Source organism: Tursiops truncatus, chromosome 5 (assembly GCF_011762595.2).
Source record: "Tursiops truncatus isolate mTurTru1 chromosome 5, mTurTru1.mat.Y, whole genome shotgun sequence".
Taxonomy (NCBI): Eukaryota; Metazoa; Chordata; class Mammalia; order Artiodactyla; family Delphinidae; genus Tursiops; species Tursiops truncatus.
Window position 1 is genome coordinate 114,800,175 of NC_047038.1, and position 895,961 is coordinate 115,696,135.

General features: G+C 38.0%; 1 protein-coding gene and 1 pseudogene across 14 annotated transcripts; both read left to right on the forward strand.

Moving 5' to 3' along the window:
* Nucleotides 1-99,301: 99,301 nt before the first annotated feature.
* Nucleotides 99,302-816,575, forward strand: INPP4B (inositol polyphosphate-4-phosphatase type II B). 14 transcript variants are annotated; one of them, XM_073805532.1, is made up of 27 exons: nucleotides 99,302-99,475; nucleotides 231,657-231,719; nucleotides 433,568-433,633; nucleotides 457,801-458,012; nucleotides 460,242-460,286; nucleotides 487,028-487,146; nucleotides 489,228-489,344; nucleotides 564,121-564,171; nucleotides 573,924-574,003; nucleotides 590,985-591,050; nucleotides 602,051-602,162; nucleotides 612,446-612,518; nucleotides 624,652-624,799; nucleotides 645,327-645,457; nucleotides 645,855-645,959; nucleotides 658,312-658,420; nucleotides 675,954-676,131; nucleotides 686,615-686,818; nucleotides 703,773-703,932; nucleotides 728,588-728,760; nucleotides 730,072-730,195; nucleotides 731,687-731,804; nucleotides 735,068-735,208; nucleotides 739,816-739,913; nucleotides 769,564-769,676; nucleotides 773,436-773,590; nucleotides 777,513-777,797. In XM_073805532.1, the coding sequence occupies exons 4-27, from the start codon at nucleotides 457,922-457,924 to the stop codon at nucleotides 777,742-777,744; spliced, it is 2,943 nt and encodes a 980-aa protein (XP_073661633.1). In that variant the 5' UTR covers nucleotides 99,302-99,475; nucleotides 231,657-231,719; nucleotides 433,568-433,633; nucleotides 457,801-457,921; the 3' UTR covers nucleotides 777,745-777,797. The 14 variants fall into 14 exon arrangements, with proteins under 14 accessions (XP_073661633.1, XP_073661634.1, XP_033713231.1 ...); XM_073805533.1 differs by lacking the exon at nucleotides 99,302-99,475 and having other exon boundaries at nucleotides 231,607-231,719; XM_033857340.2 differs by lacking the exons at nucleotides 99,302-99,475; nucleotides 231,657-231,719; nucleotides 777,513-777,797 and adding exons at nucleotides 324,701-324,783; nucleotides 810,992-816,575.
* On the forward strand, nucleotides 586,452-587,856 carry LOC141278820 (large ribosomal subunit protein uL18 pseudogene; annotated as a pseudogene).
* Nucleotides 816,576-895,961: the final 79,386 nt, after the last annotated feature.

An 895,961-nucleotide genomic window follows, 5' to 3' on the forward strand; every position in this document is an offset into this window, starting at 1 on the left:
AAATCCTTTTTTTTCACAATAACATTCATAATAATGTCAGATGTTTCACCTTAAATAGAATGAAGTTTTTAAAGTTTCACTTTGATTCCATAAATTGTATGAAAAAAATCAAACATTATTAGAATTAACTTTTTCTATTTGAAGCATCTGATGACATAGATATGAAACTGGCATAATTAATAATTTGTTATTTGCTAATGCAGCTAACAAGTTAACACCTATCACTTCACTTTTTATTTACATAGAAGAAAATATGGAATAGAAAATTAGCTACATTAATATAAAAGCTGTGTCATTTGATCTAAATGAAAAGTCATGTTCACAGAATGATAAGTAATCGCACCTCTGTAGCTGCATTTTCTATTTTCATCTCTGGACACAGAGATGTTAAAATAAATACCTAAAGTAAAATAGATGCTGGAATTTCTTCAGAATTCTGACTACTGGTTTTTATATAGCTACTGGTGTCTCTACAATCCTCATGGCATGGTAGATAGTAAATATTTTAAATAAGGTATATATTTATTATCACCTTTTTGAGAGACAGAAATTTAGTACATGACTTTTCATTAAATAAATAAATACAGTTTTGAGGTCATAGCTGCTGAGAGCGTGTGTAAAGTAAGTGTTGCCAAATAAGCTAAATAGTTGTATACTTACATCATATAATAAATGGCTAAGCCACTGTAGCAATAATATTCAGGCTATTCTCTATATACTCTACAGAAGAAGTGCTCTGCTATTTCTTGCATATATTTCATGTGTACATAGCCGGTAAGTTCCCATGTTTCACACTGATCTATTCCTCTGACCCTGACTGGTGGTCTGATGGTCTCATGCATCTTACGGACCAGGACCTGGACCATGCACAACTAGCAGTTATACCAAATGACACACAGGGTAGCAGCACAGAATATTTTTTCTGATGCCTACCTGAGACTTGAAAGAGATGGTTGTCCTAATCATTTGCATCGAAAGACAGTCTATTTCATAAGCAAGAGCTGTCTGGAAGAGTGGTGTTTGCTGAGTCTGGAAATGCTCAGTGAAGAAAGGCAGGTTATCTCTGATTGTCCTTCAGATTTAACTACACATTAAGGTGAGAACTCCATTTAGTGCACATGAGTCTTGTAGTAGTATTAGTTAAAACCACGGCAGAAGTGGAAAGGTCAAAGTGGAGGTCTGCTAAATGCAGGCATCTTATTTTAATGCAACTGTTACAAATAAAACTTCATTAAAAGTGAATAATCAAGAAAAAAATTGTTAAATTGGACAGGATGCTGTGGAAAAAAGCCCCATAAACTAGGACTATCATGGGCAAACCAGAATATATGGTCAGCTTACTTACAATCCCAGAATCTCCAAAACTTCCTTGTATCATTTGCCTATGTCCTTCATTTTCCAATTTCCTATCCTTGGGGCAATTACTTTACATTTCTCAACTTCTTGGGCATTTATTTCTATATTTTTAAATATGTGCAAACTGTTCTCTTGATTCTTAACTTTTAAAACATTATCGCTTGACTTCCTGTTACAGTAGATGAGGATTTTTCTCTCTTTTTATCCTTTTCCTACTCCCCAATATAAAATCACAATATTTGGTTAAATCCATTTTTGCTGTTTTCATTGTGTGTGTGTGTGTGTGTGTGTATTCGCTGCTGAAGTCAACTATTATAACATGAAAACAGTTTGTTGTTAGACTTCCATCTGAAGTTGATAATTGCCTTATTTTTTTCCCATTTACTTAGTTTTCTTTAAAGTAAAAGCTGTCTTTCTATACTCTAACAATTCTGTAAAATATTTATGAATATAACATTCTAAGTAGTCAAACTTCTAAGAAAATCTGCCAGTAACTTCACCATCATCTCTTACTTACGTTTTGCTAAAAGCATCCTTTCTGGAACCTTCCATCTTCTGTTCCATGGTGGTGTGTGGTGTAGGCTACCTGCATGGCTCTCATCTTGGGACTTCCTTTTGACAAGTTCATACAAATTCCTTTCATCTCTTTCCTCTGTTGGATCCTTGTACTGGAATCCATATCTTGTTTTTGCCTATTTACTTAATTTTATTGTAATATATCCTTCAGTAGCTTCTTATAGAAAGGTACCTGGGAAGTTAAATTTTTCAGAGACTTCATTTTTCTTGTTAATTGTGCTCCATTGCTCCATTTTATTAGCATCCCATTTTCTATTTGGAAATCCAGTGCCATTCATATTTCTGAGTTGGTGAAAATTAATAATAAGAAGCATTTTAATTGCTATTGAACGTATACATGGTGATATGTGTGTACTCTAGGTATTGCCTGGTACTGTTATTAATGAAAAAAAGAACTATTTTTTGGTGTTCTTATATACAGTCGTATTCTTTTCAAGTGGCTCAATGGTTTGTAAAATGCTATCTTTACAAGTAGGTTTTTGATCAAAGTACCCTGGAATATACCCAATATACTACAATTATCAAATTAGATTTCATTTCATGATGATTGTACTTAACATTTTGTAGAAAGAATTAATGATTTCATTGCCTGTTTGTATCTTGAGTTTATTTAGAATCTTTTGCAAATAGAACATACACACCAGTAATGATCACCAAGGTATACATTGTGTCTTTTTATAAGATCTCTCAGTTCAGAACAAAAGTAAAATCATTAGAGATGACAAGATACTAATAAAATCTGACACAAAGAGTGAACTTTATTTAAATCATAAAACAATGAAAAACCAGTTGCACTGACATAAAGGCTCATAGGTGAAATATAACAGAAAGAAATGAACGATTTTTTTCTTCACATCAAGATGGCAGAGGTAGGGACTCCATGTGATTTCAAATTACTAGTATTAGAGTCAGTATTGTTTCAAAGAGCCTCAAATAAAGAAAGCTTGCAATGTTAGAGCACAGTTCCCCAAAACCTGACCTGGAAAATATTATGTCCCCAAGAACTGCTTGGGATAAATTTAACCTCAATGACATTACAAAAATATCTGAATACTGATTAATATCTTGTTTGTTAAGTTAACTTACCCTCAACAAAAATGCACATCGGTCTTAAATATTTTAAAAATAAAAATGTAGGTGTTCTGCTGAAAGTTTTGAAATGGTGTCATCATTTTAAGTGCAGTGATTGGTTTCATAGAGCAAGTGGCATAGAAATTTCTGTGTCTTAGTAAATATCTCATATAGACTCCTAGATAATGAAATACAGAATAATGGATAGAGAATAATGGCTTAACTACATGTACATTTATAGTGAGCAGATTAAGCATTTCTGTATGCATATTAATTTAACAGGAATTATGAGAAAATTACAGTTAACAATAATGACTCCTGCTTCTTGAAGTAGCAAAGGGCTTAGAATCTGAAGCCTGAGAAAGATATTTGAATTTTTTTTTTTATTTAGCAAGGGCAAGTAATATTACATTATTAAGTATAGGGGAATAAAGTCATTTCATTCCATAAATGAATGTTTACATGACTATCTGAGTCTCACTGCTGATTGCTACTTCTAGGAAGTACTGGAGAGGGTTTCAAAGAAATGATTTTAGTCTGTCATAACAACCCCTAACTAAAGTGGACAGATAGGATATTTCTTTCCCACTTGCTCTTCCACAGTAATCCTTTCAATATATTATACTTTATAATATTGCTGGTTGCAACACTTAGTTGCTGATAGTTAATGAATTTTCGATGCTTTCTTGTTTATAAACATAATGCCACTGTTAAAACTCTGGTTTTTCATTTGTTATAAGAAATATCAGGTGACTAAGAAATATTAAGTTCCTTTTATCCAAATTTGCCAAAGTGATTTCAGTACTTTTGTGCTTGGACTGGAAAGTATATAAACTTTATTGAGTCTATGGCTTTTTGCATTCTGGTGATCAGTTCTCCACTCATTTCTCCAAATGGGAACAAACAGACAACTTATTGGAGAACATTCTGCCCCATTTTTGTTTTTGCATTTGTTTCTTCAGCTAAGAATATCCCAGTACCTCATTTTCTTTCCTTTATTGCTCTTTTGCATGGGCTGATTGTTTCAGTGGTTTCTGCCACAGTAATAGTCACATCTTTTCCCTGTTCGCTGTGCTAGATGATTGTTCCATTTAGCACTTATTTGCTATCTTGATTTCTTGTTTCTGGACTAATTATTCTACTTTACAAGGGGCACTGGCAAATAGAACAGACCATTAGTCTAAACATTTACTATGGGTTCTATTATCTTCTCTTTCTATTTCACCAACAACAAATACAACATTTACTTAACAGCAACAAAATCTCGAAGTTGTCAAATCACATGGCATATTTTCATGCTTGGAACATTTTGAACTATCTCAATATTAAATAATTTTTTTACTCGTGGGATTGCTTGTCTCACTCACTGAGTGACCTTGGAGCATTCATACTTGCCTCCGGCCCCGCTGCAACACACACACACACACACACACACACACACACACACACACACACACACGCTAATTCAACCTACACAGTTATAGAGAGAAAAGCCACGTTAATATAACAGGACTGGCCTCCTGGCATACCTGTGCACCATGCTGGTCCAATCAGAACCTCTCTGAAATTAAGCTATTAAGTTTAGGTCTTACTCTGACTCGTCTTTTGAATTTTCAACACTAGATTTTTTTTTTTTTTTTGGCTGCGTTGAGTCTTTGTTGCTGCGCGTGGGCTTCCTCTAGTTGTGGTGAGCAGGGGCTACTCTTCGTTGCGGTGCACAGGCTTCTCATTGCGGTGGCTTCTCTTGTTGCGGAGCACGGGCTCTAGGCATGTGGGATTCAGTAGTTGTGGCTCACAGGCTCTAGAGCGCACGCTCAGTAGTTGTGGCACATGGGCTTAGTTGCTCCGCGGCATGTGAGATCTTCCTGGACCAGGGTTCGAACCCGTGTCCCCTGCATTGGCAGTCAGATTCTTAACCACTGTGCCACCAGGGAAATCCTTTTTTTTTTTTTTAATTGGCCATGTTTTCTGCCAAAAGGCAGAGAATGCCTGACTTGCCAAGATTTAAAAGAAGGCTGGAGCTGATTTTAACGAATAGCAGTGGTGAAAGAGGGAGAAAATCATGATTGAATTTAAACTCCTGGTTCCTGGTTGCCAGCTGCATCTGTCTTTGAGATACTCTTATGCTCTTACGATAAAGTTCCCTTTTAAAAATTTATGCTGCCCTGGTTTGGGTTTTCTTACTTGTTAACAAAAGCATTCTAAGAAATATATTTCTCAAGACCCAAGATATTTTACCTTTAGATTGTCTATACTTCTCTGTGTTATTGCAAAACAAAACGTAATATAAAAACAAAACATAAAAACACGATCTCTCACTTCTATCAGGCAATAAAGGAAAGGTTTCTGGGCTATGGTCCTTCTTAGATGATATCAAACGGCCCCAAACCCTTGGAATTTCATAACTGAGTGTCATCTCGGTGATGATATATCAGTGTTTTCCTGCAATATCAAAGATAATTTTACTTTATTCTGTAACAAACACTTTACATATTTTATTTATGCCTCAAAGACCGTATTCATATATTGGATCATATTTTCCTTTTGCTTTTCTTTATATTTTGGCTATCTTTTCTCAGGGGAAAAAAGTTAGCTTTATTGCTTTTGGATGTGTGTGTGTGTGTCTGCACATATACACATATGTATGTATATATGTATATAAGTATATATAGGTGTATTATCTATAACGCATATATACTCACATACATAAAGTTGTGTGTGTGTGTGTGTGTGTGTATATATATATATATGTAAAAAACTTGATCTTTGTCAAAGCATCTATTTAATTTTCCCCATTTACTCTCGTAAAGATTAGTCAAAGAACGTTTTAACCCACATTAAAAAGTGCATGTAAATTAAAGCAAAAACATTTCATTTTACTGTGAATCTTCATTTTCTTCATAGGTCACAGAAATTTAAGCAGGCATACTAACTACTTTCCTTCTTTCTTTAGAAAATTCTAATGGAAACAGTTATGTAAAAATACTTTTCAGAGGTTTCCAGGGACTGCAAGCCTTCTTAATTTGTAGTTAAACGTAAGTTTCAGGGTGATATCAGCAAGATGGCAGAATAGGAAGCCCCAGACCGTGTCAACAGAGACATCCACTCAACCATACATGGACCACTTCCCTTTGTAAGAAATTCAGAACCAGTTAAGAGGCATCTGCTCCCCGGGGGAGCAGTGAAACCAGCCAGCATCAAAGTCAGTAGGAAAATTTATGGCACCCACTCTGCCAGGCTGGATCGGGAGAAAACTCCCAGCTCTTGGCTTCTCTCTCTGGGGAGGGAAAGAGGAAACTGAAACATATATCCAACTGTTCAGACTTTTTTGAGGGTGTCAGCCTGAAGGACTGGTTTCTGTCATACCTGAAGCTAAGTACTGGCAGGAAATAGTGCCAGGTCCAGGGCAGCTGAGAATTAGGTGATGATTTGGACTAGTCCTTCCCTCTAGCTCAGTGCAGAGAAGACCCCCTAATCCTGGCTTCTCCCTGGGGAGGGAAAGAGTTGGAGCATGTGTCCAATGTTCAGTGTTTTTTAAAATTAATTTTTATTGGAGTCTAGTTGCTTTACAATGTTGTGTTCATTTCTACTGTACAGCAAAATGAATCAGCTGTACATATACATATATGCCCTCTTTCTTGGATTTCCTTCCCACTTAGGTCACCACAGTGCCTTAAGTAGAGTGCCCTGTGCTATACAGTAGCTTCTCATTAGTTGTCTATTTTATACATAGTATCAATAGGGTATATGTGTCAACAATGTTCAGTTTTTTGGGGGAGAAAGGAGTTCTCTCTTTCTTTACCTATAATTTTTCTTAGATTTTAAAATCATCTCTTTATTTTTCACTTCATGCTTTTTTTTTTATTATTGTGGCAAAAGAACATTAGGAGCGCAGCATGAGATCTACCCTCTTAACAGACTTTCACATATACAGTAAGAGTAATGTTAACTATAAGCATAGTGTAGAGGACATCTCTAGAACTTATTCATCTTGCATAACTGAAATTTTACACCCATTGAACAGCAAGTCCCCATAAGGCATGCTTGTCGAAGATCATTTGACTGTAAATGCCTCTATTCTTCTTTCTCAAGATTGTTTTGGGGACTTCCCTGGTGGTCCTGTGGTAAAGAATCTGCCTACCAATGCAGGGGACACGGGTTCAATCTCTGGTTGGGGAACTAAGATCCCACATGCCGTGGGGCAACTAAGCCCGTGCACCACAACTACAGAGCCCACACGCCCTGGAGCCCATATGCCACAACTAGATAGAGAACAACCCACAGGCCACAACTAGAGAGAAGCCTGCGTGCCGCAACAAAGAGCCCATGCCACACAACAAAGACCATGCGCTGCAATGGAAGATCCCACATGCCGCAACAAAGATCCCACGCACTGCAGCTAAGATCTGATGCAGCCAAATAAGTAAATAAATCGAAAGAGAATATTTCAAAAAAAATAAAAAGATTGTTTTGGCTATTCAGAGTTCTTTGTGGTTCCATATGAGCTTGTTTTTTTTTTTTTTTCTATTTCTGCAGGAAATACCATTGAGTTTTTGATAGGGATTGTACTGACTCTGTAGATTGCTTTGGGTACTGTGGACATTTAAAACTATTAAATCTTACAATCCATGAACACAAGATGTCTTTCCATGTATTTTTGTTTTCTTCAATTTCTTTCAGCAATGTTTTGCAGTTTTCAGTGTGCAAATCTTTCATTTCCTTGGTTAACATTATAATTATTTTATTATTTTTCATACTATTGTAAATGGGATTATTTTATCAATTTCTTTTACAGACTGTTTGTTGTTAGTATATAGAAACATAACTAGGTTTTGTATATTGACTTTCATATCCTACAACTTTACTGAATTCGTTTATCATTTCTAACAGTCTGTTGGTGGAGTCTGAGGTTTTCTAAATATAAGATCATGTCATCTGCAGACAGAGGCAGTTTTACTTCTTCCTTTCCTATTTGGATGCCTTTTATTTCTTCTTCTTGCCTTATTGCTCTGACTAGAACTTCCAGTACTATATTGAATAGGAGTGGTGAGTGAGAGTGAGCATCTTTACCTCGTTCCTTATCTTAGAGGAAAAGCTTTCAAGCTTTCACCACTGAGTATGATATTAACTGAGGGCTTGTCATGTGTAGCCTTTATTATGTTGAGATACATTCCTTCTATAACCAAGCCTTTTACCTCTATTCTCTGCACCTCTCAACCATCTAGAATATGCTGGGTCCTGGCAGTACTCAGTGACAGGCAAGACAGAAGTCAGTCCCTTGGGCAGCCCCCAGAAAAGGGGGGATGTTGGCTGCACAGTCCAACTCTTTCCTTTCCCGGGGAGAAGCTGGCATTTGGGGGTTTTCACCCATTTGCTCAAGGCTAAGTTACATGAATGTGTGCATGCTATTCTAAACTACTGCTGTTCTCAGCAGCTCCCAACCTGTGAACCTTTCAGTGCTCAGATTCAGGCAAGGCAGAAACAAGTTCCCCAGGCTGTCTCCAGAAATATCAGAACTTTGGGTGTATGGTCCAGTCCTTTCTTTCCTTCCCCAGGCTGAACCTGGGAGCTGCGGGTTTCCTCCTGATTGTGTGATGCTATGTCAGGGGGAGGGCTTATGGTGACAGGGAATCTCAAATTTTCCTACTGGCTTCAATAAGGCTATTTCACACTTGCTAGGAGCTTCTCAGTTGGTTTCTGGATTTCTCATAGAGAATTGGGCCATGTGTTGTTGTTGAATCATTGTGTCCCTGGCAGGAAGGAGAGTAGAGGCTTCTTATTCTGTCATCTTCTTGACATCATTCCTCTTTGCCTTAATTTTAAAAACATTTATTAATTTGCTTCTGCATGTTGGGAGTCTAAACTCTGGAGATTCTGAAGTTAAGTTTCATTTTACAGACTGCCATAGGTGCTTTGTTCTTGTAATTCTGATTTTCTTTCTTTCTTTCTTTGTTTTCAGAATAATGATTTGTTTCTTCATCTTCAAGCAGTGACCAGTTACTTCCTTTTCCTTTTGTTTCATAAAGCACTGAGGATTGGAAGATGTTTCAAACTGTTATAGTTAATATTCCTATTGATGCTCAATTTATTTCATGTGGGAACAGTGGTACCCTTTCAAGTTGGCCCTCGAATCCTTATGATACAACCCTAGTAGTAGTCTTTGATAATTTCTCATCTTACGGATAAGATGTTTCAAACTCATCTTGTACATTTCTTCCCTAGCCGTGCGATCAGCCATTTCTTCAAAGATCTCTGTTCTTTTTGGTGGGTAATTGGACTTAAAAATTAGTATGTTGGTGTTATTCCTTAGAATTTTAAATCTTTGATATAACATTCTCTCTTTTTCTTATTCTCATAGTTAAACTGTTCTGGTATCTATTGCTGTGAAACAACCCACCCTAAAGCTTGGTGGCTTAAAGCCACAATTTGTTGTTATCTCTCAAAATTTCATGGGTTGACTTGACTCATCTGGGCACTTATTCCTTAGGAAGTCTCATGGGGTTGCAGTTAGATGGTGCTCCAGCTGGAATCATTGGAGGCTTGCACGGGAATAGATGTACAAGATGGCCTCTTCACTCATATATGTCTGCCACCTCAGCTGGGAAGGCTGGAGAAGCTTGGGACCGGCCTGCCATCTATCTCTTTCTTCATGTAGTCTCTCTACAATGCTAGATCGAGCTTCCTCATAGCATGTGGATCTCAGAATTGTCAAGCATTTTGCTGTGGTGGCTGGCTTCCACCAAAATAAGTGTCCTAAAGCCCAAGGGAGAAACGGCAGGTTTTTTTCTGATCTAACCGCAGAAATCACACAGAATCGCTTCCACCACAGCCTCCTGGTTACAATAGCCAGCATATATTCAATGTAGAAGGACATTAGACTTGTCTAAAATGGATTCGTATGGTACAGAATGGCCGTACTTGGACATTATCTTCTAGGCATACCATCTCCGTTAATAGCATCATTTAAAAGCGTGCAGTGGTATTATATCAAATGTTTATTTTATTTACCTAACTATTCCTATTCTAGTATGCGCAAGGCACTATTCTAGGAGCTGAAGATACAGGTGCCAAAAAAGATACACACACACACTCAGAAATGTATTGACTGGTCTCAGTTTACATTTATGACCACCAACAATAAATTCAATATGGGGCAGAACTAGAGAAGGACATACGTACCGGGAGGCCTGGTTTATTGTGGGACTATATGTGTAGACTAGCTACCACATATACCAATAACATCACCCAGACACTGAGAATTATACAGTAGCGTTATATCAAATGGTCATTTTATGTACTCCTTTATTTTAGAATCAAACTTCCACATCACCTCTCCTCACTATTATTTTAGCAAAAGCTGATTAATACAACTTTTACAAGATCACTCGGGTTTCTGTGTTGAGAATTGACTGGAGGAGGGCAAAGAGAAAAGCAGGGAGACTGTTAAAAAACTGATTGCAAAGATCCAGGAAGAAGATGATAGTGGTTTGGACACGGACTTCTATGAGATTCTGACAATCTCCATTCCTCCCCTTTGAAGACATCTCTGTCAGGTCCCATGGCTTCCTAGTCATTCACAGATACAAGAACAAGTTCATTTTTGAAATATACTGTTCAGTCTAACTGTATCACAAAGTCAAAGCTCTTTCCCCTCTGACCACTGCCTTGAGCCCAATCCCAGGCATGGCCTGTGGCGGGAGACTAGTGGTGAGAGCCAAGGCAAGGTCTGATTTCATGCTGCCTCCTGTTTTCCCCTCTCCTTTTCCCCTTTCTGCTGCTCTTGGCTCCCACAGAGTTGGGATGGGATGTAGGGGGATTAGAGGAGGTAGCAAAAGTCTTAATGATTTAACTGTTATTGTCATTGATGTCTTTGTGGACTCAAGGATGCAGGGATTAGTCCTTTGGGACACTGTAGGGACTTCTTTGCCTCTCTACCAGCACACCCGAAGTCCTCAGGTTGCCCTTTTGCAGGACATCTTTAAGACCACAGTACCTACTGTAAACGGTGCAAGTGAAGGCTCTCCTTTGCTGTTCTCTCTCCTTGTCACATCAGCTCACGTTCACTAAAGGGGATATGTGTCAGGATCTCCCAAGAGCTCCCTTTCTTTAACCCACCTAGCACTGGCTGTACCAGGGTCTGTATATTCCACAGAGGTGAGGATGCCAATTTCCCCTTCTTCCAGGTACTCCTGATATCTATGACTGGTTCTCTTGGAGACTCTCAACTAGATCAAATTGGGGAAATTGTGGGGAAAACCCACAATACTCTTCTCTCTAGGCTGACAGCTCACATCTCAAGATAATTCTCTAGTACAACAACTTTCTTTAGCATTGCCTTCCCTTTAAATCAGCTTGAGGTGGATATATAGGGGTGAAGGAATCACATCTGATTTTGATTTCTTTTAATAAGCCCCAGAGTGGATATTTGGCAGCTCCTGGGTGTTCTCTTTAAAGTGAAGTTTCTTTGAACATTTATCCAATATTCTCAGACCATAGAAAAGTCTAATTCAAAACCTTATTTAAGTTTTCTGTTTCTTGATTTAATTTTTAAAAACAATAGTTTTCTTATAAAATCATATATCTTCTGGGGTTTTTCTTTGTTTCATAGTCATGTTCCATAATTATTTAGTAAATTTAATATATTTTGGTTTCAGCTCTTCACAATTGGCCCCTAAGAGCCATGATATAAGAATCTTGAATTTTGCTGAAATAAGAATGAGGACTGAGCCAGGCTGGGTCTGAGTGCAGCACTGATATCTCTGTGTGGCTTTGTTGTTCTCTACTTGTCAACAGTAACTCTGTAAGTGATGAAATGTGTGCTTCTTTGTGTAAAATGGCTATTAGGTGAGAGAAAACTTTAGCACAGGTGGAAAAGCCTGCTAAGTTGCTGGATAAGTATGTGTTAGGAATCGCATGACTTTTTATTGAGGTGCAATGTAGAGGAAAGCCAAACAAATTTTAATTGGTCACATATACACTCAACTAGAGATTTTAGTTCCTAATCTCCCTGTAGCTAAGTGAGGCCACATCACTAAGTTTTGCTCAGTTGGATGTATGCAAAGTTATGTGTGCAAATGCCAGATTAATTTTGTGTAAGGAAATGACTTGCTTTCCACATCTTCTGTTTCCCATTTTCCATTGCCTAGAACATGCACACAACTGTCCTCGCCAGCTTTAACCATGTACATGAGGACAACACTCTAGGAGATGGCAGAAGAAGATAGAAGGGATCTGGGTCTGCATATGACATAATAGACTGTTTTCCTGCCTACCAGGGGCTGCATTTCCCATCTGTACTCTTATAAGACAGAGAAGTAAACTGCAGTCTTATGTGAGCCACTGCATTTTGGAAGTCTTTTGTTCTAGTTTCTTAAACTCTTCCCTAACTAATACATCATATTTTCAGGTTTTCATATTTTAAATTGCTTGACGTAGTCCTTTTATATTTCTAGTTTCTCATGCTTACTTTTTAATTTTTCTCTTAATACAATGCAGACACTTTTGTGTTTAATTTTTCAAGTAGATATAGATGGACAGTATATTCCTTAAACCATTTCATCATGTTATCTTGTCTGGGTATAAAATAATTGCCACATCATTTTTCTCCCCAAATTCTGAAGACAGTTCTAGTTTTCTGGGTTCAATGGGGAGACAGGCCTGACTATTTTTGATTCTTCAAAAGTAATCTATTTCTGCCTGAATTTAAAAAAAAATCTTATTTTGGAATTTAAAATTTTGTTTAGTTTATACTTAGCCTATTTTATATCAATTTTGCCTGGAATTTGACCTATCAGTGTCAAACTTTTTGACCTATCAATGTCTATGCTTTTTTATTTTTCGACTTCAGGATATTACTATTTTTTCCTTCTAATAAATCTTGACAATTGCTTCTGTTTCTTTTCCCAGTGGTAGTGACTGTTTAAATGTTGAATTTTCTCTTTCACTGTAGCTGTCATTTTCTTAGAGAAAGGTTGTTTCTCTAGGTTGTTACTGCTTAGATTTTATGCAGTCTTAATTCTGTACTTTACATGTTCCAGTGCATATTTTAATTATTTCATATTTTATTGTGCTTTGTTGAGGGCTTCTTTGCACTTTAATTTTTCTCTGCCAGCTCCATATTCATTTGTGTCATATCTCATTTCACTGAGTCCATGATTTCTTGTATTTCATTGAGATTAGAAAAAGAAACAATATAAACTTTCCTTTTATTTCTTGGATGAATATTATTTAGAGGTAGACATCTGTATATATTTTTAAGGTAATAGCTAAAGTTCTTTCTTATAGATCACAGAGGGCTTTTATTTTAAAGCTCCCCTGTTTCCCATTTCTTTCTGATTTTTTTAAACTTGAATGAGGAATTACTTCTCTGGGCCTAGTATTTGTCAAGTAATGTGATAGTTTCATTCCTTTTGAGTTAATATATTATCCACACCTTTATTGCTAGAATTCCCCATCAGCTCTTAAGCTGACAACCAACGTCATGAACATAACCTCCGGCAAGTTTCTGGTGTAGAGCAGACGTTCACTTAGGATGGCTTTGTTTGAGAGACCGAGAAATTTCTTCTGCTCTTAGTTTTTGATTCTGAAATTGTGAGGAAGTAAATTTACTTTGGGAATTAAAAAATATTTTGAATTTGGTTAATTTGTTATAGATAATACATGACGGGTATAATCTCTGGATGACATTCTTCACTCTGCTCTAACTGAAACCTTCATTTATCACCAAAGGGAAAACACCGCCCTCCATCTTTCACTAAGGGTTTGGCACAAGACATTGATGCTTCCTGAATGGATATAGAGAGAGGTAAAGAAAAGCATGCTGGGAGATCTGCAGTGTTAAGTAAACTGGTATGTGAGGACCTTTTCCAATCCATTCCTGTAAAACTGAATAGCTGTTTCAGAGGTCTTGTCAATGATTATTTTACAATCTATTGAAGCTATAATTAGGGGTAAATCATTAATCAATAATTGATTTTTTACATGTTTCTTTTGCTCTTACAACTCTCATCACTTCTTTTTCATTTATGGGAAGATAAGGAAATGTGTGTCAGTTTCCATTAGTCAGCATCATCATGACCTAAATGTTGTAATATTTCACCTCAGTGTTGTTTGAAGCCTCTTTATGCTTTGGGGAGAAAAGTTCTTATTTTTGAGCTAAACAAAACATGAATAGATGTAAACTTCAAGCTCAAAATTGTGTAGAACTGTCGTTGGCCTTCCCAAAGGTGCATAATTGCCTGTGGGAAAGATTTGTTTTGTATGAAAATCCTCTGAATGTTCATGAACATTTATAGAAGTCAATTTTGCATCTCACTCTGGGTAGTGGGACTGTTTTTTAGGTCTCCCCAGAAGTAAGTAATGTGTGGAAATGGTCACTTAGAGAGTCTTTATAGAAATAGTCCTACAAAGGCAAAATTGCACTAGAAGCTTATGACAAATACAAACATTTCTAGCAAGCGGCTTAATCATAATGCATATCCACTCTCTTCCTCAAACTTTTAAATGCTTCTCTCACAAAAGCACTTATAGGCTTTGCAGAACCTCTTACAGGCTTTGCAGAAGATTCCCAGGAATTGAGAGGGTCTGTTCACCTGGCTTTGAATGCCTCCTAACCATATTCTTCATCTAATCAGATTAATCCATTTAGCATTTTTCAAATGTGAATTACCTTCTTTTTTTTTTTTTTTTTTTTTTTTTTGGATACGCGGGCCTCTCACTGTTGTGGCCTCTCCCGTTGCGGAGCACAGGCTCCGGAAGCGCAGGCTCAGTGGCCATGGCTCACGGGCCCTGCCGCTCCACGGCATGTGGGATCCTCCCGGACCGGGGCACGAACCCGCGTCCCCTGCATCGGCAGGCGAACTCTCAACCACTGCGCCACCAGGCAAGCCCTACCTTCTGTTTTTAGGCCCTGGACTGTCACATTGTGGCACTGGCTTTTATTCTAGCAGAACTTCCCTCATTGCTCTGCTTCTAGTTCTCTCTTCCCCATCTTGATCCTTCGTACTCTCATAGGTCCTTGTTCTTGATGCAATGACTTGTTCTAATCTTTGGCACCTGTGTTCTCTCCAATCCTGATTTTGATCTCTAGTTCCAAGTTGGTTATCAATTTCTGGCCTTTTCGAGTACCTGACCTCTAAATTTTGTCCAAGCTGTACCTTTGGTTATCTGAATTTGGTTCCACTCTTAACTCTGTGGTCTCAACTGTGGAAAGTCTTGGAATAAAAAACCACTGGCAAATTCATATTTAATATACGTGTGTGTGTGATTATAACACAATTTAACAAAATGTAGATATTACAAAACATCCTAAACTGTGTCCAAAAAATAACAACTATTCAAATTAAAAAAAAAACCCAGATACAGATGTACTTTTCCATCATGCCCTCCTTTTTCTGACTTCCCCAAACTCTAAATTCTTTAAAAACATCAGTATTGCAGAAATAGAAGACTCTGCATTTCCAGCTGCTTGGGTTCCTCAGGATCTAAAATTAGACCACATGGTCATGCATCTCCTTCCTCAAGTTAGGGGTTATTTAAGAATATTTCATCCTTGTTATATTACACCCTCCACTGCCTGAGAAGTAATAAAACTACCAAATAAAAAATATCATCAGGTAGAGGAAAAGGGGGTAGGAAGGAAGAGGATTGGAAGGTATTATATTTATTATTGGGAAACTGATGTATTAAAGAAATTCAATTCTTACTTTGATAAACTTATTTCCCCCCTTTTTAAGGTAAGGGCATTATCTCAGCTTAGATGGTCTCTGGTGACTTGAGGACAGGATTCTTTTTAGATAACTTACTAGTAATTACTATCCTCATAACATTTTTCACTCCCGTGAAAAATACATAAAAATCATTTTGTCCTTGCATGTTTCTTTTTTGGAATGTTGATAATATATTCTAGGGAGAAAATGAATCATGAAGGTGCAGGGGCATGACATTTAATAACTGATGACCTTCATCTTCAATAGTCAGCACTTATTACAAATATATAAGGGAAAAAGTGGAGTAGAAAACCTTAACCCAGGGAAGAGAAAGAGTGACTACTAGCTACTAGGTAACTAGTTACCTGGCTACTAGGTAACTATCACTGTGCTTTTAATTTAAATAAATCTTAACATATTTATAGGAGAATTTCAAAGTATTTTTCTGTATTTTGTTTTAAATAAAATTCAAAATCTTCCTTTCTTTGTGTGAATTTAAACACTTCTAATTTTGTTCTAAGTATTTCTCTGTATTTTGTTTTAAATAAAATTCAAAATCTTCCTTTCTTTGTGTGAATTTAAATACTTCTAATTTTGGCAGAAATATTATTCTTCCTGGTCTCATGTTTGAAACTCCTTGGTGTTAATATGTTGATAAGTTAGCTACTTTCTGTTGGATCAGCTGTTAGCTATTTACATTACAAATTTATCATTTTTTTGCCACAGGATGTTTTTCATTTGACTTTTGCTTAGTTTGTCCTTTTACTTTTCAATACTCCCTGTTGTCTCAGTTATCATGATTTTACTCATTTTAATTGATTTATCATTGATCTCACAACTTTTTTTCTGTCATTCATTATTAATGTAGTGCCAGAGACGTACCATGTGCTTTATAAGATTGTTGAATATGAATAAGATGGGTCACTGCTCGGGGTGGAGCTTTCTCAGTTAGGATACGATGTTTTCACAGTACCTGTGATACCAAAATCGCTATGACATTCCTAAGCGCGATTGTGATGAAGCCGCCATACCCCCCTGATGCCGCGGTGACAAGCACATTGAGGCTAGTATTAGCTTCTTATCATTTGTAGAGATGTGGATGGATCTAGAGACTGTCATACAGAGTGAAGTGAGTCAGAAAGAGAAAAACAAATATCGTATATTAACACATATATGTGGCACCTAGAAAAATGGTACAGATGAACCAGTTTGCAGTGCAGTAATTGAGACACAGATGTAGAGAACAAATGTATGGACACCAAGGGGGGAAAGTGGTGGTGGGGGGGGGGTGGGGGGATGGGATGAATCGGGAGATGGGGATTGACATGTATACACTGAGGTGTAAAAAATGGATGACTAATAAGAACCTGCTGTATAAAAAATAAATAAAATTCAAAAATTCAAAAAAAAAGAATAGGGCTTCCCTGGTGGTGCAGTGGTTAAGAAGCCGCCTGCCAATTCAGGGGACCCGGGTTCGAGTCCTGGTCCGGGAAAGATCCCACATGCTGAGGAGCAACTAAGCCCGTGTGCCACAACTACTGAGCCTGCGCTCTAGAGCTTGCGCGCCACAACTGCTGAGCATGTTGCCTAGAGCCTGTGCTCCGCAACAAGAGAAGCCACTGCAATGAGAAGCCTGCGCACTGCAACTAAGAGTAGCCCCCTCTCGCCGCAACTAGAGAAAGCCCGCGTGCAGCAACGAAGACCAAACGCAGCCAAAAATAATAAATTAAATAAATAAATTTATAAAAAAAAGAATAAAATAAAAACGCTAAAAAAAAAGTGATGTACCTTCTAATCCCTTCAAATTATATGTCAGTATGCATTGATAAACATAGGAAAATATATTTATAATCTCATATATTTCCTCACCAATTAATAGGGTAGTCGAAAGAAAAATCATTATAGCTCGAAACCCCAGGGGCAGCTAGCAGGGGAACATAAATATTTGATCTGCAGAAAAGCTTCCAAGCTTGCTTCTATGTACAGTAAAATGTTTTACTGAGCAAAGTAAGGATTAAGAAACATAAAATGAGATCGAATACATATTAAGATTCTAAAGATGTTCTTCAGCATACAACAGGATCAGACACAACCTAAATGATCTAAATTTATATTGCTATTTATAATTTGTTTGAAAAAATTAATTCAGTGTTTAGTTCCAGAATTGAATTAAGGTATCTATACATGGCTGCAGTCTAAGTAGTCTCCTGAGAGAGCAAATAAAGTCACAAAATAAACCCACGCTTTTAAACATATAGCCAAGCTGTCACCAAGCACTTTGGCTACAGTATTCACCTTCCTTAAGCAGCTGAAGCCCTTGTGATTTTAAATCCAAGATTAAAAAATAATGTTTTGGAACTCTTCCTACTGTGTGAAATTTCTTGATTCTCTCTCATTATCTTTGCCCAGTAACCCCACAGAGTTTTTTTTACTGTGTCCTTGGGTGTGTGGAAAGAGGAAACCATTAAATAAAGGTGTAATCATTGTCTAGTAATGGAGGCTGGTTCGGCAACTAGCTCAGTTCAGAAAGATCATCACATTAGCTTGCTAACAAACGATTTTTTTTTTAATCTGTCCTCAACATAATGGTTTTATATTTAATGTATCCAACTCATAGTCTCATTCAGGGCTGTGAATACAACATGGGTGTTTGTGGAGCCTGCATTAAACTCTGGTTTAATCAGAGTTTAACGGAAGGTCTTGCAGTTTTCTCTGCATTTTAACTCACTGTTGCAATGCTACCACTGCAGACCTGCTGGTACCTTTTCAGTATAGGGAGGGGGATGTTCTAGAGGTCTCTCCCCACAGTGTTAAGTCTATCTGTGGTCACATTACTATTCTCATTAGTGGGGCTACATTGATCAATAAGAAAGTTTTAAAGCAATAATAACTTCAAAAGAGATGAGGTCATGAACTCGATGTCCGTGTTTCCGGCAGGCTCTTTAATCTTAGCTCCTATGCAATTCTGGCCACACTTCCTCTGTGGAGAACAGCTTTCTACACCAAAGGACATTAGTAAGGGTGGCGTTTGTCTGTTCACCTAAATGTAATGCTGTACCCTTCCCCCAAGGCATGGTGTACCCACTTGCCTTGCATCTACATTACTAAGAAATCCACTCAATGAAAAAGATATGCTCCAAGTTTACGTATTTATTAAAAAGGAAATCCATGCACTGGATTCAAAATTCAGAAGGTCCCAGAGGGTTCATTTTGAAAAGCAAATTTTTGTCTCATCCTGTTTCCTGATCATCTAGTTCCTCTTTCTAGAGGTGTGTATATTCTTTAACGATACTATATACATATACATAAACACATGCTACCATCCTATACATATAATTCTATACTTTGAGTGGCATATATTCTATCATATGCATGCACTATGATTTATTTAGTCATCCTTCTATTAATAAACATTTAAGTTTGCCAATCTTTTGCTATTATAAACAATGCTGGAATGTATATCTTTTAAATATATCATTTAGCACAGTGTGTTTAACATTTCTATAGAACAAACTTCCAGTTGGGCAAGAGAGAATAATTAATAATTTGCAATTTTGTATTCATATCGCAAAATCCTTCTCCATAGTTGTTGAAGTAATTTACACTCACACACATTGTATGTGAGAGTGCTCGTTCTACCACATCTTTCCTGACGCTGTATGTTAACAGTTTTTTTAATCTTTGCTAACTTTTTGGTGAAAAATGAAATCTAATTATAGTATGTATTTATATTTCACTTAGTAGAAGTGAGGTTGAGCATTTTCACATATGTTTAAGACTCGTTTCTATTTCTTCTTCTGTTCTATTTTTTACTGTCTGTTCACAGCCTTTGTCCAGTTTTCCATTAAGTTATTGGTCATTTGCTGTTGGAGTTTAGGATCTCTCTCTCTCTCTTACACATATACTATAAAAGAAATTAATATTTTGTTTGTAATATGAATAACAACAAATACTTTTGCATCTTTATTTGTCTTTAACTGTTTTGGGAGGACACAGGGAGCTTTGTTTTCAGGATAATTAAATTTATCAGTCTGTATTTTCATGGCTTCTAAATTTTGTGTTCTATTTAGAAAGTCTTTTCCCACTCAGAGACTATGAGACTAACATTGTGCATCCCACTGCACATATGTCTGTAATCATCTGTAAGTAAGCCACCTGTTACTTTAGATGACATGAGTGAATTTCTGTTTCTTGTGACCTAAAAAAGAATAACTTAAACTTGCGAGACAGTCAGTAGAACAGAAAGAGAAATTTAAAGGTGCATTGAACCATGATTTCCAGCAATGATATAGTCAGCAGGCAGGTCAGCCTAGTGTGCAGGACTCAGAGAAGTAGCAACGCTTTTTTGAGCAAAGGTTTGAACTCAGACACTGAAGCTGAGACAGAGTCTCAAATAGTAATAGCTCAGAAGCACGGACTTATTTGTGGGAAAATAGATCTGGGAAACATTAAGGAAACATATATATTTTTTAAATTTATTTTTTATTGAAGTATAGTTGATTTACAGCATCCTGTTAGTTTCAGGTATACAGCACAGTGATTCAGATATATATTCTTTTTCAGATTCTTTTCCCTTGTAGGTTATTGCAAAATATTGAGTGTAGTCCCCTGTGCTATACAGTAGGTTCTTGTTGTCTATTTTATATATAGTAGTGTGTATATGTTAATCCCAAGCTCCTAATTTATCCCTCCCCCACCCTTCCCCCTTTGGTAACCATAGTTTGTTTTCTGTGTCTGTGAGTCTCTTTCTATTTTGTAAATAAGTACATTTAGGTTCCACATATAAGCAGTATCATAGATTTGTCTTTGTTTGGCTTACTTCACTTAGTATGATAATCTCTAGGTCCATCCATGTTGCTGCAAATGACATTATTTCATTCTATGTTTTGTTGCTGAGTAATATTCCATTGTATATATATAGCACATCTTCTTTATCCATTCATCTGTTGATGGACATTTAGGTTGCTTCCATGTCTTGGCTATTGTAAATAGTGCTGCAGTGAACATTGGGGACATGTATCTTTTCAAATTATAGTTTTCCCCAGATATATGCCCAGGAGTGGGATTGCAGGATCATATGGTAGCTCTATTTTTCATTTTTTAAGGAATCTCCATACTGTTTTCCATAGTAGTTGTACCAATTTACATTCCTATCAGCAGTGTAGGAGGGTTCCTTTTTCTCCATACCTTCTCCAGCATTTATATTTTGTAGACTTTTTCATGATGGCCATTCTAACTGGAGTGAGGTGATACTTCCTTATAATTTTGACTTGCATTTCTCTAATCATTAGCGATGTTGAACATCTTTTCAATTTGCTTGTTGGCCATCTATATGTCTTATTTGGAGTAATGTCTGTTTAGATCTTTTGTTTGGGTTGTTTGTTTTTTGGTATTGAGTTGTATGAGCTGCTTGTATATTTTGGAAATTAATCCCTTGTTGGTTGCATTGTTTTCTCCAATTCTGAGGGTTGTCTTCTTGTTTTGTTTATGGTGTCCTTTGCTGTGCAAAAGCTTTTAAGTTTAATTAGGTCCCATTTGTTTATTTTTATTTCCATTACTCTAGGAAATGGATCAGAAAAGATAAGCAAACATATTTAGAGTGTGGACAACAGCAACTCAGACACATTTAGGTTTAAAGTCTCTTTCCATCACATACTCCTGATTCATGTATCCAATAAATAATACATGTAATTTCTATGTAGATTAGTTTTTTAGGCATCAGAAAGTGTAAAGAATTAAATGCAGTTGTCCTTGACCTTTTGAAACTTGCAAGTTCATGTGAGAATTGATGAATCAAGAAAATACATATGTGTAAAACCAAGAAAGTATTTGTGAGGATATGTATCAGCTAAATCACTGAAAATTGTGTTTATAAATGTGTAGAGGTCAGTGAGTTTTTAAAAGTGGAAAGTAGATTAAAGAGCAAAAATCACTCTTTTTACAAAAACATTTATCATAGTTGAAAGTTTAGGAAACAGATAAGCAAAAAAAGAGAAAAACTTAACAGTACACCTGAGAGATCCACTTTGAGCATGTAGCGTTCCTTTCTTTTCTCTGACTCAAAGTATACATTATACATATTGTTTGGTAACCTTTTTTCACTTAACAATACACTCGGGACATCTGTCATTGCATGTTCATCTAAAACATTTGTGGTGTTCTACCATAGAGCTATACTGTACTTAACATTTGATATAACTATACCAAGCTATACCATTTTCATATTGTTGGAATTTTGAATGGCTTCTAAATGTTCAAGATGATTAACAATGGTGCTAAATGTTTGTGTGCATCTTTATTTTGTTCAGATACATTGAATAACTAGAATTGATGAATCAAGAGCACCTTTTTAAAAAGGGCCTTTGATATTTACTTATTCATTCATTCCCCATGCAGAAATATTATTCCAATTTATACTCCCACCATGGCCTCACCAATGCTAGATATCGTGATTTATAAAAATCTATGTTAATTTGATGTCCCCAAATAGTGATTCACTTTAATGTTAATTTTCCAAATTGCTAGTGAGACTAAACATCTTTTCACAAATATCTTTGCCTTATATATTTCTAGGGGCATCTTTTTAAGGGAGACAGTTCTTGAGTAAAGTGTTAGAGGAAAAATTGTAATTATTTTGGGATCACTAAATGATTAAAGTTTATCACATCAGTAAGTATGTTAAAGCCAGTTCTGATTTGCAATTTTTAGTCACATCACTTTTCTTCACTGGATAATCCCTATATGTTGCAATGTAATGGAAAATAAAAGAATAGCAAGAACAAATGTAGTTCTAGAAAATTTCAGTTAGAATTATATTTACTGGACATTGGTGACAAAAATAAAGCAGATTGGGTTTCAAATTTTAATCATTTTCACCATCTCCTTCCCCAACAATATCTCATAGAGATAGACAGCATGTAGTACAATTCTGATCATTGGCAGGTGGGGTGTGCTCCAGACCTACACACCCACGGACTTCCAGCGTGGAAAGAAAGCCCCTTGCTCTTATTCTGCTTGATAGCCTGAAAGAAAATTCAGGGAGAAAGGAGATTGTGCTGGATCCCCGTATTTATATCTTAAGAGTGAAAACACATCCCTGTTGAGTTTGGGATTACTCATTTTAGGTGAAAATTTTAGGGAGTCCATTTTGGTTTCAGATGTTTCTGAGAGACTGAATCAAAATACTCCTGGTCACTCCAGTCTATAGGACTAAAGGGACAATAAATTGAGCCAGGTTAGAAGGTAGGAAATGGGAAACTGAAGTCACCTGTGTCTGCCTGGAAAACGCCCTGAGAAAGAACTCTTATCTCCTTTATGTCTTTCATATTAAGGGTTGCTATGGACTGAATTATGTCCCCGCTACCTTTATATGTTGAAGCCTTAATCCCCAATGTTGTGGTATTTGGAGATGGGGCCTTTGGGAAGTAATTAGGGTTAGATGAGGTCATGAGGGTGGGGCCCTTATGATGGGATTAGTACCCTTATAAGAAGAGACACCAGAGAGCTTGTCCTCTCTTTCTTTCTTCCTGTGACTTCTCTGCAATCTAGGAAGAGAACTCCTCACCAGAGTTGGTGGCACTGACCATGCTGGCACTCTGATCTCAGACTTCCTGCCTTCAGAAGAACTGTGAGAAAATAACTTTTTGTTGTTTAAGCCACTCAGTCTATGGTATTTTGTTATGACAACCTTACTAGACTAAAACAAGGGTTGACTTCCTGGGTTCTACTCTGGAATGGACCCCCCTCATCTCCTGATACAAATTCACAATTCACCCTGTTATAGCTGAAGTCTAAATTGGCCTCTCAGTGAGCAGTAGGTAATCACTGCTTATTAAAAGACAGTAATGAGATAACAGAATGCTTCTGAATACATTTCAATTGCTCTTTTGATAGTGCAATTAACACCTCAGATCCTGAAAAGTTTAATAATTATAGGAGTTTTAAGGTTTAGAGCTTTCAAATTTAGTTAAGTTAGAGGTTCAAAAATGCGGGCATATTGTGGTCCAAAAACCATTGAACAAAAATGGGGGAAGACAATGGAATATAAAATAAATAAGAAATACCCATATTTCTCATATTTGAGAAGTAATAGATTTTTTAAAGTAAAAATACTCTTGGACCCTTAATGTTGGCCTAAATTATTAGGAGTATATTTCTTAGCTGAGTATATATTTAAATTTTATCAAAATGAAAATCTAAAAGTTTAAGTTTCTCTTGGAAAATCATTAGATTCACTGGAATACAGTCATTTATCCTCTGGTGTCTGTGGACTCCCACTTGAGAAATAGTGATATAAAATATAATAGAATGCTTGGATAAACTTGTAACAAGTGATATTTGACATAGCAAAAATTTTAAAAAATTGTCTTTCTCTACGAGAAATGAGTTAGAACTAACTTCACTGTCCATCGTGCTACTCTCCCCACACTTCCTCAAATGTGCTACCTTAGAAAAAAAAAATTTTTTTAAACATCTTTATTGGAGTATAATTGCTTTACAATGGTGTGTTAGTTTCTGCTTTATAACAAAGTGAATCAGCTATGCATATACATATATTCCCATATCTCCTCTCTCTCCCACCCCTCTAGGTGGTCACAAAGCACCCAGCTATGTGCTATGTAGCTGCTTCCCACTAGCTATCTATTTTACATTTGGTAGGGTATATATGTACATGCCACTCTCTCACTTTGTCCCAGCTTCCCCTTCCCCGTGTCCTCAAGTCCAGTCTCTATGTGTGTGTCTTTATTCCTGTCCTGCCCCTAGGTTCTTCATAACCATTTTTTTTTTTAGATTCCATATGTATGTGTTAGCATACGGTATTTGTTTTTCTCTTTCTGACTTACTTCAGTCTGTATGACAGAATCTAGGTCCATCCTCCTCACTACAAATAACTCAGTTTCATTTCTTTTTATGGCTGAGTAATATTCCATTGTCTATATGTGCCACATCTTCTTTATCTATTCATCTGTCGATGGACACTTAGGTGGCTTCCATTGCCTGGCTATTGTAAATAGAGCTGCAATGAACATTGTGGTACATGACTGTTTTTGAATTATGGTTTTCTCAGGGTATATGCCCAGCAGTGGGATTGCTGGGTCACATGGTAGTTCTCTTTTTAGTTTTTTAAGGACCCTCCATACTGTTCTCCATAGTGGCTGCACCAATTTACATTCCCACCAACAGTGCAAGAGTGTTCCCTTTTCTCCACACCCTCCAGCATTTATTGTTTGCAGATTTTTTGATGATGGCCATTCCTTAGAAAATTTTTGATATTTCTTGTCTCCTTTCTCTCTGCCCTCCTTCTCCTTTCATCTTTCTTCCCTCCCTCCTGCTCTCTCCTCTGCTTTCTCTCCTTCTCTCCCTTCTACCTCATTTTCTTCCCTCCTTCCTCTCACATACTATGTGCCTAAAGGAGCTTTCATGTTAGTGGAGTGAGTTTGACAATAAACCAGTGAACAAGCAAATAGTAAGGTGTCAGATGGTGATAATCAGTGAAGGAATATAAAGCAGGGTAAAGGGGAATAGAGAGTGCTGGGGTTGTTATCTTATAATTATGTATTTTGTATAGGATGGTCTGGGAGTGTCTTGGATAAGGTGACATTAGACCAGAGATACAACTAAAGAGAGTGAGCACTATACATATCTGGAAGAAGAGTATTCCAAGTGTAAGTTTAGTTGGGAGAGTACTTGGCATCTTTAAAGAACAGCAAGGATTACAGCATGGCTGGAGCTGAGTGAGCAAGAGGGAGAGTGGTAAGAATGAGGTCTAAGAGGCAGCAGGGTCATATCACATAGGGCCCTGTAGGCTGTTATAGGGAATTTGGCTTTTAGTCTAAATGAGATGCCAACCTTTTAGAGAGTTTTAAGCAGAGAAGTGATTGTCTCCATGGGTCCCTCACATTTCTGCATACCTTCAAATGTATTAACAGATAATTTGCTCTGAACTGTCTTTTTAAGGATGTTTGCATAGCAACCAGCCTTGGAAGACAGAGTTGTTTCCTTTCTTGTAAAGTTTTGCTTATATTGCAGAACAATAAAGGTAGAGATATCACTCTCTGGAGAGGAGGATAGGCAGGTTTACAGGAGCCAGGTATATAACATCAAAGCTTCCAGACTCCTGTAACCCAACCCACTGCATATACTGGCAATAACTGGTCCTCCTCATAACATCCTGTGAGAACTGGGGCTTATACAACAATGTTGCATTAACTGGTGTTATTACTGTAGGTAATGAATTGTCTTTTGTCTCTGATCCAGTAGTCTTGTGTCTTCTGCCAGTATCTACGAAACTGTAGCAGGCTACTTTATTAGCTTGCTAGTAGGTAAGAACTCAAAAACTTTCATAGTTCCTGTCCTGGCTGTGATATGATCTGACTTACATTTGAAAGCACAATTCTGGCCCCTGTGTGGAAAATGGAGTGTAGGAGACCAACAATAGAAGCAGGGAGACTGGTAGTAGGTTCTTGCAATAATCTTGGAGAGAAATAATGGTGAGTTGGACCAGGGGGTAGAAGTAGTGATGTATTGATAAATAAAATGTTAAGCAATAGTATTTGGTAAGGAATTGGATGAAGAGTGTGAGAGAAGGCAAAATGCCAGGGATGAGTCCAAAGTTCTTGGTCAGAGAAACAGGAAGAATAGCTGGGAAACACTGCAGAAATCTTGAGGTAGAGATGGAAGGGAACTAAAAAATTTATTTTAGTTGTTATGTTTATTTCATTTAAATTTTTTATTTCCCCCCACCTTTATTGAGATATAATTGACATATAACATCGTATAAGTTTAAGGTATAAATGTGATGATTTGATATAGGTAGTATTGTGAAATGATTACCACAATTAGGTTAGTTAACACATCTATCACCTCACATGACTATAGTTATTTTTGTGTGTATGATGAGAATACTTAAGATCTACACTCATAGCAACTTTAAAGTATATAATACAGTTAACTAACTAGAGTCACCATACTGTATATTAGATCCCCAGAACTTATTTTTTGGCTAGAAGTTTGTACCCTTTGACAATCATCTCTCCATTTTGACAACCTCCCAGTCCTTGGCAACCACCATTCTACTCTCTGTTTCTATGAGTTCCCATAGAACTCCCATTGTCTTTGTTTCTATGAGTTCAATTTTTTTCCTTTGATTTCACATATAAATGAGAGCATAGGGTATTTGTCTTTCTTTGTCTGACTTATTTCACTTAGCATAATACGCTCTAGATACATCTATTTTGTTGCAAATGGCAAGATTTCTTTTTTTATGGCTAATATTCCATTGTATATCTCTATATACCACAACTTCTTTATCCATTCATCTGTTGGTGGACACAAGTTGTTTCCATATCTTGGCTATTGTGAATAATGCTGCAATAAGTATGGGAGTGCAGACATCTTTTCAAGATAGTGGTTTCCTTTCCTTCGGGTATGTACTGAGAAGTGGAATTGCTGGATCATATGGTGGTTCTATTTTAATTTTTTGAGGAGCTTCCATACTGTTTCCTATAGTGGCTGCACCAATTTACATTCCCAGCAACAGTACACAAATGTTCCCTTTTTCCACGTCCTCACCAAGACTTATCACTTATCTTTCTGATAAAAGTCATTCTAACAGATGTGAGGTAATATCTCATTGCGGTTTTGATTTGCATTTTCCTGATGATTCATCATGTTGAGTATCTTTTCAGGTACCTGTTGGTTATCTGTATGTCTTCTTTGGAAAAATGTCTATTAAGGTCCTTTGTCCATTTTTAAATTGGATTATTAGAGGTTCTTCTTTTCTTTTATGCTATTGTGTTGTATAAATTCTTTATATATTTTGGATATTAACTCCTTATTTGCTATATGGTTTGCAAATATATTCTTCCATTCTATAGGTTTCTTCTTTATTTTGTCAATTGTTTCTTCTGCTGTACAGCAACTTTTTAGTTTGATGTCCACCTGTTGATGTTTGCTTTTGATGCTTATGCTTTTGATGTCATATTGAAAAATTGTTGCCAAGACTAATGTCAAGGAGCTTTTTTGCTATGTTTTATTCTAGGAGTTTTATAGTTTCATGTCTTACATTTATGTCTGTAATCTATTTCAAGTTAATTTTTGTGAGTGGTATTAGATAGGGGTCCAATTTAAGTGGTGAAAGCAAAAGACAGTGTGAACTAGATTAAAGAAAGAATGAAATTCAGGACAGAAAATTAAGTTTCTGAACAGTCTGGAGTAGAGAAAGGGGGCAATAACTGAAGAAGAGTATGGAGGCAAGTTTTTTTTTTTTTTTTTGTACGCGGGCCTCTCACTGCTGTGGCCTCTCCCGTTGCGGAGCACAGGCTCCGGACGCGCAGGCTCAGCGGCCATGGCTCACGGGCCCAGCCGCTCCGTGGCATGTGGGATCTTCCCAGACCGGGACACGAACCCGTGTCCCTGGCATCGGCAGGCGGACTCTCAACCACTGCGCCACCAGGGAAGCCCTGGAGGCAATTTTTTGAAGATGTTATGTTTGTATGCCAGTGGTGAAGTGAAGAAAAATGATCATGGAAAAGAGGGAGGAGGGATAGATGTTGGAGTGATGTCTTTGAGCAGGTAAGAGGAGATTGGCCCTAGAGACAAGAGGAGGGGTTGGAGAAGAGCATGGGTTGTTCATTTCTAGCATCAAGAAAAAGATGACGTAAAAGCAGGTATGGTGATAAGAGCTTGAAAATTTTCTCTTGTGATATCATCTGCCTTTTCAGAGAAATAGAAACAAGATCATCAGCTTGAGGGGAGATGGTGTTGGAGATTTGAGGACAGAGAGAAGGCATGGAATAATTATCTAAGTGTGTAGAAGAGTGAATGGAGCAGGAAGACAGATTGCTGGGCAAGGGTCCTCTTTAGGTTAGAGATTATGAAATAGAAGGGAGAAGGATAAGCATGGTTGTGTTTTTTTCTTCAGCTCCATTCAGATGTCCAGGTGCAAGGGTGAGGAGGGTGGGGCTTAATAAGCACTGGGATTTAGCCAGGTGAGTATCATGGAAAGGGTGGGGTAGGGAGTTGGGAGTGAAAGGGAGTGATTTTAATTATGAACAACTTTATTTAAATTGTGTAGGTAGTGTATATATGTCCATGCCACTCTCTCACTTTGTCACAGCTTACCCTTCCCCCTCCCCATATCCTCAAGTCCATGCTCTAGTACGTCTGTGTCTTTATTCCCATCTTACCCCTAGGTTCTTCATGACTATTTTTTTCCCTTAGATTCCATATATATGTGTTAGCTTACGGTATTTGTCTTTCTCTTTCTGACTTACTTCACGCTGCATGACAGACTCTAGGTCCATCCACCTCACTACAAATAACTCAATCTTGTTTCTTTTTATGGCTGAGTAATATCCCATTGTGTATATGTGCCACATCTTCTTTATCCATTCATCTGTTGATGGACACGTCAAATAGCTAGCTAGTGGGAAGCAGCCGCATAGCACAGGGAGATCAGCTCGGTGCTTTGTGACCACCTAGAGGGGTTGGATAGGGAGGGTGGGAGGGAGGGAGACGCAAGAGGGAAGAGATATGGGAACATATGTATATGTATAACTGATTCACTTTGTTATAAAGCGGAAACTAACACACCATTGTAAAGCAATTATACTCCAATAAAGATGTTAAAAAAGAAGAAATGTAAAAAAAATTGTGTAGATAGGGAAGCGAGAACATCATGGAGATGAGGGACAACGAAAAGGCTTATTGGGATCAACGGATTATAAGCAAAGGATTGATGGAATGTTTACTTGACGGCAGGACAATAAAAGATCAGAGGTTTTGGTTGAAGTGTTTATGGAAGGAAAGCAGATCTAAGTGCAGGTCCGTTTCATCTAATTCACTTTGAATTTTGTGTGTTGGTCTTTTTACATACATTACCCAATCTGGGTACTCACTTGCCTCATGTTCGAATTTTTTTTATCGCCTTCTCTGTTCTGTAAACTAACCTACTTACAGGAAGAAACATCTTTCTAAGAGTCATTTTGATCTTGCTGTTCAAATCCTTAGAAGTCTATAATAACTCCAGGCCATTTTAAAATCAAAAGTTGATGTTCTTAAAGGTAATATCCCCATAACATCTTACCGTGGCCCTTTCTACTCCATTATTATTATTTTTTTTTCATTTTGCCCATATGAACACAGCATATTTCCCAGCAGTTCTTTAAGTAAAAAAGGAAGTTTTCTCCCTTTATCTCCCACTGATTTCATTGTCTCATGAAAAAGGAGAAGCTTAGGTCTAAAGTTTCTCTTTTGGTGTTCTATGGCTCTTTATAGTACCTTTTCACCACCTCTCCAGAGTAATTGCACCACAATCCCAGACCTTGATCTCTAAATTTTGTTTTATTTCCTCCTGTGATATCTTATAGGCTCAAAGCATAGAGAGTTGGGTTGTTTTTTATCCAAATGTGTGGTAAGATGCAAAAACAGTCTTAAAACACAGAGTGGGCCTTGTCCTTCCTGGTCCCTCTGGCAGTCCATGCCTATGTGATTCTTTTTGATGTGTTATCAAGGAATTCCAGATGGAACCCTAACACTGTTTTTTTTTTTTTTTTTTTTTTTTGCTTTCACCACTGTACCTTGCTCCAGGCTCAGTTTTCTAATGGAGTTTCTTTCCTTTTAAAGGGACATGTATTAGGGCCTTAGGCTATTATTTTTTCTCTACTGATTGGTTATTCTGAGTGATTAGTTCTCATTCTCATTTGACTGACCTCTTCTGTAGAACTTTGGGACTAATGGCGCTTGGGTAATTTTTTATGTAATAGATCTTAAAGTGCTTTTTTTTTTTTTAACATCTTTATTGGGGTATAATTGCTTTACAATGGTGTGTTAGTTTCTGCTTTATAACAAAGTGAATCAGTTATACATATACATATGTTCCCATATCCCTTCCCTCTTGCGTCTCCCTCCTTCCCACCCTGCCTATCCCACCCCTCCAGGCGGTCACAAAGCACCGAGCTGATCTCCCTGTGCTATGCGGCTGCTTCCCACTAGCTATCTACCTTACGTTTGGTAGTGTATATATGTCCATGCCTCTCTCTCGCTTTGTCACAGCTCACCCTTCCCCCTCCCCGTATCCTCAAGTCCGTTCTCTAGTAGGTCTGTGGCTTTATTCCTGTCTTACTCCTAGGTTCTTCATGACATTTTTTTTTCTTAAATTCCATATATATGTGTTAGCATATGGTATTTGTCTTTCTTTTTCTGACTTACTTCACTCTGTATGACAGACTCTAGGTCCATCCACCTCATTACAAATAGCTCAATTTCATTTCTTTTTATGGCTGAGTAATATTCCATTGTATATATGTGCCACATCTTCTTTATCCATTCATCTGAAGGTGGGCACTTAGGTTGTTTCCATCTCCGGGCTGTTGTAAATAGAGCTGTAATGAACATTTTGGTACATGACTCTTTTTGAATTATGGTTTTCTCAGGGTATATGCCCAATAGTGGGATTGCTGGGTCATATGGTAATTCTATTTGTAGTTTTTTAAGGAACCTCCATACTGTTCTCCATAGTGGCTGTACCAATTCACATTCCCACCAGCAGTGCAAGAGTGTTCCCTTTTCTCCACACCCTCTCCAGCATTTATTGTTTCTAGATTCTTAAAGTGCTTTTTTCTCATGTCTGTTCCCCATCATATTTTCAGGGCTTTCAGATAAACCATACTCTGTTTACAATGACAATTTAAGAACTGATATTTTCTTCTTGATGTTTCTGGAGAGAGATTCAGGCTCAACAAAGCTAAGTTCTGGTAGAAAATGGAACTTTTGATTTTTAAATGATCCTTACGAGGTCTAATAGAGGAAGTACCTATTAGTCACGGGACTTAGCTCCTTATTTCTTTTTGGTGGGTATTATTAGTTTTCTAGGACTGCCATAAAAAAGCACCACAAACTAGGTGGCCTAAAACAACAGAAATTTAATCCCCCATGGTTCTGTAGGCTGGAAGTTCAAAATCAAGGTGTTAGCAGGGCCCTGTTTCCTCTGAAGCCCATAAGGAATGATTCTTTCGTGTTTCCTCCAGCTTCTGAGAGCCCCAGACATTCCTTGGCTTGAGGCAGCATAACTCCAAACTCTGCCTCTGCCTTCATATGTCTTCCTTCTGCGTCTGTGTCTGTGTCCAAATTTCCCTCTTTTTAGGGGGCACAAGTCATATTGATTAGGGTCCACCCTAATCCATTTCACAACCTAGCTTAACTAAGTACATCTGCAAGGACCTTATTTCCAAACAAGGTCACATTCTGAGGTTCTGGGTGGACATGAAGTTTTAGCAGACATCATTCTTGCCAGTACAGTGGATGTAGAATAAATCTGTGAAAATTGCATTATGATCATTCCTTTGGAAGGTGAGTGTTTCAGAATGGTGCTGTGCAATTTGGTATCCCTTCCGCCGCTACCAGCATTTATTCCTTTTATAAGCAGAGTTGATACTAAGGAGTGGAAATGACTGGAAATGACTCATTTCAGTCATTCAAGATGCTTTTCACCAAATGTTAGAAGAATGAATGCTTTGAGGAGAAAAGTGGATTTGGTAAAATATTATTAAGGTGGAAACAGTAATAAATAGTGCCTTTTACTGGATAAATTCACTTTACCTGTGAAAGAAAAAATAAACTGAAATCTTTAATTTTACCCATTTCACTGCCCCTCAGTAGTTCAGTAGTTGATTTAACCTACTGCTTTACTAAAAAGCCAGCTTAAAGGAGCCCTGTCACAGGCAGTGTTGCCTCAATGTCTTCATTTCTTCACCATCCCACCTGCTTTTTTCTCTCTTCCCTCCATGAGGAAAGTGCACCTCTCTTCCTCATCCTTGCACCTGGGCTCTTGATCTAACCTCTTTTGCTTCCTCTGAGATTTCATTCCTTCGATTTTTCTTTCTCCTTTGTCAATTTAATCTTTCTCTCTACCGGTTCTTTCCCACTTGTTGATAAACACGTTTCAGTCTCCATCTCCTGATAAGCTCCATTTTTTTTTTTTTTTTGCTCTGACACTCAAATCAATACTGTTTTTCTCAGATCGCAATTCTTTTTTTTCTTCCTTTTTTTTTTTTTTTTTTTTTTTTTTTGCGGTACGCGGGCCTCTCACTGTTGTGGCCTCTCCCGTTGCGGAGCACAGGCTCTGGACGCGCAGGCTCAGCGGCCATGGCTCACGGGCCCAGCCGCTCCGCGGCATGTGGGATCCTCCCGGACCGGGGCACGAACCCGTGTCCCCTGCATCGGCAGGCGGACTCTCAACCACTGCGCCACCAGGGAAGCCCCGCAATTCTTTTTTGTCCTCTAAGAAGCCTTTGACATGTTGACCATCCTCTCTTAGAGTTTTCTTTTCCCCCACCTCTCATTTCTTCTTACCTCACTGTTATTTCCTCCTCTGTCTCCTTCATTGACCCCCTTCTCTCCTACAGTGTCTTAGAATGGAGGTATTTCCCAAGGTTCTCCCATTAAAACTTTTTCTTTTTTTTTTGTTGTTGATGATTTCATCAACTCTTACATCTTCCATATATATACATATATGTGTGTGTGTATATATATATATATATATATCATGCACACACACACACACACACACAGAAGCCTTTCAAACCTATACCCTTTGCTCTCAGTTTTTCATAATGTCAGGAGAAAAAGCAGCAGCAATAGCAACAAGAATATTAGCTACCATTTAGTGAGTGCCTACAGTGTGCTATCTACAGTGCTATGGTGCCAGGTGCTATTTCTTTCCTTTCTAAAAAAAAATTATCTTATTTAATTCTCCAAACGAGTCTATGAGGGATGTTTTTATTCCTATTTTTCAGACAAAAAATTTGGAGACATTAAACTATTTTCTTGAAAAGGCACATAGTAAGTTATGGAACAGAGAAAGCAAACGTTCTCTGCACAAACTCTATCAACATCTCAATAAGCCCAGGGAACATCCTTGCCTCCTTTTCCTTGTTGTTGTTAATAACAATACCTAACTCCTTATTTTGTTAATTTCAGGGCTGAGATTCTAAACCTGAGCGTTATTCCCCCATTCCATTTTTCATAGGACTCTTCACATCACATAATTTCTTGCCAAGTTCTTCATAGTGTCTTGAGTCCAGCCCCTCTTTTCCAGGTTCAGTGTTGCCACACTAATTCAAGCCTTCATCTCTTGCCTCGTCTTTACAAATATATATATATATATATATATATATATATATTACATGTATATTCTCACAGCTCCCCTTGGCATCCTGTGCTGCACACTGCTACATGGTGAGTAGCCCTCCTGAAGCCCAGCTAGAGTGTCATCCACCTTCTCATACTTCTTCAAAATTTCCATTGCTTGCTGAATTAGGTACAAACTCCTCACACTAGAAGTGCTATATAAAAGATTAGAGTTTGTTTTGATGATCAGCTGAGAAAGTACACAGAGCACTTATAGAGCAATGTTTGTGTGTGGAAAGAGCCATAAAAATACATATTTTATAATAATTCAGTGCTCTTCACAATGTGGTTCTAAACTTACTCTTCTAGCTTACGTGTTCCGAAGCCCCTCAACCTCACCCTCCATTCTAATAGGACACGTGAACGTGTATGCACTTTTCTGCTGTAGTGCTTTTATTCATACTGTTTTTCTTTCTTAACATTATTTATCTCTGCTTTGGAGATCCTTTCAATTTTAGGTCCTCTCAAAGGCCATTTTCCTGAGGATTTTCCTGACTTGAGATTTCCTGGTGCAAGCTGATAGAATTGTTTCTTCCTGTAACCCCATGGCACCTTGTTTATAACTCTCAGGTGACAAGCAACACAGACTGTGTGGTAATGTAATTGTCTGGGTACTTGGCTCATCTTTTCTGGATTATAAAGTCTCCGAGGGCAGAACTTGCATGTAATGAATTCTGCATCTTTATAAAGCCTGACATAGTAATTTGTCCAACACTTGCCCTCAGTATAGGTTTGAATTTAATTTATATTATCTTTCTCTAAATTTATTAAGATAATACTAGGCTGCTACAACAAAAAGACTCCCAAGTGCTCTAGCTCGAATGAGATAGAAGTTAATTGCCTCGAGGGGAGGCATGGGCTCCAGGAGAGGTAGGGCACCCTGCTCCCTCCATGAGTTGACCTGGGGACCCAGTTTCCTCTGTCTTTTTGTTCCATTTCCTTGGTCGCCACCTCATCCGCATGGTAGAAGCTAGCTTACCTGCCTCATGTTCTCAATACAGCTTGTGGGGTGCTTGGGAGGAAGTGGAAGGCAAGCAGTTTTCCTATAAGGAAGCACCACATAAGTGATACAATAGATTCCATTGACATTCCAGTGAGAAGAGGTTAGTCACATGCTCACACCGAGCTGCAAGGGACATGAGGACATGTAGCCTCTAGATGAGTGGAGAGTCACGTCCCCACATACTCAGGACGTTTCTATGTCCGAAAGAGGACTCGGAGAAGGAAAGTTTCGGGGATAATTAGCTGTCTTTGCCACACCTCCTCATGAAATCACTTGCTACGTTATATTTTGATTGTATTCTCTCTGTATCTTCTTATAACAAGATCGCTTAGATTAAATCATTCTGAGTAACCAAGTGTTTTAGCTAGCTAAGTATGTATCTATTATGGCACTAAAATTTTTTATTTGACTTTTTTTGAGCAGAAATCTTTTGTATTACAGCTTCAAGGAAATTACTGAGCCTGTTTTAATCATTTCTTAAATACTCAGGGTTATCTTTATAAACATTAACTATTTTACTGAGCTGAAATAGAGGTCCTCGGACATGATGGTTCAGGCTCCTCTTCATAAACATTCACTACTCTATTGTGATGTGCTGCCCTTGGATACTCACCAGGCTTTTACTCCCATACTCAATGTCCCCAATTCTTACGTCTATTTTTAAGCAATAACCCCACCCCTTCCCTTTGCTACTAGACTTTAAGTTGATAATGCTTGATGGTGTCAGTGCAAATGCCCTCAGAAGCCCTTGTCTCTCTTCTTTCTGGCTGTTTATAATAGTTTATGGGCTTAGACATCAAACAAAAACTATGCCTGGCACAGTTCTAGGTGTTTTATATATTTTAATTAATTTCATCCTGTAACAACTCTGTAAAAAATACTGTTTTCCTCATCTTATCGGTGATCCAACAGAGCACTGAGTTTAAGTAATTTAAGGTCACAGAGTTAATAAACAGCAGAACCAGGATTCAGCTCAGACTATCTGACTTCAGCGTCTGTGCTCTTAATAATTACACTGTGCTGCCTTCAGGCTTCTTCAAATTCTATTCAAACTAAGAAGAAATAGATTCTGAAAGCGGGTGAGAGATACTCCTGTAAAAATAGCATTCTTGGTCACTAGGACATTCTCTCCTTGCTCTATTACATGCAGATGGAATTGAAAGGTAGACAAGTTCCAGAAAGGTGAGGTGATATGGCAGCTGTAGTTCGGGCAGTTGTGTCAGAAAGCAGCGAGAGAGCTTATTCCATACCGTGCAAAGTAAGTCAGTTATAAAGCAGGGATTCAGAGGTGAAATCCAGTGTTTCTTCCCTTCTACATGGACATCACTGTAACTAGAAGCCCATGGATCCTCTTTTTCAAATTGACCAAACAAGTTGCTGGCTCTTGACCTGTAATCCACGTGAGACTGCTCTTTTCACATACTGACCCTTCACGTCACCAGGATGTCAGAGGGAAGGTTTCAAAGGAAGGGAAAAAAAAAGTCTAGAGAATGTCCCCAGTGTTTTGCTTTGGTGCTTTAATATAAAAGTTAGTTTCCAAACATGACTGATTTAAAGAAAAAAAGATCCTCTCTTGGTCAAGGAAAAAAGTGTTTATCTTATGCGGAAAATTGGTACTTTGGAAGGAAATGTACATTTGAAAAATGCAATGTAAAGTATCTGGTCAGTGTTTTTAACGTAAAGTATAAGTGTCAGAGAGCATCTTAGAGTGAGGAGGAGATACTAGCTGGGAACAATGCCAATAACCAAGAATATTAGTGAAGTCAAAAAATGTTCTCTAAATACTGATGGTAGAGTAGGCACTATTTAAGATTGTTATAACCTCTACAAGATTTGATATTTTTTAATGACTTTGAGGCTTTTCTAATTTATTTTGATGACTAACAGTTTTTGGAGTGTTCCTTGGTTGTTTACTCATTTTTCTGCTTCAAAAACCACTGAGAGCATTTTCTTTTATAGCAGAGGTGACTTGACTGTCACTGATTGAAAAGTAAGAAGTCTCTTCTCTTAGATACGGCTGTGAATGGTTTTATTATGACAGCAGCGTGTTTCAGAGGCCTGCAATTTGGTTTATTACAAAACAAGTATGATAGTAGAATTTTCTACCATTTTGCACTCCTGTACCTCATTAGCCTGTCAAAATGAGTACATTCATTTTTTATATAACAATACATATATTTACAAGTTATAAAGCTCAGACTGCAGCGTATAAAGAAAATAAATTAGCCTATACAGCACCAAAACGAGTATGAAGGGTGTAGTGGTCCCATAGTAAGAAATTTTATATATTTTAACCTGATATTGGCAGACATAAATATTTCTACCTCAAACCATCAGACATTCCCATTTGCTTCTTCTATTCCCCATCTCACTCAGCTATAAGAACACAGGAATAGACTGATAAACACTGAACCCCTTTAAAATTAAAAAAAAAAAAAAAAAAAAAAAAAAAAGGAGTATATTGACAATGTTGGCCTACTGCCCAAGTGCCTGTTAGTTTATACAGATTTCCTTCAATTCAAGCAATAGGGGCCAGTGCCTATTTTCAAGGCTGTGCTAGCTTCAGGTATTTAAACCTCTTTAGGGATTATACCACTATGCTAGATGGGTATAGGAAGAATTAGTTGCCCAAGATCAAAGGTGAATTTCTTGAGTTCCTATTAGGATTTTAACCTGGTTTATTTAGCCTTGTCTCTGAATTTGGAATAGAGCAATGTCCTGTACTATCTTGAGCATTTAGTTTTATAACTTTGGTTTGATCTTTTGGATAGAATCATTTTCCATGTGATCTGATTCTTTGTATCAGATTCCCTGGAAGAGGCTGAGGTCACACTCCAGCTGCCACTTTCCTTTATGGCAAATCGAATTACTTTCACTGTAACGTGTGACTGTGAATGTAACCCCAGATCCGCTTGTTGCCCTGTCCTCTTGTTGCAGGAAGGGAAACCCCTTCCAGAGTGGGCTCTTGTCTAACACTTGGAAATGAAGTGTCCGAGGAGACACATGTGCAGACAAAGCAAAAGACTTAATTGGAAAGGGGTTCCCAGGGCAGAGACCAGTGGGGTAAGGGCAACCAGGAGAACTGCCCTGCCACGTGACTCACAGTCTCAGGTTTTATGGTGATGGGGTGAGTTTCTGGGTTGTCTCTGGTCAGTCATCTCACTTGGCCCGTGTTTGGTCTGACTCAGGGTCCTTCCTGGTGGTGCATGCATCTCTCAGCCAAGATGGATTCCAGCGTGAAGGATTCTGGGAGGTTGATAGGACGTATTATGGGCTGGCATCTCCTCCCTTTTTTTGGCTCCTCCTGAATTCTCCCAGTTAGTTTTCAGTGGCAGCACCATGTTCCTTATCCAGACCTCATGTTGTGAGACAGTTCATGCAAGTGGTTATCATCCCGCCTGGCCAAGGTGGGCAGTTTTGGTCAACAGTTCCCTAACGCTCTGGCTTCTGTGTCCATGAGTTTTGTCTCATTTTTATCCCATGTAAACGTAGATTCTAAATTCCATCATTTCACTGCACTGCAAGAATGAAAATATCCACTCACGCCAAGATTTTAATGCATCTCCTAGAACTGATCGAAGATTTGAAAGTCATGGTGGTGAGTGCACTGTCCTGGTTCTGTTTGTCTCATTTTTTCTCTCTGTGTCTCACTCTTGTTTTGCCTTGGAATTCTCCAGACTCTGTCTTTTTTTATTATGTAGAGTATTTCATATTCTCTCCAAGCTTTCATTGATTGATAAGTAGGCCCTGAGGGGCTTAACTTTTACTCCAAAAACCTTTCATAAGTCTTTCCAGCAAGAAAGAGCTGTCTGCCACAAAAGAATTACAGCCTCAGCTGTCAGCTGTTATAAACTTTATCCTATTATGAGTAATAGCTCAGTCATTTTATTAATTGCTTTCCTCCTTACATCTCTCTCGTCTCCTTTCATTTTCCTTTCATTATTCCTTTCTTCTCTTTCTCCCTCCTTTCCTTTCTTCTCTCCTTTTTTGTTTCTTACCTTCTACACCTGATATGTACTCGCTACTCTTCTAGGCACTGAGATAAGGAGGATGAATACAACAGGTCCTTACTTTCAAGAAGCATCACTTAGAAAGGGGAGACAAAAAAACAAAACAAAACAAAACAAACAAACTCACAATGTGAGTGGGAGGTTGAGAGGGAGGCGGAGGAACTTAAGGTCATTTCATTGTTGCTAATTTAGAGGATTGGTTTGATAAGAATGTCATTAATAGAAAATACAAGAAACGGAGGTTTTAGGCAGAAATGGTAAGTTTGGTTTTCAACATGATGAAGTTTTATGAACCCGCAAGATACCTGAGGAGAGGAAAATTCAGTGGAATTTAGGAAAGAGCTTGAAGTTGGAATATAATTTTAAGAGTCACCAGCATGTGTGGGTGAGATTACGCAGGAAGGAGAAAGAGAATAAAAAGAAAAAGGGGTCAAAAAAGGATGTAGTTTTAAATAACATCCACATTTTAGAGCCGTCAGAAGCAGAGCCACAAAAAGGAAAAGCAAAAGAACACAGTAAAAGTAAAAAATTATGTGAAGACTAACGCTGTCTATTTCCAAACTCTTGCCTTCTTTTTATGACCTTGAAACCTTGGAGACCATGGATACCAAAAGTGACTATCAAGGTAAGAGAAGAATAGAGTTGTACTTTAGGAAGGAGAGGAGACTCTTCATAAGGGAGGGAGCAACTGACAGTGTACAATGTCTCAGAAGAATAAGTTCACTAAAGACTGAAGACAGGCCACTGAGTGAGTCCTCTATCATCTTTAACCTATCGCTGTGGAGCATTCCATCTTATTCTGTTTCAGTGAAGCTGGAGGGCAGATGGTCACCATCTTTCTCACTTTTCTTGTCTACTGTTTTCTTCACTGTTTTCCATTAAGTTCCATTCTTTTAAGTTTTATTTTGTGAGCCTTCTCAGAAGTGTGTTCTAGTCTTTTTAATTTCTCTAAAGTCCTTATTGAATCTTTACCTTGAGTCGCACTAAATTGAGTTAGTGCTTCATTTGATTATGCTTTTATTAATTCATTCCTAGACAGCACTTGTTTATTTAGAAGTATGTTGAATTCCTGGTCATATTCAACCTGTATTGCCTGGTAATTTCTGGATTTCTTTTGTTTACGTTTTTGCATAGACAAAAGTTAGTAGACATTAGTATGCCATAATAGCAGCTGGTTTCAAAGGATATGGTTATAGGAAGCCTGAGTATTTTGTTTGTTTTGTTCTTTTGACTGGTGTGGATGGATATAGTCTGAGTAAACATAATGGAAAAGACAAGACAGAGACTATTATTAAAAAGGTTTTTCAGTTAACAGAATTCACACTGAAGATTCCTATAAGCATGGACAATGGTCAGTAGAGTTTTTTCAAATTGACAGTAATAAATGCCTTCGCAGGCCTGTAGGGACACAAGAAGCTGAACACATTAGATGCTTAAAGACAGCAGAAAGTTGTCTTAAGTCATACGTTTCCTTGGATTTGACATCTCACAAAAAAAAGTGATTTTATTCTGGTATTTCCTATAAATACGTGATTGGTTGTATGATCATTTTACATTATTTTATTACTTTTATAAGGTCCTTGCAGTAAATTTCAGTGTATTTTTTACAAGGAGAACAAAAAGATAAAATTGCAGTGGGGCTGAAATCATTGTTTCTTTTTATACCTAAACATTTGTAAACATGAGTTAAAACTTTGTGATCACAAGGGCAGTGAGTCTAAAGATCTATTTAGAAAGTATATTTCCAGTCAAAGTTGGATGCTAGGGTTCGTATGACCAAGACTTGAGTTCAACTCTTAAACAAGTCGTCAGAGATGGGAAAGAAGCTGCTGGAGGTCCTGGCCAGGAAGTCTGTCTTCAGGCTCATCCATCCTAACAAGATTCATTAATCACAAGGTTCACTGATCCAGAGGGGTTTTCTAATCAGACTTGGTGGGAGCTGAGATTCTCCTGGATGTTGCTAGTTAAAAATGAAATATATCAAAGAAAAGCAGTGTAACAAACACCTACCTTTTTGTAGCAATACCTACAATCTATGTTAATCATTTATTCATTCAACAAGTATTTACTGATGGCGTACCACGTGCCAGGCAGTGTTTTTGGGGTTAGTGGTACATCAGTGAACAAAACAGAAAACAAACTCCCACATAAAGTTTACATTTTGATGGGTGGAAACAAAAAATAAATCAACAATTATTTAATATGTTATGAGGTGATAAGTGCTATGGAGAAAAATAATGTATGTGGTGGGTGAAATATTAAAGGGATGGCCTCATTATGAAGAGAGCATTTGAGCAAAGATTTGAAAAACATAAGGGAATAGTAAACCATGTGGAAATCTGAAGTAAGATTGTCACAGGCAGAGAGACATGTGCTTATAGGAACAACCTGGAGACCAATGAGGTTGAAGTGAGGTGAACGGAATACAGATAGTAGATGAGAGCAGAAAGGCAGTGGAGGTCCAGGTCCTACAGGTGTCTTGTCCACTGTTATAAGGACTTCGGAGTTTATCCTCAGTGAGCTATTTATTCTGTCAGAGGAGTGACATGATTGGACATGTCCAAATGGATCACTCTGTCTCTTGGTTGGGAATAAATTGAAGGGGGGCAAGCATGTAAGGGGGGATATAATTTGAGCATGAGTAGAACCTTCTCTGTGACTGGAAGGTACAAGAATTTTGAGTGTAGTACAAATAGATTGGGCCAATAGGGAAACTACAATTGAAAAGATAACTGAGCATTTCTTTGTGAAAAGGCTATAGTGTGTTTGTGTCTGACTTGGTTGTTGGTGGTGTTTGCTGAGTCCGTAAGCTTTTTGTATGCTTATGGTGACTAAATCTGCAACTGCGAATTATCTTTGCCCCTTGAAATTCTGTTCTTTGCAGTTCTGTCTGTACTTCAAAAGTACTTCTTGCATCAGTTATACACGGTGGCTTATCTCAGTGAATATTTGCCCAACTGTCTCTGAAAAATATTATAACTCTACTCAAGGACAAAAGCTTCCCCAAAACAAATAATAATGAACCTGGGAAGGTATTATGTCAGGGTCTCCTCCAGGAGTAATGGACTGGACAATCTCAGGAGTGTAATATTTAGAAGAGTCTGAGGCAATAGAAATTAACTAAGTGTTTAAAATAGTAAATATTTTATGTCTAAGACAAATTGGATTTTAAAAGTCATCAAGACTGTAGAATTGAAGCAAATAATAAGGTAGTTCATTCTTTGCTACGAGATTCTAAGAAGAATATAAAATTTCAGGAAAAATGAAATAGTAGACAGAAAAATTACTCATCAGAGTTAGCTATTCCTGAATAGTGGTGTATGAATAATTAAAATGATCAAATCAATAGGTACGAAAGCTTAAAGTAATTATATATGTATTAATTTAATTTCCCACAAGTTTAGGAGTTCCAAAATAGAATTTTATTTTTCTACAGCTGAAATTAATTTCCATCCTATCCCATTCTGCCTAGTGGCACAAATGTAACCATTGTCACTTTAGTCAATTCAGTAATTTCTCAATCCATTCAAGATTTTCACCTTTCAATTATCCCTGAGAGAGTATATGTATATTCTGAGGGGCTTTCTCCAGAACCCAGCACCAGAGGGGCAGGACATCCATTCCTCAACCATCGATTGTCCTTGTCGGCATCCGTTACCACCTTCCAGTGGCTGTTGGCTGGCGGCCACCCTCAGGTCACAGAGGCCACTTGTAGTTCCTGGAGGCTGCCTGCAAGTTCACTGTCTTGTGGGCTTCTTCACGTGGCTGCTGACTTCATCAGGCCCTCAAGGACAGTCCCTCTATTAAAGGATTTCACCTGATTAAGTCAAATCCATATAGGATAATTCCTCTTTTGATAATAACTTTACATCAAATTATTTGAGACTTTAATCACATTGGAATACCTTGCACTTTGGCCATATTCTGTCAGTTAGAAGCAACTCACAGGTCCCATCCACCCTCAAAGGGGATGACATGGGAGCTACCCTAGGGTCTGTCCAACAGTCTGGAAGACTTTCTTAATGTTATCTTCTAGAAGTTTTACTATTTTACATTTCATATTTAATTTCACATTCTACTTGGAATTGAATTTTATGTGAGGTAAGTGTTAAGATTTATTATTATTTTATGTGGATAAACAAATGACCCAGTATAATTTATTTGTCATACATCAAATGAATATGTTTGCTTATTTTTCTAGACTCTTTGTTTCTGTTCATTGACCTATTTATCACTACTGCACCCAAACCATACTTTTTATTAATACTTCAGTTTATAATATCTTGATATCTCAGTAAGTGTAAATCCTCCAAATTTGTTCCTTATTTGTCTTAGCTATTCTTTGTTTTTTGTATTCCCATATAAATCATAGAATCAGCTTGTCAGTTTCTACCAAAATCTCTAGTGGGATTTTTATTGGTATGTCATTAAATTTATGAATCAATCTGGAAGGAATTAATAAGTTTAAAGATTGAGCCTTTCAATTAATGGAATCTCTGTCTCTCTCGCTCTATCTTTTAAAAATTATCTTAGTACTGTTTTATAGATTTCTGTATAGAGTATTGCATGTCTTTCATTAGGTTTGTTCCTCTAGGAAGGGAACCAGTAGTTCTCTATATGGTTGGAGATTTTCATTAATAGCAGAAGAGCAAGCATTTAAAAAAATATATTTATTTATTTATTTTGGCTGCACTGGGTCTTAAGCCTGCAGGATCTTTTAGTTGCAGCAGCATGTGGGATCTAGTTCCCTGGACCAGGGATTGAACCCAGGCCCCCTGCATTGGGAGCACGGAGTCTTACCCACTGGACCACCAGGGAAGTCCCAGATCAAGCATTTTTGAACCAAGAGGCAGGACTGAGAAAAGACATAGCTTCCCTAAATTCCTCAATCAGAGATTTAAAATATAATTTCATTAATAAAAATTCTGAATGATCAGAAAATTAGAGACCCCAATATTCAAATATATGGAGAAACTCAATTCCAAAACCAAATCTAACAGCAATTACACTGACAACAAGAGAATTAACCTGTTTTTTAAAAGTCTATACCAGGGGTTGACAAACTTTTTTTTCTGTAAAGGGCTAGATAGTAAATATTTTAGGCTTTATTGGCCATAAAGGACATTTTCTTAAAAGTACTCAACTCTGCCTTCATGGCATGAAAATGGTCATAGACATGGCTATGTTCCAATAAAACTTTACTTACAAAACAGGTGTTGGCTGGATTTTGCCCAAGGGCTATATTTTGCTAGCCTCCTGTTCTAGGGCATTGGTTAGAAATTATTGAAATATACATGTAGCTCATTTAATTATGGATATGGAATGGTTAAATGGCAAGCCTCTGAGTCATTGCAACAAGGAAGGATGTTTAATGTAATTTAAGAAGTATGAAAACATCTATATCTCTGCCCAAAGGGGCAAGCTGCTTCCTGACCTCATGGCGTTTGCAGACTAGTCTAAAGGAGAAAGAAATGCCAGAAAGAACAGAGGATAATTTCTTGACCATATTGCACTAAGGATTTTAAATGACTCCAATGAGGAGGGAAAGGAAAATCAGATCCCTAATGTATATTCATATTCATATGTAAATGTATGTGTATATTTGTACTTGCATTAATATACAAAAAATTATCTTACATATTACACATACTTTTATTTCATTTATGTAAACACATGGAGAGCTAATTCTTCTCTTTGAATATAACTCTAGAATATATTTATTATATTTAATTTGACTATTTGTGAGTATAAACACTATTCATCAGCATAAATAATTTGAATTATGGGAATTTTGCTGCACATTTTTTTGGTGTGCAGTGTTTTAGTATAATTACATCCAGAAGATACAAAGTTCTGAACTTGAAAGTTATTGATCTGAAGCTTTTAAACATAAGGAGGACAACTTTATTAATCATTTAAAACATTATAGATGTTTTAATAACTGATCATAAAAGAGGAGTAATAGGAAAGGGGGAAGGACTCCCCAAGCCCAGATACAGCTGAGGTAAATGAAATGTGAATCCAAATATCTGGAGAACAGGTGAGGATGAATAGGTAGGCTATTTTTCCCCAAGAATTTATAAAAATTTTCTGCTGCCATTTAGTCTAAGGAAACACATGGTGCAATCTATCTATGGTCTAGATTTATTTGGTTAACTAAGGAATCAGGGGTGCAATTTATAATTTCTATTTTTGGAACTAAGTATTTTAAATTTAGCAACATCCTTGACATGTTGATAAGCATTTTGCACAACATGAGCTGTTAACAGCTATCATGGAAAAAAAGGATTTGGGAACAAATCAATGTGGGATGCCCTGGATAATCTCTCTCTATGTTACAGATTCACCACCTGCATGAACATATGTTAAGGGCTTCAAGAAGTCTGGAAGTTACGAAACATGTTTGTGCTTAGCCTAGATTTCTCCCAAACTTTTTGGATGATGAAGCAGTTTGTTTCCCCTATAAAACAATTAAATTCTGAAGTACAAGTATTTTAAGGGAAAAACTTTGGGAAACAACTATTTTAATCCATAATTTATTTCCCCATTGTTTTTTGGAACCACTTCTCATTGTTTCTGACATTTCTAATCGAAATAGTTGTATTTATTTCTGTCATTTCGTATAGACTTCTAGAGTTGGCTAACTTGAGGATAACTTAGGGAGAGAATTTAATTTTTCTCTGCATGTTGATTCTTGCTTAGTTTGAGATATTAGAAGCAACATTATATTCTTTTTATGAGAAGTTTTTTTTTTCATCTTTATTGGAGTATAATTGCTTTACAATGGTGTGTTAGTTTCTGCTTTATAACAAAGTGAATCAGTTATACATATACATATGTTCCCATATCTCTTCCCTCTTGTGTCTTGCTCCCTCCCACCCTCCCTATCCCACCCCTCTAGGTGGTCACAAAGCACCAAGCTGATCTATGAGAAGTTTTAAGAAGCATGTTGACAGAGAAATTTACCAATCCAGTAAAAACACATTGATTATTAGTGGCTTAGTTAAGTACTGTGCAGTACTTTTCACTTTTGTTTAAAATTTACACAAATAATCCATGAAACTATACTTATTATTTAAAAAAATGAAACAATGCAGGAATTTTAGAGTAAAACATAAAAATTTCAAACTCATAAAGATGATTTTTGTAAACATTTTGGGTTCTTTGGGGGCCTTTTAAAAATGCATTTTATTTATTTATTTTTTAACATCTTTATTGGAGTATAATTGCTGTACAATGGTGTGTTAGTTTCTCCTTTATAACAAAGTGAATCAGCCATACATATACATATATCCCCATATCTTCTCCCTCTTGCATCTCCCTCCCACCCTCCCTATCCCTTCCCTCTAGGTGGTCACAAAGCACCGAGCTGATCTCCCTGAGCTACGTGGCTGCTTCCCACTAGCTATCTATTTTACATTTGGTAGGGTATATATGTCAATGCTACTCCCTCACTTCGTCCCAGCTTACCCTTCCCCTCCTGTGTCCTCAGGTCCATTCTCTACATCTGCGTCTTTATTCTTATCCTGCCCCTACGTTCTTCAGAACCATTTTTTTTTTTTTTTAGATTCCATACATATGTGTTGGTGTAGAGTATTTGTTTTTCTCTTTCTAACTTACTTCACTCTATGACAGTCTCTAGGTCCATCTTCCTTACTACAAATAACTCAATTTCATTTCTTTATATGGCTGAGTAATATTCCATTGTATATATGTGCCACATCTTTTTTATCTATTCATCTGTCAGTAGACACTTAGGTTGCTTCCATGTCCTGGCTATTGTAAGCAGAGCTGCAATGAACATTGTGGTACATGACTCTTTTTTTTTTTTTTTTTTTGCGGTACGTGGGCCTCTCACTGTTGTGGCCTCTCCCGTCGCGGAACACAGGCTCCGGACACGCAGGCTTAGCGGCCACGGCTCATGGGCCCAGCCGCTCTGCGGCATGTGGGATCTTCCCGGACCGGGGCACAAACCCGTGTCCCCTGCATCGGCAGGCGGACTCTCAACCACTGTGCCACCAGGGAAGCCCCCGACTCTTTTTGAATTATGGTTTTCTCAGGGTATATGCCCAGTAGTGGGATCACTGGGTCGTATGGTAGTTCTATTTTTAGTTTAAGGAACCTCTATACTGTTCTGCATAGTGGCTGTATCAATTTACATTCCCACCAGCAGTGCAAGAGGGTTTCCTTTTCTCCACACCCTCTCCAGCATTTATTGTTTGTACATTTTTTGATGATGGCTATTCTGACCAGTGTGAGGTGATAATTTCAATGTAGTTTTGACTTGCATTTCTCTAATGATTAGTGATGTTGAACATCCTTTCATGTGTTTGTTGGCAATCTGTATATCTTCTTTGCAGAAATGTCTATTTAAGTCTTCTGCCCATATTTGGATTGAGTTGTTTGTTTTTTTTGATATTGAGCTGCATGAGCTGATTGTAAATTTTGGAGATTAATCCTTTGTCAGTTGCTTCGTTTGCAAATATTTCCTCACAATCTGAGGGTTGACTTTCCGTCCTCTTTATGGTTTCCTTTGCTGTGTGAAAGCTTTTCAGTTTCATTAGGTCCCATTTGTTTATTTTTGTTTTTATTTCCATTTCTCTAGGAGGTGGGTCAAAAAGGATCTTGCTGTGATTTATGTCATAGAGTGTTCTGCCTATGTTTTCCTCTAAGACTTTTATAGTGTCTAGCCTTACATTTTGGTCTTTAATCCATTTTGAGCTTATTTTTATGTATGGTGTTAGGGAGTGTTCTAATTTCATGCTTTTACATGTAGCAGTCCAGTTTTCCCAGCACCACTTATTGAAGAGGCTGTCTTTTTCCAATGTTTATTCTTGCCTCCTTTATCAAAAATAAGGTGACCATATGTGCATGAGTTTATCTGTGGGCTTTCTGTCCTGTTCCATTGATCTATATTTCTATTTTTGTGCCAGTACCATACTGTCTTGATTATTGTAGCTTTGTAGTATAGTCTGAAGTCCAGGAGCCTGATTGCTCCAGCTCCATTTTTCTTTCTCAAGATTGCTTTAGCTATTCGGGGTCTTTTCTGTTTCCATACAAATTGTGAAATTTTTTGTTCTAGTTCTGTGAAAAATGCCATTGATAGTTTGATAAGGATTGCATTTAATCTGTTGATTGCTTTGGGTAGTGTAATCATTTTCACAATGTTGATTCTTCCAATCCTAGAACATGGTATATCTCTCCATCTGTTTGTATCATCTCTAATTTTTTTCATCAATGTCTTATAGTTTTCAGCATACAGGTCTTTTGTCTCCTTAGGTAGGGTTATACCTAGGTATTTGATCTTTTTGTTGCAGTGGTAAGTGGGAGTGTTTCCTTAATTTCTCTTTCAGATTATTCATCATTAGTGTATAGGAATGCAAGAGATTTCTGTGCATTAATTTTGTATCCTGCTACTTTACCAAATTCATTGATTAGCTCTAGTAGTTTTCTGGTAGCATCTTTAGGATTCTCTCCGTATAGTATCATGTTATCTGCAAACAGTGACAGCTTTACTTCTTCTCTTCCGATATGAATTGCTTTTATTTCTTTTTCTTCTGTGATGGCTCTGGCTAAAACTTCCAAAACTATGTTGAATAATAGTGGTGAGAGTGGGCAACCTTGTCTTGTTCCTGATCTTAGAGGAAATGGTTTCAGTTTTTCACCATTGAGACCGATATTGGCTATGGGTTTGTCATATATGGCCTTTATTATGTAGAGATAAGTTCCCTCTATGCCTACTTTCTGGAGGCTTTTTATAATAAATGGGTGTTGAATTTTGTCGAAAGCTTTTTCTGCATCTATTGAGATGATCATGTGGTTTTCATTCTTCAGTTTGTTAATATGGTGTATCACGTTGATTGATTTGCATATATTGAGGAATCCTTGCATTCCTGGGATAAACCCCAGTTGATCATGGTGTATGATCCTTTTAATGTGCTGTTGGATTTTGTTGAGGATTTTTGCATCGTTCATCAGGGATATTGGCCTGTAGTTTTCTTTCTTTGTGACATCTTTGTTTGGTTTTGGTATCAGGGTGATGGTGCCCTCAGAGAATGAGTTTGGGAGTGTTCCTCCCTCTGCTATATTTTGGAAGAGTTTGAGAAGGATAGGTGTTAGCTCTTCTCTAAATGTTTGATAGAATTCGCCTGTGAAGCCATCTGGTCCTGGGCTTTTGTTTGTTGGAAAATTTTTAATCACAGTCTCAATTTCAGTGCTTGTGATTGCTCTGTTTATATTATCTATTTCTTCCTGGTTCAGTCCCAGAAGGTTGTGCTTTTCTAAGAATTTGTCCATTTCTTCCAGGTTGTCCATTTTATTGCCATAGAGTTGCTTGTAGTAATCTCTCATGATCCTTTGTATTTCTTCAGGGTCAGTTGTTACTTCTCCTTCTTCATTTCCAATTCTATTGATTTGAGTCTTCTTTTTTTTCTTGATGTGTCAGGCTAATGGTTTATCAATTTTGTTTTCTGCACAAAGAAGCAGCCTTTAGTTTTATTGATCTTTGCTATTGTTTCCTTCATTTCTTTTTCTTTTATTTCTGATCTGATTTTTATGATTTCTTTCCTTCAGCTAACTTTGGGGGTTTTTTGTTCTTCTTTCTCTACTTGCTTTAGGTGTAAGGTAGGTTGTTTATTTGAGATGTTCTTGTTTCTTGAGGTAGGATTGTATTGCTGTAAACTTTCCTCTTAGAACTGCTTTTGCTGCATCCCATAGGTTTTGGGTTGTTGTGTTTTCATTGTCATTTGTTTCTAGGTATTTTTTGATTTCCTCAATCATCTCTTGGTTATTTAGTAGTGTATTGATTAGCCTCCAAGTGTTTGTATTTTTTACAGATTTTTTTCCTGTAATTGATATCTAGTCTCATAGTGTTGTGTTTGGAAAAGATACCTGATATGATTTCAGTTTTCTTAAATTTACCAAGGCTTGATTTGTGACCCAAGATATGATCTATCCTGGAGAATGTTCCATGAGCGCTTGAGAAGAAAGTGTATTCTGTTGTTATTGGATAGAATGTCCTATAAATATCAATTAAGTCCATCTTGTTTAATATATCAGTTAAAGCTTGTGTTTCCTTATTTATTTTCATTTTGGATGATCTGTCCATTGGTGAAATTGAGGTGTTAAAGCCCCCACTATGATTGTGTTACTGTCGATGACCCCTTTTATGGCTGTTAGCATTTCCCTTATGTATTGAGGTGCTCCTATGTTGGGTGCATAAATATTTACAATGGTTATATGTTCTTCTTGGATTGATCCCTTGATCATTATGTAGTGTCATTCTTAGTGTCTTGTAATAGTCTTTATTTTAAAGTCTATTTTGTCTGATATAAGAATCACTACTCCAGCTTTCTTTTGATTTCCATTTGCATGGAATATCTTTTTCCATCCCCTCACTTTCAGTCTGTGTGTGTTCCTGGGTCTGAAGTGGGTCTTTTTTAGGCAGCCTATATACAGGTCTTGGTTTTGTATCCATTCAGACAGTCTATGTTTTGGTTGGAGCATTTAATCCATTTACACTTAAGGTAATTATTGATATGTATGTTCCTATTACCATTTTCTTAATTGTTTTGGGTTTGTTATTGTAGGTCTTTTCCTTCTCTTGTGTTTCCTCCCTAGAAAAATTCCTTTAGCATTTGTTGTAAAAGTGGTTGGGTGGTGTTGAATTCTCATAACTTTTGCTTGTCTGTAAAGGTTTTAATTTCTCCGTCGAATCTAAATGAGATCCTTGTTGGGTAGAGTAATCTTTGTTGTAAGTTTTTCCCTTTCATCACTTTAGGTATGTTCTGCCACACCCTTCTGTCTTGCTGAGTTTCTGCTGAAAGATCAGCTGTTAACCTTATGGGGATTCCCTTGTGTGTTATTTGTTGTTTTTCCCTTGCTGCTTTTAATATTTTTTCTTTGTATTTAATTTTTGATAGTCTGATTATTACGTGTCTTGGCATATTTCTACTGGGATTTATCCTGTATGGGACTCTCTGTGCTTCCTGGACTTGATTGACTATTTCCTTTTCCATATTAGGGCAGATTTCAACTATAATCTCTTCAAATATTTTCTCAGATACTTTCTTTTTCTCTTCCTCTTCTGGGTCCCTTATAATTCGAATGTTGGTGCATTTAATGTTGTCCCATAGCTCTCTGAGACTGTCCTCAATTCTTTTCATTCTTTTTTCTTTATCCTGCTCTGCAGTAGTTATTTCCACTATTTTATCTTCCAGGTCACTTATCCGTTCTTCTGGCTCAGTTGTTCTGCTATTGATTCCTTCTAGAGAATTTTTAATTTCATTTATTGTATTGTTCATCATTGTTAGTTTGCTCTTTAGTTCTTCTAGGTCCTTATTAAATGTTTCTTGTATTTTCTCCATGGTATTTACAAGATTTTGGATCATCTTTGCTATCTTTCCTCTGAGTTCTTTTTCAGGTAGACTGCCTGTTTCCTCTTCATTTGTTTGGTCTGGTGGGTTTTTACTGTGCGCCTTCATCTGCTGTGTGTTTCTCTGTCTTTTCATTTTGCTTAACTTACTGTGTTTGGGGTCTCCTTTTCGCAGGCTGCAGGTTCATAGTTCCTGTTGGTTTTGGTGCCTGCCCCCAGTGGGTGAGGTTGGTTCTACTTACTCCTGTCTCCAAGATCTCATCCACCTTCACGTCTTCAACTTTCATCTCTTAGTGGGTGACTCACAAACCTTTATCTTCCACCTTAAGATCGGCATACATAAATCCCATCTGAATTGTCCCATAAACAGTATTAGAACAACTCACGATTCATTTGGGAAAAAATAAAAAAGTAAATGTAGATCCTATCTTCACAACATACAAAACGCAATTCTAGTTGAGTTAAAGAGACAAACATTAAAAAAATATTTTTAAGTATAGAGTAGTCATAAAGTTTGTAGATATATATAATATATACTTATTTATAATGTAATATAAATATATACTTACAAATTGAACTTCTTTGATGATGTCTTCTGAGATATGCTAAAGGTACAGACTTATTCAGTGAAAATCAGAGATACAAATCAATGCATCACAGATGCATGTGCAGCGACTTATGGAAATTTCATGTAATGTATCAAATTTGCCAACACTAATAAGGAACAACATGTTGAACATATCATGAATATTGCTGAACATATTTATTGCAACACAGTATCAATAAGGCATTTATTATGCATATTTACTTAGGCTTCCAGAACTTCTGGTCATCCTGTTTAAGGAGAAACTTTATGATTATTTTGTTTAAAATTATGGGTTAAGGGAGGCCTTTCTACACATGCAATAAACCTCAGAAGCCAAAAAGGAAATATTTTAAAATGCGTTTTTAGAGACCTTCAAGATGCTGGAGGAGTAAGATGTGGAGATCATCTTCCTCCCCACAAATACATTAGAAATACATCTACATGTGGAACTACTCCTACAGGACACCTACTGAAAGCTGGCAGAAGACCTCAGACATCCCAAAAGGCAAGAAACTCCCCACGTACCTGGGTATGGCAAAAGAAAAAGAAAAAAACAGAACCAAAAGAATAGGGATGGGACCTGCACCAGTGGGAGGGAGCTGTGAAGGCGGCAAGGTTTCCACACACTAGGAAGGCCCTTCGTGGGTGGAGACTGCGGGGGGCGGAGGGGGGAAGCTTTGGAGCCACGGAGGAGAGCACAGCCACAGGGGCGCGGGGGGCAAAGCGGAGAGGTTCCCGCACAGAGGATCGGTGCTGACCGGCACTCACCAGCCCGAGAGGCTTGTCTGCTCCCCAGCCGGGGTGGGTGGGGGGGCTGGGAGCTGAGGCTTGGGCTTCCCTCGGAGCGCAGGGAGAGGACTGGGGTTGGCGGCCTGAACACAGCCTGCAGGGGCTAGTGCACCACGGCTAGCCGGGGAGAGTCCGGGAAAAAGTCTGGACCTGCCTAGGAAGCAAGAGACCATTGTTTTGGGGTGCGCGAGGAGAGGGGATTCAGAGCGCCGCTTAAAGGAACTCCAGAGACTGGCGCGAGCCGTGGCGATCAGCGCGGACCCCAGAGACGGGCATGAGACGCTAAGGCTGCTGCTGCCGCTACCAAGAAGCCTGTGTGCGAGCACAGGTCACTATCCACACCCCCCTTCCAGGGAGCCTGTGCAGCCCGCCACTGTCAGGGTCCCGGGATCCAGGGTCAACTCCTCCGGGAGAACGCGCGGCGCGCCTCAGGCTGGTGCAACGTCACGCTGACCTCTGCCGCTGCAGGCTCGCCCCGCATCCCTAGCCCTCCCTCCCCCCGGCCTGAGTGAGCCAGAGCCCCCGAATCAGCTGCTCATTTAACCCCACCCTGTCTGAGCGAAGAACAGATGCCCTCAGGCGACTTAGACACGCAGAGGTGGGACCAAATCCAAAGCTGAACCCCGGGAGCTGTGCGAGCAAAGAAGAGAAAGGGAAATCTCTCCCAGCAGCCTCAGGGGCAGCGGATTAAATCTCCACAATCAACTTGATGTACCTGCATCTGTGGAATACCTGAATAGACAACGAATCATCCCAAATTGAGGAGGTGGACTTTGGGAGCAACTGTAGACTTGGGGTTTGCTTTCTGCAAATAATTTGTTTCTGGTTTTGTGTTTATCTTAGTTTAGTATTTAGAGTTTATTATCATTGGTAGATTTGTTTATTGATTTGGTTGCTCTCTTCCTTTTATATCTATCTATCTCTCTATCTATTTTTCCCTTTTTATCTTTTTGTGAGTATGTGTATGCTGCTTTGTATGAGTATCTCTATATAGCTTTCCTTTTAACATCCCAAACTTTAGGACACGTGCTTCTTTAAAGAGAGGAAGCAAAGGAGTTAACCAAGAGGTAGTGAAAGGACCCAGAGTGGTATCATGGAAGTTAGGGATTAGGGAAGTTTCAAGATAAGGAGAGGGCGGTACTAACCAGTGGGGAGCAAGAGTCTGTTGTGAATTGGGTGGAACAGAACATTTGATACATTTATGTAGTTAATTGAGTTCTGTGGTACGACTGGCTTTTGGATTATTTTGGATTATCTACAATTTATTCCATTGTTTCCATCCATGGACATGGATGATTGTGAGTTACTGTAAACATGGTCTGTTTGGGGGTAGTAAAGTGAAGTTTTCTAAACATATATATATACATATATATATATATATTATTTTTTTTTTGCGGTACGCGGGCCTCTCACTGTTGTGGCCTCTCCTGTTGCGGAGCACAGGCTCCGGACGCGCAGGCTCAGCGGCCATGGCTCACGGGCCCAGCCACTCCGCGGCATGTGGGATCCTCCCGGACCGGGTCATGAACCCGTGTCCCCTGCATCGGCAGGTGGACTCTCAACCACTGCGCCACCAGGGAAGCCCTCTAAACATATTTTAAAATATCGTTTTATGAAAATTTTATTTGTATGGTACATTTGAAAGATATTTACAATGAAAACTCAGAACATACAATGATATAATGTATGCAAAAGAACTTTTGACCTAAAGAAACCATGAAAATAAAAGATGTGGTTTGTATGTGTAGCATGTGGTGGTTATTCCTCATCCATCTGGTGAAAATGTGGAGTGCACTGGGCCAAGCCTCTTTGCATCCCCATGTTGTCTGTAGCCACAGTAATGCTGTAGAAGACAATTTAGGCCTCCTAATTCTTTGTTTTTATAAGCTAGTCATTTCTAATGCCTATGTGTGGCTCACTTTTCCCCGTTTCCCTCTTCAAAAAGAGGTGGAGAGAGGTAGAGAATTTGTTCCATTTAGTTTGGATATACTGTTTGATCAGCCTGTGACCGTGCCATAGGGATGATAATCGCTGTATAAATGCATAGCAACACAGTGTCCCACTAGCCTCTCCCAGCTGCCCTGGAAAGCAGCCAGTCTGCAAGCCCAGAAGCCGTGTGCGTCGCTCTGCTCGGCTGCGCCCTGGCTGAGGATGGATGGTGGCCGGATCTGGAGCAGTTGCTCTACAGCAGGACTCGTGGGGAGGAACCTCCATCCAGGCACTCACTGAGAAGCCCATCGGACTTGTTGGTGTGACACCAAGGGAGCTGCCATCAGCGATGAATGAGGGGTACAGACATGGCACACGGCAGTGTGACAGAGGGGGATCATTTTGATTCAAGGTATTGAGCAGCCTGTGAAGCTAGGAATATCCGCAAACAGCGACAGGCCCTGCGTTGGTGCCTGGAGTCAGAAGGCAGGGCTTGACCAGCTAAGCTTCTCTGTTTAGAGCAATTTGCAGGGTATTTTTTTTTAAAGCTATATCCATAAATATGGAAAGCAACATTACCAGCATCATTATCATCGTATATGAAGGAAGAAGATACACATCCATAAATCATACTAATGAATGCCAGCTAGTGGTGATGTGCTGAACACTGTCTTCCATAAAAGTCTCAAAGTCATTTTCTATCTGCTTATCCTGATTTATTTTCTTCACAGCCTTATTTTTGCCGGATATTTTATTATATATTTATTTATTTATAGATCATTTCCGTCTTAGCCTCTACTATATAGAAGTTACAGGGGGGTATGGCCTTTGCATGATCTTGTTTCCTGCTGTCTCCCCAGAGTCAAGAACAGTGCCTGTACATAGTGAACCCTCAAGATATATGTTTGCTGTAAAAAATGTAAAAATTCAGTCTAGTATATTTCTAGTGATTTCCCATAATATTGACAAGGCTCCAAACATCAATTTAGAATAAGAAATGTGCTCCTTAAGTGAACAGTAATTTTCTTCAAACTGATTCCTAAATAGCTGAGTTTTCCAGTATTCAAAACGTGTAATGCCATATTTCTGATGGGTTTATCAGTTAACATTAACAATATAGCTAGTAAACTCATTGTTTTGTGCTCATGCTGCAAAATAACGGGTTTTGACTAAGTTTCTCTCCTCCCCTTTCCATCCCTCCCATCTTGCCCTGGAGAGGATGTTGTCACTGCACAAATGTTACCTGCAACTCACTGTCAATACATTGATAAGAGGAATCAAATGATCTACTTCCTTTTGTAGACTGGGTGTGTCTGTGTGTAAAAGGAGGTGGAAAAATATGAGTTTCCTAGGTAGAGAAAACAGAATGTTTGCAGTTACTTTAGGTGGAAATGGTTTGGGCTGTTGGTTTGGAGTTGTTCCTAAACCAGCCTGGGCAGCAGGCTCATCTGAGAGCATTAATAAATAACAACTCAAAAACAAATAAACAAACACCAAGAACAAACAAACAGGCTGCAAGTCCCCATTCTGGAGGTACATCTGTGGAAATGCTGAATTCCATATTGAAAACAAGACAACTCGTCAGGTGATTCTCATGTACATAAAGGAACCATGTAAGGCTGGGATTCAAATTTCAGATAGAAAGTTGGAGCAGATCAGCCTTTCTCAAGTATCGCGCGAGCATTATTTGGTCAAGGCTTTTTTCACTGGGAATTCTATTTCACTTGTGCAGGGTTGGGACCTATAATCTTTTTCCAGTTTTTATTTAAATTTTAATAAGATTCCAGGTGGTTCTTGTATCATATGGTAGCTCTACTTTTAATTTTTTGAGGAAACTTCATACTGTTTTCTGTAGAGGCTGTACCAGTTTATATTCCCAGTCCTAGGTTTCCCTTTTCGCCACATCCTCAACATCACTTATTATTTGTTGTCTTTTTGATGATAGCCATTTTAACATGTGTGAAGTGATATTTCATGGTTTTGATTTGCATTTCGCTGATGATTAGTGATGTTGAGCATCTTTCCATATGCCTGTTGGCCATCAGTATGTCTTACTTGGAAAAGTGCCAAAGGGTACTCAGCTCATTTTATAATCTGGTACATATCCAAAGAAAATGAAAACACTAATTTGAAAAGATATATTCACCCCAATGTTCATAGTGGCATTATTTACAGTAGCCAAGATATAGAAACCACCTGAATATATTCAGGAGAATATACATCAACAGATGTATGAAGATGTATGTGTCCATCAAGAGATGGACACATTCATCAACAGATGAATGAAGATGTGTGTATATATGCATCTATATATATAATATAATATTACTCAGACATAAAAAAGAATGGAATTTTGCTATTTACAACAACATGGATGGACCTGGAGGGTATCATGCTAAGTTAAATAAGTCAGAGAGAGAAAGACATATACTGTATGTTTTCACTTATATGTTGAATCTAAAAAATAAAACAAATGAACGAATATAACAAAACAGAAACAGACTCAGAGATACAGAGAACAAGCTAGCGGTTACCAGTGGGGAGAGGGGTGAAGGGAAAGGCAAGATAGGTAAAAGGGATTAGAGGAACAAACTACTAGGTATAAAATAAATAAGATACAGGATGTAATATATAGCACAGGGAATATAGCCAATATTTTACTACTTTATGTGAAGTATAATCTATAAAAATATCAAATCACTGTTGTACACCTGAAACTAATATTGTAAGTCAACTATACATCAATTTAAAAAAGATCCCAGCTGATTTTTATTTTCAGCCACATTTGGGAATCATTATCTAGAAGACATTGAGGTACTCAGTCCTCAGATTCTATGGTTATTCAAATAATTTAATTCTCTACTTATCTGATGTAGATTCATTCTTTAAATGATTTTTTGGGGGGAGTTTAGGAGCCCTATAACTGAAATCATAGACAGTGGTTTATAAATTGGACGGTTTATGCCTGGCTTAAGAACGCATGAACAAATAAAGAGGCCTCATTTCATGCAAATTTCCCCTTGGAATGACATGCCCTCTGGATCACTGGGCCCAGTAACATTTTTCATTTGTTTGTGAGCACGCTTGATGGGCCTGCAAAGGTTAAACTCAACAGCTAGAAAAATGATGACAGTAACAAAGTTTAAATAACAAAAAAGCGTGGTGCATGAAAACCAATCTTCAAACCCTATAAAACTCCCAGTGCCAGTTCCTCATTATAGTTTTAACTACATAATGATTATACAACTTGAACTCTTCTGCAAGTTGAAAAACAAATAGGCAGGACTTAGGGTGGTATTACCCAACAATGGTTCTGCTTTGAATTTTCTTTTTGTTTATTTCTTTTTTTACTATATATTTCAAATGGATTAAATAGAGAATTTTAATTAAGAAAACAATGTTGGGGGCCCTATTTGCTTCTCAGATGCTGTACTCTATGATCTAGTAACTACTTTAATGAGTTGTAATGCTGCAAGATGTTTCTAGTTCCTTTACATCCTTAACGCCATCATCATATATTTCTGCCAGACTTACACAATGAATTCTATTTTCCCAAAATGCATAATTTTTAACAAAGAGCTTAGTGAAAGAATTTCTTCCTATTCTACTTTTTTGAAGTGACTAATTTAAGGTATAAGCTATTCTTAACCCCAAGTAGGATTGAACTAATTTTTTCCCTAGCGATCTTACACAGCTATTCACATGGCAGAAGTCTTCGGATAATTATTTTATCTTAATTTTAGGTCTCCAGATACTGCAGAGAATAATTACAGAAATTTAGAATGTTATCATTTGAAAGAACATTCAAGATAGTTTATGCTAATACTCTCAATTTTCAGATGTGAGGACTGAGACTCGAAAGGACTAACTGACTTGCTCACAGCCACTTAATTCAAAGAAAGCCAGCGCTTGCACCTGGGCATTCAGAAGCCAGATTCTACGTTCTTTCCAACCCATACATTGACTTCAAGTGCCCTCACCCTAACAAGACCGGTCAAATAGCTTAAAAGAATAATGCAGACCACGCTTGATAGCAAGAGTGAGAAGCTCCATAAGACTCCTAGCAGAACTTTAGCCACTGATTACAGCTCAGCATTGCTCAGGGTGGACCCTCAATGTTCATCCCAGTCTGGAAGGGGCAGTGCTCAACACGGAAAGACCTAAGGTTCTTCTTAGGAACTCATGAAATGGAAACATCCCCTGTTTGGTCTTGGCTATAAAGAAACAGCCGTTTCCTCAGAGGGTTTGGAAAACTCCATGGGGACTATTGAGATAAGTCACTGTGACCTCTCGAGTAGATCAAGGTGGACGAGTCCCTGGAAAAAGGTTGAAGGTGTCAGCATGGACCAGGTGATTGTGGAAGGGAAGGGGAAGGGCTAGCTGTGCCCGTGGCTCCTAAACAAGGTTTGACAGAGGATGCCACTCTCCACATCCTGGTCCCAAACCAAGGCCAGAAGAAGATCAGTGAAGAATGTCCCCAGAGAGACGCAAGGACTGAGAGACTTCTGTCTGCCTAGATCCGTATGCATTCTGCATGCGGTGCCAGGAAGAAATGCTCCCCTATACACTTCGGGCTGCTTTGCCTGTGATATACCATTCTGGGGGGCCCTGCCCTGAGTGCACATGAGCTTTGGATAGAAGACTAGGTTCCTATATTCTAGGAAAAGTCTACTGGAGAAGGACAGCCATCTTTGCAAGGGACTGCAGAGATTTTACTGGGAAGGTGAACCATGGAGTAGAGGGCGGGTATGATCCTTCCTAATTCTGGGACTGCGAAGGTTGGGCCTGGATTCCGCAGCCTGGACACACAAGGTGTCCCTGCTACATGCAGACAGTGAGAAATCCTGAAAGAGATTCTATAAACAAGATGGTTTTGAGGACCCTAGGCGGAACCACACCAGGAAGTAAGTTATACATTAATCTTTGGATTGGGCTCTTGGTCATCTCCATACTCTCTGTGGAGCCTTGTGAAAACTTACAGCTTGACTGAGCTGTGCTGTGGAGAAGGAGTGGAAATTCTCCTCCCCTAAGTGTAAGAGGTTGGTTGTGACAACAGCCGACCCCGGTGGTGGCTTGTGGGGCCCAGCAGAGTGGCCTCCGAGGAGGCTCACTGACCAGGTGCCACAGAACCCACTCCTAAGTGAGCACAGATGTTTGAGGGATAACAGGGGCGGAAGTCACGTGCGTTAGTACTATTGCTATTAGCACCTGCTGACCTGCTCTGCTGGTACATCCTAGGCCAAGCACCACCCACTATGCTAATCTATGCTAATTGCACAACAACTGTCACCACAGCACAGGCCAACAGAGCTTCTCTCTTAGCCACCCATGCGTGTCGGGCATGCAGGCCCACGCCCTGCCCACTCTGTCTTTTAAACGCCATAAGGATCCTTCTCACTCATCCCACAAGATGTCCTTGTCCCTGTTTCCTCGGCCATTTTCATTTCCTTATGGCCATTTTCTCTTGGTGTCCCCATAAAGCTCTGAATACTTCTCATCAGTCTGTTTCATGGACTCCCTGCCTCCCTCCAGTTCCAGTCTTTCAAATATTGGTGGCTCAGGGTTCTGTCCTCCTTCTAGCTCTCTTGTCCTGTCAGGTGATCTCAGTCAGTTACTGCCAGGATGCCCACACATCCCAGTTTTCTCTCTCTTCCCAGATCTTCTTCTTGCTCTGAGATGTATTGAGAGTTTTCTAAAAAAGATATCTGAGATGTGGTCTTTTTCCTTACAGATAGTTTAACTTATTTGCTATAAATGGCATATTTTATTTTATTTTATTTTGTGGTACGCGGGCCTCTCACTGTTGTGGCCTCTCCCGTTGCGGAGCACAGGCTCCGGACGTGCAGGCTCAGCGGCCATGGCTCACGGTCCCAGCCGCTCCATGGTATGTGGGATCTTCCTGGACCGGGGCACGAACCCGTGTCCCCTGCATCGGCAGACGGACTCTCAACCACTGCGCCACCAGGGAAGCCCAAATGGCATATTTTAAAAGGAAACAAATATTGTCCTTAGGTCTGTGTTTAACTATTCAAACTATTTTATAGATTTTTAGTTGAATTTAGAACATGCTAATAAAAATTTTGTAGTCTATTTAGGTCATAATTATATGTTAGATATGTAATATATACATTTAATTTTTATTGGTAATAAAAATCATACTGAAGTAAGGATTAATATAGAAATGTTCATGGCATCTTAGTACTTATAGTTAATAGAATTATTCTTTGAAATTACCTTGTCTCAAAAATTAAAGCATAAAATGAATTTATAGATACTCTGTTTTTAAAACACTTTTTTTTTTTTTAAATTACTGGGCTGCTGTTCTTTTTTTTTTTTTAATTTATTTATTTTATTTTTGACTGCGTTGCGTTTTTGTTGCTCCTTGCGGGCTTTCTCTTGTTGCGGTGAGCGGGGGCTACTCTTCATTGCGGTGTGTGGGCTTCTCATTGTGGTGGCTTCTATTGTTGCAGAGCACAGGGTCTAGGTGCGCGGGCTTCAGTAGTTGTGGCACGAGGGCTCCAGAGCGCAGGCTCAGTAGTTGTGGTGCACGGGCTCAGTTGCTCCGCGGCATGTGGGATCTTCCCAGATCAGGGCTCGAACCGTGTCCCCTGTATTGGCAGGCGGATTCTTAACCACTGCACCACCAGGGAAGCCCTAAAGCACTTTTATACTAGAAAAAAAGTTAGCCTTTTACATGGACACAAACGTTGCTTATGAAGAAAATGAATACTTCCTACATAGATAGCTGTTAAATATAGTCACCAATGGAAAATGGAGAACTGCATTTTCCTTAGTTTCTAGATACATCCAGAGAAATTTTTTTTAATATAGAAATGAGTTTATGCCCCTCAGAATTTTCTGACAATAGTTAACTCCTCTGAAGCTAGACCTCAGAGAAAAGTTAACTCTGGAATTACTTAGATAATTCAGGAAAATCATTTCCGTACTAAGTATTTAGTTTAAACCATCTAAGTTTGGGTTTCACTTTTTTTCAAAGGTTATGATCTTAAATTTTTTTTTTTTTAAGTTACCTGTGGATGACGTGGACATAGAAAACAAGTCCAGGGCAGGGCCCAGGACATAAGACAACCATTCTGGCTGTCTCCTGAAACTGTAAAATGACACATAATGAAACATTCAAATCACAAGCTATAGTGTCTCTATAAGTTACGATAAATAAGACAAACACTAAGCATAGTGCATATATGCAGAACACACTGTTCTGGGTTCTCAGAATCAGTGAGGCAAGTCTGTTTTGGCTCCTGGTGTCCACTTAAACACATTGATGGCCTTGTAAACAGATTGTGACGTGGCCAGAGCCATCTGCGATACTCTGCAGACCTGCCTGGAGTCCACCACAAGCAAGGAGCCAGAGCAGGTCCCTCGAGCCATCCACATATCCACAGCTAAGCTGTGCGCCTGCAGTTCAGGTTCAAGGGATATCTATCTGCACATGTGGATCCATTTTTCAGTTACCCCCATGGGAAAAAGAGTTCAGAGATACTTGGCTGGCTCAGCTGCCTGGGGCAGCTGTGAGCTCAGCGAGAACTGCAGTCTCAGAGCACGTGCATTTATTGCTGAGAAGAACCAGGACTTACAATGAAAGTAAGTGGAATTTGATTGGTTGGTTTGTTCACGGAAGCCATGTCCTCATTGGCTGGCAGGGCTGCTGGTTTGCCAAGGCTAGGAAAGGAAAGGTAAAGGAAGAATCAACCCTAGAAGAGGCAGGGGATGCTCCATAGACTCGAGCTAAGATGCCACGAAGCAGAGAGAAGAAATATTTCCCAAGCAGAGTTGTGAAGTGGTTATGAGCTGGGTATATTAAGCTATACTGCCTGGTTTCAAATTCTAGCTCTCATGACCTTGGGGAAGTTATTCACTCTCTCTTTACCTAAATTTCCCCATCTATGAAATGGGAGTAACAGTCTTCATCTCGGATGGTTGTTGTGAGATTATATGAGTTAATATAGATGAGGCACTTAGAACAGCATGAAACACTCAGTTAAAGCGCTCAGTGAGTTTGAGCCTTTATTAGTCACTGTGATGAATGTTCTTACATAGCGCCTGAATAGGTATGTATCAGTGCCTTCCCCTGACCCCCAGCTACGTAGCACACAAGCCATGGGCGCAGAGTTTGGGGACCTGCAATAGTCCTTGAGTGCATCTCTTTATTTGAGGAACTGCCAGACTAAGAGCAGATCACCTTCTAGAGAATGTGAAACTATTGGAGCCTTTAGTGCAAAGCTGTATAAATCTTGCACACTTTGGTAACATTTTAGGACATTTTTGTGGGAAATGCGTGCCTACGCGTGCACACAGACAGTGAGCTCTTACTACATGACACGTGTTCCGTTAAGCTCTTTACGTATATAGTTTCACCTACCCCTCACAACAGTTCTGTGAGGCAAGCCTAATTATTATCTTTATTTCAAAGATGAAAAATCTGAGGTTTGGGTCAGTTACAGTTACCTAGGATCCAACAGCTGATAAATAGTATAGCCAGAGTTTGGACCCATGTATTCCTGACTCCAAAACCAACACTTCTTTTTTTTTTTTCAATTAATTTTTGTTGGAGTATATTTGCTTTACAATGTTGTGTTAGTTTCTACTGTATAGCAAAGTGAATCAGTCATGCGTATACATATATCCCCTCTTTTTTAGATTTCCTTCCCTTTAGGTCACCACAGAGCACTGAGTAGATCTCCCTGTGTTATACAGTAGCTTCTCATTAGTTATCTGTTTTAAACATAATAGTGTATATATGTCAATCCCAATCTCCCAATTCATCCCACCCCCCTTCCTCCCTTGGTATCCATAAGTTTGTTCTCTATATCTGTGACTCTATGTCTGCTTTGCAAATAAATTCATCTCTACCATTTTTATGGATTCCACATATAAGTGATATTATACGATATTTGTTTTTCTCTTTCTGACTTACTTCACTCTGTATGACAATCTCTAGGTCCTTCCACGTCTCTGCAAGTGACACTATTTTGTTCCTTTTTATGGCTGAGTAATATTCCATTGTCTATATGTACCACATCTTCTTTATCCATTCCTCTGTAGATGGACATTTAGGTTGCTTCCATGTCCTGGCTATTGTAAATAGTGCTGCAATGAACATCAGGGTGCATGCATCCTTTCGAATTATGGTTTTGTCTGGATATATGCCTAGGAGAGGGATTGCTGGGTCATATGGTAGCTCTATTTTTAGTTTTTTAAGGAACCTTCATACTGTTCTCCATAGTGGCTGTACCAATTTACATTCCCACCAACAGTGTAGGGGGGTCCCCTTTTCTCCACATCCTTTCCAGCATTTATTGTTTGTAGAGTTTTTGATGATGGCCATTCTGACTGGTGTGAGGTGCTACCTGATTGCAGTTTTGATTTGCATTTCTCTAATAATTAGTGATGTTGAGCATCTTTTTATGTGTTTGCAATACCAACATGTCTTAACCGTTCTATGGGAAGGTGTACAGGACAGTGGTCAAAAGAAGGCCAGGGTGGTGAGCACACTGCTTGTCATGCTCTGGGGAGATTACCACATTTTCTGGAATATGTAAGCTGAAAAATTTTAAGCTATATTCTTCATGTTACATGGTCAAAATTTAACAGTCACAACAAATTAGCGTGTACAAAGAATAGGGCTTTCTTTCCTGTATCTGGGATCAACTGCTCCTTGGCCCTCATTGCTGCTCATGGTAGGGAAAGGCACACTCCTTGCATCTGCCATGTAAATCCCACCCGATACCTTCTGTTTTATACCAGTGAATATTCACTTGATTCAAAGTTCATTTCAGTATTCACTTGATTCAGAGATCAAACTTCCTAAAAAGGTTGCTTCCATCTTGTCAAAAGTATTCTCCCCCTTCTGCTTCCCAAGACGGGAAGCTTAGGTATCCTCGGGGCAGGGAGACAGCAGACTGATTCCTCTGATGAATGTGTCCGATAGGGTACTGAGGGGCTCTTCCTCTTAGCATCATCAGGGTCATTACTCTTTTCTTGCTGTCTGAGACACCTCCGTTGTCCTCTTGATGTGACCCACCCTCTGAGGCATGGTCAGGGGTGCTCCTTAACCCCATGACATTTGCCCTGGACATCTGCTCTCAGGTTGATTTATTTTTCAGAGGGACCACCCTCCACCCACTCCCCCTGCAGCAACTGTGCCAGTCAGCATCCGCAAGTGATTTTCCGTCTTCCTCAGGGGTGTAGAAAGTCATCCTCTACTCATCACTAGGAATATGGAGCCTTTGCAGGAAATTTCCCTCAGCCATTTCTACGCTTTGGCTTTTGAGTCATGTTGGGAGTATACCTCGAAGAAACTGGTTTCTCTGAGAGGCTTGCACAGCAGGGGGAGCAAAGATGCCTCCTGCTCTGAGATGCCCCACAACTTGTCTGCTTGTTTCAGTGCCCCTCCCTTCATCTGAGGGCTTCCTCTGCAGAGGTGGGTTTGGCGCCACTGGTAGGGGAGGGCAGGAAGCCCCTTTGGATTTATTTACTCTGCATTCCTCTCTCTTCTCTTCCTTTTCCTCAAAGAGAGGTTTAGCAGTTGAGTGGGAATTTTCTTTAGTACGTATCTGGACTGTTCTGTGTGATGATCTGCTACGTAGAAAATCTTCCACATTTCGTTTGCTCAAGTTTGAAGAGGTTTTGGAAATTAAGGGGTATGCGTGTATGGAGAGGGGGCGGTTCTCTTGCTCAAGGAAACCAGGCTTTCAAGACTGTTTCTCACTATGGTCTTTACAAATCTGATTTAACACTCAAATCTGAGCAATTCCTTTTCTGTAGGTATTATGGGCTCTTCCCCTCAAGCAATGAAAGCCCTTGGTTCAATGCCTGAGAGAGCCATAGGGAATTAAAAATTACATTATTTTCAAAATATTATAGCGATTACATATATATGTAGTTTAATGTTACTTTTTGTGTGAATATCTCTTGTGATCCACAAGTTTCATACAATTTTTATTTAACTGTGCCAGTGTGATTTCAGTTATAGTTAATTTTTTTTCTTTAACATCTTTATTGGAGTATAATTGCTTTACAATGGTGTGTTAATTTCTGCTGTATAAGAAGTGAGTCAGCTATACGTATACGTATATCCCCATATCCCCTCCCTCTTGCATCTCCCCCCACCCTCCCTATCCCATCCCATTACGAGGTCACAGAGCACCGAGCTGATCTCCTTGTGCCTTTCAGCTGCTTCCCACTAGCCATCTATTTTACATTTGGTAGTGTATATATGTCCATGCCACTCTCTCACTTCATACCAGCTTACCCTTCCCCCTCCCTGTGTCCTCAGGTCCATTCTATACATTTGCATCTTTACTGCTGTCCTGCCCCTAGGTTCTTCAGAACCTTTTTTTTTTTCTTTTTTAAGATTCCATATATATGTTAGCATATGGTTTTTGCTTTTCTCTTTCCAACTTACCTCACTCTGTATGACAGACTCTAGGTCCATCCACCTCACTACAAGTAACTCAATTTCATTTCTTTTTATGGCTGAGTAACATTGCATTGTATATATGTGTCACATCTTCTTTATCCATTCATCTGTCGATGAACACTTAGGTTGCTTCCATGTCCTGGCTATTGTAAATAGTGCTGCAATGAACATTGTGGTACATGACTCTTTTGGGGTTTTTTTTTGTTTTTTGCTTTTGCATCTTTATTGGAGTATAATTGCTTTACAATGGTGTGTTAGTTTCTGCTTTATAACAAAGTGAGTCAGTTATACATATACATATGTTCCCATATCTCTTCCCTCTTGCGTCTCCCTCCCTCCCACCCTCCCTATCTCACCCCTCTAGGTGGTCACAAAGCACCGAGCTGATCTCCCTGTGCTATGCGGCTGCTTCCCACTAGCTATCTATTCTATGTTTGGTAGTGTATATATGTCCATGCCACTCTCTCACTTTGTCACAGCTTACCCTTCCCCCCTCCCCATATCCTCAAGTCCATTCTCTAGTAGGTCTGCGTCTTTATTCCCGTCTTGCACCTAGGTTCTTCATGACCATTTTTTTTGTTTGTTTTTTAGATTCCATATATATGTGTTAGCATACGGTATTTGTCTTTCTCTTTCTGACTTACTTCACTCTGTATGACAGACTTTAGGTCCATCCACCTCACTTCAGTGATCTCTTGGTTATTTAGTAGTTTATTGTTTAGCCTCCATGTGTTTTTATTTTTTACAGTTTTTTTTCATGTAATTGATATCTAGTCTCATAGTGTTGTGGTCGGAAAACATACTTGATACAATTTCAATTTTAAATTTACTAAAGCTTGATTTGTGACCCAAGATATGATCTATCCAGGAGAATATTCCATGAGCACTTGAGAAAAGTGTATTCTGTTGTTTTTGGATGGAATGTCCTATAAATATCAGTTAAGTCCATCTTGTTTAATGTGTCATTTAAAGCTTGTGTTTCTGTATTTATTTTCATTTTGGATGATCTGTCCATTGGTGAAAGTGAGGTGTTAAAGTTCCCTACTATGATTGTGTTACTGTCGATGTCCCCTTTTATGGCTGTTAGCATTTGCCTATGTATTGAGGTGCTCCTATGTTGGGTGCATAAATATTTACAATTGTTATATGTTCTTCTTGGATTGATCCCTTGATCATTATGTACTGTCCTTCTTTGTGTCTTGTAATAGTCTTTATTTTGAAGTCTATTTTGTCTGATATGAGAATCGCTACTCCAGGTTTCTTTTGATTTTCATTTGCATGGAATATCTTTTTCCATCCCCTCACTTTCAGTCTGTATGTGTCCCTCCATCTGTATTGGGTCTCTTGTAGAAAGCATATATATGGGTCTTGTTTTTATTTCCATTCAGCCAGTCTATGTCTTTTGGTTGGAGCATTTAATCCATTTACATTTAAGGTAATTATCGATATGTATGTTCCTATTATCATTTTCTTAATTGTTTTGTGTTGTTATTGTAGGACTTTTCCTTCTCTTGTGTTTCCTGCCTAGAGAAATTCATTTAGCGTTTGTTGTAAAACTGGTTTGCTGGTACCGAGTATCCTTCACTTTTCTTTTCTGTAAAGGTTTTCATTTCTCCATTGAATCTGAATGAGATCCTTGCTGAGTAGAGTAATCTTGGCTGTAGGTTTTTCCCTTTCATCAGTTTAAATATGTCCTGCCACTCCCTTCTGGCTTGTAGAGTTCTGCTGTAAGGTCAGCTGTTAACCATATTGGGATTCCCTTGTATGTTATTTGTTGTTTTTCCCTTGCTGCTTTTAATATTTTTTCTTTGTATTTAATTTTTGATAGTTTGATTAATATGTGTCTTGGCATGTTTCTCCTTGGATTTATCCTGTGTGGGACTCTTTGCGCTTCCTGGACTTGACTGACTATTTCCTATACCACATTAGGGAAGTTTTCAGCTATAATCTCTTCAAATATTTTCTCAGTCCCTTTCTTTTTCTCTTCTTCTTCTGGAACCCCTATAATTCGAATGTTGGTGCGTTTAATGTTGTCCCAGAGGTCTCTGAGACTGACCTCAGTTCTTTTCATTCTTTTTTCTTTATTCTGCTCTGCGGTAGTTATTTCCACTATTTTATCTTCCAGGTCACTTATCTGTTCTTCTGCCTCAGTTATTCTGCTATTGATTCCTTCTAGAGAATTCTTAATTCATTTATTGTGTTGCTCATCATTGTTTGTTTGCTCTTTAGTTCTTCTAGATTCTTGTTAAACATTTCTTGTATTTTCTCCATTCTATTTCCAAGAGTTTTGGTCATCTTTACTATCATTACTTTGAATTCTTTTTCAGGTAGACTGCCTCTTTCCTCTTCATTTGTTTGGTCTGGTGGGTTTTTACCTTGCTCCTTCATCTGCTGCATATTTCTCTTTCTTCCCATTTTGCTTAACTTACTGTGTTTTGGATCTCCATCTCCCAGGCTGCAGGTTCATAGTTCCCGTCGATTTTGGTGTCTGCCCCCAGTGTCTAAGGTTGGTCAGCGCATTTTGTAGGCTTCCTGGTAGCAGGGACTGTTGACTGTATTCTGGTGGGTGGGGCTGGATCTTGTCTTTCTGGTGGGCAGGGCTGCATCTGGTGGTGTGTTTTGGGGTCTGTGAACTTAGTATGATTTTAGGCAGCTGTCTGCTAATGGGTGGGGTTGTGTTCCTGTCTTGCTAGTTGTTTGGCATGGGGTGTCCAGCACTGGAGCTTGCTGGCCGTTGGGTGGAGCTGGGTCTTAGGGTTGCGATGGTTATATCTGGGAGATCTCAGGCCAAGTGATATTATGTGGGGCTGGGAGGTCTCTGGTGGTCCAGTGTCCTCAACTTGGCTCTCCCACCTCAGAGGCTCAGGCCTGACACCAGGCTAGAGCACCAAGACCCTGTCAGCCACACAGCTCAGAATTGGGAGAAAAAAAGAAAGAAAAAAAAATTTTTTTAATAAATAAAATAATTAGAATAAATTTTTTTAAGTTATTAAAATAAAAATGGTAATAAAAAAAGAAGAGAGGAACCAAAACAATAAACAAATCCACCAGTTATAACAAGCGTTAAAAACTATACTACGATAAACATAAAAGTCAGAGACAAGTCAGTGGCAGACAACAAACCCCAAGTGTACAGTGGCTCCCAAAGTCCATCGCCTCAATTTTGGGTTGATTCGTTGTCTATTCAGGTGTTCCACAAATGCCGGGTACATCAAGTTGATTGTGGGAATTTAATCTGCAGCTCCTGCGGCCGCTCGGAGTAATTTCCCTTTCTCTTCTTTGTTCGCACAGCTCCTCAGGTTCAGCTTTGCTTTGGGCCCCGCCTCTGCGTGTAGGTTGCCCACAGGCTTCTGTTCCCACCCAGAGGGTACGGGGTTAAAGCAGCGGCTGATTAGGGAGCTCTGGCTCACTCAGGCCGGGGGGTGGGGGGGGAGGGTAGGGAGGGGTACGGAGTGCAGGGAGAGCCTGCGGCGGCAGAGGCCAGCATGATGTTGCAACAGCCTGAGAGGCGCGCTGTGTCTTCTCCTGGGGAAATTGTCCCTGGATCATGGGACCCTGGCAGTGGCGGGCTGCAGAGGTTCCCGTGTGTGAGGGGGGACTGTGGATAGTGACCCGTGCTCGCACACAGGCTTCTTGGTGGCGGCAGCAGCAGCCTTAGCATCTCATGCCCGTCTCGGGTCCGTGCTGATAGCTGCGGCTCGTGCCCGTCTCTGGAGCTCATTTAGGTGGTGTCCTGCCTTCTGTGTGCAGACAGGGAAGGAATCCCCTCTTCTCACGCACCCCGAAACAATGGTCTCTTGCCTCTTCAGCAGATCCAGACTTTTTCCCAGACTCCCTGCCGGCCAGCTGTGGTGCACTAGCCGCTTCAGGCTGTGTTCACGCCGCCAACCCCAGTCCTCTCTCTGCAATCCGACCTCTGAAGCCCGAGCCTCAGCTCCCAGCCCCCGCCCGCCCCGGCGGGTGAGCAGACAAGCCTCTCGGGCTGGTGAGTGCTGGTCAGCACCGATCCTCTGTGCGGGAATCTCTCTGCTTTGCTCCGCACCCCTGTTGCTGCGCTCTCCTCCGTGGCTCCGAAGCTTCCGCCCCCACCACCCGCAGTCTCCGCCCGCGAAGGGGCTTCCTAGTGTGTGGAAACCTTTCCTCCTTCACAGCTCCCTCCCACTGGTGCAGATCCCATCCCTATCCTTTTGCCTCTGGTTTTTCTTTTTTCTTTTGCCCTTTGCAGGTCCATGGGGAGTTTCTTGCCTTTTGGGAAGTCTGATGTCTTCTGCCGGCATTCAGTAGGTGTTCTGTAGAAGTTGTTCCACATGTAGATGTATTTCTGATGTATTTGTGGGGAGGAAGGTGTTCTCCACGTCTTACTCTAACTTTTAAAAATAATTAATTAATTAATTAAATTATTTTTGGCTGTGTTTGGTCTTCGTTGCTGCATGTGGGCTTTCTCTAGTTGCCGCGAGCAGGGGCTACTCTTGGTTGTGGTGCGCAGGTTTCTCATTGTGGTGGCTTTTCTTGTTGTGGAGCGTGGGCTCTAGGCACACAGCCTTCAGTAGTTGTGGCACACGGGCTCAGTGGTTGTGGCTTGCAGGCTCTAGAGCACAGGCTCTATAGTTGTGGCGCAAGGGCTTAGTTGCTCCACGGCACGTGGGATCTTCCCAGACCAGGGCTCGAACCCGGGTCCCCTGCATTGGCAGGTGGATTTTTAACCACTGCACCACCTGGGAAGTCCCTGTATGTTTTTTATAACCAGTGCTGATAAGCTGGCACTAGTTGCCCCTGGTCTGTCTTGGACCCTAGCTCAGTACTATATTCATCACTAATCAGTACATTTCATTCAAGTTTGACCATGACTCAGAGCGTGTCTGGAGATAATATAGGGTTGCAGCAGATCGGCTGAGAGTAACCCTGTTCTTATACCATCCACACCTGACCCTTGGTTGAGCTTTCCTAACTACAAATTGGTCATCATCATTCTTCTTTCTGCCTTTTATGATATTTATAGAACAGAAAAAGCAGAAAGATAAACACCAAACTACTAATCATTTGTAACATTCAGTGAGGGGTAGGTATTGCTTTAAGAAAAACACGCCGGCTTTTCAAATACTCCAGCACAAAATTGTTCATAATCACATACCAGCTTGACAACTCTTTCTTTTTTCCACTACCGAAAAACGATCATGAGAAGAATATGGTGATTGGGGAAGCAGAAAGAAGGTCTGGGTTAGGGATGCACAGAAAAATTCATGTGTGACTCTCCTAGTAGATGCGTGGAACACGGTGTCATGAAGTCTGAAAGAAGCAGTAGGTGGGAAATCAAAATTTGTTTGGCACAAGGGAGATGAGGACGCAGTTGGGGAAAGAACTCAACCATGGGACCATAGTTCAGGAGCATTGCTCATATTCCTGGGACCACTGCCAAGCAAGGCAAAACCTCAGAAACATCAGGCAATATCGATTCACTAATTTGAATTCAGTTACAAGAAGGGCGTGGTGCTTAGAGCTCAGCAAGGACACCAGAGAAGCCACTAGTTCATTCATTTATTTGTTCTTTAATTTTCCCTCTTTCAGGACATATTATTTATAGGGCACACACTATGTGGCAAAAATTAGGGCAGAATACACACAGGGTTAAGCAAGACAGAAAAATTCCCTGCTTTCAAACTTGATATTCTAATGAATGGCTAAGGAAAGCTTACCTTGATTTTAGGCTAATGATCTAATATAGAAATGCTGTAGTAGTTCCCAAATAGGAATTATACTGATTCCAGAGACTAGGGTAGGAAGACATGAAAGGAAAGGGCTTAGCATCCTTAGTTTTGGGCTTTAGAGAGATGTGCCAGGAGAAAGTCAAGCAGATTATTTCACTGCCTGCATCTTCACAATGGAAGGCTAAGAAATTACATAGTTTGTGTTGAAAATCTAAATCCATGCAGAAAATTAAATCTCCCAAGTCTTCTTTTATTGTCATGATAGAATTGTATCTTGATGTTCAACATTCCACTTGACTTTATTATAGATCTAGAGTAAAATGAAGCACAGACAGAAAATGTATCATATTTTGCTCCATCGATGGTTGTTTTTAACAGATGTTTAACAAAGGCTCTGCTCAAGCATTGAAGATCTGTTATGACAGTCAAACCTTCATATCGTCCTTTTGCCTCGTCACTCACTATAAGTACTTGCTTTAAACTTAAAGATTAAAAGATTCAAACTGAAAGATAAATATCTTCTATCAACTACTGAAATATAGCTTTCATGTTATCTCGCTTCCTGGAGCTTTGATAAGCTGACTTATTTATTCCACTTAATCTTATTTTTAATAATGAAATAGTGAGCAACCATAATTTGCCCATAATAGTGAGCAGATTATATAGCAGATGCCAAGGTTAATTACTGGACAGTTGACTCTACCAATGAATGGGGAATATTGTAATTAGATTACATGAAGAAAAATGTGAGTTTGCACTCTTCAGATGTGTAAAGTCATATCAGAAATGCATATGGCTACAAATACACAATGAGGAATAGAAAACTCTACCTCCAGATTCCTTAGCTGGGCTTGGCCTGCACCAGTTGTTTCTTAGGGAGAAAGCCTAGTTAGCATGTCTCAGTGCTGGATTGAGTCTACATTTAGGTGTGGACTCTCATTCCAAGGAGATTAGCATCCAGACAGTGAACAAGAGCCTACAATAGAAAGCACAACTTTACTGTAGAGAATACAAAGAAGTCTGGATTTGGAATCAAATGAAACTGGCTTACTTGTGTAGCCTTAGTTACACTGTACACATCTTCTGGACCTCAGTTTCTATAAAGTGGAAAAGTTGGATTCGATGATCTTTAAAAGTTTCCCTAACTCTAAATTTTGCAACTTGTTTTTATGATTATTCTTTAATATTTTTTTACCATTTTTATAAATTGTGATTATAATATAGTGTAATTGCAAACAAGATGGGAGACTAACAAATGTAAATGGTAAGAAGTAAATGCTGTGAAAACACATTAGAGAAAAGAGCTATACCTTGTTAACTAAACGTTAGCTGAGATGAACTGATCAGTTTTGTTCAGCCCAGACCTCAGAGCACATGTGCAGTGATGTTGGATCACGGCTCTGTAGCATTCATCTCTTACATTTCCAAATCATTGTTCAAAATCACAGTTCTGTGGCATTCATATCTTACATTTAAGCAAAATACATTTTTGCCTATTATATGTGCTGTTATATTTATCTCCATAATAACTAACTGCCTACTGGGGCTTCAATAAACAACCTGGACCCCTACAAACCACATTTTGAGGACTTTTACTCCAAGGAACTTAGACACTTTTCTCTTTGAGACTAAGGAAACTAGATCCGGGTAATTAGCCAAGTTCCTGCCCCGAGATCACACAGCTAAGTAATTGCAACTGGCAAGAGCTCCAGCCTCCTCAGCCCTCCGACTGCTGTGGCACTGGCCTCTGACTGCACCGTGTACTCACAGCCCCTGCACTGATTACCGGCAATCTGCCTGGATGGCAGGCGGTTCTCAAATGTTGGTGAGCCTTAGCAGAAACCAGAAGGCCTGTTAACACACAGGTTCCTGGGCCCCACCCCAGAGTTCCTGATTCCATACTTCTGTGGTAGGGCTAAGGATGTGCATTGCTAACAAGTTCCTAGATGATGTCACTGCTGGTAGAAGGCTATGGCCCTTGGAGAACCCCAAGTGTCTCACTCTTCTCTGATAGTTCTATAGGCATACAAATCACTTAGGGATCTTGTTAAAATGCAGATTCTGCCTTTCTAATGAATTCATATATAATGCCAGGGCTGCTTGGACCAGCCGTGCTTTGAGGAAAACTTCAAAACATGTTCAGCTACCAGGTAAACATCTGGGATGAAAAACAAGGAAGATGCAGGTTGGGCCAGAAAAATATAGAATTCTTCAAATATAGAATCACTTCCATGCAACTTGTTTTTATTACTTTTAACTTTAATTTAATTAATTAATTTATTTATGGCTGTGTTGGGTCTTCGTTGCTGTGCACAGGCAAGCGGGGGCTGTCTTTGTTGCGGTGAACTGACTTCTCACTGCAGTGGCTTCTCTTGTTTTTGAGCACAGGCTCTAGGCGCGTGGGCTTCAGGAGTTGTGGCGCACAGGCTTAATTGCTCTGCGGCGTGTGGGATCGTCCTGGACCGGGGCACGAACCCTCGTCCCCTGCATCAGCAGGCAGACTCTCAACCACTGCGCCACCAGGGAAGCCCCTATCTCAACTTTTGACATGCCTTCCTCACTAAGCTTAATCATTTCTAGCTTTTGTTTTAAAGTGAGAAATGTGTGACTCTTCTTTTCAATTGAACCGTTGGGGCCATTTGGTTAATGGCCTAACTTCAATGTTGTTGTGTCTCAGGGAATAGGGAGGCCCAAGGAGAGAGAGAGAGAGAGAGAGAGAGAGAGAGAGAGAGATGGGGAAATGGTCCTTCAGTGGAGCAGTCAGAACACATACAACACTTATTAAGTTCGCCATCTTACATGGGCATGGTTTGTGGTGCCCCAAAACAATGACAGTAGAGGCAGACCTTGGAGATATTGTGGGTTTGGTTCCAGATCATGGCAATAAAGTGAATGTTACAATAAAATGAATGCAAAGTTTTGGGGTTCACAGTGCATATAAAAGTTATATTTATGCTATAGTGTAGTATATTAACTGTGCAATAGCATTATGCCTAAAAAATGTACCTTCCTTAATTAAAAAATACAAAACAAATAATTATAATGGTAATATCAAAGGTCATTGATCACAGATCACTGAAACAAATATAATAATAATGAAAAAGTTTTAAAATATTGCAAGAATTGCCATAATGTGACACAGAAACACGAAGTGAGCAAATACTGTTGGAAAAATGGCAACCAATAGACTTGTTTGATGCAGATTTCCACAAACCTTCAATTTGTCAAAAAAAAAAAAAAACCCACAATATCTGTGAAGAGCAATAAAGCAAAGTGCAATAAAATGATGTATGCCCGTCTTTTGTAATGTTATCATCTACAATATATGGAAAACATCTTTATGCTATGAGAAAGATTAGGAAGCAACAAGAACATGACTGAATTGAGATTACTTCTGCCATAGCATTTCATATCCGTGTGTTTACCAGAAGTATTTTTTTACTGTTTTCTCAATGACATGGTACTAAATATATACGATTTTACAAAATAAAATATATCATGCTCACATATGGTCCTTCATGTACATTGCCATACCCCTATAGTTGCCAGTCTATCACTGTGCCTCAAAAATAAAGTTTGCTTTTTCTCATCTTTGCTGATATGTGAACAACACAGCACTCTGGTGACTTAAAAAACTGACAGATAAATGAAACTTTAAAAGCACTTATCTGTTTAATAACTAAATGTCAATGATAAGTAAGTGAAAAGATCCTGAATAGCCAAACAATTAAAAAAATTAAATTGAAGGGAGTTTATTCCTAATTTGAAAATTTACTATAAAGATACAGATATCAAGATAATGTGGTACTGGCATAAGAACAGACTGTAGAAAAATGGAACAGAATTAAGAGTCTCAAAATAAACCCTTCTGTTTGTGGTTAAACTGATATTCCACAGAGGTGCTAAGGCAATTCATTGGGGAAAAGGATAATCTTTTCAACACATTATGCTGGCACAATTGGATATACATGAAAAAGATGGAATTCGACCCTTACCTCACACCATACACAAAAATTTACTCAAAATGGATCAGGGTCATAAATGTAAGAGCTGAAAAAAATCTTTTAGAAGAAAATATAGGAGAAAATCTTGATAACTTGGGTTAGGCAAAGGTTTCTTGGGTATGATACCAAAAGCATGATCCATGAAAGTAAAGAATAATAAATTGGACCTCATCAAGTTCCCAAACTTTTGTATTTCAAAAGACACCATTATGAAAATGAAAAGACAAGCCAGAGGTGGGGAGAAAATGTTTATAAATCATATATCTGATAAAGGATGTGTATTCAGAAAATACAAATAATTCTTATACTTCAATAATTTTACAAAACAGCCCAACTAAAAATAGACAAAATATTTGGATAGACGTTCCACCAAAGAAAATATCTGAATGGCCAACAGCACATGAAAAGATTCTTAACATCATTAATCAGTAGAGAAATGCAAATTAAAACCATAGTGAGTACCATTTCATACCCACTAGAATGGCTATAATCAAAAAGACAAAAAGAAAAAAAAAGACAACAAATAATGTTGACAAGGATGTGGGGAGTTGGAAAACCTACATTCCTGGTGAAAATGTAAAATGATATGACTAAGTTAAAAACAGTTTGGCAGGTTTTTTTCAATAAAGTTAAACATAAATTTACCATACATTTCAGCAATTTCATGCCTAGATATCTATCCTGGGTGAATGAAAGCATATATCCATGTTTTAAAAAGTGCATGTAAATGTTCATAGCATCATTATCCACAACAGCCAAAAAGTGGAAACAGTGCAGATGTTCCTCAACTGGTGAATAAAGAAAATGTGGTATATTCATACAATGGATACTATTTAGCAATAAAAAGAAATGAAGCACTGTTATGTGATACGACATGAATGAATCTCATAAACATTATTCTAAGTGAAAGAAGTCATACTCCTAAATGTGTGATGATACAAAATAAGCACACACATATTACTGGTGTGATGAAAATATTCTAAAATTAGATTATAATGATGGTTGCACAACTTGGTAGATCTATTAAAAAATTATTGAATTGCACACTTAAAATGGGTGAATTATATGGTATGTATATCATACCTTCAGAAGTTTTTGGAAAATTATGTGAATGATTAAAACAATTAAAATCTAGGTGTATCTGTCATCTTGATATCCATGTGGCTTTATTATTGTTAGAACTTTCATGTAATCTTAATATTCCTACAGGTCCTGATGGTACCCCACCCTCCATCAGAATGCATCTCTCCTCAGCAATAAACTAGCTCTTTATTTACAGAATACAGCTGTGAGCCCAGGGCAGGTTATACCCTCTGCAGCCAAAAGCTGTATAGATCTTTTCTAAAACATAACTAATTATCATGTTCCAACTGTTGGTGGGCCTGAAATGCTCTATTCTCCTTATTCTGTCCTATTCATATTTCAGATTTCACCTCAAACCATATATCCTCAAGGAGTTCTACCTTCTTGATTATTCACCCTGGCCTGCCTTCACATTCATAAACTAATCCTTTTGTTTCACTGACCATCTGTTGTTTAGATTTTTGCTTTGTTCTGGCCAGTGATGCCATTTGTTACATTACTTTTAGCACAGTAATTCTCTGATATAGTGTGATTAAGAATTTATTAAATACTAATTATATGGGACCTTGCTAAAAATGTAGATTTCTGTGTCTTACCTATAGAACTTCTAGTGGGTGACTTAGAAATAAATAATTTTAATGAGCTCCAATGATACTTCTTTGTATGTAATATGTAGACCATGCACTGTTTTTGAGATACGTTGCTGAGGATGGAATCAATTAGAATATTTTTCAATGTAACTTTACTGAGGCATATATTACATATCACATAATTCACCTGTTTAAAGCATACAATCCTATGATTTTTTAATTGAAATAGAGTTGATTTACAACATTGTGTTAGTTTCATCTCATCAATTTCTGCCAAAAAAAAAAGACCTACTGGAATTTTAATAGATATTATCTTGAATCTATAGGGCAATTTGGGGACAATTGTCATCTTATGACTAATGAGTATTTCAATTAATGTAGATGGAACATCTTTCCAATCATTTAGATATTCCCTCAGCAATATTTATAATTTTTAGTGTACAAGTCTTGCACTACTGTTGTTAAATTTATTTCTATGTATTCTATAAGTTTTTAAATCTCACTGGAGTATTTGGGATCTCTCATGAGCAGAGACGGTTTTTGACTGTATACCCAGATATTAACAGTGGTTATGACTGATAATGTAATAACAAGTATAGTTTTATTTTTAAATTTTTGTCCATATTTTCCAAAATTTCCAGAAGTTTCATGAATCTTTTTTTAAAGTTAGTGATGCCCTCAAACATAATAAATCAATATATAAAAGGAAACATATGAAAGGGAAAACTTTAACAATAAAAAAGCTATTATATATTACACTTTTACTATATATGAGGAATTTTTCCTAAGCTTTTTAGGTGTATTACCTCATTTAATTGTCTCAATGACTTCATGAATTATCTCTATTATGCCCATTTTATTGACATGGAAACTGAGTCAAAAAGCAGTTAAGGTACTTGCCCAAAGTCTCAAGGCTTATAAATGCCAGAGTAGTAATTTGAACTGGCTCTAGATTCCATGCTCTTAACCACTGAATATTGCAATCAAATCCACCAAAATATTAATACTAAATATCTATGAGTAGATATTTTTAATTAAAATGCTTTTTGGAATTTTCTAGATGAGTGTTAATACTTCTGTAAGTAGAAATATTTGCAAGTACCATAAAAAAATTCAGTGGTGGACTCTATCCTGCAGAATACTTTTCCTTACCTGTTATATCATCCTGAAATTCACAGTCACCAGCGGTAACCCAATGAGTTTAAAAACATTTTATCTTTCTTTCTCTGTGAAATACCTAATCTATAACCGTAATCAGAATTTCACACTTAAATCTTGTATTACTTTACCCAAACCACAGGCCATTCCAGTAGCAATTTCTGTAAGTGTAACAAAAAGAAGTGCACATTCATGTATTTAAACAAATAAAACACAAATAAGGAAAGCAAACAAAATTAAGGTATTAAATTTTTCTGAAAAAGACATACAACTCATTTTCTTTCATTTGTGTACTGTTAAATGAATTCCTATGTAACATTTTAATTGACATTTTCACTCATGTCTCTCCTGCTTTTGTGTCTTGTTAGTGAACTGGCTTTTTAATGTCCCAAAGTCATAATAAGGTCTTTAGAAAAGCCTTGTATCCTATAATTAAAAATTGCTATTCCTTTAGCTGTTTTGCTTAGCAAAGGCATAGGGCACAGTGTCTTTTAGAGACATTGCTCCTGAGATGGGAATAAAAGATTTTGACCTTTTATTGCAGCATTCATGAGTCGGAAGCACTTCATTTATTTTAGGTAAAGAGCAAATGGAGCATTGCTTATTTTCAGTAATTCAAGAGCAGCTGAAGTCATCTACAACTTGCCAATCAATAGTCTTTTGTAATGTTTTCCTTTTAGAAAACTATTGTACTTGTCTTTAAAACATCAGTGGCTGTTCCTTAGCCATTTGAACACACACACACACACACACACACACACACACACACACACACACACACACACACACACACACACACACCCCTATATGACAACAGTCCAGTCACTGGTGAGCTATAGTTATAAAGGACACTACCCTCATGTCTGAAAATTTTCCTCCTCTTCCAGTTGAAAAGACTTATTCTTCAAAACCGAGAAATCACTCAAAAATTGACTCTTAAACGTGAGCTAATTAGAGCCTGGAGGCTCCATCTAGTTCAATGTTTTAATGTGAAAAAAAAAAAAGGCTTGGGCTTCCCTGGTGGCGCAGTGGTTGAGAGTCCGCCTGCTGATGCAGGGGACACGGTTCGTGCCCCGGTCCGGGAAGATCCCACATGCCGCGGAGCGGCTGCGCCTGTGAGCCATGGCTGCTGAGCCTGCGCGTCCGGAGCCTGTGCTCCGCAACGGGAGAGGCCACAACAGTGAGAGGTCCGCGTACCGGGGGAAAAAAAAAAAAAAAAGGCTTAAGGTCTATTTGATATTCAATCAACTCTATAAGCACAACGATATCGACTGACCCAGCTTGCTCATATATAAAATTAATGGCATGGATAATCTCTGCACTTACTTTTATTTTAAGAGGAAAAATTAGGATAATAATTGAAAAGTGGTAAGAAAAGTTTTGGTCACTTCCACCTTAGTCTATAAGTCCCACTTTAAAGCTATAAGTGCTAAGAAAGCTAAGTTCCCTATCTGGTTTGTTGAAACCACATGCAATTGTGGACACCTAAAAAATATGAAGGTTCACAAGGTGTATCTTTAGTCTGTATAGCCCGAGAAGAAGAAAATGTTGGTACGTCGAGTTTGGTTACTAGGATTCACCACTGCTGCTCTAAACAATCAATATAAATTGCTACATAATTAGCCCAGCTGCAATAATCCATGGATCACAGAGACAAGCTGCGGAGAACTGAAGCCATCGATTGTGCCCTCTGTGGCACACCTCAGTAACCACGTGCGTGTGGACCTGGTTGGAAACATATTTGTCACGTGGTTTGCTTTTGCCTTGAAAGAGTGCGGCAACAACTTAAAAAAGAATTCAGAACAAATAGAAATGTTTTTAAAGGTTTGAAAGTACATGGGGTGGGCTTGGGTGTCTGTTACTCCTGGTCAGAAAGACTGTCAATTAATGTGTCCCTTAAAAGAAAAAAGAATGACTTAGGGGTGGTGGTGATAGTGGGGGAGACAACGTGTTGATTTCTCAAACAGCATGGAAAGAGAAATTCTGAGTGATAATAACTTGTGAAAATTATGTAATTTCTGAAGGCTACCCTGGGAGCAATCCACAATTTATTTTTAGAATCAGACGTGTCAGACACACTTACACAAAACCAATTTCCTAACTCATCAAAGATAGAAACCTTGGAACTACACGCTGGATATGTAATCTCCAAGAAATAGATAATGACTGTTTTAGAACCAAATGTCTATTTTATTGGTGGTACAAGTAATAATTCAACAAAAATTTCGAATAGAAATAAAACAGAGCTCTCTCCTCAAACTATATTCAACGTGATATAAACTATAAACAAGATCAAGATTCTGTAATGGGCCAGTAATTAGGAAGATTCAACACAGTTGGACAAAGGTACCATTTCAATGAGCTCCTTTTAAATTCTGTTGTGACCAGTATAGAAAGGTCATTGGGTAGTGACGGTAAAGGTGATCTTTGTGTGATTCAGTGATAGAAAAAAACTTTATGAAATCTAACTATGTGCAAAAAGAAGCTACATAATTCATTTTGTACTAGATTCTTCACAAAAACTGTAAGTTCAAACATAAAGCCTCCAGAGTCAAGGGGTTTAGAAGAAATGAGATGAACTCATTAAGGTAAATCTGGTTACCAGCAGATGACAGATCAGCATAATTAATGTTCTTTTGGGAATGAGAGGAAATATTTGAATCAGAAAAAGTACACTGTCTTGTACATGGACCTGATTTAAAAGGAAGATGTAAGATATTATTTGGTTTCTAGATATGAACTTGATAAATGTTAATATTGCTGTTAGGCTGTTCCTAAGAGATGATATGGACCTCTTTGAGAATTTGGAATAGTAATCCAGAGTGATGCCGTTAAAAAGCCTTTATCAATATATCATGAGATTGGCTGCAACGTGTCCAAGTTGCCTGCATTGGATATGTTAGAGTCTTGGGTCCTTCTGTTCGGTGGGTGTAATGAAGAAGGAAGCAATAAGGGAAGGAAAGGTCAACCCGGTAAGCAATATACTGCGTGGAAAGAGTATGACAAGGAGAAGCAGATAATAATAGTCCAGGAAAGTAGTTCATATAGAGGAGGAGTTTTAATAGTAAATAGTTGGGGGGAGGGTATCTGTCTAATAGATGGACATGAACAATCTAGGAGCAGTCAATATACGGAATGTAGAGAGACAGGCAGGTGGGCATCAGGAGATCCCTTCGGCAGGTAGCAGAGCTCCAATCACGGGACACCCCCCCCCCGCCCCGCCACAACACACACACACACACCCGCCCCCGCCAGAAAAGTACTGCGATGGATATTGCAGACTGGCTTGTTCAAAACCAATTCCCACCTCTTTCTAGTGTGGCTTCCTATACTGCAGAGGCTGGTGAGCTAAAATCCACATTTCCCACATTTCTGGATGTGATTTATGTTCTGCCAACCAGATGCCTTTACATAAGACCAGAATCCAGAACTGAAATAAGAGTGGAGGGAATGTGGCATGAGGCTCCTATTTTTGCCAGTGCAGATTCAAGTGGAAGTGATTTGATCTTGAGCTAGCAGCTGTCATCATGACTTCTTGCTTCATCAGGCAGCTTCCTGATTATGGCCAGGGCAACAGCAGTTCTGCATCATGACTTAAGAGTTTTTTATCTGGAAGATCAGACTAAATTCTCTTCAGTTTATAAACAGTTTTATAAGCCATGTAATATCCTGTAAAACAGATTCCTTTCTGCTGACACAATCTGGAGTAGGTTTTGTTCTCTATAATTGAACCCTCGCAGGGTATTTACTGGCTACTGTGATCGTAAGCAACAGACTCTCAAAGAAATGAGACTCTAAGATTGGTTAGCTCACCAGTTTGAAATAAAGGCAGCTAAGATTCCACTAGTGTCATAAGATAGACACGGGCGCATACTGGTGATGTATTAACTTAAATCATCACCTGGGGTTGTATAGAACAGGAGACCTATCAATGACAAGGTTTTGGTGGCTTCAGTGATGCTGGTCATTACGGGAGGAAAAAGGATGTAAGGACCGTTGTGGGGATGTGGGGTGGATTTTTCTATCTGTTCCATAGAATGTAAAGGAAAAATGATAACATGAGATTTAAAGTGTTCTGATTAAGGTATGGTCAGAGAATCAGAGAACTTCCACGGCTGCCTGTAGGATTCTTCCCTGTCTTGTAGCTGTTGAACTGACAGAGCCAGAAGATAGAAACAGAGGCAGATCCTTTGAGTTTCTGAACCACAGTGTAGGGGGAATTCATAAACTTTGCATCTCTCATGTGGACAAGAGGGTATTTTGGGGAAAGAATGGGACCAGAAAACAAATAGGGAATTTGGTAGATTCTTATGTCTCCGAGTACCTTAAAAGCCCACATTCTACCCAGTATTCCTTGAAAGCAGAAGCAGACTTGCTTCCTGTTTCATGAGGCTGCTCCTTTCTTGCCAGAAGGCTCTGTGATGTCTTCACCTGAGGGAGTTCAGTCAGCAGGAATGCCAGCCCTCCCCCAGCCCTACACCCCAGCATTCCCTTCAGATCCATAGGCAGAATCAAAGCCCAGCCTGCTGGTGTGGTGGCAAACACAGTCAAAGCTGGAGGGAAAGCTTTATACAACAGAAAGAACCACAAGATTTTGCTCATTTGCAATGGCAAAAACCTGCAATATGTGTGGGAATGGATTCTAAGGGTGTCAGACCAAGAAGCTTAATTTTAGATCCGGTTGATTATTTTGCATTGGGTACACTTGCCAGATATTCTAAGTTTAATATGCTCACTTGAGCAGCTCAGAATGTTTGGTAGAAATGTGGGTATGGTAGCCAATAGCTATCATACCCATAGCCATACCAACAGCCATAGCCAATGCTTAAGCTATGATGCCAGAAATTTCGTGGGATAATGTAGAGAAATGGATGTAAAGATAAGGAAATATTGGGGTTTCTTTACGATGTGAAAAATCACTCATCTACACCTAGTCATGTCTCCCAAGAGAGATTAAAGGACCTTCCTTCAGTGAGGTACTACCTTCATCAAGAAATACCTTACAGGGAGATCAGCTAGGTGGTTGGTGACCACCTAGAGGGGTGGGATAGGGAGGATGGGAGGGAGGGAGACGCAAGAGGGAAGAGATATGGGAACATATGTATATGTATAACTGATTCACTTTGTTATAAAGCAGAAACTAACACACCATTGTAAAGCAATTATACTCCAATAAAGATATTGAAAAAAAAAAAGAAATACCTTGATACTATATATAATAGTTCGACTCTGCTAATCCCAAACTCCCATTCCTTCCCTCGCCTCCCCCTCCCCCTTGGCAACCACAAGTCTGTTCTCTATATCTGTGAGTCTGTTTTTGTTTTGTAGATATGTTGATTTATATCGTAATTTAGATTCCACAAATAAGTGATAGCATATGGTATTTGTCTTTCTCTTTCTGACATACTTTGCTTCATATGATAATCTCTAGCTCCATCCACGTTGCTGCAAATGATGGATAAACAACAAGGTCCTGCTGTATAGCACAGGGAACTATATTCAATATCTCGTGACAAACCATAATGGAAAAGAATATGAAAAAGAATATATATATGTATAACTGAGTCACTTTGCTGTACAGAAGAAATTAACACAACATTGTAAATCAACTATACCTCAATAAAATAAAAAAAATACCTTGAAAAGAGTCAGAGTGGCTGTCCTCTGACGGTAGGAGCTACTGTCAAAGAAAAGGGCTCCCTGATTTCTCTGGGGGTGATGGGGGTCCCAGGTGGCAAAGTTCAAGGGACAGCACAATGATAGGACCCAAGACAGAGGTGAAATGGGTGTGGTTACCATAACAGGCAGCAGGGCTGGACCAGTGATCACAGGTTTTGAATGTTAGGGATGTTTGACAGTGGTTAACTGTACAAGAGGTGCCTAGGACTGAAAGAAATATGCAGATCTATTATCATCCTCCTGGATCTGCATAAACTGACACTAAAACAAAAGCTCTAGGTGACCTGAGTAACTATAATTATGAGTGACAGCCCTTTACTGGTTCATAGACCCACAGCCCATAAGTGAATGTACCCTGTGATAGTGCCACAAGCACTGTTCATCTTCTTTGCATTCTCCTGAAAAGGACCTGCATTCATCTGTCAGGAAAACGGCTATGGCCAGGGGAGAGGAACCACCAAGATCTTTGTGGGATTATTGACATGAGCGGTAGCTAATATTCATTCCAGAGGACCCAGAAATGGCCAGTGTGGTTCCCTACTCAGAGGGGACTTATTGAGGTTAGGGAGTACAAATGGAAATTTGGTTTGCGTTTACCTCACAGTGGGTCAACATGGGTCTCCTGCTGATTCGTTCTGTGATTGCTTTCCCAGTTTCCATATGTACATGGTAGTTGGAATAGACTTACTCATCAGCATGTGTGTACTAGCTTCCCGTTGCATAGCATGAAGGCTCTGGATGGGCGAGAGAAAGCTTCTGTGCTAAGATGCTGCCCTAAGAGTTAACTTAAGCCATGGCACACACCTAGAGGGGTTGTAGAGATGAGTGTTAATATCAAACCCTTGAGACAGGCAGGGATAATAATCCCTATTACATTCCCAAATCCCCCCTCTCCCATCCTCATTAAGATCTCCTGTTTGACCAGTGAGAAGATTGATGGGTCTTGGGAACAATATCAATGGATTATCAGAAACTTAATGAGAGGGTGATTCCAACAGAAGCTGTTTATTTTCTGAAGCCAGGGCACACAGATCCTGACGCCTGATGTGGAATTGTCAAGTTGGCAAATTTTTGTTTGAAATTAAATACACCAAGAGACCACAGATGCACTTTCCTTTTAAGTAGCAGGGGGCAGCAGAGGACAACTGGCTATATCAACTCTCTGGCTCTGTGTGGTAATTTAGTTCAGGGATTGGCTAACTTTTCCTGTAAAGGGCCAAAGAGTAAACTTTTTAGGCTTTGTGGGCCACATATAATCTCTGTTGCATGTGCTTCTTCTTCCTTTTTTTTTTTTTTTTTTAACAACTCGACAAAGTAAAAACCACTCTTAGCGTGCAAGCTTTACGAAAACAGGCTGCAGGGGCGGATTTGACCTGCAGGCCATAGTTTGCTGGCTCCTGACTTGGCTCATGGGCGCCTTAGCCATCTCACCAGTCCACAGGATATCACGCTGCTCCATTACATTGATCGTGCTGTAATTACGAACCCGGGAAGCAGAAAGGAGTCCTGGATGTCCTGGGAAGACACACTGATGTCAAAAATGGAAGAGGAATCCTTTGAAAGTTCAGTGACCTGTTTCCAAGTCACAGAGCTAATTTCCAGAAAGTTGTTTTTAATTCTAGGTTTCAGAAACCAGGAAAACCCATCAGGAGCACTGTGCCCAAACTCTGAGATGGAGGAACAGTGAGTGTGTCTTGAAGCCGGCCCCTCCAGTGTGGGGTGGCTGTCCTCAAACTCTTCCCACCAAGGGCCTTTGGAACTGAGAAATGGCTGAGTCTACGCAAGGGTGTAAAACGGCGCCAAGTGCAAGGAGAGGAGAAGTGCCGTGGCCGGGAACCAGGGGCTTGATGAAATAGGTCCCTGCAATATTGACTGTGAGCCTCTTTCACCAGTAAGCCATTTTTATTGAGGGTATTGTCTGACGTTGGGATGGAAAGAAGTCAAAACTTGACTTTAATTTTATTCCTTAGATTCCCAGGGAAAAACAAAATCTACCTATACGTAATATAAAAATAGCTATGTTCCAAGGGAATTTGAAAGGAAGAAACATTCAGAGATTGCTGAAAACCATATAGTTGTGTAGTTGTGCAAGCAGAGATGACTTTTCTTCTTTATTCATTTTAAGCACAGTTTAAATTGGTTTGTGCATAATAAAAATTTAGCCTTTCATCAATATTTGGATAAATAAACTGCGGCCTCCCTGGAATATAGGTTATCAAGGGACAATCATACTGTGGTTTACTATTTCACGCAGTATGCTTTCTCTTTCAGAAGTAATAAAAACCACAACTGCATGCTTTATTATAAAAAGCAGAAGAAAAACTGGGCAGTGTTTTCCTTATTTCAGAAAGACAAAGCTCATCAATGAATCACATATTAGGACTTTGACCTGAACAGTAAGAGATTTGACTTTCTGGCTGCCACGCTGGCTTAATCCCATCTGTAAGCATGGTCGGTAGTGGTGACAGGTATTTGAACCTCTTTCTTTGATTTCATGACCTTTAGCAGAAACATATTTCACTGCATATGTGTATGTTTTCACCAAAGCCATTTTCTTAGGTATTTGAATGTGCATTTGTTTCTTTAAGGATTTTACCAGCCTGGTGCCCAATATCCCTAATTCACGATTCCCTGCTCTTGGAAACGATGCTAGGTTGCCCTTTATACTCTCCAGAGAAGTGTGGACACCTGATAGAAGAATAGCCTAACCGTACATCAGCAAGATATGACGTAGGCTGTTGCTCTCTCTTCTTAATAGGAGAGATTAATTGCCTCAATCTGATGCTATCCTTTGCAATTTGGACTGAGGAGAATGCAGAAGATCATTCAAGTAGTGGTAGGAGGACGAAGAGGAACCTCCAAAAAGAAGCATAGACAATGAAAGTTGCTGAGAAGTATTAATGCTCAAAGGGAAGGATTCAGATCAGAAGAGAGCAAAGCTGTGGTTCTGAATGGCGGTATCCCCCAAGTTTTTTTCATCCCTCCACTCCTAGCTGTTCAGTATAAGGTGGCCAGGATCCCAGTAGCAGTGATACCAGTGGCTTCTCTGGCAGAGAACAATGAGAGGTACAGAGAGGGGACCCAGCAGGCCAACACCACAGATTCCTAGTATTTCATGTCTGCCCAGTGTACCTCTGTTCCTTGTAACTATCACCCAAATGTGTGGCTTCTCCAACCTCTGGGGAATCACACCTCTCTGCAGTTAAGATATGTAGAATCTAAAAAATACAAAAAACAAGTGGATATGACAAAAAAGAAACAGACTCACAGATTTAGAGAGCACACTGTTGTTACTAGTGGGGCGAGGGAAGGGGGAGGGGCAATATAGAGAGAAGGGATTGAGAGGTACAAACCATTATGTATAAAATAAGCTACAAGGATATATTGTACAACACAGGGAATATAGTCAATATTTTATAATAACTATAACTGGCATATAACCTTTAAAAATTTTGAATCACTGTAATGTCTACCTGTAACATATAATATTATACATCAATTATACTTTGATAAAAAATTTAAAAGAAAAAAGAATAGTTTTAGCAATAAGAGTAGTACTATTAAAAAAAAAAGAATAGTTGGAGCTGGTATCCTATTTGATTTTTGGAAGTCCAGTATTTTTTTGATCCAAAGAATGCTTCTACCAGTTTATTCCAGTTTAGAGAGTCCCTTCAACCAGTCATCTTCTGGTTCTCCTCATGGTAACCCAAGTTCTTTCTCTGTATCTTCTGGCTTCTCCACACTGTTGCTGATTCACCCTGACAGGACAAAGCCACCAAGGCTCAGCTAAGACCCTGCTGTCGTGTTTAACGACACTTCACAGACAAATGATGGGCACAGAAAGGAATGACAGCAGAGGAAGAACAAGCAAAGAACAGGCGACTTCTTAGGGCTTCTTCTAAAGTGTAAGGGCCATGTCCTTCTATGAGGGCACCTGGGATGTGACGATAGGGACAGAATAGGGTGGAACGAGGATGTTACATGGTCTGCCAACATGGCGCAGGGAACACTTGGCGTCCTTGAACGAAAAGTGCCTTTGCTCATGGGCTTCCTGCCTGGAGTTTAGTTGCCCCAAAGTCTTTTGAGTCCAGTGAGAGACAGATCTATTTTCTCTCTCATCCACCACTCCTAACCTCCAGTTCAAAGGCTGCCTTCAGGAAACATAATCGTCTTCAGAGATACAGTAGGGCCTAGAATGAGGACAGACTTTTACATTGTTAGAAAGAGCTGTTTGCTTCCTAACTACTTTGAATATCCCATTGTAGAATAATATTCTTTTTGGTTTCACCATCACAAAAGACCCACCAAAGTCCCTTTTTCCCCCCCAAATCAAAAGCAATCTGACCATGTGGTTCAAGTTAATCTTCCATTTGGAGAACTTGATAGAATGTTCACAATATTAAAATAGTAGTGTTTCCCTGCCCCCTGCTCCCAGTCACCTCTGAGTACCCAGTCTTTCAAGGTTTTTTTTTTTTTTTTTTTTTTAAAGAAAATACTCAAGTCTACTCTCAGCTAGAGCTTTTGGTTACAAAACCAGAAAAGGCTAACTCAGATAGGGAGGTTTTTACTTTCATATTATAGAAAGCATAAAATGAGTCAATCATTTGTTTTCATTATAACTTTCAGGAAACTGAAATTCAGTCCTATAAAATGTTACTTCATTTTAGACCAAATAAAATAGTTGTCTTTTCACACTGATGAATTTCCTCAACCTTTTCCTAAGGTTTGCCCACTTTGCCCACAAGTGCTATGTTTCAAAGGAAGAACACTTTTAAGCTATCTATAATGATTTCTCAATTTTTACCTTACAGAATATTGCAATGCGTTCTGCGTGAGAAGCTTATATTCTATTTACAAAGAAAAAGATCTGTAACTTTATGCTTTGCTTGAATGTTATAGAAAACAATACTCGAGTGTACATGAAAATGTTACTCAGGAATTTCTAAAGCATTCCAAAAGTGATCACACACACACACATGCATGTGCATGTACACACTCACTCATCAATTTGTGTAACATGGGGTGAGGTTTTTGAAGTAACCCAGATGAATTTTCTCCTCCTGATAACTCAGATTCTTTCTCTGTATCTTCTCTGGCAGTATTGCTACGAGAAAATAAGTACAATTGCTGCCAGAAAAAGAGGAGGCTATGATGTAGGAGCCTTGGTAAACAGGGTAGGGAAGTAGAAAGTGTGGAGAGAAAGGGCAGGAAATGAAAAATGGGCAGAAATATAGATGTGATTGTCCTTCCCCCTTAGCGGTTAATCTTCAAGGGTTGGAGAGCAGATACACTGAGATACTTTCTGAAGAACCCCAAACATGGCATGTCTCAGAGAAGTTCCACACGCAGCCTAGGGGAGCATATTAGAGAGCCTTGACAGAAGAAGGGTCTAGATGGGTGGGCCCTGGCTTCCCATGACCTTTATGTGCCATGTGGCGGTCTAAAGTTCCTGATGACCTCGTGAGGAATGCAGAAGTGCTGAGAGAACTGTGGGTCAGAGATGCCCTGGGACTAGGTAAACCCCCTTCCAAGCAAATCCAGAGGAGGTGAAGCAGACCCTAAAAACTGATAGATTTTTCAGCAAGTGTGGTGAGAGGTTCAAGTTGGATATAAACTGGAAAAGTAAATGAATTTACTTTAAAAGTAAATGAATGGAAAATTTAAAAGTAAATGAATGGAAAATTCCCTAGGTTCCAAGTTCTCAGCATTTTCTGGAACTTTCGCATCCATTATAAAACATGGCTTTTCCTCTCAGGAGCTTGTGACCCAATGAAGGAGATACATGGGTAAACAAATCCAGTGCAATAAGTGATACAACGGAGGCAGGTTCACGGTGATGGGAAGCATGGACGAAGACTAAATGGACGGTCCCCTCAGAGTGGGTGAGGAGACCTGCTCTGATGGGTGAGAGTTTTCAACATCCACCATGTACACAGGCCTCCCTGTGGAATTTGTGCCAGTTACGTTCCCTGAAATCTTTCGCATATCAAACATCATCTCCTTCATGAAGATTTTTCTGATCCTTCCAACTAGATTTGATTTCTCTTGTCTCTTGATTTTCATGGCATGTCCGCTTAATCTCTCTCCTTGTTTTATACCTGTTTGTATACTTACCTTGTCCTGTCAACTACATTTTATGCTCATCCCTGTGTTGCCACATTCCTGTACCCGTGTACTAGATACTCAGTAAATGTGACGTTCCAGTGAACTGAGTAGTCAATAAATAAATGGAGAGGCTGGGTTTAGAAAAAATCAAGTCTAAGCCTACTAAATGATGTGCTCTCCGAAGACAAAGTTTATGCCTTCTTCACCTTTTTATTCCCATAATTTAGCACAATTCCTGGCAAACAGCAGGTGCTCAGTGAATGCTTGTTAGAACTGAATAGGAAAGTTGTAAAGATAAACAGAGTTAGAAGTGGTTCTGCAGAAGGTTTCTATTTGAAGCTTTCTGGAAAATTCTCCTTTCAGATGCCATAGACTTTAGTCAGATTCTTTAGAACTCTGTTACTCTTCACAGGTGCTGACCAATATCTCTGTGACAAATGTCAGGTTGTAGCGAGACTAGAACATATAAATTAGAAGGTTTAATGTTGAAACTCTGATTTTGCCCCTTCCCTGTCCTCCCTGTCCATCTTCTTCAGTCTTGGCAAGGGGATATTGGATACATGCATCGTGCAAGATGGATGCCATCTCATCTCGTGTACAGTAAGTGCCCTACCTACGCACCTTCAAGTTGTGAACTTTCAAAGATGCGAACGTGTGTTCTCATGTCCAAGCACGTAAGTTAGTTCACGTGTCTGGTGTACATTGTCACGTGCGTGCATCCTCTACAGGTGGTTGTGCCTTTGTGTACTGTACAGTACGGTATAGAGTACAGTAGTGCAGTATCTTTATTTTAAGCCCAGAACCTGTGCCATCGTCAGGCGTGAGTGAAATTGCAGCCTGCCCTCCGTCTCCTTTTACTGACGATCCTTCAGCTCTACCATCTCCCACCTCCTCTCCCTCCTCCAGTCATAACTTTTCTTGCCTGTTCACTCGATGCCAGACCCTGGATGCCAGCTGCTGTACTGTACTACTGTACTTTTCAAGGTACTGTACTGTACGATTAAAAGTGTTTATTTTTTGTGTTTGTTTGTTTTTCATATATTATTTGTGTGAAAAGTATTATAAACCTATTACAGTACATTACTATATAGCCGATTGTGTTAGTTGGGTACGTAGGCTAATTTTGTGCTCTCAGAACAGAACTTGTTCGTATGTAGGGGACTTACTGTACTTGTAGTGTCACGGGGTTCTCACAAGCTGTCTATGAGGTAGGTACTATTGTCCCCATTTTTCAGATAAAGAAAAAGACCCAGAAATTTTAAGGCACTCATCAAAGGTCACACAGCTGGTGAATGGGAGCATCATGATCGAGCCCTAATTTGTCTGATACCAAAGCACACATCTTGTCTTGATGAACAAATTAAGTCTTGATGGAGACATGTCTCTGGAGATACAGGTTTAATTGGGAGATACAGTTGGGTCCAATTCTTCTGACTTACTCTGGTGATCAAAATTGGTCTATTTCAGCCTAAATCAGGTCAGAAGGAGATGATAGAGCTCAATTATACCAAGGAAGAAGGGACCCAGGATGGTAAATTGACAGGAATATTGGATGTAGAGAAATCTTTGAAAATAGGGTGAGAAGGATCTATTTGCATGTTTAAGAGTGGAATGCAAGAGAGAGACACTGATGAATAAGATGTAAGAAAAGATTCAGGAATATCGCTACAGTCAATGGCCCTCATTAACACAAACATTCCCTACAAATATGTCTGATGTGTAAGTTTGTCCTTCATTTTATGCCACCAGTGACATAATTAGGTAATAAAGAAGTATTTGCTTGAAAATGGGGAGAAAGAAAAACAATTAACTCAGATGTTTTCATTTTGAAGACGTCTGTTAAAATAAAAAGTTTTATATTTCTCAAAGTAAAGCAGCATAATACTGTCACCTCTACTTGAATATAGCTATCTTTACCCAGTGATTGTCTATAATTTCTCCATTTACGATTCTATCCTTTCTCTGGCATTTACTAAACACAATCATGTGAGCTATTGTCTTTAACTTACAGATACTACTCTTAAAGAAAACAGAATTTCAAATAATATATTAGTGGAAAATTATATATATTAGCAGTTTTTTTTTTCAGTTAAAAAGATTCTTCATACAATCAGATTTAAAAAAGCAAGATACAGATGTAGAGAACGTACTTGAGGACACAGTGGGGGGAAGGGGAGGCTGGGATGTAGTGAGAGGGTAGCCTTTCCATATATACACTACCAAATATAAAATAGACAGCTAGTGGGAAACAGCCGCATAGCACAGGGAGATCAGCTTGGTGCTTTGTGACTACCTAGAGGGATGGGATACGGAGGGTGGGAGGGAGGCTCAAGAGGGAGGGGATATGGGGATATATGTATACATATAGCTGATTCACTTTGTTGTACAGCAGAAACTAATACAACATTGTAAAGCAATTATACTCCAATAAAGATGTATTAAAAAAAAACAGATCCCCTAGGGCAAATATTCTCAGTCTGGATTCATAAATGCTATTCCAGTAGATCTACGTACTTCTGAAAATGCATTAAAAATGTGAAGTGTAAAGGATGTATTTTTAAAAGTCAGTAGAGGGACTTCCCTGGTGGTGCAGTGGTTAAGAATCCTCCTGCCAATGCAGGGAACATGGGTTTGATCCCTGGTCCGGGAAGATCCCACATGCTGTGGAGCAACTAAGCCCGTGCGCCACAACTACTGAGCCTGCGCTCTAGAGCCCACAAGCCACAACTACTGAGCCCTCGTGCCACAACTACTGAAGCCTGTGTGCCTAGAGCCCATGCTCTGCGATGAGAGAAGCCACCGCAATGAGAAGCCTGCGCACTGAAATGAATAGTAGCCCCCGCTCGCCGCAACTAGAGAAAGCCCCCGCGCAACAACGAAGACCCAACACAGCCAAAAATAAATAAATAAATTTATATATAAAAAAGTCAATAGAGCCTTTAAATCTCAGGTACAAAAAATGGAACATAATTTTCCTATGGTAAAATTAACTTAGAAGCACCCATTTGTACTCAGAAACAGAAAACTTCAGTTAGTTTTCTTAGTCCTATCCAGTCACCTAAACCAAGTCTATCCTGGTTTAAAACTTACCCAGTTTAAGATACTGCTGCTCCCTCTCTTCCTTCTCTCTCACCTCTGGGGCAGCTTGTTAGTCCAGGGGAGACTTATGAAGCATCATGATATTGGGGGACATGTCTGGGTGTTGATGATCTCTCCTCTCATTTTCTGCAGAGGTGACTTGGCCTCTGTTCCCCAGGTGTGAGTGACACATGACATTGCTCTAGGGCACAGCCACTGACTATTCTGAGGTCATTGCTTTGGCCCCATGCCTGCTCTGTGCAATGCCACAGAATGGTAGCCATGTCCGTGCATACCAGTCAACAGGACACTCTTAGTCCTGTGTCTGTTTACCCTCCTCGGTGGCCTTTTCCATGTCCCGTTGGCTCTCTTTCCCACTAACTTCCAGCCCTCCTGCAGCTCACAGGCACCCATTCGTCACCACTCAGTCACCATGAGAAAGTCCAGGGGGCTGGAAAGGCTGTAACCCTCAGCCCTTAAGGATCTAGATAAGGCAGACTACCATTTACACTCCCACTTTACATCCTTGTGTTCTGGGTTCTTCTCAAGACTGAGATTTTCCAGATACGTCAATGGGAAAACTGGATACAAATTTCTTTACTCTTCGGCTCTCTTAACATAAAGGGGAAATCTCTATCTCACCTCCACCCCCAGACCCTTTCTGGAGTTTGATGCAGTGCATGTCTGTTAGGGGGTGTATGGTGTCCCCTGTCCCCTGCAAATTCATATGTTGAAGCCCTAACCCCAGTACCTCAGAATGTGACAGTCTATTTGGAGATAGGGTCTTTACAAAGGTGATCAGCTTAAAAGGAAGCTGTTAGGATGGGCTCTAACCCAGTCTGGAGGTGTCCTTCTAGGAGGAGGAAATTTAGACACAAAAAGAGACACCAGAAGTGCTGGCACACAGAGAAAAGGCCATGTGAGGACACAGAGGTAGGTGGTCATCGCCAAATTAAGGAGAGAGGCCTCAGGAGAAACCAGCTCCGCTAGCATCTTGATCTTGGGCTTCCAATCTCCAGAACTGTGAGAAATAAATTTCTGTTGTTTATGTCAGCTAGTCTGTAGTATTTTGTTGTGATAGTCCTAGCAAATGAATACAACATCCTTCTCCACATTGCAGCTTCTAACAGCTCTGTCTTCTTTCCTTACCTCTACCTCATTTGTATCTCATTCAGGGCAGGAATGGGGGGGGAGGGGAACTCTTTCCCCAAGTTCGCATAGGCTCCGGCACTCCCCACCCCAACTAATGTTTTGACTTAACTGGGCATTTTGAATCTTTTGTTGATGAATCTGGAGTCTTTGTTTCACTTGTTCAAATGGGGTTGATTGGAGGAAGCCAAAAGAAACATGTTTGAAGTTCCAGCTCTCAAATAAGCATGTCATATATCATCCCACTACAAATATGTGCGCATCCAAACACGTATATATAGGATGGATAAACAACAGGGTCCTACTGTAGAGCACAGGGAACTGTATTCAATATCCTGTGACAAACCATAATGGAAAAGAATATAAAAAAGAATATAACTGAGTCACTTTGATGTACAGCTGAAATTAATACAACATTGTAAATCAACTATATGTCAATAAAATTAAAAAAAAAAAGTGTGCATCTGCTCAAGATTTTTCTGGGGAAAGTCCACAGCTCTCTTCAAATTCTCAAAGGCGTTTCTGACCAGAAAAATGTTAAGATTCACCATCTGATTATATTTGAAATGTGATTCAATTTCAAGTACATGATTTATATACATTTTAGAAATAACTATTATGTAAATGAGAGAGCAGAATGTTTATCTTTGATAAATGTAAATGATATCACACTTATTTCCTTCAGTTAAAAAAATCTCTTATTTGCCATGAAAAAAGGAGCTAAAGTAAACTGTCTGTGAAATACTTGATTCCATCCTCATGCTCATCTAGTCCCAGGTCAAGAGATCATAAAATCATCCTGTTACTTTTACTGGGACCAGCATCTTAGGGCACCACCATCAGCAAGAGGCATTCTCCATCACTCAGGATTTAAACATGCATATGCATTCGCACACACAGATGTCATGGCACGTTATATTTCTCCTTCCCGCCTCCTTCTGCCTTTTGTGCCATTATTCACGGAACAACAAGGATTCAGAGATGATAGCAGTCAGGGGAGAGGATCAGGAACTCCTTCCCATGTTCTGGGAATTTTTCCTTCCCTTCCTGCCTCAGCCCACCAGTATTATCCATCTGATTGCTACAGTAGCTGCTATGGGAATGCAACTTGACCGTGATCCCCTCGCCGTGGTTGTCTGGACCGGAGTTTGACAGCCAATCGTGGTACTTCCTTGAGAATTTGGAACTGGCCCATAGGTCATGAAGTTCAAGACCTGTGAGTAACCACGTAACTCAGGGCACACCAGAGAAGCAGAGAAAGACGTGTATGCGGAGAGAAAGGGAAGGAGGAGAGAGAGAAAGGATGGAGCAGGTAGGGTAGTGGGAGAAAAAGGAGAGATAAAGTCCTTAATGCATGTCCCTGTTTCCAAGTTGTCACTGATGCCCAGTTGCATTCCTGTCCTCGAGTTCCATGGATAGCCAGGTATCTTTACACTAGTTCCCCCCTTTAACTTAAGTTGGGTACAATTCCTATTTCTAATAACATCTCCCATGAGTTTCATTACACACATACACATATGCACACCCAAGAGATGATCTTAGCGTAGGAATATCAAAACTTAACTCTCCCGATGTCAGGGGATATGGGTTCGATCCCTGGTCTGGGAGGATCCCGCATGCCGCGGAGTAACTAAGCCCGTGCACCACAACTACTGAGCCTGCGCTCTAGAGCCCCCGAGCCACAACTACTGAAGACCGCGTGCCTAGAGACTGTGCCCTGCAACAAGAGAAGCCACCGCAGTGAGAAGCACACGCACCGCAGCAAAGAGTAGCCCCCGCTCGCCACAGCTGGAGAAAGCCCGCGCGCAGCAACGCAGACCCAACGCAGCAAAAAACAAACAAAATTTATTAAAAAAAATTGGGAGGAAAACTGACTTAATCTACAAAGTTATCATTAATATAAATGAACAAATTTGGTAAACAAAAAACCACTATGCCATACTTGGTGCTATACTTTAGAAGAGATTTTTCATAGTGAAGGCTCACAAAAATGGAGAATCCTCCTTGTGCCATACCAGTCTCACCTGAAATAAAAATCTCCAGGAATAATGAATCTATACAAAGAAAAAGTATGAGCCACTCCACTGAAAAAGGGGGGTGCAGTGCCAGCCTTGCAGGTTCTGGCTTGATTTCATTGCTTTAGACAGCAAGGTAACTACCGAGAATCACCTTTGGTCTCTGGCCCTATAAAGATATATCAAAAGGAAAGGAAAAATATTTTGTCCTTCACTGGCAAATGGAGTTATGCTTTGGAGGCACAAGTGGCTAAAAGTTCAAGGTTTGTAAAAGTGGGTGCTGAATGAGTTTAATAAGCCATAGAAGAATCTGAACCTGCTAGGTTTATTCAAGGAAAACACCGCCAAATAACTGAAAAAGGTAAATATCAGGCTGATTGATGGGTTTTTAAAATGTCATGTGGTACATGTATTTGATTCATTCTCTCTCTCTCCAGAATTAAAACTTCCTAGATGATATGCATGGGTATGTCACAGGGCTGTCCCCAGCAGCCCTGTAAATGGTCTGTAAAAGGTCTTGGTCAGCATGAATGTCTGGGTTTTAATTATAAGAGGGTTTTCTGGGTATCTTACTTTAAGTGTTTTTTTCCACAAAGACAGTTGCTGCATCTGTTTTACAACCCTGTCTTTTAGAAGGAATGGTTTAGTGGTTCTGGCACTGTGGCAATCTTCATAAACACACACACACACACACACACACACACAACCCAAATCTCCGTTTAAAGTTAGACGGATATATCAAACATCTTTTCACTTTAGTGGCAAAGCTCTGGCACCCTGATGTTCTGATATTCTTTCCCTCTTTCTGTATTTTAAGGAAAGGCTGAAACTCTTGCCCAATGAGAAAGTTGTCTCATCTCTCCAGCAGATCTCTGCAAACAGGATTTATCCATTGCTTCAAGCCCCAAGTATGACACAGGTGTTTTATTTTGTTTTGTTTCCAAAAAACGGGTGTGTTCAGCACTGCCCCATGGAGGAGAAATTTAATTGTGTAATGGGCTCCTCAGGTGTGATCCACATCCTCGCAGGGCCTGCATGGACTGCTTGTCCATTTTGTTCCTCCATCCAGCTCACCTGTGATGGCGGCTGAGTGTAGCAGAAAGAGCTTGAAGAGAAGGAAAGGGAAGGGCTGCAGGGAGAGAATGGGCCAAGCACAGTTTCTGGCCCATAGTGCTTATTAATTCATTCTGTAAACATTTATGGAAGCTACAGCATGTTAAGTGTTGTTCCAAGTTCTGAGGAAGAGTGATGGGAAAAACAAAAAACCCAAACACCGAAGTCTCTGCTCTCATCGATAAAGCTTATAACCTAGTGGCAGTTAAATGCTTGCAGAGTGAAGGGATGCCTAGATGCAGGGAGCGACAGCAGGGGTGAGAGCTGGGGGCAGCTCCAACTGCCCACTCTGTGTAACTGTAAGTACTGACTTACCCAAATCGACTTCACCATCCCAACTTTGGGAGTCCCGTCTCCGCGGAGCAAACTGTAACCCGCGTGTACTAGCATTCTCACTCTTATTTAAACTGTAAATTTAAAGTGCCCGGAGGGAGGGGAAAGGCTGAGGGTGCCTGCCTGGACTGGCGCTCGCCCGGCCTTCCCAGCATCCCCATGACCTTTGAGCCGCTCAGTGGAAACCTCCCCAAGAGAACCACCAGGTGGCACCTGTCAGGCGCAGATAGGGAGAGTCATTCTCCCTACACCCCAGCCAACCGGAATAGCCAGGCTGTGCGCCTTCGCCAGTGGGCTTGTTGGCGAGGCAGAGGGGGAGTGTTAGCCTCGGTTCAGACTGCGCGATTACGTACCCTGTTTTCCCCACACCCCAAACACGCAGAGTGTAGACTTGTCCCCACGCGCCCGGGCTGCCAAAGGGGCATCATACGCTTGTTGGGAGCGGCTCGGCCTCAGTCACCGCGCCGCGACTTGGGGGCTGGAGGTGGGTGGCCGTGGGCTGCGCCACGTTGGAAGCCTCCCCAGTGCCCAGGTCTCCTCCGCCCGACCTCATCCCGGGCCAAGGCGGAGGAGTGGCACGAGAGACGGGACCCAGGGCGGTGGCAGGCAGAAGTCCGGTGACGCGGGACACCGCCTCCCCCTCTCCCCCCTCCACCTCCCGGGTCTGAGCCCGGGTCCGGGGCGCCTCCTCCCGCCGGTTAAAAACCGTGTGGTTTCCGCGGCCCCGGCCGCAGCCTGGCGGCCTCGGGTCACCTCTCCCCACCGCTCCGCAGCGGCGCTCCCAGCAGCCCAGGCTGGGGACCGTCCCCGTTGGCAGAGGGGCCCAGCAGAAGGTCGGGGTGCGGGGTGGCCGCACCCGGAGCAAGCTTGTTGGGGTCATTTCGGTTTGGGCGGCCGGGTCACCAACTCCACTCCATCGGTAGCGGAAAGCGAGCTGCGCCAGTTGCGCGACGGTCGCTGCCGTCGCCGCCTCTATTCGGCCGCCGGTGACATTGGGAGGAGACCGCTGGTAACGGGCGGAGGAGGAGGAGGAAGAGGAGCAGAGAAGGGTGGCGTGGGGGGACAGAAAGTAGCGATTATGCCAGGGGGCGTGTGAGCAGCCGGAGAGGCGGCCGCGCCGGTGACAAGTTCTCCGGGGCGCGCGCGGCGGGGCGGGGAGCGAGCGGGGAACGAGCGGTGAGCGCGGCGAGCGCCGGGAGCCGGAGGGAGGCGCGGGAGCCTCGGGGAGCCGCCTCCAGCGCCCCGCGCCCTGCGCCGCCGCCGCGCCGCCGGCTCGTCTCCTCCGGGTTCCCAGCCCCGGGTGCTGAGGCTCCGGTCTATAAATAGCAGGTTACAGCTCCCGCTGGCGCGCACAAGCTCACCCGCGAACGCCGGAAAGTCAGGCTCAAAGTGCTGCTGCCGCTGCCGCCCCCTACTCCGCCTCCGGGAGAGGTAATTACCCGCCGGGGCTCCGAGGGCTCGGCGGGGGCTTCGGCAGGGTGGCCTGGGGGACGGTGGGGGACTCGCGAGGCGTTCGAGCGGGTCTGAGAGCGCGGGGGCGGGCGGGGGGGGCGGGGAGCCGGTCTGTTTGGCATCAAGTTTCTCAGCCTGGCGGCCCCGATAGCCCCATGCAGCCCTCGCTCCTGAGAGGTGTGGTGTGCTGTCTCTCCCGGGCTGCCGGGGTTCCCCTGACACCCGTGGACCCTCTGGCCGGGCGCCCCTTGGCCGGGCCGCGCGCGGGTTCAGGTTCACCGTCACCCTCGCCCCCTCACGCTCACTCTGTGGGCCCCGCGTAACTCTGAGCTCTGGCCTCACTGACCTTACAAGGCGGCGCCCGCCCACCCTCGCGGTCCTTTTGGAGAGGCTGCGGTGGCCCGGGGGACTCGCTCTCCACCGCCTCCCGGCCGCTAACCTGCCGCCGCCGCCCGCCTCGGGAGAAGTCGTCTTCGAGGCGAGCGGGTGGGGGTGGGGTGGGAGTAAGGGAGATTGATACTGGGGTCTCCGTTGCCCCATGGTTCGGTGTTTCTAAGGAGCCCCCTCTCCATGGCCACCCCCAGCCCGCTCCCGGCAACTCATTCCGGCAGAGAAGCCCGGTGCGTCTCTTCCTGGCCACCGAGCACCTCTTGTCCTGCCCCAGAGAGGTCTCATTTTTAAAGGGGTTCGACAGCGAGGGGCCGTGGCTGGAGGGCGGTGGGGGGCCGTGGTCGTGGGGCTGGCGTGGGGAAGTCATTGTTTGGCGTCTGACAGCTGCGCTGCAGGGTCTGCGAGCTCTCTGGCACCTTTGGCAGGGAGGGCCCAGGCCGGGGATGTTAGGAGCCAGGGGCTGGTTCCTGAATGGACTTTGAGGCTTGTAGCTGGGACTAAGATCGGGATGCTGGAGCCCCACGTATCTGCTTTTGCCCCTCCCTATGCCTCTGAACTCGCCTCTCTTTTGGGGCTTGGTGTCTGCCCCTACACGGTGGAGAGGCACCGGCAGTTTCTGTTTGGGGACAAGAGGTTTATAAAGGTGAGGATGTGCATATTGCTTAGGTTGCTGCTGCTGCCGCCCCAAACTTACTGGAAAAACCCGAGAGGGTGTTTTCTATTACTCTTGTTTTAATGATGCAGATTAACTTTGCCTGTCTCCCCCCCAATCCCCTCCGCCCGGAACGAGGTTTCTTCCCTCTTTCTGAGGTGTGTTATTTGAGGTGTTTACATTTTATGACTCCAGGTGTTACATTTTACATATCTCCTTCCTCTCAGTGTGACAGAACGTGTTTGTAAAGGTGTGGCGCTATAAAATAAGTGAAAGCCTGGAAGACAGAGGGTAGATTGTCTTCTTCCCCTCGAGACGGGCGCTAGACAGCCCATTGGTGTAGGTGTAGGACTACGTTTCCAAGACCTTGGCTTGTCATAGGAGTTTTCTTAAGGGTTCTGGACCAGCAGTAGTAGTAATCTGACGATGCTAAGGCAGCATATAAGGTGCAAGGAACCACCGACAGGGCAGCTGGCTAGTGCAAGAAGTTGAGTAAAAAGAGGACTGGGTAAGTGGGCACTGTCTCACTTAATAGACAAAGAAACGCATGATCTTGTGTTCCTTTGTGATATACCCCAGTAGAGCATTGATGTGAAATCAGAGTAAATGATCAATGGCTTTGTAATACGTACTTGACCGTTAAAAATTGAACCTCTTGGATTTGTAGTAACGTAAAACGCGACGGCAATGGAATGCTTTTCCAATGTATTTCTCTAAAATGTGATTTAGAACATTGTCCTTGAAAGGTTATGGGAGTCTAGATCCTCAGTGTCTTTCAGAAACTTATGTGCTGCTTGAAATACTGCTCTTATTTTTGAAGAATATTCTCTGTGATTAGGCAAATCAACATTTGTGTTAAATTAATGACCAGTTAGGATGTACATATTTATAACGGTGTTTTGTTTTTGATCCGTTGATAAAGTATAAGAAAAACCAGATAGACCAAGTTTACTCTTGTTCCTCCAGCTGTTTAAAGAAGCACATGGTCAAAGTTATAGGCAGAAAGTACTTTCCAAATGTTGGGTTTGAGCTTCACTTTGGGGATGCAAATTGACTGAATGACTTCATTCCCCGTAAGATTTTTGTCAAAATACTCATAACACAGACTCATCAGTTAAATTTGATTATAAAATAATGCTATTATATTTGAGTGTTGTGAAATGGAAAACTCATTAAGCTTAGGGAAAAGCCAGATATTTGTTCTAAATTGTGCAGATTGAAAGCAGTTCATTTCCTTTCTGAGACCTGGGAGTTTCTTCTAGTACAAGTAATATTAATTCGCACATGGGTGACAGAGGCTACTTTCACTACTTTGAGGCAAAACCCAAGAGGGCAGTTCTCCTAAAGACAAAGAAAAAAGTGCAAACTGATCTCATATCTCTTAGCAACTGAACAGATGTCAGTTGTCAGGTAATACCTGACATCTGAGAATACAAAGTTAAAAAAGTTATGAAATAATTAGCGAGCAAAATGCTTACTGAATATCTGTTACATTTTCTTATTTCATAGTGCACAGACCCCGCCAGTACTAATATTAGAAATACAAATATCATAATTTTTGTAATCTGTGTGGAATAAATTCTTGTCTTTCATAACCATGGGGATTTTAATTGCTAGAAATGTGCTGTTTTAAATAATCTCAAGTTTAATGTTAATTTGAAAGCTGTATCTGTCTCTTCTGTATTCTGTACCTTAATTTTTCAATGTGTTCTATCTGTCTTTCTAAAGCCCTAGGGAATGTGCTTCATAGCCACTTTGTTACTACTTTTTAATATTGAGTTAGAAATCTTTGATCATAAAGCTCTTTAGGATACACAAATATACGTACTTTCGTATTCAGGCTAAGAAGTGAGGTTATTAGACAAATAATTTCAGTTTAAACATTTATTTTTAGATAAATCCGAATGATAATGCCATGATTGCATTTTAGTGTGCAAGATGTACATAGCTTTTGTTTTCCAAAACTTTAAATGCAGTATGTATTGATACCTAGAAACGCATTAAGATATGGGAGAAAATGTTAAGGAATCTTGAGAGTCCCAGGCATTATTATCATTTGAATCAAGCCTTGTTAGTTCACTTACTTTATATGTTTTCATGACCTTGTCGACCAGTAGGAGCATTTGAAAAGGCTTATGAAGTATTATTATTATAATTATCTCACTTGTATACCTGCAACTGCTGTGGGATTTTTCTTATATAAGGGACAGTTGTAACCACTATCTTATGTCCTAGAAGTATCTTGTTAGTACATGGTATAGCATAAGGCCAGTGGAATATCTAAGAGCTGCAACTTCAGACTTTGTTTTTCCAATTGACTTTGTAATTTTATCGAACACTGATAGATGTAATCCTAACACAGTGTGAAGAATTGGATTTCAATGTAATATGTGTTCTTAAATCATGTTTTCCAAACTGAGTTTCTTACATTGCAATATTTTGAGTAAGTTCTGTCTTCTGCATTGGCAGCCATGCCAACTAGGTGTCCTAATTGTGTGGAGAGGCCTCAAAATAGCTCTATGCAGAGCTAAGTGGAATAGACTTGGCAGTATTCATTTGGTTAAGCTGATTAAAGGAAGTAGTGAGAAGTTGTCTAGATCATGTGGCTGTGATCAGAGATTCCTTTGGGAATTATCCAAATTAATGATTTCAAGGGGATGGAGGCAACAGTTCCCTCAAAGGTGAACTCCCTCCTTCTCCCCCTCCCTCCCTCCCTCCCTCCCACCCTCCCTTCCTCCCTTCCTCCCTCCCTTCCTTCCTTCCTTTCCTTCCATCGATTTGTATCTTACCTATCTTTCTTTTTCTACCTGCCTTTCTGGTTGTTAAAATGAAGCACTGCAACAGGCTTGATGTAGAAATTACTGAGCTATGTGCTCTATTTTCGACATTGCAAAGGATGGAGAGAAGTTTGTGGGATATACAGGCGGCCTTAATACTCACTCTGAATTTGAATTATCGGAGTAATAACAACAATGAAAAATGTCTTCCAAGAGCAACATAAAATGTAGTTCTTTAAAATTTCCATATATGAGTTGTTTTAATATATCATGTATTTATAAATTATAAGTACTTTAAAAGGAGAAACAGATTTTTATGTGTCTCAAAACGGAGTGTGATTTTTAAAAAGTTAAGCAGCAATGATTTAAAGGGAATCCTCTGAGCATTTTTCATTATAACAAACTTAATTGACAGAAATATGAGTCTTTCACCTTGCACCTTAGTTCTTAAAATAGGTAGCTACAGTGCATTAAGTAGACCAAACTGGGGGCTACCACTGTAGAATACAGTGAAGCAAATAAAATGCACTCCCTTACCCATAGCAAAGTTCTCTATAGCAACCCTTTCTTTAATCCAGTCTTTCAAACCTTTCTCATTTCATTTTCTTGGGGCTTTACTCTTCTAGCCAAAAGATCAGAGATGAGCCTGAGCAATTAGCACAACCAAACCACAAAAATTATTCACCGCTGGGAAAATAAAGTAGAACTAAAAACCCGTGACATCTTAAATTGAAGTAATAACCTGTAGATGAGGGGAGATTATAGCTATGACCTTAAGAAAGCTTGAAAGTATCCTTAGTGATTATTTAACATCCTACAAAGCCCTTTTGAACATTTTCATATACCAAACTTGCTAGGTAACCACATATTCCACTTGGAGCACTGGCGTATATCACATTCATAATAGAATATGCTCCATACTTGCTGCACAGTATTAAAAAAAATCACCCTTTAAAAAAATTTCATGTCTTCATTAACAAAACCCATCACTTTTTATATTTACTAATCTAATCAGACCTTTTTTACCTAAATTTATGAGGCAGGGATGATTTTATGGGATGTGTAATTTCATTTCTCCCTAATAGCTTTCTTCTCTTGAAGCAGTTATGAATAAATATGTTCCAGAGCTATCTTTTTGGATAAATTTGCTTGAAAATACAGCGTTTCCACTTTCCTGAAGGCGTCCATTGTGCATTTGGAGTGAAAGAGACAGCACTAGGTGGCAGTGTGCAATGCTTAGTAGCCTTGGGTCTTTTCAATTGCAATATATTCATTATTAAAGCTATTCTTTTGCACAGAATTTATTTATGTCACGGGTGAGCTAATGAAATTAAAATCAACAGGCAGCTAAATCCTTAGTATATGTAGAAGACCTATTGTTTGTAATACTTTAAAGATTTAATTGTAATATTTAACACACACTGATTTTTTTTTTTTTTAATGTTATTTATTTATTTATTTTTGGCTGTGTTGGGTCTTCGTTTCTGTGCGAGGGCTTTCTGTAGTTGCGGCGAGCGGGGGCCACTCTTCATCGCTGTGCGCGGGCCTCTCACTATCGCGGCCTCTCTTGTTGTGGAGCACAAGCTCCAGACGCGCAGGTTCGGTAGTTGTGGCTCACGGGCCCAGCCGCTCCACGGCATGTGGGATCTTCCCAGACCAGGGCTCGAACCCGTGTCCCCTGCATCGGCAGGCAGATTCTCAACCACTGCACCACCAGGGAAGCCCCAACATGCTCTGCTTTTATGTGGGGTCTGCTCATGTGAGAAATTCTTAGCAATTAATTCAACTAAACGTGCCAGAATTCTGCTTATGACTGGGTAAGAAAAAGGTAAAGACAAAATTAAGTGAACATGTTAGAACTCCTCCCCACCCCATAGTCTTTCTAAAACAGACATTGTATTAACCATTTGCATTTTAATCCTAATCCTCTCATTACACAGGCTGAGCAAATTCTTTTTGCTAGGTGTTGAAGGCTATTATTCTTAATTTTTCCTCTATCTTATAGCCCTTGGGACAATGCAAAAAAAGAAAAAAAAGTGCAGGTTGTCTCCCTGACACTTCAGCAGTTCCCTAATGTCCTCTGTAATAGTGATGGTCTGGCCATCACAGTGACCAAATTGGATTAGCCGCGTAGCACTGTAATTTACTTTATTGTGACAACTGAGATTTATACAAACCATTTCTTCTTGGTTTATCTGGATGTCAGCATCCCTTTCTTTGGCTGAATGACTAAATCATGGGCCATGGCAGAATTAAAATTTATTCCATCCTCCGTGCACCAGAATGGGTCCCATGCATTGTGTAGCCACCTGATTGGAACCTCCTCAAGATCAACATGGTAGGTGTTTCAAACCATGTTCACTGGATGGGGCAGTTGTGGGAATGGAAGCCAAGGGAAAAATTAATCAACATAAGTTGGCATAATTAAGAAATACACTTCTTTTAAAAGACTTTTTAGTACTATGTAAAATTTTAAACATAATAAAAAATAGTACAGTGAACTCTTGTGTTCCCACCAGCCAACTTTAGTTAATTGTCAAATCATGGCCATTCTTGTTTCATCCTCAATCTCACTTGCTTTTCCCCTTTCTGCAGTTTTGGGAAGCAAATCCTAGAAATTATATCAAAGGAAATATACTTGTGAAGCAGTTATTTATAAAAATAGGTATCATATGAAGGGCAATTAAAAAGATTACTAAAGTAAGAACACTACATATTTCAACTAAAAAATTAGGAATCTTAGCATTAGTTAAATTATGCACAAATTATGAATGTTTCTGGAAAATATGGCAGACTATATAATTAAGGAATCGATTTCAACTTAGGTTCTATGTCGTATTTTTTTAATCAACAAAAGTGTGCAGTAATGTTCCTTGAACATGGTAGGTAGTACATGCTTGATAAACCAATGACTGCATTAGGTTTCTTAGACTAAAACAAATACTGACTGTCTGCATACCTCGTCACTACAGTTCTCTTATGTAACATTTTACTTCTAAAGCGGCAGACATTGTAGACAACAGCAGCCCCTTGGCATGCGAGAATTTAGTTTGCATGAGTCAAGATTTTACCAGCTGTCTTAAATTACTTACACGTAGTAATCTATAATTTTGCTGAAGTGTGAATTTAAATCACACAGTCCTGGAAACTGGCCCTGCAGTGAATGAGCCCAGCCAGTGGCCCAGTGGTCATACCTCCAGGTGATTTTATGCTCTAGGTAACATAGCACTTCACTTTCTAGAGCTAGTTATCCCTGGTGAGTGTGTTTGAGAATTTGGCAATCTGAGAAATCGTTTGGTCCTCCCCTTTGAAAATGTCATGAATCTCCTAAAATATACCTGTTAGATTTTGTGTTGAGTTGAAATTTTAAATGAGTAGGATTTTTTCAGATTTCAAAAAATTGACAGTAACCGTTGTGTATAAATCATTATGATATCATGTGTCTAAGAGAAAATATAATTCCATGGTAGGGAAAACACGTATTTTGTATCCAAAGGGTTTAAGCCATGCCATACTTTTCATATGTAAAAATTATATAGGGAACACAGGCCCTGTATAATTTTCTTAATACTAGACACATAATTTTTTTCACTTTTTTGAAATTTACTATAATGTTTTCTTTCCTGGGCTGTGTTTTAAAGACTGCCTCCCAATTTATTCATGCTATTCATATTCCGATTTCTCACTTTATATTTTGGGTGGGAGTGAAGAATGGTACATACTCAGAATAGTGTAACAAGAAATAATTGAGCCAGTTGGCTTCCAGTTGATTTTTTTTTCTACTCATTTTTTTTTCCAGATTATAAATGTAATAGATCTCCATTGAAAAAATTTTGGCAAGTAGAGAAAAGTCTAAAGAGGCAGAAAAAATCATCCAAGGATGTATTTTTAGTGTTTTATCATATTTCTTTCTAGAATCCTGTGATTCTTTCTAAATTTTGTGATTCTTCTACAAAAGTTGAGATCATAGTACGTGCATGCATGTGTGTGTGTGTGCGCGAAAATGTCTTGATGTTTTTTCCACTTAGAATTCTGTTGTTCAGTTCAGTTTAGAATTTGATTGAGCACCTACTATGTGCCAGGTACTATGCTAAACTCTTTTCTGGTTTACAGCAATGAATAAAAAAGAAAATCGCTTTTCCTGTGCTTGTAAACGCTGCTCTAACCTTTTCTTTTCTTTTTTTGTTTTTAATTGCCATCTGGTAGTTAGGCATACAAATCATTATCATTTGTTTAGCCATCCTTGCAACTTTGACTTTTTGGGCGTTTTTTTTGGCATTTTTCTCCTGTTAACATACTGTGATGAATCTTTTCTGTATGACCTCATTTTCTAATATCCCTTGTCTATCATTTTTACTATTAGGAATGATTCCTAGAAATAGGATTCTGGATAAAAAGTATAAACCTTTAAAAATTTCCTTATACAAATTGCCAAACTGCTTTTTAGAAAGACTGCACCCATTTTCATTCTCCCTGGAAGTACATAAGTCAAATCTCCATCCTCACCAGCACTGAGGGATATGATTATTTTTTATTAAGTTTGTTAATTGGAATGAGGAAGATGATTTTAACAACATCAACCACAACAAGAAAACTTATTGTGCACCTCATGCAGCCCATTCATCAAGCAAGACCTTTATCTATATTATCTCATTTAAACTTTGCAACAACTGTAGGAGGAGGACAATGTTACCATCCCATTTTAAAGGTTAGGAAAGTTATATTTTGAGAGGTTAAGTGGCTACCCCAAAGTCACACAGCTGGTAAGTGGTCGAATTGGGTCTTGGACCAAGACTGATTTTACTGGAAAGTCTAGGCTTTAAAGTACTGCATTCTTCTACTATTGTTTTTTTGTTTTGTTTTGTTTTGTTTTGTTTTTGCAGTACGCGGGCCTCTCACTGCTGTGGCCTCTCCCGTTGCGGAGCACAGGCTCCGGACGCGCGGCCACGGCTTATGGGCCTAGCCGCTCCACGGCATGTGGGATCTTCCCGGACCGGGGCACGAACCCGTGTCGCCTGCATTGGCAGGCGGACTCTCAACCACTACGCCACCAGGGAAGCCCTCTACTATTGTTTTATTAAGTGAGCCTGAACATTTTGTTGTTGTTGTTTCAAAACTCCAAATTTTTAAATTTGATTTATTTATATATATTTATTTTAATTGAATTATACTTGATTTACACTGTGTTAGTTTCAGGTTATGGCAAAGTGCTTCAGTTATACATATACATATATATATATATTCTTTTTCAGATTCTTTTCCATTATAGGTTATTACAAGATATTGAATAATGTTTCCTGTGCTATTGACTAGGTCCTTGACATTTGAGGCTGAACATTTTTGAAATGCTTATTTTCATTGGTACTTTATTTTAAATATTAATTTATATTTTTAGCTTTTTTGCATATTGGGACCTTGGTTTTCTTTTCATCAATTTTAGTGTCCTTTATGATACTGTCTTTTTGTCATTTATGTTATCTGTATTGCTTTTCTTTCTTTTAACATATGAAAGTTGAAAATGTGTGGGTTGTTAAGTTGAACGTCATATTTCTCCCATTTTTTTTTTTTGCTTAGATAATACTTTCTCATTTATAAAACAGATTAGCATTTACCTAAATTATTCTTCCCCTAAAACAATTTACCATCTAATTCTTTAATGATTTTTTTTATCACTTTTCCACCCAATGTTGTTTTGGTGTATGGTGTGAGATAAGAATTAAATTAATTTCCCTCCTAATAACATTTTTCTGCAGCAGTTTTTGAATAATGCATCCATTTCCCACTTATTTGTGATTCTATCACATCATGTTATCTAATTCTAGAGGTAAACACACACACACACACACACACACACACACACACACACACACACACTCCCACATAGTGGGTTTCTGGTTCTGGTATACTTACTTCATTCTAGTGTTCTGTCAGTATTTTTATTAATATTACACAGGTTTAGATGTTGTTATTTGCTTAATACCTGGTAGTATTGATACTCTCGTTTATTTTTCTGTAGCTTTTAAGACATTCTCACTGCTATTTCTTCTGGACTCTTTCTAGAATAACTTGGAAAAGTTACCCCCACATATTTTTAGATTTTAATTGAAATTTGAGTGTATAAATGGAATTGAGGAGAATTGGCAACTTAATGGGATTTAGTCTTCTTGTAAGCAACCTGGTGTGCCTCTCAGTACAGTTTTGATTTGGAGGGTTTTTCATGCTATATGTAAGAGCTTGTTTTAGACATCAGTCATTCTAAGTATTTTCCTTTTTCAGGATTCATTCTTCAAACTGACCAGGGAATTAGGCAGCATGCCCCACGCACCATGGGCCCACCTTAGCTTTGCCCATTCCTGTTCATGTGTTTGGCTTAATGGCATCTCACTGTCCAGGAAAGGGAGGGGCCCACGAGGCTCGAAAGCCTCTCTTTCCCGTTATTGGTCCACAGCCTTGCTCTAAACATATGTTTATTTAAAATTATTTTACTTAAATTAGCCTAAGAAGATACATTCAGTATAAATATTTAAAATATCAAAATGTGAGTTCTACTTCTTCAACAGCTCACCAAGGAAGTATCATAAAATTGTCCCAAAATTTGTAATACCTGTAACTCAAAAAAATATAATCTGGCAAACATTGCTCAGTTTGATATTTGGTTTCCAGTTGTCACATCTGGTGAAAGTACCTCGAAGATCATCAGTTTGGGCCCATTACAATGGAGCGGCAGTGTTGGGTCACTAGCCTGAAGCTATAGCTCATTTGTTTGGATCTGTGCTCCAGTTATAGAGCTTTTAAAAAAATGAATATCCAGAAAGAGTTTTGTACACACAATTTATGTCTTTTTAAAATGCTACAATAGCTATGTGCTCCATCTCTCTTCCATTGACCCTGGTGTCAATGGAAAAATAAAACAATTTGCTTATTGGAATCATGCAGAAGAGAAAGCCTTGCTTTTATGAACATGAGTCCTCCAGGTTTTCTTGAAGCTGAGACTTGTTTAGCTCAGGCTAATGGACCCCGTATCTGCTGGTGCCCTGTCTCAGGAAGCTGCAGATAGACAAGTGGGAGAAATATTGTGTGTGTGTAGGCATCTTCAGGCCTGCCCATGCATACCCCCAATTCAGTTATATTATTTTCAATGGCAGTTCTTCTGCATAGTGGAACTTGGCATGTAAGTTACATTCAAGTTACAAACATCAGATTGTGGTAAGAACCACGTTCATCTCTCTGTTTAAAACTGTGAGGACTTCCCCATGGATGGGTCACTAAGTCAGATCCTACTAACATCCACTTTCCATTTCATAGACTAGATCATTGAGCTCAACAAGTGAAAGCAAGTGAAAAGCTTATAATTTGCTTCTGTTAAGACTTTCTAATTTCCATGCTTAGGTTTCTGTATTTCTTTTCAGTTGAATGCTTGAAGCAACAATGCACTAGCAGTGATGAAAATCCTCTCAAAGCCTCAGGAGAGTTTTTCTCCCACTGGTTTACATTTCCCTGTCAAAATTTCTCAGGTAATGTGATACTGAGAAAGAGTGCGTGAGAGAGAAGAAGATCAACCATCATAGACAGGGCAGGACAAAGACATTGCAATGGGGTCGTAAATCATATGACACTTATCTTGGGATTCTAACCCATACAGATCTATATCTCCATAGTGTTTTCTGCATCCAGCACATAAACACTAATTGTAATTTTAAAAATGATTTAAAAAATCACTGAAAAATACTGTCTTAGTTCAAGAAGGCACCTCTAGTTTAACTGTTTCCCTGCACCATTTTAGGATGACCAAGGTTTTATTTATTTATTTGATTGAAGTATAGTTGATTTACAATGTTGTGTTAGTTTTTGCTGTACAGTAAGTGACTCAGGTATACATATATATATATATATATTCTTTTTAAAATATTCTTTTCCATTATGGTTTATCATAGGGTTTTGAATATAGTTCCCTGTGCTGTACTGTAGGACCTTGTTGTTTATCCATTCTATATATGATAGCTTACATCTGCTAACCCTGAACTCCCACTCCATCTCTCCCCTAACCCCCTCCCCCTTGGCAACCTGTTCTCTGTGAGGATGACCAATGTTTTGATATGCTCAGGGATGGTGGGTTTCAGTGCTGAAACCTGGAGAGACCTGGGCAAATGGGCTGGTTGGTCACCTTATCATCACAAACACGTTTAAAAAGTATAGAGAGATTAACAGGTAGAAGTTTTCAAATAATCTATTGTGCTCAGTAGAAAGGAGAGAGAGTTTTTGGTATGTGAAAGTGCTACTTGAACATTCTATGAATAATAATCACCCCAGGATGATACAAAATCTGGACTCAGGTTCTTTTCTGGCAGAAACTGGATATTTTTTATTTATGTACTTATTTATTCATAATTTATTCCCTGCACATTTCCAAAAATGATTTGAGATGGTTTACAGTAAAACAACATATAAAGATACTGAGTTTTTACAGCAGTTCAATACTAATGCAAACGATATATTTTGGAGCTTGACTAAAAGTACCACGCCTTAAAAATGAAATTTGATATTATGAATACTAACCAGTACGAGATCTGAGGTACTCTAGGTAGAAACACATATGGGGACTTTTAAAAATCACTACCCAAATCCCATGATTTTGGATAAAAATGTAGCAATTTTTTGAGCAATGATTTGATGTATAAGGTTCCCACCACACAGTCTGGGTGAGCTATTGTGGGGAGGGCCCAATAGACAAGAATTCTGAGCCCTCCAAACAGGACTGGCGGCTTTCTTTCACAGGCATGTTTTTGATTCTGTCTCCATACATTCTAGCTTTAGACACATTTGTGTTGCATTGAAAAGACGGTTGCATTTATTAAAAAGACCTACTATAAGACTTTGTTCCTCCAAATCTAGACTGTAGTGATTTGGGGAAAGTCATTGTAATCTACCTGAGCCTGTTTTCTCATCTGTTAAGTACAGATAATAATAACTATCTCAGATTTGAAGTGAGAATTAAGTGGGACTGTATACAAAAACTATAAATTACAATTTATAAAATATACTATAAAAGCATGGTATTAAATATATTGACAACCACTAACGTGATTATTATTCTGTTATAGCCTATACTCAGAATGATTATTTGGCATTCAGTTACAGCTTGACTTTAACCAAGAAAACTATATAGATTCAGTGTCCACTCTGATGAATTTTAAGCCATAGCCTCCTATCCTAATCTGTAAACTGGTTCATGAACACCCACCTTGCAAAGATGTTATGAGGATTAAATACAATAAGGGATGTGAAGCACACAGTGTCGGGCCACAGTAAGTCTTCAATGAGGAGTAAGTCTTCAAGCTATTTTATTACTGTGATTAATAGTTTTTATTTTATATGAATGAATGAGGAATTGAGATATTAGAGTTATCTGATACTGTATTTTCTAAACTTTTGACAGTAGAATTTTAAATGAAATCTAAAATCTCAGTGTAGAAAGTACACATACAAACAATGTTTTATTAGCATAGATGCATTTTGTAAGTTCACATTTTAAAAATATGCTTATTGATAAGGTCAATCAATGAAAACAAGGAGGTTCCTTTGCTGAACACAAATACGCAGACTTTGTGCTGATAGATAATATTTGAGCAATTACTTCTGCTCCATCATGAAATATATTTTTTTACTTGTTTTACTTGTTTTCTTTCCTTTTTAAAATTTGGTGTCTTTATTTGGTTTTGGTTTATTTGGTATTTTTATTTTGTGCCTTTGTTTGGTTTATACAGTTCCTTCCTCTAGATTGCAAATGTCTTTTTTTTTTGTATTTATATATATGATTTTTAAATATTTATTTATTTAAAAAATTAATATTTATTGGAGTATAGTTGCTTTACAATGTTGTGTTAGTTTCTGCTATACAGCAAAGTGAATCAGCTATACGTATACATGTATACGTATATCCCCTCTTTTTTGGATTTTCTTCCCATTAGGTCACCACAGAGCGTTGAGTAGAGTGCCCTGTGCTATATGGTAGGTTCTCATTAGTTATCTATTTTATACACAGTAGTGTATATATGTCAATCCCAATCTCCCAATTCATCCCACCCCTCCTTCCCCCCTTGGTATCCATATGCTTGTTCTCTACCTTTGTGTCTCTATTTCTGCTTTGCAAATAAGTTCATCTGTATCATTTTTCTAGATTCCACATACAAGTGATATCATACGACATTTGTTTTTCTCTTTCTGACTTACTTCACTCTGTATGACAGGCCACCCACATCTCTGCAAATGACACAGTTTTGTTCCTTTTTATGGCTGAGTAATATTCCAGTGTATATACGTACCACATCTTCTTTATCCATTCCTCTGTTGATGGATACAGATGAACTTCCATGTCCTGGCTATTGTAAATAGTGCTGCAATGAACATTGGGGTACCTGTGTCTTTTTGAATTATGGTTTTCTCTGGATATATGCCCAGGAGTGGGATTGCAGGATCATATGGTAGTTCTCTTTTTAGTTTCTTAAGGAACCTCCATACTGTTCTCCATAGTGGCTGTATCAATTTACATTACCACTAACAGTGTAAGAGGGTTCCCTTTTCTCCACATCCTCTCCAGCATTTATTAGATTGCAAATTTCTTAAGGATCTGGAGCATCTTCAGTTTTGTCTCTTGGACCCAATGGCCAGTAGAATGCATGGTCCGTGGTAGGCCTCAAAAACACTTTGTGGATGAATGAGTAATCAGCATAGTGAGGCTTACTCTACCTGAGAAAAATGATTGTGTTTTTATTGTGTGTGAGGGTATGAAAAGGACAGGAAGTGAAATATCAATTAATAACTGACTGATCTAAAAATAATGCCTTCTTGATGAAGGTCTAGAAGAACCTTAATCTATTAGTAGAGCGCTTGCTACACCAGGGAAGATTCTGGTCTTTGAAAAGTCTGTGTGTGTGTGTGTGTGTGTGTGTGTGTGTGTGTGTGTATGCATGCATATGTGTGCTCCTTCATGCATGTAGTTTTTTGAGAGTGATTGAGGGACAGAGTGGAGGACATTGGAAGGGAATGAACACTTGTGCAGGACCTGCCATGTGTCAGGCACTTGCCAAGTATGTTGCTTTGAATACGGTCTGTTCTTCTTGGGGATTTTTGCTGCATCAGAGCCTGCTGAAATGCACCCAGTGAAATGTTTATCACGCTTTGGCAGGTGGACTCTGGGAAACAGTTAGAAACTATTTGTAGAACTGTGGGGTCAACTGTTCTCTGTCTTTTTGAGGCTGAGTAATTTGTAGAGTTCTTTATCACCCTTGTCTTATCCATGAGAACCAGCAAGGAAAGGTCTAAGTAAATCAGAAAAAAATAAATCCTCATGGGAACTCACATATTTCCTCTATCCTGATAAAAATAACAATAGCTGCCATTTACTGAACACCATGAATGTTTTACTTACATTAACTCTTTTGCTCTCCACAATTATCTGAGCTAGGCACTGCCGTTACCCCCATTTTACAGGTGAGAACCGTGAGGACAGAGAGGAAATGTAATGTGCTGCAGTCTCGTATTTAGGAAATGGTAGATCCAGGATTCTGAGCAAACTCCTGAAGCACCCACCGCTCAGGGCCATACTCTTGCAATCTGACTCTTCGAATGTCAGCTGCAGAAGCTAAGAGGAAGCCTGATGTTCTTGCCAGTTCCGTGTCGGGGTTCTTCAAGTGAGCTTCACTTGATGGGAAAGGAAAATGTGCCCTTGAGGGTAGCTGGCAGCCATGGTGCCAGGGGCAAAGCGTGCTCTCTCTTTGTTGGGTCAGGAAAGGCGAAGGTGATTGTTCCAGTCCCAGAGGAGGGAGGCTGGCTAAAAACAATGTAGCTATCTGTAGGATCCTTCCCTTTGCCGTTTGTTTCTTCTAGTTGGGAAACATGGTTATTTAGTTCTAGTTGGATCCATCTGTTGAGCATATATATACACATAATATCTAGAGATGCTATGATGCTTATGAGCATAAAATTGCCCAGCGATTGGAAACCTTTAATCGTACACTTTGAACATTCTAGCCAACATTTTTGTGGCCTGAGAAATATCACAGGTGGAAGGAAACATCTGCTGTGTTTTTCATGAGAGCTGTGGAATCCAATCTGCTTCATTTACACAGTCATTTTATGTGCATTGGGCATACTTAAGAATTTTACACTGAGAACATTCCCCATGCATAGAAATAAATGTTAACCTCTGTAAAATCCACTGGTAAAAGCCATCTATAGAAGTTGGCAGCTCAAGGTATAAAAACCACTGTACAGGCTGGATTGTTTTTCCCTCCTGCTGTCTTAGAAGATATATCTTGAGCACAAAGTATATTTTATTTTTAGGAAGGATTTGTTTACGCCGTATGGTGCCAATGCTGCTAAGGTTTATTTGTGCCACGGGTACTTATCAACACTGTAAGAACAATATATTGGAAGAAAATGAGCACACCTTGGGTGACAGCTCTTCATTAAGATAAGCACGCTGTAAATCTCAGTCTATGAAGAATCTTCTATGCCTTAATGGAAGGTGGTATTGCGAGCTAGCGTTGCATGACCATTGCAGATTTGTTCGCTGGTCTCTATGGGGCGGCTCATTTGCAGATCACCCAACATAGAGGTTTAATCTTGGGAAGAAGAAGAATATGCTTTTTGAAAAACACTAGAGGAATTGGTGTTTTCAGCTTGATTGTAATTCACTGAAAGCATGAGGGGATCTGTGTGTGAACCATGTTCTTTAAATTAATGGGGATCGAGAAGTCTTTCTTCACCCTTGTGAATCCTTTTAGAAGACATTTGCAGAGAAATTACTGGAGCTGCTCCCCCGTGGGGTGATTAATGTTTTAATATGCAAAAGCAGACAACCCACAATTCCTTTGCGCCCTGGCACCCGGAGCTACACACTTTTATTGCTTTATTTTCCCCATATAGCTTGGCTGCCTGAAAACTCCTGTAGCGTCAAATAGAGCCACTAATGCCAAGTCATATCCTTGGCCTAGACTTGAGGACTCTGCTACGTGGCACCACCAAGCCGTTTGTGACCTCACTCTGGTGGAATAAATGTCTAGGTGAAGGTATTGAGATTTTCCTGCTCATCCACTTGAATTTCCTACCTACTTGATTTCCCAGCCTCAAAGTTAGGCACTGGAAAATGGTGTTAGGGGAGGGTGTGTTTTTAGGCTCTTTTACCGCTAATTTCCAGTAAAAGTCAAAGCCAACAAAAGCATGACCTTTAATAACCCACCACCTACCTACTTCACTCATGCATCTTATCACTATCCTTTCCTCCTTCCTGCTTGGATAAACTAAACCCTGCACCTCTGCAGTCAATCCTGTTTCCTTCTGGAATCTCAGGGATCTCTACATGGCCATCATTTCTTGTCTCCTGTATCTTCACTTCTCTGCTACCTTCCAATGAGCAGTGAACACACACAAGATTTTCATGTTTCACCCCTCTCTACTGCATACCCACTCCAGCTACGCTCATTTCTCTTCCAGGAGAGAGACAAGTGTCTTGGAGGAGATATTTAACGTTTCCTATACTTTCCAATTTCATTGTAGTCTGGACTTCATCCCCAAAGCTCCAGTGAAACTGCTTTGGCCAAGGTCACTTAGAGACTCTGTTATATTTCACAAGTGGTTCTCTGTCCTTGACCACTTGGCAATATCAGATCTATTCCTTTAAAAAATTCCTTCTGTTTTTCTTGATACTGAGTTCTCCTTTAATTTAATTCTTGAATATAAAATATCTTTGATTATATGTATGTATAAAATGTCTGGGACTTCCCTGGTGGTGCAGTGTTTAAGAATCCGCCTGCCAGTGCGAGGGACACAGGTTTGAGCCCTGGTCCGGGAAGATCCCACATGCTGTGGAGCAACGAAGCCCGTGTGCCACAACTACTGAGCCCACGCACCTAGAACCCATGCTCTGCAACAAAGAGAAGCCACCACAAGGAGAAGCCCATGCAGCAACGAAGAGTAGCCCCCGCTTGCCGCAACTAGAGAAAGCCCGTGCGCCGCAACTAGAGAAAGCCTGCGCACAGCAACAAAGACCCAATGCAGCCAAAAATAAAAATAAAATAAAATAAATAGTACTTAAAAAAAAGTCTGTATATTATAAGAAAAAGATAATCAGCATGCTGTACCCCTCTCTCCCAACTATATCCCTCTCTTTGATTGGAACTGCATTAAATCCTTAGGTCAACTTGGGTAGATTGGACTTCATAATATTGATTATAATCTTTGTATCCATGAACACAACGTATCTCTCTCTTCTTAAGAGTCTTTTAATACAGTTTAAACATTTGCTCCATAAATGTCCTCTACATCCTGTGTTAGTTTTATTTTTAGGTACCTCATTTTTATGGTAGTTATTTAAAGTGGTATCTCTTTTGAAATTACATTTTCTAACTATTTGTTAAGGGTGTATAGAAATATTATTGATTTTAATGTATTGATCTTATAATCAGCCACTTTACTAAACCCTTTTATTCTGACATTTTATTTTCTGCAGCTTTGCTGTTTTCTGAGTATATTTATTGCAATGAGTCCATTGCTAGTAAACGCTCTTGGTTGCGGTTTATCTTAAATTGCCTTTATTCGGGGCTTGCTATTAAATAATAGCACTATATAATTCCAAACCGACAGTTTTCCTCTCAGCACTTTGAAGATATTGTTCCACAGTTTTCTGGCTTCTATTGTTACGATCGAGAATTTTGCTGTCAGTCTAATTGCCATTTCTTTGTAGTGATCTAGCTTTCCTTTCTGATTAGGGTAAGGGGGAACCACAAGGAAGAATGTAGAAGCTCAGGAATGACAGCCACAGGGCTGTTGGAGAGGCAGAGGTTACTGGAAACTGGTAGAAGAGAGGGTTGTGTAGTACAGGAGCGGTAACCCTCTGTCAAGAGGTACAGCCAGTTTTGGGGGCCTCCCAGGGAAAGAGCCAACGCCAAGAACACTTGTACTCATTCCCCCTCCTCCCTCTGGTCTCCTGCCTGTGCTCTACATTAACTAAACCCAAGAAGAAGCCAAGGGCCATGGTAGGATTAACATGATGATAAATACAGGTCAGATAAATATAGGGGGCAGAGAGCTTGGTGGAAGAGGGTGGAGAGTGTGCTTCTGGAGGGTTCAACATGAGATATTTAGCCCATTGTATTTACTTTTCTCCTCACATCTGTCTAGTCATTTTCGATCATTTTTGTTGCTTTCTCAAATTTCAATCCCATCTTTTATTTCTTTAGGCATCTCATGCATAGTTGTTTATACTAGATCTGTTAGGTCTGGTATTTTGAGGTTCTATAGTTTTTGGTATTTCTGCTGACTCTTTTTTCTTGAGTTTATGTTCATTTTTAAAGTGAGCACATTTTGGCTAAAAATCTTTGTCATTCTTACGGAACCTGAGTAGAGGATCTTTTCTCCAAAGAGGAGTTGCATTTATTTCTGCAAGATACCATGGACCTCCACAGCCTACTCTATGAGCATGTCCTTTAAACCTCAGACTCTTGTGAAAGAATAATTATAAATACAGTTTTTCCGAGAAGAATATCCTTTTTTATTTTTATTTATTTATTTTTTTCTTCTGCTCAGAGCTGTGATTGAGGCAGATTTGCTCACCTCTTCCCTTTGTTGATGTGTGGAAGTTTTCCAGCCCATCATTTACAGAGAATTGCAGTTCTGTGTGGGGCTCAGGGTCATCCTCCACCTAGGATGCAGGTCCAAGGCCTTAACACCTGTTTCCTATACCACGACCTTGGATTTTCCAAGGTCTAGTTCCCAGGTGTTAACATCTGTCCTATCCCTTCTTGGTTTATTGCTTGTTTTAATTTGCCATTGAGGGCTTTCCTTTAATTTCTTGTGGACTCAGTATTGTAACTATCATTGCAGTTTATCTGACATCTAGGACTTTGGTGTGAAAGGAGATTTTCACTTCTCCTGGGTTTTTTTTTACTTCTTGTCTTGCCTTGTCATCCTTCCCAGTGTCATGTCCTTGCCTGTCCTTTAAACTCGAGGTACTTCAGAGTTCTGTCCAATTCTCTCTTCCCGTATCATCGTACATTTATGAATCAATTATTACTTTGATTCACAAGCTATTGTAATCTCTATGTGGGCAGGGATTGTGTAGATGTTTTTCACCAGTATCTCCCTAGTGTTTAGCATAATATGTAGCACAGTAGTAAGTGTCCGGGTTCATATTTGTTGAATGAATGAGTGAATGGAAGAACCATTAATGTGGTCTCACTAGAGGATGATTAGTTTGTTGTACTGTTGGTGGGAGGGGTTGGAAAAGTAAGGGTACTATAATGGATAAATACCTTCATTTTACTTCCGTTTCTTAAAGTTTGCACTTCTCTTGAGGAAATATATCTTGCCTTTGGATTTGCCTCTACCTTCATGCTGCAGGCAATGTTGAGTATTTTTACCCCTCCCTTAAATATATGTTTGTCCCTAATATACGTGGACATGTAGAACTCTAAACAGCTTTAGTCAGTAATGGGCTTTTTCCATCTGCTGAGGGGGATGTTATTACATCTAATGAATAGTAACAAATTATTATTGGCCTTTTTTCCAATTACTGTGAGGACCTTCTAGTTTGCCTGTGACTTTATTACATTTGATGATTGGGCTTGAAGACTTCTCTTCATGTGGAGCAGATAAAATGGCCTTCACTTCTGCTAATATTCAGAGCAGACAACACCTGAATGTATGGAAAAGCGCTTTAAGTGCAGAGAGGTAGCAGGCTAGGGTGAAATCTGTCTTTATCAATGTTGCACGGCTTTTATGCTAACAGCATGGGACTGGGTTGTGTCTATAAGATCCTTCCCACAGAGAAAAGTATGGAGAACAAGCTCCTGCTGGGTAGAGGCAAACCAAAGACTGACCCTTGACCTAAAGAGCTTCTGGTTTTTCCAAACAAGCGGTGACTGACCTTGAAAGCAAGTGACTATTAGAAGCAGTGACACAGGACCTGATTTGTGTTCTACAGCGAGCCTTGAAAACGGTGGTGGGGATGATGACTTTGGGAGTCATAGATCCTACAGAAAGGTACCGATAGGTCTGTGGACAAAGAGATGCTGCTACAGATTTCAGGAGCTGCAAAGATAAAGCTATTTCAACAACAGTGACAAGCTTCCAGGAGCTTTTAAAGATGAAAATGGTCATTGTACTTTATCTTGGCTATTTTGGAGAGCTTGCTGGGTTATTCATTTTTCCTGTATGTCAGAAGCTAGAGAGTTGAGTTTGTGAAGACTGTAGTGGAGAGAGCTCTTGGCAAACTGAATAGAAACACAGGCTTAGCTGGCTGAGAGTTTCCCCAGAGAAACCACATTTGAAAAGAACAGTATTAAAGATGAGGACACTGCAAACAAAATATCACAGAGTTAGAGCCTGTTCAGGAGAACAGATACTGTGCAATTTTAAGAGATGAGAGTGGGAAAGGGTTTCCGTTTGTTTTGTTTGTGTTTCAGCTTCAGAAAACAATTTAGCATTAGGAGAATGGAAAGGGGGATGGGGCTCAGGCTGGACTAGGAGAGAGGGCCTTGGGAACCGTAGGCAAAATCTCCAGGAGCAAACCCGAAGGACATCAACTTCTCAGGTAAAATGCCGGAAGCCGTGCTGTTCATTCTCTTGTGGCATTGTCCTGATGTATAAGAATATTCAAAATGAAAAATTCATTTTATGGAATTCAAGGGCCTATGAGCCTCATTCCCCTGCAGCCAAATACATTTATGAACTTAATCAACTAAATTTAGGGAGAGAATTTTACCATCCTGAAATTTTGGCTGGGAGACCTGGAAAGAGAAAAAAAAAGTGTGGTAATTGTTTCTCATACATACGTAGATTTCACAGATGAATTTGTTAACTTTCATTCCAGCTACTTGGATTGAAATGGTATTTGAGCCTGTTAATGGAAAATAGGCCACATAATCAAATTAAAAAGGAAGCTTAGTGTCTAGAAACAGGGTACATAAACAAAGCAACTGAAAAGAGGCTGTTATTTTCCACATCTGTAAAAACAAGAGCTTGAGCAAAGGGTCAGCTTGAGCATTATACAGCTCTGAGAATCTACGGTGTGCATTTTACTTCCTGTTTCTTCTTTGCTGTGCCCGACACTACCGGCAAGCAAGACAACTTGATCTTTCCCAAACATACCCCCTGCTTGTTCCTCCTTCCTCCTTTCAGAGCGCTCTTCCTTCCCACTTCTGTCTCTCAAAATTCTACTCGTATGTTAAGGTCCAACCCAGGTCATTTGTCACTCTTGCACAAAGCTGTCCCCTGTTTCTAGCTGAAAGTGACCTCTAGGCGCTGTGCCCCAAAGCACTCGTGGTTCTGCTATCATACTTTTCACATACTTCTTTGTATTATGCTTATTTGTTTTCATGCCCATCGACTAGATTATAAACTTCTTGAGGTCAGGGATTCCACTGTTAGATTCTCAATAATATACAGCATCGTGCTTTGCACATAACAGGCATTTTCTCTTTATACATTGTAAGTCGAGTAAGAAAACAATTTGCTGGTAGGTTAAAGTCAACTAGATAAAGTTACAGTAAAATCTTCAACTGACGTAATGCATTTAGTGAAATAATCAAATTTTATGATCTAGAGTCTAAAACAAGTAAATGGGAACTTTTTTTGACATCTCTATTTCCAGATGAGAAGTTGGATTATCAGTACTCACATTAAAGTAATTCTAGTAACCATATCCCCTCTTGGAAAAGTGCTAAGTCTTCTAGAAGTCAGAAGAAAGAAAATAAGGTATCACAGTCACAAAATGCAAATAACTCGCCCTTTAATATATGTCAAAAGGAACATGGCTCCTAGGAAAGTCTGACAGGAACTTTAGCTCATCAAAGAGACTAGCACACAAATCCAAGGTTGCAGTGCTATTACACAAAATTGCCATTGTTTTTCCCCCTCTGGTATATTTCCTAGCTTTAAATTCTCTGAAATGAAATGGAGATGACTTAAGAAAGTCGTCAACACTTTGTCAAGAAATCTGTCTCCAAACCCAAACACAAAGCTATCCATTTCAAACTCTTTCTAATTTATGTCATTAAAATTAAGGTATAATTTTTTTTTGGTTCTGAACTTTTTCCTTTAAACAAGGAAAGGATCCTACTTAAAAAAAATTGTTTGCATTGTCAACTGAAAAAAATGCACAAAGTGAGAGTTGTGCATTCAGTTTTATTTGGGGCAAAATGAAGACTATAGCCCAGGAGACAGCCTCTCAGATAGCTCTGAGGAACTGCTCGGAGGAGGTGGGAGGCAGGTCAGTATATATGCGATTTTGGTGAAGGGGGATACGTGTCATCAAGCACACATTTTGGCAGAAGGTTACTGCTGGTCACAAGAAGGTTGCTGCTAGCCACGAGGAGCAGATGTCTCTGTTAATGATTTTAGTGCTTTTCTAGATATGAGTCTATGCAAGGAATTGGGCTCATAAACTCTTCTCCTGAAAGTAACTATCTGAAGGCCTGTTTTTCCCAGAACACAGAGTGCCTCGTTCCTGATCTCTGCCCTGAACTCCTTTCAGGGTGTGTTGAAGGTCAGCGCCTGCAGTGGCTAGTGTCTTCATTCTTAAAGAACCAGACGGCGAGTGACAATTTTTCGTTGGCAGTATTTAGTTGAATAATGTTGAGGTGATCAAACTATCTTTTTGAGAGGCAGGCGTTGAAACTCTATATCTGAATAAAGGACTGGGGAAAATGAATTAGTGTGAGATTGCCATGACAGTTCATAACCAAAGAAATTTACTCTTCTGATATTGTGTAGAAAAAGCTTTTGGATTGTGTCTTTGGAGGTGCTGATTCACACCAGAGAAACTATAGCTCTTGGATTTGGAGTTAGGGTTAATTCTGAATTTCGAAGTAACCACTTATTTAATTGATTAGGTTCAAGACAACACTTAACAACCAACTGCTTTAGCCTGTTCTAGGGTCTATTAAGGCCAAGAGGGTTTAGAGGAAGGAAAAGGTGGTTTAGGGTAAGAGCCCAGAGGACTGTCTGCTCCTGCCTGGTGCAGCGTTTGCTTTCTCATTGGAAACTTTCAGAGAAGGGGACAGCTTTTATCCTAAAGCCCTGTCAGTCCAAATGAAACAACCCAAAGTCTATTGTGTCCCCAAGGCAGAATAGACATTTGTGAATTAGTGTTGAAGGCAGAGTCATTTGGAAGAGGAAATATTTAGTGATTTAGATGAGCTGCAAGCAACAATAAAGCACTTTAATGAAAAATGATATTCATTTAAAATGATCAAGATTGATAGAAATTCAGTCAATGCGTTTCAAAAGCCTATGTATTAAAACTGCGTCATTAGCTCTACTCCAGTGGATTGTTTCAGCAGTGGGTAGTTACTATCATGTTCTCGTAGTATTTTACGTCTTAATTGTTTTCTTATTCATGTTAGAAGAAACACTACACTTTCGGAAGAGGTATGAATACTGTGAAAGAGAACTGAAGGGGCAATACCCTCATGATATTGTGCTACCAAAGAAAGTTTCCTCTCTCATTAATTACTTGGGAAAAATATTTTGAGAAGCTGTGAGTTATTGTCAGCTTTTAAAAAAATTTTTAAATTTTAATTGTTTACTGAAGTATAGTTGATTTACAATATTGTGTTAGTTTCAGGGGTACAGCAATGTGATTCGGTTACACATATATATGTGTATATATCTATATTCTTTTAAAAAATTCTTTTCCATTATAGTTGATTGCAAGATATTGAATATAGTCCCCTATGCTGTACAGCAAAACTTTGTTGTTCATCTGTTCTATATATGGTAGTGTGCATCTGTTAATCCCATACTCCCAGTTTATCCCCCTACTCCCCCTTCCCCTTTGGTGGCCACAAGTCATCAGCTTCTGAATGAGAGAATACTTGAAAACTTTGTAGTGAAGATATGGTAATCATTAGTTTCCTTCACTAAATACCCCTCCCTGGCTCCCTGCTAAGCTAGCACAGGATTACACTTCCCTATCCCTTGTGTTTGGGTGGCCAAGTGATTAGTCTTACCAGGACCTCTGAGTAAAAATGGCCCTTGTGTCACTTCTTTACCTGAGCAATTAACTGTCAGCCCTGCCCCCTTCCGAGCTCTTTCTCCCTTTGCTATGGCCACCAACATATTTTGAGATGGTGGCTGCACCATCATCCCAGATCCAGTATTAGGAAATGTGAGGCAGGCAGGTCCCCGTGCCTACCCATGATGAGCATGTATAGTGAATGAGAAAACCTTTATAAAGAAGATGGGAAGACGTAGGGGTTGTTTGTTCATAGAGCACAACCTTGCATATTTTGACTGATGCGGAAGGAATTCTAAACCGTAGGACCAGGTTAGGAGACTATGTAAAAAAAAAAAAAAAAAAGATGGGATGTCCAACTACACTGGTATAATTGAGGGGACCTGAGTCAGGTTTACCATGTCACGGAAGGCAATATAACCTCAGGGGTGAGGGCTGCCAAGTCCCCTAAGGTAAAGAGGCTGAGTCACTATTTCCCCATCTACGAAATGGGAGTGATTATCTCAGTACTCACCCCCTGAGGTGGTTGTGAAGATTAAATAACATAATGCACTTGAAGTACCTCACACAGTGCCACATAATAAATATGCAGTGAGCTTTAGTTTTTATTGTTTTTTATTGTTTCAGTTGTAAGGAACCTAAATTCCTCTGGTCAAAGTTTTTCACCATTTGAGGTGAAAAAAAAAAATCACTTTTTTAATACCTCAGGTAGTTGTCCTGCTTTTACTTGAAGTCTCTAGTAACAGGGAACTCGCTGCCTTCCGAAACAAGCAGAAACCTCTCCTGGAAAGGCTGGAAACAAAAGCTAGCTTCCCATAGCGTCTACCTCTTGGTTCTCATCCTGGCCCTTAGGGACACTCAGGGCAAAATCTAATCTTCCTTCCACAGAATAGTGGCAGTTCCTTTAGTCAGTCTTTAGGTGTCGAGCCTTCCAGATGCCTTCACTTTTTCAGATGCACTTTGATGCATGGGGCAGCGACCCATTTATGCTGTGGGTCCAGACCTACACATAGGACAGCTGAACCAGTGACACCCCTGTCCCATAATTAGCCGAGCTAGCATTTAGTGAGTGCTTACTACCTGCCAGGCTGTGTCCTCCCCACAATTCTATGAGGTCATTTTTATTATTATCTCCCTCTTGTATTTAAGAAACTGAGAAAAGTAAAAATACATCATTCTACCTGTTCTTAAGACTGTTGACTACATAGGAGACTGTTTGTATATATAGTTATAACTGGCAACTCACAGAATAAACTATAAAAATAAAAAATACGTTAAGACTACCTGGTTGATGGCCATTTGAAAAAGAAAACATGAAAATAACCGTATATTAATATTAATCGGATAAACCAATAATGTAATGTAAGAAATGTGTATTATTATTAGGCAGAGTGGTAACTTCTTGGATTATTTTAAGCAACAAAGAAAGAACATTCTCTGCCAGAAAAAAGGTAGAGCCACCTCGTGGTGTCATTTTAATTAAGGCAGGGTGTATTTCTATCATAATGTGTGAAAATAGAAAACTGACTGAAATATAAATCTCACTGTTCCATGAGCAAGTAGTGTATAAATCAAATAAGTAAATGTACTCAAGAGAATTTAGGCTCAAGAGAATGTAATAAATGCTATATCTTCATTGAAGCTTTTAATGATATTATTACTAAAAATGTGAACTAAAAATAAAAAAGCAGTTGACCAAGTTCTCAAGAGGCATCATAATTCCTATGAGAGAAATAACTGACCAGAAGGAAGCAAGCCTACATATTGTGAAGATAATTCACACGGTTTGCTCATAAAATGCAGGAGGCAGATTAAATTCTTAACTGACTATAACCAATATAAAGTTATAATAGAAAGCATGAGATAGAGTCCTCTTAAAATCCATCAAATACACAAGACCAACTTCATAAAACAAACAAACAAAATTTAAATTAGAATCAGGGGACTCAGAGTTGGCTAAGTTATTTCAGAGTCAACTTTTCTACATTAAAAGATTAAAAACAAACGCACACTGCTATATATAAGATAGATAACTAATAAGGACCTACTGTATAGCATAGGGAACTCTACTCAGTACTCTGTAATGACCTATACGGGAAAAGAATCTAAAAAAGAGTGTAAATATGTATATGTATAACTGATTCACTTTGCTCTACAGCAGAAACTAACACAACATTGTAGATCAACTATACTCCAATAAAAATTCATTAAAAAATTAAAATTAAAAAAGAGGAGGTTTAAAAAAATAATGCACCTGTAAAAAACCATAATGGAAAATAATATGAAAAAGAATATGTATATATATGTATAACTGTATCACTTTGCTACACACCAGAAACGAACACAGCATTGTAAATCAACTATACTTAAATTAAAAATTTTTTTAAATGCAAAGAAAAACCAACCAACCAACTGTACGTGCAGAAAAGGAACAAAAGTTATAGTAAACCGGGTTATAGTACACTGCAGGCCTTCCCTGCAATTGGGCATGCTCAGCTTCCTACCCAATACTGTTACAGCATAAATGGGCAGTGAACTGGTCAGTTGCAATAGGGAAAGTTCCTCCTCTGCATACAGTATCATCATAGTTCTCTGAACTTACTCAGAATCTGATAAATTTAAGTGACCTTAAAATGAGGTAGGATTGACTCCAATTTATTCTAATTTAAACAATTCTAATTTTGGATTTGAAGTCAGTAGCTGACCCGGCCGTATACTGTTTTATGTTGGGTTTTCAGATGCAGAGCCCGAGACATGGATTCAGGTGCCATGATTTATTTAGAGGATGCTCTTCCGGAAGAGTCTCTAAGGGAGGAGGTGATGCAGGCGAGGGAAGGGAGAAGAATTGAGCAAAGAGGTGGTTTCAGGTAAATTTTAGTCTTGGCTCCATGTGGGGTAGATTCTACCTTTGGCTAGGTGTAAACTCACAGTGAGGGTGCAAGGAGAGAGGGTGCAGGCATAAACCACACCACACCTTGAATGGTCATCCAAGGATGCCAGTCGGTCATTGGCTGTGGGCTGTGTGTGTGTGTGTGTGTGTGTGTGTGTGTGTGTACCTGTAGGGTGTTGGGGGAAAGGCATGTGGCAGCTTCCCTGATGAGGTGGCTCTTGTCTACACTTTCCCAGTAAAGGGGCAGATATGCATATAGGGCATCAGCATAGCCTTTACCACATATACATTTGAATTTTGGTTTTACCAACTTGCGATGGTCTACAGAAATACCTTTTCCATATATCTTGCTGGAGGGAGAAGGAAAGCAGCTAGAATTTGCAGCCTACAAGTTATACTTGTGTCTCACCTGCATTGATAGATAGCTGTAGATTTGGATGTAGTGTGAAATCTTTATTTAACATTCTGCTTGATAATTCCCTGAGACTCACTTAGAATTTCTATTGCCATTTTAAGACATCCCCCTATGTAGGCTTAGTTTCTTTCCCCGTTGCTTGGTGAGGGACTCAAATGCTAACCAGACTCTATGTTCTGCCTCAGTGGGGTGTAAACCTTTACAAGTTGATTTGCAAGAAATGAATCAAACATCTCAGCACATTTTCCCCAGGCCATGTGATAAGATGAGGTGAGCCCTGGATGCAGCTCCTTAGGCCTCTTGGTGTTTGAAAGTGAAGTTGTTTATTCAAACTGCTAAATCTGTTTACTTTCATCAATGTATACTCCCTCCTCAATTCCTGATCTTTCTTCTACTCCAAAGCATTTGAGTCTAGGAAGCCAGGGAGCACAAGTGTCTGAGTCCCTCTTCCTTCTAGAGTAAATACTGCAAAGGTAGTCCCAGCACACAGTGCAGAGGTGAGAGGCATTCCTTCCTCGAGAAAGATTCATCGAGAGGAGCTTCCCTGGTGGTACAGTGGTTAAGAATCCATCTGCCAATGCAGGAAACATGGGTTCGAGCCCTGGTCTGGGAAGATCCCACATGCCGCGGAGCAACTAAGCCCGTGCACCACAACTACTGAGCCTGCGCTCTACAGTCCGCAACCCACAGCTACTGAAGCCCGCGTGCCTATGCTCTGCAACAAGAGAAGCCACCACAGTGAGATGTCCGCGCACCTCAACGAAGGGTAGTGCCTCTCGCCGCAACTAGAAAAAGCCCACGTGCAGCAACAAAGACCCAATGCAGCCAAAAATAAATAAATAAATAAATTTTAAAAAAAGAAAGATTCATCGAGAGCCTGTGAGAGCCAGGTGCTCTTCTAGGTGCTGAGTATGTGGCAAAGTCCCTGTTCTCATGGTATTCACTTGCTAGTAGACCAAAAACTCAAAAGCAAATATATCAGAGGGAGAGATACAGTGTGGATAAAAATAAAACCGGATGAAGAGTTAAGGAAAGTTGGGTGGTTGAGATTTTGTATAGACTAGCAAGGGGGAAGGAGTTCTCTAGTATAGGAACAATTGAGGGGCAACCAACAGAGCTACAAGGGTATAGGGAGGAGAGAGTTCCAAGCACTGGGCAGCACAGCACACGCAAGTATGGAGAGACACCTTCCTGGGAGAGTAACTGTGCTGCCAGGGTAGCATGGGGCCGGGGCAGCGCCCAGGAGCTCACCCAGCCTCAAAGTCTTTCTTTGGCCACGTAGCATGGCTTGTGTCTTGTGGGATCTTAGTTACCTGACCAGGGATTGAACCCAGGCCTTCAGCAGTGAAAGCGCCAAGTCCTAACCACTGGACCGCTGGGGAATTCCCACCCAAAGTCTCTTCTATTTCTAATGTCATCTTGATTTTTATTTTAATATCTTCATGCCACTTTTACAGTCAAGACTTTGAGGCATACAATTGACTTAAATTTTGGTTCCTACAGCAGTGGTAATTCTACTGAAATATAGATATCATTGGTAATACATACACACACGTGTGTATTTAAGTTGCTTTCCTTGTTTTGTAGAAAAACCAGGCCCTAGAATGGCCTCTGATGAGAAAAAGCCATGGAAATTTTACTTTGGCAGAAATGCCAATAATGGAATCAAAAGCTGGCCTCATGTTGTTTCTGGCAAAGCAGGCATTGCTCAGTGAAAGAATGATGGCCTTTGAAACTTGTGTGATGTCAGAGGGGAAGTGAAATGCTGGCAAGGAAAGGAGATTAGAGCAGACTCCCGGGCTGCATGCAGTTCTAGGGGCTTCTCTCCACTTTCACATGTATTGCCAGGAGGAGCTGCTTTTCATTCTTTAACATTATTGAAGTTTCATTTTCTTACAATTTTTGACTACTTGATTTTTTTTTTTCTATCATGTTGCTTTCTCGTTATTTAAGTGCTCTCTCTCGCTTTTTTTCCTCTCTCTCTCCCTTTTCCTCTCTCTTTCTGGAAAGCTTATTGTTTCTAATTCTAATGAAACCAAAAAACCACAAGGATAAGTTTATCTAAGAAGTTCTAATTTCCTGGTGTCTTTTGCTGTTATTTTCGTTTCCTTTTTATATCAGTATATAGCAGTCTTAAAGCGGGTTTAGATGTTTTAATTTTTTTTTTAAGTTCAAATACATCCGGAGTATAAATATGGCACAGATATGATGATGGAAGAGACCCAGGAAATGTTAACGTTAGCTTATTTAAAACGGATTTAGCTCTGCTTGAAAGCTGACTTCCTGGGTGATGTGCTGCAGGGCGTCTTAATCCCTGGCTCCATGGTTTCTGTGCGTTGGCACGCTAAGCATTTAATCAGTTAGTCATCGCTCTACCGAGGGCTTGTTGTGGCCCAAGCATTATTGTAGTCGGGCTGTCACCTCCCTGGATACGCCCCTTGGAATGGGGATGAATTGGTTGCATGAAAGGTGTATAAGGGCCAGGGAACCTCAGAAGCAGCTGCATAGTCAAAGATAAAAGTACTTCCTATGCAGTTTCACTTTGAAAGGACTAGATGATCAAGGGGAAAGTAAGGGGAATGAAGAGGCTTGTTGTAGGCAGCTTGCTTGTTTGGGAAACCTATCAGGTCTGTGACTGGTAATTTCATTTCACATGTCTTTAGTTTTATGTGTTTTTTTAGCCCTGGCTCGAAAGCTCCCGAAAAAACTTTTATCCTGTAATCAGAATGATCAACCGCCCTGTTGAATGCACGAGTGCAATGCAAGGTATAGGAAGAGGCCCATAAACAACCGAAAAAATAATGAAATCCCATTTCCTCCCAGATCCCCACCTTCATTGTTTGTGCTTTATAATTTTACATCGAGGACAGCCATTTTGATATGGGAGGCCTGGTGTGTATGAGCATTTCAAAGGGTGCTGTTGACACTGAATCCATGAAAACTAGCATATATAGGGTGGATAAACAACAAGGTCCTACTGTAGAGCACAGGGAATATATTCAGTATCCTGTGACAAACCATGATGGAAAAGAATATGAAAAAGAATATATATATGTATAACTGAATCACTTTGCTGTATCGCAGAAATTAACGCAACATCGTAAATCAGCTATACTTCAATAAAGTTTATTAAAAAACTAAACTGCATCCATTCTTATAGAAATTCTTATTTGTATATATATCTATCTGGCCCACCGTATTAGTTTTCTAGGGATACGGTAACAAAGTACCAGAAATTTGATGCTTTGAACAATAGAAATTTATTCTCTCACAGTTCTGGAGGCCAGAAGTCTGAAATCAAGGTGTTGGCAGGGCGACGCTCTCTCTGAAGGCTGTATAGGAGAGTCCTTCCTTGCCCTCATTGCTTCTGGTAGTTGCTGGCAATCCTTGGTGTCCTTGGTTTGTAGACGCATCACTGTAATCTCTGCCCCTACTGTCATTCTCATGGCATTCTCCCTGTGTGTGTTTTCTCTTCTTATAAGGTCAGCAGTCATGGATTAGGGCCCACCTTGATCTAATATGACTTCATCTTAATTTAAACTATTAAATCTGCAAAGACCCTATTTCCAAATAAGATCACATTGTGAGATTCAGGTAGACATGAACTTTCGGGGGACATTATTCAACGAGTAACCCCCATCCCACTAGATTATAAACCTTTTTTTTTTTTTTTGCGGTACGTGGGCCTCTCACTGTTGTGGCCTCTCCCATTGTGGAACACAGGCTCCGGATGCGCAGGCTCAGTGGCCATGGCTCACGGGCCCAGCCGCTCTGCAGCATGTGGGATCTTCCTGGACCGGGGCACGAACCCGTGTCCCCTGCATCGGCTGGCGGACTCTCAACCACTGCGCCACCAGGGAAGCCCCCAAATTGAGTTTTAATAGTCCATGACATTTCTTTCCCTCTTCATACGATAACTATATGAAATAATTTTGGAGAAGAGGACAGATTATTTGGCCATGGTATTAGTAGGTAACTTGACCAGATAGTAATATCTATTTTCTATCTTTGTTTTTATTTTTATCTTAGCATTTTATACCATCTAAGAAAAATAGACTTATATTTTGCGATTTATTTTAATATGTTTGTCAATTAATTCACACTCTAGTTAGGTTTTTTAACCTCTTGGGTGTTGGGGAAAAAGCTGGTGATGTAGATAGTGAAGGACCTCCAACCCCACTGCAATTCCCTCTTGTCTTCCACTGACATTTTGCTTTTGCTTGAAGATATTGTACTTAAAAGATGATCTCTTCCATAGAGAAAGAAAATGCATGGTCCTCCTCTATCGCCCTCACCTACTTTCTTGCCATTCCTCCCCTTTTGTTTTTTGCACAGTGATGGGGAAACACCCTGTTAGAGCAGAGATTATGTCCTGTTTTCCAGCCACTGCCCATTTGCTGTCCCTCCTCAACCTGCAGATGAAAGTGCTTGGCAGTCTGGCCACACCTGGGGGAAAGGTCCATACCTTTTTGTGTTTTTAGGGTTTATAGAGAAATTGGTATCATGATTTTTAAAGTAGTTACCACCATGTTTTATGCAGTATTAAAATTTCAATTCAGAATATAAATACTGCCCAAAGACACAAAATGCAACATAACAAAAGGAAGTGAGAGATAAGAGATGGAGTTCTTCCGTTACTTTGTTGTTTTTCGGTATGTAGGACACATATATTGTAAATCATTGATTTAGTATTCATTTATTTTGTTGTTGGCACTATGATCTTTGAAAATGAAACTTTTTATTAGCTTGGATCTATAATACGTGTCACTGGAAAGCATTTCCAACTTCTTTTGTGTGTTATTGTTTATTTCTTTATCCTTTTATTGGGAGTGACAAGGCACAGAGCAAAGCTCAACTGAGCACAAAACACCATTACATCGCTTAGTAACACGGGGGTGATGGAAAGACATGGAGAAGTTGATATTAGAGAACCTCTGTGTTATACTTACTGCATTAACCCAACTGGCTCCCACAAGTCTGGGTTCTGTTCATCGAGAGACTTTTAGCTCCATGTGATGATTTGTCAGGAGAGGTTTTTCCTAAGAGACCCATTAACATTTCTTTACCTTTTATCAAATGAATGGTGAGGAAAGACAGAGCAGGTTACTGTAAGAATGTTCAGAAAATGATGTTAATTTCCATTCTGAAATGACATAACGTTTATGGAAGCTTTATAAGGTTTCAAGGTAGTGTTATTTTTACTTATTATTAGCTTGGGACACGAATAGTGCATGAATCAGTCTCCTTGCTGGGTTTAAGAAAAAGGGCTTAGGCACTAGAGTTGGAGTGGAAGAAACTCCCTCCACAGTGAGGCTGTTTTGAAATTTCACTTTCAACATTTTTAGGAGTGAGATCACAAGCACACGAGGAGAAACTGGGGCAGGGTGTACGGCATTAAATATCTGGATGTACCTTATGTTATGAATATAAATTTGATGTTGCTCATAGTAAAGCCTTTCATTTTTTGGCATCTAAATGATAGATGAGAATCCTCCATCTGTGACTGGTGCGATGTTCCAGAAGGGTGTTCTTCTAATAATTATAAAGGATTGTCATGCTTTTACATATATAAAGCCTGTCAAATCCATATAGCTGAAGATGTTGGGAATAGTCTATGAATTCTAGAAGTCTTTACTGCTCAAAAATATTTTACTAAAATCAAGTGTTCTGATGTCTTTTTTCCCTTATTTTCTTATGAATGTGTATAAATAAGGCACCAACGAGGTAACAAAATTGTTTGTTTTCCTTCTCTGGTAGCCTAGTTATTGATTAAATCCTTTAAGCATCCATGTTGTTTGCTTCTCAAAATGAACAGCATGTGCTCACATCCATTTCCACACATTAGGCAAGAAGAGCAACATGTTCGCAAGAATGGGATCAAACGGAATTTAGTGGAATTAATAAAACATCTGTATTTATTAAAAATGCATAACATTATTTTCTAACTTTAAAGGAGGGAAAACAAAGCAAAGCCAAGACATTTGGTGATGAAGCAACTCTCACGGCTTAGAGAATCAGAAAGTGCAATATCTTCCCCATTGGAACCACAACTGAGGGGAGCAGGACTTCCGGGCAATGTAGGACAGGCACAATCCTGGAACGCCAAACCCTTTATCCACTGTCAAGGCTAACTCACCACAGGTGTGTGGCCACATGCATGCTGTTAGGTACATCATTTTTTGAAGAGTCCTGTGTCGTTAGAATGTGGAGTTCAGCAGAGAAGTGTGCTCTAAATGTTTGGGATTTTAATTTTTATCAAGAAACTCTGTCTCTCATTAGATTTTAAGTTTGTTTGAGAGCAGGGACCGGGTAATTCTTCATCTTCGTACCCTCCATAGAATTCCTAGAGTGCCTTACACTAGTAGGTTCTCAGTAATTTGTGTGTGTGTGTGTGCGTGTGCGTGTGCGTGTGTGTGTGAAATGGAATTGTTGACTTTGGTTTTAGGGGGACTTGGGAAATTATAATTGCTCGTTAAGTATATACTTATTCAATTATTTAATCATTCATTGGATAATATTTTGAGGCCTCTTACGCGCCAGCACCAAGTTTTCCTTTGGGGATATATTGGTCAACAAATGTAGATATAGGCCCTCATCCTTATGAAGCAGGGGGCGGGGGTGAGAGTTAAATGAAAAAATTAATATTCAAAATATTACTAACCAGATGGTCAGATGAATCAATCTATAAATCAAGGCACAAGAAAAAATTTAAATATAATTATTTTATTTTCTAACTTAACTGACATGTATCATAAGGCAGTTTCCCAAGTGTTACAAGTTATACTTTAAATTCTTTTAAACTTAACAAATCATTCCAACAATTTCCAAATCCTTGGTTGATTTTTAGATAGTAGTAACATAATAAATCACATCAAACTTTTCCAGTGACTTCCTCATTAGGTTTCCCCTAGCCAGCACGTCTATGCAGTTGGAGGGCAGCTGGCATGATGTCCTTGGGTCAAAGCAGGATACACAGCTGGATATCAAGCCATTTCCTTATGACCCAAACTCGGGGAAACGCTGGCTTGGTTCTGGCAACAGCGTGTCCACCAGTGCTGCTTGCCCCGCCATCCACACACCTGCCCTGCCTGCACTGTGCTACTCTGAGGCAGTGACAGCTATTGCCCATGATTGCACTGCCGTGGTCACCCTTGGTGTACTAGGCAGATGTATGGGTGGAGATAGGTGCCACATAGTCACCAACACTGCACCTGGCCCCATTCCCAGCCTCTACTGCCACTGCTCCATGGCAGTATCCTTAGGTAACTCCTGATACAGCAATATGTAGAACTCTACCACTGGATTCACAGTAGATTAATATTTTAACAAGCAGTGCAAAAAAAATGTCAGCATTATATACTGGTACCTGTACGATATCTTAAATTTTTAAATTGCTAGAAAAGAGCTCTTTTCTGTCCGGACATATATAATTAGTAAAATCAGGAGGAAATACTGTTAAACTAATGTATCTTTGTTGAATGACAATTTGTATGCAAGACAGTTTGGGGGAGGGTAGACAAGATGATTAGAAGTCTGATACAAGGATAAGTATAGGATACATATGATAACAACAAGATTTGGTCTTAGAAAATTTCCATAGTGACTTTGGGATCACAGTGTGGGGTCAATAGCAGCCTTACGTAGGAATATATCTATAGTATGAGTGTAAAGCTTACAAGTTAGTCAACCATATATTGAGATGACAATAAAAATGTCTGAGAGAGTCCTTTGTGCTGTATAGGAATTCAGTAGATGTTGGCTGAGCTGACTTTATGAAGCCACTGGTACAGCACTGAAAATATGATTGTATATACTAGCTGTGGTCCCATAACTGAAATGTTCATTTCAGTAGATTACTGCTCATATTTATGGCAGTAGAATATTCATATTCTGAATCAATGAATAAATAATGCTGATGGATCAACATGTAGTTCAGGGTTATGAGTAAAAGAAGCTAATACAATAGGAACAAAACTTTATGTGAGGATGTGTAGTAGAAAAATGTGAATTATATTATTTTATAATTAAATGCTATATGACAGCATTATTAATAAGTGTTTTGATGTTAAATTCTTTTTTTAATTTGTGGAACATATACATAACATAAAGTTTATCATTTTAACCATTTTTAAGTGTACAGTTCTGTGCCATTAAGTTCATTTACATTGTTGTACAATTTGATGATAAATTCTTATTAAGAGCAAGGTCATATTATATCCTACAGGGTTTTTTTTTTAATATGGGAAAACCAAATCTTTTCGAGTCACTGCGAAAAGTCGACCGCAGTCGCCTGTGGCTTGACTGAATCTTGTTGATCCAGGAACATCAGTGATAAGGAGTATACCCAAGAAGAATACAGATCATTTGGTGCAAACGTCACTACTTCGTAATAAATTCTAGTTTATATTCTAGGATGTTCGTACATTTTTTTTCTTTGCATCTGTGTCAGTAGTTTCTTCACATGATGACAAGTTATTACTAATAGTTTATAAATGGAAATTCAGCCTATGAATCCATCCTCAGTAATCTACATGAATATCAAGTGGGCAATGCCTGCTGCCTATTACTGTAGAGATACATGGAGATGGGTAAGAAGTGTATTAAAGGATCAAACATTTGTCCTGAATATAATGTTGTAGGTGTTAAAGACTAATGGAGTTCTGGAGCACTTCTTAGAACAGCTGGGTTTCTAGAAGACCTTTGTTTTTTCAGAGTGAAATGAACATTAATTATAGGTATTAAGGCAATATGCAAAGTCATGATTAAAATTTGGTACTGCTATTTAGTCCTATTAAATATCTTTTCTTATACTACATAAGTGGAAATTAAATATGAAGGAATATGTTTATGTTCTAGAATCTTAAAACTTTTATATCTTTTTCTCAAAATGAAAATGTTGGCCATTTTCCTTATGTTTTTTTTTTTTTTGACCTTGAAATTCTTTCAAAATGCACCGATTTCAGAACACATTTCATTGATAAAAATCTATTTACTGATAAGATTAAACTTTCCTTCTTTAGTAATAAGGTTTTCATCCAGGATGACTGGTAAAGTCACTTCTTATGCCAATATTTTTGAAAATAAAAAGATTAAAATTCCTGTGTCCTTTTCCCTCACCAATCTGAATATTTGAGTCTTAAGTTTTGAAAACTGTATTCTAATATTAACAAATCCACAAATATTTAGGATAACAATTTTTGAAAACTGTATTCTAATATTAACAAATCCACAAATATTTAGGATAACAATGTTAGCTGCTTAGGCACTGTGGTCTCATATTATCAATAAAAGATATCGATGATTTTCATTCTGGAGTTCTTGGGCTCTTCAAAATCTTCTTTATTTTCAATAGTGAGTTGTGTAAATAAATATTCTAACAGCATTAAAAAAGAAAGCATTCTGAAAAAAAATCTTATGTGACAATTTCTGTTGGTGTCCTGATCATGAATAGTTGGATAAATATACAGAATGAGAGGGATTTATGTTTGCATTGTCAAGGGCTATTTCCAAGCAAAAAATCTCTTTTAAGTTTTAGCTCCTCCATCATAACTATCCCTTAATGTATTCAGTTTATATTTTTATTAATTACTTATGCATATTATTCATCTAAAGTAGTCTTGTTACACTGAAAAAAGATGAGTACAGTTGAGATTAGGTTCTATTTCTAATTAAAGGTGGTATAATTTTTCTTCCTGATTGGATAATCCTTTGATTCTTAAAACAGGTATTTTATAAATCCTCTGAAAGACTTTTGGTATGTCATTTTCTTAAGTATCTTCATCTGACTTTCAATTTGGGAAGTCGTGATTTCTCTGCATTTTTATTAATAGTTTCCATTTAGAAACCTCCAAGCAAGAGTCCTAGGAAGTTTCACCTGTTGTGAAACCCTATTTGGTAATTCTTTTCAGCATTTGTTATTCAGTAGAATAAAACAAAAAAAAGAAAAACTACTCCCCCTGGAGGAAGAATCTAGTTGGCTTGTTTTCTGGTGTGTGATCATTTCCATCTCGCCTGAGAAGCAGGACTCCTTTATTGGGGAAACTCTAAGGTTCCCGTAAGGTCTTTTATTTTAGATGGATGATGGAACTTGGCAACTTAAGTATTTATAACAAAATTGAAAAATCAAAACACCATCTCTGGTATTCACAGAAGCCAGAGTCAAATGAATTTTGAATAACATATAAGATAAATCTTGATTTTCATGTAATTCTAGTATAAATGTTGACATATTTCGATAAAATGTTGTTCCAATATGCTAGAGCAGCTGAAGGTGTATTGATTCCTACACTGTTTTATTCTTCAAGCTTAGGTGTTGTCAGGGAAAAGTTGAATGATGTTGCAGACAGTGGCTATTGGGTGTCACCCTAGGAAATTTACTGTGCATGTTGTTGAGTAGGACACTGAGATGAATCTGAAGGAAATATCATTCTCATCATATCTCACTTTTCAGTTTTCCCCCTTCTAATTCATCTTCCATATTGCTTGCGTGGTGGGCACACGAGTCTGGTCCTGTGTTCTCCCTGCTGAAAGCTCTTCTGGCTCCATATCTTCCAAGGACAAAACCGAAACTGTGGCAATAAGCTGCTAAGGCGTTTGATAATTTGGTCATTGTTCTCTCTCCTACTTGTTTTCTTAAGATTTTATGCCAACATATGTTTTAGAGTCAGGTGTTTCTTTCCGTAAGAATGTATTTAAGTTTTTGAATCAATAATACTTACATAGAATCAAGTGTCAGAAAATATAAAATGAAGTATACTGTCAAATGTCTCAACTGTCTTTTCCATTTGTCCAGATCCATTGGCCCTAAGAGATAAAAATCATCCAGAGAAATTTTATGCTTGTATGAGCTAGTACACACGTATGTTTATATGTTATTTTTCCCCTCTATTTTTTCAGTTTTAATATTTGTTTACTGACGTATAGTTGATTTGCAATGTTGTGTTAATCTCTGCTGTACAGAAAAGTGATTCAGTTTTACATATATACATTCTTTTAAATATTCTTTTCCATTATGGTTTATCATGGGATATTGAATATAGTTCTCTGTGCTGTACAGGAGGACCTTGTTTAGTCATTCTATATATAAAAGCTTACATCTGCTGACCCCAACCTCCCACTCCATCCCTCCCCCAACCCCCTCTCCCTTGGCAGCCACCAGTCTGTTCTCTATGTCCCTGATTCTGTTTCTGTTTCACTGATAGGTTCATTTGTGTCATACTTTAGATTCCACATGTAAGTGATATCATATGGTGTTTGTCTTTCTCTTTCTGACTTACTTCACTGAGTACGATAATCTCTAGTTGTATCCATGTTGCTGCAAATGGCATTATTTCGTTCTTTTTTATGGCTGAGTAATATTCCATTGTATATATGTACCACATCTTCTTTATCCACTCATCTGTCAATGGATGTTTAGGTTGTTTCCATGTCTTGGCTATTGTGAATAGTCCTGCTATGAACATTCCCCTCTATTTTTAAGCAAAGTGTGGCATACTTGGTCACACTTTTCTGTACCTTGCTTTTTTCACCTGACAACATATATTGGAGAGTTTTCTACATGAGTGCATTGGCCAGGATAGGTTACTATGTTGATCCTAAAATCTCTGTGCCTTAAAATTACATAGATTGGTATCTCACTCTTACAATACGTGTCTATTGTGAGTCATCTGTAGCCCTTGTCCAGGTCATTATCTCTTGAGAGTTCAGGCTGATTGAGCAACATCTATATGGAACATTGCTAGGTTCACGACAGAGAGGAAAAAGGGCATGGAAAATCACATCTTGGCTCTTAAATCTTATGTCTGAAAGTGACCCATGACATATATGCCCACGTTTCATTGGACAAAGCAAGTCATACCTTTTCCCAAGTTCAACAGGGATGGGGATATATAATCCTCCTGCAGGGAGAAACATCCTAGTAGGGGAGTTGTGACTAACTGGTGAATGGTAACCCAGTCTGCCCCGATCAGTAATAAAGACCTCAGTGTCATTTTTACAGCTGCACTGCATTCCACTGAATGGATGCACCGTAATTTATTTAACTACTTTCTTATTAATAGACATTAGCTTGTTTTTAATCTTATTACAACAGTCCTGAAAGGCATCATTTCAGAAGCATGAGCACCTCTTTAGGGTAAATTCTGAGTAGTAGAATTACTGAATCAAAGATACATGTATTTGTAATGTTGATTGATATTAAGTTGCCCTCCAATTGACATCAGCAGCATGTGCGAGTGTATTTTTTTTATGCTTACCGATACAATGTGTTATCAAACCCGCTGGAACTTAACAGATTTGTGAGGTGTAAATGGTATCTTGGTGTAGTTTTATAAATTTTTAAATTTAATTTAATTTTTTAACATCTTTATTGGAGTGTAATTGCTTCACAATTGTGTGTTAGTTTCTGCTGATTCACTTTGTTATAAAGCTGGTATAGTTTTAATTGAAATTTTTTATAAGTGAGATTGAATATTGTTTAACATATTTGAGAGCCATTTGTATTTCTTTTTCTGAATTCACTGGACTTCTGTTTTGCTCCTTTGGTTGGCTGAGTCATGTGCCCAATACTTATTATTTTGATCACTGAGGTTTCATAGTATGTTTTAAAATCTGAACAATCTAGTCTTCTCTCACTGCTCTAAAGTTATAGAACTTTCCTCTTGTACTTACTTGTTTTTTCCATATTAACTGTAGAATCAGCTTATTTCCAGAAAAAAAATATGGTGAGATTTTATTGGTATAATTTTAAATGTATAAATTAATTTAGGGAGAATTGACACTTTGATAACATGTATTTTTTTTCAATTGTCATTTCTAATCATGTTTAGGTTTTCCTAATACAGTTTTGCACATTTATTTGAAAAATAATCCCTAAGTACTTTACCTATTATTTTGTGTTATTGTTTCTGTTGTAAATTTGACCTTCTGTTCCATTATAGGTATGATAACTGGTCATTGTTTGTACATATGCAGATTATTGCTTTCTATATACTAATTTTATGTTCTGATACCTCACTAAATCTTATGTTCATTTTGGTAGTTTTTTATTTGATTTTTTCCTCTAGGTGTATAATTCTCTCATCTCCAGGTAGTGAGTTTATTCTGCCTATTCCTTTTGTACTGATAATTTCTTTCTATTTCTAACTGAATCAGCTAATACATCCCATACAGTGTGAAGTATTAGTGGTAATAGTGAGCACCCTTTTACCTGATGGTAGTGGAGTGCACCCAGCGTTTTCCCACTAAGAGTATTCTTGAGGTAAATCTTAAGGATTTAGCCATAAATTTCTATTTTGCTGGGTATTTAGCAAGAATGTATATTTATTTGTCAAATGGTTTTTTAGTTTCGATAAAGAATACCATGTGACTTTTCTTCAGATATACTAAATAATCATTCCGTCATTTATTAAAAAAATCAATTGAATGCTAACTATGTGTCAGGTACTATTGTAGGCATGTGGAATGCAGTGGTGAACAAAACAGAGTCCTGGCTCTTTTAGAGTTTGTACTGTGGCAGGAGAGAGAGACAATAAATAAAAATCACGATGTATAAATACATTGAATCAGTTCTAGGTGATACAGAAATGCTACAGAATAAGGAAAACAGAGCAGCATATAAAATCAGAAGCATCAGGGGTGGAGGTAGAACAGTTGCAAGTTTAAGCAGAGGGGACAGCGTAAGCCTTATGGTGAAGGTGACATTTAAGCAAAAAATTGAAGGCGGTGAGGGATTTAACCCCACAGACACTTGTGTAAAGTGTTCCAGACAAAGGGTGTAGCAGTGCAAGGCTGTTAAGGCAGGAACATCCCTGGGTTGTTTGAGGAGTAGCAGAGTGTCCAGTGTGGCTGGAGCTGTGTGACTGAGTGGAGAGAGTAAGAGGCAGGGGCAACAGTTATTATTATTATTAAAGATGTTGACACAAATACTTTTTAAAAAAAATTTTATTTATTTACTTTTGGCTGCATTGGGTCTTTGTTGCTGCGCTGGCCTTTCTCTAGTTGCGGCAGGTGGGGGCTGCTCTTCGTTACGGTGCGTGGGCTTCTCATTGCGGTGGCTTCTCTTGTTGCGGAGCATGGGCTCTAGAGCACAGGCTCAGTAGTTGCGGTGCACGGGCTTAGTTGCTCCGCGGCATGTGGGATCTTCCCGGACCAGGGCTCGAACCTGTGTCCCCTGCATTGGCAGGCGGATTCTTAACCACTGCACCACCAGGGAAGGCCCGCAACAGTTATTTATATAGATTGCCAGGTTATATAAACCCTTTAGGTCATGTAAGAATTTGTGGTTTTTACTCTGTGTGAAATGGAAAGTTTTTGGAGGTTTTGGAGCAGGGAAGTGACATGATCTGACTTAGTATTAATACATTTTCTCAGACTGAATGATCTTAGAATATGCCATATTTGATAGTGATGCACTACTCTTCTTTTTGAAGAAGTATTGATGGATTCTGTTTGCAAATATTTTCCTTAGGACTTTTACGTTGATAATCATAAGTGAAATTGGTCTTTGGAATTTGTGTGTGCGTGTGTGTGTGTTTTGAGTAGTGTACATATCCTCAAGATTAATTTCAGAATTTTGTTCAATTCATAGAAAGAATTGAGAGGTTTTCTTCATTTTTCTATGTATTGTAGTGCTTAAAGAGAATTGGCATTATCCTTTTTTTTTTTGTAATTTATGTTAACCCTCTTCTTAATTTATTTTTCTGGCTGCATTGGGTCTTCGTTGCTGCACAGGCTTTCTCTAGTTGCGGTGAGTGTGGGATACTCTTCGTTGCGGTGCACAGGCTTCTCATTGCAGTGGCTTCTCTTGTCACAGAGCGCGGGCTCTAGGCACACGGGCTTCAGTAGCTGTGGCACGCGGGCTCAGCAGTTGTAGCTTGTGAGCTCCAGAGCGCAGGCTCAGTAGTTGTGGTGCACCGGTTTAGTTGCTCCGCGGCATGTGGGATCTTCCCACACCAGGGCTCGAACCCGTGTTCCCTGCATTGGCAGGCAGATTCTTAACCACTGTACCACCAGGAAACCACCCCCCCCTCTTTTTTTAAAGGGTTTCTTGGAATTCCCCTGGGAAACCGGAGACACATTTCTTATCTCTATTCCTGCCTTAGACCACAGAAGCGAATTCACTTTGTAGGGTTCTATGTCATAAAATTGAAAAGTAAAGTGGTAAAAATAGTTAGGTTTTTAAAACTTTCCTTTTATGAAGAAATGCAGTGACAATCTGTGAGGTTTTTCTTCTACAGCAAGGAAACTGAAAATGATTTTGCTGATAATTTTTCAGTGATTCTCATGTCAAATTCAATTAATAGAAAGTCTTTGTTGAGCACCTACTGTCTGATTATTAAATGAATACAGACTTGAAATTATATTGTACCTTGGCTAATTGATGACTGTTGCAAAAACCCATTTTAAAACTTGGATATTGTATAAGGTGCTGTAAAGTACTAATTCTTGATGTTTTCTATCTTATATCCTACCAATTACTTCATTCCATTTTATTATTTTTGCACAGAGAGGGTGGTCAGTGCTATCTTGAAATTATTATTATTTTCTGCATAGAAACTGAAAGAGGAGAAAGGAACCCCCAGACTAAAAACCAGAGAAAAAGAAACTGAAAGAGGAGAAAGGAACACCCAGACTAAAAGGTGAAGGCTCATAACTGTAGTAGGCTGAACGAGCTGACATCTTGGTGGGCACTTTCAAAATACCTTCCATAAAATGAAATCACTGTCTTGGAAAGATGTCTGCACCCTCATGTTTAGTGCAGTGTTCTTAACAATAGCCAACACATGAAAACAACCAAAGTAATGTTATTCAGCTATAAAAAAGAAGGAAATCCTGCCTTTTGTGACAACATGGATGAACCTGGAGGATATAGTGCTAAATGAAATAAGCCAGACACAGGATGACAAATACTGTATGATCTCACTAACATGTGGAATCTTAAAAAGTTGAGCGCAGGAGTTCCCTGGTGGTCCAATGGTTAGGACTCATGCTCTCACCTCTGAGGGTCTGGGTTCAATCCCTGGTCGGGGAACTAATATCCCACAAGCAGTGTGGTGCAGTCAAAAATGAAAAAAAAAAAAAAAAAAGTTGGGCTCATAGAGAAAGAGAAGAGATTGGCAGTTGCTGGGGGCTGGAGCTGGGGGCAATGGGGAAATGTTGGTCAAAGGGTAGCCACTTTCAGTTATAAGATGAATAAGTTCTGGGAATCTAACGTACAATGTGGTGACTTTAGTTAACGATACTGTATTGTATACTTGGATGTTGCTAAGAGAGATCTTAAATGTTATCACCAAAAAAAAGGTAATCATATGAGGTGACGGAGGTGTTAACTAACTTTATTGTGCAATGTATACGTGTATTAAGTCATCACATTGTATACCTTAAACTTATACAATGTTACATGTCAACTACATCTCAATAAAACTGGGGGAAAAGTACCTTCCCTATCATTTAGTAGGTGAGCTATTTGAGGAAAATCCTGATACCTACTGGAATGCTTTCAGCTTCTCAAAATAGGATTATTGACCAAAGTGGAATAAACAGTGTGGGATTGTTTTTCTCCCGTGACAAGTGACGAGGTAGGTGACTCCAGGATTGGTTCAGCAACTCCACAAGTCCAGACCTCTGGGGAGGCTTCTCTTCAGTTCTCTTAACCTTCCCTCATTCTCACAGTGTGGTTGCCACACTACCAAGCATGACATCGTCTCACCAGTCCTTAAGTTCAAGAAGAAGGAGGTGAATGTTTCATCACACATTTTTTTCCTCTTTTAATCAAGAAGAAAATCTTTTCAGATACATCTCCATTGGAGATGGATAGGTCAAATGCCTGCTAAACATTCCCTGGCAAAAGAAACTGTGATCTCCATGTGTCAATCATGATTTGTTCTCTGGGGCTTGACATGCTGCTGCCCAAAGCCTGAACCCAAGTAGGCTCCTATTAAAGGGAACTCACAAAGAGAAACATCTTCTGAGTGGACATTCAAGTGGCTGCCTCAGTAGCTAAGAGCCAAACCCTTAGTGACCTTTACAAGGGGAAGATGGACTTCTCTGTCACTGTTTCCTTTCCATATGCTCTTATCCATAGGTCACCAAGTTTAAGCAATCATTCTGTTGCTCCCCAGCAGCGACTTCATTAATCTGTAAGTTGATGGACCTGGGCCCATTTCTCCAGCCAAACTCTCCATTCTGAGCTCCAGATCCATGTATTTATCAAATTATCTAATTTATAATTCGATTTTCTACTTAGGTGCGTCGTAACTACAAAAACTCAACATGTCCACAGCTGAATTTGTTAAGTTTTAGTCCATCCTGCCCCTCCTCTTGGAGTCCCTACCTCAGAAAATGGCTCCATTCTCTGCAGTCACCTGGACTCCCCTCTCTCTGTTAAAACTCATATCCAGTCACTGAGTTTTGTGATTCGTGACTTCTAAGTATCTGTCAGGTCCACTCACTTATAGCCATCAGTATTAGTTTGCTAGGATTGACAACAAAATACCACAGACTGAGTGGCTTAAAAACAGATTTATTTTCTCACAGCTCTGGAGGCTTGACGCCCACTCTCAAGGTGTGTCAGAGTGGAGGCCTCTCCCCTTGGCTTGCAAATGGCTGCCTCCTTCCTGTCTTCATATAATCTTTTCTCTGTGCACACACATCCCTGTTGTCTCTCTGTGTGTCCGTATTTCCTCTTCTTAGAAGAACACCAGTCAGATTGAATTAGGACCTACACTAATAGCCTCATTTAACCTAATCACCTCTTTACATGCCCTGTCTCTAAATGCTGTCACATGCTGAGGTACGAGGGCTTAGGGCTTCAACATCTACGTTTTGGGGAACATAATTTGGCCCATAACACCATCCTAGTTCTACTTTCTTAACTTTGGCCATCATCATCTCTTGTCTAGATTACTAACTAAAACCACCTCTTTCCCCCCATTTTTTCCCTTATTCTTCAGCTAGCGTGTTCTTTATCATCATGACACTCTGTGTTTAAATGCCTTCAATGGTGTTTTTTATGACTTTAACCTGGTATACAAAGCTGTTTGTGATCTATCTCTGGTCAACTTCTCCATCTTTATCTCTGGACAATTTCTCCTCATCAAATCCATTTTCTCACCATGTGGATCTATTTTCAGATTCCCTAAGTGGCCTGCTCTACAGACTCTGGGCCCTTAAGCACCCTCTTTGTTTGTAACTTACTCCCAATGTAGAATAATGTCCTATTTTTTACTCCTTCCACCATTTTGAGTTATCACTACTCTCCAAACACCTTGAATCACTTAATGGGAATTTAAGAAGTTCCAAGCATTGTACCAAGGTGGAAATACTAAAAGAGACCCCTAACATTGAACACCCAAGTAATTAGCAGAAATCCCTGAAACAAAAGTAAGCGTCACACTACCAGCATCCTGTGGTGTTTTAAGGGTTGTAAGCTAATTAATATAAGGTTAGTTAGTGTTTTTCCTTTAGAACTTAAAACACTAAGAGATCTTTGGAAGTCTTTGGATCTCTTCTTTCGGAGATCTGCATATAAACCTCAGTTCTTTAATATCTCTTGAAAAAAAATGATTCTGTAATACATCTGGTGATTCAGTTTCCGTTTAATCAGATACACACACTGTTACCTTAACTTTATGCCCTCTAAGAATCATTAGGAGCAAAGAGGAAGCATGATTGGTTAAAGCAACCCTTTAAACTACTTGTAAATAAGCACTGGTACTTTATCATTGACTCAGAATCTTTACCTGCTCTACTGCTTCCGCAGAGATACATTGGCCATAAAAAGAATGAAACCAGCAGTATTGTTTGTTTCCCTGGTATAAATCATTGCTCACTTTGGGGAGAAAGGAGATTGCTGTTTCTAAGTTTGCTGTGTGTATATTCAACCCAAAAGGGATCATATTTTCTTACTGATTCTCAAAGCACTTGAAAAGAACTCACATCTATCTTTTGTTTTTTTGTTTTTAAGTCACACAGTACCATTTTACACAAGTCAAAGAATTACCCTGCCTTTATCTAAATTACATGCTTTTCCAGGTGTACTCAGAATGATCTTTACACAGTTTATTTTATTTCTCTTAGAGCCGGTGTTCGTTTTATACCTCTGGAAATTTAAGCTATGAAAACAATCCAAAAGAGGCAGAGATTTTTATGCACAGATGTATTCTTTGCATCATTATCTATAATTTGAAAATTTTTTTAAATTGGAAGAACACTAAGTATTTGATATTAGGACAATAATTAATTAAAAGTTGATAAAGCATGTAAAAGATATTTATGAAGAGGCTTATGTGTGGGAGAATACTTTTTGTTACAATATTCAGTAAAAAAAGCAAGAAACAAAAACTTACATAGATCAACCATTAAAACACACTGTATATGCAAAGATGGGAGTAGATACATGAAAATGTTAAAACTGAATAGATACAGAATTGTGAAGGATTGTTATTTTTCTCTTCTATCCTTTTCTCTCTTTTCTGACTTTCCTACATTTGTTATTATTTTTATAATCCCTAAACATATATTTTCAAAATTATATTTGAATAGTCCTTTTAATAACATGGAATTTTTAATACTAATTTTTGTAAGTAGAATGCAAAATATTAGTTGTGCTCTGGTTTTAGTAAACAGTGAAGATGATTGCCAAAGTATCACAAGCGGTGACTTCTGAAGAGTGGATTATCATTGTTTGTTCTACATATTTTTTTCAGAATTGCCAGATTTTCCCACAAAATGTATACCTTTTATATGTATTATTTAAAGTCAGCAAAAAATGCACACAAGTATTTAAAATATATTGGAACCAATGAGATTCAGAGAGCAATGCATAGACAGTAATTCTGAAGTATACATATGAGGAAAAGAGAATCAAGAGATTTTTTTTAAAGTGACATTTTAAATAATATTAGTTGTAAAGCATTTAGTAGAGGTTGAATGTGAAATTTCCTTTATATTTTATGACGATATTTCAATGGGATTAATCCCAGTCTTTGAATCTAGTGGGTTTTTTAAATTTTTTTAAATGCACTCTTAAATTACCAGTGGGTAAAATCCAGTAATACCAAAGGGCTCCTCAAGAAAAGCACCAGGCTGTTTCTCACTGTCCCCATCCCATTGCTCAGACACAAACACTTTAACCATGTAAACCATTTCTGATTTTGGTTCTTCTATTAGTATTCTTCTAATACTCTAACCTTAAATAATATGCTTAAATACTAATTGATTTACCAACCTTAGGCATTACTTCTACTTCTCGTTTTGATAAACTTCTCGTTTATCTCATTTCTACAATTTCCTCCCCTTTTAAATTTAAAATATATATTTTAGAAAAGTTCTTCAATTGAGTATCTGTATAATTTTGATAATGCCTTTTAATTTCTCCTTTTGTCCCCTAGTTGTTTTTTTTTTTTTTTTTTTTTTTCGGTACGCGGGTGTCGCACTGTTGTGGCCTCTCCCGTTGCGGAGCACAGGCTCCGGACGCGCAGGCTCAGCGGCCATGGCTCACGGGCCCAGCCGCTCCGCGGCATGTGGGATCTTCCTGGACTGGGGCACGAACCCGTGTCCCCTGCATAGGCAGGTGGACTCTCAACCACTGCGCCACCAGGGAAGCCCTGTCCCCTAGTTTTTAGATAAGGTCTCTTTATTCCTCATGATGTCCAGGGAAGATGTTAACACCCCCCCCATCTCCTCTACACTTCTTTCCAACTCCACCTACCAACCTGTTGGCTTTGTTTCCTTGTATATTATCCAGGTAGATAGCATTTACATTCTGTTCTGAAACCATAATCAATTCCTTCATGCTTTAAGAATCTAAGTGGATTCTAAAGATGATGAGTAAAATTACTTTTCCTTCTTCATGGGCCCAGTTACCTACCCCTCATACCTCTTGAATCAACCTAGCATCAAGTCAAATGAGTTCTGTTGTGATCTCATACCCCACTAACTGCTCAAAATCATGGCACATTTTGGTTTGCTTTCTATATGTAAAAATAGCTTTCTTGTAGAGTTTTCTATATTTTCTGATGTTTCTGTTCCTCCCTCTCCTTCCCTCCCTTTGGTAATGGTAAACAACCTTTCATGATAGCACTAATCTCGTTTGACTAATTTTTATATTGATTGGAATCTACCTCATTTTTCTTCTTTGAGATTTTCTACTGGTGGCCCTATGTCTTCTCGTCCTGAGACCAGTCGCTTTTCAGGCTTGCTGCATAGCTGATATCTTAAGATGTCCCTTTCACTGTGCTCTGCTTTTCTGTTGTTATTTCTTACACCTTTCTCTTTCTTGATTTCCATTCTTGTTTTGGTGAGGCAGCCTCAAGTGATTTCCTCTGAGAGGTGGAAGTAAGATACATGTTCTGAATTTATGACTATCTGAAAATATGTTTATTTAACCTCACATTTGAAAATAGATAATCTATGTACCAAAAAATTTCCCTTAACCTTTGAAAACGTTGCTCTAAATTTATTTCCTAGAATTTAATGATGACAATGGCAGAATGACTGTCGTGCATTTCTTTTCAGTGAACTTTTATCATTTTTTTCACTTTGGAAACGTTTAGGATATTCTTTTTATGCTAGGGAGTATAAAATGCCATGAAAGTATGTCTGGATTTTTTTTTTTTCTCTCTTGTTAGTTCTTGGGCTGGAAAATTTGGTGTCTCCTTCTCCTGTGAAAACACATGATTTTTTTGTCTTCACCCTCTAGAACTTAGGGCACGTCGATGTAGAGCTCCCCTTCTCCCACCCCCAACCCTCTTCTGTGGGTCTTTTGTTTTCTCTCTGCTCTGGGAAAGTTCCTTGACTTTATCTTCCAGTTTTTCTCCTGGTAATCATATTTACATTTGTGGAAAAATTTTTTTTTTTTCCTGCACATTGGTCTCTCCTAAAGAGAGAGTCTTATTGTAAACTCTCTGTACAGGGATGGGTCTTGTAAACCGACAGTCTCTGTTCAAGGATGAATTGAAAAGAAAGCTTCCTTTTAGGTCAAGAACTCATAAATGGGAGAGTGGGTAAGTACCTGCTTCAACACCAGTAGTCTCTGCAGCACTTATTCAAATGGGCAGAAAGAACTCTTTTAGATTTTTTTTTTTTTTTTTTCCCGACCTGACTGTAAATGTTAAGCTGCTGGAAGCTGTCTCTGCCTCTCTGCCTTGGCCGGAGGTGGAGTTCTCCTTGGTCAGACTTTCACTTAACCTTCCGCGTTCAGCATCCTTTTTCCTACCGTCCGTCCCTGCTGATTTCTAGCCCAGAGCGTGTTCAGGGCTCTCATTCTCTGGCTGTGGATTCTTCCATTCTGTTTCATTCATAGCACGTTTCTCAGCTACTTTCCGCCTCTTAGGATTTTGGTGAAATCTTTTGACTGCTGAACCCCTGATGCCTTCGAAAGTTTTAGTCCCTTTTGTGTTGATTTTTATCACTTTAATGGCACTGTTGTCTTAGAACAAAATGAGAGAGGCAAACGTATCTGCCTTCTCCTTTAACTTAAACAAGAATCCTCCGTGTGTGTTTACTCCTTAGTTCATTCGTTTTAAAATACGTCATTCATTCTTCAAACATTTTTGAACACATATAAATGTGCTTGTCACGTAGAGCAAGAGGTTGGGGATAGAACAATGATGAGATGTGACCCTCGTCTTCGAGATGCTCACATTCATGGTACATGAATATTGAAATCAAATTCAGAGATGAGGGGCCTTTCTTTGGGAGGAATGGATATAAAAATGGAATGAATGTGGAGCATTGTACATTTCTCTCCTATTAGGTAATATCCTTAAATTAAAAATGATGACCTAAATTAGGTGAAAGCATATAAGGCATGTTGAATAGAGGCAGCAATTATGGAAGTTTTAGAAAGAGGGTTTGTAGTGAGAATAAGAGGATATATAAGGTTAAAAAGGTAGTTGAATAAAGGCATAATTCATCAACTGAGTTCTTTTTTTTGGTTGTAGAAAGGATTAAAACATTAAGCAGAGAGGCCATAGATTGTTTTGGCCACGTTGATAGTTGCACTGGTAACAGTAGATATGATGATATTAATGATAATAATAATGATAATTAACAATCATTAAGCACCTACTATATACCAGATACTATTCTAAGATCTGCTCTGTTTTCACACAGCCTTGTAAGGTAGTTTTTGTTAAAACTTGTTCTTCGAACTGAGGAAACAGATTTTAAAAGGGCAAGTTATCACCCCAAGGACATTAAGAGGACCTTTAGACGGCATTCTCTTTTATATTTTATTTTGTTACCTACCGCACAAAACCAAAACTATTTATAAAGTATGCATATGTTGTAGAGAATGACAACACAGCAATTTCTTGCATACCTACTGAGACAGGCTGGGACCTGGGGCCCTTTGCTGCAGTGCTGCAGCGCTAGCACCTGGACACACCTCTCCTCAAGCAACAAAGTACAAAGAAACTATATGGGACTAAAAATAACTGTGTGCCTGCGCAATTGGGGCAGAGTCTGGACAAAAGATACAAGAAGATAAAAAAAAATCCCTACTGCCATTTTTGAAAAGCCCAGAGCAAAAACAGGGTGTTGGGAGCTAAAGCAGCCTACTGAGCATGCCCCCTGCACTCATCACCACCAGAGGGGTGGGCAAAACACCTAAGCCACCCCTCCGGCCTGACCCCTAGACACACCTCTACCTTCACCCCATGTAAGGAGCAAGCTTGCCCCCACCAGCGAGTGAGTGAGCAAGGGAACCTGTTGTTTGCTCTTGCTACCCCTGCTGCAGTAGGGGCCCCCATAAAGCCTTGCCTGAATTTCTCGTCTGGCCTCTAGTCAGTTTCTATTGATTGGGGAAGGCCAAGAACCCAGGTCGGTAACATACTTTGTGGTGCCCAACATGGGGCTCTTGTCCCCTTCTAAGGAGAGGTTTGTCCAGGTGCAAACATTGCAGCATTGCAGCAAAGGATACCAGGTACCAGCCTGTCTCACTACCACTCAAGTTAAGTAAGAGGACCATTGCTTTTGAGGCTCCTTGGATGCATGTCCCATTGTCATCCCTGTCTATGCTTCCTAAGAGGTAAATATGTATTACCCTGGATTTTTTGTTACAATTCTCTTGCTTTTTCATCATACTTTTATCATATATGTTTCTATCCCTAAACCTATATTGTTCAGTTTTTCATGCATTTGGAGTTTTATGAATGAAATCGTGCTTGGCTTCTTCTGTAACTTGCTTTTTCACTGAACGTTATATTCCATATTCATGGTGTTGCATGCAGTTGTAGTTTATTCATTTTTGATGCTACATAGTGTTCCACGGTATGAATATACCACAATTTATTTAACCCATTTTACTCTTGGATTACATTTTGCCACTACAAAGAATGTTAAATGAATATCTTGTGAAATGTTTTTTAACACATATATATGTGTGTGTATATATGTATATGTACATGTCTCTCTAGCTAAGCTAAGAATTCAACCCCTAGTTTTACATATACCTATATCTTTATGTATCTTTATATATTTATAAGTATATATAAAACCAGGAGTTGAATTCTTAGCTTACAGTGTCTGCACATACTTAAATCCTACTACTTAATGCCAAATTGTTTTCCAAATTACATCCTCCAAATTTTTAGGTTATTTTTTGTTGCCTCTTTTGGTAAGTGCTGCCATTTTTCTTATATATTGTTTGTCTTTCTGATTGATTTGCATAGGTGCTTTGTATATTTTATGCTAACATTTAAAAATATACATATTATCTCCGAGTATGTGGCTTGAATTTTCACTTTCTTTCTATGATATCTTTCAATGAACAGAACAGATTATTTTAAAATAATCTAACATATCAATATTTTCCTTTATGACTTGGGTTTTTTATGTTTAAGAAATCATTTTTTGCCCTAGAGTACTAAAGATATTCTATCTTCTGAAAATTTTATTGCTTGGTCTTTTATATTTAGTTCTTAAATACACAGAATCTTTTGTGTATGGTATCAGTACAGAGTTAATGTTATATTTTTTTTTCCCATTTTGCCTCAGCCCCTTTTGTGGAAAGATTCATTCTTTTTTTTTTTTTTTTTTACTGACTTTTAGTTCAGGTCTGTAATAAATCAAGCTTCCATATACCTTTGATTCTGGATCCTTTATACTGATCCTGTTCTTTTTGTCTATCCCCAATCCACACCATCTTAAACTACAGCTTGATAAACTTAATACTTTATTTATAACTTAAATATAGTTAGTTTTTGATATCTGGTGAAACAGGTTCTCCTACCTTGCTTTTACTTTTCTTTCACTATTCTTGGTCTTTTGCTCTTCCATAGACACATTTTAGAATTAGCTTGTGGTAGAAGGATGGATGGATAGATAGATAGAATTACAACCACCAAAACCAACCCATTGATTCTTTACTTGTAATTGCATTGATTCTATAGATTGATTTGGGGAGAATTTATGTCTATACAATATACAGCCTTTCAATGCATGAACATGGTATCCATTCATTTAGTCTTCTTTCTGTTTCCTATTCATCCTGATTGAGGACCCCCCCACCATCACCAATTGAATGGCTGCTTTGATTTTTTCTAATTATTAATATGCATGAGCATATCTTCGTATATTTATTAGTCATTCAGGTTTCGCTTTCTATGAAGTTCTTGTCTATACCTTCATGTGATTTCTGGTTAGTTGTCTATATTTGCAGAAATTCTCTGCATCCCAGATTCTTTACATGCTAGACATTCATTACTTCTCCTTATTTGATATCACTCTATTGAATTTCTCAGTTATATCATTAAAATAATAGAAGTCTTCAGTGCTTTAATGTTGTTAAATCTATCAATTTTCACCTAATGGTTTCGTGTCTTATTTACGAAGTCCTCATCCACTTAAGTTGAAAAAATATCCTCTCATATTTATTAGTTTCATATTTTTCTATTTCATACTTAGGTCTTTAACATTTGAACATAATGTAGGATTGGTATTAACTTTCACTATATAATGAGCCAGATTTCTTAACATAAACTACTATACAATCTGTCCTTTCCTCACTCATCAGCTCTATTTTCAGATCTCTCAGGTGGAACTTTGGTTCCCTTGTTTAATTGTTTTTCTTCATAATTGCATATAGTTTTTACTACTGTGGTCTTTTTGTTATGTGTTAAAAAGTGGTAGGGAGAGAGTCCCTTCTTTTATTTTCTAACTTGATGTATCTATTCAGGGATATCACCCACATACATACATATCATGAAATAAGTTAATAAGTTCTTAAAAATACAGACAGAATATTTTGTTTAATTTTGGGAGTATTGGTTTTAGGAGTATTTTAATTTTAATTTGCTCCATCCTTAAATATGTTACCCATGTATTGAAATATTTCTTTTTTAAAGTTTTAGAAAAGTTTTAAAAGTTTTCTCTTTCAGGTGTTGACTGAAAAAAATACGCAACTTAAAGTTGAGAATTATGTTTTATTTGGTGGCCTTATTGAGGACTGTAGCCCAGGATGGCAGCTTCTCAGATAGCTCTGAAGGACTATTCTAAAATGGTAAGGGCAGAGCCAGGCTATATAGGAGATTCTGCTGGGGAAAAAAACCCCCACAAAACCGTGTAGTCGAACATCAAAAGATTACTGCTAATCACAAAAAACAGACATCTCAAGTTAATAATTTTAGTGCTTTTCATGTATGGGAAGATGCAAGAGTCTGGGCTCACTGAAATTATTCCTTTGATATGCATCTTAACTATGTAGACCAGTATCCTGTTTTTCTCCATCCTAAATTCCCCTCAGGGTGCACCATCAGGGCTGATGGCTTGAAGGCTCAGTGGTGGGCAAGATTTCATTGCTTTTACCAGAATGGCAGGCAGCATCCTTTGTTCACTGAAATGTCAGGCAACATTTTTTTTTTGTCCACATAGGAAAGTTTTAAAGTTTTCTCTCAGTAGGTTTTGTCTAATTTGTGCTAAGTTAATTTCTTAGTACTTTTAATTTGTTCACGCTAATGAATATTTTATTTTTTAAATGAAATTTTCTAGCTGATTATTAGTGGTTTAGAAACATTTCTGGATTTTGTAAATTAATCTATATTTGGAAACCTTGCTAAGCTCTTTATTAATTCAGTTTTCCTATTGATTCTAATGTTTTTCCGTGTAGATGATCATCTCCCTTACACATAAGACAGTTTTGCTTCTTGCTTTCCAATTCCTATACCTCATTTTTATATTAAATGACAATGATAGCAGTTATCTTTGTCTTAATCCTGAATTTAAAGACTGTGTCAAAATTTCTATGTAAAGGGCTTCCCTGGTGGTGCAGTGGTTGAGAGTCTGCCTGCCGATGCAGGGGACACGGGTTCGTGCCCTGGTCCGGGAAGATCCCACATGCCGCGGAGCAGCTGGGCCCATGAGCCATGGCCGCTGAGCCTGCGCGTCCGGAGCCTGTGCTCCGCAGCGGGAGAAGCCACAACAGTGAGAGGCCCGCGTACTGCAAAAAAAAAAAAAAAATTCTATGTAAAGTATGATATTTACTGTAGTGTTTGGCCATTAAGCATATGGCCAAAATGCTTTATTATTTTTATTTTCTTTGGTTCTATCAAAGATAGGTTGTTGAACTTAAGAAATACTTTTTTTGTACCTATTATACTCAATAGGTACAAAAAAATACTTTTTTTGTACCTATTGAGATAGTCATATGAATTTTCCATAATAGTCGTCTTTGATTTCTTCTTTTCCATTTAGTTTTCTTTAATTTTTTGAATAAAGTTTTAAGTTTTTTCATAAAGGTATTGCATATATTTTGTTAAATTTATTCCTAAATACTTTGTGTTTTTATGCCATCTTTATTACATTTATAACTTCTTGTTGCTAGTGTTTAGAAATGCAAATGAGTTTTGTATATTGATTTTGTTTTCAGCAACCTTGCTAAAATGTTTTGTTAATCTTAGTAACAGATACAATGTGCTTAGCACTGCACCTCATTTATTTATTTTTGCCTTTTCTGTTTGACTTTTGGAATCACAGTTTTCTACGCACAGTGGATGAGAATGTTTAGGATTGCTGTCATTCTAGGACTTTGAGGCCTCTGAGGAAATCCTTACAGATACATTTTGTTACTTGCAAGATCTGAACCTTAGCTGCTGCAACAAATATGTCATTTGCTTTGTTTTGTCCTTAATGCTTTTTGTTCAATTGGTAATTACATTGAAATATGTGCCCTGCTCACAGTCCTGCTTCCTTGTTCAGTTTAACATTTACTGAGTTTCTCTTGTGGCTACATGCTGATCCAGAGAGTGGGCTGGGTGCTGAGGATACAAGAATGGTCAAGTCAGTCCCTATCTTCCCAGTAACTGAGGGGCTGGAGGACTTTTGGGCAGATTTCCTCCTGATTAATTCTTCTGTGCTGCAAAGGGTAACTTATTTTCTTCAGGGAGCTCCGTTTCTGATGGGCAGTTACTGGAAGCAAAACGCTCTGTGTGGGTGTTTCCTGTTTTTTTAATTTTCACGTTTAAACAAATAATTATGGGTGGTATTGACCCATTTCTGGTTCTGTAGCTTTTCTGCCATTCACTCTTTATTTCATGTGGCATCTTGGGACACTTGAAAAAGTTGGAAGGTTAGTATTTTGCCAGAAGAGTTGGACCTTCCAGCTCCTCTGTTTGGTCACAGACATCATTTGGTTATGGGAACATGGGAGTGAAGATTGGGGTATGGAGAAAGCTTGCATAGCCCAATCCATTTTGAGATTATCTTTGGCAGTTTTAAATCTTGTGTTTCTAAAAATATCTTGGACAGTTCATTTTCAGTTTTGAAAGTCAGAGCAGTGTTTGAATTGAGTTTGGTATTGTTGTCAGTCCACACTTTACCAGAGTATCTTCTTTGTCTTGTGCTCTGTGGCTTGGAAAGGCTGCTGTGCTCCGGTGTGGAGTGACTTTTTCCATCCGGGATGTCTCTCAAGACATCTAGCACTCTAATGTCAATGAGAATATGGCCAAAATATCTGTTACCTTCTCCAAGCCCATAGTAATGCTTTCCATTTGTTAAGCAGTGTCTCTGTGTCACCTCACCTGAAAACAGTTTCCTTACACTAAAAGGAAAAAAAGTCTTGGGGGCATGATTAAATCAATAATCATACTTTCATTTTCATGGAAAATCATGCGTCAAGAATTTTTAATGTCAGGTGAAAATGTTTATGATAAAGTACTAAGTGAGAAATGAGTGAGTCTTGGTATTTTTCTGTTCCCCCTCCAACCAAGTTCTTTAATTTGTATGTATTGTTTTGACAATTGGAGGGAAAATTTCTAAAAAAATTAATAAACTTTATTTAAAAAACCCATCGGACATACACAAATATAACCTGTGGGATTACCTATGAGACATTATAGGCTTATTTACTTTAGAACTTAAAAAAAAATTTGAAATTAACTTTAAGCAAGTCTCTCTTGGTCACTGCTATTTGAAGTTTATTTTAGAGTTTCTGTTAACTATACTTGAGTACTAGGGTTGTTAGAGGTGGGCTAATGAATGCAAGAAGGCAGTGTGAGCCATCTGGGTCACATCCTGAGGACATCTGGGTGTGGAGTCAGTGTTTGGGAGGATCACACTGATGGTGGTGGGTTTAGGAAACAGTCACTGGGTGGGTAAGTAGCAGAGCCCAAGTTTCAGGGTCCAAACTGTACTGGGGGATCATGGTTCTGAAAATGATTCTAGCTGGGAAGGAAGGCAAAAGAAGGCCATTCTTAATCTCTAGGATGTAGGGAGCCGAGGTAGTAGTGAGTTCTTCTGTAGGAAGATGTGGGCAAGATATTGAACCAATCACTAAATTAGAGCTTAGTCATCAAGATGTGAAGGGTCATACTTGTGGTTGGGGCGTGGTATAAGCCTACTGGATGGAGGGCTTGATCCTCAGCTACGCATGGCAAACTTCTTCATTCTAACTCCTCCCCAGTGGATCTGCCCCTTGCTGGCCTCCCTCTACACACACCCATGGGAATGTCCATCCTGGAGTCTGAGTGGGCAGTGTGTTAATGCTGTAGGCGGAATCCCACTTTAATTGATGCTGTTATAATCTCCGACCTTCTAGTTTGACACCATTCCCTTCCCCTGGTGAATTGTCCATAGAAAAGGGTATTTGCTGAATCTCTGAAATGAAACAAAAGCCCTTATAGAGCAGCAATATTTAAAAGTCCCACTCCATACAGCAGTACAGTTCTGAGATGAAGTCTTTGATGATATGAAATTAAGCTTCGGTGATAAAACTAGTAAGTCATGCCATTTCTTAGGCTTCTGATCTTGGGCAGATCACATCACTATTCCAAGTTTCTATTTTCCTTTCTATAAAAGCGTGATATGTTTTACCCGGGTTGTGCAGTCCAAAGTCAAAGACAGTAATGTATGTGAAAACACATGGTAACATTTATACAAATGTCAAGTATTATCATTATTATTTTTATTTAATGTAGAACATTCTGAAATGTGGGCAGGTTTCCAAAGGATTGTGATGGAGTTAGTGTTTGGTGTTGGGAAGTAGGACTGAGGCAAGATGTGGTGTTCATTATTAACCAGTATGCCCACTTGCCTGCTGTACCTTCTCCCTTTCAGGCTTTTAAAGGAGAAAGGAAGACAGGGCAGCCCCTAAACCTGGTTTATTTGTAATATGAGAGGAAAAAATGATCTCATTCGAAAACCGTATTCTTTTCTGCACCATATAGAAATAGACATTTGTATAAATGTTAAAATATAACATATCAATAGTTTAATATTCAATCAAATTAATTACATCAGTTTTCTGTCCCAGTTTGTGTTTCTTTTCCCCATACAGGCCCACTGGCTTTGAAAATATGTCTATTAGAAGTTTGTCAATTCTTCTAACTTTGTAAACAACACTCAGGGATTACCTACTAAAAGCTGCAGCAGAACCAAGAGAAAACCCCTCTTGTATAAGACTCTGGGAACTCAAATTTTAGTCTCGGGTCGATCTTAGAAAGTCTGTTTTCTGTTCTCTTATACTGGCATTTTGGAGCTCCTTCTTTTACTACTTTCAAGAATTGTGAAAAGTTAAGTGAAATTATATTTGGAAAATATCTCGAGCTCTGTGGAATAAAGATACATTATTAAAGTTATTAATATTTGCCTTGAACTTACCAAGTGTTTATTGGCTGGTGTATCATACTTGTTATGCTTTCTGCCCCATGGGTCAGTGTTCTTGGGGACATTGCAAGTGAGGATAATGTTTATATTTCTTAACGCTGACTTTAAGACCTTCTGTAATCACAAGTGCTTCAGCTGGTCCCATCTGAATTTAAGGACTTTCCTCCACTCCATCCGAATTTCTCTATTCTCGGTACTGGTCACATCTCTGCCCTCTCTCCCTTCTACCTCTATGAATCTTGTACTGGTTTCTCTGTGGCACATTCTCTAATTGCTCAAGTTTAGACCAATCTTTCTGAGCTTACATAGCACTTATATTTACTTCATTTTTACTGTGCTTTCTCTTATATTCCTATTTGCCTTTTTATGTGTACGTCTCTCCCTCTATCCCTCATCGTGGCAGTAGATTTATTTTTTTGAGACCAGTTACTATCTCCTATAGTATTTAAGCACCGATATAGTATTCTTCTCAAAGTAGGATTTGGAGATAGATTTGTCATTGACTATTGTAATCCCCAAATACTGTTGCATAAACTGAGACACAACTGATAGTTTGATGACATAAAATAAGCTAGTAACATGGATAAGAATGGAACCCAGAATATAAGACTTCTAGTCATCCTGAACCTGACATTTATTTTAATAGAATTCATTTTTAGAACTGTTTTAGAGTTATATCAGAATTGATAAGACAGTACAGAGAGTTCCTATATACTCACTCCTACCTACAACTTACTCTATTATTAACATTTTAGAGTAATGTGGTATGTTTGATATAATTAATAACCAATATTGGTACATTATTATTAACTGAAGCTCATGATGTTACTCACATCTGTTTGTTATATGGGTTTTGAAAAATGCATGATGTCATGAATCCACCATTACAGTATCATACAGAATAGTTTAATCACCCTAAAAATCCTCTGTGCTTCTGTTCATCCCTACTTGTCCCCTTCTGAAGCCCTGGCAACCACTAATTAAAAAAAAAAGTCTTTGTATGTTGCCTTTTCCAGAATATCATGTAATTGGCATTGTACAGTATGTAGCCTTCTCAGGCTAGCTTCTTTCACTTAACGATATGCACTTAAGGTGTTTCTAGCAGTTTCTGGCTCCAGCAACTTTTGCTCTAGGTAAGCTGTTCTCGGCTGTGATTCTCTGTATTTGCTTGTCTTTACAGATTTTGGGTTGGTGACCTGTGACCTCAGTTCTCTGATTGGCCTAAGAATAGTTATTGATTTTTAGGGGTTTTTTCAGCTTTTTTCTTTCTGTAAGCATGGAAACCATGACTTCTAAGCTCTTTACATGCAGAAACCAAAAGTCTCTGGCCTTTCTCTTAGCCTTAAAAGTCTTAAAATCTCTTATTCTTTACTGTTCATTGATGCACCTATACTTGCTCTCAACCACTCTGCCATTCCTCCCCCTCCATTCTACATTGACTATTTGCCACCCAGACCTAGCACTTTATAGGTGCTGAGCCCCACCTCAGTAATTGGCAAGAAAGAGGTGGGGAGATGTGGGAGAAAGCAGGTAATACCATGCTACATGAAGGGTTATTATACTCTCTATTTTTTCGAATGCATATTTTCTGTCATTTTAATTCTTTGCACAGTACACAGAGGATTCTAAATTTCTGTTTATCATAATCCCAATGTTGCAAAATGTGGTGTTTTAAAAAAAATCTTCCACAAGGGCTGCATAAAAATTAAACTGGGAACTAAAAACTCAGAAGAGGGGAAAAAGAAGCCAGGTCAATAAAAATTGTCTCTGTGTGGTGCTTTAGTCCTTCCTTTAACATAAATATTTCTAATATGAAAGATGCCTAACTTCACTTAAAATAAGGTTGTTTGAAAAAAGGGTTAGCAAAACAAAAAGAGGGAGTAAGTCAGTCCAGCTGAACCACTGACTAGCAAGTAAGCAATGGCCTTTCTGTAGTAATTCTCTAAAAGGCAGTAATTAAATTCTTATTGTTAGTGCTTGTTTTCTCATGGTAAGTCCACTTTCATGAGGTTATCTTTTGTTTTACTGTTATATCCTGTATGTTTAATATTGTAATGCCAATGGTATACACCTTATATATACTTTATATACTTTTATGTATTTTTATATATTTTTTATTGAAGTACAGTTGATTTACAATATTATGTTAGTTTCAGGTGTAGAACATAGTGATTTAATATTTTTGCTGATTATACTCTATTATATGTTATTACAAGTTAATGGGTATAATTCCATGTGCTATACAGCATATCCTTGTTGCTTACCTATTTTATATATAGTAGTTTACATCTGTTAACCCCATACCCCTAATTTGTCCCTCTATTCTTCCCTCTCCCCTTTACTAACCACAAGTTTGTTTTCTCTATTTGTGAGTCTGTTTCTGTTTTGCATATACATTTATTTGTATAATTTTTTAGATTCCACATGTAAGTGACATCATACAGTATTTCTCTTTCTCTGTCTGACTTACTTCACTAAGCATAATATTCTCTATGTCCGTCCATGTTGCTGCAAATGGCATTATTTCATTCCTTTTTTTTTTTTTGCGGTATGCGGGCCTCTCACTGTTGTGGCCTCTCCCGTTGCGGAGCACAGGCTCCGGACGTGCAGGCTCAGCGGCCATGGCTCACGGGCCCAGCCGCTCTGCGGCATGTGGGATCTTCCCGGACCGGGGCACGAACCCATGTTCCCTGCATTGGCAGGCAGACTCTCAACCACTGCGCCACCAGGGAAGCCATTTCATTCTTTTTTATGGCTAATATTCCATTGTGTGTGTGTGTGTGTGTGTGTGTGTGTGTGTGTGTGTATACGTATACCATAACTTCTTTATCCATTCATCTGTCGATGGACACTTAGGTTGTTTTCATGTCTTGACTATTGTAAGTAGTGCTGCTCTGAACATTGGAATGCTTGTATCTTTTTGAATTAGTGTTTTCGTTTTTTCCAGATATATACCCAGGAGTGGAATTGCTGGATCGTATGGTAGTTCCATTTTTAGCTTCCTGAGGACCCTTCATTACTGTTTTCCAAAGTGGCTGCACCAATTTACATTTCCAGCCAATGGTACACAACTTAGATGAAGACTTACATCCTAGTTTATCAAGATTCGTTCTCACTGAATCTCACTGATTCTTTTCTCCCTTGCTAAGTCTTCCATCAGACCTGATTTTTCATCTCTGAGTTTTAAAAATACTTCTCAAATTTCATTAATCATAGATGGGAAATGTTCATCTAATCCAACCACAATTATCCCCTTCATATTTGCACCCAGGCCACTAGGGCCTGGGCGTTTCTGGTGTCAGGAGAATCACCTCCTTGTAAGGTGACCCATGACATACTGAGGTTCCTTCATATAATGACTGAAAGCTGTTCCCTCCTGTTTCTCTCAACATAGAGTGAGTGAGTGTTCACAACAGAACAGCCAGTGAGTGGGGAGGAAGTGAACCCTGTCTATCAGAACAGTAGGAAGATGACTCATCAGCAGAGGAGAACTTGCTTGGGAGCGATAGGCAGAGTGCAAGGTTTTTTTGTTTTTTTGTGATTTGGAGATGGGAAGAAGTGCCCCCCTAGTCATCTCTAAATGAACGACCTCACCCCATGCCTGCTTTCCTGACAACCGTTCTTATACGAACATTCAACCCCACAGCGGTCTTGCTGAAAATCTGTTAAGTTTTAAGAATATCTCACATGCATGTAAAGAACAACGGCAGTAATACCATGCTTTGTCGTAGCTTGTTTTTAGCTCACAAATTCAGTGAGCATTATGAGATTGATTTCTCCAAAGCCTCTAAGGTCTTGAGATAAATGAGCTCCTAGACTCTCTCTCTCTCTTCTCATTAATTTCATATTCGCAGCCGAAAAAGAAACAATCACACAGCTTCTGACACCTTTAGATTCAGTCTAGACAGGATCGAATTTTGGTTTAAACTGAAAATTGCTTTCCTAGAATTTATTAATGCCTTACTTCCTTAGTGCTGAATGGATGTGTCCTCAGCATGTATCAAATCAAACATAACTTGGCTTTTCTGTCCTGCTTACCTCCCCATTTTGTATTTTGAACAAGTCCTGTTGATTCTACTCCTGAAAATTTATTTGAATTTACCCCCTTCTCTCCATTCTCTCTGATACTTAACTTTATGAAATTGACGTTAATAAACTGTGAAAATCATGTTCACTTTAAAGAAAAAATGTAATTTTCTCTAAATGACCCTGAACTTATTTAAGCAGTCATTAAGGTGCCAGAAGTTGCCCTGTTCTTTCTTTCTTTGTGTGAATATACAAGTCATGGTATTTATTTAATAAATATGATCTCATTTCTCTTGAAGACACTGCGAGCTGCAGACATTTCTCAGACCTGCCTTAGTTTCTTAGTTTCTGGCTCAACCTTCCCCAAGTCTAGTCTCTTCTTCTGCTTTGCTTCCTTTTGTGCTCTCTGCCACTGTGACCTTACATCACCACGTGACTTTAAGCAATCCTCTAGCTTTCTTTTCATCCTTCCTGTTATCTGGCTTTCATTCTTTTCCTCCCTTTGTTCATTTTTATCTTATTGTAATCTACTTTCCTGTTCTTTAAAAGAAGGGGTGATGGATGGTAACTAGACATGATGGTCACGACTTTGTAATTTATACAAATACTGAATTATAATGATGTACACCTGAAATTTATGTAATCTTATATGCCAGTTTTACCTAAAAAAGCCAAATAGAGCCTACTGATTTCTTAGAGCATGAGATTATGGAGCATGGACCAACCTCTCATGGTTTCAGCTAATACCTTTTATTCTATGAACATGGAACATAGGAAAAGAGGGGAAGGATGCCACACCGATATTGACCTCAGTGTACCATATTGGTACAAAATAATTAGTAACAATAATAGCTGAGAGTCATAGATTTATAGAAAGAATAGAAAGAAAAATTTTCTGATACGGTAGTAAACATATATCACTAATGTATCATTGTCTTTTTTTGTAATCTCCTTTGGTCTGTACTATTGATAGTTTCAAGTATTATAGATTCATGTGGACCCCAAATTACGTGAAGTTTGAATTCCAAAAGTTTGTTCATAAATGACTTACTTGGGACCTTCTATAATTAAAACATTGTTACTAATGTTTAGGGTCTTAGGTGAGTTCCCCAAACACCATTCAATGCATTATAATGAATCTAAGCCCTAATTTTAATCATTTCAGTGTTTGTAACTGGCATTTATGAAATTGTCTCAGAAAAATAAATCTAAATTTTATCTTAGGGTGCCAGGGACAATTGGCTGTCACTAACAAGTGACTGAGTTGGAATGGGCTATAACAGTGGGTCACTTAAAAATCAGGGGCATATTAACGCTACTTATCCATATAGAAAGCTACCTTTCCTATTTACATAAAAGAAAATAAGTTGGTAATTCTGCTAACTCTCCAGAAGCTACAATGGTTCTTACACTCACGGGGTTAGACAAGTATAAATGCTCTGAATTTAGATCCTCAGCCATCTTTTTCAGTAAGAATCCCTTTCTCACCCAACATTAAAAGTCATATGTTGCCTGCACAAAAACTTACATGATAGAGAGGTTTTAGCGTAGCAATTTGTAAAAAGCTGCAGACTCAGAAGAAAATGATATAGAAAACAAACATAACTTTGTACATCCCTGCAAGGCAAACTGTATGGAAATCTTTCTAAAATAATGATTCCCAACAAAGTAATAATGGTGAGTCATATGCTTGCCTTGTCAGAATCACTAGGCAGAGTCTCCTTCCATGTGCCCACCTACCTTCTTTCTTATAGCTCCCCCTTCCAACCCTCACACTTTCCCAGCCACGAGTCTCTGTTGTGGTGTCGTTGATACTGATGCGAGCATGGCACATTGCTTGGGAGCACTGGGTGGGAGAAAGCTCTCTAACTACCGGCTTACACAAGTAGGGTCATAAGATGACAGAGATCTATGTTGGAAAACCTTGAGATATTCCTGAATCTGTGCTGTAAATCTTTATGTAACTTGCCAATTTTGAAAATTGTTAAAGCAGGCAGAAGAATCTGAAAACAAGTCTCAAAAGAAATCATCACCTTTTGGCTTTACCTGTCATCAGTGTATCTTTCGACAAATAAAGTTGCTATATTATGTGTGTTTGGAAAAAAAGAATAAGGAAGCATGTGTGTGTTTGAGGTTGACGGCTCAATAATAAGCAGATAGAAAGGAAGATAAAAAAGCTAACATCTATTGCATACCTACACTAGACCAGGAACTTCCACAGACACACATCTCACAGTGTTATGTGCTGCCAGTTGCTGCGTGCCTGCATTTTCAGCAGAGTACATGGAGGCTCAGTTTGAATAATTTGCTCAGGGCACATCTAATATGGTAGGAAGATCCAGCTTCATGACCAGCTGCACCCGGCCCTGTCCTTAGATGGGCCACATGCTTAGTTTAATGCTCTGCTGTCACCATCCCAAAATTCTTAAAAAATTTTAACAAGAGGTCCCATATTTTCATTTTGCCCTGGGCCTCACAAATGACATAGCCAGTCTTTCTGATAGGCTTTGCTGAGGTCCTCCGTGGGGGTCCCTAAAGATGTATACTGAAAACTCCTTAGCCCTGTAAGGCAGACTAGGAGAAGGAGAGGTAGCTGCAGGGCTCGCACAGCAAGAACTTTGTGTTCTGGAATGAGGATGTTAGGCTTGGGGACATACCTTCCTCAGAAGAATCAATGCCGTATACGGTAGTGTAAGTGGTTCCTGGGTGCCAGTGTAGCTTGATGCCTTATATTAATTTTCTATTGCAGTATGACGAATTACCACATACTTAGTGGCTTAAATCAACAAATTTTTATTATCCCACAGTTTCTGTGGGTCAGGAGTCTGGGCCCAGGTTAGCTGGGTCCTCTGCTCAGAGTGTCACCAGGCTATGATCAAGGTGTGGCCAGCCTGCGTTCCTTTCTGGAGCTCAGGGTCCTCTTCCAAGCTCATGTAGTTGTTGGCAGAATTCAGTTTCTTGGGGCTGTAGGACTGAGGCCCTAGAGACTAGCCTAGACTAGATTAAGCCTACTAGAGGTCACCCACAGTTCCCTGATGTATGGTTCTCGTCGTTGGCAGTTCATACATGTTCACACTTCTTTAAGGCTAGTGGGAGAGTCAGTATCTGTCTGTCTGTCTGTCTGCCTCTCCATTCTGCTGTCGTGTAATCATTAGAGTGATAGTTTATTACCTTTGCCATATTCTGTTGATTAGAAGCAAGTCACAAGGGGAGGGGTTTACACAAATACCTTAACAACAGGAGGTGAGGAGTATTGGGGGTCACCCTAGGGTCTGTCCACCACATATAAAAGTCCAGAGATGTAGAACACTCTGCCTGGGTGGACCTCTCCCTTCACGCAATTGCTGAGAACATAAAACTTCGGATATACATCCTTGAGATATCAAGAAGGCAGTGTGGATATTTACTTCCCATCTGTACTTATATCCTGTATTTTCTTTTTCATTGCTTTGCTGCTTCAGGAATAAGATGAAAAGCAACCTTGAACGGAGTTCCAGTTGTTATTCATGGTCAACCTCAAATCCAGGCCAGAATCTGTGTCTGCACTAACTCACTAGTAACTGGCAGATTTGGGGTTTAATCCCAGGTTTGTGTGACTCTGAATTTCATACTCTTCCCTGGGATAGATCCAGGTATTCTGGGGTCTGAAATGTTCAGATCTGGGGGAGCCCACTTTGAGTAAGAGAATACAAAACAATAATTTACAAGATTAAATTCAAATTGACAATTTGAATGAGAGAAGAAATCACAAAAAAATTACTGAAACCTTGGAGATTCAGGTCTTTTTTTTTTTTCTTTTCTGAGATCTCTAAGTACTTTGCCAGAAATACTTAACTAGAGATGCTTCCTAATTGCAGCCTGGTTTCCTCCCATTCCCATATAGAAACTCTACGGGTACTGGCAACTTCCTATACCCAGGGGACATAGTGCAAATGATGGGCCTTGAAGCTTCATTAGCTTTCCAGGAAATGTGTCTTTGCTTCTCACTATATCCTCCCTATTCAACACGTGATTCGTGGACCAGCAGTGTTGCCACCTCTGGGAGCTTGTTAAAATCCAGAATCTCAGGCCTCATCCACACCTGCTAAAGAAAACCCTGCATTTTAGCAAGATCCTGGGTAATTTATATGCACATTAGTGTTTGAGAAGCACCACAATATACCACGTGCTGAGCAGCATTGCTTCCTCTATGGGCTGCATCCAACTTTTTTTTTCTTGGCCGGAGCAAGTGGGTAATAGACCTTAGTCCACAGCTGGTAACAATCTTGAAAAGAAATAGTAAGAGCACGTCACACTGCTTTAAATTAATACACATTTTCAAGGTCAGACAAATTACATCCTTGGGGTACAGAAAAAAAATTATAGCTGTGATTAGAGAAACACCATCAGTAATCTCTGAAGAATCACAGGGTACCAGAGAGGTGCCTATTTTTTTCAAAGAAAGGAAAAGATGAATTCTGAAAATTACCGGGTAGTGAGTCTGACAGCAACTGCCTACAAAATTCTGGAAGGAATTATTAAACAGATAACTTGTCAGTGCTTAGAAATAGACGTGGTGATTACTAGGAATCATGCCAAATTAACTGCATTTGTCTTTCTTATAATGTGTTCCTAAGAGTGGGAGACCCCATATAAATATGATTTTAGATAGGTATTTACAAATCTTCTAATGATATCTTTATACACTGTATGTAGAACTGTGGTACAGATAATAGCACAGCCAAATAAATTCATGAATGATTGAATGATCATCTACTGTAAGTTAAATTACAAATATGAGGAAAGGAGTGGATCGTAGGTCTCTGTATCAATCAGGGTTCAACTATAGAACTCCTAGGAATGATACGAAATAAGGCACTGATTATAGGAATTTGACTCTACACAATTGTGGGAACTGGTTAAAGCGTTTGTGTACTTTTGCTGTGTCTGAAGTCGGCTCGGCAGGAAAGCAGGAAATCAGGAAGAAAAGATGATGGAGAAGTTGGGGAGAGCAAGGACAAACAGGAACGTGTGAGGAGGATGGTCTGGGTCCTGCTTCAGCCTCCAGGTTTCCAATTTCTATGATGCAGGTATCTGGCAGGAGAAGCTGAGGTCCAGACTTGCACCTGGCCTGGGAGTGGGAGAAGGTGAAGGAACTGTGGCCCTGGCAGCTGCTGCCTCCAGGGAGCTCAGCCAGCTGGTTCATAACCCATCTGTAGGAGCTGCAAAAGCACCTGGCCCAATGCCAGGCTTCCAAGGTCAAATATGGTGGCTGCGTCCCTTTTGCCTCCTGATCTCACCTAAACTTCTCCCGAGGCCAATCTTAGCTCAGAACCTTGAGGGAAAGGAATTCTGGGAAATGTAGTTCCCGTTTAGCCGAGTCGATCATTTCAAAGCTAAAACAGCTGCAAGCTTTGTTCTTGGCCTTGACTTGCTGATTATTTATTTATTTTTATACATCTTTATTGGAGTATGGTTAAACAATTTTATAGTAAATTATAATGGTGGATACATGACACTGTGCATTTGTCAAAACCCATAGAACTTTCCAACACAATAAGTGAACCTTAATGTATGCAAATTTTAAAAAATTATTAGTACATTGGGAAGATTTCCAGAATAGAATGCAGTTTAACAAAACATGTAACTGTATTACAAAAGTATATGAAATAGCCTCACTGAATGGGGTTAAGGGGAAAAAGTTACTGATTAAGTAACTCTGGAAATGAGTTGAATCCCTAAGAATAAAGTCAAAAGAAAGGGAGAAATGATCGTTGAGCACTGTGAGAAATGGGTTTAAGAAAAGCCTCTGAGATTATATTTATGGATATGCAGTCTTAAAAAGAACACAAACAAAATTAAAAGAAAAAATGGAGACAGGAAACAAACCCCACAGTGGTTTATACTGAATATTATCATCTCCATTTTGAATACTACTGGTAATAATGACGCTTGAGGCCAACTCCAGTGAACAGGGATAACTTTTGGAGGGCAGGCATCCACTACTGTTATCCATAGGGTCAGATGGCTCTTACCCCCTGGAAATCCGGATCAATTTCATTCTCTTCTGAAATGAAGAGCACCAGCAGAAATCTTAGTCACTGCCCTTCTGCTACTACTGACAGAAGAGTATTTTCCTGCTTACATGTTTCCATGCTCATGCATTTCTTCTTCACACGTCTCTACTTTGTGATTCATGCTCTAAAAGTAAGGAACTTCAGGGATACAGAAACTGCAGCAACTTCTATCATGTCTGCTCTCTAACAAATGTATACATTGAAGCTCAGGCAAAGTGTAGGGCTTCCAGTAAAAAATAATTTAGCCAATAGATCTCAGATCAAGAAATATCTCAGTATAGCTGCTGTAGAGTAATATGTGCATATGTAAATTGGTGTGTGTGTGTGTGTGTGTATAGCCTGTGTGATTTTTAGTGATAAAAATGTCCAATTAGAGAGTTTCACCACATTGAAATGTAAGTACATAAGTACATAGTAAATAATCTGTCATTTGTAGGTTCTGTATCTCTTGGCAGTGGTTTGCCTGCAATAATAAATGTAAATAAGGTAAGCTTTTAGTAGAAGACACTGACCTTTGGATTTTATGTCTACTCTCATACCACATTAGTATTCTAATTTCTTTGCTGATATTAATTATAGTCAAATTAATGCTATGGTGAATGACAAAGTACAAAAGACAGCCCAGATCTGTTTTTTATTGAGAGTTTGCAGGCATAACAGCCTGGTCTCTCTGACCTATCTCTTCCTTATCTCTAGTCTAGGAGGAGGTTCTTGATTTTTGTCTCCAGCATCAGTTTCTAAGAGTATCCATTTCTTGGATTCAGGCCCCAAGAGCAATGGTACCACTAGAATGGATTTTTAAAGCATCGGCTCGCATGGTATCAACAGGCTTTCATACTTCATCCACACCCTTCCCTGATCCCTTTGGATCGTCACTTTCATTATTTGTGTACATGTAGGTCTCCTTACATAGACTTTAAGCTCCTTCACTTTTGGGGACAGTGTTGTGTATATTTGTTCATTCCTTCTGGCTCCACGACGGTGTTTTGTATTCGTTTTTGTGCCTCCCTGCTATTGCCCACCCTGGCCCTTCAACCCTTTCCCTCTTCACCCACCTACTAATATTCACACATTATTTAAGAGTCACCTGAAATGTCATAGCCTCTGAGAAACAGCTTGTTCAGTTGGAATTAATCACATCTTTCACTGTGTTCCCACTCCACTTTGCTTTGGTCTCTTTTATAAAGTTATTTCCTTCTGCTGTGTATTTTACTTATCTATGTCACACACCCACCCCAGAAACACATGCATGCACACACTCTGTTGGAAGCTACTTACAGACGGCCATCCTGTGTATCCCAGCACGAGGACGAGTATCTGCTTTACACATTGCAGATGCCTCATAGATGTGAGTTTTACGACACAACTCAAGGTCTTGTTAATAACTGTTTATTCTCTAATGGCTCAAAAAAGTATATCCCTGGCCTGGACCTCCCCTTTGCCTCTCTTGTACTCATGTCTACCATTATCTACTTATCTCCAATTGGCTTTCTAATTAGAATCTCAAACTTAACATGTCCAGGAGACCCCTGATCTTTTCCCTTACTAAGCCTTCCTCATCTCAGTAAAAGCAAGTACCATTTATAGCGCCATTCAGGCCAGACCTGACAGTAAGCCTTGATTTCCCTTTTCCTCATATTGCATATCAAATTCATTAATAGGTTTTGTCAGTTCATTACCAAAATATATCTTGAATCTTATGCATTTTTACCATCTCCACATCCATAGCCCTGGTCCAAGCCACTGTGATCTTGCCCCCTGGGTTAGTGCTATCATAATTTTGTCTGAACTACACGAGATCCTAATCAGTGTACTGGCCTCCATTATTGCTCCCCAGAAATGGGTTCTCCACACAGTAGCCAGATAAAACTCTCTACGGCATACATCAGACCAAAGCATTCCCATTTTAAAGCTCCCCAGTGGCTTCTACTTAGAATGAAATGACGATTTCTAACTACATCATCTAAAGGCCTTCATAATCTGACCCCTGAGTACCTCTGACTTTCCTTCTTTCTCTCTCCCCTCTGTTCACTGTGCTGCAATGACATTGACCCCCTTCCTGTCCCCAGACATGGCAAGCTAGTTTGTTCCTGCCTAGGAATTTTGTTTTTGCTGTAGTTTCAGCTCAGAGCTTCACATGACCATATCCTGACCACCTTGGCTAATGGGCACCATCAGTTCTCCTCTTCCATGATTTCATGTCTTTCTAGAACTTACTAGGCACAGGGCACTTCCTAACTAGGGTGTGATCGCTAGAATCTAAAATAGCACCTGCCTTAAGACGTATTTATTGATTGATAGGCTAATGTCATCTCGTCGGCACCCTCTCTTGCATCTCTAGGTAGTTGGTTCCTTTTTTGTGGTTAAGGATTTTTGCCCTGTCTTGTGATGATCCGTGCACCTCACAGCTGTCTCCTGTGCTTGACTGTGAACCCCTTCCAAGTAGAGGCCATGCTTGTCTCACCACTGCTTCTCAGAGAACTGGGCATGGAGTAGTACTGAAATAGATGAGCACATGTGTTTTCCTTTTAATCCTGTAATCACTCTTTCCTCCCTCATTCTTTTTCTAATGGAGTTGCTTGTTAGTTATAGGAAACTTAAATTCCTATTAGAGCCTTTTAAAACTGAGATTGGAGAATTGATGAGGCCTGTAATTGGGAAAAGAAACTCTGACCTGAGGAACTTGCCTAATGAAAGAATGTGGTAGGAGGACAGTGGGAATTGTTTTGCTTGATAGAGGAGATGAAGATGTGATGCTTATGGTAGCAGTTTATTAGGCAGGAAAACCAATGCTATTAGTTCACTGAAAAAGTGATCTGTCAGAAGAGTGCATCCGCTCTACAAGCTGAGAGACTGGCTTAGGTCTTTTCACAAATTGCAGCCCTTTTACATTTATATGAGCATGGTTAAATAAAGATTTACCTTTATTATAAGATTTTACATTATATAACTTGATATTTTAGATTGTACAATGACATTGTACCTATGTCACTGGCTTTACTCCCAACCAAGGGGGTACTTCAGGTTCCTTGGCAAACTCTCATGACCAAGAAATGATCTGATTTTGTAAAACAAGCAAACAAACTGTTACCAATATTCTGCAAGCATAACCCAGTTTGTTTTTAATGTTTCCAATATAGTTTTCGTTATTTTTTTTTTTTTTTTTTTTTTTTTTGCGGTACGCGGGCCTCTCACTGTTGTGGCCTCTCCCGTTGCGGAGCACAGGCTCCGGACGCGCGGGCCCAGCGGCCATGGCTCACGGGCCCAGCCGCTCCACGGCATGTGGGATCTTCCGGGACCGGGGCGCGAACCCGTGTCCCCTGCATCGGCAGGGGACTCTCAACCACTGCGCCGCCAGGGAAGCCCTCTTTTCTTTTTTTTAAGTCTTTACTGAATTCATTACAATATTGCTTCCGTTTTATGTTTTGGTTTTTTGGCCCCAAGGCATGTGGGATCTTAGCTTCCCAAACAGGGATCGAACCCGTACCCCCTGCATTGGAAGGTGAAGTCTCAACCACTGGACCACCAGGGAAGTCCCTCCAATATAGTTTTCTTACACCACACACAGTACCAGATTTTGCAAGTTGAGCCCAAGGAGCTAGAACAGTGGAGTTGGTCTTTAATTATTTCCCATTTCCTTTCAGCCCCACTCCCACCCAAGTCCACCTTCCCTCCAGACAGGTTCTGGGCCTTGTGATAATGAATTATGAGCCCAAAGAAAAATTAGAAACTCTTTCCAAGCTGTCCTCCCTCTTGTGCTTCAAGGAACGAGGGGACCTCATTCCTCTGGCCCCTTGTCAAAGCTCCTGTTTCCTTAGTGTCTTTCTTCCAACTAGATTAATGAAGAAAAACTTAGATTTGTCAATGAGTAGTAACACCTCCATGTGTGGATCCAAAGGTATTTGCACTTTTAAAATGAAAATTCCTGGGGAGAACAATATTTTAAGATTAATAAATTATCAGTGGTAGAATTTTAGACACTACATTAATCCGTATCGTGTTTTAAAATGCCCATCATGCACCTCACATCTGCTCTAATGAGGATAGAGTAAATTAGTAGAGTTAAAAAAAATGGTTGTATGTAGCTTAGCTATAGTTTATTAAAATATCACAGGTTTATCACTAGACTTATTAAGGTCTAGTTTCAGTTTGGTGCCCAGAAAAGTACTCAAACGTGCCCTGCAGTGCATCATGGGAAACTCTCTGTGCCCTTCTCACATCAGCGTGGTCCCTCTGGCTGAGTTAACTGTGGAAACAAGCACAGCAGCTGTGGGCCGCGTGAGCTTGGTAGAGCCCTCAAAGTCTGCATACGCAAAATGAACTCATTGTTTCTTTCTTCCTTTCTCTGAGACATAGTCTTTCTTTATTTCCCGTGTTTGTTGAAAACATCACTAAACAATCAACTACTTAAGCCAGAAACCTGCAGGTCACCTTAGAAAAATTATTCTTTCTCAACTTCCATATGTATCTAGTCACTAAAACTTGTGAATTCTACCTCTTATCCTCATCGTCACTCTTCTAGATGAGTGTTGCCCTTCCTCCCATTGACCTTGGGCTATTGCAATAGCCATTTATCTGATTCTTTCTGCATTCAGTATTGTTGTCCACCAGTCCATCCTCCACACTACTAACATGTCCCTGAAACATGAATCTTCCCCTTGTTCCCTATTGCCTATGGAATTAACACCAAACTAAGGCAAAAGCTATCCTTGATCCTTCATGATCATGCTTTGCCTCTTCACGCCATAGCTTTGTTTCCTGACATTTGTCCATGGAAGTGTATGTTCCAGACCCTTGAGCCCTTGCTGTTCTTTAAAAGCTCCATGTTCTTCCCTGCCCCGTGACATGCTTCACTCTGTGAAATTCTTGGGGCCATTTCTACTTATCTGTCTAGAGTCTGTGCAGGCACAACATCCTCTGTGAAACCTTTCTGGTTGCTCTGATTTCTGGGCAGAGTGTTTTTCTCCCTATATTGTGTAGCAACTAGACTCAATGTATGCCTTTATCATAAAAGGTACTGCTTTGGGTGACAAATGCTTGATCCTTTGCTGCCTCTAGTCCTCTGCCTGCCTCTTGTTTGTAGAAAAACTGTAGTCTGCCAGGCCTTCCCTGAGTCACAAAAACCTGGCTCAAAAATTAATGATTGAAAGGATGTGAACATGTAGTGACAAAAGTAGCGGAGGGACCAGGAGAACTGGTAACGATTTAAACAGTAAATCTGCCATATAGCAGTCACAGAATCTGTTTTTTCCTCCCTGAGGTACATAGATAATAGTACCTGATGGACTTTCCTGAGTTGTTTTACAGATACTAAAACCGCCGTCAAATGGAAGAAGCTGACTGCATGATGACCATGAGCATGTAGCCCCCAGGCCACTGGAGCCTGAGAATTGATAATGTTAACCCCTGTGACACCAACCTGGTACCTCACCATCAACCAGGCAGAGAATTTTGCATGAGTTGATCACACAGCCTGTGACTCCCCTCCCTCACCTTGCCCTTAAAAACTCTTCCCTGAAACCCATGGGAGAGTTTGGGTTTTTTGAACATCAGCTGCTCACACTCCTTGTTTGGCACCTTCAGTAAACACTGCACTTCCCTTCACAAGAACCCGGTAGGTGTCAGTAGATTGGCTTTACTGTGCCTGGATGAGTGGACCCAAGTTTGCTTCAGTAACAAGAGCAGAGTCTGTGATATTTGTTTATTTATTATAGTTGTTTTTGTATCGTCTGTACAGTGTACCTGGCATCTGGTAGGCACTTCACAAATATTAAAAGACTAATCACCACAGCTAACATGACCTGATTTCTTGTTATGTGGTTCTAACCACTTTAACATGAATTATGTATTAAATCCTTATGACAGTGCTTTGAGGTAAATAATATAGCCAGTGCTTTCAGTGCCTTGTGTCAGTGTTTTTTGACTCAACTCTGATCTCAGTCGTCACCGTGGCAGGTAGTTTTGTGTGGGCTCAGATTCGTGCTGAGGTCTCACCTCAAGCACTGTGTGTGCCCATCTGCTTTCTGTCTCAGGCCTTCTCCAAAGCTGCAGGAAGCCACTTGATCTGTTTGTGAGTCTCAGGCAAAAGTGAAGGGGGTTTAACATCCTCGGGGCAACCCTCAACCAAAGGTGCTAAAGAGCTGGTGGGTAAATGCTCCAGCTTCCCCTCCTTTGGGTCAACAATTCTAAGAGGCATTTTGTATGCTCTCAGAGGTCTCAGCTGAATCAAGCTTCCATTGCTTATGGAAGCATCTTTCATAATTTGCTCTTACATAGCTCTGTCTCACTCTTGGTATTCTTCACTCCTTCTGGAAGCATCTCTCAAGTAAACTACTTACACACAAGATCTCATCAGGTTCTATTTGGGGGAAACTCAAATTTAGACAAGTACTACTATTATCCTCATTGTATTAGAAACAGAGGCACAGGAAGGCTAAATATCTTGCCTAAGGCCTTACAGCTGGAAAGTGAGAGAGACTGGGTTTGAACTCAGTCTCTCTGCAGAGCTCGTTAAGTTCCAGAGGAAGAAGCGTACAGAAGAGTGACAGAGGAGACATTAAAGTATTATAACTTACCATTCTTAAAAACTCCATTTTTTCCTTGTGTCTTTGAAATTTATTTCTCCTGATTACAAAATTAGCAATTACAAATCTGTTCTTGAGAGGAGTGAAAAATATAAAGGAACAGAGAAACATTTGGTCTATATGCAGTTACCCAGACATAGCTATCGTCTTGTCACATTCTCTCTCAACAGTATTGTCAGTAATCCCACTGAAAACAAGCATAAATGGGTTTATAGAAACATATTTTGTATGTATGAGATTTCTGGACAATACAGGTAAAATGACTCTTTATACTGTTCATTAATTTTTGACTCTTTCGTATTATTATTTTCACTTTCTCTTGATTCCTTTACCCCTTTAGAGCAGTGTTGTTAACCCTGACTGACATTAGGATCAGCAGGGGAGTTAAAAGCTCCCTTTTTAATATTTCCTTTTGGAGGCCTCTGCATAGTGGCGGCAAAAGAGAGCGGGCATTTAGATCATCCTCTGGGAGGCCAGCTCCTCTGAACCACTAAGTAGTTCCATGACCTTGGGTGACTCTGTTCCCTAACCCGGGTCTCGATTTCCTAACGTGTAGAGTAAGAATAAAGAGTTTATTCTACATGTGTAGACGGTAGAGAATAAACCTCATGTGCAGAATAAAGAGAAAGTGGCTTTTCTTATATTCTTTTGGAGCCATGGAGTCACTTAAGAACCTGCTTCAGTCTCTGTCTCTTCCCCACTGTCTCTTCCTCGACCCCAAATGCATGTGCACAAGTGCAAGCATGATACCCCCATGTAATTTCAGGAGCTGGCATCATCTGTGGACCTTCGGGGTTTAAGGACCCATAGACATGACCTCTAAGTTCCGTTTCAACTGTAGCCTCCTATGGTCTTAGGTAAGGAAGCACTCTGAATTCATCCTGCTTAAGATTTTTCTATGAGAAAAGAATTTATGCCTTTTGCTAACTACCAGACTCACCATGAATGGATCACTTATTAATAAAAGTCCAGGTGATTTTTAAATAGACATCAGTGAGAAGAAGCAAACATTTATATTTTACTTATATCTTATTCTATGTTTGGATATCTTTTTAAACCATGGCAATGGAATATGTAAATGATTGACTGGTGGGCTATACCCTACAAGTAATATTTGCTGTACAATATAAATGAATTTAAAAAGTATTAAGAAGATTATTGAATAAACAAAATGGTATTTCCATATAGTTCTATCACTCATCTAGTGTCTAAAATTAGGATGTTCATGCAATATTAAATCTGTACTTTTCTATAGGAGACTATATTGATTCAATATCTCTATTTTCTTTAGGGAGAAAAATCTCATTAAGTGAGAATCTAATGAGCTGGAAAAAACTAACAGACCAAGCTTGATGAAATAATATATTTATTGAAAAAAAATAGAGCATCTCATTAGCTGGAAATGAATGATAGCTGTGATTTACATTGTATTCGTCCTGTGTTTTCATAAAAGTAGTAACTTTTGCTGACAGTTTCCTATACCCTTTTTATGAGCTGAAATCTTAGCTTTTAAAAGAGAGATAACGATGATCAGTAAAACAATGCTCAATTTTATTTCGGGTTGCATAAATAAAAGAAAGATGGCATAGTACGCTACTGTACTGGTTTAGTTAATGTTTCTCTTCAGAGTGATAGGAATTATGATTATGTTAGCAGTGAAAATCCTGTACCCTTTTCTGAATCTAACCAAAAGTAATTCTATTTTGTTAGTTTTGTTTTGCACCAAACTGGCTTTCAGGTGATTGATTGGAGGAGGGTGGGGAGACGCATCTATTCCAACCACAGGGATCACCTTTCATCTGTCTATGGATGTCCCATTACAACTCTTCCTCCAAATACAATCAATGGTATTGGTCCAGTGGTTTTCTGCATTGTATTTGGAGAGATTGTTTTTGTGCAATCCACCACTCAGTGTGGCTTAGGACTCAGGACATACTTAGGTGACCATGACTCTTGTGATCTAGTCCTTCAGCCCCCTCCCTCCTATATCATTTTGGCTCATAAGCACCTTGTAGATTTCACTGGCCTTGCTTGTCCCCCAGGATCCATGGTTCGTCATTTCAACATTTCCGTTGCCTTGCTAATCTCTAATGTTGGATCACCCCATTATCTGTTTTTTCCACGGCCAGGTAACCAAGCTTTGTTACAGAAAGCCATGGCAATTCACAGTCTCTCCTCTTAGCTATGTCCTCAGTGTGTCTTAACTTCCTATTTATTTCTTACAGACTTTCTAGAATATTTCTGAGAGCAATTGCACCAAATCTTTTTCACTATTTTTCAAACACTTGATTACTCACCGCTCCCAGCACAGATGACTTAGTCTACTTTGAGATCACGTATGTCCCCTGTTTTAATGAGCTAGCAGTTGCCTGTGGCCTTTCTCACCAAGTCCAACTTCTTGGCCACATATTCAAGACCCTGCATACTCTGGCCCCAACCTCCATGCTCTTGTGTGTTTATCTGAGGCTCTCCAGTTTCTTAAGTTTCCTGAAGGATCTCTTGTTCTCAGGGCAGATTCTGATGATCATTGATAAAAGGAGGGGAATAGCAGAGGATGGGTATTGACTCTTTGGGTGTTGCATAATAAAGAAACCTTTGGAGATCTAGGGTATCTCTCAAGAACATCTCTTGAGGAATAATGGCTCTCTGAATTCTAATATGGTCTGGGGAGAACAGCTGGTTCCTGTTTATTCTTGTCAAAATAAGATGGTTATGTTCAGAGGGTGGGATCCCAGGATCATCAGAGCCCCAACTAAGTTATTTTTTTTTGTTTGAAAGTAACTATAATATCAACAGCTTCTTTGATGTCAGCACAGTATGGTGCTGTGCCAGCTATTTTTCGACAGTTGCCTTGAATTTTTCATGACTATATAAAGCAAGAAATGACCTTTGAGGGTTTTCAGCATCTGTTTGATGTATGTGTTCATTCATATACTTTTTCAGCAACTGTTTTAAAAGGGTCAAGAAATGAACACAACGATTTTAGTCAGAAAAGAGTTTTATTGTGGTCTTTGGTTTATTTGTAAGTTTTTACTTACAAGTAAATTAAATGCAGTTTCTATTTTGGATGTAAATTCTTTATTTTTTATTGTAGACACAAGTAATTTTGTCTGACACATGAAAAAGGGAGATGGGAAATATCAAGAATGTGATAAAACTTTTTTATAGGAAAGAAAAATTTATGATCTCAGAAATTAAGTAATAAAATTTGCATTTTGTCATAACTTTTTGAACTTGAAATAAAGCATTTTAAAACTGAATAGCTCAAAGAATTTTAAACAGCAGATTAGAGCTTTTAGGAAGCTGTCAATGAATATGTTTAATCATTAATTTCGTACAGAACTTTCTTTTTGTTTCTTTTCTATAAGAGTTGGAATAAATTCATCTGTGGACGATGTATATTGCTTTTTTGTTGATTTTTTTCATTTAAAATTCCTTTTTACTAAGCAAAATTCATGGTATTGTATTTGGAAATTGTCCTATCTGCAGAGAGGTATAAGCATAACAATTGAACCTTAGTTAAAATTGGTTTTGGCATGATTTTTACTCTGGGGACATAACCAGTATGCAGATTTATCATTACAAGTTTCCTATTTCATCATGATAGTCTTTATTTCTCCTTTAGAAGAGCAATAAGTCCAAGTAGAATATGTTTATGGTCTCTGAATCATTCCTTAATATATAATATTATATTGTAATTCTCAAGCTCAGTTTCCCTTCTCAATCCTGTGTCAGTTTGTCTGGGGAAGCTTTCATTCTGTGTCTACAAGGGGAATATCTGGGTTCTTTACAGTGTGTTCTGTTGTTTATTTTTTGGTGTTACACCTTGTTACTGAGCGTTAAATCCAAACAAGGAAAAAATTAATTAATATATATTGAAATAGTATTTCTCTTAAATCTATCCATTTTATTTTGTAAGTAAAATGTGTTAATGAGTATAACAAAATTATGTAAGGCTTCCATTTTTTCTTTTCTTTTCAATTATTGTGTTGTTCATCTCTGTTTGCTTGTTCTTTAATTCTTCTAGGTCTTTTTTAAACATTTCTTGCATCTTCTCAATCTTTGCCTCCATTCTGTTTCTGAGGTCCTGGATCATCTTCACTATGATTCTTCTGAATTCTTTTTCTGGAAGGTTGCGTATCTGCACTTCATTTAGTTTTTTTTTCTGGGGTTTTATCTTGTTCTTTCATCTGGTACATAGCCCTCTGCCTTTTCATCTTGTCTATCTTTCTGTGAATGTGGGTTTTGTTCCTCAGGCTGCAGGACTGTAGTTCTTCTTGCTTCTGCTGTCTGCCCTCTGGTGGATGAGGCTATCTAAGACGCTTGTGCAAGCTTCCTGATGAGAGGGACTGGTGGTGGGTAGAGCTGGCTGTTGATTGGTGGGAAGAGGAGCTTAGTAAACCTTTAATCCACTTGTCTGCTGATGGGTGGGACTGGGTTCCCTCCCTGTTCGTTTTTTGACCTGAGGTGACCCAACATTGGAGCCTCTCCGGGGTCTTTGTTGTGGCTAATGGCAGACTCTGGGAGGGCTCACGCCAAGGAGCACTTCCGAGAACTTCTGCTGCCAGTGTCCTTGTCCTCACGGTGAGACACAGCCACCCCCCACCTCCGCAGGAGACCCTCCAACACTAGTAGGTAGGTCTGATTCAGTCTCCTATGGGGTCACTGCTCCTTTCCCTGCATCCGAATACGCACACTACTTTGTGTGTGCCCTCTAAGAGTGGAGTCTCTGTTTCCCCCGTCCTGTTGAAGTCCTACAATCAAATCCCGCTAACCTTCGAAGTCTGATTCTCTAGGAATTCCTCCTCCCATTGCCAGACCCCCAGGTTGGGAAGCCTGACATGTGGCTCAGAACCTTCACTCCAGTGGGTGGACTTCTGTGGTATAAGTGTTCTCCAGTTTGTGAGTCACCCACCCAGCAGTTATGGGATTTGATTTTATTGTGATTGCACCCCTCCTACCGTCTCATTGTGGCTTCTCCTTTGTCTTTGGATGTGGGTTATCTTTTTTGGTGAGTTCCAGTGTCTTCTTGTCGATGATTGTTCAGCAGTTCGTTGTGATTCTCGTGCTCTTGCTAGAGGGATTGAGAGTATATCCTTCTACTCCACCGTCTTGAACCAGTCTCTCTGTAAGGCTTCCATTAGTGCTGACCAGTTAGTGTACTTAGGGAAACGACCTTGAGTATATTTAATGATCAACTTTTAACCAGTGTTCACAGTATTTATGTAGGTTTCAAGTAAGAATGTATTTGCAAGCTGGTAAAAATTAGTGAATTTAAATGACTTCTCCAAGATGACACAGTGAGAGGCTATGATTTCATTCAAGGTCAGATGTTCTTTCCTCTTTCTACACAATCTCTTGAAATGTATGACATCCACCCTCACCTGCCCCCCATATAAATTGCATTCTACTGCAATGATTAAAGATAACATCGTTGTTCTCCCTGCGTCTTAACAGTATGCCACAGTGGATTGGACCTACTCTAACCAGGCAGGGAAATTCATGGAAAAGTTTGGGCTGGCTTGCTGCAAAGAGCTTCTGCAGGATTGCTTTACTACTGGTGATGCGCCAGAAACCAGCTTTAACCAGAGGAGAGTTAGCTCAGGGTAGCTATTTTTAACTCTTGAATAAACTCACCTCACAGGATTATTGTGGATCCCAGAGTTACTCTGAGAATTTAAATCACTAAGGTGATCTATCTTCCCAAGATTTTTCTTCCGAACTTTAGCAAACCCCATGCATCTGTGTTTGTGCCTGGGTATTTGGGGGAATGCAGCTGGAGAACTGATGTGAGTGTGGGCGTGGATTTCTCTCACTCCAGTCTCATATCAGCCAGAGTGTTTCCAAGAGCCCCACAGGCTCTAACATAATTCCAGAATGCCAGGGGGCTGCAGAATGAGGACCAGCACAGAAATATAGAGTGCATCAGAATGAACAAATGAAAAAAAGGCGGGCATGTCTGTGTGCGCTTTGTGTGAGTTACAGTGAACTCTCTATGCTGGAGACAATTACGGGCATTGACCCCAAGTCAAGGGCTCAAGTTATGTAACACATTTGTGTTTTAAATTCAGTTGTGTCAGCATTTCTCACTGGAAGTAGAAATCAGAAATGATCATTTTTGGTGAGCAAGATGAATCTGGCTAGCTTCCATGTCTACACAGTTGGCCATGTGTTCTGAAAAATTTTGAAATGGTTTATGTTCCACCATTGGCTAAGACTGTGTTACCTTGTCTTAACTGTCCCTATGTGTGACTGATTCATATTTGATTGGACACAAAGTCAGAGCTTCCCCAGTGTTCCATTTTAGCAGGGCACCCATAACAAAATTCACTTAATATAATATCTGACAAAGAGGACTGTGCAATCCGCCTACCTCTGTCAATGTGTAGAAAACAGAAACAATCAAATATCACACATGTGGGGTCAGCTTGACAGTGACTTTCTTTTTTTTTTTTTTTTTGGCTGTACGCGGGCCTCTCACTGTTGTGGCCTCTCCCGTTGCGGAGCACAGGCTCCGGACGCGCAGGCTCAGCGGCCATGGCTCACGGGCCCAGCTGCTCCGCAGCATGTGGGATCCTCCTGGACTGGGGCACGAACCCGCGTCCCCTGCATCGGCAGGTGGACTCCCAACCACTGCGCCACCAGGGAAGCCCCGACAGTGACTTTCAAGTGAATTTTCCTAATATAGAATGAACTTTAAAAATCACTCACAGCAATGACCACGATGAGATACACTGTGAACATTAAAAAAAATACAAAATTAATTGAAAATATAGAACCGAGGCATCTGAAAATACTGTTATGGATGCTCAGATGGACACATTTCTCAATCTTGACCACATGCCATTGTGGTATATTTGTGTAAAAAGACATTCATGGTAATGATTTTAAATAAATTATATGATGTTATACATTTTCTCTGTTTTCAAAGTCAGAAATCAATATGCAAAAATATCAAAAAGGATCCATGCACCGAGCTTCAACCAGTTTTCCAGCTTGTCGAAGGACTGAGGTCTCCCGCTACCATGGCCCTGAGATGAAATGGAGAATGTTGCAGAATGCAGTTAAAAATGTTTGAGAAGATGTGTATGCTTTGTAGCTCACAGCAAAAAAGAATTTTTTACGACAGTGTCTTTATTCATGAAAAATATGTTAGGTTCATACTGTGTTCTTGAAAAGATAACTAGATGCTATGTCCTGGCTTAGAAGGCTCTTTTAGTCTGTGTGTTTGTGCGCACGTGCACGTGTGTGTGTGTGTGCACGCACGCATGTGCATAAGATGGGGGGCAGTACAAAATAAAATAAGAAATAAGGAATGTCAAGACAGTGTGCTTTGTGCTATGTTAGGGCACAGTACAGAGTGCTAGGGTTAGTGATTATTTTAGAAGGGACACACAACCCGGCTTTGGGGAGGATGTTCAGGGAAGAATCTTGAAGAACTTGTCATCTGAAACTTAAAGAATGAGTGCAATTCAGGCAGAGGAGAAGAAGTGGGAGTGGAGAGTGGTAATTGACAATGATGTTCTAAGCTGTGGTAACACCATTGCTGGGCCAAAGGCAAAAGTGTGAGCACGGTTTGTTCAAGAAACACTTTCCTTCAAAACACGTATTTTCAGTGGTTTTTACACCAAATTTATTATAAGAACAGTTGGAATAATTAAAATCACAAACTTTTATTTTTTACAGTTGGCTGTTTTTATATATCGGGCTTCTTTATAACATGACTATTTCATTTTTTTAAGTCAATCGTTGACAATATTTTCAGCATAATTTACTGCTTCTTAAGAGTATCTTGGCTCTTCAACCATAATTGGTTTCCTGTCTGGAATCGGCTGTGAGGGCCTTTATAAATGTTGACACTAACTTCGAGTATACTGCTAGTCATTCATGTAAATTGCCAATTTGTTTAAAACAGTAACCTTTCACAATAATTTACATATTTTGCTACGTTTCTCTACCAAGTTCTCTGATTTTACATTCTTTTCTGTGTAACTCTTTTGTGAGTTGAAAGACATTTTGTCTTTTCCATGTGTGACATGGCAGAGAAGCTGTTAAAATGATTTATTGCCGTTTCTTAATATGATGGCATAAGAAGAGCATTTTCAAGATTTATTTGCTCAGGGACTGTGTTCTCAAATGCACAATACTATCTACTTAATTAGAAATATAGGTTTCTGGATATTTGTGAATTTGGGCAGTTGAATATTTAGTGACTGCAGTGACAGATCTCCATTCGAGGTACTTGAGCTTGGCTTTCATTATTTAAGTTGAAATATCATTCAAAAACATGAAAACAAACAGATTTTGTTTTTTTTTTTCTAGAAAAGAAAACAGAGGACTTTTCCTAAAAATTTTTGCCTGTATTTTTTTTTTCTGCCCCTTGGAAATCTGGATCAAGAGTGCACGTGTTCTTTTCTAGTTGTTAGTTAACTAAGTTTGTAGCAGAATTGCTTCATGGTATAATTAAATTATAATAATAAGTAATTATTACCAATAATTAATAAAAAATAAATAATACTTAAACTAATAATAATAATAAAACCCTATAGAACGTGTTGGCTCAGGTTTTGGTAGAAATTACTTTTGGGATCCTGGGCAAATCACTTAAATTCTTTGTGGCTGGAGTTTTTTTTTCTTTCCATTCATTTATTTAATGGAAAGGTATTGACCGTTTACCGTGTGCATGGCGGTACATTCAATTCTGGGGGAATTTTAGAAATTAGTAGGAAAATATAGACAAATACAAAAATTGTTATAATGTAAACCATACACACATGCACACATACATGCTCAATAAATGCCAAGCAGAAAGTGTTAATACTGTAAGAGAGCTAGTGTAGAATGCAGTGGGGCTTCTAGGGATGGAAAACTTACTTCAAACCGAGGAGGAAGGAGACTCAAAGAGGCCGTATTTGAGGTCCTTGAATTTGAGTTTAGAGATGTGGAGAATAGAAGAAATGGTATTAGAAATGGTGTTGGAAATAAAGGAACAGCTCTAATGTAAGGCTGAGAGTCTGGAGACCTTGTGCTTAGAAGAAAACAAGTAGTTCAATTTAACTGGATCGTAAGGTGAATTAAGGGTAATGAGGAAAAACAGTGTTGAAAATATAGGTTGGCAAAAGATCATAGAACTTCTTGAATACAAAACAGGGAGTTTAGTTTTCATTTTATAGATCTTGAGACATCATTGGGGGTTGTAAAGAGAAAAGGAGAGACTTTGTCAAGACTTGGTTTTAAGTTCTAACTCTTGCATTTCCTATTTAAATATTTAAGTTACATAATTTCTCAGAAAGTTGGCTTCCTTACCTGTAAAATATCAGTGAGACTAACAAGATGATCTTTCTGGTTTGCTGTAAGAATTGGGGATAATGTGTATATAGTAGTTGTTAGCAATTGTTATCCATAGAATGAAGGACCTTTAGCAGGTGAATTCCAAGTTTGCTTTATGTGCTGTGTTTCTGTGATCTTTATGTGATATATTTGCTCTGAGTATCATAGAATCTTGGAGTCAAAGGTAACCCCAGGGCTCCCCTGGTGGCTCAGTGGTTGAGAGTCCGCCTGCCGATGCAGGGGACGTGGGTTCGTGCCCCGGTCCGGGAAGATCCCACATTGCCACGGAGCGGCTGGGCCCGTGAGCCATGGCTGCTGAGCCTGCGCGTCCAGAGCCTGTGCTCCGCAGCAGGAGAGGCCACAACAGTGAGAGGCCCGTGAACTGCAAAAAAAAAAAAAAAAAAAAAAAAGGTAACCTCAAAGGTGTTCTAGTCCACTTCCTATTGAAGGCAGGTGTCTCCACTGTAGGTTTCCTAATTGTGTTCCACAATGTCAGTCATCTGACCTCTTGAGGGAATTTACAATTATGAGAAAATTGTTATTTTTTAAAGCAGTCCTTTCCATTGTTGACCGTCTAATGGCTTGAAATGTTTTCTTTATATTGATCTGGAATCTGTCATTTTCTAACTTCATGTATTAGTTCTCTAATCCTTTATTTCAGAGCTACCAAACAGTGAACCTCTTCCATAGGTCAAATCTGAAATATCCAACATGTGTATGTAGTTTCCTTTCGTGGGTTTCTTCTGAGTACTTCCACTTCTAGATTAAATATCCTTGGGTCTTTCATCTACTCATCGTATGACATCGTGACAAGACTCCTTACCCTCTTGGTTGGCTTTCTCTGTGTGCATTCCAACTTTTAAATGTCTCTTTGAAACTGTGGTTCCAGAACTATATAAAGTCCCACTGATGAGACCTGTATAGAGATCAGTTCAGTGGATCTTGCTTGATCGGGAGTCTAGACCAGTTCATCGACTGTTGCTTGTGGAATTTTACAAAATGCACAAAGCCACAGCCAGCTCCAAAATATTCTGATTCACTAGGTCTGGAGTTGGGCCCAGATAGTTGCATTTTTAAAAAGACACAGATAATTTTGATATCTAGCTGGGGCTGCAAATCACCTATGTAGACACCATACTCAATGGTGTCTAGGAGGAAGATTGCATGATGGTTATGGTGGCCACATAGCATTATTTGTGCGTGCCGAGCTTGGGAACAGCTAAAACCAGGAGGGCTTCTTTTTAGCTCTTTCCAAGATGTGTACACTGCCTTTTCTAGGACCTAGATCTAAGACTTTACATTTATTCCTGCTACACCTCATCTTGGGCATTTCTACCCATCATTCTGTTTATCCATATTGTTTTCAGTCTCACATGCCTTATTCAGATAACCTTGAAGGATTCATTTGCTCTGGGTAGGCACTGCAGAATGATAAATATAACAAAAGCTGCAGATTTGGGTCTGTCCTTATATATCACCACTCTTCTCTGGTGAGTGTTATGTATTGCTCTCACTTTTTCATATTCGACGTATTTATTATTTTGCCTAACGCTTTGAGTCACCTTTCCTTTCTAAGTAATGATAACACATGCCTATAGAGTCGAAAGCTGATGGAGAATAGGTCTTGGAATGCTATAAATTCAGGGCACAACCCCCAGCCTAGCACTAAAGTGATGGACATCTTTTAGCCCTTGGCAGGCATCTCATAAAATATTATTGCTTTAACTTCGTTAGGCTGATTTTGGCTGCAAGTATCAGGAACCCCAACTTAAAATGTCTAAAATAATGAGGGCATTCATTATCTTACATAGCAAGAACTCCAGAGGCAGGACAGTCCCAAGGTTAGTTAATTCAGCAGTTTTCTAATGTCATCAAAAGTCAACTTTAATCTTTGTACTCTGCCATCCTCAGCATTTCCTTTCAGGCTAACTTTCTTCATGGTCCCAAGATGGGGGCTTCAGTCTGATAACAATATGGAGACATGACAGTATCCAGGAGCAGAGAGGAGCCCTTTCTTCGCCATCATGTCGTTTTGGAATCCTCTCATCATATATCCTCTCCTGTCTCACATTCCTGAACTCTATCACGTGTCCCAGTGTAAAACAGACATTGGCAAAGGGAACTGGATGAATTGTGATTCACCCCCAGGTCTAGGGCTGGGACTGGATCCAGAAAGGGGGTCACCTCCCCTGAAGCTGATGGAGGGTTTGAGACGGGGTAAAAATTGAGATTTAATAAGCAGGACCTGAACAAAATTGGTATTCTGTGAGTGAGGAAGAAGGTGGGTGTGGAAAATGATTTCTGGGTGAGCAAGTACTAGTGTCTGTTATACTCCCCAAGTTCAACAGCATTTTCTTTCTTCATAGAGTAGATATTGTTATTGTGCCACTGAAAATGTTATTAAAATACTGAGATGCTGTGAGCATTGGCTTGTTGCTAAAGATCGAGAGACCATTTTACAGGGCAAAGGTAACAGGACAAATCATTCTGCTGACCACATGGTAACACATTTTCTTTTTCCCTAAAGCAAATTGATTAAGCCTCATTTAAAAAATAATTTGTGCACGACTCCAGATTAATGCTCTATTTGTGATTGTCAGTCCTATGTACATGTGCTCCATCCTTGCTGAGAAGTGAGGACCTCAGCTCTTAGAAGCAACAGCTCCTCTATTTTTTATTTTTTCCTTCAGTCTGACAGCCTTAGAACAACTCTTTTAAGAGGAGTTAAAAATTGTAGCTTTCCAATTGGGAAGTAATGGAAAAAAAAGGACTAATTCAGATCCCTGACAGAGGAAAAGAATCTGGAAGAGAAAAATATAATCGTCAAAGAGCTGGATAATTAAATGCAAATTAAAAATTTATTTCAAAAAGTTTACAAAAAGCCAATGTAATATTACTTCTAATTGATCCTAGTGAAATCTAGAGTCAGGAAACGGAGAAATTGGTGTAGACTTATAGTCTGAAGAATTCATGTACTATGAATTACTCCATGCCATTCGGAAAGAAAACCCTAGGTGAGTGAAAGTCTGGGGCTATTACTTGATTTCAATGCTAACTTGAAGGAAAGACTCATAGATTTATGAGGAGAGATAGAATAGAAACATGTGTCATCCACAGAAGAAAATGAAATAAGTAACAGGAACAAGAGTTTCCATTGACTGTGACCTAGTACCTGTCAAGAACTTACTAACATCGTTACATTGAATCTTCGCAACCTTTTGAGGCAGGTGCAATATGAGACAGGTACAATTATGAAGAATTATGTAATTTTAAATTGTAATACGCCATACAAATGCAAGATATTTTTAGTCCATGTTTTCCTGCACCCGTGTCAGTCTACTGTTGGGCTAACTGACTCTCCTCCATTCTAAGGTGAATGCACAAAAGCCCATGCATGGGTCAGAGTTTAGCTATATGAGAATCATTATGCAATTTTACCCAATACATAGCCTCAAAATGTCATTGTACTGAATGAATCCAGTATGGCAGGAATGAGTTACAAAATCAAATTCACAAGCCACACCACACCTTGAGACTGAATCCTTTCGTATTGCAGACAGACATATATTTTTAAATTGGCAAATAGTAGATGAGCCCCCTTAGATAACTTCAATATTTTTGAAGTATTTAAAAATTCTCTTTTGGTTTTGGGAAAGGATACCTCTTGCTGATTAGCATAGAGCAGCATTTAAAATACTGCCCCAAGTGTACTTAAGCCTGGATGTGGCGTAACTGTGAAAAAAGACACAACTCATGGTAAATATTGGTGTGGATTGGGGGAATGGATAAAGAAAGAGAGAAAAAGCAGTTATATATTTCAAAGTGCACTTGTCCTGTTCACAAACAAACGTGGTATTTGGGCTCCAAGAAATTATTTTCGCTGCTTGTCAGCACTCAGGGTCACCACTGCTTCAGCCCAAATAAAGAAGCTCATTAGTAAAAGAGGTCCCAGAGAACAGCATGACTCATTTACTTGAGAACTCGCATGCAAAAGAAACCCCTAGCTAATAATATTTTGGAGTTATTTTTGAGAAAAGAAGAGATATAGGGGAATGATTAGAGGTATGAAGGGAAATTCCCAATGAAATATTCACACTAGTCTTCATTCCAGATCAGCTATTTTGGAAATAAGCACAATTTCCACATAAGCCATTAACTATGACCTTACTTGGACTTGTACCATTGCTATTCTTATTTTTCAGTTGCCGAAGGTGGAAATCAGTCACCAAGGTAGTGCCTTCTAGGGTTTTCTTAGGAATCAGTAAGACCTGGACTGGGCAGTTTTTCAGTAACATTACACATAAAAAGCAGCCTAGATTTTTTTTTTTTTTGGAGCAATTTGCACAAACAGAAAATAATACTGATATAGTTCTTAAATATTTTCTTGGTCATAAATATACTGACCTAAAATAAAGCTCATCTCTTTTTTTCCCTGGGGGAAACAATCTATTGAAAAATGTTTGATTTCCTCCCTGAGAAGCAAGCATATTCTACCCTAGAAGAGCTTTCAACAGTAAAATTCACTGGGAAAACAAATTTGTGAAAGATTTGAGCTTTTCTCTCTTTGAAAAGATATCTACTCCCAAGTGTCCCTAGATCACAGCAAGCCTCAAAGAGTCAGAAAGGGTTAGGGAGAGAGAAGAATCAATATTAAATTTATTTTGAGAGGTTCTCCTGGGCTGACCCGGTCTGCATCATGCCAGCTCGACTGCTGATGTAACCAGCAAGATGATAACCAGCAAGTTGGCAACAAATCGATTTGGCTTCACTATAAAGTGAAGCTTCACAATAATCTGACAACCTCAAGGTGGCTACCAAGTAGTGCTGGATACGCTTAAATATTTTATAACAACAAGAACAACAAAGATATACCACATCATCACTGTTGCCCTCCCATGTACAGTTAAAAGTTTAATCTTGAGAAAAGTAGATTTAAAAGAAAATTTACGTCACTATTAGCACAAGGGATGACCGATTTTATAACCAGATGTCAGGCCAACTCTGATTGTTGTAAGCATGACCTTATAAGACTAGTGCTGAGAGTATTTTGGAACTATTACCTCTTAGTAGAATGTTTATTCTGACTAATAAATTCCTGATGTAGACAGTTATAGGTCTGTCAGAATAAAGGCTTTATCGCATGTCTTGAGGCTTAGGGCTCTCCTCTGCACAGAGCTGTTTCCACCTGGGCAGGGCATGCCAGGAATTATTTACATTATTCGGAACCAGATATAGGAATCCTAACTCAGTGCCTGGCCCAAAGGAGATACTTAGGAAACGCTTCCTGGATCACTGAATTCTAGTAACTTAACGTTATGACATGTTGTTCCTTCCCTTTTTCATAGAAGAAAAAAGAAAATTTGCTTTTCTTCAAAGACTCTCAGAATACGCAGGAGAATGTGGCCAATAAAGAAGACACACCTGGGCCTCCTTTGTCGGGGAATTTACGGGGGGTAGAATCTTAGCTGTCTGGCCATCGGGAAATGATAATGTAAAATGTGGTGTTATCTGAAGAATTACAGAGGATCTGTAAGATTCCTGTACAACTCTTGCTGCCTGACAGCTGCATTCTGTGACTCTTCCAAGGACAGAAGAAGGGCTCATTAAGTCCAGTCTTTCCCCATCTACTTGCTTAAAATCAAACAGTGAAGCTGGGGAAGGACAAAGCCTCTTTCTCCTCGAGCAACCAGCAGGGAGTTTCACTCTGACACATTAAAAGACAGAGAGTTCCAAGCCTTAGGGATAGGGGCTTGGGAAGAAATTCAAGCTGTGATTCTTGACCCTAGACAAGCTACAGCTGGGAAAGATCTATAGATGGGGAAACTGAGGACACATCTGGCCCCTGGACTCTCTCTACATGTGAGATTTAATGCTGATCTTCAGGAGAAGACTACCAGGACAGCCTGCTCCTGGATCAGAATTTCTTTTCCCAGGCCTGCATCCCTCTGACTACAAGGCAACTTTGGCCTCCTAAATCTCAGCTCTCCACATGGAGCAATTTAATGTTCTTTTTCAGCCGCATGTGATGCGATTCACTGATCTTTACCTTAGGTGGCTGGCTTCCATTCTACAGCTCTGAAAAATGTCTATTTCCTTAAGCAGGTCTTATAAGAAACCTCAACTTGGATGTCTCAAGGCTTGCGGTGTTTGTGTCTTAGCCTTATATGTTACAAGGCAGGCCGCTAGATAGGAATAGAATGGAATTCCATATCCTAAAAACTTTAAGTTGCTTAAAATGGAAATTTTCTTTCTTAAGATGTATCTTAGCTGTGCCTTAGTTTGGGTTGCTATAACAAAGTAACCATGGACTGGGTGGTTTATAAACAACAGAAATCTATTTCTCACACTTCTGGAGGCTAGAAGTCTGAGATCAGGGTGCCAGCATGGTTGGGTTCTGGGTTCCAGGTCACCTACCACTGACTTCTCATTGCATCTTCATGTGGGAGAAAGAGAGTGAGCTAGCTCTCTGGTCTCTTCTTACAAGGGCACTAATCCCATTCATGAGGGCTCCACCATTATGACATAATCACCTCCCAAAAGCCCCACCTCCTGATACCATCACGTTGGGGATTAGATTTCAACACTGAATTTTGGAAAGAAACAAACACTCAGCCCAAAACAGGATGTATACAGGATATGACATGGTTTGGGGAGAGCGAAATAAATAACTCCTGAAGTACATGGAAAAATATTAAAGCGAAAACAATAGAAAATAGAAAACATGCTCAGTGAAGCAGTGCCTAGTAAAGGAATGAGACAACTCCAGGTTCTAGTTGTCTTTTTCGTGTACCTAACCCTCCAGGCCTTAGGACACTTCTGTAAAAATGAGGTCAACTGTTTAATGATCTTTAAAAATTGGAGCCAGGTCTTCCCTGGTGGCGCTGTGGTTGAGAGTCCGCCTGCCGATGCAGGGGATGCAGGTTTGTGCCCCGGTCCGGGAAGATCCCACATGCCGTGGAGCGGCTGGGCCTGTGCGTCCGGAGCCTGTGCTCCGCAACGGGAGAGGCCACAACAGTGAGAGGCCCGCATACCACAAAAAAAAAAAAAAAAAAAAAATTGGAGTCAAATATGGAATAAGTGATGAGCCCATAATATCTATCACACCTTTAACTGCTGATCACTGGTTCATTATGTTTAAGCTGGCTTCAAGGAGTTCTCTCTCCTCCCAGATTCATGTACCACAGGCAGAAGCCATGTGCTTAGAAACTTACTGGATGGGGCAGGATAGAGAGTCACAGAATCGTGGGATTAGAAGCATCTTGAGAAAGCGTTTGAAGAATGTGACTTTATAAAGGACTTAGGGTGATACTGATTCTTAAAGGTGTTCATGGAATTGGGGTGAAAGAGAGACAAGGAACAGAAGGTATGTGTTGAGACATGCTTTATTACTTCCAGGGGAGATACATATTGTTTTCATATTTGAGCCAATTTTTGAAAATTGCACTGTGCTCTACAGATTTATTGCAGAGATCAACTAATCAGCATCTTGCTCCTTAGCTCCCTCTATGTACTTGAAGGCCATTGTCATTACTGGGCTTATTTTTTGAGTCTGTTAGCCCCCAGTACTGTAAAGATTACAAAACAACAACAACAAAACTTCTATTTTTACCCTGTTTTTATGCTATTCCTGTATCTCCTTTTTAACACTTGGTGAATGAAACTACCCCACAAAGTTCTGATTATGTAGCATTTACTGGCTCTTTTTTTTTTATCACATTCCTTTTCGATATTTCTCAACATCATGTTATTTTTACAGTTGTACTCCAAATACAGCATGTGTCTACAGGGTATCTAGATTTTTCTACAGTATTAGCAACTAGTCTTTTGCATACTGTATTCATTCCTGACTCTTCTATTTTTTAAACACTTTTCCTCATTAAGTTCTCTGCTCTGATATTTTGCATTTTATCTCCCTGTTTCTAGACTCTCCCATGGGTTTCACAAACTAAATTTCTAAAAGGCAATAGCATAGGTCATAACCCTTCCCTCCGCAGGAACCTCCAAAGCTTCCCACTACCCATAAGGATCATGTGTTTTGTTTTTTTCTTTTTAAGGTTTTTTTTTAATGTGGAGCAGTCTTAAAGTCTTTATTGAATTTGTTACAATATTGCTTCTGTTTTATGTTTTGGTTTTTTGGCCGTGAGGCATATGGGATCTTAGCTCCCCAACCAGGGATTGAACCTGCATCCCCTGCATTGGAAGGCCAAGTCTTAACCACTGGACCACCAGGGAAGTCACTAGGATAACGTTTAAATTCCCTATTGTGGCATCCATGCTCATCAGATGACCTAAGAGACTCCTCCCTCATTCAACTCGTTCCTCTAAGGAACCCGACAATATGATCAGACCCATCTGCCCAGGGCCCCTCATAAACGATCCCTCTGCCTGTCCTCTGTGTCTGTGCCGCTCTCACCACTGCTCTCAGACCCCTTCCCATTGCTTCCCAGTGACCTGAAGCCCACCCTGACTTTGGCCCAGCTTATCTCATGTGACTCCCCTCAGGGGCTTCATCCTAACCCTGTCGCCTAGTGTAGGAGACTCCTGCCTCTCCCAGCCCTGCATCTGCCCTACATTGCCATAGCCATTTGGTAGGTATCATAAAGTGATGCAGAGCAAGATTTTTGCCTCTTTTCGTCATTTTCCTACTGAAGTGTATTCTTTTTTAAAAAATAGGACTCATGTTGTTTTGTCAAGGTCATTTTAAAATGAGTTTCACTTTTCCTGTGGGGTGCAACTGAGTGACTAATTTTCTTCTCTGTACACTTCTGTATTTTCCAGATATTCTTTACTAAAAAATATTGCAGTTAGTATTTATAGCAATAACAACAGAACCTTACTATGTGGCAACGACCATATAGAGTAGGTATTACTGTCCCCATTTTGCATGACGAGTAATTTATTTGAAACTTACCCAGGTCTGTCTGACTCCAAAGTTGAAGCTCTTAACCGTTATACTCCTTTCAATAATCATGAAAAAGAGAACTTTAACCTTTTTCTTTTTTCATTTTTGAGGGCATTAGTAATCCCTCTTAATTTAATATCAACTACAAGATTAGGCATTTGCCATTCCTTTGTTCAGGGTTCATGTCAGATTGTATTTTGACCACATCAATATATAGATACCTCATCACACATGTCTTTCTCGTATGACTAACAAGCCTCCCACTGAATATGGGATCTGTCATTTCCCTTGAATCTGTGAGTAGGGGCTTATGACTGTTCCAACTAATAGACTGTGACTGAAGTGATACTCTGTGCCTTCTGAAGCTGGGTCACAAAAAGCATAGGACTTCTGCCTGATTTCCTCTCTCTCTCTCAGCCCTGTCACAATGCTGTGAGATGGATAAACACTAGTATTTAATAAACAGGAAGCTGATTCATTCTGGGAGTCAGAGCAGAAAAGATTTTAAGAAAGAAGTAGATTGTATAATTTCATGTAAAGAAACGACATTTATTTTGAGGAAACAAAGGGAAAGAAAATGTTCAAGAAGTAGGCATGGGAAAAAGCTGAAGCAAGAAAAGATAGAGGGTACTCTTTAAGACATGTTTACTTAGGCAGCACACAAATACACTTTGGTTGTAACTTCATTGGCAAATGAGAGTGAGTATTAATGATGGGTATAAGTGCTAAGAAGACAGATGCATTGTTCCTGACACTCGTCATTTTCAAAAACAATATAGTTGACCCTCGGGGAGATTGGTTCCAGGACGCCCGGGGGATATGAAAATCGCGGATGCTCAAGTCCTGTATATAAAACAGAGGAGTACAATCAGCTCAGTATCCGTGGGTTCCACACCTGCCGACTCACCACCAGGACTCAGAACCAACGGAAACAGAGCATTAACTCTATTCCATCAACTAGACAAATGACCACTTCCTTAATCATTCCCCATTCATTGGGCAGCAGGGTTGTTTCTGAATACTTTCAATTTTAATGGGGTTACATGCAGGATTTACAGCCTGTGAGGTGATATCTTTTTTGTATTTTTCAGTCTGTTTACTACTAGTTCATCTGCTTTGTCACTTTTCTGGAGAAATCTGGCCATTAGTCACTTACAAATTCCCTAAATATTTTGCAGAATGATTTTTTCCACTTGTGTCTTGGCATTCTATTTGTTATAGCTTTATTACATTCTAGTATGCACTTTTAACGTGTATTTAATTAATCTGTGTCTAATAATTTTTCTTCTTGTTTTTGAATTTTATTTAATTTATTTTTTTATACAGCAGGTTCTTATTAGTTATCTATTTTATACCTATTAGTGTATATATGTCAATCCCAACCTCCCAGTTCATCCCCCCCCACACCCCCACCCCCCGCCACCTTCCCCCCCTTGGTGTCCATACGTTTGTTCTCTACATCTGTGTCTCTATTTCGGCCCTGCAAATCAGTTCATGTGTACCATTTTTCTAGGTTCCACATATATGCGTTAATATACAATATTTGTTTTTCTCTTTCTGACTTACTTCACTCGTATGACAGTCTCTAGGTCCATCCATGTCTCTACAAATGACCCAATTTCCTTCCTTTTTATGGCTGAGTAATATTCCATTATGTATATGTACCACATCTTCTTTATCCATTCGTCTTTAAGGGCATTTACGTTGCTTCCATGACATGGCTATTGTAAATACTGCTGCAATAAACATTGGGGTGAATGTGCCTTTTTGAATTACAGTTTTCTCTGGGTATATGCCCAGTAGTAGGATTGCTGGGTCATATGGTACTTCTATTTTTAGTTTTTTAAGGAACCTCCATACTGTTCTCCAGAGTGGCTGTATCAATTTACATTCCCACCAACAGTGCAAGGGGCTTCCCTTTTCTCCACACCTCTACAGCATTTGTTGTTTGTAGATTTTCTGATGATGCCCATTCTAACTGGTGTGAGGTGATACCTCATTGTAGTTTTTATTTGCATTTCTCTAATAATTAGTGATGTTGTGCAGCTTTTCATGTGCTTCTTGGCCATCTGTATATCTTCTTTAGAGAAATGTCTATTTAGGTCTTCTGCCCATTTTTTTGATTGGGTTGTTTGTTTTTATAATATTGGGCTGCTTGAGCTATTTATATATTTTGGAGATTAATCCTTTGTCTGTTGATTCACTTGCAAATATTTTCTCCCATTCTGAGCATTGTCTTTTCGTCTTGTTTGTAGTTTCCTTTGCTTTGCAAAAGCTTTTAAGTTTCATTAGGTCTCATTTATTTTTGTTTTTATTTCCATTACTCTAGGAGGTGGATCAAAAAAAGACCTTCCTGTGATTTATGTCAGAGTGTTCTTCCTAGTTTTCCTCTAAGAGTTTTATAGTGTCCAGTCTCACATTTAGTTCTCGAATCCATTTTGAGTTTATTTTTGTGTATGGTGTTAGAGACTGTTCTAATTTCATTCTTTTACATGTAGCAGTCCAGTTTTCCCAGCACCACTTATAGAAGAGACTGTCTTTTGTGCATTGTATATCCTTGCCTCCTTTCTCATAGGTAAGTGAACCATAGGTGCATGGATTTTTCTCTGGGCTTTCTATCCTGTTCCATTGATCTATATTTCTATTTTTGTGCCAGTACCATATTGTCTTGATTACTGTAGCTTTGTAGTATAGGCTGAAGCCAGGGAGTCTGATTTCTCCAGCTCCATTTTTTCCCCTCAAGATCGCTTTGGCTCTTTGGGGTCTTTTGTGTCTCCATACACATTTTAAGATTTTTTTTTTCTAATTCTGTAAAACATGCCATTGGTAATTTGATAGAGATTGCATTAAATCTGTAGATTGCTTTGTGTAGTATATTCATTTTCACAATATTGCTTCTTCCAATCCAAGAACATGGTATATCTCTCCATCTGTTGTTATCACCTTTAATTTCTCTCATCAGTGTCTTATAGTTATCTGCATACAGGTCTTTTGTCTCCCTAGGTAGGATTATTCCTAGGTGTTTTATTCTTTTTATTGCAATGTAAATGGGAGTGTTTCCTTAATTTCTCTTTCAGATTTTTCATCATGTATAGGAATGCAAGAGATTTCTGTGCATTAATTTTGTATCCTGCAACTTTACCAAATTCATTGATTAGCTCTAGTAGTTTTCTGGTGGCATCTTTAGGATTCTCCATGTATAGTATCATGTCATCTGCAAACAGTGACAGTTTTACTTCTTCTTTTCCAATTTGTATTCCTTTTATTTCTTTTTCTTCTCTGATTGCTGTGGCTAGGAGTTCCAAAACTATGTTGAATAATAGTGGTGAGAGTGGACATCTTTATCTTGTTCCTGATCTTAGAGGAAGTGCTTTCAGTTTTTCACCATTGAGAATGATGTATGCTGTGGGTTTGTCATATATGGTCTTTATCAGGTTGAGGTAAGTTCCCTCTGTGCCCACTTTTGGAGAGTTTTTATCATAAATGGGTATTGAATTTTGTCAAAAGCTTTTTCTGCATCTACTGAGATGATCATATGGTTTTTCTTCTTCAATTTGTTAATATGGTGTTTCACGTTGATTGATTTGCGTGTATTGAAGAATCCTTGTATCCCTGGGATAAATCCCACTTGATCATGTTGTATGATCCTTTTAATGTGTTGTTGGATTCTGTTTGCTAGTATTTTGTTGAGGAATTTTGCATCTATATTCATCACTGACATTGGTCTGTAATTTTCTTTTTTGTAGTATCTTTGTCTGGTTTTGGTATCAGGGTGATGGTGGCCTCATAGAATGAGTTTGGGAGTGTTCCTTCCTCTGCAATTTTTTGGAAGAGTTTGAGAAGGATGGTTTTAGCTCCTCTCTAAATGTTTGATAGAATTTGCCTGTGAAACCATCTGGTCCTGGACTTCTGTTTGTTGGAAGATTTTTAATCACAGTTTCAATTTCATTACTTGTGATTGGTCTGTTCATATTTTCTGTTTCTTCGTGGTTCAGTCTTGGAAGGTCATACCTTTCTAAGAATTTGTCCATTTCTTCATGGTTGTCCATTTTAATGGCATAGAGTTGCTTGTAGTACTCTCCTAGGATGCTTTGTGTTTCTGTGGTGTCTGTTGTAATTTCTCCTTTTTCATTTCTAATTTTATTGACTTGAGACCTCTCCCTCTTTTTCTTGATGAGTCTGGCTAATGGTTTATCAATTTTTTTAATCTTCTCAAGGAACCAGCTTTTAGTTTTTTTGATCTCTGCTATTGTTTTCTTTGTTTCTATTTCATTTTTTTCTGCTCTGATCTTTATGATTTCTTTCCTTGTGCTAACTTTGGTTTTGTTTGTTCTTCTTTCTCTAGTTCCTTTAGGTGTAAGGTTAGATTGTATATTTGAGACTTTTCTTGTGTCTTGAGGTAGGCTTGTATTGCTATAAACTTCCATCTTAGAACTGCTTTTGCTGCATCCCATAGGCTTTGGATCGTCGTATTTTCATTGTCATTTGTCTCTGGGTATTTTTTGATTTCGCCTTTGATTTCTCAGTGATCTCTTGCTTATTTAGTAACGTATTGTTTAACCTCCATGTGTTTGTGTCCATTTTTTTCCCTGTAATTGATTTTTATCTCACAGCGTTGGAGTCAGAAAAGATGCTTGATATGATTTCAATTTTCTTAAATTTACTGAGGCTTGATTTGTGACCCAAGATGTGATCTATCCTGGAGAATGTTCCACGTGCACTTGAGAGAAAGTGCAATCTGCTGTTTTGGGATGGAATGTCCTATAAATATCAAGTAAATCTGTCTGGTCTATTGTGTCATTTAAAGCTTGTGTTTCCTTATTAATTTTCTGTTTGGGTGATCTGTCCATTGGTGTTAAGTGAGGTGTTAAAGTCCCCCACTACTATCTATTTCTCCTTTTATAGTTGTTAACAGTTGCTTTATGTATTGAGGTGCTCCTACGTTGTGTGCATATATATTTATAATTGTTATATCTTCCTCTTGGATTGATCCCGTGATCATTATGTAGTGTCCTTCCTTGTCTCTTGTAACATTCTTTATTTTAAAGTCTATCTTATCTTCTATGAGTTTTGCTACTCAGGCTTTCTTTTGATTTCCATTTGCATGGAATATGTTTTTCCATCCCCTCACTTTCAGTCTGTATGTGTCCCTAGGTCTGAAGTGGGTCTCTTATAGACAGCATATATATTCATTCTGGTCTTGTTTTTGTATCCATTCAGCGAGCCTGTGTCTTATGGTCCGAGCATTTAATCCATTCACATTTAGGTAATTATCGATATGTATGTTCCTATTACCATTTTCTTAATTGTTTTGGGTTTGTTTTTGTAGGCCCTTTTCTTCTCTTGTGTTTCCCACTTGGCGAAGTTCCTTTAGCACTTGTTGTTGATCCGGTTCGGTGGTGCTGAATTGTCTCAACTTTTGCTTGTCTGTAAAGCTTTTGATTTCTCTGTCAAATCTGAATGCGATCCTTGCCAGGTAGAGTAATCCTGGTGTAGGGTCTTCCCTTTCATCACTTTAAATATATCATTCCACTCCCATCTGGCTTGTAAAGTTTCTCTTGAGAAATCAGCTGTTAACCTTATGGGAGTTCCCTTGTATGTTTTTGTCATTTTTCCCTCGTTCCTTGTAATAATTTTTCTTTCTCTTTAATTTTTATCAACTTGCTTACCATATGTCTTGGCATGTTTCTCCTAGGGTTTATCCTCCCTGGGACTCTCTGCACTTCCTGGACCTGGGTGGCTATTTCCTTTCCCATGTTAGGGAAGTTTCTGACTATAATCTCTTCAAATATTTTCTTGGGTCCTTTCTCTGTCTCTTCTCCTTCTGGGATCCTTTTAATGTGTGAATATTGTTGCATTTAATGTTGTCCCAGAGGTCTCTTAGGCTGTCTTCATTTATTTTCATTGTTTTTTCTTTATTCTGTTCCACAGCAGTGAATTCCAGCACTCTGTCTTCTAGGTTGCTTATCTGTTTTTCTGCCTCAGTTATTCTGCTATTGATTCCTTCTAGTGTATTTTTCATTTCAGTTATTGTATTGTTCATCTCTGTTTGTTTGTTCTTTAATTCTTCTAGGTGTTTGTTAAACATTTCTTGCCTCTTCTCGATCTTTGCCTCCATTCTTTTTCCGAGGTCATGAATTATCTTCACTATCATTATTCTGAATTATTTTCCTCAAAGGTTGCCTCTCTCCACCTCATTTAGTTGTTTTTCTGGGGTTTTATCTCTTTCCTTCATCTAATGCATAGCCCTTTGCCTTTTCATCTTGTCTATCTTCTGTGAATGTGGTTTTTGTTGCACTGGCTGTAGGACTGTAGTTCTTCTTGCTTATGCTGTCTGCCCTCTGGTGGATGAGGCTATCTCTGTTCATCTCTTAATACTAAAAAGTTTTAATCTCATTCTCAGATGGGAAAAAAACTATATATTAAAATGGTTTTATATTATTTGACCGTTTTGAAATGTATGGCCATGAAGGTTTAAATTATGGATTTATGCAACTCTTTTCCACACTATCTTCATTAATAGTTATTAATAATGATTCTTTTGTTCATTATTTTGTTACTTTAATTTGGCCTTTATTAAGGTCTGATAATGATTTGATTCCTTTTTTGATTATCTTTTCTATTCTATTAATTTATTTTTCTGTGTTAGATACTTTGTGGTTTCAATAATTTTCACTTTGTAGCATAGGTTAGCATTTCATCAGTTAAGTGTATCAGGGCTTTAATACTATCCTTATATAATTTCATCTTCTTTATTCTTCCAAATGAGTTGTATCACCACTGTCTTTGTGGGATTGTCTGAGGTATGACATTAAATGTTTGCTTAGGGATTAATGTACATTTTCAGTTAATAATCTTAACGAGGACAATGGTAGTCGTTACATTTATTTCTGTCTTCCTATATTTTCTTGTTATGATTTTTCCTTCTATTTCAATAACTTTTGTATTATGAACAGAATTAACAGCCATAGCTTGAATATATTGGTGTTGTAAGTGGAATCATTCTTTTTTTGTACATTTCTAGGTGTGTCACTACTTTATGATAATGGCAGCTGCCATATCTGAAGTGTTTATGTTAAGTGCTTTACATTATCTGTAATCCTCACAACAATGCTGCAGGGTAGGCCCATTGTCACCAAGATATAAATGAAGCCACTAAAGCTCAGAGATTAAGAAAATTACTTAAGGACACATGAGTGGTCAACACCAGATCCGGTATTCAAGTCCATGTCTGTGTGCCTCTAAAGCTAAATTCCTTACACTGTCTCTCTTAGAAGTCCTGTTGATAGTTCTGCTTTATCTCATATATTACAACTCTTCTGAACTCAGTTACAATTAGTGGATAATATCTATGTTTTCTGTGTGTAAAATTTATGAATTTAAATTTCCTCTATGTTTTTAAATGACAAAATCCTTTTTTATTGAATTAATGTCACTCACTTTCATGTAATGTGTTAAGTTGAAGTGGTGGTGAAGAAAGCTAATTTATCTGGTTCTGTGTTTAAAAATGTTTTATTTTGAAATAATTTCATGTTTATAGAAGAGTTGCCCCCAAAAGTAAAAAAATATGCATACAACTATGCTCTTTTACTTAGAATCATTTTTCTAAACATTTCATTTTTAATTTAATTTTTTAAACATTTTGCCACATTGCTTGATTATTACACACACACAGAGTTGTGCTGTGCATGTATGTGCACACACACAACATGTCTTATTTTCTGAACTGTTTGAAAGTAGGTTGCCTACATCATGACCCGTCCCTTCACAGTGCTTCCATTAGTATTTCCTAAGAACAAGAATATTCTGTTACAAATCTATAGTTTAGTTTTCAAATCCAGGAAATTTAGTATCGATACAGTATTTTTCTTTAATCTGCAGCCCTTATTTCCAATTCCAGTAATTGTCCCAATAATGTTATTTAAAACATTTTTTCCTTTTGTGAAGCAAGATCAAGTTCAGAATCACATTCTAGGCTTAATGTTCCTGTCTTTTCGGCCTTCTTCCTATCTTCTCATTCTTTATTACTATATCATCCTTTTATTATTAATTTTTTTAGTACATGCAAAACATTTTAGTATGATGCCTAGAAGAGATCAGTATTAAACCACATGATCAAAGGATGCATTTTAAAATGATGGTACAAAAATCAGAAACTGTTTTGGAGACTTTTCTGAATTGCTTGGATGTTTTTGTGATTGATCTCTAATTTTTTTATTGTGATTAGAGCAAGAGTCTAAAAAGAACTTAATATTTAGTCAGTTTGGGTAATAAATATTCCATGTATACTTGAGAATATGTTTTATCTTTTGATAGGCACAGAATTTTATTATTTCCATCATTCATGTATTATTAAATGTATAAAATATATTTCTATCATTTGTGTTCAGATATTTGGCATATTTATTAATTATTCTTTCCTTGTTATAGTAAGTACTCAAAAACATTTTAAAATATGTTAAGGGTGTTCAAGTCTCCCATTATCATGGTACGATGATAAATATTTCATTTTGTCCTTGTAATTCTATCAATTTTTATTTTATATAGCAAGGTGAACACAATTTTAGAATTGTTCATTGTTATATTTTCAGGTGAATTGTATATTTTATCATTAAGTACAGATCGCATTATCCCCAATACTTTCTTTTGGCTTACAGTGTATTTTGTCTGATATTGTGTAGTAATATAGCTATACCACTTTTATTCTTTTTACCCATTTAGTCTATTTTTATGTATTGTCTTTCCTAACATATTTGAAATTCTTACTGCTATTATTTTGTGCTTCTTATTTGTCGTATTTTTCCTCTTACACTTCTACTGTTTTTTTTCTATTTTTATGTCTTCTCTCTTTGTGGGAAAGTTTCTGATTATGAATTCAAATTATTTAATAGAAGGAGGAATACCATTCAGTTTTCTATTTCTCCTTGATTCAGTTTTGGTAAGTTGAGTTGTTCAGAGAATATGTGAATTTCCTCTAAGTTATTTATTTAATAGGCATAAAGTTGTTCATATTTCCTTTTTTCCTTCAATGTCTGTAGTACCTCTAGCAATATCTATTATTTTGTTACTAATTTTCTTAATTTGTTTCCCCTCTTTTATTCCTGATTACTTTGCTAGGGGTTTATTAGATTCATTAAAGTTTTCAAAAAATCAACTTGTGTTTTTAAAAATTTTTCTCTATTTGTCTATTTAATGTGTCTTTGGTTTCTTTGTTTCTTTAGTTTTGTCTCTTTAATGTTCTCTGTTGTTTGTCTATTTAATATTTCTTTGGTTTAATCTTTGATTTTTAATATTTCTTTCCTTCTCCTTCCTTTGAGTTTAGTTTTGTTCCTCCATTTTCTGGTTCTTAAGTCAGAAATTTAGATCTTATTTTCTAATATGGGCACTTAAAGCTATAAATCTCTTTCTAATTACTTCTTTTAGTTATGTCCCATAAATATTGCTATGTTGTATTCTCGTTATACAGTATGGACATTTTCTAATTTTCTTTACAATTTTTTTCTTTTGCCCATGTATTATTTAGACATGGGTTATTTAATTTTTAATTGTTTTTCTCTACTAAATAGCTGTTATATATTTTTAATTTAATTCCACTTTGAAAAGAGAATGTACACTGTGAGATTTCCATCTTTTAAAGTATATTGAGGTTTATTTTCTGGCTGGCGTAGATTCTATCATGGTGAATGTTCCATATATTGTTTAAAAGAATGTCTGTACTGCAGCTGTTGGATACAGGATTCTATAATTGTCAACTAGGTCAAGATGGTTAGGCCGTGTTAAGATTATCTTTTTCTTTATTGACTTGCTTGTCTTCTTATTATATATATCAGTTATTGAGAGAAGGATATTAAAAATCAACAATGATTATGGATTTGCTTATTTCTCCCTCTAGTTCTATCAGTTTTTGCTTCATGAACTTTGAACCTTTATTATAAGGAGGATACATATTTAAGATAATCTATCTTCCTGATGGACTGACACTTTTATCATTGTGAAATATCCATCCTTATGTACTGGAATATATTTTTGTCTTGAAATCTACTTTGTCTCGTACTAATATAATGACACCAGCTTTCTTATGCTTCCTGTTTACATTGTAGATCTTTCCCCATTCTTTCACTCTCAATTTATTTGTCTTCTTTAAATTTAAACTGAGTTTTTTGTTGGCAGCATATAGTTGGATCTGGCTTTTTAATTCAGTCTTGTAAAATCTGCTGTATAACTGAAGTGTTTAGTCCAAGGGTTGGCAAACATTTTCTTTTAAGGGCCAGACAGTAAATATTTTAGGCTTTGCAAGTCGTATAGTCTCTGTTGCAGCTACTGAACCCTGCCATTGTAGCACAAAAGCAATGGCAGACAATATGTAAATGGCTAGAGATTGGTGTAAGACGGTGGCGTAGAAGGACGTGTGCTCACTCTGTATTGTGAGACCACTGGAATCACAAGTAACTGCTGAACAATCATCTACAGGAGGACACTGGAACTCAACAAAAAAGATACACCACATCCAGAGACAAAGGAGAAGCTGCAAAAAAGATACACCACATCCAGAGACAAAGGAGACAAAGGAGATGGTAGGAGGGACCCAATCACAGTAAAATCTAATCCCATAACAGATGGGTGGGTGACTCACAGACTGGAGAACAATTATACCACAGAAATCCCGCCACTGGAATGAAGGTTCTGAGCCCAACATCAGGCTTCCCAACCTGGGGATCAGCAATGGGAGGGGGACTTCCCAGAGAATCAGACTTGGAAGGCTATCAGGATTTGATTGCAGGACTTTGACAGGGCTAGGGGAAACAGAGACTCCACTTGGAGGGCACACAAAAAGTAGTGTGCACAACAGGACCCAGGGGGAAGGAACAATGACCCCATAGGAGACTGAACCAGACCTACCTGCTAGTGTGGGAGAGTCTCCTGCAGAGGCATGGAGCGGCTGTGGCTCACTGTGGGGACAAGAACAGCAGCAGCAGAAGTTCTGGTAAGTACTCCTTGGTGTGAGCCCTCCTAGAATCTGCATTAGCCCCACCAAAGAGCCTGTAGCCTCCAGTGCTTGGTTGCCTCAGGCCAAACAACCAACAGGGAGGGAACTCAGCCCAACTCATCAGCAGGCAAGCAGATTAAGTTTTACTGAGCTCTTCCCACCAGGGCAACACTCAGCTCTACCTACCACCAGTCCCTCCCATCAGGAAGCTTACACAAGCCTCTGATAGCCTCATCCACCAAAGGGCTGATGACAGAAGCAAGAAGAACTACATTCCTGCAGCCTGTGGAACGAAAACCACACTCACAGAAAGATAGACAAAATGAAAAAGGTGAGGGCTAGGTACCAGATGAAGGAATAAGAGAAAACCCCAGAAAAACAACTAAATGAAGAGAAGATAGGCAACCTTCCAGAAAAAGAATTCAGTATAATGATACTGAAAATGATCCAGGACCTCGGAAAAAGAATGGAGGCAAAGATCAAGAAGATGCAAGAAATGTTTAACAAACACCTAGAAGAATTAAAGAACAAACAAACAGAGATGAAAAATGCAATAACTGAAATGAAAAAATACATTAAAGGAATCAATAGCAGAATAACTGAGGCAGAAGAATGGATAAGTGACCTGGAAGACAGAATGGTGGAATTCACTGCCTTGGAACAGAATAAGGAAAAAGGAATGAAAATAAATGAAGACAGCCTAAGAGACCTCTGGGACAACATTAACTGCACCAACATTCGCATTATAAGGGTCCCAGAAGGAGAAGAGAGAGAGAAAGGACTCGAGAGAATATTTGAAAAGATTATAGTCGAACACTTCCCTAACATGGGAAAAGAAATAGCCACCCAAGTCCAGGAAGCACAGAGTCCCAGGGAGGATAAACCCTAGAGAAACATGCGAAGACATATAGTAATCAAACTGACAAAAATTAAAGAGAAAGAAAAATTCTTACAGGCAACGAGGGAAAAATGACAAATAACACACAAGAGAACTCCCATAAGGTTAACAGCTGATTTCTCAGCAGAAACTTTACAAGCCAGATGGGAGTGGCATGATATATTTAAAGTGATGAAAGGGAAGACCCTAAGACACCAAGATTACTCTACCTGGCAAGGATCTCATTCAGATTCAACAGAGAAATCAAAAGCTTTACAGACAAGCAAAAGTTGAGACAATTCAGCACCACCGAACCGGATCAACAACAAATGCTAAAGGAACTGCGCCAAGTGGGAAACACAAGAGAGGAAAAGGACCTACAAAACCAAACCCAGAACAATTAAGAAAATGGTAATAGGAACATACATATCGATAATTACCTTAAATGTGAATGGATTAAATGCTCGGACCATAAGACACAGGCTTGCTGAATGGATACAAAAACAAGACCAGCATACATATATATGCTGTCTATAAGAGACCCACTTCAGACCTAGGGACACATACAGACTGAAGGTGAGGGGATGGGAAAAGATATTCCATGCAAATGGAAATCAAAAGAAAGCCTGAGTAGCAAAACTCATAGCAGATAAGATAGACTTTAAAATAAAGAATGTTACAAGAGACAAGGAAGGACACTACATAATGATCAAGGGATCAATCCAAGAAGAAGATATAACAATTATAAATGTATATGCTCCCAACATAGGAGCACCTCGATACATAAGGCAAATGCTAACAGCTATAAAAGAGGAAATCGACAGTAGCACAATAAGAGTGGGGGACTTTAACACCTCACTTACACCAATGGGCAGATCATCCAGACAGAAAATTGATAAGGAAACACAAGCTTTACATGACACAACAGACCAGAGAGATTTAATTGATATTTATAGAACATTCCATCCCCAAACAGTAGATTACACTTTCTTCTCAGGGGAACATGGAACATTCTCCAGGATAGATCACATCTTGGGCCACAGATGAAGCCTTGGCAAAGTTAAGAAAATTGTAATCATATCAAGCATGTTTTCCAAACACACACTATGAGATTAGAAATAAATTACAGGGAAAAAATGTAAAAAACACAAACACATGGAGGCTAAACAGTATGTTACTACGTAACCAAAAGATCACTGAAGAAATCAAAGAGGAAATCAAAAAATAACTAGAGATAAATGTAAATGAAAATATGACAATCAAACACCTATGGGATGCAGCAAAAGGAGTTCTAAGAGGGAAGTTTATAGCAATACAAGCCTACCTCAGGAAACAAGAAAAATCTCAAATAAACAATCTAACCTTACGTGTAAGGGAACTAGAGAAAGAAGAACAAACAATATCCAAAGTTAGTAGAAGGAAAGAAATCATAAAGATTAGACAAAAATAAATGAAATAGAAACAAAACAATAGCAAAGGTCAATAAAACTAAAAGCTGGTTCTTTGAGAAGATAAACAAAATTGGTAAACCTTTAGCCAGACTCATGAAGAATAAGAGAGAGAGGCCTCAAATCAATGAAATTACAAATGAAAAAGAAGTTATAATGGACACCACAGAAATACAAAGCATCATGCGATACTACTACAAACAACTCTATGCCAATAAAATGGACAACCTGGAAGAAATGGACAAATTCTTAAAAAGGTATAACCTTCCAAGACTGAACCAGGAAGAATAGAAAATATGAACAGACCAATCACAAGTAATGAAATTGAAACTGTGATTAAAAATCTTCCAACAAACAATAGTTCAAGACCAGATGGCTTCACAGGTGAGTTCTATCAAACATTTAGAGAAGAGCTAACACCCATTCTTCTCAAGCTCTTCCAAAAAATTGCAGACTAAGGAACACTCCCAAACTCATTCTACGAGGCCACCATCACCCTGATACCAAAATCAGACAAAGATACTACAAAAAAAGAAAATTACAGACCAATGTCAGTGATGAATATAGATGCAAAATTCCTCAACAAAATACTAGCAAACAGAATCCAACAACACATTAAAAGGATCATACACCATGGTCAGTTGGGATTTATCTCAGGGTTGCAAGGATTCTTCAATATATGCAAATCAATCAATGTGATACACTGTATTAACAACTGAAGAATAAAAACCATATGATCATCTCAGTAGATGCAGAGAAAGCTTTTGACAAAACTCAACACCCATTGATGAGGTGGCATAGAGGGAACTTACCTCAACATAGAGGGCATAGAGGGAACTTATCTCAACATCATAAAGGCAATATACAACAAACCCACAGAAAACATCATTCTCAATGGTGAACAATGAAAGCACTTCCTCTAAGTCATTAACAAGACATGGATGTCCACTCTCGCCACTATTATTCAACATAGCTTTGGAAGTCCTAGCCATGGCAACCAGAGAAGAAAAAGAAATAAAAGGAATACAAATTGGAAAAGAAGAAGTAAAACTATCACTGTTTGCAGATGACATGATACTATACATAAAGAATCCTAAATATGCAACCAGAAAACTGCTAGAGCTAATTAATGAATTTGGTAAAGTTACAGGATACAAAATGCACAGAAATCTCTTGCATTCATAAACATTAACAACGAAAGATCAGAAGGAGAAATTAAGGAAACAATCCCATTCACCATTGCAACAAAAATAATAAAATACCTAGGAATAAACCTACCTAAGGAGGTAAAAGACCTGTACTCAGAAAACTATAAGACACTGATGAAAGAAATAAAAGATAACACAGACAGATGGAGAGATATACCATGTTCTTGGATTGGAAGAATCAATATTGTGAAAATGACTATACTACCCAAAGCAATCCACAGATTCAGTGCAATCCCTATCAAATTACCAATGGCACATTTTACAGAAGTAGAACAAAAAATCTTAAAATTTGTATGGAGACACAAAAGACCCCAAATAGCCAAAGCAATCTTGAGGGGAAAAAACAGAGCTGGAGGAATCAGACTCCCTGACTTCAGACTATACTAGAAAGCTACAGTAATCAAGACAATATGGTACTGGCACAGAAACAGAAATATAGATCAATGGAACAGGATAGAAAGCTCAGAGATAAACCCATGCACCTATGGTCCACTAATCTATGACAAAGGAGGCAAGGATATACAATGGAGAAAAGATAGTCTCTTCAATAAGTGGTGCTGGGAAAACTGGACTGCTACATGTAAAATAATGAAATTAGAACCCTTCCTAATATCATACACAAAAATAAACTCAAAATGGATTAAAGACCAGACAGTATAAAACTCTTAGAAGAAAACATAGGAAGAACACTTTTGACATAAATCACAGCAAGATTTTTTTTGACGCACCTCCTAGAGTTATGGAAATAAAAACAAAAATAAACAAATAGAACTTAATGAAACTTGAAAGTTTTGCACAGCATAGGAAACTGTAAACAAGACGAAAAGACAACCCTCAGAATGGGAGAAAATATTTGGAAATGAATCAATGGACATAGGATTAATCTCCGAGATATGTGAACAGCTCATTCAGGTCAATATTATAAAAACAAAGAATCCAATCGAAAAATGGGCAGAAGACCTAAATAGATATTTCTCCAAAGAAGAGATACAGATGGCCAAGAGGCACATGAAAAGCTGTTCAACGTCACGAATTATTAGAGAAATGTGAATCAAAACTACAATGAGGTATCCTCTCACACCAGTCAGAGTGGCCAACATCAGAAAATCTACAAACTACAAATGTTGAGATTTTGTGGAGAAAAGGGAACCCTCTTGTAGGGTTGGTGGGAATGTAAATTGATACAGTTACTATGGAGAACAGTATGGAGGTTCCTTACAAAACTAAAAATAGAATTACCATGTGACCCAGCAATCCCACTACTGGGCATTTACCCAGAGGAACCCATAATTAAAAAAGACACATGGGGCTTCCCTTGTGGCACAGTGGTTGAGAGTCCACCTGCCGATGCAGGGGACATGGGTTCGTGCCCCGGTCCGGGGGGATCCCACATGCCGCAGAGCGGCTGGGCCCATGAGCCATGGCCGCTGAGCCTGTGTGTCCGGAGCCTGTGCTCTGCAACGGGAGAGACCACAACAGTGAAAGGCCTGCATACCGCAAAAAAAAAAAAAAAAAGACATATGCACCCCAATGTTCATTGCAGCACTATTTACAATAGCCAGGTCATGGAAGCAGCCTAAATGCCCATCGATAGACGAATGGATAAAGATGTGGTACGTATATACAATGGATTATTGCTCAGCCATAAAAAGGAACAAAATAGTGCCATTTGCAGAGACGTGGAAGGACCTCGAGATTGCCATACAGAGTGAAGTAAGTCAGAAAGAGAAAAACAAATATTGTATATTAACGCATATATATGCAATCTAGAAGATGGTACTGGTTTGCAAGGCAGAAATAGAGACACAGATGTAGAGAACAAGTGTATCAACACCAAGGCGGGTACGCTGGGAGGTGTGGTGGTGGTGGGATGAATTGGGAGATTGGGATTGACATATATACATTAATATGTATAAAATAAATAGCTAATAAAAAAAAGTAAATGGATAAACAAGGCTATTTTTCAAAAAATATTTACAAAATAAGTGAGTAAGATTTGGCCTGCAGGTCATAGTTTCTCAACCCATCATTTAGTCTGTTTGCTTTTCTTTCTTTCTCTCTGTTTACGTTTCATATAATTATTTATACTGTCTAATTTTGTCTTCATAGTTTTTCCATTTTTTCTTTATTTTTTTTGGTTTGTTTTTTGTTGCTTCTTTCCTGACTCCTTTGGGATGATTGAATATTTTTTAATACTCTGTTTATGTCCTTTCTTGCTTCTTATTTCGTTTTTAAAATTTATGTATTATTTGCTCTAGTATTAACAATATTCTATCCCTCCCAAATTCTATTTAACTATCCTTAAATTCTATTTTGAGTCAATATTATTGTTTAACACCTGATTCTTCACAATTCCACCTTATTATTTCACATTTGATGCTTCTTACTTCCCAGTTCCTACTTCCCATTTTCAAAATATTATACCGTTCAACTGTAGAATTCCATTAATTTGTCCCTTATGTATTGTGCCATTGTTTGCATATCCTCGATTTCTTTCATATGTTATAAAATCTACCCTATAATTTTATTATTCTTGCTTTTGCAAAAAACAGTTATCTTTTAAAGAAGTAAGGAGAATTTTATAGTCTCTTATATAACCCACTATTTATTTTTTCCAGTGCTCACCTTTCTTTCCTGTAGATCTGCCTTTTCATGTGGCATAATTTCCCTTCTTCCTTTAAAATTTCTTGTAGTTTATGTTTGCTGCAAATAGTTTTTCACTTTTCTTTATAATAAGATGCATTTATTTTACCTTATTTTTAAGTATATTTTTTATTAGATATAAAATTTTTAAATAGCAATTTGTTTCAGAATGTTAAAGATGGTGTTCCATTGTTGTCAAGACTACCTTGTTTAAATGAGTAGTCAGCAGTTATCTTTACCACTTTTCTTACAGTTATATGTCTTTTTCTCTGACTGCTTTATCTTTTGTTTTCAGCAATTTGAGTATGATTTACTTTGGTGTAATTGTCTTTGATTTTATCATTTTGGAAGTTTACTCAAATTCTTGACTTTGTAAGTTAATTTTTTTTCCCCATCAGATTGAGCTTACTTTTAGTCATTATTTCTTTAAATATCTATCTATATGTCCTATTCTTTTCTGCCTGAGACTTCTAGTATACATATGTTTGATTATTTGACATTGCACTGTAGGTTCATTTTTCTTCAAACACTTTTTTCTCCCTTTTCCTCAGATTGCATAATTTCTATAGATTTCTCTTCACTGACTCTTCTGTCATCTCCAACTTGCTGTTAATCCCATCCAGTAATTTTTTTAAAATTTATTTATTCATTTCTTTTTTGGCTGCAGTGGGTCTTCATTGCTGCCTATGTGCTTTCTCTAGATGTGGCGAGCAGGGTTACTCCTCATTGCAATGCACGGGGTTCTCATTTCAGTGGCTTCTTTTGTTGCGGAGCACGGGCCCTAGGCATGCAGGCTTCAGTAATTGTGGTGCCCGGGCTCTGTAGTTGTGACTCACAGGTTCTAGAGTACAGGCTCAGTAGTTGTGGCGCGTGGGCTTAGTTGCTCTGTGGCATGTGGGGTCTTGCTGGACCAGGGTTCAAACCTGTGTCCCCTGCATTGACAGGTGGATTCTTAACCACTGCACCATCAGGGAGGTCCCCATCCAGTAATTTTTAAAGTTCATTTATTATTCTCTTTAGTTCTAGAGTTTCTATTTGGCTTTTAAAATAGCTTTCATTTCTCATCTGTGACTATCTGTTCTCTCATTAAGGTCATGTTTTCCTTTAATTCTCTGAACATATTTTTCTTTGGTTCATTGAATATCTGTTTATTAGCTGCTTTAAGGTCATTATCTACTATATGTAAGAACTGTTTCTTCTCTGGGTTAGTTTATTTTGATGTATTTTCTCTACTATATGTCATATTTTTCTGTTTATTTGTACATCTAGTAGTTAATATATACTGACATTATTAAAACGTTACAATATTAGGAGGTGTTAATGAGCTCCCTCCACTGTGGTTGGCATGGATGCCAATATCCACCATCACTGCTTGACCTCTTAACATCTGTTTCATTCTCAACCAGTAGAAGTGAGTCCCTAAAAAGTCTCATGTATTTTTGTCCTGCACTTGTATAGCTCAGTCCTTGCCTGAGAACTTACAGGGAATACTACTCAGACATCTGAGACCTCTCTTCTACACAGCTTCTTCCTTTCTGACTCCTTGCCTTGCATATTCCATCTACTTCAGCTTCCTTGAATTCTAATTATTGCCTTCTAAGTGCAGTAGGGTCATGTGCTTTGCTTGGATCTCAGCTTGCTTTACTGAGGTTGGAAAATTGTTCCTAAGGAGAGTGTTGGGGAAATGATGGAGCTTTCCCTTAACTCATAAAGTGCAGTTTTGTGCTGCATGTATAATGCCCAGAAAGATTTACCTTATATATTTTGCCCAGCTTTATGGCTGTTTTTAGTGAGTGGACTAATCCAGGGATGGTTACACTATTGTTGCCAGAAATAGAAGTTTCTCAAGCTTCCTTTCTGATTGAGGTTTTTCTGTTCTTTTATTCCCTCTTTGCTGGTTTGAAGTTAATATATTTGATTTCTGTTTTTTAGAGAATGACCATAAAATCTTTGCTTGCACACTTAAAGTCTAAATTTAATCTCTATTGTCTACTCCTCAGCAATGCAAGATATTACAACTTAAATTCAATTACCTCTCTTCTTTTTTTGTAAAATAATTAGTTCAACATTTTTTTGTTATTCACTGAATTAAGCATTATTATTAATATTATTTTAAATAAGTCACTGTTGATTAGGTTTACCCACATATTCACTAATTACTTTTTTTCTAGTTCCTTTTGTGTCTCAGACTTCCCATCTATGATTATTTTCTTTCTGCCCCAAATCCTTTCTTTAAAAATTTTTTGGTATGGATCTATTGGCAGTAAACTCTGTTTTGATACATCTGAATATTTATTTCAATTCTGCCTCAAATTATAGTTTGGGAATAGATGTCTTAACTGACAGCTATTTTTTTGTGTGTATTAGAATGTATTATTTTCTAGTCTTCTGGCATACATTGTTGTTTCGAGAATCTGCTGTTGATCTATTTATCACTTGCTTGTTGGTAATTGTACTTCCTAGAGTCAGTTGGGGATTCTTGATTTTGTTTGTTGAAATAAGAAAAAGAAAATTAAGAAAGCCGTACAAGACAGAAAAAGCAGCTAACCAAAGAAGTGGATTTAGTGGAAGATCAGCCTGATTCCACATGAAGCTCTGCATCCTAAGGGTACAGAGAAATGTCCCACGTTTGGGTCTTTGTTATCCCTTGATTAGTCATTCTTTGGCAGTGGCCTGTCCCCAGAAGGAGTATGGAAACTGAGATATTTCTAGTAAGCTGAAGACAATTATCAGAAAAGTGTAGGTGTGAGTCCACTGGCTGATATGGCCAGCGAACCAACAGAGTCTACTAAAATAGTCAATCTTTTATTTCTGGCTGTTTTTAGGTCCTCTTTGTCTTTGATGGTATTCAGCAGTTTCACTATTGTCTATAGGTATGAATTGCTTTTTATTTAACCTTCTTGGAAAACATTGTTTCCTGGATACCAAGTTTCAATTCTGAAGACCTTTAGCCAGTTGTCTTTCTGGGTATTGCCTGTTCCAGGCTGCAAAATTTAAGAAGAGTAAATGCCTCCTTAAAATTTTTGCCCTAGCTGCCTCACTTGCCTCACCCTAGGTCTGGCCCTGGCCTCTCTTCCATTCTCTCTTATTTTCCTTTCAGGGAATCTGATTGGTCACATATTCTCTCCTTCATCTTATGTATGTTTCATCACCTTTCCTTTCTTTGTTGTATTTTATATATTTGTGCAAGTGTATCTTTCAGTTTATTAACTCTCTCTAAAGTTGTGCCCAATTTTCTATTCAAAGCATCTATTGAGATTGTAATTTTACTTATTTTTTCCTGAAGTTTTCTTTTAAAATTCCAATTGGGTTTTGTTTTTGTTTTTGCGGTATATAGGACTCTCACTGTTGTGGCCTCACCCGTTGCGGAGCACAGGCTCCGGACGCGCAGGCTCAGCGGCCATGGCTCACGGGCCCGGCCACTCCGCGGCATGTGGGATCCTCCCGGACCGGGACATGAACCCGTGTCCCCTGCGTCGGCAGGCAGACTCTCAACCACTGCACTACCAGGGAAGCCCTCCAATTGGTTTTTATACTCTGTTTTTCCTTTCTCATGTTTTTGTTCCCTGTTTTATATATTTAGTAGTATATTCATTCTATGTTATATATGTGACAATTACAAAGTCTGAAGTCCTTGGCAGTCTAATTCTGCTGTTTGATGCTTCTTTGGACTCTCCTTTATGAAGACCCGTTTTCTTGTTGGTTATGTTACTTTGGAGCTCATTTTTGGCTTTTTAAAAATTCTGGGAATCCTAAGAGGTCTGAAATGAGGTTATATTACTTTGGAGGGGATTTAATTTGCTTCTTTAAGTTAATTTCTCTGCTTGAAGTTTGTCAGGTTTTGTAATCAGTGTAATCCAAGCCCAAAAGCCATAGGGGAAGAACTATGAGTTATGCATTTTTAGAAGAATGATTTTCTTCTCTACTCCAAGCTAGGGATGTCACAGATCATTTTCCCCTTGTCACTTCCCCTTAGTAGAAGGCATTTAAAAATTTTCATACCCTTTTGGGCTTTTTGATATTCTTAATTCCAACTCCCCCATCATTTTCTTTCTTTCTTTTTTTAAAAAAAATATTTATTTATTTATTTTTGCCTGCATTGGATCTTTGTTGCTGCGTGAGGGCTTTCTCCAGTTGCGGTGAGTGGGGACTACTCTTTGTTGTGGTACGTGGGCTTCTCATTGCGGTGGCTTCTCTTGTTGTGGAGCACAGGCTCTAGGTGCACGGGCTTCAGTAGCTGTGGCTCCCAGGCTCTAGAGCACAGGCTTAGAAGATCCCACATGCCCTAGTTTCTGTGTGGCATGTGGGATCTTCCCAGGCCAGGGATCCAACCTGTGTCCCCTGCATTGTGTTGGCAGGCAGATTCTTAACAACTGCGCCACCAGGGAAGTGCCTCCCCGATCATTTTCAAACCTAAAGTCTTGTCCACTATTTCCTGTCAGACTATTAAAATCCAAGGCTTCAAGATCCTACTATTAGTGAAACACTAGCAGGGCACTCATGATTTTTGCATGTGGATGCTACTATTGTTTCAGCTCTGTCTTCATTTTGGCACGGTAAGGTCATTCTTATTTCATTATGAGCTGAACAATGCATTTTAAAATATGTTTGTTGTATTCTAGTAAGCATTCTAGATGTTTTGAAGCAGGGGCCTTTTAAAAATTACTAGTGTCTGTGTTACGAGAAGCAGAAATCTCCTGATTGAGCACCATACAGTTTTTATTTTTGCCCCCCTTTTTTTCTGTAATACTTTGGTAGTGGAATATGGAGACATTCAACTGTAATTTCCTTTTTATAGATTACTTCTTTTTCTTGAATTTAGATATTGTTTGGGTTTTCTGTGCACGAATACTTTCAGCATCATAAAATTGTCTTTTGCTGTGTTAGTTTTGTCATTTATATACTCCACCAAATTTGTTGACTCCTAGAACAAGGGTGAAAGTAAGAGTTAATTTAATTTAAAAAATTTTTAATGGGTTAGTTAATTTCCAAATTTTTGGACAAAGTTTTATACTTGCTTTAATGCATTTAGGCACAGAACCCACCTATAAATAAACTATGGCTATCTGACTAATATGGCAAATTATCTTTCATTATCCTATGGGGGTAGATAATGTCAAATAGAAAGACTGTAAAGAGGTGCAAAACCTCTCTTTGGGCCAAGTCAGTATGAAAGTGGGCAAAGTGTTCTTCAGGTCTTTCCTAAATTGTTATTTTAAATATTAAGAGTAATATATATTAAAAACTTATCATAGTAATTAGCTTGAGAAAGAGGCCAATAAAATGTGCTCATAGCATTTTTCAAATATAAGGTGTTAGTACAGTGATATTATGAATGATTTTTAAAATATTATCTTTTCTTTCATCAGTTTTAATCCAATGGACTAATAATAGCTTATTTAAGCCTCCTGCATTGATATTAAAATTTATTTTTGATGTCTTCTGGATTCCTAATTTCCCGCTTTTGCTCTCTTTTTGTTAGTGGTACTTTTATTTCATTTTTACTGGTGGTGGTGTGTACTAGTATGTCCTGATGGGCAATTTTTTTGACATTTCAACCCAATTTACTTCAGTGTACATTTCTGAAAGATAAGGATATTTATTTTATGTAACCAATTTATGTTTATCACAGCTGATGCAATTAAAATTATTTCCTTTTTACTATCTAATAAGCAGGTCATACTCATTCTTTGTTTTCCTATTGGCAGAATTTTAAAGAATGATCTTCCTTGATGCTATATAGTCAAGCAAATTAACCTTCTTGCCTCAGCTAGCTCGTATGCTGGAAATCCGTTCAAGAACCAACAGCAAGAGATAAGGTGGTAAAGAAATTTGATAATTTTTTTCACGATATGGGTACTGGTGCTTCATTAACATAGTAAAAATGCACTTACTAGCCCAGAATTTTATATTACAAAATTTGTCTTATTTTAAGGTTTATGTTTTTTGCATTAATTTACTGTTTTTGAAACTTATTTTGATGGTTTTCCGTATGGATATTTCTCTTTGAGGGTTTTATTATTACTTTTGATTTTGGTTGTGTTGATGGTGGTTGTTTCAGCCAGAAGCAGAATCCTGTATTGCTACTAAGATATTTTTCTGGAACCTTTTCAGGACAACTTATTTACAAAAACAGGAAACCCTAGGGCAGTTTATAAGTGAATACCTGAAAACTAAGGAAATCTGAGAAGAATTCACAAAGGAACTGAGATCAACATTGTGCTATAATATAGCATAAAATCTTCCAGGATTTAGAGAAAACAGTAGCTACTCTGCTATTGATCGTTTAATTTAGGAGCTCTCTTAGACATTTACAAGGCTATACACCAGAGCTAAAGCATGTCAGCTCTGCCTGTCTGTTTCCAATTGATGGCATTTGTAGTCACTTGGGGAGGGGATATAGCACGTCGCAAACAAATAGCTTTACAGACAGCCCTAGAAAGGAAGCTTCTGTTTTACGTCCTCAAGAGTTAATTCAGTAAAATTCACTAATACTGCAGGCAGTAAAGCTGATAGAGACAGTGAAGCCCTCAATAATAATTTTAACAGACCAAAACACTTAGTGGTAAAATTGATAAGAATACCTTTCACAAAACCTACAGAGATAAATTAGCTGAAGGAAGGATTAAGAAAACCTTTAGTTTAGAGGAATATATTATCTAAAGCAAGTTTCTTAAACTTTAATATTCCTAGAGATCACTTGTTGGTCTACCATTGGTCTAGGGTGGTGCCCAGAATTCTGTATTTCTAACAAGCTCTGAGGACATGGTGAGGCTGCTTGTTTATGAACCACCCTTTGAGAATAAAGGGCCTGGAGTCTGAGAATTTGACTTTGGCAATAGCATGAGATAAAAGGTGAGAAAAATATACAATAAAATGTATAAAAAACAATTCAGAGACAAGTACTGAATGTATATGGGTGTTTAAATGTAAGTGGCATGATATATGTAAATTGCTTTAAAATCTTAGGAGATAGTACCCCCTCTAAATTCAAAGTATAGTGTGTTTGCAATTCTAATGAATACATGAAAAATGTAAAAAATAGCAAAGATATACATAGAATAGAAAATTTTTATACAACGTACATTTAGAGTACAATGGGAAGCTTTGCAGTAAGGATTAATATTAATATATTTAAATAATAAGACCACAGGACAGAATATGTACCATAGTAATGGGAACTCACATGGAAATAGCAGAGGTACAGTATCAGTGGAAGAGTTAAGGGAATGGGATTGGTGATAGCTACCTGCCTTCAGATCCTCCTGCCTTTGCTCACTAGCTTTGTGGCTCAGGTAACTTCCAGTAATCAACCTGTCCTTCACTCTCCTCATCTATAAAATGAGATAATAGTGTACACAGCAGTTAAGATTGTTATGAGTATTAAATGTATAAGACAACAACTCAGAACAATATCTGGTTTATATTTGACAGCACTAAATGTTTATTTTTTATTATCACAATAATAATAATAAGGTACTTCTAATTCAGACCTAGAATTTTAAAAATAGTGTTCAAAAAGTAGAAGTTTTCTTGGGTCCATTTTCTTGCTAAATTGCCTGTGGGAAAATATTTTCATTATTTATTTGAATAAACAATAGAAAGTGAAAAATTTAAGTAAATAAAATTATCCGTGAAATTAGACTATATCATTTAGAGAAGACTGTTTTCATCAACTGAGAAAAGGTCTAAATATTAAAAAACAAAAGGATAGATTTTAATTATTCCCAGTATTCAGTTTTTTGTATGTTTTAAACGTGGAATGTGGCTTTTTTGTTGCTATTTATTTCTGCCTTTTCCTCTGGCAGGAAATGCCTGGGCCTGATTATCACCTTTGTGGTTTATCCATTATTGATGCTTAATCTAGGTATAATTATAATAAAGAGATGAAAAACTTTTTTGTACCTTATTGCTTGCAGACAGAGATAAATAAGTGTTAATTGTATTTCTTCTTTTATATGTATATTTTCTTTCCAAAGTTTAAATGCAGACACTTCTAAAAACCTACAATTCTAAACCTTTGTTTTGCTTGTGTTTTTCTTCCCTGAAATAATTGTTTCATAAAATAATAAGCAAGGGGAAAAGTATCCAGTTGGCAGCAATTTTAGTATTTGCAAAAGGAAATAATATCAAAGGTCAGGTATAGTACTTAAAATCTGTCTCTAGGTATTTTCCATTGTAGCCCAAATTAAAAAAATTTCTCAAACATATGTACTGTTAAATATGCAAATATGCTTTAAAATGGCATATCCATAACATTTTATGCTAGCTTCCCTTTTATTAAACAAAATCAACGAGTTGTTCAATTTGGGAGGAACGTTATATGTTAAAAATATGAAAAATGGCCTGTGTTCCAGGGAAAACACTAATGTTCTGTCTCCAGCTGCTGTCCTGAGTCATTGAACTTGTAGATGCTGAGGAAAAACATTTACAGATTGAAATCTGCTCTTTTATTTCTTCCCAATCATCTTTAAAATCAGGGATCATCTTAAAATTTATTTGTGCCTTTTTTTCAAGTGGTTCAGACAGATGGGTGGAGATTCCAATGCCACTTAAAAAAACTTATTGAAGTATAACATGCGTATGGAAAAGTGGGAAAACCTTAAGTGTACAACGTGATAAATTTTTGCACAGTGAACACAGCTGAAGATCCAAAAGGCAGGTCAAGAAGGACACTAATATCAGTACCTCAAAGGCTCCCCTTATGTCCTCTTCCCACTCACTATATAACCTACAAGATGTCCCTCCCACATTTTTATAAGTGCTGTCATGTTGTATGTACTTTTTTGCATATGACTTCTTATCCTAAATGTTGTTTGTGATATTCATCCATGTTGTTCATGTAACTGTGGTTTGTTCATTCTCATTAGTATATAGCATTTCATTGTATGAATAGATCTTAATTTGTTTACCTGTTCTATTGTTAATGGAGATTTGGGCTGTTTCCAGTTTTTTCCTACTGTAAAGAGTCCTACTATGAACATTCTTGTACATAATTTTTGGCAACCATAGTATGCCTTTAGAGTGGTTATAAACCCAGTAGTGGAATTTGCCCAGCCATAACGTATTGTATATGTCCACCTTTAGTAGATACTACCAAACTGTTTTCTAAAATTACTCCAGTTTCTACTCTCTGCCCACATCAAGCGGATGTGACAGTATCATTGTTCCATATTCTTGTCCACTCTTGATATTTTCTGTCCTTTTAATTTTAGTCACATTTGTCTGTGTGTAGCGGTATCTCATTGTGATTTTTAATTTGCATTTACAAAGGACTAGAGTTGAGGAAATTTTAATATGTTTATTGAAAATTTGAATGTCCTCTTTTGTGAAATTTCTGTTTATGTCTTTTGTCCACTTTTCTATTGAGTTGTCTGCCTTGTTCTTATTGATTTATAGGAGTTTATTTAAATATTGTGAATATGAGTCATTACCTGATATATGCATTTCAAAGTTTCTTCTTGCACTCTGTGGCTTACCATTTCATTGTCTACTTGGCATCATTTGATGAGCATTAGTGTTGTTTTTTTTTTGAAACCTGTTTTCTGGGTGAGAATGAAACTTTATTTTTCTCCTAGTTTTACTGAGATATAATTGACACACAGCACTGTATAAGTTTATCTGGCTTACATACATTATGAAATGACGACCACAGTAAGTTTAGTGAACATCCATCCTCTCACATAGATACAAAATTTAAAAAGTATATTTTTTTCTTGTAATGAGAACTCTTAGGTTTTACTCTCTTAACAACTCTCACACATAACATACAGCAGTGTTAATTATATCTATCATGTACATCACATTCTAGCATCTATTTATCGCATACTTGGACATTTGTACCTTTTGACCAGCTACATCCAATCCCCCCTCCCATGCTCCACCTCTGGTAACCACAAATCTGATCTCTTTTTCTATGAATTTGTTTGTTTCTTTGTTTTTGAAGTATAGTTGACCTGTAGCACTAAGTTAGTTTCTGTTACATAACATAGTGATTCGATATTTCTGTACAAAAGTTCTTAATTTAAATGTAGTCAAACTTACTGTGTTTTCCATTTATGGTTACCACTTCCGTTCTCTTTAAGAAATCATTGTCTACGCCAAAGGGAAAGATACACTCGTCTAAAAGCTTTATTGTTTTATCATCCACATTTAGATATACAACCTTCTGAAACATATTTTTGTATGTGTAGGAGTTAAGATTCACTTTTTACCACACATGGGTGTATAATTCAGTCGGTATGATTTAGTAGAGTGGTTGCCCTCTTCCCACTGCTCGACATTGTCACACTTGCCATAATTTACTTGTATAATTAGTTGTCATAATTCGTGTAGGTTTGTTTCTGGACTCTCCTTCATTCCATATATCTGTTTGTCTGCTTTTGTACCAATTACACACTTGTTAATGACAAGAGCTTTCCAATAAGTTTGATATCTGGTAATTGAAGACCTCCAGTTTTATTTTTCTTTAATATCACCTTGACTAATCTTGGCCCTTTGCATTTCTGTATAAATTTTAGCTTGTAACATTAAAACAAAAAAAACTACTGTGATTTTGATTGTGAGTACACTGAATACATGGATTAATTTGGGGAGAATTGATAACCTTATTATACTGAGTCTTTCAATCTATGAGCATGATGTATCTCTTTTTGTCTGCTTTATTTTCTCTAAGTAATGTTTTATGGTTTTTTGGTGTAGAAGTCATAAACATCTTTTGTTAGGTTTATTCCAGGGTATTTGAGGTTTTTAATTCTATTTTAATAATGTATAATTTCTATGTTTTGTTTGTTTGTTGTTATATGGTAGCACAATTGATTTTTGTACAATGACCCTAATTCAGTAACCTTGCTAAATTTACTAATTAGATAAAACTAATAATTTTTCTGCAGACTCAATATTTGTTAGTTTAATTTTAAATCTATTTCATTACTCATTAAAAGAGAGGGATTTAAAATTATTGTCTCCATTGTTATTTTTATTTAAAAATATTATTGGAATTTTTGTTTTAAAATATTAACTGAATGGTAGCATTAACTGATTTTCATAATAAAAAGAAAAGCTGGACTCTAGGTGAGAGAGTAGGAAGGCACGTTAGCATTTCAGTAGGTGCTAGTAAAATTGGAATTATTGCCTCTGCTCTGTCCTCACTTGGCATCACACTCTTGAGTAAATGAGTCTGGCCTTTAGTTTTCTCATCTGAAAAATGATGACACTGGACTAGATACGTTTTAGTTCCTTTTTACCTTTTTAGTTCCTTTTAGGGGTGGATGACTCAGGCAACTTTTGGGTGAATGGTTGTGCTTTCAGATTTTTTTCCTTTCTTCTACTCTGTGGCACTGTGACTTGGAGTGGGGGCAATGGGCCTCTTATGATCTCATTTTGGGGGAGGGGAGTAGGGGGGCCATGCCCACCCAGGACTCTTGTGTCCCCTACTCAGGGCCCTTGGGAACTTATGTCTCCTTGAGATGCCACACATTGGCTATGGGATATTGGGATTCTGTCTCAGGTTCATGTCTGTAGAAACTTCCCTCCCTCCTCTAATGCCCCCTAATTGCTTCTATGTCATGTTAAATGCTGAATGCTGGTTTTCTCAGAGTTCTCTCCAGTCTGTTCCCTGGAAGGTAGTCTGTTAGTCCTAATGCTCCTATTACCATGTTCATGTGGGGTTTAAACTTAGAGAAGGAAATAATGACTCGATGTTTAACCCTTTCCTCTTCTATCTTCTCCATACAACTCTTGAACCCAGGGTAGTTTTCCATATCCTTTACATCATACCCTACATTTTCTGTGCTCTTGACATTGCAGAACTCTGTGATCTGGGTCTCTAGGTCCGACTTCCAATATGTTAATGACAGCAAAGATTGTGTTCTTTAAAATCCTGTTTTCTCTAAGGAAAGCTTGATCTACAAGACTATAGTCTTGTTCTGGACCAAGAATTCTTGTTAGATGTCAAACTCTAAAACACCTTTCTTTTTTTATTTATCTTGTAACGATCCTAATCCTTCTTGAGGCAAGTGCTACCCCTGGCAGACAGGTGAGGTCAGACGTAGAAAAATGCAAAAGTATTAAATGTAGATATATTTCCAAATAATAGCATCCTTGTTATATGATGGCCTATCTTCTCTCTCATTTATCACTTCCCTCTGCCTCCTTCCTATCTGACATATTTGTTCAAATGTTCTTTAAATTTTGCACAACAATAGGGATTTGTTATGCAATTTCTGTCACAGAACATGGTGAGATATTTATGCTGCATGTTAGCTCTGTCTTATATTGGTTAATAGATATTTAATACAGAGCAAGTGGCTATGTTCTTATTAGGACTCTCCTTCCCATGTGCTGAGTATTGAATTAAGCACTGACGGGGATAGGTGAGAAGCACAAGACACAATAACGGTCTTTTAGGAACTTAAAATATAGTTGGGAAGACGTGACAGCACAAGACAACCCAAAAAGGCAATATAAATTATAGGCATTGATTATAATTGGTGTACAAGGTCAGAGAATGATAAAATCAACAGAGTCCAAAGTACCTGGGGATCACTTTCTGGAGAAGTTGGCATTAAAACTTTAATAAGGCAGTAAATTTGAAGGTGTTGAAAAGTAAGAATTGAACCACAAGCAGAAGGAATAGACATGGAGAAAAGGAACTGGGATAGAAGAACATGGGAGCCGTTGAGCACCTTCCTGACTGAAAAGGAGAAGTTATATTGAAGAACAATGTAAAATTCATGGAATGTTCAGGAAACTTAAAAAAAAAATCCAGTAGACGTATTTTACAATTTGTAGCTGCTTCCCCCATGGGTCTTTTAAAGCGCAAATTATGAAAACTAATATCACAGGCTGTAAAATTGGAAAATTTTGACCTCTTAAGGCAATAGCTATCAGACAGCAAAGTGATATATGAGACACATTACCTTGTAGAAATTCCCTAGTAGGAGCATGAGAGCTAGTTGGACGATCCCTACATTCCCAATACAAAAGGGGTGTGGGATCTGGAAATTAAAGGCTGATTTCTTTTTAGTGAACTGAGGCTTCACTAGCCATGTCCACAAGGAGGTAGGTTGTGTACCACTTCCACTCTTCCCCTCTCAGTGCTAGAAAGAGGTGCATCAAGGAGACTCAGTGAGAGTTTAATATGTATTCCTTGAAGTCTTGGAGGTGGCAGTAGGGACAGTGCTGGTTTCTAATGAATGTAAAGGCCAGGAGATGAGCTAGTGAGCGGCTCATGGTAGAACAAAGGAAAGAGGCTGAATTGGGATTAGCCCATTTTCCCAGGGTTTGCTGGAGAGTTCCCTGTGGAGCAGATGTGTGCAGTGAACGTGAACGTCATCATGAGGCTGTCTAGGTCCTGTCCCCAAAGGCTACCCTGAAGCCGAGCTGGTCTCAGCAGATAGAAACTGAAGGTGTCACTTGGAGCTGAGGATATAGTAAGTGATAAAGTGAGATGTATGACTCCCATCAAGGGCTGTACAGATGAAAGGTCCCCAGTGATTGGAGAAGAGGGAGCAATCACTGAAGAACCTGGAAAAGAATCCATTGGTTAAGAATCAGCGTTAAATATATAGCAGCCCACTTAGATCAGTAACCAGAACGTCACCTTTCCTTCTCCATTGACCACTTCTGTCCCCACCTCCCCTCTTTCACTCCACTCCCATATTCCAGAGGCATTGGAACCAAGGTTAACTGGCTGGGGAGGAAGGACCTGGAGAAACAAAAGGGGACCTTCTTCACTGGCTGCCGGTTTCCACTGCAGCAGATCCTAGCTATGGAGGGTAGACAATTTGAAGTTCAAGTCAGCTTTTTATATGTAGCTGGGTATTCTAATTTCTAAATTGAGACTATGGTGAATCAACGTAACTATAAGTTTTTTTGTTTGTTTGTTTGTTTGTTTGTTTTTAAGCCTCAAGTGTTCAGGGTATGGGTAAAGGCCTAATTCTTATTGGCTCAAAAGATGTTGCATTAGTTTCCTCGGGCTGCTGTAACAAACTACCACAACCTGGGTAGCTTAGAACAGGAGACATTTATTCTCTCACAGTTCTGGAGGCAAGATGTCCAAAGTCAAGATGTCAGCAGGGCCATGTTCTCTCTGAAAGCGCTAGGGGATCATGACTTTCTCAGCTTCCGGTGTTGCCGGCAATCCTTGCATTCCTTGCCTTGTAAGCACATCTCTGCCTCCCTAGTTACATGGACATCTCCCTCTGTGTCTTTTTCTTCACGTGGTATTCTCCCGTCTGCGTATATGTTTGTATTTGTGTCTCATCTTATGAGGACACCAGTTGTATTAGATTAAGGGTCTACCCTTACTCCATGTAATGTCACCTTAACTGCCATCCCTACTTACCTACCTGACAGACTTAGTCTTTCCAAGTTCTTCCCTCCTGTGAAATTTTCTTAGACCAAACAGGACTGATGGTCAGGACTGAGTGTACATCAGTTCAGTTATTCTGATAGAATTTTTTTTAAAGATTATTTATTTATTTATTTTAAATTTATTTTATATTGGAGCATAATTGATTTACAATGTTGTGTTAGTTTCAGGTGTACAGCACCAAAGTGATTCAGTTATGCATATACATATGTCTGTTCTTTTTCAGATTCTTTTCCCATATAGCTTATTACAGAGCAGTGAGTAGAGTTCCCTGTGCTATACAGTAGGTCCTTGTTGGTTATCTATTTTATATACAGTAGTGTGTGTATGTTAATCCCAAACTCCTAATTTACCCCTCCCCCCGCTCCCCTTTCCCCTTTGGTAACCGTAAGTTTTCTATGTCTGTGAGTCCGTTTATGTTTTGTAAATAAGTTCATTTGTATCATTTTTTAGATTCCACATATAAGAGATATCATATGATTATTTTTAAAATGACCCTTTCCTAACTGCAGAATATTCTTTCAATTTGTTCTGTTGCTTCAACACATTGTATGTTGTTGTTGGTTTTTTAACATCTTTATTGGAGTATAATTGCTTTACAATGGTGTGTTAGTTTCTGCTTTATAACAAAGTGAATCAGTTATACATATATCCCCATATCTTTTCCCTCTTGCATCTCCCTCCCTCCCACCTTCCCTATCCCACCCCTCTAGGTGGACACAAAGCACCGAGCTGATCTCCCTGTGCTATGCGGCTGCTTCCCACTAGCTATCTATTTTACATTTGGTAGTGTATATATGTCCATGCCACTCTCTCACTTTGTCCCAGCTTACCCTTCCCCCTTCCCGTATCCTCAAGTCCATTCTCTAGTAGGTCTGCATCTTTATTTCCGTCTTGCCCCTAGGTTCTTCTGACCATTTTTTTTCCTTTTTTTTTTAGATTCCATATATATGTGTTAGCATATGGTATTTGTTTTTCTCTTTCTGACTTACTTCACTCTGTATGACAGTCTCTATGTCCATCCACCTCACTACAAATAACTCAGTTTCATTCCTTTTTATGGCTGAGTAATATTCCATTATATATATATGTGCCACATCTTCTTTATCCATCCATCTGTTGATGGACACTTAGGTTGCTTCCATGTCCTGACTATTGTAAATAGAGCTGCAATGAACATTTGGGTACATAACTCTTTTTGAATTATGGTTTTCTCAGAGTATATGCCCAGTAGTGGGATTGCTGGGTCGTATGGTAGTTCTATTTTTAGATTTTTAAGGAAGCTCCATACTGTTCTCCATAGTGGCTGTATCAATTTACATTCCCACCAACAGTGCAAGAGGGTTCCCTTTTCTCCACACCCTCTCCAGCATTTATTGTTTGTACATATTTTGATGATGGCCATTCTGACTGGTGTGAGATGATATCTCGTTGTAGTTTTGATTTGCATTTCTCTAATGATTAATGACGTTGTGCATTCTTTCATGTGTTTGTTGGCAATCTATGTATCTTCTTTGGAGAAATGTCTATTTATGTCTTCTGCCCATCTTTGGATTGGGTTGTTTGTTTTTTTGTTATTGAGCTGCATGAGTTGCTTGTATGTTTTGGAGATTAATCCTTTGTCAGTTCCTTCATTTGCAAATATTTTCCCCCATTCTGAGGGTTGTCTTTTCATCTTGTTTGTGGTTTCCTTTGCTGTGCAAAAGCTTTTAAGTTTCATTAGGTCCCATTTGTTTATTTTTGTTTTTATTTCCATGTGTCTAGGAGGTGGGTCAAAAAGGATCTTGCTGTGATTTATGTCATAGAGTGTTCTGCCTATGTTTTCCTCTATGAGTTTGATGGTGTCTGGCCTTACATTTAGGTCTTTAATCCATATTGAGTTTATTTTTGTGTATGGTATTAGGGAGTGTTCTAATTTCATTATTTTACATGTAGCTCCAGTTTTCCCATCACCACTTATTGAAGAGGCTTTCTTTTCTCCACTGTATATTCTTGCCTCCTTTATCAAAGATAAGGTGACCATATGTGTGTAGGTTTATCTCTGGGCTTTCTATCCTGTTCCATTGACCTATATTTCTGTTTTTGTGCCAGTACCATATTGTCTTGATTACTGTAGCTTTGTAGTATAGACTGAAGTCAGGGAGCCTGATTCCACCAGCTCCGTTTTTCTTTCTGAAGATTGCTTTGGCTATTCGGGGTCTTTTCTGTTTCCATACAAATAGTGAAATTTTTTGTTCTAGTTCTGTGAAAAATGCTGTTGGTAGTTTGATAGGGATTGCATTGAATCTGTAGATTGCTTTCGGTAGTAGAATCATTTTCACAATGTTGATTCTTCTAATCCAAGAACATGGTATATCTCTCCATCTATTTGTATCATCTTTAATTTCTTTCATCAGTGTCTTATAATTTTACGCATACAGGTCTTCTGTCTCCTTACGTAGGTTTATTCCTAGCTATTTTATTCTTTTTGTTGCAATGGTAAATGGGAGTGTTTTCTTAATTTCCCTTTCAGATTTTTCATCATTAGTGTATGGGAATGCAAGACATTTCTGTGCATTAATTTTGTATCCTGCTACTTTACCAAACTCATTGATTAGCTCTAGTAGTTTTCTGGTAGCCTCTTTAGGATCCTCTGTGTAGTGTATCATGTCATCTGCAAACAGTGACAGCTTTAATTCTTCTCTTCGGATTTGGATTTCTTTTATTTCTTTTTCTTCTCTGATTGCTGTGGCTAAAATTTCCAAAACTATGTTGAATAATAGTGGTGAGAGTGGGCAACCTTGTCTTCTTCCTGATCTCAGTGGAAATGGTTTCAGTTTTTCACCGTTGAGGATGATGTTGGCTGTGAGTTTGTCATATATGGCCTTTATTATGTGGAAGAAAGTAACCTCTATGCCTACCTTCTGGAGGGTTTTTATCATAAATGGGTGTTGAATTTTGTTGAAAGCTTTCTCTGCATCTGTTGAGTTGATCATATGGTTTTTCTCCTTCAATTTGTTAATATGGTGTATCACGTTGATTGATTGGCATACATTGAAGAATCCTTGCATTCCTGGGATAAACCCCACTTGATCATAGTGTATGATCCTTTTAATGTGCTGTTGGATTCTGTTTACTAGTAGTTTGTTGAGGATCTTTGCATCTATGTTCATCAGTGATACTGGCCTTTACTTTTCTTTCTTTGTGACACCTTTGTCTGATTTTGGTATCAGAGTGATGGTGGCCTCATAGAATGAGTTTGGGGGTGTTCCTCCCTCTGCTATATTTTGGAAGAGTTTGAGAAGGATAGGTGTTTAGCTCTTCTCTAAATGTTTGATAGAATTCGCCTGTGAAGCCATCTGGTCCTGGGCTTTTGTTTGTTGGAAGATTTTTTTTTTTTTTTTTTTTTTTTTGCGGTACGCGGGCCTGTCACTGCTGCGGCCTCTCCTGCCGTGGAGAACAGCCTCCGGACATGCAGGCTCAGCGGCCATGGCTCAAGGGCCCAGCCACTCCGCGGCACACGGGATCTTCCCGGACCAGGGCACGAATCCGCATCCCCTGCATCGGCAGGTGGACTCTCAACCACTGCGCCACCAGGGAAGCCCTGTTGGAAGATTTTTAATCACAGTTTCAATTTCAGTGCTTGTGATTTGTCTGTTTATATTTTCTATTTCTTACTGGTTCAGTCTTGGAAGGTTGTGCATTTCTAAGAATTTGTCCATTTCTTCCAGGTTGTTCATTTTATTGGCATATAGTTGCTTGTAGTAATCTCTCATGATCTTTTGTATTTCTGCAGTGTTAGTTGTTACTTCTCCTTTTTCATTTCTAATTCTATTGATTTGAGTCTTCTCCCTTTTTTTCTTGGTAAGTCTGGCTAATGGTTTATCAATTTTGTTTATCTTCTCAGAGAACCAGCTTTTAGTTTTATTGATCTTTGCTATTGTTTCCTTCATTTCTTTTTCATTTATTTCTGATCTGATCTTTATGATTTCTTTCCTTCTGCTAACTTTGGGGTTTTTTTGTTCTTCTTTCTCTAATTGCTTTAGGTGTAAGGATAGGTTGTTTATTTGAGATGTTTCTTGTTTCTTAAGGTAGGATTGTATTGCTATAAACTTCCCTCTTAGAACTGCCTTTGCTGCATGCCATAGGTTTTGGGCCGTTGTCTTTTCATTGTCATTTGTTTCTAGGTATTTTTTGATTTCCTCTTTGATTTCTTCAGTGATCTCTTGGTTATTAAGTAGTGTGTTGTTTAGCCTCCATGTGTTTGTATTTCTTACAGAGTTTTTCCTGTTATTGATATCTAGTCTCATAGCGTCGTGGTCAGAAAAGATACTTGATACGTTTTCAATTTTCTTAAATTTATCAAGGCTTGATTTGTGACCCAGGATATGATCTATCCTAGAGAATGTTCCATGGGCACTTGAGAAGAATGTGTATTCTGTTGTTTTGGATGGAATGTCCTATAATTATCAATTAAGTCCATCTTGTTTAATGTATCATTTAAATCTTGTCTTTCCTTATTTATTTTCATTTTGGATGATCTGTCCATTGGTGAAAGTGGGGTATTAATGTCCCCTATTATGATTGTGTTACTGTTGATTTCCCCTTTTATGGCTGTTAGTATTTGCCTTATGTATTGAAGTGCTTCTATGTTGGGTGCATAAATATTTACAATTGTTATATCTTCTTCTTGGATTGATTCCTTGATCATTATGTAGTGTCCTTCTTTGTCTCTTGTAATAGTCTTTGTTTTAAAGTCTTTTTTTCTGATATGAGAATCACTACTCCAGCTTTCTTTTAATTTCCATTTGAATGGAATATCTTTTTCCATCCACTCACTTTCAGTGTGTTATGTGTCCCTAGGTGTGAAGTGGGTTTCTTATAGATAGCATATATACGGGTCTTGTTGTATGTTGTTTAATGATGGTTTTTTCATGAATTACTTACAAACCTTTCTTCCACTAAACTGTTTTTCTTGAATCCTTTCTATTTATAATGATTTCTCTAAAGTCTCTGGTGTACCCTTCCTTGCAATCGGAGCTCAGTAGGTGTTTTCTGAATTGGATTGAATATTTACAAGAGCAGACAGGGGTCAGTTGCTTTAAGTGAATCTTGAAGTATCCCAATTTCTTGGAGGACATATTTAAATTAAAACCCCCAGCAAAGTCAAAGGAAGCTACTGCAGTGGGGTGAGAGGTTACTCATTCTCCTGAAATGCTGTTTAATCTTTTTCTCTTACCTGCCCAAAGACCTAAAACAACTCTTTATTTCCTTTGCCATCACAGAGTGTGACTAATAAATCAGCAAATCAAGTAACAACCAGTATGGTAAGATTTTAATCATTCCACCATGTGGCTCATCAGGGCAGTGATTTTCAAAGGGGTTGCAAGATTTTTTTTAAAAAAGGAGAACAATGATAATAATAGTAATAGTAATGTTCATGATTATCTTGGCTAACATTCATGAATTCTGTGTCCTTTCTGTGTATTTATCTCACCTATTTATCCTGTCAGTTCTATGAAGTAGAAAGAATTAGCATTCTGATATTACAGATGAGAAAGGAATGTTTACAGAGTCTAATTTCCTTGCCTAATTTCACACAGCTAGTAAGATGTTTTGGTGATTGCAGTTATATGACTGTTCCTATAATGACTGTTACAGTCAAATAATCAACGTTGCTTTTAACTGTTAACATTTCTTCAGTCAAATAACTTTCTTAAGGGGTGAATTTAAAATTCTTACCTATCTATGTGATAGTCCTTCCTGGAGAGCTATGGCTTAGACTTGAATTTCTTATCTTGCAGTGTGAACATTCTGATAATGATGCAATAAAATCTTTTATGGGACACTCCTCAAGATGGTTATATGCTAAGGGAAGGAAAAAGATATATTTTCATAACTTTTGACTCCTATAAAGTACTTTTCTCCTCAGTGCAGCATAGAAAAGCTCTAAAATTGCAGCTCCTAAGGAGGGTAATCTGCAATTATTTACTAAGTCAATCCACAATATCTCATTTTATCATTTTTGTGGAAAGACAGAATAGAAAAATACCCAGACTTGCACGAACATTTTAAAAGCCATACTCGCTGGGGGAGGGAGGAAACTAATTTAGATAATTGCAAATTCCATTTCAGTCTGTTGCATTCCAAGTAAATGTTCTGTCCCAACATGAATTACATCTTATCTTTTGAAATGATTGAAGCTAATTCTTTTCCTTGCTCGAGTGCTAGTCTTGTTGCCATGTGAGAAAAGAGAGAGAAGCAAAGAAAACAGGGCTGAGGATCTGTGGCAGTCACCCTTGTTTTCAGCTGCAGGGGAGAGGGGGCCTTTGGGGAAGTTATTTGTCATTTAAAGCAAGTGGTTCCCAAGGCAGCTGCTGAATGGAGCTGAATATTTTGTTAAATGATTTTCTTCTCTGACCTTTATTACTAATAAATGTTTTTAAGAAGCATTTAAAGGGTGAAAAGAAAGGTTGTTTTTATTAATCTCTTTTCTTTTTACCCACAGAACCCAAAGAAATGGTGTCACCTGGCAAGAGATCTGCTATCCTTTATGAAAAATCAGACCAAGGTAATGCTTATTTTAATATGTATATTAGTCTGTTTAACTCTGATACATTCAACTGGTTGGTTTTTCTTGATTACTGGTTTTAACTATGGAATAATCCATCAAAAAAGTAAATCATCTGAAAAGTAAAAGGAATGATTTTTGATGACCATCATATTTAGGAAGTGACCAGTAAATTTTAAAATATATGTTAGCTTGAAGCACTGTGGTTAATGATGAATTTTCCAACACTACTCTTGCATTTATGTTAATGTGTGGATAGGATCTTGACTAGAAGATTGTACTCTGTTTGGAAATAGGTCCAATTAGTGTATTACATTTACAAATGGTAGACAATAAGAGAATGAGATTCTTTTAATTAAAATTTTCCTCTTATTTAAGCATCAGTCAGATGGCTTTACATATTATTTTTTTAATAGACAAAAAAGTTCAGTACAAATTCCTAGAAAAACTTCATCGAGTTTGACGAAGACACTCTTACACAAAACATATATTTTCTTTGGAAAGATTGAATTATATCATACAGTTGTTGAATAGCATGCCTGATTATACTCAATGATTGCATATTTAGTTGCTAAATTTTCCAATTGCTATGTGATTTGTTTATATATGTTAGCCTAAGAATATGAACAATCATGCAAATATTCTAATGACATATACGTGTAAGCAAAGTGGGGCGTAGATGCAGATATAAAATGTGTGTATGATTTATGAATAAAGGTGATGTCTCAAAAGAGTTTTTAATAGAAAAGTTTCTGAAAAGTTAGAATTGTGTTGGGAACTAAACCCATCTATCAATACTATCTGCTTATATAGCTATGAAGATATGATGTCGCTTTGTATATAGCAACGCACATACTGGATTTGTTGAAATGTGTACCAGGTCACATACTAATTGGAACTAACTGGGTTCTATTTTTGACAAATTGTCGAATTCCTGTAAAACAAATGAGTGCTGAAACAAAGGAAGCATTTGAATTTAATGGACATCAGCAGAAAACTGGTTTATGAACTTTAATTTGCAGTGGAGCAAAAATAGTTAGGTTGAATTACAAACTGGGGTGTTTCTACTTATTTTTGGCTTTTAGTTAATGCTTCAAGGGAGGCGTAAACCCCTTAAGGAAGTAGCTTCTCTCCTGTAATGTTGATTTTCAATTGTAGGTCCACTATACTAAAATGTTAAGTCAAACTATAAGGCATTTTTAAATGGTTAATGAAATCAATGGAGGGTCTCCTTTAGCTTAGAACTATTAACGGTGACTCCCTAAAGAGAGGCATTATAATGAAAACTAATACCTAGACAGTATGTGGAAGGGGTTGAAGCTGAGTGCTGTGATACAAGCATAGGGAGATGTATGGTAGAAAAACGCTGGCTGAGGCGGAATCAGTAGAAGATGACACAGTAAAGACAGAGAAGGAAACACACTGAGTGAGATGGAGCTAATGAAGAGAGCACAGACCACACAGGATGCATTCATGTGAAATTTTTCTTTTTTCAGAGGTATGTATATACTAATACATTCAATTTTGTTAGGCTTTGATTTCATTTATTTAAGATAGGGATAAACTTACTTCGAACTGAATGTAGCAAAGAAGGAGTTGTGGTGTAGGAGGGAAATTCCCATTAATGTGGCAGAATATCCAGCATCATGTACCCGGAGTAACAAAGTTTGCTTCTCCCCGATGTGCCAATAAAGAACCAGTTCTGTATACTGACAGTCCAAGCGCTCTGGTCTGATAACACTCCCAAAGAGATTATACTCTAGGATGCTGGCTTTTGTGTGGAGGTTGGGAGTGAGGTGTGAAAGAGTAACTGGGGTGGGAGAAATGGTGTTCATGTCATCACCTCTTTAGGTTGGTCCTTTGGACTCATTAAAATAGGGGTGTTTGCAACTTTATAAAATATTCCTGTTAATAAGGCAAAGATGCTCTATTATCCTAAATGGGATATATGCATTTAAATTTCAGTGTTTAAATAGTAGAAGTTCAAGGCATATTAGTGAAGGTGCTAGTTTTGGACAAATGGGACCATTCAGCCTTTCTCAGTTGCACGCGATGACTAACACACTCATTTTGTGTACCATTAACTCTGGCAATGGGGCTCGGAGAGCAATCTTTTGGGTTAACAGGAACTTTTGTGTGTGCAGATACCTGGAAGTTCTACATTTGACTTTTTCAAAAAGGGTCTAAAATAAGTTTTCATGTAGTGCTTCGCTGTGTAAAGTTATTGAAGTCTGTTGGTCACAATATTCTTAATTTTGTTGCCCCAAAATAGAGGCAGCTTAACCTAGTTGGGTTAAAATATCCTTCTCTGTACCTAGTAAGATTATGCACAAAAATAGAGACCATTATTCTGTTCTATTTTTACACAGGTTTATATGTCCTGGAAATAAGTTGAATTTCAATTAAGAAATTTTCATGTTTGTAATTTATTTGTATTATGTAGGAATATTAAGTATTATTTTCATATATATTTAACTTCCCTGTAGGAAAGTGAAATGGGATATTAAGGGTTCGGCAGTTTTTTGATGTACTCTAAATACATTTTTGATAATTGAAAATAAACTGTTATAAGGCTAGTATACAGCGTTCTTTATGTTCTAGGGCACTAAGAAATAAGGTGTAAATATATTGTTTAGAGATTGGTTTCATTGTGGTTTATTATTATTGGCTGTAGAATATTTTGTAGATGTAGCACACATTGAAAATTTTTTTAAAGAATAAAATTCTTCTGATATTTTAAGAGCTTATTACAAATTATATTCTATATTATTTTTTATAAACTACTATAAAGTAACAATGGAAAGTAAAGCATCAGATTTTCAGGTTGATTAATAAGTTAATGACCATGAATTACAATGAGAGTTACAAACACCTCTACACATGTGATGAAAGGGGTGATGTAATTGTCACGATGCTTGGACTCATTCACATAGGATAGACACAATGCTTTACAGAAATAGGGCTATGACATCAGGCATATATGCTCCAAAAGAGAATTTAAACTGAAAGTCAGAGAACAAATAATTGAACACTTTCATTGAGAAATGATTAAAACGTAATTCTTAAAGAGGACTTTATATGAGGAAGAGTTCTTATGATCATTTTTATGAATTTGCCTTTTTTGTTTTTTTATGATTTTCATCATTTGCCAAAGTTCTTGGTACTCTTTACTTTACTCTTCTGAGTATTAGATTCTGTGGGATACTCCATCTTTTTAAAACTTTAAAGAAAACTCCCAAGAATAGTCTTGATGGAATAGTCCTACAGAAGCCATAGCATTGTCTAGAATTGTCTCCTGCTAATGTTCAAGTTCTTGCATCGACTCCCCACATATGTTTCTTACCGTATTGGTTTCTCTCTTACTACACTGTATACCCTAAACATTCTTGTCTTTCCTTATGCTGATAACTCCACTCAGAATGTCCAGTCTTCTTTTCCCTTGTTCCAAAGCCTACATACCTTAAAACTGTTCTTTAGGGGGCTTTCTGAGTTCCTCATCATGCCACAACTATTTCTCTTCCTTAACCCATATTCAGTCCGTAAAGTAACCTAGATACACTATCTGTCACACTGTCACTGATTCGCGTATATTGCTCTGTAGTAGCTCTTTTGTGTGTGTGTGTTTAAATATGTATGTATATGTACATACAGAACTTTATTATGTGTGAAGATACACACACAGACATGGGACTTTTTTTCCTTCAGTGAGACTGTAAGGAAGATCCTTCTGTCTTCTACTTTTACTCCCACTTGTGAGTGAAATAGACTTCGAAGGAATGAGGTCCTTGCATCTCTAAGATTTCCACCGAAGGAATATTTAAAAAGGCTAGAAGATTCCTTTGTACTATGAGAATTATAATTTAGCAATGTTTTGTATTAATTAGGACTAACTTGAGAAGCTTCTCTCCTGTTATCATATCTTTTCAATGTGAATAAAATCTAAATTCAAATATACTAATTTATAAGGCAAATAATTTTCAACTCTTGAGATACACTCCCGGACTTCTCTGGTGGTGCAGTGGTTGGGAGTCCACCTGTCAATGCAGGGGACACGGTTCTATCCCTGGTCCAGGAGGATCCCACATGTCGCGGAGCAGCTAGGCCCATTCGCCACAGCTGTTGTGCCTGTGCTCTGGAGCCCGTGTGCCGAGACTCCTGAGGCCTGCGTGCCTGGAGCCTGTGCTCTGCAAGAGAAGCCACCGCAATGAGAAGCCCATGCATCGCATCGAAGAATAGCCCCCACTCACCGCAACTAGAGAAAGCCCGTGCCCAGCAACGAAGACCCAATGCAGCCCCCCCAAAAAATTAATTAATTAAAAAAAGTATACTCCCTTCACCAAAGGGACATTGCCTAATTCGATCACCCATTGGCTTTGTACCACTTTGCATATGTGATGGGAGGAAAATCTAACCTGAGCTACTCCACAAAGACACTAAGACGCCTAAGAGTAAAACACTACCTATTTCATAGCTTACATTAGAATCAATAGGGGAAAAAAGTTATATTGTAATTTGCCACCTCATTCATCAATTCAGTGTTTACCTACTGTACTCACAAGTGCTTTAGGGGGAGTGGGGTATGTGTAGAACTTGAGTCTTTCTCTTGTTTTACACACACACATATGCACCCCTTACACACACATACATACAGACACATAGAGGCTACAGAAAAAATCTTTTTACTTGCTTGTAGAAGTGATCTCTATGCTCCTTACCATTTTTCACATCAATATCAATTTCATCATTCATGTGGATAGTTGGAAACATTAAAGCAGTCCCTGAGAGCTATTTTTAAGTTTTCAATAATTATTGAATCTCACGCATAGGGATTTTATGGCCATTTTGAATGTGCAGGTATGTTTGTGGACATGCAGTCTGAAATAACATATGCTCAGCTCTACAGTCAAATCTCTTTAGGCTGGCACCCTAAAAGTACCTAAATGCTAATAGGTGTGGAAACTGGGGACGGACTATGGTTATTTGGGAAGTTGAGATAAAATTAGGACTGTTAGGGTCGGGACAGGGCTTTTGGGAATTGGAGCTTTCAGGGAACTGGCAATTCCCAGTAAAAGACACAGGACTGTGAGGGTAAACGGTTCCTTTAAGGCTTTAGCAGATGTGTTGGTTTTCCTTTCTTCAGTTTTGCGGTAGTAGCCTTACTTTGGAAGGGGAAGCACGTCACTGGAGGCAGAGTGGTGTGAGCAGAGGCAACTAATTTGTAACATGGGCTGTCCACTAGACTTTGAAGGCGCATATGTATGCATGTCTGTCCCTTTCTCTCTCTAGATTTATCTTTTTAATGCGTATAACGTTTAAAAAATTATGCCACTAGATGTCAGCAGCAGCCTCCTAGGGTTCCTGTGGCCTTAATTAGTAATAAAATTGGTACTTCATTAGAACATCTTACCTGAGGATAGTAAGTACCTGTTTTGCAGGTTAAAAAAATATTTTTTGAGATATGAGGAGGAAGACTACAAGCATCATAAGATATTTAAATAGTTTTTCAACTTGTTTTTGTTCACTTGTGACAGGGTACTTTTACTTCCAGTATTCTCTCTACCAATGAGATGACATGAAGAATATGTGTTAGGCTGAGGAATTGCTCAGAAATTGGACCTGATGCCAAAGCTTGAAATTTCTGTTTTAATGCTTTATGATTCATTTATGCTGCGATGGCACAAATATTTGTGCTTTGGGCTTGTTTCATTCTGTTTCTGTAGAAGCATTTTGGGAGCTACAGCCTATCAGAAGATGGGGTGGTATTAATTTTTCAGCATCTACATCTGTGCACTGTTTCCTTAGTAATGTCTAAACTTTCCTGGATCTGTGCTCTCTTGTCACAAGATACTCAGAACATTTTGATAGATGCCAAAGAGTATTATGGGTGTTTGCTCACCAGTTGACAAAGAAAACAGTGTAGAAATACGAAAAGAATGTGATTTTTCATGACATATAATACATGTAATTGTCGAGTCCTTAAAATGGAAGGTAAAAGTATAGCAAATGCTTTTTTTTCCCAGAAATTAATAAAAAATCATAGTATTGGTCAATGTTCAATAGATACTAGTAATGTTATTTTAAATAATGCAGTTAATATTTGGTCAAATCTGACTCACATTACCAGGAAGATTCAGAATGATCTGCTGGATTTTAGTTATCAGTTGAAACTCAGTCTTAGGTGATTAGTTAGGAGTTGACTAAGCACCAAGCAGATTTTTAAATGGTTATGAAAAAGGTATGAAGAAAGGTTCCCATTTGGAACAACTCTTCTGGAAAAATTTTGCTTTTAATGCATTTAAAAAAATACCTTAGCAAAAGTTGGAAAAGAGAATTGTGGAAACATTTCCTTTCCTGAAACCAGTTTTACCAAGGAATATACTAATTGTAGATGTTACACCCTTATCACTTTTAAGATTTTCAAAAAACTGTGTTAGTTGGTTCGGGGAGGGGGCTAAGGAAATAATTCCTTTCACATTGAACTTGTTATATTTGAGAATTATTGGTTTACGAGATTATCAGCAAGTTTCTTATTTTCTGCCTTTCTGTTTTAGAACTGCTAGTGAAAAAGACTTAACCAAGATTTTCCCCAAGACTGTGGTTGTTATTCTTTGATTATGTTTGTAGGTGATGAGGCAAACATTTGAAATCATGCTGCCGTTACTTGACCCATGTAATTTCCTCAGATGGAGCAGGTGCAGTGAGTGCCATTAATACATGGAAGGTACATTATTAGCCAGATGTTCAGTTAAGGCACTCTCAGCATTGAACCTGGTGCGGAAGCACACAGCTTGCTTGAGTATAACAGTCCCTCCTGTGCTTCCAGAACTTAACCCTCCAGAAGGGGGTCAGGACTGGGATGGGACCAGGGCATCTGTCTTCAGTCTGTCCCTCTCTTCATCATTTGCAGATAGTTCAATGACACAGATGTATGTGAAGTCTTTTTTTTTTTTTTTTTTTTTGCGGTACGCGGGCCTCTCACTGCTGTGGCCTCTCCCGTTGCGGAGCACAGGCTCCGGACGCGCAGGCTCAGCGGCCATGGCTCACGGGCCCAGCCGCTCCGCGGCATGTGGGATCTTCCCGGACCGGGGCACGAACCCATGTCCCCTGCATCGGCAGGCGGACTCTCAACCACTGCGCCACCAGGGAAGCCTGTGAAGTCTTTTGAGTGAGAGTTGCTGCCAGTTTCAAAGTGTTTTAGCTCCACGTCAAGAAACTAACTCCCACTTCCATATGCACCAATGCCTTCTCTTCAACCTGTTCTTTTGCCTGCGTGTTGACACGGATTAAGTTAAAGCAGACAGAGGGTCAGGTTCCCTTTGGGTGGTTCCAGAAGTCCAAACAGCTCAGCCTGACGTTCAAAGACCACTTCTCTGCTGCTGCATCTCAAATCCTCCCAACCTCATTTCCACCCAATTCCTCACCCAGCTGTGGCTTCGTAGCCCGTACAAACTGGTTGAGTCCCACGCCTGTGTATGACTGACTTATTTCTACCTTGTTGACTTTGCATTTGCTGTTACTTTTTTCTCCCCTCCCCAACTTCTTATTCTTCATTTCAGAAAGCAGAGTGTGGTAGGGACACTTCTCAGGAGCCAGATGGTCTGCATTCAAATTCCAGATTGCTGATTTATTAGCTTATTGCTCCTGACCTAATGCAGGCTGTTTAACCCAGGGGATCTCATATTGGTTTATTGTACAAAACTGTTCAAGAAAAATACATAAATAATTGAGTTAATGTTAATATTAACTTAGCATATTAATATTAACTTGTAATAGTTACTGGCACATAGTAAGTGCTTAATATATGTTAGCTACTATTAATTCTATCAAGTCAGTATCAAAATTGACTTCCATAAAATTTAGCCTCAACTCTTATCCTTCTTCATACAGTGATTATTAATCTCCTCGGTGTGTATTTGCAGCTCTACCTGCCCACCCACCAATACTTTTATATGTGTCACATTACCAGGAAGATTCAGAATAATCTGCTGGATTTTCCCCAAGAGTCAGAACTAGCCCAGGGCCATATTAGAATATGCTTAGCGTTTGATTCATGAGCAAAACAAATGTCATAGATTTAAGTGACTAAATTTTGGGGTAATTTGTTACGCAGCCATAGACAACTGCAACACTGTCATTACCTTCTTACCCTGTAGCTCCTCTTCAGGACTCCCTTTATTTACTAAACATATGTCAGACCCTGCTCCCACCCAGTGACTGCCATTCCACTTTGACCCGTGCCTTTACTTAAACTTACTTCAATTTGCCAAGTAGTTGTGGACATTTTTTTTCAACGCTTGTTCCGCACTCCTCCCCTGACCCCCACTGGCTTTGTGATGTAGCTTTGCAGGGATGGAAATGGTTGGGGAACATGGGTTGGGATATGCATATTGCTCTATGCCCCTATTAAAAGGCTGGGAATCCTGACTTGATGAATTCACACTTCCATTTTCTAGCCCTATGCTGTTAAATATGGTGGCCACGAGGCATATGAGCTTATTTATATTTGAATTCATTAAAGTTAAATAAAATTGGCAATTCAGTTCTTTAACGACACTAGCTACATTTCAAGTGCTCAGCATTTATATGTAACTACTGGCCATCATACTGAACAGTGCAAAGTTGTAGAACATTTCCACCATCTTATGATGTTCTTTTGAACTATCTATACAACTATCTATACAACTGGGTGTATTATTTTCCTCTTCAATAAAGTAGGATAGGGCTTCCCTGGTGGCGCAGTGGTGGAGAGTCCACCTGCCGATGCAGGGGACACGGATTCGTGCCCCAGTCCGGGAAGATCCCACATGCCGCAGAGCGGCTGCGCCCGTGAGCCATGGCTGCTGATCCTGTGCGTCCGGAGCCTGTGCTCCGCAACGGGAGAAGCCACAACAGTGAGAGGCCCGTGTACCGCAAAAAAAAAAAAAAAAAAAAAAAGTAGGCTAATACTACTTGCCACAGCCATACCTAGGGTATGAAGACACAACTGGAGAACAGGAGTCATAACAGGATTGGTGAGAGTTATCACTCAGCCTGCTTTTGTGATGTGTAAGGAACTGAATTAGGAGATTTCTTTCCCTTGTGTGATCACATAACACCATACACGTGTTTGCTGGGTGATGACCAGAGAGGCAATGAATTCACATTTTTTGAGGATGAGGAGGTGGCAGAACATCCAAATACAAAAGTCAAACAGAAATGGAAATGTGGAGTTGAGTTCAAAAGAGAAGTTACAGCGTGAGTTTGGAAACTAATGGAATTTTCCCGAAGCTGTTTAAGTGGGTGAATGCCTTATCTGAGAGAGAGAGAGAGAGGGTAGACAGAGAAGAGTAGCCGTGAAGCAAACCCCAGCTCCCCACACACACACCATATGCATACAGTGATCAGGGAGTTGAACCTCAGTCATGTGCTTCTCCAGTTTTTGTAAAGGTAAGGTGGATAATCATGTTTTCTTGGAACCAATGCATGTATTCCTTTAAAGTCTGCAGTTGAAAATAGCATCAGACATAAAACTATTATGTCTGAAAATACTAGGGCAGATAAAATTACTCTTGTCCCAACTTTTGACGCAATATAAATATCATTAACGACAGTTAATCATGTGATAAAAATGTTACTGTCTGTTTTTTCCTAGGAGAAGTTTGATATTTGATCTAATTGGTGATATTGGTGATATGTTAGCTGTGCATAGGTCAGATATTAGATGTTTGTACAGGACATGTGAAGGGCTTTGGAGATCATGTACTTTTACTACATTGGCAATAAATATCTTACTTTCCATTATTAGAATATGCTTAGCTTTTGATACTTTTCTTACTAATTTATTAAAATTGCAAAAAACTTGATAGATCAGTGTTCTGTATTGGCTCTCACGACACTTGTGGGAGACATCTCATTTTCTTCAGGAAGCTGGGAAACACATTCTGTGTGGTGCTGTCATGGGTAATAATAATAGCAAATATTTATTGACTGCTTATTTGATGCCAGGCACTGTTCTAAACACAGTACCAAGCATTAGGGCCTACTGTATCTGTTTCAGTTTTGTCATTAATACTGTGGAACAAACACCCAGTGAGCAAAACTCATTGGCACAGGTGTGCAGATTATATGGGTGGTTTACCCTGGTCTTAGTGGCTTTGCTCATGTCTCTGCAGGCAGCTGGAAAGTCAGCTGTGGGCTTGTCTTGCTGATCTGGGCTGAATTCTCTCATGTGTCTGTGATTTTGGCTGGGACAACTAGGCTGAGTTGGCTTTGCTCTGTGGAATCTCTGTTCCCCCAACAGTTAAACTGAGCTTGTCCTCATGGTGGTATCAGAGCTCGGAAAGAAAAAGAGCAGAAATGCTAGAGTCAGAACTAGCCCAGGGCCATTTCGACCACATTCTGTTGGCCAAGCAAATCTCAAGTCTAGCTTCGAATAAAGGGATGGGAAAATAGACTGCCATTGGATGAAAGGAGTTACAAAGTCACACTGCAATTGGTTGGATACAGAAGAGTAGAGACTTAGGGTCATTTTTACAGTCAATTTACCAGAATCTTTATTCTACACTTGAGAAAACTGAAATGCGTTGAGGTTAAATAACTTATGGCTAGGGTGGACTGGGGACCTTCACCTGACCTATTATGGAACGTTATTTCCCAGGACCCAGTGACTGGACAGGGGGTGGGTTTCTGACCTGAACAAAATTAGTCACTCTTCTTCCATGAACTTGTTATACAAGAGAAAGATTCTTCCTTTAGGATCAAAAATTATCAGGATATTGACTTAGAGTTGCCAGTAATCTTTTGTTCTGCCAGTTGGAGAGGATAATGGGACAGTTGGGGGTGGGGAAAGAGAGAGAGACCAACAGACAGACAGACACAAGAAAGAGACAAGAAACATAGAATGAATGAACAAGTATGAGAAAGTTGCAATTGTATCATTTGAGCCACTGGATCCAGCCATACTTGAAACTTTAAGCTTACTGGTTTCTTAAAACAATCAATTTCTATTTTGTTATTAGTTTGGTTTGACTAAGGTTTCTATCATGGGAAGCCTGAACTATGTTATCTAACAGTGATGGATTATTTTGCAAATGGCTACAGCAATATTTCTAATCCACGTGTTCCTCCTGAACCTCCTTGGCACTCCACACCAAGAAGTGAAGACTATTCTCCCTTCTTTTGAACCTGAGTGGATTCATGTCTGTTCTAATGAGCAGAGCAGTACTGCCAAAGTGATGCTATGGGACTTTCAAAGTGAGGTCATAAAGAGTTTACAGAATCCTCCTGACTTTCTTTCTTTCTAGACACTTTCCCTCGGAGCCCAGTCACCATGTTGTGAGACACACCTCATGGAATAGCCATTTGTAAGGTGTTTTGGCTGATAGCCTAAGAGCCAAAGGCCAGCATCATCCAAGTAAACAAGTCCAGATGATCCCAGCTCCCAGCCTTGGGACAACTCAGGTGATGATGAGTGGGACAGAGATGCACTCTTCCCTCCATGGGTCCTGCCCAAGTTGTTGCAGATTCATGAGCAAAACAAATGTCATAGATTTAAGTGACTAAATTTTGGGGTAATTTGTTACGCAGCCATAGACAACTGCAACACTGTCATTACCTTCTTACCCTGTAGCTCCTCTTCAGGACTCCCTTTATTTACTAAACATATGTCAGACCCTGCTCCCACCCAGTGACTGCCATTCCACTTTGACCCGTGCCTTTACTTAAACTTACTTCAATTTGCCAAGTAGTTGTGGACATTTTTTTTCAACGCTTGTTCCGCACTCCTCCCCTGACCCCCACTGGCTTTGTGATGTAGCTTTGCAGGGATGGAAATGGTTGGGGAACATGGGTTGGGATATGCATATTGCTCTATGCCCCTATTAAAAGGCTGGGAATCCTGACTTGATGAATTCACACTTCCATTTTCTAGCCCTATGCTGTTAAATATGGTGGCCACGAGGCATATGAGCTTATTTATATTTGAATTCATTAAAGTTAAATAAAATTGGCAATTCAGTTCTTTAACGACACTAGCTACATTTCAAGTGCTCAGCATTTATATGTAACTACTGGCCATCATACTGAACAGTGCAAAGTTGTAGAACATTTCCACCATCTTACGATGTTCTTTTGAATGGTGCTGCTCTAATTTGCCACATGTGGTCCAAGGCTAGCTCCTTTAAACACTGGCATGCAGTGACAAAAATCTTTTGACCCAGAGCAGAACTCTAAAGGATGTGGTCTCTGTCTCCTAGGTATGAGCTCCAGGAGAGGACAGAGATGAGAATCTCTGCTCTAGTTAATAGGGTTATGTTTCATTTACATTCACATGAAAAGGCTGTCTTTTGTAGCCTTTCCTGCATTCTTTTCTAGGCCCTGGACATGTGGATAATGGTTTATTTTCTTGGCTACATTAGTTCCCTTTCTTTAGTCCTGCCTGACTTTCAGAAAAATTCAATTCACAGACGTTATCCCCGTTACAAATGCTGTCCCTCTGAAAATACTTGGGGGCCCCATTCTCCCAGCAGAGAGTCCTCATGAGCACACTGGGCTTCTGTTGACTTGAAAGTGAACTCTGGCTGTGGAGTGGATATTACTCCCTTAGAAAAGAAAAAGAATAACTTCCAGGCAAAAGGGCCTTTCTTCTCCCTAGGTGTAAATTTTCTTGAAAGCTTGTTTATTGATTTTCCTGGTAACAACTGAGCTTACAAGCTATAAAAGAAAAGAAAAAACGAAGGCAGGGAAATAATATCAACGATCAACAAGTTAATTCACCAGATTTATTTCACGTGTAGTCAGTCACACAGGGCTGTGAAATGAAATGTACTATATGCCCTAATCCCAGTTTTATTATGGAGTCCATAGAATTTAGTTCATCAAAAGGGAAAGCAAATATTTAAACCTTCAAGCAAGGGTCCATCCCCATTATAAAAGGGACTGTGCCCGAATTAATGTCATCATGTGAAGAGAGTGCTAAAAGTGGGGTGAACTGAAGCAAACATGGGATGGTACTTGGTACAGTTAAAATGGTGTTGAGGGCTTCCCTGGTGGCGCAGTGGTTGGGAGTCCGCCTGCCGATGCAGGGGACGCGGGTTCCTGCCCCGGTCTGGGAGGATCCCACATGCCGCGGAGCGGCTGGGCCCGTGGGCCACGGCCGCTGGGCCTGCGCGTCCGGAGCCTGTGCTCCGCGGCGGGAGAGGCCACATCAGTGAGAGGCCCGCGTACCGCAAAAAAAACAAAACAAAACGGTGTTGATTTTGATCTGTGATCAGTCAGTCACATTGCCTGAAATAACCTCCACTAGCATTGGCCCTATGGGAAGGCATCTTCTTAAATTTCTGACCCATGTGATAACACTTTTAAAAAGTCTTATAATCAGGTAATTTTGGAAAATGCTGAATTTTATATCTCCCTCCTGTAGTTTTATGACGCACATTAGAATATTAGTCTCTGAAAATCCTGCTGTAAAGAAACCTGTTTAACTCTGTTTAACCCAGCATTTCCTAAAATTCGTTGACCGTGGAACCTTTCCTACTTTAGTATTTTTTAATGTAATACTCACTGCATCCAGAGGCTAGGTTTCAAGAAAGCAAACTTTGTGAAATGTTGCTTTAAAATAAAACATGAATTCCCAAGGGGGCTTGCTTTATAACACAAAAGTTACCTAATAACACTGTAGCCATTAGCATCCATCCAATACAGATTAACTTTCCTCAATGAGCAGGACCTTAGGACCCTGATGGTGTGGGAGAGGCCATAACATGGAATGTTTTCTAAGGAGGGCTGTTTCAGGAGGGTTCCTGGGAAGTCAGAAGATGGCTAACCATCTCCAGGAAGGTCTTTCGTGGGACGTGAGACTTTCAGAGCTATGTTTCTAGGAAGGTCAATTTTAGAAGGCGTCACAAGTAGATGATTAGCAAAGAAACTTTTTTTTTTTTTTTTTGCGGTACGCGGGCCTCTCACCGCTGTGGCTTCTCCCGTTGCGGAGCACAGGCTCCGGACGCGCAGGCCCAGCGGCCATGGCTCACGGGCCCAGCCACTCTGCGGCATGTGGGATCTTCCCGGACCGGGGCACGAACCCGTGTCCCCCGCATTGGCAGGCGGACCCTCCACCACTGCGCCACCAGGGAAGCCCAGCAAAGAAACTTTTAATAGCTCCTGTGACTTCCAGATAGTGTTCAATCACTTCCTTCTTCTGTGCAAATAACCATTTCTCAGAAGAGTAGATCACTATCACCATTTCTGCTTTCTCACTAACCATTCACTCTTTGACCTGTAACAATCTTTCATTCAATCTCTCATTCCATTAAAACTCCTCTTTCGTAGATAACCAGTTTTTTTTTTTTTTCTTTTTTTCTATTTGCCAAATGTAGGGAACTCTTTGTGGGTGAACGTATTGCCCTCTAGGATTTTGGATTCTACCTAACTACTTTTAGGCTCCACATTTATATCTCCAGCCCAGGGCACCATTCTGAGCTTCAGAATTCATTCCCACAGGCACCTCATACTTACATCCAAAATTGATCTTATAAACTTGTACGCTAAACCTCTTTTTCCTATAGATCATTGGAAGAACCATTATTTACCTGGTCACCCTAGCCATGTAGGAGTTGCTCTTACCCTTACCCCAATCAATCGCATTTCTCAAGATAATCTCCTCTATCTTGTCATCCACATCTCCTTCCATGCCTTAGGCTCCAGAGTCAAATCATAGCACTTCTACCTGACATCTGAGTGATCCTGAACAAGCCTTCTAGTCTCTTATGCCTCAATTTCTCATTTATTGACGGGGATAATAGTAATGCCTAAGTGAGTTATTGTGAGCTTGTGAAAATTAAATGGAGATAAATTAGGGGAGTAGAGAGAAGAATAAGTTGATTAAATTGACTTTTTTTTTGTCTCCCTAATGGAGGGAAAAAGTACTTATTTATTAATAGGGGAAAGTTCTTAATGGGTTAGTTAGTGTTTTTACAGGAGCAAATGTTTCTTAAAATGCTATAGTAGTAAATAAACAAAAAAATCTAAGGTTGTGATTTGGTTGGAATTCAGGGGAAAATAAGTTACTAATATTTTTCTCCTCTCATTACACAATTATGGGCTATTGTCAGGAAAATAAAGGAAAGGAATCGAATGATCTTTACCACCCATTAGGCCAACAGAATTGATTGTATGATGAAGTAGATAAAAAGGAGGGACCCCCGAGTAGCATCTCTAGGACACTTGTATTATCTGTACAACCAGGCCAATGTGAAGATACCTGCATCTTGTAGGGTCAGCCATCAGGAACACTGCTAACACAAGATTAAGCCCTGGTTATGAATTTCAGACAATTTCCTATAAGTGTCCCTTATGTTTTGCTTAATAGCTAAAAGCCCTATTAAAAATCATATTACACATATAATAGTGCATAGACTAGTGTAGGAGAGTTACAAGGCCATGTGTACTCAGGCCTACCACCACCAAAAGAAGAATACATGATTGATGATAGTCATTCCTCTTTCAGTAAAATTTAATGGCCTCCTACTATGGACCACTAACTCTTGATGCGGGGGATATAGTAGTCTACAAAATAGCCAGAAATCCTTGCTCTGCTGTATCTTATGTCTCAGTAAGAGGAGACAGACAGTAAGCAAAATAAATAATTGTACTGTATTTAAGACAAGGGCTATGGAGAAAAATAAAGCAGGAGAGAGGGACAGGGCATCTTGTAATGGCATTAGAATGACATATTTAAAGAGAGAGGCTTGGAAATTCTCACGAGGAAGATGCTATTTGAGCAAAGACCCGAAGGAGGTCATGGAGCCAGTGAGTGGTTCTGATCAAAGGAATGAGTTGATCTGACATTCTTCTTACCAGGATCACTCTGGCTACCCTTTGAGAATAGACACAAGGGGAGATGAGTCATTAGGCTACTGCAATAATCCAGGCGAGAGACGGTGGTGGATGGGGCTAGGGAGGTAGTATTGGAGGTGATAAGTGGCATAGGTAAAGTTCAATCTTAGTGTGTGTGGCATCTCTGAGGCCCATGCTCTGTTCTTCAGAAATACCAGGATTTCTGGAGAAGACTGAGGGAGGGGAACCAGGGAACAAAATCTAGAGAGATACACCAGGGAGATAGCAGGAGAATCATTAGAAAGTGATGTCACAGAACCAAAGGCAACACAAGTAAGAAGGAGGTATGAGCAATGTGCAGCACTGCAGAGAATTCAACTATGACTGTGTCTGAAGGTGGTCCCTCAAATCTGACAAGTAGAAGGTTGTCAGTGACATTATCAAGAGCAATTTTAGTGGATTTGCTAGAGCAGAAACAACAGATTGAGATCAGGAAGTGGAAAGGTGTAGACAGAGAATATAGGTTACTCATTTATGACCAGTGCTTGTATATATATCTCCCCAATCCACAGTAAGAAATATATTTTATATTGTGGTCCACTGCACATGTACACACATGCCAATCTGCATAGTTTTCATGGCATAAATACTACTTTTTTTATGTGCCATGCACTCCATTTTCTATCCTCTTCTATGTAATTTCTTTTAAAAAATGCTTGCCGCAATCTACTAAATTGATTTTATAGCCCACTCTAGCGTCTAACTCATGATTTGGAAAACATGATCATAATCAAGATAAAAGATTACCCATTAGAACCATTGCCCACATTACCTACATGCCTGTCTGTCTCATATTTTGGCTTTTGTGTTGAAACTTTCAGAAACACAATCTCTTTTATACATATGGAATTTTTATACTTCCATCTATAGTCACAAACTGAATATCAATAGAATAGCTAATCCAAACTTATTTTAATATCATTAAGACTCAGCGTATAGTAAAGACATTGGCTGTGCTCATAGGTAAGTGTTTCCTGTCAACTAAACAATTTGGGCCCATTTCCCTACTTTGATTTTATTCTGTCTTTATGACATGTAAGCGGGAGATCCATGACCCATGGCAGAGTGAGTCAACTGTGTTGAGGAGCTTTGAACTCAGTTGGGATTTGGAATGAGCCATTTGTGAGCAGTGCTTTGTATTTAACTAGGAGAATAAATATTTATCAGATAAATAGATGGCATTAAGTAATATATTTTTGGGGAGTCAGAAAACTTAGCATATGTCAATAAAAATAATGGTTGCTTCCGGTTCTATAAATCTATGCTAATAGAAAAGGTCATCGAACAGTATGAAAAATGAGCTTTAATTTAAAGGAAATAAGGGGAGAAGGCAGTAGGCAGTCAAAGGAGCTTTGTCCCCCGCAAAGATGAAATTGTTGCTAAGTTGAGCAGAAGGATGAAGTTGAAGACCTTTGAGAGAAGAGGATAATTAACGGAGGTGAGGTATTAGGGGCAATGCTGGGAGGATTCCACTTAAAGAGGAGAAGGATCACCTCTCCTCTGAGTTTGGATGGTTTCAATGTTAGTTAAGTGTGTAGATTGAGAATGGGAAGATGAGGCAGTTGTTTCCTAATGTCTGATTTTCTTTATGAATTAGGAATCAAGATCTTCTGTTGAGAGTGAGAGGCTCTGTGTTAGGAGGGTGCTTGAGGATAACATTGAGGTTTTAGAGTTGTCCTTGGGTAGAAGGAGCTGATCCAAGGTCAGGACATTGATGGATGTGATGGATCAGTGCAGACCTGTCTGCACTCTCAAACTCTGTATCTTCTTTCCCATTGGTTTAGAGCCAAGATCATGAATTGATAATTCACAGAAGCTGGATAGGACCCATAGATTTGTTTGTTCCCCATTATTTTAATAAGTCAGAGTTTTAAATGAGTAGCTTCACTTGCAAGTTTTAGTTTTTCAGGTGTAAAAAAAAAAAAACCAGCTAGAAGATCTGGGGATAATTCACTGGAGCTGAGCAATGTCTACTCCGTTTCCTAAAGGCCCGCATTCTCCTTTCATTCAGTGTCTCTGCCATCCCCCCACCCCCCCACCCCCCCCACTATTACACGATGTGCATTTATCCATGCCGCTCACTTAGGATGCTTCTCTGGCCCCATAGGCATATGAGTGTGGAATCCCTGCTTTAAACCTATGGGATTTGTTTTTGAAAAAAGTAGTAAAGGCAGGCTTACTTAGTTAACCTCAGCCTAGTCAGGCTAAGGTGGTTGCACCTCAGTGGATTAATGGTTTTTAAGGTCCGGTTACCAACCCTGATGACTGAGCTCTGGGGATTGATTCATGTCAATAAAACACATGAGAGATTTACCAATAAACATGTACTCCTGACCAGACTAGGTGATGAACAGAGCACCCCTTTCCTGTGTGTAAGGCCATGCAGCAGTCTAAATTATTTATTCATTTACTGATACTCAGTGGCAGAGTCAGATGTGAAACTCAAGCCTTCTGGTTCTCCCCTACATTTCTTAACTTGGAGCTCCACTTAGTTTCTCAAAGGGAAGGCATAAACAAAGGGGTTTTTGAAACCCAGGGTAAGTAGTTTAGGGATTTTTGTCATTGAGATGTGTCCACCCCACCTTCTCCCTCTCCTGAGTTAGACTGAGGAAGTATAGAGAAGAGAGAAGGCAAGCAGAGTACTCAGTAGTCAGAAGATAAATTGAGGCTGTCCGGGTCAGGATAACTAGGATGCTGAGATTGTGTTTCTAAGTCTGGATTGTTGATGGATAAGTAGGTATGATCTTATTAATGATTTTGAGACATGTGGTACCTGCTCTGACATTTTCTTTAGTGGTTTCCTACCTCTTCCTGATTCTAATAAATGTATATCATGGTTTGACCTTATTAAATGTTCAACCTGAGTATTACAATATTAATCAGGAGACATTTTTCTAGTAGCATCTGTTTTCCGAACATGGATCTTGTGACATATGTTGTATTATGATATGGATCCTGGAAAGTAAAATTAACAAAAAACAACAGCAAAATGCCTGCCCTTGTAAGCATTTTGGGCCCACTCCTCTTTTTCTTTGTTTCAAAATGCTTCTAAATCACATGCAAGTCTTGATGTCAAAAGGGCTGTCATTCCCCTCTGAGTTTTTTTCATGGGGCGTTTAGAGTTTACTAGAAAATGTGGTGACAGTTACAGCTGAAGATAATGTTAAGATGAGAAGGAAATGAGACACATTGGAGGGCTGAGATGCGCTTAGAGCATCATAGTCTCGCGGTGATGGATTTAAACTGATGGTTCCTGCCGAGTTCTTCGTCCCATCAAGTCCCGCAGGTCAGCTGGTCCTCACAGACTGAATCGTAGGCTTTATGATAACTGAGAATTATATTCAGAACTTGAAACAGCGGTGGAAATAAGAGACCAGTTGTTGGCTGTAAACAGCTTCTGAGGATGCTTTTCTAAAAACAGATGCCAGGGAAAAGGCCCTGGACCTGTGATTCTTGGTCTCTGGAGGTGGGTGAGGGGGCAGGTGCTGGGGGCCCTCCAAACTAATTTCTCCCCCTTGCTGTGCTTTACAAAGAGGTCAATTTCACTCTTCACTGAGATAGAAAAGTCAGTATTGGGAGCCCTTTTAAAGGTCTACATTGGCTTTTTTAATGAAGTTGAAGGCGAGGCTGTTGGAGGGGTGGGAGGTGACGATTTACAATGCCTTCTCTGGTCCTTTTTGCTAATTTTCCAGCAGTTCTCTGCAGGGGAGCCGAGTTTCTTTCAAGATTGTTTCAATGTTAAATTTACACTAAATCAAGAGCGCAGTAAGCCCCAACCTAGTCTTTTTAAGGGAAGGAAATTTTGAAGGAGCCAGGTCCCCTGTGGGGAGCTGTTGCAGAAGGCAGGAGATAGCAGATAAAACCACTATAGAAGTTGGGGAGTGGGAAGTCAAAATTAGAAGACTTTGCGATTTTTTCAAAATATGTCTTTCTCTCCTTGTATGTCTTTTCCTGACCGCACCTCTTATATTATTTGTTTTATATGGTGAATATTTTCTCTAGTGTAAAAGAACAAAAATGACCTTTGAAACATTTTTCTCCGTGTTGCATTTAGGCCAAGACCCTCCAGAGATCATCCTTTACCCTGCTTGCAGGGCACTTTGCTAGCTCAAGCTCTTAGGCAGTGTCTTTGTGCTTCGCAGCACACCTGAGTCATATATTAATGGATCAATAAAAGATGCCCTGTTGTGTCTTAAAAGGATATTAAGAACTGGATGCTGACCTGAAAAGGCATGGTGCTGATGGTGACCAGATCTCTTACCAGCAAAATATAGCTAAACATGTCACTCACTTTCTTGCTAAACCTCCAAAGCTATATACAAGATAGTGCATGGTGGAAAAGATTATTAAATGTATAAATGTCAATTCACTTTGTCATGCAGATGGTAGTTCCCATCTTTCTTTCTTCCTCCCTCCCTCCCTCACTCCCTTCCTCCCTCTCTTTCTTTCTTTCTTTCCCTTTCTCATTCTCTCTCTCTCTCTCTCTTTGTCCCTCCCTCCTTCCTTCCTCCCCTCCTACTTTCCTTTCTATTTTGCAAGATAAAGAAAGTTTATTTGACTTTTAAAATTGCGTGAAATCAGAACTTAGTACTTACTTGTGAACATGACTCTACAGGAAAGGAGGCAGATAAATATTATTTTCTAAAGAACTACTCAGCCGTATGTGAACATATGTGTTAATGTGAAGCTGAATTTGTTTACTCACAAACGTTTATCTCTAACAACCTTGAGGTTTTTTAATGCTCTAATGTGAACTGTATTGTGTCCCACGCTATACCATCAGCTAGGGCTACTCCTTTAAGAAGTTCAGTATCACAGATCTTGAGACTTGATACTACTGAATAGAGAAATATCACTAGCTCTTCAAATATTTTGTGGCCTTTTTCTTCCAAAATGGCCTTGAAACAGAGTGTGGGTAAGTCTTTCGAAGGAATCATAATTTCTTGGTTTAAACCTAACCAAATAGATTATCATGGGCAGCTTGGCCGTGCCTATTGAAAGCAATTCAACATATTTTTTGAGTAAGAGATTACAATTTGAGAAAATTTCACTTACTTCACAAATATTTATTGTCTGCCAATGTACTGGGACCTTCACTTGAAGTACTAGTTCTTCTTCTCAGTAGAGTATATACCAAATAAACATGTAAATTAATTGCTGTGAGAGATTTTTTTTTTCCATTAGTGTATATACAGAGTGCAGCAGTGACACAAAAGACGACCGTTGGCTTCCTGAGATGGCTCAGGACATGTACCAGAAAAGAGGGGACTCTTGGAGGAGTAATATTGGCCAGATAAAAATGTTACGGGAGAACATCCCAGAAAAAGAAAATAACATATACAAAGTCATGGAGTCAAGAAACATCGTGGTATATTTAGGGCCGTGTATATAGTCCTGTAGTGTTTCCTGTTAGAATCTTGCTCTTATTTCAATATTCATAAAGAAAATAAAGTATATTGCCTACAGCAGTTGTGAGATACATGATAAAGAAATGACCTTCAGTTATTTACTAAAGAGCATGACTTAGTATTGATTACACAGCTTATTTGGGTGATAAAATGAATTAGGAAAATGTACTGAAGGCAAAATTATCTAAACTATAATACTGTAACAGAAGGAAAAATGGTGGCCTGGAAAAGACAGGTGCCTGTAAGAGACGGCTGAGTGCAGCTTAAGTGTCCATCCATGGACTGTGGGTCCTGGGAGAATGAATAGGGCAGATGTGCAGTCAGGCTGGAGTTGTGTTTCTGTGAGGCAAAGAGGCACAGAGTGAAGCTTAGTCAGGTGTGCCACACTGGGACAGCGGTTCCATAGGATGGTGCAGGAAGAACTGGGTGGAGAGGAAAACAAATAAAGAAGGGGAGGGCAGGGCACAGATTGGTACGGGGACAAGGACAATGTCATCCTGGCAGGGTGGGTGTTCCCCGAGCCTGGCAGGGATGAGAAATGTGGGACCTGGGTCATATATATGGAGAGTCCTACAACATTCCACACTGTTTGGAACATCTTAGTAAATATCCGTATCATTCACAGTCACCGGGACTGTGTCATCTATTCCTTGAAATTTAAATATGGCGACCAAGAGGCTCTGGTGTTCTCCATGCCTCCCACTTTCTTGCTATTTCTGGTTATCATCTCCCTGCCTGGCTTTGCCCTGCAGAACCCTCACAGCTCAGGCAACCTGGACCAGCCCAAGGCTTTCGTTTTTCCTTCAAGGGTTTTCCTGAGGAAGGACGATCCGCGAAAGAGAAAGAATTAGTAACTTCACTCTTCCCGCATCCCTTTTTGCTTTGAATCCTGGAAAAATTAAAGCTGAATTTGTTTCCCAGCTCATGCAACTCTAGAAGACCTTATACTCTGTATTTCTGTGTCCAGACCCCAATCAGAGCTTTATTGAATTTTCAGTGGTTATTCACTGATTAATTTTATGCTTTGGTATTTATAGCTGTTTTAGAAAGTCCTTTGAGGCCCATTTGAAATGAATTGAAAATTAATAAGAAAAAGTAATCAAATACTCCTTCTAATCTCATGCGTCCTTTGGCATAATCCTCTCAGTTCCCCTCTTCCTTGGAGCATGTTCTCTGTCACTGGGTCAATTTCACATCTTCTTCTCTCTGATGTTCTTTCTTAGTAACTCTCAACACTTACAGCTTTCAATTAAAAAATATCCCCCATCTTACTAGTTGCAAAACTCTTTGTTTCTTTCCACTTTTCTGAAGAATCCTGATTTTTTTCCTCCTGAAATCATCACTGTTTCGAGTGATCAGGAAGTAAAACCATTCCATACAACAGATTTGCTTCTCCCAACCTACTTTATTCTTAATAACGAGTTTTAGTCATCATCCCATATCTCCTATATAATGAATTTTTTCTGCTCTTCAGTTTTTCTTGGGTTGGATGGCCTGCTTTCTAATTTCTACAGAGTGGAAGTAAAGGAGACACATAATCTTCTCTCTGTTGGAGCTATTTTCTCTTAACAAAGGTTTTCTCTTTTCCAAATTTTAAATTGCATATGGAACCCAGGAATAAATGAAGATGATCATTTATAATTGAAGTTGTTTGTGGGGCATGTTATACTATCAGGGCAGCTCCCAACTGGAGGGCCAACTGGACTCGGATTGGTTCTCAACTTGGACTTCATTTCTTGGCTTTGACCCAAGGTACAACTATATATTGTTTTTCAAGTTGGCAGCCAAGGTATCAGAATCAGCATTTCCCCTACTAAGCGTTCTTAACCTACAGTTGGTGGCTTTGTCATTTCCTCCCTAAGTTTGTCTTGACGTCCACTTTCCGTTAGTTGAGAACTGGAATATTCACTTATACCATGTAAGCATTTAAACTCTAGCATTCTAGAGGATTTAATAAATCCTTATGGGCTATCTAGGGAGTACAAGCTACAGTCTTAGTGTCTTGGAAGCATTTCTGGTCTCAGTTCCCACCTGATTCTAGAGTTTGGAAAATCGGATCAACAGCTTAGGGGTTCAGTTGCATCCAACGTTGAAAATAAGCCTTCTGAGATTTGTAAATCTGTACCTTGTCATTTGTTTCACTAAGTTCAATAATCTAGTTTTTAAATCAAATCTATTTATGGCTCATATATTATGTGCAGTTAATCTCTTGTTATTATATAGCAGTAGATAATTTTCATAAACTTACCTATTTGAGTTGTCTTGACAAGTATTTTTTAAATACTATGGACACATTTACATGTAGAAACCTATTTGATTCTCTAGAAAGTGTAATTGGTATGGAAATATACAGATGACTTTAACTTGGTAGGGAAACTCTTAACCGTTTGTAATTTTAGAAATGATTGCAGTTAGTGGAATTTCAGTGGAATGAAAATATACCATATAAAAAACCCATACTATGAAATTTTCACCATGGAGTTACTAAAATATTTATTGTTTATAAAATATTTTTTTCATCCTTGAACAGTCTTTGAAATATTACCCACTAAAAACATCTCCCCAATGAAGGATTGTTCTAGAGTGCAATTGGCTTTTTTTCTCTTCTCTGCAGTCAAGGAGGATCTATAAAATGGTAATTATTCAAATGTTCTTCTTGTAAACTACTATATATTTCCCTGTCTCAAGCAAGTAGAGGTCTATGTTGGCAGAAGTCAGCTTCTGCTTTTAAGTAATATTGCCATGGCTTGTAAAATTGGGAAGAAGTGTACCCGAAGCTGCAGTGTTCCTTTCATATATCACTCACTGTTACGCCTTTCAGAATTATGGAAGGCATACTTAAGTCTGAATCAGGGAATAATGTTAGAGAAAATAAATATCCACTTTTTTGGGCAGCAGTTTAAAATATATTAAATTTTAGAACTGTTCGAAGTCACAGGCATGTTCTTTGATTTATTCACTTTTATTAATATATAACCAGCATGCAGTGTTCAAACTGACCTTTTGAGGTTTGGATTATCACTCTGGGTCATTTTTTTGTAGTCTTATGCTAATTTAGTCCAGTTATAATCTTGCCAAATAATTAGTAATAGTGAAGTGTCTTTTTTCTCGTATGGGAATAATGCAACCAAGGTATATTTAGTTAAATGCATTTTGGCTCTTCATTTCAAGCTGAAATGGCTGTGGCTGAATATCAAGGATGCCTTTTCAAAATAATGTCCCTGAACACTCGGGGAAATGCAATGAAATATTAATGGCATATATGAAATCATATTAAATGATCAGCTTTTTTATTTTTAAATTATCAGACTCCCTTTCTGCCTCTCTTCTAATTTCTCAGCCCTTTCTAAGTTTTGTGACTGTTGAGCTATTTGGGAATTACTGGCAGTGGAGCTCTTTTGCCTACGTAGGAGTGGAGGGGAGGAATTTTTATAGTAGACTCCAATGTTTAACTTAGACTTATCTCTAGTCTGAGAATATTGTCATACTCGTAGCTCTGTAAATAACCAATCGTATGCTCTTGGACAAGTTATATGAAACTTTTTGGTAGTAATATCTTGAGTTCCCTCCAAGGGATCATATATGTGCAGTCCTTGTTGGTAGAGCCATTTGTGAAGGTCCAGATGGCCTTCTAACAATTTCCTGTTTTGTGTTTTTTTCACAAAATCCAACAAAATCTTGGCAGACGTATCCACTGGGCAGCCTTGTCAACTGGTAGCAACTCCCCCACTTGCAAGCATGCTGACCACAAAGACCCCAAAGAAAGTTTTATGATGCATATAAATTGAAGGAGCTTTGCAATGGACAAATCCAAGTTACACCTTTCCAGATTTACTTACTGTCACTCCATCTGCCTGTATACCCTATGCTTTAGCCTACTCAAATAATGACTAGTCCTGGAACATACCATGTTCTCTTTTGCCTCTAGATGTTTGCCTGGAATTGTCATCAAGCCCGTTGCTGCCTGATAAATGTATACTCGCTTTTCCTGACTTAATTCAAGCACCAGTTCCTCTGTGAAGCTTTCCCAAATTTCCCTCCCTTTCCCCAATACACATTGGCTCTGGTACTCCCTTTTTTAGATCACTGTATACTTACACCTGTTGTAATACTTGATAGGTTGTATTCAGATCTGCTGGCTTGTTTACATGTGTGATTCCTGTATCTCCAGGTGTTCCAGCCCAGAGTATAAAACATAGGGTCACAATAACTTGACAAAAAGGCATTTGTATGGCTTTTTTCCCAAAAGGTGGTAGGCATGGGGAGTCCTTTTATCCTTCAAGTGGTAGAGAGCACTTCTCTCTTCTACAGCCTGTTCACTGATGCCCCTTGAAAGCCACCAAAGCCCAATACCCTTTGCTTTTCCGTTTCTCTTCCACGTGGAGACTGGTCTGGTGTTCTGTTTAAATCACCACGCTTGTTCTGTGCACCAGTGTCCTGCAAAAGCCTCCCTGATGGGGAAATTCTGTTCCCTCCCTCTAGTCCTGTGGTCTATCCCACTGTCGCCATGAGTCCTGTGCTCTCAGTGCCTTACAGAAGTTTTGTGCTCTCAGTGCCTTACAGAAGTTTTTATAAAATAACTCTTCTAGTGCCCCTCCTCTTCCACAGATACACAAACAAAACACACTGGGAAAATAAGTCCTTCTCTTCCAGGGCTACACATTTAAGGGTGCGAAGCTGTTTGTATATGTCATATGCATGTACTCTATTAAAAATAACTTCGGAGCTCAAGTGCCATATCGCTAGAGAATCAAAAAGTGAGTAAACGTTTTGGCTAAGTTAACCTTCACTTACCTACAAGAGTCATCTGTCTCAAAACCCAAGAATTAAATTCTTCTGAGAGGCTTTCCATTTATCATGTATGTGTGTGTGTACATATATACATAATACATGATTATTGCAATGCTTTTATTGTATAATACATTCTTCCTTGCCACCCCCAATTGCTAAAATACTCTTGTTTTTGGCTTCTTTCCAATGCTACTGATTGATATCTTATAGGTACCAAAGTTATTTTCTATTAAGTACTTTTATAACACTGAACTTTTGAAACGGAAATCTATTCCTTTTGATGATGAAATGCCAGGTACCATTTCCTTGTCTGTCTCTCGGAATCCCATGATCAGAGTCCCCGGGAGGAGGATATTTTTAACTTCACACACCGATACTCTGTGGGAATATTTTCTATTCCCTTGTAATAGGGAAAGCACTTTGTTTTAGTTTTTCAAAGAGTTACACTCTTTGTTCAGAAATTGTTTGTTACACTCATTAAATAACCAAATTAAGACTTATGCAGCTTGGTAAAATATGGATGCAAAAGGAAAGAGACTTGGTCTTTTTATAAATTAATCGAATTAATTTAAATTCATTTTCATGTTTGAAAAGAGTTCACAAAAGCTGCCAAAGTTGGTGTCGGAAGACAACTTTAATAGATAAAGGAAGAGTTTACGAATTTATATTTATTTTATATCAATTGTTTTGTAAGTATTTTTAAATTCTCACTTTGGTACAGGGGATTCCCAAGACCACCCTCAGGTTTGATAATCCACTCCACCGACTCACAGAACTCAGAAAAGCTGTTACACTCATAGTTATAGTTATAGTTTATTACAGCAAAGGAATACAGATTAAAATCAGTAAAGGTGAAAAGTGTGTACGATAGTGTCTGGGAGAGACCAGGCAAGAGTTTCAGTTTGCTTCCCACAGCGGAGCTGTATGGACAACACTTAATTCTCCCTGCAATGATATGGGATGTATAGAAAGTATTGCCAACCAGGGAAGCTCACTGGACCCTGTGTCCAGGGTTCCTACTGGGGCCAGTCACGTAGGCAGCAGACTGACCTACTCAGTCTCCAGCTCTCCCAGATGTCAAACTGAGTGGCGGTCCGGGCCCTAGGTGACAAAAGTACAGGCATGAATCACATGGCACTGTTAGCATAAACTATTTGCCATGGCCCAAGGCCCCAGGTATACAGTCTTACCAGGCAGAATATTCTAAGGGCTTAGAGATTATCTCCCAGGAGCCAATTGTTTCTTTGAACACACACCCAAGCTTACTAAGTCAACCCTTTATTGCAGACTTCTCTTTGGAGACACCCAAGTTGAAATGATGCATGCAGTTGCATTTTGTTTAAGAAAGACAGTCATGGTCTGCCAATTAGAGTAGGTGTACTCAAAGAAAAGGTCTTGTTTCAACCTCAGAAGATTGGCAATATATCTATATTTTCAGTTAAAATAAGATGTTTAAAGCAGCATGTATGATTTTTTGGATTCCTCCCTTACATTGGCTTTTAAATTTCCTACCTGTCCCAGTCTCATCTGCTAAAAACGCTTCTAATGAGCTTAAAATGATCTTAAATTTCTCATCTCCATGAAATGGCTCACAACATAAGGAAGAAGTGAAGATTAAAAAAAATGAAGTAACGAATTTATTTTCAGCAATCACAAATAGAAATGCTGCAAGAGTCATCGTCACGCAGCATGTTTAAATACGTGTCAGCTCCTGGTCCTCTTGTAGTTCCAGGTTTCACTATCAAACAAAAGATACCGAAGGAGATGGCACGTAAGGGAACAAATTGTGTTTTAAAGTGGGGATGTGGAGAGTCCTCTTTTTGTCCTTGTGCTCCAGAGCATGCTGTAGTGAAAGTGACCTGTCCCCATCCCGTCCCCACTCTGTACTCTGTCCCCCATCCTGTGGAGGATTTGCCTGCATACAGGAAGTCAATGGGATAAGCTCTTCTCATTGATTGATGGACACATTTTGTTTTACACAGCAGCATGTAACTTCTCTCTTAAAGAAGCCATAAGAAAGAATGAAATAATGCCATTTGCAGCAACATGGATGGACCTAGAGATTAGCATACTAAGCGAAGTAAGTCAGATGGAGAAAGACAACTATCATATGATATCGCTTGTATGTGGAATTGAAAAAAAAATGATACAAATGAACTTATTCACAAAACAGAAACAGACTCACAGACATAGAAAACAAACGTATGGTTACCAAAGGGGAAGAGGGGGGAGGGACAAATTAGGAATTTGGGATTAACATATAACACTATTGTATATAAAATAGATAAACAACAAGGACCTACTGTATAGCACAGGGAACTATATTCAATACTTGTAATAACTGTAATGGAAAAGAATCTAAAAAAGAACATGCACGCTTGCACACACACACACATATATAAAACTGAATCACTTTGCTGTACACCTGAAACATTGTAAATCAACTACACTTCAATAAGAAAAGAAAAAGAATCTCTCTCTTCTGCATATGGGAAGGGGCATTGCCAGCTTTCTTAAAACTGGAGGGACGCATCAGCATGGCTACTCTAAAGATGTTCAACTGTGCAGTATCTGTTAGAACAGCAGGACCGTCTTCACAATGAGTATGGGCCAGTGCCCTGATATAAAAGTCAGATTGTCAGTGAATGAACCATCTCTCTTTTTATAGAAGTTGCCTATGTTTTATCAAATCAGATGTAGAGCAGTGCTGATAAATTAGTAAGAAGTTATTCATTTGGATTACGCTGTGCTGAACTTCAAGATCTCCTTACCTCCTAATGCTCAGGATTTAATTTTATAGAAAAATTATTTTCTGCATAATTCACAAATTCATTGTTCATCGTTTGGTGTTTTCATTAGAAACCTTTGCAAATGTCTTTAGTAATAATGGTAAAAGTAGAAAATTAACATTTTTTGTCTTAAATCAACTTCAACGTCATTTTAAGAAAAATGAGAGGAGAAGCAGGAAAAAATATTAATAGTCACACTACTTTTTTATCCCCGAGAAGGGTAGACATACTGAGTAATGAATTATTGATTCAATGTTGATGAACCTGAGTTTATCTTGAAACTTCTACCTTGGGCTGGGGAATAGCTAGAGTTTAACCTCTCTTTACTGATTACGAACCTCGGTGAGATTGGAGCAGGCATAGGAAGTGCAGGTTATTGACATTTTCCTAACAAAGCTACCTCTGCATACAATTTAAGTCATCCAACAACTCTCTATTTCCATTTCTGTGCACGGCAAATAATAGGTGCTACTGGGAGGAAAAATCAATATTGTATTGGATAAATATACACAAAAGATTGGTGCTTATCAGGGTAGACTCTAAAGATGTTCAGCTTCATATAGAAGCAAGGCAATACATTTTGTTCCCAAACAAATTTTATGTATTTAAAATGTACGCAAAATTCTGAGGTTATCTTTTATGTTGTCAGTCTTATTATTTCCTCTCCAACTAAAAGTATAAAATTATCATCAACCTGTACTTCCTCATACTTCATGCATGGCATGAAAACAGTATTTTAGTACGTATTGGTATAATACTTCTAAATGTTAAGGATTCATTTCATCTCTCAAATGTTGTTTTTGTCTACGTAATCAAAATAGTTCCTCCATGTTAAGGCTAGTTGGTTGTCTGGATAAGGTTGTGACAGAGTAAATGAAAATAATTTTTCTACATTTATTCATTAGGATAATTAAAAATACTGAATCTGTCATACTGATGTGACCTTCTCACATAAGGTAAAATTAGTGTTCATTTTTGTAATTTAACTGTAATATTTATCTTGGTTAATATAACTTTAACTTCATCTTTTTCAGTAAAATAAGTTGCTGATTTTGTCTTGTAAATTATTGCTAAGTATGATTTTCATCTATCACCGAATCCTTGTCAGTTAGATAAGGAAGTTATTCTATAGCAGTGAGGTACATGAAGGTGTCAGGGTAATAATCCAGTTATCTAGGTGCCCAAGTTCTTCCTGTGAGGCTTGCTCTGCAGACCATCTCAGTCATATGTCTGTATTAAAGTGACACTGTCTGTTTTAGTTAAAGATTATTATGGGGAAATTGGTGATGCTATTTTAATGAAAAATAGGATACTATAATTATTTTATCAGTGACATAACTTATTGACTTTTAAGGATCATTATTGTATTCACTACATATTGTAGAAATATGACTCCTTTTCCAGTGTTCATTTTTTTTGACATTAATGCCAAAGTCTTCAAAAAATAATGTGATAACACTTCAGATTTTTTAAGATGTCATTTTTATTTTACATTCCCTGCACAAGTTACATTGGGTAGGTATCGTTTTAAAAACTGAAAGGAAGAGAGGGAGAGGGGGAAAGAGAGAGGCAGATTCTTGTCAAGTAATTACATTAAATATTCTCTCTGGGGGAAAAAAATGTCCAAAAACTTGAGAAGTGGTGGAAATGGAAAGATTAAATTAACTTCTTGTAAAATAATTTTCCACATCATTAGAGTATTTGTTTTCAAATGTCAGAAGCAGATGAAATAATTTTACTACAGATATTGCTTCAAGGATGAGACAAACTCACAGAGCACTAGAACAATGGAAGATACAGAACTTCCCCAAGGTGTACAGCGAGATGAGATTGCTCACTGAGCAGAAAGAATGCTACTCTTTATGACTGAACTTTTGAGTTGTTTCTGCATGGATTTGGGACAGTTATACATGAGGAAATATTGTAAAGCACAGACAGGAGTATTTGCCAGCCATATTTATTAAGACTGAATGCACACGGAGCATTAAAATGCCATACAATACAATGTGTTACGTTGAATTTTAAGAAATTTCAAGGCAGATTAAAAATTGACATCAGAACAAATCGACTGTCTTTGCCTTCTGCTATAAATCTCATTTTTTTTTTCTCTCTCATCATTAACCACTTTCATTTCTTTGGCATTTGCAGACATCCACCTCCTTGAAAAGCCTTTCATTTTTGTCTCTTATTCTCTCTCCTTTCTTTCTTTCTTGGCCATCTATTATCCAGATGTTGGCTTTAATGCCAAAATTAATGACACTTTAAAATTTACTCTTTAATTTTAAGCCTTAGACACCTGACCTTTCCTGCCTACTTCTCTTTTTAAAAAAATCTTTACCCAGTAGTCGAGGGCAGCTCATTAATTAGCATTCACAGCAGAGCAGGAGGGAGATTTGCACCTGCTTGAAATGCCTTTTATCTCACTATTGAATTGCATTTAGAATTTCATAAAGTCTAATTTGGCTCAGTGGGCTCTTCCATGTTTGTTAACTGAAACACGTGGTTCTGGCGTCCCCAGGTTAAGTGGAATCAGTCTCTCTGAACAGGATGTTTTTCTTCTTTACAGTGTGATAGGGGTATAATGTCTGTGCTAGGAAAGGGTATTGACTTCAGATCCATGGCTCATTAAAAGACCATACAGAGTAGAAAAAATGACGCTAGCATAAAGGTGTGTTTTAGACTGTTTAAAGGGCCGTGGAATTACAGTCTATAGGAGTATATACTGAGTAAAACTATGGAAAAGTGAGGTTTTCTGCATGCAACCTGCTATAACAATATAATAACATACACTGTATATAGATTTGAGTAAAAACTCAGGCCAGCAGTCTTTCCATATAAATGTATAGCCTTGGGCCTGGATAGGGTTATTCCCTTGTCTCCTGAGAAGGGATTTGCTCAAGAGAATTTACTAAGGAGTAAATGATACTTGGATTTTCTGACTGTTGTGAATGGCTGGGAAGAGTGTCTGGCTTACCTTTGGGTTGTGGGTATATGTCCAAATACGTCTCATAACATGGCAACCATGGAGTAGACCAGGAGGAAGGGAAGAGAACCACTTTAGTCCACTCTACTTTGTCCTGGTAGTTCAAAAACTTCTCCAAAGTCCTACGCCTAAAACTCAAATAAGATGCCTGACGAATGGAAACGGGAAGATGGTTGAGAAGACATTTCTAGGATTGGCAGCCCAATTCTAGGACTGTGCTTGGTGAAACTAGCACATCTCTAGTAAAAATAATTAGTCCAAAAAATGCCTGTTTTTTTTAGTGACTTCAATTCTTAAATAGCTTGCAAGTATCTTATTTTTTAAAAAGAGGCTTAGATTATGTACTTGCTGGAAACCATTTCATATCAAGCAAAAGTCTTTGGTTCTACAATTTTCCATGTCTTTTATTTTTCATGGTTATTTAGAGATGAATAACCAGCTATAAATAAAGATTCAGGTTGTTTGGCAATAGCTACTTTACAGGGGGAACTAAATGCCTTTTTAATTTGGAAGCAAACCAGAAACAAATGGTCATGTTCACTAAAGTGCTTCCCTTGGGGGGGTGTGATAGGTAAGAATGGGCAATAGGATTTGGCATGAAGTGGGTAATTTTGGAATGCAGTATAGCTAAGAAATATTTTGATTTGCTTCCCTGTTGATTTCTTGGCTGGGGTTCCTGGCACAAAGTGTGGAAATCAGATTAATAGGAATATGTGAAGTTTTAGTATTTTATGTTAAAATGCCATTTTAGAATTAGTCTAAATATAATCAAGCCTAGTTTGAATTCACCAGCCAAGACCTGTAATTAGAATTTTGCATTGTGATGTTATGGCTCCGAACCAGAACTCAAAGTGGATGAAGGATAAGGCTAGCTGAAACCAGCCAGTCAGTCCATTGCTGAACAGAAAATAGAGCAGCTAGAAGAGAAGCTATGTCTTCCCTGAGAGTTGCCGTCTACTTCGTTGCCGTCTACTTCCAAATTCAGTTGTTCAAGTCTCTATGTCTAGAAAAGACCATGGTGCATCTATTTTTTTCACTGAGTAGAAGTTGGGTTTATTTTTATAATTAACTGAAGAATTGTATTTTTGTATTGAATAATCAGAAAAGTTTATGCAATCATATAGAAAATGCTTACCTTTTTCTAAAATAATTCAGTTGATTGTTTCTAATTCAGATCGTCCCACACACTTACTGCTACCTACCTTCTCATAATTTTAATTCTCATTTATATCCCCAGAATAAGTAGTGACAAGACAGTTACTGTATGCTACCTTTTTGTAGCGTTGGTAAAGATTTGGCCTTGTCTGAGTCAATTTTCAGATATCAGTTCATTATCAGACTCCCATAAGCATAGATAATTCAGAATTGAGTATATTAAGATAAACAATTTCAAAATGTTCTAGAAAACACAACATTTTAGAAATAGGTCACAGATCATCATTACAACCTTAAAATCATAGTGTATCTATTTTTAAAAAATGTATTGACGTCGGGAATACAGTTGAAGGATGTACAACTCTTATTTCCCACTTGACTGACTTAAGGAGAATGTTCTCTTGGTACAGCGAGTGTGATTATTAGAGGAATGCTGTAGAGATACCCGAAAGGATTCTTCTATAGAATAGTGTTTTCTGCTAAAAAACCTCAAACTAAACCTCAAACCTCTGTATGGGTTTGAGTGCTGATGGCGTCAAGGAAGAGACTGCCTATTCTTGAACACAGGACAACCACACACGACCCTCTAATGACATTTCTTTTAATTAGTGCTTCTCAACCTCTCTATAACAACTATTTTGTAATACTGGCTTTACTGTTCTGAAATAAAATTCAGAAATAATGCAACCTACCTATGTACCTAATTTAAAAAATCAATCTAATGCCAAACATGGAGAGATAAAAAGAAAAGTAATTTATAATAAAATAACATGTCTGATGATAGGTAACTACTCATGCAGAACTTTACCAGAGGACAAAAAAATAGCTCCACAGTTTCCAATGCCGTTTAGTTTCCAAGAAACTCAGAGGGGACCATAGTGATCCCATTAGGATTCTCTGCTTTTTAAAGAAAGTATATTAAGTGTCTTGTCAACTCTTTGGCTTCTAGATAGATGTTTTTCTGACTTGCTAAAGCAGCAGGACCCTGTCTTCCAAAGAAATCATATTCAGAGGAATAATATATAAATAGTATATAAAGCACATAAAAGCTCTTCTCTACTTCCTGTCTGCCATAGTGGCTGCATCTGAAGCATCACTGGTCCAGGGGTCTGGATATCTGATTGTTTCAGTGATACCTTGAGAGCTAAAAATAAGTTGAAGCAGATGAAAGGAAATCTGTTTTTACTAGTAAGGAAGTGACTTCTTCCTTAAACTTTTTTTTTTTTTAGAACAATAGAACCATTCTCTCAGCCTTACTATTAAAAGAAATTTTTAAGGATCAGAGAAGATAAATGAAAGTCTCTTGGGAAGATGTGTCAGGAATGTTTTACGCAATTCTTGATTGCACAGCTAAAGGAAATAACAAATATTTGAGTGGATGAGATACTCAACTTGCTAAATGCTGCTCTAACTTCAGGTCAGTTACACATGTTTAAAATAAAGCCATTTGAGGACAGGCTGTCTAACATTTATTCCAGCTCAAAATACAGATTAAAAATTTATCTCATGAATGGATATAAGACAAATACAACTTTCCTTTCACTAACCATTCTTACACTGAGTGTTAGATCTCTTTTATACTTGGTCTTCCTTTTTGGAAGAGAATCAACATCTTGTAGAGTCAGAAGAAACCTAAGGAGTATTTATCTCAACATGAACATTTTGAAAATAAGGAAATGAAGCCAGCGATATAAATTGATTTGCCCAAACTCACACACAAAGTCAGCTGTCTGATGAGAAATACATGCTGGCCGTAGAGTCTATACCATCTAAAAAGAAATCACTTCCCTAGAGGAACTTAAATCTTTGTTACTAGTTTGGACATTATCAGATACTTAGAATTAAATATTTCTTCTAACAAAATAAGATTGGTTTTATTAACTAGCAGGAACCAGAAATGTTGCAGGACTAGAGGACGTTCGATATGGTTGACCTTTCTGGGTGACTCACTTCTTATATTCCTCATGGCCAGTCAGCTGGCCTTGTAGGTTTAATTCAGTACACCATCACCATAATCTTCTAATAAATAATGTCATGATGATCTGCCTTCATATTTATATTTCTCCTGTAAAGGTAAATTTATATTGTCACCACTAATTGATCTCAACATGGCAAAAGTCTTTCCTTTGACAGGCATATATTTATTTTTTCTTAAAAATTGATGACCAGAATTGGGTCAAAACACTGCCAAAACTCAATCCTTAATGCCATTGGTTCCCAGTCAGGAGTGGGCATCATGAACACCTGAGGAAGCTTTAAGACCAGGTAGGGCTAGATTGCACCTCAGATACACGGAAAGAGAAACACTAAAGATGCAGTATGTGCAAGTGTATCTTAGGACAGATTACCCAGGGACCAGATTCTGAGTAGGTTTATATTTAGGGGGTTTACTGGAAAGTACTCTTAGAAACAACTCCTGTAAGAAATTAGGAGGAGCAGGGTGGGCAGAGGGAGAAATTGAAAAGAAATATAGTTACATTAGACGGAGGCCTCAGACAATTCTATGGGGAGATTTGGACGTAGCCCCAAATTAGGGAAGGATGTAGGGCCCAGTCATTGGAAGCAGACTTTCCCTGGATGGAAGTGTAACCTAGGATGAGACAGCTCCCATCTGCCTTCTCGGCCATGAGCTGTTAACAGCCAACACTCCTGGCAGCTAGGGAGATGAGTACCTGGGCCTCACAGGCTATCTAGGTGCAGGCTACACCCAGATTCACTTGCTTTAAGTAGTAACTTACCTCATCTAGGAACAGCTCTTCCTAGATTATGGTTGGCTTCTTTTCCTGGGGAAATGTAAAAGAAGAAGGTTAGTCTGATCAACTTCAGTCCTGCCCCTGCAGCAGGACTTGTAGCTGCGACTGATACTCATGGTCTCCAACAACTTGTACTCATTCCAGAGTACATTCACCCACTGGCTGGAACCTCTGTTGGTCTAGATGGCTTACCTGGTGGGTTGATCCAAATCCCTGAAGGGTCAGAGCCCTCGATTTCCATGCCCTTCACAGGCCAGTGTACACCATTGCATTTGCCAATTTACCATCAACACTGGGTAGGAGAGGGTAGAGAAATGCCCATTATCATCAGGTTGCAAATGTATTACTCTCTTCTCCTGCTGAGTAACAGTATCCCTACCTCCTCATGACAATCAGAGTCAAGTGCGTGACTCCTTTCCTGTTTACTGGTGTTTGACACGAAGAGCCTAGAGTGACTGTCAGCATTCATCGGTCAATATTCAACAGGACTCTTTCCAAATTTTATCAGTGAAATTGTATAAATTATATAAATTTTATAAATTGCACTGATATCTTCCCTTTAGAGCCAGAGTAGGAGGGTAAAATCTAATCAGAGAATCTAGGTGGTGGGTATTTGCATATTCACTAAAATTGTTTCAACTTTTCTGTACATTTGAAAAAATTTATAATAAAATGTTGCAAAAAATATTGTAAGGCTACTAGATTGAAAACAGAATAAAAGCCTACAATGGAAAAGTATACAAGTAGATGCTGGAAATACTTACAAACATTTAAAATGCTAGAAAGCTGGATGCTAGTATGAAGAAAAATAAAACTAGTCCTATATAAAAAAACTCAATATAAAAATATTTTTATAGAAATTGGAAAGTTGATTTTAAAATTTGAAAAGGCAAAGAAACTAAAATCACTGAAATAATTTTTTTAAAAGATGGACAAAGATGAAAGACTCACACTATTTAGTTTCAAGACTTAGTATAGGACTACAGAAATCCAGAGAGTGTGGTAGTAGAAAAAGGATAGATATATAGACTGATAAAAAAGATTGGGAATTTCAGAAATAGGCTTACACATACATAGTCAAGTGATTCTGACAAAGGAACAAAATTAATTCACTGTAGAAAGGTAGTCATTTCAACAAATGATACTGGAAAAATTGAATATCCGTATGCAAAAAATATGAACTTCAACCCATACCATAAAGCGTATACAAAAATTAACTTTATATGAATCATGGACCTAAATGTAAGACCTAAACTATAAAACTTCTATAAAAATAACTGGAGAAAGGATTTGTGACCTTTTGTTATGTAAAGATTCCCAAACCATGATCTATAGAAAAATTATAGTTTAGACTATCAAAATTAGAATCATCTGCTCTTCAAATACATTGTTAAGAAAATGAAAAGACAAGCCAGGCCACGGATGGAAAGAAAATATTTGCAAAACACATATCTAGTATTGGGCTTGTTATGTAGAACATACAAAAAATTCTCGAAACTCTATAAGAAAACAAAATAACCCAATAAAAAGCAAAATAATTGAAGAGACACATTGCCAAAAGAGATACACAGATGTAAAATAAGTACATGAAAATATGCTCATATCATTAGTCATTAACGAAAAGCAAATTAAAGCCGCAATGAGATACTACTATTCCTCTATTAGAATGTCTAGTTTTTTGGGTTTTTTTTATAAAAAGTAATATAAAGGACTATACCTATACCGAGGGCTGGCAAGGATCCGGAATATCTGCAAGTCTCAAATGATGCTGGTAGGCAAAACAGAACAGCCACTTTCAAAACGTTCGGAATTTTCTTGTAAAGGTAAACATACACTTACCATATGACCCAGCAATCCTTCTCCTAGGTATTTGCTCAAGAAAAATGAAAATTTAGATTCACACATAAGCACGATAAAACCTGTAAGTGAATGTTTATAACAGCTTTCTTCATGATAGCCAAAAATGGAAAGTATGCAAATGTCCTGCAACTGGTTAATTACTAAATAAACTGTGGTACATTCACACAATGGAATACTACTCAGCAATAAAAAGGAATGAACTACTGATACAAGCAATGACATACATTACACTAAGTGAAAGAAGCCAGACTCAAAAGGTTATATACTGTATGATTCCATTCAGGAAAAGACATACCTATAAGGGTAGAAAACAGTGAGGCATGAGGCATGGAGGATGGGGTAGGATTTGACTACAAAGGTTCATGAGGATATATTTTGAAGTGATGGAATTATTCTCTATCTTGATTTGGTGGTGGTACCTTGATCATATGCACTTAAGAAAACTCAGAATTGTACACTAAAAAGGGTAATTATACCTCAGTAAAATTAAAATCTTGATTGGTTCAATGAAACTTTTATTGTATCCCCTGGCGAAAGTGTTACTCTCTGGTAACTAAGACTTCTCTGCCCTGAAAGCCTAAAGTTATGAGGACGATAAGCACAAATTTCTCAATGTCTCTTGCAATGACAGTAAGTAGGACCACACCTACTTTCATCCCTTGGTTTCTGGACCCACATATTCTATATATACACAGTTCGAGTTGCAGCATCATACAGTGAGATTGTATTTGAGACAGGTCTTGAAAGATGGATAGAGTTGCAAGGAATTTACAAAGTTGGAGGGATTTCTGGGGAGAAGAAATTGTAAGAGCAAAACCATGAAGGCAGGAAATGCATAGTTTGTTTCAGAGTGTGTTTCATTGGAGCACTAAGAATAGGTAGGAACATATTGGGATAAAGGCTGCAAAGGAAAGTTGGACAATATGATGATGTCATGCAGAAGAGATCATATGTAATTCTATAATCCATTCAAGGGCTTTGAGAGATGAATTGGCTGATGGTCATTGCAGCACTTCAGCAAGATTGGTGGGTCAGCAGTCCTTTAGATGGATTTATATGGCTCAGGAGTAAAGGTGACTGTAATGACCCTCTCACTTTCAGTTAGACATGCTTCCAAACCCCAAAGCATCTATGTTTTCACCTACATCTACATTTTCATCCCCATCTATTGCTCTAGAGATAATTATCTTTCTTGTTGAATGAAATTTAAGGTTTATCATAGCTTTTCAGGTAAATTTATAGTCTTGCTTTTTTCCTGGCACTAATCTTATACCTAGATATCTAGACTTCTAGATTTTCATAGGACAAAGATTTAACCTTGAATCATAATCCCAGCAGTTAGTTCCTGCACCCAGTTATCCCTACCCAATCATCTTCTCTAAGTCTTCCATCCTGGGCAGAAGGCTCTGCAGGTTCTCATAATTCTTCTTGCTCTTGAAGATCTTATATATATTTCTTGCTATCCACAGGTAGCCTACTCCTAGATGTCCTAAGTGCTGCCCATATGCTTGGCTTCTTATTATAGAATCTCATTTAATTCCCAAAATAACCCCTTGGAGATATTTTCTCAGAAGGAGACACAGGCTTAGGGAAATTAAATGGCTCATTCCCATTCAGACAGTTAGTAAGCAACTGACACAGGACTGCAACTCAGTGGTCTGACTCCAGAACCTGTACTCCTGGCCTCTCTAATGTCCAGGTAGAGACTATATTCAAACAGGTCAGTACACGCATTACGGTTATTGGGCTTGGTGGTCGGTACTTTGTGGAGACAGATGCTCTCAACGTCATGATCAGTGTACCCGATGGTGAAAGTAGCTTCCAATATAGAGAAATTGGGTTGGCCAAAAAGTTCGTTTGGGTTTTTCTGCAACGTCTTATGGAAAAAAACTGAACGAACTTTTTGGCCAACCCAATATCAAAGTCCTGGCTAAGTGGGCAGGACTCTGGGGAAAGAAACTGGAGGACAGGTCAGGAAACAAGAAAATGGCAAAACACGAAGATTGGACAAGCATAGCAGGGATGGAGAAAGAGGGCTACAGTTAGGCACACAGATTCTGAGCACCTCCCCCAGTTATGCCCATTATGATGTCAATAAGGTCAGCGTTGCCCCAGAACTTCAGGTTTAAGTGTCCGACCACAAAGACTGACCCGGGCTCAGGAGGATAGGTGTTGACAAATACATCATGTTCAGTGATTTCCTTTATTTCTAAAGTCCATGCTTAAATATATGGGTGGGCATTTAGTGTGTGTATTTGTAGCAACTGCACTCCAGCAGCCATTAAAATCTGACAGAACAGCAGGAAAATAGCCTCGGGCTGTGTTGACCTTCCATTCCAATCAAATGGCTTGTTTATCAAGCAAGTGAATATTAAGGGTTATTAGTCCTCATTAAGGGATTTTAGCAAATTAAAAGGTTGATAGATAGCGCTTCTCTGTACCCTTTTGTTCCCCCTGCCAGTGCTGGTGATGTCATTGGACATGAATGAATTGTAGGAAAGTAAGCACCTGCATACACAGAGAATAGCAATTGCATGTTAAAATTTTTCATTTCCAAGGTCTGAATCTTAGAACAACTTCAAAAATGTTAAAAAAAGGAAATTCATGTGATTGATTTTTGCTGCTGTTGTTAAAAATACCATTCTCTGTGTTTCTAGATTTTGTGCAATGACGCTAGTGAATTTATTTTAAAAAACACAAGAAAAGCTTAACTTTTTGTTACTTTTTCATTTATTTACCTCTTCTAATCTTATCTTTATATCACGTGAAATGACTGGTTTTAATAGCTAATACCTATTTTATATTTTAAATGTTTTCTCAGATTATAAAAACAATATATTTGTATAGAAACATGAAAAAATGTTATGAACATTGAAAAAAATCACTTATAATGAGTCACCCAGGAAAATCATTATAAATGTTTTACTTTATTTCTTCCAGTCTGTTTTTATAATGCATATGTAATATGTGTTGTACATAATATAGTCATATTAAACTTTCTTATATGTGTATTTAATATATTAGTTTAATGTAAAATGTCATATCTATTGCATGTTTTATTAATAGGGCTTGTAATATACATACAGTTTGGTGTCTTTTTTAACTTAATACTGTATCATAAGATATTAATTAATAAATACTGAGTGAGCCATGATTTTAATGGCTGTATAATGTCATTAAATAAATTTTTCTTAATTCATTTAACTTTTTTTTTGGTACAAGTAATGGCTTTATCTTCAATTGTTTTTAACTTTATTTACCTCTAAACTCTTCCTCATCTTTGTGTTTTTAAACTCTCCTATTATTTTCTTTAGGTGTATCTCTTGCAAATAGGTTTTTAAATTTTTTTTAGCCTAATCTGAGATTATATATACATTTTTATTCTTTTATTGCAGAAGTGAAAGTGTGTTTCTTGCAGAATAATTCGGGATTATGGATCAGTTATATGTAAATCAACAATCTCCTCCCCCAACTGTTGATATTTTGATATATACTTTTAATTTTTTTTTTTTTTTTTTTTTTTTTAAAATCTTTATTGGGGTATAATTGCTTTACAATGGTGTGTTAGTTTCTGCTTTATAACAAAGTGAATCAGTCATACATAAACATATGTTCCCATATGTCTTCCCTGTTGCGTCTCCCTCCCTCCCACCCTCCCCATCCCACCCCTCCAGGCTGTCACAAAGCACCGAGCCAATATCCCTGTGCCATGCGGCTGCTTCCCACTAGCTATCTACCTTACTGCGTTTGTTACTATGTATATGCCCATGACTCTCTCTTGCCCTGTCACATCTCACCCTTCCCCCTCCCCATAACCTCAAGTCCGTTCTCTAAGAGGTCTGCGTCTTTATTCCTGCTTTACCCCTAGGTTCTTCATGACATTTTTTTCTTAAATTCCATATATATGTGTTAGCATACGGTATTTTTTTATATATACATATACAGACATACATACTTAGCAAGCAAAATAAGTATTCTAAATGTGAGATCCCATTGTTTTTAGTGCTCTTTATTACTAAATAAAATATTCTGAAATTTTTATATCACTTCATATAGTTAATGAAAAAAATATATATATATATATTTTTGCGGTATGTGGGCCTCTCACTGCTGTGGCCTCTCCCGTTGCGGAGCACAGGCTCCGGACGCGCAGGCTCAGCGGCCATGGCTCACGGGCCTAGCCACTCCGCAGCATGTGGGATCTTCCCGGACCGGGGCACGAACCCGTGTACCCTGCATCGGCAGGCGGACTCTCAACCACTGTGCCACCAGGGAAGCCCTAATGAAAATATTTTTAACGGCAGATTGCATCTCACTGTATCATAATTTTTAAATAGGTTCTTTGGCCATTTACATTATTTCCATTTTTGCATTAGTAAACAAAACTGCAGTGAATGACCTTGTAGCTGTCTTTGACACATCAGTCATTCTTTCTTTAGAATAAAATCCTAGAAATGAAATTTCTGAGAAGAAAAACTATATGAAATAAAGGATTTGGGTTCAAAAAAAGTAAGATTTAATTTCTTACTTCAGTTATCTTGTTCATATTTTCTGTTTTCCGTGCTTTCTTGTAATTTTGTTTGCCCTGTGTCTCTGGTTTTTCTTTTCTCTTAGTGAATTAAAATATTTACATTGATTTCTTTAGTGTTTTCGTTTAAATTAAAGAAATTCTTAAAACTTAATTTTTCTAAGTATTAAATATATATATAAATATGAAACTGTTTATTATTATTTTACTGTTATTTGTTGTCTGTTTTCATGTTTTTGAATAAAAGGAGATTAACTTGGTTTTGGTATTCTGAAGTGTTGGAATATCCCACGTTAGACCCTCACATTCCCCAGTTTGTATATGTTGTAGTACCAGGTTTTGGGTGGCAGCAACCTCATCCAGGTCCAGAAAGAATGGCCCCAGGACTAGGTGAGACCTTGGTGAAATATTAGATGGAAAGCTGAAAAGTGACATAGGTGACATGGCCACAGTGGGTAGCAGAGGTGGCAAAGAGATCCAGGGGCCAGTAAGTAGGCAAATAGCTTGGGGTGGAAGTAGGGAGACCTAGGTTGGGCTAAGGAGCAGAATGGTCCTCAAGCACAGTGGAACTAAGTAGGTGAGTCACAGACCAGGCTCTGAGAGCCTTGATGAACATATTTTTATGGGGCGTGGCTTAGCCCGCCACCATCAAAGTCCTGGCAGGGATGGCATGGATGGTGGTGTATAGGGAAAGTCAACAAGATGCTGCGTTAATGTCTTCCAAGGCAGGGGAGAACTCACATGCCTTCCTGTCCAGGTAAATAACTGAAGCTGCTGAGTGAACCTGGTGGATCCCTCAGGTGAACAATTAGAATCCTCAGCTCTGAGAGTTAGGTACTTGACATTCCTGAGCCATTTCTCTGATACCTTTTAGTCCTTTGTCACCCTTTAGGAATATCTGGAAATATTTTCCCAAGATAATTAGCTCACATAAGCAAAGATTAAAAAAAAATACATCTCTCTCTCTCTTTTTTTTTACTTCCTTCTCATATTCCATACTCTTTAATTTTATTGGAGTTACAAAAAAATTCACTGACTGAAAGGTTTCTAATTTTTTTAATGGCTTTATCTGAAAATCTATAAACTATGGTGACAGTTGCCATAGAAGTTCTCAGAAACAGATCAAAACAATTAAAATAGTCTTTCAACTTGTAAATAAATACAAATCTCAAATCTGTTAGTTTTTCTTTATGGAATAATATGTGGTCTATTTAAAAATATGAAATATAATTATTCAGCAAATTGGACAGATTTTTAAAAAATACACAATTAAATGGCTATGTCTTAAAACAATCTGCTTCCTAATTGTCCAAATATTTTTATTCTCTAAAAGAAGACATATTCTTTGCATTGAAATGTTAACTTTAGCCATTCTTAAATATATCACCCACTTATTTCTCACTCTCATTTTAATTCTAGACTTCTGTCTCCTATATTAAAGTGTAATTGCAAATTTCCACAAACTTCTCAATTTAATCTGAAAGATAAATGAATTTAATATAACTTCATTATTCTTCTATCTACAGACCTGTTCTGATTACCTTAATTTATTAGCAATGATATTGCTTTACGTTTGTTAGTACTTGACAGTTTTCATGTGCTGTCACATCTTAAATCTGACTTGATATTTTAGCAAATAAACAAGAAGGATATTAGCCATATCAAGGAGGATAAATTTGAGATGGAATAATTCGTCTGAGTATTTCTGGACCAGAAAAACACTGAATGTCCTTTGTTCCTCCCTCACACTCTTATTCTCAATCGCGTTTTAAATCCGTTTCAGTTTCTCAGTTACCAAACTGATAATCTATCTCAACAAGGGATCCTAACCTGTGCCAATAATTTTTTAATCCTTAATAAAATGATGACATTTCCCCAGCCAGAAATTCAAATAAAAATCTACATATCTGTATTTTTCTTTTACTTTGTCCTAGGGTTTGGAGTTGTAGGGTTACTCTAGGTGGTCTGATTAATAAACACCAAATTTTCTTTCCTTCTCACTTCTCTAAGAGTCCAGTGTGGGTATTCCTGATTAGTGGAGAGTTTTCCTCCATGAGGTTACTCAGGGAACTCAATATCTTTCCACCTTTTCATTCTACCATCTCCCAGGGCCTCTGAGTTCTCTTCCTCCAGATCCATTTGCTTCTTAAAAGCTTCAGGATGGAGATGACACAATCCTTCTTCTCATCTTCCTTGGGTGGGAACTAGTCACATGGACAAACCTGAAATGCATCTCTGACTGGGCCAGTACCTCCCGGAGCCAACACCAGGCTATGAAATAGAGAGGGCAAACTTTTGGGGGACAGCCATCAGTGTGATCGAAGATTAACACTATGAATGCTCCAAAGATCACCATGTGATGCTATTTAATAATGAGGCAATAACAGTGAGATTCAGGATTTTGCAGGGAAGTTTTTAAGAGACCACATGTGTGCAAAGGATCAAACTGTGTTCAACATCTCCCACTCTTCTGATCTGTTCTGTTTCGGAGTCCTGTCTACCTCAATCCTCATCTGATCATCTAGAAGACTTGAGCTCAAGGCAGCACTTCATGGGCCCCATTTACTAACATCTCGTCCCCAACTCAGCATCTACCAATAGCTTCAGTTGGACTGTCTCCTGCTTTGATGGAGAGACTTCCAACATCTCTTACTTAACTTTTTATTTTATTTTATTTTATTTTTGGCTGTACCATGCAGCTTGCGGGATCTTGGTTCCGCACTCAGGGTTTGAACCTGGGCCACCGCAGTGAAAGCACAGAGTCCTAACCACTGGACCGCCAGGGAATTCCCTCAGCATCTCTTACTTCAGATGGAAGTAACAGCCTCACTATTTCCTAGTCAGCGGCTGGTGCACTATAGGTGAATGGTGTTGAAAGATTCATATTTTAAATAACCATACTTAAGATCTGACAGAGCACGAAAAAAGATCTAGTTGTGTTTTAAAAAGATTTTTCAACTCTGAAAGAATTGCTAACTTAAGAAGCCCCCATGGTTTAGCTATCCCAAAAATATATGATATTGCAACTGGAAAACCTCTCAAACATTACCTAGTATTGAGATTGCAGCCTATTTTTAAAATTCTACCACATCTTACTGATATTCATTTTAAGGACTGAATGTCAGGAATCTGACTGAAATTTTTCATGATATAATTAAGCTCTTTTTCTCTTGTGTTATTCTTCCACAGGATAGAGACAATTGCTGGTTAGGATATTTGGCCCATTGAAATTTATTTTATCATCACACATGTTCTTATTCTTTTACGGATAAGATAATTTTATTTTATTTATTTATTAAAATTTTTTTCTTTTCCATTATGGTTTATTACAGGATATTGACTATAGTTCCCTGTGCTATACAGTAGGACCTTGTTGTTTATCCTTTCTGTATATAATAGTTTGCATCTGCTAGTCCCAAACTCCCAATCCAGCCCTCCCTTGTCCTGCCATCCCCTTGGCAACCACAAGTCTGTTCTCTTTGTGAGTCTGTTTCTGTTTCGTACGTAAGTTCATTTGTATCGTATGTAAGCGATACCGTATGGTATTTGTCTTTCTCTGAGTTAATTTGCTTAGTACGATACTCTAGGTGCATCTATGTTGCTTCAAATGGCATTCTTTCTTTTTTATGGCTGTAGTATTCCGTTGTGCGTGTGTGTGTGTGTGTGTGTGTGTGTGTGTGTGTATATATATATATATATATATATATATATATATATACACCACATCTTCTTTATCCATTCATCTGTCAATGGACATTTAGGTTGTTTCCATGTCTTGGCTATTGTGTATAGTGCTGCTATGAACATAGGGGTGCATGTATCTTTTCGAATTATAGTTTCGTCTGGATATATGTCCAGGAGTGGGATTCCTGGGTCATATGGTAATTCTATTTTTTGTTTTTTTGAGGAACCTCCATACTGTTCTCCATAGTGGCTGTACCAATTTACATTCCTACTAGCAGTGTAGGAGGGCTCCCTTTGGATAAGATAATTTTAAAATCTTCCCCAGGATTATAATTTAATTTTGCCCTCAATCTTCAGAATTGAAGTATTGATTTTACTGGTAGCTTGCATTTCAGAATTAATCCAACAAATATTCTTACATTATATCACTGTCAATATTTAAGGAATAATATTAGCTTTCTGACAGTAAGTCTTGCTTTTGAAAACCGACAAAAATGCAGGAAGCCAGTAAAAGTACAAGTGAAAATAGCAGATAGATTAGAATAGTGGGAAGCTCCCCATGCCCTTCATTTGGACTTTCAATGGAATAACACATGTAAATGATAAAAACCAAATTAAATTAAATTTATAACCTACAGTATGTTGTCACAGATTCCAATTTTTACACTTGTATAATTAACTGTGCCACTCATTAACTTTGCAGAATCCTTTTAAGTCTTGTTACTTAACCACAGCCTCATGCTAGTTAATTATGGAAAATGTAAGGCAAAGGTGTTTTGTTTAAGAATTACAACTCATTCAGGTGCCATAAATATTCAGGGTGCACAAAATCAGCTGCACTTGTCAGATAATTTTCAAGCCAGATATTAAAAATGAGCATGTGGGTGATCCTGTCATTTAGATTTGGGCCAGTTTTGAAAGAATGTGGTTCATTGGAACCATGGTGTGCTCCATAACAAAATGAGAATTCACTGAGGATAGAAAAGGTTAATCTACTGTTCCCTGAAAATGAAAGTTTAGAAAATAAAATGAGAAGAACTGCCCCACTGTGGAGATAATGGAGCTCACCTACTGAGCTGGACCACCAGGAGAGATGACTTTGATAAATGTCATTTTAACCAGGAAAATTGACATCATACAGGCATGATGAAAGGATTCACAGGAAGGTTTTTCTTTATTGTTGTTGTTTTTTTTTAAGAGTTCTGAAACCATGCTAAAATGCAAAGGAGCAGAAGACCGAAAACCTGAATTCTAGACCAAATTGGTAACTTCTCATCCTACATGTAGTTGCTGTGAGAATTGAATAAGATAGATCTGAGAGTGACTCATGCAGGTACTAGATTCAGGAACCCTTTCAATTACATGTTCTCTCTCTCTCTTTGTTCTTTTTTTGGAAGCTGTAGAGGATTGTATTCCCTGATGGTGGCTTTGGGATTGAACTGCAGTGAATTTTGCCTATTTGGATATTTGTGTTGCTTTGCGCTTTGGAACATTATTTTGAGGACAGGGTCTTCTCCTTACTCACTATTTTATCCACCTCATTGCTGACCACAAGTCTTCCAAAATGTCCTCAAAAATATTTACTGAACTTAATTGAGTAATTGGGTTTCAAATGAAAATGAAATTGTAGCTCTGACTTTGTTTTCTCCTTTGTAATATTAGGTAGGAGAGGCTGTTCAGGAAAGGAGGGAAGTCTGGCTTTGAAAACAAGAACTTAGAAAATCCCAAAGCATGTGGAATAGGAAACAAGAAAACATTAATCAAGCAAACCCTTGACACTCCCTTGAAATGATACAATTCTAACAAAGTTTTTTTTTTTTTTTTTTTTTTTTTTTTTTTTTTGGTACGCGGGCCTCTCACTGTTGGGGCCTCTCCGGAGCACAGGCTCTGGACGCGCAGGCTCAGCGGCCATGGCTCACGGGCCAGCTGCTCCTAGGCATGTGGGATCTTCCCGGACCGGGGCACGAACCCGTGTCCCCTGCATCGGCAGGCGGACTCTCAACCACTGCGCCACCAGGGAAGCCCTCTACCAAAGTTTTGAGTGTGTGAATTTCCTTAAGATTTATTCATTTTTATTGTATTTTCAAGGAACTGTGTAGAGCAGAGAGGTGAGAGAACATCTAGAGGTAAGGGAACATTGCCTTTTGTGGTCTCAATTTACTAAGTCATTTTATGTATTTTGCTGCTAATTTGATCCAATTTAGTTTCATAGCTTTGAGTAAAGGTATATGTTACAATTTAGTAGCGTAGCAGGCAAACTAACCAAGAAAACACCTTCTTTTTTTTGTAGAGGGGATGATGCTGAGAAGTAGTGAGTTCCTTTATAAGAAATGTCTTTTACCTTGTTTCAAATTCTGAGGCATTTGGAAGTTCAGAGTAGAATCTAACTGGGATGCGGTGGGGGAGAGGGAGAAAAAGAGAGGGAATGCATTTGCATGCACACAATCAGTAGACAGTTATTTATTTAGGACTTACTAGCCAATTAATCACTTGCTACAAATGGTGGAAAACAATTAAACAGTGAAGGACAAGAAGTAAGTACCGTATATCAGCATCTGCTTTGAGCAAGGCCCTTAGTTCAATGCTGTGCTTCCTATCTTGCTTGGTTCTCTCTCTGAAGTCCATGCTCCTTCAACTGTACTGCGCTCCCTCCACAGCTACGAAAAAGTGTTTGAGGATTCACTGAAATCATGCAGGGTTATCAGCAGGTCTTTGAGCTGAATGCACCAAAGGCCATAAAAGAGCTAAACCATCTCTGAGGACAGCTTTTATTTCTCCACACACACCTGGGCAGGATTTAGGCAACACAACACTTAGTGTTTGTTGCTCTCAGTCTTAACTTGACATTTTATGAAATCCTCACCTAAACCTCCACCCAACTGGCTGTTAAGTATTTTCATGGTAAGCATTAAAAATAGTTCAGGCAAATGAAGCTGAGCTTAATATACTCCAAATAATGAGGTGAGATGAGTGAACAGTTGTTACAGTAGGTTTTATCTTTTTTAAAAAAATTTGAAATATAGAAAAAATACAGAAAATTGCACGCACATATGCACACACAACAAAGTCCTGAGCACCCTTGTAACCATCATCAGGTCAAGGATAAAGCATTGCCACCCTCTTTGTGTCTCCATTGAATTGTCCACCCCTGTTCCCTTAAATATAATCACAAGGATTACTTTGATTTAATCACTTCCTTGTTTTTCTTTGTAATTTTACCTCCGAAGTATGTATCCTTACTAATCACTTTGTATAACCTCTCCTGTTTTTGAACTTTATTTATTATGTAAATACTGCGAAGCATACACTATCCTTCTCTACCTCCTTTTGCTTGTTTATGGCATTCATCATGTTATTGTGAAAAGCTGTAGCTTTTCACATTTTGGGTGCATTTTGTTGTATGACATGCCACATTTTAGCTACTTAGTCTACTGTTGGGAAAATTACAGATGATACTGCTTTAAAAATATTCTCTGCATGTCTCTTGGGGGCATATGTTCCTGATGGAAATATACCTAGGAATGCAATTATTGCATCTGAGGTTACGTCTTTCTGCAACATTAGTAGATATTGTCAAAATAGTTTTCCAAGGTGGTACCAATTCATATTCCCATCAGCAGTAAAAGAGAGCTCCCACTGCTTCACATTCTCTCCAATATTGGTGATTGGGAATCTTTTCAATTTTAGCCAGTTAACTGGGTGTATAGTGATATCTCGTGATTTTAATTAGCATTTCCCTGAAGACTAATGAGCATGGGCACTTTTTCAAATGATTATTGACAATTTAGCTATCTTCTTTTTGCAAATGCTATTTAAAGGCCCTTAACCCTTTTTCTATTGTGTTGATTGTCTTTTGGTTTTTAATTGCTTGGAATTCTTGGTTGTGTTTCAAAAATCTCCAGCTTTCTGGCTTGCCTCTTTACTCTCAATTCTGATGAACAGAAGTTTTGAATGTTGATGTAGTCCAATTTATCCCTCATTTATTTTATGTTTAGTGCTGTTTAAATTCTTTTAAGAAATGTTTCCCTCTGCTGAGTTGTTGATGTCATATTACCATATACTGTCTTTTAGAAGCTTTGCTGTTTTAGCTTCCATATTTAGACCGTTTTAAAAATGTAGATATATAGTTGTTCTAGCATAAGATATTAAAAATTATCTTTATCCCAAAGCTCTGCAGTATCAACTTTCTCATAATGCAGCTATTCATACATTAATAATTCTATGTCTGGGCTCTCTGTTTCATTCCATTTGTCTGTTAGTTCATCCTTGTACAAATACTGCATAATCTTAATTACTGTAGTTTTTTTTTAATGTACTTATTTTTATTTTTGGCTGTATTGGGTCTTCGTTTCTGTGTGAGGGCTTTCTCTAGTTGTGGCGAGCAGGGGCCATTCTTCATCGCGGTGCGCGGGCCTCTCACTGTTGAGGCCTCTCTTGTTGTGGAGCACAGCCTCCAGATGCTCAGGCTCAGTAGTTGTGGCTCATGGGCCTCGTTGCTCCACGGCATGTGGGATCCTCCCAGACCAGGGCTCGAACCCGTGTCCCCTGCATCGGCAGGCAGACTCTCAACCACTGCGCCGCCAGGGAAGCCCAATTACTGTAGCTTTATAATAAATTTTGATTACCAATAGAAAAGTCCTCTCACCTTGTTGGTCTTCTAAAAGAGTGTCTTGGTTCTTTGACATTTTCATATACATTTAAAAATTAGTTTGTTAGGTACTACTAGAAAACTTGTTGCTATTTTTATTAAAATTGCACTGAATTCATAGAATTGCAAAGTATGTTCTTTTCCTGGTTTGCCTACAACATTCCTAGTTTACATCTACACTCCTGGTATCCTATGTAGTTTAGTATTTGTCTGAGGTTTTACATCTTTTAATTATTATTATCATTATTATTAAATTACAACAAGCAGGGAAAGTTTTGCTAGACCTCTACTTTTTAATTTTAGTTCTTGCAGGTCTCATCCAGAAGTGGATGAGACACATGTACGGTGATAAGAATTCTCAGTTTTACTTGTGGTTATATCTGGAAATAAATGACCCACCTTTCTTTTCTCAACTAATTCCTATAACAGTGTTGTTAATATCTCCCATTCAAAGACAACAAGCAGAGTGCTCACTGATAAAATGAGGTGAACTCAAACATGAAGACCTAGAGATAGCTGACGCATTCTGATCTGGGGTAGGGGTGGGAAACCTATAGTATTTGACTTTTTGTCTCTGCCAGTCACCTGCTGTGCCTATGGTATATTTGAAAAATTATACCTTGTAAAAATATTTTTTAAAAAACAGTGCTTTGAGATGAGGCAAAGTCAATACCTGTGAAAATATTCGAGAGGAGGTATTTTAACATGAACAACTCTATGCTCACAAATTTGATAACCTAGATGAAATGGACCAATTCCTTGAAAGACACAATTTGACAAAACTCACTCAAGAAGAAATGGAAAATCGAAATAGGCCTCTTATCTATTAAAGAAATTGAATTAATAATGACTACCCTTCAAAAACAGAAAGCACCAGGCCCAAATGGGTTCATGGGTGAATTCTACCAAACATTTAAGGAAGAAATTATACCAATGCTCTACAGTCTCTTCCAGAAGGTATAAGCTGAGGGAGAATATCCTAACTCATTCTATGAGGTCAGTATTTCCCTAATGCAAACCAGACAAAGACATTACAGTAAGTCTTCTCCATATGAATGAGTTTTGTTCTGAGAGCATGTTCGTTAAGTCCAACAAAGTTAGCCTAGGTACCCAACTAACACGATCGGCTATACAGTACTGTACAGTAATAGGTTTATAATACTTTTTGCACAAATAATACATGAAAAACAAACAAACACAAAAAATAAACATTTTTAATCTTACAGTACAGTACTCGGAAAAGTACAGTATAACAGCTGGCATACAGGGGCTGGCATCGAGTGAACAGGCAAGAAGAGTTACGGACTGGAGGAGGGAGAGGAGGTGGGAGATGGTAGAGCTGAAGGATCGTCAACAATAGGAGACGGAGGGCAAGCTGCAATTTCACTCACACCTGACTTAGATGGCACAGGTTCTGGTTCCTTACTGGATTCAATTCTATCTACCCTCTTGAAAAAAAATGATTCATTGATGTCTGGGTAGTAGCTCTTTTTTTCTCATCATAGATGACATGGTAGCACTACATTGCATTCTGAACAGCTGCTGCAACCTTCATGTACTCTTCTACATTCGGGTCCTGTGCTTCAAAAACAGTCCCTCCTCAAGTAAAGAAAATCCCCTTGCCGTTTCCTGCGTCGTGAATCTCTTCGGTTCTTCAGTTACTTTCTTCTTCCTCTTGTCTCTCTTCGTCCTTTCTCTGGGCCTCCAATTCCATCAGGTCTTCATTAGTAAGCTCCTCACGTTGCACAGCAAGTTCCGTCGTTATCTCTTGGCGCTTCTTAGCAGTACCAGCTACATCACTGCTGCTTTTGCGCTTGCTTCCTGACATCCTGGGTTTGAAATAAAGATACTGTACTACTGTACTCTATATAGTACTGTACAGTAAAGTACACAAAACACAGCCACTTGTACAGGATGCACACGTGGCAATGTACGCCAGACACGTGAACTAACTTACATGATTGGAGCTGCAGATGCATGTTCGCGTCTTTGAAAGTTCGCAGCTTGAAGGTTTGTATGTAGGGGACTTACTGTATATGCATAAACTTTTTCTCTGATAGGATGTACAGTAAAATAGTATCAAGATTACAGGGCTCAAGGACTGTTACATGCTACTACCAAGGTCATCTCTACTCTGAGTTAATAGAAGTTAAAGGGTTACCATAGTTCAGACACAAATTACACTACAGCAGACTCAATATTTGGGGGAGCTATAGCTAAAGATCCCTGGAAAATCTAAAGTTCACAACATATAGATCTTTAAAGACCCCTTAATTTTTCACAAATAAAATTTCTGTCCAGAATCTCATGGTCTCTGAATATATCTGTCCATCATACATTACAAAGAAATATGCTTAAATCACTACACAGAAAGCTATACGGTAACAAATGGAGAATGCAAAAAAGTATCAATACTTAGCTGCTGGGGGTTGGCTAGATTCACCCATCAGTTAATGGCCTGTTCCCATGCAATCAGTCTCACAGTGCACATTAGGGTTGCTTGCAAACGATTTGAGTCCTCCAAGGGTGAATCCACAAATATCATGGGTTTGTTGTATTAAATAGCCAGTCTGTTCTGCATCCCTCCAGGCTACAGAAAGATTCTTGGTTAATAGAAACTCACACTGAAACTCAGTGGTTAAAATAAACTCTCAGTTGACCGAAGCATGTTCAAATCAAGAGCCCTCATAATGACCTTTCATTCTACTTAGTGGCTTTCCTTGAGTACCAGGAGTTTCTAGTCTGTGAGAAAGCTCTATGCCTACAGCCACTGTCGATAATGACAAATTGACACTAAAAGTAGATTCCACCCTTTCCCTGGCTGCAGAGACATGAATGTAGCTGACATACGCTCACTCCAACTTGCACACATTCATAGCTGACCTGCATCACCTTCCCTCTGGGTTATATCCTCTCAAACAGGCAGCTGGGAGAGGGAATACCTGCAGACAGGGACCACCGCTCACTTCCCAGTGTCCTCCCCACTCCCTGCAAAAAGACTGGCCCAACATCAATGGGCAGTTAACCACAGGGAGACACCTTCCAGCCAGATCTTCACACCCAGGGAGGCGCTCAATGGCCTTCAGGGGAAATGAGATTTAGTGACTTAATGAAGGAACACTCTGCCACTAATCTCATAAAATTGGGCCTGTGAAGCAATAAACAAAAGCTGGCACTATTTCAGGCGCCAAGTGTCTCATTTCCAAGCACAGTGTCTCCTGGAGTTCAGAGGAAACGGCACAGATGAAACGGGGAAATTGCACTGATTAAATCATCTGTTAAACTCGTCAGCCACCACAGAAATTCTATAGAAAACCCTGGGTGGAGGACACACATATTTTCCTTAACCTTGTCTTGCCAAGGTGGATCACATGAACACAACTTCCAGAAAATGCAATAAAGAGGACAGCATGAAAGTTGGAGTTTCTCAAGTCACTTGTCATTCCTCAGGTTTCGTCTTCTTTTGTTGAAGATAAGCTACTAAAAATTATTACAATTTATCAATCAAAATATCACATTGAAGTAGCAATATAGCAAAATGTCATCACAATGTTGAAACCATAATTCAAATCATACATTCTAGAGGAAATTAAGGAAAATGTGGTGCTATATACTTTATGTGCTGTAGTCATTTTTCCAATGGGTAGATTAAGAAATGAATATAAACATGAGATTAAAGACTACATCTCAGGAGTAGATCATAAAGAAGGAATAGAAGAAATATGTTTATTTAGCAAGAAAAGTAAGGATTCTTTCTGAAATGTTTGGGTTCATGTGATTTACACAGAATCATAATTCCAGAATTTGAAACCAAGTAAGAGTAGTAGGGACTCATTTAGCCTAACCTTCTTATTTTAAAAATGAAGAAACTGGAGCTTGAAAAATTAAAGATGTTCACAAAATTACACAGATAATAAGCAGCAGAGTCAGGAGAAGAACTTAAATTTTATTCAAATTTTAAATATCTTTTTTCCATTATCTTCTCATTCTTTTTTGTATCTCTGAGTTTAACCTTTTTATTTATTATTTTCCAAAGACTCACGTAAAGCATTACCTTTAAGGGAGCTTTCAGAGATGACGGAATTACTCTGTATCCTGATTGTACTGGTACTTACATAAGTCTATATATATATACTAAAATTCGTAGAACTGCACACCACAAAAAGTAAATTAGAAACATGTAAAAAGACAACTTTCAATGTTATTGAAGAAGCTGGTTTGTATCTAGTGTATATGAATTTTTCATATTATAATTTCTTATTTGTTTTCAATAGAAAACCGAGAATAAAATCAGGACATTTTAACTCCTCTGTCCATTATGCAGTGATTCTGTTGTATTTGATGACCTACTATTTTACTGTATGCAGTTTCTCTATAATCAAATATAAATGTAAAATAATGAAATAATAATGAAGTGTAAATCCTTCTTCCTATCATGGACCAAAGCTGAGAGAGGGAGAGAGAGAGATTAAGAAAGAGAGAGAGAGGGCTTCCCTGGTGGCGCAGTGGTTGAGAGTCCACCTGCTGATGCAGGGGACATGGGTTCGTGCCTTGGTCCGGGAGGATCCCACATGCCGCGGAGCGGCTGGGCCCGTGAGCTATGGCCGCTGAGCCTGCACGTCCGGAGCCTGTGCTCCGTGGCGGGAGAGGCCACAACAGTGAGAGGCCCGTGTACCACAAAAAAAAAAAAAAAAAAAGAGAGAGAGAATATTTTGTGTGAGAAACTGAGTGCAGAGGTAAGCTACATGGTTCTACCAAAAATTTAGAGAATTATATCCATTTAGGTCAGTTTTAAATAGTTCATGGTGAAATAGATAATGATTACAGCTACTTGCCATTCATGCAGTCCCTGTGCATTAGAAACTGTGCTAGACGGAAGTCAATTATATCTAGTCCAGAACAATCATCCAAGAGAAAAAGAAATACTTTTTAATGTCAATCATCTGTATTTAATGCAATTTGTATCCCACTGTGTGACTGGTGATCATGTCCTTTTCACTGTACGTGAAAAGGACATGATCACCAGTCACACAGTGGGATTCAAATTGTAACTTCATGCCCTTTCTCACTCTGAGATATTTGACAGTTTTTTGAAAACATCTTTGAGTCTCAGTTTTCTCACTGATAAATGGAAAAATCCTCCCTTCCTCGATAGATAATTGTGTGGACAATGTATCATCATGCATAAAAATAATAACAGTTGATATTTATTTACTGTTTGCCATGTATAAGACACTATTCTAAGTGCTAAGTAGTGTAATTTATTTGCCTGCAGAAAAAGTCTAGAGACAATTGTTATTATTCTAATCATACAGATAACAAAACAGACATAGAAGATTAAGTGAGTAACTTACTGACAATCATATAGTTATGTTGGAAACTGATATTTGGACCCAAACATTCTGGTTCCAGAGCCCATTTGCTTACACCACGTCACCATTATTGCCTCATGTAAAAATGACTTGGCACAGAGTAGATGCTCAACTAATGGTTGCTGCTTTAACCATAACTTTTTATTTTTATGGCAAGCTAATCTCACTGGGCTCCTGGAAGCTCAAAGTGGGACAGGGCTACCAATGTGAATGATGTAAATATAACCATTTTGCTAACACTGTGATAGTTTTCATTACATTTTCCCTTCTCCAGTGCAGCGAATTCAGAGATTTCGTTTTAATGCTGATGTTAATCAAAAGTGAAGGTTTACATTTTTTAAAAAAAATTCCCAACCCTTAATCTGTCTCCCAATCTCTGGACCTAGGTGCCCAGCTGCTCCCAAACATCTCCATGTGCATGGCCTACCTGTTCACAATGGTTAGAACAATAGGGAATTGTGGTAGATGAAGAGATGGAACATAAAACGAAGAAAAAATGGACGTTTTTGCAGTTCAGTCCTGGCAAATGAGTTGCCTTACTTTGAGAAAAGAGCGCATGAGATTGCCTGAGTGAAGAAGGAGAAAGGAAGTCATCAGGAAAACTCCCTGGACCAAGAGAAGAGGATAGAAAAGGTTACTTAGAAGAGAAACATCAGTGAAGGTCAGTGATCATCCAAGAAAAGGAAAAAGGTCGGCATAGCCAATCATGGCCCCTATAAAAAATATAAGCTACCACAGGATATGGCTAAGGCCATGGGAATTGACTTTTACCAAGAGGGCTGCTTTGGCCCGTGAGACTCCTAAGTGCCCTCTTATCCCAGACACTTGTGCACTGCTGACTGCCTGAGGCAACCTGTGAGAACTGCCTGCATACGATGCTCCAGAGCAGAATCGTCTTCACTTCTCTCTCCAGTTTCCTTGTCCAGCGTCTAGCACAACTTCATGGTATGTGTATCTCCTGCATCTTCTCCCTTCCTACTGTACCTGCTCTGATTCCGGTTGACATTATCCATTTCCAGGACCACTTGGATGCCCTCTAAAAGTCATCTGCTGCTACTCTCCAGTCCTTTGCTTAATTACGAGGCTCTTTCTGTCTGGGGGATCAGCACTGTGCTCTAGGAAGCTCCCACCATGTAACTGGAATCGACACACAAGATGACACTTATTGGCTGTGTCTTCTTACCTTTCTGATCTATCCTTCATACTTCGCCAGAGTCACCTTCCTAAAACAGAGATCCTCTATGGTGACAGAACCTAAGATGGCCTCCAATCCTAAGTCCCACCCCTAGTATTCATGCCTTATCTATTTCCCTCCTTTTGAATGTGGTGAAACTGTGCATAGGATGGACTGTCCTCTCCATGATTGTGTTAACAATCAGTTGGCTTTGAATTATTCAAGAGGGAGTGACCTAACCAGGTAAATCCTTTAAAGGGATATGGCCCTTCCTAAAGTCAGAGAGATTTGACATGAGGGGGATTCTCTGACTCAGGCTATGAAGATGGAGAGAGCCATCTGGCAGGGACTTGAGAGCAGCCTCTAGAAGCTGAGATCAACTCCCACCTGACAGTCAGCAAGAAAGCAGGGACCTCTGTTTTACAGCCACAAATAACTGGATTCTGCCAACAACCACGTGAGCTCCGAAGAGGACCTGAAGCTCCAAGTAGGATTTCAGCCTAACTTACACTTTGATTTCAGCCTCATGAGACCTTGAGTGGAGAACCCAGTTATACCATATCCAGAATTCTGCCCTAAAAAACCATGAACAAATAAATGGACATTGCTTTAAGCCACTGAGTTTGTAGGAATTTTTTACACAATAATTAAAAAATACTAATACATCCATCCTGTCTTTTCCCATTTGAAAAATCTATCTCCCCCAAATGGCAGAAAAAAAAGTTAACTGTTCCTAACACTTGGTGAAATTTCATCAAATAAATAAATATTATTTGATGCTCTAGGATGAATATTTCTTCCATTCTGTGGTATATATCTCCATCCGATAACACCCATAAAGCTATGTTTCCCGAATGCATCGCTCATCCAAATGAAAGCCTCGCATACCTAAGGTATGATTAAAGGACTCTGCTTGAGAGACGTTTGCAAGTGGCTCTGTCTGCTATCACTGAAGCTTTTGATACACAGCTTCCTGGTACAAGAGCCCTTCACTAGAGCATGATCTAAATGGCACTCTTCGATCTTCACACCTTTGTGGAATATCAGGGCAATTCAGCCAACTCAGCACTCTCAGGACATATTTTTTGAATCTGTCAGTTACTAGAGCACCATTTTCTTGCTGTGATCATTCTCTGGGTGTTCAGGTTGCTTATGTTTTTCTTTGATTCATCTTTTCGCTGGGCATTTCATAAGATATGGCCCCATTATATTATGGAATTCCTAATGTTTTTTTTTCTTTTAAGAGAGGGCATATTTATTCTCTATGACAGGTTGATTCATCCCAAGGAGTTCCCCAAACACATAATAAACACAAATAAGTGCCCAGGCTGCACAGGGAAGGTGTACTGTGGGGGGAGGGGGGGAGCACAAATGAAACATTCAAGGGATGACACAAAACATTTCTTTCCTGAGCAATAATCTATTATAGTTCAGTCACAATATGTCCAGAAGAGGCAATAAAAAAAATCTACCTCTCTCACATTTCATTGATTACTTTCTTTTCACCTACTTTTTTTTTATGGAAGCAGGATTTAACCAACTTTCCTTCGATGAATAACCCAACAAACAAAATATACTACTACACAGATGAGAACATGCTGTTCTCTTCCAGGGTTAAGGAAATAAACAAAGGTAATTAGTGGCTAAAGAGCATGCCCAGTGGTTCTTCTAACCCTAGACTGATGGAAAAGTATTAGAACTGCTTCCGAGGAGAATAGACAGTTATTCAATATTGACTGATTAGTGAGTTGAGTGCTAAACCTTGGAGGATGTTGCTTTTCATTTACTGATTCAACAAATGTTTATGGGCTGTTTTTGATGTGGCAAAGTATGAGTATATAAATATAAGAAATGGCAACTAACTGGAGATGATCAGTTTGATGTAACAAAGTACACATAACGAGAGTGATTTCAATAGGATGGATGCAGAAGGACTGCTTAAGCAGGAAGAGACTATTTATCTCCTGAGGAGTTGAAGGAGAATCCAGAGTGGGTGAGTGTATGCATGAGTGTGCGTGCGTGTGTGTGTGTGTGTGTGCGCGCGCGTGAAGGGGGAAGGAGAAAGAGAATGCACAGAGGTGATCCTTGAGCTGTGTCTTTAAAAATGCGTAGGCAATGACAGGTTGTGTAACAGAAGGTATTTCTAGGCAAGAAGACAACACGAATTCATGAAAAGACACAGCACGTTTGGAGAAAAGGCCAAGAAGTTTACTGTGTTAAGGATAAATGTATAAAAGAAGCAATAGTAAAATGTGACGTTGGAAGCAGGATGGGACTTACTTGTGAAAGGTTTCGTGTGGCATAACAAAGGGGTAATAGTTTTCCTATACCCAATTGTCGTTCTTCCCCATTCTTCTCCCTCAGAGAGACCCTAATCTGATGGCTGGCATCTGCTATAGCCAATAAGAATAACCCCTTCTAAAGAAGCTGACCACAGTGGTGGATCTAGGATGGACATAGGATCTAAGCCAAGCTGGAGAAATGGACCACAGTGATGATCCAAAGACAGAACCTAATAGGTCCAATAGGACCTAAGCTGGGCATTTCCTAGGATTTTTCTTATTGGATATTGGTGGAAAGGAGGAATAGTAGGCAGGAAAAACCTCTTTTTTCCTTCTGGTGGCAAGGTTTAAGGCTATAAACTTAACACTATCACAAGGTGTGTTCCCTGCCATGATAACTAAGCTTTTCTGCAATAGGGTAAAGTCAACATCTAAAGAGCATAAGAGGCACAAGAACCGAGGGAAGTGTCATGCAACCAGCGTTTGGCTTTATAAATATAATCGTTCCTAAGGGCAAGCTTCTTATAGCCCTTTTCAATAATTTGGTTAGATAAGCTAATACTTTTATATCCAAGCTAATTAAAATCATATTTCTGTTTAAACTAAACCAATAATTTTACATTTTATTTTGAATCTTTTATTTTTGGCCAAATTAAATGCTTTAAAAATTGCAGGTACTTTTTTTTTAATTTTTAAAAACATTAGTGATATTTTATGCTTTTCGGGGGTGGGGCAGTATTCAGTTTTTTAACAAGTAAACTAAACAAACTCTACTAAGGCTTCTATTTCTGTTCATCACAGACTGATTCACACAAATTAATAGTGCTACTGAGGGCAACTAGAAAATCTGAATCAAGTGTTATAAAAGAGAATGTATTTTAAGACTGTGCAGAGCTAACAGGAGAGGAAAAAAATTGCAAGGCCAGGATACAGAGGAGGACAAAATTCCAGGAAGATAAGCTGACTTTGGGGCCACTTTTTCGAGGAATCTGAAGCGTCATTTAAGAATCAGTCTGGGCTTCCCTGGTGGCACAGTGGTTAAGATGCAGGGGACATGGGTTCGAGCCCTGGTCTGGGAAGATCCCACATGCCACGGAGCAGCTAAGCCTGTGTGCCACAACTACTGAGCCTGCACTCTAGAGCCTGCGAGCCACAACTACTGAGCCCACGTGCCACAACTACTGAGCCCGTGCACCACAACTACTGAAGCCCACGTGCCTGGAGCCCATGCTCCGCAATAAGAGAAGCCACCACAATTAGAAGCCCCTGCTCACCGCAACTAGAGAAAGCCCATGCACAGCAACGAAGACCCAATGCAGCCAAAAATGAAATTAAAAAAAAATAATAATATAAATAAAATATTTAAAAAAATCAATCTATATAGCTTATCAGCATATGGAAGAATGAGGCTGGAGTCCAGGTCCTACTAAGGTGGGGAGATAGGGAAATCCATCTCTTTGGGTTCAGACATGAAAAGGTTTAATGTTAGAAGTAACAGTGAACCAGAAGTGAACACCCACTCGCTGTAACTGCAGCTTGGCTCCAAGTTATCACAACAACTGCAATTGAATCACAGCACTCCTGTATTACCAACGCCATCAGGTGCCTGGAAGTAGCTAACATAAATCCTCTCTGGAGGAAAGTAATATCATGCCAGGACTCAAGTTATTTCTCTAATTTAAAAATACTGTTTCACCACATAATCCAAAATAAGGGTACAAGGCAACAAGTCAGTAGGTATGAAACCCTCCAGGTACAACAAACAACAGAAACGGATTAATGTGACCTCCAAATATCAGAATAGACTTTCAGGTGACTAGGCTCGTATCTTCAGAGAGACAACAAAGAGAGCTTAGACATTTTGGCAGAGAAGTAGAAGCCATGAAGAATAATAACATAAAAATTCTAGAAACTGTAAATATGAAAACTAAAAACTCAACGCACAATTTTAAAAGCAAAATAGCAACAGCGGCAAAAGTACTTAGTAAACTTGAAAATGAGTTGGAAGAAGCTATGTTTAATGAAGCATAGAGAGAAAAAAAGTAGAAAAATGCCAAAAAGAAAGTAAGAGACTAGGAATACAGAGGGTGAGGATCATAATTTGGAAAATGTGAGCAAAACAAAAAGAGAAGAAAGGGTAGCTACATTATTTGAAAGAATACCAAGTAAGAACCTTCCAAAATTGATTGAAGACGGTAAGCCACAGATTCAAAAGCCTCTACAAACTCGAAATAACACAATATAAAATGTCACCTACAGCCAAAAACATCATAGTAAACTGGCAAAGAATTAAAGATAAAGAAAATATCTTAAAAGAGGAGGTAGAAAAGAAAGGATTAACTTCAAAGTAGCAACAATTATTTTAACAGCTGACTTTTCTACAGAAAAAAAAGGAAGCTGGAAAAAATAAAATAATAATTTAATGTGCTTTAAAAATACATGCCAACCTAGAGTTCTGTACCAAAACAATATATTCTTCAAGAATGAAGGTGAAATAGAGATATTTCAGGCAAATAAAAACTAGAAGAATGCATGAATAGCAGACCCATAAAAAAGGAAATAGTAAATGATGTATTTGATATAGATCAATGAAAATGGAAGTTTAGAAATATAAGAAGAAATAAAAAGCAAAGAAAATTAAGAAATATGTGGGTATAGTTGGATATTGATTCTATGAGATAAAAATATCTTTATTAACTTAAATATATATGAAGAATTAATACCTAAAAACAATCGCATGTACTTAAAGAGGAAAACAAATTGAGTTAACACACATTAAAGAGGATCAAAAAGATAAAATGACACAAAATTGATAAAAAGCTGGAGAGAATGATAAAATAAGATAAATAAAATAGATGAACTGAAAAAGAAGCAGCACTAAAGACCTTGAGGACATGAAAATATAAAAAGAGGATATTAGAAATATTTTTATGTAAATAAATCTAACTACTTTGAAGAAATGCAAATTACTTAAAAAATGAAAGTTACCCAAACTGACACATGTATAATCCTATCACCATTAGAAAAATAAGATGCATAACCAAAACTCCAAATTTAGGTTGTTTCACGGCTTATTTACATTTAAGTGTATGATCCATTTTGAGTTAATTTTTGTGACGGCTATAAGATTTGTATCTAGATTCATTTTTTTGCATGTGAATGTCTGGTTGTTCCAGCACCATTTGTTGAAGAGGTCATCTTTGCATTATTGTATGCCTTTGTTCCTTTGTCAAAGATCAGTTCACTATATTTACTGGGGTCTGTTTCTGGTCTGTCTTCCCTTTCACTGGTCTGTCTGTCTTTTCTTTCACCAATATTACACCATCTTGATTACCATAGCTTTATAATAAGTCTTGAAGTAAGGTAATGTCAGTTCTCCACTTGGTTTTTCTCCTTCAATATTGCGTTGGTAATTCTGGGTCTCCTGCATCGCCATATAAATTGTAGAATCAGTTTTTCCACAAAGCAAGTTGGTGGGATTTTGACTTGAATTGCCTTGAATCTATATATCGAGTTGAGAGAAACTGACTTCTTAACAATATTGAGTTTTTCTATCCAATTACATGGAATATCTCTCCATTTATTTAGTTTTTCTTTGATCTCTTTAATCACAGTTTTGCCATTTTCTACATATAAACCTTGTATATATTGTGAGAGATTTATACTAGTATTTCATTGTTTTGATTGCTAATGCAATGGTAATGTGTTTTTAATTTCAAATTACACTTGTTCATTGCTGAGTTGTAGGAAAGTGTTTGACTTTATATATTAACCTTGTACCCTTCCACCTTGCCATAATTGCTTATGAGTTCTAGGAGTTTTTCTGATTATTTAGGATTTTCCACGTAGAGGATCACGTCATCAGAGAAGAAAGATAGTTTTATTTCTTCCCTCCCAGTCTGTCTACCTTTTTTTTTTTTTTTTTTTGCGGTACGCGGGCCTCTCACTGTTGTGGCCTCTCCCGTTGCGGAGCACAGGCTCCGGATGCGCAGGCTCAGCGGCCATGGCTCACGGGCCCAGCCGCTCTGCGGCATGTGGGATCTTACCGGACCGGGGCATGAACCCGTGTCCCCTGCATCGGCAGGCGGACTCTCAACCACTGTGCCACCAGGGAAGCCCCTGTCTACCTTTTATTTCCTCTTCTTATCTGATTGCATTAGCTAGTAGATCCAGTACGATGTTGAAAAGCATAGGTGAGAAGGAACATTTTTGCTATGTTCCCAGTCAGAAAGCATTTTTTCAGCAGTTTCTCACAATTAAGTATGATGTTGGTGTTTTGTTTTGTTTTGTTTTTATAGATGCTTTTCATCAGGTTGAGGACATTCCCCTCTATTTCTAGTTTGATAAGAGTTTCTGTCACGTTGGAAGTTGCATTTTATCAAATGATTTTTCTGATCTCTTAATATGGTCATAAAACTTTTCATAACTTATTGGTGTGATGGATTACATTAATTGATTTTGAATGTTGAGCCAGCCTTGCATATCTGGGATAAATCTGCTTGATTATGATGTATAATTCTTTTTATATATTATTAGATTTGAATTGCTAACATTTTGTTGAGGATTTTTGCATCCATATTCATGAGAGATATTGGTCTGTAGTTTTCTTTTTTGGTATGTATTATGTGTATATTAATTTGCATATTATAAAGATGCAGTACTAACAAATCTGTACATATGTCAGTTAAGCTTAGGTTCAACTGCATGCAATAGAAAAATTATTTTAAAAAGATAGTGTCTTACACTAGATGACATTTTATTTTTCTTTCATATGAAATCTGGAGGTTGACAGTTGAAGACTATGTGGTAGCTCCCAGAGGTCATCAAGTAAAAAACTCTCTTCTTCCTGAACTTTTTTCCTCACATGGATTTTCTTCTTCATGGTATAAGGTGGTTGCTGGATCTCTAACCATGACATTCACATTCTCAGCAGCAGTACTGTGATTGCATCACAATGCCCAAAAGTTAGCTGCCAGGAAGCCCAGAAAATGACAACATTTATTCTGACATATCGAGCTAAAAGTTGGGATTTTGTTACCAAGTGAGAAAGGACGGATATTGCAGTAGGCACTCAGCAATCTCTAGCCAGTGTATATTAAATGCTGTGAAGCATAATTTTTCTTTTAGTTTTTTATATAAACACTAAATATAAGAAGTTTTCATATTTTCTTTCTGTATACACATGTATCATCTTAAGCACCTACCAGGGTGGGCCCCATCACACGGGAGGCAGAAACAACAGGGCTAGTGAGCCTTGCTCTCCAACATGCTGGCCATTCTCAAGAAAGCCACAACTGGAAGACACCATCCTCCTCCCATCTCTCATCCTCCTGAAGGTGGCTAGTTGGGTAGAACTGTTGACAGTACACCTGTGTGTGCAAATAGTGTGTACAATCCTGTGTGTGCTATAGAGTGGGCTGCTGAAACCAGTCCTTCAAGAGGGACCTCCCAGAGGAGAACTGAAGCATTTGAGAACTTAGTTTCGTTTTGGCACACAAATGAAGAAATAAAAGATATTTATTTTATAAATACCCAGGCCAGATAAAGTGTTTAAGTCCTAGTTATTGTGTGTTATGTGCTTGCCATTACTTGCTTTTCCTTGGAGCAAACAAAACAAAACAAGATCTGAAATATGCTAGATTCTTGTTTGCACATCCCAGCATATATTCTGGGGTGGTCCAGAAAAACTTATGAACTAGGGTAGCAGCATCAAGATCCTAGTAAATTTGAGAATTCTTGATCCTGAATCATATTTTTCTTTAAGTAGGCTTGCATTGGTGTGTCACTTTCCCGTTTGCAAAGTGTTCATTTTTTTTTTTCTCAATTGAGCCTCAGAAATATCCTTAAAGTAGTTTGAACAGTAGGAGACTGATGTATTGAAAGAATCAAATAATTTCAAAGTAGGCGATCGCGTGTTCTACATTTTTAAGTCCCTGAGACATAAAGCAGTTTTCCCAGTGCCACACAACTACTTAGGAATATAGCTGAAAACATACATCTTCTGACTCCTGGCAAATATTCTTTTTGGCCAAAATACCCATCAGAGACTTTTATTTTTTTAACTAGAAAATGTAACAAAAGACTTGGTAAACATTTCTTTACAATATTTAGTATTTTACATTTAAATTGAGAGATTTGTACTTTATGCAAATCCAGGTCATCTTTTTTTTTAACCCAGAATGCCAAGAAAAAATTTTTAAATGTACGTTTGTTAATGGTAGGCTAGGAATAATCAGTTAAATTTTATTGTGTTTAATGACATTCATTTTTATTGTATGATTTTAAAACAAATCCCAGATAGCATATCTTTTCATTCATAAATACTTACGTAAAAATGTTTATGTCTGAAGAATATGTTTTATCCACTTCCTTATCTAGCTATAGCTTCTAATTCCAATTCCAATATACATCTAGTACCATGTTCAAGACCTTATCTGGAAATATTCTTTCCAAATATTTATTTTTATTTACCCAGAGATATGAACTCCAAGTATGAGAAGTATTTACTGTTAAAACACATGTCATTTTATCCTGAATGTTATTTACTAATCCTTTGTAATTTCAGTAAATGCATAATCTTAACAGTGTTGATTATATTGGGATTACACTGTCTAAAATGGTAGTCACTAGCTAGCTGTTTCAGTTAACTAAAATGAAAACACTCCCTCAGTCCCGCTGGCCACACTTCAAGTGCTCGATAGCCAGAAATGGCTAGTGGCCTCTGTCTCTTAACAGTGCCAATTATATTGCATTTCCACCATCGTAGAAAGTTCTATTAGACAGAGCTCTGTTAGAAGGCTATCGTATTCATTACTGCTAGGTGAATTATGGTTACATTCTTGTTTCAGCTGGTGCATTGGGGTGGCAGGAACAGCGAACAAACTAGCAGTATCAAATGGTTTAGAAAATAGTTGAGTCTTGAAATATTTTTCCTATTCAAGAGAAAATGAGTATGTGTAAAATTAGGATAATAAGTGCAACTAAGCAGATAAATGTTTTTTAGGAAGTCATCAGCACAATAGATATTTATAGATGGTACCCTAGATAAGCTTTTTTTGGATCATATTCTTTATCACTGATAAAGCATTCTGAGGACAGTGTTCATTTCAGGTCCCTGTCAGTGAAGTTTTAAACACTCTGAGTTAATATGCTACCCAAAAATGTAAAGTTGAGCATGATACTCTTTCAGAAAAGGGGAAAAGAGAAGTACCTAGAGAAGAACAAGAGAGAAAGCTGAGTTCTGTCTTTTAGGATAAAAACACACATTTACGTATGCACACATAATCATATACTCATAGGCCTTCATTCTGATTGAGCTGAAACCTTCAGATTCATTTCTGTGACTTTTACATGGCAATATTGTGCCTCTTACAGGCCTTGGATGGTGAATTAAACTAGCCTCGCACCAGTTATTAGGCAGCTTCTGTGATTTCTGACTCTCCACACAGCCTCACAGCCTTAATGTGAATTACATTAAGACACTGGAAAATTGTTGGGAGCATTCAGGAGGGAGTCCAGTTGAGAGGCAAACCACAGGACAAAAAAAAATAAAGGACTACAGTAGGAAGTAAGTAATAAGTAAGTATGAATTCAGAGTAAGTAAACCTCGATGTAGAGTGAGAAAAGACATTTCACAAAGCAAGATTTGAACTTCCTTTGAAGCACGTGGGATTTTGAGCAGGAGAAAGAAAGCCTGCTCTGAATCAGTGATGAGAAGTCCTGAAGATGTATGTGAATGTGCTTGCATTTTGGCAAGGGTGGAGGTTAGGAACAGACCTTGGGAAAGCCTGATGGGATCAGAAAGTGGGCGTTTGGTTAGTGATGGCAGCATTGGCTGGAGAGGTAGAATACAGCGTGGATGGAGAGGAGCTTGAAAGCAAGTGTGTTGGCAGCTTTGGCTGATTCTTGATTGGAGAGGGATGTGACCAGACTGTTCTTTCAAGACAGTGAGTCTTGAAGAGTGTTGTTCAAGGTGGATCAGATGCGGAGCAGTGATGGAAACCGGAGGGTGCTGCTATAACCTAGGAAGTCCCCTAAGGGATACAATAGAGACAAGCCAGAGACTAATTTTTAGAGCAACAGGCAGAAGATTTCAAGGTAGTAAGAAAGGAAAGAATAGTTCCAAGGTATAGGAGACTTATAAATCCCTCATCTACCAGACTGCTGACATCACAAAAAGAGATGCTTTTCTTTTTTAGACCATTTATAATGATCATGTTTGTTCGTCATCCCTGTTTTCTCCAAACTCATTATAATGTTGAAGGTGTGGTATTTCCCTGGGGGTGAGAGGAATAACTGGCCTTTTATTGGCTTTCACCTTATGCAAGTCAGTCAATGAAGGGAAGAAGTCCTGGTAATTCTGGCAGGAAACTCCAAAAGGAAATCTCTGCCTTTTTTTTTTTTTTAAGGAAATCTAATGGGGAAGGGCGGCAAGTCACTACAGGTGTTTATAATTAGAAAGCATCAGGTCCTTGGTGATTCATTCATTCATCCCAAAACAAAACAAAACAAAACAAAACAAACCCCACAAAGCCTCCTAAATGCTTACCTGTGCCCTGAAGGTGCAACAGTAAATAGGTAATAGGAAGTGGTTGTGGAGGAGTGCCTGGAGTGCATAGAACCCAGTTCCATGCTGCTGCCTGGGAATGTTCCGTGGTGTCCTTGTCCATAGAGGGGGCTGGACATTTGCACCCTAGAGTAGAAACATGACCACCCATGTTGAAAAGCAGATGATCAAATAACTGAGGGCAGTAATAGAAGTCCTTTTCTTCCCTTCATCCCTAGCAGGGTATATGACTTGAAACCTCCTAATCCTGAAAGCTAATATGTTTTCTAAAAAAAAAAAAAGTATAGCTTCTTTATAAATTTGTCTGTCTTCTCTATAATTATTCTGTAGAAGAAAGCTGATATCATGTGCCAAAAAAAAGTAAGTCTGTACACAGAGGCTTAACATAGTATTAGTTTTTAACTTGTTTTGAATATAGACATCTGAAAAAAACAACTTCAGAGTTTTCTAGTTTTTATTTTGGGTCAGATTGACAGACCAGAATGCAATGTACATTCTCTAGGGACCGAGAGATTTCAAGGCCAGACCAATGTTGGTGACAAGCTTTGTATCCACCAGGACTGAAACACTTTTTGTGACGCTACATCACACACATATAAGCACACACATGACAATTTATAAAAGCTTTGTATTAATTTTTCCAAGTAGAGAGTGCTCAGAGTGTGTAGTAACAAAAAAAAGCTACCACTATAGCCTTTAGTATAGTATATTTATATGTTCACATATACTCAATTTTGTGGCTTATTTTATGTTTAAATAAAACGCTTATCTGCTTTTTGTATATTTCCACAATATTGAACAAAAAAGGAATGATTAAATGAGTTGTTGGATATCTATAAGGTGGAATTTACACAGCATTAAAGTTTGTGCATTTCCCTTTTGTTGTTGTTTTTTTATACTTTATTTTTATTGAAAGTCATGGGGATACACTCATGCCAAAATGTCAACTAAAAAAAAAGCACGATATAATATTATATTTTCATTATAATACCACGTGTGTAAGAAGAAAAAAACAAAGTACAATGAGTTAATCTTGTTAATACGTTCTATAGATTTTGTTTTATTTTTTATATTTATTTGTTTATATTTTTAGATGTTCCAATTCTTCTACACTGAGTACACAATCTCTCCTAATAAGAAAAAACAGCAAAACTAGAATTTAAAAGCAGTTTTAATCATTTTTTTCTTTTTGTTTTAAAGAATTTGCCTCTGATTTTCACTTAAAAATCTTATCCATTTACTACCGATAGTTGAAATTGTCATTTTCAGTACTTCTCATTTTGTGATTTGACCTGAGTTCAGGGTAAATTGATTTCAGTATTCTTTCTCTAATGAAATGGAAATATTGCTAGCAGCTTCCTTGTGGAATTTTAGCACTTTCAAGGCCAGAATGTTGCATGTGAAAAGATTGTAAAATTCCTTTAGGCAAACAGCCTTAAGATCCGAAATATTTGAAAATATGTATTTGAACAGCTGTGTTGTAATCTGACATTTTTAAATTGTTTAGCTCTTCTTGATGCAGTAAGTTTGTCTGAGTCTCTCTCTCTCTTTTTACTTTTTTAAAAAATTTTTATTATAAGAATAGTGGTTATTTCCAGAACAATATTATTGTGGAGTTAGCGGCATTTGTTTTTCAAACTATAGATTCTATAAGAGGAAGTAAGCTCCTAGCTTGGTGGTACTTTAGTTACTATTGCCTGTTGCAGCTCTTGGTGTTCTAGAAAAAAGCCCGGTAGCCTTAGATATAGATAGATATTTTACCACAGTGAATACAAATTGTTAATGATTCTTAAATGACACTTATCATGATATTCATTGAGTTTCCCCAAAGGAAAGATGCTTACAGATAAAGGGATTCGTATAGCAGCAAGTCTGCTTTTGAAACCTGCTGACAGTCACCTTCCAGAATTTAATCCTATCTCAGAGGGGATTGTTTAGTTTTTAGGATAAAGGGGAGTTCTGAGTGGCTCAAGGAGATGTTCATGTGAAAAATTACCCAGATCCATGTCATCTAAATTTGCACATTTATCTCAATTATTTTTTCATCTGACATTACCTGAAAAGCCTGTAAAAGTTATTGTGAAATGTTTAAGAACTGACATTAGCCTCATCTAAGCCAGTAAATGTTGGCACCGTTGACTTACATAGTTCTCCATGTACGGAATCATGGAATCTGCAGGGTATGTAGAAAGGTCCTTTCCAGAAATTGCAACCCTCTTAATTTGGGCATTAAGGTAGACATAAATAAGCAGGAAATTCCACAAGTTTTGGTATAAGATAGTCCTTTAATTGGAGTCCTGATCTATTTGGGGAAACCAGAGCAAGGAATTTTTTCTCCCTAGTGTCACGTACATGTTGATGCTGTGAGGGTCGGATGACATGATGTAATTCATCCAGCTCAATACTCGGTTCATCATAATAGAAGCTTTTAATGAATGAGCAGTGCCTCTGGAGCCCAGGCTGTAAAAGGTGCTGCTTGTTTGAGGGTAAATTAGGTGACATTAATTTTGGAGGACAGAACCAAAAGCAAAAAATAATGCCCTTTAAGCTGGGCAGTGTGAAACCTCTAGAGATATGAGAGTGGTCCCTGACTTGGTACAAACTAAGTCCCTGCTTTACTGGATTCCACTTTACACCGAAGAGCTGACAGGGGCAAGCTGGCTGCTTCAGCTGGTAGCAGAGAGGCCAGATTGCGGTGGTTTTAAAAGCTGCACAGTCTTTAAAACTTGGTGCCTTGGATGAATCCCAGTTGGCTTTATTGTAGTTATTAAACTACAAGTGTCTAAAGAACTGTAGAGAGAAAACTAATTTATTTCAAGCATTTGTTACCGTTTTCCTTCATTGTATAAGAAACCAACCCCAAACTTACTGGCTTAAAACAGAAGGTGATTCGTTATTAGTCACAATGCTTTGGGTTTTCCAGATGGTATTTCTGCTGGTCTTTCCTGGGCTCAGTCATTCAGGGTGTAGATTGAGGGGCTGGCCTCTGCCAGGGGGTGATTAACCCCGATGCTGGAGCTTTCGCTCTAAGCTTCCTCACATGAATGTGGTCTCATGCGTGATTCTAAAAGGGCAAAGGAAAAAGCTGCTGTTCCTGAACTCAGGTTCGGCTGCCTGCCACTCGAACACTCCATACTCCGGAGACACGTGCCGGTAGGAATGGAAATGTTGCCTTGTTCAGGAAGCGGCAACCTGGGGAGAAGGTGGACTCAGGTCCCAGAACCAGCTCCAAAGATTCTGCTCAGCCATGAAAGTTTTTAGAGAGAAAAAGGGGAAGTAATCCCAGTTAATCATTGAGAGAGGGGATCAGAGTCATTGCCCCCAACTGAGTGCAGGCTTTGTGTGCAGACTTGTCAACTTCTTGTGATCTTTCTCATTCACCCAGCCTGTTCACAAGATTACTGAAGGGGAAACTGGGGAAAAGACCTGGTCATCTGTTAACTACTTACTCTTTATTTCTATTTCTTTGATCTAAGGAAAGAATCAACAGGTTAGGCAAGGTATTGTATGATCAAAAGATTTGAAAGGTGTGCTTGGGCTGGAGATGAGTAGAACAAGAGGGTTCCTGATTTAAAAGTTAGTGACAATATAGCTTTGCTTAAAGTGACAAGACAAAAGGGGTCTCCTGCAGAGAGCTGCTGCGTGCAATGAGCTGCCTGCAAAAAGCTGCTTACACTGCCAAGTCTCTTGAGGTCTAGGCCCTTTTCATCACATAAAATCACTTCCTCCACATGTTACTACTGGTCAAGGTAAATCACAAGACCAGTTCAAATTCGAGGGGAGGGAAAATAAATTCTACTTCTTAGTGGAATAAGGGGCAGAGTCACATGGCCAGTGATCATGGGAGTAATTCTTGTGGCCATTTTTGGGAAAAAAAAAAAAAGACGCTATCTCAGCATTTCATAAGGAGGAAGGCGGATTTACAACAAGGAAAGTGATGCTACATGACCAAGAGAGGGGACTCTGCTAATGCGAAGAGTGAAAGGAAAGAGCTCCCTCAAATGACTGTCTAATAGCTTGTCCATTGCCAGGTTGATTGTTTAGCATGGTTAGGAGGACTGTATGTCCCAGATTTATTCAAGACAGTTTTGTTTATGTCTGCTGTCCTAGAGCTCCCCTTTTCCCTCTCAAAATATCCAAATTTGGTTAATACATTTTACAATGACATTAAGTGTAGTTTGACTATATACATTTTGTACCTTGAGATTCCATCATGCCATAATAAAAAATCACTTTGACTAACCGCTGACATTTCTGCCCCACAGTGGACACTTTGGAGGAAGATTGTATTTGAAGAAGGGAGATTAGAAAAAGTTCACCATCTCAGGGACTTCTGTCCCTGATACATTAGTTTGTAGCGATAGAACCTGTTAGCAAGAAGATGCCTATTGAGCAAGACTCTTTGTTGGAGCTGCCCAAGGGCCAGCTTCATCCAAGACCAAGAATCAGAAAGAAATAGGCAGAGAGAGGAGAAGCATCAAGAGAGTAAAGACTCAATATCTATCTCTCTATCACTAAAACTTAGGTAATGTGAGGGCTTCCCTGGTGGCGCAGTGGTTGAGAGTCCACCTGCCGATGCAGGGGACGCGGGTTCGTGCCCCAGTCCGGGAGGATCCCACATGCCGCGGAGCGGCTGGGCCCGTGAGCCATGGCCGCTGAGCCTGTGCATCCGGAGCCTGTGCTCCGCAACGGGAGAGGCCACAACAGTGAGAGGCCCACGTACTGCAAAAAAAACCCCAAAAACAAAAAAACCAAAAAACTGAAGATCTTGCTTTCTAATACCATTCTTCAATAAAAGAAATCAAGGCTCTTTGAGGAAATGGTTGAGTCTAGGGCTAGGACAGTGAATACATAAAACAGGCCTGGAATTTCTCATTCTGCCAGAAAGTAGGAAAGTGCTAACAATAACAACACACAGCAATAACAACACACAACAATAACAAAAACAACCACCCCCCCATGGCCCTGCCCCAACACACACACAATGCTGGGAATATATCAAAGGGACTCAGGGGCCAACTGAAAGAACTCTCTTTCTTTCTGGCTGAAGCTGGAATAATTTGAATGACAAAATAAAGTAGCATTGGATTATAACTCAAAGTGTAAAATAAATACCCATGAGTTCACACAGATACAAAGAAATAATTGAACAAATAAATAAGTGGGGGAGGATAGATAAATCTCTCACGCAGAAGAATTGCAGATAATTTATGTAGATGTTCTGCCTTCAAGGAGGTGAAGTATAACTCTCATTCCTTCAGTGTGGTCTGCACATAGTGACTTTCTTCCAAAAACTACAGTATGGAAAGGGGGAAAGAAGAGTAACTTTACAGTAGAGAAAACGGATGAAAAGGTACCTTATCCAGGTGATCAAGGTCTACACCAACAGTCATATGTCATGCTGATAATATGTACCCATGATGTGACATGATGACAATGGCATGTCACCTTTGTGGACTTCCTCCCAATCCCAGTCTAATCGTGTGGGGAAAAAATGGGACAAATCCCAATTGAGAGCCACTCTACAAAGCAGCTGACCAGTCTTCCCTGAAACAGGTCGCCAAAAACTGGGAAAGTCTGAGACAGTGTCTTAGGCCAGAGGAGCCTAAGGAGATGGGATGCCTAAATGGAATAAAGTATCTTGGATGGGATTCTGGTTAAGAACTAAGGAAGCCATTAGGGAAAATCTAAGGAAGTCTGAATAAAGTATACACTTTAGATAATAACAATCCATCAATATTGGTTCATGAATTATAACAAATGTGATACATGAATGTAAGATGTTAATGAGAGTGGAAACTGGCGAGGGGGTACATGGGAACTCTATTATCTTAGCAATTTGTCTATATATATGTAAAACTGTTAAAAAAATAAATAGCTTATCTTTAAAAAACTTTTTAGAAACAAAACAAGGCTCTTATTTTCTTTTTGTTCATCCTTTCTCCCTGTCAGAAGAGAGTACAGAGAATATCGAACAAGGAGGGTGAAGGACAGAGCACACAACAGGTTTCTAAGGCTGAGAGAACAGCTGGGGGATGAAGAGAAGCTTTAACCTGACCAAGAGATTACAGTTTTAACTTTGATTGGGATAGAATTGTTTAATATTTAATAATGCAGCTGTCAATACCTGAATACAACCAGAAAAGACTATGGGGCTTTTCTGAGGTATTATTCACGGGAAGAAAGGGTTATCCAAAGGAGTGGATTTGCAAGCTATTTTATGAGACAAATAGTATTGTTTTTTGATTTCTCACTACCAATGCAGCTAGTTCAATAAACTGGTTCAATGAAATATTTGTTGGATAGATGGATGCACACAAACAGGTATTTTGGTTGGTTGAGCTGTGTCTCATGTGCTGTTTGTATATCCCACCCACCTTGCAATTATCACTAGTGTTTGTTTGCGTTCATTTATTTGCTTGGGGCTTTGTGTCTGGAAACTGGAAAAACGTTATAGAGGTTTTGTTTGAGGTGAGATATGGGAGGAGACAGATAACCATCTGTCTGTGGAAGGGATGACGAGGGATGTCTTCTCTCTGGAGTTCCATGGACTGAGAGATCCCATATGGAAGGAGAGGGCAAGTTTGGGAGACTCTGAGATTCCAGGAAGAGGTGGGGCTGGTGGGGCTGCTTATGGCCTGGGTGTAAAGTGTATCACAGAGTTGGGAAGAAGACCATGTTTCCTGGCTCTGCAGGGAATCAGGCCCTGCTTTAGCAGGTTGAAGACTAGCAGCTTCACAAGCATCAGTAGGCAGCTGATTTGGCACAGAACAAAAGTGTTCTCACAACTGCCTCGTTCTGCAGTGGTAAGTCTCCCTTCTCCCAGCAGGACTTGGGCAGCAGGATGGTAAGTGGGCGCAGCAGGGGAGAGGGAGAATGACTGCAGTTGATAAAGGCCCTTTTCCAGACTCTCAGAAATAATTGATGTTATCTCTGAGAGGTGCTGACTTCTCACTTAGGCAGGTAGGGTCTCAGAAGCGTGGTAATTTTGGCCTAAAAATAAATATGGCCCCATTCAGAGCAAAAAAAAGTGGCAGGGCTAGCTGGAGATACACATATATTTAATTCGATCCTTGGAGGTAAGAGGCACACTATTATTCTTATATTTGTGTTCAGGTAAAGAAAATGAGGCTTAGATAAGTTCAGACGAAGGTCACACAGCTCATAAACTAGTAAAAGTGAGACCGAATCTTAGTGGCTTATTCTCTGTATTATAGATGTATAACCCAATATAAATGGTAATTAGTCTCTGGTTAGGAGAAATTGTACATTAAACACCAATAGCAAAATGTACAGTAAACTGCCCGGCTCTTCATGTGTTACGACACGATCATGAGGGCTATGTTATTCATTTGGGTTTTATAGGCAACTATGGGGGAAGTTGATTTTTTCCTGATTTTTACTTAGCTGTCACAGATTAACAAGGGTGAAAGATGCCAGAGAGGAAAGCTGCACTGTGCCTCGCACAGGTGCCTTGGCCCATGCCCATTTGATGAAGAGGTTTATTTTATACTCACCATTCTCTCCATCGAAAAGGCTTTTTCAAAAGAACTCCTTTTCTCTTTGGTTAGGTCATCTTCTTTATAGATTGATTCTGCCACTATTAATAACTATTGCTATCCCCTTTATGAGTCATTGATGTTCTTTTTGGAACCTCTCTAGTTGCAGGTGACAAAAATTTTAATTTGCATCCTCTCTGCCCAGCTTCTCCTACACACATGGCAGAGTATTGTTTGAGCAATCTACTTAAAGTTTCACAGACCTCTGGTTGCCTGGGTTCCTTTCCACCCACTTGAACAGACCGAGGTAAAGCAAATGTAAGGGCATGTGCTCTTTTATATATTTTTGTGGTTTCACTTGTCAGCTTTAATAAATGTAGGGTACAGATTCTAGGTCCAGTCTTGGGCGTTTAAAAACTAATTTATAATTTTGTAGCATCTTCTTTTTTCACAACCGGTAGCCATCCATGAGTAGACGTATTTTCTTAACCATCTGATGGTTGTGTTTCTTAGCAGATTAGGGGAGTGAGTGGAGAAGGTGTTCAAGACCACCAGGGCCTTTACAGTAAGAACAAGTTGGCAGCAGCAGGTGTAAGGTGTCTGGGAAAAGAAGCAGCGTGTACAACATGTGCTTGCCAAATTGCTGGCTCCCACAATGCACAGCGATGGCATATCTTTTTTTGTTTTTTAAAGTAGGCTTTTCCTTGATATGATTAACATTCTTTTATTTTAACACCATTGCAGAAGACGGCGAGCCTCACTCATGCCAGCCGTTACCTCTAGTAATTTTTTTAAATTAATTAATTTTTTAAATTGAAGTACAGTTGATTTACAATGTTGTGTTAGTTTCTGCTGTACAGCAAAGGCATTCAGTTACACATATGTATACATTCTTTTTTATATTCTTTTCCATTATGGTTTATCACAGGATATTGAATATAGTGCCCTGTGCTATACTGTAGGTCCTTGTTGGTTATCTATTTTATATATAGCAGTGTGTGTATATTAATCCCAACCTCCTAATTTATCCCTCCACCCCAACCCTAGTAATTTTTAAGTAGCATCCACTGTCCCATCCTCAATTCATGTAGATTCAGGATCAGCTGGTACAGAAGTCATATCCTTGCAGGATTCTGGGATCATCTCATACGAAGAACAATGTGCCTACAATGATGCCCAATTTAGAATAATTGTAATGGTCTCTTTTCCAGGTAATCTGAAGGAAGATGAATTATTGGAAATAAATATTAGGGGGAAAACGGAACTGCTTTCTATTTCTTTGTAACGGAAAGTTCATGGAGAATTGTCTGCTGACCTTAAGATGATTTGAAAGATAGGATATCGATCAGTAACCTGTTGATCTGACAGTAACTTGGGTAGTCTGTTTGCTTGCACTTAATTTCCAATAGAACTTGGGAGGCTGGATCTGAGAGATAAGTGCTGTGGAGAAATACTTGAGTGCTTTTCTTTGTGCATTACAAAACTTGGAGAAAAAGTCCCTAAAACTCTTTGAGGGATATAGAATGTGTCCTTATTTTTGTCCTCCAAGATTTCCTATCCTTTCTTCAAAAAGTAAACAAAAGTATATTTTTTTAAACCTGATGGATTTTTCTCAGCTCTCTTTTCTTTAGTCTCGTTCTTTACACCCCAAATAATGACAAGACATGCCACTCTCTGCCCCATCTAGCCCATGTTCTACACTTATTCCAGACATATTTCTTCCAGAAATCTCACAGTGATAAAGTGAGAGGAAAGAGTCCTGAATTACTCTTTGATCTAAGGATGAATCCTGTATATAATATGCAATTAAGAAATGTCCTGACCCTGGACCAGATGCCATATAATAACATAAAATCCCATATAACAATGAATGAATTCAGGCCTGCTGAATTATGAAACTTCTAATCTGCCCCAGAAGTTGAAATTGTGTGAGAGGTGGATTAAATGATTTTGACCCAATTTATTTAATCTCTCTCTCTCTCTCTCTCTCTTTCTTTCTCTCTCTCTCTCTCTCTCTCTCTAGTTTAACTTTATCCCATACAATGGAACAGATTCTGCCTTCTTGAGTCTGCCAGAATGTTTCAGGCATTTTTGGTGGTAGGGGGAGAAAAAAAAAACTAAAGAGAGAAAATTGAATATTTAATACAGGCTTTCTGTCTTCTTTTAATATTTGAATATAAAAACGGATTATATAAATACATTCTTTGTAACCTGCACTGTGATATTGTTTCTTGGCAGAAATTAACACCTGGATTTTAACCACAGCTATCACATGAAGTCTTAAAGTCTCAGTCTTCCCCAAATTAACTCTATCTCTTAATTAGAGATCATTAATTAAAAAAAAAAACTTTCTAACTCTTAGAATTATATTCAGATGCAAGTTTAATACAAGAAGTAACATAAAGAGAGAAAATTGTATGCTGGGCTTGTTTCACGTTAAGATAGCTAATATTCGCAGAACTCAGACTACGTGCGAAATGCTAAGTGCTTTGCATTGTTGACCTGAAAATACAACAACTCTTTGATACTTTAGAAGTTGGAAAGTTGAATCTGGGTTAACACAGCTAGTAAGTGGCAGAGATGGGATTGGAACCCAAGCATTTCATCCCTACCTAAACCCTTCGGGCCTGGGCCTGCTTTCTTGACCACAATGCTATACTGTTTAATGCTTGTATGGGTCAGCGACTAGGTAACGTAAACAAGGATTGAAGTCTTCATTCCACGACCCATTGCTTTCTGTATTCTAACCTCAGGTCCTCAGACACCCCAAAATCTGTCTTGCCTTGGGGGTCTTTATACTTGCAGTGCCTGATTTGGAGGCACTCTTCCCTCCCTCTTTACGTGATCGACTCTTATGCTTATGGCCTTGGGTGAGATGTCGCCAACTCTGGGAGGCCATCCTTCACCACCCAACATCAAGTAGGTTTCTTCCCCCCACCCCCGCCACTGCTCCAGCCCACTGGCATTCTTATTTCACCGCATTCACATTCACAACCTCTTCGTGGAATTGTAGCTTTCCGTAATTCACATTATGAATGGAATATGTGCTTATGTGCTTGCTTGTTTATTACCTGCCTCTGCCCAAGCCCAGTGTTCCCCTCTTAGATGTTGCCTCCATGAATGAACAGACCATGTAGCTTTGTTTTAGGGACTCAATAAATTGTGTTAGATGAACTAAGGCAGATGTTCCATACGCCGTCTAACACATTGGGTTTAGCAAAATTGCAGCTTTTGTGTGTGTTTGTCTTTTTGGTAGGGATAGATTACAAAACTAGGGCATGTTTATTTTCAGTTGTAGGAGTCCACCACAGTCACGAGTTCCCTGGAAACTTAAAGTTAAGAGGAACATAATTTCTCTCTGAGAGTTAAAGTTTCACATGAAAATGGAATGGGATGGGTCACAGTCAATCACTTTAAAGAGATTGCAGACAAGTGAGACCCGATTGTAAGTTGACTGATGTTGCAACATTTAGAAAAGACAGGATTGGTTATTGACTGAATTATGCTTCCTAAAATTCAAATGTTAAAAGCCCTAACACCAGCACCTCAGAATGTGACTGTATTTGGAGATACGGCCATTAAAGAGGTGATTAAGTTAAAATGAGGCCCTAATCCAACCTGACCGTTGTCCTTGTAAAAAGAGGAAATTTAGACACACAAAGAAACACCAGGAATGCATATGCACAGAGGAAAGACCATGTGGGGGCACAAGGAGAAGGTGGCCATCTGCAAGCCAAGGAGAGAAGGCCATCGTAGGAGAAACCAAACCTACCAGTGCTTTGCTGTTGGACTTTTAGCCTCCAGAACTGTGGGAAAATACATTCTGTTAAGTCTCTTAGTCTGTGATATTTTGTGAGGCAGCCGTGGCAGTCTAATACAGCATCTGAGAATCAGGAAAGTTGTACATCCAGTGGCAGAGATAAGATAGTCACAAAGGCAAACCTTGTCATTAGCTGTTTAAGTATCACTCAAGGAAGAAGAGCCCATAGATTTTGTGTGTTCTCATCTTGTGGGAAAGACTTTCTATGATGGCAATGAGATAGATTCATCAGTCTGTCTTGGTCATATTTGATTCTTGTATCATTCACAAAACAAACCTTATTATGTGGTGTAGCAAACAGACTTTTAGGGTGGCCCTAATGATTCCCAACTGCTGGTTTCACACCCTTGTGAGAGCTCCTTCCCTAGAGTTTGGGTACAACCTGTGGCTTGTTTCTAACCAATAGAACATGGCAGAGGTGACAGGATATACAAGATTACATGTGTGGAACATGCTATGTAACCTTATATGTTTTTGTTACATGAGACTTTAGCACCCATCTTTCTGGGGTCTTCTTTGCTGGCTTTGAGGAAGTAAGCAGTCATGTTGAGGAGCCCCGTATGACAAGGACCTGTAGTGACCTCTGGGAGCTGAGGGCAGCTTCTGGCCAACCCCCAACAAGACAGCGAAGCCCTCACTGCTCACTTGAAGCACTCAATTTCACAAGCAACTGAATTCTGCCAACAATCTAAGTGAGCCTGGGAGGGAATTCTTCCCTCCCAGTGAAGCCTTAGATGAGACCATGGTTCCAGCCAACACCTCGGTGGCAACCTTGTGAGACCAGACCCGAAACAAAAGACCCAGCTAAGATGTGCTAGGATTCCTGGCCCATAGAAACAGTGAGATAATAAATGTATGTCTTTTTAAAGTCACTAAGTTTGTGGTAATATTGTTACATAGCAATAGATAGCTAACATGCTTGGTTTCCCAATAGGCCTCTCTATAGGAAATAATTCATGGTTAAACCAAAGTTATGGACTCTAGTTCATATGGTGGTGATTTCTCCATATAAATGAGTAAGTAAACATTCTGAATATTATTTAGCTTACATGCATGTTTGTTTACTGGAAAAAAATGGGGTTAGTCCTATTTTCATTATCATTCCAGTTCATGTCCACTGTGGTTCTTGTTGTAGATTAATAGACTGTTATTTTGGTTTTCACCAGACTCACAAGCTTAGTCGTTACGTGTCTGCTCCTCAGAGGTAGACCTTTCCTTTGTGAAATGACACGACATGGATTCATCCAGAGAACAAACGAGAGGCTTCTTAGGAAAGAGTACTGCCTTCTGAATGGGCCTTCTACTGGTACTGCCAAGTACCAGTAGAGCCGTTTTATGTTGATATATCTCTATTTATATTTACATGTTCAGCATCCTTAAATCTAAATGCTTATATAGTCCTTGTGTTTCAACCTGCAGGGAAAAAACAAGTCTTTATGGGAATATTAATGTTGGCTATCCTTGACTCTAAGTTGGGCAATTAAACTAAAATGATCCAAAGCAGGACTATTAGGTGAGCCAGGCATTCCTGTAATGAGGTTGTTAAGCTAGTTGTTGTTTAAACTCAGTGGGCTGACTAGTTTGTAGACAAGTAATTCAAACGATCACTTTTGTAAGGTTATTACTTGGACCTTCAAAATTTAGCAGGACTTTCTAGTTAATGAGAAACAGGGCTAAGATATGCAACATGTTTTTCCTATGCATTCTGTTTTGTTTTCAGGGAGAAATTAGAGTGTGAGAAAATTTTAAAACTAAGTATTAAATGTGCTTTTTATTACTGGGTTTTACTATTACTTGACCAAGTGTTACTGAGTATATGCTATTTAATTGTTAGAGCATTTATTGAATGTCTGTGATGTATAGGGCACTGCGTCCTGTACTCTGGGGCACACTAGATACATGAAGTGTGGTCCCTGCTCACAGTGAAGGGAAATAAAAGAGGACACGTTTCTTACTATGCCTCATGCACATGCTCTCCTAGACGTGTTCTGAACAACTCATAGTTTGTACAGGACCACACATCCTCTTATCTCATCTGTGTCTTGTCTTTTCCCAAGACATTCTCTTGGCTAGCTTCCATTCATCACGAAAACTGGCTCCAGTAGCCTTCCCTGGGGTTGCTGGGGACGTCTTTCCTGACTACTCTTTTGTCTCAGGCTGGATTTGGTGTTCCACTTCCTGTCCTTAATCACCAAGGAATGGCAAGCCATTGCCACTCCACTTAGTACGTGCCATTGCAGTTTCCCCTTTTTTTCCCTCCTCTCCCAATTCCTGCATTAGCATCCTTTTCTCTCTTCGTAACAGTAGGGTTCTGGTAAAAGGTTAACTAATGACTGCTTACCCTCCCCCCCCCCCACATGTATATCTGTGTATATAAATAGTATATACAGTAAGTCCCCTGCATACGAACGAGTTCCGTTCTGAGAGCGCGTTAGTAGGAAGTCCAGTTTGTTTGTAAGTTCATCAAAGTTAGCCTAGGTCCCCAACTAACACAATCGGCTGTATAGTACTGTACGGTAATAGGTTCATAATACTTTCCACACAAATAATACATTAAAAAAAACACAAAAAATAAGGGAAACATTTTTAATCTTACAGTACAGTACCTTGAAAAGCACACTACAGTACCAGCCACATCACCGCTGATTTTACGCTCGCTTCCTGACATCCTGGGCTTGAATTAAAGATACTGTACTACTGTATACAGTACTGTACAGTAAGGTACACAAAGCACAACCACTTGTAGAGGATGCATGCATGTGACAGTGTACGCCAGACACATGAACTAACTTACGTGATTGGACATGCGAACACATGTTCGCATCTTTAAAAGCTCACAACTTGAAGGTTCAAATGTAGGGGACTTACTGTAACGTGTACACACATATATGCATAGATATATACAAATGCGTACATTTATTATAAATCTTACAGATATAAAGGTGGCACGCAAGTTACAAATGATATGATATGGAATGCACTATTAAATTCCATACAGTCGTTGATTCTCAGATAATGCTTTCATTCATTTTTGCCCAATTCTTGTACCCGTACCAACCTATGATTACAATTCACCTATGATGTGACCATTTTTAATGCTATTTAACAGTTTTTAGCTGAATCTGCATGATTAACACATTGTCCATCGCTTTCTTAAGTCTAGATAATGAACAAACCAACAAATTAAGCCTTGATTTGTAGAGTCTGCTGATATCTGTGGGAAAAATATTTCCATCATGGTCAGTTTCAAGCTACCAGAATGAGATCCCTGAACACAAAGTTGGGAAGGGTGCTCAATAGCTCACTATTTTATGGTTTTCCTACCATGCAAATACAGTATATATATATGAGCATAGGTAATAGTAAGAGTTGTACAATAGTTAGGAATAATGAGTTTGGGGTAGCCTACCTTTGTCCCTAATATAATTTGTTAAATGATAAGTTTACATAATATACTTTAAAAAATAGTAGCTATGTTTAATAGCTGGCTCACAAAATTCCTGAAAATGTTACAATCAACTCTTGTGAGTTGGCTCACATTGAGGGCAAATGAGATAAATGTTATAGTAAACATTCAGAAATTGCACTTGGAAAGCCCAGAGAGGGAGAAGTTAATTCTGGATAGGGGATTCAAGAGAAAAATGAAAGCTATCACTACCCTTTGGACAACATTTCTTCTACAATTTAGTGTTTGGTTCATAAAACACTTTCATGCGTATAATCACATTGATCTCATACATATCCATGATATTAAAAGAGCCAGGGTTATAAACCCCTTGTACACCTGAACAAAGCAGAATTGGGGGATTTTCAGGTTTGATTTGTGGTTTTTAAGGTTGTTTCAATCTCTATGGAAAATGTAAAGTCACATGACATAATTTTTGTCTTATAAGAGTTTTTCTGTCTCCTATAAGAAACAGAAATGGGAAGAGAGAGCAGAAAGGAGTTCATGGAATCATGGGTTAAGACGGAGCTGACCGTATTGAGAAAGACGATTTAGCATGTGGAAGTCAGCAGTAGGCTGTCAGAGGGTGAGCTGCAGCTCTGTCAGCTACCAGTCGTGAAAACTGGGGCAAATTAGTTTAGTCTTCAGTGCTAGCTTTTCTTATCTGTAAAATGGGCGTTATGTCTGTCTCCATTTCTAGAACCAAGTTTGCTTTCATGTGTAGTGTAGAATAGTGCCTTGAACTTGGTAAGTGTTGGCCTTCTTCACTGTTCCTCTTATTGCACATCACCAGTTTCTTTGTATCTTTTTACATAAAATATTTACAAACAGCATGAGCCTTACAACGGAAAATGTAGCACATTCTGCCAATGATCAGACCGTTCTTTCTGTTATCTTGAAATTGTTCCTTGTATTTAAAGATTCTGGATTTGGATTTGATATTTCTATTGTAGCAGGTGTGGCGGGGGGAGGTGATATGTAGCTGTGAAGACCCTTGGGTGTGATCACTAACCACAGGTGCTGCTTTTGATTTAAAATGTTTAAGATGCCAGAGTGAGGGAGGAAGATGGGGATAGTAGAGATGGGGTGAATGGGCCCCAAAAGTGACTTTTGTGCCTTTCTTTCCCTTGGAGGCATGATTTATGCACTCTTTTTAAAGCTTTGATATTTCTGCTTTAAGTTATCTGTAATTACTGTCCTTGTTGCCGATAGATAGCTATTTCTCATATTATATCTTTTGGTATATTATTCTCATTTGATATCCCTTGTTCAAATAAGGAAGTTAAAGGCATATAAGGAAAAACAATTGGTCATAACGTAGAAAGTCATACTCCAAATCTTACTATTGTATATTGTCAAGGTAAAAGACCACTTTTTATAAAAAAAAAAAAACAAAAAAAAAACCCTTTATTTCAAATGTAAGGACAACTTATCTTTGGGCTGATGAGATGGCATTTCCAAAGACTAAACACTGTCATTTCTGCCCTTTACTATTCTGGATCATTCTCCCACTAGAATGTAGTTCTAATAGGTCAGGGATTTTTATCAACTTTGTTCACTGCTATATTCCCAGCACCAAGTAAATGCCTGGTGCATATTAAACAAACGAATTAGCCCCAGCTGGATATTGAGTGGGCATGTAGCTGTGTTACATGTGCACTATGGGGAGATCACGAATGATATCCAGGCTGGTTTAAAAGCTAAGAGCTCCCGTCCTACAACTTAGTGGATTTGTAACCAGCTGTGAAAGGGCACAGGCAGGGATTCAATCCCTTAAATGCAACCTGAGCACACACAATATATAATTTTGCATACAGCACCTTGAATTATTTGAGCGACTAGGTAGGTGACATACATAGTAGTAACCACAAGGTCAAGGGTGTAATGGTGAGCGTAGTTATTGTAAGTTTTCTTTTTGTGACATGGCATCAAACATGTCAAGTTTGTACTTCTATTTTCATGCCAGCTTTTCCAGGAAGATCTTCATGGAGACAGGCATGAGTTTGAGGCAGGTGGTAGTTGCTAATAATAGTAATTATTGAATGTTTTCAATATGCCATCTCTGTCCTAAGCACTTTATACTATTTTATTTAATACAGATGAAGCCTCTGTGTATAGCTCTCTTAACTGTTATGATCATTCCACCTTATTGATGAGGAAATAGGACTCAGAGGTGTATACATATTATTATTATATTATTTTTATGAATATTTGTGTTATTTTTTACTATAGGACTTTTAAATTTATAATATAGCAACAATAGAAATATATTAGAAAGGCAGTGAGGTACAGTGGAGAAAGTAGATGGTTGGTAGAAAATCTTGATTCCATTAATTAATCTTGGTCACCTCACAACGCACAGTAGTAACAGCTGTTAAATTCGAGTAGGTCTTCAAAATCTGCAGGTTTTTTTTTTTTTTTAAGTTGCTTTAATTCTTGCTTTGGTTTTCTCCTTGAGTGAACCTGCCTACTGTTCTGTCCAATGGAAGCTCTTCTTTTCTCCTTTTCTATTTCTTTTTCCTTTTGTTTGGCCTCTCATCGTAATTCTGCTGCATGATGGGTCGAATGGGATTTGGGGCTGAACTGAGAACCAAAAATAACGTGGCTAACACTTCCTAAGGGAAACCATATTCCACAGTAAATTTCTCTTCTTTTGACCCTTATCAGAGTTGAAAGTTATTTCAGCCAAATTAAGGATTAACAAGGCTTTAGTTGGATAGTTTGAGGCTCTCAGTTACTAGCTAAATGTCATTTGGGGAAACTGCTCTGGCTTCCACGAAATCTACATTTTCATTCATTCATTCATTCATCCAGCTGTGTAACATTTAGTGAAGTCTGTCTGTCTGGAGCCAGTGCCATAGTGGGTCACAATGAGTGTCACTTTCCATGCAACCAGGGAGCTATGCAACTGAAGGCAGGAGACTGCTGTATAAATAAACACGATATTCAATATGTTGTAGTAATTGCTTTATAAGAAGCACACACTCGTTAACATGAGGATAGGAGAAACCTTGCTATATTCTGAGTCAAAGAGATGGGGAAGCCAATACTGAGAGAAGGATATTCGAGTTGAGCCCTGACAATTTTGAAAAGTACTCTGTTGATAATTGGTGATTTTCTGTCTCCAGTAACAGTGTAGCAGAAGGTGACATGAGAACATGATATCTCAGGGGAGACTCTCATTCCCTAAGCTTCGTGTAACTTTGTCCAGCCAACGTAAGGCTGAGGGTTACTGTAGAAACAGCATTTAATGTCCAGAGGGCCTGCTCACGATGTCCACATGACGGGTAGAAAATAACTGCACAGAATTTTGAAAGAAGAGAGATGGTGCTAGGCTTTGGCAATGTGGGAAAGACTGGAGGAAGAGTGGGATTTGAACTGGACCATACGCAGATAAAAGGCTAGCAGAGATTCCAGGTCAGGAAACACAGCAAATAAGAAGGCTGAAGGATATTCCAGGTTGGGAAATACAGAATACAAAGGAAGGAAGCAACTCTCCAGATGAAGTTGGGCGACAGTGCGAAGACTGGCTTTGCTAGAGTCGAAAGGTTAGCTGTAAACAGCTGGATATGATGTTGGAAATAGATGAGTTCAGATTTTGTAATATCTTAAGTATCACATTAAGGCATTTGACATTGATGAAAGTACCAGTCCGAGAGTTAAGTGATTTAGGTTAGAATTATAGCTCTGGCCCTTTTTAGTTGTGTGATCTCAATCATGTCTCCGAATTTCTCTGAAGTTTACACCTATAAGATGGGGATAATACCATTTTTCCTCTCAGGATGTTTAAAGTAATCAACTAAAAGAATATATATAAAAGTATTTTGTAAATTATAGAATTCTATGCAAATAAATAGATATATGCATAGTCAAGAAGTTACAAGTAGAGAGACGTGAGACAGTGGAGAATGTAAATTGTCAGTGGAATTCAAGATGGATTTAATGAGGAGGAGATTAAAGTCAAGACAGCAGGTGGCAATGGCTGCGGCCCAATATGAGGGCCTCTGTTCAGAAGTCATTTGTGGCCATTCTCAAGCTAAACTTGGTCAAACCATGATTTAGCACAAGGGGTCTATAATGGTATGCTAAATCCTGCCCCCCACACACATCTTTTTTACCAAACTAATACGGCTCAAGCCAAATTTAATAGATGGGAGTTTATAAAAGATGGATCCTGAGAGTGAGAAGGTGACATATGTTTTTCAGCACAGTAAAGTTTAGAAACAGGCTGGGGGAGATAACCTGTCTCTAGTCAGGTGTATGATTGATTTCTGCAGTTTTCATCCTCAGGCCAGAACCCTGATAGCCTGCCTTACAACAAAGTTCTCCACTATATTATCTTGAAGAACAAAGAATTTCTGCCCACCTACGTCAGAAGCAAGCCATGAATAGATGTGGGGTCTTGGGCGTGGAAGAGAGGGAAGGGTTTGTTAAAAGAACAAAGGAACTGGGTAGCGCAAGATTCAAGCTAGAAAATAGAAAAGGAATGTTTTCTGTCAAGGAAGATGGTGGCCATGTGTGTGTCCTGAGGGCCCAGGCCATGCTGAACTACTCAGAAGGGCAGACCAGATAGACTGAAGAAGCCACTTCTGGATCCCCATCCCCTCGAGGGCTCTTTGTGGATTGGCGTATAACACTTTACTCTGATGTGACAGTTAATTATTCTTCAGGTTTCCACGTGTGTGCTTGGCCGGCCGTTCCATGGGGCCCTCTCCCCATTTCTAGTCACTGGTACATAAATATGCAGTTCTCCTCTGTGGAAAGCAAGAGGGTACAGAGAGCAGGAAAAGGGGCAAATGAACCAGATGACAGAAGAATGTTTTTGTTTTGTTTTGTTTTGTTTGGCTTTACCAACCCTTTTTTTTGTGATAAAGAGCTTAGTACTGAGGTTGGTATTTCTATTTCCCTTCCTCCTGCCGTAACCAGGGGTTTTGGGGTAAGGATTGCAATAGGTAGAGACAGTTGTGGGGAGTTGAGGGCCACATCTTGTGTAACCCACCCAAACTAGCCAAGGTGCCCTCCCTGCCACTGTAATGCTTTAAAATACATGTAAGCATATATATATATATATATATATATATATAAAACATATAGCATGTACATATATAATATTAATATAATATATAATTCAAATATATATCATATTATGTATTATATTGTATCATAATATATAATAAATATATAATGTATAATATATATGTAATATACACATATAATAAATGAACCGTATATAATTATATAATATTATGTAAATACGTATATATACATATATTTACATTTATTGAGTACCTATTCAATGCTTGTCAGCCATTCATTGAAAATTTACTTAGTGCCAACTATGAGACTCACAATTGTAGAAGGTAAGTGCATATTATCTCTTTCAATTTTACAATATAGAAAAGAAAGGTACAGGGAGTATAAGAATGTGGTCTAAGGTCAAAGGGCTAATAAGAGGGGGAATTGGAAAATTCTCACCCAGATAAAAAATTCCATACTTAAGAAAATCTCAAATCACTAAATCCTCGCTTATTTGTCTGTATTTATACTAATCCTACAAGTGAGGAGCAGAGAGGGTCTTTCTCTATAATAATAATCACATGCAAATTTCTCACCTACTTGTGCTTTTGCCAGAATATCGTGTTGTGGTTGTGAGAAGCAATGTTGTATTTTGATGTCTTTCCAACTTCCCACCAACTCCTCAGTATTGCTAAGATATTGCGTCCCATTGCTACACCAGCATCAGTGTAACTTCTCACTTATTCCTGGAGGAAGCTTCCGGACGGGAGATACTCCAGAGCTTGTCTGCACAGGTACACTTTGCTCTCAGGCCTCCCTGGGCGCCACATGTGTGTCAGTGCCCAGCACCTCTCAGGAGGCTGGAGATGGCATCATTTCCTTACAATCCAGCTGTTGAGCAGAATTTCATAGTTTTATGTGCCAGTGATATAGATCTTTTTAAATCTATTGAATTCAACAACAGGGCAGTGTGACAGCCCATCTTCAAAGACAGGACGGGCTTTGGAAAGTGAAGATACAATTAATGGAACCTGTTACTGACAACCCAAGAAAACGATATCGTCAGTTTTGTTAACTATGAAGCAGTAATATATAACTGAAGCATGTAGAAAACGCCTAAATATTTCCAAATTTATTTTCCAATTTAACTATCCTGGTATAAACCAGAAAGCAGTTCATTTATTCATTCACTCATTTATTCAATTAGTAAATGATTACTGAATGTTTTCTATTTATCAGGCACTATTAAGCACTATTTATCAACATAGCCTTTAAAAGTACCACTTGGCTGAAACATACATCTATGTTTTCTTTAACTAATTGGTGTTCTCTTTACTTCTGTAATAATGTGATTTGAATTAACTTTTTGCCGTCCCTTTGCCAAAATCCTCAAAGTTTCACTTTATTTACTTCCATGGCTGTTAATAAAACTTACTTTTCCACTTGCCAGGCCAATACTTTCAATCTCTAGAAAGGTGTGAAACAATATTTCTTTGATTTTTTTAATTGCAAGGAGATAATTATACTACTTATGTAAAACATTTATGAAGAATGAGCACATGTGATAAGAATGGAGTGTTGTTATTAAATAAAACTCACAACAATGATTCTTAGGCACTTATGATTATATATAACCATTATTGGCCTACTGTAAACATACATGTTAATCAGTATATGTGAATGGTGGTTAGCTATTTTCCTTTACATCATCACATCAGAGTTTGCTCAGGTTAACCAGGTTGTAAAGGTATGGGGACAAAATGAAAAATCAGAGGCAGGAAGAGAAAGAAAAGATGAGGAAGATGGGAGCTAGGTGGATCTGAAGCTTTTCTGGATGCATAGTAGGTTTCCAACTGGGGATGTCAAGGTCCTCTCCATCTTCTCTCCTCCCCCTCCTGCCCCACTTTGCATTCTTCCTTTTCTGGGAGACAATGTAGGACTGAATGAGGACTCCCAGAAATTTTTGGTTAGGCGGGTCGGGCTAGTGAAAAGATGAAAATTTAATGGAAGCCAAGTAGAAAAGCAGAGGGAGTTAATTACAAGGTGTAACTTGAGAATAAGGGAGATCTGATCAGGGACTTTTGGTTGTTACAGGTTGGAAGAGGATATGTCTTCCTTCAGGGGTGGTGGTGTGTGTGATGAGATGTAGAAAAGAGAAAAGAGGCCTGAAATGAAAAGAGAAGGAAGTACTCATTAGCAGTCAGGTCACATATGCTGCATATATGCTACAGGTGGTGAAATCTATGATTAAGAGTTCATTTGAGGTCTTTAAAAGCATTTATTTATATGCAGAAATGTTGAAGTGACTTATATTGTTTAAAAATGGCTAATACGTTTCTTTTTCTTTTAAGTAGAGTTTAAAATGGCTTAATCCTAGAGCATCTTCTGAGTTTCCTACCAAGTTTAGAATCAACTTAGATCCTGCTTTCTTGGAGCTTATAGTCAATTGCAGGGTACTGAGTCTCCCCCTCAACTCAAATGAGCTCCAAATTACTTTTGCCAAACTTTCAGTTTGTATTTTATCCCCGCTGCCAAATTATAATACTTTAAGAAATGTTAGCTTTATTACTTTTTTTATTATTTATTTTATTTTATTTATTTTTGGCTGCTTTGGGTCTTCGTTGCTGTGCGCAGGCTTTCTCTAGTTGCGGTGAGCGGGGGCTACTCTTCGTTGTGGTGCGCGGGCTTCTCATTGCGGTGGCTTCTCTTGTTGCCGAGCACGGGCTCTAGGCGCATGGACTTCAGTAGTTGTGGCGTGCAGGCTCAGTAGTTGTGGCTCCCGGGCTCTAGAGCGCAGGCTCAGTAGCTGTGGCGTATGGGCTTAGTTGCTCCACAGCATGTGGGATCTTCCCGGACCAGGGCTCGAACCCGTGTCCCCTGCATTGGCAGGTGGATTCTTAACCACTGTGCTGCCAGGGAAGCCTTCTATTCCTTTTTAATGAAAAAAGATTTGCAGTAAAATATTACTTACTTAATTTTCATAATGCATTGAGAATTTTCAGCAGGTAAAGGAACGAGTGTAAGAGGGCTCTAAGTTAATTTGCAAATGAGTATTCAGGGATTAAAAAAAGAGACAGACAGAGAAAAGTCTGAGGCTCCTGGGATGTGGTTGTGGTTGTTTAGCAAGAGAACATATTAATGTCATTGGAAATTGGTTCGTGATTTGGTATGAAATGAAATACATAAAGAAGCAAATGTGTTTTCTTTCTGTTCTTTCACAGACACTGAAAAATGATGGGACTTCTTTAGCATATATTGTAGTTCTCTGCAGGGAGACACGAATTAATTTTTTCTTAGTTTTAGGTAGTCCCTACTTTTTTGTACTTTTTTTTTTTTTTTTTGCGTAGAAGGGTCTTATTGATTCTTATACCTAGCTACTCACTCAGAACCATAAATGTTGATTTTATTTTCCTACCTATATATTTCCAATATATATAGAACATTTTTATATGAGAGGTGGCATGTGTTTTATACACACACACACACACACACACACACACACACACACATATACACACACACATACACACACAGTTGGTCTAATCCATTGTCTCTAGTCGCTGTATTCTTCATCATCAGTAGTGGAATGAAAGCATCTTTCACCATTTATGTCGACCTATGTTATATATGAGAGCTTTTCAGGAAAGAAAGCACATATTCCATGAACTACAGAGTACCAGAATGTGAATCTGGATGTCGGTGCTAGCTTTGAAATTAATCTTAGAATATAATCCTCTGTTTTTAAGAATCACCTATATTTTAGAGAAATTTTTATAACTATATAGGAGAGAAAGGAAGCAATCACTAGCACAGAGTAGTGGTAAAGATCCTCTTATTAACTGATTCGAACCTGGCTCTTTTGCTCACTTTTCCCATTTGTAAAATGGGCATGATGACAGTGCTCACAGCATAAGGTTGTTATGCAAATTGAGTGATTTAATATTTACAAAGTACTTAGATTTGGTATGCAACACTATGTGGTTGTAAATAAACAAAAGCAAATAAATCACTCCTTGAGGGGTTGGGGATATACTAAAGCATACATAGGAATGTGTATAAAGCAATAAAAATCCACTATTATTTGCAGTGGTAGGTATTTTGCAGGTTAATTTGCTGTTTATTTTTGTGTATCTTTCCCTAATAATGTGGTATTTTGGAGTTCTTGGATCCTGATGTTGTTCCAGAAACTTCTATTTCTACTTTTTCTCTTTTGAGTTTGCTACATATTGTAAAACCTGAATATGGCAGATGGCTTACAATGCCACATAAGAAGACGCTTTTCCAATTATGTTTTCATCAGGCAAACGGCCCTGCTGTGATGGGAATAAATGGTTATGGCATTCCTATGAAATTGATATTGTCTGTTCCAGAGGCTATAGGATTGAACAAACACTGGTCAGAATTATCCTTCATCTTTTCCAAATGTAAGGTCAAAATTAAGATAAATAAAGGAAGATTGTGTAGTTTTCTCTTTCCTTCTTGCCTCCAGTAGCCATCTAGAATTTGTAAGACAGAGGGACAGAATGTGTGTGTGTGCTCAGTCCCATGTAATACAAAAGTACTTATTCACGCCCAAATACAGATTAAAAATGTAGGTGGCATATTTAAATAATTCATTAAGTTGCTCTTTCATTCATGTAAAAAAAGTAGGTAAATATGGCAACCATTTAGTTTAAGTTCTAGTTTCAGCAGAACAGTTAGCTTTGAAAAGGTCAAGACTACTGACCTAAAAGTATTCATAATCCTTCTGCAATTACCATAGTAATTTGTTCCATATGCCTATGAATTGTTTCTCAGAGTTGCTGGATTATCACCTACTGAGAAGTTCAAAAATATCTATTTGGTATTTTTTCCAGCTGAGAAGCAATTCTGCCTCAATCCCGAGTAGCACTGAATTCTATGCTGAAGTATGTCTTTTCAAATAATATCATCTTCAGTAGCAGTTAAGTATATCTATGATTGTCTAGCAAGATTGTTTAAGTACTCCTTCTGCTCTTAATACATCAGTCATGGGAAAGAGACCATTGGTTTTGGAGAGCTGTCACTTTCGAGTGTTTTTGGAAAAATCCATTAAGTGCCCAATTTTCATTAACTTCTTTGGCATGCTTAGAAATGTACATGATATTACAGAGAGAGAGAAAGGGCATGATGATTGATAGCAGTGAAATCCAATGTCCGGGTCCTTTATTTCTTCATTTAGTTATTGTTTAAACATTTCTGAAGCCCATTTTTATACGAGGCAAAACAGAGTTCCTGCAAGCAAGCCAGTTTCTGGGTGATTCAAGCGTTCAGGTAATGCTGTGGGGCAGACTTTGGACCTCGGTGACTCACGAGAAGCGAGGAAGGTTCAGATCGCACAAAGGCAGGGCTGAGAGCCAGCTTGAAAATGAAAGAAACGACTTGAGCAAAACAACTTCCTTGGTAAGATCAGACTGCTCCTTCTCCGTGTAATTTCTTATTCTACCCAACAGCAAAAAGAAGAATAGAAAAGGAAAAGGGAAAAGAATAATCAAAACCAAACTAAAGTCAGAGACAATGAAAGCAGAAAGGTTCGGTCCTGAGCTTCCAGTCTCTCCCATTTTAGCTCCGGAAGTGTAATCCTTTAATTGAAGCTTTGCTCTGCTCCTGAGCATTCAACTGTTACTAACAGATTTCATGGAGTGTCTATTTTGGAAACAGGGTTGTTTTAGGCAAGTAGTGTCTTAAGTAAATTTGTGTTTTAATTGCAAGAAGGTAGAGTATGATTTGAGAGTACCCAAATTGGAAATGGTTTTTATTCCTTTTCAGGTGCATAAATAAATAAACAGCAATAATGAAAAACCTTTCTTAGAGTATGTAATGAACTGTGGTTGGAGAAGGATTTAAGAATGTGATTACTTTGGCTGTGGCAATGTAAGAGAAGAGCTGTGTTTATGTAGGGGATATGCCTTTCTGTGTGTACTTTTCTCATGTGTATATATTTATTTCATTGTTATTACAGGTATCAGAGTAAGAAAAAAGTACTTAATGAGAATAAACACTGATTTCAGCAATATAGTCATTCAACCTTATAAAGTATTAGTTATAATGAAAGCTTTTTCTCGGTCCTGCTACCCTTTCTGCAAAGAGGAAGGGAGGCACTCTGCTTCTTTTTGAGTCATCACCTGCCTTTAACGGAAGGGTGATGGGCGGGGGGCGGGTGGTGGTGGGGAGTGTAAGGTGTGGGTGAGGGGTGAGTAGTGGGAGGGTGGGATTCTGGGCTAAACAGCACTTCTCCCACCACCGGGAGGGAGCTGCTGGAACAGCTGTAGTGAGTGATCAGCAAGCTTTGCCTGGGTCCTCATTTCTGTCGAGGCTAAGTGATGCCCTAGACTCCAACGGATTGAGTGGTGGGTCTCCTGCCCACCCTCAGGGCTGACCTAGGTTATGTTGCTCCCTGTGGATTCAAATATATTCAGGGAATGAGACTCTTCTTCAATGTAGATATTCAGGATGCAACACTTCTGCCAACTAATCCAGAGCCTTGAAACCTAAAACTCTAGCTCCTCTCTGCTCTTAAAACAGGTGGGGACTCTGTAATGGCCTATATGGGAAAAGAATCTTAAAAAAAAAGAGTGGATACGTGTATATGTATAACTGATTCACTGTGCTGTACACCTAAAACTAACACAACATTGTAAATCAGTTATACTCCAATAAAAATTAAAAACAAACAAACAGAAAACAGATGGGGAGAGCTGGTAAGAATTCAATTGCATATACCAGGAACTTTTCCATCTAACCTATGTATAAATATTCGAATGTGCAGGACTAGATAATCTGAGTTGTAACATTATAGCACTTGAGTGGGTGATGTCTGAGGTTGACTAGGCTCTTACTGTCAATCAACCGATCGTTGAAAGTCCTAGGAGGCTCTGAATATGGTCTTTACTTTTGTGTAAAGCCCAGTGGGACTCACAAAAAGGGAACTTCCCTTATTCCTTTACATTTTTTAATGAGTGGCTTGTAATTTTGCACATAGCCTGATTGTGCACTTAGAGATCGACAGTTGCTGATGTTTGCAGTTCTTTTGAATCCTTTGGAGAGTCTTGATGTACACAAAAATTCCCATAGGCCACAGAAACTTCTGAACTTGAAAGAACTGGGTTTAAAAACTGGTTCTGCCCCTTACTGGCATCGTGACACCGCACAAGGTACATGTGCTCTTCAAACTCAGTTTCTTCATGGAAAATGCACCCGTTTGTACATGCTATATCTCCTTCCTGCACTGCAGACTCATCTTGCCTACTACTTGCTAGACATTCTCTTTAGGATATCCTGGTGATGCCTCAAACATTTGTCCCAAATGGAATTCCCTTACGTCTCCTTCCATTGACCCACCTGCTGCCTAGACACCCAGGTGCTCAGTCTAGTAATAGGGACCTTCTTTTCCCTCCTTCTCCAGTCCCTTCACATTCAGTGAGTGGAAAGTTAATTTTGATTTTTCTTCCCATTATTTCTTGGCTTGCTCTCCTCTTCTCCATTTCTAATACCAGTACGCTAGTTGAGGTTATTATGACCATGTGCCTGAAATAATGTAACAGATTCCTATCAGGCAGAGATGCTTTCCCCAGCTTTCATTTCCACCCCCTTCATTTTATATCTTACTCTCTGCTTGAGACACAGCTGTCATCCTGTCATTTTCTTCTTAAAAGTCTTTCAGTGCATCTCTGTGAACTGAATCAAGGCCAAACTGAAAGTACATGGAACACGTGAGTGTACCCTAGTGTGTCTAATACTAGGTCGACGAGGCTCCGGCGATCGATACATTTTCTCTAAGGTTTCCTCATATTTAAGTTCAGGTTTTACATTTTTGGCAAAGATGCCACAAAGTGAGGTTGTGACCTTCTCAGCACATCAAATCAGAAGGGATTTGATGTCGGTCTGTTCCATTACTGAAAATGGTAACTTTGATCACTTGGTGAAGGTGATGTCTGTCAGGTTTCTCCAGTGCAAAGTTACTGTATTTCTTTGTATTTAATAAAGATCTTACAGAGAAATAATTGGAGAGTATCTAGTTAGCTTGTTATTTAAAACACTGTTGGCACTAATTTTAGAATCCTTTGAAGATTCTTGCCTGAGACAGTTATTACTGTGGGGTTTGCCAAATACTAGTTGGAAATTTACAGTAAGGAAAATTTTACTCCATTCATTTATTCATCCATTCACTCATTATTTATATTAGTATGGGCAAAGGAACTCATTTTATTCCATGGCTTATAATGTGTCACAATCATTTTTTTTGTTGTTCAGTTTTCCCAGATGTGGCCTTTGGGAGTTCCCTTCAAGTTGGCTCCTGTATCTTTTTAGAATTTCTCTTTAAAACACTTTGATATTTTCTGGCACCGCAAGACATTTTAGGCTCATCTTGCACTTTTCCTGCCCCATTCCTGCAATCAGCTGTTTCTCCAAGGACTAGTAGTTTTCTTTTATTGGAGCATGGTGTTTAGAAACCAAGATTTGGGCAGTGAATCGGCTCATTGGTACTGGGGTATCACAGTACCTGACCAACACTCTTGAAAATTGTCAAGGTTGTGAAAAACAAAGACAGACTGAGGACCTGTTTCAGATTAAAGGAGACTAAGAGAAACATGACAACTAAAGGCAAAGTGTGATTTTTGGTTGGATCCTGAACCAAAAAGAAAATTAGGGGGGCAATTGGAGAAATTTGAGTAAGTTCTATAAATTAAATATTACTGTGTATTATATTATAGCCTTATACATATTTATCTTCCTGTAATGGTCAACTCAAAATAACATGACCATTCACATTATTATTGATTTAAAAAATATGTATATGTATAGCTGATTCACTTTGTTATAAAGCAGAAACTAACAAACTATTATAAAGCAATTATACTCCAATAAAGTTGTTAAAAAAGAATAACTCAAAAAAAAAAGAATAATTTAGATCTCTGCAATTGAAGAAACTGATCTAAATTAGGGACAGGATATTCAGAAGAGAAATAAAATTATACTTGGTGTTCTAACTATATCATTTAGGATTTTTGAAAGAAATGATCATGTATACCACAAATTATCTAATTAATCTCCCTTTGATGAACATTTACATTGTTTCAAATTTCCCCAGCTATTGTGTAAGTCTGTATTAACATATTTCTACATACATTTTCAAACATTTGAAAATCTCCTTGGTATACATTTCTTGAAGGTTGGTTAAATAATTTATGGTACAGCCATAAGCAATATGAAGTCATTAAAAATTATGATATAGATCAGCAAACTATAGCCTATGGGCCAGATCATCCTTGCTTATTCATTTACATATTGTCTAAGGCTACTTGCATGCTACAGAGCAAGGACAGAGTTGAGTAACTGCAACAGGGACCATATGGCTCACAAAGCCCAAATATTTACTATTGGTCCTTTGCAGCAAAAGTTTCCCAACCCTGATATGGATTATTACATGCAGAATGACAATATTCTGTGAAAAAGACACATTTTATTACATATATTATTATAGATCCGTATATATATAATTTTTTCATTTTTTAAAAATTTAAGTATAGTTGATTTACAATATTATATTTGTTTCAGGTGTACAATATAGTGATTCAGTATTTTTTTAAACATCTTTATTGGAGTATAATTGCTTTACAGTGGTGTGTTAGTTTCTGCTTTATAACAAAGTGAATCAGCTATACATATCCATATATCCCCATATCTCCTCCCTCTTGCATCAAGTTATTACAGAATAATGGCTATAATTCCCTGTGCTGTACGATATAACCTTGTTGCTTATTTTTTTTACACATAGTAGTTTGTATCCTTTAATCCCATACCCCTATCTTGCCCTCCCCCCTTCCCTCTCTCCACTGGTATCCACTAGTTTGTTTTCTGTATCTGTAAGTCTGTTTCTATTTTGCTATACGCATTCCTTTTTTAAGTTTTTTAGATTTCACATATAAGTTATAACATACAGTATTCGTCTTTCTCTGTCTGACTTATTTCACTGAGCATAATACTCTGTAGGTCCAACCACCTTCGGCAAATAGCATAATTTCATTCTTTTTTATGGCAGAGTAATATTCCACCACACACACACATGTGCGTGCTCATGTGCATCTTCTTTATCCATTTGTCTATTGATGGACACTTGAGTTACTTCTATATCTTGGCTATTGTAAATAGTGCTGCTATGAACATTGGGGTGTGTGTATCTTTTTGAGTTAGTGTTTTCATTTTCTTTGGATATATACCAAGGAATGGAATTGCTGGATCATATGGTAGTTCTATTTTTAGTTTTTTGAGGAACCTCCATACTATTCACATAGTGGCTACACCAATTGACATTCCCACTAACAGTGTACAAGGGTTCCCTTTTCTCCACATCCTTTCCAATATTTGTTATTTGGAGACTTTTTGCTTATAGCCACTCTGAAAACGTGTGAGGTGATATCTCATTGTTATTTTGATTTGCACTTCTCTAATAATTAGTGATGGTGAGCATTTTTCAAGTGCCTGTTAGTTATCTGTATGTCTTCCTTGGAAAAATATCTATTCAGGTCTTCTGCCCATTTTTAACTGGGTTGTTTGTTTTTTTGATACCAAGTTGTATGAGCTGTTTATATATTTTAGATATTAACCCCTTGATGGTCATATCATTTGCAAATATTTTCTCCCATTCATTAGGTTGTCTTTTTGTTTTGTCGATGGTTTCCTTTGCTGTGCAGAAGCTTTTAAGTTTAATTAGTTCCCATTTGTTTATTTTTGCTTTTATTTCTTTTGCCTTGGGTGACAGATCAAAAGAAATATTGTGTGATTTATGTCAAAAAACGTTCTACCTATGTTCTCTTATTGGAGTTTTATGGTTTCAGTCTTACATTTAGATCTTTAGTCCATTTTGGGTTTATTTTTGTACATGCTGTGAGGAAATGTTCTAATCTCATTCTTTTATGTGGAGCTGTTCAGTTTTTCCAGCACTATTTATTGAAGAGACTGTATTTTCTCCATTGTATATTCTTGCCTCTTTTGTTGTAGATTAATTGACCATAGGTATATTGGCTTATTTCTGGGCTCTCTATTCTGTTCCATTGATCTATGTGTCTGTTTTTGTGCAGTACCATGCTGTTTTGATTATTGCAGCTTTGTAGTATAGTCTAAAGTTGGGCACATGGAACTTACAGCTTTTTTATATTTCTCAAGATTGTTGGGCAATTCAGGGTCTTTTGTGGTTCCGTATAAATTTTAGCATTATTTGTTCTAGTTCTGTGAAAAATATCCTGGGTATTTTGGTAAGGATTGTTTACATCTGAAGATTGCTTTGGGTAATATGGACATTTTAACAATATTAATTCTTCCAATCCAAAAATATGGGATATCTTTCCATTTCTTTGTGTCAACTTCAATTTCCTTCATCAGTGTTTTATAGTTTTCAGAGTATAGGTCTTTCACCTCTTTGGTTAAGTTTATTCCTTGAAAGTACCTAGGAATTTATTCTTTTTGATGTAATTTTAAATGGGATTTTTTGTTTTTGTTGTTCTTCCCCTCCTACCTGATTCCACGTGCATCTTTCCTACAGCCTTGATTTTACAGGAGTCTTTCATCCAATTTCCAGTTCATTTTCAGTAAGAATTATTCCACATGTAGATGTATTTTTAATATATTTATGTCTGGGGAGTGAGTTTCACATCCTCCTATTCTGGCCATCTTGATTGGTCTCCTGTATATATATAGTTTAAATCAAAAATCCTATTAATTTAAAATTAGTTATGGACAGAGAGACTCTGCAAGGTTGTTCACCAAAGTTCATAAGTAGGTCCTTTTTTTGGTACATTTTTATTTATAATTTTATGTATACTTTGTGCTTTCTTAAAAGGGTTGTATGAATTCTGTTTTCTCATTTTTACTACAAGATAACTACTCAAACCACACTCTTCAGTCTTCTGCACCCAAAATTGTAGTGAAGCGAGAGCACAGTGATTACAAGAGACTTCGAATGACACTTAATTTTTAAGTAGGGCAACCACTCATTGTAGTTTGCCTGGAACAGTGCTATTTTATGGCTACTGGGACTACAGTGTCATTGTAGCCACATTTTTCTCTTAACTCTGTAGTAGATCTTCCCAGCCTCTTAAGCTGCTATTCATCTTTTATGTGTCCTTTAAGTGTTTCAGTACCTCTGGGTTCTGCCACTGGCCTGGTCCCTTCTTACTCCGATCAATCTCACAGGAACTCCCCAGAACTCTCCCAACTCCCATAGTTTAGTTTACATCTATACACTGATACCTCCTAAATGTGTACCTTTAACTTCCAAACCAGTGCTTTCTGGACATTTTTAAGATATTTCAAATCTAATTTAATCCAGTGCCATCCTTGACCCTTCCTTTCCCCTCCACTTGCATTTCTTCAATCAACAAAAATCCCTGGCAATTTAACCTCCTAAATATTTCACACATTGGTTTCCAGTTTTTACTATTACTGTCCTAATTCAGATTTTCTTTTTTTTCGGTACACGGGCCTCTCACTGTTGTGGCCTCTCCTGTTGCGGAGCACAGGCTCCGGACGCGCAGGCCCAGCGGCCGTGGCTCACGGGCCCAGCCGCTCTGCAGCACGTGGGACCTTCCCAGACCGGGGCACGAACCCGTGTCTCCTGCATCGGCAGGCGGACTCAACCACTGCGCCACCAGGGAAGCCCTCAGATTTTCTTATCCTTGCCTCTTTCACTGAATGCCTTCAGTTACCTACCAAACCTCAGGCAGAAAAATCAGTCTTAAATGCCAACCTGAACGAGTGCCTGAGTCACTCTTTTTCTTAAAGCACTTCAGGAGACTTCCCATTGCCTAGTGACATTTTTTAAAGTGTGGACCATGTACAATCTACATCAGACCCTCCTGGGTTATATATTAAAAAGGCAAATTAAAAAAAAATTGAAGCCCGAAGTCTGGGGTCCATTACAAAGTTACTGGATCAGAAATTATAGGTGATTGAACCCTAGAAATTTCTGTTCTTACCACCACCAGATGACTTTTATGTGCTTTCATGTCTGAGAACTACTGCTGTCCTAGGCCTATATCAAGACACTTCCATCCAAGGTGTTTATGAGACAGTCCAAGACCTTCATGGTCCAGTTCCTATTAACTTCTCTAGTCTTATTTCTTGCCATTTCCTAACTAAAATTTTACATTCTACTAATGTAAATTCCTGTATCTTCCTGCTTCTACCTTACTGTTCAACTTCTGTGTATATTTACCATTCCCTGTGACTGAAATACCCCTTTCCCTGTACTTCTCCTGGCCCACTCATAAGTAAATGTCAAGTCCTCACTTGGGTATCTGTGCTGCAAGTCTTCCTGGCATCTCAGGATGGACTGTGCACCAGAGAGCTCTGTCTCCTCAGTGCACTGTTACTGGGCTTTGTCATTGCGCCTGGTGCATAGTTCATCCTTAACAATGGTTTGGCAAATTAAGTTAATAATAGAGTTCTGTGAAGCCCCTTAGAGTATATGGATTCTATCCACTGTCTTTTGTTGTGTGACAGATCACCACAAAATTTCGTGGCTTAAAATCACCACTGCTTATTTAGCTCATAAGTCCGTGCAGTTTGGTCTGCAATCAGCTAGGTAGTGCAGTTTGGTCTGCAGTCAGCTAGGTAGTTAACTGGGGTTACTCCTGCGTCTGCGGGGAGCTGCTGGTCAGCTAGGTGGCTTTGCCGCTAGGATTGGCTTTTTGTTGGCTGGAGCAACGGCAATTGCTGTACCATGATCTCCTCAGTGGGTAGAAGGCTCGATCAGCCAGGATTGGGGCTTGTTCAAATGGAGGTGGCAGGTTCTGAGGGAGAGATAGAGAGGTTTATTCTCAGAACTGGGAAAATATCATTTCTGCCGCTTTCTGTTAGCCAAAGCAAGTTAAACACCAGGTCAAATTTGAGGGTGAGCAAATAGACTACATTTATTGATTGGAGGCACTGCAAAGTATTATGGCCATTTTTGCAATCTATTCCATGGGTCTATGTATATGAATTGATGAATATCTTTTACAATGTAACTATAAACTGGATTATAATTTTCTGTCACTGTCACTGCTCTTGCCTTTTCAATACCCTTATTTCTTTAATCTTCAAACCATTTTATAGCCAAATGTTGATGCTTCTTTTCCAGTTCTGTCACCTAGTTCTTCTTCAGTTAGCCTCTTCCGGAGTACCATTTGCATCTATTCATGAACAGTATAAATAAGCATGTACCATTTAGTTAATTACTTGGATTTGGTTTAAGTCTTAAAATGAAGCCAACATTCCCCAACACAGCAAACAACAGACTCTAAGTATGGAAATGGACATGGCTGCCAGTAAGAAAACATACCATTCCCGTATCCTTGAATATATCCTGAATCCTTTCATTTTTAGCTTTACTGCCTTAAAAAATTGACAATAGCCAGCTTTCGTTCTGCCATATCAGCTGACATATTTTCTGTTTTGAAAGGGATATTCATCTTTCTGCCTACTGGAGGGTCCCTTCACTGCTAAAAAGAGCTTTCTTTAAAGGGCAGAGCCATCTAAGGTCAAGTCCGTTGGCCTGCGTACTGGTAAGGACAGTTACGCTTTGAATTAGAGCTCGTGCTTTGAACCCTAGCATTCATCATTAGAGTCTGCACCTTCCTTTCCCGATTTCCATGGTTCGTCTGGGAATTTTAACCTCCTTGGCATTTTATTCCCTCCCCAGACCTTAGAAGGAAATGTAGCAATATCGAACATTTCCAAATAACCTAAGGGAACAGCATGGAAATTATCAAGCAGGCTTTTCAGTTTTCTACCATAGGGACTTTTTTTTTTTTTTTTGGCCTTAATGCCTCTCTAATTTTCCTCCTCATGGATTCTGAATTAAACTCTCAACAATCCTTGATATTTTATTCTTAACACAAAAACGGATTTTATGCAAGCACTTGGGAACTGGACAATTCTGCTTCCGAAAAGCAACAGAATTTCTTTCTTATTTTTGAGGGCACCTCGGTCACCAGAGTTTCCCGGTTCTTGGTCTCATCAAAGCTTAGCATCCAAGCCTATCATTCACTGAGGGGAAAAGGTCCTAGAATTTGCTTTGTGACCTGGGATCTATGGGATGTAAGTGTGTGTTACAAAACTCAATGCATAAAGCTGCTACTTTTGATACAGTCTGGTTCATGGAGAGATGGGATTTAGCTACCTGTAATGAGAATTTGATGTGACTGGAAATTGAACAGAAGCATCTTTTTATTGAAGGTGCTGAGCCTTATAACAATCATTCAGTGGCAGAAGTTATTATTTTTCATATTACTTTTCAACTATAAAACCTTTCAGGGCCTCATCAGAAAATTCCTCTCCTTGTTCAAGCAACAGAAAACTTGGTACCTTTTTCTTTACAACCACATAAAGCAAAACAATGCCGTAAAACCCCTCCCCCACCACCCCTTTAAAAACTGTCTCAGTTTTTCTCTGAGTTAAAGATCCTTTTTTTCTTTCTAGGTCAGAACTGTCCTCTCATGAAATCTTATTTTCCTCTTTTTCCCCCCGTGAGAATCTCAAGGAGAAAAAAAGAGAGAGCAAGAAAGAGAGAAAAGAGAGAGAAAAAACAAATCTAGACAGGATGCTGGAGACTTGAAATGTACATAGAAACTTTTTTGAAAAAAATAATATTTTTTATCCTTTAGTTAGAATCTTTCATACAGTGTGTGCATAAAAAACATGTCAGTCTTTCAGCTCTTTAGAAGATCAGTACCATAAGAATCTCAAATTAGATATTTGAATTAAAGTTAGGGGAAAAGCATTCTCTTACTTGCTCCATTCACAAATCAACTTTAGAAACTTGAACAAGTCATATAGTTTTTCTCCTTCAGTTTTTCTGTTTATAAAATGGTATCTATTCAAGTGAAATAATTTTGTGAATTGGTTTCTGAAGTATATTTTCATCAATTCTCTTTTTTGAGCAGTACTCTACTATATTCTTCCCCACCAGAAAATACATCTAGAGAAATTAGTGAGTAGAGAATATTTTTAATTTTTGGTCTTCTAGCAGATCTGATAAAAAATAGTTTAAGTTCTCATCTCCTGTATATTTGTGAGTTATATCATTAGTGAGCTTAGCTCTAACATATATATTCTGTAAATTTAAGTATGGTCTCATGAAATATTTTTCTCTGAAATTTATAATGCTGGTTCGGCAACCATTCCCTGGAGAACAACAAGTGATATTCAAAAGGTAGTTTTCACCAAAATGACAGCACCCAAAGTAAGGGTTTTATCAACTGGGGTGAGAATGATTTTTTAAAATCAATACTGGCATTTATGAGCTTTCAGGATTAAGAAGTATCTTAAATTCCATAGACAGGCTGCTTGCCTTGTTGTGCTCCTGCAGCCTCAGAGCGGAAGAAGGGAGGACCAGGTCAGGGCTGTCATTCTCGTGGGGGGCTAGGCGTGCTTGGAAGAGACACGTGGCTGGAGCAGGGGAGGGTTTCAGAAGATGTCTTTCAAAGGACAGGCTTCTGGTGTTGAGGATTAGATCTTGCCGGAACACTTCACTTCTGTGGTGATCTCAGTAGAGACAACGTTGCTTGATAAACCCCCGTTTTGGGAAAGTGTAGGAGACCTATTTGATTACTTGTACTTCTTGCTGCTTATCTGATGTGAGTGGACGAGGCTCTACAGAGTCCATACCCAGAACGCTGTTCAGACCAGGCACATCTGATGGACAGAATTACAGCCGCCCTAATCCTACTGTAGGGTTTTCAAGTGTATAAAAGCCTTGTCCGTGGATTAAATGTAAATAAATAACTCAAAGCTTTTTAAACACGTAATAGGAGGAAGAAGAGCAAGCAATAATAAAGGGTAATTCAGTAGCTTTCTTCCCTCATTATTTTTAGTGTCCTCTTGGCAAAATGTTCAGTTTACGTGCTAAGAGTTTAAAGCATCTCAATGCCACGTCTAGGTAAAGTAGTGCCGTCATTAATATATGAGTATTGAGTTGTCATGGGTTTGTCTGTAAAAGACTATGATTATAAGTTTAAATATGTGTAGAAGTACAGGCAATACTCTAGAATTAAATCACATGATAAGACAGACACATATGATTTTACTATTTGCTAGTCTACTGCTGTATTGAAGCATTAAAAGTTGCTTTTAACAAGACATCCTTGCTGTTCTATGCTTTTGAATATTATACACAATTATCCATAAAAATGAGAGGTAAATCCTCCACTTTAATCTTGGTTCATTAAATACAAAGCAGACATTCAAAACTAACATGAAAAAAGTATTCCCCTCAAGCCACAAAAATGAAACAAAAACACACAAGAGTGAAATAAAATTGTAGCCTCACAACCATTCTCAGATACCTGAGGTTCTCAGCTTTTAACACACGCACTGTCATTGCATCATTCCATTAGTCCATATTCATTCCTTTTTATCACACTTATTGCAGACGGCTTCGCTTATTGTCAACTAAAAATGAGAAGCATTGTCACAACTTCAGGTGCATTAGCCCTTCGGGTAACATAACAATTGGGAGAATCCCAGAGCCACATCACCTGGAATCATTGTGGTCTGGATGTTACTAGCATTCTCAGCCTCCAGGTCTCCTGGCCTTTGGGCCACGTGGAAAAGCTGGGCTTCTCAGCTCCTTGCAGATGTGCACCTCTGGATAATGAGCTATGAGAATTGATAGTGTCAGTTCCAGCCTGAGGCTGTGAAAACTCCCTTGTGATCCTCTAGTCTGGCTTCACCTGCCAGGAAGTCAAGAAGGAGACTTGGTCCTGATGAAGCTTCAAGGAGGTGAGACCTCCTTTAGCCCAGGTCCCTAGTTCCTACCTAGAGCAATTCTTTCCCACTTCCCGACACCCATTGAATATATAGGAGAGGGAGGAAATAAACCTTTCTTATGTTAAGCCACTGAGATTCCCAGGGAAATTTGTTAACAGGAGCACAACCTAGCCTACCCTAAATAGTTCCTACAGGTTGAATAATTTCCTTAACTTTAGGCTTCATATTTAGGTGTATCAGTAATTGTTTCTAAAAGAAGTCCTACTTCCTCCTTAACTTTCAGTTTTCATCTTTCTTCTTTCCTTATTTTCTGCTGCCAAAAGCAAATTGTGGTCAGTGTCTTATTTGGGCCAGGGTGATGAAACCTGGAAGATAGTGAGGGTGTAAAGAAAAGGGGGCAGGACAGATAAATACCATGAATCCAGAGGACGGAGCAGAGTCAGTCTAACTATCAAGGCACAGCAAGCAAAAGGGGCAACAAGTGACCGGAATATACGGGCTGGGCTCGGAATTTGGGGGTCAAGGTTGTGAAGAGGGCTCAGACAGAGGAATGAGGCCATGCTGTGGGCCCGTCCAGAGTTTTGAGATGGCAGGGAGGGGGGAGAATTCAGAATGAAAGGCTATGACCAGTGCGTAGGATTGAAAAGGGCAAATATGGCTGCCTTGGTTGGTACCGTGGATGTGAGGCCAGGACCTGCCAAGGAAGCAGAGCCTCAGATGCAGAGGAACTGGGCAGTGAGGCCAAACCCAGCCCTGGACAACCGTGCCTCAAATGCAGGGCTGAGAAACAAGATTGCCTTTTTGTCTCCAAATTGCTTGTTTGGCGTTCCTTGTGGCTCTGGGGCCAGGGCCAGAACCTAGAAGGGGAAGGAGGGGGCTGAGCCCACAGATGAGACAAGAATCTCTGCAAGAACAGACATTAGAGATCACCACATGGGGAACCCTACCATTTCTGATGGACCTATTTTGGGGCTCTCAGTTCCATTTTTTATTTTGTATGGAACTTAAGTTATATCAATTCCATCTTATATTTCATCACGGTCAGTCCCTGTTACTACCTGTATAGTTTTTTTTACCATTTATCAGATACCTACAAGGACTCTTCACAATTTGGGGGTTTATATTTACTGTGACCACATCTATCACAGATTTTATGATGTCGTGTGGAACGTTAAGAAGGTCCCTTGGAGCGTGTGTCTGTCCTCCTGAGTGTCTACCCTGTTCTGCCACTGACAGCTGCCCATGTGACACCAGTGGGTCATGTGACCTCCCTGGCTGTTTCTTCCTCTGTGGAGGCAGTGGGTCTGTGTGTTTGTGGGAGGTGGTAGGCGTGGGTGGCCTTTGATGAACATCAGCGCCTTTGTGTCTCTTCAGTTCTCTGCAGTCATCCTCTGTGATGAGTCTGCCTTTCACAGAAGTTCCATTTCTGGGAACTAAAGGAACTCGACACGCTCCCCCTCTTCGCCTCTTCTCGGCGTTGATCTGAACATCCAAACCTTAATTCAGCTCCGACTCCTATCCCTTCTTGATTTTCTCCTCTCCACAACTCTTTCTCCACGTTTCCCGTCAGCAGCCCTCCCCTGGCAAACTGCCAGCCTCCCTGCAGCTGTGTCAGCGCTCTGAGTGCTTAAGGAGATGTTCCCCCTGCACAGGCGAACCTCTCCAGGCAGCCTCTTTGAGAGCCTCTCCCGGGCTGAGCAGCTGTGTGGAAACCTGACATGGACTGTGATGCTGCAGCAGGCTGGTTGCTGGCCCCCGGTGACCAGCCTTGTGTGGTATCGGTTTTGATGCATCACAGAAGGAGAAGAAAGAGCCCCTTCCAGCCCTGCATCTTCTCTCTTCTCCTGCCTGAATATATGGGGAGAGAGCGCGCAGGTTTCCCAGGTATCAGCTTAGATGATCGAAACTGCAATCGATACTTTCCCCTGCAATCTGTGCACCTCTTCAGGCCTTTCCCTTCTTGCCCTACCTGCTCAGCTCATCCTTCTGAGTCAGAGTGGAAATAAAACTGCCTTAGGTGATATAAAACATCTTTTCACCAGATAGCACATCAGCGGGAAATCTCCACATGCCTATCCTGCCTTCTTGTCAAAGTTAATTTATCCCAGACTGAGCTAATGGTCTTTCTCCCTGTGACCCTGGAAGCCTTTCCTTCCCCTGTGACCCGTTTGGTTGGTACCAGCTTTCTTCCCAGTCTCCAAGTCTTGGGTTCTTTTTTTTTTTTTTTTTTTAATACTTCTTTCCTCTTTATCCCTTATACCTAGTCAGACATTAAGTTCTTTCACCTTTTCCCCCAATTGTCTCTAATATTTGCCTTGTTTTTTCTATTTCAGTTACCATAAATCTCATCTACATCCTCATTTCAAAAACAGTAACTATTTTTCTCCAGTCACATACATGCTGGAGTCAGGGACCCCAGCAGCCACCTGCCTTAACGACTGAGGGGTGATGCGGTGCAACTCCCGCTTGGTCGGTGGCAGAGGGAACGGAGTCTGCGCGGCTAGGGAAGTAAAGAGGAGATCCTCGTGGGTCCTGTTCAGGAACTGCACTTTGACCCCATGTGCCTTTGTAGACAGAGCCCTCCCCTGGCTGGCTGAGGTCCTGGGTTCTGGCTGTAGCTGTGGCACTTTGCTTGTAAGACAAGGAAACTCTGAACATCAGTTTCTTTACCTACCAGAGGTTGAAATTCATGCCATCTCTACAATCCTGCCTCCGTGTCCCACTCAGGTCACCCACAGCTAAGAACTCTCTTCTCTCACTGAATAGGAAAAAAATAAGTAGATGTCCTTTCTGCCAGTAGGCGGGAGCATAGGAATATTTTTTTCAACCAGCCTCAAGGTCTTCACCCTATTAAAGCTGGCTCTGGAAACTATATGTAAGTCAACTGTAAAAGACCCATTTACAGCTAGTTAGTGTCTAATAAATACGTGAGGTAGACTACGTTGTAACCAAGCCTTTCAGATCCTCCCTCCGGAAAGTCTTTCATGGATGCCCTTGCTCCCTACCTGGCAGCTGCTATCTTTACAAATGTGCTTACGGGTCTCACTTGGGCTGCTGAACTAGCTTTCTAAATATGGTATCTTTGCCCTATTTTGTCAACCTCCAATTTGTCCTTGCCAGTGTGCCCAGGTGTCCCGGAGAAGTCCTGGTGGCTGCCCTCTGGTGGCTGAAGGAACTTGTGCGGGTTCAACCTCTTATCTTCTCTCCCAACCCCCACCCCCCCACCTCTTTGGCTTGATATGGTGGGTAGCCATCCTACAGCCAGATGTTTGGATTGTTTATAGCTTCCTTTTCAGTCCTCCCCACTTGGGCATGTTGAACTCTCTTCAGCTATACCTGGTACTACCTGGAGGACAGTGTTTAGAGGCGGACAGCCGCACCGGGCCCTTAGGACCACAGCACGCTGTGGATACCAGGAGGGTGCACAGGGATTCCTAAGCAAAGGGGTTGGGGCAAAGCTTCCCAGGCAGAGGAAGCAGCATCTGCTGAGGCTCGGAAGCAGGAGAGAACGTGGTGTGCTTAAGGCATCATTTTGCAAACTTCTTTTCGCCGTGATATCTGGTTATAAATAGGTTTTTTTTTATCATGATGGGGTACACATATCATTGAAAAAAAGGTCTGACAAATAAAAAAACTCCGATGTGTTTTTCTTCTCCCATTTCCTTAAAATAAAATGCTGATCTTGACCAACTAAATTGTTTTCACACCTCACTAAAATCCATCAGTGAGGTTGAAAATACAAAAATGCCGGTTTAAAAGTCCAGACTGGGTGGAGCTGGGTGGTGAGGGGTCATGTGATAACGATAAGGCTGAAACGGAAAGCAAAATCAGATCCTGAAGTGCCTTGTCCACCGGTTAAGCATGTCTATTGTTAGCTTAAAAGCCACCGAAAGCCATTGAAGGGTTTAGATGGTGGATACTTGGGGAGTGTGACAAGAGCAGGTTTGCATAATAGTCTTCCTGTAAACCGATTTGAGGGGGTCAAGAGTGGGTGAAGGTCACCAAAGAATACAAACTTCCAGTTATAAAATAAGTGAGTTCTAGGGATGTAGTGCACAGCAGGGTGACTAGAGTTAATAATACTGTATTGCATATTTGAAAGTTGCTAGGAGAATATATCTTGAAAGTTCTCATCACAAGAAAAAATTTTGTAACTATGTTTGTTGATGTATGTTAACTAGACTTATCAGTGGTGACTATTTTGCAATATTTACATATATGGAATCATTATGTCATACACCTGAAACTAATATAATGTTATATATCCATTATATCTCAATTTTCTAAAAAAGTTAAAAAACAAGAGAGAGTGTGGGAGACTAGGTAGAGGTGTTTCATACTATTCTAGGTGAGGAAAGACAGCTATCGGAGTAGGAAGTGATAGAGGAGATGGGAACGTGGATACTTTGAAGCTAGTGAATGGACAGAATTTGTAGGACTTACTGATGGTGGATCTGAAGGGAACAGAAACGGGCAAGGATGGCTGGGTTTCTGTCCGGTGGAATCAGGCTGATGGTTAACCCATTCACTGAGAAGGGAAGACTTGAATAAAAGCATGTGGTGGGTGCGGCTTTGTGTGGTCTTCTCCAGAAGCAGATACCAAGACAGTTTTAAGGGGTAAGTGGTTTATTATTTAGGAGTCGATCCCAGGAAACACCAGTGGGGAAGTGAAGAAGTGAGGCAGAGAAGGGAAGGTAGGCAATAAAAAGCACATTTCTCAGGGAATCTACCACCATGGAGTTCAGGAGCTTATGCCTGCTGGGGAGCTGTAGAAGTCAGCATGGAACGTGCACCTCAGGGTTACCCACCTGAAGGGAGAGGGAGCTGCAGTATTTATACCCCAGCTTCTCTCCTGTCAGTCATGAGTTGACTAGGTCTCCCTCAGACCTAACTATCAGAATCTGCATTTTAACAACATTTCCTGGTAGTTCACGTGCACATCAAAAGGTAAGGAGCATTGGGCTTCCCTGGTGGCGCAGTGGTTGAGAGTCCGCCTGCCGATGCAGGGGACACGGGTTCGTGCCCCGGTCCGGGAAGATCCCACATGCCGCGGAGCGGCTGGGCCCGTGAGCCATGGCCGCTGAGCCTGTGCATCCGGAGCCTGTGCTCCGCAACGGGAGAGGCCACAACAGTGAGAGGCCCGCGTACAGCAAAAAAAAAAAAAAAGTAAGGAGCATGCTCTTGAGAGCCCATAGTACACTGCATGTGCTTGGTTTTCTGCCACAAGCATGCAATCTCAAATAGCCTCCTTAACCAGATTCTCTAAGAGTGATTTTAGAGTACTTTGCACAGCTTTTCTGGGACTGTGGTAGAAATCCCCTGACCTAATTGGTTGATGCTGAGTTATTGCTTCTCCTCTGAAATAGGCACCCCACGGTTTGGCCATCGTACGCTCCTGGTACAGAACCAGGGCAGGGATTTAAACGAGGAACTCAAACTGTCTATTGCATCAGAGTTCAGATGAACCTGATTAGGACTGAAAATAAAACCCCAGCATCAGCTTGCGTATCCTTCCCTGAAAAGTAGATAAGATGGGCTCAAATCACTACTCCGTGTCCTAGCCTGTGCCCTCTTGCCATCCAGCTTTTTGAAGTGTGCTCCATGTCACTGACATTCTCTTGGCCATCTGCCATTCTCAGCTTCTGCTTTAGCTGGGTTGGTTTAGTTTGCAGATCAGTGTGTCCATCTGTCTCTACAGCTAGGCTATGGGCTTTTGGGAAAGCCAAATCCACCTTGTCTTCATCTGTGGCTTTGAAGTGCTTGGTCCTCTAGTTTGTTGTAGGGCCTCAATCATTGTTCGGGTTGAATAAATATTTTAAAGCACAAGAGGTGAGAGGAAAACCTACCTTCTTGGCTGTAAAATAAAAAATTCACGGGCACACACACACACACACACACACACACACACACACACACATTTTCATGATAGAGATGAGAGATCAAGAGGTAACGGAGAAAAATCTTGAAAAGAACTCTATTCTGGGTAAGTTCCCTTATCTCAGAGAAGTTTAACTCTCCCACCTCAAAGGGATTCAAATAAAGAATGAGGTGTGGCTGCCCCCGTGAGCTACTCTTCTACCAAGATGACTAACATCCTGGTTTGCTCATTTTGAGTTCACAGACCTTAATTATGTAGCACACAGCATGAATCATCCTGTCTGTTCCTACAGAGAATACCAATTTGTCTTCCAGACAGTACAGCAAAGCACACCTTCCTTTGGCCACTACAGGAAAAAGTGAGGAGGAAAGTACCACAGACTCTCCTCTGCCCATCAATCGGGGAGCGTTTCCTCTCTGAGGTGATAATAACCTGACCTGTGACCACCACGGGGTGCACAGGGCTCTAATACCTGATGGTTGTAATCTCAGGCAATGGCCTTGCCATTGTATCAACCTGGACAAGTCATGTGCCTCCCTGGGAGCCTCAGGCATCTCATGTAAGACAAAAGGGCGATTCTTCCAGAAAGTGAGAATCCACCCTTCTGCTAGAACAGGCTCCAATGCAGCTGGCTTTTAAACTGTCATTTCCCCCTCTACTTACTACACTGTGCTGTTGCCTTATCTGTTTATTAACATGGAAACCAAAGCAGAACATCTCACCTACCTGGAATTTAGTTGCTCTGAAACCTCAGAGGCTCTGGGACAAGGGCAGGAAAAGCTGTTCCCAGGAAGTATACAAATGAGACTTGTGAACCGTCACTGTCCCATGCCTTATACCCAATGCCTGTTCTCCTGGGTTAAGACCATCAGGTTACTCAGCCAGATCTCCGTGACACACATGTCTCACCATCCAAGGCATGACTTGACTTTTAAGCCACGTTCAAATTGGGATTGATTGAGGGGCTGTGAAGAGAAGCAGGCACCCTCCCTCCCTCCCACGGTATTTACTTTCAAAATGTAATCACGCTGGAAGGGGGATAAAGGACAGCGCAGACATCCCTGTCATTCATATTCCCCTGCTCTGCCTCCCAAGGCTTGCTCCTTCCTGGACCTGCCTCTTTCTTGGCATTTTTGGTTCCTGCCTCTCCTCTCCACTTTGGCCCTGGACCCTAGACTCCAGCATTTGGTTAGATCTCTTCATTGTGGTTCAGGTTAGTTTGCCCTCTACGTTTCAGATCACTCTCCTAAATGTTACCTGCGTTCTCCCCAGATCCTGACTTCCAGCCATCACCTTTGATGACCATGGGCTCCCCATGCCCTGCTTCTGTGCCAGAATTGCACTAATCACCATCAGAGGGCACGGTGCTGGAGGAGATTAAATCACCAGCAATGGTGAGGAGGGTGAACATAGAACCTAACAGGAAGGGCAGAGAAAAGCTATTAAAAGAAACAGACAGGGCTTCTCTGGTGGCACAGTGGTTGGGAATCCGCCTGCCAATGCAGGGGACACGGGTCAAGCCCTGGTCCGGGAAGGTCCCACATGCCGCAGAGCAACCAAGCCCGCGAGCCACAACTACTGAGCCTGTGTGCCGCAATTACTGAAGCCCGTTTGCCTAGAGCCCATGCTCTGCAACAAGAGAAGCCACCTCCATGAGAAAGCCCGTGCACAGCAACGAAGAGTAGCCCCCGCTCGCTGCAACTAGAGAAAGCCTGCGTGCAACAACGAAGACCCAACACAGCCAAAAATAAGAAAAATAAATAAATAAAATAAATAAACAAGAAAAAGAAAAACAGACAGAGAAACTAATGAAAAGCACAGGTTGTGGTGTACAACGTGGGGTAATTGAAAGGACTCTGGAGAAGGTGGGCGACCTGGGGTAGGTCACTGTTTACGTCTCCTTCATTACATCATATCGCTCCTCTCTCGTCATTAGCATCCTCATCTGTAATTGAAAAATCTAGATGAGCTCTCAAGTCCTGTTTAATGCTGACATTCTGTCATTCTAAGGGCCACAGAAAGAATGCATTTCTGAGGGCCTCACAGACATGATTGTATTACAGGCCAGTGTGATAATTAATATTCACAATAATGACTCTGGGTCATCAAGGAAAATGACATTATGCCCAATGTACTTTTAAGGAAGGCCTCGTATAGTTTAATACATTTTAGAATGATTTTCTGTCAGAATGTTAAGTGGAAAAAGCATATACTATATTCGCTCCTAGAAAGGTAACCCCTCTGTTATGCTGAAAATTGGTGCAGTCTAGAATGACAGCATTTTTTAGGATTCTGTAGAGTGCAGCATGATGTATCTACAAAACATTTGATCAAGATAACTGCCTCATACTGAAGTGCTCACCAATGACAGAAAAACTTTCCAAATTAAACAATTTAGATGGATTGTTACGGAGGCAATCATATTTGCTTTACCATTAATACGTATTTTAAGTTCTGACACACTAATCTCACGTCATATTGAATTCCTTCTACGAGACAGGACCTTCTGGGTTGGCCTTTTCTCCGACTAATTTATACATTGATCTTATCACTTATATTTCAGGAAGGAGATTTTCCTCTGATGACTTCCTTGATTTTCTGTGTGGATGTTGGTAGTCAAAGTGCTTTGGCTATAGTTCCACTACTGACAGAGAAGCTTAAAATGCTGAGGCCACTACTGAAAATTTTCACTCGTTTGCCATCAAGTCCATGAGTCTCTCATTGCTGGAAATATTGCTCTGTAGTGACTGGTATGAACGACTTGGCTCTTCCACTATTTAAGTGTTCCAGGGAGAGAGTTTTGCAGCCACTGGAGAGGCATTTGAGATATATCTTTCGAAGCTGTACCTTTGGGCTTCCCTGCAAACTTACCACTGACCAGAGTCACAGCCTGTTTCCCCTTCAACTGTGACCTGTGTTAATAGCGATCCTTAGCTTATATCTCTTTCTAGAAACTTCAAAGGGTGTTTTAGCTTTTATTCTCAGTCTTTAAGAATGCAGTCTCTCAAATAAAATACGGTGGTGATTAGCACATGAAGTTGTGTTGTTGCTACCTGAATATTGCAGAACCAGGATTTCTTATGGGTTCCCATAACATTTTGGTCTCAAGAAGAGACCAGATGTAATATATCAGGTTGTAAATTGCTCTCCAGTTTTGTTCCGCACAGATAAGGAAATATAATACAATAGAAAGCGAGGAGATCTTTCAGTGTAAATCATTGGAGACGGCATCTTCCTTTCGGGAAAGGTAAAAGCAGCATTGTTCTGCCAGCCAGGGTTTGGCTCCTTTCGCAGCTCTGTGTCACTTCAGCTAAGTCACTTAAGCTTCACGGTCTTTCGTTTTCCTGAGATATGAAATGGGGTGTAAACTCAGTGACCTCCGACGGCCCATTTGGCTGTTTCACTGTCTGAATCGGTAGTGAGCCACAAGATGAAGGTCACTTTTCCTTTGCCAACTGTGGCTAATTGGGTAGCAGAAAATCAGTGCAGTGTTGGAGGTACTCATAAGTAGTTAATGTTTAACTATTGCCTGGACAATCCTGCAAGGACATGGGGGTTCAGAAGCTGAAGGGTCCTTCAATCCATTTGAAAGATTCCCAGAGCCCGGTGGGTGGGTTAGAGTATATGCACTATTTAGTCAGAAGGTTTATTTTTCTTAATTAATTAAGTAAGCAAGTAATTTTTGGCTGCTTTGGGTCTTCGTTGCTGCGCACGGGCTTTCTCTAGTTGCGGCGAGCGGGGGCTACTCTTCGTTGCGATGTGCGGGCTTCTCATTGCGGTGCCTTCTCTTGTTGTGGAGCACAGGCTCTGAAGCGCGAGCATCAGTAGTTGTGGCTCGTGGGCTCTAGAACGCAGGCTCAGTAGTTGTGGCACACAGCCTTAGTTGCTCTGCGGCATGTGGGATCTTCCTGGACCAGGGCTCGAACCCGTGTCCCCTGCATTGGCAGGCGGATTCTCAACCACTGCACCACCAGGGAAGTCCCAGAAAGTTTATTTTAAAAAGGGTCTGGCTAGCATTCTCAAAGGCTTCTGAGACTCCAAAATGTATTTGTACATAAAATATTGATTTGAGGGTAAGTTCTCTCTCTGACTTTGTAGGGAGTAACTGCTCAGCTTTTTGAGGGCTTATTTGCTGTCCTGGTTGCCTTGGTAAAAATGTACAAAAAGTGTAAAAAAATGGAATCAGAAAAAGGGGAATAAAGAACATATGTATTACTGTACAATAGGAATATATAGTCAAAAGTATGATTTGAAAGAATATTGAAAGAAACAAATGCTCAAACTGGTAAGTTAACCAAAATGCTCCAGACAAAATGATTTATAACATGATCTTAATTTTATTTATTTATTTATTTTTAATTTTTTATTGGGGTATAGTTGGTTTATAATGTTGTGTTAGTTTCACATGTACAGCAAAGTGAATCTGTTATTCACATACATACATCTATTCTTGTTTAGATTCTTTTCCTATATAGGTCATTACAGAGTATTGAGTAGAGTTCCCTGTCCTATACAGTAGGTACTTATTAGTTATCTATTTTATATATAGTAGTGTGCGTGTGTCAGTCCCAATCTTCCAATTTATCCCTCCCCTCCCTTACGCCCTTGGTAACCGTAGTTTATTTTCTACATCTGTAACTCTATTCCTGTTTCATAGATAAGTTCATTTGTAGCCTTTTTTTGGATTCCACGTATAAGCGATAATATGATCTTAATTTTAAAAAAGAGTATAAAATATTAATAGTGTTTGCATACAAATGGTAAAATTATAGATGATTTCTATATTCTTTATATTAATCTAAAGTATTTTCATATTTTTCTAAAAGCATATATAACTTTTATAAACTGGAAAATTAAATGTATTGGGAATTGAGTATTCCCTTAGATGGTTTTTCTATGTGCTTAAGGGTGTATTTTGTCCAGGTTGCATTACTGTTGAATGGTGTGGCCTTTTTTTGGGGGGGATGGAGTGGGGATTAACAAAAGTATATAAAAACTTACTTTAAAACATTGTTTGAGGATTCTTATATTTTGACTTTACAATAATAGATTATAAATGTGTCACTGAACAGCTTTTAAGCACTTACACTTTCACTGTCCATTTGGACTCTTTTAACAGTTCTGTGGCAGCACAGCATTATAATTTCCCCAACTCGTATTATATTTCCTTCAACTTGTATTATAATTCCCCCAACTGGTAAGTGGCTTGTTAGTGGGGAGAACCTTCACTGTGTCACCTCAGGTTCCTAGGTTTCTCATTTTGGGACATAAACTCTGGTCAAAAAACTCCATCAGTAGTATTTTACTCTATCCAATAAACATTTCTAGATGCAATGAAACAAACTGAGTCTTAAATGAATGTCTCAGTCACTTTTTCTGAAATTTACATCCCCGATTATCTGAACTGCAAGCCATTTTTGTATCTGTATTAGATCTAACATCACTTGCTCTTGCACAGGCAAGATAAAATAGTAGGTGACAATGAATGTAATTCAGGGTAAAGGAGGCTTTTGAGAACTAGAGCTGGATACGAAGTTGTCCTCATATGAACTTGCCTTAAAGCTAGAGCAGGGGTTCTGCAGTGGACGTGTGGTATCTTCTTTACTCCTGGGTCTCTTTGGTTATCACTGAGATTGGTTGAGAGTTTCATCTCTTCACTTAGTACTTACTCAGTGACCTTGAGTGAGTTACTTAGTTACCTCCTTTGTGCCTTGGTTACCTTATCTTTAGAGAAGAGTAATGGGGATAATAGCGTTACCTACCTCATAGGGTTGACGAGAGCATTCGTGCACACTCCCACTATAAAGTTTTCAGGATGCTGTTTGGCACCAAAGAAGTGCTTAGCTATTATTGTTAGCTCTTATCATTATTATTATTGTCATTAACTATAAAACTGTTGTGCTGTAAATACATCGAATCTTCACCTTATAGGTGTTGCTTCCTTGATATTTTGTATTCTAAGACTGCAAACCCGTAACTCTTTGGGCATTAATATAGAAACATTTCTATAAACCAGTTTTTTTCTACACACCTATAATCAGGGTCCCTCAGATACAAACTGTAGAATTCCATAAATAATATACGTAACTGAAAAAGTACAACTCCCGGAATGTAACCATAAAATACACTTGATTTTGTTTTCCACTGTCCATGTAAAATATATTCAGTAGGAGAAGTTTTTCCTCCATTACTGGATGAAACTTGCAACAAGTTCATTACTCTTGGATAACAGGAAGTCATAGGGTCACTTTACACAAAAAATACAGTCTCGATTCAGAAAATAGGCTGTCTAGTCCAATATATTAGTCCACACTCAGTCTTTATTTGATCCCCTCCTCCAGCTGAGGCACAGTTTTGGTGGGTCACCTGCCTGCAGGAATTGATCAGCCCCTTCAGTCTTCACACTGGCCCCTCCCTCTGTACCTCTCTGCGGCTCTTGCTTCCAACCCTACCAAAGTCAAAACAGGGCAAGAGAGAGGGGGAGTATAAGGTCGTGGAGATCATTCTTTCTTGAGTGATAACATCACAATTTGCTTTGTTCTTTCTTGTCCTGGCAGGGGTGGTTAAAAGATGTTTTTCTTGCATGGATGCTTCTGTAGGTTCTTTTGAAGGTTCCCTCTGATAGCAATGTCCCTGACTTGGGGAAAGGTTTCCATCCATCCAACTGGGACAGCCCACTCTGCCTGTGGTTTTTGTGGTGGGCCCTTCTACATGGCCTCTTTCCATTCTCTTTCCTGTCCTTTTTGCCCTTGAGGAGAAGTAACAGCCCCTGTCGGCCAGCTCTCCCACATCTGGTCCACAGAAGACAGTCACAAATTTGTTCTGATAAACTCAGAGAACCAGGGGGATTCCAACATATTAGTAATGACCTGGTTATGCTCCTAGAGCAGTTACTCATTCCATCTCTCGGCAGACTTTACAAGAAGTCAGACCCGGTCTGCTATTCACCACCACCCACCACGCCCAACACACCTACCCTGCAGTAGTCACGCATTACACTTTCGGAGTAACCCCCTTGAAGAGAGACCCTCACTAGGGTCTAAAAATTACATTCATGGGAATTGGAAGCCCTCACTAGGTTTTAGTTACAGGGTGCAACTTCCTCCAAAGAAAACTTCCACACAGACTTTTCTTCGCAAGACTTTTCTTCACTTTTTTTCTTCTTCCAGGTTTTAGACCTTCATGTAGAATAGGGGCTTCCATACCCATGCAGCTGGCTCTTGGGGTCTTTTCTGGGGCTCCCCCTGGTGGACACTTCTGCACTTACATTGATGCCTTTTAATCTCGAGCATTTGGCGTCGCATTTGCAATGTCAGGTTTAAACTCCGGTTTTATGGAACAGGTAGGACTTTTTCATATGGTTTTAAAGTATTTCAGAAATGTTTCAGTCATTTTATCCAACATATAAGCTGTCAAGATTTCAAGTTAAAGGTAACTAAGGCCATGGGCTTCCCTGGTGGCGCAGTGGTTAAGAATCCACCTGCCAATGCAGGAGACGTGGGTTTGAGCCCTGGTCCGAAGATCCCACATGCTGTGGAGCAACTAAGCCCATGCACCACAACTACTGAGCCTGCACTCTAGAGCCCGAGAGCCACAAGTACTGAAGACCACGCGCCTGGAGCCCGTGCTCCGCAACAAGAGAAGCCCCCGCTCGCCGCAACTAGAGGAAGCCAGTACACAGCAACGAAGACCCAACACAGCCAAAAATAAATAAATAAAATGGATAAATAAATAAATAAGAAAACAAAACTTAAAAAAAAAATAACTAAGGCCACAGGAACACCTATGCATTTTAAACTTTGGGCAATTGTTGAAAATCTGAAGAGGAAAAAATGCCCTGCAGTGAAGGAGCGCAAACATTACTGAGCATCATTGGGAGGTTTTTGTTTTTTGTTTTTTAATGCTGACTCTACAATTGAATTCTAAAATTAAGAAAAAAGAACACTTATATTACAATGAAGTCAAGTGACCTTTTAGCTACACAGCTTGAAGTGTCGCTAATGGATTTAGCTCCATAAGAAAGAGAAGTTCCATTTCATTTTCTGCTTATTATCCACAAGTATAATAGATAATGACTGTAAAGGAAATTAGTCATGTGACAGTGGAAATGAGTTTACATAAAATTCATTTACTTGAAAATAAAAGCACTCATATTTACCGGATTTGCAGATCCCTAAAGAAGTGGTATGGTACCAGCACAGTTAAATCACAGAACAAAGTGCACCACTAAACTTAATTGGAAACAGCATTTATGTAGTGATTGAAATAGAAAGATTGAAAATGTGGACAACCGTAATGTTTTCTGTTGGGATTAGTGCATTTAAATGTAAGAATATGATACTTTAATTTGTAAGTGTAAACAAGAGGTACTTGAAATTGTGCACAGGTATCAGTACTTTGAGAAATGGGCTTCCAATTCCCATGAATGTAATTTTTAGACCCAAGAAGTACGATATTTCCAGAGGGGTTTTTTACTCAGGATAGTGAAAAAGTTACTGTTTGGGACATGTAAATATGCATTTTTTCCCTCTCTCTGAACATCTGCCACCTTTATTTTATTACACAGTCAAGCCAATTGACGCTCATTTTGAATAAGGAAAATGGATAGTGTTTACACTGCATGAAAGACTCATTCAGTGAGTTTTCATTGGGATACACAGCATCTTACTGAATTATGTGTATTAGAAGAATACAATCTAGTTATTATTGATCTGGCAAAATGGCTTTATTGGTTTACCGTATTCCCAATTTGAGAAGGAAATGAGCTTCATAGGAAATTGGTTATTTTTAAAAAAACAAGTACCAAGAGCTGTGGCCCTGGAAGCCAAGATTCATCTGTATCCCAAGAAGGGAAAAGTATTTCATAAAATTAACTCTTTAATATTTGACTCCATAGTCCTGAATTACATTTCAGATACCATACTAAGCAATTGCTTCATGTGTATTAATTAAAGTCAAGAGATTATTTAAAGATTGGCAGACATTTAAATTTTATATCAGAGATGAGATTTATATCAGAGACTTATCTGATATAAATTTTATATCAGAGATAAGATCAGAATCTGCTAGTTTTTCTTGTTAGTTTTCATATACAAAAAATCAGGTGATTTTTTTCACTTTCTGATAAATAGTGCTGTATTTTCCTCTAATGGAGAAGAAAGGTTTTGATTATTCCTTCAGTCAGGGTCTAATCAGGAGAAGGAAGCCACACATTAATTTGGATGGAGAAAGTTTAATATAAAGAGAGATCAACTATAAGGGAGGATTGGAATAACTAATAATATAAGAATAGTGGACCTAGGGGGCCATCACTTCCCCGAGGGCTGTGATAGGGTTTCCTCCCTCCTGCCTCCAAACCTGAGATCCAGATCTTCTTGGAGAGGGCAAAGCCATGGTCACAGAATGGTAGAGAAGTTGCTGGCAGAACCCGCAGGACATGTGCCCCCTAGCACTTGTGGAAATCCACCCTCTGTTTGCAGGGAGGTGTATCCCCAGAGGCACTCTGCTACAAAACCACCTGAGAGGACTGCCGGGGAATCTGCTGCGGAGTGAGTGCTGTTGGCCCTGGTGATCTTCACGAGCTGCACACAGTTGTTATGTCAACTCCTCCCCAGGCAAGAGAAGTCTCTAGGCCAACCTATTAAATATATTATAATCCTTATATCCCTCTCATTCTTAATTCTTCTCCTTGAGCACAGATTCTAATTTTTCAGCATTCCTCTAGAATCTGCCCCACTGAAGCAAGCCAAATAGTCCAGATATAGTTGGGGAGAATTAAATGAGACTAACAGCCCATGAGTTGGAGCATGCACGTTTGTTAATATAGCCTAATACCACGTTAATGTCAGCAGCTGCCTCAAATGTTGGCTCATCAAACTTTTGGAGAACTAACACCTGTACATTTTTTCCATATAAATTGCTTCCTTGCTCATACATATGCCATTGAATATTAGAACCTAAGCATAGATTAGAATATTAATTAAGTTGCCCACCGCAATAGCTTTTAAACTCTCTGGAAAACGTGACTCAGTCATTTAGTACATTTTCTTATTCATATAATTTGGTGTTACCTGTAAATTTAAGAAACTTATCCTCTATGTTTGTATTCAAATCATTGATGAAACAGGACCAGTCCAGGTGTTGCATGAATGCTAGAAGCTCATTACTTCCCAAATTGTGCTTAATTCAAAAGATACTCTTTGTTGCTCTGAGAAGAATTTCATGATCATTTGCTTTATTGTAGATTCACATAACATATTAACATTTAAAAATTAGAGGCATATAGTAGTAAAAAAATGTAAAATTTTATTTATGAAGAAAATAAGTGTATTTTGACAAGGGATATTATTTTCCTCAGCAAGACCCCCTGTTCAGTAATCTCTTTCTCTCTCTAGTTTTTAACAGCAACATTTTGATTAGTGCTGACGTGGCCTATCTAGTCAAGGCTAGAAGCACATACTCATGTTAAAAAACCTGTGCTTCAACTAGTTATGGTGAGGCTAAATGCTTTAGCAAATAACCTCTCAAATCCTTGTGTCTTTTTTTTTCATCCTCACCCCGCAGCTTGTGAGATCTTAGTCCCCCGACCAGGGAGGGACTGAACCTGGGCCCTCGGCAGTGGAAGCGTGGAGTCCTAATCACCAGACTAACAGGGAATTTCCCCAAATCCTTGTGTCTTAAAGCAGTAAAAGTCTATTTATTATTTTCTTTTCTTTCTTTTTTTTTTTTTTTGCGGTACGCGGGCCTCTCACTGTTGTGGCGTCTCCCGTTGCGGAGCACAGGCTCCGGACGCGCAGGCTCAGCGGCCATGGCTCACAGGCCCAGCCGCTCCGTGGCATGTGGAATCTTCCCAGACCGGGGTACGAACCTGTGTCCCCTGCATCAGCAGGCAGACCCTCAACCACTGCGCCACCAGGGAAGCCCAGTAAAAGTTTATTGCTTGCTGGTGTCACGGTCTAATGCAGGAGGCAGGTGTGGATGGTGAGGACCCTTCCACATAGTCGTTCAGGGAAACTGTCACCTTCAAAGTGAATGCCCGCATCCTCACCACATGGCCTTGAAGATCATTTCAGAAGGAGATGGGAATATGGAGAAGGCCCACTAGGTACATAACCACCTTAGACCACAGGTCACTTCCTCCTATGTCTTCTTGGTCAAAACTTGTCATAAAGCTGACCTGAATAAAAGACCAAGAAATGTCACCCCCCCAACTTTACACTATGAAAGGAAAGAACACATTTGGGGGACTTTCCTGCGGTCCAGTGGTTAAGACTCTGCCCTTCCACTGTAGGGGGTGCAGGTTCGATCCCTGGTCGGGGAACTAAGATCCTGCATGCCACGTGGCACGGCCAAAATAAATAAAATTACCAATCACTAAAAAGCAAAAAACGCATAAAAAGTTAAAAAAAGAACACATTTGGGATAGTCAGCTAGTCATTTATGCTCTAGTGAAGAAGAGGGTTTTATTGGTTGCTATTTTTGTAACAGAACTCTGACTAGGAAGAGAATTATATCCATACTTACTTAGAAGAAAAATTTGGATAAGCTATTTGAGGCAAAGAGTAAGATGTCAGGCACATACTAAAAACAAAAAATCAGAAACCAAAAAAACCCGTCAGAATCCTAACGACATCCTTCTGTTTTGCTGACTCTTGAGATGAATTTGCTTATTCAGTTTGGGGGTAGAAGCTGGGACAGCTGAATTATTCTGATTGATAGAGAAGAAGAGAGAAGACTGACATTCCAAAAAGAGCTTTAAGTATTAGAGGAATGAGGAAGCCTGATAAAGATTGAAGGTAGGACCAGGAAGAAAAACACCAGGGTAGGGCACAACTGCAGGAAGCCTTTGGAAATTAGAAAAGTCTTGGGCTAGTGGAGGGGCAGTGGGGTTGGAGGTGGAGGGAATGAGAGCGAGAGCAAGAGAGATTTTTTTGGAGCATTTGAAGCAATGCTTAGATCTGTGTTTGGCAAAATATAAAAATAGAGATGATACAAGACAAATGCAATGGAATAGAGGCATCAGCGTCCGCATTACACTCTGTAAACAGAATTTCAATGTCATCCAAAGTACATTGTGTACAATGTCATCCAGGGTACACATTATTTTTCCTAAATAACGGCATTTTATCATTAGGGTTCAGTGCAAGAAACAGAAACAACTCTGGGTTCTTCAGGCAAAACGGATTTGGCACGAGGATTACGTGCTTACAAAATCTTTAACGGATGGAGGAGCCACCCCACGAATTCGAATTCCGGCATCAAAGCTTTCACACCGTCTCAGGCTCCAGAAGTCGGGAACTGCTGCAACCACAGCCAGACTGCTGCCAAATTCATAGCCTCTCCACAGCCACCAAGCAAGGGAAAAACTTGGAGTTGAGCGGCTGCTGACACCCACGTGTGCAGGAGCCCATCTGGCCCTCACAGTGTCACTGTCTCCCTTGCATTCTCCAGATCTTAGGGCAGACACGAAATCGCATCCCAGAACCTCAGAGCAAGGGAGCTGAGAAAGTGAGATTTTTGCCTTCCCTGTTCAGTAATTCTGACAAGAAGCAGAACATGGGCAGGGGATGAAAGGGGATCCAGTATCAGCACAGACATTTTATTTTCATAGTCAGTGCTGTTGTGTTTTTTTTTTTTCTCCTGGAATCAGTCATTTTATTAAAAGCTTAGTAATATTTTTTCCTTCTTGATATTATGTTAGTATTTCCAGAAGTTATCTAAAATGTACTAGTTCACTTTATCATAAACGCACAGCCCCCTTCTCCCTGTTAGTCCCCCTTTTTCCCAAGAAACTCTTTAATCAAATATCCCAAACAGAAGCACAAAACATACAACAGATTCAAAAGGGCAATGTTAATTTACCATTGGAGTGGGGGAATGATGTGGAAGTTTATTCAGTTTGGCCAATCTCTTCCTCACCAGGCTCTCACAGGCACCCTTACAGTGGGAGCCAGGGAAGAAACTTTGAGACTCACTGGTCTATATAAAATAATATAGGTTTTGTTCTCACATTGGCAAGACACAGTGTGAAAAAGACTCAATTGAGGCCAGGGGAAGGAGGCTGCAGTAATTTGTGTTCTTTACTAGACGACCGATCCAGTCTTTTGATTTTATTGGTTGGTTCCATCCGTCAGCACAGCTGAGCTGAGCTACTGTGACCTCCATCGAGTATCAGCTCTTAGAATGTACCTCATTGACTGATTGGTTGACTTATTACAGATAAATCTTTAAAAGCAGAATTATTTTGCCTGATAGCATTCTTCATTCGAATATACTTTGAATCATGTTCTTCAGTAGGGAAAAATTTTTTTTGTTGCTGTTATATTGTCCTGTAGATGTGCAAGAGAAATGTCATCTGGCTGCTTTATGACTTTCCCCAGACTCTCAGGTATCTGGGAGCCAAGTATGGTAACCAGCTAGCAGGTGGGGTGAACGACCTGACGCCAGTCTTGTATTCTCAACCTGGAGATCATGCAAACTTCCTGGTTTGAGAATGGAGGAACAGTTCTGGTCTGCATCTGCTATCTTTGAGCCGTGACTCACAGATGACTGTTTCCTCAGCGTGATGTTTGTGTGTGTGACTGTGTGTGTGTGTGTGAATGTGCGCGTGTGAATGTTTGTGTGTGTGTTGGTGGGGAGGGCTTGTACCTTTTTTTTTTTTAATATATACAGAAAGAGGCCTGAAGAGAGCTAGGATCAAGTTCATATAATTTCATATAATTTCTAACTACAGTGTGTGTCCCTCTCAAACACCTTTTTTTTTTTTTTTTTAAAAAAGGGTTCTTTTTGTGTTTTTTGGTAAAGAATGTGTAGTTTGTAACTGTAAATGTTCTTCTGCACTATCTAAGTTGCAGGAAGTCTTATTTCTTCCCCCCCCCGCCCCAGGTATTTCTGACTAAGGTTTTTTGTTTTTGTTTTTTCTCTTTTTAACCTGAGCTTTTGTTTTCCTTTTTTATTGAGGTAGCGTTGGTTTATAACATTATATAAGTTTCATGTTTACCCCATTATATTTCTACTTCTGTATACCCTACAGTGTGCTCACCACCCAAAATTTATTTTCCTTCTGTCACCATTCAGTTGATCCCTTTTACCAGTTTTGCCCTCTCCCCTGCCCCATCCCTTGTGGTATATAAAAAACTATTAAACAAGCAAAAACAAAATAAATGAATAAACCAAACAAAAACAAACACATAGATACAGAGAGCAGAGTAATAAGCATGTACTTTGAACTATTGTCCTGTATTGCTTCACCATAATACTTAGGCTGTAAAGTCAGAAGTTCAACTGAACTGAACTGAATTACAGAAGTAATTCCAACTCTATTAACTACCCTTAGCAAATCTCTTAATATCTTTGGTCCTCAGTTTTCTTGCATGCAAAAAGGAAATGATGATGATAAATTATAGTGCTGTGTGCAGTATATCTCATGGTGGTTGTGAGCAGCAAATGAGCTAGTGGATATATAATTAAAACATGAATAGAGAGGGGGTTCTGTCTGGTCTGTTATTCTTTAAGCAAAATTTCATTGAATGCACATCTTATTTTACAAAGACCATCTTTACCTGGTCAGTTGGTACCTCACATAAATGTAAATATGGGTAACCTCTTTGCTGTTACCCAAAAGCTTCTGGGAAGGAAGTCTTATTTAAATAGGGAAATTATTTTGTTGAAATAATTCTGGGGAAAGTATTTTTACCTTCCTTAACCTTCATGCCCACACCTGCAATAGGGGTATGTGAATGGATACTATCCATCATGAAAATAGAATTTCAAAGTGGCTTGTTCACCAAGGACAATGCAATTTATATGCTTCTCAGTGTTTATAAAAAGAGAACCCTTCAAATTCTTTAAGGTTATACTTAGCATGAGTCATATTTTCTTAAACTGGCATATTCATTCAGGAATCCTTTTATAATATCACAAAGAATTATGATAACTAGTGTTACATTTAGGCAAAACAAATGTGAGTTTGCCTGAAAGATTATAGCACAAGTATTTAGCTTCATGTTTATGTAAATTTTTTACATAAATTTTTTATATCTGATATAAGTATATATATATATATATATACACACACACACATATAATCTTGATGAATTTGCTAAATCATAGTTAGAAATTATTTTTATAAATTTCTACCCTGTCACAAGACATTATTTTTAATTTATTACCATTTTTAACACACTCCAGATTGTTGGCTGCCCTTCTTGCCATGTGGATTTAACCAGTTTAGCAGTCAGTGTTGAACGTGTTCATGTTTAAAAAATAATGCTTACAAAGAAAGAGTACGGGAAGCCACTTACATAAGGATTTAGGGGGGTGATGAGCCATGAAAAGCAAGCTGTGCTTTTTGGTGCCTCTCTTAAAAAGGTCATTTGTGATGATCATTTTCCAGAATGCTCAAGTTTAGGTGAGGGTTTTGTTGCTGTTTTTTAAGGTATAAAATGTTTTTAGGAAAGGATTGGGAATAGTACATTTTCCTGAAATAAGAATTTATACATCTTGAACTCTAGCTTACTTTGGTTTTCCTTTGCATCCCCTCTGAAAGTAAGATTTGAACAATTCTAAGTAAATTTTGGAATAATTATTAAATATTTCTAGAGTTCCTGCAGTAAGGTATTTTTCATCTTTCCTCTGTGTGTGTGTGTGTGTGTGTGTGTAACCTCTGCTCTCTGAGAACTTGTTTACCTTCTATTTTGTTCGTTTAGGCAACATTTTAGACGTATGTACTTAGCCTCCATCTAAGGTATATTCCTTGGTTTCCCTTTAAGAATCTGGCTTGCCCACTTTCCCACCTAGTTCCTCTTTCCTCCATTCCCCATTCCCATCTCTAGAAATTTATATCTACTGGTCATCCAGGACTCAGCAGCTGTCAGTTTGAATATATACCACTGGGCTTACTCTGAAAGTTTTCCTTTGCTAGTTACGAATCGATTTATTGTCCTGTTAAATTAAGCACGATTAACCATCCCCTCTTTCCTGGAACCTATGCCTGGTAAACTCTTCAAAAATTATTTGGGATCGGCTGGAGTGGTGTTGGATGGAGAGTGGGAAGCAGGAGTGGAAAGTCACATTAAAAAAGGGTCAAATTTCATTCACTGCACTCATCCAAGTTTGGCCCCATTCAAGCCTCAGATGGAGGTGTGCTGGGATCTGACTACATATGCTGAAGCCCTAGATGAATGTAGCACGCATGAGCGACATAGGCTGTTTCATTTCTTCTCTCTCCTCTCTCTGGAGTTCAGCATAACCAGGCTCAAGGAGCGATAGAGGAATTCCAGTGGAGTATTTTTAAGGATTCATTTCAGCGTTGAGGAAATGGCTCATGACCTTCACCTTAAATCTTTCATTAAAGCAGTATATTTGAGGTCAATCAAAACATATCTTTAGGTAGATGATCTGAGGGTTGTTGACATTTACAACACGGTAGTGTTCATCAAGCCGAAATAATACTTCCACAATTAATCACTAAAAAAACCCTCACAATAGGTTTTCTAGATTGTGAATTCTTTTCAAATACCTCTAACTTGATCTGAAAATTTTATCTTATAGATGTAAATTATTGACTAGTATGATCAATAAGGGTGCTCACTATAAACATCAATTTCTATTGTGACTAAGAATTACATTTGGGAACCAGAATTTGGTTTTTAATCTGTAGAAGAGTTGAGGGAGGATGCAAGTTTTTTGGAAAACATCAAGTGTGGTTAGACCTTACACTGGGTGCTTGGGCCAACACAGAAAACACATGAGGTAAAAATCTACAGCTTATTTCAAATACATTAGACAGAAATAATGCTCGGCCTACTTTTTGTGTCAGCAACACGTTTTTAAGGTCATAATGACAGACAAGAGCACAAGTGAGATGCAAACTTAACATTTAGAAATTTCATGAAATAGCAATGAAATGCCAAGCTGCAAGAAAAAGAAAAAACAGAGGTTTAAAAAATATTTTCACTAAGTTATTTTATATTATTTGTTAAATTGCATTTAATTCTGTCTTTATGCCCAATACTGTGTTAGGTCTGAGAATGCAGACATTCCTACAGTCTAGCAGAAGAGGCAGGCATATAAAAATTTACCAAAACAATGCATTTTATCATTAATTCATATATACTTAATCCTTCCTGGGAGTGATCAGGGTGGGGTCTTAGAAGGAAGTGAATGGCATCTTCAGGTAGGTATTGGGATTTTCTAGCCAAATGGGGCAACTCTAAGAAAAAGAGAATATTTGAAAAATTATAGATGAGAAAGAACATGAGGTATCCTGGAAACTCCACACTTATCAGATGAAAAGTAGACTTTTATAGACGGTAATTGGAGGTCACCAATGCCTGGTGTGCCATGTGTGTCTACTTCCTTGATAAGACATTGTCGTATAACCAGCAGATCAATGGTACCATAGATTTAATTTCCTCATTCAGGTGATTTTACTTGCTGTTTTTGTTTTGTCTTTATCATGTTTTCCAAACTCAGGTGGTCTTATGAATCATGGCACACATGTGAAGGAGGAGAAGCATGTTAAACCACTTATTCATATAAAAGTGATTTGTAGTGTGTTTCAAGTTCCGACCAAGGAATAGGTCACATACATAGGAGCAGAGTTTTAGATGTGAGAGGGCAATGCACTTGAGAGATGAGGAAAGTGAAGTTGGAAAAAGTTTTAGCAACCTGCCCAACTGACTTGGCAGCACCTTGCCAGAGGCAGAAAAGAAAATCAATATCATTCCCCCCAACCTTGGTTATTTTACTTGCTTACAGTCAATTCATTGATAATAGAGGGATGGAGTCATCAGGAAACTAGCCTTCCAGGTGCCTTCCAGGTGCTGAGACAGCCACTTCCTATCATACATAGCATTGCCTAGATTCCTTACGTACTGATAGAAGCTGTTTGGTGAAGTGCAGGAAGAGGCATCTTCAGCTCTAGAAATGTCCGGGTGCACTGCTCTATGTGCAGCTAGAAATGCCTGGGTGCACTGCTCTATGTGCAGCTAGAAATGCCTGGGTGCACTGCTCTATGTGCAGCTGCCGCTTCTTTTGACTTGAAAAAAATAACGATTTTTCGACTTAGAGGGAAATAAAATCCTAACTTGTAGAAAGGCAGAAAATGATGATAATATAGTCTTTTGTTAATTTTCAGGTGGTTAATTATCAGTTGAATTAATGGTCATTTATCTTTTCCCTGCTTAGAAATCGTTCAGTTCCGATTTTTAGAAGTTAAAATCAGAAATGCATTCTGAAGTGGAAAGTGGAGAAAAGGAGGGCAGTTAATTACCAAGACATACACAGAAAAGAGATTTAGCAAATCAACTAGCATTGTTTATAGAAATAGTAAATATACGACTTTGTTAGATTAAATGAACCAAGGATTGAATGCCTATTTTCATTCTTATACAGATAACTGGGAAATTTACTTCTATACTATTAATCTGCCAATAATTTTACTTGCCCTTGAAAAAATAGGGCAATTATGATATAACTATATAGTGATGAGACATCTTGGTTCTGATGAATCCTTACTCTGTGGGGAGTGGTGCGGTCAGAGTAGACACCTCCAAATCAGACTTTAAGACAGGGGCCATCCTCACCTATGTCTAAGGTCAATACTGGATTGGGGACATGATGCATGCTGTAGACATAAAGAGTTTGAGAAAACAATGGGAAATCCACTCGACAGTGTTCCAGAAGGAATTGCAAATACAAGCCTGGAAATCAAAGAAGGGGTGAGTAATTAAACTTAGGAATCTTACTTTTGGGTTGATAGTTGAAGTCTGCAGATTAGATGAGATTTCCATGAAAAAGAGTATGGAGCGGAAAAAAAGAGGATGATTGTAAATTGAACTTGGGGTATGTCTACACACAATTTATGGATTTAAGCATTCTTCTTCTTCTTTTCTTTTCTTTATTTATTTTTAAAACATCTTTATTGGAGTATAATTGCTTTACAATGATGTGTTAGTTTCTGCTTTATAACAAAGTGAATCAGCTATGCATATACATATGTTCCCATATCTCCTCCCTCTTGCGTCTCCCTCCCACCCTCCCTATCTCACCCTTCTAGGTGGTCACAAAGCACCGAGTTGATCTCCCTGTGCTATGCGGCTGCTTCCCACTACCTATCTCTCTTACATTTGCTAGTGTATATATGTCCATGCCACTCTCTCACTTTGTCCCAGCTTACCCTTCCCCCCTCCCCTTGTCCTCAAGTCCATATTCTACATCTGCATCTTTATTTCTGTCCTCCCTCTAGGTTCTTCAGAACCATTTTTTTTTTTTTTAGATTCCATATATATGTGCTAGCATACAGTATTTGTTTTTCTCTTTCTGACTTACGTCACTCTGTAGGACACACTCTAGGTCCATCCACCCCACTAAAAATAACTCAAATTCGTTTCATTTCATGGCTGAGTAATATTCCATTGTCTATATGTGCCATATCTTCTTTATCCATTCATCTGTCAATGGACACTTAGGTTGCTTCCATGTCCTGGCTATTTTAAATAGAGCTGCAATGAACATTGTGGTACAAGACTCTTTGAATTACGGTTTTCTCAGGGTATATGCCCAGTAGTGGGATTGCTGGGTCGTATGGTACTTCTATTTTTAGATTTTAAGGAAACTCCATACTGTTCTCCATAGTGGCTGTATCAATTTACATTCCCACCAACAGTGCAAGAGGGTTCCCTTTTCTCCACACCCTCTCCAGCATTTACTGTTTGTAGATTTTTTGATGATAGCCATTTTGACTAGTGTGAGGTGATACCTCATTGTAGTTTTGATTTTCATTTCTCTAATGATTACTGATGTTGAGCATTCTTCCATGTGTTTGTTGTCAGTCTGTATATCTTCTTTGGAGAAATGTCTATTTAGATCTTCTGCCCATTTTGGGTAGGGTTGTTTGTTTTTCGATATTGAGCTGCATGAGCTGCTTGTAAATTTTGGAGATTAATCCTTTGCCAGTTGCTTCATTTGCAAATATTTTCTCCCATTCTGAGGGTTGTCTTTTCATCTTGTTTATGGTTTCCTTAGCTGTGCAAAAGCTTTTAAGTTTCATTAGGTCCCATTTGTTTATTTTTGTTTTTCTTTCCATTTCTCTAGGAGGTGGGTCAAAAAGGATCTTGCTGTGATTTATGTCATAGAGTGTTCTGCCTATGTTTTCCTCTAAGAGTTTTATAGTGGCTGGCCTTACATTTAGGTCTTTAATCCATTCTGAGTTTATTTTTGCATATGGTGTTAGGGAGACTTCTAATTTCATTCTTTTTCAGGTAGCTGTCCAGTTTTCCCATCACCACTTATTGAAGAGGCTGTCTTTTCTCCATTGTAAATTCTTGCCTCCTTTATCAAAGATAAGGTGACCATATGGGCGTGGGTTTATCTTTGGGCATCCTATCCTGTTCCATTGATCTATATGTCTGTTTTTGTGCCAGTACCATACTGTCTTGATTAGTGGAGCTTTGTAGCATAGTCTGAAGTGTGGGAGCCTGATTCCTCCAGCTCCATTCTTCTTTCTCAAGAGTTCTTTGGCTACTCAGGGTCTTTTGTGTTTCCATACAAATTGTGAAATTTTTTGTTCTAGTTCTGTGATAAATGCCATTGGTAGTTCTATAGCAATTGCACTGAATCTGTAGATTACTTTGGGTAGTATAGTCATTTTCACAATGTTGATTCTTCCAATCCAAGAACATGGTATACCTCTCCATCTGTTTGTATCATCTCTAACTTCTTTCATCAGTGTCTTATAGTTTTCTATATACAGGTCTTTTGTCTCCTTAGGTAGGTTTATTCCTAGGTATTTTATCTTTTTTTTTGCAATGGTAAATGGGAATGTTTCCTTAATTTCTCTTTCAGATTTTTCATCATTAGTGTATAGGAATGCCAGAGATTTCTGTGCATTAACTTTGTATCCTTCTACTTTACCAAATTCATTGATTAGCTCCACTAGTTTTCTGGTAACATCTTTAGGATTCTCTATGTATAGTGTCATGTCATCTGCAAACAGTGACAGCTTTACTTCTTTTTTGATTTGGATTCTTTTTATTTCTTTTTCTTCTCTGATTGCTGTGGCTAAAGCTTCCAAAACTATGTTGAATAATAGTGGTGAGAGTGGGCAACCTTGTCTTGTTCCTGGTCTTAGTGGAAATGGTTTCAGGTTTTCACCTTTGAGAACAATCTTGGCTGTGGGTTTGTCATATATGGCCTTTATTATGTTGAGGTAAGTCCCCTCTCTGCCTACTTTCTGGAGAGTTTTTATCATAAATGGGTGTTGAATTTTGTTGAAAGCTTTTTCTGCATCTATTGAGTTGATCATATGGTTTTTTCCTTCAATTTGTTAATATGGTTTATCTCATTGATTGATTTGTGTATATTGAAGAATCCTTGCATTCCTGGAATAAACCCCACTTGATTATGGTGTATGATCCTTTTAATGTGCTATTAGATTCTGTTTGCTAGTATTTTGTTGAGGATTTTTGCATCTATGTTCATCAATGATATTGGCCTCTGGTTTTCTTTCTTTGTGACACCTTTGTCTGGTTTTGGTATCAGGGTGATGGTGGCCTCATAGAATGAGTTTGGGAGTATTCCTCCCTCTGCTATATTTTGGAAGAGTTTGGGAAGGACAGGCATTAGCTCTTCTCTAATTGTTTGATAGAATTCGCCTGTGAAGCCATCTGGTCCCAGGCATTTGTTTTTTGGGAGATTTTTAATCACAGTCTCAACTTCAGTGCTTGTGATTGGTCTGTTTATATTTTCTATTTCTTCCTGGTTCAGTCTTGTAAGGTTGTGCTTTTTAAGAATTTGTTCATTTCTTCCAGGTGGTCCATTTTGTTGGCATAGAGTTGTTTGTAGTAATCTCTCATGATCCTTTTTATTTCTTAAGTGTCAGTTGTTACTTCTCCTTTTTCATTTCTGATTCTATTGATTTGAGTCTTCTCCCTTATTTTCTTGATGAGTCTGGCATCTTTTATCAATTTTGTTTATCAATTTTCTTTATCTTCTCAAAGAACCAGCTTTTAGTTTTATTGATCTTTGCTATTGTTTCCTTCATTTCTTTTTCATTTATTTCTGATTTGATCTTTATGATTTCTTTCCTTCTGCTAACTTTGGGGTTTTTTTGTTCTTCTTTCTCTAATTGCTTTAGGTGCAAGGTTAGGTTGTTTATTCGAGATGTTTCCTGTTTCTTAACGTAGGATTGTATAGCTATAAACTTCCCTCTTAGAACTGCTTTTGCTGCATCCCATAGGTTTTGGGTCATCGTGTTTTCATTGTCATTTGTTTCTTGGTATTTTTTGATTTCCTCTTTGAATTCTTCAGTGATCTCTTGGTTATTTAGTAGTTTATTGTTTAGCCTCCATGTGTTTGTATGTTTTACAGATTTTTTCCTGTAATTGATATCTAGTCTCATAGTGTTGTGGTTGTAAAAGGTACTTTATCTGATTTCAATTTTCTTAAATTTACCAAGGCTTGATTTGTGACCCAAGATATGATCTATCCTGAAGAGTGTTCATGAGCACTTGAGAAGAAAGTGTATTTTGTTGTTTTTTGATGGAATGTCCTATAAATATCAATTAAGTCCATCTTGCTTAATGTATCATTTAAAGCTTGTGTTTCCTTATTTATTTCCATATTGGTTTATCTGTCCATTGGTGAAAGTGGGGTGTTAAAGTCCCCTACTATGACTGTGTTACTGTCGATTTCCCCTTTTATGGATGTTAGCATTTTCCTCATGTATTGTAGTGCTCCTATTTTGGGTGCATAAATTTTTACAATTGTTATATCTTCTTCTTGGATTGGTCCCTTGATCATTATGTAGTGTCCTTCTTTGTCTCTTGTAATAGTCTTTATTTTAAAGTCTATTTTGTCTGATATGAGAATCACTACTCCAGCTTTCTTTTGATTTCCATTTGAATGGAATATCTTTTTCCATCCCCTCACTTTCAGTTTGTATGTGTCCCTAGGTCTGAAGTGGGTCTCTTGTAGACAGCAAATATATGGGTCTTGTTTTTGTATCCATTCAGCCAGTCTGTGTCTTTTGGTTGGAGCATTTAATCCTCTTACATTTAAGGTAATTATCGATATGTATGTTCCTGTTACATTTTCTTCATTGTTTTGGGTTTGTTATTGTAGGTCTTTTCCTTCTCTTGTGTTTCCTGCCTAGAGAAGTTCCTTTAGCATTTGTTGTAAAACTGATTTGGTGGTGCTGAATTCTCTTAGCCTTTGCTTGTCTGTAACGGTTTTAATTTCTTCATTGAATCTGAATGAGATTCTTGCTGGGTACAGTAATCTTGGTTATAGGTTTTTCTCTTTCATCACTTTAAATATGTCCTGCCACTCCCTTCTGGCTTGCAGAGGTTGTGCTGAAAGATCTGCTGTTAACCTTATGGGGATTCCCTTTTATGTTATTTGTTGTTTTTCCCTTGCTGCTTTTAATATTTTTTCATTGTATTTAATTTTTGATAGTTTGATTAATATGTGTCTTGGTGTGTTTCTCCTTGGATTTATCCTGTATAGGAGTCTCTGCGCTTCCTGGGCTTGACTGACTATTTCCTTTTCCATATTAGGGAAGTTGTCTACTATAATCTCTTCAAATATTTTCTCAGTCCCTTTCTTCTTCTCTTCTCCTTCTGGGGACCCTGTAATTCGAATGTTGGTGCACTTAATGTTGTCCAGAGATCTCTGAGACTGTCCTCAATTCTTTTCATTCTTTTTTCTTTATTCTTCTCTGCGTTAGTTATTTCCACTCTTTTATCTTCCAGGTCACTTGTCCATTCTTCTGCCTCAGTTTTTCTGCTTTGATTCCTTCAAGAGAATTTTTAATTTAATTTATCGTGTTGTTCATAATTGTTTGTTTGCTCTTTAGTTCTTCTAGGTCCTTGTTAAACGTTTCTTGAATTTTCTCCATTCTATTTCCAGGATTTTAGATCATCTTTACTCTTATTACTCTGAATTCTTTTACAGGTAGACTGCCTCTTTCCTCTTCATTTGTTTGGTCTGATCTGTTTTTACCTTGCTCCTTCATCTGTTGTGCTTTTCTCTGTCTTCTCATTTTGCCTGACTTACTGTGTCTGGGGTCTCTTTTCACAGGCTGCAGGTTCGTAGTTCCCGTTGTTTTTGGTGTCTGCCCCCAGTGGCTAAGGTTGGTTCAGTGGGTTCTGTAGGCTTTCTGGTGGAGGGGACAGTGCCTGTGTTCTGGTAGATGAGGCTGGATCTTGTCTTTCTGGTGGACAAGACCATGTCCGGTGGTGTGTTTTGTGCCTGTGGCCTTATTATGATTTTAGGCAGCCTCTCTGCTAATGAGTGGGGCTGTGTTCCTGTCTTGCTACATTTTTAGTATAGGGTGTCCAGCACTGTAGCTTGCTGGTTGTTGAATGGAGCTGGGTCTTAGCATTGGGATGGAGATCTCTGGGAGAGCTTTCGCCGTTTGGTATTACATGGAGCCGGGAGGTCTCTGGTGGACCAATCTCCTGAAGTCGGCTCTCCCACCTCAGAGGCACAGCCCTGACACCTGGCTGGAGCTCCAAGACCCTGTCAGCCACACGGCTCAGAAGAAATGGGAGAAAGAAAGAAAGAGAGAAAGAAAGAAAGGAAGGAAGGAAGGAAGGAAGGAAGGGAGGGAGGGAGGAAGGGAGGGAGGGAGGGAGAAAGGAAGAAAGAGAGGAAGAAAGAAAGAAAAGAAAGTTATGAAAAGAAAAAAAATTATTAAAAAGAAAAAAGTTAAAAATAATAACAAAAAAGAAAGAAAGAAAGAAGAGAGCAACCACACTGAAAAAGAAATCCACCAATGATAACAAGTTCTAAAAACTATACAAAAAACAAAAACAAAAAACGGACAGAACCCTAGGACAAACTGTAAAAGCAAAACTGTACAGACAAGTCACACGAAGACGCATATGCATACACACTCACAAAAAGAGAAAGCGGAAAAAGATATATATATCTGTATATTAAAAAAGAAGGAAGAGAGCAACCAAATCAATAAACAAATCTACCAGTGATAATAAACTCTAAATACTAAACTAAGATAAACATAAAACCAGAAACAAATCAGATGCAGAAAGCAAACACCACCAAGTCTACAGTTCCTCCCAAGGTCCACCGCCTCAATTTTGGGCTGATTCCTTGTCTATTCAGGTATTCCACAGATGCAGGTACATCAAGTTGATTGTGGAGATTTAATCCACTATTCCTGAGGCTGCTGGGAGGGATTTCCCTTTCTCTTCTTTGTTCACACAGCTCCCGGGGTTCAGCTTTGGATTTGGTCCCGCCTCTGCATGTACGTCGCTGTCTGGCATCTGTTCTTTGCCCAGACAAGAGGGGGTTAAAGGAGCGACTGATTAGGAGGCTCTGGCTCACTCAGGCCGGGGGGAGGGAGGGGTACGTTATGTGGGGCAAGCCTGCTGTGGCAGAGGCTGCCGTGACATTACAACAGCTTGGGGCGCGCCGTGGGTTCTCCCGGGGAAGTTGTCCCTGGATCACCGGACCCTGGCAGTGGCGGGCTGCACAGGCTCCCCGGAAAGGGGCTGTGGATAGTGACCTGTGCTCGCACACAGGCTTCTTGGTGGCGGCAGCAGCAGCCTTAGCATCTCATGCCTGTCTCTGGGGTCCACGCTCATAGCCGTGGCTCGCACCCATCTCTGGAACTCGTTTAGGCAGTGCTCTGAATCCCCTCTCCTCGTGCACCCTGAAACAATTGTCTCTTGCCTCTTAGGCAGGTCCAGACTTTTTCCCGGACTCCCTCCCGGCTAGCTGTGGCGCACTAGCCCCCTTCAGGCTGTGTTCACGCAGCCAACCCCAGTCTTCTCCCTGGGGTCTGACTTCCGAAGCCCGAGCCTCAGCTCGCAGCCCCGCCCGCCCCGGCGGGTGAGCAGACAAGCCTCTCGGCCTGGTGAGTGCCGTTCGGCACCGATCCTCTGTGCGGGAATCTCTCTGCTTTGCCCTCCGCACCCCTGTTGCTGTGCTCTCCTCCGCGGCTCCGAAGCTTCCCCCCTCCGCCACCCGCAGTCTTCTCCCGCGAAGGGGCTTCCTAGTGTGTAGAAACCTTTCCTCCTTCACAGCTCCCCTGCCAAGGTGCAGGTCCCGTCCCTATCCTTTTGTCTCTGTTTTTTCTTTTTTCTTTTGCCCTACCCAGGTACGTGGGGAGTTTCTTGCCTTTTGGGAAGTCTGAGGTCTTCTGCCAGCGTTCAGTAGGTGTCATGCAGGAGCTGTTCCTCATGTAGATGTATTTCTGATGTATTTGTGGGGAGGAAGGTGATCTCCACGTCTTACTTCTCCGCCATCTTGAGGTTCCCCCCTCTTCTTATTATAACAATTACAGTTTATGGAGCCACTGCTATGTGCCAGGCAATTTGTGTGGATTAGCTCATTCAATCCTCAGAGCCCTAAGTTGTAAATGATATTATTAGCCCTGTGTTAGAGATAAGGGAATTGTTAGAGCTCAATTCCTTTTCTTGCATTTCTTCTTCATAAATCAAGAAAAGCAGCCATGGCAAAGCAAACTGCTCACTTTTGTTACACTGGCATACAACTCGCTCTCATTTATGTCCAGATTCTCCTAAGAAGAGGCAAGAGATCGGCGTGGGCACAGAATAGGTAGTGGTTTGCCTGAAATACGGGAAGTCCTTTCTCGGAATTTTGTTTTTGCTTAAATGACGAAATTGTTGACATTTATCTGGAAGTAAGAAAAACAGATTTACCCTGCTCTGTGTAGGTGGATGAACTAAACTCTCCCTCAGCTTTTCTCTGTCTCTGAGTTGTTACTTAATTCAAGGGACGTCATTAGGCAGCAGACAAAAGATGCGATTCTAGGTGCTCAGCGACTTCTGTTGAATCATCAACTGATTCATGATGTTTCCAGTGTTTGGCATTGCTCAGCAAATTGTGCATAAATATAGTCAGCTGTACCGTCTCTTAAGATGATATGTGTTCCTTTTGATAATGCATGAAAATGGATGTTCTTTCAGATACTTTAATATGAACGTAAGACTGGAAAACACTAGAGAATGAACTCTGACTTCCTCAGGGGATGCATTTGAAGGACAAATGGTATTGTTTTCGGTAACCAATAAATTGTGCTGTACCTGTGAAAGAGAGTACAGCAGATGCTGTACTTACCCTTCAATAATTCTAGAAATGCATATAGGTTTCCTATCTCAGGCTAAAAATCCTAAAAGGAAATTTGAGAGAGCTGTAGAATAAGGAATTTTAATGAATTGAAATCTGATAACATTCTATAGTTTTTGCATCCTTTGGTCTCTTTTATCCCATGATATCCATATATAAATATAAATAAATGTATATATATATATGCATGTATATATAATCATAGTATAACATTTGAAATTATTTTTGATGACTTGTATTTACAAATGTATATCACTCAGTATGGACTTGGTTATGCTAGAGAAATGAACAACTTCAACTTGTAAAGGCTTAAAAGAGCAAAGGCATACTTCTCACTCAAGACGTGTGTCCACAAGGGGTTGACTGGGGCTCTCATCCATGTCTTTACAATTAGAGGCCCAGAATGAAGGTGTTTTTACCATCTGCAGCAACACAAGTGCAACAGCAGTGGGAAACAAACACTGCAAATGGTGCACTAGCTGTTAGAGCTTCTATACCAAAGTGATACCCACAGCTTCTGACATTTCATTGGCCAAAGCAAGTTCACAGTCATGCCGTGATAATAAATGCAATCCTACCGGGTGCGCAGAAAGGGAAAAAAAAGTGAAAATATTTGATGACTGGCACTGACGATCACCACAGTAGCTCTGCTTCTAGCTGTGGGTTCAAAGAGGCACATGTGGGATTCAGAAGTTCATGAGTTGTCACAGCTTTTAAAGGTGGGTCATATTCCTGCTGATTCTTATGAACACATTATTTCATCTGTTCAAACATTTTGCTAATGAGGTCAGGTGAAATTTTTATTACATTTTTAGCCCTGCTTCACCTCGCTTTGCTCCTGAAAATCAAACTGATTAAGTCTAGTCTTTTGAAAAGTGCAATATGGGAATTGGGGAGGGTGATTGCGAATGGATTTCCTCCTTCTTAAAAGTGTCAAAAATAATTCTTACTACGTCCATGGAAAGTTGTTGGGTCAACCTGTACTAAAGCTCGATATTGTTATTAGTATTTGTTTTTTTCAGAAGTATTTTCGTACATTTTAGAATCCAGGGAAGCCTTGGTTTCTATTTGTTAAGAATCAAGACAACTGGTTGAAAGCTTATTGCTTTGAGTCTGTAGCCCAGATAAAAATCAGACAAAAAGCCACTGTACAGTCCCTCTAGAAGGATGTGTCGGTTTGTCCTACACTGATTTGAGAGCAGACTGTCTTTTGAGTAGAGCCTTATGATTGCTGCAGAGCAGTGAGAACGTTTGTCTTGTATATATATTCATACAACCAAAATTGAGCTCATTCAAATTGTGAGACTGCCGATATATTTACAATACGTGTTGAACATGGACCTCCAAAGATAAAAGGGTGAATAGCCCCAGAATTTTGGACACTGTAGCACTGAAATGATTTTCTGATTCACTTATTTCTTGGGGCTGTGTTTTTGACATGTGTTTCATTTGCTTTCTAAGCCAGTTAGTTAGTGACATCTGGATCTGTTTTTAGCACTGCTATAAAAAAACAAAAACAAAACCTTAATACTTACCATTAGAGTTTACAGCTGCTGAGGTACAGCAAAACAAAACTGTAAGGTTTTTAAAGCCCTCGAGGCAGTAGGTCAACAGAAAAATGGCCTTTGAGTAAAATCAAAAGATCTGAATTTACCAAGCCTCTTTTCCTCCAAATATCCATTTCACAATCACAGTTGGTTATTTAAATATTTAGATGTCTAAATATATCAGTTTTACTCAAGTATTTTGATATCTTCCATTTTAACTCTTTGCTAATTTTTGGCAAACTTTTCTTTTGTGAATAATTTGTATATACTTGTTATTCACCAAATAGTTACTGAGTGCCCATCTTACTCTAGAGCAGACTGGTGTGGGTCCCTCCCTCTCGAAGCTTGCCATCTGGTAAGGGAGATGCATAACTGCCCAGCTTAGTGTAATGTTGCTGTCTTCGTAAGTGCTAGGAGCTAGAGGAACATGGGGTGATTAGAGCATAATACGGAGATTTGACCTCGATGGGGTGAAGCAGGGTGGTCAGGGAAATGTTCCCGGAAAAAGTAAGGCAGAATGGCTAGAGACCTGAAGGATAAAGAGGAGCTAAGAAGGCTTCCCTGGTGGCGCAGTGGTTGAGAGTCCGCCTGCCGATGCAGGGGACACGGGTTCGTGCCCCGGTTCGGGAGGATCCCACGTGCCGCAGAGCGGCTGGGCCCGTGAGCCATGGCCGCTGAGCCTGCGCGTCCGGAGCCTGTGTTCCGCAACGGGAGAGGCCACAAGAGTGAGAGGCCCGTGTACCGCAAAAAAAAAGAAAGAGGAGCTAAGAGAGTATGGGAATAAAGAGTGTCCTGATGGGGGACAGCCTGTGCAAAGATCTTGGAACAGCTGGGAGCAGAGCTAGTCCAGGAAAGGACAGAGCCAAAGCAATGAGAGCAGAAGGGTCTCCCTGGCTGAAGAGGATGGAGAAGCTAATCACAGGCATCTGCAGGTCCCCAGTGGTTTTTCATTATCCTATGAACCTTTGGAAGCCTTTATAAGTTTTTAAGTCAAGGGAAAATATTATGTGATTTCAGTTTTAGAGAAGATCAGTCTAACTGCTCTGCAGAGAAGGATCAGAGCTGGGCAAGACTGATGCAGAGATCAGGTGGGAGAACATTGTTACCCCCAGGCTGCAGGTGACTCTAGCTTGGACCAGGATGGTGACGGTGGTGCCAATGGAGACAAGTGGATGTATCTAATAATAATTAGAAAATAAAATTAACACGGTGATAAATTGAAAATAGAAATTGGACATCTATAACACAGTTTTCTGATGTCTTTTCTCAGTGCAGCCTGACTCAGGATTTAATGTCTGACTGTGGAAACAAAAGTAAATTAAAACAAAAATATTACTTACTTAAAAGGTTCTCATGTATTAAAAAGTAGATGAATAATATATGTGCTTAATAATTCTATTCAGCTTAATCAATGCTTTAATATCAATATTTTGAGAAGAAACTGAAAAACAGGGCTTTGTAGGCGGCGCTAGCAAATTATGGCTCCTTTGTGGAGAAACAGTCCACCTCTGATTAGTGTCTTGGTTTATTTGGTAGAATGCTTACCTGTTAGCCTGAGACTGTGGAATTGACAGCAAATGTGACCTTCACACAGGCTTGTTAAAAACTCTACTCGAGAAATTTTATTCTGTTCAGAGAAGGACAGGGCCATTTTACTCAAGTGTGGATTAGATAACAATAAATCACGTTGTAATAATGTTGAAAGCGACATCATCAACTTGGACTCATAAAAGGGAAGTTACTTCTCATAGACTACACAGATGTACAGAAGCAGCTACATATGCCAGACTTGCCTAATACCATTCAAGGTTTTGATGCTAGGTAAGCATGGTTTGCTTGTGTAAGATTCATCTTTCTTCTAACTAATATCCAAAGATTTTCCTAAGTCATGGAATTAATTTTCCAAGAAGACCTATTCATTCTGGTACAAAAATCCTTCCTTCCTTCTTTCCTCCATCTCTCCTCCCTTCTGGTTTTGAAGAGTTACCACTTTTCTTGGTAGTGATCCTTTCACATGCAAATCATCTAATCCATCAGTGTATCTATTGACTTTATTTTCAAATTCTATCTAGAATCCAGACAGTTCTCAGTACCTCCACCATTACAGTTCTAATCCAAATCAGCATCATCTCCTTCCTTTGTTATTTCAATGACTTCCTGACTACTCTTGAGGCTTTTAGCCTTGACCCTGGGGTTATATTCTCCCCACATTAGTCAGTGACCCCTTAAATGTAACCCGTATTATAACACTTCTATAAGTAAATGTCCCTGTGGCTGTCCATCTCAGAGCAAGGGCTATGTCCTTCTCACAGTCCTTGGGACACTACCTTATCTGCACTTTAGCTCTCTCTCTCTCTGACCTCATCTCCTCCTCTCTCCTTCTCCCCAGCCACACACTGGCCCCCTTGCTGTCTCTCAGACATTCCAAGCATCCTCCCACACAAAGGCCTCTTCAGTTGCTATTTTCAGTGCCTGAATGTTCTTCCAGATATCATGATTTCTTCCTTCCCTTTATTCATGGATCAACTCAATCAATTGTCTGATCAGAGAGGCCTTTGCTGACCACCTTATCTAAAACAGCACCTCTTACATCACTCTCAGTTACTTTCTCCTGCCTTTTCTTTGTTGTGCATATCCTTCTCCTGACACATATGTGCATATTTCTTTACTTGTTTATTCTATTTCTCCTTCCACTGGAATGTAAGCTCTCAGAGTTGGGACTGTGCCTTTTGTTCAGCTCAGTATCCCTAGCATTATAATAGCGCCTCATACCAGCAGGTGCTCAGTCATATTTGGTTTCAAGGATAAATATTGTATAATCCATGTTTTCTACAAACTGGAAAAGGTAAAGAACTGATTATCTCCTCGAGACTGTGCAAGGAACACATTCCTGCTAACACTCTGTTTTTAGGACTTCTGATTTCCAGGACTCTAATAAAATACATTTGCATTATTTTAAGACGCTAAATTTGTGGTAATTTGTTTCAATGGCAGTAGGAAATTAGTGAACCTCATGAGCTAAGATGCAGCCTCATAATCCTTTTCAACTCAGTGCCCCTGCTGTCTTTGGAGGGGAGTTGGCATATCTGGTGGTCATTAGTATTGTTTACTGCATATTTCTGGATTTCCTTTTAGGTATATGGCAGAATTGTGTGTCCCTGAATTAGGTGTGGCCATGTGGCTTTCTTAGGAAGATGACTAGCAAGTAGGAGTCGCATACGTAACTTCCAAGTAAACTTTATAAGCCTTTGCACATTTTGCCATCCCCCTATTTTTCTTGTTATTGTGAGTGTAGAATCTTGATGTACTCTCTGTGAGCCTGGTTTCCTGAGGAAACCATGAGCACATTCCCTCAGCCTACACCAGTGGACTTGTAGCGTGAATAAGAAATAAATCATTTTGTTCAAGCTGCTGAGATTCTGGGATTACTGGTAAAACAGCAAAATCTAGCCCAGTGGTTCTCAAATGTTTTGGTCTTAGGATCCTTCAGCACTCTTAAAATGTATTGAGGAACTCAGAAAACTTTTGTTTATGTGGATTATATCTTTCAATATATATCATGCTGGGAATTAAAGAGACATTCTTAAATAATTCATTTAGAAGTAACAATGTAAATATTTTTAATGAAAAAAACTTTTTCAAATAAAAATAATTTCATGAGATGAGATATGCCTTTATACATATCTGTAAATATTTTCAGTGTTTGGCTTAAAAGAAATTGGCTGGATTCTCATATCTGCTTCCACAGCAGTAAGACTGTTGCCATTTGTGGTTGTGGTTGAAGTACATGGAGAAGATCCAGCCTCACATAGTTACACAGTTGAAAATGAAGAAGCATGTTAACATCCTTTTCAGACAGCTGTGGATATTCTCCTTTTACACCACATTAGAACTCTGTAAGTAGTAGTTTCTTAAAGGTTGATTGCAAGGTAGAACTGAAACCGTATTAATGAACTTTTTATACTGTTCCGTGAACTTCATTGGTCTATCCTGCCCTTTAAATGGTTACCTCCATGATTCTTAAAAGGATCAGTTGGTCATTTGAAAAACATTGGCTCCTTGAGTTTCACAGCTCTTTTGAATGTTAACACATTTCCGTACACAATATCAAACCCAACATTCTTTAATATTGCTGCCAGAATCTGTAGCAAAGGTTTTATATATATTGAGAAACTGGTAAGACACTGTTGCCAGATACAAGTTGTCCAAAATTCTAACATTCATTTAAATATTTGAGTTCTATGGCATATTGAGTATCAGCACTGTTTTCCTTGAATTGACAAAACTGACTTTGTTCATTTTCTAGAAATACTCAATTCTGCAAATATCTAAAAAAATACCCAATCCCGAATCATTAAAGTTTGTTTGTTAATGATTCTTCCAAGTAAAAATAGTCTGTAAAGAAAAGAGAAGCTAGTTCACCTTGCAGTGCAAAGTGTCACACAAGTGCTTTTCCCAGAGATGACCATTGTGGATGGCAGCTTCTGATTTAACTCTTGATGATCCCAGCCCCTGGGGGTTCATACTCTTGTGTAATTCCCTTCCCTCAAGTGTGGGATGGGCTAAGTAATTTGCTTATAACAAATAGAATATGGCAAAAGTGAGAAGGTGCCGCTTCTGTTTTTGGATCACAAAAGACTGTGATTTCCATCTTGCTGGGCTTCTCTCTCTCTGTTTCTTCTCCAGGGCTTGCCCTCATGGAGAGGGCAACCTGGCAAGGAACGGAGAGTGGCCTCCAGACAATAACCGGTAGGGAACCGAGGTCCTCAGTCCAAAATCCCTCAAACAGCTGAATCCTCCCAACAACCATGAGTGAGGTTGGAAGTGGATCCCTCCGCAGTTAGAGCTTGAGATGCCTGTGGCCCCAGTTGGCACCTTAATCGCAGCCTGGTAAGAAACCTGGGCCAGAGGACCCGGCGAAGCAGTCCATGAGTTCCTGACCCACAGAAACTAAGATAATAAGTGTATAGCATTTTAAGCTGCTAAATCTTAGGGTAATTTGTTACACAGCAGCAGGTAATGAATACAACTATCTATTTCATTACATAGTAGAAATGCTTTATTTATATCTTCAGTTTCTGTCATATAGTATATTAAGGTTTGTACTTAAGTGCCAAGACTTAACAGAATTACAGTTTCTTACTACTTCATCAATGATTTTCTTAAGTGAAACTGACATTTTGGTGAATGGTGGTGCGTGAAATACGCACTAGTCCGGGTTGTCTCTACTGCCTTGATTTGTTCTAAGCGCAAGTAATTTTACCCACCATTGTATCTGTACCATCAGTGCAAATGCCAACCTAGCACAGACCAACACAATGAAAAAGACGAAAAATGAAAATGATAAATAATAGAGTGAGAATTGTTTTGACTCCACAGAACTCTTGAAATGTTTCCTGGGACTTCTAGGGATCTGTGGATTATGCTTTCAGAACTTCTGGTATAGACTATCCCTATTGTTACATCAGATGAATTGGTAATTACTATCCCTAGTCAATATTTTACAGCATAGTAATGTTGCCAAGAAGAAAGGCAAAGAACAGTTCTTTTCATTTAATTTTTCATTAAGTTTTTTTTTTTTTTTTCTTTTTTTTGGGATGTGGACCTCTCACTGCTGTGGCCTCTCCCGTTGTGGAGCACAGGCTCCGGACGTGCAGGCTCGTCGGCCATGGCTCACGGGCCCAGCCGCTCCGCGGCATGTGGGATCTTCCCGGACCGGGGCACGAACCCGTGTCCCCTGCCTCGGCAGGCGGACTCTCAACCACTGCGCCACCAGGGAAGCCCCAAGTTTTGAAATCCTCATGGAGTATATGTACGTGGTTGCCTCTGCCTATCAATTCAGGGCTGCTGAAACGTTGCCCCACTTCATTGTTCACTATCCTAGTCCCAGATTATAACATAACATAACAAGAAAACAGTTTTGACTCTCACTGTTACTTGCTGCTGTTGATATTGTTATCTTATTTCTTAACTATCAAGAAAGCCATTGTCCATATGTTTTTGTGTGTTCGTTTGTGGGTGTGTGTGTTTGTTTTTGCTTTTGTATGAATTCTATAAATAGAAATCTGGTACAAGTTTGAATAAGATTTACAAATATTTCCACGTACATATTTCATTTGTGTCATTATTACTAACATTGGTACTGTAATGGATAATAATACTTATTTCCTTATGATAGGGAATTTAGGAAATACATGGGCAATTTAGGAAACACAATATTAATGGGCAATTTCAACCCTATAACTTGCTTTCAGAATTCTAGTTGTGGTTCTAGATAAACACCCAAGTAATTAATTTTATTGTGAAGAAAGGCACATCACAAAGGAAGCAGTATTCCGCTATCCAAAATACTGAAAAATGTAGGTTAATTTTATTTTTCAGGGTAGGTTAATTTTGCTTCTGTTGTTAAATATGCTATATAGAGTGTTAATAAAATATATTTTTTATTGGTCTGAGTTTTACATACTATCCCATATGTTTTATAGATTTTAAGTTCACATGTTATGTTTGCATGCAATATACAAATTATAAAGTAAAAGGAAAAACACATAAAGAAACACACAGGAATTACCTTGTATTTATAAATAATAGGAGTGACATGTTTCAAGTCCCTGAAGATTGATTTCGTTTTACTAAATGTGGATTCCCAGATATTACAAGCCAGTCAGCACTAGTTTAAAATGCAGGTGATATTCCCAGGTGCGTCCTGCTCCAGAGAATGCCACGGTAGATTTACCTGTCTCAGAGGTCTACACAGGTGATCCTTGTCACCACGGTTGAGCTGATCCTTGCAGCTGGAATTGACATATTTTATGGCCAAAATTAATACACTGGTCAGGTCTCTGATAAGCTATTGTAATGAGACCTCTTATTATTTATTACCTCTGTCTCTATCAAAGAATCAATAAAACTCCCTGAAAGACACATGGAGAAATCTGAAAATTGGTAAATGTTTTCTGTGGCTGGCTACTACTCACCTCTTTTTTCACACTTACACCTATTGGATTCAAGATGAAATTAGTTTTGAAAATAAAAGTGCTCTTCAATAGTATAGACCCAGCATGTTCTTTGCAGGCTTCTGTGTTTCGGGGGCCAGACAAGGGTCACTAGATATACATATATTGATAACTGTTTTATATTTAATGGCCAGGGATTCCTACTATTAAAAGCCGTGTTCTAGGCTATTACTGTCTTCATTTATTATATATAAAGCTCTGTAATGTACATGGTATTTAATGTTAGATGAAGCTGTGCCAGACACGTTGCATCCTCCAAGCCGAAAGCAGGAGAAGAGCACTGCAGGAGGGAGACTGGGGGCAGGATGGAGAGTGATTAAGGGTTGCACACTTGACATGGCTTTGCCGAGTAGGTGGACTGCAAGGAGAACTTGAAAGCTGAGAAATGATTCTGAGATCGGGAAGCCATTAAGTAAAACCAAACCAATAACTGGAAGCAAGCAAAGGCATCAGGAAAGGAGAATTTACTTCGGAGAGAAGTTTGAAACATTGACTGAAGTTAATAATGGAGGTACCTATGACTTATTAATTCTATTTCTAGGCATATCCTCTAGAACATCTCTTCAACAGAAACACAAAGATATATGTACAAGAATGTTCACCACAATGTTGGTTATGCTAGGAAAACATTGGGAACAAGCCACATGTCCTTAATAGGTTATTGGATAATTAATTTTTGTGGTCTATACAAAGAACAAAATTCCTCGGTTAAAATATATGAGGTTAACCTGTATGTGATATCATGGATCTGTCTCATAAACATAACGTCAAATAAAATTAGTACCTCACAGCATGTACAAAAATGATACTATTTTTGTAAATTTAAAACATACAGAAATCCTATGTATTACTCATGGATACAAACATCTGAGTTAAAGTAAATATATGGACAAGAATATCCACCAATTTCAGGATGATGGTAACATATGGGGAAGGAAGGAGGAAAAGAGGGATGGAGGTGGCCTTAATTGCATAAGTAACCGTTTATTATTATTTAGATAAAAAAATCTGAACCAAATATAGCAAAATACTAATGCTTGTTAAATTAATGAGGCAAATACTTGTGTTTTTTTGTCTTCATTTATGAAATTTTCATAATCAAAAGAACATTTTAACAAAGGCATCTATGGTTGAAAATTTTTTGAATATTCTGGTTTAATCAAAGTACAATCATTTTATTTGCTGCAAAACTTTTCAGTCATTAATATGCTAATAGACATTGTGAATTGCCGAAACAGTAATGTTTTATGAAATATTTCCCAAATGTATTTGACCATGGAAGCCTTTTTTTTTTTTTAAAAAAAAGTAAAACATCTATTAACATCTCATGGATCTTTTGGGAAACACTGTTACATATCATAGCACTTGATTTTTCCTAATTGTTTCACATAATTTAACTTGATTTCTATGGTTATATTTCCATCTCCTTAATGTCAGAGCCTAAGTCTTATTCCTTTTAGCTAGGCATCAAATGGACATACAAGTAATACTTTGATAGCTTGTTTGATTTTTCTGAGAGATTATTGTGCAGGTCATTATACTCAGTGTAGGTTTTGGAGGCGAGGAAATAGTTAAAGTATTCCTTGCATACAGTTTTACATGGAAATAAAAACAAAACTCAAGAACACAAAGATCAACATAAAGATAACAGTACTTTTCAAACAAATGGAGAATATTGATCCCGAAACATTGCCAGAATTGATTTCTGAACACTTTTCTTCCTTTATTTTTTATCTCATTCAACAGATATTATAAAATTAAATGAAGAGAATTGATAGCTTTGAATATATAAAAAATAGTTACAATCCAATGCATAGGAATTTTCAGAATTAAATCATCAATGATTTCTCAGGGTAAAATAACTCAATCCTTTTGAATTTATATTGAGCATAAATCCACTCACAATTTTATTAAATAATTAATTCATTTAAAGATTTGTAAATACTAGGTATGTCTTAAATTCCTTGATTCACAAAGATATAATTTTAACACAACAATAAATAAAATTGATTAAGCACAAATTCATTGACTAATACTTCTGTCCCTCACAAGAGAGTAAACCTCTCTTTTGAAGCTTTGAAGCTAGGCATTGACTTCTCCTCTCTAGCTATGAAAGTCTTAGATGTCATCTTTTCCCCATAGAAGGCTGTTTGCCTGCATTGAAAATCTATTATTTTCTGTAGCCACCTTCATTAATTATTTCAGCTAGATCTTCTGGGTAACCTGCTGCAGCTTCTGCATCAGCACTTGCTGCTTCACTTTGCACTTGGATGTTATGGAGACGGCTTCTTTCCTTAAACCTCACGAACCAACCTCTGCTGGCTTCAGACTTTTCTTCTGAAGCTTCCTCACCTCTCTCAGCCTTCAAAAATTGAAGAGAGTTAGGGACTTGCAGTGGATTAGGCTTTGGCTTAAGGGAATGTTGTGAACTGGTTTGATTTTTTTATCCAGATGACTGAAACTTTCTTCATATCAGCAATAAAGCTGTTTTGCTTTCTTATCACTGTGTGTTCACCAGAGTAGCACTTTTAATTTCCTTCAAGAACTTTTCCTTTGCATTTATAACTTGGCAAATTATAATTTGGTGCAAGAGGCTTACCTTTCAGCCTATCTTGGCTTTCAGTATGCCTTTCCCACTAAGCTTAATCATTTCTAGCTTATGATTCAAAGTGAAAGGTGTGTGACTCTTTCACTTGAACACCTAAAGGCCATTGTAAGATTATTAATTGGCCTAATTTCAATATTTTTTGTGTCTGAAGGAATAGGGAGGCCCCAAGAAAGAGAGAGAGAGAGATAAATGTGTATTTCTGACTGTTTCATCTACCCAACTAGGGGAATGGCTGGCCAGTAGAATAGTCAGAAGATACACACTTACTGATTAAATTCACTGTCTTATTGGGTGTGGTTTGTAGTGCCCCAAAATAATTATAATAGTAACATCAACGATCACTGATCACAGAGCACCATAACAGTTATAATCATAATGAAAAAGTTTGAAATATTGCGAGAATTACCAAACTGTGACACAGAGACAAGAAGTGAACAAATGCTGTTGTAAAAATGGCGCTGACGGACTTGCTCGATGCAGGGTTGCCCCAAGCATGCAATTTGTAAAAAATGCAATAAAGCACAGTAAAATGAGGTATGCCTGTAGATACGTAAGATCTAGTACAAAGGAGTTAAAACTCACTGGAGTGTTTCAGAAAAGCATTTTGTAATTCTTATTCCATAACCATTACCCTTTATACCATTTTCTAGTTGGCAAAATTCTGCTGCTATTGTTTGAAGATAAAACATTGAATCTCATTCTTTTAGAATTTTTCCTTTTGGTATAATTCTTACAGCTTTAAAAGATTATTTTATGGACTGGTATAAAAGAAAATTTCTGCCCTTTACAGAAACTAAATTTGTGTACAGTAGAACCTCATTTGAAGTACAATTCAGTATTAATATTATTTAGTTTGATTTAGAATTCTGATTTTCTTAAGAGAAACTCATATCAATACTACCAAAGTAATCTGTGTTTTCAGGTCTAATACTATATTGGAATCTAATACTGAGAACAGTTTTTAAGTGGTTTTACTAAAAAATTCTACAGGTACCCAGAAGTTTTTAGAGATGGGTTTTTCATCTTTTTTGTTATTTCAGTGTTGGAAATATAGTGATATAAACAGTAAATGTGTATCTTCTCTAATTTTATTACATTTTAATATTGATCCGAAATGTTAATGATAAACTGATTTTATATGAAGGCAAGTGGGGAAGAGTGATGTATTGTCTGCTTTGGGTGCTTCTGGTAATATTAGTTCTTTAGCACTCTTTGTATAATGTAATCATGACTCATAGCAAAGTTACAGTTAATAATTGTTTGAAATTTCTCTGCAGCTGAAGAAACTCATACTTAGTTTACATGCACTGCTAGACCTTCCCAGTATTTCAGCAAGATGTTCCTCTTAACTGTGTAACTCATTTGTTTCACTATCAGCTTAGATAATATGACTCATTTCCTGCAGTTAACAGGAGTTAATGGCAGGACATTAACTCACTCCTTATAACTGTCTGGGTGTTAAAATGAGATCACCAGTATTCCACTTATGCTGCTATAAAACAATGAAATAATCAACCATGTTATAAATAGGGTTATATACATTATGAAGATCAAACATGTGGTATTTATTTTTGTAAAAATTTCTTGGATGAGGACACTTTTTCACATAGACCTTCATTATTTGTACAGGTGTAACTATGGACATGTATATCTTGGAGGATTAATTCTTTAAAATTGTGTCATCATCAAAGTGTCCACACCCTCCTGTTACTCTGAGACATTTTGCCATACTCTTGAATAAAGGGCTTGCTTGAAAAAAATGGGTGTATGTATGTCAGGGTTGGGAGAAAGAATATATATACAGTCAAGGTAAACCTTGTATAGAATAGAAAATCAGAATAAATAGTATTTTAGTTATATATTTCTATAAAGTAAATTACCCTTCCACCCCCCAAAATCTTTGTGGCTTATACCAGCAAACATTTCTTATCTCACACAGTTCCTGTGGATCTAGAATTTAGGAGCAGCTTAGCTGAATGATTCTGGCTTGGGATCTCATGGGGTTACAGTCAAGATGTCAGTTGGAGTTACATTCATTTGAAAGCTTGAGTGGTGTTTAAAGATCTGCTTCTAAGACGGCTTAATCACAGGACTGGCAGCTGCTGCTGGCTCTTGGTAGGGCGTCTTAGTTCCTCATCATGTGGTCTATTCCATTAAGCTTCTCAAGTGTCCTCTTCACATTGCAAATGATTTCTCCTAGAGTGAGTGATACGAATAGCTTTATGAACTAACCTTGAAAATCACACACTATCATTTCAGAATATCTTATTGGATACACAGGTCAGCCCTGATCAGTGTGGGAGAGAACTCTGTGAGTGTGTGAATACCAGAAGGTGATGAGCATTGGAGAGCACCTTAGAGTCTGGCTAGCTACTACAGGTAGGGAGGAAAAGAAAGAGCATCTGTAATTTGAAAGAAACACTATATCTTGACTCTGTTTCAGGACAGTGAGGCTCTCAATCACTTAAAATAATTTCTGACTGATTTCTTCAAGGCAAAGTAGCACAAAGTTTTTTGATATTACTGTTTATACATAACACTTTTGTTAATGCCAGTGACTCTGCGAGTCAGGTCATACAGATAATTTTCATTTTATAGTGTAGGAACTCTGGCACATCAAGAAGGTGGCAGAGTTATAATTAGAGAAGTAAGGTCTACAATTCCTGTCTTTTAACTTTGGATCATGATCATGGCTTCCTGCCAGGCCAGAAGTACCCTGAGAGAGTCCCCAAATGCTTATTGCTGAAATCTGTCAGTGTATTATGCGTCCATCTCTAGCCATTTTTCTATGACACTGTAATTCAGAGATGTCAGTTTGTTGTATATATCCCACTGGTAATTGTACATGCTCATAGATTTTAAGACTGTTGTGACACCTTCTGATGATGAACTAAAGACAGTGAGTGCTTTACCTCTACAAGCATATAACTTTGCAAACATCAAAAAATGGTAAAAGGAAGTGCATCCTTCTAACCAAGGCTAGCTATAAAACTCGACTTTCAACATGGAAACCAGGATAGAACAGTGAAGAGTTATCAGCACTATTAAGGTGGATTAGGAGAGAGGAGTGGGTGGGGAACCTTTTTTTTTTTTTTTGAATTATGGCCCAGGGTGTTGTTCTTACATCCTTTTCAATGGAAACAGTCTCTACTGTCACCACAGGGTGAACTGTTAAATTAAATGACAAGACCAACTTGAGATGTTTTGAAGAAGAGATGTTAAGGTCCATTCAGATGCTCACTGTCTTTGAGGCCAAGACATTTTTATAAACATGCATTGTTTCTGATGGATGGCTAATTAGATTGAAAGAAAAATAAGGATGCACCTGGTATCTTTCTGTACCATGAGATCACATTTCCTGGTATATTACTACCTGGTTCCAAGAAGCCAACTGTCTAGTGTTATCAGCTGCATAGATCAGATACTTTTGTATTTAATTAGGCTAAGTGTCTGATTTATGACACCTGAATCATAAGGTCAGTAAAGTCATTCAACTCAAAGAGACCAATACCCAACGTGAATAGTCTGTTACTGTCTGCTGCCTGACACTCAGGATGATTTGATAGACCCAGTGACTATTGTTAGAATAAAAATGCTGTTCTACAGTATATAGCATTGCTTTGCATGTTTACATTTTTTATATAAATCTATTTATACCATGGTATTTTTTCTTGAATTAATTTTGTTCATTTCCATATTAGATTTTTGAGATTTATCCATGTTTAATCTTGTAATTCTAGTTCTTTCATTTTAACTCCTGTACAAAATACAAATGACAAGGCAAAATAAATGTAGACACAATAGAAATGAAACTATAAACTTTCAAAATACCAATAAACTTGAAAATCTTAAAAAAAAATGCTGTTCTATTTGTAGACTTCAGTTTCTGGCCTCTTACAAAAACCAAGAAAATTGAAAAATAGTTTTCATATAGGCTTGCAGTAGGAGGAATGGAGATTTTTTTGGACAGCTGTAGAATTTATGTCCTGGGCCTGTTGTGCAGAGGGTGGAATGTGGGGATAGTGAGGGTTATGCTGCATTTCGGGGGGTCCAGTCATATATAAACTAGCTGGAGAATGGAATTCTCTGCTCAGATTCCTGGAATGGTGATTTGAGGAAAGTTTAATAAAGGACCATTTACAAAGATGTGGTCAGGGTTTAGGGAGAATAAAGGAACATGGTTCCACGCTATGGCAATTTTAACAGTAGGCCTTTAGGGGCAGAGGGAGGGAAAGGTAGGGAATCCAGAGTGAAGTAAGTCATTTGACAGGAACTGTGGTGTCAACAGAGGGATACAGCAGACCAGTAGTGACCTGACTGAGGGACCCAGGAAAATAAATACACTGACCTTGCTCTCCCGTTGACCTCTAATCTCTAGCTAGTGCCAGACCTGACTGGAAACCCATTGATGCTGTTCGTACAGGCCAGACTCTAGAGCATAGAGCAAGATAGAAAGGTGTTGGGGGTGGAACCGGAAGCACCGAAGGAAGATATCAAGCACAAGGGCATGTCTGTAATTGGCAGAAATCAGAACAAAATATATACTCTTATTCCTGACTGCACTGAAACTAAACCACTAAAACATCGTGTGGTCATCTCTAGAGCCTGATTGCCTGGGTTTGAATGCTAGCTCCAGCAATAACTTTCTGGACTTCCTCTGTCAAAGAGCTAGTCATGGTTCTGAGCCCATCAGGTTGTTGTGAGGGATAAATAAGGTATGCAGTACACTTTGACCAGTGCCTGGCACAGAGTAAGTATGATATGTCATTGCTACTATTATTTACTTGAATCCCATGTAGTATTGTGTAGTTGCGTTGCTCTGTTTTAGGACAAATAATGTGCATTGAGTTAAGCTGGATTCCTGTTGTTATTATTTTTCAATATTCCTTGGTGTTTGGCTGTAACCTGGGATTAAACATGCAGGTTGCAGTAATTGAATGTAGATCCTTAGGAACCCCACTTCCAACCAAAGGAGGCGGGGAACATTTCCCTTAATATCCTTGTGAGAACCGGGAACTGTGGTGAATTTCTTTACTGCAGATGATGAATGACTGGGTTGACCCCTTGTGAATTAAATTTGTGATGGAAAAGTTCAGTCAACTGTTCCTGCTTCCCCCAATAAATGAATCCCATTAGGAATTCCTTTAAAAAGCATTTTCAGTGTGCTTACTGCACAGCATGCTAGAGATGAAAATGAATATTTGACTTGGAAACATGCCTTTTCTTGAGATTTATTATCAAATTAAGCAATTTCCCAATAAAACAGGCATTTAAATTTTCTCAGGAAACAAGAAACAGCAGTGATGATATTAAAAACTAGCATTTGTAAGTCACACTACAGTTTACAAAGGGCCTTCACATTTACCGGCTCCGTGGTTTTCTAGCTTTGTTTTAGCCGTGGAACCCTTTGAACATCATGCAATCTCGAGCACGTGAAAATGGAGCTTTCTGGGCAACCCCCTTTCCCCCACTCTGAGATAACATCGATAGTGGAGGACAGTGTGAAATCGACTTTATTAGTCTCTTTATGGATTCCCTCCCTTCCTTGGGTACAGGGCTCAGTCATCCCACTGCATTTGGGGGTTCTATTCCAAATGCAGAGTGCTGGACCTCAAGACAGTCTTCCCTGACAGTGTGGAGGGAGCCACTTAACGAGGGCTTTGAGAACAGACGGAGACACTGACGAGCATCAAGTGGACCCTTCGCATCTCGTTTTTATGCCCCATCGTGATTGTGTCTGAAACTTATCATAACGTCTATGACCAAGTGTTAGTGGAGTTTGGGATTTTAAGCTCCCCCAATCCCACCTTATATAATTCATGCAAGTGAAAATGGGTAGATAGCCCTTCTTCGTCAGCAGACCCCATGCAGTCTCCTAAGCTATAAAGTTTCAAGATGCCAGAGTAATATGGCATAACTAATTCTTGTTTTTACTCCCATGTAGTAAGATCTTTACCCATACAATATTTAAAATAATCTCAAGGGGTGTGTGTGTGTGTGTGTGTGTGTGTGTGTGTGCGCGCGCGTGCGTGCACATTTTTGCTGTTTCTCTCTCTCTCTACCTACCCTACCTATTTATTAAAGGCTTGTGTGTCAGCCTCTGAGTTCTCTGTACCATTTCTTTTATGTCTTTTTTTAATTTTTAAAAAATATTTATTTATTTATTTGCTTGCACCAGGTCTTAGTTGTGGCAGACGGGCTCCTTAGTTGTGGCTCTCGGGCTCCTTAGTTGCAGTTCCACAGCTCCTTAGTTGTGGCATGCGAACTCTTAGTTGTAGCATGTATGTGGAATCTGGTTCCCTGACCAGGGATCGAAACTGGGCCCCCTGTATTGGGAGCGCAGAGTCTTATCCACTGCGCCACCAGGGAAGTCCCTGTACCATTTCTTTTAAAACTCACATTATTATGATTGTGATAAGGAGACTGTGGCTGGCTTAAGTAGTTTAGGTCATTTCTTAGAATCTGCCTGTAGCCCATGGTCTTAACTGCCATACTAAATCATTTGTACAAGCTTGACACAGTTCAGCTCCAAAATTGACAAGAACGACACTAACAGCAACATAAAGTTGAAATACCAAGAATCATGGTAAATTTATGGTAAAAAGAAAGGACAACACACATTTTAATCAGATTATTATAAATTCTAACTACATCTTTGGTTAGAAGTTTAGGGAAGAATTTGGTCATGTCTATTCTCTTGTGATTGGTGAGCTATGTGACCAAGGAATTGGCCTCTAAGTGCCTTCTGGGGAAAGGATAAAGGAAGATTGAGATATTGCTTAGGAGAAACCATATGAGAGCTGGGAAGGAAGGGGCACTTTCCAGGCTTGCTCATTCTTTGCCTGTACCTTCATGAAGATCTATTCCAGGCAATGAAGAACTTCCAGGAAGGTAGCATTATTCCACTCCTCTTACATTTTCATATGCTTGAGAGTTTCCCTCGGTTGATTCCTGCTTATCATTCAAATCTCAGATCAAACATTGTCTACTTGGAGATGGATATTTTCCCACGCACCTCCCCTTGCTAACCAGCCTCATCTCCAGAGTCACAATCCCATGACTATTAAAATAAAAATTACTGCCTAAAATTATCTCTTTCATTTTTGAATAAAATTATCTTTTATTTTCCCTTGTCTACTTCTCCCAGCTAGAATATAAACCCCACAGAACAAGAATCTTGTCTTTGGCCCCTTCTGTATCTTCAGAATCTAGACCAGTACCTGGCACATAGAAGGCAGTGTATAAATATTTGCTCATTAAATTAATATTCTGAAGTTCTTCAAGTACTCTGTAATATGAAGAATTTCATCCATATACCATTTCAAATCAGGTTTATAGAGTTATTAATGAGAATTTAAAATTCTTAAAATATGAATAAAATTAAAGAGCTGCATACATAATTTTAAATTCACTGTGACTTTGTAGAAGCTTGATAGAGAAAAGCTTGTAAAGATGTCAGATATTACATGTGGTTGCTATAGTGGCAGATTGTGAGTAATTTTCTTGTATTTATGTAACAGTATAATGAGCACAAAAATTTTATAAGGAAATGTAGAATAATAAAGGACTGGAAAAAATCTAAGTAGATCAACAATAATTTTCCAATTATTGTTTCCAATGCCATAGTTTTACTTTCAGACATATTTTCCAGTTACATATTAGAGACTCTGCCTAGAGAGTTGTGACAGTAACGGTGATGGTGATGATGATTATGACGGTGATGAGACATTAAGAAAGCAAGAATGGAACAGAAAATTCGGGGGAAGTGGAGATATGAGAATCATTTACCATTTTTTTGTTTTTGCATAAACCTGTACAAGCGCAACTAGTAATGTTCATATTATCAGTCTTTTCTTGATCTTTTAGAAGGTGGGGTATAGAGAAAGGCATAGAATGTCAACCAAGATGATCTGAAAATGTGTTATATGGACAAACGGCAAGTCATTTGTGACTTGATTTATTACTGAAGTTTAATAGTATCTTGAGTTCACAGTGGGTGTACAGATGGCATCACAATCTTTGGCCTGACTTACAAGCCAGCCAGCTGGACTGTATGTCAATGGGGGCAGGAGTTGTGTCTTTTCAGACACCTTGTATCCCCAGGGCTTAGTGTGGTACCAGGTACCTAAAAGGTCCTCAACTGTTCTTTTAGTAAAGTCAATATACAAGCTATGGTATTTTTAAAATAATGTTAAATACATGGAACCAAGCATTATTTCTTCTGTTATATTATGATATTCTTATGCCAAAGTTCAGATTACTGTTCTGTTTTTGAGGAAGAAGTTGCCTAACGGGTGACTGAATCTTCTATTTCACCTGGAGTCAATTGAATGGGTTAGGGTCTTATAAATGGCTATGTCATATCAAGTTGCATCAACTTGAATGTACACATATGGAAATGATCTCCATGTTTTGCTAGAGTATTATATAAAAAAGTACAAAAATTTAAAAATCTATTTCAGTAGTGGCTTTAAACCTCATCCTAAATATTATAGGTAGGGGATAGAAAGGTAATTCTTTAACTCTGACCAATTTTATTTCCAGTTATGAAAATACATCCAAATATTCCTTTTAAATCTATGCTATAGTAGCAATTGTTATAAACTTTCCATTTTTTAAAAGCATTTGTTCTCAACTTGAGCTGCATATTAATATCACCTGGGGAAGCATTAAAAAAAAATGCTGTTGCCTGGTTCCCAGCCTATACATTCTGATTTAATTGATCTGGGGGCAGCATGGGCATTCAAGTATTTAAAAGCTTCAAAGGTGTTTTTAACATGCCTCAAGGTTGAGATCCACTGATTAAACTGTTAACAACCTTATCTACTTAGGCTATGGTATTGTTTTCCAGGCAAACTAACAAACTGACTTTTGTTAGCTCAGAATCTATAGCTGGTACTAAGTGGTCCACAGAAAAGCTCCTTCCAAACAATGTCTATAGAGTATTTCTAGATGATAAAAAGTTTTCCCTTTTAGATGGACTGTCACACAGATCATTTGCTTTCATGTTAGGGTTAATGTAAAGGGTGGTTCTATGGATTCCCGCTCTTAATAATTCTTTTTTTTTTTAAGTTCTTTTTAGCATTTTGTCCTGATCTGTACCTCACTGAGGTTACCCTTAATGTTCCCCTTTTTAGAAGTACATTAGAGAGAACTAGTACTTTGAAGATTGTATTCTTTGACTCAAATTTTAGGATAAAATTGAAAAATGAACTTATGAGTTAAAGTAGGAATAGCATATTGAACTAACCAAAATGTACCCTCTGGAGCTCATAAAGAGCGAAGAAATTTGAAAATTTTAATACAGCTCTGCTTTATATAGGAATAGAAAATGAAATAAGACGTGTCTCATTTCCCAGGATCTCAGAAACCCAAGTCATATTCAATTTGGAACTGATAAGTCTATCTGAAGGAATAATTAGTTTAGAAAATTTGGGGAGGAAGATATCCATTGTTTTCAATTTTAAGTTTCCTTTAGTTTGATGGCTTAAAAACATTCTTTAGATATTGATTTAGTAGTGAATTATTGAGTGGAGACTTAAGGGATTTCATGCTTTCACTGCTCATAGACTAATGCATTTTTAAATTTAAAATATAGCTCTTGGGCTTCCCTGGTGGCACAGTGGTTGAGAGTCCGCCTGCCGATGCAGGGGACATGGGTTCGTGCCCCGGTCCAGGAAGATCCCACATGCCGCGGAGCGGCTGGTCCTGTGAGCCATGGCCTCTGGGCCTGCGCATAAAAAAAAAAAGTTCTTGAGGAAACTCAGATAATCTTTTAACATATTGCCAAGAAAGCACAAGACACATGTAAATAATAGAAGCTCTAAACGTGGGATAAATGAAAATAAGGCATAATATCGAAGGTCTGTTACTCATTGTGGAGTTGGTGAGAATTCACTAGAGTCTTACATTACAAAATAGGCCCAACTCATTTACATCTGAAGTACATAGAATCACTTTAAGTTAGTTTGTCCTTATACAGGTTTTCTAGCTGTGGGCAAAAGGGGAGGAGGGAAGCTGTTTAATTTTGTTATTGTGTGCTTGCCAAATGAAATGAGATCAACATGTGAATTAAGTATGTGTTTGTTCTTTATTATTGCTACAATAACTGCTTTTTGAGTAAGTGAAATAGAAATCAGGTAACCTATTTAAGTTAACTAAGAGAGCATTTGCAAACTTAGTAATTCTTCTAAGGGGGCCATGGGCTAATGAAGAGCCATTCTTGGGTCAGTGAGCTAGTGATAGGTGTGGCAATCTGTATTGGATTAATCATGGTTGTTATTGTGTACCCAGACTGATTGGGATGGACCTCTAGAGGAGATAATGGCAGAGTGGCAGTTCATTAGCCTATATAGACTAATTAAGCATCTGATTAGATTCTTACTAGGAAATACCTTGATGTGATTATGAGTCCGAAGTGATTCCATGAGCCCACAAATTGGATTATCTGGATCTTAAATTCTCATAAAAAAATAATGGGGTTTGAAGAGTTAGCTTGGTCTCAAAGTATTTCTCAGTGAGATCCTTTCCCAGAGCTGCAGTTGGCCGTCCCCATCTGTGGGTTCTGCATCTTGTAGGACCGACCGTACTCTGCCATTTTATGTAAGGGACTTGAACACCCACAGATTTTGGTATCTGTCGGGGTGCCTGGAGCCAATCCCCTGAACAGTGAGGGATGACTGTATTCATAGTTATTTTTCAGTTGCCTGCCTTTATTGTTTTTAGGAACTGTAAACTGATTCTGGTGGAGGCTTTGTGGCACAACCTAAACTCGTTGACCATGCTGAGCCTTAGGAAGGAGTGCCCTTAGGGCCTTAATTATTTATAGCAGAGTTTCTCAACCATGCATTATTAACATTTGCACCAAATTAGTCTTTGTTTTGAGGGGCTGCCTTGTACATTGTAAAATGATGAGCAGCATCCCTGACCTCTACCCATTTAGATGCCAAAAGCAAACCTTCTCCCCCTCCTCCTTAATTGTGACAACCAAGGATGTCTCTAGACTTTACCAAATGTCCCCTGTTTGGCAAGATTGCTCTTGGTTAAAAACTACTGGTTGATAGGGTAAAGAAATTTTATTAAATATTTTACTAATCACAACGATGACCATCACTGTGTTACAGTGGTTGTCAAAGAACACTTGTACTGGGTGAGATTAAACAGGCAAGAAAGAATTTAATAAAGACTAAGGCAACAGGGAAGAGAAATTGAACTCAACTCCATTGAAACAAAAGGCTGGAGAGCTTTTCAGCACTGTGGTGAGCTAGCGGAAAAGTACTGGAGGACATTAGGGGGCAGGTGGTCCATGTGCAATTGATGAGGCCATCTGGGTTTACTAACTGATGCTTATGGAAGTTAGGCTCCTAGCTTCCCACAGAGACTGAGTGATAGGGGTGCTTTCTCAATTGCATTTCAAAAGGATGATCCCCAGGTCCTTGAAAAAGACATTCCTGGGTTGTAAAACTGGCAAGAACCTGGGAGAAGATTTACACATCAAAGAGGTAGAGAGAGAATTTACAATTACACGTTTTCTAAAGTAAATAGTCTAAGGAAAGAGAGGTCAGGGGCCTATCATCAGAAAGAAACCGTCTGAAGTTTAGTCAAGCTGAGGACAGCGTGAAGGCCTTCTTGGTCAGCGTTATGATAAGCTTGTATACTTAGTGTGCATAAGCTTGTATACTTAGTGTGCATCTAGGGTGTGACATTACTGTCAGTGGTTGGGTTGGGATTTGTGCACCCATCACACGCTCCCAGTAAAGGACGTGTGTGGAAGGGTCTGGTGTTGGTGCTTCATGGCCCTCAGCCTATTCCTACTTCAGTTTCCGTATCTTCATCTCATAGAACTGATAGCTCACAGCCAGAGCTCCATCAGCTCCGAATTTGAGCTGCCAGTGCTCTCAGCACATGATGATCATACATTTTCCAAACTGAGATCTATTTTAAATAGCTCTAAACATGGATTAAAAGAACAGGGCGGGCGCTATCTTCTTTACCTTTCATTCCTAAGGCCTGACAAATAGTAAGCATCTAATAGATGTTTGCCTCGTTCACCAGTGGCTTCTGGGTCTCTGTTTTCATGAATGTTCAGCTGTGTCAGAGTTATCTTGACTCTTCCCTGGGAAGTTCACAGGAAAGCAGACACAGTGTTCTTCTACCTGGGGGATGATTTCTGGATTTCTCCTCGAGAGGTATTGGGGCAGAGCAGATACAGCATGGTCTGGGTTTCCGTGACTGATTTCAATGAGCAGTTCATTCCACAGCAACTTAATCAGCTAGCACTGAGCATTTAGCATCAGGAAGGTACTGTGCTAAGGACTTGGAAGAAGAAGACAAAACTCCATACCCATCCTGAAGGAGCTCACTGTTTCAGAGGAGTCTGACTATACTCATGGCTACAAATATATAATTGATTGGGTGTAAGGCTATGGGGAACATAGAAAAAATAAGATTAATTTATCCAGAGACATTATGAAAGACGTTATAGAAGCAGGATCATGGAAGGTGAGATTAGAATGCTGGTCAGAATTTCAAGAGAACAACGTATATGAACAAGGTCAGCCAAAGCAGAGGGGAGAAGCAGTGGTTTCTTATGTCACTAGTCAATAAGGGATAAATGGTATTATTCCTTTTTGCCCCACTGCCCTCCAACAGACTTTGTTGGATCTCCTTTCTCTGCCTCTGGGGAATACCTCAGGAAGATTTCAGATCTTTCCAGAAATAATATTAGAACAATCATTGGCTATTAAAACTGTCATTCTCTGATATTAAAAATATAGTACAATCACATATCATAACTTTCACCTCTAATCCAATTTAAGGCATCGCTCTATCTTTCCAGCTCAGTCCTGACACAAAAATTCCCCAGACCAACAGTGGGGAAGGAGGGATGGACGAATTATCTATTTTTTTTCTCTCTTCCTCCATTTTGTTCTTATACTATTTTTTTCCCCAAAGCTCTTCAGTCTATAGGTCCTCCAGGATTGGGATAGGAGTAGGAAATAGAAGTAAAGGAACAAGTTCTCTCCTGTCTGGGGCTCTTATAATGCGGCACAGTGCCCTGTATTTCAGATGCCCAATCACCAGCTCTTTCTGTAATGGGATGCTTCTTGAATACACTCTGAAAGTGGGGAGGTGAAAATCCCAACCCTGTTCTCTGCTAACAAGTTCTTTAAAAGCACCATTACCTAATTAACTTTACACAGCCTGGTGACAGGTGACAAAGAAGGTAAGGCCATGTTTAGATTTATCTCAGCATGTCTGGGTAGGAGTGTCTGGCACCTCTGTTCAGAATGTGTGAACATTTATCACCTGCTGTCCTCAGTTTTAGAACTTCAGCCAAGACTCTAAGACAACTGAAACCTCCCATTAAATATCCTGCTACTTTAAAATTCGTAGAATATTTACTGTTTATAGAACATGTATACACTGATGGCAACAAGCTGCATTAGACAAGCCTGGGATTTGGAACTAACATCTAACATCAAAACAAACTTTGACATTCATTTTAAACTACGGGAATATTAGTTCCTTTATCTGCAAAATGGGGGAGATGGAACGCATTTTTCAGTATTACCGCATGCAGCACAGTGCCTGGTAGGCAGTAGGATATCAAAAAGAAAAAGAAAAATTTTTGTCAACATCTTCCCTATTTGATCCTAATGGCAACTCTGAGTAGGTATTGCAAGAATTGTTTGGGAAACAAATAGAATGTCTGGGCACAAGAGAATTATTGCACTTGGGTGAAAGACTGATTTTGAGGATCTTGAAGATCATATTAAAAGGTTTCAACTTTCTTTGCTACCCAATCAAAACTTAGGAAGGAGAATTTAAAATATAGCACGATGACTCCAAGTCACTCATGCTTGAACCTCAAATCCATCTTGCTGTCCACCTCTCCTCCTTTTCTCTAACAAGGACCTACAACTGGCCGATTTGCAGTAGTTATAAGATTGTTAGTATTAATAGCCAATATTTATTGAGCACTTTATATGTATCAGGCACTGGGCTAAGCAGTTTAATTACATTGTTGCATTTTGTTTATTAATAACATTTCACAATGTTATTCCATGGATGAGGAAATTTTGAGTTGGGAAAAGTGAACAGTGCAATGCAATGGAAGTCTCACCTCCAGTCAGTGATGGGGCTGGGGCCTGAACTCTGTAGTCCAACACCAAAGCCTGTGGACCTGCTGCCTCCCTGCCATTTCCTAGACATACCCATAAAACCTTCCCTAGTCACTGAGGAAAGAGCTTTAAAGACAACAGAGTGATCACCGTTTTTTAATTTTTAAAAATTCTATTCACATATGTAATTTTGCATATTTAAATAGTTTTTAATTTTTAATACTCTTTTATTCTATTCTTTTTTTTTTTTTTGGCCTGATATTTTTGCTGTTCTCCGTCTGCAACACAAATCACCATACTAACTGCTTCCAAAAGTGTGGTAATTCTTGGTGGTGTCCTAATATTTATCCTTCCAAGTTTCTGTTTCATATGATACTATAATGATATAAATATGTTTATGTGATCTGTAATCATTTATATGTATATTTGTAATCACTTATATTGCAAATAATTATGTTTTGCACATTTTCCTGTCCCTTCCTTTTCTGATTCAACAATACAGTATGGGAACCCATCTTAGGTTCATTGTCTGGGCTTCTCTAAATTGGACTGACAAAACAACATATTAACAACAGAAAAACAAAACAAAACAAAAATGGTTCTGAAGAACCTAGGGGCAGGACAGGAATAAAGACGCAGATGTAGAGAATGGACTTGAGGACACGGGGAGGGGGAAGGGTAAGCTGGGACAAAGTGAGAGAGTGACATGGACATATATACACTACCGAATGTAAAACAGATAGCTAGTGGGAAGCAGCCGCATAGCACAGGGAGATCAGCTTGGTGCTTTGTGACCACCTAGAGGGGTGGGATAGGGAGGGTGGGAGGGACACGCAAGAGGGAGGGGATATGGGGATATATGTATATGTATAGCTGATTCACTTTGTTATAAAGCAGAAACTAACACACCATTGTAAAGCAATTGTACTCCAATAAAGATGTAAAAGAAATAAATAAAACAAACAAAAACACAACAACAGAAAAACAGTTTATTAACACATTCTGTACACTTCATATGGGAGAAAACTTAGTGATGAGTAACTCAAAGGGGTTGTTAGAATTTGGACTTAGATGGCATCCTATCACAGAACATTAATTTTGTAGAAAAGGGAGAAGACAAACGAAAAGGACTTTGAAATTCTAGGAGTGGCAAATTGAGGGAAGACAAATTTTAGGGGAAACTAGTGGTAGATAAGGCCAGTTAGTAAGGTTTCTTTGTGTAGACCCTTTCTCAATGCCATCTGGTCTCCATCGATAAAATTATTATTCCGTTCCTGGTGTGAGAAGTAGAGAGGGGTCATCTTCACAAGAGGAGTACCTGTTCTGCCTTCAGGTGGATAAGGGGAAGGCAGAGAGTTTCTCTTGGCCTTCAGCTCAAAATAATCTGTACGCAAAGTGGCATATTATGGGGTGGCATGTTCTGCTACCCTTCAGTGGAAATGCTTCCAGGTCAACTGGTAAGCCTCTAATTCACTCTCTTTAATAGCTGAATAACGTTCCATTGTGTGATCTGTCATCACCCATTCCACCATTTCCCTATATACGGGCATTCACTTAACAAGGCTTTGTTTCTGTTTCTGTGTTTATTTTTGGTCAAAATGAACAGAAGAGCAATAATCATCCCGTACATAAGCGTTTATGAGTTGGGGCTTTTATTCTATGGAGCATATCCTCAGGAGTGGGAAAAGTAAATGCATTTATAATTCTAATAGATGTTGCGATATCACTTTCCAAAAAGGCTGTAACGCTTTGCAGTCCCAGAAATATAGTAGAGGGCCTTTTTCTCCCACATCCTTGCCATGATTTGGTGTTAGAGCTATTTTTTCTAATCTTTGGAAGTCTATTAGGTGTAAAGTGATATTTCATTGTGCTTTATTTCCATTTCCCCGACTACTGGTAGATTTAAACATTTTCCCTTTGTGAACTGCCTTTTCACTGTCCTTTGCCCTTATTTCTATTCAGCTGTTTTTTTCCTATTAATTTTAATACTTTTTAATACATTTGTAGATATTAATTAATAGATAATTAATCCTTTGGCCTACCATTTGCTTGGCATTTTTCTATTGACTTGTTTGCCTCAGAAAAGGTTTCATATAATCAGATATACATAATTTGTGGGATTCCAATTTTGTCTAGTTTTTTTGTCCCTTGACCATATATGCTGTCACCTAACTTTTTTTACAATTAAGTTTATAATTAATCAGGAATTTGTTTTTTGCAATGATACAAAATAGGGATAAATCATTACATTTTTTAGATAGCTAATTGTGCCAACACTTATTTAATAATCTGTTCTTTCTCTACTAATTATATATAGCAAGATCCATTTCTAGACTCTCTTTCATTCCATTGATCTAGTTTATTTCTATACCAGTACATACTGAATATGGTAATAATACATTGGCTTTATCATAAGTTTTTAAGAACCTGCTCACTGTTCTTCTATTACATGATTTCATTAGCTGTTTTTGGATACCTATTCCTCCCATAATTCCCAAATTATTTTATTCAATTCTACTTAAATTCCTGTTGAGATTCTGTTTGTAATTCCATTAAATGTATGTGCTAATTTAGGGGAAAATTGTCATTTTTATGATATTATGTCTTCCCACCCAAGGACCTTCCTATTTGGTTCAGATCTTGTTAATAACTTTTAATACAATTGTATGTTTTTCTTCATATATTATATGTCTTATGCCATTTTTATTAATTTGCTTAGTATTTTGTAATGTTTATATGTATTATAAATGGTATACTTTTCCATTTTATTTTCAAGTTTGTTAATTGCTGGAGAAGATAAAGGCCAAAGGCTAATTTTTTATATATTGTTTCAAACTACCCTCCATTATCATGAACAATGAGCTTCACTTTCCCAGCACCCATAATCAGGTGCATAAGACATAACTATTTCAGTCCACGCTCTACTCTTTGCTTGACTTAAACCTTCCCTCATCTCGAATTCTGACCTGGTTGTTTGGTTAGAGTATTTTTCTAAGTATTTTCTTCATATACAGTATATGGGCGATACTCTGTATTATTGTCTGTCTTCAAATACTGTTTTTTCACCCTAATGGGTGATAGATATCATGGCTGGTGAAAGGATTCTAGCGTTTCCAGGCTTGTCTTTCAATTAGTTCTAAATTTTATTCCACAGTCTAATAGCTACCAGGGGTTCCTGTGAGAAATCTCATACTGGTCTGGTTTTCTTTTCCCTTAGGTAACTTGTTCCCATTGTGATTTTTAAACTCATACATTATTTTATTTGTTTTCAGATTTCTGAAATTTTAATTCGTAGGTCGAACAATCCTTCTTAGCAATGAAGTTTGGAACTTGATGAATCATTTGAAATGTCCATTTAAATTATTCTTCACCTCAGAAAAATTCTCCTTATAGGTCATTTATCACTTTGCCTTCATCTATTCTTTTTCTGAAATTTCTATTATTTGAATATCAGGTTGTATCTATCCTCCAAATCTCTTATCTCTTATCTTTTCCCTCATATTTTCCATCTCAATTTTGTTTTTTGTTTTTTGTTTTGCTCTGAATTTTGTAATGCAACTCTTGATCTTCCAAGCTACAGTTTTGGTTCCTGGTGTTGATAATCCACTCTTTTATTTTGTTTAATGACTTTTTAGTTTGGAAATCAAGTTTATTAACTGTATGTGTGTGTGTGTGTGTGTGTGTGTGTGTGTGTGTGTGTGTGTGTGTGTGTGTATGCCCATGTGCATGTACAGACATGCCTGAGCTGAACTAAATTTTATTCAACTATCCATTTGTCTTTTCCAGAAGTTCTAATTTTCTGAACAGGTTTTCTGATTACTCTAATTTTCCTCTTGTCTCTGGCTTTCTATCTCTAAAGTGGCATGTAAGTTTCCTTCATTACATCATTGTGGCTTAGGTTTTATTATTGGGATGTTCTACAGAAGGTGAAAGACATTGCAGTTTCTTCATCTTTGGGTCTGCGACATAGGAGCCAACAGTTATCACTACTCAGATGAGCTATTTGAATTTAGCAGGCAGGTTGGTCAATGTGATTAGGCCATTTGTGTTTATTAATTGGTGCTTATCTAAGTTACCCCTTACAGATACTGGGAGATAGGAGCACTATATATATTTCATTGTGGGAAAAAAAAACCCTCTAAAAACATAACATAAGATCATGAAACCTACCCTCTTAGCAGAATTTTAAGTGTACAGGACAGTAACTACAATATTGTACAACAGATCTCTAGACATTTTTACTTTGCATAACTGAAGCTTAATACCCACTGAACAGTAACTCCCCATGTTTTTCCTCCCTCCAGCCTCTGGCAACCATGATTCTACTTACTGCTTCTATGAGTTTGACTGCTTAAGAGACCTCATACACATGGAATCATGTGGTATTTGTCCTTCAATGACTGGCTTATTTCACTTAACATCATGTTCTCAAGGTTCATCTATGTTGTCACTTACGACATGATTTCCTTCTTTTTTAAGAATTTTTTAAAGAGATATTTGCACACTCACGTTCACTGCAGCACATTTCACAATAGCCAAGATGTGGAAGCAACGTAAATGTCCATCCATGGATGAATGGGATAAAGAAGATGTGGTATATATAGACAATGGAATATTATTCAGCCTTCAAAAAGAATGCACTGTATTTTTTTATGACTTTGTTTTTTAGAGCAGTTTTAAGTTCATAACATAATTGAGAAGAAGGTACAGAGATTTCCCATATATTCTCTACCTCCTCACATGCATGGCCTCCCCCATTGTCAACATCACTCACCATAATGGTACATTTGTTATCAAGGATGAATCGACATTGACATGTTACAATGTCCCCAAATCCATAGTTTACCTTAGAGTACACTCTTGATACTGTACATTTTATGGGTTTGCACAGATGTAGTACGATATATGTTCATCATGATAGTACTGTATAGGATAGTTTCAGTGCCCTAAAAATCTTCTGAGCTCTGCCTATTCATCTCTTGCTCCCTTCACCTCCAGTGATGACCACTAATGTTTTGATTGTCTCCATTGTTTTGCCTTTTATGGAATGTGGTATGGTTAGAATCCTCCAGTATATAGGCATTTCTAGATTGAGTTTCACTTAGTAATATGTATTTAAAATCCATTCATGTCTTTTCATGGCTTGATAACTCCTTTTATTTAGCATTGAATAATATTCCATTATGTGGATGTACCATAGTTTATCCTTTCACCTACTTAAGGACACGTTGGTTGCTTCCAAATTTTGGCAATTATGAATAAAGCTGCTATAAATGTTTGTGTACAGGTGTTTTTTTTTTTTTTTTTTTTCGGTACGCGGGCCTCTCACTGTCGTGGCCTCTCCTGTTGCAGAGCACAGGCTCCGGACGCGCAGGCCCAGCCGCCATGGCTCACAGGCCCAGCCGCTCCGCGGCACGTGGGATCTTCCCCAACCGGGGCACGAACCTGTGTCCCCTGCATCGGCAGGCAGATGTTCAACCACTGCATCACCAGGGAAGCCCTGTGTACAGGTTTTTGTGTGGACTTACATTCTCAGTTCCTTTGGGTAAAGCCAAGGAGTATCTGAATCACATGGTAATTCTTTATATATTTTGGGTAACAGTCCTTTACCAGATATGAGTTTTGCAGATATATCAGATATCAGATATCAGATATGAGGTGGCTTGTCTTCTAATTCTTGATATTATCTTTCACAGAGCAGAAGTTTAAAATTTTGAGGAAGTCCAGTTTATCAATTATTTGTTTCATGTATCATGAAACAAATAAATAAATAAATAAAATAAATAAATAAAATACATATATAAAATAAAAAACAAATAAATACATATATATACATATATAAAATGTATATATACATATATAAAATATATGTATATATACATATATTTTATATATGTATAAAATATGTATACATATATAAAATATATGTATACATATATTTGTATATATGTATATATATGTATACATATATATACATATATATGTATATATATAAATATATATATACAAATATATATATTTGTATATATGTATATATAAAATATATGTATACATATATACACATATACATATATATGTATATATGTATATACATATATAAAATATAAAAAATAAAATACATATAAATACATATATAAAATAAAAAACAAATAAATAAAATAAATAAAAACATGTATCATGTTTTTTGTATATAAAAAGTCATTGCTGCACCCAGGGTCATCTAGATTTTCCCCTGTGTTATCTTCTAGGAGTTTTATAGTTTTCAGTTTTATATTTAGGTTTATCACCCATTTTGAATTAATTTTTGTGAAGAGAGAAAGGTCTGTGTCTAGATTAATATTTTTTGCTTAAGGATGTCCAGTTTTCCCACCACTGTTTTTTGAAGAGTCTGTTTTTGCTTGTTGTATTGCCTTTGCTCTTTTGTCAAAGATCAGTCAACTCTGTTTATGAGGGTCTATTTCTGAGCTCTCTAATCTGTTCCATTAATTTATTTTTCTGTTATTTTTCCAATACTACACTGTCTTGGTTACTATAGTATTACAGTAAGTATTGAAGTTGGATAGTGTCGGTCTTCAAACTTCTTTCTTCTCCTTCAATATTGTGTTTGCTCTTCTGGGTCTTTTGCCTCTTCATATAATGATTGTAATCAGTTTGTTAGTATCCATAAAATAACTTGCTGAGATTTTTCTTAGGATTGCATTGAATCTATGTATCAAGTTGGGAAGAACTGACATCTTGACAATATTGAGTCTTCTATTCATGGAGATGGAATATCTCTCCCTTTATTTAGTACTTCTTTGGGTTTGTTCATCAGAGTTTTATAGTTTTCCTCTTATAGATCTTGCACGTACTTTATTAGGTTTTTACCTTAGTATTTTATTTTTGTGGGTGTTAATATAAATAGTATTATGGTTTTAGTTTCAAATTCCACTTGTACATTGTTGGTATATAGGAAAGCATTTGGCTTTTGTATAGTAACCTCATATCGTGCAACCTTGCTATAATCGCTTATTCGTTCCAGGAGTTTTTTGGTCAGTTCTTTCAGATTTTCTACACAGATGACCATGTTATCTATAAACAAAGACCATTTATGTCTTTTTTTTTTGTCTACATACCTTTTCTTTTCTTTTTTTTTTTGTCTTATTGTATTGGCAAGGACTTTCAGTACAATGTTGGAACGGAGTGGTGAGAGGGGACATCCTTGCTATGCACCTGATCTTAGTGGGAAAGTTTCACGTTTCTTACCATTAAGTATGGTGTTAGCTGTAGGCTTTTTGTACATGTTCTTTATCAAGTTGAGAAAGCTTCCCTCTATTCTAATTTTCTGAGAGTTTTTCTCATGAATGAAGGTTGAATTACGTCAAATGGTTTTTCTGTAGCAATTGATATGATGATGTCATTTTTCTTCTTTAGCCTGTTGCTGTGATAGATAGATTACATTAATTGATTTTTGAGTGTTGAACCAGTCTTGCATATCTGAGATATGAATTCAATTTGCTAATATTTTGTTGAGGATTTTTGCATCTATTTTCATGGGAAAGATTGGTCTAGTTTTCTTTTTTGGTAATGTCTTTGTCTATTTTTGGTATTAGAGTAATGCTGGCCTCATAGAAAGAGTGAAGAAGTATTCCCTCTGCTTCTGTTCTTTAAAAGAGATTGTAGGAAATTAGTATAATTTCTCCCTTAAATGTTTGGTAGAATTCACTACTGAACCCTTTTTTTTTTTTTTTTTTTGCTTTCTGTTTTAGAAAGTTTTAATTATGATTCAATGTCTTTAATACATACGGATTTGAATTCAGATGGGCTATTTCTTCTGGGCACTATCTTTCTTGATGCCTGCATTTCAAAGGGAAGACACCTGGATCCTTGAAGAAGACATTTTTGGGTTGTAAAATTGGCCAGAGGCTGGGAGAAGATTTATATATCAAAGAAGTAGAGAAAGAATTTACAACTGCAAGACTTTACAATTATTATTGCTCCTTGAAAAGCTATTCAGTTCTCAAGTCTCTCTGTAATCTTCCAGCCTCAAGGTCAGGGAGACTCAATCTGCCTGATGTAGTTTCTCCACCCCTAAATGTAGGAGACACCAAAGTTTATTGAAGTCAACCTTCTCAGGAGTACGTATAGTTTTAAGCACCAAGTTTGCCTCCCAAAACACAGTTTGTTAGGTCCTGCTCTTGGGCTTCAGTGAAATTCTCAGACTCTTGTAAAACCTCATGCATATTTTCCCATGCATGGCCTCCCTAGCTTCTGAGTGTGCTAGCTATTGGTTTGACTCAGAATTGGCGAAAACCTTAGAGCTTGATGTGGAGGGAAAGGGAGCTGCTGAATTTATTTTTCTAATTTCCAGAATCCAGTCTGCTTCTCAAAGAAATAATATTTTGTAAGGCTGCAGAGAGGCACGCTGGGGGAAGCCTGGGGACTGGTAGGGGACTCGGCCTTTTGACTCACATTAGTTATGATGGGGTTCTTGTTAGATTGCAGGGTTGGAGTAGGGGAAAAGAAGTAAAGGTACGGGGTATTACTCTTTCTGGGTATAATAGGATTTAAATAATTTCTTAACAGCCCATAGGTTTGGTCTTTTTTTATTGGTTAAAGGGAAGAATACTTGGAGGATTATTGAATTGGTAAGTGGTATCTTTCAGCAATTACGACCCCTGAGGGGTTATGGGTAACAACATTCTTCAGAGAGTTGATTCCATAGGCTGCCTGAATAGTTACACATTCAGTTTTCTGGTGAAAGCAATTCCTATTCCTGTGCAGTAAATCTCAGACAAAAGATAGCTTGTAAATAAAATCACTAAAGAAAGCAAAATTATCTTATAACCTGAGTAACATAATGCAATCTTAGTTGGCTTCAGTGTGTCTGTCCAATAAAGCAGATTATAGGTCTAGATACATTTAGCTAAACACAATTAAAACCTGTTCTGAATTTTATTTTGCGTTACTTTAAACCATTTTGTTTCCTGATTAAACCTCCTTTTAATCAGTTGGCAGATGCTAACAGTATCTCCTTGTTCTCAGGTATTTGGTTATTGTTATTTTGCATGATTGAGGCCTCTATCAGATATTATTTTCTCTCTCTGAATGCTGGGTTGTTGACTTCTTGATAAGTCAAGTAAACAACCAGAGGTTTTCTCAGTGGTATTAAACCTCAGTTCTAGCTCCTTAGATAGGTTGAATGGTTTTTATGGAATAGACATTTTTTCTTTATCCTCAAACATCCAAGTCAGGTGCACAGGAATAAAGGAACAGCTTCTGCATTAGGCAACTACAAAGATGCTGATAACTGGTCCTTACAGGGGGAAAAGTCTTCTGAATAACTTTTCAAAATGCTTTGTACATTTTGGAAAATCGCTTTCCTCTCTTAAAACCTGAGACTAGATATTTACAAAGGCACACAGGTTTGTCTTTAGGTCGCCCTTTCTATATTTGACAATTCTAACTCATAGTTTTGTTTTTTAGTAATACGTTGTGAAGATTATCTTCTAACCTAAACCAGAGCGTTTCAAATGAATATTTCTTTAAATAAGACTTTTTAAATAGATAGATTCATTGTAAGGACAGTTGGCTTTCTCACAAAGTCACAGCCATCTTCAACTTTTAAGGTAGTTTAATTCTCAGTTAATTTCTTTGTCACATTGCTTTGCAGGAAGTGGGTTACCCATTAGAAGAATAATGTGATTGGTAAAGTTCTGGTCATTCATTTCTTGGGTTGGCAGTTTTGGATACTGACTTATTCCCCTGATGAAATCACCCAAGAAAAGTTAATATAAAAGAATAAATTGCAAGATAGAAATAAAATGGTTATATCATGATTTCGAGTCCCTTCAAAGCTCATAAAAAGAACTAACATAGGGCTTCCCTGGTGGCGCAGTGGTTGAGAGTCCGCCTGCCGATGCAGGGGATGCGTGTTCGTGCCCCGGTCCGGGAGGATCCCACATGCCGCGGAGCGGCTGGGCCCGTGAGCCATGGCCGCTGAGCCTGCGCGTCCAGAGCCTGTGCTCCGCAACGGGAGAGGCCACGGCAGTGAGAGGCCCGCGTAACGCAAAAAAAAAAAAAAAAAAAAAAAAAAAGAACTAACACATATATATGCATAAAATGTCCTTTGACTGCAGTTTTGTCTTTTCATTTGTAAATACCTTTATCGTTTTCTGTGCCAGTAAATGTGATCGGCGCCTTAGGAGGCACATAACTCCAAGCAGTCATCTCCTTCAGCTCATTTTGAAGTGTTTTTTCATTTTGTCTACATGTTTCCTGTGGGTAGTGAGTGGACACGTATTAGTAGAGGTAAGCATTTGCATCCTTCTCTCCAGCGCGAAGTATGCTGTAGGCTTTTAGTGCAATGACAAGCCAGTGATATACTGGTGGGAGAAGATAAAGTCTATTGTTGGAAAACACTGTTGTTTCAAGGTAATGTTGAAAAACTCAATGAAATCGAAAGCAAACTAAGAATTTAGACATGGTTTTACTTCGGTTAGTGTAGCACTGTTTGTGGATATAATTATTTATAACTTTGACTCTTGGATTTATTTATCCAGTGTTTAGCCAATAAGGCATTTGCTTGAAATATACTTTAAATGAGGCAGAGATTAAACACTGTGACACATTTTGTGGATTTAAAGCCAATTTAAAAGTGTTGGAGCTTGTTCGTCTCTTCTGTATAAATTTGAGGTTTTTATCATTAACAGATATAGCCTTGATTCTCTCTTGTATTTTTAAGTGTAAATTCTCCAGAAGATAGTGTTACAAAAATATATTATTTTCCTGAATATCAAGATAAATATTATTTGGGCATATTGCATTGCTTGTTAGTTTGGCATTATGTGATTCTAACCGTTACTGTTAGGATAGGAGAGTTGGCTCCTCAACAGTATCAACATTGTTTATTTATCACCTGATATTAGTCACAACTGAGGTAATGGAATGTGACGTGGCTAATAAAGTTATCAGTTAAAAAGGCCTCTTTTAGATGGGCATGCTGGAGAAATATTCATATGCGGTATTTTGTAGAAATCCAAAGTAAGGCAAAAACAAAACAAAAAAAGTTAAACTAAAACCAAAAAAACCCAGAAAACAAACCAGCCTCATCTTATGAATTATAGATCAATTTTATTCTGATTATATAGCCATAAACATTTGAAAATACAGGCATCCTTTGTTCTTTCTTTTTCTTTTTTGTGCTGTTTACCATTTTGTAATTCTATCTTCCCAAGGAACAACAGTGAATCTAGATTATTCCTATTTTGTTTTATAAATATAAGATATTTCAATATGTCAGTATTGAATACTGACAGGTAAGTCTGTTGATAAGGAGTTTATTGTTGTGGTAAAGTTGAGGTTTAATTATGTACTGTAATGAACTGAATCAGATATATGAATAATTCATAGTATGAGTAATCCAAAGGAAATTACACATTATGTTTGGCATAGTTGAACTTAAAACAGGAAGAACAGAATATATGGGAATATATTTGCTGCACATATGATGGTTAATATTTTTATTATATAAAATATTTATCTAAAACAATAGAAAAAGCAATGCCCTGATAAAAACACGGTAAAAGGTCTTAGAGAAACTACAGACAATTAAAAATATAAATGGAAACTCTTATACACTAGTGATGGAAACATAAATAGGAACAGCCACTTTGGAAATCTGTTTAATAATAGCTACTAAAAATGAACACATGGGTACCCATGTCCCAATTCTATTACATGTATTTATATATTCAAAAACAGACATTTACAAGAATTTTCAAAGCAACACTATTCGTTATAGCCAGAAAGTGGAAATTTCTCAAATACCCCTTAACAATAGAATGCAATAAATTTTGTTGTAATCATGAAATGGAATAATCTACAGCAATGAGACTACAGAGAGACTATTAGACTACTAATAGACTACTACAGAGAGACTATTAGACTACTAATAATCTACAGCAATGAAATCCCAGAAAGGTCATGCTTTGCAAGTAAGGACCATACCATAGGAGGTAGGGCCACACCCTAGGGCTAAAGACAAAACTACAGTAAGTCTTTCCTAACAAAGAATAAAGAACAAGTTTGATGGGATTGAGAAGATCATCCAGTAATTTATCTGCCCATCAAAACAACTCAATATTATTTAAAAGAAAACACCTTACTCAAGACTCCATTCATTGTAAGATGTATAATGTCTAGCATAAAGTAAAACAAAATGAGCATTGCTGGTCATGTGAAGAAGGAAGAAATTGTGGCCCAGGACCAAAAGAAAAAGTAGTCAACAGACACAGAAACCTAAATGGCCAAGATGTTGAAAATAAAATACTAAAATTAGGTGTTACAGCAGTCTCTTTATAATAACTATGTAAAATAACTATCATAAATATGTTCAAGAGTTTAAAGAAATCATAGGAAAAAATCAGTGAAAGGACAGAGATTCTCAACAGCAAACGGGAAGCTAAAAGAAAATATAGTATTGAAATTCTATAGTATTGAAAAGAAAATATAGTATTGAAATATAGTATTGAAAATATAGTATTGAAATTTCAATACTATATTGTAAAAGAAAATATAATATTGAAATTCTAGTATTGAAAAAGTACAAAATCTGAACTTTAAAAACATTACTGGGTGGGATGAACAGTAGGTGGAAACTGCAGAAGAAAGGGTGAGGGAGACCAACAGAAATTAACCAATTGGAAGAACAAAGAAACAAGTTTTTTGTTGTTGTTTTAAATAATCACAGTCTCAGTTACATGTGAAGTGATGTGAAAAGGTCTAGTATGTGAAAATAGAGTCCCAGAAAAAGAGGAGAAAGGGATGGGGCAATTAATGTCTGAATCAATAATGGTCAAAAACTTCCGAAATTTGCTGAAAATAACACAACTAACCTACAAAATCAAGAACCCCAGAAAATCACAAGCGGGATGAATGCAAAATAAATCACCCTTAGTCATATCATAGTTAAACTGCTGAAAAACAAAGATAAAGAAAGAAGATTGACGGGACTTGCTTAGCGGTCCAGTGGTTAAGACCCTGTGCTTCCAGTGCAGCAGGTGCAGGTTCGATCCCTGGTTGGGGAACTAAGATCCCACATGCCACAAGGTGCAGCCAAAAAAAAAAAAAAAAAAGAGCAGTCAGAGAAAAAGTGCACATTACTCATAGGAGAAACATGACACAAATTATGGATAACCTTTTTAATCAGAAACAATGGCAGCTAGAAAACAATGGAACAGTATCTTTAAAGTTCCCCAAAGAAAACAAAAACTCAAATCTGATGAATATATGCAAGAAACTGAGGATGAAATAACATTTTCCAATTTAAGAGAATTCTTGGTCTGCAGAATTGCACTATAAGAAAAGTTAAAGTAGGTTCTGCCAGCTGAAGGGAAGTGATACCAGGTAGGGACTTGTATCAACAGGAAAGAAGGAAGGGCACTAGGAATCATAAATGTGTCAGTAAATATGAAAGCCTATTATATTTTTATTATTTTCTTTAACTGAAAACTGACTATTTAGAACAAAAAGAATATAATCTGTGGAGTTTATAAGATATGACAACAATAGAGTAAAATGGAGGGTAGATGAGATCATGCTGTTGTTAAGATTCTTACTTTTTATCTGAAGTGATACAGTAATAATTAGAAGTAGAGTATGATAAAGTAAGGATGTAAAATGCAATATTGAGAGATATCAGTGAAAAATTATATGAAGAGGTATAAAATTAATAAAAAGGCCATAGAAGAAATAAAATAAATGCTATCTGCAAGAGATGAACCCTTATTCAACCAGCATATGTTGTGGTAAAAGATGGGAAAATGTGCAAACAGTGACCTGAAATTAGAAAGCTGATATAGCTATATTTAGATCAGACAAAGTAAACATCAAGAATAAGGTTGTTACTTGAAAAAGAGAGATATTTCATAATGATAAAAGGGTCAATATGTCAGATGACATAACTATCCTACATATATATATATATACCCATAACAGCATTTAAAATACCTGAAGCACAAATTGGCAGAACTAGAGGGAGAATACACAGATGCTCATAGTTAGTATTTTTAGCAGGCCCCCGCCTCAGCAACTGATAGACCAAAAAAAAAAAAAAAAATCAGTAAGTATATTAAAAACTTGAAAACACCATCTATCAAATTGATCTAAGTTATATTTGTAGAATAGCTTTCTCAACATCTAGAACACACAGAGCACTTGCCAAAATAGGCCATGTGCTGAACCATAAAAGAAGTTGCAACAGCTTTCAAAACATCAACATTTTACAGAGTAGTTTCTCTGATCTCAATATGTACAGTAGAATTAAATTAGAAAAAAAAAAAAGTTACGTGGAAACTGGCAAAATATTTGGGAGTTAAGTAACACATGACTTAAGTTACTCATGGGTCAAAGAAGAATTTCCAGGGAAAATTAGAAAATGCTTTAATTTAAATAGAAATAAAAACACAACACATTAAATTTGTGAGATGCAGCTAGAGCAGTGTTTGGAAACAAATGAACACTTTTAAATGCTTATATCAGAAAAGAAACACTTAAAATCAGTGACCTAAGTTTTCACATTAAGAAGCTAGAAAAGGGAGAGAAAATTAAAACAAGTAAGTTGAAGAAAGAAAATAGTAAGTTGAAGAAAGAAAATAGTAAACACAAGACAGAAAACCAATGAAATGGAAAAAGACAAAGAGTTAAAAGGCTAGAATTTGGTTTTTTCAAAAGATTAATCAAGTTGATAAACCCTTAGCAAGACTGACCAAGAGAGTACAAATTACCAATACTGGATTTGAATGAGAGGCTAATAGTATCCTAAAGATACTAAGAGAAATATAAGGGGATATGAAAAATGAACCACTTTAGGCCAGTAAATTCTACAATTTGGTTGAAATGAAGAATTTCGTTAAAAATCACAACTTATCAAAACTGACACAAGAAAAAATAAAAGATATGAGTAGTCTTGTATCTGATAAACAAATTACATTTATAATTCAAAACTTCCCCATAGAGAAAACTCCAAGGCAATGTGGCTTCACTGATGAAATCTATCACATATTTAAGGAGAAAGAACTTTCAGTGTTATACAAATTTTCATAAAATATAAGAGGAATGAGCACTTCACAACCCATTTTATAACATCATAATTCCAAACCTAGAGACATTAGAAGAAAGTACATTCCATTATTCCTCTTGAACAGAGATGAAAATTCCTTAACAAAATATTGGCAAAGCAATTCCATTACATATAAAAAGGATAATTTATTATGAGCATTTGGAGTTTATCCCAGGAATGCAAGATTTGTTTAACATTCAAGAATTAATCTTATATTGTACCACATTAGCAGAAGAAAGGAAGAAATTATATGACCAACTCAATGGATACAGAATAAGTCTTTGAAAAATTCAACACTCGTTCATGGTAAAAACTCTGTAGCAAACATCATTCTTATTTAATGGTTAGATTCTGAATGCTTTCCAGCTAAGATCAAGAATAAGCAAAGTGTCTGATTTATTCTAATTGTGCTGGAGATCCTGGTCAATATGAATAGACAAGAAAAAGACATAAAAGTCCTAACAATTCAAGGGAGTAGTTAAAACTGTCTTTATTCACAGAAGATATATGTATGTAGGAAATTTTAACAGGTCTAAAATTCAACTACTAGAAATTATAAGTGATCATGAAAAGGTCATAGGGTGAAAGGCCAATTTTACACAAATCTATTTCTATGCACATAGAGAAACATTTAGAAAATTCATTTTAGATACATTATTTATAGAAGCAACCCCTAAATATAAAATAATCAGGGAGATTTAATAAAATATGTGCAAGTCTTCTACAATAAAAATTATAAAATTTTGCCCGTGCACCACAACTACTGAGCCTGCACTCTAGAGCCCGTGAGCCACAACTACTAAAGCCCGCGTGCCTAGAGCCCGTGCTCTGCAACAAAAGAAGCCACCACAATGAGAAGCCCCCGCACTGCAATGAAGAGTAGCCCCGCTCGCCGCAACTAGAGAAAGCCCACGCACAGCAACAAAGACCCAATGCAGCCAAACATAACTAAATAAATAAAATAAACTTATATAAAAAAAATTATAAAATTTTGCTTAGAGAATTTAAAGAAGATCTTTAATTCATGTTTATGGGTTAACGATCTCAATTTTATTAAGATATTAATTCTCCCAAAATTGATCTATAAATTCCACACAATTCCAATCAAAATCCCAGCATATTTTGGTGGGGGCGGGTAGAAACTGACAAACTAATCCTAAAATTATATGGAAATGGACAAAACCTAGAATAGACAACATCTTGAAAAAATAATAAAGTTAGGGAATTTATATTTCCTAATTTCAAGGGTTACTATAATGCTATTGTAATCCAGACAGTGTGGTACTGGTGTAAAGAAAGACAAATAGGTCAATGGATTAAAATAGAGTGTCCAGAAATAGACCTGCTTGTAATGGTCAATTGATTTTTGATATAGACACCAAGGCAATCCTTGAGGAAATTCTTTGCAATAAATGTTGCTGGAACTGGATGAATCTATGTAACAAAATGAACACCAGCTCTTACTGTCACTAATGAGCTATATTCCAAATTGCAAGTGCTAAAATATAAACTATCTAAAAGCCAACAAAATAGACTATTCTCAAGAACTTGTGCAGGAAATGATTTGTAATATATAGCTAAAAACAAAAAAGCACAAACCATAAAAAGAAAAACTGATAATTGGAGTTTATAATTATGTAAAACTTCGTTTTTGAAAGATACCAATAGGAAAATGAAGTGGCAAGCCAGGGTTAGGAAGAAAATACTCCCGACCGAAAAGTATTCCAACAAAAATGTATTTGACCAAAGATTATATACAGAATTTAAACATTGCTATTGCACAATAAAAAAATAAAAATAAATTAATAAAAATAAAAATAGAGCTACCATATGATCCAGCAATCCCACTCTTGGGCATATATCTGGAGAAAAACATGGTTCAAAAGGATACATGCACCTCAATGTTCATTGCAGCACTGTTTACAATAGCCAAGATAAGGAAACAACGTAAATGCCCATTGACAGAAGAATGGATGAAGAAGATGTGGTGTATATATATATATATATATATATATATACAATGGAATATTACTCAGCCATTAAAATGAATGAAATAATGCCATTTGTAGCAACATGGATAGACCTGGAGATTATCATACTAAGTGAACTAAGTCAGACAGAGAAAGACAAATATCATATGATATTACTTATATATGGAATCTTTAAAAAATGATACATATGAACTTATTTACAAAGCAGAAACAGACTCACAGACTTAGAGAATGAATTTATGGTTACCAGGGGGGAAGAGGAGGGGGAGGGACAGATTGGGAGTTTGGGATTGACATGTACACACCGCTATATTTAAAATAAAAATGGCTTTGCATGAAGAAAAAAAGATAAAAATGGGGAAAAGATTGGAATAGTCTCAAATGCACATGTAACAAATGAGTGATAGATATATAGAAAATGCTTAAAATGACAGGTCATCAGTAAAATGCAGGTTAAAGCCACAATTATCACTACCTGTGGACTGAATGTCTAAGACTAGGAAGACTAAACACCAAATTTTGGTGACAATGTGAAGCAAATGGAATTCTCATGTTTTGCAATATGAAACGGTACAACCACTTTGGAAATTCCACAATCTTAGTAGCTTATGGAAATAAAAGTTTATTGCTTGTTAAATTTAAGTTTGGCCATTCCTGGTAGGTAGAAGTATAGCATCCTGATACAGGGATCCAGGATCCTTCCTTTTATGGATCTGCACTTCTTGGTGTCTTCCTCATTCAGCTAGTAGAGAGGGAAGGAGAACATGGTGGATTATGGAAGAGGATTTTATAGGTCAGGCCTGGAATATGTGTACAGAACATTTGTCTATACTCCATCAGCCAGCTCTCAGTTACATGGCTGCACCCAGTTGCACAGATGGCTTGGAAGTATAGTCTAGGTCAGGGGTCCACAACCCCCTCCAGCAACCGGTACCGGTCCATGGCCTATTAGGAACTGGGCCACACAGCAGGAGGTAAGTGGTGGGCGGGTGAGAGAGCAAAGCTTCCTCTGTATTTACAGCCGCTCCCCATCACTCGCGTTACCACTTGAGGTCCGCCTCCTGTCAGATCAGCGGCTGCATTAGATTCTCACAGAAGCGCGAACCCTACTGTGAACTGCACATGTGAGGGATCTAGGTTGTGCGCTCCTCATGAGAATCTAGTGCCTGATGGTCTGAGGTGGAGCTGAGGGGGTGATGCTAGCTCTGGGGAGTGGCTGCAAATACAGAGTATCATCAGCAGAGAGGTTTGACTGCACAGAGACCACAGTAAATCAATTGCTTGCAGACTCACATCAAAACCCTATCAGTGAGAGGCAAGTGAAAACAAGCTCAGGGCTCCCACTGATTCTGCATTATGGTGAATTGTATAATTATTTCATTATATATTACACTGTAATAATGGAAATAAAGTGCACAATAAACGTAATGCTCTTGAATCATCCTGAAACCATCCCACCCCTCCCCCATCCTTGGAAAAATTGTCTTGCATGAAACCGGTCCCTGGTGCCAAAAAGGTTGGGGACCACTGGTCTAAGTGTGTGCTTAAGAGCAAAGGGAAAAGGGTCTGGTGAATGTCTAGCCAGTGTCAGCCTTACTCACATTGCTGTGACAGATGTGGGCAGCAATTTGTCTGATAAGGAAAACACTAGTTTGGGAGTTTGTTAGTTCTAGCAGTAAATGCATGTTACCTTGGCCAAGAAATTTAAAATGTAGGGGGGTTAAGGGAATGGGATTAGAATCAGACAGATTCATTGAAATGCCAATTTCTTAACCTAGTTGACCCCCTAATTAACCAGTTCATGCTGTGGATATTATAAAATAGGCAGCCATTGATATACTTACTAGTTCTTAAAGACTGAGTTTTTACTTTTGTAAAAGAGAAACCATGATACCTGTTCCTATTCATTCTAGGAATGTCCTGAGGGTCAAATGAGATAGTGTCTCTGAACTATCTGAACTATGTTATGAAAAATAAGTTATTCTCCTTAGCTGGCAAAGAAGTATTGATCTATATGATGGTCACATAAACTCAGATTTTGGAAAAGAGAGCCCTTTTTGAATGAGTATCATTATTTACTGGTTTCTGTGGCTCAGAGATACGGACTCTCGGTCTAAAAGTTAAATACCTAAGGTTTTCTTGTTTGTTTTTTCTTAATGAGAAAATGTCCACTCCAATGAGATGTTTCTAAAAACATTTAGATGAAGGTTGAGATTATGCCTGGTTTCTGATTGCTTTGTTCTCTTCTCTCAGTTTTCTGGCCTAAGATCAAATTCTCCTCTATCAACATAACTTTATGTCTCCCTTAGTGTCACGTTAAAAAAAAAAAAATGTGTCTATGCATGCCTTCTCTGAAAGCTATTTACATTCCCCAGAAAAGAGAAAGCTAATAACCTAAAAGCCCACACAGAACAAGGATTCTCTGATGAGTAGTGAGGTATCTCTGCTTTAGTCCCCAAATAACAAGTTAACACTCTAATTTTAGTCCCCCTCTTGACTGCATAGATATTTTAAACATAGACGTCATTATTAATCAAAAACTAAATATAAGACCCCTAATTGTAATTGTTTTCATAGTGTCTGAACAAAGAGACTTTTTTTCTGAGGAATTCTTTAGTGTACAGATGTTTTCTTTCAGAAAATTAGATGTCAACTATTGTTTAAATTGCTTGTTTCAAAATATTCTGGAATTTAATTGATTATATACTCAGGCCCTTCTAATTCTAGTGTTTCGATGCTTTAAGGTATGGTTTACTGGAAGCTGTGGCTTTAAAACCTAAAGATAGGCTATATCCGAGGTTTCCTTTAATAACTATTTCTAAGTTTTTCATAAATTTGACATATTCTTATCAGATATATGTATATTTCCAGATATATGTATATTGGTGTTATTAAAATACTGATAACTTTATTTCCTCAAAGCATATTCGTTTGTCCAAATACTTTGAAATTTGTTGAACAAATCTATATTAAATTTGTAAGTTATATTGATTTTTAAGATGCTTGTTTTTATGTTGATGTTATTCCTCAGCTTCTGTTTCCAAGTTAGCAGACTGTTGCATTTTAATCTAACTGTATAGGGCAGCCATCATACTTCATTCACCTGATAGCTTTAGGTGCTGTTTTCTGGGTCTTCTTAAGTTTAATTCTTAAAAATAGTAATAAGCACAGTACATGGTGTTCTAGGGTGGGAAATTTGTTCTGATATATTTACAATAACCCTCTTGTGATGTATGACATTCTCCAGTTCTTATCAGCTGCTCCATCACTAAGATTCATGTTCTCAAGCAGTGGTCTAAAGATTTCCAGACCCCATTCCAACCCTTTCTAATTAATTTTGAGCCCTGGATTCTATGGGTAGGTCATCTTTTCAGTGTCACGTTTTCCTTAAATATCCAAGTAGTAATACTCCTTGAGTTCTCACTCTATACAATGGCAAGGAATCTAGGTTTCTCCCCAAGAATTTCTGAGAATCTGTAGCGAGTGTTCTTGAATTCCACAAATCTGTTCTGGGTGCTGTTTATCTCTTTAGACCATCCCGCTGCGTTTAATCATATAGTTGCATTAATCCTGTCTTAGCTCCTTGCTTTCCAGTTTGATCAAAACATACACACAGGCTATACAGTAGTTCATAAAGCATAGGATTTCAAGTTTACAACTTTGACTAAGATCTAGGGAAACTATGATGCAAAAATGGAAACTTAAGACTGAATATCAGGTATCACAGCATCTTAAGTCCATTAATACTATCCACTCACAGAGACTTCTTATTCGCCTTTGCTCTACGTACCCAAAGAATGCCACAAGGAGGAGGTATTTTGGGAAAGTGGTAAACAAACAAACAAAAACTGGCTCAAAAAACTCCTTCTATCCTGAGTCTATTATGTTTCCTAGAGTGCTTTGAACATAGTAACACTCACAAGTGGAGGCTGGTTTTGCTGCCTGAGCACCATGCTTATGTACTTTGAATTGTTTAGCTAACTCTATTGTCAGATCCTTGGCATTGACCTATGAAATGGAGGCAAACACATAGCATGAGTTCAGTGATTATTATTGGTTCCTACTGTATGACCATGATTAGTTTTGTATTCCTGGAGATTATTACACTCCTTCAAACAAGAGTTCTCCTCTCACAAGACCCTTATTTCTGAGGACTATGGATAAAAGAAGCCAAAAATTAAATTTGCATCATAGTCTCTGCTCATACTGAACATAATCTTTTATGTCATTAAATGTAATATTGCATTATTTATTTATGGAGCGTGTCATCTATGTGCTGGTCATTATTCCAAATACTAGAAATAAAATGATTAAAACATGCACATAGTCTCTTTCCTTATGAAGCTTATGGAGTTTACAATCTAATGGGAATTGTAAGCTCTTCAGTAATGAATCGCACAAATTAAGACACGATGTGTCACAAAGGAGAAGTACTAGATACTATGAAAGCAAATAATGCAGGAATGGACCAGCTCAAGAACGTCAGCAAAGGCTTTAATCTCTGTACAAAGAACTTTCATATGATTTACTCCTCTGGCTCATGGATGCCTAAATACACACTGATACGTACATAGCTTGTATATATGCCTAATTATCATTCAAGTAGTTTCAGGGCAAGGAAAGTCCAGCACAAAGACACATTCTACATTTTACTTTTGAAGCCGTTAAATATCAGAAATATTGAGTGTTGAAGTTCTGAGGGGGAGAGGGGAGATGGTAAATAAATTATTTTTCTTTTCGCCTAATGTTTTGGAAGGAACTTATTAGTAGACACAGAAATCAGACACACGGAGCTTTAAATAACAGTTTTATTACTAATAAAAGCTCGATTAGTTGATGTGACATACTTGATGCCAGATGGAGCTTCTAACGTTTCACTCTGAAATCAAACTTAGCCACCCAGTCAGATAGAACTGGACAAATGCAAATAGAGCATGTCTCGCTTGGGGCAGAGCCCACTCATAGGCTTAGCACAAGGTAGGAAGCAGAAAGAATGCACAGTTTCCTCTGATTGAAAACAGAGTGAGAAGCCCAGGTGAGTGAGGGGGGAAGAGAAGGGCAGGAGTGTTACCCTAGTGCAAGTCTATCCCCAAAAGAGTCCTGAGGAATGGAAGCCGTACCATACCACAACCAGGTTCTTTTTGTTCCCTTAATCCATGTGGTTTAACAATCAACCCTATGGCTCGCCAGAGTTAAGTCTGGCCCCTATGGAGGAGGATGTTGTTGGTTCCCAGGAAGTCCTGCTCTTTACTTATAAAGTTGAGAATGATACTGCTCCTTTGTGTATCTGGTGGGAAATTTAGTTTTTACTTCTAAAGCTGCATTGCCTCATATAGTAGCCACTAGGCACATATGGCTTATTTAAGTTCAAATGAACTAAAATCAGATTTAAAAAATTAAGTTTCTCAGTAACACTAGGCACATTTCAAGTGCTCAATAAACAAATGTAGCTGCTGGATACACTCTAGGACACAACAGATTAGAACATATTTGCATCATCAAAGAACCATCTATTGGATAACAGTCCTCTAGATTGCACTGAAATGGGGTAGGGTAGTGCATTAGTGAACTCCAGGACTTTGCTTTACCCTAAGACAAAAATATACTCACTTTGTTTTGACGATTTTATTTTATTTTTTTGAAGTACTGTTACTGTACAATATTATATGTTACAGCTGTCCAGTATAATGATTCACAATTTTTAAAGGTTTTACTCCAATTTTACTTATTATTAAAACATTGGCTATATTCCCTGTGTTGTAGATCCTTGTAGCTTATCCTATACCCGATAGCTTGTACATTCCACTCCCCTACCCCTCAGGTGGCCTCTCCCCTTCCCTCTCCCCACTGGTAATCACTAGTTTGTTCTCTATTTCTGCGAGTCTGCTTTTTTTGTTGTTATATTCCCTATTTGCTGTATTTTTCAGCTTCCACATATAAGTGATATTTGTCTTTCTCTGTCTGAGTTGTTTCACTAAGCATAATCCCTCTAGTTCCATCCATGTTGTTGCAAGAGACAAGATTTTATTCTTTTTTATGGCTGAGTAATATTCCATTGTGTGTGTGCGTGTGTGTGTGTGTGTGTGTGTATACCACATCTTCTTTATCCATTCATCTACCAATGAACCTTGGTGTGTTTATATCTTTTTGAATTAGTGTTCTTTTTTTCCCTTTAGAAAATACCCAGAAGTAGAATTCCTGGATCATATGGTAGTCCCTTCCTTCCTTCCTTCCTTCCTTCCTCCCTCTCTCCCTCCCTCCCTCCCTCCCTCCCTTCCTTCCTTCCTTCCTTCCTTCCTTTCCTTATTGGAACCTCCAAAATATTTTCTATAGTTTCTGTAGTGCCTGTGTTAATTTACATTGCATCAACAGTGCATTAGGTTTACTTTTTCTCCACATTCTTGCCAACATTTGATATTATTTGTTGTCTTTTTCACCACAGCCATTCTGACCAGTGTGAGGTGATATCTCGCTGTGGTTTTGATTTGCATTTCCCTCAAGATTAATGATGTTGAGCACCTTTTCATGTGCCTGTTGGCCATCTGTATGTGTTCATTGGAAAAATGTCTATTCAGGTCCTCTGCCCATTTTTTAATTCAATTGTTTGTTTTTTTGGTGTTGTATGAGTTGTTTATATATTTTGGATATTAACCCCTTATCAGAAATATCATTCACAAAGATCTTCTCCCATTCAGTAGGTTTCCTTTTCATTTTGTTGATAGTTTCCTTCACTGTGCAAAAGATTTTTAGTTTGGTGTAGTCCCATTTGTTTGTTTTTGTTTCCCTTGCCTGAGGAGACATATTCAAAAAATATTGCTAAGATCAGTGTTAAAGAGCACACTTCCTATGTTTTCTTCTAGGAGTTTTATGGTTTCAGGTCTTACATTTAAGTCTTTAATCCATTTTGAGTTTATTTTTGTATGTAGTGTAAGAAAATGGCCTGGTTTCATTCTTTTTCATGTAGTTGTACAGTTTTCCCAAAACCACTTATTGAAGAGACTGTCTTTTCCCCATTGTATATTCTTGCCTCCATTTTCATAGATTAGCTATCATATAAGTGTGGGTTTATTTCTGGACTATTCTGTTCCATTGATCTATGTGTGTGTGTTTGTTCCAATACCATGCTGTTTTTATTACTATACTTTTGTTGTATGGTTTGAAATCAGGGAGTGTGATACCTCCAACTTTGTTCTTCTCTCTGAAATTGCTTTGGCTATTTAGGTTTTTTTGGTGGTTCTATACAAGTTTTGAGATTGTTCTAATTCTGTGAAAAATGCCATGGGTATTTTGATAAGGATTGCATTGAATCTGTACATTGCTTTGGGTAATATGGGCATTTTAACAATATTAATTCTTCCAATTAATGAGCATTATTTATCTTTCAATTTATCTGTGTCATCTTCAGTTTCTTTTTTCAATTTCTTATAGTTTTCAGATCTGCTTCTTACATTGGACCCTTTTGCTCTCTACTTCATGTAGCACAGGTAGGGTTTGCTGCATCTGAGTATCTTCTTTCTTTTTGATTTCGGTCCATGCATTTGTTTTTCTCTCATATTCCTCTGAATTTTTTAATAGAGGAGCTTCTGTTGTGAGAGCTATAAAGCCATCCATTTCTAGATGTAGCAAAAGCATCTAATATTCACACAAATTTTATTTATCTTCACCTCCCTGAATGGCATAACATTATTTCAGAAGTGTTTTGTCATCTCATTAGACAACATCCAATATAGACCCAGATGAGCTCTAGCATCATCCTCCTTGTATTTTCTTTAGTATGTCTCCTCTAAATTGTTTCCTCTTTTGGAGTCATAGTTCATTAGTGTCTTGAACTTATCCCTTTAGGACAGTAATGTGCTGGTAAACTGGCTCTCTAAAAAACAAAACTAAACAAAAAGTCCTGATTTTTAGTATTTGCCCATTTTCCAGATATAGATACTCCCATGACTGATTTCAAGCCACTATTGTGATATTACTAAATGCAGATTTGGGGGAGATGTGGTCACATGGGCTGGAGCAGCTGCTCCAGCATAGCACTACTTTAGGGAAACACAATACCAGCCTTCCATCTACAATTATGGAACCACATTGAAACTAACCCAGTAACATTCTGAGTTTTTGACACTGATGTTTGTGTCTTTGCTGCTCACACATAACCCTGATTTATGAAATCAGGGTTTCTGGCTCTAGAAAGGTAGAATCATTGGGATTTTCAAGGTGTGATTTGCCTATTGCTCATGCAAGAGCACGTATCTCAATAGCTTTCTAGATCCCATCTCCCTTAGGAGAAGTCATTCTGGTCCATTTTAAGTTCTTGACTCTCTTCTTTTGGCCTCAGTATTTTGGGTCTCAATCAGTCCTTCCAATATGGAAACAACTAAAGTAAGAATGATAATGAGATAGTAATTTTAGGCACTGGCCTTGAATATAATAAATCCTCAAAAATGTTAACTGCTATGGTAAGATTTTTGTATAATTATTTTATCCTGCACTTCTAATCTACCATTTTAGGGGACAATATGTGGTATCTCCTAACATCCATCCTTTTAAAGAAAGCAGCCTATCAGATTTAGTCTTTTTTTTTTTTAAGACCCTAAGTCCTAAGTTGTCTTTGACAGACCATAATCATGGGTTCACTGAGTCTCTAGCTGGCTCCTTGCCTTTGATATATTGAAAAAAAGTGTTTTTATTTGCTTTGACATTCCTTGAAAGGTAATCTTGAAAGTTGTTTTTTGGGGGAAATGTTTTATTCCTAGATAATACTCCACCTGTAGGCTATTTTGTGGGCCTCCCTGTCATCCTCGTTCTTTGACTGTCTGTCCATATTTTGAAAGATGATCTTTATTTAATAGGGACAGTTTATGGCATTTGACTGGTAGTATTTACCGCTGTGCGCAAAGCTACTTGAAAGAGCAAAATTTCAAAGCTGTGTTATCTCCAAATTGATAGAGCTGGCTGAACTTTAAACAAATAAAAATGTGTACCTTTTTCCTTACAATAGTATCATTGTTTCCCTTTATTAGCCATGCCTATAGTTTTGAACCACAGCATGCATTTTTTCCTGGGTTTATAGTAAGAGATTTGGTACGCAGTCATGGGAATTCTTGTAGGCTACTGACTTTCTCTATTTTATTTTTATTTTTATTTTTTTAAATTTTTTTTTTTTTGCGGTACGAGGACCTCTCACTGTTGTGGCCTCTCCCGTGGCGGAGCAACAGGCTCTGGACGCACAGGCTCAGCGGCCATGGCTCACGGGCCCAGCCGTTCCGCGGCATGTGGGATCTTCCCGGACCAGGGCACGAACCTGTGTCCCCTACATCGGCAGGCAGACTCTCAACCACTGTGCCACTAGGGAAGCCTGACTTTCTCTATTTTAATTTAAAATGATTTCTCAACTAATACCGACATATTGCCACCATATATCTTTTTCTCTAATATTTAACTGTTTCTTTTGTTTCCTCACTCTCATGAGGGTACTAAAGGTAATGTTATTGTGATGATTATTTCTTTGGGGCTCACTCAGTCATCTTTTTTACTACTTTCTACACACTAGGCCACACAAAATAGAATAAATGCTCCTTTCTTGAAAAGTTTTAATTACTTGTTCTAAGAAATAGATCCCAATCCTCTCTAAACTTTCCAGTGCTAAATCATAGGCCTATCAGTTGATGTTAGGGTAATTAAAACCAATGACCTCATTGTGTTTTTGTCTGAAATTTGATTTAACAGTTTTACCATAGATTTAACAGAATCAGTCATCTATTTTTCTGAAAGCTGATGAAATCAAATCATCTGGTAGCTTTTTCAAAATGCAAAATACCCCAATTATATTGACGGAGACTCTTGAATCCCCAAGTAATTCTGGTTTGCAACATGCTTAAATACCACTTGTTTAATGTGTAAATCTGTTGGATTTTTCAGTCATTCACTCAATAACAGTTTAATTTCTTACTACATATAAGGAGATATGATAGTGTAAAGAGTCCAAAAAAAACGTAGATTCAGCCATAAAAGGAATGAAATAATGCCATTTACAGCAACATGGATGGACCTATACATCATCATACTAAGTGAAGTAAGTCAGACAGAGAAAGATAAATATCATATAATATCACTTATATGTAGAATCTAAAAAAAATTTAAAAGATACAAATTATTTCCAAGACAGAAAGAGACTCACAGACATTGAAAACAAACAAACTTATGGTTACCAAAGGGGAAAGGGGAAAGGGTGGAGGGATAAATTAGGAGGTTGGGATTAACATACACACACTACTTACATAAAATAGATAACCAACAAGGATCTACTGTATAGCACAGGGAACTCTACTCAATATTTTACAATAACCTACAAGGGAAGATAATCTGAAGAAATATATGTATATGTACTTTTTAGAGAAAAAAATAAAAACTTTATCAGACTTTGTTACACTTATTTTATAGTTTAGTATTGCTTTTACTTTAAATGACGTAAGGTGGGGGATGGGAACAGTAATGTTTTTGAAGTTCAGGACCTTTAAGGGTCTTAATCTGGCTGACCCTGCTTTTAGGAAAATGGGGCGATTGCTTTACACTGACAAAGTAAGGGACTGTACCTCCCCTATCTGCCCCCCAAATCCCTGGCAACTTTATCTCTGTACCATGGTATAAAGTACTAGTCTAAAAGATGGCGGTTCAGTTATGTGTGTGTGTGTGTGTATATGTATGTGTATATATATATATATATATATATATGTATACATATATATATATACATATATATGTATGTATATGTATATAACTGAATTGCTGTGCTGTGCTCCTGAAACTAACACTATATTGTAAATCAACTGTATTTCAATTAAAATAAATAAAAGAAAACATTTACAGCTAAAAAAAAGTAGATTCATATAACAACATGCAAATAAACAACCACATAATAAGCCACCATTACATAAATAATATGGGAATTCCAAGGGAGGGGTAACATTTTTCCTGGTATGTATATAGCATACATAGGAGCAGGCTTTTTTGGGTTGTGAAATCCCAGTGGGTAGCAACCTGCTGAAAGCTGTCTTCAGACAGGAAATTTGCAGAGACCACAGAACAAAAGCCACTGTGGAAATGGCTGAGACAAAAACTCATGTAGAGAACTAGTAAAGAAGAAGACTGGAAAGGGGCTAATCATAAAATGTTCTGAATAGCAGCCTGAGGTGCATTTTTATTTCATTATACCATTTAATACATCTATTATATGACTATGAAAATAACAATCCTAAAAATTCTCTTTTCTGATATGACTTTCGCCTCGAAGATATTTCTGACACTTCTCATCCAGAACTACATTTCTCCTGGAACCCTGTTGTCTATCCTTTCAGAAGTGCTTGCAGCTTATAATGACCATATTCTGATTAGCCTCACCTTCATCTATTTGTGATGCCAATTTTACCAAAGCCCTTAATACCGAATCATTCATCTTATCTCTCAATACTTCATTATTTAGGGGCTGGCATTGGTATAGACAAATGTATGCAAACTGCCTTGGACTAACTGAGGCTCACAAAATCTTTCATTACACTCGACTGTGATGGAGATGGCCAGCTGTCCGTCAGAGATCCTGGTTCCCTTGCAAGGTGTAGAATTAAGGCTGCTCAGGCCACCTTGCCCTCAGGCGTATTATGTGACAGTCCAGACCTCATGTGATCCCCATTCTCTCTCTCCCTAGTCTCCCTGCTGGAATTCCATAGTCAGGGTGACTAAGCCACTTGCTTGAAAGATGGTGAGGTCTCCCTTAGCCTGGGTTCCTGAAGGACTTTATAAAACAGAACTCCTTAACTGTCCCCCTCAGTCAAAAATTGGATCAATGAGTCAGTAACTTTTTTTTAATTGACATCTAGTTGATTTATAATATTGTGTTAGTTTCAGGTGTATAGCATAATGATTCAGTATCTTTGCAAATTATATTCCATTTTAGGTTATTACAAGATAACAGATATGATTCCCTTTGCTATACAGTGTATCCTTGTTGCTTATCTATTTTATATGTAGTAGTTTGTATCTGTTAATTCCATACCCCTAATTTATCCCTCCCCACCCACCCCGTTCCCTCTCCCCTTTGGTAACCACAAGTTTGTTTTCTATATCTATGAGTCTGTTTCTGTTTTGTATATACATTCATTTGTATTATTTTTTAGATTCCATATGTAAGTGATATCGTATAGTATTTGTCATTCTCTGTCTGACTTATTTCACTAAGCACAATATTCTCTAGATCCATCCACGTTCCTACAGAATGGCAGTATTTCATTATTTTTTTAAGGCTGAGTAACATTCCATTAGTTACGGCTGAATAATATGGTAATATATATCACATCTTCTTAATCCAATCATCTGTTGATGGTGTCAAAGAACACAAAAAAAGCATACCTGATGGTGATCAGATGGATAACTAATGATGGTGTACTTTTTTTTTTTGCGGTACACAGGCCTCTCACTGTTGTGGCCTCTCCCGTTGCGGAGCACAGGCTCCGATCGCGCAGGCTCAGCGGCCATGGCTCACGGGCCTAGCTGCTCTGCGGCATGTGGGATCTTCCCGGACCGGGGCACGAACCCGTGTCCCCTGCATCGGCAGGCGGACTCTCAACCACTGCGCCACCACGGAAGCCCATGATGGTGTACTTTTGATTTCAGTCATGTTTAATACTTCTGTTCATTGGTTAAAAGGAAATCTTAAATACGAATGCAATGACATTGCTCAATAGTTTTATTTTAAATTTACTTAATCAGATAATGACTTAGGGATCTAATTCTTTATTAGAAATCCAGTCATCAAATGTTAAGGATCTAAATTATCCCTCAAGGGATGGAGGAACCTGGATTTTTTAAAGTACATAGTACTTACTAGCAGAACTGGGACTTAGAATCTATTTTGCCAGATTCCTAGTTTTGTACAGTTTTCACTATTTCATTTCAGCTAGCTGCTTCAAGAAAAACAAAGTAGAAAGGTTTTCCTTTCCAAAACACTAACATATGAATTTTGTATTGGGTTCCAAATTTCTTTTAAAACAATGGCCTAGTACAACTTTGTTTTCCTCTGATGGGAGTCAAAGAAATGATGAGTTTGTGATCTGAAGAGAAAGAAAAAGAGACAGTCTGTCTGATCTAGCAATTCACCTTTCTGCTTTGTAGCAATAGGTTACCCTGGGGAATGATAGACTGATACAGAATCAAAGTATCAAGTGTGTGCAGTAGATATAAAAGTCTTTTGAGTTGGGTTGCTATGCAATGATTCCAAGGCATCGATATTGCATATCTAAGGTGGGACCATAAGGAATTCTCAGATGTTGAAGATGCATTCAGGGAAAAAAAAGAAAGCTTCTGGAATAAATATATTTTGACTCAGTATTAAAGAAGAACTTTCTAATAGTCAAAGATATCAAGAGATAGAATGTCTGATTTTCTTCCTGAGACAGGGAACTACTAAGCTCAGTATCACTGATTGGGATAACTTGGTCAGGGTGGGTGGGGTAGAGGTGATTCAGATGACAGATGGGTGATAGGAGTACATGACATTTTCTCCACAGTGATCTTTGCAGTCCCTTTCTAGCTTGAGATTCTGAGATTACGCATATAAAATTTGTCATTTAAGGCTGTTAACTGCCAATGGTAGATGATATGTTAATTGGTCAGATTTTCTTTTTCTTAACCCATCATCTTCCCTTTAATAAGTAATACATGCTTTTTCAAAAAATTTGAGGATTCCTACAAAGTTGAAAAAAAGTAAAATTTCACTGTAGTTTTGTCATCTGTATAATCCGGTTTCATAGCTGCAAACACAGAATAGACGCTAGCTAGTTTAGGAGGAAAGGAGTTAATCTGAAAACATTAGGTAAGGCTGACTTTTCTATCAGGGACCCAGTAGGCACAGTGCCAGTGACCTACAATGCTTTTATGGACCCGTGAACATGACTTAATTTCTTTTAAAATCTGAAGGAAAAAGAAGAATTTTTAGGTTGGAAGAATTTTTATTATATGATACTGTATCTATCTTTATACCAACATAGTCATAAACTATGATTATATATACATGTACATATATAAAGGGGTGTGTGTGTGTGTGTGTGTGATGGAGGAAAAGGCAGATGAAGGCACAAGTGCACAGGACCCATTGTAGTCTTAAAGAGCATTGGCTTGGGCTTAGAGGCTGCCCACTCAGGAGCTCTAAGCCCAATCGAATACACATGAGCACTGACTGCTCCAGGACAAACCCCTGATTCCTGCCCCTGGCACAGGCTCCACTGCCCTCACGTGAGCCTGATGGTAGATCCTCTGCCCCTACTGCCTCTGAAGGCTGGCAGAGATGTCAGCTCCCAGATGGATTCAGTGAGGCATGTGCTTCTAAACTGAAGCCTTTCGTGTGCCCAAAGTATAGTTGATAACTCTAATTCGAAAAGATACATGAGCTCCATGTTCCTCATTGCAGCACTATGTACAGTAGCCAAGACATGGAAGCAACCTAAGTATCCATCAACAGACAAATGGGTAAAGAAGACGTGGTACATATATACAATGGAATATTACTCAGCCATAAAAAAAGAATGAATTAAGGCCATTTACACCAGCATGGATGGATATAGAGATCATCATACTAAGTGAAGTAAGCCAGACAGAGAAAGACAAATATCATATGATATCACTTATGTGTGGAATCTAAAATATGATACAAACGAACTTATTTACAAAACAGAAACAGACTCACAGGCATAGAGAACAGACTTGTGGTTGCCAAGGGGGAGGGGGAGTGGGGGAGGGATGGACTGGGGGTTTTGGATTAACAGATACACACTGCTATATATAAAGTAGATAAAAAAGGACCTACTGTTATAGCTCAGGAAACTATATTCAATATCTTGTAATAAACTGTAATGTAAAACAATATGAAAATATATATATAGTATATATTTGAATAACTCTGCTGTACACCAGAAACTAACACAACATTGTAAATTAACTATACTTCAATTAAAAATAAATAAATAAATAAATTGACTGAAGCCTGTACAAGGGTATGTTATCAGAAAAGCCTTGGTCACAGGCTTTCACTCTAGTGTTCTCACCATGTATCTATCCATTCATGGGTAATTTAGGCTCTTAACATGTAAGGAAGACTGAGAAGTGGATTTTGGGCATCCGTCGTTGTGATGTGTAAACATGGAATGTGGAAATTTCCCAAATGTAGGAGAGGTGTTCCAAAGGTAGTGAACAGCCAAATCTACCACATGATAATTGCTGCCAATGCATTGAAATATTAGCATCTGGACTTTCTGGTGTGCATATGCTTTATTTTTCTTTAATAGTTCAAATAAAAGCTATGTCTGTGATTACTGAATATGTGTTATGTAATAGGTGCTCTTAACACTATTTGAATTATCTAATTTGATTTTAATTAAAAAGAACAGCCTTTTAAATAGGCAATACTGTTACTACTCTTCCATTTTATAAGTGAGGAAACTGAGACTTGAAGAGGCTAAGTAAGTTGTTCCTGGAGCTACAGTTAATGAAGGTGGGATTTTATGCTGAGTCATACCTGCTATACTACACCTGTTATATAAGAGATATACAACTTTAAAACCTGCTTTTTACTTTTAATATTTTGGCATAAGCTTTTGTAAACCTGGATTCTAAATTCTTCTTTTTAATAGTGACATAATATTGCACTAAATTAATATAACACAGTATTTTCAAAGATTCCTCTATATTTTAATATTTAGGCTACTTCTAGATGTTTCCTCTTGTGGTAATTCTTTATGTATACACTTCTTTTTTTTCTCTATTTGGGTTTACTTCCCTAGATAAAAACTCAGAATTAGAATCACTAGGTCAAAGCATATGAAAACGTATTTTTGAGACACCAGCCACACTTTTATTTATTTTAATGATGAAAAAACAAGCCTGTTAGGTCATCTATTCAACATTCAGAACGTTTATTACATGACTCCTTTGTACTGGGCATGGTACCTGTAATACCCTGATGAATATTTGATGGTCTTACCTAAAGGGTATTATGGTTCAGTAGGTGTTAAAATGGAGTGTGTCTGAAATGAGCATCTTGTATGAATTATATATGGTAAGAATGTTTCCTAGATTTTCTGCGACAAGGTAGGAATACTTTTAGAGTTCTTAGGGGTTATAGGAAAGTGGCATTCAAAGCAATTTCAAAATGGCATCAAGGATGAACATTTTCTCTTCTTTGCCAGTTTGTTAGATGAAATGTTATCGGTCATTGTTTTAATGGTTATTTCCTTGAGTACTAATGAGGTTGAACATTTTCTCCATGTGTTCGTTAATGAGTTGTTTCTTCATTTTGAAGTACCCTTTGGTATTTTGGTATTTAGTATTTATATAAAACAGATTTTGGTGTATTGCATTTGTTGTAAATAATTTCACATCTGCTTTGCTTTTTAACTTTTTTTAAACTTAGGGAAATTGTTTTACATAGCCCAATCTACCTGGCATTTTCTTTCTAATTTCTTTTAGCACTTATATACTTCAGAAGTAGACTTGACCTCTCTAAAGAGGCATATAAATAATCAATTCCACTTTTATTCATTTATGTTGCATTTCATTTGTATTTAATTCCATAATATAGCTGCAATTTATATCTGTGTCTAATGGGATATATTAGATTTTATTCTAAAAAGATAGGCAATTATCTCAACATTATTTATTGAACAGTTTCTTTCTCATTAATTGGTGGTGCTCATTTTGTCATACACTGAATTTAGATTCCCTTTCTATATGAATTCATAAAGTCCTGTGCCCATTTGTCTCCATTTCTATCATAATGAAAATAGCTATTTTTTTCCCATCAATCTTTCCGCGGGCAGGAGTTGTGTTTTCCCTTTAATAACTAGCATAGTGCTTGGCATATGACAGGCATTATATATATGTTGAATGAATGCATAAAATAGGATGTTTCTGGGGTACCTATATTTTCCCACTATTCTGTATGTCAGTTTCTATGCCAGTTCTGCTCTATGTTAAATGTTGTGTCACAACAATATATTTCATCATTAGGTAGAACAAAGAATCTCATTAATATTTATATTCAGAATTTTCTTTATGTTCTATACTCTTTTGTTTTTATAAATTTATTTATTTTTGTCTGTGTTGGGTCTTTGTTGCTGTGTGCGGGCTTTCTCTAGTTACAGTGAGTGGGGGCTACTCTGTTGCAGTGCATGGGCTTCTCATTGCGGTGGCTTCTCTTCTTGCGGAACATGGGCTCTGGGTGCATGGACTTCAGTAGTTGTGGCATGCGGGCTCAGAAGTTGTGGCTCACGGGCTCTAGAGCGCAGGCTCAGTAGTTGTGGCACACAGTCTTAGTTGCTCCGCGGCATGTGGGATCTTCCTGGACCAGGGCTCGAACCTGTGTCCCCTGCGTTGGCAGGTGGATTCTTAACCACTGCACCACCAGGGAAGTCCCATGACTCTTTCTTCACGTTAACTTTAGAAAGTTTTAACAGAATCTAAAATTATCCCTACTAGAATTTTGATTGGAATTATGCTAAAAGTATACATTAATTTGGGAAGAAGCAAAGTTTATGTTGTAAATATTTTCCCACTCATGCATGTGTTATAGTCCTTATTTTCCTTTATAGCTTTTTATAATTTTCTTTACAGAGTTATTCATAAGTACTTTATTGATTTTGTTGTTACTGCTGTAGTGAGTCAGGATTATTGATGCTATTGGGAGCTGCATTTATTTATTTTAAAAAATTTACTTTTTGTTTATTGCTATTATATAGAAAAGTTATTGTTACAAATTTATCTTGCATCCTGAAACTTTTCTTGAACCACTTTATTAATTGTTACAGAAAAATTTTTGTACTTTTTTAGTTGATGTGAAGATCTTCAACACTTGAGAATAATCTCATTGTCAGCTAAATTCTATTTTGTTTTTACAATAAGGGATGGAAATTGAAGAATAAAAGTAAGATTTAAAAAAACAGCTTTTGGAGATAGGATTAAATTTTTACATCTATTTTAGAGACAGATATTATAATAGATTCTGGTAATTATATATATATGTATATATGTATATATATATGTATATATGTATATATGTATATATATGTATATATGTATATATATACATATATATATACATATATACATATATATACATATATATACATATATACATACATATGTATGTATGTATATATATATGTATATATAATCTGCGAAACAGATTATATCTGCTGTTATCAGCAGATTAAATCTGCTGGCTCTTTCAGGGGACAAATATTTGAGTTTTTCAGAACCGATGAAGACTTCCTTGTACAATTTCCTGACATACATGTTATTATCTCTTCCTGGTCTTTTCTAAACTCCACCCCACTTAGCTCCTGCCTTTGGCATAATATCCCGAAACCTCCCATGGATGGGGGCTCTCAAGCCCAGCTTTCTTTCATGTGGCAGCATGGAAAAGGCAAAGGTCCAGCTCTGACTTTGGCTATGTCCCCATCACACCAGGACTCCTGGGTAGAGGGAAAATGTGAGTTATGAGAGCCCCATTTAAAGCCACAAGAGAATGGATATAGGAAACAAAGAAGCATAAGGTGGAGCCCAATAGAGTCTATTCCATTTTTTAAATATTGTATATTTTATTCCTAATCAATAATGTTCAATTTAGTTGAACATCTAGAAGTTGTCTGAGATTGAATTTTCTATTTTCTAAAGAAAACTTTTGTGTCCTAATTAAGGCAAATATTTTATTTGATCATTTATTGTGAAGGTGATGATAAGTGTTAAATAAGGCTTTTGTTTGCATTTACTCTGTGGGATATTTATTTAAGGCTACCAAAACTTTGGTGGGTTTGGGTTAATATTGGTTCTTGCTACATCATGGGAGCTGACAAATAATAACACAATGGGGACAATACAAGTATGAAAGATCCAGGCTCACATAACACCATTGATCCTTCTGCATCATAAAATTTTGTTCTTTAGACTTGCACAGTTATCCAGTTTACATTCCATGTATTTCATCGTCACTGTGTCATGGGTTGACCTTCCTCTACATGCTTTACTTGTATTTTTGGAAGTTATTTTAAGGGCTTGTTTGGACGCTCTGAGACTACATTGACCTCTGGACATCCACATTGCAAGATAGACTCATTACTTTTGCAGATGTGATGACACCTCAAAATATCAAGAGATGTGCAGTCTGTTTTGGTGATAGGAACAAGACACTGTAATCCACTATGAGTACAACAGAGTCCAATACTTAGTTTGGGGTGGATTAAAAAAGATAAGATAATGAATTACAGTTTTGTTCAAGCGTTAGAATAAGCCTAATGAAGAAAGTTACTTCAGACACCTAATGATGAACTAGACCATAGTGTTTTTTGCAGAGTCTACCTGAAAAAAGCTTAGTATAGCAAACTTATGACTTTTTTACATAACTGGCATATTATTTTTATCTGTTGTGTTTAGAAATCAGTGGATGGCTTACATTTTCTTTAGTAGCAACTGATTAGTCTCATGCTTTCTCCTATTATGAAACTATTTTTTCCAACACTTAAAGGCAACTCTGGATCTATCAGAATCAAAAATTATAGATCTTCAGAAAAATTGTGATAAGGTGTTTGTTTTCTCCAAATTAAATAAAACCTGGTGTTTGATTTAAAGCTGACTCTGTAGTTTTCATCCTCCTGTATTAAAAACCATGTAGATTGGGAAGAAATATATGAGAATGTGAGTGAGAAAATCTTACATCACATCTGTATTGCTGACATGACTGGAAGAAAGTTTTGAATTAAGTACAGCAGTTAAAGAACAAGTGGAACTCAATAAAAGTTATTGCTCTCTTTTTGACAGAGAAAATGAAATCTTGGTAATGGATAGTATATTTACAATTTGAAAATGATCATTCCTGATAATAAAATAGGAAAAAGGACCAGGTGGCACTTTTGGATACATCTGTTGAATGATACATAATAAATATTTTGATAAGCCACATGTCACAGTTGTAAAATGCCCAAACCAGATCACTGGGTTCAAATTAAATAGTGACACAAACTAGCTGTGGAATTCTGAGTTGCCTCACCTTTCTTTGCCAATTCCTCTGTCTATAAATATGGGTAATAATAGTACCTACCTCATAGGGTGGTTCTGTTGGGGGTCACAAAGGCCACCCTGAGTCTCAACGGTTTGCTAGAAGGGTTCCCAAGATTCAGAAAAGCTGTTATACTCACAGTCATGGATCCTTACAGTGAAAGGATACAGATTAGAATCAGCAAAGGGAAAGGACACATGAGGCAAAGTCCAGCTGCCAACTTCCAGATGTCCCTTCCCAGTGGAGTCACATGGGGGTGCTCTTAATTCTCTCAGCAACAGTATGTGACAACATGTGTGGAGTGCGGTCAACCAGAGAAGCTCAACTGAGCTCTCGTCCCTAGAGTTTGATTAGGTGTCAGTCACAGAAGCCTGCAGCACCAGATGACCGACCTCAGCTATTCAGACGTCAGCCTCCCCTCCCCCAAGCAAAAACAGGTGTTCACCATAAGTGTATCTGATCCACTTGGAACAGCAGAAGCCTCTAGCATACACGCAAACTCTCTCATCAGTCAGACTGTTGGAAGAGCTCAGAGGTTATCTTCCAGGAATTGGCCTAAGGCCAATTCTGAAGGAGGGCCTTTCTTTGGAATGTGTAGCATTTGAGGAACTTATGCCTGCTGAGCTAACCCTTGCCTGCCCAGGGGTTATGAGGAATAAATGAGTTAATCAGTTAACTTAGAATAGTGCCTGGCTCATGTAGCAAATAAATAATGGTCAGCTAGAGTTCCTTCTTGTGGACCTCTGTGAGCTGAACGAAGCAGATCGGTTTGGAATACAAACAAGAAATAGCTATATTCCGTGGATCTCGTGATCATGACATAAGTCCTCAAGTTTGGAATAATGGGCATTACGAGCAAATTAAATATTTTAGCGAGCAGTGTTTTAAAAAAGCAGCGTTTTAAAAAAGAGGAGTTCCCAGTGAAACACCAAATCTTCACGTTTTGTCTTTTTGTTCTTTACAGAGCTCTGAAGTCAGCAAGGCAGTAATCAAAGAGCAGAACTGTTTGAGGAATACCACAAGAAAGCAGGTACAGAGTGGTTCTCAATAATTAACCCGTAATATTCATTTAGACTGATGATTAATTCAAACTTCTAGGCCCTGTTATTAAAAAGATTTTACAGAAAAGCCAGTTTGGTGTCTTAGAATACGTGTGAGACTGCATATCGCAGATGGCTGACCGTATCCTAAAGAGGAACTGATTTCTATGTATACATGAAATCAATTCTGAAGGTTTCAGTTAGGCCAGGCCTAGGTAGACATGTAAAGGAATTAACTAATTATTATTATTTATTATTAAATCAACACATATTCATTAAAGGCCTGCTATATGGCAGACACTCATCTATAAGGTATTTGGTGATTTTATAGACTTGGACAAAACAGGCATGGTCCATTCCCACCCTCATGGTGCTTACAGTTCAGTGAAAGTGATATGAAGTAAATAAGCAATATCAATATGTGAATAAAAATTGATAAATGCTATGAAGAGAAATTGCAGAGTTCTGTAGGAGAAAATATTGGGAAATAAGGGAAGAATCTACTGTAGATGGACTAGACAGAGGTGTTTCTTTGGAAGATGATGTTTCAACTAAGAGCTGAAGTGTAAGGAAGAGAGTCCCAGGCAGATGGAACAGCAGTGAATAAAGAACATAACTGTAAAAAAGGATAAAGTGGCTGTAGCAAAGTCACAGAGGTGGAGACAAGTATAAGATGAAGCTGGGTTGAAAATGGGATGAACATGAATATGGTAACCGGCCCGGTCCCATAGGGCCTTCATGGCTCAGGTAAAGTGTCTTCAGACCAGCTCTGCTTGGCCACTTTATGCCCTTGGCATTTCCATGCTATGTCATTTGGTGTTCTCTGCTGGTCCCCTGAATATAGAAGCTTTCAAATCTGCCACCCAACCCTACCCTTCTACATCTCCTGCCAAAGTATGGTGTAAAGGGCTTATGACTGTGCAAAGAGGTTCTCAATGTGTCCAAATACTAGTTCCATAATATGTTCTGTATAAAATGGTTTGGGGTCAAGAAGGTTTGAAAATTTCTGAATACTGTACCACTCTCAGGAGCTTTAAATACACATTAACATGTTATAGTTTCTGGGAAGTTCTGTAGTACAAACATATGTGTATGTGTTTTATGTGTGTGTGTGTCCCGTTACTGAACTTAATATTTAACCAGTATTTCCAGGTTTACATTAGAAAATGTTTCAGAATTTTCTCTCTTAGAAATATGTATTTTAAGGGGTTCCTTATACTCCTGAGGCTGGCCTGCATTTAGGTCACTTGACCTACTTTATGGCTATGCACATTAAATTATGTTTGATAATTTTCTAGAATCTGGATAATTCAAGCCAGAAGAAAAAATTCATAAATGTTTGCTTCAGTGGTTTAGCTTTTTAAGGCAGAAGATTTTTCTTGACCTGAATTATATGGTTAACTGCTTTAAGTCCTGATTATACTTTGCATGTGAAAATACTGCCTTAAGTACCAGCAAGGAACACTGGAGTAAGAGCTTACTAAGTAATTTTCAGTGTTAGTGTTAGTAATGTTTGTTTTCTTAAATCAAACAAAGCAAAACCACAAAGAATACTGTCTGCCTCTTAGCTGCTCTGAATCTCATGCTTATTCTTCTTGATTTGTAAAATTCACCTAAGTTTTAAAAGTCTGAAAGTGAGGAAGATGACTTGGGGTAGTGCCTACTTTAGCACCTAAAGAAATGATTTGATTTCATATAAAATGTGGAGATTTTGTATTTGCAGCAATAAAAGTTTCAAGGACTCAGAGCGTGAGAGTTAAACTAAGGTTATCCCAGAAGAGAGGTTCTCAGCATCTGTGTTGGAAAGGACATTGACTTTTATAGATCAATGCAGTATCTTTCAATTCAGTTAATTATTATTAAAAATAAGAAAAAAATCATTAAAAATTCCCTAGTACTTCATAACTTAGAAAGAAAAAAAGCCTTGTTTCGTCCCCAGAAAGACAAGAGACAGCTGTCCCTGAATTACTACTACTGCCATTTGCTTTGTACTAGAGATGTGTCTCAAATTTGGAAGCTAATTAGAAATCTTAATTGAAAATGGCTTCAAAAAAAGGAAAAGAAAGCAAAATGATCAACATGAAAACATAAAGTAGGGAGGAAAATAGAAATGGCTATATTACAGCCAGATTGAATAATCACCTATCTTAAAATGAGTTGGTGCCTAGGGAACGTATTTTGTGGCATGAAATGGAACTTTACTGTTTCCTCTTTCAGGAGGAATTTTCTCCACCAAATGACAAGTCTTTTAATTTCTATAAATTGTAATTTTCAGGGACTAGATTTTTCTCAGTGCACAAACAATAGTTTTAAAGTTTTGAAGCTGAAGTTAAATCCCAGCTCCCTAACTTGTTCCCTGTTTGACCCTGGACAATTTTTCCAACTGTTCTCAATCTCCATCTACCCATCTTTAAAGTGAAATTTTAAAATCCTGTTTTGCAATGTGGTTTCTTTCTTATTTGTCTCTTGACTTATACACTGACTAGATATATTCAGTTCTAGAAAGAAAGGAAAGAAGAGAAAAAGTCAAAAGGAAACAAAGCTAAATTTGAGAATATATATAATGTCTAGCAGAGAATACCAATACCATACATTCAGAAAGTGCTTGTTGATTCTGTGCCTTGGAGGCAAAGATTGGAAGGCAGATTCATTAATCCTTTTACTTAAGCTATTTTTCTTTCTGGTGGGTATTTTGGATTCTGTTGTCCAGATTGTAAATCCCACTTAAAGGTATTAGTGACATATATTATTTCTGAATTACAGTACTTTGCATGCTGGTTAGGCATGAGAGTTGCTCAATTCATATTTGTTTAATTTGAGTGAGGCTGTGAACTAACAGGGCAGGAAGTAGGTAACCCAGATTGTCCTATCTTCTGGTTTACAAACCCCATGTCTCACATCTGAAGCAGAAGTGGTTATGCCTCCCTGTGAATGATTTCATTCAATGATAGTGTACCCACTTCCTGCTGCTGCCCCATGCACTCTACTCCCATCAGACTAGCTAATTTCCTGTTATTTATGCATATTGTACATTTGTGGCTTTAGGTCTTTGCTTGCACTGCCTCCACTTTCAATATTTTCTTCCTTGTTTTCTTTCATTCTCCCTCCCTTCTTCCCCCCTTCCTTTTATCTATACCCATCTTTTTGATGTACATATCTCTTAAAGTCTGACCAAATACCACCTCCCCCATGAAGCAGTCACAGGTATCTGCTGAGATAATTCTCTTACCTCCTTTGATTTTTGTTTTGTTTTGTTTTGTGTTCAAGCACTGTTCCTTGTTCCCTGTCTAGAAAGTGACCCTGAACACAGATCCAATGAGATCCCAACCACATAGTATGTTAATGGCTCTTTACTTCCATCCTCTGCTCCATTTTGTTACCTTTTACCAAAAATCTCTTCAAAGAAGTAGACCACTGGCAATGTTTGCTGCTTGCTTGTACACTGGTGTCTGGGTTACTGGTGGTATGAATTTTTGCCATTGAGCACCAGGCTGCAGTGACATCAGTTTTCTGAGTCTGGTTGGCTTTCTGAATCTATGCTTATTTTTGGCTGCTGTGTACTTTGCAGTCAGGAGCCTGGCTCTGCACCCAGTGGTCTAGGTGCCCTGATTCCCAGGACACCTGCCTGCATCTATTTCCCTGTGTCCTTACCTTACTTTGGGTATCCTTCCTTGATTTATGACTTGGATACACATGTGATACTGAGAGTTGCCCCTGCACAGAGGCCCTTTCTACTGCTTCCTTATCCCCCACCCCAAACTCAAGGGTGCCCCTATTTATTGAGGCCCATTCATATCAAACTTAAGGTTATCACTTAAGTCTTGATAATTTGGACTCTTGGCTCCTATAAGTCAATATTTGTTTCCCAGTTTATTCTTCCTACTCCTTTGGAATGGATTTCTTTTTGCTTCCATTTATGTCTCTGCATTCCTCCTGATTGAATGGTTATTATCAAACCGTTCCAATTGTACCTCTCTAAGGCCATCTTCCACTTGTCTAGCCATGTTAATAGTAAATATTATTAAAATTGATAATGCTAGTAATATTTATTGACCACATTCTATATTTTCTAATATCTTCTTTTGTTTCACTGTTTTAAAATTTGCACACAGTAAAATTCATACTTTCTGGTGTACAGTTCTAGAATTTTTGACAAATGTAAGCAGTCATATACTCACTCCACAATCAAGATACAGAACAGTTACATCACCTATAATCTTCTCTTTTCTACACCTTTATGGTCAGCCTCTCCTGCTCACTTCTAACCATTAGAAACCACTGATCTGTTTTCTGTTTCTATAATTTGCCTTTTCCAGAATGCCATATAAATTGAATCATACAGAATGGAGCATTCTGAGTGTGGCTTCCTTCACTTACAATAATGTGCTTAAGATTCACCGAGTTTTGTGGGTATCAGTGATTTATTCCTTTTTATTGCTGAGTAATATTCCATTGTATGGATTTGCTTTGGTGTGATTATCCATTTATTTTGAGTTTGAGTTTTTAGTTTAAAAAAAACATGTTTTTCTGTGATCATGTTTTATTTCTCTTAAGTAAATAGTCAGGAGCAAGATTGCTGGGTCATATGGTATGACCCAGGTTATGTTTAACTTTAGAAGAAACTGCCAGACTTTTTTCCAGAGTGGTTGTACTATTTTGCCTTCCCACCAGCAATGTACAAGAATTCCAGTTGGTCCACATCCTTGTCAGAGATTGATATTGACAATTTTAAAAATGTTTAATTATACCATTCTAGTAGGCACATAATATTAGCTCATTACAGTTTTAATTTGTATTTTCCTAATGATATATAGATCAGTTTAGAAAATATTGATATCTTAACAATAATGAGCCTTTCGATCCATGAACATTGTATATATCTTCATTTGATTTTTATCTTATTTTCTTTTATCAATGTTTTATAGATTTATAGCATACAGATTCTGTACATATTTTGTTTGATTTATTTCTAAATGTTTTTATGTTTTTTGGTACTATAATAAATGGTACTTTAAAAAACTTTATTTTTTCATTGGCAATTTATAGACAACTGATTTTTGTATATTGCCCTTATATTGTGCAACTTTGATGAACTGATTATTTCTAGCTTTTCTGGTAGGTATTTTTGGTTATTTTCGACATAGATAATCATGTTGTCTGCAAAGAGACATTAGTTGTTCCTTTCCAATCTGTATGTCTTGTATGTTTTTCTTGACTTGTTGCATTGGTCATGACCTCCAGTATGATACTAAAGAGGAAAGATGAGAGTGGAAATTCTTACCTTATCCCTGACCTTAGCAGCAAAGTACTGAGTCTTTTATTATCCAGTTATGATGATAACTGTGGCATTTTTGTAGATGGCCATTATCAAGCTAAAGTACTTCCATTCTACTCCTAAATTGAGAGTTTTGTTTGTTTGTTTGTTTTTAGTTTTCTGGATGAGAGTTTTTATTTTCTGTACATTGAATTTTGTCAGTTACTTTTTCTGCATCTTTGAGATGATCATAGGTTTTGTTTTTTATTCTGTTGATATAGTGAATTACATTGAGAGATTTTTGAATGTTGAACCAGTTTTTCATTCCTAGATAAACCCCTCTGTATACGGTTTATTCTAGAATAAACCCCTCTTGTGAACTTTTGAATTAGATTTGCTATAGCTAAGGTTTTGTTGATAATTTTTTTGTGAGTCTAAGTTCATGAGAGATATTGGTCTTTTTTTTTTTTTTCCTTATGGTGTCTTTGATTTTGCATTAGGTTAATGCTGGCCTCATTAAATGAGTTGGAAATTATTCCCCACTTTTGGTTTTCTCAAAGAGTTTGTGTAGATTTTTGTTATTTGTTCTTCAAATTTTTAGTACCACTCATCAGGAAAGTCATCTAGCCTGGAGTTTTATTTGTAGTTTTTAAATATGAGTTCAAGTTTGTAATAGTTACAGAGCTATTCAGGTTATACATTTCTGCTTGAGTGAGATTTGGTAGTTTTTGTTCAAGAAAGTGTTCAATTTTATCTAAGTTACACCTTTTTAAAAAATTGAAATGTAGTTTATTGGTAATTTATAGCTTCTCTCTTTTTTCTTGGTCAGTCTGGCTAGAAGTGTATCAATTTTATTTATCTTTGTGAAGAAACAGCTTTTGGATTTATTGATTTTCTCAGTCGTTTTAATTTTCAATCCCATTGATTTTGCTTTTACTTATATTATTCTCTTCCTTCTGCTTGCTTTGAGTTTAATGCACTCTTTCTAGTTTTCTAAGATGGCAGCTTAAATCATAGATTTGAGACTTTCCTAATAGTAGCTTACTAAATTTCTTCTTTTTTTTTTTTTTTTTTTTTTTTTTTTTGCGGTATGCGGGCCTCTCACTGTTGTGGCCTCTCCCATTGCGGAGCACAGGCTCCGGACGCGCAGGCTCAGCAGCCATGGCTCACGGGCCCAGCCGCTCCGCGGCATGTGGGATCTTCCCGGACCGGGGCACGAACCCATGTGCCCTGCATCGGCAGGTGGACTCTCAACCACTGCACCACCAGGGAAGCCCACTTACTAAATTTCTGTAAGCACTACTTTAGTTGTTGCATTTGACAAATTTTGATATTATCTTTTACTTTCATAATTCAAATTATTTTCTAATTACTTTCGTGATGTCCTCTTTGGCCCAGTGGTTATATAGGAATGTGTTGCCTATTTCCCAAATATTTGTATTTTCAGATTTTTTTCTGTAATTAAATTCTAGTTTAATGCTGTTATGTTCTGAAAACATGCTTATATGATTTAAATTCTTTTAAACCTGTCACGGTTTTATGGCCCATGTCAAAAAAATAAGGACTGCCTTCAGGTCAAAACTATAAGAAAACAGAGGGGAAATGAAAACTTCACCCTCATGTGACTTAATTCTTCAAGTTTTAGCTCCTTCTTACAATTTTCCTGCTTTTGTTTATTTATCAAAATGCTCAGGTATCTTGCTTTTTGTATCTACTTCTGATCAGCGGGACATATAGTATTCAGTTGCTTTGGTCCATTTCTGCTAGAAATGGAATACCTAAAAGTTTTGCATATGTTAATTTATTTACTTCTCTCCACAATTTGTTAGACAGGTATTACCATTTTACCAGCTTATGATGAGGTAACTAAGGAATAATACGGTTGAGTTAATTGCCCAAGGTCTCAAAGTGGCAGAGCCTAGGTAGTCTGGGTCTATAATAGCTCTCTTCACCACTTTGCTACAATGTCATTCATGCTAAATTACTGTAATAGGGATTCAGATATGCATGCTAGACTAAAATAGAGTTAAATTATAAAAGATTCCAGAACACAACAGCAAGAAATAGTCAAACAAAGACAGACTTACTAACTTGCCAGACAAAGGAAAAACAACTGGTGAAGAAATTCCCAGAGTAGTTCACTAAAGGGAAAAGAGCCAGTGAGTATTAAGTGCTAAAATGTTATGGGGTGGGAGATAGAGGGGTGTGGGGAGTAGAGGGGTGGAGAAAGAGGGAGAGAAGCATGCAGAGGTGGATGTTATGTTGGTTATGCTATTTAAGGATTGAAAATTAGTACTTTGGCAAAGACAGAATATAAAAGGAAATTTTTCTATTTACAACATTACATTCTGTATAGTATATGCTCAATAAATACATGTCACATGAACTAATGATTATGGTATTTCCTTTCCTTACTTTTCCTTACATGTGGGATCAAAAACAATCCTAAGAGTTGGAGAGCTTCATCCTGAGATTGAAAAGATGGGGAAGGAAAAAGTTTTATTCAGTATTCAGGCATAAATTAATGACATACTTTTCACATAAAATCTGAGCTTAAATACCATACTGCCTCAGTAATAATCCTTCATTTACTCCAGCTGATCACAGAAGATTAGCCCATGTTATAGAGGAATTCATTAAATTAATCCATGATTTTTTTTAGTTGCATGAGAGGCACCAGAGAAACTCTAAATGAATTTGCAGGTGGAACAATGGCTTGGAACTTCACTACTCAGCCTTGTTCTTTTCGTAGATATTCTTCCCAATTCAAGTTTAGCAATTAAATGTTCTTTCTTTTTCTTTTCCTTTTTTTTTACATTTTTGAGTACCTGTGTTTGCTCTTGTTGTGGTGCAGTTTTATTGAGTAAATATTTTAGGTAGAATGTGTGACTGGGTACACATTTGTGTGTAAAGAAACTGCTTGCAGTGAAAGAATTCAGACTCATCATCTGCAGTAAGAATGAGAAAACTTAGTTATGTCATATTATATTCTTTGTAGATAACCTCAGGCACTCTATGAATGTCTCTGGAGAGTTAAAGTGAAATTACAATCATCATGAATACACATTTATTCTTGCCTGTCATAATAAAAACAGAAGATAAAATTTTAATTAAATTCATCATCTGTCTTACTTTGAAATTTCAGATTTCAAAAGAAAACGAGCAATTAATCATCAGAAACTATAGCTAATTCAGTCAATACTAATTTGAACCTGAAATGTATCCTCATAAGGAATTCAGTCGGTTCTGTGAGTGAATAACTTCTGATGTCTGTATTAGAAATGGCCTGTGGATAAAGCTGACACTTCAGTTTTAGTTTTGCTTGAGCAGGTGGTATTTAACTGGCCTTCGGTGTACATGTGTGACAGTGTTCATAAGGATTTTGAAACTTTCTTGTTTGTTTCAAATTTAATGTTTTATTGGAAGGTGAATGGACAATCCCAATCAGTTACAAAAGCAAAATTAGAGGATTCTAGGGTTGTGATGGAGATACAGGAGTCTACTGAAAAATTGTCCAAAATTCTGAGAAGCTAGATATTTTTGTGTAATAACTCCAGCATGATCTTTGTTGTCCAGTTTTTGAGATCACAATTTGGAAAGCTCCCTATAATTTCAGCTGTTGGGCTCCTGTGGTAGGATTTCAGCAGAAGCTAGAAAATCCATTTTCTGGTGGATAGGTGGCCATGGCAGACATATTCGAAACTTCCATAACCAGAGCCATACCCGTAGCCTCTGAAGTCACATCCATAGCCCAGTCTGCAGACGCTGCCATTACCAAAGCCCAGGCCACCAAAGCCAACATAGCTGAAGCCTAGGCCTCCGTAATAGTGCCTGTAACGGCTCATGGTGTCAGGGGTGGTGACTTTGGTTTGCTGTTCAAGACAAGATCCTGAGTATGAATATCAGCACGTGTAGAGGGATGCTTATATACCGTGGTCAGAGCACGTGATATATCATGTGTATACCTTCCTCTCATGTCATTTTTTTCATTATACATACTTTGCACAACTCATTAATTTGTTGTCCCCTGACACAGGGAGAGGGCCTCACACTCATTAAAATATTTGAGATCACTTTGTTGCCTAGTTAGGGTGTTCCTTAAACGTTATTGCATCACTCTATCAAAGCATCACTTTGCACCCTTTAAATAGACACAATTACATTTGTCAATTATACCTCAAGAAAGCTGGTGGAAAATGTTATGGCATCATTTTGTAAGAGGAAACGCCCTTGCCGCAGCAGCGTTTCCTCGGAGTCCTCTTTAGTACAGGTGAGAAAAGAATCAGCCTCCATCCAAATTAAGATTCTCTCTGTGCATCTCTGCTTCTTGAGATAGGCTTGAGATGGGCTGCTAGGAGCCATGACATTTAGAATATGCAGCTGCTGAATAAAAGTATCAGGAAAAAAGCCCTGTCATCTGAAGTGTAGAGTCCTGTCCTTTAGTTAGTTTTCAGATGAAGAGAAGGCCATTTAAAAATACCCAAGCATCTAGTGAATTGCCATAAAACCCTCTTGTACCATTTTTAAAATTATTAATTTATTTATTTTTTCTGTGTTGGGTCTTCGTTTCTGTGCGAGGGCTTTCTCTAGTTGCAGCGAGCGGGGGCCACCCTTCATCGCGGTGCGCGGGCCTCTCACTATCGCGGCCTCTCTTGTTGTGGAGCACAGGCTCCAGACGCGCAGGCTCGGTAGTTGTGGCTCACGAGCCCAGTTGCTCCGTGTCATGTGGGGTCTTCCCAGACCAGGGCTCGAACCCGTGTCCCCTGCATTGGCAGGCAGATTCTCAACCACTGCGCCACCAGGGAAGCCCGTACAATTTTTTAAACCTCTGCTGTGTGATAGCAATTAAAAAAACAAAACAGTGTATTTGGAGCTCGAGACCAGCTTTACAAGTTTTCGTTAAGTAAGCAAAAATGCAATGAGTCACATGAAGTATTTATAGAAAAAAAATTTCCATGAAATTACAGTCTGTTCTGGAACATTCAATGAAAGTTCCTATCCTTTGGATGATATGGGAGAAGCAACCAGGAGTGTCACACTGTGAACAAAAGGGTAAAAGCCCACCTTAGAACAAAAGACCTTCTCGCTGATCCCAGTGTGGCCACCTAGCCCATGGAGATTTTCTGTCCCATCTCTGGGTCTCAGTGTGCTCATCTCTTGAATGAAATGACCCCTAGTTTCCTTAAGTCTCTTCAATTCTATATTCTGTTAGAACCTTTTTATCTCAGTGTTTAAAGAGTGATGATAGGTAGACATAGGTAACACACCTCTCGTGAAGAGATGACTGAGATTAAATCAAACATGTTTTCACATCTCTACTTTGTAATTCTTCAGGTTGCTGTCATTTTTATAACTGACACGGAACACAGTCTAACAAGTCAGATGGCTGACCAGCTGTATTCCCAAAGCTGGTCCAACTGTTCCCCCTTAGGACATCTGATCGTTGTTGGAAACTTTAAATGCTGGTGCAGATCTGCTGTAGGGCTGAGGTGTGCTGAGTTCTCGGGATTAAGTTAAGGGGGCCTTGTCACAGGGATTGACAGAGCCTCCCTTTCTGACTTTATAAACAGTGGAGACCCACGTTGTTCTTATACTAATTTGAAACAAATGAGCGACAGACTGACCTCTGATTGAGAATGAGCCAGAGACGTAGTCCTTTGGACTAAGCTTGCGGAACTGAGTTCTCTGTATTGCTGCTTTGTGTTCTGTCCTTCTGAACATCAAGATTTTGCTAGTTTCAGTGACCATTTAATACTCATTGTAATTTGGGATTATTTCTTGACCGGGATTGCGATCTCTGAAAGACAGCTCTGCAATTTAAAGAAACAAATGAAGAAAATATTACCCCTTTGTTAAGTAACCAGAATGATGGATCCGGAGAGTTGGAAGTGTTCAGTCATTTGGGTCTATTTTAAAATTTCAATTATTTTTAATTTTTGGTCTTGATTATGTTTCATGCTGACTTGACCACTGAAAGTATATTTGCATCAGGATCAAGTAAAAGAACCAGAGAGGAGTATGTTTCAATCAGACAGGATGTTATAAATAGAATTATGAAAACATATCCGTGCTGCTTCCTCGTGGTACAATTGAGGAGGACGTAGCTGACTGAGCCCCCAAAGCTGGACTTCTGATCAAAGTGGAGCTCTGACAACTCTCATCTTTATTCTACTTGTGACGAAGCGTGTCCTCACCAAATTTAATATTAGTAGTAAAACCATACTGTTGGCCTGGAGCATTCAATTGTCTCCTGACACAATTGGTTTTCCTGGACAGAATCATTGCCCCTGAACGTTCATCCATGGCTGGTTCATATCCTCTGTCTGGTCAGGGCCCTCATGAGAAGCCAGGAGGGACTTTGACCTTAAATACGTGCCTGAATTTTTTAGGTAAAATATTTGCCAATTTATGCCATTTTTTTCCAAGGAAACATTTTTTCCTGAGATCTTATTTTTAATTCTGCTATTACTTTTGAATGATACAGCGTAAGAATAAATCCATGTTACTGAGAATAGAGGCCTGGTTGAAAAACTGTGAATATAATTTTCCTGCAGTGATGGTAGTCTTCGAAGTACTTGACATTTCCCATGAGAGGAAAGGAGCTGAGAAGGCAGGGGTAAATCCCATCAGGATCACATTCCTGATTTCACCTCTTCTTAGCATCATACAGCATGCGGCCGACCCTTAGAAGATCAGCCCATCCACACGCCATGTTGCAAATTCCAGACGTTTAGAAGGTTTTAAAGTGATTTGGCATTGTGAATTATATCTGGTTTATCAGAATGAAGTCCTGGCTCCAGAAGTTTTGAAACACTGACATGAAGTGAGCAGTTGAGTAGCTTAGCTACTGAAAGGCTATACCATCAACATAATGGAGACTTTATGTTTCTTCTTGAAATGGCTAGGAAATAATAATTCATTCAACACTTCATATCAGAGCAATGTTTGGAAACTTAAGTGAAAGTCATAGGTATACAGTGTCATCAAGCCTCCAGTACTCCCTGCCTGGACCTCAGCTGAACCGGCCAGGAAGCATCTTTAACCAGAGGTCCACTCAGAACCCAAGAATGGCCCATTGTATGATGCCTCACACCTGTGTCATCCTGGGATACGTCCTAAACCACAGGTGCCTCCTGTCATGTATCCTGGCCATTATTTCGTCCCCATTTTGCCATGGGCTTAGTTGGCTATGACTCAATCTTCCTCTGATCCTCTCACTTCTGAAATAATTACATAAGGTCCTTGGGGTCTTCTGTTTCTGTGAAAAATAGTCTCATCTGCCTTCTACCTCCTGAGAAATTGTTTTCTTTGTCTGTTTGTCTCAATGGAAACCTGCTTTGCTGGAGTTTTCTGCTACCCTGCTGCCTACTGTAATGTAGATCGGCCACATATACAGAGCCTGGAGGCAGGGTTACTGTTTTCCTGGTGCCACAAGAGGCCTCCTAAGCTGTTATGACTGGCTATGCCACACCTCTGTCCCTATTTATCATGCTCATTGACCAAACTCCTGTTCTCTTTAGACTTTTCTACCAGACACATAGTCTTCCCTTGGTCCCCAGGTTCCGCCTGCAATCCCTCTGGGCAATCGCAATTCCCATGGGAATAACCCATCTAGCATCCTTGCTGGTACAGTTTCTTTGTCTTTTTATGCTCTAGTGACCATCAACACCACTCTATTTCATCCACTCGTTTATCCCATGACAATACCCTAAGTTACAACCACTCAGTGCTGCTGCTACAATGTGAAAGCAACCATTGACAATTCATAAACGAATAGGCATGCCCATGTTACGATAATATTTTACGCAAAACTAATTGTTATTTAGGATTTGGCCTGTCATTTATCCCATGACAATACCCTAAGTTATCCCTTAGGACTGAATTCTTCTCTCAGCCCCCAATCTGTCACATCTTTCCCCATTAATGACTTCCCAATCTAGCGTAGAAACTTTTCAGTCGCCTTAGTAGTATTGCATTCTCAGCTTCACCCTTCTCTCACTGCGTCCACAGACAAAACCCTAACACTATGTCAACCAAGCTGTCCTTCTCCACCAGGCTGCCGAGCCCCGCTGAAGAAAGCCACACAGCTAGTCAGACTGAGGCCTCCACAAACCTGTGTCTCCAGGCCCAGATGGACCCATACAACTGCCCCACTTGTTCCTCATCCAGTGCTCATAAAGGCCAGCACAAAACTCCACCTGTCTTCTCAAAGCTTCTCAGTTCCTCCCATTTCCTCTCAACACGTTAACATAATTTAGTTTGTTAAATTCATTCCTACCAAAGTCATAAAGAAAAATATAGTAGATGTTTTGTACCTGTTACCCAGTTTAATAAATCAAACTTTCCCAATACAGTTGAAAACACCTGTGTTCCCCTTCCTGATCACATCTCCTACACCCTTCCTCCCAAATATCATAACTATTCTGATTTTAGTGTTTATCATGCATTTCTCTGTGATTGTACCTCATGTGTGTGTACCCCTATGCAATACAGAACTGGAATATTATTTTACATGTTTTAAAATTTTCTGTAAGTGCCATCCTCTTTCTTCCCCCACCCCCACCCCCGTCTTAGTCTCCTCTTCACTCTTTCTCCCCCTTTTTCTCTATACTTTGTGAAGTTAATCAATGTTGGTGTGTGAAATGAAAATCCAGTCTATGCAGAATGAATAGATCACATTATATTTATCTACTTTCTTATTGATGGACATTTAGCCTGTTTCAGTATTTTATTATTAGAAGTTGATTCATTATAAACATTCTTTTAACTGTCTTCTGGTATGCATTTGCAAGAATTTTTCTAGAATGTATGGTTGGAAGTAGAATTGCTTTTCAACTTTACTAGATATTACCAAATTATTTTCCATTGTGACTGGAACACCAGCAGTACATAAAAGTTTATATTGCTCGAAATCCTCATCAATATTTGAGGTTTTGAGACTTTAAAATTTTTGCTTATTGATGGTCGTATAATGATATCTCATTTGGCTTTAATTTGCATTTCCATGATAACTAGTGAAGTTCAGAATCTCTTAATAAGTTTCTTGACAATTTGTGTTTAATAATTTTGAATTACCTGTCTACATATTTTGCTAGTTTTTTCTGTTGGGTTGTTTTGCTATCATTCTTAAGATATTCTGGAAAGTAAATCTTTATCAGTTATCTTTATTGCACACAGTATTTCTGCTTGTTTTAGGTTTAATTTGCTCCTTTTCTAGTTATAAGGTGACAGCTTAGATCATTGATTTGAGACCTTTATTTTTCTATTATAAGTACTTAATACTATAAATTTCCCTGAAAGCATAGTTTGATATGTAGTGTAGTGATTTCATTCTGATTCTAAAGAGTATTAGTGTGTTTTATATATGCACACACTTGTTTTTATTGCAATTCTCTTAAATTTGTTAAGGTTTGTTTTAGGACCTAGGATATGATCTTAGTGAATATTGCATGTATACTTTGAAAAAAATATGTATATTCTGTTGTTGTTGAATTCGTTGTGTTATAAATGTCAGTTAGGTCAAGTTGCTGGTACTGTCGTTGTCTTCTGTATCCTCACTGATTTCTGTTTACTTGTTCTAGCCATTACTGGGAGAGGGATGTTGATGTCTCCAAGCATATCATCGTGGATTTGTCTATTTCTCCTTTTAGTTTTTTAAGTTTTTGTTTCACGTATTACGAAGCTCTGGTGTTAGGTGCATGTACCTTTAGGATTGTTATGTCTTTTTGGTGAATTAACCATTTGTCATTATATTATTCCTTCATGTGAAATCTATTTTACTTGATATTAATATAGCCACTTCAATTTTCTTTTGATTAGTGTCTGCATGGTTTAAATTTTTTGATCCTTTTACTTTAACCTATATATGTCATTATATTTAAATATAACTATGAAACATAGAGTTAGTCCTTGCTTTTTTGTCCAAGCTGATAATCTCTCTTTTTAATTGCTGTGCGTGTGTGTGTGTCTGTGTATGTAGACTGTTTACATTTAATGTAATTATTGATGTGGTTGGATTAAAAACAAATATTTGGCTAGTTTTTGTCTATTTATTCCATCATTTTTGGTCTTTCCCTCCCGCCTTTGGATTATTGTGTGTTTTTTGTTATTCCATTTTACCTCCACTATTGGCTTATTATTTATACTTATTTTTTAAAAAATATGAATGGTCGCCCTAGGAAGTACCATATACATTTTAATTAATCACACTCTACTTTCATATATTTTAGTGATATAATTGTATACTATAATTTTAGTGTAAAAACAATAACTCCCTATTCATTCCTCTCTTCATTTTTGCTATTGATGTTATATGTTATATTTTTACACATGCTATAAGCATACAATACATTGCTGCTAATTGTGCTCTAGACCAGTGCTTGGCAAATACTAGCCTGCAGGCCAAATCCTAAATAACAATTAGTTTTACATAAAATGTTATTGTAACATGGGCATGCCTATTCGTTTATGTATTGTCAATGGTTGCTTTCACATTGTGGCAGCAGCACTGAGTGGTTGTAACAGAGACTGTATGGCCCAAAAGGCCTAAGATATTTACTATCTTTCCTTAACAGGAAAATTATGCCAAGCCCTGCTTTGGGCAATTATCTGGTATAGTCACTCAAAGTAAGAAAAGATGAAATTAACATATATTTTTCTTCATACCATTTGTAGTGCTCTTCATTTCTTTTGTAGATCCAAGTATCTTTCTGTAATGTTGTGCTTGAAGAACTTCCTTTAATATTGCTTGCTGTGCAGGTCTGCTTCTAATGAATTTGTCAATTATTTGTCTGGCTAAAAGTCTTTACCTCTCCTAATTTTTTACAAGTTATTTTTACTTTGTGTAGAATTTTGGGCTGACAGTTTTTATTCTTTCAGATTTTTTAAGATGCCACTTACATAGTTTCTAACAAGAAGTCCAGGATATTTTCTTCTTTTGGTACTCTACGCGTACTTTGCCTTTTTTGCGGTCAAACTTTTTTTACCTCAAAAATTGTCTCTTATCTTTGGTTTTCAGTAGGTTGAATATATGTAGAAGTTTCTTTTTTTTTTAATTTTTGTTTGATTTGCTTATTTGATTATTGGGGTGTGTGTGTGTGTGTGTGTGTGTGTGTGTGTGTGTGCGCACTACTCTGCTTGGTGTTTTCTGAGCTTCTTAAATTGGTGTTTTGATGGTTTTAAATATTTTTGGAAAATCCTAGGCCATTGTCTTTTCAACTATCTATTCTGTCTTTTTCTTTTTTCTGAGATTTGGATAATGCATTTTGGTTGGTACTGTCTCACAGTTTTTGAATGCTCTCATGCATTTTCACTTTTTTCCTCTGTATTTCTGTTTGGGTTATTTCTATTGGCCTGTCTTCAAGTTCACAGTTTATTTCCATGATGGTGTCACATCTACTGATGAGCCCATCAGAGGCATTCTTCATCTTTGATGCTGGTGTTTTACATTCCTAGCATATCCATTTGACTTTTTCCACTAGTTTCTGTCTTTGCTAAAAATTTCTGAGTCTGGATCTCTTGATTGTGTATTTGCTTTTTCTCTTGAGTGTGTTTTTGTTCTTATTCATCTTCTTCTTCGTCTTCGTCTATTTTGTGTTGTGTGTAGGACAGTAGGCATGAAAGAATTAGTACTTAGGCCTGGAAGTGAGCTTTTCTCTTTCTCTGTTAAGCCTTTGTGTGTTGGGGGAGTTGAATCAATCTAGTCAGTAACTGAGCTGGGTTAGGGTTTTGTTGTTGCTATGCCCACGCTCAATGCACCTGTAGCTTCAGATTTACTTCTGTGTTCACTGGTGTTTAGGGTGGGATTTGGGTGGCTGGAGAATTTGTTCTCCACCCTCCAGTTTAGACTTTTCCTGGGAACTTCTACATCAGAGAGGTCACTATTCATGCTTCTGTGTCTCCCCCAGTGGTAACCTACTGTTAACTTATTTCTTAGTGTTTGCTGGCCTGGTGTTTGGGAGCAGAAACATTCTCTGTTGTTCTATTTCAACGTTGATCTTAGGCAAAATCTGTGTTCTTGGGTCTTAGGGAAGGGGCTTTCTCAATGACCCTGTCCCTGTCTTAGAAATAGAGGATCAGAAGATCTCTAATGATCTGATCCCAGGAAACTTTCCTTCCCTTCTCTTGTTCCATCCCCTAATTGCAATGAGTTTTCACCTGTGTGCTGATGGCAACAGGGTCTGCCATTTTTGTTCTATAGGGATAAGGATGCAAGTGTTGTGCTATGTTTTCTCTGCAGTGACTGCTGCTCTGCTCTCCCAGGCCTGTATCACCGAGGATTGCCTTCTTCAGATCCTAGTGTGCTCCCAGTCTTTCTTATGAGTATGTGATGAGGTCCATGAAAGTCTGTTAGTGGGGACAAACTACCTTTGAATTTGTGGCTATCAGAAGCTCTATACACTCATGCTGGCCTACTGCTGACCTTGAGTAAGTCATTAAATATTTCAATTGAATTCTTATTACCAGCTTCTTTGGAGACTGACACCCCTTCCTCCTGTGCCTGAAAGCTCTGCTCTGTGGAGGCCTTTGTCTTTCCTTAGATTTCAGCCTGGTTGGTTGCTCTGAGACCTAAGCTCTCTGATTAGTTAAGGAAAAGTTACGGTTTTATATATTATTCAGCTTTTTCTTGAGTTTACGGTAGGAGTAATATTCTTTACATCTTTGTCTAAACAGAAGCTGAAAACTGCTGTGTTACAAACATATTTTCCCAGTATGTAATTTGTTATTGCATGCTTTATTGTATCTTTTGCTTACAGAATATTTTATTTTAATGTAATCAAATTTATTAATATTTTCCTTTATGAACTAGGCTTTTGGTTTTTTAAAATTTTTATTATTATTTTTTAATTTTTCTATTGGAGTATAGTTGATTTACATTGTTGTGTTAGTTTCTGCTGTACAGCAAAGTGAATCAGTTTTACATATAGCTACTCTTTTTTAGATTTTTTTTCCATGTAGGCCATTACAGAGTACTGAGATGAGTTCCCTGTGCTATACAGTAGGTCCTTATTAATTATACATTTTATATACAGTAGTGTGTATATGTCAATTCCAATCTCCTAATTTATCCCTCCCCCCTCCCACCCTGGTAATTTTAAGTTTGTTTTCTATGTCTGTGACTCTACTAATGTTTTGTAAATAAGTTCATTTGTACCATTTTTTTAGATTCCACATATAAGCAATATCATATGATATTGGTCTTTCTCTGTCTGACTTACTTCAGTCAGTATGACAGTCTGAACTATGCTTTTGAAGTCAAGAAATATTTCCTTATTCATAGTTCCCAAATATGCCCTTGAAAGAAAAAAGAAAAAAACAACTGAGATTCTTAGGGAGACTATCCTCAAGTTTCTGTCACTTACTTTTCAGATCATACCTCATTTTCTGCTTACCCCCTTCCTTTCATTACAGCAGATAGAAGCATTTGGATTTTTCCTTGTCCCATCAATCATCTTCACTAGCTATTTTACATTTGGTAGTATATATAAGTCCATGCCACTCTCTCACTTCGTCCCAGCTTACCCTTCCCCCTCCCCATGTCCTCAAGTCCATTCTCTACATCTTTATTCCTGTCCTGCCCCTAGTTTCTTCAGAACTTTTTTTTTTTATTCCATATATATGTTTTAGCATACGGTATTTGTTTTTCTGTTTCTGACTTACTTCACTCTGTATGACAGACTGTAGGTCCGTCTACCTCACTACAAATAACTCAGTTTCATTTCTTTTTATTGCCGCGTAATATTCCACCATATATATGTGCCACATCTTCTTTATCCATTCATCTGTTGATGAACACTTAGGTTGCTTCCATGTCTTGGGTATTGTAAATAGAGCTGCAATGAACATTGTGGTACATGACTCTTTTTGAATTATGGTTTTCTCAGGGTATATGCCCAGTAGTGGGATTGCTGGGTCGTATGGTAATTCTATTTTTAGTTTTTTAAGGAACCTCCATACTGTACTCCATAGTGGCTGTATCAATTTACATTCCCACCAATAGTGCAAGAGGGTTCCCTTTTTTCCATACCCTCTCCAGCATTAATTGTTTGTAGATTTTTTGATGATGGCCATTCTGACCAGTGTGAGGTGATACCTCATTGTAGTTTTGATTTGCAGTTCTCTAATGATTAATGATGTTGAGCATTCTTTCATGTGTTTGTTGGCAATCCGTATATCTTCATTTGAGAAATGTCTATTTAAGCCTTCTGCCCATTTTTGGATTGGGTTTTTTGTTTTTTCGTTATTGAGCTGCATGAGCTGCTTGTAAATTTTGGAGATCAATCCTTTGTCAGTTGCTTTATTTGCAAATATTTTCTCACATTCTGAGGGTTGTCTTTTGGTGTTGTTTATGGTTTCCTTTGCTGTGCAAAAGCTTTTAAGTTTCCTTAGGTCCCATTTGTTTATTTTTGTTTTTATATCCATTTTTCTAGGAGGTGGGTCAAAAAGGATCTTGCTGTGATTTATGTCATAGAGTGTTCTGCCTGTGTTTTCCTCTAAGAGTTTTATAGTGTCTGGCCTTACATGTAGGTCTTTAATCAATTTTGAGTTTTTTTTGTGTGTATGGTGTTAGGGAGTGTTCTAATTTCTTTCTTTTACATGTAGCTGTCCAGTTTTCCCAGCACCACTTATTGAAGAGGCTGTCTTTTCTCCATTGTATGTTCCTGCCTCCTTTATCAAAGATAAGGAGACCATATATGCGTGGTTTTATCTTTGGGCTTCCTATCCTGTTCCATTGATCTATATTTCTGTTTTTGTGCCAGTACCATATTGTCTTGATTACTGTAGCTTTTTAGTATAGTCTGAAGTTCAGGAGCCTGATTCCTCCAGCTCTGTTTTTCTTTCTCAAGATTGCTTTGGCTATTCAAGGTCTTTTGTATTTCCATACAAATTGTGAAATTTTTTGTTCTAGTTCTGTGAAAAATGCCATTGGTAGTTTGATAGGGATTGCATTGAATCTGTAGATTGCTTTGGGTAGTAGAGTCATTTTCACAATGTTGATTCTTCTAATCCAAGAACATGATATATCTCTCCATCTGTTTGTATTATCTTTAATTTCTTTCATCAGTGTCTTATAGTTTCCTGCATACAGGTTTTTTGTCTCCTTAGGTAGTTTTATTCCTAGATATTTTATTCTTTTTGTTGCAGTGGTAAGTGGGAGTGTTTCCTTAATTTCTCTTTCAGATTTTTCATCGTTAGTGTGTAGGAATGCAAGAGATTTCTGGGTATTAATTTTGTATCCTGCTACTTTACCAAGTTCATTGATTAGCTCTAGTAGTTTTCTGGTAGCATCTTTAGGGTTCTCTATATATAGTATCATGTCATCTACAAACAGTGACAGCTTTACTTCCTCTTTTCCAATTTCGATTCTTTTTATTTCTTTTTCTTCTCTGATGGCTGTGGCTAAAACTTCCAAAACTATGTTGAATAATAGTGGTGAGAGGGGACAACCTTGTCTTTTTCCTGATCTTAGTGGAAATGGTTTCAGTTTTTCACCACTGAGAATGATGTTGACTGTGGGATTGTTATATATGGCCTTTATTATGTTGAGATAAGTTCCCTCTATGCCTACTTTCTGGATGCTTTTTATCATACATTGTTGTTGAATTCTGTCAAAAGCTTTTTCTAAATCTATGAGATGATCTTATGGTTTTTATTCTTCAGTTTTTTAATATGGTGTATCACATTGATTGATTTGCATATATTGCCTTACTGGGATAAACCCCACTTGATCATGGTGTATGATCCTTTTAATTCGCTGTTGGATTCTGCTTGCTAGTATTTTGTTGAGGATTTTTGCATCTATGTTTATCAGGGACATTGACCTGTATGTTTATTTCCTGGTGACATCTTTGTCTGGTTTTGGTATCGGGGTGAAGTTGGCCTTGTAGAATGAATTTGGGAGTGTTCCTCCCTCTGCTATATTTTGGAGGAGTTTGAGAAGCATAGGTATTAGCTCTTCTCTAATGTTTGATAGAATTCACCTGTGAAGCCATCTGGTCCTGGGCTTTTGCTTGTTGGAAGATTTTTAATCATAGTCTCAATTTCAGTGCTTGTGATTTGTCTGTTTGTATTTTCTACTTCTTCCTGTTTCAGTTCCAGAAGGTTGTGTTTTTCTAAGAATGTGTCCATTTCTTCCAGGTTGTCCATTTCATTGGCATATAGCTGCTTGTAGTAATCTCTCATGATCCTTTGTATTTCTGCAGTGTCAGTTGTTACTTCTCCTTTTTCATTTCTAATTCTGTTGATTTGAGTCTTCTCTCTTTTTTTCTTGATGAGTCTGGCAATGGTTTATCAATTTTGTTTATCTTCTCAAAGAACCAGCTTTTAGTTTTATTGATCTTTGCTATTGTTTCCTTCATTTCTTTTTCTTTTATTTCTGATCTGATCTTTATGATTTCTTTCCTTCTGCTAACTTTGGGTTTTTTTGTTCTTCTTTTTCTAATTGCTTTAGGTGTAAGGTTAGGTTGTTTGTTTGAGATGTTTCTTGTTTCTTAAGGTAGGATTGTATTGCTATAAACTTCCCTCTTAGAACTGCTTTTGCTGCATCCCATAGGTTTTGGGCCATTGTGTTTTCATTGTCATTTGTTTCTAGGTATTTTTTGATTTCCTCTTTGATTTCTTCAGTCATCTCTTGGTTATTAAGTAGTGTGTTGTTTAGCCTCCATGTGTTTGTATTTCTTAGAGAGTTTTTCCTGTAATTGATATCTAGTCTCAAAGCGTTGTGGTCAGAAAAGATACTTGAAACGTTTTCAATTTTCTTAAATTTACCAAGGCTTGATTTGTGTCCCGAGATATGATCTATCCTGGAGAATGTTCCATGGGCACTTGAGAAGAATGTGTATTCTGTTGTTTTTGGATGGAATGTCCTGTAAATATCAATTAAGTCCTTCTTTTTTAATGCATCATTTAAGGCTTGTGTTTCCTTATTTATTTTCATTTTGGATGATCTGTCCATTGGTGAAAGTGAAAGTGTGGTGTTAAAGTCCCCTACTATGATTGTATTACTGTCAATTTCCCCTTTTATGGCTGTTAGCATTTGCCTTATGTATTGAGGTGCTCCTTTGTTGGATGCATAAATATTTACAATTGTTATATCTTCTTCTTGGATGGATTCCTTGAGCATTATGTAGTATCCTTTTTGTCTCTTGTAATAGTCTTTACTTTGAAGACTATTTTGTCTGATATGAGAATTGCTACTCCAGCTTTGTTTTGTTTTCCATTTGCATGGAATATCTTTTTCCATCCCCTCAACTTTCAGTCTGTATGTGTCCCTAGGTCTGAAGTGGGTCTCTTGTAGACAGCATATATATGGGTCTTGTTTTTGTATCCATTCAGCCAGTCTGTGTCTGGGTTGTTTGTTTTTTGATGTTGAATTCTATGAGCTGTTTATATATTTTGGATATTAACCCCTTATCGGTCATATCATTTGCAAATATTTTTCTCCCACTCAGTATGTTGTCTTTTCATTTTGTCAATGGTTTCCTTTGCTGTGCAAAAGCTTTTATGTTTAACTAGGTCCCATTTGTTTATTTTTGTTTTTATTTCCAATATAGTGGTAGAGGATTAAGAGATACAAATTATTATGTATAAAATAAGCTACAAGGATATATTGTACCCCATAGGGAACGTAGCCAATATTTTATAGTAACTATAAATGCACTATATACTTTAAAAATTGTGAATCACAATATTGTACACCTGTAACTTATATAATAATGTACATGAACTATAACTCAATAAAAAGATAAATAATATATAATTATCAAATTGATGGTTTTGGTCTTATTGATAGTGCTATGGCCCTTTACCCCAGCAAGTATTCCTAGTTGTATCCTTAGAAGCCAATGTGTATTTATCTGCAACCTTATTGTAATCATTTCTAAAGATTCAAGATGCTTTGTGGATTTAATTTTTGCCAGATGATATTTAAAAACTAGAGCTGAATTATAAATGAAGCTGCTTTTGTTAAGAACAACAAAGAGTGAGTTTGTGGACTTGTGGAGCTGGAAACCAAATCAGTATTCCAAACCAAACTCTACTGCTGCTATCTCATTAAACAGCATTGGGCAGACGTTTAAAGATTTTTATACATTTTAATTCAGCTGGTAACTTGATTTAAAACAACATTGATTTTTTTCCTAATCGTTCTTGGTCATGTATAACATGCTAAATATCAAAATGAATCTGATACTGTTTGAGGCTGTCTGTGCAACATAGGTATTAAATTCTTGGAGGCTTCTTTCCCCATGCTAATTTTCATCATTTTGCCATTATTTTCATTTCCCTTGGAGCTTTAGCTTTTTAGAATTATTATTCATTCTTTTCCCCATATACCCCAATCATTAAACAATTAAACCTTTGTCAGACAGAGCAGCAAGAGACTTTATGGATAATGATGAGGTTGGAAGCTCCCCTGAACAACCTGTTGGCTCACCTTGGAAGAAGAGCGTCCTGCCAAATTATCTTTATGTGCTCATGAACAATGTTCTAACAAGGGTGGATGGAGAGATGAGCGTAGAGGGCAGTTCTAATGGAAGGAATGATAGCAAGATCCGCCTTAGCAAAACGTGCTAATGCCTGGACAAGATGCTATCTGCTCTTGCTGCTAAATTAGGTACATATAGTGATCTGCTATTTTACAAAATGAACTAGAAGAGAAATAATATACCTTTCAGAATTTAGAAGTCCCTCATATGACTATAAAGTAATTGCATAGAGATTACCCATTTAACCCAGAGTTTATGGTGCATTAACTGGGTGGATTGTTTCTGAAAGTAAAAGTGGGATAGGCAGGAAAGAAGTTCATAGGAAGGTAGCTGTAGGCTGTACCTACCTTTAATTCTTAGCTTTATCCTGAACTCTGAAGTAACTGAGATTTTTGCTGTTGCTGTTTCCTAAATGCAGAATTTCAGAGTGGGATATCAGGACTTTAGTGTGAAGATACATCTGTATTAAACCAGGTATCATTGGCAGTGACATTTTGGCACAAATATTTGGAAGATTTAAAGAACTGTGAAGGTTGATCATGGAAATCAAAGAGGAAGGAGCATCAGAAGAAGGCCAGAACTTTCTGCCCACACCCCAGGCAAATGATACTGGGGAATTTCAGTTCACAAGTGAGTATGCATGCACCCCCCCAAATTAACTAACTTTGTTCCTTTGCACTGTTTGTTCCAGTGTTCTGAATCTATGATATGCCTCTCATCTTCTGTCTTGGGTGAGGTAGATGATCATCTATGAAGTGGTTCAATAGCAAATAGAATCATCATTCTTGAATGTGTATTAAGACATTAATAAATACTTTTTAAGTACACGTTCTATTGAACAGTTTTATAATCTCATGTGGAATTATTTTTTGGAACATAGAAATTTTCTCTTTAAAACCAAAGACATTTCAGTTGAAAGCATTAGGGCACAATAGTTACACTAGATGCTTAGCCTGTCGCTGCCATGCCTGAGAACACTAAGTCACATAAATAGGGCAAGCTTGGCTATTTGGCCAAGATTTGCAGTTGAACATTAACACTGGTCTTTGTGCTACTCGAGTAATTAAAGTCATTGGAAGAATTGTACGTTTTCTCTCATGCTTAACGTCTTAGAGTTTGGGTTTGATTGTTTAGCATAAATTGTGTCTTTTTCTTTTCAGAAGATTCTTGTTGCCCAGTTATTTAACCCTGGCAAACATATGCCTAGCTTCTCATTTTATTTATATTATAAAAATAATCTTTAGAAAATGGTATTGGTTGGATGCGTTTTTCTGAGAAATTTGATCGTCAGAGCTTACAGCAGATTGTTAATAACCTTTAAAAAAACCCACAGTATTTGAAATTAACAAAGACCTACCTAATGATTGTCACTTTAACCCCTCTTGGAAAGTCTAAAATTGTTAACCATAGCAATGTTAAATGTCAGCAGGAAATAAAAATAAATGGTTACTCTGCAAAAAAAATGTGAACTCTGTAAATAAAAAATGGATGATTTTTATATAAAGAGGTGGTTCTAACAGTTGTCGACTAAAAACCAAATTGCACAATTTGAGAGCTGTTAGTTAAGTTTTATTTGGGGCAAAATGAGGACTATAGCCTGGGAGACAGCATTTCAGACAGCTCTGAGAAACAGCTCCAAAGAGGCAGGAGGGAAGGTCAGTACATATGTGATTTTGGTGAAGATGGAGTCCATGCAATCAAGCACATATTTTTTGCAGAAGGTTTCTGCTAGTCACCAGGAGCAGACGTCACCTTGAAGGGTTTTAGTGGTTTTCTAGATATGAGGAGATGCAAGAATCGGGCTCATAAAATGGTCATCTGAAAATATCTAACCATCTGAAGACCGGTTCTGCCAGTTTTTCCCAGAGCACAGCGTGCCTCATTTCTGCTCTCCACCCTGAACTCCTTTGAAGGTCAGCAGCTGCAGCACATGATTTCATCCTTGTAGAGGCAGATGGCAAGTGCCAATCTGTAGTTAACACAGTATATTCATGACCGAATGCTAATAAATTTAAATTGTCTCTGATGGGTGCACCAGTAAAAATAAATGAGGAAAAGATTTTTACAATATTCTTACATTTCTCGGTCACCATGAGTGGTTACAAATGACATCTCTGTCTTCAGCCCCTCTTGTTTAGGAAGCCCCGTACCATGTGTGGTCTTAGAGAGTCCACCTATGACATTATCACTTGCCCCAGCCTTACCTTTCTACCTTCTAACCATTAGACATTCCCATTTCCTTACCTTTTTCTCAGACTCACTTTCCCTCCCACTTCACCTTCAATCATTTAGCCATGTTAATAGATTTCTTTTAATTGCCAAAAAAAGGAATAGAAACATTAACAGAATGCTGATTTGAGCTAACAGTAAGTTAGCTGAATAACCACCATCATCAAGTCCTGAGTAACCTAACCAGAGGTAGCTCTTTAATTAATAATTTACTATTAACACCAGGTTGGAGTGGTGTGAAAGAGAAATCTATGTTAGAGAGGACTTTGGTGAGGTCATCCTTTGTGAAGGTCCCATCTCTGTCTACATGTATCCAAAAGAAACAGAAACGGTTGAAAATATGTTTTATATTTGTCATGCGGCTTACAAAAGCAATGTTTTTGCGTTTTTTATGGCCATGGTGCTAAATAGGTCAATCAAATCTGTAGTCATATCTAGTTCTGCTACAAATATTATGTCCTGCCCTGACAACCGACTCCTTATATACATGTCTGGACGATTAACTGAGTTTATTTGTTCTGCCAAGTAATGCATTTATACATACTGGGCAGGCTGAAAGTAATATATGTTGACATAATTTTCATAATGAGTTAAATATCTTCAGTCTGAATTTGTTCCTATTATTCATAGGTATTCAGAAGACTCCAAATGAACCTCAGCTGGAATTCATCCTTGGTAAGAAATTCCATCTTATTTATTTATAGCTATTAATGTAATAAGCCATTTGTACCTATAATTTACAACTTTAGATACGTTACTTATATCATTATATATTTTATAAATTTTCATGAATATCGTTCTGTGAAAAAATTTCATTCTATAAGGTAAGTGTTATTTTCCCCAATTTATTAGTAAAGACTCCGAGCTGTGGAGCAGGTCAGCTCATGACCCAAGGATTGAGGGCTCAGTGGTGATGGGTTTGTGCCTCTCAGTCAGGTCTGCTCTCCACAAATCTGGTGCCCAGCACTCATTCTAATACAGTGACCCGATTTTGTTGCTAGTCAACATTTCTCAAAATCCGTGTGTCTAATTATCTACTCCTTGGGCTGGAGACTGGGCTCATGTAGAGCTTTCCTTTATCCTCCTTTATACCTTTTACAAGGTTCATGCCCCCTTTCGGTCTCACTCACTCAAAAATATCCCCTTACTCTTTTTAAAAATTAATTAATTAATTAATTAATTTTTGGCTGCGTTGGGTCTTTGTTGCTGGGCCCGGGCTTTCTCTAGTTGCGGCGAGTGGGGGCTACTCTTCGTTGCAGTGTGTGGGCTTCTCATTGCAGTGGCTTCTCTTGTTGCAGAGCACGGGATCTAGGCATATGGGCTTCAGTAGTTGCGGTGTGTGGGCTTCAGTAGTTGTGGCTCGTGGGCTGTAGAACGCAGGCTCAGGAGTTGTGGCGCATGGGCTTAGTTGCTCCGCAGCGTGTGGGATCTTCCTGGACCAGGGCTCGAGCCTGTGTTCCCTGCATTGGCAAGCGGATTCTTAACCACTGTGCCACCAGGGAAGTCCCAATCCCCTTACTCTTCCATCTTGATGTTGTGGACAGATCCTTGACTTTGAGAGTTTAATTTTAGTTCAAAGCTTTAACTTGCTTAAGCAACTCTAAAGATCTGGCACATGTAGAAATTTGTAACTTTGTCAAGGGTGAATTATTAAAAATGGGCACCCCTACAATATTGTAAACCAACTATACTTCAATACAATTTTTTTTTTGCTTAAACATCACTGGTTTAAAAAAAAAATGTGTACCCTGAGGCTGGTCCACTACTTAGCTAGTGAGTGGAAGCTGCTTTGTGTTTGAATCAGCTATGACTACAAAGTGCTATTAGGGAATTAGCTGCAAAATGGTATTTAAAGGGGGTAAAAATATGGTTCCTATGAACTATTCAGAGAGGGTTTTTTTTCCCTCTCTCTCACTGTTCTGAAATATTTTGAAAGGTCCCCAGTATCTTTACATTTTATTTGTATGAAGTTTTATAGAATTGTAAATGCATGTATTCATTTCCATATACAGATACATTTTGGTATCCAAATCTTTAAATATTGATATACATATTTTATAAAGTTATGGGAAAATTGAAATATATACATCCACTATCTGCAGTAGTTTTTAGTTGTTTGAAGTCCCAGTTATTTTAGGAATATACTTTTTCATTATATAATGAAATAGGTTTCAAGTTTACACCCTTTGCTCAAAATATTACATTTTCAACCATAACTTATTGAAAAGAAATAATCATAATTTTTTGGTTTTGTTTTCTTTCTCTTTCTAATAGATTTTATTTTTCGAGCAGTTTTAAGCTCACATCAAATGTGAACAGAAAGTACATCCCCTGCCAGAGTGGTACAGTTGTTACAGTTGATGAACTTACAGTGACAGATTATTATTACCCAAAGTCTGTAGTTTACATTAGGATTCATTCTTGGTGTGATACATTCTACGGATTTGGACAATGTATAGACATGTATTCATCATTATAGTATCACACTTATTATCTTCACTGTCCTAAAAGTTCACTGACTTCTAACTGTTCATCCCCCTCTCTCCTGTAATCCCTGACAACCACTGATAAAGCTATACTTTATTTATTCATTTTTCTAGAGAGTTCTCAGATGTTGTCGGATATAGAAAGAATTCATGTTTCAGAAAGGGAGCCAAGTAGCAAAGAAGACCTAGGCACCTCTTGACTCACTGACAACTTGACTCTTGCTACTTGAGCCTTTATTTACTCATCTTTTATTTTTAAGAGAAGAAATTCATTTTTTACCTTTTTAGCAGGACTTCTGAAAAATGAAGATTTGTTAGACTAATTTGGTGTATTTTAAAACACAGAGAAAGCTTTCTTACTTGCATCCTGAGAACAGGGGAAATCTGAACTAGGCAGAAGCAATTGGAGTGGAGGCTGTTAGTCAAACATGGAGACAGAATGCCTGGGCCAAATACCTGTCTTCTGTTTCTTTCTTTTTTTTCCCAGTTAAATTGCCCTTTGGGGACCCTTGAAGACCCCATAACTCTCACCAAACAATTAATATATACTTTTTCTTTTTTTTTATACTTATGTATATTATTTCTTTTTTTTTTAACATCTTTATTGGAGTATAATTGCTTTACAATGGTGTGTTAGTTTCTGCTTTATAACAAAGTGAATCAGCTGTATGTATACATATATCCCCATATCCCCTCCCTCTTGCATCTCCCTCCCACCCTCCCTATCTCACCCCTCTTGGTGGTCCCAAAGCACCAAGCTGATCTCCCTGTGCTATGCAGCTGCTTCCCACTTGCTATCTATTTTACATTGGGTAGTGTATATATGTCCATGCCACTCTCTCACTTCGTCCCAGTTTACCCTTCCCCCTCCCCCTGTCTTTTATTTCAATTAAAGTTATTTATCTTGTTCAAAGACCTAACTATACTAACTCTTTTGAAAGCACAGTCAAATTTGGGAACAATGCTGTCGTCACTTACATTTCCGGCTTTGAATCGTAATCTCAGAGATGAGCAGCTCTGAGAATTTATTCATAATAATATTCCTCCCATTTAAAAAAACAAACCTTAATTTTCTTTTTTCATATCTATTCAAAAAATACAGTAGAATTCTTTTTTTTTTTTTTTTCGTGGTACACGGGCTTCTCACTTTTGTGGCCTCTCCCATTGCGGAGCACAGGCTCCGGACGCGCAGGCTCAACAGCCATGGCTCACGGGCCCAGCCGCTCCGCGGCACATGGGATCTTCCCGGACCGGGCACGAACCCCTATCCCCTAGCATCGGCAGGCGGACTCTCAACCACTGTGCCACCAGGGAAGCCCCAGTAGAATCCTTAACAACAGGTAATTTTATTTTATCATATGGCAGGAAATGCCTGACGAGTAAACAAAAGAAAGTTATTTAGAATCTTCAGGGAACTGTGTTCTTGATCCTGGAAGATGTAGTTTCCAAACTGTTTGTTATGTTTCTTAGCACTTTAAGATCCTTAACTGTACCATCTCTTGAAGAATTTTTGAAAAAACTACTCTTTCAAGGAGATCACAGCTAAACCCGTGTAGGTTTTACAATATATTTTTGTCTCTTTTTTCCTTTGAGTTTTTTTACTCTCACAAATTATTCAAGATTTCACCTATTATATAGCTGACTTCACTTCATAATTAAAAATGAGAGAATAATAGTTTCTTAAATATTTTTGTCATCGTTTAAGAATGTGCATGTTTATTTAATCAGAAAGAAAGCAAAGCATCTTAATACAAAAAAAAAAAAAATCTAGGAAAAAATGGCACAAACAAGGTAAGAGACTTTTTTCCACCTAATTTTCCAACTAAATTCTTTTCAGGGGGGGAATTTTTTAAATTGAAGTATAGTTGATTTACAATGTTGTGTTAATTTCTGTTGTATGGCAAAGTGATTCAGTTATACATGTATATACATATTTTATATATTCTTTTCCATTATGGTTTATCTCAGGATATTGAATATAGTTCTCTGTGCTATACAGTAGGACCTTGTTGTTTCTCCATCCAACTGATTTTTTTTTTAATATTTGATTATCAGTTCTGTACCAAGGTATTCAAACAAATTGAGAGTTTCAATAACCTTGCTTTTTAAATTGGGAAAACAGCCACACTAATTTTGTAGGTGTCATATTGCTTTGTATGAGTTATATTCCATCCAGAATTTGTCTCTGCCTTGTCTATATGCCACTGTAAAATCATTATATCTTGCTGAATTTCCTCTGCTACATCTTTTTTTTTTTTTTTTTTTTCCTCTGCTACATCTTTATCTAAGTAAACGAGTTAGGAAATGCTTAGTCAATTGAGCGAGCTGTATATAAATAAAGTAGATAATAATCAGCTAAAAATAGTACAAGAGAAGCATGTACTGATAAAATGAGTATCTCATGCCCATTGTCAGCCGTATTTCTAGTGGTTGACTGCATTTAAATTATATAATTCACTCTTACACGTACAACTCTGCTTCCACATGTCTTTCATTTTCACTTGAGTACATTGATACTCTTCTTATTTTCACAAAGAGAAAAATAATTAAAAACCCAAAAGAACACAGATTTTGTTTACAGTCTCATAAAATTGTTTTCATTTCAACAAAGCTGGCATTTAAGAAGAGGGATCATTTCTTACAATCTGGTAACATTTCTTTCTTGAAACCACTGTGGAAAATGTATAGAGGTGAGTCATTTGACAAAGATATGAAAGAAAAGAAATTCCTACGAACTATTTCTTAAGTTTATTCTCCTGATTATGCTTACAATGTTTATTGTCATGCCTCCATTTACTATCTCCAAAGTCAATAGAATACTTAGAAGAATATATTTTTGTATTTTTATATGGACACCACACATACCATAAATCCAAGGCAATAGTCACTAATGCGTGTTAGTGCACAGGAGGGAATGGCATGTGTGTGTACATGTGGTTCTTGTGTTTTTTATTTGACACTGTGAAGTCACATTCTTTAAATAACTTACACGTCGATGACTGATACCTACTGGAAGCCAGACACAGAGTACATCAAAACGCACATTTTATACGTGTCAACAGCCTCGGTGTCGATTATGATAGGAATGTGGGGACGTGGAGGCTGGCGTGAAATCCTTAACAAGTGCAAGTAATGCACTCATCTAAAGTGTATTAGGAGCATAGAAAACTTATAAATAATTTCAGGTAGTGTTAAGTTCTATGTAGACAGAAACAGGGTGACTATCTAGAATGTGCCTGGGGGAGAGGTAGTTGACTTGGGGAACAGAAGGACTGTTTTTGTTTTTGTTCAGTTTTTTTCCAAAACATAACCACAATACCTTTATTAGTCCTAAAAATATTGATAAAAATTCCTTAATATAATCAACTATCAAAAAAAGTTTACATTTCAGAGGGACTATTTTGAATATAGAGGGTCAAGGAAGGCCTCTTTGTGTCCAAAGGGACTTATGCATGTTGCAGATGCTGATTTGGAAAGTATCCATACTAAATGTAAGATCCAGGTGAACAAGAAGACAACCTACAGAATGGGAGAAAATATTTGCAAATGATGCGACTGACAAGGGATTAACTTCCAAAATATACAAATAGCTCATTCAACTTAATATCAAAAAAAACACCCAAAAAACAAACAACCCAATCAAAAAATGGGCAGAAGACCTAAATATACAAATAGCTCATTCAACTTAATATCAAAAAAAACACCCAAAAAACAAACAACCCAATCAAAAAATGGGCAGAAGACCTAGGAGACATTTCTTCAAAGAAGACATACAGATGGCCAATAGGCACATGAAAAGATGCTCAATATTGCTAATTATTAGACAAATGCAAATCAAAACTACCATGAGGTATCACCTCACACCAGTCAGAATGGCCATTATCAAAAAGTCTACAAATAATAAATGCTGGCGAGGGTGTGGAGGAAAGGGAACCATCCTACACTGTTGCTGGGAATGTAAACTGGTGCAATCACTATGGAGAACAGGATGGAGTTTCCTTTAAAAACTAAAAGTAGAGTTGCCATATGATCCTGCAATCCCACTCCTGGGCATATATCTGGAGAAAACTCTAATTCAGAAAGACACATGGACCCCAATATTCATTGCAGCACTACTTACAATAGTCAAGACATGGAAGCAACCTAAATGCCCATTGACAGACGAATGGATAAAAAAGATGTGGTATATATGTATACAATGGAATATACTCAGCCATAAAAAAGAATGAAATAATGCCATTTGCAGCAACTTGGATGTACCTAGAGATTCATATTAAGTGAAGTAAGTCAGACAGAGACAAAGATCATGTATCACTTACATGTGAAATCTTAAAAAATGATACAAATGAACTTATTTACAAAGCAGAAATAGACTCACAGACATCGAAAAACTTACGGTTACCAAAGCAGGGGAGATAAATTCAGAATTTGGGATTAACATATACATACTAATATAAATAAAATAAATAAACAATAAGGACCTACTGTATAGCATGGGAAACTATATTCAATATCTTATAATAACCCATAATGGAAAAGAATCCGAAAAAGAATGGATATAGTTATAGATATATAGAACTGAATCACTTTGCTGTACATCTGAAACTAACACAACATCGTAAATTAACTATACTTCAATTTAAAAAACAGGTTTTTTAAAAAAAAACAGTTGACTTTCCCAGCAGGAGGGGGCAGGCTATAGTAGATACTTGCACAGTAGGTAATAGGGTTTTAAGAATGGAAATACTAGGGTTCAAGGATAGTCAATCAGGTTGCTGGTTTGACCAGGCATGAAACCAAGCTATGAGCTGATCTGGGCTCGTAGTAAAAGGGGAAATGGCAAATAGTGAAGGACCATTTGCTGGGCTACTGGAATGCCAAGGTCAGATTAGGACAGTAGTAAGATAGAAGATGGGCTGAGCCAGTGAGATCCCTACTCCCATGGCCTCTTCTAGTCTCCCTCACCTGTACCTCACCTCTGAACAATAGGATCAGCCCTGGTGTGTGGGTGATGCCAAGACTCTAGTGAGTAAAGGATAGAGAGAGATGAGATTCAAAGCCAACTGATTGTTAGATCCTTTCCCTTGTGTGAAGCTGATTTATCTTTTAAGAATCAGTACATAAATTTATGCAATGAATTTTTCCTGAGACTTTTTCCCCTGGAATTGAAAATGGATCAATTCCTCCCCTATAGATTTTATTAGTACATAAAATAAGACTAATCTGAGGTTCAAATTATTTAACAGATCCTTACTTTTTCTTTCAGTTTTCTCTAAAATCAATAAATCTATATTAACTGCTATAATTTTCTTAGTAATATCGTGAAAATTATATCAGATAACAATCAATAATAAGCAATGCAGAAATATATCGCAGTTATCTCTGTAAAGTGGTCATACATTTTCAGAGAGTTATCTCTCTTGATTTCTGTTTTCCCATCTCATTTCTTGACTTTCTTTTCCTAATGCTTCAAAGTCAGGATAGATAAAGGGGAAGTTTAAGCCACTGTATTTCATCCCCAGCTCAGAGTCAATCAGCACATGTTGTTTAATTTTTATAGTGAAACATAGATTCTTAAGATGGAAAACTATTCCGTCATTAAAAAATCATCTTTCAAAAGGATATTTCATCAAACAGGGGAATATAAGAGTTGTCAAAGCAGGATAACAAACTGCTTGTACAGCATAACCCTTACTTAACTGTGTTAACAGTGTTTGTGTACAAAAGAACAAGATTGGAAGACTAGGCATGAGTGTCTTTAACCATGGTTCTCACAACTTGGTACAGTTTTTATTTCTTTTGTTATATTTTGTTATATCTTTTAAAATCTCTGCAATGTGCCCATATAAATGTCATGATCAAGTGGTGTCTGTTTGTTTAAATAAATACCTAGAAAAGCTGAACAAGAAAGGGGGCATATTTGAAGGAGTAAAATTTTGCTCTTTGCCTTCAGTTAACTCATAGTATAAGTAGAGAGATCAAACTAAGACTCCTGAAGTGGTTAAAAAGATCCTTAAACGCTAAGCTATTTTTCAGGGTCTCTAAGAATATGAGAGATGGTGTAAAGGATCAAACTAGTATGAGGAGGAGTGGTCAGGAAAGGCTTTCCAAGGAAGACTAACTAAAGCGAGTTTTTGAAGGAGGAAAGCAACATTAGAACAGGTAGAGGAAAGGAGGAATCACATTTTAGACCAGGAGAGCAGCAGAAGCAGATGCTTGGTGCTTGGAACAAGATAAATACTCCAAATTCAGAAAACACAGACACAGAAAGGCGTGCAATAAATACTTATTTTTATTACACCAAGTTACGTATAAAAAGCCAGCCATCTTGTCTTCCTAGAAGAGAAAATAAAAACTCTTCAATAGGAGTCTTGATTCATCTACTTCCTGGTCCTTTGGAATCGTGGTATATACTGAAAAATCAGTAATTCCAAGTGCTTTATAGGAAATTACTTCACATTCACTCTGTAAGCCATGTCAGTTCTGCCATACGTAATGTGACTAAATAAACAAATTGAAGTACACCCTTGTAGAAACTGTTTTCTCTATGGAAATAGAGACTTTAAAAAGTCTGTGGGCATGCAACCCACTATATACCTGTACCAGGTAAATGATGTGTACCAGCCTAGAATTCAGTGATTAAAATTCAGTTCTATCGCAACATTACGTTATGGTATAATGGCAAGACGTCCTTGGGTAGGTTACTTCAAATATTAGAGTGACTTTCAGTAAGCACAAGAAGAATGCTGATTCTAAATGCTTTGTTCTTTGTTCTGTTGGAGCATATATGTGACTTTGTGTACTGATTTTAGATTTTATATATACAGCCACAATATTCTAGTAACCCAGCTAGGAAAAAAAAAGTCATGTAAATCATGTGATCAGTTTTCTGTTTAGAATTTGAAAATGTGTATAAAATACGCCCAAACGGACAAGCTGCACAAAAACTGTCTCATCTCTTTATAGACACTGCTTTTATAGATTGCTAAGGCCTTCATTAACCTGCCTGTCACATCCATTCATACTTTATGAATTGCTATAAGTCAGCCATTGTTTTATATGTTTCTGGAAAAGAAAACAAAATCTGAGGAGGCTAAACTTGCCAGTTTTCTCCTGTGTTCACACTTCTACTCTCCTGCTGATCTGTTTTCATAAGTGATCATAAAGCTCTGACTTTTTTAAAGCTCCAATGGGAGAATGGAAGATTTTATTATATCTTCTTTAGTATTTTTACCCTCTACGTGGTATCATAGGCAAACTTAAGGGAATACTGAGCACAGCGGTATATTTTTGTATTTAACCTATTGATAAAAGTACTGTATGAAATACTTCATCATATAAGCTGCAAGATGATTTTCAAGCAACAAGAGAAACAACTGCTAAGAATGTGCTTGCTCTATGTTTTTGCTCATTATACGTTGATTGCCATTTTCTTTATTCTTACAGTGTAAAGTACTGGGAAATCACAGTAATAGCTACCATTTTTTGAGCATCTACTATGTGCTTATCTCTTTACAAACAGGATGCCATGTTTTCCTTACCACAATTCTACAGGATAATATTAAAGGAGCTAACATTTACTGAGTGCTTGTTTTTTCACCAGACGTGGTTCTAAATAATTTACATAAACTAATTACTTTAATTCTCAGAATTTCATTATGAGATAAATTCTCTATTATCATCTTTGTCTTATAGGAAAGGGTACTTAGACATAAACAAGTAAAGTTATGAACCTAAGATTTGAACCCAGGAATCTGAGTACAGAACAAACTCACCCATATTATCTTCAATGGAAAGATGAAAAAATCTAAGATTCCCAATGATCAACTTTCCAAAGATCTTATGGAAGTTGAGTGACAGAGTCAGCATCCAAGCTGAGTTTTGTCTGATCTGAACTCCTGCTTTTAACCGTCAGGCTGTCCTCCCTCCTTCTTGATTCCTGCTTTTCAAGAATTTCCAGGACATGGTAGAGACAAACTATCAGACCAGGTAGATTGTGATAAGGGCAAAATAAAGACATAAGCCAAGAACTACGGAAGTACTGAGCAAGCAGTGATTAAATATAACTGTGGGGCTTCCTGGTGGCGCAGCGGTTGAGAGTCTGCCTGCCGATGCAGGGGACAAGGGTTTGTGCCTCGGTCCGGGAGGATCCCACATGCCGCGGAGCAGCTGGGCCCGTGAGCCATGGCCGCTGAGCCTGAGCGTCCAGAGCCTGTGCTCTGCAATGGGAGAGGCCACAACAGTGAGAGGCCCGCGTACCGCAAAAAAAAAAAAATAATAATAAAAAATATATAAATATAAATATATATATATAAAAAACGGTGGCATCAGAAAAAACATCTCAGAGGAAGTGTCATTTGGACCAGGTTTGGAAGGATGGGCAGGATTTCAGCTGGTTTAGAAGGAACACAAGAGACAATTCAGGCAAAGGGAGTAGCAAACTACATGAAAGAAAATCCTACAGCTCATTTCCTAAGGTGATGAATTTAATGCTCATTTACATTTTCCTCTTTATTACTTATAATCCCACTCTAAAAATAAATTAAGGCTCTAGAAATCTTCTTGCAGTATTTTACAGTTGTTGCACATACATGAGAAACTTGTTTTAAAATTCTAAATAAACACAAGTCTTTCAACATTATTCTAGTGCTTGCAGGTTGTATTTGGGTATCAGGAAGAATTGAGTCTTACTGGCTTTGGTGCTAAGCTATCAATAGATGAAACTCAGGGAAGGCTCAGGCCATGCTAAGCTAGACATGGCAGACTCTGTAGCCATGCTGTGTCCCTGACAATTGCCTACCTATGCAGAGCTTGCAGACACAAGAATCTTCCCAATGTGTCTTTTCACATTTTATCTCTGATCTTAGAACAGACTAGCTAGGTGCTTCTCACTATACCTGTTTCACAGGTTAGTCACTTGCCCAAGGGCATAAGGACGGGAGTGGAGAAATGTAGGTTTTGAATTCCAAAGGCCATGTTCCTTGTGGCTGATTATTAAAAGTACAGGATTGGAGGGAGGTAGACAATAAAAGGTTATCTAAGACCTGTGTCACGTTTTTGTACTGCTGAGATAGAGATTTAATTGAAGGAAGAGAAAGTGAACCAATTAGAGCTTCTTAACAGGTCTGTCGTGTGGGTAGTGTTTTCTGGCGACTCAAGATTTAATGTGTGCTCCCTCTGGAACGTAGCTGTTTTTATTGCTACTGGTCTAAATTCTAGCTTGGCATTCTTCAGGAGGTTGAGATACATGACATCAGTTAATAAGTGAAAAGTATATAAGAGAACAAACCTCTCTTTTTGCCTCACTTCCCCTTTGCTAGGAGTGTACCATTTAACTGAATTTCGTTGCAATAAATTATATCTATTCTTCTGTTCCCATTTCTTTCTGAATAATATACCACAGGAACATTTAGTTAAGGGAGGCCTAAATTGATTTTTCCACATGGGTTTAGCTAATTACTTGTTAAATTAGAGGTTTTTTTTTTTTAAATGTTCACACCTTGTTTATCTGTCTTTCATCAACGATCAACATGCCCCATCCAGTTTATTTCTCTTTGTGTGTGATTCACCTAATTACTTTCTTTCCTCCATTGTCTAATCACTGAGAGTGCTGGTCACTGGAACAGGCCTACCTTTGCAACATCTGTTGCTACTTGTGGGTAATTGAGGAATCAGGACTGCCTAGCAGCTTTCACTTTTCTTTCTTTCTTTTTTTTTTTTTTTTTTTTGCATTACACGGGCCTCTCACTGTTGTGGCCTCTCCCGTTGCGGAGCACAGGCTCCGGACGCGCAGGCTCAGTGGCCATGGCTCATGGGCCCAGACGCTCCGCGGCATGTGGGATCTTCCTGGACCGGGGCAAGAACCCGCGTCCCCTGCATCGGCAGGCGGACTCTCAACCCCTGCGCCACCAGGGAAGCCCTGCCTAGCAGCTTTGTTCATTAGGAAGCCACCGAGGTTATGAGGGAGCGAGGTCCCCTGATGCTGTTGTCTGTGTGGCTGAAATTTGTCAGTGGGGCTTCTTGTCAAGCAGATGGCATGCAAATGTATCTAAGGCTACCTGGGAACCAAGCCGCGGGGAAGAAACCTAGTAGAGTGGAACGTGGGATTAAAGAAAAGTCCCATCCCACGTCCACTGTACAGAGCAGTCTTTTCCCAAATGCTTCTTACTTGAGCTTTGACCTTTCACAGTTGGCAATGGTGGTGCTCTCCCCATTTTACAACAGCAGAAACTGACTGTCAGATGGGTTGAGTGACTTGCCCGTGCTCGTGTTTCTGGTATAGCAAAGCCCAAACCTGTTCAAGTGCTCTGCCCCTCACTCCTCCATTCCCTCTACTTGACCATGACAAGGACATGGCTCTTGGCTGTCATCTACAGGGGTAAGATGGCAGAAGTCAGTCTGAACACAAGAGGTATTCCCAGGTCAAAACTTGTTCAAATTCAGAATATCAGTTTTATCCTAACACTCACGAAACTTAAACACCCTCTTGCTCTAAGCAGTTTCAAAGTCTATGGGCTTTAAAGAATATTTACGGGTCTTTGTCTCCAAAATTTGTAACTCTCGCCTTCACTTTTCTTGGTTTTTTTTCTTTTTTTTTTTCTTGAAGTGTAATTGATTTACAATTTTGTGTTAGGTTCAGGTGTACAGCAAAGTGATTCAGTTTAATATATATATGGAAAAGAATCTGAAAAATATATATATACTCTTTTTTCAGATTCTTTTGCATTATAGGTTACTACAAGATATTGAGTATAGTTCTCTGTGCTATACATTAGATCCTTGTTGGTTATCTATTTTATATATAGTGGTATGTATCTGTTAATCCCAAACTCCTAATTTATCCTTCCCCACTCCTTTCTGCTTTGGTAACCATACGTTTGTTCTCTATGTCTGTGAGTCTGTTTTTGTTTTGTAAATAAGTTTGTTTCTATCATTTTTTTAGATTCCCCAAATAAGCAATATCATACGATACTTGTCTTTTTCTGTCTTACCACTTAGTATGATAATCTCCCTCCTCCCTTTTTCAACTGGCTAGTAAATATCTCCACTTGCTTGTCTAGGAGGTCTTTTTTTTTTAAGGATAGCAAACATTTATTGTATATTTATTATGTTCCAGGCTCTTAAATAAGTACCTTACCAATTTTATCTCATCTCATCCTCACAATAACTCTGATTAGGCACCATTATTATCTACATTTTGGAAACTGGATTATGGAGAGGCTGAGGAGTTGAGATTTGCATCCCACAGGCTCACTCTAGAGCCCATTCTCTTCGACACTGTGGCTTGTGCGACATCCGAGAATGAAAGAAGAAAAATGCACTTTTGGCTCTTTCAGACCCCAAAGGTTATTTTGCTGTGAAGGGGGAAGAAATATCCTGGACTTAAAAGTAAATCAAGGAAGATTCATGAGAAGGGAACACACCTTTAAGACCAAGGCTTTTAAGTGGAATTCTCCCTCATTTTTATATGTCTCGTTGTATCTTTAATTCTGTGTCTGAGAGGTAAACCCTCAGATCTTAGGATCAGGTCCTTGGAGCGCTCGCTTCATCTGGAATGTTGATCCTTGCTCTCCTCTCAACTCCACAGTGTCATTTGCTCAAGACACTTGACTTCCTAGGAGGGGTTTTAAACTCAAGGTAGTTAAAACCTGATTTCTTGTTTCCCATTTCCTGTCCCTCCCAAACATTTTATTTCCCCAATGATATACATCGCCTTAAAATACATCACCATCCATTCTGTTATGCAAATCCTCAAACTCTTAACTCTTTCTTGATACTTCTTTTCCCCTCACCTCATGTCAAATCCATCTTCAGGTCCTATACTTTCTATGTACAAAGTGTATTCTGAATTTGATCACCTCTATCCGTTGCCACCGATATCGTTCAATTCTCAGCCGCTGTCGGCTCTCACCTGAGCCGGTTAAGGGAGTCCTCCTAGGTCTGCTTGCATCTGCCTCTTACCCCTTCACACCCCCTTCCTGATGGGAGAGCCAGAATAAATAATTTAAAAATATAATTGGGATTTCTTTACTTCCCTAGTTAAAATCCTTCCATGGCTTCCATTTCACTTAGAATAAAATCGACAGAGGTATACAAATATCATGATATCACACGTGTGGAATCTGATATTTTTTAAATGATATAAATGAACTGATTTACAAAACAGAAACAGATTCATAGATTTTGAAAACACACTTATGGTTACCAAAGGGGGATGTAGGGGGAGGAATAAATTAGGAGCTTGGGATTAACATGCACACACTACTATATATAAAATAAGCAAGAACCTACTGTCTAGCACAGGGCACTCTACTCAACAGTCTATAATAACCTCTATGGGAAAAGAATCTGAAAAAGAATGAATATATATGTATGTATAACTGAATCACTGTGCTGTACACCTGAAACTAACACAACACTGTCAATCAACTAGACTCCAATAAAATTTGAAAAAGGAATAAAATTGAAATATCTTACCACACTCTACAAGGATCTTGGGCAGCAGGCCCTTCTCACCTTACCTGTGCCGATCTTCCAGCTCACTCTGCAACCTTACTCTCAACCTCATTCGTCTTCTTTTTTGCTTCTCAAACAAGCCAAACATTTGGGTCTTGGCATTTGTTCTCCCCCCAACCCCGTCCCCGCCCCTCAGCTGGCCCCTTGGTAAGTTTTAGATCACAACTCAGGTGTCACCTCGTCAGAGAAGCTTTTCCTGATTCTTGCTTCTCCCAACACTCTCAATTTAATCACCCTGTTTAAAATGCTCACTAAATTATTACTTTTTTTAACTTTATGTCTTGCTAGACTGTAAGCTCCATAAAGTAGAGAACTTGCTTTCCTACTCACTGCTGTGAAACTGTCACCTCGAATCATGCTGGGCACATTTAGACATTCAGTACATACCCACGAACTGAATGCAGGCATGAATGCCATTGCTTTTTGACTCACGTTTCTTCATAAAATAAATTTATAGGTTTAGAAATGCCCTTGAAATGTTTTGGAATTGTCGCTAACACAATTGTTTGTAAAAAGCAATTCATTTCAGTATTCTCAGTGAAGACAATCATTTAACTGTTGATATTTTGTTGTTAGCAAATTATATCAGGAAGGGCAGAGCCTGACTGCCCTTGGGGTTCATCTAGAGAGAACTGACAGGAAGAATCAGTCATGGGCCAAGCTGAACAAGTGGGTTCTGTAACTAGACTAGATCGCTGACAATTGCTTATCTGTGTAGAACTTTATGCCCCAAATTCTTCACAAAGTAACTTCCAGATTCCTGTACTAGGATAGCATCAGGAAGCAAGCTATCTTCCTATAGAGATGCTGTTCAGAACATATATACACAAATAACAAGAAGCATAATGGAACTAAAATAGGAGAAATGGACTGAGGTCCAGAGATTTGAGCCTAGATTTCAGCCTACCACGTGTAACCCTGAGAGAAGGCAGTACAAGGGCAGTGTTTGAGAGCATGGGCTGGGCTGCCATCATGAGAGCATATGAATCCTCATTCCTGCTACTGGCTACCTGTGTGGCTCTGAACAATTTCATCTTGACTGGGTTGTTTTGCAGCTTAAATAAGGTAGTGTACTTGAAGCACTAAGAATGGTGCTAGGTGTAAAATGATTGCTTAATGATATTGTTCATTAATGATATTGTTCATTAATGATATGATAATGATGCTGTTCTGGGTTAATCCGTTACCCTCTCTGAAAATCTGATTCCTTGTCTGTAAGTTGTAGATAATAATTCTTATTTCACAGAGTGTTTGAGCTAATATACATGAAAGGGAGAAGTACATTATTAATACATCATTAGGAAATTAACAACTCTTTTTTCCCCACATATATTCACAAGCACTCAGTGAGAATAACTGTAATTATCATCCTCATTTCCTGAGGAGGATACCGAGATTCCATAACAAATCCAAAGTTACCTGGTCAGGACTGGAACCTACGACCCTGAGCCTTTGACTGTTTACTACACAGAGCAAGAAAGAACTGCCGGGGAGACCTTCAAACAGAAGGTGTCTCATATTCTTATCTTACCTAGTCTCCCACATGTCTTGGAATTGCTGCGAAGGTGGTTCTTCTCTAGTTTAGTTTGGGTAGTGTAAACAGCTGCTCCTTTGTTCTGAAACTTCCTGTGTAGCTAGGGCTCTGAAGCATTCTACATTCAGCTCACAGGTGCTCTGCTAAGCTTGAGGCTCTCCTTGGAGATCCCCAATATTCTGAGAAGTGTGCTCTTTGCTTCCTTCAAACTTGGTTTCTCTTAGAATCGCGCTCTCCCACTCTCAAGCTGCACTATTTCCACATGGGGTTGAACTTGTGGATTTTGCTCTGAATAATTAGACCCCTTCTGCCCTCAAGCTAGTCCACAGTGGATTTCTCACCCACAGACTCACTGTCTTTCTCCTCTTGTGTCATGTCTCCTGGTTCACTAGTCATTTCTAGCTTTAGCTTATCTCTACCAACCTTGTTTTATTTCCTGTGAGTCAACTGTCTTATGATGGGAGAGTTGACACCCTTAAAGCTCCGTATTCAACATGAATATTGAGGTTTTCTTTTGTCTACAAAAAACTCACACGTATGATTGACTCAAGGGACTCAGGAGAAATAGGGAGTGATAACTTACCCCTCCACAAAGGATGTTCTAGATAGAGACAATGAAATGAGAGGCTAGTCATCCCTCCAGAGCCACCTATTCCTCTCATGCTTCCCTTCCCCTGCTTGTTTCCTAATCTATCCATGTATGGCTTTGATTTAATACTTTAAATCTACTTGTAAAATATTTGACACTAGAGGGGTGGGAATTTCACAAAAGACTATTAATTCCACATATAACTACCAAGTGCAATACATTTATGGGAAAAAAATAACTGAAATTTTAAAAATTACCTTAATTTAAATACCATCTTCTAAAACTTAGCCCTTGGATGCAATATATACAGTACAATTTTTCTGAAACATTTTGCTTCAGGAAAGCGTGTCTGAAAGTTGCCTCATGCAGGATTTGGTGAAACCCAGACCATGAGTCAGTGTTTTGTGTGTGAAATCATCCAGTTTAAACAACTGCCTTCCAGAGCGCTTCCTACTTCCTGCCCCTCAGGAGACTGTCAACCCCTGAAGGTCATGTTCTAAGGTCCCAGTTTCCTTTTTTTCTGCCTCAGACTCCCAAGTACCTTCTGGACATCGTTTTGTGTCCTCAGTTAGAGTTCATCAACTTTGAGCACACTTCTCTTAGCCATCCACACTTGGTGACTCAGGCTCTGACTTTCCTGCCACCACTCCCGTAATTAACTGTCTCCACCAGCCACGCTAGCCTCATCTTGTGGTTCAGAGGTAAATCAAGGAAGCATCCCCTCCCCACTAACCACGTGCCCGGCTGGATCCACTGATGGGCTCTATGCTTGTCCTGAACGGGAACCCTATTGGCTCCTATGTCAAACTGGCACTTCTGGAAAAATATTGTCATCTTGGTCCCTGGTCGGGTATAAGATTTAAGGTTGTTGCCTGTGTTTCTTCCTCTTCTGCAACCCTAGTTCTAATACTACAGATTCCCGTTCACTGACTCACAACATTTCTTTTAGTATTCAGAGGGACCAGCTTCCATTCTTTTTTTTTTTTAACTTTTAATTTATTTTATTTGTATTTCAGAGCTTAAATACACAGATAACTACTTAGCTTACTTTTGGATACATTTAGTGTTAGTTATCAATAATATACCTGAGGGGAAATTCCTGTGACTGAAGGATATTGAAAACAAGAGAGGGTAGGTGGGAAGGCAACACAGGAGACCCACATCTTGGAAGACCCTTTATTTAAGTGGTCATTGAAATTGTGTGAGAAGTTAGGTTACTGCTTTAATAAGAAATAGAGAAGAATGAAGGGTTGAGAACAGCTTCCATTCTTGGAATAACATTTTCATCCTTTCTTAAGCAGCATACATGTTCTTGCTCAAAAGAGGGGCAGAAAGCTCACGCACGTTCCTGAAGTGGAACGTGGATTTGGAGCATGCTCACAGAGAGCCAAGTCTGAACAAACTACTAGGCGATGATGCCAGGCCAGTTTGGGGTTTACATCATATAGCGTGGGAGGTCAAAACCGGGAGAGACACGAGCACAGGCTTGTTTTTATTTCAGCTGCTTGAGAATGGAGTCTCAGCCATCTAGGTAGTGTTCATGAAAACAGGACAAAACAGAATTTTCTGAGGATTGAAATGAGAGAAGCTGGGGGGAGCAGGGGACGGGCTGGAGAATGGGAGTCTTCTGATACAGACAACAGTGTTTTGAACCAAATTTGCTCTTTTCATATGCAAATACGCTGTCTTCTGTACAGCTGGCATCTTTGCTGCTTCAGAGCACGATCAAAGAGCATTCCCCGAGAGCACCATTGTTCCAGGCAGAGGCTCCACTTCTCTCTCTCTATAGACTGTTCAGTGATACTTATATTGAGAGCCAGTACTGAGTGGTTAGTTTATTTTAGTGTAAGGTTCCCAACTGTAGAAGTGAATTTCATCTTCTTGGCTATTTGTTGCTAAGGCCAACATTTTTTTTTTTTTTAAAACACACACAGATACACATAAAATATGGTGGCATATTTTTATGTTGTTTTGTTATGGGGGAAAAAAGTAACACATTTTATTTCCGGACCTATTTCTCAACAATCTGAATCTGGCTTTTTACATCAAGGAAATTAGTTTAATTTAGAAGTGAGTCAGTTGTAACAAAATTTAGCAGTGGTGCTCAAATCTCAGTGTAGCAAGAATTCTGAAGCAATATTTCTATAACACTATCTCTTCAATTCCCTCATGCAAATTATTACATATATTCCTCAATAACTCTGTCATCTGCTTTCTCCCTATGGCATTAGTCTCATCCTTTCCTCAAGGTTTATTTGGATTCTATTTTCAGAGTGTTGAGAGTCTTAAAATTCTCCTTACAAAGCTAAATCACCAATGAACGTGCAGCGGACCAGACGGAACAGAATGATGTTAGTGACAAAAAAATTAACTGGGCTACTGAGCTATTGGTAATAAATAAATAAATAGTCTTCATGATCTACAAATCTGATTAGTCAAAAATATGGATATGGAACTAATGAAATGATGAGGCGGCACCAGGCACGTTATTGTTCTGAATTTGAGCTAACACAAGCAAAGTTTAAGCCTAATGCCACCTGCTGCATAATAAGTATGCCATAAATTGTGCTTCCTACCCCTCACCCCCATCTTCTCTGCATGCTTCCTTTATTATCTTAATTGAGAATAACCTTAAAATTTGCCTTATATTAGCTTTTGTTTTTCTTTTTTCTTCTTTGGTTGCACCGCATAGCTTGCGGGATCTTAGTTCCCCGACCAGGGTTCAAACCCATGCCATGTGCACTGGAACTGCAGAGTCCTAACCACTGGACTGCCAGGGAATTCCCTATATTAGCATTTTATTGTTGTAGTAAAGGGGCAAAAATCCTAGGATTCTTTCAGTATATCTAAGGAATTCCTTCATTAGGATGGCTTTATTTATTCATTTATTTATTTATTTAGTCATGTGTGTGTGTGTGTGTGTGTGTGTGTGTGTGTGTGTGTGTGTATTGATTCCCTGGATTGATTTCTTATCTTTCAACCTTAAACACTGAGTTGCTTTTTGCCCTCTAACTTTCTAGAAACCTAAAATTAATACTGTTTGTTCAAGTTATGTGGTTATACTTATCCTCCTTGAAAAGATTCCAGTTTTGTATTTAGAACATTAATAGTTTTGAACTCAGTGTCTTAAAAGACAAAAGAAAACAAAACAAACAAAAAATGAAAGAAAAAAAAGAAAAAGAAGTCCAAATTTTCGAATCACATTTTTCACACCAACTCTTCTATCTACAGTTCTTTAATTTTCCCAAGAAATATTGCTTATGTTGGCAGCTATGCGTGGTTCACATACTCTTTAGGGAAATGTGTGTAAATTAAAATTTCCCACACAACAGTTAAGGGGAAAATAGCACATTTTTGTTTTACTTCTATGAAGACTGAAAAAATGGTTACTTAACTGGATGGGGAAGCTGTAGTTTGTTAAGAGAGATGTATTCCTGACCCCAGTAGTCCCAAGTCTTATAAATAAATATACAAGTGATGATTTTGATAACCTCATCTTTCCGAGTGATGAGATAAACATGTTAGTGAGGACATTTGAAATAGGAGAGAGCACATAGCAAAGACATTTGAGAAAGCAGAAGAGAACACAAATGAGAATAGTAATACCAAATGAGAAAATGACAGAAAGTAGGCTCTATCAGTTGAAGGTAAGCTAAAATGAACAGAGAGGGCAAGATGTGATGCTAAGCTCAATGAATCAGAGACTCAGAGATTCTACAGAGAATACAGAATGAACATGGAAGAATATTATTAATGGGCATCAATCAGCTCAACATGACATAGAGCCACATTTTTCTAAGAAGTAGCCTTAAGAACATATTCAAAAGTGAATAGCGTGTTCCTGATTACTTATGAAATGCTCCTTGTGTGGATATTAGTATGAGTCCAGGACACTATACACTCTGCCACTTTACTGTAGAAAATGGAATTATCATGGAACGTGGTGCCCTGGGAACGAGGCAGTGTTGTCTTCTGAATCCACTCAGTAGATCTGAATTGTAGAGGTTCACATCCTAGGCTTCAGAAAATTGCTGTCTTAGAATTCCTGAGAGGAAGGAAGAATGAAGAACAGAAAGGCGGAAGAAACTAAAGGTGGGAAAGCGTATTGTACTGGCAATTAGCGGGGCTATTAGGCTTTTAAAATGTAACAAATATTTACATTGTATTTACATTTGTATTTATATATCTCTTAATGTATGATGTCAATTCATTTAGTCTAGATGTACTCACTGATCTAGAATGGTAGCTGTGAAACCATGCCAAGGAATCCAGTAATTTATTGGACTGGGAACTTAACCCAAGTGGGCCTATCAGTTGATAAGCGGCATCTACTTTTCTGGAGTACAAGGAGCAAGGATATATATGTCACATTTTTGAGAAACCTAACCAAACATTAAGAATTCGAGAAGTAAATAGAAAGCTGCATTCTAGGCAGCAAGAGGCTTACCCACAGCCTTAGGGAAATGGCTGATTCTCTTAGGGATGGTATAATAAGAACAGTGCTATTGGGGGAGCCTGGAGCTAGATGGTTATTTCCCTAAATCCCTGTTTGGATAAGGCCACTTTCCTGTTCAAGATGCCCCCTATTCTCTGTGCCCTGGCCCTTTTTGCCCTTGAGGGGCATGGATTTACCTCTTCTGCTTTCCCTATGAAGAGTCTGGGGTGGGGGAAGAAGGGGGAAAGAAATGAACTTTCATCAGGGGAGGTTTGTTGCCATCAGGCTATATTGGGTTTGAGTTGTAACATTTTTTTTTTTTAATTTCAAGAAAAAGAAGCTTTATAAGCATTCACAGCCTTCTTTTTGATGAGGGAATGTACAGAACAGAGGAGCGAGTCTTCCCATTACCCCTTGGGACATCTCAGTTGTTAAGACAATGACTCTTTGTGGACCAACTTTCTCTAAGGATTTTTTATTTATTTTTTTGGCCATGTGGCATGCGGGATCTTAGTTCCCCGACCAGGGATCGAACCCTTGCCCCCTGCAGTGGAAGTGCAGAGTCCTAACCACTGGACCACCAGGGAAGTCCCTCTCTAAGTAAAGGAACACTAACCTCCCAGATAAATCTCTGCCTAGAGGGTGAGTTTACATGTAGTACATCTGAGGACAGACAGAAAATAAATAAATCTTTCTGCTATTTTTGGCTTCTCATTTGGAAGTGCCTAGTCAGAGGTGAAATTAGCAAGTATGAATGTGTACATTTGGTTTCACAGAAAGCAATACATTAATGATAACTATGATTTCTGAAATTCACAAATAATCCAGTAAGGGGTTTAAAATTTTTTTGTATTGAAAACAAGAAGGTACCAAGAAATCACAGGCATATATTTAATAAAATACTTTTATTAAAAAAGAATAAGGTTACATAAAATCAGGACCAACCTGGGATATCTTGAGCATTTACTTACTATAAGAATATTGAATAGATAAAATCCATTTTTGTGCCAATGTATAATTATATTCATATCAATCTTAATATATAATAAAAGGACCTATTATGTGCCTAGCATTCAACACATATTACTTCATATAATCTTTATAGCAAATCTATGAAATCTGTCCTTTGACTTCCACTTTACAGATAAGACAATAGAGACTGAAAGAGATAAGAGTAATGTATCCAAAGTCACATAATTCCTTAGGCTAGATCCTGGTTTCAAATATAATTTTATCCCAAGTTGAAAAACAAACAAGCAAACATTTCTTTTTTCTCTGTTTGCTCTCCTGTGTGGTTTCTCCTTTAAGCCTAACTTTCCTCTGGCTAATTTAAGAGCAGAATTGTAGAGATATGGGAATTCATGTCAAAGTCTCCCTCCACCCGCCCCCGCTTGTGGCCATTGCTTTTTCTAGAGGATTGAGGATAAACTTTGTTCGATGCTACTAACACTGAATGGCAAGAAGAGAGATGAGATAGAGTGGGGCAAGAAAAATGACCTGACTTCACAGAAGAAAGAGTTCTTAAGGGGAAAGAGACAGTTGCTTGGAGTCAGCCTTGAACTCACACTACACCAGTGGCTCGGGCCACTGCCCCCGTGAAAGCCTGTGGCAGGCACCTCTGCTTATTTGAACACTCCATAGCCAGGGCAGGTCTTAGAATAACTAGGATTTGGCCGGTGCTGCTGAATGCAAAGCCACCTGAACTGACAGTTGTGTTCAAATTGATAATTGCTGGGGCTGAGCTCTCCGGTAGAAGAGTCTGGAGACATTTTTAGGCTTCCAGCCACTGTTGGCTAGAAGGATGGAACGGCTGTATGCACTCAAAAGACTTGACGTGCTTTAGAAATGATGGCTGAATGAAACGAAAACAGATCTTTTATAAAAATGGTACTTTGGGGTGGGCAGAATATTAATTCAACAAGAACCCAGAAACCCCCACCCTTTAGCTTCCGGATTCTCAGATATTAGAGGAATGATAGGAGCAACAGATGATCTGCACTTCTCCCTAAGACTCCAAGTAGTAGCTTTAAGCATCTAGGTCGGAGGTTGGCATCTTCTGGTCCTTAGGCCAAATTTCGTCACAGATATATCAGTTTAACTCATACAATGACTGGGATTTCAAGCTTTGGACAATCCTCAAATCAAGCCACGTGGGCTTTGATTTCTTCAGGCCATGAATTTGAATGGAGGGCCCCTCTTTTGGTACAGCATAGGTTTCCAGTTTGCTCAGTGCCTAGCCCTCTCCTGAGATATTGAAGCTCTGTTTGTTTTTATCATTACACTTCTATTGAGGATTCCCTTCCAGCAGAGAGCTGTCTGGATCCTGTACAAATCTCAGCTGGGAATGCCTGCGAGCATCTCGTTCACCAGCACTGACGATGGAAAGTGAATTTTCATGTGGCCAGTTACTATAGCAAAGGTGACAGGAAAAACAGTCACTCGTAGCTCTTTTGTTTTTTTCTAAAGAAAAGTTTCAAATTGTAGTTTTTTAAAAAAATTATTCATTACTTTTACATTGTGATTTTTCCCCTTTTTATTAAAAAATAAACAATTCAGTGGACACAAGCATATTTGAATCCCAACCTATCAACATCTTGTATATATTTAAACTCTCTTGGGCTCTGAGAATGCTTTTAAACAGCTCAGTCCAAAACAAAGCCAATAAAAAGGCAGAAATAAAAGTAAAAAATCTACTGGTGAGTGAATGATGGCAGAGAGGTATTTACTTGTTACGACCCATTTGATTCAAGAATTCTCGAATAAAACGAAACAACCAAAGCAAAACCCTGAAGTATTCTTTTAGTCCTGTGAGTTGAAGACCATTTATGCAGGTCACTCCCTCGTAGAGTAGAATTTTGTGTGGGTAATGGGTAGTGCTAAGTATGGCTGGAAAATTGATATGACATTTTTTTTTTGATTTCTGAAAACAGACTTTTCAGGCTTCTTTAGTGGTTACTAAAAAGTTCCTATGCAGGTTATACTTTATAGTGACCCAGTCTCTGTGAAGCAATTCAATCACTCATCATTTATCACCCCTCCAGTGGGACAGTGTCAGTATGTATAGATCCATAGTGTGTATGGGTTTCAGTTTACTAAATGCAATGAGTCAGGTACTGGTTTGATATTTACAAAGAAATATTGGACCTAATGATAGTTTTTAAGGAGCTGTCTGAATATGGCTGAACCAATAAAAACCATTGTACAGAAGAATAAAACACTAACTATTAGTAAATGTAGGTATTGATATTGGTAAATATTAGTAAGCTTTATTTTGCATAGAAAAGTCCATTCATAAAAAGGGACCTAATTTCTTCCTTGCCTCCATCCTGAGAAATAGACAGATGAGGAAACTGAGCAGCTAAGAGTTTGTGACTTAAAGGCACATACGTAGAAAATGAGGAACCTGGGACTATAGCTCAGGAAGTCTGACTGATGTCAGAGTCTTTTCCTAACATCTTGCCACATAGAAGTAGGGAACATTAAAATCTCTGGGCTTTCAGGAAGGAAAAGATATGGACAGCCAAGATGTGACCTTAGTTGTTGTTGTTGTTTTCTAGGCCATATTTTAGATCTAAAATATAAAGAAATGCAAAGTGCCATTACAGTTGTTTTTACTTCATCAGTATTGGGGGAATCTGCAAATTGGGTCGGACTGAACATTTGAGTTTAATGGAGATTATCTCTGTTTTTATTAGGAGTGAGTCTGAGAGGTTCGCTGATAAAATGGAGAACAGCTTCTCACTTCTGAGAACTAACCACAGCCCACAATCAAGGCTGATAAGAAATCAGACAAGAATTAACTTACTTTGAGCAAATGTGTCATAAGCTCATAAGGTAGAGATGAAGCTACCAGCAGAAAGTGGACAAAATGCATGTGTGGGAAACAAATTGACTCCAGCTTCAAAATCTAAGGAGAGATATATGTCAGTATCAGTAAATGGAGAGAGAGCTGTACACTACGAGCAGAAAGCCCAGAGAATGAGTGATAAAATTAAACATTCGTTAGGCAAGTGGAGGAAACGATCAAAACAACCACCAAAGGACAGTCAGGTCTAAATCTGTTTTTTTTTTCTTTCCGGTGATATGTTGACATTATTGAAACCTTGCATCAGTATTTTCTAAAACTAGATCTCTTGGGTTAGACAGTAAAGAATTATGGCAGTTGGTCTTCCAAAGAGAGGTGCCACTGTCTGAGAGAGGAATTCATATGCCAAGAAAAGAGATGGAACTGCTGGGGTGTGATGTAAGAAAACTACCAGAGAGTTCTAGTAATGTACATGTGAGCACTTACTCTTTCAAAGCCTCTAGTTCTTAGTATGTAAAAATGAAATAATAGTTCAAAGCACTATTTTGAGAAATAAAGAGATAATTGGCAAAAGGCCTCAAAAATAATGATGGCTAAATAAACTGTTGCTATTAATTTGTTCCAAGCATGCTTTCCTAAGCTTTCCCGAACGGTTAGAGGCATATGGTTTAAATAAGGAAAATTATAACAAAATACCGTACAGGAGTAAAAGGATCTCAAAGTTTGTCAAGAAGAAATTAAGAAGTTGGAAAATTTGCCCAGAATTGCTTAGCTAGTAGAACTGGCCGAAAACCAGGCCAGTTTCATTCCAAAGCTCCTGCTTTTTCCTCTGTCCCACTCTGCTTCTATAAATGGGCTGATCTGTAAGCAAAGGAAAGGTGATCATTACATTCATAATTTGCTTTGCTTTCAAGTTTCAGGTTTAAACCGTAGTACCTCTGTCCTAGTAGGTGTACACTGTTGCAGAGCCAGAAAGTAGCTTAAACACTTGGGTCCTTCCCTCTCTTTCTGCACTGGTCAGAGGCGTGAGATGTATATGGTATAGAGCCCAGCATACTCTCACCATGAATCCATGACCCGCGGCTACTGCTAGTCCCTGGTCCCAACTCCAGCCTGACCCTAGCCCCCAGCTCAGCCTAATTTGAACCTCTTCCCTGTCGTGAGGACACTTTGCATGATACTTCGGGATCCAAATGCAGGTAGTAAAATTACTATTTCAAAGCCAGGTGGGGAAACACCTGAGCAGATATTGGACTTGCTGAAAAGGAATTTTTTTTGGACTTTTCTTCCCCCAATTGTGCAATTGTGAGAATGATATGTGGGAGGAGAAAATATTCAAGTAAATATGGTATGGTGGAGAGCCTCTGTAATATGAGCCTGGTGTCTCAAGGGATAGGTCTTACTTTTGTGGCCCCTGGGCAAGAATTAACCCATCATTTTTTTTCCACTTTCTGCCTCCCAGACTTGGCTGGAATCCTGGACAGAGGAGGCTTTTAACCCCTCCACCTCCTCCTCTGCTCCTTGCCCGGGGCTTGTGTGTTGCCTCCCTTCCCCGCGTCTGTCCCTATGTAGGACTGTAGGAGGCCAGCTCTAGTGAATAGATAAGTAAGGACCAAGTGTGCCTTCCAACATTTGAACTAATCCTGCCAGTGTCAATAAGGAGAAGCGTAGAGTTCCCCGGATGTGGCCCAAGTCAGTTTATGTAGTCTAGGGGTGTGAATTAAAGCCCGGGGTTTAATGACTAATTAAAGTCGCTCAAAGCCCCTGAGCTGTGTGTGCAGGGTCACACATGAGAGCTGGGATCCGAGGGCAGTGGAGACTCGCATGAGCTGCACATGTGGCCAGTGGAAATGAATTCTCAATTCCGCTCCGCAGCACGTGACTTCCTATTTCTGTAAGGTACTTCCAAGGGACTTCCTCTGTAAAATCAGCCAGAGTCCCAGAAGGTTTCATTCAGCGCCGGCGCTGAGTTTCCTTCCAACCCGGGACAAAAGTTTTCCCTGAGATACGATGTTAGTTTCTCTTCTTTCTCTTTTCTTTGCCATTGCCAGCATGCAAGGATCTTGTGGCTCCCGTGCGTGATAGGAAGCTGAATACACTGGTGCAGATCTCAGTAATCCACCCAGCGGAGCAGGGTCTGACAAGATACTCCAGCACGGAAATTGTGGAGGTGAGCGTGCTGTGTGCCTGATTTACTCTCGCTCTCTCTCAGTCTCTCTGGATTTGAGCAAGCAGCTGAAATACTTTAGATTTTGGCCTGCAGCTGTGCTAGGTTGCAGTCCTCCTTCATTTAGGAAAGCATACCTGAGGTTACTAAGCATGCATTTGTAACTTACCAGAATAAACAAATGGGGAAAGAACTTGCCTTTTTTATAAAAGACCTATTTTTCTTTAGTAAGTAGAAGGAAAATCCCCACTCTGGATCTTTGAATAGAGTACTAAATAGGGGGAAAATATATATATATATATAAATCTTAAATTAAATGGAATGAATATTTCTTTGAGGGGCAAAAAAGAAAGTTGTAAATTACCTAGAGGCGTTTTAAACCTAAGTGTTTTTGCCCTTTTCATTTTTTCCTGTATTCTTCAGATTGACTGTGGAAGCTTCATATTCTCTGCCTTTCGTGCATGTCAGAAGCTTCATATTCTCTGCCTTTCGTGCACGTCAGAAGCTTCATATTCTCTGCCTTTCGTGTGTGTCTTTTTAAAGTATGATGTTTTTCAAAGAAAGGTGGATAATTAATTTGAGACACTGTAATGTTTCTAGGCAAAAGGTGTAAATATTATTCATCCGTTGGGAGATTTCCTATTTACATTTATTGTTGCTAATATAACACTCACAATGTGTTGGGAGGAAACTTGTTATTGTGTTGGACCAGATTCAAAAGAGGAAGTGTTTCCCTTTTGATTATTTTGTTCTCATCACATATTTCACAGCCTTAGTGAATGAGAGATACTTACTCTCTGGGACTAAAGAAAATGTTTTCTACACTCCTTAAGCTTTGCTCTTCTTCGACTTGGGAGCCCTTTCTGTTTTGAACGAGGAGTTTCTCTGTAAGAGTCTAAGTTGCCTACCCCAGATCTGGCTTGCTCAGTGCCATTGGTGGAAAAAATGATTCAGACGAAACTCCATTCATTTCTCTAATGGGAATGACCCAGATCCTACACGTAGCCCTGACTCTGTCCTTGGGAAACTTTAGGTTCCAATGCTGGTATCATTTGTAGTTAATGCTGTGGTTGAATAAACAAAAATAGTCTTATTCATTCAAGGAAAACTAAAATTGGAAAATTGTTCATTTATATGAAAACTATTTTCAAGCATTATTTCAACTTGATTATTTTAAAAATATTGTCAAAGCTTAAAAGAAATTATTTATGTTGACACATTTATTTGAACATACATAGCTGTTGTTGACTGTTTCATTCACTGTGTGTTCCAGAGCATCTAACACTGTGCCAAACAAAAAGCAGTGTTTGTTGAATAAAAGGAAGAATGAATGAATAAATGAATAACTTCAGCTTCCAGAAACTTCCATAAACAACTGGCTTACAGAACTCTAGCAAATATCTCCATGATATTCAGCACTATGCATATTTAAATATAGATATAAAATTTAATGTTGGATGTCAGCTCTCTAAAAATGAATCCTGAGGCATGGAAAAACCCTGTGCACTGCATCCTGAGCTAGTAATTTCATAGCCCCGAATGCATCATATTTAGTTTCTTTCATTAGTTTTCAAATCAGTCTGAGAAAAAAAATACAGCTGAACATCTAAAAACAAATGGACGCTATCAGAGCATGGCTTTCAATTGAATCATTACAGAAAGGACATAAAGGGACAGCCTAAGATTGCCAAATGGTTCTTGATGAGAAAAGAGCTTCATTTTAATTTGATCAGTCAATATCTCAGGGTATTTGCATAAATCACAGGTTATGTCCATTACATGTATTCTAAATGGACAGACAACTGACCCTAAAGAAGGGTGCTGCATATAATGAAAATAAATTGTTTTTCAAGATGCTTAGCAGCTCTGACAATGATGCAGGGCATTTACTATCAACAGCTCTATCAGTACTTTGGGGCCCTGGGCCGTGTCCCTGTGGCCATCATTTGGCAATTCAGATATCTCTTCTAATAGAACCACTTCCTAGAAAAGCAGACCCAGACACTTGCTGCTTTCTCATGTGTCACTGCGTGCTGCTGACTGCTGCCTTATTGAATCAAAGTTGTCTGCTTGTGCTGTTACAGGGAACAAGAGACCCACTGTTCTTGACTGGTGTCACATTCCCATCTGAGTATCCCATCTATGAGGAGACCAAAATAAAACTAACAGTCTATGATGTCAAGGATAAGTCTTATGACACTGTAAGTACTTGTACTTATTTCTTTCTTTGGGAAAAGCAGTAGGCTTTTCCAAACCACTGGGTTTTTGATGTAACTGGCATTTTTTGAAGAGGGGCTTTGTACTGTGTTTATGGTTGTCTTATGTTTATAGTTTGCTGGGATTTCTTTCAAGTTCATTTGGCTTAGTGCCATACTGGCAACTGGTTAGGAGCAGAAGCTTTCAGAACCGTTTTTCCTCTTTTTCAGGGAGGCTGGCTGGATGTCTTGGTTTCCATTTTTATTGTTATGCTTTAGGAGTTGTTGAAGGAGTAGCACCGTGAGCAGAAAGCAAGTGGAAGAGATTAAATAATGTTTCAGAACTTTCCAGATATTGTCATTATTCTAAAATGGGATTGATAAAGTGTTCTGCTTTCACAATTTATTCTTTTATGTACTGAATAAGAGAAACTCCCTCTGTTCTTCTGATGTTGTCTGTGGGACCAAAGCAAACAGAGGAGGAAGTAATCGTCAGCATGAGGCAGAAGCTTTCATTGGCCTGGTTACAGGAAGGTCACATCAAGTCCTGATGGCCTTTTGTCCTAGGCTGTTCCTACTGGGTCTGACTTTTCCTCCGCTTGAATCAGTGGGTTCAAGTGAGACCGTTAGGTACCCAGGCACTGCCTCTGGAGCCCACTCTGAAAATCCCTGGACAAGAGAGAATGTTATTGATAGGTGTTGAGAAGGGGATGGTTTAGCCCTCTTCTTTAAATCTCTCCCATCAGAATGAATTTTTGTTTGTTTTCAAGGCTGGGTGAGCTATGGGAGTATTGATGGTCCACAATGAAGTATAAGCCAGGAAACACTTTGAAGGCAGGTAGACCAGTAGGTTCTGGGAGAATTCTGCTTGAGGCTATGGGGTGCTGCCCGGCTTGGAGAGTCACACACACCTGCTTGAGGGGAAATGCACCTTTCAGCTCTGCCCTCACCAGGCATTTCTGTCTCGCTCATGAGTCTCTCTTTCCTTTTCATTCTTTACCCCGAAACATGTAACATAGGTAGATGGTGGATATATGTAACAGAGAAAAAAAATCTTCTGCATCGAAGGCATTTCTACTCAGCCCCAGAAAAGTTCATGTCTTCAAAACTGCAGAAGAAATGCCCAATGAAATGCACAGCACATATGTGGTATAGAAACAGGGATAGCGGTCAGGTAGAGCGGTTGAGAAGGCAGACTGGTTTCCGTTCCACTTTGTGACTCTGGGAGAATTGATCCTCATTTATATTTACCTGGTGGGGGCAAAGGGGGTGTTGTAAGGATTAAATAAGCTAATATATGAAACATATTCAGAAGACTTAACAGCTACAGATTCATAAGTGCAAGCTTATTATTGCGGTAGTTATTGTTTTGGCTACTGTCTTGTGGTCTCTCATAAATAGTAAAAATCAAATGAAAGAATATTAACCAAAGGCTTTTCCCATATTTACTTACTTTGTTTTTTCTTAAGTAGTCCTACACTTATTATTTCTGACTTCTTTGAAGAAAAGTGGAAGATAAAAATATATATATATGTTTTTAACATCTTTATTGGAGTATAATTGCTTTACTTCCTTGTGTCAATTTCTGCTGTATAACAAAGTGAATCAGCTATACGTATACGATACAAGAGGGAGTGGATATGGGGATATATGTATACGATAAAAATATTTTAAGAGACAAACATTGGGGTTAAAGCTCGCAACTAAAAAAATATATTAATATTTGCCAGGGAGTTTTGTTTTTACCCTTTCTATTCCTTTTCCTTGATTTTTGAGGTAACAAAGAAAAGGAGTAGACTGTGATTGGGATATCTGGACCAAAGACTATGCACAAAACTTACAGCATGACTTTTTTTTTTTTCTTTTGCCTTCTGCCAAGAAGAGAGGGAAATGGGGGAGAAAAAAGTCATAAAATTAGGAAAAAGGGAGATATGGTTCAAATGGATGGTGGGAGGAGGTGACACAACTATGCAGAGAAGTAATAAGCAGGGAAGTGATCAGGGTGACAGGGAAAGCAAAGCAGAAACTATGGGATTTTATGGTTTTTCCAAGCACATGGTCAAATTCAGTGCTCCCAAAGGTCCCAAGGTATAGACAGGATGGAGAATATGGAAGGGCCAGAGTTATAGAAGCACTGTGCTACAGAGATGAAAATGTTGAGCTCTTGGGTTGGTTAAGTCCTTAGAAATATCAGAGTTAGAAATATTAAATACCAAAGGTGTTTCTTTTCTTTTTTTTTCTTTTTTTTTTTTTACGCGGGCCTCTCACTGCCGTGGCCTCTCCCGTTGCAGAGCACAGGCTCTAGACGCGCAGACTCAGTGGCCATGGCTCATGGGCCCAGCCGCTCTGCAGCATGTGGGATCTTCCCGGACCGGGGCACGAACCCACGTCTCCTGCATCGGCAGGCAGACTCTCAACCACTGTGCCACCAGGGAAGCCCCCCAAAGGTGTTTCTATCCCCTTCAATCTGCCTCATTTAAAATGTTATGTATGTTAATGCTCTAGGGATAGTTAGCTTACTCATTAATTATGCTTTTTATGGGCTTCTATTCTGAAAACTCATTAATTAGGGGCTTTTAAAGACTATCTTCCTTGATCCAGAGGTTTTAATCACATAAAAGTATTGAATAAACTGGAATCCCTGCTGTGAAAGAAGACTTGTGAAATTTGAACATACTTAAGAAATGCAACCAGCTTTCATTTACCAAGTGCTGTTAATTAAAGCATGACTTCTTCCTTAAAATAACTAACAGTTCTGGTGATGGAAGTGTAAATAGAGACACAGTTCATTAATATGCTAATAGTCTCCATGGACATGTAGTCTTATCCTGGCACCTTTTCTCCTTTTTTTGTCTTAATTTTTATTGGGGTATAGTCGATTTAAAATGTTGTGTTCGTTTCTGCTGTGTAGCAAAGTGAATCAGTTATACATATAGCCACTCTTTTTTAGATTCTTTTCCCATATAGGTCATTACAGAGGATTGAGAAGAGCTCCCTGTGCTATACAGTAGGTCCTTATTAGTTATCTATGTTACATATAGTAGTGGGTATATGTCAATCGCAATCTCCCAATTTACCCCTCCCCCCGTTTCCTCCCCCAGTAACCTTAGGTTTGTTTTCTATATCTGTGACTCTGTTTCTGTTTTGTAAATAAGTTCATTTGTATTACTTTTTTAGGTTCCACATACAAGTGATATCATATGATATTTGTCTTTATGTGACTTACTTCACTCAGTATGACAATCTCTAGGTCCATCCATGTTGCTGCAAATGACATTATTCCGTTCTTTTTCATGGCTGGCACCATTCCTCCTCTTTCTTAAGGTTTGTTTGTTTTTGGTGTGGAGGTGGATGCAGAAGTGAAGGAGGTGGCAAGTGGTTTTAAAGTACAGTTTAGATTATGGGCATTTAAGAACCTAATTATTTTAAGATCATAATACTTTTAAGGATTAAGAAATGAAATTATGAATATTTATGTGTTTTGGAAAATCAACAAATTATGTGCATGTATTTAAAAGAAGTTTAAATATTTGATCTTAGTAAACCATTGATCATATTAGAACAGGACAATGAGATACTCTCTATTGGCTGAATACTAATTAATGGAGCTAGCTGACTAAGTTCCTTGTCTTTTTCTATTGAGTTTATTATTACTTGGAATTAGCCAGTCAGATAAATGCGTTACTTTGCCATCTCATGTTTGTTTACATACATATTAAAATTGGAAGTTTTGAAAGGGATAAGATAACCTTCCATCGGCGCCCTTGATGCGGCGATTATCTAACTTGTTCTCGTACTCCTCTAAACAAATGAAGCCGAGATTGTCTTTCTTAATAACTTCAGCAGAAATGCAATCAGTCATTGTAAAGAATGAAAAGAGTCTAACTGCTGATTCAGAATGACTCTTGTTTCCCCCTGTTTAGCTTATAGGACAGAGTCCCATGTCCAATAGACACTGAACATTTCTCAGGTGAGAATCTATGTCCTGAGACATTTTTTACCACCAATAAGTAACAACTCCCCATTTGTACCTTTCAGAAAAAGGGACCTTATCTAGATTGGATATAAATTTATGTTTTTTAATTTATTTTTATTTTGGGGGGCCACACCGTGCAGCACATGGGATCTTAGTTCTCTGACCAGGGACTGAATCCCTGCCCCCTGCAGTGGGAGCACAGAGTCTTAACCACTGGACCTCCAGGGAAGTCCCCTGGATGTAAATGCATTGTATTTTGTGTGTTATATGTCCAAGGAAGTTTAGTACTAGTACAATTCCCTAGGCAGAATTATCCAGTTCAGTTTTTATGTTTTTCAATGGAAAATAAAACCATTTTCTATTTAGTATACTTCGGCTTGGCTTGATTTTCTCCATTGACTACTTACAAATTTAAGTCTAACTATACTTGTTGAGACAAATTCTGTGGCTGGCCTTCCACTCTACCTGGAAGATATGGTGAACTGGGTAAGGAAAAAGAAATTAAGGTTACTGATCACTAAGTATATACCAAGCGCTATGTTTAATTTTTAGTTTCTTCTTTAATCTCCATAAAACTTCTTTGAGGGAAGAAGTATCATTATGCCCATTTTAAAGATGAAGCAATTGGGATTCTAAAAACAAGTAGGTCAAGTCAAAGATCCTTTATTTTTTCCATGCTACACTATGGTACGTACATAGTTGATAGGATTTCTCTCATTTTTCACTCCCACAATATGATATTTTTTACTTCAACTGATACTTTAAAAGCATTCTTCATTTGGAGACTAAAAATTAGTTAATTGAGAAAAAAATGTCAATAATCAAATATAGGGAAAAAACTTCATATCCAAACATTTTAAGCACTTAAATTCTGTATGTATAACTAACTGCAGATGTCTGAAAAACTTTTGTAATGGAGTGACCAGGTACTATTCATGAAAACATAGCTGTTACTGCCTGTTGTGAAATGGCTAGATTTATGTCTCATACTTTTGCTTTTGTCCCCCTGGCCTTATTTTTCCTTTTTCTTTTGTGTGTGCTGCATGGTCCTCTCAGCCTCTTCATTCACTCAGCCTTGGCCGTTTGGAATGCTCGCCTTTACGTTATGACATAGTTTGCAAGGGGAGTTGCCAATTCCATACGGAAGTAGTTCAGAGTTCTAACATGTTGCCGCCCTTCATAAATAACTTCTCTTCCTTTCTACCTGTTGATAAGTGGTATATGTTTACAAAGAGCATATTTATATTTTATTGAAGCATAATTTACATACAATAAAAGGGACAGATCTTAAGCGTTCACTTCGATGAGTTTGACAATGCATATGACCATGTGGCCTTTACCCAAGGCAAGATGTAAAACGTTTTCGTCCTTCCAGAAGGTTCCCTTGTATCCCTTCGCAATCAGTTGCCACCCCCCACACCCTGTAAGGCAATCACTTTCCCATATCTACCGACATATATTTGTTTTGCTTATTAAAATTTATGTGAATGATATCACATAGTGTGCACTCTCTTGTATCTGGTGTTTTCTGTTCAACATAATGGTTTTGAGATTAATTCATGTTGCTCAGTGACTTGATTACTGAACGGTATTCTGTTGTAGTCATACACCACAATTTACTTATTCATTCTCATATTGATGGACCTTTAATTGTTTTCAGCTTTTAACAACAATGACTAAGTCTCTATGAACATTTGAGTGCAAGTATTTGTTGGAAATTGTCCTTTTATTCTGAGGGGTAAATACCGAGGAGTATAATAGTTACATCATAGGTCAGATACCTGTTTAACTTTTCTAGAAACGATTCTTCAGAATTATTTGCAACTTTATTTTCTTCCTCTTAGTAATTCACGGGAGTTCTAGTTACTGCACAAATGAAGATACTGTCAATCTTTTTCACTTAGCATTCTAGTAGATATGAAGAGGTATCTCATTGTGGCTTTAATTTGCATTTTCCTGGTGACTAGTTACGTTGAGCAGGTTTTCCTGTGCTTATTGGCCACTCATCTCTTTTTTTTTTTTTTGCGGTACGCGGGCCTCTCATCGCTGTGGCCTCTCCCGTTGCGAGCACAGGCTCAGGACACGCAGGCTCAGCAGCCATGGCTCACGGGCCCAGCCGCTCCGCGGCATGTGGGATCTTCCCGGACCGGGGCACGAACCCGTGTCCCCTGCATCGGCAGGCGGACTCCCAACCACTGCGCCACCAGGGAAGCCCTGTTTTGTTTTGTTTTATTTTGTTTTTTTAATGAAGTGTCTGTTCAGGTCTTTTGCCTATGTAAAAAAATTGGTTTTCTTCTTATTGTTATTTCTAAGAATTCTTCATATTTTGTGGATACAGGTGCTTTTGTTAGATATATGTGTTATGGTTTTCTGTGAGTCTTTGGCTTGCCTAATAATTTCCTTAATGATGTATTTTATTGATCAGAAATTTTAAATCCTGATTAAGTCCATTTTTCATGCATAGTAAGTGCTTTTGTGCCCTAAGAAATCTCCCTAACCTCAGGCCAGGAGAATATTCTCCAGTGTTTTCCTCCAAAATATTTTATAGTTCTAGCCTTTACAGTTAGGTTTAAGCTCCATCTCAAATTATTTTTTGTAATAGGAATAAGGTGGGGATTAAAGTTATTTTCTCTTATGTAGATATCTAGTTATTTCAGCATCATTTGTTAAAAATACTTTTTTCTCCACTGAATTTAGTTGGTACCTTGACTGGAAAATCAGTGTCTACTGATACATGTGGGTCTGTTTCTTGATGCTCTGTTCTGTTCCATTGATCTGTTTGTCTAGCTTCATGACAATAACATGATTTTTGTTGCTTCATAATAAGTCCTGAAATCTGGTAGTTTAAATCCTTTATCTTTACCAGCTTGTTCTTTTTATCGAGGTTGTTGTTTTTGTTTTTGCCAATTTGAAAGCCCTTTTTCTTTCCATATAAATTTTAGAACAACTTGTCAGTTACTTTAAAATACCTGTTGGGATTTTGACTGGAATTGTACTGAATCTATAGATCAGTTTGGAGAGATGGACATCTTAATGACATTGAGTCTCGTGATCTATAAATATGATACGGATATCATTCCATTTATTTAGGTCTTTAAACTTTTATGGGCAATGTATTTTTAGACTTATTTCTAGGTATATGATTTTTTATGCTAGTATACAAGGTATTATTTTAAAAGTACAGTTTTTAATTGTTGTTTACTAATAGGTAGAGATATAATCATTTCTTTATATTGACTTGTAGCCAAGGCTGCGGCCTTGCTAAATTCACATATTAGTTCTAAAGGATTTTTTGATGGATTCCATAGAGTTTTGTAAAATACACAATTATGTTATCTGTGAATAATGAAATATTTATGTTTCCCTTTCCAATCATTGTGCATTTTATTTTTCCTTATTGCACTGGCTAGGTAGGACATTTAATACAGTATTGATAGAAGTGGTAACAGTGTAAATCCTGGTTTTGTTCCCAAATTTAAGGGGAAAGTGTTAACATATCACCATTAAGTATGATCTTAACCGTAAGTTTTTCATAGATGCCTTTTTATCAGATTGAGTAATTTCCCTTCTATCTATAATTTTCTGTGTATTTTTTTTTTATCATGAATGGTGTTGGATTGAGTCAAACTATATTTTTCTGGTATGTGTTGAGATGCTGAAATGTTTTTCTTATTTATTCTGTTAGTGTAATGAATTACTTTAGTTTTGTATGTTAAACCAACCTTAGATTCCTGGAGCAATTTTTTTTCTTTAATTCACTGCTCTTCCACATCTTTGCCAAGCTTCAGCCTAGTATGTGGGGGAATCAACCTCTGCTCTTCAGCCCTCGCCTTAGAGAAAGCCCTGTGCACCTTAGCAGTGAATCTCACTGCTCTTTTGCCCCCCCCCCCATCCTTCATTGGAATACCCTCCTGCATGATGTGACATCCCATGGGAAAAAGTAAGTGGATGGGTGAGACTCAGGCTGTGGCTAGGGCTCCTAGGGATTCAGATTTCTCGTGCCAGGTCACATGGGCTCATTATAGAAAGTCATTACAAGTTCAGCTGGTTTATATGGAAGATCCTCTACTTCCTGCTGCTTAGCCAAGGATGACACCAGCCCTGGGCATTTCTTCCTCTACTAAGGGTCTGTCACCATCTGGATTTCATTTCCTTTTGGTTTATTTATACCCTCAGTTTTCTGATAGGTTTAACAAAAGGTATGATTTGGTGGCATAATGACCTCTTCTCAGCGTAACAATGGGAGTGACAATCTCTTGCAACTTTTTACATCTTAACCAGAAGCAGAAGTGCTACTTATTTAACACCTTCCCTTTAGCATTTATGCTGCTCTCTGTATATATGCATTTCCATCTCTTCCTTTAATTTCCTCTTCTCTGTAGTTACATATCAAGTGCATTCCATTCTACCCTGCTCTTTACATTGTTTTCCCTTTCCTCACGTAGTCCAGTTCTTTCTTTGTGCCACTATCCTCTGCATGGGCACAGTACTTGCTCTATATCATCTGTTCAGAGATGTTTTTTGTTTTTCTTTGGATTCCCACAAGAGAGAAAAGGATATTCATCAATACCTCCTCACTTTCCAGAAGGAAATGTTGTTTGCATGGAGAAAGACTGGCTCTTAGACAATAACATAAGAAAATGAATTTACTCATGAAGCAAAACAAGCTTCTTACAAATTTCTGGGGGCCATAGCAGAGTGGCTGCTTGACCATGAGGTAGCCACATCCCTATTTTATGGAGATCAGCAGAACTGTAGTTTCAGTGTTTTCACCCTTGACCGTCTTCAGATGTGTGAGTTATGGAAACAATTGTTTAACCTAGCTTAAAAAAGAAAAAAGAAGAAAAACCTAAATAAAACATTAATTAATAAAAGAAAAATTAATTTGCTTTTTTACAATTAAAGTAGAAATGGGTAGTTAAGGCCATTTCCCATTCTCTTTCCAAATCAGGGTAACTGTATTCATGTTCATCAAAAACATAGAGAAGCTTAGTCTACCCTGTATTCCCTAATGGGATACTGAGATTGGTGGGGACTAGTGATCCTCGTAATATTTAAAGGGTTCTTCCAAGTTTAGAAGTAGGGTCAAAAAATTGAGCACAGTATTTGACGAGCCAGTCCTCAGGAAAAAGAAAATCAAATGACCAAGAAACATAAAAAGTGTTCTAACTGTATTTTCTTGGAAACACAAATTAAACGAGCAATGTGATCATCAATTTTTGCTGATAAACTGGCAAAAAAATTAAAGACCATTGCTGGCAGGAATGTGGGAAAAGTGCCCTTTCGTACAGTGCTGACTGAATGTAAACTTCTACAACTTAAAAAACAAAAAAATCTGCCAGCATCTAGTCAAATGAAAGGCAAGTGTACGTTTTGATTTAGCAATGTTACTGTTAGCTGTCAACCTCTTAGACGTAAAGCCACCAGTACTTAAGGATATATGGAGAAGAATGTTTGAGCATTACTGTGAAAAATTAGAGGGAAAGTGTGAATACATTCTGGTGTATCCTAATTAGGGATATTATGAAGCCCTAGAAAAGAACGATTAATTAATTGGAGCTCTAAAAGTAGACTTGGAAGAAGATCCACAAGGTATTGCATACTTGGGAAAAGCACGATACAGAAGATAATGTATAATAGAATACCACTTTTTGAAAACGAATAATAAAAAACGCCTTTATATATGTATGTGTGTTGCGTTTATAGTTAAGCAATATATAATTGTAAATGACTGTTGAGTATGTAGAAAAATATAAGAGAATAAATGCAGTGAATGGAATGGGGGAGAAGAGGAGTAGATAATGAAAGAAGAAGAAAGAAAGGAAACAGGAGAGCATGAAATAAAATAATAGTATGATCAAACAATCCTGCTAGTGGATTTTCTGAAAATTAAGTAAAATAAATGTAACTTTAAAAGGTAAGTGTCATTTATATTGCTTCCATGCAAAATACATTGTCCTCAGAGAAATGTCACTTTTGCACCCTCAAGATTCAAAGCAGGAGGGCTGTCAGTAGCCTGGATGGGAGGGAACTGCTACGAACAAGTGGCCACCTATAGGAATGCTGGCAGGTGCAGGGCAGTGCCTGGGGAGATGGCAGACCTGAGGGACCTACCGTTGGGGGGATCATCTGTAGGGAATGAAGGTAGTAGCTGAAAACCTCACCAAGGCCAGTCAGAGCAAAAGAGGAAGAAGATGGTCATCATTTGCATTACTTGATGAAGCCCTGGGAACTCCCTGAAATAACTAGGGGAACTTGTAGGGGACTCAAGGATCTGAGATCACAAGTTGGAGCTCCGTCTTCCGGTACTGTTGTAGTCAGTAAACTGGATAATGAATTCATGCTTCCAAGTAGATTTAGGAGCATTTATGTATTTATTTTTTTTACCTGCTAACACCAATCAAATGATCTGATAATTGCCCACTGGGATTTGTGAGTCTAACTTGGACCCTGAACTGAAAGAGAGTTTATTTCTGCTTCCCCTTATGGCTCTCTGAGATATTGACCTCATTCTGATAGTTTTCAAGCATTTGCGGGTTGTTACCATTTTTCCAGCGGCTTAGCTGTGAGTGCCTGGCTGGCCAGCTCTGTCTCATTCATGCAGCAGCCTTCTTGGCACAGCTGTGAGGGCAGGTGGAAGCTTAGGGAACATTCTGTCTGATGGGGTGGATCCTTGAACAGCCCGACGTGGGCACAGAGGATGTGTGTCTTGCATTGGCTTCCCATTCCTGCTTGGTTTTGCAAAGCTGAAATGTGATATGTTGCCAAAACATTTCTTCTGATTAGAAAGGGGCAGAAACTAGTGATTTAAAAGGTCAGTGTGCTATACAGCTCAGAATAGCTTTTAATTACCTTAAGTTTATATATGCAGCACAGTGGGAACAAAGGGAAATTCTAAAGAAACCTAGGCTTTCTTTAGAGTCATTTGAAGGGAATGATAATTACAGCTAGGTTCCAGCTGGTATTTAACTTCACGTGAAAAGTATTTTTAAACATACGGGGAAAAGTCATGTGTATCTACCAAGACAGAAGGTGAGGCCACATTCTGAAAAAAGTTGAGGGACATCTGGTTCCACGTCACAAAGATTTTCTTCTCAAGTTGCTATGAGTCGGGTTACTCAGGTTTCATGGCGGTAAGTCAAGCTATCTTTTAAGATGTGCCCCTTAAGGATGGAGCTAAATGCTGAGGGGGCAGATGTCCTAAGGAATTCAGTGTGTGAGTTCACAGAGATACTGGTCTTTCAGACAAACCTGGGTAATAGTTTTTAACCAAGAGAGAGAGAGCAGCTCTTGGAAGACACTATCAAGATTTGTTTAATCAGAAGGGGTCTCTAAGGATATTTAAACTTTTAAATAATATACTGATAATTTTTTAAACTGCCGTTTTTTGTTTGTTTTGAAAAGGGCACTGATAGTCACCTTAGCATGTTGGAATGTGGGAGAGCAGTTTCCCAAGAAAATCTTAATTGGATAGGATTTAAGTGTAAACAAGAGCTCACCCACCTTCCCCCCGCCTGCCCACACTCAGGGAATTTGGAGCATGTGTTATGGCTACAACATTTGCTTTTCATTCCTGAGTTTAAATTGAGGCACAGTGAAGTGTGCATAGCAGCTTGCCGTGGCCTCCAAGCAACAAAGAAACTGAGGGCTCATGTTAGAAACTCTGGACGCGTGCTTGTGTCTTCATACCTACATATATAACGGTTTTAAATATGAGTGTGTACACGGAGTAGAATTCACAAATTTGTATTTATGTACATTAGGTAAGGCTTTAAAGTTGAAATTCCAGGATCAAGTTCATTTGTTGTCATGCAAGGCCAAAAATATGCTTAGGGCCATGTTAATATTCAGAGAAATGTTCTTCTATGTGTAAAGAGAACCTTTTCAGTTAGTGTAGGCTTAAAGGCAGAAGGATGTCTTTCAAATTCTGTTTTATTGCCTTCCCCATTCTGCTTTCCCCAGCACACACACTGTGCTTCCCCTTGGTATTAGCGTCATCGACTTTGAACTTGCAATCTAAACAAGTATCTGAAAAAAGACAGTACCAAACTGGAGATGAATTATTGAATTGTTGTAAGAGACCATAAGAGGCATTTGAAAACCACACCAGTGGGTGCAAGAGCAAGGTTTCTGAATGCCATTATGGGAAAATCAGGTTCACATACTGTTGGAAACAAGCGAAGCAAGGACGTTTTCAAACTTGGGATCAAGGATACAATTCTCTGTCCCCTCAAGGATCCTTTCCCAATCGTGATGGCACATTGAGAATGAAGAACATCAAGTTTAGAATCAGAAGCTCTAATCTAAAATCTGCTACTTAGTTGTGTGGCTTTAGACAGGTTATCTTTTTCAGATCTCAGTTTCCCCAGCTCTGAAATGGAAACCGTAATACTTGCTCTGTCTACTGCTGAAAGGAAAAGAGGCACATGTCAAAGTGCTTTGAAAACTAAAAATCCAGTAGAAATGCAGGTATCACCATTGTTTACTGCAGATATTATTCTTGTACTGAGGGTACTCTTTCCCGAGTGACACTAGTGTATTTCCAAGAGAAGGGTTAGTGGTTTCCTGCTATCAGACTCCTCAAGGTTGACCATGTTTCCAGTGAATTGATCAGTCTGGATATCTTGTCTGTGTTCTCATGAGATGATTTGTGGCTGGGTGCTGAGCCTATGCTGGTACACCAGAGCTGTTTCATTTTGAAACAAGTGTCTAGCAATGAATAAGAATCAACTTTCTCTGTTCTTATTTTAATATTTCATTAACCTGATACTCTGTATTCTGATACTCCAATATTCATTTCCTGAGTATTTCTTTACAAGAAGGGAGAAAAACAGCAAAAGATAATGCAAGGCGTGTCCACATTTTTCATTATAAGAGTCATTTTGATACCTGACTCTCATCTTCTGACTTGGGTTACAAGGGACATTGTGTCTATGGGTCTATCTTCTGAAACCACACATGAGAAAGAATGAGAGGAAAAAAACCCTCTTCTTTAAGATTCACTTTTCAAATCATACTTATACAGATGGGCTGACCAGTGAATCACCCTGTACCTCTTTTTCACTCTTCCAACTCTGAGTCATCATCCAGTTTGATTTTTTTTTTTTTTTTTTTTTTTTTTTTTTTTTGCGGTATGCGGGCCTCTCACTGCTGTGGCCTCTCCTGTTGCGGAGCACAGGCTCCGGACGCGCAGGCTCGGCGGCCATGGCTCACGGGCCCAGCCGCTCTGCGGCCTGTGGGATCCTCCCAGACTGGGGCACGAACCCGTGTCCCCTGCATCGGCAGGCGGACTCAACCACTGCGCCACCAGGGAAGCCCCCAGTTTGATTTTTGAGACATCGTTCTAACTGCCCCAAATGAAATGATTTTATAAGATTCTTTGACCTTGGATATAGCAGAAAGTAAAAATGGAGAATAAAGAATTCTTTTCTACCTTCCTTACAATCTTGCTTTCTTTCTTAAAACATTTGTTAGACGGAAGCAGAATGTTTCTTCTCTAGTCTGACCTCATGAAATTCATGAATGCTTAACTAGATGAGACTGTTTGAAGGAACTTCTGAGACCAAAGCCACCTAAAAGTTATGAAAAAAATCTTTTTGTTTGTTTTTCTTCTGCAAGGCAAATGGCTTAAGCATTTAGACTCTCAGAAACACCAAAGATAAAATAGAAGAAAAGGCTTAAGAGTTATTAATTAATTAAACATCAGACCAGAGTACAAGTGGTATTTTTGGATGGCAGATCAAAGAATAGGATTAGCTTACCCTATAGCTATACGTATTACTTCACCTTTTTCAGCAGTGCTAATTTTATTTGGGACATCACGGAAAATAAAGAACAAATAAATTACATACAACTTCAATAATTACAAAGAATTTGTACATGTAGTATTACAGTTGAAGCTCATAGAGACCCTGTTGAGTCAGGGAGCTAGGAAGTAAGTTTAAATAATTTGTTCAAGGTCGTATTGAAATGTCAACCAGAATCTCAGTCTTCTGATATTGAATCTATTGGAGTGTGGGAGGTTTTCCAGGAACAGTGAGTTTCCTAACTCTATTAATAATTTGAAGTGGATGATGACTTTCAGTCAAGCTGCTGCTGTAGGGGACCACCCTTGTAAATGTGGTTAAGAACTTCCTCTTTAAATTGACCTCCAGGAAAGGGAAGAGGGAGAATTTACGTTTTGAAGGCTCTGTCAATATCTGGAGTAACTGCCTTAGATAATGCATCTTTCTCCTGGGTCAGCGTATCTGCCTTCAGGTGCTGAAATGCCCTGATGACCTTCCCATTGTTCATTTCAATTTGGTTACGCCTACCTTGGGTTCCCGTGTAGCAGCTATAGCTACGTTAGTGTTATTTGGTGCCTGTCTCAGGTTAGCTGAGTTACAGCTTGTAAGACTTCAGTGTCGGCCAACAGACATCCTGGAGGAGGTAAGCAACGTTGCCAAGTGATCATGAGATCTTATTCTAGGATGCTGACAATGTCATGATAAAAATAGTCAAATGAGGAAAAAAGCTGTACATCTTAATGCTGTTTCCTCCAATTGGAAGTTCCTAGAGATTATTTGCTCTGCCCTGTTTAGTCATGTCACAATTTATTAATTCACTTAAGTATTTTTATACTTATTCTGTGAAATAAGAAATATTAATATTGGCTATATTAAGAAAACACAAAGATATGACAAATGCACAGGTTTCTTTATATTAATTTGATTTTTGCTACCATAAGATTGACATACAGATGAGATATCCATGTTGAAATATCTAAGCAATCATTTGGAAATAGGTGCATGGGATTAGGGGAAAGTGACAAGATTTATATTGTCTGGAAACACGTAACAGTCGCTTAAAAATTATTTTGTATTTTTTCTCCCACAGCAAAGGGGAAGGGGGAGTATTATCTCATTCTGTTCTGTTTCCTCAGGAAAGCAAACTTGTCCCAGACTTTTTCTTGCATTCCATTGGCTAGAATTGTGTCCCATACTCACCAGTAATAGCAAGGGAAGTTGAGAAAACAAGTGTCTGTTCTTTCAAACTTTCTTTGTTGGAATGTGTAAAAAAAGAAGCAAGTTGGAAATGACTTTTTAAATTATGAAGTAACCATAGTATTTGGAATAAAGATTTGGAAGGCACCTTTACAGAAGTGATTTTTGAAAATCAGAGAATCAGGAAAGAGAAATAGGAGAAAATGATCAAAGTGAGAACCTTGGGAAATAGTGACTATGGAGAATGAGAGATGACCAGGTTTCAATACAAAGATAAGGAGCAACCTCACAGCCATTAGGATGGCTATTGTCAAAACACCAGGAAATAACAAGTTCTATTCCTCCATGGCTAGGGTGTGCAGGGACTGGAACCTTTGTGCACTGTCAGCAGAAATGCAAAATGGTGAAACTACTACTGAAAACAGTATGGAGGTTCCTCAAAAACTTAAAAATAGAATTGCCATGCAATCCAGCAATCCCACTTCTGGGTGTATATCCAAAAAATTGAAATCAGGATCTCAGAGATACTTGTACACCCATGTTCATAGCAGCACTATTCACAGTAGCCAAGAGGTGAAAGCAACCCAAATGTCTATCAATGGTTGAGTAGATAAAAGAAAAAATGTGGTATATACATACAACAAAGTATTATTCAGCCTTGAAAAAAGAAGGAAATCCTGTCATGTGCCACAACCAGATGGATCTTGTTGACACTGTGCTGTGTGAAATAAGCTGATTACAAAAAGACAAATACTGTATGACATCATATATATGAGGTACCTAAAGTAGTTAAATTCATAGAAACAGAAAGTAGGATGTTGGTTACCAAGGGCTGGGGAGAGAGGGAAAGGGGAGTTGTTATTTAACGAGTTTCAGTTTTGCAAGATGAGAAAGTTTTGGAGATCTGTTTTACAACAATATGAATATACTTAACACTACTGAACTGTCTACTTAAAAATAGTTAAGATGATAAATTACAGGTTATATGTTTTTTCCCCACAGTTTAAAAAAAAAACAAACCTACTTCAGCTTTCTACTTTGGTCAGTTTGGGCTGGGGCCCAAAAAGTTGACTTTCTAACAAGTTCCCAGGTACTGCTGCTACCGCTGGTCCACTGGTCATACTTTGGAAATGACTGCTCTGACGTAAGACTTATCACTCAATCCCATAATCATCTGTTTATAGTCTAGCTCTCCTTCAGACTGTGAACTCTTAGAACAGGTACCATTTAGGTTTACCATCCTCAGGTTCTAACCCACTATTTGTTCCTGAATAAATTTGTGTTGAATAAAAAAAGATAGGGAAAAAAAGACTTAAAAAACAGTAAGAAAAACAAAATGAAGAGAACCAGACTGTGCAGTGCCTTAGAAACCAAATTAGGGGAAAATTTTAAGATAGAGATGAAGGTTAGTGTTGCCTAGTGCTGCAGAGATACCAAGGAAGGTGAAAAAAGATGACTGGATTTCGTGATTAGGAGGTCAGTAGCCTTTCAGAAAACAGTTAGAATGCAAGGATCAAGGAATAGGTGAGGTGCTAAGATTGTAAATACTGGGTAGCAAAAAGGAGAAATAAGAAGGAAATGTGAGTGAACTCACAGAAAGCTTTTAGTTTAGGGTAAGTTTGAACACATTTGTAGAGAAGAACTAGGCCACCTAAGCAAACTGCAGGAGTCCCCAGAGATTCTGGGGTAGTGGAAATTAGGGGTTCCAGAATAGAGAGCTGGTAATTTCTTGATAGTTAGTCTTGCCTTTACTCGAAATTGCTGATTTATCATTATTATTTTTAATTTCAAAGTTTCTTCTGCAGCAGTATTTATGTTACAATCTCTTCCTTGGGTCAGTTTACCAAATGAGAAATAATGAAATACTTGACTTGAACCTATTTCATTTGGGTAACAAGAGGAACTGACAAGTATTTTTATTATGTGTTTGGAGATTCTGATGGGAAAGAAATCATGTTATGTTAAGGTCACCAGTAATATGACTTCCTTAAGGAACATAAGATGAGTGTTGCCTAATCATTTCTCAATAAAAATTTATTTTAACTAGTTTGACAAGCCCCAGGAATCCAAAATATTTATGATAAAAGAAAATCATGTGGAAGAATGAGAGAAAGAATATATATGAAATTGCATTCAGTTGTGGCTTATATATTCTTTTCCCATAGCATCTCAACAATAGTGCAAGACGGAAAGACCTCCTCTCTTTTGGGGGAGATCCTTCTTTTCTCTACATCTTCCAAAATGTTTACCCAAATGGGTTTTGCTAAGAAATCCAGATCATTGGAAAAAAAATTATAAGGAAAATGTTAGCATGAAAAATGCATCTTGGTTTGGAACTATAGTCTCTGAGATTATGTCTTAGATTGTGAGCTGTGCTCATCTGAACCAGGGTTTATTTCCAGGTTCTGACACTAATTCTGTACGCGGGGACCAGTTACTTAATCTTTCTGGCCCTCAGTTCATTCAGTAATGAAACGATAATAGGAGTAAATATGACACAGGGTGGTTATAAGGACAGAATGAAACGATTGGTGTAAATCTTCTCGTATAGCAACTGGCTTGTAGTGGCTGCTCAGTGCAGGCTAGGGGCTACTGCTGGGGTTCTTAATATGATGATGACGGTGATGAGTGATGATGATATTTATATTTTAGCACCACAATTAACTTCGGAAAAACTTTTGTGTTTTTTTTTTGTTTGCTTTAACAATAATTGCAGAAAGACTCTCAACTGGGAATGTGATAAAACCTAGTATTTCCTAAATGGCTGTTTACTTTCCATATTTAAAGGAGTGTGAGTGAACATACAGAAAGGTCTCATTATATCTTGAATGTCCAATCATCAATATCCTTATCCTACTAAAAACAATACCTTTATAGCACTATTCTGTATCACGCACTGTTCTCTCCCTATTTGCTCATTTAAGCTTCACAGACTACTAAGAGATAGATACTATTAGTATGACCTCCATTTTCCAGAAGAAAAAATTGAGACAAAGGTACAAAGCTATTAAGGAGAAGTGTTCAGATATAAACCAAGACATTTAGCGCCAGAGTCTGTGCTCTAATTAATCACTACATTTTAAATGACGATAAGTAACGTGGTAAATAATACTTATTGTCTGGATATCTATTATATTTTACTACGAGAGTGTTTTTAGTTGTATAGTTCAGGTCTCAAAGGGAGAAATTCTAACAATTTCACTAAAATATATTTTTCTCTAAGTGTTCGAGATTTCTGATCTTAGGATTTCAGCACCTTAAAAGGTCAAACGTTGTTACTCTATTCATCTTCTCAAACACTTTCTGCTTTATGAAAGGGCACCCATCTATTCAATATAGATGCAGAAGTAGAATTTTTGACACATACAGGTCTTGGCTCTTCAATCAGAGTTCTTTCCACTTATGCTGCATTACATAGAGTCAAGTCAGATTCTCAAAATAGTAATCGTGAGAGCCTGCAGCTACTTGAGACCGATCTCTGTTCTAGCAAAGAAAAGAAATGATTCTGTTTAAAACCCTCTATATTTCAAGTCCAGGAGAGAAGTGCACTGTATGCCCTTGTATTTATTTATTTACTTGTAGGCAGATACAGAGGGTAAGTCCTTGGTATCAGGGCTGAGATTGAGGTAAAGTCTACTTAAGCCATCATGCGGGATACTATCTGTGGTGATTCCAAGGCAGCAGGAGTAAAGATGCTCAGGTATTTACTTCCAGTACGAGAAGACAGCTAAAATGCCTTCCCGGAGAGGAAACACTTTTGCTGAAGGTAGGAATGGGAAGGATGTCATCAACCTTACTTATTTGTTCCTGAGAATGTGTCAAGCTGCTTGGTCAGAGGTACACTTCCCTACCAACTGTAAGAAGCCAGACTAGAAACAAAGTAAGGACTTGTGAAGGGAAAACTGCCCATCATTGAAAGGCCTGCCAAGTCTCTCTGCCCTTTTCCATTGGAGAACCAAGTCCAAGTGATATTTTCTGCTTGTTTTTTTTTCTTTTTTTTAATTTTTACTTTTCTTCAGTGTAGAGCATGTGTTATGTAAATATAAGGCTTGAGTATCTAGTCAGAATCTGAACTAGTGTAAATATAAGGCTTGGGTATCTAGTCAGAATCTGAACTACTTTTATCAAGGTGATTTATTTTTAAGGAAAATCTAAAGGAGATTTAGAACTCTGCACAAACTCCATGGGGACTCATTGTGCAGAGGTTGTGTTTCATGAGACTGGGTGACTTTTCAATGTACCATTGTCCCACGCAGGTAATTGAATATTGTGAAGGCCTTTATTTATATCTAGAACATGGACATTGGAGAGGAACAGACTTGGGTTTGAATATTGGCTGTTTATGAAGACCTTGAGCATTTAACCCTGGGTATCGAGCTTTCTCATTTCTAAAGGGAGGTATGAATAAGAATATGAATGGAAGCTGCGATATTGTCTAGGTAGTCAATATGTTTATTTCTATTGGCATATCAGTGTGTTCTGTCAGAAGTTTCGTAGGCATGTGGCCTAAGCCAGGCCAATGAGACATGACCTGATCTATCAGGATTTTGTTTTGCCTGGAAATTCTGGAGGAAGAAGCCCTCTTCTGAGCATATGAAATGAAGTTCTCAACAGTTTTGTTGTTTCTTGGGAAGAATCTGTTTGAGAACAAGAGGGAAAAATCAGAACCCCAAGAGTTTTGATGATATTTACACCAGGATTTAGGTGTGCCTGAACAAGAATCACCACTGTATATTGAGGGGAGCTGACAAATTCCAACATCCCCTACTTTTCTTTCCCCTTCCTCCCTCCCTCCCTTCCTTCCTTCCTTCCTTCCTTCTGGTTGGCGCCTCCTCCTCTCTCACCATCACCTGTAAGAAACATCCAAGCTCCTTAACCTGGCATACACGTCTCTTCTTGAAGTGACCCAGGCATATCATCTCAGCAAATGTCTTCTTTTATTCTTCTACACATTCCTGGAGTCCTGTATTTCCCCCAAAGGCTTATTTTTCTTGGGTTATTGGACATCTCATCATGTCTCTACTCCTTGGCAATTACTCTTTTCCCTTTCACCAGTTCTCCTCTTACACTCATCTGCCTATTATGTCCTGTGCAGCTCCTTTGGAAAGCATTCCTTGATGTCTTTTTCCATTAATTTAGGTCATTATTTTCTCTGAGCCCATAAGAGTTTGTACAAACATGTATTCGAGCAATCACTTGGGTGGTTTGAGCATTTTGTTTCTCTGTATGCCCGGAACATATGCCTTTTGACTTACAGTAGTATCTTTCACCATTCTGTAGCCTCACTGTCTCTCAGATTATGTGGTTTTGGAACAAACAAATAAGTATGTACAAATAACGTTTTTTTCATAAATGGTTACATGCTATACAAGCAGTAGTTATTATTATACAGAACATAAAGGAAAAATATATTATTTACTAATATTACCTGATTGAGGGAATAGGGATGCCATTGTCCAAAATTTTGAATATTGGAAAAGAAGGAAATTATTATCTGGTTTTGGAGACATTGAATTTAAGTTGATAATGGTACCACTGAAAGTACCAGATTTTAACTCAACGTGTGGAATAAGATACAGAGAAGAATCCACACTTGACACTAAACCATTTATTATTATTTGTGACTCTTACGTTACAGTGTTACTTGGAAGATATATGAGAAATTAGGTGTTTTAATTCCAGAAGCAGGGACAATGACCTTTGTTTTAATGGGTTATTTTGTATTTGTAAGTTCCAGGGAATTGTGTGCTAAAGAAAGTTCACTCCTCCATCTTTAATCTACTTGAATCAAGGTAGGAAAATTCATGCAATTATTAATCAGACAAGAACTATTGAGCTCTCATTTCTGGATGGAGATGGAAATAATTAGGAGGAAAAAAGGGTGTGATGGAGTCAAATTAGACCTCCCTTCATGACTGCATATACACATATATACATACATATGAATGAACTAATCTAAAATGTTAATCAATAAAAAGATATAGAACATTCATCCTAGAGAAGTAAATTAGAAGCATTCCAAATGTAGATAATTCTATTTTCAATAAAAACATTGTATCCCTTCATGGGTTCTCATGTGATGCAAGAATAAATTAATAGCATTTGTTGAAGCTGGGACCAGGGAGCTTGGTAAAAAACATGGTACAAACAGAATTTTCTCACAAAATTCAAAAGGTTCAAAAGAAAAGATTGGTTGAAGAAAGCTATTAGTTCCAATCAGCATTTTCCCTGGGAGAAAACATAAAAATGAGAATCCTCATGTTAAAAACTATGTGGTTAGTTTAAGGATATTTCCAAAGTGTTTTTTTTTTAAATTTAATGCACAGTTGCTGAATCCATACCATTGTACTTCTCTGAATTAGGAACTGCAGCTTGTCCATCAATACTTTTCAGATAACATAGTTTTGAATGACAACCTCCCATAGCACAGGGATGCTGTAATGATTGAGGGTGCTATCTATCCATTAGTGAAAAATCAACAAAAGACATCTTTTTTTAACCCCAAACCTTATTAACTGATGCCAGGGGATATTCTTTTTGTTTCTAAATATGCTTATATGGTATCTATTACCACTGTAAATTATTGGCTTTTTCACAGCTCTTTATGAAATTGTACTGAACTAGTTATTAAACTTTGTTAATTATGAAGACTTCCAATATAATTGGCCAGTCAGTATTTGAATTTTGTGTTTCTCTGATGATTTCTATTTAGATTGAATTGTCTAAAAGATAGAAATTTGTCTTACTTTCATGCACCTAGATTAAAATTAAGAGCTACTATTTGTAACCAATACTAAGGTTTCAGAGTAATTATGTTTTTGCAGCTCCCTTTTATATCCTTTGACATACACACATTATCGCTAGAGAGTCAAACCTCATGACATAAATTGATGTGGCCAAACAGCCAGCATGACCAGAATCCTCACAAGATTCCTGGGAGGATATCGTGCATTCCTTGTTTCTATGAGATAGTGGTGCAGGTAGTGTACTCAGAGGATAGTCCTATAACATGCTCTTTATTATCATTATATACTTATTCACGAGAAGAAGAACCACGGCCTTGCTCATTTCCCATTGGCAGAAACCTTCACTGATTCCCTTTACAATGAAAAACGCAGTCCCTGTCTTGAATGCAGTCTTGAAAAATGAGAACAAAAAGCTGACTAATGAAGCTAATTATGGTGATCAATTCCAAGGAATTCAATGGTATCACAAAATCCAAGAATTATTGAGAAGGGTCTGTTCATGGCCAAATGTTAATAATCGAGCACATCTCTCAAGTCTTCAGTGAAACAGCTCTTAACATTTCATCCTCTCCACCAAATTTTCATTAACAGAGCTGTGATGATATAACTGTTTGGGGTAAATCCCTCCATGCCTCAAAAGTGCAACTCTCATGGTTCACTCTTTATTTCCCTAATCCTAGATCCATTTAATCCTTCTGTGTCCTTAATATAAGTACTTCATTGAATCTGAATTATACATTACATTTTCTAGCTCTCTATATTTTCTTCCCTATGTTTCCTGAATTACCAAAGGTGTGTAGAATAATTTGTCAGTTAGGTGCCTAAGGTGGGACAAATTTGTTCTCTTAAAACAAGGAAAGATGGAGGTAAGGATCTCAGTGCTGAATTAGGAAAAAGAACATACCTCTTGTATCAAAGAAGTTTAGATCTTTGTATCCTGTTCCAAGTATCAGTGGCTCCAGGCAGAAGGAAACTTATGTTGTTTGGCACATTCTTCTTTAATTTACTGTTAGTCATGTGAACGAACACTCAATGTTGGGCTGTCACATGCTTGGAGAACTGCAGTTTTAATACATTCTTCGAAATCTCTTAAGTGTTTCTATATTCAGTGTTGTGTCTCATTTCATTGTCAAAATAGGTTTTTGAAACCTCAAGCTATCAGTTAAGAAAAGTCTGGTTTACTCTGTTCTAAATTCCGTATTAACAGAGGAGCGGGTTATTTTGTTTACTGTGCCTCTGCCTCTTCCATCCCACAGCCATTCTTCTCCACGCTTCTCCATCCTGCTGTGGTCTCCCCGATCTCAGGATTTGAGATTTCTTGCTTTTCAGCTCTACGCAGAGTCCGGCCACCGTGAGGCCCTGCTGAAGATCAGGACATGAGGGGGAGAGAATCAGACAATATACAGCCCTCAATCCCATTCCTCACCCTTGCTCGGGTTCTGGAATTGTCTGCTTCCCCCTCCTGCCACTGTTCCTGTCCAGTTCTGCAGAACCACTCCTGGCTCCATCTCTCGGCAGGTCCCCAGCAAATGTGGTCCCTCCCTTCTCCCTTCCCACCAGTGGTGTTGAGGACCAATAGCTGTGGCTACATTCCCTGGTGCTTCCCCGACCCTTCTTAGGTCCCTGAGCCTCCTACGACTCTGTAGCAGTCCTTATCTTTAATCTTCTTCAGTTAAACCATTTTGAGTGTGCCATCTGTTTCTTCCTAGGCCCTGATTGATGCAGCAAATATGACTTGCTTTAGACAGGAAGTACCTTGTTTATTACGTAGTCTTTTGCTGATGGCGAAATCTTAAAACTTTAGGACATTTACATCTGTCCCACTCTTTTCTCCGTATTGACTATGTCCTATTTATCTTTGCCTTTCTAAGTCTGTATCAACTCACAGCACACTGTATCCCTCATAGGATGCTTCAAGGAAGTCTTGGGTCAATTGAACTGGCGTGAATTCACACTGAATTCTCTTATTTTCATCGCATTGGACACCATGAGTAATAATGCTGAACTGAACATAGATTTTTGAGTGACAGTTTGCCTACTTAACCTAAAATAGTCAGTTGTTATAATCATTTTGCGCTTTATTTCTCCTTTCCTGTATATGTGATTTACCTTAGTTCTTCTCATGCAGAAACTTAATGAATGAGTCTTTTAAATTAGAAAGAGCTGCCTGTAATAATATTTTATTAGAACCATTTATTCTTTAGTATTTTATGCAGAATTATGGTTATCATTTTATAATGTGGGAAAACACTTTCCCCACATTCTTGTTGAATTAAGGTAGTGATAGGGTCAATTTATATAATCAGGATGCAGGGTCAAATGGAGTAAGTGAAGAAAATATTTGATTATTTGGACCATTATTAGTAATTTGGAGAAGAAAACTATTGTAAAACTTTCATGTTTTTTAAAAATAGTGATGTATGATCTATAATGATGCTTTGTGGTTTTATGCCTTACTGAATCTTGGCTGCTTTAGCAAGGCACATGCATTATAATGAGCTGCTGTGTGAAATGACTAATGTTGTGAACACACATTACATTTAATTGATGTAGCCACATGTCTGAAATAAATGCTCCTTGTAGCGTCGAGTGTAAACATCTCTAGATCCTTCAATGTGCACTGCCCACGTCTGAGTGTGAAACTAGGAATCTGAAAACTGCAGCTTCTGCTGCAAGAGAGGGCTACGGATGTTCACTTCTTTTTATTTCTTCTTCTGCCTATTACTTATGTGTTGTTTTTATTCCAGTAAATCATCTCTGTAGAGAAGCATAAGTAATATTCTCCTTTCGCTGCTAAAGCCTCCATGGTCTCCATTGATTTTTGCATCTGTGTGTGTCTAGTTTATGGAGAAGGCCCGGCTCAGTGGGGAACGCACAGGAAATGGTCTTATTTTTCACCAGTCTTTGCTCCCTTATTGTGTTATGTCAAATTCCCCTTCCCAGCTGGGTAGCAGATCAGATTCCTTAACGACATCCTAGGCCTATGCCGTCACTCTCCAGTCATTTCCCATTACTCAAATTCTGTCCACTGGAAAATTCCAGTCTCATTTCTTTTACAAAACTTTCCCTTCCAACATCATGGGCCAGGCTCCAGCCCCTTGACACATGTGGGAGGGGCGTGGCTCACTTGTCCTCTCCTCCTACCTCTTCTTCACCTGTGAGCCCAGGGCAGCATTGGTTGGCCCGCCTTTGGACACTTTCTTCCTCTCATTTTCCTTGTGTGCTCAGGTGGGGAGCAAGAAAAAAGGGAAAAGAACAGTTGTCCCTTACCTGACTGGACCTGTTGTAATTTTCTCTTGGTCTGTTACTGCTGCTTCTCAGGCTACTGCTGTCTCATTACTGCATAGCTGGCTTTCTCCTGGGGGTGTGGGTAGGGGGCATGCATGAGTTTGTTGACGTCCTCTGTGGGGGGCGTCCCTTATGCACAGGGTCCTGAAACTGATCCTGTTCATGTACCCCATACTCTCTTGCTGCTTGGGGCTGTCACCTGGCTTGCAGTCCTTTTCTGTGGGTTGCTATTATGGTGGTTCCAGTCCCGTTCTTTTCCACGAGGCCCACTTGACCATAGGAACCAAGTACTGGAAGTACAAGCTACGACACAAAAATCATCTCCTTCTGTCCTTGGTCTTTTGTCATTTCCCTTTTCCTCTGCTTAGGTAGGTGTAGGGAAGATCAAGATACCTGCAGTAAGGGAAACCACTGAGGAGCTAGAATCCCAATGTCTAGTACAGATGCTCTCCAATCTCTCTTATTTAGCTTGTTTGACAGGGGCAGATTTTACTTCCCATTAGGTCAAGAATCTATGACTCTGGATGACTGTGTCCCTTTCTCCCTTCCCTTTTTTTTTTTTTTTAGTAGACAGGTGAGAGAATTCAGGAGGCTAGAGTGAGAAGCCCTTATTGTTCGTAGTTCTCTTTAGAATATGAGATACTTATATTCTTTCCATTCTTAGAATTAATCACCAATTTGGAGCAAGAGGAAAAGTCCCATTGAAGATCTTGTTACCTGGTCTCATATTCCTGTCGGCAGAGGCACCAGAGAGAGATGTTAGAGCTACATCCCTTTTCTGGAATCTCTCCAACCTCACTCCCCATCCCCCCACAACCTCACCTCAGGAGGTTCTGTTACCCAGCTCTGTAGAAGGAGCCCTGGGAAGGAGACGGGCACCTGGAGCCTAGTCTGATCTCGGCAGAGCTCAGCAGCTCGCTGGGGCTTTATCCGTCCCTGCCTCAGATAATCCACCTTGGCGAATGCAGATGGAACTACTGCCCCTACTTATCTTTCAGGGTTGTTGGAGTACAAACAAGATAATATCTGAAAACCCTTTGGAAGAAATGTGATGTATAAATATAGGTGGCATTATACATGAGACACCACCCTCATCTTTCTTGCATCGGCTATCGGACGAGATGTCTTTGTGCTATTCTAAACGTAATAGCAAGATCCCCGGACTCATCGAGCTTCTTTTTTTTTTTTTTTTTTTTTTGCGGTACGCGGGCCTCTCACTGCTGTGGCCTCTCCCGTTGCGGAGCACAGGCTCCGGACGCGCAGGCTCAGCGGCTATGGCTCACGGGCCCAGCCGCTCCGCGGCACGTGGGATCTTCGCGGACCGGGGCACGAACCCGTATCCCCTGCATCGGCAGGCGGACTCTCAACCACTGCGCCACCAGGGAAGCCCTCAACGAGCTTTAACATAATGGTTCTGCTTGGCTTTGAGCACTAACAGACTCTATTTCTTTAGGTCAGTTGTGCCATCTCTTTACGTTTACTTCAATATCTAAAAAAATGTGCAGCAGACAATGGTATTATTTACCCCTCGGAGGCACTATGAGAGTCAAATACACCAGGCGGTATGAGTGAGACATATAACATATTTTGAAATGTATCTGAGTGTCTTTGTATGAATATATATATATATTATAGCTCGATATAATTATATATAATATATCCTTATACTTTTCCATAGACACACATATGTGTCACGTATATCCCTTCCATTTATGTCAATGACATGACACAATTAAGAAACTTGCCTTGAAGCTTCTTAAGTTGATATATACAAATGATATAGACTGCAACTCATTTTTATAATAATTACAAATTTGTTGCGCATTCATGTGTGTGCATGTGTTTACATGTGTGCACGCGTGTAATACTAGACTCTCTCCCACGTTCCAAAATTGATTCGAAGCTCTGTCTTTCTCTGTACCTCCCCTCTGGTTATGGCAGTTGAGCTGCAACATAGTCAAAAGGCATTTAGAGGACCAAAGAACTATAGGGAGTTCGTAGACTCATCTGCATTTATAGATGAATTACTTCAACCCCTCACACATTCTATAAGCTACGCTTTCTTCATTTTTCTCATTATAGCTTTTTGTGAAACATCTAATCATCTGAGGTCTTACCCTCATAATTGATTTCTTTCTTTTATGTCTTTACTAATGCCCAATTTTGATGTACATAAGTTTCTGTCTCTGGTCAAAGTGCCTTCTTTATTAAGGGTTGTCAAGCTGTAAGTTGGGGCAGCATAGTTTTTATTAGATGTACATAATTTTTAATTGTGTTAATTACTGCAGTTCCCCACCTCACCCCACTCCACCCCCCACTGAAGATTTTGATAGAATTTGTGCAGGATACCATATCCTGTTTCTTCTGGCTCTCTTCTTCCATCTCTATGTTGTGTTTCCTTAAGTCAGCCTTATTAAAGCACAGTTACCCGTATTCCTTAGGCCAAACTGGGTCATCATTGGGTGTTGCCTCAAGGTAAGGTGTTATAAGAAGCAAACAAATAGGGATAATATATTTCTTTGCGTCTTTTTTTTTTTGGATGGGCTGCACCTTGTTCCTCACATACACTGTGCTTTCTGGAAGTGCCTATGGATTTTTCTCTGTTTTTCTCCCACCCTCTCACCCTCATCTACTACCTCCATCAAAATAATACTCAACTTCATGGTCAGCTTAGACATTCTCCCAGGATTTCTTCCTAACACTCCAGTCATTAGGGATTTCTCTCTTCTCCTAATTCCCATAGCATCTGTGCCATGTTTATATTACCTGCTGCCCTTTATGGTTATTTGTGTACATGTTTTTCTTTTGCACTAAGTCTGTGTCTTTCTTAAGAGCATGTTGTATTTACTTTTGTATTTCCCACACCACCAAGCATAATACCTTAAACGAAAAAATATAAGACAAACGTCTGTTGACATAATGGATTTATAATATAGTTCATAATGTTGATACTCATAAAAGTAATTATTTTAGTCATTCTCTTGTCCACGAATATTTATCTCCTACTACTGTGAGGGGTGACAATATACAGCCGTAAATAAGGCATAAATGTTCATTACTGTCACAGAACTTGCAGAGAAGTCAGAGAGACACAAACAAACCAACAGATACATAATATAATAACAAATTGTAATCAATGCTAAGAAGAAACAGGATTTTGAGAGATTAAGAGGAGGGAATTTAATTTTATAAAGTGTAATTAGGGAAAGCGTCTGAGTAGGTGATATTCAGTTAGAAACTTGAAGGAAGTCCCTCAGCATATATATCTCCTTACATCTGATGGACTGAAACTTGGTGCCAAATCTAACTACAAGGTCTGAGACTTCCCTGGTGGTCCAGTGGTTAAGACTTCGCCTTCCAAAGCAGGGGGTGTGGGTTCGATCCCTGGTTGGGGAACTAAGATCCCACATGCTTCACGACCAAGAAATCAAAACCTGAAACAGAAGCAATATTGTAACAAATTCAATAAAGACTTTAAAAATGGTCTACATCAGAAAAAAGAAGTCTTTAAAAAAAATCTAACTACAAGGAAAGTTGGGAAGATTGCCAATTCTAACAAAATTGGGGTTCTGGCAGTACGGAAGAAGTGACAAATTAATAAGAGGTGGACCAAATAGGTAGGTGCCTGTCCCACCTACCAAAACTATTTATATCCTTTATTAGAGATTAGGCTGGGGATACGGGTAGGGTCAGGTCATGGTCAGTCTTAAAGGTATTTTAATTTAATTTTATCTGATTTAGGCAACCACTGATTGGCTTTAAGTAGAGAAGAGATAATTCTCTTTGTATTTTTAAATGGTTACACTAGCTCCTAGGTGGAACATGGACTTAAGGGGGTTAGGAGTAAACTGTACAGTGGCTGGACCAGCATACTGGCAGTGAAATGGACAGAAGTGGTTGGATTTTAGATGTACTTAGGAGACAAAAGCAACTAGACTTAGTGAACAATAGGATAAAGTAGTTGAGGTAAAAAGAAAGCATCAAGGATGACGCCCAAATGATGTACACAAAATATGACACACACACAAACTACATAAAATGACAACTGCATCTCTATTTAAATATTTACTGTTGGTGCCAGCTCAAAGGAAAGAACCAAAACAGATTCTGAGTCATTGTAGCTTTTTCAAACTATTTGCATGGCTACTGGAATTTACTTTTTCTACGTAATGTTTTATAAATGATAATCACTTTTTGTGAGCTGACATAATTAAAAGGCATTCCATTTTCATAGTCACCATAATCAGCACCTTCAACCGTTATCTAAAATTATGTTTTTCTTTCCTGCAGTGTGTAGACCTCTGACCTGGATTCCAGGGGATTTGCAGAATTAACAGACATTATCCCAACCCTGAAATGACCTAAATTCTTCTCAGCCTACAGAGGGATTTTAGCATTAATTATTTGCAGTGTATCAGTAACTACATTTGGCTTTGTAATGTGAAGTAGTCCTTGAAAGTAAAAGTATCTGAGATGTATTTTCAGGGTACCTTTCAGTGAATTTCTCTGGTTCCGAACATGTATGCTTTTGTGGTGATGACTTTTTAACGCCTTGACTGTTGACATCTTTCTATCCAGCACAAAAGAGTGGATGGTTTTAGTTGACCAGCTGCTTCTCAGGGACAAGACAAAATACTGAATATTGTTAAAAAGCATAATTGAACAAATTTTACAATTTGACCCTGTTTTTATGTCTGCTGGGTTGGCTGCTCATTTGCCCTTCTAGAAGTGGCCTTTGGAATTACTAATCTTTATTACTGGCGTGTGTAACATGTTTATATTAACATTTGGGTCAGAATTCATACACATGTTACCGAAATCCTGATCTCAGGGTCTATGACGGGGTCCATTTTATGGTTAAAATTGCCTCAAATAACATTTCCTGTGGTGTTTCTTTTTTTTTTTTTTTATAAATTTATTTATTTATTTATTATCGGATGCGTTGGATCTTTGTTGCCACGTGCGGGCTTTCTCTAGTTGCAGCGAGCAGGGGCTACTCTTCATTGTGGTGCGCGGGCTCCTCATTACAGTGGCTTCTGTTGTTGCAGAGCACGGGCTCTAGGCGCGCGGGACTCGGTAGTTGTGGCACACGGGCTCAGTAGTTGTGGCTCGTGGGATCTAGAGCACAGGCTCAGTAGTTGTGGTGCACGGGCTTAGTTGCTCCGCAGCATGTGGGATCTTCCCGGACCAGGGCTCAAACCCATGTCCCCTGCATTGGCAGGCGGATTCTTAACCACTGCGCCACCAGGGAGGCCCTCCTGTGGTGTTTCTTTAAAAGCCTCTCTTATGTATGAAATTGAACTCAAAAAGAAACATATTGTGATATTCTAGTATAATTTTTAAAGATTTGAAGTTCCCTTTACAATAAATACTAAGTGATAATAGTTATCACAAGTCCCATTTTATTAAACGGGCACAAAAGCCAAACGTAGAGAAAATGGGATTAAAACTCAGCATGACTGAATAAACTTTGACATGAAAAAGAATTTCCTGCCCAAAAGGGTTATTTTAACTCTACAACAAGTTATTAAAGTGGGTTATAGGATTCCAAGACCCAGAGATCCTTGAAAAAAATTGAATCAGAATAGCACAAAGTGTTATTCAGGTAGACACAGCCAAGGTATTATTTTTCAATTCATGTCTCTCGACATTATTTACTGATGATGGTGACAAAAGGAGAGAAGGATATTTAATACATTTTGGAAAACCTACAGAATTTGTTATTTGATAAAAGGTTTCATCATTTAGGTATTGTTACTACTTTTTTTTCCTTTGCTACAATAAATAAAAATGAAAGAATTTGGGTGGTGAAAATGGGAAGAATTCTAAATGATAAACATGCAAGAATACCTGTATGAAAGGAGAACTGAAAAATGTAAACTAGTGAGAGTAATAATAATAAAACTTTTATTAGCCACTTAAGTTCCAGGCATTTATAATATTTTTTATTAAAGTGTAGTTGATTTACAATGTTGTGTTAATTTCTGCTGTACAGCAAAGTGACTCAGTTATACATATATATACATTTTTTATATTCTTTTCCATTAAAGTTTATCACAGGATATTGAATATAGTTCCCCGTGCTACACAGTAGGACCTTGTTGTTTATCCCTTCTATATATTATAGTTTGCATCTGCTAACCCCAAACTCCCAATCCATCCCTCCCCTATATAATTATTTATCTTATTTAATCTTCACAACAACAACATGAGAGTAGGTGCTATTATCATGACTATTTTTACAGATGAGGGAAGCAAGGTGTGGTTAGATTAAGTGTGTTGCCCACTTTGCACAGCTGATTGCTAGTGGAGCTGGGACTTACCTAAGCAGTCTGGTTCCACAGCCTGTTCTTTCCCAGTGTTCCTTACAGCCTTGTCAACAAAGGTAAGCAAGAGTCCTGTGGCTGGAATCTCAAAGATTATGTCCTGGAACAGTGGACAATAGGATACACGAATGTGTAGTGGTGTGACAATGCCAGCTACAGCTACTGTGTGAAGCCCCTTGGAAAGCTAATGACATCCAACTGGAATCTTTTTCTGAGGGATCTGATTTTTTCAACTCCAGCCAAACCAGTCATTGCAATCCACAGGTCAGAATGACCACTTGAATACAGATGTTATCTAGAAAGGCAAGATTTACTTGCTTGGAATGATCGCTCCAACCAGTAGGGCTCTCAGGTGGCTCTAAGGTGGTCTTCTCTGTCTAAGTGAGATCCAGGAACTTAAAACACTGCAAATTTGGCTGGATTGAAGAGACCAAATGGGAGAGAAATGGTGTGACTGGGTGCTGGAGTGGTGGATAAAGGCTGACCGTGCTGTACCTTGAAGGCTAGGATAAGGATTTAGGACTCTGTTCTAAGTACAGTAGAAGCTCTTAAAGGAGCTTTTGGTTTTGATGAATTAATCATATTCTAAATTTTCAAAGTTTATTCTGACTGCAGAATGAAGAATTATTGGAAGGGGGTACTAGTGGATGGAGGAAAATCAGTTAGGGTACCTGGAAGAAATGGGCTGTGCTGTTTATTGGTCGTACAAAAGGAAGAAAGATAATAATGATTTCATATGCTTTGGAGACATTTGAAATTGGTCAAATGTCGGTTTGATGAAAGAAGAGGTTTCAAGAATGGCCCCATGTCTGAGAAGACTCTGAAAATAAAAATCTTGTGAGTGGCAAAAAAATTAATAAGTAAGTGCTCTTCTCACCACTGCTCAGTTGAGACACAGCACTTCTGTTTCTAGGTGTATACCTCAGACATTTTTAAGCATACAGCTTCTCCGGCGTGCCACTAAAGAGTCTGGGTCCTGGAGATACACATTAGTAACAAGTGCTTTAGGTGCTTCTCATAATCAGGACATCACCTGAGAGACTTAAAAATAACTGAGGTCTTGATCCTACTAATTCTAATTTAGTTGCTCTGGGGTGCAGCTTGGGCGTGAGTAGATTTTTAAAAGCTCCCCAGCAGATTTACATGTACAGCCAAATTTGAGAATCCTTGTTCTAGAACAGAGTTGCTTAGCCAGGGTTACCTGCACATCACTGTGCTGGAAATTGGGAAAGGTTTGCAATCTATAGAGATTTGATTCTTTTTAGCCTTTGGGGTGGCTGCATGTGTTTGGTGAGGTAGAGTGGCTGGTCTACTTTAACTCTCTGTGAGTAACATTTTCCCTTTACTGCAATGCACCCTATAAATATTACCACTTGTCTGTCATGATGTAAAACAGAATAGCATGCATAGCCATAGGATAGGGCATCTGGATTTAAAACAAAAGAAAACAAAGCAGAACTCTCCAGATAATTATAGTGTTCAGACAGGGTTACCATCCAGTCTCCTAAAATTTCTTTGCAATATTTTTTTTTGTATTACTATAAAGTTGCAAGAGAGCTAAATGCCCATTCACGTAGAATGAATAAATTGTATATTCACACTATTAGAGCAGGTAAAAATGAATCAACTCTTTATGTGCATTGTAAGAAAAACAAGACATTTTAAAATAAAAATTACTACCCAAGTGCCCATCAATAGACGATTGGCTTAAGATGTGGTACATATACACAATGGAATATTACTCAGCTATAAAACAGAATGAAATATTGCCATTGGCAGCAACATGGATGGACCTAGAGAATACTATGCTTAGTGAAATAAGTCAGACAGAGAAAGACAAATACTATATGATATCAGCTATATGTGGAATCTAAAAAAATGATACAAATGAATCTATATACAAAACAGAGACAGACTCACAGACATAGAAAACAAACTTATGGTTACCAAATGGGACAAATTAGGAGCATGGGGTTAACAAACTACTATACGTAGAATAGATAAGCGGCAGGATTTATTGTATAGCACAGAAAATTATACCCAATATCTTGTTATAACCTATAATGGAATATAATTTGCAAGAAAAGTTAAAAATAAAAAATAACGGTGCATATATGTTTATGAAAAATGTAAAACACATACGAGAACAATAACAACTAAATTCAGGACAGATATTATTTTTGGAATTGGAGAAAGAGAAACAAGATCAAGAAAAGACAGACAGGGCTTCCCTGGTGGTGCAGTGGTTGAGAGTCCGCCTGCCGATGCAGGGGACACGGGTTCGTGCCCCGGTCCGGGAAGATCCCACGTGCCGCGGAGCGGCTGGGCCCATGAGCCATGGCCGCTGAGCCTGCGCGTCCAGAGCCTGTGCTCCGCAACGGGAGAGGCCACAGCAGTGAGAGGCCCACATACCGCAAAAAAAAAAAAAAAGAAAAGACAGACAAAATGCTTAATGTGTTTCTTTATCTACATCTTTCTTTAAAAGTAGAACTAAAGCGAATATGGCAAAATGTTATGATTAGATTAATGGTAAGTATATGGATATTTTTAATATCATTTTCTATTGTTCTCTGTAGTTGTCTATGTGTTTGAAATTAATTACAAATCGCTTCAGAGGTCAGGGGATGAGAATTACTATAGTCCAAAGCACAGAATCATCAAAGGCTAATGCCAGAACAGACCACAAAATCATTTTAGTCATTACCCTTATTACGTTCATGAGTATAAGGGCTTTCCTGGAGGAAGGTGAGGTCTTTTCTCCATTACCACAAGTCACATTATTTTTGAGGTTTGTCTGGAGAGAAAGAGGAGGCTGGAGTGCCTGGGTGTGCCCCTGTCCCTTGCCCCAATCCCTTGCCCCTGTCCCTTGCCCCAATCCCTTTGTGGATTGTGTGGAACTCCAGTAACTCAAAAGCACCCTTTGTCCTCCCGGCTCCTCATGGTGCCTAGAGAGCCTGGTCTTTGCCTTCTGCTCACCAGCATCCCCAGCACTTCCATCCCACTCTCTTTGTCTGCCCCTGTCGATCTGCCTTCTCCTGTCTCCTTTCTCAGCTGGAACCATAAAATGAGTTTTCAAAAATGTCCTCAGCAACGCATGTAGAGCACCCCAGATTCTCTCACCATCTTCACTTGATTCATCCTGGTTCCCAGCTTGGATGGTTCCCATTGTTCAATTCCTTTCATCTCCCTGGACTACTGAGTATGCCTGGAGAAATTTGCAAAATCGCGCTGAGTTGATTCTCCTACAGAGTCATGTATCTCATCTTCACTGCTCCTTCACTGCTGTTTGCTTTTGTTCTCCTGCCTTTTTAGTGCCCCAATGCACTGATCACGGTGAAGTTTCCAGACCCATCAAGTGCCCTGACAAAGCAAAACATCATTCTCTAGAAGCTAGAATCTAGATAACTGAAGATACTGAGCTTATCCATGTGTTGCTCACGTCTTCTCCTCTTTATTTCAAACATTTATGTAAGATTTATATTCCTTCCTTACTTGACCTCTGTCTCTAAAAGAGGTAGATCAGCCATCTCCTTACAGATGTAAACTGTGCTTTGGTGCTTTTGGTCTTTTATCCTCGAGGTCCTGGACTTTAGTATTCTCGTGTAGCTTACTGTAGTAATACCTAACCTCTCTCCCTAGCCACTCATTTCCTCTGTAATCAGCTACATTCATTGCTGCCAGAATAATCTTCCTAAAAATACCACTCTGGTTATTTTATTCTGGTAGCTCTTCATTACCTTCTAAAGCAAGGTAAATTCTTTATAATCTGACTCTGAGCTACATATATACTCTTGTCCCATGAACTTTCTCTTTTTAGACCCTACATTCTTACAGAGGTAGATCATTCACTTTTGTTTAAGTAATACTCCCCTCTCTCTTCTATCTAGAATGCCTTCCTCTCTGTGTCTGTAAAAGTATAGTGCAAATATCACCATCTTTGTACATTTTTTTTTTTGCAGTACGAGGGCCTCTCACTGTTGTGGCCTCTCCCGTTGTGGAGCACAGGCTCTGGACGCGCAGGCTCAGCGGCCATGGCTCACGGGCCCAGCCGCTCCGTGGCATGTGGGATCTTCCCGGACTGGGGCACAAACCCATGTCCCCTGCATCGGCAGGCGGACTCTCAACCACTGCGCCACCAGGGAAGCCCTCTTTGTACATTTTTAAAGATCCCCTAACGTATCTTCCTCTTTTGAATTTGGATTGTAATTTGTACCTCCTCTTCATCACTTTATCATTTTGTACACTGTAAACTAATTGTTTGAATAGTCTTATTTGTTTTGGTAACAATCTTTAAAATTCTGGAAGAATAAAATTACATAGTTTTTATTTTTGTAGCCCTGTAGCATCTATCCAAATATGTGGCATTTAAACAAAATATGCATCTTATTAAATCATACTGTCCATTTCTCCTGAGGTTAGGAAAGAATTCCATAGGAAGAAGAGTGATCAAGGCTGTCCTTACATATGAAAAGAAAGGTTCCTCTCTGTGGGATTAATTGGCCTGTCTGAGGATCAAAGCTTTGACTTCATTAGCCCCATGTTCTGATATACTGAGCTGCTTCTCAAAGTTTGCTTGATACACACTGCCTGCCTTGGATGTCTTAGTCTTGCCAGAAACTGGTAACTTCTGAATCTCCTTTGTGTTGTTATATAAAGAATCTCTGTGTAAAAAAGTAATTACTTTCCTCAGCTGAAAAGGTCATGACTTTTCATAGTAGATAAGAATACGTGCTTAATAAATAAACTGACAAAATCTAGTTTAGTTTCTTCAAACCTGCCTGTCCCTCCTCTGTCCCCATTGTTATGACTGGGTGTTTAGTGGGTGCCAGTTATGATGTAGACATTGTATAAAAGCATAGCAATGGCATAGTATCTATTTGTTAGAATTCAAAATAATGGATGACCTGAAAGCATAAATCAGTGACCTCTCGCATCACCTTTGTCCCTAAGGAGATACTCTGTTGAAAACAAGGGAAATCATATCTGCCTCTTATTTAACCTCCTGACTCCTTTCTTCTGTCTGGGTGTGGTAGATTATATGTACACACACACACACACACACACACACACACACACACACACACAGATTCTTTGCAGCCCCTCCAAAAAGAGGTGGAGTCTATTTTCCCACCCCTTGAGTCTGGTCTGTCTTCGTGATTTACTTTGACCTGTACAATTCAACAGAAGTGGCAAAATGGGACTTCTGAACCTCTATTTCTATCAGCCTTATGACTTCTACTTTTGCCCTCTCGGGATACTTCCAGCAGCGTGTAAAATTCCAGATGGAAGGTTTCATAGAGAGAGAGTCACGGTTGTTACAGCTTTTCCAGCCATTCTAGCCAAGCCCCCAGGCCTTGGGGTCATTTAAAGCATCCAGCCCCAGCCAAGCCACTGGCTGACTGGGTCACCCACCCTGAGTGAGGCCAGATGAGGTGAACAGAACTGCCCAGTCCACTAACAGAATCACATGGAATGATACATCACTTGTGTAAAGTCACTAAGTATTGAGCTGGGTGCTATGCAGAAATAGGTAAGTGATACAATAAACTTACGTGAATTTGGTGTATTTAGCTTGATTCTCTGATTCTGGAGTGTGCACGAACAAAATTTCGTATTCACATAATAGCATCTAAGGTAAACCCCGAATAAAGATCATCCCAATGGAGGACTGGACCTCTCTGAGTTACAGTTTCCTAAATGTAAAGTGAGAGCATCGCATGAAATGTACCTAAGATCTTTTTGCTCTATTTTCCGAAATACCAGCTCGTTTTGATAGTTCGATTCTCCGGAAGAATTAGAATTCATGATTCTAATGTTCTTCTTTGTTCTCTACCTAAATTGTTCTGGCCAATTTATTCCTTGAGCGTCCATGACAGATAAAAGATACAAAATAGAAATGGGTGAGAGCTCCAAGTATATGGAGGGGCAGGAATCCTACTATGCCTTTCCTGTGAAAACCTTGTGCCTCCTTCATACAGATAAGCTGTGCTCATCCAAACCTCTTCTGAACTGCCACATAGTTACAGGGAGAAAAAGCTGCTGGAAGATGATTTATGCAAGGTGTCTGTGCATTCCTTTGAATTTTTAGGTGTGAGAGTCAGTGTACACATGTGTACCCATGTGTACACATGTACACAGTGTACACAGTGTACATGTGTACACAGTGTACATGTACATGTGTACACAGTGTACACAGTGTACCCATGACCCCAGGCTCTAAGAAAATTTCGCCACACACGATACCCAGAATGCTTGACTAAAGGCAGGTTGTGAGTTTGCTGTTGGGATTTGTCTATTGAGGTTGGTTTTGGCTGGGCTGCTGTGTCCCAGATCTCTTCAGCCCACTGGTCATATACAGTTGATGTTAGTTCTTTGTGCTCACTGGATGTATTGGGTTTTGCTCCATGACCCCGAGTGGCATTACGTCAATGAAATCACCCAGTGGAGAAATGACTTAGACCGCCAATAGTCACTGAACATAATTGCTCTTAGCATTGGAAAGAAATTGATGAAGATATAAAATGCATAGACTATTGGAGCCAGAAGGCACTTTAGAAACCATTTAGTGAGGAAAGTGGAACTCATAGAACAAAGGGACATGCCCAGAGTCACAAAACTAGTTAACGGCATTCCGTGCAGTTTAAAAATAAACGCTCTATACTATTGCTGCATACTATTAGAAATCAGAGGAAGATCTAGGGTGCTGTGATATTATGACCAGTGCATCAGCAATGCCAAATATACCTTGCACGATATTTGTCCCCCCAAACATGGACATGGATGGCTGAACAAAGGCAGTAATCAGAGAATCCTGGGTGTATTAGGATATGCAAATGTGTGTATATATTGTGGGTGTGTATGTGTGTAGATATTTAGATATATTACTATCTATATAGACACAAAAAGAGAGAGAGGAGTTTGTCAAGGCAGTGATTTAGCTTGTTTTCCATGTAGAAGAAAGAAATAGCATTAAGAGAAGTAATCCTGTATGCTGACTTTTAACCCTCTGAAAGCTCCAGTCCTACAAGACATGGTACAATCAATGTCCTGGGCTCTGACCAGCCAGATCATTCTCTCTTAGTGAAATGGAGATTTCTCCTTTCTTCCGAACTTAGCCTTTAGGAAAATTAAGACGAGGAGCCTGGAGTTCCCCCTAGAGGCTAACATTTATACGTGCAACTTTAAAAGCACTGCACTGTAGGGATCCCTGTGTTTTCAGTCTTCACAATTCCCTAATGAATATATCAGCATGATCTCTGTTCATTACCTTAACAGATGTTAACAGAGCGAAGGTAGAATATCCGTGGATGTATCTCATGAGTTAAAGGTTGGAGTCATAGACATCATTTCTTTTATGATGGACGTCTAAAAAAATACATTAGATGACCTCCCCTTTGAACATGCGCTGGGTGGTAGCACATTTGGGTTCTGTGATCCAAAGTATCAGATAATCTCCAAAGTCAAGTTGAATAGGGGCAGTTATCTGAGTCGTGAGCTGGGAAATGCTACCCTCTATTGCTAAGCTACTCTCTTCATGACTGAATAGGCCACTTGGCATCAACTAAAGTCCCCAGGGACCCTTTGGCACATCACGGTGGTAGGATGCTGCCTGTCGTGCAGCAGGCTGTATCCAGCAACAAGCTGAGGCAAACAGATGCTGCCATTAGCTTCTCCACTGTTGGGGCTCTAAAAATGGGGGGCTGCTCTTTCATAGCTGTTCAACTAATAGACAGTAATTAAGAGAGGTGGGAAGGTTTCTTTCGTTTTCTCATTTCTTACTATGTTCTCTGTGAGTGATCCGTCATAAGCCACCGAAAGGGTCCTATCCTATGAAATTAACAGGTGCATTTGTTAACTTCCTGGTGAAACATAGGAACGTATGGCTTGGGAATATTTTCTAGTGTTGAAAATTAATATCTATACGCATCTATCTCTCTATACATACTTTACGAGTAAAAATTTCATTTTCATATCATACAGGATATGTATTTTTTATATGGTGTAGGTACTGCAGATGTGATTGTACTTTTAATCTGTTTTTTTTTTTTCCTGTGTTTCAGTCCTGAGGATCTAGAAAAAATGAGGGAGGAAGAATAAATGTTGGTGTATTTTTTTTAACATCTTTATTGGTGTATAATTGCTTTACAGTGGTGTGTTAGTTTCTGCTTTATAACAAAGTGAATCAGCTATCCGTATACATATATCCCCATACCACCCCCCTCTTGCATCTCCCTCCCACCCTCCCTATCCCACCCCTCTAGGTGGTCACAAAGCACCGAGCTGATCTCCCTGTGCTATGCGGCTGTTCCCACTAGCTATCTATTTTACATTTGGTAGTGTATATAAGTCCATGCCACTCTCTCACTTTGTCCCAGCTTACCCTTCCCCCTCCCCGTGTCCTCAAGTCCATTCTCTACGTCTGCCTCTTTAGTCTTTAGGTGTATTTGTTTTTGTAGCTTCTGTTTTCACTTTTTTTGTTGTCTTAATGCTGCCAATTGTGGAAGCAGGCCATTTGGGAAGCATGTGTGGTGCTTTCTTCAACTTGATTAGCTTTTGCTGCCAGGGCCTCCAGTTGTATGGTAAAGGAATTCCTGTAATTTACAGGAACACAAAGCAGCCTTTGGAAACACATCCACCCAGCAGACAGGAAGAAAAAAAACACACTATCTGACTAAAAAAAAGTGAGGAAGTCCAGGTGGAGAAAAGCTTGCTGAACATCCCGTCAAGAAATATTCATTACTTTTCATTTTAAACAGCAGCTTCCGAGATCCATTTTCATATTTATGGAATACCTGGCAGCAAGCAAATGTGATCCCGAAAGCTACGTTTTATTTCATATCTTGCTTTTGCTTTTTAAATCCCACTTTTAAAACTGGAAAGAATGAGCTCACAGGTATGGTCTTGACATTCTTCAGTGGCCTCAAACGTCATGGATCTTGACTGTTGGTTACACTACAGGAATAAGAATACATCTTAACCCAAACTCTCAAAACTATTAGAATGGATTGAAATGGAAGAACTTTCATGTAAAAATTAACTTGGGGCCTGGTCCAAAGGATCCGACTTTAAATAGCCGTGTTCATCTGGGCCACCTTAGATATTTTTACCTATGTACTTTATTGCACGTGTGGAGTACCTAGGAGAAGTACTTTATTCAGTTTACACATAGAAGCAGTTTCTGTGAAAATAGTGCCAAGATTGGAGCTCAAATCCCAGGTGTTCTTTTCCCAGGGTTAAAATGTTATTTTGTGGACATCTGTGAAATAGGGACAGTAAGGCTTGCTCTAACGGCCCCCACAGGGCTGTTGAATGGATCAGGGCTCACTCAGGAGACAGAAACCACACCAGTTATTTGAACACAGATATTGAGTATAAGTAGGCATAATATTTTTAACGAGATAAGATTATCACAAAGATGGCAAGTACAAGAGGTAGCTTTCCCCTCTAGAGCTGGAGGAACAAAGGGAAGAGTTTGAAATGGTAAAAACTTAGAACTTCGGAGGAAAGGACCAGTGGAGCTAAAATGTATTGATGTGGATGAGCTTGGGCAAAACGCCTTGTAACCTGAGCCCTGCTCTGCAGAGGGCAGGCTAGTGGGGTATCTCTGATGTTGGAAGTATTGCAAACTGGTTTTGGCTTGCTCTAGAGCAAGGAACAGCTGGGCCTGGAGCACAGATGTATAGTTAGGTTGATGCTCTTAGGAGCAGCAGAAAGGCAGCCAGTCCACAGGAGGGAATATGTGTCTCCCTCCTCTAGTTTTCTCAGACTCCATCTAGTACTCCCTGGTAATAAAGGCTAACAGAGAGCCAGTTGGGAAAGCAGAAACAGGGTTTTGAGAGTCTCAGCCTCAGCATCGGAAGGCAGAGTGTTAACAGTGGATTTGGAGCTGAGAGTTAATCATGGCACAGTTGTATGTAAAACTGCCTTGAAAATTAAGGTACAGATATGGGTTATAATTTCACAATGTAAAGGTAGAATTTTATAATCATTTACATTTCAGCTCTTTTAAATCTTGAAAAATAATAGTGCCTTAGATATTCTTAAATGACTTCCATGTTGTTCAAATATCTTACCAATAATAGGGTACTTAATATGGGTATTTACACCACATGTGGGCCTCTTATGTTTGAGGCTCAATGGCTTATGAATAATAAGCTTATTCTGCTATAATAAAGTAAGAATTAGAAAATTAATACAGAATGAGGTAAGTCTAGGGTAAGGGGAAGTGGGGTAAGAATTTGAATTATGTTAGTATTGATGATATGTAAGAGAAACTGATTTAGGTTTTGGTATTTTGTTTGTTTTGCGAAAAAAAAAAAAAAACATTTGGAAGAATGGTCCCCAAGGACGATGTTGAATGTTGTTCATTATGTGCTCTGATTTATCTTCACATTATCTTAGGGAAAAGGCAATTGAAACATGGACAGCAGTTATGGAACACAGAATGTGACAATGATGATTCCACTTTTATTATTTGGCTTAAATAAAGCAAGGGCATACCTTATGTACTTGACATGACATATACCTAAACACTTAGAGAAAGGCTAAGAAAGTAAGCTGGTTTTGTTTTGTTTTTTTTAATTTTTAAATTGACATATAGTGATTTACAATGTTGTGTTAATTTCTGGTGTACAACAAAGTGATTCAGTTATACATATATATATTTTTTCATATTCTTTTCCATTATGGTTTATTATAGGATATTAAATATAGTTCCCTGTGCTATACAGTGGGACCTTGTTGTTTTCCTATTTTATATATAGTAGTTTGTATCTGCTAATCCCAAACTCCTAATTTACCTCTCCTCTACCCCCTTTCCCCTTTGGTAATCAAAAATTTATCTTCTCTGTCTTTGAGTCTGTTTCTGTTTTGTAAATAAGTTTATTTGCATCATACTTTAGGTTCCACATATAAGTGATGTCACATGGTATTTGTCTTTCTGTTTCTGACTTAATTCACTTAAGACGATAATCTCTGGGTCCATCCACATTGTTGCAAATGGCATTATATCATTCTTTTTTGTGGCTGAGTAATATTCCATTGTATATATTTACCATATCTTCTTTATCCATTCATCTATTGATGAACATTTAGACTGCTTCCATGTCTTGGCTATAGTAAATAGTGCTGCTGTGAACATTGGGGTGCATGTATCTTTTTGAATTAGAGTTTTCTTTGGATATATGTCCAGGAGTGGGATGGCAGGATCATATGGTAACTATTTTTATTTTTTTAAGGAACCTCCATACTGTTTTCCGTAGTGGCTACACCAATTTACATTCCCACCAATAGTGTAGGAGGGTTCCGTTTTCTTTGCACCAAGACTAGGCTGTTTAATAGTGGAAAGCAACTTACAACCCAAGTTCTTCAGGTTCACGTCTCAAGATAATTTTCTTTCTATGGCTTGTTGTATCTAAGAGCATAAACAATAGCATTGATTGTGGTGATAACAGTCTGTGTCCTAGAGCAAGATTATTTTTAGAGTGCATTGAGTATCTTAACAAAAGAATAACTTTTATTTCTGTCTTACATTGAAGAGAATAAACAGATATTCTGGTCAGATAGTAATGATGATGGCTTTTTTTTTTTTTTTTTTACAATTTCTCTGACAATATTGGTTTCAGGAAGATCTGAAATTATTCGAGCATAAAATTCTTGGTTTGTCTATTTTTAAACTATAGCTAGAAAATAAAGAAGCAATGTGTCATTCCTTGATTCGTTGGAGGTGAGGGTAGGGGATCTAAAGATGTGAATTTTATAGAGGACAATTCTTGATATTACATTCAGGTCGAGTGATTACTATTTTTCCTTTTCGTCTCACAAAATGTTCCACGTCAAAGAGTGTTTTGTGGCTACATAATAAGTCTTTATACAATATTTTATTGTTATGAATTATTGATGTTGAAAAAAGCCCTATATTTTATATTTTCAACGAAATGTAATATTCTTATGTCTTCACAAGAAGACGGAAAAGCTGCTCCATGAGATTCTCCTTGTGTCTAAATCATTCTCTGGTTTTAAGTTATTTGCGAAGAGAGTAGTTTGACTTTCATTCTCTTAGAGGACCATTTAGTGCTAAGCTACTGTAAGAAAGTGGATCTTTCTTCCTAAGAACATAACTGACAAAGACAGTTCAACAGGCAATGAGAAAAACAGCATCCCTTTTATGTCATCTTTCTTTTTTCCCCTCATTTGGAAAGTGATCCACAAATGTTTCTTTCATCACTGTATATGACATGCTCTTATTCTCTGAGGGGAAATAAAAAGAGGTATGTTGAGAAGGGGCTATCTTCTGTGATGTCAAAGTTTCTATCTAAATTAAGATATAATACTGGTAATTGACCCAAGTTAGTTTAACTCAGATTATAAATAAGGGGCTGTGGCCATAACAGTCTTGGCTACCAGACAGTGTATGTAGCAATAGCTAATAAAGAGCCAAATATGGTGGAAATTTGGAAGAGAAACAAAAAATCCAAAGGAGTGTAAAAACACAAGGAAAAATGACATGTGCTCTGGGTTCCTCATTGGTGCTGGCAAGGCTGAGCTGTAACATCAGCTTCCCAAAAGCAGCGCCCTCCAGCTCCCTGCACTGAGCTGGCTGTGAAGTGCATGAAATCACTCTTTTTCCTGCCTGCAGAACAGCCGTTGGGGGTAGGCAGTCACTGAAACTGACATGGGGAATTCTTAAGCCAGATAAGGCTTTGCTTTGCTAACCTTCTGTTGGTATAGAAGGAAGGACTCTTCCTTCAAGTCATTCACTAGGGATATTTTAGACAATCATTGCCCACTTCTAGTCTGCCATCCTGGAGCTATGCTATTTGAGATTAGTGTGTTGCCAAACTCATATTAAGAAAGAGATTATTTTATTTCTTTATGTCTCAGACTTGCACTTGTCAACTGTAAGGATGAAAAAGTGAGAAGAGAGAAAAGGTTTCCCACATGTTGACGATTTCGAGGGCTTCCTTGATCATCTATGTTGAAATAGAATTAGAAGGTAGGGCAGGTGGCTGTTACTGGGGCTCCAGAATTAACTGGATTTGTGTCCACAAATGATTGGTGAGTGATCCTTCCTCTAAGGTAAAATAGTCCACAAATAAAAGATTCTCCTTAAGCAAGTGCAAACACGGAAGTGACTGGATAGCGAATGCCTTAACTTCATTAAAATGGCAAAAGTCAACCCATTTCTTATTGCCTATCAAGGTAATGATGGAACAATTGACTCAGAAGCTAATGGAAACAAAGGCTCCTCAGTGACCTGTTTGCAGGAGCAGGGTTGGGATGGCGCTGTTTACAATACCCCCTCCTCAGATCTAATGCCCTTGCCCTGTCCCACCCCTATATCATAAGCAAGGGCTTCAAGATGGAAGAATATTATTCACAAGATGGAGCTCATAGTTTATCTTTGTTATTGACGTGCACTTTGTCAAAATGTGTGGGTATGTATGCAGCCACATAATGAAGCTATGTTTTGTTTTTTTGTTTTTTTTTTTTGCGGTACGCGGGCCTCTCACTGTTGTGGCCTCTCCCGTTGCGGAGCACAGGCTCCGGACGCGCAGGCTCAGCGGCCATGGCCCACGGGCCCAGCCGCTCCGCGGCACGTGGGATCTTCCCGGACCGGGGCAGAACCCGCGTCCTCTGCACTGGCAGGCGGACTCTCAACCGCTGTGCCACCAGGGAAGCCCTATGATTTTGTTTTATAATCATACAGCAGATTGTCAGATTGAGATGTTCTGTCATGTTTCGGACAATTATAGTTCCCTGATTCCTCCTCTCTTTCCTTCATGGTATCAGGAAATTTTGTTGTGACTTAGGATGGGAATACTTAACCTCCTAGTGAGAGTACAGTGACCCTTGCTACTCTTTATAGGAGATTGTCCCCTTTTCTGAACCACCTCTGCTCTCATACATGGACCTAAATCTAGAAAAAAAAAGTCTCCTAGTGCACTCTCTCCCCATCTCATAAATGCTTTCATATTTCATTTTCAGTCTTTTAGATTCTGATATCAGAGAGGTCTCAGGAGAAATGTCACATAGAAATGATTTGCTCAGATATTTTAATTAATGGATTATTTTTAATAATGTGTTTATTGAATGCTAATATTTTTCATTTTGATATTTCCAATTTGAAAATTAAATGAAAATAATAGCATCATTGCTAATTCAGCTAAGGATGAATAAATTAATTTCACTGTGAAATTTTTTGACCCCTGAGGCTGGTGCTCTAACCAGTATTGATTTGGCTTGCTCCAACCTTCATTCTGTGTGTCAGCCACGATGCAATACTGATAGTGCTTCACAATGAAAAGGGCTGTACCTTCCCCTCAGACCACTGGCCAAATAATAATCAGGTAATTGGAATGTATTTAGCACTTTCATCTGAAAAACTAATACACACTAGCCCTGACTCTCTAAGACTCTCCTTACGTCATCCCTAGTAAGCTGTTAGGTGAAGAATATTTGTCCCGGTGGCTGGCACATGAAAAATATTCAATAGCTATTTGTTGAATATCTTTTGAAGTTGAAATTAAAGTGACATCAATCATTTAATTTAAATTTAAGTACCCATTGACTTAATTTGAAAAATACGTTATTCACCCTATGAACATACAATGGAATGGCATTAAACGTTATGAAATTTAAAAATCATAACTCATTTTTTCTTCCCATTTTAAGGATCTAGGCATTTCAAGATCACACACTGGTTTACAGAGAGGTTGCTTCAACATTCTTATAAGGGAGGGCTGAGGCTATAGCTACACAAAGGGAAATGAAAATTAAAGCAACTATAGAATTTAATTAAGCCTGGTATCTTTACCTAGTCCATCTGGATTGGTCATGAAACTGAACTTGGTCCATGACTGTGTGTGTGGTTGGCACTACCAGGCACCACCTTTTGTGTCCTTTCAAGTAGAGAGGTCTCCATTTGTGGAACTTGCTCTGCCTCTTAAAATGTCATTATTCAGCACTTTTAGGCTACTGCTACTCAACATTGCACCTTTATGTTAAAAAGTATTGAAAGACTCCAATTTAAGCCAAACGTTTCAATCATTTAGTTAGGGTAGGCTTGAATTACTTAATGTTTGTCTTAATTTGGTATTTTTTGCTGAGTTGCTAGAGCCATAATTCCATTTAGGGAAATTTATTTTGCTAAAGAGCTCCCAAGCCCTCTTTTATTGTTTTATTATTTATTGTTATTTTTATATTCTTGAGTCCTTTTCTGTTCTTGGCCTTAATTTACACTTTTTGATTATCATTCTTTGTCCAGATACTATCTCTTGCGTCCTTTGTTTATTTGGGTGCTAATTTGGCTTATGAAAGAGACTTTTATCCTTTTCCACTTCATCAATATGTCACTTTTTTCTAGTCTCATTTTGGCTTCTACTGTTTCATGCTATTTAATGTTTGAGGATATTTGCCTTTTTGATTCCTTCTATAAGCCTTCTTGTTCCCAAAGCCTCCTTAAATTATGGAGTAATAGAGGGCAAGAGTCAAAAAGAAGAAAAGTGAAATGGAATAAAGCTAATGACCAGTTTGTCTTAGAGTCCTAATGATTGGATTTAATTAGGAAGCCCACAGGGCAGATCTACGTTCGCTTGTTGGAAAGGAACAAGAGTGTGCTATTTATGTTTTAGTTCATAAACTCCTAAGCTGCAGAGACCATGTCTATTTAAATTACGTGCCCAGTTCAGCACCACATAAGATGATGATAATGTTGTCTGATAAATTCGAGCTACTGCTGTCTGTTCATTTCTACAATCCCATTTCCTCCTTGTTGTGACTGTATCTGCATGACTTAGTGGCAACTGTATGTTTACATTAGCAAACTGAGGTGGACAACTGAGAGGATAACCACTTTGCCCAATAGAAAAAGAAAGATCTAGAAGCCATTTATTCAAAGGTCCCCTTCCTAAGCTAGGTATACACTAAGAAGGTGAAATATTAGCAATTGTAGGGAGAATGGACAATTATAAGCCCTAAATCTATGGCAACATAAGCCATTTCCTTTGATTATTCTGGTTCTTTTGGTCATCGTTATATTAAGTCAAGTGTGAATCACTGTGACTCTGTTTTCCTACGAAGAGCACCAGAATGCATGGGAACCAGACCATTTAAGTGAGACTTGAATTAAATGAATTACGTACCTCTGCTCAGATATGGCTGTGATTTATATTTCAATGTCCCACCAAGTAAGCATGTGTACCGTTCCTGATCCAAAAGGCCATGCACATTGAGTGATGTAACCACATCCCTTTATCCACTCCTGGCATTTGGAAGGCTCCTGTCACACCTCTGTGAATGTATGGTGTACATTGTTCTCTAAATCTTTCTTCTTGTCCCTGTCTTTCAAATGCTTTATTTTTCAACAATACTTTCCCCCACTCTGGCTTTTTTTAAAAAAAATCAGGAAATAATTCTATGACAGTGAATTTCGATCCTTCATATCAAAAAATGGCTTCTTTTTCTAGAGATCTGTCACCCACAGTGTGTCTTGTAATAGACTCTAATTAGTCATAAGTATAATACATCTGCTGCTATATAGCATCTCTTCCTCTGTTAAAGAATAATGTTATGACTCTGCAATGCATAGCTGCCTCCATAAAGATTTTTTTATTGTGCATATTTCCCCAAATATAAGTGAGTTTGGTGCACTTAAATGTTATTAAGTTGTGAATTTAAGACTTCATAGAAATAAGCAGGACCAAGCATTTAGCTTAGAATAATTTAAGGAATACTTATAAAGCACTTATATACAAATCAAATGACATAATAGACAACAAGAGAACAATGTTTAATTTTAAATACTCCACCTAGAGAAAATATTGTTGCATACTAACTGAGTGACACAAAATGTCAAAAAAGTGGAAATTGAGGATTATTTTACATCTTTATATTTTAAAGAAAAACTATCAACATCTTAAGTGATATGAGCATTTATCATATTGTCAAACAAAGCGATGTCCTTGTTTCTTGGATGACTGATGAGTGTGTTGCTGGAAAAGCAGTAGATGTTCTTGCTCTGATATTTTTTTCCATTCATGTAAATTTATACCTTGTAGAAGTTGTATGATTGTGCAGAGCTGCTTGAGCTACTAAAACTTGCTACATCTACATTTCCCATTATGATGCTATCCTTTGAGTTGCTAATAAACCTTGTAGCTTGGGTAATGGACCTATAAAGCTGTTTATATAAAATATACATTATAGGGCTTCCCTGGTGGCGCAGTTGTTGAGAGTCCGCCTGCCAATGCAGGGGACGTGGACTTGTGCCCCGGTCCGGGAAGATCCCACATGCCGCAGAGCGGCTGGGCCCGTGAGCCATGGCCGCTGAGCCTGCGCGTCCGGAGCCTGTGCTTTGCAACGGGAGAGGCCACAACGGTGAGAGGCCCGCGTACCGCAAAAAAAAATAAATTAAAAAAAAATATATATATATATATACATTATATAAAATTTTGTAAATATATATATTTTTTTTTTCCCTCCCCTTTAGCTTCACTTTTTTGCAGTCTGGATCTGGCTAGAGTATCTCACTGTTAAGGAGAATAATGTTCTCTTTTCCACCTGCAAAGTTTTTTTTTCTTATTTCTGTGGTTATTTCTCTTTAAAAAAATGCTATTCTTCGCAAATAAGGGGTTATTTTAGAGAATGTGAATGGTTTAAAACTAATTTATAGGCATTATTAGAAAGATAAGCAGAGTACACTCAATATTAAAAATGGCTAAAAGGTGACATCTTGGAAGTACAGGAAATCTCATTGTTAACAAATGTTATTAAGTTGCAGCTTATTACTTAGCAAAAGTGATACTCCATGAGCTATCTAGGGCTAGAAATGTAATATTAATATTTATAGTAATTTTGTGTTAAATTTGTCTAGTGCCTTACTGTTTTCAATGTGTTTTCACATGCATTATTGCTTCTAAGCCCTAAGCAAAGGAAAAGGGTAAAGGACATGGTTCCTCTCTTTTAATAGAGACAAACAAAGGGTCAAAGAGATTAAGTGGTTTGACCAAATTCACAATTAATCTGTGGCTAAGTTGTCACTAATAACTAAGTATTGAACTTCATCAGCATTCCAGTTGATGAGGAGATAAATAAATCAGAATATAGGGTAAGTAAAAGGCATTTGGGATGGTTTGGAGCTGTTAGTCATTATTCTGTCCAATCGCCTAGGAACTCTGATCATGGAATTCATATTTTAAAAGAACAGGCAAAGTTCCAATTCCCCAGTTTAGTCAAAGGCCAATATTAGTTTGATTTATTATAAACTTCTAGGTATCTTTTAAGCCCTCACAGGTATAGAGATTTATGTGAAATCAGAAGCAAAGGATATTCATATAATCCATTAAATAAATGTCCTATATCTGTCTATCCCTTCATCTCTAGAAGATCAATATCTCTGTCACTACATAATATGAAATACATCCCCTAGAATGGGCTGTATAGTCTACTCAGTTCTTGAGACCCCTGGTTAATTTACTACTTAGGATATCAATTTCAGTGGCACCTGTTTGGTTATATTGGAAAACATCCTGTTTATTCAATAGGAATAAACTGAGATCACAAAATCGTTTCCTATAGGCTTTTATGCTGCTAGTATTGAAATTTCTTCTAATTCAGATGTTTGAGCTGACACCATAGAAATGAAATCTGTCACGTTCTTACAGATGGTTTTTCTTCTAATGAAACTGAGGGATGAATGAAATTTTAAACTTTTAAGGTAATGATGTTGGTTTGTACTTGACACACTTAAAGCTCTAGTTACTCTTTGCTTCACATTTCTCCACTAACAACGGGTTTTTACCCAAATTTTTTTTTTTTTTTTTTTTTTTTGCGGTACGCGGACCTCTCACTGTTGCGGCCTCTCCCATTGCGGAGCACAGGCTCCGGACGTGCAGGCTCAGCGGCCATGGCTCACTGGCCCAGCCACTCCGCGTCATGTGGGATCTTACCGGAATGGGGCACGAACCCGTGTCCCCTGCATCAGCAGGCCGACTCTCAACCACTGCGCCACCAGGGAAGCCCTATCCAAATTTTTTATGGCAGTGTTCACTTATAAAATCGTTTTTAGAACCTTTGGAATGAGGCCACTAACTATTCCAGCTTTAAAAGCATCCACATAAGTAACAATCCACTCTGTGTTGGTGCTTGCTTTTTATTGGTAATTAAAATGATCTGAAGTCAAAATGAGAGTAGTAAATAAAGCTTAGCGTCAGAGATCAAGGCAGTAAGCAAGATACTTCAGACTGCTATTAAGAAACACGAATGCTTTTTTGGCAAAATTTTTCTATATAAAATGCATGGAGTCTGTTTTGAAATTGCTCTATATTACGAAAATGTTCATATTCTTATAAACATTTCCCTGTAATTTTAATTTGCAAAAGGAGTTGGCAAAACTCCTTTTGCAAATATGCAACAATTCTTATATTTTGCAGAAGAGGCAATTGTGTTTTTTGTGCAGCTTAAGCTATTATAAGCATCCCTGCCTTAAACTAGATTCCTTGATTCTCGGCATACACGGCTACTAAGTTCAAGCACCTAAGAACTGAGAGAGGTGGGAAGAAGGTAGGGAGGGCTGAAACGATAAAGGGAGGGTACTCAAGGCCAATTTCTTCTCTTTCTCAATTTTATTTAGTACAGTTCCAGACATTGGATGTAATAAAATTAAATTTGTCAAGTTCTTGATTAATCAGTACTCTATTTGATTGCATCTTCAATTGACATTAGTAGAACTCACCTCTTCCTAAGGCCTTTTTTTATATTCACTCTTGTGAGATTTAATTTTCTAGGATACAAGGAGTAATAATGTTACTACTGATTTTTAAGAGCTTTCTGTGAGCCAGATCCTGGGAGTATGTGTTGAAAACAGAATTGCGTTTAATGCTCACAGCTACTCTGGGAGGTTCTATCATTTGTAGTTTACATGTAAGGAATCTGAGGATTAGAAAGTGTATGACAAATTATCACAAATTTAGCAAATTCAAATGATACGTATTTATTATCTTACAGTCTGATAAGAAAGTGTTGTATGTAAAGTAATATAACCACAGGATGACATCTTATCACCTCTGCCATGTAATGTAACAATCTTAACAGTGACATTCTATCACCTTTGCCATATTCTAGATTAAAAGCAAGTCACAGGTCTTGTCTCCTCTCAAGGTAAGGGGATTATAAAGGACAGGAACACCAGGGAGCTGGGATCAAGAGAGACACCCTGAGGTCTGTCTGCCACATTAAGTAAATTAACCAGGGTCACACAGCTACTGGGATTCAGAGCTAGATGTTATTGACTTAAATGTCCATGCATTACTACCATATTTTCCCATCTACATAGGATCCAAAAGAAATAAAACACGACTGTATAAGATTATTGTCTGCATATACTTCGATTACTTGCATAAAGTATAACTTAAGTGATGTAATTTCTATATTTGGGGACATTCTTAAGCCTGATCTACTCCTTAAAATAAAATATGTGTATGTTTTATCACATCTGTTTAGAAATAATAAATGTAGTGTTGAATTAGGTACCAAATAGCATTGACTTAAAGAGAGCAATTGTTGCTTTCAAAAAGTAATCAGTGAGGCCAAGGGAGAGATGAAAGTGTCTTTTCCAGTCAAATAAGTGTATTTACATATTCACTAGTAAGCACAGTAGAACCTGTAGAGTGTTTTTCTGTTTAAGAAGTGTAACTTAAATTTTATCATCAGAAGCTCCAGTAAAATAATGTCAAATGCATTATGAACTGCACTTTAGGTTCCTGGAGTGTAAGGTTGTGACTGTGAATTTTTAGCTGTCTTGGTATTTTTTAGGACTGGAGATGAGAAAACAAAAGAGCTGCCGTTCTTTTTTCCTCTCCAGGTGGTATTTAAAGACCTATTAGAAAAAATTCTTCCATGATTTGATGCCTGCTTTAGGGAGCCTTCAGATCACTTCCTGTTTAGTCGCACTGATGGCTAACAGACAGGAAGCATAGAGCCCAAGGCCCCTCTGCACTGGCAGGATAGAGAGAAGGACCCCACGTGGGGTCGTGGTTTTAAGGAAGGGGAAGATTCTTACTCATATAGTGGCTCCCTCTCCTATCCACTGTTGCCTCTGCTACCTGCTACAGCATCTAGGAAGTTGGGAAATAAGGGATCCTCAAACTAAGCCTTCCTATCTTTTTCCAGTGGAATTTAGACTGCCTTCCCTATAGGTGAACAGGTAGGAAAAGGCCCCCCTCTGCTCCTCTCTTTACCAGATACTACACCTTATGTATTTCCAGTTAGTAATTTCAGTTAAGAAAATCTCTCCTCTGTTTGATGTGCTTTTTGTGGTATTAAATATACCCTAGTTTGAGAGACTTTCATTTCTTTCCTTAAAAATTTTTATTGAAGTATTATTGATTTACAGTGTTGTATTAGTTTCTGCTGTACAACAAACTGAATCAGTTATACATACACATATATCCACTCTTTTTTAGATTCTTTTCCCATATAGGTCATTACAGAGTATTGAGTAGAGTTCCCTATGCTATACAGTAGGTCCTTATTCGTTATCTATTTTCTATATAGTAGTGTGTATATGGAGAGACTTTCATTTCTAAAGTACATAAATAATAAGGCTTTTCCTTAAGAAGACAGCCTTGTAGCTGAGAAATAAAAATATTTCTTTGTAGCATCCTGAGGTATTTATTCATGTAGCTAATGATAATTTGTTTCTTTTTTCCAGTTTAATAATTGCTTTTTTGTTTTGCATGAACTACAAATAAGAGGAGACATTTTTGTTATTTAATATTATATCAAAGCATGAGAAAATAAGAAATCTATGCAATGGGGAATAGATAAATAAGCCTCAGTGGAACTGCCTTTTTTCTTTAGGGAAAGAGAAAAAAACAGTAAGAAAAAAAAAAAAAAACTCTGAATGAAGTTCAAAGCCAGGATGTATGGGGGTCACTTGAAGCATAATTCACTTCCCTTCACTAAGTAATGTCCCCTTTCAGTTTCAAGATGTGGAGGTGAGAATGAATGAAGTAAGCAAGAGGGTGTAAAGAATTGTTGTGTGAGGGAAGTGCTTTTCACCAAACCCCTGAATGCTATCCAGCTAGCAGATAATGATTGGAGTTCACAACCTAGTCCTGTTAAAAAAAAACCCATCCTTCCAAGGGGGAGAATAATTGTTGTTCTTCATTATTTGTTATATTCCCAAGGCCCAACATAATTTTTGTGTTCCTTGAGTCTTCCGTTAGCTCCATAGAAGAGAGTACTCAAAAAAAAAAAAAAGAAAGAGAGAAAGAAAAGAGTATTTGTGCTTCTATGTGCGTTAGACAGGAGCCCAGGAAAGCAGCACTTACAGGACTGTACCTTAATACTTTGTTTTGCTTCTCTTTTTGCACACGAGCATGACTCTTAAGTCTGTATCAGTCATAGTCCCAATAGGAAACACATGGCGCTCGCAAATTAGGGTAATTCCAGGAGGGTTTATTTACAAAGAGACTATTTGCAAAGTGGAACCACAAAGAGTAGTGCAGTAAACTGGTTTAATAATGGTAGAGCAGTTATCATTCCTAGGCCTGAAAGAAACAAGGCGGGGAACAGTTTCCAAAAAATAGAAAGAGAGACTTGAGTAAAGAAGGTCATGTCGACTGGAAGAAAATTGTACAACCTAAAAGTTGAGAATTATGTTTTATTCGGCGGACATTCTGAGGACTTCAAGCCCAGGACACAGCATCTCAGATACCTCCGAGAGACTGTTCCAAAGAGGCAAGGGGGGAGCCAGGATATATGGGAGCTTTTGCAACAAAGACCAGGAGTTGGAATCAAAAGCTTAGTGTTAATTAAAGAAAAACAGGTAGCCCAAGTTAAGGAATTTAACCTTTTCTATGTATGGGAAGATGCAAGAGTCTGGGCTCACTGAAATCATTCCTTGGGTATGCACCTCACTGTCTGGGGCCAGCATCTTGCTTTTCCCCATCCCGAATCCCCTCAGGGTGCACAGTCGGGGGTGGCTGCTTTGGTGGAGGGCTTAGCAGTGGCAGTCCTGCAACCCGTTTGTCTCCATCCTGAGTTTCCTCGGGGCTCACCCTCCAGGCAGCTGTAATGGGATGGCTTGATGGCTGCAACAGCCTTTGTTTATGGATATGGTAGGCAGTGTTTTTCATTCACAGCCAGTTTGATCAAGGGGCACAGCCACCAGAAGCTACCTCACAGGAAGGAAGCCGAGGTCATTTCCTAACCTCCCTTTCCCCCTCTGGGCCCTCCAGCCTGCCGCCAGGGTCCCCACCATGAGAACCCAGCTAAAAGCCAGAGGACAAGGAAGTCCCTTCATGTCTTCCACAGAGCTCAGCCCCCAGGGTTGGATGACCAAGGCGGGAAAGGGTGGAGGAACAAAAAGGATGTGGCACATTTGACACAGATTCCAACATATGGAAACTAGGATCTTGAAATGCAAGGTTGTTTTTTTTTTAATGGCTTGTGATAATCAGAATAAATGAATAGCAAATACTTAGTACTTATGAGGCATTAAGGCTTTGAGAGCCTTACTCTTTTGAATTTGAAAAGCAGGAAAAATAACAACTCACTCATTAGTAGGGCCTATGTCAAGGCAAAGGAACAGATTTCTATACGCAGGGCAGTTATTTTCTTGCAAAATTGCCTTCAATTAGAAACTCCTCGGACAACTGGATGGCTAGTCTGTCATGTGGCACTTAATCAACTGGATTTTTAAAATTAGAGTGTTTGTTATATATAGGTCAGTATCTAGGTGTTGGGCTCTATGGCGGGGAAGGTTTCAGACACGTATGGAGAATCCTGAAAACATATGCAAAGTGACACATAGGCAACTTTAGGATGACATAGTTGAAAGCAGGTATGTAAGTGCTGACACACTGCTTCCAGAATGCAAAATTGGAGATAATGCTATTAGATACATCCTTGAGATGTCTTTTAGACGTGTATGGTTATATATTCCTTTTTCCTCACCTTGTCATAATGCTTTCAAATATGAACATTTAAAAGAGTCAGGTGGAACAGATACCATGAAAAGACAAGTTATAGAGGGGAGGAAACATTTGCAACACTTATAAATTACAAAGGATTAAGATCTATTGTATATATAAAATCTATAAAGGACACCTACAAATCAATAAAAATAAGGCAAATTATTATAATTATAGGGGAAAAAGGCAAAAGATTTGGACCAGCACTTCACCAAAGAGAAAAATCCAATGACCAATAAACATTTGGGATTCAGCCTTATTAAACAGAGAAATGTTAATTAAAACTATGATGAGATATAATTACGTATCAGCTGTTGGCCAAAAATTTAAAGATCGAATCATTTCAAGTATTGATAAAGATGTGAGATTTTCATACAGTTGGAGGTAAATGCTACAACCATTTTGAAACACAATTTAGCATTCTAGTTCAGTGAAAGATGTGATCTCAAAAGACCCAGCAATTCTCCCGAGTAATTATCCTAGAAAGTGATTTGCAGGTGTGTTCCAGAATACGTGTGAAGAATTTCACAGCAGCAGTTCATCCCAGCCCATACCTGGAAATAATCCAAATATTCATCAAGAATAATAGGGGTAAATAAATTGTGGTATAGTCATACAATAAATTGCTATCTGGCAATGAAAATAAATGAACCTTAGCTATATGCAACAATTTGGATAAATCACAAAAAAATGGTTGAGTAAACAAAGCAACACAAAGGGACTTGTAAAGTATTTATGTATTTTATATTAAGTGAAAATGTAGGTAAGAAGAAAGCCCGCATTTTTTGGTTTAGGCATGCATTCTTTAGTGGTAATACTCTTAAGGAAGAAAAAGGAAATCATTACAAAAGGACAATGGTTATCTTTGGTGGAAAAGGTAGGGGTTGTATTGAGGAAGAGGCTCAAAAAGGAGGTTTTCTACTGGCTAAGTTGCATTTCTTCCACAGGTGGTGGTTACACTGGTGTTAATCTGTACATATTAAACTATACACATAAGATTATGTAGTTTTCTTTCTGCTAAGAATAGACAAACGACTTTTAAAAAGTCAATTGACTCTCCATTCTCCATGTTCTACAGTTTGATAATTGATCCTGCCTGTCTCTCAAGGGTATTTAAATGCCCTATTTTTATTTATTTATTTATTTATTTATTTATTTAACATCTTTATTGAAGTATAATTGCTTTACAATGTTGTGTTAGTTTCTGCTGTATAACAGAGTGAATCAGCTATATGTATACATATATCCCCATATCCCCTCCCTCTTGTGTCTCCCTCCCACCCTCCCTATCCCACCCCTCTATGTGGTCACAAAGCACTGAGCCCTGATCTCCCTGAAGGCGCTATTTTTAAATTTCAGATTGCATTTTAGTGGCTGAGAAGTTAACATGACTAGCATAACATAAAATGTGAATATATAGTAAATGTCCATTAGATTTGCATATTTCTTCACTTCTGGCATATGGAAAGCAAAGCCGTTTTTAAGGTATACGTGAGAAACCTGGTGTCACGAGGAAGAAAATCAGTGCTGCTGTTAACAGTTGAATTCTAAAGAGTAAGATAGATGAGGTGAGGAGTTAACACAAGGTATTTTGGACTAAAAAAAATGAACAGGACCAGAGCTGAAGCTGGAGAAGAGAAGCATCCTGTACCCAAGCAAACATTAGGAACCAGTTCACTAGAATTTTTTGTTTTTGCTGCTGAAAGGTTTAATCTGAGTTACTATTAATAAAGAAAATGGGAGAAGGGAAGAAGCTCCCATGGAAATGGTCGGATGCCTTTCTTTTTATAACTCCCCCAGCTGCTTTGGGAATTCTTGGATCCTTAGAGAGACTTTTTTTTTCCTGCATTTTTTCCCAGGAAGCAGCAGACAGAGCATTAATCAGAGTTAATGCCTGAGTTACAGGCATCATCCTTGGGAGGTCTTCGGAGGCCAAACTTCTAGTGGGATTTCAGGGGAGCGGTTGCCATAGGTGTGGTTGCTCCCTAGAGAATTTATCCATTGTGTATTTAAATGCAGCTCACCAACTGCCTCAATGCAGTATGCATTCAAAAACAGAACAAAACCAAACAAAAAACAGTGAATTTAGTACCTGTAAAAACCACAAGATCATGCAGTTATGCTGTGGAATTTTAGAGTGTATATGTACAAATCCTTTTCTCTTATATATGAGAACTTTATTGTAATGTAACATCATATATCTTTATATATTTTAACTAAATGTACTACTATTTTCCAGCCTTCTTGATTTGTACAAAAACGTTTGAAAACTAAAAGGTGGAGAGGAAAGATTTGGTCATTTCACAACCTCTCCTCCATTTTGAAAGAATACATTCTTTCGGTCTTGGTTTGTCAAACCTTAATGTACTCAGGGATCACCTGAGGACCTTGTGAAATGCAGATTCTAATTTACAGTCCGGGCAGGACCTGAGATTCTGCATTTCTAACAAGCTCCTAAAGGATCCCAATGGTGCTGACCCAACAGCCTGGCTTTGTGCAGCAGGAACACAGGGAACAAAGGTGTGGCCCCAGCTGATCCAATCAGACAGGATGCTCAGGAGGCACCCGAGATGGTCCCCATAATCTGTCTCTGTGTTTCAAAGTTTTCATTGTGGCTACTTGTCTGCGATTTTATAAGTTTTTTAAGGAAAAATGAAACATTGGGCCTAGGCCTAATTTTGTTCTGAGCTAATTGTGAGACCAGGGAGATGTTGATCAAAGGGGACCCACTTCCACGTATAAGATGAAGTTCTGGGGATGTAACGCACAGCATGGTGACTATAATTAACACTACCCTCTCGCGTACTTGAAAGTTGCTAAGAGTTGATCTGAAGTGCTCTCTCCACACTCAAAAAAGGTAACCAAAATGAGGTGATGGATGTGTTAATTAGCCCGAGTGCAGTAATCATTTCACAGTATATATCAAATCATCACATTGTATACTTTAAATATGTATAATTTTTATTGGTCAATTATACCTCAGTAAAGCTGGAAAAATTAAAAATTTTTTTATTTTGCAAAATACTTTTTCAAGTTGCTGGATTAAATTATTTTTAATGTCTTTTCTAACCCCAAGACCCCTTAGCTCATAAATGATAGAACACTCTGAAGTGGGTTTCTGTGATGACAGATACGATCTGCCGTTTTTTCTATTTCTTAAATTTCCTCACTGTAAGTGTTCTTCTTTTTCTCCTTTAATAAGGTTTCCTATTCATTTCTCAAGGACGTTGAGAAATATTTCTCTTTTGCTTTAAGAATAGCATTTAATACTCTTCTGTTCCGAGCTCTTTTTATGAATATTGATATGCCTATGAAGGCTACTAATCTATTATTACAAAACCTGTACTAAGTGTCCAGCCATATTTACCTGCCTTTTTATTTTAAAGAAAGTGAAAAAAGAGCCAAAAACAATGTCTCATGGTGCTGTAAATGTCTTTTTTTTTAAATATAAAATTGTCTGAAGTCCCTGAAACATGATAATGTAAGTACAAACTGTCATATTGTATACCTTGGTTTGGAATAAGCTGTGAAATAAAACTTGTGCGAAACAGCTATTCTAAACTTTAGATTTTCTTAAGGAGGCAAAATTATTGGCATGGTTAATTCCCTTAAAGAAATTTTTGCTTGCTTAATTGAAACAACTGTTAAAAATTCCTTAATGGAAGATTTTCCTAAGAGTTTAGACTCTAATAAAAGTCCTAGATATGAATAAGCCTGTTTATGGACTAGGACACATACTGACAACCTTAGGTTTTTCTCCCAACTTTGTGGTACATTTCAGTAAAAATACTTTCCTAAATAGTAATACATAACATGGTCTGTGGCCTGTAAAGTTTACAATCAGAGGTTCTAAAGATAGAGAACATTTTGTAGCATCCCAATACTAGCTACCAGGGCACTTAAAACTGACCCTGGAGCCCAGATATGTCATGAGACCGATTCTGGTCAGCCAGATTCTTTGTGTGTTTCTGCATCTTTCCCATGGCCAAAGTTTCCATTGATTTTAAAAGAATTTCTCAGCAGCTACTGGGAATCTGATTGAATAGATAGAACTGGTCACCTCTTAGCCAGATATTTGCGTTCCCCTGAGTTTAAACTTGATTAAAATCATTGGTTTCTCAGACATAGAAAACAAATTTATGGTTACCAAAGGGGAAAGGAGGGGGAGGGATAAATTAGGAGGTTGGGATTAACAGATACACACTACTACATAAAAAATATGAAACAACAAGGACCTATGGTATCACGCAGGGAACTATACTCAGTATTTTGTAATAACCTAGAAGAAAATAATCTGAAAACAAATATATATATATATATATATAGAGAGAGAGAGAGAGAGAGAGAGAGAGAGAGAGAGAGAGAGCTGAATCACTGTGCTGTACACCTGAAACTAACACGACATTGTAAATCAACTATACTTCAATTAAAAAAAAAGAAAAAAATTGTTGGCTTCTGAGATATGGTTTTATTCCCTGTGATATGAGACTAAGGATGATTTTACTTTCAAATTATTAATGGTAATATAGTGGTTATTACACGCAGTTCTTCCTGGAATAGATGCCTGAGCAGGCTGTAGTCAGGCTCACGGCACACTGAGATCTCAGGTGACCTGGATTCAAGCACCTCTGCTGTGCTGACTTCTCTGCCATGACCCCACGGTGGGGTGCCGGAGCCTGCTTCCGTCAGCCCCAGAGAACTGATCGTCCACACCTCTTCCCAACTACACGATCAGTTATCCTGAGTGGTAGCTTGTAGCGGGCCAGGGTGAGAGTATTTTCACCACCGAAATTGGCACTCTCTATAAGTCATAGCTTCTCCTCCCATCCCCAGCCTCTGAGAACCAGTTGTTAGACCTTCAGTGGCACCCCACTGCTCTTAAAGGCAGAATGCTATCCAGTATGACTAAAGTCCCTGAATTTCCTTACCTGTGGTCTCATCCAGTGCCAAGAAGGAGCACCCTTATCTGAGAATGTTTGCAAGTTTCTTCCTGACAGTATCAAAGGAAAATTCACTTTAAGAAATAGGAAAGGTGAAAGCACAACTTTTGATAAAAAGAATTTATGAAAATGCCCCTTGTTGTCCCTGTGAGTGGACTTAGCTTAGTGCTCTTAGTTTTAAACGGTTCTCTCTTAAGTGCCTGAACTCATTAGCTCCAATTAGCCTGCCTCTCTACACGCTGAGGCAGCAAGAATACCAAGTGTAAACTCATCTTAAGCACAAACGTGCATTATAAATGGCGGAAACACTCCAGCTGTTTAAGTTTTCAGCGTTAAGATTCTAGGTTTTAAATGTCTCCTTGAGACAGTAAGTTCCTTAGACATCTGAGAAGATATATTTTAAAAGCTCTGAATGGTTTGAAGGGATAGGAATACTTTGGCCTTTGTTGAATAGTTATAGTTTTAATCAAATTGCTTTACTGAATGCAAGTGTGTGTGCATACGGATGTGTGTGTCTTTGGTTAAAACAGACAGAAAAACTGATTAGAAAATGAAAGAGCCATCTCACAGGCAGCTCCAGTGCAGACGAAGAATGTTCCACAGCTTTAACTTAAAAAATCCAGAGTTGGATTTCCAAGGTGTATTTTTTTTATTTTTTACTTTATATTAAAGTATAGTTGATTGAAAATGTTGTGTTAGTTTCAGGTGTGCAGCAAAGTGATTCAGTTATACCGATATCTATTCAGATATCTATTCTTTTTCAGATTTTTTTCCCATTTAGGTTATTACAAAATATTGAGTAGAGTTCCCTGTGCTATACAGTAGGTCCTTGTTGATTATCTGTTTTATATATAGTAGTGTGTATATGTTAATCCTAAACTCCTCCAAGGTGTATTTTAAGTCAGGCCCTATGATGTGTAAAATCGTGCGTATGTGGAAAGATGCTTTTCAGAAGTCCTGTTAATAGGTATCTTGTGCTGGAAAGAAGGGGTTTGGTTTCAAAATTAAAGGTGCTGTTCTTCCTTTTTATGATCTGTCCGTCCATCATTATTTGCTGTTCATGGGTCTTTGAATCATTGCTTGCTGACATGGTTCAAATGCAAAGATGAAACAATGAAGATATTCTCTAAATTCTACTGTCACAGGTACCTGCCAGGAGCGCTGAATCCATTAATAAACAATCCTATTCATAGGGGTTTCTTTAGTAATTATAATTCTGTTATCACTCAGTTTGTTTATAATTTTTTTTTCAGGGAATTGAGGTCCTTCGCGCTTTTAAGGTAGCATGCTTCTTCTGAAGATTCTTCTATTTCAAGAGCTGTGCTCTTCTTTAATATCCGTAATGTAAATAGGATGTAAATAGTACATTTATTGTTTAGTACTAAATGTATTTCAATAATTATTCATCTACAAATATTCTTATGATAGTTGAGCATTATTATCCTCAGAGATTAATGTAATTACACATATAAGAAATTTATATACTAACTTTATTTCTCTGTCAGTATCAAAGTGCTTTCTGTAAATATTCAGAAATGAATTAAATGACTCAAGGCAGCCTAATGATTATCCTTCTAAAGCCTAAATACCTAGCTTGAGCCTGACGCTAGAAAAGTAAAGTGATGGTAATAAAACTCTAATTTGCAAATGACTCCTAATTGTTCACCCTTTCCACTCTTGACCTTCTGCAGTCTGTCCTCCGTATAGAATCAGAGTAGTATTTTTAAAGCATGAAAAAGATCACATCACTTCTTGGCTCAAAACCCTGATTGAGTTTCCCATTGTAATTAGAATGAGGACTCTACTCTCCCAGAGCCCTCCCCTCCTTTGAATCTACCTCCCTCTTCTTTCTTCCTCCTTCAGCTACTTTTTTCAGACACTGTGACCTCAGGGCCTTTGCACTTGATGTTGCTTTGGGCTGCAACACTGTTCCCCCTTATTTTCCTCTGAACTGGCTTCTCTTCTTTAGCAGGTCTTAATCAAAGTCATCTGCTCAGAGAAATTCACCCTCACCATTATATGTAAAATACCCCCATCCAATTAACACTTTATTCCATTACCTTATTTTACTTCCATGCATACTTACTAATTTACCCATTTTGATATTTTCCATCTCTTCTTGTTGCTAGAATGTAAGTCTATGAAGTGATTATTCCTTGTTCACAACCATGTCCCTCATACTTAGAATGACAGAAGATCAATATAGGCAAAGGCATCAGGGAGATGGGAGAAACGCAAATTAAAGGAACCCTAGGGATTCAGATCAGCTGGATTAGTGGGTTCATGTAGTAAACATCACATCCATCTCTGAAAGAGATTACAGCAAAAATCTTGTTAAGGATGGTAAGATTGTGAAATAGAAAATGTGAAACACAAGTCTCAGATGTTGAGGAAGAAGCAGTATTTCTCAAACCTTTGGTCTCAGGATTCTTTTACATTCTTAAATGCTATCTCAAATCCCAAAGGGCTTCTGTTTATGTAGGTTTTAATGATCATGGATGTTTACATTAGAAATGAAACTCAGAAATTTTAAAAGTATTTATTTATTCACTTACAATTGCAAATAATAAACCCATTATATGTTAACATACATACTACATGCTTTTGAAAATAAATTGTATTTTGGAAAACTAAAAAAATATACTGAGGGAGTGATTGTTTTACATGTGTGTAAGTCTCTTTACTGTGTGATTAATAGGGGAGAACTGCATTGTCATGCCTCAGTCTGTAGGCAAATCACAATTCTTGCAGCATCTGGAGAACTCAACTGTACATTTGTGAAAGAATGAGAGTAAAAAGTAAAATACTGTCTTAGAATTATTAGGAAAATGGTGTTGACCTTGCAGATCCCCTGACTGGACCCCATTAGAGAACTGCTGATCTGGGGTTTGAGTAAGACCTAAACTGCAGGCATTTCGTGTCCCAGCTGCTACTCACATGTCACAGGATTCAGTATGCACCTGGTCTGTTAAAGTATGAGGTGACCTCAACTTAATGAGATCGTATCCCCAATTTTGGAAATCAATCTTCAGAAACGTTAAATACATTTTTCTATACAGGCAGGGTTCTTCATCAGTATTACCTTCCTAGGAAGAGCTCACAGCATTCAGTTTAACGCCTTTGCTCTTTTAAGACAACACTGAGTGCGTCCTGCAGTAGACCCTGGCCACTGCATGATAACGTTTCTTTGAGAAGAGCCATCCTTGGTTCCTGTTTGAGACGCCACAGTCACATTTCCCCCTGCGGGGAAACTGCGAACTTTGTTTCAATTTGCCCACATTGTCTTCAGTCCACTGTAGTGGAAGTGTACTATCCTTTCAGCCCGAGCTGCAGGCAACGCGACAACAGCAGTGTTGAAAGCATTGGTTTGGGAATACAGAAGATTCCGGCCGAGGCGTTGGCTTTTTGACATACTAGCCACGTAACCTGGGAAGAAAGTTACTTATCTTGACGTTTTGTTTTCAGGCAGGTTGAAAGGTACTGAAAGTGTGAGCCTCAGTTTTCTCATTAGGTTTGAAGAGTTTGAAGTTTTCTCATAAGGTTTGAAGAGTAAATGAGAAGAGAGCAGTGAAAACTCTGAGTGATTAGAAATGGGTTATTTAAAGGAGTGTAAATAATGCCTCCGAATTTTTAAAGCTTCTCCAGGTGGTTCTCAAGTGCAGCCAGTGGCCAGACCCAATGATGGAATAAATTATTAGATACTTTGGTGGAATTCCATAGAGAAAGAAACTAGGGTGATGATAGAATGGAGCTGCTGAATTATCCCAGTTTTGCCTGAAGACGAACACAGCACTTCATCGGATAGCTACATCAAAAGCCTTTCCTCTGTGCCGGTATACACCATTATATTCCAATTTGTCAAAAAATATGCTTTGTGGGTTGATTATATAAATCAATTGATCTTTACCCAGGGCTTGGTGATCTTCTTTTGACTGGGGTTACAAAAGCCTGGGTTGTAAATGATCTCTTAAAATACTAAGTGATATGGCAATAATTTTATTTTAAAGCTACCTAGAAATTATTTAGCCTTATAGTGCTGGGACTAATGACTTTCACTGAGCAACAGAGTAATAGACATGTGCTTGTATAGATATCACTGTTCTCTGTCTAAAGGCTCGTTCATTAACTCATGACTGTGGTCTTAACTGGAGGCTGTTAATACCTTAAGGATGGTGGTTTTGAGTCTGGCAACGTGATAAACTGTGTCTGTTTCTATTCCCTGAGGCCAATAGATTTTTGGTTTTTAAAACTCATTAAGCAGCCCTAGGGAAGACAATTAAAGCCACCACGAGCCGGGGCTCAGAAAGGCACACCACCATGGAAGGGGTGCAGACTTTGAAAGCAGACCATTTCATGTCTGATCTGTAACTTGCTATTGAAGTGAGCAAATTACTCCAGTTTTCTGAAACTGAGTTCTCTCGTCTGTAAAATGGGCCAAACAAGAATAATACAACACAGAACTATAGGAATTGAGTGAGATAATACAAGTAAAAAAAATTAATGCACGTGCCTCTGAAATAATTAACCCATAGGCGAAGGAAGTATAGTTATTTCCTTTGATTCCATTATCCTTATTTATCAATTATAAGTTTGTATTATTTCTTTCTAGGGTAGCACATATTCAACCCAGGTCTAGTGCTGGGATCAAGAGATCAGTTCCCATTGACTCTCTTTCCATTTTTCAGAATGATGGTACAGTTATTTTTGTATATTGGAGTTGTGGAGAAATAGAGGAAGCGGAATGAAAGCAGTAGTGGAGGTTTAACCTGACCAAAAATCTATTAATATGGATACATGATATTTGAGTCGAATGCTCTGTGTATTGAAATGTTAATAATATTCTCATGTGAGGCTTTGGAAGTCAGCAGGAATAGAATTCTCAACTTATAATGAGCAGCTGTTTAGCAAATTATTAGTTAATGTCTTCAGTGCCTCTAAAACACATTTTTAGATTCTGTTTCTGCAGTGCAGAGAAGTCCTTTATTCTTTACCTCAGTTTTAAAAATAGCTAAATATCTATTAACACTGAAAAAAGTTTTGTTTTTAAATTGTACAGCTCTTTGGAGGTTTGTCCTATTTGTTTTAGGTAAGTGCCCAGGACAAGACTTGACTCTGAGATGCAGTGTAAGATACCTGATGGGGTCTGACCAGTGCTGCCTTTCCCAGGCTAGTGTCCCTTTCAGGAGGCTCCAGAGGTAAAGAGTATGAAAGGCAGAAGAGTTTATGCTCAGAACAGAGGTAGAGAGACCTCTTTGACTTCATGAAAACTAGACCTCAGTTTTAGCATCTCTTATTTTCAGTCGAGCCTGTATCTTTCAGTGACTCTCTTGGAAAGGGAAATGGAATAAAATGTGGGTAATGGCAGGGATAACCAGAGTTACGTGACTCTGGAGCACATTTGCTGTCACCATTAACTTAAAGAACCACATGACACCTATATGACCGGTAGAAGTTAGCATAATGGTGTATTCATATGGTGAAATTAGTAGCCTTAAAAGGCCACCAATTAAACATAAAGGGACCGATGTGACCAGAGGGCTGTGGTGTGACCACCATTGCCTTAGAGAAATGGAAAACTCCTACGGTTAGATGCATCTAAACTAAGAGTGCTTACACTTTTCTGAATGTTCTCTCATTTGGCTTGGGAATCTCTAGAATGTTCTTGTGTATATCATTTGCATAATATGTTTTGACATGTGAAAGGTGATCACGTTTACCTGGTAAAGATTAAGATAGCACATCACACTCAATAATTATTGGATTATTTTTAGTTAGTGCTCAGGCTTCAGGGTTAACTCTGCTTTTATGAAGAGAACTACCTGTAGTTATACATTTGTAACTGGTGTATCAAAGACTTAACAGACAGCCCAACACGTAATGACTTTTTTTGCCCTCTCCGATCATATTTAGCTACTACATTCTGTTGAGTATCATTGTTCACCTCTTAATCACGTTTGGAAGATCCCTTAGCTTCGCGATAACTTTCAGATATTACAAAGGTTAGTTTGGGTAGGATGTGGCAGTTGAAACAATGCTCGCTCTGACGCCACCTAGAAACAAGCCGAATGTGTTATAAAAATCACGTTTGAAAACATCATCAAGCTGTGACAGTAATAACAACATGCGAAACTAAAATTCCAGAGAAAGGAGGACGTTTCAGAGTGGAGCTATCAGGAGCCTGTGGACTTTTCCTCTTCGGGCATTTGGTGATTCTGAGAGTAGGTTGAAGAACAGGCATTTGCCTGGACACGGGGCTGCTGCTCCTTAGAAGAAGAGAAAGTAGCAGAGCTTTCAGCCGTTGTGTTGGATGGACTGAGAAACTGAGACTTCAGGGACCTCAAATCAATGGGCACTTTTTCTCAGAAGAGAATCGCTGAATCCTGACCTTGACAGGAGGCGAAAGAACCAAGCCAAAAGCTTATATAAAGCAGAGTGAAACCTCCCACGGTTTCACAGTGTTTAGGAAACCAGGGAAAGGAACCAAAACCAGGCATGAGCCACAGCCCTAGAGGGAGTGTTGAATTGACAATGAGGGACTAAAAAGCCATCTCTCACCTGGGGGTGATTACGGATTCTCTCTGTAGCTAGAAGTCTGAGCATCTGTCTTTGCTAAACACAAGGTGGCAGCTGCCAGGCCCAGAACCCAGCAGAGATTCTGGTTTTCATGTGTAGCTGAAATGACAAACTTAGAGAACAGAAGGGACTCGAACTCACGGCTGGTCTGTCTCTAAAGACATTTGCCAGACGTTGAAGCTGAGGCCCAGTACAAAAGCGGTACACTGAGACATCTAAGGATCTCCAGCATCCTTTCAAGGACTGAGGAGCAAAGACCAGTTAGGCTGTCAGCTGAAAGTTACGGAAGGCCGTACCCTACAACACAGGTAGACTGAGTGGCTTAGTTTGCTAAGGCTGCTATGAAAAAGTGCCACAGACTGAGCGGCTTTAACAACAGAAATTTATTTTCTCACATTTCTGGACTCTGGAAGTCCAAGATCAAGGTGTTGGCAGGGATGAGGTCTTCTGAAGCTTCTCTCCTTGGCTTGCAGATGGCCACCCTCCTGCTGCCTCTTCACATGGTTATCCCTTTGTGTTTGCGCCCCTGGTGTCTCTTCCTCTTCTCGTCAAGTTACAAGTCCTATTGCATGAGTGCCCCATCCTAGTGGCCTCATTTTAACTTAATCACCCTGTCTCCAATGATAGTCACATTCCGAGGCACTGGTGCTTAGGGCTTCAACATAAGAATTTGGGACTGGGGAAGCTTGGGGTTGGGGGTAGAGGGAGTGTGGGATTGGGGGTAGACAGGTTGGGAAAGTGGAGATTCAGCCTACAACACCGAGTCTTACTAGAATTCCAGACTAGCTCTGTCCCAAGTCAATCCCTGACTTGATGACAAGAGCAACCCCTTCCCCATAACATGATGTAAAAAAGCATAACAAAGGAAAGACATGTCTGAAAGAAAATATTATCTGGAGCTCTACAGATGATTGACATTTAAAAAGTGACTAATTACCTTCATAACCAGAAGAATAAATCCCATTACTTATTTAAGCGTGTTTAGGTGCAAATGAATATCTACCATTCTCGTCTGTGACCTGTTTCACTCGTAAGTACTCTAGACCAGACCATAAACATGCGTATGAATTACATGGGAACCTTGATGAAATGAAGACTCTGATTCAGTATGTCTGGAATGAGCCTGAGATTCTGCATTTCTATAACAAGCTTCTAGGGGACGGTCCTCAGACCATCCTCCTGACCAGCTTACAGACCAGTAGGTGATGAGTGTGTACACTGGAGTTTACGAAAAATTGCCCAATAAATAACGTTTAAGATCACTTCCAGCTCTGACATTCTGTTAACTTTAAAAAAAAATCTTTTCCAGAGGAAGACTTATTCTATCACTTGACCATTGCACAGTGCCTTTTTGTGAACTTGTATAGGATTTGGAATTTATGAGGCTCACACTCAAAAAAGCTCATTTCTTTTAGATCAGTAGTTCTGAAATTTGGCTACACATTGGAATCAAGTGGGGAGTGAGCACTGAAAAACACTGATGCTGGAACAGACCCTTCCCTCAGAGATTCTGATGTAATTATTCTAGAATGTGGCCTGGAAATTGGCATTAAAATTATGCCGGATGATTCCAATGTGTTGTCAAGATTAAGAACAACTGTTTTAGGGTAGCACTTTTATTTGTTTATTTATTTTTACTAAAATAGTACTGGACCTGCTTTGACCACCCACCTCATTTACCAGGCCCGTTTCTGGTAAAAGTAAGTAAATGCTGGTCACAGCCCACCTGCAAAGGAAGTAGGATTTACCCACAGTTGATAGTTGAATAACTTTTTCTTGGGGATTTTTTATCATCTGAAGCTAGATAGTTGCTGCTCCTTATAGACTGGGCATGTGATTTCTGCTTTGCCAGAGTCTTCTACAATCCCTATTGTCTCTCACACCCAGTTCACTTCTTTCAGTAATTTAACCTGCTTGGAGCCTTTGGGTATGTGAGTTTGTAACACTATCTCTACCGTACTAATTAGTGAGATAGTAAATTAGAGACTAAACATGTTCAAGGAGAAATTTTAAATGTACTTCTCAGGCATATTTCAGATAAAAATTTCACATTGCGTAGGTAGTTTTTCTAGGTTAGCTCTAAGACCCCTTCCATCTCTAATATTCTGTGGTCTAAATTGTTGGCATTTGTGCATAGATCATTTTCCCCATCCACAGTTGGAAAATCAATATCTGAGTGGCTGATAGGTTTTAGACAATTGAAAATGCTTAACAATTATTATTGCATATTTTGACTCTTAACCATGTTATTAGTATTGCCTATAGGAATACGATGTCTTCTTAATCTCTGAGATTGCCAGCGTTTATAATAGTGGCTGGGTCATAATAAGTAGTTAATGCATGTTTGTTGACATTAGAATACTGAATTAGGATTTAATATGACCTATTTTGCTTCATTTCTTCATAGCCATAAACTGAATTCAAAATTTCATTTACAACCAATGGGAGGTCTGAGTTATACTGGCCACTGAAACAAATGTAAACATCAAAATCCAGTGTCTCAGCACAATGGACGTTTAGCTCTTATCATTGTGGTGGACAGACTTCTAAGATGGCCCCAAGGTACCACCCCATGTACATGTTTTACATAATCTGAAGATCTGAAGTGCAAGAAGGTTTGATGCAAACGAGATTCTTTATTGCTGGATTTGAAGATGGAGGAGGCCACACGGCAAGCAATGAGGGTCACCTCCAACAGTTTATAGCAGCGTCCAGCTGACAGCCGTCAAGATAACAGGGCCCTCAGTGCTAGAGCTGCAAGGAACTGAGTTCTGCTAACAGCCTGCGGGAGCTGGCAGCTGACCTTTCCCTAGACAAGTTTTCAGATGAGGATGTGGCCAGCTGCCACCTTGATTTGAGCCTTGCATGTAGGACTGGATGGGAGAGCCCGGCCATACCAGGCCTGGACTTCTGACATACAGACTGTGAACTAATAAGTGAATGTTGTTTTAAACAGCTAAGTTTGTTGTTATTTTTTACACAGCTAACTAGAAAGCTAACCAATCATTTGATAGCCTAATACTGGTAGTGATGGATGGTGGATGGCTTTCTTTTATGTCGTCATTCTGGGACCAGGTGCAGCTCTGCAGTCACCTAAAGAGACAACGGAGAGGGCATTCTAGATCCACTTCTGAAAAATCCAGTTTAGATGCGGCAAACATCACTTATATTTTATTGATAGGAACTAGTTACATGGTTATCTGTCAATACGAGGCATCCTAGGAAATACAATCCTGACTGAGCAGCTTCCTCTCCAAAAATTCATATTGTGCAAGAGGGCTAAACGTTTCTGTTGCAGCCAGATTTCCATGTGTTTGAATATTAAGGCAATTCTATATCTCATTCCAAGTGGAACAAGTAAATGTGATGATATTCTATATTTTAATTCGAGATACAGAAAGAATAAGAGTAATGCATTTATGAGAAAAAAGGGATGTGTTTCAATGACACATTCATTAGCAGAGATCTTATCAGATATGACAGTAGTCTGAGGAAAGAACCTGGGCTTTCTCCCTGCCCCGAGGTATTCCTCCACTATTGCCAACATCTTCCATTCCGCCTTCCAGGGGAAGGTTGCTCCTTCCTCACCTACCAGTGAGGTCCAGACCTGGACAACCTGCCGCACAGCATCATGGCAGCACGGCCTCCCTGTGGATCTGGTTACCCAGCGGTATCCTAGCGCCACTCACCTATGAAAAGTACAGCAATCACCCTCCTCCCTGGCTCAGGGTAGCTGTGCCCAGCCTCTTTGTAGCAAGGGCGACTCTTTTAATAAGTTGTCCCGCATGGACTGGAGTGCTGTGTTCAGCCACTTCAGTGGTAGCCCAAGTAGCCTCTTGCTTGGAAACAAAGTTTATGAACTCATCTATAAGGATTTGATGAAAGAGTGTCACTCGCACTAGGCTACCTGATTTTCCTTTGGTTGTTTCTTTTTTTTTTTTTCAGGGTAAATTTAGTGCATAGAAGGTTGAGCTTATGAAGTTGATAGAGAAGGAAATGAATTTGTTTTACAGGAACCTTAAGAAATATTCAAGACGGAATATACAATTTTCTACATGACCTCTTCTAGTAATTGATCTTTCTTGCTTTATTTGATATCATAAAAATCCAGACAAAAGGATGTTCTAAGAACTCTAAATATGTAGTCAGGCAGACATTCTTATCTTCCAGGAAGGGACAGGAGACGGGGGGGGGGGGTGCAGTGAAGAAAAACAGGGAGAAGAACCGCTAATAAGACCAAAAAAGGGAAAATGAATGTCTAAGGAAGGCCAGTAAATCTCAGGAGGCATGACATTGCCGATGAACTGGAATATTCCAGATGCTACAGTAACAGCCATTGCTTCATCCCTTTCTCACCAAGAGGTCTCAGCTAAATCTGTCCAGGGTTTATTTATGGTTTTTTTTTCAGTGACGTATTCCTCCCTCTGGTCCTGTCTCCCTGTCTCTCTGCTTCCTCCCATCTTTCCTCTGTCATCTCTTCCCTCTCTCTTTTGTCTTCTTTCTTGTTTCCCCTCCCCCCTCACTTCTTCTCTTCCTCCTTCCCTTTCTCTCTCACTTCCTCCCTCCTTCCCTCTCTGTGTTTAAGTACTGTTCTAAGTGCTGAAAAGATGTCATACTCGTGACAACTTGTGGCGTCTCTTATTAACCCCATGTTAAAGATAGCGGACGTAAGGACAAAGGGCAACTGGCGTAAAGAGGTTAAATAATTCTTCCGATGTGAGTCTGGGCAGAGTGGGATGATTCAAGGGGCTCCGATCATGTCACTCCTCTACTTGAACACCTTGCTAGATTTCCTAGCAATTGCATACAGCTCCGATTCTATAACATGATAGATGGATCTCTACAACAAATGGCCCCCAGCCTCTCTCCCCAAACACAGTCGGCTTTTGTCACATCCCTAGAGGCCCCCATGTTATAGCATCATCAGACTACTCACTCTTTTCCAAACACAGATGGGCTTTTATGACTCCATGCTGCATGCCTGATACATAACGCCTTGCTTAGTTTGTCGCATCCTTCTTTACCTAAAACTCTTACGCATTGTTCAAAACCCAGACCACCTCTTTTGTGAAGCCTTTCCTGACACTTACAGGCTGAACTAGTTACTCTTCACTCTGAATGCAGACAGGAAAATGCTCACATTTCCATTATAGAATTTACAGCATTGTTCTGGATTATTTATACATTTGTCCTGCCCACCAGACTCTGAAGTCCTGAAGAGAAGGAATGGGACCTTATTCACTGGCAAACCCAGTGTTTGCCACCTAGTTTGTGTTCACTGTGAAGAGGGTTGTACGATAACGCAAGAAAAGCATCATTGATATGTAACCTATATGCTAAACATAAGTAGTACTGACCTTAAATATAAAGGTTTTAGAACTGTACATACATGCTGACTTAATCAAACATTTCCTATAAAAATTTGACTTTATACAATTTAAAATTGATTTATAATTTTGTCTTTCAGTTCCTCTAAATCAAGAGCTCTGCTAGTGATTTAATAAAATGTGACGTACATGTACTTTTCAAAAATACTTTTATTATGTAAAGTGAAATTCATTCTCTCTCTCCTTCACACACAAACACACGCACACACTGGATATGGCAAACCAGTCTGTGAATATCTTTAGACTTTTTCATAGTATACACCTTTGTGTTAAAAATCTTTTTTTCTATATAGTTTATTCATATTTATTTAACATTTAAGAAATAAATGTTATACTGATAAAATCAATTTAAATTTAGGAGTTTAATGACGGTGTTGCAGGAATTGTCACTATTATTCTACCTTTGTCCAACATTAGATTGCATTGTCTACACACACACACACGCACGCACACACACACACACACACACTATATGCAGTCCTACATATGTTTAACAGTTTCGGACTTCTTTCACTTTATTTCTAAATTCAAGCATATCCCTTTGGATGGTGTTATTTGGATGTCAAATATTTTCTTAAAATGATATATAAATATACCCATATATATTAGTGTATGAGTTGCATGTATGTGAATATTTATTCACTGTATATATAGTTCATTCTGGTATATATATGTATATAGTGTTATGTGTATGCACACACTATGTGTATAGTCCATATAAATAGATACATATATGTACATATATGCGCACACACATACTGTATTTATATATCCCTTTGGATGATATTATTTGGATGTCAAATATTTTCTTAAGGTGATATATAAATATACACATATATACATGTGTGTATTAGTTGCATGTATGTGAATATTCCCTATATATGTAGTTCATTCTGATATATATATATGTATAAATGTATATAGTGTGTGTGTATATACACACACTATGTATATAGTCTATACATGTATATATCCATATACTATATTTATATATCCTTTTGGGTAATGTTATTTGGATATCAAATATTTTCTTAAAATGATGTATAAATATACACATATATATGTGTGTGTATGAGTTGCATGTATGTGAATATTTATTCACTCTGTATATAATTAATTCACTATGTATATAATTTATTCTAGTATACATATGTCTATATGTGTATAGTGTGTGTATATTACACATGCTATGTATATAGTCTATACACACACACTGTATTTATATAGTCTATGTGTGTACACACACACACTATATGGTCCATTACAGCATGCTATATATTAATATATAGTTTCCAAGCTTCCTCATCCTTTGAGGCCAGCTAATGATTTCCAGATAATGAGACTGAAGGGTACCTCTGAACATTCTGGACCAAAGAACGTTAATGCAGCTACCAACCTGGAAATGCTCTTAAACAGTGAGCTCTCTGTCATGAAATCCTGAGCTGAGCATGTTCTGTAAATTGTGTTTACTCTGTGGGGGTCTCTCCTGTCATTATTTTGTGTGACAAAATAATGGTGAACAATTTTGAGTCATAATGACTGACAAATTGTACAAGTGATAATGCTGGATCTGTCATAAAGAAACAAAGAAGTACGATTGCCCTTGCTGCACCTCCAAAGGGATTTTGTTAAAATGACCCCCTAAAATGTTGATCCATTATATGTTCCTGGGTTCCTCTCTCTCATCCCTCCCCGCAGCCCTCTGCTCTCCAGTTAAACACAGTGTTCTTGTATGTTGCTGTGTATTCATTTAACTTGTTTATCTCATCCTTACTTCAAATTTAGATATACTAGGTTTAGGTTTTATGTTTTCTTCCTGCTTTTACTAGCTTTTTCGTAAGTGAGAAAGATAATTGTGACTTCTTTTTATCGGAAACATCTTTTTTCTTAAATAGAGAATCATAGACTCGTAACTGTACATTAGGGTCAATATCCGTGGACAGGAAAGAGCACAGGTAGTTTGAAAGGTCTCCAGGTAATTCTAACGTACAGCCAGGGCTGAGGATCACCACCCACTAGAAGAAATATGTCTACTTATCATCTAAGGAGTTGATTTTTCACCAGGAATGCTTTTTAAACATATGAAAAGCTTCCCCAAATGACTATTTTACACTATTATCCTCTCCCACAATCAAGAATTAGTTTTCAAAGGAATCTAGATGATGGTATATCACAGTTTGGCCCAGAATTCTCAAGAGAGAGAGATATCCTAAAAGAGAATAAATATTTATAAGCATTCATGGAATGACATTCTCTATGCCAACTCTGTCCCTTCCCTGGAATGTTGAATGAGCTTTGCTTTTCAAGGAGATTAAAAGTGATTCACCTAAAGCCCAGATATCTCTGTATTTGACAAGGAGTGATGGGATGAGCTCTGTCTACTTAAGAACCTCAGGAAATTCAGGAACTATAAAAAGATAGCATCGTTGTTGCCCACAGTGGATGTCATACACAGGTACCTTCAGTAATGATTAACCACAGAGTCTGAACTGATGCCAGATGAGGGAAAATGCAAACAGCACCTGTGTGAAGCTTCTGCACTGGTTTCTACTCCAAAGTCATACAGAAAATGTTTGTTTTTCTCCTTAGGTTAGAACAAGTGTCCTCCCTGAACATAAGGATCCCCCGCCAGAGGTTGGGGTAAGTGTTTCTTTTGTTTCCAAAAGGCACACACATCATTTCTAAGCTAATCATTTGGGTTTTCTCTGGCCTTCTGCCTTCTAGCTGACAAATAAAATTGAGTTAAATTAATAGAGTGTGACCTGCAAGGAGACACGGTCACATATTTGTGGAATTGCATGGACTTCATTCCTTGTCTCCTGAAAATCATCCTCAAGTGAATTCTTATTTAGTTCAGCTGGCTAGAGATGAGTCTAGGAATTGCCCTGCAGGTAACTGAGATGTGATTCGGAGCCAACATTCCAGGACCAACAGGAGGCTGGGAAATTGCAGGTGTGAGCTCGACCGCTTCCGCAAGGACGCAGAGGGCTGACTAGCCGTGGGACTGGGATGTTTTCTGCGTCCAGCCGCTTCAACACTGTAGGGCGGGTTGAAACAGAAGATGCCACCGAAGTGCAGCCCAGTGCTGGAAAATCCAGCTGAGGTTTTCCTGCTGCATCTGAGCCATTGCATCTCAAGCTTTTACAAGTTGGGAGAGCAAGAGAGTAACAGGTCATTTTGCTTGGACAAGTTTGCAGTAGGCAATGGAGGCTCCTGAAGAATAGCCCAGCAGGCTGGTCCCTGGGATCCTGCATTCAGAAAGGTGGAAAAAGTCCAGAAGTAAGTTGAGCCTAAGAGGCCCTGCCAACTGAAAGGCCTATTTGAAATTCCCTGAAATCCTACAGGCAGTTGGCAATCTTCTTCCGGTGGGTGTGGGGAGCCCTGTGCTAGGTAGCATTCATTTCCTCATTGGCAACAGCTGCCATCCCAACCTGCTAAGGGGACCCTCCAGAAAGCGTGCCTTGCATTGGCTGAGAAGTGAGTCAGCCACCTCTGCATCTCTCAGCGTAGGGGAAGGAAAAGGGTACTTCGTGCTCTCTCATGCCGAACGCAGCCTTCTAGTTTCTTCCTGGAACAGGCTGAATAACTCTCTTTGACTTAAATGAATCTTCATGCTTTGTTTCCTGCCAGTCCCTTCAGCCTCTTGTGCTGCTCTCACTTCCACCGCCAGTCTTGGTGCCAAGACTACCTGGGCTGCTAGAGTTTCTCCCAAGGAACCAGCGAGTCCTCCCAGCCTCAGGCCTCTCTCCCTGCAGGACACATGCAGTCTCCTTGCCTGGCTGCCCAGTGGTGCTCTCTCCCAGCTCAGGACTCGGGTCACAGGCCTTTTGCCTACGACCACTCAGACGTCCTCCTTCAAACTAGAACCACCAGTGCAAGCCGTCCTCACACCCTTTACAGTTCCTTCATATAATGTAAGGCCTTCTGAAATTTGTAACTCTTTTTTTAAATTAAAAAAAAAATCTATAGTGCTTTACAATTTTCAAATGTTTCACACACATGATTTCATATAATCCCATAATAACCCTTTTCCCCCACCCCTATTTTGCTCCTCCCCCTTCCCTCTCCCCACTGATAACCACTAGTTTGTTCACTGTATCTGTGGGTCTGCTTCTTATTTTATTTATTCACTAGTTTGTTGTGTTTTTTACATTTCACATGTTAAGTGATACCATACAGTATTTGTCTTTCTTTGTCTGACTTATTTCACTTAGCATAATGCCCTCCAAGTCCATCCATGTTGCTGCAAATGGCAAAAAAAAAAGAATGAAATTTATAACTCTTAGTAAGTTAATCATTTTTTTAAAAAAATTACCATTTACTTTTTGAGGTTCAAGAAAGATGAGCTGGTTTAATTATTTTCCTCCAACTGCTCACTCCCACAATTTCTCTGTGTTAAATCCTCCTTGCTTGAGATTTTAATGACATCTTGGCCTAATTGTATGAATTTCCCCCCTATTTTTTCTCTCACTCAAGTTCTTGGAATGGAATGCATCTTATTCATTTTAAAACTTGAGTCTCTTCTCTGATTTTAAATTATTCTCTTCCACCCTCTCCTCCACCATTTCCTGCTACAGGCTGTAGACAACTCTGCGCTTCTAGCAACTTGTGTTGGGGGGAGGGGGAATGGTCCATCCTCACACATTCTCCCCTTTCCTCCTCTCATTGCTCAGTTACTCAGGAGAAAGGAAAGGGGAGAGGTTCCTTGTGTGCTTGCCCACCATGAGGTGTGGTGCCCTTTATGCTGGTTTTTATGCTTCTCAGCATAATGCTGCCCGAGTTCTCTTTGTGGCAGAGTGAAATGCTGGCTCTCCTGTGAGCACAAATATAGGTATTTCTGGAGGCCTTGGAGGCCCCTTCCCATTGTATACTTTCCCATCGTGGGGGATCTGGTTCTGGCTGAACCATGTCTCTTCTGACCGTTTCTATGAGCCCCAGCAGCATCGGGTACTAGATAATCAATGATTCCCAAAGGAGACACGATCACCGGTTCCCAACACAGCAGAGGTAGAGATGGTTTGGACACCTTCAAGCTTCATAAGTCATGTTTTGGGTCCATACTCCCATGACTTCGGTTTTGGCCTTGGAGATCAAGATGTTTTCCTGAGGGTAATGAAGAGAGAGATCTGCTTCATTTCCTAAATTGTATCCTCCCCAAGTTCTGACCTCTCTCTTCCAGCACTACCTTTATATGAACTGGCTGTGTTGTGGTTACTAATAGACCAGTTTCTCTAAACTGGCTCCTTTTAGGCACTGTGATGAGGTTTTCTGAACTTATCATGTGGAACATTTGTTATCTTGTGTCCTCATCCTTGACAAAGACTCATCTATAATTCCTGGACCAAGAGAAACTTCTCAATGGGCATTCTCTGACATGCCTATTGTATCAGTTAGGAATGCATTCAGAAGCAAGTAACTGGATGAAGAGTAGGTAACAGACTTGTTCTTCTCATGTTAAGAAAAGTCATGGGGAAATTGCCCAAGTCTCCAGCTTCTCAAAAGGACTTAAAGCAACCAGTCTCTGTCCATTGTCCTGCTTCTCCTTTCTTAAAGTATTGTACAGTCTGACCATTACACCTCCAGGTATCACATTCCAAATTGAAAAGGTTCTGAGCATCTCATCCTGTTCCTTCAATTCTGGAAAGGAAAACTCAACTGGTATACAGTCGTTCCTCAATATCCTCAGGAGATTGGTTCCAGGATCCTCCTCGGATACCAAAACTCCATGGGTGCTCAAGTCCCTTACAGTTGGATTTGCATATCTGCGGGTTTTATCTCAGTGGTTCTGCACCCCAGGGTACAGAGGGCCAACTGTCCCACCACTTACATAATCACTGAGACGATCAGAGTCCCTGGGTAGAAGGGAATCGGGATACAATTCCCATTTAAACAAAATCAAGATGCTATTAGGAATGCAACTTGGGCAGAATGGGTATTATTTATTAGTAATGTCTCCACTCTCCTACTAGATGTTAAACTAGTATTTTGTTTAACAAAAGACTAGTTTATTTTGATTGCAAAGATCATGTATATTTTGTTTGCAAAGATCATGTGTATTTTGTTTACTTTAATAGCCCTAGCTCTGTGCCCAGAAATTAGCAAATCATGATATATGTATTGAATGCATTAGGAAGCATACCATGATTTTGGTTTGCCAGCCATCTTATATTTTTTTAGAAGCAGCAGAATAAAAAGGGAGGGGGTGTCTAAAAATAATTGCAATAACATGGTAAGAATCGAGTATATTTTATGACACATCAGAAATCAATAAAATGGTAATTATATTACCAAACTAAATCTCAGGCATGATAAGAATGAGTCTAAATAAGAACAAGTCAGCATGCCTTGGCTTTTCTAACACCCTCAGAGCACATGATATTCTGGATAGAGAAAAATTGTCACGCCTTGAGCAGCTGTGAAGTACCGCTGATTAATATACATCTCATCACTCCTCCAAACTATTTTTTTGGACACTGAAAAAAATCCTTGAGAATTTAAGTTCTTGGCCAAGAACATAGAGCAGGTAATGGCTCTGCCGTTACAATGTGCCCTGGACTCTAGCCACTAAGTACTCCAATTTAAAAAATCAGCTAAAATTTTTTATTATAAATCTTTCAAATATGTTCTATACATTTCTTCGCATTCTTCAGCAGCATCTATTAGATGAAACCACACCTTTGGTGATGACTCAGTCAAGCAGATACCAGTCTGTGCTCTGAGACCTTGTGAGGTATATTCATAGTAAAGATGTAATTTTATAATATATGACTTTGCCCTAAATTGCATTTTAATGTGTTCTTTGGACTGTTCATCAAGTTGTAATAGATATTCTCTCAGTTCTTTTTTCTTTGTCATGTATTTTTTCAGCGCATATAGTTCATGTACCCTCTGTCCCTTCCTATAGAGTGGGAAACCACACAACCATGTCTGTTAGGGTAGAGGGGGAAGAAACAGTACCTGTACAAAAGTATGAAAAAGGGCCCATCCTGTAAGTTATATGCAGGAGATGCTGTGTATCAGCCTGCCTCACCATATAAACTTCTGGTTTTCAAAGACCTTTTAAAACCTACACCACAGTTCCAGTATATAGTTTTATGAGAATATGTCAGAGTATTATGGATATCTTCATTTACCCTCAAAAACCAGCACTGTCTTCTAGAGACTGTCATACAGAGTGAAGTAAGTCAAAAAGAGAAAAACAAATATTGTATAATATCGCTTATATGTGGAATCTAGAAAAATGGTACAGATGAACTTATTTGCAAAGCAGAAATAGAGACACAGATGTAGAGAACAAACTTATGGATACCAAGGGGGGAGGGAGGATGAATTGGGAAATTTGGATTGACATACGTACACTACTATGTATAAAATAGATAACTCATGAGAACCTACTGTATAGCACAGGGAACTCTACTCAGTGCTCTGTGGTGACCTGAATTGAAAGGAAATCTAAAAAAGAGGGTATACATGTATACGTATGACTGATTCACTTTGCTGCATGGCAGAAACTAACATTGTAAAGCAACTATACTCCAATAAAAATTAAAAATAAAAAAACAACCCTGTCTACTAGAAATTTAATGCATGCCACATATGTAAGTTAAAATTTTCTAGCAGCCCTTGCTTTTAAAAGAGTAACAAGAAAACAGGTGAAATTAGTTGTAATATTTTATTTAACTCAATATATGTAAAATATTATCATTTCAAAATGTAATCAATTCAGAAATCAGTAATGATATATTTCACACTCCGTTTTTCATATCACATCTTATAAATCTGGTTTGTGTTTACACTTAGAACACAACTCAACTCACAGTAGCCACAAACTAGTGCACATGCTGGATAATGCAGCTCTGGACAGTACTTGGAAAAACTTGGGAGATCCATGAAAGTTGTAGTATAAAGGAAACCTAAACTTTGAATAAAGGCTTTGTGAGATGAACATAGGCGATGGAGGTATGTGTATGGAGGAGCACTTCCTCTGGATCCTTGTGTAGTACCAGGGGAACGAGACCATGGAGGACCCGCTTCAGGCAGGTATGCAACCCTGCTGAGCATTCTGGATGTCTGTGACTTGCGCTGAGTCCCCACCAGGGCAGGCAGGATGAACGGTTTATTTGTACGCTCCCCGTAGAGCAGAGCCAGGGATTGAGACAGGTGCCCTGCATTCTCCACCCTGCTTGATATCACTCTCCAGCCAGGTGAGTGATTGAAATCGTGCATCTAGCAATTTAATGATCATCTGCTTTGGGTGCCTGCACCAGAATGATAATGGTGAGTGTTGCATTGTCATGAGCAGGCAAGAAAGGTCAGAGCCGCACAGAGTGCAGGCAGAGAGCCTGTCAGAAGGAAAGGGAATTGCCACCTGTCCTGGAAATGAGGCACAGCGTGAGGGGGATGAAAGAATTCTGGACTGAAGAGCGAGAAACCTGGATTCTAACTTGGCTTCTGCACATTAACTAGTTCTGTGACCAGGTGTAAGCCAGTTAACTCCCATGGGTTCCTGTCTCTTCATCTACAGACTGGCCATGTCTTAATAAGTCTTAATGTTTGTTGATTTCATTCAGACATTTCTTGGCCTCTGATAAGCATTCCACATGATCTAATAAAAATTTGAGCTATAAGGAATTATAGGTAACGTGTGCTCAACACTAAGGACCACATAACTTTCGTATCTTTTTTTTCACTAGAATTTATTCTAGTTTATATTTCCCTGAATCTAACTTTTATTTTTAAACATACATTTTTCTTTTTTATAATAGGAATTTCTCATAGACTTTTTTTTTAAAATACTCGGCCTTTTCCAAAAAGTATTTGAAGTGGACTTATATTTAAGTCATCTGACGTCTGGGCATATTTTCCTTAAGTACTATGCAAGCTAATATTTATGCAGTGCTTCCTATTTTCCCAGCAATGTACTAAGTGCTTTGCCTGGATTACTTTAATTCTTATAACAATAACAATGAGAAAGATACAGTTATCCTATGCAACATTTTCATCCAGAAACTAAGGCCTAGTATGGTGGAGTAACTTGTCCAAGTCCCAGATTTGTGAGAGAGAAGACAGACAAATGGAGGTTGACAGTGCCCGTCAGTGGACAGCCAGCCTGGGGGCTGGGAGAAGTGATTTAATTGCCCAGATTTCCATTTTTGGACATAATCATGGATTTAGAACTACACTTCAGACCTCCAACTCTAGTGACACTTTAATTTTTTTTTTCTTTGTTTTAAAATTTTCCCCTGATATTGGATCTCCCAGTTTAAAACCTTGAAGATGAGAATTTTAGAAACAATACTGAAGGAGAGATGAAAACATTGTTCCCTGAGTTATATTTGGAATATAAACAGATTTTTTGAAATAATTTTCTTAAATTCTATGATTATGATTAAAGTGACAGTAAAGATAAAATAACTCTATATTAAATTATTCTTTTGCATTAGCATTGTGTGCCGTTTTCCCTCCATGGGAATTCAGGTTTCATAATAGAGAAGACTGTTTTCTCTCTAATTCATTCTTTGACCAGGAGTCCAGTGAATATTCATGTAAATGAATGATGTGTTTTCCACTTTCAGGTGTGTGGAGGGTCCTAGTTTTATTTATACTGAGGCGAAGCAGACACATAAAAACCTGCTAGAAAGTACGAGTATAGGCAAGTCCATTGTTCGGTATTGCAATGTGAAACAATTAGGCAATGTCTTTAAACTGAGGGATTTTATTAAATGCATTTTATGTGACATGTAGTCCTAATGTACAGTTATTTTTAGAATAAATTTTAAAAATATTTTTAGAACAAATAACACTTCCTCTGGTTTGACACCCTTTCATAATGCCATTACCTAAGTTGATTTATAACGGATTGTATGATTTCTGTAAGCTCTCTCTCAAAGGATAATATCCTTTGAGATTAAGCACGTGGCTGACAGTTGTGATGGAAAAGGTTGACTCACAGGCATCCATTTTGGCACACTGCAAACACTCAGTGCAGCAGTGGGCGTAGCATGCAGCCTCTCTGTTCCGGACAACGGGCTGAGCTAGAAGATGGACGAGCCAAGGTCCTGCTTCCACAGGAGCTCCCGGCCTGGTAGGCAGGAGAGACATTAAATGACTTGTGGTCACAGACTACTTGCAGCTGTGCCTGCTGGTGTGTCTGGGGCGCATGTCTGAAAATAGCCCCTCCACCTGTCTCTCGTTGCTACATTCCCGTCTGGGACATCTGCTGCTTCTATTGCTGAAAAGACCACACTAACATTCATGGCATGTGCAGTTTGTTTTCTTAATTCTAAAACCATCCCTTCCTTCAGAAATCTCAAAAGGCAAGGAGAAGAAATAACTTGAAATTTGGGGGCATCGTGACATTTCTGGTCACGATGGGTCAAATGGGTTGAGCATTTTCTTCAAGTGAGGATAATGAGTGAGGGGTAGAATTTAAATTAATAACCCTAATGACCGGTGAAAGAGAAATAAGCAAGACATCTCTTTAACATACAAAATGCTAAAGTGAAATTCACTACCACGTTATACAATCCACAAGCTAAAAAATTGTTTTAATTTCCCACAGGTCAGTGAATTATAATGGTTTATAAATATCTGCAGAAGGAGTATTTCTTTTATATCTCATAGTATAAATTACTTGAAAGCTAGTGTCTATGCCATTCATTCATTCATTTATTGTCAGTCACTATTTATCACACACCTAATGTGTGTTAGGCAGTGGGAGGTTACCAGAAAACAAAGCTCGTCGTGCATCTTCAAATCTCAATTTTTATTTTGAGGGGAGGACAGAATAAGCAATGAAATACATAATATTTAAGTGACAATAGAAAAAATACAACAGGATAAGGAATGGAGACGAGCAGTGTGGAGAAGGGGAGCCCTTTTATACAGGGACGTCCTAGTAGGTTGTCTGCTGAGGGGGCATAAGTGCTTTTGTTCAGCTGGGTCTCTCCTAGACACTCTCTACCCCTTACTGAAAAGTCACCCTAAATTTTGGCTTTGTTCATACAGCTCTTGGAATTCTTCTCTGCCTTGATTCACTCTCAGCATTCATGTCATCACAGCTTGTTTCCACAAATCTTCTGTTTTCACATAACATTCTTCACCTAATAATTTAGTCTTCTATGATCCCCAATTTGGCGACTTGGTATCTAAACCACTTCTTCGAGTTTCAAGTGAATTAATTAGGTTTTATCATTACTAACATATAGGCATCTCCAACTTACAACCGAGTTGTATTTCAAATGTTTGCCTTTACAATTTTTGAACCAGTTCTTCTAAGTTAGAACTTTGAAAAGAAGGAGAAAAATTCTGACCTGAAGCTTGTCTTCTCTATGCTCAAGGATCACTTTGTGTAGGTGCAGCCTCTTATGTATGGAATCACTGCACACTTGCCTCTGAAAAGAGCCAGTTGACTTAAGTCCAGCATCTCATTCTAGGGCAGGCTGGCAACAGACCTATGAAGAGAGAATGTTCTGGAAGATGTAGTGTAGACTTCTTGTAAAGTATTACAGTGTGTTAGGCAGCAATGGTATAGGTAATAATACGGGTTTGATACTGATATTTTCGCGTTTACATCTTGACCTTGAAAGGAGAATGAGAAATCTTATTTATGGTATACCATAATATTGTGACTTTTAAATCACAAGCAGCCAGGAATATTAAAAAGAGATGAAAGATTTTTATCCTGGAAAAGAAAAACCAATTTAGTGTTTTATTCTTTATATTATGAGTCAGAGAGTGTAGAAGATAGATATATTCATAGATAGTCAACACCCTGTATGATAGGTTAAAAAAGCAATTTTAGAAAATGTAATTGAATAAGTACCATTCTTTTTTGTGTGTTGGAGTGAAATTGTCCCATGCTAGTGTAGAAATAACAAAGGAAACAAATACTTTTAAACATTGCTGTGATGGGGGAGAAATGTAGCATTTCTATTTATAACTTGCACAGAATCCCACATAAAAATAGCTCCAACTAACAGATTTGCTCATATCTGGAATACAAAGTTGTTGCTGCCCATGACTTGAGGAATTCTAATAAGAACAAGGACGGCATTGGTAAATATTAAACGTCTGTCATCTTTTCTTTTATCTCAGTTTTCATGTGGGGAGAAAATGTGTTCATGGAAAAGTCCTGGCTTCTGTGTTAGACATTTTGTTATTTTCCTGGCTATTCATCTCTGTTTTTAATGAGAAGGATGCATTTGCATCCCTCAACCTCGCCCCATGAAGTGGACATCTATTACTGATGGTTGTATTTCTGTCAATGAAATATTTGTCAGGCTAATAGATTTAACATTTCACTCTTCTGAAGACTAGTTTTGTGTGATTGCTGTGACACAAAATTCTGAGAACCTCAGAAGTTAATGGAAACCATTCTTTCTTATTTTCAGCGAAGCTTTCTGGGCTATGCCAGTTTTAAAGTCGGAGATCTACTGAAGTCCAAGGAGCAAGTGCTGACCCTGAGCCTGAGGTGGGTCTCAATGCTGTTAAATTTAACAGCCTGTGATATTTATTGAAGGCTGGTTGGGTTTGAAAGTCACAATTCTTGCAGGTGTTTGGATGTCAACTCTCAAACAGCTTATGTTCTCCTCTGCAACAAGTTACAGGGAAACAGCAATTATTCAGGTTCATATTCAAGTCTGTGTTTCACATGGTCAAAAGTTATCAGCTCTTGTAGGGAAAAAAACTGACATTATTAACAAACTAGTGGTGGCCAGAGGGTTAGGGGTGGGGAATGGACAAAAAGGTGAAGGAGATTAAGCAGTACAAACTACCAGTTATATAAGTCACAGGGATGTAATGTACAGCAGGGGAATATAGCCAATAATAATATAATAGCTTTGTATGGCGCATAATCTATAAAAATATCAAATCACTGTATTGTACACCTGAAGCCAATATAATATTGTAAGCAACTGTACTTCAATATAAAATAAAAAATAAAGTGATGAAACTTGAAATGAAACTTCAAAAAATAAGGTGATAAAATTCTTGAAAGTAAGAGAGTAAATAGAAATGATGGGCATGTTACTAAATAATATTTCTGTTACTTATCAAAATGTTACTTTTTAAATCAAGTGAGTTTCTAGGTTTGAAATATGTTTGTTAGAGGCAACTTGCAGATTTATGATAATAAAGGGTAGGCTGATTATTCTCTTTTTTTAGTTTATTTTGCTGCTATACTATTAAATATAAACTGTAAGTTAAAAAAATAAAGTATAAGTTAAAACAGACTCATTGCAACAGACAGCAGATCAGAGATGCTTTTGAGTATGTGTACAATCTGTTTTGATACAGATGACACAACAATCTTTAGGAACTGCACTCTGTTTTCATACTAAGAAGAGTATTAAATAGATTAATCATTTCTTTTTAACTTCATTATAAATTAGAAAAATAGTATGTTATTTTCTAACCATATAATAACTTTAAAATTATGTATACATGGAGAACACTGCCTTACAATATTTATATAGTATAAATGAATATAAAAATTGTAGAGAACATTGTTTGTAAATCTTAAGATGCTCTTCTTTTGATGCAATGTAGAGACCATTGTCAGGGAACAGACAATGTGTCAAGTTTGTTTTCCCTCTGCCCAGCCCCTAAGGACCCATTATAACCAATTTATTTCAGTGTAGATGTCATGGTTTATGGTGGAATCTGTACTGCTGGCTGTCTCCTGTCTGACTTTTTCCTGATCCTTACAGTTTAGCATTTTGACTTAAGAGATGGTATAAAATAATTTAAAGTAACACATGTTCATGCAGAAAAATAAGTGTTGAAGGGTTCTACTGAGGCTGTCATCTTCTTTTTGGCTTCCTTTCGGCTGTAACATTTTTTGTTGTTGCATTTTATTTGGGACAGCATTTAAAAATCTTTATAGTTTTGTGGTGTTATTCCCAATAAAATTTTGCTGTGTTTATTTTCTGTTGGAAGTGTGTAAGTGCCAGCTAAAATGTCTATCTGCCACTGTCACTGGTATCCTAGAAGATACCTGTTACCCATCTAGCATGGCAGTTAGATTTGACCCAAGTGCCCCTGGATTCATGATATAAGATGTCAGACATTGAGCTTGCTGAGAACCACCAGCAGGTCACGTGTTTTCTATATAAGGTGCATGGTACTTTATTCCTCACCTTGCTGATCACAAACTGCAGTATTGATTGTATCATAACTGTCATTAACGTCCGCAGCCCTCTGCACAACATTTAGACACTGGCTTTGAAACCGATATCAGGGACCCAGAAATCCTTAGTGCAATGAAAATATGTGAACACACACAATTAGAGGAAGGATAGGAACAGAAAGAGTACTACACTTAGAAGGAAAAAGGAATATAACAATTCCAGATTTAGAGGAAATCAAGACACATTTCCACTTTTGATTTGACTACTCCTGATTCTTATTTATTTGATTTTGATTGTCTAAAAGGAAACCAAATTTAGCAACAAAGCATTGCATTTTCTAGAAGAAATAATTTTTGAAAGCCAACTTTGAAATGGGAAGGTTAATATTTTTTTCCCTTTTTGTGCTTTGCCAAATTTGTAGATTTCTCCCCCTATGAACAAGACACATTATAGACTTATCATAACCTGCTGATTTCTGATGCTTCGTGTTTTTCCATCTGTTGTAATTTATCTTCTCTCCAGTGACTTGGCAACCTCTGAGGTACTGAATCAGAAAAACGTTAGATCAGGGATAAGAAGCATTTTTTTGGTTATTAGTTTTGTTTTTACTATTCCTTTGCACTGACATTATCTGACTTTTATTCCTTTTACATTCGGGTCATAATTTTTAAAGAGTAGAATTCTCAGATTTCTGTAAAACAAATTCACAGAAATAAGGGTAAGGGCGTATTTGTCGGCACCGTTCTTGGATCGTGAGTCTGGTTTTGTTTGTGTTCACTGTCCCTTATTCTTATCAGGTAAGTCAGATTTCAAACTCTCAAACTAGTTTCATGGAATACCATAGTTTAATGTGGCCTGTCCTATGTACTGTGAACTGGAATTTTTGAGTTTGAGTTGAATTTTTATTTTCCACAAAAAACTTAAAAGGGCAAGAAGTGTGTGTCTTATTTATAGACTTAGACTCAAATTGCATGAAATATGGTACCGTGCATTTTTGAAATTGTAGGCTAAAATTTGTTTGCATGTATTGGGGAGAATGCCTCCGATATAGAAAGTGGTTCCCACTCATGTAACTCATTTTCATTTTAATGCATAGCCACTAAATTTCTGTCTAAGCGTTCTAGTATCCCAATCGGTGTCTTTATTTAGTATTAACCCTGGTACCTTTATATGACATCTGCTTTGTTTTTCTAGTTTACATTTGGTAGTTCCTGTCTACTCTGACTTCCTTTAGATCTGAATCATCCTTTCTGTTTCGTTTTCTAGCTCATTACTATCTATTCCTGACTTCCATACTGTACTGTAAACAAGCTAAGATTCTTGTATAGTGGATTACAATTGCAGACATGGAAGACACTGCTTAATATTACAATAATAGTAATACTAATGAGAAGAGAAGGAGGAGGAGGTGGAGGGGGAAGATACTATGAGACATTATGTGTTTTATGCTCTGATAAGTATGTTAGAGATGTTGTTTCATTGACCCTTATCAGCGTATGATGTTATTCCTTTTGTCATTTTATAAACTAAGGAACTGAGGTGTAGAAAGCAGTTAAGTAATTTGCGCAAAGTTACAATGCTCTTAACATAAGAAAGCCAAGGCGTGAAGCCACACGTTTCTGACTACAAATCCTGTGCTCTTAATGACTCACTTTTTGTCCCCATTGACCAAGGGGAAAACCGAGATCTAGTTAAAACATGTCCTGTGTCACGTGACTTGGTAATGGCAGAACAAAGCAAGGACGGAGGTCCAGGACCACTCGTTCAAGGTGTCTTCCACATTGAGTTCACCACAGTGCCTGGATTTATAGCAAATGAAGACCTAATGAGTGTTAATGGCCATGGAGAACTCAGGAATGTTAGCCATGATGGCAGAAAGTGAGAACCAGCCTGCTAGGTTAAGGGGGAATGGAGACTAAGGGAAACCTGGGGGATCTATTCTCACCCCAGAACCATGGCCCTGAGCCTGGTTTACTGCCCAAGCACCTGACAATTATTTGTTCTACCAACCTGACCTGAGTCTCTTGGAATCATAACAAGCAGACATTTAGAACATCATAATACTGTCCTATTTAATTACAGAATGGAGAAGCATATCTTTCTCTGGCAATGGCGCTAGAGATCAGGGGAAAAATTACGTTGCTCTTAAAGTAGTCAAACAATCGCAAAGGCAGAAAAAGAGGCAGGGATAAAAATTCTTTCTTAGGAAATCCTTCTCAGAAGAACTGAGACAGATAGAGGTGCTTTGACCTTATCTGACCTTTGTTGCCTATCTCCACACAGTTCGGACTTCATTCAGTGACGGTTCGTTCAACGAGCATTTATCGTGAATTTTTCATATGCTAACTATAGTAATAGGTTCTTTACCCAATTTTTAAAATAGTAACAGGGTTAACATCTTGCAGTTGATATTACTAATAACACTGTTAATGAAAAATCTTGTTATTTATTGATCATCTACTAGCATGCAAGGGATATGTTGGGTGCTTCTCCTGCACTATATCATTTAATTCCTGCAGCTTTATCATCCCAGTTTTATAGCAACTTGTCTAAGATTCCGCAGGTACTAACTGTACAAGTAGGATTAGAATTCAGTTGAGTCTGACTCCAGAGCTGCTTCTGCTTTTATTGTGCTGCCTGATAGGAAGCTAATGGTCTCATAGCATCTTTGCTTTCTTCTCCATTTTATATTCTATCTTTTGGAGAGTTTTAGGGGCCTCAGTTACTTTTTATTAATGTTTTAATCTTAAAATTCAATTTTATATGCCTGTGACATAGTAGAGAGGTTCAATAATTATTTGTTGAGATTTTGATTCATGATGATGACTTATATTTTTATGGATGCTAAATATGAACCTGGTACCATTTATTTCCGAGTGGAATCCACCTAAACTAGTGAATATAATGCAGTCTAAGCTTTAGAGTATATCTGAGACAAGGAACTTTCAGAGTAATAGTGAGTGATAGATTGTGATTTGCTTGAAAGGCTGAAAACCTTACTTAGAATTCACATTTATTTCAGTATAGGTCACATTGCCTTGCCACAGAAACATTCAGCTCATCTTAGCAACTGCTCTGTTGTTTCTTTTGTAACCTTCCACGTGTAATCCCCCCCAAATTAAGCAAGCATTTATTATAATTTTATCATAGTGGGTGTGACCAAAGTTTCTTGAATGCAGATGTATAAGAATTTATCCATAAAAAGAGAATTTATGTTTCCTTTTTGTTTATTACTTCTGCCACATTTACAGTAGTGCTGTCGTGAAACGTACAGCATAAGACTCCGATGATCCTAGACAGACACATGATGTTATGTTTTATAATATACAGATGTATGGGAGGGGCTCTGAAAGAAACGAACAATGAATTTCTACTGTTTTTAAATTTTTCCTATTTTATGTAACATTTTATATGTGTACATATTCATGCAAATGCCTCATGGAGTGTATGGGTAGGTATGTCTGTACATGTATATTCGTTTACAATTATTTTGCTTTCTCCCAAACTTGATTATTTATTTTCCATTATTGTCAAATGTGTGTGTTTAGAGAAGGTAAGATCCAAACTATGGTGTCTTAAGTTTTGTTCGATTTTGTTTTTTGGCGTTTTGCTTAATTTAACCTCCTTACACACACACACACACACACACACACACACACACACACACACACACACACACACACACGCACAAACACGCACTTCCATTTTATTTGTAAAAACAGAAGAACGACAAAAAAAAAAAAAAAAAATTCCTGCATATTTTTAACTGAATCTCCCAAAGGCATGTTCTTAATTTAAGAGCTGGGAGCAATATTAAGGAGAGGTTCCTTAGGCTCTGACACACAGTTTTCTACACCAGCATACTCAGAGTGATAAAAAAAATGCAATTGTCACTAACATTTCGCAGGTTGGGAGCCAAGGCCCGTTCTGCGGGCCATAGGGCAGTGGGTCAGAATGTTTCTTCCTGGAATGCTCGAGTGCATGTGAATCCCCACGGTAACCTGAGACCGAACTTGGCCGTAGATTGACAATACAGTTTTAACTGATAAATTTATTTTTCATTTGAAATGGAATTAAACTTTGTTTTTTCGTTTCCTACCATAACTCTTTTCCTGCACGCAAATAATGCTTACTTTAAGCACTAGATACTGTCTTTAAAATTGTATGTGTGACGACAACGTATTTTCTTATATTTACTTGGACTTCAGAGATGCTTTTAAAAAATCACATCCAAGCATCTTGAATATGTTTTGAATATGTTTTATTCTCCTTTAAAAGTCGCTTCCAGTTAGTTTTTCTAGGTATCAGAAAGTAGGATTACAGCAGAAAGTCCTGCTGATTCCACCACACTAAGTTTTATACACGTCTAAAACATTTTCTATATTACATAAGGGCGGTAGACATTGACTGGTGGCCAAAAAGCCTGCTTTAAGAGAAAATAGCATATCAGTGATTAATTATAAAACAGAATAGTATTAAACTTTATTAAATGCATTCGTGGAAAAGTTCGAGGATAAGGATGTCATGTAAAAGCTAACTTGATGCTTTTGCCTAGAATTTTCTAAAAATGCCCATCCTAACCGCTGAAAGGAATGAAAAAGAACACTGCATTCTTTTCCTTTGGGAGTGAACAGCAAGAAAACATGCACATCAATAGCAAATGCACGCTCATGCTTGATCCAGATGCACACATATGGGGAAAGCCTTGAATCTCTGGAATGCTCTATTCACCGTGCTTTTGGCATAATTCAAAACGAAGACAGGAAGCTCCTCCAGGACAGCTTCTCTGATACTGACACTGACTCGGACCTCATAGACACATAGGAAGAGGTAACTAACACTATTTGAGGTTTATGATGGATTAAGCATTTCAAATGTCTTACCTTACTGAATCTTCTAATACCCTTGCCTGGAAGGTGATATTATTCTTGTTTTATAAGCTAACTGCAGAGTAGCAGTATAGCTTTCTAAGGTCACACAGCTGGGACAGGATGGAAATTAGAAGAGAAGAAGGGTTCTTAGAGAATATATATTTTGTTTAGAATTTTAGGATTAAGTAAGTTTACAGAGCAGAAGAGATCTTGACACTTTAGCTTCTTCCTGGACCCCTTTAGTGACCTGGAAATCAAACTTAGGAGGCCATACGTCTTTCCCATTTTCCGACAGGTCAGTGTTAGAAAAGTGTTCCTATTTTATCCCAGACTTTATCTTCTTGCCACATTCCCAGCTCTCCTTCATAGCGTTAAGTAGAATAAGTCTCATACCTTTTCTCTATGATCGCATTTGAAAGCAGCTTTTTTGCCCAACTTTAAATCTTCTCTCCTTTTTTACTCAGCAAGGAATGTAATGTAGAAAGAGCACCAGACTTTCCTACCAGATTCGGGTTCAAGTCCCAGCTGTGTCACCCCAGGCATGTTGTCTATTCTCTAACATCTGTTAGTGGAAATAGTAATGACCTCCCTCCCAGGGTGATTCTGGGCAATTAATAAATGCAGTGAAGTTCCATGCATTACCATGCATTAGAGAAAAACACTCTATAAAGATTGCTTCTTGCATTAAACTTACTAATTCCTTCACCCATCACTTAATGTTTTTCTTAGTTTGCTTAGTTTGTTGTAGGTCTTTCTTAAAATGTGACATCCACAATTCTCTAAATTGGGCAATGGCAGAGGTTGATTTAACCTTTGATCTGGACATACCATTTTTATTATCTGAGGAACGGATGCTTCCTTGAAACCCAAGTTCTGGCTTTAATCACACTGACACCAGATTTGGCTTCTTATAAAATGGCAGATACCAGCAAGAGACATAGGGAAAGTATTTGTTTGGTTGAAACAGGCTGCATTCTGATACAGTTGGGAAAAATAGCAAATTTGCTTTGACTTGAAATTTTAGCAATATAGCATTGAAATCAGGACAGATATTCATAAAAGTGACACAGAGTGTCAATTGCTTTTAGGGTTTACAGATACATGTTGTTGCCGAATCTTTAATAAACTGTCTACAGAAATAAATTCAAGTGATGTTTCTCAGGACTGGTCTGGGAAAAGGAAGGGAAACATCAAAAGCAGAAGTAGGGCTATTTGCTTCTAAAACTGATTCTGTTCTTATATATAACTGTGTCATTGTCATTTAGGAAGAAGACTGTCTAAAATTATCAAAAGGCTGTAACATGAGCCACTTCGTAATAACTACTAAAATGACATTAATTTATTATAAAATCAGAGAATGCAAAGTATACAAATATCATGGGCTTAGGACAGTAGAGAAATAAAAAGTGTATGGGATTTAGAGACATGCCTGAGCCCAAATCCTGGCTTTTTTATTATCCAGCAGGATGATTGATTACTCTGAGACTCAGTTTTCTTATCTGTGAAAAGGGGATGACAGTGGTGCCCATCTCACAGCCTCAGCTCACATGAATTACTAACGTGAAATGTTTATAACAGTTCCTGACACATAGTAAGTGCTCAATAAATGTTGGCTGTAATTTTTTTTTCCTTTTATTGATTAGCTTCTCTAGCCTTAGGTGTTTTGATGTTGTTTTTGTTGTTCCCAGGTGAGAATTAGACAAATGGTACCCAACCCATCTGAAACAGTACCTGATGCAAAGCGTGTGCCCATCATGCTCGTCACCTATTTTTAAAATTATCATCCTCATCAGTATTATTATTCCCCATTTCATCCAACTAGACTGTCTTTCATTTATAATTTAAATGGCTCTACAGTGGTATAGTCTGCATTTTTCTTTAAGTTCCTAATCCATTTTCATGGGGCGGGAGGTATGACCATGGAAACCGATTAGCACTTCCTTAGTTTGCATTATTCAAAATATGTCATATTTGTCAGACTGCAAATGAGAGTTTTCAGTCACTGAAGAGACAACGCGTACTTAGAGTACACTTCAGTAGCTCCTCAATTTGTAGAGAAAAGCCTGAGCTCTTCCCTCTTTTAAAATGCAGATCACATAAAATTAATATCCGTACACAGACCTACCTGCTTAAGAAGTTTGAGAGCTAATTTAGCTTTGAAGATAATTGCAGGAATGATTAGGCCTGCAAGGAATTATATTTGACCTGAAAATTTTGTAAAGGATTTGCCCATATTTACCAAAGTCGCTTTCATCATTATCACCCTGTATTTCTGCTGCTCTGGACACATTTATATCAGCTTTTTCCGAAGAATGTTATTTGGAACACTGGTATCCCTTCAGTTATTAGTATGTGTTCTTCGAGTGAAGTAGTTTATGTGCAGTAAGTTTGAAAATGTTATATTCAAAAAAGTGAAGAGGGTGACCTTACTGTAGGATTTCTCAGAGCCTTCATTAAGCCCTCAAGTCCTTCTAGGACTCTCAGAGGCAATATCGCCTACAGCTTTTCCCTAACTAATTTGAACCCAAGAAGCTTTCTTTTTGGAAAGCTTTCTTTAACAGCTTATCAGACAGACACTGTGTTCCAAGAAAAGCAGCTGCATAGCTGAGAAAGTGCTGATTTTGAACAATGTAAACAACCAAGTATTTTCCAGAGAAATATATGAGACACTCTCTATATGTATTCATCCACTTTTCCCCACCATGAGCATTTTCTTGAACAGACACCTCTGCAGGCAGGCCTGTGGTCTTCATCCAAATGAACCCTCATCCTATACACACACCCTGCACCTGTGCACATTCTGCCCCTATCCACATGCAGTTACCCAGCCCTGTTTCTCCCACCCCCCGTTCTCTGTCCACAGGCATTGCCAACCCTGTGGCATTTTACACCCATGCCATGGACTATATAGACACCCATTTGTGAGATTTGTACAGAATATGTGGAAAGGGGAAAGGAGTGACAAAATACATGCTTTCTTTTTTATAGTCGTTGACAGATTCTTTTTAAGCTTGCATAAGTGGACACACACTTATTTTCACAATCACTTAATATTAGAACCACCCTGAACTGAATTTAGGTCTTCTCCTGAAGGCTCTGCCCTTTGGTGCTTGTCCTTTCTTGGTTAAATTCAGAACCATCAGGTGCCCTAACTATAGCCCAAGTTAGAAATCACAGCATCCATTTCCAACTCATCTTTTCTACAGCTCTCATCTGATCTCATCTAAAGCTCTTTTTCTGATTTAAATGTATATGTCTTCCTGTCCCTGGACCCAAATGAACATGAACCTGAAAATAAGCGTGCAAAAACCTCAGCCAGGAGATACAAGATAGTAAGTCTGCTTTCTCAGCTTCATCTGCAACCACACACGTAACCCTTGACATTGATCGTCACTTCCTTTGTCACTTATAGCGGCTTATGTGCACATAACACTTTCTAAAGGTGGAGTCAGAGTCTCTGTAGTTCTTTGGAAACCCCTCTTCTCAGGGTATTGAGCTCAGTGTCAACCTCAACCAGCAAGAGAGCAATGTCCGTAGGTGTAGACGGTGCACCTAAGATTCTTCCCCACACTGACGTCCTATTATTTTCCCTCCATCTTTTGTTATCCCTTGCCTGGGATGGTCTCACCCATCTGAAGTCCCTAGTATTCTCCATACTTATTCTCATTAGGAACTGAGAGGCGATAGTCTCCAGGCATGTCAGTGAAAAGGGCTGGTCACTATCCCCTACCCAGGCTCCTCAATTTCCTAAGACCAAATTGACCATTTTCCTATCATCAAGCTTTTGAAGAAGCAGGTCAGAACTCATTATTCCTGCTCCAGCTACCACAGGCTTAATGATCACTGGAAGGTCACTATTCTTAACTGTGTTCCTAGTGAGGTTTGGCTTTGCTTTTTCATTTACACGTTGTCAGTTCTACTTAATATATATGAGTGAGCTGTGTTGGAGGTGCAATCCTTGAGGAACTGTAGAAAGTTACCTGCCCCTTAACAATGTATTCCCCTAATAGCATGCTCTAGCCTAGGATTTTCCACCCTCATCCATTAAGTGAAATTCACTGATGTCTGTTGTTCTGTGGTATAGCATGGTGCCTCATAGTAAAAGTGTGGTTGAATGAAATTGTTTGCAATAAGACTTCAGGGAGATAAAGAACTGAGTCAGGAAAAGGAAGACGAGTGCAATTTTATAATGGAAGCTAGGAAAACTAGAAAATATACAAAGTCATACCATGAAATATTTTAAGAAGGCAGAAGAGAAGGATGAGGTCAAAGATAAAAAGTTGTAGAATAAGATGGAGAAGAGAACAGACACACTTATTTTGCTTTACCTAATTAATTTTAATACCAATATAACCACATTGTTTTTCTCAGTGCTGTGCTACAATAGGGGCTGGTTGCTTCTAGTAATGGGCTCAGCCTATTGGTGACCCTTTGGGTCCCTTGATCAATGTACTCAAGCTTATTAGAGTTTGACAGAAAATGTTAGGTAATTAAAGATCAGTCTTTATACATTGTGTGGCACTGATGAATTTATTACATTATGGGACAGTTTACCATCTTACAGGGAAAATAGATTTAAAAATCAATTGAAATCATTGAATGCAGGTTTAATTAGACTTGATCTAAGTGCTACTTGGCATATATTACATTATGACAAGCAGATGAAATGACCAGTTGTGCTTGTAGATACATGCTGTATGTTGCTTCTTTCTGATGTTCACACATGTAAATTGGAAAGTAAACACATTCCTTTAGAACTTAATATAAAAATTGATTGCTAAAAACAAATTTAGGTTGCCATAATAAACTTGGTCTAATCCTCATCCATCCATCTAAGACCAGAGCAGATAACTTGAATTTTATTTTATTTTAATCTTCCCCATCATCGATGCCGTCTCTCGAATTCAAAGCAGGTTTAAGGTTCAATCCTAAACTTAGAAATGGTGTCTAGTGGGGATTATTTTTCTCTTATCTAGAATCAAATTGAGGATTTTCCAGGGACCTACACAGTAAGTAGGAAAGAGAGACTCTAACAGTTTTGAGGTTTGCTTGTTTGTTGGGCAGACTACTAACTAACAATAAATTTCTTGGCTACGGAGACTTACTTCTAGTACTGGTAAACGTGAATTGCTTCTCTGACCAAGTGATATGCCTTTCAAGTACTTTAAGGATTGGCCTGTGATTGTAACACTGGCGGAAGTTCGAGTTCCATTACTGTCACCAGGAGGTAACTACTTTCCTTAAATTTCTTCATCTGACTACTAATGATAATAATGACACTGAGATGAGCTTAAATTATGAATTCATAGGGCAGATTTTAAGAATCTCTTTATACTTTAGTAGGAAAAATTATTTTCTCCCTCTTTCTTTCATGCTATCTCTTCTTCCCTTGAACCCCCACTAGTTCTTGAAACAAATACTATGCTAATTTTTAAAGTTTGAGGTTTTAAGAGTGTTACAGACTGAATATTTGTATCCCCCAAATGTATCTGTTGAGGCCCTAAACTCCACTGTGATGTTATTTGAAGATGGGGACTTTGGGAAGTAATTGGAGTTAGACGAGGTCATGAGAGTGGGGCCCTCATGATGGGATTAGTGCCCTTATAAGAAGAGCCACCAGAGAGCTTGCTCTCTCCTTGCCATCTGAGGACACAGGGAGAAGACAGCCATCTGCAAGTCAGGAGGAGGTTTCTCACCAGAATCTGACCTTGCTGGCACCCTGATCATGGCCTTCTAACCTCTAGATCTGTGAGAAATTAAGTTTCTGTTGTTTAAGCCACCCAGACTATGGTATTTTATAACAGCCTGAGCAAAGAGTTATTAGATTCTAATAGAGTTCTTTGATTACACTTTAAAATCATATTCCTCTTACATTGACTGTGTTTTCTTATTGTTAGCAGTAAGAATTAAATTATAAAAGTTACCACCATTGCTGTATATCTGTGATGAGCCACAGATATGCATCTCTGCTTCACGGGATGGAGTTAAAGTTGTCAAGAATAAGGCCTACTTCAAAAGATGCCAAGTGAACTTTAGAAGAAGGCGAGAGGGTAAAACCAATTGGTATGCTTGGAAATGCTTACACATTTTACACATTTTACACAATTTACACATTTGAGTGTAAATACAGTACACTCAAATATGGGATGATAGTTCATGTAACCAGCAGAGAGATCATTTGTCAGATTGCTTATGCCTGTGTCGAAGAGGCTATGATAGTCAGTGCAGCTTATACTCATGAACTTACAAAATACAGTATGAAGGTACTTTGTATTTGGATTCAGTTCACACCTGAACTACCACTGGAAATAAAGTTTTTGGGGCCCTGAAGAGAGCTGTGGAAAGAAGCTTTTCCATCCCTCACAGAACCAAATGATTCCCTGGTATGGTTCAGAAAACAAGGAATTCAAGGCATAAGTACTTTGGAAGAACATCAGGGATCAAAACATTGCAGATTATATATGGAAGGAGATGGTGACGCTTACAGGAAAAAATTTACTCAGCACAAAAAGAAGGTAACTCCAGACACCGAAGAGATGTGCAAGAAAGTTCATGCTGCTGTATGAGAGAATCCAATCTATGAGAAGACACCTAAGAAAAAAGTTAAAAAGAAGAGGTGGAACTATCCCAAAATGTCTCTTGCTCAGAAGATCAGGTAGCTCAGAAAGCAAGTTTCCTCCAAGCTTTAGAGTGGGCTAGTGAGGGTTGAACCAAAACACCGCATTCCTATGAAGATTTTTCAGATAAGGACAATCAACTTATTGACGAAGAAGCTAAAAATAAATACATTGAAAAGTTACCACAATTTCATCTTTTGGTTTTCAGAAATAAATTTAAAAAAAAAATCAGGTGTGGACTTCTGGTTTCTACTGTTCTTTGACAAATATCAGCACTGCTGTTGACCTGTGAGCCTTTCACTTGACCTCTCTGGGCTTCAGTTTCTACAGAATGAATTGGCTGATACTTAACCTTACTTTCTGTTCTAAGCACTCTCTGATTTTATTCAATCCTAATATTGAGATCTGAGGAATTTATCGTAGAATAAAAGAGAAAATATCTGCATCCAAGGTTATTGAAAGCTGGTGACATTTTTATTTGGTATACAAACTTCAATTCAGTTCCCAAATACTTACAAAAGGATATATAGCAAGCACTCCTGAACTGAAAATTTTAATCCCGTGACTTTTAATTTTTACTGTCTTTCTCCTTCCCGTTAGCACATCAGCCTGCCAAATACCAAAATCCGTTTGTTTTCTTATATGGATTTTTTTTTTCTTTTTTTTTTTTTTGTGGTATGCGGGCCTCTCACTGTTGTGGCCTCTCCTGTTGCAGAACACAGGCTCTGGACGCGCAGGCTCAGCGGCCATGGCTCACGGGCCCAGCTGCTCTGCCGCATGTGGGATCTTCCTGGACCGGGACACGAACCCGTGTTCCCTGCATTGGCAGGCGGACTCTCAACCACTGCGCCACCAGGGAAGCCCTATATGGATTTTTTTTAATGATGCAATAAAGACCTTTAATTACTAATAGATATATTTTCTTCTTATGGAATCTTAATGTTTTAAAAGGGAGATATTCAGAGAACAAGTAATTGCTTTCTCATGTACTTTATGCAAAGCTGGTATAGGACATTTGATTTATTCCTGCTGATCTTCAGAATCTATTTAACGTGAATAAAAGCAGTATACTGTTTCCATATAGCAGGTGTCTTGAACTTTGCGTTAATTACTTTTCTTCCTTTTAACAAAAAAAAAAGATCTGTAGAAATCTTTATTGTTCTATCTAGACTCCTTTAACAGTGAATCAGTCACATTTTGACCTCGAAAATAATTACCAGATGATTTAGTAATGCGTTATTAAGACTGTTAGCAGAACAAGTTAAAATCTGAAAATGGGAAATTTCAGGTCTTTAGAGTATTTTTAAATTACTGCTGCCCTGTCTGCCTGGCATTTTTCCCTAGCTAAACTGAGTTTCCTTATTGTAGCAATAACTATGACTCATTTTCCGGTGATTGGTGACCACGCAGGAACCCTGGATTCCTAGGTCATCTTTCATTCATATGGCCGCCCATCATTTTACCTGTTTGTCTACTCCCTCCTGTGGCCCTGGTGCCTTCTACTCCCTGACTCTATTCTGATCCTTGAGCCTCCTCCTCAACCCCATCCCCTATCCTCAGTCATTTCTCTTTGTCTAACTGGAAGGTGGCTGTCTCCCCTGCAGCCCTGTCAAGTGGTTACTCCTCATACCTACTATGGGATGAACAAGAAAACGGGAACCTTCGTCATACAGCCACAAGGAAATAAATTCCACTAACAACCTGAATGAGCTAGGAAGTAGATTCTCCCCTAGAGTTTCCACGTGGGAGTGTGGCTCAGCCTACATCTTGGCTTCAGTCCTATGAGACCCTGAGTAGAGGACCTGGCCTGCCTTCTGATCTGTAGAAACTGTGAGATAGTAAATGGGTGGTATTGTAAGTTACTGGGTTTGTGGTCCTTCATTATGCAGCAATATAAAATTAATCCGTGGCTCTCTGGCTTAGTCTTCTAGTCCTCTCTCCCCACCTACCCAGCAATAGCCACAATGGGGTCTTTGCTCTTCCTTGAATATGGGGACCGTGTTCCTCTGCAAGACGTTTGGACCATCTGCTGCTTCTGCCTGAAAAGACCTCCCCCTAAGAAAGGTATATGGCTCACTTTTTTACCTCCTTTAGGTATTTGTTCAAATGGCTTCATATTAGAGAAGCCTTTCCTAATGCATATACATACATATGTAGTCATTATATATATATGTAGACTATAAAGTAGAAGCCCCACCCAGCACTCACCTACCTTGCTTAAGTTTTCTCCGTGGAACTTATCGTATCTGTATCATTTTTTTGTTTACCATGAGAATTCAAGCTCCATGAGGACAGGGATTTTTGTGGTGTTCTCTGTTGTATTCTGGTACATGGAGCAGTGCTTCCAACATGGTAGGTGCTTAATACATGTTTGTAAGTGAATTCACATTTTCTGTTATTTTGACCTTATTATATTTCTATGGAAATTTATAATTTTGGAGACTCTTTTTTTCATTAAAAATGTTGTCATATTAAAGGAGAATGAAGAAAAAATATTTGAAAAACCACAAGATTTTATAACTTAATACCTGCAGAATTTAAAACAAATCTAAATGCAATTCAGCAGAAAAATAGAGGCACTTAATAACTGTTTGGTTTCAGAGTACATGCCTCACTGTACAATTTAAAGCTTAGTGAATTTCTTATCACACAGGTTTGAAATACATTATACTCTAAGGTTATGTTCATACACTGGATAACTTTGATTTTTCTTTAACTTTGATCTTTTAATGCTAGCTTTAAAAAAATCCCTTTGCATTATTTCCTACTATTAAGAAATTTACATAAAACCGAATGGCACAAAAAATCCAGCAAAAATATAAATAATTCAAAACTTCAATAGTAAATATAGACCCATCACTAGTATTTGATACTAATTATTTAATAATTAAATCCGCTAATCCTCCATGCCTGTTATCTTTAGTAGAATGTTTTCATAGTGGCCCAGAATTTTTTGATTTATTTTTTGACATTTGCAAACTATTCTTGTAAAGAGTTTCTGCTGCCGGAGCATGTCCATTTTTAGTAAGAAATAAATTTTTGCTTAGCTGTCTATCAAGACTGTTTATACTTGGTCTTAAAAATGTCCATATTTTTTGCTTTTAAAAATGTCAGCATTAAGTCGGGTTTCCCCAGCCATTTATGTATAACCTCCTATAATTCCTTTCTTGCTACTATTCTCTTCCTCTTCCAATGGTCTCTGCTTAATATATATAGTGCTCTTTTCCTTTCAACATTTTTCTTTCTCTTAAAATTCAAACAATAAAATAGAATAGAATAAATTAACAAAAAGCCTTAGCAATAGTTTCTCTTGTAGGTCTAAACATGAGTCAATTCAGACATGGGTGGCTAGTTGTTTTATCCCATGAATGAGTCATGGGCTTGGGAAATTCATTGCACCTCCTGCAAGAGCATTTTTCTCTCCAATCTCTGATGAAATACCCTCCCCACCTTGTTCAGGTGGAACACGTTCCTCTCACATATGGCATTTCTATGTCAGCAGATACTTTGAAAGCATAAAGCGTGGGATAAATTGACACTTTGACTCTACCATTACAAATCAATGTTGCCAGCAGTTAGAAGGTTCTGTTCACATGGAAGGTAATAGCCTTTCAGTCATTTGGTTTTGTATTCCCAGATTAAATAGCTAATAGTTTGTTATCCATTCATTATCATCGAAAATGGCTATATCTTTTCTCATTTATTCTGTTTTGGAAATTACATTCAGTAAACATTGACTTTTTATTGCTGTGCAGTTCTGTGAATTTTAACACATGTATAGATTCTTGTAACCACCACTGCAGTCAGGATACAGATCTCTTCCATCTCCACAGAGAAATTCCCACCCGCTGCCCCTTTGATGAATGCCTCCACCCACACCGACCTCTGACATCCATGATGTGAGTTCTCCATCACCATAGAGAAATGCTTTTTGAAAAAGTCATTGAATCATTGATTGCAGATCCTCCTGAGACTGGCTTCATTTATTCAGTCTAATGCCTTTGAACTTCATCAAGGTGTTGTGCATATCAATAACAGGTTTTTTTTTTTTCAATTGCTGAGTTGTATTCCATGCTACCGTACCACAACAAACTGTACCACAGTTTGTTGCACCATTCATAGGAAAGTATATTTTGGTTGTTTCCAGTTTTGAGTGATTATGAATGGAGCTGCTAAAATATTCCTGTGTAGGTTTTTCTGTGATCCTAAGTTTTCATTTCTTTAGGGTAAATACCCAGGATTGGAATTTCTGAGTCATATGGTAAGTGTGTGTTGAACTCTATTAGAAACTGCTGTAGTGTTTTCCCCACCAGCCGTGTATGAGAGTTTCAATGGCTCTGCATCCTCACCAGACATTGTAAAATATAGTGTGACATCTCCTAATGCTTTTAGTTTTCATTTCCCTAATGGACAGTGATGTTGAACAGTTTTCCATGGTCTCTTTGTTATCTGCATATCCTCTTCTGAGACACATCTCTTCGACTTTGCCCTTTTATTTATTATGTTGTTCATTTTCTTGCTGTTGAGTTTTGAGGGCTCTTTATGTATTTGGGATGCAAGTTCTTTGTCAGAAACATGATTTGTAAATGTTTTCTTCCAGTCAGTAGCCTGTCTTTCCATTCATTGTGTCTTTAACAAAGCAAAAGTTGTCAATTTTGATGAAGTTCAACTTATCAATTTTTTTTCTTCTTCAGATCATGCTTTTGGTATCACATTTAAGCACAATTTGACGAAGCCCAGTTCATGAAGACTTTTCTCCTATGGCTTCCTTTAAAATTTTTTATATTTTTATGTTTTACATTTAGGTCTATGAACCATTTTAACTTTTGTTTCAGTTGTGAAGTTTACGTAAAATTTCATTTTTTCCCCAAATGGATGTCTCATTGTTCCAGTACCATTTGTTGAAAGGACTACTCTTTTTCCATTTCATTGACTGTAACTTTGTCAGAAGCAGTTGGCCATATTCTCTGTGTACTCTGTTTCATTTATCAATATATCTGTCCTTTTGTCAATACCACAGTTTTGATTACTATAGATTTACAGCAAGTCTTAAAAATCAGTAGATGCAATTTCTCCATTCTTCTTCTTCTTTCTGAAAAGTACTTGGGTCATTCTGTTTACTCTGCCTTTCTTTATAACTTTTTGAATCAACTTGTCATTATGTACAAAAAATCTTGCTGAGATTTTAATTGGTATTGCCTTAAATCTGTAGATCAATTTAGGAAAAATCGACATCTTATAAACTTGAGGCTTCCAGTATATGAACACAGTATGTCTCACCATTTATTTAGATCTTTTTTGATTTCTTCCATCAACTCTTATAGTTTTCAGCATACAGATCTTGCACATTTTGGTTAGATCTATAGCTAAGTACTTTGTTTTGGACTTACTATAAATGATAAATATATTTTTTAAAAATTTCAGTTTCTAATTGCTACATATTTGTATGCTGACCATGTGTCTTGTGAAACTTTGTAGTTTCAATATCACTTCTGTTTTCAAAACTTTTGTAGTGTTATTCGTATCTGTCCTTCGAGTTTGTCACCCAGGTGACAGTCCGGGACCTGGGGGATGGTGTAGTCCATAGATTATTTCTCAGAGTATCTGATATGTGGTTTAGATCCATGCATGCACAGCTTGAGGTAAGCCCAGAAGTCCATGAACGACATTAAGAAGTCCCTTCCTGAGCTCCTTCCTCATTACACTCTCTCTGGCATATTCCCATTTCCTGTGGATTCCCTGGAAGGAAAAGATCAAAAGACCCTTCATTCAGAAAGCTGGGGTTTGATTTTCCCTTCTCTGCCTTGCAGCTGCACCCTCTTCTGGGGCCAAGAGGTAGGAGAAGAGAGAGAGAAAAAGTAAAGGGCATGCATCCCATGCCCTTGGGATCACAGCTCCAATCAGAGAGGAAACTTTCCCTTCCTCATAATTTTAGGCTTCTGCACTTCCTCCAAGCTGTCACTTTTGTTGCTGCCACCACTGGATTGCTTGGGGGCTGAGACACAAGAGAGTGGGAAAAAAAAGTGATTTCATCATTCTTCTGAGTATTAGGAGACCTCTTTTCTGTTCTTTGAGCCAGAACCAGAGAGTTTCTCTTGGAGCGATCTTTGTCTACACCATGACCATCTCTGGGCTTGGGGCTGTTTTGAGTCTAGATCATGAGATACGAGAGGAGAAAAAATGGTAAACTAATTGCTGGTTCAGTGGCATTTAAAATTCTAATCTTCCCCAGTATTCCCAGCAGTGTTTACTTGGAGTCCTCAAACAGCTGCTCTGTGCATTCTGTCCATGTTTTATAGCTTCATCCAGTGGGTGCAAGAGGGTAGAGTAAGCTTCCTCTATCTTACTTGCAGCATCTTATCTCCCAAAGGGCAGATGATGGTGACCTGTTAACTTGAATGTAATTTTGGTTGCCTGTGAATCCAAGGACATTTACAAGATGCCAAGATGTTTTCTCACCTTGCTGTTGAGGTATATCTTACATTTAAAGAGATGGGTATTTCTTACATTTCAAGAGATAGTTGAACTGTTTAAGGCGCTGGAAATGTCATCTAGCCGTGTGCCCAAGAAGGGGAGGGGGACTAACATTTGCAGTCTTTGCCCTATTTTAAATGTCTATTGCCCCACCCCACCCCCGACCTGCCAAATTCCATAGGGGTGGCCATGTAACTGAGCTCTGGCCACTGGATCGTAAAGAGAGGAAAGCACACCGGTTCTGCGTCTGTCCAATAAGAGTTCCTCCATGCTTTTATCCCCTTCTGCTGTTTGGAGACCTTAGATGCCACAAGGTGAACATGGCAGAGCCTTCATCAGCCTGGTTCCTCAGATCACTGAATAGATGACCTACATTTGCAACCATAGTTAATTTGAAAGTTGCTAAGAAAGTAGATCTTAAAAGTTATCATCACAAGAAAAAAAATTTTTGTAACTGTGTATGGTGATAGAGGTTAACTAGACTTATTGTGATGATCATTTCGTAATATACACAAATATAGAATCACTGTGCTGTATACCCAAAACTAATATACTGCTATATAGCAATTATACTTCAGTAAAAATGTATATTTGAATAACAAATAAAGAGAGAGTTTATATTTTACATTTAGCATTGAATCGTTTCCAACTACAGCTCACTACATATATATATATATATATATATATATATATATATATATGTATGTATATTTAATAGAGTCATGAGGAGGGAAAGATTTCTTTAGCTTATTTGTATTGAGGCAGTTACTCATATTTGGATAGTACTGTTTTCAGCAGTAAAGAGGAATCTACAAGCCAATTAGTCTGAAAAACTGGTAGTCAACGTATCTATGACGTGCTCTTGGAACTTTGTGTCCCGGATGGTATAACAGTTGTACTCATTACCATACACAAAAGCATTTTTTTTTTCTTGCCACGCTTGCAGGATCTTAGTTCCCTGAGCAGGGATTGAACCCAGTGGCGGCAGTGAAAGCGCGGCAGTGAGAGTCCTAACCACTGGACCGCCAGGCAGTTCCCACAAAAGCATTTTTATATTTAAACTTTAAGATCTTTTAATTTTGGACACATAAATCTTGTGAGATAAGTAGAATGGTTTACTACCTTCATATTTTATAGCTCGTAAATCTTAATAGAGGCTGAATTGCCCTCTCATGATCACCTAGTTGTTTACTCTGAAGAGCCAACACCGTAACCAAGGACTTTTGTTACTCAAAGTTCACTGTGCTTTCCATTAAACCATGCTCCATTATTTACTGGTGTGTGATGACACGGATCTGTTTGATCCAAAAATACTGAGCTGTTCATAACTCCGGACAAGTCTTAAAAGACAGTCTACACTTCAAACTCTCTTGGTAGGCATTAGGCAATGTCTAAGGAATTTTGACAGAGAAAATAAAATACAATAGTGATAGCAGGTCTTAAGAAGGAAATCTGACATGGACGGGATGGAAGAGAAAGATTCTGGAAGATGGGAAGTAGGTTCTTCAAGTGTAATGAAAGAAAGTTGGTGAAACTAATTGGGATGTTACCATTGGGAAGGGATACATGTAAGGGGCATTATACAGGAAGAATCAGTAGTGCTTGATGACTTATTGAATGGTAGGGACGAGGCACTGGTAGAGATGGAATATTCTGTGGTTTTGGTCTTTGGGGAATGATATGCTACTGATGTGAGCTGGGGTTTGGGAAGAGGACTACTTAGGTTTCAGGCTTAGAGAGTGTTCAATTATATCAGGACGAAAGGAATTTGGAGTTCTGGAATAGGAAATCAGGTCAGAGTAGGAAATATAGGTTTGTGGTAGATCCTCAAAGATGTGACAATTGAATCCCATAATAATGGACAGAATTTCTGAAGACAAGTTTATAATGAGAAAAGAGGAGAAAACAAAGGACTAAAGCTTCGAGTGTGTAAGCTATAATATTAAGAACTACTGAAAAGTTTTATTTGAATATTAGTTTGAAAGTATCCTATGGCTTCTGAAATTTTTGAAGTTCAGCCAGGATAGAGGTGTGTTCAGGCATGCATACTTAAGTAGAACTCTCACTTCTCTGAGACCAAAGTAAATCTAGCACTGCCAGGTGAATGTATTCACCAGAAAGAGTCAGAATGCACTTAGTTAGTTAGTTAGTGCCACTCGTTTACCGATGACCTTTGCTTATATTTCTGTCCAGGTGAGATTTTCACTTCCCAGTTACATGTCTAGATGGGTTAAATGCCAGGCATGTCTCCAAGATGATGATCCCAGTGCTTAGTCCCAAGACTACTTTATATTCACAAAGCCTAACAGTGCTAATGACGATTTTCTCCTGGATGTTTACAGAGTCATTTGTATCTCTGTGGCATTTCCAAAATAGAGGAGGTATTTACATGTTGCTCTTTAACCTTTCCATAGGATTTTTTTTTTTTTTTTTTTTTTTTTTTTTTTTTGCTCTACTAAGGATGGTACAGTAGGTGGTGAAGAAGTTTAGAGGAAAAGTGTCATTAAATTGTCTTTTGTGGGCTTCCCTGGTGGCGCAGTGGTTGAGAGTCCGCCTGCCAATGCAGGGAACGCGGGTTCGTGCCCCGGTCCGGGAAGATCCCACATGCCGCGGAGTGGCTGGGCCCGTGAGCCATGGCCGCTGAGCCTGCGCGTCTGGAGCCTGTGCCCCGCAGCGGGAGAGGCCACAACAGTGAGAGGCCCGCATACCGCAAGAAAAAAAAAAAAATTGTCTTTTGTTAGAAGACTGTTTCACATCCCTTTTCCTTCAGTCTTCTAAAATGTTTGTAAGTTTTAGCATGTGAAATTGAATATTTCATTAGGAAGCATTAGGGGAGTTATTTTAATTTATTTTTTTTTAAGATTTTTTTTTTTTGATGTGGACCATTTTTAAAGTCTTTATTGAATTTGTTACAATATTGTTCCTGTTTTATGTTTTTGGTGTTTTGGCCGCAAGGCATGTGGGATCTTAGCTCCCCGACCAGGGATCGAACCTCATCCCCTGCATTGGAAGGCAAAGTGTTAACCACTGGATCACCAGCGAAGTCCCAGGGGAGTTATTTTAAAGGAAGATTTTAAAGAAACTTAATCACTAATGTATTATGCATGCTGAAAAACTAAGTGATAAGGAAGTGTAGATTTGCGTTGCTGAAATTTTCCCTTTCTCTGCCTTCCATCTTGTTGGCATGGTTAAATATTTAAGTGTACCTGCTGAGGGAAATAGGAGCTTGATGTTGTGATTGAAATAATGTGGCTGCCATGAACTATTCATCTTTTACTTCTCTTATAGCTCTCTGCATTAAACAATGGTAATGACCTGGCAAGAGAGTGAAATGACATAGTTTTTTTTTTCTTCTTCCTATAGATTGAGATAGTTATTTATTACTGCAGCCTGTTCTTACTGCCATATAAATTGCTAGGAAAGTGTACGAAGACCTCTTTTGTTTCTTAGTTCAGTCAAATTTGTATCCTTGTGAAAGCGCCAAGTTGCAGTGCCATAATGGCAGTAAAATATATACGTATACAGTGGACACTATAAGGAAAACTAGCCCTTGTATTTGACTGTAAGCGTTAAAGTTACTTTCTAGGTTTGGCATGCATTTTGTTTGCTTCATTTGTTTTGGGGAGAGGTTGGAGGGGAAGGTGGGGAGTGAGGAGAAGAGGCTAGGATGTGCCCAAGATTTTCCCCAAGGCTGTATCAGCCCATGATAGCCTATGATGCCTATGATGAGATCAACTGATGGATTCCAACCATGTCAGAGCACGAAGCTTGAGTGCTAATATGATAACTGTCAAAGACCAATTCTTTGTTTTGCAGTAACAGAAACTGAAATCCAGGGAACTGAAGCAATATGTTGTTGATCACATAGCTAGTGAGCAGCTGAGCTGGATGGAGTATTGGTTTTTTGATTCCTAGCCTAGAAGTCTCTTCAATATATCTCCCATGCAGAGAGGATGAATTTCTATTAGATAAAAGTTAGTGCAATTTTGGTGATGAATAATGGTTAAGCAATTAGTAGTAGCCTCCTGAACTTGATGGGTGATTAATTGAAAGCATCATTAATCACTTAAGAATGATTTTTTTCTAAATTTTTTTGAAATCACCTTTGAAACAGCCTTTGGAAACATGAAATAGGTATTTCAGTTGTGACTGTCCTGATTGAAGAGAAGTGTCTTGACTATCCATGCTCTGTGGGTTGTCAGTTGTTACAGAATAAATAGGAAACAGCTTCTACATTTCACATTGCAGTTCACTGACAGGATGACCCATGATTTTGGGTGTCTTGTGTTTAGTTCTTAAGTTTATAACCTGAATTCCCCATTCTGTCTCCCACAAATCTCAGGGGAAGAAGCATGATTTAGGGTACTCAGAGATTCTTATCCAAAATGGTTTGTGAAAAAAAAAAAGGTTTTAGAATCTCTCTAGTGTCCCTATATCTAATGTGACACAGAGGCACAGTGAGCAAATGCTTTTAGAAAGGATGGCACTGATAGACCTGCTCAACGTAGGGTTCCCACGAACGTTCAATTTGTAAAAAAACAAACACAATATCTGTGAAGCTCCAAAAAAGCAAAGCACAATAAAATAAAGCACAATAAAACAAGATATGCCTGTATTTAAAAAGCAGCCAGAAGCTTTTTTAAAGGGAATAAATAAAGCTAGAGTTCGGAAGCTTACTCCCATACTCCCATGGTGCATTGCTTCTTCATCTACCTTTGGCACTTTGAAAGGTTCACTTTGTATTGTAACTGGTTATAAACTTGTGTGCTTTGCACTTCTAGGAATGTAAGCTTTATAACATCATCTGTCATTACTAAGTCTTTGTACCTCTAATGAGCACTTAATCACTCTTGAAATGCATGTGTCCTGAAATCCTATAATCTTTTACTATAGTCTTAGATGCCCATTTTAGTAAAATTTCTAAAGAGAATTGAATGAACTATAATACATTAATGACAATAGCAATTCTGTTGATACTGCTACTACTACTACTGGGATGAAGCGGGGGTAGGAAGAAGCACTTATTTTGTGTAAGTCATTGTGCTGAGAACTTGACATAAATCGTGTCACAATGTAATCCTTAAAACAAAATTATCATCTCCATTTTACAAAGTTTCACATGGTTAAGTGTCTTGTCCAAGGTCATGAAGCTAGCAGATAACTCAAACTCCTGAGTTCACACTTTTAACTGTTATTGCATGTGTTGGTTTATTACCCAGTCCTGGGAGAGGGTGTGATAAATCTATCCTCTCATTCAAATCATTATGACATTATTTGCTTTAGTCAATGAAAAAATTTGAAACATTAAACCTAAGCTTTGTATACCTAGAAATTAAGCTCAGTTTGCTCCAGCAAAAATTTTACACAATGCCTATGAGAAAAAAAAGTGTCTTTAATTGTTATTGAGTATCAGTTTGGGGGAAAAAGAAGTCTGCAAATTTCTAGAAAAACCTGTGAGTAGAACCAGGGCTTTTATTAAAATATCTGTTTCACTATCGGGTACTAAAGAATTGTACAGAGATATGTCAAATCATGATTTATGACAAGTTATTATGTCATTTCAAGTAGGAAAATGGTATAATTAATTGTTAAAATCATCCCAGAATTGAAGCTAATGTAGTTTTTTACAAAATCATAGATTATACTGTCATCTGTATACACATCTTCTTTGTAATGAATGCTTAAGTTTTCTGTTAATTTAAAATAATTGAGTCAATATTATGATTTACACTGACTTAAAAATCACCAAGAAGCATTTTATTTTATATTTTAGTAAGAACCTTAATATACTATTTAAGTAAACCACTTGTATTTTTCTATGTACATAATCTTTATTTTATTACATTATGACATTAGCTATGTATATGTCACCAGAGTTTTTCTATTTTGGTTTTCTTAAAATCATAATTCAAAAGATGTGTTTAAATTTGTACTTTATATATTTTGAGAAAAATCTTCCTATGATCTGGTAACAATTGGGTTTCCTTTTTGCCTAACTTATTGTTTTAATTAGCATTTTAGTAAACTACTTATACTAATTTTCCTATTCCTCTTTTCTGACACCTCCAGTAATAAAATAGTGACATTTTGAAGGAATTGGTTGAAAGACACCGTTCATATTCAGATTAAAGTTAAACACAAATTTAAAAAATGAAGCAACTGACAAAGGATTAATCTCCAAAATTTACAAGCAGCTCATGCAGCTCACTATCAAAAAAACAAACAACCCAATCCAAAAATGGGCAGAAGACCTAAATAGACATTTCTCCAAAGAAGATACACAGATTGCCAACAAACACATGAAAGGATGCTCAACATCACTGATCATTAGAGAAATGCAAATCAAAACTACAATGAGGTATCACTTCACACCAGTCAGAATGGCCATCATCAAAAAATCTACAAACAATAAATGCTGGAGAGGGTGTGGAGAAAAGGGAGCCCTCTTGCACTGTTGGTGGGAATGTAAATTGATACAGCCACCATGGAGAACAGTATGGAGCTTCCTTAAAAATCTAACAATAGAACTACCATACGACCCAGCAATCCCACTACTGGGCATATACTCTGAGAAAACCATAATTCAAAAAGAGTTATGTACCCAAATGTTCATTGCATCTCTATTTACAATAGTCAGGACATGGAAGCAACCTAAGTGTCCATCAACAGATGAATGGATAAAGAAGATGTGGCACATATATATGGTGGAATATTACGCAGCAATAAAAAGAAATGAAATTGAGTTATTTGTAGTGAGGTGGATGGACCTACAGTCTGTCATACAGAGTGAAGTTAAGTCAGAAAGAGAAAAACAAATACCATATGCTAACACATAACACATATATATATGCTAACATATATATATGGAATCTAAAAAAGAAAAAAGAAAAAAAATTGTTATAAAGAACTTAGGGGCAGGACAGGAATAAAGATGCAGACGTGGAGAATGAACTTGAGGATATGGGGAGGGGGAAGGGTAAGCTGGGACGAAGTGAGAGAGTGGCATGGACTTATATATACTACCAAATGTAAAATAGATAGCTAGTGGGAAGCAGCCGCATAGCACAGGGAGATCAGCTCAGTGCTTTGTGACCACCTAGAGGGGTGGAATAGGGAGCGTGGGAGGGAGGGAGACGCAAGAGGGAGGGTATATGGGGATATATGTATATGTATTGCTGATTCACTTTGTTATACAGCAGAAACTAACACACCATTGTAAAGCAATTATACTCCAATAAAGATGTTAAAAAAAACAAAGTTGGGGAAGGGCCAGTGGATGGATGAAACAAGAAAGGCAGAATGCTGGGAATTGTTGAAGGTGGGTGGTGATGGGTATGTGGAGGTTCACTGTACTCACCTCGACTTTGATGTGTGTTTGGAAATTTCCATAATAAAAAATTTTTTTTCAAAAAGAATATAAAATGACTAAATAAAGAAAATGAAGTGTCGCTTGGTCAATTAGGCTTAGATATAGGTTACAGCAACACCCCATACCAATGGGTGACTTGCTACCTATCTTAAAAAAAGGTGCAAGGGAAGAATATCATTATGTATTACAGTGTTCCCATGACATGATGCCAACATTTATTCTGTATATTTTCTTGCCCAGAAAAGAAAATTTGAGAATCTTAAAGGATGGTGGTTGTTAATTTTATTTTAGGTTTTCATTATTATTGTCATAAAGTTTGTATGTTGATGACAGTGATGATGAGGAAAATCTTAATAATAAAATTTTCATCATCATTGAGTTGAGAAGAGTTGTTCAATGACCAACAGACTTAAAGAAGATAAAAACCTGGGTTTCTGGCTTTGCCAGTTTGTTTCCATGCATGAGTCTTTCTATCTTCATGAATCTCAGTTTCTTTATCTGAAAAAGTAATGGGTCATCCTAAATGATCTCGGTGGTTAATTTCTGTCTTCATGTACTGTGATTTTCTGATGTTTGCTGGGAGAGAATCTTCTTTACCTGGTCTCTGAGAAAGAAAAATGAAAAGGCACAAAATCAGATGTTATAGCCGATGGCCGGGTCATAGAGGAATATAGGGTTATCTGTACTCTCTTCTGTTTTATTCAGCTGTAGTTTCTGTAATAGATGAGCACAATATCCCATGCGATTGGTATAGAGGAGCCATGGCTGATGCCGTTGTAGTGACAAGGGGTTACCAAACAGGGCACGGATCCATGATCTTGGCGGCTCCTCCTGAGAGCCGTGAGATGGTTTAACCTTCATGAGGTAGCTTCGTGCACTTACCACACCAATTCGTGATTCTAGTAACAGGTTTCAATGTATTTTAAGCAGATTTGTTTATTACAAGCAACGCAGGTGAAGAGCGGTGTTAGTGGTTTTCAGAAACAAACATGTTTGGACATACTTTCAGGGAAGAGATGATTCTCACCTTTCCGCTTCCTTTATTTTTGATTGCAGAACTTCAGATGGTGGCAAGGTTGTTGGCACCATACAAGTCAGTGTCGTGAAGATGGGGGAGATTGAGGATGGGGAAGCCGACCACATCACGACAGATGTGCAGGGACAAAAGGTAGGGTCCCAGTCAGCTCACTGCACAGATTAAATTAGAAACGATCAGCTTTGCCAGCTGCCTGGATCGCCACTACCTCTGTGGGGTATGAAATCTCATTATTCCAAAGCTAAATGAGAAATCAGCTTTGGAATGGGAGTACCGTAAGTGTGTCTCATCCTCGTAACCCGACAGCCTATTTGCATGGAACTGTGCAAAGCCATGCACCATTCAAAACACCATTCTCTTTGTAGCTGGCTCCCATGTGGACACAACCTCTTCTCAGTTCAAAAAAAAAGTATTGATCACTGTTGCATCCTGCCATAATTAACCCTATGTGAGATGCACAGAAGATTCTGGAAGGCCTATTGCCAAAAGTAACCACTTCTCCGCTCTCGAAATTCTCTTTGGAAAGAGATGCAGTTTGAATTTGGATTTCGTTTTTATGTGAAGGAGGACAGATTTAACAACTTTGTGCCTTGTGAAATTGCAGAGAGAGAAGCAGGAAGTAGTAAACGGTGGAGGGGGAGCTCTGCTTGAGGAGCGATGCCAGCTGGGAGCGAAGCAGCTTCCTTGAAGGCCAGGATAAAAACCCCAGTATTATCAATATCCAGGGCTTTTACTTGTTTTCTACTTTCTTTTCTTTAAGAGAGAGACTTGATATAAGTATTAGTCTAAAGTTCTGTCTTAGGAATGTGATTGCCTGTTTTACTGAGACGCAGGGGACAGATTTACGAACTGCTAATAGTTTTTTTTTTTTTTTTCCCCAGGGAAATGAATTTGTTTGTGTACTAGAATGCCTACCTTTTCATAAATGAGCATTTTTTTAATGACAAGGTCTATTGTGACCTATTTTCTGGCTTAGTGTTGCTTATCTGGGAGCATATTTTAATTTCTGGTACATCTACATGGGAGACGGTGCAGTGCTTATCTGACACTTAACAAATCATTAACTTTACCAAAATAAATAAAATCTAAACTGCCTTTCAAAAAAATATTGTTCTTGCCCAGCATAGGCTAGGGTCTTACCGCGTCCCCAAGCCTCATTCTTCTCTGTTCCCTACTATCCCTCAGAATAAAATCCAGGTCACGAACACATTCCAGTGAGGACCAATGTCTGAATCAGGTTGCTTGCAAATGTCAGGGCCATGGTGATGTCATGCAGCAGAGCGTTTTAGGATGTGTGTATTCAAGATTCTTGCCTTGTGGATGGCTCTGTCCTTCAACCCTTGTTAGCTCTGGAGTTCTACGCAAGACTCCTATTAGTCACCACCACATGGATGCTTATACTACAAAGATTAAGGAGGGAGGATCTGTAAGCTAAGAAGGTGGGAAGGGTGTGGGAGACGGGGACAGAATGAACTAAGCGCATGCGCTAGGAGACCAGGAGCTAAAACACTTCCCATCTCAAAGCAGGCCTGCTTTCCCTGTTCCCAGTCTATTACCAGCCACCTCTCTATTTTTCTCAAAGCTGGCTCACCCCTTGACTCCTTTACAACGTTGCTATTATGGGGTAGCACAAACTGAATCATATTCTTTTCATAAATGGAGAACTTGACACCCAGGAATATGCCCCACCAAAGTTGTACATAATGTTTCTGACTTAGTAATGTGAACTTAAAAATAAAGACTTAACTGAGCCGTTCTAGAAATAGGAGGTGGTAGTGTCAGCAAGTACCTTGTAGGAGTCATAAGTGTACTAAAATGGTAAACCCTTAAAGCAGTGTTGGTTTTAGCTCTGTCCTATCTGGATTCTTAGTAAACCTTGACCTCTTGTGAAGTGTTTCATAGTTACTTATAAACCCTACTGGCAATCCCTGGGAATAGTCATGAAGGACATGTAATAAGGTCCACTATGCATGGTATTTCGAAGAGTTATGTGGAAATAACTTTATCTTGGTGTTTTTCAAAGCGTGGTCAGAATCATCAGAGGTGTTTGTTAGAAATTCAAATGTGGGGACCCTTTTGCAGATCTGCTAAATCAGAATCTCTATGAAGTGTATTAACACAATCTGTTACTAATAGTGATTTAAGTCCTGAAGTTAGTCAATGGCTGAAATATATGAAAAGACAAAGTAACTGAAATGGAGGTTATCCCTAAAACAACATCCGTCTCACTGGTTTGTGTGAATGGGGGAGAAAGAAATGGTACTACTCTTAAAACCATAGTCATGTATTGAGTGACACAGGCTATCTCTCATTTATAAGGAGCAGCAAAAAGGTTCATACCTATGTTTATCAGCTTGGGCTGTCATAATAAAATACCATAGACATAAACAATGGAAATTTATTTTCTCACAGTTTTGATCTTACGAAGTCCCAGATCATGGTGTCAGATGATTCAGTTCCTGGTGAATGCTCTCTTCCTGGCTTCCAGATTTCTCGCTGTGTCCTCACAAGGCTTTTCCTTGGCACAGATGCACAGAGAGAGAGAGGGAGAGAGAGAGTGAACTCTGGTGTCTTCTCCTCTTCTTGTAAAGGACACCAGCCCTAGCATTAGGGTCCTACTCTTATGACCTCATTTAACCTTAATTACCTCCGTAAACGTCTTATCTCCAAATACAGTTACGTGGGACATTGGGACTTCAACATATGAGTCTGAGGAACACAATTCAGTTCATAACAATACCCCGATATAAAATATTACATTTTAATCTTGACTCTTACATTACCTCCAGAGCATGGAATAAAATATAAATGAGGGCTTCCCTGGTGGCACAGCGGTTGAGAATCTGCCTGCTAATGCAGGGGACACGAGTTCGAGCCCTGGTCTGGGAAGATCCCACATGCCACGGAGCAGCTAGGCCCGTGAGCCACAACTACTGAGCCTGCGCGTCTGGAGCCTGTGCTCTGCAACAAGAGAGGCCACGACAGTGAGAGGCCCGCGCACCGCGATGAAGAGTGGCCCCCGCTTGCCACAGCTAGAGAAAACCCTCGCACAGAAACGAAGACCCAACACAGCCAAAAAAAATAAATAAATAAAAATAAATTAAAAGAAGCTTCAACATTAAAAAAAAATGACAAAGGAAAAAACATTTTAAAAAAATATAAATGAAAATCCAAACTCTTTCCTCTCACATACATTTACTTACTTGTTTCCTAAAACCATATTATTATGTACTTTTTATCAAGGGAAACTTGTACAGAGGGTCATTCACCATATTATACTGGTTCAAACTTCTATTTCATACGTACATACATAGAAATAGAACACAGCGTGTTAAAATCACGTAGCAGTAGAAAGAAAAATTCACAAAAGGCCTACAAACATCATCCTTTTACAAAGCTAACATATTAGGTGAAATATCACATTAGGTACCAAGCTTTTTGTTTTTAATTTTGGGGTCATCTTTGACTCCTTTCTGCCTCTCATACCTACAGTCAGTATGTCAGCAAATCCTGTTGATTTTGACCTCTGAATAAATCTAGAACCCAGCAACTCGTGAGCCCTTCACTATAAACAACATTGTCTATCACCTAGATTTTTGCAGTGGTCTCTTAAACGTCTCCCTGACTCCCTCCATCCTCTTTCCCTGACCTCCCCCGCCACCATCATAGTCCGTTATCAGCACAGCACTTAGTAAAATGTAATGCGGATGTTGTCATTCCTCCAATGGCCTCTCATCTTCCTGAAAGTATAAACCCAAATTCTCACTTCAGGTCCTCTAAGTGTTGGCCCCCTTCATGTCCTTCACCTCCTCCTCTCCTCCTCATTTTTATTCATTTCAGTCCAGTCACATTATCTTCTTTGCTGCGCCTTGAACAGTCCAGGTATATTTCCAAACTGGGTCCTTAAACTTTGTTATTCAGTCGGCCTGTGAAGCATTTTTCCCAGTAACTGTGCTTCACTCCCTCACTTCCTCTGATCTTTCTACAAAATCACTTTCTCACCAAAGGCTTCTCTGCCACCATATCTAAAACTGCAATGCCTACCCAAAACTCTGTCTCTCTTCTCTGCATTATTTTTGTCCTTAGTACTTATCACTGTCCAACATTATATATCTTTTTAGTTTATCTCATATACTGTTTATTTCCCTCATTAGAATTAAACTTCCTGAGGGCAAGATATTTGTCTATTTTGTCCTCTCTTTTACCCTCAGCTCCCAGAACAGAGCCTGACACGAAAAAAATGAATGAGTGAATAAATGAAGTCAATTTTACTTTGAAGAAATTAAATCCAAAATTGTCTCCTAGAAGGGAAAATATTTGGCTACCTATAGCACTGTACAAACTGACCAGTCAATAAATAAAGCATGTAATAAGGATGTAGTGAAGAGTGTAGGATTATGAAGGAAAGAAGAAGAAATTAAATTTTAAAAAACCTTTGAAATAAGTAGTCAAGAAAAAATGCTACTGAGGAAAGGAGAACCAGGAAACAGAATCATCAAGTGAGGTGACAGATGAGAAAACTCATGTAAGTAAAAGCCAACAGGATCAACTGAGAGAGCCCAGTTCACCACTTTGCCTGCCCCAGAGATGCCTGGGCCTCTTGTTAGGGCAGGAGGGTTAACAATCCTCTGGTGAGGCTGGTTAAACCCAGCTCCTGCCTCGTCTTCCCCTTTTGTCTAATGTCTATATTATATTTGAACGTTGCAGAGTACTAATGATCAAAGTGGTAGTGATTTCTTCAAAAAGAAGGAAAATGCCTTACTTATTAATGACCATGGCAAAAATGGTATAAGTGGAGTAATAATGTCTCCCTTCGACTATGAAGCTAACCCAGCTAGTCTTTTGATGACCTGCTGCCCTTAGGTTATTTTGACCCCATACTTAGAAGAGGTGTTTTAAGTGGACTTTCATCAGACTTAATCAGGGAAAAACTAGAGTCCTTGTGTAGCTAAGGACCAGTCTCAAAAGGTTTCCTCCCTTTATCTACCCTAAATATAAAAGTTGAAAATTATATAACAGGCCCTACTTATCTTTATAGAATATTAAAAGGCATATAATATTCATCATTCATTCATCAAACAATACTACATTTTATGTTCTAGGCATTGGACTAGTTTCTGCGTATTCAGCAATGAACCAAATAGACACGGATGCCACCTTCTGGGGAAGTAACAGTAAAAAAGAAAGTAATATACTGTTGATCAGATGGTGCTGTGTTCTATAGGAAAAATAAGACAGAGTGCAAGGACTAGGGAGTGCTGGGCTGTGGCCTTCTTAAACTGGATGGTCAAGGATAGATTCACTGGTAATGTGATATTTGAGCTGAAACGTGCAAGAAAGAAGGGAACAAGACGTGGATATCTGAAAGGAATAGGAATTGTAGACAGAGTGAAGAGCAAGAGCAAAGGTCTTGAGGAGACAAGATGCTTGTGGTGTTGAAGGAGCAGCAAGGAGGCCAGTGTGGTTGGAACTGAGGGGTCAAAGAGCAGAGTGGTAGGAGTTGAGGACAGAGGTTCATGGGGCAGGGAAGACCAACCCCCATGAAGGTGTTAGACTCTGGGCTATGTGTAAAGACAGTTGAGGAGCTGTGAGTATAGGTATAAAATCTGATTCATGTTTAAGGGGACTGTTCCAGCTGCTGTGTTGACTAGGGCCTGAAAGGAGGCAAGGACAGAAGAATGGAGTCTGATTATTGTGAAGATTCAGGGAAGAAGTGCAGATGAGCTGGATCAGGGTGTGACTGATGTAGAAAGTGAGACGTGGCCAGACTCCAGGGGGAAAGGCTACCAAAAAAAAAGAATTACCATTTTCTCAGAAACAAATGGACATTTCTCCAAAGTAGACATACAGATGGCCAACAAACACATGAAAAGGTACTCAATCACTAACCATTAAGGAAATACAAATCAAAACCACAATGAGGTATCACCTCACACCTGTCAGAATGGCCATCATCAAAAAATCTAGAAACAATAAATGCTGGAGAGAGTGTGGAGAAAAGGGAACACTCTTGCACTGCTGGTTGGTGGGAATGTGAATTGGTACAGCCACTATGGAGAACAGTATGGAGGTTCCTTAAAAAACTACAAATAGAACTACCATATGACCCAGCAATCCCACGACTGGGCATATACCCTGAGAAAACCATAATTCAAAAAGAGTCATGTACCACAATGTTCATTGCAGCTCTATTTAAAATAGCCAGAACGTGGAAGCAACCTAAGTGTTCTTTGACTGATGAATGGATAAAGAAGATGTGGCACATATATACAATGGAATATTACTCAGCCATAAAAAGAAACGAAATTGAGTTATTTGTAATGAGCTGGATGGACCTAGAGTCTGTCATACAGAGTGAAGTAAGTCAGAAAGAGAAAAACAAATACCATATGCTAACGGACATATATGGAATCTAAAAAAACGATACTGATGAATCTAGTGGCAGGGCAGGAATAAAGATGCAGACATAGAGAATGGACTTGAGGACGCAGAAGGGGAAGGGGAAGCTGGGATGAAGTGATAGAGTAGCATCGACATATATACACTACCAAATGTAAAATAGATAGCTAGTGGGAAGCAGCTGCATAGCACAGGGAGATCAGCTCTATACTTTTTGACCACCTGGAGGGGTGGGATAGGGAGGGTGGGAGGGAGGCTCAAGAGGGAGCGGATATGGGGATATATGTATACGTATAGCTGATTCACTTTGTTGTGCAGCAGAAACTAACACAACATTGTAAAGCAGTTATACTCCAATGAAGATATATATATAAAAAACAACACTGAGAGTAGCAGTTGGAGGAAGACAGGAGATTTTGAGATGTTACATTTGACATTCCTCTTAGACAGCCAAGTATGGATATATCCAAGCAGTTGGAGCTTCAAGTCAGAATTCAGGTGAGATGTCCAAGCTAGAATTATATATTTGTGAGTCATCAAATGATATTTGGATGGTACTTAAACCATGAGACTGAATGAGATCACAAAAGCATAGCAATTCTCATATTTTACACTCTTCAAATTATTTATGTGGATTTTATCTATTGATGTTTACTGTATTAGAGATTTTGCTTATTTGGATTATATCCATAGACATTTATCATATTAGAAACTCAAACAAGAAATGTTTAAAACAGAAGAGTACATAAGCACACATACCATTAACTGTCAAATGATTGTGTCATATAGCTTCTAGAAAATTCTACCGTATGCTTGTAAGAGAGAGGGGAACAGACAGGAATTCCCTGGCGGTCCAGTGGGTAGGACTCTACACTTTCACTTCCAAGGGCCTGGGTTCAATCCCTGGTCGGGGACCTAAGATCCCCCAAGCCACGCGCCGCCCCCCCCCAAAAGAAAAAGAGAAGGAAACAGACAAATAATATTTTAGTATTAATATGAAAATAAAGTTGTCTTCGCCCTGTGCTAGATGCTACAAAGGGTGCAAAGGCAAAAGTTATCAGGGACTTCCAGGAGACTCCAGACCAAACTTTGAAAAGTGTGATTGATGGAATAAATCAACAGATGTGAAAGTACTTGGCCATGAAGTGTTGGTCTTGATGGATTCATACAGAGCTTTATGATTATTGTTCATACAATATTGCTAATTTTCTAGCTCAGTGCATGGCAAATTGATATGTTAGCTGAGAGTCAAAATCATTTAGCTCCAAGAATTTTACATATCATATGTTTCGTCTGCTTGGCCACACTTACCATCAAATAACACTTTTTAAACTATTAATCAAAATCAATAGGCTTATGGCGCTACATCTGGTACCAAAAGCACGTGATGTTTGTTATTCCTGCTCAGAATCGCAAATGTAAAGTTATTACATTGAGAGCGCACACCATGTAAGTGTGTAATGCTGCAAATATCCACCATAATAATAGCAATGAACAGTAGAAATAGCGGAACCTTCTTAAGCACAGATTCCTCATCATTTCCATCTTTGCATTCTCTGTAGCAACCAGCACAGTGCAAAAAGATTCTAAGGTCAATGTAAAAAAACGTAAAAAAAATAAAATAAAAATGGCCTAAGGAAATAAGAAATAAGGTTCTTGGCTTTGAAAACTTTCAATCAAAATAAATAGAGACAGAAAAGGTACACTCAGGAAACAATTGAAAAAAATAATTGCTGAGTCCAAATATGAAAATATTAATTAATTTAGTAAATATTTATTGGATTTTTCTGTTTATGTTCCATGGATTTAAATCTTGAGAGCATTCTGAATAGTAGAGTTGTAAAATACAAAGTAAGAATATTAGTTTAAAATTGTCTTAAATATCAGCCTTCCAGTGTGAATGGAAGACATGAATATATAAAAGTCATATGTCTGTATTCATTTAGTGGAATAAAACGGGCCTTTTGTTAGGAAACAGAAAGTTATCTTTGATTTCAAAGAGGCAGGGTCGCCTCCATAAAGGGAAGCAGTTTCTCAGGGTAATAGCCTGATCTGTGTGAATTATGGACTTCTTCACTAAAAAAGTTTAGTCTAAACCATTCCTATAAGTGATATTGTAGATGATGATCTTTTAGAAAGGAAGATGACTTAGAGCTGTATACCAAGTTATTATGTGGAAGGATGTCAGGGACAAAGCATGAAAGGATTTGAGGCCCAGTCTGAGAATATTGGATTTGATTGGACAGTAAATAACCATTATATACATTCTAGAACAGAACATTGATATGACGAACATAATGTTTACAAAAGATTACTTTAACAGCCCTATGTAGCCTGAAAGAAGTCGAGAAAGCTTTGCAAATAAGAGAAATAAAGAATTTTAAGTGTGTCCAAGCATCCTTGCACATTGCTGTAGTGATTTGGGAAATACATCTCCAAAATAGCTGTGGATTAAAAGAAGGGATCACCTCTGACTTTTGGTTGGTCGGGAAAATGATTTAGAGAACATAAAATTTTAAGAGTTGTTTGCAGTTATTCATTTTTTTCAGTAAATTAGGATCTCAATATAAGCACTAAAGAAAGTATGAAAGCACATTTTTCTCCATCAAGAAATTTCCTGAGTAATGTGATGAATGTTATGATAGAGGAATGAGTAGTGGGCTTTAAGAATACAGAAAGTAACATTTAAATCAATGTTTTAAGCCATTTGTCTTCCTTCTCAAAATGCTTCAGGGACATAATACATTCTATCATGAACAGTGACCTTGGTGGTGGTGAATCTCAAGGAGGGGGGCACTCCCCAGAGGAGGAACGGAGGTGGGTCACAGATAGTTAGAACAGTTGGGAAATAGCCCAGGCAATTCTGATACATCCTACTAGGGAGGGCAGTCTGAGCCCTTGGAGTCTCTTGACAACACTATGCTTGCTACAGAAGGATGGCTGTTTCCCTTAGAACTCTTCACCCAGAGAACATTCTGGGGTTTTGTCTGTTTGTTTTGTTTTTGTTTGCATTTATTTGTTTATGTCTGATATATTTGCTCTAAAAATTTACTTTCCTCCTTCTCCCAGCCCTCCTTTTTCTTCTCTGGGGTCGGGCGGGGGGCGGTTGCTAGAGATAAAAGGAAAGTCATCTAAAGAAATAATTACTGGTCTCTGTCTTTGTGAATATAGGTTTCTTATCAGCCTCTCTGGGGCCAAAAAAGTTTTGCTTCCTCTGTTAGTTACAGTTTCATAGGAGGTTGAAGCAGAGTCCCATGCTTAGGGATGGCTTATCTGAGATAGTATCTCCCACCCATGGTTCACTCGTTAGGAACATGGCAACGTGCTCTCTGTGTCTCTCTTCTCTCCTTCTGTCCAGAGAAGTGTTGGTTCTGTAAAGGATCATGAGCTGAATCTAATTATCATGGATTAATAGATCTATGATCTCTGGATCCACTTATTTATAAATTGCTTATCCATAAATCAGACATCAACTTATTTATAAAGTATCCTCATACTTTATAAGCAAGTGTTTGCATCGTTTTGCCAGAAACAAACATCTCTTTTTGCCTTATGAAATTAGATGCTGTAACATATTTTATTTTTTATTTAAAGTTGCCTTTACTTAAAAGCCAGAAGATAATTTGCTTTTTATTGATCGAAAATCAACCCGGGCAACAGAAATACAAAGCCATTCAGCTTGTCATAGGTGATTTGCTACAGGAGGAACCTATCTCTAGCACGCGGATAATCCGTTTCCACAAAGAAAGTACAAACTTTGTTTCCTAAGTAGTCTTTAACTGGAACTGAAATGTAGTCTATAATTGTACAATATAATCATATTATATATAAATGGAAGTAAGTAATCACAAGTTAAACAAGGTTCATTGTAAAGATAAAGCTAAAAATAGTTTTACAAAAATGTTTGTTCAGAACGTTTTGGAACCGTGTGCATGGCCTCATGTTTTGCAAATAAAAAAAGAATCTCATTTCTTATTTGATCATTTTCAAATATGTTTTCTTTTATTCCTTCTTAGTGTGCACTGGTATGTGAATGTACAGCCCCAGAAACTGTGAGCAGAAAAGATAACCTACCTTTTTTGAACGCAGGTATGTACCTCCCTTTTGGAAACTTACATTCATTTCATATGAACATACATTTTACTTTTCTGTGAACTCAATACTGAATCTGAGCAGCATTCTTACAGAACCATTGTAGACACTTATTAAATATTGGTAATCTTGGGAGTGGAGTCAGCAGAGTGGTGTTAGACTTGACAAGTCTGTAAGAAAGATATATAATATATATAAATACATGTATATAGCTTGGCTATATGGCAAAACAAATTCCTTTTAGCTTTTGGATTTTGTATCATCTGAAATGAGATATTAGAAGAGGGAGTATTAGAAATGTCAAGCTCTTAATTAGTTTGAGTTTTAGTTTATTTTAATGAAGTTGTTAAAACAGTATGTATATGGATTCAGTAGGAAAAATTCATATACACATTTGTACATTCCTGAGTGTGTGTGTACACGTGTGTGTGTGTGTGTGTGTGTGTGTGTGTGTGTGTGTGTGTAGTGTTACTTATAGTAATATATTTGAATTTCAACAAGGAACTAAACAATGTGATAAATGATGACTTTGAGACATCTGGTAAAATTACAAAATATGTGATAATATGTATCTATAAGTTATGGAACTGATTTTTGAATGATAACATAAATTCTGTTACCAGTAGTGATAATAATGGCAAATAAGTGGCAGGCGGGATGCCACTCATATGCCTTGCCTTACCTTGCTTTCTGATGTGTGCTATGAAGAAGGCAGTATTATTATCTCCGTTTTACAGGTGAGGAAATTGCTCAAGGTCACTACCTAGTGAATAGCAGGTCCAGAATTTAAATCCAGTTTTAATCCCAAGGCCTTTGCTCTTAATTACCAGGTCATGCTATTACTAAAAAGCCATTAATTAAAAAGTTGGTGTAACAATAGAATAAACCTTAATATTTTTCTAGCCTTCTATGTTGTACATTTCAACAGTGACATGGATAGCATGATAATCAGATTAATGAGTGATACAAAGTTCAGAGGCTTACTAATACATAACCCCTAAACTATTAGCAATTTTCCCCTGCAGGAAGCCACTAATAATCAGGGATGGAGAAAGACAGGCAACCTTTTGACTCAAAGAACTCAAAATAAAATATAGCAATAAAACACCCATTAAATGTACTTATTAGAATGAAGGATTAAACCAAAGAAGAGCAGCTGCTTCTCAACCTATGACCAAGTGACGTGTTTTTTAAAAATTTTTATTAAGGATGTAATGCCAGGAGGGACATGCATTAAACAGTGAAGGGGCTACCTGGACGCCTAGACCAGCCATGTACCATAAAGTACTTGATAAGTTATCAGTGTGGATAAAATAACTAATGTAACCTCAAAGGGTCTTCCTCACATATATTTTTTTCACCTGAAAGTTGACCAAACCTTTAGTCCTTTATTTCAATATATCCAGATAATCTATTTAATTTACCAGATGTCAATTTTGAGAAATAAAAGTGAATGTGGGAGATACTACATTCATGTTAAATGCAGTTTGAGTGAATCAAATTATCATCAGAATCATCTACACTGTAATTATAAGACACTTTTTAAGTGATTCACTCATGTGAACCTTGTAACTTTTTTATGCCCACAAAGAGAAATGCCATTTTAAAAAACTGATTGGTTTAATATAAATTTCAAAGAGAAAGAGAAAAATGGCTCCCGGAGTAAGAAAATATATCACCTAAGGAAGAAGAGACAAAGGGAACATAGTGAAAAGTAAATCTGCACCTCCTAATTCTTGTGCCATAAAATCTGCAAGGCATGAGTCTTTGAAGCGTACTAACTCTTCCAAATTACTAGGGTACAATTCCTAAGATATGAACCGTAATATGACAAAAAGTGATATGGAAGTGATGGAAGCAGCTGCACTCTGCAATTTAAATATACTCAGTGGAGTGAAAGATGATTGATTACTGCTTTTCCCTTTTCCTGGAGGTGACAGTTTTGGTGGTGATTCTCCACTTAGGTCTGATGATATTTCTCAATGTCCCTAGTCCAGGCAATCCGGAAGTGCCTGGAATATATTTGCCACCAATATTTTCTATGAGCCTTCTTATATCAGGGAAAGACAAGGCTAAATGACAGTCAAATGTTATAAAAGCTAGATTTTTTTAAAAAGTTATTTTAAAGTACAACTAAGTGCTCTATATGAAATGTTTCTGTTCCATATCTAAGTGTGTTGTGCACATACAGCTTATGTAGCTAGACTATGCGCCTATGACTTTGGTTTGTGTGTACCTTGGTCTTTTTTTCTATTTATTGTCTAAACTCAGCAACCTTGGAATTAATCCACTATATTCCCCTCTGGTAGTTTTTCAAACTCTTCAGGTGAAGGGAGTTATTGACATTCTTCTCAAGTCTCTGTATTCGTGTATTGTGTGGAACTTGCCAGTCTCAAGTGAGTGATGAAGTTCTTCCTGAGTGAGTGCAAAAGGATGTCATAGCTCATAGCTGGTCCTCACTATTCTATTTATATCTCTAGAGGTTTAATGCATGACTTGGGAAATTCACTTATCTATTGTGAGACTACAAAGAAAAAGCTCTTCCCCCTCGGGCCTCACCTTTTTCATGCCCTGTTTGCCTCTCAAGTTGAATGTGTATGTTGGGAGCCTGGGGAGTTGAGGGCAGGAGGAGAAAGAGATGAGAAAAAGGAGAGGGGGCAGAATTTACAATTCCATAAAAAAGGTATATAAGTACCTTAGTTATAGGAGAAAACAAATTCCTTTCAGCTGTTGGCTTTTATATTCTCTGAAACAGGAAACGCACTAGAAGGTACAGTATTAGAATTGTGAGGTTCTCATTTCGCTTAATTTTTTAATTCTGTAGTTCATCAAATAAAGTTGTTAAAATAACAGATTTACCCATTTAATTATTTGTTTATTCATTTAAGCAAATGGTAGTGAAAGCACTTAGCACTCTTTGTTGTTGAGGTATTGTTTGGGGGATGGGGGTAGGGGAAGTTATTTTTGAACAGAGGGAAGTGTAGACAGCAGAGTCTCTTATCTGGTCACGGAGTTGGGTGTCCTACTAAGTCTCATCAACTGAGGTGCCTTGCCTACAGCAGAACAAGAACAAATGTGCTCTGGTGGTCTTAATATCAGAGCACTGGACAGACTCTTCTGAAGAACTGGTGTCACAGCCTAAATTTGCTAACCAGCAGTGTGACCCTGCCAGACAAGTCAGCCTCTTTGGACATCAATTCTTTTGCAATGAGCAAATTGACCTGGACAGTCTTTGATTTCCTTTTTGGCTCTCAATGTCTGAAGTCTGTAGAGCATAGTTTAGCTTTTGCTATGTCTTCCTTCGTTTTAGAAATACTTCGTGAAACTATTCATTTTCATCAGTCTCACGTGGAGTCACATATCTATTCTTTGTCACTTACAGTTGTCTTTCTCAGGAGTTATTTATTTTTAATAAGCCTGACCACAGATAAGCTTTTTAAACATTTTTGTCAAGGAGACAATTCTCTCTAGATTTCCTGAATCTCCCAATTTTCCTTGTAAAAGTATAATGCTACAGAATACTTCAGTCCATGGACTTTGATATTATTATGCCCAATCTGAGGAGCTAATGGGCCCTGTCACCAAGTTTCCTATTATCTTCACATTTCAAGTGAGTTTCCCCCTGTCAGCAAGCATTCGATCTGATACAGCATCTTTCTTGGTTGAATTCCATACTGCTTGAGTCATGAAATTATCCTTGATAGTTTTTAAAGACGACTTTCATGCTTTACATTAAAGTGTGTGTGTGTCCATTGCCCTCACAGAGGGTGTATCTGACAACGATGATTTCCATGACTGTGTAAGTTAGAATCGAAGCCACAATGCGGGGACTACTCTGCTTTCAGCCCTAAACACAGGCAATTTCCCTCCTGTTGGAGAATTTATTGGTGTTTTTCTTCTTGCCTCACAGATAAATTGCAATTTTTCTCGAAATAGTCCACTATATCTTTGATTCTTTTTCCCCCAATAGGATTAAGCCATCTACTACTATTGCCGTACGGAAGATGCCTAATTGTGTGCTATTTAAGAAGAAACGTTGCTTATTTACTTCTGTGTCTCCAGGGCCAGAATACAATAGGCACTCAGTAAATATTTGTCAAATGACTAATAATGGGTATATCTTATCGTTTGAATTGACGCTTCAGGTAACAGAAAACTGCACTGTTATTCTTCTCTCCGTGAGAAAGATGTTCAAATTGAACCATTTAGGTTTGAAATGAAAGAATTTATTACTCTCCCTAAAAATTACTATGAAATTCTCATTTTAAGTTTTTTCCTGCCTCCTATGGCGCCGTAGACTTTAACTGCCTTTCACAATACCACACAGTTGAAATGAATATTGGGTGACATTCTCCTCACTACCACCTCATGTAAAGCAAGGCATGACAGAATATTTTAGGAGATATTCTGAGAGACATTGAAAAATAGTTCCCTCTATATTCATTTTGAGTCCTGAGGAATTCCAGCCAAAAAACAAATCCCATTTTCCCCGTTTTTTCTTTTCATTCAACTACCTTGTCAAATCTTAGATCATATCAATTTATGCTAACAAAGATATCTCTGTTGTGTTTTCTCCATACTAGTTTAAATAGATTTTGCCCTTGTATTTATAACTCCATGATGTGTAAAATATGGGACCATCTTGGCTTATAACATTGGCCCTTTATCCTTTGTACTTACTTACTCACCAGATTTCTTTGCCCTTTGCTGTTTTAACAAATCCAATGGAGTCCATTGTCTACTGAAAAAAAACAAACACACACACACAACCTAAAAGTCGAGAGTTATGTTTTATTTGGCGGATATTCTTAGGACTTCAAGCCCCCGGAGGTAGGACTCTCAGATCACTCTGAGGAACTGCTCCAAAGAGGCGAGGCGGTAGCCAAGATATATAGGAGTTTTTGCAACAAAGAGCAGGTAGTCGGAACATCAACAGATTATTGGTAATTAAAGAAAACCAGACATCTCAAGCTAATGAAATTAGCGCTTTTCTATGTATGGGAAGATGCAAAGTCTGGGCTCGTTGAGATCGTTCCTTTGATGTGCACCTCAGCTATCTGGGGCCAGTATCCTGCATTTTCTTATCCTGAATCTCCTCAGGGTGTGCCAGCAGGGTGGCTATAGCAGTTGACAGCTAGATGGCAGGCATTCTTTGCTTCCATCCCAAGTTCCCCCGGGGTTCTCCCTCTGGGAGGCTGTAATGTGATGACTGGATGGCTGCAACATCTTCTGTTTACTAATATGGAAGGTGGCATTCTCAGTTCACACCATTAACCTTGCTCTTTTGGAATTTTCATGTTTTCATTACCGTGTATTAACATATTTATGGTGTTAAGTAGCTTCAATGGAAGAGTGAATTTCACTGCCTAGTAATCAAAGAAATCATCTCTTAGACACCTTTAAAAACTTCAGCTGTCTTCCTGTTGTAAGTTTATTACCCCCTCCACTGCCCACCTTAGGTAAACTAGAAGAAAAATAAAGGCAAGAAGAGGATATAGTTAAAAGGTTAACATTTTGTGGACAAATGTGAGCAGGGCTTTCTCTCGGCTGTGGTTTTCCTTCTTTTACTCTGATGCCTGTGCTCTCTCTTGAAGAGAAGTTTTTAGTTATGTCCTTCCCTCTTGCATTTTCCCCTCTCAATTTACACAGTTGTCAGGGCCCTAACTGTTCACCTATTAGGGAAAGTAATGATGAGAAACATCTGAGGTGTAAGGTTTAAGCTCATTTCTGTGGAATGTTTGCATATACTGGGCACTGTGCTAGGAACAGGAGATAACATGAGGACAAAGAAAACTGTACAGTCATGGCCTTCACAAGTTTACATTCTAATGGGGGACACAGAGCAGTAAACAGACAATTATAGCACAACTGATAAGATCCATGATAGAGATGGGGATGGGGAGTACAAAAGAGGAACAACTGTAGGGAGGGAGCAGAGGGAAGTCAAGAAGGGCTTCCTGGAGGAGGTGCTTGCTGAGCTGAGTTTATAGGATGATTATCTGTAGCCAGGAAAAAGGAGCGTTCCTTTGAGGTGCAGGGAATACCTTGAACAGAGGCAAATTGGCAAGAAACAACTTGAGTTCCATGAACCGCAGGTCATTCCAGGCTGCTCAGCATGAAATAGGAACCAGAAAAGGACACTTTTGTAGATCTGTCCTTTACTTTAATGACTGAATTAGAATGAACAGGGAAAATCATTCAAACTAGAGTGAATGAAGCAGATCTCTTTTCTGACCACCCAAAACCAAAGCTCCAAATTCTACACGTTGAACTCGCCAGTTTTCACCAGTTGGAGACTGAATCCCCACAAAGATTATCTTTATGTTTTATTCTGCATCTGTAATAGTTTTTCTTGTTCTTGGCCTTGAATTGAAGATGGAAGGCCAGGAGCTTGTGGGTTTGGCTAGACTAGGGAAGCAGCACTTTGTCTGACTCAGCTTATATACTATTTCTATTCTTATTTGTTGTTCCTTTAAAAACAGCACAAACAATAACATAATTTAGATTTTATAACACAACTAAAGAAAAGTAATTTAAAATTCTGGGGGAATTTATTTTTTAATAGTTTGTTTCATCTGTATTATTTTAAAAGAGATCTTTCTTTGCTGTGTTTTCTGAGCTCCTGTCATGCTTTCTTACTTTCTCTTTTCTAAGCCTTGCTTAGGATAGTCTTTTAGTGATTTCTATTTAGGATTTTTAGTTCTCATCTAATCTTAAAAAGAGCCAATATACATTTAAGATGTATGTATCTAAATCTAAGATATTTTCAACTACAAATGAGAGAATGTCATTATCTAATTGGCTTACACAGACTTATCTTTACTAAGCGTAATGTAGCATTTGGAGAATAGGCAATGCATGTACATTCGGCTGAATGATGAAACTATTAAACAACTGCATAATTAAAAGCTATAGAATGAATAGATTCTCTACAAGAATCTACAGTACATTAAAATAATGATTTTGTAAAGCTTGAAGCCAATGAAGTCAGATTCCATTTAACTACGTGACATCTACCACCTCCTGAAAGCAAGAAATTGCATGAAGATAATCACAGATGAGCTTATTCTGGAGAACTGTATTAAAGACAATCTTCATTGTTTGGCATTCTGATGATCCCCTCAACCCTGAATCCAGATTTCCAAAACTCCTTGTCTAATCCACTGATGTCCCCAACACAGACACAGAAAAGAGAAGATCGTCCCTATGATATCACTCTGGTTTATCTTTTCTGCCCCAGGTTGCTTGAACAGCCATCCTTTTTTAATGTGTTGTCTGTGTTTTGGCTTTGTTGAACATTTCCTTGGCATCTTTACCTTGATAGTTCAGAACTGGAGCACTTGGCTTTCACAATTGCTGGAAAAGCAGGTGGTGTGCTACCGTATTAAAAAGGCCTTTTACAGTGTCTGGAATAAATGATATGGAAATTTGAGTTGTGTTGTAATTTTAGGAGAAAAAAAATCTGTCATTTACTTTCTGTCCCTGTGTTCACCTTAGAGGGTGGATCTCGGTGGGAATGTATTCATATCTGGACCATCTTAGAACTTTATCCTTGTTAAGTCATAATTAAGACTGTGGTGGTGTCCAAAATCTCTTCACTACTTTTCCCTTGGTAGAATCTGTCACGTGATATTTTTAGCAATTGTTTTGGCAAAAGCAGTGAAAAAAAATGAAGATGATACACACAGGGCTCTCTTTAAAAAGAACTTATAATAGATAAGTTAGATAGTTGTTTTTGCTGAGCTGAGCCTATTGTATGGTCAGAAATACATCTCCTACATGAAGAAATACTTGACATCAGTGGAAAGCCAGAGCTGAAAGTGGTGGGCTCATTTACACAGCTGGAGTGTGTGTGCAGAATTGTTGAAACTGTATCTCTGCTATAGGGGAGAAGCATTTATAAAATGACAAAAGCGGGCTTCCCTGGTGGCGCAGTGGTTGAGAATCTGCCTGCTAATGCAGGGGACACGGCTTCGAGCCCTGGTCTGGGAGGATCCCACATGCTGCGGAGCAACTAGGCCCGTGAGCCACAACTACTGAGCCTGCGCATCTGGAGCCTGTGCTCTGCAACAAGAGAGGCCGCGATAGTGAGAGGCCCACGCACCGCGATGAAGAGTGGCCCCCGCTTGCCACAGCTAGAGATAGCCCTCGCACAGAAATGAAGACCCAACACAGCAAAAATAAATAAATTTAAAAAAAAATGACAAAAGCATTCATCATTTATGGCTCACTGTTCAATATTTGATACATGAATACCTTGCCTTCCTTTTATATGAGGATGGCAGAAATCTCCTCACTATGAACCCAGCAAAATTTTGAGTTGAGAACATCTTCTCTGGTCTGTTTGTAGCCGTTGGAACAAATTTCATGGTAATTAAAAGTCAGGCCATATATATATTTTTAATTTTCTAAGTCATAATCCATTATATGGCATTTTGAGAAACAGTAAGTGTTCTTGCTTTATACGTAGTAGGTATTCAATAAGCAATGCTACTGGATCAGACTTGGTTGTAAAGTGGATTCCACTATGTCTACATTGAGATCCTAATAGCTATGTGCAGTTAAATACGAATGTTTAGAGATCTATGAGTTTCAAAAGGTTAGAACCTATAGCATGAAAGTTAGATAGGAGACATTATTGGGAATTTTGGGGGGGCTAGATCATGTGGCCTGATTTTTTTATTATTTGCCCCAAGTGCTTTCCTTAAAAAAACAGCAGCATTCGCACAGGGTCCTGGATGTTGTGTCTCGGGTGGTCGGAGGATAGTTCTGGAGCTTATTAATCACACTGGCCTTGATTTCTACCACTCTATTTCAACAAAGATTTATATTTAAAATACACTGAAAAGCAGTAAAATGAAAACAGTAAAATCAAAAGTTGAAGGACTAGTTTTGTGATAACAGATAAAGAATATCATATTTTTCAACTTAATTAAAAATACAAATTTTGGCTCACAGGCCCAGCCACTCCACGGCATGTAAGATCTTCCCGGACCGGGGCACGAACCTCTGTCCCCTGCATCGGCAGGTGGACTCCTAACCACTGCGCCACCAGGGAAGCCCAGTCGAAGGGTTTTTAACCGTGGTTTGGGAGATACAAAGATTCTGTGTAATCCTGAAAAAAAAAAAAAAAGCAGAGGTTAAAAAGCAGTGCATATATTAAGTATAGATAACCCAAGTAATTGAATATTTACTTAGGTTACTAAGGAAAAATGTGGACATTTCACAGAAAAAAAGAAACAGAAACCGTTTCTGTCTTACTATAAAAGGATGCATTTGTATTCCTGATCATGTTAGCTACATTAGAATTCCTGAGATCCCATAAATGGTTTAACCTGACTTACAATATATTGAATTCTGTACATACATTGTTTTTCTTCTCCACCTCTAGAGATAGGGCAATAGAGGTTATAGTAAAATTCTTACATCTTTAAAACATTGTCACTTTAAAGATGAATGAAATATCATAGTTTCTTTCATTGGCTGTAAGTTTCTGTATTTCATATAAAAGAAAATACATCTGATAAGGGCTAATATCCAAAATATATAGAGAACTCATACAACTCAGTAACAGCAAAAAAAAAAATTCTGATTAAAAATGGGCAGAGGATCTGAATAGACATTTTTACAAAGAATGCACACAGATGTCCAACAGGTACATGAAAAGTTACTCAACATCACTAATCATGCGGGAAATGCAAATCAAAACCACAATATCACCTCACATCTGTTAGAATGGATATCAAAAATAAGAAATAACAAGTGTTATTGGCAAGGAAGTGGAGAAAAGGGAACCCTCATGCACTGTTGGTGGGAATGTAAATTGGTGCAGCCACTATGGAAAACAATATGGAGATTCCTCCAAAAACTAAAAATAGAACTACCATATGATCCAGCAATTCCACTTCTGGGTATTTACCCAAAGAAAATGAAAACACTAATTCAAAAAGATATATGCATCCCAGTGTTCATTGCGGTATTATTTTCAGTAGCCAAGACGTGGAAACGCCCTAAGTTTCCACTGACGAATGGATAAAGAAAATGTGATACACACACACACACACACACACACACACACACACACACACACACACACACAGAATATTATTCAGCCATAAAAAAGAATGAAATCTTGCCATTTGTGACAACATGGAAGGACCTTGAGGGCATTATGATAAGTGAAATATCAGACAGAGAAAGACAGATACTGTATGAACTCACTTATATGTAGAATCTAAAAGCAAAAACAAAATAAAACGTAACAAATAAAAAAACGAACTCATAGATGTAGAGAACTAATTGGTGGTTGCCCGAGACAGGGGATGGAGGTGGGTGGAACAGGTGAAGGGTGTCACAAGGTATAAATTTTCAATTATAAAATAAATAAGAAAGGGGGATGTAATGTACAGCTTGGTGACTGTAGTTAGTAATATTGTATTGCATATTTGAAAGTTCCTAAGAGAGATTTTTAAAGTTCTCATCACAAGAAAAAGTTTGTGACAACGTATGGTGACAGATGTTAACAAGACTTATTATGGTAATCATTTCACAATATATACAAATATACAAATGATATTGAATCATTACATTCTATACCTGGAACTAATATAATGTTATATGTCAATTATACCTTTATACCTCATTAAAAAGAGAAAGAAAATAAGTATAATTAGCCTTATATATGGATCTGTGGTATAATCTAATTGATAAAACTTAAAGGTCATGTTTATGGCAAAAACATAATCCTTTAGACATACAACTTTAGATTTAAAATATTGTCTCTCAACATCCTGGAAATATTCTATCATCTTCTTGCTTCTATTGATGCTTTTAACAAGTGAACATTCTAGCTAATTCTTGTAAGGGGTAGATAAGTGTGCCGGGAGCTTTGAATCTGATCGTTAAAGAATGAGATGTTTGTAATAAAGGTTTCCTATTTAGTATCAATTCTGATAGTGATAATTGTCAGACTGGACCTCTGAGAATGATAGTTGCAGAATGGATGAATAGTTCCTCATTTTAATGCTCAGAAATATATTTATATTTCCAAGTAATGAATGAGACACAGCCTTATAAAACCCTAAAATGAGAAAGGTATTTTACTCCATATGTTGAAGAGACTTGGGCCACATAACAGGCTGGGCGTTATTTAAAGTCTTGCGTCCACTTCAATATCAAATTCTCTTTTTAATTAGCTTCATTGGTAAACTGGAGCCAAATAACCATAGATACTTGACTGGTGATTCACCTGACATTTTGTTGTCCATTAAGCTTTGATATATCTCTCTTATATTCTTTATCCAACAGCAATGGAAATAAAATCGTGCCCTGAAATATAGGGCTTGGTAGTGTGGTAGGGATGCTGGCCTCACAAAAAATGTATCAAGTATTATCTTAATATCTAGCCCTACACTTTTTCTTTAAATCTTTTAAAATCCTTGATGACATGACCATGTTATTTCTCCCCTAATCACTGTCACCCATCCCAAATATTCAGCTTGTTCATAGTCTCCCTGTCTTGCTTCTGATAATATATGGTTTTGGGAAAGTGTTATTGACTTATTGACACTAAAGTATGAATAATATTTGAATTGTAATAGATCTTAAGCCAAGGAATGAACCTTTCTGACATTTAAGAAAAAAGTCACTTTTGGTAGTAGGGTCATTTGAAACCTCTAATATAACATATCAGTTGTCACCTACTATATAAGTGGGTAAAGTTGACTAAGAGTGATTGGAAGAAATCCAGAAATGTATTTTTTCAAAGCATGTATGGTGTATAAATCCATATATTTTCATCTATATTTATAAATACATATACTTTAAGAAAATTTTTAGAAGGAAAAAGAATTAATAGGTGGTATGTCAGAGAACCACAGTAGCCACATTTATGAATTGGAATTTGTTGTATCACTTTGTAATTTAATAAAGACTATATCCAAGAAGCTACTGAAAAAAATAGATATAAGGAGAAAATTCTTAGAAACACAGTGGCACTACAGATTATGATAAAAAATTTTGATCAAGTATTAGAATGGTAGCCTGATTAATGATTTTGTTAATTGATCTTTATCTAAAGTGCATATCTTTATAATTTAACTATTAACTTTATTTTTTTCACCTTTTCCAGTGTTAAAGAACCCAGTGTGTAAATTATATAGATTTCCCACATCTGACAATAAGTGGATGCGAATCCGGGAGCAGATGTCAGAGAGCATACTTTCTTTTCATATTCCTAAGGAATTGATCTCTCTTCAAATCAAAGAAGATTTGTGTAGGTAAGAGAAAGTGATTTATGATTGTCTCTTACATTAATTATTTTTTTTATGAAACATTTTTTCTTCAAGTATGATGATAACATAAAAATCTAGATCTGCATTGTCCAGTATGACGGCTCCTAGCCCTGTATGACTATTAATCACTTGAAATGTGATTAGTCCACTTTGAGATGTTCTGCCAAGTGTAGTATAAACACCAGATTTTGAATTCACAGCACACAAACAAAAAAAGACTGCTTTCATAATGAAATGTTAACATTTTGGCTGTACTGGGGTTGAATACAATATGATGTTAATTTTATGTGCTTCTCTTTTTACTTTTAATTTTATTTTTTATTCAAGTATAGTTGATTTACAATGTCTTGTTAATTTCTGCTATACAGCAAAGTCATTCAGTTATAGATATTATATGCATTTTTTATATTCTTTTTCATTATGGTTTATCACAGGATATTGAATATAGTCCCCTGTGCTCTACAGTAGAACCTTGTTGTTTATCCATTCTATATATAATAGCTTACATCTGCTAACCCCAAACTCCCACTCCATCCCTTCCTCAAACCCCTCCCCCTTGGCAACCACCAGACTGTTCTCTATGTCCATGACTCTGTTTCAAAGATAGGTTCATTTGTGTCATATTTTAGGTTCCACATATAAGTGATATCATGTGGAATCTAAAATATGATATCTTTTTACTTTTTACATATGACTACTGACCACTAGAAAATTTTAATCACATGTGTGACTCTCATTTGTGACTTACATTACACCTTTTCTGTGTAAATCTCCCACCATTAAAATGTGTTGAAAAAAAATCAATTATGAATCTTTAAAATTTTCTAAAGAAAAGTAGAGAAAAAATCATGTTGAAGACTCAAAAGGGAAATAGAAAAGATTGTAAGGAAATTGACTAGAGATCTCAGTAGAATATAAGGTATGGTTATTATGAAAAGGAATTAGAAAGCCCTAAGTTGAGAACCATCACCTTTTAGGAAAAATGCTGAGAAGAAAAGGATAATGGAGAAAATAATGAAATTTTAAAATGCAGTAGGCAAATTAAATCCACAAAGCCAGCAGAGAAGAACAGATTTGACACTAAGAAGTCACATCTCGGATGTGGAAGACAAACACAATAAGTTCTTCTCAAATGTTCTTTCTTGGGAAAGAACAATTCATGCAAAAACTTGGAAACAGTGAAAACTTATGCAGGTTTTTATTTTACATGCTAAAATCAGACTAACCTTATACTTACTTCTCTGCAGAAGTCCATGGAGTAACATCTACTGATTTTTGATTTTTTGAGAGAAAAAGGTTGTGGCCCACTTTATTATATAGGGTCAAGTTATGACTTTTTTTTTTTAATGAATGAAGGCAATGGAAATGACATACTTAAATACGCAGAAGCTCAGAAAATGTCATTCACCAAACTTTCTTAAAGAATCTACCCTCGAAGATATATGCTATCCAACTGAGACAATAATTTAAATTAAGAATTATATTTATAATATAATATAAATTAATATACTGTAATCATTAAATTATAATATGAAATTAACATGATATAACATAACAAATTAAGAATGTAAGAATGGGACATTGTCCTACAGAAGGACTTGAAACATTTTTCTTGGTTGGGTGAAATCTCCGGCCCAGACAGAGCTTTACTCTGAAGTTCTTTTTTCGGCCTCTTTTGTTTTGTTTTAATTTTTATTGGAGTGTAGTTGAGTTACAAGGTTATGTTAGTTTCTGCTGTACAGCAAAGTGAATCAGTTATACATATACATGTATCCACTCTTTTTTAGATTCTTTTCCCATATCGGTCGTTACAGAGTGCTGAGTAGTGTTCCCTGTGCTATACAGTAGGTCCTTATTAATTATCTATTTTATATACAGTAGTGTGTATATGTCAATCCCAATCTCCCAATTTATCCCTCCCCCCTTTTCCCTCCTGGTAACCATAAGTTTGTTTTTTACATCTGTGACTCTATTTCTGTTTTGTAAATAAGTTCATTTGTACCATTTTTCTAGATTCCACATATAAGCGATATCACATGGTATTTGTCTTTCTCTGTCTGACTTACTTCACTCAGTTTGACGATCTCTAGGTCCATCCATGTCACTGCAAACGGACTCTTTTACCCCTAGTCTTACTCAGATCCCAGAAAGTGTTATACTTACCTCAACCTTCCTCTCAACAGCACAATTTTAATGGATTTTCTTAGGTGGTTTGATGAAGACTGTGGGTGTCATCGTGCCCTTATCTTTCAGTAGTTGCAAAGAGTACAAGGTGCTTCATTTTCATGCTTGGAAATCTATCTTGAGAGAATTATTTTTTAAAAAGCTTCGAGTCTTTTCTTCAAAAAAAAAAAAAAGGTGCCAGGGCAACTTTATATTATGCTAAGTAACTGAAACAGCTACTTTCTGAATCTTTAAAATAACTGTTAACTAAATTATATCATTTTAGTTGGTGAAGAGCAGTAAGTAAATGAGCAGTAGATAAAAGCTGCCATTAAGTCCCTATTCATAGGACCTGTGGATGGATGGAGATAGTTATAGATGGATAGACAGAGAGATAGACAGACACACAGACATAGATATACAGTCTTTCTTTCCTTTTCTTTCTTTCTTTTTTATTCTTAGGAAAGTCAGTAATCACAGTATGAATTTAGCTGTATAACAGGGGGTGCAAAAACTTTTCCTTAAGGACCAAATAGTAAGTATTCCACAAAATATTTTACAAAAGTGAGATGTTTCCTCTCAATTACCAAGATGATAAATTTGCAAACATGGTCAGACTTCTGTGAAGTCTGGATTTTGACAATCCTACACTTTCTTTCACGAGCCACTGACTCTTTCAGTCTCACTCTTCACCCCAGACGTAAACTTTTCTACAACTTCTCTGTGTTGGTGTGTTGTCATCTCCCTATAGGGGTAATTAGGGTATTATTTGAACACTTTGTTACATAACTTCCCTCCTTTACCAAGGGAATAGAAAACGGGAAATTTTCTGAAAAGACTGCTATGATTGATATCAGCCTCATAAACTCGCAAGTAGAGATTTCCTAAGTTTGAGTATGGATTTAACTGTGAACAAAAATAGCAAGTAAGAAAGGGAATTTAGGGAATATTAGGTATATGTCTAGTCACAACTGTGTCTTAAAGACAAGGCATTATTAGTAGTTTTGTAATCTATTTAACTCGGTAAGAATGAAATCCCACTCATGCATTTGAAGGTCTATTATTAATTTTATCATGTCTGGGATTGGTAAACACTTGACAGGCTAAGTTAGTGTGAGTCTGTTGGCAGGGACCAGGTGTGTGCATGGTACGCCTCTATGCCTAATGCATACCTGTATGTATCAGTGAGGAAAATGTTGTCCTTCTCAGCCGTCATGATATGGAGTGTAAATGTTGGCAGGGACATAATGGTGCAGCAGCTACTTCCCCTCACTCATACCCAGTGCCCTTGCCTGCAGCTGCCATCTAAAACTTCTCTTGCTATTAGTCCCTTAGTGTGACATTGGACTCAACGTGAACTACTTTTATTGACTTTGAGATCGTACATACACAAAGTCTTAGGGCTGTGATAGGGTTTAAATCCTCTGGGGCCTCCCTCTGATTAGTGCCTCCCTAAGCACTAATACCTTCTGAGTTCAAGTTCAGATATATAACATCTGTTGCGTTGGCTGTGACGTGTTTTCACAACGCTAAACTTTGAATTTTATATTACGGTTTAGGCCCCCAAAATTCACAAGCAGGAAATCGTAGATGACAAATTATGTTTACTGTTGTGAAGAAAGGCTTATATTAGCAATTTTCTGCCTCTTTGCTCCTGAAGCCATATTTTTAAAAAGATATAAAAAGTGTGGTAATTTTTTTCTGTAAAAATAATATATGGTCACTATAGAAAATAGTGAAAATATAAAAAAGAAAAAAAAATCACTCTAAACACACCACCCAGAAGAAATACTGTGTCTTTATTTTCTAAATCTACCCTCATCTTCGTGAGCCTCACTGTGGAAAGCAGACTTTTGGTCCCCATGATTACCATGCCCTGGTATCACATTTAAATCATTCTCCCTCCAATAATTCCTGTCTCAGTAAATGCCACCCTCTCTTCAACAGTTCAGTGGAGAAACATAAAACATAAGTATTTTTGTCTTGTCTCACCAAACCTATCCACATTCCACATTCAATTTCAAGTATCAATTTCTAATCATGCTAATTCCACAATTTCCCTCAAGTTCATTTATTTTTTATGTTTTCACTCTATCCATTCTAATCCCAACCACCATCATTTCTTGCCTGTGATAGTGTAATGGTCTATAACGGCTTTTCTGCCAATGGCTTTGCTTCCTTAAAATCCATGGTTCACGTTTTTATGAACAAATGATACAATTGAACTTATTTACAAAGCAGAAATAAACTCACAGACATAGGAAACAAATTTATGGTTACCAAAGGTGATAGCGGAGGGAAGGGAGAGCAGAGAGTTTGGGATTAACAGATACATACTACTATATATAAAACAGGTAAACAACAGTGACCTACTGTATAGCTCAGGGAAATATACTCAATATCTTGTAATAACCTATAATGGAAAAGAATCTGAAAAAGAATATATACATATATGTATAACTACATCATTTTGCTGTACACTAGAAATTAACACAACATTATAAATTAACAATTCTTCAATTAAAATATAAATAAAAAAGAAAAAGATCCATGGTTCACATTACAGACTCACATAATCTGATTAAAAATGTTATAAATATGCAGATTTCCAGCAGGAGTATCAAGGAGACAGCACTGATGTATAACCTCTTAAGTGCTATGCTGGAATTATGTGTTGGGAAGGGAAGACGGGGAGGTCCTGCTTACCAAGTATCAGTATAACACCTCGCTTCTGAGAAGTTTACTAAATGATTCTATAATCGTGATACCTAAGGGATGTGGCATTATAAAGTAGCCCAGTTCTTTGATCTAGCCTCCTTGAAGGATGGGGGGGAAAACACAACTGTTTTATTATAGAGTTAGTGCAATGGAGAGAAAAAGGAGAGTACATGTTGAAGACAGCTCAGAGATCCTAAATACATAGAAGATGTGTGTGTGTGTGTGTGTGTGTGTGTGTGTGTGTGTGTGTGTGTGTTTATGTGTATTTTTGCCTGTGTTTATAATGCCACAGGCTTTACAGTCCTTCACCTTGGGTTGCATACAGGCAAGTTATGTAGGTCTTGCCAAACTACCACTTATAAAATTTTTATAGCTTGTTTTAGTGTTGCCACGTATTTTGTTTATATTGAGTATTTTCTTCAGAGTTTGTATTACTTCAAAAATTTGCTTTGTAGTTTTGATTTGCATTTCTCTAATGATTAATGATGTTGAGCATTCGTTCATGTGTTTGTTGTCAATCTGTATATCTTCTTTGGAGAAATGTCTATTTAGGTCTTCTGCCCATTTTTGGATTGGGTTGTTTGTTTTTTTGATATTGAGCTGCATGAGCTACTTGTAAATTTTGGAGATTAATCCTTTGTCAGTTGCTTCATTTGCAAATATTTTCTCCCATTCTGAGGTATCACCTTACACCGGTCAGAATGGCCATGATCAAAAAATCTACAAACAAAAAATGCTGGAGAAGGTGTGGAGAAAAGGGAATCCCCTTGCACTGTTGGTGAGAATGTAAATTGATACAGCCACTATGGAGAACAGTATGGAGGTTCCTTAAAAAACTACAAATAGAACTACCATATGACCCAGCAATCCCACTACTGGGCATATACCCTGAGAAAACCATAATTCAAAAAAAGTCATGTACCACAATGTTCATTGCAGCTCTATTTACAATAGCCAGGACATGGAAGCAACCTAAGTGTCCATCAACAGATGGATGGATAAAGAAGATGTGGCACATATATATGGTGGAATATTACGCAGCAATAAAAAGAAATGAAATTGAGTTATTTGTAGTGAGGTGGATGGACCTAGAGTCTGTCATACAGAGTGAAGTTAAGTCAGAAAGAGAAAAACAAATACTGTATGCTAACACATATATATGGAATCTAAAAAACAAACAAAAAAAATGGTCATGAAGAACCTAGGTGCAAGACGGGAATAAAGACGCAGACCTACTAGAGAATGGACTTGAGGATATGGGGAGGGGGAAGGGTAAGCTGGGACGAAGTGAGAGAGTGGCATGGACATATATACACTACCAAATGTAAAATAGATAGCTAGTGGGAAGCAGCCGCATAGCACAGGGAGATCAGCTCAGTGCTTTGTGACCACCTAGAGGGGTGGGATAGGGAGGGTGGGAGGGAGACACAAGAGGGAAGTGATATAGGGATATATGTATATGTATAACTGATTCACTTTGTTATAAGCAGAAACTAACACACCATTGTAAAGCAATTATACTCCAATAAAGATGTTAAGTAAAAAAAAGTTTGCTTTGCTTAGTCAACATTGAAATGTGTCAGTTAATAGAAGAAATGATGGAACTTCTGGCGTTGAAGCTCCATGGCAGCTACACATACCATATTAAATGATGGTGTACACATATATATGTTTAGATGGGAGGCTTGGGTGGCCATAGGGTGTTTGGTTTTATCAAAACATATACTTTTCTACATTATAATATGATGTTTGAAAACTTATTGTGGTACAAAAGTTTTAAAGAAATGAAGTATTTCGGTGACAATGAACCTCATGGTCCATAAAACTCCCCAGGAAAAAATTAGTTTGATTTATATCATGTATTTTTCCCTTTTTCTCCTGTTTCATTTCTGCTCTCTCTATATTTTTCTTCATTGGTCCCAGGGGTGAGGAAGGAGAGAAACTTCCTTGAATATAATTTTGGGAGTCTAAAAGAAAGGATAAGAATAATTTATAACAATTAACTTTAAGATGTCCTTAGGTTTTATATAAGACATAAATATTTGTGTGTACCAGGCAGAGGAACAATCTTGTAAATAAAATATAAACATCTGAACCAAACCCTTTAGTAGGGAAAATGTAATAGAATTTGGGACATAGAAAGTTTAAATAAAAATCTTGCTAACACTTCTTTTAGAGAATGTGAATGCTTTCTCTTAGATTTTAGTGTTTGTAAATATCGTACATATACTAAATTCATGGTGATAAAATATTTTATGTCAATGAAGGCACTGTTTTGCTCAATACTATATATTTCAAATATTCTATATTCTTCATTTTTAGAGCTATATTACAGACCTATGATAAGTGTATCTATCTATCTATCTATCTAGTCTTAAATTTATTTCTTGAATGCACTATATTCTTATATATGCAAAAAAATAGTAAGATACTTTGAAATCCCAGGTTGAAAGCCTAGTTGCTGCACAGAGTTACATTTCAGAGACATGTTCTACATGCTGACTTAAATATTATCATACACTATTAAATGGGTTTTCTAAGCAATATACCTAGTTTGAAAGAAATGAGGAAGATACTTAATTTTCTGACCTTGCACCTTATCTTAAAGCATTTTGTGACTATTACATTCAAAAAGGTTCATTTATTATTTCAAACCAATAATGCTACAGGAGTGCCATTTAAAAAATGTTAAAAGTATATACTAGGAATTATGAACTAGAATATATTCATATAAATTCTATTTCAAAAAGTTGTACAGTAGGATTTTACCACATAGTGAGCCAACCTGTCCATTGAACGTGGTTAGATCTTCTTTTCAAAATTTATCACCAGACGAGGTTTCCCCTTCACACGGCCTACAAGGCAAACAAAGGCTCCTGTCTACCTACATCTCCAGCCTCATCTTACACCGTGTTTATTTTGACCTGGCTGAAGCACATGACTTTTGAGACGTCTACTGACATTTGCATACTTAGATAAAAGCACACTGAAAATCTTTACTGACCTTAAAGAAACACTGATTAGTGGGAAAAGTAATAAGGAGTCAGCTATTCTGTTTAGGTCTCATAGATACTGAATAAACCTCAAACTGATGAATTTCATAGATTTTTTTATAGTGTTCTATCTCTTCCACTTTGTTTCTCTTTGTGTTTCTTTCTGTCTCTCTTGTTTGCTTTCTCTGAGGAAAATCTTAAGTCCTAAATATCCAAAAGGGGTGCATAAAAAAGTATCCCATTGGGACTCCACTGTTGACTCATAGCTGATGAGTGTTATTTCTTCTGGTCATTTTTCTTCATGCAACGTTGATGCAAGGTTGGAATACCATGTGGTGTATTATTTATCATGGAAAGAGTGCATTGGCCCTACCAACTCCTAGTATTGAGGGCAGATGCTGTGTGCCATTAAGTTCATCATTATAGATTCTTGGTATCATTTAATGAGATGTCCTGTAGAGTGCTTAGTATCACCAAGCTGGCGATAGAAATATGTGTTTTATTTTGTTGTTTGGTTATTACCATAGCCCCACAGGAACAAATAAGGCAAAGCTCATTCAGAAGCATATTTGTCCACTGTGCCAGGATTCTTTATTTCACATGGATTGAGTAGGAGACAGTGTATGTTGTGATGATAAAAACACGGAATTGGAATAATTATCAACCCGAGTCCAAAACCTCTTTATCTGCCATTTGATACGTACCTATAATTTTTAGAAAATTACACGATTTCTCAATTTTCAATTTTTTTTTCACTTTTTAGATAATAATATTATCATTTGTCCTACAGAGCTACTGTAGAAATTAAGTGAACAATCAGGAGACTCTAGCACTTATGGCTGTGGGATTTGGGGTCTGTGTGTATGTAAGTGCATACCTCATAGATACGTTTATTATATGGTACTACAAATTCCCAGTGGGCAGAAAAATGGACTTCTCTCACAAAGCTGGTATATTTAGAGCTGAGACAGTGATTTTGGAATGATAGTCAGGCTTCAGACTTCAGATTAGTTAGGGCCTTCTGGGACACAGAAAAGGAGGAACTTGTCAATTTTCTTATTGTACTATTCCTGGAATCTAGCATAATACCTGGCATATAATGAGCACTCAGGAATGTAGTCTTTTCCCAAGAACAGCTGAAATTGCGTGAAGAGAATAACATGATTACACTTAGAAAAAGGGAAGCAAGTGTGGAGGGATAAAACAATTTAGGGGATGTTGTGTTTGTCTGGGCGAACAATGGTGGTGACTTAGACCGTGGTGGCTGGGGGGAAATGGTGAAATGTACAAACATTTGGGATTTTTTTTGATGAGCAGAGTTTGGTGGTGGATTATCTCTGGAGGTAAGGCGTGCAGAATAACTTAAGCATTCTGACCTGCATGACTGAATAGATAAGTTATAATTCTTTGATGTAGGACATAATGGACAAGCACAAGGTTTAGAAGAAAGAAAGGAGCCCTCTTTGGCTCTTAATTGAACCATCGAGGTCTTTGCTATTAAGTACAGATGCTGCTTGCTCCATGTGGCTATTGAAACTTAAGTTAAAATTTGTTAAAATGAAATGAAATTTAAAATTTTGTTTCTCCATCACCTTAGTCACATTTTAAGTGTGCAGTAGTCACATATGGCTAGTAACCATTGTAATTAAATAGCACAGCTTTGGAACATCACCATCACACAGAGAGTTCTATTGGACAGCACTGATCTAGGATAACCAGCAGTAGCATCTCTAATTTTAAAGAGTTCTAGTAACATAAATCCCCCCTTTCTTCCTGCTCATTGGAATTTAATGTAAAGAATAAGAAGGCTGACATCAAGCTTTACCCTTGTCTGCAAAAACAGAAGCGTTTTATTTTGTTTTTTCCTCAAGCTGATAGTATCAAGATATATGTTCTTGATGTGATTTCTAGTGAGAGTGAGATTGTGCTGTATTTCTAATGGAGAGTCTATCTAGCATAGTAGTTTAAAGCATGGGCACCCTAGACAAACTTCCTGGGCTTCATCCCAACTCTGCTACTCACTATCTGGATAACTTTGGGTAAATTACTTATCTTCCCTGAGTCTCAGTTTCCTCATTTAAAAAATAAGGATGATAATAATAATAGCTACTTCCTTGGGCTATTATGCATATAGAATGAGTGAATATTTATAAAGTTCTTATTATAGTGCCTGGCATGAATAAGGATAATCAGCACCGCTAAATATTTGTTAAAGGAATAGAAAATACATAAGAATTTTGTTTTGTTGTTTGAGATTCCAGCAATTATGGCAGCCAAGGCTGTCTGGTAAGTGCACACTTGAGCAAAATATTTGCACCAGCTCTTTGTTGACCTGGGTGGAATTTACATACAGATGAGTCCCTCAGATGGGAGATTCCAATCTTGTCCTCCTATTGAAGGATACTGGCTTAAAAGAAATCATACTCACCAGAAATTAAAATAAAAAAGAGAACAAGATTTGCATTCACAAGACCTCGGTACACGTCTTGATTCTGCCACTTCCTAACAATATGGCATCAAACAAGTCACTTTACTTCTCACTTATATTCTTCCCATTTTTCCAGAACAATGTTGTTCACTAGAACTTTCCACGATGATGGAAATGTTCTATACTGCACTGCCTACTCTGATAGCCATGTAGCTATCGAGCACCTGAAATGTGCCTAGTGAGACTGAATTTTTAATTTTGTTTAGTCGGGCTCTGGGACAATTATATCTGAGGAGTGTTTTAAGAGTAAGAAAAGAGACACATTCTGTACAAAAGTAACCTTGATTACCTGGAAAGCCTTACGGTTTTCCCCAAAGAGCTCTACTTCCAGCACTTTGAGAGCCTCTTGAATTCTGTCTACCTATGAAACTGAACTGGGTGACATCTGCACTCCAAATGCAGGAGTGAGAATTCAAAAGGGTGATACTCACAAACGTTTGCACTTTCTAAAAGTATGGGCATGAATAATGAAAAATGGTAACAGTGTGAGTATCTGTTCTTGCTTTAGTAGCCTTTCAGGTACAGTGAGTAATTTTCATGGCTACCCAAAATAAAAAGACATATATTAGTATATGTGGATTTAGGAGAAACTTCATATGAACACGCCACCATTTTAAGCATAAATGAAACACTGAGCTTTAACATATTAAAACAATAAATGACCATGTTTGACAAACTTTGAAGGGTAAAGAAGATGTTATGTGGAAGTAAATAAACACCAAATCACCTTTATCAGGAGCAGCAAATAGACTCTCAGGATGGAATAAGACATACTTATCATTCCTCGTTTTTTTCTAACGCAGCTACCTAAAATTAAATTATAGAATCCGGCTGTTTATCAGATACAAACAGATTCTGTGATTACAGCTAATTCCTCTAGTTACTGTGTTCCAATGCTTAGTCTTTGCATATAAACTTGAAACCTTGAGTGTATAGTACAACAGCCGCTTGTTTCAATGTCACATGAAAATCAGAGTGAATGACCACTCAGAATATCCAGTCACTTTTTCCAGTGAAATAGTGGCTCGTGGATTGCAACATTACCCACGTTGTCATTTACAAAAATGCATTTTAAAAAGGCCTGTGATTTATGGATGCAGTTTTTATCCCTTTACAGGTTAAAGCACAGACAGTTTGAATTGTGGGTTGAAAATACTGTGAAACTTGACATGTAGTTGAACTTTGTTCAGTTTTATGGTGTCACCGGGCCACTTTATGAAATGAAGCCACCCACCAGTCATTTATGGAGTCTACACTTCATTGACTATTTCATGTTTAATTTTTTTTCCTAATGGGTACATTTTTATGGCTTCTTTCAGGTTTGTTTTAAGGTCTAATTTTGCTTAATGAATGAAAGCCATTTGCCTCTTAAACTTGCCACCCACGTACACCCACATGTACTTTTAGAGTGTGATAACTACCAAAAGGCTCTATTTAAATTGTGTAGCCATTTTTATTCTACAAAATGGTATTGTACAGCTCATTGTAGGAAAATATTTCTATTTGCTTAGATAATAACAATTTCAAATAACATTTTAATGTCTTTCTTACTGGTCTGTATCCTTTGGTAGATAAATTTTTATCAGGCTATTTGGTCTTACTACCTTCTTGTAAATGAATTAACTGTTACTCTTGGGCACTCTTTCTTACAATAATTACTTTTCGTAATTTCAGGAATTTTTGAATTCACATAACCAGATATGTTAAGTTGATTATTCTGGGTTTACACTTCTAATAAGATAGGTGCTCACATGTGGCACTTTGGCCTCAGGACTAGAGATTTCTTGTGTATGTCCCTTAGACAGGCTGAGCATTTCTATGGTTATTTTTCTTTTGAAGAAGTCAGAGTATTTGTAAAATGTAGTGGGAGGGATAAAAGTTCATGAAAGAGCCTAAACTGTATTCTAGATGTTTCCATCTCACCACCACCCCCAACTTCTTTTACACCAAGCAGAAAGAACGCTTTCTGATGAATCTCTACATAGTTAGTGTATTACTCAGGATTCTCTAGAGAAACAGAACTAGTAAGGTGTGTGTGTGTGTGTGTGTACTCATCCTCAGATCTTCAGGGTGAGTGAGCAAGCTGGAGACCTAGGAAAGACTATGGTGTAGTTTTAGTCCAAAGGCCAGCAGGCTTGAGGCCCAGGAAAAGCCAGTGTCCCAGCTCAAAGTCAGCCTGGCAGGAGGAGTTCTCTTTTAGTCAGGGGATGGTCAGCCTTTTTGCTCTATTCAAGCCTTCAACTGATTGGATGAAGCCCACCCAAAGTAGAGAGGACAATCTGCTTTACTCAGTCTATAGATTTAAGTGTTAATCTCATCCAAAACAACCTTATAGAAACACCGGCAATCACATTGGACCAAATATCTGACACCCTGTGGTCTAGCTAAGTTGACACGTAAAATTAACCATCACAGTAGGAGATGCCATATGAAGATACATTTCAAATCTCTCTCTATCCTTGAGGAAGACATAACCAAACTAGGGTTACAGATCTCAACCGTATAAGGTTAGAAGACTCAACAGTGACTCATTTATGTATTGCATGTATCCATTTTAACTGGGGCAGAGCTCAGCATTCTACTTTGGGGTTAGCTTATATTTTGACTTTATCTCGAATTTCAGGAAAATCTAAGAATTACAGTCTTCAAGCAAATCTTTCATTCAGTTAACAGGCCTACATGGAACACTTTCTATGGGCAAAGGACTGTGGTAGGACAAGACGATAAACAAGACAAGTCTCTGTAACTCACAGACTCAGAGCAAAGTTTTCCCCATGTTGGAATTCCCCCCTTTGAATACATCATCATCAGGCTTTGAAACTACTTTTAAATAGAGGCTTTAAGTAGATGCTAAACTTTTTCCTCTTTGAACTAGGTTCTGTTTTGGTAGTCTTAAACCTAGCTTTATTTTTCAGCAGTAGAAACTGTTTACAGCTCTGTACAGAGAATTCCAGTATTAATTAGGGAGATTCAGTTAGAGCAGGTGGATGGCTGGAGTAAGGAAAAGGGCCGGATGCCAGTTTGCTTACTTGGTTTCCCTGTTGCCCAGCACCCTCCCTGTCCTTCTAGCCATGACAGCCCCAGGGGTGTAAGTAATGAAGTTTAAAAAACATTTACCTATTTACTAATCTTTCCAGTGTTTCATGCATTATATGTGAAAGCAGCTTTGGCTATTTCCTTTTCAGTTTCTCTGTGACTCATTTTGTGTTCAGTTATTTCTTTTTACTCTTCAAGAGTCATTTGGGTTTTTTTTTTTTTTTTGGTCTCATTTTCTCTTCATGTTATTTAATAGTCTGTGTTTCAAACATGTTATACTTAGTAGTGTGTTTCACATTATGGAAGGTTCAGAGGGTCATAATAACCTCCAGGAACTTGCAATTTTCCTAAAGAGAAAAAGCATGTATTTTTGAAATATTTAAACAAGGTAAGATGAAACAAACCATATAGGCAAAAATACACCAGAGATCTGTATGAATATTTCATCAAGTATCAAGAATGTCAGTCTTTACAGTTGAAATGTCAAGAACCATAGAGCATTAGGTATTTCTCAAGTAGGCCTTAGCAATCACCTGTCTCCTTTGGAGACATATTTTATATGATTTGCCTTTTATTTTTGTAGGTAGCAAAGTGAAAGTGGATGGATGGCAGTAAGTGCCAAGAGAACTTTAATGTGTAAGCGGCCCAAGCTTATTAGTATTTGAATATTCAGTCTTGTCTTTTCAACTTCCTGTGCCTACCTATTGGAGTCTTGGAGAATTGGAAAGAGTTAGAGACAAGCTAGAAAATTTGTTTTAAAAATAGAACTTTAGTGAGAGTAAGGTAGGGAATTCATAAGAGATTGTGTGTGTTTAGCAGGGCAGTGGATTTTCCAGAAAGAAATATTCATTGTCATTGTTGTAAGGTAGCAATTAAAGGAGACAGCTTTTGAAAGCAGAAGGTGTTACTGTGAGTAAAATGATAATGTTAATAGATAGCGGAGTGTTTTAAAAAATATTTTTCTATGGATTAAAAATGCATTTACACAGCTCATCACTTTTTCCATTCACACCAAAGGTTTAGTAAAGATGTGTAACTGTTTAATTATAATGTTAATGCCAGATTTCTGTTTAGATAAAAGTGGCAACATGCAGACTGGACCACAGGGGCCATTATCTGTGAGTCTCAGAATACTAGACACCACTATGCACTTGAACATATTTTAGAGATTATTACTGCATACCTAGTAGCCGTGCCACTTGAACTGAAAGATACAGAAGTAAAAAAATCTCAACTTACAACTTACCCTTTGTTCAGGTTTAATGTTAAAAGTACATGAAAGTTAAAAAAAAAAAAAAGTACATGAAAGTTTATAAATGTGATTTTAGAAGTCAACAGCTCCAGGTTCTACACCCCTTCACTCCATATATGTTCATTGAGTACCTTCATAAACAAGGCACTGTGTTTATTGTTTGGAATTTTGTTAATTTGTTTTGTATTTCTTTGTTCGTACAGTGGAGAATCTTATGGGGTGAGAAAAGAGTTGGTATAGAATTATAGTCTAAAAGGCTTATGTTTTTCTAGTGACTCTGAGATTAACAAGCAGCTTTATTTAGATGCCTCCATCTGTGAAGCAAGAGGTTTCAAATTGTTTCCTAAATTTCCTTCCAGCCATGACATTCTGTGAGTTTGTAGCTGTTGTTTTCTTTTACTGTATCAAAAAGGATATGTTAATTCTGATATCCTAAAACTTGGGTCATTTAAAGGGATATTTTGCAAGTGAAAGAGGTGCTGATAATTACAATGGAGTAACAAGTGTAAACTGGCACGTATGGTTGCTCCACCTCTAACATATGTTGGTTCAATGACAAATAATGGGGGAAATCAGGAATATAGCACATACATATACATACACAAAAAAGACCTTCTTCATCTATGTACATAAATAATTGCTGTGATTTGAACTATATTTCTGATGCATATACCATTCAGACTTTATGTATATAAAAGTCATATATATGTCATAAATATGTATGAAAGTCATATATATCATATTTATCAAAAATATAGTGTATATATATGTGTGTATATATATATATAACCATTAATGGAGAAGCAGAGTGTGTCAAATAGAGCCCAAGGAAGAGGAACATTTCCAAAGTTCCTAACTGTGTTGCCAGCCCTTGGGTACATGAGATTGAACAATGGGTCTGAACGTATCCATGGTGAGAAATAATGCTGCCCTGTGGAGGCTTCAGCAACTTCAGGTAGGATTGTTTCAGTGCAGACCTTTAGGGTTCTGAAATGTACTGGTGGTTCCTGCATCATCCCAGTGTGATACTGGGCCCTAGTTAGAGACTAAACCCCTGACGATTTAGACACAGAATGACTCTGGGCCTAGAGCTGCCCATTGTGAACTGGGTACTACTGTGATCCCATTGTATGATGTAGGAGTAATGTATTGTGTGGTGGGAGTGATACATTCGGAACTGGGCTTAAGCAGATCCAGGAGGTATGAGCATATATCGTAAAGAGCTGTCCCAGAGTCTCATGTCACTGATCTCATGTTAGTACCTCTATCTTATGATGCTTCTCTTGCATTTTGATTAACTCATGGAGGAAGAAGACACTCAAACTCTTAAAAAGATGGGTCAGCCTGATGTGTTAGGTGGACCTTAAGGTCAATAATGAAGTCCATCCAGTGGGGAGATCTGAGAAACAGTATGATTGTTAATCATTTAGAGGGAGAGATGGCCTGAGGTATGGATATATATTAAGTTTAGCAAAGTGAATGGCTTCACGGGCCTGGAAGAAATAAGATTAGAAGATTGGATTCAAGGAGTATGGGCAAGGGTATGTAGATGGGCTTACAGGAGTGAGCAGAAGTATGCCTGAGCCATGCCCATCAGAAAGCAAATACTCTTTATGACCAGAGAACATTATCACCTGCCCATGGATTAGCCAGACTCCTTTCTTGGACACTCCAGAGTTTGTGAAATAGACCCATGAAGAGAATGGCCTTGGTGGCAGACACAGGGGTTATACATGGACCTAAAGGCATGGCCTCCCTCTCCAAGGCTGATATAGCTACTGCCACTGCTAAATGTTAAATGCCAGAAATAGATTGGCAATGGACTCGAATATGGTACCATTCCTTGGGGGAGACCCAGCAGCTATTTGGTGGCAGGTCAATTACGTTGCATCCCTTTGACCTTGGAAAGGGCAGCAGTTTATCCTGGGACATGAAACATAGTCTGAATACGTGTTTCCCTTTTCTGCTCACAGTGCCACTGCTGGCACCCCCATCTGATGGCTTACAGAATGATCTGGTGTCCCACATAACATTGCTCCAACCAAAGGACAAGTGTTACGTAAAACGAGGTGCGACATGAGTTTGTAATCACTGCATGCCCCTCCACCCAAAAGCCACAGACCTGATAGAACAGTGGAATAATATTAACCATGAAAGACTCAGCTAAGGTACCAGCTTGGGTAAAAAAACTTAGGGTTGGGATACTATCCTCCAGGATGAAGTTTATATGCTAAACCAACAGCTGGTATAGGATGTTGTGCCCACTATAGCTAAAATATCCACCTCTAGAAGAAAGGGTTAGCCCTTATAATCAATCACAGTGCCCCACTTTTGGGGATCTGCGCTTTCTTTCCCTACAGCCTTAGACTTTGCCAGTTAGAATCCTGGTTCTTGGAGTATGGGGACAGGCGTTCTGTCAGGGGACCCATTAAGAGTCCCACTTAACTGGAAGTTGTGGTTGATTTCATGTGTGATCTGACTACCGTACATTCCTAACTAAATGGACCAGCAAAGATAGTAAGAGATACACCATGGGGAAGTAGGGCTGCTGAGCAAAGAGAAATTTATCTAGAACTCAGAGGTGTTCCATGGCCAGAAGTGCATGGGAAATTGCCACAACTAAAATTCCATAACAGCAAGGAAACGAAGAGTGACCTCACAAGGCAGCACTCCAGAAATGCCAGTGGAGTATGAGGCAAATTTGAAATGAGTGGTAGAATGATGAATACCAGCAGCTAAGGCCCCCAGAATCAGCTGGAGTATTGACTGTTGTGCTTGGTTCGCTGCTTCTCTTTAAATCTTTGGGAAGTTACACCTGGCCGTCATTTTGAAGGATTGTACTTGAACTTCCCTCTTGCAGAAGGTGAAGAATGTTGTCTTATATGCTATCTGGATTTCATAAATGGATCGGAATTGTGCAAGAAGTTTCCTGTCCTGGGCCCCGTTTTTGTGTTTTCCTATGCCCACTCACCCCCAACACGTCTTCAGGTTTTGACCACCTGCTCAATGGAGAGCCCCTCCTGGGCTCAGTTTATGTGCTTTTCTGTGCTGGCTTAACTGGAATGTGTCTTCAAGTTTTGACCACTTGCTCAATGGAGAACCCCAACCGGTGACACCATTGTCACCTTATCTCCTGATGCCACCAGCTTATCAGTCTCCCTCAAGGTGAAGACCAGCCATTATCATGCACCCAATGGTGGAAGTATCCGTGGAAGTATCCAGAGTGGACTTGGCACCTATATTTTACCAGACCCAGGAAAGTTCTGTCTCCACTGGAATATTGCCCCCGCAGTGGCTGCATGGAGGAGACAGATTGCATAACTAGAAGTACAGAGGAGCTAAAGTCCCATCGGATGAATCTTTACCAGTGAAATAGAGTAGATGGTAAGGAACTGGCATATAAATGCATTTTCCTCCATCTAACAATCTGTTCCAAGGTGCAGAGGTTCCGTATGACTTCTGTGGAGTCATTCCACATGGCCACCTAACCAGCTGTGTTTTCTTGTGAAGTTCTGCCCAGCTTGATAACGAACGACGTTATGCCTGTTTTCGCTTTTTCCCTTCAGCACTTCCCTTCTTACCTCCCTCTGACTGACCTAGGATTGCTTGATCTCAGGCCCTGCCTTCCAGAGAACCTGGATGGAGATATAAAACAAGGCTCTTAGATGCTAAAGTTTTTGTTTACTGAGTGACAAATCAAAATATAATACAAACAGCCCTAGCCTTCCTGATTGAAAAGTTTACTGATTTTCATGCAGCCAATTATCTTCTCTATTTTAATGTATTAATGTAATTAATTTCTTTCATTTTCTAAAAATTTACTTTCTTACTCTGCCCCATTTTGTTTTATACCTTTTTCATTACTCTAGTTTATTATACCTTTATTCTATAGTTAGTTCTCCTATATTTGAACTTTTTTTAAAAAAGGTTTTTTTTGATGTGGACCATTTTTAAAGTCTTTATTGAATTTGTTACAATATTCCTTCTGTTTTATACTTTGGTTTTTTGGCCGCAAGCCATGTGGGATCATAGCTCCCCGACTAGGGATCGAACCCGCACCCCCTGCATTGGAAGGCAAAGTCTTAACCACTGAACCACGAGGGAAGTCCCTGAACTTTTTTAATGTGGAGAAACCTTATGTTGTTTGTTTGTCCCTTTCAGAATGTGTATCTGTTTAATGTCCTCTCTTAGAACAAGAAAGCAGTGAACGCCAGGTTTCGTCTAGTTATTCCTGTATGTAAGTTTTGACATATTGGAGGAGTGTAATGAATTTTAAACCCCAGTTTGTAGATTCCTCCCGGCTTCCTTCAAGTCACTCCCTACAGAACGCTAAGATTTTCTGATCACACTTTGTCGGACTCCTCTTGGGCAGGGAGGTGTACTCCACCCCAATATTCCACACCGTAGTCAGGGGCTTCACTCTTACCGTCCCCTCCATTGCCACCTCCCTTATAATTATTATTTCTGATAGGAATTCAGAGACAACATAAATTGTAAACCCATGGTGCGTTTATTAGTGTTAAACAGTAATACCTAGTTAAGATTTCTATTATAACCATATATTGAAAGTAAAACCCAAAATCTTACATATTAAGTTGACATATCACATTTGCTCTCTACCTCAGATTTGACCTAATTGTCCAGATTCTTCTAGACTTGATATCTCCAGCTTTTGGAATTATCTGTTTGTTTTGTCCTGAATTTCAATACCCTACCATCTGAGTCCACACAGAGAACTTGACTTCCCCACTCTTCAGCCTTCTCCCCTAACCCCGCTTTGGTCATGAATTTCCTTTACTCCCATTGTCCATTGATTAATTACTTCCATGAATGTTGTCTGATGAAAGTTAATCTGTGGAAAAGTTGAGAATGAGATTAATGTTCACAAAAATTGTGAAGACCTCAGATGGAAGATGCAGCAATACTATATAGCATTCCCATTGAAACCAAACAAAGGCAGCTACAAGCATTTGGAAGCAAGTCACATTTTTGCACACCATCCATTATTCCTGAATTTAACAGGATGTTAAAGCTTCTACATCTTCTGAATTTATTAGCTTGGTATTTAGCATGTTTCACAGCCAAAATAGCAAAGAAGTTTCATTACTGCTGGTTAAACTGCCTCATGAAAATGTTGTTGGTAAAAGGTTATAGAAATGAATGAGAAATCTAACCAAGAAGCATATTAAACCATTTATCATTATAATTTAAAAAGGCATTTTATGACTTAAATTAACATGGCTAAAGGGTAGAGAATTAAAGTTAATAATTAAAACCTAGATCTTGATTAGCTCTTCTTTTGATAAAGAGGGGACAAAATATAGGCATACAGTATTTACCTAAATTGTCCTTAGGAGAAATTGAGACCAGTAAAATCATACCTGATCATACTCTTTATGGGCTTTAGAAAGATTACAGCTATATTATATATAAACTAGATTCCGTGGTTAGCTTGTGTTTCCTTCACAGTCAGATAACCCTTTCCAAATTATTTCATGTGGGATCGTCAAAGCCTAGAACTTAGCTATCTCTCTATTGAGGTTTAGTGTTTTGTTTTGTTTTGTTTTAACTGAATGGCCTCTATTTATATTAAGGATAATAAGTCTTTGCCATCTTTGTGAAATTTTTATCAATAAATTTAAACCTTTTTTTTGTGCTCTTTGACATACAGGACTTCAATGTTTGTGTGGCCTAACCTAGTCACTTCTTCCTTTGTGTTAAAATGATTTTTTTTCCTAATAAGCACAGAGCTTTCCTGAAAAGGATGGTGAATCAGTTAGTTTGGCAACCCTGATTAAGCATTTTGTGTCTGTGGGTTTAAGATCAAAATAAATATTTTCTCTTCTTTTTCATTCTTAACAGAAACCAGGAGCTAAAAGAACTTGGTGAGCTTTCTCCACACTGGGACAATCTACGAAAAAATGTCCTTACTCACTGTGATCAAATGGTGAATATGTACCAAGACATTCTGACAGAACTCAGCAAGGAAACAGGTATGAAATCAATGACTTTACATATTCAAACTGAAATGAATTTCATGTATGTTATGTGAAAACAATAATAAATACTGTTGTTATGGACATAGAAAAGTCAAGATTTAATAAAAAGCAGAAAACTTTTATTTCCAACTCTACCATCTTGGCATGAAAAACAAAGAAGAAAAAATTGCACTGTTTTACCTCATGGTATCATTATAGGGGTAACTGAGAATTTTTTTTAATTAAATTTCTGAGAAGAAAATCCACTCATACAGAATATGTTTTTCTTTCTGAAATTCTTATAACATTTTTCTATGTCAAATGTACTTTTCAACACACACACACATACACACACACACACACACACACTATTTATTTACTAATGATGTTTAATTTTTTTTTTTCCACCTAGGGTCCTCTTTCAAATCAAGCAGCAGCAAAGGAGAGAAAACATTAGAATTTGTTCCGATAAACCTACATCTGCAAAGAATGCACGTACACAGCCCTCACTTGAAAGGTAGTATATAGTATTCTTTTTCAAATGGGCAAATTATTTTAGTGTGTACTTCTTTAAAAGGCTTGACTATTGGCAGAATTAGAAATTTTAGCAGTTATATAAAGGTGAAGATGAAACAATTGAAGCTGATAATGACCCTAGATACTACAAAAGAAACCATTACATTTTCGTTGCTGTGTTTCTGGGCAATGTTTTGTAAATATGCCACCTATGAACTCAATAACTATGAATTGAGTTACAGGTGACTATGCAAGATGAGTATTAGCTTTATTAAGTATTATCAGCGATGCCTAATAGCTCCCCATTGTGCTACTGTTTGAATTAGAGAAAAAGAAAAACAAGACTCGTTCATTTTGTGCCTATCCTGAGAAACCAGAGGCCAAAGATGGACTCATGTGCTGTTTCTCCGACTTAGTGGTGGCTATCACCAGAATCACCCACTTCCCTATGAGAAGCGGGTTTATCAGATAGAAGGTGCTACAGTATTTTGATGTACTTGGTTGTGAGAGACATTTTTCAAGAAAATACACATAGATTTTCATAACATACCTAAATAGTTCTAGAGTGAATGATACGGGGTTGAATTCATTGCCACTCAAGTAATTCCTTGCCATTTCTCAGTAAAATATATTTTAAATACTCTTCTCATCTCCCTTTTCTTTAACTTATTGCTGTATCAATTTTGTGCATATTTAGGGTGACCACCTGCCCTTATTTATCAGCAGAAGTCCCATACTATGCCTGTTTGTCCAGCATCTTTGTTAATGATGCCCTCCACATCCTTTCCATCTCAAAGGTCTCTCTGAATCATAAATGCTGTGGTCATCCTATGGGTACTCATCTTCCTAGGAAGCTAAAAGTTACTTTAGATCATCAAATCCTTTATGCTGAGTCTATCAACATATACATACAAACATGCACATACACAGATACATCTAAAGAAGCATTCTAACACCCAATTTTGTAGCCATTGTCACGATGAGGCTACAGGTTAGAGGTCAGAGTTTTAAAAAATTAAAATAAAATCTCTGTCTGTTTTAAAATTACCTGAAGTTTTATAATCAGAAAAATTAAATTTTTCAAGTTGGTGCATACTGATTGTGTATACACAACTAGCTAACGTATAAGTTCAAGTGTAGTTAAAATCATTCTGATATATAATTGTATTATCTTTGGTAACCCTTATCAACTATCTGAAATTTTAACTTGCATCCTGTTCACCAAAAATTATGTCAACTGAATTAAAAATGAGATGGAATTATACCCCAATAAAGATGTTAAAAAAAAAAATGAGATGGATTGGCCTGAGGCTTTCAGGAATTCTTCCCTGAATACTGAGTGTCTGTTAATAGTTTGAACATAACAATATCTAATGGTTTTAAAAAAATCATCAAAACCAAGGTCATAAAGAAGCTGCAACATTCAAAAGCTATCTGACAACCAGCATAACTTTTTTTTCCCTAATGGCCTATATGAAGAGACTTTTATGATATAGTAAAAAAGTTTATATATTTTGGAGGGGAACAGAATTTCAGCTTTACTACTTTATATATGACCTTAAGCCTGTTATTTAATCTTTCTAAGCACTGTCTTTTCCTTCCTGATTAAGTGAACTAGACCACGTAAAACACATAGAATGAACAATAATAGTTTTTATGATACATGTGGCATTTGCTATCACTGGAACAAAACGGATCTGTCAGTTTTATCAGGACTGTTAAAATTGGAGGAAAGTAATCAGTTAAGAGCCTATTAAGAGACATTGAAATCTTGAACTAAAGAAGTAGCCAGATTTAGAGAAAGGATGATTTAGAGAAGCATTTTAGAAAAATCATCACATGCAAGTACTGTGACTAATCAGGTTATAGCCATGGATGGGTAGCAGTATCATCAAACCAGATAGTTTGTTGAAGCCAAATTGATAGGAATTTATATTTTAAATGTGCATTTAAATATTTGGTGATAATCCTTAAAATACATCTACCACACAAAGAGAAATTATTATCTATGTGGGCTTTTACTTTATACTTATTTCTTGAAAACAAAAGAACCATTTACATTATGCTGTTTTCTCTAAGGTAATTTCTGAAAATAGACTAGAGTGAACTGGGATGATACAAGGCAGTTAGTTTTTGTTTCTCCAGTGTAAAAGGAAGAAACTGGCAACTAAAAGAAAGATATTTAGAAAAGCAAAGAAAATTTCTTCTAATTAGTTTAGTGGGATATGTATCAGTTTCCTAGAGCCACCATAACAAAGTATCACCAAGTGGGAGTCATAAACAACAGAAATGCAATGCTTCACAGTCTGGAGGCTAGAAGTCTAAAGATCAAAGTGTTGGCAGAGGAGTGCGTCCTCTGAAACTGACAGGGGATTCCTTCTTGCCTCCTTCCATACCTGGCTTCTTACGGTATTCCTGCAGTCTTTAGTTTTCTTTGGTTTGTTGGTACATCCCACAGATCCTCCGTCTTTGTATGTTGTTCCCCTTTATGCCTTTACACCATCTTCTCTGTGTCTGTTTCTGTGTCCAAAGTTCCCCATTAAGGACATTTTGGATTAGGTCATGTGGGATTAGGACCTGCACTAATGACCTTATTGCAACTTGATTGCATCTGTAAAAACCTTATTTCCAAATAAGGTCATATTCTAAGATATCTTTCTTGAGTGGGGGCACAGTTCAACCCATAATGGGATATATAAAAGAATTTCTTATTTGTGATGACAAATATCAAACAGTAAAGAGAAAAGCAATATTTTGAAGTTACGGAACTAGGGTACAACTCATCAACTAGAGGGTTTTTGACATAGTTTTCAGAAAGACTGATTCCTTTCTTTGAAGACTTAAGGAGTAAATGGGGGAAAGGACTAGAGAGTCTAACAGCCAAGAATTAATTCGAAAGTACTGAATTCTATTACATGCTGGTTTCTTTCCCCAAGGCTACTCATATATATATATGATATGCATGTCCTATGTATAATATTAAATATATGTTTTTAAAATATTTAAGTTTTTAGAAGTTTAAATGTTATTTTAAATTGAAATTCAGTTAAAGTAGGTGTTTACAGACTATATCACCAACTATGTATTATAATAGAAATTAAAATCTTGACTGAATTTGGGGGACTCTACCCCTTACTTTTTTTTTTATTTTGACCAAGTTGATAACCTTTCTGAGCTTTGATTTTCTTTACTTGAAAAATAAAATGGTTAAAAGTTAGATGGTAGTCAATCTGATTTCCTACTTGCTTATATAACATATATTTAGCAGATTAAATGAATCAAGTTAAATGTATTTAAGATCCATGGTTACTGATTTGAATGTTTAGCTGAATTACAGACAACATTCTTCCAGGTAATGATGCAAGTAAGATTGGCCAAGCCTTGGTATTTCACTGGTGAGTTATTTGGATGTAGTCTACATCTATTTTAATTCTTACCATTAGTAAATTTCATCTATCCACATTTGATTAATATGTCTCTTATATTTGGAGAGGTAGCTATGCAAACAGGAGCAGGCAGGTTCACCAAAGACAAGGCTAATGTCCAGCTCTTGAAACAAGTAACAGCAGAACTATGATGTCATGTCTCATACGGACAAATGAAATAACCTTCCTTTAACTTCAGGTGCCCCCAGACCCATTAAGTTAATTTTTCATCTTTGTCCATTACTTAAATGCAACAAATAGAATACCCACCACAATAGAGATCTTAGCAGCAGTGACAACAATAACACAAATCCCTGAAATTAAGAAGACAGTTTCCCTCTCCAGTATATTTTACTTTCATAGAAAAACAGTTGTGAATATTATACAGTATGGATTCTTGTGTTATTATACTATGTTTAAGTTAGCTTGTATGTTTTATACATATATATATATATATATATACAATAGCATATAGTACATAGAAAAGAGAGAGAAAAGGGAAGGAAGGAAGGGAGGGAGGGAGGGAAGGAGGGAGGGAGGAAGGAAAGGGAAAGAAAGAAAGGAAAAAAAAAAGAAAGAACCTACTATATTATATCATAAAGCTGTGGCTATAATCAAATGCAAGATCGGCCAGGATTTACTGTTTAATATGGATGAGTCAGCTAACCTCTCTGCCCCTTAGTCTTCTAATCTCTACACGGAAGGAAGGAGGAGACAAGAGGAGCTATTTAGATCTCCCTGATTTCTGTGTCTCAAGAGTTCAGGTGTATCACCTCATCAGTGAAGTGCAATTACCTTTTAGATGTGTTTAATCATCATGCCAACTTGCTTGGACTATTTTGAAACAGATTTCCCTTAGAATTCCCTCTTGTCTTGAGATTCATGTCGAAGTCATTTTGTGGGTCATTTTACAGTCAGGGATTATGCTTAAGTTTTTCCTTGAAATGAGATCAGCATGTCTACATTTTTTTTTTTCATCAGCACTCTTTTTATAGTTGTAGGAATTTTAAAGAGATCTTCTGAGAAAAAATAGACTTACTATCTCATTTCTATTATTAAATGGCTTTTAAAAGGCTATGAGGCAGCCCTACTATTAGATTTCAAACCAACCTTGTATCTTTAGTTTGACAAGACTCAACGATTTGAACTCCACTTTCCTCATATGGTGTATATGATGAAATTTTCACAAAGCCAAGGAATTGTTGAAGCATAAAATATCAAAGAAAGAAGAGAGGCATATTATATTTTTAAAAAAAAAAGAGAAAAAGACTTTACACTTATTTTGCTTGACTTTTCTTTAAAATAAAATGCCCACTTAGATTTTTATAATTGAGTACCAAAAATCTGAAAGTTAAGGGCTATTCATGTCACAAAGATACATAATTTAAACAGCAGGATAAAATGAGGAAATTTTAAAGTGAGACAAATATCACTGATCAGATTGTTGTCTTAGAATTTTAATTTTTTATTGATTTTTTTTTTGTATATCTGACTTCTTCTAGAGGAAAACAGTCAATTACAGTTAATTCTAACTAAATTTTAAGGAGTACGACTGCTGTAGCCAAGAATGAGTATGGTATGGTAAGTGTATACCATTCTTCATTAACTAAACTAAGAGGCCAAAAAATAATTCCCTTGGTGTACATAGATCTATCTACTATTTATGTAGTAATTGCAAGTGAAATTCAAGGATGAAGGGGCCAAAAGAGATAAACCTAGCTGTTCCAGTACTGTGGTATTGGTAACTGATAATTATCAAATAACAGTTGCAAACTTTTAAGACTCCCTGGAGTCTTGTGATTTTTGTGATTTCCATAAAGAATGCTGATACTTAAAAATATTAGTGATCAATGTTAATTGTGACAGAAACTGTCTGAATTAAAATTAGGTATTATACAGCTGTACACAGTATGTTCTTATTTCAGATTATATGATAAACCAAAAATACCTAATAGCTGAAGAACAAAGCTGTTTTCTTTTGCTTAAAATCATATAAATTCTGAGAACAGAGTTCAGCAGCTACTTTCTAATTGTTTTCTTCAGAACCACTCTTTAGTTATTTATGATTGTGGGGAGGGGATTTCCCCCACCCTCATTTGTGCAACTCTCCAGAGCCACAAACTAGGTGTCCTACAATTCAACTCAATTCTGACATTATTTTCCCAGAGACAGCATCAGATTCCACAGGTTAAAGGCTCAGCCCCGCAAGACTGCCCTCTACTTCAGATGCCAATTGAAATTCCAGGTAGTGACCCATACTTCTGACCAACTGGCTATAAATCAGCGGTTCCCACAACCCCTTCCTTGGATTTGATTAATTCGCTAGAGAGACTCACAAAACTCAGAAAGAACATTTTACTTGCTAGATCACTGTTTATTATAAAAGGAGAGAACTCAGGAAGAGTCAGGTGCAACAGATGCATAGGGAAAGGTATGGAGAAAGGGCGTGGAGCTTTCATGCTCTCTGAGTTCCCCCAGCACCTCCACGTGTTCACCAACCTGGAAGCTTTCCAAACCCTGTCCTCTTGGGTTTTTATGCAGGCTTCATCACACAGGCAATATTGATAAAATAATTGGCCATTGGGATTGAACTCACCTTCAGCCCCTCTTCCGTAGGGGAGTCAAGGGAGAAAGGACTGAAAGTTTCAACCCTCTAATCTCATGTTTGGTTTCACTGGCCACCAGACCCCATCCTTCGGTGCAGTCCAAAAGTCGCCTCATTAACCTAACAGAAGACACCTTTGTGGCTCTCAACACTTAGGAAATTCCCAGGGTTTGGGGAACTCTGTGCCAGAAAAGGGGACGAAGACCAAATATTTATTTCATATTATAAATCACAATATCACAGTAATCAATGTTTAAAAGTTAATACCTCAGAGCAACTCTTTGAAACTCAAATGTGCAAACACTATTTAAGCCTAATCTCTTTGAGCCTCTGTAAAATGTGGACATAAAGATCCCAACTTTTTGAGAAATGGTTCTAATCAAGATGGGTAAAATCAAAAGGCAACAGAGAAAAGTGAGAGAGGCAAAAGAGAGACCTTATTTGCTCTTTCAGTATCCAGACAGAAACTCTAGTGTCCCTGCAGAGAAGACCTCTTGATACTAATGGGATATTATGGTTGGCTTGGGAAATGGGAGACATGGCTTCTGGAATATAGATAAGATGCTGCACTTCTAGCTCTGCTGAACCACAGTAGTACTATTTTCTACTTGCTTATTTGAAATGCATCCTATGAAGTCCAAAAGTGAAGAATATTTGGGGAATGCTTCTATATTTACTTCTTGGTACCTGCACCTTGGCTCCCTTTCTATTCTTATTTTTTTCAAATCGTGATTGTTGTGCTACTAATTATTGTGTAAGTTTTCCATAGAATTTCATATTTCCAACCTGCTTTTATTAACTTACTTTTGTTATCTTGTTTAAAATGATAATTAATGGTAAAGATAATTATAAAAATGATAATTTACTGAAAAGATTGGGAAAGAAAGGACCTGGCCTATGTAAACTTTGGAAAGGACTAGATATTGTAATGCTAAATTAAAAAACACTACAAACACTGTACATTCGTTAGTAATTCTTTTTTTTTACAGAGGTAGGGTTAACAATTCTGAAGCTGTTTTATTTTTCACTAGGATTGACCATATATTTAAATATGTGGATAGGGAGATTCAAGTTTCTCAATGTCAGGGAGAGAAGGTAGAAATAAGGAAGGAAGGCTGGAAGGAATCTTGTGAGGCTGAATTGAAGTCAGAGGTAACAGCACTGACTCATGGTTTTTGTTGTTGTTGTTAGTACAGTATAGATAGAGCAGTGGCTAGATGGATAAATATAGATGTGTGTGCACAAGTTAGTACACATACGTATATTTTCTAGCTCTAGCTACTGAAAGGGATTGAAAGCAGTAGCAATGAGTGTAATTGCTCATAGTAATTGATTTCTGAACACCATTCTCCAATAAAAAGAACTAGGGTTCCTTGGAAAGCTGGTTGATTCCAAGGCTGCGGCAGGGAAAATATGAGTCTGGAGTATCTTGTGGCTCTAGAAAGTAAGGAAGTGTCCAAAAAAACAAAAAGCAAAATAAAATAAAATAAGACAAAACAAAAAACAGAAGGGGCAAAAAAAGTGATACAGGAGCCATTCCAAAGGGGCTCCCAGTGGACAAAGCTGGAACAATTTAAACATAAAGCTAGGGTTGGATTATGAATCAAAGAACAAAATACTCATATTGATGTTAATAAATAACTGAATAAACACATGAAGGAAGAAGAAGGGTCATCTATTCCTTCCAGAAGAATTCCAATGAATAAATTTGGCAAGAATGAGGGAAATGGAAAATTACCATTTGAACAGTAGTAATTGCCACAGGCAAGGTTCATCAGTGGATGCTAAAAGTAATGGGTACCAGTTTAAACAGAAACAGGAGACTTGCATAATCTTAAAGTATGTCCCTTCAAATACCCAGTAGCTCTACAGTGAAGAATCAACTCTAGGCAGTGGCCGATATCACCTTGACCAATGAATCGCAGTTAACATCAAGTAATACAGATTAACTTAACATACTTTCTGATACCATGCACTGACCATTTTAGATACCTCATATAAGTGCAGTCATGCAGTATTTGTCTTTCTGTACCTGGCTTATTTCTCTTAGCATAATATCCTCAAGGTTTATATATGCTGTCACATATTGCAGAATTTCCTTCCTTTTTAAGGCTGAATAGTATTCCATTGTGTGTATACAGCACATTTCCTTTATTCATTTACCTGTTGATGGACATTTAGGCTGTTTCCATGTCTTGGCTATTATAATTAGTGCTGCAATGAACACAGGAGTGCTAATATCTCTTCAAGATCTTGATTTCAATTCTTTTGTATAAACACCCAGAAGTGGGGCTGCTGGATCATATAATAGTTGTATTTTTAATTTTTTGAGGAACCTCCATACTGTTTTCCATAGCAGCTGCATCATTTTGCATCCCACAAGCAACAGTGTGCAAGGGTTCTAATTTCTCCACATCATGGCCAACACTTGTCTTTTTTTTTTTTGATAAGAGCTATTTTATAAATGTGAGGTGATATGTCATTGTGGTTTTGATTTGTGTTTTCCTGATGATTAATGACATTTACCATTTTCTCATTTACCTTTCGCCATTTTTATGTCTTCTTTGGCAAAATTTCTATTCAAGTCATTAGCCCATTTTATAAGCAGGTTATTAATTTTTTTTACTATTGAGTTGTAGGAGTTCCTTACATATTTTGGAAATTAATCTCATCAGATATATGATTCGAAAATATTTTCTCCTAATTCTGTGTATTTCCATTTCACTCTACTGATTGTTTCCTTGGCCATGCAGAAGCTTTTTAGTTTGATGTTGTCCCACTTGTTTATTTCTGTTTTCATTGCTTGTGCTTTCTGTGTCATTTCTATGAAATCATTGTTAAGAGCAATTTCATGAAACCTTTTCCCTATGTTTTTTCCCTAGGACTTTCACAGCTTTACATCTTATGTTTAAATCTTCAATCCTTTTTGAGTTGATTCTTTTGTGCTTGCTATAAGGGTCTAATTTCATTCTTTTGCATGTGATAATCATAAGCTCTCTGTTATTCTACAGAATGTGATTCATGAATGGATATATATTCATTCCCATACCCTGGAGAATATATATACATATATTCCAGATTCTAATATATGTGTTTCTGGATAGTGTATCTAAAATTTTTATTCTTCAGCTAAGAATAGTAATTCCATGTATGATCTGAGGACAAACATGACAAACTGAATTTTCCCTCAAAATATTAGTTTATCTATTTGTTGACATTTATTGAGCACTTAAAACATGCATGATGCTGAGACATTTGAATGTTCTTCTATTTATATTTGAAAGATATGTGGAGGGGTATAAGTCTCAAAGCCTGTGTTTTGGGCAGAGTGATTGAATGGTCACCCATATAGGAGAAGCAATCCACTGCATTGTGAATGCATAGAGGCTAGGACTGAAGAGGCAGTAGGAATCTTGACAAGACATGAGGAAGATCAAAATTAAGGTAAAGGGCTTCCCTGGTGGCGCAGTGGTTGAGAGTCCACCTGCCGATGCAGGGGACACGGGTTCGTGCCCCGGTCCGGTAAGATCCCATATGACGCGGAGTGGCTGGGCCCGTGAGCCATGGCCGCTGAGCCTGCGCATCTGGAGCCTGTGCTCTGCAACGGGAGAGGCCACAACAGTGAGAGGCCTGCATACCGAAAAAAAAAAAAAAAAAAAAAAAAATTAAGGTAAAGATGTTTAACATGTATAAGAGAGAATAAAATTTTGGTAGCAGAGTTGTTAGAACTGATCAGATATAATGCTGAGGGAAAGAGAGAAATTGGAAATGATCGTCAGGTCTTGAAGACTTTACTGGAAGACTTAAAGGAATAAAGTGTCTACATGGGTCACAGGGAACCAGAGAAGAAGAGCAGGAAAAGTCAGCACAATAGAATATTATCCAGCCATAAAAAGAATGCCTTTTGCAGCAATATAGACAGACCTAGAGATTATCATACTAAGTGAACTAAGCCAGACAGAGAAAGACAAATGGTTTTGCAAATTTTGCATAATCAAGTCATTTTAATCTCCATCAATTAAGACTGCTTTCTCCACTCAGATTTCCACTTCCCTCATCCTTCCCCTCTTGCTGGGTGGTGTTGGAGAGGCTACAAGTTTTTTTGGATCCAGTGAAAGTCCATAGACAACTTTTTTTGAAAATTGAGTTAGGAATGCATTTAATTTGGGCTTGGTGGGACATGTGGATACAGTTTATAGTCACTTTGGTATATTGTTGGTATTTCTGGTCACCCAGGTTTTAGCAGAAATGCAATGTATTTGATTAGAATATCATGTTGATTTTTTTTTTTTTTGTATTTAGTTTAGATTAACACAGGAACTGATCTTATTCAGAAGACTGAGCCTCAGAATCACTTTCCTTTTCAGACTGAAAAGTTTATTTTTATGGAGAAATAAGCAAAAGTTAAAATATCAGCTTTCTTTGCTTAATTGGTAGGATTACTTCCTATAGGGAAAATAATCATAGACAATACTTACTGAATGCTAACCTCTTTTTACTACTTTGCACTCCATTTTCTAGCTGAGGAGCTGAGACATAGAAAGGGTTAGTAGTTTTCCCAATGCTGCACAACTTACACATGGCAGAGCTGGGATCCGGAGCCAGGGACTCAGGGTCCAGTCAATAACTTAAATCACTGGTTCTCCATCCCTGGGTTAGAAGTTAGAAGGCCCTGGGTATAATGTCTTTGGGACTTCAGACAAAGCAGGTAACTTCTCAAGATCCTCAGGTTTCTCAGATAAATGCAGGTAGACAAGTCTTTAGTTGTCCCCTTTTGGGGGATCTCATGACTGTTCAAAAAAGCTGTGACCCCTTTCCATGAAGTAGAACAGATGCACCAATACAATTCACCATCCATCCGTGGGCATCTTAAAACCCTCTTCTTAGCCCTAGGCTAAAATCCCCTGGACTAGAAATCTGAAAATTTCACAGTAGTCTAATGTGTTGCTATTTTAGGAAAAGATGACTTCTAGTTGATTAGTGACTTTTTAAAAGGACAAGAGCTCACCACTCCAACAATCCATTAAGTGATTGTTCAGTATCTTTACTAACCATTTGGTTTGGGTTGTATTTCTGTTTTTTTGTGACCTTGAGTTCTCTGAGTGCAGCTGAAGTCTTTTCAATTTAAGACGTATTTTATTAAAAAAAAGAAAGAAGGGCTTCCCTGGTGGCGCAGTGGTTGAGGGTCCGCCTGCCGATGCGGGGGACGTGGGTTCGTGCCCCGGTCCGGGAGGATCCCACGTGCCGCGGGGCGGCTGGGCCCGTGAGCCATGGCCGCTGAGCCTGTGCGTCCGGAGCCTGCGCGTCCGGAGCCTGTGCTCCGCAGCGGTGAGGCCCGCGTACCGCAAAAAAAAAAAAAAAACTATTTCAGGTGCATTTGGATTGAACCACTGTGAAGAAGTTATGGTGTTTACTTGAAGCTAATAAAATAATTTATGTTTTCCCTGTAAATGAGATCAGAAAAACAGCCAAGGTGTCAATACGAAAATCAATTTGAAAAGGATCTACTATGAAATTAGGTTTCTCAAATAAAATGTAGTTTAACAAGAGGACATTCACTTTTTCTTCTTTCTTATGGGGGTACTTTTCATTAGAATGTAAAAATGATGGCATGTCTTGAAGTGGTAAATTTAATATGTATCAAACTTGATGGCTTTGAAGATCAAAGGATTGAGTTTCAATTTAAATGTATGGATTTTTTGTTTAAAAAAAGCAAAGTATCTCACTAGAAAATAGATCAAGAGACATTTTGTGTATTCCTTTTATGTCACCTAAGGAAATTGCAAAATTCAATTGCGTGCATTCAAAATTGTGTAAGATTTAGTATACACAGGCAGGAAACTACTATGTATAGATTTTTTAAATGCACTATTACTGTTCTGCCCTTGAGTCAAAATGCATTAATATTTTGGTTCTTTTCTCGGCAACTTTTGGTTGAAAGATTGTTCATTATTGTTGAATTTCAATATGATTGCAAATTAAATGATGCAAAACTCAATAAAGTAAAATACACAAAAGACCCATTAACATGTTACCTCAGTAAGTATATAGAATGAGAGAACATACTGTTCTACACAGTACCATATAATTAAGATGTAGTCACAAATCAAGGAAATATTATAACTTCTTTAGGTGCACAGGTGGCTTTTAGAAAGATTGATTAGCTCCTCTTTGCCCCCTTGAGATGTGAGTTCATTTTTATTCCTGCAAAATCAAACAGAATAATTTCTCAAACTTCCCACAGTGTGTAGGCTTCAATGCAAACAGCATGTTGGAGATAAATGTTTGCAAAGTGTTCATCTCCTTGTCCATTCCTGTTCCAGATGCTCTCTACGATGTCATCACTGTGGGAGCCCCAGCTGCACATTTTCAGGGATTTAAGAATGGTGGTCTTCGGAAACTACTCCATAGATTTGAAACGGAAAGAAGAAAGTAAGTGATGACAGGATGCATTAATGATATTTACCTTCTCTTTGGGGAAGTTCGTATACCAGGTTAGGATAAAGAAGCTTAGTCCATCACAATGAATAGTTCTTGACACCTCCAGCCTATTTAGGAAGAAAGCATTAAAAATAAGTTAGAATTGTGTAACTGATATACTGTTATATAAACTAGCAATGCATATATATATATATTTATGTCTTTCTTGTTTTAAAGAAATTGTCTATGTGCTGATACAATATTATTAACTCAGCTACCTCCTTATTAAGATTTCTCTAGTTTTTTGTGTTTAGTTTTGGTTTTCTGGTGGGCAGGGTATATAGTTCTATGAGGTTGTATCACAGGTGTAGATTAGAGTAAGCATCGCCATAATCATCATAAATAACTGTCCCATTACCACATAGAAACTCCCTCAGGTTATCCTTTAATCATCACATCCTTCCCCCAGACCCTTTGGCTGCAGAAAGTGGTTCGTTTGCCTTATTATTTCAACAGGGGGTGGACGTCAGAGTTCCAGCTAGGGACTCTGAGGGGAGAGGCACCTTCTTTGTAATTCATGGAGGTTGGAAATCAGTTCAGTGACAGACCGCATGGGGAAAGGGATGCCGTCCCTTTACTGAAATGAGAATAAGAGTGGAATACAGGCTCAACCTTGGCTGCACTTTAGAATCACCTTTGGAGCTTTAAAATATTTTATCTATGCCAGGATATCACCCCAGACATATAAAGTCAGTTCTGGGAATGGAGCCCAGGCATTGGTAAGTTTTAAAAGCTTCCCAGGTGAGACTGATGTGTGGCCAGAGTTGAGAACCACTGATACAGCTGTAAGTGAATAATGCTGGGAGAAGACAGGTGAAGGGTGTGGAGACTAGAAACAGGAATAGTGACACAGATGAGTTAAACTTGAAAAATGTATAGAAGATCAATTAGTATCTATCAGGAGGAAAGAAAATCTACATTAAGGAATATTTGTTGCAATACAGAAGAAAAGCATTACATCTTGTTTATTGGAAATTTTTCTTTAAAGAATCCCCAACTCATTAAATTGTTACAAAATGGAACCAAAGATGGGGATAAAGCTGTAAGAGTTTTGATTTGGGAAAACTTGGGCCTGAGTAATCATGGATGAATAAAACCGAGCATATTATAGAGTTTTTCATGCTTTAGACATGAGACTTTTCTAGGAGAACCAAAACCCTAATTACTCATACATTATTTGGGGGTTTTTTTGTTTGTTTTTTAAATTTTTTTAAGCTTTTTTTGTTGTAGTAAAATATATGTAACATATAAATTTACCATTTTAATCATTTAAAAATTTTTTATTGGAGTATAGTTGATTTACAATGTTGTATTAGTTTCAGGTGTACAGCAAAGTGATTCAGTTTTACACATATATATATAAATATATATACGTTTTCCCATGTATTCACTTGTTCATCAAACACTTATGTGTTTCTGGATTTGGTGATTTACCTAGGCACTATTTGAAAGCTTGTGGACTCCTCCCTCAAAGTATGAATCAATTCTTTACTTCCAGTATTTCGTAAAAGAAAGGGAAAATCTACCACAACAACACATACTTTGCGGGCTTTGATCATTTGTGATTTCAGCAGGAACCTCAGATTAAGCCAGAACTTTCGCTGAGTAAGATTATGACCTGACAGCACAGCCCTTTCACTGAGATAGAGAGGCACCTCATGAAAACCAAGAGTCTTTGTAAAGAAGAAAAGCCAATGAGGGGCAGTGTTCACTCCTGGAGAATATTAATTCCTTATGATCTACCTATTCATTAGGGACAAACTCAGAGCTGACTCCCTGCAAGAGATCCTAATGTCAAATGCCTGCCTTGAGTATCTACCATGGTTTTCCTTCCATACCTCCCACCCACTCTATCTGGTCCCGTAATCAAGATTGACTACCCCAAAATTTCAAATGGAAAAGAGAAAAAAATCATTTGGAAAAATCATAAGGAAAACAAACTAAAATTTACCAGTAGAAGTGTTATAGGTGGTCCTTGAGTTTACAACACTTGAGTCGTACTAGAATTTGGGGGAATTTTCCGAAGGAAAGTAAAGCAATACGAAGAGTTAAACAAACCAGCCTTACTTTTTATGAGATCAAGGGTTATACAGTCACAATGGTTATACAATTTCTAAGGAAAATTTTCCTTATTATTGTAAGGAGAAATATGAATAGAAGTTTCCCAATTCTCTATTATAAATAGGCAGTTTCTTGAGTAAAAGGAGAAATACCGCATCAGGGAAGGAAGTTCTCTGTAGCCTATAGTGTAGCAAGAATCCAATAAAACAGAAATGGGAGAACTGGATGCAAAATCATACCACTACCTCTGAAATATATTCATCAGACAGTATCACTAACCACTGCTTAATGGGGGGGCGGGGTTTAAAACATAAATTAACATGTTTCATTAGTGGTATAAAGCTGAGATATCTAAGCAAAATGGTCAGAGTTTTCCAACTCTTCTTTTTATGTACTTTCTCCAGTAACATATGAGCAGACTAGGCAGCAGTTACAAGTATATTTGTTTTCAAACCCTTCACTTTCATGCTTAAGACAAAGATTTTCATTTCTTTTATGAAAGGGAATGAGTGATTCAAATGTATTCATTGAAAGCAATAAGACTGCATCCATGATTTGATTTTTGAGAGCCAATTTTTTTCCCCTGCTTGGAGGTCTTTCCATGTCTCTACCTTGATCACTGGGTTTTTCTCAGAAATTTATCTTGTCACTCACTGGTAGAGCAGTTTAGAATCTGAGATCATAACTCTGTATAATCCATGTCTCATGTCATATATCTTTTAAACAGAAATATTTTTTATCTTTTAGTGATATATATTTTTAATATATTGCTTTCTATTGACAGTTTTCAAATTTTGTAAATATGTTTATTGGCAAATGTAGAAAAGTCAAAAGTAGGAGGTTAAAATCACCCATAATGTCCTTCCCCAACAAGACAGTTACTAGGATCATACTGGTACAGTCTCTTCCAGTTTGTTTTTCCACATGTAATCTACATCTTATGTTTTTTTCTATTATAAATTAAAAAATTCAAAATGGCTTAAAATGACTAATTCTTCAAAGTATATAAATTGAGTGCTCTCCATTTAAAAATCCTTATGTGTTTTTGGTTTTTGGAAGTCATGCCCAATGCAACAAAGCTACTATATTTAATAATCAGTCTTACAAGTTATAGCTAAAACTCATCTCCTGTTCACTTTCAAATACTTTTTACCTTTTTGGAAAAAACACTTTATAGCACAAAAAAATATAGACATTTTAAAAGTATAATAAAATCATACAGACGCTGTAGAAATAAGAAGTGTGAATAAAAGCCCTGTTCGTTCCTTTTTTTTTCTTTTGAACTGTGTCCAGTAGTTGACAACATATCATTTCCAAGGAGATAGCAATTTAATTTTTGTGTTGATTATAACTTGATTCATTGGAGGTATATTTTCTTCTTCCGGTGAGTCAGTGTCTCCTTGGCCACACTTAGATTTCAGCTCGGTTCATGTTTGAGCAAATACAACACTAGGTCTGCCAAAACTGTGTACCAGGTTTTTCTCATCAATGTGCACTTTTCTCTGTGCAGCCCCCTGTGCACAACAACACATTTTAAAGAATAGGTGGGTTTTAGCTCTTACAACATCTATAGCGTGGAGTCAGGAGAGAATAAAATACTTCAATTAAATAGCCCTGCTGAGTCTTGGACATACTTTACAAACTAAATGATGACACTTGCAAAGCATTAAACTAAATGTAATATAAGGGAATGAAAGGATTCTCGCTAAGTTGCATATGATCCTAAATGAATTTGTAATGCAGAACTTCTCCTGCTTCATTCTCTTTTTAACTATACAAAAAACCAATGTTTGCTTCTAGCACACAAATTCAAAGAATAAAGAAGCGCATAAAGTGAAAAGTCTGCCTTTTCCATTCTCCTTCCCCAGAGTAAACCAATCTGAACAGCTTAATGCATTTCCCTATGCAGTTTTTTCTAGCTATCCAACTCTGAGTTTTCAGTGATCAGGACTCTTTGTCGACAGAAACTCAGGTTATAGGAATGTCATGTTCTTGACTTTCCTATAATTCAGTTTACTTTTTCTGGTGTCCATTCTGGGGCAAGGCAGAAACTCTCATCTCAGATAATTCATAGATTCTACACCTTGTATGGATTTGAATCCTGGTTTAGGCACTTACTGGCATTATGACATTAGCCAAATTACCTCACCCCTCTGTACCGTAGTTTCCTCACTCGTGACACAGAAATAATATTGCTTTACCTCATAGATTGTTCTGAAGATTTTGTGACTTCATATACACCAAACATTTATAATGGTACCTGGCACATAATGAGGGCTTAATAGATATTAGCTATTATTTATATAAAATATGTAAACAAGTATTTTTTTACTCAAAAAAATGTTCTGACAACCTTTAATTGCAATACATTTAGATCTCATTTTTTTTCTAAAAGCCAAGTAGGGTTTTATTGATTGAATGTAGCAGAATTATCTAACCAATACAATATTGATGGGCATTTAGTTAATTCCTATTATTTGTTATAACTGTGTGTTTGCAAGGTAAACCCTTATTCTTCTGTTTTTGCAAATTTGTGTTTCTTTTTGATAAAATTCCTAAAAGTGGAATTTCTTAGTTGAAGTGGTTACACTTTAGAGATGCTGTCATACTGCCTTCCAAAAAAGTTCTATTAATGTGCATAATATGCCTAATTGCCCACTTATTCTTTTTAAAATTTTTTTATTGAAGTATAGCTGATTTACAGTGTTTCAGGTATACAGCAAAGTGATTCAATTATACATATATATGCATATATATGTATATATAGACATATATATTCTTTCTCAGATTCTTTTCCATTATAGGTTATTCCAAGATATTGAATATAGTTCCCTGTGCTATACAGGAAGTCCTTGTGCCCGCATATGCTTAAGTACTAGGCTTCGTACACCATCTCTGTGCTAAGCCCAGGCATGGTTCTTGAGATTCAGACATGTAGTTACCACCATTTAGTAGACAGCTCCACGTTGATGGTATCATCCAAACACCTCAAAGTCGACACATTCAGTCATCTCTCATCCCCTTATCCTCAAACTTCTCTTGGGGATTGTTTTTCTTAATTAAGACACCACATCCATCTAGATGTTCAACTTTGAAGCTTGAAAATCCTTGACTACTTTTCTTCCCTTGCTTCCACTTCCCAGAAAAAAAAAAATCAGTTCCATCACTTCTACCTTCTTATATCTCAGGAATTCGTTCATTTCAATAATTAATTTGGTTTAGGATAATCCTAACCCGTAGAATCACTATTTTTTAAACATCCTACTGCCAAATCTCTTAATCAGTCTTCATCCTCCAGGCTGGCTCTCATCTCATCCGTTTTCCTCATCTTGGTTGGAATAATATCTCTTAAGAGGCAAATACAATCTTGTGATTTCATCATGTTAAACAGTTCATAGCTGCCTCTTGCCTGGAGAATAAAAGCACAAGGTGCATAAGATATTCATGTGTCATCTGACCCTGACTTTTTCTCCAGCTTCATCTTTCTCCACTCACACCATCATCTTCTCCTCTCATTCCACCCTCCATGGTGAACCAGACCGAAGTTCTTCAGTTTCAGGTCTGCTTTGAAGTTTTTTTTTTTTTCCTGAAGTCTTCTCCGACTCCTTGGCCAGGCCACATCTGCTTTTCGCCTCCCACGTACAAACATACCTCATTGCCTCTCTTCGCCTCTAGACTGTGTACTCTGGGGGCATGGACTGTGTCTGTAACTAACTGTGTCAGGAACTAACTTGATAAGTGTTCCTTGAATGACTAAGTATATGAAGAAGTAAATAAAAGAAGTGAAAGCATTGTCTGTCAGAGGAGTAAGAGGATGAACAAATTGGTCTGCCTAAAGAGATCACTGTGTTGTAACTAGGTGACAGAAACATAGGGGCATTTGCGGAAAATGTCTTGTAGGCTTTCAGACAGCCATTTGTCAGCTATTAGAATGTTTGTGTTTGCTTGCACCTCACTAGGAAGTGAAAATATTCTTTTATGTGTTCTGAAAGAGGAAAGCTGATGATTTTTATAAAAACAGCCAACCTAAAATCCGGTTCAATATTAGTAATGCAGTGGTGACTTTAACGTTTAAAAGTTGGCAACATTCTTCCAATCACCTACCCAAAAGCTTGTGAAGCAAAGTATAATCTGAAGCAAGAAGCGCTGTGTCAAGTGTAACAGTTCAAACTGCTTAAAAATTGAATCTTTCGGGCTTCCCTGGTGGCGCAGTGGTTGAGAGTCCGTCTGCCGACGCAGGGCACACGGGTTCGTGCCCCGTTCCGGGAAGATCCCACGTGCTGCGGAGCGGCTGGGCCCGTGAGCCATGGCCGCTGAACCTGCACGTCCGGAGCCTGTGCTCCGCAATGGGAGAGGCCACAACAGTGAGAGGCCCGCGTACCGCAAAAAAAAAAAAAAAAAGTTGAATCTTTCCTTTCAAGAAAATGACTTTAATTGTAAATGAAAACAAGTTTGCTAAATGATCCTAGAAATTAGAGTGATAATAAATTCGGTAAAGAGAACATTGTCTGGAAATGATAAAACACATAATCTTAACTGTGTGATGTCAGAAAACCACTGAGCTTTTACCCTTTAGTTTCCTTATCTGCACTGTGGATGTGGCTGATTTCTGTTGAAATCATTAGATTGTTAGAAAGAATGGTTACAATCTTGAGATTTTTGAGGAAAGACATATTAAGTGTATCATCACTCTCAGGAAGATAATTTGGATAATTTGACTTTACAATTAAATGTTTTAATTTCACACAATTATTAAGATATGACTTCTGGTTTTAGCTCAGAAGAAAAAGTTAATCAATAGGAATATTAGGAGTTAAAAATGTGGAATCTATAGCGAACTATAGAAACATTGTTTTCTGCTTAAAAAACTAAATATGAAAAGAATATATGGTTTGAGGACTTATTTTCTGTAAATCAGGAGTTGCATTTCTTCTTCACTATAAACTAAAAAGATATTTGGAATCGTGACATAGTTATGTCATCTTAACTAGTATGCTTTTAATCCAAGGAAGACCTTGTGTACTCAGATTAAATGATGAGTAATTTTCAGCATGTTCTTTAAAGCTCTCTATGAGCTTAGATATTTAATATCCATCATTCTAGAGGCAGCAAACAGCAGAAAGGATAGTCATCTACAAATATACTGCCAGAAAATTTTAAAAGTGCTGTATTTTCCAGAGCTTTAGAAACTAACTCTAGAGTATCTCATTCTTTGCAAGATTATAGTGAAAGTACTAACTTAAAAAAATGTACACATGGGATTTATGTCATGGGAAAATCACACAATCAGCTTATGTGACGTGAGAAAAAATAGTGTCATTGCAGAATCTTTATTAGATGGGACCTTGCCTAAGCTATTCCAACATCTTCTTCCCTGTCAAGAGGCTTGCGTAAGTAAGTAGTTATTGCAGTGCTTCTGCTGAAGAAAGGTGGGTTGGCTTAGGGTGGTTTAAGCACAGATGTAGAGAAGGGGATCAGTTACAGAGATATTTTAAAGGACTTGGCAATTGTTTGGACTTTGTGTGTCTGTTTGGAGTAGGAGGTAAAAATCCAGGGCTGTCTAGGAAGACTCCCAGGCTTCTGTGCAGCACACCTGGGCAGGGTGGTACCATTCACTGCACCTTGGCTTGGGAACTCCAGCAACATGGAGCGGCCGGGAGAAAGAGAGAAAGGCAGAGAGACAGAGGCAGAGAGACAGACAGAGAGAATGAGAGAGAGAGAGAGAAGGCTTAAAGGATGGGAACCAAATCTGAAGGACCCTTGTTTGCTGTGTCAAGTCCTGGCTTCTCATCCTATAGGCTAGGTTAGGCTAAGAGGACTCATTGACAGGTTCTTATCTGGGTATTAACATGACCAGAGGCGCATTTTGAGTTACTATGTGGAGAGAACTAAGGGCACACAATTAGGCTATTATAATAGTGCTGGTGAGAGGAGATGGGTGAGTAAGGAGTTGAAGAAGATTTAAGGAAATTTTTACAGGATTTAAATCCAATTGGATGAGGACTCGAGGGACTGAGCAGGGTTGAAGGACTCAGGTTTCTGGTTAATATAACTGGGTAAATGGAAAATTCACGAGGAAAGGGAATACAGGAAATACACCATGTGTTCACCATGTTTACTTAATAAGATCAGTTGTCTATATTCAATATGAAAAGAAGTTTGGGGAAACAAGAAAGTTATTTGAGTCTGCCTTTTTTTGCATTAAAGAATCGTTTAGATCTTAGAACTTACAGGGAATCTCAGATTACAAATTCCCCTATTTATTTTACCAATGAGAATAATGAGTTTCAGAGACTGAATCGCCCATATAGCTAATAACAGAGCTGGAAAATCAGACTTCGGTGCCCAGTCTCAAGGTCTTCTATATGCATTCATCCTCATACATTCAATAGATTTTCAACACGAAATGTGTATGCTGTTAATGAATGAATGATGTTTGTTTACGGATAACCTTTCTAAGAATTGATTTTTGCTACCCACCAGATAGAAATTTTTTTAAAGTTGATGTATTTGACCCTTTCTGGGCCTTTATGAGAATATAATTTTCAAAGTAAATTACTTTATCTGTACTACAAAAAAGAATGAATGAATTGATGTGGTAATTTTCAGTCAGATCAGTTACTATTTTAATCTGCTAAAGAAAATAGTAAAATATTTTTAAGACTTTGGCCTTATTCTCTATCTACAGCTTTCCTAAATACACCCCAGGAAAACCACTTATTTAGGAATTATATATAATAAAAATAATTTTTAAAAAAGAAAATATTTCAGATATTCAGAGATTCTATTCATAATGGTAAAATTTTAGAAACATCTTGAATGAATGATTAAGCAAGCTTATTCTGCATCACTGAAGTGGAACACTATGTAGTCATTTAAATTAGTATGTGGATTATGAGGTATCTAGAGGTGTATATAAAAAGGTACTTGTAATAAAACAAGCAATTATGGGGCTTCCCTGGTGGCGCAGTGGTTGAGAGTCCGCCTGCCGATGCAGGGGACGCGGGTTCGTGCCCCGGTCCGGGAAGATCCCACATGCCGCGGAGCGGCTGGGCCCGTGAGCCATGGCCGCTGAGCCTGCACGTCCGGAGCCTGTGCTCCGCGACGGGAGAGGCTGCAACAGTGAGAGGCCCGCGTACCGCAAAAAAAAAAAAAAAAGAAAAAGAAATTATGTATACACAGAGGACAGGTATTGGTGAACGTTTTGGAAAGGATAACAAGTTAACTTAGAGTGGTAGAGATAGATACAGAGTTCTATTTCCTTTAGGACTTTCCTTTTTGTTTTCTATCTCTCCTAGTTGTAGAATAAGAGAAATGTCTTTGTAAAACCCTTTTGCCCCTTCTACTTCCAGCAAATATGGAAAACTAGGTATCATGAAAAAAAATCTCCAACAACAAAATGCCTAGGAAATTTGGATGCAATGTGACATCCTTTTACATTGCTCTTAAATGAAGGTCTGAGCTCTTGGGAATGTAAAGAGCTATAGTACTGAGTGGTTAGTAAACAAACCCTGAAACTATGGCTACCTGGGCGATTTTTGCATATATTAACAATATAGAGCCTTAGATTCCCAAGGACTTGTGGGAAGCAGCTATTTATCCCCCTTTTTCTTCTTCTCTGCTACCAGCCCTGGCTGTAGCATTTAGAGGACAAGTGTCATCACACTCATCCCGTGATTATCTTGCTGGTTAACTCCAGCCTTTTGCTTTTCTCAGTGCATTGACTGAACAGCAGTCGTTAAATATTTGTTGCAAGCAATTCATGGTGAGATGATTTTCAAATTCTTTCTTATGTCTAATCTGTGTTATAAAATGGAATCATACATCTTCTCTAATGAGCTTTGTTTTAATTAGAAGATGAGAACTTCTTCAATTATATTTTGTTTTAATATTTATATGCTGTACCTACCATTATTTTACTAAATAAAAGATGTTTCCTGTGTTAGTTATGGGATTGTAATTTTTTCAAATCTCAAATGGATCTATACCATGTTCATAAAATAGTAAAACACAATTAAGAGTTCAAACTGTGTATTAATAAAGACCTACATTTGAATCCTGGTTCTACCATTTATAGTAGTTGTATGTTCTAGATCAAGTTACTTAACCTACTGAGTCTTCAATTTCTAAATTTATATAAGGGAATAATATTTGTTGTTCAGAGAGTTGTTCTCATGACTAAATAAAATAATCACTGAAAAGAAATTAGCATAATTCTAGGCCCATATTATAGATCCAATAATTATTAGCTATTAAAATGAGAGAGAGAAAGAGAGAGAGAGAGATACTTGGATTATTAATGTAAATTCTACATTAATAATCCAAGTATTATAATATATTATTGGCTTTATAATAAATTTATAATAAATTATTGGCTTTATAATAAATTATTGGCTTTTTTAGAGACCCTCCATAAAAAATATCAGATTTAACAGGGAAAAAATGAAATGGGTCCTAAATATACCTTCTGTTTCCCTGTATTCTTATCCCAGAATCATGATTATCAGAATCATAATCACCAGCACTACAATATCATATGCTGGGAACACTTACTTGTTTCCTGCAGCTTTATTGAGGTATAATTGACAAATAAAAGTTTTATATATTCAAGGTGTATAACTTGATGTTTTGATATATGTATACATTATGAAATAAACATCACAATCAAGGTAATCAGCCTATCCATCATCTCACATAGTTACCATTAATACCTCACTGTTAGTCACCAGACTGTACATTAGATCTCCAGAATATATACATCTTGGGTAAATGAAACTTTGTACCTCTTGACCAATATCTGCCCATTTCCCACACCCCCAGACCCTGGGAACCAGCATTCTACTCTCTACTTGTGTAGAATAATGTGCAATTGACCTATTTTTTTAAGTGTATGGTTCAGTGAATGTTAGTTAATTTATAGAGTTATGTGATCCTCATCACACGCCAATTTTAGGACATTTCCATCACCTCTAAAAATATCCCTCAGGCCCATTTGCAGTCAGGGGAACATCTACCTTGCAGTGTATTTGGGAATGGTTTCTATTCTTAGACCTTATCTTACTCTGTACTTTAATTAGATGTATGAATGAATGAAGTCCAGGATGGAGTTGAGAAATTTTTTGGATGGAAGGGAATCAGGGGACCTGGTTTGGGTGTTACTCCATCACATCTGCACAGAGAAGTGAGCCTGAAAATACCAGAAGCCAAACTAGGCAGAAATAGATCTACCAGACTCTTGGAAGTTGGCAGAGGAAATCAGGGCAAGTGAAACCAAGGATAAATGGGAATAGGCCGTGGAAGGAAGTGAAAACTAATTGGACTTTGTCATATAATAGTGTCTGGGAACCTTTTGTTAGAGCAAGAATAGGACGAAGGAAAGGATTTTATATATATATATATATATATATATATATATATATATATATATATATATTAGTTCTAGTGGTCAAAAAATCGCAGGTAAGAACTTTCAAGCTGAAAAGTGGGGTGATCATAGGAGGCAGTGTGACCAGAGCCAATAGGGAAATTTCCTTTGAGGGCAAGTTGAGCCGAAATGAAATGAATTTTAGGTTTTTCCCCTTTAATTAGCATTACCTGTCACAGAGCTAATAAACAAGAGAGTCAAGCTTTGTTCAAAATGCTGATTCTAAAATTTCCAAGAAACCAATATTTTTAGAAAGAGTAGTTTCTGAGACAAACATCAATTTAAGTTTAGATTAATTAAGTAATTAATTAACTCAGTTTATACAAGTGAAATCTATAGGAGGTAAACAAAACAAATACTGGTTTCCTTTAAGTTTTTTTTCCTAAGCAGAGCTGTATGTTTTTTTACCTTCTACAGTTTCATGAAGCACATTGTTAAACCCTGTGAAGCCAGAAGGGTATATTCAAGTGCACTAAGCTGTAAATTTTCATTTATTATCCACATGGTTTTCTTCTCAGAACCGAAAGCACATCTGTGCCTCCCTCTGGATTCAAGAAATCGTTTTTTTCACAAGTAGTGCTTGAGTAGAGGAAAAAAAATAGAAGTGGAAATAGTCCTTAGATTTTTCTCTGGAGATTTAGTTCTGCTATGGAGTGAGGCACATCACTCCATAGCACTTTTTTCCTGAGCTCATCAACCCTAATCTGCCCATGCCCCATCTCCCTTTCTTTTCCTTCCCTTTCCCCTCCTTCCTCCCCATCATCTCTCATCTGTATTTTTCCATGACTCCATTTGCCAAAATAGTAGCTTGGTTGAGCAAATGGGTTAAGGAGTGGCCTGGGAGAAGGAAGGCACAGATAAATGGTGGAGCAAGTCCTTGGATTTGGGGTGTGGGCAGGGGACTAAGAAAGAACTGCTTTATTTCTCTCTCCTTGCCTGCTTCCCACCCACATCCAGCTAAGCACACGTCAAGGATTTCAATGTCTCAGAGTATGGACGGAGGTGGGAGACCAGTTTGAGGCTACTGTAATAATCCTGGCAGTAGATGATGGTGGCTTGCACCAGCATGGTTGCAGTGAGTGTGGAAATATGTGGTTGGATTCTGCATATGTTTGGAAAAAAAAGGCAGAATTTTCTGAAAAATTGGGCAAAAAATAGGAGAGGAAGAGAAGAGATGTTGGCCACATCAGATGAACTTGGTGTGAACTATGATGGGGAAGAGGGTAGAAGGAGCTGGTTGTAGAGAATGGGGAGCAGATCAGGAGCTCAGTTTGGAACATGATAAGTTGCAACTGTCAAGAGGAGGGCTTTTGCTTTTAATGGAGTTCAGGGAAAAGTCTAGGCTGGAGATGAAGAAATTCGAAAATCATTAGCATAACTGAGATTTTTAAACCACAAGATTAAATGAGAGTACTTAGGAAGGACATGTAGATAAAAGAAAGGAACACTAGAGGAGACATAAGGAGGACCAGCAAGAAGTGACTGAGGTGGGATATACACACAAGAACATATATCATTGTTTTAATCATATTTCGGTTATCAATTAGAGTTTGTGAATATGAATATTATTTCACTATGTGATATATCTCAAAAATGATACCTCTAGTAGTAACAATATGCACATGAGCATATGAGTATGGCTATGTGTATATGCTAATTAACTGGATATTAAATAATTTAAATAAATATATATTAAAGTGTATATATTGACATACATACATATATACTTTCATTCACTGTTTCATCAATATAAAAATATTATGACAATAATTTCAATTTTTATTATCTGTGATTTGCTATATTATTTATCTCCTATAAAATATTCTTTGTCCAAGCAAATATTTTGTCTTTCTTCTGCTTTTGCCGGATTGATAGTTGATTCAAGTGTTTGGATTCAGTTAAAATTTCAGACCACTATAAAACAGAGTTTAGCAATATTCTTTTTATCTCAATAATTAAATTATACTCATAACTTTCTATTTAAGAAGCTCTAACTGTTCAAATATATGACATGTTTAAAGAGTAAGGCACTGAATATATAGATGAAATGTATGTATACTTAAAATTATTTTGTGGGTGGTGGGTTTTTTTTTCCATACCATACTGTTTCATCCTGGACACCAACATTGGCTCTTATTGTGGAAAATGAATCTTTCAGCCTCTGTAGGTAAGATGCTCATCGTGAAAAGGCTTAACCAGGAGAACCAATGCCTGCTACATAACTCTTCTCAAATAGAAACTGACTCAGGAACAGGGGGCCAGGAGTTACGGTTCGGTCCCATGATGGTGACTGAAGAATGTATTGGGGAAGGAGAAGAAGAGGGTGGAGAGTATATTGGGAGGGAAAAGATGAAAGAATGATGGGGGCAACACTGGTAATGAGAAGTGAACCAAAGCATTTTGTGCTGAATGTAAAGATGAAGTACAACAGAAACAGACTCATAGACCTAGAGGACAGACTTGTAGTTGCCAAGGCAGAAGTGGGGTGGGGGAGGGATGGAGTGGGAGTTTGGGGTTAACAGATGCAAACTAGTATATATAGAATGGGTAAAAAACAAGGTCCTACTGTATAGCACAGGAACTATTTTCAATATCCTGTAATAAACCATAATGGAAAAGAGTATGAAAAAGAATATACATATGTGTAATGAATCACTTTGCTGTACAGCGGAAATTAACACAACATTGTAGATCAACTGTACTTCAATTTAAATAAATAAATAGATGACTAATAATGCACAGAATTGTAAAAAAAAAAAAAAGATGGAGTGCAAAAGTAGCCTTATAGAAGGCATTATGAAAATGAGAATGAGTTAAGGATAAGAAACTTAGAATAAGGAACTTTTATCGGAGTCACTGTGTAGTGTGATCAGAGGTGTAGAGGGCAACTCACAGTCAAAACAGTGCAGAGGGTATTTCTAAAAGTGCTCAGCTGTCCCCCTGCATCAGGATTTCCTGAGATGCTTGTTACGAAGACTACAACCTACTACAGCAGAATCTCTTGGTGTTGCCAGGGCCCCTGCAGTCTTTATTAAAAATACCCAGGCCCTGACCTCATCCCCGAGTGAATCTTACGCCTATTAAAATTTGAGCACCACTGAACTAGGGTGTAAGGAAAGAAGATGTAAGAAATAAAACTTGGCAGTGTATTTCCTCCAATGGAGAGGAGACTCAGGGAATTTGCAGAGTAGGAAATATGTATAGAGGAGTCAAAAAGAGGGCATAGGAGTGAACAGGTGAGAGGCCAGGAATGACACACTCAGAAAGAGGACAGATCTGTGGAGAGAAGGAGGGAAAACCACACTGGCCTTGAGAGCTCTAGCTTTCCCAGAGCTAAGCCATGGGAGGCCTATCCATCCCCATATGATGAAACCAGAAAGCAAATTATAATAACAGAAGAGCAAATCAGTGAAAAGGGACCACAGAGCAGGCCTCCCAGGCTGCTTTCTGTGTCTAGTCCTTAGTAAGTCCTATTCTCAGCTGTAAAAATTGCTGGGTATTAAATATCATCCCCACCCTGGTGACACATCAATATCTTTATTCATTTATTTTTTGTTGAAGTATAATTGATTTACAATGTTGTGTTAGTTTCAGGTGTACAGCAAAGTGATTCAGTTACACACACACACACACACACACACACATATATTTTTTTCATATTCTTTTCCCTTGTAGGTTATTACAAAATACTGAGTATAGTTCCCTGTGCTATACAGTAGGTCCTTGTTGATTATCTGTTTTGTATATAGTAGTGTGTATGTGTCAGTATCTTTAGATAATCATTTTCTTTGCGGAAATAACATGGAGTTGTTTGATTTACTAAAGACTGCAGTGGATTGAATTTTGTATCCAGTCTGAGTACAGATGATTAGGGGGACATCCCAGTTCATGATTTTTGTTAAAGGCTTCAGCACAGTCCCACAGATCAGATGAGCCAGGAAGAGACAGAGGTAATTGGCCTGGACTATTGTTTTCTTTCTCCTCCTCGCCATTGTTACTTGTCATCTGCTTCAGTTTGCATTAAAATAAGTGGTATGTTTTATTTTTAAGCTCCTGCTTCTGAAATTTAAAAAATCTACAAGTACAGAATTGAGTGAGTTCTCATCAGTGTCACAGGATAGCAATGTGTTTCTTAGCTTTTAGACACTTGTATCCCTCATTCATCAACTTCTTGTCCTATTTCCTGAATAGTCCAAGCACCAAGGTCATTTTTAAAAATAATTGTGAAAAAATAAATTAAATAATAGAAATATTTATTATATTGTCTTCCTGAAGAAACTGATACTTTGCCCTGAAAATCATTAGTGTCAAGGCAAGGGGAGAGTGCTTTCTAGATGTTAATGTGTCTTATTGGATGCTAATATTTCAAAATAAGAAATGGAATTATGGGAATGTTAATAATTTAGCTGGTAAATGTAAAGAAAATATTCAGTAAATACTCATCACAGGTTGCAAGGTGAAACCCAGCAGAGGGCTTATGTGCCCACGGTTCAGAAAGCCAAACTCTGAGAGCAAAGTGAAGATTATTGCAGGGCACCAAGCAAGGGAGGGGGAGGCAAGCCTCAGGTCCACTCCAACTTGGTCTTTGAGTTGGAGATTTTTTTAAAGGGGAAAAAAAAGGGGGGTTGGGATTAATCATCCTCTTGTGATAGTCCTTAATCCTTAATCGTAGTTTGGGGAGTCAGGATAACTGGTTTATGATTCTCAGACCAGGTGGCCATGGCTTGGGGTCCTGTTAGCTCATCCTGCCCTGGAGAAACAACCTGAGTTTGTAAGTTAATGATGATATTGACAACAGCAATTTTAGTCGTCTGACTGGTCAATGAGCACAAGACTGAGGTCAGAGGAGACAAGAAAGGGAATAAAGTTTTGGGTAGAGACATTAATCATAAATTATAATTGATTAATAATTAATCATAATTAATCATAAACAAAGTTCTCGGTAAGGAAACTTTGTTTTGGGGGGACTTGGTTTCAAAGATGCTATGAAAAAAGCGTTGATGATTGGATATAAAGGGATATGACCAAGTGTTGCACCCACTGTGTAAATGCACCATCCATGGCCACTCTCTTCTTTTTCTTTGGCTGATGTTTTGCTGTTTCACTTCTTTCCCTGCTGGAATGCCTCCTTTGTTTTTCCTAATAAAACTGGCCAAAGACTCCTTCATTCCACGGAATTCTTACATCCGTAACATGCTTGACCAACTCCTAAATGATGACTATAAAAGTCAGTCATTCTTTCATTTGTAATCAATTTTAGATATTTTTACAAGTCAAATGAGAAACCACAAGGGGAACAAAAAAGGTGATGAAAAAGATAGCATAAGGGAATTTTTATGCCGTCATGTCTCTTTTCTATCCAATAAAATTCTCCATATGCCCACTTGGCATTAATTTATATTCTCCCCATTTCTCAGCTATTAAAATGTATGCCCCCTGCCCTAAGTATCATGGGGAAAAATATACACAGTAATTATTAAATGCTTGCTCTGTGTCAGGCATTTCACATGAATGATAACCAATCTTACCCACCTCTTAGAACTGTTTGCATAATTATTCCCACTTTCCTGATGAGGAAGGTAAAGGCCGCCCAAGATCACCCAGCTAGTAAGAGGTAGAGCCAGGATCTATATTCATATTGGCCTAAATATAAAGGCTCATACTTTTCTCTCTGTACTGTGTGACCTCAAGTTCACTAATAATTTTTAATAATATTAATACTAATTTGTTTTGAATACTAATACTTGACATATGTAATCATGAAGAATCTTCCTAGTGACTGAGTGAGGACTGGATTTATTTCAACTAGTCTTACAAAATATCTTGGTCATTTGACTTTAAACACTCTTCGGATATCATAAAAATCTCTTAGAATAGCTCTTATCTGTTCAATAGGAAGTAATGCTATTTGGAGTTCTGTTTATCATTCGCCATCTGGTACTAAGTGCTGAAAAGTCTTTCCGCTCGTTGTGTAACTTGCCTTTATCTTTGTTGTTGCAGTACTGGATACCAGTTTATTTACTATTCACCTGAAAACACAGCCAAAGCAAAAGAAGTTCTCAGCAACATCAATCAACTACAACCTCTTATAGCAACCCATGCAGACCTACTGCTTAATTCTGCAAGCCAGCATTCTCCAGACAGCTTGAAGAATTCTTTAAAGATGCTTTCAGAAAAAGTAAGACCCAAATCGTCACTGCAGTGGGGAAAATGAAATACCCAAATCCCCGTTGGTACTGCTTTCTGTATACATTGCCTTTCATAACATCTGGAAATGTAAAATAGACTAGGTTAAAAAGTAAGCTTCAAAGTATTGCCACAGGATCAAAATGAATTGGCCTCATTCTCTTTTCAAATTTTACTGAACGTTAATTTTTTTTTCCTAGTAGGAAACGAAACCTATTACTGGTTGAGGTATATTTTCTCTTTTCCTTGACATCTTTCATTCTCTTTGGTTCCTGGTTGTATTAAATGAATTAAATTAGATTTTGAAAATTATTTTCTCTGGTGATCCCCTAACTTTGATGCACATGAAGCTATACCTTTGAGTCAGAATGTCACTTCATTTGAGAGCAGAACTTTGATGGGGATTCTTATCAGTGACATGGGGTAATTCCTCTGCCTCAGTTTACTTTCTGTGACATTATCAACTGGGAGAAGGTTCTAAAAATTTCTAAAGTATTAGTTATTGTTTGAAATATAGTAGGACCTAGGTCTTAATTTTTCCACAGGTGACTTACATTTGTATATGTAAAGAGGAATGGTAGTCTGGCATGGGGTAAACACTCAGCATCAATTTCCATAATGAATTAAGGCATCTGAATGATATGGAGAACCAAGATAGCAAAAGTCAAATTGCAGCTTGAATAGAAATGCAAAGTCAAGTATCCTGGAGTCCAATTCCAGTACACTCATTCGTAACCTCTGCATTCTGAGGACATCTTGAAACTTACTATGAGATACTTCCAATGAATATGCCCTTGAAGAAACTGACCAGACAATTTTTACGGTAACATTTTAGAATAAGATAACAGTGTAGTTCTTTGAGTCCCTGAAGAACAGATTCATAGAAACCTGAATACTATATCTGTATATATTTTTGACTTAGATACGTTAATTTATAATAATAATAATACCTTGCCCTTATTTAACATTTTAAAGTCTACATTTTCACGTATTTTTCTCATAGGATATAACCAGTATATATTTTCAGAAAAAATTAGCTAATATGTATTCAGAAAGGTCAAGTGAATTGTCTAATAAATTAAAAAGTGAAAAATCAAACCCAAGACTTCAGTTCAAAATGCAACCTTCCTTCCATGCCAGAACAGGTATCCCCATCAAGAAAAGGGAGGAGAAAATTGACCCAAATTTTACAACTACCTATGTTGTCAAATATTTTGCTAGTGACATCAGTGACTTAGGTTATTTCATTTAACCTTCAAACTGTGGGTCCATGTTATCTCCATTTCACAAAGCAAAAGACTGAAGCTCAGAGAAGTTTAAAAAATGTGCAAGGTCATGCAACTAAAGTCAAACCCAGGATTCAAACAAAACTAGGGCTCAGACCCAGGTCTGGTTGACTCCAGAATGGAAACCCTTTCTGGTATCCTCCATGCAATATATGTTTTGATATTTCCTTTTTTAAAAATTAAAAAAAAATTGTTAGACAAACTTCTCAACAATACTTAACTATTCTAATAGTCAGTGAATATGTCTAATAGTCAATCAATATGTTATGGCTAAGAAAAAGGAAAAACAAGAATGTCGCATACAGTAAAATAACAGAGTTTCTTTTTGGTTCATTTCTTTTTTGGATTTGTAGGTGAGGTGAGGTTTTCCTGGGTTCACCTAAACAGAAAATTCTAGCAAATAGAACATCATTGTGGTGATTTCAGAGCAGTATTTATATTCTTCCTGTGCATTGGACAGGGATTTGTCATTTCACACATCCTTCACATCTTGCTGCAGTGATTTGGGAGTGTGGCAGGGCATGTATTTTCTCCTCCTTTAATTCAGCATTGCTCCAACTTTTTTCCCTATGTTTTTTTTTGTTTGTTTGTTTGTTACTGAGTAGACAAGCTTCGTCTACTAAGAAATCTGTCAACACTTGAAATCACGAGGATTTTTTAAAGTTAAATTTGCAAGCCATGCATTTCTTTAAGAATTCATGCCCAGAATGTCAAAGAAGTATCTAAGTTAACAGAGTTTTGCCTAGTGTATGAAGACAGTTACTAGCTCGTGGTTTAAAATAAACTATGATCCATGAATCTAGCATAAAAGATAAATCATTTTAGTGGCATCTTAAATTTTAGCTTAATTTAATATTAGCAAGATTTAACTTAAAAACATTTCATGTTTAAGACTAGGGACTTGCACACTGTGGATTAGAGAATAGGTCTTTTCTTCATTGATAGTCCCCTTGTTTCTTTTAATGAATCTGAACTGACATGTTTGGAAAATAAGTTCTTGAGTTGTTTTCTTAGGAACTCATCCATAGGACATAACTGAAATTTCACAATAAAATTTACTATAAATTTTTCATATCCTAATGTGCACAACCTCAATTAAGTTCTATTTTTTTTAAAAATAGTTCTTAAAAAAAGAATCTTGTGAAGGATAACTGGATTTGTTTGCTGCATATGTTTATGAAAATATTAAAGAATTATTTAATGTTATGATGTAGGTTTATAGCAAAAGACAAACTCCGACTTTACATAACTAATCCCACAGAGAAAACAAAGCATAAGCCAAATTTTTAACATAAGATATGAAAGGTTAATAATAGAGTGGGATAAAAAAATGCATTTTCCTTTTTTCTAGATAGAATTATACAATACTGTGACAAAAAAAAAAAGGAGAGAGAGAGAGAGAAAGAGAAAAGTAACGTAAAGAAATTCAAAATGAAAATGTAAGGACACAAATGTAGGCATGTATCTCATTACTCAGATATATGTGTGACATTAGTTTCAAATGCCCATCATAGTCTCCACTCCATAGAGATTGATAGACCTTGTTTAGAAAGTAATTATTATTATGCTCATCACAAAGCAGTATTGAGCACCTAATTGTGTGTGGTATTGTACTCAATGCTGTATGACAAATACTACACAGTATTAATTTTACAGTCTAAGAAATTAAAAGCATGGACTATTTCACAACACGGCAATTGTGAAATGGTAAACAACAACAAAAAAGGATTTGGTCACAAATATTAGAGGCTTTGCTCACAATATATTTGAGAAAACACAACACCTTCCAATTCCTAGTATCTTTTCAACCTTAACATAGTATACCAAAGCATTCTGCTGTATTCAAAGAAAGAAACAAGCATTCCATTCTAAAACTTAACTCAGGATTTTCTTAAGAAATGTTCCGTTTTCCTTAATAACAATGCCAGAAAGTCAGTATGCTAAGAAGTTGAAGATATATATTATATACAGAACATTGATTATGTTGATTACTTAGGTACTGAGAAGGAATTTCTTATTGTTTATTCACTTCCACTACTCTCTCTCAATACCAAATTGAGTAGAAGAATTCAGTGAGTTTTCGTTTGTTTTTTATAGCTGGTGAAAGTATATGTCTATATATACACACATACATACATACTAAATTCTAAGGGAACTTGAAAGTAACTAGTGTTAATGAAGGTGAAATTTCAGGATTAGAACTTATGTTTCTTCTTTTCATAGTCTCCCTCATATGGTAAATATTTAATTGGTGAAATAAGTACTGTTATAGAAAAACAAAACTGTGTTTATTAGAATATTAAAAACAAGGAAAATAAAGGTAAGAAAGTAAAATAATATTAAGAATGATACTTATACATAAAATACATGGAATTAGAACCTCTTTTTTTGGCCATGGTAGGGTAATATGGGTCCTCTCAAATGACAAAAAGACAGCTAGACAAAATGTATAAAGTCATGGTTTTTAGGCATTGGAAAACAGGCAGCATAGGAAGATGACAAACTATGTGACCTTATAATTGCCTAGTTTCTTCCTGGAGGCAGTTTCCAAGCTGCAGCACAAGGAGGGAGAAGCCAAACAGCAACTTCTCAAGTTGAGGAGACAGAAAGTGGAGTTCAGGAAAAGCCAAGATGGCTAAAATTTGCAGAGCAGAGTACCAAAAAGGAAGGAGCTGCATACAGAAAGAGCCTTGGACATCTGTAAATGGGTGCTTTAAAATCTTTACCTGAGTACTGATTTGCATACGCATGTGAATAAACTATCAAAATCCAGGGAAATAAGCACGAGAAATAAGCATACAAAAGAAGTCCTGGTGGTCATACAGGACTCGGAATGGTTTATCTCCTGACCAGCAGAGTGAGAAGACTTTGTCACACATAGAGCACTGCATAGAGCCCTCAGAAGGGCATGGCCCTAGTAGTGGGACTAACTTAGTCCTAGATTAAAGGCTGCTCTTGATTCACTCTAACAAGGCTTAAAAATAAGGTTTGAAATGATCTTACTGAGTCCTTCTGGTGTGAAGTAACTTAACTTCATACCAAAACAAAACCCAACATTTTTTAAAAGAATACAATAAAATATAGCAACAAGAATGTAAACTCAAAATGCCCCCGGCATTCAACAAGCATATACCAAGCATGCAAAGAAGCAGGAAAATATAACCTGTAACTAGAAGAAAAATTAAGCAATAGAAGCAGACCCCGAAATGACAGAGGTGATGCAGTTAGTAGACAAGAACCTTAACATGGCACTTATAAATATGCTCACATACTTATGAAAGCAAAGAAACATATAAAAAGGATGAGAAAAAAAAGGAAAATTAAAAAAAGAATCACATAGAACTCAAAGAAAAGCAAAATATAATTTCTGAAATAAAAATATGCACTGGATGGAATTAGCAGATTGGTCACTTCAGAAGAATAGATAGTGAACTTGCAAACATAGTATTAGAAAATAATTAAATGAAGCACAAAGAGAAAAATAACCGAAAATGATAAAACAGAGCATGAATGACTTACAGAACAATACCGAGATATCTAACATACATATAATTAGAGTCCTAGAATAAAAGAAGAGGGGGACAGAAAAATATTTGCAGAAATGATGACCAAAATTTGATGAAACAATGAAACTACAGATCCAAGAAGCAAAATGTACTCCAGCAGAGTAAATATTAAAAAAAGAAAGAAACACAGGTATTAAATTGCTGAGAAACAGAGGTAAAGAGAAAATTGTGAACAACCAGAAAATAAAAAGAAAAAAAAGGCACATGTGCAGAGGAACACAAATGAGAATTGTAAAAGACTTCTTATTAGACACTATGCAAACCAGAAGATAATGGAGTAACATCTTCAAAATACTGACGTACATAAAAAGTTACAATTCCATATCTAGAGAAGATGTCCCTCAAAAATAAAGGTGAAATAAAGATCATTTTAGACAAAAACTGTGAGATTTCATACCAGACTTGTACTATGACACATTTTAAAGGAAATGATCCTTTATACAGAAGGAAATGACACCATGGAAAATCTGGATCTACACAAAAGAATAAAGAGTGCCAGAAATGTTATGTATGTGGACAGAATTTTAAAAATCAAAAGTTTAATTTACTTAAACATATTTACTCTTTAAAACAAAAATAATGTTCATTGCATGGTTTGTAACATATTAGTGTAAGCACAGATATATAGATCAACAGAATAGAATACAGAATCTAGAAATAGACCCATACATATGTGTTTAATAAATTTAGACAAAAGTGCAAAAGAAATTCATTGGGGAAAGGGTATCCTTTTAACATATAGTGCAGGAACAATTGGATATCCATATGCAGAATAAACCTTTCCTTATGTTTACCTTACACTTATATAAAAATTGATTACAAATGGATCATAGACCTTAATATACAAGCTAAAAGAAAAAAACAAACAGATAAATAAATAAACATCTAGAATACAATATAGGAGAAAATTTTTGTCATCTTGGGTTAGGCAAAGATTTCTTAGAACACAAAAAACATGAACCAAAAAATAAATGATACGTAAGACTTCTTCAAAATTAAAAACTTTCAAAATTAAAAACTTTCATTAAAGTTTTCAGAAGACACTATTAAGAAATTGAAAAGGCAAGTCATAGACTAGAAGAAAATATGCGTACAATAGGTACCTGACAAAGGACTTGTGTCAGAATGTATATTCTTACAACTGAATGATAAAACAATTAAAAATGAGCAAAAGAATTGAAAAGACAGTTTATCAAAAAGACAGATGGCAAATAAGCACATGAAAAGATACTCATCATTATTTGTTATTAGGGAAATGCAAATTTAAACTAAAATGAGGTACCACTAACCGCCCACTGGAAGAGCTAATATCGAAAGGGCTGAGCATAGGAAAAGTTAGGAAGGATATGGAATAACTGGAACTTTCATCTATCACTAATGGGTACACAATTGTTGGCAGTTTGAAAAACAGTTCATCAGTGTCTCATAAAGTTAAAAGATTTATATATGAGCTATCCATCTCAATCCTAGTTAGGTACCCAAGAGAAGGTCTGTTCTGTAGGTACTGAGAAGGTTGTTAAGGGCGGAAGGCCTGGAGGCTTGCTTTCTGAAGATCATCCTCAGAGCCATAACTAGGCTGAGTAAGGATAGAGAGATTTGAATTATTGAGCATCACAATATCAGTAATGCTTTGGGGGAGCTTGATAAAATACAAATTCTGATTCAGTAGTTCTGAGATGGGACCCAGAAGTCAACATTTTAGTGTTGGTGACCTTGGATAACATCCTGAAAAAAGAAGAGCTAAAGAAAAGTAAATCAACCAGTAAGAGGACTATGGAAATATCAACATGGAATGCAGAAAGGATATTAACTAGGATTAGCTGTGGGGATATAACATAAGGGTCAATCTTTGAAATTATTGAAAATATCTAACTACTAGAAATTGATCACTAACCCAGAAAATAAATATTACTGAAAATGATCCAGACGTTTGGACTCAGAGTTGCTGAGTAGTAATGATACCACTCAGATGGAAAACAGGGAAGAAAACATTTATTTGAAAAACTTGAGATCGGGCTGGGACTTTTCAAAAAGCTTGCAGATGGAAACCCTTGACCATGCTGATTCAGGAGATAAGCAGAAATGGATTTTGAAGACCTTGGCATAATAAAAAATGAGACTTGAAGTTATGGAAGAAGCGGTTACATCACCAATGGAAAAATGCTTTTAAGAATGTGGTTTAAGGCCCCTTGGGGTCCACTTACCACATTTTGAGTGAGCAGGGGATTATGAGTCAACAGCAGAAACTGAAAAGGTCAGTCAAGAAAGAGAAGCATAAATAGAAGAGTACAGTTTTCAATGAACTCCCATAAGGGTTTCACAGATAGGTGTTGTAATTTTGTACATACTGGGGAAAAGTTGTTATGTGATTTAGCCAAGGTCAAGTGGATAATTTATATAAGCTGCCCAGATGTCAGGTAACTCTCCTGGCTGAAAGTTCAATGTTCTTTGCTTTAGGGAATGTTAAACACATATCAAGGTACTAATGTCAAGTATAACACTATGAAATAATTAAAGCATATCAAACTTTAAAATAAGCAGGATTCTTTTTTTTCCATATACATGACTACTAAAATGATAATTACTTGTTTATGGTATTTTGTATTGCAGATGAGATTAGGCATGGCCTTGAATTTTTTCAGTGACTCTAAGGAAATTCTAAATAGAATGGGACTTTGCTTAATTTGTTGAGTTCTCTAGTTTAAAAGAGTGTTTTTAAATGAACATATTCTAACTATTCCCCTGGCATTAGTATTCAGGAAACTAGGAAATGTATCCCCAGGAGAAGTAATATTTAGTAGTTTTGTACTTGCAGATAATTCTGTGTGTTACTTTGAAGGATACTTGTATGAGCGTATGAATTGGACAAATGGCAGAAAGGCAAGAAAACATTTTCTTTTCTTTTTCTTTTTTGAATATAGAACTAATGAAATAGATCTGCCTTGGGTTCAGAGTTTATGCTTTTTTACTATATCTTACACTGATAATTTAAATTAATTGCTTTGCCCACCCTTACAATAATATTTAGTCAGCCTTTCTTCTTTCATTATTATAGTTGGAGCTAAGTAAGAAAAGGAAAAAGGCTTTCGGAACTCTGAGTCAATAGGCAGCTCAGAGAGACATGGTCACCTCCTTCCCTGATGCGTAACTTCCCTGGTGTTATCTCAGTTGTAAGAACAGCAACATACACATGTGTTGGGATTGTGTGACTACCTTAATCTCTTCAAGCTGATTTATTTTGACGGTAAAACACCTGGGTCTCTATTGGTCTACCTTTACCAAGTAATACCACTCAAGAAAATTAAGATTTTTTCCAGGTCATGATGGAAATTGCAATGGAATATTTTGCTATTTTCCAACAATACGATTCTATGCACAGGATCTGGGTGATCCAGAGAGTTTCCAAGGAGTCAGATACATGTTTCAGTATACACACAAAGTAGAAGATCAGCTTTTATTGTGTTTAATATTTTGTGCATTATATTCAGCGACCCTCCCCCAAAATTCTAGGTTGTAAAACTGCAAGAATCTACTGTATTATCTCCCATGTCTTTGGTGCTAAATCAACCCAAATGAGATTTGAGTAAATGAAGAGGAAACTCTGTGTGTGCATGCTATGGGAAGAAATAGTGGTGATTACAAGAACCATAGGAAATTTCATTGGGTTTGAATAGTATTCAGCTACATAGTAATTAGTGAGTGTTATGGAGACTGGAGCTGTAGTAGCAGGAAGTCAAAGAAGTCAATCTGTTTTGCTCCAAAAATAAATCAAAAGAATTTATCAAGAAGAAACTATCAAGAAAGAAATAGTTAGGTCAAGCTGAGTGGAAGTAAATTCACATTTTTAATATTTAAATTCACATTGACAGACACATCCGTGCTGTCTGGAAAATTATGTAAACAGCATGTTTCCCCATTTGCTATAACTGTACTGACTTGTACTGTCTAGCCAACTTTTTCATCCGTTCTTTTAATGAAAAGAGCTCTGCCTTATTTTTATTTTCTTAGTTATTATAAAATTATTTTCCAACCTCTTATTCTAATATAGCCTCTTTTTACCATATTTCTTGTCTACTTACCTTCAAAGTGCCTTCAATATGACTAACAGATTAAAAGAGTGTTTAAAACATCCATTAAAATTTCACAGGGCAGAGAGTTAACATCAGCAATTGTGGACACAATTAACTATGAGAGCTGGTAGATGTTCAGAACAGATGGGGAGCCAGAGTTAGAGAAGCAGGGGAAGAAGGACAGAAGGACCGAGGCTGAGGGTCATGGTGGATGGTGTGGAGTAAGGGGAAATACTGCTGAATTTGTTAGAAAACTTTGACTCTGTCCCCTTTGTGCTGCCAATCAGCAGTCTGCCCTAGAACAGATCATCACACTTTTTTGGTAGTTTTTCTATCTGGTTAGTGAAGAGGTCCACTCAACTCCCTTCTAGCTCTAGAATTTCACGATCCACTGCAAAGATATAACTATTCAGATATGACAGGGTCTTATTAATTAGTTGCTTATTTTGAACTTGGTTTAACTGGTCTTCTGTAACTGTCCACACTCACAACAGGGAGATTCAGAGACAATTTAGTAACAATTATTGAGCATGGCACTACTGACTACATATTGAGAGAGCACCAATAAATGTTTACCTTGAGTTACAGCATTGGTGAAGACAGCCTTATATCCAGGAGTGTCTCAGTAAGTGATCTGTGATTCAAAATAATGCAATGGGTTAAAGGGCCCCTTCCCAACAGATTACAAAGCATAAATATGTTAACAATGTAGGTCAGTGCTTGAGTTACTTCTCTAAACAGATTGGTAGGCCCCGTGTATGTTAAGTGTACTATAATACAGAAAATCAATTACTGCACCCTGCAGTGTATAACAGGGTGAAGCCATTAAACATTTCATCAGGAAATTGCAGAGTACAGCTGTAAAGTTCTTTATTGTTGGAAAGCCATCATTACGATAGTACTTACTAGGTATTTACCACCAGCTTGTAAAACCTACATGGCAAGTTGCATAGTAAGCTCGTTAACACTGAACACTACCGAAACCATTTGGTGGAGGAGACAGTTTAGAGGGTAGTAATGGGGAATAAAAGCCAAATGTTTTCATGGGGAAGACTGCTTATGTCAGCTCTACTGCTGAAATCTGTCCATGATGCTAAAAAGAAAAAAAGGTCTCCTGCCTCTATTTTTTTTTTTTGAAGAGATATGTCATTCTTTAGCCTTTAACTGTGTTTAAAATACAAAATAAACATAGTCTGATCACATTTTCTTTAAAGGTGTATTTGGAATTACTTGAAAGGCACAGCAGGGAGATGGTGTTCAAATGATAATCCCCAGGGAACTACATCTCCAAAGACAGGATCTGGAACTAAAAGAGAGTGGGATGAGGAGACAGATGGTGTTTACAATGCATATAGAACCTCAGCATTAACTTTAGAATAGAACTCAAGGCCTTGGCAGTAACCCAAACCAAACTATTTTCCATTGATACGTAAGCATCATTTTCTCTCTCTGTTGCCTGCACTTTTTCCACCATCCACACCACTTAAGTGACAGCAGATCTGCCACTGACCTTTTCAAGGCTCTGTGCTGAACCCCTGTCAATTTCTTTCCAGACAGAGCTTTTCGTACATGCCTTCAAGGATCAGCTGGTCAGAAGTGCCCTTTTAGCACTTTACACTGCCAGGCCAGGAGGTGTCCTTAAGAAGCCGCCCTCTCCTAAGAACAGCACAGAGGAGAGCAGTTCCCAGGACCCACCCCCGCCGATGAGAAGGCAGGACTCCATACCGCATCATTCGGACTACGATGAGGAAGAGTGGGTAAGTTTTTAATTTTTTTTTACATAGCCTGCCTCTCCGTGTCTAGTCCTGAAAAGTAAAGCAAGAATGTTTAAAAAAAAAAAAACTCTGCTTTTTATGAAAACAAGTCGGAACGCAGTCATAATACAGATTGTGGATAAATAGGTTACATTTTTCCTCAGGGGCAAATGATAAAATGAAAATTTTATTCCTGATGACATTTACTTGACGTGAAAACCTATTTGCTCTCAAATAGCTTCTATATATAACATATACATTATATATATTATATATATATATAATGCAGTCAAAGAATAAATATCTCCAAGAAATGTCATCAAAGCAAGGATGCCACAATTGCAAGACTCTATAATATCAATACTTTTCCTTATTTATTGCCAAGGTAATATAAACCATTAAAATTATTTTTTAGAAAATAAGTCAATAATCATCCATAATCTACTCCTTAGATGCAACAAGTATCTTCATTGGTGCAACCCAGCGTGTAAGTTCTGGACACACTTGAAAAAGCGTTAACATTTATATGGCAGCGGACACAAAGATCTCTTAAATCCTTCTTGTTCATGGGTTCTATTATTTTTTTAAAAAAAGATGTAGCGCTGGGCTTCCCTGGTGGCACAGTGCTTGAGAGTCCGCCTGCCGATGCAGGGGACACAGGTTCGTGCCCCGGTCCGGGAAGATCCCACATGCCACGGAGCGGCTGGGACCGTGTACCATGGCCGCTGAGCCTGCGCGTCCGGAGCCTGTGCTCCGCAACAGGAGAGGCCACAACAGTGAGAGGCCCGCGTACCGCAAAAAAAAAAAAAAAAAAAAAAAAAGATGTTACTCCAGGTGGCTCTAAAATTGGCAGGAGAATGGCCACATAGAAGCATCTGAAAAAATAACTAGCAAAGACACATAAACCAAAGAAGCCAACATGGTGATAGGAACTGTAGGTGGGCAGAATAAGACAGGAGAAAATCAAGGTTTCTCTCTCTGGGTGAGAGGGGACAGTGTGTTTTTCCTGAATCAATGCATATTCATTATCCAAGAACCTTTTGAAGTATATGCACATCACACACACACACACACACACACACACACACACACACACACACACACAGAAGGAAACGCTTTACTGAATCATATGTTAAACCAAGAAACTGCTGTAGTATGCTAGCTGTATTAGATGTTAAATAGTTAACGATTACTTTTCCTGCCACCCTAAATTTAAAAGTGTTTGGGTAGTAAATTATTTGAAAGGCGCAGGCCTCTCAAAAAAATTGCTGTCTGAAACGCTGTGAAGTGATACCTGCTCTTTCTTTTGATAAAATTTCTATCACAGGAAAGACAGAGCTGGGCTCCATGAGGTAAATGCTGAATAAGTATTTGTTGTTGCTGATTAAGATTGCATTTCTCCCACTGCATCATTTTCAAAAGAGCAAATCTAATATTTCTTCCTTGTACTGTCACCTTCTTCTTCAATTTATTCATAGCTCCAAGGCGTGCATACCTCTTAACCTCTCTGAAGTTCAATTTTTTTCAACTGTAAAGTGAAAATAACAGCACCTGTTCTGTTTAGCTCTTAGTGTGGTCCTAAGATAAATGATTTACCTGTGTGACAATGCCCCATGACCTGGAAAAGCCCAGGCCAATGCATTGTATTACTTTAATATTATTGCTGTATGTTTTCTTTTTTAAGATATGTAAATTATATAATCTTATTATGAGGATCAATACTACTCCTTGAGATAAATGGGGAAATGGGGTAGATCATAAATTCGGAATGTAAATTTGAAAGAGTGTGGGTAGATATAGAACTTGTATTTCATTTAAATAAACATACAGTTAACTTTTTGACAAATGATTGCCATTTTTTATTCAGTCGAGGGAGAGTTTTGGAACTGGGTATCTTTTGTTTTCATAATTTTCACCTTATTGTGTTATGCAAACACACTCCCACACCTCACCCTCCTCCTGTGGCTCCAATCGCCCCTCTCCTTCCCTCCCTCCTTTTAGATAACTTGTGAGAACTTCTATATCCACAGGTGCTCCAGAAGGGAAGATAAGTCAGATCATTAGGTCCTAGAGCTCAGAATCTAGTGGTAGATAAAAATATGTTAATAAATAGTTAAAATGTTGTGATAGGGATGGAGAGAGACAGGTGGGAAAAGGTTGACTCTGCTAATGTGACTTCAGATCAACATTTTAAATACAGAAACTTTTTATGATGGGAAAGTGGGAGAGAGTAGGAAACATGGTGAGTTGAGGTCTATGGTGAAGCATTTGGTGGGTGTTACTGAGTGGGTGGGTGGGTGTTACTGAGTGTTACTGAGCCCTTGTTGGGGTGTTACTGAGCCCTTGTTCTGCCTGGGTTACTGTGCCACGTGCTGGGGAAACATAGGTGACCCGCCCACGGCTGCGAGGGCTCCATGACCTATTCAGGGCTCTGGAGACACCAGTGGCAATGACAGTGCAATTTAGGATTATACACAGGATGAAGTGGGAGTCTGGTGGTCAGGATGGGATCTCCAGAAGTAATTCCTGAGATATAAATGTGAATAGAAGTTAACAATGTGAGAAAGAAGATGAGGTGACCCTTTAGACAGGAACACTTTAGCTGACATAGGTCGTGTGTGTGTGTGTGTGTGTGTGTGTGTTAGTTGCTTACTTGTTTTGTTTTAAAGGTCGTGAAATTGACTCTGTTTATCACTCCAAAGGCCACGTAAGAGACTAAGAGACTGAGAGGCTATTACTGATAGAACAAGGTCCTTGCAAAGAGGAGAAGATGATCAATTCAAGCAGGCAGGTGGAGGACGAGTCCTGGGCAGAAGTGTGCTCCTCAGCTGAGACCGCAGGGAAGGTGTAAAAATGGCTTTTACTTTTGTGAGGGTGCGTGGGCCTGGATGGCTTCTTTGTTCTTTGCTTGAAATATTTTTCTCCAGGTTTATTGAGCTATAACTGACATATAACACTGCATTAGTGTAAGGTGTACAACAAAATGATTTTATACGTATATATAATCACCACAATATATTTAAACATCCATCAACTCATAGGATTACAATTTTCTTTTCTTAGGATGACAACTTTGAGACCCATTCTCTTAGCAACTTTCAAATATACAGTACAGTGTTGTTGACTATAGTCACCATGTTTTACATTACATCCCTAGGACTTACTTATCTCATAACTGGAAGTTTGTACCTTTTGACCCCCTTCACCCATTTTGTCTCCCCCTCCTCAGCTCTGGCAACAACCGATCTATTCTCTGTTTCTATGAGTTTGTTATTTTTTTTTTTTTTTTTTTTTTTTTTTGCGTTACGCGGGCCTCTCACTGTTGCAGCCTCTCCCATTGCGGAGCACAGGCTCCGGACGCGCAGGCTCAGAGGCCATGGCTCACGGGCCCAGCTGCTCCATGGCATGTGGGGTCTTCCCGGACCGGGGCACAAACCCACATCCCCTGCATCGGCAGGCAGACTGCCAACCACTGCGCCACCAGGGAAGCCCTGAGTTTGTATTTTTTCTATTCTGTGTGTAAGTGAGATCATGGTATCTGTCTTTCTTTGTCTGACTTATTTCACTTAGCATAATGCCCTCAAGACCCATCCATGTTGGTGCAAACAGCAGAATTTCCTTCTTTTTTATGGCTGAATAATATATATACACACACACACACACACACACACACACAATATATGTGTATATATATATATATATATATATATATATATATACACATCACATTTTCTTTATTCATGCATTTGTCGATGCACACTTAGGTTGTTTCCATATCTTAACTATTATAAATAATGCTGCAATGAACATGGTGGTGCAGGTATCTCTTTGAGACAGTGATTTTGTTTCTTTCCAATATATACCCAGGAGTGGAATTGCTGGATTATAAGGTGGTTCTGTTTTTAATTTTTGGAGGAACCCTCATCCTGTTTTCCATAATGGCTGCACCAATTTATATTCCCGCCAACCGTGCACATGGGTTCCCTTTTCTCCACCTCCTGGCCGGCACTTGTTATCTACTAGTTGTTTGATGACAGCTGTTCTAACAGGTGTGGGGTATCTCTCATTGTGGTTTTGCTTTGCATTTCCCTGATGATTAATGATGTCGAGCACCTTTTTGTGTGTTCTTTGGAAAAATGTCTGTTCGGTTCCTCCGCCTATCTTTAATTATGTGTTCTGTTTTGTTTTTGGCTATTGAATTATATGAGTTCTTTTTATATTTTAGATATTAACCTGCATGACTTCTTTTATCATAAAAGCAGAACCATGTTCAGAAGAGGGCAGAGAGGACAGGCTGAGGAGAGCGGTGAAAGTTTCGAATAGGCACCAAAGAAAGTGGGTAGAGTGCTTATTATCAACTTTTGAAAGAAATAGGAAATTCCAGTGCTTGTGAGGGACGGCCAGTATTCCAGTAGGAGTCTGCATGGATGCTGGCTTACCTTCAGTCATTCACTTGGGAATACCTTGGTAGGAAAAAGTCTGCCTGATTTTTTTTTCCAGTTGATGCAGGAGTGCCTTCTCAGTTTCCCAGGGTTTTTTGGTTAGGGTAGGGTAATAATGATCTGCATCTAACTCTTTACCTCCTTTCATACAATTTCTGAGCTTCTTCCAGAACCCACTATTTCTAGAAAGCATATAAATGCTCTGATAAATTTATCACAATTACAAGGAAAATCTTTCCCACTCAGAAAAGTTACTTCTAACTCTCTTCTCCTAATATAATTTTACTCTATTTGCAAACAATAACCAAGTTTGATTGTTATATAACAATTGTTATTGACGTTCCTTAGCAACCACTTTCTATTACAAATATCCCTTTGTTAAGAGATGGAAATCCCTTATTTAAAAAAATTCACCAAAGTCATAACCATTTAACATTATTTTCAAATCTTTATCTAACTTTGAAAAGTTGAGTAACTCCAAAGAAAATGTAGCTAATTAGAAATGCCTTTAGAGACTGTGCTATTAAATGAATTGGAAACATAATTTTGTGTACCACTTTTCTTAGTTAATTAAGTGTTAGAAAAGTTTCAGCACTGATTACAAGTCTAGTCAACTTCCTGAAATAATTCAATGTTTTAAACAATTAATTTAATTGGGTTTCTGTGACATACAAAAATATTCTCTGATCACGTAGGTTGATTTAGGTTTGCACATAAGATTAAAGTAGTTCCATTTTACAAAATCTGTTTTATTTAATTTCTGGCAGGGACTGTAGGTTTAACAACTACCTAACTTGAACAACTGCATTTAACTTCTAATAATAAATATTTGGAAAGTGAGTTCATGTTAGGAAATTACTCTTGAGTTCTACTGAGCTGATGCCTATAAAACACCTTTCTTTTGGAGGTCAGGAGAATCTCTGTTAACTCTCTATCAGTGTGAGAAGGTTCTTTCTCTGTTCAGCTTGTTTGTTGGCAAAGTTGATGACATATGAATCTGGATAATAATTATCTAGTCAATAAGGAAGAGATTGAAACTAAAATGATCACTGACCAAAAAAAAGTCTGTTATTTGCTGAATTTTACTTATTAAATAATTGAGAGCTTTAAAGGTTTATTTTCGTGAAAAGTTAGTAAACAATTAAACCGCAGAGGAATATTGGGATTTTATGACAATCTGTGCAAAGAAATAGACTAATATCGCATTCTTCATCTTTTAGCTGGTAAAGATGACATATTGCTTTTCTGTCGCTACATCTCTACAACAGATGCTCCCAACAGCTGGGATTCCAAGATTAGTTTGTCCAAAATGTGAAGGCATGTCAACCAACCAAAGTATTAAGTTGACCCAGTTTTTGTGGCTTCCAGTAATTATGCTGTTCTCTAGAACACTGTGATTTAACTTCAACATTACTACACTGACGGGTTTGGGACTAAATCTGCCTACCCTCGTTCAGTAATTGTTAAAGAAAAAAGATACACTTCTGATCTTTTATATTCTGATCCATTCCAGCAAAGTGCAGGACTAAGAAAACTGTTGTTATTATTTAGCCATATCCCAAACCCATTTTTCAGTTGAACTACATTTGTATATCAGGCAACGATTCCGCATCCAGATTAGCCACTTAATTTCCCTTCTTCATGTTGTAAATGTAAATCAGATTTAAAATTAGTTTCCATTCTTAAGCTAGGAGAACATTTGCTATGTATTATTATGGCAAAATGTGTTTATGTCACATAAGCACAATAGATGGTTCGCATTAATCCATATACGTTTTCAGTCATTTCATAGTTTATAGAAACAATGGCACAAATTCAGTAATACTTATGTCCGACATCCTCTGAATAAAGTCTCTGTACAACCTGAAAAAAATTGTGGTTTCTCTGTAACTCAGTATTCCCGAAGATTGAATTTTGGAATAAGACTTACATCTTTCTGGTGTGTTCTTTACCAACTTCTCACAGTTCATTTTCTACTACACCTTTCTCTAATGATGTGTAGAACAAATATGAATGTTTCAGTTTGACAGGAGTATTGATAGAGCTATTTATATTGTCAACATTGGTAGCAGTGAGCATACGTGGCTGCAAAATATTACTAACTGTTAAGGACAAAACTTATCTAGCCGGTTTCCTCCTCCACAAACAATCTGCAGTGATCTGTATTCTCAACTTCTCTTGCCAGATTCTGTCTCCATCTTAGACCTTACCTCTAGGGAAGATAGTTAAGGTCATGCATAATGCAGAGGTACCTATGCAAATTCATATTCCAAAGCAATTCTGTTCAGTTCTCTGGCTGCCTAGAATTATGCTATGTGAAACCATTGACCTGATCTTAATAAGAAGGAAATAAATCGTTCTCATTGTTTAAAAGTAATGAATTCTTATAGACAACTGGATACTAATCTGTGATTTATCTTTTCTAAAGCAATACCTATGACTTAGTTATGTGAATCAGTAAAATGTCCACTAAAATAGGGCCACTTATTTCCAAATTTTCTGTTATTGATACACAGATAGAGATGTATGTATACATACATGTGTATGTATTCAACTCCAAAACATTTTGTATAATAAAGCATTATTCTTGCACCCCATGATCACACAGCCTCGTGAATGCTGAATTATAATCAGTTGTTTATGTATCTGTTTCTTCCATGTGCTCATCAACTTTATAAACTCCTAAAGGGCAAAGACAGTGTTGTGCTCACTTTTGTGTTTATGTGCAGAGCACTTGCACATAAAAGGTACCCAATACTCATCTGTAGAATAAATTAATGACTTTGAAATTTCCCCTCAAGTTATTATTCTTGTCTACCTTCTTGTTTGGCTGGAAACGGAACAATTAAATTTAATATAACTCTGCACCATGTCAGGTACCTTTTCCTCCATTAGAATTCATGAATTTTTTGGAGGATTTTCTTTCTCTCTTCCAATCAAAAGTACCCAGTTAAATCCCTCTCTCCTTAGTGGATATTTCCCAGAGTCATAATCAACTCTGAGGTGACTGTTCCAAGTCATCTTCACAATTATCCTCAAACACAGAAAGTGGTGAAAATTCAGGATGGACACAAAACATCATCAGACATGACCAAAGTTAAGAACATGATGAGTTAAGGCCTCCAGCAGCTTCCAGAAACCCAGTGGTGGTGATTTTCATTTTATTTGATTATTCATGTGCCGATTACAAAGGGCCCGGTTACACAGAAATAATTTCAGATGTTTACCTGCAAATATGAATTGGAAGCAACTATCTTCCCCTTGTCCCAGCTCTTTCTTTTTCCTTCCTACGTCACGCCTAATAGGGTTGCCTGGTTTTGTTCATCTTGCTATGAGGAGGGGACATTGAAAGCATCTATTCTCCCCATCAGAAAGGACAGGGAGAATTAGGCCAGTTGTTCTCTGTATGGCAATGACAAGTGTTCTGGCATCTGTTTTCCTGATGGATGGGAAACACTCCTGACCTTCTCCAGTCCATTTCCCCCAGGAGAAATGAGCTCCGAATACTTTTCTGGTATTAAAGTCCACAAAAGGTGATTAGGCAAAGTTCACTACTGTCAAAATGTACAAATGTCCTATTCCAATAAAGACGTTAAAAAAAATTTTTTTTAATAAATAAAGAGAAGAAACCCCAAAGGAGACCTTTATGGGCATGCGTATTCATGAAATCCTACCAATTTCTAGATTTTCCCACATGCAATTAATACATTCACCTTCAGCCCCCTGTTTTATGGTACCTAATACAGTGTTTTATACATACCAGTTCAATGTATTTTTCAGAATTAGTCAGAATAAGTGAATGGATGGATTTGCTGAATCAGCAATTCATCTTCCAACTCAAATTAGTGGTTTTTTGTTTGTTTGTTTGTTTGTTTGTTTTTGCGGTACGCAGGCCTCTCACTGTTGTGGCCTCTCCTGTTGCGGAGCACAGGCTCTGGACGCGCAGGCTCAGCGGCTATGGCTCACGGGCCCAGCCGCTCCGCGGCATGTGGGATCTTCCCGGACCGGGTCACGAACCCGTGTGCCCTGCATCGGCAGGCAGACTCTCAACCACTGCGCCACCAGGGAAGCCCCAAATTAGTGTTTTTAACAGAGATATTTTCTTCTTATTCATGAAATGGTGATTTTCCTGTGGCTTTATAATGGATCGTATCATCTCCCTTGGATACTTTGCTGATTGTTACAATGCTTGGTTCAGTGTCAGATAGTTTGCTATGCCTGTATATAATGATTATGCAAACTTGCATACACACACTTTAGAAATGTATGATTACATTTAAATCAAGTGCCTTTAAACTTTAATACATTCTGATGTGAATAGTGAGATATTATTCCTAAGTAGACATTTTTGAATACACCAAAGTTAATGAATAGTTAAAAGAAATGCCAAGGTCTATACAGGCAGACTATTGTCTTGCTATATCAGGGTACATTCAGTGAAAAAAAAAAATCAGTCCTGGGAAATGGTTGCATGCAGCACGCTCACTGATGTCATATAATTCAGCCAGTTGTACGACTATTTGATGGTGTGTGGCTGACACGCAATTACCAATTTAAAATTAACAGCTTTAGTCAATCAGTGATTTATTTTTATTTATTATTAAACAAAAGCTTTATTTCATATTTTCACTGAATTGAAAACTTTAGCTTGATGTGACACATATTAGGGTGAACTCAACCATTCAGAATATGAGCTTAATTCTAACTTCAATTTGAAGATACATGTGCTAATACTTCTTATAGTTGTATCTTAATTTATTTCTCCTCCTAAGTAACAGGCTATTAAGTCAATCAACCAATGTTAATTAAGCATCAATAATGTGAAGCAGTGCTATAGGTACTTGGGGGAAAACAAATTAAACATCAAAAATGGATCCTGACCTCAACAGCCATATCCTCTAATTCAAGTGAATGGCCAGCACTCATAAAACAAGCAGAGATACTATTGAAAGGTATTCCCAGAGCAGAGGTGGGTATGTGATACACATTAACAATGTCAAAAGTATTAAGAGAGAAGTTATGTGAAGGTTGAAGAAGATGAAAAAACCGTTTCTTCCTTCCTTTATTTTTCTTCCTTCCTTCCTTCCTTCATTCCTTTATTCATTCTTTTATTAACTATCACCTGGTAAGTACTATGACCTGAGGATAAAAGGATGAATAAATAATAGGCATTTCCCTCATAGAGCCCACTGTCTAGTAGAAAGAAAATAAAAGTTAAGCAAAGAGAGAGTAGCATGAATAGTTCTTGGAAAGGGTGAGAATTTGGATTGATGGAAGGTAAGGGAGAAGGCACTTGAAGCCTAAAAAGCAGTATATGTCGTTAGAAATATTAGTTCCTCCAAGGTTTCCTTCATATCTTTGATGTTCAGCACTCAGCAGGCAGGTAGCAGATGCCCAGAAAATATATGTTGAGCTAATCAGCAGTATGTTTCTAGGACAGCAAGGAGACTGACCTGGATGAAGCTTTCATTTTGAAGACTAAAGAGAAATAAGTAGAATTATCTAGGTCGACCCAACTACAGAGGTGCCTCTAGGCTGAGAGAAGAGTGAATACTTGCTGCAGTACTAAGCCTCCTTTTGATCAGAGGAGTGATGGCATGAGCGTGACGATCAGTGAAGATGAAATATAGACCTGATCATGTGAGAGCTAATCGTATGGATCTGGGCAAGATCCAAACCAGGGACTGTGGAGAGGTCACTGCTGGAGAAACAGTGGCTGACCATCTGTGTCCACTCGTGTCACTAGGAACTGAATTTCAGAGTGAGGCCAGCAGTGTGTTCATTGGGAAACCAAGGTCAGGGATTTTTACATGAGTAGGTGGATGAAATTAAGCAGCAGGATCAATAAGAAGCAAAGGTTGGGGAATCTCACTTAATTCTGATGGATGCCACATATCTGGCTATATTTAGTGGACATGATGTATGTGTATGTTTATATGTGTGTGTGCAGGTATGTGTGTCTTATGCAGCTTGGGCCATATGTGTGCCAATTTGGACCATAAAGTATTGTATGTACAACTCCTTTCACCTAAAAGTCTGGGTAAGGTTAGGATTCAGAGAGCAGAGCTATCAAGCTATGGAAAGAGCAGAGGTTTGCAGTGTGGAGGAACCAGGCCAGTATAGTGCAAATTGCTCTCAATCAACTCAAAGATAGACTGAACCTTCTTTTTAAAGATGAGATCGGCCTTGTTAATTTCCTAACTGGTTCTAATCAAAGTGTTCGGAAATTGGTAATGACACGTGACAAATTGTGCATGGAGATAAAGATACAACAGGGCCCTCATATCAGCTCTGGTTTAGCCTTTTTACATTCTTGCTGATCAAAACTTGTCCCTAGAAAAGTTGATCAGCTAAGCATTGCTGAACTTTTTTTTTTCTTTTTTAAAGTTAACTGCTGATCCAAAGCAGTCAGGATGTCTCTCGATGCCACCAAGCTCATAAACGTGTGACATGCTGAGTAAGCACCATATTCCCTGCCCTCGTGGCTCACTCTGCCAGGTGCAATGGCCCCCTGGCTACTCCTGGCTACGTCCATCAGATGTGTGCATCTACCGCCACTGGGTTTGACCTGCATGTTAGCTTAGGTCCTAACTCAGAAATAAATAAGAACCAAGATCAGCACCTGACTCAGAATGGAATAAATATTGCTGCTTATTCCCCACTGACTTTTGCCTTCATGGCTGAGCCAAAGTTGACAGCCACTTCACCTTCGAGAAGTTGGGTTGTATTAAGGTCAAGGACAACATTAAGCTCCATTTAATAAAGGTTAGACTTTAACCCACCAATTTTCCATTACTTCCTTCAATAGCAGGCTAATGACTGCTATTTGTGGGGGGGGGGGGACCAGCAATCTTCTTTTCTGATAGGTGGTTGTTGTGTTGTTTTATTTGGTTGTTATTTTGTTTTTGTTTCTAAACCTTTCCTGTGGCTGAGGGGCTAAACAGAATCTGGAGACTGATCATTCTTCCCTGGCCTGAAAAGGGGAGGGGTCGGATGCACCATGGAGTGCGGCCACATTCTTACGCTTTGATTGTCTTCTCCCCCCTAAGCAGCCTTTCCTCTTCATGATTTTAGTAGGGAAGAAAGTTGAGTAGGTCCCAGCCATACCAGCAATCTAAACAAAAAGAATCTCCTAAATGCACTGACCTCATGAATAAAAAATCATCAGAATGAGAATGGAGTTTCACTGGTTATTTTCCTCTGTGCGTATGTTTTCACAGAGATACTATAGAAAGTGGCTTGTTTAGGATAGACATCAGATATTCAAGGTACATCTTCAAGAATCTTTGCCTACCCATTTTAGCATCCTAGCTCCAAAATAATTATCTTGCTTGGAATTAATAATAATTCACAATTATCTCCTGCAAAGTGAATTATCACCTTTCCTCCCTGTAACGCACTCCCTGTTTTATATCCCAGGCTGATGAATGGATCTGGGGCCTTGATGCTAACACTGTCCTCTGTTAATACTGGCCACTTATGTCCTTTGACCCAAGCTGATTGATCCATTAGCCAAGTGATTGCTCCATCCGAGATTACATGATACTGTTGTTTTCAGACTTAAGGGGACATGGGACCAGCCTGTCCTTTTTCTAGAGTAATCTCTTAGTTCAGAATTTGCCATTGGGCTCATTTTCAAATCTCAGATAACCAAAACCTAATCTTACTCCTGTGAGGTGACACACACCTATACCTGGTCCTTCCTGGGCTCCCTCTCCCCAGGCTTCCTCTGTCTGGCTTGTCCCCAAAGTTCTAGTAATTTCATGAAGAGCAATTCCTACTGGGTACCAGAATGCTGTGGGAAACTATAGGGGAAGAATCAAGTCTTTGGAATCAAAATGGAATTTCTAATCTACCATTTTAATATTGAATATTATTCAACATCTCTTACCTGAAGTTCCCTCATCTCTAAAACCTAAGTCAATAACATTGACCTTATGTGATGGTTTTTGAGAGTTAAGTTAGCTAATGTTCATATACCAGTTGAATGTAAATAGCAACCCTCAATCTGCCTTTGGGTTGGAGTCCTCTCTCTCCTCCTCCATCCTTTGCTCCCTCTTTATCTCTCTCTCTGCCTTTCTTCCAGACCTTCTGCAGTGTAGTGAGGACACAGCTCTCAAATGAGTCATAGTCAAATGTGAGAGACAGAAAAGTAAATCAGTGACTTTACTTTGTTGATGCCATAAAAGAGAAGGAAGCAGTCTGGCAAAGCTCAGTGTTCTCTCACCACTAGCTCGGCAGGAGCTGATTTCCAAAACACAAAGAACAGCATGAGTCTGCTTGGGGTCTGCTGCTGCGTGGGCCTCCAATAGAGTATTTGATTATGCATGAATCATGTATTAGTGTTGCATGAGAAACTGCTCTATTTCCCCAACAAACATACTCCCAGCTCATGTGTCCTCCAAGCATTTTCGTGACTTAAATGTTTTGCTACCATTTACCACATAACCCTTTACTATATGATTGTTGGTTTTGGTCAGTGAACATGCTTGACTTTGTTCCTCATGCCAATCAAGATGCGTCTACTGACTGCAAAGGTTACTTTTTCTCCCAGTGGAATCCTGTGACCCGAGGTATCTACGAAGGAAGAAGAACAATGTATAGGAGTAGAATGTAAAATCATCTTCTTATATACCGTTATGTTCACAGTCTTCAAAGATGTGATTCAGAGCAGTGATCCATCCCTTATCTGCCTTTACACAAGAAAGACAGCATGCAATACTACTCGTCTTTGATCAAAATAAGTTCCTTTCAACGTGGGCAACAGGAGGAGAGTTGAAAACCTATCTCCTATACAAAGCTAATCTGGAAAATTAAGAGAAAACTTCTCCCCTTTTTCCCCTCAGTAGCAGAGTTTATTCCCAGTATTAGCTAGAGAGTTGCTTCATTTTTCAATTTAGGAGCCTGAAAGATGTAGGTGATGGTGGTGATTAAGGCATATTCAGAATGGGAGCCAGTTCGTTTGGTTATATGGTCTGGAATATAAACTCCTCACCAAATTCCAATGAGTGATGTCACGTCCTCAGCTTGCTTGCCATTCTCCAGCATTTCCTCCCAGAAGTAATGAGCTTTTTAGGTGTCAGAGGTTTCTACCTCATTTTCTCAGACAATAGGCAGAGAATCATGTAATTTATGGATACGATTGCTTTAATTAATAGCAGAGGAAAAGTGCTTTTAATTCTTTGGTGGAAAGGAGATCTTCCTTTAGGGGAAAATTGTTGATTACTTGTGTTTAATAGCATACTTTATACTCAAGATTACAGGGTTATAAAAAGCAAGCTTGATTCATTTAGGAAAGCCAGCAAGGATAGGACGTGATTTTGCCAAACTGCAATAACTTTACCAAGCACTTTCATAGATACCATGTCATTTGCCTCTCACTGCAGCATGGCGAGGTAAGCAGGGCAAGAATCATCATTCTAAACTGTAGGTGAACCAACTGTAGGTCCCCAGAAATGAGGTGGTTTTCCCAAGGTATCATAGGTAGCATGTCACACAGGCAGACCTTTTCTAACTTTGGATGTGCTGTTTTTCTACTAAACCCTCTTTCCCCCTCAGCTTTAGTATGCATATCTGTACACCCCCATATTTGGTTTAATGTGGTTGAATTATTCAACTTAACTCAGTCTTTATAAGACAACCGTCACATAATCTAAATTCAAATGTAGTTCTTTCTTCCTAGATTACTCCTACCCAAAAGTAGTTTATATGTTTACAAACTAACAAAATTAACTTAGCTAAAAAAATACATTTCAGTAAAAAAAATATAAACCTCTAAGAAAGTAGTATAATTGCATATTATCTTTGCACTAAGCGCTATTCTAAATGCCTGAAATAGCTCTGTTACAGAGAAAACACCTACTGAAAGATTCCTTTATGGCAAGATGCAGGAAAAGCACTAAGACTCCGTTTGGTTCATATGCAGTGATGTATTAGAGAGGGTTCTCCAGACAAACAGAACCAATAGGAAATTATTTATATATATGTACATAAGTATATATATATATACATATATATGAAGAGTTTTATTAACATTTATTGTAAGGAATTAACTCACACAATTTTGGAGACTGAGAAGTCCCACAATCTGCCATCTGCAAGCTAGAGACCCAGGAAAGCTGAAGGTGTAGTTCAGTCTGAATCTGAGGTCCTGAGAACCAGGGGAGCCAATGGTGTAGATTCCAGTCCGGGCTTAAAAGCCTGAGAATCAAGAGCACCGAGGATATGGGAGGGGGAAGGGTAAGCTGTGACAAAGTGAGAGAGAGGCATGGACATATATACACTACCAAACGTAAGGTAGCTAGCTAGTGGGGAGCAGCCGTATAGCACAGGGAGATCAGCTCGGTGCTTTGTGACCGCCTGGAGCGGGTGGGATAGGGGGATATGGAGGGTGGGAGGGAGGGAGTCGCAAGAGGGAAGACATATGGGAACATATGTATATGTATAACCGATTTACTTTGTTATAAAGCAGAAACTAACACACCATTGTAAAGCAATTATACTCCAATAAAGATGTAAAAAAATTTTAAAAAAATAAAAAGGAGACAAGAGATTTACTAACTAAATGTAACACATACATCTTATTTTGATCTGGATTTAAACAAATCAGCTATAAACAAAAACAAGTAGAAGAAACTTGGAAACTGACTGGATATAAATGATATCAAAAAATAAAGGTTAATTTTTTAGTTATTAAAAAAAGAAAAAGAGCACCGAGGGCAGAAGATTGATGTCCCAGATCAAACAATTAAGCAGAAAGGGTCAAATTTCTCTTTCCTCTACCTTTTTGCTCTATTCTGGCTGTCAGTGGATTAGATGATGCCCACCCTCATTTGGGGGAAGGGGGCAAAACGCTTTATTGAGTCCACCAATTCAAATGCTAATTTTATCTGCAAATGCTCTCACAGACACACCCGTAAAGTAACGTTTGGCCAAATATCTGGGTATCCTGTGACCCAGTCAGGTGGATTCATAAAATTAACATCACAGATAGGGAGTCAGTGCCTCCATCTGAATGATGTGGAAAGAGAAGCAAGAAGGGAAGCCAGGAATGATTGGCTACCACGATGATAACTACATTAAAATCTTTCTTCTTAAAAATAGAAATTTTTATGACTCAAAAAAATCAGTGTTATCTGTTGCCCTTGACAGAAATGGTTGCTAATCAGAACTTAGGAAGATTAGTGACCAGTGACCGAGAGGCTCCCTAGTGGTAGGGGCTGCTTCTTAGACTTACATCAGCCAAAGTGACTTATTATGCAGATGAAGCACATAATATTGAGTAGAAATTCTCATACTTGGTGTGGTCAGAAGCACCTGAAGAGCTTCTCGAAATTTCAACTTAGAGTTCCCAATGGTTCTTTTTTTTAAATTTAACTTTTATTTTATATTGGAGTCTAGTTGATTTACAGTGTTGTGTTAGTTTCAGGTGTACAGCAAAGTGGTTCAGTTATACATATATCTGTTCTTTTTCAGATTCTTTTCCCATATAGGTTATTAGAGAATATTGAGTAGAGGTCCCTGTGCTATACAGTAGGTCCTTGTTGATTATCTATTTTATATATAGTCGTGTGTATATGTTAATCCCAAGCTGTTCTGACTGACTTGTGGCATCCCGGGAACTGCATTTTAATTCTCTAAGTCATTCTGTTAGAAGTGATCTGAAGATCACAGTTTAAGAACTTCGAATACCTAGAACAGTCAAATCCTTAGAGACAGTAAGTAGAGTGGTGGTTGCCAGGGATGGGGAGAAGGAAGAATGGGAAGTTCATGTTTACACGGTACAAAATTTCAGTTTGGGAAGATGAAAAATTCCTGGAGATGGATGGTGGTGGTGGCTGCACAACAATGTGAATGTACTTAACGCCGCTGAACTGTACCCTTAAAAATGGTTAAAATGGGGCTTCCCTGGTGGCGCAGTGGTTGAGAGTCTGCCTGCCGATGCAGGGGACACGGGTTCGTGCCCCGGTCCGGGAGGATCCCACATGCCGCGGAGCGGCTGGACCCGTGAGCCATGGCCGCTGAGCCTGCGCGTCCGGAGCCTGTGCTCCGCAACAGGAGAGGCCACAAGGTTAAAATGGTCAACTTTGCCATTATGTATATATTATCACAATAAAAAGAAAAACAAGAAGTTTGAATGCAAGCGCCGGTCATTCTTTAAAAATATTGGTATATCTCTGCTTTCTTACTAAGTATTGATAAAGAAAATAGACATCTCCAGCGTAAAATGTTGTAACTGGTGCTCAATTATGGATTCATGCCATTCGGTAGTTCATGACAGAGGAAAAATAATGGACTAAATAAAAAGATTCACAACACTTAAATTATTCTTTATTAGGAGAAAGTAGATTTCTTGTCTATCCATAATTTGGCCAAATTAATGGGGGTATTAGAGCTGCTCAGTCTGCATCCTTATGATTTGTTCCTCTACCTGCTGCTCTCAGGTGGATTCATCTGATTTTGCCTGATCTCGGTTTTGCAATAAAAATGTGTAGTGATACTCATGCTCTTTTCAGGATAGGGTGTGGGCCCACGTGGGCAAGAGCCTGAACTGCATTATTGCTATGGTGGATAAACTGATTGAAAGAGACGGCAGCGGTGAAGGAGACGATGGCAGCGGCAAAGATGGAGAAAAGGGCCATTCTCTAGGGGACTCCGTCATAACTCATCCACAGGGTAAGGAATCATTTTTTTTCCGGTCATTGACGAGTAACCAAAATGAGGAAGCCAAGATACAATGGGATCGAAAAAGAGGAGTCAGCAGTGCCTTAGATGAAAGTGCTGATAGAGTGTTTTTCCACTGCCCTGGCTGGGGTGAGGGAGGCTATTTATCAAATTGCATCACAGTTGTGTTTTCAGAACTCCTTGCAATGCTCGTTTTTGTTTTGTTTTTGCTTCATAAAAGCCCTCTTGAAAGGAGAACAGTGTTTTCTTTTAAAGAGTCTGACATAGTTTAATCTACTTTTACACATTCCTCCAAAATTGTATTAGGAAGAAAAACAAGCATCTGAAAACGCTTAGAAACTTTGAGGGATCTCAGGACACAGTATCTCAAAATGGTTCCTGAAAAGAAGTCAGTATGATAAAAATGTTCCTTGCCTTATTCTGAGGAGTGATTTTGTGAATTATTTCAAAAACATATAAGAAGTTTTAATTCTGTATAAGAAGAATGTTTTTGTGTGTTATTCCAAAGACATATTTTCACAGGGTCTAGACTTTCATGGATATATGTATATGTACACACACACACAGATGCATACATATGCATACACATGGGTGTCTAGTCTCTGTAGATAGACACACACACACACATATGCGTGCACACACACACATATATATAGAGAGAGAGGGATACTTTCAAATGTATAGCTTATTGACTAGCAAACATGATAATTAGAATTTTCACTACAGTTGCATCCCTATAAATGGCTTCTTTTGTTAAAATTTTTCGTTAATTTAATTAATTTTGACAACAAAAACTAAGACAGATACCTGCATTTCTCTATGATGGTAAGAACTGCTCTTAGAGTGGTCCCAGCTAGATGCTTAAGTGTTTGGAAAGAAAAAGTGTTGCCCTATCCTCTTCTTCCAAAATCTGCTTTTCCTTTTCCTTTTCCTTAAGGAAAATGAGTCATAATAAAATGTGGATGCTTATCAAATTAAATTTGTTTTCTCAATTTGTTTTCCTGATTTTTCATTACTCACATTTTCATCAGGAGTTTAATTATGGGAAACATCAATCTTTCATCACCTGATTAACAGTAGAACCATTTCCAAATCACTTTTGTAAACAATGGCTTTCTAAAGTTTGCTTACTGTAGATGGTCCTAATCCTCTAGAGTACGGTTATGTAGGTAGAAAGTTTACACTGGTGTTCTTTATGTTCTACTTGATCTAACTGTATATGGGGATTTTTAAAAAATAATATCAGGTTTTTTTCTGATTTTCTATAACGTTTTAAAAATAATATCAGTTTTATTAATGAAACTAGTCCAGGTCCATAACTTTACATGAATCAAAATGAAAGCCTGCCATAACTTACGTCAAAAGGAACTAGTATACTTCAATGTTCTTTAATTGAATATTTATTGACCATCAGTGATGAGCCAGACACTGTGCTGTGCTCTGGAAAATGAGGTAAAGAAGCAGAATCCATATTAGTGACTTGTTTTGTCCATTGATGGGTGTTCAAGGCATAATAATCTTTAGTAAGATTAAGAGATTAAGGGATACTGAATTTGGCCACATCTTTTTGTTTTCATGTTCCCCAAAACTTCTCATTGATGAGAATGGAGTTCCAAAGTATTTGAAATTATGCATTTATTCATATCTTATATTTTTTCAGAAGATTGTATTGTGCGATCAAAGTTTCCAGTTAAAAAGTAAAAACATTTGGTAGATAAATCATCTGTAAAATTAGATGAATCACCTTCATTTGAATGTAAAGCATTATTTGGATATAGTCTAAAACCAGGTGGAATTTGCTCCCAAAGTAGAATTCACAACTTGATCAGCTTTGTAGATGGTTAGAGTCAAATTACAACACAGTGCCCTGTAACTGATTTTATTATTTCTATTTTATTATCCATGTTTATTTCATCCATTCTTTTTTGTGTTAGAAACATTTTTAGGAGACAAGACACTATTTAAATGCGCAAAATAAAATCTATACTTTGGTCTGAAAATTATTCAATATAGTATCATCAAATAATTCTAAGTTAAATCTTTTGTTAACATTTTGTGTGTTAGACGATTGTGTATAGTACTTACGTTTTGGCAAGGATAGTGGTACATAAAAGAGGATGCTTAACAAAGATAAATAGACGTCTTACAAATGAGTGTGTGCTCAAGTATACTTAAAATATATTATGGATGTTACTGCATATTTGGAGTGGGATTGATTAGCTCAGTCAGTTATTTAATAACAACTTTTTATTAAATAATAAAAATAATAATGCTTATTATTCTTATTTTACTCTTCCTCTTAAGGTTGGGAAAAATCACTTTCAGTTTCTACCCATAAAACAATGCAGTTAAGAAATTAATACATAGTGGCTTTCTGAACTAATATAAAGCAAACAAGCTAAAGTCACATATTTACCTATACTACTCCCCCCAAACTATTTCAGACAAAGATATTTGAGATATACATTCACTAATGATATGTGCCTCAATTTACCTGTATTTTAAAATTTTATTAGAAATATTAATTTTAAAAATTTGAGAAGGAAAACAAATAGGATTGCATACGATTTTTATTTCCATCAGACATTTGAATATATCTTGTGTTTATGCACACACACACACACACACACACACACACACACACACACAGAGTAACCAAACTGGAGTGCACAATATAAATACAGATGTTCTTCTTGATATCCTGCATGTCATTATATTATGAGTATTTCCTGATAAATATTCTCTGGAAATAATGAAATTATAATGACTATAAACTAATTCATCAAAAGAGAAACCATTATTTTAGATATTTAATTATTATAATAATGCTACAATTAACATGTAAGCATCTTTGAATATGTAAATCTTTAACTACATCTCAGAAATTGTCCCCTAAGTTAGATTGCTACAAGTGGAATTATCTTGTAAGGAAGAGTTACCCCTTCTCTCCAATGTAGTTATTTATACAATTACTTGTTTATATCAGTGTGGACTTGTGAATAATTTTATTCTTTGGTTTATAAACCAATAGTGTTATTATTTATTTTGGACTCCAATTGTTCTAGAGTTAGCTCTTGGGAGCTCTCAGTGGCCTTTTGACAGCTTCTGCTGCTACAGGCTACATACTTTCTTACTTACTTTCTTACGTTTTTATTCACTCCCTTATTCTCTGGTATCATGAGGGACTTACTCTAGTCTGATCTGTATTTGCCCCAACTCTAGGTTCAGCTATTTTCTAAGGAACCCTGGTTTCTTTTACTGGAGAATAGCATTTAGAAACCAACATCTGGGTGGGTTGGGACATTTTGATGGTTCTTTGTAACAATAGGTACTCTTACCAGCAGTACCTGTGAACACTCTTTTAACTTCCCAGGCTTAAATATTTTCACTGATTTCATGCCATTTGGGGTGAAAAAATCATATTGTAATATCTGATTATTTGTGACTTGACATTATATAACTTAATACTATATTTCAAAAAATTATTTTGGTAATTAAATCCATTTCTTCAATAGCACCAAATTTATCCCCAGCCCATAGCTGGGGTGGAAAATCATTACATTCTTTTCCTTTTATAGTTAATTAATAAATTGACTCAGTGAGTGATTTGAGTCATCTAGAGTTCATTGTTCTGTATAAGGTGCTAAATACTGATAGAGATTTGTTGTCACATCATTTATTAGTGATTATTTTCCTCACATTTGATTAGTTTTTCCTTATACTTAAGTTCTGCAGATATTTTTAATCAATTTTAGTCAATACACTAATTTTGATCAACTTCTGATCAATTAATCAGTGGATTTAGTCAAATTTTGTTCATGTGCTTTTGACTATTGTGTTTTATATTGGGATACATTTTTTTAAATTTAGTTTATTTATTTAGTTTTTGCTGCATTGGGTCTCTGCTGCTGCACGCAGGCTTTCTCTAGTTGCAACGAGCGGGGGCTACTCTTCATTGCAGTGCGCAGGCTTCTCATTGTAGTGGCTTCTCTTGTCGCGGGGCATGGGCTCTAGGCACGCGGGCTTCAGTAGTTGTGGCACACAGGCTCAGTAGTTGTGGGTCGTGGGCTCTAGAGCGCAGGCTCAGTAACTGTGGTGCACGGGCTTGGTTGCTCCACGGCATGTGGGATCTTCCCGGACCAGTGCTCGAACCCGTGTCCCCTGCATTGGCAGTGGATTCTCAACCACTGCATCACCAGGGAAGCCCTGGTATACATTTTGAAATCTCATAATTAACCTTTAGACAGTCAGTTTTTCTTTCTTTACCATCATTTTATTTTTACATTATAACCATAATTGGTGTTTCTTTGTTGGTTAAACAGATGGTCTTCTGAATTGTTGCTACATTTATTCATTTCTTTATGTTCCTCTATAACCTGCAGATATTTCTCTTTTCAAGTTGCAGATTTTTATTTTTATACTGTATCAATTTAATAATGTTTTAAACCTGTAGTTTTGAAGGTATTTTTGTTCGTTTTAGATCCAGGATTTGGCAGTATATCTTACTTCATAAATTTGGGACTTACTACAAATAGTGCTGAGAGAAGTAAAACTTTCTCTACTGTTCTGAGCACAAATAATAGATTAACTGTTCCAAACTCCCATGGCTTATATATATTCCTATACTTTCTTAATAAACAAGATTGTCCTTTTATTTTTTTGTACACTTAAACATACTTATAAGCATCTTCTGTATGTGTAATACCACATGCTTTCAATTTCATAATAAATTGAGGACTCAACGATAAAACCAGTGAATTTAGAATCTTAGATTTTGATGTGCCCTTAAGGATTATGTAATTAAACCTGCTAAATTATGTTAAGACGCTTATCTGTAGTATCTGCCAATTTTCCCCTAGCCTGTGATACACATCTCCACTGATAGAAACCGTTTTTTATGTCCTAAAATGGCACACTCCAGATGTTGATCTAAATACGTTTTCTTTAATTTTACCCGCTAGCCCAGATCTAATCATTTACAACAAACGGAACAAATTTACTTTCCTTTTTGCACATTATAGCCTAACATATCTGAAAGCAACCATCATATTATTTTTTGAATTGCCACTGTTTTGGTCATTTTTCAAAGGTTTAGCATCAAGTGCAGAGTAACACAGGAGGACCACTTCTCTACTTTTAGATACTATTCTATTATTGATATCTAAGTTTACATTTGCTATTTTGACAGTCGTATCTTACTATTAACTTCATTGAAATCCATAAACCCTGCTAAATTGGACCTATCCTTCAGGCTTCTCAAAATTCAAGTAATATTTAAGCACCACTCTGTGCTAGACATTGTGAAATATTAGGAGCACAAGGAGATTAAGACACGGTCTATTTCAATTCTCCTGAAGAGATTGGTGTCTAAACCCACAACAGTAATATAGTACACTTTTGCGTACATGCTAATAAATACCTGTTTCTTTCATCCATCATATCTACTGCCCTACCCTACTCAGGTTTATTTTCTTCACATCTTGGAAACATTTCCTGTCCACTCGCAGAAGTAACAGATAAAAATGATGGGAAAACAGAGATAAATATATATCCTTGAGGCATATTACTAAAAAGAATTGTATGCCTTGAAATACACTTGTTAATCACTACTCTTTGGGGTTGTGTGTTGATCCGGCTATGTATTGACCCATTTGTGTTATTGCATGGCCTGTATTTCTCTGTTTTTCACACAGATGTCATGAACTGCCCTGTGAAAGGCCAAATACCCTATGTCATTGAATACGTTTTTCTAATCTACCTAGCTGTAAGCCCTATCAAAAATGAGATGAAGTTCCTGTGCCATAATTTTCCCAGATGAGCCCATGCTGGCTTCAAGTCATCACTGCTTCCTCATACAAAGGAGATAAACATCCCTGGAGATCACAGAATTAGTTCACGTACCACTGGTTACTTTCATGTTCCTTGATTCTCACGTTCTTCCCCAATTCATAATTTTCTTCTAACTGGCAGGCACATGCCTTGGGATCTGAGAATTTATTTTCCCCCCACATCTTTTAGTTTATCGCTGCCTGCCTCCAGTTAACACAATTGTCTGGTAACTACCAAGAATTTATCAGTAATTTATCACCAATTATCCGTGACTAGCGAATGCCAAAGATCAGTCGTCTGAAAAGTTCCCCTCCCCGTACTCCAAATAGGGACAAATCCAAGGTTTTAGCAAATCACATTTTTTAGCCAATCTTTTTTCCTATCTTTACCTTTGGTTGGCCAGAGTAGCTATCTTCCTAATACACCTGAAATAAGTAATGAATAGAACAATTAATCAGTTGACACAATTATATCTAAATATATCTAAAACAGTTCATGGCGTTAAGCCTTATGGAAGAGACATACCAAATACATGTTAGTTGGAAGACAAAGAGGAAGATCCTTTCATTCAATTGATAGATATTATTTGAGCATCTATTCTATGCCAGGCACTGTATCTAGAAATACACTCAGTCATCGTCGTATTCTTGCAGTCTGGTGGCTGAGCAACTTGTATTTGAAAGGAGATACACAGAGATTTTTCCAAAGACAGAATCTACAAGATAAAGAAAGTGGAAGAGGAAGTATCCATTTGGGAGTCTTCAGCAGATAGGTAGATGAAACTGGATAAAATGAAAAGAGAAAGAAAGGAAAAAATGAGCATAATCCCTAATACAGAGCCTTGGGGTGCGGAGATTGCCCTCGGCCGAGGAGTAGGAAGCACCAAGGGATGAAAATCAAATGCAACTTGGAGACCAAATGAGGGAAAAGAGAGGAAATAGTCACCTTAATAGTTAAAACTGACTGCACTCGCATTTCTGTGACATGCACTTTGCTAAGCTTTCCATCCCTGCCTCCCTTCCAGACAGAGTGATCCCTGATTGAATTTGTCAGAAAGAACTGGGTCTGCAGAATAACTGTTGGACAAGGAATGCTTCAATTTTAAGAGCAGTTTTGCATGTGTTTACTTGCCTTTATGTTTGCTCTTAATATCTTGATGAATGATTTCCCAGGTAGTCATAGCTAATGCTTCACTTGTTGGTTACGTTTTCTCCTTATCTTACAAGGCCCTAAATTCCCAGACTCCCACTTGCCTCTTCAAGTGCTTTGCCATCTTCTTCATGTCACCCTACCTCAAGCTTCCTGATCCAGCCACACTGGACTCTTTGGAGAGCTCACCTTGTGCTTTTCAATGCCAGGCTTTCAAATGTTTGCCCACCTCTACTGTCCACAGGCTCAGTCTGCACATCTTCTGGGGCACCTTTTCTGATCTTTCAGACCAGAGTTGGTGTTACAAGCGGGGGACCACTTGCAAGTGCACAGAATTCCTCAGTCAGCAGGACCCTTTGCTCTGGGTTTAATGCTCTATGTTCACCATCTTGCCTTTTTTTTTTAAATAGTGTTAGCTTTGTGTTATAAGTAAATAATGAGCAAAGAAGGCTATGGCTGGAACTTGGAGACTTGGTTCATCTCCAGTTCTCTCTCCCTGGTTCTCCAGTGCCTGCCTAGCTTCCCCATCCTTGTCCCAGTCCAGTGACCATCTCCCATTCCCACCCTCACCTGCTAAGGGACCTGGGTGTGAGTGCTGGAGAGTCAGGGTCAGTCTGGGTGCCTTTGAAGCTCTTCACGGAAGCATCCCCATACCCAAAGGACTATGACATGAAAGAGTAAATAGAAATCACCGTGATGGGTCGAGAGAGGTACCACTGAGGAAGAAAGAAAGAAAGAAAAAAAAAAAAGCTTGTTTACTGCTTTTTGAACCAAAGTCTCACAATTTTATTTTGCACTGGATTCTGCACATGATGGAATCATGCTTTCTACAAGGGTTGTAAGTACAAAGGCCCACAGTCATCGTGCAGGTTAACATGAACGAGTCAGGTGAAATTGATGGACACTGGAGCAAACTAGGAAGTAAATGTCCCTACAAAGAGGGCCACTGCTACAGCTCTAGCCAGTCATTCCCATGGGGGAATCTGGACCTAAAGTTATTTACCACATCTTCTGATTTTTCAAGTGACTGAATTTTTATATAAAATATCCCAATTTTTTAAAGGTTGATAATAGATTTTTTAAAAATTATTACAATGTGAGGAAGGCCAAATAAAATACATGTGAGGGCCAAATGAAGCTGTTCATGGGCCACTAGTTTGCAGCCTCTGTATCTCTGATTTATTGGTAATGCTGTTTTAAATATTATTTCCCCTACTAGTCTTGGCTCTGTGAGAAAATATGCCAAGTATTTTTGATTTGCTCTTGCATCTCCAGAGCCTAACATGATTCTTGGCAAGTAGAGTCCAACGCGTAGTCACCTTGATCTATAACTGCTACCAGACAAGAAATGCTTAGGTTTTCTTGGTATTATTGACTATCTTCAGTGTACGTGCATATTTATGCATACATGCTTGAAAACCATTATATCCTCGAACTTGCACTTAACATTCCTGGAGTCCATGAATTTCTACACATGAATGTTTACAATTCCATTGGGAAAGAAACATCAATGAATGAGGCTTTTCTAAACTCACAGGTCAGTAGGTGAGACAACTTTTAAAATACACTTACAAGTTAAAATTAAAACTTGCTAAAAAATAAAAGATGACACAAAGATTTTTATTATAAACTTAGAACTCCAATAATAATTGTACCCTATGACATTGTTGAACATTTAGTCTTATCAGAAAATTAATGTTGTTTCCCTTAAAAATTGTGCCGTGAATTATGATGTAACAAAACAACACTTGACCCAGAGCCAAGATACTTGGCAAGTCCACAGTTTACTAATTTGGCTGCATGACCTTTGACACATTGCTTAAATTCTCTGGACCTCACTTTCTTTGTTGGTAAAATACAGATCATCTGCAAATTTTTAAGGTCCCTTCCAGTTCTGAAGTTTTACGATTATAAAGATGTCACATTATTATTTTTTTTAACATCTTTATTGGGGCATAATTGCTTTACAATGGTGTGTTTCTGCTTTATAACAAAGTGAATCAGTTATACATATACATATGTTCCCATATGTCTTCCCTCTTGCGTCTCCCTCCCTCCCACCCTCCCTATCCCACCCCTCCAGGCTGTCACAAAGCACCGAGCCAATATCCCTGTGCCATGAGGCTGCTTCCCACTAGCTATCTATCTTACTTTTGTTAGTGTGTATATGTCCATGACTCTCTCTCGCCCTGTCACAGCTCACCCTTCCCCCTCCCCATATCCTCAAGTCCGTTCTCCAGTAGGTCTGCGTCTTTATTCCTGTCTTACCCCTAGGTTCTTCATGACATTTTTTTTTTTCTTAAATTCCATATATATGTGTTAGCATACGGTATTTGTCTTTTTCTTTCTGACTTACTTCACTCTGTATGACAGACTCTAGGTCTATCCACCTCATTACAAATAGCTCCATTTCATTTCTTTTTATGGCTGAGTAATATTCCATTGTATATATGTGCCACATCTTCTTTATCCATTCATCTGATGATGGGCACTTAAGTTGTTTCCATCTCTGGGCTATTGTAAATAGAGCTGCAATGAACATTTTGGTACATGACTCTTTTTGAATTTTGGTTTTCTCAGGGTATATGCCCAGTAGTGGGATTGCTGGGTCATATGGTAGTTCTATTTGTAGTTTTTTAAGGAACCTCCATACTGTTCTCCATAGTGGCTGAACCAATTCACATTGCCACCAGCAGTGCAAGAGTGTTCTCTTTTCTCCACACCCTCTCCAGCATTTACTGTTTCTAGATTTTTTGATGATAGCCATTCTGACTGGTGTGAGATGATATCTCATTGTAGTTTTGATTTGCATTTCTCTAATGATTAATGATGTTGAGCATTCTTTCATGTGTTTGTTGGCAGTCTGTATATCTTCTTTGGAGAAATGTCTATTTAGGTCTTCTGCCCATTTTTGGATTGGGTTGTTTGTTTTTTTGTTATTGAGCTGCATGAGCTGCTTGTAAATTTTGGAGATGAATCCTTTGTCAGTTGCTTCGTTTGCAAATATTTTCTCCCATTCTGAGGGTTGTCTTTTTGTCTTGTTTATGGTTTCCTTTGCTGTGCAAAAGCTTTGAAGTTTCATTAGGTCCCATTTGTTTATCTTTGTTTTTATTTCCATTACTCTAGGAGGTGGGTCAGAAAGGATCTTGCTGTGATTTATGTCATAGAGTGTTCTGCCTGTGTTTTCCTCTAAGAGTTTGATAGTTTCTGGCCTTACATTTAGGCCTTTAATCCATTTTGAGCTTATTTTTGTGTATGGTTGTAGGGAGTGATCTAATCTCATACTTTTACATGTAGCTGTCCAGTTTTCCCAGCACCACTTATTGAAGAGGCTGTCCTTTCTCCACTGTACATTCCTGCCACCTTTATCAAAGATAAGTTGTCCATATGTGCGTGGGTTTATCTCTGGGCTTTCTATCCTGTTCCATTGATCTATGTTTCTGTTTTTGTGCCAGTACCATACTGTCTTGATTACTTTGTAGTATAGTCTGAAGTCAGGGAGCCTGATTCCTCCAGCTCCTTTTCTCGTTCTCAAGATTGCTTTGGCTATTCGGGGTGTTTTGTGTTTCCATACAAATTGCGAAATTTTTTGTTCTAGTTCTGTGAAAAATGCCAGTGGTAGTTTCATAGGGATTGCATTGAATCTATAGATTGCTTTGGGTAGTAGAGTCATTTTCACAATGTTGATTCTTCCAATCCAAGAACATGGTATATCTCTCCATCTATTTGTATCATCTTTAATTTCTTTCATCAGTGTCTTATAATTTTCTGCATACAGGTCTTTTGTCTCCTTAGGTAGGTTTATTCCTACATATTTTATTCTTTTCGTTGCAATGGTAAATGGGAGTGTTTTCTTGATTTCACTTTCAGATTTTTCATCATTAGTATATAGGAATGCCAGAGATTTCTGTGCATTAATTTTGTATCCTGCTACTTTACCAAATTCATTGATTAGCTCTAGTAGTTTTCTGGTAGCATCTTTAGGATTCTCTCTTTATAGTATCATGTCATCTGCAAACAGTGACAGCTTTACTTCTTCTTTTCTGATTTGGATTCCTTTTATTTCCCTTTCTTCTCTGATTGCTGTGGCTAAAACTTCCAAAACTATGTTGAATAAGAGTGGTGAGAGTGGGCAACCTTGTCTTGTTCCTGATCTTAGTGGAAATGCTTTCAGTTTTTCACCATTGAGGATGATGTTTGCTGTGGGCTTGTCATATATGGCCTTTATCATGTTGAGGAAAGTTCCCTCTATGCCTACTTTCTGCATGGTTTTTATCATAAATGGGTGTTGAATTTTGTCAAAAGCTTTCTCTGCATCTATTGAGATGATCATATGGTTTTTCTCCTTCAATTTGTTAATATGGTTTATCACATTGATAGATTTGCGTATATTGAAGAATCCTTGCATTCCTGGAATAAACCCCACTTGATCATGGTGTATGATCCTTTTAATGTGCTGTTGGATTCTGTTTGCTAGTATTTTGTTGAGGATTTTTGCATCTATGTTCATCAGTGAGATTGGCCTGTAGTTTTCTTTCTTTGTGACATCCTTGTCTGTTTTGGTATCAAGGTGATGGTGGCCTCGTAGAAGGAATTTGGGAGTGTTCCTCCCTCTGCTATATTTTGGAAGAGTTTGACAAGGATAGGTGTCAGCTCTTCTCTAAATGTTTGATAGAATTCGCCTGTGAAGCCATCTGGTCGTGGGCTTTTGTTTGTTGTAAGATTTTTAATCACAGTTTCAATTTCAGTGCTTGTGATTGGTCTGTTCATATTTTCTATTTCTTCCTGATTCAGTCTTGGCAGGTTGTGCATTTCTAAGAATTTGTCCATTTCTTCCAGATTGTCCATTTTATTGGCACAGAGTTGCTTGTAGTAATCTCTCATGATCTTTTTTATTTCTGCAGTGTCAGTTGTTACTTCTCCTTTTTCATTTCTAATTCTATTGATTTGAGTCTTCTCCCTTTTTTTCTTGATGAGTCTGGCTAGTGGTTTATCTATTTTGTTTATCTTCTCAAAGAACCAGCTTTTAGTTTTATTGATCTTTGCTATTGTTTCCTTCATTTCTTTTTCATTTATTTCTGATCTGATTTTTATGATTTCATTCCTTCTGCTAGCTTTGGGGTTTTTTTTTTGTTCTTCTTTCTCTAATTGCTTGAGGTTCAAGGTTACTTTGTTTATTCGAGATGTTTCCTGCTTCTTAAGGTGGGCTTGTATTGCTATAAACTTCCCCCTTAGAACTGCTTTTGCTGCATCCCATAGGTTTTGGGTCGTTGTGTCTCCATTGTCATTTGTTTCTAGGTATTTTTTTATTTCCTCTTTGATTTCTTCAGTGATCTCTTGGTTATTAAGTAGTGTATTGTTTAGCCTCCATGTGTTTGTATTTTTTACAGATCTTTTCCTGTAATTGATATCTAGTCTCATGGCGTTGTGGTCAGAAAAGATACTTGATACAATTTCAATTTTTTAAATTTACCAAGGCTTGATTTGTGACCAGAGATATGATCTATCCTGGAGAATGTTCCATGAGCACTTGAGAAAAATGTGTATTCTGTTGTTTTTGGATGGAGTGTCCTATAAATATCAATTAAGTCCATCTTGTTTAATGTATCATTTAAAGCTTGTGTTTCCTTATTTATTTTCATTTTGGATGATCTGTCCATGGGTGAAAGTGGGGTGTTAAAGTCCCCTACTATGAATGTGTTACTGTCAATTTCCCCTTTTATGGCTGTTAGTATTTGCCTTATGTATTGAGGTGCTCCTATGTTGGGTGCATAAATATTTACAATTGTTATATCTTCTTCTTGGATCAATCCCTTGATCATTATGTAGTGTCCTTCTTTGTCTCTTTTAATAGTCCTTATTTTAAAGTCTATTTTGTCTGATATGAGAATTGCTACTCCAGCTTTCTTTTGGTTTCCATTTGCATGGAATATCTTTTTCCATCCCCTTACTTTCAGTCTGTATGCGTCTCTAGGTCTGAAGTGGGTCTCTTGTAGACAGCATATATAAGGGTCTTGCTTTTGTATCCATTCAGCCAATCTGTGTCTTTTGGTGGGAGCATTTAGTCCATTTACATTTAAGGTAATTATCGATATGTATGTTCCTATTACCATTTTCTAAATTGTTTTGGGTTCGTTATTATAGGTCTTTTCCGTCTCTTGTGTTTCTTGTCTAGAGAAGTTCCTTTAGCATTTGTTGTAAAGCTGGTTTGGGGGTGCTGAACTCTCTCAGCTTTTGCTTGTCTGTAAAGGTTTTAATTTCTCCATCAAATCTGAATGAGATCCTTGCTGGGTAGAGTAGTCTTGGTTGCAGGTTTTTCTCCTTCATCACTTTCAGTATGTCCTGCCACTCCCTTCTGGCTTGTAGGGTTTCTGCTGAGAGATCAGCTGTTAACCTTATGGGCATTCCCTTGTGTGTTATTTGTTGTTTTTCCCTTGCTGCTTTTAATATGCTTTCTTTGTATTTAATTTTTGACAGTTTGATTAATATGTGTCTTGGCGTATTTCTCCTTGCATTTATCCTGTATGGGACTCTCTGTGCTTCCTGGACTTGATTAACTATTTCCTTTCCCACATTAGGGAAGTTTTCAACTATAATCTCTTCAGTCCCTATATTTTCTCAGTCCCTTTCTTTTTCTCTTCTTCTTCTGGAACCCCTGTAATTTGAATGTTGGTGCATTTAATGTTGTCCCAGAGGTCTCTGAGACTGACCTCAGTTCTTTTCATTCTTTTTTCTTTATTCTGCTCTGCAGTAGTTATTTCCACTATTTTATCTTCCAAGTCACTTATCCGTTCTTCTGCCTCAGTTATTCTGCTATTGATCCCATCTAGAGTACTTTTAATTTCATTTATTGTGTTGTTCATCGTTGCTTGTTTCATCTTTATTTCTTCTAGGTCCTTGTTAACTGTTTCTTGCATTTTGTCCATTCTATTTCCAAGATTTCGGATCATCCTTACTATCATTATTCTGAATTCTTTTTCAGGTAGACTGCCTATTTCCTCTTCATTTGTTAGGTCTGGTGCATTTTTATCTTGTTCCTTTATCTGCTGTGTGTTTTTCTGTCTTCTCATTTTGCTTATCTTACTGTGTTTGGGGTCTCCTTTTTGCAGACTGCAGGTTCGTAGTTCCTGCTGTTTTTGATGTCTGTCTCCAGTGGCTAAGGTTGGTTCAGTGGGTTGTGTAGGCTTCCTGGTGGCGGGGCCTAGTGCCTGTGTTGTGGTGGATGAGGCTGGATCTTGTCTCTCTAGTGGGCAGGTTCACATCTGGTGGTGTGTTTTGGGGTGTCTGTGGCCTTATTATGATTTTAGGCAGCCTCTCTGCTAATGGGTGGGGTTGTGTTCCTGTTTTGCTAGTTGTTTGGCATAGGTTGTCCAGCACTGTAGCTTGCTGGTCGTTGAGTGAAGCTGGGTGCTGGTGTTAAGATGGAGGTCTCTGGGAGATTTTCGCCATTTGATATTATGTGGAGCTGGGAGGTCTCTTGTTGACCAATGTCCTGAAGTTGGCTCTCCTACCTCAGAGGCAGAGCCCTGACTCCTGGCTGGAGCACCAAGAGCCTTTCATCCACACGGCTCAGAATAAAAGGGAGAAAAAGTAGAGAGAATTAGTAGAAGTATGAGGAAAGAAAGAAGGAAAAGAGGGAAGGAAGGAAGGAAGGAAGAAAGAAAGGAAAGAAGGAAAGAAGGCAGGAAGGCAAGAAGGAAAGAAAGGAGGGAGGGAGGGAGGAAGGAAGGAAGGAGGGAAAGAAGGAAAAAAGACAGAAAGAAAGAAGATACAGTAAAAATAAAATAAAGTATAATAAAGTTATTGAATTAAAAAATACTTATTTACAAAAGAAAAAAAAGGGGGGGACGGATAGAACCTTAGGACAAATGTTGGAAGCAAAGCTATACAGACAAAATCTCACACAGAAGCATACACATACACCCTCACAAAAAGAGGAAAAGGGAAAAAAATCATAGATCTTGCTCTCGAAGCCCACCTCCTCAATTTGGGATGACTCGTTGTCTATTCATGTATTCCACAGATGCAGGGTACATCAAGTTGATTGTGGAGCTTTAATCCGCTGCTCCTGAGGCTGCTGGGAGAGATTTCCCTTTCTCTGCTTTGTTCTCACAGCTCACAGGGGCTCAGCTTTGGATTTGGCCCTGCCTCTGCGTGTAGGTCGCTGGAGTGCGTGTTTTTTGCTCAGACAGGACGGGGTTAAAGGAGCCGCTGATTCGGGGGCTGTGGCGCACTCAGGCCGGAGTAGGGGGGGGGGGGAAGCGGGGAGGGAGGGGCACTGCGTGCGGGGCGGGCCTGCGGCGGCCGGCGTGACGTTGCACCGGTTTGAGGCGCGCCATGCGTTCTCCCGGGGAAGTTGTCCCTGGAACCCGGGACCCTGGCCGTGGCAGGCTGCACAGGCTCCCTGGAAGAGGGGTGTGGAGAGTGACCTGTGCTCGCACACAGGCCCCTTGGTGGCGGCAGCAGCAGCCTTAGCGTCTCCCGCCCGTCTCTGGGGTCCGCGCTTTTAGCCGTGGCTCGCGCCCGTCTCTGGAGCTCCTTTAAGCAGCGCTCTTAAACCCCTCTCCTTGCGCACCAGGAAACAAAGAGGGAAGAAAAAGTCTCTTGCCTCTTCGGCAGGTGCAGACTTTTCACCAGACTCCCTCCCGGCTAGCCGTGGTGCACTAACCCCCTGCAGGCTGTGTTCACGCCGCCAACCCCAGTCCTCTCCCTGCTATCCGTCCGAAACCGAAACCCGAGCCTCAGCTCGCAGCCCCGCCCGCCCCGGCGGGTGAGCAGACAAGCCTCTCGGCCTGGTGAGTGCTGGTCGGCCCTGATCCTCTGTGCGGGAATCTCCCCGCTTTGCCCTCCGCACCCCTGTTGCTGTGCTCTCCTCCGCGGCTTCTAAGCTCCCCCCTCCGCCTCCCGCAGTCTCCGCCCACGAAGGGGCTTCCTAGTGTGTGGAAACTTTTCCTCCTTCACAGCTCCCTCCCACTGGTGCAGGTACCGTCCCTATCCTTTTGTCTCTGTTTATTCTTTTGCCCTACCCAGGTACGTGGGGAGGGGGGTTCTTGCCTTTTGGGAGGTCTGAGGTCTTCTGCCAGCCTTCAGTAGGTGTTCTGTAGGAGTTGTTCCACGTGTAGATGTATTTCTGGTGTATCTGTGGGGAGGAAGGTGATCTCCGCGTCTTACTCTTCCGCCATCTTCAAGGTCCCATCCTCTAATCCATCTCACATTATTTTTAAAGTGATTTTTTTTCTTTCCTTTCAGTCATTCAACATATTTTAGTTGAGCATCTACTATACAGGCACTATTCTAGACACTGGGATACAATATTGAACAAAACATACAAAACACCTGACATCCTGAAGTTTGTATTCTTTTTACGTCTCTCGACATAAAAAAGTAACATAAGAAATAAGGGCATCACCTAATATGTTAACAGTGGCAAATGCTGTGGAAAAACATAGAGTGAAGTAAAAAGGTTTTGGAATATTGTTGAAGCTTTGTAGTCAGTGCGAGCTTCACTGAGAAGTTGATGTTTGAACAAAGACACAAGGAGGTAAGGAAGTGAGCCATGTGGATACCTGGGGTAAGGATATTTGAGGCGTTGAACACAACTAATGCAAAAACCTTGAGGCATAAGTATGCCTTCCATGATCAGGAAACAGCAAAGAAGCTGGTTTGGTTTGAACAGAAAAAGTGAAGAGGAGAGAGTAGAAGATGAATTTAGAGGTAACTTGTTGGATGAAGGATTATGCAGTGTCTTTGTATTGACTTTGGCTATTACTCTGAGAAAATCAAGAGGTAATTGGAGGATTTTGAGCAGAGGATTAACCTGATTTGACTTAGATTTTAACATCCAGGCTGTTACGTTGAGATTTGACTGTAGATGGAAAGAGTAGAACCAAGTGTAGTGGCAGCGTCTGGATTCCAACCCTGGTGCTCTGAGTTGAGAGCCTGTCCCCTCAACCACGGTGCTGCACTGCTTCTGTTCTTTCCAGGAAAAAGCATCTCTAACCTTAACTCTGTACAGATAATTTTTTGCTGTCACCCTTTGAACAAAATGTTAAGTTTTATCAGACACAAATTAGCAGTATTATGGGATAACTTCATGAAAATCAATCCCATCGGTATCTCTTAAAAGTTTACTATGGAATTGTACCTTATGCAGAAATTAAGAATTGCCAAGTATTCATAATGACAATTGAAATATTATTTAGCATTCTCATAAGTCTGATGATACTCACTCCCACAGAGAAACTGAGATAGTCAAAGAAAGAAGATTCATATATCCCATGTGGGAACTGTGGGGCATATAATTATGGAATAGAGTGAGAAATGGTACTGTTTATGTTATGTTTGGTTACTTGCCTACTTACTCAGCACTTATAAGTTGAACCTGTTTACATGAAGCTTTGTTGGATTTGTAGCAATAATTTTTTTTTTTTTTTTTTTTTTTTTTGGGTAACGCGGGCCTCTCACTGTTGTGGCCTCTCCCGTTGCGGAGCACAGGCTCCGGACGCGCAGGCTCAGCGGCCATGGCTCACGGGCCCAGCTGCTCCGCGGCATGTGGGATCTTCCCGGACCGGGGCACAAACCCGCGTTCCCTGCATCGGCAGACGGACTCTCAACCACTGCGCCACCAGGGAAGCCCCTGTAGAAATAATTTTTAAAAGGATGCACTGTATTCCACTGGCCTTGAACTTTACTGGCCTTGAACTACTACACTCACCTAGTTCGCTGCAGGGTAGATAATGTATCTTCTTTTCCCCTCTGGGTGCCTGTGCTCTAATCAGGCTTTCATCAACTCAGTATCCACCACCCCTCTTTTCTCAGTCTTAGATACTGGACAAAATTTAAATGACAAGAGCTGTCTGATGTAGATGTATTGGTGATTTTAGGTTGCTCAATGACCTATGACCTACGCACTTATTCTTAAAAGCTCAGCGTGTTTGTAGGTCAGAGTCCTGAGGTTACAGATTTTTTTAGGCCAAAAGGCAAAATAAGCTCAAGGAATGTGAATATGTGACTCTTCCTGGTCCACTGTAAACTCTGATTCAAAACTTTTGTGCTGCAACCAATGCAGAACTTGTTTGATTAATGGATTTAGTTCCTGGAAACTGTCTTAGCAGAATTTACTTAAGGCTTTCAACTTTGTGCTGCGAAATGAGAAGTTTAAGCGGGATATCAGTTGATGCATTTCCTTTGCTGTTTTTCTAAGAGCAAGACTGGAAAGTTTTATGACATTGTTCTCAGACTGGCAGGACTTAAACAAATAATGTTCCCTTGACATGAGAAGAGTTGCCTTTGTTCTTCTCCTAGCAGTGTGTCGAGTTGAGCAGTCCACTCATTTCTCATACAACTGGAAGGTGCCAAGGTCAGTCACTTACCTTGGATCATAGCTCACTGGACACGACGATGATAACATTTGAAGATACACGTTTGTCTTTTGTGTGAATACCCTTGGAGCCTTTAAAACTGCTCCTACTAGGTGCAAAGGAAGGTACAACATTTATATGTGATCTTCCTTCCAGGCTTATCATTAACCTTGCCCTACCTGATACCCATTATTTCTAGATTTGGCCTTGCTTCTTAGCTTTTGGCTCTCTGCTCACCCATACTCTGCACTTTCCTTCTTCTCTCCCCACGCCTACTTATTCCATTCCCTATGTCTACCATGGTGACTGCCCACCTGGTTTTCCATTGGTTTTTCCTACGGCTTCAGGCTCAACACTTACTTCCCCTTTATTCCTGCCTTTTCCACGTGCTTAAAGTCATCTCAGCCCCTTCCCTGCTCCCCTCCAGTCCCACTTCTGACCTCCTCCAGTTAGTTTATGGGTTCTGTATTTTAAGCTCCGTGATGGTAGGGGCCATGAGTTTTAATATTAGTATCAACCATAGGACCTCACATTGAAGAGGCTCTATTTGTCGGATACAGTCGGCCCTCTGTATCTGCAGGTTCCTCATCCACAGTTGGTTGAATCCCCAGATGTGGACCCCGCGGATACGGAGGGATGATGGTACTATGCCATTTTATAGAAGGGACTTGAGCATCCTTGGTTTTTGGTATTTGCAAGAGTTCCTGGAACCAATCCTCCATGGATACTGAAGGACGAATGTATTTCTCACGATGGCAGTGAAAAAAGAGGGGAAATTGATATAAGGAAGACAGGTTAGCATTTTTTAAAGAAAGATAAATACAGGTATTTTTTAAATTCCTGGACCAGATTGTAAAGGTGGGCAAGGAGTTAGGAAGACTTGGAGGAGGTCATTCTGAGTGGCCAAGGAAGTCACTCTAGGCAGCGCAGCCTCAGCAGGTGCTTTTCTTTCCCTGGTTACTCGTCTGTTGTCTGGATCAGCCTCATTTCTGTGTCCTCTGTCTCAGAGATACGGCTGATAGTTGGTGGCCTCCTATGGCCGGGTGTCTAGAGTCTATGACCAAAGTTGGCCATGTGTAGTATACAAAGGAGTCCTGCTAGAAGGTATCTGGAGAGGAAGACTTATTATTAGTTGACCCCTCAGTGCTGATGTTCACATTGTAAAATTGTACCCAAAAGACAGAGGGACACATAGGTAGCCATCTCAGGGTTGACGGAGGACATAAGCTCTTCAAAACCAACAAGGACTCTATGGGCAGGGATATGATATACCCACTCCCAGCCCTCAGCCTTGAACTCACTGCCAGTTCTGTGCTACCTGAGGTTTGGGCATCCTATAAAAACCCTGTCAGCTGTGGGATGGGTCTCTGTTCCTCTCAGAACCTTGAACATTTTATCACCCTCCTTAAAGGCCATTCTAATGACTTCACAGTTCATCATCTTCTTAACTTAGGCGAATCCTAAGAGCCAGGCTCATTTCTTCTCTTATCTCCTTGCATAAAGTTTAATGGGCATGCAAGCTGTGAGCTTTTCTTCCCCCCACCCCCATGTCTAAAAAGTGGTGATAACAAAAATAACAATGGCTACAAGCTTCCTTGAAGTGAAGTTCATTATCTTAAATGAGAGAAAGAGACCAAGCACCTGAGAAGAAAATGGCTCGGAAATTGGAAAGAGAGCATTACGCTCTGCTACCATTGGTTGGTATTCGGCTCTTTTTTTTTTCTCCTGAGCAACCTAAGAGCCATTGAGCTCAGAGGACGTGAACAACCTGTACAGGAAATAGATGGTGTGTGGAGGAGGTGAGGGGGGTGCCCGGCAGTCGTTCTTTGAATCCTTCAGTGAATTCACTTGAATACGTTAGAGAAGCTGGAAAACAGGCTCTGCTTGGATGCCTTCCAACACACTTCACAAAGCTCAGGATAAGCTCAGCAAAGCCACACGCTTTTTAATGCTTTCCTGAGGAAAGACTGCTTCTTGGTCTCAGGGTTAAGGAGTTTCAGCAAGTTTTTATAGAGACGCTAAAACATTCTCTTCGTATTTTCCTCTGTCACTAAAAGGAGCCCAGGGGATAGAATCAACGATGTGGGCACTTATGTGCCTGCTGGGCCAGTTAGCTTCTGTGAGAGGTGTAGGTGCGGTGACTATATTGTGGTGAGCCCTGAGCTACCCTGCGTCCTTGGGTATATCAGGAGTGTGTGTGTGTGTGTGTGTGTGTGTGTGTGTGTGTGTGAGTAAAATCTCAGTTGAAACGTGAGGAAACTAAACTCAGAAGAGTGGATGTGTGCATTTCAAGATTTCTTCCTTAGACTAGAAAATGCAGAACGAACACCATCTTTATCCCTCCCAGAAAATGGTTTTCCCCTCAGGGCAAAATAAACCCCATGTAGATTGTAAGTATGGAGGGACAGGAAGCTGAGAGGGATTTGACAGTGGTCTCAGGACCATCAGGAGTTACAGCTTTTTTTGTTGTTACCCAAAAAATATATATATTTTAACTTATTTATTTTTGGCTGCATTGGGACTTCGTTGCCGCACGCGGGCTTTCTCTCTAGTTGCAGTGAGCGGGGGCTACTCTTTGTTGCGGTGTGCGCGCTTCTCACTGCGGTGGCTTCTCTTGTTGTGGAGCACGGGCTCTAGACATGCGGGCTTCAGTAGTTGTGGCTCGTGGGCTCTAGAGTGCAGGCTCAGTAGTTGTGGTGCATGGGCTTAGTTGCTCCACGGCATGTGGGATCTTCCTGGACCAGGGCTTGAACCTCTGTCCCTTGCATTGGCAGGCGGATTCTTAACTGCTGCGCCACCAGGGAAGCCCCCAAAAATATTTTTAAAGAGAAAACTAAAGCATTTCTTTTGCTTTTGTGAGAGTGATTTGGAATGCTCATTGGAGCAAAAAGGCTGTTTATGAACTGACTACTTTGGCCTTTCTTTGGCCTATCACACCCCGTTGTGTTTATTTCAGAACCTGAGATTTACACTGAGTGAATATTAACAGGGAACAAAACCTGAAGCTATCACAATTTGCATTTGCCAGTGAGGTTTTCCTTTATCTGCTGAACTTAAATTGCTTTTTTTCTAGAAAAAAAAAATGTAATTTTAGCTTTCTCAAGTATGCTTCTTTATAGGAAGCTTATTAATATCTTTAAGCCATTCTACCTTGCTCACCAACTTGTAATTTTCTCATTCATCATTAATGTTTTCTTATATTGTCATTTTCCTTAACTTTTAGCCATAAAAAAGTATATATAATTACAATAAACAGAGACACTGGAATATTGCTAGTGTCAGACAAATACCTAACAACACTCCTAGATTTAGAATTTCAGTGTATTTATTTATTTTTCCAGGTCCTTAGTTTTATTCTAGAAGGACTAGAAATCAGGTGATCTCTCTGTCTCTTTTTTAATGTCATTGTAATTTCTGATTGAGTCAAATGGTTAGATAAGTGTGAAGATAGGTTTAGAAGTGAGTAAAGAAATTATCCTGATGCTAATGAAGAAATCTGTGAAGATTCCTCTTTTAAAGATCTTCAAGAAAACCATCAGCTATATTTAATTTGAGCTGTCACTTAGTATCTTCCAAGGGAAAAAAGTTAATTTTCCATTTTCTAATAGAAAGAGCCTATTACACTTTTGGCCAGGTTATTGACCACTTGACACAGGAGAGTAGGATGCAAAGTGCCCATACAACATGTACCTGCTGTTTGGGAACTGTGCAAATATATAAAAGAGTATATAAATCAGTTACCTGAATGGAGTAAGTGACCAAGTTAGTTCTACTTCAGCCTGGTAAAACAGCGCCACCTACTGCGCAAGGCTTTATCTTATGTTGGAGAATTCTTCAGTAGATCTCTGCAGACCTCAGCACAAAACAAAATAGGTTTTCAGTCTGTTATCTTTTAAGATCTACATCTGGGTCAATTTATTGAGATATTCGTTTTCTCTGTGTGTGTGTGTGTGTCTGTGTGTGTGTGCACATCCATATTGAGAACAATAATTAGAGAGTAGGAGAGAATGGGAGATAAAAGAATGTAAATATGAAAACAATAGGAATATCGAATATTCCTTCTTGGTGTCTACTGATGTGTCTTTTATTCTGAAAATAAGTCTAATGTACCTCCATTTGCCCTTTTTACAGCTACTAATGACATAAAAATCAATAGTCACCGAATGCCTGTTGTACTTGAACCACGGTTCGTATTTCATCCTAGGCTGCCCACAGTGATTCCTTTATTAAACGATTACAGATTTAATAGGCCTTCATTGAATTCCCCTTTCTCTAGTTTTTTTTATTCCTCTCATAACACTTAATTCTACAATATTTTAAAATAAGAACTCCTAATATTCCTAATGTATTTTGCATTATAGCATCACATAAGCATTTACATGGAGTATTAACAGGAACACATCTTTTTATTGAGTTGGGGCCATTAATTATCCTTTCACCCATTTTGGTTTATTTCATCTAATCTATTTCACCACAACATAAAATAAGTAAGTGACAGTAGATATGGTACAATAATGATTATGATTCTTTTCATCACTACCTATAACTCTTCCAAGGTTTTAACTGATTATTGACCTTTCACATCATTCACTTTTGTAAACTGAGAAGGTCATACCATTTTATTTTATTTTATTTTATTTTTTTAATTTATTATTATTATTTTCTTTCTTTCTGCGGTACGCGGGCCTCTCACTGTGGCCTCTCCCGTTGCGGAGCACATGCTCCGGACGTGCAGGCTCAGCAGCCATGGCTCACGGGCCCAGCCGCTCCGTGGCATGTGGGATCTTCCCGGACCGGGGTACGAACCCGTGTCCCCTGCATCGGCAGGTGGACTCTAAACCACTGCGTCACCAGGGAAGCCCGGTCATACCATTTTAGATCTTGATTCATAATTAATTTTTCAGCATTCGCTTGTTTCTTTTAAATCATATTTGTGTTTTTCCCACTACTGTTAATTTATTTATATATTAATGGAATAGCACACAGTCTGGAATTTATAATGTTTGACATTTGTCAGGGGTTTGATTTCCAAATAAACTGCAATAGGATATAACTTGTTTCTATTTCACATGCCAAAGTCATAATTATATAATTGAAACATGTTAAATTTCTAGACATACAAAAAGCACAGATGGTTTCAGTTTTGTATCCTGATTTGAAGGAAAGCTATTCGAATTCCAAATATTGTCAAAAACTTGATTTTCTCTTACATGTCTATATCTTAAAAGACTTTTGTTATATTTATTATAACTTTACTCATTCAATTAAAAACTGAATATCTGCTATGCTAGCTTCTGGAGATTCAGTGATTAAAGCAGAAATTTCTCACCCTCAGTGAGCTTCCTTTCTTGCAGAACAGCATGGATCGCTCTAGAACAGTAAGAGCAAGGAGCTGTGATGCAAACTTTTAGTAAACAGGGATGGGGGGAGGAGGGGATTAAGGGGAAAATCAAGAAGACTTCCTGGAAGAGAGAAACCCTGTTGAGTCTGCAGAGAAGATAAAAGTGTTTGTCAGGAAGATACGTATGTGCTCCAGGATTGGAGATAGGATTTGCAAAGACACTGAGATGAGAGACAGCAGGTTTGGGGAAATCCGTGTTGTTCAGCTCACCTGGACTCAAGGCTTCAAGTGAAAAAGTTCTGAGAGATGAGACTGAACATGTAGGCAGAGGTCAGATAATGCAGGGTCTGTCATGCTTTGGGACTTCGTTCTGAATGTTTTGGTGTGTTTAAAATAGTTTAAGTTAAGGAAGTGAAAGAGTGAGTGATGGGATTCAAACTGATTAGAAAGCCCCCTCTAGCAACTCTGTTGAGAAAGGATTCGAGTAGAATATGACTGGAGGAAGAGGGGTCAGTTATGGAGCGGAATAGAAAGTGGTCCGAAGGAGATGGATGAATGATGATGGGAGAGGGCAAGGGGGAAGATGAGTGTTTGATGGCTTACTATGGTGGTAGAACTGATTTAATGACCCAGTAAATGTGGAGACTGTAGATGAAGTCCAAGAAATTGTTTCCAGCATAGGAAGAGTTTGGTGGTACCATCCGCTAAGATACAGGCAATGCACAGATTAGAGATGAGTAGAGAAGAGAAGACTTCTACTATAGATGAGCTAGATACTCCCAAGTGGGTGGCTGGTAATAGACACCTGGAGTTCAGAGGAGAGATTGGAATTGGAGATCTTTAAATCTAATCTTTGTGACTCCTTAATAATGTGTAGAACTTCACTGAAAAAATAAACAAATTGGTTCTATCTTCCAAGACCTTCCTTCATCTATCCCACTGTTCTTATGCCCCATCCACCCCGCAGAGGACTGGTATGAACAGTTGTACCCCCTCATCCTCACCCTGAAGGACTGCATGGGAGAAGTGGTGAATCGAGCCAAGCAGTCCCTGACGTTCGTGCTCCTTCAGGAGCTGGCCTACAGCCTTCCCCAATGTTTGATGCTGACGCTAAGAAGAGACGTCGTCTTCAGCCAAGCAGTAGGTGCCTCTTGATCTTGTGAGCCCAGCACAGTGATGGGTTGTCAAATAGTATCCTTGGTGAAGATAGATATCTTTTTTTGACAGTTTTCTTTTTTCCTGAATCCTTTTATTTTATATTGACATATAGTTGATTACAATGTTGTGATAGTTTCAGGTGTGCAGCAAAGTGATTCAGTTATACATACACATATATCTATTCTTTTGCAAATTCTTTTCCCATTGAGGTTGTTACATAATTTTGAGCAGAGTTTCCTGTGCTATACCATAGGTCCTTTGGCAGTTTTCGTTTTAAAGGGATTCTTTTTTTTAAGTTTAGTACCCAGTTTTTCTTACGCATAATAAATACAAGCCGAATGGAAACAGTGTCTGAGACCTGAAGTATTTATTTCAGCAAAGAGGTGGCCAAGTCTCTGAAATGTCCATGCTGTTTCACAGGGCAGAGAGTCTGTGAAGGAAAGGGTCCCCCATCCTGTCCTCATATTATGCCGTGGGCTGTCCACACCGTGCACAGTGTGGATGGCAGCCAGGACCGGCAAAAGGGATCTGTTTGCAACCCCTTATTTATACAGCTCCCTCATGAATCCCAGGACGGGACTTCATAATGATCTCTTTTTGGTGTTTATAAAATAAGTTCACCAGGCCATAGTCTTGAATGGGAAGTTTGACAGGACCACCTCCTTTGCCTACACCCAACCCTAGCCCATGACACCAAGGTTGGCCTCCATCACAATGGCTGTGTTCCTTCTCCCCTCCTGCCTCCACCACCATGATTGAGTTTTATAGACAGACACGTGGAAGGAAAGAGACAGAAGCCTCTCCTTCTAAACCTTCCAGACAAAGGGCATGTTTTACCCAAAATATCTCTTGTCCCCCCTATTTCATGCATGACCCAGTAGCAAACGGAGCTAAGTGTCAGGCATCATGCTCTGCCTTATACACATTTCTCCATTGTGTCCTTTCAACGACTCTGCAAAATGAGAACTATTATCTCTATTTTCCGTGTGCAAAAAAATAAGAACAGAAAGATTTGCAAGTGTTAAATAACTTTTTATGGTTTTACTGCTTAGAAATGGGAGGGACAGGATTTGCAGATTCCGAGTCCGTGGTCGTTCCCATTTCACAATGCTGCCTTCCCCAAGCCATACTAGAGTAAATGCAGTCAACGCATTTCAAAATGGATATATAAATAGTTATAATTTTGTTACATATACTTGAACATTTCTAATTATGTCTGTGATGTCTCAAAGACATATATTTTTAAATTAAAGTTTGCTGACCCCAGTAATCTCTTCAATGATTTTTTTTTAGCTTGCTGGATTGGTCTGTGGTTTTATCATCAAATTGCACACAAGTTTGTATGACCCTGGCTTCCTTGAGCAGCTTCACACGGTGGGATTGATAGTACAATATGAAGGACTGCTAAGTACATATAGTAAGTATTGCTTTAGTCCATGTTAAAATAATATTGCTATTCATAAAGATATGTGATCCATAGATTCTTCAGCTAAATATAAAAATGAGTAGTAAACCTTTCTTGCATCAAGCATTAGAGAAAGAATGTAATTTTTAGTTCTTTGTATTCATTTTCCCTGTCACTGTGCTTCTACTCTCATTATGTTTTTTGTTTTTTGTTTTTTTAGTCTTCAAGATTTATTTTATTTTATTTTATTTTATTTTATTTTTTTAACATCTTTATTGGAGTATAATTGCTTCACAATGGTGCGTTAGCTTCTGCTTCACAACAAAGTGAATCAGCTATACATATACATATGTTCCCGTATCTCTTCCCTCTTGCATCTCCCTCCCTCCCACCCTCCCTATCCCACCCCTCCAGGCGGTCACAAAGCACCGAGCTGATCTCCCTGTGCCAGGCGGCTGCTTCCCACCAGCTATCTACCCCACGTTTGGCAGTGTACCTATGTCCATGCCTCTCTCGCGCTTTGTCACAGCTCACCCTTCCCCCTCCCCATATCCTCAAGTCCGTTCTCTAGTAGGTCTGTGTCTTTATTCCTGTCTTACCCCTAGGTTCTTCATGACATTTTTTTTTCTCATTATGTTTTGAAAATGGGATTATAGATTATTTCACAGGCTGAGGCTTTTTAAATAAAGGCTTTTGCCAACCTAGTTTCAATGACTGGATTTTTAAAGTCCCAACTCTGTACTGTCTAGAGCTGCCCTGTTCAATACATAGGTTGGTGTGGCAATTGAACACTTGAAATGTATCTAGTCCAAATCAATAAGTACTCACGTGCACATCAGGTTTCAAAGACTAGTGAAAAAAGAGTTTTATATTAATAATTAATGAATAATTAATCATAGTATATTGATTTACAGCTGAAATGTTATTTTGGAACTATCAGGCTAAAGGAAAACAGATTATTAAAGTTAATTTCACCTTTTAAAATTTTACTCTTTGAAAAGATGATTACCAGGAAATTTAAAATTATATATGTGGCTCACGTTATATTTCTGTTGTGCAGGACTGATCTAGAATCTTATTTAATTACCTCCTTCTTAGGTTTTATTTGTCAGTGTATTAAGATATAAAACTAGCATGAGCTTGGGTCAGTGACCTTTCAGCCATCTCCATTATTTCTAGAAATCAAATGTCAGTCCTGCCAAGGGAAAGAGATCTGCATGATACTTCGTGCCATAGAAGGATTAAAACTTCTCTCTAACCTTCCAGCAAAGGCATTCCTCTTTCCTTCCCTCAAAGGGTATGTGGACAGCTGGAGTCTATTTAAATGGTTCTTGTTTCACTGATGAAAACCTTCAGACTCAGGAAAACGTATTGAGAATGGATTCGCTGCCTTCAGAAACTCATTCACTAAACTGTTAGAACAAATTCCAGCAGGAAGGTGGAGTACAAAGTGACTTTCTTCAAATAGTATGTTTGTAACTAAGCTCCTTTGCCCTTGTTTAGGTGAGGAAATTGGAATGCTGGAGGACATGGCTGTTGGTATTTCAGATTTGAAGAAAGTCGCTTTTAAAATAACTGAAGCCACATCCAATGATGTCTTGCCAGTTATAACAGGAAGGCGGTAAGTGGTGTTCATTTCCTAAGACCAAGCTTTGTTAGATATTTTTAATTAACCCCTGACAAAGGAGCCAAGGAGAATTAAGGTTTGGTTTGGAAATGTTTCTTTTGTTCTCTTTGCCTTTTTGGTGAAAAATAAATGTAGGTGACATGACAGGGGAAGATCTTGAAAAACTCATAAAAGTCTCATGAATGTTCGTAAATTGTACTAAAATGAGGTAAGTAGGGTAAGGCTCCCCTATGAAATATGAGAAATTCAAAATAATAGCAGGCATGAGAAAAAAATTTTCTCTTTATTACTATCTAATCTAAAGGTCTGGATGTTTTTACTTTTGCTGGAATCATTTGGTTAATAGTGTCATAATTCTTGAGATGACTTGGTATTAAATTCCTGGTATTAAAAGCAGCAAAATTTTAGAAAAGGTATATTGCTATGTCAGGGGCACATACCACCATTTTTCTTAATTATTATTATTAATTAATTAATTTATTTATTTATTTATTTATTTTGCGGTACGCGGGCCTCTCACTGTTGTGGCCCCTCCCGTTGCGGAGCACAGGCTCCGGATGCTCAGGCTCGGCGGCCATGGCTCACGGGCCCAGCCGCTCCGCGGCACGTGGGATCTTCCCGGACCGGGGCACGAACCCGTGTCCCCTGCATCGGCCAGCGGACTCTCAACCACTGCGCCACCAGGGAAGCCCTATGTCAATTATATTTTAATAAAGATGACAAAATGTTATATAGAAAGTCCAGAAATAAACCTACAGACTTATGGTCATTACAACTACTACAAAGGAGGCAAGAATATAGAATGGAGAAAAGATAGTCTGTTTAATAAGTGGTGCTGGGAAAATTGGGCAGCTGCATGTAAACGAATGAAATTAGAACATTCGTTGAGTTTACAAAAATAAACTCAAAATGGATTAAAGACCTAAATGTAAGACTGGATACTATAAAACTCCTAGAGGAAAACATAGGGCAGAACACTGTTGACATAAATTGCAATATATTTTTGGATCCGTCCCTTAGAGTAATGAAAACAAAAGCAAAAATAAACAAATGGGACCTAATTAAACTTAAAGGCTTTTGCACAGCAAAGGAAACCATAAACAAAACAAAAAGACAACAAACAGAATGGGAGAAAATATTTGCAAATGATGAAACTGCTAAGGGATTAATTTCCAAAATATACAGTTCGTACAGCTCAATATCAAAAAAAAAAAACAATCAAAAAATGGGCAGTAGACCTAAATAGACATTTCTCCAGAGAAGACATACAGATGGCCAACAGGTACATGAAAAGATGCTCAGCATTGCTAATTATTAGAGAGATGTAGATCAAAACTGCAATGAGGTATCACCTCACAACCAGTCAGAATGGCCTTCATCAAAAAGTCTACAAATAATAAATGCTAGAGAGGGTGTGGAGAAAAGGGAACCCTCCTACACTGTTGGTGGGAATATAAATTGGTGCAGCCACTATGGAGAACAGTATGGAGGTTCCTTAAAAAACTGAAAGTAGAGTTATCATATGATCCAGCAAGCCCACTCCTGAGCATATCTCTGGAAAAAAATGAAACCCCTAATTCAAAAAAATACATGCACCCCAATGTTCACAGCAGCACTATTTACAACAACCAAGACATGGAAGCAACCTAAATGCCCATTGACAGATGAATGAATAAGGAAGATGTGATACATATATACAATGGAATATTAGCCATAAAAAAGAATGAAATAATGCTATTTGCAGCAACATGGATGGACGTAGAAATGATCATACTAAGTGAAGTAAGTCAGACAAAGACAAATATCACATAATATCACTTATATGTGGAATCAAAAAAAATGATACAAATGAACTTATTTACAAAACAGAAATAGACTCACAGACATAGAAAACAACCTTACGATTACCAAACGGGAAAGGGGTGGGGGGTAAATTGGGAGTATGGAATTAACAGATACACACTACTATATAAATAACATTGACCTACTGTATAGCACAGGGAACTATTCAGTATCTTGTAATAACCTATAATGGAAAAAATCTGAAAAAGAATAATCACTTTGCTGTACACCTGAAACACAACATTGTATATCAGCTATACTTCAATTAAAAAAAAGTTATCATAAAGAATGTGTATAATGTTTTACCTTCAGAGAAATCTTTAAATGCAGGCTTGGCTCATTGAATCTTCTCATATTCCTGAAAATTTTGAAATAAACATCAGCCTTCTGTTAGCCAGGCTATTGTAAAGGACACTGAGAGCAATTTAGGAAAGAAAAATAAAGTGTCCATCCTCTGAGGGTAGTGCTAACATCCCTGCTTGCTGGATTGATGGTATTTCCAGATTCTCTAGTTCAAAGCTGAGGTAAGAAACAAGTCTCACTGTCAAGTATCCAGAGTACGTAGCAGTATTATCATACTAGAGAAACTGAAAAGATTTTCACAGAGACTCTCTAATTGTCCTGTTCTTCATTACCCCATACACATATTACAACACCAGCACTCTATATAGTTCAGGAAGCACATGGATTTTCCTAAATTCCAGATGAAACTTGACATTTCTTTAATCAATTCACACTGGATCAGAAGATATCAAGTTTCATAATCTACAAGCAGCTATTCTTATTGACCCTATTTTGTGGATCCTAATTTGGATTTTCAACACTAAACATTAGGGGTAATTTTTAATGGAAATTTCCAAAGAAAAAATGCTCTGGTGATATGTTAATGTTGCAAAATGATCAGGAAAGCCGAAAGGTTACATCTTAAATAATGAAACCATTACATTTCCATCAGGTCATCACAAACGGAGGTTCATCTATAATAACAATTAGGCCATGCTAAAAAATGTATAAATGATTTGGTTCATTAGTTTCGCTATATTAAAAAATCCATCATTAAATTGCTTTTCTTATTCTTGAGACTGGGTTTTTAAATAATTAAATCAAGAAAACAAATATTGAAGCTCTTATGCACATGGCCCTTTTATACAAAGATGCACTAAATATTCTTCCTTTCCTATAAAACCTCAGAGTAATGGAGATAAATGTAAATGACTCTTTATGCCAAGTAATTTAACAGTGAAGTGAATGAAATGATTATCAAATGAATTAATAAAAGAAAATAAGCAGATAGAAGCCCAAAACCTAAATCACTGCTATATTCCAACTGTTTTATTGTTTCTTTCATATGAATCTAAAGTAACATTGAATGAAAAAAAGCAAGGCTGCTTCTCTTTGCCCTCCTCTTTCTCCAGTGAACATTATGTGGTGGAGGTGAAGCTTCCAGGCAGAATGTTTGAGTCCCTGCCTCTACAGATTAAAGAAGGACAATTGCTTCATGTGTATCCAGTACTTTTTAATGTTGGAATCAATGAACAGCAAACTCTTGCTGAGAGGTAAGCTTCAGATATAAGGTCGGTACTTGATTTTTTTGTATAATTGTTATGGATATGCTAAATAATTCCACGCGTTCCTGTACATAGAAATTAGATTCATGGGTAACATTTTCCTTTTCGTCAGTACAAAGTTATTTGATATGGCAAGCAGAATTATTCATATTTAAGGATTCCTGGCCCACATCAAATTTAAATATGGCAAAATAACAAGGAAAATATTGGTGTCAATACCAAAATATTCACATGGATTAACTTTCTTCATGTTTCCAAATACCTACATGTATGTATCAAATTTTAGAATTTTTTTGTGCTTACATATATTTCAACATTGTAAACTCTGCTAGTTGTGTCCAAATTTTCTGGACCTAATAAAACACGCTATTTTTTCCTTTTATTTTATTTACTAAAATATTTTTTTTAATTTATTCAAAAAACTTTTTAATTTTTAAAATTTATTTATTTAAATAATTTTAAAATTTTATTTACTAAAATAATTGTTATTGGAGGATGACAACACATCTTTTCATAATAATTTTCTCAGTTAGATGACAGATGATTGTATGTGATCGCATAAGCAACTGTCAAAAACGCTTTGAGCAGACAAAGGAATTACTTTTGCATCTTACATGATTCCCATGTAGAGATTATCGAAAACGTGGGTAAGAGTTAAGATTCACAGAACACATTTTTAAAAGATTCTCTAAAACTTCTCAGAGAAAGAAGTTAGTGTCTTTTTTTTTTTTTTTTTTTTGCGGTACGCAGGCCCCTCACCGCTGTGGCCTCTCCTGTTGCGGAGCACAGGCTCCGGACGCGCAGGCTCAGCGGCCATGGCTCACGGGCCCAGCCGCTCCGCGGCATGTGAGATCTTCCCAGACCAGGGCACGAGCCCGTGTCCCCTGCATCAGCAGATGGACTCTCAACCACTGCACCACCAGGGAAGCCCAGAAGTTAGTGTCTTGCTGTAAAGCCTAGCTGGAAAATTTCCCCCAAAGCAAAACTTTTGAAGAGTATTTTAAAATGCTTCCTTGTCAATAATTCACTCTCTAAATGTTTCCTTCCCCCATAGGTAGCTGGCATATTCTTTGCCATGACTTGTTATGTATGTTTTAATCCTTTATTAATGTTTTTTACTAAACTAAGACTACCACTACATTTATAGCCGTCTTGCATTTCAATGATGGTGAAGGTGCCTGTTTTTAGCTACTATTTTCAACGATTTCTCCGTCTCTCCCTTTCATCCAAAAGGTTTTCTGGACAACATAGATTTTCATAATTCTCACTTACCAGTTACAAAATTCCATGCCAGTTTTGTATTACATGTTTAATCTCAAACTGTGTGGAAGCTATTAGTCTCTTGTCTTATAGTATGCTTAAATCAGAATATAATTTTTTTCACTGTATTGTACAAAAAGTTGATTCTTCAATAATTAAGCACTTTTGTAAATAATTATGTAAGATCAGATTATATTCCAGTCATCTTTATATGTTGTCTCACAGCAAATTCACAGGTTGAGGAGAATGATATTTATGAACATAAATTATACAATTTGGGAGGTAAATGATATTAATGAACAATTGGGGGGGGAAACAGCACTCTAAATTAATTGTCTCTTCTTTGGTACACTAGAGTACAGAGTGTTTGGAGTTTAAATTACTAAGTTAAGACCTGTGAGTGCAGTCTTGAGAGACATGTGAGACTCTCCATTTACAGACTTTTCAAGGAATACTTAGCATTGTATTTTCAAGCCTTCTAGATTAGGTTAATTTACATGTCATTGTTACTATTTTAGATGTTAGTCACTTTATTTTTTTTTAAATGCCCCTCCCCTTCTCTCTCATCTGTCTTGCCTATAAAAATGTATTTTTTCTGGCTTCCCTGGTGGCGCAGTGGTTGAGAGTCTGCCTGCCGATGCAGGGGACATGGGTTCGTGCCCTGGTCCAGGAAGATCCCACATGCCACAGAGCGGCTGGGCCCATGAGCCATGGCCACTGAGCCTGTGCGTCTGGAGCCTGTGCTCCACAACGGGAGAGGCCACAACAGTGAGAGGCCCACGTACCGCAAAAAAAAAAAATGTATTTTTTCATACCTGGATGCTGTTTAAGATACATAGGATTTGAAAAAGAGACACAACTGCAAAATAGAAACACAAAGGGAAGCAGGAAGGCTGGCCCTCGGATATCAACCAACTACTACTTTGAGCAAATCACTTTGTTCTCTGAGCTTTATTTTTCTGATTCTGAATTTTGAGCTTTTTCCATCAACATTCACATGTTAGGTATGCTATGTAATCCAGGTATAATATGTTACTATATATGTACCCATAGCCAAAACTTATGTAATGTATATCCATTTTTAAATAAGTAAGTACTAATTAATCTGCTTGGGCTACCATAACAAACTACCACAGGTTGTGTGGCTTAAACAACAGAAATTTATTTCTCAGTTTTAGAGGCTGAGAAGTCCCAGGTTCTGGCCAATTTGGTTTCTGGTGAGAATTGTCTTCAGCTTTCTTGCTGTGTGCTCACATGACCTCTTCTTTGTGTGTGTAGAGAGAGAGAACCAGCTCTTTGATGACTCTCTTCACAAGGACACTAATCCCACTGGTTCAGGGCCCCACCCTCATAATCTTAATGACTTCTTCAGAGGTTCCATCTTCAAACACATCCACACTGGGGGTTAGGGCTTCAACATATGATCTTTGGGGGGACACAACATTTAGTCTGTAACACTAGTATTACTCCAACAAGGATAACATTTTTTAAATACCAGGTGTTTATAATGTCTGAAAAAGGTAGAAGAGTGTATTTCAGAGTTCAGGCTAACTCTCCTGTAGATTTTCCTGGGTTCGTATTCCTGTCCTCCAAGTTTAACTCAGTAACGTTTTTGAACATTGACTCTGCACCAGGCATTACTCTGCCAAGCTGTGGGACACAGGGAGCAGGCAGTGTAACAAGAAGAACTTACATGATCCCCATCCTGAAAGGACCCACCATCCAGTAAGGAAGACAGTTCAACAAATGATACACCACAGTTTGACTCATACAGTAAGCAAAGATGTAGGAGGGACAGGATTCATGGAGGAAAGAAAGTGATTCACAGATGGGAGAACATTTCATCAGGAAGGTTTCATAGTATATATACACCTTCCACAGGGCTTTGAAGGACAAATCAGAATTAATCAAGCTGATAAGGAAAGTAAGGCTTCCTAGTCAGAGGAGGAATAGCATGTGAAAAGTCCCAAAGGCATCAAAATCCTGCTGGTAAAGTAGAAGGGTGTAATTCCATTCCCACAAACAAAGGGTTTCGGAGGCCTTTGTGGAGACATTAGATGCTAAACTAAAGAGACTGGACTTTGTTCTTACACAGAGAGGAGGTGCAGTGAAGTTTAGTGAGCAGATATGATGAAACGGGTGGTAGACTAACTTCTCCAACATTTCATTCATTGCCTATGCAGCATCTGGCACATGGCTGATGTTAAATAAATATTTGTTGAATGAATGAATGATCTGACCATGATGTAAGGGATAGATTGGAAGGGAGGGAACCTGGAGGCATAGCACTTCTCATATTTGGGAGGCTTTATATCCAGTCGAGACTGAATATTACTAAATACCTAAAATGACAGTGGTAAAGAAAAAGAAGGAAAGGACACCGGAGATGTGAATATATCAGTGAATAGTGGATGGAGTGCGGAAAACCAAGGAAATCCAAAAGGGTGCCTAGATTTTGAACCTGAATTAATGTCAGATTATTAGAAACACGCCTATTTCTAAACAAAAGGAGGAGGTGGTTTCAGTTTTTGGTTAGGTTGCATTTGAAGTGGTGTGGGTTAATTCACTTTGAAATTTTCAGTTGACATCTAGAAATACAGATTTGAATGGAGATATTTGGATGAGGATACATGTTGGAAGCCATTTGCATGGCATCCTTTTATAGAGAGACAAGAGGATTTTAAGTTTAAACCTGAGAAGGGCTTAAAGAAAACACAAGGTCAGTGATATACAGGTAGAAAGTTTTGCCTGAAGAAGGTGGCAGAAGAGCACCAGTACAGAGGCTGGCATCCTTCATGGTGTGGGCAGAAAGAAAGGGCCACAGAAGTGAACCAGTCCCTGGGAGACTGGAGTACTCTACATGTGCCTACAGCAGTTGACAGTGTGTTTAAGACTGTATGCAGCCCAATGTTCAGTCCTGGTCCTATGGACCTCTCCACAAGCTGTCATTGGTGAAGTGGAATATAGGAGGGATAAAAAGAGAGAAGGAAGAGTTTTTAGGTCTTTAGAGATATAGCCCTGCAGAGGTAGGGAGACTAACATTAACTGAGTATCAATTATGCAGAGGCACGGGGTTGGTGTTTTAGATTTCATATTTCATTCAGGTTCACATTTGATGACTGTGAGAATATTTTGGTGTGTCAATAGGGATTGGTGGAGTCAGGGCCAGTGGAGACTGGAATATAGTTGAAATCACCTTTGCACAATGTTGCTTAGAAAACAGAGACTCCTTCCTTACAAAACTATTGCCACCTATTTAAAAAAGAAAGATTAAAAAAAGTAACTTTCGGGTGCTCTTTTATAACCCGTAACTATTCTCTTTGTTCTATGTTTAGGTTTGGAGATGTCTCTTTGCAAGAAAGTATTAATCAGGAAAATTTTGAACTTCTAAAAGAATATTACACGGTATTTATGGAAAAGATGCCTCCTGATTGTAAGTATGCAAGTTACAAAGAAAAGCAACAATAATAATTTCTTGATTATAATTCTTTGGGAGAGGTCAGACATAGAGGTCAATGGAAGAATAAAGCACAGTGTGGGAATGTGAGAGTGATTTTGAGATTGTCTGCGCCAAGAAAACTGATTGCCAAGGTGGCCTGGCCGACACCTGCCTCGCTGCCCTGATTGCACTCAAGTGTGTCCTGCTGCTTATGCTAGGACATTAATTTCAGTGCCACTAGAAAATATCAAAAGTCAAAAATAAGGAACTTATAATTAGAAATCTCAATTGAGTCCAACAGAAATTTTGTAGAATTCTTAACCATGTAAAAGACTTTAATAAAGATTTAGTTTTCTGATTTATAAGCTACATCAGCTATATCTCTCACATATATATGTGTGTGTGTATATATTTATATATTTTATATTTATGCATATATATATATGTCTGATAGAATATAAATTTTACAGGTAATAAAAAGTGATATAAACTAAGGAGCAAATTATTGAATATAGTTATTGCAATATTTATGTGAAAATGTTGGGGCATAAGCCTATAGAACTGTGTTTTACACTTTGTTTTTTGTTTTGTTTTGTGCCATTGTTCAGTTCTGCCGTCCTTTTTCCCACAAAATTAAGCACGTATTTGAGCAGTGCAAAATTAGAGAATAAAGAATGTATTTGGAGCTCATCCATAAGTACTATAAAGAAATAAGTTGAGATACTTAGTTATTCACAATAAGAAACTAGGTTTTAATAAAGCAGGAAATATCTTAATATTTGTTACCAAAAGCTGTCATAAAACTCTACCTGTCATCTATTCACTAGCAATTTGTTCACTGAACTGTATTCTGATACTTAGTTTGAAATATCTTAGGTAGCAGCGTACTTAGGTCTTTTTATTACACAGTTATCTTGCTTCAAAATATTACAGTGGCATAAGCACACGTCCGTGTGATTTTATAGTTAGAAAATTTTACTGCTGCTTTTATATTTTATTTCAAATAAAATACTTTTAAAGCCAAAGTGAAATTAAGTACAGAGAGATTCTTTGGCAGCCAGAATACTTATGAATTTTCAGTTTGTTAATTACTCAGAAGGTTAATAATATAAACAAAACTACTTTGCATTAGTAATTATGGGGAAAGTTCATTATAACGTGGACGTTGGTGGATCATTTTTTTTCATTATTTTTTTAAACACCTTTATTGGAGTACAGTTGCTTTACAATGGTGTGTTAGTTTCTGCTTTATAACAAAGTGAATCAGCTATACATATACATATATCCCCATATCTTCTCCCTCTTGCATCTCCCTCCCACCCTCACTATCCCACCCCTCTAGGTGATCACAAAACGCGGAGCTGATCTCCCTGTGCTTTGTGGCTGCTTCCCACTAGCTATCTACTTTACATTTAGCAGTGTATATATGTCCATGCCACTCTCTCACATCGTCCCAGCTTACCCTTCCCCCTCCCTGTGTCCTCAAGTCCATTCTCTATGTCTGTATCTTTATTCCTGTCCTTCCCCTAGGTTCTTCATGACCAGGTTTTTTGTTTTTTTTTTTAAGATTCCATATATATGTGTTAGCATACGGTATTTGTTTTTCTCTTTCTGACTTACTTCACTCTGTATAACAGATTCTAGGTCCATCCACCTCACTGCAAATAACTCAATTTCATTTCTTTATATGGCTGAGTAATATTCCATTGTGTATATGTGCCATATCTTCTTTATCCATTCATCTGTGGATGGACACTTAGGTTGCTTTCATGTCCTGGCTATTGTAAATAGAGCTGCAATGAACATTGGGGTACATGACTCTTTTTGAAATATGGTTCTCTAAGTGTATATGCCCAGTAGTGGGAATGCTGGGTCATATGGTAGTTCTATTTTTGTTTTTTTAAGGAACCTCCATACTGTTCTCCATAGTGGCTGTATGAATTTACATTCCCACCAACAGTGCAAGAGGGTTCCCTTTTCTCCACAGCCTCACCAATATTTATTGTTTGTAGATATTTAATGATGGCCATTCTGACTGGTTGTGAAGTGATACCTCATTGTAATTTTGATTTGCATTTCTCTAATGATTGGTGATGTTGAGCATCCTTTCATGTGTTTGTTGGTAATGTGTATATCTTCTTTGGAGAAGTGTCTTTTTAGGTCTTCTGCCCATTTTTGGATTGGGTTGTTTGTTTTTTTGATATTGAGCTGCATGAGCTCTTTGTAAATTTTGGAGATTAATCCTTTGTCAGTTGCTTCATTTGCAAATATTTTCTCCCATTCTGAGGGTCATCTTTTTGTCTTGTTTATGGTTTCCTTTACTGTGCAAAGGGTTTTAAGTTTCATTAGGTCCCATTTGTTTATTTTTGTTTTTATTTCCATTTCTCTAGGAGGTGGGTCGAAAAGGATCTTGGTGTGATTTATGTCATAGAGTATGCTGCCTATGTTTTCCTCTAAGAGTTTGATAGTGTCTGGCCTTATATTTATGTCTTTAATCCATTTTGAGTTTATTTTGGGGGATCGTGTTAGGGAGTGTTCTTATTTCATTCTTTTACATGTAGCTGTCCAGTTTTCCCAGGACCACTTATTGAAGTGGCTGTCTTTTTCCATTGTATATTCTTGGCTCCTTTATCAAAAATAAGGTGACCATATGTGCATGGGTTTATGTCTGAACTTTCTATCCTGTTCCATTGATCTGTATTTCTGTTTTTGTGCCCATACCATACTGTCTGGATTACTGTACCTTTGTTGTATAGTCTGAAGTCAGGGAGCCTGATTCCTCCAGCTCCTTTTTTCTTTCTCAAGATTGCTTTGGCTATTCTGGGTCTTTTCTGTTTCCATGTAAATTGTGAAATTTTTTGTTCTAGTTCTGTGAAAAATGCCATTGGTAGTTTGATAGGGATTGCACTGAATCTGTAGATTGCTTTGGGTAGTAGAGTCATTTTTGCAATGTTGATTCTTCCAACCCAAGAACATGGTATATCTCTCCATCTTTTTGTATCATTTTTGATTTCTTTCATCAGTGTCTTATAGTTTTCTGCATACGGGTCTTTTGTCTCCTTAGGTAGGTTTATTCCTAGGTATTTTATTCTTTTTGTTGCAATGGTAAATGGGAGTGTTTCCTTAATTTCTCTTTCAGATTTTTCATCATTAGTGTATAGAAAGGAAAGAGATTTCTGTGCAATAATTTTATATCCTACTATTTTAGCAAGTTCATTGATTAGTTCTAGTAGTTTTCTGGTAGCATCTTTAGGATTCTCTATGTATAGTATCATGTCATCTGCAGACAGTGACAGTTTTACTTCTTCTTTTCTGATTTGGATTCCTGTTATTTCTTTTTCTTCTCTGATTGCTGTGGCTAAAACTTCCAAAACTATGTTGAATAATAGTGGTGAGAGTGGGCAACCTTGTCTTATTCCTGATCTTAGTGGAAATGCTTTCAGTTTTTCACCATTGAGAACGATGTTGGCTGTGGGTTTGTTATATATGGCCTTTATTATGTTGAGGTAAGTTCCCTCTATGCCTACCTTCTGGAGAGCTTTTATCATAAATGGGTGTTGAATTTTGTCGAAAGCTTTCTCTGCATCTATTGAGATGACCATATGGTTTTTCTCCTTCAGTTTGTTAATATGGTGTATCACATTGATTGATTTGCGTTCGTTGAAGAATCCTTGCATTCCTGGGATAAACCCCACTTGATCATGGTGTATGATCCTTTTAATGTGCTGTTGGATTATGTTTGCTAGTATTTTGTTGAGGATTTTTGCATCTATGTTCATCAGTGATATTAGCCTGTAGGTTTCATTTTTGGGACATCTTTGTCTGGTTTTGGTATCAGGGTGATGGTGGCCTCCTAGAATGAGTTTGGGAGTGTTCCTCCCTCTGCTATATTTTGGAAGAGTTTGAGAAGGATAGTTGTTAGCTCTTCTCTAAATGTTTGATAGAATTTGCCTGTGAAGCCATCTGGTCCTAGGCTTTTGTTTGTTGGAAGATTTTAAATCACAGTCTCAATTTGAGTGCTTGTGATTGATCTGTTCATATTTTCTATTTCTTCCTGGTTCAGTCTCGGAAAGTTGTGTTTTTCTAAGAATGTGTCCGTTTCTTCCAGGTTGTCCATTTCATTGGCATATAGCTGCTTGTAGTAGTCTCTCATGATCTTTTGTATTTCTGCAGTGTCAGTTGTTACTTCCCCTGTTTCATTTCTAATTCTACTGATTTGAGCCTTCTCCCTTTCTTTCTTGATGAGTCTACCTAATGGTTTATCAATTTTGCTTATCTTCTCAAAGAACCAGCTTTTAATTTATTGATCTTTGCTGTTATTTCCTTCATTTCTTTTTCATTTATTCCTGATCTGATCTTTATGATTTCTTTCCTTCAGCTCAACTTTGGGGTTTTTTTGTGCTTCTTTCTGTAATTGCTTTAGGTGTAAGTTTAGGTTGTTTATTTGAGATGTTTCTTGTTTCTTGAGGTAGGATTGTATTGCTCTAAACTTCCCTCTTAGAACTGCTTTTGCTGCATCCCATTGGTTTTGGGCCATCGTGTTTTCATTGTCATTTGTTTCTAGTTATTTTTTTATTTCTTCTTTGACTTCTTCAGTGATCTCTTGGTTATTAAGTAGTGTATTGTTTAGCCTCCATGTATTTTCCTGTAATTGATATCTAGTCTCATAGCGTTGTGGTTGGAAAAGATACTTGATATGATTTCAGTTTTCTTAAATTTACCAAGGCTTGATTTGTGACCCAAGATATGATCTATCCTGGAGAATGTTCTATGAGCACTTGAGAAGAAAGTGTATTCTGTTGTTTTTAGATGGAACGTCCTATAAATATCAATTAAGTCCATCTTGTTTAATGTGTTCCTTTTTTATTTTCATTTTGGATTATCTGTCCATTGGTGAAAGTGGGGTGTAAAGTCCCCTACTATGACTGTGTTACTGTCAATTTCCCCTTTTATTGCTGTTAGCATTTGCCTTATGTATTGAGGTATTCCTATGTTGGGTGCATAAATATTTACAATTGTTATATCTTCTTTGTGGTTTGATCCCTTGATCATTATGTAGTGTCCTTCTTTGTTTCTTGTAATAGTCTTTATTTTTAGGTTGATTTTGTCTGATATGAGAATTACTACTCCAGCTTTCTTTTGATTTCCATATGTATGGAATATCTTTTTCCATCCCATCACTTTCAGTCTGTATGTGTCCCTAGGTCTGAAGTGGGTCTCTAGTTGACAGTATATATACGGGTTTTATTTTTGTATCCCTTCAGCCAGTCTATGTCTTTTTTGTATCCATTCAGCCAGTCTCTGTGTTTTGGTTGGAGCATTTAATCCCTTTACATTTATGGTAATTATCGATATGTACGTTCCTATTACCATTTTCTTAATTGTTTTGGGATTGTTATTGTAGGTCTTTTCCTTCTCTTGTGTTTCCTGCCTAGAGAAGTTTCTTTAGCATTTGTTGTAAGCTGGTTTCGTGGTGTTGAATTCTCTTAACTTTTGCTTGTCTGTAAAGATTTTAATTTCTCCGTTGAATCTGAATGAGATCCTTGCTGGGCAGAATAATCTTGGTTGTAGAGTTTTCCCTTTCATCACTTTAAATATGTCCTGCCACTCCCTTCTGGCTTGCAGAGTTTCTGCTGAAAGATCAGCTGTTAACCTTATGGGGATTCCCTTGTATGTTACTTGTTTTTCCCTTGCTGCTTTGAATATTTTTTCTTTGTATTAATTTTTGATTGTTTGATTAATATGTGTCTTGGCATGTTTCTCCTTGGATTTATCCTGTATGGGACTCCCTGCACTTCCTGGACTTATTTCCTTTCCCATATTAAGGAAGTTTTCAACTATAATCTCTGCAAATATTTTCTCAGTCCCTTTCTTTTTTTCTTTTTCTTCTGGGACCCGTATTATTCGAATGTTGGTGCATTTAATGTTGTCCCAGAGGATTCTGAGGCTGTCCTCAATTCTTTTCATTGTTTTTTCTTTATTCTGCTCTGTGGTAGTTATTTCCACTATTTTATCTTCCAGGTCACTTATCCGTTCTTCTGCCTCAGTTATTCTGCTATTGAGTCCTTCTAGAGAATTTTTAATTTCATTTATTGTGTTGTTCATCGTTTGTTTGTTGTTCAGTTCTTCTAGGTCCTTGTCAAACAATTCTTGCATTTTCTCCATTCTGTTTCCAAGATTTTGGATCATCTTTACTATCATTATTCTGAATTCTTTTTCAGGTAGACTGCCTATTTCCTCTTCATTTGTTTGGTCTGGTGGGTTTTTACTTTGCTCCTCCATCTGCTGTGTTTCTCTGTCTTCTCATTTTGCTTAACTTTCTGTGTTTGGGGTCTCCTTTTCACAGGCTGCAGGTTTGTAGTTACAGTTGCTTTTGGTGTCTGCCCCCAGTGGCTAAGGTTGGTTCAGTGTGTTGTGTAGGCTTCCTGGTGGAGGGTATTATTGCTTGTATTCTGGTGGATGAGGCTGATTCTTTTCTTTCTGGTGGGCAGGACCACATCCGGTGGTGTGTTTTGGGGTGTCTGTGACCTTATTATGATTTTAGGCAGCCTCTTTGCTAATGGGTGGGGTTGTGTTCCTGTCTTGCTAGTTGTTTGGTATAGGGTGTCCAGCACTGTAGCTTGCTGGTCGTTGAGTGGAGCTGCGTCTTAGTGTTGAGATGGAAATCTCTGGGAGAGCTTTCGCTGTTTTATATTACATGGAGTCAGGAGGTCTCTGGTGGACCAATGTCCTGAACTCGGCTCTCCCACCTCAGAGACACAGGCCTTACAGCCGGCCAGAGCACCAAGAACCTGTAGAAAACAGGAATTTTTTCTTTAATCTTTCTATTGGTCTCCTTTTAGAAAACAAGCAATTCAATGTCATTATGTGAAGGCCTCACTCTGGCTTCACCTAATAGGGTTCAAAGAGTACAGGTAATTTGAATCTGGTTCTTGTGTTCATCTTCTTTTCTTCACCCAGGCTTCCCACCATCCTTCTTTTCCTGGGAATTCCCTGGTGGTCCAGTGGTTAGGACTCCGAGCTTTCACTACCAAGGGCACAGCTTTGATCCCCGGTCAGGGAACTATGATCCCACAAGCCATGGCAAGAAAAAATAAAATAAAATAACACCTGTTCCTGAAGACAAAGTGTCACTCCATGCTTCTGGGAAAGGCTCTCCCAGTGACTTGTTGGTGGATAATTTTCTTACAGTTACTTGTAATTTGGAAGTAATTCCCATAATTTTTATAAACAACTTGATTTCTCTTTATATGGGTCCTTTCAAAGTGAGGTCCCTGGGCCAGCAGCATCCGTGTCACCTGGAAATCTGTTAGTAATGCACATTCTCAGGGCCCTCCGCAGGTCTATTGAACTTGCCCTGTAATCTGTTTTAGTAAGCCTTCCAAGTCATTTCTGATCCATACTAATGTATGAGAACCAATGCTGTGTCATCCTTACTCAAAACATACATTATATTAAAAAGTAGTTTGTTGGCAAAGTCTATGAAAGATATCAATACTACACATAAACAATTATACACCTAAAAAGAAATATGTATAAGTAATTGTTGAAGTATTTCTGATATATGAAATACAAAGTAATCCCTACATTCAAGTCATTGAAACTCTTCATGGGAATGTAAGTTTTAAAAATTGGAAGAACATGAGACCTCATATAAATTATTGCTAATTAAATATAGCTGTTTTAGAAATATATAAATATATCTCATGCTTGAAAACAGGATGTACTTTTGCATCAAATCAATTTTATTTCATTAGTTGAAATGAGTTGTCTTAACAGACTGAATTCTTCCTGATATTTTGTTTCCTGTTATGTCAACATATTTTTGAGACAACACTATCATAGATTTGGCACAGAATGAAGGTATGATGTGACTGTGGTTGTTTTCCATAACAAAAGTCCAAACCGTATCTATGAAATTATACCAACATATGTAGGGTTTTTCCTCATGCAGAAATATTGTAACCTAAAGCATCACCGGGTTGCACTCCATTTAAGGAGGTACGTAAAAGCTTTATTAAGAGTAGGAATAAGGGTTAGGCTCTTTGTTAAGGAGGGAAAAACTACTATGTGGGATCATACTTATAATCCATATAATCTACTATTTTTCTTTCACAGTGAAATCAAGGGATAATTTGTAGCAGTGTTAAAAGGCTAAGTTAACCCTCTAAATATATTCCTTTCACTTATTCATCCATTTTGGATGTCCTGTCCATTAATTTACTCACCCTGTTTTTTTTATGATTTATGATCTAGTCAAATTCTACATGTTTTAAATAAAAAATTTTCCATTCTTCCCCAAATTTTTTTTTTAAATTAGGGATGTCCCCTACTTTTACAATACCAGGATATAATGAATAAATCATTTTAGCCTATATATTCACTCCCAATCAAATAGTTATCATCTTTCTGTTTATTCTTCTTATACATAGCTTTTATGGTCTAAAACATTTATTCTTCCCCAAATATTCTCTAATTCTGTTAAATATGTAGTAGATTCAATTGATAGTCTCAATCCAGCAGTCTACACACGTGGACTCCTTTTATCTAATACCTCTGTCGGCTTTACTGGGCATTCACCCCTTAGGAGTTAGTAATGGGGAGGGCAGTAAACTTAAAAGTTGCTAAACAACAGTACCTCATTTCCTTTCAGTGTGTTCAACATAGTCTGGTGATTTGTAGATTAATGTATTTGAAAATCTCAAGTTCATTTGGAAGAAATATTCAGTCAAATTCAAGTATTACTATCCTCCAACCCCATTTTCCTTGTATCTGCAGAAAGGTCATTAGTGGGAGACTTGGTAGGTTGGAATGGCCTCTCTCTCTCTCTCTCTCCCTCTCTCCCTTTCGTGGAGGATTCATGGGATCTAGAGCTGAGAAGTACCTGTTACAGAGGAGGAACCCAAGAATGGGTGATCCCTTTCCTGTAAATCTTTGCTGAAAATTCTGAAGCAAGAAATATATAATGTCTGAAGTTAGTATCAAACAGAGCTATTGATGACTGGGAGGTCTGTTTGCGTCTGAGTACCGTGTGTTGTGGATTTCTCCCTTCACATCTTGGCCTAGTGATGCAGCTTTCAGACAGTAGTTTTGGCTGCCCAGACTGCAAGGCACAATAAATCATCAGGAGCTACTTCCCCTCAGGCCCTGCCGGTGATATTCACTGGCCCCTTTGATCAACCAGCAAAACTCCCGTGGGGCAGGTGTGAGTGTTTCTCTCTCTTCTGGCTCTGATCTTCCAGATGGGTTTGATGATCTCAGAAACCTTTCAAGGCCCCTTCTGTACCCACCTAAAGCATTAAGACACTTCAATGTTGGGTTAGCAAAATAAAATCAAATAAAGTACTGCTGTAAATCACTAGTGCAAACTGCTCTGCAGTTTAGAGTCAGCATCGCATCTCATACATAATTCGGGGCTCCTGACTTTGGTGGATAAAATGCTTCTTTCTTTCCCCTTTAACTGACCAAGGGTCAATTTATACTCTCCAATCTCTCATTTCTCTTTGTGATAATAATGTCCTTCTCTTGTCCTTTTTCCAAAACAAAGGAGAAGGATATTTTCATACGGTTCTATTGGAATGCTACCGTTTATTGGCTCCTATGTGAGTACTATAAGGGTGGGCTGTCTAGCATGTGAGCTAGGAAGGAAAATCAGGCAGCCTTTTGTGAGCTGTTATCAACTATCTCCACAATATTTGATATCCCTGTCTTACATATAATATTTCATCAACTATAGCATAACAATCTCACACAAAATATTTTTTAGAAAAAATCTTAGGCTCCCATTCAATTTAGCAGACATTGGTAGAGATCGTATTATGTGTAAAACTTTGTACCCATCGCTATGAATGATGGAAGATGAATAAGATACAGTCTCTGCTTCTAATAGCTTACACTTTAATGACTCAGTGTGATCAAGGAATAATCTACCTTAACTCTAAATCTCTTTCCAGAATACTAGTTGCTATTCCGTAGTATTGATCCTTTCTGTGAATAATTTGGTTTTGTTTCTGTTGCTTTTGTTGTTCCAAAAGTGTTAGTTTCTCCTTGATCATTTTTGACATTCATTGTGTGGTGATGCATTGCCACAGATTTCACTTCTGCACTGGGAAAAGAAAAGTTTCTATGCATTCTTTCCATTCTTAGAAATAAGAGAATAGGATAAGAAGCTAATATTTTATAGATAATTAATTTTAGAGGAATTGTTTAAATAATTTTCCATGTATTCCACATAGGAAATGAGAAAAAATACATGATAGGGGGAGATTATCCATAAGTATAGGGAAAGGAGGACTAAGGAACCCACAAAAAAATGGAGACATGATTAGAGATTGAGGGTCATCGAACATCACTATAGCTAAATGAGAAGAATATCAACCACGAGAAGGTGACCAAGAATAACAAATGTGTTGATGAAGAAAGAAGCACGAGAATTAAAGAGAAGCTGTTAGATTCGGTGTTTAAGAGTATTTGATGACATTCGATGGAGTAGTTTTAATAAAAGCATGGGATGAAACCACATCAAAGGCATTCAAGGAGAGAACTCGTGTTGTACAAGTAGAGGAACAGAGTGAAAGCCACCCCTTAAGAAAGTTAAAGTGAATACAAACAGAGAAGTGGAAAAGTAGGCTAAAAGCAAGTATCAGGTACGAAGGTTTTTCCCCTTTGTTTTTCTTTAGTTTAGTTTCCAAAGAGAGAGCGAAATTATAAAGACAGATTGAAATTGCCAGATGGTGGCTAGGGGCTAAGCACGTACCCTTGACCCTGCCAAGAGGTTCTGGAGAGGAGTACAATGATGAGGCCCCTGGAACTAGCCAGAAAGCCTGTGAGAGGCCCCGAGAGAGAGCAGAGGACAGGCCTCCCATGTGATGCGGAGCCAGAACCTTAGCTGAAAGGGAAAGGGTAGTATTCTGGCTTTTAGAAAAAGAAATCTGCCCTGCCTGGCTGAAGCCCTTTAACACCTGAAGAATTCCAACCAAAGGTCACAGTTAATTCTTTAAGATTGATGTTCTGAGCATAAAAAGTTTGAAAAGAGTCCAAAGAGTAGTTCTGCCTTGGTCTTCATACCCCTTCTGGTCCACCAATGTCGTCAGGTCTCCCATGGTCCTTTGATGGCTTCAGAGGAAAAAACCTTGAAGAAAGATTTTGTTCACATCCACCGTACTAACTTTCAAAATCAGATCAATCATGGTTTTCCTTGATATCTTATCAAATTCTTTTAATGTAATTAACTATAATTCACAAAATCTTTGCATGCATGCCATACACTCTGATGCACACTTTTGCTGAGGTAAGATTTAGTTAACAGGATGCAGTTTATTTTTGTGCCCTTTGAATTTATATTTTCAGTAAACATTTTTTATTTTTAGTATTTTGATTTATCTGATCTCTCATTTAAAAATAGACCAAAGGAGCAAAGCTGGTGCAGTTAAAGATAAAATTAGAAAGAAAATTATAATAAATATTAAAACTCAAAATAATGTGAAATATAAAAAAAGTTAACAGGACTCCACTGGGATAAGGAAAACCTTCAAATGAGAGGATTTCCCAGAAATAGATGAAAAAGAAAAGCTTGACTATGAATACAATGTTGAGTATCTAAAACGGGCTTTTGTTAGATCAGAGAATGGATCAACTCATTCCTTATATCTAATACTTTGTCTTTTTAAAATACTGCCGTTGAAAATTTAACCAGTTTTTCAAACCTAAGAGAGCTCTCTAGTAAATCAAGATAATCTTTCTAGAACAAGTGTGTGGTAATACTTCCCTGAATGAAGTTATTGGATTTTGTTTCTAGAAGGAATGAAAAGACTGGAACTACCAAGATATCATTCATAATTGTACTTCATGTGAAATGAATTGACAAATTGATACACATCAGACTATTGCTGAGAAAGAACTAGTTACAACGTTTATAACACATATTGTGCTCTGGAAGAAATCAGCCCTAGGTCTTGGCAAACGTCTTTAACCTATCACACTGTTGGACTTTCCACACTGTTCGATGCCAGGGAGTGTGGGAGTGCAGTCACTGTCACATGCTAACAGGTATCTTGTGTTACAAATGGATAAAATCACCGAGGAGCAGCATGTAAATTAGTTCTTGGAATATTGAGCATATATCAGAGAAAAGAATTGCACCACATTTGCTCTGTTTATCAATGAAAATTAAGACTACTTAAATGGATATTCTCTTCAGTTAGTGGTTATTTTATGAGCTCTGTTGCAGACTAGAAAGTGTGCGATGAAATGAATACTGACAGCATCAGCTCCATGTGCCGCATAGATGGGCAATGCTCCATAAACAAAGAACGCTGCCTCTGAATATTCAATCACTTACTGCTTATTTACCTACAGTTGGAGTCCACGTGTGTTGACACTCACAGCGTGGCTCGCTGCCACCATGAGTTTGAACATGTTGCTTTCACTTCGTAGAATAAGTTATGGTGGGTGTTTCTTGTCCCTGCTTTTCAGAGCCCTCTGTCCTTACACTACCACCTAAACTGAGCCTGGCTCCCCAGTCCTTAGTAGGCTCTGGAAATGACTTGAATTTATAAAGTAAGGAAATGAGGTAAGGCAAATATCTCAAAAGACATAAACACATGCGCAGACATATGATTGCACACACACACACAAACAGACACACACACACACGCGCGCAGGCACAACTTACTAAAAGTCGACAATCTGAGTGTTTCTGATTAGCATAGGGACTTTCTGATACAGGGTAACTGTTTCCCAGGTTTCAAAGTAAATTTCTAAATTATTACCTTTCTACCCACACGTGATAATACTAGATTTCCTCTGAAAGGTTCACATTCACATAGAGAGACCCTTTCTTAACATGAGGCCAGCCTCTCAACATTCACAGAACGGTGACATCAGAGGCTACGGTTTTATTCTGTCAACTGAGGTTCAGCTGTGGGTGACAAAAGGCACTGTTAGACCCTTCCCCCATCACTTGTCTCCCTTTTCCCAATATCTCTTTTATCTCTGCTGCCTTTCTACTGTCTGTAAACTTTGGGGGTGAGGTCAGGCTATGATTAACCTGCAATAGGATCGGGTAAAGACAAGGTGTCTGAATTAGAAAGGATATGCTAGCCTAGACTGTCCTGTGGTAAATTGAAAAATAATGCCAAATTCTTAGCAGCCATAGTAGTCAGAACCCAGTCATGCAAATGAGCATTCTAGGAATTTCCTGCAGAGTATTGGCGATAAACATGAAGAAATTTGGGAGAAATTAACCAGGGCATTGTAGCCACCCAGCGCTTAGCAATAAGTAGCATGAAACTAGCAGTAGCTAACCCAGGTTCGGAAGAGACCTGAGTTGGATGTAGTGGCACCAGAGCACAAAAGCTGTCCTTCCCCCACCCCCATCTAGGTTCTTGGTGGGGACTGTCCAGCAGAAGCTGGGACCATGGACAGAGAAGTTGCCCTACAACCAATTCCAGAGACAGCGGAAGAAACAGAGAGATTGAGAGAGAAATATACTAGCTTCTGGCTTCTTCCTTGCATTTAATCTCCCTCTTAATCCTCATTGCCCAAACTTAATTGTAGATCAGAGGGCAGCAAGTAGCTTGGGAAATGAGGCTACCTGCGATCAAGAGCAGAATGGGGAAGGGTTCAGGTAGATATGAGAGCAAATCAGCATTGACCAGCACAATTTACCCCTTTGCCGCTCAGCACCTCTCCTCATTTTTTATCCATACGAGTCATTTCAGAGAAATCCGTCTCTGGCTGTGGGGTCAGCAGCCTGTGTTTTGACAAGCCCCTTCCCAGGGAGTTCGCTGCACGATAAGATTTGAGAACCACTAGCTTAGATTTGTACGATGCAGATTTAGCTCTCAAATTGTAAATCTGTGTTTTGCATTTCATTAGTACTCTAGACATGAATGTAAAAGGAAGCGAACGTTTTTCAGAATAGTAAAACTGTACTATCTTTTATTTATTTGTTGTTTAACAAACATTTATTGACCTGAGCGAAACGTGTATATAAAGCAACTAGCTGTAATCATGATTCTGTTCAATGTGAGATTACCTTGATTTATTATGTCAAGCTAAATCCATGTGTCTAAGTTTCCTAAGCACAAAGAATAATCTGAATACTATAGATTATTTTGGTATTTTTAACAATCTTAAGGATATAAAATGACAGAAGATATAAGAATTTTCTTAACACATGCCAATCCTTCCAATAGAACTATAAATTACTATGACATAATTTATTTAGTAATAATTTCTGTTTTATGGACATCTCAACTTTGATACTATGTAGACATCCAGATAGACAAATGAAAAATCCTGTTAGTCATCCAAATATTTTGCTTAGTTTGTTTCAAACTATGTGTATTTGGAAACATTCAGATGGCTGAGGAATTTTTCACATGTTACCCATATGTTTGGCTTTGCATAGACATGTAAAAAGATGAGTAAAGGGGATTGTCAGTACACAGGAAAAATATGTTATCATGCAGGACTTCCTGAAAGTTGGAAATGTTCCCCAAAAAGCAGACAAAAGTGGAATTTGAAGGTTACTGTCTTTAATTTTTCTCCCCCCATTTTTCTAGTCAGCTGCTCTAGTCAGCCTTTGCCACATAACTTCACTGAAACTGGTTTTGTCAGGTTTTCTACCTGTCAAAGCCAATGCTCAGTTCTCTGTCCTCATCCTACTTGATCTAGTAATAGGTTTGAGATGGTTATTTTTTCCCTCTTTCATCACTGGTCTTCCAGGCCATCACCCTACTCTTCTGTGATTACTCCTGCCCCCCTGGCTGCTGCGTTTCAACCTCCATTACTGATTCCACATTATCTTTCTGACCTCTAAATGCTGAGGGTACCAGGATTTAGTCCATGGATGTCTACTCCGCTCCCTTGTTGAACGGCCTCATTGCTTTAAATACCATCCTTTAATTATCCACCTCCATACCTGCATCACCTGCCCATCTCTCTTCCCTAAATTTATATATCCTGCTCAACACCTCAAACTCTGTTCCTGATGTGCCCCTAAAAATTTATTCTTCCCACTATCTTCCCCATTTCGGTTTTTATCATTTCTAACTTCTTGTTGTTTCAGAAAAAAATGGGAGTCACCCTTGACTCTTCTCTTTTTTTCACACCCCATCAGAAGATTTCATTGGCTGTATTTTCGAAATGTATGTTCAGCTCTGTCCACCTGTATTGCTACCACTCTGTGCAAATCCTTGTTATTCTTGCTTCCAGATTATGACAAAACCTCCCCATCTCTTTGTTTCCTCTCTCAACCTCATTCAGTAGTCTTTTTTGATCACAACAGCCAAAGTGACCTTTAAAAATGAAAATCGAATCATGTCACTCTTCAAAATCTTCCAATAACCCCCTGTTTTTTATTGCAGAATGACAATCTAAATTGTTACAATGGCTTCTAAGCGTCCCCATAATCTGGCAAAAAAATTGGATATTTTGACTCCACTCTCTTCTCTCTCTCTGTGTGTGTGTCTCTCCCTCTCCTTGTCCCTCCCTTCCTCCCTTGCTTCACTCTGTCCCACAGTGACCTCTTGCTGTTTCTTAGGACTTTTCCATTGGCTGTTTCCTCTGCCTTAAATGCTTCCCCCCATAAGGATCACTTACCTCCTTTAAGTCGTTCTCCAAATGTCACTTTCTCAGTAAGGCCTTTCTTGACCACCCTCTTTAAAATTGCAATCTCCGGTGCCCTGGTCCCCTTCTCGCTTTATTTTTTCTCCACAACATCTATCATGCACCTTGCTTGGTTATAACTCCTGATCAGAACATAAGCTTCATGAGGACAAGTCTCCTGTCTATTTGTTGACTTTATTTACCAATAAACAAAAGCATTGTCTGGCACATAGCTTATACTCCATAAATATTTGTTGAATGAATGGGATAGATTGGGTCATTTGTTTAGTTGGATGTTTTGAAGAATCAGAGAGCAATTGGATCTTGGAAATAACCTAATCTAAAGTATTCCAAAGAACACTCTTTCTGCTAATAATTGTTGGGCAATGAAAGAATTCTATAGTCAAATGATTTTGGAATTCACGTTATCACACTGAAAGTTTTGAGAAGATCTATAGCATAGCCAGCAATCGTTTTATGTAAAGGATCAGAAGGTAAATAATTCAGATTTTGCAGGCCGTGTGATCTGTCACAACTTCTGGACTCTGCTACTGAAGTGCAAAATAAGCCATTAACAATATGTAAATTAATGAACTTGGCTGAATTCTAATGAAACTGTATTTATAAAAACAGAATTGACTGGGTTTAGTTGGCAAGCCATAGTTTCCCAACCCTAATCTACACTGCCTATACTTTAATTTTGTTTAAAATAGCATTTTTATTACATTATAGGACCACCAAAAAAACCCTATAAAATATTCATTAGCATCTTGTTAAATAAGTGTTCCTCAGGTCATAGTTTAAGAAACACTGATCTAGTTTAACCCTATAATTTGTTATGAGGGGTTTGGGATCCAGGATAGATTTTGTTAAATTCACACATACAGCTAGTGGGAGAACAGGGATATATCCTATATTTTCTGACTCCCAGTTAAGTGTTCTTTTCACTTTTATGCTGTAACTCTTCCATGGCTGTCTAAGGACTCTGATCTTCTAAATTTAAATTTTATTTTCAACTCATTGCAGAGAAACTCCGATGTACTTACCTGTTGAAATTTTTAATGTTGATGAAGATTAAGATAATTTTTTAATTTGGTATGTCTTTTGAAGCACTCCTGTGTCTTTTTGAAAAGAAAAGTGATACTGAACCATACTGAATTTAATTTTCTATGTGCACATTAAACCACAGACATAGACTTTTAGTGTCCATTAACTTGTACTCTGAATCGCAGCAACAAATACAAACAACACTACAAGTAACAAAGGTAGACACATATACCCTCATACACACATACAAATGGCCACCTCCCTGTTCAACTCAGCATTTATCTCTGCATCTTCTATGTTACTTCATTGCCCTCACAAATTAGATGTATCAACCCTATTGTCAAATTTATGAGGGTAAAAACTCAGATTTCCAGCCTTTTAGTCATCCTTCCATTTTTCTATGTTCTTTCCTTCTCACTGGGGCTCTCCTTTCTTTAGACTTCATCACTCACTGAAGATTGGCCGGACTTCCAGTAAACCCGTCTAGTTAGTATGCACAGAATAGCATGAAAACAAAAGAGATGAATTCAATTGAAAGTTCACTTAGGTGAATCATTTGATGCTCTGAGTGCCTCCATGTCATTATCAGCTAAATGAGAATAATTACTACATATGTACCTGTACTTCATCTACCATTATCTCACTAGAGAAAGGAAGTTAATATTTCCAGTGTCAGTTTCCTGATAAGTTGTCACACCACACTTACGAACATTAGCGAGATGGATAAGATAATGGTTGTATGTGCTTTGAGCCTCTCAAGAGAGTTCTGCTTCTCCTGTATACACACATTGATCCAGTTAAATTTGACTGTAAAACTCTTTCTTTTATTTTTTTAAGTCTTTATTGAATTTGTTACAGTATTGCTACTGCTTTATGTTTTGGTTTTTTGCCCACGAGGCATGTGGGATCTTAGCTCCACAACCAGGGATCAAACCTGCACCCCCTGCATTGGAAAGTGAAGTCTTAACCACTGGACCACCAGGGAAGTCCTATAAAGCTCTTTCTGTAGTTTGAACTAACCTGCCTCTCTTCCCCATTCAACAGCCTCTTTCCTTCTCAATCTTGTCTGTAACCCTTCAAATACCTACCTATATTAATCTTAATGATTTTTTTAACATAGTCTCTGCTTCTCTGATAATCTTTCCAAAAAAGCACATTTTTCTTTTTGGAACACCCACATAGAGATGAGCTCCTGAAATTGAAATTGGATAGGCAGCAGAGAGCAGTGGCGTGAAGCGAGATCTTAGTTCCCTGCCCAGGAATTGGACCTGGGTAACCTGGATGGAAACCAGCAATCCTAGCCACTAGTCCACCAGGGGCTAGAGGCTAGGAACAAGGTTCCCCTGGCTCTTACCCCCATTGAGAAATGTATTTCTCAAGGAAGCAAAAACTGTAGAAACAGGTACAAAGTTTATTATTAGAGACATGGTACAACAAATGGGAGAGCACACAGAGAAAGTTTGTTTAGTTAAGACAGAAGCGAGGCAGAGATACACTCCAGGAGAGAAAAGCTGTGGGCATCCCCCCTAATGAGGAGGAATGCAGTAAAGAGGTGGTTAAATCATTTCTATAGGGCAGTTCTTCTGGGTCTTTGTTCACCTTTGGCCAATTATCTGGTTTCTTTTTCCACACCTGACCTTCCCTAGGACCTCCCCAACACGTGTGCACAACTTTTTTCACAGATGGATTCCAGCCCACAGGCCTATGGGGGGCCTGGGCATCACCTATTTTGGGGTGGTGCCCCCTCCTTTCTGACCCCCAAGAAGCCTCCAAGGTGCAGTGTCTCCCTTTGCCCCAAGGATGGGAAACACGTGACCTCTTTTACTCAAACAGGGTTTAGCCCCTGTCTGTCCCTGCCATGACTGTTATCTTAAAGTGTCCACAGGAGACAAAGTCCAGCCATTTACGCTGTTCCTGTTGTAATTTCTATCTCAAAGTGCAAGCAGGAGACAGGTTGTAAATATCTAGCCTAGAGCCCTCCTGTTTCCTTCCTCAGGAAGTGTAAACAGGAAGCTAGTTGTAAATTCCCAGCCTGGAGCCCATCTACCTCCTGCCTAACAAAGTCATCACTCTTTGGAACTGGCCACACAGTGAGGAATGAGGTGGATATTAGAAATCTTAGGACTCATCTTCCCTTTTGGAAATAAATATCTAAATTTGACCTGAATTAATACCAGTCTCCTATGAATTCAGTTTCAGGATAGTACCGCATCCAGTAAACAGCCCAACAATTAAAAATAACTAAAAATTAGTTCCAACTTTCAATTAAACATCAAAGAGGAGACAACTGACAACTCATTATTTTACTTTTTAAATCCTTTTTTTCCAAATGTTTAAGTCACTCATCGATTGAGCACATCACTCTCCCAGACAGTCACTATTTACTTACCATTCCGCCTTTCCCAAAACCATGAGTGCAAGGCCTTCTGTTTCATTCCAGTCCACCTCCCCATCCACCTTTCTTTCTTCATGCTTCCACTTCTGCAGAACAAAACTCCAGATAAAGCACAACTCTTCTCTGAAGTCAGGTAAGGGGGAAAATTTGAAGACGCAAAGATAAAATTATCTTTATCAGACACATCAGAAAAGGGAAATATGGCAACACACGTAGATTAATACATTTTGTTGCTATCAACAAATTATAAATGTCTGAGAATCCTAGATGATCAAGCTGGAGGTCACTTAAAGCCAATAAAAGGAGCTATATGAATGGAGAAAAAGGTAGGCCGTATAATCTTAATACGCCCTGTCTCTTCATTTTGGAGTCTTCTAAAGCAGCTTTAGTTCCATAATCATCTTCCTCTATTTTACCTCATTTATAACTTTTGAAATACCTCAGGAGTTATTTATTTTATTCTATATAGTATGAAGCATTAAAGATCTCATTCTTTTTTTAATTTTTATTTTGTATTGGAGCATAGTTGATTAACAAAGTTGTGTTAATGTACGGCAGAGTGATTCAGTTACACATATACATGTATCTACTCTTTTTCAAATTCTTTTCCCATTTAGGTTATTACAGAATATTGAGCAACATGTTGGTTATCTGTTTTAAATACAGCAGTATGTACATATCAGTCCCAAACTCCCAATCTGTCCCAACCCCCCAGGCCTTCCCCGCTGGTAACCGTAAGTTCTTTTTTTTTTTTAAGATTTTTTTTTGATGTGGACCATTGTTTTTCAGTCTTTTATTGAATTTGTTACAATATTGCTTCTGTTTTATATTTCGGATTTTTGGCCGCGAGGCATGTGGGGTCTTAGCTCCCCAACCAGGGATTGAACCCGCACCCCCTGCACTGGAAGGCGAAGTCTTAACCACTGGACTGCCAGGGAAGTCCCCGGTAGCCATAAGTTCTTTCTCTAAGTCTGTGAGTCTGTTTCAAGATCTCATTCTTACTTGCCTCCAAGAGCCTAAAGAGGTAATCCAGAGACCATTGGAGAAAAGCCCATTCTTCTCAACTGTCTCCCCTTTTCTTTGGCCATTATTCTGGCAGTTTTGGAGTCAGTTCCTTCTGCATTATCAAAAAAAGGAGGGCCATGGAAGAGGTGAACCCTTCTTCTTTGGAGAAGGCCTTATTATGTGTCTACCTCTCTGGCCTGCCATTTGACCTTGGTATATTTCACGGGCTGCCTGGCTCTTACATGGGCAGGGAGGTGAGGTGCTGGAATTACCCCCAAAAGCTGCTTCCCTCTCAGTCCTAAACTTTGAGAAATCTATTCTTGCTTTGGTCCTCAGACTTTTGTGCGTAGTGTGTGCTCTCAACAGGTATTTTCTTGCTGTTGCTCTAAAATGCAAGAGCTTAGAAATTGAGCTGGAAGGAAAAAAGGGGACCATCCAACTCCCCTCAGTGCTAAGGACCCAGGCCACTTAAAAGCAGGCAAAAAATAATCCAAGCAGTACAACCAGGCTAACAGGAAGACTGACCTGGGGATTTGTATAAGGCCTCTTTCATACTCAAATTTTCTATTTTCTGTTAATAAAAATATCTCAATATCTTGAGAGCAGAACTTAAATTTTTGAGAGTCAGCTGCCTACAATCCATCTCCCAACCTTTGACATACTCTAAATTGTTTGGAGGTTCTGAAATTAAATAATGAATGATTTCTTTGAAAAAATGAAAATAGGAAAAAATATTAATGGGTTATAATTCTACTCTTCTCCCTACACACCAAGTCCCATGGCCTTCAATGTGCAATAGTGAGTGAGGAAATTCTAAACAAATTGTTAACACATTACTTTTAATGTATTTTGACAGTTAGTTCTAAAGTTCATCTTTTCCTTTGCTATGGGTGATGCAACCTTGAAATTTATTTAAGAGGAAACAGTGAAAATGTACAGGCCAAAAATATTTTTCAGCTCTGATCAGGTTGGGAATTTGATATTTGATTTCTGATACTGCCTTTTTTGTAAATTGTAAATCAGATTTAAGTAAAGCTGGTATCAGTGGGGCTTTTTCTTTTATAATTTTCAAGATTTTACAGCCTCTGAAAGAGCATAATTTCCAATTTTAAGACATCTCAATGGCTTTCACCTAATTGCATTTGTTTGTTTGTTAGTGCATTTAACTATAATTGTTTCAGAATTAATTATAGAAAAGATTTGATATTACAGAATGTAGTACTAACCAGAGTGGACTGTGAAAACTTTGTTCTTCATATGTTCATTTTATCATACTTAGAAGAACAGGTCCTTCACGTTTTTTTTTTTTTTTACTGTAGTTGTTCTGGTAATTTATTGCTAGGTAACAAATTATCCCATGTTTACTGATATAAAATTAGAATCATTTTATTTATGCTCACAGATTCTGTGGGTTAGTTATTCAGACAGGAAAGGTGGGGAAGTTTGTCTCCACTCCAAGATATCTGGGACCTCAGTTGGAAAGAAGAATGGCTGGTATCCCTTAAGTGACTGGGAACTGGAGTCATCGGCCGGCTTCTGCACTCACATTCTGACCACTGGGCTAGGATGACTCAAAGGCTGGGCTCAGCTAAAACTGTTGACCGGAGTACCTAAATAGGACCCTCCATGTGACTTGGGCTTCTCCGAGCCTAGTACATGGATTCTTATAGGGAATATCCCAAAAGAGGGAATACAGACAGTAAAGTTCCAAGAGAATAAGGCAGAAGCTTCATAGTCATTTATGACCTGGCATCCAAAGTCTCACAGCATCACGTCTGCCATTAATCAACATGGTCACAAGCCCACCTAGCTTCCAGATGAAGGTACAAAGACTCCACCTTCTTTATAGAAGGAGCGTCAAAGAACGTGGGGCTATGTTTTAAAACCATCACTGTAGAATGGACTTGTAGACACGGTGCAGGGGAAGGGGAGGCTGGGATGAATTGAGAGAGTAGCACTGACACATCTACACTACCATGTGGAAAATAGATAGTGGGAAGCCACTGTATAGCACAGGGAGATCATCTCGGTGCTTTGTGATGACCTAGAGGCGTGGGATGGGGAGGGTGAGAGGGAGGCTCTAGAGGGAGGGGATATATGTATACATATAGTTGATTCACTCTGTGTACAGCAGAAGCTAACACAACATTGTAAAACAATTATAATCCAATAAAGATGTAAAAAAATCATAAAAAAAGAAGTGATTAATGGGATGCTTTCCATAAGTACTCTTCCTTATTTGTGATTCCTCACCTCTAAAGCAACAGTACACATTTGCAATATTGCTGATCAGTGTTAAAAATGCCTGTATAACCAGGTGTTTACCTTAGAATGCTTTTGGTCGCAAGTGACAGAAACCCTGACTCCAACTGGCATCAATTAACAAAATTGAAAATTTCAGCAGTAAGACAGGCAACCAGTTAAGAGAGGGTTGGTTTAGTGGCTTAGCAGTACTGAAAAGACACTTCTCTGCCTTATTTCATGACTCTTAGTGTTGACTTTGTCCTACATCTAGTTCCTTCCTGAAGAAAGTCTTGCTGGCGTGAGCAGTTATTCCCATGCTCAACTGTATGCTCAAGCAAAGAGATAAAGAGAGCTTTCCTCCCCTTCTACTTTACAGAGTCCTGAGCCTCACTCAGCTGGAACAGCATAGGTCACTTACATAACCCTGAAACAATTTCTGAGGTCAAAGTCAAGTTCTGATTGGCTTAGATTTACCTGCTCATCCCTGAACTAGTCCTGATTTCAAAGGGGGTGGAATTATACCACTCGACTTCATCATGGGGGTGTGATTGATCCCTGTAAATGTTGTGCCTGTTCCCCACTGGGAAATAGGTGGAATAGGTGAGGGGAAGGCGGCTGTAATTTCTATTTCATCTTGGAACATTCTCTGACAACATAAAATCATTTGACCGTGAAGTGACGGAGCTGTTGCCTTGGCCTCATTAGCATCATAGTTCAATGAGCCGAGAGTTCACGGTCCCATTCCTGTTCACTGGTCAGCACCCTGCCTTCGAGTCAAGCCAATGTCATATTTAGAGCTGCCGTTGTTAAAGAAATCCCATTTGACAAAACAAGGAAAAAATAGCTACTACAAAGTGACTCTGAACTTGGCTGTTCTCTCCCAGCAAGGAGTGGTGGGAGAACAGTCACTGGCTTTCTGAATGTTTGGGATCATGTGTGTGCACCTGTGTCTGTATGAGAGAATATTTCTTACTTTGGATAAATTCGGACTTTTGCCTGAGAAAGTAGGCTTTCTATCTGAGGCTATGAACTCTTCTTAAGAACTGTGAATGTCTTCCTCTGTTTTTCAGAGGTGACACAGAACTGAATAATGTAGACTCTTCTGCCAAGACTTTTTTTGTTTTTTGTTTTTTGGTTTTTTTTTGCGGTACGCGAGCCTCTCATTGTTGTGGCCTCTCCCGTTGCGGAGCACAGGCTCCGGACGCGCAGGCTCAGCGACCATGGCTCACGGGCCCAGCTGCTCCGCGGCATGTGGGATCTTCCCGGACCGGGGCACGAACCCGCGTCCCCTGCATCGGCAGGCGGACTCTCAACCACTGCGCCACCAGGGAAGCCCTCTGCCAAGACTTTTATTCATGGTTTTCCACTGCAGCAGGACAGGGTTATTGTCCTCACTTTGCTGTTGAGAAAATAGGGACAGAGGGTTAAGCAGCTTGCTATGACCACATGTCGAAGCAGGGACGGAGTTGGCATTAGTAATCATTTTCCTGGAATTTTGGCTCAGTGCTTTCTTTACAAAGAATTATGAAAGTTCCAAACGGAGAAAGAGAACAGGTCATAAAATACAAGCACTTTGGAACCCATCACCCAGTCTCAGAAATGTTGTGAGAAACAAATATTTGTAGACATAATGGAAACCCCCTTTGTATGCTTTTTGGTTCCCACCCCTCACCTTCCCTTCCCTGAGAAAATCAGTATCCTGAATTTGGCATTTTGCGTTCTCATACATATTTTTCCTCTGTATGTGTGTATCCATAAAAAATATGGCAAAGGTTTGCACATTTAACTTTATATTATTGCTGTTATCTTGTATGAATCATTTTTTTTGCTCAACATAGTTTTTAGTATATATCCATGCTCATACATCTAGCATGTTTATTCATTTTACCTATTATATAATATTCCATGTCATAAATATATATACATATGTATGACAGATTACCATCATTTAGATTTTTGCTGCTGTTTAATGTCATAAGCAGTAATGCACTGTATATTCTTATACCTTTTACCTTCTGATTACTTTCATGAACCCCACTGGGAAAAAAGAATACTTTTATGGAGATAAGCATAGAGATTCAATTGCTCTGTCTAAGTTCAGTCCTAGAGTAATGCAGGAGTGAGTACCAGAAGCAAGACTTATTGCCATATTTACATTTGAAGAAACTCATTCTACATCTAAAACAGTTACTGAGCAGAACCTTACGGGGCCTTCCCAGGAGACTCCTCCCCCATATCTTCTGCTTTATCTCCCCTCTGAAGTACCCAGATAACAGTATTGATGCACATTTCCTGAGTTGTTTTACAAATGCTAAAACCACCACCAAATGGAAGAAGTTACCTACTTGATGACCATGAGCATGTAGCCCCCAGACCTACCAGCACCTAAGAGTTGATAATGTTAACCCCTGTGACACTGCCCTGTTACATCACCATCAGTCAATCAGAGAATTGTGCACGAGCTGATCACATACCCTGGGACTCCACTCCCTCGCCTTGTCTTTAAAAATGCTTTGCTGAAGTCCATCAGGGAGTTTGGGCTTTTTGAGCACTAAGTAACCAGGACTCCTTGCTTGTTACCCTGCAGTAAACACTGCACTTTCCTTCACTACAGCCTGGTGTCAGTAGATTAGCTTTACTGCTCATGGGTGGGCAGACCCAAGTTTGGTTCAGTAACAAAACCAATCCATGTTCTGTGTATACCATGATTTACAGTTGCTATATCAGGATCTATCATTATATCTTGAAATCTCACCTATTTAGTCATTACTAATGCTACTTCTTTCCAGATCCAGACCTGAATTTCTGTGGCCTGCAGGACTTTTGTCAGGCTGAAAAAAAGTGGCAGCAGTCATAGTGATGGACTGAATAAACGAAGTTTTATCATTACAGAAATAGAAACGGTGGCTTGAAAATTTTAAGAACATCAATTGACTTCCTTCTAAAAAGCATGCCATGGGGAGAAGGGGTGAAATTTCTATGGGACATCATTTCTGTGGATTTGAAAGCACTATCTTTATGTAGATAAAAATGAGCAAAGGATGGCCATTTGTTTGACTTATTTTAGGAACATTGTAGTCTGTTTAAAATGGCTGATTTAAAAATCTCCATGTCAACTATGTAACTAAATTATTTTGAAATATTATTATGCTTTGTTCTGAATCCTCAGAATTCTGAAGAAGCTGGTCCATTGTGTTAATACTGGAATTATTTTTTGGATCAGCAGCCAACCGTGAAGACACTGATACAGATTTGAGGGAAATTACTGGCATAGGACTTGGGAGACTGGATTTTTTTTTTTTTTTGTGGTACGCGGGCCTCTCACTGTTGTGGCCTCTCCCGTTGCAGAGCACAGGCTCTGGACGCGCAGGCTCAGCGGCCATGGCTCACGGGCCTAGCCGCTCCGCGGCACGTGGGATCTTCCTGGACCGGGGCACGAACCCGTGTCCCCTGCATCAGCAGGCGGATTCTCAACAACTGTGCCACCAGAGAAGCCCCTTAAGAGACTGGATTTTTGACTTGACCGTCTGACTATGAACCTTGTGAAAAAGTCACCTAAGCATCTTGGACATGAGGTTGCCCTAGATCAGTGCTTTGCAAGTTTTTTATGTTGACCATATACAGGTGTTTAATCAATTTAGTGGGTTGGGGCCAACATTCAAACGAAAGCAACATGGAATAGAACAAAATATATTCAGGGTGCAGTGAATGCACTAAGGGTAAATATTATTTCATAAAATTTTTGTTACAAAGGGATGAGTGTGCATAACTGCTATGGGACATTGTATAAAGTAAAATTCTTCTTCTGTATTGCTTTTAAAATTATTTGAAAGTCATTTTTACCAGGTGATTTAAAAAACAATCTCGGGGACCTCTCAGATATGGTTATGTCCATAATTAAAATTCACCAGGCGCTCTCATTTTTAGGAGGAAGCCCAGCTATCCCAAAATATCAGAATAGACTCTTAATAATTCTTTCCTCTAGGACTGTGCCCTCCAAGGACATGGTGAACCACAAGCTTCCTGTTTCCATAGTACTGCCTCATATGTCCATGCCTTTGTTGACATTTTTCTCTTGGCCTCAAATACTCTCTGTAGACACAAAGCATTACCTTTACTAGAAACCTTTCCATACTCAACTATTCTTCATTGAATTGGCCACTCCTTTTCTTAGGTCCCTATTATCATTTTTACTGTCTTGCGTCATAGCCCACAGTACACTTGACCGCAGTTAATAATGGTGTAAAAAATCTATCCCACCCTACCAGACCATGGAAATTTGGAGGTCAGGTCTTTGTATCATAAGAACTTGGGTTTTTTTTTTTTCCTTTTCTTATACATATGTACTCTGTTCTCCCTTGCTCTTAAAATAACTGTATTATTTTAAAACAATATATATTTATTGTGTCTCAAATGACATAAAAAGGCAGTTGAGGAAGGGATAGATTGGGAGTTTTGGATTGACATGTACACACTGTTATATTTAAAATAGATAACCAACGAGGACCTACTGTATAGCACAGGGAACTCTGCTCAGTATTTTGTAATACCTAAATGGGGAACGAATTTGAAAAAGAAGAGATACACATATATGTATAACTGCATTACTTTGCTGTATACCTGAAACCAACATGACATTGTTGATCAACTATACTCCAATAGTAAATAAAAAATTATTTAAAAGGCAGTTGAAAAATCACCCTCAATCCCATAACCCGAAGAGGAGCACTGTTAGTATCTAAACCGATGTCTTGCTCTGCCTGCATTCACATAGAGAGAGAGGTAAGCATGCACACAAGTGCAGGCACACACACGCAATGTTACACCAATAAATTCCTTTATTAATATGACCAGTTTTTCCTTTCAACAATGTCAAGGACACTTTCTCTGTCAACGATATACCTGTACACAATTTTAAATAGCTGCTTGTTATTCTAAGTCATGGATTGTTTTTGGTTTTGTTTTGGTTGCCATTTATCAACGTTAAGGGCAGTGATGGCAGATCTGACTTATTCCTTGTGTGCTAAAAGTATCAGTTAGAAGGCACCATTATTGTCCGTCCTTTCTTCAATTAGCTGTAGAGTCCTGAGCTGGCTTTGCAGCTCTCTTCAAGGCATTCTACATTATGCCTCCTTCCCTTTATCCTTGGGCTGTGTCCTGTTAAAATCTCTGTGTATCAGAGTCTCCTACCTAGCGAGGCAATGTCTTTAGGGAAAGCTTCTCTTTCTTAAGAGAATCATTGGGACTTCCCTGGTAGTCAAGTGCTTAAGGCTTCACGCTTCCAATGGAGGGGGCACGGGTTCGATCCCTGGTCGAGGGACTAAGATCCTACATGGTGCGCAGTGTGGCCAAAAAATTAAAAAAAAAAAATCGTCTCTACTTACACGGTAAAAATTTGACATTTAACAGTTTCCCCATTTAGGAACTAATAAAGTAGAATCATGCATATATTTATATGAATATTTTGAATCTCATCTCCCTAAAACAAGGTATGAATCTGGATTGTACCTGACCTTCCTCTATTCTGTGGACAGGAAATTCAAGATGATATATAATTGTTTTCAATGCTCAGTTCCATTTTACCAACCACTTCCATTCTTTGGTAGATATAGATTGCTAGTACAGTTCATTAGGATATTTCCTCTACTCTCTGGAGCTAAAGTTAAGAGCTACTCAGATATATTATTCTAATAAAATGAAACATCTGGTACAGTTTTGGAAAGTGCCAAGCTTCATTATGATGAAAGCTTATTTGTGTCATTTTTGTGTGTGTGTGTGATCTGACTCAGGAACAGATCATCTGTTTCTTCAGTGTAACTGGATAGCCTACGTATAGTCCATGTTGTTCTTATGTATTTTCTCCTGTTTTTAGCCTCAATTAAAGCTCTCGGGAGTTCTTCATCCGTCAGTTTGTGGCTTACACAGTAGAGTGTATTTTCATACCGTACGGTACTAACCCAACCACTCTCTTAGACTTTTTGTTTCCATCTCTATATTCTAATCTTGAATCCTATCTTACTGAGTCTCAGGAATACTGGTGTCATAGTGTGCATTGCCTTAGGTTTTTGTTTTTTTTGGGTTTTTTTTGCGGTACGCGGGCCTCTCACTGTTGCGGCCTCTTCCGTTGCGGAGCACAGGCTCCGGACGTGCAGGCTCAGCGGCCATGGCTCATGGGCCCAGCTGCTCCGCGGCATGTGGAATCCTCCCGGACCGGGACACGAACCTGCGTCCCCTGCATCGGCAGGCGGACTCCCAACCACTGCGCCACCAGGGAAGCCCTGCCTTAGGTTTTAATATAAACCATATGCCATCGATTACCCATGCTCTAGTTATGAGTGTGTAGAGATCTGAGCAATCAGTCACTTCTTGTGCTCCCTTCCCAATTATCTCATATAATTAACTATCGCCTCTTGCATTGTTCCTCTTTCCATCCATACCTGTGCTCCTTAATAGCACCTGTTCTCAAACAGGATAGACTTTGCCCCCAAGGAACATTTGGCAATATCTGGAGATTTTTTTTTTTTTTTTTTTTTTTGCGGTACACGGGCCTCTCACTGTTGTGGCCTCTCCCGTTGTGGAGCACAGGGTCCGGCTGCACAGGCTCAGCAGCCATGGCTCACAGGCCCAGCCGCTCCGCGGCATGTGGGATCTTCCTGGACCGGGGCACGAACCCGTGTCCCCTGCATCGGCAGGCGGACTCTCAACCACTGCACCACCAGGGAAGCCCTGGAGATATTTTTGATTGTCACAATGGGAAGGATACTACTGGCTCCTGAAAGGTAGAGGTCAGGGATGCTGCTTAACATCCCACAATGCAGAATATAGGCCCACTCCCTACAACCAAGTGTTAGCCAGTCCAGAATGTCAATATTGCCTAGTTTGAGGAATCTTTCTGTGTAGAAACTGACTTCATGGGTTTTGGTTGAACTTTCCAATTCCACCTCTGAGATGTTCAGTTTGATATAGTCTCATGATTCAGACTAGCTGCTCAGTAAGCCAAAAATGGAAGGTTGTATCTCATGTTTTCATCCATATCCTCTACTTTGGTTGAAGTGAGGCAGCCTTTGTTATTAAAAACAGTTCCCTCCTTGGTGAGTGTTATATCACCCATTGACATTACCCCAGTTACACATAATAGGGAATGAGGGAAACTGAGGCATATTTCTAAGTAAAGAATAAAACCGGAAGGATTAATAAGTATGATTATCCTCAGATACTCTCTACTCCAAATGGCATTTGTTGTTATGGAAATTACATTTGCAAATATATTAAGGAAAACTCCATGGGCAGCTTAATACTAATACGGTTTCCTTTTTCTTCCCCTCCTTTTTTGTTTTTCAGACATTTCACATTTTCAAGAACAAAATGATTTAAAAGGATTACTAGAAAATCTCCAGCAAAATATTCAAGCCAAAAAGAGAAAGAATGTAGAAATCATGTGGCTGGCTGCAACGGTAGGCACTCTCCTGTCAAATGGTATTCCCTGTCACCGTGATGATCAGCAAGTGTTATCGGGTATCTGCTATGTAGGGTCCAGCCTCTGCACTTGGGGCTACCAGATGTCATTCTCCATTATCCAGGAGATTAGGCATCTAGTCTATCAATACACAGAAACACGAGATAGAAGAAGATGTATTCAATGAGAAAAAATCTTACTCATTGGCTTTTCTTATAAATTTGGGATGTGTTTGAGGTTAAAATCAAGTGTCTGTGATTTTCTTGTTACTGCATGTTGCAATGTCAATAGCCCATGTCAGTCAGGGTTTTGAAGTGCTGCTCTAGAGACATATGGTTTCAACAGAAAGTGGTTATCAGATCTCTGACTCACAGCCTCAGTAAGGCTCCTGGACATATTGTTTTGTTAATGAGCTTGTAAATGCGTTTGTCAATTTAGATGTCGGCATAGAATTTATTACTGATGTATTGCTCTTAGGGTAATGAGCTATATTTTGTATGCTTCTTTCTCATTTAATGGCAACCTCAGGGTAGAAGATCTGCCTGCTTCCCCACCCCCCAAGATTTCTACAAGGTTGAGGGAGAAAATCATGCCTATAATTTTTAAGCTCTTATCTGGCAACCGCTCAGGTATAGCTCATATGAGTTTTGTTAAACATTCAGACCCAGAGATCCTTTCACTAGGAAGGGATCTTTTCATCAGGAAAGGCACACATTGGAGATCTTTTTGATGAACGCCGTGTTTGAACTTACTGCACAGGATTGCTCGTGTAATTTGGAGTTGAGTGTAATAGATCTTCTCACATGTGCTATTCATTCTCTATCAATAGCATTTGAGACAAAGCCTTTCCCCCTACTGCCAGCGCTTCAATTATAATCTAATATTACTTACTCTCTTCTGGGAAAAAGGAATGGATAATTTACCATGAGTCTACATAAAATAATTTACCAAAAGCAAGGGAGAGGAAAGCTGCTCTAGTTTCCCTTCATGCCCTCTTGGAGCCCCAGGGAAGAACATCAAAGGTAACAATATGAAACGTTGCTTTCAGGCAGCTCATTTACACTGGTCCCTTTTAGCATCATACTACATTACATGAAGGTTGTTTTTAATAGTTCTTTCTCCCGTGTCTGCTCTATATACCTTCAAAGACTACTGTGGTTGCTAATTCTCACGAAAATTTCACAAAGACAGGTCGTAAGTTATTTTTGCTATATTACTAATGACATGATAGCACAAAAGTACTTTGATCATTGCCCAAGGCCATCTGACAACTTAGGAACATATACATATGTCATTATGCACATATCGTGCAGTCATGTAAATTGACAAATGAAGGATGCACAGGTAGAACCACAAATGAATATTTTCTCTAGTACATGTAGTTTTCTCATTTGAATATATTAAAAAAAATTCCCATAAATCCTACGTTTCTGAAATTTTTTTTGAAATGTATATACCAACCAAATACGGCTTACTCACAACTTACCATTGAATTCATGAATGGGTGATTACTTGCCTTGATAAATATACAGCACCCATAGTGTGCAAATTTGGCGTTCTGTAGGAATATTGACTTTATTATTAATAACATGTCTATAGGGTGATACATGAGTTTCAATATCCTCTTTGTAAACTAGGGACCTTGGTATTACTCTGAAAGAAATATAGAAATTCCCTTTTACATTTTCCAAAAAGTTTTTATTTCTGTCTCTGTTTTATTATCCTCTCTTCTTTAAAACGATTAATGAAATACTGCTTTTGTTAATGTTTTACATTCTAATTGAAAAATGTAAAGCTATTTGGTTTTATGTTGAATGAATTTTAAAAAATGAAAATTTAAAAAGACCAAATACCAAATTAAGCTAATGTTAAATTAAGCTCATATAGTTCAAATAGTTGTGAAATACAGAAACCAAGACCCAACCTGTCTGCTTTGATGGAATTGCCCCAGCTTCTTTTTTTTTTAATAAATTTATTTATTTTGTTATTTTATTTTATTTTTGGCTGTGTTGGGTCTTCATTGCTGCGCGTGGGCTTTTCTCTGGTTGCGGCGAGTGGGGGCTACTCTCTGTTGCAGTGCGCGGGCTTCTCATCATGGTGGCTTCTCTTGTTGCAGAGCACAGGCTCTAGGTGCATAGGCTTCAGTAGTTGTGGCACGTGGGCTCAGTAGTTGTGGCTCAGGGCTCAGTAGTTGTGGCTCATGGACTCTAGAGCACAGGCTCAGTAGTTGTGGCACACAGGCTTAGTTGCTCCACGGCATGTGGGATCTTCCCAGACCAGGGATTGAACCCGTGTCCCCTGCATTGGCAGGCGGATTCCTGACCACGGCGCCATCAGGGAAGGCCGCCCCAGATTCCTCTTGATTTTAAATTTGTAACATGAAATATCCTTCGTAGGATAGTTGCATACAATTGTGACAATGCATTTTAAAGAATATTCATTCTTTTTAAAACTCACCTCTCATAAGTGACCATTGAGGTTTGTATTTTGTTACTATAAATATAGTCAAGCCTTTGTTATTTTATATTAAAATTTTTGAAATACTATTTATTTAAATGCGTTAGTGTTTTCTACAAGAAACAGAAAAGATTACATGTTGAAATCATGCTGTCACGTTTCTCTAGTCACTTACATTGGAGATAGTGAGAAAGTACCTAAGGGCTAATAAGGACTTGTAACTCCTAAGCTAAGTATCAGAATCACAATTAAATCATGATAAAAACCTTTGATAAACTGTATTATTATATCCTCTCTTCAAAGGCAGATAGTAAAGCAGGCCTGTATCTCATCAGAGTAGATGTATCTTAAGTGCATGTTGACGAACATTGTTGATGCCTTACCATGGACTAGGGACGAGAATAGAATGGAGTGATTCACCTGTTAACCGTAAAGCAATGAGACCATAAATTATTGCTACTTACAGATTCTTCTCCTGGCTTACATCAGAATAACAACAAGAAAGAATTATAGAGAGAAACAGAACAGGACAGAAGTTAAAGACTTGGTCCTTGTTAGGTAGACTTATACCAGCATCCTGGCTCTGGCTCTGCTCTGCTGTGCATAAGGCACCTTACCTATCTACACCTCAATTTCCTCATCTGTGAAATGAGATTACTATACCTTCCTCCAGGGTTCATGTGCAGTTAAATTAAAAGAGCAAAATCTATATGAAATTTATTAGCATTGTACCTGGTGCACAGTAGATATGCAATTACAGTGGCCATTTTTGGTGTCCTTATTCTTATTAGTTGCATTGATGAGTGGTTTCCTTATCGGTTTCACTTGGCACCATGTGGATGTTTGAAATCTCGTAACATCCAGCAGAGATTAGTAAAGGTTATTTTAAATATATAGTAAGAAGGTATTAGCTATGTAAGATTCAAATCAAGGGGCTGATCCAGGAAATACAGATTATTTTTTTCCCCTTCACTATTAAGATATTGCTTCTGAGCTGTGATTATCATTATCCCCTGCAGCTTAGATGCCCTCTCAGAGAGCCTTGCTGCCTCTGCTGGATATTTACCATCTTATATGCCTTCAACAGCCCCACACCTCATGTACAAAGAGCTAAATAAATTAAATCTATTCCACTAGCTTTTGAAATGAAAAGGTAATATGTTTCCATTCTATAGGCAGATTGAACCAGTTAATTTTCATAAATTCACATAAATTTGGTGGGTTTAGACTAGAAGTGTCTAGAGGACTCTGACACTTTAATCTGCGAGTAAACGATAAACTGTGTATATGTCTGTTACAGATTTGTCGCAAACTAAATGGCATCCGTTTCACCTGCTGTAAAAGTGCCAAAGACAGGACGTCGATGTCAGTGACACTTGAACAATGCTCAATCTTGAGGGATGAACACCAGTTACACAAGGACTTCTTTATCCGAGCACTGGATTGTATGAGAAGGTACCCCATATGTCTTCAACTTTTTTTCTTTTTTAAAAAATATTTTATTGAAGTATAGTTGATTTACAATATTTGTTAATTTCTGCTGTACAGCAAAGTGATTTAGTTATACATATATATTCTTTTTTATATTCCTTTTCATTATCGTTTATCATGAGATATTGCATATAGTTCCCTGTGCTATATAATAGGACCTCATTGTTTCTTTTAGGTCATTTTAAGGTTTGGGTTTTTTTTTTCCAAATATGTATTTTACTGGAGGACTAAACATTTAGTTACTTCACTGCATTTCCATGGCTTAGAGCTGATGACATGAGAGATAACATAATTTTAAGTGAATAGTCATTTTAGGCAATAAAAAAAATGTGGCCAGATTTTGATCATCTGAATGGAAGATATATTTCATGAATACATTTAGACCTAAGTTGGGCTCCGGTCCTTTCACATATAACACTTGAAGAGCACAGTCCCTTTTCATACAAGTCGTTATGTGTATGCACCAAATAAAACTAAGTCGTTATGCAAACAAAACAGCTATATCCAAAAAATGGCAGCTAACAGGTGATCTTCCCATAGCTTGCAGGGTCTTCCTATCTTTAACCTCCTTCCTAAAATTATTTTCACATCACTCATAATAAAGATGGGATTACACGGATCCTTTAAGATTGAGAATTAATATGGTTACTCTGCTGACATTTAAAATATTCTGCCTGAAGTCATGTTTCTTGATTCATTTCCACAGTAATTAAATCTAAAGTCTAAGCCATAATGGGAAAGAAAAAGTGCCTCATTCACAACATCTGTCAGCAAGGACATACGTTAATTAAAAACTTTAGCAAACTTGTCTCTTTGCCACAAAGACCGACTCAGGAGCACAACAGGAAACATGGGACAGGCTCCCTGATCCCAGAAAGGAATGTCATGTGATGCTCTGAGAGGGCTGCTTCTTATCTGGCATGTCATTAGCTCCACTTTTCTTTTAACTGCTACACTCTTTCCATGGAGAGAGTGATGCTTGCCTGCGCTCCTTCTATGCTGTATGTTTTCCCGGCTAATGAGAGGGTTCTGAAGTCCTCTCTTTTACCCCATTTCATGTCTCTTGGCATTTTCGTTGCTCAGTGGAGTTCTACCATAATTTTTGGATAAATGTATGAGGATATCTTCAAGGCCTGACATGAGCATCTCAGCCATACGAAACACGTTTGGTTGTCATAAAAGACTTTTTTCAATAATAATCTCTCAACACTCACAGGGGAAGGTTCAGAATCTGAGTATAAAATCTTCTAATGTGCATTTAAAAAGTACAAATGTCACCATGGATGGAACAAAGATGCCAGGTGAGGAGGGTAGAGCACATGATGTTACAGGCCAGAAACCCTAGAGGGCTAAAATGATTCAACCAGCATAAATTATCTGGAAGGTGAAACTGTTACTTGTTTATTTAAGGTAGGGGTAAGAGAGGACCCTTACATTAGAAAGGTAATTTTTTCCAATCCGTAAATAAAGGGCCTATCTGTCATATATATGTTGAACTATAAAACTACCTATTTTGGAATAGCATAAAGGTTGTATGGACCTGACATTATATATACAACACATTTGCTAATGACATAACATTTATGAGGATTTAGTTTAGGATTGTGAAATAAAAGTAAGGCACTAGAAATTTAATCCAAAAATACTAAAGATCTTAACGTCCATATGCCCACTACTCGAGTGAAATTCAAATCTGCCAGATTTATCCTTTGGTTTTGTGTCTCTGTGAGGGCTGCACGAGAGTGTGAGGGCTTGTCCATGTGTGTGTGTATGCGTGTGTGTGTGTGTGTTCGTGCGTGCATGTGTTTAAGGGAAATAGACGTGTTATTGTCTTGAATAACTGATGTCCTTTCCCTCTTTGGGTACTGTCTTACATCACAAGCCCATAGGTTTGTAAGCTCTGGCCACAGGGCAGAGCAGATGAGAGAATGCGGCTTCAGAGCCAGCTGAACTGAGTTTGAATCCAGGCCCCTGCCACTTAGCAGCCAAGAGGAAGTCAATCTCATCCTGCCTATTAGTGCCTGAGGCAAGTTAGTCAACCTGTTGGTGCCTCAGTCTTCCCTTGTGTAAAAGTAGACATGCTAATAATAGTAGCCCTTCTTAGGAGTGTCTCCAGGATTAAACGAATTGATATGTGTAAAGTGATTAGATCAACGTTTGAGACACAGGGATCACTCTGCGATATTTGTTAAGAAAATAAATATCAAAGGTCATGATCTTCCTGAGACAATCAAATCTAGGCAATTATGAGCCTCGTATTTCTTCTGAATATATTATGACATACGGTTTGATTCCAATACCATATATGAGAATCTTGTAAATAAGCTTTCAAATGCAATGTTTTATCTATTTAAGAAAATAAGCTCTTTAAATACCACTTTGAAACTGTGCGTGTGTTTACAAATGCTGTGCTAATTATGGATGGATTGCATTCATTAAAGTAAGCCTGGATAGGTTTCTTATAAGTATTTTTTATGTTAATGTGTATTATTGTATGCCCTTACAAATAATCATCGAATTTGAGGTCAAGGAGTCACCTTAAAAATTTAGTCAAACCTGCTTCACCTTATGAATAATGAAACTGAGTTCTGCAGAGTGTTTCAGCAAAGACTACTCAGAAAATACTAGAGCCAGCACTAAAACACAGATGCCTTAGTTACATTTTTTATCCTGTGCTCTACAGTAGGACCTTGTTGTTTTCCTTAGTTGTTCTTTTCTTTTTTTATAAATTTTATTTATTTATTTTTTATACAACAGTTTCTTATTAGTTATCTGTTTTATACATATTAGTGTATATATGTCAATCCCATAATTATTTGGTTATGTATTTGACTACTTCACATCTGTTAGTTGAAACATTATGTAAGTCATATGAGTCATAAGAACCATGTACTTTTCGAAATTGGAGACTGTGTGCAAGACCAGAGTGGTCTGCCCAAATCCTGAGACCTTGAAGAACAAACTCTAGTTCTAAAATGTTAACTCTTTAATTTCTACCTTATCTATCATGTTCACTATTGTATCTGGGCATTTGAGCACAGTGTCTGGTCCAGATTGAAATAAATATAAATAGCGGTTGAATAAACAAAGAACAGTCCAAATAGGAATTCATTCTGCTGCCTTCTGTTTTTCAGAACCGTGTAGCAACTTTTTCATCCGTTTTTAAAATTGTATTTTCAGTTATGTTCTGAGATAGTAGTTCAGTTCTTACTTTTATGTCTAAGCCTTGTTTCCTAGGGTTGCACTTGGGTCTCCGTAGTTCAGTGGTCAGTCAGTGATTAGCCAGAAGTTGTGCTCAAACAGTTCAATCCAGTAAGGCTTTCAGCCTCTGCTGATATATCTGTGTATGGACTGGGAAACATGTTCAAATTCAGGAGTTTTCGTATCCATCCTGCCTTTTCTTTCCACCAGGCCCTATTAGGTCCTACTGGTCAACCCAGGATGTGTGGAAATTGATCAAAGCCCTCCATGGTTCTCTCATGTCCAGGATCTCATTGCCCATTACATTCATGGCTAGTCCACTGGTCTGGGGAGTAGCCCAAGTGGGAGTGCAGGCTCAGGCCAGCTGTGAGGTTGGCAGTCAGCATTTGTTTGCCTCCAAGGAAGCTAATGCTTCAGACTGCCTGGGAGTAGGCTTTTCTACTCTTCACTTCCAATGCACTCAGACCCTGGGGCAGCAAAGTTGCCGGTTTCCATGGCAGCCTCTCCCTGGTAGAGGTTTAGCTGAGAGGGGCGGGGTGGGAGCTGCCCCAGGTAGAAAGACCACAGACTCGCCCTCTTCTTACTTGCCAGTCAGCAGTTTTCCAAGAAGAAACTTTTCCACTTGTTGCTTGTCTTTGGCTTATTATTAGGTCCTGAAATGGTTGGTTTTGACAATATTTTTCAGTGTCATGGTTTTGGGAGGAGGAAGAGGATTTGCAGAGCTCTTTGCTCTGCCGTCTGATGGACAGTCCCAGCCTCCAGACAGTGGCTGCTTCTGGAACATTACAAAACTACGTATATTTGGACCCTGTGCAGTTTATCATTCAGGTGGATCCAGGGATCCAGAATTTTTAAGAACTTTACAAAAGTTCCAGGACACACACTGGATTAAAGAAAAAAAAAAGCTAGTGTTTTAAAGGAGTTTGATTTTTACGTTTTTAAATGTATTAAAGTTTTTTATTTTATTTGACATCAATTGCAGTTTATTTTATGTTTGAATTATTCTAACCACCTTTCAGGCTATTTACTCTGGATAGTTTTAAAAGTTCACCGGGGTTATAATATCAATGCTGTTTTTGTAGTTTTAGTTTTTTCCTTATCTATATTAAATTTTTCTACTGTATAGTGCTTCTATCTGTTAAATTTTCAAATTATTTATGGATGAGAGAAACGTTATAGATACAAAGAAATAAAGCTTCATCTACCTGCTTGTTCAGAAGTCCCCTCACCAGAGTAAGGTTCATGAGAGTGGGGACTTTTGTTATCTTGTTCACTGCTATATTTTAATTATCCGTACCTAGAATAATGCCTAGTTAGAGTAGGTTCTCAATAAATATTCAGTGAGTGAGTGAATGAATAACATAGGTTTCTAAAATGTTCAAGTCCTATAGGGAAGTTTTGTGCATACATGGGCATTTGGAAATAAGCAAATGAAATTATTGCTCAGCTGTGACATATTTATAAGCAAAAGTTCCAGAAGATGAAAGTGAAAGTTTTGGAGAGGTTTCAACTCAAATTCAAAAACAAACAGGCCACAAACAATCCACCTTAACGCACAGTCTGAATCTGTCAATGAAAACTTTAGAGACAGACGTGAAATAAAAAGGTGTTCATTTAGGGCTGCAGCCCGGGAGACACAGATTCCACAGGCGTCTGAATTGTGTTCTCCCAGACTACAAAATGGGGGAGACTTATAAAGGCAAAAGCCCACAAGGTTACAGTTAGTTACATGAGTTGTTTATCAAGAATTATAATTGGAGCTGGCAAGAGGCAGGGTGCTTGTTAAGCGAGGATTGGTTGGGGTCCCAAATGGTTGCATAGTTACAATGGAAGACCTTGAGACCATAGGTTGCAGCTGGCAGGTATTGTTCTGAACACGGCTAGGGGTGTCCTTGGGTCTGGTACAGCTCAAAGGAAGTTCAGGTCCCCAGTGGTGCAGAGACTTGTCGGAGACCAGGTCCTCAGTGGCCGCCCCACTGCATTTTTGTATGCCGGAACCATGATTACTCTATCATAATTTCAACTTGTCATTATACCCTCTGTACAGTTTTTTAAAATTTCAGACTCTCTCTTTTCTTACATATCCAGTATTACTTATAGCTTCACACTTCCGACACGTGCTGCTACTTACAGTCTGTTTGACTGAAATGGCACAAGATCCTCTTCAGATGAGGAAGTTGGCAAGGAGTGGGTAGGTCTGACTCCGTAAGGAACTCTTAGCGGTTGTCTATGTTATAAGACCAAAACAATGATTCTCACAGGAGTCCCACCACAGACTAGATTCTGGGATAGAGCCGGGGTTGAGGACTGCTTGACTAAAGTCTGCCTCATTTAAACCAGCCACCATTCAGGAATTGATTTTAATGGCTTTGTGGTATGACTATAAGCCTGGTATAACTATCCTTTCTTTGAGTTTTGAAGTGTATGTGTATCGCCAAATTCTCCCTTGATCATCTGTGGCAGGAATTTATGAAATGGTGGCTGAATAATCGGCAGATTTTTATTTTTAAAAAGAAAGGGAGAATGCGTCCCCGCTCTCAGTATCAGCACTCAGTTGTTTCTTATGGAATCACCATTGAATGCTAAGAGCCATCTTGTCACAATGCGTTTGCAAAAAGCATATTTAGTAGGGACTTTCAAACTTATATTTGATTAATAGGTGATTGGGATTGGATTGGAAAATAATAAAATTTGACTGGATTATAAAATGTCATGTTTTATCAAAAAATAATTGTGTCAGGAAATTTAATTGCCACTAAAAAGTAAATGAAAATGCCAGTGCACTGTTATTTTCCCTTAAGAGGAACTCTAGGATTTTGTGTATATACAGTGTAGCAGTGTGACCCATATTGCTTAGTTGTCTGTCTGTAACTTTTATTTTCCTTATGTTACATTATTCTTCCATCTGTCATTCTGTAATGGCTCCTTAAAGTTAAGATAGTTGGTATGCCATTAGCAAGACTAATCAGGGTATGCTTCGGCATACAACCTATTTACTACCCTTAAGATACAGGGCTGTAATCATTCTATTTTAGTAAATATTTAATTCACAAGAGAGGGATTAAAAGGCCCATCAGCCTTATTTTTATTATCCTGCTGAATGTCGTATTCTCAACATGAAGTTTATGTGTCGGGGAGTGTAACTTATGAAATGTTCTGCTTTATAAATAAGTGACCTTAATCAACTGATGTCAGTATAGGTTTTATTTCTCATGACTCCCTTTGTGGGATTTGTTTTTGAGTCACAAAGGTCATTTATGTCTTCCTTCTTTCCTTAGTCTTGTTTCCACTTTGGCTTTTTTTTTTTTTTTTTTTTTTTTTTACTTTTGATTGTATTAGTTGGAGAAGAGCTCCCATTATTTCATATTATCCCCTATTTCAAATATTGAAGTGAATAAGAAGCATTGCAGACATAGGTAATTGAAGCTTTCAGTTGTCTCTTGACTGTTGGAAAGGGATGTGTTTATGTAGAACAGCCCGAGCCGGAGCAGTTTCTCCATTATCACTTAGTCTTATCTCTTCCCTTGAGAGTTTCAGTGGTGTGTTTGCTGCATTATTTCAGTCCGTATCTGTGACAAGTAACAGTAATAAGCCCAGATGAAGTCACTGTCTTCTTAGGCATGCTAATAATTACGTGAAAACTTACCCCACTTAGGATGTTGTTGCTTCAGCTGCTGGTAAGATGAAAGGTGCTGCAGAGAGTACACTTCTATAGAAATCATGTTAGAGCAAATATCTCTTAACAAGATACCCACAGATGAACCACCACAAAAGAACTGCTCTTACTAGAGAAATCAAAGAATGACCTACAAAAAAACTTTCAACTTCCTGAACAAAATGTTTGTGTTAATTTTAGGCTATCTTCTTCATACATTTATGGGTGTCAGATTACTTTCCTACTAAAAAGTAGTAGTTTTGAGGTCTGTTTCTTTTCTCTAATTTGTTTGGTATTTAATTTTGTTTTCAAGTACTAGTGACTTGAGACCCTGTAAGTATGGAGCTTATCATTCAGAGCCGTTACAAGCTTTAGACACACCTTTCCAAATGAGTCACTTCTCTCAGTTCCTCAAATTATTAACTGAGGACCTAGACATATAAGTGTATGGAATATGTGCTTTTCATTTAATTTAATGAAATAACATGTAAATGAATCTAATTTAAATAGATTTAACTTCTGCCACAAACACGGGTTTTTAAAGTCAAGAAGACCTGGGATTAAATCCTTATTCCAGCAATTATTTTCTGTGCCGCTTTTAAGTTAATGAATCTCCAGGCCTCAGTTTCCTCATCTGTAAACCAGGAGTAACTATCTCTCTCTCTCTCCTGTAGGTGTTGTGTTAAATGACGTCACCTATTTGAATTCTCTATGCCCGGCAGATATTAGGTGTTATGCTTAATACGTGTTACCCTGTTCTCCATGCTTTCTCCATTTTTACCTACCCTACTTAACCTTTCCTGTCCCGTGTTTGTCTAAAAGTGCCTCCTCTGAGACTCCTGAAATTGAGGAATTTTCCTGGTGTTCAAGATCTTAGAAGAAAAATCCCAGGATTAATACTTGTTTTCTAAGAGGCTTAAACTCTTTCAGTGACTTTGGGCTAGAAGGTCTGTAAGCTTTGCTAGAGCTCAACTAATAACTTCAGGGGAATCTAGGATCAGCTGAGCCTGGAATAGGAGGTTAGCGCTCATCTGTGGTCCCCAGAGAGCAGTGCCTCAGCACTCAGCCAGTGGAACTTGGGAATGTCCAATTCTTGAATGCCCACAGACTTTACTGAATATCCAGTAAATAATGAGCCAGGACCCCACCTCAGGAAATGACCTGGGCAAATGTAATCATTAGCAAAAACATGTCACCATCATATTCGTAGGCAAATGTAAACATTTATTGAGTATCTACTATGGCAGTGTACCAGACTAAGCAAAGGGAGACATAAACTTGTCATAATAATAGCAACTAAGAGTCAATGAGTTCTTGCTATGCACTAAGAACTACATGAAACATCCTATGTGAGGAACCTTTATTAATCCCCACAATGAGAATATGAGATAGATGAGGTCACATGCCTAAAACTATTATTATTAGAGTGGATCAGAGGAGAAAAGGAATCATTGTGGGTTGGGTGGTCCTGAGGGAGGTAGGATTTGAACTGTGTCTTGAGGATGAGTACAATTTAGGTAAGTAGCAAGGAAGAGTTAGGAGGTCTTGACTAGGGATATCTAAGTGGTTAAGGCTAAGAATATGATTTATTAATTCATCATATGCGTTGGGTGTTTTCGTTTCCATAACTGGTCTCGTAGTGTGTGTCACCTTCAACGACTCATATTCTTGAGCTGATATCATGTTTTTGAGATCTATGTTCATATACAAGGTCTAGTTCGCCCCTTTTAATAGCTGTATAGTATTCCTTTGTATGAATAGAACACAATTTACCTATTCCCCTATTGAATTTTAGGTTGTTTCTGATGTTTTGGTACTATAAGCAACAGTGTAATAGACATAGTCACATGTGTAACTATGAACACAGTATGAAGGTACATAAACGTATAAGTGGAATGGGTGGTATTTATATTTTCAATTTTACTAGATGCTACCAGATTGCCCTTCAAAATAGCTATACTAATTTATATCCCACAAGCCACGCACACATGCTCCCATGTTTCCACAAGCCCCAATATTTGTACGATAAGAATTTTTACCAATCCAGCGGGTAAAAAGTGCTATTTTGGCTTAATTTGTATTTTCCCAATAATAAGTGATATTGAACATCTTTCTAAACATCTTGGCCATCTTGGTTTTCACTTTTGGTAGCTCATCTTTATTGCTTCATATACTGAGGGTTTGCATATAACTGTGACTTTTAAAAATGTGACTTTATAAGGCACTGGTTTATGGTGTTTAAGTTTCAGAAAAGAGGGTTTCAGGAGTGGTAGCTTTTAAAAAATATTTTTATTTGTTTTATTTTCTTTAAAAATGAAAGCGCAGTGAAATAGGACAGAAGGGTCTCTTGGATTTGGAAAGAAAAATGCACAGTGATTTGACAGGAGCCTGTGATGTGATCTGAGACTTTTTTGAACTCCACTTTAGACAAGGGAAGGAAATTTCCAGCTGAGACACAACAAAAACCTAACTGGTGATTAGGGAGACGATTGATGCCTTTGCACTTGGAAAATGAGGTACAGCAGGAACCAGTCCTAGAAAGGGCTTGTTCGCATTACAGAAGCCAGAGATGCAGGCAGCCCGGGCCTGAATGATGTGTGCAGAGCAGTTATGCCGAAACCCAGCAAGTTTATTTATGCTCCCAGAAGGTTGAGACACAAAACTCAAGGCTTAAGCTAGTGGTGTAGCCTCATATCATTGAACTTGAAAGCCATGTTCAAGGAGAGAAACAACTTGGAATTAAACATGTGGATATGGAACAAATATCGTAGTTCTATCTCAGATTCTGTTTGCTTTTAAAGTTTACAAGTTTGTTAGGGCATTCTGTTCCCATACAATAGTGCTTCCCAAATCTTAGTCATTCATTTAACCACCCAAAGGTTTTTTTCCACAAGTGTCGCATGAACAATCATTTATTTTAGCCTTGACCTGGGCAGGGATGTTCATGAATTCATACAGTTGTTACGTTTTTGTTTGTCCTAATGCACGTGAGAATAAATCCCAAGCTATTAAAAATCAATGCATTGTCAGTGTACCGCGTAAAAATTCCTGTCTTCATCAAAGAGCTTACTGTACTCAGGTAAACACTGTCATTAAAAGGGTTTCCATCCTCCTTCTAACCTGAATTTTGGTTGTAGTGCTCCAGTCTCTAGCCCAGGGTAACAAACTGAAAGTCTTCACAGGCTACTGTCTAATGAAAACTGGACTGAGAGACAATAGAGTTTATGAAAAAGCAGCCAAAATACTGTAAACTTTTCTCCTGATCAGAAGATCACAGACGACAAAGAAGTTCAAATGCCCAGTGTGATACATTTATACCCGAGGGTAATGATCTCAAGTTCTATGGGCAAAATATATTATGCACAATTACACCGCATTCTCTTCCATTCATTGAGCCCATCAGAATTTATGTGAATGACATCTTTATAAGGATCAAGGGTGTAATTTATAAAACATATCATTTACAAAATTGGTAGCTGATTCGTAGTAACAAGTCGCATGTGATAGTTCTCAAGTATCACAGCGTTGTTTTGGGGATTTCACTGCACTGAATCCTCTAAAATCTAACCATCGAGACGGCTGAGTGGACAGCAGGATGTCAGGTGAAGTAAGTACAGACAGTCCCTGGCTTAAGATTGTTTGTCTTAGGATTTGGGGACTTTACAATGGTGCAAAAGGAATATGCATGGAGTAGAAACTGTACTTGGAATTTTACTCTTTTCCCAGGGCTAGTGATATGCAGCACAGATAATCTCTCGTGATGCTGGCAGGGCAGCCACAGCTGCCATTCAGCCACGGGATCATGAGGGGAAACCACTGACACACTTAGAGCCATTCTGTTTTTCAGTACAGTATTTAATAACTGATATGAGATATTCAAGGCTGTATAAAATAAGCTTTATGTTAGATGATTTTTGTGCAACTGTAGGTTAATGTAAGTGTTCTGAATGTGTTTAAGGTAGTCTAGACTAAGCTATAATGATCTGTAGGTTAGATGTATTAAACGCATTTTTGACTTATGGTATTTTCAGCTGAAAATGAGTAACGTAAGTGTTGTGAACACTTCAAATGTATAGCATCCTTTAATAAGCTTTTTCTTTTTTAATATAGTGGCCTCATTCCTAGTTCAGTTTTATGACATAACCCTTGCCCTGATATAACTTTCTCACAATCCATTCTTGATATCTTACTAAATTTTATGTATCCATTTAGACTGTCTTAAATTCCTTTTAAAACGAGGTGGGGGGCTTCCCTGGTGGCGCAGTGGTTGAGAGTCCGCCTGCCGATGCAGGGGACACGGGTTCATGCCCCGGTCCGGGAAGATCCCACATGCCGCGGAGCGGCTAGGCCCATGAGCCATGGCCGCTGAGCCTGCGCGTCCGGAGCCTGTGCTCCGCAACGGGAGAGACCACAACAGTGAGAGGCCCGCGTACCGCAAAATAAAAAAAACCCAACAAGGTGGGATGTGAATACTTAAGATATTAATACTTAGTAAAATCACATAAAGCATTCCCTACCTGCTAGACTTAAGGCTTTTCCTAAATCTGCTCTTAGCACTCATCAAATCAAGTTGAATAATACTGATTTGGGGTTTTTTCTAACAGCAGAAAAAAAAATCTAGTCTCTTACACATAAGAACTGAATTTATGTGTTTTCAAAGTGATGTCTGTCTTCTCAACTATTTGAGAAAATAATGGCATGATATTTTTGTGTGCTTCAGAGTTTGAAAATCACCTTGACTGCTGTCTTGCTCTAGAAAATAGAAATACAATAGATATCATCTGTTGTTCAGTTTCTGTTCCCTAATTTAATTTTATAACAAATTCAGAGATGGAATCTTTGTAACAGATAGTTGGGGTTTTTTTTGATTTTGTGATAAAGATTTTTTTTTCTCTTGGAAAGGCTAGAACAAAAGTGAGAAAAAGGCATATTAGAGCTGTCGAGAGATATTATTTTTGCCAGAAAAGGAGGGGGCGCCTTCCTCTTCACAAGAATGAATTGATTTTACAGCAGCTGCTCTTGAAATAGATACATTTATTGAAAACTCCTACTGATCTCCAATCCCTATATAAAAAGGAAAACCATTTTTTCTATAAGAAAACAGAAATCTCACGTACATATATGCAAGGTCCATGTGATCAAATATTACATGGTCATAAAGTCAAAAGGCAACTGAGGCAGCTGTGTAGACTTGCCATGGGTTCAGCTTGACCACATGAGAAATGTGTGGAAAGCCCAAATTCCAACAAGCATTTGCTGAGTTTAATCTTTTTCCTCTGGGGTTGGATTACATAAATATGATTTTATTGCCCATGTTAATAATTTTAAAGTTGCTAATAAATTGTGTGGTTCCTGAACAAGAGTATAGATGCCCTACGTAATTGGAAATTAATTCTAAATCATGAAGCTTTATTTGGGGGCTAAATAAATCTATTTTTAGAAAGTAATACTATTTGACATTCATGTAGTCTGTTATAACCTCCCCAAAGGGCAATACTTGACGTTCCTTTATAAATTAAAACCTTATGTTGCTGAGGTTACAGTTTCAGATCATAATGGAAAATGGAAACTATTTTGTTTCTATTTACGGCAAGGTAAAAGAAAGTCATGGTTTTTTTTGCAATCTGCTTTATATAGTTTTATGACAAATGTGTCTATGTGTCTTTTGCCACCTTCGCTCACATCACTTGAATAACAAAAGAAGGAAACACTAACAATCTTGGTGTGGACTCTGGGATGAAAGGAAAATGAGAAATATCCCATATTTTAAAAAGCTTTAAGAATTTGGGGCTGTTGATATATTAGTGCTAATGAAAAATGAATTTATGTGTGTGTATTTTTTAAATTTTGAGTGCAATTTAAAAATAAGTAATTGCCCTTTGAATATCCTTATCTCCAACTAAATGTTAAAATGGTATTAGCACATTTTGCTAGTATGTTGCTGAACTCTGCTAATTTCCTCTTAGAATTTGATTAGTAATGGGAGCAAAATTTTGATTTAATTCATTTTATCACAATCAAGAAAAAGCAAAACTAAAAGATCTTGAAAGAATCTGGACCTATGTGTGTGGAAGATAGGGGAAAAAAGAAGCTTTCTGATTTAGGTAAGGTTCGATGAAGTAAAGGCATATGTCAACTTTCATGTCTCATGGACCCCTTGGCCAGGGTGGTTGGTAGGGGTCTTCCAGGAAGGAAGAGCTTTCTCTCTCCTACAGAGGCAGGCCTTCTGCTCGCTAGATCATCTGGACTCAATATTTTCCTTGGCAGCTAAAAGAAAAGTTGCTACAAGGAAGTTAGTCTGTACTCCCCATAGACGTTGGCCTCTCCTCCAAAGGAAAATGCTTCGCAATCTGATATTCTTGCCATGCCCTTCCAAAAAATAAATAAATGACTACTGAGGCAGCATTCTTATTCACATATAAAAGAAACCTTTTGTGCCATTATCCTCGTGTGGCCTTATATCTCTGTTAGTACCAAGATATCTAAGAGCAAAATATAGTATTTCAACTTAGGTCAAAAATTTTATTGAAGAAGGCTTCCCTGGTGGCACAGTGGTTGAGAGTCCGCCTGCCGATGCAGGGGACACGGGTTCATGCCCCGGTCCAGGAAGATCCCACATGCCGTGGAGTGGCTGGGCCCGTGAACCATGGCCACTGAGCCTGCGTGTCCGGAGCCTGTGCTCCGCAACGGCAGAGTCCACAACAGTGAGAGGCCCGCGTACTGCAAAAAAAAAAAAAAAAAAAGAAGAAATTTTATTGAAGAATCTGAACAAGTATCATCAACATTGTTTTTTCCATATATCAAGACATATACCTGAGGTCTAGAATATGTTTTTCTGTTGAACCCATGTGGAAAGGGAAGCTAGGTATCTTCTAGTCCAAAACTTGGCAAAATCTTAGGTAGGTGAATATAGGCTAATAAAGTAATTATTTCTTAATCTAGATATTGTACTTAAGTCTATACCAGCCCTTTAATTAAGTTTGGTGGAAGGTTTTTCAGTGGAAGGTTCTTCAGTGGAAGGTTCTCTACTTGAATGTAACGTGATGGTTTGCAAGAGCAGGCATGCTGGAGTAAAACAGGACATTCCTTTCTTGAGCCTGAACTGATTCCACTGTGAGAAGATGTGCTTCTCTGAGCAACAGTGAGAATTTAAACAGAAATGACTGGGGCAAGGTTAGATCCCTGTGTTTGAGGAAATAGTCTAAATCCACTTCAGAGAATAAAGCCACTTTTTTTTTTTTTAAAATGAATTTGGCACCCTTGTAAGACTTATGACCCAAATAAAATAACTAAAATGAAAAAGTAAATTGCAATGAACTTTTTTAACATTACTCTTTGACTTGCTTTTGAGGCCAAAGATATAGATATTGAGCAATATATAAGTGTATATATATGTATATAAATTATTTAATATTTGCTTCGCTTAGACCTAATTTGATCTTGTGTGTAAATTACACCTTGATTCAGATGACCCAATCATTGTGACTTGTGATATACCCATTCTTACACTACTCTTTCAACAACTATGTTTAATATTAAGTAAAAAAACAAAAACAAAATTCCATCGTGTTATCTTGTCAAAATGAGACAAATTGAGAAACGGAAACTAACCATATGTTGACACGTCAACTTCCCCCAAATATGCCGGAGTACTTACTTTGCTCATTACTTTCATGGGTTGGTGAAGGACCACAAGCTTTTGGTACAGAATAAAGTGTTATTTTTCAAGTCTTGATTGTTATTCTCCTAAAAGTCAGTTTTCAAACCACCTCCATTTCTGTGCACTTGTAACTTTTCATATTAATGATATTTTAACACTGAAACATTTGGAAAGGAATTTAGAGATTACCTAGTGACCCTGCCAACCAAGGCAGGAATTCTTTATACAACATCCCTGACAGATTATCAGCTAACCTTTACTTGTGCATTTCCAATAGGAGGGAGGTTGTCACTTTGTGTATCAACCCATTCCATAGTCGGACAGCTATACATTTTATAAAATTTACCTTCATGTTAAGCTGAACTCTGTCACTCTAGAACTTCCGGTCATTAATCCACTCATCTGCCTAGATCAACATAGAGTAAGTCAGTATCTCCTTCCTTTTGTCAACCCTCAAGTATTTGAAGATGGATGCCATGTTCTGCTTAATTGTTTAAATCCCTTTAAGATGTAAAATTACATGCCACTCCTTCTGCCCTTCCTAAAATAGATTACCACCATCTCTCAATGCATTCTTTGTTTTTATGGCCTTCAGAAATAACTACAAACAGAATTAAACACCATGTTCTAAATGGAATATGAACACAGAGTAAAATAGGACAAAGGTCTGCATATCCCTCCCTCTCTCCCTCCTTCCCTTCCTTCCTTCTTTCTTCCTTCCTTTATATAATGCTGACTGTGTACCAGGCACTTTTCTAAGCACTTGGCAAATACTGACTTCCCCAAACTTTATTTTAAACCTAAGGATTAAGTCTTAAAATGAGGAAACAGCGCCAGAGGGGCTCAGTGACTTGTTCAATGCCTCACAGCTAGCAAGCGGTATGAGGCCATCTGACTCCAGGGCCGTGCTTCTAAGAGCCTAGGCTGTCTCTCTTGATCTATATTTAGCTCTTTGTTCCTGGATCCGTAAACTTCATGACCTTTATAAACGAATTTTGTCTTACTGCGTAATAAATTGAAACATATAGTCCTTTGTAATATATACTGCTGTCTAACAAGCTTTCTCCCAAGCTCTACTGGGATAATTGATATTTTGTGATGAAATTTAAATGTATATATTTTTATTCTTGTCAACCTTACCCATGAGGTAAGTATGGTGGCCCAAATAAGTACGGTAGCCACATTATATATTTCCTATGCTTTAAGAAATGGGGCTGAGTTTTATAATAGAACATATTTCTAAACAATGATATCTAATTAATAGGTAATTTAAGGGCTCTTTAACCAAACATCTATGTAAATAAGTAAACAAATGAATATTTAAAAGAGAAATTTCATGGAGACAGTCTTTTGGGCACAGTGAAACACCTACATTGAAAAATCATGCAAGGTACAAAACCAAAACTTTGTCATGTGTACATAGCATGTAATGACTCTGGAACCCATTTGTGGTTGATTGTTTGTCTAACCAGACCACAAAGTCTTAACCAAGTTTGCAAGGTAGTGAAATAGACAATTTGGACTTGGTTCAAGTTCACTTCAGTTCCCCACTGAACAAGCAGGGCAATGATGTCAAAGAGAACAGGATATCAGTGAGGAGTTGCAGTTACAAGGGACCTGCATTGTTCCTTTTTCTCATAGAAGCCCGCCCAAAGTACAAAGCGGGGAGAGTGAAGTGGACAGTCAGACCCCTGAGCTAGCTCAATTTTGTGCCGTTGGTGGGCTGGAGCCACGTCTCCCTCAAGGTCTGTTTACCACCACAAGAGGCAAATTTACAGCCTGATGATGACCTACCTCTTTGCTCTGTTTCTTTCTGCAGCACAGGGCCTACATAGGCTGTTCTTGGTTGACCAGAACCCTAGTCATTGTTCCTCCCAAAGTATTTCATTTTATTCCAGATCATTATTCCACTATGGCAGAAGCCATTAACTCTAAGGAATTGATGGTTCTGAGTACTCTCTTATATCAAAGAAGGAAGCAATTTTTGCATATTATTTACTGAGCATAATGCTTCATGTTAAAGATATATATATATAGATATATATAGATATAGATATAGATATATGAACATGATGTGCTTCTTGTCCTCAAAAATCTTCAAAGCCTTTTGGGAGAGAATCACATGCAAATAAATAATAGTGGATTAGGTTTTTATGATATTGTATATAAACTGCTTTTGGAAACATAGTTAAGGGAGCAGTTAATTCCCAGAGAGGTGAGGGGAGGGGAGTGTGGGATACTGTTGGGGCTTCAGAGAGAAGGTGACCTCGGCATTATTATGAGACAAGTAAATTAAGAAAGAACATATTTCACCCACAAGAGACATTGATGTTTCTTAAGAAAAAAAGCTATTGATTACTCTCGAATTTTCAGCATGTTTTACTAGAGACCTAAGATTGGCACGTATTGACAGTAAATATAAAAATAGATTACTTTATCAAGCTATGACTTCTGAGAAAGCAATGACCTTAGAAAAACTAGAAATATGAGTTTTATAAGTATCCAGGTTTAGGAGCCCCTGTCCCTCTGCAAATACATAGGTTTTCTCCATGATTTTTAACCCACCTGCACCTGCACCACTTATAAACCCACCTTTATAAGCGGCTTCATGAGGTTGAAGTAGCCAAGACAGTATATCTGGGCTAGAAATCTGTGATACAAACCAAAACCTAATTTCTCCCATTAGATTCAGTTTTAGATGAGCTCCTTTCAATTCTTGTAAACATCATTACTACTCAAATTCACCTCCATCCTTTATTCCAAGAATGAGGAGAGGGCTTCCCTGGTGGCGCAGTGGTTGAGAGTCCACCTGCCGATGCAGGGGACACGGGTTCGTGCCCCAGTCCGGGAAGATTCCCACATGCCGCGGAGCGGCTGGGCCCGTGAGCCATGGCCGCTGAGCCTGCGCGTCCGGAGCCTGCGCTCCACAATGGGAGAGGCCACCAACAGTGAGAGGCCCGCGTACCGCATTAAAAAAAAAAAGAATGAGGAGAAGCTTGTGTTAGAGCCAGACAGCTTGCAATAGATAATCATAATTGAATTTTTGTGCAAGAACCCTCTCCATTTGTTGTAGCACTAGACTAAGTGTTTTCAATTTTATTAAAAATATTACTTCTGCAAAATAGAATTTCATTGTAGTTTTTCTGTTCTCTTTTTTAAAATCTCAAACCCTTCTTGCTCTTGAGTATCTCATTCACAATTGTTAGGCGAAAGTGGTATATGAATTCTGCAGTGCTTTAAACATAATATTGGACTAGAAAGTAGCTAGTCTCTTGAACTATTGTAGGCTGTTGGAATAGAGAGCAAAATGGACCTAAAATAGCTTCCTCAAAGATGTTCTAAGGAAAAAAAAATAAAAAGCACGATCTGGGAAATAATAGCCCAGTGATAGAGTAATGTTTATTTTAAAAATCGTTTGTGAGTGGGACACAGGTGGGTAGATTAATTGCCTCCTTTCTGCTCTTTACTTGTACTATTTTCAAGAATTTAATAGGCATTATCTCATCAGCTTTAAAGTATATATGAGAATCAGATAAAAGATAGAAAATAACTTCCCTATTTGACAAAGACCTGCTTTACTTTATGAATTTGGGGTTGATGGTTGTATTTACCATAGCCTCTTCCATATGAAAAGTCCAGAGTTCCTCAAAGTACCTCAAAGTTGTGTGTATCATTATAAATGACAAGAAGGAATGCAGAGTCTAAATCTTTTTTAGGTGCTTCTTAGAAATCTGTGATTGTCAGTATTAATAGTGGTCTATTTAACTATCAATCCAATGTTAATGCACCGTGCTATTGAAAATGGATACATAATAGTTAGCTCCATGGTTCCTGTGACTTTGGAATTACAGATGCACAGAGTGGGTCCACAAGCAATATTAATTGAAATAATGAGACCAAGTCAAGAATCTAAAAAGTTCAAACTAGTGAATAGGATCTTATACACACAGGTATATACTTGGTCACTCTTATGTCACAAAATGCTTAGTAAGCAATCTTCAGCTAGTGATTATAGTTAAAATTAGATGATTGTGAAGCATGCATGCAAATTCAGTATAGCAGATCATTCTGAATAAAGTAACACAGATGTAAAGACCTTCGTCTATTCCTATTTTACAGATAGTGCATAATAAAGGTTGTCACTTATGTATGTTGTTGTCTCCATTTCCTAAATACTTAATACTCGACAATGTCATTATCTGTCTATGGATATATTTAAGCATGATTTAGGAATCCTTTGTGACTACCCAGCCTCCTATAATCACAGCACTAGTTTTAGTAATAGATGGGAAAAATATTAAAATAAATGTTGCAGATCCTTAATACAGGCAAGCAGACACCCACAATTAAGTTAGTTCTCAATAAAAGAAAAAAAAAAGGGACTCTCTGGACTATCAGTGGAATAATCTGATTTTGAGTTTACTGTGTGTGTGTATATAGTGAACAATGTCAAACTCTGTGTTTTCAGACCCAGAGGCAATCACTCTCTCTATCATCATGAACCATCTTCCTCTAAGCGGCACAATAAGGATAACAAAACCCATTTCAGTCTCAATTTTAGTTTAATTCCCAGCTGGAACTTGAAATGAGACTGCAATGAACTTGAACTTGCAGCAGTGATTATCTCATACGTGCATATAAAAGTGTTCAGATACAGTAGCAGTGTTTCCAGATACAACACTGAAGGCATTCACTTTTGCAGAAACAGATGAAAAATGGAGTGTCGGGCTCCCCACATTATTATTACACTGACCACAGGGCAGCCAGCAGGTTTTGTTCTATTTTACTTTCTATATAACAGGATGACAGAACAGCATGATAGCATGATCAGAGTATTTTTTTAAATGACCTGTAGAGCTACATTTCCCTCAGAAGTTTCTAAATTAATGCATAAAATGTCAGCAAATGTTATCTGAAGAAAACACATGAAGGCAAAGGTTGATGATGTATATCACTAAGTGCATTTAGCAATACGTTGATTAGAATTATAAAATATTTCTTAAAAAAAAGAACAGATCTCCTCAGTGTCTAAATAGTTCCCTAACACCATTTAGGCTTTTAGGAAGACACATTCATTCCTTTGGCTGTCATAGGCATCATTTAGTATTTTATTACTAAAGCACTGAATTACATTTTGTGAACATGGATGAATGACTGTGCCTACTTATGCATTTAATAAGCCAGAGAATAAGTTAAGCCTCCACTAGATGAGGGAATGGTTGCTGGAGTTTATGTCACCGGGTAAAAAAAATCGACACAAGAAAGACCTGAGTTGGGGTTCTTATTGTATCATTTTTACTCTCTGGTAGAGAGATTGCTAATTAGTAACTCACTGTCATCCCACAATTTTCTACATGTAGGTTATCTTCTCCATGATCTCTTAGAGATTGAAAGATGTGGGTAGATTCTGAGTTAAACATTCAAGCGTATCTAAAGTATTTTTTGAGAAGCTGGCCCGTGACTACAGGTACAACTTTAACTTTTCTTGAGGTGAGAATGTGGTGGCCCGCCGCTGGGACAAAGAATACGAGTCAGGATCCCTCATGTTTCTTAATCAGATACCAAGGTTGGCACTACTATCACCAGTGTCTAGAAACACACAGTTTTCCTTTCTGTTAATAATACAGAATGTTGCCATCTACTTAGCATCTGCTTTGGATCAGGCGTTACCATTTCTCACAAAACTCCCTCCCCAGAATGCCTACTAGAAACTCATCCTCTGTGTAGAATTCATATTCATGTTGAAACACACATCCGATCAGTCCCCTCCTGTGTGCTTAAGAACATGTCAGTGACCCGTCATGTGATCACTCATTTCCCGGCCTTTTCCTTCTCCACAGCCCTTTTCTTCCCAACCCCTGGGTCCTTGAAGCACTCTGTCTTTTGCACGCACTTTAACAAAAATCTACGAAGTGACCTCCTGAGAAACACCTGCTCAAGTCCAAGAACTAGCATGTTTCTGGCTCCCCAAAGCCCCCAACACATTTATATATTGAAGTCCTAGGAAAACTCCACTATAAAGAAGCTTGACTTTTGTTAACCCAGTGCTACACATCCATCGAAACTCATGGGACACACTATGGGAAATTCTGTCTTAGGAAACTAGGCAATTTAAGCACTGTAAATTTTGGCCAGTAGATAAGATAAAGGCATTATTTTCAAAATGATATTTAATGAAAGCATTCAATGTATTCTTTGACTGTAGGAGTTTTCAGAGAATTAGTGTTATTTTATAAATATGTACCTTTTAAAGGAGAAGTAGAGAGAAGAAAAAGAAACCTCTGTGTTTAATTTATACCTATATGCGAGTGCTTTAGTTTGTATTTATTAACATAGAAGAACATGGGTTATACTTAAGTGATCAGGTAGCAATTTCTGGAGAAACAAATTTTAAATAAGTAATTCCTAGGGAATAAATGAACTAGTTTAATAATAAAAGAGTTTCTCTTTAGAAACTATTATGCATTTTAATAACTTAGTATGCATCCAACCTCTTAATTATCGTTATCTAAATTGAATACTTATAATTATTCAAGGTATAAATATTTGAACAAAAATCCAAATATATATTAATGATTTTTGATTGAAAGTATTATAGCAAAACATTATTTGTAGTGAGGTGGACCTAGTCATACAGAGTGAAGTAAGTCAGAAAGAGGAAAACGAAGAGCTGATTCACTTTGTTATAAAGCAGAAACTAACACACCATTGTAAAGCAATTATACTCCAATAAAGATGTTAAAAAAAAAACATCATCAGAATTAAATGGTTATTTCAGGTAGACTACAATGAATTATAAGATTGAGCGACTCAGTTCTTTTGTTACATATGGTTAAATTAAACACGGACTAGAAATGTAAGAGAAATAAACACCATAACATGTGTAATAATAAAAGCAAGCAAGCAGTATTCTACAAATAAAATATCTTTCGGTTCAAAAGAATCAAACTGTCCAACAGCCCATCAAATTTGTACTTGTAAAGTTTAGAAAAATATTTAGAGAGAGTAATACAATATGCATTGTTAGAATGTATAAATCATTAGAACAAAGTATTATTTGAAATAATTCTTAAATACTCTTTTCTTAAAATCATTACTGTGCACTGCAACTTTCATAGAGATGATTCTTTGTTACATTGTATGTTTTTCATTAGCCATTAGTAAAAGATCTTGTAGATTATTTCATTGCCATTTATTCAATAAATAATTAGCAATATATATAATGACACCAATAATTATATCTACCATTTACTGAGCACATAATATATGTCTGGTATGCTAAATATACTATACGTGTACGTGTTTGTTTATGTATATGTGTGTATTTAACTTTCATGTTAACCTGTATGTGACAATATTATTATCATCTTCGTTTTAAAGATGACAGAACTAAAGTTTAGCAAAATTAAGTAGCTTGTCCAAGTAACACAGGTAGCAAGAGGCAAAGACAGATTCAAACCCAGGATTGTCTTACCAGTATATGAGCAGAGTACTATAAAGAAATATAGAATCACTATATAATATGTACGGTGCTATCTACTGGGAATTTTTTTAAAAACCTAATAATTTATAGAAATAGGAATCCATAGGCTAATAATCTGTATTCTGGCTTTCAATCAGCTGTTTACTTTTTATTAATCTTTCTCCAATGGGAAGTAATGAGAGTGACAGCTAATTCCTGTTTTACTAAAATGTAATCCATTAGGATACAATTCTCTAAAACCGAAGGATAAGCGTCCTGATAAATTTTAGCTTCTTGTTTCCCTATAAGAATCTTAGTTCATACCTAGATTAACTTTGGGATTTTATTTATACAAAGTCAGGTGTCCATGATCCCCTAACCAATTTCTTGGCAACTGCCTTTCAGTGAATTATTTGCTTTTATTTAGAGGAAGGAATTAAAAGAATGAAAGTCAGTATTTTAGCCATGTGGCTCTGGAGCTCAACAACCTGACTAAAAGTCATAAAATCAGCTCCTAAATCAATGGCACATGGATATGATCCATGGACATTTTGTTAACTGATTTGTGATTTGGGGTAATTAGATATGTCACCTGGATTGTCTTCCATATTTCTGAAGACTTTACCTTTTAATGAATCTTTCAAATTGTCATTTATTAATTTGACCATAAAATTAATTCCTGCCTATTGATATATTCACCTTTCTGGAAAGAAATATATTTAATGTTCACCACAAAACTCATCTTTTAGCTAAGTGCAACACCGTACTAAGTCTTGAGTATCAATCATAGCTTATATAGCTGGTTTTACTGCTTGTATTGCTTTAGTTTATGGTTTTCCTTCAGAACCTGTCATACATAATATACACTTCTTGATATGGTCTCAACTGCTGCTGTTGCTTTTTAATCCCATATTTTCTCCCTAGCCCATTGTCATTTGACTCCCATCCATCAGGCCACTTAAACTGTTCAGTTGAACATCACTGATAACTACTTCCTTGTCAAAGCCAGAGATGTAAATAACAATCATATTCGTATTAGATCTATGTCTCAAACTTGAGTCATGTGTTGACCTCTTTAAGAAGAGAGAATTATTGTATACTTTCCTTTCTGACATAAACTAGTTTTAGTATGTTCCTAACATATAGCCAAACATAAAACCAGGTATGAACTCCTCATGCCTTTAGCACGTATACAACTATAAAGCCAAAACAAATATACAAATTACACAGAACAAAACCAACAAAATTTGAGTTAGCATAATTCCTTTCCTGTGACATGATACTGTTTTGCTGAAGTTAAACTGCATGTGAAAGCCGTTCAGTTTGCCTATATTTTCTGTGCTATATGATACAATTCTCCCATCACTTATTTTTTTAAACGAGTATAAAAACTTTGGGTAGCGTGTGCCGTTATTTCAACTTGCTGCCCCTTAGACCCAAAGCATCGTGAGTGCGCTAGGCAATCCCGCATTGTTCTCTCACTGCCCATGATGATGGCATGTAGAAGTTGAGACCAATATAATCATAAACAGTGATGTAAGGCTTAATTACTTGTTTGTTGACTGAAATTCTGCCATTTCTTCCCTTTGACATGTCTTTGGCTTTGACAGGTTCTGTCTGCCACCCTGGTCTTTTCTTATTTGCCTCACACCTTGATTATTTCAATACACTCTTTCTTGGTTTTTCTGCTTCCAATCTCTCTACTTCAATCTACCCTGCATAGTATTTTCAAACTAATTTTTCTAAAACCCAGGTATAGCATGTAGAAACATATAATCTTGTAGTGTCATTTCATGTCCTTATCTCTTTGTTGGACCATGCCCTGTTTCTCTGCCTCATCTTTTCACCATGTTTTTACATAAATACATGCCCCTACACTCTCATCCAGCAAACATGTAACAAACATAACAAACGCCACAAATCCTTGCCTCTATCTTTTTTCTTGTTTTTCTTTGTTAATACCTGGAAGTCCTCTCTCCTTCCCTCCATCTCACTCACACGGCATACCCTAGGGCTATCCCAGGCACACTGGGATGTGTGGTCACCCTAAGCCCAAGCCCACACTGAGAACTCTTTAGATTCAAAACCTTTATTTCATTTTATATTGGAGTATAGTCGACTAGCAATGTTGTATTAGTTTCAGGTGTACAACAAAGTGATTCAGTTATACATATACATGTATCTATTCTTTTTCAATTTCTATATACTATAAAATAAAAAGTTTAAAAAGAGAAAAAGAAATCCCTTTTGAGCACATAGGTGTTTATGCTAATGAGATTTCTGAGACCGGAGCCCCTGAAGAGCATCAAGGTAGGGTTGGTCATCAGAAAGACCAACAGAATAGAGGATTGGAAGGGGGAGGGGCTGGAAATTAAGCTCTATAAAAACTCTTGAACAAAGAGATTTGATCAACTTCCAGATTGGCGAACACATCCAAATGCTGGGAAGGTGACACACCCCAGTTCCGTGAGGGTCAAAAACTCCTGTGCTGGGGACCCTCTGGACCTCACCCTATTACCTCTTCATCGAATTATCATCTTCAGTATCATATATTTCATTCATATTGTAGCATGTGAAATATCCTATATTATGTTATCATTTTATTTAATAAACTGGTAACATTTTTTTAAAAACCTTTATTTCACGTATGGCAATACTACATGTTTTTCTCTAATAATTCTGGGTATGTTGGGCTGCCCTGGGTAGACTGTAAGGCCATGTGTACAGGTACTATAATCTACATGGTTTCTGGCACAATGCAGAATGTAGAAAAGGAAAGTATATCACAGTTGTTAAGAGCACAGACTCAGGAGTCAGAAGGAACCAGATTCACATTCTAGCTCTACCTCTATTACCAGTGTGAGTTTGGATATTCTACCTAGTGTCTCTAAGTTGTCCCATTTGCAAAATGAATCTTTGTACGTACCTCACAGAAGTGGTGTAAAGGTTAAAGGAGATCATTAGGGTTAAGTGATTGGCATTCGTGAAATAGCACTCAGTAAGTGGTCACCTTTATTATTAACTTTCTATGAGCTTAGTTGATGTTTTATGAATGAGTGTTACAGGAACCCATCCATTAGTTTTCTTCCTTCCTGGAATTCTCAGTGGTTTGTGAGTTGGAACAGCAGCTGCCACAGTGACAGAAAGGCTAGTTTTATGCCATAATTATCTAGAAAAAGGAACCAAAGTACCACAGGGATTTCTGAGGAACAGTGAGATCACAGTGAGTCATATATGGACAGTCTCCAGCTCTGCTCCCTCCCAAGCCCAGGGGCATTTCCCCAAAACAAGGTGCCGGACACCTTGTCCTCACGGTGTATAAAGCCTGAGGAATGAGAAAAGGGCTCCTTCCTCTCTGTTAGGGATGGGGCGTGAGAGGAGGTTCTGTTTCATTGTGTGAGGACTGAAGAATATCATGAATCTAATTGTTCTGCACACAATCCCAGCTCTGCACCCTGTGGACTACTTATGAGTTCTTGGTCCTCCTCTGGAGGCCTCTGCTTCCTCATCTGCAAAATGAACGGGTTGGACAAGGTGATCTTTAAGGTTCCCTTCTAGCTCCAACGATCTGAGTTGAAGAAAAGCTTTAAGCAATTCAGAGGGAGCCTAAACAAGAGGAAAGTAGGAAAAAAGGCCCTTTTTTCTAAGCTCTGGGTCTCCGTGTCTTACTCAATTGAACAGAAGAGGGTCGATACAGAATATGATTTCTGACGGATGTGGAAAAAAGCACAAACCAAATGGACGGAAAAGGAAATTGTGGTGCCCTTAGAATTCTTTTGGTTCTCCTGGAATGAAACTACTGATGCATTTTTTATTTTAATCAGAAATTTGACTCGAAGCCATTACTATGGTTGGCTCGGAGTGATATTTTGTACTCTCCCCGATAGCCATCTGTTTGGCAAACAGCACAGCCATTTCAAGAATTATTGCAGAAAATGGTTGCAAGTGACAGAAATAATAGCTCTGTTAGACTCAATTTGATTATCTGCATCAGTGTAGTTACAAAAGCAGACAGAGAAGGGAAGAAATGTATCTGAGATAAAATACTCTCTCCTGGGTCTTATGATTTATAATTGCTGCCTCTGTCTATCACTCTTACAGGGCAGGTTCAAGATGCTGATTCACCCCACCTCCCCATCTATCATACATATAGCCTCTCATTCATTTGTATTTATTTTGCTTTACTCCAGACCTTTATTACTTTTTACCTGGACCACTGCAGTAGGCTCTTAATTGCTCTTTTCTCTAGTCCCTCACCTTCTAATCTATTTTACACATTCCTCCCAAAGAGTTTTTCCTGGAGTTCAACTTCAGTCATGTGACTCCCACTACGTAGAGAGTAATGTTCAATTTCTTTAGCCAGGAGTTTTGGAGCCTCTGTCATTTCAGGATCCATCAACTTTTTCTATATCACTGCCCCTTCCTCTTTCTTTTTATTCTTAGATTGTGGACAGTTCAAACTATTCAAGGCACAAAGCTGGTACTCAAAAAATATTCCCTGGATAAATATCTAAATAAACAGTCCTGTTTGAGTTTTTAACTCAGCATTTTCCCAACTCATTTCATCACAAATATCTTAGGAAATATTATTCTCATGGCATTGTATTCTATATCCTTAGAGGGGCTTGAGAGGTTTAGGTCACAAACGGAAATTAATCAAGACCCATGGCCAATTGCTTATAACTTAGATTAGTACCAAACCAATTTTAAAAAGGAAAAGAAATACCCAGAATTGAACAGAAAAACAAGAGGAAGCATCCATCTGTATCAGTAGAAGATAGCTGGATGTCTTTGTGTGTGTGTGTGTGTGTGTGGTACGCGGGCCTCTCACTGTTGTGGCCTCTCCCGTTGCGGAGCGCAGGCTCAGCGGCCATGGCTCACGGGCCCAGCCGCTCCGCGGCATGTGGGATCTTCCCGGACCGGGGCACGAACCCATGTCCCCTGCATCGGCAGGCGGACTCTCAACCACTGCGCCACCAGGGAAGCCCCGAGAATTCTAAGTTTTTACCGACGACACAAACATTTGCCACATAGCCCCATATCATTTTAAAACAATGTAGTTGAATTTCTTATCACAAAATATGTGTTTATTTTAGAAAATGTCTAAAATAGATAAGCTACAAAAATAGAAAGTATCCTAATTTTAATATTCCTGCTTTTGCTATTTCCTGCTGCCCCATTACAACCAAAGCAGAGTGTGGGTCATTCCCAAGTGCATCTGACATTCTTCTGTTTCCATGCCTTTCCATGTTATTTACATCCCCCCAACCCCATCCAGTTTCTAACTATTGAAATTCTATTCGGCCTTCATCATCCATCACAAATAGACAAAAATAGACAAAAGTCTATTTCTCTAAGATGCCTTCCCTGATCTTTGAATCCTTGCAGCAGATATTAGTGATAATATATGTAAAAAGCACTTTGAGTTACACCTTGGGGTTCTTCCTCCTTGGTGGATTTTATATTTTATAGTCTGTCATTGTGTAACAGTTGTGTAACTGTTGTTTTTAAGCCATGCACTTGTTGTATCCAAAAACTACACTCTAAGATTCTTGAATGCCTTTTATTCTCTTTCACAACGATTTTCATAAGCCTTGACTTCCAGAAGTTGATAAAATAAATTGTAGCAATGTGCTATTTGCTTGGGATGGTGGGAATAAAGGGAGAGCTGGGGATAGAAATGGGAAAAGTTGAAAGGGGGAGAAACAGAGAGACCCTATCCTCCTAGAGAAGACAATGCCAATTCCAGGGGCAAAAACTCTAAACTGATTCTTTTGGTGTGTCCAATTCCAAGATGGGGTGGAAATGAATGTGTAATAATGTTGATTCTGCGGTGGTGATATTGATACTGGTCCATACTCAACTCCATCCATTTCAGATGCAACAAGGATAACCCAAAACAGGAGTTCACCACTGAAAAAGGTTGGCAGGATTTACCTCGCTGACTGGAATCCCATAGAAATGGCAGGGCTGGGAGGGGATTGAAAAACGTGAGAAACCCAAGAGATCGTGGCGAAAGAAGATATAGCTGAACAACTTCTTTATGGTTCAGGAGCTTCGTCTCAGTGCTGAGCAGTTGAAACTATTTCCATCTCCTTGCAGATGGATAAGCACCACTGCTATTTTGACAAGCCTGGCTCCCTATGGGAGACGGAGATGCAGCTGGATTTCCATTCTGTAAAAGCTCTTTGGGAAGTGGTTTCAGGATACGACCAGAAGAGTGCATTCGTTGCTTTGCTATTTGTCTAAATGGGTACATCAGGATTTACTGAAACTTAATAGAGCAGCAAGAGTGGTGAAGGTAGGAAAACGGTTTCTGTTAGTATAAGCAAGATGACGGAGGGTCACAGGCAGGTCGCAGCGGTAGAGATGCTGCCAAGTGGTCCGATTGGTGGATGGATGGATGGATGGATGGCTGTGGGGTGTAAAGAGGGCAGAAGAATCAGGGAGAACTGAGGTGGTTAACATGAATGTCTGAGAATGGTGTCATTTTCTGTGATGCGAAAGAAGGGAGGAGCTGATGTGGAATGGTGGCAGAGGAGGTGGACTCAAGTTAAGATGTGACCTTGAAACTGGACTGAAAGTAAGACTTCTCCTCTGCCCCCTTAGGGTCTCTGGCTGGGCCTGAGAATTAAACTGCCCTAAGACAGAGTAATGGGAGAAAAGCATACACATTTTACATATACATGGCAATTCTCACCAGAAAATGAAGACCCAAAGAAGTGTCGAAACCTCAATAATTTTATACTAGGTTGATCAAAGAAAAGCAATTGTGGAAAAATAACTGAAATATATGGGGACACGGGGTGTGGTGCTAAAGGAAGATAAGAATTCTTTCATCTAGCTCTGCTATATAGAATTCTCTCAGCATTGACTCCCCACATCTAGTGATAAGAATGTTTCTTTCCTGCTGGTAGAGAGAGGGCATCTTTCACGCGGGAATTTTATCTCCTGCTTTCGGGAAGAAAAGGGGAGGTCAGAGCACTCCTCCTGCACCTGCTGTTTTTTCAAGTGCCTTTAGCTCAAAATAATCCTCATGCCAATGTGGCATGTCTGGGGGTGGCATATTCTGCCATGCTTCATTACCTTAAAATGTCTATTAGGCATCCAAGTGAAGATGCAATATATGTGTCTGTAATTCAGAGAAGAGGTGTACGGTAGAGAGAGAAATTTAAGATTCATCATCATACAGTGATAGTTAAGTCATGGGACTGGTTGACTTCTATACTGCCTAAGGGCAGTATATATATAGTACAGGAAGGTAACGTGTGCTGTCCTAAATCCCGGGAGCACTTCAGCATTAGAGAGAGCTAGAGGAGAAAGAGCTGGGACTGAGCAGCTGCACATCTCGTCAAGGTACTTCTTGTCCACACGGAAACTGAGATTTAACAAAAGGAGGGCTAGAGAGGGAACTTTTTTATTTACCTATTTACTTATACCTATTGTTGGGAATGTGGTAGGTGCAGGTGCCTTTACATTATCTCTCAATAATCCTATGGGGTAGATCTTAACATTCTCCCTTTAAAAGGGAAGATTGAAACTTAATCAAATAGATGTTGGGAAGCTGGGCTGATGTTTTTTCCTGTTACACGTTCCTAATGGGTATGTGTTGTTACTGACACCCGCTACTTTCCCGAGCTACTTTCATAATAACATGAGCATATATGGACTTTTATTTTTATTGGGGAGCTGAGGACAGCCCCGCCAGGAAATCTGGCTCTCAACGGATTTACCTCATTATTCTCTGCCTGGTACTTATCAAGAATGGAATCAGAAGTCTTCTATTTCTGCTTGTTACTTTCCTCTTCACTGGGGTATAAAAGTTCTCCCCAATCCAGGAGAGTGCCAAACTAGAGCAGCGAGACAAGGGTTGTTTATATTTTTAAGTACTTTAGCCACAAACACAGTTACAGAATGTTTTAGTGACTAGTCTGGTTTCTTCTCTCTGACTGTTATTTTGAAGCCATTAAAACTAAGTCATCCTGTAGGAGCTCTTGTACAAAGAAAGGCGAATAACACTGCATGGGAAATAGAAAATGAGTCATAGGTATACATCCGCATCTAAGTACCTGTTTCTTTGTAGAAGCACCCTATTTACCTGTTTACGAACTAAGGTATATGGTTTGGTTTGGTTTACTTTTAAAATAATTTCCTTAAACAAACTTCATTCCACATTTCAGCTCCTGTCCAGCCAGGCTGGTGGAAAGTCAGTCTCTATTATTTTGAGCTTTTCCTCTTGCCACGGGTCTTATCTTGCACTGAAACTTCTGGAAGGCTTGTCGGTATCTGTCATCAGCTGCTGATGTGCCCATTTCCTATTCATTATGGTATCTTTAAGCCCCTTCATTTCCTTACATCCAAGCCAAGCTCAAGACAAGGGAACCTTTGGCAAGGTGGACCAGTGACTTAGGGAGAGCCTCCCTAGATGCACCGTGTGGCCCTCCATACTGCGCCACTCCCCACCCCCCCATCCCCCCCCCCCCCCCCCCCCCCCCCCCCCCGCCCACGCACAGACACAGAACAATGCACAGGGATTCACCCTTCGGGCACCAACTTTTGTCCCTTTGTCTTCTCCCCACTGTTTCCCTCTCTTTCTCTCTCTCTCTCTCTCTCTCCCTCCCCGTCTCCCTCTCTGTCCCTCCCTCCCTCCCTCCCTTTCCTTCTCCCTTTCCCGCTCTTTTCTCTTTCAACCCTCAAAGATCCTTTTGCCCCTTCAATGGACACCTCATATTCTCTGTCGTAAGATTAAAGAACAACAAATCTATTGAGTTCAGACAGCGCTTGCTTTCAGCATTGCTAGAATCCCTGAGGCACATGCTTTATGCTACAGCCTAAAATATAAGAGAGGAAAACACAATTTAATACCTCAAAAATTATTTTACCACTGTCTTACATACATTTAAATATAGCAGTCACATCTCATTTAGCCTTCTTTTATCAAAACAAAATTAACCTTAAACACTTCCTCATAAGCATTTTTCTTTAGCCCTTTAATCATTTATGATATTTCTTTCTGGACCTCATCCGAGTATTCACCTTGTTAAAATTCAAAGATCAAAACTGGAATCAATTCTCTGAAAATGGTCTGATGGAAGCAATTATACTTCAGATTCATTCATTCTCTCTTTCTCTCTCTTTTTTTCCTTTTTAAAGTTTTTTATAAAACACTTTCATCAGTCTTGAGTTGTTTTTTTTTGGGCATCTGCACTTTCTTTTCAAAGCAATGTTAAATAGTATCTGAAAGTGTCACTACTTGGAGCCTTGCTTCTTCTGACAAGAAGATATTCCTATTTTCCAGGCACTTTGTAAAACTAAAAGAGTGAAATTGGAAGAAGAATGTAAAAAGTGATACTGGGGAGAATTAAACAATGAAATATGTCACTTTTTTTTTTTAAATTCTGAAAATAGATAAGAATGAGCGAGAACCACTGTCGAGATTAAATACAGTGTCAACATGCTTTGCCTTCTTTGATTTTTGCCCTGTACCCTATTTCCTATTGAACTGTCACCTATTCTATTAGTAGAAAAAATATGCATCTCTAGAGTCAGTTATGTTTTAACAGAATCAAAGAATCACAGGAAGGTAGAGACGAAAGTAATTTTAGAAGTTGCTTAATCTAATCTAGCAACTAGCAAGAAATCACACCTGCCAGTTTCTGAGAGGTAGCGAGAAATCTGTGCTCAAAGGATCACAATCATAAAGTAGAAGGCATGTGGTTTTTCCATTTGACAGACGAAGATAAAAATTCCCTGTCCGCTACTTGCACAGGTTTTATAATCCTTTTTTCACCTGTGGAGATAATAATTCTAACCAGTTTGACTGTTTGTAAGGAATGAATAGATAATATCTATAAAGCAGCTATCACATGATTGGATATGATACATGAGAGATCTCTTTCTTTACTTCAAACACTTCCATTGATTTGCAAGTTGCCCAGACTTTAAACTACTGAATCTTTGACTATCTGAAATCAACAACCACTTAACTATAAGTGTTCCTGTTCTCTAAGCCAATGGAATTCTTCTCATTCCCGTAGCCTTCAGTCTTTTCTGATTTGCCAGGTTCCCAAGCCCACTGTCATCTTCCTGGTGACCATGCTCTGGTATCTAGTTCACAGTAGCCCTCCCCTTAGACTGTCATGTCCAGAAGTGCATGCAGTGCCCTATGGGGAGGACTCCTTCCTCTGAGTGCGATTTTCCTAATACTGCTCTTTCTTTTGTAGCAAACTTGTCTATGATTACTGGAAGCACTCTGTGACCTGGACATTACAAGCAGTGACATAGTCTTATGTCTTCTAAGTAATTTCTTAATTTAGGGGCTTTTCCTGTGGTTGACCTAATGTATTTTGAATTAGATCCTGAAATTCAGTTAAAATGAAGATATCATTTTAAATGTTGCTGGTGATTCAGTAGCCACCGAGGCTAATCTTGATTCTAAGCCAGTGGAAATTATCCCAACCTTGATATTCTTTTATTAAAACGTCCCCTCTGTTTAAAACAGCTGCACCATTTTTTCCAAAAGTCCTGCAAATATACTTTCAATATTCTAATTATAAATTAAATTTTTGGAAAGTTTTGGTAGGTAATTTGGCATCTAAGAGTATTTTGAGTCATTAAATTTCACACTGGACCTTGATCTAAACTGAAAACAAAAACTTCTTCTCTTATTTTTTATCATTTAAGCAAACTGTGAACCAGGCAAACTACATATTCAGGATCCTTTTTTGCCACTTGCTGTCGTAGAAGCCCAGGCAAGGCCTTTAAATTTGTTTTCTCATCTATGAAATGTGTAATTCAACTTGAAGACTTATTAAAGTCACTCTACATCTGAAGAATCTCTGATTTTATGATGTAGGTACCACTCTCAAAGCTCTTCTTGATAAAGACCTACATTATATTCATTTTCACACAGACCTGCCGGTTTAAAATCTGACACAATCCAACATTCTAGAGCCTGAAACATGATGCTCTCTTAAGATCGATTTATCAGATGAATGTAGACTCAAATAAAGTTCTGTAAGATACTGGCTCTAAAATCTTGGCTCAGCATTTCAAGATGGTATGCCTATAGCTCCGAACTTGGATGTAATGAAACGTGAAACAGTCTCATTTTAGCATGGAAGGAAATCAGCTTTCTCGTCAGAAGGAAAGATTTTTCAATTCAGTTTTAACTGGTAATTTTCCTTTGAGGGAGCTTGAAGAGCTGTAGTGGTTAAAGGAATAAACTATCAAATAACAGTACTATTCATGAATAATTACCCAGCAGGGGGAGATAGGAGGATTCTAACTTTTATCTTTAGCGGTCTGACTGATTTGAGAGGATACCTATAGTGGGGGACTTGTGATCTAGGATACAGCAGTAGTTGCCGACAGAAAAGAGGGGGAAATAAGCAAATATCATCAAGGCACGCACGTTGGGTTTTATTTAAGGAAATGTCTCCTTGTGTAGGCAGTGATGTGTTTAAGAGTGAGACATTTCCTTTTACTTGTTTCTATTTTAAGTGATTGCTTTGACAGGTCTTTGAAGGAAAAGAAAATCATTTTCTATCCTGCAGGTTCAGTAACTGCCCTTAAATGTCAGATCATGTCACATTTTCAGTGGAGACAACATTGTGATTTGCTTCCATGGTGATCTACCAGTCAGTGATGGCTAAAACTAATGACCTTGGATTATCGGGGTACCGTGCAAGGCAGCCACTAATTAATTATTTGTCATAATCTCCCAGGGAGGAAATTACTAATGTTATTACTTAGTACATCCTTTGCATTTACGCTAGCAGAGTGCTGAAAAATTCATTTGTGGCCCTGAAGTAATAACCATTTGTGCTGTTCTTAGCAGGAAGCAAGGAAGCAGCCCCAAGAGCACCTGTGTCCCCTCGGTGATATAGTCAGGGCCTCAAGCTCTATGTGCTGTGGCAGGCTTGTAGGCTACGTTGCTTTCAAATTTCAGCTGAATAATAGAATGACTATGTCAGAGGCATTTTTAATATATTATTCTAATCTCCAGAGATTGCAGTTAGTAAGCAACAAATTAATTCAATTATAAAACTGCCCCTCAAAAAAAAATCTTTTCATGTAGCACTTTTTACTTGGAAGGCATATTCAACAAGCAGACTTGGAAAATATTAAATGTGCTCTGGCAGTTGTAGGGCAAAAAAGCCATCTGGTATGAATGAGTCACCTGTATTTGGAGTAAGGACGGTTACAAGATCCTTTCAACTTACTGGTCGGCCAGTTGTCTGTTCCTCAGCCAGAGCCTGTCTACAGGTGGTCCCACTGGGAAAGAAAGAGTATTTCTATACTATTATTGATAGATTGTGGTTAATATTTAACCTAAATTTGTAATCAGAATTTAATATTTATATTATGATAGATAGATAGATAGATAGATAAATGATATAGGAGACTGTGTACTTCTCTCTTAACAAGGAAAGAAACGAAGGTTTTAACAAGCTTAAGATTTGCTACAGATAACCTTCATCTTAATAATGGGCAGGAGGGAGCGTTAGTGAAGATGATATTAGAGAAATAATATTGGACAAGGAAGCTTTTCTTAGTCACATTCAAAGGTATCCATACTTTAAAATCTACTGCATGTTTCCTACCTAGTGAGCAGTAGAAAGTTAAACAAGTAACCAAGTACAACTGACAATAGGAATTATGCAGCCCTCCCTTTCACTCAATAAACCACTCATTTTCCAGATAATATTCTATTTCACTTTGACACTGGCGCCATAGTCCTTAGGTCTTAACCGAACAACAAGGAAGCACCAGAGCCCAGCCCAGCGTGATTGATTTGGTGTTTTAAACTGAGATCGCTGTTTGAAATAATTACCACTGCTGTTTGTCCACATGTGGCCACTGGATGTGGTCGACACCAGGTCAAAAAAATCTCTGTGTAGGAGGTTTTCAGAAGCTGCAGCTGGTTGAAAGGGGGTCACGGATGCTAAGGGGCTCGTGTAGAAGGTACCTTTGCATATACAGCCCTGTTCATAGACCAAGCAACAGCTGGCTTTCTGCCTCAAAACCTGGAGGAGCTGACAGAGATCAAAAACTCCTTGACAACTGAGAGTGACTGAAATTCTGAATACTCTGAATACTGATGAACTATACCGTAGAAAAGCATTTGTATTTTCAACTTACATCAGTATGGCGGATTTCAGATGTGCCGTAATTGGAACTCCTTTTAAGCCCAATTACAAATGCTTATTTTTCACTTTTACAGAAAACACACAACCTGGAAATTTAGAATCTTTTATTTTTCAACACGTACTCTGTAAATATGGATCTCTTTGCAGTTCTGGAGAGTCCATAGGAGATAGATTTGGCTTCATTTTAGGAAGATGAGCAGAGCAACATAATTTATGAGCTGAACCGATGAAAGGGTGCTGAGTCGGGTTTGGTTCAACTAGTCTTATGGCTGGCAAGGATGACATGTCAGATATTTCATTCATTTTAAATACCAAGCCATTTCCATTAATCATTTTTATAACTTTAAATACATTATATAGGTACAGTAACAATAGACAGTGTGTTTAAATGTGCCAGACACGTCCATTTCCTTCACTACATACTGTGTTTCTCATTTCATTTTCCAAAGATGTACTTATCGGATTATTTTTATGGGCTGATCCATATTTTAGTTTTATTCATGTAGCCTTGTCTATTGGCCCCGTTATGCTTCTCTGACTCTTCCTTGTGCATATACATATTCAACCCATGTGAGTATCATCATAGCATTTCTCTCTTCCTTTTTGCACAAAAGCCCAGTTGGAAAAAATACGCAGGATGCATTTGGGGCTATTTAGCATGAAAACTTCATCTGAAACTGCTGTATTATATAGGATAATGTGTTGTATTTCAGGCTATTTAAGGTTGAGTTTCTTTACTGTGTGAACGCTATACTATTTTCTTTTCTCCCCTAACTCCCCACCCCCCCCACCCCCCGTTTAACAGCAGACAAACCCAGGGAGCACTGAATGAATCTGATGATCCTGAAACAGGCTGTCTAACTGATAACAAGGCAACTTCTCGACACTTCTATCCTGTCGCCTTGCTGCTTGTCAGCTCACACCTGCTAGTTGTGTGGCTTATTTTAAGTCTTGCATTACTATTAGCCAAATACCAATAAGTTTTATGTTGTACTCCTTTCTTTTCTACAACTGACAATGGACTTTAAATTATGGGGACAATGCTGTAATTTCTACATTTTCAGAGTCACAGAATTTAAAAAAAAAACACAACAAATGTTTGAATTGTAAGTGTTTTATGTGTTTTTCCTAAAATCTAAAAAAAAAAAAAGAAGTACTATGCATTAAGTGAATTATTTTGCTCTTTTGTTCATGGAGAAGTGTTTCCCTCTGTTAACTAGCTCAAGAAGAAATTTTAAATTCCTGCCTTTGGCATAAGACAAAGAACAGAATCCTGAAAGCTTGACGTTCTGCCTCTTCTCTTCCTCTTCCCATTAAATTTATTTAAAGAAATTAAGACTGAATTTGCACAAACCCTGAGAACCTGAGACAAGTCCTAGAGATGTGGGAGGTTCCAGACTTGATTTCCACTGTGCCGATCTCATTGTCGCCATCAGCTGATAGAATCTTCTGTTTGATATCTCAACCTGTTCGTTCTGTGATTTCTTTCCTGCAATTAACCCTTTTCTGTCAAGTAACTTTCTGGAGAGAATGGCTATTTATGTTTTGTAATTAAATGAACCCGTTTGTAACCATGGTTTGGGTTGATTTGGCTCTCAGAGTACTTTTCTATTCTTTTTAACAAAGTCTTGTTTGTGTCTCGATGCCCCATTTTCAGCACCTGTGACTTTTGTACTGTCTGTACACAAGCACTCCTCTTGATAAAGCTGAGACTTGGACCAGGCTGTCTGGAAAGCCATTTTCCTCTTCGTTGCACAGCTAAAATAATGCAGTCAAATAGAGATGAAACTTTCCTTTAAAAATCTATATGGCCAGACTTAATAAATTAAATGCCTTATTCCTAGAACCTACATCCTTAGGGCTATGTGTAGATGTTCATGTGTTTTAAAGAGACTGAGAAATTCATTTGTGGAAAAGTTATAAAAAGGCAGATATATTTATGAAACGAAAATGAAGCTGTATTGTGGAACAAATTATATTTAAAGAGTTTATTAAACCTTAAATATATGTTAAGAGCAAAGGGACTCTACTCATCTTTTTTCTGAGGGCAATAATGGTATTGGGCCTGGCCTAGGATTTAATTTTGTAAGATGTATCATCATTTGTGAAAAAAAAAATGTAGAGTTGAATCTTTGTTATTTTTACTTGGACTGTTGCTGCAACTCTGCATTGGACAAATAAAGCATATTTATTTATTCTGTGTTTCATGAAGTTGTCCTTTTTCCCCTTTCACCAGAGAAGGCTGCCGCATAGAAAATGTACTGAAGAATATCAAATGCAGGAAGTATGCTTTCAACATGCTACAGCTGATGGCTTTCCCCAAGTACTACAGACCTCCAGAGGGGACTTATGGAAAAGCTGACACCTAAGTTTACCAACATGTAAATAAACAGGAACACAAATACGCTTCCGCTGGATAATCTCTACCTTTTTTACGTTTTCATTGTCATGAATTTGTGGAGGGAGGTGATCAGGGATATTTGCCCAAGTCTAGGAATTACTTGAATTAGTTATCAGCATATGACTCTGAAAGAAATCCATTAAACAAACCTTAAATCATATCGCGTTTCTAGGTCTAAGCTCGTATTGATTCTCGCTGGTTGAGATCAGCTCAGAAAGTGTACATTTCATTCATGGGGTATTTTAATGAAAGACATTCTGAGAAAAGCTAGGTCGCTACAGGGGACCTGGGGGTGATTCAGAGAGTGGCCTTCTCCACTCCAAAGCTATGATAGAGTGTAAAGGGAAGAGAGACTTTGAGATATTATTCCATAGCCTTTCTCACAAATAACCTGAGAGCCCGTTTTTGGGCTTTAAAAAATATTTTTCTAGTTACTTGAGACTAGGGAGAGTTAACTCATGATTTTGACTACAGAAGCAGTTTATGTGTGCTTGTAAGGACTTTTGTCATCCAGTGGAGGTGTGACAGGTCCTCCTAAACACGTAGATGGACAGTGTTAGTAAAGCAGTAAAAATACTTTTCAAAAGCATAGTATCTTCTCAAAACTCTGACTTAGGTTCGATGGCCCCATCAGCCTGAACTTTATGTAGTCAAGTTCATGAAAAACTGTAAAATATCTTTGAGGTGTTTTCTAGCAGTCATCTTGGTATAGAATGTAGATGGTGTAAGTATGCATTGTCTAGCATAGATTAGTATACGTGAATAAACCTTTTAAAACATAGGCCACCATAACTAATGATAAACCAAAACAATTATTTCTCTTAAATGGAATTTCACATTTGCCCTTACTTAGTAAAATAACACTGAAAGTTTTCCAAAACTCCAAATCAGAAGTTGCCTTAGAGATCATCATGTATAACACCATTATAAATGGCTACATTAAAGCACAAGGAAGATATACCCCCAGTTACCCAGCTAGATAATTTTAGAACCCTGGTTACAATCGCTTCTTACCTTCTTAGCTTGTGGCTTGTCTGTTCTCTAAATTGCCGCGCTAAATATATGCATGCAGATTTGGGAAGAATGCTAGTTAGTTAAATAGAAATTGGCATTTACTGCTGGAATTGAAGCTTGGAGTATAAGGGTCTGAACAAATGAGATTTTTTTCCTCCAAATTTTAAGAATCTATTCTTTTTCCTTTCTTATCAGAGGAGCATGCCATCCAGAGCATAAATCTCCCTTGGAAATGCCAGAGGCCTGTTCCACTGACACTTCTTAGCTGTTACCACATGTGGATGGTCTTAGGGGCTTTCCATAGCTGATGTAATAGCTCCTCCACGAAGATGCCTGTTGAAATGAGAATTCCAAACATATCTCTAGGCTCATATTAGGTTTTTCAAATTACTGCGTTTTAGATAACGCTTTGGGGCTTTTAATGCCAGTATTATTAATCTATTATTTTAGTTAAGGACTTGTGGGCATTATACTTGAGGCAGGTGTCAAAACTATTTACAGCCTTTTTCATAAGAAGATGCTGTGTACCGTGGATCTACTCATGGACAGGTTATCTTGGTGTTCTCCTTTATGCCTCGTTCTTCATTTCACTGAGTAAATATAATCTTTGAATTGTTCAATTTCATTTGAAAATGGTAGCGTTTGTGATTATTTTCATTATCCCACTGGATTTAAGGTACAGAGCTTGGGATGACAGAGGTTTCCCTGAGTAACTATGAAGCCTCATTCAGTATATCAAACGGTAGTCTGAGTTCCAAGATAACTTAGCTGATTTATCATCTTGTCAATATTCTTATAAACAATAGCTTTTTGTTTGTATTTTTAAGAATGAAACCTCTTGACTCAAATATGGAAAAAAATATTAACTACAAAGCCAACAGTAGAGTTTTGGGAAGACATTTCAAAGACCTTTTGCTTCTTTATTAAGTACTCATATAAAAATTCTAAAAGAGTAGAGCTGACTGTAATACAAATGCATGTAAGTTCTCATTTATTATTAGCATAATCATCTGCATTTCCCTACTGGAAGCTTATATTTGTGCACACTTCTAAAAGTGGATTTCATCCAGAAAATTTTTGTTTCTTATTGACAACAATGTTGCTCCTTTCCTGAGAGGTATTCCAAGTATCCTTGGAAAACTACTTCATTATTTCTTAAATTATTAACGCTTTCTAAATCAAAGGAAAAATATGAAACAAAAAGTTTTAAAATCTCTTTTGTACAAACACAGGCTCAGTCATGCTTTTCCATCTTCATTTTCGTTTAAAAGATGCACCAATCGTTCTATTTTAAAGGATCACGTTGAGTCAGAAACTGAACCAAGAAAGTAACATTTCCAAACAAGACAATTTTTTTGGTTCAAAAACATGTTTGCCCTCTGATATCCTTAAATGTAGATAAAAATTCTGTATTTGCTATTTACAAAGTCCTATAGAAAACATATTTAAAAACAAGGGAAGGTGGAATCCTAATTATGTTTGGCCCAGGGACCAAAGATCCAGAGCCTGAAAATGTCCTACAAAACAGCTGAACATTAAAGTTTGAAATATTTTATTGAATCAGACCCACATTTTAGATGCACCCATTCATTTATTTCTTGTGTGGTTGTTTCTTTCTTGTAAATATTGCCTTGGGTTTTGTCTACACTCTGCCCAAACCATCCTTTGATGTAAATAGTTTGGTCAATCCAACAACCCAGTGAGTCAGAGCAACCATCTGATCCTGCTTACAAATGGTACTGAAATGACCAACTGCCCAGTTAGAGCAGGAGCCCAGGTAACTAACCTCTAGTCCTTACTTTATAAGACTAACAGCTCTTCTTCTGAGGAACTGTGAAGTCTTAAAAGCTAGCATCTGGATGAAGGATACTTCCCTTTTTCTTTCTCTCAGCTAAGTATAGTATTTTGCACAGAATAAGATGGTGGAAAAGAAAAAGATTTGTGTAGAGCCATGCTTTTCTTCCCAAGCAAATCAAACCCCCTCCTATGTCAAGTTAGATACATGCCAAGAGGAGGATAACAGTGGTGTGCTGGAAAGTGGCTCATGCTGACTTATGATAGCTATCACTAAATTCTGTAAGCCAGTTTTGAAAACACAGCCATCATTAAATATTAAACTATAAAATACAGTTGAATAGATTTTATTAAAAACAAAGGTAATAATCAAAACTTACCGATTCCTAATTGTTTTAGTACATTTTACTATTGACCTCTGCCCTCGAGGTTGTTTATGTCAATGGTATCTGTCCAGTGGAAACACAATATTATAATGTGCTAACTGTGCCTCTCTCTCTTCCTGACCCCAGTTCAGTAACATCACATCCCTAGCTTGAAATTGACCACAGTGGGAGTTACACCACAGAAACTTCCAAATGCTACCAACCCATACTTTGAACTCCTGGAAAGCCAGTTGTCAAACAATTACCAGCACATAACTGAATGCCGCCATCACTTTTTCTCCAGAAAATAACCAATAATGGGAAGCAGTATTAAATTACTAGAATGATATAAGATGCAATCACTCATCTTCAGATGGCTACAATTTTGATTTGGTTTTTACCCTCTTTAAAGACTCCTATTAGACTATAAGTAATATTTGATGTTTATATTTTATTCATAATTAAATTATTTAATCCTAACGATGTGTTTTAAAAACGTCTCTCTCTATGATGTTCTGCAAGAGGAACCTCAGCAATGCAGCTTTAGTGTACGTAATAACAACTTCAGGCTAAATTCACGGAAATGGTAGCCTAATTAGTGTATCACTAAAAATGTGCTTCAGTATCAATTTTTAAGTTTATCAGTTTAGCATTAGCTAAAAGAAGAAAAACGGTAACATATTACCATGCCCAGATTCTAATAAATATAGCTCAATTGAAAGCCCAACTGTTAGATTAAACAAGTGAAACTCTGGCAGCATACTAAACCACACAGATGTTTTAGGTGTTTGATTTCCAAACAGGATGGTCTATCCATGGTTTAGTTCAATAGACAGGGCACCTTTTGTAATCTTTTGAGAAACAAATTAACTCTTATCACCATTTAAGAAACTGGTCTGAGAAAAAACTGATCAGCAGTTGCAGAGGGAAGCAAACATATTGAACACAAGGCATCCCAAGTAGCTGGAGACTTCACAAATTATGCGCTGCTGAAGAGAATGATTTGCTGAGAGTTGTATAGTGGATTGACAATTTCAGGTGAATTCACAGATTCACATTCATTTAGCCCAGCTGTAATCGGCAAAAGCTATGCCCTTTCCCCCCCATATTTATGTTTCATTGCTTTATAAACAAAGTACTGATGTATTAGAGCTTTTGTTTCTTTGGAAGATTTAAGTTAGAACTTTTCCAAACAGATGCTATCTCTAGCAAAGACTGTCTTTAAGAACAGAAAAATACAGTTAATGTTTTAGATAAAATATGGCAGGCCAATTAGGTATAAAGGTAAGGTATGGAAATTTGGATTTTTCCTTCCTGAGTCATAGTGTACATTAATCACTCTTTTAATTTTATTTCTAAGCAAGTAAGGGGAATCTAAAACATTGCTGATGTCAAAGAAATCATATCAGGCTGTTAGTAACAAGGAGGTAGGAAAAAATTGTAAAGTCATATTAACTTTAAAAATGTACATGCCATCAACTCTGCTGAGTTTGAACTTTTATAGATTGCATGAATATTTAGAATTTTAAATTTGAAAAGGAAAACAAGACTCACAGTTAAGTATAGTACCCAGAGAGACTGAACATTAAAGGAGAGAAGACCTAATACAAGTGATGTTGCTTGATAAACCATTCTTTTAAGATGTTGCACTTGCACACACGGTATGAATACATTCACAATCTTCCTAAAATCATCAAAATTACTCCAAGGCCATAAAGGGTCACAACTCAGCAGTACATCTTTAATGATGACTTGGTGCGGTTTTATTGACTAGCAGGCAATATTGACTCAAATATTGGCAAAATTGCTCTATTATCTTTATAGTTCTTCTGATGCTTTTATATCGCTATCAATAGTAAAAACCATTTCATGTCAAAGGGCTTTCAAACTTTTAAAAGGCAGGCTCCAAGTGTTTGTAAATGTATAGACACTCCCATTTTATGGCACATGTGCAATCCTTTGTACACATATACTCATATGAAGATTTTATTATTTTATTTAACCTAATATCTGATTTTCAGATTCTTGCAGTACTTATCGGAAACATTGGCATTTGCTTTAATGTTAAATGTATATTCTAGATCAACCAATAATGTATAGTCCCAGGAAATGAGGCACAAATAGGTTAGATCATTTTATATTGGTATTTGAAGAAATATCATTTTGTTTTATTGTTCTGTGTAAACCATATTCATTGTACACTGTGTGTATATTTTTGTTTAAATAAATGTGATTTTTATTTTTTATGTTTCTGTCTTTTTCATTTCAAATGTCAAATTATACATTTTTGTCATTTTTGTCAATGTAGCAATATCTAAAAATTCATTAAAATAACAGTAGGATAGCCTAAACAGTATCTCAAAGAGAATAGACTAATTTTCCGATGAACTACAATTACAGTGCAAATTTTACATTGATGGTAGATCAGTCTCATATAGCAGAATGCATCTTTCAGGGTTGCTATTCTGTGGGACCAAAATCAACCATAATTTTAAAAGATGCAAGAACCAGATGTCAATGCTTCAACTCTGGGCAAATCCCTAATCTTTGTAATCCTGATTATATTAGTCATTTGAGCACATGAGATAACTTTTCCTTATTGGCTCTTTGGATCTGATCAATTATAATTCATTATAGTAGTTGATAGTAGAAGGTAAATCCCAAGGAGTTTTAATTTGATCTTGTAGCAAAAAAAAAAAAAAAAAAAAAAAAAATGAGGCTCTTGATTGCATGGAAAGAAAGAAAGAAGTTTTGCCATCTGGAGAATTTCAAGAACATATCTGATCCTGTAGCAAGAACGTCTTCTGTCACGTCATCATCATCAGTATATGTTCATACTAATGTGTCTTTCTACATCTGAGCAGGAACAGTGCTGGAGCTAACCCCATGGGGAAACAATGCATAGTGAATTATAGCAAAATGCTGCCTGCCATTAAGCAGTATAGTAGCCTGAGTGAGGTAAGAGTACTCTTCTGTCTTAAACATCCATGCAAAAGTTTCTCGAGTGTCGTAAGTGACATACGAACACAAAGTCAGAGTACAAGGGACTCAGAAAATTTGTTCCAGAGCTATAGTTTGATCTCTCCAGAGAGGGGAATCGAGAGGGTGGGTGGATATAGTTGGAGCATGTCAAGCCAAAGTAGCCACCACATGGGCGTGATTCTGCGGCTATAACAGCAGAAACTGAGTTCTCTGTTCTCTCAGTGATCCTGATGAATAAGAGTGACCCAAGAACAGATTTTTAAATAACTTGTACCTAAAAGGTAAAATGAGAGAGGAAAGCACACTTGGGTAGAATACCAAGCATGTGATACTCAGCTACTAAAAGCTCCCTTCTATCCTAAGCCATATGAGTGTATGACTATCGCCCTTCATTTCAGAATTAAACAATAGCAATGAGGAGGAGGATCTGCTTCTTGCCTAGGGTGATGACTTCTCAGTTTTCAAACCAATTGGCCATAAACCACCACCTCCTTGGTGCTAATTGACCTCTTTTGAATTTGAGTGTGCTGCACTTAACTGCTGTTTCTGCTTCCTTTGCTTGCTTCTTACATGTAGGAATTACCCAAATCAGTATTCTACTTTTCTCATTCGATACACTGTCTTTTGAGGTCTTCAACTGTCTAAGGAGAAAACTCCAGGGCCAAAGAATGTGGGCTTTTGAGTCAGAATGCCTGAATGCAAATCTGATTCCCCCACTCCATTAGATGCGGACATATGTCAAGTTACTCAGTGTTTCCATGTCCTCACATTCTTATCTGTAAAATGAGGGTAATAATATGACAATATTTCTTGATAAAAGGGAGCGAGAAAATGTATGTTCAGCCCTTTGCCCCATGCTCACCATGCTGGTTCTTCTCTGTTGGCCCTCAGCCTGCATTCCCACTGTGGTTAAGGCTCCTGAAGTCCCACCCCCTGGCACATAAGGGCTGGATGACTAAAAACTACATTTCCTCAGCACTCTTGCCACGAGAGTTCAGGATATCCTATAGGTTCTGCCAATGAGACCCACCTACGCCATATTTGGAAGGCAGGGAGGCAGGAAGTGTTTACCCCTTGTGCACCCAAGTGGGCACACAGGTATAATCCAAGTAGAGGGTAAGCAGCAGCTGGATTTCCACGCTCATTGTCAGTTCTGCAGCTTGCTAGGGGTGGTGGCTGCGACTTCGGCACGGTGGAAGCCATAGCAGCAGCATTTTCTTAACCTGGGGGCAGCAGTAGTAGTTCCTGAAAACTGGATCGGAGGGGCTTGAGGTCAGAAGCCTGGTAAGAGTCCATTTCTGACATGAAGTTCCTCTATCCTTTCTAATGCTTGTATGAACACCAAATTCCCGTATTGTATGTACTAAATGATTTTCTGCTAAAAATGACTGGGTTCCATTTCCTGCACTGAACTCTGGCTGATACCCTCAGCCTGTAGGACATATTCAATCTATTTCTTTGTGGTAGTTGTTGCTGATTAACTTATTTATCTTTGACTTTTTCAGCTGGGACCCAGCACCACCTTTCCAAGTATCTGCTGGCTATTTCTCTATATGTTTTCAGATATTCATAATTTCATTGCCCTCCTCCCAATTTACACACATCCCTCCTAGGATTCCTATCTCTGCTAGCAGAATCCATGCGCTAGTCACACAGGTTCACAAGATTGAATCAGCTTAACTCTCCTATCTCTGTCGACATACAATATTCCATTTGTCACTAAGGTCTGTCAATATTACCTTCCTATCCCTCAGATCTGTTACTTTGCCCTTTCATTGCCACAGCTGTTTTCTTCACATGCATCCTTTATTACCCTCATAACTATGGTTCTAAACTAAATGAAATCCACCATTTGGCCTTATCTTCTCTTTCAAGGTTATTTTCTTCTATCTCCTCTAGTTCTATCCTCCATACATACACACACTAGGAGTTTGCATACGTGTATGTCCCTTAAACACACACACACACACACACACACACACACACACACACACACTCAGACACCCAGATTTTCTTCCAAGTTTTCTCTGAGGCTATTTCCTTTCTTCCCACCACTCCCAAATTTATTGCTCAAAGTTGAGCTCATTTGCTTCTTATTCCAAAGCAATCTTCCCATATAACTCTAAATGAAATTAGTCTCCACTATTCTAATTCTTCCGTAGTATACCCTGTGTCATTCATTCATTCATTTGTATATTTCTTTTATTCTTTCATTCATTCAAAAGATACTTTGAGTGTCTGTGTAACTGGCAGGCAGTTAGATACCAGGTGTTTAGTGGTAGACAAGAGGCATGGTTCTTAAATTCATGAAGTTCACAGTCCAGGCTGGTTGTGGAGACAGACAAAAATAAAGCCAACTAAATAACAAATAACTAATTATTAGTTATCCAGTATGGTATGAAGTAAACGATCTAAGGGTTTTGGCAGAGAATCATGGTGATTTAGACAAGGTGGTCAAGCTGTAAAGGAAGATAATCGTCCAACCAAAACAAGGTAAGGGACAAACAGGGACAGTGTGTGTGAAGCCAGTGCCAGGAACACAGAGTATGGGGCTTGGCGAGAGACGACATTAAAGTTATCAAAAGATTTTTAGACCAGGAGAAAGGATTTACATTTTATTTTATGTGTAATTAGAAGCAATTACAAGGTTCCATGCAGGGGATCAAAGTGACTTAGTTTATATTTTTAAAGGCTCACCCCAGGTGCTGTGCAGAGGCTGGACTATAGGAAATCAAAGCTGAACGTGTGAGATAGTTGGAAGGATACTGCAATACATTGAGAGATGGTGTTGGACTGGGATGAGAGAGTAAAAATTAAAAGTAGAGAGAGTGACTTCTGTAGCATTTAGGGAGTAAGAATGGCAGGTCTTGCTGAAGGGTTGGCAGTGGGGGGAAGTGGGGGGGATCAAGTAATTAAGGTAAGTTTCATTTCTTACTTGAGCCACTGAAAAGTGGTGGTAACACACTGAGAGGCAAGAAGGCAGAAGAAGGAGACGAGAGTAGGATTGAGGGAAACCAACTGTTTGGCTTTGCATGTGGTAAGTTCAGCCACCGAAATCCTCCAATCAAAGCCAAAATTCAAGTATGGAATTCATGGAGGTGAATCTAGGGTTCAGAGAAGAGTCTGGCGTGGGACTAGAAGAGCAGTGTAAGCTGTCAGCATGAGTAAATGAAGAGAAACACTCAGAATAGTAGTCAGCACTTGTTGGCTGAAAGTGACAAAAAGCTAGCTTAAACGAAAAGGCAATTTCTTGACTCAGACTGAAAAAGAACAGGAGTTGAGTTATAGGCACATCTGCTGTCTGATGTTTAAATCTTTAAGTGATGATTTCAATTCTCTCTCAATCTCTCTCTCTCTCTTTCTCTCTTTCTCATCTCGATCTCTCTATCTCTCTCTCTCCCCACCCCCAACCACGGATTTTTCTTTTTATGACTGTTCTTTCCTCTGTCTTAATTTTCCAGAAAGTCCCTGCCGGTTCAGGCTTATGTGGTATTTTCAGCTTATGTCTCACAGAGATCCTTTGTCTCTCAGCAATCATATCAGTTCCCAAAAGGACTCTCCTCCGTCACTGTGTCCTGGGTGGAGACTCTGAGGGACTCGTCTGGGCCCCTCTCCACCTCTATGGCACCTTGAATGGCAGCTCCACCCCTTTATATGGTATCGGGAAAGGTCAGTTCCCAAGAGGAAAAGAGATGGGGGAAATGGACCTCCATGTCGTCTGGGGAGTGAGTGTGGTGAGAAAAAAGCCTGAGCCCAAGCCTTCAGGAGCTTTAACATTAAGAGGTTGGGTTATATAGTAAAAGCAGCCTGCTTTTGATAAGAATTACTTTACCGTAAAATTGCGTTTTATTTTGGAGATAGATTCTAAGGTCACTAGTAAGATAAAAATGAAAAGCAATTTCACTGAAATAAATAAAACTGAAGAAACAACTATAACACTAAGGTGAGAGGCAAGAAGTCTAATGGGGTCTGGATTTGCCATTAACCCCGAGTGAATCAGTTCATGGTTATTTTCCATTTCCCCCCATGTAAACAGAAGATAGCATAACTCTCTCTATGCATTTTCCTTGTTAGCTTCATGAACAAGGAGAACACCCACCTGAAAGCAAAGTGAACCCATTGCCTCTGGAATATGTTTTTATTTCAGAGGTCCCTGACTTACTCCTAAAGAGAAGTATGGGCTTGAGCTGATTTGCTTTTAAAGAGAAATAAAGTAGAGGGCTAAACCTCTTTTCACTTTTGTTTCACGTTTTCCAGTGAGCAACATCCTCTAGGAAAATATCTGTGGTCTTTCATTACACATTGCACAAATTGTTATTCACGCAGTGACTTTTTTAATCGGTGTGTGTGGATATGCATAGGTTAGCCTCTATCTTTCTTCTTTTCTGATATTTACATACCTTTAGATATGACATTTTCTTTTAGAAAATGGAATAAGAGGGAGTATTTCCCAACTCATTTCATGAGGCCAATATTATTCTGATAATCAAAACCAGACAACAACATTACAAAGAAAAACAACTGCTGACCAATATCACTCGTAAAGTGATAGAAAAGTTCTAAACAGAATTTTAGCAAACCAAATTCAACAAGTGGGATTTATCACAGGAATAACCTGGTTTAACATTCAAAAATGAACATTAACATTAACAAACTTAGAAAAGAAAAACTATATGATCATCTCATATATCATTTGACAGAATCCATAATTCGTCCCTAAAAAATAAAACTATTGGAAAACTAGGAGTACAAGGGAAACTCCTCAACTGATAAAGAGAGCATCTACACAAAATCTACAGTGAACACTTTACTTAATGGTAAAAGGTTGAATTCTTTTCCTCTGAGATCAGGAACAAGGCAAAGATGTCTGCTCTCCCCACTTCTGAAAATTTTACTGAAGTTTCTAGCAGATGAATAAGGCAAGAAAAATAAAGTCACCCAATTATGAAAGAAGATGTTAAACCATCTTTATTTGCAAGCAACGTGATCAACTATGTAGAAAATCCAGTGGAATCTATATAAAAACTAGAAGTAAAAAATGAGTTTAACAAGGTTGCAGAACACAGGGTCAACGTACACAAATTAATTGTGTTTCTAACAATCAATTTAAATGCAATAAAAGTACCATTTACAAAGGTACAAAGTTAAGTCAATTAATACAAGATTTTTTTCAACAAATGGTATTGGAACAATTGATGTTCAGACAAAAAGTAAACTTTCATGAATACCTTAAACTTTATACAACAATTCACTCAAAATGTAAATGTAACACATAATATTATTAAACTTCTAGATAAAATATAGGGGAAAATATTTTTGACTTTGGGTTAGGCAAAGAGTTCTCATATATTACACCACAAAAACAAATCATTAAATTAAAAGAATTGATAAATTGAATTTTATTGATTAGAAAATTTTGCTCTGCACTTAACATTGTTAAGAGAAGGAAAAGCCTAGACACAGACTGAGGGAAAATATGTGTACATCATATATCTAACAAAGGATTGGTACCTAAAAATATGTTATTCTTAATATGCAACAATAAGAAAACAAACTACTCAATTTAAAAAATCATGAGCAAAAGATTTGAATAAGCAACTTACCAAGGAGATACATGATAGCATATAATCACACAAAAAGATGCTCAACATTATTAATCACTAGAGAAATGCAAATTAAAACCACCATGAGATACTTGAGTATGTGGAGTAACTGGAATGCTCTCATATTGCTGCTGGTGGGAATACAAAATGGTATGACCTCTTTGGAAAACAGTTTGACGGTTTCCCATAAGGTTAACATAAGTTTACATAATCCAACTATCTCATTCTTAGGCATTTACCCAAGGTAAATAAAATGTATGTTCACATAGAAACCTGTACACAAAGTTTATAGAAACTCTATAATTGTAAAACCTGGATACAATTCAAATGTCCTTCAACCACTGAACCAATAAAGAAACTGTGGCACATCCATACATTGTACCACGACTCAACAACACAAAAAAACTGCACTATTTCCCTGCACAGCAATATTGATGAATCTCAAATTCATTGTGCTAAGTAAAAAAGAGTCAGACCCAAAAGACCACATCCTTTACGGCTCAAGGCATTTTGGCAAAGTACAGGAAGAGAGAACAGGTCAGTGGTTGCCAAGAATTGTGTGTGAGAAGAGGGCTTGACTGCAAAAGATAGCATGAGGAAATTTTTGGAGGTGATTGAACTATACTACATCTTGATTGCGGTAACATATGAGTATGCATTTGTCAAAATCCATAATCTATATAAAATGGAGAAAACATTATAATTATTTTTAAAATTTGTAACACTAAAGAGAAATGAGCCCTCGAGCCAAATAAAAACTTGGAATAATGCGTATTACTAAGTGAAAGAAGCCAATCTGAAAAGGGTACATGCTGTATGCTGTCAGCTATATGATATTCTGTAAAACGCAAAACTATGGATATAGTTAAAAGATAAGTGGCTGCCAGGAATTAGGGAGGAAGTTGAGAGCACAGAGGATTTGGGGGCACTGAAACTATTCTGAGTGATAGAGTAATGATGGATACATGCCACTGTACATACGTCACAATGCTCAAAATGTACAACACCAAGGGTGAACGTTAACGTGAATCATGGTCTTGGAGTGCTAATGATGTGTCAGTGTACCAAATGGACCACTATGGCGAAGGATGTCTATAGTGGGAAAGGCTGTGCGTGTGCGGGGGCCAGGAGGTATCTGGGAAATCTCTGTAACCACCCCTCAATGTTGCCATGAACTGCTCTAAAACATAAAGTCTATTTAAAAGTAAATACAATTGCGAAACTAGAGCAATGTCTCAAACGTTATTCTCTGAAAGAGGAGAAAGGATGCAGCAGTAAATCTTTGCCCAGATGTAGTCATTTTGTATTCAGATCTGGTTAACTACTCTTTAAAAGAAGAATACCTCTAATTGAGTTTAACTTTGTAGATCATGAACTCCAGATGGGCAGGCTGGTTGGACTCAAATCTAGATTTTCACCACCTATCTTTGCTTCTTTAAATGCCATTTGAGTTTCTGTATGGTCTTTGGCAACACTGAGTACTGAATTCTGACTTAGGGCCAGGGAGTTAGCTTGCTTTTCAATCAAGGGCAGGCCACTGACAACTGTATATGTATCTGCTATTAGTTCTTTGGATGCTTTAAAATCGAGGCTCCAAGAGATCTGGCATTAAACTAATACAACTTCTGGAGCTATGAAAGAAATATGCCGGTGCCAGAACAGTTTAGACTGCAGCTGCTGAAGAAACTGCGATTCTTCCCAGATGCGAAAACCCCTCAGGCTGAAACTGAGAATATAATGAATTGGGGAAGTCCTGACTTGCCCTGTATTTGTAACTCATAGGGACAAGATAATTTGAATTTTCACCTTAAAATTCCTCTAGATTTTGACGTCTTCGTATTGTAACTTACAAGAGGATTTAGTGTGCAGATTTTAAATCTCCCCTGGGATTTAATCATGGAAATAAATGTTGGTATCTTTGTTTGTCGCCATTTTATATTGGCTCACTTTTACATTGTTTTTTATTCTTATTACAGAATCTCATGCCATTTTGGGCAATATGGATGGATCTAACTTGGAAAATAAAATTGAGAGTGAAATATAGACAGCTTGGAGTTATTTAATATTCCGTTCTGACTCATTTAAGAACCCTCTGGTGGCAATAAAGCCATCCCCCAAGTATCCACAAAACTGTGGTTGAACAAATAAATATTTTGTAGATGGTGAGAGCCAGGTTTCTCCCTGAGAAGATAGTGACAAATAAGGAAAGAGGAAGGATAAAATAAATCCCCCTGTGGTGGTAGATTGGAATCAGAAATATCAGTATAAATTCATGTTTTATGTATATATCTTTATCAACATATACACATATGCATATAAACACATATACACACACAGAGATAGGTGGATACAGAAATACAGATTTGTGTATATACCTGGAAAGGTATGCATACATACATTTCTCAGCTCTATGCACTAAGAGGACCTACAAGAAGTCACACACCAGTAGCAATGAGCACACCTAGCACCTAGATATTGGTTTCAAAATTCCATTTCCCAATAAAAGGAACCAAGATTACTTGAATAGATGGTTTATTCCAGGGTAAGGGCAGAGAAAGTACAGCTGAATCTAGATCATCTTGAGGTGTCAAAAAGTAAAGACAAAATAAATTAAAAAAAAAAAGAACAAAAGTCAAAACAAAACACAATGGGAAGATATCAAAAGAACACAAAGGCCAGCCTGAACAAACCCCCAATGGCCACAGTTGGAACAATTAGAAACACAAAATAAATAATGATAATATTGGATTATAAGCCACAGAATAAAATAAGTATGAGATAAAAATAAATGATTGCATCAATAAATAAATGAGGGAGAAGAGGCAACTTAGCCTTACAGAGAATTCCAGTTGATGGATGTAGAAGGGAGTAGTAGAAAGTCACCATTAACAGTTACTCTCACGGTCACTAGTAATAAAATATATCAATATCATGTACAGTCTGTTGTATGGACACATTGCCTCTCTGGTACTCCCCAAATCCATAAACTCAGTCTAATAATGAAAAACTATCAGGTAGACCCAAATTAATGGATAATCACAAAATACCTAGCCAGTACTTTTCAAACTGCCAAAGTCATGAGTTACAAAGAAACACTGAGGACTCTGACAGAGGAGGTGACTAGACATGACGACTAAATGCAGTGTGGGATCCTGGATTGGATGCTGGAACAGAAACTGGGAAATGTAAATAAAGTCCAAGTTTAGTTAATAATATTAACTAAACTTGGTTGTATAAGATGTTAACAGTAGGAGGAGTTAAGTAGAGGTTGTATGGGAATTCTGTACTATCTTAACAACTCTTCTGTAAGTCTAAAATGACCTCAAAATTTCGAAATAAAAAATCAATGCTTCTCTCTTTATCTCTGATACCTTACTCATTGTCTACCTCCTAATTTGTTCAGAACGTGGACAGGAAAAGGAGATACTATATTAATTCCCAAAAATCTCCTTTAAAAATATTGGAATTATTAGTTTAAAACTGTGTAATGTGATAATGGATAATAGATTAAGTGATTTTGTTTTCTAGCACAACCTTTATCACTCACGTTTTTTAAAACAGAACATCAAAGAAGATTATGTGTGAGAATTTTATTTGAATTATTTCTCTCTTCAGTAAATCTTTTTAGTAAATATATTTTCAAAATATTTTAGGGAGAGACTGATGCAAGAGATCAGATACAAATGCCCGAGAGAAAACAAATAGTTTAAATATGCTTTTTCAAATTCTTAATGTAAAAATATGGCTTATGAGAACAATTCACCTTCTCATAAAAATAATAAAAGAAAATATTTTGAGGCATTTCTTGAAATTATTACTTCCTAGAATATTCTTCTGAGGGAGAAAAACTGAAAGGATATTAAATGTTTTGTTCTATACCTGAAGGATGACAGTAGAAATTAGACTTTAACTCTATGTGTTTAAGAAAAGCACACATTCGGTTTTTCTGTCTTTACATTGTTTCTACACTAATATCTTTTTTAGCGTGAATTTTTTTTCCATTTAAAGAATATAAGCATCTAACATTTACAACTGAGAGGACCGTAAAAAGCTCTTCTGTATAAATTAACTCAAATTTCACCCATGTTACATATACAATAGTTTAAAATCTTTAGATCAGTTTAGACCAAATGCTAAAAATGTTCTGGGCAAGGCGGAAAAGCACATAGATAAATGTAAGCAAGTGAACACATTATCTGACTCTTAATACCTTGGAACCAGAAACCAATAAGAGACTACCAAAAAAACTTTTTTAATATATTAAGACGTGTAATGAATTCTAAAGAAGAGAAAAAAAGAAAACTGCCTGGAATGTGCAATTGATTTTGCTCACAGATGGTGCACTAGAAAAAAGATTGGAAGACAATAGATTAAATCATCAAGAAAGCTAAAAAGCACCTGCTGCTGCGCCATTAAATACAGAGTCAGTGAGATTAGCAAAGAGAGGTTATTCACTCACATAATACAATTTTAACTACCTAGGAAGCTCAACACGGACTTGGATATCAATTTTAATACATTATAGGCATTCAATAACTGCTTAATGAGTTGAGTTGACCTTTGATCAGAGAAGGCTGCGTCGGTGCTAAGGTATCAAATAAAATATATTTCTTCTTAAACGAGATAAAGACAACAAAAAAACTATTAAAAGACAAAATTCAACTGAGTAAATTTTAAAGATCTCATTAGCTTTGTTCAGTGATTTATGAATCGGGCAGCATCCAACCTAGCAGATAGAAAGGAGCTGTACAAAATGAAAGACTTATAGGCAGACAGGTGCGGAAACAAGGAAGTTACTCTAGGCAAAAAGTGTGTTGCTTGTTGCAAGGTTACTTTCCTTTCGGAGTTGACTGGAGTCTATCAGGCAAATTGCCTCACTAGGACTGATCAGACGATTCCTGATTAATTGGTGTATCATTTCTGGGGGAGCCCAAACTGATTAAGTTAAATCCCGGTTTAGCGATGTGGGGCTTAGCATAAGTGACTCCACTGGGGACTTTCATATTGTTTTTAACATTGCTACATCTTTTTCTGCTGAGTATTGCTTATAGTACTGCATCTCTGTAAAGTTATTTTCAATATAGGGGTTGATAGAATATTTTTCCTAGTTTTGGGGGGTTTTTTGGTCTGCTTGTTTGTTTGGTCTTGGACAGAGAGCCATCTGCCTAAAATGATGTGTGTATGTTGTATCTGAAAAGATAATGGTCCATCAAAAATAGAATCCATTCTTGCTTTAACTGCTCTTCGTTCTGAGTGTAATTTTAAAATAAACATTTTAGAGAGTGACTCTCAGATATAAAAGTAGTAAAACTATGAAATAGGTTAATTCTCCTATTGGCTTACTAGTGTTCTTATGTCAGAAAATGTTCTGTCTCTTGCTTAGTTCCCTCCTTTTTTAATCCAAAACACACAGAAAGGAATGATTTGTTTTCTTGAAAGAATATAGTATTTTAAAAGATCTGGATCCCTCGGATTTTGGGTATCATTTATGAATAAGATATTATTAGTTGCATTGTGACTTCCTTTTTGCATGCTGTTTTTTTTTTTAAGATCTTTTTTGGGGTATAATTGCTTTACAATGGTGTGTTAGTTTCTGCTTTATAACAAAGTGAATCAGTTATACATACACATATGTTCCCATATCTCTTCCCTCTTGCGTCTCCCTCCCTCCCACCCTCCCTATCCCACCCCTCCAGGCGGTCACAAAGCACCGAGCCAATATCCCTGTGCCATGGGGCTGCTTCCCACTAGCTATCTACCTTACGTTTGTTAGTGTATATATGTCCATTGCATGCTGTTTTTAAAAGATGTAATCTATGTTAATTTGAGCAAGTAAAATTGTTTTCTGATTTTTCAGTGTCCTAAAAAAGAATAAAAACATATCCTCTTATTTTAGCTCTACAAGATAACTACAAATGTCCTTAAGATGTCTGCTATCCTAAATGAACGAAATCCTATTGTATATTGAACTTCTACTAACTAGGAGTTTTATTTTTACCTGTGCTAGCATTCTTCTTTCCTCTTAACCACGTTTTATACATTATTACCAAATCATAGTTCTAAAATCATCTGTTATTTCCACCTTTGTTTTATAGATTTACCATATTGATAATTGGGACTATCAGGTAAGTAAAAGACCCTCTCAGAGAGGATGAGCTATAATCAATTTAGAAATCATCTTTTATTTGTCTGATTGGACAGGGCAAGTATCCTGGTCCCTTCTGTGAGGAAGGAAAGCATAATCATTATTTTTATTTTGCAAAGCAGAAAACCAGAAACACTGAGTGGAACTCATCATGTGCCTAAGGAGCTCGCATCCCTGAACTCAACCCTCTGGGAGTTGCATGTTACAATTTTCATGAGTTGAGTAAACGTATCATTCTCCCAGATATCAGAGTGAGAAGATGGGAAACTACCACTGCAACGCAAGTCAGAATTTACTTTCTTAATACCAATGCTTCCTCCAGGAAACTGTACATGAAGAAGCATTCTTCTCAGACTAGTGGACACTTGGCAATCACTTTGGATTAAACTTATTTACACAAACCGGTCCATTAATTGATTCACTTCAGTTGAACAAGTATCTATTGAGAATTTCTTATGTGCTGGGCATCATGGCAGGGGATTGGATTGAAGAATAAACAAGGTTTCACAATGTAGTGGATAAGACAGACAAGAAAGCTACAATTTTTAAACAATATGGAGTGATTTAAGAGTACAAGGGAAGGACATTTGGTTTGTCCTGGAGAGGAAGAAAAAATAAAGGAAAGCTTGCTGGAGGATACCGAAGTTGAATCCTGAAATATATACAGGGTCAGCTAGGAGAACAGACTAAAACATTTTACACCAAATCAGCCAGCAAAGCTTTGGAGTGAAAAATTGGCGTGATTACTAGCAGCTCCATGCTTTAAATCTAGCAGTGGTTGCAACAAAATGATTTACAGGAATGGTAAAAAATAAACAGGTTTAATCAAGAAGATGAGATAAGAGATACTGTACTTCTTTTACCAAGAAGAATATGGCAACCATGAGCTGTCTTTGGGCATGCCCCAATTTATCATGTTCTTTAAAGTCTATGTGTTCATATATTCATTTACGCTCAGTTTTAAATTTCAGATAAAAAGCTGATTTTTAAAAATGAAAACAACCTATTTATATTTATTTATTCATGAGAATTCCAAATGGACAGCAGCCAGATGGGCTCATACAGTTAAAAAATGTGTGTGTGTGTGTGTGTTGACACATCCCAAAGAATACAGCTCTATTTGCATTAAACTTATTAAGTCAAATCAATTTTACAGACATATAGGCTAGAGCTTTGGCACTTAATTCCTCTTGATCGTCCACCTGGTAAATTTCATTTCCCGCTGTGCTTCCCTGCAATTTATTTTTTATTTATTTATTTTTTTGTGGTATGTGGGCCTCACACTGTTGTGGCCTCTCCCGTTGCAGAGCACAGGCTCCGGACGCGCAGGCTCAGCGTCCACGGCTCACGGGCCCAGCCGCTCCACGGCATGTGGGATCTTCCCAGACCCGGGCACCTGCAATTTATTTTTAACATTGTATTTGTTTGGACATCATTAACAAAGAGAATAACATCCTCCTAAGGTACAGAAGAGCATTTCAGACATTTCAGTGAGAAAACAATCAAATTTACGTACTCAGGTCTTTTATCCCACAGTGGAATATGGTTGGATATACATTTTACTCATGAAATCTGGGAAAATTTAATGATTAGGTAGACACCAACGATGTGCCGATCCATGAGCTACATATGGATAAGGAGAAGTCCACATCGTATTTCTTACTGCTCCGGAATCTATACCTTAGATGGGGAGAATCAATTCTTATTTGTTGAGCATCTGTTATATGCTGGCTCCGTGATAGGCACTTTGTTATACTTTACTTCATTTAACTTTCAGAACAACACTGTAAGGTGAGGAAATAAAGCTCAGAAAAGTGAAGCAGTCTGTTGCCAGTCACATAGCTAGAATTCAAACCAGGATTTCTGACTCCAAGCCAATGCTCTTTGTACACCACCTGCCTCACTGAGGCTTTCAACAAAATCACACACCATGGAGGGTTAGTGACCATAATGTGATTTAGCTGTGACCACAAAAAAAAAAAAAAAAAAAAATTGTGAAAATCCAAGTTGATGAGATAGAAAAACTAGGAGATATTTATTTTTCAAGGAATTTGAATAAGAAATCTGGATATCTGTTTATTGTAAACACAGATTGCCTACTACGTGCCAGGCATTGAGCTACATTCTTTGTGGCGATGATCATCAATGCTCAAACTGTATTGAGACAGGCTGGGACCTGGGACCCTTTGCTGCAGTGCTGTAGTGCTTGCACCTGGACACACCTCTCCTCAAGCAACAAAATACAAAGAAACTATATGGGACTAAATATAACTTCCTGCACGCTCAGTTGGGACAAATTCTGGACAAAAGATACAAAGAGACCAAAAACCTAACTACCACTTTTGAAGAGCCAGGAGCAAAAGCAGGGTACTGTGTGTGCCCCTGAACACAATACACCTAAGGGGTGGGCAAAACACCTAAGCCACCACTCCAACCTGATCCCGGACACACTCCTACCCTCACCCCATATAAAGAACAACCTCCCCTCGGCCCCAGCGAGCGAGCAAGTAAGGAAACCTGTTGTTTGTTCTCGCTCCCCACCCTGCTGCAGCAGGGGCCCCCATAAAGCCTTGCCTGAATTTCTTGTCTGGCCTCTGATCAATTTCTATTGATTAAGGAGGCCAAGAACCCTGGTTGGTAAGAGTATGAGGTAGCTATTGTTATTATATCAGTGAGAGATAAATATGAGAGTTGCCCCCAAGTCTGAGTCCAGAACGTGTCTTGTTCCCAAATACTCTACAGCCTCCTCCCAAATTTCCTTACACGTTGGAAGTAACCAAGTTATGAGCAACCTCAGAAGTGAGTAGTCCATCTCAGACAGGATATGTGAGAGAGAAACTGAAAAGTTACAGAGATTTTCCGTTTAAACAACCTTTTACAAACCTTCTCTCTGCACATGAATTGGGATTCATTACTAAAAGCTGCTTAACTCACTGTGACTTAAGAACTGATACACGGTTTGGCCCCTGTACCACGAGGGAAATACCTGCCTTTAGGAGGGAAGTCATTTAAATTTAGAGATTTGAAAATAAAAAATAATAAAAATGTATATCATTCCAAATAAAGAATGTGTCCTAGATTCATTCTTTTGTCAACTGTCATCCAGATCAGAAATTTTAGGTAGGAATCCTATTTGTAAAATAGTGGTTTAAGTACACACTTACTAAATACTATTTTCTATCATGTTAGAGTTCATCTGCTGTAAGCCTTGTTATGGTAAAACTGCTCATATTATTTCTTTCCATGGAGCTCAGAATCCCCATCTCAATACCAGGCCTATCTATCAACCGAACTAAATTTCCTATCACAAGAGGCCACAGTGATTTTCTTCTTTTCTCTACCACCATGAGGTAGGAAATGGGGAGGGTAATTTTTTCTGGATCTAATGACCACACACTGTCTTAGAAAGCCATGTTCAAGGATTATTGAGTGAACATGCCTGCCAATTTTTATGAGATATTGCCACCAACCTTGAATACTTTGAAGGAGTAGCGCCTGAATCTTAGGATATTTATTTATATTTATTTATCCTGGTCTTTGGTTCTGGATTGAGCCCTTGTTTTAAGAGAATAAGAATTTGTTGGACCATTTGGAGGCCTGGTTCTATGTTATGTAGATGGAAATGTCTTCAGGCAGCCAATTAACTTTTCAATCTCTCCAGAGACCTGTAAAAAGTCCAAGTGCACCCAAAAACAAGTTTTGAAATGATACAAGAGCACCCTGCCTGACCTCTAGCATTCCCTTTTGGTGGTAGGAAGATGATAACAGTAAAGGAATAACAATCATTCCAGGTAATGGGAGAGTTGATGTTCATATAATACATGGAGATGAATAATATTTGTCTTGAACTGATCTAAACCAAGTTGTCCACCTACAACTATTAGATTCCTTTTGATAAATATTAGTGACTTCTAATAGTTAGAGGTGGGTGAGAAAATATTATCTTTCCTTCCCCTGCATCATTAAAATAAAAGCAAGTCTCAGACTGACTTCTGTCACACATACAGATATTTAGTTGCCAGCAGGTATGAAACAAGGGCACGAGCCCTTTTGTATGCCTAAAGAGTCCCTTGGGGGTCCTGACAAAAACTTGACATAAAAAGTTTACCTCAAGGCAAATGTGACCATATTCCAGCTAACCATATTAATCTGAGTCATGTGATCAAAAATCTACTGGCTAAACACAGGACCATTAAGGAGTGAGATCAAGGTAGTCAATTCTCTGGGTCAGGGTCTAGATTCTTGTATCTTATCCACGCACCTTCCTCTGCCTATCCACAGTTCTTCAACACCATTCATTTCACCAAAGAAACATAATCTCTAACACCTGTTCCACAACTTAAGAAAATTGCGATATTGAACATTCATAAATAGAGCTGAACCTTGTGTTGACCACATCTGGAATACATCCTTTTGATGAAATACTAGTTAACCTTCCCTGGAGTGAGTACTGATTAGAGCACTTGACTACACCTAGGGTATAGACGTAAGCTAACATTACTGTGATGGAAGAATATTTTTATAGTATAAATGAATATCAAAGATTTGGAGAAGATGTTTTGTTTGTTTAAAATTCCATACAACCTATTTAGTAAGTTCTTTCTCACTGTATTTCAAATATAGTCTGAGGTATTAATTTATATAATACTAAGATCTTAAAATACAAAGTAAACAATATTGACACTTTCTTAAGAGTTAAAATAAAGTAGAATCTAGCCCATTTATTTACTACTCCTCATCTAATTTCTTAAGGAAATAAGACTGTGGTATAGAAAAAATAACATAAACTTTGGAGTCAGATAGTCTTGAAGTCAAATCCCGATTTTCCACTTTCCCACTATGTGAACAAGGATACTTTGCCAAAGCAAAATCTCAGATTCCTCATCTGTTAAACGAAGATAATTTCTACGTCATGGAGTAGTAGTGAGGATTAAATGGAATAACAAACAACGTGTTCTTGGCACATTAGAGATAGATATTAAATAGGAATTATCATTATATGATGATCAGGATGACTTTGAAAATAAAAACAACAAATTGCTAGTAGTCTCATTTTAGATGTGGCAGAGTAGGATCTACAATTCAAAAGGCTTAACCTCCAATATTGTTCTTTGTTCTGAGTGTGGCGCATTACTCTACTGGGTTTGTAAAGGGAAGTAGGGCAGAAATCTATTCAGTCTCTGACTGTAGAATACTCATGTTTTTGGCTTTCTTTTTTCCTGCCCTGGTTGCCTTTTTTAGAAAAATGTTATTGTTTAATAGCATTTCACCTATGGGAACTATATCACAATTATAGCATAACATAAAATGAGAGGAATATAGTTAATGTCGAAAGTAAGTTTTTATTGTGATTGTGGTTTTATTTAGCTTATTCTGTTCCATTTTGCTGGGTGCAGAAAACAAAATGTAGGCCTATATCCAGATTTCTTAGGCTCTATTCCTTCTCTTAATAAACAGATCAATACTACACTCCTCTACTCCATGGGTATAAGAACCACTTCTCAGAGTCCTTTCTTGAGGACAGATCTTCAATACACTTGGAGTGAAAGACAGAGAATAAAATTGTTGGGCTATTGATTTATCAGCATGGTTTAAAAGGCCATATCTTACAACAGTTTGCTTTAAAAGGCTATAATCTTCTCATAAGGAAACTCAAGACCTAATCTGTTAAAACCATTTTTAACATTTTAAAACCACACACGACACAGCTTTGCTACTGATTCTCATTAGCCTGATGAGGAATATGTTGACCTGAGACCTTTTGTTTTAACTCCATTTGGGAACGAGAGCTACCCAGCATGCATTAGTACAAAGCAGTTACAAAGGTCATTGCAGAAGTGAGTGCAATGATTACTAATATCCGTTTTGCCGTTTTACCTAAGCACGATGTGTAGCTGCTGTGTTATAGATTAATTGTAAATATTTTGAAGGTGATATTTCTTTTTCTTCATAAAAAAGTACAGGTGAAGTGATTACATAGTTGAGTTTGACAGTAGAATAGAAATGCATTTTTCTATGTGACTATTATCAGAAGATAATGAAAAATAAACAATAGTAATGCTTTCTTTAACCATTCCCAAGGAGCTAAAAGAAGTTCCCCATTTCATGAAATTGTCCATGGTGGTCAGCCATTTCTTAAAATTACTCCCTGTGCAAAAATTACTCCTAAGAGTAAGAGTACACATGGGGATGGGATTCCTAAATTACTCTTCTAAACTTTGCTAGATCCAACTGTGAATTACTCATAAAACTATGCACTCTCAGAGAAGACCTTAAAGATGTTCACCTAATGCAGGCACAAGTTTGCTGCTTAATTTTCTCTGTAGCATTATTTGCAAATTTTCCTTCAGCTTTCTCTGCAACCTCTGTAGTGGTGGGGAACATAGTACTTGGTGAGGTACCACCACGCCCCCTGGAGAATCACATGAGGCTGTGCAAAGAGCACTAGGCTTAGGTATAATGCTAATGCTGATTGGTTATTACTAGCTTCGGTGACCTTTGAACTTAGCTTTGCTTATCTGTAAAATGAGAGAGTTAGGTTAGATAGGTCTCGAAGAAACTCTTTACTTCAGATTAAATGGTTCTGTAATGTCAATATCTTCAAAACCTCACTGTTTTTTCTGAAAATTTTCCAGAAGCAAAGATGTAAGCACTGCCGTATCCTGCCCAGACTTTCACAATGAGAGTTTTCTAAACTCTCTCATTGTCTAGCTTCTTTCTCCATCCCCTGTGATTCCTACAAACCAGAAATTAGAACTATTGGTGGGGGGGTAAGTATACATAATAAGTGATGCTGAATACTACATTGTATCACAGCAGAAAACTTATTTTCTGGTTGAGCAGCCATGGGTGTTGCTAAGATTAAACATTGGACTGAGGGACTGACAGACTGGTTGTTTTGTGGTAAAGTAATTTTCCCCCTTCGCAAGCCAGAGATATTCACAAAAGGGTTATATCTGCAATTTTTCATGTTCCCCATCAACCACTCACCTCATTGTTTTAGGTGATCATCCGTACCTGGATCAGTAATATCATTAGGGTTTGCAAAATGACAACTATGTAACCCTATAATTTCTTCTACCTTATTAGCTGGCCATCTTCTGTGTTACTCCTTTCCCAAGCCAGGTAAATTATCAATGGGCTGTATCCCGTGACATCCAGCCTATTACTTTGCTTGCTTTTAAAATAGCACCATACTGCCTATGTACCTATTGACATTCGACCAGCTTTCTTTGTTGTACATATATTCAGATAATCACTCCAGGATGTTTTCAGTTGCATTGATTAACCTGCAGCCCAGTTTAATCAATCCACATATTACAGCAGGTCTCGATTCCAATTCTTTGATTGTTTTTATTAAGCAGCGTTATAGAGCTCATGCTATAGAGGACTTCACCCTTAACCCCAGCACCTTAAATGGGGTTGCCATTTAGTGTGTGAGATAATTTATTTGCTAAAATATAGGCTTGTGACTTACTTATAATAATACCATCTTTAAAATCGGGAATGCCTCTCACCTGATAATCCCTCTGGATTTGTGGATCGGACATTCAGTTCTAAGTCACACATTTCTGTTTTTGTTTCTTAGACAAGCAGCACCCACTGTGAAGGATAAGTTGTCTACTTAATATCTTTCATTTCAATAGATATATTTTATACCATAATGGACTTTTAAGAAAGACTTCAGGGCATATATTAATGTAAAATTTTAAAGTCAATTTTCTCGTCTCTGTAATTTGTTTGATTTGTCAATTAATCAAATAAAAAATAAGTTAAATAGTTATACAATGCACAGCTGATTTCATTAGTTTCCAGCCAAATTTGTATTATGACAATGACTTCTTAGGCAGGCCTAATTATTTTCAATTATGCAAAAGGTTTAAGGAACCAATGCATTCAAAGGACCTTTTATGTAGAATGACTCACACTTTTCTTGGCTTCATGTGAACATAGGTGGTTTTTATTTCCATTGAAGTAGTTAATAGGGTTAACCAGACTTAATAGGAAATGTTTAAGCATGCCGAATGTTGACTTTTTGACAAATGGTCTCTCCATTTAAATTGCTCAGACTATATAGCTGTGCGAAAGCAACCTCGGCCTTTTCAACAGCATAGATTCGTTTCTTTCCTTTCCAAATTATGCTTAATCATTTTCCTGAAAATATTTGAACAAAAATCACCTCTTCTGCTATTTGTTCCAACACATTGCTTAGAGGGCAAAACATTAAATAGTAGAGACAAATTTAGGGTAGAAGACTGAATTCCTATAGTGACTGGGAAACAGTTTTCTTTGACAGAAAATACTCTCTTCCGTTAAGGCCAAAATGGATTAAGTTGTAATTAGTGTTTCCATTTTTGTGGAATTTCAAAAACAAGATGGCATGCTTTACCTAATAAACTGGCTTCCTTATTGGAACCATTTTAATTTTCCCACATAAGTTAGTGAGCATTTAAATCAAAAGGGTTGAGAAGGCAGCCTGTCACAATTTATGGACAAAAAAAGAGGGAAGGAGATGAATAAACAAATAATAATAATTTTGAAAATGCCTTAAGTATTGACATTGTCATAACTTATTTTGAAGACCAAGATAATTGGCTTCAGTAGACATGATATCGTATGCAAGCATTTCCATATTTCTGATTTAATGAAAGTTACAAAATGATGAAAATATAGTCCATTCTTACAACAGTTTAAATACTCTTTTTCTCAATGTTATGGCCATTCTCAGTTCCCACTGGCTAGAAGAAAAAGATAACGTGTTGAGTTTAATTGTAGGCACTACGCAAGACTATAAGAACTATAAAATATAACTGTAGGGTATATTACACTCAGGAATTTTGAAATATTTGAGGTGAAAGTAAATTTCTTCAATAAACAAAGATTTTCATCTAAACTTCAATGATTGTAAGAGACAAAGGACAATTGCAATGGAGGTAAACTCATCGTCATTTAATAGAAAGTAGATGGCTTTGGAGTTAGCCAGATACAGATTTAAATCCTGCAATTCCTGCCTACTATTTCAGGCAATTTACTTATCTCTGTCTAAACCTGTGTCAGTAGCCATTATTCTATCCACCTCAGTCAATCAGCTGAAAATTAATGAACTGATATTTATAGAAGAAATGAAGAAACTATGCATATGTTGGCATAAATAGTTCAATTAGGGAAATACCAAGACTTAAAATAAATTTCTGGCTTTAGAAGTGGAAAATGTGGTAAAATTCTAAGAATACTGGAAGAAATAAAAACAGAAAAATATGTATTTACCTTGATATAAAAAGAAAGATGAATAGTCCACAGCTTTTGTTGCTACAATGAATGAGAGATGAAATTTTCCGTTTCTGCCTTCTATGTGCCCATGCTGACACTTGCGTAAATAAATTGAATGGATTTGTCTTTGCAATAAAGAGCTGAGTTGTGGCAGAAATAGACTATTGTTGGATCAGTCTTACCAAGAGACAAATTTAGGATGCTCTGACAAATTTGAAAACATCTCCCCAAATCACATCTGAAGAATACTGATGCTTGTGCAACAAAATAAACCAGAAAATATGTGCTATTACAACATCTTCTTATAAACCTTGCTTGTATCCAATGGTTTATTTGCATCACAATAAATGGGACTAAAGTTTTCTTCATTTTACACTCTGTGCTTCTGATTGAAATATACTTAGGTTGTAAAAATTGTCACTGCTATATAGCAAGCTCATATATCTTTGGTAATCAAAGTCAGGAAAGGCGGAGTTGGACATTCTAATCTTTATTTTAGGAAGTGTTTAAAAAGTATTTTGGGGAGTAGCCAATGAATATCAATATGTAAACACTTTGTCTTTAAACATTTCATAAGGTAAAAATCTTAATCCAATTTTTTTTCCACTTTAGAAAGAAGCTTATTAGAGAAAACTTATGTTCATTTCTTTATGTTTTATATAGTAAAAATGGTATTTTCAAGATGCACAAATAAATTTTATTCTACCTTAAAAATTTTTATTCCCTCAACAATTACTATATATATTAATGGTAATTCTGTCCACAATTTTGTTTCTTTGCTTATCATTTTATGGATTATTAGAGATGTATTGACAATAGATTCCTTTGAATCTCTTTCTGTTTATTTGGCCTCCCCTTAGAGTGGCCCATTGGCTTGCCCCATCTGATGATGTCCTTTCTGCTCTCTTGCTTCGTAACTCTCAACAATTACCAAGTGACAACAGGAACACCAAGTTCTTTCTTATCTGTTGTCTCTAACCTAATGTTCCCCACAATCTGCAAAAGAGTAGATATTTTGTTTAATAATGAGTTCTAGGGTCTTATTAATTGTCTTAGATTCTTATTGCAAATTCTTAATTATACCTTAAACTCTATTATTTTAATATAGTTTCTGTAGCAGTTGACACTAGGAAATTTATCAACACAGAAAGCACCCAGAAAATGTGTATCCCAAGGAGTTTTGTTACACTATTTTCAACAAAAATGAATTAAGCAACCCATCTGATACTGATATTAAAAACACTACAAATGAGGCCTAGCTTACTTTTCTAGAAAGTACCACCTACATGTTCTTTATTTTAATGATGTTTTATAGGCTTAAAAGTTTGATATCATATGATCCCAGGTCCACATTGCTTCTCACTATTTAGCAGGCTTGGGGTCATGTGACATAGCTACTTGATCTTTGGGTTACCATTCTGATGAATTCTGAATTTTCACAGATCCAGCTTCTCTTCCTTCTTTTCTTCCTTCCTTCCTTCCTTCCTTCCTTCCTTCCTTCCTTCCTTCCTTCCTTCCTCTCTTCCTCCCTTCCTCCCTTCCTCCTTTTCTCCCTTCCTTTCTTTCCCATGTAATTCCCCTAATTAATCAAATTCATTGGTGCCATTCTTCAGAAAGCCTCAGTCTTGGGCTATTTTCTGCCCTAGCACAATAATGGCTGGATACGGAAATCTATCAGAAGACACGATATACTGACTAACCGACCTTTAGTCCAGACTATGCTGCAACTTTTACTGCAAGTGTCTGGGATTATTATCATTCCTGAACCAATGACTTGATTTTAGAACTCTCACTTTGTTCTCTAGCTGCAAACCAGAATTTCATTCATCAGGAGGATACCTTCACGTCTTTCCTACTAGTAGATTATTAATGCGCTTCTCACTCAGTGGTTTCAATAAACGACAACTGGCTGGAGGAAACAGGATTTGAGATAAATTCTAGTAGTTTCACATGGCTACACATATTACCACATTACCACACATTACCACAGACTTACTTAAAATAAGACAAATTTATTATCTTACAGTATCAATATTGGAGGTCAGAAGTTCAAAATGGGTATCACTGGGTTAAAATCAAGGTGTTAGTGGAGCTGCATTCCTTCTAGAGGCTCTAAGGCAATGTAGTGGGTTGAAATGATGACCTCCAAGATGATATGTCCACATCCCAAACCCCGTCTATGATCTGCACTAATATGGTAGCCACTACTCACATGAACCTGCTGAGCACTTGAAATATGGCTATTCCAAATTGAGGTGCATCATAAGTGCAAAACACACGTCAGATATCAAAGACTTGGTTTAAAAAAAAGAATATAAATAATCTCATTAATAACCGTAGCATCAGTGACATGTTGAAATGGTAATATTTTGAAAAGATGAGATTAAGATATATTATTAAAATTAATTTCACCTATTTCTTTTTACTTGTTTTAATGTGGCTACTAGAGCATTTGAAATTACACACATGGTCTGTATTTTATTTCTGTTGGACAGTGCTGGTTTATATCCTTGGTATAGTTCTTAGAAGCGGAGGGACTAATCTAATTACACAGCAACAGCAAGGAACATTCACCTCCTTCTGTTCTAATTTCCTGTACTCTTCCCTATTTTTCCAAATGAATTAGGTAATGGAGGTAAGACTGCTAGTATCGGGGCAACGACTTTCTCTTCAGAGTCTCAGTATTACTGATTTGAAACTCAATAAGATACAATCAGTAAATGAACAAATGAGTTGAATGAATGATCAGTTGAATGCATTTTTTGAATGAATATCGAGCAGCACATACATCATACATTTAAACATTTGTCTTTATCACTGATGAACATTTATTACAGTATGTTTTGAGTATATATACATTCCACAATCTTGTGAATATATAATTGGAGAAAAAATCATTTTTATTCAGTGAAGACACCACTCTAGCTTAGTGCAAAATGTTCTAACCTTACAATATCAAAGATGACATATATCCTAAATTATTCTCTCAGTTTGAATTAGTCATTTGCAACTTTTTTTCTTACTAGCTTATAAGCAAGTCAACTGAAGTAATACTACTTGTCAGCAACTTTGCATGAAAACAAAGTTCCCCAGACCCTTTAACATTTACTGGACATATTTATCAAATAATTATATGCACAAGAAATCTTATGGGAAGTTCATATGACAAACAACATAAGCTAACATTCATTGATTTAACAAAGTTTTATGAGTGTGTTCCATGTACCAGTCACTATGCTAGTTCATTTTTATGCATAATTTCGCCCAATGTTTAGAATATTCTAATAAATCTTATCATCAATTCCACGTTTTACTAATGAGGAAACTCGCAGAGTTTAACTGACTTGTCCATAGTGGCATACCTAGTGGGTAGAGTAGAAACTGTCAAAAGAAAATTTGGAGAGCTTTAGTTGATATGAATATTTTATTGAGCAAGAAACAAACTGTTTGCAAACAGGGAGACTTCAAAACCAAAAGTGCTGTGCTCTCAGCCGTTACAGCTCAGTTTACAAAGCGTGAATGGGGAAGTACATTGTTTTCTATTGTGATTGGTTACTAGAAGTTACATTCCTTTTAGGGTAGTAGCACTGCATAAGCTTGTCTGTAGCTGATTGTCTAGGAAGCTGCTTGAAAGAAAGCTTGAGTTTTGGTCGAGATCAGAGTCAGCATTTCAGGGAAATCAGGACAGTTTAAGTTTGGGTTACAAGGCAGTGGGTGGTTGGATACTCAGACTGTGGCTCCATTTGGGGTTTTCTTTAACACCACAATTCAGTCTTCATGCTTATTCTAAGGCCCTTGTTCTACTACAAATTTTTGACACGCATTAAAAATTTTACATAATTTAAATACTTCTTTGATAATCATTTCCAAGAAAGCAATGTTATGTTTAAATATTAAATACATACCATGACCACTGTGTATCTTAGCAAATGGCTTCATCAGCAGTTGCAGGTCTGGTCAGCAGTAACCAATGGCAGGAGGGTAGGTGAAAACTCACTTCTCTGAGGGATGTCTTCAGTTTTTGCCATCTCGGTAGCCCTTCTCCCCTTTTTGTTTGTAAGTTTTTATTACAGTCCCTAGAATTTCCTTTGGAAACCATACACATCATGTTTGAACTTAAGATATGTGAATTTCTGCTTCAAGCCACTGAGTTGTGACAGTCAAGAAAAATATTATGCAATGAAAAAAGAACCCAGCTAGGAAATGAGAAGCATTCGGTCTAATCCAGGCTCTGCCGCTAACTGGCTGTAAGATCTTGGAAAACGTACCTATTTATCCAGATGTCTACACCCACAAAATAAAGGGGTTGGTCTCCACGTGATCTCTCGGAGAAATCCAGCTGCTGGTTCTGTGATCTTGCCTAAGAGAAGGTCTGAAAATTCAACCCTCAAGGAACAGTTAGGAGTTTATTTTTATGAGACACAAGGTGATTGAGAATCGAAACCAAGCAACTGTACCTCATTTTTAAAATTGTTTATTAAATAACAAAGAATCAATATTCATTTGATTGATAGCAATTAATAATGAGAGAAGAAAAGAGAAGGTTATAGAATATCACAGAATCAATTCAAGAGAATTTGCTGGAGTTGAAGGACATAAGTCTTCAGATTGAAACCACCTTCTAAATGCCAAATAAATGTATGAAGAAGTCTGTTTCCTAGACAAGTATTTGTGTAATTTTGGTACCAAAGGAAGAAAAAAAGACAAGGTCCTAATAACTTCCAGAGGGAAATAGATATGTCATCGACAGGGGAGTGATCAAATTGGTACCAGATTTCTCAGCAATAGCACTGATGCAAGATAGTCATGGAGCAAAGCTTTCAGAGATCTGAAAGAGGCAGATGCAGGATGAGAATTCTATGTCTAGACAAATATTCAGTCAAATGTTTGGAATAAGCACATTTTTAGACACAAGTTTTCAGAAATATCACTTCCCACACACTCTTTGCTCTAGCAAGACAACTAAGTAATTCAAGAAAGGCAAAGATAAGTTCCAGGAAAGATCTTCTTCCAAAGATGAAATCCCAGGATGACCACCTCAAAGCCATCCTAAAAAGTGACTTGTCCAGATGATAGGTAAGGGAAAGAGTGTCCCAGGGGAAAGTCAGTAAAACAAACACTCTGTAAAATGTCTGATAAGCTAAACAGTTTAAATACAATGTTTGCATAAAGAGACATAGTGGACAAAAAGGAAATTAGAAACTCTTGATAAATGAAAAACCTGCCAAAGAATAAACTATTTGGTTTTCAAGTAAGCTACATTTACATAGTTTATTGATTTAATTAAATATAGTGATTTAACTATGCTAGGAAGTTGGTGGTTTAAGAGACAAAAAAGTAAATACATAATTTCTAACATTGAATAATTGAATAATAGCAGTACAAGACAGCATTCAGAGATATGGAAAAAAACAGGAAGAATCAGTTAGGAATCAAAAGTCACAGACTTCCAGTTATAAAACAAATAAGTCCTGGATGTAATGTATAGCATGGTGACTATAGTTAATAATACTGTATTGTATATTTGAAAATTGCTAAGAGAGTAGCAATTTAATTAAATTGCTAATTAAAGCTTCTTATCATAAGAAAATAAAAAATTGTAACTATGTGAGGTGACAGATGTTAACTAGACTTATTGTAGTGATCATTTCACAATATATATGAATAGCCAATCATGTATAACTAAAACTAATATAATATTATATATCAATTATATCTCAATTAAAAATAACTAAAAGAGGGCTTCCCTGGTGGCTCAGTGGTTGGGGGTCCGCCTGCCGATGCAGGGGACGTGGGTTCGTGCCCCGGTCGGGGGGCATCACGCGTGCCGCGGAGCGGCTGGGCCCGTGGGCCATGGCCGCTGGGCCTGCGCGTCTGGGACCTGTGCTCCGCGGCAGGAGAGGCCGCAGCGGTGAGAGGACCACGTACCGCAAAAAAAAAAAAAATAATAATAACTAAAAGAAATAGCTGAAAGAATTAAACATGGTTGCCTGTATATAGCCAAACTGGAGGCTGGGGAAGAGCCTGTACCCTTTCATCAAGCTTTACTATATTATTTGGTGTTTTCACCACGTTCATGGGGTATTGTGATCTAAACTATTTTGATTTTTTTCAGTGAAATAATGATATTAAGAGAGTTTTTTAAAGTACTTTCGATGTCTGAACACAGAGTACATAATTCTCTATATAGTATGATCTCAATTTTGTAAAATAAATAAAATAAATACCTGATATATATATGTCTTTTAAATATATATCAGATATTTGTTTTATTTATTAAAATATTGAGTTAAACATATATGTATTGTATGTATTTTACTAAATTGGGTATTATATATATTCAATTTAATAAAGTTTAATAAATAAAATACAAGACATATAAAAGGAAAACATATATATCAGATATTTCTTTTATTTTATTTATGTTACTAATTGTAGCTCATACTGTGAGAAATGTGTATTCTGTGATATAGGTATATATTTAAATATATGTATATATTTAAACTTTATATATGTTTATTTGAACCCCATATTTGATGACTGAGAACATTGAGAAAGCAGGTAAGAAGAGTTTGGAAAGCAAATTTCCTGTGGAAGAAACTTCTGATGCGACCTTAGTCTTTAATGTCTAGGAAGCAAGGAATTTTGACATTGCTCATTGGTAGAGTTTATACTAGGCCAGAGGTAGGTTTTTACCTTGCAAAGTTAACTTTGAACTGCTGACAGCAGCTATGAGTCCAGAAGCATTAGTCACTAGGTATTTTGGGCTTTGCCAGGTGCCTGCAACTTGTTGTGGTTCTGACTCTAAAAGAATTTCTGTGGAGATAGGGCCAAAGGCATGGGCCTTTAGCCAGCACAAATGGCCTCAGAGTACGGGTTGCTGCAGTTTGACCTTAAACTTGTAGTGCAACGTGAGGACCTCAAAAGCTATGCCTTCGGCAGGTGCTAAGGCCTCACACTGCAGGCGGCTGTAGCTGAGAGTGGTGCAGACACAGCTTGGCCTGCCGTCACTGGCCAGGCTCAAGTGGACTGTTACCTGCATATACATGGCCAGTCGGCAAAGTTACACGTGAGACACAGAACACTAGGGAGCTTCTAGCTAGAAAACATTAAAATATCACATAGCTGAGGCTTAAGTGGCAGGAGGTAGTGCTCCATTCTGCCTTCACGGTACAGGTTGAGACTGCGGAGCCCTTGACCTTTAATTGTGTGTCTTGTCCAAAAGCTCAATATAGAAAATGAAAATAGAAAAGGACATTTGGGCAAGTTTCAAAATAATTATTGTAGCTGAGCATGTGGGTATCACAGCAGCCAGGGGATTTATGGGATGGAAAAGAAGAAGGAGATTGTCTGGACATCAGAGGACCATATGGCTGGGACACCTGCCCCCATTGGGACCTCAGGACACCTGCCTCACAACAGACTCAATAGCAGCTTCAGTTGAGAAATTTTAAGGGTGCTTTTTCAGCTGAAACAAATGTGGCTCTAAGGTGAAATCCTTTTCTAAGAGGCAGGGTTTCTTTTTAAGCCAAATTAATTCCGTTCCAAGAGGCAAAGGTATTCAGTGGGTTCTCAGTAAATGTTTGTTGAATGAATAAATGATTCACATTTATTATTTAAAAAAAAAGGGGCAAAGGAAGGGTGCCACTATACACAGGCACAAAATTCCTCACAGAAGACCTAGGAGTCAGTACTAACAATAAGGCTCATCCTCAGGACTGAAATGCTTAAAGAGAAAAGGAAGTTAAGAGGGTTTGAATAGGTTGGATGAGAAAGAAAGGATTCTCAGATAATACCTCGTTTGTGCGGAGGGCTGCTGCCATTGCAAACAAAGATGGCAGCATCGTCTCAAGGCCACCCTCCTAAGGAGATGTTAGGCTTCTGGAACGTCCCCCGTCCCACATATGATAAATTCATAGTGACAGAATTCATCATTTGCTGGGTGATTCCTACCAATTACATTCACAGGGTGTGGATTCCAGAAAAGTAGACTTGCCAGCAATGCAGGCAAGCTGAAGCCAAGATGGTTACCATCTACCATCGGCCTTTCTTCCTCAGAAGAAAGTCATCAAATATGGGGTTCAAATAAACATATATAAAGTTTAAATATATACATATATTTAAATATATACCTATATCACAGAATACACATTTCTCACAGTATGAGCTACAATTAGTAACATAAATAAAATAAAAGAAATATCTGATATATATGTTTTCCTTTTATATGTCTTGTATTTTATTTATTAAACTTTATTAAATTGAATATATATAATACCCAATTTAGTAAAATACATACAATACATATATGTTTAACTCAATATTTTAATAAATAAAACAAATATCTGATATATATTTAAAATACATATATATATATCAGGTATTTATTTTACAAAATTGAGATCATACTATATAGAGAATTATGTACTCTGTGTTCAGACATCGAAAGTACTTTAAAAAATCTCTCTTAATATCATTATTTCACTGAAAAAAATCAAAATAGTTTAGATCACAATACCCCATGAACGTGGTGAAAACACCAAATAATATGGTAAAGTTTGATGAAAGGGTACAGGCTCTTCCCCAGCCTCCAGTTGGCTATATACAGGCAACCATGTTTAATTCTTTCAGCTATTTCTTTTAGTTATTATTATTTTTTTTTCCTCTTTGACAACACTATGTATTGAGTTTAGGGAACAGGACTGTTACCATGGATCACTGCTCTAGGGGTGAGAGTTTGGCTTATATTGTAAATTTAGTGGGTGTAGGATTAGGGTTACTTTTTGAGTCTTATTTTAAAGGGTCCTATTAGAGTGAGAATGATGTGTCTTGACATTGAGCTAAGAATATCTGAGGCCCTAAAAGATCCACACCCTTCCCAGGTTGTAGCTGATGAGAAAAACAAAATAAAACAAAACAAAACCCAGCTCTGTTCATCTGTGGTCAACTCCTCGGACAGAACTGAGCAGAATTACAAATTGGGAAGGATGATTTTTGGACTTTTTATTTTTTTAAGTCAAAAGGATTTGATTTTGAGCCTTATTTCCTTTGGATTTAACTTGCAAGAATATTTATTCTTTGAATTTAATTTCTCCCTAGTAATTTAATATTGGCAGAGGGCTTAGGGGTAAAGTTAAGACATCTTTATTGTTGGAATTTTATGAATAGGTTTTATGCATTTTATTATTTATTATTGTTACCATCTAATCTCATTGCAAAACTTCTGATAACCCGTATAGGACAACATAGCTAGACATAATTTGGCTTGAAAATTAGAATAATAATGGCTAACTTCTTGAGAATGTATTTTGTACTAGGTTGAATCTCTGCATCATATACAGTTGTAATTACACATATGTTACAGAATAGTATATGTAATGTCATTACATATATATTTCATAATAATTACATATATCTGTACGTTTATAAAGACTAAACTTGGCTCGTACTTTTCTCCTTTTGGAGAGCCAGCCTGCTTACAGGGATTTAAATTCTACTCTGCTCCTCAAGGGCCAAGGCATCCACTAGTGGAACTTGGTCTCCCCAGGTCCAGAATTTCCTGTGGTCGAGTGGGTAAGTGCATAATTTTGGACTTCAATTAGCTGGCCCTTTGGTTTTTCACGCAAAGCTATGTTCTCCGACTTAGCCTTTATCAGCAGTAGAACTATTATAGCCCTCACCTTCTGTTCTTTATTTCTCAACTGATTTAAGAGCCTGGGCAAGGAAGAGGGGTGTCATTATTCAGCTCCTCTCAAATACGGCTGTAGTGTATATGAATGTGCAATGCATCAATATTCAGGTACATATATAAATGACTATATATATCACACAAAAAGTATGCATTCAAATATACTATATATATGCACATATGTATATATATAAACATATACCAATGTGTGATGTATGTATACCTGCATGTATGATATGTAAACATATATATAACATAATGTACACTCACACATGTATACATATTCATGTGTATACATATTCATGTATATAAATTAAATATATCTGTTTTATCTGGATTGTGGGATTACTAGTAATATTTTATTTCTCTTCTTTATACCTTCTATATTTCCAACTTTTTTCAATGTGTATTCATAAATCAGACCTTACAGTGTTTAAATGACTAAGTTCAGTTTTCACCATAACTCGTGTCCTGTTTCTTCCTCCTTTCCACAGAAGTTACCCTTTTCTTTTCACAAAATGTCTTTATTAAACGAATGAGAGGGGCTTCCCTGGTGGCTGCAGTGGTTAAGAATCCTCCTGTCAATGCAGGGGAAATGGGTTCAAGTCCTGGTGCCGGAAGGTCCTACATGCTGCAGAGCAACTAAGCCCGTGCGCCACAACTACTGAAACCCACGTGCCTAGAGCCCGTGCTCCTCAGCAAGAGAAGCCACCGCAGTGAGAAGATGGCGCACCGCAATAAAGAGTAGCCCTCGCTCGCGGCAACTAGAGAAAGCCCGCGTGCAGCAACGAAGAGCCAATACAGCCAAAAATAAACAAATAAATAATAATTAAAAAAAAATAAAAACGAATGAGAACGCATTTCAATGTATTTTACTTTATCTGACTTAAATACATTTTGCTCTTTGGTCACCCTGATTACAGTGGGACTTCCTTAAGAGGAAGAGTCCTGTCATCGTAATTCAATGCATATAACAGTATGCATTTTCTCCTGTGCATATAACAGTACGCCTTGCATACAGTGAGTACTCATTAAATACTTATTGAAATTTGATTCTACCCCATTTCCAGGCAATTGGGTTGTACTCCAATGAAATAATTGCTGGAAACAGGAGAAAAACAATTCCCCCAGACACACACAATGAGGTAATTCCAGGCAATTGTCATGAAATAGTTCAATGAGTTTGTTAGAGAAGGCTTAAAAATAAAACCATAGTCCATGTAGCAGCAGATTTAGATCGGGCTCTAGATCTGATTTAGATCAGGGGCACCATATCTGATTCAAGGTAAAACAATGGAACGTGTTTGAAATCAAGCCTAGGCAGAGTGATTATGGAAACATGGTGAGAGGTGCTTAATATGTCCTCAGAGACCCTAACAACTCCTCTTGCCAAATCAACAAATCCTGTTATCCTGTCTCTTGAGGGACTAGATGGTTGAGTAACAGGCTGCAGTTGTGAAATCTTTAAGCTTGGCTTCTGTTTGAGGAGCCTGTCAGGCACCACGTAATGTGAGAAGCTGATGAAATCTCTGTAGGACCCTCAGAGCCGCCAACGCCAGCCCTGGGAGCACACTGAAATCACTCAGAAGCTGTAAAAATGACTGATGCCTGGTTCTCTGTCCTCTCTCAGCCCCCCACAATGACACAAAATTTTAATTTTCACATAATTTTTTGAAGCTTACAATCTAGGGAACAAATATATACCGAGTCTCAATTTCTTACAAGACTCTAGTAAATCATCTGTACTCGTGCCATTCCAGGAACCACCTAGTTAAAATTTACATTCTCCTTGCCCTAGGAAAATCTAATTTTCCAAGCAAAATTGATGAGCCCCAGATCTTGGGTGTTGCATTGGATAAAATTATAAATAAAATCATAGGTGCAAGTTTCAAAGGTATTTAACTAGAAAATTTCAAGGAAGAAATTGTCACAGGTGATTTTGAGAGCGTAAAGCACTGATTTAGCTGTTATTCTGCTTAAAGGGAAAATAGAGACAATGAGAAAGTATTCACATCCTTTGATGTCAAAAATTTCCGTTATATCTATGCTTATTTCATAGCCAGTTTTTGTCAAATCTGTCTTCTGATCAAGAGAAACATTTTCCCCCCTCCTAGTATACCTTCCCGTGTGGAGGTGAGTAAATTGGTGCAACTCTTGGATGCTCTTTGCCCTTTTACTGACCTCACCCTAGATGAGCTAAGTGATTTATCTGACTGGTAATTTGGGAAGAACAAATGCCTTTTGCTCTTCTTGGAAGTGAACCTACCCACAAGTTAGCTTGTTTTCTGTGCTGTGAATCTTACCCAGGAATTCCCCTCCAGGTGGAGATAGTTGCCCGGGTCCAGTTGCCCATGGAAGAGTACATAGTTCTAACTATTTAGCTGTTAAGCGTCATGAAATTCGTTTGGCTGCCACAGAACCTCCAACTTTGGCTTTGTGAATATTGATGGTGATATACTGGCCTCCATTTGCTGCTTTATTTTTTCTTTTTCCAATTTATTCTGAACTCACATAGAGAGAAGGAATACATACACTAGCATGTACTGAAAAAGGTAGAGAACTGTGTTATATTGGTAAGTTTGCTTTCATAATTTAAAAGAACCATCATCCTGTATTCTGTGTAACAAAACCACCTCGAAACCCAGGGGCCTGAAGCAGTTTATATTATTTGTCATGATTCTTTGCGTTGACTGGGCTCAGCTGGGCAGTTCTTGCCTCACCTTTCTCATGTGGTTGCAGTCAGAGGATGGCTGGGGCTGGATGTCCACCGTCACTTACAAGCCTGGCACCTCAGCTGAGATCCAGCTGTCTCACTCCACTGGTCCTTACACACGGCCAGGTAAGGGCTTCCTCACATAAGAGGAGGAGAGGGTCTCCTGGTAGTTAGACTTCTTACTTTGTGATTGGCCTCTCTTAGCACATGTGTTTCAAGAAAACAAGGCAGATGCTGTAAGGCTTCTTATGACCTAGACTTGGAAGTTATGAAGCATCATTTTTGCTGCGTTCTATAGCGTTCATGAGGTCAGTCCAGATTCAATGTATCTGGACTAGCAAGGGTACCAGTTCCAGGAGCCTTTGTACACAGACATGGGGGCTTAGCCACAAACTGTAATGTTGGAAACATAAATGTTTGTTATAGGAAACTTTATTTATTATGATGTTTATTAGAGAGAATTGTGTTCTTTCACTTAATTTTGTAATCGTTTGTTTTAGGAAGCTGAAATCTCACTAATCTTATGGGGATTAAATGCTGATTATTTAATTCAATGTATTGTTGAAATTAATATATTATTGATTTCATTCAATGTATCATAATTTATTCCATCACTTAAAAGATTTTAAGTTTTTTCCATTTTGAAAACTACATGAAAGACTTACTTGTGTATGTTAGTTTTTAGTTAAAATAAGTAATTCTGCCAGCTTAATTTTAAAGCACAACATGAATCTATTTCTTCCACAGCAAGAAAACCTTAAAAATGTAAAATGCTTACATGGCCACAAGAAGATGGTCATCCCTGGAGCTGGGGATGCTATAAGAGTCTCTAGAGTTGGGAATGTGGAAAAAAGAACCCAGAGGGCAGAGTGTCCAGTAGAATCTTGAATGAGCTGATAGCACTCCAGAAGCATGTGTCTGGGTGAGAAGAAGACACCTAGTTCTAGCTGATTCTAACACCGGCAGGTCTATCCAATACCTGTTACATGGAAATGTTTCCAGAGCACAGCTCAGCTTCTCTGGAAGGACTGAGAAAGAAGGTGGGGCCCCAAAGAGCAACTGAGATTTAGGGTCAGTAAACAGGGGCAAGGCAGGAACCATGCTATAAAGACTGGAATTTATTGCAGGAGTCTGGATGTCACAGTTTTATATAAGGCAATTATAGCCACTGTAATATATAAAGAACCAGATATTAGTGGTTTTTCATCATGGAACTTTATTTTTCACTTAAATTTTAAATGAATGTTACTGATTGATGAGTGTCTCTCCTTCAAACAATGATTCAGAAACAGATACTCTTTCCATCTTAAGACTGTCAGTTTTATCATGAAGATTTCAAGGTTGTCATGCCTTTCTGCAAAAACAGTCAAGGGAAGAGAAATTGAATGAAGGGCTCATGAGTAAGAGACTTTCATGGGACAGGGATGGAAGGGACACACAAAACTCCAACCACACATAACTCGGTGGCGTGGCCAAAGCCAGCTGGGAAAGAGAACACCAGCCAGAGATAATGGGGAACGTGATCTAGCTGTGGGTCCAGGAGGAGGAAGATGGGGCTTTGCTGAGAGGTTAGCCAGTCTTGGCCACACTCAGGACCTAGAATTAGTGAAAGAATCAGAGAGGCTTGGTACGGACCCTAAAGGGCTCTTGACATTGATATTCTTATGTTTCCTCTTTCTCTACAGGCAAGAAGAGCCCCAGAATCTTGGGAAGGGCTAAATCAACAAGGAGGCTTAGTGATCCAGTCTTATAGCTTAAAAAGACAAAGTAATGCTATGGAGGGATAGTGCATCTACAAAATCTAATTCTGACCAACTCTAATTCTACTAATCAAGAGGATATGATTGGCAGATGACCTAGAGAACCCAAAAAGGGATCAAATAAGCACTGCCGAAGTATTGATATGAAATAGAGAATATGGCTGAGAGATACTGTCAACAATAATGAAAGAAATAGCTGCTCATAGAGACAATGCCATCGCATAAGAAAATTGAAATTTGGTGAGTGCCTATGGAACTAAGAAGAAATTTCTTCTGAAACCTTAACATTTTTCCACCTCATGAATTTTCCTAGTGAAGACATGCAATGCTGGTTGACCTATGGGCATTTATTTTACTTTGACTACCCATGTTGGCCTTGATTTTGCTACCAGCAGGATAAAAAGCCACCACTGACATCAGACTTAATGACATCTTCCATTTCATTCTATCAGCCTTAAGAGTTAAATAAGAGTTTTCTCTATATAACTTTTCCCTTTTGTACTTTTTAGCATATATACATTTTATTTTTATTTTATTTAAAAAATTTTTTTCTGTTTAAAAAAATTTTTTTTATTGAAGTATAGTTGATTTACAATATCATGTTAATTTCAGGTGTACAGCATAGTGATTCAGATATCTATCTATCTCTATATTTTTTCTTTTTCAGGTTCTCTTCACTTATAGGTTATTACAGAATGAAGCATATATGCATCTTAATTTTTGTTTTAAATGTACTCCACTTCTTAGCTTTAAGGCATTGAAACTCTTCTACAGTCACTTGTCATTTGCTTTGGAAAAATAAATTTCCTATAACTTGGAATGACCCCTGTATACAAGAAGCACAATGGGACCCCAGGCAGAGGGACAACAGGGGCATCCCTATAGCCAGACCAAGCAATATCTTCATCTCAGAGCAAGGTGTGAACTGGCTTCTGCAACCCTTTCACAGGTCACTCATAAATCTGTGAATCCCAGAATAAAGTAACAATATAGAGAAGGACATGTTCCTTGCGAGACATCCAAAATGCCAGCTGGTTATTTTCTTAACCAGTGTTCATCTAATTCATGTGCTAAGCATTGTGGCTTTACAGCAATTCACAAGGGAGGAAATGGTTGCTTAATTGCCCAGAAGAATTTCCTAGAGATGCTTCAGTAATAACAACTTGTCTTTCTCTGCCCATGATCCATGAATAACAAAACAATTGAAAATGAAAGTCACACTGAAAATATGACAATGGCATCTCTAGTCAAAATAAAGCACAGCACTGAAATAATTATTTGAATAAATCACACCCCTCCCCCTCAAAATGCCCATAATTTCCATAGCTCAGTTTGAAGCTTTCTATACTGGAGAATAAAGTGTAACTTAATTATTTTCTTTACTTCATTTTATGTGAACACATTCAGCCAAAGGGATAAAGTGTCAAGAAACACTCTTTTTATTCTACTCAACTATCTCCCACCCCAGCTTGTGTATCATTTTCCTTAGAGGTGTTGGGGGAGGGAAAATTTCCCCCTATGCTTTTGGGGTTTTTTTTGGCTGGTCTGATAGTTAAATTGGCACAAGAAAGATTAACAGGAGAAAATTAAATTTAATTTTGTACATACGGAGGTCTCATAGATATAGGACCTAGGTAGTGGCCAAGGCAGGCAGCTTTTATACTTTTTTAGACAAAGAAACAATACATTTGTAAGGAATTGACAAAGCAAGGAAACTTAGGTTTGGGTGTTTAATAAGTGAAGAATCTAAGCACAGTTTGTTTACTCAACCTCCTGGGAGCTGAATTCCCTGACTCTGGAAATAAGGATGTCTCTGTACCATCCTGGTGCAGGGAGGGTATTTTTCACATGGGAGGTTTCATGTCCTGCTTTCTGGGGACAAAGGAGAGTCAAGAGTTTTCTTGCACTGGCTGTTTCTTAAGAAACTTTAGTTCTAAATAATCAATATGACACTTTGGCATATTTGGGGGCGGCTTGCCCTGAACCCTAACAGGAGTCCTGGATTAAGAGTCAGACTACTGGGGTTTACACTCTCTCTCTGTCCCCAGCTAACACTTTGCTTCTGGATCCGTCGCTCCATTTCTCTGGATCTTACCTGTAAAGTGACGAAGATAGGATAGCTCAGATTTCCAATTATTCTTATGATTCTGTAATTCTATTTTCTCCTGAGAGAAAGTTCCTAATTATTAGCATGAGAACACTTTGCAAGCTTTAAAAGGTATCATAAAATATTCAATTTTATTGACTGTGGTAGCATTCTATAATGTAGACCAAGTCAACAGGTGTTCGAGTATGACTAGAAAATGTGCTTTCTTTTGCCATTATGTTTTCAAACTAAATCTTCAGCCTCTTTGTCTTCAGTCTTCTCCCACCATTTCTAGAAATGTAAATTCACTGTCTTTTTCCAAAGAAACCCAGAATTGGTCTCCTTGAGGATATCCTTAAGAGTAATGGCCAGAAGAATCAGGCTTATCTATCTAGACTGAAATAATTGAGGTATGGATGTGAATTGGAACAAGAGGAAATGAATTTTCAGAGCAATAGAAATGTTTGAATATATTCCAGAATGAACTGTATTATTTTACCAAGGTATTGTTTGCATTTTGATAGAGATAGCACGCCCAAAATGAATATACCTCCTGTCACTTTTCTTGTGATCTGTAATGAAGGTGAGCTTCCTCATGATAAATGCATGTTTAACAGTAAGTGACAACAGTATTATCTCTCGTATTGTGTGCTAATAAGGTCACCTTCCAGATGGTCTACAGTCAGGACCTTCATTCCACGTATCAGTACAAAATCGGCTTCTTGGTGAAGAAAGGTAAGCTAAGAGAATTTTTCTGCAATTTCCAAGGGAAAAAGTGATGACGGTAATAGCAGCTTCCTTTAATAGAAATTATGTTTGAAGCATTGAAACTTCAGCTTCTTCAGGAAGTAATAGCTCCTGAGTTCCCAGCACTGTAGATGTTTTTTTATATATTATTTCTAATCATCACAAAAATAATCGAGCTATAAATTACTCCCATTTTATAGTTGCTGGAACTGGCACTTGGAATGTTTAAATATTTTCAATGACTCATAGTTAATAAATGATTGAACCAGGATTTATATCCAGAACTGTCAGACTCCAAAATCTTTCAACCTCTTGACCACTGCTGCCCACAATTGTCACCACCAGCCTTATGTGGCTTTTGTGACTTGTCCAAAGGGCAATGGCGTCCAGAAGATTTCAGATTCTACAAGAAACAATTTGCTATTATCAGAGTGGAACTCAACCAAGTTTTTACCCCTGAAGCTATAGGGGTTGCCTCAGGCAGTGGGTGAACAAACTGTCTTTAACAGTCTCAGATTTTGTTGCGATGAAGTCTAGTCACAGACTTGGAAAACGGAGGCAGGATTCTGAAAAATCCTGCCCATTTTAATCCTAAAAGATCCTTTTGTAGGAATGACTCAAGTGATTGCTCTTCAAAACTAGTGAGAAAGTTAAGAAATCACATTCACTCCTGCCAAGCCCACAGGGGTGGGGGGTGGGGGTCCCTATAGGATTTTCTTTGTAAGTAACAAGCTTTATTAAAAGTGACATTTTCTTTCTTCCCTAGGTGTTCTTTCACAAGAAGAGATGGCCAAGTCTGAATTACAGATAAAGCAAGCTTCTGACACTCCTACGTTTTCCCCCTCTTATGTTATATACACACTGCCTACTTACCCATGCTTGTGATGAGGTAAGCCTCATTCTTGTACTTCTGTAGGTTGAGGGAATGTTTGAATGGCATAAAGGATATAATTTCTTCCTTTACTGTAAAATCTTTAAAACTTTGTCAGGGGCTCTCAGAGAACAAAGAATATGAGGAAAGGGGATGGAGGGAGTGTTGGAAGAAAAATTGGTAGAAGAAAAGTACTATTTTCTTATGAAGACTTGCAAAAGCTTCATGACTAGAACAACAGTTTGTCCATCCATTTGTTTTTCTCTATGCTTTCTTAAGGAGAAATATCCAGTTTGAAGATTACAAAAATTTAAAGCAGAGATGGAAAAACAAATGAAGTCTTTTAGTCTCTATTTTCTGTTATCTAAATCCCGTGTTGGGGGTTGGTGGGGTGGGAGGGGGTGCACATCCTCAAAACCACCCAGGTGGAGCTAAATGGTAACCCACCATCAGTATCCAGTAAGTCAGGAAGTGCAGCGTTCAAAGGACTAATTCCCATACCATCATCAAGCTAATGAGACTGGAAGAGGCTAGTTAACATGCCCAACCCCTAAGCCCGCTGTTTGAGGGGAAATCACCAGTAGCAAGGTGACAGAAAGCTATCTCCCGCTCATAAGCTAATGCTTCTTCAGCCCTTCAATAAAAGTCTGCACTGCTGAACAGAGGACTGCAATTTATTTTCTCCTAGAACTATACCAGAAATTGCCTTTTAATTATTTGCTACATTTTCAGAAGGAACTACAATTTCCCAAGCGGTAAGGACCATTCTTTTGACAGAGAATTCTAGTTGATTTCCCATACTGCTGACTTCTTAGGCAGAGAGGCCCAAATAACTTTAATTCTAGAATTTGGGAACACAGTTCTAGTAGTGACTAGAATTCTTACTGCAGACACTGTTCTCCTTATGTCAAGGATCCCTGGATTCTTGCCGTCTGTATGATCGACACTTAATAAACTAATTTGTGAAATAATGGTTAGCATTCTCCATCGTGTTGGCTTAAATCAGATTCCCAACCCGGGATGTGCAAAAGGAGACGTGGAGGATCTCTATATGATTTTCATTAACAAGGCTCCTACCTAACATTTTCGAGCCCCTACTGTGTGCCAGGCAATATGTTTGTTGCTTTGTATGCACTTTTCATTTATTTTAAAATAAACTGTAGAAATGTGATGATTTGTCTCTAATCTAATCAAACTTTCAGATACATCACGATCACCGGGCCGTTTTGAAAACACAGACTTTGGGGTTTCTAACTCAGTAGGTCTCTGGTGGAATCTGAAAATGTGCATTTCTAAAAAGATTCAGGTGGTGCTGATAATGTTTGTCTGGGGACCACTCTTTGAGGATAACTGCACCCTTACATGGGGTTATCCAAATTACATCCCCAGATAAAGATCACAGAGTTAACTGGAGGAGGTGATTCTCATACAACATTGTGCGCTTCAAAGTTTAAAAAAATTTTAAAAATTTGTATTTATCTAAATTACAATGAATGTAAGGTTAACCAAAATATAGCGTCTCTTTCCTTTAGATGCAGAAAAAAGAGTGTTTCCATCAATAACCTGTTAGGTGAAGTTTACCAAAGGCTCGTTGATGAATTGCATTTGAGAAATGAGCTTTTATTTAATATATGTCCAGAAAAAAGAAAACCTGAGGTCCAAGAAGAGGGGAACAGAAGTAGAGAGACTTAGGTAGTAACAGTGTTAGAAAGCTGTTTCTGGAGGCAGAGTGGTCCTGTTGCCCTATAAAAGTCCTTTTGAGGTGAAAACTTATGTATTTCCCAAGTTGACGTGTTAGGCAATAAATCATTCTGTAAGGAGGTTAGCATTGCCTAGAGATACACAAAGATACGAGATTCATCAAAACAATTTCTTTTCCCTTAGCTACCTTGAGTTTTGTTTTACGTTGTAGTTCACTAGATCTTGGGTTCAAATCTAACGCTGTGGTGATTTATAAACATCGCTTATTAGGAAGAGGTAAGCCAAAAAGCATCTGCCTATCAACGCCAAAAGAATATCTTTGCAAGACACAAACCTGCCACTTCAGGGTGCTTCCAACTCTGTATGTGCGTCTGGATAAAGCCGGAAACTGCACACAAAAATGGAAACAGACATGCTTGGCTGGAGGGAGAGGTGTTATTTTTCAATTGTTCCTCTTCCCAGCAGGAGGGATGTGAGGTTTGAATTTCAAATCAGTCTGACCATCATAAGGCAAATATCATCACACAGTCTGGGGAAGGGAAACAGGAGACTCAAATGTCACTCGAGTACATAGTAAGTAATACCCACCTCAGAGGTCTATGGTCTTCTCTGTTTTCATAGCAACCCTGTGAGATGGTAATCACGTTTCATTTCCGCAAATAGGAAACTGAAGCTCTGGAGGCTGGTGACTGCCTGATAGCACCCGTAAGATGTGGCAGAGGAGTAATTTAAGTGCAAATCTCTGTGGCTATAGATACATGCTCCTGCCTTTATACTCCATGGACAGGATCTATCAGAAACTCCATCCATTTCCCCTCAAGAAGCAGGGCTGAAATGTATAAGAAGTGTAGTGCTTTAAGACAGCTATTGCAACCCACCCTGCTGTACCTTTGCACTTGTCCTAGCTTCCTGTTCTGGCCTACACGGATTCTGTGAATTCTGTGGGAATCACAGGCTTTTGATCTAACTCTTTACTGACTTAAATAGGAATTCTTAAAATATATGTGAGAAACTGCAAGAGAAATTAAAAAAAATGTCTGAACCTCAAACCACAAAGCTGACTCAGCAAAACTGTGACATTGGGGTGCATAGGACAAAAAAAGAAGGAGAGTGGGGAGACAGAGCAGGAGGGAAATGGGAAAGTATCCTGTGTGGAATTATCAGTTTTGTCTTTTTAAGTCATACTAGAGAAATTTGTATGAATATCAGAAAAGACACAAACTTTGATGGAATGGAAAACATAAACAAGGACAAAAGAGATAAGTAAATTGATGGAATTATTAGAAATAAGGGGAAAAGAAAATAATAAATTAATACATACTGTATTAATACATACAAGTAAAGTGAAATAAATAAAATCAAGTAAAGTATTACCCTTTAAGAGGGCAGACTGTAATATTTAAATTTAAAAAAAAATTATGCTGGGCTTCCCTGGTGGCACAGGGTTTGAGAGTCCGCCTGCCGATGCAGGGGACACGGGTTCGTGCCCCGGTCCGGGAAGATCCCACATGCTGTGGAGCAGCTAGGCCCGTGAGCCATGGCCGCTGAGCCTGCACGTCCGGAGCCTGTGCTCTGCAATGGGAAAGGCCACAACAGTGAGAGGCCCGCGTACCGCAAAAAAAAAAAAAAAACAAAAAACAAAAAACAAAAACAAAAAATTATGCTGTTTATAGAGGACAAAGTATTAAATCTGAGTTGAGATTAGAGATGATAAAAGAGATATTATTCAAATGGAGTTGCAACCACAAAAAAAGCAAGAGTGGCTATATTAATATCATATAGGGAAGAGTTTAAGGTTATATTCAGTTACCAGAATAAAGAGGGAAATTGTGTAACTATGGAAAGCAATGTTTATGAAAAAAAGAGCATAAATCTGAAATAGTCCTACACAAATATAAAATTAAAACTATTTAAAAAACAAAGGGGACTTACTAAAAATAGATGTCAATATAGTTTTTTTTAATAGAACAGATTTTATACGTGAGAAGTAATAACACTCAACTGTCAAATTTACTAGTTATTTATAAAACTTTAACTTGAGTAAAAAGTATTTTGTGTATGTTCATTGAACATCTAAAAATCCTGTTTACCAACTTAAAAACAATAAAACCTTAAATTTAGAAAAGTAGAAATCTTACAGACCAATTCTCTAATCCTGAGGCTATAAATTTAAGGGGGGGGGAACTTTTATTACATAAAAATTAGAAAATTAACTTTTAGATAGTGGTTGAATCGAAGAATATTTAAACCTAAAAGGACAAATTATCAAAAAAATATAAAGGAAGAGTGGTTATTACAAAAATCTAGTGGACCTATCAAAAGCTCTTTTCATAGAAAAATACATAACATCAGACTTAAATACTTGCATTATTAAAGATGAAAAATTAAAATAAAACTGTACTTTTATCAGTCAAGATTTTGAGTGGGAATCATAAAAATTCACAGAATCTACTCTAGTAAATAGAAAATAAATATATAAAAGCACTGTGATGGTTAGGTTTATGTGTCAACTTCACTGGGCCATGGGGTACCCAGATAGCTGGTCAAACATTATTCTAGGTGTTTTGCTAAAGGTGTTCTTGGATGAGATTAACATTCAAATCGTAGCCTAAGTCAAGCATATTGCACTTTCCAATGTGGGTGAGCCTCGTCCAATCAGTTGAATGCCAGAATAGAGCAAAAAGCTGACCTTCCCACAAGCAAGAGAGAAGCCTTTCTGCCCGACTGCCTTTGAACAGGAACGCTGGTTTATTTCCTGCTTTCACACTCAAACTGATACACTGGCTCTTTCTGGGTCTCCAACCTGCTTGAATTACACCATTGAGACTGGAATTACACCAATGACTCTCCTGGTTCTCGGGCCTTTGGACTCAGATTGGAACAAAACCATTGGCTCTCCTGGGTCTCCAAGCTTTCTGACATATCATGCAGATATTGCAACTTGCCAGCCTGTATAACTGTGGGAGCTGATTCTTTATTATAAAACTCTTTATTTATATATGGAGAACCCAGACTAATATTATTACCCAGACTAAATTCCCAAGGATAGCTCTGAGAATCTCTATGAGGCCCAGAGAATCAGGTTTGGAGGACAGACAATCTGACCCTCCAATTACACCACTGGGCTTCTCCAGTAAAACCCTGTTCACTCTGTCAAGGGGTAGAAACTCCCAAGTTTAAACCTGAAATCTTCCACATCCACCTATGACACTGATGTGCTGGAAACCTGATGCTTCTGGTGTAATATAATATTGTACAGGTGCTGTCATGACCCCGTATTGAAGTTGTGACTAAAAACTCTCGATTTCCCTTTTGGGCAGTTAGTTAAGTCCCTAACTCCACCAGTTCCCTTCTTGGGCTCTCATTTTCTGGGACCATGAGGCACAAATTACCAATTGCCCCTGGACCAGGTAACAAACAACTTGACATCCCTCAATGCCGCAGAGCCTGTGTAATTATTCAGATTAGTTGATGCTCAGGAAGTCCAGGAAACCAATGTATCCTCACCCCATTCCATAATAAACCTGCTCCTACAGTTCCAGTTTGCTGTTACTCCGTCGGCTTGTGTGGCAGCCTTCTCCCATTTGGAGCTGTAAGTAACAAAGCGTTCTGCCTTTCATCTCTCTGAGGGTCATTGTGTTTCATCCTGCCATCAAAAGGACCTTTAAATCTTATAAAACATCTTTTCAGGTCATCCTCACCAGGAGGAGTCCATGCCATGACTGTATTTAACATCAGTATCTGCTAAATTGGATTCTCATTTAGGTAATTCTAATAGGTAACATCTATGTCATCTGCCTGCACCCTTGCAGCAAGAGAGGCTGAATATAAGTTATAATTTTAACTCTAATTTGAAGTGTCTTCTAATTCAGAGACTTCTCAAATATAGGAAAGGTGCCAAAAGGGCTAGGCAGATAAATAGCTGATAAATACCTCTCTGGATATCTACCTTAAATATTTTCATTAGATAATATGCAACATAATAATGCAAAAGAAAGAAGGAGAGGAAAATAATAAAATAAAATCTGAAATTAATAAAACAGCAAAAGTAGAAATAATAAATACCAGATCAATTCTTTGAAAATTATTTAAAAATTAAAGTCACCCTCAGATGATACTTAGACTTATCATGGTGATCATTTTATAATGGGTAGAAACACTGAATCACTATGTTGTGCACCAGGAACCAACATAGGGTTGTAGGTCAGTTATACTTCAAAAAGCAAACAAACAAACCCAGAAAAAGAGATCAGATTTGTGGTTACCAGAGGTGAGGCGGGGGTGGGTGGGAGGGTGAGTTGGATGAAGGCGGTCAAAAGGTACAAACTTGGGCTTCCCTGGTGGCGCAGTGGTTGCGAGTCCGCCTGCCGATGCAGGGGATGCGGGTTCGTGCCCCGGTTCGGGAAGATCCCACATGCCGCGGAGCGGCTGTGCCCGTGAGCCATGGCCGCTGAGCCTGCGCGTCCAGAGCGTGTGCTCCGCAACAGGAGAGGCCACCACAGTGAGAGGCCCGCGTACCGCAAAAAAAAAAAAAAAAAAAAAGGCACAAACTTCCAGTGTGAGATAAATAAGTACTAGGGATGTCATGCACAGCATGATAAATATAATTAACACTGCTGTTGCATACGAGCATATACACGTGTTACATATGAAAGTTGTTAAGAGAGTAGATCCTAAGAGGTCTCATCACAAGGAAAAAAATTGTTTTTTCTTTTGTATCTATATGAGATGATTGATGTTCACTAAACTTATTGTGGCAATCATTTGTAAGTCAAATTATTATGCTGTACACCTTAAACTTATACAGTGCTGTGCATTAATTATATCTCAATAAAACTGGAAACAAAATTGAGTCACCTTTTATAAGCCTGATTAAGGAAAAACTAGGAAATGTGCAAGATTAGAAAAGCAAAATGAGACATAATCACAGAAAAAGGGGAAATTAAAGTAAAATTAAGATAATTCTCCATAGAACTCTATAACAACAAATTTGAAAACCTACAGAAAATGAATGATTTCTTAGTGAAATTTAAGTTATCTAACTTAAATATATTAATTATCATAGACAAGATCGAAAATGTCATTACAGATATACCGATATAAGAGGCCCCAAACTAGGTAGTTTCACACCTGTCTTCCATCTAAGCTTTAATTATTATACATTTGCATTATTATTTAAGTTTTCCCAAGCAATAAAAGAATGTAAATGTCACCAAGAAATTTTATAAAACCAGAACAACTTTAACATCAAAAGCTGATCCCCCCAAAACATATTGGTCTTATTATTTAATATAGATGCAAGAATTCCAAGTAAATATTAGCAAGGAGACTCCAGCAATGTATCAAAATAGTAATGCACAATGAGTAAAAAAGGCTTATTTCGCAATGCAAGGGTAGTACAATTACCATGAAATCTTTTCAGAGAACTTATTACATCAACAAATTAAGGGAGAAAAATGATGTGATCAGATCAATGGATGCTGAAAAAGCATTTGATAAAACTTAGCAGTCATTCTCAGTGAAAATTCTGAGAAAAATAGAATGCCACTTAAATATTGCAAAGATTTTTTTTTACCAAAAACTAACATCAAATCATTCTAAAGAGCAAAACTGAAACTATCTCAATTAAAATTGTAAACCAGTCATCAGGAATGCTTGCTACTGATATCTCAGAGGTACTAACAAATGAAATAAGATTTTTTAAAATGTATAAAACATTGGAAGAGAGAAAATTATTTTATTATTAATTTTTTTAACCAATAGTTTAATTGTATAACAGTTAAGAGATACAAAAACTTCCAGGATTGATAAAAGAAGTATGTTATGTGGCTGGTATAAGTATACAAAAATCAATAGAGTTTTCTCTATAGGTATAAACTCCTAGAACTAGAAATGAAAATAATATTCATACTAGCAACAAAAACTGTAGAGTGCTTAGGGCTTAATTTAATAAGAAACATGTCAGACCTATAAATTTAAAACTATAAAATACTACTGATGAAAATAAAACAAAATATGAATAATTGGAAAGTCATTCCATGTTCTTAAATAGGAATTTTTTATATCATAATATTAAACTTCCCCAAACTAATAAATAAATGTAAAGCAATTTCCATCAGAATGCCAACAGGAGAAGGATGAGGGAGGTGAAGGATTGGTTCTGATTATTTAATGAGGAACTCTAAATGCCAGAGATAAACCAAGAAAAGTAGGACAACGAAGAATAGAGAAGGGAAGAGTTTTTCTTTACCTGCTGTTTGACCATGTGATAGAGTCATTTTAATCGCATTAATATTGGCATGGGAATAGAGAAACAGATCAAAGGAAATAGGCAGAAAAATCTGTAAATCAATCTTACATATTTGAAAATGTAGCATGAAGAAAAAGAGGAAAAAGTTATTTCATTTGAGTAGGAAGGGTAAGACTTTGTTTAATAAACGCTGTCTACAACAAGTAGGTATCAATGTGGAAGGAAGTAAAGGTGAATCTCTTTCTCACGTGATTTGCAATAATTCCATCTGGATTCGAAACTTTCATTAAAGCAAACTATTTAGGTGGATCCAAACGGGAAAGGGATGAAGATTTTAATGTTAAATCAAGTCTGAATATCTTATTAGTATCTAGGAATGAAAACTATATTATCTAATTGAGTCTGCATTTGAGAGTTAAAAGTGACCTCAATTTTCATCCAGGGGCAAGGAAAGATTAAACCCTCTAAATAAATGTTAAAAGAAAAGTGAGAAAAAGAGACCAAAACAAAGTGTGTTTATGTCCTTAATCATGCTTGTTCAGTCTACTGATTGTATCTGAATAAAGACATTAGAAAAAAAAATTGAGCCATGATACGTACAATTTATCAATGTAATGAGCAGAGCATGATTTTAATTAAGTAAAAATAAACACACACAAAAGATATCTCACATTTGTATGTATGCTTATATTTATATATATGAACAAGGAGAAAGTTACAGAAAAAGGTTATTAGCATTGATTATCTGGTGGAATTGGGGGATGAAGAAAATGGTTTTGTTTTGCTTTTATGAACCTTTATGTTATATAACTATTTCACTTGTTATACACACTTATTTTAACTTAAAATACAGCAAATAAAACATTTGGCTGTAGAAGCTCAGTAATGTCACCAGCAGCATGCCAGATAAGGCATCTACCTACGTTAAGGAGGTGAGAGAATCTGAACAAGGTGGAATCTCCCAATGACCCACAAAACCATCCCACAAAGGAAAGTATTAGCAAACTGTGCACGTGTCACAATTGTAATGAAATTGTCCCTGGTGTCAAATTATACCCACAATTCATATTATATTCTCTTACCCCACATCTTGCCTCTTCCATCCACAATTAGCAGCTGATAAGTGAGGGGACGTGAGGGGGTGTGTCCTGCTTTATTTAGGTAAGCCCACGCTGGGAGAGGAGAAAACCTTTAATTAAAATAGATGAGAATTTGGATTTCTGATTCACTCTCTCTTTTAACAAATGTGGCTTGAGTGAGTGCGTAAAACGTGTTCACCACATTTTTACGTTCAAAGAATAAATCAGTAAAAACACATATACACAGGAAAAGAAAAGGAAAAAAATCCTTGCCTTCAAGGAACTTACTAGTGAAGGAAACAGAAAATAAATAAAATCAGCAAATTATTTATTAAAAGGCAGAAAATAAAAACAGCACAAAGGAGAATATGGAATGCTGGGGTGGAAAAGAGATTTGTAAAGGTAAATAAGATGGTCAAGGAAGATAACTTTTGAGCAAAGACTTGATGGATGTGATAATCACCCTGATTAGACTTTCTAGTACCTAAAAACAAAAAAAAAAAAAAAAGAAAGAGAGAGAGGAGAGAGAGAGACTTTTATCATCTGAGAGTGATTGGGAAAGCTATGGAGTTTATAAAAGTTTTAATCCAGGGACAGGAATGAATATTCCATAGAGGGACTGACAAGAAAGAATAAAGTAGCCTAGAGAATTCAAATTGACTCACTTTATGAAAGCGATTATATATAATTTAAGGACAAGAGCATCCAGAATCAGATTCTGCAACTGCCAGCATCCTATATACTTGCAGTGTGCTTGTTTGATGTTGCATTCGCACTCACGAAAAAATCTCTCTACTTGCAGGGTCCAATCTAAATGCTTTTGTAGTTTCCTCTGCCGCTCTTCACACAACTGGACTCTTTTATAGTCCAAGAATAGTTCCACAATTTTCATGAGAGAGGCATGGCGATTATTTGAGTCAAGAGTGTAGCTCCTCTCTGTGGTGTGTAGATAAGTGTGCACTTTTCAGGGTGGACTCCTGGAAGACTGGTTATCTATGAATTCATTGTGTTCCCAAAGGTCAAAGCTTTTTCACTTGCTTCTTTGAGATAGAGCATTAGTATCATAAGACAAGCCCATCAATTCATCTTCATAATTCATCAGCTCAGGGAACGAATTAAAAAGAGAACTGCTCTGTTTCACTCGGCATTTTGTCAATACAATATATTAACATGCTCACAATTATAAATAGAGGATATGATACTACATTTTCCCACCCTCGTGATTTAATCCATGTCTTAGATAAATAACAAGGCTATTTCTGAAGCATATAGGTTGGTGGAGAAACTCCCCATACACAGTTTTATTTTTAGGCCTATGATTTTATAGACAGAAAGACTGCCTGTCTTCACAACTAGAATGTAAGCTCTATGACACCTAACACTTTGTCTTATTTACTGTCGTTTAAAAAAAAAGGAATTAATTTTTCAATGTATCTTAGAATGTTTTTATAATAAAGCATATAATAACTAACTGTATTCACCTGTTTCATAGATAAAATGTCTTCTGTAACGTAACTGCATAAATTCTGGTGGCATGGACTTAGTGTTTTGAAGGAGAGAGATACTTTTCAGAACCATACTAACGTGAAACATCAGTGCCAGAACAGTGGGGAAGGAAATAGTTGCTTAACATCGTTCTTTCCAGGCGTCTTGTTTGCATTATTTTACTTACATATCACAACCATTTCATATATATAGTAATACTACTATCCTAATTTTACAGATGAGGAAATAAGCTGAAACAGGTTAAGTAACATCCAAAGTCATGTAGCCAATGAATAACAGAGTAAATATTCAAACTCAGTTCTGTGTGGCTTCAAACCACAACTTTACTGGAGCTGCTGGTTTAACCAAAGTCTGAATTATTTTGACAAGAACATGCCGTCTTCAATTTCATATCTGTAGCTGTTTTCAGATGTTTCAACTGTCAGGGCTTTTTAAAGCTTGTTGGGAAATTCGGCATGGACAAAATTGGAGCCCTAAAATTCCACTTCCTGGAACTTGGACTGTGTTGTGTTTGTAGGATGGTTTAACAATAAATGACTCAAATGGGAAATCGATAGTTAAGAGACCATGTTGAGATACAGCCTTAATTCAAAAGAAATGACTGAGGTCAGTGTAATCATACAGAAATGATTTTCTTCTTTTTGTTTGCACAACCAGCATGAGTGGCTTGCCCTAAATCTTTCACTAAATTTATGTACTTAATCTATTAAAGTAGATTCTATAAATCTGATGGTCTTCTGATACCTATCGGTTGGGATCTTAGCAGGAATCCAGGTGATAACAGATGAAGTGTTTAAAAGATCGGGAGTTTAAAAAGTTGGGCAAAGGATCTGAATAGACATTTCTCCAAAAAAGACAAATAGTCAATGACGTCCATGAAAAGATGCTCAACATCATTACCCTTCAGGAAAATGTAAATCAAAACATTATCACTTTATAACTTCCTATTCAATATATTTATTTATGACATTTACTATTTAATATTTTCATTGGGGAAGAGACCTTTGTCTAATTTGTTTACTGATATGTCTCAAGTGCCTAGAACAGTGCACGGCAAATAGCAGACATTCCAAAAGTATTTTTTGAACAAATGAAGACCGTAATTTAACCTTGCACAATTGTGTTTTGTAATTGTATTTAGCTGTCTCTTTCCTTTGTGAAACCATGCTTTCTGTCGTTGAGAGCTAGTATTGTGCCTTATTTATCTTTGCAACTCTAATGTTTCCTAGTAATTGGCATATAGTAGATGTACCTGTTATCTATGCCTGTGTAACAAATTACCCCAAAACTTAGTACCTTAAAACAATCCCCACTTATTACTCCTCATGAGTTCTTGGGTCATTTGGGTGCTTTTGCTGCTCTCAGTTGGGCTCACTTATTTATCTCCAGTTAGCTATAGGATGGGTGATCTTGACTGGGCTCCAGACATCTCTGGGGCCAGGGCTGAGACACCTGGCTGACTGGGCTGGTCCATGTGGTCTCTCATCCTCCAGCAGGCTAGAGTGGACTCCTTCATAGAATGGACGTTTGCAAGACCTCCTGAAGCCCAGGCTCAGACTAACAGAACTGCACTTCTGCTGCTGTATTTTATTGCTCAGAAAGATTGACAAGAGCATCCTGGATTCAAGTGTAGGGGAAATAGACTCCATGTCCTGATGAGAGTTGTTGAAAAGCCACATTGCACAGAAGCTTAGTACAGGGAGGAGAATAATTGCAACATTTTTCTAAATAATCTATCAGGTAAGGCAAGCAAAAATTGTTATACAAAATAATAATAATTGTAGCTAACGGTACAGGATTGCCCTCTTCTAAGTCTTATGCTAAGTGTTTTACAGGCTTTAGTTTATTGCTTTCTCTGAAAGTCCCTTGAAGGTAGATGTTATTATTAATAGTATCTCTGTATTTCTGGTGAAAAAACCAAGGTTTAGAGAAGCTAAGAAACAAAGGTGTACTAAATGAAAATAGCAGATTAATGAATACCATCTTCTGTTGGGGTGATACCCAAAAGACTGTGGATAAATTTTTAGACCTGGAACTAGGTAGAACAAAGTTTCTCAAACCTGTTCAAACATAAAAGTACCCTGGGGGCACAAGTTCAAAATACAGAACCTAGGCTGTACCCCAGACATCCTGAGTTAGAAGCTCTAGGGAAAGGTCCAGGAATCTGTGCTTTTAACTAGCACTTGGGTGACTCTTAGTGATGAGCAAATTTAGGAACCACAGAGCCAGAACACTTTCATAAATAACTAACTCCAGACCATCAAGAGAAAAAAAGAATATTTCCTCTCTAATTTCTTAGTGTGTACAAAGAACAATTAAACCCTGGTGCTCTAGTCACCACTCTTCCTGGGTCAGAGTACATCATTTTACATATATATATATATATATATATATATATATATATATACATATACACATACACACGCACAGATACATTCCTCCCCACCCCAACAATGTGAGACTGTTTTGGACATTTGGACCCAACGCAGAACAGGACACTTATGAACAGCAGTAGGAGCCAGTGTTCACATGACCATAATCAGGGTGTCAGGGTGAAGTCAGAGCTACTGAACCATGCAGTGGATTAATTGGGTGGAAAATAAGGAAGTCGGCCAGTGTTTACATTTAACACAAATTAAAGACATGGAAATCTAAGCTAAAATCTTCTTTCTGTCCCCACCAAACAAGTTCTGATCTTTGGGGAGTTTTAGAATCTTGCTCAGTGATGGGGTAAGAGTATATTGCTGGAAAGCCTGAAGTAAGACAGTGTACATCACTACTCCTTTGCCAAACGGCTCAGGACCAGCATGTACTCAGCCTTTTGAGGACCAGTGTTTAATAGCTTCTGATTTCTCCAAACTTCATTTTTCTCTGCAAAAATGAGGCAGTGCATGTGCAAACTAAACCCTCACAGGAGTGATTCCCACAGGAATCCTGTGGGTGGGTGCCCCTGACCTCCCACGATTTCACTCTTTGTCACAGGGTGGTGTGGCAGAAGTCCTCAGAAGCAGAGGGTAGAGTTAACACTGAAGGAAAGGGAGAAATGGTGTCAGTTTTCCTGAATAAGAGGAAGGTTGAGAGAAAAGCTCTTTCTTTCTTTTAGGTCACTGTTACCTTCTATTTGATGTGTTTTCTTTATAATCAAATTCTAGTTAAAATAGCACCATTGTTTTCATTAATCACAACTCATTTTTATCATCTTTTTCTTTTTCCTTTTTCTTTGGTTGACTCTAGTATTCATTTTCTAAATTCTCAAAATACACCTTAGGACAACTGATTTTGAATATTTCTTCTTTTCTAATATTAATATTTAAGACTATAAATCCCTCTCAAAGGATCACTTTGACCACAACTCGTAAGTTTTGCTTTATAAGCTGAAATTATCTTCTATTATCATACAATCCTAGGAATTATTTATTTCTCTTAAACTTTCATTTATTATGTAACAGTCTTTTTAAAAACTTCAAATATATGGGAAAGTATTTTTCTTTCATCTTTTGAAAAATAACTTCTAACTTAATTATATTGTCTTTAGAGATCATGATCTGTGTAATATCTATGGTATCCTTGAAATATATTGTGTTCATTTCCTTTATGATAAAATGTCATAAGAAACCTTCCATATATGCTTGAGAGATATATGCATTCTTTAATTGTTGGCTGCAAAATTGGACATACGTGTACTCGTTCAAATTTGTTAATCATGTTGTTCAGATCTATATACTTCCTGATTATTTTCTGTGGTTTATCTATCAATGGAGAACAATATGTTGAAATCCATGATGATGGATTTATCCATTTCTCCCTTAATTATATTTCAGGCTTTTTAAAATTAGGAGCATCATGTTTTAAATTGCTGGAGCTTCTTACTTCATGGAAATTTTTATCATTGGATAATGATACTCAATCTTTAACAAGTACTTCATATATTAACATCCATTTTATCTGATATTAATTTAGCTACACAGCTTTCTTTTAATGGATATTTGTCTGATGTGTCTTGTTATTTATCTTCTCTCTCATTCTTTGAATGTTCTTTTGCTTCCTTATCCATTCTGTCAATATGTTTTTTAATCTGTTTACATTTACTGTAAACATTGATGAATTTGTATCTGTTTCTGTCACTTTAAAGTTTTTCCTATTGTATCTAAGTTTATTTTTCTTTCTTTTTGACTGGTACTTTTTTTAATGGCAAGAATGTTAGCAAACTCTTGCACTTTTTGGTACTTATGCACCACTTTGATCCCTCTTTCATATTCTCTAGTCTTTCATTTTGCAGTTATTATAAACCTATTTCCCCTTTTGGGGGGTTTAGTAAGACAATATTAATTTTAACAAGGTTTTGGCTATATTTTTTTCATATATCCCTTATAGTGTTTCCTGGATTTGCTTTTTTCTCTTTTTTATGTAATTTATCCAAAATCATAAGTCAGGGAATATTTTTATCATGTCCCTGTATTTGAATGGCAGTTGTCAAGAAGTAAATATTTTCATGTTTCTGAATGGCTAGGGATTTCTGAGTGAAGGAAACAGAGTCCTTGGTTAAAGGACAAACCTTGATATTCTAAAGATGGCTGAATAAATAGCAAAAGAACTCTGTGGAGATTTACCTGTTTAGAGACATGTGCTTACATTTCAAAGGGGGATAAACCACAACACCAGGGAGACATTTTAAGAGTTGTAAGCTGAGATGATTGTTGTATTTTTCCCCTAGAGAGGTTTATATACAGTCTAAAAGGTAAGAACCCAGGGACTTTCCACTTCTTTTCCAAGAAAATTTTGTTTACTTAGGGAGATTAAGTTTATCTCCCTCTCTAAGAAGAAAAGGTGGTTGATGATCAGCTAATCCAAATAAACTCCCAGATTAATAATTTCAGGGTTCCTCCTCTGCACCCCCATATGTGCAAGGTGATAGCTGGCCCTCAAGCAGAGCCTGTGGGGTATGAGACACAGGGAAATGGGCACAGTTATTACCTTAAGTAATAACTCTGATCTTTGCTCTAGTAACCTCATGTTTATTTTCAGAATAAAATTAAATGTCTTTAAGTCTTTAATCAAGAGTTTAGCCATATGTCACACTCTAGTTTTTATAATCTTTTCATGAATAGTTTTGAAAGAGTATTTTATTGTTTCCTACATCCATTTTTTTGTGAAAAAAATATTATCAACCCAATTCTTATTCCTTTATATGTGATCTTTTGCTTCGGTCAGCTTCGAAAATTTTCTCTTTGTCTTTGATATTCAAACATACCATTTTAGTGTGGCAAAGGATGAGCTTTTCCTTCATTCTTTTATTTGGTCTTTTAGTGTCTTTTAGGCTGAGGGATTTCATATTTGGGGGGAGGGGTTGAAGTTTATTTCTCTGTGACTCTATTCTAATTATTTTATGTTTTATAACTTAAATATCTAGATTTTTTAAAAAATTAATTCTCATTTAATATTGCTAATATCATCCCTTACCTCTTTTCATATGTTTATTAGTCTAATTTTAAAGTCTTGGTTCTTTCGTTTTTGTATTTTTGCTTTAATGGAATATTTAATGCAGTATGTTGCTTTTCTTCTTAATACTTGGAGTCTTCAAAAGTTTTATTATTTTGTCCTTTGAGCTCATTTTCCCATCGTGGTACTGACTACACTGTCAGATGATACATGTGGGGGCAAAGCCATCTCCAGTCCAGTGAGCCCCAATGAGCTCATGGAATGAAGGGTTGATGAGCCATAGGGTTTAAAGAAAAATAAAACAACTAAACACTCTTAAGTCACCCCAAATAATTCCTTTATTTCCCATAGATAAATGTATTAGAAGAAGTGCCTCTTTATTTATTTTTGCGGTACGCAGGCCTCTCACTGTTGTGGCTTCTCCCGTTGCGGAGCACAGGCTCCGGACGCGCAGGCTCAGCGGCCATGGCTCACGGGCCCAGCCGCTCCGGGGCATGTGGGATCTTCCCGGACCGGGGCACGAACCCATGTCCCCTGCATCGGACTCTCAACCACTGCGGACTCTCAACCACTGCAACCACTGTGCCATGGAAGCCCCATGATAGACTTTTAATTAAAACTATCACATGATGAGCTGATTGAGCACAGGAAGTCTCTGGAACACATTCATCTATAAGCTTCATGCAAAGGTCTTCCTGCAGTCACACAACTGCAGTTATGTTTGGTTAACCTGTAGTTTTAGGGTTTAACTAAGCCTTTTAATTTTAATATCTGGTAGGCTAGTTATTCCCTGCAGACATGATTTTACCATGACACCTGTTAGGTGCATCAGGAATGCACGTGTAGAGCTTGGTGGGCCTCCGACAAGGACTCACAGTAACACCGGCCTTCAGTGCCTCGGCTTCCCTCCACTCATGGGCTCTCTGTAAGAGTGCCTCCAGCCCTTTATTTATTTTATTTTATTTTATTTTTTGCGGTACGCAGGCCTCTCACTGTTGTGGCCTCTCCCGCTGTGGAGCACAGGCTCCGAACGCACAGGCTCAGCGGCCATGGCTCACGGGCCCAGCCGCTCCGCGGCACGTGGGATCTTCCCAGACCGGGGCACAAACTCGTGTCCCCTGCATCAGCAATTCACCAGCCCTTGGAAAATTTGGAAAGGGAGGTGTTGGAAAGTGACTATCTAAAATTAGCTCTTCCTCTTTTTTTTTCATCTGATGCTCACGGCACAAGGCTTCTTATCTGGCATGAATTTACTTTTGATGACAGCTCAACTGGAGCCTTGAGTAGCAGCAGGTGCAGGGACCGGCACTGTTTGTCCCTAGGCAATGTCAGGAGAGAAACAAAAGCAGAACTCCAACAGTTCCTTGAAATTTTATCCTCCCACAGTCTCACCTGGCTGTTTCTTTCCCCAGGTAAAAACCACATACCTACACAAGGCTTCAAAATAATCCTTGTCACACCAGGAGATTTTAAATCATTTTATACATTTATTTTTTTTCTTTGTTTCCCCCCATAGTTGCTCAGGGATTGACCTTGGGGGAGAAAGCCAACAGTCTTGCTGGTTCATCATTTTAGTGGGAACCTGGACCTTGAAAGCTATCTTAAAAAGGAATGTTGCACCATAGTTTTTAAATTAAACTTTTAATTTTGACATGATTATATATTCACATGCAGTTGTTAAGAAATAACAGAGAGATCCCAAGGATCCTTTGTCCAGTTCCCCTTACGGTAACATCTTGCAAACTACAGGACAATATCACAACTAGGAAATTGTTATTGATACAATTGAGATCATTACAGTAAAGATATTTCCATCACTACAAAAATCCCTCAAATTGCCGTATTATAGCTATACCCAGCTCCTTCCCATCTCCTCCCCCCTACTTAACTCCTGGTAACTACTAATCTTCTCTTCATTTCTATAATTTTGTAATTTTAAGAATGTTAGATAAGTGGAATCCTACAGAGTGTAACTTTTGGAGATTGGCCTTTTTTTTCACTCATAATTCTTTGGAGACTCATACAGATTGTCACGTGTATCAGTACTTCATTCCCTTTTATTGCTGTATAGAATTTCATGGTTTGGGTATTTTACAGTTTGCTTAACCATTTATCTGTTGAAGGACATCTGTTAGCAGCTTTTAGCTATTACAGATAACGCTGTCATAAACATTCATGGACAGATTTTTGCATGAATATGTTTCCATTTGTCTCAGATAAATGCCCTGAAGTACAATTTCTAGGTTATATGATAATTGTACATTTGTTGTGTTTTTTTCTTGTTTTTTTTGTTGTTGTTGTGTTTTTTTTAATAAACTGCCAGATTATTTTTCAGAGTAACTTATGCCATTTTATATTCCCACCAACAATGTGTGAGTGATCCAGTTTCTCCACATCCTCACCAGCATTTGGTGTTCTCACTGTTTCTATTTTAGCCATTCTGATAGGTGTTTAGTGATTCTCATTGTGGTTTTATTTTTCATTTCTCCAGGGGCTAATGATAGTGAACAACTTTTTATGTGCTTTTTTGCCATCTATTTGTCCTCTGTGATGAAATGAATCTTCAAGACTTTTGCTCTATTTTTAACTGAATTATTTGACTTTTCACTGTTGAGTTGTCATATTCTAGATATTCATATCGTATCCTAGACAGTAGTCCTGTGTTGGATATGTAATTTTCAAATGTTTTCTGCCAATCTGTGGCTTGTCTTTTTATTAAAAAAAAATCTTTGCATAACAGTCATTTACTAAAATGGCCACTAAAAATTCGAGAGCAACCCTCTTTTCCCCTTTTCATCATAACGACTTGAGCACCTATTTGTACAAAATGTCCCACTGATTTTTGGAGGTGATCTTCAATATTCAAATTAGCAAAGCTATAGAGGTTGTCATTTTAGGGATCACAGACAATTTCAGCACTTCAGGGATGAACTAAAAATTTACCCTGGGGAGATCCTTTTTTTATATTGGAAGGAACCACGTTGATAAAATATTTTCCTGGGAAAACTCTGTACTGGCAAAAAATCAAAAAGACTAAGCATTAGACCAAGATATTTAAAAGTTGTGAGTCTAGTAAAACAACACAAATACTATGCTTCAAACTGAGTTGTTGAAGACCATAGGCCTGGAACGTGTCAGAACTGAATATTGACCTTAATTTTAATATTTTTATATCTTGGCTTGGGGCCAGATAAAACTATTTAAGGCTTTGGATTAAGAGCTGTTCAAATAAATAAAAGGCTTCATTGTTGTCATTATTGTCTTCCTAGTTTTTAGTTAAGATGAGTGAGACATGGAAACTACCAACAAGTTGAGGACTGAGAAAAAAGACCCACAGAAAGAAACACTCTAGGAATGGGTATTGGTATAAAATTATGGAAATATTACTACCTGATATCCAGTTTTAAATTTTGTATGTAATGAGTCCATTATTATTATTATTATCATTATTATTATTATTAAGCCTTTAATACAGTTTCATTAAATACTCCAGCCTGACATGAGTGATGTTTGAGGGAAATTAATGAGGGAGTTACTCCCCCAGTGAAGTAAAATTTTGCAGAAAGAAAACAACTGCTCATAGTTTCAGGTCTGGCATCCCCGGAGTGACCACCAGAGAAGCTTACTGAAGGAGCCAGAACCAGAGAACCATGTAAAGAAGAGTTTGTGTTAACAATATTGGCACATGGGCTGTCACTCTGTTCCCTGGAATGGAGGGAGAGAAAGTCCCTTAAAGTCCAAGAAGGATTTTCAGGTTATACCTCCTTTTCTTTGTGAGATTTTAGCATTTTAGCAACTTGGACCATATCTCATTTCTATTAACCAGCCATAGCAGCTCCCAGAAAACTACAAGCCCTTTTCAAAGGTCACAGCATTGGCATAACTGTTGTTTTCCCTATTGAATACTTAAGAGTGAAAAAGAATTCAAATTGCAAATTGCAAGCTGTTTTTAAAGATTCAGGCTTTTCATCTTTTGAGATAGAAAACAATTACATTGCTTGTCCCCAATTCCCATTTTCTGCTCTCCTCTTGACTCTGAGATTTCTGCCAAATATTTCTTTCCTGTTGGCTTTCCATTAATCGGGACTTGGATTTGTGATTGTTTGTGTTACTCTTGCAAACATGCTGGCCTGATTACGTTTATAGGAATTATGAGAAAAGCAGCCTCTAATCATTATCAGTGCAAGGGTTTTCTGAGGAATATTCAGTGCTCTTCTGTGAAATGTGGAAGGTAAGACTAGTCCTTAAATAGGTGTAGAAATTAACAAGAGTAATATCAATCTCCTTGCAAGCTCAAGTATAATGAACGCTTCATTTCACAGGCATGATTCGCTATCATCTGGTACAACGAAAGGCAAAGAGGTTGTTTTTAGTTTATTAGACTTCAATTCAGTTTCTAGAGGTGTTATGAAATAGTCAGGCTCATAAATATTAGATAAGCCTATTTATTTTATCAAGTTTTCTTCTGCAATGCATTTGCCCTTCTTTTTGTCAAACCTATTCATTAACCCCTCCTTCCTTCTGGGCCATCCAACTTGATCTTACCCAGCATGCACTCACTGAAAGTTATTTTCATTTTTTAGGAATCAGATGGCAGCAGGACTTAGGTATTGCAGACTACAGTATCAATTGTGAATAGTATATAGTAACGATCTCCATTAATTCACAGAAAGTTTTATAAAGCTACAATTCTCAGCCTATGGAAGAACCCTTTTCCATGATACTTCATACCTCAAAGAAGCACACGTCTCTTCCACTGGTTTAATTAAAATGAATATAGTGTGATACGTCCCCACTGAAAAATATATTACCCATTATTTTATTCTGGTGTTACTACGGTATCTGTATAGCACAATCTTTTCATAAATATAATTAATTCAGTAGAATGAGTCAAATGACCTTTTGTCATAAGTTATCAATGTTAGAATTAAGATTGCATGAGTAAATTTTATTTCTGATTCAAGTAAGTTTTCCAATTATAACCATGTATAACCTGAAGGATACTATATACAACTGTTTATTACCAATAGAGTTTTTATCACTTTGATAAGAAAAATTACCTAAAGCTTCAAAATAGAACAAAAGGATGACGGTGCTTCTTTATAACATCATGGTGGAGCATTGCCTAACTGATGTACCTAAGTATCATATCATTTTATAGGGATGTACCTTTGTTTGAGTCACTGATTAAGGCCCAGATGGTGTCAAATTACATGTTAATTTTTGTCTGGAAGAGATATAAATGATTTCTATCAGTTAGAAAAGATAACTAGAAAGATTATGATTTTAATACCCTGTAGGGCATTAACTAGTTTTGTTTTGCTCTTAGAACACTTATCTCAGCATGCCTTTTTCTATGAATTATATGAACTTGTTCTTCAAGTGACCCTTGAAGCAACTTTATCGATGCATATCTTAGTTTGCTCCTCCAGAGTGAATCAGAAGTGGCAATAGAAACTTACCTTTGCTGACTTATTTTACCCTGTTTTTCCCTGTGCTGTTTTGTTTTTATTTCTGGTTCATGGATAACTTTGGTTCTGGTTCTGGTTTGCAAAAAGTCAATAAATTATTCCCTATAAGTGGCAACAATATTTAGGAGTCCAGTTTTGTGATCTCTACTGAAATGTTGGGCATCTATTCTCTAAAAGTGAGAAACTACAAGAAATCTGGTTTGTAGCCTTCCATGTATATGTTTTAAGTGTGCCCTGACCACCCACATGTTCAATAATTCACTGGGACTCATGGGACTCTGGGCCTTAATTGTACTCATGGCTGTGGTTTATTACAGTGAAGAGACACAAAGCAAAGCCAGTAACGATCTCCATTAATTCACAGAAAGTTTTATAAAGACTCACCCAACGGGGTCTGGAGGGTCCAGACACAGCTTCCAAAGCTCTTCTCAGCCAGGGTTGCACAGAACATGCTTCTTCCTTCAGCTATGAACTGAGGCAATGTGTATGAAGTCTTTCTGGTTAGGGAAGCCTGAATAATAGAGCTGACAGTTTTTTTTGGAAGCTGGTCATGCAAATACTCTGTACCTGTACTACCAGCCACAATTACCAAAATCCCAGACACCAAGAAGGAGAGCAGGTGTTCCCCATAAACCACATTTTTACAAACAACCTAGTCAGACTGATACAGCAGCGTTCAGGCCCCAAGCATGCAAAACAGCCTTATCAACTAATAATGAAGGGAACATTCCAAAAGCCAAATTCCCATGTGAGGCCAAGGTCAACCCCACAAGCAGGCCCTTCTAAAGAAATGTTAGAATTGGGCAACATCAAGCCTACTGTGCTAATTTTTTCCCTGCATAGTATACTTGTCTATATTCAAACTTATTTCAATTAAGAGATTATGTCATGCTTATAGGACATCATTTTTGAGAGTTAGATTTTGGGATCAGAACCAGTGAGATTTTGTGCCCTGCATTTACTTTTGACCTATGGCAAATGTTGATCTGAAGTTGCATGCTGTCTGTGGACTGAATTGTTTCCCCCCCAAATTCAGATGTTAAAGTTCTAACTCCCAAGGTGATGGTGTTTGGAAATAAGGCTTTGGGAAGTAATTAGAGTTAGATTAGGTCATGAAGGTGGGACCCTTATGATGGAATTAGTGCCCTTATAAGAAGAGACACTAGAGAGATTGCTCTCCTCTGCCAGGTGGGGACACAGGGAGAAGGTGGTCTTTTGCAAGTCAGGAAGAGAGCCCTCGCTGGAACCCAGCCATGCTGAAGCCCTGACCTTAGACATCCATTGTCCAGAACTGTGAGAAATAAATATCTGCTGTTTAAGCCACCAGTCTATGTTTTTTGTTATAGCAGCCTGAGCTAAGACATTACCTGTGTGTCCATCTGCCAATAATTGAGAAAATTCTTCCCCTCTTATTGTGTGGAATATTTGAAATATTGTCTTATTTTCAAAGTGTATTAATAAGCAGGATTACAAATTATCTTAAATTAGAGATCTTTGGTTCTGATTGGATTATAGAAACAAATAAGGTATAATGTCCTTTGTTTTTATTTTATTTTTTTAACGCTAACTTATTCCAGTTTTGAGGTCCCAGCTAGAAGTCAGGCAGTTCCCCTTTTTGAGCTGTTGGTTAAGTCTACACAGCCACCACTTCCCTCATGGGGCTTTCAAACTCCAGGTCACTATATGTCATTCCTAATCACTCTGGGGCCGGGTACCAGACAACTAGGGACAACCTCTATGTACCAAATGCTGACAAAATTATTCAAATTAGCCAACCCACAGGGAGTCTGTGAAACCTCTGTAACCCCACTAGGGTTGCCATATTTAAGCTTCCCCATACAGCCCCAGCTTGCTTTCATCTGTCCCTAGGTGCAACCTCCTGTGTGGCGTGCCTGGCAGCTTTCTCTCTCTTTTCTTTTTTTTTTTCCTCTTTTTTGTTTTTCTCTTTTTTTTTTCTTTTTCTTTTAATAGATCTTTATTGGAGTATAATTGCTTCACAATATTGTGTTAGTTTCTGTTGCACAACAAAGAGAATCAGCCATATGCATACACACGTCCCCATATCCCCTCCCTCTTGAGCCTCCCTCCAGCCCTCCCTGTCCCACCCCTCTAGGTCATCGCAAAGCACCCAGCCAATCTCTGCTCTGCTGCTGCTTCCCACCAGCCAATTATTTTACGTTCAGTAGTGTACACTTGTTGATGCTACTCTCACTTCGCCCCAGCTTCACCCTCTCACCCTGGCAGCTTTCTCTTGTTTGGAACTATAAGTAACAAAGAGTTCTATTTTTCATCTGAGTGTCATTGTGTTGTGTTCTGCCGTTGAAAGAATATCACAAAACATAAGGTTTATATAAATATTTAAAAGCACAAGAATTTCCAGAAAAAAGTAAAAGTTCTGTTTCTTTGTATGTGCTCTTACTGAGTCCTCCCTGTACAACGGAGATTAAACCTTAATTCTCTACATCATCCTTTGCAAGCAATTTATTAACTTCTCTCTGTTGCACCCACAGTGGTATTAGCTATGCACCATCCTTGAGGGAATTGAGAAAACAGTTAACAATCTTCTGTGTCCTGTGCTTCAAATGAGGAATCCCAAGCTTTCAAAGGGAAAAATAAAACTTGTCTTGGGGGAGAAAAAAAACAAAAAACAGCTTTGCTCAGAAGTGTTTTTATATAAGGATTCAAGTTTATATGCTCAAAATGAATCCTTGGGAAAATGAGATAGTTGGCTCTTTGGGGGTTTAAAAACAGCCCTATGTATTTTTCCTAACTTTTATCAGAGTAAAGTAAATGAAAAAACAGTTTCTTTTAGGTTTTGGTTTGTTTTCTCATAAAGAGACTGCTAATATGAATGTCCTAAAAGTCTATATTAGTTTATTGCCCAGATTAACTGATATTCTTCCATATTAATTTTTAAATTATATAAAATTATGTGTTCAATTAATTGAATTATAATTCGGGCAAACTTTTTGGCACCAGGGACCAGTTTCATGGAAGAAAATTTTTCCATGGACAGGGTTGGGGGCAGTAATGTGAGAAACGGGAGCAAGGGGGAGCAGCAGATGAAGCTTCACTTGCTCACCTGCCGCCCACCTCCTGCTGTGCGGCCCGGTTCCTAACAGGCTGCTGACCAGTACCTGTCCACGGCCCAGGGGTTGGGGACCCCTGGTTTATACAATACAAAGATACATTGTACAACACAGGGAATATAGCCAATATTTTATAATAACTATAAATGGAATATAACCTTGAAAAATTGTGCATCACTTTGTTGTACACCTGAAACATATTGTACATCAACTATACCTTAGTTAAAAAAAAAAGATATAAATAAATAAATAAACACAAACAAAACAAATTATTGTGGGGTTTTTTTTTTTGGTCAACTTAAACAAAATTTTTAAGAGATTAGTTAAATTTAAGACCTTGATGAATATCAGAATTAATTAATAGATAACCTTTGTTCATAGACATAGATTATAAGAAACATAGAACAATGGAAATTTGATCAAGGATAAGGTTTATTGTAAAATATTATAGTGTCTATGCCTTTAAGATGTGTTAATAAACATCTTTTTTTTTCCACTGTAAGAGTGTAAAAGGATGTGATTTTAGAGGTTTTATATGTGTGCTCATAAACTTTTCTGATCTGCCAAAATGCTGATATAAGAGAGTTCTCATTACCTACCTCTCATTTTGCTGTGAAGCAGAACTTGGTAATTTAGTTAAAAGTGGCAATTAACATGGATGGATGAGAATCTATGCAGAAAACTGACAGAAAATAAATACAACTTGTATATACAAGGTAATGGAATATGTTTTTTGTATTTTTTAAAGGAACTAGAGAATAGTTTTGCCCTAAAATAAAGTGTCAATTTATTCTAGAACATGAAAGACCTATAGTGGATGACAAAATTGAGTGGCTATAGCAAGTTTGATTTAAAGAAAAGTGAATTTTCTTTTGACTTGGATTGTAATACCTAAAGGTGGTCTGAAAAGAAGCAATGCAATTGTTTGGGGCAGTTTTGATGGATTTGTTCACAAGGGGAAAGAAGGTTTATGAGTTCTCTTACTGTCAAATATTAATACAATAACAAGGAATTTGGATTTTCTCTGTGCTAAAATTTGATCTTAAGTATTCAGCTCCTCTTAAGAAATAATAAAAGGTTATTCTTTAGCTTTTATATAATTTTCAGACAGCAGAAGACTCTGTAGCTCATCAGAATAATTTTTTGTTCTGCTGTCTTTGTAATGCCCTTGATTATTTATTTTTAAAAACAAAGAACAAAAATTACTTCTGAAAGAGAGAAGGGATATTACAACTAGGTTAATTAGGTTACCTTAAAATTACGTTAATTTAGGTTACCTTTTGCTATATCTGTTTAAAAAAATTTTTTTTGACATTGTGTTTACTAGGTAGCCAGGCTATAACCATTTTTTTAGACACTTTATGTTCCTCTCTTAACCCAGTGTCTAACTCCTTTAATGATTCTTTTGATTTTGCCCTTCTAAAATCAGATCTTATATTCAGAAAAAAAGTTTTTTTCAAGATATCTTTAATACGTGAGTAATGCATGGGGTTTTCCAGAGGTTCTTAGGTACCTACAAAGGTTCTTTTTTCATCTTATTAAGGAGGAATACTAGTAATAATTAGGTTGTTTGATGTGCTCAGCATTTCTTAATTAGCTAACACTATTGTAAAGAGCTGTTGGGAATAGGTGTCAAATCAGGAAAAACTATACTTTCCCTAAGTTAGTTTCATACAGGAAAATACTATTAATACAATTTGTTTCAAGGGCTTATCCACATTACAGAAAAATTGGAAGCTCCAGGATTGCGGCTGCCCTTATAGTTCATAGTATGTTTGACCCACAGGGGAAACCTGGATCAAATCCATCCTTAGATATCATTATATATTATGACCCAACAGAGAATATTATTCCCATTAATCCATAATGGTTCTACTCTAATAAATTAATCACTGTCATTAATGTTATCATCAACAGATGGTTTATACTTTTCTCTCATGTTTGCCCAAAGGCTCATTATAAGCTACAGTCTAGACATGTGGTCCTCAATAAAGAAGCATGTTCTTAGGGCATCAGAGAAAGACTGTACTACTCACTGATACTTCGGGGAAAGGATTTTGAGTAAAGGCTTCTAAGGCCAACATCATTTAGACAGGAAGACTGATTAAAAATGTCAAGAGCTCTTTTTAATCAAGGAAGCATACAACTTCATGAAACCAGACTGCTGACCAAGATCAAGTGGAAAAATAATTGACTAAGTAGGACTGAATGAACTGATGAGGAAAATTTAATTTGGTTATTCATTTTGGAATATTGTTGGTAAATTTTTCAATGTACTTTTTTCTGACAGCTATATTAGCAAGTCATTTCTATTAATGTTTTTTGCAAATTGAATGATACTTTAAAAAAAATGCATCTTTTTTCTCACTGATCTACCTATCAGTGGACAGGAGCAGATACTGAATCTCTACTTTTCATGACAATATATTATGTACATAGATCTACTAAGATTCTGTTCTTTTATTTTTAACCAGTATATTAAGCAACTCAGTTGTACAATCAAGATATGGCTAGAGTGTCATAGTTTGAGACTAAATCTTATTTATTCACACATTAAAACCCACAATTAAGGAAAGGGATTGTACCTTTCATATGACCAATGTCTACATAGCCCCTCCAGGATACTGGTCTAAAATAGGGTCCTTGCCTTACAGATATTAAGGAAGGTCATTTTCTGACAGTTCAGAAGCTCAGCAGATTCTGAAGATCTCAAGGAGAAAGGATTCTCAACATTACCTGTACTGCAAACAAACCTTGGTGAGATGAACCTCTTGTGTTTGGTTCATCACTTGAAAAAAGAAAGTAAATATTGGAAGCTTTTAAAAGTCATTCCAATATTTTTTATGAAATCTCCACACAGTTAAATCTGTGATTTAGTAGTACTTCCAACTTTATATAACTCTAGATTAGAAGAGACCGTTTAGAAAGGATATGTACATAGGTTACTTAAAGCTTCTTGCCAAATCTATACAGATGAACATTAGACCAACCTTTTTGTGATAAACAGTATAATCTCTGATGATTATTTATGATCACAAGGAAAGTCTGTTAAAAAAAAAAACCTATCCTAATATTATTTGTAAATAAGGGAAAGGGTGACTGCATGTCTTTTCAATGCACGGCTGGAGCATTGCCTAATAGACCCAACCCCCAAATTATTTCTCGATATGGTATGCTTAAGTTGATTCACTACTTAACCATGATTAGGCCTGTGCAGTTATATGTTTTACTCTAACAGGGTTTTAACCAGAGATTTTGTCTGTTTGTTTCTCAGAGAGTTGTCTGTTAGAGATGCCAAACAGTGTTATCTGATAGAAAAGGTTACTATTTTATTGCCCTGTAGGAAATTAACCAGTTTTATTTCTAACTTCAAGTTATTTCAACATGCCATTCTCAGTTGACTATATAGATCTCTTTGATGCTTTTTGATGTGGCTTCATTGTTCTACTGGTTCCCTCATTAATTAGTTAAGTATATTTGACATGTTTTCACTCATTATTTTTTATGTGATTCATTATTTGAACTTTTTAAAAATTATACTTTGAATAACATATTAGTTTGCCAAGGTAGCAGTGCAGACATAGTTATTAGTCCCTAAATATCATATTTGTAATTTAAGTAGGGCGCCACCTAGTATACGGCAAACATGCCACTTGATTGTTTAAAATTTTTGTAAATATGCAGACATCTTTATTGAAAGTAGCCAAACATAATGTTTATCAATATATTGGAATTTGTGCAATATTTAATTAAGAACACATACTGTTAATCTGTGTTCTAAGTCTCTCCTCTTTTTGGTGTATTGCGACAACAGAATTTAATACTGTTTTGTTGTATTACTGACAACATAAATGCTACTACAACATTTATTTTATCGTATCCTTCCAATGAAGTCTTATTCTCTACAAATATTCAATACTTAATTTTGTGTGGAGTCCTGTAAAAGACTTGGGACTAGTTTTATCTCTGTTCTCTGGTTTACCTTTCTAGATGTTATCTGTTTTTCAAACTCAGTTTCAAAAGCTCTGGGTCTATTAACCAATCCTGAATCTTCTTAATAAATTATCTGCTGTTTAGCTCTAATCATATACCGTTATATGATCGGTTAGCAGTGTATATTCAGGGGAATATAGTCAATATATGTGTACGCTCTAGATTTTTTAGTCCCTTTTTTCTGAAGAGTTCAGAACAGAAGGGGGACTTGGAGGTAAAAAAAAAAAAAAGTGTGTCCAGTAGGTATTATACTACTTGGTGGGTCCGTAAAGGGACTAGGCTGTTTTTTTGTGTGGGTATTGCTGTATTTTTTGACTCACTGTTGTACCCATTGCTTTTAATGTAGAGATCCTTCACCTGTTTTTTGAAGAAACCATACTGAATGTGATTATTTGCAAATGTACCTAACATACTACTTAAAACTAAATTTAATCCTCTTTCTTGACTTTGCGACACCCCCACTTGATTAGGCTCATTTTTTTCCCTCCTGCAACTGAGTTAGAAAGGCATAGGCAAGGAAGGTAGGAAGTCAGGGTCAGGAGCACAAGAAAGCTGCCCCCAAATCATCTCAGGACAATGAAAACCAGAACAATCAGAAACGCTAGAAAAACCAGTATGGGCCTATGACTTTGGTTTTTTTTTTTTTTTTTTTGACAAATAATTTGAAACTGAAATCCCTCCATTACCCAGGAACTGGTTCAAGGTTATGTGTTTCCAGAAAAACTGGCCCATATGTATACAGCGGTGCCACAGTTGATTTCGTTCGAAGCACTGTTTAATCCCTCATTATTAGGCACTACTGATTTTAGGCTTTAAAATCAAGCATTCTTGTAATACCAAAAGCCTCCTCGATCATGTTTATTAACCATTGCTACCTTATGACAGCTATTAGATTTTTCTCTTTCACTAATTTTTTAAACCACACAGATCATTTAGCATTTAGTCCTTTCTCCCCCTTTTGCTTTTCAAATAAACTTTAAGGTTCATTAAAGCAAAATATGGGACATACCATCTGATTTTTGTTTCCACAAGACATTACACGTTGCCTTTCATATAGCAAATACTCATAAATGTCTGTCGATTTTGATTTTGTCCTCTGAACACTTTTGTTTAATTTTGATGTCTTTGCCATATTTTTAAGTAGAACACTATCGTATAAATGCTCATATAATTTTTTTGTGGGACCATGTACGTTGTTTCCGAATATAAGCTGGCTTTCCCCTCGGTGTGTTTTTTTTTCTAAGTGATATTTATTTTAGTTATTTATTTTTATTGAAGTATAGTTGATTTACAATAATGTTGTGTTAATTTTCTGCTGTACAGCAAAGTGAATCAGTTATACATATATATACTTCACTCTTTTAAATTCCTTTTCCCATATAGTCATTACAGAGTATTGAGTAATTCCCTGTTGCTATACAGTAGGTTCTTATTAGTTATCTATTTTATATATATTAGTGTTCTCAGTGGTTTTCTAGAAGTATGCAAAGATGGTCAGTATAACTCCTTTGCTGGTTATAATCGCAACTTTTCAAACTAGCTCAATCTGGTAAAATTAAAAACTTTGCTTCAAATCCAATTTTAGTAGATTATTTCTCCACATCCCATGCTAATATTAGACCCCTGCTTCATTCCATACAATATAAACAAAACTCTTTGGCCAACATATGTCAATATTGTGAAATTCTTACTAGTTACGTTTTTGCTTTTTTTTCCTAGTCAGCAGTTTTCATATCTATCCAACTATTTTCTCATCTATTTCTAGCTGGTAGATGGTTTTTAATTAATATGCATCACTTATAGTGGTTGTTTTATTTTCCCACTTACATTTTTGTAGCCTACCTTCTGACAATTTATTAACTCAAAATCATTTTAAAAATTGTCAGAAGGTAGGCTACAAAAATTGTAAGTGGGAAAATAAACAACCACTATAAGTGATGCATATTAAGTAATAACCATCTACCAGCTAGAATATGCTGAGAAAATAGTTGGGATAAGATATGAAACTGCTGACTAAAAACAAGGCAAAACTGTACTAGTAGAATTCACCCTATTGACATATGTTGGCCAAAGCGTTTTCTGTAGATTGTATGGAGTGAAGCAGGGTCTAATATTAGCATGGGATGTTGAGAGAAAAATTAATCTACTAAAATTGGATTGAAGGGCGTATTTTTAAATTTTGACAGATGAGCATGTTTTGAAAGTTGGATTAAGACCCAGGCAAAGAGTTATACTGACATCTTTGTGCCATTACTTTCTAGAAACACTGAGAACCCTACTATATATAAAATAGATAACTAATAGAACCTACTGTATAGCACAGGGAACTTACTCAATACTCTGTAATGACCTATATGGGAAAAGAATCTAAAAAGAGTGGAAATATATATATGTATAACTGAATTTTCACTTTGCTGTACACAGAAATTAACACAACATTGTAAATCAACTTACTTCAATAAAAATACATAACTAAATAATTAATCCTTAGGAAAAAACACACAACCGCGAAAGCCAGCTTTATATTCGGACAACGTTACATGTCCCACCAAAAAATATTTTATGAGCTAATTTATACGATAGTGTTCTACTTAATATGGCAAACATCAAATTTAACAATGTTTCAAGAACAAAATAAATCGACAGACATTTACTGGTATTTGCTATTATGAAGGCAACGTGTATGTCTTGTGAATACAAAATCAGATGGTATGTCCATATTTTGCTTTTAATGACCTTAAAGTTTATTTGAAAGAAAAGGGGAGAAAGGACTAATGCTAAATGACTCTTGTGGTTAAAAATTAGTGGAAGAGAAAAATCTTAATAGCTTCCATAAGGTAGCATATGGTTAATACTGATCGGGAGGCTTTGTTTATTACAGATGCTTTGATTTTAAGCCTACAATCATTGTGCCGTAATAATTGAGGATTTAAACAGTGCTTCCGAAATCACTGTGGCACCGCTGTATACATTATGGGCACGTTTTTCTGAAACAACATAACCTTGAAACCAGTCTCCCCCTGGTAATGGAGGGATTCAGTTCATTACTGTTCAACAGTCCTAGGCACCATTCTGTTTTTTTCTAGCGTGTTTCTGATTGTTCTGGTGTTCATGTCCTGAGATGATTTGGTGGCAACTTTCTTGTGCCTCCTGACCCTACTTCCTACCTCCTTGCTCTGCCTTTCTACTCATGCAGGAGGGAAAAAAATGAGCCTAATCAAGTGGGGTGTCCTGCAAAGTCAAGAAAGAAGATAAATTTAGTTTTTAAGTAGTTGTTTAGTTACATTTGCAAATATCACATTCAGGTATGGTTGTCTTCAAAACAGGTGGAAGGATCTCTACTTAAAGCAATGGTACACAGTGGTCAAAAAAATACAGCAATACACACACAAAAACAGCCTTAGTCCCTTTGCCACAGTAGTATATATACCTACTTGACACCTTTTTTTTTTTTTTTACCTCCAAGGTCCCCTTCTGTTCTTAACTCTTCTGAAAAAGGTACTAAAAAATCTAGAGCTTTACACATATTATTGACGATATTTCCCGAATATACACTGCTAACCGATCTATAACGGTATATGGATTAGAGCTAACAGCGATAATTTATTAAGAAGATTCAGGATTGGTTTAATAGACCCAGAGCTTTAACTGAGTTTTGAAAACAAGATTAACATCTAGAAGGTAAACAGAGAACAGAGATAAAAATAGTCCCCAATCTTTTTACAGGACTCCACCAAAATTAAGTATTGAATATTTTAGAGAAGAAGACTTCATTGAAGGATACGATAAAATAAATGTTGTAGTATTCTTTTATGTTGTCAGTATACAACAAAACAGTATTCAATTCTGTTGTCAGCATACACCAAAAAGAGAGAGACTTAGAACACCAGATAACAGTATGTGTCCCTTTAATTAAATATTGCACAAATTCCAAAAGATTTGTTGAACATTATGTTTGGCTACTTCAATAAAGATGTCTGCCATATTTACAAAAATTTAAAACAATCAGTGGCCTGTTTGCACGTAATACTAGGTGGCGCCCTACTTAATTACAAATATGATATTTAGGACTATAACTATGTCTGCCGCTACCTTTGCAACTAATATGTTATTCAAGTAAATTTTTAAAAGTTCAATAATGTAATCACATAAATATATAGTGAAACATGTCAAATATCTTAACGCATTAATGAGGGACCAGTAGAACAATGAAGCCACATCAAAAAAGCTCAAGAGATCTATATAGTCAACTGAGAATGGCAATGTTGAAATAACTTGAGTTAGACATAAAACTGGTTTAATGTCCTACGGGCATAAATAGTACCTTTTCTATAGATAACATTGGGGTTTGCATCTCTAACAAGACAACTCTCTGAAACAAACAGACAAATCTCTGTTAAAACCTTGTTAAAAAGAGTAAACATATAACTCACAGGCCTAATCATGGTTAAGTAGTGGAATCAACTTAACATACCATATCGAGAATAATTTGGGGGTGGGTCTATTAGGCATGCTCCAGCGTGACATTGAAAAGACATCAGTCACCTTCTCCTTATTTAACAAATAAATTAGGATAGTTTTTTTTTTAACAACTTTCCTTGTGATCATAAATAATCATCAGAGATTAACTGTTTATCACAAAAGGTTTGGTCTAATGGTTCATCTGTATAGATTTGGCAAGAAGCTTTAAGTAACATATGTACAATATCCTTTCTAACGTCTTCTAATCTAGATATATAAGTTGGAAGACTACTAATCCACAGAATTTACTGTGTGGAGATTTCATTAAAAATATTGGAATGAACTTTTTAAAAGCTCCAATATTTACTTTCTTTTCAAGTTATAACAAACCAAGAGGTTCATCTCCACCAAGTTTTTGTTGCAGTACAGGTAATGTTGTGAATTCCTTTCTCCTTGAGATATTCAGAATCTTCTGACTTCCTGAACTGTCAGAAAATGACCTTCCTTATATCTGGAAGGCAAGGAACCTATTTTTAGACAGTATCCTGAGGGGCTATGTAGACATTGGTCTAGGAAAGGTACCATCCCTTTTCCTTAATTTGTGGCTTTTTAATGTGTGAATAAATAAGATTTATTCTAAATATGACACTCTAGCCATATCCTTGATTGTACACTGAGTTGCTTAATATACTCTGGTTAAAAAATAAAGAACAGACATCTTAGTAGATCTATTGTCAATAATTATATTTGTCCATGAAAAGTGAGATCTATCGGCTCCTGTCCCACTGATAGGTAGATCAGTGATGAAAAAGGATAGGCATTTTTTTTAAAGTATCCATTTCAATTTGCAAAACTATTAATAGAAATGACTTGCTCATATAGCTGTCAGAAAATAGTACATTGAAAAATATACCAACAATATTCCAAAATGAATACCACAATTAAAATTTTCCTCATCATTCATTCAGTCCTACTTAGTCAATTATTTTTTCCATTGGGATCTTGTCAGCAGTCCTGGTTTTCATGAAGTTGTATGCCTTCTTGATTTAAAGGGCTCGTGACATTTTTAATCAGTCTCCCTGTCTAATGATGTTGGCTTAGACGCCTTTACTCAAAATCATTTCCCTCGAGTATCAGTGAGTAGTACAGTCCTTTCTCTGATGCCCTAAGAACATGCTTCTTTATTTGAGACCACATGTCTAGACTGGTACTTATAATGCGCCTTTGGGCAACATGAGAGAAAAGTATAACCATCTGTTGATGATAACCATTAATGACATTGATTAATTTATTATAGTAGAACATTATGAGATTTAATGGTAAATAATATTCTCTGTTGGGTCATAATATATAATGATATCTTAAGGATGGATTTGATCCAGGTTTCCCCGTGGGTCAAACTACTATGAACTATAAGGGCATTGCCGCAATCCTGGAGCCTTCCAATTCTTTCTGTAATGTGGATAAGCCCTGAACAACATTTGGTTTAATAGTAGTTCCTGTATGAAACTAACCTAGGGAAAGTAAGTTTTTTCCTGATTTGACCCTTTCCCGACAGCTCTTACAATAGTGTTAAGCTATTTAAGAAATGCTGAGGCCACATCAAACAACCTAATTATTACTAGTATTCCTCCTTTTAATAAGATGAAAAAAGAACCTTTGTAGGTACCTAAGACTCTGGAAAACCCCATGCATTACTCCGTATTAAAGATATCTTGAAAAAACTTTTTTTTTCTGAATATAAGATCTGATTTTAGAAGGGCAAAATCCAAAGAATCTTAAAGGAGATAGACACTGGTTTAAGAGAGGAACAAATAAGTGTCTAAAAAATGGTTATACCTGGCTACCTAGTAAACAACAATGGTAAAAAAAAATTTTTTTAAACGATATAGCAAAGGTAAACCTTAATTAAACGTAATTTTAAGGTAACCTATAACCTAGTTTTGTAATATCCTTCCTCTTTCAGAAGTAATTTTTGTTCTTTGTTTTTTTAATAAATACTCAAGGGCATTACAAGAGACAGCAGAACAAAAAATTATTCTGATGGCTACAGGTCTCTGCTGTCTGAAAATTATATAAAGCTAAGAATAACCTTTTATTATTTCTTACGAGGAGCTGAATACTGTAAGATCCAATTTAGCACAGAGAAAATCCAATTCTTGTATTGTATTAATATTTACATAAAGAACTCATAAACCTTCTTTCCCCCTTGTGAACAAATCCATCAAAACTGCCCAGACACATTGATTGCGTCTTTTCAGACACATCCTTTAGGGTATTACAATCAAGTCAAGAAAATTCACTTTCTTTAAACACTTGCTATAGCCACTCAAATTTTGTCATCACGATAGTCTTTCATGTTCTAGAATAAATTGACACTTTATTTTAGGCACAACTATTCTCTAGTTCCTTAAAAAATACAAAACATTCTTCCATTACCTTGTATATACAAGTTGTATTTATTTTCTGTAGTTTTCTGCATAGATTCTCATCATCCAATGTTAATTTGCCACTTTAACTAAAGTACCAAGTTCTGCTTTCACAGCAAAAATGAGGAGGTAGGTAATGAGAACTCTCCTTATATCAGCATTTGCAGATCAGAAAAAGTTTATGGCACCATTATAAAACCTCTAAAAATCACATACTTTTACACTCTTTACAGTGAAAAAAAAGATGTGTATTAACACATCGTAAAGCATAGACACTATAATATTTTACAATAAACTTATCCTTGATCAAATTTCCATTGTTCATGTTTCTTATAATCTATGTCTATGAACAAAGGTTAATCTATTAATTAATTCTTATATTCAGCAAAGGTCTTAAATTAACTAATCTCTTAAAAAGTTTGTTAAGTTGACCAAAAAAAAAAACCCCACAATAATTTGTTTTGTTTGTGTTATTTTATTTATTTATATCTTTTTTTTTTAACTACGGTATAGTTGCATGGTACATATGTTTCAGGTGAGCAACAAAGTGAATGCACAATTTTTCAAGGTTATATTCCATTATAGTTATTATCAAATATTGCTATTTCCCTGTGTTGTACAATGTATCTTTTGTATTTATAAACCAGGGTTCCCCAACCCCTGGGCCGTGGACAGGTACTGGTCAGCATCCTGTTATGAACCGGGCCCGCCAGCATGAGGTGGGGCTGCAGTGAGCAAGTGAAAGCTTCATCCTGCTGCTCCCCTTGCTCCCGTTTCTCACATTACTGCCCCCAACCCTGTCCATGAAAATTTTCTTCATGAAACTGGTGCCCTTGTGCCAAAAGTTTGCCCGAATTATAATGCAATTAATTGAACACATATTTTATATAATTTACAAATTAATATGGAGAATATCATTAATCTGGGCAATAAACTACTATAGACTTTTAGGACATTCATTTAGCAGTCTCTTATTGAAAAACAAACCAAAACCTAAAAGAAAACTGTTTTTCATTTACTTTACTCTGATAAAAGTTAGGAAAATACATAGGCTGTTTTAAACCCCCAAAGAGCCAACTATCTCATTTTCCCAGATTCAGTTTGATGCATATAAACTTGAAATCCTTATAAAAAAAACACTTCATGAGTCAAGCTGTTTTTTTGTTTTTTTTTCTCCCCCAAGACAATTTTTATTTTTCCCTTGAAAGCTTGGGATTCTCATTTGAAGGCACAGTACACAGAAGATTTGTTAAATGTTTTCTCATTCCCTCAAGGATGGTGCATAGCTATACCACTGTGGGTTGCAACAGAAGAAGTTAAAATAAATTGCTTGCAAAGGTGATGTATAGAATAAGGTTTTATCTCCGTTGTAAGGAGGACTCAGTAAGAGCCCAATACAAAGAAACAGAACTGTTACTTTTTTCTGGAAATTCTTGTGCTATTTAAATATTTATATAAAACCTATTTTTGTGATATTCTTTCAACGCAGAACACAACACAATGACACTCAGATGAAAATAGAACTCTTTGTTACTTATAGTTCCAAACAAGAGAAAGCTGCCAGGGTGAGAGGGTGAGCTGGGGCGAAGTGAGAGTAGCATCAACAAGTGTACACTACTGAACGTTAAAAATAATTGGCTGGTGGGAAGCGCAGCAGAGCAGAAGATTGCTGGGTGTTGCGATGCCTAGAGGGGTGTGACAGGGATGGCTGGAGGGAGGCTCAAGAGGGAGGGGATATGGGGAGCTGTGTATGCATATGGCTGATTCTCTTTGTTGTGGCAACAGAAAACTAACACAATATGTGAAGCAATTATACTCCATAAAGAAATCTATTAAAAGAAAAGAAAAAAAAAAGAGAAAAACAAAAAAGAGTAAAAAAAAAAAACGAAAAGAGAGAGAAAGCTGCAGGCCACGCCACACAGGAGGTTGCACCTAGGGACAGATGAAGCAAGCTGGGTGCTGTATGGGAGCTTAATATGGCAACCCTAGTGGGGTTCGAGGTTTCACAGACTCCCCTGGGGTTGGCTAATTTAATAATTTTGTCAGCATTTGTAATAGTAGGTTGTCCTAGTTGTCTGGTACCCGGCCCCAAGATGATTAGGAATGACATATAGTGACCTGGAGTTTGAAAGCCCTCATGAGGCAATGGTGGCTGTTAGACTTACCAACAGCTCAAAGGGAACTGCCTGACGTCTGCTGGGACCTCAAAACTGGAATAAGTTTAGCGTTAAAAAAATAAAATAAAAACAAAGGACATTATACCTTATTTTTTTCTATATCCAATCAGAACCAAAGATTCTAATTTAGATAATTTGTATCCTGCTTAGTAATACACTTTGAAAATAAGACAATATTTCAAATATTCCCACAATAAGAGGGGAAGAATTTTCAATTATTGGCAGATGGACCACAGGTAATGTCTTATGCTCAGCTGCTATAACAAAAAACATAGACGGGTGGCCTTAAACAATCAGAGATTTGTTTCTCACAGTTCTGGACATGGATGTCTAAGGTCAGGTGCTTCAGCATGCTGGGTTCCAGCGAGGGCCTCTCTTCCTGACTGCAAAAGACACCTTCTCCCTGTTTCCCCACCTGGCAGAGAGAGCAATCTCTCTAGTGTCTCTTCTTATAAGGCACTAATTCCATCATAGGGATCCCACCTTCATGACCTAATCTAACTCTAATTACTCCCAAAGGCCTTATGTCCAAACACCATCACCTGGGAGTTAGCACTTTAACATCTGAATTTGGGGAAACAATTCAGTCCACAGACAGCTGCAACTTCAGATCAACATTTGCAATAGGTCAAAAGTAATGCAGGGCCAAAATCCTCACTGGTTTCTGATCCCAAAATTCTAACTCTCAAAATGATGTCCGTATAAGCATGACATAATCCTCTAATTGAAATAAGTTTGAATATATACAAGTATACTAGCAGGGAAAAAATTAGCACAGTAGGCGTGATGTTGCCCATTCAAACATTTCTTTAGAAGGGACTGCTTGTGGGGTGGACTTGGCCTCACATGGGAATTTGCTTTTTGGATGTTCCCCTTCATATATTTGATAAGGCTGTTTTGCATGCTTGGGGCCTGAACGCTGCTGTATAGTCTGACTAGGTTGTTTGTAAAATGTGGTTTATGGGGAAACCTGCTCTCCTTCTTGTGTCTGGGATTTTGGTAATTGTGGCTGGTAGTACAGGTACGAGGTTATTTTTGCAATGACCAGCTTTCCAAAAAAACTGTCAGCTCATATTATTCAGGCTTCCCTAACCAGAAAGACTTCATACACTTGCCTCATTTCAATAGCTGAAGGAAGAAGCATGTTCTGTGCAACTCCTGCTGGGGGGAGAAGAGCTTTGGAAGCTGTGTCTGACCCTCCAGACGCCCGTTGGGTTGAGTCTTTATAAAACTTCCTGTGAATTAATGGAGCTCGTTACTGGCTTTGCTTTGTGTCTCTTCACTGTAATAACCACAGCCATGAGTACATTAAGGCCCGAAGTCCCATGAGTCCCAGTGAATTATTGAACATGTGGGTGTCAGGGCACACTTAAAACATATTACATGGAAGGCTACAACCAATTTTCTTTGTAGTTTCTCACTTTTAGGAATAGATGCCCAACTTTCCAGTAGAGATCACAAACTGACTCCTAAATATTGTTGCCACTTATAGGGAAAATTTATTGACTTTTTGCACAAGAACCAGACCAAAGTTATCCATACCAGACAATAAAAACAAACAGCACGGGAAAAACAGGTAAAATAGTCAGCAAAGGTAAGTTTCTATTGCCCTTCTGAATTCACTCTGGAGGAGCAAACTAAGATATGCCATCGATAAAGGCTTCAAGGTCCACTTGAAGAAACCAGTTCATAATAATTCATAGAAAAGGCATGCTGAGATAGTGTTCTAAGAGCAAAACAAACTAGTTAATGCCTACAGGGTATTAAAATCATAATCTTTCTAGTTATCTTTTCTAACTGATAGAAATCATTTATATCTCTTCCAGACCAAAATTAACAGGTAATTTGACACCATCTGGGCCTTAATCAGTGACTCAACAAAGGTACATCCCTATAAAATGATATGATACTTAGGTACTCAGTTAGGCATGCTTCCACCTGATGTTATAAAGAAGCACCAGTCATCCTTTTGTTCTATTTGAAGCTTTAGGTAATTTTTCTTATCAAAGTGATAAAAACTCTTATTGGTAATAAACAGTTGTATATAGTATCCTTCAGTTATACATGGTTATAATTGGAAAACTTACTTGATCAGAAATAAAATTTACTCATGCAATCTTAATTCTAACATTGATAACTTATGACAAAAGGTCATTTGACTCATTCTACTGA

Bases quoted from the DNA above. Each gene is read 5' to 3' on its own strand.
- INPP4B (XM_073805532.1), top strand. From the start codon at position 457,922: ATGGAAATCAAAGAGGAAGGAGCATCAGAAGAAGGCCAGAACTTTCTG. The intron at 460,287-487,027 runs GTAAGAAATTCC...TGCCATTGCCAG, and splicing joins TCAGCTGGAATTCATCCTTG to CATGCAAGGATCTTGTGGCT. The intron at 731,805-735,067 runs GTAAGTGGTGTT...CTCTTTCTCCAG, and splicing joins CCAGTTATAACAGGAAGGCG to TGAACATTATGTGGTGGAGG.